The sequence below is a fragment of the Odocoileus virginianus genome, chromosome 15 (genome assembly GCF_023699985.2).
Source record: "Odocoileus virginianus isolate 20LAN1187 ecotype Illinois chromosome 15, Ovbor_1.2, whole genome shotgun sequence".
NCBI classification, from domain to species: Eukaryota; Metazoa; Chordata; class Mammalia; order Artiodactyla; family Cervidae; genus Odocoileus; species Odocoileus virginianus.
In genome coordinates, this window is record NC_069688.1 from 49,710,505 (window position 1) to 50,840,545 (window position 1,130,041).

At 37.6% G+C, this 1,130,041-nt stretch overlaps 5 protein-coding genes, 2 non-coding genes and 3 pseudogenes across 23 annotated transcripts in view; 5 read left to right on the plus strand and 5 right to left on the minus strand.

The window, feature by feature from the left end:
* The window catches only part of RGS22 (regulator of G protein signaling 22), a 148,331-nt gene extending 48,681 nt beyond the window's left edge, over positions 1 to 99,650 (plus strand). The window contains exons 10-27 of one of the 3 annotated variants that reach the window (XM_070477331.1): positions 1,848 to 2,022; positions 11,487 to 11,620; positions 13,962 to 14,076; positions 15,541 to 15,663; positions 16,460 to 16,561; positions 40,412 to 40,606; positions 42,362 to 42,454; positions 44,257 to 44,429; positions 45,359 to 45,521; positions 52,917 to 53,075; positions 55,926 to 55,994; positions 60,143 to 60,304; positions 73,264 to 73,443; positions 77,547 to 77,705; positions 91,914 to 92,012; positions 96,363 to 96,456; positions 96,564 to 96,644; positions 99,596 to 99,650. In XM_070477331.1, the coding sequence (XP_070333432.1) occupies positions 1,848 to 2,022; positions 11,487 to 11,620; positions 13,962 to 14,076; positions 15,541 to 15,663; positions 16,460 to 16,561; positions 40,412 to 40,606; positions 42,362 to 42,454; positions 44,257 to 44,429; positions 45,359 to 45,521; positions 52,917 to 53,075; positions 55,926 to 55,994; positions 60,143 to 60,304; positions 73,264 to 73,443; positions 77,547 to 77,705; positions 91,914 to 92,012; positions 96,363 to 96,456; positions 96,564 to 96,644; positions 99,596 to 99,615 (2,296 nt within the window). In that variant the 3' untranslated portion in view covers positions 99,616 to 99,650. Of the gene's footprint in view, positions 1 to 1,847; positions 2,023 to 11,486; positions 11,621 to 13,961; positions 14,077 to 15,540; positions 15,664 to 16,459; positions 16,562 to 40,411; positions 40,607 to 42,361; positions 42,455 to 44,256; positions 44,430 to 45,358; positions 45,522 to 52,916; positions 53,076 to 55,925; positions 55,995 to 60,142; positions 60,305 to 73,263; positions 73,444 to 77,546; positions 77,706 to 91,913; positions 92,013 to 96,362; positions 96,457 to 96,563; positions 96,645 to 97,774; positions 97,916 to 99,595 lie in introns of those variants that run through there. The other 2 variants (XM_070477332.1, XM_070477333.1) reach the window with 2 other exon arrangements.
* Positions 99,651 to 141,966: 42,316 nt separating this feature from the next.
* COX6C (cytochrome c oxidase subunit 6C) lies at positions 141,967 to 151,958 on the plus strand. Of its 4 annotated transcripts, none has more exons than XM_070477345.1 (4): positions 141,967 to 142,073; positions 143,027 to 143,158; positions 144,032 to 144,159; positions 151,699 to 151,958. In XM_070477345.1, the coding sequence occupies exons 2-3, from the start codon at positions 143,048 to 143,050 to the stop codon at positions 144,143 to 144,145; spliced, it is 225 nt and encodes a 74-aa protein (XP_070333446.1). In that variant the 5' UTR covers positions 141,967 to 142,073; positions 143,027 to 143,047; the 3' UTR covers positions 144,146 to 144,159; positions 151,699 to 151,958. The 4 variants fall into 4 exon arrangements, with proteins under 4 accessions (XP_070333446.1, XP_020770303.1, XP_070333447.1 ...); XM_020914644.2 differs by having other exon boundaries at positions 142,070 to 142,134; XM_070477346.1 differs by lacking the exon at positions 141,967 to 142,073 and adding an exon at positions 142,079 to 142,169.
* A 555-nt stretch (positions 151,959 to 152,513) lies between these two features.
* On the minus strand, positions 152,514 to 933,054 carry VPS13B (vacuolar protein sorting 13 homolog B). Of its 11 annotated transcripts, none has more exons than XM_070477337.1 (63): positions 932,965 to 933,054; positions 932,327 to 932,507; positions 916,033 to 916,176; positions 887,239 to 887,359; positions 877,195 to 877,362; positions 873,833 to 874,014; positions 870,365 to 870,539; positions 861,478 to 861,746; positions 854,613 to 854,708; positions 854,026 to 854,148; positions 853,419 to 853,556; positions 852,450 to 852,537; positions 840,858 to 841,049; positions 835,075 to 835,244; positions 832,163 to 832,357; positions 823,361 to 823,485; positions 793,039 to 793,220; positions 717,450 to 717,584; positions 716,495 to 716,668; positions 624,760 to 624,869; positions 616,684 to 616,831; positions 591,139 to 591,266; positions 579,496 to 579,730; positions 557,115 to 557,335; positions 541,087 to 541,290; positions 537,743 to 537,901; positions 519,380 to 519,551; positions 518,687 to 518,801; positions 516,094 to 516,235; positions 512,543 to 512,951; positions 507,264 to 507,375; positions 462,764 to 462,967; positions 448,859 to 448,985; positions 445,852 to 445,995; positions 396,334 to 397,021; positions 373,925 to 374,062; positions 335,984 to 336,379; positions 315,554 to 315,756; positions 312,986 to 313,193; positions 312,472 to 312,656; positions 259,531 to 259,727; positions 248,652 to 248,833; positions 247,137 to 247,486; positions 240,948 to 241,109; positions 216,521 to 216,676; positions 208,150 to 208,413; positions 207,393 to 207,476; positions 207,040 to 207,215; positions 206,456 to 206,626; positions 205,561 to 205,762; positions 204,259 to 204,447; positions 201,422 to 201,568; positions 199,151 to 199,434; positions 195,917 to 196,044; positions 195,520 to 195,719; positions 178,637 to 178,755; positions 173,799 to 174,604; positions 169,603 to 169,779; positions 167,412 to 167,582; positions 160,984 to 161,160; positions 158,202 to 158,304; positions 157,464 to 157,713; positions 152,514 to 154,049 (listed from the first exon to the last, which is right to left on the minus strand). In XM_070477337.1, the coding sequence occupies exons 2-63, from the start codon at positions 932,471 to 932,473 to the stop codon at positions 153,801 to 153,803; spliced, it is 12,216 nt and encodes a 4,071-aa protein (XP_070333438.1). In that variant the 5' UTR covers positions 932,474 to 932,507; positions 932,965 to 933,054; the 3' UTR covers positions 152,514 to 153,800. The 11 variants fall into 11 exon arrangements, with proteins under 11 accessions (XP_070333438.1, XP_070333439.1, XP_070333436.1 ...); XM_070477338.1 differs by having other exon boundaries at positions 616,684 to 616,828; positions 932,953 to 933,050; XM_070477335.1 differs by having other exon boundaries at positions 932,953 to 933,050.
* On the minus strand, positions 273,886 to 274,020 carry LOC139038568 (small nucleolar RNA SNORA70). The gene has a single exon (XR_011491607.1). It is a non-coding gene; the product is annotated as a small nucleolar RNA SNORA70 (small nucleolar RNA).
* LOC139038524 (small nucleolar RNA SNORA43) lies at positions 634,464 to 634,597 on the minus strand. Its single transcript, XR_011491569.1, has one exon. It is a non-coding gene; the product is annotated as a small nucleolar RNA SNORA43 (small nucleolar RNA).
* On the plus strand, positions 664,318 to 664,848 carry LOC110151301 (chromobox protein homolog 1 pseudogene; annotated as a pseudogene).
* LOC110151302 (ATP synthase subunit g, mitochondrial pseudogene) lies at positions 926,070 to 926,424 on the plus strand (annotated as a pseudogene).
* Positions 933,055 to 936,929: 3,875 nt separating the features above from the next.
* LOC139038401 (ferritin light chain pseudogene) lies at positions 936,930 to 937,930 on the minus strand (annotated as a pseudogene).
* A 66,206-nt stretch (positions 937,931 to 1,004,136) lies between these two features.
* On the minus strand, positions 1,004,137 to 1,011,711 carry OSR2 (odd-skipped related transciption factor 2). Of its 2 annotated transcripts, none has more exons than XM_020914628.2 (4): positions 1,011,441 to 1,011,711; positions 1,006,654 to 1,007,429; positions 1,005,495 to 1,005,594; positions 1,004,137 to 1,004,655 (listed from the first exon to the last, which is right to left on the minus strand). In XM_020914628.2, exons 2-4 carry the CDS (start codon positions 1,007,307 to 1,007,309, stop codon positions 1,004,581 to 1,004,583), a joined length of 831 nt encoding a protein of 276 aa, XP_020770287.1. In that variant the 5' UTR covers positions 1,007,310 to 1,007,429; positions 1,011,441 to 1,011,711; the 3' UTR covers positions 1,004,137 to 1,004,580. The 2 variants fall into 2 exon arrangements, with proteins under 2 accessions (XP_020770287.1, XP_020770286.1); XM_020914627.2 differs by having other exon boundaries at positions 1,004,137 to 1,004,737.
* Positions 1,011,712 to 1,037,916: 26,205 nt separating this feature from the next.
* Positions 1,037,917 to 1,039,250, plus strand: LOC139038485 (thioredoxin, mitochondrial). The gene is made up of 2 exons (XM_070477347.1): positions 1,037,917 to 1,038,512; positions 1,039,062 to 1,039,250. Exon 1 carries the CDS (start codon positions 1,037,966 to 1,037,968, stop codon positions 1,038,464 to 1,038,466), a length of 501 nt encoding a protein of 166 aa, XP_070333448.1. The 5' UTR covers positions 1,037,917 to 1,037,965; the 3' UTR covers positions 1,038,467 to 1,038,512; positions 1,039,062 to 1,039,250.
* Positions 1,039,251 to 1,130,041: the final 90,791 nt, after the last annotated feature.

Sequence of the window (1,130,041 nt, forward strand, 5' to 3'; positions counted from 1 at the left end):
GTTTTACATTAACATACAGTAAAAGCAAACTGTATAGATTCACATAATCACCATGACAGTCAGCGTACAAACATCACCTTAGGAAACTCTCAGAGTACCCTTCTGTCATCAGACTCTTCCTCCTCTCTTCACCCCGGCAGCCACTGATCTGTTCTTTGTCGCTATGTTTTTGTCTTTTTTTAGAATGCCATGTAATTATACAGGATTAACTTTTTGAGACTGACTTCTGTCGGTCAACATACTGCCACTGAAGCGTAATGCATCCAAATTGTTGCACCTGTTGTGGTTCGTCCTTTTTGTTATTTTGACTTTCCAGTTGTTCATTGTTGGTAAGTTGAAATGTGACTGACATGTGTGTGCACTCACCTCAGGTTGGAGAAGCCCTTCCATCTCGATTGCTAACCTCAGACAGGCCTGCCGTGCCTTTCTGGCTCTTTTGGTGCTCTTCCATTCTCAGGGCCATCATCAGGCACTTCCTTCCTCTTGTGACCTACACACCAATGTCATGCAGGTCTTGTGGCTGATCTTTTGTATCCATTGCCTATATATTGGGATTTGTGGGATACCTTGTCACATTAACACGTGTTATTCTAAACATTGTTCATGAGTTTTTGGTTGTGCTATCATAGTCATGCTGTCTGTTTTTATGAAGGGATTCGGAGATATAGAAAAACAATATTGCTGACATTGCCATTTCCCCAGAATCCTTTCTTACCTTTTCTCTTGATCTAGCTAAATCCTGGGTATTCTTTAAAATTTAAACCTAAGTACAAACAAACACTCCTTATTTCCCACCGTGTTGGTTGGGGAATAAAGCATTGCGAAGACCCCTGAAGGTGCCTTGCTGGTTACACCATCCTCCATCCACTTGGAGGCAGCCACCTTCTGGACTTGTGATTACCATCTTTTCATTGTAGTTTTACCAACCATGTATGCAAATAAATCCCTAAACATGTGTTTTATCTTCCTGTACTACAGCGTTATAAAAATGGAATCATGTTGTATGCCTTCTTTTGTGCTTCTGTCAACATCATGGGCTTCACTGGTGGCTCAGACAGTGAAGAATCTGCCCGCAGTGTGGGAGACCTAGATTTGATCCCTGGGTCGGGAAGATCCCCTGGAGAAGGAAATGGCCACCCACTCCAGTATTCTTGCCTAGAAAATTCCTTGGACAGAGGAGCCTGGTGGGCTATGGTCCATGGCATCACAAAGAGTCAGACATGACTGATTTGATTGTAACTGTATTGAGAGTTTTATACATTTTCTTTGTTGTATACAGTATTCCATTGCATCAACATACCATAGATTATTTATTGTTTTAAAAATTTGTGTCATTTTCTCTTTTTACAATTACAAGCAATGCTGTACACATATCCCCTTTTCCAAAGTAGTTGTACCAACTGCACTCCCACCAACAGAATATGAGAGTACTTATTACTACAAATTCATGATAACATTTGATAGTGTGAGATTCTTAAATTTTTGGCTATGTATTTGGTATGTCATTGGTGTTTGGTGTTTTTAATTTGCATTTCCCTGATTATTGTTGATGTTGATAACTTTTCAATATTTAGTGGTCATTTGGATTTCAGCTTTCATAAGTTGCCTGTGTATCTTCTTTGCCCACTTTTCTTTTGAGAGATACATAGATAGATGGATAGATATAGATAGATTACACACATGTACACACACTTAACATGGGGGGGAGAGGATAGGCAGCAGGAAAAGAAGAAGAAATTATTAAAAAGTGATGTGGCAAGACTGATAATTGTGAACACATATTATACGTTCTGATTTTTGAGGCTTATTGCCGAGGTTAATCTTAAATTTGTTTTTCCTCTAACTAGGGCACCAAGATTCTGTGTTACTCATACATCCTCAACAAAACATGCTAGTGCTGAACTGAAATTCTGGCACCTTCGTCAAGAGAAACCAAGGAAAGATGTTGACCCTTTCCCACAAATGGCAACCCTCTTGCCATTAAGACCCAAATCTTGCATTCCACAGTTATCTGAGATGCAGGTAGGTTGTCCAGCGATACTTTGATCTCTTAAGTTTGTACTAAAATGTTGATGCTTGGGTTTTGTACACTAGCACTGAAGTTTTATCATAAGCTTTTAATTGTTTTTTTTTTTTTGTTAATGTACATGCTGCAGCAATTAGGAAAGAAGAAAATTTATGGTTTGTTCTTCACCAATCTGCCAATGTGATTTTTGAGAAATGCATGATCATGTCACTTAGTTGCTCAAAACTCCCTAGTGGCCTCCTCTCTCAGTCAGAATGCAAGCTAGAGTCTTTATACAGCTGTCCACTGCCCTGCTGACTTCCTGGCCTTATTCCCTAGCACTCTTCTTTAGCTTATACCACTCCATGCTGTTCCTGGGGCACACCAAACAGAAACCCGAGAGTGTTGCACTTGCTCTTTCCCTTCCATTGGAGCGCTCTTCCTCCAGATATGTGGTCGCCCCTCACTCCGCTTGGTGTCTGCCCTGGTGTCACTTAGTCAGAGAGGCTGTCCTTGATTCTTCCATGTAAACATGCTGCGCGGGACAGCACAGATTCTCTCCCTCACTATCCAAGCCCTCTGCTCTGCCTTATCTTGCCTCATCATACTTAAGACCACGTTGATTTATGTTTATTGTCTTTCACCTCCTACCAGAATATAAGGGACTTTTCTTTTTTTTTTTTTCATTTATTTTTATTAGTTGGAGGCCTAATTACTTTACAATATTGTAGTGGTTTTTGCCATACATTGACATGAATCAGCCATGGATTTACATGTGTTCCCCATCCTGATCCCCCCTCCCGCCTCCCTCCCCATCCCATCCCTCTGGGTCTTCCCAGTGCACCAGCCCTGAACACTTGTCTCATGCATCCAACCTGGGCTGCTGATCTGTTTCACACTTGATAATATACATGTTTCAGTGCTATTCTCTCAGATCATCCCACCCTTGCCTTCTCCCACAGAGTCCAAAAGTTTGTTCTATACATCTGTGTCTCTTTTTCTGTCCTGCATATAGGGTTATTGTTACCATTTTTTTAAATCCCATATATATGTGTTAGTATACTGTATTGGTATTTATCTTTCTGGCTTACTTCACTCTATATAATGGGCTCCAGTTTCATCCATCTCATTAGAACTGATTCAAATGTATTCTTTTTAATGGCTGAGTAATATTCCATTGTGTATATGTACCATAGCTTTCTTATCCATTTGTCTGCTGATAGGCATCTAGGTTGCTTCCATGTTCTGGCTATTATAAACAGTGCTGTGATGAACATTGGGGTACAAGTGTCTCTTTCAGATCTTGTTTCCTCGGTGTGTATGCCCAGGAGTGGGATTGCTGGGTCATATGGCAGTTCTATTTCCAGTTTTTTAAGGAATCTCCACACTGTTTGCTGTGTGTATTAGTTTGCTGTACTAGTTTGCATTCCCACCAACAGTGTAAGAGGGTTCCCTTTTTTCCACACCCTCTCCAGCATTTATTGCTTGTAGACTTTTGGATAGCAGCCATTCTGACTGGCGTGTAGTGGTACCTCATTGTGGTTTTGATTTGCATTTCTCTGATAATGAGTAATGTTGAGCACCTTTCCATGTGTTTGTTAGCCATCTGTATCTCTTCTTTGGAGAAATGTCTGTTTAGATCTTTGGCCCATTTTTTGATTGGGTCATTTATTTTTCTGGAATTGAGCTTCAGGAGTTGCTTGTATATTTTTGAGATTTGTCTGTTTCTTCATTTGCTATTATTTTCTCCCATTCTGAAGGTTGTCTTTTCATTTTGCTTATAGTTTCCTTTGTTGTGCAAAAGCTTTTAAGTTTCATTAGGTCTCTTCTTTGTTAACTGCTTTCTCTCAGTGCCTGGAATAGTGCCTGGCACTTAATAAGTGTAAACTGAACAAATGAGTGAAAAATAGCAATGGCAAAATTAGAAATAGTGAGCATTATTTTCACAACAGGGAAGGGTAGGACAAAAAAATAGGAAAAGTCCACAAAGAGAAGAAAAGTTACCCAAATTTACAGAGAAGAAGTAAAGAACCCTATGTGCTTTGGCACAGAGATGTAATAAATGTAGCTAAGACATACATTTCAGAAGTAAAGAGCCTTATTAATCTTTCAAGCCTTTAAAGGTGTCAAACAATGTTGTGTTATTGACCATAGTCACACACGACCCCTTCAGAAATGATTACTTTGTGATTAAGATAACTTATTTTTAAAAGTCAGGAAGATGTATAATGTGACTTTTAAAATTCTGCTTCTACAAGTAGTGCTTTAGAACTTCAAATACCTTACAGTTTTTCTGTCAGTGGTTTCTTAACCCTGTATGCATTCTAGAATCACAGAGAGCTTTTAGACATACTGATGCCTGCGTCCCACCTTCAGAGAGTCAGATTTAATTGATACAGACTGAGTGCATTCAGTTCAGTTCAGTCGAGAAGTCGTGTCCAACTCTTTCCAACCCCGTAGGCTGCAGCACACCAGGATTCCCTGTCCATCACCAGACCAGGTGAGAGTCACTCTAAAATCAGGAGTTTGCATAAAATTGAGGTTCTCATCCTGCCTGAACATTATTTTTTTGGGCCGCATCGTGTGGCATGTGGTATCTCAGTTCCCTGATAAGGGAGCTAACCCATGTTCCCTGCATTGGAAGGTGGATTTTTAACCCCTGGATCACCAGGGAAGTCCCTAGAGTCACATTTTAGAACCTATATTTTAATAAGACTCCTAGGTGATTTGCTACAAAGCACCGCTACAAGTTAGTGATTCTCAAGCTTCAGTGAGTCACCTATATTTTAATAAGACTCCTAGGTGATTTGCTGCAAAGCACCGCTACAAGTTAGTGATTCTCAAGCTTCAGTGAGTCACCTGAAGAGCTTGTTAGAATAGAGACTTCAGGGCTCCTCCTAAAGATCAAGATTCAGTAGGTCTGGGATGGGGCCCAAGGATTTGCATATTTCACATGCTTGCTCCCAGGTGATGCTCTTTCTGCTGGCCTGGGGACCACACCTTGAGTTAGTGTCATTATAGTGAGCTAATGGTTTTTTAGCCATTATGTAGACACTTTTCTGACCTCCTTTGCACCCAGGGCCTTTTTGTATGCCACTTAACTGATCAACTGAGCGTCCTTGTTAGCCCGTGTGACTTTGTGACTCAGTCACCAGGTTAAGACAAATCTTAGGGACATAGTGTAGTGAGCACACTTGGCTTTCTGAGTACCATCCATCACCACACCTGTTATCATCAGTGTTTTCTAGTTGAGTAACTTGTTTTGATCTCATTCTGTTTCTCCTTGGCAGAAAACAGTGTAAGCAATGGAACTTGATTCTATTTTCTTTATTTTTCCTATTTTAAAAGTTAAAATATCTTTTATTCAAAGTAAAATTCACCTTTTGTTCTGAACTTTTTGACAAATATATACATTGCGTATCTACCATCTCAATCATGATATGGAATAGCTCCTGTACCCGCCTCCAGTTCTACTGTGCCCTTTTGATAGTATTTTTTTTTTCTATCAAAAGAAAAGATTCTTTTCTTTCGGGCTACTTTTCTAGCTTTCTCCCAAGCCAGAAAGCTCAAAAATACTAACTTGGGCCATACTTTAATTTTAAGTATAATACACTTAAATTTTTTTTTTTTTTATTTAGAAAGCTTTTTATAGTGGTAAAAGCACATGGATCAGAGCCTTGTCTAACTCAAGGAAAGTATGAGCCATGCTGTGTAGGGCCACCCAAGTAGACGGGTCATGGTGGAGAGTTCTGACAGAACGTGCTCCACTGCAGAAGGGAACGGCACACCCCTTCAGCATTCTTGTCTTGAGAACCCCATGAACAATAGGAAAAGCAAAAAGATATGACACTGAAAGATGAATTCCCCAGGTTGGTAGGTGCCCAGATATGCTACTGGAGAAGAGTAGAGAAATAGTTCCAGAAGGAGTGAAGGGGCTGAGTCAAAATGGAAACAATGCCCAGTTGTGGATGTGTCTGGTGGTGAAAGTAAAGTCTGATGCTGTAAAGAGCAATATTGCTTAGAAACCTGGAATGTTAGGTCCACGAATCAAGGTAAATTGGAAGTGGTCAAACAGGAGATGGCAAGAGTGAATATTGACGTTTTAGCAATCAGTGAACTAAAATGGATGGCAATGGGAAAATTTAATTCAGATGACCTTTATATCTACTACTTTGGGCAAGAATTCCTAAGAAGAAATGGAGTAGCTCTCATAGTCAACAAAAGAATCTGAAATGCAGTACTTGGATGCAATCTCAAAACGGCAGAATGATCTCTGTTCGTTTCCAAGGCAAACTGTTCAGTAATCACAGTAATACAAGTCTATGCCCCAACCACTAATGCCAAAGAAGCTGAAGGTGAATGGTTCTATGAAGACCTACAAGACTTCCTAGAAGTAACACACACACACAAAAAAAGAACCACAAAAAGATATCCTTTTCATCATGGACTGGAATACAAAAATAGGAAGTCAAGAGATAGCTGGAGTAACAGATAAGTTTGACCTTAAAATACAAAAAGAAGCAGGGCAAAGGCTGACAGAGTTTTACCAACAGAATGCACTGGTCATAGCAAACACCCTGTTCCAGCCACAAAGGAAACAACTCTATACATGGACATCACCAAATGGTCAATACCAAAATCAGGTTGATTATATTCTTTGCAGCCTTCGATGGAAAAGCTCTATACAGTCAGCAAAAACAAGACTGGGAGCTGACTGTGACTCAGATCATAAACTCCTTATTGCCAAATTCATACTTAAATTGAAGAAACTAGGGAAAACCAGTGGGCCATTAGGTATGACCTAAATCAAATCCCTTACAACTGTACCATAGAAGTCACAAATAGATTCAAGGGTTTAGATCCCGTAGACAGAGTGCCTGAAGAATTGTGGACAGAGGTTCTTAGCATTGTACAGGAGACTGTGACCAAAACCATCCCCAAGAAAAAGAAATGTAAAAAGGCAAAATGGTTGTCTGAGGAGGCCTTACAAAGAGCTGAGAAAAGAGAAGTGGAAGGCAAAGGAGAAAAAGAAAGATATACCCATTTAAATGCAGAGTTCCATAGAATAGCAAGGAGAGATAAGAAAGACTTGCTAAGTGAACGATGCAAAGAAATAGAGGAAAACAATAGAATAGGAAAGACTAGAGATCTCCTCAAGAAAATTAGAGATACCAAGGGAACATTTCATGTGAAGATAGGTGCAGTAAAGGACAGAAAGTGCGTGGACCTAACAGAAGCAGAAGATATTAAGAAGAGGTGGCAAGAATGCACAGAAGAACTACACAAAAAAGATCTCCATGACCCAGATAACTGTGATGGTGTGATCACTCACCTAGAGCCAGACATCTTGGAGTGTGAGGTCAAGTGGGCCTTAGGAATCATCACTATGAGTAAAGCTAGTGGAAGTGATAGAATTCCAGCTGAGCTATTTCAAATCCTGAAAGACGATGCTGTGAAAGTGCTGCACTCAATATGCCACCAAATTTGAAAAACTCAGCAGTGGCCACAGGACTGGAAAAGGTCAGTTTTCATTCCAATCCCAAAGAAAGGCGATGCCAAAGAATGTTTATACCACCACACAATTGTACTCATCTCACACACTAGCAAAGTAATGCTTAAAATTCTCCAAGCAAGGCTTCAATAGTATGTGAGCCGAGAACTTCCAGATGTTCAAGCTGGATTTAGAAAAGGCAGAGGAACCAGAAATAAAATTGCCAACATCTCTGGATCATCGAAAAGGCAAGAGAGTTCCAGAAAAACATCTACTTCTGCATTATTGACTATGCCAAAGCCTTTGACTGTGTGGATCACAATAAACTGTGGAAAATTCTGAAAGAGATGGGAATACCAGATCACCTGACCTGCCTCCTGAAAAATCTGTATGCAGGTCAAGAAACAACAATTAGAACCAGACATGGAACAACAGACTGGTTCCAAATTGGGAAAGGTTCCAAATTGATCAAGGCTGTATACTGTCACCCTGCTTATTTAGCTTCTATGCAGAGTACATCATGTCAAGTGCCAGGCTGGATGAAGCACAAGCTGGAATCAAGATTGCTGGGAGAAATATCAATAACCTCAGATATGCAGATACCACCACCCTTATGGCAGTAAGCAAAGAGGAACTAAAGAGCCTCTTGATGAAAGTGAAAGAGGAGAGTGAAAAAGCTGGCTTAAAACTCAACATTCAAAAAACGAAGATCATGGCATCTGGTCCCATCACTTCATGGCAAATAGATGGGGAAACAATGGAGACAGAGACAGACTTTATTTTGGGGGCTCCAAAATCACCTAGATGGTGACTGCAGCCATGAAATTAAAAGATGCTTGCTCCTTGGAAGAAAAGCTGTGACAAACCTAGATGGTGTATTAATAATAATAAGCAGAGCATAATGGCAATACTTTGCTAACAAAAATCCATCTAGTCAAAGCTATGGTATTTCCAGTAGTATGCATGGATGTGAGAGTTGAACTGTAAAGAAAGCTGAGCACTGAAGAATTTATCCTTTTGAACTGTGGTGCTGGAGAAGACTCTTGAGGGTCCTTTGGACTGCAAGGAGATCCAACCAGTCAATCCTAAAGGAAATCAGTCCTGAATATTCATTGGAAGGATTGATGCTGAAGCTTCAATACTTTGGCCACCTGATGCAAAGAGCTGACTCATTAGAAAAGACCCTGATGCTGGGAAAGATTGAAGGCAGGAGGTGAAGGGGACAACAGAGGATGAGATGGTTGAATGGCATCACTGACTCAAGGGACATGAGTTTGAGCAAACTCGAGAGTTGGTGAAGGACAGGGAAGCCTAGCATGCTGCAGTCCATGGGGTCACAAAGAGTTGGACAGAATTGAAGGACTGAACAACAATAACAAAGAGAACATGACAAAATTTATCATCTTAACCATTTTCAAGTGTACATTGCAGTAGTAGTATAAGTATATTTGCATTGTTGTGTAACAGATCTTCAGAACTATTTTATCTTGCAAATTTGAAACTATATAACCATTCACCAACCCCTCTTGCATCCCCTGGTAACCATCATTCTACTTTGTGTCTGTGAATTTGACCACTTTTGTATAATATACCTTTAATAAGCCCAGTCTCCTGTGGTTCCCCTTATTTGCAGAGTGTTGCTTAATGTCATGCTGTGTTCCAAATTATTAAAACAGATGTGAGCCCTGATACCTAGGACATTATATGCAAAATATCAGTCTCAGTTCAGTTAGTCAGTCGTGTCTGACTCTTTGCGATCCCATGGACTCCAGTATGCCAGGCTTCCCTGTCCATCACCAGCTCCCAGAGCTTACTCAAACTCATGTCCATAGAGTTGGATCCAGCCATCTCATCTGTCGTCCCCTTCTCCTGCCACCTTCAATCTTTCCCAGCATCAGGGTCTTTACCAATGAGTCCATTCTTCACATCAGGTGGCCAAAATATTGGGAGTTTCAGCTTCAGCATCAGTCCTTCCAGTGAATATTCAAGACTGATTTCCTTTAGGATGGACTGGTTGGATCTCTTTGCAGTCCAAAGGACTCTCAAGAGTCTTCTCCAACACCAAAGTTAAAAAGCATCAATTCTTCATCCCTCAGTTTTCTTTATAGTCCAACTCTCACATCCATACATGACTACTGGAAAAACCATAGCCTTGACTAGACAGACCTATGTTGGCAAAGTAATGTCTCTGCTTTTTAATATGCTGTCTAGGTTGGTCATAGATTTTCTTCCAAGGAGCAAGCGTCTTTTAATCTCATGGCTTCAGTCACCATCTGCAGTGATTTTGGAGCTCCCCAAAATAATCTCTCACTGTTTCCCCATCTATTTGCCATGAAGTGATGGGACTGGATGCCATGATCTTCGTTTTCTGAATGTTGAGTTTTAAGCCAGCTTTTTCACTTTCCTCTTTCACTTTCATCAAGAGGCTCTTTAGTTCCTCTTTGCTTTCTGCCATAAGGGTGGTGTCATCTGTGTATCTGAGGTTATTGACATTTCTCCTGGCAGTCTTGATTCCAGCTTGTGCTTCATCCAGCCTGGCATTTTGCATGATGTATTCTGCATATGAGTAATTAATTTTATTTATAGAATTCTTAAAAAATTATAAGTAGCTGTTAGGCAGCTAGAATGTATATAAGATTTTGTTGTTTGTTCTGGATAGTAAAGCATCACAAATATATTTCTTGCTCTCCAGCAGCATATATTACATTCTAATTGAAGCTGACATATAGGAAGTTTTTTTTTTTTTTTTTTTTGGTTTGTCTTTCAAATTATAAAAATAGTAAAACTTGGGATTTACCTGGTGGTCCAGTGGCTAAGACTGCACTCCCAATGCAGGGGACACAGGTTTGGTCCCTGGTCATGGAACTAGATCCCACATGCTGCAAATAAGAATTTGCATGTTGCAACTAAAGATCCTGCATGCTGCAATGAAGATCAAAAATCCTACATGCCACAACTAAGACCCAGTGTGGTCAAATAAATAAATATTAAATAAATAAATGAATAAAAGCATTGCATTAAAAATAATAAAACTGTAAATTTGGAAACTTAGACAAGTTTTGAAACAAAGAGACAAGTCACTCTGATCTCATCTACTTCTCGACAACTATTAACTTATTTTCTCTTAGGCTTTTTGTGAATTTTTAATTTTAATACATTTATATTTTTGGATTTTGGTAATGTAACATCTTCGTTAGTATTTTTCCAGGTGTTATAATTTTGATAATCCTTTAAAATATTATATAATATTACATTTATATACTTATAAAAATATACATATATGCATGTATATAATTGTTTCTTTCTCCTCTCTGGACATTTTTGATTCTATACTTATAAAAATATACATATATGCATGTATATGATTGTTTCTTTCTCTTTCTGGACATTTTTGATTCATGTGTGTAGCATCTCATGTTCTAGATTCAAATAATTAACTTTTACTACAAAAAACATTTAAGAGTGGGAGTGATACCCATAAAAATAAAATGTCCAAAATGGAAGGAAATAGTCTAAGATATAGCCTCTTATGGACCAATGGTTTCCAAAGTCTTTTCCCACCCTGCTACCTGCATTCCCCACCCCAGCACACATACATTTGCTCACACACACACACAAACACACATATACACACACGTACACATATACACAGCACTAAATTCTTCCTCCAGGAAAGAGTCTTCTTTCACAATAGTGGGGGACCTTTGGCCTTTTGAAATGCTCCAAATAGGTCTACAGATTTCAGCCTGCTGGCTGCTTTAAAGTTGGAGTTTGAGAAGGGGAATAAGAATATTTAATAGTTAAGAATTAAAAATAAAAATATTTTATTTTGCTTCTTAAACATAGCATAGTAGGTGATAGAGTAAGGGAAGAAATCCTCTAGTGATCAGAATAAATTTGAGGTATCTATGGAGAATGTGCTTTATCCTCTGTCTTTTTCTCCCCACTTGGCCCATTTTTCACTTTGTTCATCATCTTACTACTTTTTAGAAAGAAGAATCCAGTTTACTACAACTTCCTAAATCTCCCAAGAAATCACCTAGAGTAAAGACAGCAGTTTATAAACCTTGGAAGAGTGAGTCTTTGAATCCAGTTTCTTCTAAGGATGATATGATTGAGAAAGGGTAGGTGCAGCTTTCTGTGTCCCAGTGCTTTTCTGCAATGGTAAGATGTTTGAAGAATTTAAAGGTTAAATAGAAATTGAAAATGAATACTTTTCTTTTTTTACATGAGTTCTTATATTTCAGGGATAGATAGTAGAGTTATACTCCCATGCATACTCTAAATTAAGAGCAGAACTCTTCAGACTACTAATATTTCTCAAATTTGAGAACTCAAAATACTCCTAATAATATTCTGCTTATTTAACATAGTATACTTTAAAAATTCATTTAGAGTTGCCCATCTATTTGCCCAATGAAATTGTTCTTTATTTCAAATGGAATTCTTTTCCTTCCAAAGGGTATTAACTTTGGTATTAATACCAAAGGTATTAACTTTAGTGTGGGGTCTGCTGGTGGATAGTTCTTTGTTTAGTGATTTATTACCTCACATTTATTCTGTTTTATTGAGATAAAATTTACCTACTGTAAAATGCACCATTTTAATCACGTTCAGGTATAAAATTCAGTGGTTTTTAGTTATGTTTATATGATTATAAAACTATCATCACTATATAATTCCAGAACAACTCATCACCCTAAAAAGCAGCTCCGCCTCACTAGCAGTCACTCCTCATTCTCCCCTCCCCCAACGCCGGGCAATCACTCAATCACTCATCTACTCTCTGTGCCTTTCTTTTCCAAGGCCAGTGGAGAGAGGGGTTTAGATACCAAGGCAGTGAGGCTACCTTGGACGTGAAATAGGACAGTTCTTCCTGAGTCAGAATGGAAGGAAATAAGGTTGGGTATGAAAGTGAAAGTGACGTCGCTCAGTCGTGTCTGACTCTTTGCAACCCCATGGACTGTAGCCTACCACGCTCCTCCATCCATGGGATTTTCCAGGCAAGGGTACTGGAGTGGGTTGTCATTTCCTTTTCCAGAGGATCTTCCCCACCCAGGGATTGAACTTGGGTCTCCCTCATTGTAGGCAGACGCTTTTACCGTCTCAGCTAGCAGGGAAGTCGAGGATGGGTATAGGTGGATATATTTGTTGATAGTTAAATTTGAAATGCTTTCAGCTGCCAATAACAGAAAAATTAATCAACAGTGGCTTAGAAAAATTTGACATTTTTTTTCCCACAGAACAAGAAATATGAGTGTAAGCAACTGCTAGTGTCGATTCACCAGATTAAGAGTATTAAGGCTTATATCTTTGTAATGCACTTGGCCATTCCTTTGCAGTCAGTAGAGTTACAGCTCCTGACATCAGGCTTTCAAATCATAAAGAAGGGGGCAGTATCTGTTAATTCTCTCCCTGTAGTCAGGAAAGCATGCTTTCATAGAAGCTCCCCAGCAGACTTAATTTTTTATCTCATTAGTCGCAACTGGGTTACACAACCACTTGTCCCTCCCTGGCGTCTTTTCAAGTGAATATTTAGCTTTTATAGTATTTCATGGTGCTTGTGATAGAATCATGTTGCTGGACATGGGTGTTGAGTTAGCTGGGTGGATTAATAGTGTCTGCTACATGAGGGAGGGGAAACTGAAGCATGTTGTACCTACATTTTGTCTGAGAAGAAACTGCAGAGTAACCTGCTGGTGGGTTGGAGTTGAGGGAGATTGATGAGTTGGAAGAAGCATGTTTTATGGAACTGGAAAGTGAGGTTTGGGATGATTGCACTGGCCTGTGGGAGAGGGAACTGGATGAGAAAATGTAAAAAGATAAGGTCCAAAGTCATTAGTCTAACTCCAGAGTCTTCTGTTATCTCATCTCAGGCTGCCACATATAAACCCTTATGAGACCCACCTGTTATAAGGATTAAATATATTCATATGAACTATTTCTGGCACACCGTTTGGTATATAGTTTAGCTTTTAGTGTCCTCTTACCCTAAGAAAATCAGTCAACTTTCTGCATTTTAAACAAGACTTTCTCTGCTTACCTTCATATATTGCTCACTATTCTCCCCATCTGAAGAACCCCTTTACAACAGAGAGAATGTATCTTCCACCAATTAATCATGAAAAAAATCTTGTTTAATTACTAACATAGCTCCAAGGGACTTCTCATTCTTACACGCCCATAGTTTTATTATCCATCCCAGACATTTGGCATCTGTCATACATTCACAAATTCATTCAACCAGCATTTATCTTATTGAGAATCATCTTTCTGTATGACTATACGTCATTTTCTCAACATCCTCTTGAGGGCTGGACTTAATGCTTTTATATATATATATTTTTTTTTTTTCAAATAGTTCTCACAATGCTTTAGAAGCACTCCTAAGATTTAGTACATGTATATCAAAGGTGCTTAAAATATTTGTTGATTGATTAATTCGTTCTCATCCCTATAATTTAGGTCAAGGCGCATGTCAGAAAGCAGCAAAGTTATTCGTTTAACATCTTTTACTGACATTTCTGAATGTCTGAAGCCCCAGCTGGATAGAAGATACACCTATACAGAAGAACCTTTGGTAAGTATTTGGAGGACTAATTTGACTCTTCGTTTTACCTAATCAATGTTCCCTGACTTTAGAGAATTTTTATTTATTTACCATAATAATTTTTCTTTATTGAACAAAAATTTATTTTTTACTTCCAAAAGAATTTTTATACAAAAAGTTTATTTTTTTAAATTTATTTATTTTTAATTGAAGGATAATTACTTTACAGGATTGCATTGGTTTCTACCAAACATCACATTGTTATACAAAAACTTCCTATTTCTTTTTGTAGCACCATGTTGCTATATATTCCATTTATTACTGTTTTCAAAAACAGCTATGTTCTTGTTTTGGTATGATCACACCTCAGACACAAAATAAAACCATCTAGGATATTTCATATTATGTTTTAGAGGCTTAGAATTTTTACAAAGCTCAGTATTTCCAGACTGTAGTTACCTTCATAATGTGGATTTAACACACCAGTTCTAAATGAAAATTTCACATTCTTTAATAACAGTTACACTTTAGGTAGAAACCTTGGTAGTCCTAATATTGTCTGAACACTTAGATATAATCTTGTACTACTTATTTTATTCTAAGCAAACAAGTCTTCTTTTCTTCTATTTAGTATTTTTCTTACCCAAATAATGACTTTTTAGTTTTGGAATGCCAATGGTTAAACATCATAAAAACATTAAATTTTTACCTCAGAATTTGTAATGTAGGGGAATAAAGGGAGATAATAAAGCAAGAGCAAGAACCTGACTTAAACCCTAAATCACCCATGCCACAGTTGTCTTATTATAAGGAAGTGCGAGTTTCACACAACAAATAGCAAAGAGCTCATGTGAATACTGGATACCCTTTCTTATTTTAGAGTTACTCTTGTGCTTGGAGAAATAGCCAGTTTTCTACATTTCAAAAACGGTGTTAGGCTTGCCAGCATTGTTGGCAGAGAAACCCATAAATAGCAAAGTTTTATGAGAATTTATACTGCCTTTCCACTTGAAGGCCATGACCTTATGGGGTGAGACTGTCCAGAGAGGGACCCCATAAGGACAGTTAATGAGTAGCACTGAGAGGCCTTGAAGATATTTCTTTTTATAACTCTCTTAGCAGCAACTCAAGGCTAAAATAACAGTAAACATGTAGGAAAGAGGCCACCAACGGAGATTTGGAAGACTCCTAAAATGGTATCACTGTGCCTGAAATATGAAAATAGTTGAGGGTGGGGAGTCAGTTTAACATGAAGTTTGAAATCAGATTGGTTTATAATAGAGTGAGCTCTCCACTACAGTTGGCTCTGTAAACAAATTTTGTGTGACAGTCAGATGCAACATACTGCATTAATTACATATATGGTACAAAAATAAAATAGTCCATTGGGGAAATGACAGCCTGGCAGAATCTGTGAAACCCTGTTGTTGTTCAATGTCATAAAAAGATTACAATGTTTCTGGGTGAATAATTCACTTCTGTTTTGTTATCTAGATTAAAACCATGGGTGATGGTGCCTTAGGAGGATTTGACATGGAGAATTTGTTGCAATCTTTGTATGTAGAAAATAGAGCTGGATTCTTCTTTACTAAATTCTGTGAGAACTCAGGGAACAAGGTAGAAGATAGTTATTTTAAATCTGATTTTCTACTTTTATTTAAAATGAGAGATTGAAATAATTTAATGCTCAAGTAATTATATTTCATTTTAAAATTCCCATTTCTTCTTGTAAGAAATTTCATGCTAAATTATCTAGTAAAAACATAGATATCTTAACTATAATTCTGTTTGGTTCACTATCCTACTAAAATTGCAAGAAAAGTACAGATAGATAAGGATTGACTTGCATTATTAACAATTGATTACTTTCATGTAACTATTTAAATGTAATATATATTAACTTTAGAGCTAATTTCTATCAGTCCCTCAATTTTTATTTTTAATAACTCTAGCAATTACAATTGCAATGAATAGTGACAAACTTATTTCAAGGCTTTTTGTTTTGTTTGTTTCTTAGTCATCACAACAGCCTTATTTTGCTCAGATGATAAGTATTTCATTAGCTCAGTTATTAGAGTAGTTTTTACTTCTGATGTGATATACATTTGCCATGTATATCAAGATGCTTTCAGATTTTAGTTTCATGCCATTGATATGTGATTACTCTTTATTTACTAGAACACTTAACTTTTTAAATGATCAATCATGTGAGAAACATATATGCAAAAATATAATTTAGTGACAGTGCTCATATTTTGTGTGTTGCCTGTTTGTGATAGAAGATAAAACCATCTTAAACTGAACCTGATTTATAGTAACAGCAAAGAACTAAACAATTACTTGTATTTGAAATTAGAGCTTTGTAGAGCTTTAATAATGGTGGTAATAATTTATGTACCTTTTCCATCTGCAGTTATGGAAGAACTGTGTGTACTTTTGGTTTGACCTACAAGCTTATCATCAGCTTTTCTACCAAGAAACCCTTCACCCTTTTAAAGTATGCAAGCAAGCTCAAGTAAGTAGTAAATAATGTTGGTTCAATGTGACATTCTCAGTACACAGAAATGAAAAGTTTCATCCAGCCTCAAATAAGAGAAATCTAGGAGTGAGGGCGAAAAGGCAGCAGTTAAATTGTTTCCATTGAATTACTTTATTTAAATATCAGCAGAATATTGTTTTATAGTCTGATTTGTGGACTCTCAGTTTTATCTATCAGTATTTTATTTGGTTTGCCTTATTTTCTCTTTGCTGCCGATTAATTGTCCTTCCAGTAAAGAACATGTTATCTTTTTTCCTAAGGTATACCTTTTTGCTTTGGTTGTGAGTGACTTAAAAGAGAATCCTTAGAGGGGACTTGTGATGAGTTATTGAAGTGATTGGGAGCAGAGGCGTTAACCGAAGCTACTCTGTGAGCTTCCTGCAGCAATCAGCTGTTGGAGACGCTTAGGCTGTTGGCCTGTCTAACGAGGGGGAAAGAATGTCGACTGACTCCTTGTGTCATCACGGCCCTGTGTCATCACCTCGGCCTCTGTGCTACACACCATGTAAGACAGATACTCAGAGTTGGAGAAAAGAGCATCATTAGACCTCTTCTGAGCAAAATCGAGGACGAAGAACAGGATTCTCTGCGGAGGGAGAGAAACAATAGCCACTTTTCGAGGCGAAAAGGAAAAGGAATAAAGTTATGACCTAAGCTAACTTGTCCTTTCAGTTTTTAATCTTAGGCTCTCCTGATCCTTTATGGAGAGAGGTCATCAAGCCTAGAAAACTGCTAATCTCTTCTGTGTCTGTTTTCCACTTAAGTGATTCTTCTAATTCTGAAATAACCTCATTATAGAGGAACTTTCTCTGAACAATGCTGAGGAGATTAGCTTCATCATATTGTTTATTATCTTATTATAATGCTATTCAGAACATCAGAGAGTACTTCTGGGTATTTGTTGTTACGGCCACCACCCTGACTTTGGCATTAATAACTATGTTTTATATATCAGCTGACAGAGCTTTGTACTTTTTTACCACAAGAGTAAGGGCTTCAGTTCCTACGCGGCCCAGATCTGGCCCCAGGACATCATGAAATTATATCTCTAATTTGCCAGCACCATTTTCTGAGACCACACAGTTGGCTCTTCTGCTTGTTAATCCTTCACCTGTACCTCTCTACTTAACCTTCTTCCCCTAACCTATTGCCCCGATTGTTAAAATGCCACCTGTTATTTTTATTATGTTTTCACCACAACAAAACTTGCTCTTCCAAAAATCTTCAGCTGCTCAAGTAAGGAGGTTTTTCTGTTGCTGTTTTAATGACAGTATTTCTATATACTTGTAGAAGTGGAAGTTCTATTTGAATTTGGTAGATGTTAATTCTTTGTAATGGTATTCAACCAGCTATAAATGATTGTGAAACAAGATACACTCAAATTTTGGTTATTCTGAGATGGATTATTCTGTTTGGGGATTATCAAGGCCCATAAACTTTTTATCCTTCTCTAGCTTCTCTTTTGAGGAGTCAAAACAGAGTGGGCAGAGGGCAGCGATGGAGACATTGGTTTTAGTTTAATTGGGAGAAATAAAAGGAGCAAATCATGTGATCTTTTTGACTTGCTTGCTTTTTGCATCTGTGACTGTTTTATTTTTCTGTTAGTGGAGCAGCTGTCTAAATTGGTTTAGGTTTTAATTATCCAAGATTTCTGTGTTTCCAGATGTAAGAATTGCTTCTAATACCATAACCCTATGTAGATTTGTTTCACAATATGAAATACCATTTGTTTCTTTATATTCAAAAATAGAAATGCTGTATAACTTCTTTCAGGGGTTCATTTCCAATACAGATCTTTGGATTGATCATGCCAATGGCAGAAGAGTTGGCACTGTGTTAAATTGGTTAAATTGTTAAATTGTGTGAATTTGGTTTTTATACATCTGACAAACTGTATAGTAAGAGACCAAGAGTTGATTATAAGAGACTTACATCTTTTCTGTTTGCTGATCAGCAAATTACTTACCTTGAAATTTTATTACCTCAAGATGTATTGGAGAAATATCTGCAGGCAAACTAGATGGGAGGTCAGTGACAGTGATTTAGTATGACTAGCTATGGTCCAAGAGTTTGAACTACAGTCTTGGGCACATCCTGAAGGTTTCGTTGCAGCACAGCTTCAAGATAGCATGGTTCAGTTAGAAACCAAATGAAGTTGTCTTGCACGAGGGATAGGAATCACCATCAGGATGCAGAGATACAGTCCTTGATCCCAGCAACAACTTGCCAGGGGACCATCTGTCACTGCTAAGGTTTGGAGCCCAGATTGCTGGCACCAGTAGTCCTAAGGCTTTCTTTAACATCTCATACTTGCTTCAGTAGGGCTTCCCTCGGGGCTTGGCAGTAAAGAATCCACCTGCAACGCAGGAGACTCGGCTTCAATCCCTGGGTCCGGAAGATCCCCTGGATAAGGAAATGGCAACCCATTCCAGTATTCTTGCCTGAGAAATCCCGTGGACAGAGCAGCCTGGCAGGCTGCAATCATGGGGTTGCAAATGAGTCAGACACGACTTCTAAGTGACCAAACAGCAACAACTTGCTTCAGTGGCAGAGCACTGCAATAGAATAAAGTGGATCTCAGTTCCACTGTCTTTTGTAACTTCCTCCATCTTTGTAGAACTCTTTAAAAGAAACCTTGTCCTAACAAAAACTACACATTTAGAAATTACCACTCTCTGTAGCATATACATTGAGATTTTAAAATTTTAGTAAACTTGTATGGTGCAGAAGTATTATAAATGTTTACACATACACACACACACAAACATGTTCAAAATAAAAAATAAATGGGAAGGATGAAGAGAGAAAAAACAGTAAAAATAAAAGCATAGGAGAAAAGTTATGTGGAGAATGTAGGAACTAATGAGTAAAGAGAGTAGATAAGAATGAAATGGAAGTGAGGAATAAGAGGATTACTAGGTAAATCCACAGCACTTTTACCACACAGTACTGTTTAATATAAAGATATTCTTGCAGCAATGTGAGATTTTTGTCTTGAACATCAGGGTAACACATTTTTTATTGAAGTATAGTTTATGATATTTCAGAGTGATCAGAATATTATATATTAATCTTATACCCACCAAGTAGTCTTGACTATATTTTTGATTACAGCCAATGCTGTGTAGATTTGTTCATGCACAGATATCTTGCTTACTCTTGGTTTTTGCATCACATTCCTTCGTTTGGGTTTGATTTCTGAACAATAGCTTTTAGTAGGTTTTTTGTTAGGATTTCCTAGTGGTAAAATATCTCTCAGGTCTTGTTTGTCTGAAAATGTCTCTTCTCTCATTGATCATTTAGTTGAATATGGAACTCTAGGTGGGCAGTTTTCTCTTAGCACTTGGCAGATATTTTTCTGTATGACGGTTTCTATTGCTGTTGTTGAAGAGTTTGCTGTTGCTCCTCTGAGGGAGGATTTTTTGATCATTGCTTTTATAATCTTCCCTTTGAACTTGGGGTTCTATATGTTACCTCAGTATATTTACTACGATTATCTTTCTTGGGTCTAAGTTGTTTCTAGAATCTGAGGAATCCTATCTTTCATCAATTCTGGAAAATTCTCAGCCATTATTTCTTTCAGTCTTTCTACTTCGTTTTTCTGGGTTCTCTGGTCAATGTGTTCTCTGGATTCTTTGGTCAATTTTGGTGTTTTTCAGCCTATCCTATATCTCTCTTAATCTCTCGAGTCTTTCCATCTTATAACATCTGTGTTAAATGTTATAAACTGAACTAGATCAATTTTCTTTGATCTGTTGTCTGGTTCATGTATTATTTCTTCAGCAGATTTCAATTTGCTGTTTAACCCATCCATTGAATTAAATCATTTAAGGAACTGCTTTTTTTAAAAATTATTAGACATTCTACTTGTGTTTTTAGACCTCCCTGTTTTATCTTTTTGTCTTCTTTTTCTTCACGTTTTTACTTCTCCTTTTCTATCTCTAACCATTTTAAACATGTTTCATCGTCTATAGCTGTGTTATCTATTCCTGCATAAGAATAGTAATATACCTTTGTGGCTTAAATAGCACATATTTATTACCTCACAGTTAATACAGGTAAGGGATCTGGACGCAGCTTTGCTGGGTCCTCCACAAGGCTGTAAATCAGGATACTGACCAGCACTGGTTGCTCATCTGGGGCTCCGCTGGGGAAAGGTCTGCTTGAGTGCTCACAGGTTGGTAATGGCATTCAGTTCCTCGCAGGTCACCAGCATAAGAACTCAGTTTTTTGCTGGCTGTTAGCTTGCAGCCACTTCAGCTCTGAGACATGTGGTGCTCTCTGATCCACATGGCAGATCACAGTGTGGCAGCGTGTTTCTCAAAAAACAGCAAGGATGAGAGTTTCTTAGTAAAACTGGTATTAAGTAACATACCAGCATGTAATGTAATCATGTACTCATAAGCACATAAATCTCGTCACTGTTGCTCCATTCTGTTGGTTAGAAGCAAGCCATATGTTCTGCCCACTCTTCGGGGGAGAGAGCTATGAGAGTCAGTGGCACTCGGCGACACTGCTTGTGGGAGCCACCCTAGAGTCTGGCTGCCGCGGTATCCAGTAATTCCACGACTTCTAATTCCGGGAGAACTGATTCTTCTGTTTATTATTTCTGCTGACATGGTGGATTCTTTCTTTGTGTGTTTTGTAATTTTAATTTATGAGCTCTTATAGTGAGATTTTTGTCTGTGGTGCTTCTGCTAGGCACATTTTTAATGCCAATTTGTCATCGTGGAGTTTCTTCATTTGACAAGTGTAATCTTGAAAACCAAACCCAAATGATGATAAACTCATGACAGTGAGTCCTCAGGAGATCTTTTTATATACACAGTATAAGCCAAGACAAGCGAGCTTCTTTTTTGTTTCTTAGGCTTGGTAGGCGTATACAGGCAGATTTTCTCCTCCTCTCCGTGTCCCTGTGTGTGCCCTTCACGGGCCATAGTGTGTGTGTGGGTGTCGGTGTCAGATTTTCCCTTTGTGAGGGTCCGAGGCTCTGCCTCCTGTACCCTGGGACTCTTATCATCCACATCCTTAATTCTCCCTGTAGCTGTCTCATCCTCAGCTCATGTTTAGCACCCTGGTTTTCGATACACTCCTTAATTTTGACCCATGGTAATTTTCCTTACTACCCCAGCTATGCTGGATAGGATAGGATATTAATTATACTTTACCAATATTTCTAGGCAGTTTATAGAGAAAACATTTTCAAGTAATCTAACCTGGCAACATACCAAAAAAAGGGAGTCTCTGCAAGAGGTAGTCATGTATTTTCCAATTTAATACCCATAGTAAAAATGTGAAGTGAAAATGTTAGTTGCTTTGTTGTGTCCAACTCTTTGCGACCCTGCAGACTGTAGCCAGCCAGGCTCCTCTGTCCATGAAATTTTCTAGGCAAGAATACTGGAGTGGGTAGCCATTCACTTCTCTAGGGGATCTTCCTAACCCAAGGAATGAACCTGGGTCTCCTTCATTGCAGGCAGATTCTTTACTATCTGAGTGATCAGGGAAGCCCTAGGATGTGAAGTATTTGTATCCTATTTTTATAGATAAAGAAGAATCTAGACCTCAGAAATATTAACCTTGCCAGTATTTCATAGCTGGGAACAAAATTAAGCTCAGAGTTGAGGTGCCAAACTTACTTCAGTGCTATACTTTGCATTCCCTGCTCTATGTATAAAAGCTTATGTTTATCTCAGAGGACTTGGTAAGGTCTGCATTAGATAATATAAGTGGAAATATTTTGTAGTTTAACGCAGAGCACTCTGAAGTTAGTAGGTATTATTAGAGTCACTACTTAAAGTTCTATCAATTACCTGGTTCATGGGGAAGGAAGACAGGAATTTGAAGAAGTTGAAGCAAATAGGATGGAAGAACAGCAACTTCTAAACCAATAGCTATTCATTCAACTAAATACTATAACTTATTCTGAGATTCAAAATATCACTTATATCAAAGCATGCTTCATAGAACTACCATCTTTTAAACTATATTTTATAATATTGTTAATTAATTAACAGCCTACTATGTGCCAAGTAATGTTCTGTGAATACAGATATGATTAGGACAAAGTTCTCAGCTTAAAGAGCTTACTCTCTAGTAGGGGAGAGAGATAATTATAAATGGAGGTACTTCAGCCAGATTTAAAATAAAACTAGATAGTGGCATCTTAGGGGAGGTGAAAGTCACTCAGCTGTGTCCAGCTCTTTGCAATCCCCCTGGAATGTAGCCTTCCAGGCTCCTCTGTCCATGGAATTCTCCAGGTGGGAATACTGGAGCGGTTAGCTATTTCCTTCTCCAGGGAATGGCATCTTAAGTGAAAATTAAATAAGTTCTTTCTTACCAGCAGATAAATATTGGTTATCATTTAAAAAAAAATTATCAACTTCTTTTCAAATACTTGCAGAAGGGAAGGAGCTATTTCCTTTTTTTTTTTTTCATTTTTGAGTAAAAAACTTATCCTTTGGTCATATTCCTGCCCTGTGAAGCAATACAAAATAAATCGGTTTTTTGGGTGACAACTCTTCAAACAAAAAACTTATACTATCCAGTTTTATTTATATTCAATAACTTTAGACAAAATCTCATATCTTTCCATCATCTTTAATCATAGCTAGATGAAATCTTGACATTTGCTCAAGTTCCATTCCTGGCATCACCACCCAGTAATTTGACAGCTTGGAAATATTCTGGCCTACTGCTTCTAGTAAGTGATGCTTGACTCTTGTGCCTCTGTATCCCTACAAAGCAATCAGCTGATTGGTCCCAGGGCAAATAAGTCCATCTGAGTAACTACCCCTACGTGCCCAGGGTCTGTAAGGATTGGCTCTTACATTTAGAGAAAGGAAACCAAAAAACTAAGTTAATGTCATCAGACCCATACTGTCTGTTGATATTTTTAGGAAGCCATGGGTTACAATATAATAATAATGCAGAATTCATTAATGTATTCATTTAACAATTATTTACTGCTATCCTTCTCATCCTCTCTGGCCCCCAATCATTTAACTTTTCCATTAGGTGATCTTAGGCACAGTGTGGATCCAAATGAAGTTCATTCCAAGTTGTGCCCTACCTCAGGATTCTATAGGAATGTCCATGTATTTGACCTCTTTGTTCCTGCTCCGTTTTCTATTACTGTAGAAACAAGAAATAAATGTAAACTGCATAGCACTTAGACCAGCAATTGCAGGCACATTTGCTCCAGCCTAAAAACACTGTAGATATTTCCACAAGCATTTATCAAACAACTCTATACACAAGGCTCTGATCCATGCTGGGAGCACTTTGGAAACAAAGCCCATACATGTGCTATCACCGAAATGCTGTCAAAAGTTCAAGAATGTGCTCTTTTTTGCCTATTTTTCCAGAGAGTCCTAGAAAGATTGAGAAAGAAGAGACTGTAGCTGTTTCTCTATAAAATTTTCATTATCCTAACAATGTTTTCCAATGAAGCCTGAGCTAATTTTAGGTAACCAAAACCTTGGGTGTTGCCACAAATTCCTTTGAAAAAAATTTTATGGCATAAGAGAGGCAGTGTTGAAGATTTTTTTTCCCCCTGATAATCAGCTTAGTTTTTCCTTTGCTTGCTGTCATCCATTACCTTAATTGTTTAGCTTCTCTCTTTGCCTGGCATTTGCAGGACTTAAAGACTTCAGGGTGGTCCTGACATTTTCATTAAAGTGCTATGAGCTAAGTGCTCCTTCTCTCGCCTGATGGTGTATTTTCAGGTGCATTAACAGAAATCATTATTTCTTCATACAGCAGCAGTATAAAGAATCAAGCTGTGTTTCTTGAAAGATGAATGGGCATGGGTGAGGGGGGAGATTGGGGTGATGATTAAATGTGGAAAATCATGCAACTCTTTATAGCTCCGTGGTAAATTTCAGTGTCTTCATAATTAGGTTGTTTGTGAGTGTCAGGGCTGTTGTTACTCAGGCTTTGTTACATTATTTGTTTTTGTTACCAGAGAGATGGTGTCTCAAGTAGCAGCGGGGCTCGGACTCTTTGGGCACCATGAATCACTGAGCACGGAATCCACAGGGTTCTCGTCTTGCTCCCCATTTTGCGGCGCTTGCTGGTGCCTCAGGAAGAACACGTGTAGCAGCCAGCTTTCTAACTTACAGTTAGTCATTCATTTCACTGTTACTGATGTTTATACCAGCTACCTGTGTTCAGTCCTAAGAGTCCATATTATAGGATTATGGGCCAAAAAACATCCTCTTTCAATCCTTTTGTTTCCAGAAAAATCAACAACTGAACTCCTCTAAACCATAATTATCAGTATACCTGACCTTTATTTAATGTCTACTATCTGTCAGGTTCTATGGAAATCACTCTATATGGATAATTTTATTTAATTCTTGACAGCTCGAAGAGGTAGATATTAGTGTTCATCCATTTTATAGATTTGTTAGAGAAGCTGAGTAATTTCCTAAGGCAATACTTTCCACTTGGTGGTTAGTGAACTTGGAGTGAGAACCAACGTTTGACTCCAGACTCTGTACTAAGAAGTCTCTGTATATTTATTGAACAAATCTATTGAAAGTGTGAAAGTGAAAGTGTTGGTCGATCAGTCGTGGCCGACTCTTTGCGATCCCATGGACTGTAGCTCACCAGGCTCCTCTGTCCATGGAATTCTTTAGGCAAGAATACTGGAATGGGTTGCCATTCCCTTCTCCAGGGATCAAACCTGGGTCTCCCGCATTGCAGGCAGATTCTTTACCACTAGTGGTTAACATGTTTAATTTTTCACTTTGATATCTTAAAATATTGTCAATATTGAATATCAAATTTCACCATTAACATTTTCTGCCACTGGACTATAAGTTCCAAGAAGACAGTCTGCTTTTTTTACCTTGTATATTTAAAACTGAAACTTCATCTAAAAGGTGCTGTAGTATTTTTTGAAGGACTGAATGAAGTCATTGGCAGGCTTATATTCTTAGCGGCATATTGTTAGTATGAACCTAATTATAGATAATAATTGATTATTTATAAATGACTACCAGCCAGGTGTTTTAATTTTTAAAAAAAATGTTGATAAAATAACTTAATGAGCCCCATGTACCATTACCCAGCTTCAACAGTGATCAAAATTCTGCCTTTCCAGACATGCTATGTTTATAGTCTAAGATTGCTGTTAATAAGGAGCTTTCTACAAGCTTCACTGGAGCAACAGTGAAAATCCCCCTGTCTCTTCCCTCCTCACTGAACTCAGAAACAAGGTTGCTCTCTGAAACTTACGCTGTTAAATCAGTGTGTGCTAATTCAGAAGGGATATGAGCAGTTGTCTGGAGACAGAATGGCCTCCTAGGCCTCAAGACTTGTAATGAATGTACCCATGTATCTAAAGGGAAAGAGTCTCAGGTAAGAACAGGCTTTGGCCAGCAGCAGCATCCAGCAAGGGAGGGGTCACAGACCAGTCCTTTACCTTGCACTTGAGGTGCTTTCCTCAGCCAGCTGCTCCTGTGAGCACGGCGTCAGCCTGATAGATCCAGAATGGAAGAAATCAGTAGTTAACTTATTCTGACTCGAAGCAATCTGCTCCACTTGAGCTTGCTTTCCAAGGTGCTGTGCTGGTGACTGTCAATATCCCACCTGTCTGGTGGTTGATTTGCTCATTGTAAAGTAATTCCTCTATATGGTGGTTTTACTATCAGTTTCTTATACTTTGTTGGCGTGGATTATCTTCTCTGTGAGGCAGGATTTTTAGGCCCAAAATGTTAATATATCATGCTTTTCTCATTGAAGTATTCTCTGTTCACTTTTCAAGGAATTATTATTATTAAAGGCTAAATAATTCCATTAGTTTAAATATATGTATATTGCTTTTGTCTGTTAAAATTTTTTTAATTGAACTAAAAAATTATGGAAAATAAAATCCTTATTTGTTGCTTAGGTTTCCTAAATGCCTTAGTAATAATTCTTTTTGTGATTTTATTCCATCATATACTTAATCAGTTTTGCTTAAAATATCTTAAGCAATGGCCCAAATCAGTCTTAAGCCTAGTCTATTTTGTCCCTTGAGCTTGTGGTTTGTTTTTGGCTTTACTTAACATGTTGTTTTTCTTTTTGATTTTTCTTTCTGTCCAAAATGATTCAAGTTTGTTTTACACTTTTATCCTGTTGGCATTTTCTTAGGTTCTCTTCTGCGCTGAATTCTACTTAGTAGAGTCAGAGTACTTGCCAGAAATTCTCTGTTTGATTGTCATCACATTATCATTTTGTGCAACTCCATCTCGTGTTGATCTCTGCAGTAGTTTGCCTCTCAGTATCAGGATGTTGCAATCTCTAGATCTCATCTTTAAGATTCCTAATTGAAAAACCCCAAAGTCCTTCACATAAAAATCCATTTGTGGAAAGCTCCATCTGTAATTTATTCCCTCTCGGCATAGCTCCTCAGTAATGTTTTTGAGTTTCTTGTGGGATATGAGAGGTCATTAAAAATCATCATTTTTTCCCCCTTTTACAGAAAAAAAAATTGGATTGCTTGAACTTGCTCGTTATTTTCTTTTTTCTGCCTCATATGAACTCAGATAATGATGTTCTATGCTGCTAGAGTTGTGAAGTTATGAAAACAGACTTTTCTTTTTGTTGAAGTAAATATTTTGTGATTTCTGAAAGTGTCCCATATCAAGGCATTTACATTCCTTTTATAAACCCCTCCAGGGACTCTTTGCCTTTAGCTTTTTGGAGCACAGTTTCATTTTTTTTAATATGAATTCCAAGGATGGAATTATTGAGCTCAGTTGAGAAGATCTTATGTTACTTGCTGTTTGCCTTCAAGTACAGTAATATGGTTTTTTGTTGTTATTACAATGTAGTGGACATCTGTTCTGTTGTGTTCAAGATTATCTGTGAAGTGATCTTGGTCTCTTCAGGGTCCAGACACTGCATCAAGATCCATTAGTACCAATTTTATTTCTCATTATGTTTTAATGGTTCTTCTTTGTAGCTGCTTATTGTACTTTCTCATGAGGACACATTAACAAGCTCTTCCCAACTAAACTCTTACCTATTCTGACTTACTAATCAGACTGAAGTTAAATTTAACATTTGAAGCTTAACTTTGCCATTTTCTAAATAAAGACTATTCAGAGTGTAAACAATTTCAAAGAAAAACTTACTTGTCCTGCTCTTGTAGTTTGACTTTTAACTATGAAAAAGAACTTTACTGTAGCCTTATTTTTACAGATGTATGCCAGTTAAACATTATTGAAGTAAACTGTGTTATAAATTGGTACATTCTGGCCTGAATTAGTATATTCTGGTATGTAGCTTTGCCTCCAGCAAGCATTTGAATTAGTTGGTGTCATTTTCTTTTTTCCAACTTTATTTCTCTTTCTTTAGTAATCCTGACAGGAAAAGAGAAATATCTTTGCCTTATAATCAGTGGTATGATGATAAATGTTTAATTGCCACCTCTCTGAGCGGCAGCGAAGCAGCCCTGATCTGTAGCATTTGCTGATCTCCGGGCGTAAATACTGTCCCTGTGGATGATTTCCAGCTCCCCTGTGGCATTACTGAGCCCAGAGTTGGGAGGAGAGGCGCAGCAGCCCTCCAGTAGTATATTCGCCAGACAGAGTGGAGGTAAATAACCTCAAGAGCATGGACAGTCCTAAGACAGTGAAATCATGAGGAAGTAATGGGTTTTGAGTACTTGTCATCTTTGTTTTTAATGTAATTTATTTAATATTAAGTTTATACACTTTTTGATAGTGATTGAATTTAACAACCCCATTCAGCAAATACCTGAAAATTCATGAATTAGCTCTTGTGAGTTGGCCGTAGCATACAATGGAGGAAAGAGATAATGACGGGGAAAAGAATCACTCTGATCCTCTAAACCTTATGTTTCTCTAATGTTACCCCTGGAGACCCTGACCCTTCACCGTCAAATAATTTCCTCTACCCGTTAGAGAATGCCTATGAACACGTCACCTGTACCTACCAAAGAAAGAGAATTATCTTTGCTCTAGACTCTCCAGAGCCCGCACAATTTCTTTAGTATAAACTGGGGGAAAGGGAAATCTTTGCATATTTCAGTAGCTAAAGTTGTTTTCATCTTTTGAGTTTATCAGATAGCGCCATGGGCTTTATGGGCTCTTTCTTCTTCCCAGGGCCTAGCGAGCTCTTTGATAGCACCCCGTTAGCCCATCTGGCGGGACCCCCATGCTGCCTGCCAGTAAGTCGAAGGAAATAGCACCAGCAGACAGCTTTACAGTTCCTCCACTCTCTTGGTGGGCGTGTTGGACAATTACTATTAATAGAAGACAGTGAAAGATACATATCTTTGTGTAGCTTTACATGATCAGATTTCCTTCTGTTACCACTGCAGTGGAGTAACGGATCTAAGAAAAAAGGACTTGCTAATGATACTGAATGCTGAAGCCTGAATGTTTTCTCCTAATTTTCGGAATACTTTTGTAGGTTATTTTGAAAATCTCCTTTTTAAATCTCCCTGGTTTTATTAACCTGATGGTATGCTCTGCTCGTTGTCCTGTAGTCAGGTGTTAAGATCTCACGGCATATAGGTTTTTACACATCTTGTACCTAGTGTACTGAGGGACTCATTTTACGTCATACAGTTCTACAGTTGAAATTTTACATTTCTCTTTTTTCTTACTTCCAGCCCTGGCCTGGTGGTGACAGCAGAACATCATGCAATCAATGTTACCAGGCAATCAGGGAAAGATACATATACATGATCATTAAAATAAATACATCAAGACGAATTATGTGAAACTGTTCCATTAACATAACTAACAGCTGAAATGTAACATAGCAAATCAACACATGTGCTACAACATTTGGTGTTAGTCTTGACTTTGCCTTTTAAGGCTACACAGAAATCGTTCTTATTTTCATTGGAACACAGATGAGTGTCAAGCTGCAGCTCATCAAATGGCCCCTACTTATGGAAAAGATGCTTTCCCAGAGACTGTGCTCACCTTTGGCACAGCGAGAGTACTTTGCTGGGTGCTTCTACAGCATGATAATTGGAATCTAACCCCAGAGCTGTCATCATTTAGTCTTTGGTACAAAGAGAAATCCAAATAGCACAGATAGTTTTGGAAGTTGTTTCATTTTTTTTTTCTTTTCACACTGTAAAAAAACAAGAATAAACTCAATAAACCCCAAATTCTCCTTCCTCAAGTATGTTCATCTAGACTTTATGATGCAGTAAGAAAGTATCAATATGTTCCAGGGTCTATGAGAATCAATAAAATATTGGAATACCAAGCCTGGAATGCATTGTGATATATTTAAAAGGAGATTGGGGTCTACTTTCATCCAAGAATATGCTCATAACATACTTGATTTTGAAAACTATTAAGTGGCAATTCTGAAATCTTGCACAGAAAATATCTTAGCATTGGAAAAAATATAAATTGCAATGGGAAATGTCATATTTTAATTTGAGCCATCTCCTATGTAGTGCAATACTGCTGTTGTGTTCAGGATATTAGCTCTAAGTAATGAAGCATCTGAGATTTCCTTGAAGAGGCAACCAGAAACGTTTTTGTATTTTCCCCTATAATTCCAACAAGCTAATGTGTATTCAAAGTGAATCTGTTTGTCATCTCACTCTCCTTTAGAAGGAAAACATTTATCAAAATGTTTCCCTCCCTCCCCTTCCTCCCTCTCTCTCTTCATTTCTCCCAGTTTGTTTCACCATTCCACTCTCCAATTCCATTCTTCCTCCTGTCTCCAAGGTAGCTATCCTCCATCTTTTTTTTTCATCATAGGCTTGAGAGTTTAGCTAAACAAGAAAATTAACTTCCAGAATTTCAAGATGCTAAGACATGTTTCAGGGGGAGGCGTTGATTTTTTTTTTTTTTTTTCCATATCCGATACAGATGCCAAGAGAGTGAGTCACAGATGCAGGTGTAGAGCAGGGCCGGGCAAGACGCCCGGGGTGCATTTCCTGATTACATAACCTTTGAGTGTCTCCGGGAGAGATGAGGTCGAGAGAGCCGTGCTGAGTGCAGTGCCAGGCAGTCTGATCACAGACAGGCAGTGCTTGTACCCCTTCTCAAAAACTTCCCTGCTGGGTTGTTAAAGCATCATAGGTTAGTGTTTAAACTGGAATCATGTCGGCCACAGCTGTGCCTTGAGTGAATCTCCTCTTTAATGTGAATCAGAGTAGCTGACTCTGATATGAAGGGAACTTTTTCTCCTCCAACATTAGCTACATTGTTATTTCCTCAGTGGCTAGAAAGGACAAACTGGGTGGCCAGTAAAAAAGCAAGTGATCCAGGATACTTAAAACAGTGAGTTTCTAACCCATATGTGTGTGTGAGTCACTCGTTGTGCTGGACCCTTGGTGACCCCGTCAGGCTCCTCTGTCCATGGAATTCTCTAGGCAAGAAAATGAGTGGGTTGCCATTCCCTTCTCCAGGGCATCTTCCTGATGCAGCAGTCAAACACAAGTCTCTTGCATTGCAGGCAGATTCCTTACCATCTGAGCCACCAGGGAAGTCTCTTTGAATCCATAATTAGACTATATTTATTAGGTATAATAAAGCATAATCTTTATATTCCATTTTAAAGTCAGTTTACATCAACTTAAAAATTATTTCCACCGTCTTTACAGAGATCTTAAAGGTGTTGTTGGCTTCCCTGGTGGCTGCGCAGTAAAGGATCTGCCTGCCAATGCAGGAGACACGGGTTCCATCCCTGGTTGGGGAAGATCCCCTGGAGAAGGAAATGGCTACCCCCTCCAGTATTCTTGTCTGGAGAATCTCATGGACAAAGGAGCCTGGGGGGCTACAGTCCACGGGGTCACAAAGACTCAGACATGACTTAGCGACTAAACAACAACAACAAAAGGTGTTAACTTTTTAATTTTGTTTCATATATATGATTGTATCCCTTGTGTTTGTTATATATTATCAGTTGGTCAGTTATCCACCTAAAGATTTTCTCTGGATTATTAGAAACACAGAAAGACATTCTCAGATTTTAATGGCAAAATTAAGTTGAATGTACTATAGACTTACTGTTTGACCTTATTAAGGATTGACAGATCAATTTTCTTCTCTTTACCCCCTTAACCATCTTTGTCCCCACCCACCTTGGGAGGTGAGGAAGAGGGAGAGACGAGAGACCAAGCCTCAAAGGAAGCCAATAAATGTGCACAGTGGGGACTTCCAACCCCTTTCTAAGGCTTCCAGGTCTGTGATTTTATAATAAAACTGGTGAAGAATCTGGAAGGCAAGGGGAGTGTATTATGCTTCAGGATTATGCTACTTATTGTAGCAGGGGTTGATACTTGATCAAAGAAAATTTATTTAGGTGATAATGAACAATGTTCTGATAAACTGGCTGCAAGAAAACAAACAAACAAAAAAAAGTGGGAGGGCAAACAAATACCTAGGTTTAGGTTTGATCAGAGAGGGGAAATGTTTTAAAACTCCTTTTAAGATTTTAGAGCATTTATTCTTAATAGGGAAGTCTGTAAATCTTCAATCCAACTTTCACATAAAATATTCCAGTTTTGGGATTTTGGCTTTTGATATCAACTATTCAGTTCATATGATTGCAAATTAGACAGATGCATGTTTCATAGAAAGGAATATCCTTTGCCTTTCTTTCTTTATTTTTAGCTTTAAATAAGTGCTCAGCACTTCTGGGAATCTTGTTTCAGAGAAACTTTTAATTTTATATAACTGGTGACAGTTGAATATGGAGAGACCATATAATTTATCATCTAAGCCAGGATTCTTTTGAAAATAAAAAGGAAACTAGTAATAATTATGTCAGGACAGTAGGTTTAAATTAGAATGAAGTCACATGGCACCCTAACTGTAGCTCCTTGAGGCACTGAGATACGCAGTTAAATCATTTGTGAAAAAAAGAGACTCATAGTGGGTAGTATGGGGAGAGAAAATTGGATGAGGGTGGACAAAAGGGACAAACTTCCAGTTGTGAGATAAATAAGTTCTAGGGATGTAATATACAACATGGTGACTATAGTTAATACTGCTTGCTATATATATGTATGTGAAAATTAAGAGAGTAGACGCTAATAGTTCTCATCACAAGGAAAATATTCTTTTTATTTTCTTTTTGTTTCTATCTGAGATAATGGATGTTAACCTACTGTAGTAATTATTTCATGATATATGTAACTCAAATCATTATGCTGTACAGCTTAAATTTTTACAGTGCTATATCCCAGTAAAATTGGAACAAAATAGATGAAAGACAATAGCAAATGTACATGGACGCCTGTGGCTTTATAGAGCACAATACGAGTGTGAGGTCAGGAAGCAGGCAGTGACCTGAAAAGGGTCTGATTGAACTTGACCAGAAGACAGCATTTTATTGTTTTTGGTGGGATGGAACTGCTGCCCTTTATTTCCTCCTTATATTTTTATACTTGTCAGTTTCTCACTGTTTTATTGAAGAGAATTAAATTTATAGGACTGGCATTTGAGAAGTAGGAGAGGAAAGTGGGAAAAAGTCAAAGATTGTTCTGTGAATGATTTGTTACTAATGAATACTGGAAACCCAGAGGGGCTTGGGAGAATAGATAATGAGTTGTATTACTGAGTCATTGAGTTTGAGGGTCCATAGGCTATCCATGTAGTTATAACAGGTAGACAGCTCTTAGCGAAGGTTTTCAGTTCAGGAAGGAAATCAGGTCTAAAGTTGTATATATTTGGGTTTCTTCCACGTAGAGTTGATTGTTAAGTATTTGAGAATGGATGAAGTCTTTCATTCATTCATTCATTCATTCTAAATTTAGCATTATGGTAACTGCTAGGGATACAGTAATAAAGGAGATCAAATATGTCTTCACAGAGTTTATGGTACAGTGGGAGAAACATACAGATACAGGTCCTATGAGCACACATAAGAATCATACCTAAGCCAGGCTTCAGGAGTCAAAGAAGACTCAGTCCCTTAGGATAAATATTTAATGGAAGCTCAGCAAAGGGGAAGAGAGGATGAGGGTGGAGAACAGAGAAGCCTAAGTCCTTTGAGAGAGTGCCTGGCATTTGTCAGAAACTGAGAGAATGTGAGTTAAGAAGAAAATAGATTAAAAGTTGAACATAGGACTTTAAAGAATGATTTCTTTGAGGTGGGGTGGGGTGGTGGAGATATGGATAAAGAGGAATCAACACAGGAGCCTAAGAATGGAAATTGGCAGAGAATTTGGAGAAAGTGTTGAAGGCAGAGGAGAGTCAACAGTGTTAAAACTGTGTAAGGAATCAAGTAGGATGAAGATTAAGGAGGGAAACTATTGAACTGGCAGTTATGTAGTTCTTTGAGAACTTGGGCATCAGTTTCACTGGCATGAGAACCAGATTGCAATAGATTGAGGAATGAGAGAAATGGAAGGATGAAGGTTTGTAGGAAAGGGAAAGAGAGAAAGGGGGTGATATTTGTGGACAAAATAGGGAAAATATTTTAGAAGAGGAGAAATGCTTTGCTTGAACACCTTTGAAGCATTTGAAAAGATGATACCAATAGAAACGTAGGTTAAAGATGTAATTGGTGTTGCAGTGTTCTGTGAAAGTAGAGTCAAGAGCACAAATGAATCATTTAGCCTTGGAAAGAAGCCCGTTGAAACATCAGAGGAAAGAGAAAGATTTCGAAGAAAGCTCTTGAGAGGAAAGTTGAGGATCTTCATACCAGTGGTTTTCCCAATTAAGTGGAAGATAAAGTCCACTGAACATGGAGAAGTTGAGGGTACAGTCGAGAGCTTTAAAGAGCATGGCAAAGTTGAGAAATAAACAAAATTCTGCCAAACTCTGCAGTCACAGTGGAGGTTTTGTCGTTGCTTTTGCTTTTTAAAGTCTATTTATAATGGAACCAATTATCACAGATTTTATTGGGTTCTTGAGGATAGAATTGGAAAAATGAATAAATTATTAGGCTGACCCAGAATTGAGCCTTGACAAGGCAGAAGATTGAGGGGGGAGGAATTGAGGGTATTTTAAGAGTGTAGGGGAAATGATGGCCAGTCTTTAGTTCCAGCTACATAAGAAAGTAGTGGTGGTGCACAATTTATTTAGAGGGCAAGAAGAAGCTGCAGATTGTGCTAAAAGTAAAGCAAAGCTTGGTGAATAATGGTCAGAGAGGAAGCTGTGCTATTTATATAGTAAATGGTAAAGTGAAAAACTCAGCAGTAGCCACAGAACTGGAAAAGGTCAGTTTTCATTCCAATCTCAAGGAAGGACGGTGCCAAATAATGTTCAGACTACCATACAGTTGCACTCATTTCACATGCTAGCAAGGTTATGCTAAAAATCTTTCAAGCTAGGCTTCAGCAGTATGTGAATAGAGAACTTCCAGATGTACAAGCTGGGTTTTGAAGAGGCAAAGGAACCAGAGATCAAATTGCCAACATTCATTGGATCATGGAAAAAGCAAGGGAATTCCAGAAAAACATCTACTTCTGTTTCATTGACTATGCTAAAGCCTTTGACTGTGTGGATCACAACAGTCTGTGGAAAATTCTTAAAGAGGTGGAGGTACCAGACCACCTTACCTGTCTCCTGAGAAACCTGTATGTGGATCAAGAAGCAGCAGTTAGAACTGGACATGGAGTAACTAACTGGGCCCAAATTGGGAAAGGAGTATGATAAGACTATATATTGTCACTCTGCTTATTTAACTTACAATGTACATCATGGAAATGCTGGGCTGGATGAATCACAAGCTGGAATCAAAATTTGTTATTGTTGTTTAGTTAAGTTGTGTCTGACTCATGTCTGATTCTTCTGCCTGCTAGGCTCCTCTGTCCATGGGATTTTCCAGGCAGGAATACTGGAATGGGTTGTCATTTCCTTCTCCAGGAGATCTTCCCAACCCAGGGATTGAACCTGCAGCTCCTGCCGCGTCTCCTGCCATGTCTCTGGCATTGCAGACAGATTCTTTACTGTTGAGCCACCGGGGAAGTGCTGGAATCAAGATTGCCAGGAGAAATATCAACAACCTCAGACATGCAGGTGATACCATGCTAATGGAAAAAAGTGAAGAGGAACTAAAGAGTCTCTTGATGAAAGAGGAGAGTGAAAAAACTGACTTGAAACATAACATTAAAAAAACTAAGGTCATGGCATCTAGTCCCATCACTTCATGGCAAATAGAAGGGGAAAAAGTGAAAGCAGTGACAGATTTTATTTCCTTGGGCTCCAAAATCACTGCAGACAGTGACTGTAGCCATGATACTAAAAGACACTTGCTCATTGTAAGGAAAGCTATGACAAACCTAGACAGCATATTAAAAAGCAGAGACATCACTTTTCCAACAAAGTCCATATGGTCAAAGCTATGGTTTTTCCCCTAGTCATGTATGGATGTGAGTGCTGGTCCGTTAAGAAGGCTGAGCACCTAAGAATTGATGCTTTTGTTTTGTGGTGCTGGAGAAGACTCTTGAGAGTCCCTTGGACAGAAAGGAGATCAAACCAGTGAATCCTAAAGGAAATCAACCGTGAATATTCATTGGAAGGACTGAAACTGAAGCTGAAGCTCCAGTATTTTGGCCACCTGATGCAAAGAGCTGATTTATTGGAAAAGACCCTGATGCTGGGAAAGATTGAAGGCAAAAGGAGAAGAGGGCGGCAGAGGATAAGATGATTAGATAGCATCACTGACTCAATGGAAATGAATTTGAGTAAATTCCGGGAGATAGTGGAAGACAGAGGAGCCCAGCATCCATGGAGTAACGAAGAGCCGGACAGACATGACTTAGCAACTGAACAACAAGGAGAAGTGAAGGTCATTCTGAGGAAAATCATAAGGCAAAATTCCAGAAGGTATGATAGAGTATATAAACGGCATATAGAGTCTCTTATAGGACTGTGGGTAGTAGTAGATCTTAAAAGACACCAGGAGTGAAGGCAAGACTGGGAATAGAAAGGAAGTGATTTGGATGTCTTCTAGAAGCTGACAGCCACTTCTGTCACTGTTACTGGAGTCACCATTTCAGCTGCTTTTGTACTTTACCTCCTTCACTGTTAATGCTTTTAAATCAACGGGATCACTCTGATGTCTATACAAAGAGTTTGGTGTGTGGCGTGTCAGTCTTCTTAAACTACAGTTTTGAATGTAGCTGACCCAGTGACAAAGCAGTTGCTTTATTTTGTCATTAGAAGATACTCCTGTGCCAATAATAAAACCTTTTTTATCTTTTGCTAAATAGAGAGTTATTTTATTTTATTTTATTTTAATATTTATTTATTTGGGCTGCATCAGATCTTAGTTGTGGCACACAGACTTATTTCTAGTTGTGGCCCTTGGGCTCCAAGGTGCGTGGGTCAGTAGTTGGAGTGCACAGGCTTATTTGCCCCAGGGCATGTGGGATCTTGGTTCCCAAGTTCCCTGACCAGGGATTGAACCTGTGTCTCCTGCATTGGAAGATGGATTCTTAACCACTGGACCACCCAGGGACATCCCCAAGAACTGATTTTAACTTATGTAATTTGGGGGAGTCAAGTTTACTTTCCTTTGGGTAAATCTGAAATTACTGAAGCAAATTCTGGAGATATTTTTAATATTGTTAATTTGATCAAGTTAGTCTTAGTTTCTTAACTTACCTTAGTATGTGCTCAGTTGCTCAGTCCTGTCTAACTGACCCCATGGACATAGCCTGTCAGACTCCTCTGTCCATAGAATTTCCCAGGCAAGAATACTGGAGTGGGTTGCCATTTCCTTCTCCAACCTTAGTATAGACATTACTTTAATTAGTACACTTTTAAAAACTTCTAATTTAGAAAAGTTTAAGAGTAGATTTGAATCTGATACAGTCTTAGCTTATGAAACAAGTTAGATTTAGGTCATTCTTCTAAACAATTCCCAAGGTTAGAAAAAAATTGTTATTTATGTATGAAGAAATTTTCATTTTGAATATTTTAGAATCATTTGGAAGAGTATGGTTCACTTTGAACTATTAAATCCAGCAGGCTAGGAACCTATGTTTTAGAGAAGGGATTTTCCAGACTGCAAATTTAATTTAATATTTCTAACTAAATAGAACATCCAGAATGACTCTTAAGTATGCCGCTTACCCTGTCTTTCACAACACTTAGGAAGAAAAAGATGTTCTCTGCTATGGTTCTGGTCTCATCTTTTAATAACTTCCAAGAATTTTGAAGTCTGTTTTCTTCTCATTTCCCCTGTCCTTAACCTCATTAATGTTATCTAAAGATCTTTTAAGTTCTCTTTATCTTCCTAGAAAATTTCAATACATGACTCATGAAATTTCTCCCTACTTTTTCTCTTTTATCATTTTGAAGCTTTTTCAACATCCATACAAATAATCCTTATAACATATATGCTAGAGTGTTTCTTAACTTACCTAATCTTAATGTCTTTTATCTCCATTTCTTCTAAGCTTACAGTAGGGATTGCCATATACCAGAATTCATGATAATTTGGAAGTACTCCAGCTTAAAGTTTTTGAACTCTGAAATTTCCCTTTCAGATTGTAATTTCAGTTGAGACCACTATCTTCCATTCATTTATTTGGCAAGTATTTATTGAATGCCTATTATATACTGAACTTTGTGGTCCTCCCTTTTAACAATTTACATGTGCTCTTCCTTTATTTTTGCTTCTAGTTCTTTGATATTCTGCCTACTTATTATTGTATTACTACCCTGACTCTAACCTCATTTGCTTTTCTGACTATAACAAGCTTCATGGTTGGTCATTTCAATTGCACTTTAATTCTGAACCTTCAATTCTGACTTCTTTTTCTTAGGCTCTTTTACTATTTCCTCTGACCTTATTCATTATTATTATATTTTACAATCAATGTGCATTGATATTTCCCTAAATATTTATATTTTCTGCTGTTCTCTGTTCCATCCTGCTTTTGTCCAGGGCCTCCCTTTAATTAATTTATTGTATTTATTTAGTGCATGTCTGCTGGTGATGAATTCTGGTTTTGTTTATTGACTTATGACATCTTTATTTTCATTTTAGAAGGGTACTTTTTCCTAGATATAGAATTACAGGTTAGCAGTTATTTCACTTGGCACTTTAAAGACTCTAGGCCAGAGTGTGTATCTGGCCCACCTCTGCTCTTAGAATGTTTTGAGAGCCTGTGGTGTTTACAGGGACTTCCCCACTGGCAGGTCCTGAACTATAATCCCTGTCTTCTCAGCACTGAGAAATGCCCCCAGACTCTAATTATAGGTACTTATAAGGACTTTAGCTGCTGTACTTGTGAGATGGGAAGTCACTGGAGAGTTTGAATGGAGGAGTGATACACAAAAGAATTTCTCTGTTTGCTGTGGTCAGAAAAGACCATAAGGAAGCAAAGCAGAACCTGAGAGGACCAGTTAGGAGGCTATGCAAAAAAGTAAGTAAGAGATGAAGGTGGCCTGTAATTTTTTGTCTGGCTATTAAAATTTTTAACTTCCAAGCTGCCTTAATTTTTGATCTACTCAAGCCTTTTCATCCATATGATATCACAGTGATTTGTTTCTATAATTCGTACCTAATAATGTCATTCCTCAGAGATTCCTCATTTTGTATCTTCAGGTGAAAATTCAAAGTACCAAGAGATAACAGATCATATCCATGCTCTGGAGCCTATCTCCCTTTATAGCATCCTCTCTTATTCTACCTCTTTTGTTTGTTGTGGTTCATTCACTAAGTCATGTCCAACTCTTTGTGACCCCATGGACTGTAGCACACCAGGCTTCCCTGACCTTCACTGACTCTCGCAGTGTGTTCAAACTCATGTCCATTGAGTCGGTGATGTCATCCAACCATCTCATCCTCTCTTGCCCCCTTCTCCTCTTTCCTTTAGCCAGTTATCTACTTGAAGCCTAGATTCTCTCCATAGGTTATAAAACTTACTCAGATCTCCATGCCTTGGGCCATGTTTTTCTTCTTCTAGAATTATCCATCATCAACTCCCTTCTCTTGTCTGACTTACTCCAACTCATCTTAAAGATTCATATTAAACATTAAGGAAGAAGCTTATTTTTCTTTTGGAAGGGTTCCTGAACCTTTTCCTTCCCCATTCCAAGACAAAAATGATTAGTCTTTTCTATGGAATCAGTACATTTATAGCGTCCACTCTCTACCAAGAACAGTTTTAGGTGTTGGAGAATCACAGAAAACTAAGCTACAATATTTGCCCTCAAGGACCTAGAAGAGAAGACACATAAATATACAATTGCATTGTAGTGTGATAGGTGTCCTAGTAGAAACTTTGCTCTTGAGAGAAGGATATGAGTGAAGTGTTCCTAGAAGAGGATAAATCCATATCAGTTTTTAAAGAATAATTCAGAGTTTATCAAGCAGAAAAGGTGCATGGGTTAGGGTAAATATATGACTGAAAGAACAATATGTCCAACAGCATTGGACACCAAATGGAGAGTGCATCTCAGTTGGGTGAGGCGGGTAGTCTGTCAGGTCTCTAGAGCTAGAAGACTGATGGCCAGTTTTCAGCCCTGGTGTATTCTTGCCTCTTTTTTCCAAAACAGCATTTCAAACAACTTTGTAAAGTAGCACAAATGTGTTAGAAATGTCATGAACATAGGGGAAAAAGGAGATGCATAACCCAAAATCAATCATAATAACACATAGTAGTAACCTGAGAAAAAAATGGAATATCAAGTCATGTACTCTTATATAAGATCCACTGACTGGTTGACTAATTGCCAACAAAGAAATAGGAAAAGAAAATGAAAAGCAAAGTCTTTGCTTTGTCTTAAGTAGTTTTACACATCCTTTCAAGAAAGAAATTACTTGAGCTAGTTTGCCTTCTCTTACCTTTTGTAAAATGCCCTTGCTGAGGAATCTACTAACCATATGGTTTCTTCCAATATTCTCTCCTTTCTCCCCCTTCTCCCTTAGTATCTTTTTGCCACATACATTGCTCCTTCAGCCACTCTTGACATTGGACTTCAACAGGAAAAGAAAAGAGAGATTTATATGAAAATACAACCACCATTTGAAGACCTTTTTGATGCAGCAGAAGAATATATCCTCCTCCTCCTTCTTGAGCCTTGGACAAAGATGATAAAATCAGACCAAGTTGCTTACAGAAAGGTATGGTGACACTGATCAACTATATTTAAACGATTCAGGTTTACTGCAAAACTGATGATAAGCAACATTGTTAACTTGCAGGAGAGAAAAGCTGAAAAAGGTCTCAGATGGGCCAGGAACTCAGAGTTAAGATTTGGGCAGACACTACTTTGGGGCAGGGAAAGTACTGATTAACTTAGTTTTTCCCCATTTCCCTATTGTCTCCTAACAAAATACGAAAATTGATGTCATTTTTAATTCTGTCTACAAATATGTCAGCAGAGAAAAATCTGAGTTTTGGATTCTCGTGAACCAGTAAAATGTGCCATGAGAGTATACTAGTTTTGTCATTTCTCAGCAACGGCTTTAAATTTTGATTAATGGAATGAGCCTGTGTATTTTTATTCTGGATGAGTTACAGTAAATACTACACCCATGGAAAATGTAAACATCCCATATGTATTGTGGAAAACACATTCTGTGACTTAAAGCACTCTCAGATGTTCATCAGGTCAGACTGCTTGATTTGAGAAAAGTGCCAACACCTTTTTTCATTCCAGAAGAGCTGATTTTAAGTCTAGGTGCTTGAATATTTTCACTATTCTTATTGATGGGTGGAAGAAATTTCTTTAAATGTTTAGTTTGAATCACAAATGAAAGCCATTTGTGGGTATTTTTAATATTAAGTTACTGCATGTACCCTTATCTTATTGAATTAAAATGAATACAACACGATGGCTTATTAAATTCATTGACCAAAATAATGAAATTTTCATTCCTGATTTCTTTTTGTCCTGAAAAATTAACATTCGCATCCTTTCTACCACAGAAATGCATATTTTACACTCGGAATATTGGGATATCATATGAAATTTATGAAAAATTCTCTCCAGTCATTATTTAAATACAGTATATGGTATAGAGGAAAATGAATCTGAGATATGGTCCCATGATGACAAAAGTAATTTAGAATTATAGCTAACTTCCCTAATATCAAGAAGTTTTGGCATTAGCCGTGATTCTTATGAAATGCCTGGGACAAATTATACGCTCTTTTTTTTAAAGGAAAAGTAAATTTCTCTTAATTCTACAAGCTTCTTAAATTCAGCACAAAGGACCTCTCTGAAAGTTTGGCTGACTGGATTATGTGGACCCTTTCCCAAAAAGGATGAGCAAGGAGATTTAACCAACATTAAATATTAAGTACAGGAAGTTCTCAGTCAGCCAAACTGATTCTTGCCGGCAGTAGAGAAATGGAAAATGATCTTGTTCTCCTGACCGTATAAAGCAGTGCGGCACACACACTGAAGACTGAGTCCTACTGTGAGGTTTAATTTCATGATTGGGTAGAGTCCCATCATTTTTTTGTTCTACTGTAGATTATTTGGTCCCCTAAAGCTAGCAGTGCCTATCTTCATGACTGTTATCCCATTATAATGAATAGAAGCTGGGAATGTGATCCACCCGATGTGTTTGCATTGTCTGTTATTTCACACGGGGTATCCAGAAAGGAGGAATGATCTTTGGTGGCATTACATCATTACATAGAAATTGTGCATCTTTTGTTTTATCATGTGCATTTGTAGTCTGACTTTGCTGTAACTAATGTTTTTCACTATTGAGTCTTCCTGCTTTTGCCTCCAAACTAACTTACTTTATTTGGCAAGTGTATTTGTTTTTTAGCCCATTGTTATTGGCAAATTGTGCATTCTTTCCCCACTTTTTCATAATGCACATTCTTTTGATGTTACAAACTTTATTATTGTTTTATTATAGGTGGAGCTGGTGGAAGAAACGAGACAGCTAGATTCCACATACTTGAGAAAGCTACAAGCTTTGCATAAAGAGACAGTTTTCAAGAAAGCTGAGGTAAGAAACTCTCTACTTAGAAAAACAAACATTTTAACCTGGAGAGGATTATCACTGCATGTATTGGTGGTATGTGGGAATAGGGATCATTTATTGAGGAGATCATGTATGATAAAGTAGGAGGCAGGCAGTTCCATTTTCTGCTGCTGCTTTGCCTAACATGCTGCATATGACAGGTATCACATTTTATTGACACGTTATTTAACAAAAAAGCCAGAAAAAGAAAGCAGATGAAGTCGTGTAGGGAGCCAAGATACTCATTTGCTTTACAGTTGTCAAGCCACGTTATATTCCTTTGGATGTTACTGGTTATTTTCTGTATGGCAGCAACTCTACTTGTTGTCAAGTCACAAAAAGAATTAACTTGAGTTTTCCAAACAGAAAAGGAAGTGTTGTGTGACAGCAATAAGCAAAACAAGAAGAAAAATATGGAAAGGCTTTAACAGAGTCAATAAAAAGATCATAGGATTGACTGCGATAGTCAGGTGTTATTTTGATGTATAAATTTGCAAATTTGTGATTATCTAAGTAAGCCATGATAGATCCATAAGGCCGTAAGATTAAATGTGTGTACCTACATAAAAATGACAGTTTAGATTCATATTTGTTGACATGGAAAATGCCGAGGACATGTTATTATATAAATATGTGGGGAACAAACACTGGTATGAACAAACACTGCTATTCATATAAAATTATACATGCATTTCTACTTGTATACATATATGCAAAGAGAGCTATCTGGAAAAATGTTCATAAAAATGTTAAAGATAGTTAGCTCTGAGTGATAAGGTTTCAGATGATTTTTTACTTTACTTTATACCTTTACTTTACTTTATACCTATCTGAAATCTTTATCTTTTAAACTTTTACACAGACAGTAAAGTTATTTTTTAAGTGTATTCATGATTTTGCCTTATAAATAAAGAAATTATTTATTTGAAATTCTACTAATTAATATCTGGAAAGGACACATAAAAATTCATAAAGATAGTATATTATAAAGTTATATCTTAAAATTTTTTTAAACTTATGATATTATTCATAATATTCTACCTATCAAAAATTTTTAAATATAGGAGTTTATCTCATGGTCTGATGTTTTTTGAAAACAAGTAGGAAAGTGAATTAATTATTCAGTGAGTTACGTAGGAAGGATTTCTAAAGAATAAGCCTCTCTAGCTTTTTGACATGAAGGGCTTATAAACTGTTCATGAAGCATCAGAGGTCTTAAAAATACCTTACAATTGACTGTTCTATGAGGGTGATTACATCTAAAGTATCTTGTATTACTCTATAACTTAAAAAATTTTATAGGTAAAATAATGTTTTATATTCATGATATATTAAGGAAAAGAACCAAGTTACAAAACCACACATAGTTGTATAGTCCTGTTTCCATATTTAATAAATTATGTTATGTATAAAAACAGGACCAAATGGATACACATAAAAATGTTTGTGGTAGTTTTCTCTGAATGGTAGTACCATGTTCGCTTTTTGTCTTCTTTTTATTACAAAAGACGTATTACTTCCATACCAACAAAAATAGTAAGGTTAATATTTTATAAGCAAGGGTATACTAAATGTTTACTAATGTTCCTGAAAAGAAGGGAATATATTGGAAAGGATCAGAACAGAATTTGATGTGTTAGGATCACAGTCTAGATTCTTTACCCAGTTCTACTATTGAATTGATAAATGCCATTGGCCTGATAATTAATTTTTATTGGTTTATCTTTAAGTTTGGAAAGTAACTTATTGTATTTAAGAGATTTTTATGAAAAGTATTATTTCACTAGGACGCTACTTGTGAAATTGGAACTGGTATTTCACCACTTCCTCATGTCTCTGAAAAAACAGAATACTGGAATATGGTTCCCGAAGAATATAGGCATTTTCATTTTAATGAGCTGCTTAACAACAAACTGGAGTTTGAGCATTTCCGTCAGTTTCTTGAGGCTCATTCTTCAAGGTGAGAAACAACCATTTTAAAATTTCTCTCTTAAAACAGTTTTCTAAGCTACTTATTTTTTCAGCTGCTTGTTTTGATTCAACATATGATAAAAATGGTTTGATGCTTGGTTTTACTCATTTCAGTAAAAATTAATGAGCATAGTTATCTGAAACCTGTATGGTTAACTTTTTGTTGGGAATTGTATTTTGATAATAGCAGCCTCCAGAATATTATTTTGAGTGGTCAAACAATATTTGTTGATACTTTTAGCGTTAGCTAAATTAAAACACCAGTATGTTTCATTTTTTCCTATTCTGATGTTTCTTTCTTTTGTGTTTTTCTAGACAAAAGTGCTCTGATGACTAGTTCTGAGGAGCTTCTCTTTTGTATTTCACTAAGCTATTAAAATTACTGTACTGTTTTGTGGCTTTTGTTAGTTAATACATAAATGAAGCATTGTAGTTCTGCATAGAATCTTATGACACATTTGTCTAATATAAAGTGAAGTATTCATCATATTTTTCTCCAATGATTTTCTCCCAAGTTAGGAAAAACTGGCTAGATCTGGGAGCCAAATTTCTCATACATAGTTTCCCTTTTTTGTGATGATAATTATTCTAAATTTAACATGTTGCCAAATAGATATGCAATATGTGGGAATGTTTCCATCTTTGAAATTGATAATACTAGTCCATCATTAATGGAAGAACTCTGAGACCCTACCAGTATGGTGGTAGAGTCTTTCCTGGTCCCAGTAGTCCTTGTATTCATATATATATTTAGCCAGGATGGGACACAGTATTGTACTCATTATTTCCATGGGCTAATCAGCTGTGTTAACTACTCAACAGAGCACTTTCTAAGTTCTGTCAGATCAACTACTTGTTTGGTGTTTAACAGAATTGAAAGAAAGAAATAAGATGGGCTGTACTTTGTTTTCATTTTAGCATGGACCTTATGTGCTGGACAGACATTGAACAGTTCCGAAGAATAACTTACAGAGATCGAAAGCAAAGGGAGGCAAAATCTATCTATATTAAAAACAAATACCTCAATAAAAAATATTTCTTTGGGCCCAACAGTCCAGCTTCTGTGTCTCAACAAGACCAGGTATCAACATGGAAGCATTTTTTCTACATTTTAAGTATGAAAACTAGTAATTTATTTCTTTTTGCTAACAACCTGAAAGTCATCTTTTTTCTTTTCCTTTTATGACTTATCAGTTAGATACTTCTGATATCTTTTTTTAGGTATTCATAATAATCTATAAATGTCTGCAATGTGGGAGATACTTTAATACTAAAGTATTATATATTATTAAAACTTTATTTATTAAGGTGATTTATTGAATAAAAATAACTTTCATTTATCTACTCACCCATTCATTCAGCAAATATGGGTGCCCGTGATATGCCAGACACTGTTCTAGGTGCCCAGGATAAATGGTAAACAAGGTGAACAAAGTCCTTGCATCTTTCAGTAGGCAGAAAAACAGCCATTAGTAGCTGTTAAGCCTCATCCCCACCTCTTTTCTGTTCTTCTCAAACTGAAATTGCTCAAAACATAATCAATCTTTGAAAAATCCTGTTTGCCATTTAATTGTCTTCCAAAACTATTTCTATTGACCAGGAACATAGATTTGCCATTTTGTTGAGCCAAAATCATAAGGCCTTAATCACAACTTATTAATAACTGTACAGTGTCATTATTTACAGTAAAAATGTTAGGTTGGGATTCAGCAGTGGGTTTGAGTATTCATGTAATTGATACATGAGATATGGCTCAATTTTAATGACTTTGAAATATAAAATTAAGTGTTATAATTTATTTAACTTCAAGTTTGCTAGTACTAGAAGTTTGCTAGATCAAATGTACAGCATTTGATTTCTTTATTTTCATAGTTTAAAACAATGCATACCATAATGCATTGTTCATAATTACGATCCTGGATTCCCAGGGATCCAACCCAGGTCTCCCGCATTGCAGGCAGATTCTTTACCAACTGAGCCACCAGGGAAGCCCAAGAATACTGGAGTGGATAGCCTATCGCTTCTCCAGCGGACCTTCCTGACCCAGGAATAACCCAGGGTCTCCTGCGTTGCAGGTGGATTCTTTACCAATCAGCTATCATGGAAGCCCTATATCATAATAGCATCAGTTCAGTTCAGTCGCTCAGTTGTGTCTGATGGTTTGCGACCCCACGGACTGTAGTACGCCAGTCTTCCCTGTCTATCACCAACTCCTGAAATTTACTCAAACTCATGTCCATTGAGTCGGTGATGCCATCCAACCATCTCATCCTCTGTCATCCCCTTTTCCTCATGCCTTCAATGTTTCCCAGCATCATGGTCTTTTCCCATGAGTCAGTTCTTCACATCAGGTGGCCAAAATATTGGACTATCAGCTTCAGCATCAGTCCTTCCAATGAATAATCAGGACTGATTTCCTTTAGGATTGACTGGTTGGATCTCCTTGCAGTCCAAGGGACTTTGAAGAGTCTTCTCCAACACCACAATTAAAAGCATCAATTCTTTGGTGCTCAGCTTTCTTTATAGTCCAACTCTCACATCCATACATGACTACTGGAAAAACCACAGCTTTGACTAGATGGACCTTTGTTGACAAAGTAATGTCTCTGCTTTTAACATATTGTCTAGGTTGGTCATAACTTTTCTTCCAAGGAGTAAGCATTGCGTTGGTGGTATAGTGGTGAGCATAGCTGCCTTCCAAGGAGTAAGCATCTTTTAATATCATGGCTGCAGTCACCATCTGCAGTGATTTTGGAGCCCCCCAAAATAAAGTCAGCCACTGTTTCCACTGTTTCCCCATCTATTTGCCATGAAGTGATGGGACCAGATGCCATGATCTTAGTTTTCTGAATGTTGAGCTTTAAGCTAATTCTTTCACTCTCCTCTTTCACTTTCATCAAGAGGCTCTTCAGTTCTTCTTCACTTTCTGCCATAAGGGTGGTATCATCTGCATATCTGATATTTCTCCCAGCAATCTTGATTCCAGCTTGTGCTTCATCCAGCCCAGTGTTTCTCATGATGTACTCTGCATATAAGTTAAATAAGCACGGTGACAATATACAGCCTTGACGTACTCCTTTTCCTATTTGGAACCAGTCTGTTGTTCCATGTCCAGTTCTAACAGCTGCTTCCTGACCTGCATACAGATTTCTCAAGAGGCAGGTCAGGTGGTCTGGCATTCCCATCTCTTTCAGAATTTTCCACAGTTTGTTGTGATCCACACAGTCAAAGGAGTCCAAAATGCAGTACTTGGATGCAATTTCAGAAACCACAGAAAGATCTCTATTCGTTTCCAAGGCAAACCATTCAATATCACAGTGATCCACGTCTATGCCCCAACCAGTAATGCTGAAAAAGCTGAAGTTGAATGGTTCTACGAAGACCTACAAGATCTTCTAGAACTAATACCCAAAAAAGATGTCTTTTTCATTACAGGGGACTGGAATGCAAAAGTAGGAAGTTAATACCTAGAGTAACAGGCAAATTTGGCCTTGGAATACAGAATCAAGCAGGGCAAAGGCTAATAGAATTTTGCCAAGAGAACGCACTGGTCATAGCAAACACCCTCTTCCAACAACATAAGAGAAGACTCTACACATGGACATCACCAGATGGTCAATACCAAAATCAGATTGATTATATTCTTTGCAGCCAAAGACAGAAAAGCTCTATACAGTCAGCAAAAACAAGACTAGGAGCTGACTGTGGCTCAAATCATGAACTCCTTATTTCCAAATTCAGAGTTAAATTGAAGAAAGTAGGGAAAACCACTGGACCATTCGGGTATGACCTAAATCAAATCCCTTACAGTGGAAGTGAGAAATAGATTCAAGGGATTAGATCTGTTAGACAGAGTGCCTAAAGAACTGTAGACAGAGGTTTGTGACACTGTACAGGAGGCAGAGATCAAGACCATCCCTAAGAAAAAAAATGCCAAAAGGCAAAATGGTTGTCTGAGGAGGCCTTACAAATAGCTGTGAAAAGAAGAGAGGCTAAAGGCAAAGGAGAAAAGGAAAGATATACCCATTTGATCTATATTTCTGTCTTTGTGCCAGTACCATACTGTCTTGATGACTGTGGCTTTGTAGTATAGTCTGAAGTCAGGCAGATTGATTCCTCCAGTTCCATTCTTCTTTCTCAGGATTACTTTGGCTATTCGAGGTTTTTTGTATTTCCATACAAATTGTGAAATTATTTGTTCTAGTTCTGTGAAAAATACCGTTGGTAGTTTGATAGGGATTGCATTGAATCTATAGATTGCTTTGGGTAGTATAGCCATTTTGACAATATTGATTCTTCCAATCCATGAACACGGTATATTTCTCCATCTGTTTGTGTCCTCTTTGATTTCTTTCATCAGTGTTTTATAGTTTTCTATGTATAGGTCTTTTGTTTCTTTAGGTAGATATACTCCTAAGTATTTTATTCTTTTTGTTGCAGTGGTGAATGGTATTGTTTCCTTAATTTCTCTTTCTGTTTTCTCATTGTTAGTGTATAGGAATGCAAAAGATTTCTGTGTGTTAATTTTATATCCTGCAACTTTACTGTATTCAAGAATAGAAAGCCCAGAGATAAATCCACGAACCTATGGTCACCTTATCTTTGACAAAGGAGGCAAGGATATACAATGGAAAAAAGACAACCTCTTTAAAAAGTGGTGCTGGGAAAACTGGTCAACCACCTGTAAAAGAATGAAACTAGAACACTTTCTAACACCATACACAAAAACAAACTCAAAATGGATTAAAGATCTAAATGTAAGACCAGAAACTATCAAACTCCTAGAGGAGAACATAGGCAAAACACTCTCCGACATAAATCACAGCAGGATCCTCTATGACCCACATCCCAGAATTTTAGAAATAAAAATAAACAAATGGGACCTAATGAAACTTAAAAGCTTTTGCACAACAAAGGAAACTATAAGCAAGGTGAAAAGACAGCCCTCAGATTGGGAGAAAATATTAGCAAACGAAGCAACAGACAAAGGATTAATCTCAAAAATATACAAGCAACTCCTCCAGCTCAACTCCAGAAAAATAAATGACCCAATCAAAAAGTGGGCCAAAGAACTAAACAGACATTTCTCCAAGGAAGACATACAGATGGCTAACAAACACATGAAAAGATGATCAACATCACTCATTATCAGAGAAATGCAAATCAAAACCACAATGAGGTACCATTATACGCCAGTCAGGATGGCTGCTATCCAAAAGTCTACAAGCAATAAATGCTGGAGAGGGTGTGGAGAAAAGGGAACCCTCTTACACTGTTGGTGGGAATGCAAATTAGTACAGCCACTATGGAAAACAGTGTGGAGATTTCTTAAAAAAACTGGAAATAGAACTGCCATATGACCCAGCAATCCCACTTCTGGGCATACACACCAAGGAAACCAGATCTGAAAGAGACACGTGCACCCCAATGTTCATCGCAGCACTGTTTATAATAGCCAGGACATAGAAGCAACCTGGATGCCCATCAGCAGACGAATGGATGAGGAAGCTGTGGTACTTATACACCATGGAATATTACTCAGCCATTAAAAAGAATTCATTTGAATCAGTTCTAATGAGATGGATGAAACTGGAGCCCATTATACAGAGCGAAGTAAGCCAGAAAGATAAAGACCATTACAGTATACTAACACATATATATGGAATTTAGAAAGATGGTAATGATAACCCTATATGCAAAACAGAAAAAGAGACTCAGATGTATAGAACAGACTTGTGGACTCTGGGAGAAGGCGAGGGTGGGATGTTTTGAGAGAACAGCATCGAAACATGTATATTATCTAGGGTGAAACAGATCACCAGCCCAGGTTGGGTGCATGAGACAAGTGCTCGGGCCTGGTGCACTGGGAAGACCCAGAGGGATCGGGTGGAGGGAAAGGTGGGAGGGGGGACTGGGATGGGGAATACATGTAAATCCATGGCTAATTCATTTCAATGTATGACAAAAACCACTGCAATGATGTAAAGTAATTAGCCTCCAACTAATAAAAATAAATGGAAAAAGTAAAAAAAAAAAGAAAGATATACCCATTTGAATGCAGACTTCCAAAGAATAGCAAGGAGAGATAAGAAAGCCTTCCTCAGTGATCAATGCAAAGAAATTGAGGAAAACAATAGAATGGGAAAGACTAGAGATCTCCTCAAGGAAATTAGAGATACCAAGGGAACATTTCATGCAAAGATGGGTTTGATAAAGGACAGAAATGGTATGGACCTAACAGAAGCAGAAGATAAGGAGAGGTGGCAAGAATACACAGAAGAACTGTAAAAAAAAATCTTCACGGCCCAGATAATCATGATGATGTGATCACTCACCTGGAGCCAGACATCCTGGAATGCGAAGTCAAGTGGGCCTTGGGAAGCATCACTATGAACAAAGCTAGTGGAGGTGATGGCATTCCAGTTGAGCTATTTCAAATTTTAAAAGATTATCCTGTGAAAGTGCTGCACTCAATATGCCAGCAAATTTGGAAAACTCAGCAGGGTCCACAGGACTGGAAAAGGTCAGTCTTCATTCCAGTCCCAAAGAAAGGTAATACCAAAGAGTGCTCAAACTACTGCACAACTCCACTCATCTCATATGGTAGTAAAGTAATGCTCAAAATTCTCCAAGCCAGGCTTCAACAGTACATGAACCGTGAACTTCCAGATGTTCAAGCTGGATTTAGAAAAGGCAGAGGAACCAGAGATCAAATTGCCAACCTCCACTGGATCACAGAAACAGCAGGAGAGTTCCAGAAAAACATCTACTTCTGTTTTATTGACTATGCCAAAGCCTTTGACTGTGTGGATCACAACCATAATAGCATACGTTTGTTAAGGGGAAAAAAAAAAAAAAAGAATCTCAGATTAATTCAGTAAATTAAAGAAAAATTCAGAGGTATTCACAAGTAGGGCATACCAAGTTTAAAATCTAGATCTTTTAGGGGAAAATAAACAAAAGTTCTTGGGAGTAAGTGAGAGAAGAAATTCTAGAATTTAGCAACCTTAAGAAAAATGTCTTGCCTTTGGTTCCCTGAGATACAAATCTGGGATGTATTAGCAAAAATGTCTGGGAGTATCTCAATAAGCATAAGTATGAAATAAACACATGGAAAGTGTTTGTTTTCTATTTGGCTTGTGCTGCATTGCATGAGGTTTCATGGTATCTGATGCTACTGTGTGAACCTTCCATAGTAAAACTTGCTGAGAATTAAAAATGCAATGGAAAAAGTCACCCATTGCTGTCATAGCAAATGGTTGGACTTATTACAGAAGAGTTTTCTAAATGACCCTTCTTCCTCAACTTTGTCTTTCATTTTATTTGCCTGTTTTATACTTAAGAATACCTGTATCACTTTATGTTCTATATAGACTATGCTAGTTCTAATTTTAGTTGTGTGGCCAGTTTGCAGTTTGATTAGCAAAGTAGTCTTTTATTCTCTTTTCTTCTTATTTTTATACAGAAACCATATTATTGTTTATACTCTTTGATAATTATTATTAAAAGATGGTGAGAGTTTCTCTTTTGTTTTTATATAAAACAATATTATTAGGATTTAATCTTATTAATAAAAGGAGAGATGAGATAATTTTTCCAATGAGGAGTCCAATTTTTCTTCCTCTGTGGAAACAACTCACCAATTTTAAGTGATATGTACACAGAAACCGGTAAAAACCACAATGATTTCTAGTAGGAAATGGCCATTAGTATTTTTTAATTAATTAATTTTATGGCCATTAGTTTTGTTGAAACCAGTAATTTTGTAGAAGATGATTTTGGCTACAGAGAAATTGTGCCCTTATAAAAGGGCCCTTATAAAAGGGCTACTGATGCAAGTCAGCGACTATTGTCTGTGCAACCTGGCCTTTTTCTACTCCCTATCATCTCTGTTTTCTTCTTTGAAGTTGTTGGAACAGCCCTACATTGCTACCACCATCATCATTCCACTGTCTCCAACCCAGTACTTATTGGTAATACGCACATTTATAATACCTGAGTTGTTTGTCTCTTAATGAAGTAATGCCTTATTTTTCTCAAACAAAAGAAAATGCCTTCTCAAAGAAGTCCATTTGAGTAGAATCAGAGATTCATAGAATATTCAACCCAGAAGAGAACTTATAAAACTAAAAGACTAATGGCCTTACTTTACAGTTGAGGAAATTGAAGCCATAGAGAAAAAAATGGCCTTGCAGTTGTCACACAGGATTCAAATCCCTGTGTCCTTTGAAACAAGACTAAATTAGCAAAATCATACCTCTAAAACAACCATCACATACACCACAATTCTCTGTTTGATATTAGGGGAGTTATCTGTCTTTACTATACACAATAAAGCCAGGAGCTATTTTATAGAAAATGAAAATTTTGGCACCTATCATGGGCTCAGCATATGGTTTTGGGGTGAATGAATAAATTAATGACCATTAGCATTCCTTTGCTTATACAGAAGTTTGTTTCATTTTTTCTTTCTTAGATAATGAATTTAAGTGGTGGCTGGGGAAAGATTCTCCATGAGCAACTTGATGCAGCCGTTCTAATTGAAATTCAGAAGCATGTCCTAAATAGACTAGAAAATGTGTGGTTGCCATTGTTTCTTGCAAGTGAACAGTTTGCAGCACGTCAAAAGATAAAGGTATATAAGTTAATATAAACTTGGGATAGCAATTGACAGTACCTCTCAAATAATTAAATGTGCATACCTGTTGACTCAGCTATTGTACTATTATGGCATAGTGGTTAAGAGCTGAGGGTCAGACTTCCAAAGTTTTAATGTCAACACTGCCACATATTAATTGTACAACACTATGTTTTATAAACCTTAGTTTTCTCATTTGGAAAAAAATGGAGTTAATAAGAGTAATAGGTTCATAAGATTGTTATGAAGAGGAAATGATATATGTGCAGTTTCTTAGAATGGTGCCTGGCACACAGCAAACACATATTGTCTTAATATAGTTACTATTTTTTATATTATTATTGAGTCTTCATATAAATGGGCAAGGATATACAAATGGGAATAATCAAATGAATAATGATAATTCCATACTGTGGAAAACTATGCAGATTTCCATATAAAATGAGATTATAAAAATGAGATTTCTACAAATACTGATGATGAAACATGTTATTTATTGAGTGAAACAAGCAGGATCAGAGCAATACATAGAAGATAATCCCATTATATATGCTTATATCTCTGTATATGTCTGCATTTCTCTCTCCTCTCTATCTCTATTTATGTTTATGAGCAAAGGTCAAAAAGGATCTACTTCCTGGGAATGGGTATGGGGAGTGAGAAAGATTTTTACTTTGTAAACTAGGGTTTTTGTTGTTTTTGCTTTACTTTGTTTAGTTTGTGTTTTATAAGAAGCAGATATTGCTTTGATAATTCTAGATGTCATTATCACATCTAAAAACAGGCAAACCTGATCTTTACAAAATGAACACAAGGAGTAAAGAACATGTAATTCTGGAGTTTAGTGTGCAAAGCACATGCTATTAGTATTGACCAGGAAGGATGTTAAAAAACTGCCTTCCATATTTAATTTATCAAACACTTTGAGTCTTACTTATCTGGACAGATCCTTAGTCTTCTGAGCACTTTAAGTTATGGAAAACACAGTACAGCTGGAAACACAGAACTTATAGTATGGGGGAAACATAGACCTTACAGGCTAGTCAAGGCTGCGGTTTTTCCAGTGGTCATGTATGGATGTGAGAATTGGACTATAAAGAAAACTGAGCACCAAAGAATTGATGGGGTGTTGGAGAAGATTCTTGAGAGTCGCTTGGACTGCAAGGAGATCCTGCCAGTCCATCCTAAAGGAGATCAGTCCTGGGTGTTCAATGGAAGGACTGATGTTGAAGCTGAAACTCCAATACTTTGGTCATCTGATGTGAAGAGCTGACTCATTTGAAAAGACCCTAATGCTGGGAAAGACTGAGGGCAGGAGAAGGTACGACAGAGGATGAGATGGTTGGATGGCATCACTGACTCAATGGACATGGGTTTGGGTGAACTCTGGGAGTTGGTGATGGACAGGGAGGCCTGGCGTGCTGCGGTTCATGGGGTCGCAAAGAGTCGGACACGAGTGAGCGACTGAACTGAACTGACAGTATGGGGGAGAAGACCTGACTTATTTTAAGCAGAAAGTTCATGGAAATAAGCTTTGGGACAATTCCGATTTCCTCATTTCCTTTCTTCTGCAGACTCTTAATTGTCCATCCAAAGCCAAGTGAAAAGATATTTGGCTTACTAATCTTGTTTACCATGTTTTCTCACTATGATTACCACAGTAATATTTATTCCAATTTACAGCTCCTTCCTGACTTAGCAATTCTTTGAGTGGCCAACAGCATACACTGATCTGGCAGCCTTAAGCAAAGACAAAGGGGAAGGGAGATCAAGAATTTGTAATGAAATTATGCTGGAGCATCTCATACTCAGGGGAAGAGTTGACACCCACGCTTTATTTCTAAAGCTGCTCAGGAGCCAGGACGGCCCTGGGAACTCAGCAGAAAGACGTCTCAGATCTTGTCTCCACCATGTAGCTATCAGGAGACTCAGCAGCAGTGATTTCAGTCCCTGTCTCTCTAGGTCAGCTCCTGGTTGAGGAGAGTCACAGAGCACAGAGTTGGCAAGGGTGGTTCCCCCAAATGGAAAATACTGTGAACAGGCTATAACCTCAAGAAATGTCTACTGTATTCTCTCCCTGTATTGAGTAACTTTTGTACTTTTTTTTTTTAATCCAGCTTGATTCTTTCTATTAAAATTTTTGCAGTGTTGTGTTGGTTTTTGCCATACAACAACACAAATCAGCCAGAATTATACATACTTGCCCTCCCTTCCTAGCCTCCCTCCCCTCCTGCCATCCCATCCCTCCAGGTCATCACAGAGCCCCAGCTTCTCACAGCTATCCATCAGTTGTGGCTGGAGAATAGCACAAAAATCTGGGAAGTCTTAATTATATTTCCAGCTTCAGTTTCCACGTGACTCAAAGTTGTCTACCTTTGGGGCAGTACACTTAGGTATCATTATCTCCATTTTGCAGATGAGGAAACTTCAGAGAATTTGAGTGACTTGCCCAGGGACCTGGGCAGGGCTTCCATTTCTAAGTCTTAATCCTCTTTCTCCTGTCCTCTCTCTTATCCACACTGACCTTTAAAAAAAAAAACAAAAAACATTCTTTTTGATTGCATCAGGTCTTAGCTGTGCCATGCAGAATCTTCTGTTGTTGTATGGGCTCAGTAGTTAGAATAGCATGCAGGGTTAATTGCCCCATGGCACGTGGGATCCTAGTTCCCCAACCAAGGATCAAACCCATGTCCCCTGCATTCAAAGGCGGATTCTTAACCACTGGACCACCAGAGAAGTCCCCCACACTGACCTTTACCGCATTTTTTAAAGCTGTTGAATCAGTGAGTGATTTCAACGCTGTGAACATTCTGAATAACTGGATAAAATCATTGGTTTTGCTTCTAGGTACAGATTAAAGACATAGCTGAAGAGCTTTTACTACAGAAGCGTGAAAGGAAAATTGGAGTCTGGAAGGCAAGTAGTATTTGTTATATTCTTCCTTTTGTAAGTTCCAACTGTCAAAGTATTTTTCTTCTCCTTCCTATACAAAGATCTTGGTTGTAGATAATGCTTTCTAAGCCACCAGATGCTGACCCTATTCTTAACTGGCTGAAGGACTCTCAGGGAAAGTGTAATTCTACTAGAGCCCTCTTCTTAAAGATTTCCTTGACCTGCTCAACTCTGGAAGTGTGTGATTGGATTTTAAATATGTATTTTTAGTTATTTTGCTTGTGATAGATTTATTTAGACAGGCTGTTTTGCCAGCATGTGGTAATTTATATATTACTGGGAGTAGATTACACAAAAAGAATGAGGAGTATGCAGCAGAATCAGAAACTTAAATTATCTTACATTATCCTCTTTATTTAGAAGTACGTTTTAACTTTAAAACAGTTAAGATAACTGTCATTTTGGTGATTATTTAAACCACTATAATATGATACCTTCTTAGAAATTGCCTATTTTTCTTCTTAACAAGAATGATAAACACAGTCTTCTTTTTGAGCCTACAAATTTGTTTGTATTCATCCTTCTGTAGGTCTTGATAAAATGTCAGACTAGACCCAGGTGACCTTCTACAATCTAGCAAAGATAAAAATCTGGTAGACTATTAGAGGAGTATGTGTATCAGTTAGGATACACATACTTTTTTTCTGTGTTTTCTTCTTGAAAGAAATATTCTTATATTTGTCCCTCTTATGTATTTTTAAAAATGCTAAATAGAATGAGCTTATATTTCATATTATTGTGCATTGTATGTTATGTTATTTTCTGTTTAGTTAAATTACGGGTTTTAGTTAAATTACTAAGTTTTAGTGTCTTAAGAAGCAGGTCTTAAAACATTATTTGTTGAGTGGGTTTTAAATAAACATCCCAGTCTAATACATAGTTGTTCCTATTTATAGGGCTATAATTTTAATATGGACCATCTGGTGAGAGTCTTAACTTTCTGTCCTTGAAACCCCACACGTGCCTCACTAAAATTGTGACAGACGACTATTCACTTTATCTGCGATGGGGGCACCATTCATCTAGACTGCCTGGAGTTGCCTTCACTTTTCAGTTTCCACCTCAGAAATCACCCTCAAAGTCTTTCTGTAACGCCCCCACTCCCCGGGCAAAATTAGTTACTACTTCCTTTGTGTTCCCATAGACTTGTTACAGAGCTCTCTTAAACACTTTTATCATTGGTCACATAGGATTTGTTTCAAGGAACTTAGCTTATGCATTGTCAGTAATGGACATTTATTATGTATAATGGATATTTGTCATTGATTTTACTATAATTTCTAAGTTCATCCAAAAAATTGCCTTTAGAATGATGCTTCCTGGCATGGTTGTAGGCTAACCTCAGATTTTGGGAACTTCAGCAAATTTATCAAATGTAAAAAAATCTATTCAGTAAATTGAATAAAATCTATTATGTTTTTTAATCTGAGAGGCTAAAGGGGGGTGAATATGTGACCTCAAATGGTCAAGGTTAAAAAAAGTAGACATAATAGGACTTCCTGGTGGTCTAGCAGTTAAGTACCCACCTGCCAACGCAGAGGACTCAGGTTTGATCCCTGGTCCAGGAAGGTTACACGTGCTGTGAGCAACTAACCCCTGTGCCACGACTACTGAGCCTGCACACTCTAGAGCCCGTGCTCCACAAGAGAAACCACTGCAGTGAGACGCCATCGCACCACCACTGGAGAGCAGCCCCCGCTCACAGCAACTAAGACCCAGCACAGCCAGGAATGAATAAATGAATGAATGAAAGTACATAGAGAAAAGTAGACACCATATACTTCAGTACTGAGAAGATATGAAATAAGTAATGCCTTTATAAAAGTCATGCTTTTATAGTAGAATAATATGTCTTTTCTGTTGTGTAAGGTGAATTCTGGGTCAGAGAAAGTTTATCATAGAAAATATGCATTAATAGTTTAATTTCTTCTTGTTATTAATTATTAATAGTAATTTATTATTAAAATAATATAAAGATGCCCCACCTAAAAACATGGTCTTTTGGGAATTCCCTGGTAGTCCAGTGGTGAGGACTCAGCACTTTCATGGCTATGACACAGGTTCAATCCCTCATTTCAGTTCAGTCACTCAGTCGTGTCCGACTCTTTGCGACCCCATGAACCGCAGCACACCAGGCCTCCCTGTCCATCACCAACTCCTAAGTTCCGCCCAAACCCATTTCCATCGAGTCAGTGATGACATCCAACCATCTCATCCTCTGTCGTCCCCTTCTCCTCCTGCCCTCAATCTCTCCCAGCATCGGGGTCTTTTCAAATGAGTCAGCTCTTTGCATCAGCTGGCCAAAGTATTGGAGTTTCAGCTTCAGCATCAGTCCTTCCAATGAACACCCAGGACTGATCTCCTTTAGGATGGACTGGCAGGATTTCCTTGCAGTCCAAGGGACTCTCAAGAATCTTCTCCAACACCACAGTTCAAAAGCATCAATGTTTCGGTGCTCAGCTTTTCTCACAGTCCAACCCTCACATCCATACATGACCACTGGAAAAACAGTAGCCTTGACCAGATGGACCTTTGTTGACAAAGTAATGTCTCTGCTTTTTAATACGCTGTCTAGGTTGGTCATAACTTTCCTTCCAAGGAGTAAGTGTCTTTTAGTTTCATGGCTGCAATCACCATCTGCAGTGATTTTGGAGCCCAGAAAAATAAAGTCAGCTGCTGTTTCCACTGTTTCCCCATCTATTTGCCATTAAGTGATGGGACCGGATGCCTTGATCTTAATTTTCTGAATGTTGAGTTTTAAAGCCAATTCTTTGGCTCTCCTCTTTCACTTTCATCAAGAGGCTCTTTAGTTCTTTTTCACTTTCTGCCATAAGGGTGGTGTCATCTGCATATCTGAGGTTATTGATATTTCTCCCGACAATCCTGATTCCAGCTTGTGCGTCCTCCAGCCCAGTGTTTCTCATGATGTACTCTGCATATAAGTTAAATAAGCAGGGTGACAATATACAGCCTTGACGTACTCCTTTCCCTATTTGGAACCAGTCTGTTGTTCCATGTCCAGTTCTAACTGTTGCTTCCTGACCTGCATACAGGTTTCTCAAGAGGCAGGTCAGGTGGTCTGGTATTCCCATCTCTTTCAGAATTTTCCACAGTTTATTGTGATCCACACAGTCAAAGGCTTTGGCATAGTCAATAAAGCAGAAATAGATGTTTTTCTGGAACTCTCTTGCTTTTTCGATGGTCCAGCGGATGTTGGCAATTTGACCTCTGGTTCCTCTAACTCTAAATCCAGCTTGAACATCTGGAAGTTCTCAGTTCACGTATTGCTGATGCCTGGCTTGGAGAATTTTAAGCATTACTTTACTACCATGTGAGATGAGTGCAATTGTGCGGTAGTTTGAGCATTCTTTGGCATTGCCTTTCTTTGGGATTGGAATGAAGACTGAACTTTTCCAGTCCTGTGGCCACTGCTGAGTTTTCCAAATTTGGTGTCATATTGAGTGCAGCACTTTCACAGCATCATCTTTCAGAAACTAAGATCCCACAAGCCCACAGCCAAAATCCAAAACCGAAAACAAAGACAAAAAACCCCCATTATCTTTTTAGGATAGAATTATAGTAAAGCTCCACAGTAAATTTCCTATTTAAATTATAATAGGATTAATTGGCAATTTTCCCAACAATTAAAAAAAAATATCTTAAATGTTCAATGCTTTTACTTTTTGAAAGTCAGGAAAATTATATATTAATATATAACATATAGTATACATAATTATAAAATAATATAATATAATCATAACAGTGTGATTACTTTGTGTTTAAGCACAGAATTCATACTATATACTCAAATGTAGTTTTTCACCATCTCTCAAATTCTAATTCTTAGTCCTCTGTAATATAATCATATATTCTATGTCATCCAATCATTTCATTTTCTCTCCATCTCTTAAAAAAATGATGCCATAAAAGTATAAAGGAGACAAAAGGGAGAAGAAAAGAGAGGGGAAATTGCCAAATTCTCTTTATCCATGCTATAAATTTCAACAGCTCAAAACAAAGGAGATAGAAGTTGGTAATTTTTAGCCTAATAAATGACTTTATTATTAATTTTTAGAACATAGCTAATTTTATGTATTCTCTGATTTGGACAGCCTGTGGAGAGCAAGTGGATATCTTCGTCTTGTGAAATCATTGCTTTCCGTAAAGCTTTATTGAATCCAGTTACTGTAAGACAATTTCAACGCTTTGTGGCTCTAAAAGGAGATTTATTGGAAAATGGGGTGCTCTTTTGGCAAGAAGTACAAAAATATAAGGTATTGTAGTAGAAAGCTGGAGAAAACCACATCTTTTTAAGGAGGAAATGCATTAACATATGAGATTCCTAACTATATGGACAAGATTTGTTTCCCAACTTGATGTCTTCATATCAATATGTAAATACTGAGATATTTATTGTCTGTATTAGATACACTTATTATTATATAGTGAAGAGTAAGAGTTAGCCTTGAAATGACGGTATTAGATTTTTCAGGGTTTCATATATATTATGTTCTAATGAGAATCTTCCTGAAAAGTTTTAACTATGTTTTTGCATATTACTTATCTATAAATGTACATTTTTTTTCCTGAAGATATTAATGTTCAGCACTTTAACCAAGGCTTCTTTACAAAAATTCCTGCTAACCATATTTGCAGCAATAGTGTTCAAAGATAATGGATTACAGAGAAATAAACCATCAGAGATGAAAGAGGCTTCTCTATCAGAATGGCCAAATTCTTAACAAAATAAGTGAAAGAGCAAGCTGTTAGCTATCAAAGCAGTTTATTATCAAGTTTAATTATTTGATGGAATCATATAGAATCTCTGCATTGAAGGGAAGGAAAGGACTCTCTAGTTTGTATAACCTAAACTTGAATACAGGAATGTTGTCTCAAAATACCTAAGAGTAGACATCCCTACTCCCAAGGTAAACAGGCTCATTACCTTGCAATCAGAGTGTTTAATCCCATAATAAAAGTAGGGAGTAAAAATAAAACTGGAATTCAAGAGGATAAGGCTTTCAGTTGAACTGCAGTGTGTGGTAAGTCGCTTTAGTTGTGTCCGATTCTGTGCAAACCTATGGACTGTAGTCCACCAGGCTCCTCTGGCCGTGGGATTCTCCAGGCAAGAATACTAGAGTGGGTTGCCATTCCCTTCTCCAGGCAGGGATTATGTGGCACTAATACTTTGCATCATGTTTATTCTATATAGTTAGTAGTTGCTCGATACCATTTTGCTTCCAGACTTTCTCCAGCATTCCATCGAACTGTTTTCTACTCATTTCTGTTATCCACAGTTTTTGTACCTGTCTCAACACAAAAATTTCTCCAAAGGAAAAAAAAAAGTATTTTGAGATAAAAGTTCTTTCGAATTCTATCACAAGATAAATAATATTAAAATAATTTTTTGAAAATTAAAAAGGGAGTAGAATCTGTTTTCCAGAACAGGAAATTATTATGGCCTTTAAGCTAAAATGAATACGAGTAGGTCCAACCCTGTTAGGACAAAAGGTAAGGAGATAAGCTGTGCAAAATAAGCATTTAAAAGAAAAACAGAGACTCATACATAGTCAGCCCTTTGTGACTGTCTCTCCTCCAAAACTGCTCTTCATTTAAATATGTTTTCTGTTGTGTAGAATGGGGGACATATAATCCTATATAGCTATTGAAAATCATGCTATCAAAGTGCATGTGTTTATTCAGTAAGTATCTACTAAATGCGAGATTGCAGGAATAAAAAAAAATGGATATAATACATTGCCTTCCCTCAAGGAGGGAAATCATCCATGAAAACAAAATATGGTGAAATAACACTGATTATGATCCATATTCTAACTGGTTATAATTTTGATACAGAGGAGGGGATGATTCAGGGAGGGTGGTAGGTCAGGGAGGTCTCAGCAGAAGTGATGATTCTTACAGAGAACTCTACTCAGTCCTCTGTAATGACTTATGTGGGAAAAGAATCTAAAAAAGAGTGGTTATATGTATATGTATAACTTATTCACTTTGCTGTACTCTTGAAACTAACATAACATTGTAAATCAACTCTACTCCCAAGAAAAATTTTTCAAAAAAAGAAGGGATGATATTTGAATTAGGTCTTGAGGAAGTTTGCCAGAAAGAAACCTAGCAAGTCATTTTTATATGGCTTACTCATACTAAGTATTTATGTCTGTCAGATATTATCTTAATGCTTTTCAGATGATAACTACCTTATCCTTTATAAGAATCCTAGGTCAAAACTGTTAATTCTCACCATTCTACAGATGAAGAAACTAAGGCACAGAAAAGTTAAACTTCTGTGCCTCATACAGCTAACTGGAGTTTGAGCCAAAACATTCTATTGCTAAAGCTTGTGGCCTTAACCACCAAGTTATACTCCCTCCCAGAGATGACTGTAATAATATGCAAAGGGATGGCTCCTATGATCTTAATCGGACATAGTTCTGAATTGTGAAAACCTGGAAAGAACTATGATGTTCAGTAGCAGGACATTGCTTACTTTAATTATAATACATCTATGCATTAGAATACTCTGCAGGCATTAAAAATTTGTTGGAAGATTAATCAATGATGGGAAAGAGATATTCATCTTACTGATTTTTTAAAACCTAGCTACTGGAAAGCAGTATGATTTAATATAAAGTGTGTGTGTATGTATCCCCAAAGAGAAAAGACTGGAAGGATATATACATCCAACAAACACTTTTTGAGCATCTACCAAGGGCCAGGATAAAACCTGAGGCTACAACTGTGATCAAGTCTTTCCTCTCAGGGCTTGCAGTGTTAGAGGAGGGACAGACAAGTGACAGAGCAGGTAGTTATGTGAGTGTGATCAGTGCAATAGGTGGGAGACGCATAGGGTGCAATAAAGTACCTAAGATGGCCATCACCTAGACGGAGGCAGACATAGAACGTTTATTAGAGAACAGTACAGTTGACCCTTGAACAAGGGTTTGAACTGTGAGGTCCACTTAAACCTGAATTTTTTTCAACAAATTCATTAAAAAAAAAATTTTTTTTAGCAAAATTGGGGAATTCTTTTTTTTTTTTCCATTTATTTTTATTGGTTGGAAGCTAATTACTTTACAATATTGTAGTGGTTTTTGCCATACATTGACATGAATCAGCCATGGATTTACATGTGTTCCCCATCCCAATCCCCCCTCCCACCTCCCTTCCCACCCCATCCCTCTGGGTCTTCCCAGTGCACCAGCCCCGAGCACTGGTCTCATGCATCCAACCTGGGCCGGTGATCTGTTTCACCCTTGAGAGTATACTTGTTTCGATGCTATTCTTTCAGAACATCCCACCCTCGCCTTCTCCCACAGAGTCTAAAAGTCTGTTTCGTACATCTGTGTTTCTTTTTCTGTTTTGCATATAGGGTTATCGTTACCATCTTTTTAAATTCCATATATATGCATTAGTATACTGTATTGAAAAATATACAAGCAACTCCTGCAGCTCAATTCCAGAAAAATAAATGACCCAATCAAAAAATGGGCCAAAGATCTAAACAGACATTTCTCCAAGGAAGACATACAGATGGCTAACAAGCACATGAAAAGATGCTCAACATCACTCATTATCAGAGAAATGCAAATCAAAACCACAACGAGGTACCATTACACGCCAGTCAGAATGGCTGCTATCCAAAAGTCTACAAGCAATAAATGCTGGAGAAGGTATGGAGAAAAGGGAACCCTCTTACACTGTTGGTGGGAATGCAAACTGGTACAGCCACTATGGAGAACAGTGTGGAGATTCCTTAAAAAACTGGAAATAGAACTGCCATATGACCCAGCAATCCCACTTCTGGGCATACACACCAAGGAAACCAGATCTGAAAGAGACATGTGCTCCCCAATGTTCATTGCAGCACTGTTTATAATAGCCAGGACATGGAAGCAACCTGGATGCCCATCAGCAGACGAATGGATGAGGAAGCTGTGGTACATATACACCATGGAATATTACTCAGCCATTAAAAAGAATTCATTTGAATCAGTTCTAATGAGATGGATGAAACTGGAGCCCATTATACAGAGTGAAGTAAGCCAGAAAGATAAAGACCATTACAGTATACTAACACATATATATGGAATTTAGAAAGATGGTAACGATAACCCTATATGCAAAACAGAAAAAGAGACTCAAATGTATAGAACAGACTTGTGGACTCTGGGAGAAGGCGAGGGTGGGATGTTTCAAGAGAACAGCATTGAAACATGTATATTATCTAGGGTGAAACAGATCACCAGCCCAGGTTGGGTGCATGAGACAAGTGCTAGGGCCTGGTGCACTGAAAAGACCCAGAGGGATCAGGTGGAGAAGGAGGTGGGAGGGGGGACCGGGATGGGGAATACATGTAAATCCATGGCTAATTCATTTCAATGTATGACAAAAACTACTGTAATGATGTAAAGTAATTAGCCTCCAACTAATAAAAATAAATGGAAAAAAAAAAACAAAAAACTGTGGGATAGCAAGGGAGAAAACTGGCCCGAACACACTGCCGGCCATTCGCAAAACAAAGGGACTGAGAAACTCCAGAGAAGAGCCGGTCCATCCCCGCTGGAGGTAGGAGGCAGGGGGGAGGGGAAAGGGGCAAACTCAGCCCAGAGAAGCCAACCCCTCCCACACGGCAAACAGGCCTCCGGTGTCTATCTAAAGACTTCCTGAGATTCTGGATGTTCGACATCCGCCGCCAGGCTCCTGAGAACAAACACAAGCTGCAGGCACCAGACCTGCGCACGCTGGGGCCGCGGAGGAAAAGGCGTGCCGTACCCGGGAGAGTGCGCCCAAGCCTCTGGCTGCCAGAGCCGCTCAGGCCGGGGAAGGCACAAAACGCAGGTGCAACCAAATCCGCGCTTTTGTGGAGTACCCGAAAACTGGAACCGCACTCAATGCAGGGCCTGCTCCATATAGAGCAGCCAGGAGCCTGAGCAGTGTAGACCGGGAAAGCACAGACACCCGTGAGTGGGGCAAACCCAGTGTGGCCGGAACACGGTGAGCGCTATCCACACAGAGCGGTGTCTGTCTGCAGCGCCCCGCCCTCCCCGTAGCAGGACTGAACTGAACTAGCGAACCTAAATAAGAGATCACCTCCGCCCGTCTGTGTCAGGGCAGAAATTAGACCCCCAAGAGACGGCAAACAGAAGCCAAATAAAGGGAACCGCTTCAGAAAGGACTGGTGCAACAGATTAAAATCCCTGAAGGTAACACTGGCTACACCGGAAGGGGCCTATAGATATAGAGAAGTGTAAGCTGGAAAGAGGAGCTATCTGAAATTGAACTGAACCTACACTGACCACAACAGCTCCAGAGAAATTCCTAGATATATATGTATATTTTTTTTAATTAAAAAAAAATTATTTTTCTTTCCCTTTTTTAAAATTTTTTCTCTTTTATTTTCTTTTAAAATTCCCTATTACTCCCCCATTACTCCTCAACTTTCATTTTCATATATTTTTACGATTTTTTTAATTAGGGAAAAACAAAAATTTTTTTTCTTACTTTTTCTTTTTCTTGTTTTTCTTTCCTATTTCCTTTTAAAGTCCTCTAATACTCCTCTATTATTCCTTAATTTTCATTTTCATTTCACTATAACCTTGCAAAAAAAAAAAGAGAGAGAAGCCCTATTTTTAAACCAAACTTCATCTATATTTCTAAATTTTTTGTGTGTGTTTTTCTTTTTAAATATTGTATTTCAAAGAGTCTAACCTCTACACTAGATTTTTAATCTTTGTTTTTCAGTATGTGATATAAATTTTGGACATTTAAGAATCCAATATTCAGTTCCCATTTCTATTTAGGAGTGTGGTGATTACTCTCCCACTTTTGACTCTCTGTTTTCTACCTCAGAACACCTCTATTTCCTCCTTTCCCCTTCTCTTCCCAATCCAGTTCTGTGAATCTTTGTGGGTGTCTGGGCTACGGAGAACACTTGGGAACAGATAACTGCGTAGATCTGTCTCTCTCCTCTTGAGTCCCCCCTTTTCTCCTCCTGCTCACCTCTATCTCCTTCCTCCCTCTCCTATTCTTCATGTAACTCTGTGAACCTCTCTGGTTTTCTCTCACGGTGGAGAATCTTTTCACCATTAACCTAGAAGTTTTATTATCAGTGCTGTATAGTTGGAGAAGACTTGAGACTATTGGAAGAATAAAACTGAAATCCAGAGGCAGGAGACTTAAGCCCAAAACCTGAGAAAACCAGAAAACTCCTGACTACACGGAACATTAAGGAATAAGAGACCATCCCAAAGTCTCCATACCTACACCAAAACCAACCACCACCCAAGAGCCAATAAGCTCTAGAACAAGACATACCATGCAAATTCTTTAGCAACGCAGGAACATAGACCTGAGTGTCAACATACAGGCTGCCCAAAGCCACACCAAACCCATAGACCCATCGCAAAACTCATTACTGGACACTCCATTGCGCTCCAAAGAGGAGAAATCCAATTCCATGCACCAGAACACTGACAAAAGCTTCCCTAACCAGGAAACCTTGACAAACCAATCGTCCAACCCCACCCACTGGGTGAAACCTCCACAATAAAAAGGAACCACAGACCACCAGAATACAGAAAGCCCACTCCAGACACAGCAATCTAAACATGATGAAAAGGCAGAGAAATACCCAACAGGTAAAGGAACATGAAAAAAGCCCACCAAGTCAAACAAAAGAGGAGGAGATAGGGAATCTACCTGAAAAAGAATTTAGAATAATGATAATAAAAATGATCCAAAACCTTGAAAACAAAATGGAGTTACAGATAAATAGCCTGGAGACAAAGATTGAGAAGATGAAAGAAATGTTTAATAAAGACCTAGAAGAAATAAAAAAGAGTCAATTAAAAATGAATAATGCAATAAATGAGATGAAAAACACTCTGGAGGGAACCATGAGTAGAATAACAGAGACAGAAGATAGGATAAGTGAGGTAGAAGATAAAATGGTGGAAATAAATGAAGCAGAGAGGAAAAAAGAAAAAAGAATCAAAAGAAATGAGGACAACCTCAGGAATCTCTGGGACAATGTGAAATTCCCCAACATTCGAATCATAGGAGTCCCAGAAGAAGACAAAAAGAAAGGCCATGAGAAGTTACTCGAGGAGATAATAGCTGAAAACTTCCCTAAAATGGGGAAGGAAATAGCCACCCAAGTCCACGAAACCCAGAGAGTCCAAAACAGGATAAACCCAAAGCAAAACACCCCAAGACACATATTAATCAAATTAACAAAGATCAAACACAAAGAACAAATATTAAAAGCAGCAAGGGAGAAGCAACAAATAACACACAAAGGGATTCCCATAAGGATAACAGCTGATCTATCAATAGAAACCCTTCAGGCCAGAAGGGAATGGCAGGACATACTTAGAGTAATGAAAGAGAATAACCTACAACCTAGATTACTGTACCCAGCAAGGATCTCATTCGGATATGAAGGAGAACTCAAAAGCTTTACAGACAAGCAAAAGCTGAGAGAATTCAGCACCACCAAACCAGCTCTTCAACAAATGCTAAAGGATCTTCTCTAGACAGGAAACACAGAAAGGTTGTATAAATGCGAACCCCAAACAACAAAGTAAATGGCAACGGGACCATACCTATCAATAATTACCTTAAATGTAAATGGGTTGAATGCCCCAACCAAAAGACAAAGACTGGCTGAATGGGTACAAAAACAAGACCCCTATATATTCTGTCTACAAGAGACCCACCTCAAAACAAGGGACACATACAGACTAAAAGTGAAGGGCTGGAAAAAAATATTTCATGCAAATGGAGAACAAAAGAAAGCAGGAGTCGCAGTACTCATATCAGATAAAATAGACTTTCAAATAAAGGCTGTGAAGAGAGACAAAGAAGGACACTACATAATGATCAAAGGATCAATCCAAGAAGAAGATATAACAATTATAAATATATATGCACCCAACATAGGAGCACCGCAATATGTAAGGCAAATGCTAACGAGTACGAAAGAGGAAATTAATAGTAACACAATAATAGTAGGAGACTTTAATACCCCACTCACAACTATGGATAGATCAACTAAACAGAAAATTAACTAGGAAATACAAACTTTTAAGGACACAATGGACCAGCTAGACCTTATTGACATCTATAGGACGTTTCACCCCAAAACAATCAACTTCACCTTTTTCTCAAGTGCACATGGAACCTTCTCCAGAATAGACCACATCCTGGGCCATAAATCTAGTCTTGCTAAACTCCAAAAAAATTGAAATCATTCCAGTCATCTTTTCTGACCACAGTGCAGTAAGATTAGATCTCAATTACAGGAAAAAAAATTATTAAAAATTCAAACATATGGAGGCTAAACAACATGCTTCTGAATAACCAACAAATCATAGAAGAAATCAAAAAAGAAATCAAAATATGCATATAAATGAATGAAAATGAAAACACAACAATCCAAAACCTATGGGACACTGTAAAAGCAGTGCTAAGGGGAAGATTCATAGCATTACAGGCCTACCTCAAGAAACAAGAAAAAAGTCAAATAAATAACCTAACTCTACACCTAAAGCAACTAGAGAAGGAAGAAATGAAGAACCCCAGGGTTAGTAGAAGAAAAGAAATCTTAAAAATTAGGGCAGAAATAAATGCAAAAGAAACTAAAGAGACCATAGTGAAAATCAACAAAACTACAAGCTGATTTTTTGAAAAAATAAACAAAATTGACAAACCATTAGCAAGACTCATTAAGAAACAAAGGGAGAAGAACCAAATTAACAAAATTAGAAATGAAAATGGAGAGATCACAACAGACAACACTGAAATACAAAGGATCATAAGAGACTTCTACCAGCAGCTCTATGCCAATAAAATGGACAACTTGGAAGAAATGGACAAGTTCTTAGAGAAGTATAACTTTCCAAAACTGAACCAGGAAGAAATAGAAGATCTTAACAAACCCATCACAAGCAAGGAAATTGAAACTGTAATCAGAAATCTTCCAGCAAACAGAAGCTCAGGACCAGCTGGCTTCACAGCTGCATTCTGCCAAAAATTGAGAGAAGAGCTAACACCTATCTTACTCAAACTCTTCCAGAAAATTGCAGAAGAAGGTAAACTTCCAAACTCATTCTATGAGGCCACCATCACCCTAATTCCAAAATCGGACAAAGATGCCACAAAAAAAGAAAACTACAGGCCAATATCACTGATGAACATAGATGCAAAAATCCTTAATAAAATTCTAGCAAACAGAATCCAACAACATATTAAAAAAATCATACATCATGACCAAGTGGGCTTTATCCCAGGAATGCAAGGATTCTTTAATATCTGCAAATCAATCAATGTAATACACCACATTAACAAATTGAAAGATAAAAACCATATGATTATCTCAATAGATGCAGAAAAAGCCTTTGACAAAATTCAATATCCATTTATGATTAAAACTCTCCAGAAAGCAGGAATAGAAGGAACATAACTCAACATAATAAAAGCTATATATGACAAACCCACAGCAAGCATTACCCTCAATGGTGAAAAATTGAAAGCATTTCCCCTGAAATCAGGAACAAGACAAGGGTGCCCACTCTCACCACTACTATTCAACATAGTTTTGGAAGTGTTGGCCACAGCAATCAGGGCAGAAAAAGAAGTAAAAGAAATCCAGATAGGAAAAGAAGAAGTGAAACTCTCTCTGTTTGCAGATGACATAATCCTCTACATAGAAAACCCTAAAGACTGTACCAGAAAACTACTAGAGCTAATCAATGAATATAGTAAAGTAGCAGGATATAAAAGTAGCACACAGAAATCTCTTGCATTCCTATACACTAACAATGAGAAAACAGAAAGAGAAATTAAGGAAACAATACCATTCACAATTGCAACAAAAAGAATAAAATACTTAGGAGTATATTTACCTAAAGAAACAAAAGACCTATACATAGAAAACTATAAATCACTGATGAAAGAAATCAAAGAGGACACAAACAGATGGAGAAATATACCGTGTTCATGGATTGGAAGAATCAATATTGTCAAAATGGCTATTCTACCCAAAGCAATCTATAGATTCAATGCAATCCCTATCAAGCTACCAATGGTATTCTTCACAGAACTAGAACAAATAATTTCACAATTTGTATGGAAATACAAAAAACCTCGAATAGCCAAAGTAATCTTGAGAAAGAAGAATGGAACTGGAGGAATCAACCTGCCTGACTTCAGACTATACTACAAAGCCACAGTCATCAAGTCAGTATGGTACTGGCACAAAGACAGAAATATAGATCAGCGGAACAGCATAGAAAGCCCAGAGATAAATCCATGAACCTATGGTCACTTTATCTTCAACAAAGGAGGCAAGGATATACAATGGAAAAAAGACAACCTCTTTAACAAGTGGTGCTGGGAAAACTGGTCAACCACCTGTAAAAGAATGAAACTAGAACACTTTCTAACACCATACACAAAAACAAACTCAAAATGGATTAAAGATCTAAATGTAAGACCAGAAACTATCAAACTCCTAGAGGAGAACATAGGCAAAACCCTCTCCGACATAAATCACAGCAGGATCCTCTATGACCCACATCCCAGAATTTTAGAAACAAAAGCAAAAATAAACAAATGGGACCTAATGAAACTTAAAAGCTTTTGCACAACAAAGGAAACTATAAGCAAGGTGAAAAGACAGCCCTCAGCTTGGGAGAAAATAATAGCAAATGAAGCAACAGACAAAGGATTAATCTCAAAAATATACAAGCAACTCCTCCAGCTCAACTCCAGAAAAATAAATGACCCAATCAAAAAATGGGTCAAAGAACTAAACAGACATTTCTCCAAGGAAGACATACAGATGGCTAAAAAACACATGAAAAGATGATCAACATCACTCATTATCAGAGAAATGCAAATCAAAACCACAATGAGGTACCATTACACGCCAGTCAGGATGGCTGCTATCCAAAAGTCTACAAGCAATAAATGCTGGAGAAGGTATGGAGAAAAGGGAACCCTCTTACACTGTTGGTGGGAATGCAAACTGGTACAGCCACTATGGAGAACAGTGAGGAGATTCCTTAAAAAACTGGAAATAGACCTGCCATATGACCCAGCAATCCCACTTCTGGGCATACACACCAAGGAAACCAGATCTGAAAGAGACACGTGCTCCCCAATGTTCATTGCAGCACTGTTTATAATAGCCAGGACATGGAAGCAACCTAGATGCCCATCAGCAGACGAATGGATAAGGAAGCTGTGGTACATATACACCATGGAATATTACTCAGCCATTAAAAAGAATTCATTTGAATCAGTTCTAATGAGATGGATGAAACTGGAGCCCATTATACAGAGTGAAGTAAGCCAGAAAGATAAAGACCATTACAGTATACTAACACGTATATATGGAATTTAGCAAGATGGTAACGATAACCCTATATGCAAAACAGAAAAGGAGACACAGATGTATAGAACAGACCTTTGGACTCTGTCGGAGAAGGCGAGGGTGGGATGTTTTGAGAGAACAGCATCGAAACATGTATATTATCTAGGGTGAAACAGATCACCAGCCCAGGTTGGGTACATGAGAGAAGTGCTCGGGCCTAGTGCACTGGGAAGACCCAGAGGGATCGGGTGGAGAGGGACGTGGGAGGGGGGACCGGGATGGGGAATACATGTAAATCCATGGCTAATTCATTTCAATGTATGACAAAAACTACTGTAATGATGTAAAGTAATTAGCCTCCAACTAATAAAAATAAATGAAAAAATAAATAAATAAACTGAGACCTTTACAATAAGTAAAGTGAACTCAACTAATGGTAGAGTAGGGCATAAAAACCAGAAAAAAACACCAGGTTGTATTCTGTCTAAATTCTGACTCTGCAGTCTCAAAATTAACATTGTATAATTTCACAAATTTGTTTTTATTTCACAATCCTTATATTTCCCTAATAATAAAAACCAGGATCATTGTAAAGCAACTATACTCCAATAAAAATTAATTTAAAAATAATAATTAACTCGGCTCACCAAATACACGATTATTTCACTAGTAACAGCAAAAATATTAATTTTGGGTAACATAGCAAGCATGTGTTATAAATAGGCATTTTCTGAGGGAGTTCTAAATTGAATAAAAATGTTAACTGTTGTCTCAAATGTAACACTTATATCAAGATTTTTCACATATAATTTATGCCAAACATAACTTATTTGTATAGTGTTTTATATGGCAAACACTAGAAATTTTCTTTCTTTAACTGTCCTTAAGACAGTTATTACAATGCCTGTCATACAGTGAGTACTTAATAAATGTTGGCTAATTTCTGGCCTAGAATTACAAGTTTCCAAACTTTTGTGTTTTCTAGTGATTTAGCGAACAATATCTTTAGCAAAGAAATGTCATAATTCAACCTCAGCTACCTCTTTGTCTTAAAAAGTGATAGCCTTACATCTATGACATAAAACTAGGTCTTTTAAATGTATCATTACTATATTTAAATTCTTTAGCTATAAAGATAATAATTTAATAGGTTATCTAAAAAAATACAGATACTGAGATGCATAATAATATACCCATTAAATAAAGCATTCCCATTTATATTGCCGGCATTTTTGAGTCTAAATCACCTTGGCATAGAGGCAGTTGTGGAAAAAGCTTTTGTATCCACTTGTAACTTGAGTTAGGTGCTTGTTCTCCATTGTACCACTTATTAGCTATCTCAGATTGGAATCATGTGTTTTCCTGCTTCTCATCCTGTACTGAGCCTTTAAAGGACAGGCACTGTGTTTTGGGGCTCACCTCAAGGTCTGGCGTGTTGCAGGTACTTAATATGAATTTGTTAAATGAGTCAAAGCAGACACTAAAGCTGCTCCTTTGCCAGGAGAAGAAGCAATCAGGATTAAAATGAAACCTGTATTTATTTAAGGTATATGTGTCAAAGTTTTAGGTTCCTTTAAAAGGCAAAGATTGACAGAAGAATGGGTGGCAGAACATGACACACTCAGACATGAAGACAGAGGTTAGGAGCAAAAAAGAAAAAAAGTCTTAGGTTCTTCAAGTCCAATAAAAATAAAATCTATGATTTTTAAGATAGTCTTGACATGTCCCAGTACTCTCTTGACCTGAAGTTAAAATTATATTAACTGAAAGATATATTGATGTATAAAGTGTTCTATTAATGCATTAATCATATATTGACCTATCTTTCCTCCTTTTTAGGACTTGTGCCATTCTCATTGTGATGAGTCTGTCATACACAAGAAGATTATGACTATTATCAACTGCTTTATTAATTCCAGCATTCCCCCAGCTTTACAAATTGACATTCCAGTAGAGCAAGCCCAGAAGATTATTGAGCACAGGAAGGAGTTGGGACCGTATGTCTTCAGAGAGGCACAGGTAAGATATCGGGGCACGTAGTAAGCATACTTTAAAATAGATTAGCAGTCTAGATATTCTTTTAAAGTTTTTGCATTATTCATATTTGGCAAGGTTTGAATCCTCCTGATCCTGGGATTTATTCTATTTAATTAGAAAAATGTTGTGAATGCCATAGAGCATAGAAACTAGTAACTTGCTATTTTGCTGATGGTAATATGCAGCAAATACAATTTTTAAAATTCTATACTTTGACTTTGCATGGTTATTATTTTATTTCTAATTTATAAGTCCCCAACTAATTTCTCCTTTCTTTCCCACCATTCATATTTCCTTTTAAAATATCTGCTACCACAAAAAATGTGCAAAATATATGTCTCAAGATTTGTATATTTTTAAAAGTTGGAATATTCACATAGCTCATAAAGTAAGTGAGAGGAGATTTAAGTACCCAACCAACATAAAGTACACAGGCTCATGAAAAGAAAATCATGCCTGTTAACCTGCTCAAGTTACTTCTCTTTAAGATAAATAATAGAAAACAGTGATTTGCTGAACATAGTTTATTTGCATTTTGAAAAGCCTTTTAGTGATGTTGTTCCTGAAAAATGATTAAGAAAAATAAATTATAATAGGGGTAATAGGAAAGGCCCTGTCATGATTTAAGTGATATGAAACAGAGATTTAGGGTATGAATGCCCTTGAGCATGGAAAAAGACCATTATTCCTTAACATTTTCATTTGCAAGCCAGCTGTGTTCTAAGTCCTAAAAGGAACCGAAAGCAGACTCACCATCCAAAATATGCATTAAAATAGGCAAAAATATAGACAAATGATTGAGGATGTGCTAAGGAGAAATAGAAAACATGGTGTCAGAATTGTAGCATCTGTTAATGAAAAGATCACTTAGCCTAGCCTAGGTCTCCTGATAGCCAGTCCAAGGCTTGCCTATCCAGATCACAGCCTCGAGGCTGATGGTGAATGTCTGGAGCTGCTTATGTTGGTTGGTTCCGCTACACTGTCCAGGGAGTGCAGCCAGGGAACTTTACTGGAGTCCTTTAGTTTATGCCTTCTGTCTCATTTCCCAAAACAAAGTCCCAGATATATGTTAAATATAATCTTAGGGTATCAGGGAACAAGAGAATATTTAGGGGTCTCACCTTGCCAAATCTATTGTTTCTGTGTTCAGATAAGGACATACCTCCTACCCAGGTGTGCAAGCCAGAGATCTGGTTGCCATCTTCATGTCTTCTCTCTCCTTTGTTCCCTGACCTTTGGTGATCTTCAGTCACTAACATGTATCCATTTGTCTCCTTATCTGTTATTTTATCTACTTTTCTTCAATTCCATGCCACTACCTCAGTTCACGTCTGTAGTGTCTCACATTGATTACCAAAATTCCCTGCCCCTAGACTCTCTCAAAACCATTTAACTTACTGCAGATGGAGCCATCTTTTTAAAGATGTATATTTGATCATGTCACTTCTCTGTTCTCTATTTCGACTACTCCCATTGTCCTCAGACTGAAGACCATATTTCTTCCTCTATATCTCTCTAACCAGATGCCTTTCCACTCATTGCCATCTATCTCTGTCCTTACTGAAATACTAGGTTTTTTACTTTTATTTATTTTGACTGCACAGCATGTGGGATCTTCATTCCCTGACTAAGGATTGAACTTGCACCCCTGCATTGATTTTAATTTTTTTTCTTTTTTTTTGCTTTATTTTGGCCACACAGCATTCAGGATCTTAGTTCCCAAGCCAGGGATCAAACTTATGTCCCCTACAGTGGAAGTATGGTGTCTTAATCACGGGACCACAGGGAAGTCCCACTGAAATATTTGTACTTTCATAGAGAGGCCTTACTTTCTTCCCTCCAGGGCTTTTTTACAGTCTCATTTTCTCTCCCTTAAGCTTCTGTGATATCCTGTGTTTGTCCCTGTCAGAACACTTATCACACAAAATTGAAAATAGCTGTTCTCATGCCTGACTTTCCCACTGGACTGTAAGGTGTTTGAGAATAGGGACTGTTTCTTATTTACTGCTGTGGCTTGCATGCCTAGCACAAAATAAACAGTATCATTTTTTAAAACATGAATGAATGATGTGAGAAGAGATCAATCATGAGAGAAACAGATCAAATTGGAAATAGAGCAACATTGTGTAAAAGGACTGAATAGTAAGTAAAAATCTGTTGCCTGTTTTAGTATTGCTTTCACTATAACATCTGCCTTTCCCCCACCTGCATTCCTAAGAGCTTGTAAGCTTTTGTCACTCAGCCATATTTTCACTGATGCTCTTCACTTATGCTGCAGTCATTGCCCATCCACTGGCAGTGTGGGAAGTAGCTCTATATTTATTAAAAAATTTCTAACAGTCTGGTTGTCTTTTAAGGTTCTGGAGGTACAGGGAAATTTTCATGAATAACATGAATGTTATTAATTGCAACTTTTAGAAATAGAGCGTTTTTTTTCCAGCCACCCTGTTCTACATACAGGATCTTAGTTTCCCGACTAGGGATCAAACCCACTGCCCCCTACAATGGAAGTGTGGACCCCTAACCACTGAACCTCCAAGGGATTCCCAGAAATAGAGAGATTTTATGTCTGCCTTGAAATATTGTACCCTAATAGGGTAACTTTTACTGGGAAGCCTCCTAGGTGACAAATATATTTGAGAGCTGGAAATGATTCAGATTTTGGAGAGAGAACTGAGAAGTAGGGTCAGTAGTTGGTAAATGGAGGTGGAAGAGGAGTGTTTAAGTTTAAGAAATTCATATAAAAACTACCATTATCCTTTAACATTGGAGCAGGGGATTACTTAAAAGCATGGCGTGCATGCCATGTTGCTTCAGTCATATCCGATTCTTTGTGACACTATGGACCATAGCCTGTCATGGAATTCTCCAGGCAAGAATACTGGAATGGGTTGCTATCTCCTCATCTAGGGGATCTTCCAGACCCAGGGATCAAACCTGCAGCTCTTTGTCTCCTGCATTAGCAGGCGGGTTCTTTACCACTAATGCTACCTGGAAAGCCCCAAGATCCATGGTAGATAAATGGAAATGAAAACTTTTTTAAAGCCTACACTTCATCAAATAAAGTATCTTTAGCTTTTGTGTTCACAATCCCAAGAGGCTATAGAATTCAGTGACAAGATGGTATGGTAAAGGGAGTAATTATAGAATTACTAATGATATTCATGTACAGGAAGGAGGAGTGATGAAATGTATCAGTTCAGGACTCTGTTGATCACTGTAGCATTTACTTTCTAAAAACTCCACTTTTCTGCTGAAAAGTTGGCTTAGAGCCTAATGGGATGGTTCATTTTTCTCCAGGGCATTAGGTAAAGGCCATTCCCAGCAACAAGATGTTGGGCTTGATCTGATGTGGCAAGTCCTACCTTCTTGGAAGTAACATATGCCTCTGGAACTAATGGAAAAACTTGGCATGAAAATTTGAGCAACAATTCTTATCTCTATAAATATCACAATTAATCACTTAATGTAGAGTATCCTCATAGAAAGCATTTATCCAGGATACCACTCTGCTTTTTAAATGTTACTTTTTTTGCTCTCACATAAAAGAGAGATTGTATCATTTAAAAGTTACTCAAGATTTATTCTTAGATCTGCAGCTTTGTTTAAGAGCTTTTCCAGAGGCAAAATGGTATTTCCTTTCTCTAAAAGAAGGGAAAGGAGGGGTGGAGAGGAGTCCCCCTTGATGAACTGAATATTTGGAATACTTGCATAAAACAGCCGAGTGTGTGGCGGATCAACTGGTATAAGTTTTAAAAGAAAACATGTATTTCTTATTTTAAAAGACCTAATGGATTCTTTATTAATACAATCAATTGGTTAGGGAAACATAAAGTATAAAGTGACTTTTAACTCTATTTAGTGTGTTTTTCTAAAAGAAAGACTTCTTGTTGGTAGTAAAAAAACATTGATGATAAGCATGTGCCGAGCTAAACTATACCAAGATGTTTGGAGACAATAAGTTGGAGGAAACATGCTGTATATTAAAGATAGAATAGTTAATCCATTATTATGGTGAATTAGAGTTTAAATTGGTACATTTGTATAAAATTGTAATCTGAGACATACTTTGTTTTTTTATACAGATGACAATTTTTGGAGTTCTGTTTAAATTTTGGCCTCAGTTCTGTGAGTTTAGGAAGAACTTAACTGATGAAAAAATTATGAGTGTTTTGGAGAGAAGACAAGAATATAGTAAGCAGAAAAAGAAAATGGTAATCATAGAAGATGAAAAATTTGTAAAGGTGAGACAAAAATCATTTGGGGTATAATCAGACTTTTAAAGGGCATGTGATATTGTTAGTGAGTCCAAGCTTCTCTGCTCGCCACAGGACAGGCCAGTGAATCTGAGGGGTTGAGGCAAGGAAGGGACATTAATCAGGGAGCCAGCTGATCCAGAAGATAGCAGACTAGTACCTCAAAATAACCATCTTATCGAGGTCTGGATGCCAGATTTTTATAGATCAGAGACTGGGGGGAGACAAAGAAGCAAAGTAAAAAAAGGCCATCAATCTTGCAAACATCTACAATGGCAAGCCTCAGGCAGAGGATGTGTTAATTTCTTCTTTCCTGCCATCTACAGATGGACAGGGTTCTTTTTTTTTTTTTTTTTTGCATTTGTCATACTCCCCCCCCCCCCCATTTATTTTTATTCATTGGAGGCTAACTACTTTACAATATTGTAGTGGTTTTTACCATACATTGACATGAATCAGCCATGGATTTACATGTGTTCCCCATCCCGATCCCCCCTCCCACCTCCCTCCCCACCGCATCCCTCTGGGTCTTCCCAGTGCACCAGCACCAAGTACTGGTCTCATGCATCCAACCTGGGCTGGTGATCTGTTTCACCCTTGAGAGTTTACTTATTTCAATGCTGTTCTCTCAGAACATCCCACCCTCGCCTTCTCCCACAGAGTCTAAAAGTCTGTTCTGTACATCTGTGTCTCTTTTTTCTGTTTTGCATATAGGGTTTTCGTTATCTTCTTTTTAAATTCCATATATATATGTTAGTAAACTGTATTGGTCTTTATGTTTCTGGCTTACTTCACTCTGTATAATGGGCTCCAGTTTCATCCATCTCATTAGAACTGATTCAGATGAATTCTTTTTAATGGCTGAGTAATATTCCATGGTGTATATGTACCACAGCTTCCTCATCCATTCGTCTGCTGATGGGCATCTAGGTTGCTTCCATGTCCTGGCTATTATAAACAGTGCTGCAATGAACATTGGGGAGCACGTGTCTCTTTCAGATCTGGTTTCCTCCGTGTGTATGCCCAGAAGTGGGATTGCTGGGTCATATGGCAGTTCTATTTCCAGTTTTTTAAGGAATCTCCACACTGTTCTCCATAGTGGCTGTACCAGTTTGCATTCCCACCAACAGTGTAAGAGGGTTCCCTTTTCTCCACACCCTCTCCAGCATTTATTGCTTGTAGACTTTTGGATAGCAGCCATCCTGACTGGCGTGTAATGGTACCTCGTTGTGGTTTTGATTTGCATTTCCCTGATAATGAGTGATGTTGATCATCTTTTCATGTGTTTTTTAGCCATCTGTATGTCTTCTTTGGAGAAATGTCTGTTTAGATCTTTGGCCCATTTTTTGATTGGGTCATTTATTTTTCTGGAATTGAGTTGCAGGAAGGAGTTGCTTGTATATTTTTGAGATTAACTCTGTCTGTTTCTTCATTTGCTATTATTTTCTCCCATTCTGAAGGCTGTCTTTTCACCTTGCTTATAGTTTCCTTTGTTGTGCAAAAGCTTTTAAGTTTCATTAGGTCCCATTTGTTTATTTTTGCTTTTATTTCCAATATTCTGCGATGTGTATCATAGAGGATGTTGCTGTGATTTATGTCGGAGAGTGTTTTGCCTATGTTCTCCTCTAGGAGTTTTATAGTTTCTGGTCATACATTTAGATCTTTAATCCATTTTGAGTTTATTTTTGTGTATGGTGTTATAAAGTGTTCTAAAATTAACACACAGAAATCCCTCGCATTCCTATACACTAACAATGAGAAAACAGAAAGAGAAATTAAGGAAACAATACCATTCACAATTGCAACAAAAAGAATAAAATACTTAGGAGTATATCTACCTAAAGAAACAAAAGACCTATACATAGAAAACTATAAAATATTGATGAAAGAAATCAAAGAGGACACAAATAGATGGAGAAATATACCGTGTTCATGGATTGAAAGAATGAATATTGTCAAAATGAGTATACTACCCAAAGCAATCTATAGATTCAATGCAATCCCTATCAAGCTACCAATGGTATTTTTCACAGAACTAGAACAAATAATTTCACAATTTGTATGGAAATACAAAAAAACCTCGAATAGCCAAAGTAATCTTGAGAAAGAAGAATGGAACTGGAGGAATCAACCTGCCTGACTTCAGACTATACTACAAAGCCACAGTCATCAAGACAGTATGGTACTGGCTCAAAGACAGAAATATAGATCAATGGAACAGAATAGAAAGCCCAGAGATAAATCCATGAACCTATGGACACCTTATCTTTGACAAAGGAGGCAAGGATATACAATGGAAAAAAGACAACCTCTTTAACAAGTGGTGCTGGGAAAACTGGTCAACCACCTGTAAAAGAATGAAACTAGAACACTTTCTAACACCATACACAGGGTTCTGAACCCAAAGCACTTTAACAGTCAGGCAGAGGGGCTGATTCTCTGAGGCAGGCCATTATGTATGATTATAATAACAAAAGCAATGAAAAGCAAGTCAAAGAAATGGTTCCAGTGTGGACTCAGAATTTTTTTCTTCTCTGCAAATGCTATGTGTATGTTTGTAGAATCTGGGATGAGCAAAAATACAGAGAAGTTATAAAGTATGGATTTTAGTGACTTTTAAGCCTTGAGTCAGAGGTTTCAGACTTGTTTTGAAGTTAAAAAAAATTATCTCAAATGTCACCTCATCTATGTACCTCTCTTGGAAAGCACTTTATATTTGTCTTATGAGTAAGTTTTTGCATCTGTCTTTCTCGCTGAACTGAGATCCTCAAAGATAAAATCTGTCTTATTAAATACTTCCACCACTATCCAGCACATGTTCAATTATTAATCATTATTTACCAAATAAATCTGGGAACGGATGCATTAATGAGATAGTATTATGTTTTTGGGACAGCATTTTCAACGTTAAAATTAGAGAATGATACACTGACTGTGAAATTTATGAGTCATAAGTTGCCCAGGCTGCCTCTTTGTCCGTTAAGTTATTAATTTATCTATCTCTTTATCTATTTTTTTACTTGATAAGGGGTAACAAGTAACATATTTCATCTTATTTATAAGCTTCACCCCATTCTCTTTTTTAAAAGAAATTTAAAATATATCTAAAGATATAAAAGTAATATAATTATAACCCCCATATTTCCCCAGGTCAACATAAACACCGTTAACATTTTTTACATTAGTTTTTCATTTTTCCTTTGGAAGTGAAATAGCGCAGAACACTAAATCCTCTTAACCCCAGTCCTGAGTTCTTTTTTATTTTGAATATATAATTTTATTTATTTACTTGGTTGCGCTGGGTCTTCGTTGCTGCACGGGCTTCCCTCTAGCCATGGGGCGGTGGCTCCGCTTGTTGTGACTCCCAGGTTCTAGAGCATAGGCTCGGTAGTTGTGGCACACAGGCTCCGATGCTCCGCAGTATGTCAGACCTTCCTGGATTAGGAATCAAACCCATGTCACCTTCACGGCAGGTGGACTCTTTACCACTGAGCCACCAGGAAAGCCCCCAACCCTGAGTTCTATTACCCTCCCCACTTCCAAGAGCAACCATTAAGTTCTGGATATGTTCTCACAATGCCTTTTTTAAAAAAATTAATTTATTTATTTTTATTTAACAACTCCTTTTTAAGGAGTTGTTATATGTCTTATATGGGTATATGGATTCATAAATGATACAGAGGACTGTTTTGTATGTACTTTAACTTAACATAAATAGTACCATATTTTATTAGTCTGCTCAGGCTACCATACCAAAATATTACAGACTACATGGCTTAAACAACAGAAACTAATTTTCTCATAGTTCAAGAGACTAGAAGTCCCAGCTCAAGGTGCCAGCTAATAGGATTCTTGGTGGGACCTCTCCTGGCATGTACAAGGCCACCTTCTTGTGTTCTCACAAGTTGGGGAAAGAAAGAGAGCTCTAATCCTTTCTCTTCTTGAAAAGCCACAATTCCTTTGGATTATGACCCTACCCTTATGACCTCATTTAACCCTAAATACCTCTTATAAAGGACACCTTGATTTGGTGTTAGCTCTAGAAGGTCTTGTAGATCTTCATAGAACTGGTCAATGTCAGCTTCTTCAGCATCAGTGGTTGGGGAACAGACTTGGATTACTGTGATGTTGAATGGTTTGCCTTGGAAATGAACCAAGATCATTCCATTTTTTGAGGTTGCACCCAAGTACTGTATTTCGGACTGTCTTGTTGGCTATGAGGGCTACTCCATTTCTTCTAAGGGATTCTTGCCCACAGTAGTAGGTATAATGGTCTTCTGAATTAAAGTCTCCCATTATCATCCATTTTAGTTCACTGATTCCTAAGATATCAATGTTCAGTTTTGCATCTCCTGCTTGATCACATCCAATTTGCCTTGATTGATGGACCTAACATTCCAGGTTCCTATGCAATATTGTTCTTCACAGCATTGGACTTTACTTTCACCACCAAACACATCCACAGCTGAGCATCTTTTCCACTTTGGCCCATCCTCTTCATTCTTTCTGGAGCTATTAGTAATTGTCCTCTGCTCTTCACGAGTAGCGTATTGAACACCTTCTGGCCTTGGGGATGCTTATCTTCTGGTGTCATATCTTTTTGCCTTTTCAAACTGTTTATGAAGTTCTCGCAGCAAGAATACTGGAGTGTATTGCTGTTTCCTCCTCCAGTGGACCACATTTTGTCAGAACTCTTCATTATGACTGGTCTGTCTTGGGTGGTCCAGCACGGCCTCTCTGATAGCTTCAGAGTTATGCAAGCCCCTTCATCACGACAAGGCTGTGATCTATGAAGGGGGAGGAGAAGGAGCCAAAGATAGAGAAGCTCTATACAGCCAGAAAAAAACAAGATCTGGAGCTGACTGTGACTCAGGTCATCAGCTCCTTATTTATTGCAAGTTTCAGACTTAAATTGAAGAAAGTAGGGAAAAACCAATAGGCCGTTCAAAGTGAAAGTGAAAGTTGCTCAGTCGTGTCCGACCCTTTGTGACCCCATTGACTGAGACCTGCCATGCTCCTCTGTCCGTGAAATTCTCCAAGGCAGAATACTGGAGTGGGTAACCATTCTCTTCTCCAGGTGATCTTCCCAACCTAGGGATTAAACCTGGGGTTCTTCCCAACACAGGGATTGAACCCAGATCTCTTGCATCTGAGCCACCAGGGAAGCCCCAGTAGGCCATTCAGGTATGACCTAAATCAAATCCCTTATGATTATACAGTGGAGGTGACAAATAGATTCAAGAGATTAGATCTGGTATATAGAGTGCCTGAAGAACTATGGACAGAGTTTGTAACACTGTACAGGAGGCAGAGATCAAAACTATCCCAAAGAAAAAGAAATGCAAGAAGACAAAGTGGTTATCTGAGGAGGCTTTACAAATAGCTGAGGAAAGAAGAGAAGTGAAAGGCAAGAGAGAAAGGGAAAAATATACCCAATTGAATACAGAGTACCAGAGAATAGCAAGGAGAGACGAGAAAGCCTTCTTAAATGACCAATGCAGAGAAATAGAGAAAACAATAGGATGGGAAAGGCTAGAGATCTCTTCAAGAAAATTGGAGATATCAAAGGAATATTTCATGCAAATATGGGCACAATACAGGACAACAATGATAAGGACCTAAGAGGAGCAAAAGAGATTAAGAAGAGGTGGCAAGAATACACAGAACTATATTAAAAAGGTCTTAATGACCCAGATAACCACGATGGTGTGATCACTCACCTAGAGTCAGATGTCCTAGAGTGTGAAGTCAAGTGGACCTTAGGAAACATTACTACGAACAAAGCTAGTAGAAGTGATGGGATTCCAGCTGAGCTATTTAAAATCCTAAAAGATTATGCTGTTAAAGTGCTGCACTCAATACGTCAGCAAATTTGGAAAACTCAGCAGTAGCCGCAGAACTGGGAAAGGTCAATTTTCATTCCAATCCCAAAGAAAGGCAATGCCAAAGAATGTTCAAACTACCATGCATTTACACTTATTTTGCATGCTAGTAAGGTTATGCTCAAAATCCTTCAAGCTAGGCTTCAACAGTATTTGAACCTAGAACTTCCAGAGGTATAACCTGGGTTTAGAAAAGGCAGAGGAACCAGAGATCAAACTGCCAACATCCAGTGGATCATACAGAAGCAAGGGAATTCCAGAAAAATATCTACTTTGCCTCACTGACTATGAGGAAGCCTATGTGGATCCCAACAAACTGTGGAAAATTCTTAAAGAGATGGGAATAAAAGACTACCTTACCTGTCTCCTGAGAAACCTGTATTCAGCAACAGTTAGAACCAGGCATGGAACAACAGACTGGTTCCAAATTGGGAAAGGAGTATGACAAGGCTGTATATTGTCACCCTGTTTATTTAATTTATATGCAGAATGAAAAGTATAGTTGCTCAGTTGTGTCCGACTCTACTACCCTATGGACTGTTGCCCGCCAGGCTCCTCCATCCACAGGATTTTCTTGGCAAGAATACTGGAATGGGTTGCCATTTCCTTATCCAAATATGCAGAATACATCCTGCAAAATGCCAGGCAGGATAGATCACAAGCTGAAATCAAGATTGCCAGGAAAAATATCAACAGCCTCAGATACCCAAATGATACCACTGTAATGGCAGAAAGTGAAGAGGAACTAAAAAGCCTCTTGATGAGAGTGAAAGAGGAGAGTGAAAAAACCGGCTTGAAACTCAACATTCAAAAAACTAAGATCATGGCATCTGGTCCCATCACTTCATGGCAAATAGAAGGGGAAAAAGTAGAAGCAGTGACAGATTTTATTTTCTTGGGTTCCAAAGTAACTAAGGACAGTGACTGCAGTCATGAAATTAAAAGATGTTTGCTCCTTGGAAGACAAGCTACAACAAACCTAAACAGCATATTAAAAAGCAGACATATTACTGGCCAACAAATGTCCATATAGCCAAAACTATGGTTTTTCCAGTAGTCATGTACATATGTGAGAGTTGGTCCATAGAGAAGGCTGAGCGCCAAAGAATTGATGCTTTCAAATTATGATGCTAGAGAAGACTCTTTAGAGTCCCTTTGACTGCAAGAAGATCAAACCAGTTTATCCTAAAGTAAATCAACCCTGAATATTTACTGAAAGGATTGATGCTGAGGCTGAAGTTCCAGTACTTTGGCCACCTGATGCAAAGAGCTGCTTCAATGGAAAAGACCCTGCTGATGCTAGGAAAGATTGAAGGCGGAAGGAAAAGGGGGCTGCAGGGACAAGATGGTTAGATAGCATTACTGATTCAATAGATATGAATTTGACTGAATTCCAGGAGATAGTGGAGGACAGAGGAGCCTGACATGCTGCAGTCCATGGGGTCACAAAGAGTCAGACCTGATTTAGGAAATGAACAACAACCTCTTAAAGACCCTATCTCATGATACAGTCACAGTGAAAGTTAGGACATCAACATACGAATTTGAGAGAGACATAGTTCATTCCATAGCACATATTGTGCTTTCTACATCTTGCATTTTAAATTTAATGTTGTTTTTAATTCTACCCACACTGCTCTACTTAGATAGATCTCATTTATTCAGCTTATTGCTGCATTCCCATCATATGCATAAATATACTATTTTATTTAACTATTTCTTTATTGTATTTTTTTCAATTTATACCTTTACAGATAGCACTGCAAGCAACATTCCTGTAAATGCCTCCATATTCATGTGATTAAAATGTTTTTGGGATGGTTAAGTAATAGAGTATGAGTGTGTGTCAGTCTATGTTCCTATTTCTCCTCATTTGATATGTTCAGACTTCCACATTTTTGCCCTTCTGTTGATGACAAATGGTATGCCATCATACTAATGAATTTATTTCTCTCCACCTAATTATTAGTAAGGGCTTTCCAGGTGGCTCAGTGGTAAAGAATCTTCCTGCCAATATAGGAGCCACAGGAGACTTGGGTTGGATCCCTGGGTCAGGAAGATCCCCTGAAGGAAAAAATGGCAACCCACTCCAGTATTCTTGCTGGGATAATCCCATGGATAGAGGAACCTGGTGGGCTACAGTCCATGGGGTCATAAAGAGTTGGACATGACTGAGCAGCTGAGGATGCATGCAATTATTAATAACATGGAACAATTTTTCACATGTTAACTATTGAGATATTGTATCAGAATTGTAGTAAGCCTATAGGTCAATTTGAGAATTTATGTCATAACAACATTTTGTTTCCTAATCCATGAACACAGTTTATTTCTGTTTAGTTCTTCTTTAATTTCTGTCATCAATGATTTTGCATTTTCTGTGACATCTTGGATATATTTTGTGAAATTTATTCCAAAGCATTTTATATTCAAGATAATGTTATTGCTATTTTTTAAAATTTCAAATTCTAACTTTTTTAGAAAAAATTTTTATTTTGAGATAATTAACATTCATAGGATATAGTAAAAATAGTAGAAAAGTCTCATGTACCTTTCACCCAGTTTCCCCCAGTGGCTACACTTTGCTATTACAGTAGTAAAATCAGGAAATTGATATTGATATAAGGTGTGTGTATAGTTCTGTGCTGTTTTGTCACATGGGTAGATTCAAGTAACCAACACTGTATTCAAGATGCACCCCAAAGATGTTCCTTGTGACTGTAAGTCATCTCCAAACAATTATCCTAATATCTGTTAGCCATGAATCTTTTCTCCATGTATATAATTTTGTCATTTTTGAGAATGTTTTATAAATGAAATCATACAATATGTGACTTTCTGAGATTGGCATTTTTCACTCAACATAAATACCCTGAAGATCAATCCACGTTTTCATGTGTATCTGTAGTTCATCCTCTTTATTGTGGAGTCGTGTTCTGTAGTGCATTGTACCACACTTTAGCCATTCACTCATTAAAGGACATTTGAGTTAGTTCCTGTTTTGGGCTATTACAATAAAATATTATGTAGTCACTCCCACTGCTGTCTCCTCCTCCTCTTTCTTATTCTTTTATTTGAATGCTTTTATTTTATAACAGCTTTATTGAAATTTAATTCTCATACCATAAAATTTACACTGTTAAAGTGCACAATTTTATGGCTTTAGTATATTTGCAGAGCTTTGTGACTATCACTACTACTTAACTGTAGAACATTTTCATCACCCCAAAAAGAAACTGTATACCCATTAGCAGTCACCCCCCTTTCCTCCTTCCTCCCTAGCCCCTGGAAACCACTAATCTACTTTCTGTATCTGGACAGTTCATATAAATGAAATAATACAGTATGTGGTTCTTACGACTGGCTCCTTTCACTTAACATGGTATTCTCAAGGTTTGTCTATTTTGTAGCATGTTGTCAGTACTATATTCTTCTTGTGGCTAACTGATATTACACTGTATGGTTGCAATGCATTTTGCTTCTCCATTCATCAGTTGATATATTGGTTTGTTTCCACTTTTTGGCTTTTATTAATAATACTACTGTGAACATTCTTATACAACCTTATATATATAGACATGTTTTAATTTTTCTTGGGACCTAGAAGTTGAATTGTTGGCTGCTTTTGAGGAACTGCCAAACTTCTCCAAAGCTATAGTATCATCTTGGTATCTTGATTTTCACGTGGTATCTTTTTCCATCTGTTTACATTAATGCCTATATCATTATATTTGAATTGTTTCCTGTAGACAGCATATAGTTGGATTATGGTAGTGTTTGGTTTTTGTTTTTAATCTACTCCACCAATCTCTTTCTTTTAATTGGTATATTTAGTCTATACATCTTTGATTATTGATATGTTAGTTTTTAAATCTGTCATTGTACTTTCTGTTTTGCTTATTCCCTCTCTTCTTTTTTCTATTTCCTTGTCTTACATTCCTGTGTATTACTTGAACATCTCTTAGAATTTCATTTTGGTGTATCTCTGTTTAGATGTTTCAGCAGTTGCTTTAGATATCACCTTATACAAGCATAACTTCTCAATTTATTGGTGCTGACATTTTACCACTTTGGGTCTCAAAACTACCTCCCTTTAAGTCTCTTTCCCCTCACCTGTTTGCAATTATCTTAAATACTTCTCAACATATATTGAGAATCCCATCAGACAATTTTATGAATTTTGCTTCAACTGTTGAACATAAATCAGGAAACTCAAAGGGAAAAGTCTGTTGTATTTACCCCTACTTTTGCTCTATTTTTCTTCTTTTTCGACATTCCAAGATTTATTTTGTTCTTTCTTTTTCCTTTATTGTTTCTCACTGCTTTCAAGATTCTTTTCTTTTGTTTAGTTTTCAGAATTTTGAATATGATATGTCTTATGCAGATTTCTTTGGGTTGTTTCTGTTTGAGCATTGCTCAAGTTCTTGAGTCTGTATGTTTATATATTTTTCCAAGTTTGGAAGAGGGGGATTTATATTAATGCTGCATATATTTGTGTATATATATGTATATATACACTTTCTTTATGATCTGTATTCATGATACCTTGGGTACTTCATTTCTGAGAGATTTTTGTTTTTTTCAATCTTTTTTAAGTTCAGTAAACAGTCATTTTACATTTTCATTTTAAAATGTTTTGATCTGTTTCTGTTCTGAGTTTCTGCATTTATGATTTGGAGTTTTATGTCATATATGCAAATGTTTGTATAGGAATATTTTATCCATTTTGGGCTCCTATGTTAGAGTTTTATGATCATGATTGGATTTCTTGGAGAGTACTGTTATCAACTAAAATATTGGACTTCTCATTTTGTTTTATTCTTGCAGTGGTTTTATGGGATATCACCTGTTATTTTCTGCTCATTTTGAAATGTCTTATATTTTTCTCAACCACCAATAATAGGGAGTAGTCAGAATTCTAATACACTATGGATGGGAGTGTAGATTGAACTTTAGAAAATAATTTTACTATATCTGGTAAGTTAAAAGATGCACTTAGCCTTCAATTTATCAAATCTACTTGTAAATACATATATCCTAGAGTAATTTATGGACACAAATATCAGGTGACATGCACAGGGTTTATAGCACCCATGTTTTCAAAAGCAAAGAGTAAGAAGCTACCCAAATATCTATTAACAGGAGATTGGTAAAAATAAATTCAAGTAGTAGAACATTGTGCTGTGATGGAAAACAAATAAACTATACTACAATAATAAACATAGACAATGTATCAGGAATATACTGTTGACTGGAAAAGTTGTAAAAATATAACCAGTCAACTCTGCTTATATAAAGTTAAAATTCATATAAAAAGAATCAATACAAATGTGGTAAAATATTTTTAAAAAAAGGAATGATAAACACAAAACTCAGTACAGTGGTTACCTTTGTAGGATGGGTGGAGATAGATGATGTGATTGGGAAGGTGACACAAAGGGAGCAGAGGTACTGGTAACATTGCATCTCTTAATCTTTGGTGGTATTGTTATTATTCATATCTTATTATTAGAAATATTTTAATAAGTATGTAGTATATAATAACATTTTTATATGAATGATACTGCAAAAAATTACCAGATTTTCAAAAGCTTCTCTTTAGTTGATGTTTTCTATCATCTGGAGATTGAGGGTATTTCCAGTATAGAGTGGGAATTGGGGAAGGCCTAAGAGCAAGAAAATAGAAAGAGGTGTCTGTAAAATCTTGCTTCCACTGAATCAGTTCTTCACAGTATGACTTCATATATTTTTGCTGGTGTATTAAAAGTTCTTTAATCACAGGGCAAATATTTACTCATATACAGCTTATGAGCAACTTGTATCTTCCCAGGTGGCGCTGGTGGTAAGGAATCCACCTGCCGATGCAGGAGACTCAAGAGACATGTGTTCAATCCCTGTGTTGGGAAGGTCTCCTGAAAGAGGAAATGGCAACCCACTCCAGTATTCTTGCCTGGAAAATCCCATGGACAGAGGAGCCTGGTGGGCTACAGTCCATGGGGTCACAAAGAGTCAGACACAACTGAATGACTGAGCACACAGCTCATGTATAGAAATGAAATGTTATTACACTTAAATATAATTAGTTTTAGATTATTTATTTTAAAAATTTCTGCAGTTATTTCCCTTCCAGTGGTTTGGGTAATAAGTGATAGATCATATAATACAAAAGCTGATTTCTCCCTCAAACCAACTATGCATCTGGCCCAATCTATATAATCTGACAAGAAACAGAGTTCACTAAATAAAAATCCTCATATTTACCTTCTTCAGACCCTTGAGGCAAGTATGTGTCTGACTGAGCCACATGAATGTGATACTAATTTGGTAGGCTCAGGAAGAAAATATATTTCAAGGGTTCATTTAGGGAGGAAAAAATAGAATGTTGTCTAACTTAAGTATGTTTGGAGTTTTTTTCTGATTATGTCTGTGGCATGTGAATAACTTCACCAATCAGATGAGTCTTATATGAGCCTGCTGCATTTTTTACTAATGTGGCCTAAATAGTCTCTCAAAAAAGCTCCCTATCCTAATCCCTTTCTTCTTTCTTTCACCAGACTTTTATTGATCATCTACTTCATAGAATTTTATTGATTATCTATTTATCCCTTTTATATATGCTAGGGATATGAATATAAAATTTACATATAGTGTAAGGATAGAAAGACACACACATATACTTAACTGAAAAGAATATAAACAAAAAACTGAAATCCCAGAAATTTAGTAATTAATTATTTGTGGGGCGAAAGTAAAGGATCTCAAAAAAAAGGTTAATTTGAGTTAGTCTTAAATAGTAAGCTCTATTTAGGTCTCCCTCATTTCAGGTAGATTCTTTACCAACTAAGCCACAAGGGAAGCCCAAGAATACTGGAGTGGGTAATCTATCCCTTCTCCAGAAGATCTTCCCAACCCAGGAATCGAACCAGGGTCTCCACATTACAGGCAGATTCTTTACCAACAATTTAACAATTAGTTCTAAATGTATGCATGTGTGCCCACTCAGCTGTGTCTGACTTGTGACCCTAAGGACTGTAGCCCACCAGGCTCCTCTGTCCATGGAATTTTCAAGGCAAGAATTCTGGAGTGGGTTGCCATTTCCTCCTCCAGGGAATTTTCCCCACCCAGGGATTGAACCCACATCTCCTGTGTCTCCTGCATTGGCTGGCAGGCAGATTCTTTACCACCATACTACTTGGGGAGTTCTCTCAATGTACACTTATTGAATAAAGGTTATAAAAATAAGGAGGATATAAAGCAGATCTCTTACTGTATCTCAAATTCTTAAGAAGAATTTCACAGCTCTCTAAGTGTCATCCTAAGTATTTTCTTTACCAAAGTTTGCTTTGGTAAGTATATTGTCTGAAACAAAAATTGGAACATATAGTGTGAATGAGAGTAGAGAAAATCTTAAATTACTATCTCTCCAGAAAATCCAGAATGTACGTTTGTATCATCCATATTACATTTCGGTTACGGAAATGCAAGTGTCCATAAGTGATATTCTGAGCTGTCTATATCTGTCAACTAGTAAATGCTAACATGGTTAGGTACAAATATTGACAATCATTTTGTAGGGTGAATAATCCTAAAGAAAACATAGGAATTTTAATTTAAATATTCATACTGTATACAGTAAATGTATTCCCATCACTTACTAGTAACAACAGATTTCTCACATGCATTTATTTTAACACAGAAAGTATAAGGTAAAGAAGACCGATAGAGTATAAGTTTGTTACAAGATGCTATTGTCAATGAAGACATATGAGAAAATATTGGAAAAAGTGAATATGGGAAACTCATGATTTTTTTGTAACATGAAAATATATCTTCTGAAAAAAATCATTTACTATGAAAAGCATTGGGTTTACCTAGGTAACCATAGGCATGACTCTTAACCCTCTTAATCTCAATTTTATCTTTCAACTGATAATGATAATATTAATCTCATATGATATGAGATGGATTAATTGAAATGATATGGATAAAAGAACTTGTAGGGTATTCAACTATACAATTGTAAGGTATTATTGATCCAAGACAGTATATTATAGTAGATAGGAGTGAGCCTACCTAGTTTTGAATCCTGGCCTTACCATTGATCAGTTCTAATACCTCAGGGAAACCACTTCACTTCCCAAAACCTCATTTTTTTTCCTATGAGATGAAATAGTAAGAAAACTTATATAACAGAGTAGAATTAAATATAGTATGTGAAGCATACTACATGGCATAAGGATATTATTATCTTATTGTAGTAGTAAGTGTCCTAATAACCCCCTTTTTAGAATAATTTAATTTAATATAATTACAGGATGGAATCAAACAATATTCAAGTACCACAGGATCTGCTATCAAAACAGCTACTTTAACTAGTGACCCAGGTTTAGGCATGCAAGCATACGGCCGACAGGTAAGCAGGAAAGATATCAAAGATATCGCTTCTTCTCTAGAGCATTGGATAGTGTAATGCAATAGCTGAGTCATTTTTCAGACAGTTCAGTTCAGTCGCTCATTCATGTCCGACTCCTTGTGACCCCATGAATCGCAGCATGCCAGGCCTCCCTGTCCATTACCAACTCCCGGAGTTTACTCAGACTCACATCCATCAAGTTGATGATGCCATCCAGCAATCTCAACTTCTGTCATCCCCTTCTCCTCCTGCCCCCAATCCCTCCCAGCATCAGGGTCTTTTCCAGTGCGTCAACTCTTCGTGTGAGGTGGCCAAAGTATTGGAGTTTCAGCTTCAGCATCAGTCCTTCCAGTGAATACCCAGGACTGATCTCCTTTAGGATGGACTGGTCGGATCTCCTTGCAGTCCAAGGGACTCTCAAGAGTCTTCTCCAACACCACAGTTCAAAAGCATCAATTCTTCGGTGCTCAGCTTTCTTTACAGTCCATTTTAAAAGTAATAGATATATGTTTGTTTGAAAATGAGGCGAAAATTCCATGAGGAGAGACTGGAATAGAGTTTCCTTGAGTCTCCAGAGAACATTACAATTTCAGCTAATCCTGAACACCATAATCAGAGAAAATAATTTCTGGATACATATGAAGAAGCTTTTAGTGGCAGAAGTTGAGATAACTATCTTATTGGAAAAGAGATAATCGTATATATAAGAATATATGTAGGTTGATATATTCTTAGGTCAAGAGAAGAAAGAAGAATGTCGAATGCTAGTATCAATTTTTTAAATTATTTTAAGTGGTCATAAAATTGATCAAAAAGTAATATATGTACATATGTGATCAATAGCTAATATATCTTTTTGATAATACATGATCAGTAACTAATATATATACAATTTTTATGTTTATATTTATAACATACATTAATATAATGTCCCAGAAATTTTATAAGTTTAACTTATGTACATTTTTAAAGAATGATACAAAAAGTGTTTGTATCATAGGCTAATACTAGCTTAAGAAACAATCCTTCTGATACTTGAAATGTCAAATATGTTCAGCCTCCCAGCTAAAATAACTGATAGATTATGAAGCTATTATTGAGATAAAAGTCCAATTTTGTGAAGCCATATATTGAAAAATATATATTTAAAAGTGTGTGATACCTAATGCCATTTAGAAGAACATTTATTAGCAAATGACTGGCATTAAGTTTCAGAAACACAGTGTAAAAATAAGGGGAGAAGAAGTCTCTTCCACAAATGTTGCTGGGCAAACTGGATAGCTACATGTGAAAAAAAAAAAAAGCAATTAGATCTAACTCCACACACAAAAGTAAGCTCAAAATGGATTAAAGACCTAAATGTGAGACCAGACAGTATAAGAGTCCTAGAGGAAAACATAAGCAGAAAACTCTGACATAAATCATAAGAATATCTTTTTTGTCTATCTCCCAGAATAAGGGAAATAAAAACAAAAATAAACAAATGGGACCTACTTAAACTCCAAAGCTTTTGCAGAGTAAATGGAACAATAAACAAAATGAAAAGACAATCCACAGATTGGGAGAAAATATGCGCTAATGATGTGACTGATAAGGGATTAGTCTCCAAATTTTACAAACAGCTGGTAAACTGCTCAGTATCACGGTAATCCAAGTCTATGCCCCAACCACTAAATGCCAAAGAAGCTGAAGTTGAACGGTTCTAGGAAGACCTACAAACCTTCTACAACTCACACCAAAGATGTCCTTTTCATCATAGGGAATTGGAATGCAAAAATAGGAAGTCAAGAGGTACCTGAAGTAACAGGTAAGTTTGGCCTTGGAGTACAAGATGAAGCAGCGGAAAGGTTAACAAGAGTTTTGCCAAGAGAATGCATTGGTCATAGCAAACACCCTTTTTCAACGACATAAGAGAAGACTCTACACATGGACATCACCAGATGGTCAACACAGAAATCAGATTAATTATATTCTTTGCAGACGAAGATGGAGAAGCTCTATACAGTTAGCAAAAACAAGATCTGGAGCTGACTATGGCTTAGATCATGAGTTTCTTATTGCCAAATTCCAGCTTAAGTTGAAGAAAGTAGGAAAACCACTAGACCATTTAGGTGTGACCTATATCAAATCCCTTATGATTATACAGTGGGGGTGACAAATAGACTCAGGAGATTAGATCTGGTAGAATGAATGCCTGAAGAATTGTGGACAGAAGTTTGTAACATTGTACAGGAGGTGGTGACCAAAACCATCCCCAAGAAAAGTAATGCAAGAAGCCAAAGGGTTGTCTGAGGAGGCCTTACAAATAACTGAGAAAAGAAGAGAAGCAAAAGACAAAGGAGAAAGGGAAAGATATACCCAACTGAATGCAGAATTCAAGAGAATAGCAAGGAGAGATAAGAAAACTTTCTTAAGTGAACAGTGCAAAGAAATAGAGGAAAAATAATAGAATGGAAAAGCCTAGATATCTCTTCAAGAAAATTGGAGATATCAAGGGGACATCTCATGTAAGGATGTGCATGATAAAGGACAGCAACGGCAAGAACCAAACAGAAGCACAAGCAATTAAGAAGAGGTGGCAAGAATACACAGAAGAACTATACAGAAAAGGCTGAGTGAAAAAAAAAAAAAAAAAAGGCTGAGTGATGAAGAACTGATGCTTTTGAATTGTGGTGCTAGAGAAGACTCTTGAGAGTCCTTTGGACTGCAAGGAGATCAAACCAGTCAATCCTAAAGGAAATCAACCCTGAATGTTCATTGGAAGGACTGATGGTGAAGCTGAAGCTCCAGTGTTCTGGCTTCCTGATGTGAAGAGCTGACTCATGGAAAAGGCCCTGATGCTGGGCAAGATTGAGGGCGGGAGGAGAAGGGGGCAGGGGAGGATGAGATGGTTGGATAGCAACACTGACTCAATGGACATAAGTTTGAGCAAACTCCAGGAGATAGTGAAAGACAGGGAAGCCTGGCATGCTGCAGTTCATGGGGTTGAAGGAGTCAGACAGGACTTAGTGACTGAACAACAACAACACATGCTCAACAGCATCAAAACAAACAGCCCACTCAAAAAAACGGGCAGAAGAACTTATAGACACTTCCCCAAAGATATACAGATGGCCATTAAAGACATGAAAAGATGTTCAGCACTGCTAATGCAATGCAAATCAAAAGTACAACACCATATCACCTCATACCTGCCAGAGTAGCTATTATCAAAAAGTCCACAAACAATAAATGCTGGAGAGGGTGTGGAGAGAAGCAAACCTTCCTGCACTGTTAGTGGGAATGTAAATTGATACAACCACTGTGGAGAAAAGTATGAAGGTTCCTTAAAAAACTAAAAACAGAGCTACCGTATGGTCCTACAATCCCACTGCTGGACGTATATCTGGAGAAAAACATGGTCCGAAATGATTCATGCACCTGAATGTGCATTGCAGCACTGTTTACAGTAACTAAGACATGGAAGCAGTCTAAATGTCCACCAGCAGAGGAATGGATAAAGAAGATGTGGTATATATTTACAATGGCGTATTACTCAGCCATTAAAAAGATTGAAATAATGCCATTTGCAGCAACATGGATGGACTGGAGAGAGTCATACTGAGTGAAGTCAGACAGAAAAGGTGAAATATCGTATGACACCCCTTACTTGTGGAATCTAAAAAGATATGATACGTATGAACTTATGTGCAAGACAGAAACAGACTTATAATGAGCTAATGGTGGCTGGGGGAAAGGTTGGGGAGAAGGGACAGATAAATGTATACTTTAAATATATTAAAATATCTTTATATTTCATTTATTTTGTTAATTTTTAACATATATATTATATATAAATATAAATAGTATGTTACAACTGAAAACTGTTAAGAGACTAAATCTAAGATTTCTCATCATAAGGAATAATTTTTTTGTTTCTTTAATGTTCCATCTATATGTGATGAAAGGTGTTTTTTAAACCTCTTGTGATCCTTTCATAATGTGTATGTCAAATCATTATTATTATATACCTTTAGCTTAAACAGTGCTATACGTTGATTATATCTTAACAAAACTAGAAGAAAAATTAAATTATTAAAATTTAGGTCAAGGCTAAAGAGAAATACCTTTACTTCATCATAAATATATCTATATAAATGTCGATCAATGACAGTTAGTCATACCCAGGTTAAATCAGTAAGCTCTGTGAAAATTCATCTAATTATAAATGTGTGAAATGTGCATGTTTTCTATATTCTGTTCTTTGACATTAAGGCCTTTAAATGAAGGGGCTGATATAAGCTGTCTTACCTTCAGTTTATTTCCTGGGGCAGATATCTCTAAAATTAATTTTGCAAATTTTTTTTGTAGCCAACCTGGTGCTACTCAAAGTACATAGAAGCCTTAGAACAGGAAAGGATTCTTCTTAAAATTCAAGAGGAACTAGAAAGAAAGTTGTTTGCAGGTATGTTTTGTTCTTTGCTTCCAGGGTTGCTCTGTTACCTTCTGTCACAGATTAATTTCAGAGGGCTTTGCTAATGTTACCTCACCGTTTCTCTTATTTCCGTGCAGCCACTCCATCTTTTACAAATTTCAAGTCTACTGCTTCCACTCTGTCTGTGAAAAAGACTGTATCTTCCCACAACATCCAGAGTGAGTGTCAAGTGACCGTCCGATTTCAGTTCTTTCTTCCTTGTTGTTAGAACTCTGTCTCTCACCTGGCCATCTGGAGAGGGCAGAAAGGAATGAGGACTGACTCCCTCCCACCTGCTCTGACCCCCAAGTTAGGAGAATTTCAGAGTGTAGGTGTCCCATTTCTTTGTCTCTGTTTTCTTCTCTTTTGCTGAGGAGGAAAGACTATGACATATACCCAACACTGCATACCATTTCCAGACTGACAGTACTCATGGGAGTGTATACCCTGCTGCTAGGTACAATAGAAGTTCATAGACTGAATTAATCAGTCCCATCCATGTCCCTCTGACACACACACTAATGCACATGGACGTCTGCACAATGAGTACACACACACACACCCCTACTTACACTCTCCACTAACAAATTAATAGGCAGGAGTAAGTTGCCTTCCCTTTGAATGGCGCAGTCTCCTGCAGAGGAAGGCCCCTGGGGAATGATCATTTATTGCTTCTATCTACTCCTTATCTAGTTTTCTTTTCCACAAAGAACATTTATAGAAGAGTGGGCTCAGTTTTCCAAGGTTTTGCGAGCTGAGTTTTTCTAAGTTCCATTTTCCCAAGATGGGAATACAAGAAGGAGCTGATAATTAATAACTGAAAATCAAGCTGGGGTCCTTTTCTCATACAGATGCTGATGTGATTATACAGTTTTGATCAGATACTAATGTTCGAGTTTTTAACAATGCCCTTAGACAGTAGTATTACTAGTGCAATGTAATATCTGTGCAACCCATTGAGCTGATACTCAGGGACCCAGTCAAAGTCCCATTTATCTTCTGTTTTGTAGCTTAGATTTTTGTTTCTCAAAATCCTTAGTTTTCTGGTTCTTGGAAGGGTATGATGATCAGGCCTTTATGCTCTTAGCCTGCTCGTCTCTCTTCTTTTAAGATTTATCCTTAACCACCGTGCTCCTGTCAATTCTCTTACCCCTTAGATCAACATTGCACTGCCTCCAACATTAGGGTGTGCTGACTCTTTTGTTAACTTTTTTGATCCTTCTTACAACTTTAAGTTTTTGTTGTTGTTTTGAATTTAAATTTTCTCTCACTGATTATGTTTCAGTCGTTTCTTCTTTTTTCTTTGCAGGAACTCTTTAAACCAAGTTTTAACTAACATGGAAGCACAAGTGATTTTTTGATAGTCTGCTTTAGAGGATTTTTTTATAGTCTGCTTTAGAGCAAGCCTGTCATCTAAATAAAGTTTGGCTTTACTTCCATAGTTTAAAAATTACAGCTCTTCTGTACACATAATATCAGTTCAGTTCAGTCGTTCAGTCGTGTCCGACTCTTTGCGACCCCATGAATCGCAGCACGCCAGGCCTCCCTGTCCATCACTAACTCCCGGAGTTTACCCAAACTCATGTCCATTGAGTTGGTGATGCCATCCAACCATCTCATCCTGTCGCCCCCTTCTCCTCCTGCCCCCAATCCCTCCCAGCATCAGGGTCTTTTCCAATGAAAGACTCTTCGCATGAGGTGGCCAAAGTATTGGAGTTTCAGCTTCAGCATCAGTCCTTCCAGTGAACACCCAGGACTGATCTCCTTTAGGATGGACTGGTTGGATCTCCTTGCAGTCCAAGGGCCTCTCAAGAGTCTTCTCCCACACTACAGTTCAAAAGCATCAATTATTCGGCACTCAGCTTTCTTCACAGTCCAACTCTCACATCCAAACATGACCACTGGAAAAACCATAGCCTTGACTAGATGGACCTTTGTTGGCAGAGTAATGTCTCTGCTTTTTAATACGCTGTCTATGTTGGTCATAACTTTCCTTCCAAGGAGTAAGCGTCTTTTAATTTCATGGCTGCAATCACCATCTGCAGTGATTTTGGAGCTCCCCAAAATAAAATCTGACACTGTTTCCACTGTTTTCCCATCTATTTCCCATGAAGTGATGGGACCAGATGCCATGATCTACACATAACATATAAGACTATAAAAAAGAAAACCTTTAACTCATTTAGAATAAAACAAATTCTATCTCAGAAGAATCAAAATGTTTTATCACAGACCTGAAGGAACCATGTTTTGCTCCTTAAATAGTCTTTTAACAAAAATTTTCCTTGACCATTCAGTATACAGTTGACCGTTGTACAACATGGATTTGAACTATACAGTTCCACTTATATGCAGATATTTGTCAATAGTAAACATTACAGTACTCCAGGATTGTGGCTGGTTGAATCCACAGGTGCAGAACTGCATATATGGAGGAACCACGGATACAGGGACCTGCTATAAGATATACAGAGAATTTCAACTTTATGGAGGGAGGTTCAGTGACCCTCACCTCTGTGTTGTTCAAGGGTTAGCTGTATTTGGTTGGCAGATACATTCAGCAAGTGGTTAGGGATATTCCTAGCAATTAATTGACCCAAAATATAGAGGGAAGAGCCTTCCTCATCTTGTCCCTATCGCTATTCCCAACTCTAAAGAAGCTGTATATTAAATCTGTGTGGCTCTCAAACTTCAGTGTGCGTCAGACTCACTGTAACATTTGCTAGCAGTGCAGATTCCTCGGCTCACTCTCTTGAGAGTTTGATTCAGTAGTTCTTGGGCAGAACCCAGGAATCCCTCTCTTTAATGGACATTCTAGTTGTCTGTGTGATAAAATGTTAGGGTAGCAAGAGAAGAGTTTTAAAAGGCAAAAGCCCCCTTATTAACTAGAGACAGTAACAAATCTGCCTGCAATGCGGGAGACCTGGGTTCAATCCCTGGGTCGGGAAGATCCCCTGGAGGAGGGCATGGCAACCCACTCCAGTGTTCTTGCCTGGAGAATTCCATGGACAGAGGAGCCTGGTGGGCTACAGACCATGGGGTTGCAAAGAGTCGGACATGACTGAGCGACTAACACACCCACTTGTAGCAGAGAGAACACAGACAGACATCTACGTATCTTCTTTCCTAGAGGGAAAGGAGAATCTGTAAGAAGTCGTCTGGGAGGATGAACCTTCATCATCTGTGATGATGTAACCCAAGGACTGTGATCTGGGTTAGCAGATTCGAAGCATTGGACTTCCACTTTACTACCATCCCAGAAAGTATATTCAAAGTAGAAACTACCATTCCTAATTCTTTAAAGAGTTAAGCATTGTATAGGGGGAGAGCATCAGGGGAAAGACTTCAGAGATCCCCCTTTTTTTCTAAAGCTGTAGGTTTGGACACTTTTTTTTTTTTTTTAAAGCATCAGAACCCTGTAGTTTCCTCTGTTCCCACACTCCCCTATACCCTATATTAGTCAAGAAGTTTGTATGTTTTCCATTCATTGCCTTTTTTTTTATTCCATTCGTTTTCTGTCTTTTGATTTTAACTAAGCATTTTATGTGATTCCATTTTCTCTCTTAGTGTATCAATTATACTTCTTTTTAAAGTTGTCTAGTTAGTTGCCCTAGAATTTGCAATATACATTTACAGCTAATAAAAGTCCACATTCAAATAATACTCTGTTGCTTCATGACTGCTTCATGGGTAATGCAAGTATAATACCTTTTAACAGAATTTTCCAATTTCTCCTTCCTGTCTCTTATCATATTGTTGTCAATTAATTTCACTTATCCATAAGCTATAATTGCTGAATGCATTGTTGATGTTATTACTTTTAACAACTGTTTTCTCCTAGGTCAACTCAGAATAAGGAAATAAAAGGTATTACTTTACCTTCATTTATTCCTTCCCTAATGCTCTTTCATTCTTTGTGTAGATCTGAGTTTCTGCCCTATACCATTTTCCTTCTCTCTGAAGAACTTCGTTTAACATTTCTGTTAAGGAAGGTCTGTTGTTTACCTTAACACATCTTTATTTCTCCTTTACTTTTGAAGGGTAATTTCTTTTTTTTTTTTATTTTTTTTTTCTTCCATTTATTTTTATTTGTTGGAGGCTAATTACTTTACAACATTGCAGTGGTTTTTGTCATACATTGAAATGAATTAGCCATGGATTTACATGTATTCCCCATCCCGGTCCCCCCTCCCACCTCCCTCTCCACCCCATCCCTCTGGGTCTTCCCAGTGCACCAGGCCTGAGCACTTGTCTCATGCATCCAACCTGAGCTGGTGATCTGTTTCACCCTAGATATACATGTTTCGATGCTGTTCTCTTGAAACATCCCGCCCTCGCCTTCTCCCACAGAGTCCACAAGTCTGTTCTATACATCTGAGTCTCTTTTTCTTTTTTTGCATATACAGTTATCGTTACCATCTTTCTAAATTCCATATATATGTGTTAGTATACTGTAATGGTCTTTATCTTTCTGGCTTACTTCGCTCTGTATAATGGGTTCCAGTTTCACCCATCTCATTAGAACTGATTCAAATGAATTCTTTTTGATGGCTGAGTAATATTCCATGGTGTATATGTACCACAGCTTCCTCATCCATTCGTCTGCTGATGGGCATCTAGGTTGCTTCCATGACCTGGCTATTATAAACAGTGCTGCGATGAACATTGGGGTGCACGTGTCTCTTTCGGATCTGGTTTCCTCAGTGTGTATGCCTAGAAGTGGTATTGCTGGGTCATATGGCAGATCTATTTCCAGCTTTTTAAGGAATCTCCACACTGTTTTCCATAGTGGCTGTACTAATTTGCATTCCCACCAACAGTGTAAGAGGGTTCCCTTTTCTCCACACCCTCTCCAGCATTTATTGCTTGTAGACTTTTGGATAGCAGCCATCCTGACTGGTGTATAATGGTACCTCATTGTGGTTTTGATTTGCATTTCTCTGATAATGAGTGATGTTGAGCATCTTTTCATGTGTTTTTTTGCCATCCGTATGTCTTCCTTGGAGAAATGTCTGTTTAGTTCTTTGGCCCATTTTTTGATTGGGTCATTTATTTTTCTGGAGTTGAGCTGGAGGAGTTGCTTGTATATATTTGAGATTAATCCTTTGTCTGTTGCTTCATTTGCTATTATTTTCTCCCAATTTGAGGGCTGTCTTTTCACCTTACTTATAGTATCCTTTGTTGTGCAAAAGCTTTTAAGTTTCATTAGGTCCCATTTGTTTATTTTTGCTTTTGTTTCTAAAATTCTGGGATGTGGGTCATAGAGGATCCTGCTGTGATTTATGTCGGAGAGTGTTTTGCCTATGTTCTCCTCTAGGAGTTTGATAGTTTCTGGTCTTACATTTAGATCTTTAATCCATTTTGAATTTATTTTTGTGTATGGTGTTAGAAAGTGTTCTAGTTTCATTCTTTTACAGGTGGTTGACCAGTTTTCCCAGCACCACTTGTTAAAGAGGTTGTCTTTTTTTCCATTGTATATCCTTGCCTCCTTTGTCGAAGATAAGGTGACCATAGGTTCGTGGATTTATCTCTGGGCTTTCTATTCTGTTCCATTGATCTATATTTCTGTCTTTGTGCCAGTACCATACTGTCTTGATGACTGTGGCTTTGTAGTATAGTCCGAAGTCAGGCAGGTTGATTCCTCCAGTTCCATTCTTCTTTCTCAAGGTTACTTTGGCTATTCGAGGTTTTTTGTATTTCCATACAAACTGTGAAATTATTTGTTCTAGTTCTGTGAAAAATACCGTTGGTAGTTTGATAGGGATTGCATTGAATCTATAGATTGCTTTGGGTAGAATAGCCATTTTGACAATATTGATTCTTCCAATCCATGAACACGGTATATTTCTCCATCTGTTTGTGTCCTCTTTGATTTCTTTCATCAGTGTTTTATAGTTTTCTATGTATAGGTCTTTTGTTTCTTTAGGTAGATATACTCCTAAGTATTTTATTCTTTTTGTTGCAATGGTGAATGGTATCAATTCCTTAATTTCTCTTTCTGTTTTCTCATTGTTAGTGTATAGGAATGCAAGAGATTTCTGTGTGTTAATTTTATATCCTGCAACTTTACTGTATTCATTGATTAGCTCTAGTAATTTTCTGGTGGAGTCTTTAGGGTTTTCTATGTAGAGGATCATGTCATCTGCAAACAGCGAGAGTTTCACTTCTTCTTTTCCTATCTGGATTCCTTTTACTTCTTCTTCTGCCCTGATTGCTGTGGCCAACACTTCCAAAACTATGTTGAATAGTAGTGGTGAGAGTGGGCACCCTTGTCTTGTTCCTGATTTCAGGGGAAATGGTTTCAATTTTTCACCATTGAGGGTGATGCTTGCTGTGGGTTTGTCGTATATAGCTTTCACTGGATACAAAATTCTAAGTATTTCTCTTTCAACCTTTCAAATGCTTCGCTCTCTTTTTGCATGGTTTCTGAAGAGAAGGCAAATGCAATTCTTGACTCTCAGATTCCGTCAAGATTTTCTCTTCATCTTTGACTTTCTGCAACTCAAACATGATAGGTATAGATTTTTGTATCTATGTCCTGCTTGTGATCTCTGAGCTTTTTGGATCAGTAGTTTTGTGTCTTTCATTAATTTTTGAAAATTCCATCATTATTACTTCAAGTGTTCTGTTCCTTTCCCCCCTATTTCATTATGTACATGTCACACCTTTTGTAATAGTCCCATAGTTCTTGGATATTCTTTTCCTTTTCATTGTTTTTTTCCTCTTTGCATTTCAGTTTTGGAATTTTCTGTTGACTTCTCTTTAAGCTCACTGATTCTTTCCTCAGCTGTATTTATTCTATTGATAAACTCATTCAAGACATTCTTCATTTTTGTTTCGGTGCTTTCAGCTACTAGCATTTTCTTTTGATTCTTTGTTTGAATTTCTGTCTCTCTGCTTATGTTACTGAGATGTCCTTGTATGTTCTACTCTTCTTTCTATTAAATCTTTTAACATATGAATCATAATCATTTTAAGTTTTTGGTCTGATCATTATGAAGTCTCTGTCATATCTGATTATGATTTGATGCTTGCTTTTTGTCTCTTCAGATAGGTCTTTATGCCTTTTAACATGCTTTGTAATGTTTTTTTGAAAGTAAGATACAAGGCATCAGGTAAAAGGAACGGAGGTATATGGACCTTTAATGTGTGAGATTTTGTATTTATCTGACTAGGAGTTAGGCTATATTTAATGTTTGCTGTATCTGTGGTGTTAGTGACTGAAATTTCCTCTATGTTCTTGTTATTTTCTTCTCTGTGCTTTTGGGTTTTCTTCAGTTCACTTCAGTTCAATTCAATCGCTCAGTCGTGTCCGACTCTTTGTGACCCTATGAATCACAGCACACCAGGCCTCCCCGTCCATCACCAACTTCTGGAGTTTACTCAAACTCATGCCATCGAGTCGGTGATGCCATCCAGCCATCTCATCCTCTGTCGTCCCCTTCTCCTCCTGCCCCCAATCCCTCCCACCATCAGGGTCTTTTCCAGTGAGTCAACTCTTCACATGAGGTGGCCAAAGTATTGGAGTTTCAGCTTCAGCATTAGTCCTTCCAATGAACACCTAGGACTGATCTCCTTTAGGATGGACTGGTTGGATCTCCTTGCAGTCCAAGGGCCTCTCAAGAGTCTTCTCCAACACCACAGTTCAAAAGCATCAATTCTTCGGCACTCAGCTTTCTTCACAGTCCAACTCTCACATCCATACATGACCACTGGAAAAACCATAGCCTTGACTAGACAGACCTTTGTTGGCAAAGTAATGTCTCTGCTTTTTAATATGCTGTCTAGGTTGGTCGTAACTTTCCTTAGAGATCCCTTAATAGGGTCTGAGGTTCCAGTTCTTTTATCTGTAATCCCTGCAATTATACAGGAGTGCTATTGATGTGGTGATAGAATGTGGGAGGAGGAGAAGTATTGTATAGTCCCTTGATTAGATCTCTTTCCTTAAGTGAGCCTGAGTTGGGTATTTCCCCCCTCCCATGTCAGTTAGGCTTTGGTAAAAACCACAGTCTGTTAGGCTGTGGCAGAACAGTTTCTGTTGAGGGCAGGCATTGTTAGGAAGAATGGATATATTCCAAAATTGTTATTCTGTCCTTCCCCCTACCAGAAGCAGGAGAGGGGAGTTTTCTCTGATCTTTATAGTAAGAACCTGGTAGAGCTCCTGGAAGTAAAATTCAAGAATATCATGGAGGGCAGGGGGGTGTTGGTGTGGGGAGTGGAGGCTAAGGCCTCCCTTGGAGTTTTTAACTCTCAAGCTAGTCTGCAGTGAGCCTTGAGCAATTCAATTACAGTTTAAAGTTTTCCTACTGAAATTATATAGATCTATTTACTGGCTTCTGCTCTTAGGAAGCTGTGATTCTCTGTTTCTGCCTGTCTGCCCCACCAATTTTGAGAGCAGTGGTTTGCTTGTAGTTCTTGGCAGAATACAAGAAGAGTTATTGATTTTCAGTTTGTTCAGCTTTTTCCCTTGTTGTAAGGATGGTAGTGATGACTTCTGAGCTCTTTACATGTTGAATGGGAACTCTGAAGCTTGACACCTCTGTTTTTTAAGTATTCTAAAGTCAGTTATAGTCTTAAAATTAAGAATAATTAATTTACTATTTAATTACTAATGACACAATAAATACTACATATAGATGGAAATGTTTATATTATAAATGTTTACATGTTTATTTTTGGCCTACCCTGAAAGCATCTCACAGCATGAATCAGTCTCAACTTTTGCCACGAGAGTCAGTTTCCTTATATTAGTGCTCAGGAAGAATCTTCTCATTAGTTCTACTGATTTCTTAACATGCCTTCAGTGCGTTTTCTCCTTCTCTCATCCCCCAGTGGATGACTGCGTTATTTCAGATTCCTACCACCTTGGATATGAGTTTGAATTAATATCTCTAAAATAGAAGTTTTTTATTTAGCATGACATGCATATAAGGCCCTCCTGTCTTCTGATGTAAACAATGATTCAGATCAGACATTTGTTCCTCTGGGACACTATCTTTGATATTCTTATCTCACTGCAGATTTCTGAACAGCTGCATGAGTTATCACTCACTCTTCTGTGCTAACACTGTAGCTTGTTCATTACTCTATAATAGCACTAGTTACACTGATTGTAATTTAACTTCCTGATTAAAGCTGTCATTTGAATTTCAGTATCTTACATAGAACATCTGTAAAATAGATGTTCTTTAAGGATTTGCTGAAATGAAAGAAATATCTGCACTGTAAAATCTCTAGAAAGTAAAAAGTCACTGCTCATTAAAGAAAGTCAGTATAATGCTATTCAATGTTTTCTATTGGTATTTTTGTAATTAGAAATGCACAGCAAAGTGGCTTGTTTTATATAAAGTATATTTAATAATCTTTGTTGTAACTACATTATTTTTTCATATTTATGAAAATAGATCTATGTGTCATTGTGTCTTTCAGATAATAAATTCAATCAGTTCAGTCGCTCAGTTGTGTCCGACTCTTTGTGACCCCATGAATCTCAGCATGCCAGGCCTCCCTGTCCATCACTAACTCCCGGAGTTTACCCAAACTCATGTCCATCGAATTGGTGATGTCATCCAAAGAGCTCATCCTCTGTCGTCCCCTTCTCCTCCTGCCCCCAATCCCTCCCAGCATTAGGGCTTTTTCCAATGAATCAACTCTTCACATGAGGTGGCCAAAGTAATGGAATTTCAGCTTCAACATCAGCACTTATAATGAACACCCAGGACTGATCTCCTTTAGGATGGACTGGTTGGATCTCCTTGCAGTCCAAGGGACTCTCAAGAGTCTTCTCCAACACCACAGTTCAAAAACATCAATTCTTTGGCGCTCAGCTTTCTTCGCAGTCCAACTCTCACATCCATACATGACCACTGGGAAAACCATAGCCTTGACTAGATGGACCTTTGTTGGCAGAGTAATGTCTCTGCTTTTTAGTACGCTGTCTAGGTTGGTCATAACTTTCCTTCCAAGGAGTAAGCGTCTTTTAATTTCATGGCTGCAGTCACCATCTGCAGTGATTTTGGAGCCCCCCAAAATAATGTCTGACACTGTTTCCACTGTTTCCCCATCTATTTCCCATGAAGTGATGGGACCAGATGCCATGATCTTAGTTTTCTGAATGTTGAGCTTTAAGCCAACTTTTTCACTCTCCTCTTTCACTTTCATCAAGAAGCTTTTTAGTTCCTCTTCACTCTCTGCCATAAGAGTGGTGTCATCTGCATATCTGAGGTTATTGATCTTTCTCCCTGCAATCTTGATTCCAGCTTGTGCTTCTTCCAGCCCAGCGTTTCTCTTGATGTACTCTGCATATAAGTTAAATAAGCTGGGTGACAACATACAGCCTTGACAGACTCCTTTTCCTATTTGGAACCAGTCTGTTGTTCCAGAGAATAAATTAATACTTATTAAATCACATTCAATCACTTAAATCACTTTAGGCTTGGGTTTCTCAGTCTTGGCACTATTGACATTTTTGGCCAGCCTATTCTCTGTTGTGAAGGACTGTCCTATGCAATTTTGAATGTTTAAAAATGTACCTGGCTTCTACACTGTGTGCTGGTAGCACCTCCTCGGTTATCACAACCCAGAATATCTCCAGCCATTGCCAGATCATCCCTAATTGAGAACTGTTACTTTAGACTTTGGAACATTTTTATGTTTTACTTTTTGAAATCCCTAGTTACAATGGAATCTTCAAATTATACTCAACTAGTATATCATTTGGGGTCACACAGAGTCGGACACGACTGAAGCGACTTAGCAGCAGCAGCAGCATATCATTTTTTTAAAAGTATCACACTTGCTATCTCTGTAACACTGCCAATGGTGCCTTCTAACTAATGACAACTTATTTGTTTTAGTGGTATCTGTTTTATATCCACTTGAATTATTTCTTCTTTTATATCATCTTTGGAAGTACAGTGCCTAAACGAGATGCTCAACCAATGTTTATTGAATTAATAGAACATAAAATAAATTCCTTGCTTAGATTTAATGTCAGTGACATACACTATATTTTAGGTAATCTTAAAAGTGCCTTTAAATCTGCATTGGAGTTGTACAAATAAATAAATAGATTCTAACTGAGCTACATGTTTACATCTGATAGGCTTCTTAATTTTATAAGTCCTCATAAAGAAAAAACAACTTACTTTTAGAAGTCTTACATTTTAAAAACACACAAATTACTCTGTAAACTATGTCAGCTTACACCCTTCAATACATGGGAAAATTGAGCTTATACTTTGTTTATATTATTGTTTGCAGTGAATAATTATTTTGAGATAAATACAATAGTGCAGTAGTCTATCAGTAATGTGGCCAGTTGAGTCAGATTCAGATTGTGACTATTATTTTTTTCATAAAAAATTTAGTTTTAGAGGCATAACCTAATTCATATTATATTTCTTAAATGTGTATGTTTATCATTTATTACATAATTGAAAATTATAGTAATTAGTGATGGCATCACCAGTTCAATGGACATGAGTTTGGGTAAACTCCCGGAGTTGGTGATGGACAGGGAGTCCTGGTGTGCTGCAGTTCATGGGGTTGCAAAGAGTCGGACACAACTGAGTGACTGAATTGAACTGAACTGAATCTGTGAATAATTTGTTTCTTAATTGACATATGCTTTTTAAAAATTACAGCAAGCTTTTTACTTCAAAAAGTATCTCAGTTTGTGTATATCCAAAGATTCAGTAGAAATTTGTCCTATCTTGGATCTGTTACTGTCTTTCTGATACAGAGCCATTTATTTTTGCCTCTTTTGGTCTCAGTTTACTTATGTATAAGAAACAAAGGGTCCTTTTTAGCACTAATATGTAATTCTGTGAGTTTATGATAGTGGAGATTTTTTAAAAATCTATAACTGCATATAGAGTTTTGGTGTATTCCTCAATGAGCAGTTATTTCTGTATTTTAAATTAGAGACTTAGGTCAAAAGATGAAGTGGGGGAGGGTTCAAGATGACAGGGTAGGAAGATCCTGAACTCACCACCTCACAAAGACACACTCAACAGATCTACACTGCATATGCAATAATTCCCTGAGAAAGGAACCTGAAAAAATGGATGAATAAAGCTTCCACAAAAAAAGTTAAAAGAACACCGGCAAGACCAGTAGGAAAGGTGGAGATACAGGCTTACCAAGGAAAAACCCACCCTCCAGCTGCAGTGGTTCACAATCTAAAGGGATCACAAAGGTACAGATCTTTCTTCTAGATGAATGAGGGATTCAAAGTCCACATCAGGTACCCCATCTTTTAGATACTGTGAAAGAGAGATAAGCATCCAGATACCTGGCTTTGAAAACCCAATTGGGAATATGCACAGGAAAACTATAGAACCTAGAAATGGGAAACCTATTCTTTAAGAGCTTGTATAGACTCACTTGACCGGAAAACCATCGCAAAAACACCAGTTGGAAGAGTTCATGAACCATAGGGAAAGGGACACATGTACTAATCTTGAAACATCTTTTTAGAGAGGCAAAAATCAGTTGGGTTACTCCTTGAGGACTGAGTCATGGGCAGGAACCATTTATGCAATCTGAGGCTACCTTGCTAATGGCAGTACTGGTGGGCACCACCTCTAGGAAGTGGATCCAAAAAGATACTGCTGCGATTTATTGTAGTATAGTCTGAAATCAGGGAACCTGATTCCTCCAGCTCCATTTTTCTTTCTCAGGAAGGGACTCCATTCTTAAGTTCAGTTCATTGCTTAGTTGTATCCCACCTTTTTGCGACCCCAATGACTGCAGCATGCCAGGCTTCCCTGTCCATCACCAACTCCTGGAGCTTGTTCCAACTCATGTCCATCGAGTCGGTGATGCCATCAAACCATCTCATCCTCTGTTGTCCCCTTCTCTTCCTGCCTTCAGTCTTTCGCAGCATCAGGGTCTTTTCCAAAGAGTTAGTTCTTCACATCAGGTGGCCAGGGTATTAAGAGTTTCAGCTTCAACATCAGTCCTTCAAATGAATATTTAGGACTGATTTCCTTTAGTGTTGACTGGTTGGATCTCCTTGCAGTCCAAGGGACTCTCAAGAGTCTTCTCCAACACCACAGTTCAAAAGCATCAGTTCTTCGGTGCTCAGCTTTCTTTATGGTCCAACTCTCACATTCATACATGACTACTGGAAAAACTGTAGCTTTGACTAGATGGACCTTTGTTGGCACAGTGATGTCTGTTTTTTAGTATGCTGTCTAGGTTGGTCATAGTTTTTCTTCCAAGGAGCAAGCGTCTTTTTATTTCATGGCTGCAGTCACCATCTGCAGTGATTTTGGAGTCCAATAAAATAAAGTCTGACACTGTTCACATTGTTTCCCCATCTATTTGCCATGAAGTGATGGGACCAGATGCTATGATCTTTTTTTATATATTTAGTTTTTTTTTTATATGTTTAGTTTTAAGCCAGCTTTTTCACTCTCCTCTTTCACTTTCATCAAGGGGCTCTTTAGTTCCTCTTCACTTTCTGCCATAAGGGTGATGTCATCTGCATATCTGAGGTTATTGATATTTCTCCCGGCAATCTTGATTCCAGCTTGTGCTTCATCCAACCTGGCATTTCTCATGATGTGCTCTGCATATAAGTTAAATAAGCAGGGTGACAATACACAGCCTTGCCATACTGCTTTCCCAAATTGGAACCAGTCTTTTGTTCCATGTCCAGTTCTAACTGTTGCTTCTTGACCTGCACACAGATTTCTCAGGAGGCAGGTAAGGTGGTCTGATATTCCCATCTCTTTCAGAATTTTCCACAGTTTGTTGTGATCCACACAATCGAAGACTCTGGCATAGTCAATAAAGCAGAAGTAGATGTTTTTCTGGAACTCTCTTGCTTTTTTCTATGATCCAACAGATGTTGGCAATTTGACCTCTGGTTTCTCTGTCTTTTCTAAATCCAGGTTGAACATCTGAAAGTTCTCGGTTCATGTACTGTTGAAGCCTCACTTGGAGAATTTTGAGCATTACTTTGCTAGTGTGTGAGATGAGTGCAATTATGCAGTAGTTTGAACATTCTTTGGCATTGCCTTTCTTTGGGATTGGAATGAAGACTGAACTTTTCCAGTCCTATGGCCACTGCTGAGTTTTCCAAATTTGCTGGCATATTGAGTGCAGCACTTTCACAGCATCATCTTTAAGGATTTGAAATAACTCAACTGGAATTCCATCAACTCCACTAGCCTTGTTCATAGTGATGCTTCCTAAGGCCCACTTGACTTTGTGTTCCAGGATGTTTGGCTCTAGGTGAGTGATCATACCATCATGGTTATCTGGGTCATTAAGATATTTTTTGTATAGTTCTTCTGTGTGTTCTTTCCCTCTCTTCTTAATATCCTCTGCTTCTGCTAGGTCCATACTGCTTCTGTCCTTTATTGTTCCCATCTTTGTGTGAAATGTTCCCTTGGTATCTCTAATTTTCTTGAAGAGATCTCTAGTCTTAAAGGCACACACAAAATCTCACATGGTCTGAGTTCCGCCACAGAGGCAGTAGTTTGAAAGGAGCCAGTGTCCAACCTGTTTATTGATCTTGGAGAACATCCTGGAGATGCAGGAGTCAGCTGGGACTCCCCTTAGGGATGGAGACATGGCAGCAGCCATTTGGGGAAGTCATTTTACTGCAATAAAAATGGTGATGGCAACTGCCACTTTGTAATAATCCCTCTAGCCTACGAGCAATGGGTGCTGATATGCCCACCAGCAGGATGGCTCCAGCATCAAGTCCCCCCTGGTCAAGCAGTCAGCCATACAGGGACACAGCACTACCCACCAGTAGGCTGGTACCAGCCTCTACTCCCCTCAGGCCATACAGGCAGCTGTGTGAAGACTAGGTTCTGACCTCTGTAGGCTGACAGCCTCTGCAGAAGACATGGACTTAACCACTTCAGGGTCCAGACCTGCCTATCAGGGCACCCTGTATAGTCAGCCCTGCCACAACCTAAGGACATAGACACAGCCCACATAAGGGGCACTTCTGGAGCAAATAACTCTGATGACCGGAGGGGAGCATTCTGCCAAGCCTCATATGGCATCACCTGTATAAGATACTTCTCCAACATCAGTAAATACAACCAACTGACCTCTGTCTAGAAATAAACAGTACTGGGCAAAATGAGGAGACAGAGGAATATCTTCTAAAAGAAAGAAGAAGACATACTTCAGAGGAAGAACTAAATGAGGTGATGCTAAGCAATCCACCCAATATAGAGTTCAAGGTAAAAATCATAAATATGCCCACCAAACTTGAAAAAAGAATGGAAAATACAGTGAGATTTTTCAGAAATGAGAAGAAGAATCTGACAAAACCAAAAAATATACCAACTAAAAAGATATAGTAGAAGAAAATCAACAGTCTATTAGATGATACAGAAGAATGAATCATCAAGCTGGAAGACAGAGTAATGGAGATCACCAAGCTAAACAGAAGAAAGGAAAAAAGAATTTTTAAAAATGAGGATAGTTTAAAAGACCTCAGGGATAACATGAAGAGTACTAACGTTTGCATTATAAGGGTAGAGAAAAAGAACAGAGAAAGGGGTAAAGAACTTTTATGAAGATATAATAATGGAAAAATTCCTTAACCTGGGGAAGGAAACAGACATCTAGGTTCAGGAAGCACCAAAAGTTTTAAAGAAAATGAGGCCAAAAAGATCCAAACCAAGACAAATTGTAGTCAAAATGGCAAAAATGAAAAAGAATTTTTTTTAACAATTAGGAGAGAAGCAACTAGTTATGAATAAGGGAACTCCCACAAGACTCTTAGTTGACTTTTCAGCAAGAAGTCTGCCAGCAGTAAGGGAGATGCATGGTATTTAAAGTGGTGAAAGGCAAAAAATCTGCAGCAAAGTATACCCTGGCAAAGTTTTCATTTAGATGTAAAAGAGAGATAAAGAATTCTACAATCAAAACCTAAAAGAGGGGCTTACCTGGAGGTCCAGTGGTTAGGACTCCATGCTTCCACCATGGAACTGGTTGGGGAACTAGCATCCCACATGCTGCACAGTGTGATAAAAAATAAAAAACCCCCAAACACAAAACCTAATAAAAGAGTCCAGTCATCTATGATAAAAACACTCAACAAAGGGAGTATAAAGAGAACATTCCTTGTCATAATAAAGACCATATGTGACAAATCCACAGCCAACATACTCAACTATGAAAAGCTGAAAGCATTTCCTCAAAGATCAGGACCAAGAAAAGGATATGCACTATCACCAGTTTTATTCAACATGGTATTGGAACTTCTAGCCGTAACAGCTAGGTAAGAGAAGGAAATAAAGGAATCAGATTGGAAAGAAAGAATTAAACTATTACTGTTTGCTGATGGCACGATACTATCTATATACAGAAAACCCTAAACAGTCCACTAAAAAAATTTTGTAACTAGTGAATTTAGTAACAGGATACAATATCAATACACAGAAATCTGTGACTTTTCTATAAACTAATAAAGAACTTTCAGAAAGAGAAGAAAACAATTCCTCTTAAAATTGCATCAATAATAATAAAATACCAGGAATAAATTTAACCAAGGAGGTGAAAACATGTTCATTAAAAACTTATAAGACACTGATGAAAGAAATGAAAAAGACACGAATAAGTGGAAAAGTATTCTGTGTTCATGCATTGGAAGAATTAATATTGTTAAAATGTCCTAACATAGTACCTAAAGCAATCTAGAGATTCAGTGCAATCCATATCAAAATTTCAATGGCATATTTCACAGAAGTAGAACAAATAATTCTAAAACTTGTGTGGAAATCACAAAAGACCCAAAGAATCAAAACAATCAAGAAAGAAGAACAAAACAGGAGGCATCATGTTCCCTGATTTCAAGCTATACTACAAAGCTACTATAATCAAAAGAGTATGGTACTGGCACAAATACAAACATACAGATCAGTGGAACAAAATAGAAAGTCCAGATATAAAGTCCAGATATAAACATCTATGGACAATTAATTAAAACAAGCAAGTAAAAAATATACAGCAGAGAAAAGACAGCCTTTCCAATAAATAGTGTTGGAGAAACTAGATCACTACCTTACCCCACATACAAGAATTAACTCAAAATGAATTAAAGTCTTGATGTAAGACCTGGAACCATAAAATTCCTGGAAGAAAACAGGCAATATCTTCAATGACACCAGTCTTAGCAGTGTTCTTGTGGATACTTAACGAGAGAAAGTGTGTGTGTCAGTCACTTAGTCATGTGTGACTCTTTGTGACCCCATGGACTGTAGCCTGCAAGGCTCCTCTGTCCATAGGATTCTCCAGGCAAGAATAGTGAAGTAGGTTGCCATGCCCTTTTCCAGCTTAATGAGAGAAGATATTTGCAAATCACATATTTGACAAGAGGTTAATATTAAAAATATACAAAGAATTTATACAATTCAACGACAAAAAAAAAAACCTTGATTTTAAAATAGGCAGTGGACCTGAATAGACATTTTTCCAATGAAGACATACAGATGACCAATGGATACATAGAAAAGTGTTCAGCATTGCTACTTATTAGGGAAATGCAAATCAAAATTATTGTAAAATATCACCCCATACCAGTAGAATAACTATTATTAAAAAGACAAGAAATAGCAAATGTTGGTGAGGATGTGCAGAAAAGGGAATTCTCATACATTGTTGGTGGGACTGTAAATTGGTATAGCTACTATGGAAAACAATATGGAGATTCCTCAAAAGATTATAACTACCATATGATCCCACTATTCCACTTCCAGGTATATATCTACAGAAAGTGAAAACACTACTTTGAAAAAATACATTCCCTGTGTTCGTTGCAGCAGTATTTGCAGTAGCCAATATGGAAACAACCTATGTGCCCATCAGTGGAATGGTTGGATAAAGATGTTCACACACACACACACACACACACACACACACACATAAGTCTGTATATAAGATGTTGACACATCTTATATATATGAGACATACAATGGGATAACACAATACTATTCAATCATAAATGAATGAATGAATTGCCATTTGAGACAACATAATGAACCTTGAAGATATTAAGTGAAATAAGTCAGACAAAGACAGATACCATATGATTTCACTCATAATGTGGAATCTAAAAGAAAGCAATGAACAGACAAAAAAACCCTCATAGAGAACAAATTAGCCGTTACCAGATGGGAAGGAGATTGGGAGGTGGGCAACATGGGTGAAGGGGATCAACTGTATTGTGATGGATGGCAACTAGATTTGTGATGGTGATCACTTTGTAGTATATATCAGTTCTGACTTATAATTCTGTACACTTGACTCTTATATAGCTTTTAAAGATTAAAAAAGTCTATACTGTTTTGTTTTCCAGAGTCAAATACTTAGTGTATAGGCCTATCCTGAAATAGTTGTTATTTTAGAAACTTCTTCTTTAATGTAATTATTATAAAACTAGTTTTTTAAAAAATTCAACAGTCTATGATACTTTTAAGTGATATTCAGCCTTCTCAAACCTATTGCAATAGAGGTTGCTGTTCCCCAGCATCTATGCAACACATTACTTTTAGTAATGGAATCTCCAAGTTTTAGCTGTGCCCATGACTCCCTAGCTTCCCAGGTAGTGCTAGTGGAAAGAACCCGACTGCCAATGCAAAAGACATAAGAGATGTGGGTTCAATCCCTGGGTCAGGAAGATCCCTTGGAGAAGGAAATGGCAGCCTACTCCAGTATTCCTGCCTGGAGAATCCCATGGACAGAGGAGCCTGGAGGGCTACAGTCCTTGGGATCGCAAAGAGTTGGACATGACTGAAGCAACTTAGCACACATGTAGCTCACACATGATTACATAACTGAACTTAACTATCATTTCCCAGTCTTCCTTGTAGTTAGATATGGCCATATGATATGTCTGATATGTCCGGCCAAGGGTATGGAAGCAAAAGTGTGAAATATCCATTCGAGTCGTTTTAGAATGAAAATGCTTGCCAGTTATTTTCTCTTCCCTCTTCCTACAATCACAGTTGTAGTGCTCCTGACAAGGTCCCACCAGATAGATGGGGTACTTTCCTAAGGAATTACATAACCTGGTCTCTGGATGACCTCATGAAGAAGAGATGCCTTGCTCTGTACTTTTAGGTGAGAGAAAAATCTTGGTCTTATTTGTGTCACTTTATTTCTGTGCTTTTTTGTTATTGTAGCTTTTACTTTACCTTAACTGATTAAAAAAAAATTGCTACAAAGAGTATTGCCATAACAAAAACTGAAAACATGTGATGTTGATTCATCAGTTGGTCATTGGGCAGCAAGGAAACACGTATTTGAAGGTTAGAAAGGTGGTTACCTTTGTAATCTCATGGAAAAATATTTGGTGAACCTGTTACTTCTGACAACTTAGAAGGCAGAACAGTGCTGCTGTGCCTATACTTCTCTTTTTTTAATCAAATGAATTTTTTAAATTAAATTTTATTTCTTTATTTTTGGCTGTGCTGGGTCTTCATTGCTGCACATGGCTTTCTCTAGCTGTGGTGAGTGGGGTCTTCTCTCTAGTTGCAGTATGCAAGCTTCTCACTGGGGTGGTTTCTCTTGTTGCTGAGCATGGACTCTAGGCACATGGGCTTCAGTAGTTGTGACATGTGGGCCCAATAGTTGTGGCTTGAGGACTCTAGAACATGGGCTCAGTAGTTGTGGCCCACAGGCTTAGTTTCTCTGAGGCATGTGAGATCTTCCCAGACCAGGGACTGAACCCACGTACCCAGCATTGGCGTGCAGATTCTTAACCACTGGACTGCCAGGGAAGTCTCTGCTCATAGCTTTTTAAGGAAGTAGTCTCCCCACAAAAGAATATTGGTGTCTGTTTATGTGTTGGTGGCTGTCTATGTGTTACACGTTTATCAAGGTATCATGAGAGATATATTGGGTAAGAATTACCTCCATTTACAAGTAAAAAGGAAAGCTAAGGGAGTCACATTCTGTGAGTGTGGCTTGCCATTAAAACTGAGGTAAAATCTAATAATTTGGGCCCACAAAGCTGGGAGAGTCAACTGCAACTATGCCTCATAAAACAAAGCTTTTGTTCAGTGCCCTTTTCAAAACTTGCTCATTAAGAGTTTTCATGTGGACAGTGGTGGCCCTATTACAAAGGTCAAAATCCAGCCTACTGTTTTAGATGACCATAAAATAGCCACCATTAAATAACAGAGAGTGAAATGTGCTAAGCACAGAAGTGAATACATAAGAGTTGGCAGGCTTAAGAATCATGACAAGAAGAAATTTTTGACATGGAACCAATAAATAGATTGAAATAAATTGAAAACTTACTAAATTTTGATGCAGTTATATTCACAACAAAACCGCAAACCTGGCCTGAAAATGCCTGTAATTTTTCAGTCTATAAAACAACCACCAGCTACCAAACTTACATCATCATCAGAAAGCAGGCTGTGAAATTATTCAGCCTCCAAAGAGGCCCACTTTCCAATCCCAACTTCAGACGTGGCTTAGAGGATAATAGATAAGGAAGCTTGTCTCAGGAGGCAAAATCAGGAGCCCCAGCATGAGGGAGAATGGAGTTTCTCCCATACAGTAGCATCAGGATCTAACAAAGTGTCTTAGTTCAAGGTTCTGAAACAATACTATTGACTGAGTAGCTTATAAACAACAAATTTATTTCTCCCGGTTCTGGAGGCTGAGAGTCCAAGATCATGGTGTCTGTAGTTTCAGTATCTTTTGAGAAGCCTCTTTTGGTTTTTAGGTGATGGTCTTCTTGCTGTATGTGCATATGGCAGAAAGGAGAAGGGAACTTTTGGGGGTCTATATGATAAAGGCACTAATTCCATTCATTAGGACTCTACCTTCATGACCTAATAATCTCCTAAAGGCCCTACCTCCTGTAACATCACACTAGGAATTAGGATTTCAAAGTATGAATATGGGGGACGTAAATGCCCAGTTCATTGTAAAAAGGTATCTTCACAGTTCTAACCAAGAAGATGAAATGTCACTGCTGTTTTGTCCTTTCAAATCATCATAATTTTTTCTTTTCTCCACCTTGGTTTATATGTCAATATGATACAGTAACTTTCTCCCTTATAAATATCATTAAAACCTCTGATCCTCTGATGAATTCCTTTCCAATCTTCAATACTGTTATATATTTATTCTCTTTGAGCTTCTTTACTATCACATCTGTAGGTTTTTCAGAAGGAAGTGTTAGAAAGCATATGCTTAGTTTTGACATATCAAATGTGGTGCCTTTAGCAACTTTAAAAAAATTACTTAATTTCTAAGTAGGGTGGGACTTGTAGAATGACTGAGATGTTTAGCAAATCATATCAGCAAAAAGGAACAATAAAACTAGATAGAATTGTCAAAACAACTACTTTAGAATTCCAGAAATTGAAAAAAGGCATATAATAAATTGAGAAACATTTATTCAGGAAAACTATTGAACCTTAATAGAAATAGTTGGGAGTTTATGGAATCTTGCTTTAGGCCTGCTTCCATTCACCCAATCCTGTTCCATAGTGGAGTAGTTCTACCAAAGAAAGGCAGCCCTAAGGACCAGTAAGTAACCTTGCTGCCAAAGGGGGCTGATCTGATTTTGATTAGAATGTGGGAAAGAAAACTCATTCCCAGGAGTTTTGTCAGTATGGTGGGACAATCCAAGAACAAGAGCAAACATCCAGGAAGGCCAGTCTCACAGTTTGACTGAGACACACAGATCAGTGTGATAGAATTGAGAATCCAGAAATAAATCCATATATTTATCATCAGTTAATTTTCAGTGAAGGTGTCAAGGCAATTGAGTGACAAATTATCTCACACCATATGCAAAATCTTCCTCAAAATTGATAATAGATCCGTATTAAGCAACAAAACAGAAACCCTTGAAAGGAGGCAGGAGAAATATCTTTATGACCTTGAGTTAGTCAAAGACTTTTCCACATAGCTCTATAAAAGAAAAAGTAGATAAATGGCACTGTATAAAATTTTAAAACTTTGTGCTTCAGAAGATCCCATTAGAACTTACCTGGTGATTCACTGCTTAAGAATTCGCCTACCAGTGCAGGGGACACGAATTTACTCCTTGGTCTGGGAAGATTCTACATGCCACAGGGCACCTAAGTCCGTGAGCCACAACTATTGAGCCACATTCAGCAACTATTGAAGCCCATGCGCCCTAGAGACAGTGCTCTGCAACAAGACAAGCCACCACAATGAGATGCCCATGGAGCACAATGCAGAGTAGTTCTCTCTCGCCACAACTAGAGAAAGCCCATGTGCACAACCAAGACCCAGGGCAACCAAAAAATAAAATTATAAATAATAATAAATGAAAATTTTTAAAAGATCCCATTAAAAAATGAAAGATAACAAAAGACTGGAAGAAAATATTTGCAAATTATATATCTGCCAAAGGATTTATATTTAGAGTATATAAAGAACTCCTAAACTTCAATAATAGCCCAATTTTGAAATGAACAAAATATTAGAATAAACAGTTCAGCAAAGACTAATACATGAATAGCCAATAAGCACATGGAAAGCTGTTTAACATCATTAGGGAAATTAGTCATTAGGGAAATAAATGAAAAACTCACACTTTCTAGAATGACTATTATCAGAAATACAGACAATAACAAAGAATTGGACCATAAAGAAGACTGAGGGCTGAAGGATTGATGCTTTTGAATTGTGCTAGAGAAGACTCGTAAGAGTCCCTTGGACAGCAAGGAGATCAAACCAATCAATCCTGAATATTCACTGGAAGGACTGAAGCTGAAGCTGAAGATCCAATACTTTGGCCACCTGATGCGAAGAGCTAATGCACTGGAAAAGACCTGATTCTGGGAAAGATTAAGAGCAGGAGGAGAAGGGGATGACAGATGATGAGATGGTTGGATGGCATCGCTGATTCAATGGACATGACATTGAGCAAACTCTGGGAAATAGTGAAGAACAGGGAAGCCTGGAATGTTGCAGTCCATGGGGTCACAAAGAGTCAGACACAACTTAGCGATTGAATAATAACAACAACAAATGTTTACAAGGATGTGGAGAAACTGAAAACATATAGATTGATGGTGGGAATGTAACTGAAACTGCCAAATGGTTATTATTACTACTCAGCAACTCCACTCCCAGGAATCTACCCAAGAGGAATGAAGACATTTCCACACAAACAGTTATATGCTAACATTCATAGCAGCATTATTCATAGTAGCTAAAGTGTGAATACTATACAAATACCAATTGACTGGTGAGTGTATAAACAAAATGTTGAACTTGCATACAATGAAATAGCATCACTGGAAAAAATACTATCATTTTCCTTGATGTAACAGACTTTGTACATTTTTGAATATACATTTTCCAAATACCCAAGTCTGAATAACTATAATTTGTATGCCAGTTTTACCAAGTGAAATGGCGCTCCATGAGAAGAGTGACTGGGTCAGCTGGCAACTCAAGCAATTACACAAGTGCTTTTTCTGGAGATAACCATTCTACTTTGGTATGTGACAGGCATGCTTTCTGTTTACTTCCCGTTTCATCAATTAGAATATTATAATGGTGTGTGCTCAGCAATCAACATTAATAAAGTTAACACTTTTAGGCATTCTTAAGCAAAACTCTTTCTTTTTTTCCTATAAATGAATTCAATTGTTTCAGTGCCACTGAGGGCTTCCCTGCTGTCTCAGCAGTAAAGAATCTGCCTGCAATGCAGGAGACATGGGTTCGACCCCTGGGTTAGGAAGATCCCCTGGAGGAGGGTGTGGTAACCTGTTCCAGTATTCTTGCCAGGCAAATTCCATGGACAGAGGAGCCTGGAGGGCTATAGTCCACGGGGTTGCAGAGTCGCACCCTGAAGTGACTGAGCACACCGCCGTGATTCATAGAAAGGGGCCAACAGTTTTACCTACGATCACATTATCACCACAAATATCAACACAGTGGAAAAGGCACATACCATCTTAGTATTATTACGAAAACCGCCTTTACCTCACACACCTCCTGAAAGAGGAGTCTGCAGGCCACACCTTGAGAACCACTGAACAAATTACTTGGGGCTCACATACACATTGTGACTATTTCATATCTGTTCCCTCTGCCTGGGAATCCCTTTCCTCTTCTACCTGCAGTGCCCAATTCAGACATTCTCTCCTCAAAGCTTTCCCTGATCCTTTTCTACCCCATCTGAGTTGCTCTATACCTCTTTTGTCTTACACATATCTTGCTACGCATGCTTGCATGCTAAGTCGCTTCAGTGGTGTCCAACTCTTTGCCACCCTATGGACGATAGCCTGCCGGGCTCCTCTGTCCATGGGGATTCTCCAGGCAAGAATACTGGAATGGACTGTCATTTCCTTCTCCAGGGGATCTTCCTGATCCAGGGATCAAACCTGCGTCTCCTGTGTCTCCTGCACAGGTGGTGAATTCTTTACCACTGAGCTACTGGGGAAACCCATGATATCTTGCTATAGTACCTATTAATTGTGTTGCATTTTTGTTTAAAACATATGTTTTATTCATATCCTTATTAGATGCTGTAAGCATCTTGGCTGCAAGCATTTTCACCACAAACATTTTTACCACATAACTAATTGTTCTTAAGGCAGTTTTGACATTAAAAAAAAAAACTGGTTTGACAGTTTGGTGTGGCAGTTTAGTTTAATTTCTCTATTGATGCAGTACTCCCATTTTTATATTACATAAATCTTAGCCCTGGTAATGGTCTATACAATGATGAGTAGATGTGGTGGTCTTAAAATAGTGAATGATAACTACATATATCAACTCAATAGATAATGGTGATAAAACCTCCTGGAAGCGTGAAGTAAGACAGTGTAAAGCCAGACTGCATCTATCTATTCTGGACAATGATAACATCAGTTTGAAAATCCTTCAGTGATTTGAAGACATATCATGGAACCCACATTTTCATAAAACTTTGGAAGGTCTATTAACAGACATGTGACAATACACCAACAACAACAAATGATAGTGTAGGAGGCTTTCAAAAGACAATGCAAAGCTCAGTTACAGATTTGCATCCTAGGATTTGGAAACTGATACCTCTCTTGACAAAGGAAGAAACTTTAGTGACAAAGAAAAAATGTGATGCCCAAAGAGGAGACAAATCAACAAACAAACAAAATGTATAGTACTATGAAAGACTGGAAGATAAGTGCTTAGGTACAATTCACAAAATAAAATCAGTTAACTGAGCAGTATTGCCATGAACCTACACACATTTTAAAGGTATTCAAATATTTTGTATGTCACAATACTTTTTAATTCTGTTATTCATTTCTCATGTTTCAATATATCCTTTTTAATGATTCTCTTATTTTTAATTATTTTATCTTTCACAACAAAATTACCCAGTTATGTATGTGGTAACACTTTTGATGCCAAAATGTCTACAAGCAAAACTACTTATGATCAAATGCTATGAAACCATCATCATCCTGCTCCCAAAACCAGACAAAGATGTAACCATAAAAGAAAATTATAGGCCAATATCTTTGATTAATATAAATGCAAAAATTATCAACCAAAATATTAGCAAACTGAAACCTACAGCACATAAAAGGATACATCATGACAAGTGGGATTCATTCCAAGTTCACAAGGATGATTCAACATATGCAAATCAATCAATGTGATATACCACATGAACAGAAGACAAAAATCACATAATCATCTCAATAGATGCAGTAAAAGCATTTGACAAAATTCATTCATTGTAAAAATCATTCAGTATAAAAATGGGTATAGAGGGAACATATCTCAAAATAATAAAAACTATGACAAACCCACAGCCAATATAATAATCAATTGTGAAAAGATAAAAGGCTTCCTACTAAAACCTGAAACATGGCAAGGAGGCCTACTCTTATCACTTCTATTCAACATAGTATTAGAAGTCCTAGCCACAGCAATAATACAAGAAAAAGAAAGAAAAAGGTATCCAAATTGGAAGGGAATAGGTAAAAATCATCCTTACATGCAGGTAACATGGTGTATATATATATATATATATATATATATACATGAGATATATATATATATACATATATATAATATAAAAACTCCTAAAGACTCCACACAAAAACCATTAGAACTGATAAACGAATTCAGCAAGCCAGCAGGTTACAAGATTAACCTATAGAAATCTGTTGCATTTCTTTACACCAACAATGAAATATCAGAAAAGAAATTTAAAAAAACAATACCTTTTAAAATCACAACCCCCAAAATAAAATACTTAGGAATAAACTGCTCCAAAGATGTGAAACATTGAAAAGTATAAAACATTAATAAAGGAAACTGAAGATGATTCAAAGAAATGGAAAGATATCCTATTCTCTTGGGCTGTAAAAATCAATATCATTATAATGCCCATACTACCTAAAGCAATATACAGATTTAATACAGTCCATATCAAATTATACTTTTCACAGAACTAGAGCAAACAATCCTAAAATTTATATAGAACAATAAAAAAAACAATTTCCACAGCAATCCTGAAGAAAAACAACAAAGCAGGAGGCGTAACCTCCCCAGACTTCAGACGGTGCTATAAAGCTACAATAATCAAAATGGTGTGGTGTAGAGAGACCAGAAATAAACCCGCACACCTATGGTCAATTAATTTCTGACAAAGGAGGCAAGAATATACGAGGAGAAAAAGACAATGTCTTCAGAAAGTGGTGTTGGGAAAGTTGGACAGTCACATGTAAATCAATGACGTTAGAACACACCCTCACATCATGCACGTATATAAACTCAGAATGGTTTAAAGACTTAACTAAGACATGACATCATAAAACTCCTAGAAGAGATCAAGGGCAAAACATTCTCTGATATAAATCTCACCAATGTTTTCTTAGGTTTTTCTCCCAAGGCAACAGAAATAAAAACAAAAATAAACAAATGGGGCCTAATCAAACTGAAAAGCTTTTGTACAACAAAGGAAACCATAAAACAAAAAGACAGCCTTTGGAATGGGAGAAAATATGTGCAAAAGAAGTGACTGACAAGGGATTAATTCCCAAAATATACAAACGATTCATACAACTCAACAACAACAACAGAAAAAAAAAACCAAACAACCCATTCTAAAAGTGGGCGGAAGATCTAAGTAAACATTTCTCCAAAGAACACAGCCATGAAAAATGCAGGCACATGAAAAGATGCTCAACATTGCTAATTATTAGAGAAATGCAAATTAAAACTACAGTGAGGTACCACCTCACACCAGTCAGAATGGCCGTCAATAAAAAGTCTACAAAGAACAAATGCTGGAGAGGCTGTGGAGAAAAGGGAACCCTCCTATACTGTTTGTGGGAATGTAAGTTGGTGCAGCCACTATGGAAAAACAGTGTTGGAGGATCCTCAGAAAACTAAAAACGGAATTACCATGTGATCCAGCAATCCCACTCCTGGGCATATACCTATACAAAACTAGAATTCAAAGAGATGCATGCACCCCTGTGTTCATAGCAGCACTATTCATAATAGCCAGAGCATGTAAACAACCTACATGTCCATCAACAGATGAATGAAAAGTGTGGTATGTGCTAAGTCACTTCAGTCTTCTCCAACTCTTTGCAACCTTCTCCTCTGTCCATGGGATTCTCCAGGCAGGAATACTGGAGTGGGTTACTGTGCCCTCCTCAAAGAATGTGGTACATGAATACAATGGAACACTGCATGCGTTGCACGCTCAGTCGTGTCCAACTCTTTGCGACGCGATGGACTTTATCCCACCAGGTTTCTCTGTCCGTGGGACTACCCCAGCAAGAATAATGGAGTGGGTTGCTATTTCCTCCTCTGGGGATCTTCCCAACTCAGGGAGCAAACCTGCATTCCCTGTGGTTCCTGTATGGGCAGGCGGATTCTTTACCATTGAGCCGTCTGGGAAGCCCACAATGGAATATTACTCAGCCATATAAAAGAAAGAAAGAATGCCATTCGCAGCAACATGAGTGAACCTAGAGATTATCATACTAAGTGAAGTAGGTCAGAAAGAGAAAGCCATACTATATGGCTATAGTCAGAAAGAGAAAGTATTTCTCTTTCAGGCTACAGGTAAGAAAGAGAACTCCAAATACCATATGATATTATGTGGAATCTAAAATATGGCACAAGTGAACCTATCTACAAAACAGAAACAGACTCACAGAAACAACAGACTTATGGCTGCCAGGGGAGTTTGGAATTAGCAGATGTAGACTATTATATATAGGATGGATAAACAACAAGGTCTTACTGTATAGCACAGGGAACTATGTTCAATACCGTGTGATAACCCACGATGGAAAAGAATATTTAAAAAACAATGTCTAGGGACTTCCCTGGTGATCCAGTGGTTAAAACTCTGCCTTTCCCTGCAGGGGGTGCAGGTTTGATCCCTGGAGAATTAAGATCCCACATGCCTTGGGATATAGCCAAATTTTTTTTTTTTAAAAAGAATGTCTATGTGTCAAACTGAGTTACTTCACTATACAGCAGAGATTGGCATAACATTGTAAATCAACTCTACTTCAATTAAAAGTAATAAAATGCATATGGTCAAAATAACTGAACACAACTTATTTGGGAGCCCTATTCATTAATTATTCACATACAGAATGTGACTCCATGGACTGTAGCCCACCAGGCTTCTCTGGCCATGGAATTCTCCAAGCAAGACTAATGGATTGGGTGGCCATTTCCTTCAGGAGTTCTTCTCACCCAGGGATTGAACCTGGGTCTCCTGCATTGCAGGCAGATTCTTTACCATCTGAGCCATCAGGGAATTCCCATAAATAAATATAAACCCATCTATACAGTTCCCATCATAAGAGTACTGAAATTATGCATAGTATTTTTAATTAACTTTTTTTTTATCAAAAAGCCCCTTTTTTAAGTTAAAGTAACATTTATGTACTGTTAGTCTCTCAGTCGTGTCCAACTCTATGTGACCCCATGCACTGTATCCTGTCGGGCTCCTCTGTCCATGAAATTCTCCAGGCAAGAATACTGGAATGGGTTGCCATTCCCTTCTCCAGTGGATCTTCCCTACTTTTTCCATTTATCACCAAAAGAAGAAAATAACTTACATTTCTTTCAAAGAATAATTTGGCTCATATGAAAGACATTTTATAACACAGTGATAACACTTACTCCATCTGAGGATTTTAAGTGAATTGTTATTAAAAAATCAGTGTGCGTTTTTTCATTTTGTATACTGTTCATTTTTAAGGCTGTCAGCAGACCAAAAAAATGCACTTAATCCAATTGTGATTCTGCTTGAAGAATTTTTTTTGTCCACTAAGACTATTATGGGCAAGGATCTTTTATGCCATATGTGTTTGAAGTTTCCATCTTGCCAGAAATATAATTTTTTTCAAACCAAGAGAACTATTTCTTCTCAGAAAAATATTCTTGCACACAGAAATGCAATCATCTCGTTAACTAGAATGTGAAATGAGACAAACGACAGGACAAACAAGGAACAAACACATTGTCATACAGGAAGAATGTGCTAGCGTGTAACAGCTTATGCATTACTGTTGTTAAGACAAATAATGTGATATATCAACAAAATGTAATATATCATATAAAAATGTTTATAAGTGTCAGGGGTTGTGTGTGTTTGGAGGATGGCTATCCTTCTTGATATATATTCATTATTATATTTCACCCTAAGGAGAATGACGGTTTTAATTCAGATGTAATTCAGCAAAGACCACTGTGTAATCATTATAGCCATCAACACACTGATTCATGTGCAGTTGGTCCAAAAGTTACAAAAGCTGTTTCTGAGTTCTTATTTGTACCCACCATCTTAAGATTACATCAGAATTAAAGCATGCAGGACTTGAACTGACTTCAAAGACTAAACTTAGACTTCTAGCTAGTTTAGCTTTTTTCTTTTATTGCTTCATGCTTTCCATTTGGCTTCCATATCCTGTTTTAGCTTGATGCCCCTTCTAGAATTTCATTTACAAATCTTACAGCCTTGGTTGGTGAAACACACTAATTAATGTTGTGGTATAGGCTGAGGATTTTAGCAATCTCATCCCTCCTGCTTGGAAAAAATATCTGCTGTTTTTCCACCCCATGTCTATTACCATACTGAACATGGCAAAATGCATCTTAAGTGGAACTCTAAATGCGTTTAATCAAAATGCATTTAAGGAGGACTGTTTACACTATCTGCTGCCAATACTATTAATCATGAAGCTCAAGCCTTTCAATGCAACAGAAATATGAGATCTACTTTTTCCTAATTAGATTTTTTCAAGAAAAAAAATAAAGTAAAAACAAGTTATGATATTTTTGAAGTCCCAAGTAATGCTTAAGCCAGCAGCATTTCAGCTTTATAAAATGGACAATTCCATGGGCTTTGTAAATTTCTTATGAATGCGTTAAGCATTACCAATTTAAGGGACAAATTCCAGCTCCAAAGGTCTTTGGCCAGCCTGAGGATCCTGTGCAGGCAACCAAGCTCAGATTTGCAGCTTTATGCTTGAAGAGAGTTTTCTGGTGACCAACTTCTCAAAAAATTTTTGGTTAATACTATGGCGTGTCCATCATATTTTAGCTGGAACTGAATAAATTTAAAAATACTTGTGTTAATGTGCCTGCTATGATTTTAACTGAACCAAAGGTGCTATATACTTTTGATTGAGTCTGATTAGGGTCATCTTATGTGCATGCCATCTTGTGACAGTATCAGCACACATCCATTCAGTGTTGCTGTTTTTTTTTTTTTTTCCAGTGTTATTTTGAGCAGCAGGTAGGGGACAGGCTTTTAGTAGGTTTAAAATGTTAGAATAAATAGTTGGATGGTTTTATAAGCACCATACTTTGTAGCTCCTGAAGTTATAGTTACGTTTTCAATTCTTGGTAAAAGACAATGTGACCTTAAAATAAATAAATAAATAATTTCAATTTCTGGATTTATCCAACTCTAGCTAGCTGGTAAAGAGGAAAAACAAGCTACTCTTGAAACTCCAGTGTTCCTGGAACATAACACCCTTGTTTAGTGGGTTGACTTGGCCGTGTTAGTTGGCATCCATAAACCAAGGGAGAAGGAAAGGATACTTTGCGAATCTGTGCTGTAGATGTAGCAACTTACACTGCCAAGTTCAAGCTCTGCTTGCCTGGTTACCTTATCCAAATCTTCACATGTTTGAAAGCTTTATGTGTCCCTTGAGACATTTTGATGAATGTGATTCCACCATACTTCCAAGAACCTAGGGATCAAAGATTAAATAATGAAAAGATAATTTATAATGCATTTACCTTGAGCTCTGATGGTAGTGTTTGTGTTAACAGAGCCCCTGTGCTCTGTCTAATATGTGTGCACACAAACACAAAGGAATGACAAGCTGGTTCCAAAGCAGCAGTTTAAAAATGTATGAGGAATAAGCCTGTATGTGGCTTGCTTAAGGCTGTTTCCCTCACAATTTAAAAATATCTCTTCAAAGATGGCATGCTCTGATTTTTTGACATTTAACTGAAAGTTTCTTTTGAAGTATAGAGAAACCTAGTTCAGAAATGTATTCCTTGACTTCTACTTTTAAAACAACCACAATCTCAGTATGCCGTTTATAGTAATACTCCTATTTTATTAAGGGAGGTAAAAAGAAAGCCCCCAAATGATAAAAACCTATTGCTTCGTGTTCACATCCTTGTACAAAATGAATGACAAAGTTGTGGTCAGCACTGAATTTCCTTACTGTAGTGATGATGATCGTGATCATGGTGATATTTGCTAATATTTATTAAATGGTGATTAATTACTGGCTTGTTCTACATTCCTTACAAGAACAGAATCATTACTAAAAGTGATTATTTTACAGATGAGGTAACTGGGGCACAAACAGGATAACTTACACATGGTTATGCTAACAGTTTATATCATTAAATCATGCTGACTTCCAGCATTAATTCCCTTTTTAGCCGAGCCAGTTTTGTATCATTCTGATGCCTCACCTCAGTGTCAAGGGAGAAATAAAGTCCAAGCTTTATATGAATCAAATTAGTCTTCTCATTTGATATTAATAATAACAGTGCTTATTTCCTAGAAATGAAATAGATGATTAAGCAGTAAAGACCCATCTCATCCCTCTGGGCAGATGGGTAGAATAACCTCTTTAGAAGTGTTTGATTTTTCTAAAATGTGATGCTTGGCTTTGGTTAATTTAGACTCTAATACATGACCTAAAGATACTGACATTGATACAATATATTTTGATAGTACAATTCTTAGACTGTACTTTTGCATTCTTGGTCATATAAGAATTGATTAATCACTTGAACTCTCAACAGATGAAGTGAGAAAATACTTTTTTTTTCCCCGAAAGACATGGAAGTTACTTGTTGAATGATCTCTGAGATGTACTTTATGGCGTGGCAACTTAAATGTTTATATGTGTGTGTATGGGTATAAGTTTTCATCTAAATACCAATGCATATGCTCACGATGCAGTTGTTCATGGGTGATAACAATATGGATGCTGTATGACTTCCTTTTATTTATTAAAAATAGTTTTATGATATTTTTTGATCAGAACACTGGTCAAGCTAGGCCAGGCCATACTATTATAGCAAACCCTGAAATCTAAGTGACTTAAAATAAAAACACTGAATGGTACTCTGGTAAGACTTAGGTGGGTGCTTGATGTTTTAATGAATTTGTAAATCATCCTTTCTGGGTCCTCAGTGCAAGCTGAGATGACTGAAGTCATAGGAAGCACACAAATAAGGATTGCCCATGTCTCTTAGCCTGTACAGAACTGGAAATCACACAATATAGGTTTACTTACCTTTAATTTCTTATTGTAGAAATATAAGATTGATGTATGAAAACTTAAGAAATATTTCTGAACTTCTGGCACTGGACGTGATGAAGTAACTAGTATCAGACCTCCCCTTTTGTCATAAACAATGATTAATCTTTTGACCTAAACAAATAGACTGCCGGTTGTTTTTCCAGCAAAAAAAAAAGGGGGTGGGGTGTGGGGGGATAGTTGTGTTCAGGATCAGCAGAGAATTGCAATTTGGGGTCTGCAATCATGACAAGCCACATGCAAGTTCCTGCACAGTAGGGGAAGGGGAATTCCTTTATAGAGGGAAAAGGAGGTTGGAAGGGCTATAGTAAGCAGTCTGTGACTTCTCACTAGCTGAGTTACTGCCACAGAAGTCTGTCTGTCTTCTTCCCATTGGTCTCTGCTATTGTCAGTGTGTGTGAGAGCTCCCCCTTCTGGCCTCTTGGTTTTATTTAATTGAGGGTTTTGTTGATTTGTTGTTACTTGGTCATGTCTGACTCTTTGCAACCCCTTGAACTGCAGCACACCAGGCTTCCCTGTCCTTCACGATCTCCTGGAGTTTGCTCAAACTCATCTCCATTGAGTCAATGATGCCATCCAACCATCTTATCCTCTGTCACCCCCGTCTCCTCCTACCCTCAGTCTTTCCCAGAATCAGGGTCTTTTCCAATGCGTCAGTTCTTCGCATCAAGTGGCCAAAGTTATTGGAGCTTCAACATCAGTCCTTCCAATGAATATTCAAGGTTGTTTCCTTTCGGATTGACTGGTTTGATCCTGCAGTCCAAGGGACTCTCAAGAGCCTTCTCCAGCATCACAGTTCAAAAGCATCAGTTCTTTGACTCTCAGCCTTCTTTATGGTCCAACTCACATCCATTTGCTCAGTCCATACATGACTACTGGAAAAACCGTAGTTTTGACTATATGGTCCTTTGTTGGCAAAGTGATGTCTCTGCTTTTTAATACACTGTCTAGGTCTGTCATAGCTTTTCTTCCAAGGAGCAAGTGTCTTTTAATTTCATGGCTTCAGTCACCATCCACAGTGATTTTGGAGCCCAAGAAAATAAAATCTGTCTCTGTTTCCAATTTTTCCCCATCTATTTGCCATGAAGTGATGGGACCAGGTGCCATGATTTTAGCTTTTTGAATGTTGAGTTTTAAGCCAGCTTTTTCACTCTCCTTTTTCACCTTCATCAAGAGGCTCTTTAGATCCTCTTCGTTTTCTGCCATTAGGATGGTGTCATCTGCATACCTGCAATTGTTGCTATTTCTCCTGGCAGTCTTTATTCCAGCTTGAGCTTCATCCAGCCCAACATCTCTTTAACCAAGATCTTTCTCTGAAAACATCACTGATCAGCAATCAGATTTTCAGTTTCACTGGTTTCTCATCCCTCATTGTCAGGAAAGACCTTTCCTGGGTTTAGTGTCTCACATCAGAGGGAAAGTACACAGATTGGAAACCTATTGAGATCATATTTGAGTAGCAAGAAGAGGTGGGAGGGAGGACTCTCAGGCACTTTTTATCTAAAGTCTTGTTATCAGGATCACAGACACTGGAGATCATCTGAAGTGTTATATCATTATCAAAGGTTTCAAGCCTTATCAGCTATCTTGGAAAAGCTGTCTCATCGAGGTGTCATCATCTTCAATTCTGGGAAATCTTTAACTCACCAGATAATGTGCAGGTCCAGTCATCTTTGGTGCTTCCTTTAAGTATGTCATGTAAACCCAAGAGTCTATTCACATTTTTGTGCAACCATCACAGCTATCTACTTACAGAAGCTTTTCATCTTCCCAAAGTGAAAGGCTGCACCCACTAAAGAATAACACTCCCATCATCACCCCTCCCCCTGCCATCCTACAGCTCCAGGAAATCACCATGCAACTTTGTATAATTCTGGGTATCTCCTATGAGTGGAATCATACAGTATTTGTCTTTTCATGCCTGGCTTGTTTCACTTAGCATGATGTCTTCAAGTTTCATCAATGCAGAAGCGTGTGTCAGAATTTATTTTCTTTTTAAAGCTGAGTAATATTAATCACCTGTAATTAATATAATTATATATTGTAATGTAATTATATATATATATATGTATATATATATATATCAGTTTATTTATCAATAGACACTTGGGTTCCTTCCATGTTTTAGATACTGGGAATAACAGTTATGAACATGGATGTATAAATATCTCTTTGATATCTTGCTTTAAATTCTTTTGGGTATTAACCTAGAAGTAGAATTGCTGTATCATATGGTAATTCTGTTTAATTTTTTCAAAGAAATATCAGATGGTTTTCCATAGTGGCTACAACATTTTATATACTTACCAACAGGGCACAAGAGTTCCGAATTTTCCACATCCTCACCAATGCTAGTAATTTTCTATTAAAAAAAAAAATATCCATCCCGATGGGTATGAGATGGTATCTCATTGTAAGTTTTGATTCGAGTTTCACTAATGATTAGTGATATCGAACATGTAATTGACCATTTCAATATCTTCTTGGAGAAATGTCTATTCAAGTCCAATGCCCATTTTTTAGTTTGTTTTTGTTGCTGTTAAGTTGTAGGAGTTCTGTATGTATTCTGAATACTAATTACTTACCAGACATAGAATTTGCAGATATTTTCTCTTGTTCTGTAGGTTGCCTTTATACTCTGATTCTTTTGATGCACAAAAGTTTTAAATTTTGGTATAGTTTACTTTATCTAATTTATCTTTTGTTCCTTGTGTTTTTGATGTAATATCTAAGAAATCATTGCAAAATCCAATGTCATGAAGCTTCTCTTGTGTTTTCTTCTGAGTCTTATAGTTTTAGCTCTTACCTTTAGGTCTTTGATTCAATTTGAGTTAGTTTTTATATATAATGTGTAAAGAAGGGGTCCAAATTCATTCATCCACATGTTTCCCAACACCATTTGTTGAAAAGATTGTCCCTTAAAATTGAATGGCCTTGACATCCTTATGGAAAGTCATTTCATTGTATATGTAAGGGGTTTGGGGTGGATGGGGGTGGGGGGTCTCTAGTCCATTGCATTGATCTATGTTTGTTTTTATGCAAGTACCACATTTTTTGTAATTGGGAAGTGTGAGTCTTCCAACTTTGTCCTTCTTTTTCAAGTTTGTTTGGCTATTTACAGACACACACCACCTTAACCAAGTTGTAAAATGTTAACATTACAAGGAATGAGGACAGCTGACATTGTATGCTTCCTGAAAGGATGCGTGCGCTAAGTAGTATCACTTCTGTGTTATTCCTGCCCAACTGGAGAAATGAGAATATATCAAACAAACTCAAACTTAGTGACGTTTTTCAAAACAATTGGCATATACTTTTCTAAAAAAAAAAATGTCAAGGGCATGAAAGACAAAAAGAGGCAATCTTCCAGATTGAAGGAAATTCAAGGGACATGATAACTAAATGTGATATGTGATCCTAGATTGGATCGTAGACTTGTGAAGAACACTGTCAGGACAGTCAGTGAAATTTGAGTGAGATCTGTGGATTAGACGGTAGTATTGTTTCAGTGTTAACTCCCCAAACCTGGGTCATTCGTTATATCTACAGCTTACTTTCAAATGGTTAAAAATTATATTATGTATAAATATCAAAAGTTAAGTATAAGTATATACATATACACATATCAGTTCAGTTCAGTTGCTCAGTTGTGTCCGACTCTATGTGACCCCATGAATCGCAGCACACCAGGCCTCCCTGTCCATCACCAACTCCTGGAATTTACTTACACTCATGCCCATCGAGTCGGTGATGCCATCCAGCCATCTCATCCTCTGTCGTCCCCTTCTCCTCCTGCCCCCAATCCCTCCCGGCATCAGGGTCTTTTCTAATGAGTCAACTCTTTGCATGAGGTGGCCAAAGTATTGGAGTTTCAGCTTCAGCATCAGTCCTTCCAATGAATACTCAGGACTGATCTCCTTTAGGATGGACTGGTTGGATCTCCTTGTAATCCAAGGGACTCTCAAGAGTCTTCTCCAACACCACAGTTCAAAAGCATCAATTTTTCAGTGCTCAGCTTTCTTCACAATCCAACTCTCACATCCATACATGACCACTGGAAAAACCATAGCCTTGACTAGATGGACCTTTGTTCGCAAAGTAATGTCTCTGCTTTTTAATATGCTATCTAGGTTGGTTATAACTTTCCTTCCCAGGAGTAAATGTCTTTTAATTTCATGACTGGAATCACCATCTGCAGTGATTTTAGAGCCCCCAAAAATAAAGTCTGACACCGTTTCCACTGTTTCCCCATCTATTTCCCATGAAGTGATGGGACCAGATGCCATGATCTTAGTTTTCTGAATGTTGAGCTTTAAGCCAACTTTTTCACTCTCCTCTTTCACTTTCAACAAGAGGCTTTTTAGTTCCTCTTCACTCTCTGCCATAAGGGTGGTGTCATCTGCATATCTGAGGTTATTGATATTTCTCCCGGCAATCTTGATTCCAGCTTGTGCTTCTTCCAGCCCAGCATTTCTCATGATGCACTCTGCATATAAGTTAAACAAGCAGGGTGACAATATACAGCCTTGACGTACTCCTTTTCCTGTTTGGAACCAGTCTGTTGTTCCACGTCCAGTCCATGTTGCTTTCTGACCTGCATATAGGTTTCTCAAGAGGCAGGTTAGGTGGTCTGGTATTCCCATCTGTTTCAGAATTTTCCACAGTTATTGTGATCCATACAGTCAAAGGCTTTGCATAGTCAAGAAAGCAGAAATAGATGTTTTTCTGGAACTCTCTTGCTTTTTCGATGATCCAGCAGATGTTGGCAATTTGATCTCTGGTTCCTCTACCTCTTCTAAAACCAGCTTGAACATCTGGAAGTTCATGGTTCACGCATTGCTGAAGCCTGGCTTGGAGAATTTTGAGCATTACTTTACTAGTGTATGAGATGAGTGCAATTGTGTGGTAGTTTGAGCATTCTTTGGGATTGCCTTTCTTTGGGATTGGAATGAAAACTGACATTTTCCAGTCCTGTGGCCACTGCTGAGTTTTCCAAATTTGTTGGCATATTGAGTGCAGCACTTTCACAGCATCATCTTTCAGGATTTGTATATATACATATACAGAGACATAGGGACAGAGAGAATCAGGAAGACAGAATAACTAAGCAAATGTGGCAAAATGTTAAAAATTAAATGTTACCAGTTAAGAACAGTACTTGGGAGTTCTTTGTATTATTCTTGCAATTTTCCATAAGCTTAAAGTAAAAATTTAAAAATAGGAAAATGATGGCTAAATATAGACATTTTCAGAAAAACAAAAGTTATGGATATTTATTGGCACTAGACCTGCAGTACAGGAAATACGAAGTTCCCAGGGCTGAATAGAAATGATCCCAAATGAGAGCCTGCATTTGCAGGAATGGAGAAAAGCACTGGAAATAGTAGTATTTCTAAACTACACCTTCAGGTTTGTAATTCTATATAGCGGATTAAGCACATGTGCTTAGCTCCTTTTACTCCAAATCCCTAAAAATTACTGTAAAGGATATAGTTATAAACCTGCAAAAATAAAGAGAGGGCTTCAGCTGATCAGAGGCTTCAATAAATTTCTGAAGACTGGAGGTGGGGGATGGGGTGAGTACTTAGTGAGCATGGAGGAAGAAACTGCACTTGGAAGAATGCAGGGTGGATCACTGTAGTTGAGCAGATGGTACAACTATGATAGTTTATGCGAACACATCGGATTCATGATCTCCAAAGAAGATTAGCTTCGAGACCAGAGCCCAGGCTTGACCACTCAGGGCTCTTATGTGGCAGAAGTTTTATTACAGTGAAAAGGGACACAGAAAGGTTCTGACATAGACATCAGAGGCGGGCGGAGAGTGCCCCCCCCCTTGGTAGTCTTAGCAAGGGAGCTATATACTTTTTCAATTGGTTATTGCAGTAAATCAAAAGAGTGTCTCAAGGTTGTAAAGGTCTTATCAGAGCCACTCCCACAATATGTATTTTCAGATAACGGGATTAGCCAGAAGGTTCTCAAGAAGGAGAAACATGTCCTTCAGCAGACACATTGACTGAGACCAAGCAATATAGGAAACACGCTTGTCCTTTTTCCTCCTTGAGAGCTCCAGGGCCCTGTCTCCTCCTCCAGAGCTCTAGACCCCTTTCTCCTTCTCGGGGACCCGGACTTCTTATCAACTTGCCTAGGAGTTGAGTCTCTCAACCACATCCCATAAACCTGGAGAGTCTGGGCACTCAGATGTGCCAGGTCTTCTGAGACAGCAAAATAGGCTTAAAAGAGAGGAGTTACTAGAAAGTTTGTAGGCAAAATTAATAGACACATATCTCTGTAAAGAATGTCCCATTCTCCCCAAGCAGAGAAAGAGAGGCAGGGAAAGCAAGGGTGAGAGGGAAAGACTGATTTCATTTTAAAAGAAATGGAAAGATACCATTTGTTTCTTTTATATGTGTGCTGAAAACACTTAAGATCCAGTCTCTTAGTAAATTTCAAGAATATAATACAGTATTGTTAACTATAGTTGCCATGCTGTACATTACATCCTCAGAACTGATTCCTCTTGGTACAAACTGGAAGTTTGTAACCATTAGATAGTGTCTCCCATGGACCGTAAACCCTGACAGGCTATAGTCCATGGAGTCATCAAGAGCCAGACATGGCGTGGCAACTAAACCACAACAACCCCGCTTCTCCACCCCTCAGCCCCTGGCATCCACCAATCTTCCCTCTGATTCTATGAGTTTGACTTTTTTTTTCACATAGGAATGAGATCATACAATATTTGTCTTTCTGTGTCTGGCTTATTTCACCTAGCATAATGCCCTGCAGGTTTATCCACGTTGTTGCAAATGTGAGGATTTCCTTCTTTATGGTTGAATAATATTCCATTGTATATACTCCATTGTATATACACATATGTATATGTGTACACATATATGTACACATATAATGTATGTGTACACATACATTAAAGCATCACATTGCACACTTTAATGAGAAAAAAAATTGTGTTGTATAATAAATTTATACAATTTTTGTCAATCATACGTCAATAAAGTTGAAAGAAATTTTAAACAAATTCATAAGACCTAAAACCAAATACCAATAAAACAAAAGAAATGAATTGTCTGGTGAGAGATTGGTCAGTGAACACGTGAGTTGGTGTCTTGATCAGCACATGTGCCTCCTCATTTCGTTTTTGTTGTTGTTGTTTAGTCACTAAGTCACGTCCAAATCCTTTGCAACCTCACGGGCTGTAGCCCGCCAGGCTCCTCTGTCCACGGGATTTCCCAGGCAAGCATACTGAAGCGATTTGCCATCTCCTTCTCCAGGGGATCTCCCCAAGCCGGGGATCAAACCCGCGTCTCCTCCGCTGTAACGGTAAAGGCGGATTCTTCCCCACGGAGCCACCAGTGAGGCTCTATGAGGTCTAAAACCTCAGTGGTCGCTCCCTGTCTCTTCTCCTAAAGTGACACCTGCCGGTTGGCAGACCCTGCCATGGACACAGAGCTGGAGATGAGCTTTTATATTGCCTTATTCTTAAGTGTGCATGGGCAACCAAAAATCTTTAGAGACAGAAACGTGCAACATTAAAGAAATACAAAGCAAAAATGACTCCCTAGGGCAGCAATGGAGACGAAGACATAGAAGACAGACTTGTGGACACAGCGAGGATGAGAGGGTGGGACAGACGGAGAGAGGAGCATTGGAACACCCACCTCACCATGTGGAAAAGAGGAAGCTGCTGTGTGTCACAGCGAGCTCAACTCAAACCTCGAGGGCTGGGATGGGGTGGGAGGTGGAAAGGAGGTTCAAGAGGCAGGGGCGCATGTGTGCCTATGGCCGATTCATGCTGATGCACGGCGGAAACAAACACAGTGTTGTAAAGCAGTTATCCTCCTATTAAAAATAAATGAATAAAAATCACTCCCTGGGATTTGATTCATGGGGGAAAAAACTTTACAATGAGTATCCTCAGATATATCTATAGCTGAGAGTTAAAATGAGAGAGAGAGAGAGAGATCCCATAAAACAAAAGAATTGAAATTAGGGTCTCAAACTGATATCTATAACCCATGTTCATAGCAGCGTTACATACAATAGCCAAAGGTGAAAACAACCTATGTCCGTGACATTGATGCACCCATGAGTATATAAACAACCCACGTGGCTATATACGTACAATGGCCTTAAAGAGAAAGGGAATTCTACAACACGAATGAAAGACCACATGATTCTACTTCCATGTGTCAGTCAGTCAGTTCAGTCTCTCAGTCGTGTCCAGCTCTTTGCGACCCCACGGACTGCAGCAAGAACACTGGAGTGGGTGGCCGTTTCCTTCTCCAGGAGATCTTCCCGACCCAGGGATCAAACCAGTGTCTCTTGCCTCTCCTGCATTGGCAGGCGGATTCTTTACCCCTGTCCTACCTGACTACCTTTAGGTAGTGTGTTTTTCCCAGGGAGCATGTGGAACGTTGTTCCTCCCAGGCGAATGGTGGCGGTATGGACAATGGGAAAGCCCAGGTTAGCATCTCTAAATACTTCTAGCTACACTGATTTTTTAAAAACAAGTCAATTTAAGGAAGAATGTTAATGAGTAATAGTATAGGGGTGTGCAGGTAAGCAAAGCTTGGAAACTTTGGGTTAAGCTGCAGACACATTAAGATCCTGTCTCCTGGGGCTGCATTCTCTTTTACTTGCCCTGAGTCACTCTCTCTCTCTCTCTCTAGAAGGCAAAGAGAAAAGCACAGAAAATTGATACATGAGGTAAATTCTATCAATAATGAGAATAGCTGGTGATTTGAAAGAGATGGGAAGCTTAGAAGGCAGTGTCTTGGAGTTTAGAATGAGGAAGTAGGGCTCTGGGAGCTCAGCAAAGTTTGAGACTGAGTCATGGTCACCTTTGCGTCCACGAAAACTGCTGTGAAGTGTGGCCCAGAGTAACCTCAGTACATGTTTATAAAATAAGCCCCTTAGGCTGAGAGGGAGTAGAATTTTTATATTTCTTAATTTATTCAGGGAAATGCGAGTTGTGGTCTGATTCCACTTAAAATAGGATGGCTTGGGCTTCCCTGTTGGCTCAGTGGTAAAGAACCCGCCTGCCAATGCAGGAGACACAGGTTCGATTCCTGGTTCAGGAAGATCCCATGAGCTGCAGAGCGACTGAGCCCGAGCACCACAGCTGCGGAGCTGTGCTCTCGAGCCTGGAGCCGTAGCTGCCGAAGCCTGTGCGCCCAGAGCCGGTGCCCTGCAACAAGGGGAGCCGCGGCAATGAGAAGCCAGCCCGCCGGAATGAAGAGTAGCCTCCACTGTCTGCAACTGGAGAGACGACCACACGGCAGTGAGACCCAGCACAGCCAAAAAAATTACTTAAGAGGAATGAGAGGACCAGAAATTGAAAATTAAATTTAAAAATTAAAATGTAGTTATGGATAATCTCAACATGGCAGAAAATAAAGGCCAAATGGCTCTCAGATAAGGTTGGCATTTAAAAGCCTATATACAAAAGGGAAAATGAAAGGTATGACTCACCTCCAAAAATAATACCAAGAAGGCTGAAGAGTGGTCTGAAGCTTGTAAATAATGCTAAAGATATTCATTTGTTGCAAATATTTTATTGAGGAAAAACATCAAACATATGCAAAAGTAGACTGAATAGTATGATGAAATACTGTGTGACCATTATCCAGCCACAATAATGCCTATTTGACCAGGGGGTCAGCAAGTTCTGGCCTAAGGGCCAAGCCCAGCCCACTAGTTGTTTTCATAAATAAAGTTTTATTGGAACACAGTCAAATTCATTCCTTTTATTGATATTTTGCCTGTGGCTGCATTCACATTGCAACAGGATAGCTGGATACTGTCAACAAAGACGTTGGCCCACAGCCACCACCTGGCTCTTCATAGAAATGATTTGCTAACCTCTGATTATTTCTCCCTTAATCAACACCCCCACTACATTTCTTTACCTGCCTGCCAGCCCCACTTGTATTATATTGAAGGAAATAATGATCATCAAGCCATTTGATTGAGAAATATTTCAGTATGTACTTCTAAACCATAAGGCCACTTTCACTCCAAAGAAGAGATTTTACAATAATTTCTTAATTTCATAAATAGCCAGTATGTGTTCCCATAATTGGAGAACTAGGATCCCACATGCCTCAGGCAACTGGGCCTACATACCGCAACTGCTGGGCCCACATGCCTGAACGAGAGAAAAGCCTGTGTGCTGCAGCCAGGAGCCCCTGCACCAGAACAAAAGATCACGCACGCTGCAACTAAGGGCTGATGCAGGCAAAATAATAAATACATAATTTAAAAATAATAATAACTGGAAAGAAAAGCTATAGCTGATTCTTTTTTTTATTCCAGGGACCCCTTACCCTATCTGTTAATATTACCAGTCATTAGTTTAGTTATTATCTTAAAATATTGTGTGTCACAGCAGTAAAAAATTTTCTTTGTCAGTTACATCATACTCAGGTATTTAACTGTGCATTTTAAAGTCCTTTGTCATGTGTAGACAGTTATTATTGTATTCTGATGCTTTTGCAAAAGTGCTTCATCTTCCAGAAGATTCATAGTAGGACTTTGTGACAAGTACATGTTTCTGATAACTTTCAGATTATACTGCTGAATTTGGTAAGAAATGAAAGAATCCTAATGGAAAATCTGATGGCATCATAAAACTATTAACAAAAGAATTTCTTGCTGAGTGAACTGGTAAATACAGTTATATTAATTTTCATGCTTTTTTGTCTGGAATATTATTGATTTTGATCTGTGTTTTCCAGATATAAGGAAACCCTTCCCCTCATGCTAATTATGATTTAAAAGCAATTTGGTAAATTACACCTCTATGAGTAGAGTTGAAACACTTATACTTTCTGTCTACCTGATTCATCCAGAAATCAGAAGCTCTTAGGTTCTGAACAGCCTTATCAGGCAAACAAGAAAGGCTGCCTCCTGGCAAGTGCAGGAATCTGGGGGACCTCTAGAAGAAATTCATCCAGCCCTTGGCATGGCTTTCCTGGCCTTGAGAGGTCTATTAAAAGTTCAGTCTCAGAAATTTTGAAAAGTTCTGAAAAAGAACTTATGAAAAGTTTCAATACAGCCAGTGTAAAAAATCCTATGTAATCAGTTAACCGGACTTATTTATAAGCAAATTAGTCTCAATTTGGTTGTACGTAAAAGTGAGGGTAATTTTAGAGAGAATAAGGTTATATTTCAATGGCTATTAAATTCTAGTTCTGTTAATTAAGGTCTGTATTTACTCTCTAAGACTCACCTCCCAGATTACTTAACTCCTAGATATATAACAGTATGTCTTTGAGTTCTGCAGGAACTAAGGCCCTCACCCACCCAGGTGGAGGATGGTAACGAGCACGAGTCCCGGGACACCACGTTTCTTCACCACTAGCCGTTTACAAGGAAGTCACACAATCTCCAACCCTCATCGTAAAGTTTGTGCTTAAACTCTTCCCCCCAAACCACCAGGGAATTCAGGTCCTTTGAGCTTGTGTGGCCTGGTCTCCCTGCTTGTGTGTGCGCTCAGTCGCTCGGTCGTGTCCGACTCTTTGCTACACCATGGACTGTAGCCTGCCAGGCTCTTCTGTCCATGGAATTCTCCAGGCAAGAATTCTGGAATGGGTTGCCATTTCTTACTTCAGAGGATCTTCTTGATGCAGGGATCAAAACCGTGTCTCCTGCATCTCCTGCACTGGCAGATGGATTCTATACCACTGTGCCACCTGGGAAGCCCATAAACCTTTCTCTGCTCTAAACTCTGACATTTCAATTTGTTTAGTCTGTGTCTTGGGACAACAATAAGTAGCCTGAAAAATGTTGCTGAGGTACAAATCCACTTTGACCTTCAGTTACCACCATTTATGACTGAAAGGTTTCACTCTCCAGAACCATCTGTTAACAAGTCTCTGAGGACGAAGACTCCATGACCTGCTTGATCTGCCTGACTAATAGCAGAGCCAGGTACCCAGTAATTGCTCAATCCATATATGTTGAATCAATATCACGTAGCCTATAAATCCTTCACAGTACTTGTTGAGTTGACTTCAATAATGCAGTACCAATTCAGGTTATTTCAATAAAAACCAAGTCTGACACCCCTAAGGCACAAGAGTCTTACCTTTACAGACTACTTTCCATAAACTTCCAGATGTCTTCCTTTAAAAACGCCCGTCTCTTACTAAAAGTCCACACAAGTACTTCCATCAAAATTTGTTCAACTCTGCCAAGCAGGTAATTGCTTCTGCAACAGCTAGGTCAGCTGTCTACTATAGCATCCATTGGTTGGGATTCATGATATTACTCTGTTTATGCCTGTCTCATTTGCTGGGCTGTGAGCTTCTGGAACTTGGCTGTCTGGTTCACTCTTTATCCAAACAAGTCGCTTTATGCATAAGGATAGTCATAATGAAAATGCTGGTTTGTGCACATAGTCGGAGCAATCCATGTCCAGGAAGATTTGTGCTCTATTTGTAGGGTAAATATTTATTTAAATTCACATATTTTAAATCTTTGAATTCCCTAATCAGTTCATATCAACTCTGTATGAATAAGATGAGTAGCTCCAATTTACCAAGGAAACTGACGCAGAAGGTCAAAGCCTAAATAAATTCAAGGTTACCCAGGGAAGAGACTGAACACCCTCGTTAATATCAGCTGTGACCGGCGGGAGGCGCGCCGGAGGCCTTTTGGACTCTTTCGGCCACCGTAGCCGGGTCTTCTCTCCACCACCCCTACTTACGCGCCTGCGCGCTGCGGGAACGCCGTCCCACTTCTCCATCAGGCTAGAAGGACGTTGCGGTTGAGGTGAGTCGTGTGCCTACTGCCTCCCTTGTTTGGACGCCTTGCCTGCCGCCTCCCGCTGCCGGTCTGCCTCTCTAGCCGTTACTCTGCATCTCTAGGGTCGGGAAACCTCGGAACTCTGGCCTTTTGTCGACCCCAGCTTCCCGGCGTTGCGGCCTCTTCGGGGAGGGTCTCCCGGGGACCCCGGCTGTGCTGAGGAGCGTGAGAGGGGCCTTGAGGAGCCGCCAGGCTTCTGAGGCAGCCGGCCCGGCCCCGGGGACCGCTGCGTATCTTACCGCGTCGAGCGTGACCTTGGCGGCGTCCTTTGACCTGTCCTATCCCGGTGTTTTCACCTGCAGGAAGGGAGTGGTTTCCTCCTCCTCCGGGCCCCAGGCGTCACTGTCTGCTTTGTGGTAGCGTTTGGGGTTGGGGTTGGGAAGCTGGCGGGGGGGCCCGTGGCTCGAGGGCGGGGATGGGCCTCCTGCAGCCCCTTCCGCGCGCGCACGGCCTTCCCACCCCGCGCGGGCGGCGCTTGCCGAGGGCCCGGAGGACCTGCTGGGGTCCCGCCCGGGTGTTAGTCCTGAACTGCGTGACCTTAAAATGGTTCCTTAACCTTCGTGCGTCCGGGTTTTCTCAGTAAAACAGGAAAACACTTGTCTCACGGGATTAAATGAGTTGGTGGTAGGGTTGTTTGCACTTGTGCTATCAATCTAGAGCCAGTGCTGATTTTTCTTGTAATTCGGAGAAGTCTGGGTCGTTATTGTGCTCCGGTTACTGTTGGGCCGCAGTCGGCTTGCTTGTTGGGGGTGGGGTGGGGGGTGGTGTTCAGCGTGTGAAAGGGAAAAAGATGAAGTCACTAAAGCCCTGAAGATCTTAGCTTTTGGTAGAGGACTTGGTCCACTATCCTGCTTGTGTCCGTCTAGGCACTAAAACGTATTATGCAGAAGAGTTCTAAGAGCTGTTTCTTACAATTCTAGCCGCCGAGAAGGAGAACTACCATGTCCACTGCTCTGGCAAAACCTCAGATGCGTGGCCTCCTGGCCAAACGTCTGCGATTTCATATTGTTGGAGCGTTCATGGTCTCCCTGGGGTTTGCAACTTTCTATAAGGTAATGTATGTTTTATTTTTACTTTGTGCTCGCGGTCCAGAAATGTTTTACATTTGAAAATGTATTTTATTTTCATAGATAGTTCATTGAATCTTTTAAAGACACTCCCTGTTTAGTGTGCTCCCTTCATTTTACCTTTCTCCACCCACCTCAGTGTGTTGGGGACAGTATCTCTTAATCCCCAGATAGCTTGTCTTTCATCTTTAAATGAGCTTAATTTGGTAGGGCTGCCACAACAAAATACCACAAAGTGGGTGACTTCCACAATAGAAAAAATGTTTTGAGGCTAAAAATCCAAGATCAAGATGGCTCTGGGGGACTTCCCTGACCATCCAGTGTTTAAGAGTTCCAGTCTTAAACAGCCCCCAAGCTTCCAGTGCAGGGGGCATGGGTTCTATTCCTGGTTGGGGAACTAAGATCCCACCTGCCACAAGTGTGGTCAAAAAAAAGAAAAAAACTGTGTGGTTGATTTCTTCTGCTGCCTTTCTGCTTGTCTTTGTAAACGACTGTCTTCTCCCTCATCACATAGTCCTGTATGTGATAATATGTTTCTGTCTGAATTTTCTCCTCCTATAAGGATGCTAGTCATATTAGATTAGGATCCATCCTAAAAAGTTCATTTTAACTTAGTTAGTTCTTTGCTGTTTAGTTGCTATGTCACATGCAACTCATGTGACCCTGCCAGGCTCCTCTGTCCGTGGGATTTCCCAGGCAGGAATACTGGAATGTTAGGAAAGCCCTAATTACTTCTTTAAGGGCCTTAATAAAATAATAGGATTCAAAGTGAATGCAGACTTGGTGATTTATGTTGTCTTTAGATATTGTTTCTCATAATCTAAAAATTAAACCCTGAATGTGATTGTTACCTTTTAGTTTGCTGTGGCTGAACGAAGAAAGAAGGCATATGCAGATTTCTACAGGAATTATGATTCCATGAAAGATTTTGAGGAGATGAGGAAGGCTGGTATTTTTCAGAGTGCAAAGTGATTTGGAATATAAAGGTAATATGGTTATTTGAAGTTACTGTTTAAAAATTTTCAATTGTGGCGGTATACATAAAATATACAATCTTAATTATGTATAGTTCCGTATTGTCAAATACCTTTACATTGTAGCACATCTAGTCTTAAGAACTCTTCATCTTGCAAATGGGTACCCATTCTTACCCATTGAATATTTCCCCCTTCCCCTGGCAGTCACCACTCTTCTTTCTGTCTAGGTGCCTCATGTGAAGTGGAGTAATGGCTTATTTCATTTAATGTAATGTCCTCAAGGTTTATTCATGACAACTGTGTGAGAATTTTCTTCCTTGTTAAGGCTGAGTAGTCCATATCTGTGTACCACATTTGTTTAACCATTCATCTGTTAGTGAGCTTGGATTCCTTACATGCCTTTTGGCTCTCTCTTTTGAGTAATGTTGCTGCTGTGTGTGCCTCTCTCTCTGATACCCTGCTTTTAATACTATTTTGAGTGTATACTCAGAAGTGGAGTTGCTAAATCGTATGATGTTCTGGTTTAAAATTTTTAAGGAACCACCATACTGTTACATAGCGGCTACACTATTTTACACATCACCAGCTTTTTGTGTGCAAGGGTCCCAGTTAGTCCATGTCCTTGCCAACACTTATTTTCTGGATTTTTGATAGTAGCCATCCTGGTAAGTGTTAGGTACTGTTTTCTTTTGGTCTTCATTTGTATTTCCCTAATGGTTAATGATGTTGAGCATCTTTTCCCATGCTTGTTAGCTGTTTCTGTATCTTTGGAGAAATGTCTATGCATGTCTTTTGCCCATTTTTAATCGGATAGTTTTTTGTTGAGTTGTAGGAGTTACTTAAAAGCCCCTATCTGATGTGATTTAGATATTTTCTCCCATTCTGTAATTGCCTTTTCAGTCTGTTAATTATGTCTTTTGATGCACAGACATTTGAAATTCTGAGTCTGATTTATATAATTTTTCTTTTGTTGTCTGTACTTTTGCTGTCATATTTAAGAAATCATTGACAAATTTGCTGTCATAAAGTATTATTTTTTATCTAAAGTTTTATAAAAAATAATAAAGTTTTATAGTTTTATTAGTTCTTACTTTTAGGTCTTTGATCTATTTTGAGTTAACTTTTGGATATGATGTAAAGGAAATGGTTTGCTTCATTCTTTTGCATGTGAATATTCAGTTTTCCAAACACCATCTGTTGAAAAAACTTCTCTTTTCCCATTAATTTTAGTACCTTTGGTGTTTTTCTCTATATGGGAGGGTTTATTTTGGTGCCCTATGCAATTGCATTAGTTTATATTTCCATCTTTATGCCGATACTACACTCATGATTACAATACCTTATTATAGTAGGTTTTGAAATCAGGAAGTGTTCTCCAGTGTTGTTGTCTTTTTCAAGATTGTTTTGACTGTTCATGGTCTCATTGATAATTCACATGAATTTTAGGATGGATTTTCCTATTTCTCAAGTGCTCTTGGGATTTTGATAGGAATTACATTATATTTATAGATCATTTTGGGTAGTGTGAACATCTTGATAGTTACAAGTATTCTAGGTCATGAACACAAGATGTGTTTCCATTTATTTGTGTCTTTAATTTCAGCAGTGTTATATATTTTTCAGTATATAAGTCTTTTGCCTCCTTGTTGAAGTTTATTCCTAAGAATTGTAGTTTAATGTAGTTTAATTGTAGAAATGTAGTTTAATTGTAGTTTAATTGAGATTGTTGTATTAATTTGTTTTTCTGATTATTCATTGTTAGTGAAGAGAAGAAACACAACTGATTTTGTGTGATTACATATCCTGCAGCTTTGCTTAGTTTATTCTAACAGTTTTGTCTCTCTGTGTGTGTGTGTGTGGATGAGAGATCCGTGGATCAGTCTTTGAGGGTTTTCTGCATATGAGATTAGATAATCTGCAGATAGCTTTACTTCTCCCTTTCCAATTTGGATGTCATTTCTTTTCTTCCCTAATTTCCCTGGCTAGGATTTCCAGTACTGTGTTGAAGAGAAGTGGCAAAAATGCACATCCTTGGTTTTTTTTTTTTCCTGACCTTAGAGGAGAAACTTTTAAGTCTTTTACCACTGAGTATATTAGCTGTGGGTTTCTCATATATCACCTTTATTATGCTGAGGTAGTTTTTGTTCCTATTCTTTATTTGAATTTTTTTTTTAATCATGGAAAGCTATTAAATGTTTTAAATGCTTTCTTGAATCAGTTGAGATGATTATGTGACTTTTTTGTCCTTCTGCGGTGTATTATATCTTTCATATGTTGAATCATCCCTGGTCATGGTGTGTAATCCTTTTAACGAACTGCTGAATTGTTGGCTAGTATTTTATGAGGGATTTTTGCATCTATATTTGGGATATTGCTCTGTAGCTTTCTAGTATTTGTCTGTTTTTAATATATTTGATGGTCTTATAGAATGTGGTTTTTTTTTTTTTTTTTAGAATGTGTTTTTTTAAATTATTTTATTTTTGGCTGTGCTAGGTCTTTGTTGCTAAGTGGGCTTCTCTCGCTGCTGTGAGCGGGGGCTTCTCTTTGCAGCGGCCCCTCTTGCTGGCAGCGCACAGGCTTCAGTAGTTGTGGCCACGGACTCAGTTCTTGCGGCTCCCAGGCTCTAGAGCGCAGGCCCAGTGGTTGCAGTGCACGGGCTTGGTTGCTTTGCAGCCTGTGGGATCTTCCCGGATTAGGGGTTAAACCTGTGTCTCTTCATTGGCAGGTGGATTCTTTGCCACTGAGCCACCAGGGGAGCCCCAAATGTTTTGTTTTCTTAAATAAGATGGTGAGTCAGATGTGGCTATGAATATGAGAGACACAGGAAAACATGAAGGGCAGTCTCTTCCCCCATACACATGTTTAAGATGTCTTTAATATATAGAAAGTTAAAAAATACATAGAGTGAATGTGAAAGTGTTCCCTTCTCCAGTTTTGTGGAAGAGTTTGAGGAGGATTAGGGTTAACTCTTTTTTAAATGTTTGGTAGAATTTACCTGTGAAGCCATCTTATCCCAGCCTTTTCTTTGTTGAGTGGTTTTTGATTGTGGATTTAATCTTACTTAGTTAAAGTCTATTAAAATTATTTATTTCTTGGTGTGTTTATTATAATCTATTTCCTGTGGGCTTTGATTTAGCTTGCTTTCCTTTTCAACCTTTTAAGGTGTAAACTTAGGTTGTTGATTTGATCTTTTAAACTTCTCTTCTTAAACCTACTTTGGCCCATTGGTGGTTGGAGAGTATGTTGTTTAATCTCAACTTATTTGTGGATTTTCTATTTTCCTTCAGTTCAGTTTGGTAACTCAGGTGTGTCCGACTGTGACCCTATGGACTGCAGCACGCCAGGCCTCCCTGTCCATCACCAATTCCTGGAGTTTACTCAAACTCATGTCCATCGAGTTGGTGATGCCATCCGGCCATCTCATCCTCTGTCGCCCCCTTCTCCTCCTGCCTTCAGTCTTTTCCAGCATCAGGGTCTTTTCCAGTGAGTCAGTTCTTTGCATCAGGTATTGCTGATACTGATACTTTGCTGAAAGTATTGGACTTTCAGCTTCAGCATCAGTCCTTCCAATGAATATTCAGGACTGATTTCCTTTAGGATGGACTGGTTGGATCTCCTTGCAATCCATGGGACTCTCAAGAGTCTTCTTCAACACCACAGTTCAAAAGCATCAATTCTTCAGTGCTCAGCTTTCTTTATAGTCCAGCTCTCACATCCATACATGACTACTGGAAAAACCATAGCTTTGACTAGATGGACCTTTGTTGGTAAAGTCAAGCTCTGCTTTTTAATATGCTGTCTAGGTTGGTCATAACCTTCCTTCCAAGGAGTAACCATCTTTTAATTTCATGGCTGCAGTCACCATCTGCAGTGATTTTGGAGCCCCCCAAAATAAAGTCTGTCACTGTTTCCACTGTTTCCCCATGTATTTCCCATGAAGTGATGGGACCAGATGCCATGATCTTAGTTTTCTGGATGTTGAGCTTTAAGCCAACTTTTTCACTCCTCTTTCACTTTCATCAACAGGCTCTTTAGTTGTTCTTCGCTTTCTGCCATAAGGGTGGTATCATCTGCATATCTGAGGTTATTGATGCTTCTCTTGGCGATCTTTGATTCCAGCTTGTGCTTCTTCTAGCCCAGTATTTCTCATGATGTACTCTGCATATATGCAGAGTTAAATAAGCAGGGTGACAATATACAGCCCTGACGTACTTCTTTTCCTATTTGGAACCAGTCAGTTGTTCCATGTCCAGTTCTAACTGTTGCTTCCTGACCTGCATACAGGTTTCTCAAGAGGCAGGTCATGTGGTCTGGTATTCCCACCTCTTTCAGAATTTTCCAGTTTGTTGTGATCCACGCAAAGGCATTGGCATAGTCAGTAAAACAGAAATAGATGTTTTTCTAGAACTCTTGCTTTTTCGATGATCCGACGGATGTTGGCAGTTTGATCTCTGGTTCCTCTGCCTTTTCTAAATCCAGCTTGAATATCTGGAAGTTCACAGTTCATGTATTGTTGAAGCCTGGCTTGGAGAATTTTGGGCATTACTTTACTAGCATGTGAGATGAGTGCAATTGTGCGGTAGTTTGAGCATTCTTTGGCATCACCTTTCTTTGGGATTCGAATGAAAACTGACCTTTTCCAGTCCTGTGGCCACTGCTGAGGTTTCCAGATTTGCTGGCATATTGAGTACAGCACTTTCAGAGAATCATTTAGGATTTGAAATAGCTCAAGTGGAATTCCATCACCTCCACTAGCTTTGTTCCTAGTAATGCTTCCTAAGGCCCACTTGACTTCACATTCCAGGATGACTGGCTCTAGGTGAGTGATCACAGCATCGTGATTATCTGGGTTGTTAAGATCTTTTTTGTATAGTTCTTCTGTTCTTGCCATCTCAATATCTTCTGCTTCTGTTAGGTCCATGCTATTTCTGTCCTTTATTGAGCCCATCTTTGCATGAAATGTTCCCTTGGTATCTCTGTTCCTTCTGTTAGGATTTCTAGTTTCATCTATTGTGACCAGCAAAGATACTTTATGTGATTTTAATCTTAAAAATCTGTTTTCTGTGACCTAACATGGAAATTAATCCAGGTATGCTTAAGAAAAAGTGTATGTATTCTGATGTTGGGTAGAATGATCTGTATCTGTTTCTTAGATCTGATTGGTCTGTAGTGTTCAAGTCCTTTGTTTTCTTAATGATCTTCTGTCTGGTCATTTCAGTTACAGCCATTATTGAAAGTATTGGGTTTGCCAAAGAGTTTGTTTAGGTTTTCTGTAAGATTTTATGAAAAAACCTGAATGAACTTTTGGGCCAATTTAATATTCTAAGTCGCCTACTATTACATAGAGCTGTCTATTTCTCCCTTCAATTCTGTTAGTGTTTGCTTCATATATTTTCAGGCTCTCATGTTTCTGTATATATAATCTGCCTTCTTGGTGAACTGACTCTGCCATTTTAAAATGTCCTTTGTGTTTGTAGCATTTTTTGCCTTAGTCTCTTTTGTCTGCTAACAGTATAGCCACTACTTGCTCTTTAGATTGCTGTCTGTATGTAATCTCTTTTCATCCTTAACTTCAAAACTGTGTGTATCTTTGGATCTAAAGTGAATCTTTTGTAGATATCTCGTAGTTGGGCCTCAATATATGACTTTCGATGGGGACGTTTAAACCAAGCTGTTACAATCTGTTTTGAATTGCTGATAACACACATACAAAAGTGTAATCACATAAAATATTCTCTTTTACAACCCTGCTCCCCTACTTTGTTACAGTTGTCACAGATGGCATTTTTAGATATTGTGTTTTTAGATATTGTGCCCATTAACACAGATGTCTTTTTTAGTGGTTTGTCTTTTAAATGCTACAAAGTTAAAAGTGGGGATAGGAAACATGATTAACACTGGCTTTTCTATTTATTCAACTATTTACCTTTGCCAGGGAACTTTATATTTCAGTATGGCTTTGAGTTACTATTGTAATTTTCAAATTGAACAATTCTTGCAAATCTAGTAGTAATGAACTCCTTATCCTTTAGCTTTTGTTTATCTGGGAGTGTCTTAATTTTTTCCTGATTTTCGAAGGACATTTTCCTGTTTTTTCTGGAGAAGTCCACTGATAACCTTACAGAAGCTCCATTACAGACAGTGAATCAGTGTTTTCTTATTGCTTTCAGGATTCATTGTCTTTGGTTTTTGACAGTTGGATTATAATGTGTCTTGATGTTGGGAGACTTTGGGTTCATCTTACTTCCAAGTAATATCTTATATTTGTATATACATTTCTTTCCTCAGATTTGTAAAGTTTTTGGCCATTCTTTCTTCAAATAAATTCTTTGTCCCTTCATGCACTTCCATAATACCAGTGTTGGTCTTTTTGATGATGTCTCATAAGTCCCTTAAATGCAGTCACCATTGTCATCAGTATTTTGAGATAAAGATAGAAATAGTCCCTTGGGAAGCCCTCAACCTAGAACATTGTGTGCAAGGTCTGTTCTCTTCCTTCTCCCCTGAAGTGTTTGAAACCTTTTATGGTTTGTTATTTGGATGTCCATAGGTGACTTAATGGCTTTCCAGAGATTCTGGTTTGGGTGGTCAAGGCCCACTGCCTCATGGACAGTGTGACAGTGTGAGTTAAGATTCTGTGTCTAAAATTCAAGGATAATTTTGAATATAAATAACTTTTGCCTAGTGTTAGATTCATTTATGTTACATTCCATTTCTGTAGTTGCTTATATTAAGGAAGTATCTGAAACACAGATAGATACATTATTAAGCCACAGTTTAATATATGTAATACGTAATAGTAGAAAAACAAGTTTATTCCCAGTGGTTGGAAAACTGATGGGAATTTTAACTTCCATCATGGACTGTTATGTCCATTAGAATTGATAATCACAAAGTAACAGGAATTACTAAAATAGAAAACCAGGAATGTTTTATGGAAAGGGTGATCTGTGTTAAAAGTGCATAAGAAAAAAGGCTGAAGGTAAAAAGATGAAAATACTAGTTTTCTTGTGTGTGGAATCTTATTAACACTGCTGTTTTCTTGTACCTTTGAAATTTTCAAAACTTTCACAGTGGGTATGCTTTTCATAATCAGATGTTAACAGGCTAACTTTTTAAACACATGTTGTTTTACCTTTTACTTATAAGAAGTTGATTGCTTAAGAAACAAAAAGAGGAACAGATTTGGAGACAAGAATAGAAACGTTTAGAACAGATGGGCTGCTGCTTTTTAAAAACAGTATGGCTATGAGAAGGGAACGGACAGGGTGGACTTGAAGAAAAAAAGGTAGAACTTGGTAAATGAAAGCCAGAAACCCCATAAAAAGATGTGAATGCCCCAAATGGAAAAGAGGTTGGGCAGGAAGGTTAGGGAACGTGGGGGAGAATGGACCTGGAGCCCAGGCAGCCTGAGCGGGGCTGCCTGGACTAACGGTGAGCGAGCAGAACGTGGCCCGCATTGGTGGCAGAAGCGCTCAGGGTATCCAGGGTGGCGAGGTATTAAGAGAGTGATTGTCATTAACTTGGTCACTCTGTTTTTCTCTACAGGATTTCTTGGGTTGAGTTCCATGGAAGTTTGTCACTTTCCTGTGTTCCTGAACTATGAAACTATGACTATCTGGGGTGAGAAAGTCTCTCAATAAATAAACAATTAACAAATACTGTGGACACTAAGTCTTTGTTCAGTTATTCTTACCGACATGTACAGTTTGGGGTACTTGGATTAGAATTGGTCAGGGATTTTTAACTTTATGAATCTTATGAAGGTAACTTGAAATACTGATTAAAATGTTTACTGTTTTAGGACATTTTTGACTCTTCTCACATTTTGTCCATTTCACTGAGATACTCCCTGGGCCATGGGTTTAAAGGGTCTGCATGAACCTACATGACTACTATACTGTGGGTTCTTAAAAGGAACAGAGGCTGTCTTTCCAATAAAATGTCTTTGGACTTCATTGTTATCGGATTGCCCTACTGGATCCAGCCATTGGACAGATATAGTAGGTAAATTTAAGGTTCTTTATTCAGTATCACTTTATTGAATGCCTATATGTATGCACAATATGGGATACATAGAAAAAGTTATTTAATTGGAACTGAGGTTGAGTAATGTCTACTAATTTGGAGTGTGGTAACATTTTTCAGAGGAGGACTTAGGACCTTTCTCTCCTTTAGTAATTGTTTTTGTTGTGATCAACAGAGCTTTAAGAATTAAATTATTTTAGCAAAACTAACTGAATCCCCAGTTCTTTTATTAGGTTAACAAATTTTCTTAACTTGTGCAGAGTTCTTGAGTTCCAATAATGTAAGCTGTAATAAACCCAGGTTATCAGTGAAAACCTGCATTTTAAGAACCCACGTTTATATATGATCAGTAATTCAAGAGTTTGTTTTATTTTAAACAATTTCATAAAACAATTAGAAGTAGTATGCAAAATCATCATAAAAGATACAAGACTTAATACATATTTACAAGCTTAAAAATAGTTACTCTTGTTGACAAAACTGTCACTTTACTAAATGAGTATGATACAGCAAAGGAATGGTGGAGCCATTTTTTTCATATTCAGCCTAAATTGTCCATTAACATTAAACAACTATGCAGTGATCTCTTATGCCCAATAACATGTGAGGCTTAAGTTAAAGTGGACATTTGAAATTGAAATTCCTTAGCATCTCATAATTGTAGGTATCAGGTTGTAGGCCCAAGTTTGGATGTAATGAGTAAAAATGTGTTTTAGTTGGAGTATCAAATTCTTACTGAATGCTAAGGGTATATGTGGTGACCCAGGATCTTGAGCCAAATCCATCTTTTAAAGACAAAAGAAAATCATGGGAATATCTTTATGCTGGATCAAGCTAAGTCATCAAAATGAACTATTGTTAAGGTTAATGTTGGGGTCCTTGATTTGGCTAAGGCATTAGGGTGAGTCCTTCCATAAAAGCATCCAGTAGTGGGAGTTATCCAGTAGTGGGAGTTCCCCAGTAGTGTTTTGCTTGTGGAACTAAAGAAACTCACCTGAGCACCCTGGGTCTGTTTTTAGCAGTAGACAAGAAAGATTTCCTTGCCAGCAAAACAAATTAGAAAGACATTTTTCCAAAATGTAGCTGCATAAGTCATCAGTAAAATTTCAGTAAAAGTTTAGAGTAGGAATGTACACGGCAGCTTTCACTTAAAATAGCATCATGTTTAAATAACAGATTTAACAAGTTAAACAGTAAGATCCTAAGCATTGAATTTCATTTAAAGCTAAACTTCTGCAGAGAGGGTGTTAGGCAAAGATGATGTCTCATCCTAAAAAGAGATGCAACAGGGGATGAAGTTTACATCTGTTTCCAACGCCTGACTAGGGTTGATGATCTTAATTAAAGTCAAAATTTTAGCAAAAAGGAATGTATTTTCAATACATAAGATTAAAAATAGGATTCTCTGTACTGTCCCCCAACAGGAAAGGACTAAGTTTTTTAATCACTCAATTTTGAAGTATCTTAGTTGTAGGAAAAAGGAAGAATTTGACTTAGTTTTAGAAGAAAGTTACTGTAACTATAGAAGAGTGGTTTTGTTTCCACAATAGATGTTAAAAGCTCATTAGGTTTCTTTTTCAAAAATAAATTGCACAAGCAGCAGTCAACACCGTGGAGGGGACTCAAGGGAACCCTTTCCTCAGGGCTTTATTTTTCACCATGGTAAACTGACTAATGAAAACTTGGGCAAAATGCGGATCAACCATATAATGGTATGTTTTCACAGTGGAGGGGAGCGGTTCCACAGCCACCGCAGGGCATGGTGTGGGCACGGAGGAGCAGCTGGGGGCCAGGTGACGAGAGATCTTTGTGATGTAGTCCACGAGTCTGTTGTACTGCTGCTCTGACAGTCTCTCTCGAGCTCCATCCACCTGCGACCCAAAAAAAGTTTTCAGTTGCCAAACCCTCTTAAGGACACTTCCATAACAAGGTTATTCTTTCTCTTGCCTGATACACTGGATGTTGTGCCTTTTAGGTTATCTAATAAAGCCACTGAATAAGCGTTTGGTGTTCTGTAAAAGTCCCATGCTTGAAAATGATTTGGGATTATATTTTACTCTCACTCTTAAAAACATCTGTCACTGCTCTCTGCTAGCCTTGTTCAGGAACAAAGGAGAAAATTATCTTTCCTCTGCTTCAATCTAATCAACATTAACTCCTGAGATAAAAGCTCTGCTTGTCTCTGGAAACCTCCAGACAGTACCTCTTTCAAACCAGTGGCTTTGGACAGAGCATTAAAAAAACAAATACCTTTTGAACTGTAACATTTTCTGCTTTTATAAATATTAGGATTTAAAGCCAGAGGGGAAAAAAAAAACTGGGCAGAGGAAGGGGAAATTTTTATGGAAAAGACGGAGGATGCAAAGTACATTTATGGTTCATAAAAGTCTGGCTCATCTTCAGTGGAACTCAAATAGAAGAACTGGTATACTACCTAAATTCTTAAGAGAGATTTTCTCAGAAAGCACCCATCAAAGGCAAGTGGAGCTATAAATTCTTCCCATCCTGAAATTCTGTAGCTGTCTACTGTGTAAATCAAGTGGAGTGGGACCTTTTCAGTGTAAGCCACTGGTCTCTGGGAATCAGGTAGCCGCTGACCTCTCCATGGTCTTTACCTACCAAACGTTGGCAAGACTGTTCTGGAAGACATAAACATTTTAATGAGGACTTTTTAGTTCTTGAAATAGCAGTAAAGAATTTATATATTTCTGTGTAAGGCACAGAGACAGTGTAGCCAAGGATGTCTTAAAAGCAGCAGAAAGCCAGTGGGATGGTAAAGAGAGGTCTGCCTGCCAGAAAAATAAGTAGGGCAGCCATTAGCGTTCAGTCTCATATTTTTAAATTTGGGAAACAAAGGCCCCGAAAGATTCACTGACAGATGAAAGCTGTGCACCACCAGGCAAAAGCCAGCACTCTGATGGTCCCGCTTGACGGGTCAGGATTCAGCTGGGAAGCTTCGCATACACAAGAGTTGTAACTGCTCCTCCTGAGCAGCAGCAAGGGAAAACCCATGTTGTGAAAGGAACATGGCCAAGGAATAAACTGACCTTCTGACTCATTTTGAGCCTCTCATAAGGGATTTCAATCACGTGCCAGGCATATTAAGCAATTATTACCCTAAAAATGGCTGCATTTAACTAAGAAAAGCAAATGCTGCTTTAAAAAAAAAAAATCCTGCCGTTATTTGAATATACTGAATGATGTCATCTACAAATTAATTCCTTCCAAAATTTAAAGGAGCTATGTTTCCTAGCATCTAGAGCAAAATCCCAGGAAAGCCACTTCGTGCAAAGGTTGTAAAATGCTCTCTAGTTTTCACTGGAAGGCAGTGGGTAGGCTCCCAGCCCGGCTCCACGCCCGAGGCTGAGGTCGGGCGTGGCCACCGAGGGAAAGGCCTGTCGGCTGCTGAGTACCCCCACTCCCATTCTGAAGAGACTGGATGAGAGCGCGATTAAGGAAGCGGCTACGGTCTCGATAGAAATTTTTTTTTGCCTTTTTGTTTTGCAGCCTGGGTCTCCACTGGAGTGAGTGGGGGAGGGCAGGGTTTGGACACAGGATTAACGGGGCAGTTACTTTTTTGTTTGTTAATAAAGAGTTGGGGATGGAGGTAAAGGGTGAGCAAGTGGAATTTAGAAGCCGAAGGGCTGCGCATCTGCTGGGCTGCCCAGTGCCTCGTGCTGCTGTGTAAGCTGCCCGCGGTGTTCTGCTCCCAGCCACCCCTTCACCCTGACCCCTTCATCCTGAGCACCCTGGGAAACGAGTGGTGAGCGTGGTGTCCAAAATGTCAGTGATCCCATGGTCTCAGGCTGGGCAACTTCTCAGGGTGGTGACTCCACCTACCATCTCAGTAACTCCCGGGGAAGCCGAGGTGTGTTCCCCTCCAGCTACAAGTCCCCACAGTACCCTCTTCAAGCAGAAAAGCCAAAGAAGGATCACAGTTGAAGACAGTTTAACAGCAGATGCTGATTCTCTAGTCTCAATAGTTTAAGATCTGAAATATTTCCCAAGCAACTGAGGAATAACGATGGTCACAGATACTCCTCGGGGCTTTGGAAGCTTCTCATTAAGGACCAGGGACTTGAAGATAATGATACTATCCCCTGCCAAGGCCTGTAGCCAGATCATTGCTGCTTTATTGTCAACTGGATCAGAAGATTCTGGCAGAGCTAATAAAGTCAGGCTGGACATCTGACCTCTGTTTATTCCCAGAAAGTCATCAACTCGAACCAGCAGTGTAGTCATAGTGCCAAGCCCCAGCTTAAAGCCTGACTGATTATGATCCAAGAAACTAGAGAAATCTCAGAGTTGTTGTGGTTGGCTGCTTTCCATCTTCTCAGATAATTTTACCACAACAGTGGTGTGAGGGAGAGGCAGGCTCCCATACCAGGAAGGACACGATGAAAGAAGGAATCAGGCAGGACCTGCCAGAGGAAAGGTTTGTTGTCCTTTCCGGGAGCTACTCAGTCCCTAAGTTAGAACAGGCAGGTTCCACTTAACCTCTGATCCAATCCCAATCCAGCTGTGTGGGCAAAGATGTCTGTTTCCGAGGTCAACTCTCGGGGCCCCAAGGATCAGGCCGTCAGCAGGGACGGGGGCAGGGCAGGGCTCCAGTGGGCGCGTGTGCTCACCCTGGTCTGGACAGCAGGAAGCCAGTGATCACCTCTGAGCCCCGACACCCAGAATGCCACCCTCCCTTGGCTGTCGTGTGGCCAGGGAGCCTGCACAGCGTCCCCAGGAGGTACCTGTAGTGCTCGGGGGCGGGAATGCCCTTTGGGGAAGGGGACACACAGCCGCACGGAAGACCGAGCAGCGGGTGGGAGAGCGGGAGACAAAGTTTGACCCCGAGCTCAGGAACTGGGAACGAGGGAGGCGGCATCCGTGCCTTGCTCCACTCATGATGCCCCTCGCTCCTGGCTGGTCCTTCCTCTCTCGTCCCAGCTGGAGGGACCAGCTGCATCACTCCCAGGCCACGCGCAGACTCAGGCCTGCCCTGTGGACTTCAGACCTGGACGCCTGCCTGCTCTGTGGAGGATTGCGTGGAATTGCTGCCCAGGTCCTAGCCCATCTTCTTCAGACCCGCTCGCTCTGGAGCTCCTGCACCCCAGCCCCACAACGACCAACCTTGGATTCTCGGGTGGCTGGGCCCCAGCGGCGAGCCCACCGGCCTCCTTGCCACTCCTGCCCCTGGCAGCCCTCCCGGTCTCCGGCACCCAGCGCAGAGGCTGCCGGCTCACAGACGCCCGGTAGCTGCGGTCACCCCGGGCACCCCGGTTGTTGAAAGTTACCTCCGCGTCACAGGCCACTCTGGGCTGCTTGAGCTGCACGATGAGCAGGCCGCTCTGCTCGCTGTCCTGTGTGCAGTCGATCTCCGTGACCGGGAAGGCCTGCTGCTGGGTGTCCTCGCTGACGCTCACCACAAAGAGCACTTCTGACGTCAGCAGCAGGCAGCCCTCGTGCTCCTGGCCCGAGCCCCTCACCAGAACCACCTCCAGGGCCATGTGCACTTCCGGTCTGCCCAGAGACTGCAGCATCTTCCTGCGTCAGGAGAAAGGTGAGGCCAAAGTCAGCTTGGGAGGCATGCTCACCTCTCCGGGCTCACAGTTTGAACCAAAGCAAGGGCCCTCCCTCACTAATCTGGTGATTCATTTCATCTTGAAATGTGTAACTGTCACTCTAATTCTGATTCTGGTCAATCGAACCCAGCTCCTCCTGAAGACAAAGACACCCCTTGGTTTGGTGATTCCTCTTCCCCCCATTAGAAATGTCACCCCTAATTAGGACACACACGACCTCAGGCTCTCTCATGGGCCCTGGCACCTCTGCCAATGGGCATCCTGTCCTCAGTGGGATGTGGGGGTGGGTGTTCTGCTGCCAGCCCAGAGCTATGGACCGGCAGCCTTGCCCCGAAAACAGCTGCTCCTCGTGGGCTCCCCTGGAAGGGTGGCCCATTAGCTTGGAGGAAGCCAGGTCCTGTTAACATAGAGTGCATGTGTCCACCTGAGCCAGCATCCAGATAATCTTACCAGACGTATTTGACGTGGCTGTTTGGAGCCTGGTCAGCGTGCAGATCACTTGGCTGATAGCGCTGTTTGGGAAGCTGAGAAAGTCCAGCTCCATGTAAAATACCTGTCGTAAGAGAAGTAAGGGGGTTTTACTAGTTGTTTTCTGGAAAACAGTTTCATGCTACAGTGATGTCATCTGCTTAGAGCCATCTATAAAATGTTACAGATCCAAAATGATGTCACATCTCTGGAAGTAAGTGTATAGATAATCATTAAACATTGTAGTGCTCTTAACCCGGGTGATCTTACATTAGCTGCAAGCTGAAATATGACTGAGCTACAGTCCAAGTACAGGCGGGCAATTAGAGGAAGCATAATGCTCCTGGGAGTAGTCAGGCCTGAGCAATGGCTTACACATCATTTACAGTTGATGTGACACAAAAGTCAAGACTTAGTTGACTTCCTTGCTTAATATTACAGTACGTCTGTATCTGCGGTGTGGCTGGTCAAATAAAAAACACAACACACAGAGATGCACACAAAGGCACATGGTTTGCCTAGATACAGTATTTAAATGACTTGGTCCAGCTGTTAGACATGAATCCGTGTACATTTATGAGTGCTCGTGGGGCCTCTGGTTTATTACATGCTCTCCCTGGTGCCAGCACCAAACGAGGGCACCCAGCGGCAGCCACGCAGTCCTCCAGAGACGCTCCGGAACCAGAGATGGTACAGCCTGTGTGCTTTCTGAGGGCCTGTAAATGTTTATAAACGAGGCACAGTCATTAGACCAAGAGTTAGTGGTTTGTAAAACCTTCAGAGCGGTAATAAAAGTTTTACAAGAGTGATGGAAACCAACGAGGCCATGTGAAGCTCTGCTCCGAGATGCTCTTACATAACGGAGAAACCCCACAGCCTTGGGAAACGCGCAGTGAGGGACAAGAGCGCTTTCAAGACCAGAGGAATTTATGAAGTCTAAGTTGACTTTATCTTGCTGCCGTCCATGGCAAAAGGAATACTGTTTCTATGAATGTGTAAGTATTTGATAAGGGAGCGTTTAACTTTGTCCAGTTGTGAGTTGTGGCAATACTTTTTGTCAGTTTCCCGGTGAGTGCAAGTGTCATTCACGGAAGGGGAGAGAGGCAGACGTGAGGGGTGGGGGGAGGACACATGCTCCTGTCTGTGTGGTCTTCTAAAGGAGCCTCTCCGGGTGGCTGCCTGAGCCCAGGCATTCTTCCCGCTCTCTTCCTCGCAGACACGGGTTTTATGCCCTAATCTGGCTGCCTCTTGTCAGATCCAGTGAGGCGCAGAGCCGCAGTCAAATGTACCCTGCGGACTTTACGGCCAGATGCAGCTACACATGCAGAGTGCCTGCCTATCATTTGTGGTGCCAGCCAGCCACCACTTCATGCCCAAAATGATGCCGATTTTAGGTACAAAGGTAAAAATTCCTGAGTCCCTGGCAGGACGCCCAGCTGTCAGGACTCTGTGCTTTCACTGCAAGGGCAAGTGTTCAACCCCTGGTCGGGGAACTAAGGAAGATTCTGTAAGCCTTGTGGTGAGGCCAAAAAAAAAAAGTAATTCCAGTTACCTATTTGAGGAGAAGGGGATGACAGAGGATGAGATGGCTGGATGGCGTCACTGACTTAATGGACATGAGTTTGAGTAAACTCTGGGAGCTGGTGATGGACAGGGAGGCCTGGTGTGCTGCAGTCCCGGGGGTCGCAAAGAGTCGGACACGACTGACTGACTGTCACCACTTTGTAGTAACCCACACTGCAGACCTGCTGACACTCATTTCCACAAGCAAATGTCAAACTGTCTTCAAGGTAAAGTACCATATTTATTGTAGTATCCATGCATTTATTTCATTTTTAAAAGACCTTTTTTAATACTGGATGGTTAGATAGCATCACCGACTCAATGGACATGAATTTGATCAAACTTCCAGAGATAGTGGAGGACAGAGGAGCCTGGTGTGCTGCAGTCCATGGGGTTGCAAGGAGTCAGACATGACTCAGTGATGGAACAACTATTTATGTAAAGTTACTTAATGTGCTCTGCCCAGAATACAGAAAATTAGCACAGGAAGAAGCGCTTCCTTTCCCACACACCCACTGTGTGCACCTGGGTTTGTGGAGAGCTCTGGCACCATCCTAAGGTGAGCCCGGTTCTCCACACCAGTGTGCTCTGGGAATGGTTTTCAGTCGCAGATGATGCACCTTTGCTGACCTTGGCCAGGAGACTGGGCCTGGCTGCAAGAGCAACAGAGTCTGATGGTGAGAAATCCATGCCTGATGCCAAGCTGCACGGGCAATGTGCATGCATCCACCAACACACGTGTGCTCCTCTTTCTTTCTCCAGATTCATAGGCATTGTTTTTTAAAGATAGGCTTCCTGCTTTAGAGCCTGTTTTTCTCTTTCAAATTGCTCACCAGAAAAAGTAAGTCTACTCTCTGCTTCAATATATCTGACTTTTTGTCCTCAACCTCTAACTGGTTACGTTTCATTAGTCTGCTTTGTTAAAAGACTATAAAAAGACTCCATGACATATATACTGAAATTACTAATTGATTTCCTACCTCTATAATTATATTATCATAATTTATTAGTAGTAGTCCAATTCTACTCTTTTGTGTAAATAAGCATAAGGAGGTGAGAAAAAGAACTATTATTTATAGCTTTATCTATTTTATTTTTCACTCCTTGGTCATGTGAGAGGCTAGATTATCTTAGGGAAACCTTGGTATAGTAATGCAAATTAGCCAGTGATGTCCGAGTTGGCCAGTTCTCCAGGACTCACCATAGCCAGTCTGTGACACCAGCTCAGCAGCCCCTCCGATGGGCTTCGTGAATACTCCCATGATTCCTTTCCCCACGCCGGAGATAACACCCTTGGCCTTGTGTCCTGCTGAAGCTTGAGCCTCCGATGTTTTCTGGAAGTTCTGCATTGGCTGATCAACTATACCAGCAATTGCACCTGAAAAATAACGAAAGCCTGGGTAAGGACTGAGGCATGAAATCCTGAGAAAGTGAATACTTTCAATCTGGAACAGTTTTGTTTGGATTGAAAATGAAACCCCACCCTCATTATACAGCTCTCTACTATGCATTCATTTACCATTTATCTAAGTACACTGAGGCTATTTTAGACATTTATTATTGCAGTATCTTCATCAAAACATGATGTTCTAACTAGGCTTGACCCAACACAGCCAGGATCTATGAAGTTCAGTTTAGAATTTAATAAACATGCCAGACTACTTCCAAGTGGCACCCACACACCTTTCCCCAGAAATCAAGCAACACAGTTTAGAGAAAAATGTGTGAACAATTCCTTAGGAGAGTGAGCCAAAGATATTTTCACTGAATCTGGGGATGAAAAAACTGAAAAGGGTGAGCCTCTTTCTTGTTCTCTCTTTTAGTAAGAATAAGAGCAATTGTTTAATATTAATATGTTAAGAATTATATGAGTAATTATTGATATAGTAGTAATTATTTCTATTACAGTAAATCTGTCTCAAGGGTTTACTATATATGCTAAGGGCTTACTTGTAGGAGATCATTAATTCTCACACCTTAGGAGTCATGGTTTTTATCCTGCTCCTAGACAAGGCTGCCGAGGCACAGGGAGGTTAAGGAGTTTTCCCAAGGTCACACAGCTGTCCCGTGCTTGCGCCAGGATTTGAGTCTAGGGAGTCAAGAGTCACAGCCTCATTCTTAACCACCAAGCTAGTCACTGTTTATAAAACAAGCTTCTCTCCTTGACCAGTCTTGGAAAAATCTGCTTTTCTCTCACTTCAACTGAGGTTTGGCAATTTAACTCTTTGCTTGAGAACAGCTAGAAGCCTAAAGCTCACGCTTGTCTCCTCTAACAACTTTCCCAGGGGGCAGCTGGGCCAGGTGTGGAGCTGGTGCGTGAATCCCTCGGCTTCTGTGAGTCCCCTCCTTGCTCCTCTCACTCTGAGGGACCAGGGGTGAGCCTGAGTAAAGGCCTCGGAAGTCTAGATTTTTCTGCCACAATGGAGTGAAGGGTTCCCTAAACCAGCAAGAGGTAAAAATTTCATTACAGTTCTTGACGGAATTCTGTTTTCAACTCAAACCTGCTAGGATTAATGAAAATGCACCATCCCTGGGTAGAAGTTTTAGCTCATGTCAAATCCCATTATTCCAAATGCCACTAATTCAAAGTCTCCTGGGTAAAGGGAGATTTCCAGGTCTCAGTTAATGACCTGCTAATTTCAAGTCATATTCCATTGAACAAAATCCAGTAAAACAAAAAGGCCAGGTCCTTTGGATCAGTTATAAAGGGAACGTTCTTCATGGATTCCACTCTTCTAAATTTTGACAGCGCCATTTAAGTTTATGTACTGACAGATTAACAGTGACCTGAGGCGAAGGGTCTGTTTCCCAGCCTAGACCACGGCTTCCCAAACCTCTTATACAAACGATGCTGGAAGCAGAGGTGGCTGCTCATGTTGGCCTGGGCCACCCTGGCGGTCAGCGACCATGGGCCACGGTGGTCTCAGGCACCCTGCGACACCCAGTCTTGGGGCCTGGGCTGGGAGCTCGCCTCGCATCTTCAGTCTGAGGAATCTGAGGTTCTGTTCTCCATCTATGAGGTCAGGAGTCAGGGCAGCTGGGAAGTATTAATGGAACCGGCTGCACTGGGAGGGGCAAGAACCCTGGGGTCTTCTCTTCAAATCATCTCACAGCAGGCAGTTCAAAGTGAAAAGCATCCTATCAAAGAATACAGCCTTTGCGATGTCACTTCCTGATTTCTTTGAAAGATGCCCATGCTGAGAGCAGAAAAGGTGGGGTAAATAACAACAAATTCACTAATAAATGAATTGCCTTTCTGCATTTTTCTGGTAGAAATGTCTTTTCTCAGGTGCAGATTTCCATTAAGACTATTAACACTGAGTTAGGAGGGGGGCAGGTGAAAATCTCCCATTTTCCTTTAATGTGCTAGATCTGAGCGGCAAGGAGCCTGGGGCAGCACCCACCCCGGGCTCTGACCCCCATCTGCCTAAGTGCAGATAGGAACCGCAGTGAGGCTCCCCTTTGATCCTCCACTTTCTCGAGCCACCGGCTGCAGTGAAGGCTCGGTTACCAGGGCTTTGAGAGATAAAACTCTTCCGGTAGCCCCCAAAGTGGGAAGCCTGAACGCTGTGACAAGGTGTTAGATCCTAAGAGGCAGAGGAGGAGCTGTGGGGGCCCGGAGCCCCGGGCGGGAGGCCGGCCCGACACACAAACGGGGCCCAGGTGCCTGAGACCCCAGCCCCGCCTGCGAAGCAGCTCTCAGGGCAGAGGGCTCTCTTGGTAAGCCTAATCCAGCTAATCCCACCGCTGGTAAATTATTTACTGCCGTATACTCCAACTCTGCTCTGAGGCTTTAGGGAGTGGAAATGGATCCCAAAACTTGTCCATTGGCATCAGGTCACAAAGAGCAGCCAAGTGGAGCTGGCTGTGATGTGACGAGGTGAAGCAGGGAGGGGAGGGGGCTTCCAGGGACGGTCCGGCTTCGCTTTCTCCTTTTTTTAATTGCCATGCCACGTGGCCTGTGGGATCTTAGTTCCCCAATCAAGGATCGAACTCATGCCCTCACGTGGGAGGGACGTGCAGAGGCCTAACCAGCGGACCACCAGGTAAATCTCCGACGTGCTTCCTTTCCTGCCCTTCCTTCGCTGCAAGAGGGGGGCTTGCTCTGTGAAGCAAGGGAACAAAAAGGCTCTCTTCACCTCTTCTGTGACTCGCTCAGCGTTAGGCTGGTTTCTAATTTGTCAATGTTTTGCCCGTGTGGCTATTCCAGTGCTGCCATGTTACATGCTGTAATTTTATTTTGGGCTTTTTTGTTTTTAATCACGATGGTGGAGGTACAGGCTGCGACACCGCTCCAAAGCTCACCGTTCGAGGGACAAACAAGCCCCATGGAGTGTATTGGGCATCCCAGCTGAGGCTCTCTTGTTTTTGACCAGAACAGATTAGCAAACCGAGAAGGAAGCATGCTTGTTGTTTCAAAACTCTCTTCTAGTTGGAACGCAGGGTGCTGATGGCTGAGGGTGGCACCAGAGGGACCGCGGGCCAGCACCTTCTGGGCGCCCACGTCCTGACTCACCTGGTGGAGGCCTTGTGGCCGGGATTCTGAATGTCATCCCGAGAGCGGCCGTGGAGACGGGGCATGGCTGCTGGGAAATCCAGCAACTAACTCTTCTTAAGTCAGAGAAGGGAGTTCTGACAGCCTGCCTTTGGTGTTCATGAGAGCAAGTCCCATCTGGGAGGGAACGTGCCCGGTAAGGGCCACATGGAGCTCACATCCCCTCTCAGCAGGCTCCAGGCTGTAGTAGAAAGTGGGGCTGTCTGGGGAACAGAGCTGCTAAGTGCAGGCAAGCCTGAGGCCAACTCTGCAGGCGGGACAGACTTCTTCCCAAAGCCACTGCTTTCCGAAAACAGCTGTGGACCGCCTCCAGGGGCCTCGGTGGCATCCCTCTCTGGGCCATCACTTCCTTGTGACCCGGGGCAATGGGCCTGGCCAGGCAGCTATAGATGTCCTTGGATTTTTCAAGAGCCTCATAACACTACACAGTGTCCTCATGAGGGCCAAGCTGAGTCAAGAAGGTCCATCAAACTCATAAACATTTGGGGGAAATGTGTTTTTCCTACTCTGAAACTTTCAATTGTTCAGTCTCCCCACATCCTGATTGTTTCCAGGCATGGAGCCCTTCAGGGTGGGTGACATGTGGAAAGACCCAGGCTCTTGTCCTGCCTGGACGCATGACCTGGGCAAGTCACCTAACCTCATCCACATCTAGGGTTTGAAGACCAGACAAGATGACTCATGTGGAAGTGCTCTGACAACCCTGAAGTGTTATTTAAATATATTTCTACTAACTAGGTCATTTATGTTTATGTCTTACAAAGGAAGAAACTGAGTAACTAGCTTTTTATTTCACTAAGCGTGGCTATTATATATACAAACAGCTCTAACTTCAGTCGGGCACTTACTGGCATGTGCCAGTTTTATACACCATTCCTGGGGATGTATTATGTGGCGACAAATCCATACTTTCCCAGGGGAGAAAAGTATAGATTGGTTCTACCCTCCCTTTTTTCTTCCTGCCATACATCGAGGACCAGGCGTTTTGAGATGACCCAGTGATCATGTGGGATGTGGTTATTGAACTCTTCCAAGAAAGGAAGCTGGTTGGGTCCACCTTAGTCTGAGGAGCACGGAAATGGACATCCTGCTCATGGTGTGCTGCTGGGAGCAGAGCTCCTGGGGGCCCAGGGTCAGGCCACCTCTGGCAGGTGCCATCAGATTCACATCATTCCCAGAACTCCTGGGTTTGTGGAAACTAACTTTAGATTCTGAAAGACTCTGTGAGCCTACTGCAATTTCCATAGACAGTCTAAATGATTCCCTTGCATGGATGAGTGTGTACAAAACATGATGACTATAGCAAAGTTCAAAGGTCTGGGATTGTCTATCCTGGTTAATTACGGGAGCCATGCTCCGAAGGGTGACGTCACAAAGGCAGAATCACAGCGCCCCACGTAAGTGATTTCTACCACTGGATGCAGTCTGAGACAGTGGAAAATGGGGGTAGAGGTGGGCTTCCCTGGGTGGGAAGAGCCCAGATCAGCCAAGATGGAAACAGCCACATGCCAGCCAGCTCAGGTCTCCTCTGCTGAGTGCCTCTGTCCAAGAAGATCCTGGACAGTGGGGAGGAAGCGCTCCTGCCCACAGCAGAGGGCATGCAAGGCCACAATTCTTAGCAGAAAGAGGTCCCACGGGTGCCAGGTAATGACCCAAGGCCTCCACGATAATCTCACCGTCACTTCCTACGGTTACAGCACCTGGACTAAAGCTAAAGCCAAGATGCCCCTGCCACTGGTCAGATGGCTCTCTTTGCTGGGATGCTCGCTGAAACCAGACGGCTCTTTTTGTTTCCTTGCTACCATAATATAATGAAGGTGCTGCTGACCACACATGGATACTGTGTTTGTCATGCAATGGACCACCACTACTTCTAGTAATGGCAGAGTCATTTCCAGCCTGAATTTACAAAAGAGAAGCCCTGAGGTCATAAAGATAGGGACCTGGAACCAGAGCCTGGGGTTTGCTGACTCCCAAGGACCGTGCCCCCCTCCCCGCCACCTACACCAGAGTAGCCACGCCACCCACGAGGGTTTTGCTCCATAAGCAGCTGCTCCACCCCAGATCCCCATTCCCACACATTAACACCTGGCCATGCCCCACATCCCTGCAGGTTCGTTAGGACTTAAACAATTTCTGGTAACTGCACCTGAGCTTGAAACATCTCACTGCTTCCTGTCAGAGCCTCACTCAGCTGGCCGCATTGAGAGGAGGGCTTGTGTACAGAGCTGCAGCCTGGAGAGAGGACAGGCCCTTTCAAGCTCATCGTTTCTGACCTTTGCTCTCCCTGCTTTGGGCCCCTTTGATCTCCCAGAGATGCAAACTCCTTCAGATGCTCGGCGGGCAGGCAGCCAAGCAACACAGTTTTAAATTCCTTTGCAAACAAATAAACAGAAGATACCCTTGAAAATCCTGCTCTGCAAAATTTCAGCTCTGAAGCTTCCTTTTTTTATAGATTTTTTTTTTTCCAGAGCACTTGTTTTTCAAACGTTTGTAATATTTGGAAATGCCCAGAGCAGTCTTCCCCTCTCTCTGTACCATCTGGCTGCTGGACAAACAGCAATTACTCGGAAAAATAAAAGGAAAGAGTGGGCTCCTCACTGAAGTTTACATGACATTTGCACATGGCTCAAGTGCTTCTCAAACAAAAGCAGGCACTTTGATTGCTGACTGCCGTATCTGAGGCGGAGAGGGGGTAAGGCTTCAGGAGGCTGGCCTGTTACTGCCTTGGGCAAGCAGGCGGCTGTGGGCTGACATTCTCCAGTTGACGCCCCAAACGGGACCCTCCCGGGTGAATGCCTCCTTAGGGATGCCACGAGGGGGCAGAGAGGAGGAGGCCGGAGAGGCGACTGGCGCTAGCGCGCGGGAGGGTGGGGCCCGGGCCCCAGGATGGCCCTGCCAGCCACACCGGGATCGGTGTGGGGACCAGGCTGCCGGCCTCGTCTCTGCCGCAGCTTCCTCTGCAGGAAGCCGGAAGGGCCACACCACCCCCGGTTCCGGCCCGGGGGTAGCTGGCCCCAGCAGGGCCGTGGGCGGACGCCTGAGCGCGCCCCGCCCCCTCCTGGGCCCCTTACCCAGCAGACTGAGGCCCAGCCGGGACAGGCCCTGCCGGAGCCCCTCGCCCAGGCTCTCCGGGAGCTGCCGCCGCCACTCCTCCTGCCGGTGGTAGTGCTCCTCGTCCAGCGACAGCCGGTCCATGTTCCGGGCCAGGCTCGTGGCCAGGTTGGTGATGGACGTGAGGGTACCTGAGGACACAGAGGCACGTGGGTTAGGGGTCCAGGTCGCATGGATGCTGGTCCCAGGGGAGGGGTCCCTGGAGCACTGTGGGCGAGCGGAGTCCACAGTGGCCTTCTGGACTTGCCTGTGGACAGTGAGGGCGGCTTCCCCTTGGGCAGGGTGAGGCCACAGCCTTCGGAAAATGAGGTGAAGGTGAACATTTGCTGAGGAAGGGTGATACACTCAGTCCTCACAGCGGATAGGATTAGACCCTTCCTCACCAGAAAAATGCCTGCAATCTCACACAGAGCTAACATGCACTCATCTGACTGTCAGGGCTTGGCTACAATAGTTAGTTTTGAAGTCCTTAGGGAGGCCCCATTTTTTGAAGGTTGCAATTTGCTGGCTCTCATTTGAAAGGGTAAGGTTATATTGCTGAATTTTAAACAGATTGTAAAGGAATGTTTCCACTTTAGGAGTAAGATCTATTCTTCCCCATTACTCCAGTCACAGTAAAGGAAGACACTCAAGTTTATCATTTGACAGTCAGGAAATAATTATTATGCCACAGAGAATATGTGCGATTTTGATATTCAGGGTGTTAGCTGGAAAAAAAAAGAAAAGTGAAGCCAATAAAAAGAGTAAGGCACGTGAAAGCCAGGATTCTGTCTGGTTTTCCCAAGAAAGGCTATTTCTGCATCTTGCTCAAGACAGTCATAATCCCCTCCAGCAAGTCTGCATAGGTCTCAGTGAGCAAAACTGAAAGACATCAACGGACATATCCTGAAGCTAACGAATTAGTTCATCTGTTATTGGATGTCTAGGATCAAGAAGAAATGGAAGATGTTGTTTTTGCAGCTGCATCTTTACCAGTCATCTGAAAAGAAAAAAAAAATCCATGTACACACACACACACACACAAAGACAAACCAAACAGATTTTGCTAAGAGGAAAGAACAAGTGTAAAAAACATTCAGTGAGTCACTACACTAAAATTACCGGAGTTCGATTTAGCAGGTGTTGGTTGTCTTATTTTAAAATAAAAACAACAGAACCACAAAGATTCAAGTGTCAGGAGTGAGAAAGCCACAGTGACTCACCCTTGGGTTCCTGCGGCTCAGCTCACAGGCCTCCCAGATGACCGAGGGCCCCGGGGGGAGTGGCCCTGTCACTGTCCACGGAACTTGGTTAATGCTCTTGCTGCTCTCTTGCCAGTCCCCCCTCTATAGACCATGGGTTCTCGTATTTCAAGCTCAAGTCTTGTTTGAGGCCTTCTAGAGACTTCTATAACCTGCCTACTCATAAGAGAGTTGCAGGACTGTTGACTGTGAAAGGCCTTTTACAGGGCGGGGGGAGGCCTTGGCCCTGTTTCCCCTGCCTCCCGCTGAGAAGAATCGCGGACTCAGATGGCTCTTGTTAGTTCCCGAGTCACTGCCAACTTGACCAAAATACGGGCAAACAAACACGGATGAAAGGGAAGCACGCTCCTTCCCGAGGTGGGGGGTGGGGGTGGCCGACTGCAGTGTGGCTCCTGCGCCCGATGACGCGTCCTGGCCACAAGGTGGCGCTGTGTACGTGGCGAGCCGGGGGAAAGCAGGCCCACTCACCTCCCCACCGGCTTCCACGTCAAAATGTATCCTGCTCCTTAACAAAAGTTATGACAACTGTATCTACATTAAAAAAAAAAATATGATGAGGCAACACAGTGTAGGATTTCTGATGTTTAGCAGAAGTCCTGAACACCTTTAATATTTCTGCATTTATCACATGGAATAACAGTTGAGCCAATCCTTGTTTTCCCAATGGGAGGTTTCAAATTCTGACGTTTCTGAAACATTTTCACACAACTACAGGCAAGCAGTGATCTGTTTAAAACATAAAACGTTATATATGAGCTTTGTTACAAATCCAGCGTCTCACTGCCAGCTAACAAGCCAAACAAAGCTAGAGGCAATATTAATTCACCGAGAACCTTTAACACGTTCTTTAAAAAGTAAGACAGGGAAGGAATGAAAATCAGGCCTCATTACCAGGAACCCGAAGAGCTACCTTTGGAAATGTGCTTCACAAACGATGTAGTTCCTCTGGAAACCCCACTCACGAAGGCTCCTGGACCTCGGGTCAGCCCCTCATACGGAAGCCTGAAGAAGTCTGCGATGCCATTCCCGATGCTTCGCACCAGACTCGCAGGGCTGCCAAGGATTTCCAGGGATCCAACCACCCAGCCTGCGAGGGAGACCGGAGGGAAGGGGTGACTGAAACCTTAAATGCAGCACTTTCAACATTTGGGAAAAGTGACCCATTTTCCCTGCAATTCATTTTTCACACTTGAATTGAGAATGTAATAAGCTCCTTTGGAGCAAAATATGGGAAATAACTCATTCACTGTGAATTCATAAATGGCAAACTTTCGTACTTTATAAATCAAAGTGATCCTTTTGGCAGCCTCACAAATAGCTTTAATATGACTTCCCTGCCTCCCGTATTCCTGCTAAAAGGGACCCGTGTGCAGGGGCATGACGTTTCATCCCCTCCCAGCCAAGAGGCCCCTGGGGCGGCAGGTGTCCGCAGGCTGGGGGGTTCTCCTTAAAGCTCCCTGGGGTGGTGAGGGGCTGGGACGCAGAGGAGCAGATGCCTGGTCGCGGGGGGAGGCCAGATGCTAAATGGGGTGCTGCAAAGGGGACGTGCAGCTCTGACAGGGATGGAGGAGTTATTTTTAATCTTTCCCAATCCCACCAAGCTGAGTGCTTCCCTTTGGAGTGGAGCTGGAGCCAGAGAAACGTCTCCCCTTCCACCCCGGCTTCAGTTGTGTAAACTCTGGTGATAGGGACATACTGATTAGCTTAGCGAGAGGGGCGTGTTCCCTGTGAGGGTCCCAGGCGGGGAGCTTGGGATCTGGTTTCCTATTTGAGCTGGGGCTTGCCAGGAGCTGGCCAGCTTAGCGGCCTGACTGTGGAGCGCTCGGCCCCGTGGGAACGGCTGAGTGTGGACCCCAGAGTGGCTGCCCGCCTTGGCTCCCTGGTTGGGGCTTGGGGCTCTCACTCAGAGGATGTGAGGTGCAGGCAAGGGCTGGGGCCTTAGGAGAGGACGATTCCAAACAGACAATGTCTGTGGGGAACATGCTGAGCTCCGCAGCCCGGGGTTGAGAGGGCTTCAAGGGGAGGCTGTTGGGGAGGGGCAGAACCCAAGTGGGAGCTGATCCCGTGTCTCCCATGGCAGGTCCTGGGAGGCCAGGCCTGGGACAGAGACCCCCAGTCAAGTCATCAACCCCAGAGGGTTGTGAATGTGTGGGGGCAAGAGCCAAACCACAGCCCTGAAGGGTCCCCAGGCCCAGCTCTTTGGAGAGGAACATCCTTCAACCTTGAGCGCCCTTCTCTCCTCTGGAACATTAGAAGACAACGTAAGGGTTTAGGTGAAAAGAGGGAATTACTTCCAGAAGATGAGGATTATAAATGGAGGGGCCTCTGGGTGGCCACAGGCATTCACCTCACTTACTTCACCCAGCCACTCTGCAAGTGTTAGTACCTGCCTTCACGTAAATTCAGGTTAGCTAAAGACTGAGCCTCTCCCTGGATGAAGGGACCGTGCCAGGCTCAGGGGACAGAGCCTCGTGTGATGTGGTGTCGCCCTGTCTCCAGCGTCTTGAGGGCAGGCAGGACGAGGAGGGGACTGCAGTCCGGCTCTTCCCATCTCCCCGCTGCTTAGACACATGGGAGGGCTTCAGGGCCAGGCTTACCCGGTTCCAAAGCCCACCCTCCCTCTTTCTGCGAGCCCAGGCCTTACTGAGTAGGCAGGCTACCATGGAAGGCTGTAGAATATTCTTCCTTGGAGAGCTTTCTTAGGATGTAAAGAAACAACAGATTTCCTTTAGCCTGGAAGAGCTGGACGGTTCACTTGGAAGCAAGAGATTGGACGTGAGACAACTGCCCTTCTCTCCAAAGCTTCCATATAGAGATGAAGAAGGGAGAGCAGCTCCCACCAAGCAGGGAGCATGCACTGTCTGATGGGCCTGGTCAGGCCGGCACAGCGGGGCACAGGGCACACGGCAGGCATCCAGCCCCACCTTCCAGCCCACAGCCAGGCCACAGGAAGGTGAGGCGGACAGTCCTGGGTCAGGCCACTGCAGATGGGGAGGCTAGGTACGGACCAGAGCTACTTCTCAAAGCCCCTGAGATGGCCAGAAGAGGACCAAAGCACCCGAGGGCATTCTGCCTTTAATTATTTCTCTCCAAAAGCAAACATAGCGCTTTGTTTACTGGGTTTGGAGATTTTGCTGAAAAAGGTACCTGCCTGGCTGCCCATGGAGCCAAGCCTTGGAAATAGAGAGGGAGCCTGGGAAATTAGAGAGCCCACATAGTCTCTCCTTCAAATAGGGTCAGTGGTCACTCATTTCTAATCACTTTATTATTAAAACCTCTATAAGTACTTCCCTAGAAATGAGGTCAGCCATTTAATCAAGTCCAGTGGGTGAATCCTGACCTAAGTGAAGGCAACTTGCCTACTTCCAGGCCAGCCCTTCCTTTCCCAAGAAGGCCAGCACATTCTCTCTGAGATGCTTCTACCCGGGGGTAACCTCCTACCCTCTTCCCATTTCCAACTCTTTCAAAATCACTGCTTTCCTCCAGATAATCTTCAGATTGTCTGTAAGGCCTTTAGTGACAGAACTCCCAACCGGCCTAAAAACTTGGCTCTCTAGTGTAGAATTTCTTGTTTCAGCATATAATGAGATGGGGACAACAACTTGGAGAACTTTTAGGTAGATTACCAAAAAAATGCAAACAGAATGTTCCTGTGAAAGCTCACAAAAAAATAAAACAAAGAGGTCACTTTTAGCACAGAGGCTGTGGGACATGCTCCTTGGTGGTGGTCACAGTTGGAGTTTCCCTGCTAGCTCACTACTCCGATGGGTGCTCCCATGCCTTTGCCCAAGGTGATGACCAGGTGGAAGGGAAGCTTATTCCTTCTCAGGCTCCAGACCAGAGCTTAGTAAGCTACCTGCCTGCTTCTCATGGGAAAAGCAAAAACTGCCTGAAAGAGTAAAGTTTTTCATATACCTGACTATTAAATTTGAAATGGTAGCTGCTTGTTTTAAAATAATTTCTTAGCAAAAAGTAAATCTTTCTTCCTTGTTGTACAGGCTATGAGAACAACAGTTTCAGGGCAGGGACCTCCCCTGATCTGGCCATTGAGAATTCTGGGTAGCACTCTAATGCTATGGGTTTCCTTATGGAGAAAATGTAATCTTACCAGTAATGGCAACAACATGGGTCAGTCACTGATACAATGTTGTCTTATCCGGGAATGCACTCACCAAGGACAATGTCAGCACATTCTGTCCTGTGTTCGTTTTAGAAAGTAAGACCTCCCTGCGCTTTACCAGAAGGGGCTGCGAGACCAACTCCAGTTGATTGGTGTTGGTTGCCTCGATTTCCTAGCAACGTGAGGAGCCTGATTATCAGACTGAAACCATTTGAGAGTGAATTTAGATCAGGAAGGCGAGCTCTGATGCCAACTACCATAGGGAATCCGGAGACAACCTGGTCTCCAAAACAACCTTCAGCTCACAGTACTCCCCACACCACACTGTACACATAGCCAAACACCACCCGCGGACTCTTCCCGCTTGGGTCTGTGGAGAGGCTGAGACACCTACAGCCTTCTCTTTGCCATCTGTCTAGACAGGCAAGGCTGCACTGGGTAGGTAGAAGGCTCTTTATGCATCTGACGAGCATACAAATCCTCTGAATTTCTCACCTAGAGCTATTCATGGGCTGTAATGAAGAAAGTTAACAGCCCAGAACTACATTTCTTTTAGGCCCCGGGGCTGAGAGGGCCTGGGTTGGTTTTCCTGGCTGCACTAGCTCCCTGATACAGAGCCTTGTGCCTGCAAGGAGCCGAAAAGGCGCTTGCTAAACGGGAATCAAAATTCTGTTACATAACAGCAAATTTAACGGCTGCTACTGCTTAAGGGTTCATTAAGCGCCACCCTAAACTCAGGGTACTTCACATACGTTCATTCTTTCCTTGTCAGAAATCTTAAAACCCATTTTATGGGTGAGGAAACTGAGACATGGGAGGTTCAATAACTTACCCCTCGCCTCACAGCCAGCAGCGGCAGGCTCTGGATCCCAATCCACTGCTGTCTAACTGCTCCTCACCCTCCCACGCTGTTTCCCTGCATCTTGGAGTCAGGACCCCCCTGAAGCCTTTCCTTCTCGCTCAGGCTCCCTCTGCTGTGTCCTCACCTGCTCTGAAGAGGGCCCCCGCGGCGTAGTGCATGGCCAGGGCGTGGACGAGCTGCCTGGCCGTGGTGAAGATGGGGCCTCTTTCGAACACTGAGAAGGAGAGCGGAGTGTGGTCGGAGGCGATGTACAGCTTGAGGGACGCGTGGATGCTGACGAGGAGGTTCACGGGCTGTATCACCAGCTTCCGCAGCTTCACAGGGTGCACCAAGGCCCTGGCGTGCTGCCTCACCTGCACGGGCAGCACCTGTCTGCCGCCTGCGAGGGCCGTGGGCTGAGCACCTGGGCTGCTGCTGGGCAGGTAGGTCTCAAACAGAGTTTTGATGTAGTAGACAAATGTGTCTTCCACATATAACCGGGCAGGTTTCAATTCAAAACTGAACTCATTTACATCAAACAGGATGTCCTTGCCCTCGGTTACGGTGAGGCAGAGTTTGATAAAGCAGTTTTTCTTGAATTCTTCCAAATCTTCGCTGGATACGAGAAGACTCTGCATCTTGGAACACTGAGGAGATTCTGTTTTCTCCCCCTGGCAAACCAAGACAGCGAAGTGGAAATTGGACTTGTTGTATAGCTGGTTGTCCAGCTGCAGGTCTCCACAGTAGACCTCCACAGAGTAGATGTGAAAGGGGGCGGCGGCCATCTCTTCCCCAGGGAGGTGACCAGCCACAGGGGCCATCTGGAGGAAAACGTGGTCCAATGTGAGTCTCAGAAGCTCAGATGACGCTCTGTGGTGGGTGAGGTCATCAAACACTGCCAGGCTCAACTGAGTGACGAACATTTTAAATGTCATGATCTTCTCCAGAGTTCTGGAGGAGAAAGGGAAGAGAACATGAGCATCTCTCCTCCACTTTTCTTCTCCCTCCCTTCCTTCCTTAATGTCTTAGTAGATTTTCAATGATGGAGCCTTCTTAGATACCTCCTGATGTCCCATCAGATTCTCATAAGAAACAAATTAAGAACTCAACGTTCAGTACATTGTGTCTGGACAGAGCCGGGCACACTCCAACAGCACCGGGAGATGTTCCCAAAGGGACTATTACAAGTTCTTGTCATGTTGCTCTATCGTGTGTCCCTTATCAACACCAGATTTTTATTCCCAAATCCTTTGAGCTCTTTGTGCACTAAGTCTCTGTTGTGATCATCATGAGGCGAAAGGTCGTAATAAAATAATCAAGATGCCGTATAGCGGGAAAAGTAAGAGCAAGCAAGAGAAAACCTCCTGTGAACCCCCGGCACAGCCCAGCGATCAGCATCTTGGGCGCGTGCTCTGCTCTCCCGGTCGTGTTGAGAGCTGAGCAGCCTGTGCTCCGTCTCCACGAACCCCTCTGTCCTGAGCTAAGCCACCGTGCTCTCACCCTCTTCAAAGTCATCGCTCCAGCAATCCACTCCCTCCTACACCATTTCTTCTTCCTTACCAGCAGCTTATAAACATGCTATTATTTCTCTTATCTTAAAAAAATCCCTCTTATTAACTAACTCCTCCTCTAGCTACCCTTTTCCCTGTCCCCTTCACAGAAACACCCCAAAGCACGTACACATTGTCTCCTGTTTCTCACTTTCCATTTTCTCTTAGCCTTGCTCCACACAGGCTCTGTCCTGCCTTCTCTACCAGAGCAACGCCCATCAGGGATCCCAAGGGACTTCCTGTTGCTAAATTGAACAATGGGCTTGAAGTCTGTGACTCACACACCCCACTGTGGCGTTTGAGTGGATAACTCCCTCCTTCTGGAAATACTTTCTTTGCCCATCTGCTCTCAACTTTCTTATATGTCTCGTCACTCATCACCTATGGGATGACCTCCTCTTAAAGGTAAGGTGCCCAAGCTTCAGCCCTTGGTCCTCTTCTCTCCCCATCTCCACTCGCTCCCCTTGGAGGTCTTCATCTGGGCCCACGGTTTGGCATCTATATGCTGATGACTTCCACAGTCACACATTCAGCCTAGAACTCCCTGTGAGCTCGGATCTTGCATTTCTAACTGCCCATCCACACAGGAGTCATTTACAAGTCTCAGACATATCAGGGTGGTCATGTGTGTAGTCATACTCGTGATCTCACCTCCAAACCCACATAATAGTTGTTCTCATCTTAGTTTATGATGACTACATCCTACCAGTTTCTCAGATCAAAACTTTTAGAGTTCTTGATTTTCAACCCATATCCAATGCATCAGAGGATTCCACTGGTTTCTTCTTAAACTGCATGGCGAATCTGACCATTTCTTACCACTTTCCCTGATAGTGTAGCCTAAGCCATCAGCACCTCTAGTATGAATAACTGTAATAGTCACCTAACCAGTCTCCTTGCTTCCTCCTTTACTTCTCTATAGTTTACTTCAAAAGCATAAGGAACTATATTCAATACTCTGTGACAAACCATAATGGAAAACAATGTGAAAAAGAATATATGTGAAATATATATATATATAAACTATACTTCAATAAAATTAAAACAAAAGAAAAGGAGCCATGGTCTTCTAAAAATTTACATCAAATCAGGTAACTTCTCCATTCAAACAGATCCAATGACTTCCCCGTTTCACCAGAAGAAAACGAAGCCCTGCACAACGTGTCCCCTCCTTCCAGCCATCCCTGCCTGACCCCGGGCCCTAGTTCCTTCTAGTTCACCCCCTGCACTTGGCCCGCACTGGCCTATTCCCGGCTCCTCCAATGTGCCAGGTGCACCGCTGCCGACTTCTGAACTGGCTGTACCCTTTGTCTGGAGAGTTCTCCCCAGATAATCATATTATTAACCCCCTGGCTGCTTTCAAGTCTTTGCTTAAATGTCAACTTCTTGGTGAGGCTTACCTATACCAGTTTTTCAAAACTGTCCTCTCTCTGTCCCTATGCCCAGGGAATTCCTGGTCCTGACCAGGCTCTGTTTTTATCACTGCAGAACTCCAACCTTCCACTAAACCATAAAATTTCCTTTTTTATTAAGTTTATTCTGTCCTCCCATTGCACACCTATGAGAATGTGATCTCCTTGGGAGCAGGGACTTGGGGCTGTTAGGTCACAGGTAAGAATAGCACTGGCATCCAGCAAGCACTTGAGAAATACTTGCTGAACAAATGAATTAAGGAAATACAAGTAAATACTTAGATCTTTCTTATTTCTACCAATGAATGCCTAGGTTGTTGCTACTGTCATAAACAATGCCCTACTAATGTCCTATATAAAACATTCCTGAAGTTGTTGTGTGGGCCTGAAATCCTGGCTTATGCAATTCAAAATTCAGTCTTCAGTTCTATTACACTATTAATTTTTTTTACAAACTGTTCTGGGCAAAGGAAACCGTCTACTCAACCTATTTGAAATATTATAAATTTAAATTAATCATAATATGGCAAGGTCCAAATTAATGAGTTCTTAACCATGTATGAAAAGCAAGGAATTTTTTAAAAAAAGGGTTTAAACAAATGTATAAAAGTTGATGACACTATTTTATGTTTTAAATTAAGATTTAAATAACAAACTAACTTTCTGATTATAAAATATGTTCTTATAGAAAATTATTAAATAATCACTTATAACTGCACATCTATTAACAACTTTGATTCTCTTCTTTCCAGTGTTATTTCTAGGAATGTTTTCTGTATGTATGAGAATGTGTGTGCATATATGTACTTAAGTGTGCCTATGTGTGTGTGTACATAACTAGGATATATTTGTATATTCAACTTTATATTCTGTTTGCCTTATTTTAGATTCATCACATGTATTTTTCTATTCCACTAAAATCCTATAATGGTATATTCTGTGGATACGCCGTTTTTTGTACATCTGTGTATCATCTATTTCCCTACTGACAGATCTGTACTCTGAATATTTTGCCATTATAATTAGTAATGTGATAAAATCTCTCTGTATATCTTTGCCTATTTCTCTAATTACTGCTTTAACTCTTAAGCTCTTAAAACTCTTAAAAGTAGAATTTCCAAGCCAGGGGGATTTTAAAGCTCTTAATACATATTACTAAAGTGCTTTCCAGAAAATACTAACAATTTACACTTTTAGTAGGACTGTATATGATGGATGTATGTGTTTTAGTCACTCAGTCATGTCCAACTCTTTGCAACCCCATGGACTGTAGCCCACCAGGCTCCTCTGTCCATGGAATTCTCCAGGCAAGAATACTGGAATGAGCTGCCATTCCCTTCTCCAGGTATATAATGGAACATCATTGTTAATTCAATTTGTAATATCTTATTTAAACTTTGCATTCCTTTGGTTACTTGTCTTTCCACTTCCCAGAATTTTCCATTTGTGTTTTTTACCCTTATTTAATTTTTGGAAAGAGGGATCATTATTATTAAATAATTAATAAATGATTATTAATAATTAATAATAATCCCACTGAATTACATGAATTCTTTTAAATTAAGGATATTAACTCTGGTTCATATTTATAAAACCTGATGGCAACATTCAGGTCGAAGCGGAGGAAATGTGGCTCTAAGAGGCGACTTTAATTTTGCTGTAGTTCTAATTGCTAAGTCTAATTATTGATTATTGGGTGGTCATGTAGATAAAGAGGCATTAATCTGTATTTCAACCTAACGATAAGTTAAGATGCATGTTTCAGTCTGTAAATCAGTTTGTTAAACTTACCAGAGAAGAACTAGAAGGCATACCCATGGAAGATGATATATTGTTTCTTCTTATGGGTGTAATTAAGTGCTAATAACCATATCCTTATGGGTTACAGAATGATTAACCAAAAGCTTTATACACACACACACACACACATATATATGGATAACAAAAAATGGTGAACAGTAGGTTTACAACTTTATAATGTGACACTTACCTGCTGCTACTTGGATACTAGTTAAGCCTACCTGTTGCTATTAGTTAAAAGAGGTCCAGCTTTTCCTTCTGGGGCCACAGTGATGAAGACTGTGCCACACTGATGGACGGTGTCCACGTACACACAGCCAAAGCCAGTCAGGAACACAACCTGTGAAAAGAGTATTCAACATCAGGTTGGAAAGCAATACAAAACACTACTGAAAAGGCTTCAAATGTCTTCAGTACTGATTCAATACCACAAACACTTGCTGGTTGTATTTCTTTATATCCATGTGTACAGGCTATTCTGCTGACTTGGAAAAAAAATCAAATCCAGATTTTTCAATATCCAGCTGTAAGGTTCATAGGAAAAAAATGATGGATGACAGGGCATGTGTCTTCATCCTCTCCTTCTCTGGAATTGGCAAATAACTCTGCATGGGCTGGAGACTAGCCATGGACCAGCCTTATGTGTGCATATGAATCTCTGTGGGGAAAAAAATCCCTGAATTGAAATGCAATGTGCAAAAACCTTTCAGGCTTTTGAGTTTTGACTTAACTACCATAATGATGCCCTTCTGTGCTGGGGATACAAAAACATACCTGAAAACCCACCAACAAGACACGCTATAATCTCCTCAAGGTCCCTTACATAAGTTGGAACAAGAATGTCAGGTAACTTTCTTTGCTTAGAGTAAAAACTGATTTTTCTTCCATGAGGAGGTGGACTTAGACCTAAAAAAACAGTTCTATCTCAGAAGTCAGGTGCCAGGCTAGCAGAACAGATGTCCTTTCAGCATTAAATACCAATGTTGCTTAAATGGATAGATATTTGAAAACAGAACTATTTGAAAAACAACTCCAAGAACATCGTGTTCACAGCCAGCATTACCTGAAGGTAAGGGCAAGAAGCTCCTCGTGTTTGGGAACGTTGATGCTGATGATGTGTATTATCAATTCAGTCCACACCTGGGCCCTTTTTATTATTAGAACAGCAAGTAAAAAGAAGAAAGACTGAAAATTCCTGGATGAAGGAACAAAGCTAAGTGTCTGCTTGGCATGGAATGAATGTGTTCTAATTTTGACCAAATGAAGAGGTACCCGAAAGGATGTACACGGAACCACAACAGTCTGTGATTCTCACCCTTGGATGTGACTTCAAGGTCACTGGGTTTCTTTCTTATACTATGGCTCCTCCTTCAGAAATCCTGGCCGTCTTCGGTATCCAGGGCATCTGGAGGTCTCTGCCTCCTCCCTGTTTTCATCTCCTGCTCTGCCTGACTCCTGCAATAGCCTTTTCTCATTCCACGGCTACTGCTCTAGCTCAGGCCCTTGTCTGCCCCTCAGCACCATCTGTGCAGAGAAAGCACTGTCCCTCTATGTAAATCCTTCCCAAATCCTGTGTATCTTTGCACATACAGGGTGTTGTTGCTCAGTCACTAAGTGGAATCCAACTCTTTGTGACGCCATGGACTGTAGCAAGCCAGGCTCCTCTGTTCTCCACTATCTCCTGGAGTTTACTCAGATTCATATCCATTGAATAGGTGATTCTATCTCACCACCTCCTCCTCTGCAGCCCCCTTCTCCTCCTGCCTTCAATCTTTCTTAGCATTAGCGTCTTTTCCAGTGAGTCACCTTTATTCATCAGATGACCAAAGGATTGGAGCTTCAGCTTCAGCATCAGTCCTTCCAATGAATATTCAGGGTTGATTTCCTTTAGGATGGACTTGTTCAATCTCCTTGCAGTCCAAGGGACTCTCGAGAGTCTTCTCCAGCACCACAGTTTGAAAGCATCAGTTCTGTGGTTCTCAGCCTTCTTTATGGGCCAACTCTCACATCCATATATGACTACTAGAAAAACTATAGCTTTGAAAAGCTATACTGGAAAAACTATTGTCAGCAAAGTGCTATCTCTACTTTTTAATACACTGTCTATGTTTGTCACAGCTCCTTCCAAGGAGCAAGCGTCTTAATTTCATGGCTGCAGTTGTTCATTGTCTGCAGTGATTTTGGAGACCAAGAAAATAAAATCTGTCACTGCGTCCACATTTCTTCTTTTTATTTGGCATGAAGTAATGGGACCACCTGCAATGTGGGAGACCCAGGTTTGATCCCTGGGTTGGGAAGATCCCCTGGAGAAGAGAATGGCTACCCACTTCAGTATTCTTGCCTGGAGAATTCCATGGACAGAGGAGCCTGGCAAGCTATAGTCCAAAGAGTCAGATATGACTGAGCAACTAACACTTTCACTTTTCACAGTAGGACTGGATGCTATGATCTTAGTTTTTAATGTTGAGTTTCAAGCCAGCTTTTTCACCCTCCTCTTTCACCCTCATCAGGGACACCCTACTCAAGGAAGATATTCTCTATTTTATCTGATCTTTTCTTCAGATTGATACCTATAGCTACATTCCAAAAGCACATTAACTATATTTCTGTTTCATCACTAATCTTACTGTTTGTATTACTGTCACCGGTTTTTATCATAGACTCAATCACTAGATTGTCAACTTTTTGAGGGCAGGAGTGGAGTCAGTTTGTATTCTCTATGGACATGTTTCCCAAATGGATCATTTTGCAAAAACATCTGTTTCAAAAGACTGTATCCTGAATTTGCCTTTTCTGTTCCAAGATAAGAACTGAACTTGACTATGATAAAATGATAAAATGTGGAAGGCAGCCAACCTAAAAAATGGCTCAGCTCACGAATCTAAAACAAAACAGATATTCTTTGAGAGCCAGTCACATTTATAAAAGCTATTATTTTATATGATATGTAGAGTAAGTCAACTGCTTTGTTACTAGGTTTACAGACATGGGATTATTCTTTTGACACAAGCCTTTTAAAGGTCTTAATGCTCCCATCTCCATTCCTTCCTCTTCAGGACTATCCTAATTTCAGAGGATACCTTAGGGTTTTAGCAGAGACTGTTAAAAACCAGAACTACCACCGCTCAAAGTAGGGAAGGAGGGGACCAGAAGAGGAAAATACTTATTGTTAAGCTCATTCTCAAAACAGTCTGCAGGCCTTATGAAATGAGGATTCGTTTACTTCATAAGATAGTAAAGATAAAGCAGCTGAGGGTTTCCATTAACTTCCCAGGAGACTGAAAGCAAGCAGATTAACCTAAACCTTTAAGGTATTTCTTCTGGCCAAACCTTGGACTTGGGAGAGAAATTCTGCTGGGTGTCGCTTTTAGTCATCACTAGAACGGAAGGAATACAGACTTTAATTCTTGGAGCCTACTCTTGCCTCCTTTCACATGGAGAGAAACAACTCTCAACATCAAGCATTTGGTATAAAGTGAGTTTTAGGGGCCAGAGAATTAGGAACTTCACTGCCAGAAGAATTAGGCACCTACACCCTAGAAATTAAAACAAATCCTTGTCTTGGTCTGGTGGTTTGATCATTTAATCATTAATTAAATCAATGATCGGATATTTAAGGTGAACCCACAAAGAGCTCCTCACTGCAGTAGGCACTGAGAAGATAAAATCACACCCGTGGGTTGCTCCCAGCTTGGTTGGTGAAAAGGCCAAGTACACAGATAATAAGATAAGAGCCAAAAGTTCCAGGACAGCAGTATATATTTCTCTGTCTTAGAGCATTATCATGGTCTCTGTAAGTTCATGAGGGCAACACTTTTGTGTCCATTTTCTTCAAGATTTACAACCAGTACTCAGTAAAGATCTGAATGGGCATCAGCTCTAGGTGGTTCTCGTGGTAGAGACGTCTAGTGTTCACCCACACCCAGCCGCCCTCTCCTTCCAGGTGCAGCGCAGGCTTATACCCGTTAGCCCCTTTCAATGAGACCAGGCAATGAGGCCAGCTCTGGCCAACGAGCTAAAGGCAGTATTGACCGGTGTTAGCTTCGAACCAAAGGGTGAAAGGGCCAGACTTTTCCCCGAGCTGCAGAGACTGAACAAAAGCTTTATGTTCCACATCAGTGGTGGGCCATATCCAATCGGATGCCTGTTTTTCGGTAAACTTTATTCTGTATTGGGGCACAGCCGATTAACAAGGTTGGGACAGTTTCAGATGGACAGCAAAGGGGCTTGGCCATACATATACAGGTATCCAATCTCCCTCAAACTCCCCTCCCACCCAGGCTGCCACACGACACTGAGCAGAATTACCTGTGTATACAGTAGGCCCTTGTTGGTTATCCATTTTAAATATAAGAGTATGTACATGCCTGTTCTTTTAAATAGTTTTACTGGAACTTATTTACATATTGACTCCGCCTAACAACAGAGTTGAAAACTTGTTGACAGAGACTATATGGCTTTGAAAGCCTAAAATATTTACTATTTAGACCTCAAAGAAAAAGTCTCTTGATTCCTGTTCCAGGTGGTGGTTATGGTAGATTATTCTCCATCAGGGAATTGCACATCCCAGGGTCTATGCCTTTGTTTAATCCCTTCCTATACTGATGTGAAGCTTGGCTTTGTGACTTTCTTCAGATAATGGGATGTCCACAAGCATGAGGCGAGAAGCGTGAATAAAAGCTTGCTTTGGGGGATTTTCCCCCTTGCCAACCATGTGAGGCACCCTGGCTGAGCCTTCCTGCGGAGGAAAGACTGCGTGGGGAGAGAGCTGCCCAGGCTTCCTGGCTGAGCCCCTCCCCTGCCAACCCTCCGCCCAGATGCAGCTGCACGGGCTCATCCTGCAAGAGCACCATCCAAGCACACCCTCCAGATCCCTGCTGTTTCAAGCCTCCAGGCTTTGGGCTGGCTGTTACAATGGGGCAGCCAGAAGACGATGAAGCCTCTGTCAACCTGGGCCCAAGTGACCACGAGGACAAAGCCCCTAATGACAAATACTGGGCTGCAGCATGCGCAAAAAGTCAATGCTAGGACTGTGATGGACAGCATAATGTACCCTGAACTGCTGGAGAGAGATATCAGTGATTCAAGTAGGGTTCCAGCAAAAACCTAAAACAGTAGTCAGCCTAATGCTGTGTACGTGTGCAGTCTGACTTTAGTCGTGTCCGACCCTTTGCGACTCTAGGGACTGTAGCCTGCCAGGCTCCTCTGTCCATGGAATTCTCCAGGCAAGAACATTGGAGTGGGTTGCCATGCCCTCTTCCAGAGGATCTTCTCGATCCAGGGGTCGAACCCAAGCTGCATGAGTCTCCTGCATTGCAGGTGAATTCTTTACCACTGAGTTACCAGGGAATTCTGGCTTAACAGTAGCAGTAGAAATTGATATTGAAAGCTACAAAAATGGGAATTTATGTTGTGAGTGGCAGGACACTGAGTGAAACTGTTGTCTAAGATGACTTGGGAGGCAGATTATAAACCTAATAGATTTGTAGCTCTAGAAGATGAGGTTTGAAAACAAAACATTAGCAGTGTGTTGGCTGCTGCTGACTGCACCTGGCAATGTACTATGAAGAAGAGATGAGCTCAGGAAAGAACTGGCCGGTTTGCAAAGAGAAATTAAAGAGAATAAAGAGATTCCAGAAATTCAGAGCTTCGCAAAGGCAGTAATGCTTTTAAGCCCCAAATAGTAAGAGATAAAATTTAATCTTTGAACATGAAGGCAAGATTAATACTTAGACTCAGGGCTATGCATAGGCATCAGAACTCACTGTTGAAACTTTTTAATTGTTAAAGCTACTCAGAAAAAATTTTTAGATCAACTGTTTACCATTGCCACAGAGGCTCCCTTAAATCCAGAGAGAGGTAAAGGAAGCAAAATAGTACAGAAATATGTTATTAAAAGGACCAAGGATGTGGTTATTAGCACATGGGATTCTCTGGAATCAAACAGGTGAGAAGTCCACTGAGTTTCTGAGAAATTACTACTGCCTAATAAACTCACGAACCTAGACTAAAAGAGCCTGTGATTGATTATTTGAGACTTGGTACAACTTCAGATGTAGCCAAGGAGGGTCTCTGAGCGTGGACCCAGGGACAAGAAGGATGCTGGTAGAAGAGCTCTTCTATTAGCAGACACACAACTTAAGAGATTATTCCTTGTTTCTGAGATTAAAACCCCCAAAATATGTCTTAAAACAATTTTGGAACTGTTACGGGTGAGAGCAAGTGCATGTGTCTCATTCTTCCTCTTTCCAATCTGGAGGAGTTCTTACTATTTTCTGTGTTACAATTTGGCAGGGTGAGGGGAGCCAGTGAGCTTATAGGTCTCCAGATGAAAAGGAGCCATATATACACTAAGAGAGCATCACTGAGAAATACTGGATTTCCACTGGGGTGTGAAGACTGGTTAGCAACCTAGGGAGGAGTGTTAATCTGGGCAGAGGTTGGAGGTGGGGTTCAGTTCAGTTCAGTCGCTCAGTCATGTCTGACTCTGTGACCCCATGGACTATAGCATGCCAGGCCTCCCTGTCCATCACCAACTCCCGGAGTTTACTCAAACTCATGTCCATAGAGTTGGTGATGCCATCCAACCATCTCATCCTCTGTCATCCCCTTCTCCTCCTGCCTTCAATCTTTCCCAGCATCAGTGTCTTTTCCATTGAGTTGGCTCGTCCCTTCAGGTGGCAAAAGTGTTGGAGCCTGAGCTCCAGCATCAGTCCTTCCAATGAATATTCAGGACTGATTTCCTTTAAGATGGAGGTGGCGTAGCGGTGGAGAATAAGTTATTGATGGCAAAAGGGATTTTTTAAAATTTAGTTATTATTGCAGAAGCAGCTAGTGAGTCCTATTCAGTGCTGTCATTCAGTTATTTTTCACTTTCTTCACCTCACACTGGTAGTGTAGGGGTGTACGTGGAAGGTTATAGGCAACAAATAGCAAATTGCTGCTTTAACCACAAAACTTTTGGGGAATGATCTGTGTTCTGTCACTCGTGTCTCTGTTAGTGCACCCAGATCAGTATGACTTTCTCTTACATAGTGTGGGTATAAAAAAACAAGCTGCCACCTACTTTGTACATTATCTTTTCCTACAATTATAAGTAAGGAACAGTGTAATATAACTTATGCTTTTTATATATTCAGCTACTTTTATAAATATTATTAAATTTATTTACTATATTGCTACTAGAGATCAGTGGAGAAATAACTCCAGAAAGGATGAAGAGACGGAGCCAAAGCAAAAACACCACCCAGCTGTGGATGCGACTGGTGACAGAAGCAAGGTCCGATGCTGTAAAGAGCAATATTGCATAGGAACCTGGAATGTTAGGTAGGTCCATGAATTAAGGCAAATTGGAAGTGGTCAAACAGGAGATGGCAAGAGTGAACATCGACATTTTAGGAATCAGCGAACGAAAATTTAGGACTGGAATGGGTGAATTTAACTCAGATGACCATTGTATCTATATCTGACTATATTTATATCCAACAAACATTTTAATTTTTACTTTACTGAGTAATTAGGTTATAAGATGACACCTGGGAAATAACTCAAAGTATTCTTGGAAGTCTGTCTCTGGTTCTTTCTCTCGCATTCTCTCTCTCTTTTTTTCTCCTGAAGGCTATGTGCAATGAACCAGGCATAGTCAAGGGGGAGTTACATGGCATCCCAGCACTTCAGTTCAGTTAAATAACAGGCATTCCTGCTACTGAAAGTCCTTAAGCCACCTGCTCCTCCGATTTGTACTAATTCTGTCACTGGGCTCCAGTCACCATCATGGTACAAGTGCTGCACTTCACCCCTCTTCAATCCTCTTTCTTTTACCTGATTAATTTTGCCCCCACCTCACATGTTCACTTCTTTTTGGATGGTCAACTTTGTGTCAGCTTGATTGACCACTGGGTACCTAGATGAAAACATTATTTCTGGATGTGTCAGTGAGGGTGTTTCTAGGTGAGATTAGCATTTGACTCAGTGGACCCTGCAGACTCCCTTCCTGAGTGTGGGGGGGCATCATCCAGTCCACTGAGGGTCTGAACCGAACAAACAGTGGAGGAAGAAGGAACTTGACCCCTCTTTCCTGCCTTAGTGCTAGAGCTGGGATATTTCATTGCATCTTCTCCTGCCCTCGGACTGGAATCTATACCATGGTTCTTCTGGGTCTCTGGCTCGTCTATGGCAGATTGGGGGATGTCTTAGCATGCAATGATCTGAAGATGTGATAAATGAGGCATTGTATTTGTTCTGCTGATCCTTGGCAAAAATTCGTAAAACATTTCACCCTCTATTTTGGGAAGAAATGAATATAAAATTTACTAATTTTATAAAATTAAACTAAAATTAATAAAAGGCGTTCCTTGTAGCTCAGTTGGTAAAGAATCTGCCTGCAATGCAGGAGACCCAGGTTCGATTCCTGGGTCAGGAAAATCCCCTGGAGAAGGAAATGGCAACCCACTTCAGTATTCCTGCCTGGAGAATTCCAGGGACAGAGGAGCCTGGCAGGCTATAGTCCATGCGGTCGCCAAGAGTTGGACATGACTTAGCAACTAAACCACCACTACCCAGATCAAATAGTTGTCAAAGAGTATCATAAGAAGGAAAACCTTGGAATAGAAGAATTCAAGACTTGAAAGGGAAGAAGAGATTTCCATATGTGCTATGGGATTGAACACTAACCTGCAGAGGGAATAAGGAGGTGAGATGTGGTCTACTTGGTTGCAGGCAGTGATTTGTCTTTAGCAGCCAAGTGGCCTGGACAGACTTTTCTGGCTGGACTGTTTTACTCACCACTGTGGTGGCAGCTGTGGAGACAGGTTTGAGGGCAGAAAGCCTGACAATGGAGAGACTCTTTAAGGGGCTGCTGCTAATATCTGACCGAGGGATGACGAATAAAAGACTTGAAGTAGACCCTGGTCACAAAAAGAAGGGGAAGATACAGAGACCCTTCTTAGAAATTTCTGCCAGAACTTGTGGGGGAAGAAAGGGATAGGAAAGTACCGGGCTGCTGCAGGAAAAGACAGGCTTAGAAGCCAGACAGTCCTGGGACAGAATCCCAGGCCCACATGCTCTGTGCAAGCTAACCTCTCTGACTTTCGAGTACCATCTACCTGGGCAGACTAATGACAGTATTTGTGTAGAATGCGTGACATAAAGCAGGCATTTGATATGAGTTTATATCAACGTTACTGAAGGTTTTAACACTGAAAAAATGGGGGTGATATTAATTAAAGCAGACTCCAGGAGAAGCTGGTTTGAGGGAACAGAAAATGAGCGCTCTGGTTTAAGATGATGACAGTGATCTGAAGTGTCTGTAGGTCTTTCGGGCAGAGATGTCTGGTGGGTAGCTAGATACACAGAGTTGGAGCTTGGGAGAGGCGAGGTGGCCAGAGATAAGATATTTGGGAGTGACTGGATGAGGGGAGCTAAAGCTTGGAGACGAATTAGCTCTCCGAGAGAGGAAAAGAAGAGGGGAGAGTTTCCAAGATAATCAAGGTAGGAAAAACTGGAGGAAGAGGAGAAGGAAATAACAGATATTCTGAGTGTAAGTCTAGTCCAAAAAGTTCTGTCTAGTCAAAGCTATGGTTTTTCCAGTAGTCATGTGTGGATGTGAGAGTCTTCTTTCTATAAAGAAGAGAGTCTTTCTTTCTATAAAGAAAGCTGAGCGCTGAAGAATTGATGCTTTTGAACTGTGGTGTCGGAGAAGACTCTTGAGAGTCCCTGGGACTGCAAGGAGATCCAACCAATCCATCCTACAGGAAATCAGTCCTGAATATTCATTGGAAGGACTGATGCTGAAGCTGAAGCTCTAATACTTTGGCCACCTGATGCAAAGAACTGACTCACTGGAAAAGATCCTGATCTGATGCTGGGAGAGATTGAGGGCAAGAGGAGAAGGGGACGGCAAAGGAGGAGATGGCTGGATGGCATCACCAATGCGATGGACATGAGTTTGAATAAGCTCTAGGAGTTGGTGATGGACAGGGAGGCCTGGCGTGCTGCAGTCCATGAGGTAGCTGAGTCGGACACGACTGAGCAACTGAACTGACTGACTGAAGTCTTCCTTCTCTATGTTGTTGTTCAGTTGCAACTTTTTGTGACCCCATGGGCTGCCAGCACACCAGGCCTTCCTGTCCCTCACTATCTCCTGGAGTTTGTCCAAGTTAGTGGACAAATGAGTCAGTAATGCTATCCAACCATCTCATCCTCTGTTGCCCTCCTCTCTTTTTGCTTTCAATCTTTCTCAGCATTAGGGTCTTTTCCAATGGGTCCGCACTTCGCATCAGGTGGTCAAAATATTGTAGCTTCAGCTTCAGCATCAGTCCTTCCAGTGAGTATTCAGGGTTGATTTCCTTTAAGATTGACTGGTTTGATTTCTTTCTGTATTACTAAAAAATACTTTAGAGATATCCCTTCTACCGAGAATCTTCAGAAGGAATGGTGTCTCAACTAGAACAAACTATAAACACACAGAAGACTCTTGACCAGGATACCTGGCAGATGTCAGAAGTGGATGCCAATCTGCTGATATCTCTTCTGGCCCTGATAATGCAGGGGGGATGGGGAAGGTGATGGAAGTAAGCAAGAAGCCAAAACATCTGCCCCACACATTTTATAAGTCAGATAGTCCCTTGCATTGACAACTACTTCTCTATATAAAAAGTTGGGGATGGAGGCTAATGAAGTCTCTGAAGATGACCACACGCTCTTTGAGCATTAGTGCTCAGGATTACCCCCTGTCAGATTGGCACCAAATGGGTTGATCACACATTTGAGTCCTGGCTCATCAGGGCATTTACCAAAGTGTCTCATGATGTTCTTGTAAGCAGGATAAGAAATATCTTATACAGTATAGTTTGAAAGTGCTTTTATAGATGCATTTTCTTATTGAAGAAATATGGGCTAGATGACAGTACAGTTTGGAGTGTTACTGGCTGACTGAACCCACGCATTAGGGAAGTGTCTCGTGATTCACCACAGCACGCAGACCTTGGACTTGTCCCATTCAACATATTTATTAATAACTTGGATGAACACATAGAATGCAGGTTCACCACATCTATAGATGACCTAAAGCTACCAGGGATACTTAATAGGGTGGATGACAGCATCACAATTTTTTAAAAGTGATTTCAACAAGTGGACTAGGCCAATAGCAACAAGATTTAATTTATTGGGGATAAATGTAAAGTCCTGTCACCGGGTTCAAAAAGTCAACTGCACAGCAAGTCATATGATAAAGACCTGGAGGATGTGGTTGACCACGAGTTCAATAATAACAAACAGTCTGAACTCATTAATAAAAAGTTAACTCAATCTTCTACTTTATTAATGGAAGCATAGGGAGGTAATAGCTGATTAGACCACATTTGGAATAGTATGTGTAACTCTGGCTGCCAGATTTTTAAAAAGGAACACAACCCACTAGTGTGTTCAGACCAGGGTAACTGTGGTGATGGGTCTGGAAATCACATTTACTGAAGGAATGATTCAAGGAACCAGAAACGTTTGGCCTGGATAAGGGAACAGTTAGAGAAGACGCTGAGGCTGCCTTCAAATAATTGTAGTGTTACTGTATTAAAGGGGAAGTAAATACTCTGTGATGCCTCAGGGGGTTAAACAAGGGTGGTTGAATGGATGCTACAGAGGGACAGAGTGTAGCTTGATGCAAGCCAAGACTTTCTCATAGAATCACTGCTATGATTATGAAGTCAACTCTGAATATTCATTAGAACAACTGATGCTGAAGCTCCAATACTTTGGTTACCTGATGCAAAAAGCTGACTCATTGGAAAAGACCCTAATGCTGGGAAAGATTGAAGGCAGGAGGAGAAGCGGACAACAGAGGATGAGATGGTTGGATGGCATCATCGACTCAGTGGACATGAATTTGAGCAAACTCCAAGAGATGGTGAAGGACAGAGAAGCCAGGTGTGCTGCAGTCCACAGGGTCACAAAGAGTTGGACATGACTGAGCGACTGACCAACAATGACACTGGTAGTTTTCTAGGGTGGGATGGCACAGAAGGGACTCTTGCTCTAGGTAAAAGCAGGAATCAGAAAACCTCTTCTCGCCTGTGCTTTCACTGACTTTCAGGTGACAATGTTTGTAGCCAGGTTTGGACTCCAAATGACTGACAGTGACCCTAGCTTGGTAGAGCAAAAATGACTAGGCCACATGTGAGCAGACCCAGGTTCCAGCCTGATGCTGTTTAATTATAAACCACCTAGCGGATTACTCTTTAAAAGCCTGAATCTTCTCATCAGTAACATAAACATCAAAATTACTGCCCTGACTACCTTAGAGCTTTTGCAGTGATCAAAGGCTCTATCTTAGGACTTACTACACTTGACTGCATTCATTTAGTTACCCAGGTGCCTTGAACGTGGGAATTAAACATATTCAGGGCACAGGGTTTGGCCCTGGATAGGTCCTCAGTAAAAGTTTGCTGGTTAAATGGATGGAAGACTAAAGACTGGAGGGCAAAGCAAAGCACTTTGTAACTAGTATGGAGTTTATCAGGGAAGAAAATGGTGATGATGCTGGCCCCACTAAACACTTCTGTTAAGACTCAAAGATCATGAGAATTTACTGGATCTTTGTAGAATTTACCTGCAAAGGGATAATTTTAACCAGCCTTTTGGGATTTAAACTGCTATTCTTTGGCTCAGAAATTGCTTTTCATAAACAATTCAATTGCTTCCTGTGGTTCTTAAAAGCCCAAACCTCTGTTGGAGCTACAGGATCCTGCCAGGGTGGGCCTTGAACCACCTCCCTAGCCTCCTCCCCGGCCCCTCTTCCCTCCTCTGGCCACATTGGCATTTAGATCGCTGGAAGCGATCCCTCTGAGCTCCCTCTCTGAGCACCAAAACTTTGAACTTGCTCTGTCTGCTGAGAAAGTCTCCCGTTCTCTTGCCTACTTATTGCCTATGCCTCTTTAATGCTAAGATGTCAGGGCTTGTACGCAGGGACACAGCCTCTCAAACTGTTAATTGTCCGCTGTATCACAGCACACCTGTACCCGCCTCTCCTTCAAAACTGTGATCAGAGTTCATAAGAGCACAACCACCTGGGATTGCTTATCATCTACCTCCTCCACAGGAAATCTCCTTGAGGGAAAGGGCCGTGTTCCATTTTTGTTCACTGTCTTTTATGTAGTCCCAGCTCCAGGTTATAATATAGTGAGTGGCACATATTAGAAAATCCGTAAGTATTTGTTGATTGAATGACGGAAGCATTCACTGTGTTTATATTAGTTAAACGGTAAATACTGTGTTTTCCAAATACCTTTTCTGTCTTGAATTTTTCAAAAGAATGTTGCCTAGCTTTGACAAAAATAAGGTTTTGGACTGTCAGCAGTTGAAAGCCCGTACACTATGACAGGATTCTGAAGTATTTCCCTCACAGGATCAAAATTATGACTTAAAATGATCAACATAGTAGCTGAAACAGTAAAGAATCTGACCTCAATGCAGGAGACCCAGGTTCGATCCCTGGGTCAAGAAGATCCCCTGGAGAAGGGAATGGCTACTAATTCCAGTATTCTTGCCTAAAGAAGTCCACAGACAGAGGAGCCTGGCAGGCTACAGTCCATGGGGTCACAAAAGAGTTGGTGAGTGACTAACACTTTATTTAAAGATTTTCCTTCCCTGTTGTCAGGCTCCCCGCACTGTCATTATGGATAAGGGCTCCAGCTGTCACTGCGGGGCCTGTGTCCCCACCCAGGTGTGAGCCAGGGACACAGGCCCAGAAAATCCACAGCCATCAGAATTCTTAGGTTTTCTCAGTTAACTCTTGATCCAAAGAACACTTCTTTGTGTAACTATAGTTATTCTCTGCACATTTCCTCTCATATTCCACCTCAAAATTATACAACATGAAGTGGTCTTATTTAAAAAACCAGGGAGGCACCGAGGGGCATCTCTGTGATGGACAAAAGCTAGAGGGGTTTTCTTCCCTGGGGCATAATGGAGACTTTTTGGTGCTTTAATTCTTTTGTTAGGTCAGCTTTGAAATCCACATCATGAGCATGACACTCAGGGCTGAGGCAAGGCTCCTGGAAGACAAGCTTCCTCCTACAGAAGGGCTGCTTCCTTTCATCAGAGGACACAGCTCCCCACGCCTTCCCCCCCGACCCAGTGATTTATACGCCCTGGTGTGTTCCCGGGGAGACGTCAGCGAGGGTCTGAAATGAATCTTCCTCCAGAATAGGAAGTGAGCCATGGTCTGCGGGACATATGGCTCACAGCTCCTCCAAGATTAATGGGAACACGAGACTTTGCCGGGTCCTCAGACCGGGGGTGATACGGGTGTTGGAAAGAGCACCTCCTCTCAGCTTTGAAGTATCCCCGACTACAAAGGTTTGAGGAAATTTAGAGTGAACGGGAACTCCCAAAATAAGGTTTGGCAGGCAGATTGCCTATTGTAAAGCATTCCCTAGACATACATAAGCAAGGCTTCAGACACCTTTGCATGGATGCAGGGCAGTTCAGGGGACTTCGAGAAGCTGGTGATGCTTATTCTGTAAAGGATGGAGACCAGGAACATCTCCAGAGGTCATGCCACCCCTGCGGATTTTCTCTGTTCATCACATGAGCGCTGTGGGGTGGACATCACACCCCTCTGCAGTTTGGGGCACCACAAGTGCAGGTCTCCCAGGTGAGCGGGACCCCTCCTGCACCTGTCCATGGCCATGTCCTTTACTGTTTCCATAGCTACGCTCTCCCCAGTCCCCCACCCCTTTCCCCCTCTCTCTCAGCAGATGTTTCGCTCTACGTTCCCTGATAAATTTAGAGCCACTGGGTATCATTTCACTCTATTTCCCACCCGCAGCCCTCCAGAGATCTCTACCTACCCCTGTGCCCATCCCCACCTCTTTTCTACCATCAGAGAAGAGGGCATGGCCCTCCTGTTCAAGGAGAATTATACTCCCTGTGCTTTGAACTTGTCTCTCTGGCGATTCTTTGCGCATGTTTTCACATCTCCTCCACTGACTCCTCTCCTGCAACATATAAAAGGCTTCCTCTCCAGGGATCTCATTTGCTTCTTGAAAAAAACACCACTTTTCCCCTGTCCTTGCACTCCCTCTGGACTTGTAACTTCCAATGTGATCTCGCCTGCCCTCTGCCCACCATCTTCCATCCTGGAAACTCTCCCTCTCAGAAGCTTTCCTGTTTCCGCCCCGCCCAGCCCCTCCTCCTGCCACTCTCCAGCTCTTTCTCATTCTGATGCTACATCACGCTCACACATCAGAGTTTCCCAAAGTCAGGCCTGGCACCCTCTTCTTCTCCTTTACAAGACCTCTCTTGGTAGCCTCATCTTCTCTTTCATTCATTTATTCGTTTGGTATGTCTTCAGACCTCACTGTGTTGGCAGGCATTCTGCCATAGGCTGTGCATGAATAAGGCAGGGGTCTGACTGCCAGGAATCTTGACTTGTTAGGAAATCATTTACTGAAGTGAATGCAATTAAATGTTAAAAATATTATATGTGTATGCAGAGGGCCCTGGGATGGGTAGGGACTTCACAGGGGTGTAGGGAGAGAACCTCTTGAAAGATGAGAAAAATGTGCCAGCAGGACTGGGGAAGTGGGGGAGCTAAGGAACTTCAGGTAAGGAAGTAGCATTCAGAGCACAGCAGTTCAGAGCACATGCCGTGGAGTCAGGTAGGTCTGGATAAAATCCTCGTCCCTTCCCTCGTAACATGTAGGAATTCGACCACGTTTCTTTGGAGATCTCAAGTTTTCACTTCTGTAACATGGAAATGATGGTCCCTATCTTGTCTGCCTGTTGCACGGGTTAGAGAAGAATGAATATAAAGTGCTTAGCACAATGCCTGACATATAGTAAGTGCTTATTATGATAACCATTATTATTACTGTAAACACATTTTTAATTTTAATATGTGTTTTGTTACCATTAAAATAGGACCTATTTCATAAGTGAGTTGTGAAGATCAAATGAACTAATAGATGTGAAGGGACTTCTAAAAAGTACAGCACAGTATTATTCAGCCATAAAAGGGAATGATGTTCTGACACATGCTACAACATGGGTGAACCTTGAAGATATCATGCTAAGGGAAACAGGCCAGACACAAAAGGACGAGTGTTGTACGCTTCTCCTTATATGAGAGGCCTGCAGTAGACAGACTCAGAAAGCACAGAAGAGGTTGCCATGGGCTGAGGAGAGGGGAGAGTGAGGAGTTACGGGTTTATAGTATCTGTTCAGAATGATGAAACATTTCTGGAAATGGATGGGGGTTATGGTTTTACAACATTGTGAATGTGTTTAATGCCACTGGATTGTACTGAAAAGTGGTAAATTTTAAGTAGAGCAGAAAAGGAATGCTAGGTCCCTGTGCCATTTTCAACCAAAATATTATCACTAACATCTAGAGTAAGACAGGGACAAATCAGGACATCTGATCTGTTCAGGGTTTTAAAACTGTACTTATATTTGCAAAGTTTTGTGTATTGCTAGGAATAATGTGTATATTTCAAAATTAGTAAATTTTCAAAAGAGGTAATGAATCCAGGGTTGACATTATGATTGTCTTAAAATCTGGACAGCTGGATTACCTTTTACATGAAGAAGATTATAAACACTTCTATTTCATTTTTGACCTGGGTTTAGACCCAAGATGGGCTTGCTTTACCAAGTGTTCCCCTTGAATAAATAGTTGTATAGTATACTTTGGGGATGCACTTCCCAGGCGGTGCTAGTGGTAAAGAACCCGCCTGCCAATGCAGAGACCTAAGCGATGCAGGTTAGATTCTTGGGTTGGGAAGATCCCCTGGAGGGCAGCACGGCAACCCATTCCAGTATTCTTGCCTGGAGAACCCTGTGGATTCTCAGAGGAGCCTGACGGGCTACACTCCATGCGGCTGCAAAGAGGTCGGACACGACTGAAGCGACTGAGCAGCAGCGGCATACTTTGGGGATACACTCTTGTGTTTGAGAAGTTATAGCCCGACGAGGGCGTAAAAGCAGGTACACCTGAGCCCTCAACACAGAGGCAAGACAGTCAGCGTTTGGAAGCAGAAGATCACCAAAACCTCAGAAAAGGGGCCTCTCCTGCATGCCTGGGCAGGAATGTGTGGGCGCTGACCTGTGTCCCCTGATTGTTGATGTCGATGGCGTCACTCCACTCGGTCGTCATTTCTTCCAGCGAGTCCACTCTCAAAAGGAGGCTAGGAAGGAGGTCTCTGGTCTTGCAGTCTGGATAACTGGAAATCTGATGATATAGCTCATGATGAATCGAGCACTCGGGAGGAATTTTTCTGCAATAAACCTCAAACTTTGGAATATCTAAAATTTAAAAAAAAAAGGCATATTCAGACTTAGGCTTTGAAGACAAAGACTTGGGGATATTAAATGTAATGTGGCAAGAGAAACTTCTCAAATAAGTTCACTTTTACTTAAGGATCACAGGCAAATACTAAGTCAAAAACCTCCAGAAAGAATATAGGTTTTCTATTATTTAAATTCAATACTATAACATATACCTTTAGTATTTTCCTTTATAAGTATTGTCACTGGACATCTGTTGTGGAAAATTATTCGAGGACTAGGGTCTTCTGAGAGGGTTAAATAAGTCACTCCAAGGTGTTCTTGATATGTTAGTGCTATTGCCCTAGAATAGAATCAGATCAAATGACAGAAACAGCTTAGAAAAAAATGCATGCTTTTTCTCCTGGTACATATTTATTTAGATTTACAATATTCAGAACCTCTATAACACCCTCCCTCTTACACATCAGAGAAAATGTTTTCCAGACAATGGAGGCCATCTGCTCCTCTATTACCTGCCAGACACTAATGATAGGTTTACTAATTTTTTTTTCTGGCAGCAGTAACATTATCATAAAATATTCAAAAATTGTGTAAACTACTGTATAGCACAGGGAACTCTGCTCAATGTTCCATAAACAACCTAAAAGGGAAAAGAATTTGAAAAAGAATAGCTACATGTGTATGTATAACTGAATCACTTTGCCATATACCTGAAACTAACACAACACTGTTAATCAACTATGCTCCAATATAAAAAGAATTAAAAACATAAAATTAAATTAAAAAAAAAAACATAACTTGTAGTACTCAGAATCACAGATATCCTTGTGCTAGCTTTTCCTTCTGTTCTCTTTTCCTCTATGTACATGTGCCTTAATCTCTAGAGATGGGGTGCCTTCCTCCTCAAAAGTGCTTGATAAGTTTTGGTGAAGGAGGAGCCGATGTGTTTCTAGAAGGATGACTGAAGAATCTGTGTGCTTGCTATTTTTAATTCTAAAGGTAGGTAGGTTCAGTATGTTTGCTGTCAATTTTCACAAATCACCGTACTTTATAGGCTCTCCATTTTGGCTACCAAGAACAAAGCTGTATTTTCTATTTGGCCTCAGAGAAACTGCTGTGTGGGCGTAGACTGCTCTCTACAATGGACAGAGAGAAGGCTCCAATTTAGATTGAGAGACTATCAAAAAATATTTCGTATCAAATCAGGAAAAAAAATCTCTCTGAAGTTTAAATTACATGGACTGGTTGTTCAAATTAATCAAAGAAATCAGATTATTTGCCAAATGTGGCCCTCAGTTTATACTGATTATAAGCGGGCAGTAACACACTAAAGAGTTTCCCATTCACTATCTATTCTGTTCACCAGTGTGAGTTCTTCCCAAAGACTGCATTTGTCTGAAATGCCAAGGAGAACTGTTGATTAGTATTTGGGAAAATCACATTAATAGCACCATCATATATGTGCACCGTAGGACTGAGGGGAGGAGCGCGGGGAGGAGACGAAACACTTTCACAGTATTGTCTTCGGATCGTCTCCCAGCCTAATTCTGGAAGAGCCAGGCAAGCTGACCACAGAGAATGTCTTATTGATAACCAAGAGATCTGAGGTCAGAACTAAAATATGGTACTTCTAATATCATAACTGGGCTTCCATAGTAGCTCAGACGGTGAAGAATCTGTCTGCAATGCAGGAGACCCAGGTTCAATCCCTGGGTCGGGAAGATCCCCTAGAGAAAGAAATGACGACCCACTCCAGTATTCTTGCCTGGAAAATTCCATGGACAGAGGGGCCTGGCAGGCAACAGTCCATGGGGTCACAAAGGGTCAGACAAGACTGAGTGACTAAAGCTTTCACTTGTCACTTTCAATCTAATAACTAGCTTAATAGTTATTTACATTTATATTACAATAGATAAACATTTACATTAAATTAACAAAATCTTAGAATTTTAAACATAAATTCTAAGTGTTTATTATAAATTTTGTGTTTTAGTTTTAAAAATAAGTTTGTTTTCTATACATAGGTTCACACTGCTTTCAAAAATACTTTCTGAAACTTACCATGGAAATGCTCTATACACTAACTGTATCAACACCAACATTTGGGATATGATACTAGGTTTGTAAGATGTTTTGTAAGATGTTTCAACTAGGGGAACTGAGTAAGGGATACAGGGGACCTCTCTGAATTACTTCCTATAACTGCATGTGACTCTAAGATTATCTAAAAATAACTTAGAAAACATTTTTTAAATTGATTTACAATACTGTGTAAGTATATAGCCCAGTGATTCAGTTATATAAATTCTTTTAATATATATATTCTTTATATACATATATTTTTTCAGATTCTTTTCCCTAATAGGTTATTACAGGGTACTGAGTATAATTCCCTATGCTGTACAGTAGGTTCTTGTCGACTATCTATTTTATACACAGAAGTGTATATGTTAACCCTGGCCTCCTAATTTATCCCCCCACCCCTCTTTCCCCTTTGATAACAACAAATTTGTTTTAGTAACAACAACAACTTACCATACTTCTCCAATCAGGATACAAGGACAATCACTCCTCTAGAGTTGGGGATGGAAAGTGATTATAAAATCATAGATGTTTGTGAATGTTGTGAAAGAAGGGATGTGTGTAGGGAACAGAGCCTTAACTATCAAGGACAACTGGAGTTAGAAAGTTATCTTTTAAAATATTACTGTTAGAAATCTCTATATACATCAAAGTTAAGATGGCTAAAATCTTAGTCTATAAATTCATAATCACAAAAAAGGTACCTCTCATAAGGTTACAATATGCTTTCTTTTGTACTTTTTTAATATATACCCTAAGTAAGCTATTCCTAACAGCTACAGAAAGGATGTACTGCATGCAAAATGACCACAAAATAAAAGTCCAGTATGAAGGAACCATTACATGTCTCTGGCTTGATTCTGTGGTTGTTATTTGCATAATTGGTAATTGGTAATTGGAGTAACTTGCGTGCAGGAACAACCACAGAACAGAGTCTTCTGTGACTTGTGTTATCTCTCTTAATGACTTGAGAAAAATTCCATTTTGAAATAGAAGTAAAATACGGGAAAAGAAAAAGGTTTTCCAGCTTGACTCTCTCATGTTTTAACCCTTATTTCTTATCACCTGACAGAGGCTAGGAAGCCATAGGAGCATCTTTTCATTATGATAGACTGTGGCTACTCTATGGTACGAACACCATTTCTCCCTAATAAAAGCCGCATAAGGGAAAAAATCTCATCAGTAGTTCACTGGGAAAACCCATGTGTGATTCTCACATCTGTCCAGCTGTATGCAAAATACAGAAGCCGTGAAAAATAAAAGCAAAAGTTAAGTTTACATGTGGTGAGCACTGCCAACTATTCTCTTGTCTCTCCCAGCACATGGATGAAGCAAAGAAGGGCATTCACAGAAATGTAAAATACCTGGTACAGAATCCATTTTCCCTGTAGTTCCCCAAGGGCACTGCCACGCTCTGTCTGGGAAACTCCTGCCTAACTAGAGCTGGCAGGCTCCAGCACTGGGAGCTGTCGGCAATCGCGGTGGGAGAAAAGGCCAGCAAGACCTGCTTCTGCAGCAGGGACACGTCCAGGGCGGACTGGCCGAGGTCGGGCATTAGGTCCCAGCAAGGAAGGGAGCTGGATCTCACGGCAGGCTGCTGGCCACCTGGGCAAATGCTGAAAGTAGAGCTGTCTGGAACGTGAAAATACTGAAGAAAGACAAGACAAGGTGGAGAGAGCACAGTTATACAGTCCGACATAGAAACTAAGCTTCTCTAAAGCACAGCTTCTGAGAAACCGTGACACATATTCTCAGGAGGGGGGGAACATGGGAATATTAGCTGTTGTGTTCCCATGAGGAAGCCTGAATGAGACAATTACAAGCAGCAATAGCAGGGTCTGCTTCTCTAGGCATAAGGAAAATGATAAAGCTGATGTGATCTGAGGGGGTGAGGGGTGCCAAGTTCTCCATCTCTCCCAGGTACTGCAAAAAAGCCAGATGCCATGGGGCAGAAATGCTGTGTGTTGGGAAGGGGGTCGTCGTGGAGACGGTACGGCTGGACTGAAAGGGTGGCACTCTGGGGGGACCGTGGCAGAAGTGATCGGAATGAGATGAACAAGGGGAAACCGGGAGCTTGGAAGACAAATGTTTCTGAAGGCTCATCCAGAAGGAGTAGGAGACCCTGACCTCCCGCCCTCAACTGGAGTTCCACATGCTTTCTGGCACATGAGAGAGTCTCAGGACTTAGGACTTAAAAAGGACCTAAAGGGATAATTTATCTGAAGCTTCTTGTTCATAGCTGAGGAAGCTGCTTCCCAGAGAGCAGATGATGGCGTCCAGCATCACAGATCTAGTGTGTGAAGTGTGTGGCAGAGCCTGGCAGGAAGCCAGGCCTCCTCCTCTCCTCTCTGCTGTGTCTCCCACTGTTCCAGACCGTCTCCCTGAGAGGGGAGGGATGACCCTGTCTCAAACAATTCCCACACCTGCCCGAAGCTGGGTCAGGGCTGAAAAATGGGGCGCCCTGAGCTGCAGAAAGAATGAGGGCCCTCCCCTTCTCACGAGGAACCCACTGGGATGCTGGTGTGGAGATGGCTGCCGGCAACTCTCTTTTCCTGAGTGCCCGGCCTTTTTTTCTCAGATTATCTCACTGAACCTTCACCCAGACCCCACAAGAAATGCAAAATTATGCCGCTTTTCAGATGAGGCAGTGCCAGTGTGGAGGGCTCTGACCCAGTGCTTTGGGAAGCCCTTAGGGTGGGGAGAACTGGGAAAATTTTCAGGGCACACGCTGGTTTTTTTCCCTCAAATCCTTGCCTACCATGCAATTACTGTTGACCTCTATTTCCCAACATGGGGCTTCTGGTCACCTATGTATTTTTAATCAATACTTCAATGAACCAAGATGAAATTCTATTAATCTGCCATTTTTATAAATCCTATAATGCACTGCAGGCTTAGAAGAGTAAGACTTTCATCCTAGGGTATTGTTCTAATGTAATTTTTAGGAGCTGCAAGTACGGGCTAACAATAAATGCGGATAAAAGTAAAGAAAAATAATACTTTTCTGTGTGACAGTTTCAACAGCATAAAACAATAGCATACCACTTAGCATATTCTGTTTGTAAATCTTAAAATATCTCCTTACTCTCTTAAAATAAAACTGTTCATCTGAACAGTATAAAGCATGGAGTATAAAGAAAAAAAAAATCCTTCTTGGATTCATTTTCCACATATTCTGCCACAGAGATGTTAACATAAATGAGCTGGTACATTTTCACATTTCCTCTCCTCCTGGACACAGAACTCGGCGCTCCCAGATCTGGGGCTCTGCTGGGGCTGAGCCTTCTACACACATGGCTTTTCTGCAAGGCAGATGTTCTTTTCTGTAGCCTTGCAGCCAGCCCTCAGGCCAGCTTCCGGCCAGGGCGTTAGGAGCGCTGGCAGCCTGAAGCTGCCAGGGCATCCGGATTTGCTGCTTGGGAGCCTGTCTCCTCGTTAATGAGTTAATGACTGTGGAAACGCTCATCATGACACCACAGTTTTAGTTTTAGTGAAAGTACAAAGAAATGAATCCTTCACCTATATTTGGTGTTAGCTTTTGATCTGTTCTGGGTTAAAAAAAAAGATGATCCTTACCATTACTGATTTAAGAAAACTATTTATAGATTAAAAAAATTCATGTTTGCATGGCTTACCTCCTTTCCAGAGTGGGGTTTGGTGACAGTTAACTGTGGCTTATAAAATATCTGATATGGTGTGTTATTGACTATTGTAGTCTTGTCTTCAATCTGAACAATCTGTATGCCTTGCTGTACCATGGAGGAAATGCAGAACTGGCATAACTGCAGAACAATAGAGGAAAGAGTAATTCTTTAAATATCATATGGTATATAAAAACTTCTTTTTTAAAAAATATATATTTATGTGGCCACTTCATCATTTTGGTTGTCCCAGGGGAGTTCTGAGCACTTTAATGATGATGGCAATGATGAAGGAAACAGTAACAACTCCCCTCATATGTCGCATTCTTGTGCTCCACCTGTTTAGAGTATTTTATGCATATTAACTCACAGAATCCTTACTACACCTCTATGGGGTAGCTACTATTATTCTCATTTTACAGAAGAGAAAGAATGAGACACAAAGGTAAGCAACTTGCCCTAGGTCACAAAGATAAAGAGGGTCTAGGGGTTGGAATTAGAAGCCATGTACACTGGTTCCCTGGTGCTGCCCTTAGCCACTGTGGGTCTCATCTCACTGTCCCACCACATTGTATGAGGAACTGATGCTCAGAGAAGACATTACTTGCCTAAAGATATCCATCTAATAAGTGGTAATGTTCTCAAAGTACAGTCTGGGAACCCTTAGGGGCGTGGTCTTTGACCTTCCAGGAGGCCCCAAGGCCAAAACTAATTTTAAAATAATACTAAGATGCTATTTGTCTTTTTCACTGTTTCGCATAAGCATACAGTGGAGTTTTCCAGAGGTTCTATGATATCATCATAGATATGTCATCATAAGATGATGTCATCAATCTTATGGCTAAAGAAATGTTTATTTGTGAATTCTCATGCTTAAAATTTTTTGTATTTTAAATTTCTATTTGACAAAAATCAAATAGATATAATCCACACAAACAAAAGGGTTTTGGAGGTCCTCAGTATTTTTTAAGAGTATAAAGGGGTCCAAAGACTAAAAAGCTTGAGAATCACTACTGAAGAAAAATGAGATATAAATATAATGATATTATATTTTCCAACAGCTCATTCATTCATTCATTCACTAACATTTATTTGTATTTATGTGGTCACTTTGTGAGGTGCTGGAGGTACTGGGTGTTTGACTGTGGATCATAACTTTCCAGGTTTTGATGGTAGTTCTCAACTTACAGCTATTCAACTTTGGGTGATTCATGCTTACAGCCCTTTGCCATTCACACCCATGTTACAGTATTTTGGCCGGCAGAGGATAAACATGTGTTGCCCAGACAACTTTGAGGAAATGGATACCAGCCTTGAATACTGAAGATCAACTTCTTTGTATCAGAGAAATTTATTTTTAAGAAGTCACCAAATGACCCTAACCTTTTTAAAGAGGCTCTTCAAAGATGCCTGTCAAAATATGACTTCTCCTCAGAGAAAGAGCACTCTGAATTACACAACTCTGATGAAGTGCCCTTTCTTCTTCTGACATGGGACAGCCACAATGACGAAGATACCATTAAGCACAGCGTGAGGTTTCTAGGTGGTACACCATGGTGCTGCACTTCATACATAGTTTAATGTGATTCGTTAGGCTATTATTCAGCTTAACTGGCCTTCATGTACTACTTCAAAAAGATTCATGTTGAAAGCACATATTTAAATAACTGATTTATGGGTTTTTTTTGCGTTTATCTTCATAAACATGGGTACCAGACCCCTGTTCAAGAACACTACTTCCAGAGCTTTTCTGGTGGCTCAGTGGTAAAGAATCTGTCTGCCTACGCAAGAGACACTGGTTTGATCCCTGGTCTGGGAAGATCCCACCTGCCTCAGAGCAGCTAGGCTTGTGCCCAACAACTGTTGAGCCTGTGCTCCAGAGCCCGGGAGCCACAACTACTGAGACCATGTGCTCAACTCCTGAAGCCTGAGCACCCTAGAACCTGTGCTCCTCACCAAGAGAAGCCAGCGCAACGAGAAGCACATTCACCACAAATGGAGAGTAGCCTGGCTTGCTGCAACTAGAGAAAACCTCGCTCAGCAACGAACACCTAGGACATCCAAAAATAAACAAATTGCTGTTGTACAGTCACTAAATCATTTTTGACTCTCTGTGATTCCATGGACTGCAGCACATAAGGCTCCTCTGTCCTCTACTATCTCCCAGACTTTGCTTAAGTTCAGGTCCATTGAGTCAGTGATGCTATCTAACCATCTCATCCTCTACCGCCCCCTTCTCCTTCTGCCTTCAGTCTTTTCCAGCATAAGCGCCTTTATATATATACACATACATATGTAAAGAATCAACTCCCTCTTAAAACATTGGTTCTATGGGAGAATCAGATTCGACCTACATCCTTTCGCTCAGGATGCCCTTTCTAGGAATATAACCTTTCTTGCAGGAGCCTCTGTCCTTTCACTCAAAACCCAGAATGTTAGCAACTCTACTTCCTGCTCTAAAATGAGGAGGCCAAGTACAATTTGTGGATATTTTGGAATAAGTTCTTTTTCTCCTTTACATACAATAAATCAAGTGACTGCTGAGTGTTCTGAAATAGAGTGGTTATTGGATAAATTATGTGACACAGCTTCTATCACTGGTAAAGGAAAGGAAAAAACCACTGTAAAACAGACAGGTCTAAGAAATCATGTGTTGCACTATTATAAACTGTTTGGAACATATAATACTAAAAAGGGATTAGGAAAGAAAAGGGAAGGCTCATTTTAAACAAGCTGAGGGGATGGCATGCTATTCCCAGCTCCACCCCGACCCCCCACTACTCCCCGTCCCAGCCAAGAGCCAAGCAGACTTTGAGAGACTTTGACCCTACCTTCTGATGTCCTGGGAAAGCACCAAGTCTTATTTCAGCATCAACAAACCCTTCTTCATCCAAAGACACAACTTCACCATTACCTCCATCTTTCCACTTTGGAGATGTCAGGTTATGGACCAGTTTAATAGCTACTGACTTGTGCACAGTGTTTGTATTTGCCCAGTATATTCCAATTTGAAAAGCTTCCTGGAAAAATAATGCCTCAATTATAAAACTGTTTTCTTAACTTTGATATTTTTACCTCAATTCACAGGAATCTTTTCTATTATAGGTCTACCTAGGCAACCACATCCTTTTACTTTTTTTTTTTTGTAATGGCAACATACCTTTTATTTCACTTTCCAATGCCTTCTTTGAATCACAGTGAAATTTGTATTTATGGAAGGAGGGAAAAAAACATCAACCCAAACTGGGACTACCCTATAAATACCAAAGGCTTAGAAACTGAAGGTTTCATTTTATTTGATAAAAGAATAATGTGCAATATTAGGTACCTGCAGGTCAACATTCCAATTCCATAAGGTAACATCATATGATTATTTTTTTTTAAAAGAAAAAATGCAATTGAATAAAGATGTTTATAAACTGGAGCTAAAAGAAAAGAACCCTCAAATTGTTCCATATCAGAAAAACATTTTATTTAGGAATTCCATGTACCCTATTCTCTTACAGATTTATATGCTTTCTTGGAACTGGGCTAGCCTTATCAAGAAAGTTCTCTTGTGATGAAATATAAAATCTTCCTATGAAGTTCTGTTTTACAACCAGATTTTTTTCCCCCTTGTTAGTAATGATTCTGTGTTGTTATCAATAACAGGTGGGCATCCATGATTATGGACATGCAAGTCCACTTATAAAGGAAAAGGGGCCCGACAAAAATAGCTGTCCAGAAATCTTCTTATTCATCTTGCAAATCTGTGAGAGTTTCTATAAAAACTACAAAAACATCTAGAGGGTAGGTTAGCACAGCATACAGCTCTATATTCTTAACATATCCTGAGAGGCCAGTCCTAATACTTGTCAAACATCCTGTTGAGGAATGGAAATGAGAATGCAACTAGTACAAGTTATTGAATTTAATGATAACTCAAGCGTGAGAATACTGCTGATGGGTGGGGGAAAAAAAAAATCTAAGATGTCTTTGAATATCAAAGAACATTCCATACCCCTTACACATGCATCTAGGAGGACAGTTTTCCACAACTGATTGAGTCTGTTAAGAACATAAATGCAACCTCAGAATAAAAGATGGTTGTTGAAAGAAAAGAATTTCTATTAGTTTAAAAAAAGTTATAGTACCTGAAAATTAGGAGGGATAATAATTTTGCCAGCAGGAACCTGTAGAACAATCTTCTCTCCCTCAAACAGCCAGAGGTCCCACTTGGACTGATTGATAAGCAGGGCCCAGGGTAGCAATTCTATCAATAAGGTCCTCACATATGGCTTCCAGGCTGACAGCTTCACTCGCATTGGGCTGTCCCACTGGCTCAGTTGCTCATTCCTGTGCCAAATACCACATCCAACAGACTCAATGAAAGATGATGACTTCAGGACTCATGAAATATGTTTTAAGAATTCCAGACACACAACGCTCCTGTATGGTACCTCTTCACATCAGAGTCATGCAATACCAAATTTGCATCCAGGAGGAAGAAACTTTTCATGCAATTATGTTCTAGATTAAGAATGAAGCAATTTACAGAGTACATCTACTAGGAGATAAAAGGTCAGAATGTGACAGATACATGCAAACATCTTTTTTAAAATGTTTTTTACGGTATCTAACATTTTTGTGAACATTCATTCATTTAATATTGAGAAATGTTCATAGAAAAACACTGCTGGAGAACATTACCTGTCAGAAAGTGAAAAGTGAAAGTGAAAGTTGCTTAGTCATGTCCGACTCTTTATGACCCCATGGACTATACAGTTCATGGCATTCTCCAGGCCAGAATACTGGAGTGGGTAGCCTTTCCCTTCTCCAGGGGATCTTGTCAACCCAGGGGTTGAATCCAGGTTTCCTGCATTGCAGGTGGATTCTTTACCAGCTGAGCCACAAGAGAAGCCCAAGAATACTGGAGGGGGTGGCCTATTCCTTCTCCAGGGGATCTTCCCGACCCAGGAATTGAACCGAGGGGTCTCCTGCATTGTAGGTAGATTCTTTACCAACTGAGCTATCAGGGAAGCCCCTTACCTGTCAGAGTCCTTTTTATTATAGGGCCATGTGGGTTGAAGGAACTTCTCTGTCCCATAGAACTCATCAAGGATCTGAGTAACTGTGCCTCCGGGGTGTATCTTAGTGGCTATCTGCTTAATGAGGGATGTTGAGATGGGAACAGCACAGTGTGAAGGGTCATCCTCTTCTCTAGCAAATGGAAAGGAAAAACAAGAATGATTATCAGATGTATTATAAACCAATGTGGTTTTTTTGTGTGTGTGTGAGAGAGTGAGTCAATTTTCGGTGCTTTAGGGATGATGACACAGTTTGGGGAATGATCTGGGACTTTCCTCCCCACTGCTTGGGTAGAGCTCTCTCGTTCCTCTACAGAAATTATGTTGTCAATTAGATTTTCTGATCATCCCTCTTTTTCATTTCTAACGCAGCTGAATTTTATCTTCAACTACAGAAGAGAACAGGAGAACACTAGGCAAGGCAGTTTAAAAATAACATTCTCATAAGAAATCACACAAAAAACTCTATCCTCTCTTGCCCCCCTTCACAGGACAAGGCACTTTTTCTTCTGAATCTGAGGAAAAAGTTAAGGACTTTCCCAGTACCTTGCTTGAAATGTTAGGTGATGTACAAGGTCAGGTTCTATGTTTTGCAGTGGTTTTTCCTGTCCTTTTCCTGGAATAATTTGTGTTTCACTCAATCCCAGACTCCTTTTCTCCAAATGTATGATAATGGGGTCTGGAAGATGACTCCTCATGATAAAAAGAGGGCTGAACACAATCTATAAAAATAAAAGGACAGAACAACTTTCATATTTGCTTTGTTGCAGTATTCCAGCTGTTTGATGCTGAGACAAACTTGTAATAAATCTCTTCCCTGGGTCACTCTGACCTTAATTTATTTCAGAACAGGAAAGGTCAAAGTCGTATGCCGTATTTTAGGATCTGAAAGCACTCACCATTCGCTGCTGCACTTGAGAGCTGGGCTCTAAAGTTAAAACTGTGCACCAGACATAAAAAATGGAACTGTTTGAAGATGGCACCTGCACATGAGAGAGAAGAGTTCTATTAAACACTAAACAGTTTACTAATTAATCAAAATAAGGCATAGATATAATATCAGTTTGACTGATAAAAAAATTTAAAGTTATTGAAAAAAGCCATTAAAAAAAAAAAGAATACCTAAGGAAAAACAGACTTCACTATGGCATAAAGTTCACGTGCAGTGAGTCAATGGGGCCAATTATTTCCATAAAGATGAAGGGAATTGTATGTGGAGTGACTGATATAAGAGTGAGTGGGAGAACGAAAGAGAGATTTGTGCTTCGTGGGAATGAAAGTGATGATGGTGGAGATTGAGAAAGAGATAAAAAAAGTAGCAGGTCATCATAAAGCTTCTAAAGCGGGGAGGACATGCTTTTTTCCCTCCCATCACTTGAAAGCCCTAGAGCATCAGAATCTTTTTCAAAATATAACTCATCTCCATCTGGAAGGGTAGAGTCTTGGCTACAGGAACTACTGGAACTGATACAAATGTGTTGTCGTGGGATGGGGAGGAAAAAGTTTGAGAAGTAATATTCAAAGTCTCCTCATATTATTTCAAGCCTCCCCTCTTTTGTACCTATCATTTATTAATAAATTAAGTGCTACACTGAATAAAGAACACAGTGAGAACTTTTAAAGTTGCTCTGCTCTGGACTGTGCTACTTCTCACACCTGAATGACAACGCTATACTCAGCGGCCTTGGATTCCAGGCACACATCTCTCGACCAGTCTTCATCTCCTTTGGCCCTCACACACAACTCAGTCAGTTCGCTGTTTTCGAGTATGTACGAAGGCAATTTCTGTTTGGCTGTGAGGCAGTCAAAATGTTCTCGAACCACAGCTTGTCCATCTTGACTAATGTAATGCTGAACCACTTTTAATTCTATGCTTTGAGACAAGTAACTACAGATGATCTGTCTTCCACAGATGATAATCTAAAACAAAAACAAAGACAAAAAAACAATCAATCAATCCCTCAATCAATAAGACTTCCATTAATTCAGACTCCATGAACTGACAATAGAGCAAACTTGGGAGATACTGCAAGTGTGGTTTCAGACCACCCACAATAAAGCAAATATCTTAATAAAGAGGGCAATAAATTGTACTCTTATGCAATATAAGATCTCTGTATAAACAATACAAACAACTTTTAACTCATATGCTGAATTATATTTTATCTTATTCACATTTTTCCTATAATGTAGAAGCATTTATCTTTATAAAACACACAGAATTATCTATTAATCCCAAGAATTATTTAACTTTTCATCCAGTTAAGTGTATAATTCAGGGCAGGCATTAAGAATTATTAATATCTCTTTTTGTGGAAACTGATGCAGTAGATACTTTTATAAAGCAAATCCCTGTGTAATATGAGTTTTCACCATGGTTGAGCAAGACAGGACTTTCAGATAGTTTTCCTTATTTATAATGTTTTTTCCAGGTTATAAAATATATAATAAGTAATACATATATGGCATATTTAAAGGTCTAAGAATATGATCTAGCTCTAAGGTCTAATTTTATGTGTCAACTTGAATGGGCCATGGGGTACACAGATATTTTGGTCACACATTACACTGGGTCTGTGTGTGTGAAGGTGTTTCTAGATGCAATTAATATTCAAATTCGTAGACTGACTAAAGGGGATTGCCCTCCCTAACTGGTGGGCCTCATCCTAGCAGCTGAAGACCTGGAAGAACCGAGAGCCTGGGTTAAGAGGCAACTCCTCCTGCCTCATGCTTGAGCTGGACACTGGTCTGTTCCAGCCTTTGGAAACAACGGAAACATCAGCTCTTCTTGGTATGCGAGCCTGCTGGCTTTCAGACTGGAACTACACATCAGCTCTTCTGGTCTTCCAACTTGCAGATGGCGAATCTTAGGACTTCTCAGCCTCCATAATCGTGTGAGCCAATTTATAGTAAATCTCTCTTTTCCCTTCTCTACGTGTGTATGTACATATATACTTACAAGTATATGTGTGTTTGTACACACACAGACGCACCCTATTTGTTCTGTTTTTTTCCTTTTCGGAGAACCTAATAAGTATTTTCATAAATTATCTCTTATTTTCACAACCACCACATAAAACAGTTGCTATAATGAGTCCTCATATTACCAAGGAAGAAAACAGAGGCAGAGAGATGCTGAATAACTGGCCTGATGTTACCCCAGCTGTCTGGTCCAGAGTCTGTGTTGATCACTACCCTGATAGTCTGTATCTCATAAAATCAATACCTACCTATTAAGAAAACAGAAACAATATAAAGAGAATAAAGGCTGCTCATCATATGGTAGATGTATTATAGCAGAAACCAGTGGTTCCATTCCAAATAACTCCTTTTTCTTTGTTAGTCTTTCCTTTTCCTTTGCTGTCAAAATCACTGATTTGGTTAGGCCTCAAAAAGCAGCCCAGTCCTCAGAGAAGGTAGATACCTCTCAAGACCCCTAAAGGCTATATCACAGTTGGTACATGCTAATCCTGGTAACTCCATTCCCTCATTGCCAATGATTGGTGGTGAACATGGGGCTCTGTTTTGGCAAATAATACAAAAAGGAAGACTGCTAAAAGTCTTTGGGAAAGATTTTACTCTTTGATAATAAGGGAGACAATTTGAGAAGAGAAAGCCTTCCTTTTTTTCCTGCCATGGAAGATATTAGGAGAGGATATAGATTTTGCAGCTATCTTGAGGCCAGGAAGGCAAATTCAAGATGACAGCAGAGAAGCAGATACAGTACTGAGCACCTAATTAACTAACCAGCACTGAACCTGCCGTAAAATAGGAATAAAAATATTTGCTTCATTAACTTGCTATGAAGATTAAAAAGCCTATTTTTGTAACATCATGGTGAAAGCATCCTAATTGATATATTTTCCTATGCCATTAGGAGTACTTTGTAACCACCATTTTTTAAAAAAACTCTTACTTATAAGAATAAATATATTAATAAATATATTAACAATTATTTATGAACTATTATTTATCCCAGACAAATCTGCTAGGTTGACAGACCAAAAATTAAAGTCACTGTTGCTTCAACTTGCATTACTTGAATAGGGAGGTTTAGCAATTTCTTGAACATTTATTTTCCAACAGTCTATTCCTTAGAATCTTCTTTAGAGGGAACACATCTGCAAAAACCAGGCTATGCTTAACTGTTACATTCCCCCTAGATACTCTGGCCATTATAATCTTTTAAAACAATATTTTCAAAACAACAAAACACACACAAGTCAATTGAACTATGAGTCCTAAATGAGCACACAAGATTTTCTTTAGCACATGTAGGGGTTACTAAACACTTATGATAAGCCTTATGATGCCATAGCATTGCCTAATTTTGAATAAACATTTGGAAGCTCTGAGGCAGTATTTAACTCTGTTCCTCTTCTGGATGTGTCCGGGCCTGGCAATGTGCGTTCAGTGCTCTCGCTTCAGAACCTTTGGGCCCCATGAGACTTAGGAGAGAATTTGGCTGTCTCTTACAGAAACCACAGAATCTCTGCAACCATCTGGGACTCACTTTGTTTAAAGACAAAGATCCTCTTGGTGGGTTTTTACAGTTTCATTTTCAACCAAAAAGCCTGTTAAATAGGCTTCAAATTTGATAAAAATAAAATCCTTAAAAGTGGCCAGGGAGGAAAGGCTACTAAGATGAAAGGAAATCCAAAATGGCTGCCCCTTGGAACTGAGCTCTACATGGCTGCTCCCTCACAGGGTTCAGCGACAGCCGTGTCTGCTTTCCTTCAAAGTGGCAACACTTACGGTGCTGATATTTTGAAAATTATGGTTAGAATTTCAAGATTAATTTATCAGTTGAAGACAGCTACTTAATTTTTGTAATGTAGGGTTTCTCTTTAGTACACATTTCCAGGTTTCACACCACTTCCCCTTCTTCTCCAAAGCCACAAAGATGTGTATTGAAGATTTCTACATATGATTTTACTTAGCAGGTTTCAGAACTCTTATTAGATCAGTGCCAAGGAGAATAGCAATATTAAAAGAATAATTCCAGAGCACCAGATGCACTGGAAAATGATATCTTAACCATGATTAAAAGTGTATGTATAAAGGTACAAATATATATACATACATTCATATATGTACATTGAAATTTTTAGAGCGGTAAAGCTTTTCTCAATGAAGAGATGGAAAACATAGAAGCAAATACGTGTACATGAGTAGTTGTATAATGCAAAGTAGTTTATGTGTGGTCAATTTTTATTGAATTGGAGAAATGAGAAGGGTCTTGGAAAGGCAAGGTACAGGCAACTAAATGTCATTGTTCCAACAAGCTTTAGCCAATTCTCCACTGTCCAGAGGCATGGTAACACGGTTAAGGTACATCAGGGAGCTGCACACACTCACCTCCCCAAATGGGGTGTGGTAATTAGGCAGCTGCGGTTTATTGTAACTTTCTAGGCCCAGGTGGGATAGAAGGAAAGAAGCCAAGATGTGAGGGAGGCAGGGGTCCACCACGCTCTTCTGGAAGCTTGGTTCCTATCTTCCTTCTTAACCTGGCTACCTGAGGAATCCTGTGTCTCTGGTGTACTTTGACTAGAGCTAATCTGAATGTCAGTCAATCTACACTGACCATAGGGGAAAAAAAATCCAACTTAAAAGGAAGTAATACTCTGTGTGTGTTGGGGGGGTGGGTGGTGGGGAGGGCCGAGGAAGAGACAGAGAGACAGACAGACAGGAACAGACAGGGACAGACAGACAGAGAAGTGGGGAGAGAGGAGAGAGAAAGAGAAGAAACGCTGAAAAACACTGACTGGGAAGGTTTTTTACAACTTTGATACATGCAGCGGTAGGTCTGAGGTTGCCATGGTGGTCTGCTGAACCTCGTATTACCCAGGTTCAGTATAAACCACTTTCTATTTGCTTTAATTTTAGGTTAACGAATTGTTGTTTTTGTGTTTCACTCTCCCCTGCTCTGCTGAGTTTTTAAAAATGACTCTAATATAGAGCACAGTCTCATATGATGATGACAAGAAATGTTAAAACTCAAAATAAGTTATGTGTGTAAGGCCTCCATGATAGTGGGAATGCAAAATGGATTTTTCCAGTTCCTGTGAAAGAAGAAGACACCTCTTCTCAAACAGGTAAATGCCATGTAAGGGCTGCTTATGCTTCCATTATTTCTTTCTACATATCCCTTTCCTGTCTGGCTAGACTTGACCTTTTTTTTTTTTTTAGAGAGTATTTATTATAAATGGGGTAGAAGCAGAGAAAAGTGTGAAAGGCATTCTCCCCCCACCCTCAGAAAAGGATTATTAACATTTAACAGTACAAATAACATTTGGAAAAGTCCTGAAATGTGATTTGGCACCAGATGCCTTAAAATCTATATTTGGCATTAACAGAGACAGTGATTAAAAGAATTCCTTAAAGTCTCAATGCATGGAAAATTGTTTCAGTTCTGATTTGAACCCTTCATAAATATTTAAGGTTTAAAAAATGCTAATAGTTTGAAAAACTCATGAAGTCGGCAGAAGTTTTAGGAAAAATATATATTTGGTTATTTAAAAGATTAGCGTAGTAGCAATAAGACTCTGATAAGTCAAAACAGTGAATTTTGTCTAAGAAATAAAGTACATCTTTTTAATTTGGAAATATGCATCAAGCATTACAAAAATATTCATATCCTTTGGGTAGGTAATTTAAATTTTATAGCAATTATTTTAAGGACAGATACAGAAATGTGGACATATATTTATACAAAAAGATATTTATTGCAGGATCTATTACAGTGACCAACTGGACATTAACTGAATATTCAACAACAAGGAAATGTCTATGTGTGTTGCGATATACCATATGGCAAATCACTAGGCAACCATTCAAAGGATAACTTCAGGAATTTTAAATAACAGGAGAAAATAAACATTACATAAAGTTAAAAGAAGAAACAAGTTGAAAAATTGTGATTACAGTTCAATTTCACTCAGATGGTAAGGAATCTGCCTGCAGTGTGGGAGGACCTAGGTTTGACCCCTAGGTTGGGAAGATCCCCTGGAGGAGGACATGGCAACCCACTCCAATATTCTTGCCTGGAGAATCCCATGGACAGAGGAGCCTGGTGGGCTACAGTCTACAGGGTTGCAAAGAGTTGGACATAACTGAGTGACTAAGTACACAGTCAGATTTTGAGTTGTTTCAAAGAAAAAAAGTAGAAGAAAATACACCAAAGTAATAATAGAATATATTTTTTGGTTGGTAGATTTATGAGTAAGTTTAATTTTCTTCATGAGGCTTTTTTGTATTTCCAGATATATTTTGTAATAGTTAACATAAAAATAACAGTGTGAACTAGTATTTATTGGGTGTTTTCTATTATAAAAGGAATACGAAGTTAAGAAATTTGCTTAAGGTCATATAGGTAATAAGTACAAGAGCTGAGAGATCTTTTACAATCAGAAAAAAGGTAGGTAAAATTTTGTGAGAATTAAAAAAATGTATTTTTCATGACAAATTTTTTTGACTTATGGTATATACTGTTGCAATAGTATCTACTCAGGTACAATGTATATACTAGTTTATCCTGAAATTTAATATCAGTTCTTGAAAGTAGTAGTATCTATGGCAAGAATGAGGTGTATATATGTAGCAACACAAAATAGTCCAACCAGTGTTGGTCATACCTGGAAATATTTCATTATTGTAATAATAACTAAAGTTCATTGGGTTATGACAGTGGGCCAGGCACTAATATAAGCACTATACATATACAAACTTATTTAATTCTCACACCTACTTCACGAGGAAGGCAGTATTACTCTTCCCATTTTACAGATGAGAAAAGTGATTCACAACAGTAATAGCAGCTAGCAAGGGTGCCTGTGATTTTAACTACCAGGACATATCTTTAAAACATTTCTCCACAGAAGGACCCTGCCACTCCACTGATTGGTAAATGTCCTCTGAATTCTGAACACAGAGCTGAATGAACTGGGAAACTTCAGATCAAAGCTATGGTAGTCAAAGCATCTGAGAACTTGTTAGAAATACAAATTTTCATGCTATACCCAAGAACTACTGAACCTGGAACTCTAGGGGTGGGAATCCAACAAGCTGTGCTTCATTCAACAAACCCTCCAAGGGATTCAGACACATACTCAAGTTTGAAAACCACTAGCTTAGAGGGAGAGAAACTAAGGGAAATATGCTAATTCCTCATGTTTTTGGAAGGCTTAAAATAGAGGAGAGGCAACAAGTTGCGTGCTTTCTGTATATGGCTCTCAAGTTCTGAGGAATGGTAAAAACTGGCTAAATGGTAACAGATCTTGGCTCAAAATTAGGAAAGGATTTCTTATTTCATTAATAGCTGGAAGTAACTGACAACGGAAAGAGCTGCCATGTGAGAGAATGAGACTCTCGTCATTCACAGCATTCAGACAAATGCTGTACGACCATTTCTCAGGCATACCGATGAATGGGAAGGTAGACAAGGCATTCTTGAGACATCGTGAGTGACAGAATCAGAAAACCAGTGGGTGCTGAGCAGATGTTTGTTGAGAGCACATCCATGTAAGCAAGTTCTGAGGGCAGACGGGAGAAACAATTCTTGTTTTTAAGACTTTCCAGCTCAAAGCCCACACTAGCCATGCTGGTCTCCTCCTGAGTCCTTGCGTAAGATCCATTTGTCCCATATTTGTATCTTTGTTTATCCTATACTGCTGAGTGGGCATGCCCTCTCTTAATCTCAATTGGACATGCTTTGTAAAGCCCAGTTCAGGTCAATCTTCTTAGTGAAACCTCTAAATTCCCTTCACACTTACTGTCAGCTGTACACATTGTTGGGTTTACATAAATTTATGTAAATTTACACTTTGAGAGCAAAGGTTGTGTCACATACTTCCATTTTACCCTGTTCTACAGGAGGCAATCAACAAACACTTGGGGAATGGTCAGTTGACGGGGAACACTCATTCACGCTTCTTCTCTGAGACTCTGCTGCTACCGTACTCTTCTCACTTGTTGCTCTCAATAAGGAGAGCACGAAGTCCAGCTCCCTGATTAGGTGCAGAACAAGAATGCACATGGCACGGGTCCTACTGTTTACCTTACTGGTTGCCTCCTGCTTGCCCCCTGGCACACAGCAGTGAAGGGGCCCCAGGTGCGCAATACAGAAAGCTCCCTTTTTCCTTTTCCAGGGACGGGTGCTGTGTCTATCACGTCCTCAGTTCACATAAGCTTTGGATAGACTTACTATCCAGACGCAGATGTATATGTTAAAACTCTTATGATAAATCCAGTTATTATGTGTGCAGTGAAGCCAGTTTTCAAATTTTAATACTTCCTTTTTTTTCTTTCTACTCTTGTCATGTGCTCCATGCTTGAAAAACATCTTTTAAAAACCACATTTTCACATCTTAAGAACACAAAAAAGTGTCAGATACTTTTTTCCCCCTTTGCAGTCTTAGAACTTCAAAAACAGCCAAAAGGAAGTTTTAAAAAATATGTAAAAATATGTGCTGAGAGCTGAGGTTTTATAAGCCAAGAGTTAGACTGCAGTGAATTTTTACTGCAGTTAATATTAACTCCTAGGAAAAGAACGCTTGCTGGAGACCCAGGCCCACTCTGCCATGGGAGAGAACTTCGACACTTTCTTGCAGGTTACTCTTGCGTGCCTGAGAATCAACTCCTGGTTATCCACTGCTGGATTATCCAGAGTTCCACCATCCTTGGCTTCTTTTCCTTCTCAATAAAGACCCTTTGGCCATTTCACAGCTCATTAGCACCTCTACCAGAAGGTAGGTGGTGACAGGGAGAAGAGGTGAAATGAAAATCAGTAAATTTTACTGCTCGTTAGCAGCTCTTGTAAAAGACCTGGGACAAGGGTACAAAGCCATCAGCATCATCAGGATCAACAACAAGCATTTAGTAAGTGTGCATGTGCATGGCTGGAGTAGGCACAGCTAGGAAGAGCTCTGTGATTTTTTTACGATTATTATTTTCATCTCTTTACGTTTCCCTTCCATTATAACATCCAATGATTCAGAGTCATCTGGGCCACGGACACAGAAGAACTTACCTGTTTTTGCACGCCACTGACTTGCTGAGCCTTGATGATGAGTGAAGCAGTTCGACCCTTGTACTGAATAGTTCTAATAAATGTCCCCGCATGGTCCACACTGAAGGGCTCTGACCAACGCCAATTGCCCCAACCTTCAATACAGATGTGTAACAGCTGGAGAGAGAAACAATAATCGTCATGATGCCAAAAGTGCCAACAAAAATCTAGTCCTAAAATGAAAGTCTCATTGCTGGAAAACCTTCCTATTTGTAATACTTAGCATCTGTTTTCTTTCTAACCTGCATTATTCATCCACTTCCAGCTTATTCAACCAGGCTAAGAATAGCAAATATGCCACATAGAGTCAATGTGGTTTTCCAGATCACATTTTAAACCTTCTTAAAAATAATTGTCCTATCAAATGGTAAAAGGGCCTGTTGAACATTTGAGGAAAGACTGTTTCATTCATCTGGAGGACAAGAAGGCTGAAATGTGAGATCAAAGAATCATGGTCTTGGCTGATAGTTTATTCCTTCCTCTGGCTAGACAGCAATTAAAGCTAAATTTGGTTTGTAGCATTATTTTTGACCCTAAATTGCCATTCTTTATTTTTCCTTTTGATAAAGAACAAAACAGCAATTTGAGAATGCAATTCATTTAATATATTCATTCTCCTTATGAGATCACATATATCATATTAGAAATAGTTTTAACATTTTGAATGTCTGTTCTATGCTTGTTCTTAGTATGTATTTATTGTAATTTTTACCAGTTGAGTCCCTGATCCACATTCACGTTTATTCACATAGTATTACCACTTTTAATAATACTTAGATTTCTTTCATGGACATCAAATACTTTCTATTTCTATTGCTACCTATTAACTGCAATTAAGTATTCCAAACTTAAGTTCATTAACTGGAAAAATATTCCAAAACAACAAAGACTGTTTCTTTAGGATACATGTGTAAATGAAAATAAACAATGTTCTTGCTGGTCAGTCACTAAGTTGTGTCCGACACTTTGCGACCCCACGGACTGCAGCATGGCAGGCTTCCCTGTCCTTCACTATCTCCCAGAGTTTGCTCAGACTTATGTCCATTGAGTCAATGATGCCATATAGAAATAGAACTGACATTCTAGGAAAAAGGTTTAGATAATATACAAACAATATTTCCCTTCATATCATATATAATTTTTAAAAGAGCTAACCAAAGGTTAACCACATGAAACATTTTCCAATTAACAGAATAAATAAAACTTTGAAAATATTATATAAGAACTATCATAATGGGTTCTTAAATACATTAAGGACTTCATGGGAATTGCCATAATAATAAAGTCTTTTGACAGTAACATTATTTTTCAGTTTTAGCATTAAGAGGAACCCTTATAAAGTGCTTAAACTTGAAAATTTCCCAAGGTCACTGTTCATCATAATGTAATGTTTGGTGGAAAATTCAGAAGGGATTTTTTGTTTTGTTTTTAAATATCTTAAAATATTAAAAAAAATCTAGTAACACATCTCCCTGCTTTTAATACGGCCCCACTCAGTTCTTCCTCCATACAACTGCCAGTGATCTTGTGAAATCAAAAGGCTACCAGTCAGATGATTTCTAAAAAAAGAAGTCTAACTGCAAAAAAAAAAAAAAAAAATCCTGGACAGCAAATAAAATACCTTTAGGGAAAATTTGGTTTTATATACAGTCTTCAACATAAAAGTACCAGAGTATCTTTGATGTTTAAATATTAGTTACAGGGGAAAAAAAAAGAAAAACAATAGTGGTGTTTGGAACCATTTCAGTTTTTTGTAGCAGCAACTGGGAATAAAGCTCAGGGTACACACAAAACTAAAAGAAACAAAGAAAGTTGTTTTTTTTGGAGAGACTAGTAGCTGGAAATGACAAAAAATAATGAGGCAAGGTACTTAAGGTCAAGCTCAGTTGTATTTTTCTTGAAAATTCCATCGCCTTTAAAGAAAGTCTTAATGTACACAGTGTAATTTTAATTGAGGAGTGTTCATATTTGCATATGAGCTAGGTAGCTGTTCACTCTGTGTGCACAGCTTTTAATGACGGAATGTCACCAAGGAATATGCTGTCAGGTTTTGCTTGGCAGCTATTTGTTCTCAAAACGTTGGCACATATATCACATATATTGTCTTTGAATTATGAAAATTCAGATATGTTCGGAGTTAGTGCACACAGAAAAGTTAGGTGGGAGAAAAACATGACGTTTCTCCCCAACTGTATGACCAACAGAATATTTGTAATGTCTGGCCTGCAGTTAAAAAGCATTTAAATATCATTGGCAATGACATGTATATATAATTTAATAGGGAAGGAATGACATTCCTTGGAGAGAAAAATCTACAAAAAGGAATTCAGGAGGCCTAGCAGTACTTCAGCCTTCATTCCCATGGGCACTAGGCAGGATGCTCAGGTACCCCTGGATATCAAATGAGGGTGGAAAATCCTGTACTTGTTGGACTGACTCACTAAATTTCACTGTTATAGGTACTGAGAAGTCTCCATTTAATAACAAATACCCATATGTCTATTTTTATTTCTATACCAAAGAAACTATAAAATCAGGCATAAAAATGTAAAATTTGTATTAGATTGCCTAATCCTAATGAGACTTGTTTCTATTCTATTATTCATCCAATACATTTTTATTAGTCAGATACTATAAGGAAGGCAATATGTGAAAGACTATGGAGGACATAAAAAAGAGCTTTGGTCTTTATCCCATAAGGAGCTTAGGATTTTGCAGGAAAAGCAAGGCCTGTATAACTAACCCACAAGAGGCATTACGGGACGTACAGACTGATACAGGAGTCTGGAGGAGAGAGGGCTTGTTCAGGTTGCCGTGATTACGAGCTTCCTAAGGCATCTGGGCCTGAGAGTTTGGGTAGGACTTCAGTTGGTAAAGATGGCAGTCACTGGTCAAGGCGGACAATCTGAGAGGTGAAGTCAGAAGGTTTGCTTGGGGCAAAGTTCATACTCTCAATTGGCTGGAGAAGAAGAAACATGTCAAAAAAAGAGTGAGGATAAGGTCTGAGAAGCAGATCTAGATGGTGGCTAGCCCTGGTGATTTGCTGAGCTAAGGAATTTGTGCTTTATTCAGGAATTAGCCTTGTGTACAGATAAGCGATGTGTTGAAAGGATAGCTAGAGCAGAGTGTGGAGGGATGTGGACAACCGCAATAGAATGAGAGCAATGTGGGCCAGAAACAGGAGAGAGGAAGGAACAGGCTTAGCAAAATATCACTATCCATTCTGCCTAGAGCCCAAGGTGTCTTTAATGTTCTTTCAACAATTTGGAAATTTTCTTTCCCCCCTTGCTTCCATTAAGTTTCCCTTTCAGATTCACTTCCTTCACCATCTTTCTTTTCCATACAGGCTTTTCACTCTCTGTGGCCTACTTAGCTAGTGTCTAATTTTTTCCATTGGGAGGAAAAACAGTCAAATAGGAACCACTCTTGTTTGAACTTTTCAGTGGGAAATGAAATGAAGTATAAGGCAGGTTGTACAGTAGCCACACTCAGTGGAAGGCCTCAAGGGGCCACACTGACATTTTTTTCTAGCAGACTGCCCTATTCCAGGGCCACACTGGCAGCAAGATCAAATTCCACTGAAGACCTCAAATGGGAGCATAGAAGTTTCCACTCATTTTTTTCAATAAAAAATAAAACTTAAAACTGAATTACTGATCAGGGGCTTGGGGATCAGCTCTCAGGACCACCCACAGTCACATCCAAAGGGAGAATTCCTGACTCAACAGATTACAGAGGAAAGAAAAACAAAATGAAATGTAGGGTAACAGGGTACACCAAGGAAGAGAAAGTGGGGGGGCATGTTAAGAAAAAACTTTAAATGATATCTGAAATATAAATGAAAGTACTAGATACTCTTCTGTGAACTTTCATTTCGCTATTCATTTAAAAATTGCTATCAAGATGCTTTCTACCTAGTCAGAAATTGAAAATTTGTCTTCAGAGTCATTTGCATATTTTTGTACTTTATAGTAACTTATTGTACAGTAATATGCAATGTTCCAAAAAGGAACTGAAAATCTAAATAATGTAAACATATTTCCCCATTATATTTTATTCTTGATAGAAATTTTAGTTCTGAAAAAGTTATGTGAAATCCAAGTGAAAGAAACTACTGAATATATGCTTGTAGTAAATATATAGTATATAATGTATTTAATATATACAAAAGCTTAAGCATCATATTTGTTTTTTAAACTTTTAAGCTCATATCTATATCCCAAGAGCCTAGTGCACAGTAGGCACTGAATAAAATATCTGTTGAATAAAAAATAGGGATTTTTGAAAAATAACCAAAATAACCCAAAGTAGACATAAAAAAATTTTAGTGGTGATATTTGGGCATAAAATATCATAAAATGAGAATGAAATAAAAATATTCAGAAACAATTCCTATTTTGAGTGACCTCTCAATATAGATTTACTTTACGTGGATAACAATATTAGATTAAGCTACACATCAATGAAATCCCTAAAATCTATAATTCAGACATGCAATATGATACTAAAGCATAAAGTAGACCCTAAATGATATATACTAGGTGAGCATGACAAATGAAAATTAAGTTAAAATACGAACAAATTCTTGTCTATCCAAAATAACATCTAAAAAGCTACGGATCAAATTAAATAGATCAAAGCTAGATTGCTTGTTTAGAATGCATAAGTGGAACTGACAGTACAGTTCACATCAGTAAACTAACATGAAAACAAAATGAAATATGTTGCTCATTACTGCTTTTTTAAGGCAGTTGAATTTCAGGATGTTCAGAGTATCTGAAATAATGCTAAAAACCAGGTAGAAAATATCTAGATAATTGCTAATCCTTGGTGTCACTCTGATTCAATATTAGACCTCTTAGAACTCTATATCTCCTTTTTAATATTTATAGAGCACAACCTAAAAGAATGATAAAGTGGGAATAAATCAATTTGAATTATTTTCTAGTGGACAACTTGGATTCTTTGAGGCAGTGTATTTTGGAAGAAAGAGGAGAAAGAAAAAGATTTCCAAATCAGCCTTTCAGGGGGTGATATAATGGTCACTGTCATCACACACGTATCAATGACACAAAAGATGAGGGCTTACATGTAGGTTTTCTCTCAAGATTGAATTACATGAAAGCTACAAATTCTGTGCAATCGTGTAAAGCAACCTCTTATAGGAGAGGGGAATTCTGGCACACTCAAAAAATGGTTAGAATGAAAACTGTACCTGGAGAGCAATCTTTCTATAAAAAAATCTAAGCTTCAGATACTCATTGCACTTATCAATTCTAAATAGGAATTAATAATTATAGACATGTGCAAAGATTTACCTAGCAAAGACTATTCCAGCACTGTTTTAATAATGAAAATATGGCATTGCTAGGACACTGGTCAAATAAAATACAGCAAAACCAATAACAGCCATCAGTTATGAGACGCATACTTTGGGCTTTCCTGATGGCTCAGGCAGTAAAGAATCTGCTTGCGATGCAGGAGACCTGGCTTCGAACCTGGGTCAGAAGGTCCCCTGGAGAAGGGAATGGCAACTCCAGTATTCTTGCCTGGAGAATTCCTTGGACAGAGAAGCCTGGCGGGCTACAATCCATGGGGTTGCAAAGAGTCAGAGTGATAACTAAGCGACCAACACTCACTTTTTCTTTCACTTTCACATGTCAAGCAGTGGGCTAAGTGCTTTTTATATATGTTCTTCTTTATTCCTTAAAATAATCTTAGGTGGGAGATACTTTTATTTTATGAATGAAAAAGCAAGCTGAGCTACAGAGAGGTCACAGTGCTCAACAGGGCAAGGTGTAAGATTTGAACTGAAGTGTGCTTACTAAGAATCTCTTTTCTTAATCATACTTACACTATAGAATCCTCTGAAACTATTGAAAAAAAAAATCACAGCATGAAAAAAGCATGAGCAATTTTACTTAGCCAAAGATTAACCAGAAAAAAATCACATTACAAAAAGATATGTGCAATATATACTCCATTTTTATAAAATGAACAAAAAGTATACAGTCTATTCCTAAAGGGAGAAAAATGGCTATAAAATATACCAGAATGCTAACAGTGGTTATCTTGGGGATGAGACCTTTAACTTCCCTTTTTATGTGTCTGTTTTGTGTGCTTTTATGTAATTTCCAAATTTCACACTATAAATATGTATTTCTTTGCAATCAGATAAAAATTAATGTTGTTAAAATGAAGAATAAATATGTATTTCTTTGCAATCAGATAAAAATTAATGTTGTTAAAATGAAGAAAGTTCAACAGAAAGCATACAGAGCCTTCAAGTAAAAAGAAATTAGACATTTCTATTTTAAAAACTCAAATTCAGCTTCCTGCATGAAGTCTCCCCACCTAGTCAGTGTCACAGATTTACCATTTGCTTTGTTGGCATTTTGCTGAAAGGATGACAGAAGCCTCAGTTCACTTCTGAGGCCTCCATCACTGCTCCTCACACAAGGTCTGGCTTGCTGTATTACTTACTCATATGATTCCTGGCGCAATTTAATGCAATTATTTGGGGCTTTTTTTTCCCCTAAGGCAAGAGGTTTTTTCCTCCAATTTAGCAAATATTTTTAGGATTCATATCTACTAAATGTTCACCATAAGCCAACTAACTGTACTACACATGGTGGTCGTGGTGGTGGTTGTTTAGTCGCTAAGTCGTGTCTGCCTCTTTTGAGACCCCCTGGACTGTAGCCTGCTAGGCTCCTCTGTCCATGGGATTTCCCAGGCAAGAGTACTGGAGGGACTTGCCATTTCCTTCTCCGGGGAATCTTTCTGACCCAGGGACTGAACCCATGTCTCCCGCATTGGCAGGCGGATTCTTTACCACTGAGCCACCAGGGAAGCCCACATGGTGGAGACAGAGACAAATGAGAGTTCTCACAGTATAGTGGGAGAGAGGTTTAACAAGGAAAAGTATAGTGTAAAAATTTATGAGAGGAAGAAAAAAATTGTTGTAGGACTCTAGAGGTATTATGCTTGCATGTGTGCTAAGTTGCTTCAGTCATGTAGCCTGTCAGGCTCCTCTGTCCATGGGATTCTCCAGCAAGAATACAGGAGTGGGTTGCCACACCCTCCTCCAGGGGACCTTCCCGACCCAGGGATCAAACTCTTGTCTCATGTCTCTTGCATTGGCAGGTGGGTTCTTTACTACTAGCGCCACCTGGGAAGCCTTATTATGCCTGGAGAAGTTAAACGAGTGACCAGAGATTGATATATTTCACTTATCCAAGGAAATAACATGAAAAAAAGATGTTGAAATAGAAGAAAAGATATTTTTGTTATTTCTCATAAACAAAAAGCAGGTGACAGCCTAACTTGGATTGGTTTTTCCTGTACAAAATTCATGTCTAAAAAAACCCACACTGATTGTATTACAAACAAGTCATAAAAGTAGCAAACTATAGCTTTAAATCTTTGTGCAAACAACTTACTGTCAATATCATGTGGAAAATTAACTTTATATTATGAACTCATTGGCTTACATTCTTCTAATAGCTTTGACCATAACCCAGATAGATCCCATAACCCATGGGATTTTGATCCTGGAAAGGAAAGAGTCAAACTGGAACAAAAATCACTGTTTCAGGTCAGATCTTGGTCTCAAAGAAGCCATGTGTGTGGATTCTTGGGGATGAGGAGAGGTGAGAGTTAGGGAGAGGACCTGCCTGAGACAGGATGATACAGAAAGGGAAGCTAAAGAGGCAGTGAACTCTTAGGTCAGGAATTGCCACTTATTTTCAGAGCACCAGTCATCAATAAATACCAGAGACTGAAGCATTAAAGGTACTGAAACACAGTAACTGATAGTCATTGGGCTGTTGAAAGAATGCTATTCACTATCTGGCTGGTCTTTCTATATATATTCAGAAATAGTAGCTCCCAAAAAACAACAGATTCTAGCAGCACCCCACTGTTTACTTTTATGAATGGTTATCACAAGGCAAACACTGATGAAGGAAGAGTCAGGAAAAAATAAACAAAAAAAGTTGCGGCAATGAAGGAAACTGTAGCTTTGCATGACTTCTGACAATTCACAATAACAAAGAAGCATGGAAGGATGTAGAAACTTTCACCTCTGCATAGTTGAGAATATTAGAAAATGCCAGCTGGAAAATGGGAAGTAGAACAGGAGTTGACTTTATTATCTGGCCTGAAGCTGGAGAATAAAAATCATCATTCCTCAAATAATATAGCATAACAAAGGGCAATCCATAATATGATATAATCATTAATAAATAGCAAAAAAGGACACAAAAATAAACCATGAGACCTTTGAAACGATACTGCAAAGCAAAGGAAAAAGCATAGCATCTGAAAAAATAAAGGGAAAGAGACTAAAGTTAATAAAAACACCCAATTTCAGAATTCAGGGCTTCTTAGGTAGCTCACTGGTAAAGAACCTGCCTTTCAAAGGACGAGACATGAGTTCGATCCCTGGGTGGGGAAGATCCCCTGGAGACAGAAATAGCAACCCATTCCCGTATTCTTGCCTGGGAAATCCCATGGATGGAGAAGCCTGGTGGGCTACAGTTCACAGGATCTCAAAAAGACTAGCTAAAAAAAAACACCCAGTTGCAGAATTCAGGGAAAAGAAATCAGGAAAATTTTGGTTTTCTCTAAAGAATGCAATAATGCACGATTTTTATAAAACTGTAGGAAAATATTGAGAGGTTAGAACAGTGTGGTATAAACAGAAAACAGCCTGAGGCTAAAACAAACTAGATGATATAAAAAGAGAATTAGATAAGGAATAAACACAAAGAAACAAAAAAATGCATTTGCAGAGTAACAATCCACACTGATAAAAGTAGGGCAAATATAAATACTATGAAAGTAAAACCTTAAAATCTTTATAATTGTGAACAGCAAAAAGACAGATGAAGAAATATGGGAGAAAACACCATAAGTATGAAAGAAAAATAACATACATACAATTAATATGAAGAGATTAATAATGCTATTCATATCTTAAATCTATTCATCTTCATAGTTTTAAAACAGCATGTTTTATTATTTCATCATATAGTTTATAAGTCATTTGAATTTCCATGAGTAAACAGCACATCAAATGTCACACATCTAGCAAACATTGAGGCTTTATCAATGTTTCAACATACCAACAATAAATCATGGAATCTTTTTAAAAATTAAAAAAGATTTTTCATAAATAACTACAAAATAATCTATATTGCAGAATTTACCCCTGCAATATAGGAGGACATCAGTCTCTGTTCAGTCTATGACTGACATTTACATACTGGAGAGAAAAATAAAAAAAAAAAAGAAAAGTCAGGTGAAGAGTAGTGGCACTTTTATACATTATCTACAAAACTATGATGTCTAATGAGTATTCCTTGCTAAAAAGCTACCTAAATAGAAATTATCTAAATTAGAGAAAAATAATTCACTTCACAATTTTTTTTTTCCCAAAAAGATTTAAGGAGCAAATTTTCTCATTAGTTAAAATACAATGCTATGTATAACTTTTGGGGAACATACTAATCATGAAATCAGATATAAATGTACACAGTAAAAAAAAAAAAGCATGAAATGGTATATAGGCTGGTTTTTAAAAGGTCATTTCAACATTACACATATCTACTGTTTTCATGTTTCTAAAGGGTATGGGCTTCCCTATATTTAAATGACATATGACTGAAAAAACAGGAGCTGTGACTCTAATAGCTGCCTTAAGTCCAGAACTGTGTGATAGTCTTTGAGGCTGTTCAACCTCAATGCTATCATAAGGGGCTGAAAAGTAAAATTCAGAGAAATTTTACATGTATGCTTATGTGTCTATACAGAAAAGGATGGTCTTGTCTATAAAATATGAAATAATTCACACTTTTAAAAAATAATTAAATAAAATAAATACAGTGATTGCTTAATTGAGTGACACTAACAGTCAGAAGATTTTGGTGCTGGGTAGACACACTCTCTTGACAAAATGATAGTGAATGGTTGTCATGCTCATGGTTGAACCCAGCTCCTCAGTGGAAGAGATAAGGGTAAGGTGGATGGAAATAATAAAGAATACTTTAGGTAAGCTGAGAAATGGAAGCCAATAAGGTAAACTGGAGACACTGTTCGATAGTCATTCAAACTTGGATAAATGTTCTGAGCTTGTGAGCCAGACTGTCAGTTCTTGTTTGTTTGAAAATCAATTTGACTATACATAAATATAAACCATAAAGGAAATCTAACAAGTTTGAATAAAATTGTTCTTTTAAATTTTCTTTTAAAATGTTCATTCATCATTTAGCAAAATTTAGTTGAATGTAAAATAGAAGACATGCCAACATGTGTCCTAAGAAAAGATCAGGTAGTCCTATACAATCTGTAACTTATTTTCAGTCCTCATGGCCATTTAGACAATTAAAATTGTTATGCCTAATTTTTAATTAGAAAAAAAAGAAGTCAACAGATGGGATATAAAAGACATCCAAAATTTTTACAGTTATTTATTTTCATTTAACTAAACTGCCTTGCCATACTAAGAAAACATTTTTGTAAAGGTTAAATAAAGTATTTCATGGCAACCGCTGCTTCTTAGTGCCTGTATAACAAGAAACATGAGCCAGCCAAAGTTGTGCAAGTTGGTTTTCTTTCCCAGTAAGGGAATGTGGTATCTAAGACCTTGTCCTAACTCATTTTATCCCCAAGTGTAAGTCAAGCAAGTCAAATATGAACTAATGCCTGAAGGGAAGTCCCTGACTCCAAAAGTATGGATTATTTCACATTTATCTTAAAATCTGCTCTCAGAGTTCTTAAAATTCACTAACTTGGCAAGTCAGGAATTATCATGAGAAATGAAATAATTTCATAACTATGAAGTCATCCAACATTCCATGCATCTGACACTCATTGGGCTTGGCCATGTCTTGGGCATTATTCTGACCTTTAGATAATAAGCTCTTCAATATCCTGCTCAGCATGGAAATAATTAAAAAGTGCCACAATATAATAGGTATGCCATTGTCTTTAACAGAGTTAATGCTTTTGTTACACAGGCTTGTGGTAATAGGTTATGATTAAACACAATCACATTCTGAATGCTGAAATCTTTATAACATTCTTAATCAGTATTTCCCATTACTTACAAATGGCAAAATACCATGCTTTAATGGTCCAGCTGCATTCCCTTTCTCCAAGCACTCTGTATTAAAATTCACATTTAAAATTAGTTCAGTCAAGGACCTTTCTGTTTAGATATCAAGAATTCACATTTGCAAAGCACTAGCTTGTGAAAAGCCTCTGAGTGTCTTGTAAAAAGCTTAAGGAATCCTCAGTACATTTTTCTCCAAAGCTATATTTCAATATCGAAAATTCATTGCCAGAGAAGGGATGGTGAGACCATTAGCAGCACCAGCAGTCACTCCTCTGGGTGCTTCACAGTTGAAAAAATCCCCAGCTGTGCCCTTTTGTGCAGGCTTGTAGAAAACTCTAGAAATCAGTCCTGGGACTGGATAAAGGGTCTTATCACAAACTATCTTTGCTACTTTCTTGTGGGAGACTTCACAAGTCTTAACAAGGTCATACTACAAACCATTTTTACATAGCAACTTTGAAATAAATAGGAAAAAGAAAAAACAAAAAAACAAAACTCAACCCCAACTTCTGCCTCTCATTTAATAAAGTAAATGTATTTACCAACAGAAAATGAAGAAATTCCAAATATCTCTATCCACTAGATACTTAATGACCAAAACTGCCAGGGCCCCATCTACTGGTGCCTTCAACAAGGCACTATAACCTTCCTCAGAGAACGTAAGTTTCTTGGAACCTCTCAGGAAACCGAAAATATTTGACGAGAGAAAGGTGAAGAGATGGAATCTACAAGTCTTACTATTTTGCTGTTTCAGTGACTGCTTAGAACTAAAATAAAAAAGCAGCTGATGGTGACTGGACAGTAGGTCCTGGGTACTCAAATGGAGTTTGTGTTTACAGAATATTTTGGATTGAAATCCTTGCCAGATGGTCCCAAGAACTGTTTACCTCACTGTTGATTTTAGCTATCTTAATGTCAGCAACAATAAAAAGAAGCTTGTTGTTGCCACTGGGGAGCAAAAGCATACAGTCCTTCCTCTCCAAACGGAACTGCTAGTTGTGGACAGCTGTGTGCTACGCAACAGTAAGGGCGATAATGTAGTTTCTGGGAATCTATTTCCATGATTAGAGAAGGAGAAAATATAAGGAAATTTAACCTGACATAATGTCTACTTTAAATCAGTACTATTTTGTAATTGTACAACATATTTTCAGCTTATGATAAATAACACAATTTTTTCAGAGTTAAACGAAAGCAGGCAGAGTCGGACATGCATGTGGACCTGAAAGTTGGTCTCCTTTGAAGTATACAGCTAGTCCTCTCCTGCAGCATTTCTCTATTTCATAACAGTTTCCATCAGAGGCCACTCGGAGGCCAAGGGGGCAGAGGTGGTGGAGACGAGGAGCTACTCTTAAGTACAAGTCCAATTGCACAGACAGCACACAAAAGCATGTATTTTGAGCTCAGAGGACCTCTTTCTGTGTGCCTGTACAACATACATAAAAGCATCCAATATGACCCATACTGTTTACAGTGTTCATATTGTTAAAATAAGTTTTTAAATCTATGTTCTTGAGAAATGTCAGATGTTATGAGAAATCTCAACATTTATTTACTCAGTGTACACTTATCAAATGCCAATTACGAGCAGGATACAGGATTAGATATTGTGGAAAATCATGTTTTAAAAAGCCTCCTACTTTCTTTCCCTCTTTTCACTTTAAGCAAATACCCACTACAACCACCTCTACACTTACAGTCAGCCTCAGTTCTCTCTCCTGTCTCAAAGCAGGAGGAGGCTTTTGTGCTAAGTTAAAAATGGTCCCCAATTCTCTCAGCAGCTCACATCAAGAGGTGACAATCTTGCACCTTATCCTCTGGATCTCACCTTGTGACTTGCTCCACCTCGTAAAATGTGGCAGCAGATTCTATGAGAGTTCTGAGCTTAGGCTCAATAGGTTTTGCAGTCTTTGCTCTCGTTCTCCTGTCTAGGCTAGACTGCTGGAAGGATCACATGGAAGAGAACCCTGGCCAGTGGTCTGCCAAGTACCAAATGTGTGGGCAGGGCCATTATGGACCACTCAGCCCCAGTTGGCCAACCAGGTGACTGCAGCCTCATGAGTGAGCCCAGCTGAGACCAGGAGAAGAACCTCTTAACTAAGTGCACCTAGATTTCTGACCAACACACTTATGAGCTAATAAACTTTCAAAAATAGAAGTTTTGGGGTGGTTTGTAAATAGCAGTGGATAACTGGGATAATTCCATCCTGGGTCCATCCTTCTACCTGTAATCTGGATACCTTCTTCTTCTCTTCTTCTGGGACCTTATGCCATTAATCACTCTTTCTGTCTTCTGCATTATCAACCTATCTGCTATTTACTCCTTTTCATATATGAACATGCCTAAGGATTTCTTAAAAAGCTGGAAATAGAATTGCCATATGACCCAGCAATCCCACTTCTGGGCATACACACCAAGGAAACCAGATCTGAAAGAGACACGTGCACCCCAATGTTCATCGCAGCACTCTTTATAATAGCCAGGACATGGAAGCAACCTAGATGCCCATCAGCAGACGAATGGATGAGGAAGCTGTGGTACATATACACCATGGAATATTACTCAGCCATTAAAAAGAATTCATTTGAATCAGTTCTAATGAGATAGATGAAACTGGAGCCCATTATACAGAGCGAAGTAAGCCAGAAAGATAAAGACCATTACAGTATACTAACACATATATATGGACTTTAGAAAGATGGTAACGATAACCCTATATGCAAAACAGAAAAAGAGACTCAGATGTATAGAACAGACTTGTGGACTCTGGGAGAAGGCGAGGGTGGGATGTTTCAAGAGAACAGCATTGAAACATGTATATTATCTAGGGTGAAACAGATCACCAGCCCAGGTTGGGTACATGAGACAAGTGCTCGGGCCTGGTGCACTGGGAAGACCCAGAGGGATCAGGTGGAGAGGGAGGTGGGAGGGGGGACTGGGATGGGGAATACATGTAAATCCATGGCTAATTCATTTCAATGTATAACAAAAACTACTGTAATGATGTAAAGTAATTAGCCTCCAGCTAATAAAAAAAAAAAAAAAATCCTTGCCAGTTTTCTTGAGCTAACACCCAATCAGGATTTTTTTTTTTTTAAAATCAGGCTCATTTTCCCCACTTTTTCACCTCCCATTCATTTTTCAACCCACTCAATCTGATTTCTATTCCTATCTAGCCACAGAAAAACGCTTTCCTTAGGCTATCAGTGAACTCTCCATTGCCCATACAGTGGTCTCTTCAGTTATTGCTTCACTCAATCTCCTTAGGGCAATCTGAAGAAGGGGTGGGAGGGAAGATTCAAACAAAACGAACAGAACTGCAGGGACTTGTGATGACTGTGGTTCCAGGTAATGTTTTGACTATAAGAATCTTGACTTGTCAGAAACTCTGAGCTAGAATCACCCAGGTAAACTACTCCCAAAATTTTTGGCTAATGAAAGTGAGATAATGTTTTATTTACTTAAGTTGTGGGCTAACTGTTAAATAGCCATCTGTAATAATATAGAGTATGGTAAGTGTACATCAGGTGCTATTATAACAGAAGCCTACGATGTGTGTGTGGGGGGGAGTGCTTTGGAGCAAGTAAGTGGGCAGAAACCAGAAGAACTTGAAAGTATTAGTGTCTGGGTGTGGATTTGTTTCAAATGCCTGTTTGGAGTTCTCTGAGCTTCCTGGGTCTGTAAATTTCTGTCTTTTACAAAGTCTGGGACATTTTCTGAGATTATTTCTTAATGGGGGGAGCCCTATTCTCTCTCTCTCCTGTCATTCTTTGATTACAGTTACTCATATATTAGACCTTTTGATAGGATGGATTTCTACTGATCCACCTTCAACTGAGGTGTCAGCTGGGCTTAATTCTTTTTTTTATTTGTTTTTAATTGGAGGATAATTGCTTTATAATGTCGTGTTGGTTTCTGCCACACAACAAGGGCTGCATTCTTATCTAGAGGCTTGACTTGGGAAGAATCCTCTTCCAAGCTCACTTGGATAGCTGGCAGAATTTATTCCCTGGTACTTGGCAACCCACTCCAATACTTTTGCCTGAAAAATCCCCTGGACGGAGGAGCCTGGTAGGCTGCAGTCCATGGGGTCGCTAAGAGTCAGACACGACTGAGTGACTTCACTTTCACTTTTCACTTTCATGCATTGGAGAAGGAAATGGCAACCCACTCCAGTGTTCTTGCCTGGAGAATCCCAGGGGCGGGCGAGCCTGGTAGGCTGCCGTCTATGGGGTTGCACAGAGTCGGACACGACTGAAGCGACTTAGCAGCAGCAGCCTATATGAGGGGGCTTCCTAGGTAGCACTAGTGGTAAAGAACCCGCCTGCTAATGCAGGAGATGTAAGAGACATTAAGTTTGATCCCTGGGTTGGAAGACTGCCCTGGAGGAGGGCATGGCAACCCACTTCAGTATTCTTGCCTGGAGAATCCCATGGACAGAGGACCCTGGCAGGCTACGGTCCATAGGGTTGCACAGAGTCAGACATGACTAAAGTGACTTAGCACGCCTGTCTATGTGAGGAGGGTTCTGACTTTTTAATGACTAGCACTGGCAGCCACCTGCACATCTTAGAGGCTTCCCACACCTCCCTGCTCCATGACCCTCTTCATAGGCAGCTATAACATGATAATTTGCTTCTTTCAGGACAGCAGGAATGTATGTTATCTATCTCTCTCTCCTGACAAAAGGGTCCAGTCCCTCCTTTAGGGCTTTTACCTGATTAAATCAGGCCATCCAAAATCGCCCTGTTTTGATTAACTAAAAGACAACTAACAAATATAGAGAACTAGTGATCACCAGTGGGGAAAGGGAAGGGGGAAAGGACTCAAAAGGAGTAGGGCATTACGAAGTACAAACTACTGTGTATAAAATAAATAAGCAACAAGGATATATTGTACAGCATAGGAAATATAATCAATTCAATATTTTATAATAACCTGAAGTATAACCTATAGAAATTTTGAATCACTATGTTGTATGCCTGAAACTAATATATTGTAAATCAACTATTTACTTCAATTTAAAAAAGAATGTTAAAAAATCAAACTAATTTAGGAATTAATTATACCTGTAAAATCCCTTTTCTGTTGCCACAGAGGCTTTAAAGTATATGCATGATAATTTCAACCTCTGAGTCACCTTGGCGTTGGCATCTGTTGATCATCTCTCCCTTGAAATTGAGTAATTCTTTTTTTTTTAGATTTTTGAGATCTGTCAAGTAATTTTCGGTCATAGTATGGACACTATAAATGCTATGTGATGAAGACTCTGGATTCTCTCATAATTCTTCCAGAGTGTTAACATTTCTAATAGGTAATTAACTAGTTTAGACTCAAACTAGTGGTAAAGAACCCGCCTGCCTAACGCAGGTTAGACGTAACAGACACAGGTTTGATCCCTGCATCGGGAAAATCCCCTGGAGTAGGGCATGAGAATCCACTCCAGTATTCTCACCTGAAGAATCCCATGGACAGAGGAGCCTGGCAGGCTGCAGTCCATAGGGTTGCACAGAATTGGACATGACTGATGCGACTTAGCACAGCACAAAAACTCTTAAGTCTGGGTGAGTGGCAGTGCAGATGAATTCAGTTCTTTAAGGCTTGGGCACAATCTGCTTTCAGTCTGCCTCACGCATGTGTGCTTCAGCAGGAAGCAGATAGGTGGGCCACATTTAAACATATTTCCTTATTCTCTGGATTTTCCTTTCCCAAGATTTTCTTTTCACCCTCTAGTGACCCTGGTTGCCTGAGTTCTTTCACCTGGTACCTTGGGCCAGAAAGATGGTGAGCCCCCCTTGCATGGCTACAACTGCAGTTGCCCTCAAACCAAAGCCACAACAAATGGGTGAATCCCTGTGCAGATTACTGGCTCAAAGATCCTATTCCCCTCCAAAATCTGTCTGCCTCTGTCCATCTCTAGAGGTAGATGTTTTGTGTTTTGCTCAGAATTTATAGCTGTCACTCACAGGAAGATCAGTCTGTTAGGTATCTATACCAGTGTCTGACTTCTGCTCTGTCTTGCTCAGTTACTGTAATCTCTCACTCCTGTGCTATGCAGTGGTGTCCATACAATCCTCTGCATGCGTTCTCAACCTCCTCTAGACTGTCTGCACAACTGCATGACAGGAACCTTTCCAAAACACAACCATGACCCTGTGATGACTCTACTTAAAACCCTTCAGTAGATAAAAGCTGCCTGTCTCATACAGGTATAGCTCCTCAAAATGCTCTTCAGAACATAACTCCTCTAAACAGCAGTGTTCTGGAGGTGGCTTCTACTTGTTTGTCAATATTCAGGAATCTAGTGAGCTGGTTGTAAAATCATTGGTAGCCTAAAATCAGCTGTGGTGGGAGTCCTTGCACCATGAAAGTTGGCCAACCCTACAAATTAGTTTTCCCATCACCATCAAAAAGCCAGTTTCCTAGCACACATCTCCTCAGCAAGGCCTGCAGTTTTAAGGCCTGAGTTTATTCTCAACAAAATCTGAATTCCCTTGCACCTGACAGGCTGCCTGCCTGCCTGTCTGGCCCCTGGTTCTGTCCCCTGTGCACAGCATACAAGGGCCCTAACGGCCTTCACTGACTTTACAGTCTCGCAATTCCCACATGTACTCTACACTGTAGTCAAATCAGTCAAGTGCTACCATGCCATGTTCTTTCTTGCCTCTGGCTTTCACACAAGTTGGTTCCTTTACCTGGGAATGCCCCTGTCCCACCCCACTTCACTGACCTAGCACTTACTTAAACATGAAAACTCTATAAATATGACTTCTACCAGGAAGCCTTGGCAGATTTCCCTCCTCATGTTAGGAAACATATCCTTTGAGTCCCCATTAAGACTTTGTGCATGTTCAGAGGCAGGTGATTTTACTTCCTGGTCCTCTTGCTTTTCTTCCCTATGGCTGGTGCTTTAACTCAGTTACCCATCATGTCTCCCTGCCTGCAACTACTGCCACAATATCCTCATAGATAACCATCATGTCTCTAATTTGTTTACTTTCTGACTCCCCCATCAGACAACACGTTTCTTAGAAGAACGTACACATTTACAAACATACAACAGGTCATAATAAATTATTTGTTGATTAAAAATCAATGGGATGAAAAAAAAATCAATAGGATGGAGGGAGACCAAATAAGCATCTAGACGGAAATAATGAGTCAGCTCTTAGATGCCAGATAACTTGGGTATATTTAACAGATGATGGTTGTGAAGATTTTTGGACAAGAAAGTATCAAAACATCATTTAGGAAATTTACTTGAATTGTAGTTTGCAACGTAGACTGAAGTGGGGAAAGGATGTAACTAAGGAAATAAAAAAAAAAAAAACTATTTCAATAGTTCACAGAGAACCATTCTTGATATAGTATTATACTTGCCACTGTTCTAATTAGCTTTTGAAATTCCTGTCTATATATAAATATTTTCAGAGTTTTTACTTCTTTCTGACTTAATAATCCGTATTCTTTATTTTAAAAAGTTGAGAAGTATATAAAAATGTAATACATTGGAAAAAATACCACCTTAAAAAATATGCCATTCATAGGGAACATTTTGACATATCTCATTTCAGTATTTTTCTATGTATTTATACTTAAATGGTTAAGATCATATTGTATGTATAGAATTTTATATTTTGCTTTTCTGACTGATATAATATGATAAGCTCCAATACTCTGGCCACCTGATGTGAAGAGTTGACCCACAGGAAAAGATCCTGATGCTGGGAAAGATTGAGGGCAGGAGAAGAAGAGGATGACAGAAGACTAGATGGGTGGATGGCATCACTGATTCAGTGGACATGAGTTTGAGCAAGCTCCAGGAGATAGTGAAGGACAGAGAAGCCTGCTGTGCTGCAGTCCATAGGGTCGCAAAGAGTCATCGACATGGCTGAGTGGCTGAACAATGATATGGTAGAACTTCGCCTTCCTGTGTAAGAATGTAAAGGTCCCATAATAGCTCATCTCATAGGTTTGCCAGATTTTTCTTACCTATTTCTTTAAGACTTAACATTTTGATTTTTAAAATTTGATAGTATGAACAAAATTATGATAAACATTTTTGTGTATACACCTTTGTATTAATTTGGACTGCTCCCTGAGAGTTGATCACTAGTAACAGAATTACTAGGTCAAAGGCTACGATCATTTCAATAGCTATGATGCTTCTTATCAAATTGCTTTCTAGAAAGGAAATATCAGGTCCATTCTTTGACCGAGAATTACTATGTCAAAGGCTACAATCATTTTAATAGCTATGATGCTTCTTTATCAAGTTGCTTTCTAGAAAGGAAATATCAGTACCTTCCGGGTATAAAATGTCATTTCATTTGCCCTTTCTAACAAACTCTCATATGCATACCATGTGCCAATAATAGCAGAGGCCAACACTTGAAAATTTATCAGTGAGAACAGTTTGCCAACGTAGAATATTCACCAGCCTCCCTAGTTCAGTTGCTCAGTCATGTCCAACTCCTTGCAAACCCCATGGACTGCAGCACACCAGGCCTCCCTGTCTATCACCAACTGCCAGAGCTTGCTCAAACTCATGTCCATCGAGTCGGCAATGCCATCCAGCCATCTCATCTTCTGTCACCCCTTTCCCAGCCTCCCTAAGTCTGATTTTAAATTTTTAAAATTGTGACAGTTGCAACAAGAACATGCTCATTCTTTATATATATGTATACACATACATTATATAAAGGGATATGGAGAGAGTGGTAACTGAATAAGAAATTACAATCTAATAAAACTGACAACTTACTGAAATTACCATAAGATAGCCAGACACTCAAAAACCCATTACTTTTTCTTTACACAAGAGGAAAAAATGATCAGATCTCACTTTTAAATATTTTCACATCTGAAAAAATAATAGCAGAACTTTCTGTCTATATGGGCAAGAACAGGAACAATACAAATGTTTTACTATTATGTGGCATACAGCAGTCCACGGGGTCTCAGAGTTGGGCACGACTTAGGGACTCAACAACAACAGCAACACTGTTATGTGGTAAGCACAGGCTGATTTTATGTGTTAGATTCAATCTATTACCTGTCATTTCATAATTTCTGAAACATGTTACCAAGTTCTCAACTGATGGGAATATCATTCAGAGCAGAGCAAAGACAATTTTCTGTCAAATCTTTAGTCTACTGAATTTTGTCAACTGAGAGACGTGAAAGCAGGCGTTGACAAACTAGCCATGACTTCTGGGTCATTTTGGTGCCAGTGAGTTAGGAGTGTCTTTAACATTTTCAGATAATTGAAAAAAAAAAAGAAGAAAAATACTACTTTGTGATGTGTGCAAATTATTGGAATTCAAATTTTTTTTTCTATAAATAAAAGTTTTATTGACACACAGTCACACTCCTTTGTTATGGCTGCTTTTGTGCAAAGCTGAATGGCTTTGAGAGAAGCTCTAAGGCCTTGAAAGCCTAAAAGAGTCACTGTCTGGCCCTATTCAAAAAGGTCCACCAAACTCTGCCTGAAACTAATGTTTGATTTATGTTTTCTTTCCTAAATCTGATTAGCTTGATGAGTATTTCCCAGATGCTCTGCCGCTCTTCCAAATTCACTCTTGTTGCCTTTCTCATTTTTAACTATCTGCCATTTTCATAAGCTGATAAAACTTCCTACTACATCCATTTGGAGCAATCTTTTATTTTCTATAGCTCTGTCTGGAGCCTGTTTTCACCTTGACTGATGGTTTGGTTACCAAATTAAGTCATTGGTAGTTGAAATTCTGCAAACCTAAAGAAAAAAAAAGCACAATCTATAAATTGTGCATGTTTTAAGGGTAAAGCAAATGTAATTCCTTACATACAAACTAGAGGCATTCCTGTTTCAAGCAGTTTAATTAGCCAACAGTGCTCTCTCTTAAACCAGAACAGGAAGTTAACTTGAACAGCCTACACAAAAATCCTACTACGATGGATGTGTCACTATATCCAGTTTGGTTAAATTAAACAAAGCTCCCCTTGACTCTGAGCTGCACAGACTGTCCATATTCTGGTGAAAGATTCCATAAACTCACACATGGAGTCCTTAGATTCAATTCCGTATACTGTGAAGCACTTCTCTGAAGACCATTCTTTTGCAGGTTACTGTTCTTGTCCAACTGTAGTAAAGTCTCCTGGAGTGGGATATTTAAGGGCCCTTTGAGGTGGCATACACGGCTGTGCAGCTGAATGTGTTCAATTATCCCCTAGGAAATTGTTTTGTTCTTCCTTTGTTTGTTTAGGCAAGCAAATGTTGTAGGATAGCCAGCATTTTCAAGTGATTCTGCCTCAGAGCATGTGTTAGAAACTATAGGGAGAGTTTACAACTTTTCAACCCTAAAAAGGTTTTTCAGCTATGGATTTCTGGAATTGGTTGTGTCCATGTTTTTCCCCATCCTGTTGGGACTTACTGTTGTTAGCAACCTCCTGTGTGGTTCTAAGACATGCTGACCTCTTTGAAACCTTTCCAGGTGTCACTGCTACTTTCTTGATCTCTGCAATATAAGCTACATTGTTTAGCAGAGTTAAGTTCTCTGAACTTTAGAAATCCTCCCTGAGACTATGAATTGACTAACACCCAAGGTAGCATAAACATACAGACACAAATGTTCCTAAAACCAAGCCTGCTGGGCAGTGCAGGATATGACTTGGAGTCTGGAGAAAGGGAACAGTTTGCTTACTTGTGCCTCTGTGACTACCTCCAGGTGCAGTCTGAAGCTAAGTGGCTAGTTTTTCTGATCCTCAGATGTAACCTCTCATTAGAACACAGCAGAATCTGTAACTATGGATGTAAGGAATTCCATGAAGACCCCTGGGCCCATTAAGACCTCGCTGGCTTCAAAGGGCCCTAAAACACACTTCCTTCGGCATATGTAGCTATACTAAAAGGGACACCTTTTATGAATATGATCTAAGTTTTAGTCTAAAGATTATGATGACTGTAGCTCATCTTAACATTTGTATCCAGAAGATGCAGTTACAAATTAAAAAGAGGAAAAAAAAAGCTTAATAGATACCTGTCTTATGTTTCCAGTTTGTCACTAAAAGGTTCTTATTGTTTTTTTTTCTTAAAGCTCTGTAAGGGTTCATACTCGTACTAAGAATGCCATGTTACTCTAGCTTTAAATGTGGAGTAAATGTGGAGTATTAGAGCAGTGATTTCTCAGCCCTTCTCTTAAAACCTCACAGTCTGGCTCTTCTAGCAGACAAATCCTGCTGCCAAAACCTAGGAGAGTTTAACAATGTTGTGGAAATAATAGTATATTGAGAATGAAAAGACATGGGATTCAGTCCCAACTCTACCACTATCTTAGCTTAACATTTCTGTCTCCTTATCTATAAAATGTGCATAACAAAAATACAAATCACACAGGGATACTACGAAAATAAGACTAGTAATCAATACAAAAAGACCTTGAAAAAGTACAGAAGAGTTTAAATATGAAAGGTATAGTATGGCAGTGGTCAGCCATTCTTCTTTCCTGTTCACGTCCTATCCATTCAGAAACTGTACATCTACAACATGAAGACACCTGTTCCTCCACACCCCTGAGCCCACTGTTCTTAGTATCATCCTTCCCATCCTGGCTCCAGTGTCCAGAGAATCTTGAGTCAGGGAGGGCCATGATAGTCTATGCAGCTTAAAATGACTTTGAAGGGAAATGAGCTTTCTCTGCTGCTTTCTATTGGCTGAGGCCTGCAGCTTGCATGTATGAATGGGTGAAGTGGCTACAGGTACAATGTATGACCGCACATTAACGCACCTTCTCAGAGGTTTCTTTCCTGTCACTACCAGTTCATTTCTGGGAATTCAATGGTCATAGAAGCCTTTTGAAGGTCTACACGGCTAAACAAGTCTTAACATGGATTGTCTCTGGATGGTTGGAGTTATAGCTTGTCTCTTCTCTCTCTCTCTCTTTTGGTTTATATATCTGGTCTATATTCTTACTTTTGCAATTAATAGGAAAAAATAGCTACCTAATTTTTAAATGAATCAACTAACCAAGTTTCCTTTAATGATGTTACAAGGAGCAAACAACCAAACAACTTAAAAACTCTAACATGGACATTTCTCAAAAGAAGAATTAGAAAAAGAAGGGCATGTCATTCATTCTAAAAATGAAAGTGCAATATCATACCATGCACTTTTCTGAAAGAACTCTTATTTAAAAAGGATATATGGTGTTTTACCATCCTGTTAGATTAACCAGAATTAAATACATAGACTTAAGAAGAATTGCACTGTATCTACTTTGCCAAATTTTATACTAATAGTGTGGCAATATGATTTAAAAAAAAGCAAGTAAGAAATCATAATCTAGCTACTGGAAAAAAAAAACCAGCAAGAGGGAGCCTGAGGATATAACATATCCTAAAGCTGGTATATAGACCAGATGGGAAAACTTGTTCTCTAATCTAATGACTTTCTTTTAATCATAAGCAGACAGTAGTTTCCTTATTACCCAGGGTTTTAGAAATACATTATTCTTGAGAGTACTTCCTAGGATTTCTTTTACTCATTTAAGACCACATCTTTGTATTTAATTCGTCCTCAGTTACCCCTTCAGGGCACATCCCTCTAATTATTCCCATCTAAAGTGACAGGAAAGTGGAATTACACTCCTTGGAAAACAGACATCCTTTGGTGTATCTTTTCTCAGTGTCCCCTTGGGTACAGTCTGTCACTGTGGTCTGTCGCAGGCCGTGAGCTGTCCTTGGAGGGCGAAGACTGAGAGTTTTTGACCTTTGAATCTCCAGTGCCTATACATGACTGGCACGAACTATACACATAGTAAGAATCCGAATATACAAATGGAAAATAACTCCCGATATACAATGTTTACAGTACATTAAGCACTCTTAGCGCCTTTTATGTATTAACTTATTCAGACCTCACGATCCCATGAATCAGGTAATATTATTGTCCCCAATCTACATAGAAGAAAACTGAAGCATGAAAGCGAAGCGAGGTAATCCAGAGCCAGGAGCCAAGTCTCTGTACCCTGGCTCTGGAGTTCAACATCATGGTCACCACACTACCCTCCACGGTGCCCACGTGAACACGAGAATGTCCACTCCAAGAGGAGCCTGGGTATGCTGCACTCCCATCTCTAAACATTTCTGGGTTTCTGTCAGATGGAGCTATATATACTGTGTGGCCCCTTGGGAGACTTAAAAAGGGAAATAGCTGGACACAGGCACACAAATGCAGAAGAAAGGCACCCCCAACCTTAACAACTGCTGTGCTTGTCAGGCTGTTTCTCAAATACCTGTGGGGATCTGTGAGAGCGCCAGCTGTACTGGTGCCTGCAGAGACTGGCCAGCAGGATATTCTCATCAGTGTCCACCTGGCCAAACCGCAGCGTCTCCTGCGTGTCGTTACAGATCACAAAGTGGCTGAAGACCAACTCCTCCACCTCGGGGCATTTGTTCTGAAAGAGAAAGAATACGAAAGTCAACGTGCATCAGATTAATTGCAAGATGTTTGGCAGCTGTCTGCCCAGTGGCGATTGTTACAACACAGAAATACTAAAAGATCTGTTGTCATTAGCTCTGGTATACAAAGTATTCTATACTTCCAGGATAAGCACCAAAAAATACCTTAAAGAGATCTTAAATGTTCCAAGAATATGTTTTGATTTATATTCCTGCAAAATAAATCATACACACAGAAGAGGAAAAAGAACAATGAGATCCCTCAAACGTTTAATGTTTTAAAATGAATTAACATGCTACAGAGAATGCCGTACTGGGTACTGCACGTTTTTGAGCATAGTACCAGAGGCTAGAATTACCATGTTCCCGGCCTTCTAAACTTGACAATCAAGACCAATTACCAAAGCCACAGTTTGTACCCTACAGAAAGTAAGAATCATTTAGGTAATACATCCCCAGTTCCCTTAAGGGGGAGGGTGGTGTGTGTGTGTGTGTGTGCGTGCGTGTACGTGCGTCTGTGTGTGTGTGTGTCTGTGTAAATCTGCTCAGGGAGAGATTTAAATAAAACCATAACTTTCCCTCTATTGTTAACAGGCTGAACACACAAAACAGATCAACTTCAGAGTCTGTGTAAGCCAAGCTGCAGTTTTCAAGAGAGAAAATGTTAGTTGAAAAACAGTTGCTGGTGTCTATTTCAGCTAATAATCAATCAGCAAATGTCTTTCATTAATCTGAGGCTCAGCAAATTAGTAATATGCTCCTAATGTGTGGATACCTCCTTCTCCATTGGTTGCTGTTACATCAAAACACTGACTGAGCCAAAGAGCATTTCTGTGTTTACTCTCTTTATCACCCTGACTAGGTTATGGCTTAAAAACAATCAACATATCTTTGGAAAACAGAATAGCTAAATGAATGGCTAACTTGAGAATGCAAGAAAAAATCTTAATTAGCCAATGACTTTTCAGATAATGGGAGTTAGTATGTCACTGATAGGGCTTCCCTGTGGCTCAGATGGTAAAGAATCTTCCTGCAATGCAGGAGACATGGGTTTGATCCCTGGGCCGGTTTCTCCAATTGGCCTCTTATTTCCTGGTTGTGGCTCTATATAATGTAACAAAGCCACACTCCATCATTTGCCATTTTGTTACGGGGAGGGAGAGTAAAAAGGGCTATATCATTATGAGCATGGAGATTTAAGTGACTATGTGGCCTGAAGCCTAGGAGTCTATGGATGGATGTACTGGAATCCAGTCTGGACCAAGACCTGATCTAGAACCTTATGAGAACAGTTATCCTGGAAGGTACAAGCCCCTCCTCATCAACCAGAAGGCCCCCCAGGTGTGCAGGCAGAGCTCCACGGCTGCATTGAGTGAAGAGGCCTTGAAATATCTCATTCTTCTAGACGCATCCTTGAGGGACTTCTAAGCGCTCACTCTATCATCTGTCTATTCGCACCAACCCTCTGTTCTCATGGAGTGGAACCTTGCCTGACAACCACACTAATCATAAAGCATCTCTGGGTAAGTGAGACTGAAGCAGTTATAACCAATAATTACCTGCTGTCTACCATACTCCTTTTTGCTGTGGCTTTTAATCATGAGCTGTGATTTCAAAACTGGACTGCCCGCGGGTTTCAGGCATTCTGCCTGGTCCGGCCCCCGCTGCATCTTGAACCACTCTCCTCTAGACCCCAGCTCCACCTCTGGAGCCCCTTTCAGCTCCTCCAACACCACAGGCCTCCTCTCAATTCATCCAACATGTCAAACTCCTTCCTGCTTCAGTGCCATTCTTTCGCTTGGACCTCTTTTCCTCCTTGCTCAACTAACTTCTTCCGACTCAGTATTCAGGTTCCTGTCTTCAGGTCATGCTCTCAGAGTAAGCAGTCTCCTGAGATCCTCCCAGATCACCTCAGGTCCACCTATTTTATGCTTACACAACACTGTATATTTTGCCTTAACCGTACTGATTCCTGAGCTGTGCTTAGTCGTTTAGCTGTGTCTGACTCTTTGTGACTCTATGCACTGTAACCTGCCAGTCTCCTCAGTCCTTGGGATTCTCCAGGCAAGAATACTGGAGTGGGTTGCCATGCCCTCCTCCAGGGGATCTTCCTGATTCAGGTATTGAACCCAGGTCTCCAGCATTGTAGTCAGATTCTTTACTGTCTGAGCCACCATGACTGAGTAATTACTTGCATGATTTTAGGTCACTGTTGTCTCCATTGTTAGACTCTATGCTGCATAAGGGCAGGATCCAGTTCGGTGTTATTTACAACTTCATCTCCTGTTCTCAGTATCATGAGTGACATGTAAGTACTCAATAAACACTTATGAAACAAATAAGTGAGCAAATTTAAAATTATAAATGTGATACAGGTTCCAATAGAAAGAAAACACAGGAAGCACTGAATTTCTTTTTATAAAAAGTCTCTAATTTTAGACTCAGAGATAACTGCTGTTAACATTCTGGAGAATTTTTTTCCAGCAATTTTTCCCTTCTGATGTCCTGCTTGTTCCCATTCTGATCTATCCTATCCAATCCTATCTTATGTATTTTTTTTGAATAGTGAAAATATACAGCTTTATACCTGGGTTCAATACCTGAATCAGGAAGATCCCCTGGAGGAGGGCATGGCAACCCACTCCAGTATTCTTGCCTGGAGAATCCCAAGGACTGAGGAGACTGGCAGGTTACAGTGCATAGAGTCACAAAGAGTCAGACACAGCTAAACGACTAAGCACAGCTCAGGAATCAGTACGGTTAAGGCAAAATATACAGTGTTGTGTAAGCATAAAATAGGTGGACCTGAGGTGATCTGGGAGGATCTCAGGAGACTGCTTACTCTGAGAGCATGACCTGAAGACAGGAACCTGAATACTGAGTCGGAAGAAGTTAGTTGAGCAAGGAGGAAAAGAGGTCCAAGCGAAAGAATGGCACTGAAGCAGGATGAAACTCAAGAATCAAAAGACCAACTGGAGTTCCATTGCCCAGAAAAAGGTTGCTAAGAGGATGCTAAGGAAATGGTTATATGTAAAACAGACCAATCCTATCTTATATATCTTATATATTTAAAGGTTTGTAAACCTTTAATTAAACTGGAGTCATAGTGTATAATTAGTTTTGATGAGATTTTTCCATTTAGCATTATATAATCAACATAAACTGCTCTCCTTGTAAACATTTTTCTCTCCTTTAGGTCCAAGAATACAAACATGAAGAAAGGGATATGATTCCAGTGTCCCACTTTAGATAGTCAACCTGAGACTGAAATTCAATTTTCTTAATGAATTGGGATCAATCTGCTGGTTAGACCAAGGTTAAGTTACCAGATGGGGACTGAGTAGGAAAAAAAGTCATATTACTTTCCTCATCTCTAAAAACTGACCTTTAATAAATGATGGTTTTAGGAAAAAAAATGTAAATGAAAGAACACAAGGGGGTTGTTTACATTTTTCTAAAGAATATTCGAAGTCCTGAGGGAACTTTCTCCACTGCTCGTTCATCTGTGGGGTTCATTATAACTGTAATAAGTTTAAGCATTTCTTGGGATGTTTAAATTCTAGTCTATTATAAAAAAATTGGTACATATTGTATATGACATCATATAAAAGCAAAACCTCAGAACGCTTTTGTAATTAAAAGATGGCTTATTTACATTTAAGATTTGTGCTGGAGTGTTAAGCATTTAAAGAGGGATATCCTTATGGTCTAAGATAAGACACATGAGCATAATCTTAACTTTTAAATAAAAATCTCCTTTATAATGCTATTTGGTCCAAATGTGGGAATGTGACATAGAAATATAAAGCAAACTGCAAGTGGCACTTTGGGTCCTTAATCTGGTTTCACAAAACATTAATCATTCACAAAAGAGAAAAAAAAATCTACAGCCAGAGAAATCAGACACTGATGAAGGCTTCTGTTAATCTTGAACTTGTGACCTAAAGGTGAAAGGTCAAATTGTTTCATGCTTCAACTGTCTGGTCCATCCACACTGGATACAAATGACTTGTCTCCGATACAAATCTGATAAAGTATTTGGAGAACTCAAATAACATATCCTGCTTATTAAATTCACATTTCTCATTGGCAATAATTACACTGTATATGAGCATTATATACACAATAAAATCCAAGCTTGGGAAGCTAAGCTTCCCTTCTAAAGGGGGTAAACCACATTCAGAACATCTTAGAAACAATGAACTTAATAACCCCTCTATGAGACCATTTCAATGTCAAATGTCCTATAATTTCAAAGTAGTGCATTTTTGTGTTTACTTTAGAACACACAGGGCTAGATGCCTACCACATTAAAACTTGGTGGCAAGGACCCTTGACATGGGAGGAAACAAGAAAATTACAGCAACAATTACAGAAGTATATCCTCTTGTGGCTCATGTTAACATTGTCAAATCCCTGTATAAATCAGAACCAACTATTCATAGAATGTACCTGTCAGCAATATGCTACGTGACATATGGCTCTACTTAATCAAATATACAATTCCATTTTTTAAAAAAACTCAGAATATTCCTTCAAGGCACTATGTTAGCCAGTCAGTCATTCACACTCTGATGTGGTTTAAAACATTTAAATATTTATGCACCGTGTTTTATTTATATGTATAACTTTGTCTAAGAGAATATTTTTACCCTGGGAGGAAACAGATTTCTGAGGGCCATTTTGCAGTAGTTGTTACACATCGAGTCCTTTTATAATGGTCCTGATACCAAGACAAAAATATCCTGGGTTTAAATGCTCTATCAATGACTCTCTTGTAGTCTCTAGGTTTGTTTTTTATTAAATGCATTGTTCAAAATATGACAAAAAACAGAAATTGGAGCCACGGAGGTTTTTTTCACATCGCTATTCGAACCAGCTGCAAAGATTTAGATCACACTAGCTCTTATTTTACGCATGTCCTCTGCAACAAGAAAACCATGGAATGCCCTTAAAAAAGAATTTTAAAATATGAAACAGATGTGTTATCTTCTTTCCCTTTGCTATTGTAGTGCCATGTTAGGTAATTAATTCCTTAGTCTTGTATAGGTCTTCATGCACATAAAGAAAAGAATTCATTCCCATAAAAATTCTTAAGCTGGAGAACTCAGCCTCCCTGCAACCCCACTGTCCCATCCCCACTTGAGGTCAGGGTGGAGTGAAGGACCATTTCTCTTGGGGAGTTAGTCTGCACAAATGCGTGTAACATACAAAATGTGAGGAAATGTCTCAGCTTAAATAATAAGACAGGCTTTATGAAAATGCAATGTTATACTGAAAATCAGTAAGGGAAGCAGAAGTGATTTGTTATTAAATCACTGAACATACTATGATCCAAATATTTTGTGAAATTATATTCATGATAGTGAACACGGATAGGTTCCCCATTTTAAATACATCATTTGAAACAGATTTATATCCTATCTCTTTTCTAATATGGCTAATTTCTGACAAAAGATAAAAGTAAAAAATTACTCATCAAGAGTCTTTAGCTGGTTGAAAAATCTAATACTGAGTGCTTTTTTAGTGAATCAAAATGGCAGAATAATAATGGGAGAAAAGCTAAGATTATATCATGCTCACGTATTTCCTCTCACTGCCTTTTTGCTTTGAAAGATGAAATGCTTTTATGAGAAAGGCTCACACAGGTTCTTCATTTCTGCAATGGCTGCTTAGACAATTTGATACATACCAAGTTGAAGCTTTGGCAAACTAAAGCCATAATACTTGGAAAAAATTTCTGGGAATATGTTACTTTCCACACAGATGTGGTACATTAGTCACAAAAATGTGGGCATGATCTCTGATGCATGTGTAGAGAACCCATATTCTCCAAAGGTTTTAAAAATAACATGCATCGCTTTGCCAAAACAGAACAGGCCCCAAATATAATGATGCCCGTCAGATTCTTCATTCTCTCACATTTTTGTTTGTGCTTAATTTATTGTTAGAAGTGATAACACAAAGTGTCTAGTAAAAGATCACACACGGACAAACGGTAAACTGTTCTAGAATGTGCATACCTGTTGCCAAGCTTGTATTGCAGTGTTGAGAGAATGAACTACATGTTGCCCAAAGTTTACAAATATTGAGTCAATGATGATGGAGCAATCAATCAGCTTTTCTACTGCATTGCTGGAAATTGCAGTCTGTCCAAAGATGCTGAAAGGTTTCACCAAGCTTTGCATTGTCACATTTCTGCACTCTAGAAGTTTACAGTCTGCTTGAGCTGAGAACTGGATCTCCTGACAGACAGAACTATTGTTCCACTGTCGAAGATACATGTGCGGTTCTTTGAAGGAAATAATCATGTATTCTAGTTCAGATGGCATATTTTTATCAGAAATAAATGGCTGTAGGTATTTTGGTGGAGCTGTTGAGAAAAACAAACAAGAAATACAGCAGTTGAGACTTTACTGAAATACAGAGATGACATTTAAATTACTCACTTCTTGGTTATTGAATGCAATAGTTGCTGGTTAATAAATTCAAACATTCTCTTGAAGATAATATAACATTTGAATTACCATTTGGTATTTGTAAACAACAGTTTTGTTCAAAAAGACAAAACAAAAAAAATTTTTAAAAAAGGAAAAACAAACCAACAAAAATAAGGTAACAAAAAAAAAAACTGACAAAAAACTGTTTTGTTCAAACAGCAGGTCTCTTTCCAAAGGTTACAGTTGCAGATAAAAATAAAATGAAGAGGAGGTAAATATTTAAGGCTTGTTTCACAGAAGTACTCTGTATCTACCCACCAAATCTGAAAACCAAAAACATGACCCAGAATTAGAAAATACAGGTTAAGCTCCATTTTTGCTGAAAAGGCAAGATGCTTAACAGCAGCTGTGTTTAGTTTTAATCTGTTTTTTTCCCCTTTTTCCATTACATGTAGGTTGAAAACCTAAGACCAGAATCAAAATGTATTAAGTAGAAAAGATTTGGTACAGACTTTTAGGAATAATTATTCAAGAACATGAGCAAATTTGTAAAAGGTCACTTTTGATATGTGGAAAAACTTACTCTTCTACCTTATAAACTTGTAAAAATGCTAGTCCTTTAAAATATTGGAGAATTTGTCCATTTTTGGTGGAAGGTATTTATACTTTTCAAGATAAAGTAGTATCAAGTACTTTTGGAAACTATTTGCCATTAATGTAATGGCTCAGAATATAAAACAAAAACAGATGTACTTCTTTCAAAAAATTCATAATTGGAGTAATAGTAAAAACCTGCAATCTTTGTAACTTCCTTGAAAATTCTCATTAGGAAGTACATTAAATCATGGCAATTCAATGTAACTGGTAACCTATATAATAGGTGCATGAGATGGTTCAAACATAAGGGGGACAATTATTATATGAAATAAAAAACTTCAGAATAACTTTGCTGGTGCTCATTGTTGAAGGAGATAAACACAGCTTCTAAAAATGTCCTCTTTCCCCATGTGAGTGGTGGTCGTTTGGGAAGGAGTTTTGTGTAGGGACAAAACAGTAAGTATTAAGTGGATGTTATTCTGATGCTAAAATAAAGAGTACCTGTGCCAAGCTGATCAAGGTGATGACAAAGATGGAACTCCAGGTGAGCAAACTGGAAGGAAATGCAGAGAGATGGGACAAACCATGGGGTAAAACAGGAGTCAACTCTGGTACAGGCAGCCAGGGCTGTTGGAGTTACAAGTTGGTCACAAGTGCTTTGAGAACCAGATTCACTTGCAGAGCTGTGGGAAATAATTAATAAAAGTTGAGTAACCTAAATTTTCCAACATCATATAAATGAAACACCTTTATAAGGGTTTTGAAAGCTAGCTCCCATAATCCTATAGTCAGTATATTATCAAATCTTCCATATTTGTTCACATAAATGAGTTTCTTTTAAAAATTAAGATCTTGTTGATTATTCTCATGAGCTATTAGCAGCAGTTTCATAGGATTACTGAAACCCCAGACCATATTGACCGCCAACCCAATTTTCACATGACTTATGGACAAGTTGTTCTCCTATTAAAGACCAACACAATTCAGAGTATGACTCTGCTGTTCAAAAGACCAAATGTTTTCAGCATCATAAATCTTTTACTTCTCCATATTGTCCATATCCATATTCCCATATAAGTCAGTCAATACTATTTATTGAATAGCCACTGAATACTGTACTAGGTGCCATAGAAGTTATGACCATGTTCAGAAGAACCAAGGTCTCATGGACAACTATACTGCATGTATATTGAGTACACATATACTCAATATATGTATTGGGTCCTCTATTTGTCCATCCCCCTAACACATTCTATACCAGAAAAATTCGGTTAAAATAAATAGTGAAGGAATCTGCAGGAGGAAATAAATTTTTTCAGTGGCTGCCGGTGTGCATGGGAACATGCAGCCTCGTTACCTCGCCTTAGTTTGCTCGCAGAGACATGGAGCTGGGGACTGGGAGATGCCAGGGTGCATTCTGGTCATTGTGGCTCCCTGAATTGATGCAGCCCTAGTCCCCCTCACCGTCTTCCACCCTCTTCTTGCCAAATCTGAAATTTGCTTATAGCTGTGGTGGAGCCTGGCTCCCACATCCATAAGGAGCTTAGAGAAGAAGCACTGGCTTATAGTGTCCTCGGGAAAGCTATGACAGGAAAAACTAAAGAAATAAATCCTAGGTTTTCAATGAAGTCACAGTCTAACTGGTGGTATAAAATATGTCGACATTTACAAACAGTATAAAATGGAACAACCACCGAGGATTAGGAGAGTTGGAAGTGTGGCCAGAGCAGAGACCAAAGAGGAACTCAGAATGGCATGGGGTGGATCACGTGGGGTTCTCAAGAGTGTGAATCTTCAGCTGGGTTTTGACAGAAGTGGTGAAAAGAAAGCTAGGTTTAGTGAGTGTTTAACTTCAAGGAGTTTATAGCGTGGTGGTATTTACTGCAATGTTACAACTCTGTATGCAAAAATCCACTGTATATAAAGGAAACACAACTCTGGGCCAATGTTTCTGATGAAATGTTATGCATGAAAATGCAGCTAGGTACAGTCTTAATACTTCTATAAATGGGCATACTAATCCAAACAGCTTTCTAGGAATTTATTTGTGGAGTTATAAATAAAAATCTCATTTAAAATAAACAACAAGGCCCCACTGTATATAGCACAGGGAACTATATTCAATATCTTGTAATTACCTATAACAGAAAAGAATATGAAAACATATATATACATATTATACATATTATACATATGTAACTGACTCACTTTCCTATACACCAGAAACTAACATAACATTGTAAATCAACCACTTCACTTTAAAAAAAATCACAGGTAAAAAAGATCTCATTGGCAAGGTAAAATTAAAAATTTATTCAAAAAGGCCAAACTGTCTTAGCTGTATTAATACATGTGTTTTACACATATGAACTCTCTCCCTTAAGAAGTTGTTAAAAATAGGGTATAGTGTTAGTCAAAATATTATTAAAAATCCAGGTGAGAGTACTTCTTTGAGATCAGTTCTAAAACTGTAAGCACACAATTTGAGGTGTTTATCTGAAGAATTTTTTTTTTACCAACTGCCATTTTTGACACTTTTGATATTTTCCAAAATTTACTTTTCTCTCTCTTGAGAGTAGCAAATACTGTGACAAGTTGAAAAAGTTGCTAAGGTATCACAATCTTTATTTATAACAAATTGATTGACTTTTTGCTTTTCCTAAATTAAATGTACAAATCAATGGTTAAAAAAATATTTTTAGGTCTTATAGCAACTCCTAACATATATATTCAAGCAGTCAGTACTCTTTCACTCATGAAGTTCTATCTAAAATGTTACTAGATTAATCTATATTTAAAATTTGAGTTATAACAAAATTAAAATGTCTTAAACATAAAGTTAATATGGCACATGCAATATGAATATGCTTTATATTTGAATCAATAAAGTTTTTTTGATATTCACCTTAATTTGATCATCACTATACACTATAAAGGGCTCCCCAGGTGGCACTAGTGATAAAGAACAGGCCTGCCAATGCAAGAGACATAAGAGATCCAGGTGTGATCAGGTTCAGGGTCAAGAAGATCCCCTGGAGAAGGAAATGGCAACCCACTCCAGTATTCTTGCCTGGAGAATCCCCATGGACAGAAGAGCCTGGTGGGCTGCAGTCCATGGGGTCACACAGAATCAGACATGGCTGAAGCAACTTAGCATACATGAAAGCACATACACTATAAAAGTAGCATCTGTATGTTTACCTCTTACATAAGGATTAAAAATATCTGTATAATAGAGCTAAACAGTCAAAGATGAGAACAGTGATGGTGCTAGGGACACTTACAGCAGCCTCATTTCCTTAATTAAGTATGATGGACTTTGATCTGATCCAGATATCAAAAGGAAAAACATGACTTATGAGATGTGTAATAATCAGAAATAGAAAAGCAAAAATGGCTCTAAGGAGCAAAACCTCTCAAATAGTAATACACAGAACTCAAGATTCAATAGTTCAAATAATCAATAAGTTCCTAATGGAAATTCTAATTTTTAAAACAAAGGAAATATTCTAAAAGTAGAAAGTATAGCAGGAGTTTTACACATCCATACCTTCATTTGAGCCAAAGAAACTTATAGGTTGTTCTAGGTGACCCACAGACGGGAATCAATTCCTTTAAACAAGGAGTGTTTTAATAAGTCTGAATCTTGATTGATTCATAGGCACTGCAGGGACCCAAGCATAATCCTTAAAAATTCACTCCTGGATATCACTCCAGGTATCCAACAACAATAGCTCTGCAGGTATCCAACAATGATCTGACTTGACTGGAAAAGCCTTGAGCTTTTCTCTGGATCCCTCTGTGGTATTAAGAGTTTTAGAATACAGCATAGAGATTAAGCAGAGAATGACTGATTTAAGAAAACCTAGATGAAAATGCTTGAACTGCTACACTTATACTGTGAAAGTGTTAGTTGCTCAGTCATGTAGGACTTTCTGTGACCCCATGGGCTCTAGCTCACCAGGCTCCTCTGTCCATGTAATTCTCCAGGCAAGAACACTGGAGTGGGTTGTCATTCCTTTCTCTAGGGGATCTTCCCAACCCAGGGATTGGATCTGGTTCTCCCACATTGCATACAGATTCTTTACCATCTGAGTCACCAAGGAAGCCCGACCACTTATATTGTAATCGTGGGCAAATAATTTCACCTTGCTAAATCTCAGTTTTCTTATTTGTAAAGTGAGTAACTGGACTTGCTTTTTCAGTATTAAAGGAAGTACTGCATACAAATTGCTTGGCATAAGGTCTATCACTCCATGATAGGAAAAAAAAAAACAACTCTGTCCCTCTTTTCCTGATTGGCAAACAGGGTACCATACTGGCTACTTAGTTTAATGTTAGTTGCTGGTGATTACCCTCAGTTCCCAAGTGAAAGTGAAAGTCGCTCAGTCCTGTCCAACTCTTTATGACCCCATGGACTATATAGTCCATGGAACTCTCCAGGCCAGAATACTGGAGTGGGTAGCCTACCCCGTCTCAAGAGAACTCATAATATCATGCTGTCATTCACGCCAGTGCAGCACTGTTTCTCACTGGTTCACCTAAACTCTCTCCTGCCTACTGGAAAAACACTGCCCTGTCCATTCTGGGAGAGCACTGAATGGATGAGAGAAGGCAAGGCGCAATGTGAGTGCCTGCTACACCATGTTCTCTCTATTCCTTAGAACTGTCTTTCTGGGGGAGAATGTCTTAATTCAGACCCAAAATAAGAAATACACTTCTGTTGTAACCTAGTACACACATAAAATCAGAGGGGGGATTACTCAAAATATGATATTCTCTGATTTTTTTAAGTTGTGGTGAAGCATACATAATGTGAAATTCACTGTTTTAACCATTTAACAGTTTACAGTTTAGTGGCATTAAGTACGTTCACACTGTTGTGCAATTATCAACAGCATCCATCTTCAGAATTTTTTCATCTTCCCAAACTGAGAGTCTATACAACATGGATGGAGCTAGAGATTATCATATTAAGTGAAAGAAGTCAGACAAATACTTTATGATATTGCTTATATGTGGAATCTAAAAAAGTGATATAAATGAATTTAACTTACAAAACAAAAACAGATTCACAGAAACAGAAAACAAACTTAGGGTTACCAAAAGAGAGAGTGGGGGGAGTGTCATGAGAAAGGGATAAATTAGGAGTTTGGGATTAGCTGATGCAAACTACTATAAATAAAATAGATAAACAAGGACCTATACTGTACAGCACAGAGAACTAATCAATAGCTTGTTACCAACTAGGATAGAAAAGAATCTGAAAAAGAATATATCTGAAGCGTCTGGCTGCACGTCTGAAACTGATATAACACTATGAATTAACTATACTTCAATTTTTAAGAAATGGTTAAAAAATCTCAGCTGCAACCTGCTATGTTGATTCCATGACCCACTGATGGATTAAAACTACATATGTAGTTTTTTTTTTTTTTCTTGGGCCTTGATCAGAAGGACTTGGGCCCCTACATATGTAGTTTTAAAAAGATGGGAAGAAGGACTGCCTGGCAAAGTCCAACTCCCTGGCGGAGGGGTAAGGAGTTGTTACATCGAGTTTCATTACCAACTAAAAGGAAACAGTAAAAGGCTTAAAAAAGATAATTGGGGAAGAATACAAGCATTCCTTACGCAAGGGGCAGAAGACAAAAACTCACATTTAGCCCTCGGAAAGAACTTTCTGTATATCCTGGATTACATCACTGTGGGAGCAGAAATGAGTGGGAAAGCAGTTCCAACCAAGATTATTGTCTGAATGGTTTATGGAAGTCAAATGGTTAAAAAAATGGTACCCTGGAAATTTTTGCCCAGACACTCAGTTGTGACTGACTCTTTGCAATCCTATGTGCTGTAGCCTGCCAGGCACCTCTGTCCATGGGATTCTCCAGGCAAGAATACTGGAGTGGGTGGCCATTTCCTTCTCCACCTAGCAAATTTAGGTACATCTAAAAGTACAGCTCTAAGTAGCCAAATGGAGGGGAATGGTATCTAGTGGCCACAGTGATCTTCTCATGGAAAGTCAAACAGCGAGAAGAAAGGAAATGACCCAGGGACTTTGCCATCACAATGCTCTTTCTCTGATTCCTGGACTACCTCCATACGCAAGAAAGAAGGCTGGGGAAATGAAGAGCATCTCTCCTTCTCACACACACACACACACACACACAGAGTTATGGAACACTGTCTCAAAGTACATTGAATATGAGCTGACAGTGACTTCTTTTACAAGATCTTCAGGGAGTGGGAGAAAAATATTATTATTATTTGTACTCTAAAAAACTCAACAGAGTTTTGATGTTCATTGCATGAAGATAGAATCACACACTCTTTAAGCCACTTCTCTTTCCAGGATGCCTTCCTCTATGAACCTGCAATTCCTTGTCAGCAATCTACTTCCACATGTTTTAACACTGTGAGAAAGTGACCATATAATATGGAAAGTAACACCAAAGACTCAGCACAGGTTAACAGTTTTTGTTGTTGTTGTTCAGTCGCTCAGTTGTGTCTGACTCTTTGCGACTCCATGGACTGCAGCATGCCAGGCTTCCCTCTCCTTCACCATCTCCCAGAGCTTGCTCAAACTCATATCCAGTGAGTTGGTGATGCCATCCAATCATCTCCTCTGTCATCCCCTTCTCCTCCTGCCTTCTATCTTTCCCCAGCATCAGGGTCTTTTCCAATAAGTCGGCTCTTTGTATCAGATGGCCAAAGTATTGGAGCTTCTACTTCAGCATCAGTCCTTCCAATAAATATTCAAGGTTGATTTCCTTTAGGATTGACTGCTTTGATCTCCTTGCTGTCTAAGGGACTCTCAAGAGTCTCCTCGAGCACTATGGTTCGAAAGCATCAATTCTTTGGTGCTCAGCCTTCTTTATTGTCCAAGTCTTACATCCCTACATGACTACTGGGAAAACCAAAGCTCTGACTGTAGGGACCTCTGTCAGCAAAGTAATGTCTCTGCTTTTTAATATGCTGTCTAAGTTTGGCATAGCTTTTCTTCCAAGAAGCAAGCATCTTTTAATTTCATGGCTGCAGTCACCATCTGCAGTGATTTTGGAGCCCAAGAAAATAAAGTCTCACTGTTTCCACTGTTTACCCATTTATACGCCATGAAGTGATGGGACTGGAGGCCATGATCTTAGTTTTCTGAATGTTGAGCTTAAGCCAGCTTTTACACTCTCTTCTTTCATCTTCATCAAGGGGCTCTTTAGTTCCTCTTTGCTTTCTGCCATAAGGGTGGTGTCATCTGCATATCTGAGGTTACTGATATTTCTTCCTGCAATCTTGATTCCAGCTTGTGATTGATTCCAGTCTGGTATTTCATGTGATGTACTCTGCATATAAGTTTAATAAGCAGGGTGACAATATACAGCCTTGATGCACTCCTTTCCCGATTCTGAACCAGTCTGTTGTTCCATATTCAGATCTAACTGATGATTCTTGACCTCCATACAGGTTTCCAGGAGGCAGGTAAGGTGGTCTAGTACAGAGTTTAGCATTATCATCAAACAGCTTGTTATAAAATTAACTGGATATATATACCAAGATCTTCACAGTTTTTGTTGTGTAACACAACAATTATCTGAAACTTGTGACTTTACATAGTCATATACTTCCAGAATTAGTCATGTGGGGTGAAAAGTAGGAGGGTGAAACCAAGCAGAAAGTTGTTCTGGTCTATCCGAAGACATCTGGTTGATACCAAACTCAGGGAACCTGGCAGAATAGCCCAAAGCTTGAGTCCTGGGTTCACTAGTTCATTTCTCATCTTTCCTCCCAAGTCCCTCACTGGGTAAGAAACCATAAATTCCAAATACAGCATGAGCTTGCTGGCCATCATGTTTGCTCTTGAGATCCACTTTCTACCCTTCCCTGTCCTATTCTCTGCCCCTGACTGTATCAACGAGCCACTTTCTTCTCAGTGTGTCTTTTGGTTCAGGCAGTGGAAGGTGCCCACAGGAGATCAGAAGATGGGAAGAGACTCGGGGGATGGCCTCCATTTTCCTGGCTCCTTCTTAGTCACATTTCCTCCTCCAAAAACAGCTGGTCCCTCCACCAAAAACAGCTACAATCACGTGTTCTGGGTTAGTTTCAGTAATGGCTGTATCACCTGGCTCTTCCAGGACCAAGAATGGGATGGTTCCCCAGGGTTTCCAGCCTCGGGGTACTGTTCTATCCCTTAACTTTGCCAACACTTTGGAAATAGTCTTTACATTAAACTCTCCTCAGGTAATCAGTTTGAGTGTGCTGGCTATTTCTTGTCAAGGCCTAACTGGTAAAAGGGGTTTATTTAAACTTCAGCAGTGGGTAATAGGGATGGGCAAATACATACATGATGAGATTCAAAATAAATAGCTAAAATGGCTATCCTGAAAAGTGAAAGTGTTAGTCGCTCAGCTGTGACTGCATGGACTACAGCCCGCCAGGTTCCTCTGTCCATAGGATTTTACAGGCAAGAATACTGGAGTGGATTTCCATTCCCTACTCCAGGGGATCTTCCAGACCCAGGGATCGAACCCTGCATGTCAGGAAGGTTCTTTACCATCTGAGACACCAGGTACCCTCCAGGTCAGGCCTTAAAGATTGTATCTCCTGTTTCAGTCCAGTGCACCACAAACAGCAGTCTCATTAAGGTCAATAGTATTGTGGAAACTAAGACTAACGATTACCCACCATTTTCATATGATCAAGCAAACCATTAATTAAAGACAGTAGAAAATAAGTATTACAAATACATGGGGAGTGAGTTAAAGAATATATGCCTATATGAGATACACAGACCAAGGTTTAAGAGACTGAATTCTTGTCTCCAGTCCTATGTACTGAAGGCTATCTGCCACCTTTCAGACTGGTTAGCTCCCACCCCTTCCTAAGCCTTCAGCTCAGAAATCAGGTTCTTGGGGCCAAATAGCTAGTTGGGGATGGAGCCAGGACTTAAACCCAGGTCTCCTGACTTCAAACTGTCTAATGAACAGTGCTTCTATTTACATACACACAGTGATGCCACAATCACTGTCCTAAACTGTTGGAACTTTTTGACAATTGTGGGCAGGATGCCTTTTTTTTTTTTAGATTAAGCTTCATGGGAGTTATTTTTATGAACTTTCTTCTAGTAATGTACAATGGCCTGATGCATATCCACCTCAAACTATAAATATTATTTAAAATAAGACAACTTCTAATCATGAAAGTGTCAGGTTTTTGCTCAGTTTTTGATTTCTCATGATAGAATATATTGGATCTAATTATAGCAGTTTTATCTCTACAGAAAATGTTGAGTATTATCAAAGCACTGATGTTTTCCTTCAAGAAAATGGATGAAATTTATTTACTGTCTTTTTTGAAAAATGTCTTAATGTTGGTGTTAATTTATGTTGACTTTTAAACCAGCTCTTGAAATTTCATTTCACTAATAGCAATTTCTACCTGAAAAATTTATGCAAACAATTTAAAGTAAGATCACTTATGAAATATTAGGCAAGATGAAAAATCCCAGGTGAGGACAAAAGACCTGTGATTACAATGTCAAAAGCATGGTGAAAAATTGCCTAAATTTGACTGCATAAATTTCCATTCCCTAAAGATTCCACATTTCTGCACTGCTAGATTTTTATGAATGTTTCAGATTCAAAGAAATTAACCTGTTCAATTGATGAAAATGTATTCTTTCATTATTAGAATCAAGAAATGATGTCTAACGATACCAATAATAAAACAGTTGTTGTTTTTAAATCAATTTCATTACCGATAGCTCTGTTTTCTTAGATTTCCTGGTTTCTGACTAGGTAATTTATGCTTAGAAGAGGCAATCTTTCTATCCACCTGCTAACTCCTCACAGGACGGGTGCTCTTTTCACAGCTGCATTTCATACATGTAAAATCAACACCCCATTCCTCTAACGTATTTTTACCAGTTGTACTTTAGTAGGTAATATACTAGGAAAGTAATTATTTTTAAAGAGCCCAAATGACCTAGAAATACAGTATAAAAATAGAAATAGAGCATAAATAAAGTATAAGACATATTATTATTAAGCAAACAAAGTAATCAATGAAAAAAAGACTGTGAGGCTACAGAGTAAAATGCGAACAGAGGTTTGTATTGTGTGATATGATGATGGGTAGTTGTATTATTTTCTTTATTTCCCAAATGTTCTTCAAGGAACACATATTATTACTAATTATGAAAGAGAAAGTATTCACAACTATCTATAATATAGAACAGGAATCAGAATACAAAATGGTACGCTATGATTATGACCCTGTAAAGGCATACAATGTGGCAAAAATAAAGGTGAAAAAAAGAGAAAACAGTTCATTGCAAGGTGTTGGAATGGTCAACTTTTTTTTTTCCCCTCTCTGTTAGTGTCAAAATGGTGCTTGGGAAAGAAAGGGAGGGAGGGAGGGATTATACATGAGGAATCAGATGACGCTAAAGCGAATCCGTCAGAATTCAAAGGTAGGACGCTGACAGTGAGGGGCAGCAAGAGCAGTACGGGCCCACAGCACACAGATCACACGGGCGAGGAACTGTCCCACCGACGGTGACTCAGCGTCCTTCTCTTGTCATTATGAGAGCGTGAACAGAACGATGTGACAGGCATGTAACCCTGAAGGAGTGCTGAAGAGCACATGGCTGAAGCCATTTTTTCTCTAATTTAGTGGCTGTATGAAGCAAGCAAACACTGAAAGTGGGAACAATTTGTCTGTTTTGTCACTAACCAGATATACTGAAGGAGGTGTGGAATAGGAAGTTCTAGGGACATGATTCAGAATACCTGAAGTCTATAGCTCTCAAGATACATTACAGAGAGATAGATTCAAGAGCTGGATAAAGCTTTGGTTATCTGAAATCCTTTTGAGTATAAATTATTTTGGTTAGCCAAGTTTTCCTAATGTCTGGAGGTCTGTCTTTTAAAGGTTTTTCTTTTAAAACCATGTAGGAAGGAAATATTTCCAAAATTTATCTTTTCAGAAGGAGATAATTATTTACTTAAACTGTCTTAATGCCCTATGGTTAACCATTTACATATACTGATGACTGTCATTAAGAGTCTACTGAAGTGTGTATGGCTCTTTTCCTCTATAGTTTTTAGTTGAGGATAACTGGATCTTTGTAGTTTGCCTTTTGCTCTCTTTTCCTTTTATATTTAAGGAACAAGCACTCTGGGAGTGCTCACAGTAAAACACAGGAATTTTAATACACAGGCTTTGAAACATCAGCTTCTACCTTGCTTTCTGGTTCTCATGCGTAGTTCCGACAGATGCAGTTGCTAGAGAGCTGAGATATAGCTAAATGAGGGGTCACTAGACAAGATGATTTGACTATGATTTCCTAGTACAATGCCATTATTTCATTTTTCACTTTTCTCAGAGTTACCTTTGGTCATCAGCTCCATTTTGGCTGCTGTTCAAGACAATTCTCCAAAGATCCGAGGATACCAGTTTCTTCTGGTCATTCACAAGATTGATATCTGGCAACTGCAGTTCACAAACTTTGCTTTCAGACAGACTAAATTCTCGAAATGCAACAAAAACCTTCTGGAGTTCATCCCAGTATTCCAAACTACAAGGAATCTATATTAAAAGAAAGAAGATTTTAGAAGTTGCAAAGAGAAACTATGCTTTTGTATTTGTTGACATGCAAACCAAATCTTCATAAAAGTTACAACTTAAAAGGGGAAATAAGTATAAAGGACAGTAACTTAGGATTTATTTTCATAGTTATATTCATCCTGTTTACCTACTTTATTTTAAAAGGCCCATTCAAGAATAATATGTGAAAACAGTCAAGAAAGTTTTTAAATAAAGGAGAAAGAATGGGGAATTAATTCTACCAGATGTTAAATGTGTTACAAAGCTATACTCATTAAAGCTAAAGATAAGGTTGGAGTAGTAACATACAAATAGAAGAATAGAAATAAGAATAATAAAATATAAGTACAGATAAATTTTAGTATATAATGAAGGTACTATTTCAAACAAGTAGGGGAGAGACAGGAAATGAGGTTGCAAGGACTGGTTAGCCTGGTAAAACAAAGTGGGTCCCTACATGATTCCTTTAACAAAGTAAATTTCAAAAGGATCAAAATGTTAAGACTTTAAAGGCTAAAAACTGAGAGCATAAGGGAAAAAAATCAGTTAATATTTATATCATAATAGGGTAAACTTTTCTGTGTGTGGCATGAAACCCAAGGATGGTAAGACAAACAAACCTCACAACTGGTAACATCAAAATTAATAAAAAGCAAGCTAGGATAAAAACAGGTAATATTTAACGACAGATCTAGGGTCCCTGTTGTAATAGCAGAGAACTCTTATAAATCAATGAGAAAGTGATAAGTAAGCATATAGAAAAGTAAGCAAAGACAGTTGTTGGAAGAGATCCTGAATGTCCCTGCATATTCTTGCCAGGTATGCAAAAGATGCAAGGCCCTGAAAGCTATTAACTGGGGCCATTTCTCAGGTTGTGTTTGTAGGAAGCATCCTTGAGCGATGAGGTAAAGTTTCTTTCCAGGACAAAGAGCAGACTTGCTCTAAAATGGGTGGATTTGACAAGCTCCACGTTCCATGCTGTGCCATTTATCTACTGCATGCCAAGAAAACCCTGGGGGTCTTTCTGCATGCCCCTGTGGGACTTGGGGCAAGAGAAACCAATACAAAGATGATGTTCATGCTGTCTGCTGTGCCACAAGCAATGATATTCTTTGTTTCTAACCAAAGTCTAATATCTTCTGTAAGCATTCATAAAACATCAACAGGCTATTAGTCTGCATAAGGTAAAATTCCAGATTTGGACAGCAATTAACTCACAGAAGAAAAGATATAACCAGTCAGTAAACATGAAAAGATACTCAACTTCATTAATACTTAAAGAAATTCAAAGTAAAGCAATAATGTAATATTTTTATTTATTAATGTAGCAGTTTGAAAAGACTGACAGTTCTAATTTCTGTACAGGTGTGGGGGAAAAAAAGCATTTCTGCCCAGTATCTTTGGAGAATAATTTGGCAGTATATATTAAACTCCTGGAAGGACACATCTAAGGATTTGTTTTACAGATATTCCAGTGCAAGGATTTGTGTATGTGTGTGGATTTACTTCAGTACTATATGAATGAGAAAGTGGCAATATTAAAATATCTGTCAATATGAGATTCAATATAACATGTAGATCTATAGAATGGAATCTGTACAATCATTAAAATGAACAAGGAATTTCCTAGTTATGACTATTCTCAGAGCTGATCACTACCTTTCTTGTGTCACTTCCGTATCCACCACACTCCTCAACCACAGAGGTCATTATACTTTGCAATTCCTTATTCGTGTTTGTCTCTTTTAGCTGACCCTGTGATCCTTGAAGCAAAAATTGCATATTCTTTTAAAACATATTAGCATCTAGCAGTTTGGGGGACATAACAGTACATTTAGTAGATGCTTTCTGAATGAATAGACTTCTCCTTAATCTTTCTTTCTTAAAGAAAGCAATTCTTAATCTTTGAATGGGAATAAATTTTACCTCCATCTATAATAGTTTCTTTTCCTTAAACAGTGACTTGAGCATCCACGTATGGAGAGGAGCTAAATGGAAGAAAGGGGCACAAAATGGATATGTCTAAGAGGCTAACAGAGTGATGAAATGCAGCATGTTTTGGTTGGTGATTAAGGACAAGTGACATGTCAATAAAATCTACAGTCACCATTTCTTGAAATTCTCCTTCTTGCTTTCCAAGACACACACATTTTTCTTTCTTCTCACTGGGTCTTTGTTCCTATATTGTCTCTCAGTCTTAAATACCTATAGCATCTTTGGTTTCTCATTGTCTAATGTTTAAATCTTTTCCATTTATCAAGGTCCAAATGAAATACCACCTTTCTTTGAGCCCTTTCACCTCCCAGATGGAGAAATGCTTTCCGTTTTCTAAACTCCAATAGTTTTTTAAAATGGAAATCTGTTTCATAGCTCTTATCACTATACACCTCATGTTACAGTTATTTCTATACATGACATTTTCCCTGATAGACACATTCTTTGAGGGAATGATTTCCATTTGGCTATAAGCTTTGGATTTTCACAGCACCTGCCAAACTGTATACAGTGAATGTTAAAAAAAAAATGCTGAATAAATGAATGAATAATTCATGAATGAATGAACAAATAAACACATTCTGAGTGATTCAGTCCATCTCTGGCACAATAAAAATTCCCCAAAGAGAAGTATAGAAGATTAAAGCACAAACTTTGGAGTTACATCTAATGGGATTCAATTCCTAAATTCTTAGCTCCATCAGCTATGGGTTCTTGGGCAAATCATTTTCCTAACATTAGTATTCATATCCCTAAAAAGAGGATAATAACAGAACTGGCTCATGAATTGTTGTGAGGATTAAAAGAGACAAACATTCTATTTAATAGCATACAATAAAAGCTTAAGAAATGTTAGTTACTAAGTATTTATCCTTCTCATGCGCAAAGAACACTTCTTTTATTACGGATCTATTCCAACTCTCTCCTATACATTAAAACTTAGAAGCTTGGGCATTGTTAAAAGAATCAGGTAGGTTGTGAATAAGAGTCCTGCTTGTTAGATTTCTCAACAATGGGTTGGACTTGTGAAAGAATAAACCTTGAATCTGGATGTTCAGGAAGTTTTTAATCATAGTTCAATATGGTTTTCTGCTGTATATCTATTAAGATGTGTTCCTGAATGATGGCTATTATTTGAGAGATAAAGGAATATCTCCTTGCTGAACTCCTTTCTATACTGCCAGTAAGTCAGTCCTTTATCAGTTATGGATAAGACGTGGGAAGTGAGGTGAGACACATAAGAATCTCATGGGAGAGGGCAAATGAGTTTGGAAAAAACATATTTAACACACTTATTTTTTTTTTTATTAGTAGTACATTAACAGAACATAAAGTTCAAAAATCATCTTGATAGTAAGGTTACATACCAAATGGAATGAAAAAAAGACTTGTTTCTGGTATTGTCTCCAGAAGTTCCCCATTAAAATTAATGTATAATAGCTTATGAAAATTGGCTGTCACATTGGAAAGCAGAGTGAGACCTTAAGAGAAAAGCTCTACTAAGTTTTGATGTATAGGAGGGAGTTGGAATAGATCCATAATAAAAGGCAAAACAAGCTGGGAACCATTGTGGTAGTTTAAGGGGAATGAAAGTGAACTGTACCAACACTGGTGCTTAGGGAAGGAGAAACTGAAAGTTCAAAAAGAGAGACTTGGAAGAAAGCCAAAGAGAAATTTTATTTTGTTCACAGTTTTGTGTGAGGCCAGCTCTGTGGTTATATACTTCAATCGCAACATTCCAGGCTATTCTCAAAATTAGAAAACAGTAGAGAACTACTATAGACATACATCCTAAAATATGTGTGTGTGTTTGTCAGATTTTCCTTTATAACCCCTATTTTCCTCGATTAATAAAGGGGTGTAATAAATGAAGCTTCCAAATGAAACTCTGTTGAAAAAATTTAAAATTGTGTGCCTATAAGTGTATTTACAAAAGTCATATATGAATCCTTTCCACCATTTTAAGAACATTTTTGTCTTGAAAACCTCAAAAGAAAAGTTGACAAAAATACTCAGTACAATTAAACATTTTAAAGGTAATTTTAGTCAACTGTTTACTAAAACACATACTGAGCCACAAATTTATAAACCATATAATCTTTATTTTTAAAATTTATTCATCATAAAAAGAAAAAATCTTGTTGGTATTTCATTGGATAAAATTCTGGCCATGACCCTTAATCACCACTCTGAGACCTTGAGCACCTTATTTAACGACTCTGAGTCTTAGTTTCCTCATTGGTGAAAAGTGAGTAATAAAAACAAAATTATTTCAGTTCATGATAAGGATTCTAGACTTTATCTTAATGTCTATGAGATATCTTTGAAGGGTTTTAAGCAAAGGAGCAATGCTTAAAGTCAAATTTATATTTTTAAAAGCTTCTGGATACTGTGTAGAGACTGTGTTAGAAGAGAATGAGATGAGCAAGAATATGAACAGATAATTAAGAGGTTAGGACAGTGGTCTATGCTACAAACTAGATATGCTACAAACTAGGCTTATCGTATGGTTGGTGGTATGTGGGAGATTCTTGAGACATAAAAATTTGTTGACTGATTAGATACTGGAGAGGGAAGAGTTAAGGATGACTCACAGGTTTCTGGACCAAGCAACTGTATTGGTGCTAATGTCATTTACTGGTATGAGTAAGACTGATGTATCCTGTTGGGGAATAGGTTTGTGGTATGTATTGGGTGGAAGAGGGGAGAATCTAAGTTCACTTTTGGACAAGGTGAGTTGGAGGCACCAATGAGCCATCTAAGTGGAAATCCTGAGAATGGAGTTGGCTCTTCTAGAATGTGGGAGAGGGAGTTAACTGTGTTGATACATAGCTGTAGATTCAACCAGCCTTAACCTTTCATCAAGAGAGTGCAATGGAAAGACAGCAAAGAAGCTTATAGTACTTATTCTCAAGAAGGTGTTTTAAACGATGAATTAAGAATATAAACTGTTTAGAAAGGGATATGAGAACAGAGTAAGCTGATGGATAGTGAGAAAGCAGAGAACTGTTTAGTTTCTATACATAAAAGTTTAATGAATGATGGTAGTGGGGCTTGCCGAGTGAGCACACTGGAGAGATGGAAAGATTGCTAGTAAGATTAGGATGCTGGAATGAATGATTTAGGAGAAGGGGCAGTTTGGGATGTTGACAAGTTCCAGGGCTGGTGCGTGGGAGTGAGTACTTAGATGGAGCAGAGGGGGAGAGCACTAGAGTGAGGAGCTCAAGCTGGGGTCCTGGCTGGCTCTTTTACATGGATGCTGACGGCTGTGAAGAAAAAGGCCAGACGCCATGGGCTGAAGACTTCTGAGGATGAGGGAGAATGACCAAATAGTCAGCAGGTGGCAACAACAGAGAGGGGTGAGGAGGATACAATCGGGTGCAACAAGTCTCCAAGAAGCAGGAGGTTTTTACAGGAGGGGAGAGGAGTGCAGGCAAGTGGCACAGGTGAACAGCAGATCATTTTATTTCCTGAGCCTGAGGCAAAAGTGATGTGGGAGAAAAAACCACTCACACCTCAGGGGGTTACAGTGGTGCACAGAATCCCAGAGGACAGCAGAATTTCATTTAAGAAGAAAGAGGAGAGGAAATTCTTGAAGAGGAGGCCGAGGTTTTTGAAAGTTCACTAGTCATTGAGCAAGTGTTCCAAAGGGCTCAATGGGAAAGTCTGGGAAGCAGAGGAGGAAGGAGGTTTGGGAAGAGCAGGAAAAAAGGGATACAAATCAGTCTCCAGACAGTCAGTTCAGTTCAGTTTCTCAGTCGTTCTGACTCTTCACGACCCCATGGACTGCAGCACGCCAGGCCTCCCTGTCCATCACCAACTCCTGGAGTTTACTCAAACTCATGTTCATTGAGTCAGTGATGCCATCCAACCATCTCATCCTCTGTCGTCCCCTTCTCGTCTCACCTTCAATCTTTCCCAACATCAGGGTCTTTTCAAATGAGTCAGCTCTTTGCATCAGGTGGCCAAAGTATTGCAGTTTCAGCTTCAACATCAGTCCTTCCAATGAACACTCAGGTCTGATCTCCTTTAGGATGGACTGGTTGGATCTCCTTGCACTCCAAGGGACTCTCAAGAGTCTCTAATACCACAGTTCAAAAGTGTCAATTCTTCCGCGCTCAGCTTTCTTTATAGTCCAACTCTCACATCCATACATGACTAATGGAAAAACCATAGCCTTGACTAGAAGGACCTTTGTTGGCAAAGTAGTATGTTTCTGCTTTTTAATATGCTGTCTAGGTTGGTCATAACTTTTCTTCCAAGGAGTATCTTTTTATTTCACAGCTGCAATCACCATCTGCAGTTATTTTGGAGCCCCCCAAAATAAAGTCTGACACTGTTTCCACTGTTTCTCTATTTGCCATGAAGTGATGGGACCAGATGCCATGATCTTAGTTTTCTGAATGCTGAGCTTTAAGCCAACGTTTTCACTCTCCTCTTTCACTTTCATCAAGACGCTCTTTAGTTCTTCTTCCCTTTCTGCCATAAGGGTGGTGTCATCTGCATATCTGAGGTTATTCATACTTCTCCCAGCAATCTTGATTCTAGCTTGTGCTTCCTCCAGCCCAGCGTTTCTCATGATGTACTCTGCATATAAGTTAAATAAGCAGTGTGACAATATACAGCCTTGACGTACTCCTTTTCTTATTTGGAACCAGTCTGTTGTCCCATGTCCAGTTCTAGCTGTTGCTTCCTGACCTGCATGCAGGTTTCTCAAGAGGCAGGTCAGGTGGTCTGGTATTCCCATCTCTTTCAAAATTTTCCAGTTTATTGTGATCCACACAGTCAAAGGCTTTGGCATAGTCAATAAAGCAGTAGACATTTTCCTGGAACTCTATTGGTTTTTTGATGATCCAGCGGATGTTGGCAATTTGACCTCTGGTTCCTCTGTCTTTTCTAAATCCAGCTTGAAAATCTGGAAGTTCATGGTTCAGGTATTGTTGAAGCCAGGCGTGGAGAATTTTGAGCATTACTTTACTAGCATGTGAGATGAGTGCAATTGTGCAGTAGTTTGAACATTCTTTGGCATTGCCTTTCTTTGAGATTGGAATGAAAAGTGACCTTTTCCAGCCCTGTGGCCTCTGCTGAGCTTTCCAAATTTGATGACATATTGAGTGCAGCACTTTCACAGCATCATCTTTTAGGATTTGAAAAAGCTCAAGTGGAATTCCATCACCTCCACTAGCTTTGTTCATAGTGATGCTTCCTAAGGCCCACTTGACTTCACATTCCAGGATGTTGGCTCTAGGTGAGTGATCACACCATCGTGATTATCTGGGTCGTGAAGATCTCTTTTGTACAGTTCTTCTGTGTATTCTTGCCACCTCTTCTTAATATCTTCTGCTTCTGTTAGGTCCATACCATTTCTGTCCTTTATTGAGCCAATCTTTTAATGAAATGTTCCTGTGGTATCTCTAATTTTCTTGAAGAGATTTCTAGTCTTTCCCATTCTATTGTTTACTCTATTTTTTTGCATTGATCACTGAGGAAGACTTTCTTATCTCTGCTTGCTATTCTTTGGAACTCTGCATTCAGATGGGTATATCGTTCCATTGCTCCTTTGCTTTTTGCTTCTCTTAGCAACTATTTGTAAGGCCTCCTCAGACAGCCATTTTGGTTTTTTGCATTTCTTTTTCTTGGGGATGGTCTTGCTCCCTGTCTCCTGTAGAGTGTCACAAACCTCTGTCCATAGTTCATCAGGCCCTCTGTCTATCAGATCTAGTCCCTTAAATCTATTTCTCATTTCCACTGTATAATTGTTAGGAATTTGATTTAGGTCATACCTGAATGGTCTAGTGGTCTTCCCTACTTTCTTCAATTTAAGTCTGAATTTGGCAATAAGGAGTTCATGATCTGAGCCACAGTCAGCTCCCAGTCTTGTTTTTGCTGACTGTATAGAGCTTCTCCATCTTTGGATGCAAAGAATATAATCAATCTGATTTCAGTGTTGGCCATCTAGTGATGTCCATGTGTAGAGTCTTCTCTTTTGTTTTTGGAAGAGGGTGTTTGCTATGACCAGTGTGTTCCCTTGGCAAAACTCTATTAGCCTTTGCCCTGCTTCATTCTGTACTCCAAAGCAAAATTTGCCTGTTACTCCATGTATTTCTTCACTTCCTACTTATGCATTTCAGTCCCATATAACAAAAAGGACATCTTTTTTGGGCGTTAATTCTAGAAGGTCTTGTAGGTCTTCATAGAACCGTTTAACTTCAGCTTCTTCAGCATTACTGCTTGAGGTGTAGACTTGGATTACTGTAATATTGAATGGTTCGCCTTGGAAAAGAACAGAGATCATTCTGTCGTTTTTGAGACTGCATCCAAGTACCGCGTTTCAGACTCTTTCATCGACTGTGATGGCTACTCCACTTCTTCTAAGCGATTCTTGACAAGAATCCAGACAAGCGGGGGAGAAATCTCAGTTCAGGGAGTGAGTAGGAAAGAGAGAAGTGAGGCATGTGTTGGAACTGAGATCTCATTTAGGAGGTAAGGACAATGGTTATGACTTCTGGAGTAACCTGTTGCTCCTTCCTGAGGCCTGGTTGCATTCTGTGTGTTCTTAATGAATTCAAGCTATTTCTCCAATAAACTCACAGCACAGAGTCTACACATGCATATGTGCAAAAAATAATTTAAAAATTTACCAATGAAGATAGGTGCTGAAAAAACAATCTTTATTTGTTTACAGTTTTCTACTCTAAAAAGGTCTTGTTTTATATATTGTGCTTTCCTTTCAAATTATTTTGTGATCACACCCAATTTTACCAAACTTTTCATTTGCTCACTAATCTTCCTTTACCATTCAGTTGGAAGTAGACGTTGCTAATCTCCAGGTTAGAAGTAACATAATTAAACTAAAAATCTAATGTGGTCACACTGTGCTTCATATGGCAGCAATTATTCCCTGGTGGCTCAGGGGTAAAGAATATGCCTTCCAATGCAGGAGATGCAGGTTCGATCCCTGGGCTGAGAAGATCTCCTGGAGAAGGAAATGGCAACCCACTCTTATATTCTTGGCTGGAAAATCCCATGGACAGAGGAGCCTGGAAGGGTGTACAGTCCATAGGGTTGCAAAAGAGTAGGACACAACTTAGTGACTAAACAACAATTATTCTCAGGAATAAGTCTATGGTCTATTTTGTGTGATCTATTTAAAAATAGCTTTATTTTGTGCTTTTAGCTTTGAAAGAGATGATGTGAATGATCTTTAGTTACATATCAAAACTGAGGATTTATTATTAATGCTTGCACTGAATAACTAGAAGGAAAGATGACTATTTCAAGAACGTTTGGTTGCCAAAAAATAGTTTAGAGAGCCTAAGTATCTAGTACTGAGTCATGGGAAGTGGGAACAAGGAAACTGGTTTCACTGGAAAACATTCCACATGTAACACATGGTACATTTCAAACGACTGTCAAGATTATATATATTTTTATTACATTTTGTTTTCCTATCCATTATTTGACAGGACCTAAAAAATTAGCCAGCCATACATAATAAACTGTACTCTAAGCATATGTGGTCTTTGCATAGAAATATATTTTAGGTTGTATATCTGCCAGTTGGTAAAAGCATATGTATTCTTGCATTTAAAATATGATTCCACAATTTGTTTCCATTTGATGGCTAACTTGGGAAGATTTGCATGTGTGTTGGCCATTTAAAAATATTTTTGGTACAAAGAATATTTTGGCACTTGTTTTTTTATTACTTAATAGTACTGCCAAGACTATTAGCAGGGTAGCAACTGCCCATCTCTCCTCACAGATAAACAGTTCTTAATTCTTTGTCCAGGGGTTGGTAAAGTTGGACCATTCATTGCCCCTTTGCCCATTCAGTGCCACCAATCAACCTAAGAAAAGGATACAAAGGAAGTGCATTCCCTGTAATTATGTACATATTAAAGAGATGGTAGCATTAGCAAGTGAAATAATCTATCAATCTGATTCAACTGTCTTTTCCATTATCTTATGACAAGATAGAGAGCTTAGCTGACTGTGTGGGGCTGGTCAGTGAGTAGAACGCTGGAGCTGCCATTCAGGAGTAAGCTATTAAGGCTTGGTTACAACAGAGGATACCATCTTTATCATTCCTTCCACCACATACCCAGATTTCCTGGGATACCAATTAACAGGTAAGCATAATAGGGCTAAAACAGTTTGCTTTTCCCGTCATTACTCATGATTTTCGTAGTATGTTAGTCGCTCAATCACATCCAACTCTGTGATGCCATGGACTGCAGCCCTCCAGGCTCCTCTGTCCATGGAATTTTCCAGGTAAGAATACTGGGGTAGGTTGCCATTTCCTTCTCCAGGGGATCTTCCCAACCCAGGGATCAAACTTAGGTCTCCCACATTGTGGGCAGATTCTTTACTGTCTGAGCTAACAGGTAAGCCCTAGTAATAAAAATACTGATGGAAGCTGTGGTAGAAAAATAACCTTTTACAATTTACCAAGTTTTTTCTTTTTGTATATTATCTTAGCAAGGAACACATTATTCCCATTTTACAGAAAAGTGAACTGTGGCTAGAGAAGTTAGGTAATATGTTCAAGGTTACACACTTAGTAAGTGGCAGACCTTTTGCCTATAAATCCTTTGCTCTTTAACCTTTAGGTTAAAGGAGAAAAACAGCCCCATAATGAATCATTTACAATATCCAGTTGCAGTTTCTTTACAATTGATTCTTAGAAATCTGAATGCAGAATACATTTTGACACTTACAATTTATCCCAGTTGTTTATAGTTACTTAATTTGGCAATCATTTTCTCTTTAGCAGTCTTTTACTTTCAGCACTTTGAATATGTTATTTCTCTTCCTCTGCTCTCCATGGTTGCTGATGAGAAATCATCTCTTAATCTTAGTGAGATCCCTTATATGTGCTAAGTCACTTATCTCCAGTTGCAGTCAAGGTTTTTTATAGTTTGACTGTTTGGTACAGAAATCTTTGAGTTTTGCCTAAGTTCACTAAACTTCCTGGATGTGTAGACTAATGTCTTAAATTAAATTTGGGAAGTGTTTGGTCATTAGATTTTCAGTCTTTATTCTCCTTTCTCTCCTTTCCTTCCAGGCCTCCCATCATGCACATATTGGTAAACTTGAAGGTATTCCACAGTCTCTAAGGCTCCGGTCACTTGTTTTCATCCTTTTTTCTTTCTGTTCTCTACACTCAATCATCTCAGTGGACTTATCTTTAAACTTACTGCTTCTTTCTTCTGCCTGTTCAAATCTGTTATTGAGCCCCTCCAGCAAATTTTTCATTTCACTTACACTTTTCAACTCTGGGATTTCATTTTTTTCTTTACAACTTCTATCTTTTCTTTTAAAATTGATACTCTCTATCTGGGGAGACATCATTCTCCTATTTCTGGGATTTCATTTTTTTTTTTTACAATTTCTATCTTTTCTTTTAAAATTGATACTCTCTATTTGGGGAGACATCATTCTCATATTTATCTTTAGTCCTTTATACAAGGCTTTCTTTAGGCTTTTTTGAACATGCTTAAAATAGACAGTTCAAGTCTTCATCCAGTAAGGACGACATCTGGGCATCTGAGGGACAGTTACTACTGATTGCTTTCTTCCTCTGTATATGGGCCATACTTTCTTGTTTCTTTGCAGAGTGCATACTTCTTTGTTGGAAACTGGACATTTTAAATGATAGAAAATTTTATTATATCAATGAATATTATTAACTATGTTACTATTATCATATTATTAATAAATAATGGCAACTGTGGAAATCAGATTCTCTTCCTCCAGAGTTTGTCATTATTTGTTCTCATTTTGTTGTTGTTGTTGTTGTTACTAACATTTATGAATTAATTCTAAAATGTCTGTCATGTGGCCACTGAAATCTCTACTTGGTGAGCTTAATAATCAGTTAATGATTAGACAGAGACTTCCTTAAAGGCCTGGAAACAACAAGCATATCTAGTGTCTTCCAAGTGGCTCTGTGTGCCTGTTAAGGCATGCCTTCAACTCTGCCTTGACCTTCCCTTCCTGCTTATACAGAGCCTTAAGGTCAGCCAGAGGTGAGAGCACGCGCCTTCTTAGGTTATTCTTGGCATGTGCAGAGCCTGGGTTAAGTGCATAGACCTGGGCTTGGACATATCCTCCTAGTTTCCCAGGAATCTGCTGGAACTTTTTGAAGTCTGTGTAGACATATCATCCCCTGGTTCTTCCTGCCAAGCCTTTTGCTGAGCTTACAAGTTTTCTGTTACCTACTGCCTCAAGCATCAGTGTCCTCTAATTCTCTCTGACCTACACCCCTGGGTGGGGAACGGGCTTTTCAAACTACAACATTCCTAGTTGATAACTTTTGAAACATTTAATTGTTGTGAAACCCTTATTTTGTTAACAGAAACTTATCTCATTAAGCAAGTAAAAGGATATACTACATATATCACAAGGTCAATATATTTGGTGATAAGACCAAATATATTTCCCAGTGGGGAATGCACTAGAAAAATTAGAGGCAGATAGATTAAAGAGTTTTAAATTGATGACTAAAGAGTAGGTAAGTGGATGGTTAAAATATAGAATGTGAGGTCAGAGCATAAAACAGTGGATTGAACCACAACCCAAAAAAAAGAGAAAAAGAAAAAAAATAGTGGATTGATGGATGATTGAAAGAGACAATGTATAATACATTGTATTATTACATAAATTAGAATAATTTTTGTATATTATAGATATTAGGATAAATGGACATCTACATATTATTATAGAAATTAAGATAAATAAATAACAATATAAACATTAAAACCATAGCAAGCTAAAAAACCAGCTTTGCCTCTATAAATACAGAAGTGGTTTCTATTTATGATTATTACTGGACTTAACTGTCCTTTTAAACATGAAGAACATTTCTACGATCAATTATTCATAAGAAGAGAAACATACTCATTACACAAAAGCACCTGAGTAGAGATACTTTTCAATAGTTAATTAAAATAAAATTGCATTAAAAATAAAATGTAATAAAATGTTAATTAAAAATAAAATGTATCCTGATAATGGTATGTCAGTTTTTTGTGCTTCTACTTCAACATATAAACCTACCATTTAATAATGACATAAAATACAAATATGTATATAATATAAAAATTTTTTAGCTTATAATACCAGTTTTCATATGTATCTGCTATTTAGTTGATTTTGAAGAAGGAAAAGAAAAGCTTCTATACATCTTCAACTAATAGAAGTCATACCAAAAAAAAAAAAAAAAAGAAAGAAAACCTTAAAATATTGGAACCAGTTGAGAAACCACAAGTATTCAAATGCAGGAAATCATGATTTTATAACATTTTAATGTGATCTACTCTTGGGAAACAAAGTTAACCAAACCCCATTTCTGTACAGGAAATATTCCAGCATACAGTTGTAATACATTGTGGTGAAGGGGTACAGCTGCAGATTTTCACCTGTAATGCCCCACTGGTATTCTGGCTTACTGCATTGCATCAAGACTGCCTTCCTGTCCGGAAAACCCTCTAAGTACAAACAAGACTCTAAGTCCAGATTTTATTTTCCCTTGGTATCAGAATATGGTAATTTAAGAGTCCTGAGAAATACTTTCTTAGCCTTTAAAAGGAAATGTGTAACATTCTTTTATTAGGATCTATGTTTGGGTTGGTTTTTCAAAAAACTTAACACATGACCCAGTTATCTTATCAATTTATCATGCTACCAAGTTATAAGCAAATGCAGGTGTGCAATATGACATCTTTGAATATAACATTTTCCACAAAGACAAATAATAAAAATATATTAAGCACTTCTGAGTCAAAACTAACTTGGACCAAGGGTAAACTTTACTATTTTATGGTTTTCTTTTAATGAGACTACAAACCCTAAACTAGTCTGAGCTCTAATTGTTCAGGTATTTCACTCATTGTATGGAATAGTCAAATGCACATGGTCTATTGTAAAGAATATTAATTGGGACTCTGACCTTCTGAAAGTGAAGTTTCTCAGTCTATCTGACTCTTTGCGATCCCATGGACTGTAGCCTACAAGGCTCCTTTGTCCATGAGATTTTCCAGGCAAGGGTACTGGAGTGGGTTGCCATTTCCTTCTCCAGGGGATCTTCCCAACCCAGGGATAGACTGGGGACAGCAGGCAGTCATGAACACCCACTAGAAAGAGTTGTCTCCAAGGTCCCTTAGGGCAACCTATACAGGCAGCAGGTTGCATACACTACCAAGGAGGCTCCTGTTTGCAGCCACTGCACACTGGGCCCCCATGGGGAAAGGAGCACAGTTGCCTTAATTGGCTGCAGAGAACAGAGAACCAAGAAACAGACTAGCTAGACTCAGGGGGACTTAATTCTAACCTAAATTTGGTTGCAAACTAGTTCTGTCACCTTGAGTTGAAGTCACATAACTAATCTGAGCCTCAATATCCTTACTGGTAACAAATTAGGAAGATTTGGAATAAGGAGGATTGAGGAATAAAACTACTCTAGCTCTTTAAAATTCTAAAGTGATATATAAATATAGAACTTGATTTTTTACTTTATATTTTAGGAAGAGAGTTTATATTTTAAAGTGCACACAGTGTGCCAAGATTTTCATTATTTTTTCAATTTGAATGGTGATTAAGTTAGAAGAGTATACCCATTTTACAGATGAGGAAAATGAAGGGTTGAACAACTTGCTAAGGTTCTCAATCAAAAGCTACAGAGCTGCGAGTGTAGGATTCTAGAACCCAGGAAGCTCATTCACTTCTTTACACTGACTCCCCCATGTTAGTTACCTGGTTGTGGCAAAGGTTCAAAAGTATGCAACCTGACAAATAAGCAATGCTTATAAACCAAATACTTGCACAGCGATACTCTGCTATAGACTGTTTTTAAAACTAAAAGAGTTAAGAATACAGTAATTATTGATAATTGTTCTTAACAGCCCTTTGTAACAAGAAAAACTATAGTACAGAGTGTGCTCACTCAGTCATGTCTGACTCTCTGCAACCTCATGAACTATAAGCCACCAGTCTCCTTTGTCCATGAAATTTTCTCAGCAAGAATACTGGAGTGGGTTGCCATTTCCTTTTCCAACAGAGACAGTAATCTTTAATAACTGGGAAGAAGTCAATTGGGATTACAGAATAACTGAAAAAAATGCAAATATTTTAGAACCAAAAGCAAGCCTATAATGTCTTATGAAGGCTTGTCATAAAGTTAAATGTTTAGATCAATAGGTCAACAAAATTGTTCTATAAAAGGCTAAACAAATGATGGCAAACACTGGAGACTTTCTGCGTTATATGCTCTGTGTTGCAACTACTTGACTGCCTATTGCAGCAGGTGGATCACAGCAAACTGTGGAAAATTCTTAAAGAAATGGGAATAACAGACCACCTTACCTGCCTCTTGAGAAATCTGTATGTTGTCAAGAAGCAAGAGTTAGAACCAGATACAGAACAACAGATTGGTTCAAAATTGGGAATGGAGTAGGTCAAGGCTATATATTGTTACTGTGCTTATTTAACTTATATGCAGAGTACATCATGTGAAATGCCAGGCTGGATGAATCACAAGCTGGAATCAAGATTTCTGGGAGAAGTATCAATAACCTCAGATATGCAGATGATACCACTCTAATGGCAGAAAGTAAAGAGGAACTAAAGAGCCTCTTGATGAAGGTGAAAGATGAGAGTGAAAAAGTTGGCTTAAAACTCAAAATTCAAAAAACTAGTAGAAAAAAAAAAAAAAACTAGTAGGATCATGGTATTTGGTCCCATCACTTCATAGCAAATAGATGGGGAAAAAAGGAAACACTGACAGACTTTCTTTTCTTGGGTTCCAAAATTACTGCAGACAGTGACTGCAGCCATGAAATTAAAAGACGCTTGCTCCTTGGAAGAAAAGCTATAACCAACCTAGACAGCATATTAAAAAGCAGAGACATCACCTTGCTGATAGAGATCTGTACATTCAAAACTATAGTCTTTCCAATAGTCATGTACAGATACCGTAAAGAAAGCTGAGAACCAAAGAATTGATACCTTCAAATTGTGGTGCTGGAGAAGACTCTTGAAGAGTCCTCTGGACAGCAAGGAGATCAAATCAGTCATAAGGAAACCAACCCTGAATATTCACTGGAAGGACTGACGCTGAAGCTGAAACTCCAATACTTTGGCCACCTGATTCGAAGAGCCAATTCAAAAGACCTTGATGCTGGGAAAGATTGAAGGCAGACGGAGAAGGGGACGAAAGAGGATGAGATGGTTGGATGGCATCACTGATTCTATGGACATGAGTTTCAGCAAACTCTGGGAGTTGGTGATGGACAGGGGAGCCTGGCGTGCTGCAGTCCATGGGGCTGCAAAGAGTCGGGTATGACTTAGCAACTGAACAACAAGATTTCAGTATGTAAATAATATCTAAATGGGTATGTCTGTGTTCCAATAAATTTTTATTTACAAAATCAGGTGGTAGGCCACATTTGATGGGCAGCTATAATTTGTTGATTCCTTGATTAGATGAAAAATGTTGCCTTCATAGAGGCCCTTTAGAGTATATGTCTCTTAGGAAATACTCCTCCATAGGTCTATCACATTCCCACATATCTTAGAAAAAAGGCATTGTCTTTCTTCAAGATTATCTTTTCAACTTAATATGCATAGCAAACAGCTATGGAAGACAGAGACAGTGTCTCTCTACAAAGGGCAGGCATGCTTATCTCCATTTCAAAAGATTCAGGTTCCCCAAGTTCAGGGTTCCAATCTTGTAATGTAACTCACTGTGTTTAAGCATCACCTGAGAACAGAGGCTTGGAGAGCTGGCACATATGCAGACACATTGTTGTAGGTAATAAACTGTCCTTCACCTCTGATCCAGCACTACCATATGTTCTATAAGCATCCAAGAGACTCTGGCAGGCTAAGCTGTTAACTTGCAAATGGGGTAGAGCTCAAACCCTTCACAATTTTTGACTATATTTATAGTTTATTTAGGGCTTCCCTGGTAGCTCAGCTGGTAAAGACTCCACCTGCAAAACAGGGGATCCTGGTTCGATTCCTGGGTCGAGAGGATCCCCTAGAGAAGGGGTTGGCTACCCACTCCAGTATTTTTGGCTCAGACAGTAAAGAATCTGCCTGTAATGTGGGAGACCTGGATTCGATCCCTGGATTGGGATGATCTCCTGGAGAAGGAAACAGCTACCCACTCCAGTATTCTGGCCTTCAAGAATTTCATGGACAGAGGAGCCTCCACAGTCCATGGAGTCCCAAACAGTCAGTGACTTTTTGCGACTTTCAAAGACTTTCACAGGACTGAACGACTTTCACTCACTCGCTCACATACTTTATTTAGTATACAATTTCATATGTACCACATATATCACACATATATTTAAACGAATGTGCAAAAGTGAGATTAATTAGCTTATAAGTATTCTTAATTTTAGAAAAGGCAGAGGAACCAGAGATCAAATTGCCAACATCCACTGGATCATGGAAAAAGCAAGAGAGTTCCAGAAAAATATCTATTTCTGCTTTATTAACTATGCCAAAGCCTTTGACTGTGTGGATCACAATAAACTGTGGAAAATTCTGAGAGAGACAGGAATACCAGACCACCTGACCTGCCTCTTGAGAAACCTGCATGCAGGGCAGGAAGCAACAGCTAGAACTGGACATGGAACAACAGACTGGTTCCAAAAAGGAAAAGGAGTACATCAAGGTTGTATATTGTCACGCTGCTTATTTAACTTATATACAGAGTACATCATGAGAAACGCTGGGCTGGAGGAAGCACAAGTTGGAACGAAGACTGCTGGGAGAAATATCAATAACCTCAGATATGCAGATGACACCAACCTTATCGCAGGAAGTGAAGAAGAACTAAAGAGCCTCTTGATGAAAGTGAAAGAGGAGAGTGAAAATGTTGGCTTAAAGTTCAACATTCAGAAAACTAAGATCATGGCACCCGGTCCCATCGCCTCATGGCAAATAGATGGGGAAACAGTGGAAACAGTAGCTGACTTTATTTTTCTGGGCTCCAAAATCACTGTGGATGGTGACTGCAGTCATGAAATTAAAAGACGCTTGCTCCTTGGAAGGAAAGTTATGACCAACCTAGACAGCATATTAAAAAGCATTACTTTGTCAACAAAGGTCCATCTAGTCAAGGCTATGTTTTCCCATTAGTCATGTATGGATGTGAGAGTTGGACTATAAAGAAAGCTGAGAGCCAAATAATTGATGCTTTTGAACTGTGGTGTTGGAGAAGACTCTTGAGAGTCCCTTGGAGTGCAAGGAGGTCCAACCAGTCCATCCTAAAGAGGATCAGTCCTGGGTGTTCACTGGAGGGACTGATTTTGAAGCTGAAGCTCCAATACTTTGGCCACCTCATGTGGAGAGCTGACTCACTGCAAAAGACCCTGATGCTGGGAAAGATTGAGGGCAGGAGGAGAAGGGGACGACAGAGGATGAGATGGCTGGATGGCATCATCGACACAATGGACATGGGTTTGGGTAAACTCCGGGAGTTGGTGATGGACAGGAAGGCCTGGTGTGCTGCGGTTCATGGGGTCGCAAAGAGTCAGACACGACTAAGTGATGAACTGAACTGACTGATTCTTAATTTATTCACCAAACATGTATTGTTTCTATGTTAAGAGCAAGCCAGGGACCAAATAGCCAGAAAGAGAGAGAGAGATGTGATTCGTGACTTCATGGAACTTACAAACAAGTAATACATAAATAGTTAAGTACCTGGTATTGCCAGAAATGATTTAAAGTATGATTAAGAAAAAAAGTTTTCACAGAATTACTCCATACTTCCCTGGTAAATTTTAATCTATCTTACAGTCTAAATTAATGTGGTTTAACTATTTATCAGTGGGAGAGTTTATCTTCTCAAAGCATAAGTCCATAACTCCATGCTATCTTTTCACCAGATCTTTGATAGAACTGCTAATAAGTATTCAAGAGTGACTCGTGATTTTAACTCTGCATGGAGGTAGGATGGGAAGAAGACTTATTTGTAGGCAGACAGCAGGAAGAAAAAAAGAAGAAAAAGTATGAAGAATTAAAAAAAACAAGCCTGTTCACAATCAAGCCCTGAATAAAGGGCAGGTTGTACAATACAGTTTTCGAAACAGTAACCTTGGTTGAGCTCTGGTATTCTGGATTAAATGTCCCGAGGAAACAAATCTCAATGTGGTAAAAATGAAACTCTGCGCAAATTCCATTAACATTCCTAAAGAATTATGCTCCAATTCTGGCCCTTTCCTATCTCCTCAACCTAATCTCCTACTTTTATACTACATATCACCTTAGCTGTCATTAGTCTGTCTCCATCAGTGCTTCTTGAAATCTAATTCATCTTTCAAAACTTTTCTCGCTGTTTTTCTAGAGAAACAAAACAAACAAAAAACTCTTCTCTAATAATCAAAGTTAGAAGTGATTTCTCTTCAGAATCCCCCAAAGACATATGGCTTAAACTCTTCTTACTGGCACTTAACAGCACTACCTTTTCTTGCATTTATCTGTGTGTACCTGCGTATGTACAACTAGCTTGTGTACCGGCATAAATCCCTGACTCTTCTGTGCAGGCTCAGACGGTAAAGAATCTGCTGCCAATTCGGGAGACCTGGGTTCGATCCCTGGGTTCGGAAGATCCCCTGGAGAAGGGATAGGCTACCCACTCCAGTATTCTTGTCTGGAGAATTCCATGGACTGAAGAGCCTGGAAGGCTACAGTCCCTGGGGTAGCAGAGAGTCCGACATGAATGAGTGACTAACACTTTTACTTTCACCAGCCTCTATACTCTGTTTAATCCTCTTAGCAGAAATATTACAAGGGTCTCCTTGTCTTCAGCCTGTTCATTCAGGAGGTTTCACAGATCTACCAAACCAATCATGACAACAGCATATAGAGCCCAGACTACAACAAATATGTAGGCAGGACCTTACTTTGGCAACTGTCTTTAGGAGACAGTCTCAATACATTAAGCTAGAGTGAAGTCACTCAGTTGTGTCCGACTCTTTGCGACTCCATGGACTGTAGCCTACCAGGCTCCTCCATCCATGGGATTCTCCAGGCAAGAATACTGGAGTGGGTTGCCATTTCCTTCTCCAGGGGATCTTCCCGACTCAGGGATTGAATCCGGGTCTCCTGCACTGCAGGCAGATGGTTTAAGCTCTGAGCCACCAGGGAAGCTAAGCTTACTCTATTTCATTTTAAGCTTTCACAGTCACAATCAACTTTTACTGAGTACTACATTAGGCACTGGAGAGCAAAGATAAACATCATATAAATGCTCTCAAGAAGTCCAATGTGAAGGAAGGAGTCAGTAATAAAAACAGGCCAAGGTGTCCTAAAGAAGGGCAACTTTCCCATCCTGGGTGGAGATAGAGGATACCCCCTGGAGGTCAAGAAATGAACAATGTATAAAAGGTCACTAGAAATATAAAAATAATAAAAATTCACATGTATACAAGATGTATTTCATCTTTTCAGGATTCCATTTAAAGTCTTCTCTACCTTGGAAATATTATATTATGACTGAATACAAAACACATATAATTAAACAAAATGTGAACTGTTATATTTCAAACACACATAAAATCTAGTTGACAAGAGATGAAAGGTCATTGGCAGAAATCATTTTTTAAAATCTTTTTTTATAAATCATTTTTTAAAAATGGATAAGATTTGACTATAAACTTGAAAATCAGCAAGCATTAATTCTTTTTTTATCATTAGGTATACAGTTAAATTTTGTTCACAACACTTAAGACCTTGGAATCTCAAATATATGTTCCAATCTGATGCAGCAAACATGAGCAAACTGTATAGCTTCCTGGGGCAATCATGCTCGCAAATGGCCACCTCAAAACTACAGTCCCAAAGTGACATACATGCAAAAGGAAAGCAAACAGGCATACAGGTGATTTATATCCTTACAAGGAAACATGAATGGCTTTGACACTGACTGTGATTCTTTCCTTATTTCATGTCATGTCAAATTTGCCTGAAATGACGACTTACAGTAGTTCACTGCCAATCACTCTTAACCTTATACTTTTCCGATTTACCATTAAGAACAGCCACAGGGTGTTAGAAAATATGTCTATTTACATACCAACTGAACATATCAAACCACAGCTCTCTTCAGCTGGTTTGTTTTCAGGTTTCAGGTGGCTAAGGGAACAAAGAAGGCTCTCATAGTTATCTATAATTTTCTAAGTCTTGCAAAATCATCTCAGAAAATCTACAGAGAGGCAAATTTCCTGGGCTGGAATGACTGGCTCTTTCTTCATAAATCTGCAGATAGAATTTCTGGCTGTACTGACCACCATTATTTGGTGGTGACCTATGTCCTGTTAAGCGAATCATCATGTAGAAAGAATGTAATGTGGAAAAGATGAGTTTGGGGAATGTTTTTTAGACAATTTAGTTATATTCATAACACATCATAGACTAGAATAAGAGCCACAGACACCTAATTTGTTGCTTAGGGGTACATCACAAACTTTATGGGACAAATTTTTCTCTTGAGATTCATGGAAAGAAAACAATGTAAAATAGAAAATGAACAAATAGTATGGGTGGGATTAAAAAGAAAAACAACAACAACCCAGCAACAAGCTGTGCCCATAGAACAGTTTTACTATCCACACAGAATGACCAAGCACCTTCTTGGGTGTTCCCTACAGGATCCTCTTCCTCTGACCCTGCTGCCCAAGGGAAAAAAGTATTTTTGGAACACGTTACTCTCAAAAAAGTAAAAAACCACAAAGAACAAATTCTTTTATATTCCCCAATACAACCACTTCTTAAAAATTCAGTAAGCAATTAAAATAAATGGTAGTAATTTTAGAAACATTTCCATATAAGACAAAGAACAGCTTACTTGCAGGGTTAAACAGCATAAACATTTCTGTCGTATGTTATATAGTTAAACAATATTTTAAAGACTTTGATTTTCATTTGTAGTTCTTGATGTGCAAATACTGCTAATTCCAAAGACCACCAGAATGATTTTACTCCTGAAGGAAAAACACAGGATTACAGATTCTCTAAAAAGTACAATCTGGCACAGGTCTGAGGAACTGAGAGTTGGTCTGCATTTCCTTGAATGGAATGAACTATAATTTTTTCCCAACTACATATCCTCAACCACAGGACTGTATTGTACCTCAACTGAATATTATGCCTTAATAGTTATTTAAGTATCAAAAAAAATTCTTTTGGCTAAAGGCCAAATTCAAAACTTTTTTGGGGGGTACAACAACATATCTATTTCTGACTCTTGGCCTGCTTCTTTCTCCCTTTGGACCTCATCCCTGACAGACATCTGTATTTTGTAACTTTTCCGACATGCTGGCTCTGAAGATGCTCTGAGTTTTGGCCCAACAATCCTTCTCCGTTTGAATTCATTAGTGTGAGCATCGCAGGACTAGAAAGGACTCTGGGAGGTCATACAGACATCAACTTGCTCTGGACAGGACTAACTCCAAACCAGGAAGACAAATGATGTTTAAAGACTTGCAGAAGAAATTTCAAGATTTCTCTCATCAACACTGCAGTGTTTTTGCATGCTTTACTATTAGAAAATGTTTTATGATACAGTTTTCATTTTATAAAAATGTTACTTGGCAGACAGCAGGACTTTCTATAAAATGAAGTACCATATAGCTTACATTTTTAGTCCATTAAAGGGATATTTAAGACTGAAATAAATTATTTGTTGGACTCCAATGGACCATAACTGGGACAAAGGAGGTACCTAGCTTATATGACACTGATATCATTTACTGATAGTAATACAAATGCTATAGATGTTTTCATTCTGATTCAATTTGGTCTTTATATTTAATCTATCTTGCTGCTGCTTAGTCACTTCAGTCATGTCTGACTCTGTGCAACATCATGGACTATAGCCCAGTAGTTTCCTCTGTCCATGTGGACTCTCCAGGCAAGAATACTGGAGTGGGTTGTCATGCCCTCCTCCAGGGGATCTTCCTGACCCAAGGATTGAATCCAGGTCTTCCACATTGCAGGCGGATTCTTTAACGTCTGAGCCACCAGGGAAGCCCTAATCTATCTTATCTACTTCTTAATGTAAATAAGAATTAATATTTTCTTAACATATATAATAATTAATTTTTTCTGTAAAAATTCTTCCTAAAACCAGTTCAACTAGATCTTTTATTAGCTGTATGACTTCTCTATTGCAGTAGATTAGATGGTAAATAATCTGCCTGTAAAGCGGGAGACTCAGGTTCAATCCCTGGATCAAGAAGATCCCCTGGAGAAGGAATGACAACTCACTCCAGTATTTCTTGCCTGGAGAATTCCATGGACAGAGGAGATTGGTAGGATATAGTCCATGGGGACACAAAGAATTGGATACAATGGAGCAACTAACATAACACTTATCTATTAAATTAGAATGATGATAACAGAATGCACAAAATTTGGGGAAGGACAAATGAAAGAATATAAGTAAACTGCCAAGCCAAATTTCTGGCACATAGAAACTGCTCAGTAAATGAAAGCTGCCTCTTCCCTCTTAGTGAAAAATAAATCACTGAATTTAATTTCTGTGCACTGAGGATCTTGCTGACAAATTGTACGAATCAGTGAATGCTAAAACCAATGTGTAAAAGGGGAACTTGATGATGACGACCTGATCCATGTAAATACTGCTCGAAGTGAAATAAGCAGATGTCATGTGCCTCCCACTGTGATGTAACAGGAAGAATACTGTGTCACTTTGGAAGCATTCTTTACAAGAAAGAAAAAAGCAACTAAAATCTAATCAAGCTTCAATAACAACTACTTATTAGATTACAGAAAATATGGAGGATAGAGGGTAATGTTAAACAACATTATAATGATAAAGTGAGCCAGAATATAGGAAATTCTATAGGTCAAATGATCTAATTTCTTCATCAGATAAATGACATAGGGGAGAAAAAGGAGAGAGGGGACTGTTACAGACTAAAAGAGAGTTAAGAACCATATTAATCAAGTGTATGTGTGGACCTCAGTAGGCTCCTGATTCAAACAGACCAACTCTAAAAGAGTAGTTTTGAGCCAATAGGAAGAATTAAATATAGACTATTATATGATATTATGGAATTTTTGTTCATTTTGTTGGCTGTGATAAAGATATTAAACTTACATTTAAAAATATTAACTTGTTGGCAATGCTTATACATATGTGTGTGTATTCAGTCACTCAGTCAAATCTAACTCTCTTTGCAACCCTATTGACTGCAGTCCGCCATGCTCCTCTGTCCATGGTATTTTCCCAGCAAGAATAATGGAGTGGGTTGCCACTTTCTCCTCCAGATCCAGGAATTCAACCCACATCTCTAAGTCTCCTGCATTGCAGGTGGATCTTTATCCCTGAACCACTGGGGAAGCCATAGCAATGTTTACTGAACTATTAATGGGTGAAATAAAAGGATGTCTGGGACTTCCTTTGAAATACTCGAGTAAAACAATGAGGATCAACAAAAGGGTGAGAGGAACAGATGTAACAAGGAAAACAGGACATCAATAATTACTGAAGAAGTGTGAAAGACACACAGAGCCTGTTATACTAGTCTCTTCACTTGTGTGTATGTACATTTTTCATGATGAAAACTCAGAACTTTTCTCAAGGGAAATCATCAGACTTTTTTTCCCCTCACCTAAAACTTACATAATAATAGATGTCTTTGTTAGGAATAATATAAAATCAATGAAGAAAAAATTTACATATTACTTGAAACTTCCTTCAAAATCAGTTTAAGAATCATTTTAGAAGCAGAGCTCATAAAACAAGTAATTCTGATGAAACCATGTACATATCTCAGAAAAGGCCATATTTGTACTCAATCCAAAAAAAAGGAAAAAAAAAGGGGGAGAAAAAGAGTTTAAAAAGTGCCATTGTCAGAAAAGATATTTGCAAATTATGTATCTGACAAGAGGGTAATACCTAAAATACAATATATAAAAAACTCATACCACTTAATAGCAAAAAAAAAAAAATCTGATTAAAAAGTGGGCAGAAGATCTAAGTAGGCATTTTTTTTCCAAAGAAGGCAAACAGAGGGCCAATAGACAAATGACGAGGTACTCAACATCACTAATCTTCAGGGAAAAGCAAATCAAGACCACAGTGAGATACTGCCTCATGCCTTTGTTAGAATGGTTATTATAAAAAAGATAAGAAACAGCACGTGTTGGTAAGAAAAGAGAACCCCTGGGCACTGCTGATGGGAAAGCAAATCAGTCTAGCCACTATGGAAAATAGTGTGGAGGTTCCTTAAAAAATTAAAAACAGAAACTACCATATGATTCAGCAATTCTAAGTATTTTATCTGAAGAAAATGAAAAGACTAACAAAAAGATATATGCACCCCCACACTCACTGCAACAATATTTATGATAGCCAAGAAATGGAAACAAGTGTCCATCAATAGATGAAAAGATAAAGAGAATGTGGCGTATACATACACAGTTGAATAGCTTTACCTAAGAAGGAAACCTTGCCATTTGTGACAACATGGGTATCCCTGGTGCTAAATGAAATAAGTTGGACAGAGAAATATAAACACTGTATGACCTCACTTTTATGTGAAATCCAAAAATCCAAAATCCAAAAAAAAAAAAACCAAAATCACAGATACAGAGAATAGACTGGCGGCTGTCAGAGTCAGAGTCAGGGGCAGAGGGGTGGGTAAAATGAGTGAAAGGGGTCAAAAGTTACAAACTTCCAGTTACAAAATAAGTCAAATGGATGTAATGTATAGCAGGGTGACTATGATACTGTATTGTATAGATGAAAGTTGCTAAGAGAGGAGATCTTGTTCTCATCACAAGAAAAAAAAATTTATAACTATGTATGGTGACAGCTGTCGACCAGACATTTTGGGGAACATTTTGCAAAATATATATAAGTATCTAATCACTATGTTGCATGTGTGCCTGCATGCTCAGTTATGTCCGATTCTTTGCGACCCCATGGACTGCAACCAGCCAAGCTCCTCTGACCATGGAATTTTCCAGAAAGGCAAGAATACTGGACTAGGTTTCCATTTCCTCCTCCAGGGGATCTTCCTGACCTAGGGATCAAACCCGCGTATCAAACCTGTATCTCCTGCACTGACAGGTAGATTCTTTACCACTGAGCCATCTGGGAAACCTCATTATGTTGTATACCTGAAACTAATGTTATCTATAAATTATACCTCAATTTAAAAAATGCCATCACCAATAGATACTATCAAATGATAAATTTTAGTGTATGCAATACATACTTGAGAAATTGCCTGATCAACTGAGGTTCTTTATCCTACCACTAAATGATAGAACTGACTTTAGTGATTTGGCTATTTCATTAGTCTACGCTGGCTATATCAATGATATGGTATTTTATGAAGATCTACTTTATACTTGATGGTAAAGTATCTAGTGGAGATTTTCAACATAGTATATAAATTTTAAAGAGATTTAAAGCATTACCACAAGGTAATGCTTGTGGAAAAAAAGTAGGCTTGTAGAGCCAAATATACAGTAGAAAATTATAAGAAACCTAATTCTTCAAGATCACTTTAAAATTCTTAATATACTGAAATACACTACAATAATCACTGAGATTACCTTACATCAAAGTTAAGCTTTGGATTTTCTTAAGGTGCTCAACAGAGCATTTTTCAAATGATAAAAAATTCAATAATCAGAGGACTCATCTTTTTAAGACAAATTTTTAATGACATATGAAGTTTGCTGAAATCTGAAAGCTTGCTACTTCACACATATGTAGCTAAAGAAAAAAAGATATTGGTCAATGTTTGGAAATGACTTTTCCTCATGGAGTGAAAAAGAGATGTCACAATAGGGCAGTAAAAATATGGGTAAGATTAATGAAGTTAACCACAATTTAAGAAACAATGATTTCACATAAAAGTATGTTTCACAAAGGGCATCTTTCAGTAGATTATCTTCAGTAGGTTATGGCTCTCTGAGCTGTAGCTTCCTTAGTAAAATATGACTAATAGCTTTTGTACTGCTGTGAAAGTTAAGTGAGGTGGGCTTCCTAGATGGCTCAGGGGTAAAGAATTTGCCTGCGAGGCAGCGAGGAGGGTTTGATCCATGGGTTGGGAGGATCCCCTAAAGATGGAATTGGAAACCCATTTCCGTATTCCTGCTGGGAAAATCGCATGGACAGGATGAAGCCTGGGGGGCTAGTCCATGGGGTTGCAAAGAGTCGGCCATGACTGACTAAACAATAACAGTCATATAATGCTCTTAGCAATGGCTGGTGCTAAATAAGAAAACAATAAATGAACAATGAATGAGAGGGAAAAAAGTAAAAAACTACCTTTTCCAATCTTGAAACCTTAGGGTCTTTGGCCAAGTTTGTTTTTAGTCCTTGGAATACTACAAATATTGATACTTATATCAACTGATATATATTTATTTTGATAAATAGTATTTATCATGGACTGTTGGCTAGTACACAAGAGCATATGGATACTGATCAAACCTTCATCTTGCCTCTAATTTCTTCTGTCTCCAAGGAATGAAACTTATCAAAGACTCTCTACCTCTAAGTCCTCTGACCAACAGCTTCCTCCATAGAATTCAGTTCAGTTCAATTCAGTAGCTCAGTCATGTCCAACTCTTTGCGACCCCATGAACCACAGCACGCCAGGCCTACCTGTCCATCACCAACTCCCGGAGTTTACTCAAACTCATGTCCGTTGAGTCAGTGATGGCATCCAACCATCTTATCCTCTGTCACCCTCCTCTCCTACTGCCTTCACTCTTTCCCAGCATCAGGGTCTTGTCTAATGAATCAGCTTTTTGCATCAGGTGGCCAAAGCACTGAAGCTTTAGCTTCAGCATCAGTCCTTCCAATGAATATTCAGGGTTGACTTCCTTTAGGACTGACTGGTTGGATCTCCTTGCTGTCCAAGGGGCTCTCAAGAGTCCTTTATTTATAAAATACTTTATTGCTAAAAATGCTAACCATAATCTAAGCCTTTAACAAGTTGTAATCTTTTTGCAATAGTAACATCAAAGACCACAGATCACCATAACAAATATAATCATAATGAAAAAGTCTGCAATACTGTGAGAATTACCAAACGGTGACACACACAAAAAGTCAGCAAATGCTGTTGGAAAAGTCATGCTGATAAACTTGCTTGAAGCAGGATTGCTACAAACCTTCAATTTATAAAAATTGCAAACCTGTGATAATAAAGTGAAGCACAATAAAAACAAGGTGTGTCTGTAGTATCCTCTAACTTGACTTTCCCTCTGTAATCAGCCATGGTTGTTGCTCAGCTTGATAACCTTAATAACTACCCTCACAGAACAAAGTGCTTGTGGAATAAGCCCAAATGTCTCAGCATAGCCTTTAAAATCCTCCACTACCTGGCTTTAAGTCTACTTTTCAAGCTCATCAACTACTATATGAACTTCCTTCCTTGTACATCCATTAACACTTAGTATATATAGCACTGGGTGATAGTTGCCTATGTGTTTGTTTCATGAAGCTTGGATTGTACAATCTTAGAGATAACGCTTAAAAGAACATCCTGTAAATAGTATTCATCATTGTCATTACCTTTTGATCCTTTCCCTCAAGTCCACTGGATAGTACAGAGACTAAGTGAAAAAGAATTCAAAATGTGCTAATACCCCACTTTTATTATAGTATAAATTATTGACAAGAGACCCTATGTCGTGGCCACTATTCTTGTTGACGTGTGGCCCACGTCTGCTTGTCCCCTCCTGACCACACTTACTTTATTGCTGTATATCTCTGCCCTTTACCTTTCTGTACTTCTGCAATAAAGAGTTTTTTGGTTTAAAATTAAAGTGCTAATATCCAAATGTTCAACAACTGATGAATGGTAAGTAAGGGAAATATGGTAAATCCAAAAAACGTATGACTATTTGGTAACAAAAAGTAATGAAACACTGATTCATGATTTAAATGGGTGGACTATGAAAACAATATGCTAAATGATAGAAACCAGTCACACAGAAAAAATCACAAATTATATGATTCCATTCACCTGCAATGTCCAGAACAGGTAAATATACAAAGACAGAAAGTAAATTAGTGGTTGGTAAGGACTTGCCTGGTGGCTCAGACAGTAAGCGTCTGCCTACAATGCGGGAGACCCGGGTTCGATCCCTGGGTTGGGAAGATAACTCTGGAGAAGGAAATGGCAACCCACTCCAGTACTCTTGCCTGGAAAATCCCATGGACAGAGGAGTGTGGTAAGCTATAGTCCATGGGGTCGAAAAGAGTTGGATATGACTGAGTGACTTCACTCAAGGGCTGGAAGAGAGGGAAGACTGGAGAATGATAGCTGAAGGGTACTAGGTTTCTTTTCAAGATGATGAAAATATTCTGAAATAGACTGTGGAGATAACTGTACAACTCCATGAAAACTGCTAACATGCGCTGGATCATCAAAAAAGCAAGAGAGTTCCATAAAATCATCTACTTTTGCTTTACTAACTACGCCAAAGCCTTTGACTGTGTGGATCACAACAAACTGTGAAAAATTCTTAAAGGGGTGGGAATACCAGACCACTTGATCTGCCTCCTGAGAAATATGTATGCAGGTCAAGAAGAAACAGTGGAATCAATATTGCTGGGAGAAATATCAATAAACTCAGATACGCACATGACACCATCCTTATGGCAGAAAGCAAAAAAGAACTAAAAAGCCTCTTGAAAGTGAAAGAGGAGAGTGAAAAAGTTGGCTTAAAGCTCAACACTCAGAAAACTAAGATCATGGCATCTGGTCCCATCACTTCATGGCAAATAGATGGGGAAATAACGGAAACAGTAAAAGACTTTATTTTGGGGGCTCCAAAATCACTGCAGATGGTGACTGCAGCCATGAAATTACAAGACGCTTGCTCCTTGGAAGAAAAGCTATGACCAACCTAGACAGCATATTAAAAAGCAGAGACATTACTTTGCCAACAAAGGTCCATCTAGTCAAAGCTATAGTTTTTCCAGTAGTCATGTATGGATGTGAGAGTTGGACTATGAAGAAAGCTGAGCACCAAAGAATTGATGCTTTTGAACTGTGGTGTTGGAGAAGACTCTTGAGAGTCCCTTGGACTGCAAGGAGATCCAACCAGTCCATCCTAAAGGAAATCAGTCCTGAATATTCATTGGAAGGACTGATGCTGAAGCTGAAACTCCAATACTTTGGCCATTTGATATGAAGAACCGACTCATTGGAAAAGACCCTGATGTTGGGAAAGAATGAAGGCAGGAGGAGAAGGGGACGACAGAGGATGAGATGGTTAGATGGCATCACTGACACGATGGACATGAGTGTGAGTAAACTCCAGGTGTTGGTGATAGACAGGGAAGCCTGACGTGCTGCAGTTCATGGGGTCACAAAGAGTCAAACAGGACTAAGCGATTAAACTGATGAAAATACTAAGAACCATTGAACTGTACCCATTAAATGCATGAATTGCATGGTTTAATAATTGTATCTCAAAACAAGTTGTAAAAAAAAGTGCTAACAGTTTAAGAGAATCAAAATTCTTGACTTTGATGCTGCATTTAAAGTGTTGCTACAGGGGCTTCCCTGGTGGCTCAGTAGTAAAGAATCTGCCTGCCAAAGCAGGAGACACAAGTTCAATCCCTCATCTGGGAGGATTCCACATGATGCAGAGCAACTAAGCCCCCTCCAGGGGATCTTATAGAAGTTACTATATCCTTCCTTTTAACCTTGTTTTATTATATGTGTGCATGTGTATACAAACAAATGCATGTAAGTGCGTGTGTGCATGCTCAGTCACTAAGCTGTGTCTGACTCTTTGCGACCCCATGAACTGTGGCCCACCAGGCTCCTCTGTCCATGGGATTTCCCTGGCAAGGCTATTGGAGGGGGTTGCCATTTTCTTCTTCAGGGTATCTTCCCAACCCAGGGATCAAACCTGCATCTCCTGCACTGGCAGATGGATTCTCTACCACTGAGCCACCTGGGAAGCCCCCCTAACCACTGGACCATTAGAGAATTCCCAGACTCTTTGTTCTTAACTAGGCTATATCACTCCTTTGGACCTTACTTTTCTCTTTCTGTTTGTTACTGTCTCAACAATGTAGCTTTCAGGAAACAACTCAAACTTTTTAAACAATGGTTTTTACTATGACTCTCATAGGGAGAAATACTTCTATTTGGGGGAGAATAATTCATAAAAAGATGATCATAGACCATCAGCTCATATTTACTGTCCTTTCATTTTTTTATACCTCAAACATTTTTTAATACTGACCAATAAACATCAAACATGCTGATTGCTAGGCACTGTTCTTCGCTTCCAGAAAAAATAAAAAACTTCCCCTCCCTCCTTTTTAAATGCAGGAGTATTTAATAGGAAAACAGAAATAGACTAATAAAATTTCTACCACCAAATAAAGTGACAGGACAAAAATGACTTCAGTATTCTTGCAGTTTGCAAATGTTTTCCATTTGCTTTAAAAGCACGTCTTACTGACAGATTCCTTCTCCACCTCTTATTCTTTTGAAGCGCAAGGAATGCTAGCATTTCAACTACTTATTTATATATTTTATTTCAAAAATCTCATTTGCTTTTTAAGTTTTCTCCACAAATTCTGCCTTGGCAAACCATTCACTCATGGACTAGAAAGTGAGTTCTCTTACTGCACCGCAGACTGAGTGATGAATGAGTTTCACAAGCAGGCCAGAGGCAGAGGCAGGTCACAGGCTGGCCAGCACAGCAGACAGCACGGACTTAGATCCCCGGGGGGTTACAGCTGTGACGCCAGCAGGCACTTCCGGTGTCTCCCAAGAACTCTCTCCTTCCCTTCCTCCTCAGCAAATGAGTCCCAGTTAGCCCTTTACCTAAGAGCAGCCCCGTGATACAGTTCTGGACTCTGGGATGCTGGCAGCACAGCGTGCAGGGTGTGGGTTCCTGGGAACAGCCTTTTCTCTGCTCTTCGGTTCCCTCCTCTTCCTCTGGCTGGATTGGGGACAAAAGGCTTGACACTCGTGCAGCCATCTTGGACCACTAAGGAAGAGCAAGTGCTGGGGACAGCAGAGCAGCAGGAAGCAAGAAGACATCTGGGCCCTCACGACTTTGTAGACACGTATAGCCCTAGACCATCTGCCTTCAGGTTATTCTCAAGTATGACAGGAAAAGAAGCTCGTTTTGCCTAAGCTGTTATTGTTCTGTACTTTCTATCATTCACATCTGAACCTAATCCTAATGGGCACAGAGGTCCAGTAGCTCTGGCAGGATTTCTCAGGATTCATCATCAAAGATTCATACATTTTACAGGCATCCATAAACTTTTTGAAACTGTATGTAAAGTCGTGTGTGCATTCATGCACTTTTCACGAAGAAGAGGCCCACAGCAACTCACTTAACTTTTCAGATCCTCAATTTTCTTATCTGTAAGAAGGGGAGAACACCGCTCACTTCTGCAGTTGACTTCAGGAGCAGATACAAACTGCATACAGTGAGTAGCTTGGCGAATAGTGCCTAGCATGAGAGGTACTTCTCTTATTTCCCAAATTTTGTAAACAGCCTTATCGTATTTCCTATGAAGCTGAAGTCTAACTGACACCTATGCTATGACTTCTTTTACTCACTCTCATTAAATTGCGATACTGGTTGTCAAGAACATAGATTATTTTTCTACAATGTCTCCTGCATTCATTTCTTTTCCTCCATACCAGTTATTATCTTCCATCTCCTCACAACCTATCCCTCCAGTTATAGCTTTTGCCATCTCTTCTCTGAGACCCCTAACAGGTCTTCACCTTTTTTTTTTAAAATTAATTTCTTTTTGCATGTGTGGCTATGCCACATAGCTTGTGGGATCTTAGTTCCCACACCAGGAATTGAACTCTGCAGTAAAAAGGCCCTGGCAGTGAAAGCACCAAGTCCTAATCACTGGATTACCAGAGAATTCCCAGGTCTTCTCATTTTAGGTCTCTTCTCACTCCATTCCACTCTCTACCAGGCTATCAGATTAATTTACCTAAGGTCCTGGACCGCCAATGGTTTTCCAATGCCCATCAAACAAAATACAAACTCCATACTCTAAAAGTAGTCAAGCTGTATAAAACAGAAGAACTTATGATTCACAAAAACCTAGATTTGAGTCTCTGTTTTACCTCCTTACTTGCTTTATGATCTTGGAAAGACTAGGTAACTTCTCAGAACCTAAGTAACCCTACCTCTAGAGATAACAGGACCAACTACACAGGGTTACAGAGAGGATACAAGAGATATGACATGTAAAAGGACAAGTGGGGTGCCTGGTACATACCAGATGCTCAGTAAATGTGTTACTTTCTTTCTCTGCATGGAATGGTCATAGACTAAAAGTCTAAGGCTTATTCACTAATCTGTTAAGTTCATAATTTGTGCTGGTCAAACCAGATTATTTGCAAGCCCCCAAGCATAAATTCTGTCTTCTTTTACTCAATTTTGAAATTCTGCTCAGGCTCATCTTTTCTTCCTATACCCTTTCCCCTCATTTTATAGGTTGAAATCCTATTTGGCCTTCAAGGATCCTCTCAAGTGCCATCTCCTCCGTGGAGGCTTTTCCTGGTGTTGCCAGTCAGATATAAACTCTCCTTGCTTTAAAGGCATGTTCTCCAGGTGTCTCCCATATCAAATCACAGTTCTGTCTTGCCTTATTCTGTGTACTTGTTATCCCTCCTGAAGACAAGAGGTGCCTTGACAGCAGAACTAGAGCCCTCTCCTCCTCTGTGTATTTAATGGCCCTACCTCAGATCTTTTTATCTGTATTTACTGAATTGAACCTCAAAATTCTCAGGCGGAGCTCTTTTTAATGTATTCATAGATCCTTTTTTTAAAAAGAATACTTTTACAACACCATGAAGACAAGATGATTAAAAGCGTATCCAGGGAATACTCTATTTTAGGTTCCCCTTCATTGTCCAAAAAAGGAGGCAATGGCTTCTGGATGCAGAGCACTTAGTAGTCGATCCAGCACTGTTACCCATCATTCAAAACCAGTTATTTTTGTGTCCACTGAGTATGCAGGACTTGTTTCCTTTCCTTTATTTTCTAAGAGTCTGGCTCTGCCTCTGACTTCCTCAAAGCCCGCAAGGCTTCTTTTTCTTTTCCGTATTTCAGCAACAATGAATCTCGTATCTGGCTTTGAGCACCCCTCCTAAAGATGATGGATAGGAGCAAGGCCTTCTGGGACACATTAGCACAGCTGCCAGTGGGCAGGAGGTGCTTATAAAATAAAAAGGCTTGGGATTCTGGGAACATATGTGCAGCTATAAGTGAACCGCCCAACACAGTTGAAAAGAAACACCCAAGAACACTTCCTTTTATTCTTTTTAAGTTGTGCGTAGAAGAGGCAAATCATATTAGATTGCAAGAAACTCTCAGAAGGATTCTTTTCCCCTGGTGTCACCATGTGCTAATATCATAACCTTTTTCTATCAGGTCCATGTGCTTTAGAAGCATAGGAAGCTTGTAAAGTCAAGTTTAAAGCAGCAAAAGTCTAGTTTTTAATTTACTGGGTAATACTGAGTATTACTCTCTGACTTGGAAAATTTTTGCATGTAATTACAAAAAAAGAATAAAATCCACACAATTATAAGGTTTAAGAAAGCTTCAGTTCAAGCTGTAAATAAGTAAGATGTCCTTAGAAAAACCAAACAAATTTTATAGGTAAAGCTCTCATATATCACTAGAACTGAGAAAGTATTTACAGAATCTGTGAAGTTGCTAATGTGTTACACAGTCATTGCATTTAAAAAGGAAGCACTGACCAAGATAGATACTTGGGGAAAAGAAAATATCTCTTATGTATCTGTAAGACACAGAAACTTGCTTAATCTATCTTTTGGGAAGACACCTGGGGAGGAAAATGAGAAGATTTAAAAACTGATGAGGTTTATCTCCAGGTGGATAGCTTGTGATGTGTAGAGAAAAACAGTTTTGCCAGATATTTGCAAAAGGAAAAGCTGGAGAAACCATAGCAAAAGAAGTAAATTTCTTTCAGTGAGGCAGTCTTTCTTGAGACCCTGCTGGCAGTGGCGACTCTTCTACAACACTATAGGCCACATATAAAAGGGTTCCCTCTTGCAAGAGCAGAATACACTGTGAAGATCTTCAGAGGTAGTCAGACAGGAAAGAAGCAACCTACAGCAAGAGGCCAGTACTGACCATGAGCTGGACCAGGCTAGCCAGGGTGGCGAATGAGAGCAGTAAGAGCTATGGAATGGGATGACGCCCTCTGCGGGTATCTGCAAAGCTCACAAATGACCCCTAATTCACAGCCATGTTGGGGAATTTGATTCCATCCCATGGCCTTAGCTGAATGGGCCAAGAGCTCCTGATGCCAAATGAGGCCCATCAAGAATGTGGAACTGGACCAGAGGTTGGACTTGTAGGTGTGACTCTTGAGAGCCCTGGGACTTGTGGGGAGACCACCAGGTGGCCTGAGAAACAGGGCAGAAAAGAAGCTAGTCTGCTGAAAAAGAGTAAAGCAAACATGAGGAAAGAGGCAGAGAGAAGGAACAGCGGGTAAATACTCCCCTGGATTACTGTCTTCCATTCTTGGCCCTGTCCTTTACTAAAGGCCCAGACGCCTCTTGCCCTTGGCCTCTAGGACTCCCCCACTGTCTCTTGACACAAGCTGTCAGCTCTCTTTTTCACTAGGCCAGCTTCAGGGGGCTTCTGCGATCCGCTGACCTGCTACATTGCAGGCACTGATGGTGTAGCTGGGGGAAGGGGGCACCTGGTCTAACAGCCATTCTCAGTGAGACCGCTTCACTAATCACACGCAGGGCCATGTTCTCAGTAAGTACTGTGACAGACTACAACCAGAAAAGTGTCTTTCTCAGAAAACAGGGCTTTCTTGGTCTGTCTCAGTAGAGCGGAGGGTCTCTGATCAGTCAAGGGGATAGGGATGAGGATGACGATGTGATAATGACAGCAGTTACTGAGTGCCGTGACAACTTACTAAGCCTTTAATTGTGTATGACATCATAGTGAGTGAGTGAAAGTCGCTCAGTCGTGTCTGACTCTTTGCGACCCCATGGACTATACCTCCATGGAATTCTCCAGGCCAGAATACTGGAGTGGGAATCCTATCTCTTCTCCAGTGGATCTTCCTGACCCAGGGATTGAACCGGGGTCTCCTGCATTGCAGGCAGATTCTTTACCAACTGAGCTATCAGGGAAGCCGTGTCTGGTGCTTAACATACATTGTTTTTCCTTCTCCCAACTCTTCAAGGTTAAGAGCGGGGTTTTGTTTGGAAAGGTCTGTGACACACTGCACAATAGAGACGTCATCTGGGAGAGGCCAGTGTGCTGGGAAGGCAGGTGCCGCAGGAGGGCACTTAGCATGACAAATTCATCATGATTTACGAGCTGGCTATGGGTCTTCCAGTCTCAAAAAATGCCCATGGCGTCCCAGCACTGGCTAGATTTAGGAATGCTGAATCATGTAACCTAGTTCACTAGAGACTTGATATATAAACCAGATGCCAAGTTATTAATTTACCATGAAATATATCACTGCCAAGCAGCCTGGATACTGATGCTGGCCTGAGAAGTGTATGAAACTCTCTACGGACAGACTGCATCAGGAGTCAAACTATTAGCAAGATGTTTGGGTGGTTAGGTGATCTGGACGTTAGACACAGAGATCTGACAGCAGCTACATTCATCTCCACGAAGGTGATTTAAGCTACTGGGTGAACGAGAACCTCGTTGGATGCTGCTAAGAGGGCTTCTTCCAGCAAATGCTTCCATGACCATCCTAGGCTTCTAGAACTGACCAGTTCTCCTTCTGAAGGAAAGGTACTTTATTTAGATGTCGAAATACCCAAACTGTCTTCTGTGTCTGGAAGTCCTTTTATTTATTTAAGGTTATTTTGCATTTTGGTCTGATTCATTATTTCATGATTGAACAGTATGAAGCAAAAGAATAATTTTATTTTCTTTCCATATTTCTCAACAGAGTCCCTAACTATTACTCATATGTGTCACTTATAATATGAATACTGTATTGTTTTACAAATACAATACTTATGTAAAGAACATAAGTTTTGGAGTCAGAAAGACCTGGGATGAAATTCTGGCTCTTCCATTTTTAAGTTTAATAATTCAAGACCAGTTAATTTCTCATGGCCTCAGGTTCCCCACTTATAAAATGGGGATACTGTCCAGGAGGTCGTGGAGAGTTGGACACAACTGGGTGACTTCACTTCACTTTTCACTTTCATGCACTGAAGAAGGAAATAGCAATCCACTCCAGTATTCTTGCCCAGAGAATCCCAGGGATGGGAGCCTGGTGGGCTGCCATCTATGGGGTCGCACAGACTCAGACAAGACTGATGTGACTTAGCAGCAGCAGCAGCTCACCACCCACAGCAAAAATGAGATTTGATGAGGTTATGTACTCTAAACATCTGACACAGAGTTGGGTGTAAAAAACAAAAACTATCATAATACTTTGGAGCAAAAATAACACAGCTCAACCATTTAGATTCTCCTTGGTGTCTAACTATGCACTGTTTTGTTTGTTATTCTCCCAATGTGGTTTCACTTTGATTTTTATAATCATATTAGTGTTACTTTAAAAACTAATTGCCCTGACTTTTGAGTTGGATAAATAAAAATGAACTGGGCATGAGAACATTGATTTCTTTGGCTTACCATTCTCTTTCTCCACTAGAAATAAACAAATGACACAGTCTGCTTTTTGTCTTTTCTTCCTGTTATCCTAAAGAAGATATCTTTTATGAACACTGGTCATTTCTTTTTCATGTAAGACATTTGCACCTAATTCTGAAGCTTGAAAATGCCTTCTTAACTATGAAAGTGCTATGAAATTATAGAGCTTTAGTAACATTCTTTTTTTTGCCAATTAATTCAATTTTCTCTTCTAAATAAATGTCATAATTCCCCAAATTACATGATTTTCTCCTATGTAAACGTGTCTATCCTAATACATATTCATCTATTCTATCTCCTGCAATTGCATATGTTAATTATGGCCTCTCTTTTCAATTAGATTATAATCCCTACAAGAGTAGGGGCAGATCTTCTGTCTTTTCATATCTTCATTGTCATATGCTATATTACCATATGCTATATTCAAAAGGTATTCAACAATTATTTATTGATGATAAATGCTACAATGTGGAAATAAAAGTAACAGATATATATGTTTGTCTTCTCATTTGTTAATTATATTCACATTTTCTGAAGGTATAGATCTGAATTAAAATGTCTATTTCATTTTACTAATGTAAGGTTTTGTGAACCTGTGTTTTTTCTTTAAACATTTTTTTCCCTTTTATCTGACTTTAACACCAGTAATCGTATGTACACCCTAGATATTTCCTACATTAAGAGAAACTTCTGACTTTAGCTCTTATGTCTTTACTTTTAATCCATACAGTATGTTATCCTTTATTTTACTTCTTTAACTTTACTTCACATCTGCTTAAATTGCTCCAGTGATCCCAGCCCAATACTGAATGTTTATCTTGAATTGTAATGTTCAAGCTTTATACTCTTGAGAGCCTTGGGGAAAGATGATTATTTAGTTTGGGCTACTGTCACATACCTAATGAAGATATCTAAACATTTAGTACAATATATAAATGAAAATAAATATAAAAACCAGAGTAATACAGTACTGAGAGAAAAAGAACAAGCACCATGACTGATCTATGTGAGGATTAAAATCCCCATTACCGAGGGAGGAGCCAAGATGGCGGAGGAATAGGACGGGGAGACCACTTTCTCTCCTACAAATTCATCAAAAGAACATTTGAATGCTGAGCAAATTTCACAAAACAACTTCTGATCGCTAGCAGAGGACATCAGGCGCCCAGAAAAGCATCCCATTGTCTTCGAAGGGAGGTAGGACAAAATATAAAAGATAAAAAGGGAGTCAAAAGAGCTAAGGAAGGAGATCCGTCCAGGGAAGGGAGTCTTAATAGAGGAAGTTTCCAATCACCAGGAAACCCTCGCACTGGCGGGACTTGGGGAGGTTTTCGGCAATCTAACTGGGAGGAAAAATTAAACAAGGCCCACAGATTACGTGTCTAAAAGCAACTCCCAGCAGAAAAGTACCCCAGACGCCTGTACCCTCCAGCAACAAGCGGGGTCGGAACGGAGAGGAGCGGGCGGCATTGCTTAGGGTAAGGACCGGCCCGAAGACCCTGAGAGCAATCGGAGGGAGCTTTTTAAACTGTGGGATAGCAAGGGACAAAATTAACTGGCCCGAACACACTGCCGGCGGTTCGCAAAACACAGGGACTGAGAAACTCCAGAGAAGAGCTGGCCCATTCCCGCTGGAGGTAGGAGGCAGGGGGGAGGGGAAAAGGGCAAACTCAGCCCCTGAGAAGCCACCCCCTCCCACACTGCAAACAGGCCCCCGGTTCCTATCTAAAGACTTCCTGAGACCCGACTGGCGGTGCGCGCTGGAGCCGCGGAGGGAAAAAGCGCGCCGTACCCGGGGAGAGTGCATCCAAGCCTCTGGCTGCCTGAACAGCTCAGGCCGGGGAAGGCACAAAACGCAGGTGCAACCGAATCCGCGCTTTTGTGGAGTACCCGAAAACTGGAACCGCACTCAACGAAGGACCCGCTCCATATAGAGCAGTCGGGAGCCTGAGCAGTGTAGACGGGGAAAGCACAGACACCCGTGAGCGGGGCAAACCCAGTGTGGCTGGAACACGGTGACTGCTGTCCACACAGAGCGGTATCTGTCTGCAGCGCCCCGCCCTCCCCGTAGCAGGACTGAACTGAACCAGAGAACCTAAATAAGAGATCACCTCCGCCAGCCTGTGTCAGGGCGGAAACTAGACACCAAAGAGACGGCAAACAGAAGCCAAATAAACGAAGGGAACTGCTTCAGAAAGGACCGGTGCAACAGATTAAAATCCCTAAAGGTAACACCAACTACACCGGAAGGGGCCTACAGATATCGAGAAGTGTAAGCTGTAAAGAGGAGCTAACTGAAATTGAACTGAACCTACACTGACCGCAACAACTCCAGAGAAATTCCTAGATATATATGTATATATATATTTTTAATTTAAAAAAAATTTTTTGTTTTCTTTCCTTTATTTATTTATTTTTTTTATTTTTTATTTTTTCTCTTTTATTTTCTTTTAAAATTCCCTATTACTCCCCCATTACTCCTCAATGTTCATTTTCATATATTTTTACGATTTTTTTAATTAGGGAAAAAAAATTTTTTTCTTTTTTTTTTTTCTTGTTTCCTATTTTCTTTTAAAGTCCTCTAATACTCCTCTATTATTCCTTAACTTTCATTTTCATTTCACTATAACCTTGCAAAAAAAAAAAAAAGAGAGAGAGAGAAGCCCTATTTTTAAACTGAACTTCATATACATTTCTAAATTTTTTTTGTGTTTTTGTTTTTAAATAATGTATTTCAAAGAGTCTAACCTCTACACTAGATTTTTAATCTTTGTTTTTCAGTATGTGATATAAATTTTGGACATTTAAGAATCCAATATTCAATTCCCACTTCTATTCAGGAGTGTGGTGATTACTCTCCCACTTTTGACTCTCTGTTTTCTACTTCAGAACACCTCTATTTCCTCCTTTCCCCTTCTCTTCCCAATCCAGTTCTGTGAATCTTTGTGGGTGTCTGGGCTACGGAGAACACTTTGGGAACAGATAACTGCGTAGATCTGTCTCTCTCCTCTTGAGTCCGCTTTTTCTCCTCCTGCTCACCTCTATCTCCTTCCTCCCTCTCCTATTCTTCATGTAACTCTGTGAACCTCTCTGGTTGTCTCTCATGGTGGAGAATCTTTTCACCATTAACCTAGAAGTTTTATTATCAGTGCTGTATAGTTGGAGAAGTCTTAAGACTATTGGAAGAATAAAACTGAAATTCAGAGGCAGGAGACTTAAGCCCAAAACCTGAGAAAACCAGAAAACTCCTGACTACACAGAACATTAAGGAATAAGAGACCATCCCAAAGTCTCCATACCTACACCAAAACCAACCACCACCCAAGAGCCAATAAGCTGCAGTACAAGACATACCATGCAAATTCTTTAGCAACGCAGGAACATAGATCTGAGTGTCAACATACAGGCTGTCCAAAATCAGACCTAACACATAGACCCATCGCAAAGCTCATTACTGGACTCTCCATTGCACTCCAGAGAGAAGATATCCAATTCCACGCACCAGAACACTGACACAAGCTTCCCTAACCAGAAAACCTTGACAAAGCAATTGTCCAACCTCACCCACTTTGTGAAACCTCCACAATAAAAAGGAACCACTGACCACAAGAATACAGAAAGCCCACTCCAGACACAGCAATCTAAACAAGATGAAAAGGCAGAGAAATACCCAACAGGTAAAGGAACATGAAAAGAGCCCACCAAGTCAAAGAGGAGGAAATAGGGAATCTACCTGAAAAAGAATTTAGAATAATGATAATAAAAATGATCCAAAATCTTGAAAACAAAATGGAGTTACAAATAAATAGCCTGGAGACAAAGACTGAGAAGATGCAAGAAATGTTTAACAAGGACCTAGAAGAAATAAAAAAAAGTCAATTAAAAATTAATAATGAAATAAATGAGATAAAAAACACTCTGGAGGGAACCATGAGTAGAATAACAGAGACAGAAGACAGGATAAGTGAGTTAGAAGATAAAATGGTGGAAATAAATGAAGCAGAGAGGAAAAAAGAAAAAAGAAAAGAAATGAGGACAACCTCAGGGACCTCTGGGACAATGTGAAACGCCCCAACATTCGAATCATAGGAGTCCCAGAAAAAGAAGACAAAAAGAAAGGCCATGAAAAGTTACTCGAGGAGATAATAGCTGAAGACTTCCCTAAAATGGGGAAGGAAATAGCCACCCAAGTCCAAGAAACCCAGAGAGTCCCAAACAGGATAAACCCAAGGCAAAACACCCCAAGACACATATTAATCAAATTAACAAAGATCAAACACAAAGAACAAATATTAAAAGCAGCAAGGGAGAAACAACAAATAACACACAAAGGGATTCCCATAAGGATAACAGCTGATCTATCAATAGAAACCCTTCAGACCAGAAGGGAATGGCAGGACATACTTAAAGTAATGAAAGAGAATAACCTACAACCTAGATTACTCTACCCAGCAAGGATCTCATTCAGATATGAAGGAGAACTCAAAAGCTTTACAGACAAGCAAAAGCTGAGAGAATTCAGCACCACCAAACCAGCTCTTCAACAAATACTAAAGGATCTTCTCTAGACAGGAAACACAAAAAGGTGGTATAAACGTGAACCCCAAACAACAAAATAAATGGCAACGGGGCCATACCTATCAATAATTACCTTAAATGTAAATGGGTTGAATGCCCCAACCAAAAGACAAAGGCTGGCTGAATGGATACAAAAGCAAGACCCCTATATATGCTGTCTACAAGAGACCCACCTCAAAACAAGGGACACATACAGACTAAAAGTGAAGGGCTGGAAAAAAATATTTCACGCAGAGACCAAAAGAAAGCAGGAGTCGCAATACTCATATCAGATAAAATAGACTTTCAAATAAAGGCTGTGAAAAGAGACAAAGATGGACACTACATAATGATCAAAGGATCAATCCAAGAAGAAGATATAACAATTATAAATATATATGCACCCAACATAGGAGCACCGCAATATGTAAGGCAAATGCTAACGAGTATGAAAGAGGAAATTAATAGTAACACAATATTAGTAGGACATTTAATACCCCACTCACAACAATGGATAGATCAATTAAACAGAAAATGAACAAGGAAACACAAACCTTAAAGGACACAATGGACCAGCTAGACCTAATTGACATCTATAGGACGTTTCACCCCAAAACAATCAACTTCGACCTTTTTCTCAAGTGCACACGGAACCTTCTCCAGAATAGATCACATCCTGGGCCATAAATCTAGTCTTGGTAAATTCAAAAAGATTGAAATCATTCCAGTCATCTTTTCTGACCACAGTGCAGTAAGATTAGATCTCAATTACAGGAAAAAAATTATTAAAAATTCAAACATATGGAGGCTAAACAACACGCTTCTGAATAACCAACAAATCAGAGAAGAAATCAAAAAAGAAATCAAAATATGCATAGAAATGAATGAAAATGAAAACACAACAACCCAAAACCTATGGGACACTGTAAAAGCAGTGCTAAGGGGAAGATTCATAGCATTACAGGCCTACCTCAAGAAACAAGAAAAAAGTCAAATAAATAACCTAACTCTACACCTAAAGCAACTAGAGAAGGAAGAAATGAAGAACCCCAGGGTTAGTAGAAGGAAAGAAATCTTAAAAATTAGGGCAGAAATAAATGCAAAAGAAAGTAAAGAGATCATAGCAAAAATCAACAAAGCTAAAAGCTGGTTTTTTGAAAAAATTAACAAAATTGACAAACCATTAGCAAGACTCATTAAGAAACAAAGGGAGAAGAACCAAATTAACAAAATTAGAAATGAAAATGGAGAGATCACAACAGATAACACTGAAATACAAAGGATCATAAGAGCCTACTACCAGCAGCTCTATGCCAATAAAATGGACAACTTGGAAGAAATGGACAAGTTCTTAGAGAAGTATAACTTTCCAAAACGGAACCAGGAAGAAATAGAAGATCTTAACAAGCCCATCAGAAGCAAGGAAATCGAAACTGTAATCAGAAATCTTCCAGCAAACAAAAGCCCAGGACCAGCTGGCTTCACAGCTGCATTCTACCAAAAATTGAGAGAAGAGCTAACACCTATCTTACTCAAACTCTTCCAGAAAATTGCAGAAGAAGGTAAACTTCCAAACTCATTCTATGAGGCCACCATCACCCTACTTCCAAAATCAGACAAAGATGCCACAAAAAAAGAAAACTACAGGCCAATATCACTGATGAACATAGATGCAAAAATCCTTAACAAAATTCTAGCAAACAGAATCTAACAACATATTTAAAAAAATCATACACCATGACCAAGTGGGCTTTATCCCAGGAATGCAAGGATTCTTTAATATCCGCAAATGAATCAATGTAATACACCACATTAACAAATTGAAAGATAAAAACCATATGATTATCTCAATAGATGCAGAAAAAGCCTTTGACAAAATTCAACATCCATGTACGATTAAAACTCTCCAGAAAACAGGAATAGAAGGAACATACCTCAACATAATAAAAGCTATATATGACAAACCCACAGCAAGCATCACCCTCAATGGTGAAAAATTGAAAGCATTTCCCCTGAAATCAGGAACAAGACAAGGGTGCCCACTCTCACCACTACTATTCAACATAGTTTTGGAAGTGCTGGCCACAGCAATCAGGGAAGAAAAAAGAAGTAAAGGAATCCAGATAGGAAAAGAAGAAGTGAAACTCTCTCTGTTTGCAGATGACATGATCCTCTACATAGAAAACCCTAAAGACTCTACCAGAAAATTACTAGAACTAATCAACGAATACAGTAAAGTTGCAGGATATAAAATTAACACACAGAAATCTCTTGCATTCCTATACACTAACAATGAGAAAACGGAAAGAGAAATTAAGGAAACAATACCATTCACCATTGCAACAAAAAGAATAAAATACTTAGGAGTATATCTACCTAAAGAAACAAAAGACCTATACATAGAAAACTATAAAACACTGATGAAAGAAATCAAAGAGGACACAAACAGATGGAGAAATCTACCGTGTTCATGGATTGGAAGAATCAATATTGTCAAAATGGCTATACTACCCAAAGCAATCTATAGATTCAATGCAATCCCTATCAAGCTACCAATGGTATTCTTCACAGAACTAGAACAAATAATTTCACAATTTGTATGGAAATACAAAAAACCTCGAATAGCCAAAGTAATCTTGAGAAAGAAGAATGGAACTGGAGGAATCAACCTGCCTGACTTCAGACTATACTACAAAGCCACAGTCATCAAGACAGTATGGTACTGGCACAAAGACAGAAATATAGATCAATGGAACAGAATAGAAAGCCCAGAGGTAAATCCATGAACCTATGGTCACCTTATCTTTGACAAAGGAGGCAAGGATATACAATGGAAAAAAGACAACCTCTTTAACAAGTGGTGCTGGGAAAACTGGTCAACCACCTGTAAAAGAATGAAACTAGAACACTTTCTAACACCATACACAAAAATAAACTCAAAATGGATTAAAGATCTAAATGTAAGACCAGAAACTATAAAACTCCTAGAGGAGAACATAGGCAAAACACTCTCCGACATAAATCACAGCAGGATCCTCTATGACCCACATCCCAGAATTTTAGAAACAAAAGCAAAAATAAACAAATTGGACCTAATGAAACTTAAAAGCTTTTGCACAACAAAGGAAACTATAAGCAAGGTGAAAAGACAGCCCTCAGAATGGGAGAAAATAATAGCAAACGAAGCAACAGACAAAGGATTAATCTCAAAAATATACAAGCAACTCCTGCAGCTCAACTCCAGAAAAATAAATGACCCCATCAAAAAATGGGCCAAAGAACTCAACAGACATTTCTCCAAGGAAGACATACAGATGGCTAACAAACACATGAAAAGATGCTCAACATCACTCATTATCAGAGAAATGCAAATCAAAACCACAATGAGGTACCATTACACGCCAGTCAGGATGGCTGCTATCCAAAAGTCTACAAGCAATAAATGCTGGAGAGGGTGTGGAGAAAAGGGAACCCTCTTACACTGTTGGTGGGAATGCAAACTAGTACAGCCGCTATGGAAAACAGTGTGGAGATTCCTTAAAAAACTGGAAATAGAACTGCGATATGACCCAGCAATCCCACTTCTGGGCATGCACACCAAGGAAACCAGATCTGAAAGAGACACGTGCACCCCAATGTTCATCGCAGCACTGTTTATAATAGCCAGGACATGGAAGCAACCTAGATGCCCATAAGCAGACGAATGGATAAGGAAGCTGTGGTACATATACACCATGGAATATTACTCAGCCATTAAAAAGAATTCATTTGAATCAGTTCTAATGAGATGGATGAAACTGGAGCCCATTATACAGAGTGAAGTAAGCCAGAAAGATAACATTACAGTATACTGACACAGATATATGGAATTTAGAAAGATGGTAACGATAACCCTATATGCAAAAGAGAAAAAGAGACTCAGATGTATAGAAAAGACTTTTGGACTCTGTTGGAGAAGGCGAGGGTGGGATGTTTCAAGAGAACAGGATCGAAACATGTATATTATCTAGGATGAAACAGATCACCAGCCCAGGTTGGATGCATGAGACAAGTGCTCGGTCCTGGTGCACTGGGAAGACCCAGAGGGATCGGGTGGAGAGGGAGGTGGGAGGGGGGACCGGGATGGAGAATACATGTAAATCCATGGCTAATTCATTTCAATGTATGACAAAAACCACTGCAATGTTGTAAGGTGATTAGCCTCCCACTAATGAAAATAAATGGAAAAAAAAAATCCCCATTACCAATTCCACTACAAAGTATGAATTAAAATTTTACAATCAGAGAACATGGGTATTTCCAAACTGGAAACCTCAGTAGGCAGTATACACAACAGAATGAGGAGAGAGGAAAACCTACAGTATGTGCCAGACACAGTGCCAGAAATTTCTTATGTTTCAGCTCACTTCAATAGCACATCTATTCTAGGTTGATGGTATTACTCTACCTTAAGTTGGCGCTAGTGGTAAAGAACCTGCCCACCAACACAGGAGATTCAAGAGGCAGGTTTGATCCCTGGGTTGGCAAGATCCCCTGGAGTAGGAAATGGCAATGCACTCCAGTATTTCTGCCTGGGAAATCCCATGGACAGAGCAGCCTGGGGGTTACAGTCCATGGGGCCGCAAAGAGTCAGACACGACTGAGCAACCGAGCACAAATACATTACTAACACTTAAAATTTAACATGATAAAATTGAATGCAAAATATGCTCCTTTTGCTTTGTGAACATTAATTTCAGGGTCTTTATTATGAACCTATGGCTAGTTTAACATTATAGAACCATTTTCCATATTTTTCAGTACAATCACAAAACAAATTCCATAAAGTCATATGAGGAGCCTGGTTCATAAATCCCAATATTAATCATAGAAAGACATATAAACAAATACATTTAAGGAGTCTATGTAAGGTCAGTTTTTTTATGAACCAAATAGTACTGAAGGAAAAAAAAACTCAAACTCGATTTTGTTTTTAGGACTAAAACCAAGCAGATTAACTTATTTTTGTACTTAAGAACTAGCCCCTGCCTAGGGGGCAGTGGGCTTGGCAGAGCAGTCAATGATCTCACCAAGAGCCCATGTAACGTAATGACATTAGACTGTGTGTTTATAGTAGGTAATACCACTGAAGCATAAAACACAATGCATCCTGACCTAATTCAGTTTGTAAAACCAAATGTATTCAATAGCCCCATAAAATAATGGCAAACAATGGAATATGTCTGCATTACACAGAATAGGAACATAGATATCCATGTATCTATCCATGAATGGGTAGATATCCACCCATTCAATATACTGAGCATCTCCACAGCAATGAGTACTATAAGGAACATAATGACAAATCAGATGTGACCATTTCCTTTGGAAACCTACAACCTAGGTGGGAGACAAGACATAGATGAGTAAAACGTGAAGACTAGGTGAGAAACAGCATAAACATGATGCCACGAGGTGTTACAGGACGTCAGAGAAACGCAGTATCATGGGTGGAGAGAGTGTCCAGGAGAGGCCTCATGGAATAGCTGGCACTGGAACTGTCTGGAAGCATGGGCTGTATTTCAGCAAAGAAGGGAGAGATGTCCAGGCAGAGGGAGCAGTCCCGATGCGGGAGACCACCGGTGGGAATGCCACATAGGCCCCTTTGACCAGAGCAGAGATCGTGTGTAAGGGAAGGAAAGGCAAAGCCGGGCCTGGAGGCTTAGCAGGGCCCTCAAGGCTGGTCTAGCAGAGTGGCAGGCCCACTGAAGGTTTTCCTCCTGGAGAAGGAAATGGCAACCCAATCCAGTACTCTTGACTGGAAAATTCCATGGACAGAGGAGCCTGGGAGGCTACAGTTCATGGGGTTGCAGAGTCGGACATGACTGAGTGACTTCACTCACTACTTCAAGGTCAGTCTAGCAGAGTGACAGGACCACTGAAAGTTTTCCTCAGGGAATGACACAATCCACCTGTTCCTTTAAGAACTCAGTAAGGCAGGTTGGAAGGAGAAGAGATTGAAGGCTGAAATAATTCTACTTAGGAGGCTTTATCGTGGTCTAGGCATTTGAATATGAAGGAGAAGTGGAGGGAAGGAAATTAACATTTACTAGGAGCTCACTTTTATAAACAGTGCTATGATGAACATTGGGGTGCATTGCAGCACTGTTTATAATTGCCAGGGCATGGAAGCAACCTAGATGCCCATCAGCAGACGAATGGATAAGGAAGCTGTGGTACATATACGCCATGGAATATTACTCAGCCATTAAAAAGAATTCATTTGAATCAGTTCTAATGAGATGGATGAAAATGGAGCCCATTATAGAGAAGGAAGTAAGCCAGAAAGATAAACACCAATACAGTATACTAACGCATATATATGGAATTTAAAAAGATGGCAACGATCATCCTATATGCAAAACAGAAAAAGAGTACAGAACAGACTTTGGGACTCTATGGGAGAAGGCGAGGGTGGGATGTTCTGAGAGCATTGAAACAAGTATACTATCAAGGGTGAAACAGATCACCAGCCCAGGCTGGATGCATGAGACAAGTGCTCAGGGCTGGTGCACTGGGAAGACCCAGAGGGATGGGATGGAGAGGGAGGCAGGAGGAGGGATCGGGATGGGGAACACATGTAAATCCATGGCTGATTCATGTCAATGTATGGCAAAAACCACTACAATATTGTAAAGTAATTAGCCTCCAACTAATAAAAATAAATGCAAAAAAAAGAAAAAGAGCTCACTTTGTGTAAGGCATTTGTTTTAGCTTTAGTATTTCACTTAAATCTCGTGGAAAAAACTCTAAAAGGTAAATGGTGTTAACTCAGGTGTTCGGTTGAGGAAATTAAGGCTCCAAGAGGTGAGCAGTTTGCCTAAGGTCAAATACAATTTGCCTAAGTAAAATACAAAGGGGGAAGGGACAGGAGTCAGCAGCTGAGACTTTAATGTCCAGGTTACCTACACTAGACCAGGTTGATAGACTTCTTTTCACAGGTTCCCTGCTATTCAGGTTGGGAGTTCAATATTTTAGCTGTGTCTCTGGTACAGATCCAGAGATACTTACATAGACTGGGAAAAGGATTCTGACAACACAGAGGTTTAACGCTGAATGCTGAAATTACGGAAATTCTTCTGCCCCAAACAACCACAGAAACCTGCCTGCCGCACAGATAGCTTCTAATGCCTGGACAGTATCTGGACAGTATCTCATCCATCTCTGACCTCTCAGGAGCATGCACAGGGTCTGGAACTGCCAGGGCTCAAGAAAAAAGCTGTTATATTTCCACAGATGACGTCACCCCAATCACTGGGATGAATTTTGCTCCTCACCAGGGGAATATGAGGCTAGGCCAGGAGCTCAGTAGCATGGTGACTTTCTGCCAGTCTTCTCCGTTCTTCCATCTCAGCTGTGAGCTCTGGGTGTTCTTGCTTAGCATTGGGATCTAGCCTTCCCCTTCATCTTACAGTAGGTACAACCCTGTCGGGCTTCTTAGACCAGCAGCCTTGTCCTTGAATTCTGCCACACATCAGTTCCTCTCTCTCCAAGAAGATATGAAATACAGCAGGACCTCTCTGACACCAACTCTCGTCTTGTTGAAACCCGCCAGGCTTACCTCATGCGATGCTTATGCGCCAAGTCTACTGTAAAGGCCCTGGGACTGTTCCAGATCGCCTAGACTACTTCCGCTGGTCTGGAGGGTCATTAGACCCCAGCTCTTTTTGGTCTAGCCTGTGCTTCCACGTGATGAAAAGACTTTTGGTGATAATCATTGTAATGGTGCCGGTAGTACTCATCCTTATATGGCATTTACTATGTGCCAGGCATTGTTCTATGTGTCTTATAAATATTCATTCCTATAGGCATTACATTATTAATAGCCTCATTTTATTGATGAAAGAAAAGCAAAACCTGAGGTCGAGAGATTACTTTACTTGTCTAAGGTGACACAGTTTGCAAACGGAAGAGCCAGAATCTGAGTCCAGGCATTCTGGCTATAGTTCATTCCCATAACCACTCTGCTCTCTTGCCTCTCCAGTGGCAGTGAGAAGATGAAGAACATGTCATTAGTGAACGTACTTTCTAACTTAAATCCTCTGTTTAATACAACTGGTGTAAAACTGCTACCAATGGTTATCAGGCTCAGGATAATTTTTAACTATAAATCTGAACCCTAGAATCAGTTATAAAAAAAGCCCTTTACATGACGCTGAAATGTTGATATATGAGTATTTTCATTGTGACTGAAAATACAACAGATGTTCTGCATTTAGGCTAGTCTAACAAGACAGTAGAATTCAAAGACAGCAAAAATAATCCAAGAATATTGGTAGAGAAGATAATCATGAATATGACTTTGACAGGCGGGGAAGCAAATGTGAACATTTAAAAATCAAAGTAGAGTTGCTATGAGGATAGATCTTAGAAGTCTTCATCACAAGGAAAAAAAATGAAAGTAGAGACAGTTGACATTGTGGCAAATTGGATAGTTCTGCACACTCTAGTTTATTTGACAAAATGACACATTTCATTATCAATTCAGAAGGTGAACATCTAACTATATTATAATCAAGAAACTAAGTAAGAATTAAATAAGCCTATAATAATATCTATGTTAATAGGTAGTGTGGACTCCTCTAATTTGTATTATTCAGTTCAGTTCAGTTCAGTCACTCAGTCGTGTCCAACTCTTTGCGACCCCATGAATTGCAGCACACCAGGCCTCCCTGTCCATCACTAACTCCTGGAGTTTACTCAAACTCATGTCCAACAAGTCGGTGATGCCATCCAGCCATCTTATCTTCTGTCATCCCCTTCTCCTCCTGCCTCCAATCCCTCCCAGCATCAGGGTCTTTTCCAATGAGTCAACTCTTCGCATGAGGTGGCCAAAGTACTGGAGTTTCAGCTTCAGCATCAGTCCTTCCAATGAACACCCAGGACTCTCCTTTAGGATAGACTGGTTGGATCTCCTTGCAGTCCAAGGGACTCTCAAGAGTCTTCTCCAACACCACAGTTTAAAAGCATCAATTTTATTCTGACTTAAATATAGATCAGTCATTTAAAAAAAAAAACAACCTGGCTTATATTTACTTATGAGGGGCTGGAGATAAGCAATCAAGACGTACCAGAGAAGTGACCATAGGTCCTTGTGGGCTAGAGTAAGATACTGAATTCTGTTCTCAGTATCAGAGGAAGGTTTCAAAAGTTAGGGGAGTGAGGTAATCTCAACTACATTTTTAAAAGATCACTTTGGTTGCTGTTTGCAAAGCGCACTGCGGGGAGTCAAGGATGGATTCACAGAGATCAATTAGGAAGCTATTGTAGTAGGGAATAGAAGATGGTGGCTTGGACTCTGTACTCTATTGTACCAGTAGAAACAGAGAGAAGTAGATAGAATAGGGACACATTTGGAGGCAGAGCTGACAGGATATGTTGATAAATTAGACGTGGGGAGTTAGAGAAAAAGAGTAATCAGGAATGCCTTCAAGTGAATGATTGTGTGATCAAGCAACAGGTGGAAGACTAGGAGGAAAAAAAAATTTTAGGAGAAATTCAGATCTGTAGAATTAAGTAGAATAATAATACAGTGATATCAGCACTCGAGGAAATGATGGACAACAAAATTTGGATAAAATCATACAGAATATAATCACTCATTAGATGGCTTTCCTATCAGCCTACCACCAGTCCAAGACCATTTTCAACTCTGGAAATGAAATGAAAATTAAGTCACCTCTTCTGGCCTTATGGGGACATATCTTATTTCCTAGAACAGTTCTAAAAATGCTGAAGGGTGTGAACACATGGTAGGTTATTCAGAAGATGTGTGGTGGGGGCTTCCCTGGTGGATCAGTGGTAAAGAATCTGACTTCCAATGCAGGGGACATGGGTTTGATCCAAGGTCTGGGAAAATCCCACATGACATGGGGCAACTAAACCTGAGTGCCACAACTACTTAGTCAGTGCTCTAGAGCCTGGGAATCACAGCTACTTAGCCCCTGGGCTCTATATGTGCTCTGCAACAAGAAAAGCCACCGCAATGAGAAGCCCGCACACTGCAATGAAGAGTAGCCCCCACGCACCACAACTAGAGAAAAGCCCATGCCGCAGGGAAGATCCATCACAGCCATAAATGAATAAATCTTAAAATAAAAGAAAAAGAAACTGTCTGGTGAACTCAGTGACACTGCCTGTCCCATTATGGCTGGAGACCGTGCAAACTACAGGTCAAAGAGGAGAATCAAGAACTCTCAAAATTGCTGTGTACCGTGAGTCTGAATGACTTCACTCCCTTATTTTAAAATTTCTTGTGTGCATGTGTCTTGTGTGTGTGTATGTGTATATATGTATGTTTGTATGTGCACATACATGTATATTTCTCTCTGAGACAACTGGCGGAAAAGACAGGTATGCTCCCAATATTTTTCCTATTATCTAATTAGCACCTTCCCAAGGTGTTTTTATTTTGAAAAGAAGAGTCATTCCATACCTGCAGCATGTCACCAAGGTCTGCTGTGCTAATGTCTGGATCTTCAGTGGTGTTGAAGGGCACGGGGGTTATGCGTACAAGGGTGAGCACTCTAGGTTCTGGGTATCTCCATAGCATCATCCCTGGGCTATCTTCGGTTTCATTGTAAAACAAGACTTCATAGACACCAGGCATTTTCAAAGGTTCTGTTAAATGAGAGTATAATTAATTGTATGCTTCTGAAGTGGGACATGTTGGTTTATTACAGCAAGAAAAAATTATGAATATAAAAGAAAATAATATAAAGAAGCTGTCTGATCATGTTTATATGGTTTAGGACAGGAATAAATCAAGAATCTTCCCTTGAGAGAGACTGAAAGGCAAGGTACTGTTTTGGTATGGCAGGTATTCTTTTTTTTTTTTTTTTTGGTATGGCAGGTATTCTATGCACTTAGTTTTCAAGTGATGTTGAACTGTTATCATTTCCCTAATATGGAGGTAAACACACAATCATAGTGAGGCTATTGCTACTTACCAGCATCCCGTATATATTGAAATAGACCTGTCCGTAGGTCATCTGAACTTTGTTCACTTTTAAATATCTGATTTTTTTCCAAAGGAGATGGCATTTGTGGAACTGCTTCAGAAACTTGCACTTCAAAATTTCCCTCCTCGTTAAGGTATCCGTTGAGTAATTCATGTAGAAGAACTAAGCAATTCAAATGTTCTTGACCCCAGAAAACCTTTAAAATCATATGAAAAATTTTACTGGGTTTAAATACAAATATTTCATGAGGATAATTAGGTACAATCATATTTGAATTAGTTCAAGACTATAATTACATTTATTTTAATTACTGATAATAACCAACCTGTAATTTTTAAGAAGCAATTGACCTTTGGGATGAAATTCTTGAGCAAATATATAGAAACAAGAAAATCAAGCAAATCCTATAATGTGTGGGTAGCTATCAATTTTAAATGCTGAATTGATAATAAAATAATGTAGATGAGAGGTAATGTTTATGAATTAACTTAGTTAAGCAGGAAAAGAACATTGAATACAGTATGAGAGAAGCAATGAAGATCCTTTCAGGTCAAAATATTAATAGTAATAATAGGTTTGTAGAAGAGCTTCTATTTTGTCATGAGATTACATGAACACATCCTGCTATTAGGGTTCCTTTCTTTGTATTTTCACTCTTAAGAGAAAAACAGAAGAAAGATGCTCAATGAGCCTGAACTCAAAAGGCTCCCAACTTCAGTGTTTAGTGAGAAAGTACCAACCAACACAGCCCTTGAGAACCAATTGCACAGGAGCTACAGTAGTTTCAGAACAAACTCTTGCTACTTCATCTAACAGAGAGGATTGCCTTCCCTTTCTCTGCAGGTGAAAACTATTAGCCTATAACAGAAGGATGACCAGTGGGGAATGATGATTAATGTCAGAGGACTTAAACATTTAATAAGATTGAATTTCTCCGAATATTTTGGGTGAAAGCATTTCACCCAATTTCCAAGAGAACCAGGTAATACAGAAAAGAAGAAAAGAATATGCAAAGGTAGAAAAGAATAAGCCTATGCTTTGTGGGCAAGTTTTAAACCATAAGTTTAAGTCCTACCTCTGGAATTAAGGCATCTCAGAAATGAAGGTAAGAGATATGATACTAAGTCTATTTTTTCCTCATCAATCTTATTTGTATTGAATCCGAAAAAAAATAGTGATAGGTGAAAAGTCAAGTTGGCGAGTCAAACACCATGGCTCCAGCCTTTAAAATGCCAAGAGGCTTTATAATGTAGAGATTATATACTTTGTTTTGCTTTTATTCTTGTTTTTAATGTGGAGTTCCTTTGCTTCGTTGGAAAAATGGTAATGCAATTAGTATTCTTGACAAAACAACACATAATCACAAGCTTAGTAAATATATGAAGATTTATAACAGATACTAAAAGTCTCCAGAATATAAAGCAGTAAGTTATTAGGCTCTGCCCACATCGAGCTCTGTGTCAGTAAGAAAACTGGTGAAACAGTGGAGGCAAGACAGCTTTTAGGTGAAAACAAGAAACTCATATTTACTATGCCTCAACTATTAAGAAATTAGTCATTTTCACTTTCTATAACTCTGAATTTCTCAAGCTTTTTAGATCTGTGTCACATTTGGGGGACATCAAGTCATACGAAAAAAACCTTCAAATTCTATCCAAATAGAAAATTATCAAGAAATAAATTGGATACCATCACACATTCCACACTTGGCTGCAAATCAAATGCATAAAACATTGCAGTGTGAAGTATGTCACATTAGTCATCAGACAGCATAACAGCTAAACAACATGTCATTAGGAAATGGCTCATATATTACTAATGACGCTGCCTGAGACAAGCCGACTGTAGTACAAAAGTCTACACATTAGGAAAAAGTTTATTGGTTCAGCAATTCCAAACATGTCCTCACAATACATATGTGCAAATATTCATAGCAGCATTATTCATAATAGCTAAAAGTGGATGGAATCTAAACGTCCATCAACTGCTGAATGGATAAATAAAATGAGGTACATCAATACAGTGGAGTATTATTTGGTTGTAAAAAGGAATAAAGTACTGGCACCTGCAGAAACATGAATGAACCTTGAAAACATTATGCTAAGTGAAAGAAGCTATTCACAAAAGACTGCATTTCATGATTCCATTTATATGAAATGTCCAGAGTCAGAGACAGAAAATAGTGGTCTCCTAGTTCTGGGGAGGGGATCAGAGGATGATGGGGAGTGTGAACGGTTAAAGGGTTTTGGAGGTAGGTGTGTATTTAATCCATATTTTAAATCCATTTTAAATCCATATTTTAAAATGGATTGTTGTGATGACCATATGACTCTGTGAATACATTAAAAAAGTCACTGAATGGTATACTTTAATTAGGTGAATTGTATGGTTTGTGAATTATGCTTCAATAAAGCTGTTAAAAAAGTTTAGTAAGACACCAATCCGACAATATCCTTTCTCACCACACTAAGTTTAAAATTTAATGAAACAGTTCAAAAAAACGAACCAAGGCTAGTTTAAAACGTGTGGGAAAAAATGGGGCCAATCCCCACAGACCTGTAGCAGACCTCCTCTTAAATCAATGGATATTTTTGGTATGGACTGTTCTGGGCCTGGATCGCCACTGTGTTTACACCATTTAGCTTCCAGATTGGCAGTAGCACAACACGGTCCTATTAGAATCCGACTTCTTTCTTTGAGACTTGTTTTAAGGAGAAAGTCATTTACGCTGAGTAAAAAGGATGACCCGAGAATTACACCTAGGGGGGAAAAAAAAGAAGAGATGGAGAGAGAGGTAGATACTCTAAGTCTTTCATGTCAAGAAAAAAAGTGTGACTGGGCAAGAATTATCTGCAGTTTCTAAGAGTGTCAATTCACCCTTTGTCAGAGCTTTCTTTTCAGCTGGCACTCCCCCACGCTTTCACGCCGTTTACACAGAATTCTAGCCATGAAGCAGGTATACCTCGTTCACATTCCTAACAAAGCAATATTTGCCAAAACATTATGACTTTTTCCATGTGTGAGCATTTTAAGTTTTACGAGTAGAGACATTCTCATTAAACTGTGCAAGTTTTTCAAACAACTACATTAAGAATGAGAACAGCTGCTTCATTTGTCTATTGTTAACATGATGGGAGAGGGCAATTTTCTGTGATTTCTTAGAGTAACAGAGTACAGTATATTACTTTGCTAGACACTCAAGTTTTTGACTGGCCCATGTTAAAATTCAAAACAATCAAAATATATAACATGTGTTTTCTAAAAAATTTAGTTTAATCCAAACTTCACACATCATAACCACTTGAAGTTTACAAAGTTTTAAAAACAGATAGTGGCAGGTTAGATTTATGGGAAAAACTATATGCTATAGTTCAAAGTAAATATATCCAGAAAAGGAATACACTTTAAAATGTAGCTTTTCTTTTGAACTTAAACTAGAAGTGAAGATCAAAACCTTTTCATAAAACCAATGGCACACTTTAAGATATTTGGATGAAAAGTCAGAGTGGTGGGTTAACTTTCCCCTAAGGAGTTCATATTCTGAATTGTCACTGTGAATATTGAATTTCACCAGACCACATTTGTAATGTCCACAGCTTATTTTTCTAATGATATTTGATCCTTAAAAGAGATTAAAGATTAAAAAACACCTTAGACCCACAGTATACATGTTTCAAAGTACAATACTTTTTAAATTCTGTGGAGACTTGAAAACTACATATATGTTGTATGTTCCTACTTTAGAAATAAGACACATCATGCAACTTCTGATCTTCCATGGAAGACAATCACGTTCATAAGAATGTTAGGGTTAAAGACTTTTGTTAAAAATCATGACGGTGGAAATCAATTTCTTAAATTTGTTCATCAAATGTATTGTGGCAATAAGACTTCCGTTTCACTTACATAATTTTATTGATTCAAAGTTGCACTTCGCTTAAAAAAAAAAAGAACAGTAAATTAAAAAATTCAGAACAGGCTCTCAAATACCCAAGAATCAACAATCATCTTTATTAATGGAGAGATAGAATGACTTCTGACTTACCTGCATTTATTTCCTAACATGTTTAATTCTCAACAGTAAGCACTTGCTAAATGAAACATATCAATTCCTTATTCAGAAATTTGTCATAATGGGATTATAAAGGTAGGGCTTAATTGAGTACAATCATCTAGCAAATGAGCATTAAAGGAATGTCAGAATTACAATACCCACTATCCTCAAATATGAATTCGTGCATCTTCATACTACCCTACAATGAAATACCCCATTATCTGGTGGAGAATTCCATGGACAGAGGAGCTTGGCAGACTACAGTCCAGGGGGTCGTCACAAAGAGTTGAACGCAACTGAGCAACTAACAACAACAATCTTAATATGAATGCCCTATTGGTCCCTCACACAGGAAGTGTTAAAAGTCTTCTAGGTTTTTAAATCTTATTTAGTGTTTATCATTCTCATCAGGCACCCAGATTGGATAAATCTGGTGCCCACTTTGAGGGCTAACTCTTAGATATGTTTCTAACACTTATCAATTTCCATATCATTCTATCTAACTCTATTCTTTTAAAACACCAAAGAAGAGAGACCTTAGCAATCTAAGATTGAAAGGAAAGACCACATCTACTTTACCAGTAGACTCTGAGCATCCCAGAGGCAAGGGCCATCTCCTGCAGTACAGGACTGGGTACAATGGTAGTTATTCAGGACAGATCCCACTGGACTAAATTGACAGTTTAGAATCGGATCTTATTTTCAGCTGCCGCAATGTATTTGACAGACAAGAAAGAAAAGTGCTTACCGTTCTGCCATTCTTCCTTTTGCATTACTTATATGATAGAATAGTAAGGCTGGGTGGAAGAGACCTTAGAAACCATCTTTCCAAGTCCCTTCCTCTTAAAAAAAAAAATCACACAAAATCCTTTTTCTTTTGAAATAATGTGAGACCTACTAAAAAATTTCAAAAATATACACAGTCCTCACATATCTTTCACCCAGCTATGTAACTATAATACAAATACTGATATCAGGAAATTCACAATGGCATAACACTATTAAGTAACCTACAGATCTTATTTAAATTTTGCCATTTTCCTCACTAAAGTCCTTCTGATCCAGGATCCAATCTAGAATCCTTAGTTTCCTTTAATTAGTAACAGATCCTCTAGGTCTTTTTTTTTTTTTTTGTCTTTCATGACCTTGATTCTCTTAAACAGTCCAGACCATTACCTTGCAGAGTATCTCTTAATTTGGATTTATCTGGTGTTTTCTCATTAGAATGAGGTTATGCATTTTTGGCAAGAATACAAGAGAAGTGATATCTTTCTCAGTGCATCATAGTGGAGTGATACTGACGTTTTACTATTTGCTGGTAATATTAATCTTCATAACATAGCTAAAGTGGTGTCTATCAGGTTTCACCACTGTTATTTTTCCATATGTAAATAATAATTATCTTGTGGAGAGGTATCTGGAGATTATCCATGTATCCTCTTTTACATCAAACTTTCAGTCACTAACTAAGTTAGTAGCATTCATCATGGTTCTTGCTTGCAACAGTTATCACTGTGGTGTCTGGTAATGTTAATCTTCAATTTCTCTTATTCTTCTACATTTATTAGCTAATATTCTACAGTAAAAAGAGCTGTCCCTTCTACCCTCTTTATTAGTTCAATTATTTATTTATACCAGTATGGACTCATGGATATTAACTTTATGAGCATTAATCTAATACTTTCATAATTTTACTTTGTTGCTTCAATTTTTGGCCATTGGGAATCCCTTCAAGTTGACTCCCATGTCATTCTGATATATCCCTATCATTTTTTGATAACTTCTTTATTTTCTGGCCACAAGATGTTTCAGGATCAATAGTATTCTTTTCCCCATCCCATCTCTAGCATTAGTCATTTCTGCAGAGCTTTGATTTCTTTTGCTAAAGAACAGTAGCTAGAAACCAAAATCTGAGTGGTAGGTATGCTCGTTGCTGCTAGGGAGTCACCGCTACTAGAGCCTCTCAGCAGAGTGGGCGAAGAGGTATATGTGTGTTTACTGAACATGTAAACACACACATCAGTATTTCTGTATCAGTAAATACATTAAATGAATTCATATTGATGCCTCTAGTGCTAATCCAAAACCTCAGAATTTGGTTTCTAGCCTATTCTCTTATCTTTTTAAAAAATTCTTTATTTTGTATTAGGGTGTAGTCAATTAACAAACAATGTTGTGATGGTTTCAGGTGAACAGTGAAGGGACTCAGTCATACATATACATGTATCCATCTTCCCTCAAACATCCAGGTTGCTACATAAAATTGAGCAGAGGTCCTGTGCTATTCGTACATCCTTGTTGGTTATCCACTTTAAATGCCTAGTCCCTTTTCTTATTTGTAATCTCTTCCTATGATAGTCAGAAACTTGCAAAGTACTCCTTCAGATGTACTGATTTCTAATCATCTCCAAAACATCACTTGGAAAGAGTGGTCAATATTAAAGCAAAAGAACTAAGACAGACATAAAGGACAACTTTATTAAAGCAAAGATAATCATCTACCAAAAAAAAAAAAAAAAAAAGACTATCAAAAGGAAGGGCTGATATTTATTCCTGAAAGTCTCACTAAGAATGGGCTTGACAACATTTTTTCTGGAGCATACAGATAAATATTACCTTTCTCACTCACTCTATAGCACTTTTCATTTATACGAAGATATTTGTAAGTACACGAAATTTTCTTTGTAGAAGTAACTTCATACATACATACAGAATCTGAACCTTATTAGTTATTTCTAATATGCAGCAATGACCTCAAAATACTGATACTGTACTGTCTAAATTAGTTTCTGTGGTTTTGCCTTAAAAAAAAAAAAAGTAGAACTGAAATGACAAAACTTACTATGTATTCCTCAGAAAGTGCCTACCTCTTCTCAAAGAACAGTGTTGGTGGAAGGTTCTTCTTAACTCCCTAACATTACACAACTAGAAGTATTTATTGGTAGAGTGAGGAGGGGATGTAAGAAAAAATTCTAGACTTGCATTTTTACATTAAAAAAATCAAAATGTTGACAGCCTTTGTGTTACTGTGTATGCTGCTAAACACATGAACATTTTCCTACTGTCATACAAGTTCTATTCTTTTTTGCTCAGGTAGAGAGAACACCACCACCTAGAATTCCTGGGCAAGTAAAGATAAAGGCAGGGACTGAGACCTTGGGAAAATGGCTCAGATACAGTGAACTAATGGTCAGGCAAACATCTGGGAGCCTGAAACAGGAAGAAAGGGGGTTGAGACTCAGGGCGAGCACTGAGGAAGGCAGGAAGAGACACACCATGACTGAAATACAAGAGACCTTGCAGTTGAGGCAGGTGCTGACCCAGCCACAGCTATATTTTAGCAATGGCAGAATTTGATAACTGATTTTCTACAAAGTAGACTCGTGGGGCAAGGAACCTGCTGAACTTTCTAGATTTTCAGCTTTGATTCTCACTGGAGTTTGATCTGGTTCAAGAATGAACATGAGATTTAATGAAAACCAGTGAGGCACAGCTGGTAAAGAATCTGCCTGCAACACAGCAGACACGGGAGGTGTGGGTTCAATTCCTGGGTTGGGAAGATCCCCTGGAGAAGGAATGGCAACCCACTCCAGTTGAGGGACTAGTTGTGTGTGTGTGTGTACACACACACACACACACACACACACACAGAGTGAGGTATAATACTACTTTGGGGAAAGAAACTGTTCCTCTTGTTTTCCGGTTTTGAAGTCAAGAAAATGAAGGCTGCTGGCAGCCACCTTGTGCAGAATATTTCAGTGAACTTCTTTACTATCATGGCTTTAAGGATAATTTCTTAGGACATTATCCATAACTATGCCTCATTTCTTAAATAAGTGCTACGCCCATGCTTCTAACTTGTCTATAGAGAATTTGGAAAAGTTCTAACTTGATATTTATGCAGGCATGTATTCATCATTGAACCAAAATTTACTGGTTATCTACCATACAGTGGGGTATACACAAAGATAAAAGTAAATGATTTGCCATTCTCTTTTACATCACAAGATTTTGCCTTTTGTTAGCCTCTAGCCTCAACTCCTCAGCTTCAAGTTCTGAGATCTCATTAAGCATGAGAGGGGAAAAAAAGACAATCACCAATATGTATAATATTGACTCTGTTAAGCAAGGGAACTGTAAAACACAAAATACTTCCCTATTATCATACAAATACTTTGTTTTTGCTTTTTCTTCATTTTACCTACTATCTATTCTTTCACTCTAAATCAAATATGTAATTGAACACCTTTTCTGTAAGGCTCTGTTATTTTCTTTCCCTCTTCCTTTCCCCTACAGCCTATCCCTCCCTCTATTCTTACTTTTTCTAATCCTTTACAGTCTGTACATACATATGTACTAGGTCATTTCAGTCGTGCCCTGCCCGACTCTTTGCTACTCTATGGACTGCAGCCTGCCAGGCTCCTCTGTCCATGGGATTCTCCAGGCAAGAATACTGAAGTGGGTTGCCATGTCCTCCTCCAGGGGATCTTCCTGACTGAGGGACTGAACCTGTATCTCTTAATTCTACTGCATTGGCAGGTGGGTTATTTAACAGAAGCACAACCTGAGAAGCCCCTCCAGCCTATTTTTCAAGTCTACCAGCATTGATCATGAGTTTGAACTCACAGAGGATACTGAGAATTAAGAAGCTAATGCTACAACATATTAAAAAAATCATACACCATGACCAAGTGGGCTTTATCCCAGGAATGCACAGATTCTTTAATACCTGCAAATCAATCAATGTAATACACCACAGTAACAAATTGAAAGATAAAAACCATATGATTATCTCAATAGATGCAGAGAAAGCCTTTGACAAAATTCAACATCCATGTACAATTAAAACTCTCCAGAAAGCAGGAATAGAAGGAACATACCTCAACATAATAAAAGCTATATATGACAAACCCACAGCAAGCATCACCCTCAATGGTGAAAAATTGAAAGCATTTCCCCTGAAATCAGGAACAAGACAAGGGTGCCCACTCTCACCACTACTATTCAACATAGTGTTGGAAGTTTTGGCCACAGCAATCAGGGCAGAAAAAGAAGTAAAAGGAATCCAGATAGGAAAAGAAGAAGTGAAACTCTCTCTGTTTGCAGATGACATGATCCTCTACATAGAAAACCCTAAAGACTCTACCAGAAAACTACTAGAGCTAATCAACGAATACAGTAAAGTTGCAGGATATAAAAGTAACACAGAGAAATCCCTTGCATTCCTATACACTAACAATGAGAAAACAGAAAGAGAAATAAAGGAAACAATACCATTCACCATTGCAACAAAAAGAATAAAAATACTTAGGAGTATATCTACCTAAAGAAACAAAAGACCTATACATAGAAAACTATAAAACACTGAAGAAAGAAATCAAAGAGGACACAAACAGATGGAGAAACATACCGTGTTCATGGATTGGAAGAATCAATATTGTCAAAATGGCTATACTACCCAAAGCAATCTATAGATTCAATGCAATCCCTATCAAGCTACCAACGGTATTTTTCACAGAACTAGAACAAATAATTTCACAATTTGTATGGAAATACAAAAAACCTCGAATAGCCAAAGTAATCTTGAGAAAGAAGAATGGAACTGGAGGAATCAACCTGCCTGACTTCAGACTATACTACAAAGCCACAGTCATCAAGACAGTATGGTACTGGCACAAAGACAGAAATATAGATCAATGGAACAGAATAGAAAGCCCAGAGATAAATCCATGAACCTATGGACACTTTATCTTTGACAAAGGAGGCAAGGATATACAATGGAAAAAAGACAACCTCTTTAACAAGTGGTGCTGGGAAAACTGGTCAACCACCTGTAAAAGAATGAAACTAGAACACTTGCTAACACCATACAAAAAAAACAAACTCAAAATGGATTAAAGATCTAAATGTAAGACCAGAAACTATAAAACTTCAAGAGGAGAACATAGGCAAAACACTCTCTGACATAAATCACAGCAGGATCCTCTATGACCCACATCCCAGAATATTGGAAATAAAAGCAAAAATAAACAAATGGGACCTAATGAAACTTAAAAGCTTTTGCACAACAAAGGAAACTATAAGCAAGGTGAAAAGACAGCCCTCAGATTGGGAGAAAATAATAGCAAATGAAGCAACAAAGGATTAATCTCAAAAATATACAAGCAACTCCTGCAGCTCAATTCCAGAAAAATAAATGACCCAATCAAAAAATGGGCCAAAGAACTAAACAGACATTTCTCAAAAGAAGACAAACAAATGGCTAACAAACACATGAAAAGATGCTCAACATCACTCATTATCAGAGAAATGCAAATCAAAACCACAATGAGGTACCATTACATGCCAGTCAGGATGGCTGCTATTCAAGTCTACCAGCAATAAATGCTGGAGAGGGTGTGGAGAAAAGGGAACCCTCTTACACTGTTGGTGGGAATGCAAACTAGTACAGCTGCTATGGAAAACAGTGTGGAGATTTCTTAAAAAACTGGAAATAGAACTGCCATATGACCCAGCAATCCCACTTCTGGGCATACACACCAAGGAAACCAGATCTGAAAGAGACACGTGCACCCCAATGTTCATCACAGCACTGTTTATAATAGCCAGGACATGGAAGCAACCTAGATGCCCATCAGCAGATGAATGGATGAGGAAGCTGTGGTACATATACACCATGGAATATTACTCAGCCATTAAAAAGAATTCATTTGAATCAGTTCTAATGAGATGGATGAAACTGGAACCCATTATACAGAGTGAAGCAAGCCAGAAAGATAAAGAACATTACAGCATACTGACACATATATATGGAATTTAGAAAGATGGTAACGATAACCCTATATGCAAAACAGAAAAAGAGACACAGATGTATAAAACAGACATTTGGACTGTGTGGGAGAAGGCGAGGGTGGGATGTTTCGAGAGAATAGCATCGAAACATGTAATATTATCTAGGGTGGGATATTTCGAGAGAATAGCATCGAAACATGTATATTATCTAGGGTAAAACAGATCACCAGCCCAGGTTGGATGCATGAGACAAGTGCTCGGGCCTGGTGCACGGGGAATACCCAGAGGGATTGGGTAGAGAGGGAGGTGGGAGGGGGGATCGGGATGGGGAATACATGTAACTCCATGGCTGATTCATGTCAGTGTATGACAAAACCCACTACAATATTGTAAAGTAATTAGCCTCCAACTAATAAAAATAAATGAAAAAATAAAAAATAAAAGCAGCACTTTAAAAAAAAAAAAAAAGAAGCTAATGCTGACAGTGAGGATGTAGGAATAGGCACCGCCTAAAGGCATTATGCAAACACATGACCTGTAGACATAAATGTGCCCTGCCTGGTCCCTTCTGTCTCCTTTCTTCTCTTTCATGTCTTACATCTACAAGGAAATTAGGTGTGGTTTACTCTTGAGACTTAAGCAAGTAATTTAACTTATCCCCACGTGCCTACCTGTCCACTACACCTGCTACATACACCAAAGCTGTCGCTTTGCTCCTTGATGAGGAGATCCAGTTACTTGTGGGATCACAGAAAGGTTAACCTACAAGTACCGGTTTTTAAGTTTAAAATAGAGCCTCCATTTCCTTCTGAACATTTCCTGCTACATTTTTAAAAAGCTACAATAAAATAAGAAAAAAATATGTTAGTTCAAGTGGTTTTAATCTTAGTGTAAATGACCAGTAATAAGAGATTATGGTGATCACCTATAAGAAAGAGTGGTGATAAATTTCACAGAGTCATTTATAAATGGTAAACCAAAGTTCACACTTTTACCACAAAATATGAAAATAATCCCTGGGACTCAAGACAGGGTTATTAATTCTCCTTTCCCCTTTTTTTACTCTGTGAGAAGCTGGCCTATGGGTCATCATCCCTTCCTTTTTGTTTTCTTTGTTTTTTTCCATCAGGAATCATATTAAATATTTTCCTTGGGATGAAATGAATCTTATTTTATATATCACCACACATATAAACCCAAAGCCACAGAGAATACTCAGAGTTCATTTAAGATGGATACTTCTCCATTCAAAATCTGGAATAAATGGCAACAGAAAGTGAGTTAAAGACATGTGTTAATCTTCTTCCTAATGGACTAATGCAAGGTGGGACAAAATGACTACAAGTAAAAATACTAAACAAACAAACAAACAAACAAATCCCCCATGAAACTTCTTAGCACTGAAACACTGGAAAAAGTTGAATAAATTTTGAAGTTTTACCACTCCCCTGCACCTGTGTATGTGTTCACATATAGCAAATATGACAAGATGCTTACATTTGTTCTAGCTCAAGAGTATATAGGCATTTGATGTGTTATCTTTACATTTTCCATACTTTTAATTTTGCCCTAAATTTCCAAAAATAATGAGAAAAGAAAATAAAGAAATATGCTGTAAAATTATAAGATTTAGAATGATCACAAAATTTAAAAGCATGAATATTAAAAAAAAAAGCTATTTATGCAATCACTGATCAGGTCATTTTATAAAATTTAATTTTGAAATAATTTCAGGCTTTCAGCAAAATTGATGTCTTTCATTTAGTTTCCCTTACTGTTAACAACTCATATAAACTATAGTACTGTTCTCAAAAGCCAGAAAATTAATACTGATACAACACTACTAATAAACCTTATATAAATTTTACCAGTTTCTCCCTTCATGTCCTTTTCTTGTCCCAGGATACAACCCAGGATCCTGTCTTGCTTTCTGCAACTGTGGGATCAGATCACTTTTGACCAAACATATCCCCTCTTCTCTCTGCCTCCTTCCATTCAATAGAATACTTCTCTGCCTGACTCTTCCACTGGCCTCGTCCAAAGATCCGTATTTACATATTTAATTTCAGTTGTAGCAAATTAATGGCAGATACTTAATTAAAGTAAATGAGGTGTATCAACATGGAGAAGTTAATTTGAGAAACAACTGGTGTAATAAACAGAAATAATCTTGGTTTGTTTGCATACTGACATACTTTTCATTGAGTGTATAAATTCAGTTCAAGGAACAAATAGTTCCCTGACCTTTAAAATACTTCTTCAGAAGACTAATAAATGCAAACCATTTGTTTTGGAGAATGTTTACAAAATGCTGCCAGCCCTACCTTGTCAATCTCTTGCTAGATCTTCAGCAAGGCGCCCACTATCTACATGCTGACTGTGCAAAGTGCAGTCTACATCAGGCTTCTGTACATCAACAGAAAAGAGTACTCAGTGATGACATGTGCTAGCAAAGCATATCCAGGTATTTTTAACCAGCTGGAAATAATCTACAGTTACTAGAAAATCAGCAAGCATGTGTTAGATACATCCAGAAGTCATTGCATAATAGTGAAGCACGAGGATTACTCAGAAAGTGAGAAAGGAAATATTTTATTTTAAGTATGCTATGTAAAGAGATGACTGTAAGTGATTAGATGACTAGAAAAAAAATTCTGTAAGTCTGGTCCATGAAAGAGATGATTAGAAATCTTTTCGTTTCCAGTTCCTTCAACTAATTATGTTGAAGCATTAAAAAAAAAAAAAAAAAAAAAAGGCACTTGAGTATTTTTTTTTTTTTTTTTGCTGCACCATGCAACATCTTAGTTCCCTAACCAGGGATCAAACCTGTGCACCCTGCAATAGAAGCACAGAACCTTAACCACTGGACTGCCAGGGAAATTCTTGCACTTGGGTATTCTAACCACGAAAATACCTAGTTTTTCCCCTCTTGATCAGAATATGTAAGTGGTTCAGATCTTATTTAATTCCTATTTTGTAATATGCCTATATCTGTATCTGTTATTACAGTAAGTTGTAATACAGGATAAGATTAAGGTATGAAACAAAATATAACAAAACTGTCAGAGAACTACATGGACACCACTGTTTAAGCTGAAAGGGATGCTCTTCCCAACAAAGTTACTAAAAGTCTAGCTCTCAAAATGAGAGTCTGGTTGGGTAGCCGACCTGCTAACACATATCCTTCCTCTGAAGCGCCTGATGACTTCCCATTGGTGAGATTCCCAGGAACTCTCATCTAGGCCTCATTGATAAGTAAAAGCTGGGACTTCTAGTCTCATCCAAACTCATTCTCTGGACATGAGAAAATGATAAGCAGCAGAAAAAGATTTTATTTTTTCTAACATAAAGAAAGGCAGAAAGGCTATTTATACTTGGCTTGGAGAAGGGAAAGGCTACCCACTCTAGGATTCTGGCCTGGAGAGTTCCACGGACTTTATAGTCCATGGGGTCGCAAAGAATCGAACATGACTTTGACCTTCACTTATCTGGAAAAGGTATTTTTTTGAGAAATGTTTTAGAACTCTTGGATACTAGAAAAACTAAACCAAACATACCAAAGGGAAATGGTGGATATGCTTTGCCTCTTTCTCCCCCTCCAATCTGCCACCATGCTTACTGTTTTTACAGTTGTGTCAGTTTATTAGGAAAATAAAACTTGACTGGATCATATAGCTATATTTAAAAAAAGCAGACTATGAAATCTGTGCATACTGGAAAGTGTTTATAGAGGGAAGAATAACTGTAAATACATACTTTGAAAGTTTCTTAGATGAACACAGTAGCTGGTTAACTTAATGAGGAAACTGCTGGTGGATTAATTTTTTTTAAAGTCAGTCACAATAATACAAGAATTGGAATCAAAACAATGTTGCAAACAAAATGGCTTCCTATTTGATTCATTGCAATGGCTTAGAAACTGGTATTCATCTACGTGATCCAGGCTTTTAAAGACTGGTTTAATAGAAAGACCAGAAGCTAGGAGACATGTGTTATTGCCCTCCCTGCACCCTGGAGTACCCCTGGACAGATCACTTAATCTCGGCATCCTTAAGTAAGGGACTAGCTCAACTGGCCTCAATCTAGGGTTCTCTGATACGCAGGGAATCCCATATAGTAATGCTGGTCCATGAGGTATCTTCAGTATTTCAAAAATCCTGAAAGAAACTTGAATGAATTTTTTGGAGACAGGGCTGATATATACTAAGCTTTTTGGTTACAGTCATATCAAGTTGGTACAGTCAAGCTAGCTATTTTATCCTAAATACAGCGTGTGTGGATGATGGAGTTGGATAAAAAGCGTTCCTGATAAAGGAGAGGATCATCTCTGAGACAGTTTTCAGCTCTAAAATTAAATGCTCTACAACCTCAGCATTCATGGGGTATGACTGAGATGGGACAGTGAAGGGGAGGAAGATATAAAAACACTAATATTTATTGAGGAATTTAATAAATTTGTGCCAAGGAATGTGTGGAGTACTGTGTATACATTATCTCACTTAATCCGCTCAACAGCCCTGTGGATTTAAGTGTTTGTGCCTTTATTTTGGAAATAAGCTGTGTTGTAACTTTTACCACAATCAACTGCCAGCAAGTAGCAGGGCTGGGATTAAGACTGTCTGCGTCTTTCCAGCACCACGTTGCTTTATAAAAACTACTAGTTAGCTCTTAGTAATTTCATTTTTCCAGTTGGTAACAGGGTTGGGAAAAAATGCTTTTTCGTGTCCCCTCTGTCTTGCTAGGTCTGGGTACCTTAGGCCAACATAGCCTACAGGTCCAGGGGCCCAGCCAGAGGGCAAAAGAACATCTAAGATGTGTCTTCAGTCACTCATCGCTGGCAGGGTAGCTTTGCCAAAAACTTTCCTAGCAAACAGCTTTCTGGCTTATGTGGACGAGAAGACGATTTGCTGTGACCGCAGGCAAAACTAAATACTGTCACAAATTCAGTGGAGTGGGAGAAGAGTAACCTCTAACCCTCTTCTTTTCCCAGTTTCAGTGCTACAGGTGACAATAATTCTGGTCCATTTCACCTAATACTAACTTAAAAGGTGCCACTGTTAGAATGCAAAGGAGACACTTAAGAAAGAGATGTCTACTATTTAATTGCTAGGACTGGAAACTTTCTTCTCCAATAGCATTTGCACAGTGAGATATCGTCCTGTTAATTAACAGCATTTTTGTTGTCTCAAACACCCTTTTCCCTCCTATCCAAGAAACACTGTTTTAATATGAGTATATGAGAAATTTTTATTAGTTGTCCCCTTTATTCCCTCAAATATATCTAAAGCTAGAAGAATGGTTCTTTATCATATCTTTGTTAAAGCTAGGAGAAGAAATAAAAAGCAGTGTTTTTTAAAAAAGCATTTTTTTTTCCCATAGTACATAAGACGCATGAAGTTTAGTGCGATGGGACACACTTCTAAAATATATAACCCGAGGCCAACAGTTTTCTAGCAATCTAGATTAAGTTTGGGATTTGATAACTAAAAACAATAGGGAGGAAGACTACTACCTGGAGACAAGATTTGAAGGTGAACCTGCTTGGAAGAGTAACAGCTATGCCAGATTTCTCATTAGAAAGGAGCAGAGCCTTACGAAGAGTTCACATTCCCCAAGAAAACCATATTTACACAATTAACAATTCTTTTGTTGGGGAAAAAAAAAAGCTTTCCTTATTGCATGCGGACACATGTGGGCTGTGTAAAAATATAAGAGATGTGTAACCCACGGTAAACACAAAGTAATGATCTTAAACAGGCCAAATCCTTGAACTCGTCATTAATAAATGTCTCTCCTGCATTCAGCTACCCGGGCTGCTGGGAGCCTGTTTTCTTCAAGTACTTCAAACACGGAAATCCAGGAACATTTATTATTTTAATCCATTACAGGCAGTGCTTGATTTAACTTTATTGGTTGTGGTGGTGGTAGTGGTTATAAGTGGGGGTATAGCAATGTTCTTTTACACATCATTTCAAAAGGGCTTAATTATATTTTATAGTTTGGGCCAGGAATTCTGCTTGTTTTTTTTTGTCTAGCAAGGTTCAAATGGAGTTCAGGTCGGTGATTAATCAGAAGAAAAAGTCAGAGATGGTTATCTCTCTGAGATGAGCTCATCTCTGTCTATGAAAGGCTGGGCAGGTACATGGTGTTCACTGCGCCACAGCCCATGAGCGTGCTCTGACATCTGAAGATGGCTGCTTATGGGACAAATTTTACTTTTCAGGCAGCCTGGAAATGAACACATCAGAAATCTCGCCCAGTGGTTTTCTTCTAAATTTCTGAAGTTACTATCCGAAGGTATTTAAAGGCGTCCCATTAAAATCCAAAGCAGTAAACTTAGTAACCTCACAGCACAAAAAAAAAATGTACATGACAAAAATCACGTGACAATAAAAAAAAACCCAACACATAAACCCTTTAGCACAAAAATTTTAAATATCCCAAGGAAAGATGTCAAGACTTAATTTGGTTAAACAAAATAAAAAAATATGATCATAGAAATGTGCCTGAACCTCATATATCTACTAGTGAGTTTTTTAAAAAAAATATCAAATGTTAATTTTTTGCCTCTGATTTTGAGGGGGTGAAAAAAGATAATTTCTAAGATAGTAGTACTAACATTATTTATTATTGTCCAAAATTCTATCTAATCACATATTACTGGTGACAATTACAGCCAAGAGAATAAAATCTGTACGTTGGGATTTCTTTTCCATTGCATATATTTCTAAGAGAGAGAATAAGAAAATTACTCACCAAGAGACTTAGGCACTTACCTTTTTTATTTCCTATTGTATTAGAGGAAAAAATAATGGAACATTATTTGGGGAAAAAAAAGTTATGAGAACTTTACTTTTTCCACCTATTTCCCATTCAATTTTTAGAACATCCTATGGTTTGTGAATGTCTCAGTAGTTCACCATTATGCACAGAAAAATATCATCACTGAAAAAAATTCAGTAATCCACAGGTAATTTAAGAGCAAAAAAAGGAAGATAGGCCCGTTCATCAGTAGCAACTTTGAACCTTGTTATAAAGTAATAGGAGGGAATCTGACCAGGATTAATAGTGGTCCTCAGCGCTGGGATGAGAGGTGTCAGGTTTCATAGACTCTAGGCCATCTGTTCTGCCTGCCTACATTTTACTTCTGCAAAACTATAAACGTACCTCTACCTCAGGGACTATAGAGAGGCATTAAAATTCTTCTGCTTTTCATTATCACAAGATTCAGTAACTCATTTCATTGTCAAGATAATCCCCTTTTACTCTTTGTTTTGCGCTTGCTGGGTATGCCAAAATGACAAATAAAACCCCAGATGTTACAGACCCAATGAGGTCTCCACCTTTCCTTGAGTGTTGGGTTTAAGCTGCTTGAGACACGGTGTCAAATGTGACAGGACCCTGATGCCCACACCCAATATTCGTTACGGGTTGTTAGTGATTTGTATAGCTGTCTACAAGCTGTGTTTCCACTTCAATTCTTGGTGGCTGTTTAAAAGTGAAGTGTGTCCTCTGGCTTTAATTGTTGAAGAATTCATTTCCTATTGTTCAGGCATTGGAAAAAGACACTATTTCTTTCTAAAAGTAACAAAAATCTTTGGGGTGTTGTAAATGGCTTGTTATTGCAATATATTACTTTAGGTAGTCATATTTAATTTAATGTTTTATTTCCCCGCAGGCTTACTTGCATTTCTGTAGCATCCACTGGCTATGACAACGCCTTAGGAGATTGTCCTCAGGAGAGTCAATTGACTCTGGAATGAAAAGCTGGAGCTCCGCTCTGTATCAATTAATGACCTAGTTTCACTTTTCAGGACATGAAAAGGAACTTTAGTTCTTTACATTTTTATTGGTCCTGAATGCAGTGAACATGAGAAGAGGCATTTGTATCCGTGAAGAATAATGTGGTTATGCTTGCTTGCTTTCTACTTTTTGTTTATACACAAAGATAAGTACATATGGATGACAGAGGCTGGGGTAGTGAAAGTTATTTAAACCACAGCTCTTTGACTAGGAATTCAACTTACTGCTTTCTGCATTGGATGAAAGTCCCCTAAGTCCCTATGGAAAGGGGATTCTTGCAATTTTTCCTTGCTTTGGACTAACATGCCAGCCAAGATGGCCTCACTCAGGCTCTTCCCCAACGCTCTGCGCCACCTAACTTGTCTATACCCTCTTCTCCCTTTTCCTCATCTACAGGGAGCTTGCTAATAGACGTGCCCCTAAGAAAGAGCAAGGCAGCCTAAAGCCCAGCTATTTCACAGCCTGAATTGTGTACCCTTGTTTGCCGAAATCTAAGAAGTGCCGCCCTAATAGAGCCATAATTTACTCTGACAAGGAAAGCTAGTCTGCAGCTCACTCTCCACTCTGCCTGTGCAAAGTGCTACACTGCTGGTTCAGAATTTATAGCTACATACTTAAGGTTTCTCCAAAACGCCATACTTCAAACGGCAGAAAAGACGTGATGTGTGTGTGTGTATGGTGGTGGGGGGGTGTTATGTTTTTTAGGAAGAACACACTACAGAATGGGCCAGATTTAATGGACAGTAAAAGAAACGCCTGCCTTAAAATGTTTCAGAAAATAAGATAGAAATTTAAATCAAGATTAATTTCATTATCAATAACATAATCATAGAAAATTCTGCAGCATTATATACAATCATAGAAATTTTGGGGATTATACATCAATTTTAAAAAATATTAGCATTATATCTTGTATGTAAAGTTCTAAAATCAGAACTTTAGGGCTATTTTACCAAAGACACATGGGAGAACGTAAGTATTCTAGCAGAAATATGAGTTGGGTTATTATAAGTCACTGCTACACTAGCATCTGTAGAATGGAATTAAAAAAAACCCCACGTCCCTTGAAACTCTGATAGTTTAGGGCCATGGAATAGTACAGAAGGCTAAGAAGAGCTCAGACATTCTTTTAAAGTGGAAAATACTTAACCATTTCATTCTGTTTCAAATGGTGAAAACATTTCAGTGAATAATCTGTACATATTTTGTTGTAAAAGCCAGTAAATGAACATAAAAGCATTTCAGATTTAAATGTGCTGAGAATGTCGTCGGGGAGAACATTAACTTTTCTCTCTCATTCTTTTATTATTTCCTTTCTGCACACACTTCTCATAAGCTTATGACGGTTTAGATGATAAAAAAATACATAATCATTAGGCAAACTCAAATATTTTTTGTACTTTTCACAAGTGAAGAAACATGCCTACGACACATTCCTAATTGTGTTTCTCTAAATATTACTTAGAATGTAAGATTCCTCTAGCATTACAAATCTATTTCAGCTCCTAAATTAAAACTCATCTGGAAAGGACTGTTCTACCCTGTTTATATAACATTGTCACATAAAGAGTGTTAAAAAAAATATTTCACTAAAAATAGCTTGCGTAAGTTAGGGATTAGAGTAGTTTCTGCTGCTATAATTGTTCCTTTGTAGTTTTTTCCATGATGTTTTTGCACAGTGTTTTTGACTGTGTTTATTAAAGTCAGCACATCAAAAAGGATCAAAGAGAAAGTGAGTGAGAACCAAAGAAACCCCAAGTGTGTTGTCTCATTGGGGAGTTATGCAGATTCGCATAAACAAGTGCAAATTGTTGAGGTTTTAATGAAAATTTTCTACAATTATTTTATCTTAAGTCATTCTATACAGTAACATCTGTACAGCAGATGGCTACGCTGTACCAAGGCAATGCTCCTTTTTCTTTCTCTGTTTAATAGTACATCTGAGATGACTACTTTTGTCACTGTGCTCAATTTGGTTCAGCAAATAATTTGAAAAGTGCAGCTGCTGCAGATGGTCACAATAGTTATATAAACTGTAAAATCAAAGACACAGTTAAGTATTTCTGTATTAGATTCAAACTATAAAAATCTGACATTAACTCCATTGGGCTCAAAGATACACTATAAAAACTTTTGATTGCGTACAGAACGATGTCACTGGAAAATACAAAAAGAAATAGGACTACTGGTAGGACATTTTTTTTATTTTGGCTCGGAAATACTTTTTACGACTTACCAAAAATAAACCTTGAATATATATTTGCATATATTTCATCCAAGTTGCAAAGCATGAATTTTTAAGATATGTAAATATACAATGAAATGAATGTTCAGAGCTTAAATTATATTTTACTTCTTAAAAATTTTCCTTGGTAGAAAAATCAATGTCTGAAAAATACATAGTAATCTCTTAATTATAATTTCCTAGAAATAAACCTACAGCAATAACTAGAGCTTTCAATCTCACTTCACTTAATCATAATTTATTATTATTTTGCCAATTTTCTTTTCTTTTTTTTTTGAGCATGCCATCACATCAAGCAGAAATGCAGATAAAATAGATTTGGTGTTTGTTACACTCACAATAAAATTATTTCTATCCATTTAATTAAATGGCTAACTTCAATCTGATTTGATTTGTTGATGCAAATAACTACTTAAAAACATTTGCTGGACACTACACATTATAGTTGTATAAAGTATTTCTTAGTCAAAGCTATAGTTTCTACTGCATTTAACCAGATTTAAGAGTTATAACTATAAAAAGAATGGGGTACTAAAGGGAAAAACAAGTTACACAACCAGAACGCGTCTACTACTTCAAAAAGGTCAGTGAGAAGATTTTAATTATATTTTAGAGAAACCTCCTGAGAACAGACACTAGCAAATGAATGAAACAAGAAATGAGGATGACTGAGCACAGTACATATTAAATGCTTTCATTCTACTTCAGTCCTAACCTTTTCTTGCAATGATTCAGGTACAACTGGAAAGGCGTGGGAATGGTCCCAGTGTGGTCTGGGTTGTAATTTATTTGTGGATAAATCAGACATTACAGCCTTCAGTGCTTCATAGTCTTTCATGTACCATGGACCTTACATTTTTCATTTCTAATTTTTAAGACAATAAAAAAAATATAGTGCTTTTAAGTTGGCTTGGTCACAATTATTTCTGGTGAGAAAGAAATAAATCATTTATTTTTTGGCCTAAAATTCATACTTCTCAACGACAAAACTCCTTCTTTATCTCGTCAACTCCTGTGTCCAAACTGACTATACAATTAGTCCCCAGCTGCCACTTTTTAGTAAGCAACTGAGTTGCATACACTTTTAGGATTTACTTTATCCCTATATTACCCCTCTAGCCCCACTTCTTCCCTCCAAATTAAAGTGGAAAAAATGTTTTCCTTTTGCTACATTTACTTTCAGAGCAGAGTTTCTGGCTTCAGTGCACTGAACTTTAACAGTAGCAGTTTCTGTGATTGAAAATGGTTATTCCCCACTTGTACCTTGTTTTTTCTCTTCTCCTCCTCACATTCCTTCTACCTACTCTTTTTGATTCAGTGTGAAAAAGCAAAGAACAATTTAGACATGGTAATAAAAGAGGAAAATGTAGATGTCACTGCCCATTAATTTCTCACCTCTCCACTCATCAAGGACATTCAGTTGCCAGGTCCAGGCTCCTTTGCTCAGCTAGGTACTGAAGCAGGGCCTTTCCTTGCAGGTGTTGCTGTCTGAGAATCCTCAGTGGCACTGTCTCTGCAAAGTTGAACCTCGGCTTCTACTACTTTTGGTGTAGCATTTCTGCCACCAGAGCAATTTTTTTAAAAAAATATAGTTACCAGTGACTTAATGAAGCACATCGGAATCACCTGTAGGGTTTGTTGGAAGACGTTTTTCTGGGCACCATGCCCAGAGTTTCTGATTCAGTAGGTTAGGAGTACAGTCAGAATTTGTGTTTCTAACAAGTTCCCAGATGCTGCTGGTTCCGAGACTACATTTTGAAAGCTACTACTCGGATGGCTTGCAAAACCTGATGCTTACTCTGTTCTTCCACTACAGCTATGTTAGGTAAAAAGAAATTTAGGAATGAACAGTTATAAAGACGTCTGTAGGAACATGCCTGAAGAAGTAGACAGGAACACTTTAGGGCATAAAATACTTAGGCTTAAATAATTTGTTGTAACACTTTCTTTAAAATAAGGCAACAAACCAGAAATGTGCCCATCCCTAATGGTTCTTGAAACTTTTTGCCTCTACATAACACAAACCTTCAACATGACGCAATTTTAGATAACAAGTCATTGGCATGTCTCTTGCCCCTTTACTGTGACTTACCAGGTACTTTCTGTGCGGCTTTGACATTAAGGCTTCCATTGAGGGTGGATAAAGATGCCAACAGGCATGGTTTATTAGGATGCGGGACAGTTTCCATGGAGACCACAATCTGAGTAGTATGAACTGAAATTTTTTGAAAGCAGGAAATCATTCTCCATATGTTTTCTTGAAATGGAATCTTTTGTGCTCCATCACCATGAACTTTAAGCTTCGATAACTTTCCACGGCAACACTTGGAGGCTGGAAGCGCATCCTTTTTTAGCACGGTGTCCGACGGGGCTGAAGACACTTTGCTGTGTACATTTTTTATCTTCTTCAAAAAGTGGTTTATTTGATCCAACTTGGTAAAACTCAGGTTTGCTTTCAAAGGCTTTGATATATCCAAGTTGATGTCTGCTGTAGAAGTGAAAAGGGTAAGAAAATTATTGAAGCTCTCTTATTGCAAATAAGCCTTTACTTCCCTGTCAAACTCCTATCTCAGTTTCCCAACACCTGTACTGTGGACTCATTAGGATGCCAGATGTTATAATTCTTTTACTTACCACCTATTCTTTCCATGTAGTTACTTAAAGGAACACTTTTCCTGCACTATTCTCTTGCCTACATTCCTGTCCCAATCCATGTGACTGTCTGTCTGTTACTGACAGACCGAAGGCCACACATGGACATCTACCCTCTACCCTCTACTTGGAGGCAAAGTTGAGCAGCCTTTCCAGTTTGTTATTGAACTGACATTCTTCCTTCTGGGGTTAAAAGGACCTGTCTCAGTAACCAGCACAATGTTTGACACAAATACTGGTATTAATAAATAATCTGTCCAACTGATTAACTGAAGTAGCTTCCCCACCACTGTCTGATAAAGTATATACACAAAACGTTTGTTTCTCCTCTGCAACCCGCTAAAACCCAGGAAAGTCCCTACATCTTTCCCTGTATTCTGTGTTGAACACGTTTCAAATATCTCATCCAATGAAACACGGGTAGACTGAGATCTCTTAAACTCCATTTTACATGTATCACACACCAAATGTTGTCCTTATTTGTCACTTAATCACGTGACATTAAGACTTTTCTGTTTTTTGCGTTCTCACTTCTGTTTTTGTCATCAATAAGATGTAAGACTATGAGGGTCGTGAAAGCAGAGTATGGCACTCACCTTTATACCCAGTGCCTGGCACAGTGTGTTTCTCATATGTCTATGTTCAGTAAATGGTTGAGTTTAAGTGAACCTAATTAAGTATTCTTTTCACTGGAGCCTGATATAATACAAGACATAATCATAGATGAAGCTAGGAATAGCAAAGTTATCAAGCAGACAAAGTTCATATTCTGTTTTCAACAGGAGGACCTCTGCTCATCTTCAGATTTCAGCACCTTAGGGTTTCCTCCTGGCTACCCAGGCTTGCTCTGGGTACATTCCTCTTGTGTGTCTTTCCTTGAGTTTCTTTAATCAGACTAAGCAAAATTCTGAAAGTACTGCTTCTAGCTAATTGTCCACTGGAAAGGGTCAGACAGTTGAGTCAATCTTCTGCAATATTAAAATATTCTCTGTTCCCTATATTTATTTGAGCAGGAAAAAACACCCTAATTTAAAGAAATTATTTTTTAACATCTTTATTGACATATTAACTCACATATCCATATAATTTACCTATTTAAAGTATAAAATTCAATAGTTCTTATTATACTCATAAGATTGTATACTAATCACCACTATCTAATTCCAGAACATTATCACCACCACCGGGGGAAGAAATTCCCATGCCATTTAGCAGTCCCTACTCATTCCCCACTTCCAACTCTCAGGCAACCAATAAGCTAATTTCTATCTCTATAGATTGCCCATTCTGGACATTTCATATAAACTGAATCACATAAAATCCTACTTTTTGTATCTGGTTTCCTTCAGTTAACATAATAAAAATTTTTAAGGTTCATTTGTGTTGAATCACATGTCATCAGTACAGCATTTCTTTTTTATGACTGACTAATACTCCATTGGGTGGATATACTGTAGTATACTGCTTATTCATTATCAGTTTGTGGACACTTGGGTTGTTTCTACTTTTTGGTTATTAATGAACAATATTGCTGGGGCTTCCCAAGTGGTGCTAGTGGTAAAGAACCCACCTGCCAATGCAGGTAGACAGACATAGGAGACACAGGTTCGATCCCTGGGTGGAGAAGATCCCCTGGAGTAGGGCACGGGAACCCACTCCAGTGGAGAATCCAATGGACAGAGGAGCCTGGTGGGCTCTAGTCCATCAGGTCACACAGAGTCAGACACGACTGAAGTGACTTAGCATGCACGGATAATACTACTATGAACATTAATATGCAAATTTTTATATGAATATGTTTTCAATTCTTTAAGGTATCTACCTAGAAGTGAAATTGCTGGGTTATATTTGATTACAGCAATCCTAGTGGGTGTGAAGTGGTATCCCAGTGTGATTTTGATTTGTACTTTCTTAATGATTAATGATGTTGAGCATTTTTCCATATGCTTATTGGTGATGTGTACATATTCTTAGAAAAATGTCTATTACTTTTGTTCATTTTTAATTGGGTTTTTTGTCTTCTTCTTATTAAACAGTATGAGTTTTTTACACTGATGTATTCCATATACAAGTCCCTATCAGATATAGGATTTGCAAATATTTTCTCCCATTCTGTGAACTGTCTTTTCAGTTTCTGTGATTGTGTCATTTGCAGCACAAAAGATTTTAATTTTTGTTAAGTCCAAGAGATTATTCTGTTTGATTTTTTAGTGACATCAAAAAATCACTGCTTTATCCAAGGTGATAAAGATTCACAGCTACGCATTCTTTTACAAGTTGTAGAGTTTTACCTCTTACATCTAGGTCTATAATTCCTCTCAAATTAACTTTTGTGTGAGGTAGCGGTTCAACTTAAAATTTTTTTTTTGCATAGGGAAATCCAGTCACACCAGCATCATTTTTGAAAGGCATTATTTCTGACTTGCAGACAGGTTGGTGGGCAAAATATTTTAGGGTACTGCATGATTCCAATGACTTGTACATTGTCCTGCTCTGCCTGCAGATTCTTTTATGTGGGCTTCTAAATTTTGTGACCTCACAGAAAATAATACCACCTTTTACCACAATGGAAAAAATGAGCAATCTTAACAGATGATAGCAGCAACAGAAAAACTGAACAAAGCTAAAGTGGAAAGAAGACTCAGATATTGGGGCCAGAAGCTATCTGCTTTTGCCTGGATTCATGAGATTTAAACTAAGGGTCAGAAGTAGCCATAAAAACAATTTATTGACCTACTCAGCAATTTGCCCAAATATCTACCTATACCAACTGCTGAGCCTAAGGGATCTACTTCCCCTGACTGTAGATTGGCAAAACATCCATAGAATGGTATGCATGAGAGCTGCTGAGTGCTATTTCAATACGGATTCTTGTATCTCAGATATGGTGGTCCCAGGGGCACAAGATAAAACAAAAAAAACCCAAACTATTTATCTTTGGTTATTTGCCTAACTTGTCCTTTGAGACTCTTTGGGTCATTTCTTCCTGAAAAACCTTTCTTGATCACTGTGGCTGACTAAGGTGCCTCTCATTCATTGCTTTCAGAATATCCTGTGTATTGTGTCATCATCAGGTATCTATTTATATTATTTTTATTAGTTACTGTTTAGAGTCCAGATAACTATGAGCTCCTGAAAAATAAGGACTGTTCTCCATCTTAATATTCTGAGTGCGGAGGTGGTGCTAGTGATAAAGAACCCACCTGCCAGTGCAGATGTAAAAGATGCGGGTTCAATCCCTGGGTAGGGAAGATCCCCTGGAGGAGGGCACACAGCAACCCACTCCAGTATTCTTGCCTGGAAAATCCCATGGACAGAGGAGCCTAGCAGGCTACAGTCCATGGGCTCACATAGAATTGGACATGACTGAAGCGACTTAGCATGCATGCACAAGTACAAAATGGATATTTAATGATGTAATTAAGGGGAAAAAAAAGAGGAATGGATTTTTTCTTCCTACTGAACTCCCACAGGCTCATCAAGTCAATTCATCCAGAACAATCCATTACTTCCTCTCATTGTTGGTTCTTGTTGTTCAGTCGCTAAGTTGTGTCCAACTCTTTGTGACCCAGTGGACGATAGCCCGCCAGGCTCCTCTGTCCATGGGATTTCCTCTCACACATGCTATGTTCTCTGTATCAGTTAATAACTCTAATCTACCAACTGGCTCAAATAAAAAAATCTGACTTTTTGACTCATTTCATTCCCTCTTTTCCTGGTCCAAATCTACTCAATGATTAAGTTCTGTCAATTTTATTTCCAAAATAATTGCCTGAATCCAATCTCTTTCTCTCCAGCATTCCAACCACTCCCCATTTTTTCCCGTTCATGCCTTTGATATTCGTCAGCTAATATAAAGCCTCCTAAAAGGTTTCTCTGACTAGATCAATTCCTGTTAATCCAGGCTCCTGAGTAATTTCCAAATGATTTGTTTCAAATGTAATCCTGACTGGTTCACTATTGCTTAAAACTGTGTAATGGCTTTTATCTATGGGATAGAAGATGAAGCTCCTTAGAATGGAAAAAAAAGATCCTGCCTTTTCTTATCCACAGCCATTGCCTGCCTCAAATATTAAAGCTCCAGAAATATCAAAGAGTTTACAGAGCCCACATCTCCCAGCCCGTGCGATGTCATACCATTAGGTCTTTGATCACGTTGCTCCTTGGTCTAATGTACCCACCCTTTCTTTGCCTAATGCGTAATCTCCAGGAAAATGTGCAACATTTTCTCCAAGAAGTCGTTCCACAAAGCTGGTCCTGCGTAAGTATCTTTTGTGAAATTATGTCTCCCACCAATAGAGAAGATCCTTGAGTATGCATTTTTCATCTTTAATACCTAGTGTTGGGCCTGAAACTCAGCATGGAGCACTTATTTGGTCACTTCATGTTGGAGCAGCCCAGAACTCTCTAATCTGGTTCTGTGGGAGGCAGAATTCTGAAGATGACCCCCTTCTCCCAAGATTCCTGTCCCCTGGTTATTGACTCAAACACTAAGCCAGGTACTGCTGTGCTGGAAGGGGTTTTATAGGTGTGATAAAAATTCCAGGTAAATTGAATTTAAGCCCAAGATTACCTGGTGGGCTGATCTATTACTCGAGCCTTTTACAAAGTACAAGGAAGAGGCAGAAAGGGAAGTCAACAGAGATTTGAAATGGGTCTATGATCTGTCATTGCTACTTTGAGGATGGTAGGGATCATGTGAGAAGGAAAGGGTGCCCTAGAGGTGAGGGATGGAGGCACTGGGCAATCACTAACAAGGAATTAGGGACCTGAGTCCTACAACCACAGGAAGTGGATTATGCAACAGATGGAATGAGTTTGGAAGTGAAATCTTCCGCAGAGCTTCTAGATTAGAGCCCAGCCCAACTGACATCTTGATTTTGGTTTTGTGAGATTCTGAACAGAGAATACAGCTAAATCCAACTGGACTTCTGACTTAGAGGATTGAGACAAAAATTTGCATTGCTATAAGCCACTATATTTGTGGTAATCTGTAGTTCATCAATAGAAAACCAATACAAATTCCATACGCCAATGTGGAGTATTTCCAGTTTCTAATGCGATTATAAATAAAGTTTCAAGGCCTAGGAATGTTTGCCCTAGCTTCTTTTACCTTTTCCTTCCAAAGCAAAAAATTCTAACATATTTTGCTTTTTCTCTTTGTTACTTGCCAACTCCCTTTCTTTAAATATTATTTCAGGGTTCCAGGAAAGATGGAACTATAACATCTGGAGATATTACAGCTTAAAAAAAAAAAAACAAGAATCTACAAAGAGCAGCTATTTGAAGACTCTGAAAAGTAAATGGTAACAGGTAGATTGGGGAAGATGACTAAATTTCAAAATACTACCAAAATGGTAGTGAATTTTTCATTTTTTCTGGCAATATTCTATACTCTGGGGCAGCCAAAAACCTGAAGGTGGGCATCAGGTGTGGATAGACGGAGTAGTCAGAAAAGCCTTTATTTCTGGCTTCAGTAATGGGAAGGGAATTCCTAATGCCCATAGGGACTACGAAGATCCCTCATTTTTTCCTTATTTTTGTACCACAGAAAACAGGAGACAATATACTTAAGTCCATTTTATGAAACCATCATTACTGATATCAAAACCAGGCAAAGATAATAAAAGACAACTACAGACTAATATGAAAGTGAAAGTGAAGTCGCTCAGTCATGTCAGACTCTTCGTGATCCCAGGGACTGCAGCCTACCAGGATCCTCAGTCCACGGGATTTTCCAGGCAAGAATACTGGAGCGGGTTGCCATTTCCTTCTCCAGGGGATCTTCCCGACCCAGGGATCGAACCTAGGTCTCCCACATTGTAGGCAGACGCTTTACTGTCTGAGCTAGAACAGTCCACATACATCATCATTAGGAATCAGAAAAGTACAAATAAAAATGACAATGAGATATCCATTAGAATGGCTAAAATTAAAAAAAAAAAAAAAACACTGACAATATGGAGATGATATGGAATTGGTGGGACCCCCATATATTGCTGGTGTAATGTCAAATGATACAGGCAATCTGGAAACATTTTAGTAGTTTCTTATGTGTGTCTGTGTGTGTGTTAGTCATTCAGTTGTTTCCACCTTTTTGTGACCCCCATGGATAGCAGCCTGCCAAGCTCCTCTGTCCATGGAATTCTCCAGGCAAGAATACTGGAGTGGGTAGCCATTCCCCTCTCCAGGTAATCTTCCCAACCCTGGGATCAAACCCAGGTCTTCTGTATTGCAGGCAGATTCTTTGCTGTCTGAGTCACCAGAGAAGCCCCTTCTTATGACTTATAGGACCCACCAATTCCACACCAAGGTATTTATCATAGAGGAATGAAACTTATAATCACATAACTACATGTACACAAATGTTTAAAGTAGCTCTATTCATAATCACCAAAACTGGAAACAATTTATATGCCCTTCAATGGAAGAATTCTTACATGGCACATCTATAAGATGGAACACTACTCAGCAATGAAAAGGAATGTACTACTGTCAGATGCAACAAATCTCAAGGATAGCATATGAGTTAAAGAAGCTGGACTGTACTGAATCTCAAGGGTAGCATGTGAGTTAAAGAAGCTAGTCTGAAAAGGTTACATGCTACATGATTACATTTCTATGACATTCTCAAAAAGACAAGACAAATAAAAATCCTAAAGTGATGGAGAGCAATAATTATCAGAGGTTAGGGCTTAAGGGCAAGTGTGATTACAAAGGACTACCATGAGAATTTAAGGCAGAACTGTTCTGTATCTTGACCGTGGTAGCGGTTACATGAATCTATTTATGTATTAGAATTCACAGAACTATGTACCAATGAAGGACATTTAAATTTTTCTCTCTTTTATTAAAAAAAAAGAAAATTCTTTCAATGACTTTGTCATATGCATGACAGGACAGTTTTTTCCACCCCCTTTACTTTTTACCCTTACATGTAAAGGGCTGGACTGTGCCCTTAAGTCTAGGGGAAGCCCATCTAACACCTAAGTGTTAACCAACTCTGTACTGGGCCAGTTTTTCAGGTTTATTTTCCATTCTCCATGGCCCTTCCAATAGTGTAGTAGAACACTTACACTAATACCTTTAATGGTGAGATCAAGGTGCCCTTTCTGCAGAAGGTGAAAAAGATAGAATGCTACTCCTAAATGTTACAGAAGCCATAGGATAATTTCTGATCTTACTGACACCAAACACTGTGGCACATGAAAATTAGAGGCTTTAATTGAACGGTTAGACTAGAATCAGTTAAACCAGTAAAACTGAAAAGCAGAGGTCAGTTTAGCACCATCTCAAGTAGTTTAATTAGGAAAGAGAATATAGTCATTCCTAGATCTTGGCTCATATTACAAAATAAGTTTCAAAAGAAGGTTCTTTTTTATCAGTAGAAGTCAAATGCTGATAATTCAGAAAAAGAAATGTGTATTACAATCTAATCATATTTGTGAATTTCAACTATGAATCTATTTGAGTTACATTATCAACCTTATTCTACCAAATATGAACTTTAAAAAGTTTAAAAATCAGAAAGTCAACTTCCCAAAGCAACATCAATAACAGCTCAAAACAGGTTAAACTTGTTGTGCTATCTCCTGCATCTTCTGCCCTGGAGGCAGACTCTTTATCACTGAGCCAGCGGAGAAGCTACATGCAAAGCACAAGCTACTCACAAAGCACAAGACAGGTGTTAGCTAACTTTTGTAAGAGACGACTAGACATTTAAAACGTTTAAATAATTTCCATTTCAGATGGTTTCTGTATGTCTGTTTGCATACAGCGCAACCTTTGTGCATGGTTGCCCTCCGCTGGCCCACAAAGACCCCCACTACCAGCTCCCGAGAGCTGGAGTGTTGAGCCACATTCTCTGCAAAACACAGCTTGTTCTATGTATAAACAGAGGGACTAGGGCAGTCCCACTGGACAAGTCAGACAACACTGCAGGTCAAGAGCCCAAAAAGCAGAGCTTACAATGAGGCTATTCTTTTCAAAGTACCAGGTCCATGAAGAGATCTGTAGCATGTACCAGAATGAGAAACACCACAAATGCAACAGCACTCTTTATTGCTTGTAAAGTCCATCAACATGTGTGACTCCTTCAACTAAAATCACAAGGTCACTGTCACATCTGATAATTAAACAAATGTGTACTGTTACTTCTATTTCCTAGTATAAAATCAGACTCTGACATCCTTTAACTAGTCAGGTACTTTTTGGGGTAGAAAATTATTGTCATTATTATAAATATCTGTAGTTTCATAATGGTAGGAAAACTTATTTTTACAAATGGGAAAACTATGCAAAAAAATCTGGAATTTTAAACAAAAAATTGAGCAATGATTTTCTTATCTTCTTTTATACTTTTAAAAAATGATGAAAAACATTAACTTCACCATTAAGATGAAAACATTAAAGAAATGGACTATAAAAGTTTTATTCAACAGACGCAGTTGGAACTATATAAAATGATCTACAAGAACTGGAAATATAACTGGATAAAGAACCAGGCATAGATTGTTAATGTGAATTTTATTCCACATTTATCCAATTATTATCAGATTCTTATTTTAAAGAGTTTAGAATTTTTTTTTGTAACCCTCAATGAACTTTAATAAACGGATTATTTTAATGTTTAGATTTTAAGAATGTGTAGTAATAGTGAATTTCCCAGCTGAGTCATCCATTTCTCTGCCAGATCTAATTTCTCACCATCTCCAGAACACATTCTATATCTTTAAGTTACCAAGTAAACCCATGCCTGTCAATTATTAGACTCTTATTACCCTTCAAAACTTTCCTAAAGCTACCAGGAAACAGAATGATGGAATGATTATTGAGTTAAAAGGAGATTAGACAAATACAAATAAATTACACTTATTTTATGCTTCCAACACCCTAGGAGATGACTTAATAGGGAAAGGAAAAGAATCATATTGTAATAATGAAATCAGAGAGGGAATTCAAGCCCCAGAGGTGATTCCCCTAAGTTTATGTTAACACACACCTTGTGGGGGACCAAACATCAACTGGAAAAGTTTCCCGAAAACTGTTCCAGCTATTTTCTCATTTAAAATGTTCCAACTTTACTTGACCTATTAGTCATCATATTACTTACATTTATGATGTATTTTGAAATCTATTACCCAAAACCCAATGGATTCAATATGGCTTGTTATACCTAAATCATAACATTTATGAAAGAAAAAATTCTTTGTTAAGTGTTTCTTCCTTTGGAATTTTATTTGTAAAAGATAACTTTTTTTTAAAAAGACAAGTTGGGTTTGTTAGGAAAACAAGTCAGTGTCCATGGTGGCTATGTACAGACACAGGAATGACTGCCCCCCTCCACCACAGTACATACAAATCAAAGATCAAGTATTTAATCAAACTTGACTTCATGTGTTTTGTAACTCTAAATAAAATATTTTGTATTATTAGGTCATGGTTCATAGTACACTTCTTTTTCTTATTCAGCAATTCAAATTCAGATTTTTGTTACAGTGTTCAAGTAAAGGTACTCATATGATAATGGACAGTGGAGACTGAGTATTCACAGGTGTGAGAACTAGAAAACTTGGAAAGCTGCCCTTGACAATGAGATCAACAAGTTTTGACTGAAGGTGAGAAGTGTAAAGATCTCATGGAGGCAGACTAAGTGTGTCAGTTAACAGTGGTACACGAAATGGAACTGGTTGTAGGCTGACCCATACACTGCTGAGGAGGCTCAGGGACATGACTGACACATGCCCTTGGGTCAGCCAGCAGCAGTTCATTGTGTTTATCACTGGGAACTGGGCATCATTATTATTAGCATAATTGCTCATGTACATATTCTTATCATCAAGCATTGACTTTTTTTTTTTTACTATACTGTCCTACCCCCCAAAATCACAACACAAAAGTTCTGATTAAACGGTAAATGAATGGGTTTTCTAAAATAAATTTATCAAACTGAGCTCATCTAAATGGGCTTCTCTCCCTCTAAGTAGCTATCATAGAAGACTAAGTACATTCCATTACTCTAATAATTGTGGCAGTGTTTTTGTTCCTATTCTCAATGATGGCATAGGCTCATCCTTTGAGACAGCATATCTGATTTTTAGGAACAGCCAAATGTTTTGAGACAAGGAAACAAGGATTCCAGACTGAGGAAAGATTAAAAACATAGAGAAGCCAATTTATAGAGACTACAACTGCCAATGATGAGACAATTTGAGCATTATTAAAAATAATGAATTCAGAGTAACAGCAAATAACAACTACTGATAAATGGCCAACAAGGGAATATTTAGAAAATTAACTCATTTCTCCCTAGTTTTATTGATATATGATTGACAAATAAAATTGTAAGCTATTTAAACTGTACACTATGATGATTGATATACACTACGCTGCAAAAAAGTCCCCCCCTCCAATCTGGAAAACCAAATTTATTTTTTTTAAATGGGTAAATAAAGGGAAAGAAGTAAGCATTCATCCTACCTTTCTTAGGTAAACAATTTTACTAAGCAATCAAATTAAAATGTTACTGTTTGCAACCCCCAATAACTTTACGTATTTAGCGTCAATAGCTATTAACATCTTAAGAAGAAACCTTTAGACATTATGTGTCTCCTGATGGAACAATATAAAATCTTTTATAAAACAGTCTTGCTAAAAATAAATAAATAAACAACCTGAATTAGATTGAGCCATCTAAAGTTTATATGTAGGAAATATACAGAATAGGGACAAAATTCAAACTGTGTAAAATTTACATGATAACTTACCTGGTTTCTTTAATATATCTGAATCATGATCCCTGACTTCAGACTATAATACAAAGCTACAATAATCAAAACAGTATAGTACTGACCTGAAAAGAGACACATAGATCAATGGAACAGGATAGAAAGCTCAGAAGTAAACCTATGTGTTTATGGACAATCTAAGAAAGAGGTGGTAAGAATATATACAATGGAGAAAAGACAGTCTGGGAAAAGTGCACAGCTATGCAAAAGAAAGAAGTTAGAACACTCTCTAACACCATATATAAAAATAAACTCAAAATGGATTAAAGACCTAAATATGAGACTGGGCACTATAAAACTCTTAGAGGGAAACATAGCCAGAATACACTTTTACATAAATCATAGCAATATTTTTTTTGATCTGTTTCCAAGAAAAACAGAAACAAAGGCAAAAATAAACAAATGGGACCTAGTTAAACTTAAAAGCTTTTGCACATCAAAGGAAAGAATAAACAAAACAAAACAACCTACGAATGGGAGCAATGTTTGCAAATGATGCAATCAATAAGGGTTTAACTTCCAAAACATACAAACTGCTCATACAACTCCACCCAATCAAAAAATAGGAATACCTAAATAGACAGTTCTCCAAAGAAGATATACAGATGGCTGATAAGTACGAAAAGATGCTCAATATTGCTAATTATTAGAGAAATGTAAATCAAAACTACAACAGACACCATCTCACACCACTTAGTATGTTCATCACCAAAAAGTCTAGAGAGGGTGTGGAGAAAGGGGGACCCTCTGACATTGTTGGTATGAAGGTAAACTGGTGTAGACACTATGCAGAAGACGAAGGAGATGCCTTAAAAAACTAAAAATAGAGTTACCATATGATCCAGCAATTCCATATCTGGAAAAGATGAAGACTCTAATTCAAAAAGATCAGTTCAGTCAGTTCAGTCACCCAGTGGTGTCTGACTCTGTGACCCCATGAATCGCAGCACACCAGGCCTCTCTGTCCATCACCAACTCCCAGAGTTTACTCAAACTCATGCCCATCGAGTCGGTGATGCCATGAGATGGCTATCTCATCCTCTGAAATCCTCCTCTCCTCCTATCCCCAATCCCTCCCAGCATCAGGGTCTTTTCCAATGAGTCAACTCTTCGCATGAGGTGGCCAAAGTAATGGAACTTCACCTTCAGCATCAGTCCTTCCAATGAATACCCAGGACTGATCTCCTTTAGGATGGACTGGTTGGATCTCCTTGCAGTCCAAGGGACTCTCAAGAGTCTTCCCCAACACCACAGTTCAAAAACATCAATTCTTCGGCGCTCAGCTTTCTTCACAGTTCAACTCTCACATCCATACATGACCACTGGAAAAACCATAGCCTTGACCAGACGGACTTTTGTTGGCAAAGTAATGTCTCTGCTTTTTAATATGCTATCTAGGTTGGTCCTAACTTTCCTTCCAAGGAGTAAGCGTCTTGTAATTTCATGGCTGCAATCACCATCTGCAGTGATTTTGGAGCCCCGAAAAATAAAGTCTGAAACTGTTTCCACTGTCTCCCCATCTATTTCGCATGAAGTGATGGGACCAGATGCCATGATCTTAGTTTTCCGAATGTTGAGCTTTAAGCCAACTTTTTCACTCTCCTTTTTCACTTTCATCAAGAGGCTTTTTAGTTTTTCTTCACTTTCTGCCATAAGGATGGTATCATCTGCATAGCTGAGGTTATTGACATTTCTTCTGGCAATCTTGATTCCAGCTTGTGCTTCTTCCAGCCCAGCGTTTCTCATGATGTACTCTGCATATAAGTTAAATAAGCAGGGTGACAATATACAGCCTTGACGTACTGCTTTTCCTATCTGGAACCAGTCTGTTGTTTCATGTCCAGATCTAACTGTTGCGTCCTGACCTGCATACAGGTTTCTCAAGAGGCAGGTCAGGTGGTCTGGTATTCCCATCTCTTTCAGAATTTTCCACAGTTTATTGTGATCCACACAGTTGAAGGCTTTGGCATAGTCAAGAAAGCAGAAATAGATGTTTTTCTGGAACTCTCTTGCTTTTTCGATGATCCAGCAAATGTTGGCAGTTTGATCTCTGGCTCCTCTGCCTTTCCTAAAATCAGCTTGATCATCTGGAAGTTCACGGTTCATGTATTGCTGAAGCCTGGCTTGGAGAATTTTGAGCATTACTTTACTAGCGTGTGAGATGAGTGCAGTTGTGTGGTATTTTGAGCATTCTTTGGCATTGCCTTTCTTAGGGATTGGAATGAAAACTGACATTTTCCAGTCCTATGGTGTCTGCTGAGGTTTCCAAATTTGCTGGCATATTGAGTGCAGCACTTTCACAGCATCATCTTTCAGGATTTGATATAGCTCAACTGGAATTCTATCACCACCACTAGCTTTGTTGATAGTGATGCTTCCTAAGGCCCACTTGACTTCACATTCCAGGATGTTGGCTCTAGCTGAGTGATCACTCCATCGTGACTATCTGGGTCGTGAAGATCTCTTTTGTACAGTTCTTCTGTGTATTCTTGCCACTTCTTCTTAACATCTTCTGCTTCTGTTAGGTCCATACAATTTCTGTCCTTTATCGAACCTATCTTTGTATGGAATGTTCCCTTGTTATCTCTAATTTTCTTGAAGAGAGCTCTAGTCTTTCCCATTCTGTTGGTATCCTCTATTTCTTTGCATTGATCACTGAGGAAGGCTTTCTTATCTTTCCTGGCTATTCTTTGGAACTCTGATTTCAAATGGGAATATTTTTCCTTTTCTCCTTTGTTTTTCGCTTCTCTTCTTTTCACAGCTATTTGTAAGGCCCTTCAGACACCCATTTTGCCTTTTTGCATTTCTTTTCCATGGGGATGGTCTTGATCCCTTTCTCCTGTACAATGTCACAAATCTCTGTCCATAGTTCATCAGGCACTCTGTCTATCAGATCAAGTCCCTTAAATCTATTTCTCACTTCCACTGTATAGTCACAAGGGATTTGATTTAGGTCATACCTGAATGGTCTAGTGGTTTTCCCTACTTTGGCAATAAGGAGTTCATGATCTGAGCCACAGTCAGCTCCTGGTCTTGTTTTTGCTGACTGTATAGAGTTTCTCCATCTTTGGCTGCAAAGAATATAATCAATCTGATTTCGGTGTTGACCATCTGGTGATATCCATGTGTAGAGTCTTCTCTTGTGTTGTTTGAAGAGGGTGTTTGCTATGACCAGTGTGTTCTCTTGGCAAAACTCTATTAGCCTTTGCCCTGCTTCATTCCATACTCCAAGGCCAAATTTGCCTATTACTCCAGGTGTTCCTTGACTTCCTACTTTTGCATTCCAGTCCCCTATAATGAAAAGGACATCTTTTTTGGGTGTTAGTTCTAAAAGGTTGTAGGTCTTCATAGAACTGTTCAGCTTCAGCTTCTTCAGCATTACTGGTTGGGGCTCAGACTTGGATTACTGTGATAATGAATTGTTTGCCTTGGAAACGAACAGAGATCATTCTGTCATTTTTGAGATTGCATCCAAGTATTGCATTTCGGACTCTTTTGTTGACCATGATGGCTACTCCATTTCTTCTAAGGGATTCCTGCCCACAGTAGTAGATTTAACGGTCATCTGATTTAAATTCACCCATTCCTGTCCATTTTAGTTCACTGATTCCTAGAATGTCAGCATTCACTCTTGCCATCTCCTGTTTGACCACTTCCAATTTGCCTTGATTCATGGACCTAACATTCCAGGTTCCTACGCAATATTGCTCTTTACAGCATCAGACCTTGCTTCTGTCACGAGTCACATCCACAACTGGGTATTGTTTTTGCTTTGGCCCCAGCCCTTCGTTCTTTCTGGAGTTATTTCTCCAATGATCTCCAGAATGCACCCAAGTGTTCATAGCAGCACTATTTACAATAACCATGACGTGAAAGCAACCTATATGTCCATTAACTGATGGATAAAGAAGATGTGATATATGTATACAGTGTAATACTATTCAGCCATAAAAAGAATGAAATAATGCTATTAGCAGCAACATGGATAGACCTAGAGATGATCATACTAAGTCAGACAAATACCATGATATCACTTATATGTGGAATCTAAACAAATGATGCAAATGAATTTATTTACAAAACAGAAACAGACTCACAGGCATAGAAAACAAACTTACTTACCAAACAGGAAATTAGTGGGGGGATAAATGGGTAATTTGGTTTAAATGATACATACTACACACACTATATAAAATAGATAGAAAGTGAAAGTGAAGTCGCTCAGTCGTGTTTGACTCTTTGAAACCCCATGGTCGGTAGCCTACCAGGCTCCAATGTCCATGGGATTTTCCAGGCAAGAATACTGGAGTGGGCTGCCATTTCCTTCTCCAGGGGATCTTCCCAACCCAGGGACCAAACCCGGCTCTCCTCCATTGCAGACAGACGCTTTACTGTCTGAGCCACCAGGAAAGCCCATAGAAATAAAATAAATAAACAAGGACATCTTGTATAGCACAGGGTACTGTATTCAGTATCTTGTAATAACCTATAATGGAAAAAAATCTGAAAAAGAATATATTAAAAATATATAGAGAGCTGAATCACTTTGCTGTACATCTGAATCACTGTACATCAACTATACTTCAATAAAAAATAAGTTGCAAGAAATGAAAAAAAAGAGGGGGAAACCTACTGATTTTGAAAGAAATTTCTTTTTTACAAAATAAATTTGAAAGGCATAACCAGTAGTGATGAGTAGATCTTATCTGGCTCTTGGTTAAACAAACAGACAAACAATAACCATACATGCCGACAAACACCGACACACACTAAGACATTCATGAGACAACTAGAAATTTGAACACTGACTACATATTAGATGATAGATGATACTGAAGAATTATTCTCTCTAGGTTTGATAATAATATTGTGGTTATGTTTTTAAAAGATCTTATCTTTATAGATACAAATTGAAATACTATAGGTGATATAATATGATGCATGGAATTTGCTTCAAAATAATACAGAAGGTAAGGAAATGGATAGGCTTATATAAGAAACAATATATTGGCCATAAGTTGACAATTGTTTAGGCAAGAGTTTCTATATTCTATTTAGTCTACTTTAAAAAATTTTTTATTTTTCAAGTTTTATATTTTGTATTAGAGTACAGCTGATTAACAATGTTTTGACAGTTTTAGGTGAACAGCAAAGGGACCCAGTCATACATACACAGGTATCCATTTCCCCCCAAACTCCCTTCCATTCAGGCTTTATTTGTACATGATATTTTCCATAATAAATAGTTTTTAAAAGGCATAGAGATGAGAATGAGTACAGCATAAGAAGAAGGCATACTGGAGGGTCATTTCAAACCATATGCCTCCAAACTCCTCTCTTCAGGGTCACTGACTCTGTTTCCAGTTTCAAGGAGAAAGAGAAAGTCATTAAATTTCTCTTGGTGTCCTACTACCAAACTGAAAAAATACTTCCATATGCCATTTTCCTTTGCTTCCTTAATTTGTTAAGGTAACAGTGGTTCTTTCACATTTATGTTGGATTCTTCTCCTTCACTCTTTCTAAGGAACCCACCTTTATTTTTTCTTTTTTTAGTTTATCAAGTTCTTCTCTCAACTGTATTCTTCTGTCTGATATTTAAACATGAGAAAATTTAGGTCTCTTTCATCACAAAAATGAAGCCTAAAACTACAATACAAAATGCTCTTTCATTTATAATAACTATAAATGGAGTACAACCTTTAAAAACTGTGAATCACTATATTGTCACTATATTGTCCATCTGTCAGTCAGTTCAGTCGCTCAGTCGTGTCCGACTCTTTGCAACCCCATGAACTGCAGAACACCAGGCCTCCCTGTCCATCTGTAACTTATATAATATTGTGTATCAACTATAGTTCAATTAAAAAAAAGTGAAAGGAAAAACCAAAACAAAATGCCCCTTCATATTCTTTTTCTTCTTCACAAACAAACTTCTTGGAAGAGTTATACTCTCTGCTTCCATTTATTTTCCTCCTGCCTACTCCTCAATGCATTGTAGACTACAGTCAATCCAGGTTAATCCAATGGGGTGAGGTGGTAATGTTTTTAGCCACGATGTCTATAAATCCATTACTATTTTCAATTTCTCATTTTTCTGTAGCTTGTATCACTACCTGACACTGTCCAGTACTTCTACACTTTTTTCTCTTGGCTTCTTTGACATAACACTCTCCAGATTTTCCTCTTCGTCCTGCTTTCTTTTAAGGCTCCTCCTTTTCCTCCTGGCCAGTAATTACTGATTGGACTTCTTCAGTATGAAGTTGTAGGCTCTTTTTTCCTACTTCCTCTCTTTTCCTTCTTCCTCTTTTGCCTCCTGAGTAATAATCTCATCCAGGTCTGTGGCTTGAATCAGCGCCCATATTCCCCCAAACTTTCAAAACATTTAATCCTTTACACTAGTCAGATTTATGTGTGAGCAGCAGATATGTATGCATAATTACCAACACAGAACTCATGATCTCTCTTTACTCTCCAACACAAACATAACAAACAAAATATACCTTTTCTCAACCATTTTCTATAACATATCAGTCAACAGGATACCAGTTTGGGATGCCATACTAAAATACCACAAACTGTGAGATTAGACAACAGAAACTTATTTTCTCACAGTTCGAGAGCTGGAATTCTGAGATCAGGGAGTGAGTGGAGGTTGGTTTCTGGTGAAGGGTGTCTTCTGGGCTTGCATGGCTGTGTTATTACTGTGTCCTCACATGGCAGGGAGAGACAGAATGACAGCAAGTTGTCTGGTGTACTAATCCCACCATGAGGGCCTGACCCTCATTACCTCATCTAAATCTAATTACCCCCTAAAGTCGCAGCATAGCGGGGACTAGAGCTTCAACATATGAATTTTGTGGGGACACAATTCGGTCCACAACATGATACTCCTTCAGTTATATCAGTCAGGAGCCCTTAAGTCATCCTTGAACCTCTCTTACACAACATCCCCTCTACTCCTGTACCAGTCTATGGATTCCTCCATATCCACCTACCAAATCTTTCACTTCTCTCCATTTCTATTACCATTCCATGACCCAACTCATTATCTCTCACCAGTACTGCTGCAATATTCTGCTAACTGGCTGCTTGCCTCTACTCTAGCTCTTCTTATCTATTCTTTATCTTGCAACTAGAATAATTTTTTTTCCAAAATGCGAGTATAATCATATCAGTAAACACTCATACTTCCTCTCTCCCCATCACAAATATGTCCTGCTTAAAATTCTTCAGTGGTTTCCCAGCACTATAAAGATTAAAGTCCCCAGATCCTTTATCGTGGCCTAGAAGGCCTGGCCTCTACCTCTCTCTATGGCCTCACCTCCTCTGGCTATTCCTTCTTTGACTTGTTTTCACTTCCTTTGGTGTGCCACGATCCCCTTCCTCACAGGGTCTTTTGTATACATTCTGTCAGAATATTGCTGTTCCCTCCATGTCTTTGGTTAACTCCCTTTTATTCAAGTGTCTGAACTCAGCTCAGAGAAGCTTCCCTAAATCTCTACTCTTTTACAAATCCATAAAAGTTTATGACACTTACATTAGCTTATAATTATATAATACTCTGGGTGACTACTTGCTAATCAAATCCTGTTCCTTCTACTAGATGGTATGCATTTCTTGAGAGAAATGACTGTGTATCCTTTGCTTACCACTGTAATTCCAAGGCTTAGAAGGTTACTTGGAATATTATAATTGCTCATAAACACTTGTTGTGAAAAATAAATGAAGAGTTCCATTGGGGATTATAGATATCATTTTAGAATTTGAAGGGATCTTAGGACAACTCTCTTATGATACAGAAGAAAATACTAGGGTTCAGAGAAGAAAAATGATCTCACTTAGAATTACTTTCTTAGTGACAGTAAGCCTGGATTGTCCAGATGACACCAGGTTAGATTCCTGAGGTCTGAGGACAGTTATGATTTGATTAACTGAGGGAGGTGGGTGGTCAAGATTCATATGAGTTGGCAAAAGAGAAAATGATTGAGTAAAAGAAATATCTGAAATGAGGGTCACCAGTAAATGGACTGAAGAAGTAATGAGGGCACAGGTAGGTGGCAGGTATAATGGAGAACCATTTCAAAGGAAAAACTAAAAAGGCCTGAATGAAAAAAGGATGAATTGAAGGTGAGTGTAAAACTGTGAGAAGACATGAATGGAAAATGCTGCCATCACTAGCAAATATAAAGAAATCTGAAGACTAAACTAAGAGAAGGAGCAAATAAGAAAAAGAAAAAAATTTTGACTTAATGTGAATAAGTTAAATTTTAAATAACTAAACACATCTCACAGGCGGATGAAGAAATAGTCCTGAAGGTGGATAATGAATCAAAATTACAAATAGGCAATTGGAGGTTGTAGGCATAGAAGAGATAGCTGAGGTTATTGTCTGTACAAAGAACAGAACACTGAAGACAAAATTCAACAACGTCATGATAAAAACACTCAAAGTGGGTATAAAGGGAACACATCTCAACATAATAAAGTACATTTATGACAAACCAACAGGACTTCCCCAGTGGCTCAGTGGTAAAGAATCCACCTGCAATGCAGGAGACACAAGAGACGTCAGTTTGATCCCTGGGTCGGGAAGATCCCCTGGAGGAGGGCGTGGCAACCCACTCCAGTATTCTTGCCTGGAGAATTCCATGCACAGAGCAGCCTGGCAGACTACAGTCCACAGGGTCGCAAAGAGTCGGACATGACTGAAGCAAATTAGCACTCACGCATGCATGACAAACCCACAGTCAACATAATACTCAATGGTGGAAAGTTGAAAGTCATCCTGTTAAATTCTAGAAGAAGACAAGGGAGTCCATTCTCATTGCTTCTATTTAACATAGTATTGGAAGTCCTAGCCAAAGCAATAAGAAAAGAAAAAGAGGTATTCAAATTGGAAGGGAGGAGGTAAAACTGTCACTATCTGCAGATGACATGATGCTCTGTATAGAGAACCTTAAAGTCTCCACTCAAAAACTGTTAGAACTAGTAAATGAATTCAGCAAGGTTGTAGGATACAAGATAGATATAAAAAAACCTATATGGTCATAATGAAATATCAGAAAGATAAAGTAAAAAAAAAAAAATCCTATTTAAAACTGCATCCTCCTTCCCCCAACAAACAAACAAACAGCCTGATTACCCAGGAATAAACTTAACCAAGGAGGTTAAAGACCCATACACTGAAAACTATGAAACACTGATGAAGCAAATTAAAGATGATTCCAAGAAATGGGAAGACATCTCATGCTCTTGGATTGGAAAAACTGATATTGTTAAGATGGCCACACTACCCAAAGCAATCTACAGACATAATGCCATCCTTATAAATATCACCCATGACATTTTTCAAAGAACTAAAATAAATAATCCTAAAATTTATTTGGAGCCACAAAAGACTCAGAATTTCTAAAACTATCCTGAAAAAAAAGAATAGAGCTAGAAGTATAACCCTTCTAGACTTCAGATTATACTACAAACCTATAGCAATCGAATAACATGGTATTGGAACAAAAATAGACACAGAGATCAATGTAATGGAATAGAGGGCCCAGAAATAAACCCACACATCTACAGTCGACGAATTGATGACAAAGGAGGCAAGAATACACAATGCAGAAAGTCTCTTCAACAGCGTTTCTGGGAAAGGTGGTCAGCTTCATGTAAAACAATGAAATTAGAACATTCCCTCATACTATATCAAAAATAAACTCAAAATGTTTTAAAAACCTGAATATAGGACATAACACCATAAAACTCCTAGAAGAGAACACAGACAAAACATTTTTTGACATAAATCATATTAGGTTGGTGCAAAAGTTAATTGCAGCTTTGCATTGTTGGGAACTTTGACATTTGATATTAGAATACATTCTTAAACAAATGTGGTTAACGTCATTCTCATGTGCATTTCTCACTATGTTTTTTTGGCTAATGACATTACTTGCTGTTTATTTTATATTTATTTTAGACTATAGAATGATGTCAGACAAAAAGAAAATGAGAGATTTTTAAATTTGAGTTCAAAATGGGTTGTAAAGCAGCAGAGACAACTTGCAACATCAATGATACAGTTGGCCTAGGAAATGCGAACGAACGTACAGTGCACTGGTAATTCAAGAAGTTCTGCAAAGGAGACAAGAGCCTTGAAGATGAAGCATGTGGTGGCTGACCATCAGAAGTTGACAATGACCAATTAAGAGCCATCATCAAAGCTGATCCTCTTATGACTACACGAGAAGCTGCCAAAGAACTCAACATTGACCATTCTATGGTCATTTGGTACTTGAAGCAAATTGGAAAGGTGAAAAAATTTGACAAGTCGGTGCCTTCTGAGCTGACTGAAAATCAAAAAAACTGTTTTGAAGCATCATCTTGTCTTATTTTATGAAACAATGAACCATTTTTCAATGAGATTGTGACGTGCAACAAAAAGTGGATTTTATGCCTGACTAGCTCAATGGGCTGCCATCTACGGGGCTGCACAGAGTCGGACATGACTGAAGTGACTTAGCAGCAGCAGCAGCAGCAGCAGCTCAATGGCTGGGCTTTCCTGATGGCTCAGCTGGGAAAGAATCCACCTGCAATGCAGGAGTTCAGTTCAGTTGCTCAGTTGTGTCCAACTCTTTGCGACCCCATGAATCGCAGCACACCAGGCCTCCCTGTCCATCACCAACTCCTGGAGTTTACTCAAACTCATGCCCATCGAGTCAGTGATGACATCCAGCCATCTCATCCTCTGTCGCCCACTTCTCCTCCTGCCCCAATCCCTCCCAGCATCAGGGTCTTTTCCAATGAGTCAACTCTTCGCATGAGGTGGCCAAAGTAATGGAACTTCACCTTCAGCATCAGTCCTTCCAATGAATACCCAGGACTGATCTCCTTTAGGATGGACTGGTTGGATCTCCTTGCAGTCCAAGGGACTCTCAAGAGTCTTCCCCAACACCACAGTTCAAAAACATCAATTCTTCGGCACTCAGCTTTCTTCACAGTCCAACTCTCACATCCATACATGACCACTGGAAAAATGATAGCCTTGACCAGACGGACTTTTGTTGGCAAAGTAATGTCTCTGCTTTTTAATATGCTGTCTAGGTTGGTCCTAACTTTCCTTCCAAGGAGTAAGCGTCTTGTAATTTCACGGCTGCAGTCACCACCTGCAGTGATTTTGGAGCCCCAAAAAATAAAGTCTGACACTGTTTCCACTGTCTCCCCATCTATTTTCCATGAGGTGATGGGACCAGATGCCATGATTTTAGTTTTCCGAATGTTAAGCTTTAAGCCAACTTTTTCACTCTCCTCTTTCACTCTCATCAAGAGGCTTTTTAGTTCCTCTTCACTCTCTGCCATAAGGGTGGTATCATCTACATATCTGAGGTTATTGATATTTCTCCCGACAATCTTGATTCCAGCTTGTGCTTCTTCCAGCCCAGCGTTTCTCATGAGGTACACTGCATATAAGTTAAATAAGCAGGGTGACAATACACAGGCTTGACGTACTCCTTTTCCTATTTGGAACCAGTCTGTTGTTCCATGTCCAGTTCTAACTGTTGCTTCACAATGCAGGAGACCCTGGTTCAATTCCTGGGTTGAGAAGATTTGCTGGAGAAGGGATAAGTTACCCACTCCAGTAATCTTAGGTTTCCCTAAGCAATGGGAGAGACCTGGGTTAGATCCCTGGGTTGGGAAGATCCCCTGGAGAAGGGAAAGGCTACCCACTCCAGTATTCTGGCCTGGAGAATTCCATGGACAGTATAGTCCATGGGGTTGCAAAAAGTTGGGACATGACTGAGCGACTTTCACTTTTCACTTTCAGCTCAATGGTTGGACTGAGAAGCAGCTCCAAAGCACTCCCCAAAACCAAACTTGCACTAAAATATAGTCACAGTCACTGTTTGGTGGTCTGCTGCCCTTCTGATCCACTACAGCTTTCTGAATTCTGATGAGACCATTACATCTGAGAAGTATGCTCAGCAAATCAATGAGATACACCAAAAACTGCAATGCCTGCAGCCAGCAGTGACCAGCAGAAAGGGCCCAATTCTCTACCACAATCCCTGACTGCCCACTGCACAACCAAAGCTTCAAAAGTTGAACGAGTTGGGCTAGGAAGTTCTGCCTCATCTGCCATATTCATCTGATCTCTCATCAACAGACTATCACTTCTTCCAGTATCTTGACAACTTTTTGCAGGAAAAATGCTTCCACAATCAGAGGGAGGCAGAAAATGCTCTCCAAGAGTTTGCTGAATCCTGAAGCATGGATTTTTACGCTACAGGAATAAACAAACTACTTCTCATTGGCAAAAATATATTGATTGCAATGGTTCCTATTTTGATTAACAAACATGTGTTTCAGCCTAGTGATAATGACTTAATATTCATAATACAAAACTGCAATTACTTTCTGTACTATTTGGTTGTATACTATTTCTTAGATCAGTTTTCCAATGCAAAATAAAGGAGAGCAAAAAAAATAAACAAATGGGACCTAATCAAACTTAAAAGCTTTTTCACAGCAAAGGAATAAAATGAAAAGACAACCTATGGAATGGGAGAAAATATTTGCAAACAATGTAACTAATTAAGGGTTAATATCTAAAATACACAAACAGGGACTTTTCTAGTGGTTCAGAATTCCCCTTGAAATGCAGAGGACACAGGTTCAATCCCTGGTCAGAGAACTAATATCACACATGCTGATGAGCAACTAAGCCTGTGTGCCACAACCAGAGAGCCCTTTCTGACACAACAACTGAGGACTGCATGCTCTGGAGCCCATGTGTCACGACTACAGAGTCCATGCAGATTAGAAGTATGGGGTTAACAGACACAAACTACTATACATAAAATGGATAAGTGACAAGGATATAGTATTTGCACAGGAAATACAATAACTGACAATGGTCTGCTAAAAAAATGCTGAATCACTATGGTGTATACCTAAAATTAACACTATATTGTAAATCAACTCTACTTCAATTTAAAAAGTTAAGCAATAAAATAAAATCCTTGGTCTACTCTCTATTTGACATCCTGACCTCAAGTTTATTGTTTTATTTTGATAAATCATAGGGAAAATAAACTATGATAGTACAATGCTGACACTGCAAACTGAAATCCGTAACACCTAGTAAATGTAAAAGTCAAGGTTCTCACACTTTATTAACTAGTTTACATTTCTTAAATGTAGAAGATAGCTTGCTAGTATGGTTGTAAAACTAAAATAGAGATAGGACTCCAGTGATCAAGGTGTGGACCTTGGCCCTATTTCTGCCTATTTCTAAAGAGAAAAGAACAAGGAGTTAACTATCAGAGTTACAATAAGTAGACTAAATTAATTAAAATTAGCTTTAAAATGTGCTTTCCTTCACTTTGCATCTTTTTGTATATAAAAATCATATTACTTATTCTTCAATTTCTACTCCAGAAAATGTCAGGAGGCTATTTGTGTTTTTTCAGGTTATCTTAATTTCCCTCAGTCAGTCATCTTCTACCTATGTCTGGATTAATTCCCAATAGTAATGAATTCTGTAATAACAGAACATAAAAGCAGATATCATCATGAAAAGTAAAAACATTTTAAAAATACACAAAATTGGCAGTAAGCAACTTAGCATTTCTACTTTATATTCATCATAAACAAACCTATTTGAATGGTGTGTTACTATATCTGAGAAGTTTTTAAAGTAGTATTTCACATTATTCCAGTATGTATTTTCATTCAAATCAAAGAGGCTTGTGGAAACAGGAAATTCTAGAATGGTTAGGAATTTTTTTTAAAGTGAAAATTAAAATCCTTTCAACCTATAAAACAGTAAATTTATAAAAAATGGACTACAAAAAATTAAAAATCAAATAATATTTTAAAATAAAAATTAAATAAAACCAATCCAAAGCTGGAATGAAATCAGGAAAACTGAAAATGACATATATAAATGAATTAACAGGTTAGTTAAGGAGAGTAAATAAGTGATTCTATTATGAGAAAAACTATCACTGGCTATGTGTTTCAACAAGTGACACCAAGTATATTAAAATAAAAGAAATAGGAAATTATAATCATAACTTTGATATAACTATGTTGCCTAAAATTATATGAAAATTGTGATATGCTAATTATTTATAATAAAACATAAATGTGGGAATGTTCTCCTAGTTTGGCATAAGTTTTTCTTTGCTGTCCTTTAAGTGTCATTTAGTGGATACAGTGACAGTATTCAAATATATGTCCACAAAGAAACAATGAAAAAAATTCCAGGGGGTTCAAATATTTCTGTAAATGACCTTAAGTTAATTAGAAAAGTCTGCACCCTTCCCATTTCTTCTTCTCACGTGTCAGCTCTCATTAAATTAAAAAAAAAATTCATTTCAAAGTTAAGAAATCCTATAGTTAACAAACTTTTAAACTGGGATCAAGGGGGCACATTCCTAAGTTTCTGTATGATGTCAAATTTGCAAAAAGTATGAATGAGTTTTCAATATAAGAAGTATCTAACAGTAATTTCTCTATAGGCTAACTGTGCTGGGAACAGGTGGCCCTGCTTTCAATTACAGAGGGCTAGCATGCCAGTGTGAGGCCTGGATTAGTTCACCTTCTCACGGGGAATTTTCCTCGGTTGGGAATGGATTTATTATGGCTTCACACATGGAATAGAGCTCATGTCAGCTGAGGGCAGTGACACATCATATGATTCAAATTAACCTGCTGTGGACTGTTCCGCGGGGCTTAGATTGTGTATTAAAATGACGACATTTTAAAAACAGCTTGAAAGAAACCAGGATTGCTGAACTGCAATGGTTCCAATTTGTTCCAACTAATCTATCACCTGCTGGAGCTATTATTCTAGTGGGTTTCTGGTAGCTGCTGTTTTCCAGGTTTCTCCAAGCCACTGACCTTGCTAATGGGTACAATTGTTGCCTCTGAAGAAGGAGGTGGGGGTGGAGAGAGCTTTGAAGGGGTTTTTGATGTATAAGTTGGGACTACCAATTGTGCTAAGGTACTATTAAGTGAACAGAGGAAATCAGGGAATACTCAAGAACACTGAATTATTTTCCCAAAAACAAATGCTAGGGAGCAGCATATGCATCACCTTGTTTAGATAAAATAATCCTTGAAAAAAATCTGAAAGGCTGAATTCAAAAGCTGTTAAGTTTGCACCTTAGGAAGAAAATTTAAGAGTAGGTAGTTATAGTCGGTATTTCCTCTACTCTTCGGGGTCGTAACTTTTATTGCTACTGAAACTTTAATTCAGGAGTAACAAAGGAATAAACGAAAATACACTATTTTAGAGTTGTAGCATGAAGCATTCTTTGGGAATGATACTTAAATAGATGCACATACAGATTAAATTAATGGTATCCAAAGATACTTAATGATAATACTACATAATACTAGAAGCATTATTTGCAACACTAAAAAAAAGGGTTTTTTATTTTTTAAGGGAAGAGAATGGTACTGGGGAACACAAGAAAGCTGAATTTTGTTCCTTCAGTCTTAGCATAAATAATATTTCTCTTAAAATCTGGGAAAATATATTTTTTCTTGAGTTGCCAAAAATCTATAAAATAATATATAACCTAGAGTCAGACATCTTGGAATGTGAAGTCAAGTGGGCCTTAGGAAGCATCACTACGAACAAAGCTAGTGGAGGTGATGGAATTCCAGCTGAGCTATTTCAAATCCTAAAAGATGATGCTGTGAAAGTGCTGCACTCAATATGCCAGCAAATTTGGAAAACTCAGCAGGGGCCACAGGACTGCAAAAGGTCAGTTTTCATTCCAATCCTAAAGAAAGGCAATGCCAAAGAATGCTCCAAATACCACACAACTGCACTCATCTCACACGCTAGTAAAGTAATGCTCAAAATTCTCCAAGCCAGGCTTCAGCAATACATGAACCGTGAACTTCCAGATGATCAAGCTGATTTTAGAAAAGGCAGAGGAGCCAGAGATCAAACTGCCAACATTTTCTGGATCATCGAAAAAGCAAAGAGAGTTCCAGAAAAACATCTATTTCTGCTTTCTTGACTATGCCAAAGCCTTTGACTGAATGGATCACAATAAACCGGAAAATTCTGAAAGAGACAGGCATACCAGACCACCTGACCTGCCTCTTGAGAAACCTGTATGCAGGTCAGGAAGCAACAGTTAGAACTGGACATGGAACCACAGACTGGTTCCAAACAGGAAAAGGAGTATGTCAAGGCTGTATATTGTCACCCTGCTTGTTTAAGTTACATGCAGAGTACATCATGAGAAATGCTGGGCTGGAAGAAGCACAAGCTGGAATCAAGATTGTCGAGAGAAATATCAATAACCTCAGATATGCAGATGACACCACCCTTATGGCAAAAAGCAAAGAACAACTAAAGAACCTCTAGATGAAAGTGAAAGAGGAGAGTGAAAAAGTTGGCTTAAAGCTTAACATTCAGAAAGCTAAGATCATGGCATCTGGTCCCATCACTTTATGGCAAATAGATGGGGAAAGAGTGGAAATAGTGACTGACTTTATTTTTTTGGGCTCCATATTCACTGCAGATGATGACTGCAGCCATAAAATTAAAAGACGTTTACTCCTTGGAAGGCAAGTTATGACCAACCTAGACAGCATATTAAAAAGCATTACTTTGTCAACAAAGGTCTATCTAGTTAAGGCTATAGTCTTTCCAGTAGTCATGTATGGATGTGAGAGTTGGACTATAAAGAAAGCTGAGTGCCGAAGAATTGATGCTTTTGAACTGTGGTGTTGGAGAAGACTCTTGAGAGTCCCTTGGACTGCAAGGAGATCCAACCAGTCATCCTAAAGGAGATGAGTCCTGGGTGTTCATTGGAAGGACTGATGTTAAAGCTGAAACTCCAATACCTTGGCCACCTGATGTGAAGAGCTGACTCATTTGAAAAGACCCTGATGTTGGGAAAGATTGAAGGCAGGATGAGATGGTTGGATGGCATCACTGACTCAATGGACATGAGTTTGGGTGAACTCCGGGAGTTGGTCATGAACAGGGAGGGAGGCCTGGTGTGCTGCAGTTCATGGGGTTGTAAAGAGTCAGAGATGACTGAGTAACTGAACTGAACAGCAAAAAATGCTTTATTATGTCCCACTATTCCTAATGATCTCTAAATTAATATAGAGTAGCTGTTTACAGAGAGATAACAATTTTTATTTAATAATACCTATGTACATACTTTACAGGACAAACTGTTTATAGCAAGGAAATTTTCTCTGAGGTGGCAAATTCTGGAGTGGTTCAAGGCTGTTAGCTTAACGTTCTCAGTCGTGTCTGACTCTTATGCGACCCCATAGACTGTAGCCTACTAGGCTCCTCTGTCCGTGGGATTTTCCAGGGAAGAATACTGGAGTCGGTTGTCATTTCCTTCTCCAAAGGATCTTCCCAACCCACGGATCGAACCCGCGTCTCCCACATTGTAGGCAGATGGTTTACCATCTGAGCCACCAGGGAAGTCCCTAAACATACTTGACATGATAAACTGTTTACAGCAAGGAAATCTTCTCTAAGGTGGCAAATACTGGAGTAGTTCCAGGCTGTTAGCTTAATGTTCTAGTGGAATCGCACAGAACTGATTTATCATTCAAACTAATCTCCCCTCAAATAATTCATGACAGAAAAATAATCGTGGTTAAAAAATGTTTTAGACTTTGAAGAACTTAAACCATTTTATATTGGATATTGTATTTGATTTCTCATAATAAAAAAATCATTAAAAAAAAAAAACACTCAGGGCCTCTGTGGTGGGCCTATACCCTGCAACTAGAGAAGCCAGCACACAGCAGTGAAGACTCAGAGTAGCCAAAATAAATAAAATTAAAAAACAGTCATTCTTTGTATCATTTTCCACTCTCCTATGCCCCAAAATATCTGCAGTTTGAGTCTCAGTAATTGTATTGATGGTCTAATACAAACATATATTATTAATATATGAGTCATATGAAATCTTGGTACAAAAAGTGTTTCCAGATCCACAGTATTCATTTTACCTGTGAGCTTGTTAGAAACATAGAATTTCATCCCTATTAAACCACATTTGCATTTAACCAGAACTCCAGAAATGTTCAAATGCACACTGCAGTTTGAGAACCACTGCTGTAAAATAACTATTTCAATTCATTAATTTAAAAGCTCGAACCCCAGATAGACAATCTTTATTACTGAATGGGCATAAAATTAGAAGTAGCAGATATGCAGTTTCCAATTTAAAAAAAAATAAGAAACACAAAGTACAACAGTTGTAAAAGTCATACATAGTCAAATTGAATGACAGAATGATAAACATATAAGTTTTCATTTGCTCATTTATATTTCTCAAAATTCAAATTATATGGGAGACATAAAAATATGGTACACAATTTACTGCTGACTTGAAGATCCCATCCCTTTTAGAAACAAATCAATCAAATGTAAACTCGAAGGGAACTTTCTAGCCAAAAGGTGAAAGACTGAAGATGGCGGAGGAATAGGACGGAGAGACCACTTTCTCTCCTACAAATTCATCGAAAGAACATTTGAATGCTGAGCAAATTTCACAAAACAACTTCTGATCGCTAGCAGAGGACATCAGGCGCCCAGAAAAGCAGCCCATTGTCTTCGAAGGGAGGTAGGACAAAATATAAAAGATAAAAAGGGAGTCAAAAGAGCTACGGACGGAGACCCGTCCCGGGAAGGGAGTCTTAATAGAGGAAGTTTCCAATCACCAGGAAACCCTCTCACTGGCGGGACTGGGGGAAGTTTTTGGCACGGTAACTGGGAGGAAAAATTAAACAAGGCCCACAGATTACGTGCCTAAAAGCAACTCCCAGCAGAAAAGTACCCCAGACGCCCGCACCCGCCAGCAACAAGCGGGGCGGAACGGAGAGGAGCGGGCGGCATTGCTTAGGGTGAGGACCGGCCCAAAGACCCTGAGAGCAATCGGAGGGAGCTTTTTTAAACTATGGGATAGCAAGGGACAAAATTAACTGGCCCAAACACACTGCCGGTGGTTCGCAAAACAAAGGGACTGAGAATCTCCAGAGAAGAGCCGGCCCATCCCCGCTGGAGATAGGAGGCAGGGGGTAGGGGAAAAGGGCAAACTCAGCCCATGAGAAGCCACCCCCTCCCACACTGCAAACAGGCCTCGGGGTTCCATCTAAAGACTTCCTGAGACCCGACTGGCGGTGCCTGCTGGGGCCGCGGAGGGAAAAAGTGCGCCGTACCCGGGGAGAGAGGGCGCCCAAACCTCTGGCTGCCTGGGCCGCTCGCCGCGGAGGGAAAAGGCGTGCTGCACCCGGGAGAGTGCGCCCAAGCCTCTGGCTGCCTGAACCGCTCAGGCCGGGGAAGGCACAAAACGCAGGAGCAACCGAACCTGCGCTTTTGTGGAGTACCCAAAAACTGGAACCGCACTCAACGCAGGGCCCGCTCCATGTAGAGCAGCCGGGAGCCTGAGCAGTATAGACGGGGAAAGCACAGACACCCGTGAGCAGGGCAAACCCAGTGTGGCCGGAACACGGTGAGTGCTATCCACACAGAGAGGTATCTGTCTGCAGCGCCCCGCCCTCCCCGTAGCAGGACTGAACTGAACTAGAGCACCTAAATAAGAGATCACCTCCGCCCGCCTGTGTCAGGGCGGAAATTAGACACCAAAGAGAGCAAACAGAAGCCAAATAAACGAAGGGAACCGCTTCAGAAAGGACCGGTGCAACAGATTAAAATCCCTGAAGGTAACACCGACTACACAGGAAGGGGCCTACAGATATCGAGAAGTGTAAGCTGGAAAGAGGAGCTATCTGAAATTGAACTGAACCTACGCTGACCGCAACAACCTCAGAGAAATTCCTAGATATATATGTACATATTTTTTTTTTTTAATTAAAAAAAAAAATTTTTTTTTTCTTTTTTATTTTTTCTCTTTTATTTTCTTTTATAATTCCCTATTACTCCCCCATTACTCCTCAACTTTCATTTTCATATATTTTTACGATTTTTTAATTAGGAAAAAAAATTTTTTTTTCTTTTTTTTTTTTCTTTCTTTTTCTTGTTTTTTCTCTCCTATTTCCTTTTAGAGTCCTCTAATACTCCTCTATTATTCCTTAACTTTCATTTTCATTTCACTATAACCTTGCCAAAAAAAAAAAGGGAGAGAGAGAGAGAAACCCTATTTTTAAACTGAACTTCATATACAGTTTTAATTTTTTTGTGTTTTTGTTTTTAAATATTGTATTTCAAAGAGTCTAACCTCTACACTAGATTTTCAATCTTTGTTTTTCAGTAGTATGTGATATAAATTTTGGTCATTTAAGAATCCAATATTCAGTTCCCATTTCTATTCAGGAGTGTGGTGATACTCTCCCACTTTTGACTCTCTGTTTTCTACCTTAGGACACCTCTATTTCCTCCATTCCCCTTCTCTTCCCAATCCAACTCTGTGAATCTTTGTGGGTGTCTGGGCTACGGAGAACACTTTGGGAACAGATAACTGCGTAGATCTGTCTCTCTCCTCTTGAGTCCCCTTTTTCTCCTCTTGAGTCCCCTTTTTCTCCTCCTGCTCACCTCTATCTCCCTCCTCCCTCTCCTATTCTTCATGTAACTCTGTGAACCTCTCTGGTTGTCTCTCACGGTGGAGAATCTTTTCACCATTAACCTAGAAGTTTTATTATCAGTGCTGTATAGTTGGAGAAGCCTTGAGACTATTGGAAGAATAAAACTGAAATCCAGAGGCAGGAGACTTGAGCCCAAATCCTGAGAAAACCAGAAAACTCCTGACTACATGGAACATTAAGGAATAAGAGACCATCCAAAAGCTTCCACACCTACACCAAAACCAACCACCACCCAAGAGCCAATAAGCTCCAGTACAAGACACACCACGCAAATTCTTTAGCAACGCAGGAACATAGATCTGAGTGTCAACATACAGGCTCTCCAAAGCCACACCAAACACAGAGACCCATCGCAAAACTCATTACTGGACACTCCATTGCACTCCAGAGAGAAGAAATCCAATTCCACACACCAGAACGCTGACACAAGCTTCCCTAACCAGGAAACCTTGACAAACCAATCGTCCAACCCCACCCACTGGGTGAAACCTCCACAATAAAAAGGAACCTCAGACCACAAGAATACAGAAAGCCCACTCCAGACACAGCAATCTAAACATGATGAAAAGGCAGAGAAATACCCAACAGCTAAAGGAACATGAAAAAAGCCCACCAAGTCAAACAAAAGAGGAGGAAATAGGGAATCTACCTGAAAAAGAATTTAGAATAATGATAATAAAAATGATCCAAAATCTTGAAAACAAAATGGAGTTACAAATAAATAGCCTGGAGACAAAGACTGAGAAGATGCAAGAAATGTTTAACAAGGACCTAGAAGAAATAAAAAAAAGTCAATTAAAAATTAATAATGAAATAAATGAGATAAAAAACACTCTGGAGGGAACCATGAGTAGAATAACAGAGACAGAAGATAGGATAAGTGAGTTAGAAGATAAAATGGTGGAAATAAATGAAGCAGAGAGGAAAAAAGAAAAAAGAAAAGAAATGAGGACAACCTCAGGGACCTCTGGGACAATGTGAAATGCCCCAACATTCGAATCATAGGAGTCCCAGAAGAAGACAAAAAGAAAGGCCATGAGAAGTTACTCGAGGAGATAATAGCTGAAAACTTCCCTAAAATGGCGAAGGAAATAGCCACCCAAGTCCAAGAAACCCAGAGAGTCCCAAACAGGATAAACCCAAGGCAAAACACCCCAAGACACATATTAATCAAATTAACAAAGATCAAACACAAAGAACAAATATTAAAAGCAGCAAGGGAGAAACAACAAATAACACACAAAGGGATTCCCATAAGGATAACAGCTGATCTATCAATAGAAACCCTTCAGGCCAGAAGGGAATGGCAGGACATACTTAAAGTAATGAAAGAGAATAACCTACAACCTAGATTACTCTACCCAGCAAGGATCTCATTCAGATATGAAGGAGAACTCAAAAGCTTTACAGACAAGCAAAAGCTGAGAGAATTCAGCACCACCAAACCAGCTCTTCAACAAATACTAAAGGATCTTCTCTAGATAGGAAACACAGAAAGGTGGTATAAACGTGAACCCCAAACAATAAAATAAATGGCAATGGGACCATACCTATCAATAATTACCTTAAATGTAAATGGGTTGAATGCCCCAACCAAAAGACAAAGGCTGGCTGAATGGATACAAAAGCAAGACCCCTATATATGCTGTCTACAAGAGACCCACCTCAAAGCAAGGGACACATACAGACTAAAAGTGAAGGGCTGGAAAAAAATATTCCACGCAAACGGAGACCAAAAGAAAGCAGGAGTCGCAATACTCATATCAGATAAAATAGACTTTCAAATTAAGTCTGTGAAAAGAGACAAAGATGGACACTACATAATGATCAAAGGATCAATCCAAGAAGAAGATATAACAATTATAAATATGTATGCACCCAACATAGGAGCACCGCAATATGTAAGGCAAATGCTAACGAGTATGAAAGAGGAAATTAATAGTAACACAAGAAAAGTAGGAGACTTTAATATCCCACTCACAACTATGGATAGATCAACTAAACAGAAAATGAACAAGGAAACACAAACTTTAACGGACACAATGGACCAGCTAGACCTAATTGACATCTATAGGACGTTTCACCCCAAAACAATCAACTTCGACCTTTTTCTCAAGTGCACACGGAACCTTCTCCAGAATAGATCACATCCTGGGCCATAAATCTAGTCTTGGTAAATTCAAAAAGATTGAAATCATTCCAGTCATCTTTTCTGACCACAGTGCAGTAAGATTAGATCTCAATTACAGGAAAAAAATTATTAAAAATTCAAACATATGGAGGCTAAACAACACGCTTTTGAATAACCAACAAATCATAGAAGAAATCAAAAAAGAAATCAAAATATGCCTAGAAATGAATGAAAATGAAAACACAACAACCCAAAACCTATGGGACACTGTAAAAGCAGTGCTAAGGGGAAGATTCATAGCATTACAGGCCTACCTCAAGAAACAAGAAAAAAGTCAAATAAATAACCTAACTACACCTAAAGCAACTAGAGGAGGAAGAAATGAAGAACCCCAGGGTTAGCAGAAGGAAAGAAATCTTAAAAATTAGGGCAGAAATAAATGCAAAAGAAACTAAAGAGATCATAGCAAAAATTAACAAAGCTAAAAGCTGGTTTTTTGAAAAAATAAACAAAATTGACAAACCATTAGCAAGACTCATTAAGAAACAAAGGGAGAAGAACCAAATTAATAAAATTAGAAATGAAAATGGAGAGATCACAACAGACAACACTGAAATACAAAGGATCATAAGAGCCTACTACCAGCAGCTCTATGCCAATAAAATGGACAACTTGGAAGAAATGGACAAGTTCTTAGAGAAGTATAACTTTCCAAAACTGAACCAGGAAGAAATAGAAGATCTTAACAGACCCATCACAAGCAAGGAAATCGAAACTGTAATCAGAAATCTTCCAGCAAACAAAAGCCCAGGTCCAGATGGCTTCACAGCTGCATTCTACCAAAAATTGAGAGAAGAGCTAACACCTATCTTACTCAAACTCTTCCAGAAAATTGCAGAAGAAGGTAAACTTCCAAACTCATTCTATGAGGCCACCATCACCCTACTTCCAAAACCAGACAAAGATGCCACAAAAAAAGAAAACTACAGGCCAATATCACTGATGAACATAGATGCAAAAATCCTTAACAAAATTCTAGCAAACAGAATCCAACAACATATTAAAAAAATCATTCATCATGACCAAGTGGGCTTTATCCCAGGAATGCAAGGATTCTTTAATATCCGCAAGTCAATCAATGTAATACACCACATTAACAAATTGAAAGATAAAAACCATATGATTATCTCAATAGATGCAGAAAAAGCCTTTGACAAAATTCAACATCCATTTATGATTAAAACTCTCCAGAAAGCAGGAATAGAAGGAACATACCTCAACATAATAAAAGCTATATATGACAAACCCACAGCAAGCATCACCCTCAATGGTGAAAAATTGAAAGCATTTCCCTTGAAATCAGGAACAAGACAAGGGTGCCCACTCTCACCACTACTATTCAACATAATTTTGGAAGTTTTGGCCACAGCAGACGAATGGATGAGGAAGCTGTGGTACATATACACCATGGAATATTACTCAGCCATTAAAAAGAATTCATTTGAATCAGTTCTAATGAGATGGATGAAACAGGAGCCCATTATACAGAGTGAAGTAAGCCAGAAAGATAAAGACCATTACAGTATACTAACACATATATATGGACTTTAGAAAGAGGGTATTGATAACCTTATATGCAAAACAGAAAAAGACACTCAGATGTATAGAACAGACTTGTGGACTCTGGGAGAAGGCGAGGGTGGGATGTTTCAGGAGAACAGCATTGAAACATGTATATTATCTAGGGTGAAACAGATAACCAGCCCAGGTTGGGTACATGAGATAAGTGCTCGGGCCTGGTGCACTGGGAAGACCCAGAGGGATGGGGTGGTGAGGGAGGTGGGAGGGGGGACTGGGATGGGGAATACATGTAAATCCATGGCTAATTCATTTCAATGTATAACAAAAACTACTGTAATGATGTAAAGTAATTAGCCTCCAGCTAATAAAAAAAAAAAAAAAAGTGGAAAAAAAAAAAAAAAGGTGAAAGACTGTGCCTAAAAGCAAAAGAAATCTGAAACTAAAAGAAAAAGGAAGTAAACGCATTTCCCTATCACTTCTACATGAAATAGTCATGTTCTTACCCTAATTCATTCATTCTGGCATGTTCAGTCTTTTGTCTTGCAACTGAAGAAGCAAGAAAGCTACTGACTCTCTGCTACCCTATGGACTGTAATCTGCCAGGCTCCTCTGTCCATGGGATTTCTTAGGCAAAAGCACTGGAGTGGGTTGCCATTTCCTTCTCCAGGTTGCAGGTGGATTCTTTACCACCAGGGAAACATCCTATACATATATATTTTATATGTATATTATATATATATATATATATAATAGCCTAAACAGCAGCTATTTTTTTCTTAGTAGTATATAAAATGTTTTTTTCCTACATTGATGGTTGCTTGAATTCAATAAAATATGGTACTTCACATTCACTAACTGAGGACTCACACTCTTTTTCAACCATCCAGCGTTCTAAAGGATGCATCCATCTTAAATGAATCCTTTAGACTTCATCATCAGCTTCTTCCCTTAAAACCACACCTATATAGTAAATCTAGATACTAAAAATTAGAACTAATTCTTCATATATCTGTATGTTTTAAATCCCAGTGTCAGATAAACATGTGTAAGAAGAACTGAGCCCCAGTGAAAGGGCCAACTGAGGTGGTTTCATGCTCTTTCTACTCTAGTCCTGATGGTGGGCCACTTTCTCTATTTGTAGTCATGAGTCATAATTTACTGGTTGTGGCACGCAAACTTAATCAGGTCCACATAGGGATAGCTTTCAATCACCAAAATTCATGCCTTGCAATACACTGCTAGAGATCTCAGGACAGTATAACGCCAGTTTTAAACTACTAATGAAGAAACTGGTATTCTTTGAATGACTAACATGTTCTGCAGCACTGTGAGTATAACAAAAGGAAAACTCAACTGTAGTAATTTCTGTTAAATAAACAACTCAGATCTCAAAGAGGTGATGTAAGAGTAACAAAGAAAAGAAGAGGAATTATCCTCCAATTAAAAATAAAAAAATTAATTAAAAAAACATGAGATGAAGGAGGAAGAAATAGAGCAGCAAAAACAAAGAGCGTAAGGAGGAGATAGACAAGAAAGAAAAAACCTTTAGTTATACTAAAATTAGTGCAGTATAGAAGTTACCTAGGTCTTTGGAGTCATAAAGAAACTAAGTTTGAATGGCTCCTTTGCTACGTGATCTCAGGCAATTGACTTAATTTTTCTAAGTCTTAGCTTCTTTATTTGTAAAATGGGATTAATTATAGAGCCTATACCTTGGCTTTATACAAGTATATAAAGCACCTAGTACCTGGGACATAATAAGCACTTAATACTTTTTGATATCTATATCTATTTAAAATTGAGTGTTAATATGTCCCAAGCACTTTGCTAAGCATTTGAAATGTGTAAGTATTTATCTAATCCAATCTACCTATGTATATTATCTTGTCTGTGTATGTCATGTATCCTATCCACCTATCTATCCATTCATGCTCCCACCCATCTATCCATCCATTACCTATTTTATCTCTTCATTTACAGGTAAAGAAACTGAGGCACAGGAGATTAGACAATGGCCTAAGGTCCCACAGTTAATTAGTAGAAAAGGTAGAAATAAAATGACAACTAGTTTTTAATTGATAACTACTTATTGTCAAACTAATGGTAAATTTTAATGCATATTAATATTTGCCTTTTAATCTCTAGAACAGGTAGCCTGAGAAGAGTACACGCCTGGAAAACAAATGAATTACTCATGGTTGGCAAAGAACGTCAAGATTGCTAGCAACTCCATGTACACATTAAGAGACTCACAGGAAAAAAAAAGTTTGAATTATGACTTTCTTACCTGGTCCATTAAGAAAATCTTTAATTTGTAATGTTACAAGTGAAGGTGGAATACCACTTTTGCTGTCTATTTCTCCAGGTACCGTCTGCAGCCAAACTGTACAATAATCAAGGGCTTCAGGCAAAGTCTTCCCAGGATCTGAAGAGACAAAATTAAAGCTGAAAATGTCAATTACAACACAAACATCAATTCTGGTGTAAGAGTCTGAGCTGATAAGCAAGAGAAAAAAACAGTTAAAATATTGTATGTCACCTTCATTAATGCATTTGCTTGTATACATACAGTACATAAATACTTAAACAGAAGCCCTCTCTGTACAAGGTAGACTGAGGAAACTATATTTTCCAGAACCAGGCCAAAGAGGAAAAAATATTTCAAATCTTAGCTCATATCACCATTGAGTAAAGGCAGCTTCTGTACTGAGCTGCTGACTGTTAATAGTTGAATAGATAGATTTGTTTTTTAAAGGGATGTTGGAAACAAGGAAAAAAAAAGGGCAACTTTTCCAGCTTAAAAAGAGGCATATACATGTTCAAAGATGCAGTGGATTAGTACTACTTAGGGGTTATTCGATCTGTTTCAGTTTTACTGACATTACAATCACTTTTACTGCTAGGCTTTTGAAGTTAACTTCAGTAGCTTTCCCATAACCTTTTTTAATGATAAAATAGGTCAATCTTTCAACAGTTCCAATTATGACTAAAAGTGGACTTTTTCAGTTTTTTCTATTAAATATTGTGCATTTTAAGCTTTTTTAAGGTTAATATTGTATATTTTTTTTAAAGTTTCTTTCAGTTACTGGTGATGGCAAATGGAATTTACCTTTTAATGCTTGGCAATCCAGTTTTTATTGAAATAGCTCTTTAAATAAAAACGACTGCTATATCTTGGCATGCAATGTAGTAGGCTTTTTAAAAACTTCTAAATATTCACAGTTTTTCTTTAGTTTCAAGATTGTTTTACTCTCTGTGTTTTAATGGCCTTTCAATGTCAATTTTATTGGGATGTTCTTGCCATAGAGTCCATCTATTCCATTTTCAGTTGATCTGAAATGTGTTATTAAAGTGTTATTTATTTTAGGTTTTATTGATTGGATTGCATTCAAGAAGAGCATTTACATACTGTGTATTATACTCAACATATGGTTATACAGTATTACTGTCATATGTGAACTGGGCATATAAATTCTGCCTTGGAATTTGTATTTCTTGACCCTATCATGTGATGCTTATGAAACCTGGCACATATGAACCTTTATGTGATTTCAAAGAAAATACTGAAAGCACTGATCGTGACATTAGATCTATGTGGTAAAGATCAAACACTAAACTAGTGCATTCTTCTCTTTTTATATGATCAGAGAACTTAAAGCAGTGAGAATATGCATAGTAGATCCATTACACAGTAACACCACACCATTCTGTTGTTCAAATATAATAGTGAAGTCTGGTGAAGGATGGCAAAAGTCTATTGCTGGTAGGATCTATAATCAGTCTGTAGGCTCTATGTAGTCTGTCAGTTCCTGAGCATCTATTTCTAGGTCTCACCTATGTAGCCATCATTAAGAAGAAATCATTATTATCAAATAAGTGATGCTGTGCCAGACCTATACGAGGAGACATAATTCTTGATTTTACAGATGATACAATCTAGAAAGAAAACAATGATCTAATGGAAAAAAGATATAAATGATGCAGCTGAATAAATAATGAACAGACATGAACTAAACTGATGTAGAAATATTAATATGATGTGTAAAAAGCTGGCAAGTAAAAATTAGGATATAAGTATAACAAGGTATAAAACTCACAAATTTAAACTTGTATGGCAGAAAAGGGATATCATGACTACATAAAGAGTTCGTATAATCAATACAGACACTAATAGAAAAACAGGTAAAGGGCAGAAAAAGCACTTATTTATGAAGAAAATAAACAAGTAATAAATGAAGAAAAACAAATGGCATAAAGCAGTTAATATATAAACATTAAGAGATACTACATCTTAGAAATAATTAAAGGAAAAAAAAAAACCTTTTTAAAATAAGTAGAGTTTTCAACCTACCAAGACTAAAAAAACTGATAACGTCTATGCAAGAGGAGAGTGAAAAAGCTGGCTTAAAACTCAGCATTCAAAAAACTAAGATCCATGGCATCTGGTCCCATTACTTCATGAAACAGATGGGGTGAAAAGGAAACAGTGACAGATTTTATTTTCTTGGGCTCCAAAATCACTGTGGACGGTGACTGCAGTCATGAAATCAAAAGACGCTTGCTCCTTGAAAGAAAAGCTATGACAAACCTAGACAGCATATTAAATTAAAGAACAGAAACATTACTTTGCCAACAAAGGTCCACATAGTCAAAATTATGATTTTTCCAGTAGTCATGTACAGATGGGAGAGTTGGACCATATAGAAGGCTGAGCACCAAAGAACGGATGCTTTAGAACTGTGGTGCTGGAGAAGACTCTAGAGACTACCCTGGACAATAAGGAGATCAAACCAGTCAATCCTAAAGTATATCAACCCTGAATATTCATTGGAAGGACTGATGCTGGAGCTCAGGCTCCAACACTTTTGCCACCTGAAGGGACGAGCCAACTCAATGGAAAAGACACTGATGCTGGGAAAGATTGAGGGCAGGAAGAGAAGGGGGTGACAGAGGATGAGATGGTTGAATGGCATCATCAACTCAAAAGACATGAGTTTGAGCAAACTCTGGGAGATAGTGAAGGACAGGTAAGCCTGGAGTGCAGCAGTCCCTGGGGTCCCAAAGAGTTGGATGTGACTTAGCGACTGAACAAACGTAACACACACACATACAAATTCATTGTAGAATTGTTTATCATAGCAAAAAGTAGAAAAGAACCTAGACATCCATCAACGGATTAATATTTAAATAAAAACCAACAACCCATACAGTGTTTAATACAAGAATCAAGATTTATATGTATTGACATAGTAAGACAAACATTTTATGCTAGTAGTAAATAACAAAGGTTGAATATTTTTTCATTTTTTGGCCATTTAGGATTCTTCTTCTAAAAATACTCATTTTTCTATTGGGTTGTTTTTCTTACTGATTTGTAGAAACTCCTTATATATTATGGGTGTTAACAATTTGTTTGCCATGTATAGCAAATGTTATTTCTTGGTATGTTAGTTGCCATATAGTTATATCCTGATGCTTTTTTACATGCATACTTTTGAATAGATGAGGTAAAAAATTATTAACATCTTACGGATTTATCCCTAGGTTGAGTATGTATTTTCCCATAGTCTATTGAAGCATTTCTAAGAACTGATTTACCTTTAGCTATTTAATCTTTCTGGAGAACACTTGTCTATGAAAAAGGAAAAAAACTCCTCTGTCTCACTATTAATTCAGTTCAGTTCAGTCGCTCAGTCGTGTCTGACTAGTTGTGACCCCATGAACTGCAGCATGCCAGGCCTCCTGTCCATCACCAACTCCCAGAGCCTACCAAAACTCATGTCCACTATTAATTAAGCTTATTTAAAACAAGGAACAATTTTTTTTCACTTGAAAGATAAGCAAAAACTTGATGTGTAATAGCTTGTGTGGGGGAGGAAGAAAAATGGATTCTACCATGTATGATAGGTAAGAGTGTGTGAAAAGTGGAAGCATTAGTTGCTCAGTCATGTTCAACTCTTGTGACCCCATGGACTGTAGCCAGTTAGGCTCCTCTGTCTGTGGGATTTCCCAGACAAGAACACTGGAATGGGTTGCCATTTCCTTCGTGGATTTTCCCGATCCAGGGATTGAATTCCCCTCTCTTACATCTCCTGCATTGGCAGATTGATTCTTTTCTCCTAGCGCCACCTGGGAAGCCACATACTACATCCCCGGTTTAAAATGTATAGCTGCATTCAGATGACTGATGTAAGAACAGAATAACTGAAATTAAGAACATTGAGGAAAACACAGGTTCATGGTTGATGAACACTGAATGTATGACAGGGCTGGTGGCTACTCCCCAAGTTTTGGCTAAAAGCTCTACTCTGGATATGCCTGTAGTCACTGTGGTGAGATGAAGCAGCAGCAGAAAGATATATGAGAATCCCAGAGGATAGATAGCTCAGGTGTGGAAATCACTATTTAGTCCCTCTGGCTCTCATGGCTAGATGATGTGGGGCATGACTTCTAGACTTCCTGAACCGTCTTCAATTTAGCTTCTCCTTAATTACATCATCAAGTCTAGAAAATAGGATTCATATTACACATTCCTTGGGGTTAATATAGCTAGAAAAGCACCAGAAAAACCAAGATTAAAGGAGCCTGTGAATATGATACAAACGGAGTGACAAATAGGGATGACTTTGTCATACTGGAAGCTGTGTTAACTTTGCCAGCTTTCTTCTTCATACTCAACGAACACCTATTTGTTTAAGTACAGGAAGCTCTCAAAAAGAATAAGCCCCTGCTGATGTTAATGAGCATGTTTACATTTACACTGTTGTCCCTAGGCCAAAGAAACAGGAGACAGCCATATCTTATTATGAGTAACAGACTGTGGGAAATGGGTTAGAAACACATGATAAACTGCTCAAGCCATAAATCTTGTTCAAAGTCTGTCAGCATTCACTTCCATGAGACATTGGTATTGACAAAGTTATAATATTTGTTTTTCTTCTGGGTTGACCTGGACTTCAAAACAAAATACTTCATATATCATGCCACAAAGAACACCAAAGGGAAGATTCAGAGCTTAAAGTCCACTCCCAGATGGACCAAGGTATTGCTGGCTTTTATAGAGACTTGATTCAGGTTATATTCTTTGTGCTTGTAGATTACTTTGTCCTCTTCACAAAACCTTCATTTCGGTTAACTGCTTAGGAGGTTTTTCTCTGATCCTGATAGTTTTTATCAACTTTCTAGTGCTGCTCATAATTATTATTTTTTGACCCTTAGCAGATATTCACAAACTTTAATGTCTTTGCTTAACATTTGAATTACATAAAATATAACATGACTCATGTGTTCAGCTCACAATGAAACTTTAGAAATGAATTTATTTCCTTTGCAATCTTCTACTTACAAAAAATTTATTTTCTAAGCTCATATAGAACAGCTGAGTGCTGCAGACTTTGTAAATTTCATAGTTACTTGGTTTTCTTTTATTAATACTATGTGGCAGGATATTTCTTTTTCATAACTAAGCCCAATTTTCAGTAAGGTCCCAATGAGGAGACACTTTCCCACAGATTTCAGTGAGGATTTCCTCATTTTAAGATTGATATAATACTGAATATGTAATGAAGTCCATTTACTTTTATACCAGATACTGCACAGAGACAAGAACTGCTTTTTTTTTTTGCCATGAGTAAAAACTTTGAATTTTAAAAAGCTTTGTGTCATAAGAGTCTCTTTATTTCAAAGCTACATACTGAGTATAAAGAAAGAGAACCAGAGTGAGACTCCAGACCAACATCATTTTCTTCCTCTTTCCCCCCTCTCTTCTGTTACTTTTACCAATGGTTTACAATGGAGTTGATAATCCATGATCTGTTTCTGCTTTATCTTGCTTACTTTTGTGCTCAAGAACACCTCTCACAAGTGAACTGGTTAAAGAAGGGCAGAAAGAGAAATTAGTCCATCAGTTACTTTCCCTGAAAGTTCCAGGCAAAGTTTTCATGGAGGAAGATGCAAGTGACTACAGTCACCATAATGTTTTTGACTCTTTGATTCAATTTTCTCATGATACCCTTGTCTTTTACATTCTATGGAAAATGAATGCTAAGTTAAATATGGAGCAAGGTCAAGGCAATCAAATTTTCCCATGATAGAGAGTTCCTCTAAATTTATGTTACCAGAAAAAAATATTATTAATTGAAATTTGGGGGATAAATCTTGAGAAATAAATATGATTAATTGGGTTTTAGTGTGCCTCACTTTAAGCATGTTTTCTTCAGTAAGCAAATAATCTCTCATCTTATTTCTATATTAGCTTCTTGCTGTACTAATGTAATCCTGTTGCTGTTTGCAATCCTAACAAAATCTTGCTCAGTATTATCAAAAACTTTTGAAATTATATCATGCTTTAATTTTCAATCCTACTGATGCTTACTGATGATACATAATTAAAATTAATGTGTTCCCTAAACTATTACTGTAGATTAAAATTTCAGCAACTTTTGGCTTTAATTTCATATTGCACTGAGTTTTCTTTCCTTTCTCCCGCCCACCCTGAATTTTCTGATCATCATGAAAACATCACAAATTTCTCAGTGGCACAAAACGAATACTTGTATGATGCAGCACTGCAAATAGCCTCAAGATTTTACTTGTCTCCATTTTACTAATTCTAGAAAGTCTTGAAATATCTACTATTTGGTTTTTAAAAAGGAAAAACAGATTATATATTTTATTCACTTTAAAGCCACCTGTTATTATGTCATAAGCATGCTGAAGTCTGCTATAGGTACTGAACTCAGGTCTATCCCAGGATGCCACAGAACCAAAGTGGCATAAATGACTGCTTAGGGAGACTAGTTCTCTTTGGCCTGAGGTATCTAGAGCCATCATGTTTATGGAGTGAAGTGAAGTGAAAGTTGCCCAATTGTTTCCAACTCTCTGTGACCCTGTGGCCTATACAGTCCATGGAATTCTCCAGGCCAGAACACTGACGTGGGTAGCCTTTCCCATCTCCAGGGGATCTTCCCAACCCAGGGATCAAACCCAGGTGTCCCGCATTGCAGGTGGATTCTTTATCAGCTGGGCCACAAGGGAAGCCCAAGAATACTGGATGGGTAGCTTGTCCCTTCTCCAGCAGATCTTCCTGACTCAGGAATCGAACCGAAGTCTCCTGCATTGCAGGCAGATTCCTTACCAACTGAGCTATGAGGGGAGCCTCATGTTTATGAAAGAGCATGTATGTGACTTTTGATGAACTCTCAATGGACAACTGATAAGTGATAAGATACTGTCACATGAAAGAGGTTTGTTAAATAGCTTATCACTGACCCAGGACTTACTGAAAACAGCCTTTCTTTCATGGAGCTTTCTAACATTTTCTTAAAGAAGAGTTTACATCAGTTTGAAGTGAAAGCTGATCAGTTGTGTCTGATTCTTTGCAACCCTGTGGACTATACAGTCCGTGAAATCCTCCAGGCCAGAATGGGTAGCCTTTCCCTTCTCACCCCAGGGATCGAACGCAGGTCTCCCATATTGTCGATGGCTTCTTTACCAGCTGAGTCACCAGGGAAGCCCAAGGAGGTCACTGGGCCCAGGACACCATCAGGGACGCAGATTGTAACGGGAAAAAAATGTGCAGGGTAATGAAAGAACACGAACGCTGGAGGCACACAGTGAAGTCAAAGTGTTAGTTGCTCAGCTGTGTCTGACTCTTTGCGACTCCCTGGATTGCAGTCTCCCAGACTCCTCTGTCCATGGAATTCTCCAGGGAAGAATACTGGAGTGGATTGCCATGCCCTCCTCCAGGGGACCTTTCCAACCCAGGGACTGAACCCGGATCTCCCACATTGCAAGCAGATTCTTTACCAGCTGAGCCACCTGGGAAGCCCTGGAGGTACACAGATCTGGACATAAATCCTGACTCCTCAAACTGGGTAAATTTAACTTCCCTGAGTCTCAGATTGCTTTCAAAATGGGGATAATAAACTAAATTATGGGGATGTTGAGAATATTATATTAGATAATATATGTACTGTGGTTTGTATGGACATGTTATGGTAGACGTTCAATAAACAGTCACTATTTTGTTTCTTAAACACAAACTCTAAACAAAATAGGACTATGTGTGTGGTATATCTTTCAAGTATCCATTCTTCTTAGTTTTTGTTTAATTTTGAAAAATCTTTACTGCTTATATAAAATAAGAGGAATATAATGTAAAAGGTAAAAAACAATGGAAATTATACTCAATTTTGGGCTTCCCCTGTGGCTCAGATGGTAAAGAATCTGCCTGCAATGCAGGAGACCCAGGTTTGATCCCTGGGGCAGGAAGATTCCCTGGACAAGGGAACAGCAACCCACTTCAGTATTCGTCCCTGGAGAATATAGACAGAGAAGACTGGTGGGCTTTAGTCCATGGGACAGCAAAGAGTCAGACACGACTGAGTGACTGTCACTTCATTTCATATGCCCAATTTTGACCTTAAAAGCTACTAAACTTCTTAATATTTAACTTTTCAAATAATAACTATTGAAGTCTGAAATACGAGTCAACATATTTTACTTCCATATAAAATAATCTTTGCTAAGGAGAAAGTATAGACCTGACAATTTCTTTGCATTTTGGTTCTGATAGTTATCAAAATTGTATTCTCAGCTTCTTTCTCATCCTTTCGAAATGCCTGGCCTATAAGTGAGTCAAGGATATGCAATTTGCAAGCCAAAGTTGATTCCTTTTCATTTTTTAAACTAGAAGTTAGAGACTCCTTTTACAAAGGTGGCTGGGTATATCAACCTTTATACAAAGGAGACCGAAATGACACTTTAAAATAATTTATAATATAGTGAGTCCATCAGGATTTCCATTTCACAGGGCTTTATTTTTAAGGAGGATCAAGAAGAGTTCATAAGTAGCCAGAGGAGGGAGGGTGGGAGGACATACCTAAAGAGGACTCAGGGTAACAGGCAAGGGCTTAGAGAATCCCTACTCTCCTCTCCTCTCTCTAGCTTTATCGACTAGATGGTTCTAGATGGTTCTTTAGTGGAATCCTTTTATTACCAGTCAAAAACACACAAAAGTCCCCTTAACATAAACTGAATAAAATGTCAAGGAAAGCATTTTCAGAGGATTTATTGTATGTGACCAATTTGCCTCTATGTATGAAATTCATATGGTTACAGCTCTCAAGGGCCTCCTTCAGAAACCATGGTTATACATAGTTTTGGTATGCTCAAAAATGATTGGAAGTGTGACTCCTTTCAACCAGTGGTTTCTATCAGAATAGTTACCTTCCAACCACTGGATATGCAAAAGGCAAAGCTATAGGTTTACTGAGTTGCTTATATTTTTCTATATTTATTTTTTGCTCCTTAGTTTAAAGGTTATCTTATTATTTTTCCTTTTTTAAATGTAGCCACAGAAGCAAATCCAGTCCATGAGGCTTCTACAATACCTGAAAACTAAATCATGAAGGGACCTAGATCCATAAAACACAGTAACAATTCAATGACAAAACCGCAAAGTCAACCAAAAAGTCAATTCTATATTGCTATATAAACGGTCAGTGGCACCGTTTCCTCGTCGATATTTAGGCATTTGACTAACTCTAACCATTTTGACTAACTCTAAGCATTTTTTTCACCCCATAAGATGTGACAGGAAGGGGAAAAGGAGATTTCCAGGTCTGAAATTCCAAACTTGGAGCCCATAGGAAGGAAAAGAGGTAAAAATTAAAATGGCTATTGGCGTGTGTGATCACCAGGGTCTACTGGTTATTTTTTGAACCAAACTTTCCATACCTTGCTAGAAGAAAGTGCATTCTTTCCACTTAGTGATGCTAATCAGCAGATAATATGTGAAGCATCATCTCAATTAATTTCTTTAATTTTCTATACCGTTTCGTATTGTGCTTGATCCTTTTACTATTTTTTTGTTATTTTAAAGTTGAATTCTAATGTTGGTAACTTCCTGGTGGCCCAGTGGTTAAGAATTTGCCTGCCAATGCAAATCTTCCTGGTATGGGAAGATTCCACATGTCTTGGGGCAACTAAGTCGCAACTACTGAGTCTATACTCAAGAGTCCATGAGCTGCAACTACTGAGCCCATACACTGCAACTACTGAAGCCTATGCACCCTAGGGCTCATGGTCTGCAACAAGGGAAGCTACAATGAGAAGTCCGTGCACCACAATTAAAGAATAACCTCTGCTTGCCACAAATAAAATAAGCTTGCAGGCAGCAACAAAGACCTAGAACAGCCAAAAATAAATAAATAAATTCTAATGTTGGTTTCAGATACTTTATATGACATCTGACTAAAATTGAGAGCAAGGACACAGAGGAAGCTGTTTAGTCAAAAAATGTAGTCATATAAATTCATGGAAGATCAAATTCATCTGAACTGTAACCCTCAGCTCCACTCTTAAGTTTGGGTTCTATAACACTGAAGGTAAATCCAGTGACTATAAATGATCCTCCTCATTTTTTCTTCACTATGAGTATATGCTGATGATTACAATTGGTATTAAAAAGGGCCAGAACACTAATCTTTTTTATCATGTCCAAAAAGGAAAGTCTTATTACCATTAAGCTGTCCTTTCTAACGCTAATAACTACAGAAGTCCCAATTGATAGTTGAATATTTCATAATTTCAAGGTATTTTACAAATATTATCTCATTTGGAGGTCAGACTAAACCATCAAACTACAAAAAAACACATATTATTATAAAGGTATACCTTGTTTTATTGTGCTTTGTAGATATTGATTCTTTTAGAAATTGAAGGTTTGTGGCAACTCTGTCGAGCAAGTTGATTGATGCCATTTTTCCAAAAGCATTTTTGTGTGTGTGTAATGAAGTTTAATTAAAGTATTAAGGAGATAGAGAAAGCTTCTGACATAGGCATCAGAAGGGGGCAGAAAAAGACATTATCTCATTTTGTGTCTTTGTGTCACCACATGTTGCTAAGTTTCCGATATTTCAATTTTTTTCACTATTACATTTGTTATGGTGATCTGTGATCAGTGATCTCTGATGTTACTATTCTAATAGTAGAGCATGTGGGTTCAGCAATTGTTTTAGGGCGCCACAAAACATGCCCATGTAAGATAATGAAGTGTTGTATGTGTTCTGACTGTACCACTGACTGTCATTCCCCTATCTCTCTCTCTCTCCTCTGGCCCCCCTATTTTCTGTGCTCAGTCACTACTATCTCGTCCAACTCTTTGTGACCCCATGGAGGTAGACTGCCAGGCTCCTCTGTCCATGAAATGTCTCAGGCAAGAATACTGGTGATGGTGGTTTAGTCACTAAGTCATGTCTGACTCTTGTGACCTCTTGGACTGTAGCCCGCCAGGCTCCTCTGTCCATGGGATTTTCCAGGCAAGAATACTGGAGTGGATTGCCATTTCTTTCTCCAGGGGATCTTCCTGACCCAAGGATCGAAACCACATCTCATGTGTCTTATGCATTGCATGAGACATGGCTTTTAACTGCTAAGCCATTGAAGAAGCCCCATTCCCTGAGACACAACAATATAGAAATTAGACCAATTAATAACCCTACAGTGGACTCTGAATATTCACATGAAAGGAAGTGTTGTACATCTCTCACTTTAAATCAAAAACTAGAAATGATAAAGCTTAGTGAGGAAGGCGCACTGAAAGCCCAGAGAGGCCAAAAGCCAGGCTTCTTGGATCAGTTAGCCCAGTTGTGAACGCAAAGGAAAAGTTCTTGAGGGAAATTAAAAGTGCTACTTCAGTGAACACATAAATAATAAGAAAATAAAACAGCTTTATTGCTGATAGGAGAAAGTTTTAGTGGTCTGGATAGATGACCAAGCTAGTCACAACACTTTCTTAAGCCAAAGCCTAATCCAGAGAAAGGTCTTAATTCTCTCCAATTCTATAAAGGCTGAAGGAGAGAAGGAAGCTGCGCAAGAAAAGAGTGAAGCTACCATAGGTTAGTTCATGAGATTTAAGGAAAGAGTTTCAACTCTATAACATAAAAGTACAAGGTGAAGCAGCAAATGCTAATTTAGAAGCTGTAGCAAGTTATCTAGAAGATCTGATATCAAGACCCAGAAGCTAAGATAATTAGTGAAGGTGACTACACAAAACAACAGATTTTCAATGTAGTCAAAACAGCCTTATATTTGAAGAAGATGCCATCTAGGACTCTCATAGCTAAAGAGAAGTCAATTCCTGGCTTCAAAGCTTCAAAGGCTGATTCTCTTATTAGGCGTCAGTGCAGCTGGTGACTTGAAGCCAATGCTCATTTACCAATCTGAAAATTCTTGGGATTTTAGGAATTAAGCTAAACCTACTCTGTCTGTGCTCTATAAATGGAACAAAACCTGGATGACAGCGCATCTGTTTACAACATGGTTTCCTGGATATTTTAAGCCCACTGTTGAGATCTCTTGTTTAGGGAAGAAAAGACTCCTTTCAAAACATTACTGCACATTGATAATGTACCTGGTTACCCAGAAGTTGTGATGGAGATGTACAACGAGATCAATGCTGTTTTCATGTCTGCTAACACAACATCCATTCTGCAGCCATAGATCAAGGAGTAATTTCAACTTTCAAGCTTTACTATTAAAAAAACACATTTTGTGAAGCTATAACTGCCATAGATAGTGATTTCTCTGATGAATCTGGTAAAGTAAATTAAAACCTCCTGGAAAGGATACACCATTCTAGATGCCATTAAGAACATTTGTGATTCGTGGGAAGAGGTAAAAATATCAACAATGGGAAGAAGCTGATCCCAATTCTCATGAATGAGGGATTCAAGACTTCAGTGCAGAAAGTAACTGCAGATGTGGTGGAAACAGTAAGAGAACAAGAATTAGAAGCGAAGCCTGAACATGTGACTAAATTGATGCAATCTCATGATAAAGCTTTAACAGATGAGGGATTTTTTCTTATAGATGAGCAAAAAGTGATTTCTTGAGATGGAGATGCCATGAATATTGTTGAAATGACAACAAAGGGCTTAGAATATTACATAAACTTAGTTATAAGATAGCAGCAGGTTTTGAGAGGATTAACTCCAGTTTTGGAAGAAGTTCTACCTGGGTAAAATGCTATCAAGCAGCACTGCATGCTACGGAGAAATCACTCATGAAACAAAGTCAGTCAACATGGCAAACTCCACTGTTATGTTATTTTAAGATGCTGCCACAGCCACCCAAACCTTCAGTAATCACCATCCTGAACAACAAAGAGGCAAGACACTACACCTGCAAGAAGATTAGGACCCACTGAGTGTTCTGATGATGGTTAGCATTTTCAGCAATGAAGTCTTTTAAAGGAAGGCACACTCACTGTGTTTGAGATGTATCACTACTGCACACTAAGGGACCATACTACAGCGTGAACACAATGCTTATACGCACTGGGAAGCCAAAAAGTTCCTGTGACTTGTTTCACAGCAATATTTGCTTTATTGCAATCGTTCTAGAACCAAAGTCACATTATCTCTGAGGTATGCCTGTACCTATCTTAGAGAAAAGGAAATTAAAGCACCAAGCAGCTCAGTTATCTGCATGAAAGAGCTCTGGCATGAGAGCCATGACTAAAAGTCTAAGCTTCTGATTTCCATTCCCAAACTCTTCACCATACATAAATCCTCGAACTAGCTGGGTCACTTCTTACTTAACTTTCTCACCACAACTCTCCCTGAGTGACATACAAGAGTGCCTCCCATTTAAAAGGCCAACTTAATGTTGAGTCCTGTCAAAGCAATAATTTCATTTCACATTACTGGCAGACAGAAATTTTCCTAGCAGCTAAATTTTCAGATAAATGTTCAACTTGTGATCATTATGACATTAAAGTCACAGGTTAATTCTAAGCTTTTCCAGGGATATTAGTAACACTGTTAATTCTAAAGAGACATGTAATTCAAGCCTTCTCTTAAACTCACAAGAACTAAATGAAATCAAGATATGATTTATGAGGTGTTACAAGCCAGTTTATGATTTTCTAACTGTTGGTTTACTCAAATGTCTTTGGCACATTTTCTGCAGACCTACCCATGAAAGAGTAAAAAAGCCAATTATTATAACTGAAAATCTTCAGACTATACAATAGCTATAATTGAACTGAAATGATGTGAAGTTTTTTTTAGCCGATTACAACCACTGTTTTAAAATCAGCTTAAAGATACTAGCAGTGATGAAAAAAGCAACAACATTAACATTAACATTCACTGAGTTCTGTGCTATACACATAGCTAAAAGCTTCATATATATCGTTTAATCCTTACAGCAACCCCAGGAGGTTGCTACCAGTATATCCCCACATTAAAGATAAGAAACTGAAGTTTAGAGAGGTTAAATGACTTGCCCAAGGTTACACAGTTGTATGCAGCACAGCTGGGATAAGAACTCAGAACTAACTCCAAATCTTGACTGTTTAATAAACTATTCGATGTCTGCCTCTTAACTGAACACAAAGTCATATCTGTAATGTTACAAAACCTTACAATGAAGAAAGGGCCCATTACTAGAGGATTTTACACTATGGATTTTACACAAGAGTTGTGTTATAACCTGCTTTTTCAGTAGGATAAGTCCTTTGTTGTTGTTTAGTCTCTAAGTCATGTCCAATTCCTCGTGACATCCCTCAACTGTAGCCCACTAGGCTCCTCTGACCATGGGATTTCCTAGGCAAGAACACTTGGAGTGGGTTGCCATTTCCTCCTCCAGGGGATCTTTTTGACCAAGTGATCAAACCCATGTCTCCTGCTTGGCAGGCAGACTCTGAGCCACCTGGGAAGCCCCAAGATAAGTTCTAGTCAACTGTAATTTCTGTATTTTAGTTTGGCTAATGACTGAAAAATTACATAAGATAATAAGGTTGCAAGAGGGCGAAAGTAATGTTTTCAAACTACTACGTTAGTTTCTAGCACTCATAAATGAGTAATAAGATCCTAGAATGACTGCTTACTGAGGAAGTATAGTGGGGGTGGGGCAGGAATAATGAAGTTTCCTCAGAATGGTTCAAGTCCTTCACAATTGACCAGATGGCAGAGTCATTTCTTAAAAAACAAACAAAAAGACCCAAACAAACAAGAAGAAAAATGACTTTTTGAGGCTGCCTTGGGCTGCATAGTCAAGATATGAGGCAATTTCCAATCTGGACTCCATTACCTTAAACAAAACAAATACCAACTTTTAAATATTTATAAACACAACTAATATGATTATGTTAAAACAACTACATACATCTTTACTTAAATGAGAATTGCCAATAATACAGCTGCTACATGTAAAGGTGCTGGCAGAAGATCTCATTTCTGTTAGAGGTTGCTCTAAGCTAGAAGGGCATGGAGAAAGGCCATATTTTAATATTTTAAAAAGGAACCTGTTGATTTGCAGAGGTACTATCTACTTGGACTAGATAGGCAATCATTTATTAGTACCAATATTTATAAAATAAATTTAAGTTGATAATCTATACTTCAAATAATTTTCCATTTTTTAAAAATTATGGAGAATAACACAAAACACTATATGTATACTTTCAGGTATAAATGGCATAATTTAAAACCTGGCAGACTACAGTCCATAGGGTTGAAAGAGATGGACATGACTGAAGCAACTTAGCATGCATGCTACTCAAGATTACTAAATTATGCAGAATGGGGATTATATTTTATTAGCGACACTTTCAAAATCATAAGCAATTCTCATCACTGTTATTTCACTTCAGTTTTCTCAAACAAATGCAGATACAGGTATACATGTAGATTCCATTTTATTCTGGCTGGCATCTCACATATAATTAGGTTTTTAAATATATATGTGCATAAAATATATATGATACACACATGTGTATATACACAGCCACATCTGCTGAGACGGCAGATTGACATAAGGAACAATGAGTTTTACAGCATTTCCTCTTTTAACTTGATTTTATAATATACGAAAGAATATCCCTAAGAAACACACTGAGAGAACACTATTACCACCCTTTGAGTATTGGGGTATGTTCTTTGCTTAATGGTGACATGGGCAGGATCAAGTTAATGCTGACAACTCCCTGGGAGCAGTTATTATTCACTATAATATATTTCACTGATTTGTGCTCATAGATGTAAAGATATTAAAGTATCACTTTTAGAGGAAATCCTGTATTAAGTTTCTCAGAAAACCATGCCTCTGCTAATGGACCAGAAAATATTTTCATTATCTTAAAATTGCAGGATTTCTGGTGCCAGCTAAAACTGGAATAAGCTTACTACAGTCCAATCCCCATGCTGCTTAAATTAACTCAAGAAAAAGGACAAAACACAAATACCTGAAAACTCTGAAAAGTAAACAAGAACAATACAGGCTGGGGAGGGGAGTCACATTTTCAGATATGATCCAACAGCGGTGAATTTTCCATTTGTTTTTTTTGTCTTTTTCCTTATAACTCTGATTTGAGAGTGAGTTCTAAGTTGTGGTGCACAGTGATGGCAGGAACAGCCAAAAGTCCAACAGAAACCTCATCAGGCAGATAAGGCCCATGTGGTTTTCAAGACTGCTAGGGAAACCAGCTGCTTTTTCTTTTTCTTTTTTTCTCTCCTGGTTTTTCCCCTAGGGTAGGGTGTGTGTGCGTGAGTGTGTGAAGTAGTGCAGTGGCTGTGCTACGTGGCAGTGACACAAGCATTTAAGATTTTATGGCAGTACTATGTTTCATGAGATACAGGTAAACATGCTTGAAATGAATGGAAATACAGAGGTTCTCAGAAGTGAAGAAGAAATTATAAAAAATAATCAAATGGAAATATTACAACAGAAAAATCCAATATAAATTATTTAATATGAAGAACAGAGAGGGGAAAAAATGAACCATGAATGGAGTCTCAGGAATCTGAAGAATAATATAAAAAAGTTTAACCATGGAGTCCTAAAAGGAGAGGAGAAAGATTAGTACAGAAAGAAGTAATAGCTAAAAAGTTCCTAAATTTAATTTAAAGATATTTACAGTCAGGAAACTCAGAGAACCTCAAACAGGATATATTTAAAGAAATCTAGACCAGAAACGTCATGTAATAAAACTCAGGACATTAAAGGTAAACAACAAAAAAAATCTTAAAGACAGCTAGAGAAAACCAACACACTACATTTATGGAAGCAAGAGTTGGAATTATCATGCGTTTCTCATAAGAAAGCAGAGAGGATAGAAAACAGTGGAACAATATCTCTGGAGTACAGAAAGAAATATCAACCTAGAATTCTATATCCAGCAAAAATATCCTTCAGGAATGAGAGGACACAAATACTCCCAGATAACAGAAAACTCAACAGAATTTGTTGCTATCAGGTCTGCTCTCAAAGAAATGCTAAAGAAGTTCTTAATGTTGAAGGAAAATGCACCAGAGAAAAACTCAGAACTTTAGGAATTAAGGAAGATCTCTGGACATGGTAAATACCTGGGAATATTTATAAAATATACTAGTTTTTCCTCTTTAGTTCTTTAAAGTATGTAAGATTACTGACACAAAGGTCAAAATCGTATCTGGTAAGATTTTCAGTAAGTGCAAAAGTAATATATATGATAACTATAACATAAATGGGGAAGGGGAAAGGGACCTTTACGATTATAAGGTTTCTATATTTTCTTGAAGTGATAAAATATTACTACTAAATAGACTGTGAAAGATTAAGTATGAAAAGATGCTAACTTCTTGGATGAAAAACTATGACAAAATTAGACAGTGTATTAAAAAGCAGAGACATCACTTTGCCAGCAAAGGTCTGTATAGTCAAAGCTATGGTTTTTCCAGTAGTCACATACAGATATGAGAGTTGGACCATAAAGAAAGCTGAGCACTGAAGAATTGATACTTTTGAACTGTGGTGCTGGAAAAGACTCTTGAGAGCCCCTTCGACAGTAAGGAGATCAAACTAGTCAATCCTGAAAATCAACCCTGAATATTCATTGGAAGGACTGCTGCTGAAGCTGAAGCTCCAATACTTTGGACACCTGATGCAAAGTCTGATTCACTGTAAAAGACTCTGATGCTGGGAAAGACTGAGGGCAGGAGGAGGGGGATACAAAGGATGAGAAGGTTGGATGGCATCATCAACTCAATGGACATGAGTTTGAGCAAATTCCAGGATATAGTAGAGGACAGGGAAGCCTGGCAAGCTGCAATCAATGGGGTCACAAAGAGTTAGAGATGACTTAAGAGATTGAAAACCAAGCAAAAGATTGACTGTGAAAGATTAAGTATGTACACTGGAAACCTCAGAGCAACCACAAACATTACAAAGAAACACAGAAAAGCAGCAGGTAGGTAAATTAAACAGAATACTAAAAATTATTCTGAATTGTAGCTAGAGAGAAATCTTGGTGTTGTTTTTGTTTAGTCACTCAGTTGTGGTATCCAACTCTTTTGTGAGTCCACAGACTAGCCTGCCAGGCTCCTGTGCCCATGAAATATCCCAGGCAAGAATACTGGAGTGGGTTACTATTTCCTTCTCCAGGGGATCTTCCTGATCCAGCAATCCAACTTGCATCTCCTGCATTGCTGGGTGGATTGTTTACCACTGATCCACCAGGGAAACTCAGAGAAAAATCTACTACTATGAAAAAAAAAATGAGTGCTCTTATTTCATTCCTCAAAATTCAAGCAGGTTTCCTTACATCATCCCATTCAAATGATACTAAGCTTTCCTTGGGGCTTCCCAAGATCATGGGGGCTTTTCTTGGGGAATCCCAAGTCAATGATCAAGTGACTCATCATTTTTATGACCCTACTGAATAAGAGAATCAAAATATGAGTGGATCAGGGCCTTACAGGTCTCCTGTATATGAATTTTTTGGTAACATTCTTATTGGTTCCCTCATTAATTAATGAACTAAGTAAAATCTTTGACATGTTCAGTTTATATTTATATAAGAATTATGATTTTTTGAAAAATTATCCTCTGAACATGATATGCTTTTAAAGAGTGAAACAAAATTCTTTGTTTACTTTAAATTCCATATGATTTCCATACAAAGTAACATTAGCACATGTAACAATGATTTATGACTTTCACATAAAACAGTAAACAATTACAAGTTGTTGTGCTATAAATTTTTAAAAATCAAATGTTTTTGTCTTCTTAAAGAAGAAAACACATTATATCCATAACAACTTCAGGCATTTCTGAAATGCTAAAATTGAGCAATCACTGAAATTCACATATACACTAAAACTGCTAAGGGTTGGCTGCCACTTGAGTTGCCTTATTAAAAAGGATTAATTTTAGTATTAAGAGAGAAAGCATGAACACTAAAGAAAGACAGAATATATTACTTCTTTAATTTTTAACTTATGCTGCCTTTAACTTTTCCTTGACCTAATTTCTTAGAAAGCTGACTGGTGACACCCTTTTTTGTCCCTCCAATTAAGACATTTTTGTAAACAGTCCTTCACTTCAGAATCCAGGAATGCAACTGGTCACTTTTACCTTACTGTTTCTCTTCCCCATGAATGTTAATGTTATGGTTATTCATATTTTCTCTGTTTTCTTACCACATGGTTACTATTTCAAGGCTTCAAAAGAATCCTGGACATGGAACATTGCTTTCTTCAGGATAAAAAGTGCTACATGAAGTGTTTCTGGATAGCTAAACTGGTAATGGGACTTGGATAGTTCATTCAAGTGGACCAATTTAAAACAGAAATTCCTCACATCAGTTTTTGAAAAATAACTTCATTAACATTTAAAATATTTATGTATTTAAGTATTGAATAAACTAATGAATGGTCCACCAAGATATCAAATATGCATATAAGTATGCATCTTTAAAACAAATTGAAATATACTGTAATCTGATACAGTAGTGGCTTACGGATGTCAACTTTCTGATGCCAAAGCTAGTTTAAATATTTTTAGAAAGGTAAGTGTGGGGAGACGAATTCCAAATTACAGAATGAGAAAACTCTATACCTGGAATGAACCTTGTTGGTATCTATTATAATCGTTACATTTTATACAAAAAGAAACAGAAACCCAAAGAAGTGAAATGCTGGGCTAAGATCACTCTGTTAATAAATAGCAGGGCCAGTTAAATTTCAGGCTTTCTGCTTCGCAATTTCCTTCTCCAGGGGATCTTCCTGACCCTAGGATCGAACCCAGGTCTCTGGATTCTTTACCACTGAGCCACCTGGGAATCCCAGTAATCTTTCTACTATATATTAATAACTAAAACAGTAGTAGCAAACATTTGTGAGGGTGCAGTACTTACATAGTCTGCAAAGTACTTTCATTAATGATCTCTTTTCAATTTCATAATCGCCCTATGAGATGGATGGGTACATGTCTCCTAAGTGAGAGTTATAATTTCAGCTCAGGTTGTCATAGTACCAAGAGAGGCTGTACTCTGTAGTCATATGGATACATATATACAAATTCACCAGTTAAAACAAAGAAAGGGAACCACTGGCATGGTCTGGAGAAGAACAATGGAGGTTGACTGAAAACTGAGATTCATATTTTTCTTTCCACTCTAAGGATCCATACAGGTTGAGAGACCAGACTCAGAAGTCCAGAATATCTTGGTTTTGTATTTTAGCTCTGTTTATTTGTCATCTTGGAGAAGTTATTTCTCCAAACCTCAGTTTCTTTACATATAAGATGGCAACATATCTCCCACAGAGCTGTTAGGAGGATTAAATGAGATAACGCATTTAAAGTAGTTATTACAATGCCTGGCACAGACTGAGTACACAATAATTGCTAGTCATTTTTTTTCAGCTGTTACATTTAACTACTTGTTTCTGACAAATTTCACTAAATTCATTTTAAGGAAATACAATGACTTATATTGATGACTCTATTTGGACAGTGTAAATGTCCAAGGAGATGCTTTTTGTGTAAAGCAAGCCATTCACAAGAATATTATGTGAAGAAGGCTCCTTAGGAGGTAGGTAAGACTATTTCCTCCCACATGTAAATCCCCTATACTCAATCTGGTATATAACCTAAACTTCATCTGCTGAAACTGGTTTCTACATTGGTCTATGCACAAGAATCTTTTTTTTTTTTTAAAGATACTTTATCATTTCAACCTAGGAACCTGTTATAATTCCAATGTACACCTTTGCTATGAGCCCTGATAACTCTGCTGAACTCAGTTATTAATATCTTTCAGCAGAAGCTGCTGAAGCCACCCACCCACAAAGCAACTGCAGCTGAAAGCAGTTAGGGAGGGGTGTGGAATGAACTTCTGTTCTCTCAGTCCTACACCTAGTTTTTGCCAATGCTAAGCAGACACCCAAACAGGTATCAGGTCTGTAGGCATGAGTCCTTGAATAATATAACATAAACTACCTTAGCACCTCTCTCATCTCCACTGAACAGAAACACCCATTATATTACAGGTGCTCAGTAAATGAAAGTGTATTTGAAGAAGGGAGGCAGTGGTTGCTGATAATGTTTAACACTGGCTCTCAAGAGTAGGAGAGCTGATTGGCAGCATTTGCCAATATTTGTTTGTAAATACTCTCACTATGGTGATTTAAGCTAGCAGTGGTTTAACAACTGTCTTTCAAAGTTCCTAAAAATTTAACAATTAGCTCTTCTGAGCCAGTAGGAGCCAGCACAAGCACTAACAGAGATGGCTAGCAGGCAGTCTAGAAGGTAACCTTAGGCTACTCCTCCTTAGCAACTGGTCAGTTACCACTTTCTAAAGTCAAGGACTTGAACTATACCTCAGCAAGAGCCCAGGTCTCCTCTGACTGACTTACTGGGGCTCCTATCTACTCTTCAGGAGCCTGCTGTATAAAACGACTCTCCTTAGCGTCAAGAACGAACTAGTCTGACTTCCAGAATGGACAAATTCTCCAAATGCCTTATTGCTGACATTCATCTGCTAGATGCGACCACCTGAGAACAATAAAATGCCTGAGTTATACCTGAGCTTGTGAGGGCCCTCTTCCAATACAGATCTTAGATGATCCCGCTACCCTTTCTGGGAAGTCTTTCCTGACAAATCTCTAATTCTGCATTAACTCTGGGAAAAGGTCTCTGTACCTGCTCTGGCCCTGTTTTCATTAGCTCTTATTACTTAACAGTACATATGTCTTAAATCTGAATCCCTGATCACTTTCCCAGTCTCAACATGCAACAAGCTTCACACGTTCCATATAATTATTAAAATATATGGTGCTCTCTGGTTATAGGCAGGCCTGGATGGGGCAACAAGAGGCAGCTGGCCAACACCCACTAATAAATGTGCTTGTTGTAGATGTGTAAAATCATTGTCATCTTACTTTGCTAATAAACCTCCTCAAATACATTTAATAACAAGATGTTATAGCAAGATGATTATGGCAAAAGAATACCAAAACAGTAAACTTCATTTTCTAAAGTTTTTCTTTTTTTAACCTTAGCAGCAGCACTGACATGGAAAGCAAACCTAAGGGCTATTAATATGAAAAAAAAACTTTGCCTCCTAATCACTGGAAATTGTTAAGCATTTCAATAGCTCAGAAAGAGCCCCTGTTTCATTCAGCTCCTGGAAAAAAATTCAGAGGCACAGTAAGAACACCAAGACTAAATCTTGTTCCTTTTCAAACATTTACTTAAACGTGATTCAGCTGTGGGAAATGAAATTTACGTATTTACATATTCGGTAGAGAAAAGAAGTTTTGTCTGGTTTGCCAGCTGTTTCCTGTTTGATCAATCTTAAAACTTTGGGAATAAAACTTAATATGTACTAGTGGTCATTAGCACCCGAGTAAATCTGAAGGCTCTTACCTGTACATTTGTAATCAGAGGCAACCCCTTTAAGCACAGCATCAAAAATGGATATTTCCACTCGTTGCTTCCTGTGGTGACAACTCAGAAGCAAAGAAGGTTGGGATACAATAAAGTACAAGAAAGGTTCTAGTTGCAAGTCACCAGTTCCTCTTCTTCCAGGCTGCCGAACGATAGTTATGCCAAGCGCTTGTCTAGCAGATGACCTTGTGGATGCATGCAGACTTTCGAGAGAGATGACCCCTACTTTCTTCCCTGAAGGAAAAGATACGTTGCTGCTTAAGAGATCTTCTGCTGTTACCATGGAAATACATGCCTGGCTGGGCTTTGTGACATCTGAATTGACTTCTGGCAGGTTTAATGAACTCTTGCCTGCTTTTTCATTATCCTTTTGTTCTTGCGATTTGGATTTGGGTAAGGCCGTACAGGAATAGGTCATTAGTGAGATTCTACTTGCAGTAATAAATATGTCAAAAGGAATAAAATTTAGATTTTTTACAATTGACGACTGGCGTGAGGGACGGGCGATGCGGTGCTGACTGGTACCACTGTGCTGCTCTATCTGTACTATTCTGATTTTAACGCTGTCACTGCCAATTCCACTATCTTGGGCACCACTGTACCGAGATGAGCTATCAGCCATGCTTCCATCATATGTATCCATTTTTTTCTGTTCTTGCTTAGTGATCTGCAAGGAAAAATAATTAAATAAACTAATTATATTCCAAGTGCTACTATGTAAATGTTAGAGAAACATTAAAACTGGGTCTAGTATAAAAGTAATCATAAAAATAAAGTAGGTGTCCTTTCAAGAAATTATGCATATTAGAATGCCAAGGCAATCCTTGAGAAAAACATCACATGTGCATTTCTATCATTAAAAAATACTTTTCAGGGGAATTCTCTGGTAGGTCAATGGTCAGAACTTGGTGCTTTCACTGCCAAGGGTGAGGGGGTGAAGGTTCAATCCCTGGTTGGGGAACTAAGATCCCAAGAGCCACATGGCTCAGCCAAAAAATAAATAAATAAATAAATAAAATAAAATACACTTTTCAATGTCAGACTTTACTTTCTTTCGACTAACACAAAGTAGTGTGTGTGTGTATACATATATACATATATATATATATATATATAATGCCTCAGTGAGTATCCTTTATGGTATTTTTCCAAGTAGTATAAAAAACTGTTTCTGAATCATGATTACTATTGGTTGAAATTAATTTTAGGCAGGAGTAGTTTATACTGTTTATGCTACCATTGTAAAACTGATTTACAGGATTTTGTATAGTAGGAGAGGGAAAAGTTAGTAGTCCTAAATTATGAATGACAAAGAAAAGTAAACTAAAATAAATGTGTGCCACTCAAAATGATGTTTATTTTCCTTTACTACAATAGAACTTGAAACAAGGATAAATGTAAGTGATCAAGCAAAATGTAAGTAATTAAAACCCTTGAAGGTGGATTTTCCCTTTGTGCACTAAATGTATCCATACTTTCTCAAATACTTCCACCAACAACTGCCTAGGTAGAGAACAAAGAACAATGTGGTGGTAGCAGCAGTCACGACTATTTTGCCAGCACAACTGCAAGACCTCCAGTTAGATTCTGTGGTTCCCTTTTCTTAGTCTCCCAACCATTAATTAGTTTCTAATATACTATTGAGACCTAGATACTCACTTGCTTCTTCACTGAAGTAATTCAGATTCATTAAAGAACTCAGGCTTCCCTTGTGGCTCAGCTGGTGAAGAATCTGTCTGCAATGCAGGAGACCTGGGATCGATCCCTGGGTTGGGAAGATCCCCTGGAGAAAGGAAAGGCTTCCCATTCCAGTATTCTGGCCTGGAGAATTCCATGGACTGTATGGGGTTGCAAAGAGTCGGACACGACCGAGTGACTTTCACTACTGACTGAAGAACTCATGGAAAATCTGAGAGAAAAACAAAATCCTCCCAACTCCCTTCTTACTACCAGATGCTCCACTGTCTGAGCCACCAGGGAAGTCTCTTTTACTGGAGGGGGCAGCCCCTCCCTTCCCCCGGGGGTCTTCCCAACCCAGGGTCAAACCCAGGTCTCTTGCACTGCAGGCGGATTCTTCACCAGCTGAGCCACCAGGGAAGTCTTCTGTACTGGAGTGGGCAGCCCCTCCCTTCCCCCAGGGGTCTTCCCAACCCAGGGATGAACCCAGGTCTCCTGCATTGCAGGCGGATTCTTCACCAGCTGAGCCACAAGGGAAGCCCCTTCTTACTACCAAACACGACCAATAGCAATCTTATAGTGTATTTCCTTTTGTCTTTTTTCCCTACTTGTGCATAGGTTCTCCTCAACCCTACCCTTTAGGGTTATAACAATACTGGAGAGATAAATTGGTAATGCAATTTTTTAACATATTAATACACTCTACATAAATGTGATTTTTAAAAAGCTGCATAATATTTCATTCAGTCTTAAGAGCAATTGTTCAACTATTCCCATATAGCTGGATAATTAGGTATCCAATTTTTGCCAACAAACATCTAAATAAGATTTTCTTAAGACAGGATCCTAGAAGTAGAATTACTAGGTAAATGGTATGAAAAAGTTTAAGCTTATCAAATGTTACCAGCACCTTTTCAAAAAGGGTGCATTAATCTGTATTCCCATCAGCAGTGAAATAATATTCCCCACAATGCTGGGCAATGAGCTTCATTTTTTAGGCTCTTGCTTAATTTGGTCAATATAGTATCATTTTTCCACATTATAAGTTGCTTATGAAAATGTTAAAGGACAGTTAATTCAAGACAATAATGTAACAGTCATTAAAAACTTTCAAGTAATTTTTTGTTAATTTATCTTAATTTTGTGGAGGAGGGCACAATGTTATTAAAAAAATATAGTATTTGAAACAAAAATAGCTAATCCCTTTTCTCTGAAGATACCTCATTCTTTTAAATCCTTCTCTGCATACCATGCTGCTTCTCTGCCTGGAGCCCCTTCTGAAACTGCTGTAGCACGCCGACACTTAGCTCTCCATGAAGACTCAGAACAATTACACCTGTCTGGGATTTGCACTTTCAACTCTTTTCCTTCTTGGTGTTCCTAGTACTTAACTCATACTTCTATTTTTGTTGCTGTTCAGTCGCTCAGCTGTGTCTGACTCTCTGCAACACCACGGACTGCAGCACAAGCAGCTTCCCATTCGTTCATTTTAGGATTTATTATTTTCTACTAGATCTATTATTTTCTCTTAGAATAGTCTAGAATATATTCTAGTAGAAGTATTTCTACTAGAATAGTCGAGAATATTCTGTGGTGGCAGATTCAGATAGTGTTAAAACAATCTAAAGGTCTTGAAATCAGACAGAAGCAGGGTTAAGTGCAACACTTTCTGATTGTGTGCTACTTGATAAATTACAATCCTCTGTAAGGCTACATGATCTCATCTGTAAAATGGGAATAATATACCCAACCTCAAGGGGTTTGCATGAGGCTTCAATGAATTAATGTGCCTGAAGAGGTCAGTGCAGTGCCTGGCATATAGTAAATAACCCACTAAAGAGCAGCGGTTATGTTTCAGTCTTTTTTACCAGTGAAGGACTGATGCCATATTGTTTTGTTTCTGTCTATCACCGAGGACTGTCTCATCAGTGACTAGCACACTGAAGAGAGGATCCATAAAAGTTCGATGAGATGTCAGTTTCTGATACAATAGTAAATGAAAAAAATTGCTCTGCAGACAAGAAATATTTAATTGTTAATATGTAAACATATGTGTACACTGTACTCTTTAAGGTCTGTCCAGATACATTCATGAACTTTCCTTATTGGCATCCTCCATGCTGTGCACTGGTCACACTTCAAGCAGTCCTCTGTCTCTGCCAGATGCTCGTCCTCACACTGGGGACACTAATACCCAACCGACAAAGTTGCTGCAGGTGTACTGACCACATGTAGTAGGCACTCAATAAAGGGTAAGTTAAAAAAAAGAAGTCACCTTCCTTATGAAGACTTTCTCAACCTTTCTAGATGGTGCTTGCATTTTCAGCTTCTATGCTTTCATAACTAACATTTTCAAAGCACTTTTCAAACACTGGTTTGTCTCAGAGATTGGGAGCAATGGAAGATAAGAAATCAGACATCACTGAGTATGTTTCCTAGGGCTTCCCAGGTGGCTCAGTGGGTAAAGAATCTGCCTGCAATGTAAGAGATGCAGGCAGACACAAGTTCGATCCCTGAGTTGGAAAGATCCCCTGGAGGAGGACATGGCAACCTGCTCCAGTATTTCTTGCCTGGAAAATTCCATGGACAGAGGAGCCTGGTAGACTACAGTCCATGGGGTCTTAAAGAGTCAGACATGACTGAGCACACACACGCGATGCCACGCCAAACACTGGCAGCATATTACATACATTTTCTTTACTGTTACAACCATTTAAGGGGGTACTGTTACCACCATTTTACAGCTGAGAAAACTGAGGCTGAAAGAGATTAATCAATAGGTCCAAGGTCAGACAGCTAGTAGGCAATGAGGAGAGAACATCACTAGTATTTGTAGCACACACCACATTGCTTTAAACAACGTTAAAGTTCAAGAAGTGTGTGCTGACCAAACAAATTAATGAACATATTAAAATTCAGTAAAATACAAATACAACAGTTATCAAAGGGATAATTAAATTGGAAAGGTTTTAGTTACCTATTATAAGAATTTCAAATATACCTCCAAATCTAGTATGAGCTAGGAATTCTCAAATAATATGTGAAATGATAATAAAATCATTTACATAAGTAATCTAGGATGCACTGTGCAAACTAAATATATCTGTGTACAGCATAATTTTAAAAAATCCTCTAAGTTGCATAAAGAAATTCAAATCAAGAACTCAACTGTTTTTATTCTCTCCATCAGGAAAGGCAATCATAATCAACTACATGAGTCTATACCTTCTATGCACAGAGCCTTATATTTTCTTCTCCTGATGTACATATTTGCATTTAAAAATCTAGCTTCTCTTTCTTTAAAGTGTTCCCTATCATGTTAACATGATAAAACAAGCCACTTACAGGTAAAGGTAAATAAATGTAGTGTCCAGCCCTATTACCTGTTGAGACTGCCATGTTAGACTCTAGCGAATGTCAACTGGCATGATCTGGCAATATAAATAACCAGCAGGGGCAGGATGGCAGCTATCAGCTCAGGTCACACGGGTTACTGAACAGAAGTCAGATGGTAACTAGTTCTAGTCACTACTGAGTAGAATGGAATTTGAACCAATGACCCAGAGATGAAAGACTCTGCCTCTCACTGGAAGGAAAAAAAAGCACAACTTTCCCAGTATTAGAAGACTAAATTCTTAAAAATGGGTTAAAAGCCAAGATTTCTTTCATTTGTCTAAGTTTCTGCACTATTATGTAGAGCTGAAATAAATAAGCTGATGATTTTGAGACATATTTAAAAATCCATAGGTTTGTCACCAGTCCACTGCAGATTTATCTATTATATTGAAGACCATCTGGCCTATCAAGGAAGTTTTATAATTAATTACGTGCGCTCAGCTCGAAACTTGGGCATCAATTTACTATTCCTTTGTGGAGAAAGAAAACTTCACAATGTAATAACTCTGAAAATAACTTTTCCTTTATTATTGTCCAAGGGGAGTAATAATTTAAGTTGTCAAAAATAGCAATATCTGCTTGCTGTTAGTGAGTGCAGCATAAAACATGTATCTCTGGGCAGTGCTATTACATCAGCTCTCCCACTCTTTACCTAACTCATTTAAAATGAACAATAAAAGTTTTCTTTAATTAGCTACTGGTGTGCATTAACATGATCATGATTAAACCATAAAAACCAACTGTACATTACTCTGGTCCCCTCTTCCATATGTTTTGAATTATTCTGTTTGAAAATGTACTTTGCGTCCCTTTTAAAAGTTCGACCTTCTGCTTTCAGAGAATTAAATGCATATTACTGCAGAGAAGAAGATAATGTTTCAGACCTCCAGGCATATATTAAACACACTGGCAGCACTTGAGACAAAATGCTTTACTTATTAGATACTTCCTATTCTAAACAGTGTCATCAAAGGCTAAAAACAAAATCCATATAAAAGCTGCACAATGCTTCCACACAGAACCTGTGCCAAAATCCCTGTACTTTCCAACTAATGAGGAAAGGATGTGTACTCTTAACATATGAATGTAAGATTTTCCAAGCATTCACTTTAGGAAACTGGGCTATTGATTCCATATGGGTTATGTTAAATGAAACTCTATTGGTAAAATAACCTTTAAGATATCTGGCATGATAACTATAATTAAACAATATTCAAAAGACCAAAACAAAAGGGAATTTGGTTCCACAATGGCTAATTAAAATAAAATGAAAAAACACAGCATGCCATCTATCAAGATAAATTGTTATTGTTTAAGAACTATTTAAATACTGTTAAAATATACTTTCAGATAAAATCTGAAAGAGCTGGAAAAATATTTGTGGCTTAAAAATGGATAGTTTGGTGAAGAAAAAAATATAGGACTCTGAAATTTTATGCAGAGATAACAGCTTTAAAGCCTTGAGCACAACCAGATGGTACTTAAATCAGAGGAATTCTCGTTTCACTATCAATGGGTTTCAATATGAGAAGGTTTTCAATAGCTAGGGAAACATGTCAAGTTGGTAGTTTACTTATTAGATCATTTCAGCGCATCTCCCCATCCTTTCACAGCTATATGCGGTACAGTTATTAGCCACCATGGAAAAGGTGCTGAAAGCTGACTAGTAGCGAGGGGAACTGAAGCTAATTCCTCCGTTTAATGGATTGAGATAGGTAAGTTTACTCACTTACCCTGGAGTCTGGTAAGAGCCACAGTATCTCAGGAGTAGTGGCTAAAATCACACTTGAGAAGTCAACAATAACATAAAATGCATTAAAATAATTTCAAATGATATTAATTACATGTTCTGCAGTAGAACTCTGGAGTGAAGAAAGATAAGCTTGATGGATCGAAACTTCTTGTTTGGCCATATGAACATTTTCACAGGCATACTTGGAAGTAGCCATGTTAATAAGAATGCTGCACATAAGTGGATATTTAAAAATTTAAGCAAAAATATGTGGAAATCAACTTTGAGAATTAACAAAGACTAAAACAAATATAATTTCTGTTTCTATGGCTGCCAAGAAAGGATAATTCAGCGCCTATTCCTATATTTTAACTCACACTATTTCTTTTAACTTGTCTTTTTTAAGGAATCTTTATACATCAAAAACAAACATATCCACATATTTTCCACCTTCTCATCAAAATTATGGTTATATATCAGCAGCAGTTACACTTTAACCTTGATCAAATATCTTTTGCCAGTCATGAGCTCACTTTTCACATCTTATAAATTATGATAGAGTCAAGTGTGAAACCACAAAACCAAGTGACAGTTACTTCTTCATATCACTGTGACATTTATTATATTTTTGTTGCCCTTGCAAAAAAATGTAGTCACATTTTCAAAGAAGTAAACGTGCTGCCTATGATACAAAAAAAAAAAAACCCAAACTACAAAACTTGGTTACAGTATTTTAATGGTTTCACATACTGGAATTACAAAGGAGAATTTTAAGAAACTTAACAGAATTATTTGCCTCATTGTCTAAATATTTGCAAATATATCCTTCTAGTTATATCAAGAAGGTTTCGAGGATAGGGTAGAATGGTTCTGCTGGGAAAGGCTGTTGTATGCCTTTAACACAGAGCTTTAGACAAACAGCAAAATCGTTGTGCCAGAGATACTTCAACTTGATTAATTTAGTCAAGTGAACAATAAAAGTATATTTTTAAGTCTTAAATTTTCAGCGATATCAACACTGCACTTCACGAACTTTTATCATTTTACAGACAAAATACCATCGCAACTCAGTGATGCACCAGATAAAATTTATCTAAGCCCATTAAATTAAAAAACATTATAAAGAATAAATTGATATGAAATGCCTCCTTCAATGTTACCAATCCATGTTACTTTTCACTTATAAAACTTGAACAAACCCTGTATGCACTTGGGTACTACAGAGTGCTAGAAACAAGGGTGTTTTTTATATTTTCTTTCTCTAAGCCAAATGTTATACAAGAGCCCACAGGATATAACTGTTTCCAGTTGGATGACAAAAACTTTTCACAATACTGCAGTAATTATGCAAAAGAGCAGAACTAATGACACCCATCACTGCTTAACAGATAGAATGGTAAAGAGTACTGTAGTTTCAAGTTTTCCCTTTCATGGAGTTACTTTTCCGGCTCTTTGAAGTAACAGTATGAGGCCACTACTGCCTACTAAGTATCATTTCAAATATTCACATTTCGAACCACTGCTAACTGCAAGAAAAGAAGCATGGAGATAGATAAGGCAAGGTTGTGTTTTACTGTAATTGTGTTTGGTCTATTGTCTTAATTTAGGTTGCAAATTGTGAAAAGGGACCAATTATTGTGCTAAGCTGACTATAATACCTAGATCATTATCAGTGTCCATTTCAATACAGTAAGCCAAATGACCAAAAAAAAAAAAAATTTACACACCAACCTATCCACGCAAGTTCAAATCTTACTTATTGAGATTTCATCAACACAGCTGACCCTGAAGCCTTTTGTGCCTGTCTGCCCATTCAAACATATATGATTTCACAGCATATGCCTATTTTCAGGGGCTTTTAAATTTATGAAAAGAAAAAATCAGTTCCAGGCAAGACTTCACACATGACTTCTTAACTCAGAAACAGTTCTGATTCTCTCTCCCTCTCTTTCTCTACATCTCCCACATATATAATTGGAATGGGTTGGTCATTTTTGTTCAAGAAAACTAGATCTAATTGATTTATTCTAACTCCTTAGTTTAAGTTTGACTTGTTTGCTTTTTATAGTGAATTTAGTTTTGTTTTTTAACAATGAAACCTGACACATTCTGGGAACCTGGATCTTAATCTACATAGATGCCTCTACATCAGAAACAACAACCTGCTCTGAAATGGCCATGATGTTAACTCTTAAAAAGTAGCTACTACATGTACACAGTAACAACTCTTCATACCAATGAAATCCAAGGCTCATTCCACATATGTCAATGTGGAAACCATTTTGTCCCATGGCTGCTTAAAGATTTTCAATAGGATTAAATCAGCTGCAAGTCCTCATTATATCAGGGTTTACAATTGTGTCTGAGTTGGAGTCTGTTTCTCATAGAATTTTACTTAGAGACTGACTTAGATTGGCTCCTTAGAGCTAGTCCAATTTTACTAGAAACAACTGTATCACATCAGCCACTCTCATAAACTTGCAGTAAGATTGAATCAGCCCTGACCCTGAAGCAGATGAAAGTTTACCCAGCCTAGGCTTTCTCTGTAAGATTCAGTCACAGAGAAGCTTGCATTTTGTTTCTGCAGCAATGCAGAAGGAGAATATGCTTATTAACTATTTGAGTAGGCTTTTGCCTTGCAATTGTGAACCTGATTCTTCTGATAAGAAAACTAGAGTTGACCTTGGAGAAATTTCCATCGATAAAAGGCTATACGAATCCTTGACTATTTTATCCCTCAAATCACATATGCCCTTTTAAAGAAACTATGCAGAGATTATGGAAACGAAGCAAAAGCATGCGTTAACAGTTCCCTCTAACATTCAGTACCAGTTGAAAAATAATGGAAATGGTTTAAGTACATCCATAACTGACTTTAATAACCAGTACCTGATTTTCATTGCCAAACAGAATATAGTTATTTAACAAAAATATTAAGCTGATTTTTATTATTATGTATTTTATTTACTAGATATGAACAAACCTGGTTTAGTTAACTGCAGATTTTCGTCAAAGTAAACCTGAATATTAGTATTCTCTACACTGTATCTGATTTTATTGAAGCACATCAAGACATTATAGAATACAGGGTCATTTACCAATTTTTATTGGCTACCCTTAAACTTCATGATGGCAGATTAAATCTAAATTGAACTAAAGCTACATATTGATTCTCTGTGTCATATGTTATCAATAGCTTAATGATGCAACAGATGTGAGATGCAAAACAGTCAAGATGTTAGAGAGAAACATTTGTTTATGCCCTGCAGCCATTTCTTCTTTTCCATTAGAACAACTTTGTTCTTCTCTGCTACTCCATAAAAATCATCACTAGGCCAAAAGGACCTTCCACACAACTGCTTTGATCATATTAGCTTCTCACTTCAAACCTTAGAAATGTGAAGTATTCTCTAAATCAGGTAAATATTCCTAACTTCAGCTCTGGTCAGCTAGGCCTACAACACTGGCTAATTTTCAAATGCTGATACTTGTAATTCTTGCAGTTCTAAAAGAAAAACTTCCTGTACATTAATGAAAGTAATTCAACCTTAATGAGATTCCCAGTCATGTGGGACTGCTTAAATAAAGGTTAGAAAATGTACATTACTCCCTCCCAAATATCAGGAATCATCTCTACAAACATTCAAGTAGTAACCAAGTATGGAAAAAACTTACATCTCTCTAAACTAGCTAAGGAATAAAATTTCTCTTAAAAATATTATATCTAGCTCTTCAATGAGTTTAAACTATGCGGGTCTTCTTATATGCAAATATTTTTCAATGGTAAATACTACAGTACTACATGGTCTGTAATTTGTTGAACCCATGGATACAGAGGAAGCTTGGATACAGAGGGTCCACTGTAAGTAATACACAGATTAACACTTGTACTGTTCAAGGGTCAACTTTATTTTAAAGGTAATATTATTCAGTCAAGTATGGTTAATGTTTGGACTTTAGCTATAATAATTTCATTGGGATAAAATATTTCTTGCGCTTCTTCAACACAGAACCAATGTTAAAATTACTGAGCAAAACATGGAACAATTTTATTTCACATTATTGTTCACTTAAATTCTTACCGAATATCTACTATGTTGTGGGCACTGGCTGGGGATATAGCAGAAATGAAGTCCTTACCTTCATAGAGTTTACATTCTAGTGGGGAAGTCAGGTAGTAAAAATTTATATGATACCACACACACAACCCATGTTTGCTGATGGACAGGATGTTGTGTATTATGAGAGAAAGGCAGGAGCCTAAAATGATTTGTTTTTTGGCCAGTCAACTACAGGAATTCAGAAAGATGATTTTCCAGGCTATGCAGGCAGCTTCCCAATCAGTTTACTTGTTACGCCAATGATTAAAAATCTGCCTATCCAAACTTAGCCTGTTTTCCCAAAAACCATAAATGACTGCCGTCACTGTCACATAGGGAGATGATGATACACCACCATACTCAATTTTTTTTCAATTTATTTTTTATTGAAGGATTTTTGTTGAGGTTTGACAGAAAAAAAGCAAAATTCTGTAAAGTAGTTACCCAATTTTAAAAGACTCTGCTTCAACTACTATGTCTTTGAAGTTCCTCCAGCAAGCTAAGTCCCCCATCAGTTAAGAACCATTTCAAGAAAGGGCACGATTAGAGATGGACTTTTGGAGTTGGGCTGAGGCATCATTCTAGACAGACACTTGGAGAACACGGAAATGTGGCCAACACATGGAACCATGTCACATCTTTAGAAAATCAAATGAATGAGACACAGACTATCGCTTGGATGGATTTTGGAACAGCTAGGATTGAAGAAAACATTCATGAGTTGAGCAGAAGAAGGGAAAAAGGAGAAAGGACTGGGTTCTTTGAAGATCCCCATATTTGTAGTTGCTACTGAGCATTTCTATTCAGACGTCCCATTATTAACATCACACATCTAAAAAATCACCATAACATTTACAAATACCCCATCCCTAAATACTACCTCCACATCTTAACTTTTTACTTATTTGTTCTTTCTCAAAAGGCTCAAATAAATATTAAATATGCCTTCCTGGCCCCCACCAAGTCATTCCTTCATTTCATTAATTAACCTTGCTATCTCCTTTGTATCATCTGTTCTCACTGACCCTTCCCACTCTCCACTGGCCAATTACCAGAGTTCCTTAATTAGTTTCCTTCACTGGTCTCTTTCCTAAAGTTTTCCATATAGCACTGATAGACAACTCTTCTCAAAATACCTTCAATATTTACTTAAAAACATTTGACCCACTAGAAGGAAAGGTCCGTGAAAACAGAGACTTATAGGGTGTTTATTTTTCTACTTTATCACTAGCACTTAATACATAGTAAGCATTCAATAAATATTTCATGAATAAATTAAGGAAGGAATAAATGAACTGAATCGTTTGAAAAGTGCTCATTTAGGCCCCTGCATGCGGGAGTAGAGATAAAATCAGTTAAACTTGAGCTCTGCCTTCTAGGTTAAACATACTTACAGATGTTTTTGGGACACATCTGAACCAAGATGGAAAGAAGCCACAATTTGGACTTGTTGAAATGGCAGTAAGGATACTGAAGCTGAGGAAACCACATAAACAAAAAAAGACAGAGAAGACAAAAATAGGTTATGGGTAAGTGTAGAGAAAAGGAAATGTCTCCTTCTGCGGAAACTAAAGATGTCCTAATGAGAACAGAGAACAGAGAAAAATGAGGCTGGATAAAACAAGATTCTAGGTGGCAGGTTAACAAACCTGGACTCTTAGTTTTACACCAGTCTTCCTCAAAGCAGAGCCACTGGATCACCTGAATCGTAATCCCCTAGGGTTTGAACAGATTCTCAGGCCCCACTCCAGAAGTATCCTACCTGAAGGTGATAGGCGAATTGCACTTGTGATAAAATCCCAGTAATTTTATGCACACTAACAATTGAGAAACTGCTATAGACAAATGGGAAACTAAGAACATTCTAAGCAAATAAGTAACAAAAGGAAGCTTAAGAAAAATTAATGTCGCTGAAATGTGCAGTGGGAGTAGCAGATTGGAGGGCAGAGAGATTGTAGGTAGCACCACCAATTAGAAAGCAATTGACTAGATGGTGATGATATGGATGTGAAAGAAAGTAACACATGAAGTGGGTCTCAAGAGACAAAGGAGAGAAGTTTTATTTGATCACTCTAGCTCAAAATGTGGTCATGGCAACCACTGCCTACTGAATAATTTAACCAATATTCTGAGGCCTCTTCTCTTAAGCCACCCCTCATTACTCCTCTCTGGAACTTCACATTCACCATCTTGCCTCCACATCTTCACTCATGCCAGCCTGGAATCCCATTTTTCTAAAGGGTCTATTTCCTTCATGAAGCCCTTTCCTTTATGAACCCCTAATGACTGTTCTCTCTCCTTCAGTCATACAGGATATACTTGATCTTTTATCTGGTACTTAGCATTTGCTATTTTCTGTTACTGTTTTCTCTTAATTCTTACGTCCTCTTAACTAGATTGTAGGATTCTTGATTTCAGAAGTATACCACATTCCATTTTTGTAAATTCTGTGCACAGAGCATGTATATATGATGAGATAAGTATATGTAGATGACAGTGATGAAGGTAGTTAAAATAGCAGTGGTGATAACCTAACTAGTTGATGACCGAGTGCTGTGTAAGGCAACACTACCAAAACACAGATAACACTTACCAGATGCTTAGAATGTGTCAGGCACGTTCCTGTGTGCACTTAGTATATATTAGGCACTATTCTATATCAACTCACTTAGTCCTCAGAACTCTATATACTATTATTATCTCTTTTTAAAGATAAAGACATTAAGGCCCAGGCAACTTAACTTGCTCAAAATCACATAGCTAGTAAATGGTAAAGCTGGTATTTGAACACGAATATTGGCAATATGATTCCAGAGCTCCTTTTAAAATGATAACCTACATAGTCTCGATCCCAGAACTTCCTTCCTTTCTTTCACAGACCTTCCGATAATGAAATTTTAAAACTTTTTATTTTGCAAATATATTTCTCTCTAGTCGATGGCAAGATCTATAATGGTAGGGATGAGTTCATTTTGTTCAGTGCTGAGTACCTGGTGCTGTGTCCAGAGCAGATGCTTCATAAATACATGTTTTGTAAATAAATGAATGAATGAATGAAAAAATAAGGAAGGAGGAGGAGAAAGGATTAGAGGAGTGAAGCAACAGATACCACTGTGAATATATAAGGTCTAGGGAAGTTTTTTTTATTGCTGCAGATTTCAGACAGATGGCTTCCCAGAGAAAGCCTTCAGCAATATATAAATATATTTTGAAAGGTTGAAAGAAAAAAAAAAAATCCATCTTGCAAGGTGCTGGGACCAGGTGCCTCTATTTTAGCAAATCACTGTATTCAAGAACAGGAAGCAGAGCTCAGAGATAGAGCACTACACTAGGGAACTGAAGACCTGGCTGAGTTCCACAGTTTCCACTAAGTCACACCTGTGTGCAGCTATGTGGGGGAAAACTGTCTTTGTTCACAACTTTCCATTTGTTGACAAGGAGCTAAAATGGGGTAACCTAGGCCAAATTCAAATTCTCAGTTTGGTGCATTGGAATAATGGCTTCTTAAGAGCTGGAAAAGGTTCTGGAGCTCATTGTTTCCAGAGCTCTTCAAGCTACTTTTAGGCATAGTCCAAAGAAAATCTTACAGGGCAATGGGGCAGTAAAAGGCAGGTAGGGGAGGATGGATGCACAATAGGTAAAACAGATAACAACAAAGCTGCCCAGGATGGTGGTGCCATGAATGTACATGTGATCTGAGGACCACAAAGCTCCAATCTGCTACAGGTCAACTACCCCTTTATGTAATTTTTAAATATATGCTTTACTGTGATAACAGTTCACATTCTACATAATGAATCTATATAAAGTACACTATGTTTTTTGATATATGTGTAGCTGTGAAACACTACAATTAGTTTTTTTGACATTTTTGTCACTCTCAAAAGAAACCCCGTACCCATTAGCGGTCACTTTTCTTCATAACCTCATTTCTCCCCCACCAGCGCCTAGGAACTGCTCATCTGTTTTGTCTCTACAGACTGTCCTGTTCTAAACACTACATATAAATGGAATCATGCAATATGTGCGTGGTCTTTTGTGACTGGCTTCTTTCACTTTGCACCATGTTTACAAGGTTTCAACCCTGATGTGGTATATGTCAGTACTGAATTCCTTTACATGGCTAAGTAATAGTTCACTGCACAGAATCAGTACCTTTTACTTCTTCATTCATTAGTTGATGGACATGGGTTGCTTCTACTTTCTAGGTAGTATGAATTAAGCTATATCAGCTTAATATAATAATCAACTTTTTGTGTTGACATATGTTTTCATTTCTCTTGGTTATATAACTAGGAGTGGAATTGCTGGGTTATACATATAGTAACTGTATGTTTAATCTTTTGAAGAATTGCCAATCTTCCAAAACAGCTTCAACATTTTATTAATATAGTCCCACCAAACATATGAAGGTTCCAGTTTCTCCACATCTTCAATAATACTTGTTATTATCTTTATCAAAGTAGCCATCCTACTGAGTGTGAGGGGGTGCCTCATGGTGGGGTTGATGTGCATTTCACTGATGGCTAATGATACTTGATAGTTTTTTCATGACTCACTCATCATTTGTAAATTTTCTTTGGAAAAACGACTACTCCAATACTTTGTCCATTTTTAAATTGGCTGCCTTTTTATTATTAACATGGAAGGCTTTTTTTTTTTAAATAAAGTCTAGATAAAAGTCTCTTACCAAAAAGGAACCCTCTTACACTGTTGGTGGGAATGCAAACTAGTACAGCCACTATGGAGAACAGGGTGGAGATGCCTTAAAAAACTGGAAATAGAACTGCCACATGACCCAGCAATCCCACTGCTGGGCATACACACCAAGAAAACCAGAATTGAAAGAGACATGTGACCCCAATGTTCATCACAGCACTGTTTACAATAGCCAGGACATGGAAGCAACCTAGATGTCCATCAGCAGACGAATGGATAAGAAAGCTGTGGTACATATACACAATGGAATATCACTCAGCTATTGAAAAGAATGCATTTGAATCAGTTCTAATGAGGTGGATGAAACTGGAGCCTATTATACAGAGCAAAGTAAGTCAGAAAGAAAACACCAATACAGTATATTAACGCATATATATGGAATTTAGAAAGATGGTAACGATGACTCTATATGCGAGACAGCGAAAGAGACACAGATGTAAAGAACAGACTGTTGGACTCTGTGGGAGTAGGTGAGGGTGGGATGATTTGGGAGAATAGCATTGAAACATGTATATTATCATATGTGAAACAGATCGCCAGTTCAGGTTCAATGCATGAGACAGGGTGCTCAGGGCTAGTGCACTGGGATGACCCTCAGGGATGGGCTGGGGAGGGAGGTGGGAGGGGGCTCAGGATGGGGGACACATGTAAATGCATGGCTGAGTCATGTCATATATGGCAAAAAAACACCACAATATTATAAAGTAAATAGATTCCAATTTAAAAAACAAAGTCCCTTACCAGATATACAATTTGAAAATATTTTCACCTGTTCTGTGGGTTATCTTTTCACTGTCTTAATTCTGATGAACTCCTATTAATTAATTTGGTTGCTTGTGCTTTTTGTGTCATATCTAAGAAATCACTGTCTAATATAAGATTACAAAAACTTGTTCCTATGTCTTCTTCTAAGAGTTTCTTTGTTTCAGCCCTTTTGTCTAGGTCTTGATCCATTTTATGTTAATTTTTGTATATCATGATGACAATATTTTCTTTTTATTTCTACAAGGTCAGTATTAATTTCCTTCCTTTCATTTCATATTTTAGTAACCTGAGTTGCCTTTTTCTTGGTCAGACTAGCTAAGGGTTTGTCAATTTTATTATTTTCAAAGAAGTTTTGATTCTGTTGATTTTGTCTATTTTTTTCCCAAACTCCCCTTGTTATTTTACAGAAACCTTATAGAGAGGGAAGAGTTTGGGCTGAATGAACAGTAGCTTCCTACCCATCCCTTTATTCAAATGACCACACACCAGGGATGGCCCAAGCCAGTACTATTTCACACCTATTATCTTTTTTATTAATAGTGTCCACTGCAATTTTCAAAATTTTCCTGATCAGATGGCAAATTATACAGTCACTCTACCATGAAACCTGGTCTGAAACTGAACTTCCTCTAGGTTCTACCTTCCTTCTAGCCCCTATCTGTTTGAGTGTTCCTTGCAGTCCTCGACTCAGGCATAAAATAAAGTAAGAAATTAAAATAAGGGCAATATAAACATCAAAGAAACACACTTGCAGTCAGATCAGCAGGAATTTAAAAAAAAAAAGGCTTTTGAGAATGCTTGCCAACTAAGAAAGAAAAAAAAGTAAAAGAGTTAAAAGAGTTAGTCTCACTTGTCTCTCTCTTACTCTGTTCTTTTTATTCTTTTATAAACAAGTATAAACTGTGGTTAAGGTCACAGGGAAATATTCCCAAGGACTGCTGTGGATAAAGCAGCCTGACTTTCCCATGGAGCCAGGCCCTGTACTCTATACTCCAGCTATGCCTGTGTACACGCTTTTCCTTAATGGGAGATGGCATGACCCAATACAGTGACACCTTCTGAAAGGGAAGTGATATCCCTTCCTTGAAAGACACGTTCCAGGTTGAAGGTGCTTAAGAAAACACAGGGATCACACTACTCTGTGTCACCACCTGCCTCCCACACCATAATCAGTATACCCACATCTATTAGATGTCAAGAATTCATTTCCATCCTATCTGTCCATTCCCACCCTGCCTTGGACCCACACTCTCAAAGGAGAAGATGGTTCTGTGATTCTATCTACCTCAGCATTGCGGATTTCCTACTAACACAGTTGAAGGCATTTTATCAATTACTGGGTATAGTTCATTTACAACAGAAGTCAGGCAATTGTACTTTTGCCATTTATAGAAGCACTGTGCACTATCACATTTTAATATACATTGTTTGAATCCTAAAATTATTTCTTTGTAGTTTATTGATCCAGAAATCAGATCTGCTCCGTTGGCCTGACGACTCCATGTTACTTACAAAATTTCATTTTATTCTAACCCAATGTGCTTTCTTGCCTCAGCTAAACTGGTTTTTAAGAGAGGATATTTTAAGAACTTCAGCTTTATAATATTTTACAAGAACTTGTTTGTTAGTAAGAATTTGCTTGATATCAAAGTTAAATCACAACAAAAAATCTGGTATGTTCACGGTTTTCACTGGAACAAAAATGCTCATTAAAAGTAAGAGAAAAATATTACTGCTGTTTTTGGCAATAAAACACAATGATGAAACAAAGCTTCCTGAACAATGTAAAGAGAGTGGGACAGTGACTGAAAGCACTGTCAGACATTTTATTTTGAGACCTAATGTAGTTCACAGAATACCAGTTGACTTTATTCTTAGGAACACATTTAAAAATTGCAGTGATGAATTTTCAGGCCTGGTTATACCTACTAGGAAAATGACGCAACCATTATTCACCTCTTCCAGCTACGGTTTTTACTGGCATCTCCTATGAGTTACACTTTGGCACTCTTCTAAACATCATAGGGCCACAAGCTCAGTCTAAATCAAATATTTTCACAAACTAAACAATCTAGTGCTAAAAAACTACCCAAGTTACAAAGACCCAGTGGTGTTTCCGTTCCAAGGAATGGCCTCTTTTATGGGGAACAAAGTGCTTACTGCATGAAAAGAGAAATAGTACTTTAACCCAAGAGAACCAGGCTGGCCAGAACATCAGAAAAACACTGCTAGGATCAAACTTCCACTGGCCACAAAATGACAGACATACCCATTAGTGACTTTTTCCATTCTCTGTATCTCATGAGACCTCATAATGGACTGTCTAGGAAAGCTTTAGTTCATTTAGTATTGGATTAGTTAACTTATATTCAAATGGGGAAAAAATTGTGTTTCACAGACATAGCCTATATTCCTAGTTCTAGGTAATACTTTTACAAATGTGAGCCACTATTCACATTATCATTATAAAAAACAATTTCAAAACCAAGTACATGGCCTACTGATGACAGGTAACTAGCATTGTCTCTGTATGCGCAGAGCATCTAATTTTCAAAAAGTTGAAGGGAAGCATACAAGCAATGCTGGCAAGCCAATCTCACAAACCAGTGAAATTTTCATTTTTCTACGCTAAAACATACACCTTGCAGTTGCTGCAAGTTTCAATTTGAAACTAGTTACCTAGTGCCTGGCACATAATAGTTACTTATATTGAAAAAACACTTGTTTGAATGAATGAATAAAGAATATCTGATATATTGCAGATCTGGGAAAACCATACCAACTATACCACGTCAAGTGTTAAAAGTAATATTTAGGAAGCCACAGGCAATTTCATTATACATTCCCTTTCCCCTTTAAAAGCAAAAGACTGCTACTCTTGATTTGAGGAGCTCTGTAATTAGACTAACTACTCAGCCTTACAGCTCTCTCTCACTTCTGTTTCTCTATCAGTAGTATCACCAATTGGGGCTTTATGTCGGTTAACTGCTTTTGGAGCCAGCATGGTATTACCTCCTCAGCAACTGGACATTCTTTGCTCAGAGGCACTCATTAAATACAACCATCATTTATGCATTTAACAAACTCATACTGAACTCCTACTATGTGCCCAGTAATTTTAGGCACTGGGGCTACATCAGTGAACAAAAAAAATTAAGCCAAAACCAATTTCCAAATCTGTCCTTGTGGGGCCTATAGCCTGAGGAGGAAGAGAAGGGAAAAAAAAAATGTAACAAGAAAGTAAATTACACAGTATATTAGTTAATTAAGTGTAGTATGAGAAAAACAAGAACAGTGTAAGAGAACAGAAGTTCTGAGAAAGGACTGCAATGTGAATGGCGTGGTCATGGCAGGTCTCATTAAGGAGGAGACATCTCAGTAAGGACTCGAGGAGCCCCTAGGAAAGAATCCCTGTAAATGCCTGGTGGCAGAAATCCTGCTGGGCATTTCAAGGAACAGCAAGGAGGCCACTGTGACTGCAGTGGAGTAAGAGAGCACATCAGATGGTAAGGCAGGGGCCACCGCATAGAAAGCCTGGGCAGAGAGTTTACAGTGTTCACTGTGAACACTTGGACTTCTCTCTGAGAGAAACACAAGCCAGTGAAGAACGCTTTGAGGGTCAACAGAATCATTTAGCTTAGGTTTTTAAAAGGGTCATTCTTTCTGGTGTGTTGAGAATATGAAATAAGGAGAATAGGATGGAAAAAGCAGATAAGTTAGGAGTCTCCCTAGTGATTTAGCTGAGAGATGACGGTGGCCTGGACTGGGCAGAACAGGGAAGGTGGTGAAAAGAAGCTGAATTCTGGATATATTTTAAAGGCAGAGCCAAGAGGGCTTCCTGACAGATAAGATGTGATGTGTAATAGAAAAAGAGGAGGTGAGTATGACTTCATAAATTCTGGCTTCAGCAACTGGAAAAATGGGAGCTGTCAATGACTGATATGAAAAAAGATGATGGGTGGAGTATGTGTAGAGGAAGGAAAGATCAGGAGTTCCATTTTGAAGATGTTAACCTTATAGAATGAAATGCCATAATCCTCACTTTACAACCCCAGTTCATTCTCCTTAGCATATACTTATTTGTAGATAAACAATAAATCTTTGGCCTTTTATTCTTTAGGTACTTGAGCTATGTACTAGATAGCTTTAGGTACTAGAACTATGTTGAAGACCTTACAAAAAATAACTTTTATCCAGCAAAGCCAACATTTCACTCACTGTAGGTCAAATATTGGCTCTTCCACTTATCTATGATGGGACCTTAACATCTTTAGATTGATCAATGACAACATAAAATGGATAAAACATCTACTTTACAAGGATGGTGTGATATTAAATGATGTAAGTGAAGAGGTTTCATGTTATACTAATGTTAAAGCTATTATTAAAGTAATAGCATTACTTTAGCAATATAGAAGTATATACTATATAATATAGAATATACTAAATATATATATATACTAAATATATATATACATACTCTATATATATACTAAATATATATATACTATATACAGTATAGTATACTGTATATATTATATAGTATACTAAATATATATTATATACAGTATAGTATACTGTACATAATATATAGTATATGAAATATATATATACTATATATATACTAAATATATATATACTATACACAGTATAGAATACTGTATATAATATATAGTATACTATATATATATTTATATATAATATATTAATATATATTTATATAATATATATTATATAATATATATAATATATAGTATATAATATAATATATAGTATATATATGACATATACTAATATATAAGTATATATTAAAGAGTTATACTAATGTTAGAAGCTATTAATATTATTGTCCATAGCTTGCCATAACTTTTCTACTACCTTTAGTTGTTCATTTATTCATTCATGCATCCCATCATTTTATAAAAACGAATGAATGTAGATAAAGTTCTTCAAATTTTCTCTTAAACTGGTGGAAGACTTCTGAGAAACTTTTAGGGGGTTTCTTCACCATTTTCATCTCACACCCTTCAAAGAGCTGCCTAGACAATGGTTACAAAAATGACTTGTCTTACATAGGTCTGATTCCATTACAGTGAATTCTGCAAGGAAACATTACTAAACTGAAAGGACAAAAAAACCCTGGTAAAGTAATAGGAAGCAGCACAGTAAAGCAGAAACAGCAATGAAAAGTGGGCCATGTTATTACACATTAACGGAAAAGTCTACTGGACTGGTCAAAAGTGCTGGGGTAGGAACTGAGCAGACTCTTCAGACGTAATCTGTAGAAGATGACACGAGGCAAGAGAGGAAAACGAGATGGCCGTGGAGATAAACTATCAAGGGCTTGGCCCTAACTACTGCCAGTTTAGTTTGTAAGAACTTTGGCCTGCCCTTGAGGCCCTCCATTCTTATTATTTGAAGAAGTGAAGGAATGCAGGTAATCTTTCTCAACTATATCACTATATGCAGAGCGACTGGGTATTCTATTGACAAAGGAAGGTAAGTGCCTGGTGTTTAGAGGAGGAATCTAGGTTTTTTATGAATCTTAGCGAATTAGCATTAGAACAGATAGAGTCCTCTGTTCTTAAACAAACCAATAAATAAACAACAAAACCCTGTGGGAAATAATGTCAAGCTTTAACAGCTTTCCCCTAACTGACTGAAGGAGTTTGGAAGACCCAGGAGGATTCTTTAGTAATTCATTCTCCACCATGTTCTCACACTCAATTTTATTAAGGCACTTCTATTATTGGGTTTGGGTAACATAATTATTTACTGATGGGGATGTCTACCGACACAAGGCATGAGTTCCCTCAAGGGTGGGAAGATATTTTATCCATCCTTGTAAAACAGAGCCTCTGGCACAAACATAACAGAAAGTCAATAAAAGTCACTTTCTTGATTCCCCTTCTGCATACTGCTTTTCCTCCTCAATCTTCTATTTCCGAATTGCTAATTCCAGAGCTCTATCAGTGAACTCTCATATATACTTCATTATCCTTTTGTGTCAAAAGCTGCTCACATAAAACAGTTCAGGAGAAGCAATTTCAAGGCAGGAAACCCAGAATTTCAGACCATGCATTTTCTCACAAGTGGAATGCTTGTAACATAAGGGGACAACATCATTTCAGCAATTCATCTAAATCATCACCTAGGATACACTAGTGATATCTTGAGAAGAATAATTTCGGCTTCTAGATCTTGAGTCACCTTTCAGTTCAGTTCAGCTCAGCTCAGCTCAGTTCAGTTCAGTCGCTCAGTCGAGTCCAACTCTTTGTGACCCCATGAATCGCAGCACGCCAGGCCTCCCTGTCCATCACCAACTCCCGGAGTTTACTCACTCACGTCCATCGAGTCGGTGATGCCATCCAGCCATCTCATCCTCTGTTGTCCCCTTCTCCTCCTGCTCCCAATTCCTCCCAGCATCAGGGTCTTTTCCAATGAGTTAACTCTTTGCATGAGGTGGCCAAAGTATTGGAGTTTCAGCTTCAGCATCAGTCCTTCCAATGAACACGCAGGACTGATCTTTAGGATGGACTGGTTGGATCTCCTTGCAGTCCAAGGGACTCTCAAGAGTCTTCTCCAACACCACAGTTCAAAAGCATCAATTCTTCGGCACTCTGCTTTCTTCACAGTCCAATTCTCACATCCATACATGACCACTGGAAAAACCATAGCCTTGACTAGATGGACCTTTGTTGGCAAAGTAATGTCTCTGCTTTTTAATATGCTGTCTAGGTTGGTCATAACTTTCCTTCCAAGGAGTAAGCGTCTTGTAATTTCATGGCTGCAGTCACCATCTGCAGTGATTTTGGAGCCCAGAAAAATAAAATCTGACACTGTTTTCACTGTCTCCCCATCTATTTCCCATGAGGTGATGGGACCAGATGCCATGATCTTAGTTTTCTGGATGTTAAGCTATAAGCCAACTTTTTCACTCTCCTCTTTCACTTTCATCAAGAGGTTGTTTAATTCCTCTTCACTTTCTGCCATAAGGGTGGTGTCATCTGCATATCAGAGGTTCTTGATATTTCTCCTGGCAATCTTGATTCTAGCTTCTACTTCATCCAGCCCAGAGTTTCTCATGACGTACTCTGCATATAAGTTAAATAAGCAGGGTGACAATATACAGGCTTGATGTACTCCTTTTCCTATTTGAAACCAGTCTGTTGTTCCATATCCAATTCTAACTGTTGTTTTATGACCTGCAGTGATTTTTATTTCACACAATCATTCTAGGAAATTCATTTTTTTTCAACAAGCCATCACGAAAATATTCAAATGCATAAAAAGGTGAAAGTATTTTATAGTAAGCATTTGTATACTTACCACCTAGATTCTCTAGTGAACATTTTCTTATTTACTTGTTTCAATACCTATCTAGGGATGAAATGGGTCTCATAATAAAAGATACTTTAATTTGACTTATTGTCTATGATTTAAGAAATCAACAAAACTGTTAATAACAACCATAGTTTTTATTGCATCTTTGTGTGCCTTGCCTACACTACTTTTAATCCTCAGAAAATTCCTACAGGGAAATTAAAGTTTAGAGGATTAAGAAACTTGGCCAAGTCCCAGAGCAGGTCTCTGGAAGCTAGACTTACACTAAACCTCACACTCTTTAATATTCTATTCTGATCCTAAAAGACAAAGGAGGGGAAAAACCAAACAATTGAAGGAGGCATTACTGGCTACCTGCTCATCACTCACTTTAATTTCCCCTCATCCTAAGGGAAATTAATTTTTCACAAAATCCTCCTCCCTACCCTCAATGTCTCCAAGATAGTTAAGCATGCCCCCCCAGTTCTCAGGGATGTGGGTCTCTTTCCTTTGACTGGTTCAGAAATTCAGTCCTAATCCAATGAGATAGGGAACTGCCTAAATCAAAGGGCTTGCTTCAAGAATGAGCATGTAACCTAAGTTGGTTTACCAATTCACTAGAAAAAAGTTCTCTCAGGGCTTCTGGGGAAAAGCTTCCTCACCGCTAGAAGGTAGCTTTGGGAAACAACTGGATGCCATAAAGTGCAGACATGGAGCCAGGAACTATGACAGTCATGGTGCCACCATGAGGAAAGCAATCTCAGGATGGAGCCAACATATCAACGAGAACAAGGCAGTGGGAGTCAACAGATAAGAAACGATTAGACTGAAATAACTCTTAAGTCTCTCATACTTGTGGAGTTCAGGTTGTAGGAGGCAATATATTTCCTTACTGTAAAATATGCTTTGGGTTTTTTGTTATAGTATTTCTAGCTATAGACCTCAGAGCTGATAGGGAAAACCACACCCAAAAATACTTTAAAGAAAAATGTAATTGCTAAAAGAGAACACAGTGGAAGGGATTTATTCATGAGGGAAGAGGCTGCAGCGAATGGCAGGTATTCTATGGAATTTCATTCCCAGGGTGGGTTCACATCAGTAGGAGTAGCTTCCTGAGACTGTTCACACACAGAACCCTGAGGCCTTCTGTGAAGAACGGTATTTATATTTCCATAAAAGATCACAAAGGAATGGATTCTAGCCAAGCTTTAAAAAGTCTAGGTGAGTTCTCGTCCCCACAGGCAACCATGTTGTCGCCCAGCCCCCAAACTCTTCCTTCCACTTTTGACATGGCAATAACTAGGCGTCTACAGAGCTAGGTTCTAATTCAGACTCCCATCAACTACTCTTATCATTGTTTTCTAGGATTCCATTTCCAAGCAGAAAAGTCCTAGGATTACTCTCAGGAGCCACTGATAGACTATTTGTGAAATACAAACATGAGCAATTATTATTAAGGAAATATATAGTATGTTAGCTATTGCTTATTAGTATAGGGCTTTTTATCAGTCACTATCAAATTAGAAATCATGCTAAGAAAATCACCAAAATGTTATGTAGAGGAAGAAGTAGATTATTTGCCCTTTTCCTCTTCTCTTTCCCAGATGGTTGATGCTCATGAGTTATGTCATTAACATCACTGTTACTATTTACTGCACTGGAAGGCAAAGGGCAGCTTACCAAGATGGGGACATTTTGGGGAGAACAAAGTATCAGAAAAGGAGGCTGAGTGCTGAAGAATTGATACTTTCAAACTTTGGTGTTGGAGAAGACTCTTGAGAGTCCCTTGGACTGCAAGGAGATGCAACCAGTCCATCTTAAAGGAAGTCATCCCTTAATATTCATTGGAAGGACTAATGCTGAAGCTGAAGCTCCAATACTTTGGCCATCTGAGGCAAAGAACTGACTCATTGGGAAAGACCCAGATGATGGGAAATATTGAGGGGAAGAGAAGTAGGTGACAGAGGATATGATAGCTAGATGGCATCACCTTCTCAGTGGACAAATGGAAGGAAGGTTTTGTGAAAAGTTAGATTTCCCTTAGGAGGGGGTAACCCAATGGACATGAGTTTGAGCAAACTCTGGGAGACATTGAAGGATAGGGAAGCTTAGCATGCTGCAGTCCATGGGGTCTCAAAGAGTAGGACATGACTTAGCAACTGAACAACAATAACAGCTGAGAGACTATCAGCAGCCAGGGCTGAGTATAATGTTCATAATAAACAAAAATGGCAGAGGAGAGAGAAAGGAAAACATATTTCTTCTGCATGACAGTTTTCCCTGAGCTGGGACTAGCACTACTTATTTACTTTGCCTTCTTAAAACAACAAAGCCTAGAAGAAATGAGAGTAGAAAGTTGTTTATAAATCTTTCAGTGTGATGGATGTCTAATTCCAGGCTCATACTGTCCTTGTTTTTAATAAGAGTTACACCCAACTGTATCAAAGCAGAGTTGGATAATATCTATTTTTATGTGTTAAACAAAAAATCCAGGGCCTACTCAAAACACTGTTATTTGTAAATATCTCATACCATCAACTTTTGTTTTCAGTTTTAAATGAGATCTAACAAACATGTAAAGAATTACTTTTGAGATATAGGAGAGATGTAATTCTTAAATTCAAATAGATTAATTTAGATTATCTGATAATCTAAGTTATCAGATAATAACTGATAACTGATTATCTTAGATAAAATAGATTATCTGAGTTACCAAATGTTATGACTCTTCAAGGGTTGTTTATGCATATCTGTGTTAAAATAATCTTTTAAAGTTTAACATCATAATTTGCCTTCAAACACTATTTTACCACTTTGCAGTTTACTCTAATGCCTCTTCTCTTAGCTCTTGTATTAGTACTATCATATATTACATTTTCACATAGGTTATAAAGGCCAAGTTACAGTTATTATTTTAGTTTGTACAGTCAATAGTCTTTGGGAGATATTTAAAAAGCGGGGTGGGGGGGCTCCTTTACAGTTACCCACATAAGTATCATCCTCAGTGATTTTGTTCTTTTGGATAGAGACAGATTTTCATCTGGTATCATTTTCCATCTTTCTAAAGAACTTCACTTAATATTCTTTGCAATGTAGGTCTACTGGTGATGGGTTATTTCAATTTTGTCTGAAAAAAAATCATTCCTTTGTCTCAGTTTTTGTTTGGATATAGAATTCTAGGTTGAGATGTTCTGTACCTCAAAGATGCTGCTTCACTCTCTTTTGCTTGCATGTTCAACAAGAGGTCAGCTGCAGTTAATTTATCTTTGTGTCTTTTTTTCCTCTGATTACTGTTAAGATTGTGTCTTTATCAAAAGTGGCTATAAACAACTCAGCATTGGTACAGTTTTCTTTCTGTGTCTGGTGCTCAGGGTTCTTCTTGGATCTCTGAGGTTTATAGTTTTCATCAACTTTGAAAACTGTTCAGCCATTATTTTTTCAAACAAGTTTTCCTATCTCTGCCTCTCGTCTCCTTTTGGTGCCACAACTACACACCCACTAGGCTGACTGAAGTCTCTCTCAACAGCTTACTGATGCTCTCTGCTCCTTTTATCCTCCCATATTTTCTTCTGTATGTTTTATTTTGACCAGTTTCTATTGCTATGTCTTAAAGATCACTGATCGGAGAAGGCAATGGCAACCCACTCCAGTACTCTTGCCTGGAGAATCCCATGGACAGAGGAGCCTGGTAGGCTACAGTCCATGGGGTCGCTAAGAATCGGACATTACTGAGTGACTTCACTTTCACTTTTCACTTTCATTCATTGGAGAAGGAAATGGCAACCCACTCCAGTATTCTTGCCTGGAGAATCCCAGGGACAGGGGAGCCTGGCGGGCTGCCGTCTATGGGGTCACACAGAGTTGGACACGACTGATGTGACTTAGCAGCAGCAGCAGCAAAGATCACTGATAACTGTCAAATCTGCTGTGAATTCCACTCAATTGTTTTTTAATCTCAGATATTGTACTTTTACAGAAGTTCAATTTTAAAATATCTTTCAAGTTTTTTCTCAATATCTTCATGCTTTACTGTCTTGTACAGAGGACTTGATTTATAATAACTGTTCTAATGACCCTGTCTAATAATTCTATGATCTTTGCCATTTCTGGGTCTCTTTGTATTGATTAATTTTTCTCCCTATTGTGGGTCACGTTTTCTTGCTTCTTTTCTTTCCAGTTTTTACTGGATGCCAGACATCATGAATTCCACTTTGTCTGAATCAAGGTACTTTTATACTTCCTTAAATAGCTGTATTTTCTTTAAATATCCCTTTAAATGTCTGCTCTAAGATGCATTACTTGAAAAGAGTAGGATCTTTTAGTTTCTGATTTGAAGCTTTGCTGGAGGAGACGAAAAGAAACCTAGGCATATGCTCTTTGAGATTGGTCTCCATAGCATTTTTTGGGGTCTGTCTCCTCAGGCAAGGGAAGCAAAAGCAAGAACAAGCGTGAGTACATCAAACGAAAAAGCTTTTGCCTAGGGAAGCAACCTAACTGTCCATCAGTAGATGAATAGGTAAAGAAGATATCATATGTATATATATACAATGGAATATTACTCAGCCATAAGAAGAATGAAATCTTGCCAATCCCAACAACATGATGGACCTAGAGAATAGTATGCTAACGAAATCAGTCAGGAAAAGGAATACTGTGTGATTCCACTTACTGTTACACCTCTTGCTTTTGCATATCTTTTGTCTGTTTATTGGGATCATGGTAGATATTTACAGTTATATGAATAATCCATGAAGATTATTATTAGCCGTTGATCATATTATTTGTCTATTTTTCTAATGTTAGGTTCTTTTTGCTTAGAGAAAAGTGCTGGTTGAACTCGGAACCTCTAGAATCCAGTTCTGCATCTTTCACTCAGTAGCTGTAATAATTTGTAATCTCTCTGAGTGTCAATGTCTTCATCTATAAAGAGAGCATTGTTAAATAATATTTAAGAGCTCTTTCAGTTCTAAGATTTTAAGAATAACGGTAATTTAAGAGTGGTTCTAATATGTAAATTAGTCTAATGAACTTTTCTCTGAAACAGTGATAGGTGTATAGCTGTGATTCTATGCAACACTAAAAACATGAGCTAATATGCTTTGCTTATGAAATATTTTTGAATGACTGGAATTTGTATCTAGTCACTCAAATTAAAAAATCTGGTAATCTTTTTGGATTCATCTATGTCTATCAACCCTCATATATTTAAGATACCACCAAGTCCTTGAGAATCTATTCTGTATTATTCTTCTCTTTTCTTGCCATCTCTAGTCTAATCATGGCCCTTAGAATCTTGAGTAAACAACAGGAACAACAATAGTAATCGCAGAAGCTAACAATGACTGAGTGCTTATTGTTGGAACCATTTCAAGTGCTTTAAACATATTATCATGTATCAACTTCACCAGAATTCTGGGTGATAAGTAGAATTATGTCCTCATTTATACAGGAGAAAATTTATGAACCTGTATGTGACAGAACCAATATTTAAAATAGGGTCTCTACTCTTCAGAAATATTTGCAAGGTGTAACGCCTCTGCTATACATCTTGGGACATTCAAAGATCAATCAGACTTTGAGCCTATCTTCAAAAAGAATGCAGGGTAGTGAAATATCTTCTTCAATTAAAAAAATCCAGACCAGTGTAAAGAGTAAAGAGCCTCAAGAAGTAAACATTTAAAATGTGCAAGGGTGGTTCAGGTATGAAGTGGAGGGGTCTGGGAATATAACAGAGTTAAGCTAAGGGTTAAGTGACAACAGCCATGGATTTAGGAGAGGTAGACAAATTCAAACAAACAGCAGGATAAAGGAACAATGATAGGGAAACAGGGAGTATGTAGGAGGAGCAGGAGGAAGACGAAATGTACTCCCCACACTTGGGTGGGACCATCTGTGTGAGACTGTCACACTCACGAGAGGACTTGGAGCATTCCTCACCTCAACACTCAGGTTGTGGCTCCACAGTAACTTCGACAACCTAAGATACTTCTAAGCAACTCTATTCCCATCCCTAATGAGAACTACTCAAGTTTCTGTGTAGGAGAGAGAAGTTGGAATCCTCAGTATCAGCCATCGTTCTTACTTAATTCACTAGCCAAAGAAAAAGCATTGAAAGTTTTGAACAAAGGAATGATATGGCCCTAAATAAGCTTTTGGATAATTACGCCTGGTTGCTATGTCTACTGCACTGGTTTGAAGTGAAGTGAGGTAGGAGAATACTGACAGACAGTGCTAAGAGCCATGTGGGTGGAAATGAGGCACTCAGCAAGAGAAACTCCACTTCATTACTTCACTGCCACAGACATTTCCATCTACTGAGCACTTCTGTGCACCAAGTACTGTGCTGAGAGCTCTGCTTTCTCACTTATCCTCACAAGCCTCAGAAAGCCTCCCAAACCTTGTGTGACCCTGAAAAAGTTATGAAAAGCAAAGAACCACTACTCTTACTCCCATTTGTTACATAAGTACATTGAAGTGTAAAGAAGAAATAAGTCCAAGGACATGATTAACAAGTGGAAATGCCAAGATCAGGAATCCTGATTGTTAGACTAATGCAAATGCAGGATATACAATCTGGATTGCAATCTTGGCTTTGTCACTCATCGATTATATGATCCTGGGAAAATAACTTAAAATAACCCCCATGCTTCAGGTTTTTCCCTTTGAAAAATATGAGTAATAACAGAATTTGTATTTTATGGGCTTTAGAAAGAACTGAGATAATGCTCATATGGTACTTATCTTACCTAGCTAGCAGTAAGTATACAATAAACGACTGTTGCTGCGGTCATCATCAACATTATTTTGAGTCTTTAGGTATGAACTCCTAGAATTCTTATACAGTACCTGGTATCCTTCCTCGATCTGTATTTTTTTTTATGAAAAAGTTGAATCAAACCTATTCTATAAGAACACTATTTCTGGAAATATTCTTTTTTAACTTACAGAATGACTAGGAGACCTTTGAATCCATTTTACTAGTGTTAAAGAATAGAAACTAAAGTCAGATTATGCTAAGAAAATGACTCAGAAACAAAACAAAACAAAACATCCACCATAAAACAATTCTTGCTCAGAAATAGAAGACTGCTTGGAAGACTGCTTACCGAGTTGTTTTAGGTTAGTGAAATTACTCCTATGACAAATAAATACATGTCACCGATTACTGAACCCAAAGCCTTGTTTTTATTTGTTCTTTTGTGTCTTAATTCTTAGTGGTATCAGTAACTTTCTAACTTAGCTATTTAAGAATTAAATGAGATGATGAATGTAATAACACAGGATAGTACCTGCCACATGGTAAGCAGTTAATGCCTATTATCTACTGCCATCATCAGCATCACTACTGGGAACAACTGATTCTTGAGGATTTTAAGATAAACATTCATTTTAAATGTCTTCTCAATTATATGATTGCTGCTAAAACTGTATCAAAAATAAAGTACTAACAAAGATCAATCAGTTAATAAATTATCTATACTTAATTTGATGTTTATTATAGTTTATATAGAAAGTTAATTGGTAGATTTCTATATACCTAATTCACTCAGTTTATTGCAAAAGTCTTATGTATATCTCTAGCAATAAGAAGTTTTACAACTAAAGACGTATTTCATTTAAAAAATATTTCTTTAATTTGTTTAAATGGTTTCATTTTCCAGAGAACAGTATACAGGGGAATTCACCGTGAGAGTGTCAAAATGTCAGCATAGTTCATAATCAGTTTCTAATCCAAGAGTATTTTTTACAACTTTAAGAAGATAAAATTGACACAAAATTGATGATGATGACCACAGCAACAGGCGTTTATTGTATACTTATTGTTAGCTAGGTATGGTAAGTACCATATGAGCATTATCTCAGTTCTTTATGGAGTTCTTATCTCCATAAAATACAAATTCTATTATTACTCCTATTTTTCAAAGGGACAAACCTGAAGCATGGGGTTTTTTTAAGTTATAGGATCATATAATCGATAAGTGATAAAGTCAAGATTGCAATCCAGATTGTATGTCCTGCATTTGCATTAGTCTAACAATCAGGATTCCTGATCCTGGCAAGTACAGGATTCCTGATCCTGTACAACGTGATGATTTTATACACACACACACACACACACACACACACACACAGTGAAACAACTGCCATCAGTAAGAGTAGTTAGCATATCCTTCCTCTCACATACTTAACAACTTCTGTGTGTGTAGTTGAGGATATCTAAAATTTACTCTCTTGGTAACTTTCAAGTATACAACGTTAACTACAGCATATCAGATCTCCAGAACTTGTTTACCTTATGACTAGAAGTTTGAATCCTTTGACCCCCACCACCCATCCCCCTCAAATCCTTTCTAAAAGAATATCATTGCTTTTGTAGCTTGAAAAATGATTATTTGAAGATTATTAAACATAACAGGCAAATTAAGCATACACTTTGGACCTTTGCTTTTTTACTTTTAAGACATCATGATATTTTACATAGATTTTCTAGTGAAACAGCCCATAAGAAACTACAGTACTGTAGTTAAGAATCAGAAGGCTTGGGTTGCAACTTAAAATGTACAGCAAGTTGGTCAGTTAACCTCAGACAAATAAAGGTTGATTTCCACTATTTTTTATTTTCAAATGGTGGACATTGTTTACTTTCTAAATAACTTTAGATTATGGAACTACCAAAAGTAGCGCAGATAGAAGAAATAAGATTTTAAAAAGTATACTCCAAAATAACAAAACACACTTGTTTCCATAAAAATGGCATATGGCTTTTCATTAAACTTCTGGGAAATATAACTTTTTAAGAAGGAGAAACAAAGCTTAGTGTCTGAACAGTATTTCTCAAAGCATGGGCTATGGACTCCTTGAGTTCCTAGAGACCCTACCAGTGAAACAGGTACCTACCAGTGTGACCTTAAAGTCAACACTAACCCTGCAATAAAGCTAAGACATAATTTGTCTTTTTCACTATGTTGACAATTCACTGATAGTGTAAAAGTAACGGGGGTACTTTAGCAGGAATACAACTACAGGCAGTAGTGGTCTACCATACAGTTACAGAGTAAAAAATGAATCAAGTAACAGTTCCACTTAAGAATGTTCTTGATGAAACAGCAAAAATTATTCACTTTATTTAATTTTGACCAGTGAACAGATATTTGTTTAATATGCAGTATGATGAAATGGGAATTGTCCACAAAGCACCTGTGCTACACACCAAAGAATGCTAGCTGTCTTGAAGGAAAGCAGATACACAACTGAATTGCATGTTTTACTAGCTGATTTCTCCATAAAATTTTTTTTCTCCATAAAATTTTTATTTGAAAGAGTGATTGACAGAGCTATGGTTATCAAGAACTGGGTATTTCACAAATATTTTCTCTAAAATAAATTGTTCCTTAAAGGAAACAACTGAAAGAATTAATTGCCAATAAGGAAATTTAAACTTTCAAGAAAAATTAGCAGTTTGAAAAACCTGTATTTGCTATCATGAACTGGTAGCTTCCCAACATTTAGACTTTTCTAATGAGATCAGTAGTAACATTTAAAAATAAGCATTTTAGGGCTCAAGTTATTCTATATGGCATCACCAACTCAGGGGACATGAGTCTGAGCAAACTCCGACAGATAGAGAAGGACAGGGAAGCCTGGCGTGCTCCAAGTCCACGGGGTGGCAAAGAGTTGGACACAAATGAGCGAACGAACAGTGTGCATACAGTACATGCACACGGGCTCCTACAATGCTTCTAGAAGATGTCCCAGGGACTATCCAGTGAGCTCTGTCTTGAGGGATACCATGAGAATCACTGTGTAATCTAGTGGATCGACTTGATGATGGGTTAGAAGATCATGCCAGAGATATGCCAGGCACCAGATCTTTTATCTGGCTCAGAGTCAGAGAGGATTTCCTTCCTGAAGTCAGCTCACATTTAAAATTTTACACCCAGGTGCTAGAGAGTAGGTAAGTCAGGTGAGAAACAATCAGCTATTCATTTGCTATATTTTATCCCAGATAGGACCACTTTTGAACACAGAAAATATTAAGACCTCTTCCTGAGAATTTATGTAATTTTTACATTACCATTTCACTCTAGGGCTTTGGCACGAAGAACGACATTAAGTCTTTTATTCAACTTAGAAGCTTGTGTGGAGCCTGTTCTACCTGTGTGGGTACCTGAGGCCACATGAACTGGACAGGTAAGAGATCAACACTCTTGGAGACACTAGCACTTCATCCATCCTCCCATCTACCAATAATACTTACTGAGAAACTACTACGTACCAGGCATGCTATTATCAGGGGTGGGGAAATCAATGGTGAAAAAAATAGCAGTAACTTTAACAGCGATGATGATGATGTTCCTTTAACTTCTGAAACTGACAGTCTCTTTTGGGAGACTGTTACTAATTAACCATAACAAAAATATGCATTTTGATGTTATATAATAAAATGAAAAACATCTATTTCTGCTTTATTGACTATGCCAAAGCCTTTGACTGAATGGATCACAATAAACTGTGGAAAATTCTGAAGGAGATGGGAATATCAGACCATCTGACCTGCCTCTTGAGAAACCTGTATGCCGGTCAGGAAGCAACAGTTAGATCTGCACATGGAACAACAGACTGGTTTCAAATAGGAAAAGGAGTACGTCAAGCCTGTATATTGTCACCCTGCTTATTTAACTTATAATGCAGAGTACATCATGAGAAATGCTGGGCTGGATGAAGCACAAGCTGGAATCAAGATTGCCGGAAGAAATATCAATAACCTCAGCTATGCAGATGACACCACCCTTATGGCAGAAAGTGAAGAGGAACTAAATAGCCTCTTGATAAAAGTGAAAGAGGAGAGTGAAAAAGTTGGCTTATAGCTTAACATCCAGAAAACTAAGATCATGGCATCTGGTCCCATCACTTCATGGGAAATAGATGGAGAAACAGTGTCAGACTTTACTTTTTTGGGCTCCAAAATCACTGCAGATGGTGATTACAGCCATGAAATTACAAGATGCTTACTCCTTGGAAGAAAAGTTATGACCAACCTAGACAGCATATTAAAAAGCAGAGACATTACTTGCCAACAAAAGTCCATCTAGTCAAGGACTTGGTTTTTCCAGTGGTCATGTATGGATGTGAGAGTTGGACTATAAAGAAAGCTGAGCGCCGAAGAATTGATGCTTTTGAACTGTGGTGTTTGAGAAGACTCTTGAGAGTCCCTTGGACTGCAAGGAGATCCAACCAGTCCATCCTAAAGGAGATCAGTCCTGGGTGTTCATTGGAAGGAATGATGTTGAAGCTGAAACTCTAATACTTTGGCTACCTGATGCAAACAGCTGCCTCATTTGAAAAGACCCTGATATTGGGAAAGATTGAAGGCAGGAGGAGAAGGGGATGACAGAGGATGAGATGGTTAGATGGCATCACTGACTCAATGGACGTGAGTTTGCATAAACCCCAGGAGTTGGTGATGGACAGGGAGGCCTGGCGTGCTGTGGTTCATGGGGTCGCAAAGAGATGGACATGAGTGAGTGACTGAACTGAACTGAATAAAATGTGTCCACTTTAGGAAGAGTTGCATAACTAAGTAAATATTTTCCAATGAGCAATACATGATGTTACAAAATCATGCATGGATAAAAGATTCACTAGAAGGTAAGACAAACCAATGAATTTTAACATAATGAAATAAGAAAAGTTCATTGCTATAGATTCAAATTACATATTGTAACTAACCTGTTAAAAAATGACAGTGGTTAGACACTGAGTTATCATATGATCCAGCAATGTCCCTCCTACGTATGTTCTCAAGACAAATGAAAACATATATCCACACAGAAACATGCCCATGGATGCCCAGAGCAGCATTATTCACAATAGCCCCAAAGTGGAGAAAGCCAAAGGTCCACCAAGTGAATAACGCATTAAGAAGGTGATACATATACCTATACAATGGAACATCACTTAGCAATAGAAAAAAACGAACCAACTATAAAGGCAAAAACATAGATGAATGATAAAAACATTATGCAAAATGAGCCACCCATCAAGGGTCACAATAGCTATGATTCTATTTATATGATATGTCCAGAATTGACTAATTTGTAGAGAACAAAGTAGATTAGTGGTTACCTGGGGCTGAAGGGGTCAGTAGAACTGGGAGGTGATGATTAAGGGGTACCGGGTTTATTTTTTGGGCTATGAAAATGTTCTAAAATTTATTTTTGATCACAATTTATAATTCTGATGGTTGCACAATTCTGAATATACTAAGAGTCAAAGAATTGCATGTTTTAATGACTTAATTGTAAGGTATGTGGATTATATCTTTTAAAAAGCTGTCAATAAAACAGATAAGAAAGAAATTGCCATATCTCACATTTTACTGTGTACCAAAGAAGAATACCCACAATTACCTTAAAGGTTATTAAAGTACTCTTTAATACATATCTGACTACATATCTTTGTGAGGGTGGATTTTCCTTCCTATACATCAATGAAAACAAATATTCCAACAGACTGAATACAGAAGCAGATATGAGAATGAGAACCAACCTGTCTTCCCTTAAGCCATGCATTGAAGAGATTTACAACAAACAATATGACAATGCCAATAATCATTTTTGTTTTGGAAAATATAATTATGTCATTAAGATCGCTATTTTAAGTCAGGGGCAAATTGCTACAACACTGTTAACACTAACCTCCAAAATACAAATTGGATACACAATAAGCAATCTCTAACACTTGCTCTATACCATGTCTTCCTTCAAAAGTTACAATTAGGATTTTTGATATGTTGCTTGATTCTGGACAAGATGCCTAGGTTTGTCTGAATTTCGTAGTTTCCTGCTGCTTTTTCAAATCGGTAAAAATATGTCACTGGTCATTATCATCAAGTGGAAAGAGACTTCTCTCCAATGTGGTTATGTTAGGCAGAATAATGGCCCACTTAACATGTCCATGTCCTAATCCCAGAACCTGTGAACTTGACATGGCAAAGGGGATTTGGAAAAGTAATTCAGGTTACAGATCTTGAAATGGGGAGATTATTCAGGGTTATTTGGGTGGCCCCAATCAAACCACATGAGTTCCTAAGAGCTGAGGATTTTCCTTGCTATGGCTAGAGAGATGCAATGACAGAATAAAGGTTATAGAGATATGGTTTAAGACGAACCTGACTTGCCATGGTTGGCACTAAAGATAGAAGGAAGAGACCATGCTGTAAATGGCAGGTTCCAGAAACTAGAAAAGGCAAGGATGGGGATTCTTCCCTATAACCTGCAGAAACAACTAGAGTCCTGCTGACACCTTTATTTTAGTCCAGTGAGACACTTGTGTCAGACTTCTGACAAACAGAAGAAAAAGATAATAAATTTGTCTTGTTCTAAGCTTATTTAATGTATGGTAATGTGTTACAGGAGCAACAGAAAACTAATACAGTGGTAATGTCATTTCTCATCCACAACTGGTTGAGAGAGATTTAGCATTAAGTTAATAGAAAGTTTCAGCTTCAAGTACTTTTGCCTGCATAAGACATTAAACTTAATTTTATATTGGTAATTTGTTCTTTCTAAAAAGGGCCAAATTCAGATCCCCGGAAACCTATATCCTCCCCTTGAAGAATGTTAAAGATAATATTAGAGGAACTTCCCCATTAGAAATACTTTCAAATTCCACAGGTTCACAATATATGCTAAGATTATTTGGGGAAAGGGGAAACTAGAGTTCATGTGAATATGTGTTTCATGAGAAGAGAGAAGCTATGTGGGGAAAAAAATGAAAAAGAAGGAAAGTCAACTTCAGAAAACAGCTTAGGAAAACTAAATGAATGACTGAAAAAACAACTAAACTATTGTAAGAAAAATCTTTACAGCCGAAGTGATGTTTTGAAGTGATCATATACAGAATCAGAGTTACCTATATGTTGACAAAAAGAGTTCAGACTCATTTCTTTCCAAATGGCTGAAATTTCAAAAGAACAGAAAAAGACATTTCTGGGTCACTTTTAGACAGAAATTAGTCATATCATAGAGAAACTGAGACTTGCAATCAACTAATAAGTGAAGAAAAAAACTAGAAACTGTCTTGCTTCTGAGTGTTGCTTTATCTGTTCCAACTCATCTCAATTAACAGGCATTTATTTCTTACAGAGCAGTATGGGTAACCACTGGAGGTCAGCCTTGGGCTTTTCCTCCGGTCAACAAAGACATCAATGAAAAGACAAGGAAGGGAGGTGAAGGTCAGTCGCATAGTCTAAACCTCTCATTCTGTAGATGGAGATACCAAAGCTCGAAGAGGATAAAGAAATGCTGGCCTATAAGGGATTAACTACAGTTGCAATCTATACTATTTAATTGATTTTTCCAAATTTTCAGTGGGTGAATAGACAATCTCCAGTACAAAAGAATTTCCAAATGATTTATGTGGATATACCCTCATCAACATTAGACAAATCCAAATTAAAGGACATTCTACTCCTGACTACTGCTCAAGACAGGTCATCAAAAACAAGGAAAATATGAGAAACTGTCATAGTCTAAGGAGTCTTTGGACACATAACTAAATGTACTGTGGTATCCTTGATGGATGCCAGGAATAGAAACAAAACATTAGTAAAATCTTCTTAGTGAAAAATAAGGAAATCTGAGTAAAGAATAGACTTTAGTTAATAATTATGCTTAAACACTGGTTTATAAGCTGTGACAAATGTCCATACTGGGGACATTTTTTGTTGAAAATAGAGAAACAGTGCAGGGTATACGGAAACTCTCTATATTTGCAACTTTTCTGTACATCTAAAACTATTTTAAAACATAAAAATTATTTTTAAAGATCTATACATTCCAAAAATCAGTAAAACTTTTAAGCAATTTATTAGTATCTGATTTTTTTGTTCAGGCTGCCAGGATATTAAGAGCCAAATCCGAGGTTCAGTCCTTGTAGCTCAAATTTACACTGTGTTTCTGTTTCTCTGGTCTTATTTCAAGAAACCTTTATATCTCACTATTATTTGTATGCATTTTTAAGGATCCCGATTTACATTTGCTAGGTAAAAAATTAAAAGTTTCAAAAGAATACATAGCTTCCAGGCCCCCATCTCAATTTTTTGAACCCTGCACCATTTCTTAGATGTCCTTTTGTTGATGCTGTTCAGTCTCTCAGTTGAATCTGACTCTTTGCAACCCCACAGACTGCAGCCCACCAGGCTCCTCTGAGGACTTCCCAGGCAAGAATAGTGGAGTGGGTTGCCATTTCTTTCTCCAGGGGATCTTCCTGATCCAGGGATCGAATCTATGTCTCCTGCTTGGCAGGTGAATTCTTTATCACTGAACCACCAGAGAAGCCCCAACAGATGTCCTTACATTCTATTTCATGGAGTAAAATATCAAATGAACACCTCCTCAACTCCCAAATCCGTATTATTAAACTTTTAAATCTTCTTACATATGTGACCATCCATTCTATCTTTCCTTCTGCTACATTAGAGGAGGTGTCAACTCCTCTACCTTTTTCTCATATTATTTTCTTGTTATTTTAGGAATGTTACACTATTGATTTTCCCTTCTAATCACAACATATTTCAACCTTTCTTCCAACTGAATCTTTCTCACTGACATTTAAACATACTTGTCTTTTCCATACTTAAAAATAGAACCAAAAAGCACAAATAATAACCCTCTCTTGAACTTCTAAAATGACAACAGTTCAACATTTTTATTTAGGGGCATATATGAAATAGTGAGCTGAGTATTTAAGAGTTCAAGTAGGTGCAAAGTGCAGGGAGATTTCAAACTGTGGTCTTTGAACTCAAGTAGAGCAGACACCTAGAAGCAAACATGTAGCAGGAGAGTCACTGCCTTTTGTCATACAATTTAGAAGATCTGGGGAAAGAATGATCTAGAGCCCTATCTTTTCTCTAAAACATGTGCTGAGATAAACCAGCCCATTTATCACAGTTTCATTCTCAAAGAATAATACTGAATTAGTGAGAACCTATTTTCCTAGGACTTTCCTCCTTTTATACATCCTTTCAAGCAAATGAAGAGTTAGCCCAATAGTGGCCTTCCTCCTCTTCCCTAAATCAGTGCTTCAGTTTTGGACTCTCATCGTCTGGAGCTGCCACTGGTCTCCCAGCCAATCCACCTCCCAAGTACACTCCGATGATGTCATGCTTTTGTGTTAGATCCTTCAGGGGCTTACTACTATAACACAATCGGAGGTAAACTTTATATAAGAACAGCAAGGCCTGTATAAACAAGTGTTTGCTTGATTATCCCTGTTAAAACACTCATATTCATACCAGTTAGGTCACTGAACTAACAGCACTTTTAACCAATATGTTCTCAAGCGGGGGGTAGGGGGAATAGTTTGGTTCTGATACTTATTAGTTATACAATCTGGTGCAAATTACAGGGCTTTCTTGACACTCAGTTTCCATACCAGTACAGTTTAAGAAAGAGTCCCAAACTCACAGGGTTACTCTAAGGACTAAAGGAGTTAAACTACCTACAATACTTAGACCACTTGGCACGTGGTGAGCACCCAGTAAGTGTTAGCTGGTGTTACAGACACTGAGCAGTCACTTCAGAACTTCAGTAACAGACACTCTGACACTAACGGGGATCACTGTTGCGAGTGGATTTTTGTGTCTTCCAAAGCTATGTTACTAAGTGGTCAAACGTTTTTAAGTCAGGTTTACTGGCATGTAATTTGTTGGTAATAAAATTCACTTTTTAAAATATACAGTTAATTTGATGAGTGTCTACAGTTGTGTAACGACTGCCACAATCAATATACAGAATACTTCAGTCTTCCCAGTGCACTTTTGTGTCGTCCAATGGTACATTACTGAACAGGCCAATTTTTATAAAGAAAGGTATAAAGGCACCTATGGCACATTTGCTGAAGTCCAGGAATCTTAAAAAAGGGTAGAAGGAAGATTATTTGATTTAGGTCTTGGTGTTTATTTTATATATCTTTATACTCTGTGAGAGGGTTTTTAGTCATTTTCTACAGAAAACCTTTGATGAAAAGCCAAAGGTCTAGAAATAAGCAATTTTAAAATGTATGAAATCTTAGATGAGAATTATATACATTCCCATGGCTCTGATGTTAATATTTTTTTAAAGTCGATTCTTCCATGTAAAAGTAATTGAAAGTCCAAAAGTCTGCTTGTTAGAAAAGTACAGACTGTCAGATATGAAACCAAGCAAATCACTGACTCTCAGTTATTTTGAACAGCTAGCTTTTTTTTTTTATCATATTTTGACTCAGAAGAGAGAATAATTAGCTATAACCTATTTTCCTAGAGCTTTCTTTCACCTTACATATGAATACCATAAGGAATAAGGTATTAAAGACAGTGCTGAAAATTTAAAGAGAAATACGTAAGAGAGAGAGAGAGAGATTTCAAGATCAGAAAGAAGGCATATAACTTAGCACAGACAGGAAGAAATATAAACACAGAACAGACAAGGAGGCCTAGGGAGAAGCACAGAAGAGAGGGAATAGAAGTCTTTAGATGGAGCTGTAGCTAAGGGACCTTCATCTTATCTGACCAGTTTGATTTTAACTTTTTTTTTTAATTGTAATTTTATCATGCTTCATGGATAGCTGGATACACTGCTTTATGGGGTTCTTAATTCCTTAAATAGGTATGGAGGAGTCAAATACAACAAATAAGAGCAAATTTCTTGGTGCACAGTAACCTTATTTTGGTGGAAACAGCCATTATTTTAGAAATCTGAAGAAATATGGACTAAGAACTGTTTATTTTACGATCACTAAAGTTAACTTTTTGGGTAAATAATATTTTCCTTAAAAAAAAAAAATTTAGAGCTGTCAGAGTCTAAGAAAAGGTACTGAAGCAGGCATGGAACAGGTTACTAAGTGAGTCATTGCCGGAGACTGAAAAGGAAGGAGAGCTAAGGAAGTGCCTAAAACCAAGTGGTTAAGTGGAGGAGGAAGAGGAGGAAGGCAAGAAGGCAAAGGAAGAAATGCTCAATTAGTCTTAGAAGCTGTCTACGCTCCTCGCCAGGATCTGCAGTGTGTGGATCAAAGAACCTCCACCTTCAGATCCCCAATGATGTGGTTCCATTCTTTACCCCTAAAAATATGGTTTTTATTTTGCTACAAAAGTTTTACTTACTCTAAAACACTGATTTGAAAATAAGCATGTGTTACTCCTTACATACACTCCCTCTGTAAGTAGGCTTAATAAGATGATTACTTGCTATTCAGGAATAACGGAGTAATTACTGCAGCCCTATGAATACAACCCAGGGCAATCTTAGCCCTCTCACCGTTCTGTTTAGTCCTTTTAAAAGTGTGTTCTTTTTAAAAAACTTTTTTAAATTATATATATATATAAATTTTAGGATTACGCTACCCACTGTGCTAACCTCATTGTGTGGTTTTTGTTCCCATGTTTGTCACCACATGGTAACAAGTAACATGTCACTTCCACTGCTGTTATTTCAAGGAGTAAAAAGAACATGGAGACTTTCCTAGAAATAAGTAGAATACTTCTCTCTATAACTCACTTGACCATGTCAAGGCACTCAGATGATGTCAAAGATTTTCTCTTTCTCTCAGTTTTGCTCATTTCTGTAAGTTTCATCATCTCTTTTCTGACACAGGTTTTCTTCATGTGACGGTAGAGAAGAAGAGTGGGGCAGCGGTCAAAGAAAGCTCCAGTATGACAACATCTGAACTTAATGATCCCTAGCAGAGATGACTCATTCTTAACAGTGTCTTCATATGCAACACTGCACTCTGGGTCGTAAACTGCCCATATCTGGACCAATAACTGGGTCAGAGAGATTGATACAATAACTAACCAGTCCTTTGTCTCATGTCTACCCTGAAATGGGATTCCCTAACAAAACCACATGAAGTATTACTAGGAGAATGTTGTTTAGCCAAAGGAAAGGGAATTCTATTAGCAGATGAGAGTTAGAAATGCCGAGTAAAGATAATACTTGTCTCTATAACAGCACTGAACGATCTGTAAAATTATATGGTGTAGAACTTTTTAGGATATGTTCAAAGTACTGAGGAGAGCAAAGGTTGCTTTCTAAGGACTATCCTAGCTTTGAATACCAGGTGACCCTGAAGTCTCTGTGGCTTAGGCCATCAGGTGTACCCCAATATTCATTATCTTCTTTGATGATAAAATGCTTTTTAGCAGGGCATATGGTCTTGTATTAGAAAGACTACATTTCCAGCCTCTCTTGCAGCCAAGTGTGACCACATGACTAATTCTGGGCAAATGGTAAGTAATGAATGCAACTAGTTATGTGCATGGATGAGTTTGTACATATGTATACATGCATGTATATACATATGTTTATATATAATCATCTATTACTAGTTATGTAGGTATCAACATATATTGATCTAGTTCCAATTATTTATTATTATCTATCTTCACCTCTGAATATATGAGCACCAGAAAATGAAATCAGAAACTTTACCTCTTTTGTTTAATGCTGTTACCCTAGTACCCATAACAGTATTTGACACACAGGAAGGGTTCAACATTTACTGAGTACATAGGGCAGGTCACTCTTCTCTATTTAAAGCCAACTTCTCTATGAAGCCAGATCTCTGACCACCTAGTTTTCTGCTTATTCTGAGTAGTTATTACAGCACTAGTTTTAAATAGAGCTTATCTGACACTTCTAGTTTACTGCTCTGAGAATAGGTAGCAATATACTTAATATCATTTCCAGGTCTACGGTTGAAGAAAATCAAGGTATTTCCTCCCAGGCCCTCATGAACATTTAAGGCTCTGCTTAAATTCTTATTTTATGGGGCTTGGGTTTATTGCCTGGTTACAAGTGGTCCATCCAGATGCCTCTGAAGGGAAACAAACACTCAGCATAGTAATGCTAATGGAAAGATACCACAAGCATGTTATCTAAAACCCCTCTGTTCTTTTCTAAAGAGAAAGGTTATAGAAATACGTGAACTCTGAAATGGCCTCTCCCATTCATGTCTACCTCAAGACAGGAAGCACTGAGACAGAACCAGAACATCAACATCCTCTCCCAAACCAGCCTTAGTTCCTGCTTTCAAACCCTACCTCCACTCAATGTGTTCTCAGGGTACATTTGCCTTTGTTTTGCTCATCTTGCCTAAAGTTCTACTCCAGAAAACACCGGCTACTACACCACCACTCAAAGTCTGTTCTCTTCTTTACTTCTAAGTTCCAAGTTCCAACGACCTCCAGCAATCCTTAGGTTAGTCAAGTATGTCTTGTAAGAATTTTACACCGTTGACTAAAAAATTCAGAATTTCCATTCCTAAAATGAAACAACTCCAAAGCAGATGATTTCCAAGCTAAAACAATAATAGTAATAATACCAAAAAACAACATCTGTCACCACTCCTAGGGTATATACTCAGTCACTGCTCAAGAAAGTCCAACCTATTACATCCTATTTTATAGCAAACTGTAAAAACATCCAAGTAAACTATATTATTTAGGCATGTGTAATGAATCATATTACAATATTTTTCTATACTATCATTACTTCAATAGAGGACTCAAAATATTTAACATTTTAGAATGGTGGGATAAAGATACTGGCAATTTTAATCATTTATATTCCCAGAAAAAACATTACTTATTTGATTACCAATAATTCCCCAACATTCTACCATTACCCTAAAAAATCACAACCTTCTCTAATCTGAATCAGTTGTGTCAAGTTTGCAGCAAGTTGAGAGGACTACTGGTCCAGGAAGAAGGCAGAAGTAAAACTTTAGGAAAAACCGTTTTAAAGGAAAAGCAGAGATGACACTATAAGTCACAAAGTATAAAAAATTAAATTATGTATCAGGTATTATGTATTGGTGAGAGCTGGGATCAGGGTAGAGAGAAAGAAGACACAGAGATTTAGCAACAATAAAAAAAACCTGAGCAAATATAAAGAATGTGGAAATGATTAACTTTAGGGAAAACAGAAGAATATAGGAGAGGAAATATAATCACATTATAGTCTTTATAACAAAAACAATTCATACTGATTTTAAAAACATAATATAAGAATATTGGGAAAATGTAAGAGTGGAAGAGAAGTATAAAAGAAATGGAATCTTCACCTACAGTAAAAGAAAATTAATAGGTAATGCTAAAATAAGTAAATTAAGAGATGTTGTGGTGGTTTTTTTGCTAAGTCGTGTCCAGCTCTTGCAATCCCATGGACTGTAGCCCACCAGGCTCCTCTGTTCATGGGATTCTCCAGGCAAGAATACTGGAGTGGATTGCCATTTCCTTCTCCAGGGGATCTTCTCAACCCAGGAATAGAACCCAGGTCTCCTGCATTGCAGGCAGATTCATTCCTGACTGAGCTATGAGGGAAGCCCAAGAGATGTTAGTCTATTCATTTTATTCAGAAAGATGGAGATAAATACCAGAAGAAAAAGCTTACAGAGTTAAAAATGACTGAGGGGATACTAACATACTGACACTATCATGATATATTTAGTTTAGCAACACTTGGTTGTTAAAATTCATGCACTACTTCGAGAAAAAAATTAGCATTACATTAAAAACTTAACCATTTCAAGTAAACAGGGTAGTTTTAGTATCTTATCTATACTGTTTATAATTCTACAGACTTCAGATAGATTATTTAGCTTTCATCTCAGTTTAAATCACTGTAATACTCTGAAATCCTGTACAAATTATCTTTTTATGGTGTATTTTTGTGTGTGTATGTGTGACTGCAACTGGAATAAAATGTTTAAAAAGTATTCTCCAGGTCAGAATACTGGAGTGGGTAGCCTTTCCCTTCTCCAGGGGCTCTTCCCAACCCGGGATCAAACCCAGGTCTCCTGTAATGCAGCAGGTTCTTTACCAGCTGAGCCACCAGGGAAGCCCAAGTATACTGGAGTGGGCAGCCGATCCCTTCTCCAGGGGGTCTTCACGACCCAGGAATCGAACCGGGGTCTCCTGCACTGCAGGCGGATTTTTTAATCGCTAAGCCACCAGGGAAGCCCTTAAAAAAAGTCTATTTTTTTGTTTTATTTTTTATCAATGCCTTATAATGTCCTGAATACCAACAGCTTTAGGAATACTTAAGATGATGTTTAGTTTCCTTTTATTATCATATAAAAATGTTCTGCATTACTAGCCCATAAACAGAATTGCACAAATTAAAGTTAACTCTTTGTTAAGTCATTATCTCCTTCAAAAGTTTCCTGACACTTACTGGTACAAGTAGTTAAAGTAGCTCCCTTGTTAATTCTTCTTTCATGAATGTTATGATTATATTACTAATAACCACTTTTATACAATTGGACCTTTATGGGACCTAGACCACCTTATAAAAAGGTAAAGAATCTGCTAAAGAGTAAACCAATTTTGCCCTGCTAAAACATTAGAAAAGAAACCATGGATGAGTAGTAGAGCTCTATTTTTGGAGAAAAATTAGAACCGTACATTTAGATTTGATTATGAAGTTATCTCAGAGGTGAACTTCCAACCTCATGTAAATGACAGTGAACTAAGATATAAGAAACCAAATAACATTCCTCTTGTACTAGTGCTATAGAGCCAGATGTTATCATAGAGACACGGACTATAGAATATAGAAGGACATGTACTTTGTAATATGGAATTAATTGTGGCTTTTTGAATAATGGCTTCCCTGATAGCTCAATTAGCAAAGTATCCCCCTGCAACACAGGAGGCCCCGGTTCAATTCATGGGTTGGGAAGATCTGCTGGAGAAAGCATAGGCTACCCACTCTAGTATTCTTGGGCTTCCCTTGTGGCTCAACTGGTAAAGAATCTGCCTGCAGAAGACCTGGGTTCGATCTCTGGGTTGGGAAGATCCCCTGGAGAAGGGAAAGGCTGTTTAGTCCATGGGGTCACAAAGAGCTGGACACAACTAAGTGACTTTCACTTTTGATTACTACATGTTTATTTTTATTATGTATTTTCTCAGCCTGTCATATATGCATAGAAAAATAAGAAAAGGTTAATTTACAATGAAGAAACTGCATAGTCTGGGAACTAGAAATCATGGAAGTCATAACACTTGAAGGAAACACTGAAAATGAAAGTGTACAAATATACACTGATCACTAGGCAGTGAGTACATTTTTAGAGCAAAAATATTGGATTATAATCAGCTGGTCATTTTATTACCTGAAAGGGTCTCTTTTAGTTATACACTTGAAAGTTTTATTATATGTTAGTTGTCTATATAAGTAAAAATAATATTAAATCTTGGTTCTAGCAATAATCCTTAGATTGGTTCACTGTTTTCTTTTCGATTTTCAGACCTATCCATCTTTCTTCCTCTTTGTTTATACTGTAGATATGTTTCCTCTAGTAACAAAATCTCCATTTCATGCTCCTGAATAGTTTTTAAAACAATGTTTTAAATGAAATCTTGTAAAACATTTTTTGAAAATATTAACACCATTAAAAGTAAGCAGGGAAAACGAAATAATAATTAGAGCAGAAATCAATGAAATTGAAAACAGTAAATCCAAAAAATAAATAAATAAAACCAAGAGTTGATTCTTTAAAAAGATCAGTAATGTTCACAACCCTCTAAGCCAGGCTAACCAAAAAAACCAAAATCTAAAAAACAAACAAAAAACCCAAAGAGGAATTCCCTGGTGGTCCAGAGGTTAAGAATCTGCCTGCCAATGCAGGGGACACAGGTTCGATCCCTGGTCCAGGAAGATTCTACATATCATGGGGCAATTAAGCCTGTGTGCCACAGCTACTGAGCCTGCGCTCCATAATGAGAAGCTTGTGAACAGCAACTAGAGAGAAGCCTCCACTCTCCATAACTAGAGAAAGCCCACGCTCAGCCATGAAAACCCAGCACAGACCAAAATAAAAATATAAATTATTAAAAAAAAAAAAAAAAACAACCCAAAGAGAGGAATCAAATTACTAACATCAGAAATGCAAGAGGGGACATAACTACAGCTCCTACGTAAACTGAAAGAATAAAAGAAATACTATGTCCGAGCCCATACCATTTGAAGAAAACAAACCAACTCCTTGAAAGACAGACCCTAACAAAACTCACATAAGAAGCAACAGAGGATCTGAATAGGCCTGCACGTATTAAAGAAGTTGAATCAATAATTAATCAACTTCAAAAACAGAAAGCTTCAGGTCTAGATGGGTCACTGGTGAATTCTATCAGACATTTAAGGAAGAAATTATACCAATTCTTTACAATATATTTATGTATCAGATATGAGTTATGTTACTCATTTATGAATAGAAAATATTCTAGTTCATGGAAGATCTTTTTTTTAATACTGAAATGTCACAGACATACCTTACTGAGGCGGTGGAAAGGAACGAACTGTCTTCCCTCATTGGAATTTGTACTTGTTTTTTTTCCAATCGTGGTAGAACATACATAAAATGAATTTTACCATATTAATCATTTTGCAGTGTACTGCTTGTACTGTATCTCAGTATACTGTCTGTACTTTTAATATTATCTCCAAGAAGGAATAAAGGGCCACAGACATATTTTTAAAATAGCAAAACCAATCCTAGCTTGTTTATGAAACTGTGAGAAAAGACTTGACATTCAGGAAAGAGTCGTTAGTAATCTAACTCTAAGTGGGCCTTATTTACTGAAACCAGATCCTACCAATAGATATTAGAAATAGGTAGGTAAATAGTTAGCAACCAGTTGCTAAGTTCTGTAAATTCCTAAAACACATCAGAAATCCATGAGTTAGATTTCACATGACAGATTCTGTCACATGACAGGTTCATAAAATTGGCACAAATAATATAGGAGTTTGTTTCCAACCTAAGTTGCTTCAAGATTTAAATACTCTGATTCACCATTTTTTAGGGATGTGTGTATGCTCTCAGGCAGGTCCCTTACTATCTCCGAGCCCCAATGTCTTATCTGTAAGATGGTGATAATGCTCACATCTGGCTCCCAGAGTGGTTGTTAATAACATGCTTGAAGATACATGAGTTAACTTACATGTAAATACCTGGCACACTTAGTATCAAGAGGCTCTCAGGGAACACCTCCTCCTTCCCTTCCTTCTTAATAAACAACACTTAAGAGACTTCTGCATCTAACTCATGACAAAAATATAAGAAATGACATTTTCATAGATAAACAGGTTCTTCATTACAGATTTTATAAAATAATTAATTACTGTAAGTACAGATGTGATTATAACAGTAGGGAAACAAAAAGCAAAGAAACAATATCTTGAGAAGCATCTAACAAGCAGCTTTCTTTGTTTCATGTTGACATGCTTTGTGGTTACAATGCAGGCTTCCAATGTACACTGGATCAAAATTAAAATTCTAGGCAGGCATTCAAGTTTTTTGATTATGTCCATTCTTCACTGAGCATGGGAAACAAATGCTTTAGAAGCTATTTTTTGAAGCCATTCCCATTGTACTCTTACAAAGTTCATTTCCAAAAGGGGCCCCGTCCCTGTAATGGATCTGAGTAAGTGAAAGCTATACCAGGTTTTGTGCACTGTACTTTAAAAACTGCAGCAGGGTAATAAAATCATGCTTTTAACAGTGACTTTTCTGGGCCTGGGCCACAGCAATTTTGCAAAGGTGCATGATGAATTATGGGAAAAAAGGCCAAGCAAATTTCAAAAATAAAGAACACCAATCCAAAATGATTTATATACATATTTTGAATAAACTTAAATATAGAATAATTAGCCGAAAGCATTTGATTATTGTTTTTCTATTATCATTGTAAAGTTGGCACAAATGCAGTAAGCCTAATCAAAATCAGGTAAGAGTTACCTCTGTGGCTTTGTTTGATGGTTCCAGTCCAGTCATATTTGCTACTATTAACTGACGTAAGAGTTGAACTTGAGCCACACTTAGGAAGAAGTCCAGGTTTGTGGTTATATTCACTTCCAAGGAATGGCCACACACTAAAATCTCCTGAAGGAAAAAAAGGTTGAATATAGATAAAGAAGCATGATAGCATTATATGATAATTTATCATTTCTACTTATCTGAGCTTTATGAATGTTGGTGAATTCTCCTGAGACTCAAGTTCATATGTTAATGAGAATAGCAGATATGGTGGGCATGGTTACTTGACACAGTTCAGTGGATTAAATTAATAAACATTTATGAGGGCCTGCTGTGCACCAGGCCGTGTGCTAGTTACAGGGAAACCCACTATAATAAGAATTTTTCAACATTTCATATGCATTTGGCTTTTCACACCTCAACCTACTATCATTGTTTCAATATGTAGGCAGTGATGTATGTAATTCTTTGGCACAATCTTGTTCATCCTCTCAAACGGACAGATACTTAGCATTTCATAAGCACCATACAGCATAGGAGAGTGCTAGGAACATCACAGAGAGTGAGACTAGTCTTGGAGGGCAATCTGCCTTTGAGAAGATTACAATCTAGGTGGGCAGACAGGCAATTATAGGTAGCAATTACAGCCACAGGTGGTATGGTCTGAGTATTCTCCAAAGGATCCACTCCAAATGATTCATAACAAAATGGAGTGCTGAAGCCAAACACAGCTAGACTAATTAATTTTACTTCTTTAAACTGCTAAAATTTTGGCAGTATTAGGTAGATGTCCACTACTTAACTGATGCTGTTCTGCATAACAGAGTCACTTGAACATCCACTGTTGGAAAACCATTCAGTGAAGGAAAACAGAAATGAAAAACAATTCAGAATTTCATTTAATAAGCAGAAGCTCTGCCTCTTGTCATGAAGTGCATGTGGACAATGTTCAAATGCTTGGAAATGTCCAACAAACCTTCTCGTTATTAGTGTCATCCAAGAGGATGGATCTAAGGAGACTTATGATGGGTCCAAATACAAACTACACAGCTTAGAGCAGCTTTTAATAAAGCCATAAAGAACAGCATGTCGGAAATGATCCTTTTTTTTTTTTTTAGTTAAATAAACTTTCTCCCCAAGTCTCCAGATTTTATTCATTATAGTTCGAATTCTTATTGTATTCCTTAAGTAATGATGAAAGCAATACACTTGTGTATTTTAAACAAATTGTGTTACTAAGTAACTGAAAGATACTAGTAGACTTACTTAATTTTTATACAATTTTTGTGGATATAAAGATATCCTGTCTAACCTAACTTTCCCTAGTAGGCTCAGTCGTGTCCAACTCTTTATGACCCTATGGACTTTGGAGCCCACTAGGCTCCTACTCCATGGGATTTTCCCATCAAGAATACTGGAGTGGGTTATATTCCCTTCTCCAGGGGATCTTCCAGACCCAGGGATCGAACCAGTATCTCTTGTGTCTCCTGCATTACAGGAGGATTCTCTAACTCTGAGCCACCGGTTTCCCTTACTAGGGTTATTACAAAGATCAAATAAGAGAACACAAAATACTGTTCTTTAAAAACTCAGAGAAGAATATAAACTTTTGTCACCTTAAAATAATAATACATTTAATTTGAACATAGTATTTCCAAAGTTTTCATAACAACTGCTTATAACTCTATGAATGATCCAAAGTTTATAGTTTTTAGCATAACATAAATAACATTATAAATTAACACAACAAATATAACATAACATAAAGGATCCCATTATTATTACTTTTCTATTCTAGGCATAGAGGCAAAATATAGCATAGTGATTAGACTTCAAGCCTGGATCCATTAGTAACTGGTTAGTAATGTTGGTCAAATTACTTAATTTCTTGTGATCTGTTTCCTCATCTATAAAATATGTATACTCATAATATCTATCTCATGGATGCTGAGAAGAGTAAATAAGGTAATTCATGTAGAGCTCTCCTTGTAAGGTAACACATGTGAGAATGCTAAGTAATCTGTCAGTATTATTGCTACTTTTATTAGAAAGAGGTTGTGCAGATCAAGAGCATACGGCCAGGAACCAGACCAGTCGGTGCACACCACGTTCTGCTTCTAACTACCTGTGAAAATTTAGACAGCTTAACTCTCCATGCTTTAGTGTCCTCATCTGCAAAATGAGGACAGTAAGAGATGCTAATAGGATTACTATGACAGCTAAATGAGTTATTACATGAAAAAAGAAAACAGAAGTTAAAGTTGCTCAGTCATGTCCAGACTCTGCGACACCTGGACTGTAGGCCTCCAGGCTTCTCTATCTATGGAATTCTCCAGGCAAGAATACTGGAGTGGGTAGCCACCTCCTTCTCCAGGGGATCTTCCTGACTCAGGGATAGGACCCTGGTCTCCTGCATTGTAGGCAGACTCTTTACCATCTGAGCCACCAGGGAAGTCCAAATATTACATGAAAAGCAATACATAAACAGTACTATAAAATGAAAGTCGCTCAGTTGTATCTGACTCTTTGATCCCATGGACTATACAGTCCGTGGAATTCTCTAGGCCAGGATACTAGAGTGGGGAGCCTTTCCCTTCTCCAGGGGATCTTCCCAACACAGGAAATGAACTCAGATCTCCTGCATCACAGGCAGATTCTTTACCAGCTGAGCCATAAGAGAAGTCCAAGAATAATGGAGTGGGTAGCCTATCCCTTCTCCAGGGGATCTTCCCGACCCAGGAATCTAACCCAGGAATCTAATCTAATCTAATCTAATCTAATCCTGCATTGCAGGTGGATTCTTTACCAAGTGAGTTATCAGGGAAGCTCTAAACAGTACAAAAAATGTTCAATAATTATTAGACACAATAATAACATTAATAATAAGCTAATTTGATATCCTGTGCACGGAAACTATGAAAACTCCAAACACACAAAGAAAAGCTGCTCCATTATTCAGACTAAAATAAAACCTAAATTACGTTCTAACCTCAGTGTGCATATTTTCCGGAGAAATTATTTTGGTGAAAATGATGGCAGGTGCTCCAGTAATTCGTACAGAAAAATCTGTTAAAATGGGAGTCAAAATTGCTCTTCTTTCTTGATGCCGCCGTATGCTAAAAGATAAAGTAAAAAATAATTAGCCATTTCATTTTTAAGGATAATTTTCATTAAATTTGGATAAGTTTCTGCACTACAAACATGTATGCCAAAATTTCATTATTTTGACTGTGTCTATTTGTGTATTTCATAGTCATAGTTTTGTAAAGTCAATTCCTAACTTCAGAGTCATAAAAGGAAAAAAACTAATCAAGAAATTCAGATGTAATTAATCAATTTCACATTAGTACTATGCTGTGCATGTGCATGCTAAGTTACTTCAGTTGTCTCCAGCTCTTTGCAATCCTATGGACTGTAGCCTGCCAGGTTTCTCTGTCCATGGGATTATGCAGGCAAGGATACTGGAGTGGGTTACCATGCCCTCCTCCAGGAGATCTTCCCGACACAGGGACTGTACCTGTGTCTCTTATGGCTCCTGCATTGGTAAGCAGGAAACCCAGGAGTATTCTAGGACCTTCAATAAACTGCTTTTTCTATTTTTAACTCCTTTGGTTTCTACAAATAGTTTAGTACCTCTTTTGTTAAAAAAAATCTTACTCTTTTGCGATCATTTTTAATTTTCTAGTTTTGATATTTCTGACATTCTACTTGACAGCTGCCTTCTTCTCAATTTCTTTAGTTTCACAAGCATGTTCATTTAATCTTTGACCTCTCTTTTCTTTTTTAAACTCTAAGAACCATCTGAGTTCATAGATTATAACCTCCCTGTGTGTGTGTGTATGTATGCTCAGATGTGTCCAACTCTTTGCAACCCCATAGACTGTAGCTCACCAGGCTCCTCCATCCATGGAATTTTCCAGGCAAGAACACTGGAGTGGGGTGCCATTTCCTACTTTAGGGGAGCTTCCTGACTCAGGGATCAAACACATCTTCTGTCTCCTGCACTGGCAGGCAGATTCTTTCTCATTGCATCACCTGGGAAGCCCTATGAATGCCTTTACAGTTTGTGAAGTGCCTTTTGTGACTTTGATACTGAATTCTTCCTCACAGCAACCCTGTATGTGAAGTAAGGACCACAGTTAGCTCCACATCATCTACTGGAACAAAGGTTCCACAATTATAGGTCTGCAGGGCAAGTTGATACCAGAGTAGCATTTGACCTCTATCTTAATTTTTCTTTATACATTCTTATCTTTTGAACAGTTATCTAGCACACTATTTTTATACTACATTAAAAATTACTAATTGCTAATAATTTTAAATATTATTAAGAAATCAAAACCTGTGCTAGTACAGATCTTCAAGTTTACTGAAGTTTTTTCAAGTTATTTATTCATATTCTTAGTTATCATTTTATGAGACAAAACAGTTCCATGTTTTACTAGCAAGTCATACCTCAAAAGTTACTGGAACCATTAATTTTATATTCCTTATAAATATGTCCCGACTAGTCTCTATTATTATAAAGTAACCAAGGTGAGATCAGGGAATTGGCATAAGTTATCTCACGAAAAAGCACAGATAAAACTCAAGTCTGTCTACATCTTTTTCTACCAGAGTACTCTAGAGAGTACTAGCATCTTTTGTTGAACTGGGCAATGGGCAGAGCTTTATATGCTCTTTGCCAAAAAAGCAAATCAGATCATCTGGTTCTGTGACACATAAGTATTGGATTTCAAGAAAGTCAATTTTAAAAAAGAATTAAGAGATCTGGTTAACAGAGGGTAACAGGAAGAAGTATTAAAATCTGAATACAGAGGAAGAGTTGAGATCCTGAGAGACACCACAATTATAGCTTAATAGCTCAAATTCCATAAAATGACCAATGTGAGAAACATGTAACATCTGATGTGCTCTCTTAGGGGAATGCTAAAATATATGACATATTAAAAATACCTTAAAATGGAAAAGGTGGCAGGGAACCAAAGGAAAGCAAACTTTAACTGAAGCACTGATGGGGGAAGAAAAAAGTACTTCTTCACATTCTAATTATTTCCCATCGTGTGAATTAAATCAGTAACACAACATATGAAAGACCCATGACGTTAGAAATTTAAAAACAAAGTTTAATAAGTCAATAGTCATAAAACTAGAACTTTACTGGTATATAGAGTACTAATGTTTCTTTTGTATTATCTCTGGTAAATATTTGAGTTAAGGATATATATTTTTAAATCATAAAACTTTTTTTATAGATTCAAATATTTTCAAGGATGAATTCAAAAGAAGGAAAAAATAAACACTGCAGAAATAACTGCAACAAGAATTAAATTCTGCCAATACTTTACTAGACAATAGTCTAGGGTTTAAAATAACAAGAGGGAAGTAAAACTCAAAGTATTAACTGGCACTGTTAATGACTTTAGGGTCTTAGCTACTTTCAGTAAGCCAAGGGAATAGATTCCACTCCACCCCCAACCTCAGGAATAGATTTTTAACGGCCATATGGAGACAACAGAGTAATCCTTACATCCCTGACAGGCAAGAATTTTGAGATGAGATATCAACTTAGATCTGGGGCCCTTAAAAGGCCAGAAAAATAACTTCCAATCAGAAACAGAAAAGAACAAGGAAGTCTGCCTGTTTTGGCAAGAGAGCTTATTGAAAAAACAGAGATCTTTCTCTTTTTTCAACTTAAAAATAAAAATGATTGAAAAATGAAAAATAATGGGAAATATCCTATGTGTGTTTGGAAGCTGTAATCTATATTATGTGTGTTGGTCCAGGAATACCAATATTAAGTTATTTATATAAAAGTGGCATCAGACCTTTGATAACCCCAGGGCATCAATCAGAAATAGAAACAAGTCTCCTTGGAAAACATGCTTTCAAACTGACAAAAAGGATTCTAAGGAACAAAGACCACTGAAGATAAACTCCTAAATACAGATTTCATATATACTTCAAAATCATTTTTTTATTAGCGAGAATTCAACCCCATTATAAACTTCATGATCAAGAATTTCTGATAATGGAATTTCCACATGTTAACAATATAATAAATTTCTTTAAAATCATTAAAGACATATAGGATGGAATGAAACACATGAGGAAAAAAACCCCAAAGTATTAATACCATAAAAGAAGGCAAAATAGATTTGAAAAACAACCAAATAGAACATTCAGAAATAAAAATATAGTTACTAAGGTTAAATATATAATAGATGGATAAATAGAATTTTAGATATAACTTTACAAATTAGTAAACTAGAAATACTACTGAGAAAGATAGACCAGAAAATACTTAAGACTTGTAGCAATCAGTAGAGATAATCCATTTCAGTAGATATTCCTGAATATGAAAAACAGTAATATTCACACATATTTATTATAAACAATAAATATATTAACATACTTTTGGAGAAATTATCCATTATAATTTGATTAACTGTACCTATTTATACAGATTCCTCTCATTTTCAGGGAGTCACAAGGATAAGTCATTTGATAAACACTAGTTAAGAGTTGAAGTCCATTTTAGTGTGTGTGGTATTTTTTTTTTCCTTCTAAGAGTAACATTTTCTGTTGAATTTCTAATGCAATTAAAATTATATGATATATTACTATGATGATTATATTCAACTTAAATATTTTCTGATTTTTTGAGTACCTACTGCCTGTTAGTAGCTATACTTGTGTGTATGCTCACTTGTGTCCAACTCTTTGTGACCCCATGGACTGCAACATGCTAGGCTCCTCTGTCCATGGAATTTTCCAGGCAAAAGTACTGGAGTGAGTTTCCATTTCCTACTCTAGGGGATCTTCCTGACCCAGGAATCAAACCCACATCTCTTCCATCTCCTGTACTGGCAGATGGATTCTTTACCACTGAGCCATCTATGACGGCCACCATTCTTTACCACCTATGACGGCCTTTACAGTTTATGAAATGCCTCTTGTGACTTAGATACTGAATTCTTCACAGCAACCCTGTATGTGAAGTAAGGACCATTTTTATTAGCCCCAAATCACCTATGAGGACATGAGTTTCAGGGACTGGGCTAAGGCCACTCAGTTGGAACAAAGGTTCCACAACTGAACCTGCAGGGCAAGTTGATATCAGTAACGACAGAAGAGTCAGGCTCACCAAGACAGATCTATGTCCTTTAATCTCTGTGCCACCTTTTCAAGTTGCCAAGGATATCTTCAGGTAGGAAATATTTGCTGGCTGTTGGGAAGTATAAACCGGCTGCTTCTTCCTGCTGCACCAGGAACCCTTTTTCCTTCACACTTAGTTCCCAGGTACTTTAAGTAGCAGGAGAAAACATTCTCTCACATATAGTCATGAAACAGTTTAACGGGATTATTATAAAATCACACGATTCAAGAAGGTTTAGGTGATCCCAGGCATTAACCTATAAACTATGGGAATTAGACTAACTTCTAGTCTATAAACTTGCTTAGGCATTAGCTTGACATCCTCACAAATAAAGACACAAGTGACGGTTTTCAAGGTGAAGAGTAAAATCAAAGAAAATGCTTTCTTTCCACATTTCTGTTTATAATTTCACAGGAACAATTTTGGAAAAAAATCTCTTTGATCAATCATAAATCAAAATACGCAAAGGCTCCTATGAACATGTGGGTAATCACTTTTAAAAAATAAAAATGTAAGAGGTCAAAATACAGACAGAACAGTCATGATCTCTCAGAATTAAGGCCAATAATTTATGCTTCAGGTACTTTAACATCAACGCAAAGCTATACTTCCACACAGTCAATGCTACTAATTTTGAGAATCACAGAACTGAGTTTAAGAATGTGTCAAATTCAAATTCAGCCTGCTAAGAATTTAAAAAAAATTTTTTGAAAATCCAATGTGTGGGGGAAATAGTCCAAAGGGCAATACATGTAATTTGATACATGTTGATCAAAATACTAAAACAAATAAATAAGTTCTATTTCCTCACAATAAAGTCAGAAAGATAAATTACTCAAGGAAATAAAACACAGTGAGAGGGTCAAATAAAAGCATTCGGTATAAATGATTTATTTTTTTTAATTGCAGCTTTCAAGTCTGGTCAAACTATATCTTTAAGTATTATAAACAAGAAAATCAGATTCATTTGGAGGATTTAGGTTTTCTGACATTTTCAGGAAATTATAAGATAAACTTTCTATACCATCCCACTACCCTCACTCCACCCCCACTCCAGACACCCTCAAAGTTCTAATTATCATGTAGAACAGCACTAGTGATTTTAATGTGTAACCTGCACATGGCAAATATCAGTATGGGCTATTTTAGTTCTCAGCACTTCATTTTCTCAGATTATAAAATGAGCCCAGATGTAGTAAAAATGGTTGCTAAAAGAAAAAGAAAAAAAGCAATTTACTAACAATGAACTTTAGCATAAGTATAAGGGGTCAGAGAATTGACTACAAGAAAAGTAGTTGGCTAAGAGGAAGCAAACCAGGGTTCCACGCTTAGCTGTATTTTAAGTGACATTGGACAAGTGAAGAATCTCCTCAAACTTAGTTTTCTGTAGTGCTTTTGTTCTATAACGTGCTAAGAATAGTTCAGAGTATAAAAGAAATTTACATGAGAGCTGGAATGTGGGAGAGAAATAGATAATGGACAATATTCTCTGAAAGTTATACTGTTTTAAATAGTAGAGAAAACATGATGCAGAAGTGCCAACAGATTTCAGCCTGTCCTCACTCTTTCCACCTTCACGACATTTTCCTGACTTTGGGCTGTGCTGGACAATAGCAACTGCAGGCTGAACTCCAGAATTACGAGTAACAGCCTCCGACAGACTTGTCTACCAGCCTCCGTGGTCCCTCTAGCCACTAGATAAGGCTGGCTTCCCAGGTTTCCTGGAATGCAACAAATTTTTTATCCAGGTTACCGAGCTTCTTCTACAAATGGGTAAGTTCTTATTCCTAAAATAAATCCCCTCTGTTACAACACTTATAGTTGTTGTTCTGACCTGATTGAACCCTGATATATTCTGTCAGCTAAAAAATTAAGGTTTTAAGAGGAAAAGATCTACAAATTTTTAAATCTGATGATTATTTATGCTTAACTTCCCTGCTTCTTTCTCCCCTTCATACACACAGAAACACATTGTGATTACAGACAAAATGTGAGTAACATGTCAGGAGGAATCCCGAGTCGGGAGGAATAAACCATTATAAAGACTGTCATTTAACAATGGGTGGGGGGAGTAAATTATTCTTTACTGTGCATCTTTTGAATTCTACTGGTAATAATGAATGAAAAACAAAAAATGTAATGATATTAAAGCTCTGTATTATATTTGTCAAGATTAATCAGCAGAACTAAACAACATCAGATATATTTCTTGTCTTTATTTGAATGAGTATCTCTCAAAACCACTCACATTCAGTCACTTGATTTGCTAGCTCTACTTAATCATCTTGTCATTCAATTTCTCAGTTCACTCAAATCTTCACTAACTTCCTATTATGTGCCAAGCATGATACTCTGTGATTGGTATTTAGAAGTGAAAAAAACAGGGCAGGTTTTTGAATTGGAGTATCTTTCTTAGTTCAAACTGCTCCCTTCCCTCTCCTGCCACTCATACTTTGTGGAAAAAAAATTCAAGTCATACACCTTGTGAAACCTTCCCTGAAAACCCACACATACAGAGTTGTTTTTTTTTCTAGTTTCTTTCTTTTAATTTTCTATTTGTACCTACATCAATTTTAGAGTAATTTATCATTCTGTTTATGTGTTATGTCACATCTATCTGCCTAAGATGTTTTATGTGCATGAAATGTGTTTATCTCAATTTTTATGTGCCTTAACGTTAATCCTAAGTATCCTTTATTTATGTCTATCAGAGTAGTTTCCACTTAAATATTTAATTAACCAGTCTGTCTTTTTGATTTGGAGATGAGCTCTGTAAGGGATGGGCACATATCATAAGTTATTTTACTTTGTATCTTTAGTGTAAAAGATATTCCATGGTGTATATTTGATATTAAAATCTTTAATTTCTGACAAAGGTGCAAAGACCATTCACTGGGGAAGGAACAATCTCCTCAACAAATGGTGCCGGAACAACTGGATAGCCAACATGCAAATGAATAACTCTATGCTATACTCTATTAAAAAAAAACACTAAAATAACTCAATAACCCAATTATAAGCATTAAACCCATAAAACTCCTAGTATAATATAGGCATAAATCTTCATGACCTGGCCCAGATCAAGAGAGCAGAATAGAAGGATGTAGAGCTCAAATACATCAACAATACTTCTACACGTGAAACAACTCTCACAGAATACCTAATGAATGCTAGCAAAAGCAAAGCTGCAGGAAAGATCACCATGTAACCAGGAAGCACGGAGGAAAAATAAAGGAATCAGGACAGGACCTGCACTCCTGGAAGGCAGCTGTGAAAGAGGAAATTTCTGATCACCATGGGAACCTCCTCCACTGTCTAGGAATCAGCTAGGACAGAAAGGGAGCCTAAGAGCTCAGAGGAGAGTGTAGCAGCCAAAATGCCACAGGTACCACAGAAAGAGACCAGCACAGATGGTCATGGCTACCTTGATCTGCTCCTAAACCTCAGATGTGTGCCTGCTGGTGTGTGTGGGGATAGAGTGCTGAAACTCGAGCTTCAGAAGACAGACTGGAGAAAAGATTGGGGTTGGTTGGACAGAGACAGCCTGAGGGGCTGGAGTGTGGTCGAAGGTGCAGCATCCAAGGTCTGTCATTGCTAAAGCTCTCTCCAAAGAGAGGGCAGGGCCCCATCATAGCATCCTCATTCTTGGAATGCTCACACAGCAGGCATAGCTATGCCTCTGTAAGCCCTGAGAGCAGGCAAGTGCCAGGGGTGGCCCACACATGGAGGCACCTCTTAAATCTGAGCCGATTCCCAGGGGCTGCATTATTTCAGGAGATTTACTCCACTGGTGGCTTTGAGAATGCAATGCCTGCACTACACACAAGAGGATTAGTAGCACCCTAGTGGCTGGGGATAAAACCCAATCTACGAGCGATGAATAGCAAACTAACTGAGACAGAAAAATGATTTAAGTTATCTGAAAGAGACAGAATAATGCAAATCACTCAATCAGAACTGCAGACAGAAAGGCAAGGCAAGAAAATATGAAAGCAACATGCGAATTCTATGAGGTAATATAAAGTGTGCCAATTCATGCATAATAGGGGTTCCAAAAAGAGAAGACTATCAGCTAATTTCCTACAGAAATGTTGCAGGCTAGGAGGGAGTCATAAGATGTATTCAAACTTCTGAAAGGAAGAAACTTACAACCAAGAATACTTCACCCAGCAAAATTATCATTTAGAATAGGAGAGAGGAAGAATTTCTCAGATAAGCAAAAGCTAAAAGAATAGAGCAATATTAAATCTATCCTAAAAGAAATACTGAAAGGTTTTCTCTAAATACAAAAGAAACAATAATCTATAGGACAGAGAAAATCACAATTGGAAAGTAAATCTCTTAAATAAGCCAATACACAGATTTGAAAAAAAAAAAAAAAAAAAAACTTGAGCAAGTGACAACTACAATGAACAGCAAAAGGATAAACATGAAGATGTAAAAGACAATATCAAAATCATAAAATGTGGGAGAAGAGAGTAGGAAAATGTATATTTTTTTTTTCAGAATGTGTTTGAGTCTATGAGTATCAATCTAAGGCAAACCATATACTATAAAGTTATAATAATAGTTTAACATACCTGAAAAACTGGGAAATCACAAATCAAAAACATACGATTGATTCAGAAAAACCAAAAGGAAGAGAACATAAGCATAATTCAAAAGAAAATCATCAAACTACAAAAGGAAAAACAAAAAGAAAGAAACAAAGAAGAAACATAAAATTAGCTAGAAAAAAAGGTTAAACATGCCATAAATACCTCAATATTTTGCCATAACTATCTCAAATGTCAATGGACTAAATGCTTCAATCAAAAGACACAGAGTGCCAGACTGGATAATGAAACAAGAGCCTAAACATGCCACCTAAAAGAGACCCAATTTAAGGTGAAAGACACACACAGAGTGAAGTGATGGGATAAAAAAAGAAGTTTCACAAAAGTGGAAATCACATGAAAGCAAGGGTAGCAATACTCATATCAGACCAAATAGATTTTAAAACAAAGGCCATAGAGAAAGATAAAAAATGACAGCACACAATGATAAAAGAATTGATACAAGAAGTGGATACATACTTGTAACATACACACATCCAATAAAGGAGTACCTAAATACATAAAACAAGCATTAATAGACATAAAAAAGAAATTAATAAGAACACAGTAATAGGAGAATTTAACATCCCACTGACATTAATGGACAGATCTTCCAGACACAAAAATCAATAAGGCAAGAGAGGTTATAAATGACACAACAGAACAGATAGACTTAATTGATATTTTCAGGAAATTACATCCAAAAAACCTCAGAATATACATTATTTTCAGGTGCACATGAACCATTCTGTAGGATGAACCACATAGTAGGACACAAATTAAAGGGCACAGAAAACTATTTCAAGTATCTTTTCTGTCCACACGGGTGTGAAACTAGAAATCAACCAGGGGAAGAGAAACAAGAAAGAAATGACTACAAGGAGACTAAACAACACACTACTAAAAAAACTAATGGTCAGTGATGAAAACAAAAAGGAAATTTTTAAAAATAATAACAAATGACAATGAAAACACAACCATTCAAAATCTATGCTTGCTTGCTTGCTAAGTTGCTTCAGTTGTGTCCAACTCTGTGCAACCCTATGAACCATAGCAAGCCAGGCTCCTCTGTCCATGGGATTCTCCAGGCAAGAAAACTGGAGCAGGTTGCCATGCCCTCCTACAAGGGACCTTCCCAACCCAAGGATCAAACTGACATCTCTTATGTCTCCTGCATTGGCAGGCAGGTTCTTTACCACTAATGCCACCTGGGAAGCCCATCAAAATCTATGGGATGCAGCAAAAGCAGTTCTAAAAGGAAAGCTCATATGTACCTTCTTCAAAAACAAGAACATCTCAAATAAATAACCTAACCTATCACCTAAAACAATTTTAAAAAGGACAAACAAAACCTAAAGTCAGCAGGAGGGAAGAAATAATATCAGGGAGGAAATAAATATAATGGAGATTTTTAAAAATAGAAAAAAAAATTATGAATGAAACCAAAAGCTGGTTATTTGAAAGCGTAAAAAAAATTAACAGAGCCCTGGTCAGACTCATCAAGAAGAGAAAACCCAAATAAACAAAATAAGAAATGAAAAAGGAGAGATAATAACCTATACCACAGAAATACAAAAAACCCTAAGATAATACTATGAACAATTACAAGCCAGTAAGTTGGACAACCTAGGAGAAATGGGACAGATTTGTAGATACTTACAGCCCGCCAAACCTGAATCACATAAGAAATACATAATTTGAACAGACTGATCAATAGAAGTGAAATAGAATCTGTAGTAATACTAATAATAAAAAACATCCTTGCAAACGAAAGTCCAGGACCAGATGTTTTCACTGAGAAATTCTACCAAACATATAAAGAAGAACTTATGCCATTCATTAAATTTTTCCAAAAGACTGAAGAGGAGAAAACACTTCTAAAGTCACTCTATCAAGCCAACATCACCCCGATACCAAAACCAGAAAAAGACAGTACCAGAAAAGAAAATTACAAGCAAATACCTTTGATGAATATAGATGCAAAAATCCTCAACAAAACATTAGCAAACTGAATGCAACAATATATAAAAACGATCCTAAACTATGATTAGGTTGGATTCATCCCAGGGTAACAAGGATAGTTCATCATATGCAAGTCAATCAATATAAGCAAATAAAGAAAAGATGAAAAGCACATGATCACCTTAATAGATTCAGGAATAGTATTTGACAAAATTCAACACCCACTCATGATAAAAACTCTTACCAAAGTGGGTACAGAGGGAACATATTTCAACATAATAAGAGCTATTTGTGACAAACCCACATAATAGGGTGAAAACAACATAATGCTTAATGGCGAAAAGCTGAAAATCTTCCCAGTAAAATCTGGAACAAGAGAAAGATGCCCACTGCTACCCCTTGTATTTAACACAGTATTGGAAGTCCTAGCCGCAGCAATTAGGGAAGAAAAAGAAATAAAAGTTAGCCAAATTGGAAGGGAAGAGGTAAAACTGTCATTATATACAGATGACATAATACAATACAGAGAGAAAACTGTAAAGACTACACAAAAACAGACAGTACTGATAAATTCAGGAAGGTAGAAATACACAAAATAACATATAGAAATTGGATGCATTTCTGTATGCTAACAATGATATATCAGAGAGGGAAAGCAGAAAATAATCACTTTTAAGACTGCATTAAAAAACGTAGAAATAAACCTCACCAAGGAGGTGAAAGATTTATATGCTAAGTCTCAGCACTGTCAAACCAATATTGAGGGAAAAGAACACAGCAGAGGCATAACCCTCCCAAACTTCAGACAATACTACAAAGCTACAGTAATCAAAAAAGTGTGGCACCAGCACAAAAACTAGATATATGGATCACCAGAACAGAATAGAAAGCACAGAAAGAAACCGGACATCTATGGCCAATTAATCTTTGACAAAGGAGGCAAGAATACACAACAGAGAAAAAGTCTCTTCAGCAAGAGGTGTTGTAAAAGTTGGACAGACGCATGTAAGTCAGTGAGTAGAACACCCCCTCACACCCTACACAAAAATAAACTCAAAATGGCTCAGAGACTTAAATATAAGACATGACACAATAAAACTCCTAGAAGCAAACACAGGCAAAACATTTTCTGACACAGATTGTACTAATGTTTCAATATTTTCTAAGGTCGATCTCCCAAGGCAATAGAAATAAAGGCAAAAATAAAGGTAAATGGGACTCAATGAAAGTAAAGGAAGGCATAAACAAAATGAAAAGACCACCGAAAGAATAGTAGAAAATATTTACAAATGAGGTAACCAACAAGGGCTTAATTTAAAATATAACACAAACGGCTCATACAACAAATTAACAGAACAACCAACCTAATCAAATATTGGGCAGAAGACATAAATAGACATTTCTCCAAATAAGACATACAGAAGGAAAACAGGCAAATGAAAAGACACTCAACATTGCTAACTATTAGAGAACTGCAAATCAAAACTACAATGAGGTATCACTTCACACTTGTCACAATGGCAAACATTATTAATGGCAAACATTAAAAAGTCTATACAAAAAAGGAGTAAAGAAGATATCTCTTTTTTTCCCACAGCTGTCTAGGGAGAAATGACGTTTTGCATCCTAAATTTAGTACAGAGAATCTGATTTGATAAAATCTTGAGACTTTTCACAACAATCTTTTTATTGTGTCATAGGAAAACTTGTATGAAAATTTACATCTATTGCTAACTTATTATTAATAAAGTAAATCTGTACTTGAAAGTATGATTTGAACAAAGCCCCTCACAAGACTCTAAGACTTACAAAGTATTGCCATGTTCTGTGATTACGACTTTCAAAAGAAAAGTGAAACTGATTGGTTGTCTTATTAGTTATATGTTGTACTAGGAGTAATGTTGCAATTGGAATCTATTTCTAAACTGTATAAATTCTTGTAAGTTTGTTCTATATGAAAAGAATAAAATAACTGGCACCTCCTGCCCTCAAAAAAGTCTACACATAATAAATGCTGAAGTAGGTGTTGAGAAAAGGGAACCCTGCTACATGGTTGGTGGGAATGTAAATTGGTGCAGCCACTATGTAAAACAGTATGGAAGTTCTTAATAAAACAGTTGCCGTATGATTCAGCAATCCCACTCCTAAGCATATATCTGGACAAAACTAATTCAGAAAGACACATGCACCCGCCCCATATTCACAGCAGCACTAGTTACAATACAATTATGAAGCAACCTAAATACCCATCGACCAGATCAATGGATAAAGAAGATGTGGTACATACATACAATGGAAAATCACCCAGCCATTAAAAAGAATGAAATAATGCCATTTGCAGCAACATGGATGGATGGAGAGATTGCCATATTAAGTGAGGTAACTCAGACTAAGACAAACACCATATGATATCAGTTATATGTGGAATCTAAAAATATGTACAAATTAACTTATTTACTAAACAGAAATCAACTAACATACATAAAAAACAAACTTACAGTTACCAAAGGGGAAATGGGGAAGGGGAAAGATAAAAGCAGGATGAGCAGACACAAGCTACTATATTTAAAACAATTAAGGTTTTATTATATAGCACAGGGGACTAAACTCAGTATCTTGCAATAAATTCTAATGGAAAAGAATATGTATGTACATGTGTAACTGAATCACTCTGTTGTACACCAGAAACACAAAAATGTGATTCAATTATACTTCAATAAAAATTTTTAAAATTCAAAAAATTAAATAAAAAAAGAACTCCTACAAATCATCAACAAAAACATCTCTCAATTTAAAAATGGGCAAAAGACTTAAACATTTTTTTAAAGAAGATCTACAAAGGCAATAAGCACAAGAATCTGGTAAGGAAAGAGTTAATATTTTTTTGACTTGGAATATAATGGATTTTAAGGGAAATCCTGAAGTGGAATTTTTCATCAAATAACAAGCTTTAAAAAAAAATTCTGACATTGACCATAAATTTGTAATAATTGCAGTGTAACAGTGGTAGGACTCACAGGAGTCCAAACAACAGCATCAGCTACAATTACAAAATATATTTTATGAAATGCAGAAACAATACTGAAATACTTAGGTTTGGCATGCTAAAGAGCGTATTAACTGTTCTTCTGGCAATGAAATATTAGAATGTGGAAAAAGTTTCTCCACCATTTCCTACCTGCTGGCCATATTCCACTCGAGGGCTGGATTCTGAGAGTTTCTTTCCGTCTCTGTGAGCACCCCTCCTGTGCCATTTTCCTTTTCTGGCTTCAGTTGATCCCACTGAGCAGTACCAATATTGATAGACTGCAGATCTATTTGGTATTGTCGGTCTTCAATCTCTGACCCAGGGTCTCGAAGAATTCCTAAATTCAAGGCTCTTCTGTAAAGGCAGTGAAGAAAAGTAATCAGATAAAATAAGTATTCTACACTTATTTTGCTCTCTAACATCTTGCTATTATCATCCCCTTCCACCCTTTGGATTACCAGGTTAATGAAATCTATGAAGCAGGTATTATAAACTTACCACATACTAATGATTTTAAAATGTATCAAAAAGTTAGCACTCAGTGTATCTACTCTATAATAAGTTCTTACATATTCTCAACACTGTTATTTTTCTAAATAAATACAGTAACAAATATGACTTAAATCCTTGAGCTGTTGTGAGGTTGTATTACTACCTCTTTTTTTCACTAAAGAGAAAACAATACAGAGTGGTTGAAAGACTTAGCCAAAGTTAACTGAGTTAGTATGTGGCTAAAACTGCAAGTTAAATCCAGGTTTTGCTTCAAAACACTGTCTTCTTTCCAATGTTAAACGTCTATAATTTTTTTCCTCAGTACTTTGATGTCTTGTTAGGAAAAGAGTTGAAGCTTTGTGAATTTATTTAATTCCCCTATACTTTGCCTTTAGTCCTTTATATAACCCACTGCGACTAGACTAAATTATTGACAAGACTTCACTGCTTATTTATGTAGAAATACAGTAAGGATTACTGGCCCATATAGGGTTGGACCTTTCATCTTACTGGCCCCAAGGCTAAGCAAATGAATAAAATTATCAGGAGCTTAAAGCTAGATTAGAGAAAGTGAATGGTTAAATTTTAGAATGGTTTTAGAATGAAATAGCAAGGCAGTGTGATAGGATAAGAAGAATAGGGTTTGGGATTTGCAAGCCAGGTAAGTTTAAGTTTGTGTGAACTTTTAAAAATTGGGAATTTTTCAGTTATGTTGGTTCATAAACTCTTTAAAATGAGTAACCAAAAGGAAAGTGACATTTTTCCTCCATGAAAGTTTCAATCAATAAAAAATTGAAATTACATTGAGGATAATTATTAGTTGTTACTAATATAGACAAAACTGCAGTGATTAGAAAAAAATACAATTAATCATATCAATTGAACACTAATAAAACAAATTAGTGGAGGGAGAGGGAAGAAATCACTTGAGTCCTAGTGTGAAAATTACAGAGAGACAGACAGTATGAATATGATCAAGACTACGTCTTGGCTAAGTAAACAGTGAGGGTCAGACCATGTCCAGAAGTTGGTTAAATACTGATGGAAGGTGGATGACTACTGAGACTCAAGATGGTAGGTGTCCCCAGACACATAGGAATGGAGATGGCATGCATGAGGCCAGGCAACATGACGGCTGAGACTAACGAATTCAAATGAAGAGAAGCGGAGGGAGGGGACTGCAAATGAATGATCAGATAGCTCAGGTAGGGAAATATTAATATCACACAGTGTTACAATAAGGAAACAGGAAAGAAACAGGTGTTGACAAGAAGTCATTGTGGGAGGCAGAGAAACAGATGGATGGAGTCTCAGTATTCTGAAGGAGAGTGTTGAATCTAATTTTCATTTTCTTTTTTCTAACTTAGAAAAGTTCTATCTAGGAAAGAGCACACAAGGAAAGGAGGCCTAAAGTTTTACATGAACCCAAAAAATGGGTTGTGAACATTTTCATTTGCCTTAATGAAGGTAGAGAAAATGAGAGTGAATGCAGGTACAGGTAAGGGGTGGGGAGTAACCTTGTGAATACCCCTATTTTGGCAGAATGTTCTTTCATTTGGATACTGGTGTAATTTTGTTAATTCTAAAGACCCATTTCAAACTTCACTATTTTAAAAATTGTATTTATCTATTGTTGGGTCTTCGTTGCTACACGCTGGCTTTCTCTAGCTGCAGAGAGCTGAGGCATCTCCTCAGTTGTGGTACATGTGCTTCTCAATCATTGTGTGGCTTCTCTTGTTGCAGAGCAAGGGCTCTAGAAAACATGGGTTTAAGTAGCTGTGGCTCATGGGCTTAGCTGCCCCACAGCATGTGGGATCTTCTTGGACCAAGATCAAACTCGTGTCCCTTGCAATGGCAGGCGGATTCTTAACCACGGGACCACCAAGTTAGTCCCTCAAACTTCATTTTTCTAAGAAGCCTTTCCTGACCACCCTTTCTTCAAACTCCCCTTCCCCCAAATCTGTGCTCTTATGGTCTTTCTAAACTTAGAAGTACAAGAACATCACAATCACATGCCAGTCTTTCTCAAAATAGTGTAAATTTCTTTTTTTCCCCCCAATTATTTTTATTAGTTGGAGGCTAATTACTTTACAATATTGTAGTGGTTTTTGCCATACATTGACATGAATCAGCCATGGATTTACATGTGTTCCCCATCCTGAACCCCACCTCCCACCTCCCTCCCTATCCCATACCTCTGGGTCATCCCAGTGCACCAGCCCCGAGCACTTGTCTCATGCATCCAACCTGGACTGGCGATCTGTTTCACACTTGATAATATACATGTTTTGATGCTGTTCTCTCAGATCATACCACCCTCGCCTTCTCCCATAGAGTCCAAAAGTCTGTTCTATACATCTGTGTCTCTTTTTCTGTCTTGCATATAGGGTTATCGTTACCATCTTTCTAAATTCCATATATATGTGTTAGTATACTGTATTGGTGTTTTTCTTTCTGGCTTACTTCACTCTGTATAATGGGCTCCAGTTTCATCCACCTCATTAGAACTGATTCAAATGAATTTTTTTTAATGGCTGAGTAATATTCCATTGTGTATATGTACCACAGCTTTCTGCATAAATTTCTTGAAGTTAGAAACTACATTTCCTATTAATCAATTAGTAAATGCTGTTTCATGTCACTAATTTGAACTGAACAAATCTTTGCAAATCTCAACTGGAAATAGGATCTGTCTACAGCAACAAGAACACCCAGTCTTTACACAGTAAACTTCTGCTGTAGGGCCACATAGACTCTGACATGGAGCAACTGTCTTTGACACTTGGTAACCTAGCTTATTTTCTAGATTATTATTCCCATATAAAAATTACATTTACTCAAACTAGCCAGTGTTTTCTGTTGTTGCTTAGTTGCTCAGTCATGCCTGACTCTGGTGACCCCACAGACTGCAGCTCGCCAGGCTCCTCTGTCCATGGAATTTTCCAGGCAAGGATACTAGAGTGGGTTGTCATTTCCTTTTCCAGGGGATCTTTCAGACCGAGGGATCAAACTCGTGTCTCCTGCATTGGCAGGCAGATTCTTTACCACTGAGCCATCAGGGAAGACCCCATGCTTTCTACATTTTACATAAATTCCCTAAGTCTACTTTTAAAGAAAGCCAAAATACTTTTAAGAATCCCTTTTTAGAAAGAAAAGGTATGTTTGAAAATAAAATCAGTGCTATATTAAAAGATAACCAAAACAACCTAGCCCAGCATTAATATCAGCCTTTCTATTTCTCTTGGCACATGGAGAAACTGCAAAATTATGAGATAAAAATCAGAAAAACACTGAATTTCATTAAAGTTTTAACCTATGCTTAAAATGTCCCATATTTACCCTTGACCTTAAATCAAGCTATTTTCTTATCATCTACCTGTGGAAAACATGACTTTCCACTGGTTCATCTTCTCAACGCAAAAATGAATTGTATATTGAGCAACAGCTTAACACTTTTAACACGCCAATTTCAAAAATTTAAAAATCAGGATTTGAGATTTTACATTTTCTCTATTTGTTTTCTTTTAAAATTAAAATATATGTCATTTTAACCTGATTTGAAAGTTCACAGAAATGTACAATATTTTGGTATTTAAATCCAACTTAAAAGTTAATTGCAGAACCACTTAAATATGAGTTGTAGAAAACAGGATAAGCAAATGACTCATGAACTCTAGCCTCAAATTTTCCAATGATCATGAACTTGGAGAAATTATTTTATTCCTCTGTTTTAATTATGTCAATGTTAAAACTATTACAGAAATAAATAAAATGTATGACTGAAAATTAAACCACTCATGTGCTTAGTCACTCAGGCATGTCTGACTCTTTGTGACCGCACAGACTCTAGCCCGACGGGTTCCTTTGTCCATAGGGATTCTCTCTAGGCAAGAATATTGGAGTGGGTTGCCACATGCTCCTTTGGGGGATCTTCCCAACCCAGGGACTGTACCCAGGTCTCTTGCATTCCAGGCAGATTCTTTGCTGTCTGAGCCACCAGGGAAGCCCATGAATACTGGAGTGGGTAGTCTATCCCTTCCTCCAGGGATTCTTTCCGACCAAGGAATCAAGCCAGGGGCTCCTGCATTGCAGGCAGGTTCTTTACCATCTGAGCCACCAGGCAAGCCCAAACCATTCATAAAGAGGTCCATTATAAATTTTATGACCATTCCTGGAGTACATTACCTTATATGGTTCTGAATGAATAATTCAACCCAACTATCAACTAATCATAGATACACGGGCAACAAGAGAAAACAAAGTCAACTTTTCTAATTATAAAAGAACTATTAATGAAAACTATAAAGATAAATGCTCTTTAATATTTCCATGACTACCTGTAACCAAAATATGGCATATTATCTTCTGACTGAAGTAACTAAAATGCTTGAAGACAATTTAAAGCATCTTTTAAAATATATTTCAGAGCTGGCTAGAGAATAGAAGGGGCAAAATTATCACAAAAAATGTTAGAACAGGAACACTAAAAAATGAGCACCAGCCAAAACCAGCTTTTTCTCTTAGGATTTCTGCTAAATCCTACAGTGATTTTCTGCTAAGTGCACAGAAGGAGATAAAGCTCAAGGCTCACCTATGGAGATGGATAAAGTGAAGTTGCCCAGTCGTGTCTGACTCTTTGCAACTCCGTGAACTGCAGCCTACCAGGCTCCTCTGTCCATGGGATTCTCCAGGCAAGAATACTGGAGTGGGTTACCATTTCCTTCTCCAGGGGATCTTCCCAACCCAGGGATCGAACCCGAGTCTCCCGCATTGGAGGCAGACACTTTAACCTCTGAGCCACCAGGGAAGCCCAAATAGAAGACTGCATAGAAAGCTGGGGTTATGAAGGTCTTGAAAGCGTGATTTAAAAATAGCTCTCCTAATAAGCTCATCTGGCAAACAGGAGCCAAGAGGATGTGGACCAGCTTGCAGCATGAGTGGGACTACCTCTCTGGTGCACAGGATTGCAGAGCTTTAGTGTGAAACATGTTCTTCTGTTTTTAAGGACTACAGGAAATAAATGGATGGCAACTTTAAAAAGAAAAAAAAAATAGCTCTCCTAGGATGACCTGTGACAGAACAGTTCTGAGTCTTGTGATGGTGGTTACATGAATGTACATATGTGATAAAACAGCACTAAACTATACTCACACATATAGACATATAGATACAAATGATTAAAAATACAACTGGTGAGGGAATTGCCTGGTGGTCCAGTGATTAAGACTCTGAGCTCCCAATACAGGGAGCATGGGTTTGACTCCTGGTTGGGGATTACATCCCACATGCCGTATGTTACGGCCAAAAATCCAAAGAACAAACAAACAAACAAACAAAAAACAGAAAAAAAAAAGAAAGGCTGGTGAAATCTGAATACAACTGTGGATTGTACTGATTCAATATCCTGGTTTTGATATTGTACTATATACAATTCTTTCTAGGTGGCATGTAGTGGTAAAGAATCCATCTGTCAATGCAGGAGATATAGGTTCGATCCCTGGGTCAGGAGTATCCCCTAGAGCAGGAAATGGCAACACATGCTAGTATTCTTGCCTGGAGAATTCCATGGACAACTCATGCGGTTGCAAAGAGTTGGACACAACTGAGCATGCATGCACTATTACTATAGTTATGCAAGAAGTCATGCAAGATTGAAAACCATAAAACTCCTAGAAGTAAACAAAGGGGTGTATGCTCTACGACATTGATCTTGGCAATGATTTATTGGATTTGACATGAAAAAGATAACAAAAGCAAAAATAAACAAGTGTGATTACATGAAACTAAAAATCTACTCAGCAAAGAAAACTGCCAACAAAATGAAAAGTCAACCTCCAGAATGAAAATATTTCCAAATTAAATGTCTGATAAGGGGTGATATCCAAAATATAGGAGGGATTCATATAACTCCATAGAGAAAAAAAACAAAAACGCCCAATTAAAAAATTGGCAAAGGATCTGAACAGATATTTTTCCAAAGAGATGTAATTGGCTAAAAGGTACATGAAAACGTGCTCACTAGTCATCAGGAAAATGCAAATCCAAACCATAATGAGATTTTCACCTCATACCTGTTAGGATATCCATTAGCAACAAGACACGGTGTAATAAATGTGGGAAGGATATGGAAAAAAGGAAACCCTTGTACATTGTTATTTGGAATGTAAACTCAAACAACCCCTATGTAAAACAGAACAGAGGTTCCTCAAGAAATTAAAAGCAGAATCAGCATACGGCCCCACAGTCTCGTTTCTGGGTATATATCCAAAAGAAATCATTAATCTCAAGGAGACATCTGTACTTCCTCGTTCATGGCAGCATTCCTCAAAAGCCTCTTCCATACCTTGAATGGAAGCAACCTAACTGTCCCTCAATGAATCAATAAACAGATCAAGAAAAGGCAGAATATGCAGTTGACCCTTGAACAATTTGGGGTTTAGTGGCACCAACTCTCTATTCTATAGCCACAGTTCCTCTTTATCAGTGGTTCTACATTCACAGTATTTACTATTGAAAAAAAGAGTATATGAGTGGATCCATGACACAGTGTTGATGGGTCAACAGTACATACAATGAATTTTTATTCAGCCTTAAAAATTCCTGTCATTTGTGAATATCTATGTTTTTATCTACATCTTATTTATATTATGCTGAGTGAAATAAGCCAGAGAAAAACAAATATTGAATAGTATCACTTAACATGTGGAAATTTTTAAAAAGTTAAATTCATAGAAACAGAGAACACAAAAGTGGTTGCCATGGGCTAAGGGGTTGGAGAAATAGGAAGAGGTTGGTAAAAGGGCAAAAATTTTCAGTTATAAAATGAATAAGGTCTGAGGATCTAATGTATCACATCATGGTGACTACAGTGGACAAGACAATTATAAAACTGGAATTTGCTAAGAGTAGGACTTAAATGTTCTACAGACACAAAAGGGTAAGTATGCCAGGTGACAGATATGCTAACTCAATGAGGGAGTCCTTTCACAATGTATACATATATCAAATCATAAAGTGTACACTTTGAATATTTTACTATTTTATTTGTCAATCATCATGGGGAAAAGTTTACACTGAAGGGAACTAGTTAAAGGGGACACAGAGGATGTATTTACAACTTGGTGGAAATCTGTAAGTATTTACATCTTAAAAAAATTTAAAACATGGAAAAAAGCCCTGCTAGAGTCCATGTTAAAAAAAGACAAGGTAACTTATCAAGTTACCCATCTTGACCTTAGCGTTAGCTCAAGGTGAAGAGGTAAAAAAAATTCCCTGTAAGACTTTGCCATCACGAGACAGCACCTTGTGGTTTGAGCTGCTAATGCGGCATGAACAAAATTTTAATTTGGAGAAGCTTGTCCCAGGTAGACAGTGCTACCAGATGACAGGTAAAAGCAAATTCTCTTAAGATGAACTCAATCTTAACTCAAAGTATTTTCACAGATTTGTTCCAAGCGAAATGAGATACTATCTGAGCTGGAGAAACAGACATTTGAAGACTTCAAGAACTGGATTAGTAGACATGAAATATAACTGTTTATAAAGAAGAAAAATGGTTTTCAAAGTATGAGCAGGCTCAAGAAGATATACAGATGGCAAATAAGCATAATGAAAAGATGCTCCATGCCCTATGTCATCAGGAAGAAGCAAATTAAAACAAAGAGATACCATTACACACCTATTAGAATGGCCAAAATCCAGAAGACTGACAACACCAGATGCTGGTGAAGACGTGAAGCAACTAGAAATCTCACACACTATTGGTAGGCGTGCAAAATGGTATAGCCACTTTGGAAGACAGTTTGGCAGTTTCTTACAAAACTAAATATACTCTCACGATATGACCCAATAATTGTACTCCTTGGTCTCTACGCAAAGGAGTTGAAAACATGTCTATACATACAGGTGTACATCAATGTTTATAGCAGTTTTATTCATACTTGTCAAAATTGGAAGCAACCAAGATGTCCTTTTGGAGAAGGACGTGACAATCCACTCCAGTATTCTTGCCTAGAGAATCTCATGGACAGAAGAGTCTGGTAGGCTACAGCCTAGGGGGTCTCAAAGAGTCGGAAGTAACTGAGCAACTAACACACTGGTGGCTCAGACGGTAAAGAACCTGTTTGCAGTGCGGAAGACCCAGTTTTGATCCCTGGGTTGGGAAGATCCTCTGGAATAAGAAATGACAATCCACTCCAGTATTCTTGCCTGGAAAATTCCATGGACAGAGGAGCCTGGAGGGCCACAGTTCATGGGGTAGCAAAGAGTCAGACACGACTGAGTTATATATCACGAAAGATGTTCTTTAATACATGGATGTGTAAATAAATTGTGGTAAATCCTATTATTCAACACAAAAAGGAAATGAGCTATCAAGCCAAGAAAAAAACAACATAAAGAACATTAAAGGCATAAAGTGAAATAAGTTAATCTGAAAAGGCTATATACTGTATAATTTCAAGTATATGTCATTTTGCAAAAAGTAAAACTATGGTGACAATGAAAAGACAATTGCTAAAAGGGGTTGGTCAGTGTGAGGACTTTGAGGGCAGTGAAAATAGTGTATGTGATGCTGTAATGATGGATACATGTCTTATCATAAATGTGTCCACACCCACATGGTAGTGCTAATGGTAAAGAACCTGCCTGGCAGAGCAGGAGACATAAGATAATGCAGGTTTGATTCCTAGGTCAGGAAGATCAACTGGAATAGGAAATGGCAACCCACTCCAGTTTTATTGCCTGGAAAATTCCATGGACAGAGGAGCCTGGCAAGCTATAGTCCACGGGGTCGCAAAGAGTTGGATACGACTGAGCCCATAGGGAGATAACACAGTGAATTCCCACTCATGGAGGTACTACTTGCAGAGATAACATTCTTCTACAATTGTTGAAAAATGACAAACCTTAAAAGAAGCAGCCCAGGGAAGCTCAAGAATTAATAAGAAAGAAATTGGTAAATATATGGGTAAAGCTAAACACAGTATCTTTAAAATATTAAATAATGTCCAAATTATGAGGCAAAATCAAGCTAAAAATAAGACTCTGGACAATGATAGTGTATAAACTAGGGGATCAGGTAATTTAAGATACGTGTGCATGTGTGTGCTCAGTTGTGTCCCACTCTTTGCGACCCCATGGACTATAGTCTGCCAGACTCCTCTGTCCATAGAGTTTTCCAGGCAAGAACACTGGAGCAGGCTGACATTTCCTACTTCAGGAGGGTCCTCCCAACCCAGGGATGGAACCTGTGTCTCTCGTATCTCCTGCACTGGCAGGCAGACTCTTTAATTTGAGGTAAAGTATTCTAAATTCCTTGTATTTGAGAGGAAGGGGGATGATGACAAAGATATTTAACTTCAGACTTTGTTAAGCACACCTGCTAAAATAGCCAGACTTTGTTAAGCACACCTGCTAAAATAGCCAGAGTAATAACAAAAATAATAGACATGGAACACATAACTTTAAAATAAGTGGGGTAGAGATTAGAATGTAAGAAAAGAAAAAGAGCAGAAAAAGTTGGACAAATAGCTCATAATAAGAATAAATCCAAAAATAACTACCATCAGAGTAAATATAAATGATTTAAGCTGTCCAATTAAAAGATAAAACTTCAGACTGGTTTTTAACAAACCACAGTTTTATTCTGTTTTTAATGAAATATACCTCAAAGTTAAGTGCACAGGAAAATTAAGAGTCAATAAATGGAAAAAATATATGGAGGCCAAAAGAAAGATGGAGTAGTTATATTGACATCTGACAACAAAAAGTTTAAGGAAAAAAAAATTATGATAGGCTTGTTACCTGAATTTAAAAGACCCAATGCTTGAAGTTAAGACAGTTTTAAATTTGTTTGTAATGATATAAACTTGACACATATAAAAGAAAAATGGACACATCCACAAAGAGAAATTGACAAATGTATCCACCCGTGGTGGAAAATTTTAACCTACCTCTCTCAGTAATGAACTGACTAAGCACATTATGAAAAAAGTAAAATACAGAAAATTTTAAAAATACAATTAAATAGATCTGATAAATGAACATTTATATAACACTGTATCCAACAAATGTAGAATAACAATTTTTGTCAAAGCCATAGGAACATTTTTTGAAACCAAGTACCTGGGAGGTAATAAAACTAGCCTCAGCACATTTCAGTAGGTTAGTATCATGCAGACTAAATCCTCTGGGCGTAAAACAATTAAGTTAGACATTTTATTTTAAAGAAAGGATCTGGAAAATTGACTGTAGTTTTAGATTTAAAAACACACTTCTATGTTAAGTCAATCTCTGGACCAAAAAAAAAAAAAAAAAAGAAATGCTTAAAAACAAAATAAAAACAAAATGTGCATTAAAGTTTGTGGGATGCAGTTAAAGTGGTACTTTGAGAGAAATTTATTGTCTAAGATGTTTTAGCAAAAAAAGAAAGTCTCAAAATCAATGAGTTAAATATAAAAAGGCAAAATAAACTAGAAAAGGGGGGAGGGAGAAAAAAAGAGCAGAAATAAATGAAACAAAAAAGGCAGAAAAAATCAACAGAGTCAAAAATAGACAAACTTAGCATGAAGGGGGAAAAAAAAGAGATAAAGAATGAAGTCCAATAAATCATATTTGCAATAAAAAAGGAAACATAACTATGATGTTCCAGAGATTAAACAGATAATAAGAGATTAGGAAGATTTGAAGCAATAAAGATTTTACAATTTGTTTTGGAAAAAAAAATCTATCCTACTTATCACTGTCCTGGTAAGGCAATTTCTTATCCCTTTCCCCAATGGGATGAACATAAACATTGCCTTCTCATTTCTTCCACCAAATATAGTTATTTCTAATATAGCTCTTTTTCTAGACAAAAATGATCATTTAAAATCTATATCCTGATAGTATAAAACTACTGGCAATACAGTAACTGGTGAAAAACAACCAAGGTCCCCCCCCCCACCTTTTTTTTTTGGTCTCAGTCCAGACTGTCAAAGTACATCCTCCTACCTAAATAGCCCTGTTGCTATTAATGAGCTAAGCTGCATTCGTTCATTTAAAGACTATTTAGTGGGCTGCCTGCTAGGTTTCTGACAGGGCCTGAGGATACTGGGTCTCTACTCTCAGAGACAGAGGCAATTACGAAATTGTCAGTGTCAAACAAGGTTAGGTAGAGTGCAATTGGAAACACACAGGAGGGACACCTGACCCAGATCTGAGGAGCCCAGAAAAGAGGAAACAGTGTTAAAAGGAGGTCAAAAAAAGCCCAATCTCATTTACCACAAGGAAGAAAGTACTTAGGCAGCAGAAATGACAGGTTCAAAATTGTAAGAGAGCAGTCCATCCAGAAACCTTGAAGAGGCTCTGAATGGCTGGAGTAGAGAGAACATGGAAGAAAGTAAAGCCATAAGGCTGGAGAGGCTTTAAGCCAAAGACAGGCCATTCTTCACAAAGTGTGAGTGGCCTGCAGCAGACCCTGCTTTGGGGATGGCCCACAAAACCAGACAGACCACAGAAACCTCAGTAAGTGTAAGGGAAAAAACCATCCACTTTTATTCTCTCCTAAGCCTTTACAAAACACGTCAAATAGAAATGAATTGCCTGGAAAGTGAGAGCAAGAGATTTGTCCCAGACAAAGCACATATTAGGGATGGCCCACAGGTTAGGCTTGCCTAACAAAATGGCGATTTCTCCTCTGTCAAAAAGCTTATAGAAATTATGCAGTAGCAGAGTAGTCAAGAGCAGAGAAAGAAGTGAGCTTCTGTCTTAATTATAAAATGAGATAATATACAGAGAGCCTAGCACAAAACTAGTCACACCACAGAAACCTCAGTTAAGTGTTAGGGAAAAAAACCATCCACTCTTATTTTCTCCTAAGCCTTTACAAAACATGTCAAATAGAAATGAACTGCCTGGAAAGTGAGAGCAAGAGATTTGTCCCAGACAAAGCACATATTAGGATTCTGAAAAACAAATTCCTGAGCAAACAGAGCACCATGGAGCCAGAATTTAATTAATCCAACCGAATAAATTCTACCCACATTTAATCTATTTCATCAATCAAAGAATATTTTAACATTAATTGCATGCTCATCAGTATGTAATAAACCCCTTAAGACAAAAAACATTTTATCAGGGAAAATCTAGGCCAATTAAAAATACAGTTGTATCTTTTAAAAAAAAATAATTTCCCCAACAAATTTTTAGCCTCCTGAGAGATCAAATCCAGTAAATAATGTATCTCCTCTGCAGACAGTTTTCCAAGTATAAAAATCTAAATTATTATTATAAATAATAAAGGTAGGCCATTTGACTTATTAGCTTAATATAAAGATTAAATATATTTCAAAGCAATAGCTAATATTTACAAACTGTAGAAATTTGATTTGATTTCACTCTGATAAAAATAAAGGATAACCATTTCAAATTTAGATAATAAAATGTAATTTTTCTTTCTTATTACATGATCCATATTATTTTTAATTCTTGATAGTCAGAAAACATACAGAGGTGCATTGATTTACTTCATTATCCAAAAAGCATTTGATTTTTTCCTTAACTTGAAATAATCACTAATTTTTATTCTTTAAAGTATAAGATATGCCCACTTTGTTGTATGCATACTTAAAAATCAATTCCAGTAATTAAAATATAGAATATTCAAAGTACTGTTTTTCAGTACTAAATTAAGAAAACATACTCAAAATGTTTTCATTTAAATATCATGCACTTTTATCAAGCAATATTAGAACAAGAAGTCTTAGGAAAGATACATTTCACATCTCACGGTACACTAGATATTTAAATATAAATATATAAATAGTTACAGACATAAGATTTGAAATTATTTTTTTTCAAAGGCTGGAAATCATTGTACAGCTTTTAAAATGCTATTTTACCTAAGTGAGGACTTTAAACTAAAAATAGCCTAAAAGTGAAAAACAATTTGACTGCAAAGGCAAAAATTAAAGTATATTTTATTCAAACAGAGCTTTAATTTATTGTACCACATTTTCACAGCACAAGAAACAGTTGCAAAATAATTTAAGAATTCTAATAGAATGCTACTTTACTAGGGAAGTAATCATAGGAAAAGAACTTTATGGCTTTGGTGAGGACCAGAATGCTTAATATTAACAATAATTGCCTTAAAAAATACAGTCACAATTCTTGATAAGAAAAGCTTCATATTATTTCCTAACCAACTTCTTCCTAAAAATATTTGACATAAACAGGAACCAAATTTTCTTGTCTCAACTTTACATCCCTCTAAAAGCTCTATGAACTTTGCTCTTTCTCCTTATTGTAGTCTTTAAACCTTTTAGCAATTCAAATCAGGAAAGGGAGTGGGTCAAGATGCCCATAACTTCCTTACCCTAACACAAAAAGCTGCTTTATTAGCTAAAATGTAGGAGTTATAATTGTAATTGCTCTGCCCTTCCGAAACTCATCTCCCATACCATTTTGAACCATTCAGCAGGTGGTGTAGGAGGATAAACTCAAGTCTGAAATAGTTGGTCAATGGTATAATCATAAGGAACCAAAGAAGACTTTAAGTATATAACAGGAAACATAGCTTTAATGTTTTCCTTTTTAAATTGATTTAGTCTGGGTCAGGCCTTTTGTATGTTTACATAAGAAACAGCTCATGTTGAACCATTTACTGCTTACTGCTGAATAGGCATATCTTGGGAACTCACTGTAAAGAAGCAAAATTCATTACTTACAGCTCAGTTGAGATCTACAAAATGTTAAACAAGCCAGAAAATAGGAATGTAAAAAGAAGTAAAATTTATATGTCTTGATTAAAATAAATGCTTACATTTTTATCATCAAGTCTTCATAAGTGACAGTAATCTTAAGAGCATATAAGGCAGGGGGTATAAATGGCTGACCATCAAGCTGAGACCAGCTGCTGATTTCCACGACCAATGACTTAGGGCAGGGGTTCTCCAGAGTGCAAAAGAATAACCCGGAGTTTGTTAAAAAGTTAAGTTTCCAAATCTACAGAAATTTTGATTCAGCAGGTCTGGACTAGGGCTGAGGAATATGCCTGCACCCTTATTCTTTTCTTTTTTTTAAAAAAAAAAACAACCTAAACCAGCATCCTTATTGATTCCAAAAACCACTTTCTGATACTTACAGCATCATATCTCTTGGAACAGCCTACCTCTGCTCCCTTAACTGAAAGGAGCAAGGACAAGGACCAGTAAATCTGAGGCTGCTTTACTTACAGAACAGAGAAATTTGTATTTGTACTGCCTCTTTCACCGACCTGTCCAGGAGAAGCAGCTCTTCTCTTCAAGGCCAAGATCTCTGTTGGTTCACTTCACTCTTGAAGTCTAGGTCAATGTCTGTTTTCTCAGCAGCCTGTACTCAGCCATACGACTTGGTGCATGGTAGGCTTTTTATATTAAAGTTGAATAAATAACAAATACTCTTCTTTATTCCCTTCACTTCCCTTGAAGACTTTACTCAATCTTTTTTTTTTTCTTTTTCTCACCTGCAACTTCACCATTCAAGCTAAAATATATTCAAGTTTTTCTCCTTGTAAGAGAGAAACTCTCTCCCTAAGACCCTGTATACCCCCTCTGGCTACCACCTTGTCACATTCCCTTTTAAATATAAATTTCCTTAGCTCCTACAGTAGCTGCCCTATTTAGTTTCTCCTCTAACCAAGAGCAATCAGGTGTCATCCTTACTTTTCCTTTGAAGTTTTCCTGGAAAAGATCTCAACTTTTAGATTTTCTAATTACCAGAGCCAGTGAATGATTTTCGGTCATTAGCTTACCTAACCTTTCGTGGCATTTGACCATTCAAAATGGCAGTACAGCAGGCTGCTGAAAAGCAGATGGCACAGTTAGCGTGCCTGGATTCGTAATTCCAGCTCTGCCACCTACCACTGGATGCCTTTGGGTAAATTAAAGTTTCAGTGCTTCATCTTATTCATCTGAAAAGTGAAGTCACTGAGGACTCAAATGAGTTAGGCATGTGTGCTCAGTCATGTCTGACTCTTGCCAACTGCATGGACTGTAGCCAGCCAGGCTCCTCTGTCCGTGGAATTTTCCAGGCAAAAATATTGCCATTTCCTTCTCCAGGGAATCTTCCCGACTCAGGGATCTAACCCACATCTCTTCCGCCTCCTGCACTGGCAGGCAGATTTTTTTTTTACCAGCTGAGCTACCAAAGAACTAATATACATAAAGCTATTCATACAGTCTTGCTTATACTTGAAATTTCTCTTCATGAGCTTCTAATAGAGGTTTCATACTCCCTCAACTGTCCTTCCTTAATCTCCTTTACTAGATTGTTTTCTTCTGCTTGCCCCTTCAATCATCAGTGATCACCAGGATGCTATCTTCAGTTTTATTTTATGCTTTATATGCATTCAGTAGCACAACTGACTCACAAATGACCGCACATGTACTTCTCAATTGTATCTCCAAAGAAGAAGATAGGGGTTTCTCAGGATTCCCTTTATATCTTCTGGTCCAGTCCATTCTATGATGACTGGTATACATCTGTAAGGCAGCTGGCTACCATTAGGGTTCATGGTCAAAGAAAATGCAGTATAATGATATTGTAGTTAAAGCATGCATTTTAATATCACAATTATATTCAAATTCTGATTCTACCACTTACAGGCTATACATTTATCCTTGGAGAAGTAAACTAAGTCAGTGAATATCAGATTCCTCTATAAGGAGATAATCATTCCTAGCTACACAGGCTTCCTTTGGGAGTAAATGCATAACTGTAACATTCTCAGTATATTATAAATGACACCTGGTTATTGTTATCACTACAGTGGAGAAGAAAGAAGCTGGCTGGCCTGACTTTGGACTGAATTCATCAGTCTCACTTATTCTGTATTATAAAATCCAAAAGTACACTCAAGATGCAGAGACTTCAACTTAAGGAAATTGGCCCTAAAATAATTCCTTGAGCTGAGAAAAAATATTAGGCAAGAAAATAGTGTCTTTACATTCCTAATCTAAATGATAAATTAATCATGTATTTCATATTCTTAAAAGAAAGGGGTTATAAAAGTAAAGGAGCAAAAATAGTAATTCAGTTATTAAATCATTTTCTAAGAATTTCATACCTTTCAGAAACTAAAATTAATTTTCAAGTAAACTTTTAAATAAACAATCAATTTCACATTTTCTAATGGAATAATATACAACATAATACAAGTATAAAGTAAAAATGATATAGCAGTCTTTACCAATTATTTTCCTTTTGATGTGCTATATTAATATGCAACTTCATTAGAATATGAAATATTTATCTCTTTCTCTTGATGAGCCTCAAAATATTCTCATGGATAAGCAAATAAGAAACTTGATTTTCATAATCTATCTTCAGGGAAACACGAGCTTTGAAGTTTTTTTTCAGTTACAGATTTGTACTGATCAGTCCTCATTTGTTCACTCATGTTATACATGGGGTACATTTATAAGATGATTCAAAAAGTTATAAGATATACAATGTATGACAGATGTGAAAAGTATATCAAACTATAACAAATAATTCTCATCTCATTAGAAATATGTTCTACAGAAATGCATTAAATGAACATGCACTGCACTGAAAAATTTGTTGATATGATCAAAGAAACAATGTAACACCTCAGAGAAAAGACTAATAAGGAGACTTACTGGAATATAGAAATGGAAATGCTACTTCAGCTTTATAAAATAATTTAACTGTGATGTTGATCTTCAACAAAATTGATTATTCATTCATCAGAAGGGTTTTGAGCACTTGGAATAGAAAGTGGTATATATTAGAAGTTATATGAATTAAGTAAGAATAAGTCAAGCCAAACCAAACCTACTTCCATAACACCCTACATGGTAAGTGAGAAATAAGCCTAAGTACTATGGAACTTGATGTTATGAAGATGTGTAACTACGTTAAGATAATTTTTGAATGTAAGAAAGAAATATGGACTTGATGACAATGTAATAAAATGGATTTAAAGCTGGTTTAATAACTGATCCAAATAATATCTATTTGGAGTCATGTCTCTAATAACATGCCAGAGGATTTGGCTCAATAACTTTTATCCTTCATTAATTTTAATGAATTCATATAAATCTGTCTTATCAAATTTTCAGATGACAAAGTTGGGAAGTAGAGCTAACACAGTGAGTGAGAGAATCAAGGTTCTAAAACATCTCAAAATACTGGAACAGAGTCAAACTAATAAGATGAAATTTAAAGGAATAAATGCAAAACTCTATATACCGGTTCAATTAGCCAGTTTCTATATGTACAAGACATGAAGGGCTTGACAACACTTTAGAACATAAAGGACAACAACAAAAGAAAGCCTAGAAAAGTTAGGCTGGTTTATGAGAAAGAAAAAAGAAAGAACAAAAGCATCGTCAAATGTCATTCTAGCCTTTTAATTTTTACAGCCTAACATACACCACACACATACTATAAAACTTCACAGGGATTAGGCAATCTCTTCCTTCTTATACTAATAAAATAATGCAATTCTTAAAATGCTATTTTTCATTAATATTCAAACATTAAATCTTTAAAATGAATTTTTACTTGCATCATTTCATTTCAAATAATAATAATACATAATCATTCATTGACAATATGAAATCAGAAAGCTTTTTCCAGAATGTTATAATAATATATTACAGGTGTGTTTACATAAAATCTTCAAGGACGTCTAAAATGTGCAAGTTCTTGGCATAAAAGTTAACTTCTTTTATATATTAAGAGCTCAGAAGGGTCTTACTGAGCAATGAAGTTTAATGCAATTCCCACATAGGTGACTTTGAAAGGCTAACTGTAAATTTAGTAAAGCCTCTCCATTCTGTAAGTTTCCTCAGATTTCAATGCTTTAGGTTTCTAAACATGGTAATAAAATAAAACACATTTATAGTGTATCCTCATTAAAAGATAGTCAGACCTCCTACTTGCTTCTAATGTTTCTGTGACACATCTTTGGCAACACTCCTGATTTAGGATTCTTCCATTAAATCTTCTGCAAGTCAACTCCTATTATATAAATCATGAACCACCCAGACTTTATCCAACTGTGTTACCACCCTTCCTCATTCCGATGTTTTCTTCCCATCTTATTCCATTTTTTTTTTTCATTTCATTTACTTAGAACAATTGGTTTTCATAGTTAACCAAATTCAGATTGATTTCCAAATCCAATTTGAAATTCTTATTTGAAAATTTCTATGCAAGTCTCATGTATAACATTCCCTCTATCTCTACTAATCAATCATTACCCAATATCTCCTACTCCTAAATTATTCTTACAAAGAATATTTCCTTTCAAAAAATCACCATTTAAATCAAGATTTAGAACTGGTTCCCCTTTATTCAAAATCTCAGCTAAAGGCTGTCAGCAATAATGATGATATTTAAAGACACTGGTGAGTAATTAGAAATGAGGTTTTGAAAGACTATTTAATTACATAGAGAGAGAAATATTCATATGTATTATTAAATAGCAAACAAGTTCTTTTAATTTTCTAAATCTTCTAAAATAAGAAAACAATCCTATAACCCTAACAAGCATTTATATAAAGCACACTGTAGGTGAATTATTTGGATCACAAGATTTCCTAATTCTAAATTGTGTGGGAAATCTCTAAGAAAAAATGTTAACAAAGATACATTTCTTTCTCTCTTATCAAATTCATTTTTATTAGTATGCTTCTTATTCTATCATTTAAACCTTCTTTTAATTTCATTCTTATTACTCTATGTTATTCCCATCTTCTTACCAAACTATAAAGTGTTTCATCATGCAAAATATAAAAATATACACATTATATGGTAAGATTAATAATACTTTAAAGTTTATATACAGTTAAATGGTTTGCAAAGGGCTTTTCAATATCATCTCAAGTATATTACCAACCACATGGTGTGACAGGTAGATTCCATTTTAAAGATGCTGATGACTTAGGTAAGGAGACTAGACAGCAGAGTCTATCTATACTGGAAACCACACCTTCTGACTACAAATTCAGTCCCCTCTCTTATCTTCTTTCTATACTTACTATGGGAATGGGTTTTCAAAATAAAACATAAGATTATACTTTCATTAAAATAGCGTCATATGTATGTATTTGTGTATATATGTGTGATACAGTTGGGTAAACAATTGAGATGCCAAAATAAACTTAATATTTCCAAGACAACTGATTAGAGTAGACAGAAAGAGTTTTGGGGGTAGGGGTGGATAAGGAAAGTTTAGATTTGATATATAACAAAGCAACTTCTTTAAAAACATGTTGCCACATTCTTTTATATAGTTTATGATGCACTGAGTTGCCTCAGACCACAAATGTTACAGAATTGATAAAAAAAAAATAGGGACAAGAACTGGAGATTCTCAGATTTATATACAATAATCATTAAGCAACTCTGATATTTGTAAAGCAAAATTAGTAGTTTTTTTAAATGCAGCAATAGTTCAGAAAATATCTTAATATGTGACATCAAACCATGAATATCTCAATATGCAAAATAATCAGAATAAAAGTGTTTTAGGAAGAGGCAGCAATCAAGAGTCTTCTAGTCAGCAGTAAGTACTCTTATATTTGACTTAAAAACCTGGTATAAATCCCTGTTGCATGGAGGGTAGTGCCCTTCTATCACCATACATTAAAGGGGACACATCTGTATCTAATCTTATTAGGAAATCACAGCATTGCTTCCAGTTGTAGAGAGCAAATATTCTTCTCTAAGAGTCTCCCACTTACATCCAGTCCCAAGACAGTCCTGTTTGTAGTGTCTAATATAACAGTATTAATGGCAAATGTCTGCCAGAATGTAGAGCAGTGGCAGCTCTCACCTCAGACCCTGGGAATTTAAATCTGATAAAATCACTTTGAAAAACAATACGGCAACACTGAAGCTGTGCTTCACCTGTGATTTGATTCCACTCCTATCTATGTAACTTAGACACATGTTGTCCAGTACAACAGCCACTAGCTGCATGTATTTACTGAAAACTAAGTTAGCTAACATTCAATACCACTTTTAAAATTTAGTTCCTTAGTCACAATAGTCACATTTAAGTACGCAACAGCCCATCTGTCCAGTGGCTACTGTACTGGATAGGGCAGATACAGAACACTTCCACCACTGAGGGAAGACATTCCTCTAGAGAAACCACATCCTCTAAGAGAAGATTGAAGAATATTCATTTTAACACTATATGTGATAGAGAATAATTTTAAATGTTAATGTCCATTAGTAGAAGGAAAGATTAACAATCTGAAATATTCATGCAATGGACTACTAAATAACAATCAAAATCTATGATTGAGATTATGAATATCTAAGTGATGATTCTAACATGTATAAGGCACAGTTAAAAAAGCAAGTTATAGAACAGAGGTAGGTGGTAGGTATAGAATCCATTTTCTCACCCTCTATATTATCCTGATGTAGTTGTTTTCAAAATCAAGGCCAAGAAGCATTACAAAGTAGTGGGGTTAAGAACTCAAGCTGGCCGTGTGAGCGCGGGAAAGCCTGAGCTCAGCTTCTCTTCACTGCAAAACGCAATTCACAGTGCTAACCAGTGCTGAGGGCTGCACTGAAAAGCAAAGGAGGTAGAGTATGTGAAGGTACTCTGTAAACGATAAAATGCTATGGAAAAAATAGCTAGCATTAAGTAGGGCATAAAACTACAAACTGAAAATTATCTGGGAATTTCAAACTGACACAAATCCCTTGAGTAGGTAGGATTAGGTGGGATGTGTTTTTACGTGGCACATAAAAAATTACAATTTCTTAGTTTGTCAGGGATATTTATTTCATCTTGCATAAGCAAGGGCTAGAGATGGAATCGTTTCACAATTTAATCAGTACAGTATGGCCAGATTAAGTAATTATTTCAAAAATATTCCATCAGTTAGAAAACTTATGACAACTAATACAAATAAGTATTTAGCAAATATTTTTGAATACTTAGTATATGCCAGTCAAATTCTACATGCCTTGCATGCATTAATTTATATAATCCTCACAACAACCCTTCCGTGGTGGCTCAGACAGTAAAGCGTCTGCCTGCAATGCAGGAGACCCAGGTTCGATCCCTGGGTCGGGAAGATCTCCTGGAGAAGGAAATCTACTCTTGCCTGGAAAATCCTATGGACAGAAGAGCCTGGTGGGCTACAGTCCAAGGGGTTGCAAAGAGTCAGACACGGCTGAGCAACTTCACTTTCACAACAACCTTAAAAGGTAAGTAGTATTAGCCCTACATTATAGAAAGGAAATTGAGGCAGCTAAGTACCTTACGCTGGCCAAGGACAGTTGGCAAGTGAGTGGAAAAGCTCAGAGTTGAATCCAGGCAGTCTGGTATTGTAATCTGTGCTCTTTAAGAACCTATTATGTCCTTAGTACTGTATTTGATCCTCCAAATATAGTACAAATCTGACTGAAATACTCAGGACCTCCCCAGTTCACCCAAGCAGTGAAGCACAATCTTTAGCTTGAAATTCAAAGCTTCTACAGTCTGAGCTCAATTGCTTCTCCCCACCTCTCTCTCGTTATGCCCCTAAAACCAACTCTTGGATACCGAGAGAAGCCTGCTTAGGTCTCTAAATGTACCTCCATCTCTCTTCTTTGATCCCTTTTTTCCTTCCACCTGATATATTTGCTGCAATTCAACACATCCTTCAAGGGTGTCTCACCTAGTTCAAACAGTTCCATGGAGATTCCCTCTGGTTATCATAGCACCCAAGGTTTCCCTATGAGAAAATTTCCCTAACTTACCATCTATAATGAAAATGTGATTAATTACACCAATCTGATTAGGATACTATGTGACAGTAAAACAGCAATGCCACAGCAAGGAAATTTTGAAGACATTTCTATTAGCAATAAACGGATAAACTGTCAAGGCATGTGGTAACAGCTTTTCAAGGTTTGGGATTAGAATTTTCTTCTGAAAAAATTTGCCTATAGAAACTTAATCTCATGAAATGAGATTTTAGAAAGATTTCTATTAACTCTAGATTGAGTTAATTTTTCTAATGATTGAACACTATCTAGATTTTAAAAGAAATAATTTAAGAATTTAAAACATTATATACTACTAGTATACCACATAAAGTATTTTATCCCTGCAGTCAGTATAATGAATCTGAAAATAAATCATTATTTCACTCAGGAAGGGAAACACTATCATGCCATTACTAATCTGAAAACTTGTTTTCTTCAGGAAAATAACAAAAAAACATTCTGCCCTATCTTATCCTCCAGAGATATTTTTATTTACTTTGAGCATAAATTTCTTAACATGGGAAGAAATTTAAAAACTGATTGATTTTTGTTGATTAAGTACCATGTCATAACACGGAGTGTTGACTTTAGTCAACAAAATAGGAGCTATTTGATGAAAATATGTAAGTTATACTGATTAAGAATATATTTTATATAAGCTTTAATTGATACCATAGAACAATTTTCTTTTATAATCTTAAAATATGATAAATAATATTACTCTACAGAACAGTTTCTAAATATATTGCCCTTAGACATATTCGAAGCTATAATTAAAACAGAAAAGGAAAAGGGAGAATTAAGGCAACATATGAACACTCTAATAATGTACATTTGGCAATTTTTTATAAACAGAATAATGACTACAAAAAGATTTAACCTTTAGAAATTTTGCTTCTATACCATGATATTTTAAGAAAACAGCCTTGTAATAGAAAATGTTGAGCAATACCAAAGACAAACATTTAAAACATGAAAGTACAATTACTCAAAATAGGGGCTCAAAACCACAGTAAAAATTCAGAGGACAATCATGAAACTTTTAGATTTTGGTTAAAAAATAAATGTAAAAACAAAATAATTTTGTATCTTTCAAAGGGAATACAAAAGAAACTGATGTAGGTAAGATAAAATTCTTTTTACCTGTGAATTCAAATTCAAAATTTCACTTCTGAAAAAGACATGGTCAGAAGTAGGGGAAGAGCAAGAAAATTACCAATAAAATTGAGGCATGAAAGAGGTGGGAAAAAAGGATGTTTTTCACACCTTATCATGTGTTTTGAGACACAAGCATTCAAACTAAAATTTATGAACTAAGAAATTATGAGGTCAAACAGCTGTTAAAGAGATGCTACAAAAATGACTCCCAACATAGCTGGTGATGAGTTTTAAATCTCTTTTCTTACATACACTGTAAAGTATTCCTTTAATATGCAACTGTTTATACAGAATATATTTTCTGTATACCTAAAATATATTTAGGGTATCAAAAAGAAGAAAGAGAATATACCTACTCTCAGAAAAAAGGAGACATTACTATACTTACTTCTAAGCATCTTTTCTATCAACAATTTACCTAACAATTACCTATGACACGTTCACATCAGCTTTATTTTACTATGTATAAATACTTCATTTCCCAAGTATTCACAAAATCTGCTATTCATATTGTGTGTGCATAAACTCACAGTGATATTAAAATACAGAATTCTCATTCAACATTAATATATTTTTGAATTATACATGTTTTGTATCATCTTAACATATTGCAGAAAAACACAAAAGAATGTGCAGCAAATTACTGCACCTTTCTTTAAAAGGTCAACTGAGTAACTGTTCACAAATTATTGGTGAAAGTTCTTATTTAATTTTTTAAATTTTGTACACTATTACACTTAAAATTTAACCATGATTATTTTGATTTTGAATATTAACATCATAAGCCATGGCCTGAAAGTGAGTTAAGTTACAATTAAGACTTTAAATTTCAAAACTAGTAAAGCATTTCTTACAAGATAAAATAATGAAGATGCTACAGTAATATATACTAAGAATATTAAAAAGTTAACTGAATTCTTCCTTTATATTGTAAATGTACCATTTATCAAAAAAAAAGATTAAAAAAATCAGTCAGCTGATACACTTTAAGCATAATTATAAAGATGGTTAAACTACATTCCATGAAGTAAAGACTGTGGATATTTTATTATTACTTTTTAGAAGCCCAACATCTAGGAACTGTCTAGTAAACGGTAAGCACTCGGAAACGTTTTTGAGAAAATAATTGACATAATAAAACTGATTTATTATGTAAGGAAAAACAACAGCTTTACCATTTCTATATTTTAGAAACAACCTCTTTGGCACCTAGTAGATTGTGTACTAATGATGCATCCAGCACCAGCACTGGGAGAGAAAAGGCAAATACAGAAAATATTTGGATGGTCATATGTGGGGAGAAGATTAAACTAGTTCCTCAAATAAATAAACAAAATAACCCTCAATACACACACATTCACTCAGCCACCCACCCATCCAGAATAAAGCATATATTTCTTTAGAAGCACTGCGGTCAAGTGGTCAATGACGAATGGGTAAGCTAATAGTGAAAGTGAAAGTTACTCAGTCGTGTCAGACTCTTTACAAGCCCATGGACTATATAGTATACTAAAAATAAAGTTTAAAACTTCCCAAAAGCAAATATAAAGGCTATAGAGAGGATGAATATGAAAGAATTAAACACCTATTTTCATATAGTTTACATTGAGTGAATAGAAAAAAACCCTAAAAAGGAGTAAAAGAGTACTTTAAGATTTAAAGACACAATGAGTATAAAACTGCCATTTTTCCTTTTTAAGACGGTAATTAATCACAGTTTAGTCTAAAAATCTGGAAAATATAAAAAAAATTTTTTTTCATATACTAGTAATCACAGGTGACCTTTGACAATTTGGTGTGTAACCATTCAGGCTATCTTCTGTTCACATGTAAACGTATATACAGATAAGACCATATTATACATGCAGTTTTTAAAAGTTTGTTTCACTTAACAAATACCTAAACTACATTTCATGTTAATAAATAGGCACCCATACCATCCTTTGTGATGGTTATTTCTAATTTCACTGCATTAGTATATTATTATTCTATTAACCGATCCTCTACAGTGAGCATTTAGACTGTTATCAAATCTTTGCCATTACACTGTATTAATTAGCCCATTGCTCATTTATGTTTACTTATGTTGAAAACATAGCCTAAATCTACAGCTGATTAGCACTCAACTGCTTTTGAACATGTAATCTTAGAAAAGTAAAGAACATGGGTAATTGTCAACTTTGTTTTATTAAAAGTATGTAATACTGTTAACAGCGATTTTGTCAACATTTATTGCTTGTAAGACTCACACTCCCAGGAAAACTATACTATAAAACTAGATGTAATGCACAACATGATTAATAAAACTAATACTGCTGCATATGTTATATATGAAAGTTTTCTAAATAAATCCTGAATTCTCATCCCAAGGAAAAAATTTTCTCTCTTCCTTTTGTGTCTGTATGAAATGATGGATGTTCTCTAAAGTTTTTGTGTAATCACTTCATGATGTGTGTAAGTCAAATCATTATGTTGTACACTTTAAACTCACACAAAGCTTTATGTAATTTATATCTCAATAAAACTGGAAGAAAAAAATAATTTTTAAAATTAAAAAAAAAAAAGTCCCCATCGGGAACTTTACATGCTCATAGGAAACTATGGGAAGAAAATGCTGATTTAAACAGCAGGTATACAAGATAAAGTAAGGAACCCTAACAAGCATTCAGCTACATTTTGTTAGTACTGGTAGTCTCAAACACTGAATCATCTCTTTCATGAAAATCAGTCTCTAGGAAGATTATCCAATTATGAAAATAAATATTTTAATGAAAATGAGAGGTGGTTATTTAAAAGAAAATGGCATCCTTAATTATAATAATGCTGCTAGGTATAGTTAATGACCCCATACACTAAGGAAGGTCAAATTTTAATGACCTGGACCACACCAAGGTCACAATTGGTAGCAGAACATTGATCAACATATAAAAGCCACCAAACACATGAAAGGAATTACAGTACATCACACATCAAACATTTTGGCCTGGTGCTTCCTTCCTCTAATCCTGCTGGCAGGAAATGCTCTACATATCCTTTGAGGTGACCATACACATTTAAAAGTGGTCCCTTGTTAAAAAAGCTCTTGGATACTGCAATTTTCTCCAAAGGGAAGAGCAACTTCTGCTCAGCACTGATGCACTACGCTTCTACCTGCAGCACAGAGATGGAGCTCCACTGATGAGGTACTGTAACCGCGTAATCTAATTTCTTCTTCCAAGGGTTAGAAGCATAGAAGATAAACTTGGAAAAATATTTTTTCACGTTTTATATGATATAGTATAGGGCAAGTTGACCCATAAATGTTACAGCTTGAACTATTTTGTTATATGTAAATAAAATTAAATAATATACAAGAAAACATGTTTTGAACAACATCACCTTATAAGTTAGAGATTTTTACCAGAATATAGTTACCATTCTAAGAATAAACTTTAAAAGAATATATTAAGATGCCTATACTTAACTGGAAAATGTACAAATGATTCAGTTACACTATACAAAATGATGGCTGCTAAGTTTCTGAGAATGAATAGTTCCAAATAAAATAATTATATGAAGTTGGAAAAAATTAGTGTACAATTCAGATTGAAGGATAACTTTCCCACAAGGATATCTGTTGTGATAAGAACTAGGATAGGAAAAAAAGCATTTAATTTTTTTATTTTTCTACAGCATAAATATGCTTATAGCATAACAAAATGCTGTTTAATAGAATGACAGGATATTAAGTAATTACTGTATATTTAATCAATATCCATTCTGTCAGCTAATTAAACCAATGACACTGTAATTCATAACTATGCATATTATTCTTTTCCCTAGTTTTTGGATAATTCTTAAAGTTTAGTGGGACTATACCTCAGTTTTATCAGGTGTTATTTAAAATCACCTGGAAATACTGAGGTTGTGTTTCACTGAACATGAGCTCCGTGACTTCTATCCAGAACTTAAATGACTGGAAATCTTTTCAGTGCCAAAGACATTCTCTCCACAGTGTGTTTGATAAGCTGACATGGGACAGGGACTCTTTTCACTGTTGTGTCAGTTTATCAAACCCATACGTGGATGACATTCAATTCAGTTAGAGGACAATAAAGTCCTGGGATACAAATAGTTATTTCTTTTTGAGAAGCAATATACTCTTTACTGTACAAATGCCACAGACATGTATAAATGTATATGACAATCTGTACTAAATAACTGTTGCAATAAATAAAATTCATAGAAATTGGTTCAAAACCTCAGTTATAACCAGAGTTATTAAGCTAAATCCTTGGAATTTGTCTGATGAATATAGGTGCATATTAATAAACATTTTAATATTCACACCTGACACTTTTATTTTTTTCTTATATTCATTAGTGACTTACATGGGAAATATCATAGTGGATGAATATATAATCTGACATTAAGATACAACAAACTGAAGTTAAAAACTGTTTTTTAATTTTGATCAAAATCACATATTTTGAACTGTGATTTGACACTGACTTGACTATGTGAAGTAGATTTACATATGACAAACTATGCTGAGAAAGTATTTTTTACAACTTAATTCATTTTAACATTTAGTTACATCAAAACTGTTCTATGGCTATAGAGATAAGAACAGTGGTTATCTATGGAGTGCAGGATACTGGATGGGCCAGGAAGAGGAAAGTTTCTAGGGTGTTGGGTAGCTGTAACATGGCTACACACATATGCAAAAGTTCATCATGCTGTATACAAATAACTAATGTACTTTCCTGACTATAAGTTGTAACTCAATAAAAAATAAAAAGATAGGGAAAAAAGTTCAAACCAGAAAAAAAAAATAGCTTTGCACTGATTTATTTTGTATCTATTTTCAAAATCAACATTTGTATTTTTCATGACCCTTGTCAATATGGAATGATTTTCAAGTAAGGTTTTGTTCACAGCTCAATGTGAGAAATGACATGCAAGAAAACTATTTCAGACTGAAGAAATACCTTTCTTCCCAACACAGTATGCAGAGTTTCCAAAAAGACAAGTATTTCTAGCATACAAAACAGTTAAAATTATAGTTTACTTCAGGGCAGTGACTTAGTGGACACAGAATAAAAGAAGATATAAAGATAAATGCATGTATTAATAGCTACTGTTTAAATTGGCACTTTAGAAAATAATAGCTTCTTTGTTCCCATGTAAAAATGACAAGGGTTTTGTGGCAGTAGCATCTCATTAGTGGTTAGCAAGTTCTCTTATACAACGTGTAATTTATTATTAGTTCTACATATTAAATGAATGCATAGATGCTTGCTTCCTACCTTGCTTTCTAATTAGCTTCTATATTTGTGAAGGGGATTGGAAGGTATTGGCTGAAAACAGACACTAGTCATGAAAGGGTAAAATGGGTCTTCCTCAAATTGCAGTTACAAAGCCAACACTGCAGTACCATTTACAATATTCTTAAACTCAAAGCTGAGCGAAGACTTTTATCAATCAATCAATCATCTTAGCTCTCCTGTTTAATCCATGTAGGATGTTGAGCAGGTTATACTTGAATAACTATAATAAGCATGTGATGGTTTCTCGGGGGAAAGGACGGGAGGACAGGATAGTTAGGAAGTTTGGGATGGACCTGTGCTTATGGCTATATTTAAAGTGGACAGCCAACAAGGACCTAGTGTACAGCATATGGAATTCTGCTCAACATTATGTGGTAGCCTGGATGGGAGGGGTGTCTGGGGGAGAATGGATACATGTATATGTATGGCTAAATTCCTTTGCTGTTAACCTGAAACTATCACAACATTGCTAAGCAGCCACATTCCAATACAAAAATAAATAAACAAACATTCAGATTACTTTTTAGTTACAGTAACACTTAGCACAATGTTTTACTGTTTTTTAAAGAGCTATCTTATATGTCAGAGGTTCCGGCGAACATTCATCATATCCCAGACACTCACCTGTCTTTAATCCGAGAAGTGTTTAGGTAATAATTTCACATGATGATGTTAGTGTCTCAATTAAAACACATAATCAGGAACGTAAATAAGATATTACATATCCAGTGTACCTTATATAACAAGAATTTATTTAAAATAAGTATAAGATAGATTTTCTAAGTTCACAACGAAAAATTATGATGTAAACCCAAACAAATTCTATTCTGTAGAATTTTTTTCAACATGAATTTCTAGAGGAAAGCATCAAAAATATCAATAAAATGGTTAAATACATTTAATATAACATTCTGAAATGTATGACAGTAGAACTTACAGTCATTTTCAACAATGTTATTGAGGTAGCTTTTGGCAGCAAACAGAAACACATTCATAGAAACCTACATCCTGCTACAGGAAGCCACAAAAGACGCAGTTACTTTGGTGAAGGCCAAATCCAAATCCAAAGCCTTCACACTAGATCAGCTAAAGAACATGACAGGGACTAAAAGTCTGCCAACAGTATTTTCAAACAAAGCTTTCAGGCAAGCTACTCTAAATACCTACTATCCCAATCTCTCTGATTTGCTATAAGGGAGTTACTTGAAACCAACACTATGCATTATAGGATTAGGAACCTAACATCATGAGATATGAAACATACCTTGCCAGAAGCCAACACAATGGTTATTTTGAGAACATTTATATAGAAATAAAATTAGGAAGAAATTAATCATTGGGGAAGGGTGTGGTTTTGTAGAATTTAATCTCTGCAATGTATTTGGAACTATAGTTCACTGTTAAAGTAGATGATAAGACAGGTTTTAAGAGAAATTGTAAAAGCATGTAGTAGAGCAATATCTCATCCTAAACTGCATATTCATCAGGAAAAAAGAAGGGCAATTATTAATATTTCCAGAAAAGCACAATTATTCTGTTTTGAAATAAAGATAATTTTTCAAAGCATAATGTACAACTGTTAATGATGCTAAGCTCATCTGAAGGATCTTAATGTCATGTATGAATTTCTGTAGGTCATATGCTTCAATTATCAATTGTCCAGACCTATATAAATTATTGATGTACACTTGGAAAACAAAATTTAAAAATTAAGTCAATCTCAACCATGAATTTCACTGGTTCTATCAATTTAATGTTAGTTCATTTTGGGAATATTAACCCTTTGAGAAATCAAGATACCCATAAGAAGATTAACAATTATAAACAATATTGTCAAAGTTTTGTATGAAGGAATTGTGTGACTTGCAAATCTACATTTTGAATTATGTCAGGTCTATTTATTTAAAATTTTTAACAAGGTACTTAACTCCTGAGTTTTAGTAAATTATGATTTTAAAAAATCTTAGTATAGTGATTATACATCAAAGTCAATAAAAAATCAGAAGACAATTTGTAGTAGTTAAAAATCAATCTGCTTAGTTTTAACAAGTTTCTAGTAAAGCTTCAATTTAGGAAATATGCACTTTTTTGTGTTGAATGTTTATACTTCTGAAATATTGGTCATAAAGTTCGTTTTTATAAAGAAAGTAAGCTTTTCCCATCAACTAGGTAAGAAGAAAGCATGTTTTTTCATTCTTTCCGTGTTGGTTGCATCAAATCAGGTTCACAGTGAGAAATGGAGATCAACCACTATTGTGCAAGTTGCCCATAAAAAAAGCAATAAAGACACAGGAAACAAATTGTGTATATAATGCTGGAAGAACTCTACTAATACAACTCTTCTAAGAGTAAAAATGAATCAGATCTCCTAACCTTTATATTTCTTTGAAGGTAAAATTCCATGAATTAAACAGCTACACCCAGGGTACACCTGTCAGAAGATTCATTTATAAAAGGTGTCTTTAAAACATTTGCCAAAATCACCATGGATTTTTCATATAATGATGCCTGTGGGCAATTTTTAAGAAAAGGAAATTCTCTGTGGAGAAAAGCTGAAACCCAATACTAGATTCAAATCTATTAAGTACTGAAAGCACTAAAAAGGATTAGCAAATGTCTACAAAAAAGAAATGGTTGAAAAATCCAACAACTGACAAAGTTTATAAAGAGCTATGGGATAAATTAGTCACAGATAAAATCCCATAAGGGACATCAGAAGACCCACAAATATTTATGGCATGAACCAAAAGCTGTATGCAGAAGATCACAAATGTCCAATTAAAAGAAGGATATAGTCTCTCAAGTAAAACATGAAAGTTTAGAAACTTTGTAATTAAAAATACTACAAAAGCAAAGAGTTCTGCTTTTTTGCATTTAAAAATTCTTTTAGTGTACAGAATATTTTGGAAAAGCATAAACTAAATTATTTGTTGAAATCACTAGTTTATTTTTTAAGTCTTTTAGCATAGGTATTAAAAGACTGAACTTTAGACAGTGTGACAGAGCAGTAATAAGGGAGACAACATATGATTTTAAATGGCTTCCAAATTTATATATCAAATTCTATAATCCCTATTTTCAGCTTAAACACTATATTTCTCAATTGTATAGGGTTAGAGAGAAAATGCCCAATTTTGAGAAACCCCATGACATACTTATTCAACTCTGATATAATTTTGGTGAATGAAAAATATCTGTGAACACACAACATGTAGTTTCTTTAAAATAATATAATTAGTTATTTTCTTCAACATAATTAAGGGAAAAATACTAATGTGCAAGAATACTCTGGGTAGAAGAGAGAATTAAAACAAAGAAAAATAGTTTTAACTTATCTCTTTTTCTTTCATAACTTTGGGATAGAACCAGAGTAATCACTAAACTATACTGAGGCAAAAAGAGAAAGATATCTCTTATGAAATAAAAATCATAAAAATACATTACATTTCTTATTTAGCAAATCTATGTTAATATCTGTATCTGGTCATGGTTGACTTCAGAGCTTATAACTGATGTGAGAAAAAACTAATGATCAAAATCATTAGCTAGGTATGCTACTGGGAGCTATTTTCGGTAAAGCAAATGAGTATTAAATACAACCTAATGAGAATTCTTTTAATTTCCAAGTATCCTCAAGACTGAAGACCTCAAAACACTAGGGTTATGAGAGTTTTCATCATAAATTATGGCTCAAATATCTATAATATCAAATTCATCCCAATTTGGAATATTTTACAGAACCTAAGGAAAATGCACTAAAAATTCAACTTGGTACCTGATAGTTTTTTGCAGTTTATTCACCATTAACAAAAATGATGTCAGGAAAAAGAAACTCTACCATGTAAACAGCAATAAAATTTACTAGAATATGAATGTGAAACTTCAAAAAAAATCAACCCTCAAACTTACACTGGGAAACTAGAGTTACTTAAATCAAAGCCAGTCTGTCTTAAACTCAGTTACAGGCAGCAAGATGTATATTGCTAATATACAATGGGAATGGGAACTGGTTTTGGTCTTTACTTTATGTGTGGCTCAAGATAAATTATTTAATATCTACAGACTCAGTTTTTTGTCTTTAAAATACAGACAGTCCTAATACTTGACTCTTAAGGTTACTGTGATGCATAAGCACTGCACGGAATGCATCAAGGAGAATCTTCGACACAAAAAAAACACACATCGTGGTCAGCTATTACTGCGGCTACCACTACTACTTCTGCTGCTGTTGTCACTGTTAGGCTACAGTCATAGAAGGTAGGTAGGTCAGATACTGGTAAAGGAGCCCAGTTTACTTCTAAGTAAAGTGATCATGAAATGTTTAAAAAAGAGAGCAGGATTTAAATGACACATGAAAAGACAGATGTGATTCTTAAAAAAAAAAAAAATAACAATGCTGAACAGAGAAAAAAGATTTTTAAAGTATCTATAACCTCACCAATGTAAAGTTTCATAACAAAAACTCTTTGAAAGGCTAAGCTGCAAGAAAGCTTTATTTCCACAAAGTTGAAAATTCACACATAAACAAGGGCTATAGAAAAGAATACAATAAGCATTACTGGGACATATAAAATATTTAACTTGAACAAGTGTCTTATGTAAGAAAGCAATTAGTGGTAAGATTTGAAGTCTAGGCTGAGGTCAGATCACCAAAGAAGATGCATATTGGGTTAATAGGGATTCTGTCATGTTAAAAATTGAGCACTGTTGACACATGTTAACAGAGCTGCTGTAGTCAAATAATGTTTCAAAGTGGTATGCTAAAGCCAAAAAAGCCTACAACATTTTAATTTACACAGTAGTGCCGAACTGTGAATCACTTGGCCTTTGCAATCCAAACGGTAACAGAGAATACTCAGGCTATACTGATTTCAGTTTCCTTCTGGTTCTGATTTGGTCTTCAAGGACCACCCTAGCAGCTATTGCACTGAAGGAAAACCAGTTTTCCTCTCACATTTTCTCAGGTACAATAAAGTTTTGAAGTCTGGGAAGTCTTGGTCACAATATGTTCTACAAAACTTTTTATGGAACTTTTTAATTATGGAGAATATTGTGTTGGTTAGAGACAAAAAAGTAGTCTTTAAAGAGTCTTTTGATCTATGTCATCTAAAACAGTTAGTTCAGAAACACATACGTGTTTCTGAATACAATGACACTAAAGGATACCCACAAGCAAGTTGCATAACAAACTGTAGAGTACAGACCCATTCTTTAAGACAGAGACAGTCACACACACACAGAGCACAGACACACAAATGGCCTAAAAAAGTCTCGACCTAGCCTTTAACAATGGCAACAGAGTAAAGGAGCAGTCAGAATAAGCCTTGGAATTCCATTTTCTATGCACAGACTTTGGTATTATTTACTTTGAAAACATAAACACTATTACACTTTTATTTTAAAAACTTACTAGTACTAGTTTATTAATAGATTAAAATAAAGGTATTTGATATTATTAAAAACTCATCCTACCAGTTGACTTATAAAATATTTTTAATAATATATTAACTTCTCATATTTTAATTTGATAACAAGATGACCAAACAATGATAAGCTAAATTGTAAACAGTAATTTTTTAAAACTAGGAATATAAAGTTTTTAAAGATACTTAGAATGTATTGAAGACACATATTTTACTTACAGGGCCTCATGAATAATTAACGTTACAGTTTCTATTCTGTTGGCTACTTTAAAAAAAAATCTGAATAGAATTGAAGAACACTATTCTCTATTCTTTCCTATGAAAATTGCAAAACTAAATGGAACTTCTGGAATCATTCTTTCTGCACACAGTAATTTTCAGAAGTCACAGGACAGAACACGTTAAGGACCCTTACGATAAAAATGGGACCATGAAAAAAAGTTCAGGGCATAAATTCATAACTTCTGATATTGCTTATTTCATCAATTTAGGCATTGTGGGGAGTGTTACAGAAAAAGTATAAATTATTAATGTTATCAAATCTATCAGAGCTTTACAATGTAATTTCACTGACTCAAACGACAGGGTTGAGGTTTTAAGCTCCATGGAGGGAGGCACCATAGCTCTACTCAAAAATATATATTTATCACTGGAGTCAAATATCCTGTCGGCACTCAATAAATATCTGTTAAATAACTGAATTAATCAATGCATATTTAATAAATAAATGAACTAATTACTGAATTAATGCATGCAGTCATGTAATGAAATGGCATAAATGTCTCAAGGATCCCTACTGTACTAATGACTTGTATAGAGCTGTTTATTCTACTTCTGATACAGAAAGCTATTTTTGAAAAATTATTTAAAACAAAAATCACATCAGCTACTTACAGAGTATTCAGGATCACAGTCAAATATTTAGAAAAGTCTTAGGAAGAGAATAATATAAATTCAATGTAATTTTTTAATAGCAGTTATACTATAACATGGCTTAAGATTCTGACTGAGACCTATTTTCATTTTTTTAATAAAAAACCAAAATCACTATAATTAATGAGCTGTAGATGATATACCAGCATTTGTGGAACAAAGTTTCTAAAAATATATACATAAACCATTTATACAAGAGTAAGCAAATTTATTAAATTCTTTTAAAATCTTTATTATTAATTCTTAATATACCTAAAGTTACAAAACATTTAGACATTTTAATTATACTTCTTTATAATCTCTATTTTATTTTAATTTCCTTAAATCAGTCTATGAAGGAACACTGCCAGCATAGGTAAATTTGTTTAATGCCTGCCTTTATAATCTCATCCTTAATTGTTCCTCTGTTTCTCTTTTAGTCTGAGACAAGAACTTTAGTCTCCGGAAAAGAGGCTGGGCAAGATAAAGGAAAAATCTTAATGTTAGGCCAGATTGTGTGTGATTCAGAACTTTTGTGTTAAGTCAGGGATATGGTTGAACATCACAGAGAATAAGAAAATCTCATTGGTACTGATAAACCTATTAGAAGGGCAGCAATGGAGATGCAGACATAGACAACAGATCCGTGGACAAGGGGGTAGGGGCAAAGTAGAGGGTAATGTGGAAACATATACACCACCTTATGTAAAAGAGACAGCCCATGGAATCTGCTGTGTGACTCCGGGACCTCAAACCAGGGCTCTGCAATAACCTAGAGGGCTGGGGTGGGGCGGCAGGCGGGGGCGAGGGTCAAGAGGGAGGGGACACATGTATACCTGTGGCCAATGCATGCTGATGTACGGCAGAAACCAATACAGTGCTGTGGAGCGATTATCCTTCAATTAAAAATAAATAAATAAATAAAATCTCAGATTGAGTTGAAAGGAAACTGGGAGATTGGCTTGTCCAGGAAAAAGCAGTTGCAAGCTAGGTAGATCCGTAGGCCAGGAGGAAGCAGGTAAAGAGCATAGACAGTTAAGAAAGTGGCTCAAGACTATACAAAGTTCGGCTTGAACACTGAATAAATAACATGTATGTTCTGCTGTTTTCTAGTGGATCAGATGCTTAAGAAGAATAATAAAGTATGAATTCATATAGGGTGTTAGTAACTTAATAGAAGTTCTACTTTACACTATAACTGAAAGTTTATATAAATTATGAAATTTAAAACAGATTCCACTGAGTGATTCCGTTAGGGAATGGGTAGGAAAGCATGGAGTGGAGGATACTCAGCTTTTGTGGTATCACTTTTCATAATGTTTGAATTTTTAGCATTAAAATGATTAATGTTTCTTAAATCTGTATTTTTTTTAAAAATCCTCTTTGTTAAAAACTTTCAGAAATTGTTGGACCACAAGCTGTGGTCCTTGAAGCAGCACATTAGCATGAGGTAGTATCAGTGTCTTCTCCAATCATCCTTGATAGAAATGTCAAATTTCAAGCCTCATTCAATACCTCTCAAGTCAAAACCCACATTTTAACAAGATCTCCAAGTAATCTATATGGACATTAAATTTAAGAAGCACTGGTCTAACTACATAAATCATAACTCCCTCTAAACCTTTCACGTAGTTGATCAGTCTTCGCTATGTCAGCAGTTGGGTAGCTTAGAACACTCTGAGACAGTTAACATTTTCAACAATAAATTCTTGATCTCCACCCGCCCAGCCTCCCGAAGTAAATTCTCCCTCAGTTTTCCTTCCCTTGGTTAATTTTATCCATCTAGTTGCTTATGCCATACAACTGAATTATCCTTATCTTCTGTCTCAAACCCCATGTGTAATCCATTTGCAAATTCTTTTGGCTCTACCTCTAAATAAAGTATTTCCAAAATCTGACCACTTTGCACCACCTCCACAGCCACAACCAAGGGCCAAACCACCATAATGTCCTGCCAAGATTACTGCAATAGTCAGAGAACCTTGCCCTTCCCTGGCTACAGTCTAACCTTCACATGTTGGCCTGAATTATGTGTCTAAACATAAACTGAATCACACCACTTCTTTGCTCAAACCCTGAGGGTTTCTCATTTGATGAAAAAATCAACTCCTTAATAATCAAAAGAATTCCATATCACACATATATTTGACTCAAATAATAGAAATAATCCTTAACATAACTTCTTTAGAGACAAATATCAAACTCCCATTGGCTTCTTTGAACTTGACTCTGTTTTTGAATACAGATTTCACCTCTTTTGTATATCTTTATGCCCTGCTGGTGAGCTCTTTGTTTCTTTTAGTAGGCTGATACTTGGAAAACAATAAAAGTAAGTATTTAAAAACTGTGCATGTGTGAACTATTTCCCTCCACAACTACATCTCACTCAACATTACAGCCAAAGCCCTCACAATGGCCTAGGAGGCTCCCCCATATGCCTCTCACTTCACAGCCTAGCATGTCCCCAAGCACACACTGCTAGAGCTGCCTCTGGCTTCTCCAGTACACTATTTCAGGGTCTCGTGCTTTCTCAGTGAGATGTCCTCTGATTAGGCCATGCTGTCCACCTCTAGTTTCCTACTTCCTATCTTCTTCCTTGTTAGATTGCCTCAATAAGCACTTCTTATAGTTAATATACCTGCATATTTATTTATTTTTAACTGTCTCTCTGGGCTTCCCTGGTGGTACAACAGTCACACATGACTTAGAAACCAAACAACTGTCTCTCTCCTTCATTAAATTTAGTAGCAGGGAGTTTTGTTTTCCACACTGATTTATACTCAATACTTAGAATAGTGCCTGATGCACAGTAGGCTCCTAATAAAACATTTATTAGATAATGAAAAGTGAATATGAAAGTTTAGTCGCTCAGTCCTGTCTGATTCTTTGTGACCCCATGGACTGTAGCCTACCAGGCTCCCCTGTTCATGGGATTTTCTAGGCAAGAGTACTGGAGTGGGTTGCTAATGGCTTGTGAACAAACAGTCCCCGGGTCTCCTGCACTGCAGGCAGATTCTATACTGAGTCACCAGGGAAGTCCCATTCATTATTAGACTTATATAATTTGAAAGATCTTAATAACATTGAGCTGCAGTTAGTGTCATTATCATATCCAATGATTTAATCATTCTAGCTCTGTTCTTAGCTTCAGAAAGAATGACACAAATAGGCCAAGTATTTGAAGCCTGACACCATGGCCACTACGGGTTTTCTCATCTTCAAATTTAAGATCTTTGATTATTTCAGTATTACTGTTTCCTTCAAAGGTAACATGTGCTTTTATCTATGTATATACATTTTACTAGCTGAATTTAAGATTTTCTCAAACTTCACAAAAGACAAAGGCATCTCATCTCTCCTGCGATCTGTGTTAGGCCTTGAAACCTGTTGGGAGAGAAAGACATCTTGCATTCTCTCTCTTCTTGCTCAGCATCCTGTCTCAGTCCATCACGGAGGGTCTCTTTATCTAGTCTCTTTGATTTTCAGTCATTTGAACATGCTTCTAAGTGTAGTTTTCTTTGCATTTATTTTTGCTTGGATTGAGGATAGCCTTCTTGGGTCTGCTGGTTAACGATTCTTGATAAATTTGGAGGAGTCACAAGGTCTATCTCTTTAATTCTTCCTTTTATTCCATTCAATCTTTCTTCTACTTTCTTTTACTTCTTGTACTCTCTTTACACATATCTTAGACCATCTGACTATTCCACATGGTTTCCCTTTTATTCTCTTTCATGCTCTTTTTTCTTTTCTATCCCTTCCCTCCTCTCTCTCTGTGCTTCAATTTGGATACTTTGTCTGAAACTATCTCCAAGTCTACTAATCCTTTCTTTTACTTTGTCCATCTGGTATTAGGGCTATCCAAGGAGTTCTTAATTTCAGATACTATATTATTCAGTTTTGGAATTTACTTTAAATAGAGCTCATGTCTATGAAATCTTCCATCTTTTCAACATATTTCTTTATAGTATTAATAAGAATTATTTCAAACTTCTACTTACTTCAAATCTCAGTCATTGTGGGTCTTTTTCTACTAGCTAAATTTTCTCCTAATAATGGGTCAAATCTTCCTGATTTTTTGGTATCTTTTTTCTTTTTTTTAAAACATATCAGATACCACGTATAAAGACTATGGAAATATAAGTCAATGTTATTTTCGCCCAGAGAAGGCATATTTTTTCCCATAAGGCAGCATGGATAAGGAATGGATCATTTCTGTCTGGTCTTTGGGGTTGGTTTGCAACTCCAACTAAACTTAATTCACCTTCCATTTCAAATGTCTCAAGGGTGACATGTCCTGTATTTCATATGGACCTCCCTACAGTGTTGCACTGTTCAATAGAAATATAATACAAACCATAATCAGAGCCACCAATCTAAATTAAAAAATGCTGGTGGTCACACTGAAAAAAGGATTTAAAAAAATAGTGGAAATAGTTGTAATAATATATTTAACTCAATATATCTAAAATATGATCATTGCAATATATATATACTTGATATAAAGATTATTACTGAGATATTTTAGTTTACATTAATTTGTCAAAATCCTCTGTATTTTGTATACTTATAGAATATTTCAATTTGGATTACCACATTTCAAAAGCAGAATAGCCACATGTAGTCAGTGGCTACTGTATTGAACAGTGCATCTCTAGCGTGGCTCTGACTTTTAAGGAATGTGAAACTTTGAGAAAGTCAATTTCTTCTTGCCGGCTCCCCTTCTGCATTTGACACACATAAAAAGCACCACAGAGAACTTTCTGTATGTTTGAGGCTCCTCCAGATTCCAATACATCACTTCAGCCTACATGACATAAATGTCCCTTCATTTCTCCTTCCCACAACAAAATCTCTCTGCTCGTAGCCAGACAAGGCAAATAATTTCAGAGCTGAAAAGAGCACCCAGTGTCCACTCACCTAGAAAAGGTGTTTTTCTCTCTGAAATGTAAGTCCTCTGGACCTTTCTGTGACATCAATTTTTTTTTCTTAAATTAGTTTTATTAAGATATAATTGGCATCCCATAAATTTTATCTTTTTGAAGTGTACAATTCAGTGTTTTAGTTTGCATACTCTTTTACTCATTATATATCACTCACTGTACATCACTACCAACTGATACTAGAAGATTGCTATCATCTCCCCCCCGCAAAAAAAAGTCCTATACCCATTAGCAGTTATTCTTTTTCCCCTCCTAGCTAACACTATTCTAAATTTTGATCTGTATGTATTTGTCTACTCTAGAAATTTCATATAGATGGAATCATAAAATATGTGACTTTTAGATGCTTGGCTTCTTCATTTTGCATGTTGTGAAGATTGATCCATGATATAGCATGTACTTCACCCCTTTCCATGGCAAAATAATATTCTATTTTATGGGCATAACACATTATGTTTAGCCATTCATCAGGTGATGAACCTTTGAGTAGTCCTGATGTGTTAGTTATTATGAATAGTGCTGCTATGAAACTGGTGTGCATGCTTTTGTGATGGACATATATCTCAATTCTCTTCAGTACCTACACAGGAGTTAACTTCCTGCATCACATGGTAACTCTATGTTTAACCTTATAAGGAACTGCCAAATAGTTTTTCACAGTAACTGCACCATTTTACATTTCCCCTAGAAATATACCAGGGTTCCAATTTTTCCACCTGTGTTGCCTTTTTGATTATAAGCATGCTAGTGGATGCCATTTTGACTTGAATTTCCCTTAAAACTAAATAGGCTGAACATCTTTATATGTGCTTATTAGCCATGTTTATATATTCTTTGGATATATATTCAAGTACACTGCTCATTTTTAAATTGTACTATCCTTCAATTATTGAGCTATAAGAGTTTTTTTTTTTCCCATTTGTTTTTATTAGTTGGAGGCTAGTTACTTTACAATATTGTAGTGGTTTTTGCCATACATTGACATGAATCAGCCATGGATTTACATGTGTTCCCCATCCCGATCCCCCCTCCCACCTCCCTCTCCATCCCATCCCTCTGGGTCTTCCCAGTGCACCAGCCCTGAGCACTTGTCTCATGCATCCAACCTGGGCTGGTGATCTGTTTCACCCTTCATAGTATACTTGTTTCAATGCTATTCTCTCAGAACATCCCACCCTCGCCTTCTCCCATCTAAGAGTTCTTTATATATTCTCTCCCATTCTGTGGATTATCACATTCTTGACAGAGTCCTTTGAACCATGGAAATTTATAATTTTGGTAGAGTTCATTTTATCTTTTTTCTTTTTTCCCTTATGCTTTTGATGTCATTTTAAAGAAACTATTATCTAATCAAAGGTCACAGAGATTTACTCTTAGTTTCAGAATTTTAGCTCAATTTTACATTTCTGATCCTTTTGGCTTAATTTTTGTACACAGTGTTAGGTAAGAATCCAACTTCATGTGGATATTCAGATATCTAAGGACCATTTGTTGAAAAAAGTATTCTTTACCACTGAGTTGTCTTGGCTCCTTTATCAAAAACCAACTGACAGTAAATGTGGTAGATGGTTTATTTCTCGACTCTCAATTCTGTTCATTGGTCTAGGTATCCTATTTTCATACCAGTACTCCACTAGCTTGATTACTGTTGTTTTGTCATACGTTTTGAAATCTAGCAGTGAGAGTCCTTCAACTTAGTTGTTTTTGAAGACTGTTTTGGCTATTTGGAGTCCCCTGAAATTCCATATGAATTATTTCCTTATAGATTTTAGAAACTTTGCCAATTTCTACAAAGAAGCTAGCTGGAATTTTGATGTGGATCATATTGAATCTGCAGATCAGTTTGAGAAGTATTGACATCTAACAATATTAAGTGTTTAGATAAATGTACTTGGGCTCTAATTCTGTGTATTTAGATCTTCTCTAGTTTCTTTCAACAATGTTCTGTAGTTTTCAGAGTATAAGTTTTCTGATTCTTCTGGTAAATTTATTTGTAAGGATTTAATTCTTTTTGATGATATTATGAAGGGCACAGTTTTCTTACTTTCACTTTTGGATAGTTCTTTGCTTATTGCTATTGTGAACTGATATTTACATAGTTGTTTCTTGGTGTTCAGGACTGATTTTAAGACCCGCTGGGAATACCAAAATCCAGAGACACCCAAGTCCATTAGTCAGCCCTCCACATCCATGGTTCTGTATCTCAGATTCAACCAACCATGAGCTGTGTGGTAATGTATTTACTACTGGAAAAAATCCACATATTTTGAACCTATTGCTCAAGGGTTAACGATATACTGATTTTTTTTTTTAAATCTTGCAACTTTCTTGAACTAGTTTATTTGCCCAAAAGTTTCCCAGATAATGCCTTAGGATTTTCCATATATAAGCTCATGTCATCACAAAAAGATACAGTTTTTTTCTTTCTTACCATCTGGATGCTTTTTATTTCATTTTCCTGCCTAACTTCCCTGGCTTCAACCTCTAATACAATGCTACATAGAAGTGAAGTCTTGCTCCTGATATTAAGGGGAGAGCACCCAGTTTTTGATTATGAACTGTATTAGCTGTGGGGTTTTTTACAGAAGCCATTTATCACATTAAAGAAGTTAGAAAAAACTAGACAGAAGAAACACAAAAGGCAGATTAAAAGAAAGAGGAAGTAAAAACATATGGGAAGGGAGCAGGAGAATGAAATTGCTAAATCACATAATCAGGGGAGGGACTAAAGGATGAATTTAAAAATAACTGAAGAGGATTCTAAGATAGATTCTGAAATGCTCTGCCACTGAAGCATATGCTTTTGGAAAAATACATAAAAATTCTGTGTGCCTTGGTTTTGTCAATTAGAAAAAGAAAATAAGGGCATTTATTCTAGAAACATAAAATAGCCATTATATACTTTCTGTGTACATATTTTTACATACTTTCTGTGAGGCAGGATGTGAGGCACTGAAGATCTAAAGAGATAATGTGCATTTTAAACTTAATTTACTTTTTGGCATTATAATTCTATATGCCATAAAATAAGTCAGACTATTAACATAGTGCACAGGGAAGGAAGTGAGATATAGGGAACGAAGGCAGAAAATAAAGAAAAGAAAGAAAATATGTGAAAAGAGAAAACAGGTAAAGAATGAAGAAAAATACAGAAAGGGAATGAAAGGTTAGGTCTAAAAAAGAAAATCAAGAAGTAAGGAGAGAGACTGAAGGGAAAAAATGTTCAAGAAGGACAAAGGGGAGGAAACGATGAATCAGGAAGAGGAGAGTCACATCTTCATAAATGACGGCCGGAGAGCCAGAAAGGAGAATGGGTAGAGGAGGAGAGGAAGTATAATACCTTTAGTGGCTCACTTTATTGATGGTGACAGGGTCTTTTAATAAGAAACATATTTCTTTCACCAAAAGTAAAGTAGAAAACTCTTTGAGGACCACTTACTTCTGAAGTGGAAAAGAAAAGATAAATATACCTGATAGCATTTCCAAATGTTAGAAAATTAAATTGCTTTCACCCACAAAGGATTCTACTGTAATCCTTTCTCTAGATACTGAGGAAGTCAAAGCATGAGTGGTGATCTTGGCTCTGTCATTACTTGACTAGGGACAATGATTCTTTGGGCTCCTCAGTTTCCTATCTATAAAAAAGGAAACTAGATTAGATGATTCCTAAAGCCTACTATAAGCTGCCAGAAAAAAAGTAATACAAGAAAGTAAGCAAGATATAGAATTCAAAGGCAAAAAAAAAAAAAAATCAAACTTAATAACAGAAAAAATTGAGAAAACAAAATCCATAGGTCCACTTAAAGTAAAAATAGCTTTCACCCTCTAGGGTGGTAAATGCATTATAAAAATTACAATCTTTCCTAGCAGTAACATTTACTGGAGAACAGTAGAAATGTAATTCTTGTAAGAGTAAGAGAATATAACATCTGAAAAACAGACCGGCAGGAAAAATAAGACACTTGTTCATCTGTATTTCTGTGACTTTTCTCACTTGGTATTATTTGCAACTGTACTTTTGTGTTTGGCAGCTGTGCCAACTTCAGTACGAATGATATATTATTTTTATCATGCTGATTACATGTGTTCACCAGTTTAGTTGTCTGTATATGCTTGGTGTGGTTTGCAAATACTCAGTGACAAAATCCAGAGCATGGCATTTTCACAGAAAGTGTTTACTGTGAAATTTCTCCTTAGAAGTTTGCTTTTCTTTACAGCTTTGATCCATATGACATGCACAGTCCTAAATTTCAAATAATGGCTTATAGTTAAATTAAGAAAATGCTTCAGTGTGATACAATATGACTACACTAAGATGTGGTAGTTCTAGAGAAGACCTCATTTTCTCATGTGATTAGAGATTTGGTCAAATTTAAAGTCTGCTAAAATTTTCCAAACTGTGCTTCTTCAGTTTTATGGTGACTTGGTACTTACATTCTGTTATTCATCAACACTTCACAGAAATACTTGATTTGTCTGAATGAATTTAAAAACCCACAACTGAAGAAAATCAGAAAAACCTGGTTTTAAATATCAAAAGATCCTGAATGAAAAGTATTTTTGCAGGCCGCACTAAGCAAGTTTTATTGATCAGTGTATTTCTTTGCAGTATGAAACTGTTGCAAAATTGGACATAAGAAAATTAACTTACTGGTAAATATCTTTCCTGAGGACAGATCTGCCAAGGGGATTGTCAGCCTGGGGAGCCATAGCGACAGAGCCAATCTTCAGAACCATGGTATCTTCCTTTGCTGTCTGATTAACTGTAACGAAAAAAATAGATTCATGAGGAAACAGTAGATCTGTGTGCAACTTCATATAAAGGAGAAATTTTTGAAGAATGGGATAGACACACATTAAGACCATAAATGAGGACATGAAAAAATTTGCTTAAAATAAAAATATTTAACGCTCTGTCCACTGTTTTGTTTATATCCCAATAAGTAGTTCTCTGCACAGACAATTGAAAATGGCAATGGAAAAATTCACCCAACATGAAAACATGTGATATTAATTATATGTAAGTAATACTGAAGTAGTATATTTATCTAATTTCATGATGTGATACTACTACATTTTTCTCTCAAGTGATTTTCAACCCTGGGTTTTCAACACTGTACTGTTGTTTACAAATACATTAAAGGATATCAGAAAGTCAGTAACAAATTCTCACAGTTGTTTGAATTTACATAATTGTACTAATATAACACACATATACATACGAACACACAAAAGCACTTTAAGCTGTAACATGTCAGCTGAGTGGCTGCAACAGTAAATAAAGAAAAAACCCAAGTAACTGATTAATATATAAGGACATTTCAACTTGCTATTCTAGGCATTTTTTTATGTTAATGATTTCTACTGTGGAAATGCTTGAGAAATAGTAATTTCACAGCTGTGTAAAAGTCTTATTTCCCAATGGAACCTAAAACTAAGGTAAGCATTCTCAGAAAACAAGAAAAGGTAAAAGGGTATATTAATTATGATTCTTTAAACTGAATTAAAAAAAAATTTATCACATGTTCCCATGTTACAAAGCTAAACAATTCTATAAGCCATTGGCTAATTCAATGTCTTTTTAAAAAATTATTTGGAGTAAAGAGCATTTTTGGATGCCCTAATTAATTTACATTAAATTTTATTTCCTCTTTCCCCACAGATGAGTCTACTGCAGTAGCTGTTCAAAATTGTTTAAAAATTGTTAACAACATAAAATTTTCTGGGTTTTGAAGAAAACATATAGTAAAATTCATAATTTCTTTCAAAGAACTATCATCTGCCACAATGGAACAGAACAGGACTGGCTGCAAGACCTCAGGAATATCCTGAACAGAACATGCCTACAAAGGCATACAATCCATATTTCCCAAACTGTGGTGCCCAAAGAATGCAAAAACTAAGAGATTATTTCCAGCTGCTTCGACAAAACACTTGGTATGGTCTGACTTAGATTAGTCTAAAAAAGAAAGTCAGAATTAGGAAAATCAGACAAAATAAGAAGAAAGATATTCAGCAAGGAAAGGAAGGAACCAGAATAAGATGTATATAAGGGAGAGGCAAAATGGCAGGGGATGGGGAAAGACAACAAAGGGGGAAGAAAGAGATGGTCTATCATAATAAATATCAGCATGTGAATGCTACAACACAGATGATATTTTAAAATGTCCACAGCAAAAAAGATCAAATTGAAAACTACTTCTCATGAAGCTGCACTATTTTCAAATGACTAGAGGTCTGGCTTGATTATAGGTCCTTATACTATGAAAACTGTTTACATTTCACAGATCCTACATTTTATGTCAGGCTTATCAAACAGTTTCATGTGGGTAAAACCTCTGATTAAGCAGAAGGCATCAATTAAATCAATAAACAGTAAGCCTGGAGAATAGACCATACCACAAAAGTGCGATTAGTGTACTTACTAACTGTTCTTCCAGGCTACAGATATTACCCACCATATGAAAGTCTAAAATGTAACAAAACACTGCAGTAAATGAGGTACATATGGAAGAAAAATGACGTCCTTGGTGTTACATACAAAGCCAGATCCAAGAACAGAATTCTTTTTCTGTTAGAGCCAAAAGTATTCTCACTAGATTAAACTGACTACGAAGTTATATAGTAATAATAAAAAGCATTTAAATATCATTCATGAACTAAATTAAAATAATCAATTTTATTACAGAAAGTATTCAGCTTATCAAAATGTATCTGGAGATATAAGAAAACTAGTAAAAACAGGTATTTATATAAGAAAGTGCCTTGAGTCATGTCTTTAGTTACTTGATAGCTGGGGGGAAAAAACAAAACAAAACAAGCTTCCCTTTTTTGGTTTATTTCACCTGTATTTAATAGTCAGACCAAATGAGGAAATGTTCCCTCTAGAAGCATTTTCAACATGAAAATGAATGCCTTCCTTCTTTGCTTTAACCGTATGTTTAAAAATTTAGCCTCATGAGGAACTACTCACTCCAGAAGACTCATACCAGATCCAAAAAACAGCCCTCTGTTATGAAAAAAATAGCTTAAGCTGGAAGTCAAACACCTGTAGATTCAGAATCTTGATAATAATTGCGCAATAAAGCAAGCAGTATTCAAGTCGAAAACCAGACTTTAATATAACTTCTTTAAATATTAGAATGTTAAATATATTTTTCTTATTATTAACTGAATTTTACAGATGAACTATTAGAAACTTGTACATTTCATGTAAATTGAAACATACATCTGAAAGATTTTATCTTTTCTTGAGGCAAGAGAGTACGTATTGAAAATGAAAAGGCTAAGAACAAATCTGAAATTATGAGCTTGATTAAGTAACCAAAAGCTTAAAAGAGCAGAATTTTCATGAAATTGTCAGACAATATCAGGCTGTTTTTCATAACTAAGATTTTTCAATTCAATATGAAACAGAAACATTTTAGAGACTTCAATTTTCCTTTAAGATTCTCAGTATAAACTCTATATAATAAAACATCTAAAGTCTCAAAGGTATTTCAACTTGCCACTGCAATGTTAAACTTTTATAAAGCCACAACTATAATGAAAACCTCACATAAAGCTATCAACAAAAGGTACTATTAGTTTTTGCCGTATTTTCAGCTGAAGACACAAAGAAGGTTCAATAATATATAACCCAGTTATTATGTACATTAATGGGAAATACAGTTGCATCCAGTTTGCCAATAATCTCTGACAGACAGACACAAACTGCTTGGAGATAGTTTTATAGTTTCTGCTAAGAAGTATGAAATAGCAACATTGCAGTATGCTATCACACTCAATAAGACATAATTTACATTCAGTTTAATTAATCTGATTAAAAATATTATGATCATTTGAATGAGATTAGTAATGAAGAAAGATAAAGTGCCCCAAAAATCTAATATAATATGTCAAGACAATGGAATTTTTGACAAACATTTATTTTATATATATATATATATATATATATATATATATATATATATATATATTGTGGATAGGCACATGTTTTGGCAATTCATAGTATCTCAGATACAGATATGAGAATAGGTATAAGCAAAGATATCCATGCTGATATAAATACAGGTGTACACACAGACACACACACAGAGGCAAATGGCAAAAAAAAAAAAAAAAGAAAAGATATGTGCAATACAATGCAGGTCAAACAACAGGTTTCACACACAGAGTTCTTAATAAATGACTAAGAACAGACGAGCAACTCTTTAGGAAAAAAGTATACTTTGCATTAATGAGACTGACAAAAGACCAAAAAGTGTGACAGGACTCTATTACAATGACAGCAAGGAAACAGTATAAACTGGTCAGGCAATTTATAGAAGGGCATTTTGACATCCCTTAATATTTTTAAGGTAGATACCCTTTGATCTAGCAATCTTTTTGCTAGAAATTTATTCTATATATACTCACCCAAGTCATGAAAAATACCAGCAAAAGGTGTTTATTACACAAAGTGTTCATAGAAGCAAAGGATCAAAATTAACCAAAAGTCCACAGAGAAATGTGGCAGACAGTATTTTCCAAAGATGACTGTAGCAGCAAGATCCCATCCCTAACTTCCACCTCATATGCTCTTATTCAAGGTTACATGCTTAGCAGGTACTTCAGGGTCAGAATTTTGAAATCATACCTTAAAAATCCCACCACAAGCAGCACCAAAAAAGAACAAAGGAGCTTGAAAAATAAACTAGAAAGAGTCTAGAAATATTCTATAATTACAACCAATTGAAGATTTTCCTAGTTATAGCAAGGAAATGGGAAATTTAAAGCAGTATCAACAAAACTGTGTGATATACAGTATTCATTATAAAACTTAACTAAATGTTCATAAAACAATAAGCCAACAAACAAAACAAATATACACACAAAGGAGATAAAGCTTTTCCTTTCCCTCCCTTTTCTCAAACAGCCAGATGAGTATCCTTTTGGACATCTATACAAATCAATGAAACACAGAACCTGTTTTGATAAACCACCACTGAGTATGACAGTAAAATGAGGCTAGGGTCAACCAATGAAACTCCTGACCTCTGTCTATTGTGAAGGTGCTTGCACACAGGTTCCACGACCTTTACTAAGAGGGAACTCCCTTCGCGCTTCCTGTTGACTCAACTATGCGTGCACAACACTATCAATCAGAAAATACTACAAATCCTGCGCTCGTCAAAAGAGCTTCAAAGCAGATTGGTCGTTAATCAAGATCATAGAATTCTCAACAAAGAACTGCCATATAAGCCAGCAATTGAACCTTGAGGTACATATCCAAAAGAATCAAATATGAGCTTGAACAGACAATTGTATATAGCAGCATTACTCACAATATCCAACCCAATAGTAGGAACAATCCAAATGTCTGATAGATTAATGGATTAAAAAAATGGGGTATATCCATACAATAGATACTATTCTGCCATAAAAATAAATGAAATTATGATACATGCTATACAACACAAATGGACCCTGAAAACATTATGCTAAGTGAAATAAGCCAGACACAAAAGGACAAATATTTTCTGATTCAACTCATATGAAATACCTACAACAGGCAAATTCACAGAGACAGAAAGTAAGCAAGGGGGAGTTATTCTTCAGTCTGTAAGGTACAGAGTTACTGTTTGGGGTGATGAAAACATTTTGGAGATAGGAAGTGGGAATGGCTACACAAGATTGCCAATATAATTTATGCCATTAATGCAGTATGTGGAGTGTTGGCTAATTTTTTAAAGCAATTTTTAGTTATCTTAGGTATATAGAACACAATATTGGAGTTCAATAAAAGAAATGATAGAATGTATAAGCTTTATCAACAAAAGACGTAAAGAAAAACATCTCTTATTCTAGTAATCAGCAGAGTCAGAAACATACACAATATTTAAAAGTTATTTAAAGAAAGACTGGAAAAAAAAATTCTGAAGAGAATACCTTCAATACTTGGCTGCATTTCTTCTGTTTTCGGAACAAAAATTCTGATTACACTTGTGTTGATATAAATCAAAGGTAAATTGCGTGAAGTCAATGTATGGGTCCTCATGGGCTGACCAGGAGATTTTCTTTTCTCTTTTTGGGTCCTTGGCACTTTTGCTTGAAATATACTTGCAATCGCATTAAGTAAAGGAAAACAAAGGACAATATCAAAGGCTTGTGCTGAAAGAAGTATTTCATGAAGAAAATGAGGGGAACCATCTGTTAAACCTTCAGATAACTTATGAAAACTTCTTCGCTCATTTCTTGATGTTAACTTGTGGCGAACATTTTTTGTTACAGCTTTTGTGTATGTTAAAGACAGAAATCCATGCTGCTGATGAGAGCCATCTAGAAGCTTTGCAGTTGTCTGTTCCAGAAAGAGGAAATCACAATACATATTTTATTCAAAGAAAAAAAAAAAGAATTTGAAAGCAGAAAACAATCTAGGTTGGTACTATAATCTTTTGTTATGTCCATGTTTTTTTATCCCATGATTGATCAGATGTTAAATAAAAAAATAAAAACACACTTCTTGACGAGCACAATTCTCTAGACAAGGCAAAAGCCTCTAAGACTCAGAATGACTGAACTCAGGTTAGGAATCCTGGGTTGTAGTTCTAGATCTTGAGAGAGGTAATTAACCTCTTTGTGTCTGTTTCTATAATTTCTACATTTTCTACAATATTCAGAATTTGGAACAGATCATATATAAATTTATCTTTTCGTTCTTGATAACTTTTCATTAAGAGTAGCAATATGCTGTCATAATTTGGGTCAGACAGGGTTTATTTATGAAAGCAAAATTTAAATAACCATGTTTGTGTTTTCATTTGCGATCAACAACCTGAAAAGCTGATTGACTTCACTTGACTTAACATTTTTAAAAATAGTTTTTCCTCTGTAATCTCACTAATGTATATGAAGAGCCCATAAGAAGAGCATCACTGATATCACACTTTGATAACTGAATTAACCATTTAATGCATATAAAGAGAAAACTGTATCACAAGACAAAAATATCTTTCTTTTAGAACTTGCCCATTTTCGGGGACTATCATATTGTTTATAAAATCTACCTAACAACTCTCTTTCAACTCATATTCCCTGGGTTTAATACCATATTAAGAGATATAAACATCTGATTGAGACTGAAAACTATATCAAAACAACTTCAGTACTTTTGACAAAACTTTTCCAATAAGCTTATATTCAAATTGAACACTATAAAATTATAGTAAAAGACCATACTTTTAAAGGTAAAGTAAAACATGTAATTTGATTTTCTCAACATATGAAAAGGATATTTTTGAGAAAAGTTTTCCTAAACCAATTAATGTCCATAAAATTCTATTTTGCAAATTAATCAAAATATAATTACTCAAAATACAACCCCTCTTCCCAAGGCTTGATGAAGATGTTTAGTTACTGGAGTTCAAAGAGTGATTTAAGAGAGGAAGTGAACTGAGGAAGAATGAAAAAGAAGGAAATAGATTCACATAAACAAGAAAAAAGTGAGAAGGAGCAAAGCAACAATGTGTCAGAGCCCAGGATATTCCACCATCAGTAAACCTCTCCTACTTCTATTTTCTGCCTCTCATTTTGTTGCCTATCACACAATGAGAAGAAAATAGTATGAAACTCAGTGCTCTGTTAATTTTGTTTTAAATTTGGATTTTATAGTGAAGAAAGGCAAGATAAAATTTACCTTTACAAAAGTATCTCAAAATCAATTTTTTGACCATTAAAAAAAGCTGGGAAAGTAAGCATTAAATAGATATGCAATATAATCACTTTTCATATAACTGTCCTGCCCTCAGAACATTTTTTACTTTGTCCAACGTTCTCACTGCATTTTATCTTATTTCCCTCTCTTTTGGCTTTCTACACTCAAAACAAAAGGAAATACGGTAAAACAAGAAAAAGTGATTGAAACCTTATCACTATGATGCTGAACTGCAGGCAACTGTAGATGGACAAGGGTGCTGTTGTTGGCCACAACGGAAGAGGCCACAGCAACACTGTCTCTAGGTGTCTCAACTGGGAATTAAGAGTGTGGAGGGGTAGAACCAACCACTAATCTAGATAACCCACCTCAAATCTTAATTAATGGCAACATTTGAATCCTGGAAATAGTATAAAAGGTGTTTGAAAGTATAAATATTTTGATTTGGTAAAGATATTTTGAAACATGTTGACTATAGGTATTCTTAAAAGGTAAATACCCATGAGAGAAAGTATGTTGAAGTGCTACATTCCTAACTGCACTATTAAGATGAAGGAAAAAACTTAAAGAATGAATGAATACTAGCTGGAATTGAGACAATATAAGTATTACTTTTCATACAGTAATAACATTTTATACTACTTAAAATGAAGGACCAACGATAGTTATTCAAATGTTAAGAAAATTCAAAATTTAGAAAAATTGATAAAATTCTAAAACGCACTAACAATAATTTTGGTTTTCTTTCATGAATACATGTTAAAATTGTTAAGAAAGTTTCTCATGGATGCTAATGAACATTTAAAGAGAAGAAAATAAATCTAAACATAACGTCCATTGATACAAAGGCCACATTTAGGGATAATTTTTATCCAGACTAGTCTAGAAAAAATTCAAAAATCAAATCAGAAACTAGTATTTGCTATGCAATGACAGTGTTAAACATTAAATCTAAGAACACAATTATTTAAAATATTTGGCTAATTTTTACACTTTATTTTTAAAGGCATATGTCTTAATTCCGTCTAAGCTAAAAAAAAGGGGGAAATAAATACTAGTTTTCAGATGCTGAGAAAATATTTAATAACGTTTGCTCATTTAATAGTTTCGTAAGAGGATTTCTATTAGCATTGTGAAAATCTACTCTTAATATTTAAAATTTACATGTATTTTTATTGACTTAAAAATACCATTTAAAAGAACTAGTTTAATGACATATTCAGATATTTTGTACCACCAGGGGAAAAAAAAGTTCTAAACTTCTAAAACCCACTGGTATACAGTCTAGTGTTCTTCTTTCATTTAGTAATTGACAGATGTACAACCTTGTCCAGATTTAAGAGGCACCAAATAAATAAGGCACTTGGAGTTAGTTCTGAGAAGGAAACGGCATAATAATAGGGGGAAAAAGCAGTGCAAGGAAGAATCATAAAAGGAATGACGAAAGCAGTATGGTCAACTCTTGATCAGTCAGTATGTGTACAACTTAACAAATGTACATAACATCCCACTTTGATTTTCCAATGATGATGATAAAATTAGTTTATATTCAGTAAACCAGAATGACAAACAGCATATTCAAGTACCCCAGAAACAAACTGGATTACAGTGAAAACAGCCTATGATTTAAGAATACATAATAGCAACTGAACTGAATAGTTCATTTACAAAGTGAATGATACAGAGGAAGATAAAAATCAAGAGTTGACTCTATGGATAGTTCCATTCCTTCTCTGGGTTCCTGTTAATGGGAGTTCTGTAGCATAATTTTAAAATGAGTTCTTACAGAAGGAAAGAAGCCAGAGCAATTACTGAAAGGGTCCTGCTTGCTGATGGGTCGAACCAACAAGGTGCGTCTGTTCAGCTTGTCAGTACAGGAAAGGAAGACACCTCCACATTGCCCCAGAGACCAACACTCTTCCCCAAGGCTTGAGGTGATGGACAGGAGCAAAGAAGGTGAAAAGACAAAAAGCAATAAAAGCCGTAAGCAAAAAAAAAAAAATCTGGACAGTTTCAATTTTGCTCAAGTCTGCAAAGGTTTAGGTTTGAGCCACTGCTAGGTATGGCCTCTGTCTGCATCATCTTCTGCAAAAGCATTGTTAATGAAAGTAAACAAAATATTGTTGCCTTAAGTGTAAATGACTACTTTTAATTTACAATAAAGGACAATCCAACATGAACTTACTTATGAATAGGAAAAACTTCTAGATGGTCAACATACTAATACATTAATGACACAGTATATTAATAAAAGCAATCCTACCTTGATCTTATTAAAAATTTACTTAATTGGTATAACAGGAAAATAGTTACAAAACACAAGCAACTTAAAGGAATAGTTTTACTTTGTTATGTAATGTTGGAAGAATAGGTCAAAAACAATTTACTGATCTCTAATTCTTGTAACCATTAGTCCCACTGCATGAAAGAACAAAGATAAACAGTTTATAATATATGTTTAAAAAGTCATAATTACTAAATGAGTCTCACCACAGGTTTTTCTTTGCACTGTAGAAATACTCCTTCAAAATGTCCTGACTGCCAACCTTCCCCTGGCCTGGAAAACATAAGTTCACCTTATCTGTTCTCTTCAATTTTTCTGAGTTAAGAAATTGAGCATATATAACTATTTCAAGTAGTTATGATGTAAGCAGTACTACACTGAACTAAAACGTGAAACTGACAAAGCAATCAATAGAACAATTCACATTAGCACCACACCCTGGTAGTTCTGCAGAGAGCATCTGTCTTAATAGTAAATTATGTATTTACCAAGGTTATTTTTCTATCTCATTCATGTGACTCTGGGCTCCCCTGGTGGCTTAGACTCCAGTATTCTTGCCTGGAGAATCCCACGGACAGAGGAGTCTGGCAGACTACAGGTCGAGGTGTCGCAAAGAGTCAGACATGACTGAGCAACTTACACACGAGCACATGCGACTCTAAGGTCCATAAGGGTGTGGTGTATGTTTATTTCTGTTCAACACTATATCCCTAGTGCTTAGTATAGTGCTTGGAATATAATATACACTTTAATAAACATTTTGATTAAAAGAATGAATAAACTAAATATTTAAAACTTACATAAAATTAACAGCAAAATCATTGATGATCTATAACATAAATTGTAATATTCACATAAGCAAGAAATTATTTCAGCAATAAAATAAAATTCACATATATTTGCTAGGATCATTTTGATACGGAGATATACCATTCAAAAGGAACTGAACCACCCCATTATCAAAAATCGATCACTGATTCACTGTTACCCCAACAAAAACAATTATCATATACTTGGTAAAATAATACTATTATAACAGGTCTTAATATACACCCAGCAAAATATTCTGACCATCACAATTTTGATAGAATTTTTGGCTTTGACAGAGTTGAGAGTTATTTACATGAGTGATATATATAATAAATAATAAAAACTCAAAGGCTTTTAATATAGAATTAGAAATCTCGTTAAAAAGACTTCGGTTTTTAGAGTATATAATGCATCAATAAAGGTACAGAAAAAACGTGTACTTCTGAAGACACTTAATTGTTGATGAATATATATGAATCTAGGGAAAAAAAAGGACTTTAAGGCTGTTTCTTTGCCAAAATACTGTGAAAATGAAAATATGATGCTGTTTAGAAAACAGTTTTTAAAAACTATATGTGAGTTTTACAGTATACGAATCATATTTCAATTATTAAAAAAAACATTCCAGGGTACTGTTATAAAGCAAAAAAGCCCAAAAGGCATCTGTATTTTCATTTGGGAAAACTTGATGATAAATTGTTATATATATCTTTATGAAAGTATCTAAAATTTTATTTTTTTACTACCATCATTCATTATTATAAACAAATGATACTTATTTATAATCTCCTTTTGGTAGAAATTTCTTAGGAAGGAAAAATATGGTTATAGGAACATCTATTAATGCCACAGGTACATTAGGCCTCTGTGACTTAAGTCCTCAAAGCTGTAAGGAACACGAGAAGCTGCTCCACTTCTATAATGATGTAGGGAGTGGGTGAGAAGTACACAGCAAAAATCAAAGCCATGAGCTGTTTCCCAGGCATCTTCGCAAATATACAACATGCACAACAAACTGTGAAGTGGTTAGTAAAAGCAGCTTATTTCATTTAATGTGACAAGGTAGATATTTATGAACAGATTTGCCCTCTTATAAAATAAAACTTTGTTATATTCCATATATGAATGATACTAAGTAAAATTAACTAATATATCTGTTAAGAACCATCTTTGGGAATATCTACAATATTCTTTAAAATAACTAATCAAATTAAAATATAAAATTTATTTTATAGACTTTGGTCAAAGAAAATAGTTTTTCCCATATTCATTATTCATTACTTACTTGCTTCTATAGTGATCAATATTGAAACTTTCTATTTTACATTTCACTTTAGTGTACACATCCTGGACATCTATTGAAGCACTGAGATCTTCTAGTTCGCTGACCATACAAAGTTCTGCAAAAGGAAACAAATACTAAATTAGTACAGGGCTCACAATCAACATAAAAACTTTCAATTTTACATTTATTGTTGCCATATATATCCTTGACATGTACAGAGGGACTGAGTTTCCGTTCATTAACCACATAAAAGTCCACAATAACCAGCAAAATTAATATTAATATATGCATCAAAATTAAGATAGGATACTTATTTCAAAATAAGGGAAATACCAGTTAATGTATTGTTACATCTAGCATCAGGCAACAATCTCTGCAATATTTTCAGTGATATGATCACTAAAGTACAAATACAGTTAAAATAATATGTTTTATATTGGTGACTTTTACCACAATAAAAAAAAAAAAGAAATTACCTCATGGCTTTTGAAGTGAATTTTAACACAAACAAGAAAGAACTGAGGTAACAGCAGCAGCAGCAGGCACCACGTTAGTAGTGCTAATAGAAACCACTTGAATTAGATCTAATGATGTTTGATTTAAATGACAATGATTAAATAAAACAAGGTCTCCAATTTCTTCTAAAAACAGTGTTTAATATTTTATCTGTAGAGTAGAAAAGTAACCCTATACCTATGCCTTTATTGTCAGGATCTGGAGCAAAGAGCTTTACAGTAATTTTGGGGAGCACCCACTGCATCCACAGACTAACTCGACCACTGGATCCACCAATGTTACTTGTAGTCTGTTCCAAGGTAACAGAATCTGAGAATGGTGAATCATCAACAGCTTGTACAGAATCTCCCTGGGATAAGAAATAACAACAATAATAGTTTTTAAATTGAATAAATATAAGTAAAAATTTACCATTTAAGTAAATATAAAGATAAATAATATTTACATAATATTAAATGTTTATATTTATAAAATACTTATATAAATATATATATAAGTAAAAATTTACCATCTGCAATTATTCCTTATAATTTATATATGATAATGCAATCACCTAAGTGCTTAAATATAATGCCAATAATATAAACATAGACTAATCATATCATTTTCATAGTTTCAGTGTACATGCATGCCATTCCAGTTTCCTCTAATCAAGTTAGGATCATACTAATGAATATTTTCTTACAGAATAGCTATAGCCAAGGGCAAAATCTGGCTCTATTTTTGGAAATAAAGTTTAACTACCTCACAGTCACATCACTCATTTCTCTACTGCCTATGACTACTGTTTAGCAGAGATATGTAGTTGCTTTAGGGATGCTGTGATCCAAAGCCTACAATAGTCACTATCTTGCCATTAAATGTCTGCCTACCCCTACTAAGGCGCATTTATGTATGAATCTACAATAACCATAGAAAAATATGGCATAATTAGCATGATTTAAAAAACAGCAAAGCATATATCATGCCTCACATGGTTTAATAGTAAAAGGACTTTTAAAGTTAGCAGATTCAGTGCCAGATTTTTTAAATGACTTATGTGGTTAGAAGTCTCTTAATTAGAGGTAGAGAACATAAGCTTATTCAATTCAACAAATACATAATGAATTCCAGTTATGTATAAGGTCCTAAATTTGGTACTAACAAACTTTCTGAAAAATGTCTGTTGGGTGGTTTTTTTTTTTTTTCTTTTAATCTTTTCAACAGTTGAAAATAAATCCTGGTTTGAAGATAAAGAGCTTCAGTCTCAAAGGTAGGAAGAGATTGGTGCCTGAGAGAGTGATCACTCATGGATTACCTAATTAAGGATTTAGGTTTTTAAAATCCCAACCTTGCTGTCCATTGAAAACATTCAAAACAACTTGACAGCCTAAATCCATTCTCTGTGAACTGATCAAATACACCATAGCATGCTTGCTTAAAGATGTATATATATTTAAATACTAGTTACATGCATTTAAGCTTAGTTTGGCAGGCAACATGATGTACTAGGATAAGGACTTCAGACACTAGTCATGTAATTTGACCTCTCAGAATTTGTTACCCCCTGCTTCAAAATGGTTATTAGAATGATATTTATCTCTCAGAGTTAAGATTAAATAAGAACATGAAAGAAAAGTGGTTACATATAATGCATAATTCATAAATAGCATGTACAATTATCACCATCAAGTGGACTACTTTAGAAACTGATACAATCCTATAGAATTTGGTATGCTATACCTTCTTGACTTCTCATTCTGTCATATTTATAACTTCAGCACATTTCCTTTGCCATAAACATTCAATCTGTAACACTTAGTTGATGCTTCAAGTGTCTAAAAAAAATATCCACTTCCAACGCTAAGGATTCATGACCAGTAGTGAACTATCAGCACAAACATCCCTTAACATTTAATAGAAGACAATACAAAATACTCCTTTTTATGGGTAGTTTTTTGGAGTAGAAGCCACTAATCTCTTAGCCACGGCATGAGACAGCCCCTAAGAGAAGAGACAAGTAAAACTTCTTACAAAACCAATGACCCTATGTTTGTTACCACAGACATGACCTCTATGCAGGTATAGTAACGACCTATATAAAATTTTTCCCTTGACCTCAGTTCTACAACAACTCTCAGTCAGAAAAAATTCAATTTCCTTGAATCTCCGAAAGGAAATCAAATAGAGAAAATTTTCACAAAACAACAGGCAAATGTTTACTAGGCACCAAACACAGCAAAGCAAGTGTCCTGTGATTTAGTGTGACAGAAAATTATAGTCTTAATATCTGAATACAGTATAACCATTATTTGTTCAATTACACCAAGAAAAGCAAACTGCTCATTGTTGGTGATGCTTTCATCTAAATGTTTTTCCCAAAATCAGTGGTCCTAAATCTACTAAAATTGAAATTTCTAGAATTTGAGAAGCTATATACCAATGCAGATTTTTTGTTAGCTGTCTACAGTAACACAACGTCTAATGAAAAGCACAAACTAATCCCAGAGAAAGATACATTTTACAAAGTCAAATTCAGTAAAAGACTACATAATGTAGTCAGTATGTCTTTCTCCATGAATTGGTTCTTCGAGCACAAGAACTCATAGATTAAATTCTCCCTCGAACACTTAGAAGAACACTATAACCTCAAGAATGGAAATTACAGGGGGGAAAAAAAATCTCAAATCAACAAGACCTTGATTTTTAACACTACTAAGTATATTGAGCAGGAATGCTAAGAAAACTGTGGCTTCAAATTTAATAAGCAAGCACTCCTAAGGGAGAGTTTTGGTCTCCTTCTTCATGTAGTTTCAGTTTTCATTTTGGATTTACAACATATCGTGTGGAATTGTTAAATATGTCTGTGCATTCATTTTCTGCTCAATTTCTAACTTTACAGCAAAAATTGAGTCAGAATTGGAGATGCTGAACTATTTTCCCATAGGTCTTTATGCCAAGGTTTAAAATACACAGTTCAATTCTTTCACCATTTCGTTGCAAACTGACCAAAATACTGAGTTTATTTTGCTAGATGAATTTATCTTTGTTCATCTGGAAGAGCAAACGCTTCAGCTCTTTATCCTTGGCCTGTTTCAGAGCTCAGGGATGATCAGGCTTCTGGCTACACTGCTGCTCCCTTATCAAAATAACTCCAGCATTCTTGTTCAGTCACAAAACTTCCCAAAGGGCTAAACACTTCCACTGCTGTTTGAACTTAAGTCAACGGCACCAAGTGGCCTGCTGTGGTTTCCACTACCTATGCTTTCATCATTCCAATGTGAAGGGTGGGAAAAATTAACCGTTTTTAAGCCCAGTACTTAAGCCTGTCACTCATATTTATCCCTCTACCACCACTCAGATCAGTATTCACGAGGCTAGGACTATATCCACTGAAAAGTATATTGCTCTTTATCAACCTGTCAACATAAAAAGAACGGCACAGTGTTTAAAGTATAAGTCATCACAGGATCATACAATCAAATACTTCTCTTCTACTTAATACAAACAATTGTCAGGAGTGAGCTTTCTTAAACCAGATTCATTTATAGTGAATTCTTTATAGTCAAAGTAATTTAAAAATAATAATAATTTTGACCTTACTTAGAAAGAGATACCTTAGTGTTTTTAAATTTTATACACTTTTGGAATGCAAATAAATAACTAGATGTGTAAATATACATATATATATTATAAATAAGCACAACAAATCTAAGGTGACTTCAGATTAATAGGTTATATTTGTATAATAAAACTATTTGAATTAAAAAAAAAAGCCAACAGTTGAAAACTTAAGAGACATCTTCTAGGACTTCCCCAGTGACTCAGAATCCACCTATAATGCAGAAGATATGGCTTCGATCCCCGGGACAGGAAGATCCCCTGGAGGAGGAAATGGCAACCCATTCCAATATTCTTGCCTAGAAAATCCAATGGACGGAGGAGCCTTGCAGGCTACAGACTATTGTGTCACAAAGAGTCAGACAGGACAGCATGAGCTATAGACATCTTCTGGCATGATTATTTTGAAATGACAAAAGCGTTAACAACAAAATATTGTGCTGATTTATATGAGAAGATTAAACAATAAACTGAAATATGTATTAACTTGGTTTTTTCAATAGCTATTCAATTAATTAGATGATATTTTAAATGCTAGAATTCCTACAGTTTAAATAACATTTTCATCCTAAATGTTAAAGATAAAATCATTTAAAGACAAACATTTAATGAAATAAATTTATTTTGAGGAAGAAATTTAAAACTACTATGAGACATTCTTAAAACAGTATTTGAGTAACAAAGTTCAAAATAAATTTCCTTTCTAAAAGTTTGTCAAAAATAGTAGCTGGAGGTAGATTACTGCTTAGGTTGCCTGCACTTAAATAACTGAAAAACTAACAACAGTTTTGCTATATTAGTTGATACCAAACAACTTCTCTTTTTGTTTTTTGGAGAAACACTGACATATAGTAGTTTCAGGTATAAAACATAATGATTCTACATTTATATATGTTGTGAAATGACTATAGTAAATCTTGTTATCATCAATTTTCACACAGTCATAAATTATTTTTCTTGTGATGAGAACTTGTAAGATCTATAACTTTCAAATATTCAATACAGTATTATTAAATATAATTACCATAGTGTACATTACATCACTATAGCTCATTTATTTTATAACTGGAAATTTGTACCTTTAGACCACCATCAATCATTTTGTGCCCCAAACCCAAATTTTCACTTTGGATTTAACTGACAATAAATGCATTTTAAATAATTACTTGAGTCTATTAATCACTTCATGATGGATTTTTTCTGGAAATATATATATTTATAACTGAAGTACAGTTGATTTATAATACTATATTAATTTCATGTATACAATATAGTGATTCAATATTTTATAGATTATACTCCATTTAAAGCTATTATAAAATACAGTCAATATTTTATATGACTTTAAGATTTCAACATTAGTGGTTAATCTGTCAATTTTTACCTTTCTTGAACTCTAAAATCAATATTCTAGCATTTATTCAGCATTCCATATTTTTCTAAAGCTTCAAAATTGTTTCTTTAAAATGCTCAACATCACTCATTATCAGAGAAATGCAAATCAAAACAACAATGAGGTACCATTATACGCCAGTCAGGATGGCTGCTATCCAAAAGTCTACAAGCAATAAATGCTGGAGAGGGTGTGGAGAAAAGGGAACCCTCTTACACTGTTGGTGGGAATGCAAATTAGTACAGCCACTATGGAAAACAGTGTGGAGATTTCTTAAAAAGCTGGAAATAGAACTGCCATATGACCCAGCAATCCCACTTCTGGGCATACACACTGAGGAAACCAGATCTGAAAGAGACACCTGCACCCCAATTTTCATTGCAGCACTGTTTATAATAGCCAGGACATGGAAGCAACCTAGATGCCCATCAGCAGACGAATGGATGAGGAAGCTGTGGGACATATACACCATGGAATATTACTCAGCCATTAAAAAGAATTCATTTGAATCAGTTCTAATGAGATGGATGAAACTGGAGCCCATTATACAGAGCGAAGTAAGCCAGAAAGATAAAGACCATTACAGTATACTAACACATATATATGGAAATTAGAAAGATGGTAACGATAACCCTATATGCAAAACAGAAAAAGAGACTCAGATGTATAGAACAGACTTGTGGACTCTGGGAGAAGGCGAGGGTGGGATATTTCAAGAGAACAGCATTGAAACATGTATATTATCTAGGGTGAAACAGATCACCAGCCCAGGTTGGGTGCATGAGACAAGTGCTCCGGCCTGGTGCACTGGGAAGACCCAGAGGGATTGGGTGGAGAGGGAGGTGGGAGGGGGGACCGGGATGGGGAATACATGTAAATCCATGGCTAATTCATTTCAATGTATGACAAAAACTACTGTAATGATGTAAAGTAATTAGCCTCCAACTAATAAAAATAAATGGAAAAAAAAATGCTGTGGATAAAGATGACATTTCAAAGATATACATAAATACAAGAAAGTTAAAATGAAAAAAATGGTTAATGGTTTGCCTAAAATTACAACTTAATTGGAGAGATTTAATTTCATCAACACAATGTTTGTTGTTCTTTAGTTGCTAAGTTGCGTTCCACTCTTTTGTGACCTGATGGACTAGCCTGTCAGGTGCCTCTGTCCATGGGATTTCCAGGGCAGAATGTTTGGAGTGGGTTGCCATTTCCTTCTCTAGAAGATCTTCCCAACTATACCTATTCATAATAGCTGTCTGTCCTATTACACTTTCATGGAAAAAACTGAAAATCCAGATTCAAAATTAACATTTTATATAATTAGGACAGCTTTCATTATAGTTTATGTATTTACGCTATAAGGGAAATATGCGAATATGTATGTATTTGTGTACTACATGTACATTTGCTTTGTGTGTGTGTGTGTGAGAGAGAGAGTGTGTGTGCCCTTAGTAGAGCCCGACTCTGTGGTCCAATGGACTGCAGGCCACCAGGCTTTTCTGCCCATGGGATTTTCCAGGCATGAATACTAGAGTGGGTTGACATTTCCTTCCACAGAAGATCTTTCTGACCCAGGGATCGAACCCACATGTCCTGTGTCTCCTGGAGATGTTAGCAAGCAGATTCTTAACCACAGTGCCGCCTAGTTGTCATTAAAAACAAATTATCAAAATACTAGCACTTTTATTATAATTTTTTCATTGCTTTTTTTTTCCATTTATTTTTATTAGTTGGAGGTTAATTACAATATTGTAGTGGTTTTTGCCATACATTGACATGAATCAGCCTTGGAGTTACATGTGTTCCCCATCCCAATCCGCACACACACACACACCGCCCCCCCCCCCCACCAACTCCCTCTCCATCCCATCCCTTTGGGTCTTTCCAGTGCACCAGCCCTGAGCACTTGTCTCATGCATCCAACCTGGGCTGGTGATCTGTTTCACCCTTGATAGTATACTTTTTTTAAAGCTGTTCTCTCTTAACATCCCACCCTCGCCTTCTCCCACAGAGTCTAAAAGTCTGTTTTGTACATCTGTGTCTCTTTTTCTGTCTTGCATATAGGGTTATCGTTACCATTTTCTTAATTCCATATATATGTGTTAGTATACTGTAATGGTCTTTATCTTTCTGGCTTACTTCGCTCTGTATAATGGGCTCCAGTTTTATCCATCTCATTAGAACTGATTCAAATGAATTCTTTTTAATGGCTGAGTAATATTCCATAGTGTACATATACCACAGCTTTCTTATCCATTCATCTGCTGATGGGCATCTAAGTTGCTTCCATGTCCTGGCTATTGTAAACAGTACTGCAATGAACATTGGGGTACACGTGTCTCTTTCAGATCTGGTTTCCTTGGTGTGTATGCCCAGGAGTCAGATGGCTGGGTCATATGGCAGTTCTATTTCCAGTTTTTTAAGGAATCTCCACTCTCTTCTCCATAGTGGCTGTATTAGTTTGTATTCCCACCAACAGTGTAAGAGGGTTCCCTTTTCTCCACACCCTCTCCAGCATTTATTGCTTGTAGACTTTTGGATAGCAGCCATTCTGACTGGTGTGGAATGGTACCTCATTGAGGTTTTGATTTGCATTTCTCTGATAATGAGTGATGTTGAGCATCTTTTCATGTGTTTGTTAGCCATCTGTATGTCTTCTTTGGAGAAATGTCTGTTTAGTTCTTTAGCCCATTTTTTGATTGGGTCATTTATTTTTCTGGAATTGAGCTGCAGGAGTTGCTTGTATATTTTTGAGATTAATCCTTTGTCTGTTTCTTCATTTGCTATTATTTTCTACCATTCTGAAGGCTGTCTTTTCACCTTGCTTATAGTTTCCTTTGTTGTGCAAAAAGCTTCTAAGTTTCATTAGGTCCCATTTGTTTATTTTTGCTTTTATTTCCAATATTCTGGGAGGTGGGTCATAGAAGATGTTGCTGTGATTTATGTCAGAGAGGGTTTTGCCTATGTTCTCCTCTAGGAGTTTTATAGTTTCTGGTCTTACATTTAGATCTTTAATCCATTTTGATTGCTTTGGCTATTTGAGGATTTTTGTATTTCCATACAAATTGTGAAATTATTTGTTCTAGTTATGTGAAGAATACCGTTGGTAGCTTGATAGGGATTGCATTGAATCTATAGATTGCTTTGGGTAGTATAGCCATTTTGACAATATTGATTCTTCCAATCCATGAACACGGTAGATTTCTCCATCTATTTGTGTCCTCTTTGATTTCTTTCATCAGGGTTTTATAGTTTTCTATGTATAGGTCTTTTGTTTCTTTAGGTAGATATACTCCTAAGTTTTTAATTCTTTTTCTTGTAATGGTGAATGGTATTGTTTCCTTTATTTCTCTGTTTTGTCATTGTTAATGTATAGGAATGCAAGGGATTACTATGTGCTGATTTTATATCCTGCAACTTTACTATATTCACTGATTAGCTCTAGTAGTTTTCTGGTAGAGTCTCTAGGGTTTTCTATGTAGAGGATCATGTCATCTGCAAACAGAGAGAGTTTCACTTCTTCTTTTCCTATCTGGATTCCTTTTATTTCTTTTTCTGCTCTGACTGCTGTGGCCAAAACTTCCAAAACTATGTTGAATAGTAGTAGTGAGAGTGGGCATCCTTGTCTTGTTCCTGATTTTAGGGGAAATGCTTTCAATTTTTCACCATTGAGGATAATGTTTGCTGTGGGTTTGTCATATATAGCTTTTATTATGTTGAGGTATGTTCCTTCTATTCCTGCTTTCTGGAGAGTTTTTATCATAAATGGATGTTGAATTTTGTCAAAGGCTTTTCTGCATCTATTGAGATAATCATATGGTTTTTATCTTTCAATTTGTTACTGTGGTGTATTACATTGATTGATTTGCAGATATTAAAGAATCCTTGCATTCCTGGGATAAAGCCCACTTGGTCATGATTTATGATCTTTTTAATATGTTGTTGGATTCTGTTTGCTAGAATTTTGTTAAGGATTTTTGCATCTATGTTCATCAGTGATATTGGCCTATAGTACTTTTAAAGGTACTTTTTATTGTTGGGGTGTTGGAGAAGTCTCTTGAGAGTCCCTTGGACTGCAAGGAGATCAAACCAGTCAATCCTAAAAGAAATCAGTCCTGAATATTCACTGGAAGGACTGATGCTGAAGCTGAAACTGCAATACTTTGGCCACCTGATGTGAATAATTGACTGACTGGAAAAGACCTTGATGCTAGGAAAGATTGAAGGCAGGAGGAGAAAGGGACGACAGAGGATGAGATGGTTGGATGACATCACTGACTCAATGGACATGAGTTTGAGCAAGTTCTGGGTGTTGGTAATGGGCAGGGAAGCCTGGCGTGTTGCAGTCCATGGGGCTGCAAAGAGTCTGACATGACTGAGTGAGTGAACTGAACTGATCTTACAAGCTAAATGGCATAAAGATTTCAAAGAAGATGATTATATAGTCTTTCAGTTTCCTGAACATCTTCCTGAACACAAATTTTCGACAACCTAAAACAGCTGAAATACACTGAAGTATGTTCTTCCAGTGCACAAGTAAAGTCTTACTTTGGGACCATGGTAATAATTACTGTCCCAGGGACATCTTGATATATAGCAAATATTTGCTTCCCCTCTGTGTAATAAGGAATTTTCTCTTCGAAGCAGCAATGAAGTTATGGACTAAATTTCCAGTCCACCTATGTATTATGAAGTGAAGTGAAGTGAAGTCGCTCAGTTGTGTCTGACTCTGCGACCCCATGGATGGTAACCCACCAGGCTTCTCTGTCCATGGGATTCTCCAGGCAAGAATACTGGAGTGGGTTACCATTTCCTTCTCTAGGGGATCTTCCCGACCCAGGGATCGAACCCAGGTCTCCAGCATTGCAGGCAGACGGTTTAACCTCTGATCCACCAGGGAAGCCCATACATATGAGTATGTACATATTCATCCTCCAATTTAAATATCCAATATTATAAATTTCTTTAAGGATAAATGAGTCTTAAATGCTTATTTTTTTAAAAATTCTGAACATTATTAAGTATCTGCATCCGTATTAGCGTGATTATTTTATGGAATAATGAAAAAAAAAGGTTTTGAAGTATCATAGCCCTTTTATGACCTTGGGCAACTTTTCTAAAACCAGTTTGGACAGTGGGCATTATTTATTTTGTATATACAAACTTCATATGCATGTCCATTATAGCTGTATATTTATGCTATGTGAACTCTCTCAAGCAACTCTTTCTCTATTCTGAACTGCAGCTGTATATCTGGAGTCAGCCTGTTGCTTTCCTTTCTCCCACCCTCCATCTCTTTTCCTTCCCTCATTCCTCCCCCACCCTTCCTTTCATCCTTCCTTCCTCCATTCCATCTTGCCATCTGCATGTGTCTCTGACAAAAGGCAACTCAAGGAAGAAAGACTTTAGCAGCTTCTTTAGTATTTTTAGAACTTGAATTGTGAGAAACCATGTTTTCCTGAGTCCATAACATTAAGAAGATGACTGAGTATAAAGAAATGAGTGAAAGTGCTAATCTGGGAAATGAACTCTGGCAATTATGAATATGAGTTTCAGAAACCAGACTGTTTCATTATTACTTGTACCAGTGCGCCACATAAGAACCCTGATAAAAAAAAACTTATCAATACTAATTGATAAAGTACTAATTTCATCTGATAGTAAAGGTCAATGCACGCTTTGGGGCTTCCCTGGTGGCTCAGTGGTAGAGTCCATCTGACAATACAGGAGACATGAGTTTGATCCCTGGGTCGCGAAGATCTTATGGAAAAGGAAATGCAACCCACTCCGGTATTCTTCCCTGGAAAATTCCATGGATAGAGGAGGATGGCAAGCTATAGTCTGTGAGTCACAAAGAGATGGACATGACCTAGCGACTAAAGAACAGCAAATTAAGCTAAGTACCCAATTTAAGAAATTAGAAAAAACAACAGAATAACCCCCCCCTCCCAAAAGCAGTATCTGTCTTAGCCTAAGTAGTAGAAAAAAAGTTACCCTTGGGACTGTTTAAACACAACTCTGGGTTACATATAGGTTTGAGAGCTTTACTTCATACCACAAAAAAGTTTCAAAAAACATCCAGCTAAGAAGTTAACAGTTAAAGGGTCCCAGGTTAGTGATGGCCTTTGGAGTCCCTCAGAGAAGGAAATATATGAAATCCCTATTGGGGAACAGGCCCTCAAATACTATGAAAGAGTCTCATGAAGTCCCACTAGTGGAAGAACTCCAAATAGAAGAGCATGTAACACACAGAGAAACAGTCTATTAAGAGGAAGAGTTATGAATATAACAGCACAATTAAACTCTCAAGATTAAGATAACAGATTTGATAAATAATATAAAAGAATTTTACTGCACATGGAACAACAGACTGGTTCCAAATCAGGAAATGAGTACATCAAGGCTGTATGTTGTCACCCTGCTTATTTAACTTATATGCAGAGTACATCATGAGAAATACTTGACTGGATGAAGCACAAGCTGGGATCAAGATTGCTGGGAGAAATATCAATAACCTCAGATATCCAGATGACACCACCCTTATGGCAGAAAGCGAAGAAGAACTAAAGAGCCTTTGACGAAAGTGAAAGAGGAGAGTGAAAAACCTGGCTTAAAACTTAACATTCAGAAAACTAAGATCATGACATCTGTCCCATCATTTCATGGCAAATAGATAAGGAAACAGTGGAAACAGTGACAGACTATATTTTCGCGTTCCCAAATAACTGCAGATGGTGACTGCAGCCATGAAATTAAAACACGCTTGGAAGAAAATCTATGACCAGCCTAGACAGCATATTAAAAAGCAGAGCATTACTTTCCCAAAAAAGGTCTGTCTAGTCAAAGCTTGTTTTTTCCAGTAGTCTTGTATGGATATGAGAATTGGACTATAAAGAAAGCTGAGCACCGAAGAACTGATGCTTTTGAATTGCAGTGTTGGAGAAGACTCTTGAGAGACCCTTGGACAGCATTGAGATCCAACTAGTCCATTCTAAATGAAATCAGTCCTGAATATTCACTGGAAGGACTGATGCTGAAGCTGAAACTTCAATACTTTGGTCCCCTGATGCAAAGAACTAACTCATTTGAAAAGGCCCTGATGCTGGAAAAGATTGAAGGCAGGAGGAGAATGGGACGACAGAGGATGAGATGGCTGGATGGCATCACCAACTCGATGGACGTGAGTCTGAGTAAATTCCAGGAGTTGGTGATGGACAGGGAAGCCTGGCATGCTGCAGTCCATGGCATCACAAAGAGTCAGACATGACTGAGCTAATAAACTGAACCAATAAAAGAATTATGTTTAAAACAAAAGACAGAAAAAAAATTGAAAAAATGAATTCATGATATTGCTTTATGAATTTATATAAAATATATTTATAGTGACAATGCATATACATATCTCTATGCCCTGTATCATAATAAATCAGATTTCATTTAGTAAAAATGAGTTGATTTCCTAAATCATTTAACATCCACATATTAAAGAACCTTTTAAGCAGCTTTTAAGTAGTAAGCTACTCTATACCATGGGTACAAAGTTGGTACTGGTTGTTTAAATTAGGGTTATGCTATGGTAACAAAGATAATAGGTAATGGAGTGATTTTGGAAAGTTTATATTCCACATCAAGTATGGATGATATTGAAACAATATTTAACACTGTTTCTTCTCAGTTAATGTAAGCCTCTCAATGAGAGGTAAATTACCTCTATCTCATAATGTTTGACTTTAACATTTATTTCAGATGAAAAAAATAGCATAAAAAGCACAACACAGAAATAGAAAAAACAACAGTGTCAAATTTTCATTACATCTCTTGCTATTTGAACAAAATTTGTTAGAGCTGAAGCCTACTAGAAGTTTTCCTTCGCACAAAATTATTATCAAAAGGGAAAATTATGTTCAACTTAAAAAAGTTACCTGATATTGAAAAAGTTATGTGAAATATTTATTCAACATATTACTGAAAATCCTAGCCAGAGTAATTAGGCATGAAAAAGAAGTAAAAGGCAACAAAACTGGATAGGAAATAGCAGAATTATCTCTGTTGATTAACAACATGACCTTATATGTATAAAATTCTAAAAATTCCACAAAAAAATGTTAAAACTAATAAACTCATCAAGATACAAACTCAAAAAAAAAGTCAACTGTGTTTTTGTACAATAACAATGAGCGATCAGAAAAGGAATAAAACAATTCTATTTATAATAGTATCAAAAAGAGTAAAATCCTTAGGAATAAACCAGGAAGTGAAAGACTACAAAGTATTGCTAAAAAAAAATTAAAAAGAGGGAAAAAAAATACACACATGAATGTCCATGTTCATCAATCAGAAGACTTAACGTTAAAATGAAAAGTTGTTGTTTGATAGGTACCACATTGCTGTTGGGAAATTTTTAAGTTTTGGATACGGTTGGTGGTGATGGTTGCACAACAACCTGAATGTACTCAATGTCACACAATAGTACACTTAAAAAAGGTTTAAAAGGTAATTTTGCACCGTATATTTTACCAGAGAAAAAGTTTGATATAAAAATCTTAACTGGGATGTAAAATCATAATCTCATAGTATCAAAAAATACCAGTGTATTTGTTTAGCATTTGTAGAACATATGTTCACTAGTTTTATTTCATACAGACTGGGTTACTAGAGTGGCATAAAAAATATTTGATCATTAAATATTACTTTATCAATGAGCAAACTAAAATTAATATTCTATGAATACAATAGTATCATTGTTGGAGTTGGAAACCTGGAACAAGATGTGTACCTATACTCCCTATAAGGCTTCCCTGATAGCTCAGCTGGTAAAGAATCTGCCTGCAATGCAGGAGACCCTGATTTGATTCTTAGGTTAAGAAGATCCAGTGTAGAAGAGATAGGCTACTCATGCCAGTATTCTTGGGTTTCCCCTGTGGTTCAGCTGGTAAGAATCCACCTGCAATGTGGGAGACTTGGGTTTGATCCTTGGGTTGGGAAGATCCCGTGGAGAAGAGAAAGACTATCCAAATCAGTATTCTGGTCTGGAGAATTCCAAGGACTGTATAGTCCATGGGATCACAAAGAGTCAGACAGGACTGAGTGACTTTCACTTTCACTCCCTTTAAGGATGATAATGTTAGTGTCTTTTGTCTATCCAGTCCTTACCTCTTTCCTAATAGTCTTCTAGGCTAAACTCCTTCTATATGCAAATAATGCCTAAACTAAGACCCAGTTTAGATAAGGGATGAGTTATACCCAAGTGCCTTTTCAACTAGGATTACCTTGTTGACTACCTTGTTGATTGTCATACAATGACTGTGGAATTTCTACACAAAACAAATTTTCTGTAAATAAGTAAAAACAAGAGGGAACACTTTCCACATCATTTTATGAAGAGAGCACACTCATGACACCAAAATACAACAAAGTTATTATGTAAAAGAAAAGTTAAAGGTCAGTATAACTGATGATTACACAAACCAAAACCCTAAATAAATATTAACACACACAATCCAGCAAGATAAAAAAAAGTAAAGTATTCCACAGCCAACTTGGGTTTGTTCCAGATGCAAGATCAGCTTAATACTTGAAAATCAGGTGCTTCCTTGGCGGTTTAGTGGTAAAGAATCTGTCTGCCAATGCAGGATTCATGGGTTTGATCCCTGATCCAGGAAGATCCCACATACTGCAGAGCAACCCAGCCTGTGCAGCAACTATTGAGCCTGTGCGCTACGAGCCTGGGAGCCACAACTACTGAGCCCATGCGCTGTGACTGCTGAAGCCTGTGAGCCCAGAGCCCGTGCTCCACAAGGAGAAGCCACTACAATCAGAAGCCTGAGAACCACATTTGGAGAGTAGCCCCCATTCACCACAACGAGAAAAGCCTGCAGAGCAATGAAGATCCAGCACAGCCAAAAATAAATAAAATTTTTTTAAAAAGAAAGACAATCAACCAAAGTTACTAGTCACCTTAAAGGAAGAGGAAGAAACTAGTATATAATCATATCAACTGAACAAAAGTTCCAAATACCAAAGAATACTTCTATAATAAAATGGGAAAGATTTATAAAAATAAAACCAAAATCTGACTGAAATTAAGGAAAATACAAATAGAGGAATGTACCATATTCATAGATACTCAGTTAATATTTGTACTAACATACTGAGATGAATATTAATATATCTCTACTTTCAGAGATAATGAAACTAAAGAACAGAGGTTAAATAATGTGATCATAGGGCTTCCCAGGTGACTCAGTGGTAAAGAATCTGCCTGCAATTCAGGAGATGCAGGTTTGATCCCTGGGTCAGGAAGATCCCTTGGAGGAAGGCATGGCAACGCATTCCAATATTCCTGCCTGGAGAATCCCATGGATAGAGGAGCCTGGCGGGCTACAGTCCATGGGGTGCACAGAGTTGGACACAACTGAAGTGACTAAACACAATGTGATCATAAACTTCAGAGATAAAAACTCAAGTTCTCTGATTCCAAAGTGTTTTCTATAGATTCCATTAACTTAGAATCACACTCAGATGAGTCGGCCCAGTCCCTAGTTTCTGTGACACTAGCTTAAATTCACTGCATTTCAATTTTCTAGTAAATGAGATTTCCAACAATCCATTTCAACAGAATAGCTATAAACTTATGGAATTAAGAGAAATATCTTTGTTCACTTGTCAAGCTCTACAAAATTATTATACCAAATTAGAGGGAGGCAATCCTTAAAGCTGACAAAGTAGAGTCTATGACAAAAAGTGGGGAAGTGGAAGACACAATTTAGCTGGTTTTCCTCAGGAGAAAAAAAAAAACACACCTTAGAGAAAATAAATTTCCAACATTCTGTTTTTATGTTTGCAAAGTTACTATGGAAACTAAGTAAATGACTTGTAATTTTCACTTTTTTCTCTTTGATACTACATTTTTGGGAAAAATCTGAAATATGCTTGAATTCATTTAGGGATAATATTAAGTGCTGTCTTAATTCTATACCATCCATATTGGTAGTAAGCAAATCATTAAAATGACAGAAATGTCCTCTTCTGAGTAGGAAATCAGTACTAAATAAAGTATATTGAATAATTCTACATTCACTTTCCTCTACTCCTTAACTTATGTAATAAATAACTCAGTTATCAACATATTTCAATAGGTAAAGAAAAATTTAAATAGCATTTCTAGTATTAGTTTTGAAATGGTTTGTCAGGCACAGGTCATATAAAATGCATACAATATATTCATGACAAAAGAACTTGATTAAGAATTAATCAACCTTTATATATCAGTATTCATACAGCATTATTCATAATAGCTAAAAGGTGGAAATAACCCAGATGTCCATCAACAGATCAATGGATAAATAAAATATGCTATATAAACAAATTGAATATTAGCCACAGAAGAAGGGAATGAAATTCTTATACATGTTACTATGTGAATAAATCTCTAAAACATTACACTACATAAAATAAGCTAAACAAATACTTGTGATTTCTTATATGAGGTTCCCAGAATAGGTGAATTCACAGAGACAGAAAGTATTAATAGTGGTTATCAAGGATGGCGATGGGAAAATAGGGAGTCACTGTTTCATGGGAGAAGACTTCTTGTTTGAAATGATGAAGTAGTTTTGAAGATGGATAGTTGTTATGAATTGTGAATATAAAAAATGGTGAAAATGGTAAATAATGTTACTTATATTTTACCACAATAAAAATATTCAGCAAAAAAAAGTTAACCATTGATTTTGAGAATCTAATACACACAAGACAGAATGAGGAAAACAAAGATTCCAAAGACCAGTTTTCAGTACTCAAAGATGTTAAAAGAAATTTAATTCAAGTAACATGGCATATCAAGTTGAAATGCATGTTTTCCTTTTCTACCACGAAAGCACTGAAATTCTAGATAAAAGAATTTTGCCTTTTCTTTCATCTATTCTTCTTCAATCATTAATACACTGTTTATCTGGGAGGCTAACCTATGTGAACAATATATACAAAGATTCTTGTCCTCTGGTTTCTAGCTGTTCTGTGGAACAGCAGCAGGAGACAGGAAGGAGGAAAAAAAATATGAAGTCAGAGTATTAGTCCCTGTTTTCCATGCCTTTAAAGCCTACTTATAGCAACAACATCCTAGTGTTACTAGCTCCAGGTACTATACTATCTCCAGTGGTTTCCCTTCTCTTCCTTGTCCTTATGAGAATGTCACTTTCCTCTGACTAATAAAATAGTGAAACTTGAAACAAATAAAAGAAAATCTCAATATGTCAGAAAGGAAGAGGAAACACAAAATCTGGGTAATGAATGGGAACTGAGTCTGTGATGGTAAATGGAGGTATCAAACTCATGTAAGGGTCTAGAGGTTTGAGCAATGCCATGTTAATTCTCACTGAGGGCAAACTGGAGTCTAAGTTGGAGCTGTTTGCATAAAGCCTGGGACCAAAAACCAGCTGCTTTTTCAGTAAAACAGATGATTCACATGAGGCTTCACTAAACCATAGAAGTGTCATGAATGTTTTCCATATGGGGCACCAAAGTGGAGAGGAACAAGAAAGAACAACACCAACCTCTCTCTTCTCTCACCTTCCAAAGCCCTACTTGTATCAGTGATTGAAACTAGGTGGATTAGATATAGTTAAAGGGATAGTTGGTAAAGTGGAATTAAAAAATGAACTGAGAAAATGCCTTGGAATAAAAACAAAGCACTAATGACAGTAGAGAAAAAAAGAAAACAAATAAAAACCAACTAACAAATAGTGGTTCACAGACAAAGAGAGAGAACATGAGAAGTTCTAGAAAATAAGACTAGTGGGAATGTAGAAGAATTTTCCTGCTGTTGTCTGAGAATTTTTTAGAACTGAATAAAAATATTCCACAAAACCTCAAGTGTTGAGCAGGATAAAAGAGAACACACCTACACTTGGTGGCAACAATTTACTCTTAAAAGAAAAATTTATCAATGATTCAAGTTCTAGAATTCATATGATAACACACATTAGGGACCCTGGAGTTAGAAGGCAGAAGTTTTCATTTCAGCTTTGCTACTTACCTATATGATCTCAAACAAGTCACTTAGCCTCTGTAGTTACAAATTCTTCACTGTAAAAGGGAAATACTACTATCCAACTCATAATATAGGTTTCAGAATTAATAGAAACAATGCTTGCAAAGTGCTTAGAGTTGAATGATTACAGCGGAGGTAGCAGGGCATGCAAAGACAGCGTTTACTGTCTGGCTCTCTACTGCAAAAGATTGTGACCTCTGCTTGAAGATGGTACTTACTTCCGGGCTACCCCATGGTAACTGAGCTGTGGGCAGTTGCCTTCTCTCTTATATGCCCTATCTGGCAAGAACACCTCCATCAGAGCCATATCAGGGCAAAGGGCAGAGACACCAGCATGAAGGAAAGAGAGGCCTTGATCAGGCATGAGGTGGGGCCAGCCATGCCAGCTCATGCCAGCTCTACCCACAGAAATCTTCTAAATATTTAACATGCCACCTATGAGTGAGTGAGTGAAGTTGCTCAGTCGCATCATACTCTGACAGTAGCCTACCAGGCTCCTTCCATCCATGGGATTTTCCAGGCAAGAATACCGGAGTGGGCTGCCATTTCCTTCTCCAGAGGATCTTCCCAAACTATGGATCGAACCCGGATCTCCCACATTGTAGGCGGATGCTTTACCAACTGAGCCACCAGGGAAATCATGCCACCTCTAGGAACAAACAAAACTTTAAATTTTCTTCTTAGCATTAACTACATGAAGAAGACTTTGTTAAACTAATTAAATGGTATACCACAGTAGCACTAAGCTGTTATAAAATGATTTTATTACAATGGGGAAGGGATAGAATATAACTATAGAATAATTTCAATGTGACAATTATATTTAAATTCATCAACATCAACACTCTTTTACTGAGGCAATAATAAAAATATTAAAAATATATTTATCAAAGTAATACTATTACTCAGTTTACTAACTAAGACACACCACAGGATGCGTCAAAACTTTGCTGAGACATGGATCTCTTGGCCCTCAGGGTTTTGGAGTAGAGCCTACAGTGAATGGAGCTTTCAACGACTGAGAGATTCTTTTAATTACTCTAGATGCAAACATCATCTTCTATATATGTAATGACATGAAAATGGTAGGGAAGCAGTACTGTAACTAACCACAAAATATATACTATGTATATATTTTTATAGTTAATTATAACCTTGTGTTAGTTTCCAGTATACAGCATGGTGATTCAGTTTATACATATATATATAATATACATATATACATATATAAATATAAATATATATATTCACACACACAAATATATTTTTCAGATTCTTTCCCATTATATATTACTATAAGATACTGAATATAGTTCCCTGTGACATACAGCAGGTTCTTGTTTACTATTTTACATATAGTAGTGGTATATGTTAACCCCAAACTCCCTAATTTTTCTCCACCCCCACACGCTATCCCCTCTGGTAAGCAGTTTGTTTTCTAGTGAGTCTATTTCTGTTTTGTAAATAAGTTCATTTCTATCATTTTTTAGATTCCACATATAAGAGATACCAAAAGCTTTTGCAGTAAAGTTCACAATGCATAGTGTTCTTGCAATGCAAAAGCTCTTGAGACAGAGAGATTACTGTATTAAGTTAGTCAGACAAAGACAGATATCATATGATTTTGAAAAATGAAGAACTTCAACTTTTTTTAATGTAGTATTTTCCAAACTTATTTAGCCAAAGACTCCTTTTTTCACAGCCAGTATGTTGACACTGCACAAAATATACTTTGTGAAAAACTTTGGTAATCAAAAGCTTGCAGTGACACCTTGATAGATAAGGATAATACAAGTGAAACTGATAAAAGAAGTTAAATACTCTGAGCATATCACTGGTAGAAAGGAGGGTGTCCCACTAAACAGCTGTTTACTAAGTACTGCATTAAACAATGTCAAGATGAGCATGAGGATGTACGTATTTAGGGAGCAGTCTTTTAGAAAGAAATATTTTAAAACCATCACAAGTTCAGAAAAGATAGGGCTCATCTGGAATGGACACCTGTTGGTCATACACCTAGGACCTGCTATTCATACAAAGTACAACTTAAATGGTACTTTCTAGAACTGTGCTGTGTTCCAGCTAAACAGAAGGACATGGTAATCCTGATTATGAGATCTAACACAGATGAACATGCCCTGCAATTTCTAGAAGGAAGTCAATGTTTTTACCCAAAAAGGGTATGTCCCATTGACTCCATATCCCGAGCAGTTTTAGATTTTTCATTTGGGGAGAAAAAAAGTACTTCTATCACTTAGATCATTGTGATTCTTAAGATTTGGAATGAGCAGGAATAGAGAATAGAGAAGTTGCTTATGTAGGGGTCAAATGTCAATAGATCTACTCCAACATGCAGTACTTGGGTACAATCTCAAAAATGGCAGAATGGTCTCAGTTCATTTCCAAGAAGTTGATGTTGAAATTGTTCAACATCATAGTAATCCAAGTCTGCCCCAGCCACTGATGCCTAAGAAGTTGAAGTTGATTTGTTCTATGAAGACCTAACAAGACCTAAAACTAACACCAAAAACATGTCCTTTTCATCATAGGGGATCAAAATGCAAAAGTAGGAAGTTAAGAGATATCTGGAATAACAAGCAACTTTGGCTCTGGAGTACAAAATGAAGCAGGGCAAAGGCCAACAGAATTTTGTCAAGAGAACACATTGGTCATAGCAAACACCTTTCCCAACAACTCATGAGACAAATCTACACAGGGACATCACCAGATGGTCAATACCAAAATCAGCCAATTTGGAGAATATTATCTGACAGTAATTGAAGTAGGTGAAAATCCTGTTTATAAGTAAATATTTGAGCATTAAATTGTTTTAAATCTAAAAACAATATTTTTGGTATTTATGCATGATTTTAGTATATATTGGAGAAGGAAATGGCAACCCACTCCAGTATTCTTGCCTGGAGAATCCCATGGACTAGAGGAGTCTGGTAGGCTATGGTCCATGGGGTTGCAAAGAGTTGGACAAGACTAAGTGACTGACACTCAGTATATATTAAGAGCTCCAGAAATGCAACTACTAAAAAGAACAAAAAATTTCTTTTCTTTGAAACTTTATCAATTTTTCACTATTTCAGAAAATCACACCAACAATCACACTTGCAGCATTTAATACAGACCTGTAAAAGTATGTTTGCATCAGATACATTCACAGTAATTATATGGACCGAGCAACAGCATTACAACTTCTAATGTAACCATGCCTGAGCATTTACATATTACAATAATAATTTACTATACTTTAAATTACTTTCCTTTAATTCTTTATATTTTACTCAGGATATTATTTTTGAAAACATATGTATATGCAGGTTATGTTTATTTTCATTTTACAATAGTAAAGGAGGGGCTTTGAAAATATTTGTTATAAAAAGGGCATAGACATATTGGGTGAGGTCACAATGTGAAAAATGAAAAGGAAGGTTTCTATGATCAGAAGGAGAAAACTTTGCTTTGGTTAAGATTGAAAATCACAATCTAAAGATAATAAAGACACTCTGGTTCTGAGCCTCTTTTGCAGTCAGCTTCTAAGTTTTCACACTTCTGAGAAACCATACATTTACTGTGCCTTAGTTTTTGTCATTTCACAGAACCTCTCTTTCCTGAACTATCCCACTAACTACTGAAAGGGATGAAAATACTTGAACCTAAGAGAAACAGTAACATACAGCCATAGCTACCATAGCACATCATGAGCCTTCTAAACTCATCAGCTTCCACAGAGGTGAGGTCATCTTCATTCTCAATCCTGACATAGAACTCGGTGGTATATATATCACCCTTCATTTACTAACACAATTTTTCAGAAACACTTACCTCAGTAGTAGTTCCAATGTCAGCAGATGGGCTACATGTGCTATTATCTGGAGGAGCTGTGCCTATACTGCTTCTAACTGGAGAGCTAGGAAAAGGCCCCACCACGGATTCCGGGTACGCTGAAGAAGAACTGAGATTGCCTCTCTTCTGAATCTTATTCCAGACTTTATTCATGATACCTGTTAACTCATATAAGAGCTGCACCTGAGCAGAAGGAAAAAAATAAAAAGCAAAAACAAATCTTTCAACTTCTGGTCAAAACTGACTAAAATACTCAATGAGAGAAACCTAAAACTAAGTCCACAGAAACAAGAATACAAGAAAAAAAATCTATCAATAAATCACTGATCATAGTACTATATCATGGTCTATATGATATATAAGTATTACATATTATATATACTGTAATTATTATATACATGACCATGAATATTTTATCATGATATCATTCTGATGATATATAGAGAAAAAGAATTCAAATATATAATATTAACCACTTAATCATGAATTGAATTTGAGACAGATATAATAAATTTAACCATACTTAAAATTGGTCCCATATTTATAACTTGATGTTTTATAGCAAGTTAGCATTTTTGTGGGAAAATCATACTAATAAAATAATGCTAACAAAATAAAACGCTAATACAACAGCTTATGATGAGACAGATTTCTTTTAATATATGACTAATAGAACCACAAATAAATGCCTCTTAAACAGAGCCCTCAGGATAAAAAATTAGAAATCAAATTTATCCTAGTATATATGACTATTTAGTAATATATAATTGCCATTCTTCTGTTGAATTATTTACAATTTAATTGTAAATAAATTACAATTTTATATTTTCTGAAGAATAAACCTGAAAGTGGATTTCTTACCCAGCAAAATACAGTGAAAAGAAAAAGATATAACATAGAACAGTAAAAGGAAAATGTTACATGAGACTTTTCTATAGATAAAGAACATAAACTATCCTTCCTACTATTCCCCTCAGATTTGCCATTTCAATATCCAGAAAAAAAACTGTTTAACTTGCACGTTGTTTGACTAAGTTCTAAGATATTTACATAAGATTTCATAAATAAGCATTAATCATGGAATTTGTATGACAACATATTGCCATATACTGTATAAAAGAAGCCTAAGGGGAAAAATGCAAACACAATATATAAGCAAATCCACAGCTGGATACCATATTCTGCTTGCCATTAAAAAAAGAAAGAAAGAAAGAAATTCTCATATTTATAAGAAGTTTCAGCCCCAGGACACATCCAGATGATAAAGCTGGCTTCTTATGTGGGCAGAACAGATGCCTAAAAACAGTGTTGTCAATCCTTATTTGATATAAAACAGTACACGGGTTATAGTTTTTTCTTGCTTTTTGTGTGATGAAGTCTCAAATCTCAGATTATAGCTCTTTTTGTTTAAAAAAAAAATCTACTGGCTAGTGTTCCTAGAAAAAAGCTGTTAGAGAATTTTTAGTTTAATTCCTTTTGGCTTTCATAATCATTAGTACTCTCTAAAAAGAATTCATTTTGTTCCAAACCAAATTTTTTAAAAGATTATTTTACCTTTTCTTAAATAATTAGAACTGACACATAAAGAAAGTATAAACGGTTTCAAATACTTTTCAGGGCATAAAGTTTATTTACTTAAGAGAATTGATGCTGCCTTTATTGTCACTACTGCTGATTTCCTTTAACTCTAGCCATTAAATAATTGTATATGAATGTCACCAAGTATACTGTGTATTCAGCATGCCAAATAAGCAATGACATAAACTTGAAAAGTATCATTATTTTCAATGAGGAAAGTTACTACCACAGAATCCAGTCTTCCTCAATTCAAAGGTTTAAAAAAATAAGGCAAAAATTCTGAAGATAAATGTTCAACTCATATTCTTCAAGCTGTACTGAAAAATATACCCACAAAAGTCACAATGAGCTACTACTACCGACCTATTAAGACATCTGAAATTAAAAAGTATAACCAGACCAAGTATCAATGTAGATGGTAGAGCAGCTAAAACTCTCATTCACTCTGACAAAAAAACAAAACTTAGAATACAGTTTGTCAGTTTCTGAAAAAGATATACCTACCATATGAATGAACTATTTCCTAAGTGTTTCCCCAAGAAAACTTAAAATCTATGTCCACACAAAGACATATATAAAAAAACTGTTTAAAGCAGTTTTATTTCTAAGAGTCTAAACCTAGAAAAAAATCTCAAATTTTAACTAGTAAGTTAACCAACAGTACAATAGAATACTTAGCATAAAAAGAAATAAATTATAGATTCATGCAAAAACATGAATTAATCTCAAAATCACAATGCCGAATCAAGGAAGCTAGGCAAGAGAGAGCAAGAGAACACAACTGTATGATTCCATTTATACAGAATCCTAGCAAATGAAAATTAATCAATAACAGTATCAGTGATTATCCGGGACAAGGGGAGGAGTAAAAGGGAGAACAACAAAGGAGAACAGGAAATTTGAAGATGATGCATAATCTCCACTGTGAAGGTGATTTCGTAGGTACACTAGCCAAACGTCATCAAGTTGATAACCTAAGCATGTGCAATTTATTGTATTTATGCTGTTGTAGTTTAGTTGCTTCAGTCACGTCCAACTCTTTTGCAACCCCAAGGACTGCAGCCAGCCAGGTTATCTATCTCTGTGCATGGGATTTCCTGGGCAAAAATACTGGAATGGGTTGTCATTTCCATCTCCAGCAGATATTCCCCACACAGGGTTTGAACCCACATCTGCTGCATTGGCAGGTGGATTCTTTACCACTGAGTCACAAGGGAAGCCCTGTATTTATGTAAATCCCATGAAAACATTTTTAAAATTCTCTAAAAAATGAGGAACACATGAGGCAACTTTATATTGGGTATGTATGAAGGTGATTAAATATCGGTAATATTTTGCATATATGCAAGATATTAACTATAAAATGGAACATTATATTCTTTAAAAATTAACTGCACATATATTTTTCATTTAATCTTATGACCAATCAAAAATGAGACTTAATTGGGCTGGAGAGGCAAAGACAAGGCTCAAGAAAATATACTCTTGAAGGATAGACAGGATTTCAGTGGCTGAAAAGAATCATTCCAGTCACAAAAATAGCAAGAGCAAAAGCCAAGTGCAGAAAATAAAAAAGACATGATGTAGAGGCCATGAGAAGTTCTGAAGCATATTAGGAAGGTCAGATAGCAGAGTAAACAGAAAGGCAAACAGGAAGAAGAAAATTCATGGATAAACAATGTCAATGAAAACCAAGCAGGAATGGAACTCCAGCAAGCAATGTCTGGTCCATGTTGAACAAGAAAAAGCTCTAAATGAATATTTAGAAAGGCTATGTTGTTTAGCATACAGACTGTTACTAAACATTAAAATTCAGTTTCAAAAGAAAGTTTTTGCCAAAAAAACTCAGAAAACAAACAAGAAACACCCTGTTCATACACAGCATTACATTTAGTCACACTATTTGTTTACAAAATAAAACTGAAAATCAGAAGCATAGAGGATTTAAAAGTGAGTTACTGGTACAATACAAATCCAGTTTTGTCTGAACTCAATGATTGTGTTCTTAGATAGTAATGCCAAATTCCAATATTGTGGTGAAAACTGAACTTACAGCAAAAAAAAAAAAAAAAAAAAAAAACTGAATAAATGGATAGGAAAGGAGCATGAAATCTATTCTTTTTCATTTCCCATACTTAATTATTGGTAGAGAGAAAACTGAATTTTTATTATGTTAAAGAAGATTCTACATTATAGAGAATTCATTTAAGTTTTGAATAAACACATCTTTTAAGGTTTGAGAGACTAGTTCTTAAAGACATTAAAGGAAACGGGGTAACTGGTAGAATATTTAAGATGAAAGGCAAGGTTGATGGAAATCACTCCTACGAACAAATACTTTGATTCAACCAGGTTAAATATTTATAGTGTCCAAGGCTTTGACTGGCAACGAATAAGTTCTAGGAACTGACACAGCAGTTTAGGTCTCTGTAGCTGATATAAGGATCTACAACAAATTCAGACATGACAATAAATCTGTTTTAAGTCTGCCCTACATATAGAGATTGCACTATATTTTAAAGTATATATACTACTTGAGAGCTCTAAGCAATAATGAGCCAAAGTAATTAATGTGTATGTGCAAACACTTCTGATGTCATTCTAACAAATTAAAAAATGGTATGGAAGTAGGAATTGAATAGAATCAAGAAGCGTATACACTGGGCTATAATCCAAAGTCCACAAAGTTTCTGACAGTGTATGTAAAATTTAGTAGACATATACATTGTTCTGGGGGAAAGGCTTTTATAACATTCTCAAAGAAGTCCATAGCACAAAAAAGGATAAGAAGTACTTCAAAAAAAAAATAAATGGGAAACAAATAAACAAAAATACCGAGATTAGCTAGTAAGAAACCTCTCATAAGAAAGATGTTTATTTAGGGTCATTAATCTTAAAAACAGTAAAAGAAATTTTAGGGATCTTACATGTATTATGGGTGTTTGTATTTTATGACCCACAACACTTTATAAGCCAGAACACCCCCCTCCAAAAAAAAGATATATAGGTATACTTCACTAAGAAAGATGAAAGATTTTTGGCCAAAGACGCCATTAACTTTAAAGCAAATAACTGTACTATAGGGTCTGCATTTATAGAATATAAGGAGGCTCTTCAAACTGCTAAGAAATTTAACAGAAAAATTAAGTAAATGATATGAAATAACTCATAAAAGAGCAAATTAAGTGGCCAATAAACACTGAAAAGCTGTCCATCTACATTAATATTTAAAGTGAGCGAAGTCGCTCAGTCGTGTCCGACTCTTTGCGACCCCATGGATTGTAGCCTACCAGGCTCCTCCGTCCATGGGATTCTGCAGGCAAGAATACTGGAGTGGGTTGCCATTTCCTTCTCCAGGGGATCTTCCCCACCCAGGGATCGAACCCAGGTCTCCCGAACTGGAGGCAGACGCTTTAACCTCTGAGCCACCAGGGAAGCCCCATTTAGGAACATACAAATTAATGTAAACAAAATGAACTGTCAATTTATAAAAAAGCAAACTCAATGGCCAATAAACATTTGAAAAGTTGCTCAAACATCTGGTTTATCTCTCTTCAGCATGAAGGATTTCCTTTAGGATTTCTTACAGTGTAGTTCTACTGGTGATAGATCCTTTCATACAAGAACTGCCTTTATTTTGACTTCATTCATAAATGTTACATATTTTTTATTTAGAATTTTGAGTTGAGGGGCTTTTTAAACATTTTTCATAATTTAATGATGTTTATCTTTTGATCCCTACACTTTCCTATGAGAAGTAAGCGAACAATAAAAATTCAGTCCTCTTGCATGTAATGTGTCATTTTTTCTCTTTTTCTCATACCTTCAAGATATGTTCTTTATCTGTGGTTGTCAACAGTTGGATTATGATGTGCATATGCATGGCTGGATTATGATGTGCATATGCATGGCCTTCTTTGTGGGTTTATCTTACTAATCTTTCCCCCCTCATTTCTGGCCTATATGTAGCACTCAATAAATATCTGCTAAATGCTAAATGAACTGCTAAAGGGAAAAAAAAAATCAAGTCATCATCTGTAATTTTGACATAATCCAGAGGGAGCCTGGAACACAGGCTAAAGCAATCACTCACAAAAAGAGGTTTATTTGGAGTCTCATGTTTTACCATTAAAATTTAGGTTAATCTGGCAGACCAAGGATATCAAATAGTATTTTCAAAGATTTTGAGTATTTATAAAATAATAAGATAAACAATTGTTAATAAAATTACATTTCCTTAGCATATTTATTTATGAAAACTGAAACTGTTAGCGGCTCAGTAGTGTCCAACTCTTTAGAACCCCACTGACTACAGCCCACCAGGATCCTCTGTCCATGGGATTCTCCAGGCAAGAATACTTGTGCATGTGGCCATTCCCTTCTCCAGGGGCTCTTCCCAACCCAGGGATCAAACCCAGGTCTCTTGCATTGCAGCCAGATTCCTTACTATCTGAGCCACCAGGGAAGCCCATTTCTGAAAACAGTATTCAAGTAAATCCTTCAGTAATTAGACATGATGTGTTTGCCTTCATAGATTCCTAATGAAGCAATTTTCAGAGGTGTGGAGATGTAATGGGCTATATGGATAAAGCTACATGTAAAGTCTCAAATTCAAACTTGTACCATTGATTTAGTGTATTAATCATTGTTATATTGCTTTATCCTCTCAATACATGTTTGATAGTGTGGTTTAAAATTTTAAGTCAAAGACTTGTTAAATGGGAAAGAAAAAAAAAAAAAAAACAACCTCCCTTATCTATTTATTATGCAGATATCTGTTTAATCGGGCTTTTCTAATGGCTCAGTGGTAGAATCCGCCTGCCAAGCAGGAAACACAATTTGGATTCCTGGGTCAGGAAGATCCCCTGGAGAAGGAAATGGCAATCCACTCCACTATTCTTGCCTGGGAAACCCCATGGACAGAGGAGCCCTGTGGACTACAGTCTATGGGGTCACAAAAAAGTCAGATAGGACTTAGCAACCAAACTACAACAATCAACTACAAATCTTCAAAGTGCTGTACGGTTTTGTAGCTTCCAGTTCCTTCAGGAATACTGCCACATTCCACCAGGGATATTCATGGTAATTTACATCAGTTCAGTTCAGTTGCTCATTCGTGTCTGACTCTTTGTGACCCATGAATCACAGCACACCAGGCCTTCCTGTCCATCTTCCGGAGTTTATCCAAATTCATGTCCATCGAGTCGGTGATGCCATCCAGCCATCTCATCTTCTGTTGTCCCCTTCTCCTCTTGCCCCCAATCCCTCCCAGCATCAGGGTCTTTTCCAATGAGTCAACTCTTCCTATGAGGTAGCCAAAGTACTGGAGTTTCAGCTTGAGCATCAGTCCTTCCAAAGAACACCCAGGACTGATCTCCTTTAGGATGGACTGGTTGGATCTCCTTGCAGTCCAAGGGACTCTCAAGTCTTCTCCAACACCACAATTCAAAAGCATCAATTCTTCAGTGCTCAGCAACCTACTGCAGTACTCTTGCCTAGAGAATCCTGTGAATACAGGAGCCTGGTAGGCTGCTGTCCATAGGGCTGCATAGAGTCGGACATGACTAAAGCAACTTAGCATGCATGCATACACTGGAGAAGGAAATGGCAACCCTCTCCATGTATTCTTGCCTGGAGAATCCCAGGGATGGAGGAGCCTGGTGGGCTGCCGTCTATGGGGTCACACAGACTCGGACACGACTTACGTGACTTGGCAGCAGCAGCAGCTTTCTTCACAGTCCAACTCTCAAATCCATTACATAGATCTTGCGAAGTTATTTTCATAAATATCTCACTTAAAGTTCCCAACAACTTTGTGATCAATTTTGGATATAGCAGTTGGTAGCAGTTTAACAGAAAATGGTTTATTAGGACGCATCAAGAAAGAAAAGTAGAATTAAACGCACAGATAAAATTCATTACATTTTGGATACAAAGGGATTCTCAGGGCATGAGGTTCTTTCAGCCTTCATTTCTCAAAAAACAAACAAACAAAAAAACAGTCTTTGGTGTTTGGGGAGCAACAGCAAGGAGCCCCTAGAAATCAAGTGATTGAGGAAATGTAGAAAGAAAGGGGCAGACATAATAAGGGAATACCAGGCCAAAAATAAATTATTTATGTGATGACTTGACTTAGAACTGCTTTATATTTAAACAAAAACAATAAAACATGAGCTTAATTCTAAACAAGGTGAATATCTAAAGGAGATATTCCAGAGCTCTAGTTTTGAGCCACAGTCTTACCTTTAATAAGACTCATAGAAATCACCATACTATTCCGTATGAAAGTGAAGTGAAAGTGAAAGTCACTCAGTCATGTCCGACTCATTGCGACCCCATAGACTATACAGTCCATGGAATTCTCCAGGCCAGAATACTGGAGTAGGTAGCCTTTCCCTTCTCCAAGGGGTCTTTCCAACCCAGGGATCAAACCCAGGTCTCCCACATTGCAGGCGGATTCTTTACCAGCTGAGCCACAAGGAAGCCCAAGAATACTGGAGTTGGTAGCCTATCTTTTCTCCAGTGGATTTTCCGACCCAGGAATTGAACCAAGGTCTCCTGCATTGCAGGCAAATACTTTGCCAAATGAGCTATCAGGGAAACCCAACTAATCTTAATGTTTTTTTTTTTCTTTACTTTGATATATGAGTATATATATCAAAGTATATATATATCAAAGTATATATATATATCAAAGTGTGTGTGTATATATATATGAGTATATATATCAAAGTAAAAGAAAAAAAATTAATAATAACAGGAGTTGCTGTTGTTGAGTCACTAAGTCATATCTGACTCTTTAGAACTCCATGGACTGTAGCACGCCAGGCTCCTCCATCCTCCATTATCTCCCAGAGTTTGCTCAAATTCATTTCCATTGAGCTGGTGATGCTATCTAACCATCTCATCCTCCACTGGCCCCTACTCCTTTTGCCTTCCATTTTTCCCAGCATCAGGGTCTTTTAGAGTCCCAGGCTAAAACACTAACAGGAGCAGAATTCATATTTAGATGGGATAGCTATGGGTAACGAGATTATGTGCAGTAGGACAATCCTTCCAAGGCCACAATGAATACTAAAATAAGTCCTCAAAATATAAAGTCTCTGGTAGGTAACTCCAAGTAGCAGTAAGCTATTTTTTTTTTTTAATTTTTAATGGGAGGGTAACTGCTTTACAATGCTGTATTGGTTTTTGCCATACAACAACATAATCAGTCATAATTATATATATATATATGTATATATCCGCTTCCTCTTTAGCCTCCCTCCTACCTCCCATCCCATCTCTCCTGGTCATCACCAAGCATCAGGCTGGGCTCCCTGTGTTACACAGCAGCTTCCCACTAGCTGTCAATTTCACATATGATAAGAGTACATATATCAATGCTAATTTCTCAGTTCATCCCACCCCGTTTCCCCTGCTATGTCTGCAAGTGTGCACTCTATGTCTGTGTCATCATTCCATCCCTGCAAATACATTCATTACTACTATTTTTCTGGATTATATATATATATATATATATATATAGAATGTCTATTATGAAGGGATTGAGTTACTAATGGGCTTCCCTTGTGGCTCAGCTGGTAAAGAATCTACCTGCAGTGTGGGAGACCTAGGTTTGATCCCTGGGCTGGGAAGATCCTCTGGAGAAGGGAAAAGCTACCCACTCCAGTATTCTGGCCTGGAGAATTGCATGGACTACAGTCCACTGGGTCACAAAGAGTCAGACATGACTGAGGGACTTTCACTGAGCTGCTACTAAATATAAACTATGAATAAAAAACTTATTACTGCCAAAAGTTTCTTCATATCCCTTTATAATCTACCCTTCCTGTCACTCCCTTCTCCTTCCCTATTCCTGCCCTACCTCCAGGCAACAAGGAACTTACTTTCTGTCACAATGTAGTGGTTTACTATCATAACATTATATATAAGTAGAATTATACAGTAAGGACTCTTTTTTTGGTCTGCGTTCCTTCACTCAGTGTAATGCTTGTAATATTCATCCATGATTTTACATTTTATCAATAATTTGTCTTCTTTATGGCTGAATAGTATTACATTATATGGATAGGATATAATTTGTTTAATTCACTTACTGATGAACATTTGGGTGATGTTTAGTTTTGGGCTATACAAATAAAGCTGTTTAATACACCGATGTAAAATATGCAGGTCAGGAAGCAACAGTTAGAACTGGACATGGAACAACAGACTGGTTCGAAATAGGAAAAGGAATACATCAAGGCTGTATACTGTCAGCCTGCTTGTTTAACTTATATGCAGAGTACATCATGAGAAACGCTGGGCTGGAAGAAGCACAAGCTGAAATCAAGATTGCCGGGAGAAATATCAACAACCTCAGATATGCAGATGACACCACCTTTATGGCAGAGAGTGAAGAGGAACTAACAGACTCTTGACGAAAGTGAAAGAGGAGAGTGAAAAAGTTGGCTTAAAGCTCAACATTCAGAAAACTAAGATCATGGCATCTGGTCCCATCACTTCATGGGAAATAGATGGGGAAACAGTAGAAACAGTGTGAGACTTTATTTTTGGGGGCTCCAAAATCACTGCAGATGGTGACTGTAGCCATGAAATTAAAAGACAATTACTCCATGGAAGAAAAGTTATGACCAACCTAGATAACGTATTAAAAAGCAGAGTCATTACACTGCCAACAAAGGTCTGTCTAGTCAAGGCTATGGTTTTTCCAGTGGTCATGTATGGATGCAAGAGTTGGACTGTGAAGAAAGCTGAGTGCCGAAGAATTGATGCTTTTGAACTGTGGTGTTGGAGAAGATTCTTGAGAGTCCCTCCGACTGCAAGGAGATCCAACTCATTCATCCTAAAGGAGATCAGTCCTGGGTGTTCTTTGGAAGGACTGATGCTAAAGCTGAAACTCCAATACTTTGACCTCCTCATGCGAAGAGTTGACTCATTGGAAAAGACCCTGATGCTGGGAGGGATTGGGGGCAGGAGGAGAAGGGGACAACAGAGGATGAGATGGTTGGATGGCATCACCGACTCGATGAGTTTGAGTTTATTCAAAGTTTGAGTAAACTCCGGGAGTTGGTGATGGACAGGGAGGCCTGGCATGCTACAATTCATGGGGTTGCAAAGAATCAGACATGACTGAGCAACTGAACTGAACTGAAAAGTCTCTGCATGCATATACATTATTGTTTCTCTGAAGAAATACTTAGGGAGGAACGACTGGGTTGGTTGTAAAGTTTTTTGGATTTTTTTTCCCAGGAACTTTCAAGTTGTTTCCAAAGCTGTTACGTAATTCCCATCATTAATACAAAACGAGTTCTAGTTGGTTCACAAAGCTTCATCTTTAAACTTTAGCCAATCTAATAGGCATATAGTGTTATGTCTTCTTGTTTTATTTTCCCCTGATGAATAATGATGAGCATCTTTTCATGCGTTTATTGGCTAGTCATATATCTTGTGTGATACTAATCTTTTCCCCATTATGTGTACTGATATTTTATTTATTGCTCTGTCTTCATATTATCAATTAGAAAGGATTCCTTAAATTTCTGGGAACAGTTTGATAAAGGTGTTGCTATACTACTTCCAAATGTCTGGATTTCTGCTATCTTAATGATACTTTCAAGGAGAAAATGTTTTTAAACCTGATTATACCCAATATCTAGATCAATTTGGGGATAGCTGCCATAAACAATATTGTCTTCTAATCTATGAACAGGTATCTCTCTCCAGTTAGATGTTCAAGTTCTCTCAGCAATGTTTTGCGGTTTTCAAGGTAGAGATCTAGGACATGTTATGTTAAATTCATTTGTGTATATTTGTTGGCATCAATGTGAAAGGAACTGATTCATTATTCCATTTTCCAATTTTTGGCTGCTAGTACAGAAAAATACAATTGGTTTTTAGACATTAATCTTGTCTTCTACAACCATAATAAGTTTATTAGTTCTAGTAATAGCTTAGTTCCTCAGGGAATTTCAATAACTAATTTGATCATATGAAAATAGGGAGAGTTTTAGTTCTTTTATCTTTAGTCTTTTATTTTTTTTGCTTGGTTATTTATTTCTTTTTAATTGCAATGGCTAGGATGGTCAGTATGACATGGAGGTGATGTAAGAAGGCATCCTGTGTTTTTCTTGATCTTAGTGTAAAACAATTCAATATTTTGCAATTAAGTGTGGCATGTGGTTTCTCATATATTTCTTTTATGAGTTACTGTTTACTGCCCAGATATTTATAATTTTCCTAGTTAATTATTGTTATCTCATATAATTCGACTATGGTTAATATACAGATTTTAATTCTCTTCTTACAATGAGACCATGTATATCTGAAAATAATGTGCATTCCATGGTTGTTGAATATAGTGTTCTATAAATGTCAATTAGATGAAAGTGGGTTCACAAGTATTTTTCATATCTTCTGTATCTCCAATTATTTATTTTTCATCTAACTGTTTAACAATCACGGAGAGAGATGGGATAATAATTTACTAATATGACTGAATAGAAATGCCTAGTTTTTCCTTTAATTCTGTCCATTTTTCTTTCATTTCCTTTATCTCTGAGAATACTCCTTTATGTCTATTTTATTTGACATTAAAATAAACAAATCCATCTTTCTTATGCTGTTTGTATGTTTTCCCGTGCATGTATTTTACCTGTTTCTTTATACTTCAAGTGTTTCTCTGTTATGCAATGTATAGTAGAGTGCTGCTTTTTACTATTTTATTATGAGCAGCTGGACCAAGGATCAGCAAACTTTCTGGAAACGGTCAAAGAGCAAACACTCTATACTTAAGCCACAGTGTTCTCCCTTGCTGTTACTTAATTCTGTGGCTGCAGTGGTCCCACCTGCCAATGCAGGAGATGTAAGAGACTTGGGTTCGATTCCTGGATCCAGAAGACCCCCTGCAGGAGGACATGGCAACCTACTTTAGTACTGTTGGGGTGGAGAATCCCATGCACAGAGGAGCCTGGTGGGTTATGAGCCAAACGGTCGCAAAGAGTGAGACACTACTGAAGCAACTTAGTATGCACGCACCTTATAATGGCAATCTTGGACAATATTTAAAAACGTGGGTGTAGTCTAATTTGCTTGCAGGTCTTAATCTGCTGAATCCTGGTCTAAAATTGTTAAGATCATAACCTTTAACGTAATACTTGTTAAACCAGGCTCAGCCCTGTAATTTTATTTTTTCATTTTCTATTTCTACCATGTGTTGTGTAACTCTGTTATCATGACTTCATTTCTTTAGATTATTTGAATTTTTTTTTAGTATTTCATTTTAATTTATCTACTGGTATTTGGCTGTATCTCTTTGTATTTTTACTTTTTCTTAGGCTCAGCTGGTAAAGAATCCACCTGCAATGTGGGAGACCTGGGTTTGATCCCCGAGTTGGGAAGATCCCCTACAGAAAGGAAAGGCTACCCACTCCAATATTCTGGCCTGGAGAATTCCGTCGACTGTATAGTCCATGGGGTTGCAAAGAGTCGGACACTACTAAGCAACTTTCACTTCACTAAGAAACTAAAATATATACAGAAAAACTTTCACAGCCTAAAGTTACACTGTAACACTTCATGAGATATTTAGAAATCTAAAAACCACGAGAGGTTCCCTTAATGATGACATTTTCTTGTACATTATATCTCTAAACATTGAAAGCTCTAGCAGTCAGTGTTATACATTTGCCTTTAACAGTCATACATATTTTTTTAAAGCAGCTTTGAAAAAAGATTTATCAGCTATTTATCATTTCTGGTGGTTTTATTTCTGAAGATTCAAGTTTTCATCTAGTATCATTCCCTTTCAACATGTAGAACTTCCTTCAGTATTTCTTGTAAAGCAGAGCCACTGGTAACAGATTTTCTTAGTTTTCCTTCAGCTACAGTGTCTTTATTGCACTTCTGTTTCTGTGGACACACACACTGGCTTGAGAGTGCTTTTCTGTATGCATTTTAAATATATTGTTCCAATGTCTTCTGCTGTCTATCATTGTTCATGAGAAATCTGCAGTCATTCAAATCATTGTTAAAGTATATATAACGTATCTTCTTATAGCTGCTTTCAAGGTTTTTTTAGTTTATCTTTCTTGGTTCAGTATTTTAATCACAATGTCTCCAAACAGGTTTTCCTTCGAGTTTATCCTCAAAGATAAACTTGAGACTAGGTGAACTTACTGAATATGTAAAAGCCTACCTCTTTCTGAAATTTTGGACAATTATTTATTAATATTTTTCTGGCTCCAGCTTTTTCTCCCTACTTTCTGGAATTCCAATTACATATATATTTGAACGTTTTGTCCCACAGTCACTAAGCTTTGATCTTTTTTAAAGTATCGTTTTTTTCTTTTGTTTTTCAAATTCAATACTTTCTATGCTCTATGTTCAAGTTCAGTGATTCTTCTGTCACATGCAGACCACCTGTACCCTCAGACAGTATTTTTTTTCCCATATATTGTATTTTCAATTCTCAAATCCTATTTGTTTTATACTTTACTTCTCCATTATTAATTCTTACCTTTTTCATTCAGTGTTCCTTTCCTTTATACCTCATGAAGAAAATTTCAACAGCTGTTTTTAAGCCCTTTTTGCAGTTCAATTATTTAAAAAACAAACTGGAAACATCAATTTATATTGTTAGTTTTTTCTTTTTTTTCCTCTGGAGTATACAGAAATAATTAATGGGATAGACAGGCCAACGTGGGCTTCTGTTACTATGGTAGAACTAAACTAAATCTATTTTTCCCCATTTAACACCTTTTGTGATAAAGGATCTAACAAAAGTGAACCTGCCTCTCTACAATCTGCTTGCTAGAGCTGGCATATGAAAATATCATAAAATGCGTGGCTTAAAATAATAGAAATTGATAGTTTCATGGTTCTGGAGATATAGAGAGTCCCTACATAAGGTATCAGCAGGGCCATGATCTGGGACTCAAAAGAGTCCTTCATGCCTCCCGTTCTCCTTCTAATGGTAGCCAGCAATTCTGCTGTTCTTTGGCTTGCAGCTGGATCAGTCCAATCTCTGTCTGCATTCACAAGGCACTCTCTCTCTGTATCTTCACATCAACTTCCTCTGTTTATCTAATTCTAATTTCCCCCTTTTTTATAAGGATATCAATCACAGTGGATGAGGGCTCACCCTAAGGACTTCATTTTAACTTGATTATCTCTATCCAATTAACAGATAAGGTCACATAATGAGATACTAGATGTTAGAAATTCAACATATATTTTATGGGGGACAAAACTCAACCAAGAACAGTTTTTCTTCTGCTAGGAAATGAGTTTCAAAAACATTCAGAAGCAGCATTCAAAGTTTGAGAGTGTAAGTCATTTTATAATTATTCCCTGTTATTCCACTATGGGTCATAATAACATGGCAAATGGTTATTAAACTGGTATATTTACTAATGCTGAAAGAAATTTATTACTGATTATAAAAGAAATGACTTTTGCAATAGTGGATAAGCTATTAGTTTAATATAACTGCTTTATCATAATGTAACTATTTGCATTTTTATAATAAGGCCATCAACAAGATATTAGTAGGTCTGATCTTGTCAAAATGCACAAATATATATAAAAATTAAGCCAAACTGTTTAATATACAGTATCTGGAGTGAGGCAAAGAGAAGAGGAGAAAGAAGGAGAATGGTATCAGTAATGAGGCTCTATAAAATACAGAAGAATAGTTGAAACCACTTTAAAAGACACTTTTAAAACTGGCTTGTAACTACTAATGCTGGGATAAACAAAGATTTATCAACATTGATCTGTCAAATCCAATAAAAATTTTAAAACTATTGTTTTAAAAGTATAATTACAAATATTATTAAAAATTGACAATCTGAGTAGAAATTATACTAGAGTTTGCTTAGGGTCAAAGAAACAAGTATTAAATTGTATGCAATTAATAATTTATACAAACCCAGGAGACCTGAATTCATACTAAATTATAAAACTGTCGAATATATGTGTTTGGCCTATTCCAACTGGAATGTTAAATGATTAACAAAATGCAGTTTTTAAACAGTCAACAGTGATTTCAAAAAATACTACATGTTGAGCAAATGAAGCTCTGAGTGAGAATCTGATTAGAAATTACACTTATCACTTCAATAGACTCTTTCAGTCTGAGAATAAAGTAGTTCTTCACTGTTTAAAAACCTTACATCTGCAACTGATTTCATTCCATCAGCCAAAAAATGCATTTATGTTGCCACCATTACATTTTCAGAAGAGTTTAAATTACAAAACTTGAGAGAACTTCAAAGCAATTCTTAATCTAACCATTCTGATCTTGATGGCCTTGTTAAAAATAATTTAGGACACTTAACAGAAAAGAAAGCCTTCAACAAAATGAGTAACAATTGTTCTTAAATCATGCTATTTTAAATTTCCTTTCATAAATCAAATGTACCTACCTGGGGGTTTGAGCATTTTATCTCAAGTGACTCTAAGTCAACATGCAGACAGACAACAAATGAATGCCTCATATCAGGTCCTGTAGCGAGCAATTTTGGGGATGTAACAGCTAGTGTAGAGGTACAACCCATGGGTTCCACTAGGCAAAGTGTCACTTGTTTTCCAAAAAGGGTATATATGCTGAAATGATGCAAGTTGACTGTCCAAGGAAAAGCATCACCTGATAAAAGGGACAAAAGTGGTTAGGGAGACAGACATACAAAAATATAGTTAACTGTCACTTGATATTAAGGTGTCTATTATCAATACTGTCTACTATCAATACTGGAAATGGAAAACACTTACTATGGCATCATAAAAAACACACATTGTATCACAGACCAACATGTTACATAGTTCAGATGCTATATAAGGGTTACTTTTTAATATTTGTATTTATTATACATACTACTATATCAATAATTAAGTTACATTATAAAAGAAAAAATAGAAATTAAGGAATAAGATGAAACTATAAATAAAGTTTTAATTTTGTATCCCCTCACTGGTCTACTAGTAGGTTGCACAGTGCAACTCCTGGGATGTATGTACCTCGGAAACCATAAAAAATGTATTAAATCTAATGAGATGGATGAAACTGGAGCCCATTATTCAGAGATAAGTAAGCCAGAAAGATAAAGACCATTACAGTATACTAACACATATATATGGAATTTAGAAAGATAGTAACGATAACCCTATACGCAAAACAGAAAAAGAGACACAGATGTATAGAACAGACTTTTGGACTCTGTGGGAGAAGGCGAGGGTGGGATGTTTCAAGAGAACAGCATTGAAAAATGTATATTATCTAGGGTGAAACAGATCACCAGCCCAGGTTGGATGCATGAGACAAGTGCTCGGGCCTGGTGCACTGGGAAGACCCAGAGGGATCGGGTGGAAAGGGAGGTGGGAGGGGGGATCAGGATGGGGAATACATGTAACTCCATGGCTGATTCATGTCAATGTATGACAAAAACCACTACAATACTGTAAAGTAATTAGCCTCCAACTAATAAAAATAAATGAAAAAAAATGTATTAAATTAAGAAAAGGACTAAATGTGGCCCATGATCTGACTGCAGAATAATGAAAATAAATTAATAAATAAAGTTTCTTATGGTCTGTCAGAATGTCTGCATCAGAATCATGCAGATGCGGATATAAAACACAGATTCCTGGTTTCTACTTCAGACCTACTTAATCAGAAATCTCTGCAGGTTAAAACTCAGGATGTATATCCACATCTTCAGTTGGATAACCTTACATATGTATAAAAGGATATATACGTGTGTGTATGTATGTATATACATATATGTGTGTACATATATGTATATGTACACATATATGTATGCATATACATATGTGTATATGTGTATATACATATACACACATATATTTGATTTTAAAAAATAAGTACTCATACATTTCAAGGTTAAGAGCAAAATATTGTTGTTTTAAACTTTTTTCTTTTATCAATTTACCAAAGAAAAGAACTATCAGTATAAATTACTGAGATAAAATTTATCTTTTTTAAAATTGTGGCTACCGGTAAAATGCTTCATGAAATAGAATTTAAAAGTGTACTTGTATTAGAATATTTATATACATTCAATACTAGGATGTCAATTTGATGGAAAATACGTTCATGTGACTTGTCTTTATGACTCTGAAAAACTGCTAGCACTTGTTAGTATGTTGTTGTTGTTGCTGAGTTGCCAAGTTATGTCAGACTCTGTGACCGCATGAACTGTAGCCTCCCAGGCTCCTCTGTCCTTCACTATCTCCTGGAGTTTGCTGAAACTCGTGTCCATTGAGTCAGTGATACTATTTAACTACTTCATCCTCTGTTGCCTGCTTCTGCTCCTGCTCTCAATCTTTCCAAGAATCAGGGTATTTTCCATTGAGTCAGGTGGCATCAGGTGACCAAAGTATTAAGAGTTTCCATTTCATCATCAGTCCTTCCAATGAATATTAAGGATTGATTTCTTTCAGGATTGACTGATTTGATCTCCTTGCTGTCAGAGGGACTCTAAAGAGTCTTCTCCAGTACACCACAGTTCGAAAGCATCAATTCTCTGGCACTCAGCCTTTTTTATGCTCCAACTTTCACATCTGTACATGACTACTGAAAAAAACCACAGCTTTGACTATACAGATGTTTGTCGGCAAAGTGATGTCTCTTCTTTTAGTCATAGCTTTCCTTCCAAGGAGTAAGCATCTTTCAATTTCATTGCTGCAGTCACCACTCGCAGTGATACTGGGGCCCAAGAAAATAAAGTCTGTCACTGTTTCCACATTTTCCCCTTCTATTTGTCATGAAGTTATGGGATCAGATGCCATGATCTTAGTTTTTTGAAAGCTGAGTTTTAAGCCAGCTTTTTCACTCTTCTCTTTCACTCTCAACAAGAGGCTCTTCACTTCCTCTTCATTTTCTGCCATTAGAGTGGTATCATGTGACTATCTGAGGATGCTGATATTTCTCCTGGCAATCTAGATTCCAGCTTGTGCTTCATCCAACCTGGCATTTCTCATGATGTACTCTGTATGTAAGTTAAATAAGCAGGGTGACGGTATACAGCCTTGATGTACTCCTTTCCCAATTTTGAACCCGTCCGTTGTTCCATGTCCTAACTGTTGCTTCTTGATCTGCAAACAGGCTTCTTAGAGGACAGGTAAGCTGGGCTGGTATTCTCATCTCTTTAAGAACTTCCCACAGTTTGCTGTGATCCACACAGTCAAAGGCTTTAGCATAGTCAAACCAGACTTGTCAACAGAGACAGGATAATATAGACTTTAAGTATCTGGATTGTTTTAAAACAAATTAAAAATATTTATCTTCTAATTAGAGAGGTACTAGTACCTCACTCGGAGAAGGCAATGGCAACCCACTCCAGTACTCTTGCTTGGAAAATTCCATGGATGGAGGAGCCTGGTAGGCTGCAGTCCATGGGGTTGCTAAGAGTCAGGTACAACTGAGAGACTTCACTTTCATGTTTCACTTTCATGCATTGGAGAAGGAAATGGCAACCCACTCCAGTGTTCTTGTCTGGAGAATCCCAGGGACAGAGGAACCTGGTGGGCTGCCGTCTATGGTGTCGCACAGAGTAACACACGACTGAAGCGACTTAGAAGCAGCACCAGTACCTCACTGAAAATAACTTAGAAAATACCTAAAGAAAAAGAATCAAAACCAGTCATAATTCACCTCCCATCTTGCTACTCCCAGGAATATACACTATTACCATTGTTCTATTTCCTTTTTTTTTCTCCCTTATAGTGTTGGCCATGTGTACACAGAGTTGAAACTAGGATCACATTGTACTTTTGGGCTCTTATTATTTTTGGGGGAAGGAAAAAGAAAAGATTAAGTGAATAACTTAGTAGATCATGCTCTAGATATATATGTATTAAAAATATAAATATGCATTTGAATTGTGAATGGTGATATTGAAGGGGTACTACAAGATAGATTCTCATAGGTTTGAACATTCAAAATGTCTTAATCAAGAAGCTAATAATATTAAACTTAAAAACTTTCAAGTTGAGACTTGAATAATAATATAATTGGAGCCACACAGCAGTCCACAATAATTTGACTGGAAACAAAGAAAACTGCATAATAATATGTGGTCAGTACTGTGGTACTCTGCCTGTCTTAAGACTTAAAATATTTTGCCCCCAAGAAGAATGACCAACTTTAAATCATCTGTAACTAATTCTCAAATTATTTTAAAACCTACACAAGGTTCCATGCTACTTACAAAATAAAGGCCTTGCCAAATTTGTCTTAAAATATTTTGGAATGATTTCAGGCTACATATTTTAAAATTGGTAGAGAGCTATATATAGTCTTTCAAATTTCATGTTATCCAAGAAATGCTAAATGATGATTATGGTGGATTAAAAAACACCACATTTAAATTCATGAAATTGAAAAAAAGAATTCCAAATGACACTGGTACTATCTTAGATATGTGTGTCTTCTTCTTTGGAATCAGACCATAAGATGAAATTTGGTATACCATTTTCTAAGTTTTAAACAGAACTTTTTAAGGTAATACTTTACATTCATTTATTTAGCAAGCAGATAATCTATTTCAAAAAGCACATTGTACCTAGAAGATAAGATCTTAATGTGCAATGACAAACATTCCCACAATTAATCACTATGAAAAAAATCACCAAAATGTAACACATCATTATTGCACAACCATTCCTTTTAAACACACACACACACACACATGCACAATAAAAAAAATAAAAGCACCTCATCTATTTACAACATTGGCAATATACTGTTCTGAGGAGTTGTTAAAATATGACAGACCACGACAGACCAGGACCATATACTATTCTGAGACCTTCAAGATTATTTCAGAAAAATTATTTATTGCTGGCAGAATTCAGAAAATGTCAAACAAATTGTCTAAAGAACAAGAAAAAGAAAGTGGAAAATTCCATTTCTGTGTGAATTTGTAAAACGTCTATATTATCAACAGAGAAAAGACTAGTGATAATTCTCAGAAAAATGATAATCAAATACTGAAGTACTTTGTACAAAATAATGTCAAAGAAAGTGAATATGACAAAGCTTTGGGACAAAATGAATAAATAAAATTCAATCTGAGACTATGTGATACATGTCAACAACTGGGAAGGGGGGCTTGAGTAGATAATAGTAACTTAAAACTAAATGAAATTATAAAAATTACATGGTACGGATTTCCTTGCACAGGATCACATGTTGCTGATTTTGTACAACACAAAGCAGAAATAAAGGACCGATTTAGATAACAAAAGAAAGCACTATCTAGAGCAAAACAAAATAAAGACAAAAAGGCATGTATGCACATTTCGACAATCACATTACCAATGTTGGCATCACCGAACACTGACCAGTTATACAGACCTGATCATATACACCTAATTTACAGCCTTCAATATTGGTGGGCAGGGATTGATACTCTGCAAAGATAATCAATCTTTCCCTTTCTAAAGATGCTGTATTTTCCTACAGGAAAAAGTGTATATAGTTTGTGCCTAGGTAAATAATCTTATAAACAACTATATGGAAAATGAAGAAAGTTGGTTAATATTAGAGACACTTTCTCAGTTTGCTTTCCTTTCATAACCTTCATCAAGTATCTTTAGAAACAAAAACAAAAGTGCCTTCCTCTACTCCTTAAGTCTTATCCCCATGTCCAACAATACAGTATGACTCAGGTAGATTTTTATTTCAAATATGATTAGTGGAATCAGGAATATACTATTGCTAATTGCAAAGGTTAACAATTTGGAAACAGATACACTGTTTTATACAAACATAAATAAGCCAAAACTGCTGACACTGTTTCCCCAAACCAATTAGCACTAAATTGATTTAAAGACAGTTGAGATAAAAGACTTTCTTTAACTCTACATGATGTTAACTTAAACATTGGGAATGTTTGAGTAATGAAGGCATTTAAAAAATAGAAAACCTAATCAATTCTCCTGGCAGAAGGGAACTGCTGAAATGCCTGGAAGAAAAGGAAATGAAAATGGGCAATTATAACTTTATTTGCTCTGTAACCAAATTTCTACATTTAGAAGAAAATATTGCTTTGTATTAGAAAATGTAAAATGTATTGCATGTATAAACTAATAAAATTTATATTTAAAACCTCATTATTATTAAATAACGAAAAAAATAGATAATTCACTTCAAATTTGAGAGATATTTTCTTTTCTTTACATCTAGAAACCGAAGTATTCAGTGCTAAGTACTATTTATTTCTGAAAATTATTACTGATTTAATAATAAATTAACCATGAACATCTCATTACTACATAAAGACATATAATACTTGTTTTTTTAAGTCTTTAAAACCTATGATTGCAATTATAAACAATGCAAAACCAGAAAAATTATTGCTTTTAAAAAACTAAAACAACCTCAAAGCCTCACACTGTCCTTCCAGCATTAACTACTTAACAGTTTTGAAAGAAATGTCAAAATTATAGCAATGCTCTGTTTATTTAGGTCATGTGGTCAACTAACAAGATATATCCTCAGTTTCTGCAGGTTGTCAAGAGATATTACAATTCTACATTATTTTCTAAAGCGATTTACCACTAAGTAATGGCAAGCCTCACCTCACTTATTATTATACAAAGACACCTACATAATTAAGGAAACATTATCATAAAATATTTCTTGGGTCTTAAGACTCAGTGATATATGGATTATAACTTAAAAATAAATATTGGGTATTGTTTTCTATGGTTAGCTGGTTATTTTCTGTTAGCTTTCTTAAATAACTGAATAGTCAATTATCCTATATTAAGCTATTTAATTGAATACGTATTTTACCAACACTGTAGTCTCAAACTTAAGACATGCTTAAGACATGATTCATTTTTCAAAACATTTTCAGATACATACAGTATATTTACAGCAATAATAAAAATACTTGAAGATTTACAACAGACATTCTAATTAATGAATATATTTATCATTTTCCTTAACACAACACATAATACATGTAGTCATTTTAGTCAATTTGAGCTAAATCTAGCATCTTCCGAAGACTTCTACAAAAGAATTGTTTACTGCTGTTAGATGAAAACCAAGACTGACTAATATATAAAAGCCTTGCTATGTTAACTCTCCTAATAAATAAGCATTTGTTAGGAACAAAAGATACACATGTATGTGTTCATTTTACATTACTGATTTAAGAGTAGGCATATCAATGTACTTAACTTGATAAACTGGTTTCTTGAGTGCCATAGAACACGACAATAACCACCTGCACAGAAGAATGAGCTGGATTTCACATCAGAGACGTCAGTAAGAATGAGCGCTCTAACTACCCCTTCTTGTTAGAGGAGAAATTCTAATTCCTTTCCTACTTCCACATGAAGTGCTAAGCCAACCCATGCCTTTTCTGTTCGCAGGAATATAGTAAAAGAATGAATTTAGTGACAAAAGGAAAGACAAAAGAATAACGAGTAAAGTAAAGGGAAAAAAGTATTTTGTAAAAATATAAAAAGTAAAGCCTTGATAAATTTCACTTCTTTTATAATTTAGTTTTACTATTTAAAGAATTTTTTTGAAAGGTAGGAATTTCACGGATGACATACTCCTTCAATTCAAGAAACTATTACAAATTCTAAAGGAAGAGTTTGAAGCAATGACTTTGTGAAAATCTCAAAATGAAGGGAACAGTATGGAGGAAAATCTGAGTCCTGGAGATCATGTTTATCCATAACTTGGCACCTCAAATATGGCTCCATTCTCTGGCGCTCAGGTGTACCCCTTTAAAAACATGCTAAAGCTGACAGGTGTGATCAGGGACTTAGCTGTGAAATTAATGAATAGAGCAATTTTTGGTACTGAAAATAGTTGTTACTCTCTAACACAATATTCTATAATGTTTTCACTGCCAGCTGATGGACAATCTAGGTCAAATAGATACCTAAGGATATAAAAAAAGAAACAAAGAAGTCAGATATGTGAAAATCTTACAGATTTGTAAACCATCAGTGAAAAGGTGATAGGTTAAGTATAAACTAGACGAGACTATCTAGTAAAGCTATACATGTGAAGAAGAAAGTATATAGAGAAAAGAGCCCGAAAAGGATATTCAAAAAAAGCAGCCATTATTCACAGAAAATGAATCAAGGCAAGTGGTTATTCCTGAAATTAAGAAAGAATTTCGAAAACCAATCAACGAATATCAAGGGTTAAAAAGTTTTCCATTGGATTTCCATGTAACAGGTTTATTCTGTTAACTGAGTAAGCTGAAAGAAATGTTAGCATTTTTATATGACAAGCATTTAAATAAGAAAGTTATAATTTATGAAGCAACTTACTTAAAAACATAGTGCATAGAATATAGTATGCACTCAATAAATATTTACTCTATGAAGGAAGGAGGGAAAGAAGCTAGGAAAGAAAGGAGAAAGGGAGGGAAGGATGGACAGAGATGGATAAATGAATAAAAATGGGTTGGTCCTAAGCAACGAGCAGACTAAAGACTTATTTCAGGTGAGGTAGATTTACTTGTTAAACAAGTTATTTACTGACATAAATATATACTAGATGTTATTCAGGAGACCCCAGTTCGATTCCTGGGTCGGGAAGATCCCCTGGAGAAGGGATAGGCTGCCCACTCCAGTATTCTTGGGCTTCCCTGGTGGCTCAGCTAGTAAAGAATCTGCCTGCAATATGGGAGACCTGGGTTTGATCCCTGGGTTGGGAAGATCCCCTGGAGAAGGGAAAGGCTACCCACTCCAGTATTCTGGCCTGGAGAATTCCATGGACTGTATAGTCTATGGGGTCTCAAAGAGTCAGAAACGGCTAATCAACTTTAAATGTAAAAACAGATGTTATTCAAGGACCTAGGGAGAGGGCAGTGAACAATACAGCCTCACTGTTCTCATGGAGTTTGCATTGTAGCTGTGGAAAGAAGGATAATAAAATAATAATTTAATGAAGTACAGTATTTTGATAGTTGTAGATGTTCTGCAAACAATTAAGCAGGATAATAGAACAGAGTGCTGCCACTTTAAGATAGGATAGTCCAGAAAAGCCACTCAGATAAAATGACATTCCATAGAGACAAAAGGCATGAAGTTACTTAGGAAAAAAAATATTCCAGAAGGTGAATACTAAGTATAAAGGTACTGCATCAGGAAACTATTTGGATGGGAAGTGGCCAATGCTTTCATTAAAGTAATGAAGAGGCTGTATGCTGGGTAGGGAAAATAATCAGATAACCTTGAGAAAAGCATGAAAGTGAAAGTGTTAGGCACTCAGTCTTGTTGGACTCTCTGTGACACCACAGACTGTAGCTTGCCAGGCTACTCTGTCCGTGGAATTCTCCAGGCAAAAATACTGGAGTGGGTTGCCTTGCCCTTCTCCAGGGGATCTTCCCAATCCAGGGATTGAGCCCAGGTCTCTGGCATTGCAGGCAGACTCTTTAACATCTAAGCCAGGAGGGAAAGTGGTCTCCAACAGCTTTTAGAGGGAGTGGAAAGGCATTAAAGGAATCATTAAAAGTTTACAAAGTTATCAATGAGGGCTAGAAGTCATCAAAAAAAAAAAAATAAATAAAAAAAACCAAACACACTGTCAAGAACTTCAGTAAAGAAGCTCAAATGTCAAACAGTTGGAACAATCCAAGGTTACATTCCTTTCAAGAAACTGAGAATCCACAGCATCCAAAATACATGAACAACTCAACTGTATCATAAAAACAATCTGATTAAAAAAATGGGCAGAGTACCTGCACAGACGTTTTTCCAAAGGAGACATACAGATGGCCAACAGACACAGGAAAAGATGCTCAACAAAACTAACTACTAGGGAAACACAAATCAAAACCACAATGAGATGACATCTCACACCTGTCAGAATGGCTCTTATCAAAAGACAATAAATAACAAGTGTTGGGGAAGATGCAGACAAAAGGGAACCCTTTGTGCACTGTTGATGAGAACGTAAATTGGTACAAACACTATGGAAAATAGTATGAAAGCTTCTCAAAAAATTAAAAATGGAACTACCACACCATTTAGCTATTCCACTTCAGGGTATTGATCCAATGAAAACAATAAGACCATTAGAAAATGGTAATGTAACCCCAATGTTCAGAGAAGCATTATTCACAATATCCAATATATAGAAGAAAGCTCACTGTCTATCATTAGATGAATAAAGAAAACGTGATATTCAAGGAGGACATCAAACAGGATGGAAGAGTAAAGGACACTGAACTCACCTTCCCCAACAAACATCAAAAAAACATCTACACGTGGAGCAGCTCTAACTGAAAACAAACTGGAGATTGGCAAAGAAAAGCAGCTAATCACACAGAACAATGAATATAAAACTATACTACTGGGTTACGACACATAGAGACATAATATATATATGAACAGAAAGGAACAGAGAACAGAACTATGTTCAAATAATTTTTTTATAATTGAGCAAAATTAAGTTAAAATATATCTGAGGTTGAGTGTGATAAATTCAAATGCACAGAATAATTCTTATATCCATCATTACTTAATACATAGTAAAAAAAAATCAATGGAGGAAATGAAATGGTATACTGTAATACGGTTTGGGTAGACTCCGGGAGTTGGTGATGGACAGGGAGGCCTGGCGTGCTGCTATTCATGGGGTCGCAAAGAGTCGGACACGACTGGGGGACTGAACTGAACTGAACTGAACTGAATACATTTCAAACAAATAAGGTATAAAAAACAAACAAAGGAAAAAAATACAAGAGAAACGATGAACAAACAGCAAATGACCAACTTAATTAAAATACATCATTACATGAAATATAGATGGTCAAACCATCCCATTTAAAAATAAGAGATTCTCAGACTGCACAAAAAATCAAAATCTAACTAAATTCTATTTAAAAAGAAAACACACTGCATTCAAAAATTAAAAGTTCTTTGACTAAAAAAATCGTTCACCAATTCTACATGGCGTCACAAATATTTTAAAAAATGGTGCCAATCCTCCACAAAGAAAATATATTTCAGAAACATAGGCAGAGAAACAACTTCCCAGCTAATTTTATGAGACCAGTATTAGTGAAGTGAGGTCACTCACTCTTTGTGACTCATGGACTGTAGCCCACCAGGCTCCTCCATCCATGGGATTTTCCAAGCAAGGAAGAGTACTGGAGTACCGTCTCTCAACTGGTAAAGAATCTGCCTGCGATGCGGGAGATCTGGGTTCAATCCCTGAGTTGGGAAAATCCCCTGGAGAAGGGAAAGGCTACCGACTCCAGTATTCTGGTCTGGAGAATTCCATGGACTGTATAGTCCATGGGGTGGCAAAGAGTCAGACACAACTGAGTGACTTTAACTTCACTGTGTGTCAATGAGACCAGTATTAGCCTGATATAAAAACCAAAGACACTGACAGAAATCCTTTGTGTATTCTAGACTAAAATCCTTTGTGAATTTAGATAAAAAAAATTAAAAGGCAAACTATGTTTGGCATCATATGAAGAGATGACACACCATAACCACATGGCCTATATTCCCAAATACAAGATTAATCAATTAGTTATGTAAAACTGATTAAATATACCACATAATAGTACAAAGTGTAGGCAAAAGACACATCATCTCATTAGATTCATAAAAATATTTGATAAAACTCGAACTACCTCATGATAAAGTCTCAATAAACTGAGAAGAAAATGATTCCTCTCAACCTAATGAAGGGCATCTATGAAATCCACAGCTAGAGACTTTCCGGGCAGCCCAGTGGTTGCTGAAACTGAGCTCCCAATGCAGGGGTCCAGGTTCGATCCCCGGTCAAGGAACTAGATGCCATATGCCACAACTATAGATCCCATGTGCCTTAAGAAAGATTGAAGATACTGCGTGCCACAACTAATACCCACAGCAGCCAAATAAATAAATAAATCATCTTAAAAGATTCACAGCTACCATTGCACTTAATGGTGAAAGTCTAAAGTCTAAACTCTCTTTTAATAGATTAAAAATGTTAAGTTCATATAAAATGCTCATGATAAAACAGTAAAAGAAAAAACATGACTGAATATTTTTCTCAGGCATTATTATCTGAATTGTATAATAAATATAATTGTTTGTTTGTTCAATCGCCAAGTCACTTCTAACTCTTTGTGACCCCATGGACTGTAGTACTCGTCTTCCCTCTTCTTCACCACCTCCCGGAGTTTGCCTAAGTTCATGTCCACTGAATCTGTGATGCCATCCAACCATCTCATCCTCTGTCACCCTCTTCTCCTTCTTCCTTCAGACTTCCTAAGCATCAAAGCCTCTTCCAATGAGTTGTCTGTTCTTATCAGGTAGCCAAACTATTGGAGCATCAGCTTAAGCATTAGTCCTTCCAATTATTATTCAGGGTTGATTTCTTTTAAGATTGACTAGTTTGATCTTCTTACTGTTCAAGGGTATCTCAAGACTTTTCTTAAGCACCAGAGTTCAAAAGCATCAATTCTTTGGCACTCTGCCTTCTTGATGGTCCAGTTCTCACATCCATACATGACTACTGGAAAAATCATAGCCTCGATTACATGGACCTTTGTTGGCAAAGTGACATCTACTCTTTTTAACATACTGTCTAGGTTTGTCATAGCTTTCCTGTGAAGAAGCAATCATCTTCTAATTTCATAGCTGCAGTCACCATCTGCAGTGATTTTAGAATCCAAGAAGAGGAAATTTGTCACTGTTTCCACCTTTTCCCCTTCTATTTTCAATGAAGTGATGGGACTGGATGATCTTAGTGTGTTTTCCTTTTTTTTTAAATATTGAGTTTTAGATGGGGAAACAGTGGACACAGTGTCAGATTTTATTTTGGGGGACTCCAAAACCACTGCAGATGGTGACTGTAGCCATGAAATTAAAAGACGCTTACTCCTTGGAAGGAAAGTTATGACCAACCTAGACAGTGTATTAAAATGCAGAGACATCACTCTGCCAACAAAGGTCCATCTAGTCAAGGCTATGGTTTTTCCAGTGGTCATGTATAGATGTGAGAGTTGGACTGTGAAGAAAGCTGAGCTCCGAAAAATTGATACTTTTGAACTGTGGTGTTGGAGAAGACTCTTGAGAGTCCTTCCGAGTACAAGGAGATCCAAACAGTCCATCCAAACAGTCCTGGGTGTTCACTGGAAGGACTGATGTTGAAGCTGAAACTCCAGTACTTTGGCCACCTCATGCGAAGAGTTGACTCATTGGAAAAGACCCTGATGCTGGGAGGGATTGGGGGCAGGAGGAGAAGGGGACGACAGAAGATGAGATGACTGGATGGCATCACCGACTCGATGGACGTGAGTTTGAGTAAACTCCGGGAGTTGGTGATGGACAGGGAGGCCTGGTGTGCTGCGATTCATAGGGTCACAAAGAGTCGGACACTACTGAGCGACTGAACTGAACTCAACTGAAGGCTGTAAATTATACAGTTTATTTTCAAAAGGTGAGCAGGATATTAGATCTGCCACACCGGCTTTAGTTTTTAAAATAAATATTTGTGTGGGTGGAATGCAAAATTGATTAACAGCAAATAAAGTTCCTTGTCTGGCCTTTAAAAGTCACAGAATACACAGGTTAACAAATGACTGAGCAGGATGAATGTGAGTTATTGATGAATGCGAGCTACTGAGAAGAGAACAAAGTCTGTAGCAATTATATTAAATATGTTTAGGCAGTCAACAGCTTAACTTTGTTTGTTATACCTATAGGATCCCTTCCAAGATAGTCAAGAACAAATCTATAGCTCTTTTCTGGGCTTTCTCTTTTCCCCAGACCATCTCATTTACATAAGGTTTAAGAATTAAAGACACTGAGTAAAGCTGGGGAAAAAACTATTGCAATGGTATATCACCGTCTTTCAGAATAAGTGAAATTATGATAATCAAACTATGACATTTTTTTAAAATCTATATTGTAACAATACGTATGAACCACTGAGGTGACCAGAATTACACAGAAAAACAGCTCTCATGTTTTCCATGGTTGTTCGACAATTTTCTTATCAGTTTTTATCAAAACTCACTAAATTCAACAATGCAGAGTTTTAATTTATAAATGATCTCAATATTCCAAGTCTGTCAAAATATTTTATTAAAGTCACAGGCAACTCTTTCAAAGAAGGAAACACAAACTTCTGCTAGGCACAGGGTAGAAACCCATCTGCTCAGAGGTGTGAGCTGGATGTAGCAAATTACATCTGCAAGCCTCACTGCAAATGCTCTCTAATGAAACCCAAGATGTTGATTTTGACCCAAACACCATACACAGATTGGATCTGGCTATATTAGCAGTCATCTCTCCCTTCCATGGCAATTGAAATCAGATGACACATTTCAACAAACAGTTTCTCATTCTGAACTTTAGAAATCTAAGTTCAGTATAGAAGAAGGCTCAGATCTATATAATGAGAACCCTTTTGTTCATTCTATTGATCATCTTTTACTGTAAAGCTAAAGGATTTTTTTTTCATTATGTTCATATGATCATTATGTTTGCATGATCTAGTCTATCATTAATGACTAGATCACTATATTTTGAATCTAAACATTAGTTTCTTTTTTTTTAATCTAAACACTAGTTTCAAAAATCAAATTTTTTGATCAATATTTTTATTATTTTATTTATTTTTTTACTTTATTTTTTTTTCATTTATTTTTATTAGTTGGAGGCTAATTACTTTACAATATTGTAGTGGTTTCTGTCATACATTGACATGAATTAGCCATGGATTTACATGTATTCCCCATCCCGATCCCCCCTCCCACCTCCCTCTCTACCCGATCCCTCTGGGTCTTCCAGTGCACCAGGTCCAAGCACTTGTCTCATGCATCCAACCTGGGCTGGTGATCTGTTTCACCCTAGATAATATACGTTTCGATGCTGTTCTCTTGAAACATCCCACCCTAGCCTTCTCCCACAGAGTCCAAAAGACTGTTCTATACATCTGTGTCTCTTTTTCTGTTTTGCATATAGGATTATCGTTATCATCTTTCTAAATTCCATATATATGTGTTATTATACTATAATGGTCTTTATCTTTCTGGCTTACTTCCCTCTGTATAATGGGCTCCAGTTTCATCCATCTCATTAGAACTGATTCAAATGAATTCTTTTTAATGGCTGAGTAATATTCCATGGTGTATATGTACCACAGCTTCCTCGTCCATTCATCTGCTGATGGGCATCTAGGTTGCTTCCATGTCCTGGCTATTATAAAGAGTGCTGCGATGAACATTGGGGTGCACGTGTCTCTTTCAGATCTGGTTTCCTCAGTGTGTATGCCTAGAAGTGGGATTGCTGGGTCATATGGCAGTTCTGTTTCCAGTTTTTTAAGAAATCTCCACACTGTTTTCCATAGCAGCTGTACTAGTTTGCATTCCCACCAACAGTGTAAGAGGGTTCCCTTTTCTCCACACCTTCTCCAGCATTTATTGCTTGTAGACTTTTGGATAGCAGCCATCCTGACTGGCATGTAATGGTAGCTCATTTTGGTTTTGATTTGCATTTCTCTGATAATGAGTGATGTTGAGCATCTTTTCATGTGTTTTTTAAAAACTCAAATTTTTAACGGAAATTTAGCACTCCAGAATGATAACCAAGGAACACTAAAGACAAAGAGCAAGAGAACAATAACTTTGTAGAAGTTACAAGTTAAAAAAAAAAAAGATTAAGAAATGAAAGTTCTTCTTAATGATGAACTTATGAGACCACGGCCTTCATAACCATTAGTCAAATGGTGATGAACTATCGAAATTTTAACTAAATATCCAAAGTTGCTTTCTACAGTAGGATATAGGCAATGAATCAATGTTTCATTTTTGCTTAAATTATCCTGATTTGGTTTCTGTTGTTTACAACCAAAGAATATCAAGGTATACATAAACCTTCTCTTTCTCAAGTATTTTTTAAAAGACACTATAAATTTGTTCTAACAGTTTTTCTCTTTCTATTTAGTCCTTAGGGCACTATCACCTGACTTGCAGGGGAAGATAAGAAAATTGGGGGCAAGGAGATTAGATACTGCAGTTAGCTATGACAGTTGTATAAAAACATGACTGTCTAAACCAGAATGGTGGTGCTAGGAATGGATAAAATGGCAAAGAATAGAGACATATTTGAGATTAACAAAAAATTGGCTAAACTTTGTGACTGTATTAGTTATAGATAGTGAAAGAGAAGTATGTAGAATGACTCCATGGTTCTTAGCCTGGTTATCTATGTAGAAGTTTCTATGGTTAATGCTATGATTACAAATAAAAAGATTTAGTTTTGGGTGTGGAAGATGGGAATGATGAATTTTGCTTGGCACATACTGTGAGTGTTTGTGGGACATTCAAGTAAATTTATCTAATAAGCCATTGCATATTTAGGTCTAGAGCTCAAAAGAGGAATCATTGTTAGAGGTATATAATGTGATAGCAGAGAGAATGATGAAAAAAGATGTAATCACCTGAAGTCACTTATATAGAGACAAATGTATAATCCATATAGAAAAAGTGGGAGAACACTAATAAGGACTGAAAAGGAAAAAGAAGACTGGAATTCTCCAGGCAAGAATACTGGAGTGGGTTGCCATGTCTTCCTCCAGGGGATCTTCCCACCCAAGGGATCAAACCATGTCTTCCACACTGCAGGCGGATTCTTTACCTCCTGAGCTGCCAGGGAATCCCCAGACCCTCACCAAATCCACTGCCTACATTTATCAAAAAACATTTACTAAACAAAAATGCTATGCTCAGTCGCTCAGTTGTGTCCGACTCTTTGCGACCCCATGGACTGTAGCCTGCCAGGCTCCGCTGTCCATGGGGATTCTCCAGGCAAGAATACCAGAGTGGGCTGCCGAGCCCTTCTCCAGGGGCTCTTCCTGACCCAAGGATCGAACCCAGGTCTCCCTCACTGCAGGCGGATACTTTACTGTCTGAGCTATCAGGGAAGCCCGAACAAAAATGAACATAAAACAACAGTAACAGAGAAGTAGGATAGAAAGGAATATATTTGGAGGGTGGTATGTAGATTTAGACACATTCCGTATGTGGTTGAACATGAATGACTGAAAATATTTATCTACATTCTGAAACCAGGAAAATGACAGTGAAAGAGAAAAAAAGCATTATAAATCAAAATGAGGATGAGAACGGAAGGCAAAACAGCAGATGTGTAACATCGATATTTTTTTAAACTTGTCAATATAGCAAGTGACTGAGGCACAGAGAAATAAACTATAAAGGTTAAATCTGATTCATGACATCCATCATTCATTCAACAGGTTCCAATACTCAAATATGTTGGAAGAAAGACAATGCAGAGTGACACTGAAACCAGGACTAGCTGAAAGCTGAAAATGAACAGACCTCCAGATTCTTTCTCCATCTATGCACAGATACAAAGATACAAAGTAAAGTACTCTTTATACATATGCATCAAGGGGTTCTGTGCAAATATTTTTACAGACAACTTTTAAAATGAAAAGAACCTATTTGTGGTCTTTCATAAGAAGTTAGTATCTATAATTTTCTAATGTCTGAAAAAGTTTCAAATATCTTGAAATAATCTCCTTTTTTCAGGGTAGGTTTGGCCAATGCAATAACCAGGTGGTTAAAAAATTGTTTCTACTTTAGGTTTCAATGTTGATTATGTAGTCACTCTGTAGTCTCCTAGGGAGTATGAAAAATAGACTTTAGAAGTTTCTATTTGATTCTAGTTCGCTCCATTTGGTAAATGATTCTTTTTTAAGTTGAAAATAAACTAAGATTCGAGAAAAACAAATCACAGAACATAAAAACATCATATGTTTTAAAAAGGGAGATTTCTGTAGTTCTTAACTCATTCATAATATGTTGGAAAAACAAGATAAGAATAAAACAATTTATCAAATAAAAAGGACAAACAGTTGAAGTTGGCAGGAGTGTTATAGAAATAAGAAGGATATTAAATGAGTATTGAAGAGATACCAAATAATACAGTAGTGTATATATATTACTCCATTCATAAAATCCATTGGGTGGGGGGTGGCTATAATATTGTCATAACATCTTTAAATTACTGGGGGATTCTATTTCCAGAACCAGTGGCAGATTTAGTGCCCTGAATGACTTTTGCACTAAAAACAAATGAAAATCAATGTATAAAATGTTTTTCTATGCAACACATACCATGATTAAAACATATCTGTTAACACACAAACACACACAAGCACACACACTCCATAAAATCATTAATAAGCTTCTCCCAATAGTAAAGATTATTAAGGCCAGGAAACAGAACAAGCCAGAAATTAAGAGATAAGCAAAACAAATAGCCTGAGGGACTTCTAAACAGGTAAAATTTGAACATTCACACTAAGGCAGATTAAAGACAAAGTCCTAGACCAATTTGCAGTGTAGAACGTAACAGGACACAAGGCTTGCATGCAAATGGCTATGATAATAATGTTAAGCTAAACCATAAATGAAACTGTCCCATTTTCCCCATTAATTTATGATTTTCGGTATCAAGATATAGGTTAAATCTGAAGAAAAAGAGGCTCTCAGGGAACTAGAGAAGATCATTGGTAATATTTTTGATCTTGATTCAGATGTAGGCAACACGAGTATCTTTAGTATAAAATGTACCAAGCTGTGTACTAAGAATTGTACAGTTTTCTATATGATACATCTGAATTCTAGAAAAGCTTATTAAAATTCAATGAACAACTTTAACAGCATATCAGACACAACTTTGAAAAATTAACAAAATGAAGGATCAGACTAAAGAAATTACTGAGAATGCAGATCATCAAGTCAAAGAGAAAAAATATAGAAGTACAAAAAAGAGACAAGAATGATGCAGTAATAAAAAGTGAAAATTCTAAAATATATTCGAGGAAAAAAAAGACACAGGTAATATCTGAACAGATCATGCCGGAAAACTTGGAGAAATCATAAAAGACACCAATATAAAAACTTTAAAACACAAAGATTTTAAAAATTCTTAAAGTTGCCAGAGAGGAAGGACAAAATATCTTCAAGGAAATATAAACTGCAAGTGGATCTCTCAATAGGACAATGAAAAGCAAAAGAATCAGCACAACAGTATTTTTAATTGGTGGTGGTTTAGTTTCTAAGTCGTGTCCGACTCTTGCGACCCCATGGACTGTAGCCCGCCAGGCTCCTCTACCCATGGGATTCTCCCGGCAAGAATACTGGAGTGGGTTGCCATTTCCTTCTCTGGGAAATCTTCCTGACCCAAGAATCGAACCTGGGTCTCCTGCACTGCAGACAGATTCTTTACCAACTGAGCTACAAGCAAAGACTCTATCTTAATAGGCCAAACTAAAATAACAAGAAATTATATACCTAGCAATGTATCTGGATATATAAATTATATATCTAGCAAAATAAAAAAATATTCAAACAAATAAAATTCAGTTTTCTAACCACATATCATCACAAAAAGGCAAAAGGAAGATGACCTGCGATAGGATACAGGACTGAATTATAAGAAGGAACATCTAGAAAGGCACTAGTGTAAGAGTCAGTAAACATGGCCCATGACCGAATCTGACCATCAGATTTTGTAAATAAAGCTTCACAGATACAGAGTCATGTCAATTCACTGACTTATTATCTATGGCCAAAGGAGGGTTCAGAAGTGGCAACAAGACCAATAAACAGATAAAATTGAAAACATTTACTATCTGGCTCTTTAATAAAGGATTCCCTGGTGGTTCAGACAGTAAAGAACCTGCCTGCAATGCAGAAAGCCCAGGTTCAACCCCTGGGACGGGAAAACACCCCAGAGAATGGAATGGCTATCCACTCCAGTATTCGTGTCTGGAGAATTTCATGAACAGAGGAGACTGGGTGGTTACAGTCCAGGGAGTTGCAGAGAGTCAGACACAATTGAGTGACTAACACTTTTCTTCACTAAATAAATGTTCCAAACGCTGTCCTGATTATATACTCACAATAAATACAAGCAACTACTCTTTAAGTGATAGCCTATTAATCCAGATAGGATGAATGAATTAAAGCATTTTCAGACCTGTGTGATGTTCAGAAGCACAGTAAATAGCTTGACTTAATGCATAATTTAATAAATTAAATATGCAACTTAAGATTTCTAGACTTTGAGTTGACTTTAATCAAAGAGTGCTAATTTCTAATATATAAAAAAAAAAAGAAAAAGAATAGTTAAGGGATAATTTCCAATACAGCAGGGGATAAAGGAATTACAATTAACATATATAACAGTATAAAGGAAATAAATTTTATTTACATAATTAAATTCAAACAATTAATTAAGATAACAAAAAGACTGGGAGGATGGGAGAAAATATTTGCAAGTCACATTATCTATTAAGGGTCTGATATCAGAATATATAAAGAACTCATAACTCAACAATAAAGAGAAAAATAACTCAACTAAAAAGTGGGCAAAGAATTTGAATATAAGAAGAAAATACAAAACAAGTTCTACAAATGGCCAATAAGCACATGAAAAGATAGTCAACATCATCAGACATTAGGGACAGGAAAATAAAAACCACGAGATAGCACTTCACAGCAACTGGGATGGCTAGAATCAACAAGACAGTAACGATACAAAAATAATAAGTGGTGACACAGATATGAATAAATTAATGTTATGTATCAACTGTATTTCAATATAAAAAATTAGAAGCTCCATTCTCTGACGTGGGATTGCAAAATGGAACAGACATTTTGATAAATAGCCTGTCAATTTCAAAGATAAGGACAGAGTTACCAAATGACTCAACAATTCTACTACATGCAGCTAAAAGAAATGACGCTGAAGCTGAAACTCCAATACTGTGGCCAACTGATGAAAGAACTGACTCACTGGAAAAGACCGTGATGCTGGGAAAGATTGAAGGCAGGAGGAGAAGGGGATGACAGAAGATAAGACGGTTGGATGCCATCATGGACTCGATGGACATGAGTTTGAGCAAGCTCCAGGAGTTGGTGATGGATAGGAAAGCCTGTCGTGCTGCAGTCCATGGGGTTGCAAACAGCTGGACACAACTTAGCGACTGAACTGAATGGAACTGAATAGAAATTAAAACGTATGTCCATGCAAAAAGTGTACAAGAATGATCATAGCAATACTATGTATAATCACTAAAAAGCAGAAACAACACAAATGTCCATCAAATAATCAATGAATTAATGTGGTATATTCATAAAATGAACTTTTATTCACCTATAGAAAGGAATGAAGACATACATACTACAATAGGAATCAACCTTGAAATTTATGGTAAGTCAAAGAAGCCAGTCAGAAAAGACCACAGGTTTTTTTTATTCCAATCAAAAAATGTCTAAAACAAGCAAATTCATAGAAAGACAGTTCCTAGGGGACTTGGGGGATGGGAGTAGACGACTAAGTGCTAATGATGTATGAATTATTTTTATAGTGATAAAATTATTATAAAACTAGATGGTGATGGTTGCATAAGAACTGTAAATACACTAAAAAGCATCTAATTATATACTTTAAAAGGAGGAATTTTACAATATGTAAATTTTAGCAATGAGTTTGAACAAAAATCAAGGTACAAATCAATTTTTAAAAAATCATTCCACAATATAAAAAAAATCATTCCAGAGTTAATTTTTTTTTTAAAAAGAGGATGCACTCCCCAGGTCACTTTATGAGGCTAGCATATAACACCTATTGTGATAATAAGGAATTTCCTGTGACCAAAAATGAATAGCAAATAACAGTTATCCCAATATGCTAGTGAAAGAATCAAGACAAAGAGCACTTTAGAAGAATTCTTAAGTTCCTTCTAACTTCTAGAATTCTATGATTTTATGATAATAGTATTCATGTCATTAAGTACCAACCTTAATTTCTGGATAAAATCATGCTTACATAAACCTAACAAAACTATATTTCAATGGAAATCACAACAGAGAAAGGGAGACAGAAATCAACATTAAGTCAAAGTAAAAAAATTGAAGACTTTACTAACTTTTCAGTAACAGTATGTGTGGTAATCTGAACGATATCAGGATTCAGACACTTACATCCTAATAATATGAACAAGGTGTTGACCTATTTAGCACTGTCAAAAATTTGAGGCTTGTTATTAAAATATAGATTCACAGTATTGGCTTTGTGACTCAAAACTTTTCCAGGTTCACATAGTTTGAAATGAATGCATCCAAGTTCAAAAGGGTATGAACCTGCAACTGAAAACACTCCAACATCAGAAATCAAGTATTTATTAAAGAAAGAGTCATGGCTCCAATCATCACACAATTATCTACTTTATTTAAATAAATGAGTGATCTAGAAATATATCAAGCTTGATATAAATGGTGTAAATCATAAATACATAAATGATTTATGTATTTATGATACATCTATTTGTAAGTCAAGTGGCTTAAATTAAAATCAACCTACTTATAATTCTTAGTTCAGCTTAATGCAAACATCCAAAACCAACTTTCTTCTCAAGTTAATTTTATCTGTGCTTAGCATTTCAGTGATTATACTGTATGCCATATAATTTTTGGCAGACAGTCTCTGTCTATATATATATGTATGTTGTCTTCATCTATAGATAATAAAAGGTGTGGCTATGAATACACAACATCACTTAGTTCATTTACTTTGTACATCTGTCATTTTAGAACTACTTTGTATATCACTTAGTTCATTTCCATTAAGTTTTTTCAATGAGAAGACTGATTTAGAGATGCACTGGCATAATTTAAAAAAGAAAAAAAATGGTTAAAACTAAAAATATCAGTATAAAATATATAACCATAGGAAGACTTTAACATAAAAATGTACCTTCTTCAAGGATGGGTCGTGGGATGACAAACGGAATCTCCTGGAGAGGGTCCATATACTTGTGGCCAGCACTAACAATCTTTATTTGAGGCAAACAGAGGACAAGCGTTCCTGGCATGCTGGTTTGTCCATGGTACCAACTTCTTACTGTTCCAGGAATGTCACCAGATACAATTGTACTAGGAGAAGGCAAACTATCATTTGGGATAAACACACAACAAGACTGTATTTCAAGCTAGAAAAGAAAAACAGAATCAGAATATTTGGATCAGATTAAATTTGAAAATAAACAAATCTCAATCACCTAATATCTTTAACAGAATACACAGGCAAGCCCAAAAAAGAAAATGTCCCATACTTTTGTCTTTATGAGCTTATTTTACTAAAGAATACAACAAACACTGGAAAAGGTATTGTTTCTTGCTATAAATATGATCAAAAGAGCACAGCGACATGAAATGAAAACATAGCTGCTTTTCCACAGTTTCTTTTCCAAGAAACATGATTGAGTTAGAAAATGTGCTGGCAAAAAAAAGTGAGAAAATCCTCCTTTTTTTGCAGTTCATTACGTTTTGTTAACACCAGCTAAGGCCTTAGAGCTGACTAGCGTTTTATTGCTCTTACTTTAAAACATAAAAAAACCACAAACGTCTACTTCTATGTGAATTTGTCCCTTTGTCTTTTATTTTACAGACAGAAATTTAAGAAAAAATACTTAAAATGCTCAGATTCTATCTCTAGATAAACATTAAAGAGATAATGTTAATGTTAATGTTAAACTAACACGTTAATAACATATAGTAATGAAGAAATTTCAGGAGACTTAAAAATCAGAGCGCAAGTCCTTAATTTTATCATACATTGATTTATTACCTAAATTGTGATTTCATGTGAAATATTTACGCTTCATTATCCCCAGTGTACTTACTTAGATTGCCAGCCCATAGCAGAGTTAAAGTAAGACTAAGCAAGACCAAATAAAAAACTGAATACATCATGAGTACTTAATTCAAAAGCTATGTTTAAGTTAAAGCCTATTAGTCTAAGCTGACTCTATTACAAGGTAATATTCTGTACCTGGCTAGTAGACTGCCCAAACTGCCTAGCATACTTGAATTAGTTTTAGTAAAATACAAAATATAACCTGCTAATTTTTTATAAAATAATTGGCATACAAAGCTATTACCTGAATTTATTATCTAATAAAAACCAAAATGTTCGCTTGATAAAAGTTTAGGTAGTCTAGCAAGTTAAAATAACAAAGAAACCATATTTTACAAAAGATAACTAAGATTACAGTCATATATGTACTCTTGGAGTTAATATATTCCTTAGTGAGAGCATGGTATGTAACAGGTCTGGAATTCCTTGATATGCTAAATAATTTGCCAGTCTTATAAGTGCACTTACTCATTTTTCCTTCAGTATTTCTGTGCATGGATAAACCAATGAATTCAGTGAAGAAAAATATAAGTAAAAATTTACAAAAATAAGTACACTGGTTCATACCAGTATGAAAATTTTTAGTTCTAGAATTTAACCTTGTAGATTAGATGATTTAAAAATGCATATGTTAAGTAGTTCATCACTGACTTAAGATCACAACATTTCTAACTTCTGAAATAGAAGTGCATACTGTCTCAAATATGTTACATTTTGTTTCAGATATCTAACATAATTCAGTAGTGATGCTAAACTGCACAAGTTAGAGTGGCTCACTGACAGCATATCCTCCTGTATTAACTATGGTTATAAGCTCAAATAATGACGGGTCAGTATTTAACATTTTACTTTAGATACTGATGCTATGTTGACAAATGCTGTCAACAGTGTGAGGTAATTAGTTTAATATGTCACTGTACACAAATTTATACATAGATGTCTTGAGAAACAAATTTAAATTGTGCCAAAATTTCTATCATCACAATATATTCTAAGTTTCTACTAATTCAGAAATAAATTAATCAAATCAAAACAACCTGAGCAATACAAACAAAATCAACAGTATATTAACCTGATACACATAACAACATCAAAAAATAAACTTTCCAAAAAATGATGTATGTTGCAGGGATTCTTTTAATGATAAGAACTAAAACATATAATCCAAATTGCTCAAACTTGTTATAATGTTACATCTATTATATATACAAAAGCTAACACATAAATCTTTTTACACTTTTAAAATAACTGTTAAACTATATGTCTAAAATTTTAGTTTTAATGTAAAATGTTGAATGATTTATGTAAGTGAATATAAATCTGCAGCAGTAAATTTTGCATTAATGTAAGGATCTGACAATCCAAGGGAAAGAAAATGAAGTAATCTGCCAGTAAGAAGTCCTCAAACCGGGGGTCAGATCATGTTCATGGAAACCATCTGGTTGGGACCCTCTGAGCCACACCAAACACAAATGATCTTTTAAAAAAATATCCTATTCATTAATGCATCACAGCTGCACTGAGTGTTACTTCATTTTTCCATGGCAACATCCTTTCTGTTTCAAGGATCTTATTTCAGTTTTGGTAGCAACATGTTCTTTTGCCAATATTGAACACATTCATGTGCTAAAGTGAAGGGATTATTACAAATTCTTGAAGTAGAACCACCTCTTATTTTGATTCCTATTAGGTCAAGGGCTACATAGCTAAGTATCATATCCTGAGGATAAACCACTAAGTAGAAATTATTTGGTATTATTTCAATAACTGAAATGATAATCATGCAATTTTTCTGAAGTTCCAAGTTCTGTTTTTTCCTGAAATTTCAAGTGCTGCTTAAAAAGATATATGCCATTGTGTACCCCCCATCCTCTAAAAGTAGTTTGGTAACCTTTGATTTTTCTTATTTGTGCACTCTACAACTGTGATCACAACTCAGTTAAAAAGAAGAAACTAAGACAGGATTCATTTATGTATTAACCTAATAAGCATTTTAATTAGCAAACTGTCCATCATATACCACTAACTTTATATAAATGCTTTACAATGTTATACCATATTTTCTGCCCTTTAAAATAATGCTATTTCCCAAATGTTTTCCTTTCTTCAAAACTTGAAAATCTAGTGATAATTGTATTTAGAAAATTTATACGGAATAAAATGTTCTCTGTATGAATGTATTTACTCCTCAGGACACAGTTTCAAATAAAAAATAAGAATGAAGAAACAATGCACTTTGTATTTTCATTCACTTTTTCTTTCTTTTATTCATGCCTTCTTTAACAGTCACTATTAACTGAGCTCAAAGTCAGGGCTACAGAGAAAGGACATAGTTCCAGCATTTAAGAAACTTGAAACAAGAGGATTTTTAAATAGTAATAGCCTTACACAATTTTCACTAGAGCATACAATCTATAATGTCAGATACTGTGCCTATTCTGTTCACGCTACAGTCTCAGTACACAGTACTGTACCTAGTATGAAAGAGGTACTAAATAATTGTTAAAGAAAGGAACACAATTATTTTTATTAGCACCAGATAATGATGTTAATTAAAAGTTGTTTAATGCATGTTGTTCATCATTTCATTTCACAGACACTTAGTAGAGTGATTAATAAAACTGAGTTGTCAGCCAGATGGGTTCAACTCTAACTGTGGAACCTTTGACAAGCTATTTAATCTTTTCATGACTTCAGCTTCCTTATCTATAAATGGCGGAAAATCAGCTTTGAAATAAAGGTTAACATATTAACTGTCACCAAAATGTTTGCTAAATAAAGTCAATGAACATACACTAAATATCTACTGTATGCCATATCTATATATTAATTCTCAAGGATTTGTAAAAGACGCTCACAATCCTTCTATTTTAAAATGCTACTGGCTTATGGTTTACCTATTTATGCATATAAAGGCTACCAAAATAAGTAGTATTATATTTGCACTATGCAACATAAATAAACTATTGCCCAAACCATTACCTATTCTATAAATTCATAATATATTATGAACATATTTGGAATATCCTCCTATTTAGTACAAATTTAAATATACACAGTTCAGGACACTAGCTAAAGACCTCAAAAGTGCACCTTGGTTATCTTCTTTTCCACAGTGAAATGTTATAAATCTCCATACTTTTCTCAAAAATACCTGTCAAGGGAAGACAAGAAAAAAATTCCTAGACTGTAATAAGGACTTCCTCTTTTTAACAAACTATCACGCACCTGATGTCACTTTCTCAATGTCTATAAATAAAACTATAGCCTTCTACACAAAATTTTAAGCATTAAATGTAATTGATTACTATTAACATTAATGTGACTGACAACCGGTATGTCTAATATCCACTCTTACTTAATCCTGCAGATAAGCCAGGAAGTTCACTGGACTTGAGAACATTAGATGTATCATGTGGCATGATTATTACATCTCTTGTTATACATATATAACTTTCTGAGAGAAAAAAATTCAATTGTTCTAGCTTATCTGACTTTGACACTCATACCAAAACTCTCTCAGAATGTGGGAAGTTGTCTCCTAACAGGAATAAAAGATTATTAGCAAAAGAAGGAGCTCAGGATCTTTCAAATGGAAAATAAAGTGTCCATAACACTATGCTGTTCATTGTCAGAAACTAGCCAAAACACCCAGGAAATGCCATAGGACGCAACACAGCCTTCAATGTAAAAGTCAAGAAGACTGATTTTGGCAAAAACCAGGGTAATGTTCTCCTTCATTAGTGAATCGTAGGCCAGAGTACTTCTATTTTGTCAGCCGCATGCCATTGCCAATTATGTCGTTCTGGAACAAAAACATAACAGAAACTTTGCTGATGAGTGAACAGAGGAAAACTACAAAAAACAATGAGTTTATGCTAATCTATGGTGAAAAGGCCTTCCAATCCAAGTTCATTTTAAAAACTGCTCAAGACTACATTTAGTACTATAAAACACCCCAATTAAAATGAAGTATGAAATTCTTTTTCCCACTGAAAAATAAATAGGTTATCACAAATACTGTTGATGTCTTAATGCAACATACATCTTTCTAAAATAATAAAGTACATGAACTTAGCAAATACCAACTTTGGCTCCAAAATCAACTTTCCAGAAACTCTGATTCCAAGCACATTTACTTGTTCAAACTTCCATTAAAAGAATAATCCTTTGATGACTTTAAGTTATGGTGTTTTGTTTAATCTGATGACAACTTCAGGGTTTTCTCTTTTATATTTGGCTCATAAAACGTCTTGGAGAGTGGACACAACTCTTTTAAAAACTCAATTTTAAGGCCTAGATTTTGATAACTGAATCAGAATCTACTTTTATTCTGAAGTTTTTCAGAATATACAAGCAGTTGAAAATGTCTAAGTATATGGTATGTATAAGACAGGACTGGGACTAGGAGTGAGGTAAGAAAGGTGCCTTGATCATTTTCAAAATAATTTATACAAACGCAAATCATTTAGTACTCCTTTAATTAAATGTTAATTTATACACAAAAAGCTTAGTCAAGAAGGAAGATCAGACTAAACTGTACACTTAAATATGGTTAAGAAGGTAAATGTTATATGTGTATTTAGCCAAAATCAAAAACAACACAAGAAAGAAAAAAAGAGAATCATCAGTATCTTTACTTGTAATTAATCCAGAATGACATACCAGATTAAGTTCATTGTCTGTAAAGCTAATGAAGGCACTGCATCATTACAAAACAAGCCAAAGAACTAACAGAATCATATAAGAACATAAGAATAGTGCATACCTTAAACATCACTTAATATTGCAAAGTGAAGCCCATAGCTGACATTAAGAATCTGATACTGTTGACAATGGCTCCTTGGACTCTCTCGCCTTTCCTCCAACATTTCTGATCTTTTGTTTAGGGTTTTCTTCAAGGAGACTTTCTCTTCTACTGACTACTTTAGAAATGGTATTCACTTGGCCCATTGCTCTTTCAACTTAACACACTTTTTTGAATTTTCCTAGTTTTAACCATCTGTAGATGATTTCTAAAATTATATTTATATGGTGCACCTCTTCCTTAAACTCAATTATGAATATTCAGCATAAGAGATAACGATATCTCATACACATTTCAAATAAACATGTAAAGTCAAACTCTCAATTTGCCACTAACCCCGAAAGGATGCTGCTCCTATCATATAATCGCATCGCTATCTACCCAAAGCAGAACCTGGAACACCAATTAGACTCCCTCCTTTTATTCCCCAAATGCATAAGTCACTGGTTCCTGGTGATTTTTACCTTAAGTCTCTCAGGGTTTGCTGTCTAACTTTTCTTATTGCCTAGTGTTTTGAAACTACTGTTCAATATAATTTGCCCATTTCTTTTTGGTTGTCTTAAGCTGCAAAATAAATCCAGTTCCTGTAACTTCATCCTGGGAAGAGGAGTATGTTTTCCAGAATATCTTACATTATGGAGCATGCATGTATCTACTTTTTGTCATTCACTCGCCCAGTCTTGGATGACGCTTTTCGACCCCATGGACTGCAACACACCAGGCCTCCCTGTCCCTCACCATCTCCCAAAACTCACCCAAGTTCATGTCAATGTATCTACTTAATGGCTTACAAATACTATAAAGATTTCTTACACTTGGAATTTTAACTGGAAGATTTTCTTAGAGCCATCAAATAATCAAGTAACCCTAATACTATCTTTGTTAGCCCGCATTACAATGACTTCTCAAAATGGGATCAAAAAAGGATACACTAAACTAGACCACTTTTCTATAGAACCTGAATCACTAGACATGACCTACTCTTTGTGAACCCATAGACCATAGCGTGCGAGGCTCCCCTGTCCACAGAATTCTCTAGGCACGAATACTGGAGTGGGTTGCCATTCCCTTCTCCAGGGTATCTTCCCAACCCAGGGATGAACCCGGGTCTCCTGCACTGCAGGCAGATTCTTTACTATCTGAGCCACCAGAGAAGCCACCAGTTTTCTAGTGGAATGGATAAAAGAGAATGAGGTTCTGTTAATACAATTACTTATATCATCATGAAATAATATTTAGGACCAAATTAAACTTCAAACAGTGATACATTTTTATCACTATTATAATATGGAGAATGCTATTATGTCATCTAATTCTAAAAATCAATAAATATTAATCTGAGATAGTATCCAAGTTCATCACAAACCTGGCAGAGCATGCCCTAGATATCCTTTCAATACATGACATTTACCTTGATAACTCCATGTCTCTTTCGGATGGCAAGAGTTTTATAAGGGATCTGTCTAAGAAACACTCCCCACAAGATGCTCCAATACAATGGATATTTGTGTTTTTCCTGCTAGACCAAGAGAACTACTGTATTTCTTCTGTCTACTCAGTATCTACCATAATATATAATAAAATTGAGTGCTGAATGTGATAATGAATGAAAGAATAATAAATGGAGGGAAAGAGAACATTCCATAATGTATTACTAGGCAACTATCTGTTGTCTTTTTTTAACTAGCTGTTTAAAAAAAAAAAAAAAAACAAGTTTATACTGGGGTACTAAAATGTTAACATGCCTCTGAATGTTAAATAAATACTTATATGCAACAGGAAATTTTTAGGAATACAATGTTTATCAGAAACTATGTATGTACTTTTTGTAACTATGTACTTTTTTTCTCAAAAAGTAAAGGAGGACATATTAAAGAGCAATAGGGCCTTGGAGCCAATCCTCAAATTATATTACACCTCTTTTTCAACTCTAGTGCCATTTCTGAAAAAAGTACAAAATAACTAATTTTAAAAAGAAACCTGCTACAGTCCCACTACATTAAGTTTTATTTACATACAAACATATTGCATATGTATATTTCATACATATGAAATGATTACTATATAAGCTTATTTTGGTATCAAAGCATTTTCACTAGAATAGAAAAAGAAAACTGAGCAAAAAAAGAAAGGAGTTGTGTTGCCAGGAAGAGAAAGTTGTAGGTAAGAGTCAAAATGGAACGAATTTTTTATATTAGGATAGACATCAAAAGTTAAGAGAAATTAGTATCAAAATGAGAAATTAATATTAAAGACACTTTAAACAAAAATCCCATGTTTTTGGAAATTAAGTGTCCAATTTTAAGTGATGGGTGTACCTAAGAAGACATAGCAAGGAGAATTAGAAAATATGTCATAATAGAAATGAAAAGATAATTTATCAGAATTTGTTGCATGCAGCTGAAGTTGCTTGATGCAATTAAACACAATATGGAGTTTTGAATAAGGTATGAAAACAAATAAAATGGACACCAGCCCAAAATTTTATGAAGTTTTAATAAAATCTGTACTTTACTTAATAATACTGTATCTTTCTTCTCTACTCAAACTACTGAACAGTTGCACTCATCTCACACACTATTAAAGTAATGCTTAAAATTCTCCAAGCCAGGCTTCAGCAACACGTGAACCGTGAACTTCCAGATGTTCAAGCTGGTTTTAGAAAAGGCAGAGGAACCAGAGATCAAATTGCCAACATCCGTTGGATCATCGAAAAAGCAAGAGAGTTCTAGAAAAACATCTATTTCTGCTTTATTGACTATGCCAAAGCCTTTGACTGTGTGGATAACCACAAACTGTGGAAAATTCTGAAAGAGATGGGAATACCAGACCACCTGACCTGCCTCTTGAGAAACCTGTATGCAGGTCAGGAAGCAACAGTTAGAACTGAACAGACTGGTTCCAAATAGGAAAAGGAGTACGTCAAGGCTGTATACTGTCACCCTGCTTATTTAACCTCTATGCAGAGTACATCATGAGAAACACTAAGCTGGAGGAACCACGAGCTGGAACCAAGATTGCTGGGAGAAATATCAATAACCTCAGATATTCAGATGACACCACCCTTATGGTAGAAAGTGAAGAACAACTAAAGAGCCTCTTGATGAAAGTGAAAGAGAAGACTGAAAAAGTTGGCTTAAAGCTCAACATTCAGAAAACTAAGATCATGGTATCTGGTCTCAATCCTAAAGAACTTAATCCTGAATGTTCATTGGAAGGACTGATGCTGAAGCTGAAGTCCCAATACTTTGGCCACCTGACGCAAAGAGCTGACTCACTGGAAAAGAGCCTAATGGGAAAGATTAAAGGCAAGAGGAGGAGGGCAAGACAGAGGATGCGATGGTGGATGGCTTCACTGACTCAATGGACAGGAGACTGAGCAAACTCCAAGGGACAGTGAAAGACAGGGAAGCCTGGCATGCTGCAGTCCATGGAGTCACAAAGAGCTGCATACAACTGAGCAACTCAACAACAAAATATACCATAGATTACTTTTTTCAGAAGATTACAAAATAACACATAACAAGATGATGGGTATTACTCATCAGAGAAAAAAACGCATATATTTTATTGGTCATTTAAATAGTAGAAATAATGTGTTAAATCAATCAGTAAAATTAGAGGAGCACAGAATGGTTACTAAGGCATTATATAGAAACAGAAGAAATAAAGAAAACTTCTTAGGTTTATTTTCTTGTGACCACAGACCAGAGTTAAGCTAAGAATACAGATTGACGTTGACCAACTTCAAAAAAAGAATAAAACTGAAAAAAAAAAAAAAGAAAGAATAAAATTGAGATACAACTGCCCAGGTATCACCCTCATTCCCATCAGCAACGTATCTCCCCTGAGATTAAAGATTTTATCGTAAGAAAAGCTGCATATAGTTAAGTGAATAAATATAGTCATCAGAAGCAAAACCACACCTAGTCTAGTTTGCTCTATCATGTGCAATGGTTAAATGTTTATACAAGGACTGGGTTATATACAATGGAAGAGAACATAAGGATACAGCCTTTTACTATAGACTAAAGAAAGTAACATTGACTATAAATATTCAGCAACATCTTAGGAGTACTGTCTATTTTCTGCTTCTATAATCAATCTCAATCAATGTAAGCGAAGTGAAGTCACTCAGTCGTGTCCGACTCTTAGCGACCCCATGGACTGTAGCCTACCAGGCTCCTCTGTCCATGGGATTTTCCAGGCAAGGGTACTGGAGTGGGGTGCCACTTCTTTTGCAATCCAGGGATTGAACCGCAGTGTCCTGCATTGTAGGCAGACACTTTACCATCTGAGTCACCAGGGAAGCCAATGTAAAGGCACTAAATATTTCCTGCATTCATGGAGTCTCACCTTCCTGTCTCATCTGATGCCATCAATGCATCAAAGGAACCACTAGAGAGGAAAAGAAGTCAGTCAACAAAAGGAGTTACTAGGATAATATTAATAACATAAGGCCTCATACTGGCAGAGGTTGTAGGACACAGCTGATACCTGTGGACAAAGTCATGTTTCCTGCAAGCTGAGAGTTAAAACAACAACAAAAGAATAACAAAACATACTTTCTCTTTCCCCCTCTTCTCATAATTTTATATAAGCATCACACTCAAAAAAGAGAGCCTGTAAAAGATTGACAAAACCCAGGTTACCAGCTGTTGTATTAAATAGTACTTTAAATATAGTAGACCCTAGAATAGCACTGACCCCTTGCAGAAGAAAATCCATATACAACTTTACAGTCTACCCTTTGTATTCACTGTTCTGAACCCATGGGTTTAACCAACCACAGATCACAACGTACTGAAGTATCAAAAAAAAAAAAAAAAAAAAAATTCATGTATAAATGGACCTGTACTATTCAAACCCATGCTATTTAGGGTCACCATGTGAGTTAATCATATTCACATACTGATACCAGGGAATTGGAGATGTTTTTAAATGTTATTATTTTCTAAAAAGTGATTTTAAAAGTTTTCATTATACTTATCAGAATGTATTATAGCTAGGCATAGATATTTGGATCACTTTTCTACACAGCATAACAAATTACCACAAACCTAGCAGCTAAGAACAGCACATACGTTATTATCTTGCAGTTTATGTGGGTGAAGCATCCTGGTATAATTTTGCACATCATCTACCTTGCTCTTTCTTGTTCATAAGGTGGGAGCAATATTCTTCTGCAATTGTCGACATCTTGAACAGAAATGGAAGGTCCCAATACTTGGATATTACTATCTGGTACACATAAAATTCTATAAAGATGCCTCTGTTATCAGTCTGTCACATCTTATTTCAAGACAAAAGAGTCTACATGAAAACTTAAAAAAGGTTGTGGTACCCTTACTCAGTTCCTATTAAATGGAGATAAGCATTTAATTGTGTATTTTCATCAATTAAAACATGATCTGGAAGATGTGTAATTCAGTAAGATTAAATTATGTATTTTAAACTGAGAAGAAAATTTAGTAACAATAGTTATAATATTTTCATATTTAATATGTAATTAGGTAGGAAGAAAAATTAGGTAATCCTTTTAATTCAATTGAAGCTTTTATTTCAGTACTAAAATAAGTATGTTATTGGTATATTGACCCTTTAAAATATTTCAAATAATGCTTAAAAGAAACAAAAAGTGAATTTTTAAAATTCAAATAACATTTCAAAATTTGCATAATTTTGTAACTTATCAGGAAGACCATATGTGTTTCATATCACTTTGTTATTAATCTGCAAAGAGCACCAATAGTTTTCATTTAAATTGTGAAAGTGAGGTTGTATACATGAGTGTCACCAGTGAGAAAATTTTTATTGATCTTAAAAGCACTGAAAATTAAAAAGAAAAAAGCAACCAAGAACTTAAACAATGGTATTTCTAACTTTCATTTTACCTGCAGGGTTAGACTCTTAACTGCATTCCATACTACTCCAATAAACTCTTTCATTCTTTCTTCAGGACTTCTACAGCCTTCAGTTATATTCAGCACAGCTTTCACAGGAACTGACAATGGTCTGGATTCTAAGAATAAGAACAGGTAGGATGATTTAATAGAAATGTACCATGTAGTTTCACATAAATATACAGAAAATATTTCCACTATTACTTCTTCCCTTGTTTAAAATTTAAAAATATATGATTATAAAATATATTAGATCATATTAACTGAAAGAATTACTGATTTTTACAATTATTCCAAATTTAAAAAAACAATCTGTTAATAGTTAAGACAGTGAAGATGACTCTTTTTCAGAGACTGATGACTGGAATGTTGGTTTGTGGAGTAACAGTAATGTTCTATTTTTTGAATACATGGGTGTGTTTACATTGTGAAAATTTACTTAATTATAACCTAACAATCAGTTCATTTCTCAGTATGAAGTTAAAACATAAATAAAAATCTTATAGAAAAAGAAAACTGAACTTCCTTCATCCAGAATTAATAGAAAATGTGTCTTCCCAAATGTGAATTTTCCTGAGAATAAAAGCTTACTCACAGTATCTCTCAACTTAAAACACTGGTTTTGACAGTAAGCAAAAGAAGCACTGGGCTTCCTTGGGGGCTCAGACAGTAAAGAATCTGCCTGCAATGCAGGAGACCCAGGTTCAATCCCTGGGTTGGGAAGATTCCCTGGAGAATGGAATGGCTACCCCATTACAGTACTCTTGTCTGGAGAATTCCATGGAGAGAGGAGCCTGATGGGCTATAGTCCATGGGGTCACAAAGATTTAGACATAACTGAGCAACTGAACTGAACTGAACTGAGCAATTGACACTTTCATTTTAACTTTCAAAAAAACTGATCACATAAAAGCCAGGTAGATGTTACAAGAATTTTCTTCATCTAAAACAAAGAACTTAGAGAACTTCAATAATTTTTATAATGAAAATTTCAGAAGTCAAATAATAATTTATAACAATATATGTGGACATGTCTATATATACATTACATTTTTATGTTACTGCATAACATAATTGATAGGGTGTTATTTTAAATACCATAAAATAAATGACTCAGATCTTGGTTTTCAAGACTTTTACTAAGCTAAATTTGATAATCATTGGACAGTCTGCAAAGTAAGTGCTACCACATCATCACTATGAGAATGACAAGTGCTATTACCTACTCATACTTTCCCTTTCCCTCTATTTGGTTCACATATTTGCACTTATAGCAGATTTAAAGTACCTTAAGGGCATGGAACATAAACCTTTTATACTCATACTAATAACACCACAGTCTACCACATTATACATATTAGAAACATTCAAAAAATGTTTGTTAAAAAAAAAAACAGTTGGAGAGAGATCCAACTGGAGCATTCTAGGCAGATGGGAACAACACTGCAAAACATCAAGATGGGAGTGTACTTAGGATTTTCAAGAAACCATATAAAAGCAAGGATGGTTGGAACAGAGTAAGAATGACAGAAGCAAGAGACGAGGTCAGAGGTACCAATAGGGACCAAATCACACAGGGCTTACACAGGCCATGGTAAGGAGGTTGGATTTTATTTTGAGGGAGACAGGATATGACTCTAAATACAATCTTGAAATTAATGGACATATTTTGAGAGAATTTCTCTGGCTACTGTGTAGAAAACGGTCTACATAAATATTAAAACAAAAAGACAAGCTGTGACAGGTGGTAGTAGCAATAGAGCTAACAAGAATGGTGAATTTCTGTATTATTTTAAAGATATAGCCAACACAATTTACTGATGGATTAAAATTACAATAAGAGAGAAAAGTAAAGCAAGGGTAACTCCAGGTTTTATATTTGATCAACTGGAAGAATGGCACGAGAGGGAAAAGGAAAAGGAAATATAGTTTTAGACCTATCAGGGTAAAATTTCTATTGCAGGTTCAAATGAAGATATCAAAGTGTCATATGGATAAACAACAAAAAATGGGAAAAATATGAACAAATAATTCATATAAAATATAATTTGGCCAAAAAGCTTACTAAGATATGCTCAACTTTCCCAATAATAAAATAAAAATTAAGGCAACAATCAAATATTCAACTGTCATGTTGGCAAACATTTTAAACAGTTAATTTGTATTTTTGAAAACATCTGACATTGCAGAAGCCCTTTGTTAGAATGTTTCATATACTGGGACTATAAGGATAGCTTGTAGAGTGAAATTACAAGACAGGATATTTAAAAATGCAAGTTTTTCTACAAAGTAATTCCATTTCTAAAAACCTATACTACAGAAATACTAAAACATATGATTTGTGAGATTCATACCAATAATTTGAAAAATGTTTCGTATCAGCAGTATTATTTGAAATAGTGAAAAAAAGGGAGAGAGGCAAGGAGGAGAAAGGAGAGGAAGCAAATGCTAAGCAATTTATCTATTCATCAAAAAAGATATGGTTAAATTAACTTTGGAATACTTGTGATAAGGATTATAATTCAATCATTTAAAAATGAGGAACAGTTGAACATATGACAGAAATCATATTTTTGATACACTGTGAGCTGAAAGTATATGTATTTCCGTAGTACATTCCACATGTTTTTAAAACAGTATGTGAGGTTGAGCATGTGTTTATCTCATTAACACAGTTATAGAGAGGTAAAATATAAACCCTTGTCTTTATTGAAGACAATAAAATGGAATTGATGAGGGGTGAGAGGGGAGGAGGTTTTTAACTTTTTACTGTAATTTCAGAATTAATGTTTTACAGCAGTAAGTCATGTCTGACTCTTTGTGACCCCATGGACTGTAGCCTGCCAGGCTCCTCTGTTCATGGGATTCTCCAGGGAAGAATACTGGAGTGGGTTGCCATGCCCTCCTCCAGGGGATCTTCCCAACCCAGGGTCAGAACCAAGGTCTCCCACATTGCAGGTGGATTTTTTACCATCTGAGCCACAAAGGAAGCCCAAGAATGCTGGAGTGGGTAACCTAACCCTTCCCCAGGGGATCTTCCCAAGTCAGGGATTAAACCGGGGTCTTCCCACATTGCAGGTGGATTCTTTAGCACCTGAGTTACCAGAGAAGCCCTATTTTAAAATAAAACACATCTTAATTTACTTTCCACTCACCTCGGACCTTACAGTTATTCTTTTATATCTTAGCAGGTATGAGAAGAATACAGAGACATAAACTTACTGTAGAACTCTGCCAATTTAAATAACTAACTTAAATGTAGACCAACCACATCCAAGCACGCACAGAGATGTTTACAGAAGCTTTATTCATAACTATCAAAACCTGAAAGCAACCAAGATGTCCTTTAGAAGGCGAGCTGCTAGATAAACTGTGGTACATTTAGAAAATGGATTATTATTCATTAATAGAAATGAGCCATAAAAACACATGGAATAAATTTAAGTACATATTTCTAAGTGACAGAAGCCCATCCGAAAAGACTACGTACTGAATGCTTCCAACTATCTGAGAATCTGGAAAATGCATAAATATGGAGATAATAAAAAGATTAGCACAGAAGTTAAGGAGAGAAGATCAACAGGCAGAGCAAAGAGAATTTGGGGGACATTGAAACTACTCTGTATATCACTGTATTGGAGGGTATATGTTGTTATACATTTGTTCAAACAAAAGAACATATTACACGATGAATGATCCCTATTGAGAAATATGGACTTTGGATGATAATGATGGATAAATATAAATTCATCAAGTGTAACAACATACCACTTTGGTGGGGTTTTTGATAATGAGGGAGACTACACATGTGTGGGGCAGTGGATACATGAGAAATCTCTGAACCTTCCCCTCAATTTAAATGTGAGCCTAAAATGGCTCTAAGAAAATAAATTCTAAAAATATAAATAAATTTTTAAAATGCAGGCCAAATTTTAAAACTCCTTGAAATCATGGATACCACAGGTTTCCACAAAAACTGCTTATGGTCAAATTTTTAAAATCTACTGATAGAGAATATTAATATTGTATAAATAATGTTATTACAATTTGAAAATAAAACCATCTAATAAATTTTAATATTATCAAGCAGATTGGACACCATTACCTGACTGTTAAGTGATATTTAAAGTCACTACACACCAAAAGCTGTATTTGCTGATATTGTGATTTAAGAAGTTATATGAGGTGCTGAAATCTCTATGTGGCTTAAAAGTGTTTTCCAAAGAGCTATGAAAAACATAATCAGTTTAAAAATCTCATTAAGTAGAATGATCTGGCTATTATAAGTGTAAAAGCGCCTATTTTAGATACACTAATTTTCAATCCATCATATTCATATTATCTAAAAGACAAGAGAATAGGAAGACAAGCTTGTCTTTACAAAAGATAATTTTTTTGTAATTATGTACATTTTACAGGTAGCACAGGTATACTCTAAAAAACTGCCAATTTTGAACCATACTTTATTTAACCAAAATGTCTGTAACATCAACTACATGTTGGGGACTAATCTAACGTCAGAAGTTAATGATAAGTACATCTAAAGTCAAGAATACTATTCATGTTAAATGTTGCAATGTGTAATAAAAAGTTCATCAAGTTGCTGTAAATACAGAGAATAATGATTAAAAATTAACTGATATAAGACAAGACACAGAACATACAGACAAAACTTGAAGATTACCAGATCTGAAACAAAGTGACTTTCCTTTTTTAATCACAACAAACCTACTGTTTTAGTTCTACCTTAAACATCATTTCCTGAGAAATGGTCACTGAATTCCTCAAATTAGATTTCGCCCTTCCTCTATAATCTCATAGAATTCTGACATAATTCTGTATAATAGATTTAATTCTTCATGGCATAATTCGAATGTTTGAGTATTTGTTTCTCCAAAGGAAGCAGAAGAGCACAGTAATACTGTACAGCAATAAATGCAGTGGTTACTAGTGGGACTTCAAAGATACATTCTAGACTCTGCTGCCCCTCTCCCCACTAATCTTACTCTTTCAATGAGAAATGATCTTTATGTATGTATTTATTAATCTAACACCAGCTAGATAAAACTGGCTGAAAAAGCATAAAGCTTGAAACTCCAAGCCACAGAAGTAAATGTCTATATTTTTTGCCTCTATATGTCAGTCAATGATTTACATCAAAACATTTTTTAACCTTCTCGTGGCTGACCTAGAACCTGGTAACAATTACTTAAAGTCAATATGTCAAAAACCTCTCTTCTTATTTTGAGGATTTAAGTAATGGTGTCAATGGTTAAATGGTAACTCTGAGTATTCTACAGTATGTCTAGAACAATGGCACCAAATAATGACATTTGATACCAAATGGTTTATGTTCCTGAAGTTCAAGATTCTCATCATAACAAGATTACTTAATGATACCAAGGAATCAAAAAACATTTGTTCAGTGGTGGTAGAATTCAGTTCTCAGAGTAAGTGTTTCTCAGAATTAAGCTGTTTCTGTTCCAAGCTTCTATTATCTGTTGCATAAGAGTCTCAGAGAGGTGCTGTAACAAAAGTTGGCCAACTTTGGTATTTGTTCGATAAAGAAGGATGACTTCTAATGGGAAATTAAGAAAAAAAATTTCTATAGCAATGTTTCCCTTAAACATAAGACTTCAAACCACCAATTTATATAATTATGTACTTTATTCAGTAAACTGCAATTCAGTTTTGGTAGTGCTACAACCAAGACAGTATTCATTCCACTGAAAGGACAATCCACGTTTCCTATATTTATTTCATGTAGCACCATGAAATAATAAGAGTGCCTTGCTCAGTAAGCATTAGCTGAAATCAATCATTAATATTTTAAAAAGAGGAAAAAATCATATGTGTATCTTCTTTAAATAAATCTTTCCCTAATAGTGTATTGACATTGTGTTTAAAACGCACCTTTGTGTAAGGTACATATTTATGACTTATAGTTTTATTTTTATTTAAAGTTTTAAAAAATCACCAAGAAAAAAACTGTGTCAATCTTTAGTTCCTCCTTTATGTTATTGGGAAATCAAGTTGTTCAGTCATGTATTTACTCTTAATTTTACTAGTCAAAGTCCTTAAAATGGCTCATAAATTCCTACAGGATCAGGATCCCCACTATCCTTTTGACTTCCCCTTCCATCCCTCTTCCCAGGACTTTCTGCTTCAGTCAGATTGTACTCCTTGCTATTTCTTGAAGGCAAGACTACTGGAAAAAATGCTACTGAAGAACACAGCAGAAGAGGAATCACACCACCTGTCTCTCAATCCCCCAATTCCTTAATCTGAAGGAGATCTAACAAGGATTTAGGGAATCACAACACAACAGAAAAAAAAGCAGATGTGTGTATCTTCTTATATTGCTATTCTTCCATTCCATTGGTGTGGCCTAGAAAACACTTGAAAATGCGATAAAGGAAAATGCGATCCCCTTCCAAGACTTATGAGATATGGAAAATTGCTTAGTTCAATTCAATAAGCATTACTGAGTGCCTAGTCTTGCTAGGACCTTCAGAAACAAAGAAGCATAAGATGGAGATTATGTCTTTGAGGAGCTTACACTGGAAAGACAGAAATGAATGAATAACAAACTTACTAAATGGATAGGTAGCACAGACCTATTTTAGAAAATTTTATCATTATGTGGAGAAGGAAATGACAACCCACTCCAGTATTCTCACTTGGAGAATTCCATGGACAGGAGCCTAGTGGGCTACAGTGCATGGGGTCAAGAGTCAGACACAACTTAGTGAATGAGCTTGCACCACAAATGCATAGCTACAGAAAAGAAGTTGTTAACTCACTCATAAGCCTCATAATGACTCTGATGTCACTGGAAAGAAATATACGTCTTGCAAAAGGTAAGAAAAATACAACCTGTTACCTCTCCCAAATATCTGATAAATATCCCTGGGAACAAATCTGAAAAGGTGCAGGATATCAATTTAAGTCAATAGAGGATGGAAGAAAGGCAGGCTAAGGAATGTGATTATTAAGTCCCTAAATAAAATAACTAAAGAAATAGGATTTATTCATTCATGAAGTAATTATTTACTCAATTTGCTCAATGCCAGAAGTAGCTGTTAGATTCTGGGAATACAAATGTGAGTAAGTCAGATACAGCATGATAAGCATTATGAGGAATAGAAAAGAGGTACTAAGGTAGGGAAGCCTGGAAGAATGGCACAGACCTATATTAGAAAGACTGAAAGGGAAAAGTTTCTTTATTGAAAGGATAACATTTAAATAAAAACTTAATAGTTATGAAAATAGCAATGGAAGCAATAGAAACAGAATATGCAAAAGATCCCAGGCAAGAAAAAGCGTGCAGTGTTTGAAGAAGTGAAAGATGATCAATGTAACACAAAACGACAAAAGATGAAATGAAATAAGCCTACAGAGAGAGGATCAGGTCAAACTCTGTCAGCCTCGGTAAGGAGTTTGGATTCTACCTTAAGTGCAACAGGAAGTCACAAAAGCATTTCAAGTAGGGAATAAAATGATCCAATTTAGATTTTTAATAAGATGACTCTTGCTGTCATCTAGACAACAAATGATAAAATAATCTGGAAATGACCCTAGGGAGACTAATCAGGATATCCTTACATTATTCTACATAAGAATTATACAGTTCTGACTAGGAAAGCAACATACAAACAGACTGAAACAAAAGACTAAAGAATAACTTGGAGGCAGGACAGACAGGCAAGGAGATACTAAAGATGAGTCCTGGGTTTCAGCCTTGAGCAACATGGTCAATGGTGGTAAGGGGAGGTACAGAGTTATACAGATTTGATATAAGTTTGACTTTAAGCACCTGTAAGATACCCAAACAGAGCTGTCCAGGGAACTGAACATGAAACACCTTAAAAGAAGAAGAAGAAGAAGAAGAAAATAGAAGAAAAGAAGCAATAAAGCAAGTTAGTTAAAACAAATGTAAAACAGAAAGATCATCAGTATGAAATGTTACTATATAAAAATGGAAACACTGGGTTTTAAGTCAGCTTTAGAATGATTACAATCAAATAAACAAGAAGAAATAAAATTACACTGCAGTGTCAAAACCTAATAAATAAAATAAGCTTCACTTTGCTTGAAGTCTATAGCTTTCCTCTTAAAATGCAAACATAAAAGAAGTGATCGTATGTTTTATCTGAATTGCATTTTACCATACATATATACAGAACTTTCACGTATCTTACTTTTAGTCTTTTAACAAGACTTAAAACTGTGAGATAGTTGCGTACACTTATTACCATATAAATGAATAAGTTATGGCTATCTGAGATTAGCTTAACATGGGATGGGAACTGGGTTAAAACTGTTTGTTTGTGTAACTAATTTACTGGTTTTCCTACTATACCTTCCTAATTCTTGATCTATATTTCACACTGATCATGGTTTTTGGCAACTCTATTTGGCATTGGGGTTCCTTGGTGGTTCAGCTGGTAAAGAACCTGCATACAATGAAGAAGACCCCAGTTCAATTTCTGGGTTGGGAAGACATGCTAGAGAAGGGACAGGCTACCCACTCCAGTATTCATCGGCTTCCCTGGTGGCTCAGCTGGCAAAGAATCCACCTGCAATGTGGAAGACCTGGGTTCGATCCCTGGGTTGGGAAGACTACCTGCAGAAGGGAAAGGCTACCAACTCCAGTATTCTGGCCTGGAGAATTCCATGGACTCTATAGTCCATGGGGTCGCAAAGAGTTGGACATGACTAAACGACATTCACTCACTCACTATTTGGCAATATAACATTAAATAACCTGAAGAAAAAATGACATTTACATAATAATGTTATTTTAAAATTTCTGGAGTTTGGATAATATATAAACCTTTAAGAAACTTGCCGTAAGAACTGCAATGTTGCCTGAGACTTTTCATTAAAATATAAACTACGTTTGATACTATCACTCCTGAAAGCCCCTTGGGAAATAATGGCTTTTGGATTCTGCAAGTCAGCGTGACATGGCATGCAAAATTGCATCTCATGCCGAGCCAACCAGGAAAATATATGTCATCACTATGTGACATTCAGAATTTCATCTGGAAACTATAATCTTGTTCTGACTGCAAAATAAGGGAAAAAAGACTGCATACAAAACAATTTGGTTGAATTTTTGCTGAATTCTTGCCAGTTTGTATAAAATATTAGAATAACTCATTTCCAAAGAAGACCATACATTTAAAACCTTTCCATGTACTTAATATCACCATATATTCTCAAAGAACTTCAAAATTAACTGATAAATTTTAAATTGTGTTATAATCTGAATTAATGAATCTGCTTAAAAACTGTTTATAACGAATCAGTTTCAAAATTAATAAATTCTTCAAGGTAGAACTGTATTTTCAAAACTATATATAACAGAACACTTCTCAACTTTGTTCCACACTTGGGTTGGGATATTTAAAAGGCAAAGGAGTAAGGTAGCGAGGACAATAATTAGTGAGTTAGTGAGTAAACTAACTCCAGTATGATGTAGAATGTAAAAGTAACTTCTCAATATTTAAATAATTTACCTTCTATCTTCTCTGGAAAGCAGCACTGAAATATATACAATTCAATGTATAAAATAGGTATCTAGTGGGAAGTTACTATATAACACAGGAAGCTCAACCAGGTCCTCTGTGACAACCTAGAGGGGTGAGACAGGCGTGGAGGGCAGAAGGGAAGGTCAACGGTAGGGGGGATATATGTATATTTATGGCTGATTCACCTCATAGTATAGCAGAAACTAATATAACATTGTAAAGGAATTATCCTCCAATTAAAAAGAAATTTTTAAAAAGCTATCTCCTCTGACAAAATTCAGTGAAGTCTATATTTTACTTTCAAAGTAAAAATGAGAGATAAACTTGGGACATATTAAAAGAAACCATATATAAATTTCCTCTTACTGTCTCAGAAAAATTAAAAAACAAAAAAAAGCCAAGGAGGTAAGGAAACATGTATTTTTTTTAATTAAATATGAAATAATGACTGGTCTAATTCTTGAGAATTGAGGTTTCAAGAAGAAAAGACATTATGAGCGTGCTATACAAACCATAGTATATTTATATATAAAAATAAATAAACCTAGTTTGCTTAACAAACTTAACACATTCTCTAAATGAATCAGCAAACATTAGAAGAATTCTTCTGGACACAGTAGGACATACTAAAAAAAGTATAAATTACATTTTTCAACAGAGCCTATGATTTACTGGAAGACTCCTCATATGAATACTAGCAATGCCAGAAATTCAGGAATGCAGTCGTGTGAAGTGAGTAGTGCAATTATCAGACATGTCCATAAAAGATCATCAGCAAGTGATCAAGGGATGTTCGTGAAACATAAAAATCAAATGTTAAAAAACAAGTCTATATTTAGAGCCATCTGGACGATGGCTAAAATATCATATGATCATCTGGCAACTATTGGAATCCTTTAGGAAAGTAAGCTTACAAATTGTCTCATTATAAATTACTGCCTAGAATAGCACAGAATAATTTATTACCCAAGGTAGCACAGAAACAACGTATAAGTTAATGTGACTATTAAGTAGAATTTTTAAATCTACAGACTGCTAATAGTTTTTCCCACAAATTTTAGGTTTACAAATAAATTCTCTTACAAAGTAAAAAAGGCAAAAGAGCAATTTAATAAATCTTTATTTCATTAAGTTCTGATTACCTTCTGATTAATATTTTAAATTTATTTTATGTTAAACATACTTCATTAGATAAACTTTATTTTAAACCTTTCTCTATTCCATAAGGGGAAAATTTTTGAGAATCAAATTTTACCCGAGACAATAAAATCAATTACACATTATGCATTAGTGTGTATTCTCACGCTTTAATATTTTCCTATGAAACTAAATATCTAATTAATCCCAAAGGAATGGAATTTTATGCTAAATTACATGATTAAAGTGAGCAACTTCTAACATACATAAATCCACAAAAATATATTTCTTGTACATGACATGAATACTAATTCCACACTATAATTAGGAACATATCTGCTCAACATTCAAGCTTAATTATATTAAGGATGACTTAAACAGATTTAGATGAATTACTATATTGGTGTGCCCCATTTTACTGACAATCAAAAATTATTACAAAATTAGAACCCAAAATATATCAGCACCTTCAGGAGCAACTAGTATTAGAAAAATTAGAAATGTCCCTCCTTAAAACCATCCTACTAGTTATACTGCCTTGGATAGAATGATTTTTTTAGATGAAGGAATTTCAAGCTTGGAGTAAAATGTTAAACTAATAAACTAATAAAAAAATTTGGCAATTGTAATATCATGTTCTATTTTCTTGTAAGGAGCATATTTCTTGTATATGAAAACCAAGGAGTTTGCCTTGAAAAAATTATACATTTACTAATCTCTTACATTCTCTGAAGCAATGCAAGGAAACCACTACTTATCCTGCATCAATACTTATTTGCAGAGAAACAATTAACTAAACTGACATATAATGATATATACTTTATCTTCTTACCTCTTTCTCAGAATAAGTGGCAATTCTCTGTTAAATCTTATACCTGCTTATAAGATCTTATATTTTACTTTATCTGTAATATCACTGTATAAATTATTATAAGCTTTACTGTAGTTCTAATTTTTTCTTCTCTCCCATTTGCCTCACTGTAATATTGACATATCCAAGTTACAGTACAATTTTCTCGAAAGAGTAGTATACAGAGGCTGTCTCTACATGTTCAACTCCCAATCATTTGCTAAAAACTAAAGCGCCTCTGGCCAGCAGACATTGGTCAATTAGTTTTTCACATTCATTGTTCCTGGAAGTATTTAAGGAGTCAAATTAAAAGTCCTTCTATTATCTTAACTGTGTACTTACAGTACTTTAGACATTAGAGGTACAGAAACATGTAAGATGAAAATGGCTAGTATTTTTTAAAGAGCTATCATTTATGAAGGATACTGTGTTTTTTAAAGTTTTCATCTCCATCACAGACATCAGACAATTTCATCAGGAATTCCAAATTAATGTTCATAATGTTTCCCAAACATAGGATAGACAGATGTCATAACTTTGAATGGTTTCCTTGTCTTGAAGGATATATAGATTCTCTAGAAGATTATTTAGAATTCTGTGATATTGTCTTCATGTGAAATATGCTTTTATTTTGACTTGGCCTGCCCTACATCCCTATATCACTGCAATAGAGCTGTTCTGCTGTCAACACATTTCCAAACATCAAGTACATATTCCCCCTGTAGCCAGCTACTTAAGTCAGGTCCATTGAAATTGGAAGAGGATGTGTGCTTCTTGATAAATAATTAAAAAGCAAAACCAAACCCAGTGCAGTATCACCAAACCTTGGTGTTGATGTGCCAGAACTGTTACATAATGTGTGTGCTAAGTCACTTCAGTCATGTCTGACTCTTTGTGACCAAATGGACTGTAGCCTGCCAGGCTCCTCTGTACATGGCATTCTCCAGGCAAAGATACAGGAGTGGGTTGTCATTTCCTTCTCCAGAGGATCTTCCTGACCCAAGAATCGAACCCACATTTCTTACGTCTCCTGTCTTGGCAGGTGGGTTCTTTACCACTAGCGCTACCTGGGAAGCCCTCATAACTTGGGGATGAACTTAAGACCAACTTTGGGCCTTAGGTTGTGAATACAAAAACAAAAAGATTATTTCAATAAGAATTCAGGAATAAATGACAGAGCTACTTGTAAAATTCAGTTAAATAATTAAAATGTGCATTTCACAACACTGTGAATACACGTCCTCAACACATGACGGGGTTATGTTCTGATAAACCCATCATAAAGTGAAAATATCTTAAGTTGAAAATGCATTTAATACACCTAACCTACTGAACTTCAGAGCTTAGCCTAGCCTATCTTAAATGTGCCCAAAAGACTTGTATTAGCCTACAGTTAGGAGAGGAGATCAGTTCTGGGTGTTCATTGGAAGGACTGATGCTGAAGCTGAAACTCCAATACTTTGGCCACCTCATGCGAAGAGTTGACTCATTGGAAAAGACCCTGATGCTGGGAAGGATGGGGGCAGGAGGAGAAGGAGACGACAGAGGGTGAGATGGCTGGATGGCATGATGGACTCAATGGACATGAGTTTCAGTAAACTCTGGGAGTTGGTGATGGATAGGGAGGCCTGGCCTGCTGAGATTCATGGGGTCGTAAAGCGTCGGACATGACTAAGAGACTGAACTAACTGACTGACTGAGAAAAAGTTATCTAACGCAAAGGCTATTCTCTCTAAACTGTTGAATATCTCATGTAACTTATTAAGTAGTGTACTGAGAGTAAAAACCAAAATAGTTGTATGGCTGTTGAGTCTATTGGTCCTTTACTCTGGCAGTCAGAAGGCTGACTGAAAGGTGTGGCTCACTACCCCTGCCCAGCATTACCACAGAATTACCTCATATTGCTAGTCTCGAAAAAGATCAAAATTCAGATTCAAAGTACAGTTTCTGTGGAATGCATATGGCTTCACACTATCATAAAGTCGAAAAACCTTAAGTCAAAAATTATTGTGAGTAGGGTACCGTCTCTGAACTTAACACAACTAAACTGTACACTTAAAACGGTTAAAATAAAGATCATAAAAGTAAAACAGGGGAGGAGCCAAGATGGCGGAGGAATAGGACGGGGAGACCACTTTCTCCCCTACAAATTCATCGAAAGAACATTTGAACACTGAGCAAATTTCACAAAACAACTTCTGATCGCTAGCAGAGGACATCAGGCGCCCAGAAAAGCAGCCCATTGTCTTCGAAGGGAGGTAGGACAAAATATAAAAGATAAAAAGGGAGTCAAAAGAGCTACGGGCGGAGACCCATCCCGGGAAGGGAGTCTTAATAGAGGAAGTTTCCAATCACCAGGAAACCCTCGCATTGGCGGGACCGGGGGAAGTTTTCGGCAATCTAACTGGGAGGAAAAATTGAACAAGGCCCACAGATTACGTGCCTAAAAGCAACTCCCAGCAGAAAAGTACCCCAGACGCCCGTACCCGCCAGCAACAAGCGGGGGTGGAACAGAGAGGAGCGGGCGGCATTGCTTAGGGTACGATCGGAGGGAGCTTTTTTAAACTGTGGGATATCAAGGGTCAAAATTAACCAGCCCGAACACACTGCCGGTGGTTCGCAAAACAAAGGGACTGAGAAACTCTAGAGAAGAGCCAGCCCATCCCCTCTGGAGGTAGGAGATGGGGGGAGGGGAAAAGGGCAAACTCAGCCCCTGAGAAACCACCCCCTCCCACACTGCAAACAGGCCCCCGGTTCCTATCTAAAGACTTCCTGAGACCCGACTGGCGGCACGCGCTGGGGCTGCAGAGGGAAAAAGCGCGCCGTATCCGGGGAGATTGTGCCCAAGCCTCTGGCTGCCTGAGCCGCTCGCCACGGAGGGAAAAGGCGCGCCACATCCATGGAGAGTGCGCCCAAGCCTCTGGCTGCCTGGGCCGATCGACGCGGAGGGAAAAGGCGCACTGCACCCGGGGAGAGTACGCCCATGCCTCCGGCTGCCTGAACCGCTCAGGCCAGGGAAGGCACAAAACGCAGGCGCAACCGAATCTGCGCTTTTGTGGAGTACCCGAAAACTGGAACCGCACTCAACGCAGGGCCCGCTCCATATAGAGCAGCCGGGAGCCTGAACAGTGTAGACGGGGAAAGCACTGACACCCGTAAGCGGGTTTAACCCAGTGTGGCCGGAACACGGTGAGCGCTATCCACACAGAGCGGTATCTGTCTGCAGCGCCCCGCCCTCCCCGTAGCAGGACTGAACTGAACTAGAGAACCTAAATAAGAGATCACCTCCGCCCGCCTGTATCAGGACGGAAATTAGACACCAAAGAGATGGCAAACAGAAGCCACATAAACAAAGGGAACCGCTTCAGAAAGGACCTGTGAAACAGATTAAAATCCCTGAAGGTAACACCGACTACATCGGAAGGGGCCTACAGATATCGAGAAGTGCAAGCTGAAAAGAGGAGCTATCTGAAATTGAACTGAACCTACGCTGACCGCAACAACTCCAGAGAAATTCCTAGATATATATGTATATATATATTTTTTTAATCTAAAAAAAAATTTTTTTTCTTTCCTTTTTTTATATTTTTCAATTTTTCTCTTTTATTTTCTTTTAAAATTCCCTATTACTCCCCCATTACTCCTCAACTTTCATTTTCATATATTTTTACGATTTTTTTAATTAGGGAAAAATTTTTTTTCTTTTTTTTTTCTTGTTTTTCTCTCCTATTTCCTTTTCAAGTCCTCTAATACTCCTCCATTATTCCTTAATTTTCATTTTCATTTCACTATAACCTTGCCAAAAAAAAAAGAGAGAGAAACCCTATTTTTAAACCGAACTTCATATACATTTCTAAATTTGTGTTTTTGTTTGTTTTTAAATATTGTATTTCAAAGAGTCTAACCTCTACACTAGATTTTTAATCTTTGTTTTTCAGTAGTATGTGATATAAATTTTGGACATTTAAGAATCCAATATTCAGTTCCCATTTCTATTCAGGAGTGTGGTGATACTCTCCCACTTTTGACTCTCTGTTTTCTACCTCAGAACACCTCTATTTCCTCCTTTCCCCTTCTCTTCCCAATCCAACTCTGTAAATCTTTGTGGGTGTCTGGGCTACGGAGAACACTTTGGGAACAGATAACTGTGTAGATCTGTCTCTCTCCTCTTGAGTCCCCTTTTTCTCCTCCTGCTCACCTCTATCTCCTTCCTCCCTCTCCTATTCTTCATGTAACTCGGTGAACCTCTCTGGTTGTCTCTCACGGTGGAGAATCTTTTCACCATTAACCTAGAAGTTTTATTATCAGTGCTGTATAGTTGGAGAAGTCTTGAGACTATTGGAAGAATAAAACTGAAATCCAGAGGCAGGAGACTTAAGCCCAAATCCTGAAAACACCAGAAAACTCCTGACTACACGGAACATTAAGGAATAAGAGACCATCCAAAAGCCTCCATACCTACACCAAAACCAACCACCACCCAAGAGCCAATAAGCTCCAGTACAAGACATACCACACAAATTCTTTAGCAACGCAGGAACATAGACCTGAGTGTCAACATACAGGCTATCCAAAGTCACACCTAACACACAGACGCATTGCAAAACTCATTACTGGACACTCCATTGCACTCCAGAGAGAAGAAATCCAATTCCATGCACCAGAACGCTGACACAAGCTTCCCTAACCAGGAAACCTTGACAACCAATCGTCCAACCCCACCCACTGGGTGAAACCTTCACAATAAAAAGGAACCTCAGACCACAAGAATACAGAAAGCCCACTCCAGACACAGCAATCTAAACAAGATGAAAAGGCAGAGAAATACCCAACAGGTAAAGGAACATGAAAAAAGCCCACCAAGTCAAACAAAAGAGGAGGAGATAGGGAATCTACCTGAAAAAGAATTTAGAATAATGATAATAAAAATGATCCAAAATCTTGAAAACAAAATGGAGTTACAAATAAATAGCCTGGAGACAAAGATTGAGAAGATGCAAGAAATGTTTAACAAGGACCTAGAAGAAATAAAAAAAAGTCAATTAAAAATTAATAATGAAATAAATGAGATCAAAAACACTCTGGAGGGAACCATGAGTAGAATAACAGAGACAGAAGATAGGATAAGTGAGTTAGAAGATAAAATGCTGGAAATAAATGAAGCAGAGAGGGAAAAAGAATCAAAAGAAATGAGGACAACCTCAGGGACCTCTGGGACAATGTGAAATGCCCCAACATTCGAATCATAGGAGTCCCAGAAGAAGAAGACAAAAAGAAAGGCCATGAGAAGATACTCGAGGAGATAATAGCTGAAAACTTCCCTAAAATGGCGAAGGAAATAGCCACCCAAGTCCAAGAAACCCAGAGAGTCCCAAACAGGATAAACCCAAGGCAAAACACCCCAAGACACATATTAATCAAATTAACAAAGATCAAACACAAAGAACAAATATTAAAAGCAGCAAGGGAGAAACAACAAATAACACACAAAGGGATTCCCATAAGGATAACAGCTGATCTATCAATAGAAACCCTTCAGGCCAGAAGGGAATGGCAGGACATACTTAGAGTAATGAAAGAGAATAACCTAAAACCCAGATTACTCTACCCAGCAAGGATCTCATTCAGATATGAAAGAGAACTCAAAAGCTTTACAGACAAGCAAAAGCTGAGAGAATTCAGCACCACCAAACCAGCTCTTCAACAAATACTAAAGGATCTTCTCTAGACAGGAAACACAGAAAGGTGGTATAAACGTGAACCCCAAACAACAAAATAAATGGCAACGGGACCATACCTATCAATAATTACCTTAAATGTAAATGGGTTGAATGCCCCAACCAAAAGACAAAGGCTGGCTGAATGGATACAAAAGCAAGACCCCTATATATGCTGTCTACAAGAGACCCACCTCAAAGCAAGGGACACATACAGACTAAAAGTGAAGGGCTGGAAAAAAATATTCCATGCAAACGGAGACCAAAAGAAAGCAGGAGTCGCAATACTCAGATAAAATAGACTTTCAAATAAAGGCTGTGAAAAGAGACAAAGATGGACACTACATAATGATCAAAGGATCAATCCAAGAAGAAGATATAACAATTATAAATATGTATGCACCCACCATAGGAGCACCGCAATATGTAAGGCAAACGCTAATGAGTATCAAAGAGGAAATTAACAGTAACACAATAATAGTGGGATACTTTAATGCCCCACTCACAACTATGGATAGATCAACTAAACAGAAAATTAACAAGGAAACACAAACTTTAAATGACATAATGGACCAGCTAGACCTAATTGACATCTATAGGACATTTCACCCCAAAACAATCAACTTCACCTTTTTCTCAAGTGCACACGGAACCTTCTCCAGAATAGATCACATCCTGGGCCATAAATCAAGTCTTGGTAAATTCCAAAAAAAACTGAAATCATTCCAGTCATCCTTTCTGACCACAGTGCAGTAAGATTAGATCTCAATTACAAGAAAAAAACTTGTTAAAAATTCAAACATATTGAGGCTAAATAACACACTTCTGAATAACCAACAAATCATGGAAGAAATCAAAAAAGATATCAAAATATGCATAGAAATGAATGAAAATGAAAACACAACAACCCAAAACCTATGGGACACTGTAAAAGCAGTGCTAAGGGGAAGGTTGATAGCATTACAGGCTTACCTCAAGAAACAAGAAAAAAGTCAAATAAATAACCTACCTCTACACCTAAAGCAACTACAGAAGGAAGACATGAAGAACCCTAGGGTTAGTAGAAGGAAAGAAATCTTAAAAATTAGGGCAGAAATAAATGCAAAAGAAACTAAAGAGATCATAGCAAAAATTAACAAAGCTAAAAGCTGGTTTTTTGAAAAAATAAACAAAATTGACAAACCATTAGCAAGACTCATCAAGAAACAAAGGGAGAAGAACCAAATTAACAAAATTAGAAATGAAAATGGAGAGATCACAACAGACAACACTGAAATACAAAGGATCATAAGAGACTACTACCAGCAGCACTATGCCAATAAAATGGACAACTTGGAAGAAATGGACAAGTTCTTAGAGAAGTATAACTTTCCAAAACTGAACCAGGAAGAAATAGAAGATCTTAACAAACCCATCACAAGCAAGGAAATCGAAACTGTAATCAGAAATCTTCAAGCAAACAAAAGCCCAGGACCAGATGTCTTTACAGCTGAATTCTACCAAAAATTTAGAGAAGAGCTAACACCTATCTTACACAAACTCTTCCAGAAAATTGGAGAAGAACGTAAACTTCCAAACTCATTCTATGAGGCCACCATCACCCTAATTCCAAAACCAGACAAAGATGCCACAAAAAAAGAAAACTACAGGCCAATATCACTGATGAACATAGATGCAAAAATCCTTAACAAAATTCTAGCAAACAGAATCCAACAACATATTAAAAAAATCATACATCATGACCAAGTGGGCTTTATTCCAGGAATGCAAGGATTCTTTAATATCCAGAAATCAATCAATGTAATACACCACATTAACAAATTGAAAGATAAAAACCATATGATTATCTCAATAGATGCAGAAAAAGCGTTTGACAAAATTCAACATCCATTTACGATTAAAACTCTCCAGAAAGCAGGAATAGAAGGAACATACCTCAACATAATAAAAGCTATATATGACAAACCCACAGCAAGCATCACCCTCAATGGTGAAAAATTGAAAGCATTTCCCCTGAAATCAGGAACAAGACAAGGGTGCCCACTCTCACCACTACTATTCAACATAGTTTTGGAAGTGTTGGCCACAGCAATCAGGGCAGAAAAAGAAGTAAAAGGAATCCAGATAGGAAAAGAAGAAGTGAAACGCTCTCTGTTTGCAGATGACATGATCCTCTACATAGAAAACCCTAAAGACTCTACCAGAAAATTACTAGAACTAATCAACGAATACAGTAAAGTTGCAGGATATAAAATTAACACACAGAAATCTCTTGCATTCCTATACACTAACAATGAGAAAACGGAAAGAGAAATTAAGGAAACAATACCATTCACCATTGCAACAAAAAGAATAAAATACTTAGGAGTATATCTACCTAAAGAAACAAAAGACCTATACATAGAAAACTATAAAACACTGATGAAAGAAATCAAAGAGGACACAAACAGATGGAGAAATATACCGTGTTCATGGATTGGAAGAATCAATATTGTCAAAATGGCTATACTACCCAAAGCAATCTATAGATTCAATGCAATCCCTATCAAGCTACCAACGGTATTTTTCACAGAACTAGAACAAATAATTTCACAATTTGTATGGAAATACAAAAAACCTCGAATAGCCAAAGTAATCTTGAGAAAGAAGAATGGAACTGGAGGAATCAACCTGCCTGACTTCAGACTATACTACAAAGCCACAGTCATCAAGACAGTATGGTACTGGCACAAAGACAGAAATATAGATCAATGGAACAGAATAGAAAGCCCAGAGGTAAATCCACGAACCTATGGTCACCTTATCTTCGACAAAGGAGGCAAGGATATACAATGGAAAAAAGACAACCTCTTTAACAAGTGGTGCTGGGAAAACTGGTCAACCACCTGTAAAAGAATGAAACTAGAACACTTTCTAACACCATACACAAAAATACACTCAAAATGGATTAAAGATCTAAATGTAAGACCAGAAACTATAAAACTCCTAGAGGAGAACATAGGCAAAACACTCTCCGACATAAATCACAGCAGGATCCTCTATGACCCACATCCCAGAATTTTAGAAACAAAAGCAAAAATAAACAAATTGGACCTAATGAAACTTAAAAGCTTTTGCACAACAAAGGAAACTATAAGCAAGGTGAAAAGACAGCCCTCAGATTGGGAGAAAATAATAGCAAACGAAGCAACCTAGACAAAGGATTAATCTCAAAAATATACAAGCAACTCCTCCAGCTCAACTCCAGAAAAATAAATGACCCAATCAAAAAATGGGCCAAAGAACTAAACAGACATTTCTCCAAGGAAGACATACAGATGGCTAACAAACACATGAAAAGATGCTCAACATCACTCATTATCAGAGAAATGCAAATCAAAACCACAGTGAGGTACCATTATACGCCAGTCAGGATGGCTGCTATCCAAAAGTCTACAAGCAATAAATGCTGGAGAGGGTGTGGAGAAAAGGGAACCCTCTTACACTGTTGGTGGGAATGCAAATTAGTACAGCCACTATGGAAAACAGTGTGGAGATTTCTTAAAAAGCTGGAAATAGAACTGCCATATAACCCAGCAATCCCACTTCTGGGCATACACACTGAGGAAACCAGATCTGAAAGAGACACGTGCACCCCAATATTCATCACAGCACTGTTTATAATAGCCAGGATATGGAAGCAACCTAGATGCCCATCAGCAGATGAATGGATGAGGAAGCTGTGGGACATATATACCATGGAATATTACTCAGCCATTAAAAAGAATTCATTTGAATCAGTTCTAATGAGATGGATGAAACTGGAGCCCATTATACAGAGCGAAGTAAGCCAGAAAGATAAAGACCATTACAGTATACTAACACATATATATGGAAATTAGAAAGATGGTAACGATAACCCTATATGCAAAACAGAAAAAGAGACTCAGATGTATAGAACAGACTTGTGGACTCTGGGAGAAGGCAAGGGTGGGATGTTTCAAGAGAACAGCATCGAAACATGTATATTATCTAGGGTGAAACAGATCACCAGCCCAGGTTGGGTGCATGAGACAAGTGCTCCGGCCTGGTGCACTGGGAAGACCCAGAGGGATCGGGTGGAGAGGGAGGTGGGAGGGGGGACCGGGATGGGGCATACATGTAAATCCATGGCTAATTCATGTCAATGTATGACAAAAACCACTGCAATGTTGTAAAGTAATTAGCCTCCAACTAATAAAAATAAATGGAAAAAAAAAATAAAAAAATAAAAAAAATTTTTTAAAAGTAAAACAAAAACAATAAGAAAACAGATTTGTAAAAGCATATGAAAAAGTTAACAAACTCATTATAGTTTATGATACAATGTAAATAATAGTTAAAATCATGATAACTACATTTAGAAGTAGGTACACATTTAAAGGATTCAATTTTTAAATTAAAAGCAATATAGGAATTGTCTACTCTAATTAAAAATAAAATACAAAATTATTATTATTTTTATTAAGTATTGGGATATAGTCAATTAAAAATGTTCTGATAGTTTCAGGTGAACAGCAAAGGGACTCAGAAATACATACACATGTATCCAAGCTCCCCTACACTCCCCCATCCAGCCTGCTGCATAACACTGAGCAGGATGCCATGTGCTATATCCTAGGGCCTTGTTGGTTATCCGTTTTACATAGGAGTGTGCCCATGTCCATTCCAAACTCCATACATATCCCTTCTGCCAACCCTCCCAACAGCAAACATAAGTTCGTTCTCTAAGTCTATGAATCTTTTTCTGGAAAACAGAAAATTCTGAAACATAATTCTAAGCAAAGAAAATTATTAACACAGAGCATTCACAACAAAAGAGAATACCAACAAGGTTTCCAGAGAACTGAAAATGGTGGGCATCCAAAGAGCACGATACACTGGTCATAAAGTAGAAATGGTATCTCCAGAGCTTTTTACCATCTATACATGCCCATAGATCGTAAACAAGGCAAGCACAGGCATTAGTTTGATAACTGTTAATTGTATCGCTTCCCAGGTGGCACAGTGGAAAAGAATCTGCCTGCCAATGCAAAAAATGTTGGGTTCGATCCTTGGGTCAGGAAGAATACCTGCAGTAAGAACTGGCAACCTGCTCTGGTATTCCTGCCTAGAAAAAATTTCATGGACAGAGAAACCTAGTGGGCTACAGTCCATGAAGTCAGATATGACTAAACACTCATATGCACACAAACAATTTTCATGCTAGTCTGAATAGCTGGAAATACAGACATCATTAACTATAATGACAATATCTACAGGATATGTAAAATAAGGGTTTCAGAGATGAGGGAACACTAAAGACAGGAAATGCATATATCCATATCTACAACTCAAATGCAAACAACCACAACTCAAATGCAAAATCTAACATTTATAATTTGAAATAAAGAATACTGTATTTGTTTGATCACATGGTAGTTTTATTTTTAGCTTTTTAAGGACCCTCCATACTGTTCTCCATAGCGGTTGCAACAATTTACATTCCCACCAACAGTGTAGGAGGGATCCCTTTTCTCTACACCCTCCTCATCATGTACTGTTTTGTAGACTTTTTCAAGGTGGCGAATCTGACCAGTGTGAGGTAATATCATATGATCCAGCAATCCTACTCTTCGGCATATATCCAGAGCATAATTCAAAAAGATAATGCACCCCAATGTTCACTGCAGCATATTTACAATAGCCAAGACATGAGAGCAATCTAAATGTCCACTGACAGAGAAATGGATAAAGAAGATGTAGTGCATACTTATAATGGGATATCAGCCATAAGAAAGAAGAAAATAATGCCATTTGCAGCAATGCAGATGGACCTGGAGATTATCATCGTTACTGTGAAGTAAGACAGAGAAAGACAAAAATTATATGATATCAGTCATATGTGGAATGGAATATAATTTTTTAATGAGATAAATAGATTTATTTATAAAACAGAAACAGACTCACAGATTTTGAAAACAAGTTTATGCCCCCACAAAAGGGCAACATGTGGGAAGAGGATAAACCAGGAGTCTGGGATTAACACACACACACTGCTACATATAAAACCGACACCCACACGACCTACCATATATAGCACATGGAACTGTAATCAGTATTCTGTAAATAACTTGTATGGTAAAAGAGTCTGAAAAAGAATGATTATATGTATACGTATAACTGAATCACTATTTGGTACATCTGAAACTAACACTGTAAATCAGTTATGTTCCAATAAAAATTTTAAAATTACTTAAAAATTTTTTTAAAAGAATAATGTGCTGTTTATGTTTTCAGATTCTAAAAAGTAATAATTACTGATGAGAGATTATGTTTGAGGTTTCTCTTATAATATTAATTCCTTGTAACTAAATGGGAAAGTGTAAGAAAGCAAAAAATGGGGCTTCCCAGGCAGTGCCAGTGGTAAAAGAACATGCCTGCCAACGCAGAAGACTTAAGAGACAAAGGTTCCGTCCCTAGGTGGGAAGGACCCCCTGGAGGAGGGCACGGCAACCCACTTGTCATCTTGACTGGAGAATTCCATGGACAGAGGAGCCTGGTGAGCTACAGTCCACAGGGTGGCAAAAGTTGGACACAACTAAAGCAGCTTAGCACCCACAAGAGAGCAAAATAAACCTCAGATATTAATATCATTCATGAATTGACAGGCAACTGATAAAATGTGAATTCATCTATAAAACTTCTCCATGCATAGTAAATTCATTCTAAAATCTAGGATCATATTTTCTATATAGTTCTATGTCATGTAATTTCATTTAAATAAGTATTTTCTATCATCTTTACTCATCCTTAACAATTACTTTCATTATTATGTGGTTTAAAGAACTGGACTAAACATAGTAAAGCAGGAGGTTAATGTGCATATAAAATTAAACCTATCAACTGACACTTAATGGAAGCTGATATTTATAAACCATTATGTAAATTGCCAGATCAAGAGATTTAAAGCATCAAACTTAGCATGCTATCTAAAGGAAATGTCTAATTTTATATTAAAAAATCAATTGAAGTTAAAGACCATCTTCCTATGATACAAAAAATAAGCATAGTCATTTTTTATCAATCAGTAAAGAAAATCTCAACAGAGCAAAAGGCTTGTGAATACTGACAGGTGGAAGTTGAATGATTCCATAAGATAAACATAACATCCTATTTGAAGAAACATAACAGAACACAAAATAATAGATATGAATAAAACTCCACAAAAATGTATGTTAGCATTTTTACTGTTGTTGTTTTTAAATATGGTAAGGAAATGAACTTTTCCTGTAAACAAATACTAGCATGAACCTTCTTGTGTATATGATATTTTAAATTCCTCAAGGGGAGCAATCATGTCTTATTAGTATTTCTACCCTCAAAATCACTTACAACAGAGTCTTGCCCATTATAAATACTCAATAAGTGTTTTTTGATTATTTAAAATATAAAATCTTTTTTAATATGGTTGGGGATTTACGAGTTATATGGAATAAAGCTGAATATCTAAGGGATAATATTAGAAATTTAAAACACTACTTGAAATCACCAAGTAGGTTTTTTAAACTGCATTAAAGGAAATAAAAGATAATGTTTTATGGAAGAATATTTATGCTTTATATTTGCATAGCTCATCTAGCTAACAAAGTAAGCAAAGTGGGAGGAAAGAAGATTGAGATGTAGGGTGGACTGCAAGGATTCACTTTAAGAAGAAACATACTACTGGGAGATGATTCTCCAAGGGTCTCTTGTTTTTGCCTGTCTTGTAAGTACAAGATGAGAGTACCCTTGTTCCCAATGGTAATTTCAAGGATATCTGTACAGTGTACAGCCTCATAAAACAAACATATTGTTTTTCACCTGAGCAAACAGCAGATTTCCTTACAGTCTTGCAAGACGCATATAGAGCCTTCCTCCCCCAGAGAAAATGCAGGCATAGCTTCTACCCATTTAAAGCTTAAGGTTTCCCCAGAGAAAATGCAGGCATGGCTTCTACCGATGTAAAGCTTGAGGTTTCTCTCCTGTAACATAATCCACTATATACAGGTATCGTTTAGCCCTCTTTGTGCCACCCTGTGGGAAATAAGGCTTAGGGCAGGGACACACACACACACACACACACACACACACATGCTAATACTTTGGTAAAACTGCTCATGCTATAGATAATTAAGTTCTTTGTCTCTATTCCAGGAGTCTTGTGTCTTTGGTCAGCATTCATGAAATTATGGCCTAGATAACTCCTTAGCTAAGAGGGAGGGTGAAATCACAGATCCTTTATAGTTTTGACACATACCTGTTACGGTTTTTGTTTTTACAGGGCTGCTGGCATATTCAGACGCCTGATATGACTGCTGCTTTGCCAAGGGTGCACTTCCAACAGATACCTCATCCTCCTTCCTTCTGCTAACTGGCATAACAAGAGGAACAGCAATCACAGGCTGCTGGAAAGAGTCAAATGAAAAACTGAATTATTTACTATTTCTTAAGTGTAACTTAACATCACTGTTGGGGTCGATGCTTTACTATTTATTATTTCTTTTTACTTAATAACCACCTTTAATCTCCATCTTCAGAGATAACCATCCTTAGCATTTTCCACTGTGTGTCCACGTATTTTGTTTTCAACTGAAGTATAACTGAGGTACATCTTTACGTTACTTGATGTACACAAGACAGTGAGTTGATATTTCTGTATATTACAAAATGATCACCGTGCTATCTCTGGTTATCATCTGTCACCATACACAGATACTGTGACATAACTGACTATATACCCCATGCTATATACATGGGGCTTTATTATTTTAAATCAATCAATCTCTCTTGCCCTCCCTTTGCATCACTGTCTCTCACACATTCCCACAGGGACACTTAACAATTTCAATTCTCAATCGGAATTCTGCACAAAAAAACAAGAGCGCTTGGAAATAATTAAAATTTAACGCAAATTTTAGTAAGTTGTATAAAGATAACATGGGAGAAGCAAATTGAAACTAAAATTAACTTTGAAAATTATGATCACTAGAAAATGAAAAGTTACCCTTATAAAATCATATTCATGGAAATATTTATATAAACTGATTATGTACATTATTAATAAAGACAGCCCAACTTTGGGAGAATTGCTAAAAATCTATTTTGTCTGACAAAGTGATATCCACAGCATATTTAGAAAGCACAGAAAAACATCTATAGTTAGAGAAAGCTGGAAAACATTATGATCTTATATTGAATGCCTGAGTGCTGATCTCGACAATAAAGCAGCTGTTTCATCTTTATTCACTGAAATAAAGTCTGATGTTACTGCTGATGACGCCCAATACAATCTTGTCAGATTTTTGGCAAAAAAAAAAAAAAGGGAATTTTTAAGTTTGCTGTAGGATCAAAGATCAATGTTGAACTGAGTGGAAAACAATCATCAAATGTTGGGTTTCAGCCACAAATTGAGAAGGAAATTGCAGTTTGGGAAACAACAGATGATAACTGTGATACAGCTGCATCAGATGATGAATCTGGAGGGGGCTGTTAGGCAGCAGTGTGATCTAATGTTATGCTGAACACTACAACATCCACACTTTTACAGATCCAATTTCAAGCTTCACCAATTTGATGCTTATTTAATACTGCTTAAATTATAAATTAATATTTCAATGAGAACATATGCACATTATATAGCCACATGATATAATGGGAAAAAGCCAAATCATGTTACAAACTATGACTTTGATTAAAAGGACAAGAAAACTGATAAACAGAAAATGAAAAAATTACAGTCATTGTGGGAAACATCACAACATAGAATATCTACTTTCATGTTAAGTATTTAGTCAAACTGATAATATTTATACAAATCTAAATATGAGATAGTATTTAGCACTTAGATGAGAAATAGTGAGTCTAATTTAAACTTATTCATCTATAAAATAAGGGGGTGGAGATGTCTACTAGAAGATCTCTTTATGCTCTAACATTTTGTGATTTCATAATCCTTTGAATTTCCTGGCCATCATTTATAAGCATGGAATATGATGAAGCACTCTAAGAAGTTACAATCAAGTTTAGAATCAAAATTAATATAAAATAAAAAGAGAAAAATTATGTGTTATATAGTGTGATATTTAACTCATGCACAATAGTTGAAGATAAGACTAATGGAAGCTACGGTATTGTAACTAACCAAAACAACAACAAAGAAAATCTTTATGTTCGTGGTTGAAACTGTGGGTGCAAGCTTCCCTGATGGCTCAGTGGTAAAGAATTTGCCTGCCAACGCGGGAGACAAGGGTTCGATCCCCAGGCCAGAAGATTTCCTGAAGAAGGAAATAGCAACCCACTTCAGTGTTCTTGCCTGGGAATTCCCACGGACAGATGAACCTTGAGGGCCCCAGTCCATGAGGACACAAAAGAGTCTGAGGTCGCAAGAGAGTCAGACACAACAAAAAACAACGAAAACACAGGAAAAGGCCAAATAAAAACCCTTTCGAACAAGACAGTAAGGCGTTTACATGTCTTACACACAGCTCTATGCTTAATATCTATAGCGATTAGCACTGTCAAACACAAATCCTCCATTCAGTTCAGTACAGGTACTCAGTCGTAACTGACTCTTTGCGACCCCATGAACCGCAGCACCCCAGGCCTCCCTGTCCATCACCAACTCCTGGAGTTTACTCAAACTCATGTCCACTGAGTCAGTGATGTCATCCAACCATCTCATCCTCTGTCATCCCCTTCTCCTCCTGCCTTCCATCTTTCCCAACATCAGGGTCTTTTCAAATGAGTTAGTTCTTCGCAACAGGTGGCCAAAGTACTGGAGTTTCAGCTTCAACATCAGTCCTTCCAGTGAACACCCAGGACTGATCTCCTTTAGGCTGGACTGGTGGATCTCCTGCAGTCCAAGGGACTCTCAAGAGTCTTCTCCAACATCACAATTCAAAAGCATCAATTCTTCGGCGCTCAGCTTTCTTTATAGTCCAACTTTCACATCCATACGTGACCACTGGAAAAACCATAGCCTTGACTAGATAGACCTCTGTTGACAAAGTAATGTCTCTGCTTTTTAATATGCTGTCTAGGTTGGTCATAACTTTCCTTCCAAGGAATAAGCGTCTTTTACTTTCACGGCTGCAGTCACCATCTGCAGTGATTTTGGAGCCCCCCAAAATAAACTCAGCCACTGTTTCCCCATCTATTTGCCAAGAATTGATGGGACCAGATGCCATGATCTTAGTTTTCTGAATGCTGAGCTTTAAGCCAACTTTTTCACTCTCCTCTTTCATCTTCACCAGAGGATCTTCAGTTCTTCACTTTCTGCGATAAGGGTGGTGTCATCTGAATATCTGAGGTTACTGGTATTTCTCCCAGCAATCTTGATTTTAGCTTGCATTTCATCCAGCCCAGCGTTTCTCATGATGTACTCTGCATAGCAGTTAAATAAGCAGGGTGACAATATACAACCTTGATGTACTCCTTTTCCTATTTGGAACCAGTCTAATGTTCCATGTCCTCCATAAATATCTGCTGAATGACTGCTAACATAGGTGCTACATATCAGGCATGAAAAGATACTATATAACGAGTAAGATTAGTGATTTCTATCACTTTTTGGAAATACAGCTACCCTAGTCAAAAATACCAAACGATGAAGCATTTATTTTTAGCAACCTCCTGTTGCTCTGCTTATATTCTTCTGCCTTCTGGTACGGGATATTCCTCCAGACTTCCACTGTGCCCAGCCCCAGCTCTGTCCTATTCTTGTCCCATCAATATCCCAGAATCCCAAACCACCTACAAAGCCTTTTGACCCTCTTCCTATAAAATTTTCCTTTATTACTAATTTAATAAATGTAAAAATAAATATAGGAAACTAAAAAGAATAAAAGAACATTCACATTTTCATTATAAACAGAAATTACTTGCAATTAGCAATTTATCATATTTGTTTTTCTTAAGGAGAAAAATCAAATAATACAGATAAAGCTAAAATCCCTAATTGTTAACTGACAGCCCATTCCTTCCAGAGCCAATCACTATTATGATACTGACACGATCCTTTAAGTTTTTAACACCTATATTTACTTACTTACACACAAGCTGTATTATATGTAATACAGATTACATATAATATATAAAATATGTAATATATGCAGGGTAGATTGGGACAAATGTAAGTACTTTCATTTTGCATATATCCTTGGGAAGTTGATTTTTATATTAAATGTAATTTTGATACTTCCATACTAAAAGCTATTAAATAAATTTTAACAATAAAATAATACATTATGTGAACGTGCCATGCTTTATTTACCTACTTCATTAGAGAGAGTCATTTAGGTTGTCTCCAGTTTTACACCATTGCAAACAATCATGCAGTAAGAGGCTTATACATGACTTCATAGGCTCATATAAATGTCACTGTAAGAACATAGCTCTAACAAAAAGTGGAATTTGGCAGTTATAGGGTATAGTCATGGGTATTTTATTAGATATTGCTAGAATTATTAATTTTCACTCACAAGAATAGCAAGTGAGGTTCATCCATTTTCTACCTTTTCACTAGTTCTGAATATTAGCATTTTTTCACACAATGCATATTAAAAGTAAAAATAAATAGTTATGGGTTGATAGTTATTGAAACTGAACTATAAGGTCGCAGAGTTCAACTGTACTATTCTCTCAATTCTCCATGTAAAAGAAAATGTAAGACTAAAATACTTGATTAAAAGCATTTTTAAAAGTATATTTTTGAGACATGCTGAACTGTAGCAAAACAGTAATACTATAAAGTGCTGATGAAAACAGATCGTACACCAATTCTGGAAATCAAACTGGCAGTATAACAAAGGCATTAAAATGTGCTAAACCACATGCCTGAAACTACTACACTTCTAAAAATATATTCTAAGTGAATAATTAAAGAAAAATACAAATACAGAAATGTTTATCTCAATATTATTTGCATCTGTGAATGAGGATTGGATATTTGTAGTTTTAAACAAAATGAAATAGCATGGAAATTAGAAAATATATATGTATATTTATAAGTGAGTGAAAGTCGCTCAGTCATATCCAACTCTTTGCGGATGGACTGTCACCTGCCAGGCTCCTCCATCCATGGAATTCTCCAGGCAAGCATACTAGAGTAGGTATCCGTTCCCTTCTCCAGGGGATCTTCCCAACCCAGGGATCAAACCCAGGTCTCAAAGAAATGGAGGCAAATTCTTTACCGACTGAGCCACCAGGGAATATTTAACTAAAATCTACTTATAAAACACAGTAATAAAAATAAAATAAAACTCTTTGAAGGTGCTTGGTATCAATCAAATGAACATTAGTTTACTTAAGCTGCTAGAACAATACCTGGCAAATATCTATGGTAAGCTGGAGATAATCACATCAGTTATAGGATAACCAATGAAAAATTTATAATACAATTAAATATTATTCTGACCTAAAAGAGAAGAAAGTCTTACTATTTGTGACAAGAGGGATGGACTCTGAGGCCATTTTGCTAAGTCAGAAAAAGAAAGACAAATACCACATTAATATGTGGAATCTGAACAAAACAAAACAACCCCCGAAGTATCAAACTCATACATACAGAGAAGAGAAGGTGGTTGCCAGAGACAGGGGAGTTGGGGAGAAGGGGGTATAATGAGTAAAGGCAATCCAAAGTACTAACTTTCAGTTATAAAACATAATGAACAATATGAGGACTATAGTTAGTGTATGTGTGTGTGTGTGTGTGTTAGTCACTCATTCATGTCACCTCTTTGCAACCCCATGGACTGCAGCTCGCTAGGCTCCAATGTCCATGGAATTCTCCAGGCAAGAATACTGGAGTGGGTTGCCATTTCCTTCTCCAGAGAGTTAATGATATGCATTGTATATCTGCATATTGTATTATATGCAAATTTATTGTATATTACTAAGAGAGTAAATCTTCTCGTCACAAGGCAAAAAAATTTTAACTGTGTATGGTGATGGATGTTAACTAGACTCACAGTGGTGATCATTTTGTAATACATACAAATAATGAATGATGTTGCTATCTCAAATTAATATAATGTTATATGTCAATTATACCTCAGTAAGAGAAGGACTAATGCTGAAACTCCAGTACTTTGGCCACCTCATGGGAAGAGTTGACTCATTGGAAAAGACCCTGATGCTGTGAGAGATTGGGGGCAGGAGGAGAAGGGGACAACAGAAGATGAGACGGCTACATGACATCACTGACTCGATAGGCATGAGATTGAGTAAACTCCGGGAGTTAGTGATGGACAGGGAGGCCTGGTGTGCTGCGATTCATGGGGTCACAAATAGTCGGACATGACTGAGTGACTGAACTGAACTGAAGAAAAACTTTTACAAATTTTCCTCAAATAATCCCTGTCATTATTCTTAATTTCTCCATTACCCATAATTTTTATTTTGTTAAACTTTCTAAAATCCAAGCCTATATTAGTTTCCTATACTTCCTCTGTACACTTCAGAATAAAGTTTTACCATTACAAATAAAACATTTAAATGTCTGGTTTACCATTAAAATAAAATATTTTATGAATTGGCTTTCAATTTCTGCTACTCTGTATAAGAACACCTGGCTCATGCCTGCAAACACTGAAGGCTCCTTTCTTGCCAAGTTACTCCATGTTCTTTGCCTCTGCTGATCAATTTTAGTTGAGAATGACCTTCTTTTTCTGGTTTATTCTTACGATACTCATCTCAATTGTCAATTCCCTCCTTTAACACCCACCCTCACCTGATATGAGAATGTTCCTTTTATATTTTCATATTCTCCAGTAAATACATCTAACACAGCAACTATACTCAGAACTTTGTGTGGCTCTGGAACCTGAGAATACAAAGGGCTACCTATTACACCAAGGGACATAGGTATCCTGGATTTTTATATCTGTAGGGGAGGGAGGACCAGGACCAATCCTCTATGGATACAAGGGACATACTAAGAATGGGGTTACTGCTATACTTCTTCACATTCTTAAATACACTAAATACCTCTAGAGGAAGGAATATTCTCAGCCCTGAGCTTCATTTCTGCAGCCCAGTATCCAGTATACTGGGTTGAATTCTGTAACTATCTGATAAAAGGAGGGGCTTCTCTGGTGGCTCAGTGGTAAAGAATCTGCCTGCAATGCAGGAGACCTGGGTTTGATCCTTGAGTTGGAAAGATGCTCTGGAGAAGTGAATGGCTACCCACTCCATTATTCTTACCAGGAGAATCCCACGGACAGAGGAGCCTGGTCGGCTACAGTCCATGGAGTCACAAAGAGGTAGATACGACTGAGTACTAACACCTTCACTTTTCACTTTGATAAAAGGAAGCATGAAATGGGAAAGGGATGATAGAAGTTCAGAATGAAATTACGACAAAATGAAAAGAAAAAAAAAACTTAAAAAGATGCTCCTTGAGACATAGATTGCACTTTTTTGGTTCAGCTTTTACACTCTTATGTAAATATGAAATTATGCAGTTTCTCCTATCAACTAGCTTTAAGTTTCTTCAGAAAAAAATACAAAGCTACTCCAAGTAGAGTATTACAAAACTTCAAATAAGTCAATGGGAAAATACAATTCAATACCACGTAGATTTGGCCTCAAAAATTCTTAGTTCGGTGCTATACTAGATGTGTGAAAATAGACAAATTAATCTCAATAATAAGCATCAGTTTTCTCATCTTTAAAATGGGAATGATAAAACCCACCTGTCAGAATTATACTTAATATAACATACAGAGTTACATTTAAGAATTCTGGGGACCATAATTGGCCCCTCCCAATCCAGGGATTGAACTTGGGTCTCCTACACTGCAGGCAGATTCTTTACCATCTGAGCCACCAAGGAAGCCCAACTTTGTAATTTAGACACTTCTAAATAAACTCATACTGCAAGTCTTTCACACCAACCATCCCAACACCAGGGTTAAGCACACTCAATGCATGTTTGTTGAAAAAAGTCTACAGATGAAGAAAGAAATGCAGAGAAAATGAAAATGAAAGCTAACACTTCCTGAACAATTCTTATGTACCAGAGAACAAATATATACTCTGAGAAAAAATATGTAGGCACTATGAGGGAAAGTAAGTCAGTAAAATAAGCCTACCTAACTTACTCTCTCTAAAGTATCTCCTTTACAAGCAGTTGTGTAGCAAGTCCCTTTAACAATCAAGGAAGTCTATTTTGAACTGTAATTTCTTATATAGAAATTAAAGAGCCAAATTGCTTGAAACAGGTAGAGTAGGGGACAGAAGAATTCTGGTACCTCCATAAACAAAATCAAGCTAAGAAATATATAACTCTATTAAATAAGAAAAAGGTATTTAGAGAATTATAAAAACTTCTCACCTGCTGCATATGTTTACTGCTTCGCTTCTGAGGTTGATAAATGAGCCAGGTGTATAAGACAGGGTCAATATTAACTGCTAGTCCTTGGACATTACAAAGGAGTACAGCACCTAAAAAGCAAGATTTTAAAATTATTATATTCCTCCTAAAAAAAATAAGCTTGATATCATTTTACACCTACTGCAGATAGCCATAATAAAAAGACAAACAACAATACATGTTGCAAAGGATATGGATGAATTAAACCTTCATACATAGTTGGTGGGAACAAAAAATAGTGCAGACAATTTGGAAAACAGATTGGTATTTGCTCAAAAAGCAAAATAAACAGTTATAATGTGTGTGTGTGTGTGTGTGTGTGTGTGTGTGTGTGTGTGTGACAGTCGCTCAATCCAGTCTAACTCTTTGTGACCACATGGACTGTAGCCCACCAGGCTCCTCTGTCCATGGAATTCTCCAGGCAAGAATACTGGAGTGGGTTGCCATTCCCTTCTCCAGGGAATCTTCCCAAGCCAGGGATAGAACCTGGGTCTCCTGCATTGCAGGCATATTCTTTAAAATCTAATCCACCCAGAGAAGCCCATAAAGTTACAATACGACCCAACATTCATATTTCTACGTATATCAACAGAACTAACCAAATATCCATGAAAAACCTGTCCACAAATTTTCATAGCTGCATTATTCACAACAGCCAAGAAATGGGAAAACATGAATGTCCAAGAATTGCTGAATGGATAAACAAAATGTAGTAGAACTGCAGAATGGAAAACTATTTTACCACAAAATGGAATGAAGTACTGATACGTGTTACAACATGAATAAGCCCTGGAAACATGCTAAGTGAAATAAGCCAGTTACAAAAAGTCCCATGTTACACAACTGTGCTTACATGAAATGACCAGAACAGGGAAAGCCATAAAGGAAGAAGGAGATCAATGCACCCCAGGGCTGGGGAGAAAACAAAGGGAAACAAATGCTAACAGATAGGTGGTTCCCTGGGGAGTGATTAAAACATTCTAATCAGAAAATGGTGATTGCTGCAACAACTTGCAAATATACTAAAACCCAGTAAATTATGTACTTTAAAATAATGTACTTTATGGAATGTGAATTATAGCTTATTAACTGTGTATTTGTCATTAAAAATATAATAAACTACTTTACTACAGTTTTTTATTATAAAATGATAAACTATATTCTAGACAAACAGCAGTGTCTATATTGGCCATGAGAATGGAATATTATCTCCCTTTTTTATTTTTATTATAGAACTAAAGGAAGCATTATTATAACCACTTAATAAATCACTATAAATTACAGCTTTAAATGTTCAGAAGCAAAGAGAGAGAGCTGTCTAGATGAAATGCAGGCTAATATTCTCACATAAAACACAAAGCTGCAGTGTAACAAGTTTCTATTCCATCCTACTAACTAAAACATTTTTATTCTTCTCTGATACAAGTAGCTCACATAAACTTAACTAAACCAGAATGTCCCATTCTTAATATATGTGGGGCACGTCATGTATATCTGTAAATAACATAGTAAATTTCTATACATATTTTTTTATAAAAATAGTATTAACTCCATCAGGATGAACAGAATATGAAGGAAATAATATTAGACAGTTTTGCCCTCAACTGTATCTCCAGCATCTAAAAAAAGTACCTGTCTCATGTTAGGAGCTGAAAAAATAAATCACAATAAATGGTAGATAGATAGGTTAGTTGAAAAAAGTCCATGTTGAAATTGTTATGTTGAAAATGTTTAAAATACTAAAATATGGAATCATGATTAAGAACTATGAGAAAGTATTAGCAGAGAACATATTTTAAAGAAAAATGGAAAGCAGAGAAATGACAGAATTAGTTGTTGAAGTAAAATACTCGTTATTGTTGGTTTTGGTGTTTAGTCACTAAGTCCTGTCCAACTCTTCGCAACCTCATGGACTGCAGCCCCCAGGCTCCTCTGTCCATGGAAGTCTCCTGGCAAGAATACTAGAATGGGTTGCCATTTTTTCTCCAAGGTATTTTCCCACACGAGGAATTGAATCTTCATCTCCTGCACTGGCAGATGGATTCTTTACCACTGAGCCACCAGTGAAGCCCCCCAAAACTCCATGGAATTCTCCAGGCCAGAATACTGCAGTGGGTAGCATGTTCCCTTCTCCAGGGGATCTTCCCAACCCAGGGATCAAACCCAGGTCTCCTGCATTGCAGGCAGATTCTTTACCAGCTGAGCCACAAGGGAAGCCCAAGAATACCGGAGTGGGCAGCCTATCCCTTCTCCAGGGGATCTCCCCAACCCAGGAAGTGAACCAAGGTCTCCCAGCTGATCTACAAGAAAGGCCCCCCCAAACTCACTGAACAGGTTAAATAGCAAATTAGATATGTGAAAAGAAAACTGATACAACAGAAGAAATACAATAATTTATAATGTATCAGAAATAGAAAAATAAAAGGAAACAAAATGACATTAAGAGATAAGAGAACTGAGTAAGAAGAACAAACATGTATCTAATTAAATTCCAGAGAGAGTAACCAAGGAATGAGAATAGCCAATACTAATAAAAATTAATTACTGAGAATCTTACATAATTGCCACAATATATTATACCTCACACCTAAGAAGTCCAATGAACCCAGCCTAGATAATTAAAAATAAACCTACATTAAACAAAGAAACAAAATACTAAAGAAAAAAGAAAAAAGAAAATCAGAAAAGAATCCTTAATAGATCTCCCAAGGTGTAAAAAATCAAATAAACTGACTCAACTTCTCAGCAAATATTCAATGATATTTACTATATTTTACTTCAAAACAACTTCATGCATACAAAGTGTTACAAATAAAAGATGATAAAGAAGAAAAAGAATAAATTGATTTTTAGAAGTAAATAAGTCAATTTTTGTTTTTGCTTTCATTTGCATTTATTTTTTGCAGCATTTATTTCTGGGCCATAAGTTTTCATTTCTTCAGTTTCTTCTGGGATGATTTTTTTCTTCTATGAAACCTTCTCTTCTGGTTTAGAAGCAATCTGATCTTTCTCAGTAAGGGTCACCTCAATGTGGAAGGGAGAGTTCATGTATGGGCTGATCTGACCATGAGCTCTGTAAGTCCTGTGCTGCATCTTTGGGGCTTTGTTCACCTGGACGTGCTCAATGACCAGAGAATCTACATTTAAGCCTTTAAGATCAGGATCTTTGATCTTAAAGAATTTGATCTTTTTTCTGAATTTTTAAGCATAGGCGGTAAAAATTCAGTACTCTTTTGGGGTCACCAACCCTGTGTTCAGACCCACCGTTTAGCCTGTGCACACCTATCAACTCTAAGAAAAATTCATTGGGCAGGTCAAGTAGCAGACAGGTGAAGAGAAAATTAATAAAACAGAAGAAATACAGTAAGATAATTTAGAATGTATCTGAAATAGAAAAATAAAACAATCAAAATGGTGTTGAGAGATAAGAGAACGGAGTAAGAAGAACACTCATATACGTAATTAAATCCCAGAGGCAGGAACCAAGGAATGAGAAGAGGCAACAAATGGAAAGACACATCCGGCTTCTTTAAAGGGGCGTCCTTCAGATCCCCGGGGGCTCCCCAGACATGCACCCCCTTAACGCTCCGGGGAGCTTCACGAGTGTTCTTCAAGGGAACATGAAGATCTGAACCTCTTGATTTGCATGATTTAGGGCGGTTTTCTGGGTTGAGTGAATAGCATACTATTTGTAGAGGTCACCTTGGGCCAGTAACCAGAAAAGGACTCAGGAAAGTTTTGTTCTAATATCATACTTTCACCACCTGATGCAAAGAGCAACTAATTGAAAAAGACCCTGATGCTGGGAAAGACTGAGGGTAGGAGGAGAACGGGACAACAGAGGATTAAGATGGATGGATGGCATCATCAACTCAATGGACATGAGTTAGAGCAAACTCCAGGAGATAGTGAAGGACAGGGAAGTCCAGTGTGCTGCAGTCCATGGGGGTTGCAAAGAATCAGACACGACTGAGCAACCAAAGAACAACAAAATACTATACACCTCAAGTACAAGCAACGTACAAACTTTTTCAAAATTATGATGAAAATACAGGGAAAAATCTATATAAACAAAGCAGTTATAAATTTAAAAGTATACAAACTTCAGAAGACAAAAGTAAATTAAGGAATTATATAATTCTCCTTATGAGACAAGTTATTTCAATAGTCTTTTCATATGCTCAAAAAACTGAACAGGTTGAGTAAATTTTTAAAAACTTTCCCAGTAAGTTATTAGCACATCTTTAAAATGGGAATGGTAGAGAAAGGGAAAGGAAAACAAATGAAAATAGATAAATATTTTCACGTGGACAATTAATTTTGAAAGTCTTACTTTATTATAAGGAAAAAATTAAATACTTCAGCAATAAATATCCATATGTTACAGAACTGCATTATACCAAAAATGACTAAATGACAAAGAGCCAGGCTTCAACTTCATGAAAGCTAAACATGTAATAAAAGAGAACAACCTATTAAGTTAACAACAATTTAGCTGAAATTATAACTTAAGAGATAACATTCTTTTGCATTTAAAGGGATATTTTTATATTATATTCAATTTATGAGACAAGACCTCTAAAAATAACACACAAGTTTTGCATATAAGTGTGCAGACAATTAGTCTGATACTGAGTTGACTCAGAACAGATGCCCCATACATCACTAAAGCTTGGCAATATATTATTCTGTTTAATTTTAGCCTGGGAGACAACTAATGAGAAAAGTGTGCTTTACTCCTCTGTTCACTGCCCAAATGGCTCACTTGTACACATTCCATTCAGGCTTCACCAATTAGTTAAACCAAGACACCACTGTCATTTTCAGTTATACCCTAAGCTAAAAATGAGAACTGAAATAAGGGTTAGAGACCAAAGTTGCAGAGCATGAAATTAAACATACATGCTTATCAGTAACAGAAACCTTGCCAACCAATGAGACTGTCTTACAAAATACCAAGTTATTAACAGGAAAAAGTACTTTACATTTATCATGAACCAATGAATGAGACAAAAACACAGACATATTAATCTTCATCTAAGTTTAAGTAGCTAAAACTTACTATTTTTTTCTCATGCAACTCATCACTGACTCAGTGGACATGAATTTGAGCAAACTCTGGGAGATAGTGAAGGACAGGGGAGACTAGCATGCTGCAGTTCATGGGGTCGCAAAGTCAGACATGACTTAGAAACCGAACAACAACAATAAAGAACATTTCAGATTAATACGGCTCTTAAGAAATTGTTACCCTGATTTCTAAGAGTAATTTCAAAACTTTTGACTACATAATTAAGAAAACAATAAGAATAAATACATCAAAAACAAGGGTGGGGAATAAAGGCAAGAGAGAATCAGACACTAAAAAACAAAGCAGGGATGAGCTACCAACTACTGGAAACCTTATCCAAGATAACAGTCAAATTTAGTGTAAATGAACCATAAGATTTTTTAGGTGTGTGTATGGCAGCTCATGTTACTTAATAATTATTTCCCTTTCTCACAGGATACAAAAATCACAAGAGAATTCTATCTCATTGTAATAAGAGGAAGCTAGGTAACCTATCAAAGCTTTTCAACATTCACTAGACAGATTTTTATGAACAGAAATCATAAAAGTGAAAGGCCCCCCTTCATAGGGCAAAAGAAATGAATAATAGCTTTTATACTTGAGAAAGCAATAGGAGGAGAAGAAAAGAAGGAAACAACTGAACTTTTAACAAATATATAAAGAGCTAGCTGGAGACAGACTGACACTTTAGGATCAATGAGAACCATTGAAACAAGAGTCATCTACCCAAATGCCACCCTTTTTCAATAGGCCTCCATCAAATGCTAATAAGAAAAACAGGGGACGGAACTGGAGAGAGGAGAAAGATCCCACAGAGATTCAATTCAGATGCATGGAGCCTGAGGAAGTCAGGGCAAAGAAGGAAACCTCAGAGAAATATTCCAGCCACTCTATATATTTCAGGGAGAATCAAGCAGGGCAATCTGTGCTAGAAGAAATGAAGATACCTCCCAACAGGAATTTCTCAGGCTTGCATCTGGTAACATGAACGCTGCTTTAAAGAGAATATTTGGAAGAGGAGAGGACCCTCTGGCCAATCTTTGAGAGCAGGCACTAGTCCCTGCCCACCACAAAGTCAACACAAGCCCCAGGACAAACCTCACCCACCAGGCAGCAGACAGCAGAAGCGCAAGGATATGGCCTTGCAGTCTCTGGAAAGGAGAAAATTAGACATCATGTGGCAACAGAGAAGTACGTCTCTGTAGGAGGAGCAAGGTACAAACACACACGAGAAAAGAAAGAGCGGGAGCAGGCCCTCTGCACAGGCTTCCTAGGTGGTACTAGTGGTAAGGAACCCACCTGCCAATGCAGGAGACATAAAAGACATGGGTTTGATCCCTGGGTTGGAAGATTCCCTGCAGAGTGGCAGGGCAACCCACTCCAGTATTCTTGCTTGGAAAAGTCCACGGACAGAGAAGCCTGGCCGCCTATAGTCCATGGGGAAAGAGTCGGACACACTGAAGCGACTTAGCACACATATACACAGGCAATCTACCTGAAAAAAAATTCACAGTAATGACAGTAAAGATCCAAGATTTTGGAAATAGAATGTATGCATCAAGAAGATATAAGAAATGTTTAATAACAACACAAAAGAACTAAAAAACAAATGAACAGTGATGACTAACACAATCACAAATGAAAAGTACAAAAGGGAATCAATAGCAGAATAACTGAGGCAGAAGAATAGAAAAATGACCTGGAAGATAGAATGGTGCAAATAACATCTATGGAGTAGAATAAAGAAAAAAGGGATGAAAAGAAATAAGGACACTCTCAGGGATTTCTAGGACAAATTAAATCCACCAATATTCAAATTACAGGTGACCCAGAAGAAGACGGTGAACAAAAGAAAAGGTCTGAGAAAATATCTGAAGAGATTATAGCCACTGCTGCTGCTGCCGCTAGTCACAAGCTTGCCTGAAATGGGAACAGAAACAGCTATCTCAGTCCAAGAAACACAGAGAGGCCCAGAGAAGATAAACCAGAGGAGAAAGACGCCAAAACACATATTATCAAATGAACAAAAATTAAACACATGCAAAAAATATTAAAAGCAGCAAGGGAAAAGCAACAAATAACATAAGACGAAATCTCTGTAAGGTTATCAGATGATTTTTCAACAGAAACTTTGTAGGCCAGAACAGAGTAGCAAGATTTTTTTTTAAGTGATAAAAGGGGAGAAACTACAACCATTATTACTCTACCCAGTGAGGATCTCATTCAGATTCAATGGAGAAATCAAAAGCTTTACAGACAAGCAAAAGCTGAGGGACTTCATCATCACCAAACCAACTTTACAACAAATGTTAAAGGAACTTCTCTAGGTGGGAAACACATGAGAAGAAAAAGACCTACAAAAACAAACCCAAAACAACTAAGAAAATAGTAACAGTAACATACATACCAATAATTACCTTAAATGTAAATGGATTAAATGCACCAACCAAAAGACACTGACTGACTAAATGGATACAAAAACAAGACCTGTATATATGCTGTCTACAAGAGACCCACTTTAGACCTAAAAACACAGGCAGGCTGAAAATGTGAGGATGGAAAAAGATATTCCATGCCACTGGAAATTCATAGAAAACTGGAGTAGCAATACTCATATCAGACAAAATAGACTTTAAAATAAAGGCTATGATAAGAGACAAGGAAGAACACCACATAATGATCAAGGGATCAACCCAAAAAGAAGATAACAACTGTAAATATTTATGTACCTAGCATAGGAGCACCTCAATACATAAGGCAAATGCTAAAAGCCATAAAAGGAGATATCAACAGTAACACAATAAAAGTACAGGACTACCTCCCTACTAACACCAATGGACAGATCATCCAGACAGAAAATTTATAAGGAAACATAACCCTTAAATAACACATTTGACTAGAGAGATTTAGTTAACATTTACAGGACATTCTACCTGAAAGCAATAGAACACATTTCCTCTAAAGTGCACAACGAACATTTTTCAGGAGAGATCACATACTGGGTCACAAATCAAGCCTAGGTAAATTTAATAAAACTGAAATTGTATCAAACAATTGTATCAAATTCTGATCATAATACTATGAGGTTAAAAATCAATTCAAGAAAAAAAATGCAAAAAACAAAAAGACATGGAGGCTGAATATGCTACTAAATAACCAACAGATCACTGAAGAAATCAAAGGAGAAATTAAAAAAAAAAAAAAAAACACGAGAAACAAATGACAATGAAAGCAGAATAACCCAAAACCTATGGGATAACACAACAGTAGTTATAAGAGGGAAGTTTATACCAATACAACTCTCACCTCAAGAAACAAGAAAAATCACAAATAAACAACCTATCCTTACATCTGTTGTAAGGATATCTTTACATCCTTACATCTAGAGCAACTAGTGAAAGAACAAAAACCTCACAGTTAGTAGAAAGAAAGAAATCATGAAGATCAGAACAGAAATAAATGAAACAGAAAGGAAGCAAACAACAGCAAAAATCAATGAAATTAAAAGCTGTTCTTTGGGAAGATAAACAAAATTCATAAACCTTTACCCAGACTCATCAAGAAAAAAAGGAAGAGGACTCAAATCAATAAATTACAAATGAAAAGGGAGAAGTTATAACTGATACCACAGAAATTCGAAAGATCATAGGAAGACTATTATAGGTAACTGTATGCTGATAAAATGAACAACTTGGAAGAAATGGACAAAGTCTTTGAAAGCGACAACATTCCAAAACTGAACTAAAAAGAAATAGAAAATATGAACAGGCCAATCACAGTACTGAAATTGAAACTGTGACTAAAAATCTTCCAACAAACAAAAGTCTAAGATCAGATGACTTCACAGGTGAAGTCTATCAAACATGTAGAGAAGAGCTAACACATATACTTCTCAAACTCTTTAAGAAAACTGCAGACAGAGGAACACTCTCAAGGTCACCCTACAAATCCACCATCACTTTGATACCAAAACAAGACAAAGATATCACAATAAAAGAAAATTACAGACCAATATCACTGATGAATATAGATGCAAAAGTCCTCAACAAAATACTAGCAAATACTAGAATCCAACACATTAAAAAGATCATACACCATGATCAAGCTGGATTCATCCCAAGGATGCAAGGATTCTTCAATATATATAAATCAATCAATAAGATACACATTAACAAACTGAAGAATAAAAACTATATGATCATCTCAATAGAAGCAGAAAAAACTTTTGATAGAATTCAACAGTGATTACGATAAAAAAACTCTGCAGAAAGTGAGTATAGAGGGAACCTATCTCAACATAACAAATGCCTTATAAGACCCACAACAAACATCATTTTCTTTTTTTTTTTTTCTGGAATCTAATCACCGAATCCTCCCAAACCCTGTTTTTCTGCAGCAGTGCCGTCAACGGAATCCTCTGGCCTTCCCTCAAAGGACTCCTAAACAGTCCTCCCACAGACTGACAGAGCCATCATTTCCAGCAGACCCTCTCCTGGTCAACCCCACCGGACCCAAGCTCACCACGTGCCTGTCCGCTCACTCAGTCCTCCCCGGCCTTCTCTTCCACGCACGTGGGAACAAGGGGCTCCCTCGGTGATGTCCGGCTACAAACCATTCTTAGTGCCCACGGTTCTGAGCACTGAGCGCAGAAATAGCCGCTACCTCTCTGCCCCAATGGCACAGGCGCAGCAGGGCGGCCGCACCCGTGGTGCTGGAGAGTCTGGCATCTGCAGGGCAGTGCAAACATCATTTTCAATGGTAAAAAACTGAAAGCATTTCTTCTAAGAACAGGAACAAGGCAAGGATGTCCACTCTTCCTACTATTATTCAACATAGTTTTGGAAGTCTTGACATGGCAATCAGAGAAGAAAAAATAAATAAATAAAAAGAATCCAAATTGGAAAAGAAGTAAAACTGTCATGTTTGCAGATAACATGAAACTATATGTGAAAAATTCTAAAAACATCACCAGAAAATTAAGAGTTCACTGACGAATTTGGTTAAATTGCAGGATACAAAATTAATGCACAAAAATCTCTTTCATTCCTATACACTAACAATGAAACATCAGAAAGAGAAATTAAAGAACAATTCCATTTATCATTGCGACAAAACAATAAAATATCTAGGAATAAACCTACCTTATGAGGCAAAAGACCTATACTCAGAAAACTAGAAGATACTGATGAAAGAACAGCATCGAAACATGTATATTATCTTGGGTGAAACAGATCACCAGCCCAGGTTGGATGCATGAGATAAGTGCTCGGGCCTGGTACACTGGGAAGACCCAGAGGGATCGGGTGGAGAGGGAGGTGGGAGCAGGGATCGGGATGGGGAACACATGTAAATCCATGGCTGATTCATGTCAATGTACGACAAAACCACTGCAATACTGTAAAGTAATTAGCCTCCAACTAATAAAAATAAATGGAAAAAAAAAAGAAATCAAAGACAACATAAACAAATGGAGAGATATACGATGTTCTTGGATTGGAGGAATCAGTATTGTGAAAACAGATACACTAATCAAAGTAATCTACAAATTCAATGCAATCTCTATAAAATTACCAATGGCATTTTTCACAGAATTAAAACAAAAAATTTTACAAGTTGTCTAGAAACACAAAACACCCCAAACAGCCAAAGCAGTCTTGAGAAAGAAAAACAGAGCAGGCTCCCTGATATCAGACTATGCCACAAAACAATGGTACTGACACAAAAACAAAAAGATAGATCAATGGAATTGGATAGAAAGTCCAGAGATAAACCTATGCACCTATGGTCACAATGTATAACAAAGAAGGGAAGAATATACAATGGAGAAAAGACAGTCTCTTCAATAAGTGGTGCTGAGAAATCTGAACAGCTACATACAAAAGAATGAAATTATAACACTCCCTAACAATACACACAAAAATAAACTCAAAATGAATGCCATAACAGACCTATAGTAAGGCTAGATACTATAAACCTTTTAGAAGAAAACATAGAACACTCTGTGACATAAATCACAGCAAGATCTTTTTGGATCTAACTCCTAAAGCAACAAAAATAAACAAATAGACATCTCTCCAAGAAGATATACAGAATGCCAAGGGGTACATGAAAAGATGTTCAACATCACTAATTATTAGAGAAATGCTAATCAAAACTACAATGAGGTATTACCTCACACTGCTCAGAATGGCCATCATCAAAAAATCTACAAACAATAAATGCTGAAGAGGGTGTGGAGAAAAGGGGACCCTTTTATGCTGTTGGTGAGAATGTAAATTGATACAGTCACTATGGAGAACAGTATGGAGGCTCCTTAAAACTCTAAAAATAGAACCACCACATGACACAGCATTTGTATTTCTGGGTACCCAGAGAAAACCATGATTCCAAAAGATACATGCATTCCAATGTTCACTGCAGCACTATTTAAAATAACCAGGACAGGGAAGCAACCTAAATGCCCATCAACGGAGGAAAGAATAAGGAAGATGTGGTACAGAGATACATGAAAGTGTGCTGAATCACTTCAGTCAAGTCCGACTCTGTGCAATCCTATGGACTACAGCCCACCAGGCTCCGCTGCCCATGGGATTCTCCAGGCAAGAATACTGGAGTGGGCTGCCATGCACTTCTTCAGGGGATGTTCCCAACCCAGGAGTTGAACCCAAATCTCTCACATCTCCTGCACTGGCAGGCGGATTCTGTACCACTAGTGCCACATAGGAAGCCCAGGAATATAGATACAATGGAGTATTACTCAAACATAAAAAAAGAATGAAATAATGCTATTTGCAGAGATATGGATGCTCCTAGAGACTGTTAAACAGAGTGAAGTCAGAAAGACAAAAACAAATATTGAATAGCATCACCTAAATGTGGAATCTACAAAAATGATACAGATGAATTTATTTGCAAAGCAGAATAAGACACAAAGGTAGAAAGAAACCTATACAAATAACCAAGGGGGAAAGAGGAGTGAGATGAATGGGAAACTAAGATTAACATATGTATTCTATATCTATAAAGCAGACAATTAATGAGACCTAATATATCGCATAGAGAACTCAATTCAAAACTCTGCAGTGACTTACATGGAAAAACAATCTAAGAAAGGGTAGATAGCTGTATAACTGATTCATCTTGCTCTACACCTGAAACTAACACAACACTGCAAAGCAACTATACTCCAATAAAAATTAATTGAAAAACCAATCAGGGCTAGGAGAAGAAAAGAGAAACTAAGAGAGATTCCTCCCTAAGCTTAGATATTCCAGGCATTATACACAAATATATATATAAACATATGTTTATATATAATATTTAAGTATAAAATAGTGATGCCAAGGTGTTTGTAGGTGAATATATGTGATATATTATTAAAAAAACAGATCTGCAAGTATATGAATCAAGCTATATATAAACCAAGGTAGAAAAAACATATTCCATGTTATAAAATAATATATTACTTACAGTTTAAAACTATGAAACTGTATCTGCATTTTTCCTGATCGAAGTTTGAATTTCAGTGGAACCTTTGGCTCATGTAAGGGAGAAAAGCATAAACCTGACTGACAGCAGGTAACGCGTGTGAAAACGAACAGGCCTCACGAGAGTCTCTCTTCTATTTACCTCCAGTGTGTCACGACTCTACTCTGGATTCCCATTGCTCAGAAACCCATCCCAGTATCGTGCACCAAATCAATATTAAAAAACACAAGATTCTAGAACTAAAAAAAAAAAAAATGTTTTAAACCAATTATTCATTTTAAACTGGATTTTACAGAATGACTATATAATCCCCCAATCCCACTCCTGGGCATGTATCACAACTAAACTGTAATTCAAAAAGATACACACATCTCTATGTTTACAACAGTCAAGACACGGAAGCAGCCTAAACATTTATCAACAGATGAATGGATAAACAACTTGTGGTACACACACACACACATACACATACACACACAGAGAAATAAGACACAACCATAAAAAAGAACGAAATAATGCCATATGCAACAATGCGGATGCAAGTACAGATTATCATACTATTAATAAGTGAAGTAAGTCAGAAAGACGAATACCATGTAACATCATAAATGTGGAATCTGACACAGGACTTTTTTGTTGGTACAGTGGCCATGAGCCTGCCTGACAATGCATACAACATGGGTTCAATCCCTGGTCCAGAAAGATTCCACAAGCCACAGAATACCTAAGTTCATGTGCCACAACTACTAAGCCTGCCCTCGAGAGCCACTGAGCCTCAGTTACCAAGGCCTGCACGCTCTAGGGCCTACAAGCCAGAACTACTGAGCCTGCTTGCTGGAACTGCTGAAGCCTATGCACCTAGAGCCCATGGGCCTAGAGCCTGTGCTTTTCAACAAGAGAAGCCACTTCATCACTTCTCTGCACCATGGCAACAATGAGAAATCCACGTACCACAACAAAGAGCAGACCATGCCTCTGCAACTAGACAAAGCCTGCAGGAAGCAACAAAGACCCAGCACAACCAAAAATGAAAATAAATAAATAAATTATAAAAAAAATAAAATAAAAAAGGACACAACTGAACCTATCTATGGAACAGAAGAAGAACGACGGATATTGAGAAGAGACCAGTGGTCCCTTGGGGGAGGGGGTTGGGAAAGGAATGGTTTAGAAGGTTGGGGTTAGCAGAGGTAACCTACAATACATAGAATGGATAAACAAGTTTCCACTGTATAGCAAAGAGAATTATATTCAATGCCCTATGATAAACTATAATGGAAAACAATATATTTTAAAATGTATATATATATATATGTATAACAGAATAACTTGGTTGTAGAGCAGTAATTAACACTGTTCAGTTCAGTAGCTCAGTCGTGTCCAACTCTTTACGACCCCATGTCCTGCAGCACGCCAGGCCTCCCTGTCCATCACAAACTCCCGGAGTTTACTGAACTCATGTCCACTGAGTCAGTGATAGCATCCAACCATCATCCTCTGTCATCCCATTCTCCTCCCGCCCTCAATCTTTCCCAACATCAGGGGGTCTTTTCAAATGAGTCAGCTCTTCGCATCAGATGGTCAAAGTATTGGGAGTTTCAGCTTCAACACCAGTCCATCTGATGAACATTCAGACCTGATTTCCTTTAGGATGGACTGGTTGGATCTCCTTGCACTCCAAGGGACTCTCAAGTCTTCTCCAACACCACAGTTCAAAAGCATCAATGCTTCTGCACTCAGGTTTCTTTATACTCCAACTGTCACACCCATACATGACTAATGGAAAAACCATAGCCTTGACTAGATGGACATTTGTTGGCAAACTAATGCCTCTGCTTTTTAAGATGCTGTCTAGGTTGGTCATAACTTTCCTTCCAAGGAGTAAGCAACTTTTAATTTCATGGCTGCAGTCACCATCTGCACAGATTTGGAGCCCAAAACAATAAAGTCTGCCACAGTTTCCACTGTTTCTCCATCTATTTCCCATGACATGATGGGACCAGATGCCATGATCTTTGTTTTCTGAATGTTGAGCTTTAAGCCAACTTTTTCACTCTCCTCTTTCACTTTCATCAAGAGGCTCTTTAGCTCTTCTTCACTTTCTGCCATAAAGGTGGTGTCATCTGCATATCTGAGGTTATTGATATTTCTCCCAACAATCTTGATTCCAGCTTGTGCTTCATCCAGCCCAGCGTTTCTCATGATGTACTCTGCATAGAGGTTAAATAAGCAGGGTGACAATATACAGCCTTGATGTACTCCTTTTCCTATCTGGAACCAGTCTGTTGTTCCATGCCCAGTTCTAACTGTTGCTTCCTGACCTGCATACAGGTTTCTCAAGATGCAGGTCAGATGGTCTGGTATTCCCATCTCTTTCAGAATTTTCCAGTTTATTGTGATCCACACAGTCAAAGGCTTTGGCATAGTCAATAAAGCAGAAATACATGTTTTTCTGGAACTCTCTTGCTTTTCGATGATCCAGCAGATGTTGGCAATTTGATCTCTGGTTCCTCTGTCTTTTCTAAAACCAGCTTGAACATCTGGAAGTTCATGGTTCACATATTGCTGAAGCCTGGCTTGGAGAATTTTGAGTATTACTTTACTAGTGTGTGAGATGAGTGCAATTGTGCAGTAGTTTGAGCACTCTTTGGGATTGCCTTTCTGAGGGACTGGAATGAAAATGGACCTTTTCCAGTCCTGTGGCCACTGCTGAGTTTTCCAAATTGGCTCACATACTGCGTGCAGCATTTTCACAGCATCATCTTTTAGGATTTAAAAGAGTTCAACTGGAATTTCATCACCTCCACTAGCTCTGTGATGCTTCCTAAGGCCCACTTGACTTCACATTCCAGTACGTGAGTGATCACACCATCATGATTATCTGGGTCGTGAAGATCTCTTTTGTACAGTTCTTCTGTGTATTCTTGTCACCTCTTCTTAACATCTTTTGCTTCTGTTATGTCCATACCATTTCTGTCCTTTATTGAGCCCATCTTTGCATGAAATGTTCCCTTGTTATCTCTAATTTTCTTGAAGAGATCTCTATCTAATTAACACGGTAAATCAACTATACTCAGTAAAATTAAATCCACTAAATAAACAAAACTGGATTTTCTTTTACAGGAAAATATAATCAAAATATATATTATAAATTAACACATAATCATTATAAAATGCATTATCATTAATTCCTACACATCATTAAGATCTTCTCTATTGCTAATATTATGACAGTTTTTTCATTTCAAATATTTGTGTCTTTTACATATAGGCCCAGAACTCCAAAATATGTCTTAATCATGTCTGCATATATTAAATAACCTAAGGCTATAAGCACTGCAAACATATGGCAAATAATTACCTTTTGAAGTAGTGAGACATAAAATATGAATTAAGGTACAAAGCAGTATTCAGTTTAAGTTTTTTAAAGCCAATAATGATAATCTCAGATCATGTTTAATTCAAAATAATTAATCATGAACTGACTTAGCATTTCAATACTGACTCTATGAAGCTACATCTGGCTTAAACTTTAAGCACACAGAATTAAGGATAATAAGCATGTATCTCTTTTAATAGATACTAGAAGAAAACAATATTTTTTTATTACAACTTAAAATCAACTGGAAGAAGGATCTTCAAAGTCATCCACATTAGACCATGTCTATAGTTTTCAAATTCCATGCACCAGCTGTGGTTGGAAAGGTCTCTTTTAAAATTATGAAAAGATTCAGCAAACTAGGACACAGACTATACATTTTGATTTAATTATGAAAGCTTTAAATATTAAGTATTTATTAATAATAATAATAAAGTTTAACTTGGAAACTAAAAGCAGTGTTGTTCTGACTGAAACCAGATAAGCATGTATTTTCTGATACTGAATACCATTACTTCTCATTTCATCTAAAATTGTATGGCATAAATCATAGGATAGATTTCTAGCATTTCTAAGTCCAGGCCACTGCCCCCCATTCCATCAGTCATCCTTCCGTAGAGAAGTTATTTCTCTTAGTTTTTTCAGAAATTAAGGGTGCTCTTTTAAAATATAAGAATCTTAGGGTTACCACTTTGCAAACATCAGTAAAAAAAAATTTTTTAGAAAATTGCTTATTCACATGTATCAACACAAATTTCAGTATTTAATTTTTTCACCAAGCAACCTGAAACTAAAATGATTTTTCCCCCAAAATGGCTTGCTTCTGGGGGAAACAATTGATAGCTGAGAAAAAAAAAAAAAAAAAAAACCTGCATGTTTAACCTATCCTACTTCTCTTTTCGAAAAATATTTAATAGAGTACTTGATGGTTATCTGGAATTTTACTCTATTTATACCATATAGACCACCATAATAAAAAGAACAGCAAGTCTCTGAAACATGGCAATGTTTTATTCTACCTGACAAAGGTTCCAGTTTTGACATCTTTCCTCTATAACTCAGACATAAAACACTACAAGATACAAATAAATTTGAAAAGAAGGCAACTTTAGCTTTACATAGCAATCTCAAGAACTAACTAAGGTTACAAACCTTACGTAGGTGTGAGGATCAGTTGACAAAATTAGAAGCTTTAAAATTCATACTTCTGACTTCTGCACAGCATTACAGTATTAAATCAAATTCATGGCTGCCAACCATTAAAACAATTTAGAAGTCATGAATATTCCTGGAGTTTAAATTGGATTAGAGTCTTTTGTACATCAAAGGTTAATACGGAGCAAGTGTATACAGTCCACGGGATCTCAAAAAGTCAGACACAACTGAAGCTACTGAGCACACACATATAAAACACAGGACACAAGGAATAACTGCAGCTATTAAAACCAACCACAGTTCACAATTAAAAAGTATATTAACTTCATATTACCTTATTACTCTAAAAAATAACAATGAAGCTTTGAGTGACATGGGATTTAAAACTATTTTCAATAAGTTCCTCAAATGTAATTCCAAAACTCCGAGACACACAATTTTCAAAGTTTAGAAAAATACTAGCAAGGTATGGTGTAACTGATAGTGTAACACAGACTGCAGTCCACAGACTTTGAGATATTTTGCTAAAATTATTTTAATTTGGAACACAGTCACATCCATTTGTTTACCAATAGTCTATGGTCAATTCTGTACTAAGACAGCAAAACTGAGTAGCTGCTAGAGAGATTATACAACCTACAAGCCTAAAATTTGTAATATATGACTCCATAAGAAAAAATTTGCTAATCCCTGTTAACACACTGATGGGTAGGAGTTTACCATAACAGTTTTGCATAAGAATTTGGTAACAAAAAGTTAACACCTTTTAACTAATTAAATTTCTATAAATCTATGCTAATGAAATGCAGGAATTAATATTGGGAATTTCACGTATAGTCATATACAATAGAAAATATTTGAAATAATCTAAATTTCCAAAAATGAGGGCTGATTAAGCAAACTGATGTACTCAAACGACAAACTAGTACATGATCATTAAAATGATGGTTTTAAAGACTATGCAATAAAGAGAAAATTCTTAGGACATAAAGGAAAATTTTAAATACAATCTAAAACAAAGTAGGGCTCCCCTGGTGGCTCAGCTGGTAAAGAAACTGCCTGCAGTGTGGGAGACCTGGGTTCAATCCCTGACTTGGGAAGATCCCCTGGAGAAGGGAAAGGCTACCCAGTCCAGTACTCTGGCCTGGAGAATTCCATGGACTATCCATGGGGTTGCAAAGAGTTGGACAGGATTGATTGACTTTCACTCTGTAAGCTATTCAAATTCAAATTCAATACAAGATAAATAAATAGCAGGGGGAACTCTAGCAGGACATATGTAAAAGAAATTTCAATGGCTGGTGACTCATTGATGAGTTAATTTTTTTTTCTGCTTCCTGGATTTTCTAACTTTCCAAATTTTATTTACTAAAGATACAATTACTTTCATCATAAAACTTAAAACAATGTATGTAAACATATAAAGACTTCATGTGTTTAGATGATAAAAATCAGACTCTGCTATTCCTCTGCTTAAACACTGTCTTCCCAAGTCCCTTTGCATTAAATGTAAACTTCTAATCATAGCCTATGAAGCCAGATGACTCACATCTCTCTGAAATCTCATCTCTGACACTCTCCCCTGGTGACTATACTCCAACTACCCTTGAACACGCCAAATTCTTTGCTACTTGTTCAGTCACCTTTCATATCCTTCACAGAGGCCTGTCTCTAAGCACTCTAGCAAATTAAGTTTTCATCAAATATCTCTGTTTAATATTTGTGATCATATAATTTTATCCTTACTCATTGTCTAGCTCCTCAGATACAATATAAGCTCATCAGATCAGTGACTATCTCCACCATTCACATATGACCAATGTCAAGCAAAAGTTTCACACTTAAAAAATACTGCATTTAATGGATGAATATGTAAATAAAATTTTACATTTACCTTTAATCTTTCAAATACTTTATTACTAAGTATAGCTTCATTTCTGGAGGAGGAAATGGTGACCCACCCCAGTATTCTGACCTGAAAGAGCCCATGGACAGAGGGCCCTGGAGGGGATAGTCCACTGGATCACAAAAGTTAGACATAACTGAGTAGACTGATCATGCATTCACAACTTCATTTCATCCAGAAGTAATTATTTTAAAATGAGCTTCAAATCAAAGAATACTCCAAATATTACTTAGTATAAGACACACTTTGATTACTGATAATAGTTCTCCAGCCCGTTTTCCAATATTCCAATGTGATACACTTTCATGTATGTTGTATTAAGCCTTTAACCTAATTATATAAATAATATAGACTATGTGGAGATTTGTGACAGTCCACAAAACTAGGAAGAAAATATTTTTAATCAATATTAACATTTGGTCATAGATAAGACTCCTAATATTTGAAGATTTAACTCCCAGCTTTTCAACATCTATGTCTACACTGCAGCCACATGAAGCTGGTATCCGGAAACAAATATATTCCTTAAAGATATAATAGACATCACATTCTATAATACATTTTTTCTTTATGTTTCATGATGCTTAAAAAAATACATGCTTTATGATGCACATTTTCCTTTTTATTATTGTCTTTTACTCTCTAGCATTCCTTTCCCTTGTCTCAGATACCTCTTATTCTCCACTTCACCCTAAATCATTCTAGCAGTTGCAGTGGTAAACAGCTCTACACAGCTTCCTAACCAACTCCACACAGGAAAAACTGACAGAGCCCGTGTCCTTGCCTCTGAATTTAGAGCTCGCAGTGTACGCCTGTAATATGGAGCGGTACAGCTCTTCACCTGGTGCCCATAAATATACATAGAAACTAGATGAGCAGCAAAGTCAGTGTCCTGAGGAGTAGAACCTTGAACAATAGAGTATGTAAGCAAGTGGGATAAAAAGTCTCCGAAGAAGAACTGTTCTAGGAACTTGTGACTAATTAGATTATACACCCATATAGGTCTCCCTCTGATGACTCATAATGTTAATCCTTCCACTATAATCCATAATAACAGTACTACATAAGCCTTTCTCTTAGACTTTCCTTTCTGAGAAACCCCTACAAATCTTTTGTCTCTTCTGGTGAAGCACTCAAGTTCCCTTTGGGGAATTATCTCAGTCCCTCCCCTGAAATCACATACAGTTTAGTGGGATTATATGATAGAATTGCACGAGTCGCTGAGAAGATACAATTATTGATGAAATGGATTAAAATAAAAAAGAGGTTTGAAGAGAAAAGTGAAGACAGCCATTTTATTCCTAGCACTAAATGTGCAACCATGGAAACGAGGAGTTACATTAAATTAACAACCATAAGGTAAAATAAAAATAGACACGAATTTAAATATGATAAAACATAATAAACAATGAAAGTAATGCACACATATAAATAGTATAGTCATTACATATTAAAATGTATTATATATAAATAAACACAGCTAAAACAATAGTAGTCAGAAGAAAAAAAATAACCTCAAGTTTAGGGTCATCAAGAAATGAGATGTTTATGGAGAAATGAAAAAAGAAAATTAAACAATGGTTAGAAAGATGGAATCAAAATACAAAAAAAAAAAAAAAAAAAAACCAAGATATTATACATCTCTCTTTTTCTTCAGTATTTCCAAGGGAATGGTCCAAAGCACCAAATGCTAATTAAATCAAGCTTAATTTTTATGTGTGTGTGTGTGTATACATATATATAAAACAACACTTTTCTTACTGAAGCTTGCCGGTTCTCTTTCCTCTCAATTGGTTTCACTGTTCTCAGGTAAACTGTTATAAATAATGGCAAGTGACCACAATTAGGTTCAAGATTATAACCTACTCACTTGGAAACATGATGGTAGTTTCTCTTCACAATAATGTCAACAGAAACCTTAGAAATGAATCTCCCTGCACTGGCTTGGCTCATCTGATCATCTCTGAACCAATCACTCCAAAAAAGTAACAGAACTGGATTTTGAGGCAGAGGTCACAAGTTCAACCGTGGAACTACCCTGTGAGATTAATCCCCCTTGAGCTATATACCTTGCAAATATCAGACAAGGAGGAAATGAATGCTGAAAAGGCAAAAACAAAGGAAATGTCACACTTCACACCTAGAAGTGATCATCATATTGTGTTTTTTTTTTTAAAAATGTGGTAGCTTTAATATAATTCCAAGCTTCAGTGCTACAAGAATAGTACAAAGAACTTCAAAATATCTTTCAAGCAAATCCTCCAATTTTCTAAATTTGGACTCATATATACCAACACACATCTGCATATGTGTGTCTGAGTATATGTATAAAACCCTTTATGATCAATTTTAGCGTTTACTGGATACATGGTGCCCATATACCCCAAATTATGGCAGTGTGTATTTATTAAGGACAAGGACATGTTCTTGCATAAATGTTGCATTTTTGAATAAATATTGTGAAATTTTTTAAATCTTTCCTAATACTGAAAGCTCCTTAATTTAACAACAGCAAAAAAAGAGGTCTGTGTCACAAAGTCTCTTAATATTCCTGGAAAGAAATGATATTTCCATTACAAATAAAGAGAAAATGCAACATCACTAAAACAAAGTAAGTATTCCTCGGTCCATTTCTTTTAAAACATATGATTTTCATTACTGAGAATTTTTCAGTTCTTGCCAGTAGTCATAGAAAAGATTCAAATTTCATTTAGAAAGTTCTCCACTCCCAGGTGAATAATAATCAATGTCTACAACCCCTGACAAAGTAAACCAATTGATTATACACTGCACCCCCGCAAAAGCCTGCCAAGTTCAGCCAGTAGACTGCCAAAGCACAAATGTTTGACATCCGAGATAGTGAGGGTACATGGAAAGATGACATGAATTCTTCACAGGAATCTCAGCAGAGTTAATATGAATTTGGCATACTCTTGAATCTTATTTTCTCCATTTTAAAGATGAAAGGATTCTACATCAGGCTAAGTTATGGGACCAGATTTATCCTCTCGTGTGAAACAATCAATATATTGGGGGGGAAATATATGAAGTGAAGGAATGCAAGACACAGGAAATCAGGCAATAGAGGACTGTGGACCCTACCACACAAAAAACAAGGGGAAGACTGCAAATTATCCCAGCTTACTGCCTTGAGAGAACTTTCAGGATCTAGTGCAGAGAGCAACCAAGCAAAGCTCGGCACTCTCTCTAAGAAGAAACAGCTGAGAATACACAGAGATCAGAATGCCTAGAGTTCTCAGGAGAGCGTTCCAAAGAAGATAGAGAGAGCTGCATAGAAAGACAACTCCATAGAACTTCAAAGGATCTTCTCAAGAATTCAACAGAAAGAAGAAAGAGGAATGGATATGCAAATGCTCCATAATCACATTAAAAGCTGTTCAACATCATAAACCCACTAGGAAGACAATACTTAAAAAAAAAAATTGAAAATAACAAATGTTGACAAGGATGTGGAAAAATAGGAATCATTTAGTACATTGCTGGTGGAAATAAAAATGGTTCAGCTAATGTGACAACAGTCTGGAGGTTCCTCAATAATATAAACATAGACTCATCACATGATCCAGCAATTCCACTCCTAAATATATTCACAAAATAAGCAAAACCAAGTATTCAAACCAATATATGTAGTCATATATTCTAAATATATATACATGTGTTCATAGCAGCACATATTCATAATTGCCAAAATGTGGAAACAATTCAGATGTCTATAAAGGATGAATGGATAAACAAATAATAACGTATACACACAATGGAATATTATTTGACCACAAACAAGGAAGAAAGTACTGACAGGCTGTAATCTGGAGAAAGAAATGGCAACCTACTCCAGTATTCTTGTCTGGAAAATTCCATGGTGAGAGGAGTCGGGCGGGCTGCAGTTCATGGGGTTGCAGAGTTGGACAAAACTGAGCAGACACATATACATATGCTGTCATGTGGATGGATCTTGAAAATATGCCAAGTGTTAAGAAGCCAGGTGAAACAGGTCACATAACTCAAGTGGGAAATGAAGAGGAACCAGACAATAAAAACAAGAAACAGAGAAAAAAGAGAAACCAAGAGAAGCGGCACATGGAATAAAATATTTCAAGGAATAGTGATCAACTTTTAAATTATTGCTGCCAACTTAAAAAAAAACTAAGGACTGTGAACTGCCAGCTGAATGATAATATTTAGGTTACCAGTAATTTGGACAAGCTCAGTTTCAACAGAGTAGGGGGACCAAAAGACTGAATGAAATTAATTCAGAAACAGGAAGACAAGAAATGGAGATAATAGGTGTAAGATGATTCTTTTGAGAAATTTTATTGCAGAGGGCAAATAAATACAGTGATAGCTGTTGAGGAGAAAGTGGGATCCAAGGAAAGTTTTGTTTGTTTGTTTTTTTCTTAAGACAAGAGAAAGCATGTTTACAGCCTGGGAAGAATGATCCAGCAGAGAAGGAAAAAGTGAATAATACAAGTGAATGAGTACAGATTTACTGGAGTGATATTCTTGAATAGGGAGAAGAAACGGTATCTAGTGACTCACTTTAGATAGTAGCATGGTTATTTCATCTATAGTAACTTGAAAGCAGAGTACTGTAAAGATACTGCAAGGTAAGTTAAGATGGTTGTGCACTTGAGTGTGTGTGTGACAGCTTCCTCTCATAGCTTCCCTTTTTTTTTTTTTTTTTTTTTTTTTCAGAGAAGCAGGAAGCAAAGTCATCATCCATGAAAGGGATTTCAAGGAGCTGAGTGTCACAGATGGAGAAGGGTTTGAGGAGAGGATAAAATGAGAAACAGTGGTTTAAGGACAGTGTTTCTCAAATTTGAACATGCTTAAGAATTACCTGGGGAACCGTATTAACATGCAGATTATGATTCTATGGATCTAGTGTGTAGCCTGAGACGGTGCAGTTCTAACAAGCCCCCATATGATGCTAATATAAGCAAGAATAGGAGAGCAGAGGATAAACAGACTAGCGGGGGAAAAGGAATGATTACAAAGGAGTAGTAAGACCCTGCTTTCAGGATGCTGCTATTGTATAGTCACTGAGTCATGGGCAACTCTTTGCGACCCCATGGACTGCAGCCCTCCAGGCTCCTCTATCCATGGGATTTCCCAGGCAAGAGTACTAGAGTGGGTAGCTATTTCCTTCTCCAGGAGATCTTCCCCACCCAAGGACTGAACCTGGGTCTCCTGCCAGGCAGGCAGACTCTTTACCACTGAGACACCTGGGAAGCCCGCTTTTAGAATACTGGTCACAAAATTACAGTAAGACAGTCAACATAACTATGTATTTTTCTGATTTCAAAGAAAATTTGTAATCACCTGGAACAAACCAAAAAAAAAATCTCACTTTAAATGGCAATTGTTTTCATTATATATAAATGTAAAAAGGGGTAAGTTGTGGTTCTTAACTTTCAGGTGGCAAAATAAAAATAATAGCACTTTTCATGTACCAGGAACTACTCTAAAAACTTTTGAGGCTTTACCTCATTAGTTTTAACAACAACCCAAGGAAATAAGTGATACACTAAACTCATTTTATACATGTTAAAATTGAGTCCTAGAAAAATAACATGTTGAAGAACATAGAAGCAATTAAGCTCAGAAGATAGGATTTAAAACCAGGCCTGTCTGACTATACAGCCCCACAGTTATAACCTCGGGTCTATAATACTTCTCAAAGAAGTCATCTCTTCCAAGTATCCTCTAATGGGTCTTTTATAAAATATATAATTCAATTAAATAGCCTATTCTCCTCATAAAACTTAAATTTTAAGTCATCTTATTTCTTCCACATACACTTAAATTTTACTGGAACCTCCTCTAGCTTCTGTCTTTTTTAACTGTATGTTTGTTCACATTATTTTCCATTTTCTAGTGCTATGCAATAGGCTGTGACTAGATTTTTACTAATTACAGTAAATATTTTTAAACAATAGTGAAAAGACTCCTATTTTGGAGTCAAAGTATAAGTCTGTATCTATTTTGAGCTAAAAGCCTTATTTATAAACCGTCTGTTAAACTATAATTTATGTTTCTTTAAAGCTACTCAACTAAACTATGATTGGTAAATAGGGTAATGAGATCAGCATACATAACAAAAGGTTATATTGACTCACACACAACTTTTCTCAGCACATTTCAAGGTTATCAGCTTTCTCACCATGAATGACAAAGCTTTAGCAACATATGATGTGAAAAGGCTGATAATCCCATGGAAGAGCTTTTCTCCCACACAGACACTGACTGATTCAGAGACTTCCTGATCACTAGATCTTCCATATGTTAAGCTATCTGAATATGGGACTACAGATAAAGATGCTAAGACATTTATCCTAAGCATAAAAAAATATAAAAGTCTATATACTGATTCAGAGGTTTTCATTTTGAGGTGAATGGTCACTCTTAAAAGAAATTTTCTCAAAGGTTTACATCTCAAACAAATCGTGAGACCCAAAATTTAAGGCTACTTTGACAATGACACTGATTACAATGACGCCAAAGGAGACTTAACTACGGTATTCTCACCAAAACTTTTAGCTTGTCTTAGTACTCTCATTATAAAGTTCTATATACATGTACATACACATATGCACGTGTATGTAACTGCTGCTACCCCAATTTTCCCTAAAAGCCCTTTTAAATGCATATGCCAAATGGAAGATTTTCTTAGGAATGAGTGTATGGCATTACGGCTGAAATGTTTCTGCTGTAGAATGCCTTTACAATCATACACATACACACACACATGCAAATGTAAATGTGTGATACTGTTTGCAGGATCCTCTCATAAATTTTCAATTTATTTCCCATTTCAATAATCATGATCTATTAACTCTGAATTACTTGTAATCTTAAATATATATACACATATGCATACATGCATATGCTTATGTGTATGACATGTATATATGCAAATGCAGAGAGAGAAAAAAAGAGTAAGAAAGGGGAAGGCGATAGGGAGAGAAAGACAGCAGACACTTACTATGTATCTGTCACTATTCTAGGCCTGACCATGAGTTAGTATTTCAAGAGGATATGATACAAAAAAGTCACCTAAAATGATAACTTTATATATCTAATGATTAGATAACAGAGATAGTCTTAACAGACAATAACCATATATAATGGCACTAGAATCATCAAATGGTTCTTAGGAAAGACTCACTCTACATTAAATGACCCTCTTTACTCATCCTACATGATTAACAGGGACTTCCTAATTTATATGTGACCATTCTTCCCTTATTTTACTATTAGACCGAATAACTGTCTTCAATCACCAATTCAATCAACATTCATCAGGCACTACAATAGGAGCTGAAGTTACAAAGACATATTTAAAACAGAATCACTGCCCTAACCAATGTTTAGTAGAGAAACTAGAGTAAACAAATAAGAAGAGCAATGTCCAAGACATGTACAAAGTTTAATGAGAACAAAGAGGTGCAGAAAGCTTTGAAGTCAAAGGTGTAGGACTGAATCAGGCATGACACCAACTGTAAGTTCCTGATCTTATCATTTCACTGCATATATTTTCTTAATGCAAAATGAGATTAACACCACATAATGTATAGAGCTGTTCTGAAGACTGTTCTGAAGACTGTTTATAAAATGACTGGTAAACAGAAACCAAAAAGTGATAGTTACTGCAATCATTATCATCACCATCATCAATACCACAGCTTAGGGATGAAATGAGATAAAGAACTAAAAACAGTTCTGTCTTTAAATTTTGCAGACCTAGACATGTCATTTACCAGCAACAAAAGCTTCTTGAATTAGCAGGTTAGGGTAACAAATCCTACAAAACGGTCTTCCAAGAAAGAGATGTACAGGAAGAATAACTAAGCATCTTGGGGGATGGGGTGGGGATACAGTGTTCTCTGATATGTATATTCAAGAAATGAAAATCCTAGTAGAATCAAAATTGCAAATAGTGAGGAGTTCCTTAATCAAACCAGTCTTTGTAGGAGAGCCTGGAGGACACCAATATCTATATATGCCCAAAGGCAGCTTCCCTGGTGGCTCAGACAGTAAAGAATCTGCCTGCAATTCAGGAGACCTGGGTTTGATTCCTGGGTTAGAAAGATTTCCTGGTATAGGGAATGGCAACCCACTCCAGTATTCTTGTCTGGAGAATTCCATGGACAGAGGATCCTGATGGGCTACACTCCATGGGGTTGCAAAGAGTTGGACACGACTGAGCAACTAACACTTTCACTTTCAAAAGCAGCCATATCAAATAGCACACCTTTTCATCCACTTATATTCAATGTATGTCTTCAGGACAGTTGACAGAGAATTACTCTGTCCCTAACTGATAAAATCTGAGTAAGGACAATTCTGCACATTAGGAAACCAGGGGGCACAAACCTCATTTATCTAATAAGCCAAGGATGCAAAAGACTGACAATCCTGGATGTTATTCTCCAAAAATTGACTTAATTAGGATCAGCATGGGTTAACACTTGCACCAGAAGTACAACTCTGATATCCCTCCTTCATGGGAGATGCTTTTCTGATATTCTGCTATAGACACTGCCTGCAATCCTGCACCTCCCCACCCCGTGTTTCTGTTCTAAGAAGGGGTCAGCAAATACAGTCTGCAAGCCAAGTTCAGTGTATCTGCTTTTGTACGCATAAACTAAGAAAGACTTTTACATTTTTTTGAAACTTGAAAAAGTTCAGAAGAATGATATTGTATGAAAATTATATTAAATTCAAATTTTGGTGTCTATAATAGAGTTTGACTGGAACACAGCCACATTCATTCATTTACATACTGTCTCCAGCTGCTTTCCTGTTACAACAGCAAAGTCAACTAACTGAAACAGAGACCTAGGGTCTACAAAATCTAAAATGTTGATTACGTGGCCTTTTGTAAAGAGTTTGTCAACCCCTGATGTGAGACAATGCATGAGAGGTATGGCTCTGAACCACAACACTGAGAGGCACTGAATGCCTATCATTTCTTATAATGCAGTGAGCGTCCAATGGATTTCATAGTAAGCCTGTTGGTAAGATCACTCCGAAGTCCATTTCTGATAATAATACCAGGTAATAGCCATCATTTGCCAAGCATTTACTACTATATGCCAGGTATTATCATTCATTATATGAATGAGGAAACCGGATGATCAGTATGAGTGGTGGTAACTTGTTCAAGTTAACTATAAACAGTAAATCAATCCTAGTATTATCGCCTGTAGGCATAAACTGCCTGAAATAAGAGTACAGAGAGTTAAAAAAAAAAAACAAAAACTGGAAGTAATGATCTGCCTCAAAACAAAATAATTTTCCACAATGATGTGGAAAATGATGAAATAATGAATACTTTATGGAAAACAAAACCAATGTCCCTGAGAGGAAGGGACAATAACCAATGAAACCTTTTGAAAGAACAAACAAAATTGGCTCCCACTGTTTGTTTCCTTCTTTCTGTCAGTGGTACCACAATTCTGTCAATTTTCTAAGTAATATAATAGACTACTTATACCACGTTTTGCTCTTACCAGTAGATCATACCCAAGTAGTCATAAATCTAGAAGAAAAAGATTATCAAAAAAGAATATATATCTTTGTTATCAAATTATACCCTTCCTATTCTTAAAATATTAACAATTTCACATTTTGATTTCTGAACTAAGGACACTTTAAATAGTAACTTAAAATTTTTTTCTTATTTAAAAAAATTAAGAAACTTGGCATCAAAAAAAAAAAAAAGAAAGCAATATAAAGTTATAGTAAGAGTCTTCATTGTCTTAGTTATAATATCTTCAAGTTTACAAAATACTGTTTTGAAAGAATAAAACAGTGGTTTTTCCTTGGAGGCAAGTAATACTAATGTGTGACTTTGACTGCACACTGATTCATAACCAAGTAGCCCAGCTTTTGAATTAGAATGAGCACACTGCTAAGTGGTTAACCCACATATTAAACTAGACACATTCTATTTCACTCTATACTTATTTTTTACTTATATTACAAATACTCACTGTTGAGCAACAGTCAACTTTGGTAATTCACATTTAAAAGTAAGTGTACATTTTAAAATTACCCATAGGACTCAGTATATCTAGTATATCTTCATTATGATACTCACGTTCTTATGCTTCTTATCCTTTATATTTATCCATCATCATTAGCACGCCTTTTTTTTTTTTAAGGAATTACACTGAATGTAACTGATATATTTCACATTACAGCCAAATTAGAAAAACCTATACATATTTTTAATAGAGAAAAACATTAAGGATTCAGTTGTTAAAAATTAAAAAAGTATAAAATAAATCATTGGGAGAAAATATTCTAACTTTTAAGAATATGTTGCTTTAAAAAGTCCGTGTTACTTCATGATTATATAATTTTATTCAAGAAACAGCAAAAATATTTTAATTTGCAAAGAACTATATTTTTAAAGTGAGTTTATAATCTACATGTTACAAAAGTAATCAAGACAAAAATCAACAAATACACCATACTTAAATACTTAATTCTAAAGATATGACTTATTTCATAATAATATTAAATAATTCAGAGAAAAAGTAATATCTACCAGATTAACCTTAAATATTATTCCTACATACTATAAAAACTATTTTGTTACATATGGACAAGAATTTGAAGCACTTCAATCTATTACCACCACAGCTGGAAAGATCTCAAATTAAAAACTTTATTGGAATGCTAAAGATTCAATAGTAAGTATCCAATGATGAGAATGTGTATTTGCTTTGGAAAGATAACTGCCAAACTGCTGTCTTCCTTGCTTATCCCCTCCTGACTGAGTAACGCCAGGGCACTGATAGTAAACGGCATAGTACAGCAGGCACCACAAGGTGGTGCTAATATCCTCTCATAACTGGCTGCCAGTCTTCAGATGTGGGCTAAGGTGATGCTCTGCAACCCACAAGGTGGGTACCCAACCACAACCTTCTCTGGCCTAAGAGAAAAAGCAAACCATTAACAATTCAGGTGGTTTTTATTATTTGTTGTAGGGGAAAAAATTGAATTTATAATCTCTAGACTTAACATCTGGACATTTTTTCCATTTAGTTACAATATATTACATGAAAAAAATGTAACTCTATGAGCAACTACCTTTTCAGTTGCTGTTCAGTCACTATGTTGTATCTGACTCTTTTTGACCCCACGAATTGTAGGCTGCCAGGGCCCTTTGTCCATGGGAGTTTCCAGGCAAGGAGACTGACATTGGTAGCCATTTCCTTCTCCAGGGGATCTTCCTGACCCAGGGATTGAGCCTGGATCTCCTGCACTGGCATGCAGATTCTGACCGCTGAGCCACAAGGGAAGCCCCAAAGCATGCATTGATTTTACACCGCTATCAGATAAAATCAGTACTTTATCAATTAGTATAGATAAAGTTTTCTTTATCAGTAAGTTTCTTAGGTGGGACACCAGCACAAGTGACAATAAAACAGTCCAGTATTATAAAAACCATATTCATAATCGCCAAAATCTGTTTCCCAAATTAGCACTTTCCCTCATTTCTGTATACATACTCATCTTAATGGAACTCTTAGAAAAACAGTTTCCCACAATGTAGGTTCTAAAAACATTAAACCAACTGCTAAAGTCTTCCTTCCTTGAATTGCCTTTAGTCAGACAAACATACAGATGGATGGCAAGATGGAAGGGAGGATGAAAGGATGAAAGGAAGGGTAGAAGGAGCAATGGAGGGAAGGAAAAGAGATGAAAGGGTGAGAGAAAGGGAGGCAAGCAGCAGGCTGGCTCCAGAAAGAACACTGCAATTCAGAATAAAGAGAGTTGCTAGAGAGAGTTCACATAACATAAATATATATGCTATACTGGGCAGGTATATGAAGCTTTATATATATACAAAATAAATAAACAGTGAGAGACTTTATTTTTTTGGGATCCAAAATCACTGCAAATGGTGATTACTGTCACGAAATTAAAAGACACTTGCTCCTTGGAAGAAAAGCTATGACCTAGACAGCATATTAAAAAGCAGAGATATAACTTTGCCAACAAAGGTCCATCTAGTCAAAGCTATGTTTTTTCCAGTAGTCATGTATGGATGTGAGAGTTGGACTAGAAAGAAAGCTGAGCGGCAAAGAATGAATGCCTCTGAACTGTGGTGTTGGAGAAGATTCTTAAGAGTCCCTTGGACTGCAAGAAGATCCAACCAGTCCATCCTAAAGGAAATCAGTCCTGAATATTCATTGGAAGGACTGATGCTGAAGCTGAAACTCCAATACTTTGGACCCCTGATGCGAAGAACTGACTCACTGGAAAAGACCCTGATGCTGGGGAAGATTGAAGGCAGGAGAAGAAGGGGATGACAGAGGATAAGATGGTTGGATGGCATCACCAACTCGATGGACATGCGTTTCAGTAAGCTCCAGGAGTTGGTGATGGACAGGGAGGCCTGGTCTGCGCAGTCCATTGGGTTGCAGAGTCGAACACAACTGAGTGACTGGACTGAACTGAACTGAACTAATGCCCACTGTCCAAATGGGTTTTAGAAAAGAAAGCTGTCCAAGATCATAAAAGGACTATCAGACTTGAAAGACTCTTCTTCATTATTCCATAAAATAATCATGCTAATGTCAATGAGGATAGCTAGAGTACACAAAGTAGCAACTATGTGCCAAGCAATGTGTTAAACATTTTATGTTTCTCAGTTAAGCCACACAACAATCCTAAAAGGTATTATTATTTTCTTCATTACAGATTAGAAAACTACAGCACTGAGAGGTTGAGTGACTTTCTCAAGGTCCTACCACTATTAAATTATAAAGCTAGGATTGGAATCTAAGCAATATGGCTACAGTAAGTCTGCCACTTAACCACTTCACAATATTGCCACTCATAAAATACCAAACTATTTCCTTTGGGAATAAAATAAGTGGCTATTTAATGAGGAGTAAAAGAAAAAAAACTTTTATTAAGCACATAAAATGAATTTAAAAAAAAAAAAACAATGCTACAATAGACCCTATGGACAGGGTCATCGAAGAGCATGAAATTGCAATAAGAACATACAATCCATTAGCTTGAAAAACATAACATTTAAAACCCACAAAATAAGATAGCAAAAAAGTGAACTGGTTAATTACCAATGACTAAAGAAAACTAAAATGACTAAAATAACAATATTAGATATCAGAAAGGGTAAAGTATGATTAATTACAAACGATAGCTGACATGAAGTTTTTTAAAAACCGTGATCACTTCAGATACAGCAGACTGGGACAGTCACTAGAGAAAAGGTAGATTTTACCTGATTCTATATGGACAGAGAGGCTTGGACAGGTGAGAAGGAGGAATAAAGGACATACTAAGTATTATACTATAAGCAAAAGTGTGGACACAGTAAAGTGAAAACTGTATTCAGGAGTAGTGTTTTGCATAGAAAATGTTAACAGAGAAAAGCTGAATGGGCTTCAGTTCAGTTCAGTCGCTCAGTCATGTCTGACTCTTTGCAACCCCATGAATCGCAGCACGCCAGGCCTCCCTGTCCATCACCAACTCCCGGAGTTTACTCAAACTCATGCCCATTGAGTAGGTGATGCCATCCAGCCATCTCAGCCTCTGTCGTCCCCTTCTCCTCCTGCCCCCAATCCCTCCCAGCATCAGGGTCTTTTCCAATGAGTCAACTCTTTGCATGAGGTGGCCGAAGTATTGGAGTTTCAGCTTTAGTATCAGTCCATCCAATGAATATTCAGGACTGATCTCCTTTAGGATGGACTGGTTGGATCTCCTTGGAGTCCGAAGGACTCTCAAGAGTCTTCTCCAACACCACAGTTCAAAAGCATCAATTTAGACGAATGGATGAGGAAGCTGTGGGACATATACACCATGGAATATTACTCAGCCATTAAAAAGAATTCATTTGAATCAGTTCTAATGAGATGGATGAAACTGGAGCCCATTATACAGAGCAAAGTAAGCCAGAAAGATAAAGACCATTACAGTATACTAACACATATATATGAATTTAGAAAGATGGTAATGATAACCCTATATGCAAAACAGAAAAAGAGACTCAGACGTATAGAACAGACTTGTGGACTCTGGGAGAAGGCGAGGGTGGGATGTTTCAAGAGAACAGCATCGAAACATGTATATTATCTAGGGTGAAACAGATCACCAGCCCAGGTTGGGTGCATGAGACAAGTGCTCGGGCCTGGTGCACTGGGAAGACCCAGAGGGATCGGGTGGAGAGGGAGGTGGGAGGGGGGACCGGGATGGGGAATACATGTAAATCCATGGCTAATTCATTTCAATGTATGACAAAAACCACTGCAATGATGTAAAGTAATTAGCCTCCAACTAATAAAAATAAATGGGAAAAAAAAAAAAAGCATCAATTTTTCGGCGCTCAGCTTTCTTCACAGTCCAACTCTCACATCCATACAAGACCACCGGAAAAACCATAGCCTTGACTAGACGGACCTTTGTTGGCAAAGCAATGTCTCTGCTCTTTAATATGCTATCTAGGTTGGTCATAACTTTCCTTCCAAGGAGTAAGCGTCTTTTAATTTCATGGCTGCAGTCACCATCCACAGTGATTTTGGAGCCCAGAAAAATAAAGTCAGCTACTGTTTCCACTGTTTCCCCATCTATTTGCCATGAGGTGATAGGACCAGATGCCATGATCTTAGTTTTCTTCACTCTTCCTCAAATAGTCCTCAAAGTCTGGAGAAGAATAACATATCCATGTTTCTAGCTAGTTAGAAACATATTCTATAATAAATACATCAGAAAGCATTAAAAAAAAAACTATTACAAATTATATGAAAAACCAATCAAAATAAAAATTGACTAGAACAGAAAGGAAAGAAAGAGACAGAAATGAAAGAACTAATGGGGAAAATGTGGAAGAAATTATTAAGTCAACCAATCTGCCATTCATAAAATACTCAAAAGCTGCATTAGAGATTCTCTAAGGTATTTAAGTCATAGCTTCATACACAACATGTAATAAAATTATAAAACTAAAGTTCATATTTTAAAATTACTTTTATCATTAAAAGTAGGTAAAGTTATTTGATATCTTTGTGGGAGAGACAGGATAAGGGAGAATTTATTAAAATAATCAATGTAGTACTTCATAAGAAACTCCTAAACATACTATTTCATCTCAACCTCAGACCCCATGAGAAGTTACTTTACAAAAGAAGGAACACAGTCACTGAAGTATAGTGACTAATCCTAATTTATATTAAACCTGAAAATGTTAAGATTCAAAGTTTTCCAGACTTCAATCTGAAAATACAATTATACTGTTGCCATTTGGTTTCTAATTTCATTACAATAAAACTTATAGTGCAAGCAAGTAGAGTTTCTAAAAATTATGAAGAGTACCACTTGGACAAAATACACTAGTATTACATGGATAGCATATCTAGCCCCAAAGCAGTGACTGATACAATCTTCCATGCAATAGGTAAGTATTAGGTGTCATCTATATGCCAACCACCACTGTAGACACTAGAGATACAGCAGTTAGTAGAGAAACAAAAACAGGACGATATCATATAGTGGTAAGCATAATTCAGAGAATTATAATAAAGTTATAGGGGGAAAATGGGTGACTCTTTAATTCTGAGTGGTCATGGAATACCTTTCTATGAAGCTGACCTGTAAGCTCACACATAGGCAGCCAACTGCACAGCAGGAAGACCACCATTCCAAACAGCAGGCACAGCTAGAACCGCCCTAAACAGAAACACAAAGGCAGTGTAGCTAAACAGTGAAAAAGCAGCAGAGTCACAGATTTAGTGAGAGGTAGGCAGGGGATTTTTAAGTTAGAAAAAGCAGTTGGAATTTTCTATTATCAATATGATAAAAGAGGGTGGAGAATACCATGAAATTATTTATATTAAAGAGGAAAAAATATCAATTGTGTATAAAGAATACAGCAGAACAAACTTGGAAGCAGACACACCAAGTAGAATTATAATAGTCTAGGAGCTCTTAACCTTTTCCCCACCCCAAATACCTGAAGAAAATGACACACTCCAACCAAGCAGCAGCAGTGGGGAAGAAGTGCTGATGAAACTGCTCTCTTTCAGAGGATCTACCCTAGAAGGACGAGAGCAGGCAGAGGAGGTAGGCAGCACTCCCCACTGCTGCTCTCAACTGCCCTTCTCTCATGCTTGGACATTTTCTCCTTTTTTTTGCTCTGTGCTTTTCCTCCGCCTAGCCTAAAAGTCCACTTTGGATACTACTCCATCATAATTGGATTCTTGTCTCAAAAGACCACTGAAATTACCTGAATTCAATGTTCTTGATACTTTAATAAAGTTCTGATTCTGGACAGAGGCAACTAAAAAGACATCTCCACAAACAGATTTCTAACTGTCTTATATAAGAAAACTCTAAAGATAATGTAGACTATAATAGGCAATTTTCATGTAAAAAATTCAATTTTGACATGCTTTCTGGATGCAGGCAAGTTTTTATCCAGTTTCAAAATAAATATTTAAAGATGAAATTCAAATTCCTAGCATATGAGCACACTAAAAACATCTATGAAAATTAAAACCACTCTCTGGAATCTGATGAAATATCCAATTTTAGTTTGTTTCATTTCTTTGAATCCTAAGATATTTCTTTGCTACTGCTTAGAATGCACAGACTTTGAAATATAAATTGAAGAGAAGTAGCAAGCTCACAAAATTATTTTATCCCAAAATTGTAAGTTCTCAATTACTAACAGTAAAACTTAAAACTCATCTTTCAGCTTAACCAAACATTTCTTAACACTAATTCTTAGAAAGCAATCTGTGTTGCTATATCTATTCCTCTAAACAAAAATTCTTTACTGTTACGGCATTTTCATTAGGAAACTAAACTGTGGACTGAAATTACTTAAGTCAGATCTTATTTTTCTCATACAAACAACGTTAAAATAACAGGCATTTTCTTAATCATGAAACTGATAATTTTGGAAATCAATATAATCATTTAATCAATTGTAAGTGGCATACCTATATACTATAAAACTTTTTAGAATAAAAAAAATCACATAAAACCAAACATAAAAAAAAAACCCAAACACAATATTATACAATAACATTTCAAAGTGTACATTTCAAAGATCTTTTCTTGTTCTTCATAGCTGTTTTAACTGCCACAAATCATTAAGGAGCCTTCCACAAGGATATGGAATCCAGGACTTTTTTGGAAATATTTTCAATCACTTTCAAAAGAAACACTTTGGGGGAAACTTGGCTCAAGTAAATGGAACGACAAGAAAGAGATACAGGAATGCTGTTAGTGCTATCTTTTCTTAATAAGTGATAACATTAGCAAAGGAGCACTGTGCATTCTGATGTTTGGAAAGATGTTTGCTATATTAAGATCGTGTCTCCTCAAAACAGGTTATTCAACTTAAGTCTTAGGTAGGCAGGTCTGCCTTTAAAATTAATGAACTAATCTTTATTTATCATAAAATTAATCATTTTCCTTTAACTTCTTCATTACATGCTGCTATATAACGTCAAAGAACTAGAATACTAATGGCTATTTCTCCTAGCTTCATATGATTAAATCTTTTCTTATAAGGTTCTGTCATTCAATTTTCCTTAGAATTAGTCATTAAGGCTGCTTTTCCTTTTTCATCAGTTTTTTTGCAGTACTGATATATGTGTAACTATCAAGAACAGAAGTATTTTTGTTTTTTGCTTTTAACTAAATATATCAGATTATGTTCTCACTGCATAAAAGCGTTTTTTTTTTTTTTAATGTGGACCATTTTTAAAGTCTTTATTAAATTTGTTACATTATTGCCTCTGTTGTTTACATTCTGGGTTTTTGGCCATGAGGCATGCGGATCTTAGCTCCCTGACCAGGGATGGAATCCACACCCCCTGAAGAGAAAGGTGAAATCTTAACCACCAGACTGTCACGGAAACCTTTGCAGAAAATTTTTAGAATCTGCCTTTTTGAATTTCTTAAAAGAAAAATCTGTTCTTTAAATTACATAAAAAGTTATTTTCTTTTACTTGTTAGCCAAAGCAAGGTCAAGTTTTCTCAGTCATATATAATTTTTCTTTTATCTTTTTAAAATTTAGCTTCTTTAGCTAGTAGCATAAATAAAACTGAATCTCAACATGCAAAGTTGAATTCTAGGTTTGATTTTTAACTTTTTTTTTCTTTTGCACTTTTGAGTCCAACCTTAGTGGTGAGACACCTTCTACTAAATGACAGGCAACAGCTAGTACTATTGGGCAGCTTTGGTTTTCTTCTCCCACTCTACTAGGACTCCCCACGGACGTTATGTATCAAGTGTAGGGTTGGTTATTTTTTTCACTTTTATTTTACTGTAGCAAAGCTAGGCCTGATTGTCTATAAGATAAATAGGTTGTCTGAAGGATAAATAGTGTGAAATAAAATCAAAGATTATCTTTCAAAAAAAAAAAAAATTTAGCTTCTTTCTAATAACTCCCCATTTTTTCTAATTACTATAAAAAGCTATTTGTAAACCAAGAGGTCCCTATTTCTGTAGGAAGGCTGCAGAAACAAACTAAGGCTGAAAATAAGTTGTGAAACTCTTCAGAAAGGACACAAGACACTGGATGAGGTAATTTTATTTGTGTGAGGTCTGCCTTCTAATAGTAACACAGGAATGACAGGACAGTATAAGCTGTCAGCACTTAAACATCTGAAATTACTGGAAATAAAATCACTTAAGGAAAAGGCTGCCTATAATCTACTGGGATAGCTTTGAAACCGGATGTTTTAAACTACAGAGGTAGATCTATTTTAGTTACTTGTACCATGTTTCATTTTTAAATGGTTGAGAATGCTAAGATGGCATCCACAATGAAAATGGCAGGAAAGAAAAATTCATCTGCCCTGTTATACAGAGTGAAACAAGTCAGAGAGAGGAAAACAAATATCATATTAACACATAAATGTGGAACCTAAGAAAATGGTGCTGATGAACCTATTTGCAGGGCAGGAATAGAGACTCAGACCTAGAGAATGGACTAGTGGACACAGCAGGGGAAGAAGAGGGTAGGACAAATTGAGAAAACAGCACTGACATATATACACTACCATGTGTAAAACAGATAGCTAATGAGAAGCTGCTATGTAACACAGGGAACGGTATCTGGTGCTGTAATGACCCGGGGTGCGGGGTGGGGGCTGTGGGGAGAGGTTCAAGAGGAAGGGGGTACATATATACTTATGGCTGATTAGCAATGTTATACAGCAGAAACCAACACAACAATGTAAAGCAATTCATTTCTGCTTTAAAAAAATTTTAATTAAAAAACCCATCTGACATAATTATGATGGATTATAACCTCATACTAAAATGTGTTAAGAGCAGCTGAGCTCCTCTATAAAAAAGAACTGATCCCCCAGTCAGAACTGACCATTCTTTCAAGAACACTTTCATCCTGAATACTACTACTACTACTACAGTGATTTGTAATAAGACATGTATTTTTCTCTCTGGATATTAGGATAGCTGAAGACTTTTCAATCACTACTATTGTAACAGGACTCATAACAAAAGTTTATTGACCACCACATGCCAGTTCTCTTGAACATGCATATTTAATGTGAATAAATATTTGAACAATTAAAGTACAAGTGATATTATGTAGTAAATATATAAATAAGAGGCAATGCAGATTTAGAAAAATATGATGGAGGAAACCACTAAGTTTCTCAGAGAGCGGCTGCATTTTAAAGGAGATAATGTCTGATCTGGATCTAAAAAGTTCAGTAAAGTGAATTCCCTGGTGGTTCAATGGTCAGGACTCCACATTCTCACTACTTAGGGCCCAGGTTGACTCCCTGGTCAGGGAACTAAGATTCCAGAAGCCACACACTATTACCAAATAATAATAATAATAAGATACCGAGTATTAAAACACACACATACACACACGTATGGTTCAGGACCAAGAAAAGCAATGAATGTAAGCCAATCAAGAGAGTGAAAGTAAATAGGTGATATCACTCAAGTTAATTAAATTTAGACTAAAATCCTGTGGGCAATAAGGATCCATAGAAAGTTGTAAGGCAAAAGAGTTACTGATCAGAACTTCTATGGGAAGATGGATAAATAAGTGAAAGGGACTGATCAGCCAATGACACAGAAACCTAACAAAAGGCTACAAGCACTGTGGAATAAACATTAGCAACAGTAATAGCATAAATACATTTAAGAACTCATGGTTGGCAAGTCACCTTATTTCAGAATGGTATTTTCAAATCAAGAATCTATTTTCCAATAGAATAAATTATTGAAACAACTGAAAGAGTGTGAGGTCCTTTTGTTTAGCTGAGGGGAGGGCAGTTGGCCTGGGCCAGGTATGTCTTCAGGGAAGGGGCTCGACCAAGGTCACTGGGCTTGTTGCTCTTCTGGTCGCCACTCCCCTGGCTGGCCAGACAAGACCCGCCAGCAGAGCGGCAGCCATTCCTCTCATGCTTGTGGGCACTGCTCTGAGCAGTGTCACCCTTTATAACAGAAAGCTGGCGGGCACTATGGGGAAAAAGAAAACCAGATGAAAGTGGAGGGAGGTGCTAGAAGAAGAGGAAGAAAATGTGTGGTGGAAAAAGTTCCAGACTGCCCAGTGGTACACGGCAAAGTGGAGCACTTCCTGAAGTGGAAGGGGTTCTCAGAGAACAATGCATGGAGCAGAAGAGAACCTGGAATGCCCCGGCCTCATTGCATTTACAGAAGAAAGCACACAGGACAAATAAACCAGAGGGAGGCAACGCAAAGCTGATTCTAATTCGGATTCGGAAAATAAGGTGGAAGAGAGCAAACCAAACAAGAAGAGTCAGAAAACCCATGAGACTTTGCCCAGGGGTTGGAACTAGAACAGGTTACTGGAGCGACAGACCCCAGTGGAGAACGCATGCTTCAGATGAAGTGGGAAAACTCTGATGCCACTGACTTGGTCCCAAGGAAGCCAAGGTCAAGCATCCACAGATAGTCATATACTTCTATGAGAAAACGCTGACGTGGCATCACCCTCAGAGGATGATGACAAAAACGACGACAAGAATTAAGCCCCTGTCACATCTGACTGTGGGCTTCAAGTGGGGGAAAGGAGGAGTTCTACTTGTCTTGACGCCATAAAGATGGCTTGAAAAGATGTCCTTTGGCAAGTCAGTATAGTTCTTGTGCTCTGCAACAGCCCAAGTGCTTTCAAGCTGTTCCATGCCACACAGTTTGCATACCCATCCCAGCATAGGGAAAAGGAGGGTCAATGCTTCAAGGCAGCTGATTCTCAACTTTGCTAAGAAGAGCAAAGGCTCTTCTATGAAGGACAAAACTTGCAGGATGGGACGTGGGAGAGCAGGAAACACTGTAGAGACACTTAAAAGAACATATCCACAACCCACAGCCTTCTTCCCAATAGTGTGAACTCTGCAATTTTTACAGCATATATGTGTACAGTTTTTGGCTATTCCTGGTGTATTATTTGGGGTGGGTCGGATGGGGTGCAAAAGAAGGGAGATAGGTTAGGATAATTTTTGTTAACATTTGGGAAAACAGTAAAACAAAGGAAAGAACCACTAATGATGATTAGATTCTGTGTCCAGTGCTGCAGCCTTTCAAAAAATGTCATTGGCAATCCGAATGAGGACAGCGAGAGACTGTTTAAAAGCTACTAGTGCCTGAAACAGAAGCCACGGTGTTCCCTGCCTGAGCTTAATGCTGTTTCCAGCAATGGACAAAGCCAGTTAAGAAGTTACCAAAGCTGCCACTTGGGGGATGGAAACTGGTTGTGGTTGAAACTATTGGGGTACGGTTCAGTCACTGACAGCTCAAGTTCAAGAGTCGAACAATTTCAAAAGCCCTGGTCTCAGGAGAAGATTTAATTTTCTTACTGGGGCAGTGGTTCACTTTAAAATAAAATGAATTTTTTAATCATAAGAATTACCTAAAACCCAAAACGGTGTCTTGAATCATGAGATCCATCAGTTCCTGACATTGTCTAGACCTGAATCGAGAATCCCACTGTAACTTTCAGGCATGTGTTAGGTTTCTGTGAAAGCTTTTGTTTAAATGTAAACTTCGTATCAACACTGTCAGTTTTTGTCTAAACAAAACTATAGATTTTTTTTTTAAGTACTGAATATACCCTTAGGAAAAGCTGAGAAAGGAACTGTTACTTTTTATAATTATGATTCTCGTAATTGTTTTGTCACAAACACTGAAATATTAAATTATTTCAAAATAATTTCAACTGCATGTATATGAACATGAACTAAAACTACTGAATGACCAAACTTAATTTCAAGGTGAGCAGTATTTTAAAATACCTTCATATTACATATGAAATAACATTTATATTACATATGAAGGTGCAGATTCATGCACCTCCTATCATCATATATAATTTCAAAACTTCCCCACATAATTTCATTTTAATTGCTAACCTTCCTCTCTAGAGAACTCTTTTAAATTTTCATTAGCTTTGCTAATACTTTTAATTGCATTTACTGTGCAAGTTAGAAACCCAGATGTTATCCTGAAAACCACTTCTCTCTTGATGACAGCCATACATCATCATTAAATACTGAAAAATTAACCTCCTAAATAATCCTCAAATCTTCTTTTACTCCTCTCCATCTCTGGCCTCCCTACCAAGATCAACTTCTACTTATCTCTCTTAAGAATTCCTACCATTATCATCTCTCTATTGGTCTACCAACATCCTCTCTCATGGCAGCACACATCGATCACAGCAGTTCACCACATCGCAGCAAAAATGATATTTTTAAAACACAAACAGATCCTGTGAGCACCACCAGCATCAGGCCCTTCAGCGGCTTCACACTGCTTTAAGGAGGGAAGCAGGGAACACAGGTCTCAGCAGTACGCAGCCCTTTTCTCTCCAACTTCATTTTGCTCTATTCTCCCTCTTGCTCTCTCCCCTTCGGTGTCTCCCACTTACCAAGTTACTTCTCACACATCATGCTGTCAGAAGGCTAATCTCTCCACCTAGTGAATGCCCACACTAACTCTTTCACGTTGAAATTCAAACTTCACTTCAAGAAAGCTTTCACTAATTTTTCAAACCAAGTCAATTTACCTATTGTATAATCTCATAACATTATAATCTTTCTTTTGTGAGACTACTATAATTTCAATTTTCTATTTACTTGTGTGATTACTTCTTCTTCCAACTTATAAGTTCTATGACTACCCATCAAACATTTTTTATAATCCAAAGTATCTTTACCATTTCTATCAAAATTTGTTAAGTATGAGAAAAGATACACATGCTGCAGTGTATTAAAGCAATACAGAGTATACAGAAAGAATGCAATATCTTTCCTCCTCCTCCTCTCTAGTCACCAGAAATACAACCATCACTATTCTATTCTGTATTTTCCAAGACTTTTCTCAAGAATTATATTAAAGTATTTATCTACAAATTATACTTTTTTAAAAAACTGAATCACATTTAGATTTGCCAAATTTAGCCAACAGAAATATAGGTTGCTCAGCTAAATTCAAATTTCAGATGAACAATGAATTTTTTATCACACAAGTATGTACCAAATATTATTTATTGTTTATCTGAAGTTCAAATTTAACTTGACATCCTATATTTACCTAACAACTTTAATCATGTAACACATATCATTTTGAATTTGGCTTTCTCCATTATAGATTTTGGGTTTCTGCTATATATATTTATAAGAGGTACTGATTATACCTCCAATAAGGAACTATGAAACTAAATAGGAAGAAGAAGAAAAAAGCACGTTATTTTCAAATATGTAAAGCATTCTACATTCCTTAAAAATAAACTTCCATTTTCCTTTCCATGAGACAGAAATGGTCTATTTTAAGTATGAAAAACTGGAAGTCTTCTGAGAGTTGCAAATTTTCTCAAAGTAACACTCAAAGATGGGCATTGGGCAGAAACTTCTCATGGTATAAAAAGACTCCTGTAATTCAACTTTGTATGTATTTCAAATATATAAACTATATATCACACTTTATCACTAAATTTACAGGATAAATAAAAATAATTTATACCTAAAAATAAAACATTCAAATCATTCTATGAATAAGTGAAAAATAAAGACTTTTCAAAAAGCTTCCTCACAAGTAATGAATCATGATGACTGCACTTTATTATTCCATGAAGATAAAATGATATGACCATTCTTACATCATTTAAACCAAATTTCAAAATATTAATACCAAGCCTAGTTCTCTGATCAAAATCATCTTGACATTCAGAATAGAGTTGTTTTAAATGGATCCACAGGGGAACTAGCATCATCTAATTATGTCCATGGTGTTTAGCATTGCAGAGGTAAAACAAATAACTTTTGCAAGTCATCTGAAAATGTTTATCTCCATAATCATTTTATTTAGCAATCATGATTTCTTCTAGCATCAGAAATGTGATGTGATAAACATGGGCTAGAAATAGAGTTTACTTTGTTAGCTACTTTAAAACATAAGACCATTTATTTGTTAATTATACTTCAAAAAAGCTGGGGGGAGGGAACACTATAAGACCATAAAATTAATCTTAGCACCACATGGAGAAACCTTATGACATATACTTCAGAGGTATTATTGGTTCAAGTTTGACCACAGTCAGTCATCAGATTATAAAAATAAAATGATAAGGCATAGGCAATAACACCAGTTCAGTCAATCCAACCTTATCGAAATGAACAGGGGCAAGTTATATAATGATCCGAACAACATTTCCTAACATAAATTGAGGGTTATTTTTTTCTAACAGAATAAATAAAGTTAGAACTAAAGTTAGACCTAAAACTTAAAATATTATTGAAAGTCTTGCACATGTAAATAAAGAAATATGCACAAAAATATTCATAAAAGCAGGATTTGTAATAAATTTTAAATGGCAACAAAAAATTACTAAAAAATGAAAAAAATGTGGTACAATTCATATAATGGATTAATATAATCAGAGAAAAAAATGAATGAACTATAGTTATACATACGTTGAGTAAGAAAATGAAGCAGGAGAAAGAATAAAAATGGAACGATGTGTGTGGCAGCTAACTTTTGCTCAGTAACATGCTACCCCAGAACTGAACAGTGTTAAAACAATTAACATTTATTTGGTCTCTTATTCTGCAGGTCACCCACTAAGGGTGGCCCCAACTGGAAAGTCCACCTGGAAGCCTTCATGGATCTCAGTTGAGGCTGATTCTGACATCTGTGATCCGTTGCCAGGTTAGAAAGAGGCTGATTGCCAACATCTTATCTTTCCTCAACACGGCCTCTCATATTCTTGTTCAAACTTGTTCACATGGTGGTCTCGGGGTTCCAAATGTAGCAAAAAGCAAGCTTCAAAATGCAAGTATTTTTCAAATCTCTTTGTCATGTTTGCTAACATCCTTTCAGCCACAGCAAGTCATATGCACCAGCCAAGTTAAAAAGATGACAAACAGATTACACTTTATGGAAGGATCTACAATGCGACAACTTGCAAGAATAACACGGATGAGATAAATTTGTATCAAGCTTTATAATTTATCATAATATCACTTATACAATATTATACAGAAGAATACTCTGTGTACTGCTGAATGACACATACATACACACAAGCATAACAGAAGTATGAATATATGTGCAACAACACTAAATGCCAGGTTCAAGATAGTGACAACTCTTGGCTGGAGAAGGGAAATGAGAAAGGGAAAAATAAAGAGGGAGCTTTAACTAAATTCATAGTTTTTCCCTGCATTAGCTAAAAGAAGAGTTTGTGGATATTCTTATAAAATAAATTATTACACCTTTTAGCATGTTTAAATAAAAGGAAATTCCTGTAAATTAAGGGACTTATAAAGATCCACCAACACATATTACTAAATATAGACTGCAAAATAAAATCTGGCATAATTTTTTAAAAGCTCCGTGAATTAGAGGATCAGTTTTTCATAATTTGCATAATCAAAAAAAGCACAAAGACATTAAAACAGATTGATAAAATCTGTTAAGAAATAAAATCTGTTAAAAGACATAGATGCTCAACACAGGTTACAAAATACCCCCCTTAGACAATTCAGTATCAAATATGAGCCAATAATTCAAAATTACAAAAATGAGAAAACAAACTATCATGATCTATGATCAAAAGGAAACAACAACAAAAACAGATCTGAGGAAACTTTAAATAACAGCATTATTAAGTACAGATGACAGTATAATAACATTTGAATTAAAGAACAAAATGATGGAGTGGAAAATTTAATCAATTATAATCAAAAAGAGAGCTGAAAGAAGTTCAAAATGAATTTTTAAAACACTGCATTCACTGAAAGTAAAACACAGAGGATAAGTTAAAAAGCAGATCAAACAAATAAAAAAGAAATCGTACCTTGAAAAGTTATCGAGAGAAATCACTCAGAACATGACACAAATCACAAAACATTAAAAGTATAAAAGAGGGATATAGAGACAAGAATGATAGAATAAGAGTATCCAGCATATGTTTTATCAAAATTGCAGAAAGAGAAAAATAGGAAAAAGCAATACTTAAGGAAATAACAACAGAGAATTTACCAGCATTGCTGAAAGACAAAATTTCAGATTCAGGAAGCAAAATGATTCCCAAATAAGATAAAATGAAAACCACAGCTAAATGAACTGGGGTTAGATTACATAAAATAATGGTAACCAAAAGATAGGAAATGAAGTACAAAGAACAGACACATTACCTAAAAAGGAATAACGATCAGATTAACAGCAAGCTTCTCAAATGAAAAAAGAAAGTAATGAACAAGGCAAAATTTTGTAACCATATAAACTACCATTCAAGTCTGAAATAATGATAAGTTAAACAGGGCGAAATTTCTAAGTGACTTCTTAGAAAAAATAAACTTACCAAAACTAATTTAACAGGAAGTAGGAAATATGAATACTAAACCTTCTATAGGTTTACCTGGTGGCTCAGATGGTAAAGAATCTGCCTGCAATGCAGGAAATCTGGGTTTGATCCCTGGGTCGGAAAATCCACTGGAAAAGGAAAGGGCAACCCAGCCCAGTACTCTTACCTAGAGAATTACATGGACAGAGCAGTCTGGCAGACTACAGTCCATGGGGCCACAAAGAGTCAGACACGACTGAGTGACTAACACATATACACACACAAACCTTCCATAGGAATTGAAACAGTAGTTTAAAATTATTTTTAAAAGAACAAAGAAGAGGAGGAGAAAAAGAAGAAGGAAAGGAGGAAGGGTAGGGAAAAGAGGTTATAACAGTAGAAAGACAAAAACACAAAGAAAAAAAAAACACAAGGAAAAAGGGAGGGGCGGTAAGATGGATGAGAAGAAAAGTGGGAGGCAGGACTGAAGAGTTCTAAGGAGAACTCCACAAAACTTTTAAAGGTCATTCCAATCTTTTACGAAATCTTCCAAAAACCAAATTTTGAAGTTTTAATTATTCGAATGTATACAATAAATTTCTAGGTACTGCCTTAGCTATCTCTTACAAAATTTGACATACATTATTTATCATTTAGTAGAAATAAAAATAAATCATGATGAAGATGGGTTTATTGTAGGACTGCAAATATAGTTTAGTAATAGAAATTTTACTACCTAATTAAGATATTGGCAAGATATATATATTTACATCACATCATATTTAATACAGTTATGTATCACACTCAGGATTCCCAGGTGGTGCCAGTGGTAAAGAATCCGCCTGCTAACGCAGGGGATACAAGAGATGGGGGTTTGATCCCTGGGTCAGGAAGATCCCCTGGAGTAGGAAGTGGCAACTCACTCCAGTATTCTTGCCTGGAAAATTCCATGGCCAGAGGAGCCTCGAGGGCTACAGTCCATGGGGCTCCAAAGAACTGGACATGACTAAGCACCTATCACACTAAATGGGAAAGTATTAGGGTTCGTTTAAAAATCATGAAAAGAAGATGCTGACTACCACTTCCAATGCTGGAAGCCTAGACAGTGAATTAAAATACAAATAAGAAATAAAAGATAATAAAATTATATGCATAGGGTATGACAAAAGGGACAACCAACCATAAACTCACTCACATAAATGTAAGATAAAATATAGACAAGTTCGATAAAATTTCAGTTCAAGTCCAAATACAGCTTTTTCTGGAACATGAAAACCTAAATTTTTTAAAATGTATATGTATGATGTGATCTCATCTTTGTCAGTCCACAAAATAACGCCTATTAGTGACCCAGGTGTAGAAAGCCCTAAGGTGTGCAGTATTATCATGTGGCATCAGCCAAGGGGAACATATGCCAATCTAAGACCAACAAGTACATCCATTCTGACCTGCTAGAGAAAAACACTGTTTACAACTTACTGAACTAGTCCTTGATCTGATCCTCTCAAGAAGATTGTATATGGAAACCTGAGTGACCCTAGCCAACCATGAGACTTGAGCTGGATAAGATGTATCTATGGCTATAGCCCAACCACACAGCCAGGTAGAAATGTCATGGGCCGTATGATTCATCAGCAGTGGGGTGCCCCAAATTATCATACCTTCTGCCATTCACTGTGACCACCTCATCAAGGCCAGCTAAGGGGAGACAAAGATCCATACCAGACTAAGGACATATATCAGGAGGAATACACATTCCTGGCAACCATGGCTTCCAAGTATATACAGCATGGGCCTCTGGAGGCCTGGATCCAGAATCACCCAGTGTATCATTTGGGAAAATCGCATACCCTGGGATTCTTTTGACTGGCACTTACTCCCACATGCCCAACAGTGGTGACCTGTGGGACATGTGCATTTGAAATGGGGGTGCTGGAGCTGTGGATGGCACATTTGGAAGTCCACTGAAGTTCCCCAGGTGACTGGTGTGAAACTGATGGGCATGCTCTCCAGTTATTCCAATGTAACTACTAGTATCATTTATGCTTATGAGAACATCACAGTCTATTAAAACAAGGAAGTTCCTCACAAAGGAGTCTTAGCTTCCCTAAAGCGATAAACTACAATACTCAAATAATGTTGCTACAACGCTGATTACAAATAGGCTCAGCTAAAATCCTATTGTGGCAATCATTTTACAACATATGCTCAATCATGTTGTACTCAGACTTATACAGTGATATAAACTATTTCTCCAAAAAAGGGGGGAAAATATGAACAATGTTGATCCCCAAAATAAGGTTTTTTAACTACTTTATAGGACCAATCCATGATAAACCAAACAGGAGCTAAGTAAACTGTCAGTATTTTGCACTTAAGTTAACTTTTCTCCTGTAAGCCTAACCATCTCCTGTCTCAAACCAGATAAATGAGTTTAATCATACTATCTATCCTTACTCTGAAAAGGATACAAAAAATTAAAGAAAGTTCAACAGATGTACAATAACATTATCTATGATTAAAGACACTAAATGAAAGCATTTTTAATGCTTCAAAAAGAAAAATGAAGGAAGAATTCTCACCAGGAATAATGTAAGTTTTCTTTAAGACACTGAACTTCATCTAATAACATAATCCAAAAGAGGACTAAAATACTCCTAAATTGCTTCTTAAGGCAAGGGAAGGAAAAAGGAATTTCTGACTACTGGCTTTTAGTCAGTTACCACGAGAACTTGGAAATTCCTTTTGAAGTTTTCTCTTAAAAGCCACTGAAAGACAAACTATCGATGGTTTCCGATCTGTTTAGAGACAATGACTAAGATAATTAATGCTAAGGTAGCAGCTTGTATCACTATGATTTCCTTCTAACTCCTTCACTTTTCAACACAGCACTCCATTTTCCAACAACTTAGATGTTAGGAGACAATTAAAAATCAAAATGCAGGTGATAATACTTGAACATTAAAAATGAAGGGATAAAGCAGGAAACATTCAGGAAATACAATTAATTCAGACTGAGGATAAGAGTAAGGGAAGAAAGAGGAGATGACAACAGGAGAAATCATGCAGGAGCTTGTGCCAAGGGGGAAGAAATAAGGATCTCAAGTGACACTAAGATCAATCCCGGGACTTCTCTGATGGTCCAGTGGCTAACACTCCATGCTCCTGATGCAGCAGGGACGTGTTTTATCCCTGATCAGGGAACTAGATCCCACATGCGGCAACTAAGAGTTTGCGTGCTGCAACTAGAGATCCTGTATGTTGCAACTAGAAGATCTCCAGTGCACCTATGAAATAAATATAAAACCAATCCTGTTCTGATTCTGTCTACTCAGTACTTGAGACTTTGGAAAAGCCACTTGATCCTTCTGAGTGTCAGTAAAATGAATATAATACCTATTTCCCAGCATTGTTTTGGGTTTCCAGTGTTTACTCGGTACTTGAGACTTTGGGAAAGGCACTTGATCCTTCTGAGTGTCAGTAAAATGAATAAAATACTTACTTCCCTGCGTGTTTTGGGCTTCCCAGCTGGCGCAGTAGTAAAGAATCTGCCTGCCAGTGCAGGAAGCACAAGAGACGTGGGTTTGATCCCTGGGTCAGGAAGATCCCCTGGAGTAGGAAATGGCAACCCGCTCCAGTATTCTTGCCTGGAAATTTCCATGGCAGAGGAAACTGGTGGGTTACAGTCCGTGGGGCCGCAAAGAGCTAGATATGACAGCACAGTGTTGTTTTGCGGCTTAAGTGAGATAATGCAAAGAACGTATAGAACAGTTTACTCAACAAATAATTACTGAGTACCTTTATGGGATACAACAGTGAAGCAAATAGATAATTTTGGTGTTTGTGGAGTTCACATACAGGAGGACCAAATAAATACTGATTTTCAATCAGAAAAGGCAAAAAAATTCCACATATACACTTGTATATATAACAAATTTCCAAGATTTAATTCTCCTTTCTCTTGCAAAGTCCCATCCTTCAAATAAGATAAGCAATTAAACACACACAAATTCCATCACTGGGCCCTGACTAGTACTTTCTATTCTCTATGTATGACCATAAAAATACAATGCAGACAGTACTATCACTGTTTGGCATTATATCTGTGATCAAAAGTTTCTGATATGGGATACTTTTAATTTTAAAAAACAATTCCAGCACAGTTATATTCTGAAACAGTAGCCCCAATATAACTATTCCAAATAATATGTCCATATTTTAACCCCCTTTCTAAAATCCTAGGGAAATACTTTAAAATAGGCATCTCTAGTAAGTTAAATAAATTACAAAATAAAACACAGAGATGCTGAAGCAGTGGTTCTTAAATATTTTGGGTTGTCGCAATTTGGAAGGTATGACTGGTACCTAATTGGTAGAGACTAGGGATGCTGCAAAACATACTAAATTGCATGAGACAGTCCCCAGCAATAAAGAATCACGTGGTCCAAAATGTCCACAGAATCACTGCCAAAAACTGTTTTGCTCTAAAAGAACACCAAAGGTGAGTAAATTATTTACTGATAAATCTCTGTGCTACAGTATGTCATTAGATCAGTCACAATGATAAGAGAAACATTATTTAGTGAAATCCCATAGGAAATATTGTCATAGCACAGAACAGGAAGCTAAAGATCACTAAGAAAACCTAGTGGTCAAATTTAATATAATCCACTACAGCTGATGGCTCAAAAAGAAATATATGGCTTCAAAAGTTAAATTGGCAGTAACACTGCAAAAAGATCAATTTTATTTATAATCTGGAACTAACAGGGTTTTTCCCCTTAATGCAGATGGATTTCCTTGAACCACTAACAACATGCATTGGATATCAAAGCAAAAAATGTAGACATAAAATTTAGATCAGCATTCCCTAAGGTGATTTTGTCAAGCAAGCAAGAAATACAGATCACACTGTTCCTTAAAAATATATCCTTGCAAAATTTGTCATTCATTTTACTAGTAGTACAGAATCTAATTACAGTAGCTGCTTAAGTAGTATTTATTAAAATGAATGATATTTAAAACAATATGCCCCAAACTAAATTATAGGGTTTAGAATGCTCAAAAAACATCAGAAGATTGAAATTTTCACTCAATATGTTTCACATAAAACCGGTGAGATAATACTGCCCACGATGCAATCCCTATCAAGCTACCAACGGTATTCTTCACAGAACTAGAACAAATAATTTCACAGTTTGTATGGAAATACAAAAAACCTCAAATAGCCAAAGCAATCTTGAGAAAGAAGAACGGAACTGAAGGAATCAACCTGCCTGACTTCAGACTCTACTACAAAGCCACAGTCATCAAGACAGTATGGTACTGGCACAAAGGCAGAAATATAGATCAATGAAACAGAATTGAGAGCCCAGAGATAAATCCACGTACCTATAGACACCTTATCTTCGACAAAGGAGGCAAGAATATACAATGGAAAAAAGACAATCTCTTTAACAAGTGGTGCTGGGAAAACTGGTCAACCACCTGTAAAAGAATGAAACTAGAACACTTTCTAACACCATACACAAAAATAAACTCAAAATGGATTAAAGATCTAAATGTAAGACCAGAAACTATAAAACTCCTAGAGGAGAACATAGGCAAAACACTCTCCGACATAAATCACAGCAGGATCCTCTATGACCCACCTCCCAGAATATTGGAAATAAAAGCAAAAATACACAAATGGGACCTAATGAAACTTAAAAGCTTTTGCACAACAAAGGAAACTATAAGCAAGGTGAAAAGACAGCCCTCAGAATGGGAGAAAATAATAGCAAATGAAGCAACAAAGGATAATCTCAAAAATATACAAGCAGCTCCTGCAGCTCAATTCCAGAAAAATAAATGACCCAATCAAAAAATGGGCCAAAGAACTAAACAGACATTTCTCCAAGGAAGACATACAGATGGCTAACAAACACATGAAAAGATGCTCAACATCACTCATTATCAGAGAAATGCAAATCAAAACCACAATGAGGTACCATTACACGCCAGTTAGGATGGCTGCTATCCAAAAGTCTACAAGCAATAAATGCTGGAGAGGGTGTGGAGAAAAGGGAACCCTCTTACATTGTTGGTGGGAATGCAAACTGGTACAGCCACTATGGAGAACAGTGTGGAGATTCCTTAAAAAACTGGAAAAAGAACTGCCATTGACCCAGCAATCCCACTCCTGGGCATACACATCAAGGAAACTAGATCTGAAAGAGACATGCGCACCCCAATGTTCATCACAGCACTGTTTACAATAGCCAGGATATGGAAGCAACCTAGATGCCCATCAGCAGACGAATGGATAAGGAAGCTGTGGTACATATACACCATGGAATATTACTCAGCCTTTAAAAAGAATTCATTTGAATCAGTTCTAATGAGATGGATGAAACTGGAGCCCATTATACAGAGGGAAGTAAGCCAGAAAGATAAAGACCAATACAGTATACTAACGCATATATATGGAATTTAAAAAGATGGTAACGATAACCCAATATGCAAAACAGAAAAAGAGACACAGAAGTACAGAACAGACTTTGAGACTCTGTAGGAGAAGGCGAGGGTAGGATGTTCTGAGAGAACAGCATTGAAACAAGTATACTATCAAGGGTGAAACAGACCACCAGCCCAGGTTGGATGCATGAGACAAGTGCCCAGGGCTGGTGCACTGGGAAGACCCAGAGGGATGGGATGGGGAGGGAGGTGGGAGGGGTGATGGGGATGGGGAACACATGTAAATCCATGGCTGATTCATGTCAATGTATGGCAAAAACCACTACAATATTGTAAAGTAATTAGCCTCCAACTAATAAAAATAAATGGAAAAAAAAAATACTGCCCACGTAGAAAAGTCCTCTAATCCAAGAACAGTCAAAGTGAATGAAAACGTAGAAGTCATCCCAAGCTAAACTTCTCAAAGGAGGGTTTTTCCTCCTAATTATATACCTAATTAAAGGTGAGCCATTCTTAAAATTCTCTTCTCTGGATAGCTCAAAGATAATGTTGGCTACACTGATATTTTTAGCAAGATCTGAAAATTGGGAGTGAAGCAACAGCCATGTATTTTTCACACTCAGAAGGTGACACTGCTGCTCATGCATGGTGTTGCTTATCAGCTGGCTCATCTATTTGGCACAGGCAGCAGCTGCCCCTTAACTCCAGCTTTTGCCAAACCGCTTTCAACTTCTCTGACTCCTGGGCTAGGAGAATTATTCATTGTGAGCTACGAGATGAAGGATGTAATATTCTCTGACAAGATAACTATATTCATCAAACTAGGAAATAGTGAGAAGGCAGTTTCCAGTAATCCCTGCTTCCCTTTACTTCATGTTAACATTCCCTTCTACTTTCTGCCTTGATGACTTTGGGTAACAGCACCAAACACAGAAGGACCAACTCCCATAAATTGTTTAAACAGCTCCCAAAACTTAGTATGGAGAAGTCTTTATAATAAATCCCTCAAATGTGTATCTTCTAGTGGTCTGCTTCTCTGATTAAACCCTGACTAACAGAGGATTTCTTCAAGGTGCCCTTTATATTGCTCAAGAATATTAAATTACAGTATAAGTCCAAGAAAATAAGATGTGTAAAACTCCTAAGAAACATTAACCATTTGGATAGTAAATTTTTAAATAGCTTATGAGATACAAGTAGAACTCATAAAATATGTGAGGAAGCAAGAAGCTACTGAGACAGAATTTGCAGAATATGTTAAATATAGGTAGCAAATTAGCAATCTGTTAGGGTTGGGGAGAGAGAAAACACATAAATGTTGCATGCCACAGGATATAGGATGCAAGCAGTGTGGACTGTCCCACTTACATTTTAACCTATGCATGCTGACTGATTTATCTCTATCTAGCCTTTTGCTTCTTATTTGTGTTCTAATTAATTTTGACAGTGTTCTGATGCAATATTTTACCTTTATTTGACTTGTAACCTGCTTTACAGAATCAATGATTTATTGAATATTTAGAACAAAGTAAATAGGTGTGCAAGGATTTTGTTAACCTGATGTTTTAAGAAAACTACACACTGTAAGACCCTACTTAAAAAGTCTAACCACCAAGTTTTGTTTTTTTTTTTTTAAAGAAGCTCAATATAGTTCTTTCATATTGAGAAAATCTGAAAAAAGCTTGGTGTTTGGTTCTTTTTTATTTCTTCCAAGGATCTATTGCTATTAGATATAATTTATGAGCTGATATTTAAAACATATTTATATCAACTCCCTCTTGATTTATGTGAAGCTTAACATGTATAAGATGGACAAAATCAAAGTAGAGAAGTTCAGTATTGATATTATGCTGTAGCAGGAGACACACACAAAAAGTCGATACCAATTAAGAGCTTTTAATACAATCTGAAAATGAGTAATTTCATTCAAGATATTTAAGGGAGTGAAACAAAGGACTTATATAGGTATTATGCCCTAGAGAGGATGCTGTTGGCTCCTCTCCAACAGCCATCCTTCTCTTCCTTCTGAACAGAATCCCAAACTTTATGCAAGAACCCGGAATTGAATGCTACCTCCACTCTAGGTCTAAGCTTGTCATGGCCATTCCATCCCCCTGTACAGGTTTTGAAGAACCTGAACTAAAGCTAATCAACACATGGTATTCCATGGCAATTACTGGTTTAAACATGGGCATGTGGCTGAAGTCAACCCAATCACATTGAATGAAAGAAGAGGTTTTTATTCCACAGGGGGGTTAAAAAGTATCTGATTGTCTATCTAGTACAAGTATAATGTTAATTTAAACTAGCAAAAGTTTCTTATATTTAAGGTAATGGTTCTTGGAATTTAAAAAGAATTAAAATTTTGTTAAAAAAAAAAAAAGTATTGAAGCTACTAAAGAGAAACCTGTCTGCAAAGTATGAGCCATTTTAAATTTGAGAAAATAATACTTTTCAAAACTATGGATATAGTTAATACATTAAAGCTAAATAATCCATTAGTGCAATTTCCATCTTGAAAGAAAAATCCCAACTATTTTTATTTAGTCATTGATTCAAACTGAACTGGGCTGACTCAATTTCACACTGCTACTGTTTTTACCCAATTAAGTTGGTTATAATACTGTATTTCTTCTTATCAAACACCACCAATTATGACATACTATTGTTTCACACATCCGTAGAGCTGAAGCACCCCAGAAGTACATCTTTGTATAAGACTTAAGATAAATAAACCCTCTTAGTTTATAGAAAAAGCAACAAAACTCGTGAAATAGCCTTTACTCTGAGTGAAGGGTAGGGGACACAATCTCTGGAAAAAATTTAAACCACAAAACAATATTCACACTATGAAGGCAGTCTGAGTTCATACTAACAACGAAGTCAAACATCACCTAAGAAACAACTAATATAAAGTGGTCTCAGGTTGATGATATCTGAGATGACTGGAAGATGCAAAAACAAACTCCCTCTATAGGAACTAGACTTCAACTGAGAACAAGAGTAATAATAAAAGACCACTTATTTTAAGAAATGCTAAAATCTGCGAGGGGGGAGGTAACTCAAAATTGATGAATTCTGGTATAAATTATGTGTGATAAATGATACATTTGTAACAGATAAATACATGAAATTTAATTACAAATATGGGGGCCTATGGAAATACTTTGTTACTGCAACATGTAGTTTTAAATCTGCCTGATGATGAAATCATTCTCACCATCTATTTTCAGCAAAACAACCATTTGAAAATAGATGAATTTCTAACATGCATTCACTCGAGTCTTCTTTTTAACCATGAACTAACATACGGCTAAAAGCAGCTGAGTTTTATCCTACGTGTTCTTCTCTTTGTAACTATAAGATTCTGGCCAAGGAAGAGTGAAACCTTAGGCATCTATTTGTATATAATTTAACTGTATTATATTTTCTAGATATTCTCTAATCAGAATCTATTTCATAATAGAAAATTTTAATTTCAAGTTTGTTTTCAACTCTTACAAGTAATACCTTGGTTTGTCAAATTGAAATTTTCCATTTTAAGCAAAATCACTTTGCCAGACGAACGTGCTTTCAACCAACTGGGTAGGAAGAAATTCTGCCTTATTCCTAATTATTCAAGCTTTTCACAAACTATTTATTTACTCAACAACTGGAAACATTCACATATCAGAGAAGACACAGTCTTTGTTCTCATGAAGTTTACAAGCAAACTGAAAACAGGTTATACATCTCAAAACTTATAAGTGAATAACACAAGTTTAGTCACTCAATATATATACTGAGTACCTGTTGTATATATGTCAGGGAACATGTAAGTGTTTTTAACCAGGGTTTCTCATCTGAACCATAAAAGACAGAAAATTATTTGAGACATTATCTTCTCAATACTTCCAGGTATGATACACAGATGCACAGAAGGGAATCCAGGAGAGAATAGATGAAAAGGAAAGATGATGATTAAGATATATTTTTTCTTTCAATAAAATTAGTGGAAAAGTAACCCCATCATTAAAGTACACTATAGGAACATAGAGAACAGTCCTCAAAGTCATTTCCTATGGGCAACATATAATTTTAATGAGGGGTAAAAATCCAAAAGAAAAAAGATTATTTTCTTTGAAATAGAAAAGACCTTGAAACAAATGTGTAATGTAACTATTTGGAAGGTAGACACAAGGGATAATATAGAAAGTACCATAAGAATGATTTAACTAAATTATTTAAATAGTTTAAACTATTTAATAGTTTAAATAGCTTAATAACTATTTATTAACTATTAACTATTTGGAAGGTAGACACAAAGGGATAATATAGAAAGTACCATAAGAACGATAGGCACTTGTATAAAGACCACCCCAGAAAAACAGGCTGATAACTTGAAAGTTGAGACACCGTGTCCTACCAAAAGTGGTCTTTTTTCTACAAGGAACTAACATCTTAGCTAAGGTCCTTGTCAATCATGTAAAATAATGCTCTTAAGAGAACATGATCATAACTTTCCCCTGAGATATCAGATTATGTTGATTGAGATTTTAACCTAAACCATACATAAACAGGTTAGAATTACTCTGCTGTAACTATTCTTAGCAACAAATTTTACAAAACTGCCTTTGAGAAGTACACTGAAGTGTCAATACCTTTTAGCCTAGAGAGTTATATTTTGAAGAAAAACTGAGGCATAAAATTAAACTGGCTTCTTTCACTATGTTAGATAATACATGAGCAGTTGAAAAGGTTGAAACAACGGATTTCACCGGATAGTCAATAGGAATCACTGTGGGGTTTTCAAGTGATAAAATCAGTTGACAATTTATGCAGAATGAATGAAAGAAGTAAAATTAGAGAGAAAACAAACTATCCAACCTATTCTGTGATTAACACTGCCAATCTAGTTTAAATTATGGGAAATAAGAATAAAAAGCAAGGTAAAGTTGAAAGAACCTTAAAGGAAAAAAAACCCTTAAGACCTGTTGACTAACTCAATAAACAGTAAAGAAGAGCACAGATTAAAATATCATTAGGCTTTTGAGAGTAACAATACAAGTTTATATATTCAGAACCTAAATGAAAATACAGATGGTTACTGAAACCTCAAATTTTACCTAAAAGATATCCTAATAGTTTACCCAGTGGGAGGAAAAGGCATTTCAATTAAAAGTATTAAAACATAATAAACAATTATTTTAAAAATCCTTCTAATCTCTGCAACTAAAGATAAACCTATAAAGCTGATTAAAGTAATAAATCTGAAGTTTCCCTCAACCTATAAACAATCATTTCTCCTTTAGAATACATGATTCAAGGTAATCTGCATATAACAAGTGCTCTATTACTTGAAGTGCAATCACAAAAAGTTTGAAAATACATTTTAAGATTAATACCCTGTTTGCTGAACCCAGGGTAGGCAAGGCGAGCGGGGAAGCTGGAAGAACTCAAGGGGCTGTAGGAACTGCAGACACATTTATTCTCTCCTGACTGGCACAGCAGCGGTAGCAGCAGACACCGTATTTTCTCCTCTGGTGGTTGACCCAGCTATCACAGCCGTTAACGCAGCCTCACCACCATAATGCAGCCATAAGGTAGCCTTAATGCAGCCATACACAACCCAACACAGCATTCCTTCAGGACTTTTCCAGGTGGAGCTTATATATGCTTACATAACAAAAGCAGCCTGTGGCCAAGCAAGTACCTTGTGACGTGCATGCACAGTGCTATAAGTACATGTGAAAGTCACTCAGTCCTGTCCGACTCTTTGTGACCCCCTACAGCCTGTCACTCCATGGAATTCTCCAGGTGAGAATACTGGAGTGGGTAGCCTTTTCCTTCTCCAGGGGATCTTCCAAACCCAGGGAATTATTAATAAGTACATAATCATTCACAAAACGTGGGGCAAGAGCGCCTGACCACACCATCTGGCTAATGCGCTCTTTCCCTACAGCAGCTACACATGAGTCTTTAAAACTTTGTCAGCATCAGAATCCTTTACTCAAAGAAAATCTTAAATAGTAGTCCAACAAACTAATCAGAAAAAAATCAGTACTTTTATAGAATCTAGAAATACAGGTCTAGAGCCTTACCCAATGGCAACTCTAAGAAATCTTGGACTCTGCAGAGTCCAAGTTTTAAAATAAAATTAAATGGGAAAGAAAACACTATATATCACTTTGTCCAGTGGAATAAAATCTACACAAAACTAAAATTAAATTAGTTATCTTATTGACAGATTGAGATATACAAGTGAAATAAGCAGTCCTTGAAAGCTGAATGGACTAAAAAGGCTAATATTTGGTTAGAGAAAATAAGTACTCAGTAATTATTTACTTCAATACTTTGAGAAAGTGAAAATTATCATGAGAGATTGCACTTGCTTAACTTTAATTACTTTCCCATGTTCATTCCACTGCTTGGCTCCTAAGTCTAAATTTCAGAAAGAGTTTGATCAACTGCTGAGTTAAAAAGCTCTCCTACTGCTTTTATCTTTGAGTAAGGCTACCATCTCCAAAGACCTCCCCCAAGAATCATGGGCTATGAACTATAGGAGGGCTCACGCCTAGTTGCTGCTGTCCCAGCCTGCATTCATTACTTCACCCCATTAACATTCCACGCTGGGAGTCCTTTGCTAGTTTTATGAGGCGAAACCACAAAATGTCAGGTTAACAAAATCCTCACACAGCAATTTCACCTTAAAATACTGCCTGTCAAGCACTTGCTTCCAAGATATTCAATAAATCACTAACTCTATAAAGCAGGTTGCAAGTCAAATAAAGGTAAAATTTGCATCAGAGTACAATAAAGACTAATCAGAACACAAGCTGATTATTTAGAACTAAAACCTTTGGGGAAAAGAGAGAACACTGTAATTTAAATGTACTTGAATCTTATTGGTAACCTCAGTTTTTAATTGTGTTTATCGTTACACAGATACACTTGACTCTCTTATAACCAATTTCCAATCATTCAGATACCTGATTTCAGAAAGTTTGAAATGCAGTAGAGAGTTTTGGAGACATGAACATGTTGGGTCCATTCCTGGTTCTGCCACCTGTTAACTATGTGTCTTATCTCATTAAACCTTGTTTTTTTCGTGTAAACATAAAGAAAATAATTTTCTTCATTGAGTTATTCTGATTTAAAAAAATGTCAGGTAAAAGCACTAAGCATAGCGCATAATAGCCAGAATAACATGTTTAATAATGGTAATAACAGTAAATGTTCAATATTTGTTAGTTTCCTGCCCTCTATCCGCTGTAGAGATGAAAATTGCCAACTTAAGTGAGAGTTAGTGTTCAAGCTCTCTACAAGCTCTGATGATACCATAACCAAGAGACCTTATCTCTGTGTGTGCAGTCATGGAGTCAAGAAAGTTACAATAAGTATGAAAGGGAAAAGGAAAGTAAAAGGAACACTTTAAGGCAACATGTAAGTGAAAATACATCCATAAACACATACGTCTACACTCTTTTCTCCTTCGTTCAACAGGAATGAGAGAATATAAACTGGCTAACCCTGTGCACCCACCCTCTACGCTGATGATCCTTGTCATTGCTAGTATTCGGCTCTTATGACAATTATAATATTAAACCATGTTGGATATCAACCTTCAAAGCAAGTATCTTTAAGCAGAACAGCCCAGGCTTAAATAAATCTTTACACTCTCTGGTTGACCAAGCTACAGATTCTTTACCCTCGACTTTAGTTTGAGACTGCCAAAATGGACAGAAATTAATCCCAGTGAAATCTGAAACCTACGTTCTATTCTGGGTTGAAATTAATTGCCTGAGAGCTCCCTCATTAAATATTTATTAGACAACTATTAACTACCAGGCATCACTGCTTTCTCAGAACTATCATCAGGATCTGGAAAGGATGACCACTTTTTCAGGTCTGAAACTGTTTCTACCCAGAAAATGAGTGGAAAAGATGAAGTATGATTATATTCAAATCATATGATGAATAACTGTATAGTCTAGGGAACTGACATGAAAGCAGGTAAAATTCACACTGTCCAACACTAATTTCGCAAAGGAAAGTAATTCACACTCTGATTCTGTTCTATACTTAACAGATAAAAATTATTCACATGATAATGCTAATGACCTTTGTGAGTATAAGGTGCAAAGGATAACATACATCAGTGAACTATGGCAAAAATATTTAAGAACCATCACTGCATGATTTTCACATGTTCTCATTACTATCCTATAATAAATATTATTTCTTTTCTTTGAATCCATTTCAATTTCTTCAAGTCCCTTTGTAAATGCAGATAAGAAAACAGAATAGGAACCAACATGGAACTCTTGCAATAGCTAAATCTTTGCATATTTATGCTTTACACTTCCAATAAAAAAAACACAAAGCCTTGCCACTGACATGTGGATTGTATTCCTATTAAATTCTTAATTCAGAAGTTAAATGAGCATTCATGTTCTCAATCTCATAAGCAAAATAAATCTAAAAGAAAATCGGTTAATATTAATAACTCAAATTAAACACTATAATCACTGTTCACATTAGACTCATACGATCAAAAACCAAAACCAATTCTCAAATTAAAACTTTACTTCCATTTTCCTCTAATGTTCTTTTAAGATTTAGATTTTTTAATATGCTAATTTACATTTGTACATCTAATACAACATAAAGAGAGGCAGCATAATCTTGGGTCTCCCAAATCTCAGAAAACATTCTTGTTTTTGTTCAGTTGCAGCTGCTAAGTTGTGTTTGACTCTTTGTGATCCCGTGAACTGCAGCACACCAGGCTTCCCTGTGTTTGCTCAAACTCATGTCCGCTGAGTCCGTGAGCTATCCAGAAAATATTAGCGATCTAGTAAAACCCTGTATCTAATAATTTAATCTTACTAATAACTGAATACATTTTAATAGAGCCTTATATATTTTAGTGGTGTAGAGATATCAAGTATCTCACTGAAAAAAATGGTTCTTCTGCTCCACACTTAGTAAAAACCACTCAATAACAAAGAGCTCTAAGAAAAGAACAAAGTCACAAAAACAAAAGCAAAAAAACCAAAAATTGAGGATCTCATCAAAATGATACAACTAAAGAAGAAAACAGTCTTTGGACACAGGCAAATAGAGACCACAATAAAACCAGGGCCTAAGACCTGAGAAAAGCCTGTTTGGCTTCCAACAACAATTGTGTCACAGAAGGCCAAAAAAAAATCCTTCCTAGAAATTTACAATTTTATCAGTAACTCTAAGAACATGAAAGTCCCACCTTCATTCTTGCATATATAAAAGATACCTATGAAGTCTACAAACCCCGTGTTTCAAAGAAATAGAAATGAGATTGAGTAAGTTATTTATTATGACTAAGTCTTAATCCATTGGATATCTCATATCACATTCCTTGTATGGCAGGACTTAAATAAATGGTCCATTAAATTTACTAAGAAAAAAAATGTTATTTGGAAGTAAAGTGAAACTATAAATGCTATTCAAATGCAAATTTAAAATTATCCAACACAGCACCAGAAAGGAATAAAAAGCTCATCTGATATAAGTGTGATAACAGAACAAAGTAAACAACTTTTAAACTTTTTACAGGAAAAAGAAATGATCATTACCCAATATCATTATATACCTTAACTATTTAAGCAGAGTTGTAAAATTGTGCCTAAAGAATCTTCAGATTTTAAAATAGCTTATAACCATCTGAACCAATCTGAATTTAATCACATACATTTTCAGTAATTTACAGCATGCTCCAAGCTTAGAATTTGATAGTAGAATCTGGAACTGGCAATAGTTACTTTTTGTGTGGAAGTAACTGAATGTTTAAAGACAAATGGTTAAAACCAACAAATACTAAATATTTGTTTAGTTTTAAAGATTTAAGCACTCACTGGCTTAGAACCAAACTTAAATTCTGAGTAACTAAAGGTCAAGGGTAAGCTTATTTGCAGAATCAGCAGTGCTGACCCAAAGGTGACCTGAAAGAATAAAATGAAAACAGAAAAATTTACTTTTTTTCATGCTATAAACATCAAAGCACGATGACTGTTTAAAAAGCTCATATTCATAATGATCATCATATATTTGGGGGAGTTAAAATTTTAACAAACATTTAAGGAGAACTTCAATACTCACAAAGTTCACCGTTTTATAAAGTGTAGAACAGCATTTACAAATTAAATGCTTCCTCTTTTAAATAAATTGTATGGCAATTTTAAAAGGAAGACAAGGGTCCCTTCTAACATTTTCTTTCTTTCTTTTTTTTTTTAAAACAAATGCTTCATTTTATTTCATGGTGAACAGATGTGTGTATAGGGTGCAAGGAAAAGGGATGACTGCCCCAGGCTGCGGGCAGGGACTAGTAGCCTCCATAGTCCTTTATGAGCTTGTAAAGGCTTAAATAATCATCAGGGAGCTAGTGGACAAAATGATAATGTGGACGATAATCAGGAGTAGGCCCAGGATCAGGGTGCAGATGTTCAGGCACTTGGCAGTGAAGGCATAGCTCTAGGCCCCAGTGATGTCACCCACCATCTTCTAGTCCCTAGACTTCACGGAGCGGGTGAATGCCATGAAGCCCAAGCAGCACCAGTTTATGAAGACTGTGCTGAACAGGGATTAGACGATGTGATTGGGCATGGAGGCCTCAATGCAGATGATGATCGGATCGGATCAACAATCAATCAGATGTGGTTGGTCATCGCAGGCGCCAGGCTCTGGGAAGCCTCCAGCGTGGCCACCTTGTGCTACTCCTTGAGCATCTTACAGGCTGGTGGGACCACGCTGTGGGCACCAGTGAAAAAGGGCTGGGAGTGTGGTTCATGGTGGGGATGGTGCAACCGTAGTCCAGACGCCCACTTAACAACATTTTCAATGTAATTAGTCTCATTAAAATAGCCAGAAGTAGCTATTCAATTGCAGTTTGTTAGTAAATGGTTTGAACTGACCCAGATGAAAGATAAACAAGTCAAATAACTGGACAAGGTTACAAAATATTTACTAAGAAAATACAATGTACAAACTTCAATTGGTCACAATGACAGGAAGAAAGAAGATGAAAATGGAAGGAAATTATTGATGTTATATTTTAAGAATCTGTGTAACAAAGATCAGGATTACAAGGAGCCAAAAGTCCTTACCCTCTTACCACATCTCCCACTAACACTTTGACATCAGCAAAACAACATAAATAAGAAAAACATTAGTATTCTGGAAAATTAATGTGCTTACTGAGATAGATGTACCGTATAGGTCTCTTTCAAACAGAAAGCAAACCACTGCATTTCTAATTTAATACTCTCTTGGAAACCAGAGGCTATAATCCAAAGAGCAAACATTCTCAACTAATATTCACAAAGTTCCAAAACACAAGAGTAGAGACACACATGATAGCCCTAGTGCCTATTATAAGCCACCGCTCCCTCACATGTTTTTAATACTGGAATACAGTGTGACATATAAGAGTTAAATAATAAGAGTAAGCAAACATTTATTAAATGCCTACTGGAATTGGCATTACTCCAATATTTTGGCCAACTGATGCCAAAAACCGACTCATTAAAAAAGACCCTGAGGCTGGAAAAGATTGAAGGCAGGAGGAGAAAGGGACAACAGAGGATGAGATGGTTGGATAACATGACCAATGCAATGGACATGAGTTTGAGTAGGCTCCGGGAGTTGGTGATGGCCAGGGAAGCCTGGCGTGCTGCAGTCCATGGGGTCACAAACAGTCAGACATGACAAAGCAACTAAACTGACTGACTAGTATTGGAAAGAGTCCCATCCCACATGAAGCACATGTCAGGTACCTAAAATATATTGCTTTATCCACTTAATATCTCTGTAAGATATTATCTTCCTGGTATTTTAAAAAAGGATCTGAGACTATGAGAGGTTAACTAACTGGCCCAAAAAACAAAGTCTAGAAGAAGGATTTAGAATCAAATCCAAGGCTGTGACTCCCATCTGTAACCCATGATCTTTGTTCCACATTCAGTAGATTCTTTATGAGGGTTGTGAAAAATCCAGCTTCAAGGGAAACAAAAGGGGAAAGGATGGAAGTTGTGACAGATTTCTTCCTTTGGGGCTCTAAAATCACTGCAGAAGGTGACTGCAGTCATGAAATTAAAAGATGCTTGCTTCTTGGCAGGGAAGCTATGACAAACCCAGATAGTGTATTAAAAAGCAAAGACATCACTTTGCCAACGAAAGTCTGTCTAGTCAAAGCTATGGTTTTTCTAGTACTCATGTATGGATGTGAGAGCTGGACCATAATGAAGGCAGAGTACCAAAGAATTGATGCTTCTGAACTGTGGTGCTGGAGGAGAGTCCCTTGGACAGCAAGGAGATCAAACCAGTCAATCTTAAAAGAAATCAACCCTGAAGATTTATTGGAAGGACTGATAGCTGAAGCTCTTATACTTTGGCCACCTGATGTTAACAGCCAAATCATTGGAAAAGAGCCTGATGCTGGGAAACATTAAGGCAGAAGGAGAAGAGGGCAACAGAGAATGAGATGGTGGGATGGCATCATGGATTCAATGGACATGAACTTGGGGAAATGCCCAGAGATGGTGAAGGACAGGGAGACCTGGCATGCTATAGCACACAGGGTCACAAAGAGTTGGACACACCTAGTGACTGAACAACAATAAACATCCTCTAGGGGCATTTTTGGAAATTCATGTTTCTGGTTGTCGCAATGATTAGGAGACACTACCTGACATTTGGCATCAACCAAGACATCGAAGTTGTTGAACAGTCAAAACAGTCTCTTGTACAACAAAGAATGATCTCACATTCCATAACACTTTTAAAGTATCCTGACATTCATGTGAGTGAAAAAACTGAGCCATAATTATTTAAACCTAGAATCTCTTTTACATTTAAACATACAGTAGCTTTCACACCTACTTTAATGAATCTGAAAGGTCCAATAATTTAACCATCAGGAATACAGAAGAAAAATTATGACTCATTGAGAATTTGACCAAGAAGTGTTTACCATTTCAGAAAAATCGCTTCACCCATGGCTATCCCATTTGACTATTTGCACTAGCAATTCATCAACATACAGGCAAGCAAAGTGTATAACTGTGCTGATATAACACATGTGGCAGGCTAAGTATCTTAACCTTAGCATTTCGTGCCTTCTAGTCTAGTTACTCTCTAACTACTGAATAAATTACTTTCCTCTTATTTTCCCATTCCTACAACTATGGCATTATATTGATTTCTCCATAAGTTATCAGCTTAAAAATGTACCTTAACTATGAATTTCATATCAACATAATAAAGAGGCATCAGAAAATACATATTATCAAAAGGAGCATGAGATTTTGGTGCTGAGAACCACTACTATCATTGTGCCCCTAACAATGATACTAACTATGCTGCCATATCCTTGGCCTAAAAATAATACAATTGAAACCATCTTAATCATAAGATTCACCTCTACTCATGAAGACTTTCACACAAGTTATTCTCAATGGCAGAATGTTTCCTTGTATTGAACTAAAATACCTTATTCTATCATTTAAACATGCTTACTATTTCCTCTGTTCTAAAACAAGATCTGGGTAGGACAAGAATAGCTCAATAAAAGCACCATACAGCAGCTATATTTTATCAGTGGGATGTGTTTATCAATCTCCCTCTTTCATTTACCATATTTCCCATATTTCAAAGACTGACTATTCATAGAATAGTAATTTCACAGTATTCCTATTCAATACAGTATATCATGAACTGAAAACCAATCAACCACTGTATAAGTGCTTTCTACTCACAATAAATTTTTATTGAGTATAGAGGTGCAAATATTACTCCCATCCAATATAAAAATTCACAAAAAGAATGCTCAGTTTGCAGAGGTAATAAATTAGAGAAAGCACACAATGGAACTGGCTTACTATTTGAATTTTTTTTAAAAAGTCAAGGTTTAAAATGTTAACTGTGAATTAAGGTTTTCCAAGGACCCCCTACTTTTCTAACACAAAAGTACAAATAGTTGTTTGGAAATATATATTAATCTACAGGAAACAGACATCCTCTACTAGTTATGGACTTTAGAGAGAGGACTTTGGTGCATACACCTAAATTCATGACAAAACTTAAAAGAATAAGTTGAATAATTCTTGCCCTATTGCAAATCTTTATTAATAGTAAACAAATCCTCCAGTATCTCTTACCTCAAAAATAAGAATGGGATGCCACTGGTTAAATAATAATTGAACGGCCCAGCTTCTCTAGACCTTTTACTAAATTTCAGATCAAGGGCTGCTCACTAAATAATCTTGCAAAGTACAGCACTAGTAAACTGCCAGATCTGGGAAAATTTTCAAAAAGATCTCCAACAAATGCAAACCTTAAGGAATCTGAACCATGAACTGATATTCACATAGATTTTGCAGTATGGACTCACACTATCAAGAAAGTCCAGAAAATTCACAAGCAGATAATTTAACTTGTGGTTCTCTCAAGTTGCATCACCCTTAGACGGGCAGCAGAAGCAAGCAGGTAATTTATCTGACAGCCTTTGACCTCAACTCAGGCCATGAGCAACTGTCAGCTATCATTAACTATACAAGGACTCCTAATTTCATAGATGTTAAAATATGAAAAATCACAAAACTAATAATCACAGATGCTTTCAGAATTAATAAAAACAAAATTATACATAGGGAACACAACAAAAGGAACTAACTATCTCAAAATTCAGAGATTTTTTTCAAGAAGAAAAAAAGTTCTAGCTAGGGAATTACAGTTTCCTCTTCACAAACTGAAAGCAGCTTTTTTTTAACGATAAGGAAAACATTTCTATTTTAAAACAATCATCATACTGAAAGCACCTCTTTCTTAAGGAGTATTTACAATAAGAAGGGAGGTCTCAAACCTCTCTTTGTTTTTACACCTGTCAGTAAAATTATATTAACTACATAAGCTACAAAGCCTAAGAACAGTGATCTGTAACAGTTTTTAAAAGAACACAACTAACTGAAAAGTTAATATTTTAAAACACAATTAAAAAGGAAGTTTAGAGCTTAATCCCATTATCTCTGAAGTTGAATAAGCATATGTGAAAGTCACTCAGTCGTGTCCGACTCTTCGCAACCCCATAGACTGTAGCCAGCCAGGTTCCTCTGTCCACGGGATTCTCCAGGCAAGATACTGGAGTGGGTAGCCACTCCCTTCTCCAGGGGATCTTCCCAACCCAGGGATCAAAACTGGGTCTCTTGCATTACAGTCAGATTCTTTACTATATACAACATACACACACACACACACACACACACACACACACACACAAGGATACATATATATGTATGTATGTATATACATATATAAAGATACTGAAAACGTACATGAAACCCTAAATTATTACCATTTTTTTATCACAGAAGAATAATGACAGGTGAATTTGTGTGTGCCTTTCAATGCTAATCAGATTTAGATTCACAATTTTATCAGTTCTGAACCCATTATTACCAACTTGACAGATCCTTAAGAGAATGTACTTTGACTCATGTACTTGTTTAATTGAGTTAATTAATCACAGCCTAACCAAAATATCTCAGACAGACCTCACACAGCATTCAAAGTGTAGCTTGAAATCTAACCCACCCTCCCTTTTCTTTAAACTGGCTCAGTGGATGAAGTCAATAAATTGTCAATTAATAACATACTTGCTTTGATGATTCTTCAATAATTTACTGTCATCCCAGTTCATAAATTTTTTTAGTAAAAGTTGTGGGATTTCAAGAAAGATACCTCTTCCATGGGAAAACTCAGTTTAACAGTTTTCTGCTGCCAAAAAGCCAATAAGACAAACTAGCTGATAATCCTCCCACACTACACCATGTGGGTATAAGCACTCAACCAGTGAAAGTTTAATTTGTTCCACCAAGGGCACAGAGAACCACTCAGATTTGTTCACTAAACAGGTATCAACATTAGTCTCTAGTTTTTTGTTAAGGGCAGGCTGAACTAGGTTATTCGTATTCATACTCAAAAATATATAGTTTTGTACCTAGTACTGTCAGTACAATAAACATAAATGGTATCCCACTTTCAGAGTCCAGGTGCTCCATTATTTATACGCTTTACAACTTCTAATGGGAATTCACTGCTACTCACAACCAGTCTCCTTCAAACAGCATTCTCCTTGCACTTAAAAGCCAGATACCCTGAAATAATAATTAAGACACACAAACCCCTACCATGTTGGCCTTTCTGGCACTTGAGCTATCACTTTTACCTCCTATCCCCGTAGTGCTGACCTCTGTGCGTGCAGATTCTTAGCCTCTTATCCACTCTCAGGAAAAACTCCCTAACTGACATAAATTTACCCTGGCCACACAGTTCTCTGACTTCTGATCCTGTGAATAACAGATCCATGTTTCATGCCCTCCAAGGGCAAGTCCTCCTAACCAATTTGTCAGACTCCCTTAAATAGCTCAATGAACCCACTTCACATTTATGATAATAAATATGTAAACTATCGGGGAAATGTGTACTTCTGGTCATCTAATAAAACAAAAATAAACATTAAATAAAAGTTATGAATTATAAGTAGATGAAGATACTTTTTGACAGAGTGACTAGTATTAACAAGAAAAATGGTAACACCAAATAGTTACAGCCAAAGTGGTAAATAAATAAGACAAAGAAACTAACAGAATGACTAATGTCAAACGGGCAAAGGCATGGAGTTCAGTCCATTTTTGCCTCCTGAGAATAATTACTAGTAATTAATTCTCATTATCTTCCATTAAAGACAGGTTTACCATGTAAATGTTACCAAGGACTTTATTCTCAAATTCAGTTATTAATTCAACAAGCTTTTATTGACCACTAACCATTTGCCTAAAACTAAGCATTAAGCATTCACGGATATTAAGAAACAGTCCTTGTATTTGAGCTATTATAATTCAATGGAAAATGCTGACAAAATTAATCATCATCATTTTTGATAAACAGTTTAACTTAATTTCATAAGGGGTTACAGAATGTGGGGGCGGAGGGAAGCAAACGTGAAAGGGCACCTGACTTGTCTCGGAAGGTAAACCCGGGAACAGATTTTTATGGTAGTGATGCTTTAACTGTAGAGTAAGAGGGGCAAACCAGGGAGCTTCCTATGCCCTGAAAACTGTGCCCACAAATGAAGACAGGAAGGGAGAATTGCATGTTCATGGAATTCAAAATAGTTCCACACAGTGTAGTGAAAACATTACTTAAGAGCAAATTTGTATATTTGGCTAAGAAATGTCCTTTATCCAGAAAGATATGAGAAAGTCACTGAAGGGTATTTTAAAAAGAAGGGAAAGGATCAGATATGTCTTACAAAAAAGTTTTATAGAAAAGTCTTGAGAAACTGATTACTGCACAAATAGGAAACATGGGAAATGAAGGAAGGGAAAAGTTTAGGGCAATTACTAGGTTTCTGACTGGACTGGTAATACTACCATTCACTGGTTAAGGTGCAGGGTTGGAGTAAAACAGTGAATTTAACTTGGAAGGGCTGAGTATAATGTGCTTGTGAATTATTCAAGAGAAAATGTTTCACAGATAACCAAAAATTCATCTGCTGATCAGGGAAAATGTTGGTACTCCAAACAGTAGGGAGCAGCATAAATTTAAGAGTTACCTTTACAGATATGATTAGAATTATCTAATGCTAGACACATACTATCAATTCATTTTATGCATAGGATACAAAGTTTTATTCCACAAAAAAAAAAAAAAACCTGAACTTAATTAAAATTTTCTTTCTTATACCAAAATATCCTTTCACAGGAAAGTAATTTCTGATTAACTAGGAAATAAATACTAGTTTATTTCTGTTTGGGGAATTCTAGTCACAAATTTTTACATGACAATGATAACTACTGAGGTTTGTATGTGACAAATCTTACTCTAAAATAGTTTCCCCACATGAAATCACTTAATCTTGTCATAACCCTGTAACACGGACACTATTATCATCTCCATATTACCAATGAGAAAACAAAGTTACAGAAGAATCCAAAACCTCGCTCACAATCACAGAGATGGTATGCAACAGGGTCAGGAATCAGTCTGATTTCAAAGCCCATACTTTTAACTACTATACAATCTATCATTTATGTTGTCATAAATTACTCTAATAAATTAGGATCATGGAAACATCAAAATTTATTCAGAAGCTGTAGAGAAAGACAGACAGACCACAAGTAAGTAGATTTGAGTATAAATGGGAAAGCAGCTCTCCTTAGTGAGACATCTGTAATATAAATTTCTTTTCAGGCACTGACACACACCCAGCACTAAAGTGGTTGCAAACAACAAACGAGCACTCTAAAGATCCATGGCATGTGGAGCTCTGCACAGAATTCTGCAGCTGCTTCAAAATCCTACTACTACTGGAATTTCTCTTTTGGATTCACTGATCCTGGAATGTACTAGCCTTTAAAATACCTGAAACAGGCTTCATTCTTAATGCCACCTCAAATGGTGGCATCACTATAGGAAAAAACATGTAGTTATAAAGTTAAAACATAGTATGTATTATGGGGTAATCTGCACCTTGTTAGAAATTTGGGGCCACGGTCTCTAGCATCAATTTTGCAAAATAATGATGCTTTATGTCTTCTCTTTCTCAACTGGTTTCAAACAACAAAGACAGGCCTTTTCATAATGTTAATTAGCATATTTTACTGGTATTCAGTATTAAAATATCAATATTGATATGATAATCTGAAGTCCTATGGATTACTACAGATTACTAGAGATTGCCCTAGTAACCCAGCTGTAGAGAATAAAGTAATGGCCAAGTGAGTATAGTAATAGCCAGAAAATTCATTATCTTGAAAACCCCAGATGATGACTGGATAGCAGTCTTAGTGTAGAAAAAAAATCGAGAAGGCCCTGCATGAGTGATAAACACCCTATAAAGACACAGCTGAGACTGGAACCCAGCTCTAGAATAACACAGGCAATCTCTCTTAAATAGGTAAGTAAAGTAAAAGAAATATAAGTAAGAGAACACAGAAGAGACCCCATCATATTTCCCAGCAAAAGCCCTTTTGTAATTAACAAGACTGGTAGAAACAAACCAATAATGATCTGGAAACCTATACTGTACTCTTAACCAAACAAATATTACAGTTGGTCACAGACAGATCAGGGGGTATAGCAACAAATTCAAGCTACCACTCATTGAGTTAAGAAAGATCTAAATAGATTTCAAAGAGTGTTTTTGTTTTGTTTTTTAGAATACAGAAGACAACCCACACAGCAACCTTACCATGCTCCAGTTGCATACTATTTGAGTATTCACTCTATAACCAACACTTTGCTTAGAAGTTTTTTTTCCTAAACTGACAGGTTATTTTTCAAATGTTGACACAAAATTATTTAGAATAAGCAACCTACTATTTATTAAAGAACAAATTAATGATGCATGTGTTATTCACTTAAGTATTACCAAAGATAAAGCCCAAGAACTACTTTGGAACTGGAGATAAGAGAAAGGCATAGGAAACAAACAACAGTATATGAACTGATATCGTGCTGGGGGCAGCGCTGCCAAACTGCTCCCTCTTGGGACTTTCCTGGTGGTCCAATGATAAGATCCTGCACTTCCACTGCAGGGAGTACAGGTTTGATCCTTGGTCAGGGAACTAAGATCCCGCATGCTGTGCAGTGTTATCAGAAGCAAAAAACATACACACACACAAAACAAATAACTGCTCACCTTTGGCTAAACACACATATGCACACAAATACAGATTCGTTAAAAGGGTTCTAAATAAAAAACAGCCACTGAGAAAGATATCAAGATAGGTTTAAAAAGAATATTCAAAGATTCAGAAAAACATACAACACTGATTTTGTAGATAAAACTTTGAGGCATGTGCTCTGTGAGGCGAGCAGAAGTAACCCCATGGCAGGCAGCTTAGATTAGGAGTAGGCCTTCCTACTTCTGGGTGGTAAGATTATCAGGCTACCTGGATACAACCAATCAGCTTAACACTGACCACTATTTGCCAATTAGGAACGGGGCGAAAACCCCCGGGAAAGTCCCACGAGTGAAAGTTTTGAGTGTGTTTGACCAATGAAATTGCTTTGCAAACTTCTAACCAATCCGCTTAAACCAACTACCAACAGCGTGTGCTCACCCTATAAATTTGTGTAACAGTTTGGGCTCGGGGCTCTCTGACCCTACACCACTGCGTTGGATGCGGCAGGAGCCCTGACTCAAGTCAGCAATAAACTTCCCTTTTTGCGAGTTGCATTGTCTTTGAGGCCTTCTCTCTTCCCGCTCAGGGATTTGGACATCGGGCATAACATGCTCCTTCCAGACAAGTAGGATACAGTTACAGAAGCATGTCTTAAAACAGAGCAAAGCAAGATCTCCCTGGTGGTCCAGTGGTTAAGAATCCACCTGCCAATGCAAGGGACATGGGTTCAGATCCGTGGCCTGGGAAGATCCCACAGGCCATGGAGCAACTACGTTCGTGGGCTGCAACTACTAAAGCCCAAGCAGTTCTAGAGCCCGTGCTCTGCAACAAGAGAAGTCACAGCAATGAGAAACCTGCTAACCACAACGGAGAGGAGGCCCTCCTCCCCACGATTAGAGAAAGCCACGCTGCAGCAACGATGACCACAGCCAAAAATTAATGAATTAAAATTAAAAAAGCAAAGCCAACTTCTTAGCTCATGTACACTACAGATTGATTTTTTTTAATATCAATATAATGATATTTACTATGAGTATGTGTAAAATTTTCTTATTATGTCACTGGCATAATACCTGTAAATATAGGATCATCAATTGTTAGTCAATGAGGATGATATCTTATATAAACACTTTTTAAGGGTGAGACATATTTTTAACAGACCAACTTAAAAAAAGAAACTTGTCAAACATGGCAACATCAATATTATCTATAGCTTATTAACCATCCACATGGTACATTCCTTAATTTTACTTCCATCTGTTTGATACTGTCATAACATGCTAAGTTTGTAAGAATAATAATTTTACTGTCCTCTGTCTAAAATCCTGAAATAAATAATAAAAATAGTATTAATTAGCAAATACAGTTGGTTTATGACATGAATGATGACCTCCTTAAAGGAATGTCTCAAAAAATAAATAAATAAATAAAGGGATGTCTCTATACAGTGGACAATCCACAGAAAACCATTCAGTGCCTGGTGTTGCAATCACGTAATGGATTAAGACACAACCAAAGTGATATCATGTGATTTATACAAAGATATGGTTCCACAGTTAAAATGCAAGTAACAGCTTCAAAGTTACAGATCCATTTCTTCCTTCATAAAACAATCTTATCTTAGCCTATCCTTTATCATTTCATGTTTTCTAAAATTCTTTTCCTGACTAGACATCAGATGGTGGTAAAAAGATGAGAAATAAGAAGTACAAATAGTTAGTTGCTTTGTTTATAAGTAGTTCTGATTTAAAATAGAACCACAACCTGCATTTTAGGAAATATATAAAAATTTTGCACATTAATAGATCAAATATATAAAACTTACCCAGAACAGCAATACATTGAGCATATTTTGTGAATCATGGAGACAAAAACACTGTAGGCTTCATTTAAAGTAGACAAGTAATATCTATCATGTCATCTAAACTATTTAACATATTTAGTAATCGGAGTATATATGATAAGCTTGAGCAAAGTAAAATCATCTATGTGTTAGATTTCTGTAAATTTTAAACACACTGTATTTAAACACAATCTTTTAAGTTACAAACTTCAGAGGTTGACATCAGAGGCTATCAAAAGTAATAAAGCTGGTCAGTAACTACACTGATCACATCTCCCTGAAAACCAAAAACCTAGTAGATGACCACGGAATGCAACATTTTCCAGCTGCTGAGAGTAAAGGCTTTCAACATTTGGATATATGCAGGCATCTTATTTTCCCAGGATTTCAAAGTCCACATGCAGGCTGCTGTTCAGCTATTATAAATGAGTAATTCAAGTAGGGTATGACTACTTCTTGTATTAACTTGATAAAGATGTTTCACTCCAAATGCATCAACAGTTGTGTTAAGTCATCCCTTTCACAGGCTGACTGAAGCTTACTAATGCTATGGCTTGCTAACAATGCTTACAGTTAAAATATTTATTAACTTCTGCTACTTCTTTTTCCAAAACTAAAAGTCAAGTTCTACTTAATATTAATAATTAACTTCAAGCAAGGCCATATAAGCTAAATACAATCTAATGATCCAAATATTCAATTTTTTAAAAGTGTCTTAGAAAACAAAAGCAGTAATAGCAAGTATTACAAATATTTTATGTTGTATAATCACACTGTAAAATTTGAAAATTTTAAATACAATTTTGATTATAGTTATCTGAATATACTGAAACACTTCAGAAGAAAAACTCCATTACCATAAATATATACCATACACTTTTAAATAATTAAACTTTAACAAAAATATACTTTTATACTTTATAAAAATATGGATCTGCACTCATAAAAATTGTTCCATCACTAAGTCATGTCCATCTCTTTTTGTGCCCCCCCCATGAACTGTAGCCTGCCAGGCTCCTCTGTCCACAGGGTTTTCCAGGCAAGAATACTAGAGTGGGTTGCCATTTCCTTTTCCAGGGAATCTTCCCGACCGAAGGATCAAACCCACATCTCCTGCATTGGCAGGCAGATTCTTTATCCCTGAGCCACTGGGGAAGCCGACTCATAATAATTACCGAACATTTAAAGTAAAACAATGTCAGAAACTCAAAGTATTTGCAATGTTTAAACAGTTAAGAATTTTCAACTCACAAGTAATCTTCTATCATTCCAGGTTTCAATATCTATCCTTATTTGAAAAAACTTTCCTATTATCATCCAATCCTCTCTTCCCATTCAAATTAATCTCTGCATCTATTTTCAGATAGATGTAGTTTTCTCCCAATCAATTATAGTATCTGTTAAGCTTGTTTTCCAGAATTAGCTATATGGGTATGTTACTCAATGGGGACTAGTATTGAATATATTTTTATACCTCCCTTTAGCAGTTTCATGCATGCAGCTAACAGCCAATAAATGAAATTAAGCAGAATGAATTGAGCTGACTAATCAATTTTGGGGGAATCTGCATTCTTCCCTACTCTTTGCTCTTGGTGTAATGGGTAAGTATATGAGTTCTAGTGATGGACTGCTTTGGTTCTACTTAAAATGCTTACCGAAATACCTGGTGCATGAGAAGAACCAGAAAAATATTACTATAAATACCAAATGTCTGTGTGTGTGTTTGTGTGTGTGTGTGTGTGTGTGTGTGTGCGCACGCGCGCACACACGCGTTATTCACTCAGTAGTGTCTGACTCTTTGCGACTCCATACCAAATGTCTGTCTGTCTGTGTGTGTGTGTGCGTGTGCACGCATTATTCACTCAGTAGTGTCTGACTCTTTGCGACTCCAAGGACTGTAGTCTGCCAGGTTCTGCTATCCATGGAATTCTCCAGACAAGAATACTGAAGTAGGTTGCCATTTCCTACCCCAGGGATCAATCTTCCCAACCCAAGGATTGAACCTGGGTCTCTTACATCTCCCGCCCTGCAGACCAAATGTCTCTATCATCAAAAAACAGACCTGTTTCTCATTCCTTTGGAACTCATCTTAGCAACAGGCACTGTACCATGTACCGAGCTCTCCAGCTTTTTAAACCAGACACGGGATACTGGCCTACTATACCCTTTCCCTTGGCCATCATATTCAATGATCCATCAACTCCTGCTGATTCCAACACATGACAATCCCATAAATTTGTGATTTTCTATTGACAGTATCAGTTTTCTCATTGCAACATTCTCTTACTGTCCCTGCTTCCTGTCTTTTACCATCATCCATACTACTACCTATGTTGATTTCTAAAGCATAAAGATGATGATAAAAACTTTCAAATGCTCCGTATGGCCCTCAATCCAAAATCTTTACAATGACTTCCAAGGTTTTTCATAACCTGAGGTAGCTTGCTGATCTCAACAGGCATTAATTCTTACCATGCTCCCCCTTCCATTTCAAGCTGACACAGAACTTAATTGCAGTTTCCCCAAACCTGACCCATTTTTTTTTTCTCCTCCAGCTCATAATTAATGTCTCACCTTGCATATGACTAATTCCATGAAAGCTTTCCTAAGCTCCAGGCATAGGTAAACGGTTTCCCTTGCTACGCCTTCTTTTATGGCAATGTTTAAACCACCTTTTAATTAACTGCTTACCTGTAAGTGTCCCTCATGAAGTATAAGCTCAATAAAAAGAGTTTTTTCAACTTTGGATCCCAAGTTTTGTGCACAAAGTAAATACATACCTGATTATTTAAATTATATAATAAAAAGAACACCAGACAAGAAGAGTCACCTTTACCTCTTCCACGCCCTAGCTGCTTGACTCTGATGACATCTGACCATCTATATGACAGGCTTGCTTTATGCTTTTCTTCTGGACTAGAAATTACCTGGAAAATCTCTCCTCATTAAAACATATGTATTCTTCTACAAATGCTCAGGTATTGCTTTTTTTTTTTTCTTCCAGAGCTCCAGATAAGTTTCTAATGAGCAGTCATGTTTAAAAAAAAAAAAAAAAAAAGGCTATATGATGATCTTTTATCTAGTTTGTTTCACTTTTTCTATTTCATTTTCAGTGCTCCCATTTCATTTAGCTTATGTTCTCCAATTTCTCCATCTCTTTTTGTTGTTGTTCTTTCTCAATCCTTTATCAAGTGTAGTACAAAAACTTATATATAAATACGTATAATATGTATATTTCATAAAACTTGTTTGCCTAACTAAAAAATATTACATTTTTATTCCACTTGCTTGATTTAGTATAAATAGAATTCTACATTTCAAATTAAAAAACAGATATGCAACAAGCAACAAAGGTTTACTCTATAGCATAGGGAACTACAGGCAGTATCTTGTAATAAACTATGATAGAAAATCATTTCAAAAATAATATATGTACAACCAAATCACCTTGTGCACCTCAAACACTGTAAGTCAACTATACTTCATAAAACATATATATATATATATTTAAAAATAAATAAAATATATTTTTTAAAAATGTATTCTTCTACCCTGCATTACCGATTATAACAAAATCTTATTTTAGGATAACTGATAATTAATGATTTAAGAATATAAAATCAATTTTTTTAAACTCTAACCTAATAACTGCTTGTTTACTGTTGTCTACTCTTCCTTCCCTCTTTCCTCTCCATTCAGTGACTACTCATTACCATATTAGAAAGTTTCAGGCCCATCAATTCCCCTTTTCCCCAAAGACAGTTCACCAAGCTCTGTCTGCCTTTCATCAATTAGAACTTATAACTTCAGAAAATTACCAGTCGTGTCTGACTCTGCAACCCCATGGACTGTAGGCTCACCAGGCTCCTCTGTCTATGGGGTTTCCCAGGCAAGAATAGTGGAGTGGTTTGCCATTTCCTATTCCAGAGAATCTTCTCGACCCAGGGATTAAAACCCACCACTTCTGCATTCCTTGCAGTGGCAGGTGAATTCTTTTAACACTGAGTCACCTGGGAAGCCCAGAAGTAAACTTAATCATGTCTAATAACCATAAATAATGCTTGAATGAAGAATAACATAAACTATTTGGAAATGACAGTAAAACAACAAAAAGAAACATTATCAACCTCTAATGTCCTTGAAATGCCAGTGAATATCTTTAACTATCTCTCTGAGAGTATCTTTTTAGTATTCTACCTGCGTTAAGTCTACTTTTACCTGAAACAGAACAATTATAGATATGAAGATTTTTTTATTTATTCCTCCATTAAAGTACTATTTTTAGAGTACTTATTTCTACTAGTTTTCACTAAAAACTCGAGTATTTCAACTTCACTGTGAGTTTAAGAAGAAATTTATTGAGTAGGCCTTGAATTTTAACTATGACAATTCTTTGATCTTATATATTCAAATATTCACATGTGTATTCAAATATCCTAACCATTCAAATATTCAAAGAGCTAAGTCATAAGTGCACGTTTAAATCAAATTTCACTGAAGCGTTTTTGTGTATAATGATCCCAGATAGCTGAATAGGAAGACACTTTATAAATACAAAACAAGTTAAGGGAAAAATAAAATCATTTTAAACATTTTAATCATAAGACTGAAACTATCTAAGGAGAAATGGAAATTATGCCCTCTTAAAATCTGCCAGTTTATTCAGCTATACACTAACACTCCCTGAAGTATCTATAAAAACTAAGCTGTAAACTCTGGATTTTAGGACACACATGTTGTTTTCAAAGTAAAATTCTACTTAAATATAAAAGATTATATATGAATTAATGTGCAAGAATGCTTATTTGTGAGCAAGATAACCATAATAATCCATAAAATAGTTGAAAATAAGCATTTTAAAAAAGAAATATTTAAGCATACCATTTGCAGAAAATACCAAACACTCTTCCAATGAATATAAATATTAATGGGAAATGACTCACAATCCCATCAAACACTGATAATCATCATTAAAAGTTAATTTATCTAATATATGTAAATATATATGTACATACATATGTTAAGAGAAATTTTTAAAAACTCAAATTTTATTATATGTAGGTTTAACATTTTTCCACATAAGCTTTTATTATACACATTTTTCTATGATATACACTTTCTATTGCTTGATTTCAAAGATGTACTTCTTTAAATTTATCCTTATAATTTCCCTACTATTGGATAACAAGGAAAATTTGTGATTATTATAAGTAAGCTGATATGATTACGCTTACATTTTAAATACAAGTCTTTAAGTGCATCTGGGATTACTCATTAATGAGATAGTCTTTAAAGTAGAATTATGACTGATAACCACTTTTAAAGTCCTTAATAAGTTTTGCTAAATTGATTTCTGGAAATTTTGCACAAATAGTCCCACCACATTTTAATTTAAGTACTTGCCATCTTCCTGTGATGCATTTTTTCTTTTCTTTATTGCTATCTATCTACAACTGAATTCTGCATAACTCTACTATATTCTTACAAATACTTTCACAGTATTTCAGAATTCCATCTCTTCAGTGGAAAATATCAGATAAGATGTAATTTTCACATTTGAAGAAAGGCTTATTATAATTTAGATAACACTATATAAAACATTTAATTCTCTAAGAAAAAACACAATTATCTACTAAAATAAAAATGTCATAATCAAGCAAAGGTACTTCTGTGAGGTTCAACAACTCCTCTTTCCTGTACGTGTGTGTGTGTGTGAAATCATCTTTCTCAATACTTAAAGCAGTACGTGATAGAGAAAAGTATTCAAATTTTTGTTGGATGAACAATTTCACCAGGAAAGTCTTTTAATAAGTTAGAACACATTATTTACTTTAAAACCAGGTCAGGATATCTTATATATTAACAAAATAAATAAACATAAGACCTTTGTCAGTTGCAGATACTGACAAAGCACCTGGTTGAAGGGAACTTAATATGACAAGATTTCAAAAGTTACATTCAAATTAAGGTCTACAGAATTAGCCCAGAATTCTTCAACAATCAATGTATCCTTTGATGAGAGGAAACTGTTAACTTCATCACTGCCCTCTGCCGGTGGTATTATTTTCCTTTAATTTTTCTTCCATGTACCGAATATTTGCTTCACAAAATTACTCTGACCTGCCTCTATATTTAAACCATCTCAGCTAAAAATAGCCTAGCCATGTGGAATTCCATAGGGCTTATAGGGAAAAAACTGTGTTTCAATGAAGAGCTCTGCATAGTTCAGAGTACACCTTCAGAGGTTATCTGAGTCTGATTCTAGAGGGACTCTGTACCTATCACTGCCTTTGAGTTCTCTTATAAATCTCTAAATGGTAGATAACTGATAGCAATGCAAAAGAATTATTCACTATAGATGCAAATAAATTCTGTCAGGTAGAAATACAAATGACTTCCCTTCCTCACTGCAGAAGGAGCCTGTTTTCTGTGCATTTCCAAATTTATTACAGTATTACTGATCTAGAAATGTCTTTTTTAAAAAACTCTCCTTTGATCCAGTTGTAACACCTGACTGGTTCTCTCATTGACAATGATGTTAATAATTGTTTGATGACAATGATGTCAATATACCTATATGAAATAATAATCTTTAACATTTGTCCATTTTATGTCTCTCTCTATATATATATGAGAGACAAGATTTCACTTTTTAAAAACATACTTTAACAGGCTGAAGCCAGACTACATTTTCCCCCCACAGATCAATTTAGAAATAAAATGATGTGGACCTGTAGACAACAAGGTTATATCAAAAAGCAAAAATCATTTCCTTAGGACAGGCCTGTTATTTACCAAATATTTATCATGTACTTGTTATGATCCTGACCAGTTTCATGCGGAAAGAATCCTATAAAGAGTTATGACTAGCCCTGTGATATGGTCAAAGTGCCCTGGTGCTGCTTAGAAAGGGGTTATTAATTAGGAAGGGAGAGGAGAGAGAGAGAGAAGAAATGGGAGGAGGAGTAAGGACAGAAGTCAGAAGAAGCTGAAATCAAAACAAAACAATCCTAGAAAAGTGCTTAAATTCTTACACATTAATGGACAACTAACTTTCATCATTTATTTATAAAATGAATTAATTGCGTAAGGATGATTGCTGTGAATACTGTGCTGACAGAACAGATGCAAAAGCTATCTGTGGAATCAAGTTTCTTCTAGAAGGGATACAACAATTAGGGGAAGAAGCAAGTAGCAAAAACTGATGGGAAATTTACTCCTGTTTCATAAATCAACTCCTAATGGCTCATTAAGGCTTCTACATCTCATTTGACCAATATGACAGCTAACTTCAAAATTTAAACAGAAAATGTAAAATAAAAACTCATTTTGAAGACATCACTATCTAAAATATAAAAATACACTGAAGTAATAATGTTAAGCTTTTTGACCCATATGAAAATACACAAAACATTATATATTTTATGTTGAAGTTCACTTAAAGCTCATTACAATGTAAAATACTTCTTCTATAATAATTTACTATTTACAAATGAAGCTACCACTTACTCAGAATACCAGTTTCTTTTTACTACACAGCAGTAAAAAAAATACAAAATTTTGAATTTGTGCTATAAATAAGGAAAACAACTGGTCACCCACAAGGCTCAAGAGATTCCTTGCATTGGCTTTCTTCCAGAATATGGGACCTTTCAAAGAAACAAGCAAAGTAATTTCCTGTTGCTTCTGAACTATTTCTGACTCCTACCATTATGCCATCCAGCAGACATTTCAAACTGGAAGAAGGTAGAATCCTGGGACTAGGTAAAGGATTTGCTCATAGCTTCAGAACCACAGGTTTACACAGTTAACTTGGAGGAAAATTTAAAGTGGACAGCGATCAGCTGACATACAACGAACATGATAGGAAAGAAAAGGATTCGAGAGAAAAACCATGAGCCTTGAATAAAAATAATGATTAACAAAGATTACTACTTTGGACAGAATGAAGTTAATACTTAAGAGTTTGCATTATGTTTTACAATTACAATGGACTTGAAGACAGAGTGTTTAATTTAATGTACATACCAATCCTAACAATCGGATAAAAATACACTCATTTTACAGATGAGAAACCAATACTCGAGTTTAACTTGCTCAAAATAATATAGCTTACAATGAGTAAAGCTGCACTCAAAATATAAGCTATTTTAGTAAGTCATTCATTCACTTATTCATTGATTTAGTCTTGGTGTTTATATGCCTATCTCCTCAATATATCAAAATTTTCTTTACAGTAGAGATTTTGATGTACCATTTTATTTCTATACACAGAAAACTTGCAAAAATTTTGTTGAATGAGTGAATAATTTTACTTAAAAAAAACCATAAAATATGAGAATAGCAAAGAAATATGGGAGAGTTTTCCTTAACTAAAGATGAATCAACCATAAGACAAACTTCATGATTTGAAACAGAAAAAAACTGTTTTAAATGCATATCTGCTTTAATACAGATAAATGTATGCTTCATATATGTGCAAAATTCCCTTAATTACTATGCTAGATATAATTTTTTTTCTTATACTTAAAAACCTTGGGCTGTGTTAATATAAAATGTTTTTTTAAACTTTTGCCCCAAAAGTTATAATAAAAACATATTTGGCAAAAATTTTACCAAATCTTTCATTGTATATGTGTATCTGTCTAAATGGAAAAAAAAAAAACCCAGCATAATCCTTAGTAGGATAAAAAATTCTCTGTGCTACAAATGCAGCATTCTCAAAAGGCTATGTCCTGGTAACTATCACAGTCCTTTAGAAATTGTTTATATTCTGATTAAAATCACTGTGCTCCTATATTCCCACAAATAGTTCATATGGTAAAGAAATCAGTAAACTTACTTTTATGCGTAACATCTTTAACATTTGCTCCCCTTTCTGTGCTTGTGATTAAATGTAACATTTTGAAATCCCAAAGTTCTGAGAAAAACATAAATCCTTGTCTCACAGCTGCTGTTTGACTCTGGAAACACATGCATTTTCTTTTCAAGCATCTACCATCAAAATTCCCAAAGGGCTTGGACTGGAGAACACCTGCATCTCTTCATTTAGTTCCAATAACAGAGCCTAAACTCCAAAATTACAAAAATAGACGCTCTGTTCAGCTGTAGTTACATTTTGCCCCTAATTCCCGTGAACAAAAATGCTAGGAGCATGAAATCATTCAGGCAAGCTCTGTCATCAAGAGGATAAGATTTTTTGCACCAGAAGCCCAGTGGGAACATGATAGAAAACTGGCAGCAATCACAGATAAAGTACATAGTATAGTCCTTGGGGAGCAGAGAGGAAATGTAACAAGATAGATGGGTATAATTTTTACACGTTTATGCCCAAACTGCAAATGTGAATTGTCTTTAATTGCTACAATATATAAGCATTCTGACTCATGTATCCTGTCAAAAATTCTAAAAACATAACTTCAAGGCAATTTACTTAATTCTACATCATAAGAAGAATTTTTTTGAACAACAACAAAAATTTCCCCCAAATTAAAATTTATAATCCAAAATATATTGTCTTCATTTTAAAGATTACTTAACAATCCATATCCTCACCAACCAACTAAAAATGGTGAAAGAAGAGTGTGTGTGTTTACTGGTATATTTTAATCAGGAAAGAATTATCTCCCTAATTTAAATATGAGTTTCCAGAGAACAGAATTGTGACTGTCCTTCCCAAAAACTACAATCAAAAGTACATATTTTATGGTTAAAATACAAAATAACTTTTAATACAGTCCAATCTAGTAATGTTAAAACAATTTCTGAAACTGATTAAAACCAGGGAATAGAAAGTTCAGCTTAAACCATCTTATAAATTAAATGATATTTTATGAGGTACAGTTGTTTTAAATGATTTTTATATATCCTCAAAAATATTTAATTATATTTTTCTAGTATTAGAAAGAAATAGTTGTTTTGAGTTTTATATGTCAAAAGCAAATACAGCATGTTCATCTTACTTGCACAAGTAACTACAGTCTAAGATTATCATTTTCCTTAACGGTGAACAAAATCAATTAGATGAAATTTTCTAGGAATAAATGTAACATTCTGCATGTAAATTTATAAATTTATTAAGACTACAAAATACAGAACAGTGTCTTAACAGTAGCTTGTGTGATAAACTCTAATTTCCAGAGGCACAAAAGCTCAAGACAAATAGTAACTAAATAGAAGTTCATTATATATATCTGGAAAATACACCATAATTTGTGCTATGTGAAGGATTGTTATTAAATTTTAAGAGACTTTTTCAAACATGTCATGGAAGTATGAAGGCAAATCACATGGGAAGTGACTAAAATAAATTTATTCTGTTTATCCTGGACTATTCAGTTAAAAAAAAAAAAGTTTTGTGGAACATCTACCATACGCAGGGGAGAAAGAAGGTGCAATTAACCTAGTGCTAAAATTTTCACCACTAAGAGGTAAGCAGTACCATTAACTGAAATTGAATGATGGAGTATCAAGTGGGATGAGGGAAACTACACTGAGTTTTGCTTTAAACATGTTAGGCAACAGTAAAATACCCATTGGGCAATGGTCAAGAGGTGGTTAAAATTTGGAGTTTGGCTCTCAAGAGAAAATAAATGGACACAGAGATATACACATAGGGTTGGTTGCTAAACACACAAACACACACATACATACACACTGTTGAATAAATCAAACAAACAGAAGAGGACTGGTCACACTATCAGAAACAACATATACTTAAGATACAAAGGAAAGAAACACATTTGAGGAAGGAAATGAAGATGGTTCAATAAGGAGAACCAATAGACTATACTGTGCTAGTGTCAAGAATTGTGAGCTGTAATGAATGATGTAGAAGACAGGAGACTCCTAAGTCAGACAAAGGACTGTATTACTCATGGCCCAGCAAGCAGCATGAGTATCAACATATGTATTTATATCAGTTCCTTTTGCCCTCAAGTTTCACAGAGAAACAACAAAGATGTATCCAGATTGATGACTGCACATGCAGTGGAATGAATTTTAAGAAATGAATTCTATACCTGAAACTAATTCAACACTGCAAATCAACAGTATTTCAAATAAAAAAAGGAGAAATGAACCCTGTGTTGAGAAACCAGATCTTTTATAATGGGCAGTAAGCAGGCACTCCATTGGCTCCAGAGGGACACTGGATTTATCTCCCAATACTGTTCACTATACAAATATCCTTTAAAAGCTAGTCCAGAATAAAGAGAGTCATTGTCACCATTCATAGTATGTACAAAAAAAGTAAAAGATAACAGGCGTTATAACTCCTGAGGGCCAAGAGAGATGAAGGTTTCAATGGAAAAGGTACAATTATATATAAATGCCAATGAAACATAACATATTAAGTTTTGTCAGATATATTTAGCATTGATTCCCAGTGGCTCAGTGGTAAAGAATCTGCCTGCCAATGCAAGAGATGAAAGAGACACAGGTTTGACACCTGGGTCTGGATGATCCCCTGAAGAAGGAAATGGCAACCCACTCTGGTATTCTTTTTTTTTTTTTAAGGTACTTTCTTTTTTTCATTTATTTTTATTAGTTGGAGGCTAATTACTTTACAATATTGTAGTGGTTTTCGTCATACATTGACATGAATCAGGCATGGATTTACATGTATTCCCCATCCCGAGACCCCTCCCACCTCCCTCTCCACCCGATTCCTCTTCTCCAGTATTCTTGCCTGGAAAATTCCATGGACAGAGGAGCCTGTCAGGCAGGCTATAGTCAAACGGGTCGCAAAGAGTCAGACACCACTGAGCACACATGTGCATGCACGTACAAACACACGTGTGCATGCACATACACACACACATACATTCTTTCAAGTCACTTATGACTAAGAAATGGAAGTTTCAGTTCAACAAACTGAGAACCTAATACTAATAATATCTGTTTAACAAAGAAAGATAATGGTAGATATTCTCTCCAGTGGGGGGTGGGGGGTGGGTGCGTGTGTGGGTGTGTAGGTGTGTGTCTGGAGAAGGAGGAAGAAACAGGGAGAGAAGAGGGTAGATGGTTAGCACGTATTACATTAAGAACTTACTATTTATCTGTCAAATACATTCGTATCCTTGAATATCTGTCATAAACATCCATTTATTCATTCACTCAATAAATGATTTTCTAAGAATTCCCTATATGTCAGGAAATTTTAGGTACTGGAGATAAAATGGTAAGCAGCCAGTGAGTAACTCTGTCCTCTCAGAATTCACTGTCAAAAAGTAAAGACAGACAGACTACTGTCATTACGTGCTGTGAAAGAAGTGCACAGTGAATTATGAAAATGAATGTAGCACAAATATTTAATCAAACTGGGAAAGCGAGAAGGGAAAAAGCAGCTTTCGGGCTTACTTGAAGATACAGTAGGTGAGCTAAGACCGCAACACTAAGCTGAAATTCGAAGAGGTATAAGTTAAAGGGGTAAGGACAATTCTAAGAATGCCAGACAGAAAAAAACAGAATATGCAAAATCATAATCACCACTGAAAAATTTAAAGAAGGCCAAGAGATCTGAAGCACAGAGAAAAAGACGGACATATCAAAAAGACTAACACTGACTCAGAAATTGGAATGATTGTACTGTAAGTTCCCTTTGATCCTAAGCTGATAGTATTTTGTAATCATTTTATATTCCTAAATAGCAGGCACTCGAAAATTTATTTATACATTAGTATCAGATTAACAAAGACTAAGAAAGAACTTTTTAACATGCAGAAACTGCTATAAATCATAGGCAAAATATAGCATATAAAGAAGAGCTAAAGTCTATATTTAAAAAAAGAAAAAATGTTGAGAACCTATTTTAAAATATTTTACATACATGACTTATAGTCACCATGCGCTTCTACTTCTGAAGGAAGTGAAGAAGAATCTAGTCTCTCTATTTATCTATACAAATGTAAGTAAGAGAAATGCCACTAACTGGTTCCTGTGAAAAGGAGCAATGAATTCAGAAGGTGGGCTGCACCGAACTCCCATAGGAGCCATAGGAGCTTTTAGCTCCTTCACTGGAATCAGCGCCAGTCAAGTAGAGAAAGTGATCAAGGGGGAAGAAGGAAAAGAGCAAATGGAGTTGCTAAGACTTCAAAGACAAAGCACTCCTGTGACATCATGGAAGGGTGGCTCTTTTGATAGTATTTAAGATGAAGTCAGTGCTTCCCGAGTGACTAAGATGTAGAGAATCCACCTACCAATGCAGGATACAGGGGTTCAATCCCTGGGTTGGGAAGATCCCCTACACAAATAAATGGGAACCCACTCCAGTATTCTTACTTGGGAAATCCCATGGACAGAGAAGCCTGGCAGGCTACAGTCCGTGGGGCCACAAGGAGTTGGACACAACTGAGTGACTAAACAACAATAAATATGAAGTAAAGAAGGAGATTCTCAAAGTTAAAAATGTATAAGGCTAGGTGGTACAACATTTACAATATGGATGCTAAGAATAAAAGACACAATGATAAATACCCTGAGACAGTGGAAAAATATTATACAATTAGAAGATCCATATTCAGATTCAAAGTCTGACTTATTAAACATTTGGACAACTTCTGAGCCTCAATTTCCCCCTCTGTTACACAAACTAAATTTGTTGTGCTGAAAACAGTCTTTGTTTTGCAAACAAGTTGAAAAGCTTATATGCAAGTGATTTATAAATTGCAAAATACCGTGTCCATAATAAGTTTCATTAATACTGTTAATACTTCTTTCAGTCAATTATATTTAATCCCATTTAAAAAGTTGTCAATTTTCTCACATTCTGAAGTCACAGATGAAATACTCTGCCTCTTTATCCTGAGTGAACTTCTCTTAAAACTCACTTCCTAATATATTCAATAATATTCACAACATTATCTGGTCCCCAAATTCAGTAACCCCCTTCAATTTAGGAGCATATGCACAAAAGCAGTTGTCTTCCACACAGGATGCCATGATAATCAAAAGCCAATTAGAATGATCACCAAACTCCTCTAAAATACACCATTTGCCACATTTCAAAACCTCTCATTCAAATTATAATAAATCAATGGGGAGAGCACATTAACAACCTCTTTTGGATGCTCTGTCTCTAAAAAAGAAAGCAGGGCTTACCCATGCTTCCCTGAATTGTTCATCTAGAAGAGTTCAACTATACAGAATCTTTTTTTTCCCCCCGAAGCAAACATTAGTAATGACGCATGGGTGCTCCAGCCTCAAAAAAAAAAGAAAAGCAAATACAATCATCATTTGCTCATTCATTCAGTAAATATTTGTTGATAGCCTACTATTTGTGGGATATTGCTCTAGACACTAGGAATTTTCTGTGATCAAGAAACTTGAAAAATTCCAGCCATAATAAAACATTACCTTCTAATAGCAGGAAAAATAACTCAACAAGACAAATCAGTAACATATATGACAGAGTGTGATAAGAAAAACTTTAGAATAGTAAGTAAATAAAATGTGTTAGCGTGAATGTGTGTGTGAATGTGTGTTTAGTCGCTAAGTCCTGTGAGGTTCTTTTGCAACCTGATATACTACAGTCCGCCATGTTCCTCTGTCCATGGGATGTTTCAGGCAAGAATACTGGAGTAGGTTGCTATTTCCTTCTCTAGGGGATCTTTCCAACACAGGGATCGAACCCCATGTCCCCTGCATTGGCAGGCGGATTCTTTACCACTGAGTACGCACATACATACAAACAAGAGAGAAAAAAGTTTTTATATACAGCTAGGAAAGAACTTGCTGAAAGGGATATATTTCAATAAACTTAGTAAAGGATTGTTAATAAATTACTTCTTCATTTAAAATTTATTTACAACTTGTTTATACCATCAATCATACACACAGACACATAAACACACACCCTCTAAACTTTATTACAGGAACGTAAGATTATTTTAAAACTAGCTTTAAAAAATAATACTTATGAGCTCTCTCATAACCATATCATAAATACCATATCATAAATATCTAAGCCATGAATGTGGGTGGCAGTTCCCAAGATGGATGGAAAATTTAAGCTTAAAAATACCCTAAATAAAGTATGTGAATGTAGTTTAAGTAAAAACACATTACATTTGAGGATTAAAACACACCCAAGGAATATTTTCAAAGAACCAAATGCATGATATTAAAATTTTACATGCAAATCCATAAATATATCACTACACGTAAAAATAATGTTGAAGATTTAGATGAATCTCCTTAACAGCAGAAAAACTGTTAAAACTTTATCTTAGAAATATCATATATCTAACTTTTACAGTACTTTACTTTTATATAAAGGTTCAAAATGCAAATATATATATTGAGATACTGAATATGCATTTAGATTACAAAGAATAATACAAATACTGTTATGAGAAAGATCAGAGTATTATCTAAACAGGCTTAACTCAGTTCATTCTAGTGGTACATACAGCAAAACAAAAAAATGAAGAGTCCCTGTCCTATGTAGGAATATGCAGTAGGGACTTCCATGCTGGTCTGGTGGTTAAGAATCCACCTTGCAATGCAGGAGACGAAGCTTCAATCTCTGGTTGGGGAACTACGATCTCACATACTATGGAGCCACTGCACCCATGAGCCACAATGAAAGATCCCACATGATGCAACAAAGCTCCTGCATGGCTCAACTAAGATCCACACACCCAAATAAATAACTTACTTTTATTTTTATAAACTATTTATAAAAAAAAAGCATATGCAATAGATTCTAGTAAGCTTAGTCCCTTCTTAGGTATCAAAATTCTAACCATATGGTCTGGTCACTCTATAACATTTTAATGATTTAATAATATGAAAACAAAACCTACCAAAAACTACTATTTGGACAATTATAAAAAGGAGATTCCCCAATAGCATATTCAAAGAATATGATTAAATAGGCATTTAAAAAAAGCATGATTTAACCACCAATCGTTTCTCCCGATGCAGGGCTAGGTGATCCACATAGGCTAAATCTTGCCCACCTCTTTTGTGAATGAAGTTGTACTGACACACAGTCACACCCATTCATCTACCTGTGGCTATTTTTGTCTTTCCCTGGTGGCTCAGTAAAAAGAATCTGCCTGCAGTGCAGGAGACCCAAGTTTAGTCTCCGGGTTGAGAAGATCCGCTGGAGAAGGGAATGGCTACCCACTCTAGTATTCTAGTATTCTTGTCTAGAAAAGTCCATGGACAAAGAAGCCTAGCGCTGCAGTCCTTGGGGTTGTGAAGAGTCAGAAAGGACTGAGCAACTAACACTTTCACTTTTTCACAACTTTTTTGTGTGTGCTAAAACAGCAGAATGGAAAGCAGAGCCCATATGGCCCACAAAGCTCAAAATGTTAGTAAAACGTTTAGTAAAATGTTTACCAAGCCCTACCTTAAACTACTGGTTTATAAAGTCTTCTACCCACAAGGGATGGGTAGTGGCCTCATCCTGCTATTTTTTCCTTAAGGTTCCACACTCATCTTCATCAAGATGAAAATGTCTTTGTGAGGAGTTCTCTTCAAAAGAATGTTGATTCAGGGGTTCTCAGAGTCACCTTTCAAATACTAATTTCCAGTTTTTAGTGTGGATACCATTCAGCTACAAATGCTACTATATCAAATTCTGCTTTCAAATGGCTTTACATCCCTGCATATGTGCACTGCTTCAAATATTCACTCCATATAATCTCTGTCTCAGTTCAGTTCAGTTGCTCAGTCGTGTCCTACTCTTTGCAACCCCATGAACCACAGCATGCCAAGCCTCCCTATCCATCACCAACTCCCAGAGTCCACCCAAACCCATGTCCATTGAGTGATGCCATCCAACCATCTCATCCTCTGTTGTCCCCTTCTCCTCCTCCCCTCAATCTTTCCCAGCATCAGGGCTAATTACAAATCTTTTCATGGTTTCTACTTTGAACTTAGTCAAAGTGAACTTACTTTGAACTCATGTTTAATGCATTTTCTATAAGCTACAGTACTTGTTACATATTGTTAATTGAGCTCTACTCTTACGCAGCTATTTGAAATCACCTCACTGGTCAATTAATTCTAAAGAAAAAATTCAGATCTCTGACCCTTTAAGAATATCTAGCTATCTTATTTCCAGAATCATTGTCTTGGCTTTACTAACAACATACATACTGACTAAATGAACTCACTGCTCACATCTGGCTCTCCTTATCCCAGGTCTTCACTGATCCTTCTAATATCTCCTCTCAACGTGAGAGGTGTAGATCTGCTATTATGGTGGTGAACAAAATGAAATAGATTCTAGGCAAAGAGCTTCTAAAAATAGGCAAAGAGCTTCTAAAAAAAATTAATTCTAAGAAATAAGAACCTGACTTCTGCGTTTTTTCCTTTGTTATACTATCAGTATCTTTTCCCTCTTGTAAATACACAGAACGCTCAAACCCCTATTTTAACATGGCAAAATATGGGTCACAAAGTGCTACTATCCCAAGAAAACTATTTTCTCTTTGCAATGTTTTAACCTTCTTTTACTCTTTTCCATGTATTACAAGATATATTTTAAAACTCAGTTGGATTTAGTACTAGTAGTAGCTGAACCTGAAGGTTACCTGTTATACACACAAAGGAATTATCTCTTAATAAAATAGAATAAAATCATTACTGTTTGTAAACACATCATTTATCAAACATTATACAAAATACTTCATCTGAATTTTCAAAGAGAATTAACTGCAGGGTGTATCCCAAGGGACACAAATGAAAAAAAGAGGAAGAATGGACAAAAACAAGGGGTGAGGGGAGGGAAGGTAAGGAAAGGAGAGAAGGAAAGAAAGACAGTGCTTTTTTAAAAGTCTTGCTGGAAAAGAAAATTCAAAACAAGTGAATAATGGTGTACTTACCAGAACTGTGGCAGTAGTCCATACACTGTGGAACCTGGACTGTGAAGGCTATCAAATCTGGAGCTAAGAGAGATTCTGGCTTTCTGCTCTCATTGAGCCACTTGCTGCTGTGAAGGTCTTTAGTGTCAGAAGGACCCTGAAGCAATGGAATCAACTTCTCTTTTCCACTGTCACCTGAACAGACAGATGTATGAAAAAGAAGATTATAAAATATATATATAGGAGTAGCCTGGGGATGCTTGATTTTAAAGTATACTAACAACATAATATAAAATTTCCATTTACACTTGGTAATTTTTGTTGTACATTTAGTTATATTTTAAAAGTATGACTGATAAAAATTAAATGCACTTTTAACTCTTAAAATGTTTTAGTATTTAGTTAATGAATGTAGAACATGTTCAGAAAAGCTTATAAAACAACATGAACACACTGTATTGTAAATATTCAAGGGAATCTGTACCTCTTTAAACTTATCTAGACATTTAATCCACACTGGAAAAAATTAAATAACAAATAGTTTAAGGAAAATACTATGAAATAAAGTATTGGAAGGAAGGCAAAGTCAATTACAATCTTAAGTTGAAAAACAGCTGGGGTTTCTGTTTAATTTCATTATACTAGCAACATTTTAATTTAATTTTTAAGTGTCATATACATCTATACCTCCTATTCCACCCCAAAATGTGTAAGAATAAACTTTAATTTCTCTTCCCTCATAACCATTCTTAAAACTATGCAATATTTTTTTTCTTAAGTAAAAATTAATTTATTAATGTCAAGAAGTATCATCCTGGCAAAATTAACAATTTTTTTTCAAGTAAAATAAAAAATTTAAAACCTCTGATTCATAGGAACAATGAGTAAATTCTTGTTTCAGTAACGCTCCTTGTAAAACGCAAGGCCAATTCTCCTATACAGGCAATAAAGTTTTACACGGTCCAGCTGCACATACCTGGGGCTTTGGCACAAATTTTTATTGATCCCACGGTCCCAGAGGCACATTTGACCAATGATGTGCTGCAGTACTTCAATTCAACATTCTGGATTGAGCCCTCAAGAGTTGGCAGGGGATTCTTAGATTTCACACCTAATAAAAGAAAACTGCAAATGTACTAGCCGATTGAATTTAAATAATTTTTATACTCCTTCACCGAGGCATTTAAACTTAATTATACTTTAATTATCTACCTCAGATGTTCTTACAGTATTTGTGTTAGGCTTCACAGTTTAGTGTTCAGGAGGTAAAATGATGCAATTTAAAAATAAACAGGTTGAACTCTTAAAAACTATACTTATGCAAATTCTAAACAAATAGTTATTTAAAAATATGGATACTAAAAAAAAATCACATTTGGTTTTAGAATACAGAGTAAGATTTTCAATTTGAAACAAATTTAATTTATAAACTGACTTTCACTTATGCAGAGGCATTAATTTAAGCATGAAACTACCTGTTTAAACAGACTCCTCAAAATATCTTGGTCAGGTAGGATGCAAAGAGAGAAACATGATAGCTCAAAACAGCTCCTAAATTAAAATACAACAGCTTATAAGCAAAATCAATATGCCAACTGTAGCTAAAAGAAACCAAAGGGATTCTGTATCAATTAACAAAAAAAAGTGAGCATTATCTTTTTTACTGTATGCTACTTGCTGAAAGACATAAAGCACAGAGGTAAACAATTACCATGACATAACTGGTAGGGAAAACATAATTCAAAGAGGAGAAACTCATTTTGGCCCTGAAGGCTAGGTAAGAATTCAAAAGGGAGAGAAACCTTAAGAACATTACACTAACATTATTGTAAACCACAAAAAATGATGATAATGTGAAGAACTCTAATCCATTAACATATACCAAAGGACTTACTGTGTGCTATCCACACATTTTCTTCTATCCTCAAAACAGGGTGGTAATAAAAATGTTATTGTTCTCTCATTTTTACAAATTGGGATACAATGGATTAGAGGAATTCAGTAATTTTCTCTCTGCTCAGTCCCACAGCAGAGGAAGAGCTGAGGTGTTTAACACAATTTGATCTTATCACAGAAAACTTCATTACTCATTTCACCAATACTCATGAAAAGAGGCTTTCTTTTCCCCATTCCACATTCCAATCAAATATGCATCATACTTTATATGTGAAACTTCATGAAGGAGAACTAAGTATGAAGAATTAAGAAAACTATGAACTTTTATGACAGATATATTAAACATTATACCAAAATCTTTGATTTCAAACTCCAGGGTGTTCAAGAAGCCCAATAGACTCTTTGTGAGATGTGGCCCAGGAAGCCTGCAATTTAACTAAAATACTACATGGTTATCCACTAATTAAAGGACACCATCTTGAGAAACATCTCTCACATACTAATCTTTGCTTCAGAAGAACCTCTAAATCTGCTAATATCTATTTGACTGTTACAAGAACATGGAACAATTGGTTGCTATTTCCCAATATTCACCACTTGAACCTATTATCCTCATAGCAGGAGTCTAAATGCTGTGTACTTACATTTTTTCTATGATTTTATCAGCTTTTATCAAATTCTCAAAATCTATGACCCAACAAACTTAAGAAGTTGTATTTCAGGAAGTTAAACGATGCCTACAATATGATATAAACACCACAGTAATAGTAATAATAGTAACAGCAGTAGTAGCAGTAGCACTAACTATAGCACCTAACACTGAGCACTTAGAGTGCCATGCACTACATCTAATTTGCTATTTTTATTCATAACCAAAAAAAAAGAGGTATCTATTACTATTCTACCTCATATTCAGGAAAACCAAAGTTTAGAGAAGTAAGGATTTTGCCCAGGCTCAAGTCAGAAAGTGAGGAGGCTTGGATCACTTTTCTCCTCATTGAGAAAGGAAGCTGAGCTACCTACGCATATTTAACACCTACTGTGGATGCACAGATTATAATCAGCGATAATTTACCCTGCTCCAATCATTATGTTAAGTGATGAGAGGGATACAAAATGAGTTAGAATACTTTATTCTAACTCAAGCACCCAGAGTCAGACTCTCATTCTACACCAGTTTTTTTGAAAGGAAAAAAAAAAAAATTGAAGAATCTAGATAGTAATCAGGAGACAAGAGCTAATGAAACATTCTCTCAAGGGTTAGAATTGAAATAGTTCAGTTGGCTGCAAAACTAAAATACATGGATAGACATACATGGCTTTTTAAAAAATTACTTTATAAACTGCTTCTTTTACAAAGTTTACACCAAGTTTAGGACTCTACCTTGAATCTCAAATGAAAGATCTAAGTCTGTTAATATCTATTGTGTGCTATATATATTGATAAGACTCTTCAGAGTCTTATCAGAAGAGCTGTAATGTATAGCACAGGAAATTATACTTGATATTATAATAATCTACAGTGGAAAAGAATAATATATATATATCTGCATCACTGTGAAACACTGTAAATCAACTCTATTTCAATAAAAAATAACTTTAAAAACAGAAGTTGCCTGAAATATCTTCTGATAAAAATAACATATATGTAAAAAGCATCTTATTTTAGATTATAATTATCAAGAAATTATTTCACTTTATCATTAAATTTCTCAGATATTTTAAAATGCTTTAAAAACTAAAAAGTCCTGCAGTTTTTCCTTAAGAAAAATTTTTTCCTAAGCAATTTTCTTTTAATTGCTCAACCTCAGATTTTTTAAAAGATAATTATAGTCATCTCTTGATAGACTTCAACAATGGAGAAAAGCTGCTATTAAAAAATAACCTTAGTGATACAAATTATGAACCTTGAGTGATATGACATGTCAATATGGTTCATCAGTTGTAACAAATATACCACCCTGGTGAGGGATGTCAACATTGGAGGACGCTATGTAAACCGAAACAGAGGCAGAAGCTATACTGAAAATTTCAGAACTTCCCTTCAATTCTGTTGTGAACCTAAAATTGCTCTAAACAAGAAATAGCATTCATAAAAATAATTTAAAAATAAACTTGGCTTCTTTCCATTCTACCATCAAACGAAAATTTGTAAAATACCCCAAACATACACACTAGGAAGAAATAAAGGAACAGTCTTGGCATTGAACAACTCACAGCACCCCTCACATTGTTTTCAAGCTACATGAATGCTTCTTCCTAAAATTGTCAAAGAAAATCTTCCTGTTAGGAACACGAAATGGTGAAACAAAAAGACCAAAAACTCTGAAACAGAAAAATCCAGGCTTCAGATATAGGTAGTATTTTGTATTTAGTACTTATGTGGCTTCAGGCAAGCCACTATTAATTACTGTTTCACGTGGAGGCCAAAATACTGCAGTTACTGTTCAAGGTATTTAACTCTGAGAAATAGGAATTTTATACAGAACTTAATTTAGGGAAGAGGTGCAAAATTTTGGAAAGTTGTATAGTCATCTGTTATGAGTCGACAGAACAATCACAGACAGTGACAGTATCTTATATTTGATATGATGACTTCAGAAAGCACTGTCATATGCATTTACTCAAATATTGCTATCAAAATCTACTAGAGGAAGGCAAGAAGGAATCCCTAAGGTATTGCAATTGAAATACAATTTCACATGGTATATACCATCAATAGAAAAATCTAAGAATACTGAATTTTCATAATACAATTTAGTATAAAATAATACAGTTATTTCTTCTCCTTTTAGTGCTTTTCTGAATGATATTAACCCAATACATAATCTCAGTCCTGTGGTACACCATTCATTCAGATTCTCTTCCCACCATCTTTCTCTTTTTTTAATTAATTATTTTAATTGGAAGTTAATTACAATATTGTAGTGTTTTTGCCATACATTGACATGAATCACTTATGAGTGTACATGTGTCCCCCATCCTGAAACCCTCTCCCACCTCCCTCCCCATCCCATCCCTCAAGGTCATCCCAGTGCACCAGTCCCCAGCACTCTATCTCATGCTTTGAACCTGAACTGGCGATCTATTTCACATATGCTAATATACATTTTTCAAAGCTATTCTCTCAAATCATCCCACCCTCGCCTTCACCTACAGAGTCCAAAAGTCTGTTCTTTATCTCTGTGTTTCTTTAGCTGTCTCGCATATATGGTCATCATTACCATCTTTCTAAATTCAATACACATGCATTAATATATTGTATTGGTGTTTTTCTTTCTGACTTACTTCACTCTGTATAATAGGCTCCAGTTTCATCCACCTCATTAGAATGATTCAAATGCCTTCTTTTTAATAGTCGAGTTAATATTCCACTGTGTATATGTACCACAGCTTTCTTATCCATTCGTCTGCTGATGGACATCTAAGTTGTTTCCGTGTCCTACCCATTGTAAACAGTGCTGCGATGAACATTGGGGTACACGTGTCTCTTTCCATTCTGGTTTCCTCGGTGTGCATGCCCAGCAGTGGGATTGCTCAGTCGTATGGCAGTTCCATTTCCAGTTTTTTAAACAATGTCCACACTGTTCTCCATAGGGCTGTACTAGTTTGCATTCCCATCAACAGTGTAAGAGGGTTCCTTTTCTCCACACTCAATCCAGCATTTATTGTAGACTTTTTGATAGCAGCCATTCTGACCGGCATGAGATGGTACCTCACTGTAGTTTTGATTTGCATTTCTCTGATAATGGGTGATGTTGAGCATCTTTTCATGCCTTTGTTAGCCAACTGTATGTCTTCTTTGGAGAAATGTCTGTTTAGTTTTTTGGCCCATTTTTTGATTGGGTCATTTATTTTTCTGGTATTGAGTTGCATGAGCTGCTTGTATATTTTTGAGATTGATTCTTTGTCAGTTGCTTCATTTGCTTTTATTTTCTCCCATTCTGAAGGCTGTCTTTTCACCTTGCTTATAGTTTCTTTCATTGTGCAAAAGCTTTTAAGTTTCATTAGGTCCCATTTGTTTATTTTTGCTTTATTTCCATTACTCTGGGAGGTGGGTCATAGAGGATCCTGCTGTGATTTATGTCATAGAGTGTTTTGCCTATGTTTTCCTCTAGGAGTTTTATAGTTTCTGGTCTTACATTTAGATATTTAATCCATTTTTAGTTTATTTTTGTGTATGATGTTAGAAAGTGCTCTAGTTTCAATCATTTACAAGTGGTTGTCCAGTTTTCCCAGCACCACCTGTTAAAGAGATTGTCTTTTCTACATTGTACATTCTTGCCTCCTTTGTCAAAGATAAGGTATCCATAAGTGCATGGATTTATTTGAGCTTTCTATTTTGTTCCATTGATCTATACCTCTGTCTTTGTGCCAGTACCATACTGTCTTGATAACTGTAGCTTTGTAGTATAGTCTGAAGTCAGGCAGGTTGATTCCTCCTGTTCCACTCTTCTTTCTCAAGACTGCTTTGGCTATTTGAGGTTTTTTTAATTTCCATACAAATTGTGAACTTACTTGTTCTAGTTCTCTGAAAAATACCGTTGGTAGCTTGATAGGGACTGCACTGAATCTATACATTGCTTTGGGTCATACACTTATTTTCACTATATTGATTCTTCTGATCCATGAAGAATATTTCATGAAGTATATTTCTCCATCTATTTGTATCATCTTTGATTTCCTTCATCAATGTTTTATAGTTTTCTATATACAGGTCTTTTGTTTCTTTAGGTAGATTTATTCCTAAGTATTTTATTCTTTTCATTGTAATGGTGAATGGAATTGTTTCCTTAATTTCTCTGTTTTCTCATGGCTAGTGTATAGGAATGCAAGGTATTTCTGTGTGTTAATTTTTTATCCTGCAACTTGACTATATTCACTGATTAGCTCTAGTAATTCTCTGGTGGTGTCTTTAGGGTTTTCTATGTAGAGGATCATGTCATCTGCAAACTGAGTTTTGCTTCTTCTTTTCCAATCTGGATTCCTTTTATTTCTTTTTCTTCTCTGATCGCTGTGGCTTAACCTTCCAAAACTATGCTGAATGGTAGTGCCCACCATCTTTCTTATCCAACATAATTCTCCTAACCTCACAGACGTGTTAGCCCCTCAGTGTTCAGTATGATCATTCATATAAATTAAAAGATAAACTAATGAGAATGACCTGTATATCTGAGTGGAAGTAAAAGATTAAGGATCAAGCAATACATAAGTTTATTTCTGTTTCTGACTTAATTATTAGAGCCTAATAACAACAAAGAAATGAAAATGGAAAGATAAGAGCTAAAAATGCAACTCTCAAAGAGGCAAGCAGTGTCATCAAAATTTCAGAAGATAGATACTGATGAACAGGTAGCAACAGGATGACTTAGAGAAAAGTGCCTGTGAGTTACCACATTAAGAAGCAAGTTGATTGGCAATAAGCCCTGGAATGGTAAGTATTAAAGAAGCCAGCCAGTTCAGAGGGCAGGAACTCAGATGAGGCTAAAAAGATGAGCAGTGACTGAATGTCTATCTAATGACCACAGATCCTTTGCCTTAATCCATGCAGCAATCCAAGTATCCCACTCTCATCCCAACAACAACAGAGGAGTTGAACCAGAAGGACAATGAACTAAGGGACACAACCAAGGAAAGGGGTGCATACTAAAAATGGAAGACTGTCTAAAAATGGGTATAAAATGGATGTACTGAATAATGAAATGTTTTCTTTCACTCTCTAAGAACCCTGAATGCCAGACTTAAAACCTACAGCAAGGATATGGAAGGATGTCTGTGAAAATTGGCCAGTCCAAGAAAAGTGAACCACAGACACTGATAACTCATTAGGCCCTCACCTTCAAAAACATGAATAAGTGTCCAACTCTCCTACAATGACATCTGCCATTCAGTAAGCTCCAACCTCACAAACAGGTTTCCAATTTAGTTATTTTCCAATTTTTAGCTATTTAAAATTTATTCTACAATATGAGGGATCATCAGAAACTAGGCATAAATCACTAAAATGAGAAGTAGAGATAAAAAAATCAACAGAAAAGGAACTTCAGGTAAATAGATGCTGGGATCAGAAAACTTAAGTAATATAATTATATTACTTTATATTTATTATGATAAATATATTATTAAGTTATTAACCACAAGGATAAAAGTTACATAACAAAAAATTTAATGGCAGTATATTTCATATATATATGCCCATAACATATTAACACTGAATATATATTTAAGCAAAATCTGTGATATAATGACAAAAGAAGAACAGAGCCTATAGTAAGAACTGCCCATAAAAGCTAAATCCTCTTGATAGACTGGATAATACCATCCCACCTTCACTCAAGAAGCCCAAATCCTAATCCCAGGATCTGAGAACATGCTATCTTACTTGGCAAAGGAATATTGAGTTAAAAAAAAAAAAGAATTAAAATTACTAATAAGCTAATTTGAAATGTGGACAAATGTAGCCATTTGTCCAGGTAGACACATGTAGCCATCAGGGTTCTTTAAAATGTTATTAAAGAGGGCAGCAAAAGATAGGAGTCAGAGAAAGACATGTCATAACAAAAGCACTATCAGAGAAATGCAATTTTGCTGTCTTTGAACATGGGGCATGAGGACTGCTGGTGGCCTATACAAGGTGGAAAAAGCAAGGACATGAATTCTCTCCTAGAGGCTTCATAGAACACAACTCTACTGACACCTTGATTTTAGTATAAGACTCGTTTTAGACTTTAAACTACAGAACTGTAATAAAGCAGTAAACTTATGCTGTTTTAAGGCATTAGGGTTATTGTAATAGATAGCATGTATAGATAGCATTATAATATCCAACTAAACATGAAAGATAAGAAAACTTCAATATAAGCATTTTACTTAGAAATTTAGATGTTAATATCTAAGAATGAGCCACAAATGATTGCCTCTAAAAAAAAAAAAAACAGTGGAGATTTTAAGGACCCACAGAACTGCCCTTTTTGTTACAAGCCTTAAAAAAAAGATAATTTAATAAAATAAAACAAAAGGTCACTCAAGCAAGCAGGACTCATTCCAGGCACACAAAAATAAAAAGAATCACAAGATAGTGAACCAACAGTAAATGTTTCTGTCGAGGGAAAAGGCAAATTCTTTTAAAACACTCATTGAAAGAATAGTCATCTTAGCAAAATTATTAGAGAACATTTTACAATAGTGAAGAGCTTCTAAATGGTTGATAGTGTAGTAAAAACTAAGCATTATCATTTCAGGGGAAGAATAAAAGGAGAACACAAGATGAGAGGGAAATTTATTATATGAGAGGAAAGTGGAAGTCTCAACAAGAGTGACTGGGCAGGCAAGGACAAATAGGTGTACCAAGAAAGCTAGCTAGTTCTTGGTAACTTGGGATTCTGGGTTTACCTTTCTAAAAGCTTTCTTTTTTAAAAAAAAAATTGCCAGAGTTAAGGGTATATGCCAAAGCAAATATTAATATTGTGTTTACTATTAAATACACAGAGATGTAACCAGTCTACCCAGGATCACATTTTAAGTAAACTTGTTGGTTTGATGGTTCCTAGACCATGAAGAAATTAAGATCTGAGTGCTGACAGGACTGTGGTTACGAAGTCTCAGGGAAAACACCCACCCTCTTCCACATCAAGGCCAAAACAAAGAAGTTTCTTTGTTAAAACGAGAGTGGGACAGATTTTTAAAACAGTCCATCTTTCTACTAGTCCAGAGCAGTTATGAGCTCAGGGAAAGGGAAATCACTTCCCAATTCCTCCTTTCTGGTCCCCACCACTTTCTGGCGACTAAAAGCCAAGCCCACTGGTAACTGAGTTGCCACAGTCCATTAAGATAGTCAAAGCATGAATACTTGTTTCCCACTCTAGTTTTCCATTTCCTCCTTGTTTGGGGTTTGTTTTTTTTTTTTTTTTTTCTTTCTTTCTTTCTCACAGGTTCAGCAGTTCACTTACTAATAGAGTTATATGTGTTATACATATTCCAGCATGGGTGTTTGTACAGGAAAGGATTTCAGTCAATTATCATACCATGCTACCAGGCACAGAAGTCACATCACACTATGCTATATGTTTCTTAAGTAAACATACATCATAATTGAACATTCTCCTCCCTAGGATTGCACCCATGCTAGATGAGGAAGCAACAAGTAGTTTTTGAGGTTAAACACTAGAGGTTACGCAGAGATATAAAACACATTATAAATCCCAAAACGTACTAGTTTAACTATTTTGTGTCCATAATTATAAAGTGAGTGTAATAGCTACCTTACAGAAGAGTTCTTGCAGAAATGATAGCAGAGTATCTGGCACGTTAGGATTCAATACATGTTAGCCTGTATATTCTCACTGTCACTATCACTACCAACAGTACAAGCTTATTGGGGAAGCTCAGTTTATACATAAGGAGTAAAGCTGCTGCTGTTAAGTCACGTCAGTCGTGTCAGACTCTGTGCGACCCCACAGATGGAAACCCAACAGGCTCCCCCGTCCCTGCGATTCTCCAGGCAAGAATACTGGAGTGCCATTTCCTTCTCCAATGCATGGAAGTGAAAAGTGAAAGCGAAGTCACTCAGTCATGTCCGACTTCCAGAGACCCCATGGACTGCAGCCTACCAGGCTCCTCATTCCATGGGATTTTCCAGGCAAGAGCACTGGAGTGGGGTTGCCACTGCCTTCTCTGACATAAGGAGTAATAAGGGAGTTTAATAAATGGTACATTAATCACTAGACTTTTATTCTAGTATAAATTCTGCCATCAAATAGCTGTATAATTTTGGATTTAAAGTCTCTATGATTCATTTTCTTCATCTGAAAAAAAAAGAATGGTTGTATTTGATTATAACTAAGCTTTCTTTAAGCTTTAAAAGCCAATGATTAGCTGAAATGTAGGAGATAAAAGACTGCATAACAGGACCTGGAAAGGAAAAGTGGCCTTTGAAGGGAACCATACTGTCATATAACATCAGCATTTTTTAAAGGCAAAGAAAAATTACACTAAATGAAAATGGTATGTTTCTGTATATATGATAGAAAAACTATGAACTAGGTAATGTCAGCAACTTTAATGAAAGACGAGAAAAATAAATTTTTCAAATATACAATTTACAGATAGATATTATAAGAATAACTTTTGAAACATTTTCTATTTCTCCTTAGCCTCTAGAGCTATACTGTCAGATAAAGAACAATAATTATTACTTTATAAGACAAATAATAAAGTGGTACATTATTATATTTGGTTATTCTATACATAAAAGTTCTTAGTTTGAATAATAAAATAATTACTGTTATGATCATTCAGTATTATACCCACACAAGAACTTAAAAGAAAAAATAACAGGATAATAGAGTAAAATGCCTAGAAAAAAAAAGCTGCTTCTTGGATTAGGTATTTCATAACACATATGAGAAGGAAATACATGAAAATAAATTCTCATTAATAACCACTGGTAGAAATATCTAAAATAAGACTACTACATAAAGGTCATAAAGATTTTTTTAATAAAAAATTTTTAACTGTGGATAAGGATGCTAAATTACTACCTGGCAAAATAAAAGACATCACAGTGAAGGGCAAAAGTGTTAGTCATTCAGTCATGTCCACTTGTCTACAACCCTCTAAGACTGCAGCCCACCAGGCTCCTCTGTCCATGGAATCCTCCAGGAAAGAATACTGGAGTGGGAAGCCATTCCCTTCTCCAAGGGATCTTCCTGACCCAGGTATCGAACCCAGTCCTCCTGCATTTCAGGCAGATTTTTTTTCACTGTTTTAAATTAAGGAAACATGTGTGTTTGTCCATGCATGTGTGTATGTAAAGGTAGTTGGTAAAGGGCACACCAATATGAAAATAAATACAAAATTCATTCCATCTGCACAGGACAAGATCATTCTTCTTTCCTTAGTTTAATTATGCCCTAAGGCATTGTCAATTCTACAATTAAAAGTGCCAAGCCAAATATCCAACCACTATGAAACCTTGACTCTAACAAGCATTCTTTTACTGTACGAACTCTGACTGCATACAACCAAGATTCATTCTTGCTATTTCAATCACTGACCTCCAAGGAAAAAATCAAACGCCTAACACGTATACTTCTGGATGTTTCTCACTGTGAAAAGCAATCACTCAGGCTTGAGGATGCAAGCTTTCATCTGCATCACTTAAGGATGATCATCTACTAATGGTTCTTCATGCATACAATAGCACTGACTCTCATGTCTCATTCACTCACTGATTCACTATGTTTTACTAAACACTACTATACACCATCCACAGTCAAGGATTATAGGGGTAAACAAGACCAATTCAGGGTCATCTCTCATGAAATCTACAATCTAGTTGAATGAATAAATAGACCCATGAATCAGTGAATGATAAAGAATACAAAAGAAAATTCACCTAACAGGAAAAATAAACAATAAAAAAAAAAAAGGACAAAAGACCAATTTTGCTATAACTAAAGAAAAGTGAGTTAAAGGAAAACTGAAAATTTGAGCAACAGCATTTAAAGTTGTTGAGGTTTTATTAAAACAACAATTTTCCTTCATTACCAGTTGCATTATATATTCATGGAATAATTTGAGAGAGCAATGCATTACTTTTTAAAGTTTATAATCCATAACTAAGTAATTAAACTGGGAATTTATCTCAAAGAAATAATTAAAAAGAAGGGAAAATGCTTTATAGCAGTATTAATTACAGCAGCAAAAGTCAGAAAACACTATAAATGTCAGAAGAGAATAGTTAAATATATTATGAAACAACAATATCTCATTATTAATCTTAAAAACCTATGTTACTTGATGTTAATGTGAAGGTTACAAAAATGAAAAATGACACATGGAAAAATATTAGAAATTATATAGAAATTTGCATTAAAATAGAAATTGGAAATCTTATAAAACTCCATATATAACCTAAAAATTGACCTACTAATCAGTTTCAAAGCTTTAATACCTTCATATAATAAGGGTTCATATTAAAGACTGCAAACAAATCATACTCTACAACAACTGTAGGCAGACTCTGAAGACAATGACAAAAAAATCCCCTTACTAATTCTGGCATTTATATCCAAAATTACAAGTTAAAGGAAAGATGACAAACAGAGGTCAATATGTAAATTTACAAATAACACTAAGCTTTCCAATAAATAACCCAAATACAATAAAAATTAAGTAACTGAAGATCTCAAAAGTCTAAGAAAAACATTTTTAAATACACAAGTAGAGTATGGTATATAATCTATAAAAATATTCAATTATTATGTTGTACATTTGAAACTAATATGTCAACTATAATAAAAAAGAAAGAAAAGGAGTGAGATGAGTTACTTCACACTGTGTTGTTAATGAAAAACAAAAAAACCAAAAACACACAAGTGTAGGAGAAACAGAAATGATAGTCCAATCTATACATAAATTGGGCTCTAAATTATTCATGAATCAGTGCAGGCCACATCCCTAAAGAACAAACATTAACATTGCCAAATTCAGAGTAAAACATTCTGTCAGACAGTTAGGTATGGTTAGGCCAAGAAATAATAGCATCGACTCATAGTCACATTCACCCTTATTCTACCCAAAAAGAAACATAATCAAGATTTTTAGAAGGTATTTCTCAGTTCTTTATAGAAACAAACTAGTTCCACTTCAAGGAAGACAGAATAGATTTTCTGCTATTTCTCATGCTAAGGACAACTAAAATCCCATTATTACATATATAAACAAAAATAAAACTCTGAAAGACGGAAAGAGGGCAGCCCATCAGTTAGGGACCTCAGGATCCAAAGACAGTCACAGTGGTGAGGTGCATAAGCTTTGATTTTGCCTCACATATTCCAGACTTGAAGCTGAAGAAGCCAGCAACCCATGAAGGCCAACAAGTACAGACATAAAAATTGTTAACAAAATTCCACTCTCCCTAGCCAAAGGAACTGAATAAAAAGCATCAGCAGCAAGACAAAAATCTCACAGACAATAACTGCTCTACTCCAGGTAAACACCACAGAAAAAACTGTTGTTCCAACTCCCACCATACTAACAAAGGTCTACTAGACTTCTATTTTTAACATGCACTAACAAGGAAACCCAGTGCCCCAACTTGAGTAGTACAGAAGGAGACTTAATCGGGAACGTGGACTTCCAACCCAACCCAGCAATAAGGAGGCACCGCTCAACTTTCCAGGATGGGATCAAAGAAGGCCTTGCAGAGACTTGCACCAACCTCCAGCAATAATGAGCTACTCTACTACCACAACCACAGTATCAGCAGAGACCTCATGCACAATAGCAATGAGGTCTTGTGATCCAACCACTGCAAGCCAGAGAATTATAACTGGAGTTCTGCATAAGAGCTAGAATTCCCACCCTGGGTCAGAACTTAGCAGCCACTCCGCTGCCCTTAGATACCAATGGAAGTCAAATGGAAAACCTGGACTTCTACCTCCACCGGTAAGTAACAAGGGTGCACGTGCCCTTCCACAGTTGGAGCATTATCACATGAAGCTGTATAAACTAGAAAGTTTAAATAAGACCTAGGGTCTCAAAAAACAATTTCCAGATTTTTTACATTTCAGTCAAAAATCAACCGTCATACCAAAAACCAAGTTCACAAAGTGAATGAAAAAGACAATTAATATATGCCACAGTGATGACAACAGATGTTAAATCCGACAAATGCTTTTTAAAAGGCATCATAAAAGTATTTCAATGAGCAATTATAAGCATGCATGAACAAATGAAAATGATAATTTACCACAGGAAGGCAGGCAGGGATGTAACGAAAAAGGACTCAAGAAGAAATTTTAGAATTGGAAAATTCAGAAACAGAAATAAAGAACTCAATGAATGGGTTCAACATCAGAATGGAGAAGCTAAAGGAAAGAATTCATTAAACAGGAGATAACACAACAGCAATGATCCATTCTGAATCATACAGAAAATAGGAAAGAAAAAAAAAACACAACAGAAACTCAAATTCCTACAGGATCATAATAAAAGATCTAACATTCATGTCACCAGGGTACCAGAAGTAAAGGAGAAAGGTGGGGCTGAAAAAGTACATGAAGAAATAACAGCAAAAAACTTCTCAAATTCAGCAAAAGATGTAAGCATGAAAATTAAGAAGTTGAGCTAACCCTGGAGTAATCAAAGAAATCAAAGCACAAAGATAAACTACTAAAAACTAAAGACAAAGAAAAAAAATCTTAACAGGAGTAAAGGAGAAGTGACACCTTACTCACAGGGGAAAAACAACTCAAATGACAATAATTTTTTTTTTTTTTTACTTGAAACCACAGTGGGAAGTGGCACAACATTTCTCAACTGCTGAAAAAGACTTCAGGATTGAAGGGGGAAACCAGACATTCTCAGATGAAGGGAAAGTAGGAAAATTTTTAACGTGTAGACCTTTTCTAAAGAACAAAGTAAGTTCTCCAAGTAAAAAGGATTTAAAATCAGAAACTGTGATGTATTAGGAAAAGAGAATAAAATAAAAATAGGATACATATTAACAGACTTTTATTCATTCCTTGAGATTTCTAAAAGGTTTCATGTTGAAGCAAAAGTCATATCTGATGTGGTTTTCAATATACAAAGGGGACATATTGAAGACAACTGTATTATAAACAGGAGAGGGTTAAGAAACAAAGGTAAGTATGCTTTCTACATATCAGTTGAGCTAGAAAAGTGACAATACCAGTAGACTACAGTAAGTCACACAGTTTAAATGGAAACCCAAAACAACCATCAAAAACGCTTCACAAGATACACTCAAAATGACTACATATAAATCAAAATTGCATCTAAATAACATTCAAATAACAAAAGGCAGGAAAACAAAGACATTAGGAACAGAGTAATCAAACAGAAAGTGAAACCTGAAAACTGAAATGGCAGACTTAAAGCCTAATCAACCAATGCCTGTGACCTGTGAAGTCCTGCAGTTTCCTGTCTGACTCTTTGCAACCCCATGAACTGTGGCCTACCAGGCTCCTCAGTCCATGGAATTTTCCAGGCAAGAGTAGTGGAGTGGGTTGCCATTTCCTTCTCCAGGGGATCCTTCCCAACCCAGGGATCGAACCCAGGTCTCCCACACTACAGGCAGACACTTTACCGTCTGAGCCACCAGGGAAGCCCAATCAACAACAGCTACCTTAAATGTAAAAGGTCTAAATCTAGCTAATAAAAGACAAGACTGGTCGACTGGATTAAACACAATCCAACCATATACTATCTACGAAATCTCATTTCAAAGATGAGGTAAGAAAGTTGAAAGCAAAAGAATAGAAAAGGGTAGATCACAAAATATTAATCTAAAGAAAACAGAACATAGTGAGACATAATTTCACACAATTAGATGGCTAAAAAGAGACACAATAAACAGTACTGGTGAGGAAGTGGAGAAATTTTTGACACACTTGCACTGCTGATGGGAATGTAAAATGATGCAGCTGCTGTGGAAAACAATTTGGTAATTTCTCAAAAAGTTAAAGAGGTAACATACAGTCCAGCAATGCCACTCCAAGGTGGCACACAAGAGAACTGAAAACACACATCCAATCAAAAGCTTACCCAAGGATGTTCCCATAACACATTGTTCTTAATAGTCAAAAATAAATGCCAAGATACGGATGACCCTTGAAAACATTACACTAAGTGAAAGAAGTCAGATACAAAAGGTAACATATTGCATGATTCCACTCGTAGAAAATATTGAGAATAGCTAAATCCATAAGGACACATAAATTAGTGGTTGCTGGGGGCTGGAGTTAAGTGAAATGGGGAATTATCAATAAAAAGATACAGATTTCTTTTCAGGTGATAAAATATGTTTTAAAAGTAGACAGTGGTGATGGTTGCACAACTTTATGAATATAATAAATACCTCTAAGTTGTGAATTTTAAACTGGGTAAATGGTAAATACTGTGTATGAATTAATGTGTATGAATTTAATCTCAATTTATAAAAAACAAAACAGCAGGGCTGTTTAACATAAGATACAATAGACTTGAGAAAAAAAAAAACATAGGAGATGCTCCTATCTCACAGCAATCCTAAATGCATGTGAAACTAACATAGCTGAAAAACTTTAGCACACAGCTGATAAAGAGAAATAAATCCACATTTCTAATTGAACACTTCAACAGTTCTTTAACAACAGAGAGAAAAAACCAGAATATCAACAAAGATATAGAAGATGGAAAAAAATATTACCAATCAATAAGCTCTCTGTGATATTACAGAACAAAAGAAGAAACATTCTTTAAGTGTCTACAGAATATACAGTACAATAGACCGTAATATTCTGAGCCATAAAAGAAGCTCAATAAATTTAAAAGAATTGAAGTCAGAGTTTCTTTGTTAACCACAAGTGATTCAAATTAGAAATCATAAGAAAAGAGTAATAGGGAAATCTCCAACTACTTGGAAATTAAGCTGATCTAAATATTCCACAATTCAAAGAGGAACACTTAGGAAAAATTAAATATATACACAGAACTGAGTAAAAATATGACATATCAAAATATATGAAACACAACTAAAGCAGTGCAGAAAGGAAATTTTACAGCAGCAAATGTACACACTGGAAAAAGTAAGTCTGAGGTCAACAATCTAGGCTCTCACTCAAAACACAGAAAAAGGAGAGAATGATAAGCTGAAAGCAGAGGAAGGCTATATTTAAAAAAAAAAAAACAGCAGAAATCAACAAAGTTGATTTTTAAATAACTGTTTTTTAAAAAACTGAAATTGAAAAAATTAGCAAAAGGGAAAAAAAAAAGAAAAAGGGATCACAAACTGCCAATATCAGAAATGAAACAAGGTATCACAACAGACTGCAAACATCAAAAGGTTAATGAAGAAACACTACAAACAAGTCTGCATACAGCATGTGATAGTTTTGATGATACAGATCAGTAAGTCAAGAAAAATACAAAAAACACCAAATGGTAAATCCAGGGACATATGGAAAGTTATATCAAATCTTTGACGAAGAACTGCTCAAAACAATCTCTTCCAAATAAAAAACAGGAGGAAACACTTAATGAAGCTAGAATTACCCTGCTTCCTAAACAAAGACATTGCAAAAAAAAAAGAAAAGGAGTACTATATACAACTATTCCTCATTAATATACATGTGAAAATACACAACAAGACATTACAAATGGAATTCAGCAATAAGTTTGTGGGTATATAACTATATATAAAAAAATATAAATAAATAATCATGATCAAGTGGAATTTATTCCAGGAATGGATTTTTAGTTCAATATTGAAATATCAATATTATCCCCCATAGTAACTGGCTAAACAATAAAAATCATAATAATATCTACTCATGTAAAAAATTACACTTGACAAAATTCAACACCCATTCATGACAAACTCTTTCAAGGAAACAGGAATAGAGAACTTTCTTAACATTAGAAAGAGCATCCACAAAAACAACTAAAGTTACTTAATAGTGCAAAACTCAACACTTTCACACAAAGACTGGTACAAAGCCAAGGATGTCAGCTTTCACTGCTGTCTTTCAATTTAATGGTAGAAGTCCTATCTAGAGCATTACAAGAAAGAAAAATAAGAGGTACAGATGAGAAAGGAAAAAACTGAAAATGACTTGTATGTCCTTCAATAGATAAATGGTAAAACAAACTGTGATAAACTCATACCATGGAATATGATGCAGCAATAAGACTTATATAATTATACACACAACAACATAGACAAACATCACATATTATATGATTCCTTTTTCACGATATGTCCATAGTAGGCAAATTCATCGAAACAGAAAGCAGATTAGAGATTATGGAATGAGGCAAAGCAGAGACTGTGAAGTGATTGTTTTGAGACAGTGATGAAAAGGGTAACCACATTGTAGATACACTAAATACCACTGAACTATATATTTTTAAATTGTTATTTGTGTATTATATGAATTTCACTTCAGTAATACAGAGAAAGAGAGGACAGAAAAGTCAATCAAAAGAAAAAGAAAACCCACTGGCTCACATATTTAAAATTAAAAGTTTGAAAAATACCTATTATCTTTTCCATCTCCCTTTTATTTCATGTTTATGAAAATTCATTTGTGGAAGAATGTTCAGTGTTTAAACTATTAACAGGTGCTTATTCTAAGAGTACAAGTTAAGAGAAACATAGGCATTTGTATGTGTAGGTGGGATCACTAGAAATCTTTACAGACTAATCAATATACTTTTTAATCACTCGATGTTCATCAGTTTGTTGTAGCACTATCCTAAAAAGACTTATTTTACATTCCAAAGGTTTATCAAATTTTAATGCATATATGTCTATAATTCTTAAAGAAGGAACATTAAAAATACAGTGAAATATTACTTGAGAAATTCTTTGAAAATACTTTTAAATACACCTATCTTTAAAACTAAGTTTAAGTGGTATTCATCATTAACTAGATAAAAAGGAAAACTAGAGAACTATTCCAATGTGTCCCTGAAAGTAATTTTTCATAAGCAAGTCAGAGAAAAATTTCACATACTTTGTAATGCTTCTGACAGGTTATTACACCAAGAGAATATTAACCTTCACTCCCTGATTCATTCAAGAAATGTTTGCAAGAATACTTTGAGCCTCTTTATCTGGTCAAAGCACTAGAAGCTAAGTGGTGTCTGTACAAACCAATCATTTCACCAGCAGTTTTATATTTCTTTAAAGCCTCATATAAAAAGCACCTGCCTAAAGTGAGTAATGGAGTTTTACATTCATTGCACTTAGGAACAGCGTATGTAACCTATTCCGTTTTCCTCCCTTGTGGAATATATTTCAGCTTATATTGCACAACACATTACCAATGCATATAAAGACTCTCTGATCAGCCATTTGGACTGCAGTCAGCAACCTGCCTGAGTGCTTTTTTTTTCCTGCCCTAAATAACATACTCACTTAATTCAACAACTCAAATGAAAAAATCTTTTTAAGATGGTGATCTTACTTTCTTAATAAATACATGTATATGAATTGACTGTATTTGGAATACAAATGGTGAGACACAAAACTTGAACAAAGTTTGTGAAGTAATAGCTGAAAACTAGTTGAATACATCAATCCAGGGGAATAAAACAGAAGCCTGTATGGGATGTCTTCCTGGTTTTTTTTTTTTCCATGAGCAACCTACAATTTTAAAATTACTGTAACCACACTAAAAACTTAAGTTAATTTTGACCCATTAAAGGCCTGGAAGTAGGGCTAAACTGTTATTAAAACTGAATCACTTGCGTATCTGCCAGACCCCAAAGCATTTTCAAGACATACATGTCCCAATCATTGTCGAAATTTGCTGACTATGAATGAAGGCAAATTTTAAAAAGAGCAACAAGGATAAAAATGTCATATATTATTTAGTAGCTGTTATTGTTTAGTCACTAAATTGCATCTGACTCTTTTGCAACTCCATTAACTGCAGTCCACCAGGATCCTCTGTCTATGGGCTTTCCCAGGCAAGAATACTGGGGTGGGTTGTTATTTCCTTCTCCAAGGGATCTTCCCGACCCAGAGATAGGATTCTTTACCCCTGAGCCACTGGTGAAGTCATTTTATAGCTGAGATATATTTAAAACTCAAGTACAATGGATAAAAAGAGTAATGAAGACTGAAGGGAATTACAGAAATGGGAAAATAGCGGAAATGTACAATAATTGTAAGATTATGGCTTGGTAATATTGTAAACTACTATCAAATCTGTTTTAACATGTTGCAGTATTACAGATAAATAAGTAAAAAATAAAGAATTGAAACTGTCCAAGGCAAAAGCTCCTCGCTGCCCCTTGCTGGTACACTCATGCAATAACCTAAGGCCAATAGCATCAATTAAAGAACATTAACTTAGTCTCAAATATGCAAAATTAACCATAGTAAGTGTAGAGGTATTCAAAGCCTATAAAATATGGTACCTACCCTCCAATAGCTCACAATCCATTAGGCAAGAAATGAAAAGATAGTTTTAAAAATTGGCCAATTCACCAATTACCTCAAGTAAGTAACATGAAGTCTAGGTAACTGGCAAAGCTGTGATAATCAGGCTCAAACCTGAAGCGAGATTTGGCAAACTTTTTCTATAAAGGGCCACATAGTAAATATTTTAGCCTTTGTGAGCAATAATGTCCCTGTTGCACTTATTCAACACTTGTTATTGTAGCAGGATAGAGCCACAGACAAACACTAAGCAAAGAACTAAACAACGCCCATGTGCACCAGTGAAAAACAGGCAGCGGGCTAGGTTTGGCCTGTGGGTTATACTTCGCCAATATCTGTTCTGAGCAGTTGTTCCCGACCCTTCCATCTGTATTAGACTGACATAAAAAGGTTTTTGTTTTTTAATGACCAAGATCTAACTCCAACCTCAGAGAACTCCATAGTAAGAGGTCTGGTGCAGCCTGCAAAACAGTTTATTTTAGAAGTTTCAGCTACTGCTCTGGGGACAAAGTTTTGACGAGAAACATGCAAGACTGAAAGATCTGTGTTCTTGTACCCATTAATTTTTGACCTAAGAACAGAGAGGAACAAGGGGGGCTGACAGCCTATAGAGATCATGAGGCTTATACTCACAAATAACCTGGCATTAAAAATCAGTATATTTTAATCAAAGAGACCTCTGCATTCCCATGTCCACTGAATCATTATTCACAATAATCAAGACATTAAAACAACAGGTGTCCATCAACTGATGAATGGATAAAGAGGTATGATGCGTGTGTGTGTGTATAATGAAATTATCATTCAGCCATCAGAAAGGAAATCCTGATGTTTGCAATAACATGAATGGACCTTGAAAGAATTATGTTCAGAGAAATAAGTACGCCAAGAGAAATACTATATATTATCACTTATACATGGAATATTAAAAAAAAAAAAAAAAGCCAAACTAATAGACTAAAAATTGGCTGCCAGGGGCTGAAGAGTGGGAGAAATATGTAGAAGTTTATAAAGGGGTACAAACTTTCAGCTACAAGATGAATAAAATCGCAGGATCTAATGTACAATACAGTAACTACAGTTGATAACACTATTGAATAACTGAAATTTGCTAAGAGAGTAGAATATATATGTCCTCATTAAATATTTAGATGTGCGCATGTGTGTAAACATGTGCAACATGATATGTATGTTCATCCTTTTACAATGTATATTTATATCAAATCATCACAACTCTCAAATATGCAATACACCAAGTCTTTCAATTTTGTCAATTATACCACAATAAAGCTGAAAAAAATGAAAGTTATTAAAAGAAAAAACCATGATCAAGTTATATATAAAATAAGCTACAAGGCTATATTGACATGAGAGATACAGCACCAATGTAACTATATATGAAATATAATCTTTTTAAATTGTGAATTACTACATTGTACACCTGTACCTTATATAATACTGTGCAATTATACTTTAATAAAAATAAATAAAAAGTTACTAGTGTTAGGTAAACAGAAATAAGACTAAAACACATATATCCCTTCATTTTGTCCATACTCAAAAAATAAATCAAAATTGTTCTACTTCCTAAGTCAAGGTACTTGGCAAGGAAGGACTGTTACCACTAAAGAAAATCAGCAAAGTAGATTGAAACTTACAGAACTAATAATATATTCATTCTGATTAGCTATTGAGTTCTTAGTGTTGAAGGAAAGGTAGCTAATGCCTAGCAAGCAGCTAAGAGCAAGACAAACACTCAAAACAAACAAATCAACAGTCCTCCTCTCCTCAAGATGTAACAGAAAATAGCTGTTTTACTGAACCTTTAAATATGTGCAAGACAATATGCACAATGCTTTATATTATTTTTTCTAAAATAATACAAAAAGAACATGAGTTAGACTAATAGTACTGTCATCGCTGAAAAACTGAGTATTTAAGAGGCTAAGTAACTAGTCCAAGGTCACATAACATAACCAAACTGGGACCTGAATCCAGTGTGACAGTGAAGATTACATTCTAAAACACTATGTTACAAATGTTCACCATCCATTAAAAACACAACACTAAAGGGATAGTGAAATGAGAAAACACAATGAAATGAGAGAATGTGGATTTATAGTTATTCTGTATATCAAAAACATGAGTTCTGGTACATAATGACAAAGAACTAATCATTTACTTCTTATGTGCTACAAACACCATGGCACACATATATGTTTTAAATACATAAAGATGACTGTGTGATAATGTCTTTATCAGTTTTCCATGATGAACAACTCATTAAGCCAATGTAATATAGTTCTTCCTGTTAAGTAAGCACTCATAGGATATAATACTGAGGAGGGCTTCCCTGGTGCCTCAGTCAGTAAAGAATCCACCTGCAATGCAGTAGATCTGGGTTCAATTCCTGGGTCAGGAAGATCTCCTGAAGAAGGGAATGGCTACCCACTCCAGTATTCTTGCCTGGAGAATGCCATGGTCAGAGGCGTCTGGCAGCCTACAGTCCATGTGGTCACAGAGTAGGACATGACTGAGCACACGCGTGCATGCACACACACACACACACACACACAAAACACAGTTTAGCAATTTTGAGACACATGGCCAAAATGATGAATACTCTTAATATTGTTGTGGAACAATCTTCTAAAACGCAGCTATCTTACACCCACATTCAGATCTTTCACAGTCATGTTCTAGTAACTCCCAGGAAAATCTAAGGATTGTCGTTATTGTTCTTCAGTTGGTAAGTATTGTCTGACTCTTTGTGACCCCATGAACTGCAGCATGCCAGGCTTCTCTGTCTATCACTATCTTCCTGAGTTTACTCAAACTCATGTCCATTGAGTCAGTGAAGGCAGCCAACCACCTCATCCTGTCACCCCCTTTTCCTCTTGCCTTCAATTTTTACCAGCATCAGTCTTTTCCAATGAATCAGCATTTCACACCAAGTGGCCAAAGTATTGGAGCTTCAGCTTCAATGTGAGGATAACTTTTTTAAATATTTGAGTCCTTGAAGTTTTTTTTCTAAGAATTTTTCTTGTGTAACCAAAATAGATCCTTATGTGCTGAAAATGTGATATATCTGGAATGCACTACTTAAAAAATCTACATTAAGAAAGTTTCAAGGAAAACACTAACATTTTAAAAAAGCAAATTCTAAAATTCACAAATTAACAACTAACTCGAGAAGTCAAAATGTTTATTATAAAAACTATACTGGTTCAGATTTCACTCTAATATCAGTAATTCTTAATGCAACTTGAAACATTTATAATCTTGTAAGTTTCAAAGAATTATTTTATTACGTGGCTTAATTTATGAGAAAATAGCTTATATGAATGCCAGTTGTATTTCTTCGGAAAGACAAATGTAAACCTATTTAGTGATCTGATTTTCCCTTTCATCTTGTCTCCAGTTTCTGTGTAGATTTATAATGTTCATTGTTTCCAATTTTAACAAATCACCTAATGGCAGAAAGGAAAATATGTTAACCTTAGAATTATTTGCAGTTGGAGAATTCCCTTTTGTCTGGCCCATACAGGGCCTGCAATCTGTTTTAAACACAGATTGTCTGTCTTTCGTCTGACAGCCACCAAGCTGCACAAATTACTTTCTGCCTGTTCACCTGTTTGCAGCTGCGTCTGTGGCTAAAGATTCTGCAGTTTGACTTGAGCAACCACTTCAGGATTGATGACATGTGCTGCTGATAAAGTGAGCAATTTGAAGAAATTACTGGCTATAGTTATTGAAAGACATCTGGGCATGAGCTGAGAACTAGAAGCCTTCAATCATGTGCTTGCAACCTGCAGTGGCGGCAACCGTGTTTGAAGTGATACCCTACTAAAAAGAAGTTGGTCCTGGCACTAAATAACCAAGCGATGTATGGAACATAATCTCTCAAATGAGTAATAAAAGGTTTGGTCTTTTAGCTATACAAATTGGAGGTTTGGTCCTTTAAAATATTAAGAAAACATATAAGGCAACAATCAATCCTTCTCATTTCTATCCTTTTCTCAGTTAATTTTACAAACACCTCTTATTTCCTACTTATTTCAAATTGCTACTACTATAGCTACTAAAAAAAAAAAGGCAAGCATTTATTGAATACCTACTACAGGCTCCACACCCTAAGCATAGGAAGAGATTTACAACTATTACCTTATTAACACTCACATCAACCTTATTAAACCAGAATTACTATTCCCTTTCTCTGGTAGAAAAAGTAAAGTTCCAGGAAACTAACCTCATGTCACATAACTGTGAGTAACAAAGCTAGGGACTGTCTATCTCCTGATCAATAGCTTATTCAACTGTACTATATTGCCTTCCTGTTTTGCCTTTTTAATTTTTGGGTGGAGGGGCAGACTTTCTGTCTCCTGATATATACTTCTGATGTGTGATTAATTGTACATTTTGTCAGAACCATTCTATCCCGCAGGTTAGCCATTAGTAGATGTGATTTCTAGTCTCACCTTTCTGTCTCATTATATAAAACTTTTTCCAAATCATGCTGTCTTCATGAATTCAGAAGCCTGATTCAATCAAAATTCATGCTTTTAACAGTAAGGGATAATGCAAAAAGCTCAGACCCTTGTCATATTTCCTGAAATCCAAAGTTCAAGTAAAATCATGGCACAAATAACAAATGCATGTCCTTTTATAACAAACTTATGCCTACTATTGAAGAAAAAGAAATAATGCCTATTAAGGTGTTACTTAAATAAAAAGGCATTTTTTTAAATATTAATGAGTTTGATATCAATAACAATGAATAATTAAAAAGACATACAAAACATGAGCACAAATATAATCAAATATGGCACTGATAGGCAATTCTACAGAGTCAGAACAAACATAAACTATACCAATTAATGAAGAATCAATTAATATCACTATACTTCAATGTACAAATGTAAAACACACATTTAGTATGTTTCAAATGCAAAGCTGGATAGAAGATTATGGGCTAACATTTTTATAGCATCATCACATTTGTCTAATTAAAATTAATATGATTTTGGATAAGCATTTAAACTCCTTTCCTCCATTTGCAAACAGTTATAAGCCAGTACAGGTCACATTCAAGATAAAACTATTCAGAAATCACAGGCAAAGCAAAAACATATATAACCATTCAGATGACCAGTTTTCGGGCGACGTCTAAAACTTCTTAATTTATAGACATAATTAAATATAGTAAAAATCAATAATTTGAAAATTGTTCATTTGAGAAAAATAAAAGAGTCTGTTAATACTAGAAACCAAACTTTGAAAAAATTTATTAGCTGGTAAGCTATGAAAGTTCTTAGAGAAAATGACTTCAGCAAACACTAATCTAAAATGATTTCAAATCTAAAATAATTCTGCAGTTAAATAAAAATATAATTAATTTGTAAATATTAATTTAAAGATCAATTTTCCAACTATAAAATCATTATTCTTGTTTAGGGTGGACACATTAAATAAAATGGATTTCTTCATTTTGTTAGAGGGGACATGTTCTTTTAAAAAGCCTCTCTCAAAGATTCTTCTGAATAACTGGCTTTTCCACTACTTTTATATTGGAGTTTAAATTTCCATAGGGTTGGAAATCCCTGTAAATACTGTTGGTTTTGTTTGTTTGTTTGTTTCAGAAAAAAAATTTAAATACACTAGTCAGAATGCCACCCAAAATACACAATCATTTCAACTTGTTAAAATTTAAGGATACTGAAGAAATAGAAAGACCAAAGACTTCAAGTAACTGCATAAATTTGGCCGTCACATTTCAGTATTCATAAATTGGATTAAACACAGACCTGACTATAGCCACAAAAGACACATACCAATGATTATAATAAATCAAGCCTTATTTATATATATAATGATATAGCAATAGTAACATTCTTCTACACAAAGATACACAATCTATGTCACTATCCTCTTTCCTAATCATGTCATGAGTTCATATTTTTAATAGCATCTTTTATTTTAAAAGACTTAAGTTGTGAGAACATTCTTATGTACCACTTCATAACTTTGACACAAAGTACGTATAAAAAGATTAAACTTTATTTAGTATAAAATCAGTTGGCAGTTTTACATCTGTGCATGGAACATAAATACCCCAGCTGGCATCTCAAACACACACACATATGGACTTCAAAACAGAAACTTCCTTATTTGCAGCACTGCCAGGGTAATTTTGTATCCTCTGCATACTACAGCTATTTGTCAGGCCCCTGCAGGTGTGCACTGCACATAAACACACAGCTGTAGTCTAGCAAGCCAAGTGTTCCATCAAACACATAAAGGGAAACCTCAGCAGTCGGATTAGTCATCCTTACAACAGGTCCAGGGAGAACAATATGGGTTAGTATTTTTGGAAAAAGCATGGATAGGAAATTTATGATTATGCTAGTCTTACCAAATAACTGATGGATTGTGTCATTTTTAAAGATATACCTACTTATGAAGTTTTTCTTAGAAAGGCTACAGAAAAGTGGAATTTGTTTTTTAGTTTTAAACATAACCAATAATCTATAAATGGGCTTATTACGTGCAAAATGTGAAAAAATTTCAAATTCATTTCAGTTTTTGGAAGTTAATGCAGTTGAATGACTTGGAAATGATATTTACAAATCATAATCACTATATCTTAAAACACTTATCAGTTCTATATTTTTATACTTATAATTCTACTTTTTTTTTCTAATTCATTATCTAAAGTCTATTTTTTTTTTGATCATTGATTTTTTTTCCATTTATTTTTATTAGTTGGAGGCTAATTACTTTACAACATTGCAGTGGTTTTTGTCATACATTGAAATGAATTAGCCATGGATTTACATGTATTCCCCATTCCGGTCCCCACTCCCACCTCCCTCTCCACCCAATCCCTCTGGGTCTTCCCAGTGCACCAGGCCCGAGCACTTGTCTCATGCACCCAACCTGGGCTGGTGATCTGTTTCACCCTAGATAATATGCATGTTTCGATGCTGTTCTCTTGAAACATCCCACCCTCGCCTTCTCCCACAGAGTCCACAAGTCTGTTCTATACATCCGAGTCTCTTTTTCTGTTTTGCATATAGGGTTATCATTACCATCTTTCTAAATTCCATATATATGTGTTAGTATACTGTAATGGTCTTTATCTTTCTGGCTTACTTTGCCTGTATAATGGACTCCAGTTTCATCCATCTCATTAGAACTGATTCAAATGAATTCTTTTTAATGGCTGAGTAATATTCCATGGTGTATATGTACCACAGCTTCCTCATCCATTCGTCTGCTGATGGGCATCTGGGTTGCTTCCATGTCCTGGCTATTATAAACAGTGCTGCGATGAACATTGGGGTGCACATGTCTCTTTCAGATCTGGTTTCCTCAGTGTGTATGCCCAGAAGTGGGATTGCTGGGTCATATGGCAGTTCTATTTCCAGCTTTTTAAGAAATCTCCACACTGTTTTCCATAGCGGCTGTACTAGTTTGCATTCCCACCAACAGTGTAAGAGGGTTCCCTTTTCTCCACACCCTCTGCAGCATTTATTGCTTGTACACTTTTGGGTAGCAGCCATCCTGACTGGCGTGTAATGGTACCTCATTTTGGTTTTGATTTGCATTTCTCTGATAATGAGTGATGTTGATCATCTTTTCATGTGTTTTTTTGCCATCTGTATGTCTTCCTTGGAGAAATGTCTGTTTAGTTCTTTGGCCCATTTTTTGATTGGGTCATTTATTTTTCTGGAGTTGAGCTGGAGGAGTTGCTTGTATATTTTTGAGATTAATCCTTTGTCTGTTGCTTCGTTTGCTATTATTTTCTCCCAATCTGAGGGCTGTCTTTTCACCTCGCTTATAGTTTCCTTTGTTGTGTAATTCTACTTTTCAATTCATATGAATTTGCCAATGCAAGTTACTTGTGTCCAAAATTACATTTGACATTTAACTATCAAAAGTTACATGCTGTTTTAATATTAGACTGTGAACAAATATCTACTTCTCAAATATGATATGAAAGTACATCAACCTACAGGTGGCAGGGGAAATAAATGAAAATATAAAACACGATCATTTTGCAATCAAGAGAAAGCTCCCAACAAAATTAAATGTGACCTTACTCATAATTCTTTAAAATACCAAGTAAGCACTTCAAGCAGTTGATAATTATGACTACTTTAACCACATTTCCCCCAAACTGCTCCAAGTCCACCTGGCAGTTGACAAAACATGAAAGATAACTTAGAAAATGAGCTTGAATGCATTATGCCTAATATACTAATCTTCAGTGAACTTGAGGTCAGAAAGTTAGTAATCAAGGAACACTAGCAGTCTCTGACATGAAGGAACTCACGTTTTCTTATATCTGGAAGGTATAACAGGACGTTAAAAACTACGTTAGTCTGATACAAATTAAACCCTTGAACATGAAAACCTAACTTTATTAAGTACTATCCTAGTTTAGCTGAGCCACAAAAATAGGATCTAATGTAGGAACAGAGTTAGAGTTCTCATCACAATGAAAGAATCTCTTTTCCTTTATCTTGCATCTATTTGAGACGATGGATGTTCAGTAAACTTACTGTAGCAATCATATCATGATGTATGTAAGTCAAATCATTATGCTCTAAACCTTAAACATACTATGCTGTATGTCAGTTATACCTCAATAAAACTGGAAGGAAAAATAACAGGAAAGGCTTGAAAACTGCCCCAGTTTTATAAGTCAGGCTGGCTTGAGGCTGACGGGTATTTCTATATACATATAAAACACTGTGCCTGATAAGATCTACTCTCCTAGCAAGTTCAATGTTTGCAATATTGTTGTCTAGAACCACTACACTGTACACTGCTCTCCAGGACTTCTTAATCTACTGGTTTCAAGTTTGTACCCTTAAACGGCATCCCTCCCACTTCCCAACTAACCACCATTTTACTGCTTCTATGAGTTCTGGTGACATAGGTACTAGATAATATCACAATGGCAGTCATACTGCAATACATAAACACATTAATTCAATATGCTGTACACCTTAAACATATATGTGTCAAATATATTAACAAGTAATATTTTTTTAAAAAATGAATAAAGTAGGAAAAGAGAAAGCAAATGTGGGGAAGGTGTAAAGGTTTCTAATTATTTAATTAGATTGCTTTATAGTAAATTATCTCACGTCTTATTCTTTTCTGAAACCATAAATAGGAAATACTTGGAATTCAACCTGGATCCCAATATTACTGATGGGTCCCTGAGGTGTGATTCATAGCTCTTTAAAGCTTCCTAGTAGCCTTAAATGCTCCAGGCTAGATCCAGCTGAATTTTGGTTCTGAACCACACAATAATTCTTTTCCAGCAATTCTATCTCAAACATTTACATCACTACCTCTTAGCCCAAAATACTGTCATCAAGAAAAGTGTCATATGATGAGAGTGAGTAAAATATCTTGGCCTTTAATGTCCACAATAAAATACATTTAAAACAAATTTCAGTTAACAGTATCTGTTCCAGTTATTTATGGCTGTGGAACTATTCCAAAACTCGGTGGCTTAAACCAACAATCTATTTTCATCTCATACATTTCTGTGGATGTTCTGGACTCATCTGGGTGGATCTCACTTGTGTCGCTCTCATGCAGCTGGAGTCAGATGGTGGCTGGGACTGGAATCATCTGAAGACTCTACTGAGCTAGTGATGCAGATGGTTTCATCACTCGTGTGTCAGACACCTTGGTCAAAACAACTAAAACAACTGGGGACCAGGCAGGCATCTCTTTCCCTACATTACTGACTCCAGTTGGCTACCTTGGACTTCTTCACAACATGACAGTCTCATGGACACCAGACTTTTGATGTAATAGCTGACTTCGCCCAAAGCAAATACTCTAAGTGATGCAGGCATAAAATGCAGAGCTTATTACTTAGCCTCAGCTGTCTACAGTATCCACTTTTGCCACAATTAACTGGTTAAAGGCATCACGGGGCTAAGCTGAACTTAAGGAGATGAACCTACAGAATGAAACTGAGAAGGATAGCTCATGGCTATCTTTGGAGACTGGCAACCACAACATAGCAATAAAATCATTTTAAAAGAATCTGAAAAACAATGGCTATATGTATAACTGAATCACTTTGCTGTACACCTGAAATTAACATACATTGTAAATCAACTACACTTCAATATAAAATAAAAATAAAATTTTAAAAATTTAATTCCTCTTTTGCTAGCAATCAATCTGCTAAAGGGTTAATATTTTATAATTATTCTGTTATTTACTATGATATTAATATGCATGGATTTGATTATGAAATAGAGTGACTAAGAGACAGCAAGGTATGATATACATTTATTTCAAGCTGATTTCCCTGACTCCACAGAGGTTTAATCTATACCCAAAATTAATTGTACTTCTGTTTATGTTTTTCAACAATCAAATATAAACACTGGAAATTTTCCTCCGTTACAAAAAATGATCAATCTTTATTGAAAAGTTTGTCATTAAGCTAGACAGATCATATCTCACTTGTTTAAAAGTACTGTACTAAGTAAATAATTACTAGAACTTTTAAGAGAGCCCTTAAATGGGTATCGGGAAAGAGGGTTAATTACAAAAGACAAACAGCCAGCAATCTACACATGAACACACACACACAGACAACACACAAGAAAAACCACAAAGGGCATACTAGTCTTGTTTATGGGAGTTTAAGAACAATTCTTAAACTGCTAAGAGCTAAATTAAAGGAAATGTTACCCCCAAAATTAGAGTTCTCAGGAAACAGCATAATGACATAAGGAGGAGAGTAAGGGAAATGAGAATAGTTCAAGTTTCTATGTAATCGGTAGGGTGATGTTTTATCCTCTCCCCATTTAAAAAATAATTTTTAAAAAAATGGAAAGGCAAAACTCTCCCATAATTACAAGGCTTTTTAAAGTTTATAAAGTAGGCCTAACATACTGCATTCTCCATCTCACCCATGTCCTACACTTGCCCAAGAAGTAACAACTGGCACTTGTTTCATATGAAGAAAACTTCCACACAAAAAACTATCAACCACCTACATATATACTTATTATTTTTTTTTTTTTTTGAGGGTTTTTTTTTTTTTTTTTTTTTTTGAGGGGTATATACTTATTATTCATCAATCAGTAATACACACATACACATCCATGCATGCAAGTACACATACCGGTTTCTTAAAGATGGCATGGTGCTATACATATTGGTCTGAAAATTAATTTTTACTTAGAACCAATCAACCTATCCAAATATTTTAAAACAAGACTAATGTTAAAAAGCACTACATATTACATAGCTTACCTTTATAGTGCTCTGCTATAACATGGATGAATTACAAACATCCATTGAGAGAAAGAAATCAGATACGAAAGACTATATGCTATATGAATCCATTCACATGAACTTCAAAAACAGGCAAAACTAATCGATGGTGACAGAAATCTGAATAAGAACTGCCTCTAGAGGTGATCAGGAATGATTTGCAAGGGAACATAAAAGAACTCCTTATTACCGAGCCTGAAAAATTTTGATATTATTTCTGGTTCTAAAACATAGAGCAAGACCATTTATCAACAAATCATTTGCTATCTTTACTTCTTTTTCTTCACTTCCAATTAAATAAGTCTCAAAATACTAAGTTATCATTTTCCACACTTGGAGACAGTGGAAGAAACTGAGGTTCTCAGAGGTCAAGTAACCACCAAACTTCCATGACTAATCAAGTAGAAGCCACATTCAGAATTTAAGCCTTTCAGTCTTAATTCACAGCTATTTTTCCGTGCCTTTTACAACTGTAATTTCCAGATTATATTATGAATTTTATTGGAAGTTTTCAGCTGTTCTCTCCAAGAAAAAGCATAAGGGAAAACAAAGGCAAGCCTACATTTAAAACTGAAGGGCTTAAAAAAAAAAAATACTATAAATTATGAGCTTAAAATAACTACAAAATCTCCCTCAAGAGGTAAAAATAAACTTTAGCTGCTTATAACACAACTGATGCAATGAATTAGGAAAAAGTAGATAATAAGACAAAATAATTGGAAAATTATGCTGTAATTCGATCACATTGATTACATTTTGGTCACAGATTTATGGGTAACTTTTCATCTTATGTTTTATAGTAATTTCCATATTTCACGTTTTATAGTAATTCCTATATTCTATAACTTATTTTTGCTAAAAAGAAAAGAGGAATGTAAACTGTTACATATCTTCAAAAGGAAATTAAGAAGAAATTCACATTCTCTTGACCTACAATCTCACATTTTAAATTCATCTCATAGCAAGAAAATCAAAACTGCAAAATTCAGTTCCATTACACAGTCGTGTCCGACTCTGAGACCCCATGGACTGCAGCACGCCAGGCTTCCCCATCCGTCACCAACTCCCGGAGCTTGCTCAAACTCATGTCCATAGAATTGGTGATGCCATCCAACTATCTCACCCTCTGTCGTCCCCTTCTCCTCCTGCCCTCAATCTTTCCCAGCATCAGGGTCTTTTCGAAGGAGTCAGTTCTTCGCATCTGGTGGCCAAAGTATTGGAGTTTCAGCTTCAACATCAGTCCTTCCAATGAACATTCAGGACTTATCTCCTTTAGGACTGACTGGTTTGATTTCCTTGTAGACCAAGGGACTCCCAAGAGTCTTCTCCAACACCACAGTTCAAAGGCATCAATTCTTCAGCGCTCAGCTTTCTTTATAGTCAAACTCTCACATCCATACATCACTACTGGAAAAATCATAGCTTTGACTAGATGGACCTTTACTGGCAAAGTAATGTCTCTGCTTTTTAATATGCTGTCTAGATTGGTCATAACTTTTCTTCCAAGGAGCAAGTGTCTTTTAACTTCATGGCTGCAGTCACCATCTGCAGTGATTTTGGGGCTCAAAAAATAAAAAAGCGTCTCACTGTTTTTACTGTTTCCCCATCTATTTGCCATGAAGTGATGGGACTGGATGCCATGATTTTAGTTTTCTGAATGTTGAGCTTTAAGCCAACTTTTTCAGTCTCGTCTTTCACCTTCATCAAGAGGCTCTTAAGTTCCTCTTTGCTTTCTGCCATAAGGTTGGTGTCATCTGTATATCTGAGGTTATTGATATTTCTCTCAGCAATCTGGATTCCAGCTTGTGCTTCATCCAACCCGGCATTTCACATGATGTACTCTGCATAGAAGTTAAACAAGCAGGGTGACAATACATAGCCTTGACGTACTCCTTTCCCACTCTGGAACCAGTCTGTTGTTCCATGTCCAGTTCTAACTGTTGCTTCTTGACCTGCATACAGATTTGTCAGGAGGCAGGTATGGTGCTCTAGTATTTCCATCTTTTTAAGAATTTTCCACAGTTTGTTGTGATCCACACAATATATGCAAGGTTATGCTACACCAATACAACTAGTAGCAAAAAACGAGGAAATAGTCTTTATGTTCATCAAGAGGGCAACAATTTAATAAATAATAGTAGTTCTATATTATAAAGCAGCATGAATATATTTAATAAAAGTTATATTACTATAATACTGAAAAAATAACCATACTATGGCATTAAGTGTAAAGTGCAGGTTACAGAATATGCATATGCTTTTGCTGAAATACACACACATACTTGGTGCAAACCTACAAATGTGTTTTTTCTCTCTTCATGCTCCCAATTTATCCCTCCCTCTCTCTCCACTTTGGTAATTATAAGTTTGCTTCCTGTGACTCTATTTCTATTTTGTATATTTATTCATTTGCATTACTTTTCAGATTCTTTTTTTTGTTGTTTGTTTTGGTTTTTTTTTTTCCTTTTTATTAGTTGGAGGCTAATTACTTTACATCATTACAGTAGTTTTTGTCATACATTGAAATGAATTAGCCATGGATTTACATGTATTCCCCATCCCAGTCCCCCCTCCCACCTCCCTCTCCACCTGATCCCTCTGGGTCTTCCCAGTGCACCAGGCCCGAGCACTTGTCTCATGTACCCAACCTGGGCTGGTGATCTGTTTCACCCTAGATAATATACATGTTTCAATTCTGTTCTCTTGAAACATCCCACCCTTGCCTTCTCCCAGAGTCCACAAGTCTGTTCTATACATCTGAGTCTCTTTTTCTGTTTTGCATATAGGGTTATCGTTACCATCTTTCTAAAGTCCATATATATGTGTTAGTATACTGTAATGGTCTTTATCTTTCTGGCTTACTTCGCTCTGTATAATGGGCTCCAGTTTCATCCATCTCATTAGAACTGATTCAAATGAATTCTTTTTAATGGCTGAGTAATATTCCATGGTGTATATGTACCACAGCTTCCTCATCCATTCGTCTGCTGATGGGCATCTGGGTTGCTTCCATGTCCTGGCTATTATAAACAGTGCTGCGATGAACATTGGGGTGCACGTGTCTCTTTCAGATCTGGTTTCCTCGGTGTGTATGCCCAGAAGTGGGATTGCTGGGTCATATGGCAGTTCTATTTCCAGCTTTTTAAGAAATCTCCACACTGTTTTCCATAGCGGCTGTACTAATTTGCATTCCCACCAACAGTGTAAGAGGGTTCCCTTTTCTCCACACCCTCTCACTTTTCAGATTCTTGATATTAATGTTATCACATGGTATTTGTCTTTCTACATCACACTTCTCTAAGTATAATATTCTCTACATCCAGCCATGTTGCTGCAAATGGCAATATTGCATTCTTTTTTATAGCTGGGTGAGACTTCATTGTGTGTGTGCATATTTATATATGTGTATGTTAAGCGAATTTTCTGTTCATAAGCATTTGGGGTGTTCTCACATCTTGGATGTAATAAATAGTGCTGCTATGAAAAAGGGAGTGCATGTATCTTTTCAAATTGGGTTTTTCATTTTACTGGAAATATACCCAGAACTGGGATTGCTGGATAATATGGCAGCTCTGTTTTTTGTTTTTAAGGGAACTCCATACTATTTTCCACAGCTGCACCAACTTACATTCCCACCGACAATGTCAGACAGTTTTGTTTTTCCACACCCTTTCCAGTGTTTAGTATTTGTAGACTTCTTGATGATGGATGGCTACTTGGACCTGTGTGAGGTGATACCTCATTGTGGATTCGATTTACATTTCTCAAATAGTGTTTCTAAGCATCTTTTCATATGCCTGTTGGCCATTTGTATGTCTTCTTTGCAGAAACATCTATTTAGGTCTTCTGCCAATTATTTAATTGAGTTGTTTGTGGTTTTTCTTGATCCTGAGCTATATAAGCTGTCCATATATTTTTGATAATAAACTCGTGTCAGAATCACCATTTGCAAATATTTTCTCTCGTTCCATATGTTGTCTTTTTGTTTATGGTTTCTTTTGCTGTGTAAAAAAGCATGTGAGCTTAATTAGGTTCCATTTGTTTACTTTTGCTTTTATTTCATTTGTCTTGGGAGACCAATTTAAGAAAATATTGCTATGATTTATGTGAAAAAATAATTTCACCATTGTTCTCCTCTAGAAGTTTTATGGTTATGCATTATGTCGTATATGTAGGTCTTTAAACCATTAAGAGTTTCTACTTGCATATGGTGTGAGGGAGTGTTCTAGTTTCATTGATTTACATGTAGCTGCCCAGTTTTCCCAACACCACTTGTTGAAGAAACTGCCTTTTCTCTATTTTATATTCCTGCCTCCTTTGTCGTGGATATATTGACCACAGGTATGTGCGTTTACTATGGGTTATCTGTTCTGTTCCACTGATCTATCTGTCTATTTTTGTGGCGCTACCATGCTGTTTCTATTACTATAGTTTTTATAGTATAGTGTGAAGCCTGGAAGGGTTATGCCTTCAGCTTTGTTCTTTTACCTCAGGATTGCTTTGGCAATACTAGATCTCCTGTGATTCCATATAAATTTTAGAATTATTTTTTCTAGCACTGTGAGAAATATGGGTATTTGTGGGATTGCCTTGTATCTGTAGATGCTTTGGATACCACTGTCATTTTAACAATATTAATTCTTCCAATCCAAGAGCAGGGAACATCTTACCATTGCTTTGAATTGTCTTCTATTTCCTTTACCTGTGTTTTATGGTTTTCAGCATATAGATCTTTCATCTCCTTGGTTAAATTTATTCTTAGGAATTTAATTTTTTGGATGTGATTTTAAACAGGATTTTTTTTTATTTTCTCTTTCTGATATTTTGCTATTAGTAGAAAGAAATGCAACAGATTTCTGAATATTAATCTTGCATCTTGCTACCTTGCTGAATTCATTTGTTAGTTCTAATAGGTTTGGGGTAGAGACTTCAGGGTTCTCTCCATAGTCATGGTATCTACAAACTGACAGTTGTACCTCTTCCTCCTCTCCAATTTGGATACATTTTTTTCTTGTTTGACTGTTGTGGCTAAGACTTCCAATACTATGCTGAACAGAAGTACTGAGACTAAGAATCCTTGTACTGTTCCTGAATTTAGCAGGAAGGCTTTCTGACTTCACAATTGAGTATTATATTGATTGTGGGTTTGCCATAAATGTGCTTCCTTGTGGCTCAGCTGGTAAAGAATCCGCTTGCAATGCAGGAAACCTGGCTTGGGAAAATCCCCTGGAAAATGGAAAGGTTACCCACTCCAGTATTCTGGCCTGGAGAATTCCATGGACTGTATAGTTTATGGGGTTACAAAGAGTTGGACACAACTGAGCGACTTTCACTTTCCCTTTGCCATAAATGGCTTTTATTATGTTGAGGTATGTTCCCTCTATACGCATTTCATGAGACTTTTATCATAAATGGATGCTTACTTTTGTCAAATGCTTTTTCTGCATCACATGAGGTGATCATGTGGTTTTTGTCTTTCCCTTTGTTGATGTGGTGTCTCACAAAGACTGATTGCATGTGTTGAACCATCCCTGTGTCACTGGAATGAATTCAGCATAATCACGGTGCATGGCCCTTTCTATACACTGCTAGATTCAGTTTCCTCATATCTTGCTAAGGATGTTTGTATCTGTATTCATCAAAGAATTGGCCTGGTATTAATTTTAACTTAATAAAAAATTTAAGGGTTAAAAAAAATAAATGCCTAAGCTTTCTCTTATGAGAAAAATAGAATCAAAGAATAACCAAGATTAAAAACAAACTTATTCTTTTACAAAGTCAGTTAGAAAAACATAGTGCTATATTGCAACATTTTTTAATTGACTATTTTTCAAAAACCAAATTGACAGTTTACCAGAGATTATTAAGATTTACTTACTATCAGGATATGTCACTGGTGGAAAGCCAGAAATACCAAAGTACAAGGTAAATAAACATAATTATTATTTAGACTATTAAATATTTCAGACTTTTCCAGTAATCTTGCTCATTCTTATTTTTCCAAAGAGCATAATAATAATAATAAACAAAAAGGCTTATAACACAATTTATTCTGGAAGGTATGTACCCACTGAATGTTTCTGGAAATCCAAAAAGATATATCTAAAACATACTCTTATCATTCACTAGACTAAATAAATCATAGAACAGCAAAATACCAACATAAGACATACTATGTGTTTTTAACATAATGCTATTCATTCTTTAATATGCAGTTAATCTCAGGGCTTAAAACTATGTTTTTAATTATTTTCATTTTAAAATGAACTGAAATAAGATAAACTGGCCAAAACCTGCCAATCTTAACCTGAAGAATTTGCACATTTTGAACTGTTCTTTTAGATTTTTCATGTGAAATTAATTTCTTATAAAAGTTTTATTTTTTCTGATTTGAATATGAATCTTATTGTAAGCAAGTATCCCTTAACTTTCTTTTATTCAACTAAAATAGTTTCAGAATATATTTTTTTTAAAAATCATAAAATTTAATTTTACTAGCTACCAGATCCAGATTCACCCATCGTACAAAGCTCAACACAGGCAACGTTTTTCCACCTAATTGCCTCATGGCCACTAGTTCTCCCCCATTCTCACCAAGCAGGACAAAGAGGTAAGGTAATATTTAAGTATTTAATAAATGTTTCCTGAATTTAAAAACTGATAAATATGAGAACCAGAATCCATTCATTTAAAACTCTTATTTTATGCATGCTAACCACAGACATTGTCTTTTCCCACAAAAACTGTCTAAAACTCAGACATGACCAGGAATTATAATAAAATATGATACACAGTATAATGGGGAAATATAGGGTATATTTAATTTTTATTGATATATATTGGAGTAAATATCTAAGTTACAAGTGTATAATATACTGACTCAAAGTTTTTAAATGTTACACTACACTTACAGTTATTTTTAAATATTGGCTATATTCTTGTCTTATACAACATATCCTAGTAGCATATTTTATACATCCCCTGCCCCCTTCCGTCTCCTCATAGTTTGTTCTCTAAATCTGAGTCTGTTTCCTTATTTGTTATATTCACTAGTTGGTTCTGTTTTTCTAGATTTCACAAATAAGTGATATCATAAAGTATCTGTCTCTCTCTGTCTGGCTTATTTCATTTAACATAGTACCTTCCAAATCCATGTTGCTGCAAATGGCAGAATTTTATTCTATTTTTATGACTGAGTAGTATTCTATTGTATGTTTGTGTGTATTTGTCATGTTAGTCGCTCAAGTTGTGCCTGATTCTTTGCAACCCCATGGGCGAGAGCCCACCATGCTCCACTGTCCATGGGATTCTCCAGGCAAGAATACTGGAGTGGGTTGCCATGACCTTCTCCAGGGGGTCTTACCGACCGAGGAATTGAATCCAGGTCTCCCTGCATTGTAAACAGATTCTTTACCATCTGAGCTATCAGGAAGCCACATATATGTGCATGTGTGTGTGGATATATATATATACACACAGCACATACTTTTATGAATTCACCTGTTGGACACTTTGGTTGCTTCCATATCTTTGTAACTGTAAATAATGCTGCTGTGAACATGGGGTGCTTGTATCTTTTCAAATTAGTGTCCATTCTCACCACTTTCATTCAACTTGTACTGAAAGTCTTACCACTGCAGTCAGACAAGAAAAAGAAACAAAAGGAATTCAAGTTGGAAAGGAAGAAGTAAAACTGTCACTGTCTGCAGATGGCATGTTTCGATACATAGAAAATTCTAAGGAGATCACCAGAAAACTATTAGAGCTCATCAATAAAGTCTATGAAGTTGCAGGATACAAAATAAACGTACAGAAATTTGTTGCATTCCTATACACAAAAAACAAACCATCAGAAAGAGAAATGAAGGAAAAAATCCCATTTACCACTGCATCAAAAAGAAGAAAACACTTAGGAATAAACCTCCTTATACCCTGGAGTAGGAAATAGCACCACACCAGTATTCTTGCCTGGAAAATTCCATGGGCAGAGGAGCCTGACAGGCTACAGTCCATGGGGTTGCAGAAAGTTGGACACGACTGAGAAACTGGGCGCACACGTGCACACATACACACACAAGGAGGTAAAAGAGCAGTACTCAGAAAACTACAAAAACTGATGAAAAAAGTTAAAGACAACACAAATAGATGGAAAGATATACCATGTTCTTGGACTAGAAAAATTATTATTATTAAAATGACCATGCTAACCAAGGTAACTGATGGATTCATTCAACTGGAACTTTTGGAACTAATGGAATTTCACAAAGAACTAATACAGATAATATTAAAATCAGCATGGAAACACCAAAGACCTCAAAATAGCCAAACAATCTTGAAAAAGAAAAATAGAGCTAGAGGTATCATTCTGCTTTCAGACAATACTAAAAAGCTACAGTAATCAAAACTGTATGATACCGAGGCAAAGACACTCGTATCGATGGCACAGAACAGAAAGGCCAGAAATAAATCCAGTACTTTTGGTCAATTAACTTATAACAAAGGAGGCAAGATATATACAAGAGAGAAAAGACTGCCTTCAGTAAGTAAAGCTGGGAAAACTAGATAGCTACACATAAAAGAATAAAGTAAGAAATTCTCTAACATCATATACAAAAAATGAACTCAAAATGAATTAAAGATCTAAATGGAAGACCAGAAACAATAAAACTCCTAGATGAAAAATAGGCAGAACACTCTTTGACATAAATCACAGCAATACCTTTTAGGATATATTCCCTAAAGAAAAAAAAAAGCAAACAATAAACATTTAACTAAACTTAAAAGCTTTTGCACAGCAGAGAAAATCACTCACAAAATGAAAAGACAACCTAAATGGGAGAAAACATCTGCAAATGATATAAACGACAAGTTCATATCCAAAACTTAGAGCTAATACAACTCAACATCACATGAAAACAAACAAACAACTCAACTTGCACAGATATCTTTCCAAGGAGGAAATGCAGATGGTCAAGAGGCATATGAAAAGATGCGCAACACAGATAATCACCATGGAAATACAAATCAAGTCCACAATGAAATATCACCGTTTACACCTGTCAGAAGGACTTCACCAGAAAGAACTCAAATAGCAAATGTTGGTTAGAATGTGGAAGACCAGCGAACCCTCATATACTATTAATGGGAATGTATACTGGTGCAGCCACTGTGGAAAACATTACAGAGGATTTGCAAAAAGCTAAGAACTACCACATGAAATAGTAATTCCATCCCTGGGTATGTATCTGTACAAAAATAAAAACACAAATTTGAAATGTATAGGGTAATTTTAAATTATATAGGAAAGGACCCCTAACCTGATCTAGAGAAACATGACTAAAAGATAAAGACAAGTAAACCAGAAAAAAAGGAATGAGGGTACAGTGAACTGGAGTGCTCCAGGCAATGGAAAAGCACTAGCCAGGAATCGGAGGAAAGATCTAGTACTGTCTACAAGAGCTACTGAAGTTCATTTAGTTAGACAGGAACTTATTGGAGGGTGGAGCTGAGAGTGATAGGAGATGAAAGCTGGAGAAAGACCATTAAGAGTCTTGTAAGAAATTTGACTATGCCTAAAGTTTAAAAAAAAAATCACTCTAAACTGCATTACTGTAGTAATCAAGTAACAGAAATTAATTACATATCCCTATGTGCGTGTGTGCTAAGTCACTTCAGTCAAGTCCAACTATTTGCAAGCCTATGAACTGCAGCCTACTAGACTCTTCTGTCCATGGGATTCTCCAGGCAAGAACACTGGAGTGGGTTGCCACTTCCTCCTCCAATGGGTTTTTCCAACCCAGGGATCAAACCTGTGTCTCTTGTATCTTTAGCAATGGCAGGCAGGTTCTTTACCACTAGTGCCACCTGGGAAGCCCCAAAGTACAGAAGGGTATAAAGTAAAAGTCTCTTATTTTGCCCTCCTCCACTAATAATCTTAATTCCATTCCCCAAAGGCAGTCATTATTAATATTTTTGATATATCTTTCTAGGCATTTTGCTATGGATATGCAAATATAAGAATATACTTTAAAATATACACACACAAATATGATCACATTATAGTATTTGTTTGCAAACTGTTTCCGCCATTTAACAATAAATACAATCTATACTGAGTTTGTTTTTACATATCATCACAAACAGGTATTCTTCTAAGGTAATGGGGTAAAAAAAAAAAACCTCCAAGGGAAAAAAAAAAAAAACCTCTAAGGATTTTTAAGTCCGAGGATTAATTCTTTCATTAGAATTTAATATGGAGAACTGGGAAAGAGCATTCTGTTGCTGAAATTATTTATACAACGCCATCCCTAACTGACAACCTTTAGTGCTATCTCCCTACAAGGTGTCCCTATTGTCCAAAGACATTCATTACAGTTTTTGCTTTAATTGTTGGCTTTTTATTAATGTTTATTCATTTCTTACTGACAATATATTTCTATGACTTGGTTTCCTGTTAACTAAAATAAGCCTATTATTCTGGTTACTTGCTCCTACCATTTTATATAAGACTTTAATTGCTACCCTTGCATTGGCAACATACTGAAAAATAATCATGATAGAATTTTAGAGTTATACTTCTAACTTCATAGCAAATTTTAAAGTTCTTATCAACCAATCCAAAAAAATCTATATATATACACACACACATATATATAAATCTCATTTACTATATACGTTAAAATAACCATAGGACTGGAATTTTTTATAAGTGCTTTATGTATAAGACAGTTGACACAGCATTATGAAATGGTAAGGGTTTCCAAAATATTCTACACATAAAATTTCAATTCCTTTTTCTCCATTCTCTACTTGCCTTCTTTTACCAATATACATTATTTTATAGGGTGAATGTAATAGGTCATGATGATAATTTCTTACTGAGTTAGAAACAAATTCTTGTAATTCATCTGTTCTCTGCTTCAAGAAACACGGTAAAATCATCAGTTTCATACTTAAAAGCCGTTAAGAACAGATTTTAGAAACTCCACTAAATTGATATCAACAAATGAATATGTTAATTAATATAATTAATATATTAGACTTATCATTAAAGCAAAATCCATGAGATCTGTTTTCCAGGCCTTAGATAATGCCTCTATGGTACACTTGACCAATAAAGGTAGATAAAACAGTAGTGCTTTTGAAGCATCAGCATATAAATGCCACTGTGGCTTACCACAAGTGGGAGTCACACCATATTAGACCTCAGTTAATTAAATTAAACCAGTTTCTGTATTGTTAAAATATGCCCTGTATTGCTTATTTGGATACCACACAATTGCTTAAACTATAAAATAAGCTCCATCCCCACCTTCTCTGTTGCATCTATTGGTAATGGAATCAATAAACAGTTACCAGAATGTTCCACGGCAGCTAAAGATAAAAAGCAAAATTTATTTATGTATCACCCTCCTCTATTTCAGTTAGTGCTTTAATAGCTATCTTACCAAAGAACTGAGAGCAGATATTGTAAGTACTGATGGAAGGGGAAAATGAAATAATACACAGAAAATATTTTCATGATAATATTCTTTGTATAGAAGTTATGTTAGAAGGTACTTCAATTACTTTTTTTTTAATGGGGATGTAAGGTAATAAGAAGAAAAACATCTGGCAATGGTTATGATTGACCATGTGTAATATACAATCTACTAAATTATTAATTAAAATAGAATCTGGCCTCTGAAAATTTGTAGAATGGAAATGCAAAATTTTGATGTTATAAACTCTTTCTTCTAAAATTACCCAATATTCTATATACCCTTGGTAAACTGATTAATATTTTGGGCACATAGAAGGAGAAAAAGAAAAAGTTTACTACTTTCCTATATTGTTAAAAAAAAAAGCATACTACTCAGGTCTAGTCAAAGCCATATATCATCATAACAGAATTAATTTCTGAAATATGAGTAATTATTTCAGTAAAAATTATCATTAAAAATTTTTATTGAGCATTTTAAGAGATGACTTTTAATTGATAGTATAGTATACAATTTCTCATTTGCTATCAGCTGCTAGGTTGTTTCTGTAGTCTCTAGTCTGCACATACTTGGTACTAAATATATGCTCAACTGTAGATGGAAGAACAAGATTCCTTTGGCTAACACTGTTGATGCTGATCTTTTCACCAGGTTATTAAGTTTTCTTACATCCATAAAACAATTAAACTTCCACTGGCTAGAAATGGCTAGAAAGTATGTCTATAAAAGTCTATAATTTTGTTTGGGAAAACAGAATGTGTTCTGGATATCTTACTGTTCTCTGATACCTTCTTCTTTTCACACTCATTATCTTTTTTCACTATTACAATCAAAGATAATTTTCTTAGATATGAGTTAGCACCATTTTGAGTTATCCCTCCTCAAACATTCTGATTTCTGTGTTTAATCCAACCTTGTAAGATGTGAATTCCCAAACAGGATCATATCTTGAGAGACTTGTTGCTAAACTAGATATTAAGAAAATTTTAAAGTTTTATTAATGATAACACATTAAAAAATCTATAGATTCTACAAAGAGTAACAGTATAATCCAACTTGTATTTTCATTTAATCTTTAAGAACATTTTTAACGTAGAATAATGAAAAGACCTTCACAGTTACCTAAATAAGGTATGATATTAATATTTATATTATCTATCAATCTCTACACCTAATCATTGAACTTTTAAAATAATAATACTGTTACACATAAAATTAACTGTTTAAAACCATTGGTACTTATAGTATTTTTCTCTTATAATAAATATTTATACTTCAACTCACTGACAGAGTTTCGACACATAAAACAAATGAGGAAATGCTCATTCTCGGTTATATAGAGAATGTTTTACTTGTAATTGAAAGTGAAAATTGAGACCTTAATAATAAATCGAAGTGACATGCCTCATTTATTAAACTGATGCTGTTAGGCTGTAAGAATTTTTACACACAAATTCAAGAATGCCAAAAATGACACTGAAGTGGCTATTCTGCTATCCAATCTATCAAAGACTGAGGCCAGAACTAAAGCCGAAGAACAGATTTTAGATGAATACCAAACTGAATTTGTACTTCTATACATCCCTAATAAACTAAAAACTAGAGCATAAAGTAAGAGTGAAAAGAGTAACAATTTACATTTATAGAATGATGGTGGTATGCCAAACATTTTGCATTGCTTCCCTTACTTTTCACCATAGGCCTATAAAAACAGGTACTACTGGTCTTCCCCATTCTACAGAGAAGGAAACTGAATCTTAAAGAGGTAAAGAGACTTATCTAGGTCATGTGGTTAACAAATGGTGGGGCCAAGGTTCAAACTTTAGCACTGAGAAGACACTTCTCAGAAAGAACTGAAACAATTTTCAGCAAAAAAAAAAAAAAAAAAAATACAAGCCTTAAGTAAGAATCGTAAATAACTAAAAATCATTCTATATTGGACAAGTCAATAATTTGGGTGGAGATAAGAGTCCTAAAAATTCCTCTGGGAGGAGGGCAAACTTCTGATAGCAAGAAAAATAAGAGCAGCTCTGGAAGCCAGCAATGTGCAGGTCTCTGCTATATGCAAGAAACCTGGGATCTTTAAATTCTGTCCTGCACTACACCAGAGAGCTGTATGGATTCAGTATGGGACTAGTTAAACTTTAAAGACTCACAGCACATTCTCACAAAGAGTTTCAAATGCCTAAATAAAATTCCAACAAAGAAGTTTATTTGCTTTTTTTCCAGAGCTAAGAATAGGCAAAAAGGAAAAATAAAAGGTTCCTATATACATAGCTAAAAACTACAATTAATAAGACTTGTAACCGAGTATCAAATAGTCACTTAAAAACAAAAGAGCTGATTAACGAGTTACTATAGAAATAAAAGAAATCGGTAAAAACAGACCCTGATAATGGAAATAATGTTTTTAAAGGATGTGGGTGTGTATGTATGTATCCTTTTCAGCAGATATTACATTATGCCATTGCCAATGTAAATGTAAAAGAATCCTCCAACACGTGACCACAGAGTGTATCAAAAGTCAAAAGTCAAGACATATTTGCACCATTACTATTAAACGTGGAAGCTGGTAAGCAGAAGTAAACTTTCAAATCCTAAGTCAAATTGTGTCATTCCTCTGCTTAAAACCCTCCAATGACCTCCCATTGCAATTAGAACAAAATCCAAAGTCCTTACTGTGGCTTGCAAGGCCTTCCAACTCTCTGACCTCATTTCCCTTCCTTTCCTGTCCCTCCCTGTCTCCCTCTATTTTTCAGAACTTTGCAGCCAAAGTGGCCGTCTTTCTTTCTGTCTTCTGTGCCAAACTGTTACCCTTAAGAGGGGCTTTATAACCAATGTTCCTTTTGTTTGGAATACTCCTCTTCCAGATCTTTGCCCTACATGACAACAGTGACATAACTGCTTTGCTGACCAGGCTACTACTCCCAGCACATGTGTCCAGTGATAGTTGGGGCTTCCCTCATAGCTCAGTTGGTAAACAACCTGCCTGCAATACAGGAGACCCAGGTTTGATTCCTGGGTCGGGAAGATCCCCTGGAGAAGGAACTGGCAACCCAGTCCAGTATTCTTGCCTAGAGAATCCCAGGACAGAGGAGGCTGGCATACTACAGTCCATGGGGTCACAAGAGTCGGACACGACTTAGCAACTAAGCCGCCACCGCCACCAGTGATAGCTATTGAATGAATGAATGATTAATATCATTCCAAGACCCATGCCATCTTTGTGGCAGACATGTATCTCACCTTAGACTACCCTCCAACCAAAGACACACTGCCCAGCTGTAGGCAGTGTGGTTAGCCGACAGCCTACAGCTGGGCTTCTTTAGAGTCTGCCTCAGCTCTCCAATGAAGGACGCACAATCTTCCCTGGGTATCAATGGAACATTGGTACCCCAACTCTCAGCCCCAACAGATATCAAAATCCACAGACGTTCAAATCCCTTACAATCGACCCTCCCTGTCAATGGGTTCCACATCTGCAGACTCAACCATCACATAGATCAAGTATTACTTTGCACCCAATGCAGCAGGACTCCTCCAACTTTGTTCCAAAGGTTCCTGACTGGATTGGTAGAGACTTGGTCAAGTCAGCTTCAGAAGACTGGTTTGACCACTCCTGCTCCCATTCTTTTGTTTTCACAGGTGTTACTCTCTAGTAAACAATTTGCAGTCCTAACTCCATCTCAATGTCTGCTTCCTGAAGAATCCAGCAAGCACTGTTTCCATTTCAAAAAACCTTTCTTTCTGCCTACAAATTAAAATGTTCATTTTTAACGGTGCAAAAAACATTCATTTAATATCAACCATTTGATGAAATAACTACCCACCACCCTCATTCCTCAGTAGTGTTCACACTCATAACCACATGCCATTTAGCAGATTCTTACCTTACACATGTCTTAGTTAAATGCTACCTCCTCTATGAAGACTTCAAAACCAATTAACTGATCTTTTTCTGTGCCTCTCTTTTCAACATACAGCAGTACCTACTATACTGTGTTATTTATGTATGTTCCTCTATTAAGGCTGAAGCTCTTTTAATCTGGGCCTGCCTCATCTTAATAACCCAGTGCCATATACTGCACCTGGTTCAAGTACAGTCTTCCATAAATTTCCTGATGAAGACAGGAAATAAACTAAATGAACTAAAATAACAGTAATTTTAAAAGATAAATCTCTAAAAGCATGACTTTTACTTAAGTTAAATCTATAAGCTTAAGTTGTTGTGGTCAGCATATTGAAGCCCCAAACATCCATACATTCTAAAAATAACTTTACTCTTCTTAGTAACTAAAGTTCACTCTGTTTTTCAACAGGCAGTTATTGTTAAAAATTGAAAGGTATTATGCAATCTAGAGGTCTATTCATTCTGCACTTTTTAGGACACTTCCTTACAAATAATATATTAGTTACCAAGGAAAAATGAAGCACTGATTTTTTTTATAACTCATTTTTTTTCAACTTCATAAAACCTATCAATTCTCAATTGCAGCCTCCCAAGACAAAGTCAGGCCAAATGCCCTGAGTACATGCACATAAACACTAACCCGTGAAGCATGCAGAAGTACACAGAAGGACCAAGGGTCTAGCAGGAAAGCACTTCATAAATGAGAAAGTTTCCATTGTGAGGGTTGTTTAACACCACTGGTTAAGTCACACTAATTTTCTTTTTAAATTCCGTAAGCTAAAATGAGCAAGCAGAATTACTAATCAACCCAGTAATCACAGAATAGGTGAACAATTTAAAAATGCTAGTATTTTAAAGGAAGGCTAAGCCTCCCATAGGAAATAAAAGTGGAAATGAGTCCAAGGGAGAAAATGGCTTGGTTCCACACCCTTAAAATTGCCTACAGCAATGCATCAAAAAAATAAAATTAAATAAGCCCCCAGAGTCTGGGTCAGCAGCATAGTGTTACAACTTAAGCATTGGGTCATCAGTGGCAATGGCAGGCTGATTACAGGCTGAGGTAATATATTTACTTACTATAGTAAGGAACTGTGTAACAGTACCACCAACAGTACAAAGAGTTCTTGTGTGGATAACATGTACAAAGAAAAACTATAACCATCTGCTTATATTTTAATATTGAAATATGTAACATACCAGAACAATAGTTTAAATAAAGAAATAAACACGGATAAATTATATTATAAGTACTATTAGTTAAACTTGTTACAGAAAAAAATTCATTCAGCAATCTATTAATTATATTTTCTGACCAAAAAAATTTACTTTATTTTTATTAGTCATTAAAATCTTACCCTAATTGAAACAACCTTCCTCTAACATAATGGATAAAAATTAAAATACCATGTTAATTAAAAAAAAGGCAGTTTTACAAGTAATGAAGCCATTCTCAAACACAAATAACAAAAAAATTGTTAAACTTTTATGGCATTAATAGTTTAACATTGATTTGCCTTCTTCTTTAACAGGCAGTTCCAATTAGTGGAATAAATGTACATGAATTATATCATATGAATTACTCTTCAAAACTCTTAGGAAATCTATTTTGCAATTAACCAAGAAAAGAATTGGGGCTTCGCAGGTGGCACTAGTGGTAAAGAAACCACCTGCCAATCAGGAGACGCTAGAAACTCAGGTTCAATCCCTGAGTCTGGAAGATACCCTGGAGGAGGAAATGGCAACCCACTCCAGTATTCTTGCCTGGGAAATCCCATGGACGGAGGTGTTTGGTAGGCTACAGTCCATGCGCTTGCAAAAAGAGTTGGACATGACTGAGCACACACTACTGATCTATTGATTAAGAAAACAATTAGGGTGAAAATGAATCTTACTATATTTGTGTTCCCAGTGACTGGCACAAAGAGTGACACACAATGGCGCCCACAAATGCTTACTAAATGCCAAAATTAATAAATATACTAAAGTCATTTTTTTTGGTAAGGATTAAAAAAAAAAGTCTTTAAACCAAGAAAATATTACCAGTACCAATATTCTTGATTTTAAAAATCACTATACCCATTCTATAATACATATTTTGGACAAGATTGATATTAAAAATCATTACCCAAAGGATGATGTCCAAGAGTCATAAAGGGTCCTAACCTTTAATTCAATATTTCTTGGAATAATTTTCAGGAAAATAACTTTTAAAAATATTAACATGTGCAAAGATGCAAAATGCTTTATCTAGTAAATTAATCACTTAAATTTAAAGTGTTAGTTCTTTTTTGTTTTTTTGGCTTTTAGTCGCTAAGTCATGTCCAACTTTTGCAACCCCATGGACTGTAGCCCACCAGGCTCCTCTGTCCATGGGATTCTCCAGCAAAAATACTGGAGTATTCAAGTGTTAACAAATTCCCAAAACATTGACTCAACAGAACAAAATTCAATAATTCAATTAAAAAAACAATTTTGAGGCATATATTATATATCTGGCATCATGTTAGACAGCTTACTCTGGGTATATAAAAGAAGTATACATAACTCAAACTGAAGGCTATGAAGCTTCAGTTAAGTCTGAAATGAAAAGTACTGGTTAAGCAAATAAGAGGAAGAAATAAATAGGAGGGTAAAAAAGTTGTTACACCAAGGAGGTATGGGAAACATGTATTTGGGCACCTCCTAGTTCAAAATGGCTAAAGGAAGAGACTTGAAGAAAGATTTCAGAGATGAGTCTGAAAGATCATGAAATGATCTTGGACTGACATGCAAACAATTTTCAATTTTATCATGTAGACAGATGCAAAACTCACCAAAGGACATAGTCAGAATTCTAATTTATAAAGATCACTGAGATTGCAATAGAGAGAAAGAATTGGAAAAGAATAAGAGAAGGTAGAGTTCTCAGCTAAAGAATTAAATAAAGCACTCGTCAGTGTATGGGTAGTAACTGAAGTTATACAGGAAAAGATTACTCCAAGTACTTCCTCAAGGTCAAGGTGAAAGACAACAGAGAAAAGCCTACAAATCAAACAGTGTTCTGTGTGTCAAATATGTTAAAACAAGATATAAACTGCAAAACATACACTGGATTCAGCATCAAAGCTGACTGGAATGGCAACACGTATATCATTCTTAGCTACTTCTCTGTGAAAGGAAGGGGAAGATAAAATGAGAAGTTGAGAGGGATTCACAATCTAAGGAAATTTTCTTTCTATGCTTTCACAATGGGAAAAACAAAAGTAAGTGAACACCAAAAAGAAAAAAAAATTTAATATAATGTTATAAAAGAAATGCATAACATAAAATGGTATATACATAATAAACAGAACCATGTAAAACTTTATATACAGGGACTTGGGTTTGAAGGGAAAATGGAAAATTAAAAACAGTCATGTTTTACTTGTGGTATTTTTCTTTTTATGATTTCCTTTAATGTTGTTCTATGCTGTTACAATTTTAAAATGAGCAAAAAAAGAGAATAACACTCTATACATCTCCTCACCAAATCCCATGATAATGCTAAAATAATTAATGAGGGATGGATAGTTTTATGATTAATCACTTAATGAAAAATATATCCATGATTCAATCCTAGTTTTCTAATAATCATCTAATCTAATTCTAAAATGTGCATTCCTAAAAGTGATCTGGTTGTTTCAAAACATCCCAGTTCTATAAGACTTCTATGTCTCACTAAACTTGGAAAATATGAGGCAAATGACATATTAACTTAAACAATCATAAAAATGCTTAGAAATAAAAGCCTCATTTAATGAAAAAAACTTAGAAATGTTTCCATATGTTTTTATGAAGTATTCTTTCTCTCACTAAATGAACACATTCAAGATTTCATTTCTGGCTTTGTTTCAGAAAAAACCCATCTGCATAGTACGGCACTTACAAGTACATCTCAGTCATGCAATAGTTATGTCACAGCTCATATATCAAATAAAAATCACATTCAAGCCCACACAACCTCACAGACCCAAAGTCTTCCTTTCTATTACAAATATTCCGCAGAGAGCTTTCACTGCACCTCGCTGCTGATGTCAGATGACTTTTGTTAGGAAGTTAAATCCTAAAACTAAAATATCAAACACTTTGGAATACAGTTGTGAATGACCTAAAAAAAACCATTTTCCCCACTTATAAAGTATGAATATTTCCTTTTCACAGAAACAGGTGCAGACGTGGTGAAAAAAACTATACCTCACCACACTGTGATCCTTTTAATACAGCATTATTTCATTCTATTAAGGGAATGATAAAGTGATAATGCTTCATTTACTACTTAGAATAGCCTTGATAGATACCTTGAAAGCATCTCTATTTGATCCCATATATGTATATCTGGAAATATATTCATTATAAATTAGAAATATTTTACTTTCTGGAGTTTTCATATTTTACTATCATGGAGTTTCATGTATCTGTATACTAACAATATCACTGCTCCCCTATCCATGTGTCATTTATACTACTAGTATACAGTAACGAAGTAGTATTGCACAGTGGCTAAAAGCTTGAAAACAGTCAGAACACATGGACTGATACTCAAGTTTTGCCACTCATGTGATCTATAACCACAGGCAAGACAATCTCTCTGAGCTTCAGTGTCTCATCTGCACAATGAGAACAATAACAGTACCTTCCTCTCAAAGTTGTTTTGAGAATTAAATGATTCAATAAATGACAAGCTCTTAGAAGAGAGCCTGGCACACAGTAAACACAAAAATAAGTAACTAGCTAACACTGTTGCTAATATCTTCTTTTAAATTTACCCAAAGTTTTTTATGTGTACTTCATGGTAAATTTATTTCATGAGCAAACTCTTTTTCCACTTTTATCTTAAGCAGTAATATCTGAAATCATGAGTTTACATAGGGGATATATTTTATCCTAATATACAGTAAAATAAATAATTTTTATCATTCCAACATATACATTACCACATGTAAAATTAGATAGTCAGTGGAAATTTGCTTTATGAAGCCAGGAGCTCAAACCCAGTGCTCTGTGACAACCTACTAGAGGAGTGAGAGGTAGGGGAGAGGTTCAAGAGGGAGGGGACAATCACATGCCTATGGCTGATTCATGTTGACATATGGCAGAAACCAACACAATATTGTAAAGCAATTATCCCCCAATTAAAAATAAATAAATTTAAATTAAAAAGACTTAAAAAAAAAAAGCTTCCAACATACTACTGAAAACCATCTCCGATACCAACAGTGATACTGAATAATGGCCATCTTTTGCAGTACACATTAAAAAATGTGCCTTTAGGGGCAAAATCCCTTCAAAGGAAACGGAGATATTTAAATAACTGACATAATATGATCAGTACATGGATAACTATTATAAGCGAAATACACAATGATTTCTGTAGGAAAGAATTAGAAAACAAGTAAACAATGCGATGCCATTTCATGAAGTCTCATCATCCTGTTCCCTTCCAGTTTTAGAGATTTAAAATCCCACTGGTTCTTCCTTCCATGAAAGTAAATTCCTCCAAGTTTTTTGCTTATTTCTTTCATTTACAGAATTAGGAAACCCTGAAACTTTCAGAAAACAACCCAAGACGTATTTTATTATTACTATCAAATAATTAATAACAGTAGCTACCAATTATTACACCAGACACATTGATGAATGCAATTCATCAGAACAAAACCATGAAAATGTACTATTATCCATCGTTTACAATGAAAAAACTAAAACTTTTAAGTATCAAAGCAACATGTCTAAGATTCCACAACTAGTACACGGAACTAGGTAAGGAGGAGCTGGGTGAGATCAGAATTTAAACTGCAGGTCCTGACCATGCTATACTGAACTAGCAGAGAGCCAAGAATCTAACTACACCAATGTTTCATTGATCAAAACATTTCTGGTACTCTTTATCTACAACTATATTTATGGTCTTCAAGTCATCTTTCTGACTTGTCCCAATGATGACAAATATTTTTCATTTGAGGCATGAATCTGAATACTGAAAGAAAGAAAGAAATAGAGGTCAGCGTGAAGAACAGTAAGGCTGACATTAGATCTCAACAAATCTTTATTTTCTAACACAAGGCATAGTACTAGGTATGTATTAAAGATGACATTTTGTTTCTCTGACACTGTCTTTAAAATAAAAGGAAGTGTGTACTTAAAACTAAGGTGTTAATTCCATCAAACGTCTGCTAAACTGGCTACTAAAACAATTTCAAAGAGGTTTTCAAGATCTGTGAACTTAACAGTGTCTACAGATTGGAAAGTACAGACCAAAAGAATCACTTAGAAAAGCAAGTCATCTGGATATATAAGTTTTGTTTTCACTATAACAGAATAAGTTTTAAAGATTTATTCTTTACAGAATAGTCGCTAATAGTCTGATTTTAAGAAAACCTGTAACATTATTCTTTTGTTAGACTTTTTTCATTTTTCTTCCTCTTCAAAATAGTTTATTTGAACCTGTTCAGTATTTTTAAAAAATATTTTCTAATGTACAGTGAGCAATACTCAAAATTCTGATCACTAAAGAATAAAATTAAGAAGTTTCTCATTTCTTCCTCATGAATTCTTTTTATTTGGAATCAATCCAAAATCATGTTAGCTCTTTCACCATTGTACTAATTCATGTTCAAGCTACAGCTTCATACTCCCTTAGGCAACCATTATAGCCCATAACTTTTCTTGCTTGTTTCCGTCAAATCTTTGTTATCTAATTTTATAACATTTTTTGGTTTTTTAATTTTTATTTTAACAAGCTTTACATTTTAGAACAGTTTTAGATTTACAGAAAAACTTCAAAGACAGGACAAAGAGTTCTCACGTACCCTATACCCAGTTTCTCCTATTATTAACATCTTACATTATTATAAAACATTTGTCAAAATTAGTATTAATTTTATTACTTTTAATCCAAAGCACATTTTAATCTCTTATATTTCTTCCCAGTCTTAGAGACTCACTTTATATGAATAATTCTGATCAACTTATAAATAATACCTATTTAATGTGCATATATTTTCTTCTTCCACATCATCAATATAAGTAAGTAGAAGTAGGTTTAGGTGAAATTCCAATTAATATATCTCTGATAAAGATACCAAGCCATCAGTATATATATTCTGCATTAGACAACAATAGGTATTTGTTAGGATTCATATTGGTCAGAAACAGAAATCCAACTTAAACTAGCGTAACCCAAAAGCTGAGATTAATCGTTTATAGGACACAGAGAAGGGCTGAAACCCAGTGGTGATAAGAAAAGACAAGGCCCCAGAAACAACTGGTACCACAGTTGCAAATGACTCCAAAAGTCTGTCTCCTGGATCTCTTTAGATCACCTTACCTTTCTGCAGTGATGTTTCAGCACCAAGGCAGTTAACAAAAACAATAACTCCCAATTCCTACATTTTATGTCTTCTACCACTAGAAAGAACTAATCTCATTTACTCTGGTTTCAAGTTCAAACTCTCAGAAAAAAAGATTCTGACTGGTGTGACTTGGAAACTCATGGACTTTGAACAAGTAGGCACCCTAAATGACTCAGTAAACTGGTCAAGCCCTACATCAAAAGAGCAAATCAAAAACATTTTAAAATGATATAAATGAGCTTATACACGAAACAGAAACAGACTCACAGATTTCAAAAACAAACTTACAGTTACCAAGGAGAAAACACAGGGAAGGGAATAAATTAAGAGATTAATAAACACACACTACTATATTAAAAAATAGATAATCAACAAGGACCTACTGTAGAGCACAGGAAACTCTACACAATATTCTGTAACAACCTATATAGGAAACAAATTAAAGAAAAATTAACGTATGTAATGCATAACTGAATCACTTTGCTGTGACCTGAAACTAACATAACATTGTAAATCAAATATACGCCAATAAAAAAAATTTTTTTTTAAAAAAGGATAACTGGCTTGGCCCTCCCGGCAATTTCGATTTACATGAAAAAGTAGCAATCACCCCTTGTTAGGAACATTAACCTCCACTCCTGCAAATGAAGAAAAGCTGTAGGCTATAGTGGGGATGACTCAGAGGGTGAAGAATCTGCCTGCAATGCGGGAGACCCAGGTTTGATTCCTCAGTAGGGAAGATCCCCTGGAGAAGGGCATGACAACCCACTCCAGGACTCTTGCCTGGAGAATTCCAAGGACAGGAGAGCCTGGCGAGCTATAGTCCATGGGGTCGCAAGAGATGGACACGACTGAGCGACTAACACTAACACATTTGATACACATGGGTTCCCCAAAATGCTTCAATGTGATTCATTGATGGTTCAATGAAACTGAAACATAACGGTGTGCGCTATGCTGCTGCTGCTGTTCAATCTCAGCTCCAGCAACGTGTAAACTAGCTCAGCAGCAGGATTCAACTACTGACCCCTGGGTTCTTGCCAATGGCCTACCTATCGGTCTGCCTTTCAGAAAACTAGAGACTGTTGGATTAAATACTAAAGGTTAGAGACCACAAACTATAGAAAAAAAGAAACTGTGGAAGAGAAATCCATAGAAAAAAAATCACAGATGATTAAATCATATAGGTTACTCAAACTGATGCCTGCAGCAGAGACTCTTTCACCGATGAGCTCAACTAGAATAAATGTGCACCATCCAGATTGCCACCACTGCTGCCTGAATCCATCATTATATCAGACATGGCAAACCATTCACAATCATGGGTTTTTGCATAAAGTAAAAGATTCTGTTTCTAATGTAGAGGTCACCATAATAAGATCAACTCATAACCACAAAGTCAATCAGGTTACAATGTCGTGAGGGAGGTCACACTGCCCAAGGCGCTGCCATCCCATCCCTGTCCAGCCTACTCCTAGCAAATTCACTACATCAGACTTTTTAACCCTAATTCTCAGTGTGATCAGCTAACACCAGTCATACCAACGTGACCATCAAAACTAAGCTGTTCTATGTTCAAGACCATTTACCAGCTAACAATGGTGTGACTTCTATTATACAGGGACACAACAGGTCAAAAGTTGGAATATCTGATGAACATTCCATGTCCCTACCTAATCCCCAGGCATCTAGTATTGTTGAGCACTGGAATGGCCTCCTGATAACTCAACTAAGAAAGATTTCTGACTCCACCTCTTTCACCTTCTCTAGGTCCACAAAATTCAGTAAAGTAATACGGTCAACAAATGCAGCTGTCCAAACACAAAGATCATCTCCTCTTGACCATCTCCAGGGTAATAACCAGGAAGAAAATAGTGAGGACTTTAAAGACAACAGAGGTCAGCAAATCCTCCATGTAAAGGGCTAGAAAGTAATTATTTAGATTTTGAACAACATATGATCTCTGTCACATTAGTCTGTATTTTTACCCCCAACCCTTTAAAAAACTGTAAAACAAAACCACCACTGTCAGTTTATAGGCCTTCTTTTATCAAAGGCCACAAGCCAGAACTGATCCAAGGGCTTTAGTTCACCAACCTCTGGTATATACTTACTTGAAACTTCAGGATTCTACTCTGAACAGTCCTAGGCAGCATGTACCTTACTTTCCTCTGACTGCAGTCCCAAGCAAGCCTAACTTGTGTACCATCCAGGTAGCAGTCCAGCCATAGGAAATCTAGGGTTCAACTTTAACTATGGTCCAGCAACCTGGATTCTCTTATTTTACTGATATGGTCCTATATTATGCAAAAAACATTTTATGAAAAGGAACAGTGTTTTAACCTTTATGAATCACAGGATTTCTATTAAAATTACTCAGATCCAGCACTTGAGTGCTAAAGCATCCATAGACAATATGTAAACAAATGGGTACAACCAGACTTCCCCCAAAGCAGGTCAAGCTGCTGGTAGTTTTTTCTATATGACAGAAGGAAGTGGAAGCATAATAACTCTTCCAGCTCTATTTCTATCCTGGAAGGACTTGCACAGAAAAAGGAGTCAACTCATATGCCTTTTACAATACTAAGGTTATAAGCTTCATATTTATACTGTTTTGTATTCTGAGATTTAACACTATAGGACACAAAAACACCCATATATACCATATCTGAAGAGTCTGAACTAAAAACTATGCCTTAATTTGATTCAAATAAAAAATATTAAATGCTTGGTATGTAGTAAATCATACCTAGAGATTAGAAATTATATTACCTCATTTAATCATCCAAATCACCTTCTGAGGTACTATCATTACTAGACATGGTAATTAAAATTCAAACATACTGTATCCCTAAACACGTTATGTAATGTCTTTATGTTCCAATTTCCTCATCTGGAAAAAAAAACAGAATAACTGTTTATCTAAGAAAAGTGCTTCTAAGTAATATATGGGTTAATGCATATAAAGCACTTAGAAAGGTACAGACAGTAACCCCTTACGAACAATTACCATTACTACTATAATTTATTACTCGAAGGGGTATACAAACACTACATTTTAATAAATCTGCCAACTGATCTCTTATACTTGTTCTGACCATTTACTCAACATTTTTCGAAGTAAACAGCAAATTTTGTGTCACTTTTGTCCACAGACTAGTTACAACACAATATAAAAGAAGCACTTATATGTTATTTTTCAGTTAGTTACTTTTCCTCGGTCAATATATAATTTAAAATTTGTGTTAACTACATTAAAAAAGTAAAAGTATGTGAAATTAATTTTAATAACATTTTAAAATATCTAAGTTATTATCATTTAATATATATATCTAAGATATGTCTAAGACTATCTAAAATGTATAAGATATTATTAATATTCAAACAATGCAAAAAATTGTTATCTTTACATACTTTTGTTTTACTAAAAGTTGAACCCAGTAAGTATTTTATACTTACAGCAATCTGAGTTCAGACTAGTCCCATGTGGGTAACAGCGATCATACTGGATATCACAATTCTGAGTTATTAAAATCATAATTCTCAAAAATGTTAAACAAATTTAAATCTTTCTCCCTCCTTTCTCCAGCACTCCTCTTTCCTTCTCCGCCCAAATTTTAAACTCATCCATTCATTAATGTGATATGCTAAGATGAGAATATATTCCTCTGGAAAAGGAGAAAGACAAATAAACAATCTTCATATAATCGGAAAGTGATCTGAGAGCTCCCTTAAGAGATCTGAGGGAGAAGGCAGAGAGATACAGATAGATGAAGTCTAAACTGAAACACCAAAGGTAAGTCAGGCTAAGTAAAAATGGGAAAGACATGACAGGCAAAGAAAACAACAAGGAAAAAGTCCTGAAACAAAAGAAGAGTTTAGAGCAGCGGTCCCAACCTTTTTGGCACCAGGGTCCAATTTCACGGAAGACAATTTTTTCATGGAAGTGGGGGTCGGGTAGGGGAGATGATGGTTTCAGGATGATTCCTCTAAGGAGCTCTCAACCTTGATCCCTCGTATGTGCAGTTCACGCTTCTATGAGAATCTAATGCCGCCACTGATCTGACAGAAGGCAGAGCTCAGGTGGTAATACAAGTGATGGGGAGCTATAAATACAGATGAAGCTTCTCTGGTTCACCCACCACTTACCTCCTACTGTGCTGCCCAGTTCCTAACAGGCCACCAACCTATACCGGTCAGAGTGGCCCAGGGGTTGGGGACAGTCCCCTGGTTTAGAGTACAGACCTGAAGAACAGAATGAAGATCAATGCAACTTAAACAGAATGAACAAGGATAACTGTTGCAAATGATTTGCCCCATCAGGCATTCAAATTTTCCCTATAAGAAACATGGGAAAAAAAAACTTAGAATAAAGTCATAAATAGTTGTCTACTTAAGACTCATTCCCGAACTTTTTTTCAGGGTAGGAACATATCTAGCTAAAAATACTCAATATTCACCTCCCTAACTTGAATAAAAAGCAGATGTTGCCAGGTAATATAAATACTGTTTTAAGAACTGTGCAGAAAACACTTAACAGTAGCAAGTTTAAGGCTGCTAACTTTAGCAAGGCCTACCTGGGAAGCTGGTCCTTGACTAACAGCATCTGGGAACCTTTATTCCCTTTATTCTCTGTTATCAGTATGGTTTGCTCTACTTAAGACTTTTATACAAAAAAAAATAAATTATATAAAACACCTGCTTTCCTTCTGGGAGTCTGGAATTTTGTAATGTGCTAGATAAGAGGTTGCTTGCATGAACAAACTCAGTAAAAATCTGGGTCACTGAATCACTAACAGGCTTCCCTGAGAGAAACAGTGCATATGTTAGTGTATATTTTGTTGGTAGAGAAAAGCAGTTTAAGTGTACCTTCACAGTAGGTAGAGGGCTTAGAAGGAGGGTTGTGTATGCATTTCAATTCTATTTTAACCATTTTTCATAGTTAATTTAAATCACAGTATTCTCTTGCTAACAGTTATCTTCCATAACTTATCAATGATTATATTCTTTAAGTATCTTCCCTGGTGGCTCAGTCAGTGGAGTCTGCCTGCAATGTAGGAGACCCGGGTTCATTCCCTATGTTGGGAAGATCAACTGGAGAAGTAAATGGCAAACCACTCCAGCATTCTTGCCTGGAGAATTCCATGGACAGAGAATTCCTGGTGGGCAATAGTCCATGGGGTCACAAAGAGTCAGACACAACTGAGTAAGTAACACTTTCAATTTCATATTCTTTAAGTGGTTGACTTTTCTCATTCACTAGCAAAGAGAGATCTCGAGCTCCTTATCTACACTACACTACACATTATTCTATCTACACTACAACATTATATAGATAATTTGGGGGGCAGGGAGGAGCGGGGAGGGAAGAAAGATGATCTGAAAAATGGGCATAATTTATAGACTATTTACATTCTTAATACTCACTCAAAAACGCAAAGGAACACTAACATCTTCACACATTCTCAACAGAAATCAGTAGCCTCTGGAGATACAGCAGAACAAACTGAAACACGGCACCTGGCCTTGTGGAGCCTATTTTCTACTTCAAGAATCTTCTGAACAAGTGACCTCTGAGCCAGGCTCTGAAGGTTAAGTTAATATTTATAAGTGAAACTGAGGGAGAAGGACACTGCAGAAGGATGAAAAAGCTTGAGCAAAGCCCTAAGACAAAAAGAAGCATAGCTATTTTGAGAAACTGAAAGGTTAATATAGAACCATATTTGAGTTTTCATACTATTAATAGGAAATCATTGAAGGTTGAGTGCTACAATCAAATTTGAACTTTCCAAAGCTTACTCAGGCACATGGTAAGCCATGGATTGGAAGAGGGAAAAAAAAAATGATGAAGTTGCCCTAAAGTCATACAAGTAAAAATGGAGCGAAATACATGTATTATAAATGTACCTAGAAAATAAATTTGACAATCCTTGGTGATTGATTTACTATGGGTATATGATTAAACAAGGTAAAAAGTATCAATTATTGTAATGGCATAATTCTTTTAGCATGAAACACTTTAACAAAATGGTGCTTAAAATGAAAAAAGTTAGCAACAAAGATTATCTAAAGTACAGGACATCTGCCTAATATGTGATTAAATGAATTTAAAAATTACAGAGAAGTCTCATGAATAAATATGCTAATTTTCTCACAAAATTTCTACAAAATAAAGAACACAAGGTTTTAAAAAGGCACCAAATAAAGAGTACAAGGTTATAAACCCATATCAGGACTTCCCTGGTGGTGCAGTGAATAGGAATCTGCCTGCCAAGGCAGGGGACCTGGGTTTGACTCATGCTCCGGGAAGATTCCACATGTCATGGAGAAGCTAGGCCCATGCACCACAACTATGGAGCCGAAATACTGCAGGTCGTGAAGCCCACGCACCTAGAGCCCGTGCTCCACAACAAGAGACACCACCACAATGAGAAGTTCATGCACCTCAACAAAGAACAGCCCCCACTCACCATAACTAGAGAAGACCTATGTGCAGCCACAAAGACCCAGCTCAGCCAAATAAATAATAAAACTGAAAAGCAAACAAACATATACCAATGGTCAGCAAACTGTTTCTGATACAGGACCAGAGAGTAAAATTTTCGAATTGTGAGCCATATGATCGCAGCTGCAATTACTCCACACTGCCACTGTAGGACGTAAGACGCCAAAGACAATATTTAAAGGAACAAGGCAGTTATTTTCCAATAAGTTTTTATTTACAAAAACAAGCAGTGAGCTAGAGCTGCCAACTCCTGATCTAGATAAAGAACACAGAGAATATGTAAAAGTCGAGCCCAGTGGTCAGATCAGATACCTGGCCAATGAGAAGCAAGGCAGTAAGCATTCCAGCAGGCATATGCAACATGATCAATAATTATCTTTTTTTAAAAAGATAATTACCTTTTTTTAAATAAAAGGTAAAGTTGGCTGTCTGCAGGTATATCCTTCAAAAACAGTCTGGTAACTTTTAGTGGAGAGTACCACATCCACAAGACTGAAGTTAAGGAAAAACCCTTCAGAATCTATGGCAGTCTGGAAAGGGAAATTTATGACCTTAGTCTTTGATGAAACAAGGAATGGCCCAGCAGAACAGACATCTAGGAACTGAAATGGCAGTTTAACATGGAGGCTTGGACAACTCAAGGAGAAGTTCAATCAACAGAGCTAAGGCACACAGTCAGAGCAGGATTAACTGCACAGCTGAGTAGATGCTCCTGAGTCAACCTGGATGTGTATTTCTTAAATCATTCCCAGATTAACGACAGAATCAAACCCAGATGTGAGGCACAGATGAAAAAACAAGCAGAGATCAAGTGGAGGTGGCTATACAGAAAAGTAAGGTGGTTGCAGAGTATCAAGAAGGCTCTTAGAAAAATGAGGAATTACAAAAACGTAACTACTACTTACGGGGAAAGATCAACAAAACCAGATCAAGTCAGATAATGGAAAAAATTATCACTTATTTTACTGATAAGTTCTGCTTTCCAATTTACAATAATATTAATCTAACACCACATGAGATTTTATAATGTTTTCTATTCATAATCAATTAAATTTCAATAAAACAAATCTGTATCTAGTTACTTACTAATAAAATTTTTTGTAAGAGGACTATCATTTACTTCTGACAATAAAATCTGGGGTAAATGTTATTATATTGATACTTAAAACCAATGACTTATTAAATTTACATTAATTGAATATTTTCAATAAATTTATAATCCAGTTCTTAAAATTAAGTAATAACTGAAAGATAATTCATATGACCATCTAAATAATATGATCTATTATAGCATATTAGATTTCATCAGAAAATCTCATGACAAAAATAACAATAAAGAATAATGTGTGCAATCAAAGATCAAATATTATATTTCCCTGGTACACTGACACATCTTTGAAGCAGGGTCCAAATCTAGCAGTTACTAGGGTAATAATAAACAACTGTTTAACTGAGCTGATATATTAACCACAATGATACTACAAAAGAAAAAATAATTAATTCTGCCAAGCATTGACAGAGGAAACAGTAACAATAATACCAAATATTAATATTAATGTTATATTTAAAAGAAAAAAGAGGTAATAAATCAGCCCTTCTTTTGGGGTGTGGTGGGGCATGAAGGCAAGGAATTTGAAGAGCAAGGTATGCAGGATTTGATTCAACCAGAGATGATATATGAGGCTACATGGAATGCTGGTCCTAAAGGGTTTTAAGTTTATCCTGAGAATGAGTCACTGATAATTCTTAAGAAATGGACTGATGAGGTTACTCTTGCTTTCTTGATGCATTGTTCAGCAAGGGTGAGGCCAGCGGTACTTTGATAGCCAGATAAGGCTACTAAACACATGTGCGGAATGAAAGGATGGTTCAAAATATGCAAATCAATAAATGTAACACAATCACACTAATAAAAAAATCATACAAAAGAAAAAACATTTGGAAAAATCCAACTTCCATTCACTATAAATACACATAAAAAACTAGGTGGAGAAGGAACATACTCAACAAAATAAAGGCCATAAAAGACAAGCAAACAGCTAACACCATCCTCAGTGGTAAAACTGGAAACTTGCCTAAGATCAGAAACAACAAAAGGGTACCCACTCTTTCCAATCCGATTCAACATAATACTGGAAGGCCCAACCAAAGCAAACAGGTAAGACACAAAAATCATATTTAGAAAGGAAGAACTAAAATCACCTCTATTTGCAGATAACATTATTGTAAAGAGAAAATCCTAAAGACATCGCTAAAAAACTAATAATTTCATGAACAAATTCACCAAAGTTGCAGGAAACAAAACTGACATACAAAAATCAGTGGCATTTCCCATATAAGAATGACAAATTATGTGGAAAAAAACAAAGAAAATGGTTCCATTTACAACAGTATCAAAAACAATGAAATACAAATAAATTTAATCAAGGAGGTGAAAGATCTTTACTGTGAAAATTATTAAGACACTGATAATGAAAAAGACTGAAGAAAACCCAAATAAATGAAAAGACAGCCCATGTTCATGGACTTAAAAGAATCAACAGTGTTAAAATGTTTATGCTACCCAAGCCAACTACAGATTCAAGATAATTTCTATCAAGATTCCAGTATCAGTTTTTTTTCCCCCAAACATAGGAAAAAACCCCTAAAATTTACATGAAATCACAGAAACCGCAACAGTCAAAGCAAACTTGAGAAAGAACAGCAAAGCTGGAAGCATCCACTTTCCGGTTTCAAACTATATTAAAAAGCAACAGGAATCAAAAAACTATGGAACAGGCATAAAAACAGCTGTATGGAACAATGGAACAGAATCAAGAAGGCAGAAATGAACCCAAGCACACTAATAACATTTGATAAGGGAGTAAAGAACACTCAAAATCTTCAATAAATGATGGCTGAGAAAACTGGATATTCACATGTTAAAAGAATAAAATTAGATCCCAATCTCACACCTTTTTCGATATAACAGAAGCAAAAATAAATGAGTACATCAAAACTAACAAAAAAGAAGACTTCTCACAGCAAAATAAATCCAAAAAAAAGAAAAGGAAATCTACAGAATGGGAGAAAATAATTCAAAATCATCTATCTGCTAAGAGGCTAATATTCAACATATAGAGAGAGTGCATATACATCAATGGCAGAAAAAAAACAATTTAAAAATGGGTAAAGGTGAAAAAAATAAAAAATAAAAATGGGTAAAGGACCTGAATAGACATATTTCCAAAGAAAATATACAAATAGCAAACAGGTACACAAAAATGTCCTCAGCATCACTAATCATTAGGGAAATGCAAATCAAAACAACAAGGAGGTATCACCTCATACTTGTTAGACTAAATATCACTAAAAAAGAGAGAAAAAAATAACAAATGCTGGCCAGGATGTGGAGGAAAGAGAACCTTTGAGCATTGCTGGTGGGACTGTAAACTGGAGAACAGAATGCAATTACTCAAAAAATTAAAACAGAACTATCATATGACCTAGCAAATTTTCATCTGGGTCTATGTCCAAAAGAAATAAAATCATATGTGAAAGAGATACCTGCACTCTGTCATGATCACTGCAGCATTATTTACACAGTCAAGATATGAGAACCACCAAAGTCTCCATCAACAGATGAATGGATAAAGAAAATACGAAAATATGCTGCATACATACATGGAATACTCCAGTTCAGTCGCACAGTCGTGTCCAACTCTTTGTGATCCCATGGACTGCAGCATGCCAGACCTCCCTATCCATCACCAACTCCCAAAGGTTACTCAAACTCATGTCCATTGAGTTGGTGATGCCATCCAACCATCTCAGCCTCTGTCACCCCCTTCTCCTCCTGCCTGAAATCTTTCCCAGCATCAAGGTCTTTTCAAATGAATCAGCTCTTAGCATCACATGGCCAAAGTATTTGAGTTTCAGCTTCAGCATCAGTCCTTCCAATGAGTATTCAGGACTGATTTCCTTTAGGATGTTCTGGTTTTATCTCAATGCAGTCCAAGGGACTCTCAAAAGTCTTCTCTAACACCACAGTTCAAAAGAATCAAATTCTTTACCTTTCAGCTTTCTTTATAATCCAACTCTAACATCCATACATGACTGCTGGAAAAACCACAGCTTTGACTAGACGGATCTTTGTCAGCAAAGTAGTGTCTGGTTTTTAATATGCTGTCTACGTGGGTCATAACTTTGTCCCAAAGAGCAAGCATCTTTTAATTTCATGGCTACAGTCACCATCAGCAGTGATTTTGGAGCTCAAGAAAATAGTCTCTCACTGTTTCCATTGTTTCCCCATCTATTTGCCATGAATTGATGGGACCAGATGCCATGATATTAGTTTTCTGAATGTTAAGTTTTAAGACAACTTTTTCACTCTCCTCTTTCCCTTTCATCAAGAGGCTCTTTAGTTCTTCTCTGTCTTCTGCCATGAGGGTGGTGTCATCTACATATCTGAGGTTATTGATATTTCTCCTGGCAATCTTGATTCTAGCTTCTACTTCATCCAGCCCACCATTTCTCATGATGTACTCTGCATACAGGTTAAATAAGCAGGGTGACAGTATTCAGCCTTGATGTACTCATTTCCCTATTTGGAGCCAGTCTGTTGTTCCACGTTCAGTTCTTACTATTGCTTCTGGACCTGCATACAGATTTCTCAAGAGGCAGGTCAGGGGGTCTGGTACTCCCATCTCTTTTAGAATTTTCCACAGATTGTTGTGATTCACACAAAGGCTTTGGTGTAGTCAATAAAGCAGATGTTTTTCTGTAACTCTTGCTTTTTCGATGATTCAACAGATGTTGGCAATTTGATCTCTGGTTCCTCTGCCTTTTCTAAATCCAGCTTGAACATCTGGAAGTTCACAGTTCACATACTGTTGAAGCTTGACTTGAATTTTGAGCATTACTTTGGCCTGTGAGATGAGTACAATTGTGTAGTAGTTTGAGCATTCTTTGGCATTGCCTTTCTTTGGGATTGGAATGAAAGCAGACCTCTTCCAGTCCTGTGGCCACTGCTGAGTTTTTCAAAAATATTCCACGGAATACTGTTCAGTCAAAAAAACAAAGGAAATGCTGGCATCTCACACACACAAAGGTGGCCCTTAAGGGGCGTCCTAAGTGAAATAAGTCAAGACAGACAAATACTGTTTGATCTCACGTATACGCTGAAAGTAGGAGGAGAGAAGACCTCACAGAAAAAGAGACCAGATTTGTGATTGCAACAGGCAGGGTAGAGAGGGTAGAGAAATTGGATAAAGGCAGTCTTAAGGTGGGTAAGGAAACTGGATAAAAGTAGTCGAAAGGTGGACTCCCCAGGTAGCTCAGCTGGTAAAGAATCTGCCTGCAATGCAGGAGACCCAGGTTCAATTCCTGGATCAGGAAGTTACCCTGGAGAAGGGATAGGCTACCCACTCCAGTATTCTTGGACTTCCCTGTGGTTCAGCTGGTAAAGAATCTGACTGCAATGTGGGAGACCTGGGTTCGAGGTCTGGGTTGGGAAGATTCCCTACAGGCGGGCATGGCAACCCACTCCAGTATTCCTGGGCTTCCCTGGTGGCTCAGACAGAAAAGAATCCACCTGCAATGCAGGAGACCTGGGTTTGGTCCCTGGATTGGGAAGATTCTCTGGAAGAGGGCATGGCAACCCACTCCAGTGTTCTTGCCTGGAGAATCCCCATGGACAGAAGAGCCTGACAGGCTATAGTCCATGGGGTAACAGAGCTGGAAACCACTGAATGACTCAGCACAGTCAAAAGGTATATACTTCCACTTACAAAATAAATAAGGGACTTCCCTATAGCTCAAACAGTAAAGAATCTGTGTGTAATGTAGGAGACCTGGGTTCAATCCCTGAGTCAGTAAGATCCCCTGGAGAAGGAAATGGCAATCCACTCCAGTATTCCTGCCTGGAGAATCCCATGGACAGGAGCCTAGTGGGCTACATTCCATGGGGTCAAAGAGTTGAACATGACTAAGTGACTAACACACACACAAACACGCATATAAAATAAATAAGTACTGGAAATGTAACATACAACATGACGACTCTAGTTAATTGCTGTGTATTATATTTGAAAGTTGCTAAAAGAATAAATCCTGTAAGCTCTCATCACAAGGGGAAAAATATTTTCTTTTTTTATCCTAAATATACAAGGCAATGGACATTAACTAAACTTACTGTGGGAATAATTTCCCAATAAGTGAACGGCAAGTCATTATGCTGCATGACTATTTTAACAATATTGATTCCTCCAATCCATAAGCATGAGTATCTTTTCCATTTGTGTCTTCGCTATATATTTTATTAAATTATTATTCTGATTTAAACATCAAAATGTCTTACAGGTAATTTTAATGCAAATTTAACTCAAGTATTTTTATTTATAGCCAAGGATAAATTAAAAATCAATACTTCTATCTAGAAAGAAAATTTTATCACAGTTCAAAATATGTATTTAAGAATGCACTGGACATACATGTTGAGGGAAGTAGTGAGGGATAGAAAAGGCATATCACTGTACCTCAATCTTTTTCCTAAATGGTTAAAGAACTGTTCAACAACTCCAAAACCCTTTTTATATGCACACCTGGGAAGAATACCAAATCCGTAACTTTCCTCAGAGTTACACTGATGTGGTTTCAGACCAGATGTTTAAATGTTACAGTATGTACATTTTCTTCCCCTCTTCTAAGGCAGAAGTAAAGTAAGAGGAATATTTGACTTCACTCCACAAGAGACCTATTTAATAGTTTGGCGGTTATGTAAGTAAAGGTAGCTTGGCTAAGTCAATGTTGACGACATACAGAACGACATGATCCTAATGAGTTGGAAAATATTGGCTCTCATGAGAATAGGCCAGATGCTACTGAGCTGAGAAAGCTACTGTATTATTGAATTTCATTTTTATGAGGTAAAATTTATTATTCAACCATTAAGGTATCCCACATGAAATCTTGCATAAAATACTTTTACAGTTACATTCTGGAAAGTAGATTTTTATTTTAACATTAAGACATCACTTAAATAACAGATTCAAATGTCTATTTGATCACCTTGCACATAGATTTTAAAGTCTGTAAGTAATTTCCCAACAAAGACCAGAACTAGACTGTCTAAAAAACAATGAACTATCTGAATAAAGAAAAAGAAGTAACAAGTCTTTGTTTCCCTGAGCAAACAAAAGCCATGTGTGACTTTGTTTTAACTGAGCAAAAGGACAAAGCTTATAACCTCTATACTATGAGGACCATCAGAAACAAACAATAAAAATGTGTAAATCAAGATATCAATTACTAATACATACTTAGTTTCAACTTTAATATCTCTGCTTTATTATTTATAAGTTTTTACTATTTTAACTAAATTCCCAATATTTTATATTCTTTCATTACATGATCTCTATGGAAAAGGAAACTTTGATTATCTTACTTTTTTTCTGGTCTTACTCACCAAAGAGTTTGTTTGATGTAACAAAAATAAATAGTAACAGAAAGGTCCAAAGCCCTGGCTTCAAAAACTAGCTTACTTCGTGAGTATCTCTGGGATGATACATGAGAAATACACCCAATTGTTCTAAGCAAACATTTTCACACTGTGTAACGGAGGATACATAACCTGCCAACATCAATATTACAAGGAAGATAAAGAGAAATTAATGTATGAGAAACATCAGCCTAAAAAAGGTGAGTCAATTCAGATTGTTCAAGTAAGTCTTATGGTATCCAGTCCCTGCAAAATGCAGCTCAGTAAAGGAAAAATGCATAGTAGACAACTGTATAGTATGTGAAAAGCAGATTAAAGGACACAGTTTCATATACTTCTAGCATCGCAGTGCACTTCAATATTCTGTTGCTCCACTCCCCTTTGGAATCTCCAGCAGAAGAGAGAATATATGGTTCTTCATAGGTGACCAAGAGCCTGATATAGCCTCTTGTAAACAACTATATTAAAGAGGCACAATGCAGTCTCCTCAATAAGCTCAAACAAGACCTTGCCTACATCTTGAATTTTGTTCTTCTTTTATATAGTTCACTACTTTGTTACCCTATTTACTTTCTTCCTTACTGTTTGATTTTACCTTTTCCCTATTACCTTCTCAGCTAAAAGACTGGACCATTGAGACTCCAATTCTGACAGTCATTATCTCAGTCTCCAAGAACCTAACACCTTACAACCACTTTCACAGGCAATATCCCCAGGTGTATGATGCCAGCAGGAACCTATAGCCAGGACAAGACAACAAATGCACTCCACAAAAAATTTTGCATTTCACAAATACTCTATGAGTAGATCAACAAATAGTATCACCATTTTCTAAATAAAAAAATTAACTGAAATAAAGTGAAACAAACTGCCCTTTGTTTAGACATAAATAGATGACCATGCTATAATTCAGTAAATTTTAATAGCTGAAAAGTAAAAATACTCTTATTATCTGAGAGAGACAGTAAGGCATTCACTATACCATAATCTGTATGTAACAGAAAGATTAGTATAACTTAATGCACAAAATTATATCTCTTAACAAGCATTAGCACAGAAAGTTTTTATTATTTATTTTAATAACTGTTAATTTTATTCTTTTCAAAAGGCAGAGCAGAAAAATCCAATGTAGCTTTAAGAACATGTAGCATAATTCAATATTCACATAGATATTCACTTAAAGAGAACACAGAGTCTATTAAAATAATAAATAAATGATACAGAGGCTATAAAGAAAATGACCTTTCTTCCATTAAGGGATTTGCAGTTTTGATACTTGAAACAAAATTTGATGTTTCATTTCTGAAGCACCATTACTACCTATCATTTAAAGACAAGTGCACAAGGTTGTTGCTTATTCTATGACCCAATGAAATCTATCAACCTAAAGTTACTTGATTTTACATACCCAGACATGTTTAATACCCTCAGTTATTAAAAGAAAAAATGTAATTAAGATTAAACAGCCGTTTTTAAGAAACTAATGAGGTTAATAAAATAGCAAAATAACTCTGTACCTTTAAACCAAGAATAAAGGATTATTATTCTGTGCTTAGTTTTCTTTATATAAAAATACTGCATAGGAAGTACAAGTATTGCTCTACTGCGAAAAGGTAATGCTCAAAATCCTTCAAGGTAGGCTTCAGCAGTACCTGAACCAAGAACCTCCAGATGTAGAAGCTGGATTTAGAAAAAGAAGAAGAACCAAAGATCAAATTGCCAACATCCATTGAGTAAAAGAAAAAGCAAGAGAACTGCAGAAAAAGAGCTACTTCTGCTTCACTGACTACGCTGAAACCTTTGACTGTGTGGATTACAACAAACTGTCGAAAATTCGTAAAGAGATGAGAACACAAAACTACCTTACCTGCCTCCTAAGAAACTTGTATGCAAGTCAAGAAGCAACAGTTGGAACCTGGCATGGAACAAAGGACTGGTTCAAAATTGGGAAAGGAGTACATCAAGGTCGGATACTGTCATCCTAATTATTTAAATTCTCTGCAGAGTACATCATGTGAAATGTCGGGCTGGATAAAGCTCAAGCTGGAATCAAGACTGCCAAGAGAAATATCAACAACCTAAGATATGCAGATGGTACCACTCTGATGGCAGAAAGCAAAGATGAACTAAATCTTCTGATGAAGGTGAAAGAGGAGAGTGAAAAAGCTGGCTTAAAACTCAACATTCAAAAAACTAAGACCATGGAATCCAGTCCCATCTTTTCACAGCAAACAGATGGGGGAAAAGTGGAAACAGTGACAGACTTTATTTTCTTGGGCTCCAAAATCACTGCAGATGGTGACAATGGCCATGAAATTAATAGACGCTTGCTCCGTGGAAGAAAAACTATGACAATCACAGACAGCATGTTAAAACGCAGAGACATTACTTTATCAACAAAGGTCAAAACAATCAAAGCTATGGCTTTTCCAGGAGTCGTGTCTGGATGCGAGAGTTGGAACATAAAGGAGGCTGAGCACCAAAGAACTGATGCTTTCAAATTATGATGCTGAGACTCCATCAGAAAGCAAGATCATCAAACCAGTCAATCCTAAAGAAAATCAACCCTGAATATGCATGGGAAGGACTGATGATGAAGCTGAAACTCCAATACTTTGGACACCTGATGCGAAGAACTGACTCATTTGAAAAAACCCTGATGCTGGGGAAGATTGAGGGCAGGAGGAGAAGGGGGCAACAGAGGATGAGATGACTGGATGGCATCATCGACTCAGTGGACATGAGTTTGAACAAGCTCCAGAAGACAGTGAAAGACAGGGAGGTCTGGTGTCCTGCAGTCCATGGGTCTGCAAAGAGTCGGACACAACTGAGTGACCAAACAGAGAAAGCACTGTACTAAGAATAAAATGAAGAGAGTAAGATTTGGGATGGGGGGATGGGAGCAAAAAAAATAAATAAAACTAGACACTTGGAAATCAGACTTTAAAAAAATATTTTAGCTGATTAATTCAATGATACAGTTTATATCTGCTTCATTTGATAAAAATAAGAAATCTTGGAAAAGAGATAAAAACTTCCTAACACGTTTCATATTCCTCAACTCCCTTAATCTCCAAAAAATAAGTCTCAGATTATCAGGTTACAAACCACTTAACCTGTGATTACTTATCTATTCCATTTTTTTAAGACCTACAGCAGCATCCTATCAGGATGGTATATTTTCAGAGTACGAAATTTTAAATAAGATGCTTTTACATAGCACAGTCCATTCAATAAATTCAGAAAAGGAAATATGGAATTAATTTGTCAGAGTGAATGTTATAAAGTAAGTATGATCAAAAATTATGAATTTTTAGGCTACCTAAGCAACAAAAACAAAAATTTTAAATAAAGGTAGATTAATACAATGAGATGACTAAAGAGCCTTGTGATGAGGGTAAAAAAGGAGAGTGAAAAAGCTGGCTTAAAACTCAACATTGAAAAATAAGATCATGGCATCCAGTCCCATCACTTCAAGGCAAATAGATGGGGAAAAAGTGGCAACAGTGACAGACTTTATTTTCTTGGATTCCAAAATCACTGCAGAAGGTGACTCCAGTCATGAAATTAAAAGATGCTTGCTCCTTGTTAAAAAGCTATGACAAACCTAGAGAGCATATTAAAAAGCAGAGACACCACTTTGCCAACAAAGGTCCAAACATGTTTTTTTCATGTAGTCATGTGCGGATGTGAGAGCTGTACCATAAAGAAGGCTGAGCACCAAAGAATTGATGCTTTCAAACTGTGGTGCTGGAGAAAACTCTTGATAGTTTTTTGGACTGCAAGGAGATCAAACCAGTCAATCCTAAAGGAAATCAACTCTTAATATTCACTGGAAGGACTGATGCTGAAAAGTCCCTGATCCTGGGAAAAACTGAAGGCAAAAGGAAAAGAGTATGGCCGAGGATGAGACATTTAGGCAGCATCACCAACTTTATGAACATAATTTGAGCAAACTCCAGGAGATAGTGAAGGGAAGGGAAATCTGGCGTGCAGCAGTCCACAGGTCCCAAGAGTCAGACACAACTTAGCAACTGAACATCAAACAACAAATACTATGAGATACCCAACCAAAAAAGAAAACAAACAAAAAACTCTGAAAGGAATGTCAAATAGAAATTTGATAAACAACAACAAAAAATGAATTAGTTAATTTCAAACAGTGATAAATGCTTCTGCCAAAGAAAGGCTTCACTATAGACAATTTGGGTGAAAATCTGAAAGAAAAGCTTTTGTACAGTAACTCTACATAAAATAATGGTCATATGAATGGCAATGACAAAATGTTTTAGTCCCTTAGGGCTGCTATCAGAAATTTATTTCTCTCAGTTCTGGATACAGAAAGTCCAAAATCAGTCTGCCAGCATGGTCAGGGTCTGGTGAGAACCACCTCCTGGCTCCAGACTACCTACTTCTTTGTGCATCCTCAGATGATAGCAGGGTTAAGGGAGCTACTCTCTGGCCTCTTTTAAATGGACATTGATCTCATGACTACACTCTTATGATCTAATCAACCCCCAAAGGCTCCCCACTTCCTAATGCCATGACAATGGGCATTAGAATCTCAACATATGAATTTTGGTGGGACACAAACATTCAGACCACAACAAATAATTCAATCCAGTTAAACAGTCATGAACAAGATAAAATTCATATAACATAAAATTCATCCTTTTAAAGTGTACAATTAAGAGGAATTTACCATATTCACAAGAATAAAAACATCACCACTATCTACTTCAAGAACATTTTCATCAATCCAAAAGAAACTCATGAAGTCATTCCCCATCCCTCCTTTCCCCAGGCTCTGGCAACCATTAATCTACTACTTCTCTCTGTGGATCTGCCTATTCTAAGCATTTCATAAAGCTAGAATCAAAATATGAGACTTTTTGCCATCTGCCTTCTTCTAATTAGCGTTATTATTTTCAAGGTTCATCCACGTAAGATAATGAAGTATCAGTACCTCATTCCTATTTATGTCTGAATAATATTTCATTGTAAAGATGTAACATATTTTGCTTATCCATTCATCAGTAAGAGACATTTGTACTGTTTCCACCTTTTGGCTCTTAAGAATAATGCTATGTGATCTCTGTTACATGTGTAATTTTAAAAGGTCATATTCATAGAAGCAGAGGGCAGAGTACTGTTTACCAGGAGTAGGGAAGTGGGGGAAATGAGAGATATTGATCAAAAAATACAAAGATGCAGTTTTATACAATGAGTAAAATCTAGAAATAAAAAGTACAGCATGATGATTTTAGTTAATAATACTATATCATATACTGGAAATTTGTTAAGAGTAAATTTCAGGTGCTCTCATCATAGGAAAAAAAATGGTACCTATGTGAGAAGGTATGCTAATTAGCTTGACTGGTAATCATTTCACTAAATATATCAAAACATCATGTTGCATACCTTAAATGTATAAAATTCTTATTAAAAAATAAATACTTTTAGGATTTCCTGAGTGGTCCAGTGGTTAAGACTGTATGCTTTCACTTCAAGGGGCATGGGTTCGATCCCTGGTTGGGGAACTAAGATTCCACGTACTGTGCAGCATGAAGAAAAATACTTTTTTAAATTTTTAATAAAAATAAAATAAAACAAATCAATAAACACTTCTGCATGCAAAAAAGGAAAAGAGAATAATGCTATGAATTTATGTATAAGATTGTCATGTAGATATGTTTTCAATTCTCGGCAATATAACTGCTGGGTTATATCCCGTGGTGCTAAAGAACCTGTCTGCCAATGCAGGAGACCTAAGAGACCCAGTTCATCCCTGAGACGGGAGATCCCCTGGAGGAGGGTATGGCAACCCACTTCAGTATTCTTGCCTGGAGAATCTCCATGGACAAAGGAGCCTGGTGGATTACAGTCCACAGGGGTGCAGAGTCCGACAGGACTGAAGCAACTTAGCATGGACACATATTAACTCTATAACATTTTGAAGAACAAATTGTTTTTCAAAGCAGTATCAGTTATTTTGTAAGTTAGTAATTCAGTAAAAGGATACAAATTTCAAACAATTATACAGGGGAAAATTAAATGAGAAAAATAGCACTTTTTAAAAATAAGTAGTGTAACTAAAACAGTATAAAAGGAAATGAAACAGTAAGATGATAGAAACAAAGACAAAAAAATACAATCAAGTATAAATGAATTGAATTTACTACCAAAACAGCAGATTATAAAATTTGATCTAAAATATCTAGTTCTATGCTATTTCCAAGACATATACCTAAAGCATAAAAATATAGATATGTTTGAAGTAAAACAATGAAAACTGAAGTATAGCAAAAACCAACCAAAGAAAAAACAATAGTAACTATGTTAATATGATAAAAATAGATATAATTTAAAAGACTAAGAAACAGAGTCACTACATTTAATAAAAGAATCAAATCAAAAAGAGAAGATAAATATGGATATGTGCATATGTGTATATACACATAAGAAGATCTGGCACACTATCTCAGGGGATTCAGAGAATTCAAAGCCCTTTCATAAGCTAAGTTAAGAACTTCTAAACAAATGAAACATCAGTCCTATAATCTCCTTATAGAATCCTAAAAACCTGACAAAAAACAACCATGAAACTTTCCATTAGGCAACGGCTATATCAAATTAAAAAAGGCTCTTATTAAACTGCATCTTTTAAGAATTTATAAAACACTCCCCATGGTAAGGTCTGACCTTAAAACCTTAAAAAGTGTGTAACAACAACAAAACCAAATTTATTTTAATAAATAATGAAATAAAAATAACATTTTAAGCATAATTACACTTAATAAAAATACATCTTTCTTTTATGTTGCCAACGAAAATAACATTATTTGAGCTGATACAACATAAAACAAGCAAGCCTTCTATAAGTTTTCCTATTTACGTATAAAGTGAGTGATAAGATGAAGATAATATACTGGCATCAAAGTAAATTTTTAATTTTCAGTAGTTCATTCGTTCAGGGTGTAAGACTCAAGTTTTTCACATAAAATAAATAACTTGTTTACCAAATGATAAAATACTGCAATTAAGAATTTTTTTCCAGCACCTCGGTTTGAGTTCCCTGAATATACAGCAAATGGCCACTGGCTATCTATTTTACATATCCTAATGTAACAACCTAGAGGGGTGGGATAAGGAGGAAGGTGGGAGGGAGGTTGAAGAGGGAGGGGACATATGTATACCTATGACTGATTCATGTTGATGTTTGGCAGAAACCAGCACAATTCTGTAAAGCAATTATCTGTCAGTTAAAAAAAATTTTTTTTAATAAAATTAAAAAAGGAATTTTATTCCACTCTATCAGCATAATCAAATATATTATATTTATAATTGACTTTAATCATCTCAAATATACACACTGATCCCCTCAAAAGTTGTCCCAGAATCTGTACAAGGACTTGGTAAAAAAATAATCTCTTGCAACTACAAACTGTATCTACAAGTTGATGGCAGAGAACAAAGTTGAATGACTTAACTCACGTCTTGGATTTTCTACAGGAACTATAAATACCTGCTTTCACAGAAATACACTTCAATTTAAGTTGATCATGCTATACAAATGAATTTGAATGATAAAATATTAGTTACTTCAAATAAAAGTTTTCCATAGACTTGTCAAGAAAACAGTGTTCTTACCTACAGTCTGGAAAACTTCATTCATCAAAGCTTCATTAACTGCTAAAGAGCTGACATTTCCACTATGAGACCAACTTTGATATATTGCTTGAAGCAGAAGTGTCTGAGCTCTTGTAGCTTGAATTGTGAGATTTGGAAGCTCAAAAATGCCTTCAGTTATAGCAATCTGAGATCTTTTGGTCCTGCATAAGAAAACAGAAAGCATAACAAACAATATATTAAGTAATATTTATAAAAAACAACATATAAAATAAGATGCAAGACAAAAAAGGTATCCAGGGACATTATTTTAATTAGAGTTCCATCAATGAGAAATGCAATTCTACTAACTTTATTTCAGAACCTGTAACAGTAACAAAAAATACAAACTAGAATAATGTCCACACACATATTCATACACATACATACGGCTCAAGCATTATACTTTAATCAAGTCAATCATCAAAAATAAAAATAATACTAATTAATACTTAAAATAGGATTTACTAGTAGATCTGCCTTATTCTCTTTTCTTAAATTTATTTTCTGCACAATTTGGAAAGGTTACTTTCCATTTACAGTTATTACAAAACATTGGCTACATTCCTCATGTTGCACAAAACATCCTTGAACCTATTTTACATCCCCTTGGTACCCACCACTTTGTTCTCTGTATCTGTGTGTCTGCTTCTTTTTTCTTTTTTTTTTTTAATTACATTCACTAGTTTGTTGTATTTTATTTTAGATTCCACATATAAATGATATCATACAGTATTTGCCTTTGACTTATTTCAGTTGGCATATCATCTTTCAAGTCTATCCATATTGCTGCAAATGGCAACACTTCATTCTTTTCTACAGCTGAGTAGTATCCCACTGTGTGTATATACACACACGCCACATTTTCTTTATCCATTCCTCTGTAGATGGACACTTGTTTCTAAATCTTGGCAACTGCAAATAATGCTGCTTACGAACACTAGAGTACATTATCTTTTCAAATTAGTGTTTCTATTTTTTTTTAAACATTTACCCAGGAGTTGAACTGCTGGATCATATGATAGTTCTGTTTTTAGCTTTTTGAGAAATCTTCACACTGTTTTCCACAGCGGCTACACCAATTTACGTTTACTAAACCAAATTAAATAAAATTAAAAGGAATGAAATCATATAGAACATATGTGCAGATTACACTGGAATTAAACTATAAATAAAAGTATCTGTAAAATCCTCATATATTTAGACATTAAAAACATAAAATACACTGAGGAACAGATGAAATTGAGAAAGTCACACACGACTTTTGCAGAAGTATAAAATGATTTTAGAAAAGGACACTGATATGACTGTCAGAAAAGGATAACCTAAAATATACATAATTGATACTCCTGGAGAAAAGAACAAATAGAGAAAAAAGTGCTATGGCCATTCATTTTAATAAAGTAACATGGAGGGACCAGGACTTCTCCAGAATTCCCCTTCTACAAAATTCCCTAACCTGTCCACTACAGACTAGTAAAAACAATCAGTATATGGGGCTACTTAACCATAAGAAGACTATAAACGGGTTTCAAGCAATGCTCCATACTGATGAGATACTGACAGTCTCATATCAATTGGTTACTTTTACATTTGCCAGGCAGGCTTTCTTTCTTTTTTTTTTGAAGTCTCCTCAGACACTATTTTATTTGTTTTTCGGCTGCACCGTGCAGCATATGGGATCTTGGTTTCCCAACCAGGTATCAAACTCATGTCCCTTGCATTGAAAGCACAGATTCTTAACCACAAGCCCACCAAAGAAGAACCCTTCCAGAAATGCTTCTAATTTCAGTCATCTTTAAAGTCAATGGGCTCCTTTTCTAGCCATTGGTATTGCAGCTAAGAACTGTCTTGCTATTAATAATAAACCTAATATCCTTCAAAGTCAAGATTGGATTTTTACTTTGCATTTCTAGGGTTGTAGAAAAACTAAAAGAGCTACAATGCTACTAAGACTGACTGTTTAGGTCTCACGTTAAGCCTAGCTAGTATTCAAACTTCATGGTAAAGCTGTTCTCTAGAAAAATCTATAAAATCAACATATATTTATTAAATGCTTATGTACAGCAGTCAGGCACTACCTACTTAGGAAATATTCCAGGTGGTGCTAGTGGTAAAGAACCCACCTACAATGCAGGATGCAGGTTTTACAATAAGAGACGCAGGTTAGATCCCTCGATTGGGAAGATCCCCTGAAGAACAGCAAAGCAACCCACTCCAGTATTCTGGCCTGGAGAATCACACTGACAGAGGAGCCTGTCAAGCTACAGTCCATGGGGTCGCAAAGAGTAGGACATGACTGAAGCAAGTTAGTACTAGCCATTTTAAAACATCAATGAACAAAAGAAAGAACAATAAAATCCCAGTGTACTCACTTTACTGGGGATAGGAAACATATTTAAAAAATCAATCAATAAAAATAAACAAATGATATAAGGAAGTTAGAAGACAAATGTCCTCAGAAACAGGAAAAGAAGAGCATGGAACAGGAATTACTGAAGAGAGAGCAATTTCATATACAGTGGGTCGTTGTGGCTCAGCTGGTAAAGAATTCACCTGCAATGCAGGAGACCTGGGTTTGATCCCTGGGTTGGGAAGATCCCGGGGAGAGGGGAAAGGCTACCCACTCCAGTATTCTGGCCTGGAGAATTCCATGGACTGTATAGTCCATGCAGTCACAAACAGTTGGACATGACTGACAGACTTTCACACACACAATGTAGATCTTATTAAATGGAAAGGTTTAATTCCAAGCAAAACTTCAGCAGACTTGAAGGAGGTAAGTGACAGCTGTGTGGGTATTTCTGGACAGTGATTCAGGCAGATGATTCGGGTAGCATCTTAAGGACAGAGGAGCCTGGAAGGCTACAGCCCATGGGGTCACAAAGAGTTGGACACAACTTAGTGACTACATGATGAAAACAACACAATCATCCCTGCCCAATCTACCACAGAAACTATAGTTAAAATCAATTATGTGCTCTGTCCCTCAGTCATGAGCAACTTTGTAAGCTTAACAGACAATGCTCTCTGCTGGAAATTGAAGACACAGGCACCATCTTTACACAAAGAATTCAGAATCTAGTTGTGAGACAATAAACCAGTAATTAGAATTTAACAAAACAAATGCTATAACAATGCTGAAAGCAAGTTCCTGTAAGATACACCAAAACGGCTGAGGGAAAGTGCAGTTGTTATATTTAAGTTGAATCCTGAAGAATAAATATGAATAATTTCAAGAGAAAAAATTATAAAATTCATTAAAGAAAACAGATGCCTCAATTCAAAAATGGTACAAAGATATAAACAAGAAACTCACAGAATGTTAAAATAAAATGATCCATAAACATGAAAAGATTCTTGAGCCTAATCAGTAAAAAGGGAAATTCAAATTAAGACAACGTATGACTTTCAGGCTTCCCTGGCTCAGCAGTAAAGAATCTGGCTACAATGCAGAAGACATGGGTTTGACCCCTGGGGGGGAAGATCCTCTGGAAAAGGAAATGGCAATCCATTTCAGTATTCCTGCCTGGAAAATGCCATGGACAGAAGAGCCTGCTGGGCCACAGTCCATGGGTCACAAAAGACTCAGATACGACTCAGCATCTAACCAACAACAAATGATTCTTTTAACCTATCAGACTAACAAGGCCTTCCAGCCTCTAACTCATCTTTCAGGAATCTATCTGAAAACAATTTGCACATGAGTCTGCAATAATATTTACACAATGACAGTGTCAGCAGCTTATTTACAGTAGCCTCAACCTGAGAAAATCTCATCATTGAACAAATTCTGATACAATGACTTGATGCAAAACTACTCAGATAGGGTTTCACTGCTGGCTCAGTGGTATAAAGAATCCATCTGCCAATGGAAGAGATATGGGTTCAATCCCTGGTCAGAGAAGATCCCACATGCCTCAGAGCAACTAAGCCCACACACCACAATTATTGAGCCTGTGTTCCAGAGCCCAGGAACTGCAACTGCTGAGCCCTAGTGCCACAACTACTGAAGACCACGCACCTAGAGCCTATGCTCCGCAACAAGAGAAGCCATGGCAATGAGAAGTCCCTCGCCACAACTACGGAAAAGCCCACACAGCAACTGACAACCCAGCACAGCAAGACTAATTGTTACAAAAATACTCAGATAATAAAAAGAGAGAGAGAGATGAAACTACTGAAATGAAAGGAGATGCTGAAATATGGCAAAAGCATACATAGTTGCATTATAATATGGTTCCAGGTAATGGCAGGAAATGGCAGGTTACCCACACATAAAAATATGTCTGCATTTGCTTATATGCTGAAAGAAAAAATTCTCAATAGAACTATTGATGTTCATTCCTGAACTATTATTCCTGAACTATTGATGTTCATTCCTGAACTATTATGTTCATTCCTGGGAGATGATAAAAGAGGATGACTTTACATGATCTTTTCCCTTTTTTCTCTATGTAAATATCTGTATTCTTTTGCTTTGTTCTTTGAGAAACATATATCATTATTTTTTCAAAAAATTCAAACTGCAATACTTCAAGAATGGACTATGGAAATCAAAAACTATATCAAAATGAATTAATTTCGTTAAACATTTTTAAAATGAGAGGGTAAGACATGAGCATTACCAATGTATCAAACTATCTTCACTCCGTGACTCAACATTGAATTATCAGATAATTTCTTACTTTCTCACAGATACAAACTTCACTTTTAAGTCAGATAGAGAAAGACAAATATATGATAGCACTTAACACACAGAATCTAAAGAAGTGATGCAAATAAACTTATTTACTAGATAGAAACAGACTCACAGACATACAAAAAAACTCTTGCTTGCCAAAGGGGAAGGGGGGATAAATTGGGAATTTAGGGTTACATACTTCTATATGTAAAATAGATAAACAACAAGGAACTATTGTACAGCACTGGGAACTATATTCAACACCTTATAATAGTCTATAATGGAAAAAAAATCTGAAAAAGAATATATATCGATATGTATACACAACTGAGTCACTGTGCTGTACACCTGAACCATGTAAATTAACGACATCTCAATTTATTTATTTTTTTTCCATTTATTTTTATTAGTTGGAGGCTAATTACTTTAAAACATTGCAGTGGTTTTTGTCATACATTGAGATGAATTAGCCATGGATTTACATGTATTCCCCATCCTGGTCCCCCCTCCCACCTCTCTCTCCACCCCATCCCTCTGGGTCTTCCCAGTGCACCAGGCCCGAGCACTTGTCTCATGCATCCAACCTGGGCTGGTGATCTGTTTCACCCTAGATATACATGTTTCCATGCTGTTCTCTTGAAACATCCGACCCTCGCCTTCTCCCACAGAGTCCACAAGTCTGTTCTATACATCTGAGTCTCTTTTTCTGTTTTGCATATAGGGTTATCGTTACCATCTTTCTAAAGTCCATATATATGTGTTAGTATACTGTAATGGTCTTTATCTTTCTGGCTTACTTCGCTCTGTATAATGGGCTCCAGTTTCATCCATCTCATTAGAACTGATTCAAATGAATTCTTTTTAATGGCTGAGTAATATTCCATGGTGTATATGTCCCACAGCTTCCTCATCCATTCGTCTGCTGATGGGCATCTAGGTTGCTTCCATGTCCTGGCTATTATAAACAGTGCTGCAATGAACATTGGGGTGCACGTGTCTCTTTCAGATCTGGTTTCCTCAGTGTGTATGCCTAAAAGTGGTATTGCTGGGTCGTATGGCAGATCTATTTCCAGCTTTTTAAGGAATCTCCACACTGTTTTCCATAGTGGCTACGACATCTCAATTTAAAACATTTTAAATAAAAAAGAGAGAGAGAAAACTGCATTTTAAAAAATAACTTCCAAAAGTGAAATGGTACCATCAAAACCGGTAGAGTAAGCTACACCAAAAGTTTGGGGGTAGTGGTTTAATCGCTAAGTTATGTCTGAGTCCTGCGATCCCGTGGACTCTAGCCTGTCAGGCTCCTCTGTCCATGGGATTCTCCAGGCAAGTACTGGAGTGGGTAGCCATTTCCTTCTCCAGGGGATCTTCCTAACCCAGGAATCAAACCTGGGTCTCCTGCATTTCAGGCAGAAGATTTACCAACTGAAGCAACAAAAAAGCTGGCAATGCCATCAAAAATCAACTTTTTCAGAACTCGAGAAACCAACAAAACCTGTAACAAACAGGGGATCACATAATCAAAAAAATATTAAACAAAAAAGTTTAAAACAACTCGACTTCAGCAGGCACAGTAAGTTCTGTGGTATTTTTATTTACCTATGTTACCTCCTCTGGTCCCCAGCTCAGCAGTGATACCAAATAGCTCTTATCCCCAGTAACAGGTAACAGAGAAAAAAAAAAAGATCTTATACAAGAAATTGTGGTTGATTGTTGTGACCTGTCTGGTAGCTTACCTAGAGGATCAATGCAGCGAGCCTGTTTTCTCTCTCAATTCAGAATTCTCCCAAAACTAAAACAACTATCCAAGGGCATTTGTAGAAAACATTTACAGGCAACTGTACTGCACTAGTCCTTGCTGCCTGGGATAATAGGTAACAGAAGAGGCAAAAAAAGAGACTAGCCAAAATCTCAGAAAGCAAGTCAAGGAAATGATGCTTTGGGGAATAAAAACAATGAAAAGCTCAGGCACCTTTCTGGGAATAAGGAAGGCCATACACATGCTCTGGCTTCCCTGATAGCTCAATTAGTAAAGAATCCGCCCACAATGCAGGAGACCCGGTTCAATTCCTCGGTAGGGAAGATCTGCTGGAAAAGGGAATGGCTACCCACTCCAGTATTCTTGGGCTTCCCTGGTGGCTGAGCTGGTAAAGAATCTGCCTGCAATGTGGGAGACCTGGGTTCAATCCCTGGGTTGGGAAGATCCCCTGGAGAAGGGAACGGCTACCCACACCAGTATTCTGGCTTGGAGAATTCCATGGACTGTATAGTCCAAGGGGTCACAAAGAATCGGACACAACTGAGAGACTTTCACTACACATGCTCAGGCTGTGCATCTGCAGAGGAAAGACAAGAGGAAGGCCCTAAGCTCTCACTTCTGGCTGACTTTCAAGGTCTGCACAACAAGAAAAAGTGGCAGAGTTGAAAACTGCCTGGTTGAGCTCTGAAGGCATTCCTCACAAGAAACCACGGAGTCCACAGGGCAGTGGGACAAAATACTCAAACTGCTGAAAGAAAAAACTGCCAGTTAATAATTATATTTCTGACTTAACTGAAGTAGAAATCTCCCAAGGAAAATCCAGGACCAAAGGCTTCACTCCTGAATTATACTAACATGTCAAGAAAAAAGTATCTATCCTTTTCAAATTGGGGGGGTGGGGGAGGAGAGAATCCTTCCCAATTTTTTCTATAATATCAGTAATAACCTGATACCATAGCCAGACAAAGACAAGAAAACTACACTAATATCCCTTGTGACCATAAACACAAAAACCTCTAAACTACCAGTAAATGAAATTTGGAAAAATATTAAAAGCATTATACGCCATGACAACTGAAACTTCTCCCAGAAATAAAAGAACGGCTCAAGAACTCAATGCAATACATACTTATAGAAAGAAGAGGGGCGAAAACACATCTATCACAACTGACACAGGAAAAAATTATCTGACAAAACCCAACACTTTTTCATAATATAAAACATTCAACACACTAAAGAGAAATTCCTCTACATGATATGGGACATTTATGAAAAACACACAACTAACAGCATAACAGTGGTGAAAGTCTGAAAGCTTGCACTCCAAGATGAAGAAGAAGTCAAGTATTTTTCACCTGTCATTCTATCTATTCAATATTGCAGTAAGGGTTCCAGCCACGGAACTAAGCAAGAAAAAAATTTAAAGGCATTCAGATTGTAAAAATAAAAGTAAAACTATCACAGATGACATGATCTTATAAATTGAAAACCATCCACATACACACCAACTGTTGGAGCTAAAACCAAGTTCAACTAAACTGCAAGGTACAAGGTAACTATAATACAGAAATCAAGTTTTCTACCCATATACATTTAAAATCCCTGGAGTACAAAATGGCAACCCACTCCAGTATTCTTGCCTGGGAAATTCCATGGATAGAGGAGCCTGGCAGGCTATATAGTCCATGGGGTCGCAAAGAGTCAGAACATAACTAAGCAACTAAACAACAATAACACACTTAAAATGAACAATCTGAAAAGGAAATTAAAATAACTCCATATATAACAGTGACAGAAAGAATAAATACTTAAGAATAAGTATTTTACCAAAGAAGTGTAAGACTTTTACAATGAAAACTACAAAGCATTGTTGAGTAAATTAAAGAAGAAATCTAAATAAATGGGAAGACATTTCACATTTATGGACTGGAAACTTTAATACTGTTAACTGATAGTACTCTCCAAATTACTCAATAGATTCCATATGATCCCTATCAAAATCCTATCTATTTTGAGTAAATGATTAAACTACTCCTAAAATTCATATGGGTTTACAAGGAACCATGTATAAACAAAACAATCCTGAAAAAGAAAAAGAAAGTTGGAAGACTGACATTTCAAAACTTACAAGGTACACTAATTGAATATGCATATACATATAAATCAGTGCACTAGCACTGATTGTCTACAAATAAACCCATACATTTATGATCAATGGACTTCTTATAAAAGGTCAAGACCAATCACTGGGGAATGAACAGTCTTTTTAACAAAGTTTTAGAACAACCAAGTAACAAAGTATCAGAGAATGAATTTGGACTCCTACTTCCCACCATATACCAAAACTAACTCAAAATTGATCAAAAAGCTAAAACCATACAACTTCTAGAAGTGTAATTCATCACGATCATGGGTTAGAGAACAAATTCTTAAATATGATACCAAAAGCAAAAGCAATAAAAGGAAAAATAGATAAAGAGGACTTCAAATTTCAAAACTTTGTGTATCAAAGGAAAATATCCAAAACCTGAAAACACAACACACAAAATGGGGGAAAACATCTGCAAATCATGTATCTAAGACGGTCTAGTATCTGGAATGTGCAAGGAACTCCCACAACTCAACAGAAAAAAAAAGATAAACAGTCCAATTAAAAACAGACAGTCAGTTCTCTAAAGAAATTACACAAATGGCCAATAAGCACTTAAAAAATGTTCAACATTATTAGGGAAATGAAAATCAATACCACACAGAGGGACTTCCCAGAGGTCCAGTGGTTAAGCAGTTTCATTGCAGGGAGTGCAGGTTTGATACTTGGCCAGGGAACTAAACGGAGAAGGCAATAGCACCCCACTCCAGTACTCTTGCCTTTGGAAAATCCCATGGACGGAGGAACCTGGTAGGATGAGGTCCATGAGGTCGCTAAGAGTCGGATACGACTGAGTGACTTCATTTTCACTTTTCACTTTCATGCATTGGAGAAGGAAATGGCAACCCACTCCAGTGTTCTTGCCTGGAGAATCCCAGGGACGGGGGAGCCTGGTGGGCTGCCATCTATGGGGTCACACAGTCAGACATGACTGAAGCAACTTAGCAGCAGCAGCAGGGAGCTACCTTCCTACATGCCACACATTGAGACCAAAAGAAAAAAGAAAAAAAAAACTCACAGAGAGATAACCACTTCACACCCACTAGGATGGACATAAAAGGAGAAGGAAAAAAAACCACAAAAACACTTGCCAGTGTAGGCAAGGATGGGGGGGAATTGGAACTCTCGGACATTGGAAGTGGATGCATACAATAGTACAACCACTGTGTATAACAACGTGACAGCTTATCAAAAATGTAAAAACAGCAATTGTATTGTCAGGTATATAGCCAACAGAATTGAAAATCTGTTCACCTTAAGAGTTCATACATGCATGTTCATAGCAGCATTATTATTAGCCAAGAAGTGGGCTTTTCTGGTGCCTCAGACATTGAAGAATCCTCCTGCAATGCAGAAGACCCGAGTTTGATCCTTGGATTAGGAAGATCCCCTGAGAAGGGCGTGGCAATTCATTCTAGTATTCTTGCCTAGAGAGTCCCCATGGACAGAGGAGCCTGGCTGGCTATAGTTGATGGGGTCACAAAGAGTTGGACACAACTGAGCGACTAAGCATAGCACAAGAAGTGGAAAAGATGCAAACTTACAACTGATGAATAAACAAAATATCCCTATACAGTAGTAGTATTTGGCCATAAAAAGTAATGAAGTACTGATACATGCCACAACATGGAGAGACCTTGAAAGCATGCTAAGTAAAAGAAAAGCTCAGTCATTTAGTGATGTCCAACTCTTTACAACCCCATGGACTGTAGCTTGCCAGGCTCCTGTCAATGGAATTTTTCAGGCAAGAATACTGGAGTCAGTTGCCATTTCTTTCTTCAGGGAAGCTTACCTACCCAGGGATGGAACCTGCATCTCTGGCATCTCCTATATTGGCAGACAGATTCTATACCACTAGGGCCACTGACAGAAAATGCCACATATTGTATGTGGCATTCTCTATCCAGAATCAAAGAGTGAGGATTTCTTTGTTGGAGTTTTGAAAATGCCCTGGAGTTAGATGGTGATGATGACTGCACAACAATGTGAATATACTAAAACTCAGTGAATCAAACAGTTTAAAATAATTAAAATAGTAAATTTATGTTATGTGAATTTTATCTCAATTTAAATTAAAAAGTTCCCTAAAGTATTTGTCTCCATTAGCATGTCACATAATTTAAATAAACAGCTGAACATTAAGACATCTACAGTCCTGTCCATACAACTCTCAAATATATAATAGTAATATGTGACTCTACTTGGATTTGCCATTCACTCGACAAACCTGGTCACATTCTGCCAAAAATTCAAAGGACTGTAATAAATAGACAAGGAGACAGGTATACTCTGAAGGGTCTGGCAGTCCAGTGGTTAAGGGTCCACACTTCCATTGCAAGGGGAGCAGGTTCAATATCTGGTCAGGGAACTAAGATTCCACATGCCATGTGGTGGGGCTGAAAAGTGTTCAAAAAATTTAATAATTTTTAAATGTACCAAATAAGGATTGCTTAAACCTTGCAGGCAACACAATAGACAGCAAATGAGGGAGGAGAAAAAAACAGGATCTAATTCATAAATTTATATTTATTCTTACTGTTTCTTTAGGTTTTCTAACATTGTGCCCATTATTTAAGTCACTTTCTTTTCTGTTATTATGGGTATAACAGTTGAGTGGTGGTTCTCTCTCCATGATGTTCTCAAATTTCTGTTCAAAATTCTTGTACAAAAAAACAAAAACACAACAGTTTACCAGTAATGATACTAAGTAAACAGAACACACATTTGGAAACCTACAATATAAAAATGTATAATTAACTTAACAATATCTATCTTTAGCCTGATATTCTGTGGTATTTAGGAAGTCCTACGGTATAACAAGAGCCATGGTCTTATAACTCTAGCAGTAATTATTTATAACGCAAAATGACAGTCAGGATTCTTTTTACAAGTCGGCCTTTACAATTTCATAAAAAAACTTAGCTACTGTATATGGTACTCTAACTTGCAAGCCATCATATGTCACATAAAATGACTCCCAAAAGGATACCACAGATTTCAATAAAAACTTAAACATATGCAAATTCAAAAAGATTAATTTACTCTACATTTTAATACTGCCCAAGGGTAGAAGGTAATGCTCTCCTCAGGTTCAACTTAATTTAACATCAAAGGAAATAATTCACTTTGTACAAAAACCAAAATGCAATAGCAAACAAGTAAATTATAGCATACATGTAGGGAATGTTTTGTGATTTATTTTCCAGCTTTAACTGACTGCAAATAAAAGTACATTTTATTTACTTCTGCTAAATACTCCAGTATTACCTGAACTAAAACAAACTATTTATAAATGATTTGGCAGATGGCAGAATGTAGGATGTACCTGTTAGTGTAATGATATCAATGAAGAGGGTTTTTTCTCTTTTGTTTTTTTCAACTTTGAGATATTTCTAACAGGTTAATATAGAAAATAGAAAATATCCATGGATCCATTTCATCAAACACAATTCATCAAACCATACTATCATACTGTATTTGTTTCAACTATTTTTTTAAAGAGATCAATTTTATATAACTTTAAGCTACTTTGGGAGCTCATTAAAATGTCAATGAAAATGAACAATAAAAGTATAATCTTCCTTGTGATTTATACCACTACAAATTTATTTAAACTTTGCTTAAAATAAAACAGCTCAATAAAAGTTATACTAAAATTACCTAAAACTTCTGGATTTACTTCATGTTTTTGAAATATCACTAAACCTACATTTTAACAGTTAAGTTGCTGAAAATAAAATAAATAATTTATTTAACAAATGCCTATTTCACATATCCAGAAGTCCAAGTCAGAACATATGCTCATTTTACAGAATAGGTTTAAAAACTATCAATTCAAACATTACTCTCTAGGGAAAAATAAATCCTAATGTAACTAGTGGGATAAACAACTCATTAAAACTCAACTTGGACAAACTCCAGGATAAATTTAAGGAAATAGAAACAAGTAGGTCTTGATTGTGCAGTAGCAAAGACTGAAAATGAATATGCCCTAATTAACACTTTAAAAGATTTGGTCTGTATTATTTGCTGACAAATTACAATACAGAGCTGATAAAATTTTTGGACCAATATGACATTTCTGTAAACAACATTCTTCCTTCAAAATTTTAAATAAAAAACATGGAAGTGGCTTTAACTACTCAATGCAAAGGAATTAAACAATCCATTCACATTCATAGCAATACTATAAAATTTTTGCCATACATACACTTCAGGAACAATCATCCATTCTTTTAAAATCAACACACCTCACAGCAACTGAAAGCATATCCTCAGCAACAGCTGGATCTAAAGATTTATACAGAGTCCCCAAATGCAAGGTCTGAACCTACAAATTGGTTCCAAAAATGTATTTTTGTTATTACTCATATCCTGTACAGTAAAATAAAATTAGATCACTTTTTCCAAAATAACATGAGTACAAAACTCACTAATTCAACTGAGAAATGAAAGCAGTTTAAAAAGCGAAGAAATTTGTATTTCATTCTGCATACAATGACTCTTTAACTTACACAATATTATCAACGCTCAGGGACGAGAAAAAACTTTTTTACCTAAATGGCAGGTAAAATGAAAGGTTAAAGCTCCTCTTTCCTCCTCCTTCCAACTCCACTCCCCACAATAATCACTTTTTATGAACTAGGCAAACAGACCTACAGGCCTCTGTCTCTTGATTTTATGATTCATAGACATATTTATAATGTTAATGAAGACAGATAGACAAATATAAAAGTCTACAGCCTGCTTTTTATGACTAAGCAACATATCTCAGTGATCAAACTCTTTCGACATAACTACATACTCTTCCACATTGGTCTTTTTAATGCATACTTGACATTCTGTTATTTGAATCAACATTTACATTCATTAGCCAGTGTATCACTTTCTGAATATTCCTACAATATTAACTGCTATATTTATTTAACTGCAACCATTTGAGCATAGCTGCAAAATACAAATTATATTCAATTGAGATATGAGAACATTTTATCATTTTCCAAATTTTTGAAATGATATTTGGAACTTAAATACTAGATGACAAATGGACAGGGAAAATGAGAAGTAAAAGCTGTCTATCACTAAAATTAAAAATTAATGAATGCCTTATTATAACATATAAAGTTCAAAATCTTACAATGAACTACAGGTGGTAGAAAACCAACAAAATACAAGAGAGCAAAATGTTGTTTCTTCAATAATCTCATTATCTCTCAGACGAGTTAATTCAATATAGATAGTTCACCTACTTAAGCAAAAATGTTTACTCAGGAAAAAAGAGAACTGTGTTCATGCAATATATCTCACATATGTAATTCAAAACATTCAAATATTATTTTGAGAATTCTGATAAGAAAAAAAAATCACTAAAATTTTAGTTCAATTTCAGTAATTAAAATCATTGGTTTTTGCTCTGGCCAAGAGCACATTTTACATATATTATGTAAGCAAAAAGGATACAAATGTGGTCATCAGAAAAAAAGCATACAAACTAAAATCTTGATCAAAAACTCAAAAACCACTAAAATGGATGAAGAAATTAGCAACTTCATGTCAATAAGTATTTACTTATATTTTCCATAGTTTCAAGGTTTTGAAGATTAATGGCCTCCACAGAAAAAGAGACGGTCCTTACTGAACTTACTGTAAAAAGAGAAAAAGCTATTAAATAATCACCAAAAAAAAGTGTAAAAATCACTCCTATGAAAAGTACAATGCAAAGCAGGAAAAATAATCAGTTAAAAACAGTTGAGTCAGTATCTGAGGAGTGAGCTATTATTTAGGCTACTGACTACTGAGACAATATGGTGAAAGACTTGGCTTTAAAAAAAAAAAAAAGACACTGAAAAAGGCTAGAAGATGGGAAGGGATAGAGGGGAAGATACTCAGATGAATCCAGACAGTTAAGAAGTGGCCAGACAATAGAGAATATCACTGAAAGATTAAAATGTTCTAATCTTTACAATAAAAGCTATGAGAAGCAAAGTGTTATAGGCAGGAGAAGGACATAAATAGCACTTTCTTCCAAAAACAAATTACACAAATCTGGCTTCAGACGTATGTATTAGTTGGTAACTGAGAGTGAGTGAAGGTCACTCAGTCGTGTCCGACTCTTTGTGACCCCATGGACTATAGCCTGCTGGGCTCCTCTGTCCACGGAATTCTCCAGGCAAGAATACTGGAGTAGGTAGCCGTTTCCTTCTCTAGGGGATCTGCCCAACCCAAGGATTGAACCCAGGTCTCCTGCACTGCAGGCGGATTCTTTACCATCTGAGCCACCAGGGACTAAGAACTCCTCTCTAAATACTTAGAGAATCAAAAAAGAAAATGCAAAGACCCATATCTTACTCATATTGGGACTCAAAGGCCTACAACACAACAGTTCACACTTGACAGGTACCAAAAAATTATTTTTAAAGCAACTGAATGGGACTTCCCTGGTGGTCCAGTGGCAAAGACTGCACGCTCAATGAGGCAGGCCCAGGTTCAATCCCTGGTTGAGGGACTAGACCACACATGCTGCAACTAAGACTCATTACAGCCAAATAAGTAAAAAATTAAAAAAAAAAAACAAAAACCAGCTGAAACTTAAAAAGTGCTGAGTATTAACAGATTGATCTAGGAAACTGGAATATTTTTAAGGTTATAGATTATAATGAACACAATCAAAGCCATTATCAAAAACTCGTTATTACCAACTACTATTAATGGTTCCATCATCAACACTAAACTAGACCTCTAGAACATCTAGAACAAGTAGATTTCTAGATATGGCAGATTTCATCTCTCTCAATCCACCACCATCATCTTTCCTAATTGTCCATTTCCCTATCTATAAAAGTGGTAATAATAACTGACTTGTTTATTTTAAATGTCAGTTGTGAGGTTCAAAGAAATCACTGTATGCAGTAGAATTAAGTCAAAATGTTATACAAGAGTATTATGATGCTGTTCTTAGAGATTTTCTTCTATGACAAACTACGCACTGTATGATCTTTTGAACACAGGGATCTCCAATGATTATTTGTTCCTATATTTGAAGTTAGTGTATTAAAAGAGATTAAATCACCAAACACAAGAAAGTAATTTAGAGGCAATTACTTAAAAAAAAAAAGAAAGAAAGAAAGAGAGAAAAACCTTTAGACTAAATGTAGTGCTTTCTAACCAAGACATTTCTCTTTTAATAAGGACACTGTATACTAACAACTCAGAATTCTTTTCAATATACTCAAGTTTCAGTTCCAAAGAAATAATGAAATACAGATGTATTTAAGAGATACTGTCACTAGAATAAGATGCTGTCATAGAATACACTGACATTGAGACAGAACAAAATGTCTCCCACTCCTGTACCTAGATAAAATCAAACACTGAGAAAAGGCTTGTATTATCCTTCTCATAGAAAGAGACATTAAGTCTTAAAGCAACATTCTCCAATGCTGAAAGATCAAATTTAAAGGCAATAATCTAAGAAGGAATTATAAATGTTCACTTGGCTACACTAAACAATTTTACTAAGTTTAAAACATTTAACAAGAGAAAGAGATGATCATAATTACCTATACAACTTCATATTCAACTAATCATAAAATTGCCTGTTGAACACCAGATTTTCCAAAAACAGAATCAAAAGAAACTTTCTGTTCTCATTGGACCAATACTTTCTGGTTGTTAACATGTGCTGCATGCTTTTCATGCCACTGCTTAAAGTATCAAAGGGGAAACCTAACTAGTACAAAGATAAATAATATTTACCTACAGTTGTGTTTTTCATGCCTTTTTAATTCCATACTCAAACACACTCATTTAAAAACTATAAAAGTAAGTCTTTTTCAACTGGTCATTTATTTAAACACATTATAAAATCAGAATCAAAATATGACAAAAAATTGGTAGGGCTTTTTATGTGTTAAACATAAAAAATTGGGCTTTCCAAGAAGTGCTTTTTTTAAACAATGCATTAATATTGTAAATAAATGTATTCTACCATCTATATATAAAAGCATTAGTAATATAATGATTGACAATATTTATAATTTCATAATTGAATCTTTTATACCCACAACGTGGCAAAGTGTTGAAAGTAACCAAACTAAATCCCAAATCAAGATAAAGATTTTACAAGTTAATAACTGTTCTAGAAGGTGAAGTGTTAGTCACTCAGTCATGTCTGACTCTTTGCGACCCCAGGGACTGTAGCCTGCACCAGGCTCCTAGGTCCATAGGATTCTCCAGGCAAGAATACTGGAGTAGGTTGCCATTTCCTTCTCCAGGGGATCTTCCAGACCCAGGGATCGAACCCAGGTCTCCCACACTGCAGATTCTTTACCATCTGAGTCACCAGGGAAGCCCCTAGTAACAGTACTAAGAAAGATACAAATAAAACATCAGATGAAAACATGTTCAGAATCAATTATATTAACTGTTAAATTTAAGATTCTGGACTATTACCCATATAAAGCTAATTGAGACATTACTTAAAAATTTAAAACATAAATGTTATTTAAAAATCATTCAATCAAAACAAATTTACAGATGAATTAATGACATATTTGGGAGGAAAACATCTTTAATCAAAATAAAGCCTAGATTCACTTCTATTATTTTTCAACTCCCCAAAAGAAATATAAATAAAAATAAACTTGTATGGATTTATATAGTATCATTCTTTCTGATATGAACAAACTGTTACTTCAAATGCAATTTAGGCAAAAATTTCAACTTGAAATATAAGGCTGTAAATACATTTATCTAATTAACTCAAATACACAGAACAACAGTAAAACAATTTTTTTAATTTAAGTTAATCTTTTTTCAGAGTTAAACTACTATGCTTGTTGTCACAAAATACATTAGAGTCCTATGATATCTCACATTAATATCACATTTCTCTTTTCCTATTTTTATTACTCTTTGTAAACTATCTTTTTAAAATACAAACCTAAGCCAAAAATGCTTAATGAAATAAAATGGAGATACATGAAAAGTGTGTATATATAATCTAGCTACAAAATCCTTTATTATGTAACTGAAAATGCTATTTGCCTCAGTCTCTGGCAGCCTTTGAGCTAGAGAAACCCCAGAAGCCCTAGTGAAGAGAACCAGTCACCTGATAGGTTTGAGTGAAGGATGGAACAGCAAAGCAAGAAACAGTGGGCTGCATGCTAACAAGCTGCCAGCCAGTCATCCCCTACAAGAAGGGAATCCAAATAGGCCATTACCTTTACTATGAGCTAACTGCCCCCATCAAAAACTGACAAACTCCAGGGGGAAGAAAAAGGGACTGAACAGAAGAGAGATTTTTGGGGGATGATAGAAGGGTTCCGTAACTTGAATTTGATGGTGGCTACATGACTATAGATATTTGTAGAAAATCACTAAACTGTTGTCATATAAAATTGTTAAATTTGTTGCATTTAAATTATAGTCTAATTTTTAAATGAAAATGTTACTGAAAATACTGGTATAATTCATACTATAAACCATTAAAGAGAAGTTTATCAATCACATTCTACATAAACTCTAAAGTACTATGAAAGCTTGCTATGGTTACACAGTATTTTTTGGTGTAACCAGACCCCTAAGTATTTTTGTAATTTTTTAACTTTCAGGAAGTTTATAACAATAAAACAAGAATACTTTGAGAAATAAATTAAGTATTAAAAATTAAGCATTCACTATCAAACATTATTCTTCCCAGAATCAGTTAAAAGAAACTTAACTTGAAACTTAAAAAAAAAAAAAAAGACTAATATCTAAAGAGAGAAACGCCAAGAGTACTCATATCTGAATGCTTGCATTTATCAGAGTGAATAAAAATTGAAGATATTAAAGAAAGATACATTTAACTTATATTTCTCTTTAGATGCTAGACTCTAAAAGAATATTGCTTTAGAATATCACAGCTTCACTTTTTAAAAAAATTAAAGATGAACAAAAAAGGAAACTGAGTTTAGGTAGTTTGCCTGCTTTCTCTTCCTTAAACATTAATAAGACTGAACACACCTGTTTTTTTTCCATCCTCCTCAAAAGATAACTGATTTTAAAATATTTACAAAATTAATTTAATTCTAGTTTGGCTCATTTTAATTACCATTTATTAAAAGTCAACTATATGCTCTTGGGGTATAAATGCAGATGTGAAAAGCAAAACCAGTCAAGATGCAAAAATGACATACAATGATAAGACCAGGCATTTCCAAAGTGAGTTAACTTACCGGTATCTAATTTAAAAAAAAAGGGGGGGGGGGGGAGGCCCAAGGATACTAGAGTGGGTAGCCTATGCCTTCTCCAGCAGATCTTCCTGACCCTGGAATCAAATCAGGGTCTCTTTACCAACTGAGCTATCAGAGAAACCCCAACTAAAAATTTTAAAAAAAGAAAGAAAATGACCCACTACCAGCTATTCATCTCCCTGAGACAGACAAGTCTGATACAGATTAAATTCTATATTTGAAGTTTTAATACTAATAATCACAGAGCAAGAAGGAGTCCAAACACCATCCCCACCTTTATATTTTCCAAAAATTATGGCAAAGATTTATGGCTATTTAAGGTCAAAGAAGAGGCTAATGACACAAAGGACACTCTTAGAACATCTCAGTTAACAGCAGCAATTGTAACAAGGTTGTGAAACTCCTCATCCAACTCTGGAATTGAGTATCTCTGGATAATAGTAAGGATAGTTATTTGTAAGTCTGACTACATTTTGTTTTTAATTTTCCATTTTCTTTTATATCTAGGTCTTTAAGAAACAAGGAAGATAGCTTTCAAGTCTCAACACTGGAGTAGCCTAAATCACATTAATATAACAATCATCCTCTCCTAAAGGAAACGAAATGACTACATTTTACTCAAGTAAAGAAAGTCACACAGAGATGTAGAACAAGAGATAAGTTAGTTGCTAACACATGCTGTGTGTCAAGGATGATCTTCAAAAACATTATGGTAAGTAAAAGAAGCCAGAAATAGGATACCACATTTTGTATGATTCTATTTACATACCAGTAAAGATAAATATATGGAGAAAGAAAGTAGATTAGTGATTACCTAGGGTTGGAGATGGGGATTAAATGTAAATGGATATAAGGAATCTTACTGGATGGATGAAAATGCACTAAAACTGACTTATGGTAACAGTTGCACCACTCAGTAAAGTTACTAGAAATCACTGAACTGTACACTGAAAAAGGGTGAATTTTATGCTATATGAAGTATACCTCAGTAAAGTTTTATTTTATTTAATTTATAAATTAAATACAAGTTTGCAAAGTTATTTCTGTAAAAGGAGGTTTAAGGACACAATCTTAACACCAACTTGCAATACACTCATCACTGGTGGAAGGACTGCTAATTTGGGGCCTGGAATCAAACAGACCTAAAATTGAATTCTAGCTTCACTATTTATATGTATAAGCATTAAGAAGCTAAGGCAAAGATATGTATAAAACGTGTATAGTAGTATCTATCTCAGAAGGTTACATGAAGATTAAAGAGAGAGTGCATATACGACTCAGCACTGCTCCTAGCACACATATGCTATTGTTAAGTCTGTGTTTAATTAAAGTTCTCACAAATTTCTCACAAAGACACATAAGTTGAAAAATAACTCCATACGTGAGTTTTTCAAATACAACTTACATGCAAATTAGAAATACAAGTACTTCCCAATGAATATAGAAAGTAACTGTTAGCACGAGCTGTGATGATAAAGTAATGATATTCTGAAAGTCCTGCCCAAAAAATTAACCTCAGGAATTTGTAATCAAAGAATGTATCTTCACATGAACATATTCATTTTAATACTTTATAATAAAAAAATCTTTTAATCAGAAAGACTTTACAGATTGCTGACTTACAGATTTACATTAAACATTATAATGTAGAAAAGTGGAATTAAGAGTATAAAGAATGTAATTAAGTATCTGTACTTATAAATAGGTCTTAAAGGTCTTAACATAAATTAACCTCCATAAATAATAGAGATTGCATACATGTTAAAATAACTGCTGAGAAAGCAAATTTTTAGAAAAGCCAACACTAAGTCCATAATTATCAAACATACTCTACAAATCGTTCAATAATAATTGAAGAATGTTTTCAAAAGCTGGAAAATGGAAAAACAATAGGTTCAATTTATTAATTCAGTTAGTCTTCATTTATCTGTAGGAACCTATATTTCAGTTCCAATCACCATTTGCTTTACTACTAATTAGATCGTTTTCATTTCAAACATAAATCATATATAAAATTAAATAGAAAAATACTCAATAATTTTAAAATATGCACCTCCTTCCAAGGCCCAAAACAGCAAAAAGGACACTTTTATTACTAGACTTTAGTTATATAAAATATATATACAAAAGACACTATAAACTGCCTCTTAAAGCAATTTTTCTCTCCTTGAGATTCCTTTAACATACTGTGTATTCTCTGCTGCTGTATTAGGTAAGTATCTTCCCTTTTTTATTAGTGCATCTCTAGCCAGGGCCCTGCAGTGCCTATGGCACACAGTGGGCATTCATCACTCATCTGTGGGATAGATCTGAATGAATAAATAAAAAACAATCTTTGCAAAAAGTTAGGTAAACATAGTGAAAAACCTCAATGGTGTTTTTAAAAACTTGTAACAGACTGGGGAATACTGTTCAAAAACTGAGGAAAACATGCATCCTGTCTAATCTGGTCAGCCTTCCCTGCTTTAATGAACTCAATAAAGACAAAAAAGAAAAATTAAGCATTTTTTAAAGGTTAATAGAAGACAAAAACAGTATGAGCAAGACAAAAAAGATTCTAAGAAATATGCAAAGAAATGCTTGATTTATAATAAAAAGATGACTACATTAACAAAACAGGGCAAGTCACACAACACAGATTCCCATAAGATGAAAGATTAAGTTACATCATGCACAGAGCATCCAGCATGAGTCCACAGTTGTATGCCTGACCTGAGACTACAGTTCATATAAAAATATAGTACCTCAGTACACAGTACTACTAAGACCTAACCATTTGCTACAAAGGAAATTATTACAATAAAAAAGAAAAAAATTCAGCAAGTTATCCAAATCAAAAGAAAAAAACTGTAATGAAAACGGTTTGTACTATGAACTTTCCAAATCAAATTTACCATATGATGTAATGGAGAAATTGATCTGATGGACTATTTTCATTGTGATCATGCTTAACCATCTCTAATGTGTAGCCTAATGAGATTTTTTTTAAAAAGGCATGCATATTTTGTTTCCTTCAAACCTATAAAATGTGGACTTACTCTTTGCTTAGGGTCTCACAAAATACAACATTCTTGTGTATCTAATCTAAAATTTTAGGTAGACAAAAAAAAAAAAAGAGTATTTTTTAAGGAAATTCAAAGTTCACACTCAAAATCAATCTATGAATTGAGCCAAGACAAATGAAGATTGCTGTATGTCTTACTCTCAAACTTCCCTAAGCTTCTTCAAAAGATCCATAATTTTTTAAGAACTGTGTAGCTATTTGGAATAAAGTACCACTTTCAGATGCCATTCACACACTTCAATAAATTTGAATCTTACTTTGATGAAGAAAGTACACTTTGAATTAAAAACCTGTTATCAGCAATGTATGTTCATTTCAAGAGGATGCGACAGAGCTACAAAGCAAACACTGCCGGATCTTTTCAGAGTCTAACATATGAATCCAGTCTATCCTGAGATACTTAGCTATGTGACCACACTCATCTCAGTGTTCATATCTGCTTGGATTTGTTAAAACAAATTCTCTAGCATCAGATTGTTACACTCAGTATTAATCTCTATCACTAAAGAAATAATCTTGTAATCAGAATAAGTGCCTTGTCTGAACTAACTTACCATTTAATAAAACCTCAAAGAGCTATATTTCAATATTCTCTTCAGTTTCAAATTGAATAGCAATGAACAATAGGCCTGTGATAGTACTTTTTTAATGAATAATACTCCCCAAAATAATTCAGATTCCTGCACCATTACCTATTTTTAAAAAGTTCCCATAATTAGTAAGTCCTATTCCTAATAACAAAAAGGTGACAAAACAAATATGTATATAGATTTCAAAATATGACATATGATTATGTCAAGCCAGAATGGGAACCATGAGGTGTTTATAAATTCATCTTAAAAACTGGTACCAAGATCCCAACCTTCTTACTGTTTTTAAAAACTTCTATGTCCTCCTAAAGACTATTCTGAATGAAAGAAAGTAATCAGCTGAATGGTCATTTAATTTAATTGACTGTTCATCTGTTTTAATTTTGATTCTACTTTGCAGTACTGAGCTTGTCTATAATCTAAAGATTTGTAAATCCTATGGCAAGCACTATATCTACCTTTTGAAGAACTTAACAAATATATCTTTAAAACATGTTTAAAATGAGAAAATTAAACAGAAAACTATCTCCCTATACCACAGAAAGTTATAAAATCATTCTGCAGAAAAACAATCTAAGTAATAATCTCACAAACAGTAAAAGCAAAAAATACTGTAAAGATAAACTTGTAAACAACCCAAAAAAACTTGTAAACAATCTAACAAATTCAGCTCTTTCTTCTCTTCCCCAAACTAAGTAGACTTATTCTAAAGAAACACAATTAACACTTCTACTTGCTTAAGCTATACCAATTCTTAAGAAAACATGTCAAATCTGAAAGTTAATATTTCAAACAAAAAGCAAATGATATAAGAGATACAAACTCAGCTTCTGCCTTTGGAGTTAGATTAAGGCAGAGACGACTTAACATTAAAAAGCAAGAGTCCCACAGAACTGGAGAAAAACTTTACAAAAGCACATCTATACAATAGGGGATTAATATACAAAATATACAAAGAACACCTACAACTCAACAATAAAAACTGTCCAATTTAAACATGGGCAAAGGACTTAAAAATATATTTCTCTAAAGACGATTATAAATGGCCAGTAAGCACTTGAAAAAATGGAGTGGTGTAAGGGGGTTGCATGAAACAGATAAAAGAGATTCAGAAGTCCAAGTTTCCAGTGATAAAATAAGTAAGTCATGGAGATGTATATTCAGTATAGGGTATACAATCAATAATAATGTAAAACCTTTATATGGTAACAGATGGTTACTAGACTTATCAAGATCATTTCATAATTTAAATGTTGAATTACGTTTCACACCTGAAAGTAATATAATATTGCATGCAAAATTACTTGAAAAAATCTTTAATCGTTAGAGAAATGCTAATCAAAACCACAGTGAGATATAATTTCACATTCAATAAGATGGCTATTATAAAAAAATGGAAAATAACAAGAGTTGGTAACAAGAAAGAAACTGGAACCTTTCTGCATTGCTGATGAGAATGATATGATGGTGCAGTCACTGTGAAAAACAGAATACAAACTTCTCAACAAATTAAACATAGAATTATCATATGATTCAACAATTCTACTCCTATGTATATACCCAAAAGAGCTGGAAGAATGGACTGAAACAGATAATTTGCACACTCATGTTCATAGCAGCATTATTCACAATAGCTAAAAGGTAGAAATAATCCATAGCAGCATTATTCACAATAGCTAAAAGGTAGAAATAATCCAAATATCTATTGATGCATAAGTAGATAAACAAAATGTGACGTTTACATACAATGAAATGCACTCTCCCTCTCTCTCTCTCTAGTCACTAAGTCGTGTCCGACTCTTTCGACCCCATGGATTGTAGCCTGCCATGCTCCTGTGTCCATGGGATTCTCCAGGCAAGAATACTGAAGTGGTAGTCATTTCCTTCTCCAGGGTATCTTCCCCACCCAGGAACTGAACCACGGTATCCTGCATTGCAGGCAGATTGTTTACCAACTGAGCTAAGAGGGAAAAAACGGAATGAAAAAGAAGGAAGGAAGGAAGGGAAGGAAGGAGGAAGAGGAGAGGGGAAGAAATATAGGCTACAGCATGGATGAACCTTGAAAACTTTATGCTAAATGAAGTATGTCAAATACAAAAGGACAAATACTCAATGATTCCATTTACATATGATATCTAAAATAGTCAGATTCATAGGGACAGAAAGTAAAATAGTAGTTACCAGGAGCTGAAGGGAGTAATGGGAGTTACTGTTTTAATGGGTATAGCATATAACATTTCTGGAGAGTGATAATATGAATGGTGGTTAACAGCAGCACAATGATATGAATGTACTTAATGTCCCAGAACTGCACACTTAAAAATGGATAAAATGATAAACTCTATGTTAGGTACATTTCACCATGATAGAAATTAAAATAACAGTGATTTTTAAGGTGTTGTGATACAGCTGAAAGAACCCTGAATCAAGAAAATGAAAATCAAGTTGAAGTACTGATATTAACTGTGTGCTCTTAACTAAGTAATTTGACCTCTCTGGGATTCAGGTTTTTCATCTTTGAAATAAGAAGATTGTAATAGATGATGCTGGTGTTTCTTTTCAGTTAGAAACATTTCATGAAATAATATTCCACACCAGAAGAACCAAAGCTGAAAATCAGGCTGTTGCCACTCAAATGGAAATAAGAGACTTAACATCTCAGTTACATCTTACCAGTTACATCTTACATTCTGTCACAGACAATGTTAATCACAAAAGCAGACAGATTATACTAAACACAGCTTTGGATACAAAGGAACGAAAAAGATCTATCTCGAGTAACATTAAAAACACCCAACTCTTATGTTTCTGTGGCCTCAAACTGGGCAGTTGCGCAAACACTGTTTTGAGCCCTGTGGGGTGGGTTACTTACTCTGTTTACTAATAAATATAACAGCCATTTTTGTTATACTTGATGGGCCCAGCTTCCATTAAAGCTAAAAGCACTTATTCATACGGCAGAAAAATGGCTGCTTCAGTTTCCATTTCAGGCAAGCAAATGATCAGTGATCTGCCCCACCTCTCCTCATCAATACCATGAGCCTGCTAGCACCAAATCCTGTATTTCCTATTTAACACTGAATTCAAACACAGATTCCACAGAAGTATCTTCCTCCCACAAATAAACTGCTCAACAACTTCACTAGCCAAAACCATGATACCTTTGGCATTGGGCAAGTTAAGAATGGATACTTAGAGGAACCCTTAATCTTGTAAAGAAATATGTGTTTTCCCCCATTACTATGAGTATGAAAATGGCTCATGATATAAATCAGCAAGCAATAATTACGAAGAAAGAAGAAACTAGAAAAGAGATTTCGATTCAATATAAGAAAGAGCTTTAGAACTGCCCAAAATGACTTTGGCTGACTCAGAAAGTAGCTAACTCCCTGTGCATAATATGTTCAGTCATAGATGACCATAAATCAAAGCTATGTCATAAATATGACTCAGAAACTTACCTAATACCTAATATATCACCTAACCCTAATAACTCCAATTCTCTGAGATTAGCAACACAATAATATCTATTTACTATTAATTGCTACTAGGAAAATTCATATTAGCTATACTATCATAACCAGCCTCTCTACACATGGAAATCTGTATTAACTATAAGGCAAGAAAGCATATTGAGCTTTTAAAGATAATTAACAAAAGATAATGTAAACCTTCACTCCTTTCAGGTAAGGTAGGGATCAAGGACTTTGGAATTAAATAACCCTCTGTGGGAATCCTTGTCTAGGTACTGTGTGACTCTGGACAAGTTATGTAACCTCTCTGAGCTTTAGTTTTATAAGAGGGAACATCAACCTCACAAGGTTGTTAGAAAAGCGATGTTAAACTAATTACCTAACACTCTATAAAAAAGTATAGTATTCTCTTTCAACTCCTACCCATTCTTTAATAACCTGCTTAAAAGTTACCTTCTCCATGACTTTCCAAGCCATTGCAATTTTTCACTGAACTTACAAAACTTATTTTTGAGCAAGATCATTTTTGAACCCACAATTATAGGAGAAAGTGAACTCAAAACTGTATTATGGTTGTAGTTTAATAAGCTGGATCAAAAAGAAATGGGACTAATGAATATTTGAATTAACTGCTTAACTATTTTTAAGTGTTCCTATGGAAAATGTAGACATCCTCATTTGTGTAAAAGCCTAAAGTAACTTTCCAAATTCTTCCCCCACTGTATTCATTTACAAATTTAATGAACTAATAACCCTTACTGTTCGGACAACGTTGCCACCTACAAGCCTCTACACCCTAACTAGCCTCTCAAGAATTGGATATCTAACTGGTTCAGCCATTAAAGCCCAATTCTAATGTCACTTCTCTGAAGTTATTTCTGAGGTCTTAGATAAATTCTCCAATTTCTTTAAACAGGACATTCTGCTTAAGGCTCAATTTTGTAATTTAATGACAACTGTTTTCACATGTGTCTAGTGTCCTTCCCTACTAGACTGCAAGTGTTTATGGTGAGGAGATATCTTTCAACTTCACTATAATATACTGTATTGTTTCCTCAATCCCAACACTTAGCACACTGCCTATCAAAACACAGAAAAATATTTAATGACATCAAATGTCTCCAATACAACTGAAATGTCTTAAAGGAAAGGAAAAAATGACAAAGGAATAAAAAAGAAATTGACACAAACTTCAAGTACCTATTTTTAAATTAAAACAGCAGATCAAGAATGTGTAGGTTGTCAATGTTCATGTAATGTAACACTGTATACTGACAAAAGCAAATAGTCTAAAAGTTACATTACACAGGATAGATGAATCTCAGAAATTTAAACTGACAGAGCCACCAAAAAAGGAATATATGTTGTATGATTCCATTGACATTAAATCCAAGAATATACACTATTAAAAATAAGGATAATGGCTAATATTGGAGGAAGATGGAAGAGAGAAGCTTTCAGGATGCTGATATTTTGTTTGTTGAGCTGGTTACCAAGCACTCACTTCAGTTATGAAACGCCATAATATGTGTACTTTTCTATAAGATATTAATATTTCAGTCAAAGCATTTAAAAGAGTTGAAATGTATATCATTTCTCTGTTCTGAGAAAAATGGCAATGCTAAGAATACATCTAAAAGTCTAAAATTGTCATCACTGTAGAAATTTTTAAAATAACTATGAACAGTAGACCAATGTCTAATTCTGCTAGCAATAACAATGCTGATACTTTATTGCCCTTTAATCAATCACTTATTGCCATTTTTTAAACAACTCATAACTGAAAAAAGAGTCAAGTGAAAATTTAAATTAACTGCTCAAAATTTATCCCCTTAAATATTCTTGGGTCACTGTTTTTGTCACTACATCCTACACATTTTAGTCCTGTTCCAAGAAACTAAAAGAACTAAAGTTTACCTGATATGAAATAATAAAAAAGCTTTTCTGAAAAGCTTATTTTTATGTTTGAAAACTATGTAATATAGAATGAAAGATACAATATAACCAAAATATTTTGGAGAAAAAAAATCTAACAAACTAAAGTTTTGTAATAGCTTGCTCATTGAGATTAAAATATTTTATCATGAATATCTGGAAGATAACCTTTTCTCAATGTTACTTAATTCACATATTTTTAAAATTACCAAACCTAATTAAATATTATTAGTTTCAAGATTCATATAAAATTAACATCTCAATTTAGAAATATTTTAAAAAGTATAAACTATTTTGCTGACTTAAATAAAATCTAGATTTACATTACTAACATACCAAGTAAAAATTTTTCAGTGTACTATAAAATGCCTTTGTTTCAGAAGCTATGGCCTGTAGTGAATATGCTCTTCTCATCATTGCATGAAATACAAAGAGCATCATAAATATGCCTTAAGAAATTCTGGAATGTGAATTTTAAAAAATCAAACAGCTTGCATTATCTGAGGAAGGGAGAGACTGTGAATGGGGACAGACTTGACATAATCCTCACTCCCTGCAACCATTAAACAAAATTCTCAGTTCTCCTATGATTTCTATTTCATAGAAGTATTATATATTTTATCTGGTACTTTATATGCTTCATTTATCTAAGATATATCTCAACTTACTGACATTTGTATTGACTACTTTCCATTTAGAGCTGCTAAAAATTATAGTTTATTTTGTATTTGCTAAGGAAAACAAAGAAACTATTTCAAAACAACATACTTTTGTAAAACATGACAAAAAATAGCACTGAAATAATGGAGAAGTGGTCTTAACTGCACGAAAGCAAATCACATCCAAATATATATTAGCATTCTGTGATCTCATGCTTTTAGTATTTAATTGGAATATTTTCATTCAGATGTCAGCAGATATATTTTAAACCAAATTTGGCAATATTCAGAGTAAAATCCTTAAAATCAGTACATATCCTTAAAATAAGCCTTACCTATTTAAATATTCATCTTTTTTCATATAAAGTCTATAACTCACTTTGGAAATTTTGGCTGCTTTATTTTTAAAAACAAGTATTTTCTACAGTAAATGCTGCACTGTATCTAATAAAATTTTAGTGTCATGAATAATAAATCAGCAGATATAAGAATCTATTAAAGTTAATATCAACTTATCGGCTGGGACATATCCCATGGTATTTTGTAATAGATCAGAATATATATTTCTTGGATCAAATGCAACATATAAACACCAATACAAAGTTGAAAAGTGCAATCTCTCACAATATAATAAGTGCCATATGAGGCATATGGATGAGGCATAATATGCAATATGAGGCCTAAGGACAAAACTAATCAAGAAAAATTAAGAATAAAATCATTTAACTGGTTTCAATAACCAGGCTCCAAGACTCAGTTGACTTTAAGTTCTGTATCTTTTCAATTTTCTTGATCAATAGGCAAATTCCTTTGAAAATGTTATCATTTACTTTACAAATTTCATTTTAAAAGTTATGTATTATTCAAGGAAATATATTTTTTACAAATCAAGTAATTTAAATAAATAAATCAAATCTATTTTTTGAAAGGTATGTTGCTTTTCATAAACAACTAATGAAAATAAAATCCTACAATAATAAGCTTCCTAATTAGGATAAAAAAAACAAAGACAGATTTCAAATAATTGAAGTAATTCAAATTTTAAAATATAGAAATATTTCACTAAAATATATTTTCATCTTATTTCATACAGTTAAACAATCATTTCTTTAACATTAAAAGCACTGCTTTTGATTAAACGATAAAAGGTATGATTAGTCACTACTGACTCTCTTTCTATAAATCTCTTTTAATTCAGGAAGAATGACCTCCAAATAAAGGAATCTAGTACTAAACGAAAGTAAGGGCTAAAATCAGTTTCTGCCCAAATGCAGTGACTGTACACAGACACATCAAAAATACTAGATTTATGTCATAAGAATAAATGACATAACCACTTTTCTCAGTGGTTAGGAATATACATGAAATTGGTATTTAGTTGAAATACCTTGGTCTTGTTATTAATTTGCAACTTCTAAAAAAAATTTTTGTATTCTCTCATTAAAAACAAAAAAAAACTTGCCCTTGCAGTTCCTATACAATGTGAAACAGCAACATTTTACTACAGCTGCAACATGGACTGACAGTTATTACCCCAACAACAGTTATCTCTACCACAAGTACTATAACCTAATAGATTTCAGACATTTAAAAGAGATTTCTAACATCACAGTTAAAAAAAAATGAAATATTAACTTCACATATTTTTCTAAAGTTTTGTATAAAACTAATACATTGGCATAAGACAGATATGATTTGTTTCCCCTTCTAACATAAGTGAAAATTATCATAAACCACACTTTAACATAATACTCACCAGCATGTGGGCAGTTTCAGAAGTTTACCATAAAGAGCAGTGCTCAAAGAGGGAACAATTGGTACAGGTAAGCAGTAAGATCCCCTACAATCCAAAGATGTCAGTCCTGCCTGGAAACCAAATATCTGCAACAAAAAAGAAAAGACCCAAATGTTCACAGAGACAAAGTTTTAATAAGCACAGGATGAAATACGTCAGTTTCAATTTGCTCTACAACAGCTGCACACTAAATGTGTTCCAATGTCTTTTTGCAATTCCCAAACATCAACATTCTCTTTTATTCACTTTGACATTAACTAAATCAGAATTAAGAAATTTAAATATATAGTATTTCTTTCATACCCCTGAGAGATTATTGTTCTTTTGATCAATTTTAAGTTTCATATTTTATCTCTATACATAATTCTCACTTAGCATTTTACTGTCTGCTAAAATGTACATATTCTGTTAAGACAACTGAGTACATTGTGCACATCACAGATATTAACATTAATAAATTACTGTTATATCATTTTATGCCTCAAAGAACATCAACTACAACAAAAACAATCTTAAAAGTATTTTGCCTTCAACTTACAGTGTGCACACACAAAAGGGATATCCAAATATATCCTAAAAAATGTTACATGTTTTCCCTTTCTTTTGTGAAAATGATGGGGTAAGGTTTTTCACCTCAGGAAATTTGGTAAATGGCATGAATTACTTTTTATATGTTTATACTTAAAACAAGTAGATCACACTCAAAAAAATATAAGCATTCCCTGAAATTCCTGAACACTACATTGCCTTAATAGGAAGAATCCATGTAATATCACATTTTACATGAAACACTGCAAAGAACTGAATATGATATTTCTTCTTCCACTATTTTCAATAAAGTAAACGTTTCAAACTGGAAACACAGAGATACAAAACGAAGTTACTGTTCTGAACAACAACATACAAAAGCAGTTTAACCCCAAATTTTATCTTTCATTACTATTTTTTATTTCTTCAGTTTATAAAGCACTAACTTTCTTACCTCTTGGATTAATATTAGCTCCTCAAATCCACGGTTAAACATATTCAAAATACCTCAAAAACCAATTTTCAATAAAAATACTTTCATTTAATGAATATAAACTAATAATCAATTTCTTAGAAAGCAGTATTAAACTTCTTTCAAACAGTTTCACAGAGCTATTGTGCTATCATTCATCAAGTTGACAACGTCAAATCAGCAATAAAGTAATTTTCTAGAAAACAGGCATGAGAATTCCGCATTTTCAAACTGAATTTCAAAAGACCTACTTAATTGCTATCAAGAAAAATGAAAGTGATATCCCTATTGATTCCTATAAATCCCACTATTAACCAAGATACAAGAAAGTATTAAGAAAAAAGCATGTTTCTAATATTTAATTGATCAACTTTAAAAATTAAGTCATTCCACACTTACACTCTTTGAAGACTTGCTCTAAGAAACAATATATGCGAAGAACTTCTAGGAACTGTACAGTTTCAAAACTTCACATTTCCTCTGAAAGACCCAGTATTTAAAGGTTTCTTTAATTTATAATTATCAATACCACTTGATACAAAGTATGATTATTAAAACAATGCCCAACTTCCAAATACTTCTGAAGTACAAATCATGGTAAAACTTTCTCAAACTAGATTATCTGTGTTCAACTAAGAACTCTCTCAAGCTACTTTCTAATATTCTATAAATGTCCCAACAGTATAAGCACACATGCTATCATTAATGTATTCAGATGAAAAATGGGTGTTGAGGAGATCCCCTGCTGGTTGTTTTCAGAACTGCAAAGGACTTTGGAGAAAGTCCTGCAGATGGTTCAGTAATTTTTTTTAAGCTTTTACTAAATTTACGTACTATCCAGAGAGGACTCCAGGTAATATTCAAGTATTAACTACAGTGAAAAAGGGCCTATCTACCATATCAAAAATAATTATTCCAAAATAACCAATTTTCAACTCTTTTAAATCATAGCAATAAGACGCGAAGATTTGCAATAGCTGTATAACCAAATAACCTGGCAACAACACTTGGCCAAGATTACAAATACTTTATCCAGAAAAAGGGAAATCAGCACTGTATAAATTGAGGTTGTTTTCACCAGGACTGTTCATAAACTTAGAAATATAATAAAAGCACTTAACCCTGCAAACCAATAGGCTGAGGCAAAAAGAATGTATGAAGCAATTAAGTGCAACTACTAATAGAAGTCTCAGCTGAAGAAGTACCAACTTGAGAAAAATGATTTATATACCATGTCAAATGAAAAGTTAAACATGTACTGCCATCTCTTAAAAAATTCTATTAGAGAACAACTGAACTAAATCACCTCTTCTTAAATAAGGGAAAAATGAAGTCTAAAAAGCACAAAGGGCTTCTTCAGAATTACCTATTGCTGGAACACAATTTCACTCTGCCTTACTTCCTCACCCTACCCCTTCCTTCCCCTATCCAAAAATATATGGTTGATTCTCGACTTACTCTTAAAGGAAAAAAACAATCTTAGCACTACCTCTCCCCTCCAACCATTAGTGAAATTCTATTTCTCATTTGGCATCAGCAAAAGTGTTTAAAGAGTAGGCTGTAAAATGCCACATTTTTTTCATTGCCTACTCACTCCTTAAGCCCTCTAAATCTAGTTTCTAGTCATGTATTCATTGAAACAAAAATGAACTTTGGACTGAAACTGATACCTTACGCAAAAAAACTAAGTATTTTCTCCTATTTTTTTCCAACAAAATTTAAGTGAGGAAACAATAAATAATAAGAAATTTTTTCATCACCCAGATTTTTTAAATGAATATTGTCATGCTGTCACCTATAGCATTAATGAAATAAAAGCCTTCAGAATACGGAAGGATGCTTATAACTCAACAGTAAAAAGACAAAAGAACTTCATTTTAAAATGGGCAAAAGATTTTAATATTTTCCAAAGAACTATACAAATGTTCAAGAACCACAAGAAAAAAAAACTGCTCAAAATCATTAGTTATTAGGGAAATGCATTAAAACCACAAGAAGACACCAATTCACAATCATTAAGATGATTAAAATCAAAAAGGCAGTAACAAGTGTCAGTGAGGATGTGGAAAAGTAAGAACCCTGAGCCACTACTACTGGGGCAGTAAAACAACGTGAGAATCCCTTTGAACAAAAAGTTTGGCAGTTCCTAAAAATGTTAAAGGACAGACAGCTCCACACCAAGGTATATACCCAAGAGTAATGAAACTTGTGTTTACACAAAAACTATACAGAAATGTTCATAGCTATCTTATTTGGAACAGCTAAATATTGGAAATAACACAATGTCCATCAATTGGATAAATGCACAAACAAAATATAGCACATATCCATACAATGTATTATTCTCTCATAAAAATGGAATAAAGTACTGATACATGTGACAACATGGATGAACTTTGAAAAACATTATGCTAAGAGAAAAGAAGCCAGTCACAAAAAGACTGAACGTTGTATGATTCCATTTATATGAAACATCCAGACTAGGCAAATACATATAGAGAGTAGATCAGTGTTTATAGAAGGTATGAGGAGTAAATGGAGAGTAAATACTAATGCTTTCTTTTTGAGAGGTGACAAAAATGTTCTGGAACTAGATAGTGGTAATGGTTGCTTTAACTCTGTGAAAAGACTAAAATCACTAATTTCTATTCTTTAAAAAAAGGTGACTTTATGGTATTCAAATTACCTCAATAAAGGTATTTAATAATTAAGAACCTTATTACATAACTAAAGTTACATGAACCATGACCCTCACACTAGTCTCACTGCACCTCCCCCCAATCATGCCTTGATTTTTCAGTTCAGAATGCATCCCGCTCTTTTGTTACACATTTATAAGCCCTTTTATATCTGAACAATCTTTAGCACTATTTTATCTTTTTAATTTACATAAATGGCATCACATTATACATACTATTACGCTTCCTGATATTCCCACCAAAAATTATGCTACAGAAAAATATTCATGTGGGTATTTATAGACCTCAAGTTGTACATATCTGTATACACAAAAATTTCTCTAAGACAAGTGTCAACTAACTACAGCACACAAGTCAAATTCCAATCACTGTTTTTATACTACCTACAAGCTAAGAATAAGTTTTATACATGTACATTTACAACTGATTTGATGATTGCAAACACTAAGTTAGCTGAAACTCCAATTAGGTGAAATGCTATCCCAAGAAAAAGAATTTCCTTCTCCTCATTAGTAAAACTATATTACAAAAACAGAGTCCTATCCTGCATTTTTAATTCTGTCAACTCAAACGCATGGAAAGTTGTTCTCTTATTATTTAAGTACCTATTCAACATCCTAAATTTTGCCTCATAGCCCACAAAGCCTAAAATAGTATCTTAACCTTCAAAGAAAAGTCTGCTGGCCACTACTATAGTATATATATTGAAAATTGGAATGGATGTGTGTTTTCAAGTTTATTAAATCCTGCAAAATCCAAATGATACCAATCATATATCTATCAACCATATATGAAAGCACAATTCCTTGAAATCTCCAGGGAAAGCTCTTTACTTGATGTCAAATATTCCCAAATCCAACAAAATCAAAGGGTTTTGATCCTACTAGAACCTTCTTGATCTCTCTGAAGCATCTGCCATACCTGATCCTTATGAGTAACAAAGCCTTATGTGTCTGTGTGTGTTAGTCACTCAGTAGTGTCCGACTCTTTGCCACCCTCTGCGAAAAGGCCTTAAATTTATGTATTTTTCTATAATTTACAGAATGCTTTCACTAATTTATTTTTTATGTGCTTCAAAACTCAGGTGTCTTGCAGTGTCTTAGCTACTTGATTCCATACATATTCAAAGATGGGTTTAGCATTTCAATAAAGAGGACTTGATAAGACATATGAAAGTTCCACCTGTATGTTTCCTTCCATGCAAACTCTCTCAATTAATAAATGTCATTACATGAAGGGGGAAGAATAAACTATCCTGTCAAACAGTCAATACACCCACATTTACATATACAGATTAAAACTTAAGCATGAGTATTTAATTGAAAATCAGAGTTTTAACATGCCAAACACATGAAATAGACATTTAAATCCTTCACTGTAGTATTTTAAGACTGTAATAGTGAAAATTAACCTTTGAAAACTTCCTCAAAGGTTATAGTAATCATCCCAAAGTAACATGAACTGCTATAAACTTTACAACAAATTGGTATTTTTAGCCAGTTCCAAACAGTCATAAAACTAAAAGTCTCTACCAAATCCTTCAAGTTTTAAAACATACTAAGTCACTGAAGAAGCAGCGGAAATGCAATTAAATTTTTTTAAATGCAATCAAATTGTCAAGATTCAAGGCTTTATTTTTTAAGAGTATTCAAAATTCTTAACACCAATGAAAAGTTTTTCTACATATACTATGCCCAACACTAATGTCCTGAGATATTTAACTTATTCATTACAGCTGGAGTCAAGCTAACTAAAATATAAACGACAACTAGATACAAACGGAGTGAAGACCTTTTCCCAAAACATAATTTTATCTGGACTACACTTTAATTTTTACAGTTCCCTGGAAGTTCAAGTGAGCATTTAATATATTACCAATGACTTTTATGTCAGCATGAATGACAATCATACTGGTGACCAACAGCTTTGGAGATGATTTTCCTTGAGGATGGGGCATGCCTAACGCATTTTTAATGCTAAGTGTCTGCAATACAGAAAGAACTCAGCATTTACTAAATGAATGAACCCCATGTAAGTTTAATACCTTGGAAAGAACTGCCAAAATTGCACTTGCTTTGATAAAACAGGCAGATATTCTTAACAAAATAATCTGATATTCAAGTTGTGCCAATATACCTCAGTGTATTAATTTTAGGAATAAATGAAAAAGTACAAGTACAATATATTCTCTACGTATATAACTTTCAAAAATATCTTCTACTACTCTACATATGACATAAAACACTTGTAATAGATCATTACAACAATGGGCCCTAAAGAATCATACTATCCTGTGTTTACACCTCTTTGAAACATAATACTGTCAACTCCTCCATCAAGGGAGAATTTCTTTCTCCATCATATTAAAAATCAGCTTTCCATAGACATCTAAAAAACATGTTTTCCCATTATACATGGTTTGAAAACAGTCAAGTCTTACTGTCTTAAATTTAAATATGCCTGTAGGTGATACAAAACTAGTATCTTTAAATTGGTTTCTCTTTATAAAGACACAGATATTTAAGAACTTTAAAACATCAAACTATCAAGCATGAACCAATAAAGTCATGTCTATTATTGCAGTCCTCTAATTTTCATACTTTACAAAAAATTTAGTGCATTTTTAGTACTTATTCTTGAATTAAACTTGGCAAAGTTTCCTTTAGTCCATAAAACAAATTAATTAGGTATATGTTATCTCTACTTACATTACACATGTCTGTTTGCTTAGTAAAAACACTTATTACTCAAAATTTGAGTTTACCTATTTGTAAGTACCTATGCTATGAAAGTGCTACACTCTGTCAGCAAATTTAGAAAACTCAGCAGTGGCCACAAACTGGAAAAAGTCAGTTTTCATTCCAATCCCAAAGAAAGGCAATCCCAAAGAATGCTCAAACGACTACACAAGTGCATTCATCTCACACGCTACTAAAGCAATACTGAAAATTCTCCAAGCCATACTTCAACAATACATGAACCGTGAACTTCCAGATGTTCAAGCTGGTTTTAGAAAAGGCAGAGGAACCAGAGATCAAATTGCCAACATCCACTGGATCATCAAAAAAGCAAGAGAGTTCTAGAAAAACATCTATTTCTGCTTTACTGACTATGCTAAATAAAGCCTTTGACTGTGTGGATCACAATAAACTGAGGAAAATTCTGAAAGAGATGGGAATACCAGACCACCTGACCTGCATCTTGAGAAACCTGTATGCAGGTCAGGAAGCAACAGTTAGAACTGGACATGGAACAACAGACTGGTTCCAAATAAGAAAAGGAGTACGTCAAGGCTGTATATTGTCACCCTGCTTTTTTAACTTATATGCAGAGTACATCATGAGAAACACTGAGCTGGAAGAAGCACAAGCTGGAATCAAGGTTTCCAGGAGAAATATCAACAACCTCAGATATTCAGATGATACCTCACTTATAGTAGAAAGTGAAGAAGAACTAAAGACCCTCTTGATGAAAGTGAAAGAGGAGAGTGAAAAAGTTGGCTTAAAGCTCAACATTCAGAAAACTAAGATCATGGCATCTGGTCTCATCACTGCATGGCAAATAGATGGAGAAACAGTGGAAACAGTGTCAGACTTTATTTTCGGGGGTTCCAAAATCACTGCAGATGGTGATGGCAGCCATGAAATTAAAAGACACTTACTCCTTGGAAGGAAAGTTATGACCAACCTAGACAGCATATTAAAAAGCAGAGACATTACTTTGTCAACAAAGGTCTGTATAGTCAAGGTTATGGTTTCTTCAGTGGTCATGTATGGATATGAGAGTTGGACTACAAAGAAAGCTGAGCATCAAAGAATTGATGCTTTTGAACTGTGGTTTTGGAGAAGACTCTTGAGAGTCCCTTGGACTGCAAGGAGATCCAACCAGTCCATCCTGAAGGAGATCAGTCCTAGATGTTCATTGGAAGGACTGATGTTGAAGCTGAAACTCCAGTACTTTGGCCACCTGATGTGGAGAGCTGACTCATTTGAAAAGACCCAGATGTTGGGAAAGATTGAAAGGAGGAGGAGAAGGGGACGACGGAGGATGAGATGGTTAGATGGCATCACCAACTCAATGGACATGACTTTGGGTAAACTCCGAGAGTTGGTGATGGACAGGGAGGCCTGGCGTGCTGTGGATCACGGGGTCGCAAAGAGTTGGACACAACTGAGCAACTGAACTGACAGACTGATACTGGCATGTATTACTTATTTATTTAAAAATAAAAGAGAGAGAGAGATGGAAGAGCTGAACAAAGTCTCCAACAATTTACATAACTTGATGTAAAGGGCTTCCCTGGTAGCTCAGCCGGTAAAGAATCCACCTGCAATGCAGGAGACCCCAGTTCCACTCCTGGGTCGGGAAGATCCGCTGGAGAAGGGATAGGCTACTCACTCCAGTCTTCTTGGGCTTCCATGGTGGCTTACCTGGTAAACAATCCGCTTGCAATGCGGGAGACCTGGGTTCAATCCCTGGTTTGGGAAAATCCCCTGGAGAAGGGAATGGCTACCCACTCCAGTATTCTGGCCTGGAGAAGTCCATGGACTATATAGTCCATGGGGTCACAAAGAGTCAGACACGACTGAGCGACTTTCACAACTTGATTTAAAGTAATAAACTTTTTCTTTGCATTAAGAAATTAAGATGGATTGAATAACAGGAAAATGACTAAAAACAAACCTGTTATACCCACTTTGCAAAACACTATCTCACATAAATATTCCCTTAAAAGAAATTATTAATTTTTTAAAACATCCTTAGTTTTAAAATTTCTCATTGCTTATAATCAATGATAAATACAATCTTCAAAAGTTTTAATTACCATTATCTTATAAATACCAAGCTATTAACACCAAATAATTGAAGAAATCTTTAATGCAGGGACATCTTTATTTTTATGTTAATTATACTGAATAATGAATATATATATATATATATCTTATTTAAATCTCATCTAATATGGTACTAATTCTGTAAAATTACAACTCCAAAAAAAAAAAAAGATTTGATTCTCCCAAAGCAAACAACACATTAATACACAAGAAGATTCACTTTTCATACCTTAAGGTAGCAATGTGCATAGCAATAATGAAGCAGATTATCAGAAGGCTGAGTAAGGCTGCTGACCACATGCACCAACTGTTCAGCATACATCGGCACAGAATGTTCCAGATTAATTTTATCCACCAGTATCTGAACAGAAGGCAAAGGCCGAAGAGACTGGAAGTTTGTAGTATTCATGAAGTTACTTGAGTTCTGGAAAATAATAATGATCACTTTATATTTCCAGAGAGGTAACTGGTATGTCATGTCCTCTTAGAGACACTTCAGGGTGACACATAATGTAGTGACATCAAATTATCCTAGAAACAATGCCTTCCTGTAGGACTCTCTTACCATAACCAAACACCTTCTATTTTTAAGTACTCAATTTGTGCCAATATTTAAGAAAAAGAAAAAAAGACTTCAAAGAAGTCCTATTTACTGCAGAACTATCAATGCCCTTTTTAGCTAGAGCTTTTTATTTTTTCAGTCAACTAGAATACTGAAACTGAATGCCTCAGTACATTGAAAGTATTTTCTTGACCAATACAGTATACTAACGCATATATATGGAATTTAAAAAGATGGTAATGATAACCCTATATGCAAAACAGAAAAAGAGACACAGATGTACAGAACAGACTTTGGGACTCTGTGGGAGAAGGCGAGGGTGGGATGTTCAGAGAGAACGGCATTGAAACATGTATACTATCAAGGGTGAAACAGATCACCAGACCAGGGTGATATTACTAAAATATAGGAGCCCCTGGTGGCTCAGACAGTAAAGAGTCTGCCTGCAGTGTGGGACACCAGGGTTTGATCCCTGGGTCGGGAAGATCTCCTGGAGAAGGAAATGGGAACCCACTCCACTATTCTTGCCTTCGTCCTCCTCCATGGACGGAGGAGCCTGACAGGCTACAGTCCATGGGGTCACAGAGAGTCGGACACGACTGAGCCACTTCACTTTCACTGAGATATAATATACAGTAAAGCATAGAAATTTTAAACATACAGCTCAACAAATTTCCATGTGTGTTATCACCACACATTTCAAGCACACTAGTAGGGCCCCACCAGGGGTGGCCAATATTCTCACCTTGATCATCACAGATTAGTTCTGTTCGTCAACTTCACTTGAACAGAATCACACATAAGTATATACTTATGTCTACTTCTTTCATTCAACATATCATCTGATAATTATCTATTGTTCACTCTGAGTCAACACTTATCATATGGAATGACTATTTTTATCTCTACTCATAACTCTTGTCTTAAACTCTACATTTTCTGATTCTAAAATAGTCATTCATCACTTCTCAGCCTTTTTGGCTAAGATCAAATGTGAAATAGTCATTCTATCCTTCCTTTGATTAGCAATTAAATGGTGTATCTTTTTTCATCCTCTTTTTTCTAGCTTGTGTTACTGGTCTCAGTTCCAGAATTTCACTTTGTTCTTTTTTTAATAGAGTGAAATCTTTTGAACTCTAGAATTCTAGTTTTTTGTTTCTTTCTTCAACTTATTAATCACAGTTACTTTAAAATTCATGTCTATACTAACATATTTTAATTTTTCTCCACTAAAATTTTCCCAGATGATCTCTTTATCCAGAAACACAATGAATAAATTACCAGTGGCTAATAGAGACCAAATACACAAAATGAAATTAATGCATCTTAATTCTTTGCCATACCTCCACAAGCTCTTTTTATTTAAAGTTAGGACAATTTTTATTTCTGTAATCAGTATATCACCATGAAAAGAAATACATCCCCCAAAATAATAAATTAAAAATAACAGATAATACCTTATATGTATATAGCAGACTCAGAAAGCAATTCATTGGTTATGTACCTAAAATATTAAGCATCTAATAAGTGTTAACAAACAGTAATAATCATTGGGATCCTACTATGTGCAAAATGGTTCAGACACATTATCTCACTGAATATTCTAAATCATTCTAGGAGCTAAGTACTTTGGGGGAACTGTTAAGTGCCAGCACTCTGGCAATCTTAAAATCCATGTAGACCACAAAGTAAGGCTTAAACCACAACAGACCTAATGGCAGAGCATCCTGTGATATTATCAAAACAGGGGAAAATATAACTGCTAAAAGATCATTTCTCGCTCAATTTCTCATCTTGAGAAATGCTGCTACAGGCAATTTTCTCAATAGCATCCCTCATTCAGGGGGCTTTCGATCTTTCAGAGTACACTGTAAGGCTATATAACTGCTTGGCTGCAGCATGGAACCGAATCCCTGTCAACAGGGTACCCTACCATGTGTGCTGCAGGTCAGGTGGTACCCTAGATTCAGGGTTGTCCTGAAAGGGACAAGATGAGCTGACACGATTACTGATTTGCTTTTGCTGTCTATGTAAGTAATTAACTATCTGAATCTATCTGGGACTTTTTGCTTCTTTACTGGATGACCAACAGCCAAAATGAAAACTTAGAATTTTCTTTTGTTTCTCAGAAAAGGAAAACAAGGCTTAGAGATCAGATATAAAGCAAAGTGCTGAAAGGTGTCGTAGCTTATACATGGTCTGATATCTAGGCCCATGTACTTCAACATTTCTTCATAGAGCTTTGGCTTGAGGTTAACCCATTTAATTATTCATATGTTGTTGTTGTTCAGTCTCTAAGTCATGTCCAACTCTTTGTGATCTCATGGACTGCAGCATGCCAGGCTTCCGTGTCCTTCCCTGTCTTCCTATCTCCTGGAGTTTGCTAAAATTCATGTCCATTGAGTCACTGCTATCTAACCATCTCATCTTACTTTCTAAGAATTAACAATCATAGTTACATTGCTTAACATCATCATGGATAACTGTATAAAAGATACACTCTTACACAATTTACTCTTACAATATCATAGGACCAATATGCATATATGAGAAAACAAGTAGTGAATATCAAAGTATACCTTTTCCCCCATAATAACAGGTAGCAAATGATCCAGCAAATTGAATTCAGCCATGAAAATTGTGAAGGTACATTTGAGGAGAGTAACACTTGTATGTCGAGTAGGAATATATTCCTCCAAAGATGCCACTTCCTCAGGATTCAGCATTGTTTCACTTTCATCTTTAATATCTAAAGTGAAATAATAAAAATTCAATGAAAAATTATTTTTAAATAATTTTCTTAGTTAACTAAAAAATTAATTAGTTCTCCAAATTTGAAGGTCAAATTCTTTTTCAACAAGGAAGCAGCTGTAAAATAGTGCTTCCTTTAACAAGAATAAATTACTTTGCTCTAGAAAATGTATGCCTTTGCTATATAAGAATGTATGTTTTATATTTTTAAATATGTTAAATATTTTAAAGATATTCTTAATCTGTCATTAAAAGAACAATAGCTTCCTTTCATAAAAATACCACTGAAGTTAATATCAATTCAAGCCAATAGACTAGGAGAAAATACTTGTCACAGACAGATACATAGACAGACATAGGTATCTCCACAAAGGATTTGTACCTGCAATGTATTAAAAAATTTACAACCACCTAGAAATCAAAAGTAAATGAATAATCCAATGGAAAATAGGCAAAAAAGCCTTGAACAAACAAAAGATAACATATTCAAATGGCAAAAGTTACATCAAAAGCTAGTTAACATCATTAAGATACCAGATAACCACAAATAATATAACAATGTGGTAGCACTACACATCCACTGGAAAAGCTAAAATGAAAAAGACTAAGAATACAAAAGTTGGTAAGTATGCACCAGCAAACTTTTTCCATAAAGAGCCACAAAGAAAATACTTTAGGTTTCGTGTGTTAGTTTGTCACAATTATTCACTTCTGCCACTGAAGTAAAAAAGCAGCCAAACAAAGCATAACTGAATGAGTATGACTATGTTCCAATAAAATTTTATCTATAAAAAATGAAAATTAGATTTCATATAGTTTTCATGTGTCACAAAACATCAACCTTATTTGTATTTTTCCAATATTTGAAATGCAAAATCCATTATCAACTGATGAGCTGTACAAAAAGAGGCAGTAAGTCATAACTGACCAAACCCCTGATCAACAGCAACTAAACTTCTACAGTGCTAATAGACATACACTTGGGAAATTAGTTTGGAAATATATACTAAAGGTAACATATATAATCACTTTACCTTAGTGATTCTACTCTTAAATTCCCAAGAGAAATGAATACATATGTTTATCAAAAGGGATGTACTAGAATGTTGGCAGCATCACTATTATAATAACCAAAAACTAGAAACTAACCAAAACATCATCATCAGTAAAATGGCTAAGTAAGTTATGGTATATTCACAAAATGGGATTCTAAAAGGAAAAGAGAATAAATACCATAAACATAATGTAAACTAAAGTCAATGACAAATGAGTATACACTGTGTGCTTACATTTACATGAGCTCTAAAATATGCCACAAGATATACAGGCTCCAGTGGTTAAGAATCTGCCTGCCAACGCAGGGAGCATGGGTTCAGTCTCTGGTCTGGGAAGATCCCACACGACAAGTAGAAACTAAACCAGTGTGCCGCAATTACTAAAGCCTGTATGTCTAGAGCCTGTGCTCCAAAACCAGAGGCCACTGCAGTCAGATGCCTGCACACCACAATGAAGAACAGCCCTGCTCGCCGCAAGCAGAGAAAGCCAAGTGCAGCAATATGGACCCACTACAGTAAAAAATAAATAAAATGTAAAAAAAATTTTTTTAATAAAATATGCCACATTAAATCTAGGATGTTATAAGTATGGAGAGTGGTTACCCTTGGGGGTCAGAGTAATAATCAAAAGAAGGCAAGAAGGAATATTCTGGAGTGCTGGTAAGGTTCCATATCCTGAACAGTTAATCATATAGATGTGGTTAAGTTTACAACAGTGACAAAATTTTATCCTTAGATTTTTGTGTCCTTTCCAGTACATATATTACACTTCAAGGAAATAACTAATGTAAAAAAAAGAATGGAGGAGAACTGCTAATTACTCAGAAAAAGAACTGCATGAATAAAGTCATTTAGCAGCAGTTTCTTTACATATGTCATATTTCTGAAATGATAAACTGCTTCAAATAATTCATTTTACATAAACATGTATATGCACGTACATGTGTGTATGTGTGTGTGTAGCATAAGCCAACTGTGGAAGAGAATTCAAATGGCTTTTAACCAAAAAAAAAAAAATCTGAATTTTAACTCAAGTGTATGGACTCCTTCTAGAGAACATATTTTCCAGACTACCTGGATGCCAGGTACAAGGACACACTACTAAGTCTGGGTCAATAAAATGACTGTGCCGTGTCATTAAATGAAACTACATACCTACCATTTTCTCTTACGCTACCTGCTACTGATTAAAATTAGACATTGTAATGCTGAGTCAACACTGAGCATACAAATGAGGTACCTCAGATGGCAGGAAAACAAGATAGAAGGAATTCTGGGTCTACGACAACATCATGAAACAGAGTCACCCTAGTCTCCCGAATTACGTACCAGTGTTGGCTTTAACGTGATAAAAATTATTATATACTGTTTTTTGTGTGAATATTAGCTTTCATTTCCCTGGGATAAATGCCCAGGAATGCAGTTGCTGGCTACATGGCAGCTGTATGATAAGTTTTTTAAAAAATCTGTCAAACCGTTCTTAGAAGTGGCTGTACCATCTTACATTCTTAGCAGCAATGAATCAGTAATCTAGACTCCCTCATATCTTCCACAAAATGTGGTGTTGACACCGTTTTCTATACATACTATCCTCAGTTCAGTTCAGTCATTCAAGGAGTGTCCAACTCTTTGAGACCCTATCCACTGCGGCATGCCAGGCTTCCCTGTCCATAATCAGCACCGGAGCTTGCTCAAACTCATGTTCATAGAGGCAGTGATGCCATCCAACCATATCATCCTCTGTCATCCCCTTCTCCACCTGCCTTCAATCTTTCCCAGGATCAGGGTCTTTTCTTATAAGTCAGCTCTTCCCATCAGGTGGTCAAAGTATTGGAGCATCGGCATCAGTCCTTCCAATGAATATTCAGGACTGATTTCCTTTAGGATGGACTGGTTGGATCTCTTTGAAGTCCAAGGGACTCTCAAGAGTCTTCTTTAGTACCACAATTCAAAAGCATCAATACTTTCGCTTTCGGCCTTCTTTATGGTCCAATTCTCACATTCACGCCTCACTAGAGAAAAAAACAGCTCTGAATACAGGGACCACTGTCAGCAAAGTAATGTCTCTGCTTTGCAATATACTGTCTAGGTTGATCAGAGCTTTTCTTCCAAAGAGAAAGTGTCTTTTAATTTTATGGCTGCAGTCACCATCCGCAGCTAATTTCGGAGCCCAAAAAAATAAAAGTTGTCACTGTTTCCATGGTTTCCCCACCAACTTGCCACAAAGTGATGGGACCGGATGCTATGATCCTCATTTTTTGAACGTTGACTTTTAAGCCAGCTTTTTACTCTCCTCTCACTTTCATCAAGAGGCTCTTTAGCTCCTCTTCACTTCCTCCCTTAAGGATGCTGTCACCTGCATATCTGAGATTATTGATATTACTTCCAGCAATCTTGATTCCATCTTGTGCTTCACCCAGCCAAGAATTTCACATGATGTACTCTGCAAAGAACTTAAATAAACAGGGTGGAAAATATACGGCCTAGACAGTCTCACTTTCCAATTTGTAATCAGTCCATTGTTCCATGTCCCATTCTAATGGTCGCTTCTTCACCTGCATACAGATTTATTAAGGGCAAGTAAGGTGGTGTGGTATTCCCATCTCGTGAAGAATTTTCCACAATTTGTTGTGATCCAATCAGTCAAAGGCTTCAGTGTAGTCAATGAAGCAGATGCTTTCCTGGAGTTCTCTTTTCTATAATCCAACAGATGTTGGCAATTTGATCTTTGGTTCCTCTGCCTTTACTATTTACAGCTTGAACATCTGGAAGTTCTCTGTGCATGTACTGTTGAAGCCCAGTCTTCAACACAGTTGAGCATTACTGTGAGTGTGAGATGAGTGCAATTGTGCAATAGTTTGAACACTCTTTGGCACTGCCTTTCTCTGGGATTGGAATGAAAATTGACCTTTAACAGTCCTGTGGCCACTACCAAGTTTCCTAAATCTGTTGGCACATGGAGTGCAACACTTTAACAGCATGATATTTTACCATTTTAAATAGCTCAGCTGCAACTCTATCACCTCCACTAGCTTTGTACATAGTGATGCTTCCTAAGGTCCACTTGACTTCACACTGAAAGGTGTCTGGATCTAGGTGAGTGATCACACCATCGTGCTTATCTGGGTCATTAAGACCTATTTTCATATAGTTCTTCTATGTATTCCTGCCACCTCTTCTTAATATCTTCTGCTTCTGTTAGGCCCACCTGTTTCTGTCCTTTATTGTGCCCATCTCTGCATGAAATGTTCTCTTGGTGTGTCTGCATTTCTTGAAGAGATCTCTAGTCTTTCCCATTCTATTGTTGTCCTCTATTTCTTTGCACTGATCACTCAGAAAGCTTTTCTTATTACTCCTTGCCATTCTTTGGAACTCTGCATTCAGATGCGTGTATCCTTCCATTTCTCCTTTGCCTTTGGCTTCTCTTCTTTTCTATGTTATTTGTAAGACTTCCTCAGACAACCAGTTTGCCTGTTTGGATTTATTTTTCTTGGGGATGGTTCTGATCACCACCTCCTGTACAATATTATGAACCTCCATCCACAGTTCTTCAGGCACTCTATCAGATCCAATCCCTTTAATCTCCTTGTCACTTCATACGGTACACTGTACTGTACAAATTACAGTACATTCACCATTTGATTTAGGTCATACTTGAATGGTCAAGTGGTTTTCCCGACTTTCTTCAATTTAAGTTGGAATTTGGCAATAAGGAGTTCATGATCTGAGCCACAATCAGCTCCAGGTCTTGCATTTGCTGACTGTATAGAGCTTCTCCATCTTCCACTGCAAAGAATATAATCAATCTGATTTAGGTATTGACCATCTGGTGATATCCATGTGCAGAGTCATCTCTTACGTTGTTGGAAGAGGGTGTTTCCTATGATCAGTTCATTCTCTTGGCAAAACTCTTCACTTTGTACTTCAAGCCCAAACTTGCCTTTACTCCCGGTATCTCTTGACTTCCTACTTTTGCATTCCAGTTTCCTATGACAAAAAGGACATATCTTTTTGGTGTTAGTTCTAAAATGTCTTGTAGGTCTTCAAAGAACCATTCAACTTCAGCTTCATCAGGACTAGTGGTTGGGCACAGACCTGGATGACTGGGGCACTGAACGGTTTACCATCCAAGCACTCATCAGAATGCCTGGCAGAGCACACACTGAAACGAGCTGCAAGAAATGAGTTCAGGAACAGACCAGGCATTCACGGCAGTGCTCCGTGATTTCACAGGCACTAACCTTTGGATGTAGGTCCGATCAGCTCTTGTTTTAAATACATCATTCGTATTTATGTGTGTGTGTGTCTGAGTCACTCAGTCATGTACGACTCTTTGTGACCCCATGGACTATAGCCCACCAGGCTCCTCTGTCCATGGAATTCTTCAGGCAAGAATACTGGAGTGGGTTGCCATTTCCTTCTCCAGGGGATCGTCCAGACCCAGAAATCAAACCCAGGTCTCCTATATTGCAGGTGAGATGCTTCACCATCTGAGCTACTAGGGAAGCATCATTCAAATCAACTTGCAAGAGGCTCAAAATTAAGTGAAAACAAACCTGGTTTTAGTCTACTGTATGGTTCGTATTCATGTTCCAAGGCACAAACCACCATTTTTAAAATTCTGTGTACTGCACTGCTATCCAAGCGAAAATCAAGAGGACCTATAACAAGGCTTTTGGTAGACTTTTCCTGAACTGTTCCCAGATCTTCACTCTTTCCTGAAGAAAAGTCTTGTTGATTTGCAGAACCTACAAGAAGCCAAAATTCATATTAATATTCTAAGCACCAATCAGATATATCAAGTACGTATTTTAATATTACTCTTATCTTTTCAGCTTAGACCTTAATGCCTTAAGAACAATTCTATATCAGGTAGATACACGGAACCCTGCTGATCTATTTTTCTTTATGCAGATGAGATGTTATTAACAAAAAAACCAGGTACTTTAAAAAACAACTATTCTTGTTATCTATTTAATGTTTTAATATCTGCTATAAAACTAAAATGGTCATTCTTGAAAAATTATTCTCTAACATTTAATTGACCTATACCCACTAATTCTGCATACAATACTATTAGGTGGACTGGGAAGTCAGACTCTAGAAGAAGTTGCATTTTACTACTATTTTATCTTAGAAGTTTCACTGAAAAATTGATTACTTAAGACTACAAGTTAAAAGGTGACTTGAGAGTTTTATAATTACCATGGAAATTAACAACAGGTATTACCCACTTTGAACTTTTTCCAGAATAAAATCACTATGGTTATGCTCCAAGGGTGAAAGCCAACTTCCTCAATCCCTTATCTGCCCATATATGAAAGAGGAACCAAGATTTTCTTTAAAATCTTGGTTCTACCTATAGGTATTTCTTTTTATCCAGTATGTCCACACCTACATTAAATATTTGGTTTTAATATATAAATTCACTATTTTAAGTGATAACATAAAGTAAATTTCAATTGACTCATATTGATTCAAACAAAAACAGGTAAGCAAAACTTTCTAGTATTTTACTATTTTTAAAGACAAAAATTCTTCATCCACGTACACTTTTTAATAACTTTTTCAAAAATACATTTCCTTCATTTCAGAAAAAAGGAGTCCAGTTCAATCTCTAGTTTCAGTACCACAGACAAAAATAATTATATCTATTATTCATATATCCTTAACAAGATGACTATATACAAACATAAATGTCACAAATAAAACATACGAAGTTAATCTTAAAATATATTTTATGATACACATAAATAATATTGAATCACATTATATATTAGGTTTAAATAACATTATCATTAACATAAAAAAAATCACTTTCCATAGCTAAACCAGGTATTTCTAGAGTTACCTGTCAAGATGAGGCAACTAGAAGATAAGCGGAAGGACTCTTGCTGCAAATCAAAACATTCAAAACCAAGGAAAATATCCTGCCTTTGAGTCCTACAGGAGCTACTAGGCGTCTTTTAAAAAATGTCACTTCCTAAGACGACCTTTCTTTTAGACATCAGATTGTCTCTAAAACAATGAAGTCTAGAGGATTCCATGTTTTTTTTCAGTTAATGCAATTTGATTATAATGCAGTTTAAATTTAGATGCCAGTCATTTATCTAAAAGGTAAAACTGTAACTGACTTCTAGCTGCATCTTTTCAGCAAGGTATTTTACCCATGCCCACCCTCGATATGTTTGGTAACTCCAGCCCCCTGAATATTCAGCTATTCTTATTAAGATTAAAGATAATATCCAGTTAGCCTAAGGATAATGAAGGACGTGCCAGTCTGTCCAGGACAGCCAAAGGCAACAGAACCTGCACTGCCCACGCTGCCCATACGTTTATACCTATCAAGAGAAAATTACTCCTCTTCCAATCAGAAGAGGAACTGGCAAGCTACCAAAGTAGCCACTGCACTAGGAACTCCACTTCCATTCTTCAGGAGTATATACATATATATCCCTCCTTTCTATGTATGGCTTCTTTCACTAGAAATTAACCTGCTTTCTTTTCCAACTAGTTCCCTATAAAGTTTACTTGTATTTAACTTAAAACTTAAGAGCTTAAGTCTCTGTATAAAACTATAACTTTAAAGAAAAAAAGTAGCTCTTAACACAGGAACTAGGAAAATTAAGGAACTAGAAAATTAAGCCTTAAATACAATAATTGAGGAAACAAGAACCCTTCTACTCCAACATTCCCCCAAATTAACATTAACACTCTCCCAAGGCACCCAGATTCTAAAGGGCAATGCAGCACGATCCCTCTCTTTCATAGTTTTCCATAATCCAATAACTAGAGTCAGTTTTATCTGTATGTCTCTAAAACATTCCTGTTGTATTCTACATTTTCATCTACCTACTTTAGGTCCATAAAAAGATTTGGAATAACTTCTTAAATAAAAAAAGACTAAAACTATTTAAAAAAGCATTTAAAGTAAATTAACAAGAAATAGTTTCTCAAACATTGAGTACTTCCACGTAGCATAAAAAATAATTGTCAGAATACTTATTAATATCAAACAGTAGCACAAGGAAAATTTATTACCTTAATTTTTCTTTATGTCATTTTATACTGTGGATAAACTACTACTACATCATTCATTACAAAAATAAATAATACGAGCTCCTTTTCTTACTCTGCATTTACTAATGTTTACAATTGAGTAACTACTACCATGAACTTAGGGTACACCAATCAAATCTGCTTTCCAAGTTTCAGAATCCACTACAAACTTTGTAAAATTGTTAGTTTAATAGGCATTTAGATATCTAAGATAAAATTCAGGGCATTTTTTTATAATTTGGACTATTAGTTCAGTCACTCCGTTGTATCCGACACATTGCGACCCCATGGACTGCAGCACACCAGGCTTCCCTGTCCTTCACCAACTTGCAGAGCATACTCAAACTCATGTCTATTGAGTTGGTGATGCCATCCAACCATCTCGTTCTCTGTCATCCCCTTCTACTCCCACCTTCAATCTTTCCAAGCATTTTTTGATAATTTGGACTATCAGTTCAATCACTCCATCATGTTCGATGATTTGCGACCCCATGGAATACAGCACACCAGGCTGCCCTGTCCTTCACCAACTCCCAGAGCTTACTCAAACTCATGTCCATCGACTTGGTGATGCCATCCAACCATCTCATCCTTTGTCTTCCCCTTCTACTCCCACCTTCAATCTTCCAAGCATCAAGGTCTTCTCCAGTAAGTCAGATATTCGCACAGGTTGCCAAAGTATTGGGAGTTTCAGCATCACAATCAGTCCTTCCAACGAATATTCAGGACCGATTTCCTTTAGGATGGACTGCTTGGATCTCCTTGCAGTCCAAGGGACTCTCAAGAGCTTTTTCCAGCACAACAGTTCAAAAGCATCAATTCTTCGGCGCTCAGCTTTCTTTGTATTCCATCTCTAACATCCACACATGACTACTGAAAAAACCGCAGCTTTAACTGGACAGATGTTTGTTGGCAAAATAATATCTCTGCTTTTTAATAGGCTGCCTAGGTTGGTTACAGCTTTTCATCTAAGTAGCAAACACCTTTTAATTTCATGTCTGCAGTCACCACCTGCAGTAATTTTGGAGCCCCCCAAAAAATAGTCTCCCTTCGTTTCCACTGTTTCTCCATCTACTTGCCATGAAGTGTAAAGTCTCCCTTTGTTTCTACTGTATCTCCATCTATTTGCCATGAAGTGAAGGGACCGGATGCCACTTTCTTATTTTTTTGAATGTTGAGTTTTAAGCCAGCTTTTTCAATCTCCTCTTATACTTTCATCAAGAGGCTCTTTAGTTCTTCTTCACTTTCTGCGATAACAGTGGTGTCATCTGCATATCTGAGGTTATTTTTCAGAAATATCTGAGGATATTTCTCCTGGAAACCTTGATTCTAGCTTGTGCTTCATCCAGCCCGGCATTTCGCATGATGTACTCTGCATAAAAGTTAAACAAGCAGGGTAAAAATATACAGCCTTGACTTCCTCCTTTCCTGATTTGGAACCAGTCTGTTGTTCCACGTCCAGTTCTAACTGTTGCTTCTTGACGTGCATAGAGATTTCTCAGGAGGCAGGTCAGATGGTCTGGTATTCCCATCTCTTTCAGAATTTTCAGTTTGTTGTGATCCACACAGTCAAAGGTGTTAGTGTACTCCATAAAGCAGAAGTAGATGTTTCTGGGAACTCTCTTGCTTTTTCGATGATCCAACGAATGTTGGCAATTTTTTTGTCTCTGGTTCCTCTCCCTTTTCTAAAACCAGCTTGAACATCTGGAAGTTCTCGGTTCATGTCTGTTGAAGGCTAGTTTGGAGAATTTTGAGCATTACTTTATTAGCGTGTGAGATGAATGCAATTGTGAGATAGTTTGAACATTCTTTGGCATTGCCTTTCTTTGGGACTGGAATGAAAACTGACCTTTTCCAGTGCTGTAACCACTGCTGAGTTTTCCAAATTGGCTGGAATATTGAGTGCACTACTTTAACAGCATGAATTTTTATGGTTTGAAAGAGCTCAACTAAATTTCATCTCCTCCACTAGCTTTGTATGTAGTGATGATTCCTAAGGCCCACTTGACTTTGCATCCCAGGAGGTCTGGCTCTAGGTGAGTTATCACACAATCATGGTTATCTGGGTCATGAAGATCTTTTTTGCATAGTTGTTCTGTGTATTCTTGACACTTTTTCTTAATATCTTCTGCTTCTGTTACGTCCATACCACTTCTGTCCTTTATCAAACCCATCTTTATATGAAATGTTCGCTTGGTATCTCTAATTTTCTTGAAGAGATCTCCAGTCTTTCCCATTCTGTTGTTGCCCTCTATTCCTTTGCACTGATCACTGAGGAAGGCTTTCTTATCTCTCCTTGACATTCTTTGGAACTCTGCATTCAGATGTGTGTATCTTTCCATTTCTCGTTTGCCTTTCACTTTTCTTTTCTCAGCTATTTGTAAGGCCTCCTCGGACAGCCATTTTCCCTTTTTGCATTTGTTTCTTGGGGATGGCCTTGATCACTGCCTCCTGTACAGTGTCACAAACCTCCATCCACACTTCTTCAGGCACTCTATCAGATCTAATCCCTTGAATCTATTTCTCACTTCCACTGTATAAATGTAAAGGATTTGATTTAAGTCCTACCTGAATGACCTACTGGTTTTCCCTACTTACCTCAATTTATGTCTGAATGTGGCAATAAGGAGTTCATGATCTGAGTCACAGTCAGCTCCCAGTCTTACTTTTCTGGACTGTATAGAGCTTCTCCATCTTTGCAAAGAATATAATCAGATTTCCCTATTGACCATCTGATGAAATCCATGTGTAGAGTCTTCTCTTGTCTTGTTGGAAGAGGGTGTTTGCTCTGACCAGTGCGTTCTCTTGGCAAAACTCTGTTAGGCATTGCCCTGGTCCATTCTGTACTCCAAGTCTTCTATGCTTGAAGACCTACAAGACCTTTTAGAACTAACACCCAAAAAAGATGTCATTTTCATGATAGGGGACTAGAATGCAAAAGTAGGAAGTCAAGAAACACCTGGAGTAAGAGGCAAATTTGGCCTTGCAGAATGGAATGAAGCAGGGCAAAGGCTAATAGAGTTTCGCCAAGAGAACACACTGGTCATAGCAAACATCCTCTTCCAACAACACAAGAGAAGACTCTGCACATGGACATCAACAGATGGTCAACACCAAAATCAGATTGATTATACTCTGCATTGGAAGATGGAGAAGCTCTATACAGTCAGCAAAAACAAGACCAAAAGCTGACTCTGGCTCAGATCACAACTTCCTTATTGCCAAATTCAGACATAAATTGAAGAAAAGTAGGGAAAACCATTAGACCATTCAGGTATGACCTAAATCAAATCCCTTATAACTATACAGTGGAACTGAGAAATAGATTTAAGGGACTAGATCTGATAGACAGAGTGCCTGATGAACTATGGACGAGAGAAGCGAAAAGAAAAGGAGAAAAGCAAAGATATATCCATTTGAATGCAGAGTTCCAAAGAACAGCAAGGAGAGATAAGAAAGCCTTCCTCAGCAATCAATGCTAAGAAATAGAGGAAAACAACAGAATGGGAAACACTAGAGATCTCTTCAAGAAAATTAGAGACATCAAGGGAACATTTCATGCAAAGATGGGTTCGATAAAGGACAGAAATGGTATAGACCTAACAGAAGCAGAAGATATTAAGAAGAGGTGGCAAGAATACACAGAAGACTTTACAAAAAATATCTTCACGACCCAGATTATAACGATGGTGTGATCACTCACAGAGAGCCAGACATCCTGGAATGTGAAGTCAAGTGGCCCTTAGGAAGCATCACTACGAGCATAGCTAGTGGAGGTGATGGAATTCCACTTGAGCTATTTCAAATCCTGAAAGATGATGCTGTGAAGGTGCTGCACTGAATATGCCAGCAAATTTGAGAAACTCAGCCGTGGCCACAGGACTGGAAAAGGTCAGTTTTCATTCCAATCCCAAAGACATCGAAAAAGCAAGAGAGTTCTAGAAAAACATCTATTTCTGCTTTATTGATTATGCTAAATAAAGCCTTTGACTGTGTGGATCACAATAAACTGAAGAAAATTCTGAAAGAGATGGGAATACCAGACCACCTGACCTACCTCTTGAGAAACCTGTATGCAGGTCAGGAAGCAACAGTTAGAACTGGACATGGAACAACAGACTGGTTCCAAATAGGAAAAGGAGTACGTCAAGGCTGTATATTGTCACCCTGTTTGTTTAACTTATATGCAAGAGTACATCATGAGAAACACTGAGCTGGAAGAAGCACAAGCTGGAATCAAGATTGCTGGGAGAAATATCAATAACCTCAGATATGCAGATGACACCACCCTTATGGCAGAAAGTGAAGAGGAACTAAAAAGCCTGTTGATAAAAGTGAAAGAGGAGAGTGAAAAAGTTGGCTTAAAGCTTAACATTCACAAAACGAAGATCATGGCATCTGGTCCCATCACTTCAGGGCAAACAGATGGGGAAACAGTGGAAACAGTGTCAGACTCCAAAATCACCGCAGATGGTGACTGCAGCCATGAAATTACAAGACGCTTACTCCTTGGAAGGAACATTATGACCAACCTAGATAGCATATTAAAAAGCATAGACATTACTTTGCCAACAAAGGTCTATCTAGTCAAGGCTATGGTTTTTCCAGTGGTCATGTATGGATGTGAGAGTTGGACTATAAAGAGGGCTGAGCACCGAAAAATTGATGCTTTTCAACTGTGGTGGTAGAGAAGACTCTTGAGAGTCCCTTGGACTGGAAGGAGATCCAATCAGTCCATCCTAAAGGAGATCTTCTCAATCCAGGGATTGAACCTAGGTCTCCTGCATTGCAGGCAGATTCTTTACCATCTGAGCCACATGGGAAGCCAAATTTGAACTATAGAAACAAATAAATGTCAAATCACAACAAACCAAGAATTTTAAATAAAATATTTCTTTGAAGAATTCAAAATTAACCTCTTGATAATTCAAAATATTTTCCTTAGGTTTATAAATACCAAAAATTCCACAAATTTCCTGTTTCAAGTAATCCAAGAAAGAAGAAAATCTGATCAGAGCAGTGACAAAAGCAAGCTGTAGAGTTAAATTAACTGGGTTCAAATCCCACATATACACTGTGTGATCTTGGCCAAGTTATGAAATCTGTATATAGGACTTGCCGTTTCCTCATCTGGAAAATGGGAATATTGTTATCTACCTTACAGGATTAAAGATTAAATAAGCTAATATATGTAAAACACCTAGAACAGTGCCTTCCATTTAAAACCATTCAACAAATACTAGCTATTTTCTATATTATAAATGAATATAGATTCACAATGAGAAAAAAAAAACATAGGAAAGCAGCTACCAAAAAGCAGGCAACGAAAAAATGAACAGATTGTTGGGTGAATGAAAGAATGTATTTTTAATGTACATGTGACATTCACAAGTTAAATCAGCAGTGGATTTTTATTATTTTTCTGGAAAAAATTATCTGCTCACACACCTGAGAAAGTATCCATGTAAGGAGTAAACCAAAATGGTGACCACCAATCTCAAAACAGCAGTTTCCTACAGTGAGGGAAGGAGACTTGATGGAAAAGGAACACACAGTGGGCTAGCAATGTTGACATCATCCTGTTATTCGACTTATGTGGGAAATACACAGGTGCTTATATTTCTTTGCTATTCTGTACACAAACGTACAGAACCTTGTTTGTATGTTATGATCTAACATTTTGTTTAAAAAGTTAAAGATTAAGATATACAACAATGCATATTATTCACAGCAATTAAGTGTATGAAAAATTCAAGTTAACAAACTACCAGCATGTCAGTCAGAAATAAATATGCACCCTAGGTAAATATAAAATTATGTGTCAATCTTGTAAAAATTTTAAAAACAAATATACACAAAAAACAAAATTTTCAGTGTGAGGTTTCCTTTACGTGAAAGGCAGACTACTTCAAGCTTCGTCTCCTCAGAAAATACCAAAGAGACAGCACCTGCAGAAGACACCATACTAAACAAGAAGAAACCTACCAGCTTACTTTTGGCAACTACAACACAATAAAAATTTGCAAAGCTCTCAGAACAGGACTTTGGAATTGCACTTTCATATACAATTATCCCTTGTTTTCAAAAGTTAGCTTTAGGCCATTTTTCTTTTACGGAAAATCTACATTAATACCTGTTCCCCTAATCAAAAGAAATGTAAAAAGAATTTTTACTTTTACATAAAAAGGTGAAAACAGCATTCACCACTTGTCTCACAGTGAAGCATTTCACAGGCGGCCCCAGCATAGAGAGGGGGCTCCAGCAAGTTCCTTCCCCAGGAACTACATTCAGGATCTCAGGGTCAAGCTGCCCTAGCTGTGAACAGTGTCTGTGAACATCTGAGCTTTATCTTCATTTATTTCATGCATTTATTAACAAGGTCTGCACTAAGGTAACTGCTTCCTCATTTTATACCATTTCGGATTACCAGCGGTTCCATACCAGTGCTGCAGTAGGAGAAACCTGAAACATCTCTACCAGTGTCCACAGGTACCTCAAAACACATCTTTTCCTCCAAAAATCTTCCTTTTTTGTCTCTATCTTCTGTAATGATTATCACTATCTATCAAGTAACTCAAGACCCAAACTGGATCAACTATTTGAATTTTATTTTTAAATAAAGCAATGCATAGGCAGTAAGGATTTTAAGCACAGAATTAAACCAGTCTGATTGGAGTATGGATCATAGGAGGGCAAGAGTAGAAAGAGAAAGCCAGTGAAAAAACTACTAGAATCTAGAGATGATAAAAGACTGGATGAGAGCATTAATGGTGGACCTTAAGAAAAGATAAGATTCAAGACAGATTCTACAGATAAGATGTGATGAAATGTTCTGAAGGGTTGGATGCTAGGAGAGAAAGTGTGATGGATGATTCACAGATTTCTGGCTTGCACAACCAGAAGAGAGCAAGTAAATATTCCAATAAGAAAACCATGAAAATGGGTTTCCCAGGTGGCACACTGGTAAAGAATCTGCCTGCCAATGCAGGGGACACAAGAGATGTGGGTTCAATCCCTGGGTTGGAATGATCTCCTAGAGTAGGAAATGGCAACCCACTCCACTATTCTTGACTGGAAAGTTCCACAGACAGAGCCTGGAGGGCTACAATCCATAGGGTCACAAAGAGTCAGACACAACTAAGCATACAAGAGCAACATAATCATGAAAATAGGAGAAAAGTAGAAGGTGGATATGTGTGTGTATGTTAGTCACTCAATCATGTCCAACTCAAGATCCCATTGACTGTGGTCATGAGGGTATCAATGATTCAATTATCACATTCGATTCTGAGATACGTATGAGACCCAGAAGTGAAAGTGTCAATTGTGCATGGCATATATTTAATTCTACATTTTAAAAAGTATGGACCAAACATACAAATATGGGCTTCAACAACATATAGAAGGTACCCAAATCCATGAAAAAGAATAAGATTATTTCAGGAAGAGTTTAGGGAAAGAAGTGAATCCAAGATTTAACCAATGAGAACACTGACATTTAGAAATCCATTTTGAAATTAAGAAGCAGAAAATCACTGCTCTTGCCTTCTGTTTTCATCTAACAAACTATAACAATCCTTCAAGATCAACTCCCCTCTGTGAAGTCTTCAACACCACAGACAAGGTAATCCCTTTCTCACCTGGACCTCTTCTAGCTGTCTGTTTATATTACTATCTCTAACATGCTGTATTCAAATCACTTATTTAAGTGTATAAATACTATTTATTGCTTTCCTGAGAAATGCCTTGCTCTTTTTTGTATTCACAATATCTAATTCATCATCTAACACAAACAGATCATGTATTAAAATATGAAAAATTAACAAAACATGGTGACCCTATTTTGACTAAGTTTTCAATATGAAAAAGAATCAGAATAAGCACAACACAGTGTAGTTAAATTCCCGAAATCATCTGATTGTTAATATAATGAATGAAACATAAGACTGTGTCCATAATTTCTAGAAAAATATATTTCTACTTTTTTGTTTGAAACAACAAGCTCTTTTTTTCTTCCATTTATTTTTATTAGTTGGAAGCTAATTACTTTACAATATTGTTGTGGTTTTTGCCATACATTAACATGAATCAGCCACAGATTTACATGTGGTCCCCATCCCGATCCCCCCTCATGCCTCCCTCTCCATCCCATCCCTCTGGGTCTTCCCAGTGCACCAGCCCTAAGCACCTGTCTCATGCATCCAACCTGGGCTAGTGATCTGTTTCACCCTTGATAGTATACTTGTTTCAATGCTATTCTCTCAGAACATCCCACCCTCGCCTTCTCCCACAGAGTCCAAAAGTCTGTTCTGTACATCTGTGTCTCTTTTTCTGTTTTGCATATAGGGTTATCATTGCCATCTTCCTAAATTCCATATATATATGTTAGTATACTGTATTGGTCTTTATCTTTCTGGCCTACTTCATTCTGTATAATGGGCTCCAGTTTCATCCATCTCATTAGAACTGATTCAAATGAATTCTTTTTAATGGCTGAGTAATATTCCATTGTGTATATATGTACCATAGCTTCCTTATCCATTCATCTGCTGATGGGCATCTAGGTTGCTTCCATGTCCTGGCTATTATAGACAATGACAAGCTCTTTTTGTAATAAAAGGATCTAAATAACCTCCAAAATGTATTTAAATACAGAAAAGGAAATGTTCATGCTCTTTGACAACATGAAATTTGATCTATCGAAATTTTTAACATGTGGTACATATTACAAACTAATTCTAGTTTGGATGGCATCACCAACTCAATGGACATGAGTTTGGGTAAACTCCGGGAGTTGGTGATGGTCAGGGAGGCCTGGCGTGCTGCAATTCATGGGGTTGCAAAGAGTCGGACACGACTGAGCGACTAAACTGAATATAAAATATAGTATTTTCAATCAGCTACACAAAGAAAGGACTAAAAATGTTAAGAATCTAAGACAATTCTAACATGACATTAAATTATTCCCCAGAGTAACAAAACATAACTCTGATGTTACAGAATGCAATCAATCCAGGACCAATTGACGCTAAAGAAGTCCTATTTTTGTTGTTCAAGCAAAGCCAAACATAAAGGAAAGAAACCAGTACCTTTGCCAGTGGTGTTCTCCATTGTATACAGGTAATCCATATAAAATGCCCCAAACCTTTGCATTCCAGCTATCTCAGTATATGTCTCCTGCCAACAAAGCAAAGCGAACAGAACACACATTGTATAGAACAGATTCCTGGGTTAAAAACCTGACATGTCAAGAATCAGACATATATCCTTATGGAGAATATGTACCAACTCAAAAGATTACCAAAACAGAAGGAAGAACAGAGTTTACCCAAAGAATTTACTTCTAAAAAAGGCAGTATTACCTCTACTATGGACGACACAAAAGGACATCTATAATTCTACTAGACAATTTCACCACTTTGTCAAAAATGTTGGTTAATGAATACCTACAATGGAATAGGACAGTATGGTCTTAACCTTTATCACCGTCACAAAACTGTCTAATATAAACTCTCAAATACAGTCAATCATTAATATTTTAGTACACTTATATGAAACAGTTCAAACACTAAAAAATACTAAAATATCTTTAAATGTATATTAATTATGCAGGTCAAAATTAAATTCTTTATTTCAACTATAAAATTAACTCTGTAGGAGCAGTGTAAATCACTAAGCCTATTAAAATAACTTTCAGTACATTTTTTGAATTTTAAATTTATTCCATAAAAAGTACATTAATATAATCTTATATGAAAAATTCAAATAAGACTAAGACAAACATATAGTAAAATGTGAAATTATTCACTTCTTTTCATTAATCCCATACTTCAAAAGTAACTGAAATGAAAAGAAATAATTCTACATCTTTTCACCATGACGATTTTAACAGTATGGAATGGATAAATAAACTAATAGATACAGAAGCTGTATAAAAATATTCTAGATGTTTGAATAAACAACTAGCATTCAGAACAGACTACTGGAAGAAACATGGCAAGCTCAAGTATTCCACCCCAGCACAACCTAGAATTCAGCTCAAAAATACATGCTCTGACCTTATGAGTAGCTGCATCCAAGATAAATTCTGCACGAGTACCATTATTTTCTGGGCTTCGGTAATCAAACAATGAATTTGTGAGGTATGTCAAACCTTTTATACTCAAATTTTCACCACAAACAAAGAAACAGGCTTCCTGAAAATAAATGCAAAATTTTTGGACAGGAGGAAAATTGTTAAAGAAAATGAAACATTGGTTTTGTAACACCAATTCAGTAGTCAACAGAAATGATTACAACTAGAAGTCCTGTAAAAAGACAAGGAATGCTGTCTCCGTTTTCACTGCCTATTTTGGCAAAGAACATTTTAACAAACCAAAGAGGAACTCCAAGTAGCTGCCATAAACAAGAAAGAAGAAACATTTATGAATTGGAAAGAATTTGGAACTACTGTCCAGGTGTTAAGTACTACCAACTTTTTCAATTCCCCTGAGCTCTATAATTTCTTACAGGGGAAAACAGTAAAGTTCCCCTCTGAAGCCAAAGATATATGCAGTCTAACAGATTTTTTTGGTATAGTTAAACACTTCAATAAGCACCTCATTATCCCTACATTCTATCCAAAAAAAAAAAAAGAGAGAGAGAAACGGGGAGATTTTGACTTACGGTCTCACTTCTATTCATATTCTCTTCAAAATCTTTAACACCCATAATTCCTTTAAGGCACATGGCTCTGCAACCTACAAAACCAATCTGGCAATCAAAGAAAGGCTCTCCCATCATAAGGGCCTATAGAAGGAAAAGAAGGATTATGAACTTAAATTTCAACAAAAATGTTACAGGCTTTCCTTGCAGAATTTCTAAGTCAGCTGAGACATCTTTAGGGTTACCTTTCCAAATTTATTCTCCTCAGATTACAAACCCTATTAAAAAAGAAGCATCTAATTTGTCTCTGTATCCTGACACCTTTGTATCCTCAATGACTGGCACCTGAAGAAGAACATTAATCCACAAATACATATGAGCACACACAAGTCAAATGAAAGAATAAACTAATGTTGCATATTCCATTAAAATCTTCATTAAAGAATTTTTCTTCAGTCAATACTGCTGATCTCCAAAATAGAAATACAAAGCTATAAATATAATTTTAAACATACTATTTATAATTTTAAAAACCTTTATTTATTAAATATTAACCTTAAACACCATTCTAAAGATTTCTGAAAGTACATTCAATGTTAATGGATTACCTCAACTGTAGTTCCTTCTTGTTCCCAACACAATACTTCCTTAGATTTTACTTTTTGAGGGCTGTAATAACTACTCTCGGCTTGCATTTCAGTAAGCTATGAAACAATATAAGAATATTAAGTAAGTCAAATTAGTATTAAATGGCAATAAACTGTCATTATTATGATGAATTGATGGAAACTAGGCCAATTTTAAGATTCAGGAAATTTAATTACTAAGCAGGAAAACAGGTGCAACAAAAACAGCTGTAACAGATTATCCATGGTATAAAGGTTGAATATGCTAGTCTAGTAAGATCATACACAGAATATAAATACTTTACTTTTATTTAACTCCTTTTGGTTAATAATGCTGTTTAAAAAGGCAAAAGCTATGTAGCTATAATAGTTCCATACTCATAAAATGGTTCATATATTCTGTTAAAAATATATCCATATTTTAACCTCATTCTCTCTTTACTAATTTATTCAATCAGCTTTAGTTCAATCATTTCTAAGATTTCTACCAATCTGCACTTTTAAAGAAAGCTGTGAAGAAACACGGATTCAACAAAACTTTTTTAGTTCTAGGAGGGAAACAGATCCTAGGGCTTTACTTTCAAAGTATATAATCTCATGGTATGTTCCACACACTCATTCAAGCATGCAAATACTTACCGAGTGCCTGCTCCATAACAAGGATTGACCTAGATGCTAACAAAACTATATATATATGTATATGTATGTATGTATTTATGTGCATGCACTCACTTCCCTGAAACTCATAGCATATTATTTCTACATACTCAAAAATTATACTATTCTAAATGCCATGTGGTACTCTGCTTTGGATCATGTTACAAAAAATGTCATGAAATTAATCTGTAACTTAACGGTAATGCACCAACATCAGCTTCCCAGTTTTGACAAATGTACTGTGATAGTGTAAGATATTAATAATACGGAAAACTGGGTAAGAAATGTATGTGAACTCTCTGTACTAAGCATCTTTGAATTTTCCTGTAAATCTAAAACTATTCCAAAATAAAGATGTTACTTTAAAAAAAAGGTATTCTGCTCATGTTTACTAATAATTCATGCTTACTAATGACTAACAGTCACCTTTATTCTTATGAAATGGATATATTCTTCGAACTTTAATGTGAAATCAAAGATAACATTTAAAAAAATTACCTTTATATCATATCGAACTTATTGAACTGAAAAGCTACAATTCTAAGCATGATAACCTCTTGATAACCTTAGGAATCAATAAATTATTCTCAAATTTTATAACAGTAAGTTTTTATAGAAGGCTTTATTTCTTGGATGCTCCTAGAACTGGTATACACAATGCTGCTGTTTCAAAGTACGGTTCTATAATCTAAAATGCTTAAGTAAAATGGAATATTTTAGTTGATTGCCCTTCAGCTGTCTACAATTACTTTAGCAAAAAAGCAATTAATTGATTAAAAGGACTCAAACATTACAAGAACAATTTTCAACATTATTTTTTAAATGCTACGTTTAATTTGGCATGATTTTTGTTGGATTGATATCAACTGTTCAGAATGCTAATGCAGAAACATGACCTTATTTTCTGACCAAACTATGAACCACAAATTAATTCCATACATTCTTCAAACCCAAGCTGAACAATGAATTCTAACATTTGCCTCCTAAATATCAACATATTTCCCTTAGAGAAACAAAAATGCTGTAAATTTAAGATATATTGACTAATGACAAATAATACCCAAAATGTCTATAAAAGTTTTGTATATAAAATGCCTATTCTGATTGACTCAATAATACAATTCTTCTCATCAATGAAGTTAACAGAAACATTACCAGAATAATTTCAAATTTAAAAGTAAACATGTAAAAGTCACCAGAAAAGACAATACTTTACTAGCAATCCTTGGCTTCACTCATAAACTTAAAATAACTGCACTTGGATCAGCTGAAACTGGCAAGACATCTAGCAACAATCTGCGACAGTTGGTTTTTTGTTATATTTTTAAAGAGTTTGTTCTATCATTTTTATTTTTTTCAGATTGCCCCATATCCCTTTACTTTAAACAGAGCTAAATCAGTGAATTTCCGATGCAAAATTTGTTTCATAAAATTCAGAAATAATAAACAATGGTGTTAAAATAGTAGAGGTAATGTTTACATTATTTATCATTTCTTTCCCAAACTATCCCCCTTCCAAACAAACATCTTTCAAATTAATCAAGCCATGACTAAACTTCTGTTGAAATTTATTCTCTACATTTTTGAGCTTTGTCAAATGAGAAAATATGGAATAGTTTTCAATAGAAAAATCTTCAAAGACTACTTATTTTAAAATATTTTTTATCTACCATCTGCTAGAGTTACAAATTATACAGCTTTACTACTAATTGAAAAAGCTTATTTCAAGCAGTTAAACAATCTAAGGTAAATTAAAAACACGAGAGCAGAAACTTGATTTTTCATTGCTACATTTCCAGTATCTAACAGTTGTCTGGAACAGTATATGTAATACTACTTCTACAGGCTGGACACACGAGTTTATCTTTTTCAGAAAACTGTGTCCATAGAAAAAATAAATCCACAAAGACAAATAAAATCAAAGAAAATAATCTAAAAGAGGGTCCAAAAATTTAGAAAAATGCTAAGTTAGATAAGGAGATGGGTAGATGGATAGATGCTGCTGCTGCTAAGATGACAACGTACCAGATGCTGACTATGAACTAGACAATTTTCAAGAGCTGGAGATACAACTAGTTTTTTTTAAGTTACTACTTACTAAGTTTGATGTACTATCAAAAAAGAATAGCCACTATTTTCTGAAAAGACTAGTATTCCTTCATCTGTCTAATGGACATTTAAGTTGTTTCAACTTTCTTGCCATTGTAAAGTGCTTTTATGAAGATTGACGTACATCTACTTGAGTTCAAAGATTTTTCTTATTAAAACTATTCCATATTTTCTAAATTTACAAAAGTTTAAAAGAACTCAATTCTTTTTACTATATAGCTAGGAGTATAATTGTTTGGTCATTGATAATTCTTCATTTAACCTTTTGAGGAACTACCAGTTTTCCACGGTGACTGCACCATGTTACATTCCCACCTGTCTTCCCATTTGTTTTAAAATAACACCAACTATGATTCCACCAGTGTCAAATCACTGTTCTGGTCAAAATCACCAATAATTTCCACATTGACAAATCTAATGAATTCATTCTCACAGATGACTTACTCCATTATAAAACATTTATGTCACTTAGCTTCCAGACAGGCACTCTATTCGTTTTCCATCTACATCACTAGTGACTAATTTTCTGTATCCCTCACCGACTTGTCAAAAACCAAACTCTTGAAATTCATCACAAGCCTAATCCTCTCATGTGCATATGCTCAGTGGTTTGCAACTGTGTGGGACCCTCTGGACTGGAACCCACCAAGCACCTCTGTCCATGGGATTTTAAAGGCAAGAATACTGGAGTGGGTTGCTATTTCTTTCTCCAGGGGATCTTCCCAACCCAGGGATCAAATTCATGTCTCCTGTGTCTCCTGCATTTGGGAGGTGGATTCTTTACCACTGAGCCACCTGGGAAGCCAATCCTCTCACAGTACTCTTCATGTCAGAAAATCAGAACTCAACCCTTCCAGTTGCTCAGGAGTCATCCTTGGATACTCTATTTCCTTTACGTCAGCCAATAAAATCTAACGGGAAGTCCTGTATTCTTGCCCTTCCAAACACATCCAAAATTCAACTACTTTTCACACTTCCACCTGCTACCACCCTAGTCCAAGGCATCATCATCATCATCTCTTGTTTGAAAATTGCAATCTTCTCTGATCTCCTTACTGCTGCTTTTGCCCCCTTATAACCCATTCTCAACACAGGGATGTAATTCAGATCAGCCTAGAACTACTATGCTAAAAATTGTCCCAAACCTTCTTATCTCATCCAAGGTTAATGACAAAGTCCCTAAAGTGACCTACATAGCTGGACAATTTATGGGCCTCTCCCAACACCATAACTTCTTTGACACGATTTTATACTATTTACACATTAACTCACTGTGCTTTGGCCTCACTGGCCTCCTTGCTGTTCCTTGAAATTTGGGGGCCTCTGTATTTGCTATTCCTAGAATATTCATTCTCATGTGTCTGCAAAACTTCCTCTTTGGCAAGTCTATACTGAAAGACCCACAACCCATTAAAGCTTTCTCTGACCATTCTATTTATCTATTTACTTACTGAAGTATAGTTGATTTACAATGTTGTGTTAGTTTCTCCTGTAGAGCAAAGTGAGTCAGTTACACATATACATGTATGTATTCTTTTTAGACGTTATTCCCATATAGGTCATTAAGAGTCCTGAAAAGTTTCTAGTGCTACACAGTAGGATCTCGTTAGTTTATCTATTTTATAAATAATAGTGCATGGGCTTCCCTGGTGACTCAGACGGTGAAAAATCCACCTGCAATGCAGGAGACCTGGGTTCAACCCCTGGGTTGGGAAGATGCCCCGGGGCAGGGCATGGCTACCCACTCCAGCATTCCTGCCTGGAGAATCCCCATGGACCAAGGAGCCTGGTGGACTACAGTCCACGGAGTCATAAGAAGTCAGACATGACTGACTGAGCATACAGTGTTTATGTCAATCCCAATTTCCCAATTCATCCCTTCCCTACTCTTCCCCCCTTAGTTACCATAAGTTTACTGTGTACATTTTGAGTCAATCTCTGTTTTGTAAATACGTTCATTTGTACCATTTTTTAAGAGCTCACATATAAGCAATATCATGATATTGTTCTTTCTGACTTACATCATTCAGTATGAAACCTGATCACCTGCTTTTAAACTACACAATCAGTGGAAGCATTCACTATTACTCTTTCCTTCTATTTTTTTCCTACATAACCCTTATCATCAAGGGGTATATTATATATATTTATTTTTACTAACGATTTACATTTTAAGGCAGAGGTATTTACATCTGATCTGTCCACTATGAATCTCTAGAGACAAAACAATGCATGGTACACAGATGGCATTAATGTAAGTTTGTTGAATGAATTAGATACTCTTCAGGAACATATATGTGTGATACTACTACTAAAAAGGTCCATCTAGTCAAGGCTGTGGTTTTTCCAGTAGTCATGTATGGATGTGAGAGTTGGACTATAAACAAAGCTAGGTCCTGAAGAATTGATGCTTTTGAACTGTGGTGTTGGAGAAGACTCTTGAGAGTCCCTTGGACTGCAAGGAGATCCAACCAGTCCATCCTAAAGGAAATCAGTCCTGGGTGTTCACTGCAAGGACTGATGCTGAAGCTGAAACTCCAATACTTTGGCCACCTGATGCGAAGAGCTGACTCATTTGAAAAGACCCTGATGCTGGGAAAGATTGAGGGCAGGAGGAGAAGGGGAAGACAGAGGATGAGATTGTTGGATGGCATCACCAACTCAATGGACATGAGTTTGGGTGAACTCCAGGAGTTGGCGATGGACAGGGAGGCCTGGCATGCTGCAGATCATGGGGTCGCAAAGAGTTGGACACGACTGAGTGACTGAACTGAACTACTAAAAAGGTCAAGAAATAACCCAAAATCAAGAGTGGGTTATAGCTAAGAGGCAGAGAAGATAATATATGATCAAAGAACACATAAGCAGTATCAAAGTACTAGTAGTATTATATTTCTTAAAATAAAAGGATGTTCACCATATTGTTTAACTTGAAAATACCTATTATATGATCTCTTTTGAGATCTTGCATGCATTTGTTAATGGAGGAAGTACTCATAAGTATTTTAAATATTGCTTTAAAAAAAAAGAGCAAGATCTAGAGAATTTTAAAAAAAAAAAAAGGACTCTCTTAAGGGAAAGAGAGAGGTGAGCAAAGAGAGAAACTATATAAACAACTCTTTATATATATTTCTAGAAAAACGGTACAAATGAATCTATCTGCAGGGCAGAAATAGAGATGCAGACAAGGAGAACAGATGTGGACATGGCAGGACAAGGAATGTAAGGGTAGGACAAATTCAGAGTAGCACTGACATATAAACATACATAGGGACTTCCCTAAGCTCAGATGGTAAAGAATGTGCAGCAATGCAGGAGACCTAGATTCGATCCCTAGGTCGGAAAGATTCCCTAGAGAAGGAAATGGCAACCCACTTCAATATTCATGCCTGGAGAATCCCATGAACAGAGGAGGCTGGTGGGCTCCAGTCTATGGGATAGCAAAGAGTCGGACACAACTAAGCGACTAACACACATACGTGCATAAAAGAGGCAGCTAGTGGCAAGCTGCAATATAGCACAGTGAGTTCAGCTCAATGCTTTGGGCTAACATAGAGGGGTGGGACTAAAGGAGGGGAGGGAGGCTTAAGAGGGAGGGCATATATATATATACACATATAGCTGATTTCACCTTTTTGTAGAGTAGAAACATGACACTGTAAAGCAATTATACTCCAACAATTCAAACAATGTAAAAAAAGAAAAAAATATTGTAATGAAACACAACACAGAGATGAAATAGTAGCTGGAGGGATACATAAAATATTGGGAGATTTTCTCATGTGCATCTGTTTTTTAATGGAAACACTATGACATCTTTGTATGCCAAATGAAAGATTCAGTAGGGAAAGAAAAACTTTCTATAAAGCTATTAAAAAAGGAAAGTGGAGAAGGCCTTAAGACAAAAAGAGACCAAAGTTCAGAGATTTCAGATGAGGGGACATGTAACTTTATGAAGTAAGGATAGTTAGACTCCATCTCACATCTACTAAATGTAAAATAAGCTAGATTCTTACTAGAAGTCAAAGTTTAAGCATTAAAGTTGAGAGATAAACATTAAAAAAAAAAAAAGGAAACCTACTTTGAAAGTCACAGTTGCCTTTGTACAATAAAACCCTATAGAAACAATAGGATCCTTCAAAGTCTGGGCTTTTTGTTGATGTGTAGTTGATGTAGGATCATTCCCAAGGTAGTCTTCCTCGGCATCATCATAATTCACAATGGCAGGGACAAATGACCAGGCCCATGATACCCATCCCTGTGGCTGGTCGTCCTCTTGCTGTGAATACAGCTCTTGGCCTTTGTACTGAGCAGGATACTGCATATCTATTCGTGTTTCATCTTCAGCACCTATCAAAGTAAAGTTGTATTAAATAAATCAAGAGAATTAAAACAAAAGAATAATTAGGAATTTAAATTATATACAAATGTTTCTCACACGTGATTCTTTCTACATATAAAGCATGAACAAATCATATACTGGTTATTATTGTTTGAAACCAATAATTTAGCATTACCACTTTCAAGTTTCTATACATTATACTGGATCAGTCTCCTTTAGTACTACACAGTATTATATTGTGAGTACTTTATTATATACTTTTGATAAATTTTTGATAAATACAAAGAATAAATTCACTGTTTAGGGCTTCCCTCACTAATTTAAACAAAAACAACAACATAAAACTCACCTCCCAAAAATAAAGCTAAGCTGCTGAAAAAAATGACGCTTTTCAGAAACATCACAAAAATCCAAGAAGAGTTCTTGATTTCCTGACACATCCAAAAGAGAAAGAGAACGCCAAGTGCTCCTAGGCAAAATGTACTCCTCTCCCAAAAAAAGGATTATCCCAAGGATGAAAGTAAATGTTATGATGATTATTCTTAATATCATATTATTCTTATATATTATAATATAATAACATAATATTACATTATATTCTTAAATTATTCTTAATATGATATTGAGAAAAATAAGTTAATGATTTTCTTATTAGTGAGTAACAGACACCTAGAGCCAGTCATCCTGGAAGGTGAAGTCAAGTGGGCCTTAGGAAACATCATTACAAACAAAGCTAGTGGATATGATGGAATTCCAGTTGAACTATTTCAAATCCTAAAAGATGATGCTGTGAAACTGCTGTACTCAATATGCCAGCAAATTTGGAAAACTCAGCAGTGGCCACGGGGCTGGAAAACATCAATTTTCATTCCAACCGCAAAGAAAGACAAGGCCAACGAATGTTCGAACTACCGCACAATTGCACTCATCTCACATGCCAGCAAATTAATGCTCAAAATTCTTAAAACCAGGCGTCAACAGACGTGAACCGTGAACTTCCAGATGTTCAACCTGGATTCAGAAAAAGCAGTGGAACAAGAGACAAAACTGCTAACATCCACTGGATCATTGAAAAAGAGAGTTCCAGAAAAACATCCACTTCTGCTTTACTGACTATGCCAAAGCCTTTGTGTGGATCACAACAAACTGGAAAATTCTTCAAGAGACGGGAACACCAGACCACCTGACCTGCCTCCTGAGAAACCTGCCTGCAGGTCAAGAAGCTGCAGTTAGAACTGGACATGGAACAACAGACTGGTTCCAAATCAGGAAAGGAGGACGTCAAGGCTATTTATTTTCACCCTGCTTATTCAACTTATATGCAGAATATATCATGTGAAATGCCAGGCTGGATGAAGCACAAGCTGGAATCAAGACTGTCGGGAAAAATATCAATAACCTTAGATACGCAGATGACACCACCATTACGGCAGAAAGCTAACAGGAACTAAAGAGGCCCTTGATGAAAGTGAAAGAGGAGAGTGGAAAAGTTGGTTTAAAACACAACATTCAAAAAACTAAGATCATGGCATCTGGTCCCATCACTTCATGGCAAATAGATGGGGAAACAGTGAGAGATTTTATTTGGGGGGGGGCCTCCAAAATCATTGCAGATGGTGACTGCAGCCATTTAATTAAAAGATGCTTGCTTCTTGAAGAAAAGCTATGACCAACCCACACAGCATATTAAAAAGCAGAGACATTACTTTGCTGACAGTGGTCCCTGTATTCAGAGCTATGGTTTTTCCACTAGTGATACCTGAATGTGAGAACTGGACCATAAAGAAGGCTGAATGCCAAAGTATTGATGCTTTTGAACTGTGCTCCTGAAGAAGACTCTTGAGACTCCCTTGGACTGCCAACAGGTCCAACCAGTCCATCCTAAAGGAAATCAGTCCTGAATATTCATTGGAAGGACTGAAACTGAAGCTCCAATACTTTGGCCACCTGATGCAAAGAACCCACTCGTTGGAAAAGACTCTGATGCTAGGAAAGACAGAGGGCAGGAGAAGGGGGTGACAGAGGATAAGATGGTTAGATGGCATCACTGACTCGATGAATAGGAGTTTGAGCAAGCTCTGAGAGTTGGTGATGGACAGGGAAACCTGGTGCTTCGCTGCAGTCTATGGGGTCACAAAGAGTTGGGCACAACTGAGCAACTGATCTGAATTAGTGAATAACATCTTTCTTATTCTACAGATGAAAAAATCATAGCAAAGAAGTTTTATTTGGTTATAAATTGGCAAACTAAAGTTTTAAATTCCAATTACTGTAACTTATTCTACCTTTTTAAAGAGAAAATCCATCAAGGTCCTTTAACATTATTCTAACAATACAAACAAATGAGGCAGATCATCATGGAATTTAGGGGAGAAATTATTTTTAAACAAATTCATGGTATAAGCAGCTGCCAGCAGATTCACTCATATCTACTCTTCACTGATAAATCTATAAATACACATATTCAATTAAACATCATCCTCATTCAGATTCACTTCTAGGTTTTCTGGTGAGAACAACTTAACTTTTTTAATCCTCATGACAGGAGATTTTTGGAACATCATAGACTTTTAAGTCGTAACACATGGCTACTGACCTCTTTCATCTGGGACAAAACTTGATGAATAATAACTAGAGTACCTAAAATACAGTACCAAGAGACCTTAGTCATTTTACTTCAACATAAATTAGAAAACTTAAAAATCCAGAAAATGTTTTACATCATCTTCATATCTTGCTGTTTAACCATAAATACCATATAAATTTCTACTGAGGAATAAAGAAACCTTATTATTAACTGTCCCTAATAAGATCTCAAATACGGCATCATCACTGAATATCATCTTGGTAGTAAAACAAAAAGTCAGGTCAGCTCAACCCAAGACCAGACTGGGTCCACAGAGCTGAACTCTGGACCTCTCTTATCAAAACCGTTCAACAGAAGTATCCCACTGCTTGATCTTTTGAAGCAAAAGAAACATCACTCAGAGAAGTCTAAGAAATCAGTCATTATAATTTACACTTATTATTAATTAATAATGAAGTTTTTATGAAAGATGCTTTTGAAGTTCCAAATCCTTGCTTACTCCTTTGTCAAAAGAATGAATTAGGACCTGAAGAATAAAAAAGCATCTCTTTGAACTCTGGTCAGAATTTCTTAAAATATTCTTTGCCTTTGAAATGGTGCATCTTAACATGGGACCCTTTGGCAGAATTCAGGAATTTCATAACTTTCAATGAAAAAAATATATATTCAGTACTTAACTAAAATGAAGCATTCCTCTAATTACAAATGCAGGTAACAAATCACAGTTACACCACTAGTTCCTTCAACTCTAAAACCTAAAGAAATCATAAATATATCAAATAACAGTGGTGAAGCTATCTCAAAATATCTTACACACGTCAGTACTTTGTTTTTTTTTTTTGTTTTTTTTTTTTTAGCAGCAAGTGAATAGGATTTATTAAAGAGAAAGAAAGTACAAACTCTCAACATAGGCACTGAGAAGGGGTAAAGAGTCCCACCAAAAGGTAGGTATTACAGCAGTTTTATATCTTTACCAGTATTAATCTGTACACTTTTGGTTGGCTCCTGTCCTTATTTTTTTTTTTTTTTGTGATTTATTATTTTTTTTTTTAATTTTTATTAGTTGGAGGCTAATTACTTTACACCATTACAGTAGTTTTTGTTATACATTGAAATGAATTAGCCATGGATTTACATGTATTCCCCATGGTATTAGACTTTCTGCTATACTTCACTGTTTCAACATGTTAATACTGAAGCACATATTAAAAAACAACAAAAAGACAAAACACAGGAAATAACAGTTTTCAGACACTGGACTTCAGGCAATGAAGGACAGTAAGTTCTGAGGAAGAGAAACAAGGGAAATGAGTTTGACTGGCCCAGTTTTACTGTCTAGAATGAGTTTCTAAGCTACAATAAGAAAGAGGGAATCCAAGTAGAGCTCAGAGGACTCACAGATGAGAAAACAGAGTACTGAGTGTAGGTAGACTAAGGTACCTAGAGTTTGCAGAACAGAGGACCAAACAAGAAGGACCTGCTCAGAGAGAACGAGCTCCTGAGCCTGCAGAGGGCCCCACTCCAGTCTTCACCTGAGTATTCATCAGTTTCATATGAGGAAACTAAGGTCTTTAAAAGAACCACCAGAAAGGGGCAAAGAAAATACTCCCCAAGACTTACAACTGGGAATAGTCTGTGTTCCTACCACCAAGAAAGAGAAAAGCTCTAATTCACAGAAGACGAGGTACAGTACACAAAGGGGTAATTATCTCAGTAGTGGAATAAAACTGGGCTTAAGCTAATGGCTGCTAAAGGTTTTAGACCCCATCTAAAAACCTTTAAGGCAAGACAACTGAATTAAATTGCTTCCAAGTAATTTAAATGTTTTCTAGAATACAGTAATATCCAGCACCCAACAAAATAAAATTCACAATGTCTAGCATCCAATTATCAGATGTGCAAAGAAGCAGGAGGATATCACAATGAGGAAAAATAAAAGTTAGCCCACAAAAAAAGACCTAGTAATAACATATTTCATAGCATTAGTAAACAAAAACATTAAAACAGCTATCTAAATAAAATGATATTCAAAAAAAGCACAAAGATATTTTTAATAATCCCAACTGAACCTCTAGAGATGAAAAATACAGTATCTGAAATGAAACATAAAGTAGATGGGATTAACAGCAGATTAGCTACAGAAGACGAGTGATCTTGAACAGAAATACAAACTATCAAAAGTGAAACCAGAAAATGAAAGGAAAAAGAAAAACATTATGAAGAGCACATCAGAGAGCTCTGTGGAACTTCAAGCAGCCCAATATATATGTTATTGGAGTCCCCAAAGGAGGAGAAAGGGGAATTGAAAAAGGTATTTGAAATAATGCCCCCAATTTTTCTAAGTATATCTGAAAACTATAAACTCACAGATACAAAAACCTTAATATACTCCAAGCACAAATAACATGAAGAAAGGACATCAAGACATTAAAATCAAGGTGCTTAAAACTTTCCAAGAAAAGGTTCATTGGCTTTACCAGTGTGTCAAAAGAATCCATAACATGCACAACAGAAGGTTAAGAATTTCTGCTTTAGACAGCTGGGGAAAAAAAAAATTCAGATGTGTTTGGAAGCAAGCAACCTTTTTTTTTTTTTTAAAAACAACAACAAAAAAAGAGCAAACCTAATAATCTTCTTAGAACACATAAAGTAATAGTCATAAAATAAAATTTTAAAAATTGCATTCAATCAAAATTTAAAACTGCTCAAGAAACACCTATTAAAAAATGAATTGGGCAAGTCAGACACCAGCAAAAAAACATTCCCTAAGGGTATTTGACATGTACTGTCATTCTTGAATTCAAAATATATAAAGAACCACCTTTATACATAGCTGACTCACTTCGCTGGACAGCAGAAACTAACATAACACTGTAAATCAACTATACTTCAATAAAAAAGATTGAGAGAAAAAGTCACCATTCTGTAAGGAAACCCAAAGATGTTTTTAAAATAGGCAAATATTTATCAAATGGCACAAAGTCAGATATATTAATTGTCAAAAATTACACAAAAAAAGTTCAAAGTAATTGATCAGGGAAGTGCAAATTAAAACCACAATGAGCAACCACAACATATACATCAGAATGGCAAAAAGTGAAAAAGGACTGACAACAACAAATGTTGCCAAGGATGTGAAGCAATTGGTATACATTGTTGATGGGAATGTAAAATGGCACAATTACTTTGGGGAAAAAAGCCTGGTAATTTCTTTTTTTAAAAAGTATGTAGTAATTCTTCTGTTAGGTATTAAACCAAGAAAAAGAATAGCTACATGTCTTCAAGAGACTTGCAGAAGAATGTCCAGGTCATTTTCACTTATGATAACCAAAAGTGGAAATAACTCAAGCATTCATCAACAGGGTAATGTCTAAATAAACTATGTTACATTCATATGGCATAGCCATTCAATGTACTTAGCAATAAAAAGGAAACAAACACTGATATATATAATAACACAGAAGAACCCCCAAAATACAATGCTTTCAAAGCAGTGAAAATACTATGAAGGCTACCAAAATGATGGATACATTTGTCCAACCCACAGAATATACATCAGCAAGAGTGAACTTTAACTAAACTACTGACTCTGGGCAATAATGATGTAGGTTCGTCAGTTGTGATAAGTAGAGTGATGCTGATAATGGGGGAGGTTATGTATGTATGAGAGCAGGGATATATGGGAAATCTCTGTACCTACCCTTCAATTTTGTTGCAAATCTAAAATTGCTCAAAAAATAAAGTCTTAAAAAGTTTTTAAAAATGAAAAGTAAAAACACAATATTATGCTTAAGGAAAGAATCCTTTCACAGGAGAATTTCTACTGTATGTTTCTATTTACATGAAATTCCAGAATCAGCAAAAACTAATACATGGCTTCTTTCTTTTTTAGAGATTCAGAACAGGGTTTTCTTGAGTGGAAGGGGGGTGGGCAGGCAGTTGGAGGAAGGGAAGTGACTGAATAGTGGCATGAGATATAACTTTTTGAGATATTAATGACACATATTTTGATGAGTGGCCAGTATCACACAGGCATACACATTTCTCAAAACTTCTTAAATAGCATACTTAAATTAACATTTATGCATTTCACCTTATGAATTTAACCTCAAAAAAAAACAAGAAAAAGAACCGCCAATAAACATAAACTCTAGCTAGGGATATGCTGCTGAAATCTAGCAGTGAAGTATACTGATGTCCATAACTTAACCATGAAATGCAGCAAAAACTGGTTGAATCAATGGAGGGAAAGTGGCATTAGATGAACACACACATGATAAGCAAATGTGATAAATATGCACTGTAGAATCTAGATGATGAGTAGATCCTACACATCTACTCAACCACATAGTGGCTGTTGATTGTATAATACTTTCAATTTTCCTTTTATTAATATTTGAAATTTACCATAATAGCAGGGTGGAAAAAAATGAACTGACCAGCTTCTACATGCTAGGTTTTGTTCAACTAGTTTCTGTTCTACCAGTTCTGTCATATAATCCTAGGAACAGAACTGCTGGATTATATGTTAACTCTAAGTACAACTGTTTGACAAACCAGATTGTGTACCATTCATTCCCACCATCTACGCTTAAGGGTTCCAATTTTCCCACATCCTTGCCAACACTTACTATGAGTCGTTTTTAACTACATTGGTTAGTAGCTATAAAGCACTATCTCACTGTGGTTTTGACTTATATTACCCTTCATGACTAATGATACTGAGCATATTTTCACATGCTTGTTGGCCACCTGGATATTCTTTCTGGAAACAGGTCTATAAAGGCCGTTTGCCCACTTTTTAATAGGGTTATTTGTTCCCAAGTTTTAAATGCCCTTTAGCTAAAGGCTCTAACTATGGAAGTCAATCATCACCCTCTCCAAATTTTTCCTGAGACTCAGACCAACACAAGTCAAACCCTATCACTCCTTTCACCATTTTTCTATTCCTAATTGTTAATACCTCTAATGTTAATAAGTCAAACATCTGCTATCATACTTAACTGTTTAAGTGCTTAACTAACTGTTCACATGTCTGTCCACTCCAATGTATATTAATCTCTGTATTCTCCTACATTCCCACCAATAATGTCTTACACACCAAGAGGCTTTAGTAAAAGTATAATGAATTGAATAAGTGAAATTTTAACCCACTAAGTATCTTTCAATGAAGTATATACTTCAAAGAGTAATACTCCAATTAATTAACTAGGTATCCTCCAAAACATACAGTTAATTAGATATAATTATAGTTTATTATAGGCTATCCTGGTAGCTCAGTTGGTAAAGAATCCACCTGCATTGCAGGAGACCTGGGTTCGATCCCTGGGTTAGGAAGATCCCTGGGAGGGCATGGCAACCCACTCCAGTATTGTTGCCTGGAGAATCCCCATGGACAGAGGAGCATAGCGGGCTGCAGTCCATGGGGTCACAAAGAGTCAGGTATGACTGAGCGACTAAGCACAGCACACAGAGTTAATTATAATTACATATGATAATTAAGTATAAATAACTTAGTTAAAATAACTCAGTGAGACTTTATAGAAAAGTTATCAATATAGCTGCTCCCTGAACAACAAGGTGGTTAGAAGTAGAAGATGAAAATCCAGGTATAACTTTATAGTCAACTCACTATCATATTCACAGTTCTGTATCTGAGGATTCAACCAACCATGGATCATGCAGTTTTACTGAAAAAAATTTGTGTGAAAGTGGATCTTACACAGTTCAAACCCATGTGTTCAAGGGTCAACTGTACTATAACTTACTAAGAAATCTTGAGATTGGAATATCCTTTTATATAATGCATATTCTAAACACTTACACCTACTAGAAATAGTCAAGTTATTTTTAGCATGTAGAAAAAAGAAAGTGATAATAGTATGCAAAATGTAGAAAAGAAAAAAATCAATGTTAAGCAAATCATCCCATCATATTAGAATACTGTAAAACATAATCTAATGTTGTAGCTTTTCAAGTTTCACAATGGTGAAAACACTTTTGTAAGAACAATAGTTATAAAAATTTTGTTGTATTTACCTGTAACATTTCCCAACATATCTTTATTGTGACAAGTAGAATCTTCTGTTTCTCCATCTTTAAAATTTCCTATTTCTCCATAGTAAAGAGCAATCCCAAGTTGCATTATACGGATAAACATAGGCAACTGTTGATCAGTGATAGAAAGTTTCAAACTCTCTACTAAGGTATGAATCTGTATTTTGGAGAAAACAAAAGCATCAACAGAAGTATATTCAAAGAGAATATTATTTAAACATAAGTACAGAAATGTTAAGCCTTAAAATGGAGTACCGTAGGAAAAACAGTAATGTCTCAACGTTTCTAATATTTAAGCCAAAATGACAGTTCTAAAATCTTAAAAATTTAAACAAATTTTCCTATGATGATCAGTAACTTTAGACAGAAGTAATGTTAATCCCAACTATCTAAGCGGAAATAGAAATGATCATGAGAAGATACAGTCACAATGGATTTCAAGATAACTTTTCCCAAAATTTTTTGTTAAAAAAATACCCATCCTAAAATATTAAGAGTATAACAGTACTCCAACAAAAACCATAAAGATCTCTGTCACACATAAGAATAAAAGTTTCATGATGTCATTTCATAAGTCATTAATCCACCCTTTCCAGCTTTATTAACTAAAAAGAATGCATATATATCCTAAAAAACATGTTAAGTGAGTAAACTACTAACATTATAACTATGGAAGTATGCACATGGTAAAATAACTGTCAGATATAGAAAACAAAGTGAATATATGACCAGGAAAATTTCTCAAAACAAACTTTAAAGAATTAAACATGGCATAAAATTTACAACATGAATCAATTATAAGAAATAAGACTAATTACTATCAATAAGGCACAAAGTCAACAACCAAAGTTCTCCTTAAAGAACAATACATCAATAAAATATAAAGACAAGCTCAATATAATAATTTCCTATTGTTACATAAACATGGAATAAAACCAATTAAGCCATAAAGTAAGTCTTTTGGAAGGTTTATTTTAACCAACTGGTATTTGAGTGTCTATTAAACTTGAAAAAGTAATGGCAATCAGCATATCTTTAGGGATAAAAGCACAAAAAAACTGTACTTGAAGGGAAGCAAGTTATACAGGGAGGTATAAAATGCCATATTCAAATATGAGTACAGGTTTTAAAAACTGACAAAAATCATACACCAAAAAGTCTATGAAGAGGTAAGAAAATCAAGGCAGGGTTGTGCAGGTGTGCAATGCAGGCCTGCGAAGCCCTTCTTAAATCTGACATTTCTCTGCCACATCCTCTTAAATACCATATGGCACCAATAGCACCAGTGATAGCTGTCTTAGCAAAACCAACGTCAAGCCTGTATGCACATATGTATGCACTTAAAATCTTATACACATAAACATATATACCTTTAAAATATGATACTTTATACATTATACATATAAATATCTTTAAAATCAATAAAGCTAACCAACAACAGGAAAACTGACAAAGAACCTGAATGAATTTTTCAAAAAAATAATGGCCAGTGAACATATTTTAAAATATCTAAGTTCACTAATAATCAAATTAATATTAAATTGCATTATTTTTGCTAAACAAGTTGGCTTTTTTAAGTATGATCATATTTAAGGATAGCAGAGTATAATACAGGCACCCCCTTAATGTTCATGAGCATATACACTGGTTAAACGTTTCTGGAAGCAATTTTGTAGTTCAAATGACAGGCCTTAAAAGTTTAAATCCATTAATAAGATATTTGCAATTACAGAAATCATTCCTAAGCAATCAATCAGAGATGTGGTCAAAGATTTATGGGTATACTTTCATTCCTCTGAAAAACTGTTAAGAAAAAGTAAATTTTTACAACAGGGGAAATGTTAAATAACACATCTATATGCTCTGTATCTCATAGATGATACAATCTCTAAGACATTTATTACTCAAAAAAGATAGAAAATTACAAAAAGTCTACCCAAATACAAATAAATTCAAAAGTCACTTAATGAAACATACATGAAAATCTTAGACAAGTAATTAAGAGTGTCTCAAACAGTTTTGGAAATTCCCCGTCTTTGAGATGATCAATGAGCTTAACCATGTCCATTTAATACTTATTTCCTAGGACTAAAAGATGAAAAAAGCATGGCTCTAACTCAAAACACCAAATCTTATATCACAATACTATGAATAAAAAACTGAAAATTTAATTTCAGTTAAGCATAAATGGTACCACTCTCCTCTAATTTACCCACATCCTAAAATGTACAATTAAATCTGTATTAAAGAGCAATAAAAAAATTTTTATATGGTAAGGTTTCCCTATACCCATTACTTGCTTTCAAAATTTATCTTGAATTTACTCTTAACATTCCCCAACTTCACTGGTAGAGTCAAGATCAAAGAAGGGATGTTTAAGTCCATTGTCCTGGGATAGGGACACAGTTACTATTCAATCAACACTATTCCACGCTTACATTTGCCTAAGAAACTAATTCAAAAACAGAAGGAAAGAGTAACAGAATTTAAAGAAAACAATGTGTCCTGTACAAAGCGTAAGGAAAAAAAGATACTCAAGACTGAGCACTACCGAAGAAAATGGGTGGAATTCACGTATAAATACAAAGTTACATAAAGTGACATGTTTTATGTTTTAAAAGCACAACGTAAAAATAATAAATAATTTATATAGCCAAGCCAAAACAAGCAGTGATCAATATCAGTGTTTGGACTTAGGACTGGCTTTTTTATTACAGTACAAAAGCTTATAATTCAATAATAAAAATTTATTCCATGTTAAAACTTAGTTAACAAGATCACAGGTCACTGTAAATTCTTTTTCAAAGACAGACAAATAGATAAGAGATATAGAAAATTTTTATGCAATAAAACACAAAATTTATACTTAGAGAATAACTATACACACTAAAAATATTTGCCAATACCTGGAGAACAAATTTTCACATGGATCAAAGACATTACTGAAACATTCACTATTCTTAAGATTTTAATCACATTATGAAACCACAGACAACTAAAATTTCTTAACCAATAAACTAATAGATAAGCAAATTAAGTCTTATAAAGTTATCTAAGAAAAACAAGGGTCAGAAACTATTATCAGATGAAAAATTTGTAAGGATTGAAATACAGACTAATATTCAGTCCACCGTGGGTATAAACACACTTTTTGATATGATCTCCTCTATCTAATTGAAGAGAAAAACACTAACAATCAGCTGGACAAACTAAAACAGAATCTACAGTCACAGGAAAAAAAAAGTTGTCCCCAAAATATCTCTATTAGAACACAAAATGAAAAAAATTATAATACATAATAACATAAAAATTATAATAAAAAGAAAACTTTTTTACATTATATATTTGAGGTTAATTTCCTCATTGCTTTTTAACAATGATTAGTATGTATAACAATCAATAAGTAAAATAGAAACATGCAACTTGACTCCTAGGAAAAGAAACACCTACTTTTATAACAGATGGCATCTTGGAATTTAGGTTATCATATGTAAAATGCAGACGAGTTCTGAAGGAACACTTGTACAATAAAGGATCCTGGTAGAATTCTATTTTACCACTGGCATTTCGTTTATCAAGACAAACTGTACAGTCAGAAAAATTGATAACCTTTCTCAACACCAGATCAGTCGCTATAAAAGAAAAAAGAAAAACATTTTAAGTAAAAAGTAACGTTAGAAGGAAAAACAAGGCAATTATTTATTAGTATAACAGTAATAAGAAAATAATAATAGCAGAAATGAGATTAATAAAGCATTTAATATAGAACTGTCAGCACCTGTGAACAGAACTTCACATTTAATGTATCACTGAAAGCTTCCAATAATATTATGAAATAGGCACAATAATCCCCATTTAATGTATGAAGAATCAAATAGAAGCCAAAGAAATGAAGCAGCTTGTCCCCAATTTGCTTGACTCCCAACTACAAATTTAAGACAAAGTTTATAAAAATTTTTCTACATTTCACTATCTGCAATGGAATATTAAATAACAATAAAATTCTTGAAAAACCACATTATAAAAACATTTGAGTAATAGTCGGTTATTTAGCATTTATTTCTCCACTGAAAAACTTACTGCTCTTCTCAAAGTTTGCACTCTTCAATATGAAAGCCACCATCAATACAGTGTTATTTAAACTTACCTATGAATTAATTAAAATTATACGAAAATAAAATTTCAGGTCCTTGGCTGCATTAGCCACATTGCATGTACTCAAAAGCCACATACAGTTAGTGGCTAGGGTACTTGACAGTAAAAAGTAAAACATTTCCATCATCACAGAAAATTCTAGTGGCCAACATGTTTTTAAATAATGACTAAGGAAGAAATTACCAAATTACCAGTAATTTTATAAAGTTTCTTTTCAAGGAATAAAAATGGAAACAATTGCTGGTAAAGTATCAAACTAGAGAACAAAACCTTTAGAAAATGTATTTCTAACAATAATTCCTCGATAAATATCAGGCCCAAATCTACCTAGTCAGTGATTTTAAGTTAACAACTATTCATACACTATGGCCATGGCAATCTTCGAAACAATAAACTATATTTTAGTCCATTCTATTTCTGAGTACATCCTGGCAACCTCTAATTAATTCAGCATTTAATTTTGTTGTCTTCTTTTGGATTTAAGTTTTTAAGACATGTAAAAAGTACGTACATGTATGAAAATAGTAAGGTTTTATTAAGGAAATAAATTTTAAATTTTTTAGCTGAAAAAAATACAAACTTACCACATTATTTCATGTTACACAGTACATAAATGATTTAGTTACTATTATATACATGTACACAAATTAAAGAAATTATCAAAATAGGAAAAATTATCATAAGAAATGAAAGAAACCCTCTAGATGCTTTCTTCCCTCTCTTTATAGTAATTATAATTCACTGAGTATTTGCTGTTAGACACTACACTAAATCTTTTGCAGTCATTCTCTCTTATAGTATCTATATGGCTCTGTTTCAAAGCTGTGGAATGAAGGCACAATAAGGATAAATAATTTGTCTTTTCAGACAGTTTATAAAGAGCAGAGCTATAATTCAAACTCTGAAAACCTTACTCCAGAGCACATGTTCTTCTCCATTAAGCTATAAGAATCACTTTATGCTAAAGTGATCATATTTCAAGGATATTCTAGAAAATGTTTCTGTGAAAGTGAAAAGGATTAAGTTTTGAAAAATACTTTCCTAAACACTAATAGGAACTATCTTAAAAACATACAAAATGAATTCTACTTCTGGTGTTTTCAGATAATGTGCTACAATCCAATCTATAAAATGAGGGTAATAATTATGCTCACCTAACAAGCACTGTAGAAAAAGAGACTGCATTATTTTGAAAATGTGAACATTTGCATACCCTCCTAACAAACCCACTCCTAAGTACTATGTATGTCTTAAAGAAATGCTTACGTGCATGTATAATGTTTTCAAAATTCATCCATGTTTTACCATATATGAAGACTTCGTTCTTTCTTAACAATTTTGTTTTAATCCTTTAACTTCTGAAGTAGATTAGATACTGCTTCCCTTCCCCTTTTAGAGGCACTGACAATATCTCAGAAACAAGCTTGGGTTTTCGCATGTTCTTATTTATACCTTACAACAGAGCTGCAATATCAGGATTATTTTTCATTTTTAAAATGTGAAGGCCAAACCTTAAAGAACACACAAAACAACTGTATTTCAGTTCTTCTAGTTCTTATTTGTATGCCTTAACAAGGCGAGTTAGGAAACCTTGAGATTCAATTTCACTTTGCTTTCTTGTAACTAGGACTTAAAAAAATGAATACAAAACTAAACCAATGAGAGAGGATATCACTTTATGGAACTGTAAAGAGAATCTGAGAAAATTAATTTAAATAATAATAATAGCAGCTCACTTTCTGAGCACTTACTATGTACCAAGTCCTTTTATGCTATGGTATGTATTTGAGGAAAATAAGAAACCGCAAAGTAACTCACACAAGATCATACATCTCTATGAAGTTGAGAGAATCAAGATTCAAACTCAGGTAGTCTAACTTTAGTGCCAGCAACTTTACAAATTATGTACAATGGCAAATCACAGATAAAAGGCATTCACAATAGTCTCCTTACTATATTTTCCAAAAATATCCACTCCCTACCCTGTCAGAACGTGTATCAAAAAGCGTTGTGACTTTTTTAACTATTATGTCCTCTAGCAAAACAGCAACACTATTTTTTTCATAGCTGTATTTTCAAAGCTTCACAACATGCCTACCTTCCATGTTGAACATAATATATAAAATAATAAGTATTTGGTAGTTATTAAAAATATATTATTATTTAATAGTTCTTTTAATATAAGCATAAGGAAAATGCAGCACATAAGGGAGGCTTTGTGATTATCCAAAAATCCCAAATATGCTCTGCAGTATACAAATCTAAAACACACAGTCAGATACAGTTTTGCCATTACTGAACTATGTAAAAGCAACACATTCCCTTTCCTCTTTCAAAAACATTCAAAATTTTAACTATTATTTAATTTTTATTCCTTCAACCCATAGTACTGTAAAATACGATATTAACATTTGAAACAAGCATGAGATAAGAATAAAAATTAACAGTATTTGAAAATAAGTCCGATTTCTTCATCTGACGGTCTAATAATCTCCTATAATTGTATGCTAAATTTAATATAAGTGCATTTTTTTCAGGATGAAGATATAAAGCTTTCAGTAGACTAGCAAAGAGGCTGGTGGCTCAAAAAAGGTTTAGAATCCAAGATAAATGTTTCAACGGAAGAAAAAGCTATACTAATCTTGATGTTTACTCACCAGAAATATCCATGAATGCACGATCCCACAATTCACCTACTGTATAGCATTCTGCAGATGTGATGTTGACTGAAAGGACAATATCATCCTCAACATATTTTAGTATCAGATTATTTATAACAATATTTACATTATTTACAACTCGTCTGATCAGACTCTGTACATAGCCTATAAAATAGGGGAAAAAAGATTCCAATCAGATGCTAAATCAATAATTATTCTCAAAATGTTACTGAACTTAATGTACATGAACAATGAGTATCATTTAGCATCTTTTGCAATGACAAAACCAACATTCAGATAGGGAAATAGACTGGCCAAAGAGTTAATAAGTACCAAATCCTTCTCAACAAACACCCCTGCAAAGAAGTTCTGCATCATGAAGTTTCACGTACTAGAGAAATCATAGAAGCCACACCTTTTTAACATAATACTAGATCTCATCCAAAGGCCATCCTAATCTACAAGTACTTTGATTTCTGCCCATTTTATAAACATTTTCTCAAATGAAACAATGTTACCGTATACTCATAATACCATATGTAAGAAGAAAAACTTCTTTAAGGTTATTTTTTCAGCTACCATCTTCTCTTCCTACTTTTAAATAGCCATTAAAATACTCAAAAACTAGGCCTCGAGAAAGGAAGATAAAAGAAACATGACCATCACAATGAATGTGACTACTTCTACTAAATAATGTATAATAGTGACATGGGAAAGGGAGAATATGACTGAGGAAGAAAATACAGAAAGTACTAAAAGAAAGAGAGGGAAAACAGCACAAAGATGAAGACAAAAGAGAAAAGTAAGGAAAGAGAACAGATAAAAGCATAACAGGAACTCATAATATCAGAAGTTTTTGACACAATAAGTATACAGATATATTACTGAGAAATTTAATAGGAAATATAAATAAAACTAAGCATAAATAGCATTAAAAAAGACAGAAAAAGATTAAAAGCTATTCAAATGTATTTTCCACTATAAAACCTATATAAAAATAGCTATTTAATTAAATAACTATCTGCTTATACTCTTTAAACCACAAGTTTACTGGACAAAACAGAATCAACTTCTGTCAGCAGCTAACATTGTTAACACCTACACTGAAGCCTGCTCCAAGAAAACTTATTTAAAGTTATTCAACCATAACATGTTAGCAAAAACCAATTCCTTCACTCATTCCCAATGGATACAAATAGAAAAGAAATGTACAATGACAAAATTCAAGTTTTTCTTATATTAGCAACTTTCAAAGTGTCAATTATCATATGCTATAAAATTAACACATGAAGTATCAGTAAGATTTAAGGTTTCAGACATTATTGTACCAGGGGAAGATAGATGCTAAAATGATACATAAATTAAGCTTCAAAAATAAACTTTAAGTATCAAAATGCTCACCCTTAAAATGTATACTTCCCTCATGCTATCACTATTCAACACAGATGTTAAAAATAAACAGCTTCTGAGAAGTCAAGAAGCATGACTAATACTGATTTTCCTATTTCTGAAAACCTGTCATAAATAAAGAATTCATAAAAACCACTTAAGAGTTCATAAGTTTTTATTGTGGGGGGAGGAAGAAAAAGGAGAGGGAGAAGGGCAGTGACTCTCAGAAAACACATAATGCAAAATAATGACAGAAACATAATACTATAAATGTACTGTAACTGACAGAAAAACAGATGCATTTTGCACCTACATGTCAATACCCTCTCTCAGTTTCCCGTTATACAGGCTGAGATGAATAAGCCAATCCACCACAGTAAAATAATCAAGTGTTCAAAGAGGGAGCTTCCCTGATGGCTTCTACAGTAAAAAAAAATGCCTACAACGGTGGAGACCCAGGTTCCATCTCTGGATCAGGAAGATCCCCTGAAGAAGGGAATGGCTGCTACCCCCTCCAGTATTCTTGCCAGGAAAATGCCATGAACAGAGGAGCCTGGTGGGCTACAGTCCATAGGGTTGCAATATAGTCGGACACAACTTAGTGACTAAAAACAAAAAAGCTTGTTTTACAAACCTACTTTACAAACAGACAGTATTTGCCCTAACATGGTCACTAGGAAACCAAGTTGCTCAAAAACAGAAATTCCATGGTTGATGACTTGGTTACAGTACCTAAAAACTTCCTGATCAAGTTTTTGGTGTAAAATTTAGCTGGGGTTACTGAAGCATGATATAAGCAACTTATGCTCAAATAATTAAAGGAAAAGTACGTTCTCTGTAATGTTCTTGCCTTTTTTGGAAGGCTGAAATTATTTCAAAATAAAACATTTTAGAGAAATGCAAATCAAAACCACAATGAAGTACCATTACACACCAGTCAGGATGGCTGCTATCCAAAAGTCTACAAGCAATAAATGCTGGAGAGGGTGTGGAGAAAAGGGAACCCTCTTACACTGTTGGTGGGAATGCAAACTAGTACAGCCGCTATGGAGAACAGTGTGGAGATTCCTTAAAAAACTGGAAATAGAACTGCCATATGACCCAGCAATCCCACTTCTGGGCATATACACGGAGGAAACCAGATCTGAAAGAGACATGTGCACCCCAATGTTCATCGCAGCACTTTTTATAATAGCCAGGACATGGAAGCAACCTAGATGCCCATCAGCAGACGAATGGATGAGGGAGCTGTGGTACATATACACCATGGAATATTACTCAGCCTTTAAAAAGAATTCATTTGAATCAGTTCTAATGAGGTGGATGAAACTGGAGCCCATTATACAGAGGGAAGTAAGCCAGAAAGATAAAGACCAATACAGTATACTAACACATATATATGGAATTTAGAAAGATGGTAATGATAACGCTATATGCAAAACAGAAAAAGAGACACAGATGTAAAGAACAGACGTTTGGACTCTGTGGGAGAAGGCGAGGGTGGGATGTTTCGAGACAACAGCATCGAAACATGTATATTATCAAGGGTGAAACAGATCACCAGCCCAGGTTGGATGCATGAGACAAGTGCTCGGGCCTGATGCACTGGGAAGACCCAGAGGGATCAGGTAGAGAGGGAGGTGGGAGGGGAGATCGGGATGGGGAATACAAGTAAATCCATGGCTGATTCATGTCAATGTATGGCAAAAGCCACTACAATAAAGTAATTAGCCTCCAACTAATAAAAATAAATGAAAAAAAAACATTTTTAGAAGGTTAAGATTAAGAATTCCTATTGGTAATGCAGTAGAGAAGTTCAATAATAATTTTTAAAAATCTATCAGTTTTGGTAACTAAAAGATAACTTAGGGCAGCTACTGTAGGAGCTAAGGAAAATAGCAATGAGTTCAAGATACTTATCAGTATTATTATTTAAGATAGTCACAGAAGTTATAAACAACTAAATTAGGGTACAAAAGAGAAATCAGTGTAAGTACTGACAAGAACACAAAATTATCATTACATGAAGATGACTGTTTTTTATATAGAAAATCCAAAAGATAAAACTGAACAATACTGAATGTCGATCAGCTAACAAAATGCAAAAGTTAGATTTTCTACATCACAAAACGACAGGAGAATAACATGGTAAAAAAATTAATAATTCCACTTAATAATAAAAAATAAAACAGCATTTCCCACCTATAAAAGATTTAAAGAAATACAATAGTGAAAAACAGCATTGGGCTAAAAATGTGCTTGTAAGAAAAAAACTGTTAAATTTTTCACAGGGAATAATTTGGTCACACGTGTCAAAACTTTAAAATTATTCACAAATTTTGATGCTATAGACTAAACAGAGGTATGTGCAAAGATTTACATGCCAGTATGTTGTCAGAGAATTTTACAAAACTGAAAATGAAAAAAAACCAAAAAACTAACAAAAAGGAATTGATTAAATAAACTGTGGAACACAATATAATACATGCTAATGATTAAAATAACAATGTGAAAAAGGGAACTTCCCTGGTGATCCAGTGGCTAGCACTCTATGCTCCCAGTGCAGGAGACCAGGGTTCAGTCCCTGGTCTGGGAACTAGATCCTGCATGCCACAACTGAAAGAGATCCTCTGTGCCACAACTAAGACCCGGTGCAGCTAAATTTTTTTATATGAAAAAAATTAATGTCCTTGAAACATGTTCCTAACATTAAAAAATGCAAATTACAAAAGAAAATGTACAAGTGTATGTGTATATGCATGCACACACACACAGAAAAAATGTCTCCAAAAGGTTGTACATCAAAATGTTAACAGGTTCCAGTCCTAAGTAACATAAAAGTAAGCATATTCCATTCTTTCTCACTGAAAATAGCCACAAAACCTAGAAAGAAAGTATGGAGCAGTTATTTCAGGACACTGAAAAGTAAACAACTAGCATGAGAGGGGAAATAGAAAAATGAAAATCAGAGCTTACAAAGAAAAAACAAATAATAAAACTGTAGCAATCAATTCAAACATATGAGTAGTTATTCTAATTTAATTGTATTGTGGCCAGAGAGGATGGTCTTTGATAATGAATCTCTGAAATTTTTCAAGACCTTTTTAACCAAGTCTTTTTCTGTGTCTATAGATACCAAATGTGTACATCAAAAAAATGTACACTGTCTTATCTGCTGAGAACAGAGTTTTATGTTTCCATAAAATAATCCTGTCAATTTTGATATTTAAAGATCCAGTTTGGGGATTTCTTTGGGGGGGAGGGGTGGGGGAGTCCTGCTTGATCTACCACATTTCAAAGGTAAGTTGTTAAGTACATAAAAATTCATCATATATTGTTTCGAGAACTGTACCTTTTAACATAACTCAGCATCTGGCCATTAATGTTCTTGCATTAAGTTTTATTTTGGCTGATTTTATTTTTGGATAGTACTTGTCTACTATGCCATCTCCCATCCTTTCACTTTCCATCTTTCTTACCTCCCCATTTTACCTTTGTATGTCAGAGGACTCACATACCTGGACATAATTGCTCCTTCCTTTTAATATCCTAAAAGCATTAACTGTGCTTCCTTAGAGCTCTTTGCTCTGGTTTTGCACTGTAATTAGTAGTTTACAATATACAAAGCCATTAATTCTGAGGGCAAAGACAGCCTTCAACTAGTTGCTTCAGCATCAGATTTAGGGAACTGAAGCAATATTTTGAAATTCAATCTAGTCAGAATGAAGTTAAAAACTCTCTAGTTATCACTTTTTTCTGTTATGAACAAAACATAAATGTTAGATATCTTAAAGGTTATTGACAAAATCATACTGTACTTTGTCAGTATGTTGCAGGGCTTTTGTCTAACACTCGGAAATGAATTGTCCGAGGAGACACATGTGCTGACAAAGCAAGAGATTTTATTGGGAAAGGGCACCCGGGTAGAGAGCAGGAGGGTAGGGAACCCAGGAGAACAGCTCTGCCACGTGGCTGGCAGTCTCGGGTTTTACACTGATGGGATTAGTTTCCAGGTTGTCTGCAACAAGTATATTAAAGAGAAAGAACACCTGTATGACAGAAATGGCTAGCTACCCATCAATATTTGTGCTTCCCCTTTCAGAATACAGAACTGTTACTGAGATATGACTCTAAAACATACATAACATCAATAAAAATAATTTTCTTCAATGAAATTTGAGAAGAATATACATCACTTTCAACCTGGAGGTAGCAAGAAGTGGACAGGTCTCCTTCAGAGCATCCTCTTGAAAAAGCTGAAAACTACAATTCAAAACCTGGGTAGGGAACAGCAGAGCCTCTGGATAAAGGGAGTCTGGGCTTCTGATACAACACTGACTTTAACTGGTACATAAAGCAAACATGACATTTCTGTCATGCTAGTTTCCTGAAATTTATGTTAATGTGTTCTCCAGTTAACATTAACTTAACTTACACAATTAGTCACTTCTTTAAGTTTTCCCTGAAAATGTTAATAAAAAATGTTACAATAATAAAAGCATAAAAATAGAAAATGTAAAATAAGCTATGCATTTCTTTTTCATTTACAACAAGGGACTCTATTCTTAAATGTTCCAGAAAGGCACAGTGATGAGAGTTTAAATTGCTGAGCTTCTGCAAGTGGTAAGAAATGATTGTGCTATCTTCTAGAATAATACATCGCCATTTTTGGTTCAGGCTCTTGAACAGTTGATACATTACAAATATTCTTAAATTATTTGATATATTCTCCAGTTATTATTAAACTCCATACAAGAGATTGTTTTCAAAAAACCAAGCCCTAACCAGCCTAAGGTGACAAGCATTAGGCAAGCAAACACACAGACGCGCAACACAGCTTCCATTTCATATTTGGCATTTTCTGCAGAAGACAAAACCTTGATTAAATGACTACTAATTTAACAAGGTCCACCTCACGTATACCACAGGTGTGTGCATGTTCAGTCACTAAAGCATGTCCGACTCTGCGACCCCATGGACTGCCACCCGCCAGGCTCCTCTGTCCATGGGATCTTCCAGGCAAGAATACTACAGTGAATTGCCATTTCCTCCTCCAAGAGATCTTCCTGATCTGGGGATCAAACCCACTTCTCCTGTATTAGCAGACAGATTCTTTACCACTGAGCCACCTGGGAAGCCGTATACCACAGGTATTACAAATTATAATAAGGTATTCATCATCTACATCAAAATATCTAAGTTGCCATTTTCTCATCCATGAAACAAAAGCTAGATCAGAGGCTTAGCTGGGGCCTATAGACAGACTTCACTAGTACGTGAATATCCTAAAGTAACATGCAAATTTTAAATGTGCATACATGGGTCTATAACTATTTCAAAAGATTTTCAAAGGTCCACATCCCAAAAAAGACAGCCAGCTAAACCAGAAACGTCTGAAGTAGCTTCTCTTTCTACATTTCAAGGACACTATGACCCTGATTATCAGAGTCTGAAAACTCTGGGTGATTTTATGCAGTTGAGTTTTTGTGCAATGCAATAAATACATAAATGGCTATCAAGAACCAGACATTGTATTAGGTCAGGAGCTGACCAAATGAGGCTGTGCCATCTGTTTTTATAAAGTTTTATTGGAACACAATCACAAACATTAATTTATTTACAGTTTATGACTGATTTCACCAGTACATCAGAAAAGTGGAACAGCTGTAACAGAAAATACATGGCTTGCAAAGCTTAAAATATTTAATAACTGGGTCTTCGCAGAAAATATTTGCTAACCTCCATGACAGATGATGAATATCAAAGATATCTAGGTCACTTCAGACCCAGTGGGCATGATTTTTAGTTTCTCTATACCCTGAATATTTCTATCAAACCCTGCACATGTATACATACATATACATATATATTCTGAGTAAAAAGGTAAGGAGAAAAGAATGGAAGAGACAATTATATGACAAAAGAAAAATGAACTATGCACTGGAACACAAAATTTATCTGAGCTTCTTGACCAAATAAGTAGAAAAAATATTTAATGAAAAAATATTTAATCAGAAAAAACACATCAGTTAATTAAGAAGCCCTGAATAAATTAAAGCCATTTTAAAGAAAATGTAGAGGCAGTGCATAAAAGGCTGGCTTCTTACAATGACCTTCAAAAAATCCAAAGGCTGTACACTTTAGAAAGCAGAGGACTACAGAATCAATTAGAAGTGATCCCATTTCTAAGCTAAAGTGCAGAGACTACTGAGGAAAGCATGAATGAAGAAAGAAAGAAATGAAACATCCTTAAATTTTCCTCTAAATAGGAACTGTCAATATATCTTACTGAATATCTTAGGCCCACAACTCAACCTGTTATTATTAGCAGTTATTGAAGGTTCCGGCCTATATATTAACTGAAAGTAAATGTGAATGGTTCAACTCAGTCAGATTCAAACTCTTTTGACCTCTCTCCCAGCAAGAAATATTACATCATAACCCAGAATAAGCACACATATGTGTAAGTCTCTTGAAATATGATTAACCTTTATTACACGCCACACACACTGAGGTTTTCTAGTCTATGCTATATATTTTTTAAATGCTTTCCATGACCCACTAAACTGCTTGCACAATACACTCACTGGTCAGGATGCATAATTTGAAAAAGACTGTTCCAGATAACAAGATCAGAAATTGCAAAGAAAATGAGATATCAACTTGCTGTTCCCTTCCTATTGGAGAGATGCCCATCTTTCACGATACAAAACAATTATTGGCAACACCAAAACTTTTCTCAAAAAAGCAATTCTGAATCTACGTAAATGTTTAAATTCCAAAATTATAACCACAGATGCTGGAAGAATAACTTTGCCCAAGAAATTTTGAGAACAGGAATTCATTTCTACCATGAAAGAACTTTAATATAATTTCCAGGCAGGATAATATTACAGAAATGAGTGCACAAATAACCATATGAGTTAATCTTTAAATAAAATGATTTACCATTATCCAACCGGATTCCCAAATTATCCCTTTTCTTTCCTTTGGCAATATTAAGTTTAGCTGCTCTGCCTCCCAGTAACTACCCAACAAGTTCAGTTACTTCCTAAAGCAACTTCTTTAATTGTGATTTATGTCAGCATGAAAAAGGACCAAGCCCTCCTATTAGGTAAGACACATTAAACCCAAAAGCTACCCCAAGTAGTTCAGCAAAAAACAGCTCTGTTTTCTGACATTAAAAATAGGACATTTTATGCTATGTTTGTTTTTATGTTTTATACTTCTAAAAATAGGTCAGTTCTCATCCTGAGTATCAGTGTAAATTCCAACAGACTCTAAAGAATCATTAAAAGTAAGGGACCTGTTTCAAGTTCATGTACATAAGCCCATAAAAGATTTTTATTGGTGAAATCAACAACTGACAAAGGCTTTAAATTTTTCTTAAACAAGTTCTTTCCTAAAAGAAAAAAAATGTCATGAGACTCAACAGTTAAACCTAAAACTGATTCTTTGCCAGGATACTGATGGAGAGGGTTCTATACAATGAGTTGGCTTCAGAAGCTTTACAGGGATATGTAGTCAGAAATTTGGAGGGACATAGTGGTTGCCCATTTAACAAATAAGAATAAGCTATAGCTTAATTTAATTTACAGTTTAATTAAATTCACCAGGGATTTCTCCCAAGGGGTTAATAATTAAGTAAAAAATTTATCAAGTGCTGTAAATATCACACTACTCTAAGAAGAATCAGAAACATTCAGAAGTAAAATAACTTCTTTTAGCACTTTCTCCAGCCATAGCAATTAATCTATTTATTCTAAAGCCAGAGGGGATAGTGAGACCTGTTACGTAAAGTTCCTAAGAACACAAAGCATCAGTAATAACATCACAATAACACTAGTTAAATACGCTCAATTGAAATGTAATTTAGAACCTACATTTGAGACAGGAGGGCTAAGAAATGATGCAACTAATGCCAACCTCTTACAAGTAAAGTAGATGGTGCCAGGAGATGGTCAAAAAGTAACTGATTTGAATCCAGCAGAAAGCTCACAAAGCTTTGGGGCAGAGAACAAGTGTAGACCAATGTCAGCTATACCTCAAAAAAAAAAAAAAAGTAACTCATAAATGAAACTGAAAGAGATGTGACTGGTAGCTGCTAACTGTAAAAAGGCAGCAATGCACTTTGGCCACAGAGCCATCATGTAACAATCACTGTTTTTTCGGTTATTTTCCTTCATCAAATATTGATCAAGAAACTGTTAATTTGAAAGCCACTACTCTTCCAGATAAATAATAATTTCAGGAACTGAAAAGAGACATGGTCTCCGAGTTACAAAACTCTGTAATTCTGTTAGTGAATTTTACAGTTTCCAGAAAGTGAGAACGACTTAGTGTCATTCCTTTGTTTATCAAGAAGCAAGAGAAATGAAGAGACTATAAGTATTACTCAGAGGCAAATCATTGCTTGGAGAGGATGTAAGAAAGAAACTTAAGGAAAATCTCAAGCAAACGAGCACCAAACCGTGAATGAATCCAGAGCTCTCACAAACGTCTTTCAATCTGTTCTGACATTATGCAGCAAATGTACATATACTTTAAATACTTTGTCAATAAAAAATATGGAAAATATATATTCTACAAAGGGTTACAACAATGATTAATAACAATCAAAATTTTGGTTTTATCAATCCCCTTAGAAGTTACCTGGTGGCAAATCAGGATCTGTGGGAGCAGCCTGTTGAATTCTTCGGGGTTTTGCTAATGTTTTTGTGTTCTCAGTAGTACTACGGTTGGTAGAATTAGAACCACAGCTTTCATGGTCATCCTATTTTTATTTGGAAGAAAGAAAAGCAAAGTTATCAATCACCACTTAAAAATTTAAAAAAAATTTTGTTGAATGTATGTAGGTTACTAAAATTGATGTTAGACTCTTCCAGCTTTATTTTTTTAGCTATAAAAACCTATGTAACCAAAATTTTTGTACTTTGCGCTCTTAAACAGCATTTTTAAAACAAGTAGTAGTTTAAAATTAGAAACTGTTTCTTTAGTTGATATCAAAACAAACCACTTGATAATGTCAAATATGGCTTTAGCAAAAGAAGACAATTAAGACAATTCAATTGAAGCTTTTAAACATTTTCCATTTGAAAATCTGAAATAAATGGAAAGGGTTTTAGTTTTTACATATTTGTTTATATACCAAAACCCTCACTATTTTGTGAGTTGAGAATCCAAGCTGTCTTCTTAATCACATTTTTTTAAATTAGTGATTTTATTTGTTTTACTTTCTAAGTCGTATCCAACTCCTAGGACCCAATCAACTGTAGCCCGCTGGGCTCCACTGTGGATTTCCCAGGCAAGAATACCTGAACAGGTTGCTCTTCTCCAAGAGATCTTCTGGACCCAGGGATAGAATCCAGTCTCTTGCATTGCAGGCAGATTCTTTTCCAATGAGCCACAGAGGAAGCTCATCTTTTTTTCTTGGTAATAATTTATTTTTTGTTTTTTTGAAGTCTATTTTTTTAAGCTTTTTTGTTTTAACTGAAGGATAATTCCTTTACAGGATTGCATTGGTTTTTACCAGCATCAATATGAATGAGCCAGCCCACCTTTAGGATTAATCTTAATCATCTTAAGAATTCTTGGCACCCATTTAACAGTGTCCACTGAATTATTATTATTCAGATTAGATACGAGGTTTAACTAGTTTCTAATGTGAATAACATAAAAACTTTAAAATATACATATCTTTGAAATTTACACAATGCGAATGAGTACTCTTTTCCTGACTTGATTCAACAAACATTTATAAAATGTTTTTATGTGTTAATTGCTGGATTTACAAAAGCAACTGTCCTCAAAGATTTCAGAGTCTATTTAAAACACATATAAGTCTACAAGAGTACTTTTTTGTTTATTTTCAAGTAATAGGAACACAAAGAGTCATTCTATTTGGAAGAACCAGAGAGATCAGATCATTAAAACTGACTGAATTTGTTAAGTTAATATCAGAGGCTAAATGGGGGGAAACCAAAAACAGCACATACAAAGAATAATGATCAGTCAAAAGAAAAAAAGAAGCCACAATATAAATATTTAAGATGGGAGAAAAATACCAAAAGCTAAAGGCAGGGTCTAGTTCAATAAAAACACAGTCATGTAAAGAACTATAGAGATGTTCTCAACCTTCATTCTATTTGACACTCAAGACTTGGTAATTAGGAGGAGGGTGCCAATAACCAAAAAAAATAAAATAAAATAAAAGAGGAGGTTTGGTAATCCAGTAGAGGGACAGGAGTGGGAGAAGTAAAAGACAGATCAAAGGGTGAATAACAAGTTAAGATGGAAAAAATAAGCACAGATTGCTCTTTCAAATAAACAGGTATTACAAGGAGGAAATAGATGGGATAGTAATACGAAATAAAAGCACCTGACATCACCTTATTCCTTTTGGGAGGTTAAACTAGCACATTCTGCTTGAGAGATGCATGTGAGGAAACAGAGATCAAACACCTCTCCAACACAAATGGAAACTGATGGTGTACTGTGCATCATTAACTCATTAATCAACAATAAAACTATTTTATAATGCTTAAAAGAATAGTGATAAACTTAGTTTTTCTCTTTTATACATCTGAAGAGAAAATTTCAAGAACTAAAAGAAGGTTAACTACTAAATTTACCATTCTAATAGGATACTAGAGGCAAATAAGAACAATGATAGGTCCTCCTTTAGGATACAAAAAATATTCTTCACTACAACCACTAACAGAATTATATAATAATAAAAATGAATCTTTTACAATATAGCATGACTTCAGATGCTAGTCATACATTAGTAAAAGAAAAAATTGCTGTCTGAAACTTTGTTACAAGCAAAAAGTTGAAAGATTTGCTATAATAAACAATGAAAGAAATTTCTGCATGAACTTATATTCATTTTAAGTTAATGCAAAACAAACTTCACAGCATTTCATTCCACGAAACAACTTCACTATTCAGTCTTTATAATGACATCTTCTGTTATTTTGGGGAATGTTATAGTCTCTAAATACTAAAAGACTACTACTGTGAATAAAACCTCACTGTAATTACTTTTAGTTCAACTTAGATCCTTAAAAATGTCTGTAGTCATACACTTCTGCACAATGTTAACATTAAAAGCACACTATTAATTTTTGAAACATATGGTTGTCTCAAAAGCCCAGAAGTAAAACATATTCATTAAAGAGATGTGAAAAAGTTCCAAGCGAACTGCCAAAACTAGCATAATTATGAAAATATTTAACACTGAAACCATCTGAAATCACATACTGTATATAGATTACAGTGATGTCATAATAAACATTCCAGCCAAAATGCACTAAAACTACTGCAGTCCAATAAATCTGGCATACACTAGATGACAAATATCTTAAAGCAAAAGAAAGAACAAGTTATTTTATTTTATTTTTTAAAAGTTATTAGCAGCAAAAAAGGGTAAACTGCATAGATTAAATATAAGTTTTCAATCAGTCTTTTAAAAAGTGAATAAAGCTTCCCTACAAACTACATGTTTTTATCATTTAAAAGAAAAATAAACTAACTTTATTTACTTAAACAAAAATTTAGTAACTTAAAATTTCAGTGTGCCTTAAAAAAAGGCATTAATCATGGTACCCATAGGAATACACACTACGAAACAAACATTACCAAATATGTAAACACTTCTTTCTTAATTATGCTTAAGAAATTATGGGTGCATATATATTATAATTAGAAAATAATCCTTTTGATAATTTCAACTTGTTTTCATTTCAATTACATTTTAATTGCATCAATTATAAGTGAGCTTCCATTCAAATCCTGCCCCAACTAACTTAAATAAAAATAAAGCATAACAATTATAATATTTACTATTAACACTGGAATTATTTCCATCCTTAGTTTGAATTCTTCATCTGCTTTTAACCAATATGTATCACTTTGGACTATTACATATTTTAATTCATTGAAAGACTCTAACTTCTAATAAAAGAAACTCTGTTCTCAAAAATACTAGCTAAAATGTTTTGAGATAATTTTTAACCCCAAACACATTACAGTTATATCTTTCTTATTTAGGTTGCAATTTTTCCAAAATGTCAAGTTAAGTATATTTCATGGCAAAAGAATGTTGTCTCTTGGGGACCACAAAGCTATTTCTGAAAATACTGCCCTTTGCTCCTCATGAAACAAGCAAGAATGTCATTTCCTTACAAAAGTTCCTAACAGAGGGAAAATGTGGCAAAACCCTGTATTTAAATAGATCCGTTACTTTCATACTGACAGCTCATGGGATCATGTTGCATACTTTTCACTTCAGATCTCGAATGGCTAGTCAATTAAAACTGGAAAGCCATCAACTCCTGGATTCACAACAGTAGAGTAAGATTGGGGATAAAACTTAAAACCAGTGACTGAATCATTCTAAGCCCTTGTTTTAGAAAAAGATTAAAAGTAAGAAAGAGGTGAAGAAGGAGAGACCAAAAGACAGAACTAGGAAGTGATGTGTCTTGCATTCTTCAGCCTTGCGACCCCAAACTTGACAAGCAGAGGACTAAGGCTCACCCGGCAGCTCTAGTCGCTCCTGAAAAGAGTGTGAGGGCCTTGGAAGTGAACTGCTACAAAGACCATAGGTAAGTTCACCTCTAACCCCTCCAGAAGCAAGTACAAAGACAACAGACGCAAAAAAAGAATCTCTAAAGGTAAGCCTGTACTTTGGAGAGTCAGAGAGCCAAGGCAAGTCAGCAATGCAGAGGGACACTTGTAGAACATGAGAGCTAGCCAGGAAAAAAAAAAATAAAATATATATACATATATATATATTACCTTCTGGGGTAAAATTGGGAATGTCTGGATCCCTTCTACCCTAACAGGAGTATTAATAAACTTAAGCCATTAAAAAAAAAAAAGTCAAGTCACCTCAGTAAAGGAGGTATGTATACCCCCAACCTCTTCACACATCAGCTTAAGGCCACACAAGAGGCTGCTTCTGTCTTCTCTGCAATCAAGGGTGTGACAGGCTGGGAAAGAAAAGAGAGCTGGCGCTCCCCTGCATTCTTTTACTGAAACCTCCCAAAAGGAGGAATAGCTAACCTAACAGGCCAAAGCTGAACATACACTAAGATATATTAGGCTACATTTTAACAAAGAAAGAGATCACTGTCCTAACTGTGAACACCTGTGTGATGGAGCCACTCTTCTATCTGAGAGCCATGTTCCCCACATGACGTGATAACTAGCCTCTGGCCTTCCTTTCACATTCTCAGTCATGTAACCCAGGATACTGCCCCTGCCAGAGAACAATCAAACTATACTGGTTAACAGCATCATGTTAGAAAAAATCTGTCCTCTACTATTGCCTATGACATCCTTTTTCCTTCGAATCAGTCAGTATATATCATATTGGCAACTCCTCCTCCCCTCTTTTTAAAAATCACTGAATTGAAGTGCTTAGACTCATCTTTAGATTTGGAAGGTGAAATAGGCAGAAATTAAGGGAGGAGAGAACAAAAGTACATACAGAGGCATCCCAGCCTAAGCCACATTCCACCATCTAATATTCACCAAAATTCAGTAGGGATTGGGTGAGTGAGCCAATTAGTAAAATGCATTTTGTCTTCTTACATGTATAACTTCCCTCAAAAAGAACCACTTGATATTTTTTTTAACTATCTGTTAGGCATTTTGAGAGAAAACAGGTAGTACAAATAGATGGTATCCTGATAGCTTTACTTATATGCATTAAAAGGTTAAGAGCAATTCAAGTTAATCAGCTATTTATTACATAGGTCTCACACACACAAACGCAAAAATAACAGTAAAATTTACTGAGCATTTATATGTGCCAGACCTCCAGTATTTTAAGGATGAGGAAATTAGGGTTTAAGAGGTTCTAAGGTTAAAAAGACACGAAGGAAAACAGCTAGGACGAACGCCCAGATACGTCTGATAGAAAGCCCCTTCTGTTACTACTGATAAAAGACAGGAAAGCAGAGAGAAAGGGAAGAAAAAAGAATGGCAGAGAGGGAGGAAAAAAGACACAGGAAAAAAATTTCTATTTATGGCGTTTTCAATGGGTTATTGGAGAAGGAAATGGCAACCCACTCCAGCACTCTTGCCTAGAGAATTCCGTGGACAGAGTAGCCTGGTGGGCTGCTGTCTATGGGGTCGCACAGAGTCGGACACAACTGAAGCGACTTAGCAACAGCAGCAGCAGCAATGAATTATATGAGTATCATTTCAAGAAATATAAGCTTTATTCAACATACTGAGGAGCCAACAAAACTTATGAGTAGGAGACTAACAAGAAGTAGTACTTCATTCAGAAGAAGAATCTTCAGGTTACGTGACAAAACACAAAAGAAGAGATACTAACAATTAATAAAAATTAATAGGCTATTATTAATCAGACAGGGAGTTGACTGTGGTTTACATCATGAACTGCTTATTGCAAAATTAAGACTTAAAGAAAGTAGGGAAAACCACTTGGCCATTCAAGTATGTCCTAAATTAAATGCCTTAAAATTATATGGGGAAGTGACAAATAGATTAAAGGATTTGATCTGACAGAGTGCCTAAAGAGCTATGGATGGAGGTTTGTAACATTATGCACGAAGTGGTAATCAAAACCATCCCCAAGAAACAGAAATGCAAAAATGCAAAATGGTTGTCTGAGGAGGCCTTACAAATAGCTGAGAAAAGAAGAGAAGCAAAAGGCAAAGGAGAAAAGGAAAGATATACCCATGTGAATGCAGAGTTCCAAAGAAGAGCAAGGAGATATAAGAAAGCCTTCCTTCGTGATCAATGCAAAGAAATAGAGGAAAACAATAAATGGGAAAGACTAGAGAACTCTTCAAGAAAATTAGAGATACCAATGGAACATTTCAAGCAAAGATGAGCACAATAAAGGACAGAAACACCAAGGACCTAACTAAAGTAAAAGATATTAAGAAGAGGTGGCAAGAATACACAAAAGAACTATACAAAAAAGATCTTCATGACCCAGATAACCATGATGGTGTGATCACTCACCTAGAGCCAGATATCCTAGAATGCAAAGTCAAGTGGGCCTTAGGAAGCATCACTACGAACAAAGCTCATGGAGATCATGGAGTTTCAGCTGAGTTACTTCAAATCCTAAAAGATGATGCTGTGAAAGTGTTGCACTAAATATGCCAGAAAATTTGGAAAACTCAGCAATGGCCACAGGACTGGAAAAGGTCAGTTTCCATTCCAACCCCAAAGAAAGGCAATGCCAAAGAATATTCAAACTACAGCACAACTGCACTCATTTCACATGCTAGCAACCTAATGCTCAAAATTCTCCAAGCAAGGCTTCAATGCTACATGACCTGAGAATTTCCAGATGTTCAAGCTGTATTTAGAAAATGAAGAGGAATTGCCAACATCTGCTGAATCACAGAAAAAGCAAGAGAATTCCAGAAAAACATCTACTTCTGCCTCTGACCAAAGCCTCTGACTCTGTGTATCACAGCAAACTATCGAAAATTCTTCAAGAGATGGGAATACCAGACCACCTGACCTGCCTCCTGAGAAACTTGTTTGCAGGTCAAGAAGCAACAGTTAGAACTGGATATAGAACAACAAACTCGTTTCAAATTGGGAAAGGAGTACATAAAGTCTGTATACTGTCACCCTGCTTATTTAACTTCTATGCAGAGTACATCATGTGAACTGCCGGGCTGGATAAGCACAAGCTGGAATCAAGATTGCCAGGAGAAATATCAACAACCTCAGATGACACAATATGCAGATGACACCACCCTTATGGCAGAAAGAGAGGAACTAAAGAGTCTCTTGATGAAAGTAAAAAAAGGAGAGTGAAAAAGCTGGCTTAAAACTCAACATTCAAAAAACAAAGATCATAGCATCCATTCCCATCACTTCATGGCAAATAAATGGGGAAACAATGGAAACAGTGACAGACCTTATTTTCTTCGGCTCCAAAAGTACTGCAGATGGTGACTGCAGCCATGAAATTAAAAGACGCTTACTCCTTGGAAGAAAAGCAGAAAAGCTACAACAAACCTAGACAGCATATTAAAAAGCAGACATTACTTTACCAACCAAGGTCCATCTAGTCAAAGCTATGGTTTTGCAGTAGTCATGTATGGATGTGAGAGTTGGACTATAAAAGCTGAGTGCTGAAGAATTGATACTTTTGAACTGTGGTGTTGGAGAAGACTCTTGAGAGTCCCTTGGACTGCAAGGAAATCAAACCAGTCAATCCTAAAGGAAATCAACCCTGAATATTCACTGGAAGGACTGATGCTGAAACTGAAGCTCTAATACTTTGGTCACCTGATGCGAAGAGTCGACTCATTAAAAAAGAGCCTGATGCTGGGAAAGAATGAAGGCAGGAGGAGAAGGGGACGACAGGATGAGGTAGTTGGATGGCATCACTGACTCAATGGACATGTTTCTGAACAAGCTCCAGGAAGTGATGATGCACAGGGAAGCCTGGCATGCTGCAGTCCACGGGGTCTCAGAGAGTCGGACATGACTGAACAATTGAACAATAGCAAAAATAGGTCATTATAATAGTTCAGAAATTAAATGATGCAGAAAATTAGCAATGAGAATTCTTTTAAAGGCTAGCACCTCAAACTCAATGGTAAAACAAACTTTGTGGAGCTTCCCTGGTGGCTCAGTGGTGAATAATCCACCTGCCAATGCTGGAGACATGGATTCAATCCCTGGTCCTGAAAGACCCCAGGTGCCTTGGAGCAAATAAGCCCCTGCACCACAACTTTTGTGCCTATGCTCCAGAGCCCCGGAGCCACAATTACTGGGCCCACAAACCCTAGAGTTCACGCTCTGCAGTAAGAGAAGCCACTGCAATGAGAAGCCCGCATACCATAGCTAGAGTATAGCCCCCACACTTGCCACAACTAGAGAAAAGCTCATGCAGTAACAAGATCTAGCATAGCCAAAAATAAACAAAAATTATTTTTTAAAATGTCAGGCATTCTAATAACATTTTAAAAACTCATGGACTCTGCAACAGACTTATTTCCCCTAGCCTCTATTTCTCAAAAAAAAAAAACAGTCCTTTACATTCTAATTCAACGAGTCAACGTAGCTACTATTTTCTCAGTCTCCTAAGACTCCTGCTGTGTGCAGTCACTCAGTAGTGTCCAGCTGTTTGACACCCTATGAACTGTAGCCTGCCTGGCTCCTCTGTCCATGGAATTTTCCATGTAAGAGTAGTAGAGTGGGTTGCCATTTCCTACTCCAGAGCATCTTCCAAATTCAGGGATCAAAGCTGTGTCTGTTTTTCCTGCACTGGCAGGCAGACTCTATACCACTGCACCACCTGGGAAGATGTTACATCTGTTATAATTTTGCAAAATGACTACAATGAGCTTTTAAAATATCAAGTAGAGAGATCCCTGGTTAGATTTACTCCTAAGTATTTTATTCCTTTTGATGTGACTGTAAATGGGTTTTCTTCATGTCTATGAAAGTTCATCATTAGTCTATAGAAGCAAATCAGGTTTTTGTATATCAATTTTGTAACCAGCAACATTACTGAATTTATTAGTTCTAGTGATTCTCTGGTGGCATCTTTAATTCTTTATCTATAATATCATGCCATCTGCAAACAGTGACAAGTTTCTTTCTTCTTTTCCAGTTTGGATTCCTTTTCTTTTTCTTGTCTGATTGCTGTAACTAGAACTTCCAATACTAGACTAAATCTTTGTCTTCTCCTGATCTTAAAAGAATAGCTTTCAACTTTTTACCACTGGGTATGGGTTTTCACCACTGGTGTTGGCTGTGGGTATGCCACATATGGCCTCTATTATATTGAGGTATGCACTTTCCATAACCACTTTGTTGAGTGCTTTTATCACTAACAAATGTTGAATTTTGTCAAAAGTTTTTTTCTGCTTTTATTGACATGATCACATAGTCTTTATTCTCCAATTTGTTAACGTGATGTGTCACACTGATGAACTTCTGAATATCAAACCATCCCTGAGATAAATCCCGAGATAAATCCCACTTGGTCATGGTGTATGTGAAATATTATTGAATCTGGCTGCCTGATATTTGTTGGGGATTTTGCAGCCACGTTATTCAGTGACACTGGGACAAAAGTCTTTTTGTGTGTGCTGTCTTTCAGTGCAATCCCTCTCAAAATACCAACTGCATTTCTCACAGAACTAGAACAACTAACTCTAAAATTATTATGGAAACACAAAAAAAAGCATACAGAAAAACCAAATAGCCAAAAAGGCCTTGAGACAGAACAAAGCTGGAGATATCACACTCGCTGGTTTCAAACTACACTGCAAAGCTTCAGTAATCAAAACAGTATGGTGCTGGACCAAAGATAGACACATACATCAATCAAACAGAGAACACAAAATAAACCAATGCTTCTTATGTGATCAACTAGTCTATGACCCAGGAGGCAAGACTATAAAATCGGGAAAAACAGTCTCTTTAATAAATAGTATTGGGAAAACTGGACAGCTCCATGCAAAAGAGTCAAACAGGACTGCTTTCTCAAACCAGATATAAAAATAAACTCAAAATGAGTTAAAGAATTAAATGCATGATCTGAAACCATAAAATTCCTAGACGAAGACATAGGCAATTTTTTTTTTTTCAATTTGTCTCCTCAGGAAAGAGAAATGAAAACAAAAAAACAAATGGGATGACATCAAACCAAAAAGCATTTACACAGAAAAGGAAACCATAGACAAAATGAAAAGACAACCTACTGCATGGGAGAAAATGCTTGCAAAAGATACATGCAATAATGAAATGGTTAATGTCCACAATATACAAAGAATTCACAAAACTCAATATTGAAGAAACAAATAATCAGATTAAAAATTAGATAAAGGACCTGGGCAGATACTTTTCTAAAGAAGACATACAAATGGCCAACAGATACATGAAAAGATGCTCAGCATCACTAATCATCAGGGAAATACCAATCAAACCTACAGTGAGATAGCATCTCACACCTGTCAAAATGACTATCATCAAAAAGACAACAAATAACAAGTGTTGGTGAGGATGGGGTAAAAAGGGAGTCATCGTGCATTGTCCACAGGATTGTAAATTGGTCCACTCACAACGGAAAACACTATGGAGGTTGCTCAAAAAATTAAAAACAAAACTATCATATAATCTAGCAATTTCAATATGGGATATTTGCCTAAAGGAAACAAAAGCACTAACTTGAAAAGATATATGCACCCCAATATTCACTACACCACTATTAATAACAGCCAAGATACGGAAGCAACCTAAGTGTCTACTGATAGGTGAATGGATAAAGAAGATGTGGGACACACACACACACAGAGTGGATTATTACTCAGCCATAAAAAATTAAATCTTGTCATCTGCAATAACATGGGTGGATCTAGACAGTATAATGCTAAGTGAAATAAGTCAGATAGAGAAAAACAAATACCATATGATCTCACTTACATGTGGAATCTAAAAACAAAAAAAAACCAAACCAGACTCGTAGATACTGAGAACAAATCACTGGTTGCCAAAGAGGAGGAAGGTGAGGGGTTGGGCAAAATAAGTGAAGGGGATTGAGAGGTACCAAACCCCTAGTCATAAAATAAATAAGCCTTGGGAATGTAACATACAGCATAAAGAATATGGCCAATAGTTATGTAATAACTTTATATGGATATAGATAGTTACTAAATTTATACTGATGATCATTTTGTAATGTAAGTGACTGTCAAATGACTATGACACTAACATAATGTTGTATGTCAACTATATTTCAATTTAAAAAACGAATAAAAGAAAATAAAGCAGTCATAGACAATACTTAGCTGTGTTTCAAAAAATCCTTATTTATAAAAACAGGCAGTAGGCCCATGAGCCATAAAGTTTAGTTACTCTTGCTTTAAAACACTTGCCTTAATAAAAAATACAGGATAAACAAAAATTCAATCTGAAATTGTTTTGGAATCCAGTGTTTTCATTATATAAGACAAAAAAAAAAAAGACTACAAATATATCTAACTAATGAGGGACTCTTTAAAATATCCTGGGGGAAAAGTACAAAATTTTTGCCTGGCTATAGTTACTGCTAAGAAGACAAGACATTTCTACCATTATCCCTTTTATAACTAATTTCTAATAAAACAACAAATGTTGACTAAGAAAAAGAAAAGCAATTTTCAATAAGAAGATAGCCTGAAGAAAATTCTACAGACCCAAAGGAAAAGAAAAATAATACATTCCTGAAGAAAATTATACATCAAAAAAGCACATTCTAAACATATGCAAAAGTAAAAGTTAAAATTTGGCTAACATGACAAAGAAAGTAAAATGTAAAACTAACTTGGAGAAAAAGAGATAAAAGAGTGGGGAAACAAAACTGGATACATCTTCCAACCCAGGGAGCACTGAGTACATAAGAAGAATACATTTCGAGACAAATTTTCAGTAAAACACAGAATTTTCTCAATAGTATAATAACATAAATACATCTCAATAATACTAATAAAGACAATTAAGATTTTATATAATTGCAGTAAAGGTTAAAAGATTTAAATTATACACAATAATAAGAAGAATTTTAAAATTTTATACTAGCTAAGTACTCAGATGATAATGCTTCATTTCATTTTTGCTATGAAGGGGATTCTGGTACAGCTATAGTATGAGTGTACTGCTGCTTTAAAAAAAAAAAAAGGAAAAAAAACCTCAAGACCCATAATGTTTACTATATCTCTGTTTAAAGAGACAATTGTTTATTTTGTATTTGAAATCCCATAAGATTATTCTATACATGAGTGTCCATTCATGCTCACAGATACCTTCAACAATGGTTAAGACCTAACTGTTATAGGACAACAACATATTAAAAACTTAAAATTAATGTATAAAATAATCTTATTTTTCAGATAACATAATCTTTAACAGGTTATAAAAATAAGAATCACAATATTTTGCTTCTTAAACATGTATCCAATCTCTTATTGACTTTCCTTTGATGGACAGGAAAATCCTGCTAATCAGACTGTTGTTGTTAGTCGCTCAGTTGTGTCTGACTCTGTGACCCCATCAACTGCAGCACTCCAGGCCTTCCTGTCCTTCACTACCTCCTGGAGTTTGCTCAAACTCATGCCCATTTAATAGATGATGCCATTCAATCATCTCATCCTCTGCCACCTTTTTCTTTTGCCTTCAGAGTTTCTGAAGCAAGAGTTGGCTTTTACCATCAGGTGGCCAAAGTATTGGAACTTCAGAATAAGTCCTTCAATGAATATTCAGGATTGATTTCCTTTAGGATTGACTTGTTAGATCTCCTTACACTCCAAGAGACTTGGTCCCAAGAGTCTTCTGCAGCACCACAATTCAAAAGTATCAATTCTTTGGCGCTCTAACATCCATACATGACTACTGGAAAAAACCACAGCTTTGACTATATGGATCTTTGTTGGCAAAGTGATATCTCTGCTTTTTAATATGCTGTATAGGTGTGCCAGAGTTTTACTTCCAAGGAGCAAGCATCTTTTAATATCATGGCTGTAGTCTCCACCAGCAGTGATTTTGGAGCCAAGAAAATAAAATCTGTCACTGCTTCTATTTCTTCCCCTTCTGTTTGCCAGGAAGTAATGGGACCAGATGCCATGATCTTGGTCTTTTGAATGCTGAGTTTCAAGTCAGCATTTTCACTCTCCTCTTTCACCCTATCAAGAGGTTCTTTAATTCCTCTTCACTTTCTGTCATTAAAATTATATCATCTGCATGTCTGCGGTTGTTGATATTTCTCGCAGAAATCTTGATTCCAGCTTGGGATTCATCCAGCCCAGCATGATGTACTCTGCATAGAAGTTAAATAAGCAGAGTGATATTTTATGTCATACTCCTTTCCAATTTTGAACCACTGTTCCATGTTCAATACTAACTGTTGCTTCTTGACCTGCATACAGGTTTCTCAAAAGACAGGTAAGGTGGTCCAGTACTCCCATCTCATTGAGAATTTTCTACAGTTTTTTGTGATCCACACAGTCAAAGGCTTTCAAGTAGTCGATGAAGCAGAAACGGATGTTTTTCTGGAACTCCTTTGCTTTATCCATGATCCAATGAATGTGGGCAATTTGATCTCTGGTCCCTCTGCTTCTTTGAAACCCAGCTTGTACATCTGTAAATTCTCGGTTCACGTACTGCTGAACCCTAGCTTAAAGAATTTTGAGCATAACCTTGCTAGCCTGTGACAGGATCCTAAATAACATTTTTCCCCTTTTTTCTTGGCATTGCATTTACACTGTAAATATTAGAAACATTTTACTTACAGTTAAAATGATCTTTCTATATTCCTATAACACCAATGCAAATCAGAGATAAATAATGGTTCTACTAAAAAAGATAACTAAACTTAAGAATGAGCTCTAAGTCGAGGAGATATATAATCAGCCAAGCTGAGGCAAACAGTAAAGCATGCCTGAGCTAAACAGTGCAACAATGTTGGAGGTGTGAGTCAAACCTTCAGGAAAAGTTCAACAACTAGGGAGTGCAGATCAGGACCTCTGTGTAGGCTAATGTACAAAATAACCATCAACACAAACTAACCATCAAGAGGAAACAAAATTCACTCCCTAAAACTATTCCATTTCTGGACAATGTTGCAAATTTAATTCTTCACCAATAGGACAGCAAATCTCAATACTATAGTATTAACAATCATCTCAAACTACAAAGTCTTTGGGTTTCCCAGGTGGCACAGTGGTAAAGAATCTGCCTACCAGTCAAAGAGACATGGTTCAAACCCTGGGAAGATCCTCTGGAGTAAGAAATGGCAACCCACTCCAGTATTCTTGCCTGGAAAATTCCACGGACAGAGAAGCCTGGTGGGCTACAGTCCATGGGGTTGCAAAGAGTCAGACACAACTGAGAGCACACACATACAAACTAGAAAACCAAAACTTAAGATTTACTATGACTACTAATAGATGACCACAGAACTTTGAAAGAATAATTCATTAATAGTGGTGAGAGAAGAAGCCATATTACGTGAGTTAATGAATGAGTGGATGCTGAGTTAACTTGAGACAGGAAAAGACTATTAGGTCTAGAGCCTGAAAATAATAAAAGTAGAATGAAGGTGGTAAAAGATTAAAAACAAAAAAAAGCACCTGCTATATTCAAGATACTCGGCACAGTGCAAAGCCAGAGGAAAAGTTGTTAACAATGGGAAAAATAAGAGTCCTTATCTTCAGAATATTATTTATAAAGGAGTATTTTTAAAATCAAATAATCCTTAAACTGCAAAATAATATTATGAGTAACTAATTATTTACTGGTATAAACAATGCAAGTGTTTTATATTCATTGTTCATAATCATCACAAATATCCTATATTTCCATTTAACAAATGAGAAAAACAAAGTTCAAAATTTTCAACAAATAATATTAGAGTTTGCTAACAAAATGTTTAAAGAGTTCATAAAAAAAAAGCAATTACTTGAAGCTATTTTTATTGCTCCTACTAACATCTTTTCAACTTCTGTTGACCACCTTTCTCTCATTCCAACTCTTGCTATTATCCTCTTCTGAAAACAAAACAGACACAGCTGCTATTAGACAAGCCCAACCACAGGCAGATAAGACAGAAATGATCCCAAAAGTTAAATCCAGAAATAAGAGTTTTTAAGCAGAGAAGGTAGACTTCTTCAAACAAACAAAGGCTGAAAGAATTTGTAGCAAGATGAAATGCACTACAAAAAATATTTTTAAAAGTTCTTTAAGCTGAACTAAAACGATGTTAGATTAAAAACTTCAATCTACATAAAGGAATGAAGAGTGTCAGAAGTAACTATGTGGGTAAAAACAACAGACACATTTTGGTTTTTAATTTCTTAAAAATTAATTAACTGCTCAAAACAATCATAACTATGATGATGATAAAGATGACGATGACGATGTAGTCCTGGGGTCTGTAACATATACATAAGAGTTATAACAAGACTAGCATAAATGATGACAGGGAATAAAGAGAATCATACTGTTGTAAATAATACTAAAAAAAAAAATGCTTACATTATCCATTAGGCAGTATATTAGTATTCAAAAGCAGACAATGAGAAGTTAAGCGTGCATATTTGTCAACCCTTGAACAACCACTAAGAAAGAAAATGAAGAGCATAGTGAATAAAACAATAATGAAGATAAAATGGAATGCTAAAATATATACTCAATTCAAAATGAGGCAGGAGAAAAGGAAGAAAAATTAGATGGGACAAATTATAAATAAATAAAAAGACAAACCTAAACATACAGAAAATTACATAAAATGTAAATAATCTAACACACTACAATTAACAGGCATAAATTGTTATTCAGATTAGTAAAACTCAATTATAATCTAACTATAGAAAACTAAGTTCAGATATATAGACTCAGTACAGTTTCTAAAGATACAATACCACAAGTTTCCAAAAGACAATCAAAACAAAAATGAACGAATCCATAAAAAAGAAAATTAGCAGCATCTAATTAATAAACAAAAATCAGAGAACTGTTGCATTTTATGGATAAGAAGGGAATCTAGAGACGACCTTGTGAACCAAACCAAAATAAAAAACTAGAAGCTGCAGTCTGTGTTCTTCATTATCTTTAATGCCAGCTAACACATTGGGATGGCTTAATGCCAACAGGGGAAGAAAGAACTTACAACCACCAGCAAGCTGCAATGTTTCATACCAGCTTCTTTTTCCCCTCAGCATTCAGACATAGAAATTATAGAGTCCACAGCATTGAACACTGTAATTAGGGTTATACTGGAACTTCTATTACAACCCCATATATTCATTCATAACATTCTTAGAAAGTCCTTCACAAAACTAAAGCCTTCCTTTCTTATCTCAATCCCAATTTTTCTTCTTCTTAACATAGAAGAGCTATAAGAGATCAGCTCCTACAGCTGAAAAAAATAAATAAAAGTCTTCCCAAGGATAAAACAAATATAACAGAACCCCCCCAAAAAAACACCTAAAGTGGCAAACAAGAATGGAAACTTTCTTAATGTTAAAAAAAATCATCAAATCAAAAATCCACCTTATACCAAGTCTGGTTTTCATGTGGCACAAATTTCAATCTTATAAATGACATAACAAAAAATTCTACTATATGTATATAAAATATGGCCTTCCCTCGTGGCTCAGGCAGTAAAGAATCTGCCTGCAATGCAGGAGACCCAGCTTCGATCCCTAGGTTGGGAAGATCCCCTGGAGAAGGGAATGGCTACCCACTCCAATATTTCTGCCTGGAGAACCCCATGGACAGTGGAGCCTGGGCTACCCTGGTTTTGCAAAAAGTCGGACACAACTGAACAACTCAAACTTTCACTTTTATTATTTTTATATATACACACACATATATACACAAATATATATGTATATATATATAAAGAACTAGATCTTTATAACACATAGCTATTTTCTTTTTTCAAACAGCTAACTAAAAAGAGTCCTCTTTCTACTACTTTTGATTAGGAAGCTTTAGACACAGGTAGAAGTTTAAGAAACCATGATTTCTCCTATTTCTGAATTTTTAAGGCACAGAATACAGTTTAAGACATATTTATCTTCAATTTCATTCATCCACAAGTTATTTGTGGATTTTCGTGGCTTTTGGCTTTTTATTTCCTTTTCAATGTTTTTAAATTATTCAAGTTATCTCACCTCAAAAACAAATCTAAATTTAAAACAAAGTATTTTACCACCTGGTTGTTCTAAGACTACAGACAGTATTTCCATGCTAAAATTAAAATCATAAACAACACATAACATTTTTTCCTTAAAACATTCAAGAGGGCTTCCCTGGTGGCTCAGTGGTAAAGAATCCACCTGCCATGGGAAACATGGGTTCAATCCATGATCCAGGAAGATCCCACATGCCTCAGAGCAGTTGATCCCAAGCACCACAACTATTGAGTCTGTGCTCTAGAACACAGGTTGGATCCCTGGATTAGGAGGAAACCCTGGAGGTACTTTCTGAACTGAAAAAAAAATAATCCTCTGAAATAAATAATATGTAAAAATAATCTATTGAGAGTAACACTGACTTTGTAATTTATTCTGCTTTTTCTTTACTATAGCTCTACAAATCCAATTACTGGTCTTCCTTCCACTCCTAAGGAAAAATGAAAACAATTCAAATTTCAGTATTTATTCAAGGTCCAATATGTGGAAATAAAGTAAAAATTTTCCTTAAAGTTTTGCAGTTTGGGCAGAGAGATTATTGAGAAAAAACAATTAAAAGAAAATTTAACTGTCATCAGAAAGAAAGAAGTAGCAAATTAAATGTAGAATTTGCCTTTTTATAATCCTATGCTATACCTGGCATCATAGGAATTATTTATCCTAGAAGGCAGTACAAAAAAGTATGGTGATGTCAAGCTAGATAATTTATACAGATGTCAAGAGTTTCAGTGGCATTTAACAACACAAATCTTTTTAACTAAGCAGGATAAACATTTAGAAATAGCTATTGCTTTACAAATGAAATGTTCTTTTATTATATTAGATGTAGCTATGCAAAAATGTCAGTATACTTCACTTAGGCAAAATTGTCAACTCTACACATAAATTAAATATGTTAAATATACTATTCACTTTTTATCTTTGCATATATAATACAAGGAAAATCCAATACCACGGAAAAAATTATGTCAATCTATTGTACACAATTCTTGATCATCTATGTATCAATGCAGGAGAACAGCAGTGTTGAAATGCAATAGAAAACTAAGAGTATTTACATTTAATTTCTGATTACCTTAACTGTAGTTTTTTGTAGATGTGTCTCTACCAACAAATTTGTTTATATAAATATTAAGCTTATTCAAAGTTCTCTAGAGAATATGAGAAAGCCAGAGATAAGACATAAAATTTTGTGCAATTCATCCACCAGTGGATAACTATATAAATATCAAAACTGAATTCTTCTATGGATTTTCATAAGGGCAAAAGACATTTTAAAATACTGCTTGGGGTGGGGTGGGGTGGGGTGGGAGGGAGTTTTAGGAGGCAGGGGGGATGTGTGTGCACCTATGGCTAATTCATGTTGATGTATGGCAGAAACCAAGAGAACATTGTAAAGCAATAATCTTCCAATTAAAACATTAATTTAAAATATAAATAAAATATTGCTTACACGAAGTTTGAAGAAGGATATTCCAGTTAACCAATATAGTAATGAAAATTGAGCATCAAGACTTTATTGGTAAGATAATGAAAATAGTGCTCAGAAAAATCATTCTCACCTATTACTCATGTCCATGAATGAACTGCTTACCATATTTATACAGATGCTACGGTAATCAAGATATTATGAATGTGGCAACCCACTCCAGTATTCTTGCCTGGAGAATCCCAGGGACAGAGGAGCCTGGCAGGCTGCTGTCTATGGGGTCGCACAGAGTTGGACACGACTGAAGCAACTTAGCAGCAGCAGCAGCAGAAGAACTACAAATGACTCAGGGAAGCTGAAATATGAAAGAAAAAAAAGTGACCCCAGAGGCTGGAAGACTGAAAAGATTGAGAAGAACTGTGAAAACAAAAGGAGGGTAGCCATTAAGAAATTTTAAGCACAGTAGTTATTTATATAGTTCAGTTTACATTCTAGAAATATCATGCCCAGAAAGAAGTATCAATGAGGACTAAAATAGACATATTCAAAAGAGATAATGTAACAGTAGAGTCCAGAGTAGGACAAATAACTGGATATAAGGGATGTAGAAAGTTCAGCACGACTTCAGGGTTTCTAGTTTGGATTAAAGGTAGAAAGTGGAATTTTTCACTGAAATAGGAAATATATAAGGAAGAAGGGAGGTTTAAAATAAAATTCAGTTTGAAACATTCTATGAAGATATAAGTGAAGGTCCATTTTGCTCTTGGTGTTGGGGCTTGGGGGTCGGGGGGAAGAGACTGGACCCTAAAATGGCATTTTATGAATAAACAGTATATAATAATTAAATCTACTAGGGAATAAAATGATCCAAGGAGAGGCAAGGACTAAAATAATGAAAGCCTAAGAAACTCCAATTAAAACTCTGGGATGGATAGCAGAAATGAAGCCACAAGAAGAGCCAGAGAAAAGGTAGAGAGAGAGAGGAAGAGAATCACAAAAGTCACAAAAGTGAAGTTTCCAAAAAGAGACCAAAAAGCAAAGATTTTGCAACAATGATGTTATTAATGACCTCTGCCAAAATGTTTATAATGGCATCATGGAGGCAGATTCAGTGAAGAGGTATAAATATTAAGTCATAAATTAAAAAGGAATGGAAGAGCATCTAGATTGGAAACAAACAAAACTTTATTTGTATTAATAGTTGACATGATTGTCTAGAAAGCAATTACAAGAAATCTACCAAAAAACCCTCCTGTAATTAACAAAGGAAGGAAAGCTGAAGAACACAAGATCAATATACAAAAATCAACTGCATAACATAACAACAAATAACTGGAAATGAAAATAAAAACAATAACATTTATAAATACTCCAAAGAAAATTATTTAGCTATAAATCTAATAAAACATAAACAGGATCCACAGGCTGGAAAGACAATGCTGATGAAAGAAATCAAAGAAAATCTAAGTTATTGAAGAAACATACTGTGCTCATGGATTAGAAGACAACATGGTAAAGATGTCAATTCTCCCCAAACTGTTCTGCACATTTAAGGCAATTTCTGCCAAACCTATAACAAGCCTATTTTAAAATCTGGGAAAAAAAGACTATTTCTAATAGCCAGAAACAATTTTGAAAAAGAATATATGCAGAGTATATCAAGTGAAATGCCAGGCTAGATGAATCACAAGCTGGAATCAAGATTGCTGGGAGACATACCAACAACCTCAAATATGCAGATGGTACCACTTTAATGGCAGAAAGTGAAGAGGAACTAAAAAGCCTCTTAATGAGGTGAAAGAGTGAAAAAGCTGGCTTAAAATTCAATCTTCAAAAACAAAGATCATGGCATCCAGTCCCATCACTTCATGGCAAACAGATGGGGGAAAAGTGGAAACAGTGACAGATTTTATGTTCTTGGGCTCCAAAATCACTGTGAATGGTGACTGCAGCCACGAAATTAAAAGACACTTGCTGCTTGGTAGGAAAACTATGACAAATCTAGACAGCATATTAAAAAGCAGAGACATCACTTTGCCAACAAAGGTCCACCTACTCAAATTTATGGTATTTCAGTAGTCATGTACTGATGGGAGAGGTGGACCATAAAGAAGGCTAAACACCAAAGAATTGATGCTTTTGAATTGTGGTGCTGGAGAAGACTCCAAAATCAAACCAGTCAATCCTAAAGGAAATCAACCCTGAGTATTCATTGGAAGGACTAACGCCAAAGCTGAGCTTCAATACTTTGGCCACCTGATTCGAAGTGCCAACTCACTGGAAAAGACCCTGATCCTGGGAAAGATTGCAGGCAAAAGGAGAATGGGGCCGCAGAGGTCAGATACCATCAGTGACTCAATGGACATGAATCTGGGCAAACTCTGGGAGATAGTGAAGGACAGGGAAGCCTGGCATGCTTCAGTCTATGAGGTTGCAAAGAGTCAGACACAACTTAGCATCTGAATAGCAACAAAAGTAGGATGACTCACTCTTACCAAAGCTAATCCTACAGTAATCAAGACAGTATGTTACTGACATAAGAATAGATATATTAATCATACGGACAGTGTAGGAAACCTAAAAACAGACTCAAATACACCCAACTGATTTTTGACAAAATGGTAAAAGCAATTCAATGGAGGAGGCACAATCTTTTCAGACATGGTACTGAAACCAGTGAATATCCACAGGCAAAAAGATGAATGTCAAACTAAACTTCATACTTTATATTAAAATTAACTGAAAATGGATCACTGATTTTAAAGTAAAACTATAAAACTTCTAGGAAAAACCACATAAGAACTTTAAGATACTGGACTAGGGAAAGAATTCTTAGATCTGACATTGAAACCAAAGTGCATAAAAGGAAAAATTAATAAATTGGACCTAATCAAAACCAAAACTTTTCACTCTGCAAAAGACCTTGTTAAGAGCATGAAGAGACAAATTACTGAGAGAAACTACTTGCAAATCACATCTCTGACACAGGCAAATCTTCTATCTAGAATATATAAAGAACTCTCAAAACACTGAGAAAATAAATTAAAAAATAAGCATAAGAACAACTATTTCACTAATATATGGCAAATAAGCATATGATAAGGTGTTCAACATCATTATCCATATATAAAATGCCAAGTAAAATCACAATGAAGGACTTCACTGGTTGTCCAATGATTAAGTATCTGCCTGTCAATGAAGGGAACAGAAGTTGAATCCTGGGTCCCCCAAGTGCCTCAGGGCAACTCAGCCCATGTGCCACAACTACCAATCCTATTTGTCACAACTACTGAAGCCTGCATGCCCTAAAGCCTGTGCTCTGTGACAAAGAAGCCACTGCAATGAGAAGGCTGTGAACCACAACTAGAGAAAGCCCTCATGTAGCAAAGAAGACCCAGTGCAGCCAAAAATAAAAAAAAATTTTTAAACACAATAAATCATTACTACATACTTATCAGAATGACTAAAATTAAAAACAGTGACAATAACAAATGCTAGTGAGGATACAGAAAAACAAGATCACTTAAACACTGGTCATAGGAGTGAATAGCGGGTATAATCACACTGGAAATCAATTTAAACAATTATTTTTGAAAATAAAAATGAAATTACTACTATAGGACCCAACAATAGCATCCGTGGGCATCTATCCCAGAAAAACAAAAACTTATGTAGGCATAGAAACTTCTACACAAATGTTCACAGTAGCTTTATCTATAATAATAAAAACTAGAAAGTGCCAAACTGCTGTTCAATGGATAAATGGTAAATCTGTGGTATATCCATACAGAATATTACTCAGCAATAAAAAGGAACAAGACATTGATACACAACAACTTAGTTTTGAACTTCAAGGGATTTATATTAAGTGAAAAAATCTACACTCAGAATGTTGCATGCTATATGCTTCCATTTATATGTTATTCTTGAAATAAAATTACACAAAATGAGCAAAGGTTAGTGGTTGCTAGGGAACAATAGGTAGAGAAAAAGATAGTACAGTAAAAAGAAGGAAGCACATGGAAGCTTTGTTTTGATGATACACTTTTGTATCTCAATTATGGTGGTGGCAGTTTCACAAAACTACCCATGTGATAAATGCAAAAAAAAAAAAAAAACAAAAACAAAATGAAAAGGCAGCCAAACAAACTGGAGAAGATATGTGCAAACAACATAACCAATAAAGGGTTCATACTCAAGATATACAAAGAACTTATACAACTTAACATCAAAAACAACCCAATTTAAAAAAAAAAATAGGCAGAGGACCTGGAAAATTTTTCAAAGAAGATATAGATTGCCAAAAGACGCAAGAAAGAATGCTCCACATCACTAATTATCAGGGGAATGAAATTAGCAAATCCACAATGAGATATCACCTCACACCTGTCAGAATGGTTATGATCAAAAACACAACAAGTAACAAGAGTCAGTGAGGATGTGGAGAAAAGAGAATCTTCATAGACTGTTGTTGTGAATGTTACCTGATACACCCATCACAGAAAACAAAAAGGAGGTTCCTCAAAAAATTAAACTACCATATGATCCAGCAATTCCACTCTTCCAAAGAAGTATAGTTTTCCAAAGAAAACAAAACACTAATTTGAAACGATATATGCACCCCTATGTTCACCGCAACATTATTTCCTATAGCCAAGATATGGAAAAAACCTAAGTGTCCATCAAAAAAATGGATATAGAAAATGTAGTATATATATATATATACACATATACACATACAATGAAATATTACTCAGCCATTAAAAAAGTGAAATCTTGCCAAATGTAACATGGATAGACCTAGAAAACATTATGCTAAATGAAATAAAACAGAGAAAGATAAACACCATATGATTTCACTTATATGTGGAATCCAAAAACACAACAAATTAACAAATATAATAAAATTGAAACAGATGCATAAATACAAAGAACAGATGATTGCCAGAGGGGAGGGATTTGGGGGAAAGAATGAAGGTGAGAGAAATGAACAGATATAGATTTCTAGTTATAAAATAAATAAATCAAGGGGATATAATGTATAGCATAGGAAATATAATCAGTAATATTGTAACAACTCTGTACGGTGACAGATAGTTGAGACTCATCCTGTGATCTTTTTGTAATGTACAAAAATACCGAATCACTGTGTTGTCCATCTGAAACTAATATTACAAGTTAGTTATAGTTCAAATAAAAACAATTAAATTAAAAAATACATATGAAAGTATAAATCTCACTGGTAAATATAGTACATTACAAATATAGTATAGTACAAATACAGTAAATGTGGTGGGTTAACTACCTATAAAGCTATAATGTGTGAAGGTTAAAAGACAAAAGTAGTAAAAATAAATAACTACAACTACAATAATTAAGTCGAGGGATACACGATAAAAAGATGTAAAATGTGACATCAAAAACATTAACATGAGGGTGAGTAAAAGGTAGAGCTTTAGAACATATTCAAACACATGTTGTTATCAACTTAAAAACAGGCCATTATAAACATATGCTGCTATATATAACACCCATGGTAACCACAAAGCAAAAACCTATAGCGGATAAAGGAAGTCTTCAAATCACAAATGAAGAGAAAGAAAAAAGGAAGAACTACAAAACAGCCAGAAAAAAAAACTAACAAGATGACATTCAAATGTAAATGGACTCAATTCTCCAATCACAAGAAATAGTGTTGAAAGGATAAAAACCAAGACCTAAGGATCTGCTGCCTACAAGAAACTCACTTCAAATATAAGGACACACACAGACTGAAAGTGAAGGGATGGAAAAAGCTATTCCATGTAAATAGAAACAAAAAGAAAGCGGGGGTAGTTATGCTTTTATCAGACAAAATAGACTTCAAAATAAAGGCAGTCGGTAGGAAACAAGGGCACTACCTAGTGATAAGGGGTCAATCCAACAAGAAAATATAACATTTGTAAATATTTATACACCCAACATAAAGGGATTTCCCAGTGGAAGTAAAGATGCTACCCATCATTTATAGGGAACTCTGTCTCATTTTTCATAGAAGGAATCTACAGACAGAATCTAAACTATACTATCTGCTATCAACGTCACCACCATCACTAACCTGTAGCAGTGCAAGTGAGGGAATCAATAACAGTACAGTAAATTCCACAACCTGAGTCAGCAATTCTGAGTTCTTCCTTAATTTCTGAAAAGGTAGCAGTCTATTTGGGCTGCTGTAACAAAACACCACTGACTGGGTAGCTAAAAAACAACAGAAATTTATTTCTCATACGTCTCATAGGCTAGGAAGTCTAAGGTCAAAGTGCCAACATGGTCTGGTGAGGGCCCTTTATCTGGTTATCACTGTGTCCTCATATGGCAGAAGGGGTAGCGATCTCTCTAAAACCTCTTTTAAAAAGCACTAACTCAATTCATGAGGTCTCCACTCTCATGATTTTCAGAGGTCCTACCTCTTAATATACCACTGTCTTTAGGGATTAGGATGTCAACACATGAATTTTGAGGGGACATTCAAACCATAGCAGCAGTCAACCAGATTAATCTAGCTTCAGATAAGAGAATCAGAGTGTTAAAAAAAAAAAAAAAAAAGACATGTAAATATTGTTAATAGCCTTACCAAAACTTCCTCTTACTTAATAGTGCACAGGCTTCAAGGACAGGATATGATACTCCTCTATTCTCTTAGCAACTATCTAAGCCAATAACCAATTTCCACTGCATCAAAACATTCAAGTAAAGAGAACAGGCAAGATTGCTCTGTAACTCCAAGCACTAACCAGGACTTAAAAGCACATACATTAACCAAAATCCTAGTTCTTTATCTCGTTTTAAATGGCATCTTAAAGTTTTGATTTAGATTCAAAAGATTTTTTTTTCTTTTAGGAATAGCAAGTATCACTTACATAAACAGCCTTGCAAATAGTTACATTTAATAGTCAAAAGATTTTGAAATTTTACTTTCTAGGTGGCACAAAGAGCAGAATAAAGAAGTACTTTAAAAATAGACTACTCAAAAAAAGAAAAATAGACTACTTTCTTTAGATTGAAGGAGTTTTTTTTTTTTTTATAAACACAATGAACAGAGAAAGCATACACAATTAAATAAAACAACTATGTAGCAAGTCTTATTTTACAGATGAGGTCCATGGAAGATAAACAAGAATATGCAAAAGAAGAGGAGCATATAGTTCAATGTAAATTACTGGTAAGGTTTTCAACCTTGAGCTGTATGCTGGTTCCGTAAGTATTTTTTAGACTAGAGTGGACAAAGATAGCTAAATAAACAAACAAATCAGACCTGGATCACTAGTGATGACGTGTCATGAATCAAATTCTGTGTCTTGAGTCCAAAAAAGAAAAATAAAAACAGTTCAAATTTGCAGGATCTAAAGGTGAGTATAACTAACACAGACCTGTCTCTCAGAGTGAATGGCAAATAATGCTTTCTAAGTGAAATATCAATATATTAAAATAATTAAGTGAACATAAAGATGACTTTACCTAACACACAACTTAGTCACCTTCACATCAAAAAAAAAAAAAAAAAACTCTATTATTAAAAGTGATCACAGAGACATGTTAAGGCAGTATAACTATCACTGGAGTCACAATTATAAATCTTTTTTCCTAAGTAGTTTGCAGAGATTATATATCTTGCAATGCTTTTCAGTGCACTGACAGGTTAAAATAAAATCAACAAATGTTAGAATTTAATTGAACTTTACAAATTGCACATGCCTTTTTATCAAGAAATTTAGCAATATTTTTATAATGATTTCTAAATAAACCTTAGATTTTTTCAAATTTTATTTTATTACTTTCTCATACATTAATAGTATTTTCAACAGATTCATATCTGTAACTCTAAAAGGCCCCTTCATTTTACCTACTATCCCATGTTAATTTTATTTAGAAAGTAACTCTCTTCATTATGCATTTGTAATAATTAGAAATAATATAAATCAAATATGGGATTACTCAATTTTACTAGTACATATATGATTTTTAACTTAATTTCCTATTATACTAATAAAAGCTTAAAATAGGAAAATAAACTATTTTAAAATGTTTCCTCTATAATAATTTCACTAAAAAATTAACTCCAGGGACTTCCCTGGTGGTCCAGTGGTTAAAACTCTTTGTGTTTCCACTGCAGATGCCTGGAGTTCGATCCCTGGTTGGGAAACTAAGATCCTGCATACTTCAAGGCACAGTAAAAAAAAATAATAATAATAATAATTCTAATCATCAGCGTAAACTGAAGCACAACTCTCCAGGGGTGTACACTGCTGAATAATTTGTTCAAATGTCAACTGCAATTTTCAAAACTCCTTTCAAGCTCAAAATTTTAAACATCTGTTAAAAAATACTTGTTTTGAGAGTGGTTTACACTCATGACACTTGACCTTTTGCTGTACACACCACAAAATTCAAGTATCAAATACCACACAAGCAGGAAATCTGATCATTCCTGCAGTAGCCATATGCATGATCCAATATCAAATATTAGTTCTAGGTTACGCTAAGTCATGTGTTACAAATCTTTTACTGAAACCTCTATAATTAGTTGTAATTTGCCTCTTTTAAAATGTGTTTCTTATGGGACATCTGGCCTTGAAAGTTCCACCTTCCCATTGAAAAAATACTTAAGTGTCTGGATTTTTTTTCCACTTAAACATGGAACACTGCAGGGGTAGTATAACCAAGTCCAGACTTCTTTAAAAAATTAAATTTCAAGAACATGATGATTAAGAACCATTTAAGTATTACTAAATATAAAATGTAAAATAAAACTCTGTTGCATATAACTATCTACAGATTCCCAAATCAATCTCATATATTTAAAGTTCACAAAATAAATTTTAATGAGAGTACAACACTGATACACTTATTTTCAAGAATTACATTAGTTATGTTAAACTGGAAAATAAAGGTTCAGAATTAGAGATTTCACAGAAAGAAAAAAAAGTTTGAGCCCAGTGAGTTCATATGACACTCAAAGTTATCTACTTCAAGTAGGAAATGATCTTACCAATCTATAAATAGCCTTAAGTCATTTCACAGAGATTAAAATTCAACAATACTCATCAATTCACTTGGTTCTAGAAAGCCTTAAAACTGGAAATTAAATATGGGTTAAGTAATAAAAATGAAAGACTAAGACACTACTTTTACGCAGAATAAAAGTGAAAAAATCCATCACAACATGCTGCTGTCCAGACCTGTTTGCTTCCTAAATTAGAAAATTTTTCATACAAACTCCTTAAAATCAGTATTATACCTTAACAACAACAACAACAACAAACAAACACTGAAATGAAATGTAACATGGGTCAGAGAAGAAGTAAGTCCAAAACATCAGTTTCTAATGACAAAATTTCAAAGATACAGTGAAATTTAGTATGAAGGTAAATTCAATATATTTTCATCTTCTCAAAATATAACTTCAGAACTTTTCATCTCATTTAGAAATGTCATGTAAGGAAATAAAAATCATACAGATCCTCTGAAACTTCAAAAACCTTCACCTAAAAATTGAACACAATCAGGCCCCAATTCTTATAGGTAATAAGCAATAAGCATAATCCCTACTAAGGCTATGACTAGATTAAGTAAGATTAATATGAAAATAACTGCTAGGATGTTTTATCCAAATTTAAGAAAACCCTTTTGCAATTAATTATGTTACTTTCATAGGTATGTTAAAAAAAGAAATTAAATGTGGAACTTCCCTGGTGACTGAGTCTGCCTTCCAGTACAGGGGACGTATGTTCGATCCCTGATAGGGGAACTAAGACCCACATGCCACAGGACCACTAAGCCCACGTGGAACAACTACTGAGCCTGCAATAAAGACCCAGTGAAGCAAAAAACAAAAAAGTTAAGTGTATAAGCTAAGATTTGTTTATGTAAAAGCTGGCATATTCCAAAAGTTAAAGAAATAACAATTACTAATAACCATTAAATTGGTCGGGGCTTCTCTGGTGGCTCAGTGGTAAAGAATCTGCCTGCCAACGCAGGAGACACAGTTTCGACCTCTGATCCAATGAGATCCCACAAGCAGCTAAGCAACTAAGCTCACATACCGAAAATACTGAGCCTGAGCTCTAGAGCCCAGGAGCTGGAACTACTAGAGGTCACATACCCTAGAGCCTGGGCTCCACAACAAGAGAAGCCCATCACGATGAGAAGCCTGTTCACCACAACTAGAGCGTAGCCCCGGCTCGCCACAACTAGAGAAAGCTGACTCACACCAATGAAGACACAGAACCCAAAAAATAAAGTATTTTAATTGGTTAACATAAACAACTAGGTTCAATAATTTCTTACCTGTATTCCATCTTTAAGTTTCAAAATGCATTCCATTGTATTGATGGTAATTACCACCGGTTCTGAACCCAGTTTTGTCCATGGTACATGGATCCTCAGTTCGTGAATATGTCCACTTAAAAAAGTGAATGGTAATTTCAATTCCTTAAAACACAAAACATTAAATAAAATTTAGTAAGAGCTTAATATTTTTTTTCACTCTAATATTCAAAATACTTTCTGAAAAGAGAAACAAAATTTCCAACACAAAAATATTCTAGGGAGTGTGGGATGAACTGAGAGAGTAGCACTGACATACATACACTACCACCTGTAAAACAGCTAGCGAGTGGGGAGCAACTATATAGCTCACAGGCTCGGCGCTCTGTGATGACCTGGAGGAGTGGGGTGGGGAGCAACTATACAGCGCCCGGAACTAGGCTCAGCGCTCTGTGATGACCTAGAGGGGTGGGGTTGGGGAGGATGCAGTGGGGTGGCAGGAAAACTCAGACGGAGAGGATATAGATATATACTTAGAGTTGGGTTACACTGTTGTACAGCAGAAACCAATACAACATTATAAAGCAATTATCCTCCAATTTAAAAAAATATAAAAAGCAATAAATTTCATCATATAACAAAAAAAAAAATTCGGGGAATTACTGTTCATCAAAAATCAGCATCAAGCTCAACATCACTCATTATCAGAGAAATGCAAATCAAAACCACAATGAGGTACCATTACACGCCAGTCAGGATGGCTGCTATCCAAAAGTCTACAAGCAATAAATGCTGGAGAGGGTGTGGAGAAAAGGGAACCCTCTTACACTGTTGGTGGGAATGCAAACTAGTACAGCCATTATGGAGAAGAGTGTGGAGATTTCTTTAAAAACCTGGAAACAGAACTGCCATATGACCCAGCAATCCCACTCCTGGGCATACACACCGAGGAAACCAGATCTGAAAGAGACATGTGCACCCCAATGTTCATCGCAGCACTGTTTATAATAGCCAGGACATGGAAGCAACCTAGATGTCCATCAGCAGACGAATGGATAAGGAAGCTGTGGTACATATACACCATGGAATATCACTCAGCCATTAAAAAGGATTCATTTGAATCAGTTCTAATGAGATGGATGAAACTGGAGCCCATTATACAGAGTGAAGTAAGCCAGAAAGATAAAGACCAATACAGTATACTAACACATATATATGGAATTTAGGAAGATGGCAATGATAACCCTATATGCAAAACAGGAAGAGAGACACAGATGTACAGAACAGACTTTTGGACTCTGTGGGAGAAGGCGAGGGTGGGATGTTTCGAGACAACAGTATCGATCTGTGGGAGAAGGCGAGGGTGGGATGTTTCGAGACAACAGTATCGAAACATGTATATTATTAAGGGTGAAACAGATCACTAGCCCAGGTTGGATGCATGAGACAAGTGCTAAGGGCTGGTGCACTGGAAAGACCCAGAGGGATCGGGTGGAGAGGGAGGTGGGAGGGGGGATCGGGATGGGGAATACATGTAAATCCATGGCTGATTCATGTCAATGTATGGCAAAAACCACTACAATATTGTAAAGTAATTAGCCTCCAACTAATAAAAAATAAATGAAAAAAAAAAGAAAATTAAATGGAAAAAAAAGCAGCATCAAATAACTTGCTAAATTATACAGTTACTGATGAGCCACAAAAACTTATTGTGCACGTTACATTTAATAAGGCACTTAACCTGTCAAGGCCTCTGTTTCTTATTTTGCTAAATGGAAATGATAACAGAACAGGATTTTAAGGCAAGATGAAAGAGGGGACCAGAATTAAAGACAGGAGAATGACCTGACAAAATAAACAGTGCTCAAGTTTAAAAAAAAAGTATAGAACTTTACCTGAAGATTATACCCGGAAACTATATGATAATTTTAAATGTTTTATAACTGTTTCATTATTTAAAAGGTTAGAAATGAAAACACAAAGGTTACCACAACCACTTTATACTAAATCGTTTCACCTTCAGATAAAATGTTATAAACCAACAAAAAAAAGTAATAAGAAATTCCATTTAGACTGTATTTCAGTCACATTACTGTAACTCTATTTGTGAAAGTTAAATAATAAGCTGTTCCTTCATCCAAGAAGTGTCCACCTTGGTTTAGCAACACAGCAGCAATGTAGCTAAACACACATACACAGACAGTACAGCAAAATGGTTAAGACCAATAAATCTGGAGCCAGCATAAATCCACTTGTGGGTTTATGATACAATGACAAGAGGCAACTTATACTACATCTCTGCATCTCAATTTCTTTACCTGTAAAACTGTATAATAGTAGTGTGTTTAGGGATTAAATCAATAAATTTACATAAAGTGCTTAGGACACTGTCTTCCTCAAAGGGCATCAATATAAAGATTTATATAAAGTAAATAAAGATTTATAAAAGATTTATTTATAAAATAAAGATTATAAAAGTAAATATTTATTACTACAAATGTATAAGCCTCTTTTATGTCTCCAACAAGCTTATTGAAGAGAATACTAAAAATCTATTGATATTTCTACTATTCTAACAGAATGTCACAAATTTTTTAACAGTTCTCAATATTTCATTAATTTTAAAGATGTGGTAATTTCTTCAAGCACTGATCAATGGGAGAGATTATATTTTGATCAGTGTGTATAATGAATACCATGTTAATGAGCACTTACTGTACCAGGCACTGTTTTAAGTACTTTACTCACATGCAATATTTAATCTTTGTAAGAACCCCAAAAAGTAAATACTAATATACCCACTTTATAGATTTCAATGAGTTATTTTTGGAAGTTATTTGACCTTTCTATGCCTTAAAAAAATCTGAGAGACATGATTCAAAACTGGAAATTATGATGCCAGAGCCCTTGCTCTTTAACAAAACTACACTGCATCTAACTTCCTTTACGAGCAATGAGTACACTTCCATTGGTTATACATTCATTTGGATAATGTTTCAATGACATTTCCAAAATCTGAGGCACAGAAAGGTCAAATAACTTTCAAAAATAACTCATCTTAGAGAGCCATGACTCAAAGCTGGAAACTATTATGCTAGAACCCTTGCTCTTAACAAAACTACACTACATCTAACTTCCTTTATGAGCAACGAGTACACTTCCATTGGTTATACATTCATTTGGATAATGTTTCAATGACATTTCCATCTCTACCCCTGAGTTGTATAACGATACATTTGTGAAATGGCTACCAAAACTTGCAATCTATGGGAAAAATTGGATTTTCTTACAAGTTAAAAGACACCTAAACCAAACTCAAGACCTTGTTATCACCAGGATACTACTAATCCTATCTGAATGACTAACTGAACACTACACCTAAACCAAACTCAAGACCTTGTTATCACCAGGATACTACTAATCCTATCTGAATGACTAACTGAACACTATTCACAAGGGACAATATTCCATATTAAAACATGGAATTTTGAAACACATGGCCCATGCTGGTAATTCAACTGAAGTTCACTTATTAATCAACTCACTATAAGCAAGATCATCTCCATTCCCTCATCTCAGAGTTGTTGTGATAAATAAATGGGAACATTTATGCCTTATAAAAGGCAAAAGAAAATGCTGACTGTTAAAATAAGTGGGTCATCCTAAGGTAGCTAAAAGAAATGATTTTCTTTTCACTCTTTTTCATTCTTAAAATATACTGTACAACTTAAAAATATTTTATTTACTTGGAAAAAAAAAATATTTTATTTACTTGGAACTACTCAGGAAAACAATGCATCCCTAAAACAGAATATGGCTGCACAAAGGAATTGAATAGCTCTCATAAATCACATTGTAGAAAGGCTATTACAAAATATCCTCACAGGGAAAAAAGGGATACTTTAAAAATGAATGTAACAGGGCACAAAAGCCAAAATAGATGAATAGGACTATATCAAACCTATAAACCTCCAGAAAGCAAAGAAAACACTCAGCAAAACAGAAAGGCAATCACATGGGAGAAACAGAAACTATGTATCTGCTAAGGGTTTAAAATCTAGACTATATAAAGAACTACAACAACTCAACAACAACAAAAAAATCAAATTTTAAAAATGAGATATTGACTTGAATAGCAATTATCAAAAGAACACATACAAAAAAAAAAAACCACATACAAAAGGCCAACAAAGAGGAAAAAATGCTCACCATCATTACTAAGAGAAATACAAATCAAAACCAGAATGACAGGGCTTCCCTGGTGATTCAGTGGCAAAGAATCCACCTGCCAATGCAGGAGACACGGGTTTGATTCCTGGTCCGGAAAGATGTCACAGACCAAGGAGCAACTAAACCCACATGCTACAACTACTGAAGCCCATGTGCCCTGAACCCTGCGCTCTGCAACAAGAAAAGCTACTGCAATGAGAAGGCCGTGCACTACTACTAGAGAGCAGCCTCCACTCACCCCAACTAGAGAGAAGCCTGCGGAGCAACAGAGACCCAGCAAAGGCAAAAATAAAACAAATAAATAAAGTTATTAAAAAAAACCCACAATGGCAGATTTCCCTGGTGGCCCAATGGTTAAAAGTCTGCCCGCCAATGCAGGAGACAGGAGTTTCATCCCTGGTCCGAGAAGACGCCGAGTGCTGCAGTGAAACTAAGCCCAGGCACAACTACAGAGTGCGTGTGCTGCAAAGAGCAAAGCCGCCCCAGTGAGGAGCCCACGCTGCAGCCAGAGCAGCCTCCGCTGCTCCCGCCTCAACTAGAGAAAGCAGCATTCAGCAACCAAGACCCACCGCAGCCAGAAATCAATTAAAAACCATAATGATACATCATCTCATGTCTGTTAGCAAGGCCCCATCAAAAAAAAAAAAACAAGAACAAAAACAAACCAAAAAAAAACCCCACCACCACAGAAAGTAAAGTGTGGTAAGTAGATAAAGAATGTATAACCCTTGTGCACTGTTGCTGAGAAGGTAAAATGGCACAACCACTATAGAGAACAGTATGGAGATTATTCAAACAATGAAAAACAGTTACCATATAATCCAGCAATCTCAGTTCTGAGTACACATTAAAAAAGAAACCGAAAGCAGGATCCTGAAAACAGACTCCTACAACTATGTTTTTGCAGCATTATTCACAATAGTCAAGAGGTTACTACAACCTGATGTCCACTGAAAGATAAGGATAAAGAAAATGTGGAATATACATATGATGAAGTATTACTTAGTCTTTAAAAAGGAAACTGTTATATCCTACAATATATAATGAAACTCAAGGACATCGTGCTAAGTTAAATAAGCCAGTCACAAAAAGACAAATATTATCTAACTTCACTTACGAAAGGTACCTAAAGTAGTTAAATTCTTAGACACAGAAGTAGAACAGTGGTGGCCAGGGAGAGAGAGAAAAGGGAAGCAGTAGTTTCATGGGTACAAAGCAAAGTTTTAGAAGATGGAAAGTTCTAGAAATCTGTTGAACAATAATGTATATATAGTTAACATGACTGCTCACTTAAAAATGGTTAAGATGGTAAATTTTATGCTATATCCACTATGGCCACTGCTGAGTTTTCAAAATTTGCTGACATATTGAGTGCAGCACTTTCACAGCATCATCTTTTAGGATTTCAAAGAGCTCAAGTGGAATTCCATCACCTCCACTAGCTATGCTCATAGTGATGCTTCTTAAGGCTCACTTGACTTCACATTCCAGGATGTCTGGCCTAGGTGAGTGATCACACCATCGTGATTATCTGGATCGTGAAGATCTTTTTTGTACAGTTCTTCTGTGTATTCTTGCCACCTCTTCTTAATATCTTCTGCTTCTGTTAGGTCCATACCATTTCCGTCCTTAACTGAGCCCATCTTTGCATGAAATGTTCCCTTGGTATCTCTAGTTTTCTTGAAGAGATCTCTAGTCTTTCCCATTCTATTGTTTTCCTCTATTTCTCTGCATTGATGGCTAAGGAAGGCTTTCTTACCTCTGCTTGCTATTCTCTGAAACTCTACATTCAAATGGGTATATCTTTCCTTTTCTCCTTTGCTTTTCACTTCTCTTATTTGCACAGCTATTTGTAAGTCCTCCTCAGACGGCCATTTTTCTTTTTTGAATTTCTTTTTCTTGGGGATGGTCTTGGTCCCTGTCTCCTGTATAATGTCACGAACTTCCATCCATAGTTCATCAGGCACTCTGTGTATCAGATCTAGTCCCTTAAATTTATTTCTCACTTCTACTGTATAATTATAAGGGATCTAGGTTAAAAGCTAACTTCTCATTACAAACAGTAAAGACAAGAAGGCAGATACATGACATATTTAAATAACAAATGAAAACTAACTCTCAATCCAAAATCCTGTATCTAGCAAAACTAACCTTCAAAAATGAAGGAATACCCAAATCAAGTTTCAGGTAATTCTCTGTAACAGAATACTAGAAGTTCTTCAGGTCAAAAGGAAGTAATGTAACTCCCAAGCCATGCAAAGAGTGCTAATAAAAGTATTTATATAGATGATTATTAAAAGACAGCATAAATGTATTATTACTTCTTTTTCTTCTGTTTCAAAAGGCAGTAACAGGGACTTCCCTAGCAGACCAGTGGTTAAGATTCCATCTACCAATGCAGGGGATGTAGATTCCATCCTTGGTTAGGGAACTAAGATCCCACATGCTGGGGCTCAGGGAGGAGGGTGCAACTAAGACCTAGTGCCACAATGGAGAAACCCACGCACCGCAACTAGAGAAGCCCAGGCACAGCAACGAATAGCCCAAGTGCCACAAGACTCGATGCAGCAAGTCATTTCCTTTAAACAAACAAACAAAAGGCAGATACTAGGCTTCCCTGGTGGTACAGTAGTTAAGAATCTGCCTGTCAATGCAGGCGACATGGGTTTGATCCCTGATCTGGGATGATCCCACATGACCGAGGGCAACTAAGCCCGTGTGCTGCAACCACTGAGACCGCGCGCTACAGCTACTGAAGCCGGAACTAGACCTCTAGAGCCTGTGCTGCTACAAAAGGAGCCACTGCAATGAGAAGACCGTGCACCACAATGAAGAACAGTCTCCACTCCTGGTAACTATAGAGCGCCCGAGTGCAGCAACAAGGACCCAGAGTAGCCAAAAAAGTTTTTTAAAAACAGCAATTACAAAAAACAATTTAACACTGATATTAGGTTTATAACATAGAGATGCAATATATGTAGAAATACCACCACAAAGGAGGGAAAAGAAATGAAGCTATAATGGAGAAATTTCTTTATTTTGACGGAATAAAGTTAGCATTAATCTCAAATTAGCATGCTGGGAGGGACTGGGGGCAGGAAGAGAAGGGGATGACAGAGGATGAGATGGATGGATGGCATCACCAACTCGATGGGCATGAGTCTGCATAAATTCCGGGAGTTGGTGATGGACAGGGAGGCCTGGCGCGCTTCGATTCCTGGGTCACAGAGAGTCAGACACAACTGAGCGACTGAACTGAACTGAACTGAGCATTAATCTTAAAGAAGGCAGCAAAGGATTATGAGAGAAACAAAAAAGACATGAAACACAAAGAAAATAGCAAAATGGTAGAAACAAATCATGAACAAAGAGAGAATGGATTAAATATTTCAATCAAAAGGCAAAGGCTGTCAGACTGGGTTTTTAAAAACTAGTAAGATTCAACTATATACTCTCAAGAAGAAACATACTTTTTTTTTTTTTTGAGAAGAAGAAACATACTTTGGATTTGAAAACACAAATAGACTGCAAATGAAAAAAAAGTGTTTTTCATTTTAATGTATCATTTTTCTATATACATAAGGACAACAGATTGGTGGTTACCAGAGGCAAAAGGTGGTAAGTGAACGAAGTGGGTAAAAGTAGTCAAAAGACACAAGTTTCCAGTTACAAAATTTTAAAAGTCCTCGGATATAACGTATAGCATAGTGAGTTAATAATACTGTATATCATATTTGAAAGGTATAAGGAGTAAATTTAATAGTTTTCATCACAAGAAAAAATAATTTTAAACTATGGATGGTGACAGATGTTACCTGGGCTTACTTCGGTGACCATTTTGCAACACATACAAATCATTACATTGTACACCTGGTACTACATGTCTATTATACCATAATAAAAAAATAATAATAAACAAGATCCCAGGAAGCCATGTGATCCAGTTTCTTGCTTGAATACATCAAATCACCATATTTTCTGTCTATCTAGGGAAATAGTATTCTATTTTAGGCATATAGAGAATTTTAATTTCTACTGTCTTAATTTCCAGCAGCATTTTCCCCTGTTTTTCATATGACTGTTCTCCAATGCAAGTAAGTATTACGAACAATTAAAAACAGTTCATCCCTCAAGACTTCCCTGGGATTAAGACTTTGCATTTCCACTGCAGGGAGAGTGAGTCTTGAGCCTTGACCTGGAAACTAAGATTCTCCATGCTTCAGGATTGGGCCAAAAAAACAAATAAGTTTATCTCAGTCATAGGTTGAAAATACTATTAAGCGGATGAAATTTTTATTAAAGAGTTGTTGAAGCCAAATAACATTCCAGTAAAAAAAGTATGTTACCAGGCTTCAAGAAATACAATACAAGGCATAAGTGGTAGGACAGTTTAAAATGCAATGTACAGAGGGGGAAAAACAAAAGATGCTTCATGCAACCAGTAACCATAAGAGAGGTAGATTAATTACACTACTGTTTTGTTTTTTAGTTTCTAAGACATGTCTGACTCTTCTGCGATCCCATGGACTGTGGGATGCCAGGCTCCTCTATCTATGGGATTTCCCAGGCAAGAACACTGGAGTGGGTTGCATTTCCTTCACCAGGGGCTCTTCCTGACCCAGGAATCAAACCAGCATCTTCTGTACTGGCAGGTGGATTCTTTACCACTGAGCCACCAGGGAAGCCCAAATATACTATTATCAGAAAAAAATTGATATTAAGAAAAAAACTGTTACTAAAGATAACATGGGACATTTAATAATGATAGAAGGGTCAATTCAAGAAGAAAGTATATACAAAACAGAATATTTACAAAACAGAAACACACTCACAGATTTTGGAAAAAACTATAGTTACTGAAGGGGAAACATGGGGGTAGGGATAAATTAGGAGTTTGGGATTAAAATAAACACAATATTATATATAAAACAGATAACCAAAAAGAACCTACTATATAGCACAGGGAACTCTACCCAATATTCTGTAATAACGTACATGGGTAAAAAGTCTAAAAAAGAATGAATATATGTATAACTGAATCACTTTGCTATATACCTGACACTAATGCAACATTGTAAATAAACTATACACCAATAAATATTTATAACAGAAAATATAAAACATATATGAGCAAAGAAATAAAGCCCAAAATATATAAAAAGTGAAAAAAGAAATAATCCAACACTAATCCCCTTCATGGATCACAGCCTTGTTGTGGTAAAGTGGCTTGCATAACTCAATGAAGCTATGAGCCATGCCACGCAGGGCCATCCAAAACGGACAGGTCATAGTGGAGAGTTCTGACAAAACATGGTCTACTGGCAGAGGGAATGGTAAACCACTCCAGTATTCTGATCATGAGAACCCCATAAGTGAAAGTCATTCAGTCATGTCTGACTATTTGTGACCCAATGGACTGCAGCCCACCAGGCTCCCCTGTCCATGGGAAATTCCAGGCAAATATACTAGAGTGGGTTGCCATGCCCTTTTTCAGGGGATCTTCCCAATGCACGGACTGAACCTGGGTCTCCTGCATACAGGCATATTCTTTACCATATGACCTACCAGGAAAGCCCCATAACCACATAAACGGTATGAAAAGGCAAAAAGATATGACACCAGAAGATGAGCCCCACAGGTTGGAAGGTGTCCATTATACTACTGGGGAAGGCAGAGAATAATTACTAGTAGCTCCAGAAAGAATGAAGCAGCTCAGCCAAAACAAAAACAACACTTTGTTGTGGAAGTGTCTGGTGGTGAAACTAAAGTCTGAAGTTGTAAAGAATAATACTGCACAGTCGGGGCGACGGGCTCTCTGTCCTAGGGCCATGGCCCAGTTTGTCCGTAACCTCATGGAGGAGGGCCCGGCACTGGTCAACGCTGTTGTGATTTACTCGAAGCCTCGATTGGCCATGTTTTGGTACTACGCCAAGGTTGAGCTGGTTCCTCCAACCCCTGCTAAGATCCCTACAGCAATTCAGAGCTTGAAAAAAATTATCAACAGTGCTAAAACCGGTAGCTTCAAACAGCTCACTGTTAAGGAAGCTCTACTGAATGGTTTGGTGGCCACTGAGGTGTGGATGTGGTTTTATGTTGGCGAGATCATAGGCAAGCGTGGCATCATTGGCTATGATGTTTAAAGACCAATTTTTAACATGTGATTATACTTGCTTTATTATTCAAGTGTTCTTGGACCATGTGTGAGCAGACTACTATTTGAATAAAATAAGACAATGTATCAGAAAAAAAAAAAAAAGAATAACACTGCATAGGAACCTGGAATGTTAGTTGCATGGATCAAGGTAAACTGGACATGGTCAAACAAGAGATGCCAAGAGTAAACATCAACATCTTAAGAATCAATGAACTAAAATGGATAGGAATGGGCGAATTTAATTCAGATGACCATTGTATCTACTACTGGGGGAAAGAATCCCTTAGAAGAAATCACGTAGTCTTCATAGTCTTGAACAAAAGAGTTTGAAATGCAGTACATAGGTGCAATCTTGAAAACAACAGAGGAGTGGCAGAGGAACCAGAGATCAAATTTTGCCAGTGTTCACTAGATCACAGAGAAAGCAAGGGAATTCCAGAAAAACATTTGCTTCTCCTGCACTGACCATGAAAGGATCTGACTGTGACCATGAAAGGATGAAACTGGAAAGTTCTGTACGAGATGGAAACACCAGACCACACTACTTGTCTCCTGAGAAACCTGCATGCGGGTCAAGAAGCAACAGTTAGAACCTCACATGAAACAACTGACAGACTCAAAATCGGGATGTGAGTACATCAAGCTCACTGTGTTGTCACCCTGCTTATTTAACTTACATGCAGAGTACATCATGAGAAATGTCGGGCTGGATGAATCACAAGCTGGAATCAATATTGCTGGGAGAAATAACAACCTCACATATGCAGATGATACCACCATAATGGCAGAAAGCAAAGAGGAACTAAAGGAGCCTCTTGATGAAAGTGAAAGAGGAGTGAAAAAACTGACTTAAAACTCAACATTCAAGAAACTAAGGTCATGGCATCTGGTCCCATCACTCCATGGCAACTAGAAGGGAGAAAAGTAGAAGCTGACAGATTTTATTTTCTTGGGCTCCGAAAATCATTGCAGATGGTGATTGCAGCCATGAAATTAAAAGATGCTTGCTCCTTGGAAGAAAAGCTACAACAAACCTAAACACAGTATTAAAAAGCTCAGATGTACTTTGCCAACAAAGGTCTATCTAGTCAAAGCTATGGTTTTTCCAGTAGTCATGTAAAGACGTGAGAGTTGGACCATAAACAAGGCTGAATGCCAAAGAATTGATGCTTTCGAATTGCTGTACTGGAGAAGACTCCTGAGAGTCCCCTGGACTACAAGGAGACCAAACCGGTCAATTCTAAAGGAAATCAACCTTGAATATTCATTGGAAGAATTGATGCTGCAGCTCCAACACTTTGGTCACCTGATGTGAAGAGGTGACTCCCTGGAAAAGACCCTGATGCTGGGAAAGACTGAAGGCAAAAGGAGAAGAGGATGGCAGAGGATGAGATGGTTAGATAGCAATACCGGCTCAATGGACATGAATCTGAGCAAATTCCAAGAAACAGTGAAGCACAGGGAAGCTGGCGTGCTGCAGTCCATGAGGTCACTAAGAGTCAGACACCACTTAGCAACTAAACAATGACAACACTAATCATGGAAACTTGCATACCTCACTTGCAACAATGAACAGAAAAACAGACAAAATCAACAAATATAGAGAAGACCTGAAAAATACTGTCAATCAATTTTGACCTGACAGCTATAAAACATTTCCATCCAACAACTGCAAAAATACACTGCTATTTCAAGGAAAATCAGAAAGCATTTGAACTGAATGAAAATGAAAACACAACATACCAAAATGTACAGGATACAGCCAGCTAAAGAAATTTATAGCTGTAAATGCCTATAGTAGAAAAGGAGAAATATCCTGAATCAATAACCGAGGCTTCTACCTGAAGACAGCAGAAAAACAAACTAAATAAGCTAACTCAAACTGAACAAACAAAAACAAGGACCACAAAACCAAATAAAGGCAGGAGAGAATGGGGGTACATGCAGTTAAACTACTGTAAGATTACTGAGAAAATGGTAAGAATGTTATAATAATTTAAGGTAGATGCTAGTAAGTCAAATATCCATTTTGTGATCTTTATAAAAACTTATTTCCGTTGCTTCTCTAATCAAAAAGACTTTAAGGCAAGAACTACTAGAGTGAATGAGGGACACATATCAGAATGATTTTTCAAGTGTATTCAAATATAAGAGCCTCTTGATGAAAGTGAAAAAGGAGAGTGAAAAAAGTTGGCTTAAAACTCAGCATTCAGAAAACTAAGATCAAGGCATCCAGTCCCATCACTTCACGGCAAACAGATGAGGAAACAATGGAAACAGTGAGAGACTTTATTTCGGGGGGGCTCCAAAGTCACTGCAGATGGTGACTGCAGCCATGAAATTAAAAGACACTTGCTCCTTGGAAGAAAAGCTATGACCAACCTAGACAGCATATTAAAAAACAGAGACATTACTTTGCCAACAAAGGTCCGTCTAATTAAAGCTATGGTTTTTCCAGTAGCCATGTATGGATGTGAGAGCTGGACTAGAAAGAAAGCTGAGTGCAGAATTGATGCTTTTGAACTGTGGTGTTGGAGAAGACTCTTGAGAGTCCCTTGGACTGCAAGGAGATCCAACCAGTAAATCCTAAAGATCAGTGCTGGGCATTCATTGGAAGAACTGATGTGTTGAAGCTGAAACTCCAATATTTTGGCCACCTGATGCAAAGAACTGACTCACTGGAAAAGACCCTGATGCTGGGAAAAATCGAAGGCGGGAGGAGAAGGGGACAACAGAGGATGAGATGGCTGGATGGCATCACCGATTCGATGGACATGAGTATGAGTAAGCTCCGGGAGTTGGTGATGGACAGGGAGGCCTGGCGTGCTGCAGACTATGCAGAGTCAGACACGACTGAGCAACTGAAGTAAACTGAAAAATAAGATATCAAAATACTATACCTGTGTGTACTTAACAATGTAACTTCAAGACATATAAAGTGAATGTTCACAAAAGGGAAGTAGACAAAATTCACAATCATAGTTGGAGGTGTTAACCATTAAGATACCTCTCTTTGTAATTAAGAGAACAAGCAGACAATGAAAATCTTAATGGATTTATAAGATTTGAAGAACTCAAGTAACCAATTTGAAGCAACTGACATTTATAGAAGAAGGTGAAAACTATACGATACATATCTCTCATCAATTACACATGAAATATTTCCAAAAATAAAAATTCATGACCACATACTGAGTCAAATTATAATGGATCAAAATCACAGGGAACATACTAAACACTTGGAATTAAATTAGAAATCAATAAGAGAAAGATAATCAGCTATTCCCTAAATGTCTGAAAATTAAGCAACACACTTCTAAGTAACCCATGAATAATCACATGCAAAAACATACAAACTTGGATACTTGTATCATATGCAAAAATTAACTCAAAGCAATCAAAGACCTAACATGAGAGCTAAAACTATAAAACTCTTAGAAGAAAACATAGGGTGAAAGCTTCATGACACTGGATTTGGCAATGATTTCTTAGATATAACACCAAAAGCCCAGGAATCAAAAGAAAAAATTCTAAGTTGGACTTTGTCAAAATTTAAAACTTTAGCAGACGAATGGATAAGGAAGCTGTGGTACATATACACCATGGAATATTACTCAGCCGTTAAAAAAGAATTCATTTGAATCAGTTCTAATGAGATGGATGAAACTGGAGCCCATTATACAAAGTGAAGTAAGCCAGAAAGATAAAGACCAATACAGTATACTAACATATATATATGGAATTTAGAAAGATGGTAACGATAACCCTATATGCAAAACAGAAAAAGAGACACAGATGTACAGAACAGACTTTTGGACTCTGTGGGAGAAGGCGAGGGTGGGATGGTTTGAGAGAACAGCATCGAAACATGTATATAATCTAGGGTGAAACAGATCACCACCCCAGGTTGGATGCATGAGACAAGTGCTCGGGGCTGGTGCACTGGGAAGACCCAGAGGGATCGGGTAGAGAGGGAGGTGGGAGGGGGGATCGGGATGGGGAACACATGTAAATTCATGGCTAATTCATGTCAATGTATGACAAAAACCACTACAATACTGTAAAGTAATTCGCCTCCAACTAATAAAAATAAATGGAAAAAAAAAGAAAAAAAATTTTAAACTTTAGTTCTTCAAAGGACACTATCAATAGAGTCAAAAGTCAACCCACAGTGGGCAATAATACTTGCAAATCGTATCCGATATGGGACTGATACCCAAAATATATAAATAACTCCTACAACTCAGTAACAAGTACAAAAAAATTTTAAATGAGCAAAGGACTTGAACAGACACTTCGCCAAAAAAAGATACACAAACTGTCCATACTATATGGAAAAGCTAAAAATAACAAACTCATTGTATAACAGCAAAAAGGTGAAGTAACTGTAATTCCCACACATAACTGGTGAGAATGTAAAGTTGGGAAGATCCCCTGGAGAAGCAAATGACAACCCACTCCAGTATTCTTGTCTGGAAAATCCCATGGACAAAGGAGCCTGGCAGGCTACAGTCCATGGTGTTGCAAGAGTGGGATGCAACTTAGTATAAGCAAACCACCACCACACCAGAAAACTATTTGGCAGTATTTAAAGTTAAACATATGCCTGCCTTCTAAGGGTTTTAAACACCTACGTCCAATACAAGTATGTTCATAAGAGCTTTCTTCATAAAAGCCAAAAGTAGAAAAAAATCCAAATGTATATCAAAAGGAAAATAAATACATAAAACAGGTAAAATCAATCTTTATACAATGGAATACAACAAGGCAATACAAAGAATAAACTATCCTTCATGCAACAACCTGAGTCAACCTTAGCCTCAATGTTAACAAAAGAATTCAAACACAAGTGATTCCCATTTACTTAAGTTTCAAGAAGAGGTTCAAGAAAGTTGTGTGTTGACAGAAGTCAGAACAGCAATCACCTGTCTTAGGGGTGGAGCTACTAATTACAAAGAAGCAAGGAGAGCTTTTTTTGAGTGCCGGAAATATTTTATTTCTCCATCTGGACAGTAGTTACAAAGGTGTCACCAATATGCAAAAAATAAGCTGTATGCTTAGGATTTCTGCTCATTAAAAAACAATGAAAATATTAAGATAATCAATCTTGGAGAGGACAGAGAAGAAACCAAGAATATTATTTCTCAGTGTTAACTCTAGATTATTCAACAATAGAGAAAGCAGTGGGATATAACCAAAAATTATTAATAACATCACCATGGGTGTGAATTCCCTTATCTCCTAAAAAGAAGTTGGTCTCTGACTCCTCAAGTTTCCAGAGATAACTTGTGTATTCTCAAGGCTAATAGAAGTACCTGACATGTTAATAATAAATGTACTTAAGTGACCTAATAAATATATAAACTTTGAAGCTACAGTTAATTCGCATCAGACCGTTCTCATGTTAAAAAGAAAATTTAAAAAGTGATTAAGAAAGAACTTTTCAATTATGCTGGCATTTTCGATCTTTATCTGTCTACTCAATATTCTGAGGATTCCGTGGGTAAAGTCATCTTTCCCAAGAAGAGAACTTTCCTCAAGATCTGACCTTGTTGTCTTCAGGACCCTTAATTCCCCAAAAGGGAAAAAGGGAATATATTTTCCAGCATCATTTAGAATCCTAGCAGTGTAAATTAGCATATTCGGTAATGTTTAAGAACTGAGTAAAATGGGGGAAGAATTCTGACAAGAACAATGAAATGGTTTTTCTGTTGCGGCAACTTGGGGGATTACGATTCTAACAATCCATCACTAGCAACAAACCGTAAAAGAAAAAAATTCTGAAAAGGAGAGTCTCTAGTTTCAAGATAGCCCTAAATACATCACCAGAAAAACGAAGGTTTTAAAGCATAAAATCAAAGTGCAGGAAAGACCAGATTACTTCTAAACAGGCTGAAAATGTTTCCAATCCGTGACAGCTGCACCGCTTACCTGCTCCAGCACATCCAATTTTAACTCCAGCTTGCTGAGAACCACATCTCCACCCCATAGCGAAAGCTGTAGATCTGACGGCTTTAAGTTCTTGATGTAGCGATTCACATAGCTCATTAAAATGGGAGTCACATACGACTCCAGCATCCTTTAAGGTACACAGGAGTCACAATGTCAGAAGCTGAAAGGAGGTAAAGACAGAAACATGAGAGGGAATTAAGTCTGTGGTGCATTTCATGAGGGAAAAAAGCATTCCTCAGGAAGGGCTTCAGAGGCCGAAAAGCAAGAGCCCCACCCCCCCACCCGCACCGCCACAGCGGCCGCTCGCCTTCTCCCAGAAGCAGAGAAAACTCAAGTGGGCTCTACAGCAGCGCCTTCCTCATTACAACGACTCCCTTCAACCCGCCCGGCGAGCAGCGGCAGGAGGAGGCGGTAGTGACCTGAAGAAAGCTGGTCCCGGCAGTGGGAACTGAAGGGAACCGGGCTCGCCTTCGGCCGCGGCAGTCCTTTAGCCAGCCCAGGCACCCCGGGAGGCCCTTGGCCCCCGGAACCCGGCCGCATGTACCGCCGCGGAACCAGGCCGGCTTCCCGCCTCTACCCGTCTTGCGCCCTCGGCTGACACTCACGCCCGAAAGTACCGTGGCGTCTCCTCCACCTCCCGGTACCTGGCACCCGCCTCCGGAGGCGGCGCAGCGCCCGTACCGCGCCACTTCCGGGTGCGCCGCGCTCGGTGCGCGGAAGGAACTGTTCCTACCCCGCCGGCATTCGACTCCGAGGCAAGACCAGGGTTCTCAGACCCTAGACCCCGTGCAGTGCGTCTTCTAGGAGGGGACCCCTCGCGCTCGCTCGGCCAGCCCGCGCCTCCACTCCGACCCCGCTGTCGCTCTGACCAAGCTCTAGGAATTGTGCGGGGGAGGTGGGCGGACCCGTAAAGTGGAGACACCGGAGACCCGGAAGTGGCGCTCCGGGAAGACAGCCGCTTAGGTGGAGATGGATTCCGAATGAGGAAGCGCAGAGGGCAAGAGGTCCGATGAGGAGGAAGAAAGCGGGTCGTGGTCTTGAAAGCCCCCAAATCCAAGTGGTTTTCGTTTCTCTCTGGAGACTGAAGGGCTGACGAGAACTTGGGTTCGGTGGGCAGAGCAGTAGCAATGAGACTGCTTGCTGGTGAGGAAGGGGGTGAATTTAGATCGAAAGGTTTTTTTTGCCGGAGGTAAAGAGCAATGGAAAGACTTAGGGTGTGGTGTAGGGGAGAGCATTTTGACCAAAGATGTAGACCAGCTTTCGCGTACTTTTTAGTACTTGAGCGAAGAAGTGGTTATGCTTACATTTGTGCGGGGGAAGAATAAAGAGAAAATCGTGGCGCTCTATTGGACTGCAGCTGCATAAAAAGGGGTATGAAGAGCAGAAGGAAGAAATGAGACTACGAAAGAAAATGGGACTTAGAGAAAGCGAAAAGAAATAGCTGAGAGAGAATGAATTCAAAGAGTCGGTGCTGGTTATATTGGGCTGAATTGAATGTATAAAATACTACCTTTCCTTCTAGTGCCTTGTTGACACAGGCAACAAACTCAAACACATAACACCTGGTAAACAGCCAAATACTGGGCTTAAAGGGATGGCATAGGACATGCTGCCTAATTTTTGACCAGGGTTTACTACTTTTGGTAACTTCTGAAGACACCTACCACTGCATATTGAAACCAGACTTAAACCTTATAAAGTAATTAAAATATCCACCCATGTTGTCGTTGCATTTAATTGAAAAGACTTTGTAAATACTTTCCTAAAAAACTTTACTGGAAGTCAAGTTAAGATTTCTTGAAAGTTTCAGAAACGGCAGTAGGAAAGAGGCACGAGTGAGGATGCCAAGGTGTTTAGATCTGTTAATGAAAATAAGGAACTAAGTTTCAAAAAGAAGGAACGGGGAGAGGGAGGGGGTTGAAGAAGGGGAAAAAGGAAGCAGCTAATGGCTAATTCAGAGCAACTGTCCTCTCACAAAAAGCCTTAACGAATAACCCAAGTAACTTGGATCTTATTAAAGCCTACTAAATCAGTCAAGTAAATTATCCAAGTAATATCTTAGTTATCTGCTTCACTTGAAAAGTGAACGGGTTGAAGCCATGACTCAGAAGTTTTAATATAAATGGTTCAACTAATTGTATGAAACCCCTAGTAGTAGGTCTAGAGCAGGAGCTCCAAGCCTTCTTGTTTTTCTAAAGAAAGAAAAAGGGCCTAGTCTTATTTGTGTGGCAATTTAACAAATAGGACCAATGTATTAAGATGAATTAGCCAGATATTTTTAATAATTTTTACTGTGCTATATAAAAATAATATCTGATGATGGAATACTAAACATTTTTTATTAGGCCATTTTTCTCTTGGAGCCAACAAAAGAAAATTGCCAAATTCCTGCCTTGGAAAAATTACTTAAGCACTGATTTTTTTCCTTTGATTTTAAGAATCAAGAAATAGTGGTTTTCAACCTGTTCAGCTGTGCCCTGTTTTATAAGCCGTGGAGATACATTTCATTCCTTTTCACTAATGTTTCTGTAATTGCTGTTTTTTTTTTTTGTCAAATAAACAGCCCTTCCCAGATCTCCTACTGTTATGTTTTTTTATTGAGAGGGATTCCCTCCCTAAAAAAATATTTTTAAGTCTTAATAAGCCTTTGAGGCAGGATGGCTATATAGGCAGTAGTTCTCCAGGGTGAGGTGAAATTTTTTGCTTTTTTTAATTAACTATTTTTTTAGAGCAATTACAGGTTCATGAAAAAATTGAGCTGAAAATACAGAGTTCCCATATAATCTCTGCCCCCACACATATAAAATCTTCTCCATTATTGACATCCCCACCAGGGTGACATTGATGAATCTACATTGACATACTATTATAACTCAACATCTATAGTTTACATTAGGGTTCACTCTTGTACTTCCTATGGATGTTGTATACTAGTAAAAACTCCTTACCGAAGAGGAGTTTAGCAATATCCCACAGAATTGAAAACATGTTTACTCTAGCACTTCCATCTATAAGTAATACAGTGAAAGACTTGCATATATGAAGAAAAAGACAAGATTTAACTATTTCACAGCAACATTTGTAGTAGTAAAACAGTGCAAAACAATTGAAGTATCAACAGGAAAAATGTATATTCATATAATCAAATATTATTAATGATGAAAATAGTTAGAGCTATGACTTTCAAATGTTTTATTCAAAAAAAAGTTTTATTCAGTTAGAAATATAGTTTACACCATGACTCAGCTTATATATAAAAAGAAAGAACTTTCACAAACCTATACTTAAAAATTGAGTATATGTGGTGCATTCTATTTTCTTTGTTATTCTGTTTCTTTTTTCTAAAATAGTTCATGACCTATCAAATTAATATGACCTACTCATGGTTTGCAACTTGGTCTACCAAAAAAAACTGAACAAGTTTTATATTTACCAATAAGTTATATATTTATATGTATATATAAATATATAAAGTTATATATTTACCAATTTCTGAAAAATAAAACAGAAATAATAACAGAAATATAGCATATCACATATATAATATATATACATATACATACATGGGGCATTCCAAGAAGTATATGGCTATATATTATTATAGCTACATATATATTGAGTTAGCCAAAAGGTTTCTTTGGTTTTTAAGTAAAAATGAAAGAAAGCAATTATCCTTCAATAAAAAAATGAAAAAAAAATAAAAGACATTTTTCATTTTCACCATGAACTTTATTGAACAATGTACTCTGTTTTGCTTCACTATCTGCCATTATTCAGGCAACTTCATAATTCCATCTTCCCAAAACTTTCTATCCTTTTGAACAAAAAAACTATTCTTTTGGCAGTCTTCCAGGGAAATGAAATTTTATCCATTAAAGGAATTTTGTAAAAACTGAAAAAATGTAAATCTAAAGGTGCAATGTCTGGTGAATACAATGGATGAATCAGAACTTCCCAGGCAGCTTTTTGCCTGGTCATCAAAGAGACATGCATTGTTGGGGTATTCTGATGGAAGATTATGTGTTTTCTGCAGAATAATTCCAGACGCTTTTTGTCAAGTGTTGCCTTCAGTTGGTCTAATTGTGAGTAGTACTTGTTGGAATTAATCGTTTGGATTTCCAGACACTTCATAGAGGACAACCTTGTAATCCCACCATGTACACATCACCTTCTTTGAAGGAAGGTCAGGTTTTGGTGTGGTTGGTGCTAATTCATTTTGCTTGCCCCACAATCTCTTCCATTCCACATGATTGTACAATATCCACTTATCATCCCCTGTCACAATTTGTTTTAAAAATGGAACATTTTTGTCACACTTAAGTACAGAACTGCATGCAGAAATACAATCAAGAAGGTTCTTTTCATTTAACTTATGTGGAACCCAAAAATCAAAGTGATGAACATAACCAAGCTGGTGCACTCGATCTGAATATTTGAGTATGTCTCTGTGTGGTGTAACACTGATTGTTCACAGTTAATGTCTGGACTCAATCGCTATCAACTTCAACCATTCTACATGGTCTACCTGACTGAAGCATCATCCAGCTAGATATTTCCAGCATGAAACTTCACAAACTTTTTTTTTTTTTTTTGCTGCTAAAAGCTTTATTGTTTCCATTTGGTCCAAGGCTTGGAAGAGGGCTCCAGAGTGTTAAAAAGCTGCCTAGTGTCAGCAAAGACAGACTTCAGGCAGAAGCCCTAACATTAGGGGGTCTCCTCAAAGGTTACTGGGCTCCAGAGGTTCTGAGTTGTACTTCAGGGTGAGCCTTTCAAAGATATTGTCCAACCCAGGCTGGGAACCAGCCAGACTGCAGAGGTTGGTCAGCCGGTCACCCATCTTCTTGATGAATTTCACGTCCTCATTTAGGAAGTAGCTCTCCAAAAATTCACAGATGTGGGGGTCTGCCTGAGCAAACCATGGCCATGCAGTTCCAAAAGGGCCTGGTTAACGTTCTTCTTGAGAGGGCAGCTTCTGTAGAGTCCTGGCTTTTACCCCACTCTTCTTGAGATGCTTCTGCACATCTAGGAAGAGGGCATGGCCACCATGCTGGTTTTGCATTTTCAAGAGATGCTCTGTGCCCTCTGCGTCTCCTTGGCCAATTCATGGAAAAAGTGGCCCACACCCTCCAGAGCCACATTGTCCTGGTTGAAATACAAGCCCAAAGACAAGTATGTATAGCAGGCCCGCAGATGCATTTTGACCAGGCAGTTGATGGCTGCCTCCACCTCAGTGAAATAATTCTGATGAATCTTGGAGTTCATGGTTGATCAGTAATAAGGAGTTAAGCTCAAAAAATGGTGTTTCTGGTCCTGATGTTTGTGGACAGCTGAGTGGCTGATCCCAAACATTGCAACCAGAGAAAAGGTTGGAAGGTGGTCAGAGGCTGGAACAAGGGGTGTCCCTGGGTCTATTCTGTCCAAGCACTGTTGAAGCCAGAGAGAGCCGAGGGACCACTGACTGCACTGCCCACAAACCTCTTTTGAAATATTCAGTCAATCACAGCACCTTCTCTATACACTGCACAAATCTTTTTTAGTGTGCTTCTGTTGCATTATTTGTTTGAAATAATAAAGCATAAAGCCCCTAAAATGTTTCTTATTTTACTCCATCATCATTATTAAAATGGCTATACAAAAATTCACCAATTTTGGTAAGATTTTTTTAAACACATGCTGATATGATAGCTGTTCACAATACCATCTAACAAAATTGTTTTGAATGAAGTTAAAGACAACTAAGCACTACTAGAGCCATCTTATGGAAAAAACTGAATCTTTTCACCAACCCAACTCACCAATATTTATAAATAGCATTAAATATTTTCATGACACAGAGAAACACCAAATTAAGGATAATAATTATCTCTGAAGAAGAAGAGATGGAAGAATAAAGCAGAGGAAGGGAATACAAAGTATTTCAACTGTATCGGTAATTCTCTTTTTTTTTTTTCATTTATTTTTATTAGTTGGAGGCTAATTACTTTACAATATTGTAGTGGTTTTTGCCATACATTGACATGAATCAGCCATGGATTTACATGCGTTCCCCATCCTGATCCCCTCTCCCTCTCCATCCGATCCCTCTGGGTCTTCCCAGTGCACCAGCCCTGAGCACTTGTCGCATGCATGGTAATTCTCTTTAATAATGCAAAATTTAATATTTGAGAGTTAGGATGTAAGTACATAGGTGTTTTTGTATTTTTCTGTTATTGTTGTTCAGTTGCTAAGTTGTGTCCAACTCTTTGCAACCCCATGGACTACAGCATGATAGGCTTCCCTGTCCTTCACTATCTATCTCCCTGAGTTTGCTTAAACTCATGTCCATTGAGTCAGTGATGCCATCCAACCATCTCTTCCTCTGTCACCCCCTTCTCCTGCCTTCAATCAGCATCAGGGTCTTTTTCAATGAGTCAGCTTGTCACATCAGGAGACCACAGTACTGGAGCTTCAGTTTTAGCACAGTCCTTCCAAAGAATATTCAGGGTTGATTTCCTTTAGCATTGACTGGTTTGATCTCCTTGCAGTCCAAGAGACTCTCAAGAGTCTTCTCCAACACCACAGTTCAAAAGTATCCATTCTTTGATGTTCAGCCTTCTTTATGGTCCAACTCTTACATCTGTACATGACTACTGAAAAAAACCATAGCTTTGACAATATGGACCTTTGTCGGCAAAGTGATGTCTCTGCTTTTTAGTACGTTGTCTAGGTGTGTCGTAGCTTTTTTTCCTAGGAGCAAGCGGTTTTGTGGCTGCGGTCACCATCCGCAGTGATTTTGAAGCCCAAGAAAATAAAATCTGCCACTGTTTCCATTTTTCTGCATCTATTTGCCATGAAGTGATGGGGCCAGATTAATACCATGATCTTAGTTTTTTAAATGCTGAATTTTAAGCCAGCTTTTTCAATCTCCTCTTTCACCTTCATCAAGAGGCTCTTTAGCTTCTCTTCACTTTCTGCAATTAGGGTGGTGTCATCTGCATATCTAAGGTTGTTATTTCTCCCAGCAATCTTGATTTCACATGGTGTACTCTGTATATGACTTAAATAAGCAGGATAACAATATACAACCTTGACACACTCCTTTCCCTATTTTGAACCAGTCCATTGTTCCATGTCCAGTTTTAACTGTTGCTTCTTGACCTGCATAAAGGTTTCTCAGAAGGTAAATGAGGTGGTCTGGTATTCCCATCTCTTTAAGAATTTTCCAGTTTGTTGTGATCCACACAGTCAAAGGCTTTAGTGTAGTCCGTGAAGCAGAAATAGATGCTTTCATGGAATTCTCTTGCTTTTCCTATGATCCAGTGGATGTTGGCCATTTGATCTCTGTTTTTTCCATCTTTTCTAAACCTAGCTTTTACATATTGAAGTTCTCAGTTCACATACTGTTGAAGACTAGCTTGAAGGATTTCAAGCATTACCTTGCTAGCATATGAAATGAGTTCAGTGGTATGGTAGTTTGAACATACTTTGACATTGCCCTTCTTTGAGAAAGGAATGAATACTGACCTTTTCCAGCACTGTGGCCATTGCTGAGTTTTCCAAATTTGCTTGCATACTGAGTACAGCACTTGTATTTTTATATATGCACAAAATATAATAAAATATTAATCAATCAGACCAATATTTCTCAACTTTGTATCATATCTTCAAAAATCATAAAGCTTACTCTAAGAAATTATATATCTTCAGACACTGATTATCTTAATCATTTAAATTTTAAAGAAATAAAAGTTTTAGTCATATATTAGGGGCTATCTTAAGGATATCCTATTTTGCCAGGCTAATTAATAGTGATAATAGTGATAGTGAGCTGCATGGTGGCCCCACAAAAGATATGACCACATCCTAATTCCCATAACCTGTGAATATTACCTTGATATTAATAGTATGGTATAAAAAATTGAATATTATATAGCAAAATATGTGACTAAGAATTTGGAGTAGAAGAGCTTTCTCCTAGATTTTATGGTGGGATTTAAATCCAGTGACAAGTGTCCTTATAAGAGTGAGATAAAGGAAGATAACACAGACAGAAAAGGAGAAGGCAATGTGATTACAGAGTCTGGGTGACACAACTCTGAGTCAAGAATGCCAAGAACCACCAGAGATGAAAGAAGTAGAAATAGATTCTTCCCCTACAGCCTCCAGAGAGACTGCAACCCTGCGGGCACCTTGATATTTGACTTGTGCCTCTGGAACTACAAGAGAATAAATTGTGTTGTTTTACACCACTCAGTTTGCAGTAATTTGTTACAGCAACCACAGGAAACTAATACCCTAGGTCAGAATGACAGGGGAGGCAGTCTTCATATAACAGGAAGATTAACCCTGAGCCAGCAGAACATAAGTTAAAATTCTTATCTTGAAAGGCCAAAAGACTTAAGACAGAAAGGCAATGGGGACTCTTTTACAGAGAAAGACTGGGTATCTCTCCATGATGTCAGGATTTTATGATAATTAAATAATTGAAACATTCCTTCCAATATGTTAGGAAGCAAACTTGAGGGGAAATATATATGGTGTGGTGATTTTAAAGGAAAGCTATATCCAGAAACCTGATTATGGGCTTAACACTTTTCTTTCCTAAATCAACAAAATCAAAGATCCTTAAAATCTTTTTATGCACTAACTTCCTTGTTGGTTGCACTGGTTTTTAAAAATGTCCACACATTCTTTAATAGTACCCCCTTCTAAAGGTGGAGTCTAATTCCCCTTCGAATATGGGTTGTATTTAGTGACTCACTTTTAAGTCATTTGAGGAGGCAGAAGGGACATATGTGATTTCTGAAGTCAGAACAAAAAAGGCATTGTGACTTCTTCCTTGTTCTTTGCATTATTTGCTCTGGGAGAAGCCAGCTACCAGGACATGAGAATGCTCAAGCTTCACTAGGGAAACGTTCACATGGTGAGAAACTGAGGCCTTCTGCCAAATGCAAGGGTGAAACTCGGGTTTTCCATCAACAGTCAGCCTTAAGATCACAGCCCTTGCTGACATCTTAACTGCAACTTCATGAGACACCTTGAGTAAGAAGGACCAGGCTAGGCTCTCCCAAATTCCTAAACCATAGCAGAAATTGTGAGATAATAAATGTTTATTATTTTAATCTGCTAGATTTGGGGGCAATTTCTTACACAAAAACAGGCAATTAAAACATTGACACACCTTCCAAATAAGTCAAGGCTGTATATTGTCACCCTGCTTATTTAACTTACATGCAGAGTACATCATGTGAAATACCAGGTTGGATGAAGCACAAGCTGGAATCAAGACTGCCAGGAGAAATATCAATAACCTCAGATATACAGATAATATCATCCTTATGGCAGAAAGTGAAGAGGAACTAAAGAGCCTCTTGATGAAGGTGAAAGAGGAGAGTGATAAAGCTGACTTAAAAACTCAATATCCAAAAGACTAAGATCATGGCATCCGGTCCCATCACTTCATAGCAAACAGATGGGGAAACAATGGAAACAGAGACAGACTTTATTTTCTTGGACTCCAAAATCATTGCAGATGATGACTGCAACCATGAAATTAAAAGACACTTGCTCCTTGGAAGAAAAGCTGTGAAAAATCTAGGCAATGTATTAAAAAGCAGAGATGTTACTTTGCTGATAAAGGTCTGTCTAGTCAAAGCTATGGTTTTTCCAGTAGTCATGTACAGATATGAGAGTTGAACCATAAAGAAAGCTGAGCACCAAAGAATTGATGCTTTTGAACTGTGGTGTTGGAGAAGACCCTTGAGAGTCCCTTGGAAAGCAAGGAGATCAAACCAGTCAATCCTAAAGGAAATCAACCCTGAATATTCATTGGAAGGACTGATGCTGAAGCTCTAATGCATTGGCCACCTGATGCAAAGAACTGAGTCACTGGAAAAGACCCTGGTGCTGGGAAAGACTGAAGGCAGGAGGAGAAGCAGACACAGAGGATGAGATGGTTGGATGGCATCACCGACTCAATGGACATGAGTTTCAGTAAACTCTAGGTGATGATGAAGGACAGGGAAGCCCGGCATGCTACAAAGAGTCGGACATGACTGAGCAACTGAACAACAATGATACAACCCAGACATTCTACTTCTAAGTAGTTACCATAGAGAAATAACAGAATTAGCCTACAAAAAGATTTGTACAAAAGTGCTTAAACAGAATCATCTGAAATATCTCAGATTGTTTGTATGATTATTTGTAATTGTAATGGATAAGCAAATTGTGATACAGACATACTATGGAATACTACTCAACACTAAATTAAGTAACTATTAATACATGCAACAACATGGAAAAAAATCAAGGTAATTATGCTGAGTTAAATAACCCAGACAAAAAGTGCAACGCTGTATTATTCCACTAATATAAAATTCTAGAAAATGTAAACTAATGCTTAGTGACAGAAATTAGATCAGTCAGTGCAGACAGACAGGGTTGTGGAGTTGCATAGAACAACAGAAGGGCATGTGAAATGAAAATGTTTATTTTCTTAATTATGGTGATTAATTTACAGATTTACACATATTTTAGAATTCATATTATAAATTTTAAATATATGCAGTGTATTGTACATCAATGATATCTAACAAGTCTGTTTTTTAAATATAAATAAGTTAGACATACCTAGCTAGCCTAGAAGAAGTCCACGTCACAGCAGCATTATTCATAACACGTGAAAGGTAGAAACAATCCAGATGTCTATCAATCAATGGATAAATAAATAAAATAAGATATATCCATATAGCAGAGTATTATTTAGCAATAAAAGTTATACTACTAGGTAATAAAAGAAGTACTAATATAAACACCAGGCATGCCTAGAGCTCAATGCTTCCTCAGAAAAGACCTGAGTGAGCCCTAGGCTTGCACCTCTGGCTGATCTTTTGGGTCTACACAAGCAGAAAGTAAAACTCTAAGGCAGAATTAGGTGAACTGTGTAAGCATTGAAGGATTGCTTACATTCAATCTGCTCAGAGTTAGTCTATAAAAATAAGGAGTGTGTGTGTGTTTTTCCCTTTTTGGCTCCAGCTACTTAGGGAAATCTCTTTCAGGTCACTGACTGACCACTAAGATAATGCAATAGAGACTCAGTAACCACACCCAAATAAGAAATACAATCTTTCCAAATAGAGTATGGGAAAGTCACTAGACTAATGGATGATTGTAGCCCTCAACAAGTCTCAAGAGTGAACTCTGGGGAAGAGGGTAAATTTGTTTTCCAGAGTTAGGATATCAAAATGTTCAGTTTTTGACAAAAAAAAAAAACCCACAAGGTATACAGAAGAGTAAAGTATAGCCCATTCATGGGAAAGAAAGTAACAAACACTCAAAGGGGGAAGCCTAGGCATACTAGGCAGAAACTTAAAGTCAGCTATCTTAAATATACTCAAAAGTTAAAAGAAACGGTGGGCAAAGGACTAAACAAAAGCAAGAGAACAATATATGAATACAGAATATCAATGAGAGTCAAAAATTATAAGAAGAAACCAAACAGAAATTCTGGAGCTAAGAAGTATAGTAGCTAAAATGAAATTCACTAGAGTAAGGTTAAGAGCAGACTTGAATAGGCAGAATAAAGATTAGCAAACTTGAAGATAAGACAACTGAAATCATCCCATCTATGGAGCAGAATGAAAAAAAAATTAAAAGAACCAAAGGAACTTGTGGGACATCATTAACTATCTCATTATGTGGGAGTCCCAGGAGAGAAAGGGATAGAAAGAGTATTTGAAGAAATAATGGCCAAGGACTGCCCAAATTTAATGAAAAACACCAAGCTATACATTGCAGAAGCTCTACAAGCTACAAAGGATAAAGGACAAAGTCAAAGAGATTCACACCAGGACACATTATAATAAAACTGTCAAAAAATTGCTGAAAGACCCAGCAAGCAGCAGAAGTGACATGTACAAAGGCTCCTTAAAAAGATTAACAACCTATTCTCATCAGAAACCATGGTGGCCAGAAGGCAGTGGGATAACATATTTTAAATGTTCAAAGGAAAAAAAAAAACTGACTCTTAAAATTTTATATCTGGCAAATCTATTCTTCAAAAAATAAGGGAGAATTAAGACATTCTAGATAAACAAAAGCTGAGGGAATTCACTGCCAATAAACAAGCACTTTAAGAAATGCTACTTGAAATGAAGAAACAAAGGATTAATCTCAAAAATATACAAGCAACTCCTCCAGCTCAACTCCAGAAAAATAAATGACCCAATCAAAAAATGGGCCAAAGGTCTAAACAGACATTTCTCCAAAGAAGACATACAGATGGCTAACAAACACATGAAAAGATGCTCAACATCACTCATTATCAGAGAAATGCAAATCAAAACCTCAATGAGGTACCATTACATGAAAGTCAGAATGGCTGCTATCCAAAAGTCTACAAGCAATAAATGCTGGAGAGGGTGTGGAGAAAAGGGAACCCTCTTACACTGTTGGTGGGAATGCAAACTGGTACAGCCACTATGGAGAACAGTGTGGAGATTCCTTAAAAAACTGGAAAAAGAACTGCCATATGACCCAGCAATCCCACTCCTGGGCATACACACTGAGGAAACCAGATCTGAAAAAGACACATGTACCCCAATGTTCATCGCAGCACTGTTTATAATAGCCAGGAAATGGAAGCAACCTAGATGCCCATCAGCAGACGAATGGATAAGAAAGCTGTGGTACATATACTCAATGAAATATTACTCGGTCATTAAAAAGAATTCATTTAAATCAGTTCTAATGAGGTGGATGAAACTGGAGCCCATTATACAGAGGGAAGTAAGCCAGAAAGAAAAACACCAATACAGTATACCAACGCATATATATGGAATTCAGAAAGATGGTAACAATAACCCTATATGCAAGACAGAAAAAGACACACAGATGTATAGAACAGACTTTTGGACTCCATGGGAGAAGGCGAGGGTGGGAGGATCTGAGAGAACAGCATCGAAACATGTATATTATCAAGTGTGAAACAGATCGCCAGTCCAGGTTGGATGCATGAGACAAGTGCTTGGGGCTGGTGCACTGGGATGACCCAGAGGTATGGGATGGCAGGGAGGTGGGAGGAGGGGTTCAGGATGGGGAACACATGTAAATCCATGGCTGGTTCATATCAATGTATGGCAAAAACCACTACAATATTGTAAAGTAATTAGCCTCCAACTAATAAAAATAATTGGAAAAAAAAAGAAATGCTACTTGTGTTATTGTGTTTATTTATTCATATGCTATTAATAAATAAAGCATGCTTATTCATATGCTTTTTTCATACAGCTTTTTGTATTATTGTCTAACGTCAGAGAAATGAAACATCAGTAGACAATAACACAGAAAGGCATATGAACAAAGCAAGGATGCCAGCAGAGATAACTACACAAGTAAATGGAAAAGCCAGAATTATAATATTTTTGGTTTGTAAATCTTCTTTTGTTTATTGTGATTTAAAAGACAAATGCATAAAATCATTTGTTTATACACTACTTCTAAGTATATGTTAATAGGCAATAATGTACAATGATACAATTTGTGACAACAGCAAAATAAAATGGGGAGACAAAGCTATATGGTAGCAGAGTTTTTTATCCTATTGAACCTAAGTTGGTATAAATTGAAACTAGATATGTTATAAACTTTAGATGTTAACTGGAAGCTCCAACATAACTAGCATGAAAATAACCAAGAAAAAAAGGGAATTAAAAGATATGACAGAAAAATTCAATATCAATTAAGCATAAATTAAGGCAGTATTTGTGTTTTGAGGAACAAATATATATATATATATATATATAAAACATAAAGGAAATGAACAGCAAAATGACAGAAATAAATCCATCCTTATCATTATTACCTGAAATGTAAACAGATTAAATTCACAAATTAAAAGACAGAGGTAGGCTGATTGAGTTTTAAAAAGAAAAGCATGATCCAACTATATGCTGTCTACAAGAAACTCAGATCCACAGACACAAATAGACTGAAAATGAAAAACTGGAAAAAGATATTATATACAAATGGTAACTAAAAGAGATCTCAGATGTCTATACTAACATCAGACACAATAGACTTTAAGTCAAAGATTGTGATAAAAGACAAAGATGAACAGTATATATTGCTACAAGGGTCAATTGATTAAGAAGAGAGAATAATTTCATCCTGTAAAAAAAGCAAAAGCAGGTGTTCACAAATGGGAAGACCTAATATTATTAATACTGTTAGGAAAACAATACCACCCAAAATAATATACAGATTCAGTATAATAACTATCAAAATTACAATGGCATTTTTGCAGAAATGAAAAGCCCATTCTAAAAGTAGTAAGAAACTGCAAGGTACCCCAAATGGCCAAAATAATCTTTAAAAATAAAGTTGTAGGTCTCTCACTTCCTGATTTCAAAATATAGTACAAAGCTACAAGAAATCAAAACAATGTGGTACTGGCATCAGGACAGACATATAGACCAGAGAGCACAGAAATAAACTCTATGGCTAACTGATTTTTGACAAGCATGCCAAGACCACTCAGTGAGGAAAGTATAATCCCTTGAACAAATGATGCTGAGAAAACTGAATATCCATGTGCAAATTTGATTTAGACACTTATCTCACACCACATACAAACACAGCTCAAAACGGATCAAAGATTTAAAGTTAAGAGCTAAACTATAAAACTCATAGAAGAAAGTACAGAGGCAAATCTACACAGCCTTGGATTTGACTGGCTTCTTAAATGACACTTTTGGCAAGCACAGGTAAAAAAAGAGAAAAAAATACATAAACGGAACTTCATTAAAATTTTAAATATTTGTGTGTAAAAGAACACTATTAAGAGAGTCAAAAGAAAACCTACAGAATAATAATAATATATCTGATAGGATTTAAAATCCAGAATATATAAAGAACTCTTAGAACCAAACAGAAAAACCAACAGCCCAATTTTTAAACGCACAAAGCACTTGAAAAGACATTTCTCCAAAGAAAATATACGAAAGGCCAATAAGCACATGAAAAGATGCTCAGCATCATTAGTCATTAGGGAAATGTAAATCAAAAACATAACAAGATATAACTTCACATCAACTAGTTTACCTATAATTTTATTTTATTTTATTTTTTTCCTATAATTTTAAAAAGAAAAAATAACAAGTATTGATGAGGATATGGAAAAATAGAAACCTTTGTACATTGCTACTGGAACCGTAACCTGGTGCAGCTGCTGTGGGAAACAACACGGTAAATTTTTCAGAAAATTGAACATGGAATTACCATAAGACTCATCAATTTCACCCCCGGGTAGATACTTCCAAAGTATTTAAAACAGAGATTCAAACAGAAACATACATGTTTATTCTCAGGTGGCACAAATGGTAAAGAACTGCTCCCTGGGTCAGGAAGATCCCCTGGAGGAGGGCACCGCAACCCACTCCACTATTCTTGCCTGGAGAATCCTATGGACAGTGGAGACTGGCAGGCTACAGTCCATGGAATCATAAGAGTTGGAAATGCTTAGAGACTAAAACAAAATTACTAATTTTTTAAAAATGTGATTAAGAAGACAGCTTAAATTCTTAACTCACAAAATAGTGAGGGTCTTAACACATAAACAAATATGGGAAGACCAAGACCCTTTCCATTTATATCAGATTTTCAAATGGAGAATGTTTAAAAGCTTCAACTGAATTGTCCTCTTCTGCTAAAGCAGTATTTAAGAATTTTTTTGACATTATCAAGTGGTTTCTTTTGATATCAACTAAAGAAACAGTTTCTGATTTTAAACTGCTATTTGTTTTAAAAATGCTGTTTAAGAGTACAAATTACCAAAAAAAAAAAGGTTACATAGATTTTTAGAGCTAAAAAATTAAAACGAAAAGTCTATCATCACATTTTAGTAACCTACATACATTCAAGGAGACCAGCAGGCTACAGTCCATAGGGCCGCAAAGAGTCAGATATGACTGAAGCAATTTAGCACTCACTCATTGACAGCAGTATTACTCACAATAGCTAAAAGATGGAAGCAACCCAAATGCCCATCAACATATGAACAAATAAGATGTGGTATATACAAACAATGAAATATTATTCAGTCATTAAAAAGAACGATGTTCTGATACAAGCTACAACATGAATGGACCTCAGAAACATGCTAAGTGAAAGAACACAAAAGATAACATGTTATATGGTCCGGTTTATAATAAATACTAAGGATGGGTACCAGAGAGACAGCTTGCCAGGAGCTAAGACAGAGAAGAATGAGAAGTGACTGCTTAATGAGTATGAGGTTTTCTTTCAGGATAATGAAAAACTTGCTGAATAGAGTTGGTGGTTGCATGACCGTTAACGTACTGTCACTAAATTGTACACTTTAAAATTATTAATTTTATGGTAGGTATTAATAACTTCCGCCTCAAAAAAGAATATACTGTATATTTACAATATAAATGGAAACAGTGACAGACTTTTTTTTCTTGGGCTCCAATTCACTGCAGATGGTGACTGCAGCCATGAAATTAGAAGATGCTTGCTCCTTGGAAGAAAAGCTATGACCAACCTAGCATATTAAAAAGCAGAGACATTACTTTGCCAACAAAGGTGTGTCTAATCTAAGCTATGGTTTTTCCAGTAGTCGTGAATGGATGTAAGAGTTGGACCATAAAGAAGGCTGAACACCGAAGAACTGATGCTTTTGAGCTATGTGTTGAAGACTCTTGAGAGTCCCTTGGACTGCAACGAGATCAAACCAGTTAATCCTAAAGGAAATCAGTCCTGAATATTCATTGGAATGACTGATGCTGAAGTTGAAGCTCCAATACTTTGACCACTTGATGTGAAGAACTGATTCATTGGAAAAGACCCTGATGCTGGGAAAGACTGAAGACAGGAGAAGAAGGGGATGACAGAGGATGTGATGGTTGGATGGCATCACCGACTCAACGGACATGAGTTTGAGCAAGCTCCAGGAGTTGGTGATGGACAGGGAGGTCTGGCGTGCTGCAGTCCATAGGGTCGCAAAGTGTGGGACACAATTGAGCGACTGAACTGAAATGACAATACAAAATTCATGTTGAGGTTTGACAGAAAACAGCAAAATTCTGTAAAGCAATTATCCTTCAATTAAAAAAATTAATTTTAAAAACAACAAAAAAAGAACTTTTAAAAATACATAGTATGAACCCATGTTTGGCCTAACATAGATGCAGTTGGTTATGTAAATATTTATAGATATGTGTATGTACATGCACAGTTATTTCCATGCTTTGTCAGTTGAGAGGGTATAGCTGCACACACCAGTAGCAACATTCATACCCGATGCCTACCTCCTATTCTCTAAAACTGTTCTTCAATAAAAGGACCCAGAGCTCCTTGGAGATGTGGCTAATTTTAGGACTCTGGCAGGAAATATTTAAGATGAGTGTGAAGCATCCTGTGGTGCCAGAGAGTAAGGAAGTGATACACACACAACACACACACATACAGAGTGAAGTGTGCTGAGTCACTCCGTTGTGTCCGACTCTTTGCGACCCCATGGACTGTAGCCCTCCAGGCGCGTCCGTGGAATTTTCCAGGCACAAATACTGGAGTGGGTTGTCTTTTCCTTCTCCAGGGTATCTTCCTGACTCAGGGATTGAACCTGCATCTCTGGCAACTGCTGCATTGACAGGCAGATTCTTTACCACTAGAGCCCCCTGGGAAGCCCATACAGAGTGTTGGGGTATGTCAAAAGAACACAGGGCTCCTAATGGCCAAATGTGGAACAATTTGAGCAGAAATCTAAATACAATAGTAGAATTGTAATCTAAAGCATAAAATAAATACCCCATTCAATATAGGGTATTTTAATAAATAATTGAATGAATTTATAAATTAATGAGGGAGACAAATCTCATTTGCAGAAGAATTTCAAACAATTTATGCATATACCCAAGAAGATGGAGCATAACTTCTCACTCTTTAAGTAGGGACTGAACATAGTGTATACTTTCAAAGAGTACAGTATGAAAAGGTGAAAAGGGGTGGGGTAGAGTAACTCTGGTGGAAAAATCTGACAAGACTACTAGCTCTGGTTAAGGTCAACATCAACAGGGATAGGTTATGTTGATAGTAGTACCCTTGATAAGATTGATGAAAATGGCACTTCATCTCTGTGGTCTTTCTTCCAAAACTCCATAACCAATCTAATCATGAGAAAATATCAGAGAAATCTCAATTGAGGAGAAAGCTCAATTGAGCTCCCTGGTAGCTTAGCTGGTAAAGACTCTGCAATTAAGAAGCATGCTACTAAATATCTGACAATACTACTCAAAACTGTCAAGGTCATTGAAACAGGGAACTTCTCAGAAACTCACAGCCAAGAAAAGCATTAGGAGACATGACAAACAAACGTAATGTGGAATCCTGGATGGGATCCTGAAACAGAAACAGGACATCAGGTAAAAAGTAAGGCAATCTGAAAATGTATGGACTTTAATTAATGATAATTGACTGATAAGGGTTCATTGATTGTAACAAATGTAACCATACTAATGTATGATATTAATAACAGGGAGACTCTGGGTATGGGGTATGAGAACTCTCTTAACTATATTCAGAATTTTCTTATAAATTTAAAATTGTTCTTAAAAAGTAGGAAGCAGCTGTATACCACAGGGAGCTCAGCTTAGTGCTCTGTGGGAACCTAGAGGTGTTTGGTGGGGGGCGGGCAGTGGGACTGAGGTTCAAAGGGAGGGGATATTCCCACGTGGCTCAGACGGGAAAGAATCTGCCTCCAGTGAGGGAGATCTGGATTCAATACCTGGGTCATTGAAGATCCCCTGGAGACGGAAATGGCAACCCACTACAGTATTCTTGCCTGAAGAATTCTATAGACAGAGGAGCCTGGAGGGCTACAGTTCATAGAGTCGCAAAGAGTCGGACACAACTGAGTGACTAACACACATATGCATATGTATAATCGATTCACATTGTTGTACAGCAGAAAATAACACAATATTGTTAAAGCAATTATAAAGCAATTATACTTCAAAAAATGTTTAAATATATAGATACATAGTTATAGTCTTATTGTCCTATTATTGTCCTATTTAGGACAATAATTAATGCAGATGGAAGCATATCGAACCTACAGGTCTGAGTCTCAAGCCTCTACCCATGATTTGCTTCATGATTTCAACTAAATCACTTAAAATCTCTAGACGTTAGTTTGCTCACCTTATATTTTACAGACTGAGGGACTTGAAGTCTCTTTAAAGTCTAAAGTTCTAAGAACCCTGATTCTATTACTGTACTAATTCAGTTATATCCAAAAAGAGCACCTAGAAAAATGAAGAAGCATTCAAATGATTTTGTAATGCTTAAGAAAACAAGTTCACTAAAATAATTTCCAAAATCTATTTCATTATAATAACTCAAATGTTAACACATAGAACTTACGAGGTGGTGTGAAGTAAAGGTAGGACTCATTACCTAGAGACAGTGAAAGCTTCTTATAAATTACCTCACTATGCCACAGAATAGATTTTGTTTAAATTTATATCATCCCCCATTGATGTATCACTTTGTACAAAGAAGGTGCATGTTTTTTTCCGTAGTATTTTGAGAACACATAATGGCTTCCCTGGTGGCTCAGACGGTAAAGGGTCTGCCTGGAATGTGAGAGACCCAGGTTCAACCCCTGGGTTGGGAAGATCCCCTGGAGAAGGAAATGGCAACCCACTCCAGTACTCTTGCCTGGAAAATTCCATGGACTGAGGAGCCTGGTAGGCTACAGTCCATGGGGTCGCAAAGAGTCGGACACAACTGAGCAACTTTACTTACTTAGTGTAGTATTATTTTAATCTCCTGATGTTAGAATTATTAGAGGAACTTTCATTAATATTAAATGATTCTTATTTTTAAAAAACCCACGTTTTATGGACTTCTCTGGCAGTATAGAGGTTCAGACTCTACGCTTCCACTGCAAGGGGGCATGGGTTTAATCCCTGCTCATTGGGGAACTAAGATCTTGCATGCTGCATGGCATGGCCAAAAAGTAAATAAATAAAAATGTAATGTTAAAAAATAACAAAAATAACTAAATGAAATTTTTAAAATATTTAAAAACCCACATTTAAAAAATGTAGCATTTCACCAAAAGTATTTAACACATTAACTATGTCAGTGTAAAGTTTATGTAAGAAAAATAATCAAATTTTGTGTAAGGGCATCTTTCACAGTCATTACATACTTGTAAATATACCACAAACATCACAAAATCTTAAGGGAAAAACATTTTATCTATGCCAAACTAAACTTTTTTTAAAATTTTCAATAACAACTAAATAATTTATAAAATTTCATTCTCAGGCTAGTTATCTGAGATAAGTCTGACCTTATGAGATGCCCAGAGGGTGTACATTAGATTAAAATGTTTGATTTCTTATTCACTCTGACAGTAATATAATCTAAAACAAGACTCTGAGGCTTACTTTAGCCTGAAAGGTCAAGGATATGATAACCCTCTAATCTGAAGAGTATAATACTTACCAGCTTTTCTTCTTGACTTTTTGAAAGATAGGCATAAAATGTCTTTCTCATATGTGAAATTTCTATATCAATAAAGAAAAAAATTAAGTAACAAGGGGATAACTATAGCCTTATACATAATTATAACTTTTTTCAGCATAGAAAAAAATCATCATAATGTGACATCAAATACCCTTGGGGAAGAGGAAACATTATTATATTCTATTATTTAGCATAGATAAATTACCTTTCTTCAGCTTCCAATAAAATGAAGTCCAAACCTCCAATACACTTCAATTATCTGAATAAAAGTTTTGAAAGCTATCATAGTTTCTTAAAGCTTTTAGGAGGTAAGAACTGCATTGTAGTTTTTTCTATTTCTATTTTTAAAATTCTATTTTTGCTAGATTTTTATCTGCAAACTAATTTCATTTAGCATCTTCAAAAGTGTGAACACTTTTAAGTTTTATTAATATTCTCGTGGCAACATCAAAATTTAAGGAAATCATCACAAGGAGTTCTGGTATTACTTGCTTTGTTAGGTTTGCAAACTTTTCTTCATATTATTTGCTCTTACATTTCCTGCCTGCCGTCACCTTTAGTTTTAGTGTATTTTAAATTTCTTCAAATGGTGGAATAGAAGACAGAAATGTGTGTACACATTACATTTTTAAGTATCATTACTTTAATCCACTAAAGTAAACTTTTGTCAACGCCTTTTATCTTAATGGTATTTTTACATTAAAAAGTGGTAGGGAAACAATCCTATCTGACACCTTTTCAAATGCATCTTGAACTGTGTTGGTTTAGTGTCAGTTATTGACTGCTTGAGCTGGAGAAACCCTGCCCATATCAGTAACAACCAGTCAAAACTACACAGTACCTTTAACATCAAAAACACTTCACAGGAATCATTATCATCAGTTATTGACAGGAAGAAAGATTGCACAGAGAGATGATGTCTTCAACAGAGGTCGTGTTCAGTGAAGAGAAAATTAAAGGTCTAAATGTAAGTCAATAGTAAATCCAAAAACCATTTCTTTCAAGGAAAGTTTACCATTGTGTTTTCTGCTTTCAAAATCCTTTCATCATCAAAGAGCTATTCTTTTCTGATTCAAATCTTGCTTACCTCCTTTTTAAAGTAATTTCTGAAAACATTAGCCCAGATGAGTTAATTTCAGATGGCTTATTTACCTGCTTATAGATTTATTTGCCACCTGCTTTTGCTTTTTTTACAGATGCAAAGTCAACCTCTGGGGCAAAATCCCACCTTTCTCTTTCTGCCACACAAGTGGTAAATAACATTACCCAATAAATTTCAGCATTTCCCCAAATGTGTAGGATACAAAAAATGTATTCATTCGTGTGAGATATAAAAATGTACACTCACACTTCTGAAATCAACAGCCAGCCATTTCACACTTGGGCCAAAGGCAAACAAACATAATTCTCACTGGCAGCTGGACAACATTCCAAGCTGCCACCACATTAATTAACTCACCTCAATCAGATTCCACTTCAACTTGCACAGCTTGCTGCCAAGACGCCTAGCAATAAATTGTTAGGTTAAATACTGAACAAGGTAGGGAAATACCATATGGTATGTTGTTACGGAGGGTGGGATATTCTTGTTTAACACTAGTAGCAGGTTTTTCCCTTTACTTTTTATTGTTGTCTCCAGTGATTTCAGGAAAATGAGTATACGTTCTTCCTGATAAATTATCTTGCTTGATTATAGTGATGGGGAATGGAATGGTAACAAGACATTAATAACAAAATACTTTTGTCCACAAGCTTCTATAATTGATGTTCCGAAAATTTCAAAGCAACAGCTTACTTAGCAGGTACTGGGAACTCTCTAATGGTAAATTATTGGTTTTAAACTCGGGGGTGTCAAGGAACAAAGAACTCAAATAAATTCTGTTTTCACTGAGGACTATTGAGAATTTACAAGTAAATACAAACTGCTTGTATCAATAGGCGAAAAACTTCTAACATGGTAATCAAAAGATTTGAGTTTGAATCCAGTTTCTGCCTTTGACGGGCTGCGTCACTTTCTTTTTTTTTTTTTTCCATTTATTTTTATTAGTTGGATGCTAATTACTTTACAATATTGTAGTGGTTTTTGTCATACATTGACATGAATCAGCCATGGATTTACATGTATTCCCCATCCCGATCTCCCCTCCCGGGCTGTGTCACTTTCATTAAATCACTTCACTTCTCTGATATTATTTCTTCATCTGTCATATGATGCAGTTTGACTAGATGAGTGCTTCCCAAACCTTAACGCACATATTAATTTAAGATGCTTGTTAAAAATGCAGATTTTTGGATGTCACCCTTAAGGACTGAAACTGATTAGGTCTGATGTGGAGGCCAAATGTGCATGGTGAGCAAGAAATTCTTGCACAGATAAAGGACCCACACTCTGAGAAATACTGGACTGCATGATACCAAGATTCTCCTTACCTCTGTCAGTTACTTCACTTACCAGCCCATGTCATTGCGTTTATAAACTCAGGTGTGATTTTAGAAAGAGGTATAATTGGGAGAGTTGATTCAGGACTTAATCAGCACTCATTCAAACGCCTAGTCAGAAAAAAAAGCTGAAAACACCAGAATATGACTACCCAAAATCCTGTATTCATTTTCCTAGGGCTGTGGGGTGGGTCATAGAGGTGATAGCTGATTGGCTGCAGCTTCTCTCCCTAAAAATCCTGTCTGTATATAAAGGAAGGCTCTCTTTGGGAGTCCTTCCTAAAGAAAATCAATCCATCCTAAAGGAAACCAGTCCATCCTAAAGGAAATCAATCCTGAACATTCATTGGAAGGATTGATGATGAAGCGCCAGTATTTTGGCCACCTGATGTGAAGAGCTGACATTAGAAAAGACCCTGATGCTGGGAAAAATTGAAGGCAGGAGGAGAAGGGGATGACAGAGGATGAGATGATTGGATGACATCACCAACTCAATGGACTTTATAAGCTCTGGGATCTGGTTATGGACAGGGAAGCCTGGAGTGCTGCAGTCCATGGGGTTGCAAAGTCGGATACAACTGAGCGACTGGACTGACTGAACTGATCACTCACCCAGAAGAAGTCTTTCTTTCCTCTAAACGTGTAATGAACACTCGTTTCATCTATATTGCCTCTTGTGTATGTGATATTTTCTGCTTCTATTTTAAATGCCAGAAATCAGCAAAACATTCTGTACTTCTTTGTAAGATTCTCACAGGCTAGGGACTTTGGGAAACCTCATTCTTCCTAGCTTCTAGGACATGATTTGATAAGGAAAGTAAAAGGCTCTTACTGGTATACACTCTGAGTTTATTTCAGATGGGTACTTATGAATTTCTATTAAGCCATGTATCTACTTCTATCCAATTCCTCTTAGGACCAGCAGAGAACCATCCCATAAGACAGCTGCCTGGGGATAGCCTTAAATTAAGAAATGGACAACCTTAACTGGCCTGCATAAAACAGTGTGCAACACAGGCCTTTCTCATCATGTTTACAAGCTCAACGAGGACTCAAAAAACAGACTTTATTACTTCACTACTTAAAACTTGAAATCACCTTTTTTTCTTGCTCTCCATCACTGGAGAGTGTAAAAAAGGCAATGTAGTAGTTGCTTTACTACTGGATTTGCACAAAAGAAACCTGATTCTCTTAAATTAGTTAGTTCTTTCCAAGATAATCACCACAAAAATCTGCAAGTTCTAATAAAGTTCCTTCGAATGTGGGTGGACGATCTCTTACTAAGCTTTCTGTGCTCTCCTCAGCTACTAAAATCAGGCTCTTAATAGATGCTCAATAAAGGAACATTGGCTTGAAGATACTCTGGCAGAGAAGTACTAAATCCTGTTGCAGCCTTCTTCATCCCCTGCAGGTGGTGCTGGGAGACAGTTTACTTATTTACTTATTTAATCATAATTGTATGGGCAAGCAAAGGTGTTCTCAGTGCTGGTTTAAAGCTGTTATAATTATCTTAATTTCTTCCTCCTCTTCACTCCAATTACTGGGTCACAGAGGAGAACAAAAAGACTGAAAAAGGTGATGCAGATGAAAAGAAACAGGGTTTTAAGATAACTGACGGTGTCTCCCAGGCCTGGCAGTGGAAATATTCTGTAGAGATTTAGGAGAAAGGGTTTTGTACATTTGTACAAGAGATTTTGTACTTTCTAAAAGAAAAGATATATTCAGGAAAGTCTCCTATACCACCATCTGACCATCTCCCACAGATATGCTCTATTAATTGTAGCTCTGTATTTGTCAACCCCATACTTCTAGTATTTTTCACCAAGGTTCAATATGACTAGCTGTTGGTATTTTGGGCTTCAATCTTTAAGACTTCCTTTCCATCTCACATGTTCATCACACTTCCAAGTCAGTCAGTTTAAAGGATGAATCACTTACCATTTAATATCCTGACTCTCCCGCTTGATCGAGAGCTGTTGAAAGGGTAGGGACTGTGTCATTATCATCTTTGTAGCACTAGTTCTTGTCTTGATGTTTGAAATGTAACAGACCCTAAACAAATTAAATGAAAAAAAGCAATCAGTGAGTCAACAGGAATACTGCCAGCCACATACCTAATACTTTTCTCTTCTACCACCCTTTTCCTGAAGCTTTCTGAAGCCAAAAGTAGAGGCTAGCAATTACAGTATTAAATAAGGAAACTGGTATTTTTAACTGACATAATATTCCCAACTACATTTCTAACTGTATCTCTTGCATGTCCCCCGATATGAATCCTTCAGAACAACCAAATTGGTGTGTCCACTCTCTCTGATAATGCTTTATGCTTTCCTACCTCTGAGATGATGCCATTCCTCTATTTTGCCCTCAGTCTATCTTAATTAGTAATTTTCAAAATGGTTCTCAGGGGAAGCCATGATATCAACACTATGTTCATAGTACTAAGATGCCATTTACTTTTCCACCTCATTCTCTCACAAGTATACAGTGGAGTTTTCCAGAAGCCATAAGACATGTGACATCCACAGAGCAGATGATAGAATCCAGCTGTCTTCTGTTAAGCCAAATATTAAAATGCAAAGTGTAAATAAATTTTTAAAATGCAAAATGTAAAACAAAACCATTTTTCTGACTAAATGGTTTTGTTCTGGAAAACACAGATATTTTTCATAAAATTATTTACCTTAACATGTAATTTATTTTAAATTACAGTGACAAATATTTTAAATTTTCTTTATTTTAATTTCTAATATGATAAATATGTAGTCCTGGTGGCTCAGTCCGTAAAGAATCCACCTGCAATGCAGGAAATTGCCTGCAATGCATAAGATCGGGGTTCAATGCCTGAGTTGGGAAGATCCCCTGGAGAAAGAAATGGCAACCTACTCCAGTATTCTTGCCTGTAAAATACCATGGACAAAGGAGCCTGGCAGGCTACATTCCATGGGGGTCACAAGATTCGAAAAGAGATTAGCAACTAAACCCCCACCATGATAAATATTAATAGATATAACTCACATAAACAAAATATCATGGCTAATTCATTTCAATGTATGACAAAAACCACTACAATGATGTAAAGTAATTAGCTCCAACTAATAAAAATAATGGAAAAAATAAAAAGAAAAAAATAAAAAATTTAAAAAAATTAAAAAAATATCATTGATGTCCTCAACAATTTTTGTTGATAGTATACAGGAATGCAAGAGATTTCTGTGCATTAATTTTGTATCCTGCAATCTTACCAAATTCATTGATTAGTTCTAATAGTTTTCTGGTGGCATCTTTAAGATTTTCTATGTATCATATCATGTCATTTGCAAATAATGACAGTTTTACTTCTTTTCTACTTTGTATTCCTTTTATTTCTTTTTCTTCTCTGATTGCAGTAGTTAGGACTTTCAATACTATGCTGAATAACAGTAGCAAGAGTGGACATACTTGTCTTATTCCTGATCTTAGAGCAAAGGCTTTCAGTTTTTCACCACTGAAATGATGTTTGCTGTGGGTTTGTTGTATATGGCCTTCATATATTGAGGAAGGTTTCCTTTATGCTCACTTTCTGGAGAGTTTTTATCATAAATGGGTGTCGAATTTTGTCAAAAGCTTTTTCTGAGTCTATTGAGATGATCATATAGGTTTTATTCCTTACTTTGATATGGTATATCATACTGACTAATATGCATATGTTGAAGAATTCTTGCTTCCCTGGGATAAATAAATCCCACTTGATCATGGTGTATGATCTTTATAATGTGTTGTTGAATTCTATTTGCTAGTATTTTGTTGAGGATTTTTGCATCTATGTTCATCAGTGATACTGGTCTGTAATTTTCTTTTTTTGTGATATCTTTGGTTTCAGTATCAGGGTGATATCTCAATAATTTTGAAAAGTATTAGTAAGGAGTCCCAAGACTATAAAGTTTGGCAATGCTGATCTAAATCTTCTGTACCCTTTAAAATCAAAAAAAAGTCTTCCTTCTTGATAAGCTCTTTGACCACAGCAAGTGGGGAGGAACTCCTTCTCCGTCTATACCAAATACCTGGGGCACTTACACACTTATGCTTTTTTTACTCAAGTGACCTAGTATAGAACTTGTGCCTCAAAGAAATTAATATTGTTATACAAAGAATGATATTTTAAAACATTTGTGTTTAATGATGAAATATAAACAATCATTTTACTTTCCAGTCTCTGATTATTGTCCTCCCAGCCTCAAAAGAAGAAAATATTTTCTTGACTTTTCAATCTACTCTTTTCACCAAAAAAGATAATGATAATAAAGTTTTATATATATATATAACATATTTTTTGTGAAATTTTATTTGTTGTGAATTTTTATTACACTTATAAGTCTGATAAGTGTTCACTGAAAAAAAATGAAAAAAATAGAAATTAAAAAAATTAACTTCACCTACAATGACATCAACCTGAGGTAAAAACTGCTAACATTTTACACACACATATATATAGCTACTATACACATTTTTTTCACTAAACTTAAGTTATACTGAACATACTATTATCATTTTTAAATACTAAGATGCTGTTTTGCTTCTTACACTTATCATACGGTGTCTTACGGGGGATTTAAAGAAATTAGTAATGTTCATTTTAATAAGTGTGTCATAGATACAGGTATTCATTTTTTCTTTAAATTAAATATATACATTTTAATTCTCTTTTGTATAAAGGATAACTTAATAATAAAGTTTTCATAATCAATGAATTTTTAAAATAATACATGATGAACATTTTTCTATGTCATTAAGTATTATTACATTATATGTCTTCTAGGGTTTACTTACAGAGAAAACAATGGCACCCCACTCCAGTACTCTTGCCTGGAAAATCCCATGGATGGAGGAGCCTGGTGGGCTGCAGTCCATGGGGTCGCTACGAGTCGGACACAACTGAGCGACTTCACTTTCACTTTTCACTTTCATGCATTGGAGAAGGATACGGCAATCCACTCCAGTATTCTTGCCTGCAGAATCCCAGGGATGTAGGAGCCTGATGGGCTGCTGTCTATGGGGTCGCACAGAGTCGGACACGACTGAAGAGACTTAGCAGCAGCAGCAGGGTTTATTTAACCCATATTTAACCCCACTGTTAGGCGTTAAAATTATTTTAATTTTTCAAAACTACAAATGATGCTTGGGTTTTCTTCCTTGTATATACATTTTGCATACATCTCTGTGATTTCCTTAGACTATATGTAGAATTACAAGGCCAAGAAATATAAACAATTTTAAGATATTTAATCCAAAAAATACAATCGGGGGCTTCCCTGGTGGCTCGGTGGTAAGGACTCCACCTGCCGAGGCAGGAGACACGGGTTCAATATCCGGTCTGGAAAGATCCCACATGCCATGGGACAGCTAAGCCCGGGCGCCACAACTACAGAGCCAGTGCTCTAGAGCCCGAGCTCCACTACAGGAGAAACCCGAGCACCGCAACTCGAGAGTGACTCCAACGTACCGCAGCTGCAGAAGGCCCTGGGCACAGCAACAAAAGACCCAGCGCAGCTATAAGCAAATAAACCTTTTCTTAAAAAAATACAGGCATTTTTTGGTGCCACTTTCTACACACTTTCTGCACACTTTGGTGCACACTTTCTCAGTAGAAGAAAAACAACTCTGCGAATGAGGAGAAGAGGTAAAGAATTTGAGAGACCATGAGGGAAAGCTGGAAAAGCATATATTGGGAGGGAAACTCATAGAGAAACACTGTTGCCAAAGAAGAAACGAGAGATGGGAAGAAGAGTGGGAAGGATGAATAGAACTGAAGAGTGACTTCAAAGGGATAAACAGGGCATACTGGAGACAGAGGTTTTAGAGTTAGGCAGATGATGGATTTAAAACAACTCATCCACTGTTTAGCATTGTGACCTACTGTTTAGCATTGTGACCTTAGGCGAGGTACACAACTTCTTCTCTGTAAATGTGAAAAGCAAAGAGTTTGGCAAACAGTTGGCACACAATAAGTGTGTATTTCCTTCTGAAGAAATGGAATAAAAAGTGGGGAAAGGCAAAGTTGGGAGAAAGGAAGTGGAAATGAAAACAATAAGTGAATGTACAGAAAAACAAGGATTCCTTCTGAAGCTGAATAAAGCTCTAATACTTTGGCTGTTTGATATGAAGAGACAACTCACTGGAAAACTCTGATGCTGGGAAAGATTGAGGGCAGGAGGAGAAGGGGGTGACAGAGGATGAGATGGCTAGATGGCATCACTGACTCAATGGACATGAGTTTGAGCAAGCTCCAAGAGACAGTGAGTGAAGGACAAGGAAGCCTGGCTGCTGCAGTCCAAGGGGTCACAAAGAGTAGGACACAACTTAGTGACTGAACGACAACAACAGAAAAACAAAACTTAAGGAAAAATCCAATTTCACTTCACAGACTGTTACTTTTGTAAAAAGTCCTGATACAACATGTAACAATGAAATAGGAGAAATGAAAGAAACCAAAGCCATACATGAGCGTGTGCCTTGAAAGGAATGAAAATTTGCTTATGAGAAAAGTAGATTAATATGTGAAAACAAAACCAAAAAAAAAAAAAAAAAAGAATGTCAAACCGAAAAAAATCAAATCTGGACTCAAAATATTTGCAGATTTTTTTGACTTGGTATTTCCACTTAATAAAGTGTTGCTGTAGTTTTTTTAAAAAGATAAATGAGAAAGATGCTGATGAGAAAAAAAGAGGTTATGATTCCAAGCACATTGCATTCATTAAACCATTTTTACAGTTGGAAACAAATTGAAAGCTGGAAGCAAATCAACTTCAATACTCATTATTTTCACTGACCTTGAGCCGCTGTAGGCTTGCACTTTATACCTTTGCTCACACACGTGCACACCCTTTATCTTTCCCTACTATGGAGCAGACACAGGTGGCAACACCCTTTTACTATTCTGCTTTCTGTTACTTAACTTCTGGTCTTTGGTTTCTCTTCCACAAGCTAAAGATAGTTCTAGGAGTTAGTCTTCTCTTTGTTGCAATTCCCAAGCTGGACTAGAAATCTTGAGAAAACAAGTTGTCTTTTTCTCATGAAAGTTTTTGGCACTTCATGCTTCTAAATGTGCCAAGAATGTCTTGAGACATTTTATTCGGATTTTCTGCTTGAAAATCTAAATTTTCAAGAACCTTCCTGCTCAGAGGTACAAGCATATCACCAAGATTTAATATGACTCCAAGAGAAAGTTAATCAAATCTTAGATTCAGTTTAATTTAGAGTAAAGACTTGAATTGGTTTTTATTTACTCTGCAATAATGCATTCTTACTGTTTTAAATGGCTAACTTAGTTTCAGATTGGTGGAACTATCACCTCAATGTGCTTAGTCACTCAGTCGTGTCTGACTCTTTGTGACCCCATGGACTACAGCTCGCCAGGCTCACCTGTCCGTGGGATTCTCCAGGCAAGGATACTGGAGTGGGTTGCCATGCCCTCCTCCAGGGGATCTTCCCAACCCAGAACCAAACCCAGGTTTCCAGCACTGCAGGCAGATGCTTTATTGCCCAAGCCGCCAGAGAAGCCCATCACCTCAGCAGGTGGTGGGAAATGCACTGTATTGATTTCCGTATTTGACTCCTTGTAGAGGAAAATGACAAGGAATAATAATGGCTTTTCACATAGCAAAATTTCTTTAGGCACTAACCAAGAAACATTAAAATGTTATATAGCAAATATACCTTATACTTTAATTAAAGATACTCATCTTTAGAAAATAGGATAAAAAACAACCAGTTGAAATAAAGATGATCTTATTCCAGTGTAACAGAAGCATAAGTGGAGTTAGACTGCACGCCTGATGTATTCTGGACTGCATCTGGTTACCCATTAATCTCATCTCTTCCCACTCAGCAAGAATATCTTCCAGGCAATTTTCCCTTGTCTTGTCACTTTCATGATATCCATCCTCCCAGAATTCTGAAGTAATTGGGGATCTCAACAGAGATGAGTTAAAAACCTGTGTACATGTTCTAGATCAGTTTAGAGTTCCTAGGCCAAATTAGCCTCGCTGCCTCATTCCTTCCTTTGTCCTTGTTTTTCAACTTCCCTCTTTGGTAATTCCCTCTACCAGGAATTCCAAGGCACAGACTTCAATTAATGAAAGTGTTTGATTACATCCTCATAAAAATGGTGAAATTCTTGGACAGTGATTAGTATGTAAAATTTCTGGTTTTTAGTTTTCTAAAGATGTTAAAGGTCTTAAAGTGTTAGTCACTTAGTCATGTCCGACTCTTTGAGACCCCATGGATTATATGTAGCCTGCTAGGCTCCTCAGTCCATGGGATTCTCCAGGCAAGAATACTGGGGTGGGTTGCCATGCCCTTCTCTGGGAGGATCTTCCCAACCCAGGAATTGAATCCAGGTCTCAGGCATTACAGGCAGATTCTCTACTGTTTGAGACATGAGGGAAGGTCTTAAAGGTTCTCAGAAAATACAATGAAAGAACCTTATAAAAAGTGCCTGTTAGTCTACACTAAAATTCTTTTTCTCTTTTTTTTCTTTTTGGCCCTGCACCACGGCATGTGAAATCTTTAGTTCCTTGACTAGGGATAGAACCCTTACCTCCTGCAGTTGCCACCAGGGAAATTCTTATACTAAAATTCTTAACACAGAGTCAGCACCACTGTCTTTTCTATACCAAAATTATAGATCCTTTAAGAAACAAGAGAGTATCCTTTTAAGATGTCTATGTGTGTGTGTTAAGTCACTCAGTCGTGTCCAATTCTTTGAGACCCCATGGACTGTAGCCCACCAGGCTTCTCTGTCCATGGAATTCTTCAGGCAAGAATACTGGAGTGGATTACCATTCCCTTCTCCAGAGGAACTTCCCAACCCAGGGATCAAACCTTGTTCTCCGGCATCGCAGGCAGGTTCTTTACCATTTGAGCTACAGGGAAGTCCTAACATAAGATGCCTAGTTCTCTTAAATATACCAAATACAATGAGCTTTTCAGACCATGAAGATATTTTTGATACAAGAATGTGCATCTGTCTAGTAAGAAGACATATAATCAGCATTCCCTGGTAGCTCATATGGTAAAGAATCTGCCTGCAATGCAGGAGACCCGGGTTTGATCCCTGGGTCAGGAAGATCCCTGGAGAAGGAAACAGCAACCCACTCCAGTATTCTTGCCTGGAGAATCCCATGGACAGTCCATGGCATCGCAAAGAGTTGGGTATGACTGAGTTACTAACACTTTCATAGATTATGGATCAGTGAATGATGGAATTTTACTGATAATACTGTATATAACCTAGATCTGCCCTGTGGTTAGTGGTAGCCACTAACCACATGAATTAAAATTAATTAAAATTAAATTATAAATTCAGTTCCTCAGTCACACTACCTACATTTCAAATGCTCAGTAGCTACATGTGGCTATTAGCTACCCTCCTGGACAGCACAGACTGAACATCTACATCACTGCAGGGAGCTTTATTGGACAACACTGGTTTAGAAAAATTAAAGATAGCCTCAGATACTAATCAGTATAATTATCAGCCAGTTATAAACAAATTTTAATTATATCTAGAAAGGTGATTATCTCTTTAGCAGTCATAAGATGACATCATATAATCCTAATTAAGTAGCTGAGAAAAGTGTTAATTGAACAGTTTAACCAAAATGCAAGAGAAATGTTTTAATTCACATAAACTATAAAACGGTTCTTACTTTCATCCTTCCTTTATAAATTGACAAGTGTACATGTACCTTTCAAATATATATGATCAGTTTTTAAAAGTTTATTTCCCATGAGTTCTACGGCAATTCTTCTCCCAGAAATAACTGAAGAATGAATCAAATTCTATGAGAATGGGTGGAAACAGATTTTCCCAGTGGCTCAGTCAGTAAAGAATCCGCCTGCAGTGGAGACCCAGGTTCAATCCCTGGGTCAGAAAGATTCACTAGAGGTGGGTGTGGCCACCCACTCCTGTATTCTTGCCTGGGAAATCCCATGAACAGAGGAGCCTGGTGGGCTACAGTCCATGGGGTCATTAAGTCAGGCACGACTGAAGCAACTGAGCATACACATGCTTTCTTAAATGTTTTAAAATTATATTTCCTTTATATTTATATATAATTTTTATTATTTCTTTCAGCTATACTGTGGAGCACGCAGAATATTCACTCCCCAACCAGGGATGGAACCTGTGCTCCCTGCAGTGGAAGCACAGAGTCTTAACCACTGGTCCACCAGGGAAGTCCCAAATTCTATTTTCTTTTAAAAGTTCTTTGAGAGCTTAAATATCATGAACTGCAGACATGGAGAAAACTGTATTGATGAAAGCAACTTTTTCCTTATTTCCATCTTTGCAAGAATGCGGACAGAGCATTCCAATATAACTCCTGCCAAAGGCTTTCAGAGAATGGCTACAGATGAGACTGTTTTGGACCTGGAATCGGTTAGCTGTATTTTTCTTTCTGTTGTCAGCCTACACTGGGAAAGACACCTTGCTACACAGAGATCATCATTTCTAAAATTATCTAAGAGCTTATTATGCTTGCCAAAAACTGTCCAAGTCAGACAGTTTCACAAAGCAGACAAAGAAAATTCCCTTGATCCAGAGCTTTCAGGATGTAACGCTGTTTCTCACTGCCTCACCACGCATGAATTCAGAACAGGAAAAAGTTAGAATTCTAGGATACTGCATCAGTTGTGCTGTGCTTGGTTGCTCAGTTGTGTCAGACTCTTTGCGGCCCCAGGGACAGCAGCCGTCAGGCTCCTCTGTCCACGGGGATTCTCCAGGCAAGCATACTGAAGTGGGTTGTCATGCCCTCCTCCAGCGGATCTTCCCAACCCAGGGATTGAACCCAGGTCTCCTGCATTGCAGGCGGATTCTTTACCACTGAGTTACCAGGGAAGCCCCACTGAATCAGTTAACCTTCTATCAATAAAGCTATCAGAAATCTATCACATGTTTTTGTGTTTGGCATAGTTTTCTCTTTTATCAGCACCTTTCACAGCATATTCAACTTCTTTTACACAGAGTGGAGAAAAAGTTCAACAGATATTTTATCAACGCTTTCAGTCACAAAAAGCAACTACAGTATGGCCCCTGCCTTCAACAAGCTCATTTTCTAATGAATGAAAGCAACAGATGAACAGATAAGTGCTATTAGAGAGAGGCACAAGGACTCCAAAGGAAAATCAAAGAAAGTGTCACGTGACCTGCCAGTAACAGTTCCTGGAAGTCACGTTACCCAAGCAGAGTCTTGAAAGATGAAAATCTTCCTTCCCAGCCAGCTAATCAAAGCATGAGAAAGAGAAAAAGGTTTACACAAAAGAAAACCATGAGCTAAGCACAGAGGCAAGAAAGCATCATAATAAATTCCAGGAATTATGTGCAGTCTTTTATTTCCAAAATAAGTGTCACAGAGATAGGCATAGGGTGGATTACTATATTGAATGCTAAGATTAATTTTCTTCTCTAGGTGATGCTGATGCTGCTAAGTCGCTTCAGTTGTGTCCGACTCTGTGCAACCCCATAGACGGCAGCCCACCAGGCTCCTCCGCCCACAGAATTCCCCAGGCAAGAATGCTGGAGTGGGTTGCCATTTCCTTCTCCCTGTAGGTGACAGGGAGTTATTAAATGTTTTCCTAAGGAGAAGTAATCTGTTCATGTTTGTGATTTAGAGAGATCACTTTCTTGACCAGAGTCAAGAAACTATATTGATGCTAATATAGAAGGTACAGATTTGAGAAATGTTAGGAATAAAGAGAGCATGGCCTTGTGGAATTAAAAGAGGTTCCAAGTAATTTTCAAAGTAGTAATAACTGAGGGATGCATAAAAGGGAAACTTAAAAGGGAGAGGGTCAAGGTTTTCAGGAAGCAGAATGGTTGTTGGTATTTTGTTTTGTTTGGTTGATCAGTTTTATTAGAACGCCTATGAAAGATAAAGTAATTCAAGAACAGAAATGAGAAAGTACAATACAAAAATTTTAAGAAATGAACTACCACATGAAAAACAAAGAAATAAAGCTCTCATAGTTACAGTCAAAAAAATCCTGATAATGAATCTGAGCAAATCAAAAGTCAAGTACTAACCTGTACCGAGAAAACTCAACACACAGGTAAAGATCTTCATGAATGATACAGAGCTGAAGAGTAGACAGGAATTCTCCTGGTTAAGGAGATGATGTAATTATACCGAAGAAATAGAAAAACAGATGAAAAATTAACACATTTTAAAGAAGTCAGCAAGTAAGTAGATGAAAACATTAGTTAACTCCAAAGTAAGCCCCAGATCTCTACATGCCCAAGAGATGTGGTATTTAAACCTCAGTCTACTAGAAGAACTTTTATTTCTGTAAACGGATACCATAAAAATTCTCTTGCCAGTCAGGTACTTTAAAGAGGAGGGAAAACTTTTTATTTGACTTTAAAATAAATACAATTTCTTAAAATAGGATTGTATGGTTTCCTGCCTTCAAAACATTATTAATGACACCATCTGTATCTTGAGGGTTTGAATAAGTACTTTTATTGCTTTTGTAGATGCTCCAACAAAATATCACACACACATACACACACACAAGTACTTTACAAAACTGTTTCGATTACTTATTTCTCCTAAATGAACAGATTAATGACCAAAAGAATGAAAGTAAAGTGGTCCTGAAGGAAATCCAACCACCTCCCCCCAAAAACTAATGTGCATGAATTGGAAGCAAAATCTCTTCTCGCTCTTGTAAAAACAGAGCCAACTTAAGCTGATGTTGGATTATTGTGTGCAAACAGTTCCTGACTCGTTCACCAAGTGAAACAAAAGCTGTAAATGTTTTTCTATCCCTCTTCTAACATTTTGGGAAAGGTTTCTGAAAGAAAAAAAAATAGACTCAATTTAATTAAATTTCTCACTCACACACACAGGAACACACTTTTTTCCCTTTTCAGGAATAAACACTTGAATAACTCACCATTATAAAATTTTGAATTGCAAAAAACATGAATTACCTTTAATACTTAAAGAAGGCTCCAGTCATATTAGGGAATCACTTTTTTGGTAAGGAAAACAATAAAAAAAATGATAATTTTTTTAAAAAATGAAGGAATCTATGGGGATATTTTAAATAAAAATAAGCAAAATATAGTCATCTGAAAGGGATGTAAACTGTTAAGTTTAAATTGCTTTTGTACTTTCCTATCTTCAACTAGCTAAAACTTACTCTTTGGGTAAAGTATCTATGGCTTACAAAAAATAATGCAATATAAATTTTATTTATCTGCTACAGGGCAAAATATAATTAATTGCTGCCATTACTCAAATGTCCCATTATTATGATTACATATTAATAATTTAAATCATCTAAAACAAAATCCAAAATCCAAAATATTCAATCTTGTAAGTTAGTTGTAAATTCAAAGAATTACTTTGAATTTTTATTTTCAAGCATCCAGTTATAAACTTTAATTATTTTATATATAAAATTTATAAAATGGCAAATAGGTATGAAAAATAATAGACTGAATTTGGGGAGGGAGGAAGATTCCAGTCTAAAGAACCACAGAAAATGAAAAGAATGAAAATTAGATTTACAAAAAATTAGTTATTATTAGGCTTTATTAAATTTTAAACTGTGAAATATAAAATAACTGAAATTTTAAAGAACATATGCAAGTTAAATAATATCAACTGCAGCTGTTATTATTAAGTGCTTACTCTGTGTTAAGCACTGTGCTGGTCATTTTACATCATTTCATTTAATCAAAACCTTGCATGAAGGGCCTCATGAACCATCTACACATATAGAGTACTTTGAAATTTTCAAAAACATTCTATAATTTTCTCATATGATCTTCACATTATGATATGAACCAGACAAAAGGCAAAAGCAATTATTGGCTCTAAATAGATTACAGATAAGAAAATAAAAGGACATAAAGATTAAAATCACTGAGTCAGTAAAAAACAGAATTAAGGATGTAGTTGTCTACCTTCTAATCTTGAATCATTATCCACTATATTTAATATCAGAGGGTCTTAGATTTAGGACTTCCTAAATGATTTAGGTGGAGAAGGAAATGGCAACCCACTCCAGTATTCTTGCCTGGAGAATCCTGTGGACAGAGGAGCCTGGTGGGCTGCTGTCCATGGGGTCGTATAGAGTCGGACACGACTGAAGTGACAGCATGCAAATGATTTAGGAAATAGCTTAAAGTTAATCAGCAAACATTCACTGAGTTTCTACACTGTATAAAACATAGAGGTATTTGTGTGATATAAAAAGAAATAGAAAAAGAGAGGGAAAATTGAAAAAAGAGAGGAAGAGAAGATTCCATTGAAGAATTTAATATATGGCTGAGGACAAATTAATCTTTAGAATAATTATAAAATAACATATTATTTGATGCAAAATAACTGTGAAAATACCTGATCTATTGATGTAATTTAACCCTGCTCAAATCTGATAACAAATTATGTATTTTTCATTTATTTAGATTAATCAGATCTCAGAAAATTTTATCATACTAATTCTCTTTTACTAAACAGAAACGCTATATAGAAATTATTGCTACAAAGAAAACAATTAACAACTATGATATACCAGGCAATCTTTTCAGAAATTTTAGTTCTAACAATATCTGTTATAATAGAATGTTATTTCATTTGAACATATAAGAAACCAAAATATTTGTCAAAATCCTCCCTCAAAAGTTATTGAGTATGAATGGAAAAGTTTCAATTGTTAATGACCATACTCAAGATAAATTTAAGCAAACATTACCATGGGGAAGAAAAACTTTGTACTATTAGAAGACAAAAAAAAAGAAAAAATCATGATGTACACACAAATAATATTTGGCTCAGAGTACTGTTTGAAGAATGGTAATAAAGAATAAGTTAAACAAATTTATAAGATATTGATCTTATTTTTTAGAAAAATAAGACAGCTAATCAAAGGTAAACTTCACACACACAGATAGACACATAAAAGCAGTTAGGAGAAAGTTACTATCTGCTTGTGAGAATAAGTTCAAGATAAAATTATTTGCGGAATGAATACTGAGTTTAAAATAGTGGCATATGAAAAAAAAAGACAAGTCAGGACTTGATTCTATAACTTCTAAGAGAACTAACACATTGTTATTGTGGTTTTTTTTTTTAAGTGAATGATAACTTTTGCCTCTTCTCATATATGCTTTACCTTCATCTTCTAATTACTAATCATTTTCTTCTCTTTCAACAGTTCCATGCAACTGTTACAGACAAACCTCACTGATACAGTAACATGTCTGAAACTAGATCGGGAACAAAGCATTCAATAAACTATCTGTGTACCACCTATATGCTGAGCACATGTCTAGGCACGGGGGAATAAAAGTTAATTAGAAAGAACAGAGTAACTGCTCTCAAAACAGAGATTAGCTCAAGCCTTTCCAACTGCAGGTTATGACCTTTTAGGAGTTCTGAATCAATTTAGTGGGTTTCAGACCAACTATTTCAAAAGAATACAATGATTAGAACAGAATCTTAAAACTCACTATACAGCATATAGTAAGGTAAATATTGTTTCATGAAAGTTTTGTTTCAGTTACCTACATATGTATGTGTGCACTGAATCACTATGTAAAATTTTTTCATACTGTGAAAAGTTTGAGGGGAAAAAAAAAACAAACCTTTGTTTAGGAAAATATCTGCAAGAAAGTTTCACACATCCCATAAAGATGTTCACAAGCTGGTAACTTCAAATGTTCTAGTCTACAGAAACTGACATGACTGAATAAATGTCTTACCAAAGAGGTAGTCAAGCACAAGCAATATCCTTCTTTTGAAAAATGTTATCTTTATTTAGATCTCCTTTATTAAAATGTTCTCCAGTCAATCACGCTGCTATGCAGTTCCAACCAAATATTTTTACCATTAGTTAATACAACATAAAATGAAATGAATATGATACTTCTCTAACATGCTTGGGACTAAGAAGAGGGGGTTAGGGGATACAGTTATATTATCCCTGATGATACTCAGAAACATTATACTCTGAGTTGATTTTTAAGAATTATAAGTTTTCCTCAAAGATGGTAAACCACTTTCATATTAATCAAGGAGTGCACGGTATCAAAATATTTACATTATGAAACGCTAAGTAATTTAAACAGTTCCAACAAAAGGTTGACCGGCCAGTCATACCACACTTTTTAGATGCTGATTCACTCCAGCTAAACATATCTGAGCTCCACTGAGCTTGTTATGTTTACTTACTTTTTTAATTTATTTAAAGTAAACTCTGACTAAATCCTAAACAGCTTGAAGTCAGGGAACACGTCTTATTCAGTGCTTTGCATACACTTATGAATGCTAAATGACTGCTGTTGAATGCATTGTTGATATTTATTTTACACTTTCATTTTATCAAAACATCTGAATTGATGTCCCAGATATACTGAGAGATCTCTCTCCATTGAAAATCCCCAGAAAATCTAAACCCATATGACCTATGCCTTTGCAATACTTAAACAATTAAACCCAGTATGTGTTATAGCAATTATTCTGTCCTAGCAAATACAGACACAGACTTAAATTATAGAATAAGAGAGTGTAAAGGTCACTTGATCTTACACTTTCTCAAGGGGAAAATGAGATCTCAGAGAGGTTATGCAGATAACCTGAGAGGACTAAACTAGGACTCAGGTCTTAAGAGTACCCAGCAGTACTCTTTCCTCTGTAACGCACACGTACTTTCAATCTGCCTCCACTTCACATTTTTTTTAAATTCTATACTATGTGAAAAATACTTCCTAAGTCATCTAAGGATTTAAAAAATTAAGACAGTCCTTGGTATCAAGGTACTTTAAAAATAAAAATATACACAAAAATACATTCATAGATTTACAGGGAATTAAGTTTTAGTAAACCTCTATAATAATTCAATTCAAATTTCATATCCTCCAAAGAATCATTCATGACCACTTCAGATTGAAATATTATCTCTCTTTGGTAGTAAGAAGAGTACTAGACAGGCAATATGAAGCCTGGTTTTGTGTTGTGGCTCAACCACTAACTGGATGTTTGAAAAATAATTATTCAGCTTCAGGTTACGGGTTTATCAAATAGGGAGAGGGCATAGGTGTAAACGAGCTTTGAAGGACCCTTTCAGATCCAAGCAACAACTGTCTGTACCAGACCATCCCAACTCTAACTTTCTAACAAAGCAATCCACTTAACGCAGTGTAAAGTTGCAGCTTTATCACCCGGGTTGTTCAACTGTCCAGGGCTCTCACCTTACCCTTTATTCCTCCTGCTAGTCCAGTGGCTTTCTGGCTCCTTTTTTCAGGCTATCTCTTACCTGCTTGATGACTGAACTCTTTCCCTGGTTCTGATCCTCACTGATTTCTAAAGAACTTGGTTTGCACAGATCTCTGGTTCTTCTTATGCCTGAACATGTCAGGAAAACACTCCCACATCATCTGCCTCTGGCCCATGGGATCCAAGACTGAGTACCTGCCCATTTGCAAGGACACCCAAGAGAGACACCAAATTTGAGGCATCTTTCCAAGTAACAGTTTGAGATATTTCTCCTATTATTTTGTCAGTTGTTACTTAAATATTTTATCATTTAACTTTTTGTATTTAATTTTTTTTGATGTGAACCTTTTTTAAAGTCTTTATTGAGTTTGTTACAATAGGGCTTTTATTTTATGCTTTGTTTTTTTTTTACCTCAAGGCATGTGGAATCTTAGCATACCCAAACAGGGATGGAACCCACACCCCTGGCATTGGAAGGTGAAGAGTTAACTACTGGACTGCCAGTGAAGCTCCACTTTTTGTATGTTACACAGATCTGCAATTCCCAAAACTCTTGAGGTCAGATACATTTTGGAAGTCAGAATTTTTCAGATTTCAAAAATACAGCACATATATTATATAAAACATAACCACTCTAATTAAAATAATTAATATATCTGAAGTTAAACATAAGAATATTCCTCTTTTTATGAATATTCCTCTTATGTGAAATAAATGAAGAATATAAAAAACTTCACATCAGTTCAAGTCAGGTTTTTTGACTTGAATTAACCATTAACCAAATGAGTTAATCTTGAGTTAGATTTTACTGCCAAATATGATACAGAAAATAACAAAATTTAAGTTTTCTGGGATTTCAGAATTACATATAAAAGACTGTAATCTAATAAACTATGTGACCCTTAGTACCAATGTAGGTATCACAAAGGTAGAAATCACGTGTTTTAATTCTTTGTGTTTCTAGAAAAGTACACAATGCTCAAAAAAACAGTTCATGTTGATCTGAAGAAATCTTCATTGAGTGCATACCACATGCCAAAACTATACTCAAGTGTTGTGAAACATTAAAAAAGAAATCTTATAACACCTAGAACCTGTCTTCAGAAGCATTACAATCTCAAAGAGAACAAAGCATAAAACAAACGTTAAAATGCAAGCTTGGAATTGGTGCCAAAATTACTGATTCGGCCAATAAGGATGTCAAAATTGAGAGTAGTAAGTTTAAATGTGATGATTGTAATTTATTTTAACAAGAGCTGTCAATATCTCTCAAGTTTCAAAGTCGGCATAATGATTTATAGTCTGGAGAGGAAATACCGTGTAATTTAGTATGAGAACTCTATTAGTTACAAAAGATTAAATAGAAAATCACTGTAACTTTTGCTTTAGATATATGGATTTTCAGGCAAAGTTTCATTCACACTGATTTCAGTTGTAGACAATCATAGGGATGACTCTACAGACTTAAAAATGAAGGTGAGTAAAACGGAGAATCAACACCATATCACCATACAGAACTCCCCTAGATGGGGCAGCCTAATCCTGTGCAAAGAGGAAATTATTTTTGACAAAATGAAGTTTGAACTCAACTTTTTTTTGATCAGTTGGGTCTACTTTGAAAGGAGTGGTAGATTCTGGTAAAAGTTAGTAGTTTCTTGAGCCAAGAATAAATCAGACAGGAAAGAGACATTCACTCAGATCACACATTTGTAAATCTCTAAGCAATGTCAAAGATACCAGTGATCTAATATTGGTTGTAATACATTAAACTTATTTTTATGATAGAATTTATCTGGAATCTTTCAAACCAAAATGTTAAATAACCCTCAAAGGTGACAAATATGATTGTATCTATTTTACAGATGAAACCCTTGAGCCTAGTGATACTGAAGGGCTAAAGTTCAATTAGATAATCAGTACATTATTCAGTTCAGTTCAGTTCATTTGCTGTCATGTCCGACTCCCTGTGACCCCATGGACTGCAGCACGCCAGGCCTCCCTGTCCATCACAAACTCCAAGAGCCTACTCAAACTCACGTCCATCGCATCAGTGAGGCCATCCAACCATCTTATCCTCTGTCGTCCCCTTCTCCTCCCACCTTCAATCCTTCCCAGCATCAGGGTCTTTTCCAGGGAGTCAGTTCTTTGCATCACGTGGCCAAAGTATTGGAGTTTCAGCTTCAGCATCTGTACTTCCAATGAATATTCAGGACTGATTTCCTTTAGGATTAACTGGTTTGATCTCCTTGCAGTCCAAGGGACTCTCAAGAGTCTTCTCCAACACCACAGTTCAAAAGCATCAATTCTTTAGCACTCAGCTTTCTTTATAGTCCAACTTTCACATCCATATGTGACTACTGGAAAAACCATCGCTTTGACTAGATGGACCTTTGATGGTAAAGTAATGTCTCTGCTTTTTAATATGCTGTCTAGGTTGGTCATAACTTTTCTTCCAAGGAGCAAGCATCTTTTAATTTCATGGCTGCAGTCACCATCTGCAGTGATTTTGGAGACCAAAAAAATAAAGTCTCTCACTATTTCCATTGTTTCCCCATCTATTTGCCATGAAGTGACGGGACCAGATGCCATGATCTTAGTTTTCCGAATGCTGAGTTTTAAACCAACCTTTTCACTCTCCTCTTTCACTTTCATCAAGAAGCTCTGTAGTTCTTCTTTGCTTTCGGCCATAGGATGGTGTCATCTGTGTATCTGAGGTTACTGATATTTCTCCTGGCAAAGTTTTAAATATAAGAATCTTAGTCCAACTTCACTGAGCTAATTACTATTAATAACCAACAACCAAATCTAGGCAGAACCATTTGAAAATTTATTGACCTAATTTATTCTCCAATATATAACCATCTTAAGTGGCCAAGGCAAACTAATAAAAATGATTTGTTCATAAAAAAAAAAAAAAACTTCCCAAGACTTACTTGTCAATTTTTTCAATATCTGGCACATAAAGAAGAACTAGGAAAAAGCAAGTTATCAGGTAAGAGGTAAAGTCCATTCCATTCTTTCTGGTTACATCCCCTATAGTCTTAAAGCAGTAACATTCCAGCTTGAAATTTACAAACGAAATAATGACCACTTGTTTCAAAAAAGATAATTGATTTGACAGAGAAAAATTATCTCTGTATCATGATCCTCTTAAAGAAGCTGAATTCATTATCTGGTATCAGGTGAATCGTGAAGTATTGTTAGAAGATTGTTTTCTATCAATTGAATAAAGAAAAGGAAATATTCAAGCTGTCTAAATTTGGGGAGAACAACCTGGCAGACTGTTACTGGCAAAAATGAAAGGAAGCCTATAACTGGTATCAGATGACATCTTCCATGGGGTCATTTTAGTAGTGATACCATCTGACATCTTCTATGGGGTTATTTGGGGTAAGTGTGACATTTTCTTAATGAGAAGATTAGGAAGTTGCCCTAAAAGAGCCTTATATAATGTATAAGGCCAAGGAACATATGGATAAAGAGTTGCTGGAGAAGTGTAAATATGACTCTTGAAGTAGTAAATGAAGGTTAAACATTAACAGCTGGTCCAAGGGAAATGAAGGGGGGCGGGGGAAGTAAGCTGTCTGCTTCAGACTAGTGTTTCACTAACCACTCGGTCATCTTTATCTGTTTTCTATTTCAGATCACCTGGCCAAAATATATTACATTCCAAAGTTTAAGGAAAAAACTTCTAAAAGTTGCTTTCATTTAGTTAAATTAACCAAAATAAAAGACATTTTAGGATTACGACTTTAAATTTTGAGCTGCATAGGGTTTTTTTTCTGCTTTTAAAGAAACAAGTACCAACAAACAAGGCCCTACTATACTCAATATTCTGTAATAACCTATAAGGGAAAAGAATCTGAAATAGATACATACGTGTAACTGAATCACTCTGCCGTACACCTGAAACTAACACAACATTCAAATCAACCATACTTCAATTTTTTAAAAAGCAGTACAATTTTAGCCACAAACATGTGTGCTACGTCACTTCAGTCATGTACAACTCTTTGCGACCCTGTGGACTGTAGCCCGCCAGGCTCCTCTGTCCATGGGATTCTCCAGGCAAGAATACTGGAGTGGGTTGCCACGCCATCCTCCAGGGGGATCTTTCTGACCCACGGACAGAACCCGTGTCTCTTGTGTCTCCTGCATTGGCTGGTAGGTTCTTTACCATTAGTGCTACCTGGGAAGCTAAATATATCATATTATAGTTTTTTAAGGGCTCTCAATTTGTACTTTTATATATTAAATCTTCCCCTGGAGAAGGAAATGGCAACCCACTCCAGTATTCTTGCCTGGGAAGCCTGGTGGCCTACAGTCCACGGGGTCGCAAAGAGTCAGACTGGACTGAGCGATTTCACTTTCACTTTCACATATTAAATCTTAGACTAGAAAAACCATCAACCCCCCTCCCCACCCCCACCAGCTTTCCACTTCAAAACTACACATATCACAACTTTGCTTCTGCATTCTCTGCTCAAAATCCATTCATTTGGGTCAGGAACACCAAGTCTTCCAGGCAGTTTGAAAATCAAGATATTACTGGTTGCTGATTACTCAAGTTGCATGGGGGAATTAATTAAATTAGATGTAAGAATTAAATGTCCCAACAAATTTACTATAGCATACTATGGAAGAGCCAGCTCATTCTGCAAGGGTATGGCATAAATTTCAGTCAGTAAGTATATCTATCCCTAGCACATTTCTGGTAGTACTGCATATGTGAAATTACTGGTGTGAAGAGCAAGAATTTTCCACTGAGATCCAATCCTATTCTGCCATTGAGACAAAATCATCTATAATTTTGGATGCTGAATAAATGAACTTAAGAAGTTCCCTTTGCCTTAAATCATGTTCTAGGAGTAAAAAAAATAAAAAATAGTTGCTTATGATTCAGGTGTTTTTTTTTTAAACTTGCCATTCAAGTACTAATTTTTCCTAGTGTTACAAAAAAACTAGAAAATTATAGTAACACAGAATGTTAATCAGTCTTTCATCTCTGGAAAATATACGCAATGGTATTGGGTATTGTTATATCACACATCTTACAGTCTAGAGAAGAAGTAGTATGTAATTTGGTAAATGAATTCTGTTAGCCATAAAAAACTATACTGAAAATCCCTATAACTTTGGTTCTAAGTATAAGGTTAATGTTCAAAGTTTCAGTACATATAATGTTATTAATATATCATGAGGTAAAGAAAACTGTTCAGTTCAGTTCAGTCCAGTCACTCAGTAGTGTTCAACTCTTTCCAACCCCATGAACCGCAGCACGCCAGGCCTCCCTGTCCATCAACAGCTCCTGGAGCCTACCCAAACTTATGTCCATTGAGTCGATGATGACATCCAACCATTTCATCTTCTGTAGTTCCCTTCTCCTCCTGCCCTCAATCTTTCCCAGCATCAGGGTCTTTTCAAATAAGTCAGCTCTTCACATCAGGTGGCCAAAGTATTGGAGTTTCAACTTCAACATCAGTCCTTCCAATGAACACCCAGGACTGATCTCCTTTAGGATGGAACTACTCCTAACAAAAGTGATCATGACCAATACGGAACATGCAACATATTTTGTTAGAGCAAATATATATTTGCTTATAAATTTTACCATAAAACTTATAATCAAGTTGCATAAGCTCATACTGAATAGCACATGTATACAGTTTTGGTTTTATTCATTTAGTTAACAATAATGGAATACATGTTACAAGACATTATGCTAGGTAAGATGTCTCTACCCACAAGAAGCTTAAAGTCTAAGAGGTAAATTTTTTAAAATGTACACAAACAAGAAGCAACTGGAATAAATAAAAGCTGAAAATAATGAGAGAAATAAAAAGCACCAGGAGAATTTACAGATGGGAGTGATCAGAGAACTTCACAGAGGATGAAGCATCTGACAGGTTGAATTTCCTGTCTGAAATTGAAGGATGGGCTGAATTTCCAAAGGGATGAGGTGGAGGATTACATAAATACACTATTTATGGTGTATTTACTATATCCACTATATTCCTAGCAATAGATGTAACTAAGGATACATCTATTAACAAGATAGATAAATATATTTTCTGCACAAATGAAATCTGTAGTCCAGTAGGATATATATCCTAAATAATAACTTAAGAAGTTCCCTTTGCCTTAAATCATGTTCTAGGAGTAAAAAAAATAAAAAATAGTTGCTTATGATTCAGGTGTTTTTTTTTTCAACTTGCCATTCAAGTACTAATTTTTCCTAGTGTTAAAAAAAACTAGAAAACTGTAGTAACACAGAATGTTAATCAGTCTTTCATCTCTGGAAAATATATGCAATGGTATTATTGGGTATTGTTATATCACACATCTTACAGTCTAGAGAAGAAATAGTATGTAATTTGGTAAATGAATTCTGACATATTCTGACATATATAAAATAATATTCTGACATATAAAATCAATGAAACACAAAAGTAGCAGGAGGCATATTGCATAATTGTGCCTATATAACATAGAACATATTTAAGTGCTGATTAACCCAAGTGTTGGAAGCAAAATTTTTGATACATTTCAATCATTCGCACCTCCATGTTGTCTTTACTGGAGTACAACAGATCATCCAATAATCTAGAGTAATTGAGTAATTTGAAAGAAATTTTGATTAAAAAGTCTAAAAACAAATGTTTAAAATGTCCCATTTAAAAAGCAAATATATATATAAAAGAAATGTCTACCCATATCTGGAGTTTGACTCTTTCCTCTGCTACACACTGGCTGTGTGAACTTGAGGTCACCACTGTCTGCCTGATTCCCCAGTGACAGAACCAACACAATGGTATCTACTTCAGCAGGCTTATTGTGAAAATCAAATGAGATAAACATAACTTAAAGCACTTTATAAGATAGAAAATACTACACAAAGGTAAAGTAATGTAATTATTATATATATTTAACTTCCCATGTAATTTTACTACCTACTTATCTAATGTAATCTTTATCAAATAAAAAATAAACTATTCTATTTAACTACTTTATACACATATTCAAAGAAGACATAGAATCACACTATCAGAAACTTGCACATCAGGTTGAAACTAAACTGTAAGCAAAACCTTGAAGGATTTGTTGTTTAGTCACTAAGTCATGTCTGACTCTTTTGTGACCTCGTGGACTATAGCCCACCAGGGTCCTCTGACCATGGGATTTTCCCAGACAAGAACACTGAAGTGGGCCACCATTTCCTTCTTTAGGAGATCTTCCCAATCCAGGGATTGAACCGGTGTCTCCTGGAGGGGCAGGTGTTTTCTCTACCACTGAGCCACAGGGAAGCCAGAAGGCTTCCTTCTAATCAGGTTCAATTATCATCTGTTTAAACCATAAACTCTTTCCTTTCCCAAAAATCCATGCAGGTTTTAAGTCTAATATCCTGAGGTCCTGAAATAGTTACTAGAACAGGTTCACTTTCAGGTCACAGTATGTAAAATAAATGATAGGTGTTTTTTTTTAAATAGAGGCTTTGTTTGGAAATTCTTCCATGTATTAGACTAGTCATTAACAGAGTAAAATATCTCTTTATAGTCTGCACATCTTAGTCATTTTGTATTTATAATCACTGCTGAATAATTTCCAAAACAGCATAAAATCACTTTAAAAACCAAAGTTCAGGAGTGCCAGTATCCACCAACAGGCAGATCTCTCTGAGACTGAAAATATACACAGATTAAGGCAGTGCCATTCAATCTCTTCATAGCCCTACCATCCATACACAACTCAACGAGTTCAGAAATTTCCTTTTATTTCTGATGGGAGTTTTCCAAAGATTATTCACTGATATGATTTGGTCCTACACTTAAGTATGATGATAAATTCAATAACACATTTCATTTTTGCACAACTGCTCCAGGTCCAGTGGTTCACTAATGATTCACAGACCATGACACATTTGCAAATAATAGGATTCTTACAGTTTGATAAAGACCATCCCAAACACAATATTTTTATAATCATATTGGAATTTCAATTATATATCAGAGTTACTTCTCCTTGCTCCTGTTACTGATATGTGAGCTTACAGATAGCAATAAGCGAAACTAGTTTTGAATAAACCCCTATTTCCAGAAAAGAATTTGAAACAAACCCTACGAATGAGTATGTCTTATAAAATAGTGTTAGATTCATTTGTCAGTATCTTTAACAAATGACAGTGATAGGCGAGCCCTTTGCAAATAGTCAAGAATCAGAATTTCTGCCTTACATCTTCCTTTAAAACCGTCAGAGAATCTGAAATATTAACATTTTCTACTTACGATTTCTTTCGCTGACATTTCAACCTTCTGACTAACTCCCTCCCAACACACAGACACACACACACACTTTAAAATGGAGAGGAAGAAGATGAAGGCGGAACTGGTCTGGACGGGTCTCTCAACTACAGGAGTCCTGCCTGTCCTAGATGCGAAAACGCCATCCGGAAAATCTTTGAATTCTACGTCGTCCGCACAGCGCCTCCTGCCGACGGTGAAGGGCCGCAGGGTGGAGGCCGTGGGCGGGCTGCCTCCCAGGCTCCGCCGCTCTCCTCCCGCCCGCCAGCCCCAAGCGCTCCGACCCCGCGGCGCACAGGAGGCGGGAAAACGCGCGGCCACCGGGAGACGGAACAGGGCCCTGAATGCTGGTCTGCGCCCCAGGGATCCCGTCAGGCCTCCGCTCCGTCTAGGGCGAGGCCCCGGCATGGGGCGGCCTCGACTGCGCGCCCACGTCAGACCGCCGCCCAAGGCTTGCCCCGACGCGGGCCACACCGGACGGCCCGGACGCGGGACCGGGGTCGGCCTGTCCGCGGCCGGCTCCGCGCTCCCATCCTGACTGGGCCGCGCGCCAGCCTTCCATCTGGGCCCGCGGCTCCGGGCCGCCCCTTGCTCCCCGCTCAAGGCGCTAGCAGTCGCCACCCTCGCCAGAGTCTCCGTTCTTCTCCTTTCCCGCCACGTCCCGGAGGGCCCGGCCGGGCGCGTTCCCTTCTCACGTCCCCCCAGTGCGCCCCTCAGCGAGTAAAACGCGCAGGAGTAGCACAAACAAGCGATAACCGAGGAGAGTCCCTCGAGGGCCCCCCAGTCTCCCGCTGCGCGCGTCCTCAGGTTCCCGTCTTTTCTCAGGGAGCTGGGCCCACGCCTGGGTCTTGCCCCGGGAGCCTCCTTCCGGGCCCGACGGTCTGGGCGCGCGGGGCCTCGCTCGGGCCGCACTCACCTGGCTTCCGGCCTGCGTGCGGGAGGACGGCCGTCGAGGCCGGCGAACCTTTGGTTCAGGAGGAAGCCGTCGGGCCCCCTGTTCCGAGTAGGTTGGAGAGCGCGAGGCAGGCGCGCTGCTGGCCGCGGAATGAGCGCGGTCACGCAGCCGGACGGCGCTTGGCAAGACGGGGAGGCATCCCGGCAACGTCTCTAGGAAGTTGAGACACTTTTCCTAGAGGAAGAGGGCACTGAGGAGAGGCCCACAAATTGGGCCTCTCTCTCTCTCCCCGCCTACCTCCCCTCGAGCCCGCCCGTCTAGGCGCTTCTCTAGGTCCTTCTCACCCCTGCGCTTTTACCTGTCTCCCGTTTTCACTGTCCTTCCTTCGCCATCTCCCCTCCCTCTCTCTCACCCACCCCCCCTCCAACACTCTCTTTTCTCTTCCCCTCTCCTTCTAACCCCCTGAAACCCTCTCCTCTCCCCACCTCATTTCCCCACTTCCCCTCCCGCCTGCGTCCGCCCCTCACTTGGTTCTGTTTGGCACTCACCATCTAAAAAGCAAATGTTTAAAAAATAAATAAAATAAAATAAAATAAAAAGCTAATGTTTCCAAAAGTTTACTAAAAGCAAACACTCCCCGGATATGAGACTAATTTCATCTTTTTTTTAAACTACAGTACATAATAGAGTTTCTGGTATACAAGGGGAGCTGACTAAATGTCTATAAATAACTCTCAAGAGGAAATGGATCTCCACGCGCAGGAGCTTTCCTCCTTCGGTAAAGTCGAAGGTCCTTGTTCTCCATCAGTGAAACCCGAGGGTTTGACGTTTGTTGTAACCCAAGACCATCCGTCTCTGACCCGGACACTGCCCAGGCTCCGGAGACTCAAGGACAGAACCGGTGTCGCTCGGGGCAGTGAGAAACTGGAGGCAGGGGGTCCAGGCTCCTAAAACGCCCCGTCCTCGAGGCAGACGCGCAGGCAGGTGCCTGCATCCGGGCGGGGGGAGCGCCCTGACCCCCTGCCGCAGCCCCAGCCCCCAAGCTCAGAGCGGGCGCCCAAAGGTCAGGCCAAGCCGCCTCTCAGAAGACTCTTGCCAACGACCGGTTCCTGGAAGTTGTCTCTCGCCAGGCGCCAGAGACGGGCGTGCCTCCGGGTTTCGTAGAAGGCCCTGCTGCCCCGCGCAGGCAAGGCCCTGGTTTTCCCTTTGTGCATCATTTCACTCTTTGAAGAAAAGCCTCAGAGGAACAGTGGCTCTGTCCAGCTCCGGGCTGCTGGTATCCGCGAGTCTGGAGTCTCTTGGCGACCTTTCTTACTTTCCCGGGGGCGACATATCGGGAGCCCTGTCTGAACTCTGAGCGTGGTTGACCACGTGGCTTCTTTCTACCTAGTGTGTTAACTATAGTTAACTATGTATATACGACATATATATGTATATATTCTTTTTTTATATAAGTTCAAATTTATTACTTGCTCCATGCAGGAAATATCTAAATCACAGAATTGAGGAAAATCAACTTTGAGGTAAACTATAAACGGCCAACCAAAGTCAAATGATTTTTGATAAATCATTTTATCAAAACAATTTTAAATTAGACAACTTAAAAATTAAATTAAAAATTCAAAGCAATTTTAAATTAGACACCAATACATGATGTTTCTCTCCCAGAGAAGCCTTGGATATATGATAACTTGTAGTTACTTTGTCTTTTATTTGCAATGTTTGGGCATACTAACTTTATCTTTTTTAATGCTTTTTTATTTTTTAAACCAATAATGGAGGTAAGAAAATAACCTTTATTCTTGAAACTATTTTTAGCATGGTCTTGTTTAGTGGTTAAGTGGTGTTTGACTCTTGTGATCCCATGGATGGTAGCCTGCCAGTCTCCTCTGTCCATGGGATTTCCCAGGCAAGAATACTGAACTAGGTTGTCATTTCCTTCTCCATAACCAGAAATGTATTAGCTGTGGGCACAAGTAGAGAATCTTTGAGTAAAAAAAGACTGCCAAGATTGGCACTTGGGGGACTTAGGACCCAATACAACTCTTGTGCTCAACTGGTTAAGTGTCTTTGGGCAAGTCACTAACTCCCTTTTTCCTTTCATTTCACTGTTTACTAGATAAAGCTGTTGAGTAAGCCATATGGTTCCTATGCTCTTTTTCCCACTCAGAGGCTATCCCCCATTAAGAAGTTTTTTAAAGAACTTGATGACCATTTGATTTAGTTGGTTTTGATTTTCTTTTTATCTCTGTTACATTCAGAGAAAGAGAAGTTAGAAATAGCTTAAAATTTTTAAAGGGAAAACATTCAGAAAAGTTTTTAAAAATGCAGAAAGAGAAAGAAAGTGAAGAGATCAATTAATGTAATAACAGTAATTTTTAAAGTTTCCTAATTTAGGGGATGAAAATAAAACCAAACAGAGCTGCTTACGACTAACCCTCTGGTTCAGGTTTACAAAAGAGCACTGAAGGTCAAGTTTGTAGAGGGCAGAGTGTGTGTTGGTTCGATGTGTCCTAATCACACCATCTCATCTCTCTAGGCCATCAAATGGAATACTTTGCATCTTAATTGCTTGTTCCATGTGCATGCTAAATCCCTTCAGTCATGTCCAATTCTTTGGAACTCTGTGGACTGTAGCCCGCCAGGCTCCTCTGTCCATGGGATTCTCTAGGCAAGAATACTGGAGTGGGTTGCCATTCCCTTCTCCAGAGGGTCTTCCCAACCTAGGAATCAAACACGTGTCTCTTATGACTCTGCCATTGGCAGGCAGATTCTTTTCCACTAGCGCCACCAGTGTCTCTAAAAGCTGTTTGTTGTCTTAATGTTCCTAGGGTGAGTGGTGGAACCTGGCCATAAATATAATGGAAAAACGACTGGGTGGGAAGAAAGAAATGAGATTTAAGGAATCTCCAGCAATGTAAAATCTTAAAAAAAAAAAAAAAAAAAACTTTCTCTAGTTTCTTAGGTTTACAGAGCCAAGGGTTGAAATCTCTCTTCCTAAACTCATTCCTTCATAAACCAAGAGGTGGTATGAAATGCACTCTGACATAGCAATACATGGGTGTATTAAGAAGAAACACCAGAGTCAAGATCAAGAGAAAGCTTTCCAGAAAAGTTCCCCTTAAGCTGAATGTTAAGGAAAGAGTTGGAAGAGGAGACAGTTGGGCAAGGGGGCAGCAGAGAGAGAGGAAGGAGGGAAGGATGAGCATCCAAAGGACATGCCTGAAGGCCCAAGGGTAGACATAGCTTTCTTTAGAGAGGTTCATTAGAAGCACTGATGCTGAAACTGAAGCTCCAATACTTTGACCACCAGATGTGAAGAGCCAACTCATTGGTAAAGACCTTGATGCTGGGAAAGATTGAGGGCAGGAGGAGAAGGGGATGACAGAGGATGAGGTGGTTGGATGGCATCACTGGCTCAATGGACATGAATTTGAGCAAATTCCGGGAGATAATGAAGGATAAGGAAGCCTTGTGTCCTGCAGTCCATGGGGTCTCAAAGAGTCAAACATGACTTAGGGACTGAACAGCAATAAAACAAGAGGTTCAAGCAATTCTTTAAAGCAAATACAAAGAGTAAAATGAAAAATAAAGGAATAGTGGGAACTACAGCTTAAGAAGTAGGAAGAAGCTATATCTTGAAGGGCTTTATGTGCTGAATTTGAACTTTGTCCTGAAAGTTATGGGAAGCTCTTGAAAGATTTCAAGTGGGAAACAGATGACATAATTTTCCTTTTAGAAAGATCATTTTGTCAGTAATGTTGAGGACACGTAAGAGGGGTTAAGTAGATTGTAGGGAAACCGGTTAGAAGATGATTGCAGTATTGCCTGATAGAGGTGGTAAGAGTCTGCCTACAGTGATGGTGGCTGTAGAAATGAAATTGAGGGAGGACAGGGAGAGAGGGAGGGACTGATACAAGAGATAATAAAAAGAGACTGAGAGAACTTGATGACTAATTGAGTGTGAGGGATGAGTAAGAATGAGGAGTAGAGAAAGATTCCCAGGCTAGGTTAGATACCTGGAAAATTGATGATGCCACTTTCTGAGAAGTCAGAATGAGAACAGAAAGATGACATGTTCACTTTGGGACATAATGAATTTTATGTGTCTATGAGACATACAAGTGGAGACGTCAGATGAGTGGATATCTGAGTCTGGAGTTAGCAGTGATCAGGGCTAAAGGTAAAGACTTAGAGGTCACCAGCATAAAAATGGTAACTGAAGGCCCTGTGTTAAGGAGAAAAAGCTTAGATAGAAAACAAATTTAGGGGACATGAATTTAACAGGCCATCAGAAGAGGAAGCCTTGAAAGATATTAAGAAGGTTTGTCCAGAAAGACAGAAGGAAAGCATAATGATAAGCACCATTTTGAAAGTGAAAGTGAAGTCACACAGTTGCGTCTGACTCTTTGCAACACCATGGACTGTAGCCTACCAGGCTTCCCCATCCGTGGGATTTTCCAGGCAAGAGTACTGGAGTGGGTTGCCATTTCCTTCTCCAGAAGATCTTCCCGACCCAGGAATTGAACCTGGGTCTCCTGCATTGCAGGCAGACACTTTACCCTCTGAGCCACCGGGGAAGCCAGAAGCACCATTTTGGGGAACACCTATTGGCTTCTAGTCAATGGCCTGAAACTTTTATATACATTATTTCCCTGAATTCTTATGGTAACCCTAGAAGTTAGATGTTATCGAACAGAAAAACTTAAGTTCTGAGAAATTAAGTGAGTTGACTAGAACATGTTCAACCTCTGGAGTCAGACGAAACCTCGATTGAAATCCCACTCCCTGGTAGCTATGGCATGTGTGCAAATTTGTAATCTCTCTGAGTCTTGATTTCCTCATCCACGTAGGACACAAATAGAACCTACTTCTGAGAACTGTTGTGAAGATTAGATGAGATGGCCTATGTAAAGTGCTTGGCACAGAGTGGGCACCAGATACCTGATAGTTATTATTCTTATTAATAACCATAATACCCTGGCTTCCCTCATGGCTCAGATGGCAAAGGCTCTGCCTGTAATGCAGAGTTCAATCCCTGGGTCTGTAAGATCCCCTGGAGAAGGAAATGGCAACCCACTCTAGGATTCTCACCTGGAGAATCCCATGGACAGAGGAGCCTGGTGGGCCACAGTCCAAGGGGTAGCATAGAGTTCGACATGACTGAGTGACTAACGCACAACACATCGAACTATGTTAACAGGTTATTGTCTCTTCTTTTTAGCTCCCTGAGCTGAAAATGTACTCCAGATTCTCACCTAAGGTCCTTAGTGTACAACTGAGACCTGAACCAGGCTAAACTCACTTAAGGCTTTGCTAAAGACTTGCACATAACTAGATGAGAATGAACACAGAGAGCAGCATAGAGCTTGATGATCTGAAAGTGTATCACTTCATCTTAATATCCCCTACAAGGTGTTGCCTTCCTGCCCAGCCCAATCCTCAGAAGTAGGTTCAATTTGTGTACTACGTGGATGAGGAAATCGAGACTCAGGGAGATTACAAATTTCCCCACATCCCATAGCTACCAGGGAGTGGGATTTCAATCAAGGTTTCATCTGACTCCAGAGGTTGAACATACTCTAGTCAAATCACTTAACTTCTCAGAACTTAAGTTTTTCTGTTCAATAACATCTAACTTCTAGGATTGCCATAAGAATTCAGGGAAATAATGTATATAGAGGTCTCAGGCCATTGACTAGAAGCCTAGCTGCCTTCCTGCCTACCTGCCCTCTCCCTAGAAAAATGGGAGAAGCCATTTTTCCATACCTCTAGGGAGCATCATCAAATAGTCATTATGTCTAAAAGTCCAGCAAGAGTGTGATCCCACAGGGAGTCAGGGGTTCTTGCCCAAGTCCAAGACCCACCTTCTAAGATCTTGATATTGATCTGAGGACATGCCCTTTCCAGATGATTGATACAGGGATGCTCACTTTCCTCAAAGAGGATCATATTTATCTCTAGGAGTATGGTCTTATACTATGGCCTCAACAGTAGAGCCTTATTAGAACACAATCAAATAAGTGCAACATGCATACGAGTGTTACACCCTTTTCATAATTCCTAGAAAAGATGAGACATCTTCTGCAAACTCTTCTTTTTCTTTCAAAACCCTTTTTCTACTCAAAAGACACTATGAAAATTGAATGTGAATACAGAAATTGACCATAGTCAAAGTACAACTACAAGCATTTAGCAAAAGGGACCTACCAGATTGAGAGTAAGAAAAAACGTTGTTTCAGTATAATTGAGAAAGAACCATAAATTTGTTTTCAAAATTAAAAGATGTAAGTAGATAAATGAATAAATTATTGGTTAGTGTTCACTCATGTGCTTTTAATCCTATAATATGATTAGGTATTTCAAAGTATAGAGACTTTTGATCATGGCTTTAGTACAATTCATAATGGCAGTTCTTTTATTTGTTTCTTCACACTTGTTTCAAGGAATGTGGAGACATAGTCTGCCCTAGGGCTCCAGTCTGTTTCCCTCTACTCTCTAAGGTAGGGATTCTATGCAGACTTTTTGAGTAGTCAGCACAGAAATTCAGTCAGCAAGAGACTCCAAGCGATGGCCCAATTTGCCCATTCTAAAAGCCATCTCCGTTAACCTTTTTATGGTAATAGTTACCTGTGAAACATAGAAAAGCTGAAATGTATTTCACTGACCCAGAACATCCATTTTTCATGGGAAATTATCCTCTTTAGGTTAAAGTTTTTAATAGAATCTGTCGTGATGACAGTAGGTCTCCCCTCAACAATAAAAGAGGAGCATTGTTGTCAGGGTAGTGTAGGAAATGCTGGGTTATGCTTTGTTAGTCAGATCTCTTTACTACTGGGCTTCTTTGAGACCTTATCTTTTTCTTTTTTATTCATTTTAATTCGAGTATAGTTGCCTTACAATGTTGTGTTAGTTTCTACTCTACAGCAAAATGAATCAGCTATATATATGCACACTGGATTGGCCAAAAAGTTCATTCAGGTTTTTCAACCCGAACAAACCTTTTGGCCAACCCAATATATCCCTTCGCTTTTGGACTTGCTTTCCATTCATGTCACCATAATGCATTAAGTAGAGTTCCCTGTGCTGGACAGTCAGTTCTCATTAGTTATCTATTTTATACATAATATCAACAGCATATATGTGTCAGTCCCAAGACCTGTTAATGTGCATTGTGAAGTTTCAGATGTATTTGACTACAAAATTCTTTTGTCTCAGAGTCTAAAGAGACTTTTGTGTCATGGATTATGCTTTAAAGGAAACTATTTGCCATAACTATCTGATCTTTACTGGGATAGCTTCTTCCATTGGAGAAAGTCACTTGAACACTCTCTCTTTATTGAAATCACATTTACTTTCTCCAGGGAGTATCCATTATCTCCCCCTCCCTTTCTCTCTCACTGACTAGGGAAAGTTCTACATATCTGCCATAGACACCGACATATACTTGGGTCGTGACATTTATTTATTTATTCATGTTTTTCTTGTATTTAGCTCTCATATTAGATGAATATGGTGCCTGACACATGGAGATACTCAAATATTTGTTGAATGGCTAGCAAATGAATGGGAAGTATTGGAAGGAAATATAAATTCAATCAGAGGGATTTCTTGGTTACAGATAGATATATCTCAGGGATTTCATAGGATCTCAGGTTTTTATCAAAATAAAAAGGACACCCCCGTTGATACACCCACTAGGCAAACACCTCTTCCGTATTCTTTTGTCCAGGCACACTTAATCATTACCAAGAGCTCCTGTGAGTGGAACCATAGCTGTATAATTCCATTGGATTGTTTCCATAAGGCTTTTAGCTCAAGAAAGAAAACATGACTAGTGAAAAGGAATCCTTAATTACATCTTAAAAATATGATCAAAAGCAACATTTAAGAAAAGTGTTTCCAGAGAAGAGCTGAGGATGACACCCAGTTTATAATAATTCGTTTTCCCAAACCTCCAAGCATGTGATCAAAGCTGATACACATTATCTCAAGTTCGTACCAGAGTGACCAATTTTTTTCTTACTTTTTTGGAAGTTATTATTTGGATGAATTAATAGATGAGGAAGAGCCAAACCTGATCCAGCCAGGTGTAGACTCTGAGTCCTGCTGCCTGATCTCTAATATATTTTTTTTTTTTCTTTTTCTTTCCTTATTTTAAATGAAGAAACTGTGTCCTTTGGCAGCTTGAGCTACTATCATGCAATTCGGCCCTTTTAAATCAAAGTAGAAATATAGCAAGTTAGAACTTGCAGGAGGACAATGGAATCTCCTCATTAAATGTGTAGGTGGTTGCAAACAGTTTCATTATTAGGCAAATGAGTGTGATACAAGTACTCTAAATGACCTGTGTGCTCAATGCTGGGATCATTCAGTTAATCTGGGCCAAGGATTTAAAGGATTGTTACCAGTAAGGTTTCAGTTCTAACCAGTTAATCCTCCTTCCTACCATACCACCAGAGAAGGAAATAAAACAATGAAGCTTCTAATTCCCTCTCCTTCCTCCCATAAGGTATGCTAACATTGATTCATTGGTAATTGTTGACAGATCTCCCAGGAAGACTGAGAATTTGCTAAATTCATGGACACATTTGAATGAAGGAGATGAAAACTTCTTAGTCCAGAATCTAAGCAAAGAAAAGAATAAGCAATGTATTTTTCTGGGGCCCTAGTGGTGTGCTGACCCAATTCCCTAACAATTCTAAACATTTTACAAAGCACAACTCAAACATCTCATCTGTTTATATAAGAGAAATTTTCCTCCCTCTCACCCTCCCCTTCCTTCCCTAACCACTTAGGGAAAGTAGAGGACAGGATTGAGGCCAATCATTGGAAGGTGCAAGGAGGTGAATTTTGAATGGAGCATAAGACTTCTCTCTCATTCCATGTTATTTAACAATGGAATCTGCAACTTCTTTAAATAATGAGTGCTCTTTCCATTAGTAATACTATGTGAGGGATGGACAAAGACATTTCTAAAGTACCTTCCAATTCAAAGACATTTCAATTCTTGAAGCATAGTGAAGACCACCACTTGAACATAGGCTAGCTGTCCTGAGGAGCAAATTAGTGCCCATCAGCTCTGGTCCTTAACTTGTTTGATAAATAATGTTTCCTTCTTCACTGGTGCTAAGAGCTGGAAAGGGAGGTAGGGTTGAAAAAAATAAGACACCTGCCGAGCAAGTAAAACAACTTGTTGCATATTTTAATAGAAAATTTAAAAGTTGCTCTCTCTTTCCAAAAGGAGGAACCTGTTGGAATCAATACTCTTTGTTCACCAGAACTGTGAGATCCCCATAATTAGAAGAAAGTTGATTGGGAATCATCATATTCCCAATCATCATATTGGAAATCATCTATAAAATAAATTTTCAACTAATATTTACTAACAGTCTTCTAAGAAAGGCCTGAAAAATGCACTCTTAATCTGATGTTTTCCAACCCTATATATATATATTACAGCATATATTATTTCTAATATCAAAGAATAAGATTTTAAACATAACTTTAAATTGGCTCCAAACTATTTTAGGCATAGGTTAAATTCTTCTAGTCTTTATACTAATATATATGATTTTATTCTATCAATTGTACTTTAATTTTTGTTTGTTTTTCAAGACATATTGGACACATCATATGCAAACCATTGTGCTAGACGCTTTCACATAACTTGCCTTTGGATAGTTGTAGGGCAATGAGTTAGCAGAGGAGTTTAGATTATTAGTTCATAAGAAAGCATCAGAGAATTCAGTGCATATAATAGTAATTACAATAATGGTAAATATCTAGGGTCCACATTGCAGTTTTTATCTTTTAAAATGCTTTACTGTACACTCCTTTACTTTGTTGGGGTTTTTTTTTCTCTGCTTTACTGTTTTTTGGTTTTTTTGTTAGTAACTTTACTGAGGTAGAATTCATATATTATAACCTTTACTAATTCTTAACCTTACTTAAACAGTAAGCAATAAAATAGAAAAAGCCTTAACTGTTAAAAAAAAAATGAGCAACTCTTTAAGACTCCATGTTTCACTAATGTTTAAATTTAAGTATGTTTTAAAGGCAGATTAAAAGGAAGAAAATATTTTGAGGCAAAGTTAGACGAGTTTGAGGAGAGAATAGACGCATCTGAAAAATAGCATAAGAGAGGAAAAGTTGATGATATAAAGTATATATATCAAGGGAGTGCAGGGAGGGAGGGGGTTATGAAGTCTGGAAACTAAGTTTGGTTTGGTGAATATCTAGAGAACTGATCAGGGGTTTTGAGAGAGGATGGGAAAGATTAAGAGACTAGCCAAGTTAATTTGGAAATAAGCCAGCTTCACATATAATAAGCTAAGAACTATCTGAGAGGATTGGTAATTCAAGAAGGTGGCCAAAGAAAGCTTGCTGCACAAGGAGCAAAGATAAATCAAAATAGACTGATGTCTGAAGTTTAACTCAAGGGATAAAAATAACTTATATATATTTTTGCAATATAAAATGAGGACAAGTGGCAGATAGCCTATGAATTAAAGATTCATTTTGTGTTTCTGCATGCTGTGTTTTGAGTCCAACCTAAAGTAGATGATTCACCAGGAAAATCACACTTAAAAAAATGTCATTAGTTTACCATATACTAAATAATCTATTTTAAAAGCCAAATGTAATTATAGGATCCAGTTAAAACAATGCTTTTTAAGAACCACATGGAGAGAAGAAATGATATATTGTATTTGAACTTAAAGTGACCTCTTAAATTTTACCAACTGTTCCAAATACATATGTAGTGATAATTAATGTAATGATGATCAGATTATTTTGATTTCTGTTTAAATGTTACAAACTTATACTCAGTGGATTTTTCACATCAGAATTTATTGTACTTACTGTTCCTTATGAAATGAAATTGCTGTTTTACTCAAAGTGGATTTCAGTCACATTATAAATTAATTCATCCACTTTAATTATAGCATAATTAATTAATCTAACAAATATTATATTACTAAATATAATGAAAAAATTTCAAGTTTCTTTAAGATTTTAATCACTTTGTGCTACCAATACAACATATTTTCGCTTTTCAACCAATTGTTCTTTTTATGTTATATATTCCAAATAATCAGTGAGGTTACTTTTGTTAAACCTGTTTGAATCAGAGTGTATATGTAGGTGAATTTAGTCATAATTGAGATTTCAAAATTACCAAAATTCTGGTCATTTGTTAATTTAAAAATTAGTTGACCTTTTGAAGCATTTTAAAAGTTATGTACATTTATGTACTCTTGGTAAAAAAGAAATTGAAAACTTTGCTCAGACACAGAATTTTCAGACACCTAATATGTAAAAAAATAAACCAACATTTTAAAACTTCTTTTGAATCACAGATGTCTGAAAATTTGATGAAAACTGCAGCTTCCTCTTCCTAGAAAAAAACATGTGTGTATATGCACATGAAGTTTTGCTTAAATTTTACAGTTCATGGACTCTCTGAGGTCTGCCTATGGACCCACCAGAAGTCCATGAACTCTGGGTTAAGAACCTCTGCAATAAACCCACACTTTGCTTTGGCAAAGTAGAAAACTTACCATTAGAAAGTATGATTGTTTAAGCTTTCCTTCTTTAGGGGCATGTATCTGAAAGGAATGGTTTTTTTTTTTTAATCTCCCTAAAAAATTTTGGCTCAGTGATCCCTCCTGTTTAGCCTTAAAATGAGGACCAATTTCCTTTGGGTCAAACCCCAAACTCTTAGTGTCTTGACTTTCTAAATGCTTGACAACTATAGACACTTTAATGAAATCCAAATGGGTGAAATTCAACACTTCATTCTGATTTTCTTTACAGATGTTCTTAATAAGGACACTGAAGAAATCCTTAGAAGCCTAGCTTCACACATCAGCCAAGGGAAGAAAGAATTCATTGGAAAATTAAGATAATAAGTAATTCTGGAGTGTTCCTGTACTAGTCAATATTGAGCACTTATAGCACAAACCTATAATCAGCTTTGTAGGGGAAGTATGTCAGTGACAGGGCTAAAGTCTTCTGGTGGATTCCTGGGAAGCAATAGAGTTAGATCATACTACCTTATGATGTTGGATGTTGATTCTGCTCAATAACTTTCCCCAGAAAGACTTAATTTGTCTAAGTGACAGCTTTTTAAAAAATGAATATAGGAAGAAGAAGCTGAAACAGTTCCCTTTGGCTGTCATAATATTGAAACAATTATTTCAATAATGAAAGGTAATTAATAAAAACTATATTGCTGGAATATAATATAAATTATATTGCTGAAATTTTATAAGCAGAATGGATGTTTTAACACCACATAGGTAGAGTAGGTCACTATAATCATTCTGTTCCTCCACTCCCTTTACTTGCTAAAGGTGGATAGAAATCAGTCTTCAAAGCTCTGAATAGAATAGCTGTAATCCGGGGGATCATTTTCCTGAACGTTCTTTGAGCCGTCTGGAGAGAAGGATTTGCACACTTAGATGGACACAAAAATTTACCTGGAACATTTTCACCAGTAAATTTGAAGCTTTGGAGGTGAAAAAAGTGCTCCATTTGTCTGACAAAATATTAGTGTTCTGGGCCCTCTTAAAATTCCCAAGAGTAGTGTTGACTTTATAGGAATGTGTGGAAATGAGGCACATTAACCTGAAAGGAAAGATCAGAGAGAAAGGTACTCATGATTTTGAACTAGTCAGAGTTCTGAATTCTGATCCAGAACCTATTAATATTTCCTGCAGAGCTTTAGGCAATTTACTTCACCCCACTGCCACTCCCAAGCTTATCTCTTTCTTATTCCATTAAATGAAGATAATGCTGATCTAATAGGAAAGTTGTATAAATTTAATGTCATGTTAGAAATACTTCAATAGTTTTAAAGCTTATTTAGCTAAGATTTAGCGTGTTGTAAATTTGTCCCTTTTGCCTTACATCTTCAGTCGAATATGGCTGCAAAACAGAGGAGCCCTTGTCAATGAGTTTGTGACTAACACCATCGATAATTAGAATAAGTTGGTAGGTGACTGTGGGGAAAATAGAAGTGTCTGGGAAGGCAAGGTTCTAGAACTTGCTTGCACCATAAGAAAATCACTTAACTTTTCTTTTCCTCAATTACCTCATCCTCAAATGAAATGTCAATAAAATCTTCTGTGTGGTCCTTAATAATACCTGTTTTTGCATAGTTCCATGTGTTTTTTTTTTTTTTTAATTTGGCCTCTTTCCAGTAGACTATAAGCTTTAAGGATGTAGAGAATTTGTCTTTCTGGTATATCAGTGTATCTCTAGTTTCACAGAGTAGCTGCTTATTAAATATCCCATAGTAGATGATTCCTAAAGTCCCCTTCAGTTCTAAAATCTTATTCTTATATATTTTTTTAAAATATTTATTATGAGCATTTCCAAGCATATAGAAAAGTACAGAGACTAATACAACAAACCCCTTACACACATCACTCAGTTTTGTTGAGTCTTAACAACATCTACATTTGCTTCAGGTTTTTTTAAAGAAACAAATATTATAAATACAATTAGAATCCCCCTGCACATATACCATTTTCCAATTTCTTTCTTCTTTCTCCTCAGAGGTAACTATTTTCCAGAGTTTTATGTTTATTATTTCCAAGAACGTTTTATACTTTTACTATATTTATATAAATTACATATCATGTCTTCAAACTTGGCATGAATGACATATGCTTGTCAACTCACAACTTGCTTGTTTTTTCACATATTATGTGCTTGAGATTAATCTATGCTGATACACATAGTGCTAATCCATTTTAACTTCTATTCCATTATTTGTTTATCCATTTTCCTGTTAGCAGACATTTATGTTCTTCTGAGTTTTTTCTATTATAAACAATATTTCAAACAATATTCTCACTCATGTCTGTTTCTACAGATGTGCTTAAGTTTCTGTGGTGGCGTTGCTCGACTGAACGGATATAATCTTCAAATTCACTAATCTAGGCTACAATATCTGATTCACTTGCCTAGATTTTTATGGAGATAGTTGATCAAGTTATTTCCTTTTTATTTATTTTTTCTTTTGACCTGGGCAGGAAAGGAAGTATTAATCAAGTTGACAAGAGCATCATCTTTTTACTTCTTGTCTTTTCTCCCTCTAACCAGACAGAAATAGGGCAGAAACCTTAGAGAAGTCAAGAAGATTAACATAAAGTAAGGAAATGCAGATGTATCTAGATCAGAATCACATAAAAACACGGCCATGTCCTGTCATCACATAATGATATTTACAACACAGCACTGTCAATATGTGATATTGTAAAAACAGTGCCACATGATAAATATTGCAGAGGTCTGTGAATAAAGTCCCTCTGAAAGCATATGACTATGACCCAGTTCATAAGGAAATAATTTTTAGGATAGAGAAGCACCAACTTTTCAGACCAAATAGCAAAATAATGGGAAGTGTTCAACTCTGAGCCATAATACCAACTGAACCACTGTTTTAACCCTGTCCTTAAATAGGCAAAATTTCTTAGTTTAACTTGACATTCCAAATTTTGAATCTTGTGCAATTCATGTTGCCTTGAATTTCAGATGATCTATGTGGAAACATAGGATATAGGAAAAGTTTTCAGTCTGTCTATACAGTTAAACAGCTACTATATTTCAGTAGATATTTCCTCATTCAATAAATATTAAAATAAAGAATTTGAGAGCATTTGTATTATCTACTTAATGTAGTTTCTTTTTCAAAGATTAATTTTCTTGTTTAGATAAAAGATGTAGGGCATGAACAGAACAGTTTCACTGGGAAGTTTACCTTGGTAAAAAGACAGGAGCTATTACATTCTATCTTGTCAATGATCCATGGATAATGGGTCACCAGGGGATTTAAGAACTGTATCTTTCAGTTCTTGCCAGGGAGATATAGCAGTGTGCATTGATGTGAACCATAATATGACACACCTTGAAGAATCTTCAGAACCCTCAGGCACTCTCAGTTGTTGTCATCAAGATATGTGACTAAAGGTTGTCAGTTAAAGATGGCGTCTTACAAATAACTTCAGTAACAAAATGCTTTTTCCTATTTCTCCATATTAAATTATAATGAAAGAATTAATCCTCAGGTTTAAAAATCCTTAGAGGTTTTTTTCCCCCCCACTATCTTAGAAGAATACCTTTTCATGCTGATATGGAAAAATAGACAGAATATAGATTGTTTTTATTGTTAAATGTGTCGGGGTGGGGGGGAAATAGGTTGCAAAACAACATAACATGATCATATTTGTGTTGTATATTTTTAAGTATGTTCTTACATTTGCATATCCACAGCAAAATGTCTAGAAAGACATACCAAAAATATAGATAATGGCTACCTTTGGGGAATGTAATTAACAGCCTCATTACTGAAGGAGGGAGAGATAAGAGACTTGGCTTCCCTGGTGGCTCAGATAGTAAAGAATCTGCCTGCTATGCGGGAGACCTGGGTTAGATCCCTGAGTTGGGAAGATCCCCTGGAGGAGGGCATGGCAGTCCACTCCAGCATTCTTGCCTGGAGAATCCCCAAGGACAGAGGACCCTGGCAGGCTACAGTCCACGGGGTGGCAAAGAATCAGACGTGACTGAGCGACTAAGCACACACACACATATTATTTGAATTTTTTTTTTACAATAAGTGTGACTTTTATCTCTAAAAAATAAAGATACATTTATTTTTCAATTTAAAAACATTACTTTCAATGGACAATCTTCTAAATAGTCTCTAAAAGCTCAAGAGCTTTAGGAAAACAAATGATACAACATTTTCAAGTAGAACTTAATTTGTAAACCCATATTTATTTTTACTGAATTAATGAAATATTTTATGGGAGTGAAGTGAAGGAATTTCTTAATATCTTCTAGCTATTGTGAAGTAAACAATAGTTACTTAACAATGTGTTTATGCTTGAGAACCATAAATCCCACAAACTAGAGAAGGCCTTATTATACAGAGTAAATTCTCATTTTATAGGTGAGAAATTGAGTCTCAGAGAGGTTAAATGTCTTGTCTGTAAACAGTTCCAGAGCTTAAAAAAAATTAAATCTTCTGACTACATGTCCATGACTCTTTCCATCAAAAAATTGCCTCCTACACTGAAATATTAGTGTAATGATAATATAAATAACAACAACAACAAAAAAAGGAAAACAATGTAATTTAGCTCTGATCTTAAACCAGCATACATCCACACCTCAATACCTAAAGCATCATTTATAGCAAATTAATGTTCTTCATACAGAAGCTGAAGTAACCGGTCATCTGGTGACAATATTTAATATGCCAGTTGATAAAAGAATTATTTTTACTTCTCTGTGATTTTCTCATCTTAATTATCACACTCTCTTTTTTCTCCTTCCTCTTTAAATTAGTGGCTGGATTAAGCAAACAATGGCAAAGAAATAAAACATGGAAGCCAAACATACCTATTAATGTGAAAAAGGAAAAATCAAGTTTGGGGACAGTAGCAATAGAAAAGTAGATGAAGAGACCATGGTTGAGTAGTAAGAATCAAGGCAGAGAAAAATATGACAACTTCAAGGACAGTGAGTTGTTTTTTTTTTAATAAGTTGAGATTTGTTTTATATTTATTATGGTAGGCAGATAGTAAATGGCTGATGGATAAGATAAAGGGGATGATGATATCAAAGCTAATACAGTTCTCAGTTTCTAAGACACATAAGAACTACCAGAAGTGTTTCTTTAAAATGTGGAGTCCTGAGTGCCTGGTGGCTCAGATTGTAGAGCCACCTGAAATGCAGGAGATCTGGGTTCGATCCCTGAGTCAGGAAGAGCCCCTGAAGGAGGGGATGGCTGCCCACTCCAGTATTCTTCCCTGGAGAAACCCATGGACAGAGGAGTTTGGCAGGCTACAGTCCATGGGGTCACAAAGAGTTGGACACGACTGAATGACTAGCACCAGAAATAAGTACCCTGGATAATTCTAATGACCACACCTGGAGGAACAATGAGGTAGAATTATTGGAACTCTTAAAAGGTAGAAAGCAAAGAAATCAGGATACAGAAACCTAGAGAAGAGATAAGACAGGAAAGAGAGATTTGAATAGAAATCAAGGAAGAAAGAAAAGGAAAGGAAAAGATGTAACTAAATTAAAGGAATAATTTAGAAGAAGCATGAAGGTGGGTGTGACTAATCGGAAGCAATAAAGCAAGATGAAAACTAAAAATATTGAGGAAATGAAGGCTTTATCTTGGATTTAAAAAATGACATTTATTATTTTTCTCCTTTATAGCAATAATACATATTTATTGTGGAAGAGTTGAAATATAAGAAAAGAAGAAAAATGGACTCTTAGTTTGTTGGTTGCAAATAGCTCCCATTAACATTTCTGTGTATCTTCTGCTAGTCTTTTGTTTCTGCTGAATTTCTGGAAAGTTTTGTTTGGTTATATAGTTTACCCCACTTTCCAGGAGAGCCTCCCAAGAAACCTTTCATAAGAAATGGTGTAAACCAAAGAAGCGATTACCTTAACACACATCTTGCTAATGGATACACAGAATGAAATGAGATAAAGCACAGATGCTCAGAGACACTGTTCAAAGCTATGGAGGCTTGATGGTGAGATGCCGAGTCTAGTCCTCAGAGAAGAACCTTGTTGGTGTCATACTCCCTGCTCAGCGTGTGGCACTGTCTCTATAACAGCTCCTGCAAAACAAATGCTGAATGCTATTTTCACCTTTTTATGTAAAAGCGAAAATCCTCTTGGTATTTGTTTCTAGTTAGTGAAAACAGGTACTGATGTTTTTGAAAAAATAAAATGGAGTAAAGTAAAAGCAGGCGATATCTGTATATGTCATTGAATATCCTGCTTTTATCACATAAGCATCTCCTAACGTAAGGTTATTAATGGAAACTTCATTTTTAGCATCTGCTTAATATTCACAATAGTCATTTCTCCTTTCTTCCTTACTGACAGAACTTAGGTTTTTCAGGCAGTCAAGATCTTCAGGGAAGGCTGGTTCCATTTGGTGGGCAGAATGTGAATTTTATTTGGTCTAAGTCAATCAGGGTGTAATTCTATTCTCCTTGGTTGTCTGAGGAAGGAACAAGTGACCTAATTTCAGCCAATAAAACATAAGGGCAGGTATAGAGGTTGGATTTATGGGAGGGATTCTTAGTTCTTACAAAGTGATAACAAGGAAAAGGTAACCCCTTTTCTGCCCATGGAATGTGTTTGAGAAGGAAACACTGGAGCTGGTAGCTGGAGCTACTGCAGCCACATCTGTGGCCACGAAGGGAGCTAGCTATACACTGAGGATGGAAGAAGAGGGAAGCAGAAAGAACTGGGCTCTGGAAACTCTTGTCACTCCAATTAATCACACATCCTTGGGCCCTACCTTGAGACTTCTTGTTAGGTCAGAAAATAAATCCCCTATAGTTTAAGCCCCTTTAAGTCGGGTTTTCTGTTTCTTGCAATAGAAAGCACCCTAACAGATACAGGATTATAATTTCCTAACAATTTTCCTCTTTAGGCTACTTGTGTTACTTACAGTTTTTCACTATCAGTTTTTTCAAAGAAAAAAAAATGTTACATAGCTTAGATAGTAATGTAATTTGTGTTGGGGGAAAAAAAACAAGCAATAAAGAAAAGAAACAGGAATGAACTTGAAATCTCTCAGGTCATCAAAGCTGAATCATTCTGAATCTCCACTCCCTTCATTGCTCATTGCTGTCAGCAGAAGTGGTTATCAGTGGCAAGTTACATTTCAGAAGGAAAAATTGAGAAATACAATCTCAACATAACATGCTATTAAGGTGAACAGAAATACTCCTCTGAAATACAAAAGCTATTTCTGTTTGTAGTGTTACATGGTTGTAGGAACTTTTTCTCTTTATTATAATAAAATTACTTTGGTCATAAGAAAGTCAACCTGTTATGCTGTGGTAATTCCCTTCTCATGTTAAAATTTGCTGTAGATTCTACTCTGTTTAATCTAAATGCATCTAGTCTCTCCCATTGACAATATTCAAAACCTAATGTATCCCAGGGGCCTTCCAGGGGTTGGCTGTACCTCCAGAATCAAAACTGAGGCAAGAGTCCTCAACTGAAATGATTTAAGTGAAGAAGTTCAGATGTCAATGCTAATATCTGACAAATGAACAGTAGAAGAAACCTCCAGTAACTGCCTCTGGTTTCATCACCAGTAGTGGTTGGGCCCATTTATAACGTGAGAATTTAGATTTGTTTACTTCTTAAATGTTTAGTTGTCTTAGAGTCAAATTTTGGAAAGGTTCCTTATGTAAGAGAGGATATGCCTGTGCAAAATAACAATTTTAATCACTACATTTATCAAGCACTAGTAATAAATACAATGACTTACATTTCAATATTAGCAACAATAAGGGCACCCGAACACACATTCAGAATATAACAACTGATTACAATGGAATTCATTTAGAGAAGTTATATTTTAAATCCCACACACAGATTACAAAGTGTGACTAAAGTCACAACTGAATACTTCACTGTTGTTTGTAAAGCTCTTCAGCACTGTGGTTATGACTCGTGACATTTCCCACTCCTGGCCGGAGGCCGGAGGCCAGGAGCATTGATTCATGAGATGACTATGGCAGAGAGTGTAAGGAAAACACGGGCTAATCTAAAACTCAAATAATGACTCTTTTCCAAAACAGAAAAATACCCAGCAAATCAATTTCATAAGCTACACGGTATTACTTCCCCTATGAGGTCTCGTAAGTTTGTCTCATCTAAGAATCATTTCCTGCATACCGGGACGTGCAAAGGAGAAGAAAACAAAACTCCAAACGCAGGGAGGCCCCCTGTTCAAAAGTTCACCTGTCATCATCCAGAATGTGAGAAGAGCCTACACTGAGGCTGTTCCCTTCTGAATCTAATGGATGCTGGATGGAAGAGTCCAGATTGAGGAGAGCCATTCATTTAAGCCCTATTATAGATTTCCAAAAGTTATCTAAGTAGTCCAGATTCCAAAAATGAGGACTTTGGTAGTCCAGTGGTTGAGAATCCACCTATCAATGCAGGGGGCACAGGTTCAATCCCTGATCTGGGAAGATCCCACGTGCCATGGAACATCTAAGCCCATATATCATGACTATTGAGTCTGTGCTCTCAGACCCACATGCCACAACTACTGAAGCCCCTCCACCCGAGAACTCAGCCACAAGAGAAGCCACTGCAATGAGAGGCCCGAGCACCACAATGGAAGGATATCCCCTACTCTCCCCAGCCACAGAAAAGCCTTCACAGCAATAAAGACCCAGCACAGACATAAATAAATAAATAAATCTTAAAAAAAAAAAAGGAATTCCAAAAATGAGCCACTAGATATATAAGGGCAGAAACTGATCATAAAAGTCATTGGAAACTATTAATAGCACAGGGCTTGGCACATGAAAAGCACATAATAAACTTGTTACGGAAATGACTGTATAAATAAATTTTAAATGAATTTACCTGAATTTTGATAGTGTGTATACGGAAATGGAAATTGCTTTCTCCACCTTCTCTATCTTTTCCTCATTCACTATTGATTCCCACCCCCCCCTCACCTTTTTTTTTTTTTTAAATAAAAAAATGGAGAGGAAGAGTATTCTGGTTGCACCTGTCTGTATTTCCCTGTGACAGGGACTTCAAGGATATGCCTGAGCTTGGTATCGAGCAAGGGTCAACCTCTGATAATTCGACTGAACCCTGTGCTGTGGAACGGTGCTGCTGGGAGTCAGTTGGGGTGGGTGGGGCTGCAAGACTGACTACATGGAAAAAGCCTGCTGGATTAGGGGAGCTCCAGGGACAGTCAATGTGTAACCCTGCCCTAAAGTATTCAAATCTTCTGTGCCAAGGTGGGCAGAATCTTGAGGGAGTAGGGGTAGGGAGGTCATTGAGTTAATTCTGTACAAACAAAAGAAGACAAACAGTTTCATTCCTCTGAATACCACACACACATGCACCCCCTCACTCCATCCCCACCCCCTCTCCTCCGAAACGCCCTTTGGGCCCATCCCTTGTTGGGAAACGCACTCCTGTGAGCATTAGACACACAGGCTTAGCAAGTGGACATTTTGTGGGAGAGAACTCATCTCCCATAAGAAGCAGAAGGGACTTCTGACCCGCACCCCTGCAAAGTGAGCAGTGAGTCAGGAACACTTTTTGAGACCTCTTTGTAAGTTGTTTTGAACAGGCATAGGTGAGAAATTTTGAGTCTGGTCCTCAAGTCCCTACCCAATCTTCTGGAGGATTCTAAGGTTGAAACTTAAGGCATTTTGCCTGGTATCTCCCTGAAGATGAAACATGCCATGCCCACACAAATACACAAATGAAAAAAAACAACAAAAAACCTGAGGATACTTAATTCACCCTGTTGCTCAGTATTAAAGTTTGTGAGGATAGGGCCCTGGGCCCAGGTTCCTCTGATATTCCCTCTTTAGGTGCAATTATTTCCCTTTCAGTCCCTGCAGTAATACTACCATTTGTCTGTATCCAAAGCCTTCCACTCAGGTCCTACAAGAGGTTGTCATATTCCTAGTGTCATATTCCCCAGGAACCATTTGGGAAAGAACTGAAGTGCCTCAGAAGGTGACGACATATTTGCCATGAGCTCTATACACAGAATAACCTGTACTTCTGGCATCTTCCCAGGGACAAAAGGCCAGCCAGTGATGGAAACTGTGCTAGAGACCTCACTCAAGTTTGCTTTGCAGATAAATCTGAAACTTCTAGAAGAAAAGATCTCCACTCTTTGGGGAAAAAATACTTTGTGCAAATATAGCTAAGTGGTTTTCCCTTTTCTCGTCTTGTCCCCCATCTTCTGAAGCATGTACCTGCCTGCATTCTTCAGCAGGAGGATCTGAGACTTCTCCCCCAAAGGCGGGGTAAAGTCTGTCTAAGAGCCAAATCATAGTGTTCAAAGTCTAATGGTAAGAGAAGTTGCCCATCATAAACTATGACAATAGGTCAAGGACTTCTAAAAGTGAAGTGGTGAGAAACTCCCTTCTTTTTCCTTATGCTTCTTCCTAACTTGTGCTTTCAAGTGGGTTCAGTTATTGGAGTTGCTGGTTATTAACAGTGATAATTATACTGCCTTTACCTAAAGGAATAATACACAAGGAATCAGAATAAACAAAAAGGGAGAAAAACCTCAGAGGTATCAATTTTAATATCTTTGAAAGCCAGAATGACAGCGCAGTTGACCAGTTCCAAAATGCCACAGCACTAAAAGGGAAGAGATGAAGGTTCAGTAAGAGGATTGTGAGAAGTCTTATTTTAAAAAAACCTCGGGATAAAGAATGCCCTTCAATAGGGAATATTTCAGAGACACGCCACGCCTCCAGAATCCAGAGGAAAAACAGAAGTCAAATAGCAAGACGCTTTTGCAGGAGTGTTGAAACGAACAAGAAAACATTTTATTTTGAAAATACAGTCTTTAAAGATAAATTTGGCTTCCATTTCCCATACCTAGGTGCATCCAACAAGGTACAAAAACAGACGAAACAAAACAACAAAACAGAGACCCTCGACATTATGTACAGAGCTCTAAAATGAGCTGTGAATATCTACAAGAAACTAGCATATGCGCTTTGTGAAAGGATGTACTTGTGTGGCTTTCTACAGTTCTCAGTCCTGGGGAAGGAGAGTTAACCCCCTGAAGCTGCAGGTGCGGCTGCAGCCGGGGAAGAGCTGGGGTCAGTGAAGGGTTGGGGGCGCCCCACCCCCACAGGTGGGAGGCTGGAGAGGTGTCTGGGGAGGGGGGGGTGGCGGCGGCGGCCCGGACAGATCCGGGGCTTCTCTAGAAGTCCTGCCGCGGGGTGTGAGTCAGGCTGTGCCGCCGCAGATCACAGTTTCGCCTGAACACTTTGCCGCACTGCTCGCAGCTGTAGGGCTTGATGTCTGTATGGGTGAGAAGGTGAGTTTTCAGATTACTTCTCTGATTAAAGGTTCTTCCACATGTGGGACATTTGTGTGGAGATTCCTGTTCAGATGTGAAGCAAGCAAAGGATTAATCCTTCACACCACCACGGCACCCTTCTCAACAGTCTCTGTCTTATCGGCATCACAAGCGTTAACAGAACACGCGCACGACAACAAAGAGGGGACTTGCAGCAACAAATGTGCTCCTAATCCTCCAATCGCGAAAACACAGGCAGGGGCACACTCGGGGCCCGATCACACCGATAACCGCCGATGGCCACTGCTGTGGGCTTTGTGATTTCCAGCTCTTTACATTTCATCACCATGTCATGGGCAGGAAAGGGGGGAGGGAAAAACTCTAATCCTCTCTTAAGGAGCAACATTCTCCCGGGTAATAAGGCCCCTCTTTGGTGCAAAATTAAACTATTCCTCAGTGTTCTGAAAACTACAAATTATGAGGCTCCTGGGAGAGAGAGCGTATGGGATTTCACCATGCCTCCATTATCGAAATTACCTTTATTTCCTCCCAAACACGGAAGCTTTAAATGCAGGGCACATCAGGTGAAAAAAGAAATAAAATTCTAAAATTAGGATTCAGAACAATGAGAGTGGCCTCTTCTATAAGAAAAACACATACATGTTTTATGTTAAATAAAATTAATTTCATGTATAAAAAAATCGAGTGTTGCTTTCTCCACCTAGATAGCTGATCTAAATAGAGCCTTTTATGAGAAAGAGCCTGTCATTGAACACCTTTTGTAGAGCAAAAATGATAAAACAGAACCAGTCACTGCTTTAAAACAAGAAAACAAACTTACCTGCATATGTAAAGTTTTGTGAACAGCTAGAGTTCTAGACTGACAAAATCCTTTCCCGCACTCCTGACATTTGAAGGGCTTCTCTTTGGAATGGATATACCTGAAAATCAACATAAGGTCTCATTGAAATGACTTTACCACCACAGCGAGAAGTTTCTTTTGACAATTGCTTTAAATGAAGTGGTGAGGGGGAAAAAAAGAAAAAGGATTTCCATTATTTTTGTTTTTACATCCCCCCTCCACCTGTGTAATTCTGTTTATGGTTAACCTCAACTAACAGACTCTTCAGAACATTCACCGGACACAGGTTTTATCTACACTTGATCGCCCTCTCTGGTGTATTCTGGAGCTTGAAGCCCTGCCGAATGAGCTCTTTCTGCCCTCTGCGGCTCTCTCTGAGATTTAAACGGGTCAAATCAGGATGTAAGGCAAGGCTGAGTTTAGGGGGACCGATTTCAGCGAACCCCTTGGAAGCCGCGGAGGTTCCCTACAGAAGTCCTACCTCGGGTAACAACAGCAAGTAGAGTCCAGGGAGCAGATACGGTCATCCCCACTCCTGGGAAGTTTTTCCCGGAGGAAAACACTGACATTATCGTATTTCTTCAATTGCCTTTGATTAATGCAGAGTTGAGAGTGTGGAGGGGGTGTGGGGAGCAGTTCCTAAATTCTGTAATCTCAAGAACCCCACAAATAAGTTTAAAAGAAAGGTTGCTATGGCAGGCTCTGGGGTGCACCTGGGGGCCAGTCGGGGAAGGGAGGGAACCGAGTGGTGGCCACGGCAGATTAACAGAACCGGGCCTAGGGCAGGCGGTACCTGGACCACCAGAGGAAGGTCTTCCAGGCTCCTGGGCTCTGCCTGCCCCACCTCCTAAGGCCCACCTGGTGGAAACTGGAAAACCGCTCCCGGAACCAAGAGCAACCCAGCCTATTTTAACTACCTAAGGATGGGAGGACCCTCCCACATCCCAAATGTCGCTGCAGCAGGGGTCCCTGCTGAGGAAAAAGGTAAAGGTTGGGGGTTGGTTACAGCTGGATGGGAAGGGCGTTGGGGGGGAATATAGTCTAGAGGATTTTAGTGACACTTGGAGCATCTATCAAAACTCCATATTCAGGATAAATTGTCCTCCCCTCCCCAGGGCACCCTCCTTCCCCACCTTACCTGTGATCCCGCAAGTGATCTTGCCTCCGGAAAGCCTTGTGGCAGATGTCACACGTGTAGGGCCTCTCGTCGGTGTGGGTCCTCTCGTGGATGAGCAGGTTGTAGGATTTGGTAAAGTGTCTGCCGCAAAACTTGCAGATAAACTCTTTTTTCGTTTTGGAGGGCAACCTCCCTCGGGAGGGCTTTCTGTCCGGAGTCAATTTACTGAGGCTGGAGATGGGGCTCCCCAAGCCCGGGCTCAGCTTGCTCAGGTCTGCTATCTTAGGGGGATCCTCTTGCGTGGCGGCCACGGCCAAGTTAGCAAAGTCAAAACGGGGCCGGTCCTTGTGCAGGGCCGGGAGGACGTGGGCAATGGCTCCCTGCTTGGGGTGGAAGAGGTGGGTGGTAAAGGGCAGAGCCGGGAAGGGGAAGCGGGCATCCACGAGGCCCTGCGCCGCCGCCATCTCGGTGATGGTGGAGCGAGTGATCTCATGCACGTTGGGGTACCCCAGAGTCCAGTGGTTCATGTGCATGGTCTGCACGGCGCTGAGACCGTACAGGCCCTGCAGGTGGTCCACCGCGGCGGGGAAGGTGTTCACGGCCTGCAGGAAGGAGTAATTGGTGAGCTGCAGCGACGGGTGGAGCGGAATGGGCGCCGGCAGGGCCTTGCTCCCCATTTTCCGGGATGTTGCAAGGCGAGGGTAGCCACCCTTTTTTTCCAGGACTCAGAGGCGGGTGGGCGTGGGGCTCCGGCGAAAACCCAGGACAACGGCACGCGGAGAGAATCCTACAGACGGCTGGGGAAGAGAGGGGAAAGTCGTGACTATTATCCAAGCCCGCTTGGTCTGTCCCCTGGTGCGTCGTGGGCTTCCACACCTTCCTTCTAAAACCCCCTCCCCACCCACTCCAAGGACCCTCGAGAAGGAGCGGTGAGGGGACCTTGGCGCGCCTGCCGGGCGAGTTGACACCAAGCTCAAGCTCAGTCCCGAGGGCCAGGGTGTCAGGCGTGGTCCCCGGCGAGAGCGGGTGGCCCGTGGGAAGATCGGATTCCGGGCACGCACGGATTCCAGGAGCAGGAGACCCGGGTCGGGGAGGAAGAAAGGCGGGCGGGGGGCTCCAGGCGGCACCCAGTCCAATCCACCCACCCCCTACCGGGTGGGGCGAAGCTTGATCATCCCTGACACCCGGCTATTCCAGCGCCCGCCGGGCCCGGCCGAGCCTTGGTCGCACCGAGCCTCCGAGGTCCCCGGAGACGGTACGTCGTGGGTCGGACCCGGGCTTGAGGGCCCGGCTCAGCCGGAACGGCTCCTACCGCCGCGCCCGAGCCCGCGGCCCTGCCGCCGTTCCTGTGCTTGCCCCGGACCGCGCCGGAGGTGTGGGTGCGCAGCCCGGGGACGCTTTGCGCTCCTGGGCTGCCTGGCCCTCGGAGGGGCCGCCTTGCCCGGTGCTGACCTCAGAGGTTTTCTTTTTCCTTCCTCTGCCTTGGTCCCATTTATCAGCGGTGACGGGCCACAGGAAAGAAAAGTGACACCTCAGGGCCAGTGAGGCCTGGAATCGCCCCCTCCTCTTTCCCAGGGGCCGTCCCCTCCCACCCCCCACCAAGATCCCTTCCAGATGGTTCGGGCTCAGACAGGGGGGGTGACGGGGTGGCTGAGGCCGGAGCCCGTTCTCCCAGACCCAGCGCCCAGCTCTCGGGAGTGCCCGAGCGCCTCTCGACCTGGCCCCCGGAGCGGCTCCTACACCCGGGAGGCCCCAGGAAAAGAGGAGCCAGGGTTCCCCGGGGAGGAAAAGGCAAGGAGCAGCAGGGAGCCGCTCGGCCAGCCCGACGGAAGCTTGTTTATCGGCCTGCAGCGGAGGGCGACGCTGCTCCTGCCCCTGGGAAGCCCGCCCGGGTCGTCGGCCTTGGGCCTAAGCAGGGCGCACGCGCTTGCCTCTCCCTGCACCCCCAATAGCAACGCCGAGGTCTGGTTTCAGACCCCGTTTCCCGCGGCACCTCACCTGCTTTCAGAGCAGGCCTGCCTTCTCCCACCGCCAGCCCCCTTTTTAGCAGCCAGGGGTGCCAGCTCGGTGGCCCGGCCCAGCCTCTGAAGGCGGCTCCCCAGGTGCGGGCGTCACAAGCTAAGCGCTCTCCCTGGAGAGGGGCAGGCTGGCCTGTCTGAGCCATCAGCATTTACGCCGGGCTTTTGAACCCAGCAGGAAGATGAGAGAGTCTGTCCAGACTTCATTGCGCACTAGCCCTTTCTGCGCCTAAATGTCCTTCTCTAGTGTTGGAGAAGAGTTGCCTGTGGCTCTTTCTGAGGACAGGCTTAGGGGGCTGCGCTAATGACACAGCGCTCCGGCCAGGCAGAATCTGGCGGCCTCCGCGAGGGCCCACACCTTCCCTCCCTCCTCCTCTGTTTGAAACGGCTGGGAGACAGCGATTTATTAACGAACCGCTTCTGCCTGGTGGTATGCGGTCTGGGAGTTGAGGTCGGGAGTTAATGAGAGGTGTGTAACAGTCAGGGGGTCTCAGTCAGACCGTTCAACCGAAACTGTAAACCTCCATTAGTAATAAACTTTCCCACCACAAATCACAATTCATTTTTCTTCAGTGGCAACCCTCAAGCCCTCTCCTAAAGAGGTGGGGGGGGGGGGGGAAATGGATTCTACTAACATCTCTGGTAATCTATCTGATTGTTTTCCTCTTCCATTAAAAATAATAAGTTACACTATTTCCTTCCTTTTGCATAAGGAGGATTTTCTAGAGATTCAAAATATTATTTTTCCCCTAGTATTAAAGAGTGGCCTCCCCACATAGAGAGGAAACCCGAATTATTATTTGGGTGTATTCCCAGACTGGATTTCTTAGAAATAAATACAGGAGGCAAAGTGCAATTCCCACCACATTCTCCTTGTAAGTATGTGCATGTGTGTGGGGTGTGTTGTCGACTGAAGGAAGAGCATGACTTGAGAGTTTGATTCCAAATGCATAAAGTGAACTCTGCCGTTAAAGGTTACATGTTAAATCTGCCAGCAGAAACTTGAGAGCCATCTTCCTTCCCTTTTCACTGAATGGTTTATAACCCAAATTATTGCCTCTGTTATAATTCAGCTTCATGGTGGCACAAAAGTGCTGTTTCATAGTATGTGTTCGTTTTGATTTGCAGGACAAATAGTTTCCTCATAGAAGACGACAAGCAAGTCCTTCACAAACAGAATCACTCTAAATATTCATTAAACTTTTTCCCCATAAGTAATTAGGGAGTTTAGGTTTTCACTCTCCTGCTGAGTAGTTGGAAATAAATATCAAAAGATACTTTAAGTCAATGGAGAGATCTAAAGTACTTTCGTTTTTGTCTAGAGCTGAGCATGGAGTTCTCACACTCAGTTTCAGGCAATATCAGCCATCATCTGCTGTCACTTCTTCACCACCCCGTTCCAGAACATTGGTTACTTTTAATTTTGCAAGGAAAGAAACTTAAACCAACGAAAAGACATAAATATTATGGTGGAATTGAGGCTTGTTTTCTTTCATCAGTCTTCTTCACAATAATTTCCAGACATGTACAGAAGTTTTGTAAAATTTAGCTCACTGGCTGTCAACAAGTGAGAGGTGTACATACTAATTTCAGTGCAGTGAAGCATTCAAAACATTGGAGGGAGAAAAAAATGGTAATTTGATAAGGAGTCTCGCTCTTTGGTAATATGTTATTACACTGAATTATCTAAAAATAATATACAGTCAGGGGTCATCTGCTAAAACCTGTGGGTTGGTGTCTGAGAGAAATGACTGATGGCTCCATAGGCTCGCTGAATTTCAGCCCAAGCCCCAATAAATTTTACGTTAATCAGAGAGCTATACTCCGAGTAGATTTAAGAGATCATTTTTTTAAAAACAGAAAATAAAAATGGGCAGACTGGGTCAGGTGAACAGAGCGAAACCACCGCGAAGTTCCTGCCCCTTCGCTGCGCCTCTGCCTTCCCAAGGAGTTAATTAAATTAAGATGCCTTCCGCATAATCTGGGTTCTGTTTCTCTCTGCTCCCTCGCTCCCCCTGCATGAGTAATTTTCTTGTTCTGCTCGGGACTGCAGTTTGTTCAGCAGAGAAAGTAGCTGTCTGCACCGTTTCGCTCCGGGAAACTCCAGTCCTCTTTTGTTCCCCTGCTAACAGGTAGGCAGACAGAGCCAGCGCACCCTCCACAAACACCTTTTTCTCCCTCCTCACTCTACAGACGCAACACCGTTCTCCGTCGCTCTTTCTCGAGAATCCCAGCGTTTAAACCCCAGGGGGATTTGCCTTCTGCCCGCCTCCGCCAGAACTGGAGGGTGGGAAGAAAATCAAAAGGCCGGCACAAGGTTGGAGAATTATCTAGGACTGAACTATTACTTTCCTCCTGAAACGCTCTAGCTCGGCACGCACCGTGTGTCCCGGCCCGTCCGCGCTGCCGCGGCTGCCCCTGAACGGCTGCCCCCTGCTCTGGAATACTATGTCAGGGTACGGGGAAAAAAAGAAGGGGGGGGGGGTGTGGTGGGGTTTTATCTCAACGTATGTAGATCAGCTTTTAGAAGAAGCTTTGCTGAGGGCTTCTATTCAGTGTTGCAAAACAAAACTAAAAACAGTACGCGAAAGCGCGTGTTGTGTGTTATCTGGGAGTGGCGAGCCTGGGATCCCATAAAGTGAAAAATACAATGCCCAGGGAATGCATCCATGTGATTTCTTTTACCCGAGTCCGGAACTCGTGGCACGCCGGACCGAGACTCGGAGCGCCCCGGCTGCAGCCTGCTTTCCTTAGGGCGGCTGCAGCCCCCTTCCCAGAGTGGACACTCACCTCCAGCAAAAAGGTCCGCCTGGGCAGCGCCACTCAGACCTGGTCCAGGCAGTGAGGCGCACAGCTTGGAAAGGTCATTGGTTCCACTCCGGCCAAACTGCTTTTTCCGCGCGGAGTCCCGGGAGCCGCGGACATGATCTGGAGGACGACGGGCAGCCAAACCGAGAGCGGATCCTCGCCTTCGTCTGTGGACGTAGAATGCGCAAGGACCCGGGGATAGTAGAAGCCCGCGCTCAGCGCTCGCCCGGAACCTCGCGCCCCCGCGAACCTCTCGCCGCCGACTCCGGGTAAGGTCGGAGCCTGCAGCCTCGTAGGGCCATCACCCTCCAGCAGCTGCGAGCACGCCGAGCTCTGTCCCCGCCCGCGTCCCTCCCCAGGCTGCTCGCGGCCGGCAGACTCCGGCTTTAGTAGCGGCCCCGCCTCCCCTTCGGGCGGGCGTCCCGCCGCCGCGCGGGGCCCCCTGCGCCCAGGCTCCGCCTCCGCGCCCGGCGCCCGCTAATGGTCCACTCTGTTTACTTGTGTTTGGATAGCAACTGAGTCTTAAAGGCACAGGTTTGCTCGAGGTTTCCCTGTTACAGAGGCAGAGCCACGGCGACGCGGTTCAAAACTCACACACAAACACAACGCCCGGCCCCTTACTTCTCGGTGCCACTTTTCCTTATAATGTTAGAAGCTGCACAATTGGCTTTCTGCCTTCCGAAGACCCCCGCCGAGAAACCCAAAGGGCATTTTTGTAGCTTTACTTGGCGCGCTCGCAGCGTTAATTTCCACATCTTAACACGTTTAACAGAACTACCTTCTTCATAGGTAAAATCAGTCACTTTTAGATTGTATTCTCCAGCATACATCACCCTTCCCCCAACTTTAAATACAGTTTTGCACATACTTATGGTCAATTATGACTGTATGGCTAGTCTGCTTTCGCCTGCTGTTTTCAAAACGAAGTTTGTTTATAGAGGTGACAATTGACCAATTTCATAATTACTTTGAAGACATATGTGGAATATCCCAGGAGAAATTTCTTCCGAAATTTAAGCTTTAATCAGCCAGTGTACATTTCGTAAGAAGTTAACCAACTTGGTTAAAGGGGTGGGCATCTGCAACCCATTGGCAAACAATAAAGAATCCATCTGGAGTGGGTGAAGACCAATCATTTAAAATATTTAGGAAAATACAGTTTCAGCGTCTCAAACATGTACATCTTCATTCCCAGGGGAGAAAAAAAAAAGAGTTCATTGTTCAGTTGCCAGGAAACTTAATCGAATTTGAAGTGTAGTGATACATTTTTTCAAATTCTTCTAAAGATTTGGTCTTGTGTGAGTGTAATTACAGAACGCACTTCAGCTACTCTGGAAGTAGGGTGACCGAGTGACAGAAAGGGGATGACATACTCTCATTTTAAACAGCCTCTTTCCAGATGAGGTCTACTGAGCAACGCTGAGCAAAACGCCCTTCGTCCCAGACGAGTTCGCCAAAGGCGATTTACATCAGCCCCCTGCAAGTCGGCGCTTTGAGGGGCACAGATCTGCAAGCCAAGAGGCAGTACAATTCAAAGGTGTTCCGCCAAAATATGGTTTTGAACGTGCCGCCCCAAATAATCTCAATTGTGCGGGGAAGTGGACACGTATAAGCAGAAGACTAAAAACTGTCAAAAGGTCAAACAGTGATTGGGGAGCCAGGCAGAAGCTACAGGTTATTATTTTATTTGGATATAAACTCTTCCATTTTATTTATGTAGAGGTGGGTAGATTTTTTCGTTCCTTTGGTAAAACATAATTCAGAGATAGCAGATCTTTTTTTTTTTCTTTCCAATTTCAAATTTGCAAAGGTTAAAAAGTGAGCGTGGAATGAAGAGTGTTTAATATCCTTCAACATTTAACTGCTTCAAAGTAGACTTGACCAACAGCGTGGAAGTACGGAATGCCTGAGTTTAGGACTTTAAAAAAAGAAAAAAAGAAAAACACGTTTTCCCTAGCGGATTCTCTAGGGGTGCTTTCATTTTAGCGCTCGGTCCTGAGCCCCAGCTACGGGGGTGCCTGCGGTCCCCTCTCTCTAACCGCTTCATTCCTTCCGCAGCTTTTCTCAATTTGGAAGATTTTGAGGGAACTTTCTCTTCTTTCAGACCCCCAGGACACAATTCCCGGGGTGGTGACCTGCAGAGTGTTCCTACGCTTCATATTTCCTTTTCTGCAAGTGGAGGCCAATCCCCAGGGGTGGGCTTCACACCTTCCCACCGTGTGTGTGGGTGGGTGGGTGGGTACGTGTGTATGTGTAAACTCCCCAGGGGTGGGCTTCACACCTTCCCAGCGTGTGTGTGTGTGTGTGTGTGTGTGTGTGTGTGTGTGCCGCACAGCCTGCTCTTCCCGGGAGGTAAACAGAATTGCCCGGGTTTTTCCACAACCGTGTTTACCTCGCCCACCCCAGGCTCCGAAGTGCCACAATGGGGTCTGGGCCACACCGGCCAGAGCCCTGCGGAGGCTGGAAAGGTAGGGAAGCGTCGGCGAGCTTGGGTAGAAGCCTCGTGGCGGGGCGGCGCGTCTGCAGCCTGCAGGCCCGGCCATCGCCGCGCGCAGGTGAGCGCCCCATGCGGAGAACCACTGGAGGCGGCTCGCGGGGGTCGCCTCGGGCCACCTCTGCGGCCACCCAGGGCCGGGCCCTGCAGGTGCTCCACGCTCTGCCCCGGGGCAAAGCCCCCTGACCCCGCCGGTGTCGAGAGCGCACGGTCAGTGGAGGCCCACCCAGGAGCAGCCTCCTCGGCGGGACTCCCCGGGTGACCCCGCCTGGCAAGGAAGATGGGCCCCGCGGCGAGCTGGCGGTGGGCTGGGGGCTCCGGGGGTGCGCGCCCGGGGGCTGAGTCCCGGCTCCGCCTGCGCCCTCCCGGAGTTGAGCTGCGGTTCCCTCCGACGTTTCCGCCGACTGATCGTCTGCTGTCCTCGCGTCTCTTGGGCTTTCGACACCAACCAAGGACGCTTCCAGGGAAACGGCCAACAGACTGACAAGGGGAGCGCGAACACTTACAGCCCAAACCCGAGCCTCCCCGGGCGCAGGCGGGGGAGAGGACGGCGGCGGCCAAGCGGGTGGAGGAGGGGGTTCGCCAGCGGCAGGCCCCTTCCCCTCGACCTCTCCCCACCCGCCCCACCGGCCCGCCCAGGAGGCCGCCAGTTACACCCCGCCAACAGGTGTCAGACACACTTCCCTGAGGTCGACGCTGAGCCTCTCCCTCTGACCCGCGCGCTGCGGACAACCTAAAAAAAGACTTTGGCCCTTGATGTCACAAATTATGGACACCCCCGTGTTTTCCTAGGGATCCCAGTTGCCATGACCTTCGAGGACTGGGGACTCGCCTCCCTCTCTCTCTCCCGCCTTCCCTGCCTCTCCAGGGCCTGTCGGTGGTGTTGGGGAAAGGGGGGCACCTTTTGCACTTGAACTTTCCGCACTGTTTGCCGCTTTTCGCCAGGAGTCTGGAGTCTCCATCAAGCCCGGCTCTTCTCTGGGAGCGTGCCCTCCAGCCCCAGAGTCGTGAGGAAAGCTAGAGGACGGTCGCGGGCACTGGGCTCAGGAACTGAGGGTTGTGAAGACGGGAAGACTTGAGAGTTTGCTCTTGTAAAAAGGAGATTTCGCGAGCGCGCTCTACAAAGGGTCCGCGGTTGGGAGAGCTCGGCCGCGGGCGGGAGCTCGGCGGGAAGAGCCGCAGCGCCCCCTGGAGGCGCGGGCCGAGCACGACGCGGCACGGGCGCAGGGGGCGGTCACCCGGGCGGGCCGGCTCCGGGGGTGAATGCCTGGCGGCCGGCGGTCTTGCCCGCCTCTGGGCTCCTTTCACCTCGTCCTGGGCCCTTGGCTGCGGGGATGGGGAGGGGAGAGTCGTGTGCGAGGCACGGGCGCTGCGGAGAGGGCCTGGCCTGTTGTCAGGGCCAGAGAGCCGCTCTACTCTCATCGCTGGGCCTTTCTGAGCATCCCCGCCCAGTGGCCTTGCATAGACTGCCTTCCTGGCCGGTTGTCCCTAGACGGCCTCTTGTCGCTGCCCAGGGCGACTCTGACCTCCCCAGGGCAGGGGAAAGACACCCTCCCCTCGCTCGGGGAGTTGGCGGCAGCTCAGATCAGCTCAGATGCTACCAGATTCCCAGGCTGCGGACGTGGACCAGGGGGAGAGGCAAGAGAGATTGCGCACAACTGCATTTGGAAAGGCTCTCCCACTCCCCGCGACGTACCCCTCATCTCACCCAACTTTTGAAGCCCTAACGGGAATCGATCCCTGGGCGGGCTGTACTCTCCCTAAGCCCGAGAGCTGAACGATGCGCGTAGCGAGGCGCACGAATAGCGCGGGAGCCTTCCCGGGCCTTGGGGGCCTGAGGACCACCCGCCGCCTCCAGGCGTCCCAGCCCTGACCCACACGGCCACCTCGGGAATCCGGCCGGGCGGGACAGCCTCAGGCGCCCGAGAAAGGCCGGACCTCGAGGGCTCTTCCCGGGGTTGGATTCGGGGGCCGGGGGCCGCTGGTGCCCACGCTCCTCGCTCAGCTGCGCTCCACCTGAGGCCTCGGGGGGCGCCTTCCAGCCCACCAGCTGGCGCCTCACCGAGTTGCCGGGAAAGCGGAGCTACCTGTAGACGCGGAACACCCGCTGGGAGGTTTAGCTCCGTGGCCACGCCGGGGTTGGGCAGACCCTCCCGCGAGCCCGGGGTCCGTCCGAGTTTGGTTTCTCCGGTGGGAGGTGGTCGGGCGCCGCAGTAGCCAGGCCAACTCGAGGCCGCCCGGCGATCCGCCCACCCCTCGCGAGAGCGCGGCCCGGCGCTGTCCCCCACCGCCCGGAGTCCCGGGAGGTCCCAGCCGGGTCCCCAGGCACGTGCTGGGCGCGGGCTCCCGGTGCGTGCGGTGGTACCACGCACTTTTGCCTTCAGCGCCGCAGGGAAGCGGGTCTCCCACGATTCGCCTCGCCGGAGACAGCCAGATCCCTCCCTAGGAGGCTCCCGTGTCCAAGGGCAGCTTCCAGTTCAAGCTGCTCTTCTAACGAAGCCTATTGGTGTCAGTGACTCGGAAGACCCGGCTTACAGGAGATTTACGCAGCCGAGGGAGGACAAGACCCGGGCGCCTCCCCAGGAGGGAGATGTGCCCCTTCTGGGCCAAGTAGGCTTGGCCCAGCCCTTGCGCTGAGCAAGATCACCCTCAGAAAAGACGAGGACTCAGTCTGCAAGTCTATTTTTATTAGGTTTTCGCTTAAACGCACACACACAAACGACTACTTGCGAATCCTTAACCGTTGGGAACATTCTAACGAAAATTTTGATTTCCAAATGCGCTCCCTCTCCTAAACGCGGCAGTGAGCTGGCCAGAGCTGAGCGGTTCTGCTGTCGTCTGCGGTCTGTTTTTAACATGCCGGGCCTGGGATTGCCTTGGAGTTTACATTTCTAGCTGCAGAGGTCGTTTCTCTGGGACTCTGGGATCGGTCCAGGGTTGCCGTCGTTAAGGTGTGGTCCAGCAGCATCAGCCACCTCAGGCACTGGTTAGAAAAGCAGATTTTCTGGACCTGACAGTTTAGGAGCCAGCCGGGCGATCTGCGTTTGAACAAGCTCTCCAGGTGATGCTGATGCACGCTGAAGTTTAAGAATCGCTGACCTAGATGGAATTCACTTTTGGGGGCCATCGCCTACCTGCGCGATTAATCTTTCAGGCGCGCGCTCTCTCTCTCCCTAATTTCCTCCCTCTGTTCTTTCTTTTCTCCTTCCTTTCCTTTCTCTCCACGGAATGCCTGCCTAGTCTGGCTTAGGACAACTACTTCATTCCTTCCTTCATTCATTCCCTCACTCGTTCATCTGACTTTTTCAGAGGCCCCTCCCAAGTCCTCGGAGATTTGTGGAGGATCCCCAGGTAAACTAGGTGCGGACCTCTCCTTTCAAGGACTTGGGTGGCCTGCAGAAGAGCAAGGGAGGGAAAGCCCTACGGATTAGAATCAGTCTCGCAGTGGTGTCTGACTCTTTCCCACCTTGTGGACTGTAGCCCGCCTGGCTCCTCTGTCCATGGGATTCTCCAAGCAAGAATACTGGAGTGGGTTGCCATTTCCTCCTCTAGGGAATCTTCCCCACCCAGGAATGGAACCACATTGGCAGGCAGATTCTTTAGATTTGATGTGACTTCCGGAAATAGCCCTATTAGGGACTGAACAGGAGCAATGCACCCTGTTTTAAAGTTTCTGACTCCCTTCTTCATCCAGGTTGAGGTTAATTTTTTTCTGGTTTTCATCACATACTAGGGATTCTGTGTCTACTGCATACACTTCTACACACCCCTTGACATATGCTGTCTGCGTCTTACCTGCCTTCTGCACTGGGGCAGAGTGCTTGGCACCTGGGCTGTGGCAGTGTCACAGTTGCTGGGTGGAACGTGTTTGGACCGAGCTCAAAGTCTCTGAGCCCTTGGATTTTCCTGAGGCCGTGCAAGGAGATCTTGGTACTGAAACTGACACACACGCTGGCTCACAGACCTTGGGCACTAGCTCCCATCTTGCATCCAGCTGTCCTGAACTGACCAGTTTCCAACCGGGGTGGGGCGGGGGGGAGGCAGCGGGGGGGGGGGGGGGCAGTACCCAGATATTAACATCGTGATCCTCAACCTGCAGATTTCTCACCTTAGGACTGCGTCAAATCTCCTTACCTGTCACTTGGTAGTACAAAATTTTGTTGTTCCCCCTCACAGAGTTTCTGTAATTCCAAATGAAACTCTCACGTTTGGTTTTCTTACACCAAATCAATCTCCCTTACCCTTTCACTTTGCCCCTTCTCTCCAGGACCTTGACTTGAACTTCTGTCCTCAGTCAGGCAAAGAGCCTCTTCCCCTGGACCATTTGCTACCCACTGAGATTTTCTCATTGTTAGGCAGTGAGAACAGTGGAAGGCACTTTGCCCCTTAGTCAGTGGCCAGTTGCTTAAATATCTGGAAGCCTCTTGTCTCTTTTCAGTCAGAAAAAAAGTTTGATTTGAGTGTGCCAGTACAGGAAAGCCACTGAAAATGCACACAAACCAAAATGAATTTTCATATTGCCCTAGTCATAAATTGTCTAAAAGTGCTCAGCTTCACTTTGACAAAGAGTTGCTATTTTAGTATGACCTTTTCTTATGGGGATTTTCAAAATATAAAACGTATAATGGTCAGGAACATGATAATCTCTTTACAACCTGTGATCATATTTCTTAACAGGATTTTGCTTTCCAGTGCAGATGGTCTGACATAGTAACATTCAAAGCAGCCAGCACTTAGGAAATGCCAAGGCCAGCATCTGAATGCAGATACAAGTTTTAACAAAGGAAAATGTATATCCCTGTAGCTGTTTGCCTGTGAATATTCCCCAGAAGATTAATACACTATTCTTGAATCTATGCCAAGTCATCAAACCCTCTGAAAAGCTGGGAGGTGCCAACTCATAAGGCGCATAGAATTCCTTGTCACCAAATATATTTGAGTGTCTACTGCATACCAGGTACAAAACAATTGTGTTATTGTTTGAGACCCTGAGCTTTCATCCTGACTTGGGGTGAGGGCAAGGGAAAGGAAGGTGGAACTTTAAGGTTGCTTTCCTCTGGTTTTGTTAAATTGTTAAAGTATTTCTACTTAATAGTGATCTTTAAAACATTTATTGAACTTTCTCTTACATTTTTAGGTCACTTTTACAAGTCAAGGAGAGAAAGTCAGCGTTTGAGCCAGCTCATTTATTGGAAAACGAATGCCAGCACAGGCTTAACTTCTGGCTTTCCAACTGGAAGACCTTAGTATCATGACAGCATTTTACAATAATGTTATTTCCACCATGCCAGGTGATAATTTAGCTGTAGATTCCTTATGATTGGTGACCATAGCTCACTCAAGCTTGTTTTCACCTCCTGACTCTGTAAGGAGCCACAGAAAAGAAAAACACCCGTCTTCCTCTGGCACTCTTGCTGGAGGGAGGGGGAAAAGAAGTGGCAGTTAGGTTGGCCCCATGCTCACTGTTCCTCAGCAGAGCTTGGAGCAGAAGCAGCTCAGATCCAGTTGGCTTTGGGGAATCCAGGTCTTACAAGAAATGATGCGCTCTTTTACCTTTGCCTCTGAGCACAAAACACAGATAGTGGAGACAAACATATCCTTCTACCCTCACTCCATGCACAGTGTCGCGTTACCTGGTCACATTTCATGTCTTAGCCACATGCTCCGTTTTATGGTGTTTAACACTTTCCCCACATTCTCTTCCTCTACACCACCCCCAACCCCAGCCAGCCTCCCCTCACCTCCCCCTGCAACCCCCGCCCCCAGGCCCATGCCTGGCAAGTGGGCCGGCCTCCAGGAATCAGGCTGGGTGGATGCTATGATGTCAGGACACCAAGCAGCAGCGTTTCTAACGTGTTAGACCACGGTTGCCTTTTCCTTTCCCTGGAAAAGTACACACAGTGCAAGTCGTCTCCCAGGCTGAGGCACTCGTCCAAATGCCCTACGTGGTGGGCCCACCCAGGCCCAGGAGAGCGTGGAGGGGAACACGAGTGTGTCATACGGGTGTGTTCACCAGTCCTGCTCCCCTCTGTCTCATCCTTGACCACATTCTCTTGACAGGCCATATGGCCTGGGAGTGACCTGGAATATATTAAAAACGTTGGCTTGTAGAACCCTTGCAGAACAAGGCAGCGATGGCAAAGTGAGATTTTATACTTGTTAATTCATTTAGCATGTATTTATTGAGGATGTTTAGCATGGCTGGCCCTGTGTTAGATCTGGGGATACAACAATGTATAAGGAGCTATGGTCTAGTGGAGAGACAAACAAGTCAGTAGACAATTATGATATAGAATAAATTAGAAAGCCTGGATCCAAAAGTACCAGTTAATAGTTTATTATCTTGGGCAGGTCAGCCACTGATTGGAGCCTCAGTTCTGAATCTGCAAATTAAGAATATTCTGAGGGTTAAATGATATGAAGTCATATTAATGCAAAGTTATGACTTTTTTCTTACCCATTAACATAAACTGACCTCTTCAACACAAAATTATTCTTGTCACCCCTCCAAGAATTTGGAAAGAAAACTGAAGAGAAGAAATTTAACCTGGTGTCTGGTATCTAGTGGTCAATTGTATATGAATTAAGACATTGCAACAAGTATTTCTAGAGAAAAAGTCTGCCTTGACAGTAAGACTTTTATTGAAGGTTATTTTTACTGTTGATACTAAAAAACAGGAATACTGTACTGTGTATTACATTTTTTGGTATTCTGTTATATTTTCTGCAATTAGAGAATTCGTGGAGTAGATCTACCATGAATAGATTTTTTTTTTAGGCTTCAAAGCTATTATTTTGGATGTTACTCATTAGTGAAACAATGATACAATTAATTTTGAGATGTCATTGACATTTCCTGAGATCTTAAGGGGCACGAGATTGTATCAGTTAGAATACAGTTGAGCTGTGAGTTTTGGGAAATCCAAAATAAAGAGAGCTTAAGCCACAAAGAAATTATCTTATCTGTCACATAAACAGAGGCAAGTCAGAGTCAATGTGGTGTCTAGCTCTTCAAGAAATGACTTTTGGGATTTCCCTGGTGGTCCAGCGATTAATAATCCACCTTGCCACGCAGGGGATGCCGGTTTGACTCCTGGCCCACTTACTCCTACCTGTGGCTGCTGTGGTGACTTTCTGCTTAGACGGGGGAGGTGAGAACTAAGGTGGGTGAGGTTGTGAGATGAGAGGTGTCAGGAGGGGACGATGGATCCATTGATCGTGGGGAACACCCTTTGTGGGATGGGCGCGGGGTGATAGGCTGGCCATGTGAGTGGGCGTTCTGCTGGAGTACTTCATTTTTCCCTTGAAACATAAGAGGAGGAATGAGACAGAACACACTAAAGGAAAAGCGGAGGTCCTGGATTCTTCCTAGCCCTGTCACTGTGTAAAGCAGGCGTTGGGGGCAACTGCAGAAGCCAGGATCTGCCTTTCTACAGTCTTGGCAGCCCAAGGCTGCAGCAAAAAATGTGCAGCTCAGGTTGCCCTGAGGGGCAGAATCAAAGTTACCAGCAGACCCCCCACACAGCAGAGAAGGCCTTGCGCAGCTAGAGCCCAAGGACAGTCTCCAAAGATAAGTGTGGAGGGACTTAATTACCATGTAAAGTTGTCCTGGCCTGACCTCTCTGCCTGGTTAACTTTGCTTCTGAGCCTTATCCTCTGTTAATACAGGCTCTGTTCTTCCCTCCTAGCCTAGAAGGATGCTTGCAACAAACGTGACTTTCTAGGTATAGAGAGAGGTGGGTACGAAGGGCCTGTGGATCCCCAGTTTCATCTGGGGTCCTCCTTCAGGATGCTACTTGGCCAGGGGCAAGTCTGGGCATGGAGGTGACACGCACAGCATTAATGCCAGTGTACGGGGAAGAGGCTTCCTCCCCTGCAGAAACATCTGGAGTGACACTGAGGACACTTATACACATTTACACAGGCCCCGGAGGATTCCCATGCTTGAGAGAACTGGCTAGATAGTTCCTATTACACATTTATTTCCTTGAAGGAGGTATTTTATATTCTACCCTGTAATTCAATTCCTTTGGCTCCCCACTCTGCTAAAAAGGAAAAGAACAGACAGTCCAAACAATTTTTAAAACCAGGTTTTTTTCCCTCCGAATAGTACATGTGCACAGTTTGTGCAACTTTTACACACATCTGTAAGTGATGACTTGTTTATACCAGCCCTTACAATATTTTAAAAATAAAGTATAATGTTTTTCAGTCTGTATACAATAGCATTTTCTTTTATCAACCCTCCACATACAAATGTATTTCCCCCCTTTAGGGTGTAACTACATGTCTAAATAGTAATGTATACAATCAATGTCTAGGAAGGATATGCACATTTTACAGCAACATACCAAAAGGATGTATGACACTCTTGTTGATTTTTTAAAAATACAGTAACTAATAACCTGCAGAGTTAGAAAAGGCCACCTAAGTTGGTTTGAGCCTATCCTATGTTCTGGGGTTAAAGGATTTAGGATCCTGGAATGAGAAAGTATTCCAGAAACAACATAATCCAGTCTTGTCATTTTACCTGTGTGATCACAGAGGCTTAGGAGGAAAGTTACTTTCTCAGGCTGCTGACTTTTCCCTAGCCCAGAACCGGGACTCCGGATTTCAAAGGGGGCTCTTTCTGTCATACCTCGCAATCTCTAGTCTGCAGCTGGAATTTTCCTCCAGGAAAAGCTGATCCCAGCAACCTGTCGTGCCACACCAAACCTCTGAGCACCAGAAATCCAGCATCAGTGCTCCTCCAGGAGTTAGCTTTTCAAAATGTGGTTGGAGGACCAGCACCTTTGGCCTGATCTGGGGGCTGGTTAGAAGCCAGATCTACTGATTAAGAATCTGCATTTTAACTAGATCCCCAGGTAATTTGTCTGTAGATTAAATTCAGCAACAGCTGCTCCAGGCTTGTGTCTCCGCTGCCACGGTTTCCTTAAAGACCTGTTTAATCACTTTCCTCTAAGGCATTTAGAACCCTGGTCGGACGTTAGACTTCCTTAGGTGGATTTGGAAACTGAGATATTTCAAGCTGTCCACTTGTCACTAGCCTTCATGGGTCCTTTAACTTGGCTGTTTGGAAACAATTCACCTAAGATGTTGTGTTGGAATAATTTAGAATAGGTAAACCTGGGAAGGCTTTTCTTGTGGTTCAGTGGTAAAGAATCCGCTTGCCAATGCAGGAGATGCTGATTTGACCCCTGAGTCAGGAAGATCCCTTGGAGAAGGAAATGACAACCCAATCCAGTATTCTTACCTGGGAAATCCCATGGACAGAGGAGCCTGGCGGGCTACAGTCTACAGGGTCACAAAGAGTCAGACACTACTGCGAAACTGAATAACAACGATGAGAAACCTGGGGAATGAAAGTCGCTCAGTCGTGTCCACCTCTTTGCAACCCCATGGACTGTACAGTCCATGGAATTCTCCAGGCCAGAATCCTGGAGTGGGTAGCCTTTCCCTTCTCCAGGGGATCTTCCCAGGGGAGCGAATCCAGGTCTCCCACATTGCAGGCGGATTCTTTACCAGCTGAGCCACAAGGAAAGCCCAAGGAAACATGGGAAACCAGCAAGCATTTCTCCCTGCTACCTTGTTTTTCCTCAGAGAAACACAAAAGTCAGATTACCAAAGCTGTTTTCCTATTGTCTATTTTCTCTCTCATTTCTTTCCCTTTCGTCGGCTTCTCACTTTGCTCCTGATTTGAGAAGATAAACTGTTTGGAGTCTCAAATTTCCTCTTCCACTTCCCCCTGTTAATCCCAGAGGCCTGTTTGGACCATTCTGAGATCCAGTCATCGGAATGACCTGGCTGCCTCGTCTGCTGTCCCGAGGATCCTCAGGAATGATTTGACTAATCTGGTTTGCTAAACGCAAGTCTCCACCTAGCTCGTCATTCCTGAGGTTGTGATTTGGTCTGAGGGAACATTTCCAGGGTGAGTCAAGGCTAAACGTCAGTTAATGAGCTCTATTTTTCAGAGTGAAAGAAAGCTCTTACCCATGGCTCCCAGCTCTGAGTGTGGGCTGATTCCAGGAGAGGGGACAGTTGTGTATACTAGAGTGTAATCTAGTACAGCATTATTGTTTTTGTTCTGAAGGGCTCCTCTCCTAAGAGGCAAACAGTCAACAACATATTTTATATTTATAAAAGGTTGTTTGTCAAAAACCCACTGCCTCTTGTGACTGTTCACCTTTACCTCAGTGATATCTGCTGAGTATCTGGGCTCATACTGACCACAGCAGAGTCCTGGGTATTATTTGCTCAAATGATTTATTCCTCTTCCTCCTCCTCTCTCTGTCTCTCTCTTTTTTTTTTAAGTTAAATATGTGCCTGGTAGCTCAACTGGTAAAGAACCCGCCTGCAATGCAGGAGACCCCGGTTTAATTCCTGGGTCAGGAAGATTCGCTGGAGAAGGGATAGGCTACCCGCTCCAATATGCCTGGGTGTCCCTGGTGGCTCAGCTGGTAGAGTCTGCCTGCAAAGCAGGAGGCCTAGGTTCAATCCCTGGGTTGGGAAGATCCCCTGGAGAAGGGAACGGCTGCCCACTCCAGTATTCTGGCCTGGAGAATTCCATGGACTGTCCATGGGGTTGCAAAGAGTCGGACACAACTGAGCAACTTTCATGTGCAAGATGGATCAGGCTGGGGCGGGATGGAGTTGGGGATGGTTATTCCAAGTACTATGTGTGCTCTTTCAGCGTTGTACTACTTCCATAAAGTAGACTTTATGTGTTGTACACTTGCATTTTTGTTTTCTGACTTATTGTTCTCTATCCTGCAATTGTTCTATTAATTTGATAGTATATGGTTTCAGCCAAACATTTGTTCCAAATTCTGCCAGATGAAGGGCACGTCTCCAGACCAAAACTCTTCCCAGGAGCCCTCCGAAGTAAGCAGAGCTTCCATCCCCCAGCCCCCGCCACTGCGCTGTTTCCCTAGGGGCCTTTGGAAGCTGAATGGAGTCCCTTGGTGAACCCCAGCTTAGCTCATGTCAAGACACGTCTCTCTGTGATGAGGAGCATCCACGGGCAATTCTGTGACCAGCTCAGGGGCAGAAACACAGGTCAGACAGAAGCAGCGGGTTAGGAACCAGATCTGAGTGTTGGAAAGTGAGTACCAAACTTGTGGGGTCAACTCCTTCCCTTGTGGGGTGAGCGTCTTCCTTCTGGCGCTATGTAGGCCATTCACCGCAAAGGCATTCACATTCCTCTCAAGTAGTCTGCTTTTGTAATGCCCGGGGGATTTGCTTGAGTATAGAGGTCACTGTCTGCAACAATTAAGCTTTAAAGTTAATTCCCAAGATAAATAGAGCAAATTGACACCACTTTGGTTATAATTTTTCTTGCTTTCAAACTCCAAAAGACAACAGTGAACCAGCTGCCAGACTCGGTTCCTGGAAATTCAAGAAACATAGGCATTTTATTTTCTACCTTTCTAAATGAGGCAATTTAGGGCCGTCAGAAACAACAATATCCATGTAAAAGTCTTAATTTTACAATTTTGCTGGCATTTCTGAGAGGACAGAGAACCTTTGTTTCTATTTTTTTTTTAAAGCTATATAAGTAGTGGTTTCTTTTTAAATGGGGATGATACAGGGTTGTAATCTTTTTAATTCAGACCTTGCAGCAGGAAAATTGGGCTCACTTGTGAGCTGTATTATTCAGTAACACACTGCATGGAACAGGGAAAGTAAATAACTGAACACATACTTTATAATTACACGCGGAGGGAATTCAAAGCTGCGGTGGGGAGTGGAGTTTGGGGGCCTGGGGCGGCAGCTGCAGTTTCTGGCTTCTCCCCCTATATGCTGAAAGCATGGGAGGGATCTAGAGGTCCCAGCAGAAACCCCAGTAGTGAGGGGAATTGAGGTGCACTGAGCAGAAAATGAAGGCTCTGTCTCTCTGGGCCCCAGCCAGCAGGAAAATAATGAGGATTTATAGAATAAAACGTGCACCTACTCAGGGACTCCACAGATTCACTCCCATTTTCAGAGGTGGTATTCAGAACACCTCAAAATTTCAATAACTTTGCTGAGGAAAATGATTCTATGGTCAAATAAACTTGAAAAGGATGTATACTAGATTCCCTACTGGACAATCAAAAGCACAGCCAACGCTCTGAGAGGTCCTATAAGAGAGACATCTGTTTAACCCTATCTTCCCATTTCTATTTCGATTTTTTCAGCTATAAAGTTCTATAAGTTCTTGCTGACCAAGCAGTTTCTGCTTTCCAAACTAGTTCATTCGATGACAGAAAATTGTGATAATTCAGATTTTAAAGATTGGATTATACCACACTCAAAAACTAGAGGGATTTAATTGTTCTCATTGGAGAAGGAAATAGCAACCCATTCCAGTATTCTTGCGTGGAGAATCCCATGGACAGAGGAGCCTGGCAGTCTACAATCCATGGGGTTGCTAGAGTCAGACATGACTTAGCGACTAAACCACTGTCCATGTAAACTGACAGGCTGTCATAATTTAATTGTAGTAACCTGAACTTTTAATTGCCATGCTGTTACTCATCAGCTGTGTGACCTGGGCTTTCACTTCACCTCCGTTTCTCCAGTTTTGATCTTTGAATTAAAAATCTTTTCCAGCTCTAAAACTTGTCCTTCGTGGGGTGTTGGGGGGAGTATTGATTAGAGACTTTCTTTCAATAGTTCATCCAGCTGTTAAATGCTTTCCCACTATTCCATCATAGAATCTGTTCATCAGAAAAGTAATAACAGATATTGAAGTTGTTGGAAAACCAAAGATTAATGAGCAGTTACTACGTGCCAGACACTGTTGTATGAGCTTCACTGTTGTGTTAGCCCCAAGGCCAAACCACACCAAGGCTCACTTCTCTGTGAGCCCAGGAACCTAGAAAGGACACGTTTAATTAGCCAAACGTGGACAAGCATAAAATCTACTAGCTCCTCCTGAAGGATCAACTAGCCAGGTCCCCAATCCCCTAACCTTTTAAAAAGGGGCATGTAAGTGTGTTGCAAAGCACAAGCATTGTGAGTATCTTGCTTTTCACAGTTTCACAGGTGTGGCCTCTCTGTGTTCAACCAGATTTCTACAGGTTATTTGCAGTGTGCTATAAACCTAGGCATTGATAAGGCAGATCAAACAGTCCCTCCTCGTGAGGTGATAGCCCCGTATTGCTTTAACTTTAAACCTCTCTCCAGGGGCCAGTGGGCTCTATCTGGGGGCTGGGGGTGGGGAATAATCAGTATGTTTACTGAGCATCCCTGAGGCAGGGCACACTGGTGATGTGAGGACAACGGAGCCATGGAATGCCACAGCAATTGTACACGTCATGTGTACAAAACACAGGATGCCAATGTGTTTTTTAACATCCTGACTCATCTTCTCCAGTCCTACCAGTGCATCTGGAGTTACCCCAAGGACAAGCCTGTATTAATCAGGACTCATTTGCAAATGACAAAAGCACATCTCTAACTCACTTAAGCAATAAAAAGTGTTTCCTAGTCCCTGTAACTGAAAATTTAGTCCCTAGTCCCTGAAAAGTTCATGGGTTGAACAGCTTTGGGCACACCTAGATCCAGGAACTCAAGCCGTATGTGAAAGTCTCTTTCAACCTCTCTCTTTCCCTGTTTCTGTCTCCTGTTCCAAATGTAAGGCCTCATTCTCCTCTACTGCAGACAACTTCCACAATGAGGCCCGGGACGATGGTCACTTGTTTCTCCAGTTTACATAGTCCTTGTAGTTTACAGTCCCAGAGGAAGCAAGTGTGTCTTCCCTTGCACATCAGTAGCCTAAGCTCTGGGACTCAGCTGCCTAGTTCTTCAGTCTGTCTATACCACCTAGCTGTGTGGCCTTAGACAAAATACTCTATCTCAGTTCCTTTATCTGTAGTGAAAGTCACTCAGTCATGTCTAACTCTTTGTGACCCCATGTACTATACAGTCCATGGAATTCTCCAGGCAGAATACCGGAGTGGGTAGCCTTTCCCTTCTCCAGGGGATCTTCCCAACCCAGGGATCAAACCCAGGTCTCCTGCATTGCAGGTGGATTCTTTACCAGCTGAGCTATCAGGGAAGCCCTCTTTTATCTGTGAGAGGGAGATAATAGCATCACCCTTTTGAATTGATGTGAGGATTAAATGCATCTGAAGTATTTAGAGCAGTTCCTGGCACATGGCAAGTACTTAATAAATGCCAGTATTCGGAGAGGATCTTCAATAGAAGAGTTGGCTAAGCTGATCTTATCTGCTATCTCTGGAGAAATCGGTGTGGGAGAGCAAACGAAGCAGTCTGATTGGCCAGACCTGAGTCACATTCCCACCCCTGTGCCCTGGGGAGGGCAGTACCCAAATCACAATGTGTCGTGAAGAAGTCATTTCCAAGGAAGGACTGGTGGGCAAACAAATGGCATGTGTCCACTCCAGGGCCAACACCTGGTCCAGACCTGACCATAACAGAAAAGAAACAGGTGGCCCAGCCCTGCTCTCCAGTGAGATTTGAAATGAAGTTGAATTACCAGCATGATCTTACACTCAATCTTAATGGAGCTTGGGGCCTTAATGTAGCCCCAAAGTGGAAGCATCATCACCCTTACTCTCTCAGAACAGGACCCATCTGGATGTCTTGATTCCAGCTGGATAGCAGCTTGGTTACCCAGCCTTGAACTCCTGATCCTAAATACACCTGGGACACGCTGTGACCCGCATTTCGCTTGGCCATGGCCTTTACACAGCCTGGTCTGGATTCTGGTCCAGTGACTCCTGTGGATCACCCACACTACTACCCACTGTTGCTGCCTGAAAACCCTTGGCACCTTGCCTTAACCACTGGTTTGGTCGGGACTCACTGAATGGGCATGAAATTTGTTAGCCAGCTAGAGAACTGATACTGACCACACCTCAGTTTGGGCTTTCCAAGCAGTGCCAGTAGTAAAGAACCCACCTGCCAATGCAGGAATGTAGGAGATGTGGGTTCGATCCCCTGGAGGAGAGCATGGCAACCCACTCCAGTATTCTTGCCTGGAGAATCCCAGGGACAGAGGAGCCTGGGGACTACAGTTCATGTGGTCTTGAAGAATTGGGCACAATTGAAGTGACTAATCACGCATGCACACCTCAGCTTGCTAAGGTGTTGTGTCTAAGACGTTGTGTCTTAGATATTCTTGGGTCAGTTTTCTCATGGTTTCACCTCTGTCCTTGAATTTCTTCCTATGTGTTGCCCCAAATCCCAACATGTGTTGGCCCCATTTCAAAAAGATCAGGCTACACCTTATTTCTCAATGACCTTGCTCTTATAACTGTATTTGCAGTTCTGTCTCTTCTTTGAGGGCTCTGGCTCTTACTCAGAAGCCTCTTTTTATGTCCCCAACCATCTTACTGGGTAACATAATTTTAAAAAAGAGAAAAATAATTTTCTCTTGAAGAGAGCATCATTTTTAACCCCTTATCCTAGGGCACTTATATGGAGGCAAATGTGAGGTGTGATAAGCTTGAGTCTCCATAAATGGCATCTTGGGTAGGGTGGAAAGTTCTAGATTCACTATATATGCATTAGCAGACAACCGGTTCTGAAGCTCGCTAATAAATCACATTTTCGTGTCAGCGAGTAGATATTTATTTTACAATCAATGGTTCCCCAAATACAAGAACTTCTAAAGAGCAGATAAAAGCAGCTGCAAATGTGGTCTCAGAATAAATATCAAGAAAGGAAACACAAGCAGCCTGCGGAGTTCCAGCTGCTCTCCCCCCAACGCTTATCAGCTTTCTTAGGGTCAGGCACATTTTGAAGTTGGAAGGCACATTTCCAACAGCTCTTGCCCTTATACATGATTCTTGAAATATTACAGACATTCTGGCTCCTATCAAAATAGTAGTCACCGTCACCAAAATAATTCACTTCCTCCTCATCCTCTGTTCCCCTTCCGGCCCCTCTTTGGCATCTGCAGCCTCCATCCTGATGCTCAAGATGACAAATCCCAATTATGGGGAATCTGTGACACTACATACTTTAATACAAGCTGAGTGGAGCCAAGGTTAGCCTGTGATTTATGTGATCATTCTATTCACCGGGGCAAGCAAGGCTTTCTTAATCCCATACCTTTAATCCTCGCCTCCTCCAGACCAGTCACATTTCCATCTTATTGTTGCAGCTGCAGTGTGTTCCTTGAAATGAAACTGCAGTTTTCCAGGGATGGTAATTCCATCTTCCTGAGCTGATTCAAAGATTAAACAGAGTACTTTAGAGACTGCATTCTCAGCAAGCACCCAGGGCAATCAAAAAGTGGTGTCTGGGCCAACAACAATACAAATTTCAGATGGAAAGGGGGACTGAAAAAAAGCCCTTTAAATTAGAGGTATCGGAATGAGTGTAGATTTTTGACATTGAATGCTATGGGGGCTGCCTTCTACAGCGTAAAGTGCTAAGGATTTTATGTCACTATTTCTTCAAAACCTGGGTCTCTCAGACAAATGAGTGAGTGAAACATTCAGTGCTGTTCTGCTACAAATCTGCTTATTGATCTCGAGAGCTAATGAATTTTTTTGCGGAATATTCACACTTTGCTCTTTAAATTTTCAATGTGTCTTCTTATGCCTTGTGATACTGCAGGTCTGGATGCCTTACTTTGTTGTATTAACTGAAAGATAAATGACTGCTAGCTTTAAGCCTGCCAGAAAAATTAGGATTATTGAGCCAAAAGATGGATAAGAGCATTGATCTTGGGGATTGTCAGAAGAGCTATGGCAGTCTGGTCCATAGGGAGAGATGGCAATCAGAATCTGAAGGGTGGGGACTTCCCAGGTGGTCCCCTGACTAAGCCTTGACGCTCCCAATGCAGGGGACCCAGGTTCCATCCCTGGTTAAGGAAATAGATCCTTCATGCCACAACTAGGAGCTCTCATGCCTCAGCTAAAAATCCTGGGTGCCACAACTAGGACCAGGTTCAGTCAACTAAATAAATACTAAAAAAAAAAAAAAAAAAGAATCTGATGGATGGTACGTCTTTGAAGATTACCTGCTCTCTCCAGCCAATCTGACCTCCTAGCGGCTACCCTGGAGAAGGTTTGGAACGTTTGGACACCCTGGCAACACGGTTCTCACTGCAGGACTACCTAGCGGACTCGAGCTTTGAAAGATTTTGATGAGCAGTGCGTCTCCTGGTCGCTTCCCTTGTCTCTCTCCACTGTGTCAAGACCAGAGGGGTTTGTCCTCTTCCTCCTGGTAAGTGTCACATCACATTACCCATCAGCAACAATCCTGGGCCTTGTTGTGGCCCCAAGGCCCATCCTTTGAAAGCAACTCTCCCGGATTCCACTTCCCTGGGGGAACAGAAAGCTGGGTTCACCCCCATTCTCTTGAACTCTCACAGCCTCTCACTGCACCTACTGCTTTCTACAGGCCTGACTTCTAATCCTGACCTTCCCTCTTTTCAACCATTTGACCCTGAGCCAGTCACTTAAACTTTCTTTGTCCCTCAGTTCTGGCTTTTACAAGGACTGCTGCCTACAAAATATGATTTAATGTTTTCTTTCCCCAATAGAAACTCTCCCTCCATGCCCCAAATTCAGTCTATAGTGATTCAGTTCTTTGTCTGTCCACCATGCCCCTGCCCCCACCCAGCCCTTATTTTTTTTTTTAAAGAATCTTGAGAAGAAATCCATTGGTTCCTGAATATGTTGTTGAAAGATGAAAATAGTGGCTTCACGAGCCAGCTGGGCTTTTGGAAGGGGAGAAAGTATGCATAAGAAAAGCAAGGATCCCCAAGAAATAAACTGTACTAACTTCACAACTCTGCCCAGGGCTGCCTGCTTACACAACCTTGTCATTTCTTTTTCCTGTGTACATGAAGTCTTTATATAACCAGATAGCGTAAGCAGAAATTCAATTTAGCAGAGAAACAGAAGCAGATAATGTTTGTTTATTGACAAGGGAAGCAATCAGCCTTTGTTCCCTAACGTATTAAATAGACGAGTGTTCTTCTCCCTGCTGTCCAAACTGCCGCCTGAGGAAGCAAGAGGTAGGAGGCCTGCAGAGAGAGGGGAACACTCTCCCTGGAGTTTTCAGGGGCAATAATAGCATTCTGGGACCTCCCTGGTGGTCCAGTGGTTAAGAATTCGCCTGCCAATGCAGGGGGACACAGGTTCAATCCCTGGCCCAGGAAGATTCCACAATCTGCGGCAACTAAGCCTGCTCGCCACAACTACTGAAGGCCCTGTGCTCTAGAGCCCATGCTCTGCAACAAGGGAAGCCTCCACAGCGAGAAGCACCGCAATGATAAAAAGCCTGCGTCCAGCAACGAAGACCCAGTACAGACCAAAAAAAAAAAAAAAAAAAACAACCAACATCCTGGTCTTCATGCTTCCTTTTGTTTTGACACGAACTCTTTGGGCCCTCCAATCTCCATGAACCCATAAGAAGTTCTGACAAATCTTTCAGGGTACCATGGATGGTTTTAGGGCTAGGGTTTTTCTTTCTTATGTTATGAATCTAAACAGCTTTCAAAGAGAAGTAAAGAACAAGAACTGGTTAGCTCAACATAAAACCATGAACCATGCCTCCCAATTCTCTTCCATCACTGTCAACACACGCACGTTTTGTTGCAAAGCTGTCATCTGTGTATACACACAATTTCACGTTATGCTTTTTTCACTTAACTTTATTCCACATATGCATCTCCATGACTTGGCTGATACTCCAAACTTAAAATTTTTAATGGAGGGTATTCATCTTGTTCCGACTTAGGCTACAGGACCATTCATTCACCTATCATGGAACTCTAGATAGTTTCAGCCCACGGAGAATAAATCTTTGAATAAATATCCCTCGGGTTTCCTGGGCCATTTTTGTAAGGTGTGCTAGGCTTTAAGCTTCTTTGTTTGTTTCTATGATTTCTTCTGTCACAGTTCTCACTTAGTGTTTGCATGAGGATGTCATTTCTAGATGTGGTTGCTTTAAAAATGATCCTATTTGTCTAGCTAGCAGTGCATTCAGTGTCCTGAAATGTAATCAGGGCCCACTCTAAAAAGCAAACAATACAAGTGTTGCCACCTGTTGATGCACAATTCATTACACTTGTTTCACTTGGGCTCTGAAGATCAGCATCAAAGGAAGAGAAAATTTATTATAATTCCCACAAACTTACTCCCCAGACTTATTAACATAAAATTTGCATTTTCCCTGTTCTTTTTGTTATGTTAGACCTTCTTCTAACATGGGTCATTGATTGTAAGCTAGTATAAATTTTACTTCATTACAATTTGCATTAGATGTATTTAAAACCTTTCCATTTGATCAAGGCTCCACATTTTTTTTTAATTTAAAAGTTCCAAACATCAAACATTTTGAAAACCCATGGATAGTATGGATCCTAGTGCTCTAAATGAGATGATGTCAGCAAACAGCCAGAGTTTGTCAATCCTCAGCGGAACCAATTTTCGCTAATTCTAAGATGAAAAATAGCTTCCATATTTCATAGAAAGAGTTCTACTAATAACCATAATAGAGGAGCAGTTACTTTTCTTCAGACTTTAAAAACTAATGAGTATGTGTGCATTAAGAACATAGGCAAATAGCATGCACTTTATTAAACCATAATTTATATAAGTCAAAGAGGGAGAACCAAGAACCCAATAGTTTGTAACCAAGATTTTATAAATACTATTCCTCTAAAACATTCAGCTGAATAATACATTCTATCCACAGCCCTTACTCATCAACCAGGAATGCCTTATGTATAGTAGAAGCTCAGTAAATGAATTCCTGAATCACTTCTTATTCATTTTTTGATTTGTTAGTTCACTCATTCATTCATTCAGTAATTTTTGAGCTCTTACTATGTTCCAGGTTCAGAACTATGTGCTTGGGAATAGCAAGATGAATAAATAACAGTCTTTCTCCAACTATCTAAAGTGGAAATTAGAAAATACCAGTTACAAAGTGTTTGATCATAGGGAATAGAAAATAGACTAATTGTAGTGCAAACATTATATACGTTTATATCATCTCACTTAACAAGAAGGTTAGAGGAAGCTCTAATACTGTGGCCACCCAATGTGAAGAGCCAACTCATTGGAAAAGACCCTGATGCTGGGAAACATTGAGGGCAGGAGGAGAAGAGGGGCGATAGAGGATGAGATGGTTGGATGGCATCATCGACTCAATGGATATGAATGTGAGCAAACTCCAGGAGATGGCGAAGGTGGAGTCAGACACAACTGAATGGCTGAACAACAACAACAGTGATTCCAGGGTTGATTTGGTGACTCAGTGAAGTGTCTGGCTTTTCAGAACAAAAAGAAGGGAGAAAGAGCAATACCAGCAAACTCTCCAAGTTCTCTTCTGTTGTCTTTTTTCTTTTTTTTTTTAATCAGGAAGCAAATCTTGTCCCGGAAGTACCCCAGCAGAACACACTTACACCTTCACTGCCCAGACCCCTAGTAGGAAGGGAGACCTCCCAACCTCCGTAGTGCGAGAGAGAAAGGGAGAAGTGGGTTGGCTGTGAAGGGCTCCCAGATCCCCAGCTGACACTCTCTACTGCTGCAGGAACCTGGGGTTGTATGAAGTGGCAACTTCAAGAGGCAAAATGCAATGTATTCCTTCATTCAGTAAAGATTTATTTGAGGATTTTCTCTGGGCTGGATCCTGATGATAGAGCTGTGAAGACAGACACAATTCCTTGGAGAATGTAAAGTATGGAAGGAAAAATGTTAATAGATGATAAACTAGATAGATGATGAATTTGTCATCTGTGAATAGATGCATAAATATGACGAATTTATCACCATCAGACACTAATGACCCAGGACTTCCCTGGTGGTCCAGTGGCTAGGACTCCTCACTCCCAATACAGAGGCCCTGGGTTCAATCCCTGGTCAAGGAACTGGACCCTACACGCCGTAGCTAAGAGTCTGTATGTCATAGCTGAAAGATCTTGCATACTGCTACTAAGACCCAGCTCAGCCAAATAAATAATTTTTAAAAATTACTAATGACCCCGTTAGGATTTAACCCCAAATCCAACCTTGCCAGGCCCCACTGATCCAGGATGGACCTTACCAACTTCTTTTCGTCTGATACAGCCACCCATCCACTCAAGCCACTGACCCATTTCAAGAGTGTGCTTCAAACACAAGGATTACAATCAGTTCAGCTCAGTTGCTCAGTCGTGTCCAACTCTTTGTGACCCCACGGACTGCACCACACCAGGCTTCCGTGTCCATCACCAACTCCCAGAGCTTACTCAAACTCATGTCCATCGAGTCAGTGATTGATGCCACCCATCCTCTGTCATCCCCTTCTCCTGCCTTCAATCTTTCCCAGCATCAGGGTCTTTTCCAATGAGTCAGTTCTCTGCACCAGGTGGCCAAAGTATTGGAGTTTCAGCTTCAGCATCAGTCCTTCCAATGAATATTCAGGACTGATTTCCTTTAGGATGGACCGGTTGGACCTCTTTGCAGTCCAAGGGACTCTCAAGAGTCTTCTCCAACACCACAGTTGAAAAGCATCAATTCTTCGGTGCTCAGCTTTCCTTGTAGTCCAACTCTCACATCCATACATGACTACTGGAAAAACCATAGCTTTGACTAGACGGAACTTTGTTGGCAAAGTAATGTCTCTGCTTTACTTTACACAAGCTGACTGTGGCTCAGATCATGAACTCCTTATTGCCAAATTCAGACTTAAATTGAAGAAAATAGGGGAAACCATTATACCATTCAGGTATGACCTAAATCAAAGCCCATATGATTATACAGTGGAAGTGAGAAATAGATTCAAGGGATTAGATCTGATAGACAGAGTGCCTGAAGATCTATGGACAGACATTCGTGACATTGTACAGGAGGCAGTGATCGAGACCATCCCCAAGAAAAAGAAATGCAAAAAGGCAAAATGGTTGTCTGAGGAGGCCTTACAAATAGCTGTGAAAAGAAGAGAAGCTAAAGGCAAAGGAGAAAAAGAAAGATATAACCATTTGAATGCAGAGTTTCAAAGAAGAGCAAGGAGAGATAAGAAAGCCTTCCTCTGTGATCAATGCAAAGAAATAGAGGAAAACAATAGAATGGGAAAGACTAGAGATCTCTTCAAGAAAATTAGAGATAGCAAGGGAACAGTTCATGCAAAGATGGGCACAATAAAGGACAGAAATGGTATGGACCTAACAGAAGCAGAAGATATTAAGAAGAGGTGGCAAGAATACACAGACGAACTATACAAAAAAGATCTTCATGACCCAGATAACCACGATGGTGTGATCACTGACCTAGAGCCAGACATCCTGGGCCTTATGAAGCATCACCATGAACAAAGCTAGTGGAGGTGATAGAATTCCAGTTGAGCTATTTTAAATCCTAAAAGATGATGCTGTGAAAGTGCTGCACTCGATATGCCAGCCAATTTGGAAAACTCAGCAGTGGCCACAGGACTGGAAAAGGTCAGTTTTCATTCCAGTCCCAAAGAACAGCAATGCCAAAGAATGTTCAAACTACTGCACAATTTTGAGCTGGCCTCTCTGCAATTTCACAGGTATGCTCTCTGCAGGCAGTTTGTATTCAACTGGCATCTCCCAGCTATTGACACTGTCTTAGAGACCCAGGCACTAACAAGGCAGATCAGTTTTGCCGAGCGAAATCGTTGCCCTTTGCTATGTTAACTGCAGCCTCTGGCCATGTCTTTTCAGTGACCTGAGGATGTGGGCGGGCAGTGAGCATGGCTGCGGGCCAGCACAGGAGTCCAGGGGGCTTGCTTGGTGTACGCTGGTGACATTTGGACAAACTGGAGCTGCTGGAAAAATCAGAGAGCAAAGCCTCAGCCCTGGGAAAAACCGTCAATGGACTTCGCCAGGCCCGAACAACGGCTGGGCCACTTGTGGCAACATAAAAGGCCGACATCCCGGCCATGAGTAATGTGCTCTTGGCAGCTGTTAAAAGGGGCCTAAAACCCCACTGGCTCCCGGACCCAGCCGGACGGGCCAGGTGCAGGCTGACAGGAGAGCTGTGTTGATTCTAAAGGCCAGAGATGTTATTTTGAGGTTTGACTGTTTATGTCTCATTACTGCTAATTTCCATGAGTTTGCAGGCCTTGGTCTGTCAGCCCCATCTCTGGTGGAGAAATCCATTTACACATGAAGGCTATTCACTAACCCGTCCCTACCCCCCAGGTTTTGTTTGATGACAATCATTTCTGGGAATACAATCTTCGTGTGGAGGTTTCTCAAGCAATTTGGGTTTGTGGCCCCCTCTCCCCTGAAGTCTCTTACTGGGTCTGAGCAGGGCTGGCCTGGGACACATTTAAACAGCATTTATATCTTCTACCCTCCCCTTAGAGTGCTTGTGACTATTAAGACAGGGGCCTCTGTAAATACATAAATAGTATTAACTTTCTCTTCTACAGTTAGAAACATTCCAAGGGAAAGGATCAGATCAATAAGACAAAGAATATGCAGCATGGAGGATTAAATTTGACAAGAAACGTTCAGGTGACAAAGGGCTCTCCTTCGCTGGGCACTTCTGGTGCATTCCCCATGCTCCCCTTTGACCCTGTGGATTCTCATCCCATGTAGCCCCTTTCTGGACCCTGGTTGTAACCCTTCTGACAAAGAAGTGTTTTTTGTTTTTTTTTTATTATGGAAAAATTTTAACATATACAAAGGAAATCAAATAGTATAAAGAACGCTTCTGTACGGGTTTACACACTGCCATTTTTAGCTTATGTAGCTCCTCTCCCCCAGCCCCCACTCCATTCTTGTTTTTTTCACAGCTTTTAAAGTAAACTTTGTATGTATTGAAATGCGCCGCTCTTAGCTGTACAAGTTTGACAAATGGATACACCACCCATGTAACTTATAGCCCATCACAGTATAGAATTTCCAGGTTCCCAGAAAGTTCCCTGGTGTACCTTCCCAGTCAATCCCCCCAGGCAACCATTGTTCTATTATTTTTTTTTCTCTTAAACCTTAGTGGGTTTTGTCTTTTTTTTGGCCTGTTTTAGAACTGACAGCCTTGACCGGTGCGTAGCGATCCGCTGTGCATCCCTCCGCTCTCGCTGCAGGGAGATGGCTCAGCGACTTCTTCTGAGGAGGTTCCTGACCTCCATAATCTCCGGGAAGCCCTCTCAGAGTCGGTGGGCACCCCTTGCCTCCAGGGCCCTGCAGACCCCACAGTACAGTCCTAGTTACCTGGCAGGAACACCCAGCCAAGCCCGGTCTATATACACCACCAGAGTCTGTTCAACAACCTTTAACATCCAGGATGGACCTGACTTTCAAGACCGAGTTGTCAATAGTGAGACACCAGTGGTTGTGGATTTCCATGCACAGTGGTGTGGTCCCTGCAAGATCCTGGGGCCCAGGTTAGAGAAGGTGGTGGCCAAGCAGCATGGAAAGGTGGTGATGGCCAAAGTGGATATCGATGACCACACAGACCTCGCCCTAGAGTATGAGGTGTCAGCTGTACCCACCGTACTGGCCATGAAGAATGGGGACGTGGTGGACAAGTTTGTGGGGATCAAGGATGAAGACCAGCTGGAGGCCTTCCTGAAGAAGCTGATTGGCTGACAAGCAGGGACGCATCCTGACTGCCCCTGCCTGCTGGGGCCCCAAGGTCCCGGGGGGGACCCCAACAGAACTCACCGCCCCTCTGTGCTGGTCCCTCCCGCCTCCTCCCTTTGTCTGGCCCCTGTGGGCCTGTGCTTTGGAGACCAGGCCTCCAAACATAGGAGCCTCAAGTGCTCCTGACCTGCTGCCCTCCAGGGTGGCCACCCGAGGAACGGGGCTGCTGCAGAACTGGGGCAGCTGTCTTCCCAGCCGCTCCATCTGCTCCCTCTGGGGCTTGAGGCCCTGCTCCCTGGATGCTGGGCCAGAGCCCGGGGCCAACCTGCAGTAGCAGCTTCATCCTGCCTCCCTGCTCCCTTCTGATCTGAGTCCCGAGGCCTGGCTTACCTGCCTCCTGCATTTTTCTTTCCTGCCACTGTTTTATGAAAAGACAAAGAAGGAAAAAAACCCAGACAAATGAGAGTAATACATGTAACTCTCATTTTTTGTAGGTCTGTAATAAAGAACTTTATGTGATCCCTTTCACCTCTCGCGGTGAAGAACAGACCCTGGGCCCACACCCATCCCCCCAGAGACACCCCTCCCTCTTTCCTCACAGGCGCCAGAGCAGCGGACACGTGTTGGGCTATGAGCATCCTGCAGGCCCTTGATTCTGGAAGGCTCAAGACACTACCCTCCCTCACCATTAGCTGGCCCTTTGGTTCTCTGAGGCTTCACTGTGAAAAAAAACTGGACCAATAAAGCTAGGGTTTGCACTGTCAAAAAAAAAAAAAAAAAAAAAAAAGAACTGACAAAGATTTTTCTGATCTGTGTCCTATCTGTGAACTCTCTTCTCTGTTTCCTAAGACAGGAGCCAGCTTATCTGCGGAGACAATAGACCTTCATCCATTGGCTGGTGCCAATGGATGGATTTGTTGATGGTCTCAGGTCAAGTCTAGCCATTTCACAGAGGTCTTTGGTGATATAGACATTAGAGCCAAAGGGTCTTTCTTCCAAGGTGAGGTCTTGTGGCCAGCTGGGTTGGAAGAGACCACACATTCCCTTGGGCCTGTTGTGTGTGGAGGAATACAGGATTTATACACTGATACACAGGCACATCTTTGCTTATGAACACTCTCTACTTCCTCCCATCATTACTAGGGTTTAGTTTCACTGTTGTGGGCACACCTGTTAGAGCCAACTCCCCTAACCCTTTCTTCTGTTTGGCTGCAACCCTGCTACTCCCTTTTACTCTGAGGCGGGTCCTGACGTGGCAGAAAGGCACCAAGTACCCTCCTCACACTCCAGTTGAAACTTCTGAGGGATGGATTTGAACGTTGGAGAATGCCACCAAAACAAAGATTTGGATTTTTTTTTTCCTACAGTTGATACTATTTTCTCTGAGGTACAATAGCTATCTTTTAACATAGTTCCTGGTCTGATGGTGAAACCGTGCCTCAGCAGAGAGGAAGGAAAATTTGCTGACCATCTGTTACATGTCAGGCTCTCAATCAGCTTCCAGAATAAGTTATAGTAAAAGGTACAAAAGTAGCTGGCTTCTGCAAGTCACTCAGCAGGACTTTGGCCCTTCAGATGAGCTAGGGCTTGCTTCTGTGGGGAGAATTCATGACATTGCTATCATTATAGCTATAACACCTTGAGCCCTCACTATGGCCAGTTGTTTTATATGCTTTCTACTAGTGCTTTTGAAGTAATTCATTTTAGTTTGTAGAGGAAAAGAAGGGAATACCATTTATTGTATTTCAATGTTATAGCTGGCATCTCAGACTATGATCTAAGTACTATAATTATCCTTTCTTTACAGATGGTGAAACAGAAGATTAAATGAGTTAGTATGGTAAGGTCCTTAGAACAGAGCCTGGCCCATAGAAAGCACTTATAAATGTTTCTTATATAGTTATTAGGTAACTAACTCACTCAAGGTTGCCTAGCTAGTTAGGACTGAAGAACGGGCTTCAAGTAGGTGGTCTTTCCTCTACCCCACTCCTGTGGGGATGGCTTCTGAGTCCTTGGACTCAGAAGACATGGCACTGAACTTGACTTCAGTTCCTGGTATTTGGCAAGGGGCGAGTGGGATCTGGGATCTACAGCAAAATAGGAGAGGCTTCTGTCAAGTTGGATGAAGAGCTCATCTCTGGATTCTGCTTCCTGGAAAGATATCTTCATGCTGTTCTCTTAAAAAAGACTTTACTGGTGCATCTGCCAGTTGCTCAGAGTCCTGGTCAGTTAGGTGACTGTTAATCACAGATGTATTCAAGGCAATACCCACAGGAAATCCAATAAATATAAATATTTACTAAGGCCTTTTTATGTGCTGAGGCAGTGAAATAGGTTCTCAGAAATGTGTGCATTTAAGCAGGTCTCTGTAATAATCCTGACCATGACCTCCATGCCCTGGCTGCCATCTGTTTTCTGACTTCATCTTCTGTTCATTTCTGGTCTGCTCCCTGTGTTCCAACTACAGCCATATGTCCAGCACTAGCCATCTTCCTACCTTACAGACACAGCAGCTCATGTCCATCTTGGGACCCCTGCAGATGCTCTTCTCAGCCTGGAAAGTTCCTCTCCTAGATCTGCTTGTGGCTGATTCCTTCCTTTCACTCAGCTCCAAAATCTCCATCCTCAGAGAGCCACTCCCATATCCCCTCTGCTTTTTTCTTTTTCTTTTTTTTTTTAAACTACGTTTCCCTGTTTATTTCCCACGTAGCGCTAATCCCAAACTGAAATTATTTTATAATTACTGAGGAAGCTGGGCTTCGAAGGTGGCACTGGTGGTAAAGAACCCCCTCCCCCACCCCGCTGCTAATGCAGGAGACACAAGAGATACGGTTCCATCCCTGGGTCAGAAAGATCCCCTGGAGGAGGGCATGGCAACCCACTCTAGTATTCTTGCCTGGTGGGTCTATAGTCCATAGGATCGCAAAGAGTTGAACACGACGGAAGCGATTTAGCACGCACACAGCAAGCTGGCCTGGGAGCAGATTTAACGCTGAATCCTCTGCACCTAGGAGAGTGATCTCAGTTCATATTTGTCACATGCATGATAGTTAATAATTGTCATTCCATTTGGATAACGCTTAGCTGCCACTCATAGTCATGTGGTCCTCCCAACAACCAGAGTAGGCAGGGAAGGCAATTATACTTACGGTACAGAATGAGATGGTTGGATGGCATCACCAACTCGAAGGACATGAGTTAAGCAAGCTCCGGGAAGCCTGGTGTGCTGCAATCCATGGGGTTGCAAAGAGTCAGACACGACTGAACGACTGAACTGATGATGACAGAATCAGAAACTGAGCCTCAGTTACAGAGACTGACTCTACAACTGCTGCTTGCCCCCCGTTTCCTCTTCAAGTTTTTTTGCCTCTTTCCCTATATGTCCAGCTCGAGGCCGGAAGCTGCTTATCTGGGGGAAGCTTGCCCTCTGGAGTTTGTGCAGGCTTGTGCCACAGCAGAGAAATAGAAAGTATATTTGAAACAGTGGATGAAGACTCTGTAGAACTTCCAGCAAGAGATGTTGAATTGGCTGCTCCTTTGTGGGTCTTTGAAACAGGAAGAATTGTCTTCTACTTTAAATGGTTTCTGGAAAAGCTATCCTAAAATAGAAGGATAGCCCCTATAATCCTTGATTTCTGTCACTGGAAAAGGCAGTATGAGATATCATCAGGGCATTGGGAGTGGGGGAGGACTGCTCGTTGGAGAAGAACTGAATGTGTATATGCATGTGTGTGTGTGGAGGGATGTTTTCTCTCAGCTGTTTTCTGCCCTATATGATGGAATGATGAATATATCCTACCTGGGGACATTTTAAAATAAGATTCAGTTTTTAAAATTATATACACACATAGAGTCAGTGATGATTATTATTTGCATTTCAAAAAATTTCTCCAATGATAAAATAATAATTTTAATATCCAGATAAATTTTGAGTATATTAAATAACATGTCAGGCACTTTTACATAGAGTCTCTTACTTGATGCTCACAACCCCCCTTTGAGATGGATGTTTTATCTACACTATTCCGAGGAGTAACTAAAACTGAGAGGGCTTAAGGATTTTGCCTAAAGTTACACAGTAAGTGACAGAAATAAATTGGGACCTAAATCCAATGTTCTTTTAAAAATGTAGTCCTGACTAGGGTATGGTCCTACAACACACAAAATGTGATTCTGTTTAATGAAAGATGTGTGAGCCTTCAATTTTTCAACACTTTTCCCTTCAATCAACCACTATATTGTCCTGTGTCACACATCCATCTTTCAGGCACATACTCAGTGTATCAGTACATTTAGCTCTTACATGCCCCAGAGCGAGCAGTGCTGGCTCAAACATCCTGTTTTGAGAACCCGTGTTCAAAAATCTATTCCAGTTAAAGAGAGATGAGGACAGTTTGAAAGAACTAAAAACAACTTGGTACAATTAACATGTCAATGGCAGCAGCACGAAGTGCAAGGTTGAGTAATTTGGGCCTGTGTGAACAAACAGTTGAAATAATTCAAGCTCCTTCCTATGTGTGTGTGTATACACTCATACACACAAGCCTATCTTGGGTGTCTTTTAGTCTTTCAGTCATGTCCTATTCTTAGCCCGACTGTAGCCCGCCAGGCTCCTCCATCCATGGGATTTTCCAGGCAAGAATACTGCAGTGGATTTCCTTCTCCAGGAAGCCTATCTTACAAGCATACTTTTTTGAATTTGTGTTAATAGAGCAATCTATCACTGATATAGTTTTCACCTTAATCTACTGGATTTCCATTAGAATATTTGGATAGAAAGAAAAAAGAATCATAGAATTTCAACACAGTTCCAGCCTGATGAATCCAGCCTCAGTATTTTTGAGCTAAGGACAGAGAGACTGAAAGAGACTCAAGGTCTTTCAGTGAAGAGAGGCCCCAGCTAACAGCCTGTGGCTGCCAACGGCGATAACCGTGGAGGACTCTGTTCTTGTTCTTGGACTTCTGTGTGCTCCTAAGCAGAGATGTTCGTTTGTGGCTGATGTGGAAACTCTTTTCCTCAGATTCAGTCGCACTGTGGTGTGGAAAAGGATTTGGTTTAATGCCTAAGTGGGCAAATGTGGTGCAAGGGGCTTGAATACTGAAATCCCTACATGAAAATCTCCTTCCCCTGTATTTCCTTGGCAGCACTCAGATGCATATGGACACCTTGTCCCAGGGAGCCTGGATGAAGGCCAGGAGTCTTGCACAGCAAGTGTGGGTGTTGAGTCAACATACCTGGTTATGACTCTCCAGGGACTCTTCACTGAAGGTTGTGCAACTCCAGCTAAGAGGATGGGCTTTCCTTACTAGTTTTAACACTGGATTAACTTTTCAAAAACAAACAACAGTTTCTCTACTCTCTTTTTAGGATGTTTTTATGTCTTTGTGTCTGGCTGAGTAGTCTTTAGGGAATGGAGAAAGATTTCTATTAGGCATGGCAATGTTTCTTCTAATTTTAATGGGTAAGACACTTCATTTGTGGAACATGAAAGAAGTACAAGACAACTACATATACTGTTATGTATTTTATTTTTTTCCTTGTGGGATCTTAGTTTCCCTAGCAGAGATAGAACTCGTGCCAACTGGACTGCCAGGGACATCCCTATTGTTGCGTGTGTGAAAAAGAAAGCTCTTATTTGTTTTCAAAATGCAAGAGCTGCTACTGTTCAATGACTTTTTGTTTCCGTTTCTGTGTGTGTTTGCATTGACTTGACACCAAAATTTTTATTAATTTAGATTAGGAAACAGTCAAAACTGTTTCTTAGTCTCACATAGCCTTAGTCATCTGAATGAAGTTTTTACCATTTGTCAAGTCACGGGTGGGTTGGGATTCTTCTTTTCCCATGGTCTCATAGTTCCATATAGAAGGCTTTCCTTAAAGTAACATTCCTGGGCTCTCTCTAGCCCTCTATATTTGGTTTGTTTAGGCATAAGAACTGGACCTGCATGGCTCAGCCCTTTGGGACTTCACTATTCTCTTGGCCCAGCCATCTGCAGAGAGCACATCCTCTGGTCTGCTCTCATGTAGTATAGTTGCAGGGTACCACCCATCCTTTTCAGAACAGCCTTTGGTTTTCCAGTCCTTCCTGTTACCAGGCAGGTAAGTTTAATTTGGGGGCAATCTGTAAGTTCACTGTTGTCACAGATGTAAAGCCACATTCTCTAATCCAGCCTTACTAGTGATCAAGACAAAAGTTCTGATCTTCAACTAACTCTCGTTTCTATCGCTCAAGTCTCTGCATTTTAAACTCAGAAGGGAGAACAGGGCTCAGTTCTCTAAAATATTCTCTGGTGGCTCAGGTGGTAAAGAATCTGCCCTTAATGTGGGAGATCTGGGTTCGATCGCTGGGTAGGGAAGATCCCCTGGAGAAGGGAATGGCTACCCACTCCAGTATTCTTGCCTGGAGAATCCCATGGACAGAGGGGCCTGGTGGGCTACAGTCCATGGGGTTGCGAAGAGTCAGACACCACTGAGCAACTTACACTTTCACTTTTCACTATATCTAAAACCTCAACAGATATGATGTTATATAGGCAGATTCTTAACTAATGTTTTTATAACTCATCTTTTTGGACTGGGAGTAATTTTTTGGTCAATATTTCCAGGTTAGATAGCACAGCAATAAACTATAAGAAATATGAGTCATTTAGGTTTAAACTGCATCTTCATTTTTTATTTTGTTAGTTTTCATTTAAAAATACATGCCCTTTGGGACTCCCCTGGTGATCAAGTGGTTAAGATTTCATGCTCTCAGTGCAGGGGGCCCAGGTTCCAACCCTGGTCAGAGAACTAGATCCCACATGCTGCAACTAAGTTGTCACATGCCACAACTGAGTGTCCCATGTGCCACAACTAAGACCTGCACAGCCAATAAATACACAAATAAAAATAACCATTAAAAAAAATGATGTTTTTAAAAAAATACATTCCCTTTGAACATAATTTGGGAAAGGTGGAAAAGTAAGATAAATACTCTTATAAGACCAACATTCAAAATATACTGAAACAAATGTTTTGGTATATTTACTTTAAGAATATTTTCTATGAGTAATTAATATACCTTTATAGCAGCCTTAGTCATTTTGTAAGGGAGGCGATATGTTGTTGATATATATTACTGATCATATCCAAGGGCAGAATTTTGACCTAACTATTAGTTGTAGTCCACCTAATGGGTCTGTACTTAGGGAGAGTTTCTTTAACTTAGAACTTCAGGATGACAACAAAATAATTTGAGAAGGCCTAAACCCACTCTTTTTAAAAAAATTTTTTTTTCATTAGAACATAGTTGATTTACAATGTTGTGTTAGTTTCAGGTGTACAACAAAGTGAGTCAGTTCTACATGTGCACTCTTTCGTAGATTCTTTTCCCATGTAAGTCTTTATAGCGTATTGAGTAAAGTTCCTTGTGTTGTACAGTAGGTCCTTATTTATCTAGTTTATGTATAGTAGTGTGTATGTATCAATACCAGTCTCTCAATTTACCCATTCCCCCTACCCCCTGGGAACCATAGGTTTGTTTTCTGTAACTCTGTTTCTGCAAACCCACTCTTGGTAAAGAGATTGGAGTTCACTTACAAGATTATATGCAACAAGCTACACAAAATGGAACAGTGTCATTTAACTCCAGTTCCTCATTCTTCCTCAGAAAGAATGAGTCCTAACTTTCTCCGGTGTGTTCTTCCTCCAGCAGTCTGCAAAACGGCTGGTGACCTGCTGCCTTGCTGTGTGTGGGCATTTTCAAGAACCTGGTCATGTTTCTGAAACAGGAAGAGGAAAAGGCACAATTGTCAAAAGAAAGAAGAGGGGGACACAGATGTTGAGAAAAACAAGATATGGACAAAAACTGGTTAGAACCAACATGGCCTAGGATGGTGGAAGATTTGACTTCCAGCAGGCTTTGAGCCTCACTATATGCTCATTATAATATATTCAGTTCAGTTCAGTTCAGTCGCTCAGTCGTGTCCAACTCTTTGCGACCCCATGAATCACAGCACGCCAGCCTCCCTGTCCATCACCAACACCCACAGTTTACTCAGACTCATGTCCATCGAGTCGGTGATGCCATCCAGCCATCTCATCCTCTGTCATCCCCTTCTCCTCCTGTCCCCAATCTGTCCCAGCATCAGGGTCTTTTCCAATGAGTCAACTCTTCACATGAGGTGGCCAAAGTATTGGAGTTTCAGCTTCAGCATCAGTCCTTCCAGTGAACACCCAGGACTGATCTCCTTTAGGATTGACTGGTTGGATCTCCTTGCAGTCCAAGGGACTCTCAAGAGTCTTCTCCAACACCACAGTTCAAAAGCATCAGTTTTTCAGTGCTCAGCTTTCTTCACAGTCCAACTCTCCCATCCATACATGACCACTGGAAAAACCATAGCCTTGACCAGATGGACCTTTGTTGGCAAAGTAATGTCTCTGCTTTTTAATATGCTATCTAGGTTGGTCCTAACTTTCCTTCCAAGGAGTAAGCATCTTTTAATTTCATGGCTGCAATCACCATCTGCAGTAATTTTTGGAGTCCAAAAAAATAAAGTCTGACACTGTTTCCACTGTTTCCCCATCTATTTCTCATGAAGTGATGGGACCAGATGCCATGATCTTAGTTTTCTGAATATTGAGCTTTAAGCCAACTTTTTCACTCTCCTCTTTCACTTTCATCAAGAGGCTTTTTAGTTCCTCTTCACTTTCTGCCATAAGGGTGGTGTCATCTGCATATCTGAGGTTATTGATATTTCTCCTGGCAATCTTGATTCCAGCGTGTGCTTCTTCCACCCCAGAGTTTCTCATATGCTAAAGAACACACCCACCAGCGCCATGACAGTTCTGAGGCTGACCATAGAAGTCCAGAAGTGGGCAGTGGCCCAATTCCTGGAAATCCCCTCCCATCCTCTAAAATAGTGTCCCTTTACAAAGTTACAATGTTCCTGGTAAATATGAAATTGCTGTTGTTGTTGTTCAGTCGCTCAGTTGTGTCTGACTCTTTGTGACCCCATGGACTGCAGGCTTCCCTGTCCTTCACTCCTTCTGGAGTTTGCTCAAACTCAGGTCCATTGAGTTAATGATGCTAGCAAACCATCTCATCCTCAGTCATACCCTTCTCCTCCTGTCTTCAATCTTTCCCAGCATCAGGGTCTTTCCCAATGACTTAGCTCTTCCTGTCATCTTCCCATCACCTTCATCAAGAAGTTCTTTATTTCCTCTTCACTATCTGCTGTTAAGTTTGGTGTCATCTGCATATCTGAGGTTATTAATATTTCTCCTGGCAATCTTGATTTTAGCTTGTGTTTCATTCAGCCCAGCATTTTGCTTGATATACTCTGCATATAAATTAAATAAGCAGGGTGACAATATACAGCCTTGACATACTTCTTTCCCAAGTTTGAACCAGCCCATTGTTCCACGTCCAGTTTTAACTGTTGTTTCTTGACTTGCATACAGGTTTCTCTGGAGGCAAGTAAGTTGGTCTGGTATTCCCAATTGAAGAACCCAGTCCATAAAAACTAAAAACCCCACACTCTGGGGCCTGCTCTCACCTTCTGAGAGCCATTGCATTCATCCTGTGGAATGTATATCTGTCTTAAAAAAAAGTGAAAGACACTTGCCCCTTGGAAGAAAAGCAGTAACAAACCTAGACAGCATATTAAAAAGCGGAGACATCACTTTGCTGACAAATGTCAAAGCTGTGGTCTTTCCAGTAGTCATGTACAGGTGTGAGAGTTGAATCATAAAGAAGGCTGAGTGCTGAAGAATTGATGCTTTTGAACAGTGATGTTGGAGAAGACTGTTGAGAGTTCCTTGGACAGCAAAGAAATCCAACCAGTCCATCCTAAAGAAAATCAGTCCTGAATATTCATTGGAAGGACTGATGCTGAAGCTGAAGTTCCAATACTTTGGCCACCTGATGGGAAGAGGCAAGTCATTGAAAAAGACCCTGATGCTGGGAAAGATTGAAGGCAGGAGAAGGGGACGACAGAGGATGAGATGGTTGGATGGCATCACCAACTCAATGGACATGAGTTTGCGCAAACTCCAAGAGATGGTGAAGGACAGGGAAGCCTGTTGTGCTGCAGTCCATGGGGTCACACAGAGTCGGATACAACTGAGCAACTGAACAACGAAAACCACTTTACTATGGCTCACTATTGAAGGACCCTTACTCAGCAGCCCATCCCAGGGGCTTTCCCGAGCCCTGGGATGTGACTGTTCTCTTGTCCCTGCTTCTGCAACTCTTCAGCTCTCTGCCTCCCTTGCTGAGTACACTGGCTGGCTGCTAAGCTCTCCCCAGAAGGCTATGCACCTGTGCTCTCCCTGTCTGGACGGTTTTCTCTTGGCCACTGTAACCAAGGGAAGGACATCTTAAAGATGTGGAGACACTCATTTCCTCTGGAGTCTGAGTTAAAGGAGGACACCCTCACAAGCAGTACACAGATTTCAGGAACACTTCCTGTGTAATATCATTTAATATTGCTATCTCCTACAACCCTGCAGCAACTGAGGGGGATTAATGATTAATCATCCAATAATGCTGGCCTCATGGGGATAGGACGTCATTTAAAAACACAGTTGTAAATCCTGTGCTACATATATCTAATGAAAGACAAGGTGTCCTGAAAAGAATTCCTCAGAAAAGAGTCACCATGTGTTCAAGTCTTTATAAAGTCTATCATATGATAGAAAGTTGATTACTTTGTTTTGAATAACAATATGTTACTCAGGAAGATATTTTAGTTTAAGAAGCTGCAGTCATCTAGTTTTCCATTTTTCCATGTTTCCTGTGATGACTTGCTGGAATCTTTACAAGTTAATTAAAAAACTTAATGCCGAGTCAATAATTCTTGAGTGTGATGGCTGATTTTATATGGTGACTTGACTGGCCATGGGGTGCCAGGATTAAGCAATGTTTCTGTGTGTGTCTGTGAGCATGTTTCTGGAGCGGATTGGTGTCGGAATCAGGGGAGGGACTCAAGAGAAGACTGCCCTCCCCAACGTAGCGGGCACCACCGATTCCGTTGAGGTGAGGGCCTGGACAGAGCAAGCAGTGGAGGTAGACAGGATTTCCGCCTCAGCCCTGTCACCACCGCCCCCCACTCAGCTGACTGGGACCACTCACGTCCTTGTGGACAACTCTTCTCCCGCCCTAGGATCAGGATCCAGCTCCCCTGTTACTCAGGCCTTCTGACTTTGACCAAATTACATCACTGACTTTTCTGGGTCTCCAGCTTACAGGTGGTGGGATTTTCCAGTCTCCATAGTCACGTGAGTTAATTCTTTATAATAAATCTCCTTTTATATCTATTGATTCTGTTTCTCTGGAGAACCCTAATACACTGAGTCATAACTACACAATTGTAAATGCTGGTTATGTTTATAAGTAAGCCTTTTCTAGGTCACTTTCAAAAAGCATAAGTGGTTATATTAAAGAATATTGCAAATATACCTCTACATGGTGTATTTTTTTTTTTTTTAACATGGTGTATTTTAAAGATCAGCTATCCTGGAACTCCACATCCTGCTGGGGCCTGAGTTGGATCCCTGGGCAGGGAACAAGGTCCCACATGCTGCAACTAAGGCCCAGTGCAGCCAAATAAATTTTTTTTTTCTTAAATCCACTATCCTAAAACTCAACAGTAAAAAAGCAAATAACCCAATTAAAATTGGCAAAGGATCTGAATGAACATTCCTCCAACAAAGATATCTTCCAAGGAAGATATACAAGTGGCCAATAAACACAAGAAAAGGTGCTCAGTGTGATCAGTCACCAGGGAAACGCAAATCAAAGACAGAGATATCACTTCACATTCATCAGATTTGCTAGAATAAAACAGTCAGATAACAGCAACTGTTAGTGAGGACATGGAGAAGTTGGAATCTTCATACACTGCTAATGGGAATGTAAAACAGTATGGCTGCTCTGTAAAACGGTCTGACAGTTCCTCAAACAATTAAACACTGAGTTTCTATGTGATCCAGCAAGTCTACAATTAGATATATACCCAAGTAAAATGAAAACATATGTCCACACAGAAAGCTGTACATGAATGTCTATAGAAGCATAATTCATAATAGCCTAAAGGTGGAGACAATCCAAATATCTATCAACTGATGAGTGGATAAATGAGATGCTGTATAACCACATAGTAGAATATTATTCAACCATAAAGAAAAGCAAAGTACTCATATATTCTATAGCGTGGATGAGTCTTGAAACCATTATGCTAAGTGAAAGATACCAGTCACAAAGGACCACATATTACATGGTTCCATTCATATGAAAGTCCAGAACACAAATATCCATAGAACAGAAAGTAGATTAGTGGTTGCTTGAAGTTGGGGGATGGGGTAGGGACATAGAGGGGGTGACGATTAAAGATTGTGGGATTTGTCTTTCAGGTGATGAAAATGTTCTACAGTTGTGAATATACTAAAAAACATTGGATTGCATAGTGGTGAATTGCATGCTACAAGGACTCTATCAAAAGAATATGAAATGAACAAAGAATAATTCAACAACATCTATCAATAAAATATACTTTGTTATTGTTGTTCATTCACCAAGTCGTGTCCGACTCTGCAACACCGTGGACTGCAGCATGCAGGCTCCCTTGTCCTTCACTATCTCCTGGAGTTTGCTCAAATCCATGTCCATTGAGTCAGTGATGCTATCTAAACCATCTCGTCCTCTGTCACCCACTTCTCCTTTTGCCTTCCATCTTTCCCAGCATCAGGGTCTTTTCCAATGAGTTGTCTCTTCACATCAGGTCAAAGTATTGGAGCTTCAGCTTCAGCATCAGTCCTTTCAATGAATATTCAGGGTTGGTTTCCTTTAGGATTGACTGGTTTGATCTCTGCTGTCCAAGGGACTCTCAAGGACCTTCTCCAGCACCACAAGTCAAAATCATCAATTCTTTGGCCCTCAGGCTTCTTCATGGTCCATCTCTCACATCCATATAAGACTACTGGAAAGATCATAGCTTTGACCAAATGAACTCTTGTTGGCAAGCTGATGTCTCTGCTTTTTAATACACTGTCTAGATTTGTCATAGCTTTCCTTCCAAGGAGCAAGCATCTTTTAATTTCATGGCTGCAGTCACCATCAGCAGTGATTTTGGAGCCCAAGAAAAGAAAACCTGTCACTGCTTCTACTTTTTCCCTTCTATTTGCCATGAAGTGATGGGACTGGATGCCATGATCTTAGTTTTTTTAATGTTGAGCTTTGAGCCAGCTTTTTCACTCTCCTCTTTCACTCTCATATGCATACCCACTGAAAAACAACTCCACTGTCCTAATATTTTACAATTCATTTTACCTTGCAATACAATTTATAGAGCCAGAAGCCTACATGGAATAAAAAGCGTGGATGTCATAAATAAGATTAAAAAAGACTCAGTGACACACATAAAACCTTGTGGGTCACTATTAATGAGTGCCAGGAAATCAGCTCATTATTCTGAAAACAAACAAAAAGAATCAAGCATTTATCCTGCTTCTCCTGCATATTGTATCATAGGGTAATCAAGAGTTAATGGGAGAAAGTTTCCCCTTATAGAAGTATGTCAGCTAATAAATGAAGAAGAATAGTAGAATATCACCATTTTGCAGCCCTAATGCAATAGTGGGTCAATGCAATGGCTATATTATGGCAAAAAGAAAGACAACAAAGGGTTACGTGCCTCGCAGTGAAAGTACTCAGGGCACTTCCCCCGTGGGCCAGTGGCTAAGACTCCGTGCTCCCAGTACAGGAAGTTAGGGTTCAATCCTAACTTGATTGAACCCTAACTTAGACCTGGCATAGCCAAATAAATAAATAAAAATGAACATTAAAAAATCTGTTAAAAAGTACTCAGTACCATCCATGAAATATTCTTGCCACTGAACAAATAGAATGTGATTGTGATAAAGTCTTTAGAGCTAACTACAAGTTTCCAGAAATAGAAGGAACCAGAGGAACAGGTCAGGTAATATTGCAGGGATAGAATGAGCAAAGTTCCGGGTTTGGGAAACTCTAAAGGACCCATCAACGAATACATTGTATGAAAAGGAAGACAGAGCGAGAGGAAGGAGGACATCCTATGGATTAAGGAGAATTAGAAAGCCTCAGGCTTCGCTAGTGGTCCAGTGGTTAGGGATCCGCCTACAATGCAGGAGACACGGGTTCCACCCCTGATCTGGGACGATCTCACCTGCTGCGGAGCAACTAAGCTCGAGTGCCACAACCGCTGAGCCTGTGCATCCTAGAGCCCATCCTCGGCAGCAAGAGAAGCCACCACAGTGAGAAGAACTTGCACCACAACTGGAGGGCAGTCTCTGCTCGCCACACCTAGAGAAAACACGCACAGCAAAGAAGACCCAGCACAACCAAAAATAAATTATATACATATAAAGATACCTATTGACCAAATGAAATGTCTGCACTTAGTCTGCATCCTGATTTAAACAAGCTTTATGAGACAACTGGGGAAATTTGAATACTTACTAAATATTTCATAATGTAAGGGAATAATCAACTTTTCAATGTGCTATAATGGTGTTGCAGTTGTATTTTTCAAAGGCCTTTATCATAGGGATACATATTGGAATATTATTGGATAAAATGATGTGATGTCTGGGATGGGGAAATAGAAACAAAACATTGGCCATGAGTTGATAATAATTGAGTTTTCTGTATACTTCTGCTCAAGTTTAAAACTTTCTGTAATGGCAATTTTTTTTTTTTAAGGAATGTGTAATTGCTGCAAACAATTTAGAAAGAAGTGAAGGCCTGAAAAATTGGTAGGTATCTCTTTAGAGATGATGAAGACACATCAAACATGCCCCTGAATAGTGTGAATAAAATTTTTCCATGAAATGTGAGAGTGAAAAAAAATTTTAACAATATATTTTTGATACATTTGATTTTGGATATGTATTTTATTAAAAAATATTTATTGTTTATATTTATATGGCTGCATCAGGTCTTAGTTGCAACACTCAGAATCTTTGCTGCATACATGTAAATCCATGGCTAATTCATATCAATGTATAACAAAAACTACTGTGATGATGTAAAGTAATTAGCCTCCAACTAATAAAAATTTTAAAAAAAAGAAAAAAAAAAAGAATCTTTGCTGCAGTGAGCAGGCTTCTCTAGGTACACGGGCTTCTCTCGAGCTGCAGCACTCAGGCTCAGTAGTTCCCTCACAGGGGCTTAGTTGCCCTTTAGCATGTAGGATCTTAGTTCCCCAACCAGGAATCAAATCCATGTCCCCTGCATTGGAAGGCTGATTCTTAACCACTGAACCACCAGGGAAGTCCTTGTATTTTGTATATTTTTTTATTTTGGCTACTCCAGGTCTTAATTGTGGCACATGGGATCTTTAGCTGTGGCATGTGATCTCTTAGTTTTGGCATGTGGGATCTATTTCCCTGACCAAGGATCAAACTTGGGCCCCCTACATTGGGAACGTGGAGTCTTAGCCACTGGACCACCAGGGAAGTCCCTGGATATGAATTTTAAGCTAAATTAACAGATCATATATTCTAAGAAGATAAATACTTCATTTTCTTCACTAAAAGTTTGCATATTCTAGTTTCATGTCCCCTTCCCCTAAAAGGTCAATTGTTTTAAATTTTTCAACAGGATATTTTGGGATTGTTTAATATTCGAAGTTGCTCCATGTCTAGGCATATATAATATAAGGGATTATACATTTTCATTCAATGTATTCAAAGTCACAGCCAAGCCATTTCTCCATGCTATTATGAAGTTGTAGTAAAAATAATTTTAAAGGCTGCATACAATTTTGTGGATATAAGACATTTTATCTATCTTGTTTTTTACTATTATAAATAATTATACAAAAGCAATTTCTGTCTTAATATTATTTTCTTACAATAGAGTTCCTGTAGAATAATATTATAAAGAATATGAATATTTTAAGATTCTTCATACATGTCAAATTTTTTGGTAAGATTTTCTTATTTTTTTTAACCCACTGACACTTTCACCGTCAAAACATTAAAGGGTCAGTTTCATCATCAATATTAAGAGGTTTTTTTTTTTTTAATTTTGGCTATTGAAATAAATTAAAAAGTATATCTCATTTCTGTTTCAATTTACCTGGCTATTAATAAGGTAGAACATCCCCTTTTTATTTATTTTATTCCAATTTTGTTAATTGTCTATTGGTATCATTTACCTCTCTATCTACTGGGGAATGTAGTGTTCTTCTTATTAATGTGCGTGTATTATTTATCCCATAAAGATAAATTTATTTACCTAACTAATATTAATTTAGCATCCAACTATGATCAAATCTCAGGGGATACAGTGATGAAAAAAGTGGCCATGGTCTCTGCTTTTATGGAGCTTATGTTTATGGGAGAGATAAACATTGAACAACTACATATAATTAATTTTTGTAAGTGATACAAAAAAAAAAATGGATGAAGTGAGAAAGCATAGCGCAAGAAAATTATTTACAATTTTACTTATTTATTTATCTTTGGCTGCACTGGGTCTTGCTGCTAATGCTGGCCTTCTCCAGTTGTGGTGCTCAGACTTCTGGTCACGGTGGCTTCTCTTGAAACGGGGCACAGCCTCTAGGCACATGGGCTTGGTAGTTGTGGCTCCCAGGTTTCGTGGCTCCATGGTATGAGGAATCTTCCCAGACCAGAAATAGAACTTGCATCTTCTGCCTTGGAAGGTGGAAGGAGAGTAATTTAGATGAGCAATTTGGAAAAGTTCTCTTGGTGAGAAAATGACAATAAAGTTGAGTCCTGAAGGATCTAGAACAGGAGTCCACACATATGGAAAACTGTTACCGACAGAGTAAACCGTATATGCAAATGCCCTTAGGCAGCGAAGTGCTTAGGGTTCTAGAGTCACCGAAAGAAGAATATTGTAACTAGGAAACAAGGAACAGTAGAGATGAAGGAGATGATGGACTTAAAGCTGGATAGAGTCTTAGTTCCACAGAGCCTGTGAGGTGAATTAGAGATTTTAGACTAGGTGAAAGACCTAACTGAAGAGCCTAGGTTTGGGGTTCAGACTGACTGAGTTCAGATCCTAATTCTACTTCATTCTAGTTCCATTATTGTGGGCAAATTACTTCATCTCTCCAAGCTTCAGTTTCCTTATTTGTTAAACAGGATGGTAATTGCCAGGTTGTGAGGATCTGTTGAGATAGTATATGAAAGGTTCTTTGCACAGTTTCTGATACATTGGCAGTTAAAATGCAACGGGAAGTCATTGAGGTGTTTTGTGGAGGATAGTGACACAATCCCGTTCATCGTGTTTTTAAATGATCCCCCTGTTGCTATATGGAAGGCTCAGGGGATTAACTAGCTGGTTATCAGAAGAGAAGCCTTGTACGAGGATGTTGACAGTGGGAGGATGCAAGAAATATTGTAGAGGAGGAATCGAGAGGGGTTTGTGTTAAACTGGGATGGGGCTGGTGAGGGAAGAGGCAGGAGTCGGGGGTAACTCTTAGGTCTCAGGGATGATGAACTACTGAGCAGATGGGAGTGACTGAGAGTTACTGAGACAGAAACACTGGATGAGAGGGCAATTTGAGGGAGTTATATTTTGGACCTGTTCAGCTACAGAAGATTTTTGAGTCATCCAAATGTAAGATTTGTATGTTTGGTGTATTGGATGTATTGGTATAGAGCTCAGAAAAGAGATCTGAACTGGAAATAAAAACGTAGGAGTCCCCAGAACGTGGGCTTCCCTGGTGACCCAGACAGTAAAGAATCCACCTGCAATGCCAGAGAACTAGATTCGATCCCTGGGTTGGGAAGATCCCTGAAGAAGGACGTGGCAACCCAAACTCCAGGATTCTGCCTGGAGAATCCCCATGGACAGAGGAGCCAGGCGGGCTGAAGTCCGTGGGGTCGCAAAGAGTGGAACACAACTGAGTGACTAAGTAGGCACAGCGCAGCAGGATGTAGATATTTCAAATCATGCAAATGAATGAGGTCACCTAGGAAGAAGGAAAGCCCAAAAAGAGATCAAGGCTTAGCGTAATGCCCCAAGTGATGCCTAGAGGTCAAGTAGAAGAGAAACTGCTGACAGAGCAGGGTGAGATGGAGGAGGAGAAAGCCCGAGAGAGGATGACATCAGGGAAGCCAAGAGAGGAGAGTTTTAAGAAGCAGGGAGGGCTCAGCTGGGTGGGAGGCCGCAGGAGTTTTCCTGGCCTAGCCCCAGGCACTCCTCCCTTGGAGGAGCAGAAATCATCCCCCAAGTTGGAGGGTGACTGGAACCAGGAAGTGGAGCCCACGTGTGAAGTCAGTCCTTTTGAGAAGGCCTAAGGCTGACCCTTTGTCCTCTTTATTGCCCATTCTTTCCCAGCTTGCCTATTAATGATTTATTTGCCTCACAGCAGTTTCACATTTCTCTGTAGGGATCAGCCCTCCTTTGAAAAGCTGAGGATTTCAGACAACTGAGAAGCTCTCTGAGAACGCCTAAAGCTACCCTGCTCGCCCCAGCTGCCTCCATCCCTGGCCTCGGCTGCTTCGGGCATCCCGAGGGAGCCGGCGTGGAATGAGGCTGCAGGGAGGGAGCAGGTGGGCACAGCCCACACGGCCAGATCTGCCCTGTGAGCTACCTGGGAATGGAATTTCAGCCCGGGGACCCCCGCTGCTCCTGCTGAGCTGCCGGATGGGCCGAGGAGGGCATGATGTGCGGCAGAGGAAGGCATGGCAGGGCCTCCCACCAACCGTCTCTTCCCCTCGCCTTTTCTCTCCCTTTCTCCTCCTCCTCTCTTAAACCTATGTAATCTCTAAGCATAATTCTGTAAAGCCACTGAGGAACTAAAAATGTGAAGTAATGCCACATGGATGGAGAAGGAGAGGAAGCTTAGAGTTACACAGAGTTGTGAGTGCGAAGTTGCTTCAGTCGTGTCTGACTCTGCGACCCCATGGACTGTAGCCTGCCAGGCTCCTCTGTTCATGGGATTCTCCAGGCAAGAATACTGGAGTGCGTTGCCATGCCCTCCTCCAGGGGATCTTCCCAACCCAGGGATCAAACTCAGGTCTCTTATGTCTCCTGCACTGGCAGATGTGTTCTTTACCACTAGCTCCACTTGGGAAGCACTACAGGTAGTTGTAGTTAACAATAAACACTTGATGAATAACAAAAGCCTGGGGGGTTTACATATATGATCTCCCTTAGTCCTCACAATAGTACTTTGAGGTAGGAATCGTTATCCCCATTTTACAGATAAATAAACAGAGGCTTTGAAAATTCAGAAACTTCCCTAAAGTTGCATGGTGAGAGATGGCGGAGCTGACGATTGTATTCTAGGTTTTGCTCACAAGGAGTTTAAACTTTTCATCACCTTGCTACTCTCCCTCCTGACAGTGCAAGCTTGCATGCTAAGTCGCCTCAATAGTGTCCGACTCTGTGCGACCCTGTGGACTGCAGCCTGCCAGGCTCCTCTGTCCATGGGATTCTCCAGGTAAGTATACTGGAGTGGGTTGCCATGTCCTCCTCCAGGGGATCTTCCCGATCCAGGGATTGAACCTGCATCTCTTACGTCTCCTGCATTGGCAGGCAAGTTCTTTACCATTAGTGCCACCTGGAAAGCCCTCATGATGGTAAGGGTGAGAGAAAAATGTTCCATCTATTTGTAAACAGCACATATTGTAAGTAGCATAGTATTCATACTACTTATGACTTATTCATAGTATTTATGACACTGTTAAGTGAAAAAGGCAGAATATACAACTCTAACAATGTAAAAACAACACATGGGAAAACAAGCAGAAAATATACAAAAAACTATGTGTGTATATAATGGAATTTTGGGTGGTTTTATGTTCTGTATGTATTTTGCACTGTGGATAATGTTAAAATTTGACATTTCTTTTTTTTTTTTTTTTAATTTTAACATTTCTTTAAAATACAAAAAAAGGAAAAGCATTCCAGACTGGAAAAAAAAACAAGGAAACCAGGCTTGTCCAGCAGGTTTCCTTGCGACTTAGCTCTCTGGACTCCAGTGTTTCATGTGTAGACTTGTGGTATTACTAGTTCACATTTATTGAATAATTACTATATTCCACACACATTTACAAATGGAACAAAACTGAAGTCTCCCTCTAATTCTCTGGGCTTTCCTGGTGGCCCAGACAGTAAAGAATCTGCCTGCAATGCAGTAGACCCAAATTTGATTTCTGGGTTGGGATGATCTTCTGGAGAAGGGAATGGCTAACTACTCTAGTGTTCTTGCCTGGAGAATCCCATGGACAGAGGAGCCAGGTGGGCCACAGTCCATGGGTTCGCGAAGAGCCGGACGTGACTGAGTGAGTAGCACTTTCACTTTATAATTCTCTAAGGGAGATGATTCTACAGCTGAGGAAATGAAGGGTCAGAGAAGGTAGACAGCAAGGCAGTAGAGAGACTTCAGTCTGGCTGTGTATCTCGGCCTCCCTCTTAGAAGCTGGCTGGTTGGGAAAGTTACTCTCTCAGAGGCTCAATAATTTCCATCTTTCAGGGTTCCTATGAGGAGTAAATGTGATTATGCATATCATGTCCTTGGCACAAAATAAAGTACTCGATGAACAATTATTATTAATATGAAGCATCTTGCAAAAGGCTTAGCAAACTACTACAGGAAAAACAGTCACTCCTAGGGCTGTACGAGAGCAAAGCCAGGCTCCTCCCCCCAAGAGCTATTGCCGAGATGATCCTACAGCATCCTCTGTCCCATCATCCAGGCCTGACAGTTTGCCATCCTAACATTTTCAGCGGCGCTATTTTTTTTCAGGTTTTAAAACTTTTATTTAAAGTATTTAAAAATTTGTGCATTCCAATAATTAAACTTGTTTGAACAGCAACAAAAAAGGCACTCTGATTTTATAGCCTGTTTTGAAATGACAAGTTGAGAGACAAAGTCACATACTGTGTGGTGCTTTTATTTATTTTTCATGAAATGTGTCCATTGCCAAAGGCCTTGGGCTCACGGGTCAACCTCTGGTCCCTCTGTGTAAGTGAGATGTGTGAGTAAGCTCATTCCAATCCCTCACGGAAAGCCCTTGTGTGTGTGAGGGGGAGGGAATTGGGGGGCCAGACCCCAGGACAAGGGAGAGGGAAAGGGCCCACAGGGGTTAGATTTTGTCATTGGCTGTGACTGAGCCTGTACCAGGCATGCTGTGCTTGAATTAGCTCCACATTAGAAGTTTATAAAACCCTATCATATTTGGTGTCCTCTTTAAAAAAAAATTTTTTTTAATACTGAAGCAATGCTGTATTATGTTTAAGGTTTTTGGGTCCCAGAATGTCTTTAGAAGAATCTAATTTTTTGCATTTGGGTAGTTTCCCTCTCTTTAGGTCTACTTCCTGTATGTTTTTCTATTGAGCAGAAAGATTAAGTCACTGCTAATTGAATACGGTATTTATATAAGCTTTCATTATAATGCATATTTCTTTTTTTATTATTCAAATCATATATTAGACAAATACATATTGCCTTTATCATTTCAAGATATGCAGCGAATTCATGAAATACATTCATTTGTACTATTTGTAAAACTTTCAGAAGAAAATATAGGAAAAAAAATTTTATGTCTGAAGTTAGGCAAAGATTTCTAAGATATTATACCTATAATACAACATATCATTAGAATTTAAAAAATTATGCACCTCCAAAGACAGGGATATAAGAATGAAAAGACAAGAAACAGACTTGGAGAAAATCATGTATCTGTTAAAGCTCCTGTGCCAGGAATATATAAAGATATCTCAAAACCCAATAATAAGAAAATGAAAAACACAATATAGACGGGATAAAAGATTTGAATACACACTTTACAAAGAAGATCTGTGTATTGTTGGTAAACACATGGAAAGATGATAGACATTAATAAGCATTAGGAAAATTTAAAATGTTAACACAATGAGATACATAGAGACAGAGAGAGGACTGATAAGACAAATAGCTGAGGAGATGGAATTTATTGGTGAATATAGTTAAAGAAATCAGATTGATTATATTCTTTGCAGCCAAAGATGGAGAAAATCTATACAGTCAGCGAAAACAGGATTGGGAGCTGACTGTGGCTCAGATCATGAACTCCTTATTGCCAAATTCAGACTTAAGTTGAAGAAAGTCGGGGAAACCACTAGACCGTTGAGGACCTAAATCAAATCCCTTATGATTATACAGTGGAAGTGACAAATAGATTCAAGGGATTAGATCTGATAGACAGAGTGCCTGAAGAACTATGGACGGACACTCATGACATTGTAAAGGAGGCAGTGATCAAGACCATATCCAAGATAAAGAACTGTAAAAAAGCAAAACGGTCGTATGATCAGTTCAGTCCCTCAGTCGTGTCCGACTCTTTGCGACCCCATGAATCGCAGCACGCCAGGCCTCCCTGTCCATCACAAACTCCCAGAGTTTACTCAAACTCATGCCCATTGAGTCAGTGATGCCGTCCAGCCATCTCATCCTCTATCGTCCCCTTCTCCTCCTGCCCCCAATCCCTCCCAGCATCAGGGTCTTTTCCAGTGAGTCAACTCTGCATGAGGTGGCCAAAGTATTGGAGTTTTAGCTTTAGCATCAGTCCTTCCAATGAACACCCAGGACTGATCTCCTTCAGGATGGACTGGTTGGATCTCCTTACAGTCCAAGGGACTCTCAAGAGTCTTCTCCAACACCACAGTTCAAAAGCATCAATTTTTTTGGCTCTCAGTTTTCTTCACAGTCCAACTCTCACATCCATACATGACCACTGGAAAAACCATAGCTTTGACCAGATGGACCTTTGTTGGCAAAGTAATGTCTCTGCTTTTTAATATGCTATCTAGGTTGGTCATAACTTTCCTTCCAAGGAGTAAGCGTATTTTAATTTCATGGCTGCAGTCACCATCTGCAGTGATTTTGGAGCCCATAAAAATAAAGTCTGACACTGTTTCCACTGTCTCCCCATCTATTTCCCATGAGGTGATGGGACCAGATGCCATGATCTTAGTTTTCTGAATGTTGAGTTATAAGCCAACTTCTTCACTCTCCTCTTTCACTTTCATCAAGAGGCTGTTTAGTTCCTCTTCACTCTCTACCATAAGGGTGGTGTCATCTGCATATCTGAGGTTATTGATATTTCTCCCGGAAATCTTGATTCCAGCTTGTGTTTCTTCCAGCCCAGCATTTCTCATGATGTACTCTGCATATAAGTTAAATAAGCAGGGTGACAATATACAGCCTGATGCACTCCTTTTCCTATTTGGAACCAGTCTGTTGTTCCATGTCCAGTTCTAACTATTGCTTCGGTTTCTCAAGAGGCAGGTCAGGTGGTCTGGTATTCCCATCTCCTTCAGAATTTTCCACAGTTTATTGTGATCCACACAGTCGAAGGCTTTGGTGTTGTCAATGATTAGGCCTTACAAACAGCTGAGAAAAGAAGAGAAGCTAAAGGCAAAGGAGAAAAGGAATGATATAACCATTTGAATGCAGAGTTCCAAAGAATAACAAGGAGAGATAAGAAAGCCTTCCTCAATGATCAATGCAAAGAAATATAGGAAAACAATACAATGGGAAAGACTAGAGATCTCTTCAAGAAAATTAAAGATACCACGGGAACATTTCTTGCCAAGATGAGCACAATAAAGGAGGGAAATGATGTGGATTCAATCCTGAATATTCATTGGAAGGACTGACACTGAAGCTGAAACTCCAATACTTTGGCCACCTGATGTGAAGAACCAACTCATTGGAAAAGACCCTGATGCTGGGAAAGATTGAAGGCGGGAGGACAAGGGGACGACAGAGAATGAGATGGCTGGATGGTATCACTGACACAATGAACTTGAGTTTGAGTAAACTCCGGGAGTTGGTGATGGACAAGGAGGCCTGGCGTGCTGCAGTCCATGGGGTCACAGAGTCGGACGTGACTGGGTGACTGAACTGAACTGATAGTTAAAGAGCATATAGGCTGTTCTCATACAAAATTATTTTCTAGAAAAACTGAGAATTAGATGATACATAATAATGCACATTTCTTAATATTTTCTGTGAAGACTGGATGTATTTGGTTCAACAACATAAAACATTTTAGAAAAGGAGAGAGAAGTGTTCATGAAGCACTAGGTTTGCGCCATACATGCAACCCCCTCTTTTGAAAACTAGTTCTTCCTACATGAAGTTGGTCCCCGAGTGAAACCAACACTGATATCTTGGTCGCAGCTGATTGAACCAGGGATTGGTGTCTGACCCAGAGACAATCAGATGTCAGCTGTATTTGCAGGAGGTTAACAGCCTTTGACAGGGTTGACTGGGAAACTCTCCCTGACCAGCAGAGTCTGTTGGATAGGGATGAACCGATGAGGAGTTCACACAAAGAAAGCTGGTCAGTCATGCTCTGCGTCAAGAGTTTTCCACATGGCCACAGAAGTCAGGGAGCCCAGAATGCAGAAACAGAAATGGAGGATGCCCTATATCCCTCCCAAGGGAACCCTACTCCCACAGGGCCACCTGGTCACCTGAGTGCAGCTTCTCCAAGTGAGCTCGAAGAGTCCCCCTCAGGAATAATTTAATCAAGTCCCTTCTTACAGGTGAGAAATACCAAGGCCTAGAAGACAAAGTCGTCACATAGTTATTAGTAATTAGCAGTGCTCATGGGAGGGGAGCTTAGGTTTCTTGATTTCCGAGGTGGTTCTTCCTCATGTTTTGATACTCGGTGGAGATCATATAAGTGTGCTTTCAGTTCAGTTCAGTTGCTCAGACATGTCTGACTCTTTGGGACCCCATGAACTGCAGCATGCCAGGCTTCCCTGTCCATCACCAACGCCCAGAGCTTGCTCAAACTCATGCATGTCCATCAAGTGTGTGATGCCATCCAACCATCTCATCCTCTGTTGTCCCCTTCTCCTCCTGCCTTCAATCTTTCCCAGCATCACACAAATTAATATTACCTGAATATTTGTTCAGTATATTTCAGAATATGTTCATAATATTTGTTTCAGAATATTCAGAATATTTGTTTTTGAACATGTTCAGGATATTTTTTCCAGTGCATTTACTTAGCACCTGTTAAGTGGCTAGAGCTGAGCTATTACAGAAACTGAGGGGAAAGAGAAAATACAGGCTGTACCCTCCAGTCATTTAGAGTCTGAGGAACCATACAGATCAATATATTTTGTAATTAAGTAAAAATAATGTGAGTCTATAGAATGACAGAATAAGAGCTGTCATTACAAGGGATAAAAAAGACTTAAAATTGTTTTTGCTTTTTTTTTGCCTTTTGGGAGGTTGATAGTGCTTGACTATGTGATGCATAGAAAAGGACATGAACTCAAAGGAAAAGACTCAAAGGGAAGAATGCATGATGAATTGGGATTGACTGGTAATGCCTGCTCTGTGGGTGCTGGGAGTGTTGTATTTAGTTGTTTCTTGTGGAGGTGGATCAATTTTACGTAAAGGTGGATGCACAACATTCCTTATGCAAGAAACAGCCTGAGCAAAGACTTGAGAATGAGTGCATGTGTTTGAAGGGTTGTGGGAAGACTGATTTAAGGGAATCAAGAATGCGGGTAGTACAAGAATGACAAGTGGAAGTGTTTGATTTTGTGACAAAGTGTGAATGAAAGCTTCATAACTCCTCAGGGGTCAGGTGTGTTGGGAGGGTGAAGTAGGGGTGGGGAGTGGGCTGGGGTGGGGTGAGTGAGACTCCGTCTGCCCCTCACCCTTCCCTATGTCCATAGTACAACAGTGGCTTACCTATTTTACCTGTTGGGACTTGGTGTAAAAAATTTTTTGCCTTTGAAGAACTGTTCCTCATTTTAATAAAAACAAGTTTAAAAAATCACTGGTATAGGCAAGGAGTGTCTCGGGAAGTTTTGCTCCGTGAATTTGACGCTTTAGGAAGACCCATGAGTACTAGTTTGTAGACTGGATCTGAGAGGACTAGTAGGGCACTGCTGCAATTTTCAAGTGTGAGGAGACAGAGCTCTGATTTAGGATTAGGGAGGCTGAACCAGGGAAGCATGTAAGTAATAAGAACCATTTCAGAGGCAGAGTCAGGGAGGGAGAAGCAGTCTCCACCCAAGAAAGAAAGAAAATGAAATTTTGGTTAATCTCACTAACTTGGGCTCAAAGTAATTTATCTTGGAGAATACAAATTTTGTGAGGGTAAGGATTATGACTGTCTAGTTTCCTTAGGAAGGTACCTGGGACATAGTAGGTACTCAATAAATATTTACTCCCTAAAAAAAAAAGGTGGCATGTAATTATTAGGATGATATCTGCTGCAAATAAGAGAAATTTTGACTTCAAACTAGCTTAAAGAATAAGGATATTTAATAGATCAGAGACAGAGTAATTTCCAGGCTCAGCACAATCAACAGCTAAGTGATGTCACTAATGACCCAGGTTCTCTCCCTCTTTTCACTCAATACCCCTGGCATTGGCTTCATCTTAAGGTGCTGCTACTCAGGTTACAGGATGGTTGCCTGCAGTGATCAAGGCACAGGCTTCCTGTTGAAGGACAGTAGAAGGGAAAGAGAAACCTTTCCTATAAATATAGACTAAACACCCTGAGTTCCTGTCCCCATTATCATCAGCTGGAAGAATGCTTTATGCTTATTGGCTTTGAGCTCCATCCCAGTCTAACCTTGAGGCTGCGGCTAGGATCATTTCCACTGAGTGTTGGAGAAGGGAAGATTAGATACGTGAGCAAAGTTGCAGTTTACTAAAAGAACATGAGAGGGAAAGGGTGCTAAGTTGAGTACACTTGAAATTCAATGTGTGGTCTGAGGACTAGTAGCCTCAACATCACCTGGGACCTGTTAAAAATAAAAATGCTTAGGGCTCACTTCAGGTTTCAGGTGGCACTGGTGGTAAAGAACCTGTCTGCCAATGCAGGAGACCTAAGAGACGTGGGTTTGATCCCTGGATCGGGAAGATTCCCTGGTGAATCCCATAAACAGAGGAGCCTGGAGGGCTACATAGAGTCCATAGAATTGCAAAGAGTCAGACATGACTGAAGTGACTTAGCATGCAAAGGTCCCTAAACTAGTGTCTGCATTTTAGCAAGATTCCCCAGGTGATTCATATACATATAAGTAACATTTGAGAAGCATTCCCCTACACCATGTACTTTCTTCCTAGGACCTTTGCCTGGCATGTGAAATAGATAAAGATCTACATCTTCTTCAAGACCAGGTGTAAAGAATTACCTTCAGTGCTGTCACGCCTGAACTTCCCCGGCATTTTGTTCCTACCTCTATCGTATCTCTTCATCTCATTGTTTTATAGTTAGTTGTTTAAATTATTTTATAATCTGTGTTTCCATTGCACAGGGCATGGGTTCGATCCCTAGTTGGAGAACTAAAATCCTTCAAGCTGCACATCATGGTCATAAATAAATACATAAATAAACGGTACTCAGTGAGTTTCCATCCATCCATTCATTTATTCAACAGATTTTATTGAATATCTATAATCCCTGGAGGCACAACAATTAACAAATTTCCCTTCTTCATGAAGCTTAAGTTCTAGCTAGAGGAGAGATGTATTTTAAAATATATGCTTTGTTATATATATTTGTGGAATGCATTAATTAATCCAACAAATATTTATTGAACATTACTGTGTGTTAGGCACTGCTGTAGGCACCAGTAGGACATCAATGACTAAAATCAGGTACAAATACCTATCTTTAGTGCTTTTTATCTTCTAGTAGGAGTCACAGAGAGACCGATCCATGGTAAATAGATAAATAAATCAGTATTTTTTAAAAAAGATAATGCCATTTAAGTGTTGCACTCAATATGTCAGCAAATTTGGAAAACTCAGCAATGGCCACAGGACTGGAAAAGGCCAGTTTTTTTCCAATCCCAAAGAAGGGCAATGCCAAAGAATGTGCAAACTATCATACAATTGTGTTCATTTCCCATGCTAGTAAGGTTATGCTCAAAATCCTTCAAGTTAGCTTCAGCAGTATGTGAACTGAGAACTTCCAGATGTACAAGCTGGGTTTAAAAAAGGCAGAGAAGTCAGAGATCAAACTGCCAACATCCATTAGATCATCGAAAAAGCAAGAAAATTCCAGAAAAAACATTTACTTCTGCTTCATTGACTATGCTAAAGACTTTATGGATCACAAAAAACTGTGGAAAATTCTTAAAGAGATGGGAATACCAGACCACCTTACCTGTCTCCTGAGAAAACTGTATGCAGATCAAGAAGCAACAGTTAGAACCAGACATGAAATAATAACTGATTCAAAACTGGAAAAGGAGTATGACAATGTTACATATTGTCACCTGGCTTATTTAAATTCTATGCAGAGTACATCATGTGAAATGCCAGGCTGGATGAATCGCAAACTGGAATCAATATTTCTGGGAGAAATACCAACAACCTCAGATAAGCAGATGATACCACTCTAATGGCAGAAAGTGAAGAGGAAATAAACAGCCTCTTGATGAGGGTGAAAGAGGAGAGTGAAAAAACTGGCTTAAAACTCAACATCCAAAAAACTAAGATCATGGCATCCAGTCCCATACCCATCATGGCAAACAGATGGGGAAACAATGGAAACAGTGACAGACTTTATTTCTTAGGCTTCAAAATCACTGTTGATGGTGACTGTAGCTGTGAAATTAAAAGATGCTTGCTCCTTGGGGGGAGTGCTATGACAAATCTAGATATTGTATTAAAAAGCAGAGACATTACTTTGCCAACAAAAGTCCATGTAGACAAAGCTATGGTTTTTCCAGTTGTCATGTACAGATGTGAGAGCTGGACCATAAAGAAGGCCAAGTGCTGAAGAATTGATTCTTCCAAATTATAGTGCTAGAGAAGACATTTGAGAGTCCCTTGGATTGCAAGGAGATCAAACCAGTAAATCCTAACGGAAATCAACCCTGAATATTCATTGGAGGACTGATGCTGAAGCTGAAGCTCCAATATTTTGGCCACCTGATGTGAAGAGCTGACTCATTGGAAAAGATTCTGATGCTGGGAAAGATTGAAGGGAAAATGAGAAGGGGGTGGCAGAGGAGGAGATGGTCAGATAGTATCACCAACTCAGTGGACATGAGTTTGAGTAAACTCTGGGAGATAAGGACAGAAGAAGACAGACGAGCCTGGTGTGCTGCAGTCCATGGGGTCACAAAGGGTTGGACACGACTTAGTGACCAAACAACAACAAATTAGTATTAGAAAGTGATAAGTCCTATGAAACATGTGGAGCAAGTGAGGGCGTAAATCAAGACTGCTGGGGCTTTGGTGTAGCAATTTTAAATGGAGTAATCAAGATGGACCTCACTGAGGAGGTGGCAGTTTATGTTCTAGTGGGAAGAGTGGAGTATTCTGATATGTGACTGAAGGAATGATGGTACCACTGGCAGAAGTAAGGACATCGCAACTGTGGGTCATGTTGAAGGGGAGGAAGCAAGATAGGCAAGATATGAGTTATTTTGGACTTGTTGAGGTAGAACTCTTGGTGAGCTATTCAAAGGGAAATGTCCTATAGACAGTGAAAAATGTGGGCCTGGAGTATGCTGGTAAGATCAGGGTGGATATTTTAGATTTAGGCGTCATTAGTACGGTGGCTCACACTGTAAAGCATCTGCCTACAATGCAGGAGACCTGGGTTTGATCCCTGGGTTGGGAAGATCCTCTGGAGAAGGAAATGGCAACCCACTCCAGTACTCTTGCCTGGAAAATCTCATGGATGGAGGAGCGTGGTGGGCTACAGTCCATGGGGTCGCAAAGAGTTAGACACGACTGAGCGACTTTACTTTAGTATGGTGCCCAGATCTAAAAGTGAGAGCCACACTTAACAATTGGTTCACCCAGGTAAGACTCCAGATGGGAGAGGAACTCATGGCTGAACCTTGGTGAAGGCCCTAACCATAGGATCTAAGGAAGAAGACATTTTTCCTTTGCCCAGAAACATCACTGAGGTCAGTGGTAAAACAAACAAAAGAAACTTGTCTTCCATATTGTCCTTCCTCTATCCTGATTATAGATAAAAGAATGTACACAGAACCAGAAATATAGGAAGAATGGGATATAGAGCTTTAGTACTTCTCTGGAAGGCTGTGATAAGCAGACAACCATAACTTTCTGTATCTAGACAAGTTCAGTCCAACTGGCCAGGAAGAAGCTGTCTGTCCTGTGACCTCCGCCTTGCCCTAGCAGCTTCTCCATAGCATAGGCCTGGGGTTAGTACACAGTCATCAGGCCAGCTCTAACTGAAGCCACTGAGCCAAGTCCAGGTACTTTGAGTTCAGCCCAGGCTTCGGAACTGACCTCTCCTTGGTGGTAGACTCAGGGATGCGAACAGGAGAGAAGCTCAAATCTTGGTTGTTATTTTCTTTGGACCCATGAAGGGTGCTCATTCTTTCCTTCCTTCCCAGCGCCTTCCTCTCTTGGCTGAGCTTTGCCTCTCTGCTCTACGCTGGTTCTCCAGAGCCAGTTCTGCCTTTATTTCATTAACACTCTCAAACATATTCTCAGAGAGCTGTGGTAAGAAAATCATACTAAAGTGTGAATTCCCAATATTACTAGTTAATAGAACATAAGGCCATTACTAGGGCTTCCCAGGTGGAGCTAGTGGTAAAGAACCCATCTGCCAATGCAGGAGACAAAAGAGATGCAGGTTTGACCCCTGGGTCTGGAAGATCCCCTGGAGAAGGACATGGCGACCCACTCCAGTATCCTTGCCTTGAGAATCCCCTGGACAGAGGAGCCAAGTGGCTACAGTCCATAGGGTTGCAAAGAGTGGGCACGACTGAAGGAACTTACACAGCACAAGGCCTTTACTAGAACTCCTTTGTTCATTGAGTGGACAAATAGGTATGAACTATTATGTGACAAGCATTGTGCTAGGTCCTGGAAATACAGTAGTGGATAAGTGACAGTTTCTGGTGTTCATGAAGTACCTGGCCCCTTTGGAAAACCATTATAGAGTCAAATGGTTAAAGCTGACATAGTAAGAAAGTGCTAATGTAGGGATAAATTGGGCTTCCCTGGGGTCCAGTGGTTAAGAACCCGCCTGTGCGTTGGATCCCTAGTCCAGTAAGATCCCACTTGCCCTGGAACAACTAAGCCTGTGTGCCACACCTTCGGAGCCTGCATGCCCTAGAGCCCAGACTCTGACTGCAACGAGAGAAGCCCCCACAAAGAGAGGCCAGAGCAGTGCAACAAAGGGTAGCCCCCACTCGCCACAACTAGAGAAAGCCCACACGCAGCACTGAAGACCTGGTGCAGCCAAACAAATAGTAAATAGACAAATTAAATAATGATAATAATGATAAATAAAGTAGGGACAAATTTAAGTTTCATGCTGTTCATGGGGTTCTCAAGGCAAGAATACTAAAGTGGTTTGCCATTCCCTTCTCCAGTGGACCACGTTTTGTCAGAACTCTCCACCATGACCCGTCCATTTTGGGGGGCCTACACGGCATGGCTCATAGTTTTGTTGAGTTAGACACGGCCATGGGATCACTTTGGTTAGTTTTCTGTGACTGTGATTTTGCTTCTGTTAAGGATAAGAGGCTTATGGAAGCTTTCTGATGGGAGAGACTGACTGAAGGGGAAACTGGGTTTTGTTCTGATGGGCAGGGCCAAGCTCAGTAAATCTTTAATCCAATTTTCTGTTGATGGGTGGGGCTGTGTTCCCTCCCTGTTGTTTGACCTGAGGCCAAACTATGGTGGAGGTTATGAAGATAATGGGACCTCCTTCAAAAGGTCCCGTGCATACACTGCTACACTCAGTAACCCTGACCCTGCAGCAGGCCACCACTGACCCACACCTCTGCTGGAGATTGCAATACTTTGGCCACTTGATGCGAAGAACTGGCTCATTGGAAAAGACCCTGATGCTGGGATAGATTGAAGGAAGGAGGAGAAGGCGACGACAGAGGATGAGATGATCGGATGGCATCACTGACTCGATGGACATGAGTTTGAGTAAGCTCCGGGCATTGGTGATGGACAGGGAAGCCTGGCGTGCTGCAGTCCATCGGGTCACAAATAGTCGGACACGACTGAGCAACTGAACTGAACTGAAATTTAAGTTTAGTCTTTGAGGGGGAAGGTTAGAAAGTGGAAGGGGGTGTTCTAAACAAAGGGGATGATGTGTTCAAGCTCTGGAAGCAAGACTGAGGAACAAAGAAAAGGCGAGTGTGGGGATGAGAGGCAGTGGCGAGAGACGGGACTGAGCAGTCAGCAATAGCCAGACCACGAGGGCTTTGAGAACACTGTAGATTTCATCCTGAGGAACCAGCTAATGATTTTAAGCTGGGGATTGTCCGAATCAGATTTGCATCTTAGAAAGATCCTGTTAGTTGTGGTGTGGAGAACAGACTGAAGAGATAAGTCAGGAGGGAACTGCGGTTGCCCCGGCAGGCAGGGACTGACAGAGACCTGAACTATGGCACTGTCAGAGGAATGAAGATAAAGGCACAGAGTCAAGAGCTCTGTAGGAGGAACTTGTGATTGATTGAATGGGGTCAGAGAAGGAGAAAGAGGAGCCAAGGATTATTCCTAAGTTTCTGACTGGGATGGAAATACTCCTTAATGGCAGAATTGCAAGGCATCGGTGACCCGGGTCTGCAAGCATAGTTATTTTTTGGGTGGGGTGCATGCTTGTCACACTTAAAATCACATTATGCAAACAGCTGCTTATCCCAAATATTTACCTTTAAGGATGGCTCTGGCATTCATTTTTACTTACTGGCATAGGGAGGCTTTTTGTCGTGCCGGGATGGGAGTGTCTGTGGGCTGAGTGCTTTCAAAGTGTAGTGAAGGACTACAGAGGGTATTTCCTAGAATTAGTCAGGTTATTGGCAATTTTCACCTAAACGATATCTTGAATCCAATCCCCACCCCGTCTCTCACATTATGAAGTTTCATCTTTATGCAACCTCTTTCCCCTTTGGAGTCCATTCTTCCCATCTCCTGTTTATAGTGGAGGCAGTTGACAGCTGAGTCTTTTAATAGCATGACATATTGAATTGAATCAGCTTTCTTTTACTACTGGCTTTTACTATTGTTTATATCTGAGCGCTGTGTACACACACACACACACACACACACAAATGGCTTTATTTTTTTAAAATATGCATGATTTACAAAATGTTTAACAAAATTCCAGGCAACCCAAATAGCAGCCCAGGCTATGTATCTATCATGAGGGCTGTAGCACAGATATTCAGATGTTCTACATTTCAAGGAATCTACCTAGAAATCATTATCCTTAAATATGTATTCTAAATTCTTATTGTAATTTGTAATGCCACATAGCGTGGTTAATGTTGTAGACAAAGAATATTCAGACCATAAATGAGAAATCTGACAAAGCAATGAGATTTAAAAAGAAAATAAGTGCACCTGGTCTCCCTTAAATGCATTTTAAAGGACTCTTTCAGGAAAGTTCCTGTAAGTGAATTAAGTCTCTGTTTCTCCTGGGGCTGCCAGGGATTTTTTTGGCCAGTACAACAGCTGCACCGCGCGGGGCTGAGCTGAAAAGCCTCAGCACGGAGCTGTGGTTGCAGCTCCAGCCCTGGCAGACTAGCCAGTAGAGACTTGTGTGTGTGTGTGTGTGTGTGTGTGCGCGCGCGTCTGTGCTCAGTTTTGTTCGACTCTTTGTGACCTTATGGACTGTAGCCTGCCGGGCTCCTCTGTCCATAGAATTTTCCGGGCAAGAATACTGGAGCAGGTTACCATTTCCTCCTCCAGGGCATCTTCCCAACCCAGGGATCGAACTCACATCTCTTACGTCTCCTGCATTGGCAGGCGGATTCTTTACCACTGCGCCACCTGGGAAGCCCAAAGAGGCTCGTAGCTGGCACCTTTAAGAACTGTTAGGAAGTCAGATTTTGTGCTTGTGTAACAGTGTATAAGCTTTCAGTCATCCCTGTAAACTGAATAAAAGGCATTTGCCAGTTGGACAGTGTGGCCATCTTTCAAATTAAGCCTCTCAGTGTCTGGCAATGATAACCATGCTCAAGGCTAAGACAATAAAATGTGATCATTCTTCAATTCAAGGACAAACACAATGCCTGGATGAGTGGTGTTTAGAAGATGTATCTTTACCAAAGTAATGGTTTGTCTATATATCTATGCTTTTAGATAATGGATCGTTGTGAACCTGGCCTAGACTCCTAAAGGGTTTCATGTCTCTGAAATGAGGAAAAGACTAGTTTTATAGGTGTTTGTTTTTTCTTCTTCAAGGGATTCTAGTTGCTGAATTATGTGTTGCACTAAGGCCTTTGGAGGAAGAGGGTAGGTTGGTGACTTAGAAAGGTCTAGTGAAAACTTCTATTTATGTGACCCTGGTGGCTGATGGAAGTGATTGGGGCACCTAAACTATTTTTCTTAAAGGCTAATTGCTTTAGAATAACAGAGTAAGCTGATTGACACACAGGCTCTGGTTGGTTGGTTGGGAAGATTCTATCATTACTTGCTGTCTCATAGACAAAGTAGATAGAAAAGTAAATAAATGGCTCTATATTCATTCATTTATCCCCAAATATTGTAACTGAGGACTGCTGTGACAATTTGCCTACCCAATTCTGCCTGCCTGTCTTGGGCCCCAGAGGGGCTAAATGAAAAAGGAAGGGAGCTTCTGGGCTGGGGATGTGAGCAGAGGAACTTCACCTCTGCCAGTGCAGAGATGATGATGAGGAAAGAGCCGAGGGAAAAATCGGTATGAATCAATTCGGTTGGCTTCCCTGTATTTTGTCAGGTCCTCTTGTCCCATTTTACTCCAGTGGCGGCTGGAGCAATGGGAGTGGGAGCCACAACCTCTGGGTTCTTTGTCCCGGTACAACCACAGACTAGCTGGGAGACTTTGCACAAACTGATTTTCTCTAAGCCTCAATTTCCTCACTGGGAAGATGAAAGTGTTGGACCAGGTAGTGTCAGTTTCTGGATCCTTCTGAACTCATTGCTTTGCTCTTAACCTTTCCTGACCCTGCTAGGGAAGGCTAGCATCCTCACACCCACATACTGCTGGCTGAAAGCTCATAGAAATCAGTAGCTGTGTGCCTGTGTTCCCCATAGACTTGGCACATGCAGATCATCTAAGTCAGGGGCTCTTTAAGATGAGATCTGGGACACGCAACATTGGCAGCACCTGGGAACCTGTTAGAAATGGCCACTCTGGGGACCCCCACTGGCTAGACCCCCAGAGGTTGTGAGAGCAGGGTCTGGCAACCTGTGTTTTAATCAGCCCTTCAGGTGATTCTGATGCATGCTCATGTTTGAATGAAGCGTAATATATACAGAGTGTAAAAAGCAGTCAACTGTTGTTTCTGTTATGTTTTGCTGGTCCTGGCAGAGCCTAATAGTTTGGTATTTTTATCTTTGAAAGCATGCCCAAGGGCCCTAGTGATGAGATCTAAAATGAGCTGAGTCAACTCTGTACATCAAAACGTTGTCAGATTTAAACATTTCAAGTGTTTTTTTTTTTGACAATTACAGAGTCGTTTAAAACATAGCCCCATGCCTGCACAAAGAGAACTCTGGGAAATGTAGTTTATTTATTTATTACCGGATTGCTTTGTAAAAGGAGCTGGGGGAAGTTTGGAAACTGCCTCCCTGGAGAGGTATGAAGTTTTCCAGGGCACCCCAGACTTGGTGAAAGAGGCCGTTTCTGCCGTTGCTGGCAGCAGCCCTCGGGTAAAAGCCCACTGCATTTTATCTTTGCGTGTTTGTTTGTTCTGCTTGTTAAACACTGGCTTTCATACCATCTTGTTCTGTAATTCAAAACTGACTTTATAATTAGGTCTGAAAAGGAATGGTTCCCAGGCAATTCCTTTATGAAACTGGTAAAGACAGTTGCGTTCACTCTGGCTGGTTTTGGTGTAATTTGTCTGAGGGGGCTGCAGGGCCGCTCTGTTTGAAGTTATATTGGGCTGGCCTCTCTGTGTATTTGCAGCGGGTGTGGGGAGGGGAGGGTGAGGGCTGAGTCCTGTTCTTGGGAACCTTCTGTGGACGAGCAGAAGATGTTGGCAGACTTTTCTCTTTCATCTTTGGACAGTAAACTCTGAATTGGTTCATACGTTTAAGCCCACCTGGCTCAAGTTTAGTTGTTTGGCCCCGAGGAAAAGGTTTAACCAGCTAAATTACAGGGGCCATAGGGGACTGCTTGGAGAGCAGGCTGAAAATGATTATTGGTGTGCTAATTCAAAGTTTTTCTTTCTGAGTTCCATCTCGCAGAGACCTGAGACTTTCTAGTTAATTTGCATACTTGAAAGCTGGAGTTCCAACCTGACTTCTCAATAGAGATGATTATGACTACACTTGTGAAACCTCTTTGCTTCAGCATCTGGGTGAGGGACCATCAGGGGGCCTAAGGAGAGGAAACCAGGTCTAACCTGGCAGGAACTTGGATCCCCACCACTGGCTTCCACTAGAGCGATACACTTTATTTGTTTTGGTTGTTTACACTTCCAGTTAAGATTTCTTTTGGAGAAAATGTTTCACGACTTTACAAAGTCTGAAGACGACTGGTTTAGACTAGAAGTATCCAGCCCAACCCTTGCCCTCTAAATCAAGTCAGCCCACCTGTTAGCCTGAAGAGCAAGTCTCAAACTCTGGAGGCACTGGGGACCACCCTTTGCCATCTCCCATGCCCTCTACTCGCCTTTGCCCACCAGCTCAGATTCAGCCATTTGCCCACCGTGAGCTCAGAATTCAAACCCACCCCTGCTTCCAAATTCAGCCATTGCTCTGCCCCTCCCCCAGCACATGGGGTCTCAATTCTCTTGCCCTGTTAGAGGGCACATCCTCTCGTCTCCTACTGTCTGGCATCTAGCCGAGGGGGGCTCTTGAGCCACAACATGTAACTTCTTGGCTTTGTGGTTTGTCCAGACCTACATAATATGGTGTTCTTCTTGGTGCCTTTGTCCAGAATGGAGTTACCCCAGCTCACTGTTCCTTGCCTGAATTCATCTCTAGGACTACATTTTTATTCTTTTACTGCACTATGCAGCTTGTGGAAGCTAAGTTCCCTGACTAGGGATGGAACCCAGGCCCATAGCAGTGAAAGTGCCAAGTTCTAACCGCTGGACCGCCAGAGAATTCCCTGTGACTACATACTGAGAGAATGTACCTCGATTGCCAGCCTTCTACCAGAATTGAGTCACTGAGTCCTTTGAATGTTTTAGTCCCATCACTTTTGTGATTGTTCCATTTAAAATAAAGAAATGGCGGCCACTCACTTGTTACTGCCCACCATGCGGACAGTACAGGGAATCAGAATAGCAGGAAGCACTGCTTCCATGAAGAAAACCTCACTTTTGTCACCTCGACCTGGATACCATTAGGACGGTTCCTCTGTGCTGCTGACAGATTGATGAAGAAACTAGAAGTCTGAGAAGGGTCTGGGGTTTACCATTCGCAGCAAACAGTCAGGCTTTAAAATCAGGAGGACTAGAGTTATTTCTGTCTCCTTTGCTTCCGAGCTGATGACACAGAACATTCCTCCTTGTTGTGGCAGTCCAAGTGCTGGGTGCAAAAGAATTTCCAGGTACAGAGTATTGCAGAAAAGAATGAGTTTATTATGAACAAAGAGCAGAGATAAATGTGGGCGCTGTGAGCACAGCGGGCCAACCTCCTGACAGACCAGGGAGAGTCGATGGAAGCTGTTAGAAAAGCAGGCTGCTCAAAGGAGAGCCAACCCCTCTTGTGGGTTAGTAGCCAATTTTTACAGCCTTGAGACAAAGGACATGCCTGCTGGATGGGAGGCATTAGGTGACTGGTTAGGGTGGGTAGTTTTCCTCATTTGAGGTCAGGAAGCTGGCTGGTAAGGACTGGGGGGCTTTTGGCAATGGTTACAATGGGGCTCAGTCAGTTCCCAAGGTGACCCTGGTTCTGGGCCCCACTTCTGTGACCCTGATGCAGGGCCTCGCACCTGTAACCTTGGGATGGGAATCCACACTCCTGAGCCTCTGATTGCTCATCTGTAACCCAGCAGTGGTAATACCCATCTCATAGAATCCTTGTAAAACTTAAACGGCAATGTGAGTGTAAATGTGTGCATGCATGTTTCCTAGTATCACTTAGCATATGCAAGCGTTAAAAAAAATATTTTTCTTCTGTTTTCCCTTAGCACCTTCCATAGCACATAGTAGGTGCTCGAAAGTGCTAGAACCACTGTCGTAGAGGCCTTCAGTTAGGTCTGGAGAATGGTATTCTGTGTTTCACACTCTCTGTCCATATGCTGGTTGGATTTGGTTTCCCACTACGGTGATCCGCGGGTTCACTGGAGCTTTGCTTTGTTTTAGCGTTCACAGCATTATCCTTTTGATAGCCTCAGCTCTGCAGAATGGCTGATAATTATTTTTCAAGTACAGTTGCTAGTTATGATAACTACTTTCTCTTTAAAAAAAAAATTACTTATTTGTTTGGCGGTGTCAGGTCTTAGTGCGGTATGAAGGATCATGCAAGATCTTCGTTGCATAATGTGTGATTGCTTTGTTGTGATGCGTGGATTCTCCAGTTGTGGTACACGGGCTCAAGAGCACTCGGGCTGAGTACTTGTGGCTCATGGCCTTATTTGCTTCTGAGCATGGGCTTCCCTGGTAGCTCAGCTGGTAAGGAATCCACCTGCAATGCAGGAGACCTGGGTTCGATCCCTGAGTTGGGAAGATCCCCTGGGGAAGGGAAGAGCAACCCACTCCGGGATTCTTGCCTGGAGAATCCCCATGAACAGAGGAGCCTGGTGGGCTGCAGTTCATGGGGTCACAAAGGGTTGGACATGACTGAGTGACTAAGCACAGCATACATATGGGATCTTAGTTCCTTGACCTGAGATGAACCCACCTCCCTGCATTGGAAGGCAGACTTAACCCCTGGACCCACCAGGGAAGTCCTCCTCAATAACTACTTTCTTTAAAACACTGTTTTTTTGGTCATCTCATTGCTTTTCCATTAAAGTCCAAAATTTAACACGGCTTGTTGTACCTGCAACGTCCCATCTCACCTCCTCTCAGCTTCTGCTTGCTCTCTGTCTTCTGTCATGTTCTCCACCTGAGCAGTGCCCCCCCTAGCCTCTGGGCCTCTGTACATGTCACCACTCGGCTTAGAGTGCCTTCCCGGGCCTGCTCCCTTCACCTCTGTCCCCCACCGCCTTGCCCCAGTCATTTGCTCAGATCCATTTCCACCTGTCTTCTGCTTGATATAGTAAGGGACCAACCCATGCAAACTCCATTTTCCACGCTTCTTTTCCAGTTGACTTCTAGTTCTATCTGGCCAATGGAAAGCCCTGGCAGGAAATTAAGAGGGCAAGGGGAAGGTGGAAACTCAGGTAATTGCCTCCACCACCCCTAACTTGCAAAACATCTCCCAGCAGTACCTGTATCACCTTCCTGGCTTCAGCATCTGCACATGGCCCCTTCCTCTGTGTTCCCAGCTCTCACCACTAGCTCTGGTTCTTGGACTCAATACTAAGTCAGTCCCAAGCCCTGGGGTGGCTACAGCTTACTGCTGTTGATGATCTCTGAAAATATCCCTGTACTGTTTGCTCTTCACATCCTAGTAACTCATAACTCAACTCCTAAATTAAATCCCCTCTAGTGAACTGCCTGGTATGAGTTCTTTTTCCAAAAAAAATTTTACTGGTGTGTAGTTGATTCACATGTTACGTTATGTTAGTTTCAGGTGTGCAGCAAAGTGATTAAATTGTTTATATACATATATATTTATTCTTTTTCAGATGCCTCTTCCATATAGGTTATCACAGAATACTGAGTAGAGTTCCCAATGCTAAGCAGTAGGTCCTTGTTGGTTATAGCAGTGTGTGTATGTTAATCCCAAGCTCCTAATTTTTCCCTCCCCCTGACCATGGGCTGTTTTCTTATCTGAGCCCTGACTGATATATTACTCATCTAGCCTTTGACTCTCAGCTCAACTTTCACTTTCTTGGAGAAGCCTTCCCTGACTTCCCCTTCTGCTTCCACAACCTACAGCAACTAGATCAAAAATCTCATTACACAATTTTATAGCACTGTGTACCTCTCCTGTGTAGAACTTCTCCCAGTTATAATCTCACTTTAATCTGTGATAATTTGATTAACTTGTCTCTGCCACTAGACTATAATCTTCATGAGTAACCATGTCCTTTTGGGGGCATTCACCATTATTTTCTAGGTATCTAAAATAGTATCTAGCACATATAATGTGCTCAATGAATGAATGAATCCTTTTGAAAACTTTTGTGATGCTGGCGACCATTGTTTAAAAAAATTGTTTTTGTCTAAAATTGCAGAGAATACTGCAATACCATCTACTAAGTTCCCTGTGTGGTTGGGCATGACTTTGTAAAAGAGATTTAAATCAATCTCAAAAATTGAACTGCCCTATTAACAATGAGAAATGTGTTGGACAAATCCCTGTAACTCAGTTGTAACTGACCACATCATTATGGAGAATGGCCTTAGGGACTTTCATAAACTTCTCATAATATACAAGAGCCCGATCTTGCCAAGGGTGTAAAATCACTGGCTAATTCAGTGAACCAACCCAGGCCTGCCTCTGCCCTAGTACAGATGTGCTCGGATTACAAATGGACATGGTTCATGTTTAATGGTGAGTAAAGGAACTTTGAAACAAGAACTACCAGTGACAAGTAACGATGAAGCCAAACTTTTCCCTCTTAAAAGAGTAAAGATGGGTTGCCTTCAAAATTTGTGGGGCTTCCTTGAATTTTATGTTTTAGGTTTTCTAGTTGTTAGAAAAGCAGTGCATTTATTTCTAATGCCCCAAATTGGAAACAATTAAAATGTCCTTCAATTGGGTGACTGTTCAGACAAACTATTGATATCCATAACATGAAATATAAACCCGCAATAAAAGGAACAAATTATGGGTTTATTGATCTATTTAGCAACTTAGTTGTATCACAAGAGCATTATCCTGAGTGAAAAAAAGCCGATATAAAAAGATTACATATTGTATGATTCTAATTATACAATACTCTCAAAATGATAAAATCATAGAGAACAGATTAGTGATTTCCAGGGCTTGGCAATGAGGAGAGGGTGATGGGCATAATTATAAAGGGGTAGCATGAAGGATTTGTGATAATAGAACTCATATATCATGACTGTGGTAGTTCCATGAATCTGCACATGTGATAAAATTACATAGAACTATATATCTATGCATACACGTAACTGCATATAAAACTGGTGAAATCTGAATGAGGTTTGTTGATTGAACCACTGTCAATTTCCTGGTTTTGATACTGTATTATAGTTAAGTAAGATTTTACCTTTAAGGGAAGCTGGTGAAGTGCATATGAAACCTCTTTACTATTTCTGCCATTTCCTGTCAATCTATAATTACTTCAAAATCAAAAAGTTTTAAAAAGGAAATACAAGGGATTTCTAGTAAAACAACACACATTCAATATACATATTTGCCTTTACTTCCTCCTGAAATCCCACTAAATGGATAATAAAGGAATAAAAAAGACAAAGTCTAAAAGCACACACACACACATACGTAGAACAGTATGAGACCATAAAGGCAATAGATGACTATGACAGTTTTGAAACTGGAAGATAGATGGACAAGAGAGAACCTAAGCGGCTGCGAGGAAGAAAGTCAAAAAGGAGCAAGTAGATTCATCCCACTGAACTGCAGACAATTTCAGGGATTGAAGACACTGGATGCCTAAAGGCAGGGGGCAAGGAGAGCCTAGAAACCGTGGGATGGAAATTATGTCAGAGAGAATTTAGACCGGCACGTGGCCTCCCTCCCTGTCGAAGCCAGTGCTCAGCCTCCTCCCAATATCCGATAGAAGGTAGAAGGGTCACCTGATGGAGGGGCCAACCCAGAGGCCTTAGTCCCGGGGGGCCAGACACAGATATGGCGGGATGAGGTGCGTGCTGAAAACAGAGTCTATAGTGCAAACTGCCTGCTAGGCAGTAAGAGAGCTTGTAACACTGGCTGCTGAACTTATGCATTGCAGATAGGAGATTGGAGAGTTTTTCTCTCTGGGGAAATTCAGTGGCTTGATAGAAAAGTCCTCGAGCAACTGACGTTTGAGGGTCCCCTCAACCAAATAGGCTGGGTTCCTGCGCACTCACTTTCCAGTGAACACACAAGTCAACGTGCCCCACCCATGCTTTTGAGAGTCTCATTCCTAAACATGAAGGACAGATAGTCAAGGGTCACCAGACATTTGAGGGAAGCCTTTAACAAGAAAGGCTAACACTAAAACAGATAAATGGGGGGAAAAAAAACCACAGAGGAAGTAGGGATAATGCAGAAAGGTAGAAAAATAGTTAACAAAAAGGTATCTTTGGAGAAATAAGAGAAGACAGCATATCATGAAAAAAAGAACAGTTTGCTATAATAAACAAACATTGAGAAAACTTAAGTTTTAAATTTCTTTACCAAAAAAAGTTCAGTAGAAAGATTTGAAGATAAGTTGAGGATATCTCCAGCAAGTAGAATAAGTGACAAAGAATGATATCTAGTAATACTGTATTGTATATTTGAAAGTTGCTGAGAGTAGATCTTAAAAGTTTTCATCACAGGAAAAAAAATTATAACAATGTATGAAGATGGATGTTAACTAGAATTATTGTGATGATCATTTTACAATATATAGATAGATACTGAGTCATGTCATGCACCTGAAACTTCTAATTATATCTCAATAAAAATAAAAAATTAATTCATCAAGAAAAGAGACATAGAGATAGAAATTGGAGAGAGATAAGAAAACAGATGGATCACCCGTGGCTCATATTCTTCAACAGATAAATGACATAGATAGAAAGGGGTGAGTGGTGGAGGATATGTTAACCAGATGTAACATTGGCCTTGATGTAATCATGCCTTGAACTTCAAGCCAGTTGTGAAAAGACACTTTAAAAAATAACCAGAGAAATGTGAAATGTGTACTAGGTAATACATTATATTAAGAAATTATAATAATATTGTTAATATGATAATAGTAGTTATGTTTTTAAAAGTTTCTATATATTTGAGATATATTTGTTGTTATTTTGTTGCTCAGTTGTGTTTGGCTCTTTGCAGCCCCAGGGACTGTAGCCCGCTAGGTTCCTCTGTCCATGAGATTTCCCAGGCAAGAATACTGGAGTGGGTTGCCATTCCCTTCTCCAGGGGATCTTCCTGACCCAGGAATCAAACCTGAGCCTCCTGCATTACCAGCAGATTCTTTACCACTGAGCCACTGGTGAAGATATTGAGGTATATACTGAACTATTTATTGGTGAAAAGTGATATTATATCTGGCATTGCTTTATTTTAAAATGTAACTTTATTTTTTGGTCATACCAGGTGGTTTGCAGGATCTTCATTTCCCCACCAAGGATTGAACTTGGGCTCTAGTGGTGAAAGCACTGCTTCCTAACCACTGGATCACCAGGGGATTCCCTAAAATATACCTTTTCAAAAAGGTAAATGTTAATCATTGTACCTATGAGCATATAAGATTTTGCTTGACTGTTCTGCTTTTTTTTTTTTTAAAGTTTTATAATTTCTATCATAAAACTTTTTATTGAGAAAGAAAATTACAGGATCAGATAAAAGCCAAATATCTGACAAATAGGAATTTAAGAAAGTAAGAGCAGAAGAAAGAAAAGAAATTATCAAAAAATAATTCAAGAAAACCTGTCAGAACTGAAGAACATAAGTTTCTAAAATCAAAGAATCCCTTCATTCAGGATTGAGAGAGGGAAAATATAAGCTGAATCTGGAACATCTGTTGTACCAAAAAGAAAGGAAGTCCTTGCAAATGAAAGGAACATGTCAGAAGGAACTTGAAGGGACTCCCAGTGAATATTCATTGGAAGGATTGATATTGAAGCTGAAGCTCCAATACCTGTTACGAAGAGCCAACTCATTGGAAAAGACCCTGATGCTGGGAAAAATTGAAGGCAGGCGGATAAAGGGGTGACAAAGGATAAGATGGTTGGATGGCATCACTGACTCAATGGACATGAGTTTGAGCAAACTCCGGGAGATGATGGAAGACAGGGAAGCCTGGCATGCTGCAGTCCATGGGGTTGCTAAGAGTCAGACATAGCTTAGGGACTGAACAACAACAATTGGTGGCCAAAATGACACAATTTGAGCATCAAAATAAATAATGATAGAAACGGATTGTACCCCATAGAATAAAATAGGAATTCAAGATTCTATACTGGTGTAACTAAATAATTGAATAAATAAATAGGGCAAAGGGAAACCTTTTGTATTCATTTGGACAAGACAAAAGCATCTTCATGTTGTTTCTTTTTATAAAGTGGAACACTTCAGATATATTAGTTTTATTCTTTTTCAACAGACTTCATTTCAATCTGGTCCCAGGAACTGCTTCTCATTTTAGGATTCACGTTTTAGTAACACATGTGTACCCATTGCAGCCAAAAAAGCATACTTGTATTTTGGATAGTCATTCATTATTAGGGTGACGATACCGACATATGATTAAAAGCCTTTCTATCTTCCCACCAAGATCCTTTTTGAGCCAATACTGGCCTTCTTTGTACAAGCTTCTGTCATCGACTTCATTATTATCTTCTTTAGTCAGAAATTTGATGTCTCCATTATCTTTTTTCATGAACTTTGATCACTGTGAACTATTGGAACGTCTAGTCCCTCAACTTAAAAAAAAAAAACAAAAAACTATCACCAGCTGTGATAGGATCTTTCTGGAAATTTGTTAGGAATTGATCTTCTCTATTGATCCACCCTAATTAATTTGTTCCACTACATACACTCAGGGAGCAGACCTTCAATTTCACCTATTATAGGTTCAAAATGTGTAAGTTCCTTAATTATATTATGTAGACCCTATGACAGTAGAGAAGGGGTGTGCTTACACAAGTATACTAACTTATAACACCCATCTTCTTAAAAGAATTCTCTATCAATAGACATTTTGTAATAGGTTTGGTGATGATTTAATACCACCATTAAGGACAGGACAGTTCATCTAGATCTCCAAGCCCAGTTTCTTCATCACTAAAATCAGAGAATCAAAAAATAAAATAAAATAAAATCAGAGAATCAACCAGTTCTCTTAGGTCTCCTCAGCCTCTATAATTCTTTTCTGTATTGTTTCTTAGAAGTGTGTTGAAAACATTTAAAAAATAGCACATAGCAGTCATTCCAAACAGTCTTTTAAGTTATTTTTTCATAAAATGTGGAATGACTAGATTTATTAGCATAGTATCATCACTAAATTTTAAAAAGTGAGCCTAAGAATGAAAAGTCTGAAAAAATAGTTGAGAGCATTGGTTTAACATCTGAAGCTCTAGAATTTGAAAAACAGGCTGTACAATCTTCTGGGCTAGAACAGAGACAGTATGGAGGATATCAGCCTGGCTATTATTTTTAAATTCCAGATCCATGGTTGATAGATTGTAACTGCACTGTAAGTGCCAACCTAATATGTGTGTGAGTGTGTGTGTGTATGTGTGTGTGCGCGCGCGTGCACGCACACGTGCATGCTAAGTCACTTTGGTTGTGTCCAATTTTTTGTGACCCTATGGGCTGTAGCCCGCCAGGCTCCTCTGTCCATAGGATTTTCCAGGCAAGAATACTGGAGTGGGTTGCATGCCCTCCTCCAGGGGATCTTCCAAACCCAGTGATCGAACCCACATCTCTTATGTCTCCTGCATTGGCAGGTGAGTTCTTTACCTCTAGTGTCACCTTGGAAGCCCTGACCTAATACTGCTTTGTTATCAAAATGCCCTTTTGTATTTAATTATGGGCCTATGTAAACCTTAAAAGAACCATTTACTTTGAACCTCTGGTAATCATATATGATAATGCATGTTGGTTCAAAAATCTTTTGGAGTATCCACAATCCTAAATCACAGTTATCTATCTAACCAGAGTCATCCTAGCTAACAAAGTTTATGAAATGCATAACAAATTCTTAGATAACACTACAAGGCTATGTGAGAGTTTTAACGGAATAGTCGGGATCTTTTCATTCCGGTCAGAATAAAAGTTCCTTTATCTGTTCTGTGAGGAGCTTGGCAGTTGACTCAAGGGCATTTCTAACTTCAAAATGCAGAATTTCAAGCATATTGTCTATGTTAAAAAAAAATACATGTATTTTCTTCTTTTGGTCTGTACAACAATTCTCTGTGGCAGACAAGGTCACTGATTCCCGTCCTGTTTAGACAAGAAGCTGAAACAGAGAGGTGAAGAGTTTCTCTCATTCACACAGCTTCTTGGAGATATTGAGCAATGAACCTGGCTGAGCTCTAGGAGGAGGTCATCGTCCCAGGTCTGGAAGTTATATATTTTGGCCCAAGAGACTTTCTTCTAGATCCTGGAGACCAAAATTTTGAGCAGCCTGGCATGGTGAGGGTGTTCCTGTGGTCCTTCCCAAGCTAAATGCCTCTCTGTTTCTCCTGTCTGTGTCCTTGGTTTATTCTGGCCCTTTCTAGGCACTATTTGGCTTGTTGGCTTTGCTAAGAATTTTAGAAGCATTTCTCCCTAGTATGATAAAATGGTTTCTTGATTCACTGAGATTAATTTCTGTTGTTTCCTGCGGTAAGAAAACACAGCAAAACCAAAAAAGAGAGGAATTTCTCTCTCTTGGTCCTTGACCCACTCCTCCAAGTAGCCTGGTGAGTGGGCCTGCCTTGGTTCCTGGGGGGGATTCAAAGCCTTTCCCCCCACCACCCTCCAAACCTTAGGCTCCTAGAGGGATTAGAGCTGAGTTGTACTAGAGACAGAGGGATTCCTAGGGTTAAAGGGGCCAGTTACTCCCAAAATGTGCTTCAGAGGGGACAGGACTTTTGCTGGGGATGTAGAGAAGCAGGTTTGGGGACCAGCGTCACCAGTAAAAGCTATTTCCTTTGTGCCACAAGGGTCATTTCCTATGACTGCTTGGCAGTGAGGGTAATGGAATGAATAGGACCACTCGCCTTTGAACAGACTCTGCAAGCCTGGGCTGTAAGTATTTGCAACTGGGGTGGCCTGAGGAATAGATGCACTTCCATTTTCTGGGTGCCACTTATCCGACACCACCTCTATTCTTGGGTGGAGGTGAAGAAAATTGTTCTCCAGAGGAGGAGGGCAATATTTGTACCCATCATATAAAAGACGATAGTAGCTATTATTTATGGTAGGCTTCCCAGGTGGCGCTAGTGGTAAAGAACCTGCCTGCCAATGAAGGACACAAGAGACGTGGGTTCAATCCCTTGGTTGGGAAGATCCCCTGGAGAAGGGAAAGGCAGCCCACTTCAGTATTCTTGCCTGGAGAATCCCATGGACAGAGGAGCCTAGCAGGCTATAGTCCATAGGGTTGCAAAGAGCTTGACATGACTAAAGTAACTTTGCATATACACAGTATTCATTGTTCATTTACCATATACCTGGCACACTGCTTACTTAGCAAGGCAATTTATGAAAAACTTCATGTGGTAGAACAACTTGATTACAGCATTAACTGTTTCTGTGTTCAAGGATGTAGGCTGATCAGCAAAGAATGAGAGGAATTTTTCAGTATCTCTTCCCAGGAAGAAACCTAGGTGCTGTGTTCTGAGGCCTAGATTTCTTGTACCCTCTGGGAAGAGTCAGGTGGCCTTTATTTATGAAGATCTAAATCATAGATGGAAACCTAGGGCCCTGAGTTTCTGTTTTATTTGGCCTAAAAAAATGTTTCAGGAGAATTTGAATTAGAAACCCACATTTAAAAACATAGGATTTTTTAAAGATCAGTTTTTCTAAAACAGATTTTATGTAAAAATCCTGAATTTCTAGTGTCTCTTGAAAAATCAGAAGATTTGATAACATTCAGTCTGACTCCATTGTGACAACAATCAACTGGAGCTGAGCTGAGGCTCTCAGGTGACACAAGCATGCTCTTCTCACTTTGCCACTCTCCCCAAATGCCTGGGGGTCTTCTGTGGAGCCCATTTCACTGAAGAACATTCCTGCCCATGAACATCCCCATGAATATTTGATCTCTGCTCTGGGGCTACTGAGGGGGAAAAGAACTAGATATTTCCAGATCATGGAGGAAGACTGGCCCAGAAGTGACTTCTTCAAATCTGGACAAGAGGACAGAATCTATGGCATGTCCACAGCGCATGTATGGGTGTAAAACCTTTTAAATTTTATTTTTTTCTGACAAGTATGTAAATATAGACCAAACATTCATTGAGCCATGCATAGTTGTCATATAATGTGTACAAATTGGATCGTTATTTTAAATGGATCCTATTTTATTTAAACTTAATTTATTTATTGAACATAGAAACAAATCATAAACTTCTTCATGGATAGTGAAGATATGGGTTATATAGGATTTCCCTGGTGACTCAGCAGTAAAGAATCTGCTTGCCAATGCGGGTATAATCCCTGGGTCCGGAAGATCTCCTGGAGAAGGAAATGGCAACCCACTCCAGTATTTTTGCCTGGAGAATCCCATGGACAGAGGATCCTGGTGGGCTACAGTCCACGGGGTCGCAAAAGAGTCGGACATGACTGAGCAACTAAACAGCAACAACCACGGGTTATACAGGAAATAATTGGTGTATTGGTTTCCTGTGGGTGCTGTAACAAGCTGCACCAATTTGGTGGCTTAAAACAACAGAATTTTTATTCTTTTATAGTTCTAGAGGCCAGAAGTCCATAATCAAGGTATTGGCTGGGATAAATTGCCTCTGAAGACTCTAGGGGAGACTCCTGCCTCGTTTCTTCCAGCTCCTGGTAGCAGCAGGCAGACTGCACAACTGCAGTGTGTATGTCTGTCTTCACATGACCTCCGCGTGTCACCAGTCCCTCTCCACTGTTCTCCTGTAAGGACACCTGTCGTTGAATTTAAGGACGACCCAGGTAGTTCAGGATGGTCTCACCTTGAGATCCTTAATTACATCTGCAAAGACCCCTTTTCCACATCAAGTCCCATCTACAGCTTCTGGGAGGACATACAATTTGAGGGAGTGGAGGTGGGAAGAGGGCACCATCGAAACCACTGTGAGCTGTGCTCAGTCACTTCAGTCATGTCCAACTCTGTGCAACCCCATGGACTGCAGCCCGCCAGGCTCCTCTGTCCATAGGATCCTCCAGGCAAGAATACAGGAACGGGTTGCCATGCCCTCCTCCAGGGGATCTTCCTGACCCAGGGATGGAACCCCTGTCTCCTGCTCCTCCTGAGTTGCAGGTGGATTCTTTACTGCTGAGCCAGCAGGGACTGCTCTTGGATAAATAATTTCCCCCTTAAAAATGATTTTTAAAAACACTGATGGGTTCAACTTTCTGGGTCCCTTTTTTGTTTGGCTGCAACGTGGGCAGAACTGAGCTGAGGGCAGAACTCACTTTGAGTCATTGAGTGGCTCCAGGGCATAATGTGTTAACAAAATACTGGCCACACACCTAAGAAACAAGCACTGAGGGTTTAGATCGCTGTGCTTTGCCCTCCGGAGGAAGTGGTGGTGAAGGTGCAACAGTAAGATTACCGATCTCTCTCCCCAGGGTGTGGGACTCAGGTTACAAAACTCAGGTGAGGCTTCTTGAGAGTCCAACAGCCCCTACTCGTTCATGCACTGTCCAGCATTTCTAAAAAGCTGACTTCAATAAGGGGTTATTTTGTTTGGCAGACAAGAAAGAGCTATTTTAATAGTTCCCTTTTATTTATTCTGCCTCCAGGATTATGCATTGAAGGCTTCGGTGTGGTTGGCACGTGGTTTCCTTCCAGATTTCTGAAGTTACCCTGATCATCTGAAAACTGGATCCTTAAAATATCCAGGTCCTGAGAGCAATGCAGAGCCTTCGTTGGTGATGAGGCTATGAGTATGGTACCCAGAGTGAGGTATCATTCTTTGAATATGGTAGCTAGATTCAGCAGAACCTTCAAGAAAACATTTCCTGCACTGTCCAAAAAGTCCCCATAAATGGGAACGTTATAACAGTGGATAACATCTACCAGGTGCTTGCAAGAGCACTGGCTCAGTGCTGAGCCCTTGGCAGGTACTACATTTATTCTTTCATTTAAACTTTATAATAACTCTTGAGGCACACGTTATTTTTTATCATCCCCATTTTATAAGCGAGGACACGGAGGCGCAGAGAAGTTAACCACTTGCCCAAGATTGGTGAGCGGCACAGGTGCGACTCAAAGCCAGCCAGAACAGCTCTGGAGACCATGCTCTTAACCACTTCATCTGCGTCTCCCACTCTGTTTCTTTCTCTTTGGCTGCTCTGGGTCTGCATTGCTGAGCTCGGGCTTTTTTCTCTAGTCGTGGTGATCAGGGCTACCCTTCCTTGTGGTATTTGAGCTTCTCGTTGTGGTGGCCTCTCCTGTTGTGGTGCACGGGCTTCAGTAGTTGTGGCACACAGGCTCAGTAGTTGTGGCTCATGGGCTTAGTTGCCCCTCAGCAAGTACCCATGTTTTCTGCATTAGCAGGCAGACTTAACCACCAGACCACCAGGGATGTCCTCTCCTACTCTAATTCTGACAAAACTGTGCCCTGGCTAGGGTCACCTCCAGTGTTCCTCCACCCCCTCCCTCCTTTTCCTTCTCCTTCCTTTCTGAGACCAGGTGGGTGGAAGAAAGCCTATGGATTTTTCAATCAGTGTGACCTCAATTCAGACCCTGCTTATGTGCACCTAGACAGGTTAGATAACCTCTCCGAGCCTCAGTTCCCTCAGTTTAAAATGCTCATTATAATAACTAGTTCATAGAATTGTCATGTGAATTGAATAACATATTGTAGTGAATGCTACGAAGTGCTACCCAGATCACTGCTGGGACCAAGGCACCCTTCAGTTTCCTCCCCTGCTGCTGGGACTTTGCCTGCTGACTGTTCAGAACTGAGCCTCTTCCAGTGATTGCCATTAGCTGAAGGCAGTCATATTAAAAAGCAGAGACATTACTTTACCAACAAAGGTCCATCTAGTCAAAGCTATGGTTTTTCCAGTAGTCATGTATGGATGTGAGAGTTGGACTGTAAAGAAAGCTGAGCACTGAAGAACTGATGCTTTTGAATTGTGGTTCTCTGTGGAGAAGACTCTTGAGAGTCACTTGGACTCCTTCCAACCAGTCCATCCTAAAGGAAATCAGTCCTGAATAGTCATTGGGAGGACTGATGCTGAAGCTGAAACTCCAATACTTTGGCTACCTGATGTGAAGAACTGACTCATTGGAAAGGACCCTGATGCTGGGAAAGATTGAAGGCGGGAGGAGAAAGGGACGACAGAGGATGAGATGGTTGGATGGCATCACCAACTCAATGGACATGAGTTTGAGTAAACTCCGGGAGCTGGTGATGGACAGGGAAGGCTGGTGTGATGCAGTCCATGGGTTTGCAAAGAATCGACTGAGTGACTGAACTGAACTGAAGGGAGTCAGTCATTCAAAATTCTGCCCCCTCCTCAGGGATCAACATGTATCCAGTAACTTCTCAACTGAATGTGGAGAGAGGGCATGAGCTCTCCAGCTCCTTTACCTCAATTTAGGACAACTCTGAAGGACCATTCCCGCTCCAGAGGCTTCTCATAGCAACGACATCATCACTCCACTCCTCCCTCTGTCCAGTCCTGCTGCCTCAACCCTCTCAGGTGTTGGTGTTAACATCACTTCCCAATGGACCTCCATCCCCTAGCCTGTTTCCTGAGGAAACTGATCTACAGTAGTTAATGTTTGCAGGATGTGTGACACGTGGTGTACATTCAATAGGTTCTTTCCAAGGTTCCTGCTTACCTCAGGTACATCCTACAGCAATGCCTCACCACTTGGGAGCATATTGTGCCTTGGATTACCTCTGTTTCATCAGAATTTAGCAATCCCACTTTTTACATCCACAGGGGAGCACCTTGTCAAAAGCTGATTAGTCATGGGTCAATATCTCTCTTTACCTGGGTGGGGGAGTGGGCCTTGTAACCTGCATCAAGTTGGTCACGGGGTGAGCCTGATTCTAGAGGAAACCCAGTCATACCATGTAGGTAGCTGCCCACAGCCCCAGACATAAAAGGCTTTCAGTGAGTGTTTGTTGTAAGGCTGTGATGTAATGATGGAAGGCTGCTACCGACACTGAAGAATAGACATTCAGCTTTCAGAATTCCAAATAGATGGAATTCAAAAACTAGACACAAACAGTCTTTCAACAGAAAGCGCTTTGAGAACTTCATAACATTTGGAATTTCTGTACCATCAGCAACATGCCTGAGAAATCTAAGCAGCGTGGCCTAACAGCTACAGGGTACAGAGAGAGCAGGCAGCAGCTGCAACACACAACTAGTGGGGCGCGTGGTCTTGCCCCCTGGCGACGCTACCTGCAGAGCTTCTGACCACCCCAGGCTGGGCACTGTATGTCTAGGAAGGAGAAACCGTCTGGGGCAGTTCTGTGCATTCTTCTGTGGGCAGGCTGTGGGCACTGGAGAAAAGTCAGTGAGCTGTTCCAGATGATGGTCACTAGGGGCCTTGATTTTCCACTTTATTGCAAGATAATATGAAGATGGGAGGTAATATGAATATGTACAGAGTGATACCCTATAGCCAACACTACTGGTCTGCTGTAATGTTAAATGCCTGTGGCATGCCTTTATCAAGGAGTATCCCTAAGCAATGGCCTATGCTTTAAAATAACTAATAAAAACGAACCTCCCTGATGGTCCAGTGGTTTAGAATCCACCTGCCAATGCAGGGAAAAGGGACCCTGTCCCACATGCCATGGGGCAGCTGAGCCCATGTGCCTCAGCTACTGAGCCCAGCAACCTAGGGCCTGTGCTCCACATCAAGAGAAGCCAGCACAATGAGAAGCCCGAGCACCGCAACTGGAGGGTAGCCCCTGGTCCCCGCAACTAGAGGAAGCCCGAATGCAGCAACAAGACTCAGTGCAGCCAAAAGTAAATACATAAAGAACAATCAAAATAACTTTGAAAGTCCCCAAACCTACTATGACACAGAAAGGCCACTTAGTGTTGCTTATGTTGGGAGGTCAAGAGGTTTGCAAAAGGAACACAAGCGCTGATGAAAGACTGACCTGGTTTTTAAATTGGGTCCACTTTATAAGTTTAACCTGATAACCTTAGAAATTATTAACCTTATAGATCATTCCTTCATCTGTGGAATGAACATAATTTTTCCTCCTAGTGTTTGCTGCAAGAATTTAATGAGAACATTCATTTCAAATCTCTTTGATATGAAATGCTACTCAAATAAAAGATATTCATATATTCATGGAAATAGATTTAAGCACTCATTGGTGAACAATTTTGGGGTTCCCAGGAAATCTTCCTTAGGCATTGTAGTGGGAGTCTGTTCATTCTGGCCTTTCTTTGGGTAACAGAACACTTCTTCTCTGTAGGAAATTCCTTTCATGTGATTTGCTAGCAAATGACCTTATCTCCTCTAACCACAGAAGGCGAGAACAAAATTGTCCTCTCTGGCCATGTCATTTGGTCCAGGGATGAATATACAACCCTACTTGGGTTAGTCAGAGCCTTCTCCAGAATATTGGGCTAGGGATATTGGGAAAGATTGTTACTTTTTGCTAGATTGCCAGACTGGTAGGATATTAAGCTGGGGATGCTGGAGAATGTTTGGAGCAGGCTTGTCCTGGAGGTGGTGAGAGCGAATCTCAAAAGAGCATGAGAGCCTGGATTCAGCCACTCTCGGAACTAGCTACACCTCTGCACTTCCCAGATATGGAAACCAAAGACATTCCCCTTTTCCTTAGGTTGGTTTGAATCTTGCAACCAACAGGGTCCTGCACAATACAAGACTTAATAATAAGTTAGCAGACTTGAATCAATAATACCCATCTATTTCCAGGGAATCAAATAGGCCTTAGCATCTCCATTTCCTCACCTGTAAAATGAAGGGCAGAATATTTACTTCCCAAGGTGCTTGTGAAGATTCAAAGAGGTAACATACGTAAAATTCCTTCTTTGGGGTTCATGAAATGTTAGCTACTCTGCATTGGGCATGGGGAGTCTCTGCTGGATTTATATGGCTCAGTTCAGTTCAGTTCAGTTCAGTTGCTCAGTCGTGTCTGACTCTGCGCGACCCCGTGGACTGCAGCACAGCAGGCCTCCCTGTCCATCACCAACTCCTGGAGTTTACTCAAACTCGTCCATTGAGTTGGTGATGGCATCCAACCATCTCATCCTCTGTCGTCCCCTTCTCTTCCCACCTTTGATCATTTCCAGCATCAGGGTCTTTTCAAATGAGTCTGTTCTTCACAAGTGGCCAAAGTATTGGAGTCTGACTTCATATAGATGTTTTTCACCTTAGGGAAAAATATCTACTGTCATCTTGAGTTCCTGGCTACCCTCCACAACAAATTTGCTTAGTTAAGCTTTTTCTCCATAAATTAGCTTCAGTCCTGTCTGTACAGGACTGACCTCATCCCTAGGTGAGACAACAATCTCCTAATATTTCTTTAATTGCTGTTTCACCAATCCTCTTCATCTTATGGCTGATGCTTGGAATTTTACTACCAGAGCTTCATAATTTAAAAATAAAACTATTAAAATATATATGCAGAAATGTAGACATATTGTGAATATGTGCTTCAATGAATTTCTGCAAACTATAGCCCTCATCCAAAGTATGAAACAGAAAATTACTAGCATCTCAGAAGCCTCCCCCATGTTTCCTGCCCTAAGCCATTATATTCCTCTGAAAGTAACCTCTGTCTTGATTTCTAAGAGCATTGGTTATTTTACCTGTTTCTTCTTCTTTATGTAAACGAAATTATCTGGGGCTTACTCATTAGTGTCTGACTTCTTTTGCTCAGCATTATTATAAGATTCATTCATGTTGTTGAGTTACAGTTTGTCCATTCTCATCACTGCGTAGAGTTCCACCCTACTATTTATCCACTCAACTGTTAACAGGCATTGCTTCCCTGGTGGCTCAGTTGGCCAAGAATTCACCTGCAGGAGACCCAGGTTCAACTCCTGGGTCGGGAAGATCCTCTGGAGAAGAAAATGGTAACCCACCCCATCATTCTTGCCTGGGAAATCCCATGGACAGAGGAACCTGGAGGGCTACAATCCACAGGGTTGCACGAGTTGGACACAACTTAGTGACTAAGCCACCACCACTACCACATGAATAGTGTTGCTGTAAATGGGACTTTGCTTCCAAGGTGACACTAGTGGTTAAAAAAACTGTGCCAATGCAGGAGACGGCAGAGACGCAGGTTCGATCCCTGGGTCAGGAAGATTCCCTGGAGAAGGAAATGGCAACCCACTCCAGAATTCTTGCCTGGAGAATTCCATGGACAGGGAAGCCTGGCGAGCTGCAGTCCATGGAGTCACAAAGAGTTGGACGTGACTGAATTAACTGAGCTTGTACACATGAATAGAACTTTTAGCTGAACATATTGATGCAATTCTGTTGAATGTATACCTGCTAGATGGATTACTGAGTTGTGAAATATGCTTTTTTTTTCAGCTTTAATAGATATCACATAACATTTTCCCACGATGTTCCACATCTTTTAACATAAGATTTTCTTAGTGTTGGAACTTGTTATGAGGATGATATTGCAAGCCAGGGAAAATGGAGTTATGCTTTCAAAATTCTGAGGGAAAATTATGTGTAGATTTTAACACAAGAAAAACTCTCATTCAAATGGAAATATAGAATATGTACACTTCTAGACATATAAAGTATCTTGTACTCCCCTCCCCAAATTTTTAGATTGCCCAGAAAGAGTAGGAATATGGGTGGTTTTCATTCTTTAGAAAATTTTGTGTACTAATTGTTTCATAGTAAGTTTGTTTCATTGTTCTAATCACCCATACAGAAATATAATAATAGCTAACCTTATCGGTTGCTAATTGATTTCTTATTAAGATCTAGGCCTACTCCAAACAGTCTGTATTTTATGAATTCCTCAAGGCAAATCTTTGAGATAGGTGCTACTGTTATCTCCATTATCTATATGGGGAAACTGAAGCACAGGGCAGTTAGGTGACTTGCCCAGTGTCACCTGTTTAAGTGGTAGAGCCAGTGTTCAAAATCAAGGAACTTGGCTGAGAGGCTGACCCTCCTAAAAGGAAATTAAACAAAGAGAACAAAAAGAGAAGGCATAATGCTGCCAATAATGACGTCACTCTCACTGTCTTCACAAAGACAAGAGCTGCAGCTCCAGCATCCTTCATGTTATCTTGATGTGCTTGCTGTGGGGTGAGGTCCTTCACTGGGGACATTCTGTGCACAGCAGTAAAATGAACATGCCCACCTGAAACCAAGTGTAGGCCCACCCCGGGAACAGTGAGCCTGGGCTCTGCTCACTTTTAAATGCATTTGACACCCTTGGCAGCTCTGGTCATCATCAATACCACTTCACTTATTTCCAAAAAGTCTGGTGTGTTTGGGAGCATTTCCTTGCCTCAAACTAAATTGGCCATTCCCAAGGTGAGCACCTGAATCTATGCTAGGCTGGTCTGAACCTCTTCTGTGTATGTAAGAATGAAAAATATTAGGCATCCGTCACTTCATCCAGTTAAGTCCTTTATTTAGCTTTAATAGTAGAATTAAGAGCCTGACCTAAGTTATTTCTTCTTCAGTAGATGCCATTTCAATGGATTTTGCAGTCCCTCTGATACCAGTATTCTTATTTCAGCCATCTTTGTTTCTTTAAATAATTGCATTAAATAAAATCTCATAAGCTGAAATTGCATTGACTGTATCTGGTGACATTTGTGCATTCCAATGCCTCCAAAAAGCCCTGTTCAGTCTGGTATTGAACTGTATCCAAATGGAAACCCATTTAAAAACTATTTTCCTGGCAAGAAACAATTGATATGAACCTAGACTAATGTGATATTAAAGAGGCCTAGAAAGTTACACAGTTAAAAGTTTGTTTGCTAGAATCCCATGTCAGGCAATGTAAATGTTTTCTCCCTGTGGATATACTATGAACTGATTTGAGGTTAACCTGGTTTAAATCCTGGCAAGTGGAGTTAGTGTTTCTTATGCTTGGATTTTGTTATCAAAATCCTGGCAATAAATTATTTTAGCCCTATTATATTTTAACATCCTTGAAACCAATGTCTGTATTAGCTTTCTGAATCAAGGAGGGAGAAAATTATAACTCTAGGGATCCTACAGTTTTTCTCCTCGCATCCTTTTGGGCATAAAGTTAAATTTCCTTTTTCGCCTATTTTCTCTCATTTGCGTAGTACAAGAAGTACTGGATTCTCCTGGGGCTTCCCAGGTGATGCTAGTGGTAAAGAACCCACCTGCCAATGCAAGAGACTTAAGATACACGGGTTTGATCCCTGGGTCGGGAAGATCCCCTGGAGGGGGACATGGCAACCCACCCCAGTATTCTTGCTGGAGAATCCCATGGACAGAGGAGCCTGGCAGGCTACAGTGTAGAGGGTCACAAAGAGTCGGACACAACTGAAGTGACTGAGCACTCGTGCACAGATTCTTCTACTGACCCCACTTTGATCCCTGCTTTCTCCTCAGAGTCTGTGGATACCCTGTGACCCATCCAGGCTGGGCCTCCCTGAACCCCCGGCCATGATCCCAATTTCAGTCACAAGCTTGAGTGGAATAGACCATTAAACATTTGAGTCCAGCCAGCACTTTCCCTTAACATATCCAATTAAATCTCTTGGGCTGGCATTCTTTCAGATAGGGCAGCTAGGACTCCAAATAATTAAGTAATTTTCCTCGGGTCCCACAGGCAAACAGTCCATAGACTTTGAACTTGGGTTCACAAGTCTGTCTCCGCAAAACTATCAATTTGTTTTGATCCAAAAGATGCAAGTGTCTCATTACTATGCCCTCCTTCATTATAAAGATAGAAGGGTTATAATCATCTGCACAAATTCATACCAAGGTGTTACCATTGCCTCTTCAACTTCTTAAGGATGAAATGCCCAAATAAATTAAGTACTAATAATACCCTGCAAGATAATTAGCTATAAAGTGTCTTTGCATTTTAATTGGGCAAAGGCTTCCTGTGTTTAGTCACTCAGTCATGTACGACTCTTTGCGACCCTATGGACTGTAGCCCACCATGTTCCTCCATCCAGGGGGTTTTCCGAGCAAGAATACTGGAGTGGGTTGCCATTTCCTTCTCCAGGGGATCTTCCAGATCAGGGATCAAACCGACATCTCTTGTGTCTCCTGCACTGCAGGAAGATTCTTTACCTGTGAGCCACCGGCTTCCCTTAGGTTAAGTGAATGTAATTCTGAGACTTCAGTGAGTCCTGAGAGGTTTCTGGTGGAAAAGAAGGTGGGTTGACTGACGTGTCCGGAATCACTCGAATCCCGCTGTATCAGAAGGTTAGCCTTCCAGCAGTGGACAGTCATCCATTGCCCACCCTCGCTGCTCCTACCCCTGGGGTTTAGCTTGACCTTAGCCCAAGGTCTGGACTTCCATGTTTTTGGTCCATAGTCCTTCTCCCTCAGCTTTATGTTCCTAGCCCTTTCTGAAAATATTGTGTGCGTGTGCTCAGTCATGTCTGAGTCTTTGCGACCCCGTGGACTGTAGCCCACCAGGCTTCCCTGTCCATGGGATTCTCCTGGCAAGAATACTGGAGTGGGTTGTTATTTCTTCCTCCATGGGATCTTCCTGACCCAGGGATTGAACTTGAGTGTCCTGCGTCTCCTGTATTGGCAGGCAGATTCTTTACCACTAGTGCCACCTGGGAAGTCCATGTTCTGAAAATATTGGGTTGGCCAAAAAGGTAATTTGGTTTTTCTGTAACAACTCATGGAAAAACTCAAAAGATCTTCTTGGACAACCGAATATAGTTCAAAACCTACCATCTTTAATTCTTGTTTCACATTTAAAGAAAAAATAATTTCTTTAACATATCTGTGCATGACTCACATTATTGTGAGAGCCTACCCTCTCTTCTATTGGGCCTGAGAGATTCTCAAAGGGAAGAACTAGGTCTTTCTCCAGCCTTGTCTTTCTGACTTCTCTGGGCTCACTCAGCAACTATCCCTGGTCTTTTTTCTGCTTCTCGAGCACACCAAGCTCTTTCTCACCTCAGGGCCTTTGCACTTTCTGTTCCTTCTGCCTATAGAGTTCTTCCTGTATATCTTCATGTGGCAGATTCTTTCTCATCAACAAGTGTCAGTCAGATGCCATGTCTCTGAGAGACGGTTTCTTTGAAAAAAATAAAAATAAAAAACACAACCTACTCTTGGTGAGAGGATTTTATTTATTTTATTTATTATTTATTTATTATTATTTATTTTATTTATTTAGTTTTGACTGTGCTGGGTCTTCATTTCTGTGTGTGGGTGTTCTCTGGTTTCAGTGAGGTGGGGGCTACTCTTCGTTGTGGCGTGTGGGCTTCTAGTGGTGGCATCTCTTGTTTTGGAGCACAGGCTCTTAGTGAATGGGCTTCAGTAGCTGTGGCATATGGGCTTAGTTGCTCTGTGGCATGTGGGATCTTGTCAGCCCAGGGATTGAACCCGTGTCCCCTGCATTGGCAGGCAAAGTCTTTGTCTACTGTGCCACCAAGAAGTCTCAGAGAGACTCCTTCTGAAATCTCATGCAAAGAAGCCTCCAACCTCCAGTCACTCCATCACATGTGGCTTATATGATCTTAGTTCCCTGACTAGGTGTTGAACTTAGGCCCTTAGCAGTGAAAGAGGGGAGTCCTCACCACTGGACCACCAGGGAATTCCTTGTTTTGTTTTCTTCATAGCAATATCTGATGTTATCAGGTTGATTTTAATCCTTTAAAACAAACAAACAAAAAGTCTGATTTAACTCCCTGAGATAAAGATCTTGTCTTGTTCACTGCTGTATTCTTAGCACCTTGAAAAGTAGCTAGCATATAGAAAACAGTCAATAAGTACGGATGTAATACATGGATGATGAGTAGTGCTCAATAAATGTTACTTGATTGAATAACAAATGAATGTGTTTGGTTTCCCCTTCTGATCACTCACATCCATACCTTTCATGTGGCATAATTCCTCTCTCCTTTATATTGGAATGACCTCAATTCTCTGGGTATTCTTGGAGCTCAAACAGGCAGGGACCCTGTGGAATTTATCTGTGTATCTTCCTTAGCACGAGAAACTCACATTGTAGTTTTCAGCAAGCATCTGAGTCACTCTTTTCATTTTCTTTCTTTCTTTTGTTAGAAAGTCTTTAAAATTTTTCTCTTTTCATCTTTTGGCAGCTCTGGGTCTTCGCTGCGGTGTGTGGGCTCTAGAGCACGTGGTTCAGGCTCTCTAGTTGTGGCATGCAGATTCACTAGTTGCAGCACACAGCAATTGCTCTGAGGCATGTGGGATCTTACTTCTCCAACCAAGAATTGAACCAGAGTCCCCCGCATTGGAAGGCAAATTCTTTTTTTTTTTTTTTTTTTTTAGTGGAGTGCAGTTTATTACACGGGCTGGCTCAAGGAAGAGTCTCCTCTTAGCCAAGGACCCCGACCAGTTTTTGTGAAAACCTTATATACCCTAAGTGTACAAGTGCCCAAACCCACCTCCCTGAATTCCCTGAAACTAGTCTGAACAAAGGAAAAGAAAGATAGAATCAAAGTTAACCCGTGATTCATATGAGGAAGGCAAATTCTTAACCACTGGACCACTAGGGAAGTCCTACTCCTTCCATTTTCAGATATCTAACAGAGCCCAAGAAATGCCATTTGGGTTCTTACCAATGACTCAAACTAACCTGGCATTCTGTCTTTATGGGTAAGCATGCATCTTCATGCCATATGATAATCATTGCCCAGGGTAGAAAAGCACGATCTTCATGGCCAAACCCTTCTATTTATGCTTCAGAGTCTCAGAACCGAGTGAGCTAAAAAGGTCAGGACAGCAGTTTCCTCATGGGTAAAATAATCAACAGTATCAATTGACTTGTTTCCAATAACCTTGTATTGACCTTTGAACCTCAACAGCACATCAGGATATCTTTAAAGAGCACCCTCAACAATGCCCTGTGCTCGGTTGTGACTTAACAATCAAATCTATGTACAATCAGAGCTTGGGTTATTTTCCCACTGATGTGTGTTTTTTAACTTATACATAGGCCAAAATTCATCTGTCATTTTTACTTTGCATAGTTTATTCCTGTCATTTTGGCATATCATTCCCTGTAAAAATTTAGTATCATTTTCAAATTTAGAGATTTTACTGTGCAGTCTCTTTTCCAAAACATAATAAACCATTAAATTAGATTGGCCTAGGACTGATTCCTTGGGAAATTCCACAGTTTACATTTTTCCACTTAATACTATTTCCATTACCTTGATACTAATTCTTTATCCATAATAAACCCCTTGGTCTAATCCTAAGGTAAGTCAATTAAAAAACAACTATTGGTGTGAAAAATTTTCCAAGATTTTTCCAAGAATAAAATACACTTGATATCTTCTTTTCCCACATGTTTATTTTTTTCCCGTGAAAGAATTTTACAGATTAGTTAGGCATGATTTCTTCTAACAGAAATTGAGTTGGCTTTTCTCTAATTGACAAATGCTCAGTAATCCTATTTTTCATTTACTTTTCCACTAATGTGTAGATATCTCCCTTTTATAGTCTTGATTCCCTCCCACTAAATACTTTAGACTGGGTAAATAATGATTACATCTAGAATCTCAATTTTCAGCTTTTCTTTGTTAACATAGGAAGTAAGTAGAAGAGAGCACTACAAAAACAAACAAAAAACACCATGTCTACCTTACTATTTTAAAAATTATTTTATTATGTGATTAAAAATTATTGTCCATGTGCCACATTCAGCCACTGGTAAACATGTGAGAAAATTAGTAAAAAATGATCTGACCAAAATCATCATATTTTCAGCACCCATTTAAATATTTCAAAGTTTTCTTTTCTGTTCTCTTTAGCTTTGCCTCCTAATTAGCTCTATCACCCTCTCATCCAGATATGGTTACAGCTCTTTCCTCAGGCTTTATTTATTTTTTTCCTTTTATCTCTAACTCTTTTACTCTGTATTTAGTTTCATTGCTAATAGCCAGTAGTTGGTCTAGTAATGAATTTTAACTTGGAATACTCATTCAGCCTCTATTTTATGGTTATTGATGTTACTCTACAAGTTTTAAATGGACTTTAATGCATGATTCCTTTTTGAAGAACTTGAAATGCTAGTAACTCTTAAAGAAGTTTAAACCCATCTATTATTCTCTAGCATACTTTTCTAAACAATCTGACCAAATAAAACATCTAACCTTTCTTCTTTATTCTGCTCTCTTTGATAGAAACTCAGTACCCTTGATTTGTTAATAAGACAAATAAATCCTCCTTTGAAAGACATGACTGGTTCTATACTTGTGCATAAGAGTCATAGCTAGAAATTCTAAGCTCCCAGGTAACAATTTTTCAGAATGCTTCTTTAACCTACATGAATTGCAAAATGAACAGATACACGAAGCTAAACCTTCAGGAATCTGTGATAGATGTTCAAAGCTTTCTAATGTTTTGAAAAGTCATCAAATACAACCCTTGAATGGATTTGGCTTATCGTTTGTGTGTTTTCTTTAACAGCCTTATTGAGATATAATTTACACATCATGCAATTCACCCTTTAAAGTGTGAAGTTTAGTAGTTTTTAGTACATTCACAGATGCAGCCATCACCACAGTCAATTTTAGAACATAATCACCTCAAGAAGAAACGTCTGTTTTTTGGCTATAATCCCCCCAATTCTCCATCTTCACCCCACTTCCACCTCACCCCCACCTCATGCCCTTAAGCAACCATTACTTGACTTTTTGTGTATAGATTTGTCTACTCTGGACTTCATGTAAGTGAAGTCACATGGTATGTGGTTTTTTTGTGACTGATTTCTTTCATTGAGGGCAATGTTTTTAAGGTCCAGCTATGTTATAGAAAAGTGCCAGGATTTTCTTCCTATTTATCACCAAAAATTATTTCACTGCACGGATATACTACATTTTATTTATCCCTAGTCCTTCCCATTCTATTGTTCTCCTCTATTTCTTTTCATTGTTCCCATGAGAAGGCTTTCTTATCTCTCCTTGCTATTCTCTGGAACTCTGCATTCAGTTCGGTGTGTCTTTCCCTTTCTCCTTTGCCTTTTGCTTCTCTTCTTTTCTCAGCTATTTGTAAGGCCTCCTCAGATAACCACTTTGCCTTCTTGCATTTCTTTTTCTTTGGAATGGTTTTGGTCACTGCCTTCTGTACAATGTTACAAACCTCTGTCCATAGTTCTTCAGGTACACTTGACCAGATCTGATCCTTTTAATCTATTTGTCACCTCCACTATATAATCATAAGGGATTAGATTTAGGTCATTTCCCTACTTTCTTCAATTTAAGCCTGAATTTTGCAATAAGGAGCTCATGATCCGAACCACAGTCAGTTCTGGGTCTTGCTTTTGCTGACTGTATAGAGCTTCACCATCTTCAGCTACAAAGAATATAATCAATCTGATTTCGGTATTGACCATCTGGTGATGTCCATATGTAGAGTCTTCTCTTGTGTTGTTGGAAGAGGGTGTTTCCTATGACCAGTGTATTCTCTTGGCAAAACTCTGTTAGCCTTTGCTCTGCTTCATTTTGTACTCTAAGGCCAAGCTTGCCTGTTACTCCAGGTATCTCTTGACTTTCTATTTTTGCATTCCAATCCCCTCTGATGAAAAGGGCATCTTTTCTTGATGTTTATTCTAGAAGATCTTGTAGGTCTTCATAGACTTGCTCAACTTCACCTTCTTTGGCATTAGTGGTTGGAGCATAGACTTGGATTACTGTGATGTTGAATGGTTTACCTTAGAGATGAAATAAGATCATTCTGTCATTTTTGAGATTGCACCCAAGTATGGATTCCTAAAATGACAATGTTCTCTTTTGCCATCTCCTGCTTGACCATGTCCAATTTACCTTGATTCATGGAACTGACATTCCAAGTTCCAGGGAACATTCATGCAAAGATGGGCACAATAATGGACAGAAATGAAAAAAAAAATGGACAGAAATGAAAGGATCTAACAGAAGCAGAAGAAATTAAGAAGAGGTAGCAAGAATAAACACAAGAACTGTACAAAAAAGGTCTTATTGACCCAGATAACCACAATGGTGTGGTCATTCACCTAGAGCCAGACATCCTGGAGTGTAAAGTCAAATAAGCCTTAGAAAGCATTACTATGATCAAAGCTTATGGAGATGATGGAATTCTAGCTGAGCTATTTCATATCCTAAAAGATGATGCTGTTAAAGTGCTGCACTCAGTTTGTCAGCAAATTTGGAAAGCTCAGCAGTGGCCACAGGGCTGGAAAAGGTCAGTTTTCTTTCTGATCTCAAAGAAAGGCAATGCCAAAGAATGTTCAAACTTCTGTACAATTACACTCATTTCACATGCTAACAAGATAATGCTCAAAATCCTTCAAGTGAGGCTTCAATAGTACATGAACTGAAAACTTTCATATGTTTAAGTTGGGTTTAGAAAAGCCAGAGGAACTAGAGATCAAATTGCCAACCAACATTTGTTGGATAGTAGATAGGCAAGGCATTTTCAGAAAACATCTCCTTCTATTTCATTGTCTACACTAAAGCCTTTGACTGTGTGGATCACAACAAACTGTGGAAAATTCTTAAAGAGATGGGAAGACCAGACCACCTGACCTGCCTCCTGAGAAACCTGTCTACAGGTCAAGAAGCCACAGTTAGAACTGGACATAGAACAACAGACTGGTTCAAAATAGGGAAAGGAGTACGTCAAGGCTGTATATTATCACCTTGATTATTTAACTTACATGCAGAGTACATCATGTGAAATGCTGGACTGGATGAAACACAAACTGGAATCAAGATTGCCGGGAGAAAAATGAGATATGCAGATGATCCTACTCTAGTCCCTTCCCAGGTGGTGCTAGTGATTAAGAACCTGCCTGCCAATGCAGGAGACCTAACAGATGCGGATTCAACCCTTGGGTCCAGAAGATCCTCTGGAGAAGGGCATGGCCACCCATTCCAGTATTCTTGCCTTTGTTAATCCCATGGACAGAGAAGCCTGGAGGGCTACAGTCTACAGAGTCGCAAAGAATTGGAAAAGACTAAAGCAACTTAGCCCAATGGCAGACAATGAAGAGGCACTAAAGAACCTCTTGATGAGGGTGAAAGAGGAGAGTGAAAAGGCTGGCTTAAAACTCAACACTCAAAAAATTAAGATGATAGCATCTGGTCCCATCACTTCATGGCAAATAAATGGGGAAAAAATGGAAACAGTGACAGACTATTTTCTTGGGCTCCAAAATCACTGTGAACAGTGACTGCAACCATGAAATCCAAAGACACTTGGTCCTTGGAAGAAAAGCTATGGCAAACCTAGATAGCAAATTAAAAAGCAGAGACATTACTTTGTTGACAAAGGTCCATCTAGTCAAAGCTATGTGTTTTTCCAGTAGTCATATATGGATGTGAGAGTTGGACCATAAAGAAGGCTGAGTGCCAAAGAATTGGTGCTTTTGAATTAAGAGCCGACTCATTGGAAAAGTCCCTGACGCTGGGGAAGACTGAGAGCAGGAGGAAAAGCGGGCGACAGAAGGTGAGGTGGTTGAATGGTGACTCTGACTCCCTGGACATGAGTTTGAGCAAACTCGGAGATGGTGAAGGACAGGGAAGCCTGGTGTGCTGCAGGCCATGAGGTGGGAGTCAAACACCACTTAGCGACTGAACAACAGGTTATCCACTCATCAGTTCATGGGCATTTGGGTTGTCTCCACCTTTTGCCTATTATGAATAGTGCTGCTATAAACATTTGTGTACATGTTTCTGTTCTGCCATATGTTTTCATTTCTCTTGGGCACATATTTAGGAGTTGAATTATTGCTCAGTGGCTGCATCATTTTATATTCCCTCTGGCAGTGTGCAAATTTTCCAATTTTTCCATGTCCTCGCCAAAAGTTTTTATTATGTGACTTTTCGATAGTAGCCATCCTAGTGGGTGTGAAATGGTATCTCCTTGTGGTTTTAATCTGTATTCCCCTGACAACTAATACTCTCAAGTATCTATTCATGTGCTTATTGGCCATTTGTATCTCTTCTTTGTATAAATGTATACTCAGATCTTCTCCCCAATTTTAATTTATTTTTTATCTTTGAGATGTAAGGGTTCTGATGCTGGGAAAGATTGAAGGTAGGAGGAGAAGGGGACAACAGAGGATGAGACGGTTGAATGGCATCACTGACTTGATAGATATGAATTTGAGCAAGCTCCAGGGGTTGGTGATGGACAGGGAAGCCTGGTGTGCTGCAGTCCATGGGGTCATAAAGAGTTGGACACGACTGAGTGACTGAGCTGACTAAAGGGTTCTTTATATGTTCTAGATATGCAAGAGGACTTATGCAAGTCCCTTAGTATAAAAGTTTTAATTTTGATAACATGCAACTTATCAATTTTTTGTTGTTACCCCTGCTTTTTAGCTTCATTGAGAAGCTATGTCTAAATTTGAGGCCATAAAGATATGCCCATAAATTTCTTTCAAGAGTTTATAATTTTTGCTCTTACATTTGTGTCTTTGATCCATCCTGAGTTAATTTTTGTGTATGGTGTGAAGGGTCCAGCTTTACTGTTTTGCGTGTGGCTGTCCAATTGTCCCAGCACTATTTGTTGAAAAGACTATTCTCTCCCCATTGAATGGTCTTGACATCCTTGTCAAAAATCAGTTGACCATAGATATATACATTTACTTCCAGACTCTCAACTTTATTTATATTTGAGCCCATACCACCCAATATGGCATCATAGTGTGGATGTTGCTTTGTAGTATTAATAAGTTTGGAAATTGAGAATGTGAGTCCTCCTACTTTAATTTTTATTTTCGGGATTGTTTTGGCTATCCCGAATCCCTTGAAATTCCATATGAATTTTAGAATCAGCTTGTCAGTTTGTACAAAGAAGTTATCTGGAGTTCTGAAAGGAACTACATCAAATGTATAGATCAATTTGGGGATTGTTGACATCTTAACAGTGCTTAGTTTTCTGATCCATGAATGTGGAAATGTTTTTCTATTTATTTAGATCTTCTTTACTTTCTATCAAGAATACTTTTAGTTCTCAGAGTATTAGTTTTAAACTTCTTTTGTTAAATTTATTTCTAAGTATGTTTTCCTAAGTATTCTTTTTGATGCTATCATAATTTGATTGCTTTTTAAGTTTCACTTTTGGATTGATCATTGCAAGTATAGAAATATAATTGATTTTTATATATTGATCTTGTGTACTGCAACCTCAATGAACTTATTTATTGATTCTAGTAGTTTTTTTAAAGAGAATTCCTTAGAATTTTCTATATGTAAGATTGTGTCATCTGTGAATATAGTTTTATTTTTTTCTTTCCAGTCTGGATGTTTTTTATTTCTTTTTGTTGCCTAGTTTTATCCATATTCATAAGAAATATTGTTCTGTGATTTTCCTGTGATGTGTTCTTTGATTTTTATATCTGGGTAAAATTATCTTCATAGAATAATTTGGGAAGTGTTTTCACCTCTCCTGTTTTTTTTGGAGAGCTTGTGAAGGATTGATATTTAGTCTTCATTGGATGTTTGGCAGAATTCTTTGGGGAGGTCATCTGGGCCTGGTTTCTTCTTTGTGGAGATATATATATATATATATATATATATACATAGAGAGAGAGAGAGAGAGAGAGAGAGAAGGCAATGGCACGCCACTCCAGTACTATTGCCTGGAAAATCCCATGGACAGAGGAGCCTGGTGGGCTGCAGTCCATGGGGTTGCTAAGAGTCGGACACTACTGAGCGACTTCACTTTCACTTTTCACTTTCATGCATTGGAGAAGGAAATGGCAACCCACTCCAGTGTTCTTGCCTGGAGAATCCCAGGGACGGGGAGCCTGGTGGGCTGCCATCTATGGGGTCGCAGAGTCGGACATGATTGAAACGACATAGCAGCTTATATATATATATATATAGGCTTATATATAAGCCTATCTATATATATATATAGGCTTCCCAGGTGACGCTAATGGTAAAGACTCTGCCTCAAATGCAGGAGATTCAGGTTCGATTCCTGGGTTGAGAAGACCCCCTGTAAGAAGGCATGGCAACCCACTCCTGTATTCTTATCTAGAGAATCCAATGGACAGAGGAGCCTGGCATGCTACAGCCCATGGGGTCATGAAGAATTGGAGATGACTGAAGGGACTTAGCCCACGCACATATACATATATATATACATTATATTTGATTACTGACTCAAATTCCTTACTTGTTATAGTTCTATTCCAACATTCTACTTCTTCTTGAGTTAGTTTTGGTAGTTTGTGTTTTTCTCTGGTTCCCAATTCTCTGCCTGAGCTACCCCACTTGATTATCTCCCTAAGCACTGGCAGCTGATCAGGCAGAAAGATCAGAGACCAGCAGTGAGAAGAGAACCGAATGCCTGGTAATTAAGTCACTTCTGCTTCAACCCAGGAGCTTTTCTATACTTGTGGTGAAGGAAGAAACCACTCTGTAAGCTTGGTGCCTTGGGATTCAACAATTCAGACACATGGGACTGTCTCACCACACTGGAGAATGAAAGAAGAAAACTGAAATAGTGAGAGAATTGTAAAAGGATTAATTTAACCTTTCAAGACATTCCCTAAAATCAAACCCCTTAACTGTGACAGTTATTTCCCAAAGAGAACAATTCATTTAATTTAGTCTTAGTGTATATGATTTAAAATCCATTCTTTAACTACCCATGACTATACCGAACAATGCACAATTAGACTGACATTTTATATGTCCCAGAGACATGAAATTATTTTCACATATTTTGGAATATAAAAGCTGAGCCTTTATTCCAAATTAATTCTCTTCCAAAAAGCATGGGTAACATGAATCCATTAAATAAATAAAAGAAGTAAAATGGAAAATATTTTTGATCACATATTTGATTAAAATATTTAGTATTGTGTATCTGGAAAAAGAAGCTCCCTTGAGGAATACAAATTCCAAGTCAGATGGGGTGTATTTTAAAGGGAGAAAGCCACAACTATGCTAATAATCCCTTTTAAGATTCTGTAGATAACATGAGACCCACAGTAGCATCTAACATAAACATGTACAGAGATTTGAGAGAAACACAGCAAAAATAAACTGTGAGAATCACCCCTACAAAGTTTTTTCCACCCTCTGACTCTTTTAAAATCTGTAGGAAAGCATGAGAAATCCAAGGATACTAGAAAAAGAAAAAAAAAATTGGATAAATGAATCTGTGGACTGTTTCCTTACAGCAAGGAACATATTAATAGGTAGGTATAGAGGCAGAGTCAGATACAACTGAGTGACTGAACAACAACAAAGAGATAGAGTAAGAGACACGGATTCAATCCATGGTTCAGGAAGATCCCCTGGAGGATGGCATGGCCACCCACTCCAGTATTCTTGCCTGGACAATCCCATGGACAGAGGAGCCTGGCAGGCTACCATTCATAGGGCAGAAAAGAATCAGACATGACTGAAATGACTTAGCACGCACGCAAACATAGAGACAGAGAGATGATTAGATTTATTATTAACTGAGCCAGTTGAATTCAGCCAGTTGGATTCTTTGAGATTGAATTCCAATAAAAACAACACAAATGAGCTTAGCACCAAAGGTGGTTTGTGGGCTCACAAAACTGCAAAGTCTGAGTGATGAGATTTTGTTGGATGCTACCTGTTACTCTCTTGCTCTTTCCATCTCTTGCCTTTGCCTTTTTCTTCTTCCTCTTCTTCTTCCTCTTCCTCCTCTTCTTTCCCCTCATGCTGCTTCATTCTGCAGATGGATTCTCTTGTGTGGCTGGGGAAGAGAGTCTCTGATAAAAATAGCTTTTCAGGGATTTTGCTGGTAGTCCTGTTAAGAATCTGCCTTCCAATGTAGGTTCATTCCAAGGTCAGGGGTTCAATACCTGGGGGAGGAACTAAGATCCCACAGAGCTCACATGCTCTGGAGCCCACACACTGCAACTACTGAACCCCATGCACTCTGGAACCCCAGGCGCCACAAGTAGACCACTGTGCCTCAATGAAAGATCCTGTACATTGCAACTAAGACCCTGTGCAGCCAAAAATAAAATACACAAGTACTTTTAAAGATAATTTTTTGTGTCTTACAGAGCTAATTGTTTGTTGGTTAAATGAAACAGTGAATGAATATAATTGAGGCCCGTAGAGCAGTAGTAAGATAGAAGGCAAGAGAAAGGGCCCAGGAAAAGGTCATCCTTGAAGATCCCTCTGACTCTGACTTCTGTCCTCTCACCAGGACCTCAGAACAAGAGCCTTTCTCCCCACTGGCCTGAGCCTGAGGGCATTCTGCACATTGCCTGGGTATGAGTATGGCTTTTGTCATTTCCATGTCGTCTACCCAATACTCATCCTTACCTTTCTACTAGGTATGGGGCAACCTATCAATAAGATGGATGAGGTCCTCTTGGAAGTTACACGTAAGTGAGTAGGTATGTGTGTTGTGTTTGGGGGTAAAACTTCCTTAGATAAGGCAGCCCGTGAAAGCCTCTCTGAGAAAGATAGGGAGGACTCAACCATATGAAGATCACTTCCCAGGAGGGTTGAGAAAATCTCTGTGCAGGTACCTGCTAAATTTTGGTCTTAATCACAAGAAGGAGATGAACATGTGAAGGTCACACACCTGCCACTCGTCCCTAATTGTGACCCTCACCGTCTTTCACTCTTGTGACTGCAGTCACCTCTTGAACAATCTGGTATTTTGAAGGGCCCTCTCCACATTACTGTTAGAACTGATCTTCTAAAACGTAACCCTGATCAGGACGCTCTCCTGGGTAAACCTTTCCCCCAGGATGAAGTCCAACTCCACGCACACAGTGGCAGTGTTATTTCTGAGCTGGCCCCTGTGAACTTCATCAGTCATGTTCTTGCCGCTCACCTTGCGCTACCCATACCGGTCACACTGTCCTCATCAGTGCTCCTGTCTCCTCTTGTGTCCTTTCACATCTTCATGCCTTTCCACACACTGTGCCTTGACTTGAAATTCCCTTCCTTTTTGGGTCCCCATTCCCCTGTCCTTTGAGCACTCATTTCTTTAGAGGTTAACATCTCCTTTAGGAAATTTCTGAATCCCCGTGGGCTGGATTGGATGCCTGTGATTACCTTAATCATATCACTTATTATAATTTTACAGTATCACTTATTATAATTTTCTGTTTATTTGTGTCTTTCTCTACTAGGCAGTATCTTTCTGAAGACAGAGTCCTTACCCGATCATGGTATCTGGGGTAGATTATACCAATAGTAAATATTTTTTAAACATAGATGTTATTATAGGAACTTCCCTGGTGGTCCAGTGGCTAGGACTCCATTCTCCCAATGCAGGGGGACTGGGTTCAATTCCTGGTTAGGGCACTAGATCGCACATGCTGCAACTAAAGATCCTGCATACTGCAGCTAAGACCTCACACAGCCAAATAAATAAAATACATAAATAAATATTTTTAAAATAAATAAATGATCATCTAAAAAGTGTAGGAGGCTAATTACAACCTTTCAGAAAGCTAAATAAATTACATATGGTACAAATTTGAAAAATATTTCATGGAACGTGGAGAAAATTGATAGATAAAAATGAAAATGAGGAAGTTGAGCATAATAGATATAGAAGGTATACGGGATAGCTGTTTCTTTTCTGCCTTCCAGGGTAAATTTTTTTCTTCTGGAAACATCTCTTCCCACCCCTAGTGTGGATATCAATAATTTGATTCCACCATCCCTGCCATAGGAATGGACAGGTAATCCAGGCTAACCACCCATAAATCTTGGATCTGGAAGCTGAACCGAGAATAGAACTCACCCTTCCAGTCTCTCACCAGGCCAGGCCAATTAGCATTCTTATGAAGGGACTGATTCCTTTTGGAACTGTGAATCCTGAGCTTCTGGGAGCACTTCTGCTATCAAGTGGAGTATTAAGAGAATTAATACGAGAATAAAGCTAAAGTAGAAGAGGATTGCTGAAAAGTAAAGAAACGGCACCTGATTTAGTTTTTTGCAAAATTATTTCTTTTTTTATTTGGCTGTGCCAGGTCTTAGTTATGGCATGATGGAGCTTTAGTTGTAGCACATGGGGTCTAGTTCCCCAACCAGGGATCGAACCCAGGCCCCCTGCACTGGGAGTGTGGCATCTTAGCCACTGGACTACCAGGGAAGTCCCTGATTTACAGTTTTGAACCATTGCATCCAGCTGTGTCTGAAGTTAGATCTCACAATCAAACTCCCAATTAGGTGAGACCTAATTTTTGTTCACTTGTAATCATAAGATAATTATTGGAGGTGGAATATAGCAAGTGTCAAGGCCTTAAAATATAGAATTGTCCGAGTGAGGTATGGAAAGTGGTAACAAGAATTCTATTCCCACCTGCCCACTGAACATCTGGGTTATAGGGTAAACACAAATTAGACTGTCACCTGTTTGTATTTTGGAAATCTGACTACATGTCTCCTGTGACGAGTGCTTTAGTGGCTTGTTGAAAATGTCAAGATATTGGAGTGAGTTAATGACTCTTTGAAGTTTTTAATAATGTCAAGAAAAACAGGCTTCATCAAATGGTTAAACAGAGTTAGCATATGCTCCAGAAATTCCATTCCTAGATACTCTAAATGAAATGAAAACATATGTTCACATAAAAATTGGACAAGAATGTTTATAGCAACATTATTCTTAATAGCCAAGAGGTGGAAACAACCCGAAAGTTCATCAACTGACGAATGGATAAACAAAGTGTGGTATGTGCACACAGTGAAGTAGTACTCAGCACTAAAATGAATTAATTAAGTACTAATACATGCTACAAATATGGATGAACTGTGAAAACATTATGCTAAGTGAAAGAAGGCAGTCACAAACACCACATAGTGTATGATTCCATTTGTATACGAAATGCCCAGAAAAAGGAAATCTATAGAGGCCGAAAGTAGGTTGGTAGTTTCCAGGAGCTGGGAGGGATGGGAAGCCTGGGAAGTGAGGGAGTGGGGTTTCTTTTTGTGGGTAATGAAAATGTTCTAAAATGTATCATGGTGATATATGTACAACTGTTTGAGGATACTGAAAGCTACTAATCTGTACACTTTAAATGGATGAATAATATGGCATGGAAATATCTCAATAAAGTTGTTGAAAAATACAGCCTCTAGCCTAAACTGCAAGTGGAGGGGAAGAGCATATAGATTTGCAAAGAGGCCCTTCCTGTCAGGTGTCTGGCTTTGGTTACTCGTCCACAGAACTGATGACGTGGACGATTCTGCTGTCAGGGCTGAGAGTTTGCTTTTTTTTCCAGCAGGATAGGTACCTGCTGGAACCTATCCTGGTCAGAGACTGGTTTCCTATTTCCTTTTTTTTTTTTTTAATTTTTTATTAATGTATGTATTTTTGACTGTGCTGGGTCTCTTTTGCTGTGCAGGTGTTCCCTAACTGCAGCGAAGCGGGGCTGCTTTTCTTTGCAATGCACAGGGCTTCTCATTGCAGTGGCTTCTCCATGGAGCACAGACTCTAGGGCCCGCGGGCTTCAGTAGTTGGTGCACGTGGGCTCAAGAGTTGTGGCTCCTGGGCTCTAGACCATAGGCTTTTCAAAGAAGAATTCTTGTTGTAGCTTTCTGTTTCCCCACAGGTGTTGAAATTTTGAGTATGTTGGGGGTAGTTATATTTCTTTTAATAATTTATCCATAGATTGCTAGATAATGAGTCATATCTGGACCTGAAACCCTGTACTTTAAAGCATGAAGTGGTAACTACATGAGTTTGGGCATCTCTTCTTTTGGTGGGGGGAAGGATATGTGTATTTCATTTGTGGAAGAGGAAATCTGTATTGTCATAGGAAGGATCTCCTTAAAGTGAATGTACAGAAATAAAATTGAGTATGTATGTCTGTGTGTGTGTGTGTGTGTATGTATGTGTGTAGTATACTGGGTAGCTTAGGGATGGAACATACCTTTTCAGTTTGGGAACAGCCTGACCAACATCTGGTGGGCATATGATATATGTCCCTCCATACTCTGATTGGTCTGAGGTGTGTCACATATTAAAGCCAATTAGAATCATTTTTTTGGTGAAATTTATTTGGGTTTTGGGGTGGATAAAACCCTTTCTCCTTGCATAATCTCAAGAAGCCTATAAACTTGCAGCTTCTGGGGATCATTTTTGATGCCATTATCAGGGAACTTGCCAGAGGACAAAGTTAACAGAGAGGAAAGTAAGCCCCAAAGAAGACAAAGATCTATGTGTGTTTTGTTAACTGTGGTGCCCCCAGCACTGTTAACATTGTCTGGCACGTAGTAGGTGCTCAATAAATGTTGAATGAATAAAATCAGAACAGAAGAATAGGGAGAGAGAGAGGGAAGTGGCTGAGGATATGGTTTGAGCTCCTCGTTCCTGTCGTGTCTAGAATCAACTCTATTTCTCAACTTCCCAAGTACATTAGTCAATACATTCCCTTTATTCTGTTCATTGTGTGAGTGTGTGTAGAGTTGCTCAGCCATGTCCAACTCTTTGTGAGTAGCCCACCAGGCTTCATTATCCATGGGATTTCTCAGGCAATAGAACTGGAGTGGGTTGCCATTTCCTCCTCCAGGGGATCATCCTGACCCAGGGATCAAACCCCTGTCTCTCATCTCTCCTGCATTACAGATAGATTCTTTACCACTGAGCCACCAGGGAAGCCCCATTCTGTTCTTTAGTGTGGTAGATGATTGCAAACTGGCTCAGTTGGTAAAAGTTCAGCCCCATATTAACATGACTGTGTACCAGAGGCTGGAAAACTAAAGTCTGCATTACCCAGGTGCCTTTGCAGTGAGGATTTCTGCATATGATGTAGCATCCATCAGATAGATGCATCTGAACAAGACTTGGAAGGCGGTTATGAGCACTATGGAGAGGCTATTCTAGCAGCACAGTGGCAGAGCTATTTTGGTGCTTTTGCAGCAGCTTCAGCAGAAGCCCTGATGTCTAATCAGTCATTGTTGATGGCAGGAACTCACTGGTCTGGCTGCTCTAGTGACCATGGCAGAGGCAGCATGGTCTTTTTTTTTGGCTGTATTGGGTCTTCATCGTGGTGCGTGGGCTTCTCTAGTTGTGGCACATGGGCTTAGTGGCCCTGGGGCATGTGAGATCTCAGTCCCCCCACCAGGGATCAAACCCATTCCCCCTGCATTGGAAGGCAGATTCTAAACCACTAGACCACCAGGATTGGTCCCAGCATGTCTTTATTTGTTAGAGGTAGCGCTGTAGCAGCAGCAGAACCTTTGCTGTGGGAGATTTTAGTCGTAGTTTCGGGTTCATCTTGTTACTACAAGTCTTTCAATCACCTTGTAGTAAACTAAGGCTGCTTAGGAAATCTCTCTCTGCTTTTACCAGCTAGAGTGAATTCAGTTGTCTACAACTGAACTCTGATCCATATAACTAATTTAAATTGATTTCCTGTCAAAGCAACTTCAAGAATTTAGATGACTTTGTAGAAATTCAGATGATAAAAACAACAAAGATACAGAAATAATTATACTGTGAGAAAACTTACAAGTATTTAAGCATATAAATATGGTATTTTCAGTGGAAAAATATCAGATTGGCCCCAGACCTCTATGCAGTACTAAATACCATAGAACAATAAAACAATATCCACAGAAACTTGAGGGTGGGAATGCAGTCATTTATGTGTAATGTCAAAAGAATGGCATTCTCAGGTATGAAGATCTCAGAATTAGACCATCTATATGTCTTGACTGAAAAATTTATTAAAGATGGGCTCTCTCTTATTGAGAAATTCGTCAAAACTAAAGCATTAAAAAATTGGGAATTAGTAGCAGAAGAAAACTGCTGTCATACAACAAACTAAGTAAACACACAAGATAATATTCATAAATATAGAACTGACTGCAAAACAAAAGCAATTGTGAAAGAAATATGTTTTTTATTTTTATAGGAAAGTGTATGTGCTGGGTGGAGAAGGGAATGGCTACCCACTTCTGTATTTTTGCCTGGAGAATCCCATGGACAGAGGAGCCTGGCGGACTACAGTCCATGGGGTCGCAAAGAGGTGGACACGACTGAGTGACTAACACACACATACACATACCGGTTAGGGCTCTTTGCAAGCAACAGAAATGAACTCTAAGCAAAGAAAGGAATTTGTCAGAGGGCTAGGGGGGTAGCCGCAGAATCCAAACAAAAACTTAAGAATCTAGCATCTGAAATGATAAGAACTCAGGCAGGTCCAGAGATCCAGAAGGAACTAATTGACAATCTCAGGTCATTGCCGCTAGGATGCCCTGTTACAACCAGCACTGGTTTTTGTCTGATGAAAGCAGAGTGCTTCTGGTTTATTTCCTAATTAGAATGTGTCAATAGAAAAGACCATTTCCTGGCTCCAGAGCTATATACTAGCACCTTATGCAGTAGTATCTTGCCCCATACATATGTTGATAGCACTTGGAACTAGAATCTATGTGATCATGCTCCCTGTAGTCTATTGTCATTCTTCAAGAAGGTTTTGGGAAACTTTCAGCCTTCCCCCCCAGTAGGCTTTCCCTCACATATCATTGGCCAGAATGGCATCATATTACCATTCCTAAGCCAATTAATTCAAGGAGAATGGAATTAAGTTTTGGCTTACTTTGTCTAATTAAGATTCACCCTCGTGTACCTAGGAGGAGTTCAGTCTCCTTGAGGCACAGCATTGTCTTACAACTTTAAAATAAAAAAGACCTTGTGTTGAGTGAGTGAAAACAGCTGTTGGGTAGCCCACAAACAGTGGCCTTAACATCTGAAATTCCCCCAGGGCTATAGCATTGCTTTTGATTTTTTATTTTAAAAAGGAGAGGGAAACCAGTGTCTTCCATTTGGTTCTTCTAACCATAATAGTCAGGGGGAAAAGTCTGGGAATTTTTTACCAGTTGTTGAGAATACTCTATTCAACACAAGAACCGTGCGAAAATCCACAGGGTTTAGAGTCTGACTGGATTAAATTTCATTTTTTTCCTGACCCAGGTATGTCCATTCTGACAGGTAGGTTTCAATGGATTTCTGTGTGCCAGAAATTACTGTTAGCTCAAGCAAGTATCTAAATGTTTCCCCAAAGACTTTAATTATTTCTCTCATTCCAGACACAGTTATCCTACTAAATGGCCATTAAGAATATCCAGGAGGAATAGTCAAAGAATGAACTTTCGCTATCATCATATGGTACCTAGTTTCCCCACTAAGCAAGATGTTGTAGATCTGTGGATTCAGCTCTGGAAATTGGCTGAGGTCATGATTCTATTGTATTAGCTCAGGTCAGACAATTATTCAACACATCTCCGGTATTCTCGTTGCACAAATCAAGTAAGACTTTAGCAGAGATGCCTTGCTTACATAGGCAGGGTCGATTACCAAGCTGATGTTCCAGCATGTTATCAGTTCAGTCAGTTCAGTTCAGTCGCTCAGTCGTGTCTGACTCTTTGGAACCCCATGAGTTTCAGCACGCCAGGCCTCCCTGTCCATCACCAACTCCCAGAGTTTACTCAAATTCATGCCTATTGAGTAGGTGATGCCATCCAGCCATCTCATCCTCTGTCGTCCTCTTCTCCTCCTGCCCCCAATCCCTCCCAGCATCAGGGTCTTTTCCAATGAGTCAACACTTTGCATGAGGTGGCTAAAGTACTGGAGTTTCAGCTTCAGCATCAGTCCTTCCAATGAACACCCAGGACTGATCTCCTTTAGGATGGACTGGTTGGATCTCCTTGCAGTCCAAGGGACTCTCAAGAGTCCTCTTGAACACCACAGTTCAAAAGCATCAATTCTTTAGCCCTCAGCTTTCTTCACAGTCCAACTCTCACATCCATACATGACCACTGGAAAAACCATAGCCTTGACCAGACGGAACTTGTTGGCAAAGTAATGTCTCTGCTTTTTAATATGCTATCTAGGTTGGTCATAACTTTCCTTCCAAGGAGTAAGCATCTTCTAATTTCATGGCTGCAATCACCATCTGCAGTGATTTTGGAGCCCCCCAAAATGGTCATGCACAATTTGGCTCTGATTGTTGAGGGAGGCTGTCTCATGTCTACAATTCCAAGAGTCTCCTTTCCTAGTTGAAACAATGGAGCACATTTTAATTGCAACATTTCCCACCAGCAATTTCCAACATTCAGAACAGAGTGAAGCATTAAAAAAAAATGTTGAAATTTCTTTTAACAGAGCAGATCTCTAGGTCTTGAGGAAGGGAGCAGTAATTCCAGTCCTTCTTTGGGCAACAGTGGTGGGTACACAAGCAGAACACTGACAATAGATCTAAACCTGCATTCCTATCTCAAGCAGTCTTTAATTTCCTTCCTGTATTTATGTCAAGCGGTTTTCGGCACCTTCACTTTCTTTAATGAGGGCCAGTGTTGGAGCCTGATTTGTCTTATTTGACCCAGTTAGACACCCAGTGCTTGAGCCAGCACTTTGCATGTGGCACTTCTGGTACGTACATCCACATTAACCAATTCAGCCCAATCTAAAATGATGTTTTACTCTTCTTGGTTGAATGCTTTCAAAATATATTCTCACAGAAATTTCACCAATAGTTTCTTTAAAGTAGCAAAGCACTGTAAGCCTTTCAATATTAAACAACAACAACAACAACAACCTTGCCTTGGCAGGAGAGTCCTGGCCAGATACCCGAGGCAGATGTTTTTGCCTCTTTGTGTTTGTTATGTGTTCAGTGCAACATGGAGAATTGGAGGACTCTTACTTAGAGTGACAGGAATGTCGTGGATGAAATCTGCCAAAAGCATTCCCCCTAAAACCATTTTCCACTGGTTCTCAAAAGGGTTGAGGGTAGGAAGTATCAAAATCACGTGAGGATTCTTTGCAAAATGTATGTACTTGCCCTTACCCCCGAGGACAAGTCAGGATGGTAGTGGAGGTTGAGAGAGGGAGGTCATGCCTGTTAAGAAAGCTCTTTAGGGACTTCCCTCATGGTCCAGTGGCCAGAATCTGCCTTCCAATGTAGGAGACATGGGTTCAATCCCTGATCAGGGGTTAACATCCCACAGTCCATGGGGCAACAAAGCCTGCATGCCACAACAAGAAAGAAGCCTGTGTGTGCAAATATAAGATCCCCATGCCACAGCTAAGACCTGACACAGCCACATAAATAACTAAATATGGGACAAAAAAAAGAAAAATCTCTTTAGATTTTCTGATAGGCACCCTCCCACACTCACAATTGATAACCTCCAGAACCACTACAAACCCCCATCTTAACCATGATTATAGTATAAGGGAAGGGATAAAGCTACAGTTACTTTTATTTTTAATTTTTTGATATTTCTTTATTTGGTTGCACCAGGTCTTAGTTGCAGCATGTGGAATCTAGTTCCCTGACCAGGGATTGAACCTGGGCACCCTGCTTTGGGAGCTTAGAGTCTTAGCCACTGCACCACTTGGAAAGTCCCTACAGTTAATTGTAAGGAGGGTGACTCTTCTTACCTTGTGATAAATTGTGTTAGTTTCCAGCTATTCTCTTCTCTATAACAGAGCAAATAAAGTTTACTTTCCCAGCCCATTTTCTGAGTCTGTCACATGACTTGGATCAATGTCAGATGAGAGGAAGTGACCATATGTTAGTTTGCTTTTCCTGATACCATGGGAAAAGGTACTTCTTTAGCCTGGTCCCCAGAATAAGAAGATCCATAGAATAGAGTTGCAGTCACTGACAGATACCATGAATAGTAAATAAATTTTTGTTTTTGGAAGAGGAGCTATAAAGATTTCAAGTTTGTTATTGTAGCAAATCTGACTAATGTACATGAAATACATTTTTTTGAGGGGCAAGCACCTAGATGGGTTTGGCTAGATGTTTTGGATCTAAACTTCCTTATATAAGAGAGTGGGAAAGATTTTTGATTTGGTAGAGGAAGGATTGGCTAGGGAAATTCAATGGAGAAAGTGGACATCTAAACAATGAAGCTAAATGATGGCAATCCAAGAATTGTTAAAGAGCTTTTAGGTCAGGTGCCTCTAACAAAGAATTTTATATTGCTTCTGTTTTAGTTAAATATACTTCATGTGACTCAGTAGTAAAAGAATCCACTTGCAGTGCAGGAGATGCAGGTTTGATGCCTGGGTCAGGAAGATCCCTGGAGGAGGGCATGGCAACCCACGCTAGTATTCTTGCTGGGAGAATCCCATGGACAGAGGAGACTTGCGGGCTGCGGTCCACGGGGTTGCAAAGAGTCGGATACGACTGAAGCAACTGAGCACATATGCATGCATGCTACATATACACATGAGTGTGTTTTGGTGAAAATCTAAGAAAAGCATTGAATTCCACATTCAGGTTAACTGCCCAGAACAGAGAGGCAAGAAACAGCATCCAAGTCCATCCATCAGCTGATCCAATTGAGCAAAAACAGGAACTTGAAGTTTCAGGGGTCCACAGGAAGATAAACCTCCCTGGGAATTTGTTGAAGATATAAGGAAGGGTTTACTCCCACGTGCCGTGTGATGGGCATCTGAAACAATCTTTTCTAGACTTTAAAGCCTACATTTGAAAATTCTAAATCAATGTTAGTAGATCAATTGTAACTATACACGAAAATAATAATCCACACTGACAAGTAGTATTTGTCTCAGGAATCTAAAAGTTTCAATGTTATGAAGGTTATTAGAATATTTTAAGGAAAAAAAATCACTTGATCACTTAATGACTATTGAATGATATCTGAAAATTAAATACTAATTTCTTTAAGGAAAAAACCTATTCAAAACATATAGTAGAAGAAAAACACTTCTTTACCATGATTTGAAAGAAATATTTTTAACTTTTATCATCATATTTTCTGGTGAGAAAATTCCCAGTAAGTTTTTTCTGGAAATTTTATCCAACACAAGAAGGTAGAAAACAGAAATAAGAATTGTAAATGATAGAAAGTGACAATATTATAAATACTATAGATAAAGTGATTCAATAGCTAGGTCCAATGTGATTGTGAATAACATTAACAGGATAGACCTACATGAATAAAATCAACATATCATATTCTTTTTAGACAAAACTAACCATACACTTCCCGAATTAATTTATAGGTTTATTTCCAATTTATTTTGTTATTTGTTATTAGTGTTTTTTTTTTTTTAATTGAGACTAATTGGCATACAACGGTGATTGATGTCTGACATTTTTGACACCAAACGTGCTTCATGGAAGACAATTTTTCCACAGACCGGAGCAGGTGCTGGGGGGTGGTTTCTGGATGATTCAAGCACATTATGTTTATTGTGCACTTTATTTCTATCATTATTACATTGTGACATAGAAAAAATAATTATACAACTCACCACATTGCAGAGTCGGTGGGAGTCCTGAGTGTGTTTTTCTGCAACTAGACAGTCCTGTCTGGAGGTGATGGGACTCAGTGACACCTGAAGTGTGCTACTTATGTCCCGTCTACTCAGTCGTCTCATTTTGGTCGCTGTCACTGCAGAAAATCCCACTTCCCAAAGATAGGATGTTGAAAACGGAAGCAGGCTTTTCATTGCTTTTTTGGCAATCTCAGGATATTCCGCCTGGACTTTAATCCAGAACGTATGGAGATTTGAAGTTGTCTCAGAATATACTTTTAAGGCCACTCTCATTTGTGATCTCGAGCAGTTGGTTGATCCTCTTCTGGCATGGACAAACTCAATTCACCTGGCTTATTCACAAATGGGTCACGGATCCACTCCTTCCCAGTTCGGGGGGGAGTTTTTACCCAACCTCTTTTGAAAACTGAGATAGGTGATCATGCACTAACTAGGATAAAGAAGATCCTGGCTCAGTCTCTCAAAATCTCTGCTAATATTGGAAACATGTCAAAAATCCCAGTGTTCACTCGTCACCCCCATAATTCCAGTTTGGCTTTGAAGGCAGTCACTTTATCTGCTGACTTAAACACAGTTATTCTCCCCTGCAATGACAGATTGAGTTCATTGAGGAGGTTGAATATATCACACAGGTAAGCAAGTTTTGCGACCTATTCTGTGTCACTGAAACGTGCTGCCAGTGGTGACTGTTTTTTAAAAGACATCTTGGGAGCAGGTCTCGTAACTCAAAAATCCTGGCCAGTGGTCTACCTTTAGAAAGCCATCTCACTTCTGTGTGTAAGAGATGTGTGTGCTCAGCATGCATCTCCTCACAGAGCTGCCCAAACAGACATGAATTAAGTGTGTGTACTTTAATGTGGGTGATGATTTTAATCACACCCTGCAAGACATTAAGTTCAGGTGACATATTTCAACCAGCCAGCATTTCTCTGTGGGTGATACAGTGTGTAGACTTACATTCAAAACTGATCTCTTTGACCTGAGTAGTGAAACCAGAAAGCTGTCCAGTCACAGCAGCCACTCTGTTTGTATATATTCTGACACGAAATGACTAATTCAGTTTTCCTGATATGTAGTCATTCAAAGACTTGAATAGTTGTGTGGCTGTGGTGTTGTTTGGCAACAAAAGGACACTAACATACCCCTGTGCACATCCTCCTGAAAAATATGTTGCACAAAAAACAAACATTGTTGCCTTGCTGTCAATACTGGTAAACTTGTCAACCTGGATGGTGACTCATTAATTCTAACAATCATCCCTCAATATCCTCTGCTATTTCATCAATTTGTCTAGTTATGATGCTAGCTGAAAGAGGAACACATGCCACATTTTGAACTGCAGCCTCTCCTAAAAGTTATTGACAAGTGTCCTTAAGGCAGGCAGGATCAACTCTTTACCAATAGTAAAGGGTTTCTTAGCTTTAGCAATGCAGTTAGCCACTAAGAATGATGCTTAATGAGGACACATTTGATGAAGTGGTGGCCTTCAATAATTGCTTCTATTCTCCGTGTTTTTTTTTTTTTTTTTTAATCTTTTGAAAAACTCCAAAGACTTGTCTTTTAATGCAGAGTACTTGGTCTCCACGTGCTGAAGCAGTTTTGAAGGTTTTTGTGGCTTTGTGGGATAGCCCGTCACCACATATTATACGAAGTGGCTCTGAGAATGTGAATCACCTGTTGCAACGAACCCCTAAATTAAGTAGGACTCTTGGTATTTTCTTTTATTTATTTATTTTTTAAAATTGGAGGATAATTGCTTTACAAAGTTGTGTTGGTTTCTGCTGTACAACAACTCAAATCAGCAGTAAGTATGCACATACCCTTCCCTCTGGTGTCTCCACCCCTCCCCAGTCCCACCCCTCTAGGTAATCAGAAAGCACTGGGCTGGCCTCCCTGTGTTACATGGCAGCTTCCCGCTGGTTACCTACTGTAGACATGCTGGCGTATATATGTCAGTGCTACTCTCTCAGGTATTTTCTATTAAATGCTGTTCTCTTTTTGTTGGTAGTTTTAGTCTCCTGCTGTCTCATCATTGGATCTTTTTCCCTTTTCAAAGAAGCTCTCCAGCAACTTCTGTTTTTCACTCATTTTGGTTAGGGTTGGCTTACCAAAACTGTGACTGAGACGAGCATGCAATGCAGAAAAGAAGTATGGACGGAAGTGGTAAATAAAATAATGGGTGGTCCATGTGCAGACTAAAATAAGTGTCACATTCTGACTTAAAGCCTGCCACCAGATGCAACTATGTAACTGAAGGACATCCACTCACTTGCCACTACAAAGCCTGATGCAGCTTAATTGGTACTTGCCACTCACTGATAGGGTTTTGATATGAGTCTGTGGCAATTGATTTATTATGATCTCTGTGCAGCCAAGCCTCTCTGCTAGTGGTAATCTATATTTGCAGATGCTAGCATTGCTGTCTCAGCTCCACTTCAGATGATTCTTACAAAGAGTGTGCAACCTAAATCCCTCACATGTGTGATTCATGGTAGGTTCGAGCTCCTATGAGAATCTAATGCTGCTGCTGATCTGACAGGAGGCGGAGCTCAGGTGGTAATGCAAGTGATGGGGAGCAGCTATAAATACGGATGAAGCTTTACTTGTTCATCCGCCACTCACCTCCTGCTGTGGGGCCCAACTCCTAACAGGCCACAAGCCTGTACTGGTCCATGGCCCAAGGGTTGGGGAGGGCAGAGAGTATTATGACAGTTTCAGATGTCAACATAGTAATTCTATATTCATGATTGAATATATGTATATGTTGTGAAATGACAACATATAAGTCTAGCTAACTTTCATCATGTATCTATATCTGTATTTGTATCTATATCTTACATCTTCTTTATCCATTCATGCCTTGATGGACACTTAGGTTGCTTACATGTCTTGGCTATTGTAAATAATGCTGCAATGAACATGAGTTTGCATTTATCTTTTTGAGTTAGTGTTTTCATTTTCTTTAGGTAAATGCCCAGAAGTGGAATGGCTGGATCACAGGGTAGTTCTGTTTTTAATTTTTCGAGAATCTTTCATACTGTTTTCCATAGTGGTTGCACCAATTTACATTTCCCATTAGTGGCATACAAAGGTTCCCTTTTCTCTCCATCCTCCCCAATACTTGTTATTCACTATCCTTTTGATAACAGGCATTCTCATCGATATGATGTCTTATCTCATTGTGGTTTCAATTTGCATTTCCCTGATGATCTATGATGTTGAGCACCTTTTCATTTATCCCTTGGCCTCATATCTACATATCTTCTTTGGGAAAATGTTATTTTGACCTTCTGCCCATTTTTAAACTGTTTATTATATACTTGATTTCTAGGATTTGACAAAATGATTCTAAAGTTCATTTGGAATAATAAACACTGTAACAGAAAAGAAGAAGATGAAAAAGTTGAGTAATGAGGAAAAATTTATCCTATCCGAATTAAAACAGAATAAAAATTTTTTAAAATGCATAGTGGTGACAAGAAAAGAACATGGACTTTGCATCCAGTAAACTTAGGTTTGAATTCCTGGCTCTGACACATTCTATGTATGTTAGTTCAGTTCAGTCACTCAGTCATGTCCAACTCTTTGCAAGGCTTCCCTGTCCATCACCAACTCCCAGAGTTTACTCAAACTCATGTCCATCAAGTGGGTGATGCCATCCAACCATCTCATCCTCTGCCATCCCCTTCTCCTCCTGCCCCCAATCTTTCCCAGCATCAGGGTCTTTTAAAATGAGTCAGTTCTTCGCATCACGTGGCCAAAGTATTGGAGTTTTAGCTTCAGCATCAGTCCTTCCAATGAGTATTCAGGACTGATTTCCTTTAGGATGAACTGGTTGGATCTCCTTGCTGTCCAAGGGACTCTCAGGAGTCTTCTCCAACACCACAGTTCAAAAGCATCATTCTTCGGTGCTCAGCTTTCTTTATAGTCCAACTCACATCCATACATGACTACTGGAAAAACCATAACTTTGACTAGATGGACCTTTGTTGGCAAAGTAACATTTCTACTTTTTAAAATGCTGATTAAGTTGGTCATAGCTTTTCTTCCAAGGAGCAAGCGTCTTCTAATTTCATGGCTGCAGTCACCATCTGCAGTGATTTTGAAGCCCCCCAAAATAAAGTCTCTCACTGTTTCCATTGTTTCCCCATCTATTTGCCATGAAGTGATAGGACCGGATGCCATGTTCTTAGTTTTCTGAATGTTGAGCTTTAAGCCAACTTTTTCACTCTCCTCTTTCACTTTCATCAAGAGGCTCTTTAGTTCTTTGCTTCCTGCCATAAGGGTTATGTCATCCACCCTGTATATGTAATCTCAGACAATTAACTAAATATCTTGTAAAGCAAGTATCATAGACCTTAATTGTCCTCCTTCCTCACCTCCCCTTCCTATTCACATCCTGTCGTGGTCTCATCCTGGACAGAATATACTTCCTTGCCTCTTGGCTTTGGGCTTGGACCCCTGACTTGGTTTGGTTAGTAGCATGTAGGCTAACAATGTTTCAGTTCCAATCCTAGACCTCTGCTTGCTCTCGGGCACCCCTGCTGCTTCTAAGAGAAGAGTTTCTCCTGACTTGTTGCCCCTTCATCCTGGGCCCCAGATTGAATGAATGCAGAGCACAGCTGCCCTTCTGGTGCATGAGAATCAGTAATTGCTGTTGTAAGTTACCGAAAATTAGACAATGAAACATTTTAGTTATTTCTTAAGGAAGATCTCAGGAGGTGCCACAAACACTTCTGCTTATATTATTGGCCAGAATTTTAGTCCATGGCCAATTCTAACTGCAAGAGAGGCTGGGAAATATGCCCAGCTAAATTTGGTATTTTATTACTGTAAAAGATGCAGAGGATTACTTGGCAGGACAACTAGCAGTCTCAGTTACAGGTGTGTCATCCCTATCAATTGTTTTTAAAAGTGTGATAAAATACATGACCTAACTGAGGGACTAAAAAGCCTCTTGAAAGTGAAAGAAGAGAGTGAAAAACTTGACTTAAAGCTTAACATTTAGAAAACTAAGATCATGGCATCTGGTCCCATCACTTCATGAGAAATAGATGGGGAAACAGTGGAAACGGTGTCAGACTTTATTTTTTTGGGCTCCAAAATCACTGCAGATGGTGACTGCAGCCATGAAATTAAAAGATGCTTACTCCTTGGAAGGAAAGTTAGGACCAACCTAGTTAGCATATTGAAAAGCAGAGACATTACTTTGCCAACAAAGGTCCATCTAGTCAAGGCTATGGTTTTTCCAGTGGTCATGTATGGATGTGAGAGTTGGACTGTGAAGAAAGCTGAGCGCCAAAAAATTGATGCTTTTGAACTGTGGTGTTGGAGAAGACTCTTGAAAGTCCCTTGGACTGCCAGGAGATCCAACCAGTCCATCCCAAAGGAAATCAGTCCTGAATATTCATTGGAAGGACTGATGCTGAAGCTGAAACTCCAATACTTTGGCCACCTCATGCAAAGAGTTGACTCATTGGAAAAGACCCTGATGCTGGGAGGGATTGGGGGCAGGAGGAGCAGGGGCCGACAGGGGATGAGATGGCTGGATGGCATCACCCACTTGATGGACATGAGTTTGAGTAAACTCTGGGAGTTGGTGATGGACAGGGAGGCCTGGCCTGCTGAAATTCATGGGGTCGCAAAGAGTCGGACACGACTGAGCAACTGAACTGAACTGAACTGAACTGAAAGTTTGCCATCTTAATGATTTTTAAGTGTACAGTTCAGTGGTATTAAATGCTTTCATAATTTTTTGCAAGCATCAAAATATTGATGGTTGATTTTTGGATGTGTCTTCAAACATGATTAAACATATTAGGCTTCCCTGATAGCTCAGTTATTAAAGAATCTACCTGCAATGCAGGAGACCCCAGTTTGATCGCTGGGTTGGGAAGATCCCCTGGAGAAGGGAAAGGCTACCCCCTCCAGTATTCTGGCCTGGAGAATTCCATGGACTGTATAGTCCATGGGGTTGCAGAGTCAGACATAACTGAGTGAATTTCACTTCAAACATATAATTACTTATTTTTTTTAATAAATGAAATCTTTCAATTTAATTATTCATCTATTAGCTCTTGCTCCACTAAACTCTCTAAGAGAAATTTTCATGTCAAAATTATAGAGGCAACTAATTCTTCTTAACAGCTTTATGTTTCCCATAATATGACCAAAATACAATTTATTTTCCTTAGTCATGCTATTTCTAGTTTTCTTCCTAATTCAAACAATGTTAAAACAAAACCTTATACATCCATATTTGAATATATGTATAACTATTTTCGCTGAAAACATTCCTAGAAGTGAGATTGCTGGTTTAGAATGTATATGCATATAAAATTGTCCTCTAAAAAGTCTTTAATAATTCATAGCTCCAAATGAGTATATCCAATATTTTGCATTTCTAGTATCTTTTGGAAGCAGCTTTTGATAGTAATGTGTTGAAAGCTTTGAGCTGCTCATGCTTCTTTTCCCATTAATTTTGTTTGTGGACATTATCCTAGAAAATAATTCTAAAGCACAAATTCCATGGAAATATATGCATTGTAACAGTGGATATAATAGTGAAAAGCTGGATAAACCTAAAATTTTTTTTTTTTAATGGCACAAGTAAGTTACTATAAAGCTCCTTGCAGCAATTGCAATGATGATTACAAAGACTCTGGTAATGTGGAAAATGCTTAAGATATAATGTTATTTGAAAATCACAAGTTCTAATTAAAAGTTCAATCAAGACATTCAAGACAATTATGCTTTGGAGGCATACTTGTTGATACTACTTTCTTTTACTTAGTTTTCTACTTTTCGTATTTCCCAGTTTTCTCGATTGAAGACTGTTCTCTTTTAATTAAAAATTTTAATCATAGCACTTAGGGAAGTGTTTTGCACTTTCCAAGTAGTCAATCAGTTCTCTGCTGACTATCCTTGAAGCATTTTATAAAACGGAGTCAGTTAAAAATACTATATAGCAAACATCTTGGATTCATTATGGCATTATCCATACATTGTTGCTGTCATTACAGCATTATCCATACGTTGTTGTTGTTGAGTCTGATTCTGTGACCCCATGGACTGCAGGGCACCAGGCTTCTCTGTCCTCCACTGTCTCCTGGGGTTTGCTCAAAGTCAGGTCCACTGAGTCTCTGATGTTATGTAACCATCTCATCCTCAGCCACCCCCTTCTCCTTTTGCCTTCAATCTTTCCCAGCATCAGAATCTTTTAGAATGAATTGGCTTCTCGCATCAGGTGGCCAAATGTCTTTCCAATGAATATTCAGGGTTGATTTATTCTCCATACATACAGTTCTTATTTTGTAAGCAAAATCATGAAGGACAGAAAGTTTTTTTGTTTTTCATCTTTCATGCCACCTTCCCTTCAATTCTCAGGGTTTATATTCTGTGTTGTATTCCCAAAGGCTCTTGCTTTAAAGTTGCTGCTGCTGTGTAAATTGGTAATAGCACCCAGAGTTACTTGCGTTTTTAAAAGATCTCACACTTAAAAAAGCAAATTAATGTAAAACTCTTAGCACCGAGTGAATTTTCAGTAAGTGTTGATGATGATAAGGATGATGGTAATGATCACGGAGAGGAAGTCTTTAAGAGTAAAATGGGGCTTTGTGGAAAAAAAGTGATTATTCTTCACTATGACACTTGAAAAATATTTGGAGTATGCCTGGAATTTCCTTTTCCTTAAAAAAAAAAGGCTTATAATGGATCCATAGTCTGTGATAATATTAGAGATAACTATAAAGATTATAATATCCTTCTCAAATCTGTTTGCATTTTCAACTTGTATGATTGCATGAATTTGTGAATTCCTGTTAGAGTCCCTATTATAAAACATTAGCACTTTCTTTTAGTAACATTACCTCTTAAAGCTTGAAGGGGCACCCTTTCCTGCTAATATTTTTGTATTTGTGAAGTAAGTTTAATTGCCCTATCTATATTTGATGTTTGCCATGACTATATAAGTTAAAGCATAGGAGGCTATTTATTTCCTCCTAGGCACCATGCTAGAATTTGGTGCCCTGAGGTAAGTGGTGGAGCCTGGACATGGCCGTGTGCCAAAAGTTAGGATTTCTCCAGCTGTGGACAACTAAGGCTTACAGCCTAAAATTTTCTGTATACAGCTGTATTTTTTTTCTGTAAAAACAACCATTCCTCAAGCTTAGAATGAATATTAACTAGCCACTTGATACAAACACTTAATTTTTAAGGAAAGATGAAATTTAACGCAAATTTTAAAATATGTCTAACCTTGAGGCCATTTAGTATCCTCCTGAACACCCTTCAGTGATATGGCAGTCAAATCAAACTCTGTTTCTGTTTAATGCTTTATTAAATCTCTTCCTAGAGTCCAAAGACATTTGGAATTTACATGTATTTCCAATTCTGATTCTAGCTTTCTTTGTATATTACCTTAATTTAGAGCAAGCCTTTGGGTGCCACCTTCCCACCCCAAAGAAGTTTATCAGGATATTTTCCTAAACAAAGGTAGCGATTATTTTCGTTCTACCTCCCTAAGTTTTGTATTCAGCTTTGCAGTTTATAGCTTGTCTATTGTGGGCTTCTGGAAGTCTTGAGCAACTATGTATTTTTTAACCTCACACTTCTAAAGGTGATAAGCACAAGTTTCTCTGAGTATCAATCATATACTCTTCCTACTTGGGTAGCTATGTATTTTTTTAACCTCACACTTCTAAAGGTGATAAGCACAAGTTTCTCTGAGTATCAGTCATATACTCTTCCTCCTGCTGTCTTCCCTTCCTCAGCCCGCCTCTTCTTTCCTCCCCCAGGACTTAAAAACATTGCTGTTGCTTTATTTGCATTTTCCTGATTATTGGAGAGGTTGAGCATCCTTTCGTGTTTACTTTTCCTTTGAATTTCTTCTGTGATTTTGTCACTTGAGATGCCTCACCCATATGTCTACTTAGACTATCTTTTTCTAATTAAGTTTCTTTCTCTCTTTGTATTCTAGATATCTGTCCTTTATCTAATATATATGTTGCAGATACTTTCATTTCATTGTTGGGTATCTATTAACTTTGGTTATTGTCTTTCTTCTTATGCAAGTTTTTAGTTCTTATATAGTCATGTCTGTTCAGTTTTTCCTTTCTGCTTTGTGAATTTTGCATTTTGCTTGTTAGATCTTTTTCTGTCTCATGATTATTAAAATATTCTCTTATATTCTTTTCTAAAACATATCCTGGAGGTTTTTAATGTGCTTAAAACATTTAAAAATAAACCTCAATTTTATTTATTTATTTTAAAAGCAATTTTCTTATGTTATTTTATTTGGCTGTGCCTTAGGGCAGACAGGATCGTAGTTCCCCAACCAAAGATTGAACCCATACCTCCTGCAGTGGAAGTGTGGAGTCTTAACCACTGGACCACCAGGGAAGTCCCAAAACTTCTAATTTTAGAATAGTTTTAGATCTACAAAAAAAGTTATGAAGGTAGTACAAGGAGTTTTCATATAGTCCAAACCTAGTCTCCCCTTCTATTAACATGTTAGCATGGTACATTTGTCACAATTATTGAGCCAACAGTGATATCATTATTAACTGAAGCCTATATGTCACTGAAATGTCTTCGAGTGTTTACCTAATGTTCTTTTTCTGTTCCAGAATTCCCAGTGTATTTGGGATGCTGTTTGTGCTTCGTCGCTCAGTCGTGTCCAACTCTTTGTGACTGCATGGACTGTAGCCCACCAGGCTCGTCTGTCCTTGGGGATTCTCTGGGCAAGAATACTGGAGTGGGTTGGCATGCCCATATCTCATTACATTTGGCCCTTATGTCTCCTTAGCCTAGTCTGGTCTGTGACAATTTTTCAGACTTGTTTTTGATGATGATCTTGACAGTTTTGAGAAGTAATGGTCAGATGCTTTGTAGAATGAACCTCAGGTGGGATTTGTCTGATGTTTTTCTTACAATGCGACTTGGATTTTGTGTTTCGGGGAGGAAGACCACAGAGGTAATGTGCCCTTCTCATCACGTCATATCAACAGTACATACAACCAATGTGACTGATCACTGTTGATAACCTTGACCACCTGGCTGAGATTGTGTTCCCCTACTGAGAAGTTACTTTTTTTCCCTTTAACACTGTAGTCTTCGGAGGGAAACCGCTATGTACAGCTTGTACTTATAGTGTGAGGAGTTCTGCCCTACTTCCTGGAGTGTAGAGCATCCTGTTTGTCTTTTTTTAACCAGTTGGATCTTTGGTGAATTTGGAATTTATTCTGATACACTATCCTAATGGATACTGAGTCTTTCTTTCCTCTTTTGTGTAATAGGCATTTCTTGCATTTAGGGTGGTCATAGTGGAAATTGACACCATCCGTAGCTCTAAATGGCAATCCACTCCAGTA

Excerpts from the sequence above, each read along its gene's own strand:
- COX6C (XM_070477345.1), top strand. The coding sequence starts at position 143,048 with ATGTCCACTGCTCTGGCAAAACCTCAGATGCGTGGCCTCCTGGCCAAA. Across the intron at positions 143,159-144,031 it reads GGTTTGCAACTTTCTATAAG|TTTGCTGTGGCTGAACGAAG; the intron begins GTAATGTATGTT and ends GTTACCTTTTAG.
- VPS13B (XM_070477337.1), bottom strand. The coding sequence starts at position 932,473 with ATGCTGGAGTCGTATGTGACTCCCATTTTAATGAGCTATGTGAATCGC. Across the intron at positions 462,968-507,263 it reads CTCAGGAAAGATATTTACCA|AAGAGCCTTGAATTTAGGAA; the intron begins GTAAGTTAATTT and ends CTGCCTTTACAG. Across the intron at positions 169,780-173,798 it reads GGGGGCCCTCTTCAGAGCAG|GCTGGGTGGTTGGATCCCTG; the intron begins GTGAGGACACAG and ends TCTCCCTCGCAG.
- OSR2 (XM_020914627.2), bottom strand. The coding sequence starts at position 1,007,309 with ATGGGGAGCAAGGCCCTGCCGGCGCCCATTCCGCTCCACCCGTCGCTG. Across the intron at positions 1,005,595-1,006,653 it reads GATCACTTGCGGGATCACAG|GTATATCCATTCCAAAGAGA; the intron begins GTAAGGTGGGGA and ends GTTGATTTTCAG. Across the intron at positions 1,004,738-1,005,494 it reads ACAAAACTTTACATATGCAG|GAATCTCCACACAAATGTCC; the intron begins GTAAGTTTGTTT and ends ACATCTGAACAG.
- LOC139038485 (XM_070477347.1), top strand. The coding sequence starts at position 1,037,966 with ATGGCTCAGCGACTTCTTCTGAGGAGGTTCCTGACCTCCATAATCTCC.